At 45.4% G+C, this 986,330-nt stretch overlaps 5 protein-coding genes, 5 long non-coding RNA genes and 1 pseudogene across 33 annotated transcripts; 7 read left to right on the forward strand and 4 right to left on the reverse strand.

The window, feature by feature from the left end:
* Nucleotides 1-42,329: 42,329 nt before the first annotated feature.
* APOH (apolipoprotein H) lies at nucleotides 42,330-54,332 on the forward strand. Its single transcript, XM_045489496.1, has 8 exons — nucleotides 42,330-42,447; nucleotides 43,073-43,249; nucleotides 45,031-45,127; nucleotides 46,201-46,277; nucleotides 48,352-48,540; nucleotides 50,533-50,712; nucleotides 52,346-52,543; nucleotides 54,184-54,332. The coding sequence occupies exons 1-8, from the start codon at nucleotides 42,384-42,386 to the stop codon at nucleotides 54,237-54,239; spliced, it is 1,038 nt and encodes a 345-aa protein (XP_045345452.1). The 5' UTR covers nucleotides 42,330-42,383; the 3' UTR covers nucleotides 54,240-54,332.
* A 13,468-nt stretch (nucleotides 54,333-67,800) lies between these two features.
* CEP112 (centrosomal protein 112) lies at nucleotides 67,801-535,948 on the forward strand. Of its 19 annotated transcripts, none has more exons than XR_006715132.1 (28): nucleotides 67,801-67,929; nucleotides 75,009-75,122; nucleotides 78,726-78,916; nucleotides 81,517-81,689; nucleotides 109,620-109,713; nucleotides 111,644-111,721; nucleotides 120,932-120,979; nucleotides 121,487-121,564; nucleotides 149,563-149,649; nucleotides 152,301-152,400; nucleotides 156,067-156,185; nucleotides 162,470-162,613; nucleotides 174,461-174,615; nucleotides 175,149-175,278; nucleotides 176,331-176,423; nucleotides 177,289-177,348; nucleotides 186,301-186,380; nucleotides 232,066-232,201; nucleotides 249,418-249,525; nucleotides 269,050-269,232; nucleotides 321,191-321,421; nucleotides 387,674-387,736; nucleotides 394,255-394,404; nucleotides 439,506-439,595; nucleotides 479,118-479,219; nucleotides 483,333-483,397; nucleotides 484,655-484,737; nucleotides 535,843-535,948. XR_006715132.1 is itself a non-coding variant. In XM_045489500.1 (28 exons), the coding sequence occupies exons 3-28, from the start codon at nucleotides 75,017-75,019 to the stop codon at nucleotides 484,656-484,658; spliced, it is 2,868 nt and encodes a 955-aa protein (XP_045345456.1). In that variant the 5' UTR covers nucleotides 67,851-67,929; nucleotides 72,285-72,364; nucleotides 75,009-75,016; the 3' UTR covers nucleotides 484,659-485,117. The 19 variants fall into 19 exon arrangements, 16 of the variants coding, with proteins under 16 accessions (XP_045345454.1, XP_045345457.1, XP_045345462.1 ...); XM_045489500.1 differs by lacking the exon at nucleotides 535,843-535,948 and adding an exon at nucleotides 72,285-72,364 and having other exon boundaries at nucleotides 67,851-67,929; nucleotides 484,655-485,117; XM_045489498.1 differs by lacking the exon at nucleotides 535,843-535,948 and having other exon boundaries at nucleotides 484,655-485,117.
* LOC123603957 lies at nucleotides 82,489-86,501 on the reverse strand. Its single transcript, XR_006715135.1, has 2 exons — nucleotides 86,348-86,501; nucleotides 82,489-82,600 (listed from the first exon to the last, which is right to left on the reverse strand). It is a non-coding gene; the product is annotated as an uncharacterized LOC123603957 (long non-coding RNA).
* On the reverse strand, nucleotides 218,363-218,463 carry LOC123604712 (annotated as a pseudogene).
* Nucleotides 535,949-535,960: 12 nt separating the features above from the next.
* Nucleotides 535,961-565,552, forward strand: AXIN2 (axin 2). Its single transcript, XM_045489515.1, has 10 exons — nucleotides 535,961-536,775; nucleotides 545,115-545,255; nucleotides 554,052-554,154; nucleotides 556,639-556,779; nucleotides 556,998-557,506; nucleotides 557,720-557,911; nucleotides 558,219-558,452; nucleotides 558,989-559,084; nucleotides 560,292-560,459; nucleotides 563,978-565,552. The coding sequence occupies exons 1-10, from the start codon at nucleotides 535,961-535,963 to the stop codon at nucleotides 564,102-564,104; spliced, it is 2,526 nt and encodes an 841-aa protein (XP_045345471.1). The 3' UTR covers nucleotides 564,105-565,552.
* Nucleotides 565,553-633,562: 68,010 nt separating this feature from the next.
* On the forward strand, nucleotides 633,563-647,971 carry LOC123603958. Of its 2 annotated transcripts, none has more exons than XR_006715136.1 (3): nucleotides 633,563-633,796; nucleotides 638,600-638,887; nucleotides 647,732-647,971. It is a non-coding gene; the product is annotated as an uncharacterized LOC123603958 (long non-coding RNA). The 2 variants fall into 2 exon arrangements; XR_006715137.1 differs by lacking the exon at nucleotides 647,732-647,971 and adding an exon at nucleotides 645,054-645,792.
* A 43,318-nt stretch (nucleotides 647,972-691,289) lies between these two features.
* Nucleotides 691,290-703,883, forward strand: LOC123603959. 4 transcript variants are annotated; one of them, XR_006715138.1, is made up of 4 exons: nucleotides 691,290-691,453; nucleotides 696,900-696,989; nucleotides 698,166-698,218; nucleotides 698,533-699,321. It is a non-coding gene; the product is annotated as an uncharacterized LOC123603959 (long non-coding RNA). The 4 variants fall into 4 exon arrangements; XR_006715141.1 differs by lacking the exons at nucleotides 698,166-698,218; nucleotides 698,533-699,321 and adding an exon at nucleotides 703,568-703,883; XR_006715140.1 differs by lacking the exon at nucleotides 698,166-698,218.
* A 92,126-nt stretch (nucleotides 703,884-796,009) lies between these two features.
* Nucleotides 796,010-866,459, reverse strand: RGS9 (regulator of G protein signaling 9). Of its 2 annotated transcripts, none has more exons than XM_045489518.1 (19): nucleotides 866,297-866,459; nucleotides 854,838-854,934; nucleotides 849,435-849,485; nucleotides 847,915-848,021; nucleotides 847,646-847,697; nucleotides 847,325-847,383; nucleotides 846,086-846,162; nucleotides 839,841-839,922; nucleotides 832,315-832,377; nucleotides 823,393-823,422; nucleotides 822,596-822,657; nucleotides 820,518-820,631; nucleotides 818,102-818,217; nucleotides 814,034-814,121; nucleotides 811,607-811,745; nucleotides 809,045-809,130; nucleotides 806,441-806,558; nucleotides 797,693-798,150; nucleotides 796,010-796,422 (listed from the first exon to the last, which is right to left on the reverse strand). In XM_045489518.1, exons 1-19 carry the CDS (start codon nucleotides 866,351-866,353, stop codon nucleotides 796,272-796,274), a joined length of 2,007 nt encoding a protein of 668 aa, XP_045345474.1. In that variant the 5' UTR covers nucleotides 866,354-866,459; the 3' UTR covers nucleotides 796,010-796,271. The 2 variants fall into 2 exon arrangements, with proteins under 2 accessions (XP_045345474.1, XP_045345473.1); XM_045489517.1 differs by having other exon boundaries at nucleotides 832,306-832,377.
* A 13,445-nt stretch (nucleotides 866,460-879,904) lies between these two features.
* LOC123603961 lies at nucleotides 879,905-881,488 on the forward strand. Its single transcript, XR_006715142.1, has 3 exons — nucleotides 879,905-880,634; nucleotides 881,043-881,121; nucleotides 881,318-881,488. It is a non-coding gene; the product is annotated as an uncharacterized LOC123603961 (long non-coding RNA).
* Nucleotides 881,489-892,535: 11,047 nt separating this feature from the next.
* LOC123603962 lies at nucleotides 892,536-893,522 on the reverse strand. The gene is made up of 2 exons (XR_006715143.1): nucleotides 893,423-893,522; nucleotides 892,536-892,856 (listed from the first exon to the last, which is right to left on the reverse strand). It is a non-coding gene; the product is annotated as an uncharacterized LOC123603962 (long non-coding RNA).
* A 25,512-nt stretch (nucleotides 893,523-919,034) lies between these two features.
* On the forward strand, nucleotides 919,035-963,786 carry GNA13 (G protein subunit alpha 13). Its single transcript, XM_045489519.1, has 4 exons — nucleotides 919,035-919,667; nucleotides 922,333-922,559; nucleotides 952,150-952,200; nucleotides 958,219-963,786. Exons 1-4 carry the CDS (start codon nucleotides 919,385-919,387, stop codon nucleotides 958,789-958,791), a joined length of 1,134 nt encoding a protein of 377 aa, XP_045345475.1. The 5' UTR covers nucleotides 919,035-919,384; the 3' UTR covers nucleotides 958,792-963,786.
* Nucleotides 963,787-986,330: the final 22,544 nt, after the last annotated feature.

A 986,330-nucleotide genomic window follows, 5' to 3' on the forward strand; every position in this document is an offset into this window, starting at 1 on the left:
GAACCCATCCACTCGCCCATCCGCCATATGCAATGATCGTACTGGTGGCCTCAGCACTTTGCATGTCAATTCTATGCTTGTCTTGATGAGAGGAATTCTCCCAAGTGGGTTCTCTCAGGGGTAGTTTGGGATTTTTCCCTTTCCTTCCTTCTTTCTTTCTTTCTTTCTTTCTTTCTTTCTTTCTTTCTTTCTTTCTTCCTTCCTTCCTTCCTTCCTTCCTTCCTCCCTCTCTCCCTCCCTCCCTCCCTCTCTCTCTCTCTCTCTCTTTCTCTTTCTTTCTTTCTTTCTTTCTTTCTTTCTTTCTTTCTTTCTTTCTTTTCCCCAGTTTAGGAAATCTTTTGGTGAGGAACTAAAGCTGCGGCTGACAGAATGTAAATAATGAAAGAATCAGAGAGAGGCCAGTCTTCCATTGAGTGGTGCAAGAATGATTTGTAGCAGTTGAACACAGAGCTTCCTTCATTTGGCTCAAGGTAGGAACAAACAGGCAAAACAAAGATTTCAACACCTCCGTGTTGAGTCACCACCTATTTGTCAGGGGTTTTTCCTGTCATAGAGTGTGTAATTTACCTCAGAGCCCCTGGACGTGGCACAGATGATGCACTGAAACACAAACTCTGGTGCTTGGTACTTTGTCCTTCCATAACTGTATCAATCTTAAGCCCGGAGCCTAACCCGCCAAGAATCATTAATGACTAATCATTTTTCCTTTGCTGGCTGAGGACTGAAGGTTCGCGTACAATTTTGTGATTGTGAACCGTCCCGTGTTTCTCACTGTCTGTGCTTTCTGTTGTACACCTGGGAGGGTTCCTCTTTTAGTTGCAATAATTTAACTTATGGATAGAATACGGTAAAGGAGGGTGATATTATGGACACCGTCAAAGTTGGACAGCCACACATGGGTTTATGGTTTTTTATGGCTGTTCCTAGGCGGTGTCTTAAACACACCCTAACAAAGCCACTAAAACTGATAAAGATGTCCTAAACTCAACAGAACCTCAGGGACGACCCAGGAGACCATAGAGAGACGCGAGCCAGATATACCTAGTTTCGTACCGCAGATGTGAGTGAAGGGCTGCAAATGAACTCTGCTGCTGTTCCTTCTAAGGGGTCAGATGTGAGACCATCAAGGCAAAAAGCTGTCTGGGAAGCGTTTCTGTTGGACTTTGTGTGGATGATGATGACCCGGTGAGCCTTGGGCATGTCGTTGCCACCGCCATGTTTGTCTCCATTTACCTCTTTCCCGATTCAGTGGGGTGAGAGCCTCCCCTTACCTACGGGGTAGTTCCTGCCTTTCTGTGCCCTGTCTTCTCTCTCTTTGCTTCCCCAGCCCTCCACACTGATCTCCGGCACACTCTGGAATAATTATCCTTTCAGAGTTAGTCTCCCCAACAGCAAGCTTCATAAAGTCCTTTCTTTATACCTTCCCACCTTCTAGCACAGCATCTGGCACATCCTGGCTCCGTTCATCCCACGTCTAGTACGTACGCCTAGACTGTCCACTACGTTCGAGCATCAGAGATACAGCAGTGACTCCAATGAAGTCCCTCTTCTGGTGGAGCGTCCATTCTCGTTGGCTGGGCTGACCTGAATCATCACACCCAAATGAGAATCTGGTCCCAGCCCTCCTCGCTTTGACCCAAACCAGTCATCTCTTGTTGACTCCCTCAGTTGATCCTGTTTGCATTCTAAATCTTTTCTGTCCATCTGTGGATTGCCTCTCTGGCTTTTTAGATAAATGTGCAAGATCAGGAAAGTGGGAGGGACTTGAGAGGACAGGAGGCCCTGATGACCCTCTCCTTCCAGATTTAATGAGGGCCGTGGAAGTACATCCTACTTTTGGCGCCTGGGGAATGGAAGACTGTCAGAAGTGGAGCTCATCAACCTTTTCCTCTTCCTCTGGCTCTCTATTCCCTGCATCTGCCAGGAGGCTGATTCTTTGGGACCACCTGGCTTCTGAGGGTTGTTGTCCAGTCTCTTTCTTTCTGTGCCCAAAGATGCAGACTCTAGAACGTGTCCTGCGCATCAATGCCACAGAACAGTTTTGCTGTCCCTCTTGCCCTGTCCTGTTCTCTCCCTGAACCCTCACTGCCCTTCCTCCATCCTGTGCCTCCACACCCTCATGTCCCTGGGGTCCCAAATGTACCCCACCTGCCCCCGGGAAGGTCCCCTTGGGCCACGTCATTTCAAGCATGGTAGACAAAGTCCATGGCCCATGGCTTCTGATGCTACTCAGACATATGGCTGAGTCCACAGAATCAGAGATGAAAGCTAAGGTCCCTATCCTTAAGGAGCTCAGGGCCCACTTGTATCACCTGATGACTGATGATCTTTGGATGATGCTCTGACGTCACTTCTGACTGGTCAGCCATAACAACCTTGACCTTTCACACTTAAGTTTTAAGTTCTTCTGATTCCTAAGGCAACCGATTAGTCATCTTTAAACACACACTAGGGTAAATTTGAAGAGTTCTTATCTGAAGAAGGTCTTAAAGGAAAAAAAAAAGGACAAAGAAGGCCATTCCCAAAGCTTCTAATTTATCCTTCCATCAGATTGAATTTTCAGATATAGGCTCTCCTAAAAAAGTGTAACTGTGTCCATTTTCTCTCTACTCCGGTATCTAGAAACTGTTGGATTATTGGACTGAACTAGCAAACACCAACCATTTATGTATTTAAAAAAATTTGTCTTAAGTTTATTTATTTTGAGAGAGAGAGAGAGCATACATGAGCAAGAAAGGGGCAGAGGGAGAGGGAGAGAAAGAGAAGCCTAAGCAGGCTCTATGCTGTCAGCACGGAGCCTGTGCAGGGCTCGAACTCACGAACTGTGAGACCATGACCTGAGCGGAAATCAAGAGTCAGAACCTTAACCAACTGAGCCACCCACATGCCCCTTAAAAAAGTCCTTTGGGAATATGCAATAGGCTAACAATCAGCAATTTGCCTCATATTTCATCATATGATAAATAAAATATGTGTTTTAAGGAAGGGTGTGCAGGATATGGAGAGAGCCTCTCTTGTTATTCTTTTTTTTTTTTTTTTTGAGAATACATAAATAAAAATACATTTTATTTATTTTTGAGAGACAGAGAGAGAGACAGAGCACGGGTTGGGGAGGGGCAGAGAGAGAATGAGACACAGAATCCGAAGCAGGCCCCAGACTCCAAGCTGTCAGTACAGAGCCCAACGTGGGGCTCGAACTCACCAGCCATGAGATCATGACCTCAGCTAAAGTCGGACGCTTAACCGACTGAGCCACCCAGGTGCCCCATCTTGGAGCCCTACCCATCCAAGCCGAACCTGTCAGAGGCTCCAAATCAATGAATCTCTGAGCTGAAAAAAAATCTCCGCTTACACATGGGGACGCTGGAGCCTGAAGGTTCTCAAACAAAACAGAGTGGAGAGCTTTGAAGGCCATGTGAGTTTTCCTGAAACGTCCAGCTAATTTCAGCCAGAAATGTTTTCCCTCAGATTTTCAGGACTAGGTCTCATCTCTCCCCTTCACCCTTCCCTGGGTACGTGTGACCAAGAGAACCTGCCAGAACAACGCAGAGGTTAGGATCCAAACCCGAAAGTCTTCCTCCACATTTCTCTTTTAGGGACCTTAACGCCCAGGCTTCTTTGTGAATTTGCAACAGGCATGTCAGCGTGAAAGAGATGGTGGTGATAGGTTTCCCAAAAATCTGTACAGAGAGGGTGAGCTTCTCAAAAACAACCTCTACGCGTGCCCCCCCTCTTTTGTGGGGGTGTTCTTTTTTTCATTCGAGCCAGTGTTTGTTTTTTAAAAGAAGGCTCAGATAGGCACATGGGAAAATACAAATATCAGAGAAATGTTTTTCTCCCCGCTGCCTCGTCCCTCCCCATCCCCCAGACATAACCTCTATATATACTTGCCTTTTAAAGGAAAATATTCGTGTTGCACAACACGGTGTCTTGATCCAAGTTTTTAAAAAGTGAGAGACAAAGTGCCTCAGATAGCCTCCACCCCTGCCGTGCTATAGGCCAAATACTGGCCAACGGGTCCCGCCAGACATTTGGAATGAAAAGGTTAACGGGCACCACCGTAGCTTAGGATCTCTTCTTCTAACTGCATCCAGTAATTTCGTTTCATGTTTACTCAGCCTTAGAAGAAATCAATAGATGTTTCTTGGTCCAATAGGTCGGTTTTGGTTCACTGCAGGGCCACTTAATGAGAAAATAATAAATAAGCATGTAGCCATCACTTTTGGCCTCTTTTACTGCATGAAATATGTTCTAAAGCAGATTTCCACAAATAAAAGAGCCTCAATGGATGATCAGAAACGTAACTTGACCTGGAGAGAGGGAGAGAGGGAGGGAGAGAGAGGGACACACACACACACACACACACACGATCCTGGAAAGGCCTCTCGTGGATTCATTCCAGATGTTTTATTGCTGCTGATAATCCAAATAGGGGCCAAAACCCTCTTTGACTTTTGATGAGAGGGATTGGAGCAGTTAACAGCAGAAAATGTCTATGTTTATTAAAAACTCTTGGGTCGCCTGGGCGGCGCAGTCGGTTAAGCGTCCGACTTCAGCCAGGTCACGATCTCGCGGTCCGTGAGTTCGAGCCCCGCGTCGGGCTCTGGGCTGATGGCTCAGAGCCTGGAGCCTGTTTCCGATTCTGTGTCTCCCTCTCTCTCTGCCCCTCCCCCGTTCATGCTCTGTCTCTCTCTGTCCCAAAAATAAATAAACGTTGAAAAAAAAAAAAAACAAAAAACTGTCAATGCCAAGTTGTTATGAGAGTTGCGATGCTTTTGTCCCTTGACGGAGAGATTCTCTTAGTCGAGGCCTGGGACCCCTGGCTCCCACTCCCTATCCTTTTGCTAACAGGTCCGAGTGCCCCTGGAGTGGGTTGGCTGAGCAGCTGGGAGTTTGTTGCCTGCTTAGGCTCACAGAAAACCTAGACAGACAGCAAAGGCTTAGATTCCTCAAGCGAATCCTTCTGAGGATTTCTGTTAGGCCAGTGGCTCTTGAGAGCAAGACAGATCAGGACTTTATAAAACAAACAAATGAAGGGGGATTCCTTGTCTATTCTGAGAATTTGTGCTCAAAGAAGTACATTTCTGTAACTCCCTGATAGCACTTCACAGATCTTCCAAAAATAATGGAGAAACTAAGGGTTTTGGAGGCAAATAGATCTAGATGTAATTCCCAGTGGCAACATATGTAGCTGCTTGATCTTGATAGATGACTCAACCTCCCCTGTTCTGGAAACTGGGGATAGTAATGGACATCCCCACAAAGGCTACTGGGAGCACTTCGTGGGATATAGACATTAGACTCCAAGCCCAGTATCTGGCACATAGTAGGTGCTCAGTAAATATAAGTTCCCTACTTAAGACCCCTATATATCAGGGATGAAAGTAAGAACTTAACAGAAAGCTTTCTGTGATGGAAAAAATCTTCCCTCAGTGCTCAAAGCGGGGCTGGTATCTATTCCGGGGTCTCACTTCTCCCTCCTGCAGTTCAGCCTTTGGTCATTTCATTCCTCATTAGCACCTGCCCCCCGCAGAAGAAGAGGGAGTGGCTGAGGCTCCCATCAGTCAATTTTGCTGTTAGCAAGTCTTGTCGAGATTGAGTTGGGAGAGAAAAGAAGCAGTCAAAATAAAGGTTAGGAATTGTGTGCACTTCTATTATCTTTCTCTCCTCTTTGACTCAGCTATCTCTGTAGAGACGTCTTGGTCTGACATGTTTACTCCTTCAGCCTTTGCTCACTACCTAACCCTTGTCATAGGTCTTCTCCCACACCCCACTCCCACACACCTACCCTACGGAGTTCGGCCTCTCAAAGGTCATCAGAGACTTCTTGGTTGCCAGATTGTATGGCCTTTTCTTAGTCTCTGTGGTATTGGCATGGCCGACCTTAAACTTCCTATTCCTATAGCTAACTATGCCCGCAGTGTCTGAGAATACTCATTGTCTACCCAACCCCATTTGCCCCTTCTTCCTTGCTATGTATTCTGGAGGCAATGCGCTCGGCTAAAATACCACAGCCTCCTTTGCAGTGAGAGTGTCCAGTGAGATGTAAGCAGGATTATGCACAGGGAAGGGTAGCCTGGAACATCATCAGCCAAGTCTTCGGGCGGCTGGAACAGAACCCTGAATGTAGCCTGCTTTTCCATCCAGCCTTGGGGGATCTGACATCGTTAAGGAAACATTTCCCTAGGACTTACTAGAATTCAGTCCCCGATGAATTTTCCCTCTTCCTTCACACAAGTGTGTGAGTAAGTGTCAGCAGGGGTTAGGGGATGCCCTACTACACTTTGGGGGCCTCTACGTAAGAAAATGGAAAATCCATTTGGGAGAGGAGGGTTTTTTTTAATGTTTATTTTATTTTTGAGAGAGAGAGAGCGAGCATGAGCGGGGGAGGGGCAGAGAGAGAGGGAGACACAGGATCCAAAGCAGGCTCCAGGCTCTGAGCTGTCAGCACCAAGCCTGACGCAGGGCTTGAACTCATGAACCCTGAGATCATGACCTGAGCCGAAGTTGGCCGTTTAACTGACTGAGCCATCCAGGTGCCCTGGGAGAGGAGGGTTTCTGTGTGAAGTACTGGGGATGACTCTTGGTTGCCCTTACTGGTGGATGACACATCCAGAGAAGCAGAGGACCCCACCCTCTGTACAAGGAAACGTCAGTCTGGAAGGGAGGACCGTTCAGCTAAAGCAGAATGGAAATGCTCCAGTTCTTGCTTGTGCCCAGAGAGTCTGAGGAGAGCTCGGAGGGTGGGGTGCTCAACTGACACCCTTGGAAGGTCGGTCAGCCTGAAATCTCAGCCAGGGACAGGTCCCTGGCTCTCCTGGGGTGGGTGGGGTGCAGAAGCAGGATGGGAGACAGGCAGCATGGGAATGATTGCGCAACGTGTGGAAGAACCAGCCAGGAAAGGATCCCTAAGGTGGGTAAAGGTCACCAGAGAATGCTCCTAATCAGAACGCTTGCTGTCTTGTTTTCTTAGTGACGCATCTTCCTGATACACTGTGGTCACTGTCCTGGCTAGTCTGGAAGTCTGTGCCAGCTTACTTAGTCATCTACTGGAAAGACTGCCTTAGACATTTAATCTCGTGAAAGGATAACCCACAATGTCGTGGGGCAGTACATTGGCGTCAGGGGAATCCCTGTGGCTCTGGGAAAACTCTGTTTCTCTCTTGAGCCTTAGTTTTCTTGACTGGAAAATGGTAACAATAAAGCACACCTATCCGCTTTGTTGTGAGGGTTAGCTGAGGTCGTGTACTTAAAAACACTGGATCTCCAGCCACCGGAAGGGTGTTAATCTTGTTACATTTTTATTCAATCCAAAAAATGTAATTAATAAAACCTTCTAAATGTCATTAAAATGGGCCCTACCTCCAGGGTTTCTGATTGAATAGACCCAGGTGGGGCCTGAGAACTTGCATTTTGAGCACATTCCTTGTCCATGACACTTCTGTCGCTGGCCCTGGTGCCACACTTTGAGAACCACCGTTTCAAAGTATCTGGGCTCCTTCTGAGACTTACACGTGGATTTAACGGGTTCCCTTTCTTCCTTCTGTCCATGCAATGGGCATCTGTGACACAGGTCTTAGGCTTTTGAATAGTTTCTTGGTACAGGCACTATTAACATTTGCTCCATACTTCGGACATCAGCCTGGTTGGTAAGAAAACAGCCATATTTGGTCTTTCTAGAGATTACAGTAACAAAGCTGACATCCTTATAGACGCTTCACAAATGTCATTTAATTTGATCTATATCAAAGCCTCGCTTTGGAAATGAGGACGCTGAGGTTGAGAGAAGTGAAGTGAGTTGGTCAAGTGCACACAGCTGGACAATGCAGAGCCTAGACTCAGGCCCGGTTCACTTCAGAGTCCATATGTTGAGTGACTTTATCACCTACCGTCCCAGAAACAGCCACAAACCACAGGTGTGAATGGTTTCTCAGCTTTTGCTCATGAAGCATACCCACCATTTTTTTAATTTTTTTTTTTTAACTTTTATTTAGTTTTGAGATACAGAGAGATGCAGAGCATGAGTGGGGGAGGAGCAGAGAGAGGGAGAGACACTGAACTTGAAGCAGGCTCCAGGCTCCGAGCTGTCAGCACAGAGCCAGACCCAGGGCTCAAACCCACGAGCCTTTGAGATCGGGACCTGAGCCAAAGTCAGACGTTTAACCCACTGAGCCACCCAGGCGCCCCAAAGCATGCTCACTTTTAACCAAGGAAGAAACTACAGCATTACACAAGACGTGCTGCTCGATCTTGGACTTTTCCTCTTCATCCAGGATGCTCCCAGTCCTGGGGCCCTACACTGGGGGCAGTGTGTTATCAGACAGCAAGAGCCCCTGTCCCCTTCAAGGTCTTCTAGACAGACTAGGCACCAAATTGTCACGAGACAGATTGACAGGAGAAAATAAAACTCGATAGCAAGCGTGCAGGCAACCCACACGGACAGGGAAATTGTGGAGACAGGCAAAATGAAGTCTATATGTCATTCTGATCTAAGGAGAAAGGGGTAGGAGCCTGGGTCTTCAAAGGGAAGGAAAGCAATCTTCAGGAAGAATGAAAAAGAGTCAATGTTTGATAAACAATTGGGACTCAAGGACTTTGATCAAACAGGCCTTGCTAGGTTCCTCCTGGTCTATCATACCTGGTTCATATCATCCTGTGCTTATCTATGGTGATAGCTCTCTTCCTGGAGCAGGTCCTCCACAGAAATTCTTTTCAGGCGGTTGAGGTGGAGATAAAGAGCTTCTCCGGAATCTGCTGGGTTCTGATGGCTTTCCAGCTCAAATACTCTTATGCCAAAGTGGCCCACTGGGGGGCAGCCTGCCCTTCCTTGGCCTCGACGTTGTCAAGGGTGAAGCGGTTCAGAACCACATTCCATCAATAAGATTACTGAAAAGCAAATGCAAATTGTACTCTATCCAGGGAAAAGGGGAGCCAACCACCTCTCAGCGATGGGAAGTTCATAAGGCTGAAAAAGAAGCATCTGGCTCCATTTGCAGTGGGATCTGGAGCCAAGACGACGCTCTCACTTCAAGGCAATTAGGGAATTACAGTTTTGCCGTGAGGAGCCCTGCAGGAAGGGCTGATGACATGAAAGAAGCCAGGCGCGGGAACCGGACAAACCTGGCTGCCAGTCTGGGCCCCTCCACTTCCCGGACAACCCTGGGCACACTCCCAACCTCTCGGACAGCACCTACCTCTTAGAGCCGTTGTGGGAATTAAATAGGTCCTTGTTAGCGTAATGTGCATGAAACACTCCAGTTGGCTTCCTCTATCCCCTGGGATCACCTTATAGGGTCTTTTTGTGGTCGTCGTATGTGGTTTTTCCTACCAGCGCAACTTTCTTTTTTTATTAAAAAAATGTTTTTTAATGTTTGTTTATTTTTGAGAGAGAGAGAGAGAGACAGAGCACAAGCCGGGGGAGGGGCAGAGAGAGGGAGACACAGAATCCGAAGCAGGCTCCAGGCTCTGAGCTGTCAGCACAGAGCCCGACGCGGGGCTCGAACTCACGGACCGCGAGATCGTGACCTGAACTGAAGTCGGACGCTCAACCGACTGAGCCACCGGGTGCCCCAGCAGCACACCTTTCCTATTTGGGGGTGAGTCTTGGAGCCATGGGAGGTGAAAGGACCACACACTCCTTCTCCCTGACTCCTGGAGAACAAGTGTGTAAATTAGTGTTGCCAGTGATGAGCTTTCAGATCTTAATTTGAGTCGTCTAAAAGCGGAGCCAGAGACAAGGACTTGGGTGCGGGGAGTTTATGTTGGAGATGATCCCAGAGAGCAAGCCTGCAGGTGCAGAGCAAGTAGGGTGGAGAAGAAGGAAGTACCAGTTAAGGGTGTGGCACCAAGCTGCTTATAGTGTGGGCACCGGGGCTCCATCCTGCTGGGGACCATCTGGGGAACGATCTAGAATGACTCTCCCAGTTGTCTTTTAAAAACAAGAGGCTAGAGCAATTCTACCCCTGGTCGCACACCCAAGAGAAATATAGACACATGTCCCCACAAAAACTTGACCCCAGATGTTTATAGCAGCACTGTTCACTAACAAAAAGATGGAAGCAACCTGAATATCCGTCAACTGGTGGATGAATAAATAAAACACGGTCTATCCATACGATGGAATATTACTCAGCTACACAAAGGAATGGAGCACCGACACATAGTACAACACGAATGAACCTTGAAAACATGATGCTAAATGAAAGAAGCCAGACATGAGAGACCCCATATTATATGATTCCATTTACATGAGATTTCCAGAACAGGACAATCTATGGAGATAGGAACATTTTTGAAGTGATAAAAATTGGCTATGGTGGTGGTTGCACGTATCAGTGACTAAAAATCCTTGAATTGTATACTTTATTTTTTTTAATGTTTACTTATTTATTTTTGAGAGAGAGAGAGGCAGTAACAGAAAGCGGGGGAGGGGTAGACAGAGAGGGAGAGAGAGAATCCCAAGCAGGCTCCATGCTGTCAGCCCAGAGGGATGGGGCTTGAACTCACGAACCATGAGATCATGACCCGAGGTGAAATCAAGAGTTGGATGCTTAACTGACTGAGCCATTCAGGTGCCTCTGAATTGTATACTTTAAATAAATGAATTGTATGATTTGGAAACCGCATCACAATAAAACTGTTTTAAAGAAAAAGGAGGCTGGGATGCTGATCTCTAGGAGATGCTCCTACAACTTCTGGGGTACAGACTGAGGGCTGGGTGAGTTCCTGAGGTTCAGGCAGAGGGTGCCTTAGGTGGGAGCACCAGCATGCCTGGGGCCTGACCACAGTGAGAGGTGGGCTAATGGGTAACTGTCCAAGACACCAACGATGTTGGCTATCTTTCCCCTGAGGTGCTGAATCTTAAAAGAGGTACATAAAGGTGTAGGCACAAAGAGGAGAGTATTCATAATATGGTCCAAGTGAAGCAATTCACTTTTGGTTATAGACACAAAAGAACTGAAAGCAGGGTCTGGAAGAGGTATTGTTTTTTTTTAATTTTTTCAACACTTATTTATTGTTGAGAGACAGAGACAGAGAGCATGAACAGGGGAGGGGCAGAGAGAGAGGGACACACAGAATCCAAAGCAGGCTCCAGGCTCTGAGCTGTCAGCGCAGAGCCCAACAGGGGGCTCGAGCTCATGAACCATGAGATCATGACCTGAGCTGAAGTCGGACGCCCAACCAACGGAGCCACCCAGGCGCCCCTGGAAGAGGTATATGTATCGCCATGATCATAATGGCATATTCGCTAAGTGTCCATTGACAGATGAATGGATAAAAAATATGAAGTACACACATACAATAAAATATTATTCAGCCTTAACAAGCAAGAAAGTCCTGCTACATGCTACAACATGGATGAACCTTAAGGACCTTACGCGAAGGGAAATAAAGTCACAAAAAGACCAAGACTGTATAACGGCCCTTATGTGAGATAGCTGGTGTAGTCAGATTTATAGAGACTGAAAGTAGAATGATAGTTTCCAGGGGCTCAGGGGAAGGAACACCAGGAAGTCCCTTACTGGGGACAGAGTTTCGGTCTGGGACGATGACACAGTCTTGCAGACGGATGGGGGAGATGGCTGTACTGCCCTGTGAATGTACCTAACGCCACCGACCTGCACGCTCGTTGGGAGTGCAAACTCGTGCTGCCGCCGTGGAAAGCAGAGCGGAGGCTCCTCAAAAATTTAAAAATAGAGATACCGTATGATCCCGTAATTACACTGCTGAGTATTGATCCAAAGAAAACAAAAACACTACTCCGCAAAGGTATATGCACTCCCGTGTCTATTGCAGCAGGATTTACAATGGCCAGGCTGGGGAAGTATTCACTGAGAGATGAGAGGATAAAGAAGATGTGGTATGTCTATGAATATAGACGCACATAAAAATATACGATGGAATATTACGCAGCCATAAAAAAGAATAAGAGCTTACCATTTGTGACCACGTGTGTGTACCTGGAAGGTTTTATGCTAAGTGAAATACGTCAGATGGAGAAAGACAAACACCATATGATTTCACTTACCTATGGCATCTAAAAAACAAAACAAATGAGCAGCCTAAACGAACCTAAAACAGAAACAGACTTGGGGCTCCTGGGGGGCTCAGTTGGTTAAGCATCTGCCTCTTGGTTTCAGCTCAAGTCATGATCTCATGGTCATGAGATCGAGCCCCAGGTCAGCTCACCACTGACAGCACGGAGCCTGCTTGGGATTCTCTCTCTCTCCTTCTCCCTCTGCCCCTCCCCACTCTCTCTCTCTCTCTGTCTCTCTCAAAATAAACAAACTTAAAAAAAAAAATTAAAATCGCTCTCTCAAAATAAATAAACTTTAAAAAAAAATTAAAAAAGAAAAACAGAAACAGACCCATAAGTACAGAGAACAGACCGGTGGTTTGGGTGGGGGGATGGGCGAAATAGGCGAAAGAGATTCCAGTCATGAAATAATGAAATAAATACCCAACACGGGGCTCGATCTCACAAACTGTGAGGTTATGACCTGAGCCGAAATCAAGAGTCAGAGGCTTAACTGACTGAGCCACCCTGGCGCCCCTGTACAAATATTTTTTAAAGGAGTGGAGGGGAGAGATTGCTCATGGCGGTCCTGTTTCTTGTCCTGTGGTCTATGATGCTGTCTGCCAGGCACCATGGCCGGGCTACCCGCCGCCTCACCTCCCCTGGTTCTGCCTTTTCCAAGCCCTCCTGCGGAATCCATGAGTGCCCTGATATCCTTCTAATACAACTCTTTTGCGCTCACCGTGGCCAGTTAACTTGCTGTTACTCGCAGCTCAGAACCCTGACTCATACACCTCTAGAACAGAATCCGCAAAACAGAAGTTTCAGGACATTTTATACTGTAGCCATTTATGCATGCAAATCTTAGGGCCAGACTTGACATAATGGATGTGACCGTTTTTAGGCAAGATCCAGGCGTTCTTAGCAGCAGCGCTAAGCAGGTCCAAGTAGTGATTCAGGAAAAGGGTGCTTTGGGAAATGCCCAGTCTTGGTCGTGGGGTGGGGGTGGGGGCACAGTAGGGGAGCAGTTCTCCATTTGCCATCTAGATAACACAATTACTATGGCCGCGGGACTCCCGTGTCCCTCTCTGGTTAGTAAATGTGTTTGTTTCCCAAATCTGCTGAGGGCAATGAAAAGAGAAGGGAGCCAACCACGGGCTCCACAGCAGCAACAGGAAGAGTTACTGAAAAACAAAAAGAGTCCTCTACCTGGGGTTATTCTCTCCATTCCCTACTGGCTCCCATTCCTACGAGGGAAGGGCCAACACGATGTGTCCAAGGGCGCATTGCAGGGGGTCTGCAGAAATAAGCAAGTGAGAGCAACTTGAAGGGATGTGGGAGGCAGAAATGACCACGGGGCAAGTGATGGCTCCCTGGGAGCATGCATGAGGCCGCCTCTTGCATCCAGTACCTTTAGGCCAGTGAAGGGGGCCTTGTTGTTCACTGATCAACGAGATGGGGTGGCTATTGCTGAGACCATAGAGCAGCAATGCCTGAGACTCAGAGACCGTGTCTTGGCAGGGACTGAACTTCTCTGTAGCATCTTGGAGGCCAGAGAACAACTTGGAAAAAGCTTGTGAGGATGGGCTGAGGCCTCAGCCTTAGCCCCTGCCCCACTCTGCTAATGCCACAGAAGCCGAAGGACTGTGTAACCAAGAGGAGGACAGAGGGACCCTCCAGAACCTCCTGGGGTTGAATTTTCTGCCAGCCATTGGGTAGGAGGCCAAAGCAATTTAAGTCTGATCTCGAGATATAGAGTAACAGGGTTTTTGGTACACCAGAATTCACACCTAACTTTCTCACTTTGCAGTTTTCAGCCGTCACTCTTGAAGAGATTCAGGACAGCCCCCTGCCAGAATGGGCTACTTTGGCATATGGATTATTCTGGGCTGAAGGCAACTGAGACCCTGTGGGCCCAAGAGGAAATTTTGTCCTCCCTTAACCACACAGATGAATCTAAATTGGGGGTCTTTCCCAGAATAAGGGTTGTTAACAGAGGTAAATTTTATCTGAGTGACCCATCTGTTTCACAGGACAAATGTCTAATTACCACACGTCCGGTCTTCTTATTGTCCTGTGAGGTGCATTTCTTTCCTCCGAAGTCCCAGCCCCCTACCCACCTTCTCCCCAGTTCAGAATGACCTATATACCTCATTTTGCTGGCCTGTCTTTGGAATTTCCATGTCTATGTGGATTCCCCATCCGTACACCCGTTATTTGATTTTCTCCTGTTAACCTGTACCAGGCCAATTTGATTCTTAGTCCAGCTAGAGGGACCTTCGAGGGGACAGGAATTCTTGCCTCCCTGACACTGTGGTCCGTAATTGTACAACCAAATCAGGTGCATAATTATTTTCTTTGCCGAAGCCACCTCTATAAGCAAACTATAAGCAGCAGAATGGTGTTGCATGTTTCATTGAATGGAGCTCCATCTAATTTGACACAGTTCGAGAGCCGTGGACTGTCTCCCTCTCTCTTTTTGTTGTTCTCTCTTTTTGGCGGCTTGGAACTGCTTTCTTGATGCTTCCACAGACTTCCCGTCTTGGGTTCGGACTGTTCTGTCTTTCTTGGCTCCGTGGCGGCCTTCTGAGACCTCAGGATCTTGTCCCAGCCCTCCTCCTCACATGGCCACTTAAACTACTTGGGCATCAGAGGCAGCGAGCAGTCCCCAGCCCGGTGGCCCTTGAACTTGTTAGTGCGTCCCAATCAGTTGGAGGAACAAAGGATCCATCCAAGTCCTGAACTGATGCCCCGTCGGATGAGAGGCTCCAGGAATGGCTCCTGGCGTCTGTGTATTTAACGGTCTTCCCTGTGCAATTTTAGAGCACACCCAGGTTTGAGAACCATGGTCTTGGCCAGGGCTTCCTAAACTGCCCACTTCCTGACCACGGAAGAGAACCAGCAAGGAGCCGCTGGGAGGAGCCCGGGTCCAGAGATCAACTGCCCCTTAAAAGCTACAAGGTCTTCGAAGGCCGGTGTTTTGCCTTCAAACTCATTGGCGTTCTGATTCCTTAAAGTGTCAGTTCTGCCCTCTCTGACTGACTGCTCATCTGGCTTTGCCTCTCAGGGTTAATTCCCCAGCAATTACAAAGCCAAATTTCCCATGACTCATCACATATAAACACTTTCACTCTCTAAGTGACCATGAAGACACAAATATGGTGCCGGGTGCTTTATTTAACCACAGCTATCAGACCCTTACAACAACATGTACGGAAGCTAATAGTATTTTACAGACGGAGGAAACTGCAGCTTGGAGAAATGGCACAAGCTAGTAAATGACAGAGCTGCGGGTTTTTGTTTTTTTTTTTTCATTTTTCATTTTTTATTGTGGTGAGATATACACAACACAACATGTACTTTTTTGTCCATTAAAAATTTTTTATTTACTTATTTATTTTTGAGAGAGAGAGAGAGAATGGGGCTCCTCTTGGGAGATCATGACCTGAGCTGAAATCAAGAGTTGGACGGTTAACTAACTGAGCCACCCTGGTGCCCCCTGGAAAGCTTTTTAAAACAAGGATCCCTAGGTCTCCCTGCAGATTCTGACTCATGGAATCCAGAGAGGATTCAGGGAGTATGTTTTGGAAGAGCTTTTGGAGACCTGGGAGGCATCTCCAGGGTTAAGGGTTGCTGGACTAGATAGCTACCCCCGACCCAACACTAGATCTTTGATTCTAGGACCAGATATTCATCTTCAGGCAGAGTTTAAGTTCCAGCTCGTTCATTAAAGGGGACAAGGTCTGCACTGAAACAGGCTCTGAGAAACAGAGGGCAGAGAGGTAAGGCAGCTCTGTCTTGGCAATGAATCAAGCACCGAGGGGAACATTCGAATGGTGAGAGTTCGAGCCCGTCAGCATCACGAAACATCTCCAAGCTCAGGGAAATCGCAACAAAAGTTGTTGCCATGTCTTTGGAAGTAACAAAATCTACTTCAGCACCCCTTTCCACCCTCCTGCTGGTGGTATGCCACCCTGTCCTCTAGCTGACCGTCTGCCCCGTCCCCGTCCCTCCATCCAGCCCTGCCTGGTCCCCGCCCGTCCCCAGGGCGTGCATGCACACTGGGAGTAGAAGGGGAGGAGAGGCACAGCAGTCCAGAGCGAGCTGCTCCCTAGATGTAATAAGCACATGAACCACCTGAGGATCTTGTAAAAAATGCAGGTTCTCATTCGGGGTTGGGTGGGAGGGACTGGAGATTCTGCACTCTAACAAGCCCCCCCCCCCCCCCCCCCGGGAGATACTGATACTTTCTGCTGCCCCATCCCGGCTCTGGGGACCACACTTGGAGGGCAAGCATGATGGGTTCAGAGGGCAGGCTGGGGAGTCCGAATGCCTGAGTCTGAATCCCAGCCCTACATCCTAACAGCTGCATCAGCTTGGGTAAGATACTTAACCTTACCGAGAGCCCCAGCTGCTGCGTCCGGGAGAGGGGGAAATAATAGTACTTACATCGTGGAATCGTGAGGATTCTGTCACATAAAGTAAGAACAGCACTTAGCACATGGCGGGAGCTGTGTACCAACACTAACTGATGGAAGCAAAGGAGTTGCTGCCGGAGCCGGGGCCAGGGAGGAGAGGAGAGGGAGGCAGAGCGGACGGGGCGCTGAGCTGGGCTCTGGGGGCGGCTGTCTCTTCTGGTTTTCCGTCCCACCCCACGTGTTAGCCCAATCCCTCAGACATTCCACCGCCTGTGAGAGCTCGTGCAAATTGCTGCTGCTCTATCATTGGCACTTAAAAAAAAAATTTAGTGTTTATTATCTTTGAGAGAGAGAGAGACAGAGAGCAAGCAGGGAAGGGGCAGAGAGAGAGGGAGACCCAGAATCGGAAGCAGGCTCCGGGCTCTGAGCGCTCAGGACAGAGCCCAACAGGGGGCTCGAACTCACAGACCGGGAGATCGTGACCTGAGCTGTAGTTGGCCGCCCAACCGACTGAGCCACCCAGGCGCCCCTGTCGTTGGCACTTTTTATGAAGCTTGTTCAGACGGTGCCGGTTGACACCCGCATCGGTGGTAGGAGCCACCTAAGGGGTTCTCTTGAATCTGGTGCTGTATCTGCTCAGCTACTGTACCTTGATGTGCTGTAGATCAGCTATCCCTAAATTGCTTTCCTGTCGCTTTAGCCCAGCTATGGAGAGGCCGATAATGAGTCCAGCCTGATGAGCGATTCAGGTAGGAACATTTTTTTTCTTTTCCCCCCGTGAGACTTCATTGACTATCCCGGCAAGACCCAGCGGGAGTCTGAATTACCATGATCTTGTTAGCAGCTAGGGCTGACCATCGGCCGGGTCCCTGCAGAGTGCGGCAAAGAACTCTCGTGGGTCCGAACCCTCAGGCAGGCCCGCTGACCTGTTCTTTCTGGCCGGTTTCCTGGATTCTCTGTACACTTCTGTGTCCTATTTTTCCTGGACGTTTAAGACTCTGATATGTGGTCTCTTAGCTCATCTTTTATTTTCAACTATCAAAGTGTGGTGTTACTCAGTGAGCAAAAAAAATCCTGGTTAGGAACGTTGAAAAAAAAAATCTCTGGTAAGTGACCGTAGTAGCAACAATGGCTAAGAAAGTGTTTGAAGTCTCTTTTAGAGCTGTCTCATGGGGTCTCTTTTCATTCATTCATTCAGTCATTCATTCACTCATTTATTCATGGCATCCCTGGATAGGCCTGAACTCATGGGGCCTCATTTATTCTTTCATTCATTCATTCATGGCATCCTTGGGTAGGCCTGAACTCATGGGGCTCATTCATTCATTCATTCATTCATGGCATCCCTGGGTAGGCCTGAACTCATGGGGCCTCATTCATTCATTCATTCATTCATGGCATCCCTGGGTAGGCCTGAACTCATGGGGCCTCATTTATTCATTCATTCATTCATTCATGGCATCCCTGGGTAGGCCTGAACTCATGGGGCTCATTCATTATTCATTCATTCACTCATTCATTCATGGCGTCCTTGGGTGGGCTCGAACTCATGGGGCCTCTTTTATTGTGTTAGAAAAGCGAAGGGATGGGTCAACTCCTCCAGGATTCTTATCTGTTATTTCAGGAGCATGAATAACTTAAATTCAAGCTTCCGGCCTTTTCCATGTGATTGTATCCAGGTCAGGACCTCAGTCTCTCCAGATTGAGGGCTAGAGCTGGATGCAACATGGGTCCTTTAACAGTAAAAGTGAGACAAAAGGAAAGATGGGCTGGGAGTCTGAGGCCAACTTGATTTGAGGCAGTAGTGGCCTTGAGGAGTGCACAATTCTGTCCAGAAGAACTGCTCAGGTGAATTATACCTTGAGCCTCAAGAACCAAAGCATTTTTTTTAAATGTTTATTATTTATTATTGAGAGAGAGAGAGAGAGAGAGAGACAGAGTGCAAGCATGGGAGGGTTAGACAGAGGGAGACACAGAATCCGAAGCAGGCTCCAGGCTCCGAGCTGTCACCACAGAGCCTGTTGTGGGGCCGGAACTCACAAACTGCGAGATCATGACCTGAGCCGAAGTCGGATGCTTAACCCACTGAGCCACCCAGGCGCCCCCCAAAAGCATTTTTGACTTTAACCATTTCTTATGCGGATCTTTCTGAAATGCACTTGACACAGCATTTATGGAAAACTCAAACTGTTTCCAACGGCCCACCCACCCCTGAAATATCCATTGTTACGGTGACAAGATCAAGGAGTGTCATTGACCCTCACACAATAGAGTGCCAGATCTTCAACTTTTTATGACTAACCTGCGTTGGTTTTTCGGATTATGAAGTGACATAGGCTTACATTTTTTTCAAGAGTTATTCACTTTTTAATAGCTTTCGGGCTATCTGCCTTTCAGGTTGCTGCCGTTAGCTCCCTTAGCTCCCTTCAGTACATTCTAACATCATCCTTCTCATGTTGTCTTTGATCTAGATTTAGTTTGGGAAGCTGCACAATTAAGCCTACTACAATTGTGTGTATAGAGTGCCCTCAGGATAGACACACACTCAGCTGACCAATATCACTATTAGGATAGAGCTTTCTAGTGCATGTTGAAAGCGGCTTAAGCTTTGGACTCAGACCCATGTGTGAATTGCGTCTCTGACTCTTCCTGATATGGCTAGCTTCCACCAACGACCTTACCGTCCCCAGCTTCGGTTTCCTCAACATAAAATCAAAGTAACAATACCTAACTTGTGTGGTAGTCGTGAGGATTAAAAGATGGGACACACACATCACACGTGTCTGGCTCACGATGGTACCTCGGTGAACACTTCCTCCCGCCTCCCACGCATCACTTCCACGTATCCCAATGTTGTGGAACAGAACGCCTCAAGGTCGGTGGTTCTCAAACTTGAACGTGCATCAAAATCTCCTGGGCCCACTTCCAAGGTTTCTGATTCAGCAAGAACAGGTTGGGGCCAGAGAATTTGCATTTGGGGCAAATTTTCAGGTGTGCCGGTGATGCCATTGCCATTGGTCCCAGGTGCCACACACCAAGAACCTAGAATTGGTTCTAAATCCTGATGCTTACTCAGTAATGGTGTTGATTAATGCATGTCATTTAACTTCTTTTTAATAAATTTTAAAAATGTTTATTTATTTTGATGGGGGAAGGCAAGAGAGAGAGGGAGACAGAGAATCCCAAGTAGGCTCCTCACTGTCAGTGCAGAGCCTGATGCGGCGCTTGAACCCAAGAACCCGTGAGATCATGACCTGAGCTGATATCAAGAGTCGGATGCTTAACCGACTGAGCCACCCCAGGCGCCCCCATTTTTAACTTCTTTGAGCCATGGTTTCCTCATCTAAAACATAAGTATAACTTCTGCCTCATAAAGTTGTCATAGACATTGAGATGAATGTTGGAAAACATCTAGCAATTAATACGTCTTATAAATCTTCATTTTCCCTCTTTGAGGCAGAGTCCCCTCCTGTTCAGTTTAAGGACTTTTCAGTGTCCCAAGGAACTACAGCAATCAGATGTTTTTTTGCCCCTAAAATCACATACCTCTTGTCTTCAGATACTTCACAAATAAGGTATCTGTCACTCCCTCTAAAAGAACAATAATAGACTGTAATAGGTAGTTGATATCGATCCTATAAATGTAGCTCAGAGATCAATTTCATTAACTTCCTACCTGTTTACCTGATTCAAAATATCCGCCCCCCCCCCCCCTCCCCGCAGACTAGGAAGCATCTTACAGGTGGGTACATACAGGCCAACAAGTACTATTTCCATTGCGTGTGTGGGTTGGGGGCAGCTATTTAAACTCAGATCTAAAAGTTTACTCATAAACGGCAAAGCAGGCGCAACCCTAATCATATTTATTCTGTTCAAATGACACACTCCAGGAAAACAAGAATGTCTTTGCGCTGAGAAATTGGTGTGCTGATGTACTGCCGAAAGGAAGCCTCATCATAGGGAATACATCCACTTTAATCATTCATGTCTATTTGCTTGAAGAAATATTCTTATGTGACATACACACGTTCATGCATTTCCTCGTTGCGGCAACATGAACCAAATAAGTTGCTTCCACGCATAAATGCAACTCCAAGAGTTAGTATCACTATCTTCTGCTCTCTACGCCATTCGCACATTTTCCATTCAGCTGGAGAAAAGGTAGTGTTTGGGTAATGGAGAAGGATCATGGAGCAAAAGATAAAGATCGTCTTAGTGTTTTTGTCAAGTAAAGGAGGAAGAAAAAGCACAGGCTGCCATCTGCCATTGCTGATGTATGGAAACATCTCCATCTATAGAGAGATTCGCTAATGTATGACTGGTTTGCCAAATTCATCTACTGAATCCATAGAACGAAAACGACGCTTTGGGTCCCGCAGGGCGTCCGCTGGGGGGGGGGGGGGGGGGGGTCTGTTCTGCCACCTGGTGTTCACTGAAGGAAACGTCCGCTGAGACTTGAGTTAAACAGCCAGCGTTTCTCTTAATACATTATTGGTTGTTGTGAAATTGCTACAATTTCAGTGAAAGGCAATTCCAGAATTTCTGCCAAATTCCAACAGGAGACAATTTGAGACTACTTGTCAAAATTTTTAAATGTGCACACCCTTGGTCTAGTAATTGCACTTTTATTAAATTCATCTTATGAATGTATTTACACCCGTGCGCAAGGAAACGTGTACCACTGTTTGTAATAGCAGAAGACTCGAAACAAGTTGAATGTTCATCACTAGGGTACTAGTTTAATAAGTTATAATATACTCACCCATACAATGGGCATGTTATGCAGCTGTTTGAAAAATACGGCAAATCCATACGTACAGTTATGGGATGGTCACCAAGATACACTGTTAAGTGAAAGAAACAAGATCTAGAACAGTGTGAATAGTATGCTGGCATCATTGTAAATAGAATAGCAGAGAATAAATTATTGCATCGAGGATGTCTGGAAGGATACCCGAGAAAAGCATTAGAGTGATCGACTTTGAAGAGGAGAACCAGGGTGGTCAGAGATGAGAAGGTAACTTACCTCACTAATTATATTTTGTACTGTTGGAATAGTTTTGAACATGTGGATGAGGACCGTGATAACTGTACAACCATCTCTGAACGTTCACAGGAGGGAGTGTGAACATCTGAACTTCTCATTTGGCAGTTTCACAAATATAGCTCCTACTACGTGAAAATTCACGTTACATTGGAGAAGGGAGTTGATGCACATACAAATCCCTTTTCCTTGTCTTTCGACTTCGCTTTTTTCTGTCTACCTCTGACTAGGAGAGCACATAGAGATCGTTTGGAGTGACATGGGGCTGAACCAGAGAGGCTAGATGCAGTCAGTGGCCAACTGTACTAACCCGGATTAAGACTTCGGAGGGCTTTGAGGTCCTTCCACAGCCATGTTCTCCGAGGCAGTTGGTCAGACTTGGGGGAATTTGCCTTTAGAAGGGTCCACAGGATGTCTCTTCTGAAGCCAATGCAGCCCAGGATGCTTCCCATGAAGCTAAGTTACTCTTGACTCTTCCTGGTTTTCCCACTGGTAGGAAAGAAAAGCATTGTAGTGATGGGGTTCAGGACATTCTGCTCCAAAATATGGCACCTTGACATATTGAGTATTTTAAGCTGAAGGAATCTGACAAATGGCTTGTGCAGAAGAGACTTATTGCCCTTATTTCCCTCAGTAATCTCTAAGATCGACGTTGGGCTCAAACTCATGACTTGGAGATCAAAAATCAGTCTATTGACTGAGCCAGCCAGGTGCCCCAGGAGGGACTGTGTGACCTTCCCCAGAAGCAGATCATAAGACCCTTGTGTGGGATGTACCCTTATAGCCCCCAAGGACAGGAGCATTCTTGTCTCCAGAGGGAGGGAGGCCGCCAGAGGAATCTGAAGGAACAGGACCCATTAAGTTTCCCCCAGTTGACTTCCTTTGCCTCATATCTTTTTGTCCTATTGTATTTCCCCATAACTTTCTACTCTTCACCAAACTGACCACTGGTGACAAAACCTAGCATAAAAATGGTCGGGTTTACGGCCATCTGGGTGGTTAGTCAGTCATGCATCCAACTCTTGATTTAGGTTCAGGTCATGATCTCACAGTTCCTGAGATCGAGCCCCATGTTGGGCTCTGTGCTGATGGTGCGGAGCCTGCTTGGGATTCTCTCCCTCCCTCCCTCTCTCTGCCCTTCCCCCACTCTCTCTCTCAAAAAAAAAAAAAAACAACTTAAAAAAATAGTCCAGTTTAACCATTTGTTTGGGTCTTCATTTCCTTATGAAGGTGTTCCATGTCATGCAAAACTTGAATAGATTTCTTTGCTTTTTTTCTTCCTAATCTGTCTTTTGTCACAGAAGCCCCAGCCGAGAGAACGTGGAAGGGTAGGAGGAAAAGATATTTTTCTTCCCCCTACAGCGGCAAGTTAGTCAGTGCAAAGCTCACGCTCGTATCTTATGACTAAAATTTATGTACATCTCAATATAAAAAAATTTTTTTCTACATTACCATTGCTCTAATCTAGTTTTGATCGTAGCGTTTTGTTCAAATAACATTAACTGAGGACACAAGATTTTTATGTTTATCAAAAAGCAGTAGGTTTGATAAATACATCTCAAGGACCAACATCTATGTGCGGGAGAGTGTTATGAGGTTGGTAATTTCTTCCCCCACTTGTAGCCATGTTCAGCCCTATCTCACGAGTAGCTGAGCACATGCATTAAGTAATAAACTGCATGAGTTTGTTTAAAAACATTAGTTTGAAAGAGATTAAGACACACTGTTCAATGGCAATCGGGATCTTTTAACGCAGGCTCTGTGCACAGCTTCCACGGATGCTACAAGAAGATAAACTTGGCCCTGGTCACTTTCTGTTCTGCATCTTTCTGATTTCTGCCCTCTCTCTGCTTAGGGCATATTTGCTCTCACTCCACACTTCAGTTTTTTGTTCTAGCTGCTGCTAGGCCTACCCAGTCCCTTAAAGATTCTCCTCCCAGGGCACATGGGTGGCTCAGTCAGTGAAGTTTTCGACTCGATCTCAACCCAGGTCATGATCTCATGGTTCATGGGAGGGAGCCCTGCACCAGGTTCTACACTGACAACACGGAGCCTGCTTGAGACTCTCTCTCTCTCTGTCCCTCCCCCCCCACACACACTCTTTCTCTCTCTCAAAATAAAAAAAACATTAAAAAAAAAGATTCTCCTTCCATTTCAACCAAGAGCTTATTTCTTGAATGCTACTCTATCTGATATCTATTTATCTATGTATTTATAATACATATTTGTTATGTATATAATCTGATTAAATTAATTTTGTTATAACATGGATGAGACTTAACTTTTCCAAGAGGCATTTGCATCTTCCAAAGAGGTTTGTTTGTAGAAGCGAATCTGAAGTTGGTGAGTGTTGCCAGGGAAATGGCTTTGAACAACCATGTTGTGCAATTCCTTTCTTCTTCCATCGGTCAGTTGACGGCTGTTTATGGAACACATGGATTGTGTGTCAGGCACTGTTCTAAGTGCTAAAGATGCAACAGGTAAAGACAGAGTCAGCCCCCGAGGGACCCACACTCCAGGTGGAAAGGCAGACAATAAATATAGAAGCAAATTCATAAAGGCAATGTCAGGTGCTGGTATGTGTGATGAGGAGATAAAACAGGGTGGTGTGGTTCTGAGTGAATGGGGTCAGAAGGCAAAAGCCCCCAGTGATGAGAGGGAGGGCAACGGAAATATCTGGAAGAAAAGTTTTCCAAACAGAGAGAAATAGTACAAAGACTTTGACATGTTTCAGGGGAGGAAACAGGACTGTGGGTTTAAATACCATAAAAAAAAAAAAAAAACAAAAAAAACAGCTCCCAGATTCATTTCCCATATGTTATCTCTTCAATTCCAGATCCTTTTTTTTTTAATTTTTTAAAAAATTTATTTGTTATTAAGGGACAGAGAGAGACAGAGCATGAGCATGGGAGGGGCAGAGAGAGGAGGAGACACAGAATCAGAAGCAGGTTCCAGGCTCTGAGCTGTCAGCACAGAGCCCAGCGCGGGGCTCGAACTCACAAACCGCAAGATCATGACCGGAGCCGAAGTCGGACGCTTAACCGACTGAACCACCCAGGCGCCCCTTCAGTTCCAGCTTCTTATACCCAACTTGGCCTTAGTAGGCGTCCCAAATCTATCAGGTGGAAAACTGCACTTCTGGCTTTGTGAACCAAACTCAAAGTCCACTCCTTCCTAGTCTCCCGATCTCGATAAATGGCATCTTTATGTTTCCAATTGCTGAAGCTTACAATTTGGGTCATTCTTGACCTTCTCTTCTACTGAAATCTCACTTCACATCCATCAGCAGATCACAGACTGTTTCTTCCAAATGAGTTTGATCACTGCTCACCACTTCCCTTGCCACCATCTTGATGCAAACATGGAATATGGCCATCACCTCAGCAGTAGTTAGGGTGTGGGCTAACATGCTGAAACAGAAATATCATCCTAGCTGTGATGCTGAACTATAAATATAGTGGTTCAAATAAGATAGCTGCTTATTTTTCTCAAGCCAAGAGGTAGAAGGGTCTCTGCTGTGAGGTCGTCCAGGAAACCAGAATCTATCTTGTGTCTCCAGCATTCCTTTCGTTATTGGTCTTGTCTTCATGGTTGAAGTAGGCTCACAACCATGGCTTCTATTCCAGACCATAGCAAGGGAGCGAGAATGTGTGTGCATGTAGGGGAGGGATGGCTTCCCTGTTAAAGATGCAACCTAGAAGTTGAACATATCACTTCTGCTCACACCCCATTGGTCAGGATGTCGTCACATAGCCACGCTTAGCTGCAAGGGGGTTTAGGAAATGTGGTATCCAGCTGGGCAGCCATTGGCCCTGATGAAACTTGGGGATGTTCTTGGGCAGAAATGAATAAAAGAGAAACTCTAGCAGTTTCTGTATCCACCTCTGTGGTAGTCACAGAGATGCACTACCAAATCTTCCATCAGGGAAGGACTCACTGCCCACCTGCAGGGAGTGTGGCCAGCACAAGGCCTCCCACTGATGGACCGAAGGAATCCATCGTCTCCTTTGATGAGGACCTCGGGTCCTTGCCTGAAGTCATGCCCATCCTGGGCCACCTGTGTCCTCTGACCAAGCCAGAAGGACACATAAAAGCCCCAGATGTTTCAGGACACTGACAGTGTACTGGCTCCAGTGCTCCCCTCTGGGTTGCCCAAGGCTTTCTGGGTTCACATTTTAGTTCGACCTCTTTCTCTCCCGATCTAGCTTCCTCTCCTTTCTTTGCAAGTGTTGATTCCTGTTCCTAATAAGCCCAAACCCTGTTCCAGTGACTATTAGCACGACGTATCGGTGTCTCTGCTTCTATCTGTGTTCACCTGGATAATACTCCCCGCACCCATGAGAGGGGTGCTTTCCCTGTAAGATCTGCTGCCCTCCCCTCACAGCTCCCTCTCTACCCCATCTCTGACCTCACTCACTCCTTCCTCATTCCCTTCCAGCCTCGCTGGTCCCTTCCTTGCACATGCCACTGACCTGGAGCTATGTCCCTGGTGCACCCTCAGGGATCCCTGGGGCTCACTCCTTCCTTTCCTTCAGGTATCTGCTCTAAGTTACCTCCTTAGAGAGGTCTGCCCTGATTGTCCTGTTTATGTTTATTTTTTTTTGAGAGAGAGAAAGATAGAGAGAGAGAGAGCATGAGCGGGGCGGGGGGGGGGGAGGAGACAGAGGATCCAAAGTGGGTCCTCACTGACTGCAGAGACCCCAGTGTATGTCTCAAACCCATGAACCACAAGATCATGACCCGAGCCGAAGTCAGACGCCTAACCAAGTGAGCCACCCAGGTGCACCCTGATTACCCTGTTTAAAATGGCGCTTCCTTCCATCGTCACTCGTTGTTTCTTTTATCCTGTTTATTTTTTCTCGTGACACTTATCATTTGATGCTTCGTTTACTTATTCATTATCATTATCTCTTGCCTTTCTTCTTCCACTAGAGTGTCAGCAACTTAAGGGAAGAGATTTTGTTGGCTTTGTTCACAGCTGCCCTGGCCCATAGTCATCACTAAAGAATAATCACAGGGGTGCCTGGGTGGCTCAGTCGGTTAAGCATCTGACTCTTGATTTTGACTCAGGTCATGATCTCACAGTTTGTGGGAGCGAGCCCCAAGTTGGGCTTTGTGCTTTCAACCCAGATCCTCTGTCCCCCTCTCTCTCTGCCCCCCCCCGTTTGCACTCTCTCTCTCTCAAAATAAATAAATTTAAAAATAATAATCACAAAAATAAGTGAATAAATAGACAAAAAACAGAAAAGAGGAGAGAGCTGAAAATACAAGTCAGCAGGGGCCAGACTGTGGAGGGCTCTGTAGACCATGGTAAGGAGACTGTATTTTGTTCTAATTTTAATGGGGAGCCATGGAGTGTCTAAGTAGGACAGTGTCCTGATTTATTATTGGAATGATCACTCAGTTGAACTCTAAGGGCCCAGAACCTTGATGTTACTTCTGACAGCAGGACACTCACCACTTCTTGAAGCAACCAATTCGGCTGATGAAAATCTTTAATTATTAAACATTTATTTCATACACTGAATCCTTCTTCCCTATAAATGCTACTCATTAACTTAAGTCCTGCCCTCAGGAACAACTCAAAACAAAGTTTAAAACTTGTTTAAAACTTCCACATAATCGATCTTAAAATGTTTGGAGACAGCTTTCTAAGTCTTGCCTCTCTAGGGTAAACATCCATGATCCTTTGAATCATTATCCCATTACATGACTTTGAGACTACTCATTGTCTTTCAGAGCTCCTTAAGAATTGCTGAACTTTGGTCTGCCCAGCACAATACAAAGAAGCAATTGTGTTCAAGAGTGGAGCTGTCTATGACTTTGAACACGGCCTAACTCGATTACATTTCAGCCCCATCACTAGGTCAGGCTGAACTTGTGGTCAATAGAAGCATCTGGAAATTCTTCATGCTAGAACCGCTCCGTCCTCTACTTAATCAACTGGCATGCTGTGATTTACGTTGATCTTGTGAAATTTATCCTGTGGTCTCTGGCTGATGTTGCTTTTTTGTGATCAACTCTGCATTCTCTCAGCTTGTGCAACCTCTGAATTTTTTAGAGTTTTTTAGAGCTCATCTGATTGTTGAAAATATTAGAAGAGGACTGGGGACAGAATTCTATAGTTTTCTTATTGAAATGATTTCTAAATGATCAGTCTTTTGCATAATGGGCTGAGTAAGGAGAGGAGTGTATTCTAATGCACATAATACAAAGATCCTTAGCTTGAGGATACGGATATCTAAATGCAGAGACTTGGAGCAAGGCAAGTACATGAAGTTGGATGTGCTTTGTTGAAGAAAAGTAATGTGAGAACTCATAGAAATGAAAGGAAAGTCATGAGTACCCTTGACAGGTTATTTTTCATTTTTTTAAAAAGTTTTATTCGTTTTGAGAGAGACAGAGCAGGCGAGGCAAGGACAGAGAGAGAGGGAGAGAGAGAATGCCAAGCGGGCTTCTCGATGGCAGCACAGAGCCCGATGCAGGGCTCAGACCCATGAAACGTGAGATCATGACCTGAACTGAAACCAAGAGTCAGAGGCTTAACCGGCTGAGCCACCCAGGCGCCCCTACCCTTGACAGGTTAAACGATAACTTGGATTTGTTTTCACCTAGGAGACAAGGAAAGTCGTCTATAAAGGTCCCTGATGTATTTGTGCACATTCATACAATGAGATGCTTTAAGAATGTTGCTTAAAATCCGCGATCTTCTCGGGGTGCCTGGGTGGCGCAGTCGGTTAAGCGTCCGACTTCAGCCAGGTCACGATCTCGCGGTCCGAGAGTTCGAGCCCCGCGTTGGGCTCTGGGCTGATGGCTCAGAGCCTGGAGCCTGTTTCCGATTCTGTCTCCCTCTCTCTCTGCCCCTCCCCCGTTCATGCTCTGTCTCTCTCTGTCCCAAAAATAAATAAACGTTCAAAATCCGCGATCTTCTTGAGGGGTCCACAGAAATCAACATCATTGGGTGTCTATGCCTACTTTACGTTCAAAGAATACCGTTTTTAGTACGTTTGCTGCCAAACTGAGCACAAAGATTAATTTTTTCTTAAAAAAAGCAATAGATCATATTCATGGGAGAGATTTGTGCCTTAAAGTGATCCAGCCTCCAAGACCTCCTTTCCTTTCACATTATCTAACCCTCTTAGAGCTAATAAGCCCCATGGGGTCCGGTTGTTTTGTTAGAGCTACTGAACGGAGCTTCTCACATATCGTTGTATAAGCAGCTGCTGAATCAACTAGTAACATGTTGGTCAAATCCACATTTCAGATCTTTAAACTTTTAAAATTATTTTTACATAATCTCTACATCCAACATGGAGCTTGAACTCACAACCCTGAGATCAGGAGTCACACGCTCTTCTGGCTGAGACAGCCGGGTGCCCCAGTCCAATGCAAAGGTCAGCATCTCACTTCCGAAGATACAATCAAAAGAGAAACCATGAGGGGCACCTGCGTGGCTCAGCGTTTAAGTGTCTGAGTCTTGATTTTGGCTCAGGTCCTGATCTCACGGTTTGTGGGATCGAGCCCTGAGTCAGGCTCTGTGTTGATAGCACAGAGCCTTCTTGGGATACTTTCTCTCCCTCTCTCTCTGTCCCTCCCCTGCTCACATGCCTGCTCTCTCTCTCTCAAAATAAATAAAGTTAAAAAAAAAAAACTCTTTAAAAAAACAGAGAAGCCATTAAATACTTTGCTACAATGGAGGCACACACTATAGCTAAAGCATTTCCTCTTATCTACTAACCTAATAAGTATGTCAGAAACAGACTCAGTCTTAGTTTGTTGTAACCTATTGGAAGAGAACATATGTTGATTTTTAAAAAATTTTTTTTTAACGTTTATTTATTTTTGAGACAGAGAGAGACAGAGCATGAACAGGGGAGGGGCAGAGAGAGAGAGGGAGACACAGAATCTGAAACAGGCTGCAGGCTCTGAGCGGTCAGCCCAGAGCCCGACGCGGGGCTCGAACTCACGGACCGCGAGATCATGACCTGAGCCAAAGTCGGATGCTTAACCGACCGAGCCACCCAGGCGCCCCTGATTTTTAATCATTGTACCTTCATCCAACTGCACATAAGCCATCTTGTCTAATAGCCCATAGCATTGGGCTGTGGATTTATGTCAAACTTACCGATCCTTGGTTTTCACAATCTATGGCTTTTCCTCCCATGTCTTTAGAAATCTCTCTTGTTTATCATTTTTAAAAATTCATTTTTTCTCCCACTATAAAGTGATACAAACTCATTACATAAAATTTGGAAATGGAGAAAACAAGAAAAAAAAAAGATCTCCCCCTACCTGAAATACTCTTAACATTTTGGTGCCTTGACTTCTAGCATTTTCCTGTATATATTCTTTACAATATCACAGTGTTGTACATATATATATTTAAATAAAATATTTATGTTATTAGATTGTCTTCTTTACCATCCTATATCGTAAAGATAAATGGCAACGTTGTTTAGGTCCCAATTACAAGTTCTTTTTCTGGGTGTATAGCCCCAAAATGAATTTTTAAAAATGATTTTGTTTTTAAGTAATCTCTACACCCAATGTGGGGCTTGAACTCACAACCCCAAGATCAAGAATTGCATGCTCTAGTGACTGGGGCAGCCCGGTGCCCCCTCTGAATGCATTTTGGACAGCTAGTTGCTTATATTGTTTTCTAGTTGAGCTTCAAGCCCATCTTCATGATGCCTACTTTAACTTCGTTGGTTGAGTGCAATTTTCTTTGCTCACAAGGGAGACTAAAAATTAAATAATTGAGCTCTCTCTTTGTCTAGTGTTAATATTGCCATATATTTGGAACCTTCATGCATTGGAAATTTGGAGCATAAATAGGCTAACCTTTCTGGAAGGCAACTACGTAATGTGTATCAAGATCCTTAAAAATGTTTTGCTTTTTGGAGTGCCTGGGTGGCTCAGTCGGTTAAGTGTCTGACTTTTTCTTGGTTTCAGCTCAGGTCATGGTCTTGGGGTTTGTGAATTCGAGCCCTGCATCGGGCTTGTGCTGACAGCACAGAGCCTTCTTGGGATTCTCTCTTTCCCTCTCTCTCTCTGCCCCTCCCCTGCTCCCACTGTCTCTGTCTCTCTCAAAATAAATAAATAAACCTAAAAGGAGTGTTTTGCTTTTTGTTCAAGTCCTTCCACATCTAGAAATAAGATCCTAAAGAAATAATGTGTCCAAATGTTTTGTGAAAGGATCCTAACAGTGGCGTTAGTCACAATGGTGAAATGTCCAAAATTCGGGAGATAATTAAACTATAGTTGATGAAAGATTGTATAGTCGCTTTAAAAAAGTAGGCCGTGAGGGGCGCCTGGGTGGCTCAGTCGGTTAAGCATCTGACTTCACTTCAGGTCATGATCTCATGGTTCGTGGGTTCGAGTCCTGCATTGGGCTCTGTGCTGACAGCTCAGAGCCTGGAGCCTGCTTCAGATTCTGTCTCCCTCTCTCTCTGCCCCTCCCTTGTTCACACTCTGTCTCTCAAAAGTAAATAAACATTTAAAAAAAATAATAAATTCAATAAAAATAAAATAAAATAAAATAGAAGACCGTGAATATATGTAACAATCTGAGAAAGAGCTTATGATATGAAAATAAAACACAAAATTATATGTTCAGTATGATCCTGATTTTGATTTTGGTATATAAAAATGCTGCAGGCATGGGGCGCCTGGGCGGCTCAGTCAGTTGAGCATCCAACTTTGGCTCAGGTAATGTCTTATGGTTTGTGGGTTCGAGCCCCGGGTCGGGCTCTGTGCTGATAGTTCAGACCTGGAGCCTGCTTCAGATTCTGGGTCTCTTCTCTCTCTCTGCCCCTCCCCTACACGCGCTCTCTTTCTCTCTCTCAAAAATAAATAAACATTAAACAAAATATGTTTAAATGCTGCAGTGGGCCTGGCTGGCTCAGTTGGTAGAGCACGGGACTCTTGATCTCAGGGATGTGAGTTCAAGCCCCACTCTGGATATGGAGCCAACTTAATAAATTTTTTTTTTTTAAATGCTGCAAGGACATAACTCTCCCTGGTAAGATCATATGATTTTTATTTGTTTCAAGTGTTTGTTTTCCAGATTGATTAGACTGATATAACATGCTTTTATAGTGAGAAGAAAAAAAATATAATTCTCTGTATGAGCCGCCTTGTTTGTGAAGTAGAATACCACCCCCCTGCTCTTCCTGTTCCGTCCCCCACCTTTGTTGTCCTTTGTAGCTCTCATGATCTTTATCTCAACCTAGATTTCCTTTAGTCAGCTGAGCTCCTCACATTTTGCAGACTTGGTTTAAGCTGCATTTGAATTCATTTCTTGTAATGTTCCCCTCCTTCTGTCCTTTTTGCGGGGGGGGGGGGTGGGGGAGGGGAATTAAAAAAAATATTAGCAGTCTTTTCTTTCTATATCGGAGCTCATCAGAGAACATCTTGAAAAGTCAAATTCGTGTCTCTGGCTACCTCCTCATTTTCTTCTATATCGGATCATCAGTGAACACATTTTCAACATTTTATTCTCAGGCCCTCATCTGTTAAGCCTCATCTGTTCCCTTCTAGAATCTCTAGTAATGAGATCATACAGATCTTTTCTTTCTATTTCTTACAGTATGTTTTTTTTTTTTAAACCGTGCATGGCACCCATGGGAAAGATTCTAGTGTTCTCTTCTTTGTGTTTCAAAGTGTCACAGGCTTTTTGTCCCAAATGTGCCCTAACTCTGGACTTCACATGAAGCAGGGAAAGGGAGGGAGCTGGGACCTGGCACCAGACCCTCCTGCCCAGGAGTAACGGGGGCCAAGGAGAGTGAGCTAGCTGAGAAGGTGGTTCCAGAAGAATTGGCTGGAGTTTCTGGTGACCATTAGATGTTACCTGGGGGACATGATGACTCTGCTGGATTTTCTGGGGAGGATCTGTAGAATTTTCTACACAAAGATGAGTTCTATACAAAGGGGAGTCCTATGCTTGTGCTGCCCACGGGGACAGAGGCCAGGTAAGCAAGCAGTGCCCAGGAATGCTCAATTAACACGCGAGGATCACATACCTACTTTTGTGTTTGTAGATTTCCACATAGGAAATCTTATATTTTCCCCAAATGTGGAAATAGATTTTCTGTCTTAGCTACTGATCAGATGTTTAAAAAATCAGCAAAAACGAAACAAAAGAAAAGCCTGACGTATTAAAAAAAGAAGGAAGAGTGTAAAATACCCACATTCCATCACCAACAGGTAACTTGGACATTTTGCAGTAGTAAAATGGTGATATGGAATGTAGCTCTCTTTTTTCTTTCTTTCTTTTGTGTGTGTGTGTGTGTGTGTGTGTGTGTGTGTGTGTGTATGTGTGTGTTTTCTAGTAATGAGCACCAATCCACTGATCCTTTTGGAAATCTATTGTGGTTTTGTGTGAGAATTTCCAGTACCCTGGCTTAAGACATCCCAGTCGTTGTGATATTAGTAAGAATGTTCATGAGAACAAAATTTTCTCAAGTGCTCAGTGTAAGCCAGGCATTTTTTAAGTACCCTGGCATGCATACTAATTTAATCCTGACAGTCAGACTTTGAAGTAGGTTTTCTTTTCATACCCATTTTAGAGATAAAAACTTGACTATGGGATATTACTTGCCAAAAATGCCACAGCTAATAGACAGGACCCAAACGTAAGGGCATCATGATTAACCAGAATACCACGTTCCTTCCATTGTGGTGAGCCTATCCTCCTTCCCCGATGGAGTCATCCTCCGAAGAACCACACACTGTGCTCCTTTTTTCTTTTGGGTTCATATTCTTCTCCACAGACTCTATATCCAGTTGTATCTGGGCACTTTTCTCCCACCCCAGTTTAAAACCTGAACATCTGGTTTAGTGACTCTGCCCAGCCCAAACTCCCTCCTATTCCGACTACTGTCCTTCGTCGTTTGCTTGGAGTCCATTCTTCTGGCATCTCAGCTCATTATTTGGGAGTCAAGTCCTTTCTTCCAATGCATGTTTCAGAAGCACAGCAATGTTGCAAACAATTGTGGCTGGGTGTACACATGGCTAATTTCATATGGCTCATTTCATAAAAATGTCTCCCGATCCCTGACGGCATAGAACGCAAGGTTGCTTTGGAAAGTCAGAATGGAAGATGAGTTCTGTTTGAGATGTACTAAGGTTTTTCTTTCTTTTTTTCCCCCCAATCCCATACTACTCTCTCACCCCTATTTGCCTTCTCCACTGCTGTCAATACCCTTTCTGAAATACAAACCTGACCATGGTCCTCCTTTCACTGCCTTCAGGATGAGTTCAAACTCCTACGCATGGAATAAAAGATCGTCTGTCCTCTAGATCCTACCCTCCCTCCAGCCTCATCTCCCACTATTCCACACCTGAACCATTCTGCCCCAGCAGCATTCAACTGTTTGCAGCTATTGGGAATACAGCATGCTGTTTTGTGCCTCCTTGCTTCGGCAGCTACTTGGAATATTCTATCCTTGCCATCGTATTCCCACCCCATGTCACTCCCTTTGAACCACTAAGTTCTGTGAAACATAAGCCAAATGAAATATCCTCTGTGAAGTTTCTGCGGTTGCTTTGAAGAAGAATAACTTTAACTTTCTTCTATTACTTTATTTATAGCGCCGTATCTCAATCCTAGTAAGCCCGGGACTCCTTATAGGCAACAATCAAGTCTTACGTGTTTTCTGAAATTCTAAAATCAACCACAAAATACAGCTTAGTAAGGGCCTAGTAAGTGTTTGGTAAAAAATGAATGAATTCACGGAACCCAGAGTTAATCCAGAAGAGGTCTAGAAGTTGCATAGTATGGAAAGTATAGACGGCAGTCTCACTTTGGCAAGAGGTAGAATCCTATCAGGTGTACTTAAGTAAATATTGATACTCTAAATCAGAGGGTCTTAGCTCTCACTGCAATTATAATTGCCTGAGCACTTAAAAAATTTACCAATGCCTAGACCCTGCTCCTAGAAATTCTGTTCAATCTTTCTCTTTCTTTCTTTCTTTCTTGCTTTCTTGCTTTCTTTCTTTCTTCCAATAGTCTGGGACATTATAATGTGCAGCCAAGGTTAAAAACAGCAGTTCTGGATAAAGATTGAAGTTGTAGTATATAAAGACATTAGCAAGGTAAAAGCTCTTTCCATGTAGGGAATCTTAGAATTCACACAAAGATGTTTCGGTGCTGACCGAGGCTGACTACGTATTTCTAGAAGTATAGAATCCTGCCCATTAAGCCCTGTGACATGTTCCTTTATCCCCTTTGCAATTATGTTCATCATTCCTGATAGATTCTGTTATCATAGGAGCAAAGGGACTTGCATCTTTCCACTGGGAGTTTGTTGGTGGGTGTTGGCTAGACTCCCACTCCAGAAAGAGACAATATTGAGAGGTTTTTTGGAAAATCTGAACTGTTGCTAAATGTTGAATGTTTTGGTCAAAGTCTCTGCTTGTGAAGTAAATAAGAACACTTTTGAGCGTATGATGCAATGTGATTTTAAGAATACAGAACCTTGGACTCTGAGTCTAGGTCTCTATAATGTAATTTACAAAGCAGAATAGGGAAGGATATGTAAACCCATGAAGAGTTTCAAGTACAAGTTCCTATCTTTCTTGTAAAACAGATGTTTTCAAGTATTCTCCAACTTAAGTGTCTATGTGTCTGTGTATTCCTGTTCATGGTTAATAAAACAATACACTAAGTGCAACATTAAATCCAAGGGTTGGCTAATTAGTGGGGTGTATAAACCCCAACAATACAAAACAACCACTTGATTTGCCAAAATTCCTTGGGTTTTTTCCCTTCCTTTCTTTTTTTATTAAAACAAATTTTTTTATGTTTATTTATTTTTGAAAGAGAGAGAGAGAGAGAGGGAGAAGAGAGAGTATGAGCAGGGGAGGGGCCAAGAGAGAGGCACACACAGAATCCAAAGCAGGCTTCAGGCTCTGCGCTGTCAGCACAGGGTCTGACGTGGGGCTTGAACTCACGAGCCATGAGATCATGACCTGAGCCAAAGTTGGGCACTTAACTGACTGAGCCACCCAGGCACCCCTCTTTTTTATAAAAAAAAGATTTTTAATGTTTATTTTTATTTTTGAGAGAGAGAGAAGAGAGAGAATGCAAGTGAAGGAGGGGCAGAGAAGGAGGGGGACAGAGGATCCTAAGCAGGCTCTGTTCTGACAGCAGAGAGCCCCATGTGGGGCTTGAACTCACGAACCATGAGATCATGACCTGAGCCAAAGTCGAACGCTCAACTGACTGAGCCACCCAGCTGCCCCATCCTTGGGTTTTTGCCTTAACGGTTTTTCCATTCGCTCTGCCAAACTAAACTTCAGTGGTAAGTTTCAATGTGTCCTTAAAATGTCACTTAACCTCGATTATCAGCCAGCTTCCTGGTTGTTGTTGCAAGTTAGTTACTGTGAGTTGAACTATGTGCAGGAGAAGATAGACCAGACTACAGGCCGACCCCATGGTGCCGAAGGGACGCGGGACAACGACTCACAGACGGAAGATAAAGGATTGCATTTCCTCTTAAGACTCATCGCGAAGGCTGTTCATTAGACCCGTGTGTGTTTTTGGAAGAGTTCTGAGAACATCTTGTAATTCTCACACACGTTCAAGTGGCTGTGCACTCAGGACTAACAGTAATTCTAATGTATTCATTGTGCACATCGTCCTCCGTTGTCTTTGTATTTAATTGTACACACAAGGGAAAATTTTACTCGCCAAAAAACAAAAAAGACCCTCCATCAAACCCCAAACCCACGTGACTCCCCTCATAACCTGTCAGACTAAGTTGGATTTAGTTGTCTCTTCATTGGCTTGTTACTATAATTTTGGCATCCTTTCCCGAAGTCTAGTAGTTGGCAAATGAGAGCTGGATGTCAATGGTTGAAAAATAATGTGTAGACATACTATGCGTATCTACTTATAGCCACTTCTCTTTATATACATACACACACACTCACACATATACATATACACACTTAAAATGGAAAAACATTCTGTCCATTACATTGTTCTTTTTTCCTAAGTTTACATATTTATTCTGAGAGAGAGCGCAAGTGGGGGAGGGACAGAGAGAGAATCCCAAGTAGGCTCCTTGCTGCCAGCTCAGAGCCTGATGCAGGGCTTAAACTCATGAACCGTGAGATCATGACCCGAGGCGAAATCAAGATTCAGCCACTTAACCGACTGAGCCACTCAGGCACCCCTCCACTACATTGATTTTAATGGGGTGATGCAAAAAGGTTGAGGCCTCGTACAGTTTGGTTTAAGAACAACATCTCATTGGGGCACCTGGATGGCTCAGTCGGTTGAGCGTCCGACTTCGGCTCAGGTCACCATCTCGCCGTCTGCGAGTTTGAGCCCCGTGTCAGGCTCTGTGCTGACAGTGCTCTGGATTCTGTGTCTCCCACTCTCTCTGCCCCTCCCCTGCTCATTCTCTCTGTCTCTCTCAAAAATCAATTAACACTTAAAAGAAAATTAAAAAAACAACCCTACCACCCTCAAGGAAACCATGAAAAAGGCACGTATTCCTTTCTTTTCTTTTTTTTAGTTATATGTTTAATAATTTTCAAATTTCAAGTAGACAGAAAATTTCCAAGAATAGAACAAAAGCCTCCAAATACTCTGTACCCCAAGACCCCATTCAACCTTCACCAAACATCCTCTCACTCTCTTGCTGCACGAGCTTCACACATCTCCCTAGGCTCCCTCCGTCTTTCTTGCCTTTCATGGCCTTTGCCTCTTTGAAGATTACAGGGCAGTCATTCTGCATAATGTCCTTCAACTTGAGTATGTGCAATATTTTCTCATGACACAACCCAGGTCACTATGGTTTTGGCAAGAATATTGTAGAAGAGATACTCTGTTCTTTCCATCACCATCTTCTCCGGGGGGCACGCTACGTCAATGAATGTGCCCACCATTCATGGTGGTATAATTCTGATTATTTGATTAAGATAGTGTCTGCTGAGTTCCTTCACTATAAATTCCTTTTCCCTCTCTTTGTAATAAATACTTATTTTAAGTGGAGACACTTTTAAGGCTATACGAGCATCTCATTTCTAATCCCACCAATACCCTTGAGGTTTAACATCCACTGATATCTGTTGCCAGCGTTAAATATTTCTGTGATGATTTCCAAATTGCAATTTTCTGATTCCAGTATTCCTACCATAGTAATTAATTGGCATTCTACCATAAGGAATAACTTTCTTATCTTCCCATATACTTGTTAATATGTTCATTACTATCAACATGGACTCATTGATTCCTGTTTTAGTCAATAGATTATAACTTATTATTGGGGCGCCTGGGTGGCGCAGTCGGTTGAGCGTCCGACTTCAGCCAGGTCACGATCTCGCGGTCCGTGAGTTCGAGCCCCGCGTCAGGCTCTGGGCTGATGGCTCAGAGCCTGGAGCCTGCTTCCGATTCTGTGTCTCCCTCTCTCTCTGCCCCTCCCCCGTTCATGCTCTGTCTCTCTCTGTCCCCCCAAAAATAAATAAACGTTGAAAAAAAAATTAAAAAAAAATAACTTATTACTATCATTACTTATTTTGAACCTCAAATTGTCTCCTCTTTGACTATTGAGAACCTCTTCAAATGACTTCTGGGTCTTTTTAACATGTCCCTCTCATTCTCTGAGCATTATCTGAGTTTCTCTTCATCACATGATGTTCCAGATTTGTCTAACACTTTCCGGTCCTGGAATCGGCCAATTTTCCAAGGAGCCTTCGTACCCTTTCACAGATAGTTCTGTTAGAAACCAAGATCTAGGCACTAGGTATGGTCACTGCTACTGAGTATCTTGTCACTCCCAGGCTACCTTAGTGGAAAGAGGTGGGAATCATATGTATGTACAGGTATACATGCATATATACACACGGACGCACCTTTACATCTAAAATTGCTGTCTCTGTTTCTGTCTCTGCAAAACTTGTACTGATATCTCCACTTTCAGTCCAACACTACAGGGTTTGTTTTAGTTTTCTTCCTTCCCCATTGCTACTTCTCCTTACCAGCAAAAATCTTGACTCCCTAGTATATTTGCCTGCTTGCTCAATCCCTTGTATGTAGCCACTCCTGTGACAACACTGGGCTGTTATTGTCACAGGGGTCAATGTGACTGCCCCACTGGGTCTGCCCCATGACTTTTGGACAGAACTGGGAAGGAAGGACAAAGGAAGGGAGGGAGGGAGAAAAGGAGGGAGGAAGGAAGGAAGGAAGGAAGGAAGAAAAGTGGGCACTCTTTTTAAATTGAGATATAACTAAGTTACAGAGAGGGAAGGAGGCAAACCGTAAGAGACTCTTAAATACTGAGAACAAACTAAGGGTTGATGGAGAGTGGGAGACAGGGGAAAGTGGGTGATGGGCACTGAGGAGGGCACCTGTTGGGATGAGCCCTGGGTGTTGTATGGAAACCCATTTGACAATAAATTATATTTAATATAAAAAAATAAGTAAAAAAGAAATAACAAATAAATTAACGTATAATTAACATATAATAAAATGCACAGATCTTAAATGTTTAATTGGATGAGCTTTTTTTTTTTTTAACGTTTATTTATTTTTGAGACAGAGAGAGACAGAGCATGAACAGGGGAGGGTCACAGAGAGAGGGAGACACAGAATCTGAAACGGGCTCCAGGCTCTGAGCTGTCAGCACAGAGCCCGACGCGGGGCCTGAACTCACGAACCGTGAGATCATGACCTGAGCCGAAGTCGGACGCTTAACTGACCGAGCCACCCAGGCGCCCCTTGGATGAGTTTTTAAACTTATTTCATAAATTACTTTTTAACTGGAAGTATAGCTGACACACAATGTCAGATTAGTTGCAAGTATACAGCCTGATAACTGTATACGTCATGCTCTGCTCTCTACAACTCTCTACAGCTGCCACCTGTCACCATACAGCGCTCTGACAATACCATTGACTATGTCCCCCATGCTGCCCCTTTCATCCCCGTGTCTTATTCATCCCATGACTGGAAGCCCGTACCTCCCACTCCCCTTCACCCATTTTGCCCCCCCCCCCCACCTTATTTGCCTCTGGCAGCCATCAATTTGTTCTCTGTATTTATGGGTCTGTTTCCACTTTTTGTCTATTTGTTTTGTTCATTTGTTGAAACATTTTTTATTTATTTTTGAGAGGCAGAGAGAGACAGAGCGCGAGCGGTGGAGGGGCAGAGAGAGAGGGAGATGCAGAATCCGAAGCAGGCTCCAGGCTCTGAGCTGTCAGCACAGAGCCGGATGTGCGGCTCGAACTCCTGAACTGCGAGATCATGACCTGAACCGAAATCGGATGCTTAACCGACTAAGCCACCCAGGCGCCCATGTTCATTTTTTTTTTTTTTTTTTTTTTTGAGAGAGAGAGAGAGAGACTTTTTGAGAGAGAGGGCACAAGTGAGCAAGGGGCAGAGAGAGAGAGAGAGAGAGAGAGAGAAGTAGGGTTTGTGCTCACGAACTGTGAGATCATGACCTGAGCCAAAGTCAGATACTTAACCGACTGAGCCACCCAGGCACCCCATGTTTGTTCATTTGTTTTAATTAAACGAACCTTGGGGCGCCTGGGTGACTCAGTCGGTAAAGTGTCCGACTTTGGCTCAGGTCATGATCTCACAGTTCGTGGGTTCGAGCCCCGCGTCGGGCTCTGTGCTGACAGCTTGGAGCCTGGAGCCTGCTTTGGCTTCTGTGTCTCCCTCTCTCTCTGCCCCTCCCCCGCTCATACTCTGTCTCTATCTCTCAAAAATAAATAAACATTAAAACAATGAGTCTTGATAATTGTATGTACCCTAGTAGCACTCACCTAAAAGAAAATAAAGAACATTCCTTCCCCTCCAGAAAGTCCCCTCCGGTGAGGGTGCACACCCATCGGCAAATACCGTTAAAAACCCCTCTTCTGCCACTGCTCCTCTCAATGTCTAGCACCCTAGCTGCATCTGTTGCCAAAAATGCTTTCTTCTCAGTTTCACACTTTTTACATTTTCTCCCTGAGGCCCAGCCCATTTGGTGTCTCTCTCTCTCTTTCTCCATTTTGCTCAGGTAGAACAATTTGACCCTGCCTTCTTCAGTTTCTCTCTTCTCCACCCATTGAGGGAATTCTCCACAACAAAGTAGCGATGTGAATGATCTAGAAAACAGGAATCCTTCCCCTTCCAAGGACTCTGTGTGTGTGTGTGTGTGCGTGTGTGTGTGCGCGTGCGCACGCACGCGCCTGCTCGAATGTTCATGGGAAGATTTTGATTTAATAACAAAGAGGAAGGACCACCATTATTTTATATTAGTGGCCCCTATACTTTTCCTCTTGTCATGGAACACGGTGTTCGTTAGAAGCATAGTTTAAGAATCACCGCCTGACAAGAATATTTCTCAAACTGATGTGTGTCGAGCAACTTTAGACCTGTGGATATAAACAAAGACCATCCAAATGAGAACCAGCAAAGGTGATTTACTCAGAGCTTGCCGTAACAAGGGAGTCCGCCATCATCATTTGTGTTCGCCAGGGACTCAAAGTCGGGGAAGTGGTCCAACTTGATAGCGTTTGTACAAAAAGGGCAAATTTCAAGTATTGCCTGATGGGAGGTTGTGGGTATGACAAGGACAACGGGGGTGGACTGACTAGAAGCTGGGCATCCTGTGTGATTGATTAAAGAACATATTTGACTTTCTCCAGTTTGTCCTAAGTTGGGCCAATTGCTATGGAGGTTGTCGTTTGGCTTGCTGGATTGGTTGCTACAGAAATTATGGGTCAGAGTTCTAGTTTTTTTTTTTAAATATATATATTTATTTTTTTTCGAGAGAGAAGGAGAGAGCAGGTGAGAGGCAGAGGGAAGGGGAGAGAGAGAATCCAAAGCAGGCTCCGAGCTGTCAGCGCAGAGCCCGGTGTGGGGTTGAACCCACAAACCATGAGGTCACAACCTGAGCCGAAGTCAGAGGCGCAACCTACTGAGCCACCCAGGTGCCCCAGAGTTCCATTTTTATATATCATCTGGCCATTGTCCACTTGTCTATTCAGTCCCTTAAAGCAAAGGATGCATGAGAGAACTAAGAAATCATGGCCGGTCCTCTCTGAACCCTCCAAGCAATGGCCATTTTCTCCTCCTACTCACCTTCTTTTCTTCTCTGATTCCCAACTTGTAACTTCATGTCAACTTTCCAATCCCTAAACCAGATCTAGAAATCTGCCTGGACAGAGTTGAGAAGTATTGAGAATGACGCATGGTGTTGATTTGATGTGAGGAGTTTGAGGAGTTAAGGATCGCTTTAAGGTTGCGCCTGGAGCTCCCAGGACGCTCTTGTTACTAACTAGGTAAAACAGGAATCTGGGAGAAATCATCACTTTGTGTGTGTGTGTGTGTGTGTGTGTGTGTGTGAGAGAGAGAGAGAGAGAGCGCGAAGATGCTGAACTCGGTTTTTTAGGCGTTATATAGTTCTAGATGCCTCCATGAGGATGTTCCTAAGAATCACACATCTGGAAACTGAAATATCATTTTAGAGGTGTGGAGACCAAAACCAGAGATGGTCCTACGTTTCTATGTCAAGGTTGTCGGGGAAGCAGGTGTTCCAGTCTTCTGGTGCGCCACCCAAGTGCACAAAATGAAGGATGGACGATGAGAAGGTTGGATTAGAGGCTGGACCATCTGGGAATCACCAGGATTCTATCAGAGGCAATAACACACCGTGTTGGGCCATTAAAATCAATGTGACAAAGACAGAAATCGTTTGCCAAAGATTTCACAACAGACTCACAGAAATGGAGGTAAATGATTAAAGAATGTAGGTCTCAGAGTTCCTTTCGAATTGTGGTATTTTACCTTCTATTTACAGAGATAAAAGTACACAGAAAAAAGGTTAATATTTAAGCACTTTTCTATTTGCAGCCCTCTTTTTAGTGGAGGAAGCCACTTTGGTGGTGCCTGTGTGAGTCATCCACAATGATTTCTCTGGTGCTCGTCTTGTTCTCGAGTTTTCTCTGCCATGTCGCCACTGCAGGCCGGAGTAAGTACTCTTTGCTTTTGCAAATATAATTAATATATCCAACCCCCTAGTACGTGACAGGGATCGATGATGTTAATTTAAATTCTCTTTCGGGTGGGGGCGCCTGGGTGGCGCAGTCGGTTAAGCCAGGTCCCAATCTCGCAGTCCGTGAGTTCGAGCCCCGCGTCAGGCTCTGGGCTGATGGGTCAGAGCCTGGAGCCTGTTTCCGATTCTGTGTCTCCCTCTCTCTCTGCCCCTCCCCCGTTCATGCTCTGTCTCTCTCTGTCCCAAAAATAAATAAACGTTGAAAAAAAAATTAAAAAAAATAAATAAATTCTCTTTTGGGTGGATGCTGGGGAGACTGGATTGATACGGATTCTTCGATATTGCCACACTTAAAGCTCCTCCCTGAGATATTCAGGCAATTGAAGTCTCAAAGTATTGACCTGTAAAATGGGGATAATGAGAGTACCCTTCAAAGGGTAGTTGAGGAGATGAGATGAGATATAGCCTATACGGAGAATTTGGTACAGAACTTGGCAGAGTTATTATTGACGGCATTAAGTAGTTTTTTCATTTACGGGCTAGCTGAGTTTAAAAATGCAAATGTAGATTTCTTAACTAACCGCTTTGTGCTCTATTTCAGCCTGTCCCAAACCAGATGATTTACCATTTGCCGTAGTCGTTCCAGTAAAAGCATCCTATGACCCAGGGGAGCAGATAGTCTACTCTTGCCAGCCGGGCTACGTGTCCCGGGGTGGGATGAGGAGGTTTACATGTCCTCTCACGGGAATTTGGCCCATCAACACCTTGAAGTGTATACGTAAGTCAGTGCCTTCTCTCACATGCTCCCCCCCTCATTGGGATTCTGGACATGTGTGGGGATAACCTACCTCGTCATGCTCAGGGCACGGTGAGCCAGCAGAGCCGAGGAGTGGAGGGCTGTGAAGAAACAAGAGGGCTTGGGGAGTATGTCCACTGGAGGGGAAACCAAGGGCGATGGGTGCTATTTAGAGAGGAGGAGGTGAGCATAGCCCAGAACTAGAAGAGATGTAAAAAAGAGACCTACCGGGGGTGCTCGGATGGCTCAGTTGGTTGAGCGTCCGACTTTGGCTCAGGTCATGGGTTCAAGCCCCGTCTCAGTCTCCGTGCTGAGGGTGCAGAGCCTGCTTGGGATTCTCTCTCTCCCGCAGTCTCTGCCTCTCCCCTGCTCGCACGCACACACTCTCTCTCAAAATAAATAAACTTAAAAAAAAAAAAAAAAGAGAGACGTGCTAGGATAAAAGAGAGGGAAACACTGCAGAAGTGATAAAAACGTGCAGATACCCTGAAATGTAGACAGATGCCAAAGGGACTCACGAAAAAGCAAAACACGAGGAATCATCAGATTTTTGGACTTTGCCTCAACATGAAGGCAGATTTAATATAATCATATCATGCTTTATAATAAATATAATTATATAAATAGAATATGATTCTATAACCATAATTTATAATAAATTGTAATATTTTATATAAATACAGTATAAACATTTAAGTATAAACTTATTGCTACTGCCTTATGGAGGATGGTTGCATTTCTTTATTTCTCAGAACATGGTTCTGTGATTTACGCCAGCATTACTTTTTACGGTCAAATATTAAGCAATCAACCCAATAGAATTTCTGGCCATTTTGTGGAGAAATTAAGCAGTAAAAATAACTATATGGACCTCTCTGAGCTCTGGTTATTTGGTCGTAGGAACACGACCTTTGTGAAAAATCATACATTTCGTACAAGTGATTTTAGTACGCTTTTTAAAATTTTAAGAACATTTTTTAAATGGTTATTTATTTTGAGAGAGAGAGAGAGAGAGAGAGAGAAAGAGAGAGCATGAGCAGAGGAGGGACAGAGAGAGAGGGAGAGAGAGACAGAGAGAGACAGAGACAGAGAGAGAGAGAGAGAGAGAGAGAGAGAATTCCAAGCAGGCTCCATGCTGTCAGCACAAGGCTGACATGGGGCTCGATCTCCTAAACCGTGAGATCATGATCTGAGCCAAAATCTAGAGTCGGACGCTTAACTAACTGAGCCACCCAGGTGCCCCAACTTTACTATGCTTTTTGACTGAAAAAGGACTAAATGTTATTTTTAATGGAAAACAGTTATAACATTATAGGGGAAATGTTTTATTTAAATCAGCCATAACTCTGAAATAGTAACAATTTTATTTTTTGTCAAGTTACTTTCCACATATAGTTTTGCATCACTGCAGTGAGTAGGTGCCATTCTGTATTTTTCTATTTTCGTCAGCATAGCACGAACACTGACTATCAAGGTCTTTGTAATTCATATTTTGCTGGCTGCATAAGAGTTCAACTGTTGGTTTCTCACAATTAGTCAAATCAGTCACCGGATGGTAAACGTTTAGCCTGTCCAGTTTTTGTTATTTGAGGTGCAATGTGCCCCTTGGGGGCGTTAGTTATCGTTTAACTAATTTTGCGTAATTTTCTTAGACTAGTTACCAGCAGAGTTATTGGATCAAAGAACAGGAATGAGTGTATATGGTTTTATTTTAATGAAAAATTCTATAAATTAAAATGTACTTTTCTATCTTCAATTTACAGCCAGAGTATGTCCTTTCGCTGGAATCTTAGAAAATGGAGCTGTACGCTACACAACTTTTGAATATCCCAACAGCATCAGTTTTTCTTGCAATACCGGGTAAAGACTTCTAACAGATGTGGAAGAACACTTCTGTGCCCTTAAGCTAAATATCAAGGCATATTTAATTTGTAGCCTTCAGCCTGGACTTGCTGAAAACAAATCGATTTTAGTCCTGCTTTTAACTATCCCGCAGTGGTGTTGGGATGGGGTAAGGGATGGAGAATATAACAGCTAGTAAAATATGAAGTCACTAGTGAATCAAACTTTCCTTCTCCTGATTAATTACTCATCTGAGGAGGTACATTGGAACGATTAAAACTGGATGATAATTCTTTATAATCTCTGAGACAAATCTTGGCATGAAGGTTTAAATAGTTTAGGATTTGGACTTGGGCTTTAGTTATGAACCTGATTTGATTGACTGACTTGGGAGTCTCTAGAAGGTTCTTTGGTGAAGGTTGGGAGCATGATGATGTAGAACATGGTCCTGTCAATCCTCACATGATAAGTACAGGATCCCCAGCAAGAAAGCACATACGGTCGGTCGTATAGCTCATTTGCCTTATGAGCAAAGACAGTGGTGTTTGAGCAAAGACAGTGACGTTGTTAATTGCATGTTGTTTGCACATTAGGGCAAAGTTTTACTTAGGGTTCTTGTTTGGGATTGGAAATTAAGAAATACTATGTGTGAAAGAGAAATGGACTCCTTTCATCTGAACACCAATTAACTGTGGGCCTGATGAAAAAGGACCTTGAAACGATTGGCTTTGAGGAGACAATGCTATATTTTCAGTGGAAATGTACTGCATTGTTTTCACCCATTTGTGTCTGTGGAGTGAATAGTTTTGGAAAATGAATAGTAGCCATAGCTCAGTTTGATTCACTTTTGGGGGTTTGGTTTCTACATGCACATCTACGGAGCACTCTCATTCCTCAGTGAGTCCCCTGCAGCCCTGAGGTGGGAGATTTGATGAACCTCCAGTGAGTGCTGAGCTCCTCAGGGAAACTGCATTACAAAATGGGGAAGCCGTCAGCAGCATTAATCTGAAGCAGTGCTCAGTGGAGAAGACATTTGAGATGCCATCGATGGATCATATTACTGCTTGATGGATTACATGTTCTTTTTGCAGGTTTTATCTGAGTGGAGCTAGTTCTGCTAAATGCACTGAGGAGGGAAGATGGAGTGTTGACCTTCCTGTCTGTGCTCGTGAGTCTGTGGGCCCCCCGTTATGGGGAGAGCGATTAGCTGGTGTGCCTGGGACTTTGCTGGTTTTAGCACTGTACGTTCCAAGCCCCGGAAATCCTTCCATCCTGGCTCCATTCGATGGCCGCTCATCCTTCTGGGGAGGGTTCATCTGGATAATCCTCTTATCTCAGAGAATGTAACAACCCCTTTGGACTGACAACAGGGGAGCGTTCTAGTCGTGAACACATTTGTATCCCCCACCTGGTAGAGGCAGGGATACCTGGGTTTACTCATTCTGTCACTATCGCGGTGGTTTGGCAAGAGCTTGGATTTGTGTGGCATTGGTCAATCAGGGACTGCCACCATTTGACTAGAAGAACTGGAAGCAGTGAGATCAAACATCTTCCTCCCAGTCTGGAACCTCATTCACCCATGTATTCATTCACCCATTTATGTATTCTATAACCGTGTAGTGGGGACCTCATACGTGCCATAGCCGGTTCTCAGCACTGAGGCTACATGGCTAATGGAGACTTCGGTCTGCCCTTAGCAAGCATGTCTAGCGATGAGGGAGAGACGGAAGCAACCTTAGCAGGGAGCTTAGACTCCATCAAAGGGCCTTGGATCATAGGAGCAGAGTGGGATTCCTTCAAAAAACACTGCTGGTTTGTTCCGGGGACATTCACCCGTGCAACCAGTGTCGGCTCTGGGCATTGCTTACATAGGGAGGGATGTTCTGATGTTCCCTAACTCGTGATTCATAGGAGTCCCATCTTTGCCCAGGAGGCCCGCACATTCCAATAACGGTTATGGTTCTTGAACATTCCAGAGAGGTCTGTCCTAGCAAAAGCCAGTGAAAAAGTAAAGCAATTTCAAACAAATGAGAGTTCAAGGAAATGTGAACTACCAAAAAAAAGTGTTTTTTAAGGATAAATTAAGTAGAGTTTTTTACTCAGTGGTAAGAATCACCATGGTTCTTTTTTTTTTTTTTTAATTTTTTTAAATGTCTTTATTTTTGAGACAGAGAGAGAGAGAGAGACAGACAGACAGAACGTGAGCGGAAGAGGGGTAGAGAGAGAGGGAGACACGGAATCCAAAGGAGGCTCCAGGCTCCAAGCTGTCAGCACAGAGCCCGACGCGAGGCTCAAACTCGTGAACTGTGAGATCATGACCTGCCCTGAAATCGATTGCTTAACCGACTGAGCCACCCAGGTGCCCCAGAATCACCACGGTTCTAATAGTTTCCCTCATAAGCAGATTTATATTGATTATGTAAAGTCACTTTTTCTTCTTGGTTGCAAACACGAAGCCTACTTTAGCTGCAGCCTAATCTAAATGAGTGCTTCTCACACTTTACTGTACATGTGAATCACCTGGACATCTTGTTAAAATGCAGATTCCGATTCATGGGTCTGGGGTCAGGTCTGAGCTTCTGGAGTTCTAAGAAGTTTCCAGGCAAAGCCCATGCTGCTGGTTTACGGATCACACTTTGAGCAGCAGGGAGCTAGATAATCCAAATGAAATCACATCCTTGTCTGCACTAACTTCCTGGACTTATTGAAACCCCATCTTAGTCAGGTCAGGATGACAGCCCCTGTGTCTCCACATAAAGCCACTTATGTGAGCTCCATACATACAGAGGGCAAAAGCAGGACATATTCAGTAGGAACAAAGAAACATGAACTAGCAGTGGGACGTCGAAGTCACAAATGACTTTGTACTGAGTGCCATCATCAGCAATTAATGCAGGATGGTCCTCTACCAATTCTGACTTCCAGAAACATCTTCCAAGGCGGCATTTGGATCAAAGACTTATGGAAACGTATGCATTGTGTTACCGTCACAGACAATATTGAGAAGACTTGGATTTACTTCATTTTTTTTTTTAGTTTTTTGACTGATACAGACATCTGATTTTCAGATCATATTTTCCTTTTTGACTTCTACAATTGGTTATTTTTACCGTAGCATTTGATCAAATTTTGCATTTTCTCAAGTTAATCTTTGTTTGTTTTTTCTTTTTTTCCATTCTGGAAAGAGTATCTTTAAACGACTCAGCTATTTTCATAAAAGTGATTGTGCCTTCTTTTTCCAGCTGTAACCTGCCCTCCACCAGCCACACCTAACTTTGCAACACTTAGTGTTTATAAGCCATTGGCTGGAAACAACTCCATCTATGGAAACAAGGCCGTCTTTGAATGCTTGCCACACTATGCCATGTTTGGAAATGATACAGTTACCTGCACGGCACACGGAAATTGGACTACATTACCAGAATGCAGAGGTAGGTGCAGTGACAAGACAAAATTAGCATGACAGTGTAGAATCCCATTCTTGAAAAGTATGGAAAATTCCATGATCGTTGAGTGTTTCCGGCGGCCTTTTCCAAGAAATGTTTATTGGCATCCACCATGCGGATAGGTGTTGGGGATACCAGATGAATGAAACCTGGCTTCTCACCCCAGAAGAGATATATATAATGCAATGACCTGTCTGGGGCCACCTGGGAGAGCTTCCCAGAGACGTGGAGAATGAGCGGAAGGCATGCCACAGGGCTACAGGATGCGGAAAGTCAGGGAGGCGTGAAACAACAGGGTGTGTGCACGGACAGCTGGATATCATGGTGAGGTTGGTCAAGAGAAGCCAGCGTTATAGTGGGGAGTCCTGGGAGACGAAGGTGAAAAACCGGGCTGTAGTCAGATCGCTACAAGCTTTTATGGTGTCCCTAAATTTAAGAATCACGAGACTATTCGATTTAAAAAATTGTCAAAATTCTTCCCCTTTTAAATTGACCTATCATTGCTATCTTTGAATTTGTCGACTGCAAACCAAGCAAACAAATTGTAGAGTTTATCATGCCCACCAGGAATTATACTAAGGACTGCTACTTTCTCCTATGGTAGATATTATAGATATCTCTCGAATGATTCAAAACATAAGTGCTTTTTATCATGGGGAACTACTACTACTAATACCTAGCACCTTTTGTGGGACTTAAATCCTGGGCCACATACTGGTCTCATGTTGTACGTGTGTCACCTCGTTTAATTCTCCCGAGTCCTAAGCACTAGGTTCTTTTTTTCCTTCTTCACCCTTTCACCTAGATGTATCAACTGTCAGCATGTTGTGACTTTCTCTGTCTCCCTCTCTCTTTCCATAGACAGATGCTTTTTCTTCCTGAACCATCTGAAAATAAAGTGACACATCTTGACGTAAATACTTACCCATAATACTTCAGCACGAATGTCCTGAGAACAAGAACATTGTCACTGTTGACAAGACATTTACCGTGTGTTCCGTTATTACCAATAATAACTTAGGCTATTATAATAATATAAACAACAACATTTATGTCATATGCAAATTTCCCCCAACTGACCGGGAAGTGTTTTTTATCCACGTGTTTTGTTTTACATGGGGTCTCGTCAAGCATCACATATGCGGTGTAGTCTCCTTCGGTTAAGAATGATCACTTGCCTTTTTAGTTGTCTTTCCTAGACATTTTTCAAGAGTACGGGCTAGTTGCCTTGTAGAATGTTCCATAATCTGAATCTGGTTGATTAGATTCAAGTTAAATGGTTTTGTTAAGATTCCTTGATAATCCTCGACTTAGTCAATTACGACATGGGGGGTCGTAAACCGGCGCTTTCCATCTTTTCTTCTATTTTTAATTAGCTTGCGTTCTTCTATAGACAAGGGCTTTGCTTTTCTTCCTTGGGCTGTTTTTGTTTGTTTGTTTGAAGTATTATTATAGACTCAAGGATTCAAGTGCCAGGAAGCAGCACCATGTTTTTTCTTCACATTTCATGCTGGCTTCTCGTATAGACTGAAGACATTCATAAGAATTAGATTTAACATTTGAAATCCAATAATGGTGTGCTAGTATGCGTGGAGGGAGTCTTTGTGTTTTAATTTCATGGTTTGTTGATTAAAAGAGACGGACTCTTTTTTTTTTTTTTTTTCTTTTTTCAAACCCACCCTCTTAGACTGCATGGAGACGAGGTATGGAATAAATAATACCCTGTGATTGTATAAGATCCCAAAGAACTTGGTAGCTCACCGATTTACTTTCAAAGCATTGTTGCTTCTTTTTTTGATATCTAGGGGCTTGTGAGCTCAAGATAAGAGGGACAGAATGAAGCACATAGAAATTCTATTGCAGCTACAGGAGCACCCAGTGACTCAATGGGGGTAATGGAGACTGGAATGTAACTATTTCATAAGCGACAGTCTACTATTTGTCATACTAATATGTTTTATTGAATGCACTGTTTAGAAGTAAAATGCCCATTCCCATCAAGACCAGACAACGGGTTTGTGAACTATCCTGCAAAACAAACGCTTTATTACAAGGATAAAGCCACCTATGGTTGCCATGATACATATGTCTTGGATGGCCCACAAGAAGTAGAATGTAACAAATCTGGAAACTGGTCCGCTCAGCCAAGTTGTAAAGGTATGAGATACGGGTGTGGTCTTCACACATCTTGAATTTATCCAGTGGATTGCCCTCACTTGCCATTTTTTTGTTCCAATCACTTTCTTCTTGTTGCTCAGACTCCCTTCACGGTTATTGGTATGTGAAGGACTTTAGGACTCACATGGGCACGGGGAGCTTCGTGCTTAGCAAGCTTGTTTGAGATGAGACTGTGGGAGATAAACAGACCCTTTGCAAGCACTGATCCCATGGTGGAGGATTGTATGGGTTTCCTGTGCGCGTCCTTTTCCGCTTCGTTCGAGTGCAGATTCTGCTCGTCGTGGCAAAAACCAACCACACATTAAAAGCTAGTTCAAGGAAATGAGGGTTTATCATAAATGAGCAACAGGCAATCACGTGGACATTGAAGGTGAGGAAATGGAATACAACTGGTCCTCCTGAGGATTGAAAATCAGGCCCCATTGCTACTCTTTCCATATCTCAGTGGCCCTGTGGTCTCTCTCATCCCCATGTGTCCCTGCTTAGTCACCTCAAACCTGGCTGACTCTGGCGGACGTCTCAACCAAAGACTTATCACTAACGGGCGTCTTTTCCTGGAAACGCTGGTTCCTTTTCAACTAGGTGTCTGTCCTTGATCCTGTGTCACGCGTATGCAAAGGACAACCTGGCACTATATTTCTGCTCAGGTTGCTGCGGGGCTGGGCAGCTTGAGCAGAAAAGGAAGTTAGGCACAGCAGGAAAAATGATGTATACTTAGTGTCTTAGGTTGGAGTCCCCTCGAAGCAGAGCCTGAGACAGGGATTCAAGTGTAGATGATTTATTCAGTGAGTGTCTCAGGAGAGAGTGAGGCCGGAGGAATAGAGTAGGGCACTGCTTCCCAAACTTCACTGTGCCCCAGAATCACCGGGGGGCTTGTTTCAACACAGAGTTTCTGATTCAGTAGATATGGGATAGCACCTGAGAATTTGCATTTTTACCAAGTTCCCAGGTGTTGCTGCTGCGGATCCAGAGACGACGTTTTGAACAAACGTGTGGTCTCAGCTGGAGTCTAGTTTCAGTCGCTCTTGGGAGCTGCTGGACCATGAATTCTACCCCAGAGTTGATCCCACCAAAAAGCATCGGGACCTGCTCTCTGTATTCCTCTTATCAGTCGTCATTGGCTAAAGGCTGTTCCCTCGGTGTGGGGACTGATTTGCTCCCAGGAGAGGTGGCTCCCTTAAGGCTGAGGGCAATTTTTCAGAGAAAGGAGCATCTGTGAGCTGTTATCAGCCAACTCTCACAGTGGCTGATGGATGGTGGCACTGCCTCAATGAATGGGATCTAAGTGGGACAGTGGAGGTTTATATGAAATGGCAGTATCTGGTGGAAGTCCTTTTTCACCGGAGCTAAAATCTGATGCGTCTGTGTTGACCTTCTTAGGTGGCTGCTGCGGGGGGAGCAAAGGCCATCTTGGAAGCCGTAATTAACGGTTCTGTTAATAAACAACTGCTACCAGCAATGACACTGACACACTCACTAGGAACATTCTTGGAATCTTCTTGTCCTGAGCAACTTGTCTCCGTTGTACTAATCTATTGGTTCAAATGCTGCATTGTCCCCAGAAGGACTAACTGAACTCCTAAGTCTTGATTACAGATATTCTCTCTTTCAGCTTCTTGTAAATTATCTGTTAAAAAAGCTACTGTGCTATACCAAGGAGAGAGAGTAAAGCTTCAAGAGAAATTTAAGGATGGAATGCCACATGGTGAAAAGGTTTCTTTCTTCTGCAAAAATAAGGAAAAGAAATGTAGCTATACAGAGGATGCTCAGTGTATAGATGGTACCATTGAAATCCCCAAATGCTTCAAGGGTAAGTCTTACACTGGTACTTTTAGTAGGATTCCACTTGACCCTCACCATAATAAGTACTTGTATTACATAATGGTCATAAGAAGCCATGTCAGTTTGGCCACTGGATTTTTAAATTTTTTTTTTCAACGTTTATTTATTTTTGGGACAGAGAGAGACAGAGCATGAACGGGGGAGGGGCAGAGAGAGAGGGAGACACAGAATCAGAAACAGGCTCCAGGCTCCGAGCCATCAGCCCAGAGCCTGACGCGGGGCTCGAACTCACGGACCGCGAGATCGTGACCTGGCTGAAGTCGGAGGCTTAACCGACTGAGCCACCCAGGCACCCCTACCACTGGATTTTTAAAAAGAGAGTACGGGCAGGAGGAAAGAGCAGGACAAAGCGATAAAACGATCCTTTCCTCCGCTTGTGTTAACATTCTCCTTTCCAATTCTTTCCCTTACAATTCAGGGTTGCGGTTTTAGTCAATGAATGTTGAGGTGAATTATGCAATCTTGCATAATTCCAGATTAAGCTCCAATCATAACAGTAATAACATTGAATGAAATACTGAATACTAACAATATTCACCACCTCTTGTTCCCCGATTACAGAGAACTCACCCCAGTTACAAAGTAACTCATGGTAATGATAATTGGTATACAGATCTTCTAACATTTTTTTTTCCCCTTTTGTCAGCAATTCCCAGAGTTTGAAAAGTATCCAGTAGAGCAAAGTATTCATTAGAGCAAAAATATTTTAAGGAAGATGGGATTATCTTTGTGTGAGATAAAGAAGTGTATAATGAGCAGGTTTTAGAACGGCCAACCTTTACAGTTTTCAGGGTTAGTGTTTAAATATCTTTGTCACTGTGAAGGAAGAGGCCAGAGGCTGAAGCTATTATTGGCTCCAAATATAGAAGTGCTCCAAGAATGTTGACAGCCTATACTGGGCAGGGAGGTTAGAGAAGAGAGGGGTTTGAGAAGTGACCAGCTAGAGATGGAGAAGGGAAGGATAACTAGTAAACCAAATCCACTTCGGAGGTTTGATTATCAGAGATATCCATGCCGTGGAGTAAGCGCTCCAACGGTGACAGTTATTCTAATCACAAATAGTCAGAAATGCACTGGGTAAATTGTTGTTTTTCGAAATATAGCCGAGCCCTGGTGAGATGTGAAATACTGAAATTGACAAAGGACATTAAGCCTAGTGCAAATCAGTACACAAAATATTACAAGAGGATAATTAAAAACAACAACAACAACAACAACAAAACACCAAACAGAGCTTTGTTGATGTATTTCTTCGGGCTATTGTCTCTTACAGCGTTCAGACAGATGCCGTGCTGTTAGTGCATGGGAGAATAAATAAAAGGCTGATACAATGTTGTTTTTTTTTCTTTTAATCTTGACTGTCAGAGTTACACAGAACCTTTTATTTTCTCTCTCGGATGTGCGTGCCTTATCATCTCTGTGATGTTTTCTGCCATCACTTCAACCTTTAACATAAATGGTTTTATTCACAAAAACATAAATGGCTTTATTCATACAATTAAATTTTTTCCACACGTTTGTGCAACGTATTTGATTTGGCTGAGCTACTTGCCAAATTTAAGAAATGATTGCTCCTCTTAGAATCTTTGTCTTTTCCTTCCCAAACAGAACATAGCTCTCTGGCTTTCTGGAAAACCGATGCATCCGATGTGAAGCCGTGCTAAACGGGTTTACAGAGTCAAAATGAAATGCCACGCTTGTATCGGTGTTTGTCCAAGGAACATAACGGAAGTGGGAAAATAAAGTGACTGAACTTACTGCCTCTGTCACTGCGGCATGGTGGCTGACTTCACTTATGTTAGCTGGGTCAAAAACACGAATACGCGGAACACGGCTAAGAAAGGGAAAGTGTACCCGATTATCCAGAAACTCCATTCCCCTCTCCCTCACTGTACTCTCAAATGCTTTCACCTAAGGCAACTGCAGTATTTTTCATAGAATGCTCCAGAGAACCGTCACATGAGCCCTCGGCGCTGCCTGGCGGTCTTAGCGCATTTTTCTAGTTTGTTCACTCCCTTCCTCTCCAACATGGCTACGTCTCTTCCAAACCCTCCTCAAACCACCTTCTCTCCCCTCTCTCTCCTGATATTCTTGCTCCTATGTCACCAAGAAAATAGAAGACCTTAGAAAAAAATCTTCCCATGACCAAATCTGTCAACTTAGCCAGGATCTGTACCAGGTTCCTTGCCCTCCATCTTGTTGCCATGGATAAACTCTTGAGTTCCCATCTAAGGGCAAACCTTATTCGCTGGACCTCATGCTCCTTCTCCTACTTAAGGACTTTGCCCCTGCCCTGAGCAATATTACATTTTAATTTTTTTTCCATTCCGTTGGACCATTTCTATTAGTATATAAATGTACAGTGATATGACCCATTACAAAAATCCTTCCTGTTGACTGACATCTTCTTCTAGCTACTGCCCCAGGGTCTCTTTATTCCCAGTTTATAAAAGTCCTGAGGGGCGCCTGGGTGGCGCAGTCGGTTAAGCGTCCGACTTCAGCCAGGTCCCGATCTCGCGGTCCGTGAGTTCGAGCCCCGCGTCGGGCTCTGGGCTGATGGCTCAGAGCCTGGAGCCTGTTTCCGATTCTGTGTCTCCCTCTCTCTCTGCCCCTCCCCCGTTCATGCTCTGTCTCTCTCTGTCCCAAAAATAAATAAAGGTTGAAAAAAAAAATTAAAAAAAAAAAAAAAAGTCCTGAAACAAGTTGTTTCTCTTTGCCAGCTCCACAAATATCACCCCTCACTACTCCTGAAATCTATCTCCCCGTAGCCATTTCCTAACTGATGCTCCTTCATCAGGATTTGACCTGCTTCCCTGTGGGGGTGTGGGGGGTGGGGCAGATTTCATCTACAAGAAATTTCTCTGTTCTTCCTCCTTTCCTTCCCTCCCAGGTGGTCATTCAAAATCTCCACAATCCCGTTACTTAGCCTTAAAAAACAATTTTGCTTTTTCTTCCTCAATCCTTTCCTTCTGTATTTCTTATCTACGCCTCCCTCTCTCTCTGGGTATTAGGGGTTGGGTCTGAGACTGTTGTACCTCCCTTCATAAACCAAAAAGTCCTATTTTAGGATTTTGCTGAACAAAAGAGCCATCCACTCTGGACTTCCTCGCTTAGCACAAAGTTTTAGACCGACTGTCTTCTTTAACTTGCTGCATATTAATTTTCAAATGGGCCTCTCCCTCATTCCACCTCACAGGTCTAGGAATGGCAAGACAGCAGTAAAAGTTTTAGAACATCTCCTCCTGCTCTAGATATGATTGCAAGGTTTGCTCCAGAAAAGGAGAGAATATATATATATATATGTATACATATATATATATGTATACATATATACATATATACATATATATTTTTTTAACATTGTATCTATTTTTGAGACAGAGAGAGACAGAGCATGAGCAGGGGAGGGGCAGAGAGAGAGGGAGACACAGAATCCGAAGCAGGCTCCAGGCTCCGAGCTGTCAGCACAGAGCCCAACGCGGGGCTCGAACCCACGAACCGCAAGATCATGACCTGAGCTGAAGTTGGATGCTTAACCGACTGAGCCACCTAGGTGCCCCAAGAATATATATGTATTTTATTATCCTCCCCTTGGTTGAAAATACTTTTCCAATTAATTTTATTATTTCAAAATTTAAAAATACATAGGAAAACATTTAAATTGCTCACTTTCCCTCAGCTCACTTGAACAGAGCTAGGAAGCAGTGATAGTCAGTAATGATTTTCTTTGGCATCTGTTGGTTGGTTACTGGGGACCTTTGTAATGTAGAACTGAGCTCTAGGACCTTTTGCTCAATCTCTGAGAGCCTTTTAATAAAAACTCAAAATTAAGCTTTCCTATTCTTTCACAAGGTCATTAACCTACTGGGATCAGCAAAGACATAATCCAGAATTTTTGAAGTCCTATAGTCCAGCTTATACCCAATGAAGGAACATACCCAATGGTGGATTCTTTACTTAAGTATTTATTTCCCATGACCTATTTCAAGGGTATGATCAGTAGGATATGTGGCCACTTACAATGGGTGGTGGTCCTGTACTGGGGGCTGGGATGGGGAGTTGGGACTCGAAGCCCCCTGATGTATCATATACCAGGCACTCCCCTTCAGTTGTTAAACCGTGTGAAAGCAGGATGGGAGGTCTTATGGGAAGAGCTGGTGGCCTCATGGTTGGTACTCAGAACTTTTGGGCAACAGCCATCTACCGATTGGTGTAAGCTTTTCAATATTATTTCATTGAAGCCATACCTGCTTTCAAGAAGATTTGGGACATCTGGATGTTGAAAGGACACAAACAACATGAAAATAAACCACAGAGGGGTGCCTGTGTGGCTCAGAGGGAGAGAGAGAGAGAATCCCAAGCAGGCTTTGCCTTTGCCAGTGTGGAGCCCAACGTGGGGCTTGAACCCATGAACCATGAGATCATGACCCGAGCCGAAATCAAAAGTTGGACGCTTAACTGACTGAGCCACCCAGGTGCCCCATGCTGAGCAGAATTTAATGAAGTCCAGCCTATCAATGATTTTTTTCATGGATTGTGTCTTTGACATTGGACCTAAAAAAAGAGTTACTATACCCAAGATCATCTAGATTTGCTCCTGTGTTATCTTCTCGGAGTTTTATAGTTTTTCATTTTACATTTAGGTCTAAGAGCTATTTTAAGTTAAGTTTAGTGATGGATAAGATCTGTGTCTAGATTAATCTTTTTGCATGTGGATGTCCATTTATTCCGGTACCATTTATTGAAAATGACTATCCCCGTTCCATTGAATTGCCTTTGCTTCTTTGGAATGTATTTACAGTGGTCTATTTCTGGGCACTCTATTCTGTTCCCTTGATTTGTCTATTGTTTTGCCAATACCACACTCTCTTGATTACTGTAGTTTCGTGTCTGTTATTTGCTAACACCCAGTGTTCACAATGCCCAAAGTTCCCGAGCCTAGCACTCCAATTAAAAACCAATTTTTTTTAAATGTTTATCTTTGAGACAGAGAGAGACAGAGTGCGAGCAGGGGAGGGGCAGAGAGCAAGGGAAACACAGTATCCAAGGCAGGCTCCAGGCTCCGAGCTGTCAGCACAGAGCCCGACGCGCGGTTCGAACCCACAAACCAAGAGATCATGACCTGAGCTGAAGTCAGCCGCTTAGGTGACTGAGCCACCAGGCGCCGCTCCAATTTGAAACCTACAGTACGTCTCTACCTCCCACCGCCTGAGGAAGGTGAGCCTGCTCCAGAAAGAAGCTCCTAGAATCTAGTAGGTCTGTTGAGGATGGCCTTTTGTACCATTTTGCTCATTGGGAGGCATTTCAGGCTGCTAGATAAGCTTGGTTTCCTGAAAAATTAATCAGAGCAGGCTTTGAAGCTTAGGCCATAGCATCGAGTCCTCTAACTTAACGATACTTTCATAGAAAGAAAAATCTGCTATTTTGGCAACCTGAGGAGGCAATTTGGATTAGAGGGTCCCATCCATAGAAACTGCCCCATTGCAGGACCCTATTTAGTGAGTCTGTGGTCCACTTAGCGACATTAGTAGGTTCTCTTTCCCAGATGGTTTTCTTCTTAGGTCAACAGGTTGCCTGTTATCAAAATTCAGCTATGCCCTCTTCAGCCAGCGTGCAGTGATCTCCCCTGCTGACAGTCCAGGAAGTACTTCCCTCCTCCCCACAGGCAGCCAGGTGGAGAAAGAGTGAAATTATGGCTAAGGAGCTGGTTGGCATCCTATATTCTGGCATGGCTGAATTTGTCGTCCCATGTTACGGGACAGTAATTAACTAGCGACTGCAGACCCAGTCGATGCTCTAAGCTGGACATGGCCAACGAGGCCTTATTTCAAGACATGGAGGTCCCTAGATGGGTTTCCCGATGACTGGCTTTCTTCTCGTGGATTATGGCTGGTTAGGCTTCTAAAAGCAAAGGTGTCCATGGTTTAACTCTTCCTCCACGCTGTCCGATAATATCTGCAAGAGGTTTATAGTATTCGAGAATGATTTCTCTCGTTTCTAAGACACTGATCAATCTCTCCACACTATAGGGTCTCGTTTCTGAGTTCCCAAACTCCAGAATAAATATTTGTCGGTGAAATTTCCCATCTACCCGGAGGATCATTTCCCCATATTAATCTCTAAGGGAAAGAGTAAAAAGATAAAAGAAAGAGAGAAAAGAAAACAGCCTGGAATGTAGGCCAACTGTGTGTGTGAATGTGTGATGCCTGTGTTTATGTGAATGTGTGTGTGTGAAGGAGTGTCGTGTGGTTGGTGTGCACACCTGTGAGCAAGTTTATATCTCAAGCGGTAGTGTGTGTGTGTTCATGTGCGGGTGTGTTGTTTGAGGGCATGTGAGCACGTGTGTGTATGTGCGATGTGCATACATGAATCTGCGTGTGAATGTGTGCTGCATGGGTTCACATGAATGCGTGTGCGAGGGTGTGTATGAATGTGCAACGTATGTGTGGACATGAATGTGTGGGCGTGCGAGAGAACTCGTTCTTTGTGTGCAAATGCTGCCTCCCAGTGGCATCTACTACTTTTAAAAGTGCTTGCAAAAAGGCTGGGAATGAAAAGACAGGCGAATTTCCTTGCGGCAAGCAAGCACGGGGCAAAATTTTCCATATACCTCACCTTTCATAGTTTTATCTTCCCAGTGGTGCCATGGAAAAGGGAAGGAAACTGAAGCTCAGGGATGTTACCTAACTTGCTTTACCTGGGCCACAGAACTAGTAAGTGACATAACCAGTTATCCAAACTTCAGAACTATATCGTTTCTACCATTTTTAAAAATATTTATTTATCGAGAGAGAGAGAGCGAGAGAGCAGGAGGGGCAGAGAGAGAGAGAGAGGGAGACAGACAGAATCCTGAGCAGGCTCCTCACTGTCAGTGCAGAGCCTAACACAGGCTCGAACTCATGACCGCGAGATCATGACCTGAGCCGAAATCAAGAGTCGAACATGCAACTGACTGAGCCACCCAGGTGCCCCGTGTTTCTACCAATTCTTATGCTGCTAGTTAAGCTTTGAATTTTCCCAGGGGCTTTGCGGAAAGGCTTGCAGTCTAAAGTTAGAATTTCACAGCCCAGGGAGGCATGCTGAACCGTTAGTGGAGAGATTTCTGGGCGGGTGAGGCTACCAAGTGCCCTAGCAGGTGGAACAGTCTAGGGCAGTATGCATAATGCGGAAGGGGAGAAAAGCCGGTTCATCCCTGTTGAGAGCTCCCGTAGGGATTCCCCAGGAGAGCAGGATAGAGTAAGCCACACCAGTAGGGATAGAATGGTGAGTACAGCTTAGTTCTGGCATAAGGAGGGAACACAGTATCACTGTGTCAAAGGTAGTAACTTTTTTTTTTTCCTTTTTAGTAGTGAAAGAAGAGAGACTATGCCTCATGATTCTGTTTCAGCTCTCTTTATACCACATTTATTTTTGTGTTCCAAGATATACTTTTGTGACCTGTCAATAGGAAGTTCTGAATCATTTCCTATCCAATTTAAGGAATTTACTGCCTGCGGGATTATTTTGATAACTTCTAAAGTGTTTACATAATAGGAATCATTTTTGGTATTTATAGATTGTTTCCCATTTGGATAGCTGAAGAGTCATTCATGTATTTAGTTCTACTAATACAGAGTATCTTGATAATGCAAAATGGTGGGTCAACTGAAATGCGATTAGTTAGAATATCAGCCCACGTGGAAGTGAGGTCTACAGAACCATTGCTAGTTTTGAAACAATAAGTCAGAATATGGAAGTTACGTACATCGTGTCAAGTTCCAGAAAAATGGACAAAGGGCTAAAGTGATTCTTTGCACAAGAATAAAAGGAAAACACTAATAGAGATATTTAAATCTTTCAATGTTTCTTTTTTTTTTTTAATTTTTTTTTTCAACATTTATTTATTTTTGGGACAGAGAGAGACAGAGTATGAATGGGGGAGGGGCAGAGAGAGAGGGAGACACAGAATCGGAAACAGCCTCCAGGCTCTGAGCCATCAGCCCAGAGCCCGACGCGGGGCTCGAACTCCCGGACCGCGAGATCGTGACCTGGCTGAAGTCGGACGCTTAACCGACTGCGCCACCCAGGCGCCCCTAAATCTTTCAATGTTTCTAATAGTGGAAAATGCAAATTAAAGAGGCACTGTGTGTGTGTGTGTATATATATATATATATATATATATATATATATATACAGTTAGCACAGATTAGAAAAATTTTTAATGTGAAACAGCCACTCTCAGGGACCATTGGATGGGATTGCAAGTTTGCAAAAACACTTCTAGAGAGCAATATGACAGTACCAGTCAAAAGCCTTAATTTTTATGCCCAGAGGGTTATCTTTTATGGAGATAGCCGAAACTTCAACCATAATGTACATATTAAAAGATATTTACAGTAATATTATTTTCAAGAGCCAAAAATTGCTAATAACTTACATATCCAATCACAGGAGAATAATTAAGCAAATTATGTTGCACACAGATGATGCAGCAATAAATAGTAAAATCATTATACACACATGTATACACACACATATATGATTTGAGAAAATACATGTAATTATTAACAGTGGTTACTCTTTAATGGTGAGATTACACATAATTTTTTTATTTTCCTCTTTAAACCTTTCAGTGATTTCCAATTTCCATATAGTAGCATGAAAACTTTGTAATCTGGGGGTGCCTGGGTGGCTCAGTCAGTTAAGCATTTGCAAGCGTCCAACTTCGGCTCAAGTCATGATCTCGCAGATTTATGAGTTCGAGCCCTGTGTCGGGCTCTGTGCTGACAGCTTGGAGCCTGGAGCCTGCTTTGGATTCTGTGTCTCCCTCTCTCTCTGCCCCTCCACCTCTCATGCTCTGTCTCTCTCTCTCAAAATTAAGTAAAATTAAAAAAAATTTAAAAACTTTATAATCTGAACAAAAAAACACAATTCAAAAACCTCGGTCTAGGAAGAAAAGTTCCATTTCCCTTTACAGTTAACTCTTGATTGTTCTCTTTAAAAAATTTTAATTCTCAAATTAGTTAACGTACAGTGTAGCCTTGGCTTCTGGAATAGAATGCAGTGACTCATCTCTCACATATGATACCCAGTGCCCATCCCAACAAGCGCCTTCCTTAATGCCCATCACCCACTTCCCCCACTCCCGTCAGCCCTCAGTTTGTTCTCTGTATTTAACTCTTGATTAGTCTTGATAGTAAGTGGGAATAACTGCCAGATAAGCCACCAGAGTGATCCAAAATCACCACCATTTGTTCTTTTGTATTGTACTTTATTTTTTATATGTTTATTATTCACAGTCCTTCAATTTACTGGGTACGTTCGCGCTGAAGTTGTTGAAGCCCTGACTCGAAAAAGTTTTACAGGAGAAAGATTACATTTCAAAATTTAGTGTCTGGGTCAATTTCTCCCAAATGGTGCTATCTTTGGAGAGGCTTGAGGATATTTGGAAAATAAAATAGACAGAACTTAAAATATCTTTATTTGCTTCCCCTAGAGAGTCACTGTCCACTTTTGATTCAGATTCTTACAAGTTGTTTTCCTTTCTTTGTGTGTCTGGCAGGTATGTAAAATGGAACAATAATATTTTGCAACTCACTTTTAGTAGTTGTTAGTACAGACTTATACTTTTGGTATTGATCTTTAGGGCCATCAAGGTATCAAAAGAATGCCTTGAGGAAATATGTAAATTTTTTATGTTCATAACTTAAAGTTAAGAGAAGTTAGTTACTGTAATTAGATTTATATCTAACTTTATAAAACGGAAAACTCAAATGACAGTGGCTTAAATTAAATGGAGGTAATCTCCAGGTCTGTGTTATAGTTACTACAGTTTTATAGATCAGGAGTTTAAAATATAGAGTTCATCAGATTTAATACAACAAAACGCAGGCTTAGTTCAAATTATGTATGGATAATTATTATCTTTCTAATTAGCAAAAGGTCACATTTCCCCATGTTTTTATGTAGGCAAGAATTGAATTCACGTTGTTCAGTATTCTCTAGACTAATCTCTCAATTTTAGATTTGGAAAATAAACAGATTCCTTTCAACATGAGAAGCATAGCGTCATCGACTTCTCACACAAGAAAGAAAAACAATTTATATTTTATAGTCATGTTTTTACTCTCATGTTTACACTACAATATCAGCTATGTTACCATTCGATTTTTTAAAATTGAGACAAAATGTTACTTGTTTTTGAAACAAACTCATTTCATTTAAGTCATTTGTAGCTGATAGGAAACAATATTTTTCTTTAAAACAATATTTTCAATGGAAATAATGTTTCAATTTCAAAGCCTTTTTAAAGCCAAAGGTAAAACAAGGTTGAGTATATATTTTCATACCCTGACTTTCTCACTTTATAGTGTTTGCTTTATCTTCCTTCTAGTCCCATAACGTATTGTTTATATACCTTTTAAATCTGACTCCAAATGTGGTTACTTGATGTTTGTCTTATTACCCCCTATTCTATTTGAAACTTCTAGAGGACAGAAACTCATTTTTGTCCTCACAACTCCTGAAGCTTTTTTGTAGTTGGGACCATTTGTGGGACCCCATCCGTCCCCTTCTCTTAGAAAGAAATGCCAATCCCTGTCCTCGAGCACAAAGATGAGCTAATAAAGTCATGTTTATACAGTGGGATGCCCAATCTCCTGACCATACCCAATCTGATGAAGTGTGCTCGTTTGATTCAACCAGAGGAATCAGGTGCGCTCTCCTGGGAAGATTCTTGGATTCAGAAAAGTTAGACTTCCGGGACTCTCGAATGGGAGCTCTGGAAACTAGGAAGTTAAGGAGTGGCTATATTCTGCCACAGGTGCAGAGAAAAGCACAGAAGACCAATCTGCCTTCATTCTTTGAGTCAATAAGATTCATTGACTCTAAGTGGAAGGTCCTCTGCAAGCTGCTGGGTCTACAATGGTGAACCCAACACATATGGTTCCTGTCCTTATGGAGCCACCAGCATTTGAAAAAGATTGTTGATATTCATTAATATTTGATCATAAATTTTGGTAGATGCAGTGAAGAAAAGGAACAGGGGACCCTAAAAGAGAGTAAGGGTGGTTTAAGAATCAATGAAGGTCTGGGGCGCCTGGGTGGCTCAGTAGGTTGAGCGTCCGACTTCAGCTCAGGTCCTGATGTCATGGCTCTTGACTTTGAGCCCTGCATCGGGCTCTCTGCTGTCAGCACAGAGCCTGCTTCAGATACTTTGTCCCCCCCGCCTCTCTGCACCTCCCCTGTTCACGCTCTCTCTCTTTCTCGAAAATAAATAAACATAAAAAAAAATCAATGAAAGCCCTTCTGAGTAAGTGACACTTAAGCTGAAGCAAAAAATAGTGTCAGAACATTCCTGGTACAGCTGGGGTGCCTGGGTGGCTTTCAGTTAAGCATCCCACTCTTGATTTTGGCTCAGGTCATGATCTTGTGGTTCGTGAGTTTGAGCCCTCTATCCTGCGCTGACAGTGTGGAACCTGCTTGGGATTCTCTCTCTCTCCCTCTCTCTCTCTCTCAAAAAAAAAAAAAAAAAAAAAAAAAGGAAACATTCCCTGAGGATATATGCCAGATGTTCAATGACACCTAGTAGCATTCAATAAACATATTTTGAGCTGAAAAAACATTATGTTTTATAAGATAACCAGACACAGAAGTCCTATTAATTGGTTGGTGTAGGTGTTTGGCCATAAAAGGTTTACATAAAACTGTATTTTTCAGGCCACATAAGCTTGGGGCTATACTATAACAGTCACAAAAGAGTATTTATCTGGCTTTACCCTTGAGGTCCCTGAATTGACTCTCATTCCAGCTATTTCTTCCCAAATATTAACGGAGGTCCTCAGGGTCACCCAGCATACAGGGTGTGCTCTGTATCTTACTCAACTACTGTATGCTGTGTGTCATTTATTTTTTTCCAAGTGTGAAGAGCTGTGAGGATGCTGTTATTCTCACTTCTGGTCTCTGATGCTCGATGAAGGCCTCCTTGTTGCTGCTACTTTTTACTGATGCCTGTCCCGAGGTTGCTAGAACCCATTGCTAGGGGCAATGTTGTCTGTACGGAGTGTGGTACCTTCAGAATCATGTTCACAAATGCTGGTGATGGCTTCTGTTCTCAGTGTTTAAATGGGTATAAAATCCACACAGCAGGCGGCACCTGGGTAGCTCAGTCAGTTAAGCGTCAGACTTCGGCTCAGGTCATGAACTCTTGGTTCATGGGTTTGAGCCCCACGTCGGGCTCTGTGCCTGGAGCCTCCTTTGGATTCTGTGTCTCTCCCTCTCTCTCTCTGCCCTCCCCCTCTTGGGTGCTCTCTGTCTCTCAAAAATAAATAAACATTTAAAAAAATAAAAAATAAAATCCACACAGGGGCGCCTGGGTGGCTCAGTCGGTTAAGCATCCGACTTCAGCTCAGGTCATGATCTCACAGTCCATGAGTTCGAGCCCCGCGTCGGGCTCTGTGCTGACAGCTCGGAGCCTGGAGTCTGCTTCGGATTCTGTGTCTCCCTCTCTCTCTGCCCCTCCCCTGCTCATGCTCTGTATCTCTCTGTCTCAAAAATAAATAAAAACATTGAAAAAAAAAATCCACACAGCAGGAGTTCCTAACCTAGGCACTATGGATGAACTTCAGAAAATTTGGAAATCCTTTGATTTGTATGCACATTTTAGGGCATGTAGGCGTTTGATGGTGGAGAAGTAAGGGAGGAGGGTTATAACTTTTAAAGAGTTTCGGAGGAAGTTCCTTACCTCTGAAGATTAGGAATCACTCTACTACAACAAGAGGAGGAGAGCTGGAAACCATTGCATGGCCAGCACGGTGCTTTCCTTCAATGTTCTTTCTTACCACTGAACCAGACCTGCTCACCATCTCTTAGGGGTTCCTTGGTGCTCATGTAATGAGAAGTCACTCAACAGGACATATAGGCTTGAATCCTAAGGTGAACACAGCCCAGTCTCAAGCTGGTATCTCACCTACATATTTATGACATAATAACAATAACAATAAAAACCTCCATGCCTATCATAACAATATTTTTGTTTGTATCTGTATAGGTATATATGTACAGGTGACTCTTGGACAACATGGGGATTAGGGTGAATGAAACCTTTCACAGTTGAAAATCCATGTATAATTTTTGACTCCCCCCAAATTTGACTACTAATAGCCAACTGTTGAGCAGAATAGAAAGTCGATTAACACGAATTTTGTATGTTACATGTATCATATACTGTATTCCTACAATAAAGTAAGCTAGAGAAAAGATAATCATAAGGAAGAGGGGAAAAAAAGCATTTACAGGACTGTACTACTGTATTTACAAAAAAAAAAAATGGTGTATAAGTGGACCCATGCCGTACTAACCTATATTGTTCAAGGGTCAACTGTATATTCTTTTTTTTTTAAGTTTATTTATTTATTTTGAGAGAGAGAGAGAGAGAAAGAGAGAGAGAGAGCGCACAAGCGGGGAAGGGGCAGAGAGAGAGGAAGAGAGAGATAATCCCAAGCAGGCTCCTCACTGTCAGTGCAGAGCCCGATGTGGGGCTCGAACCCACGAACCGTGAGATCATGACCTGAGCCAAAATCAAGAGTAGGACGCTTAACTGACTGAGCCACCCAGGTGCTCATACTTTATTTTTAAATGAAAAAAGTGACAATCTGCTAGTTCTTAAAAGTATAAAGGGAGATTTTCTTATCTTCTTACTTTCACTTAGAGAAAATAAGAAGTTTACTATCAGTTTTTATTACTTTTTACTTTCCGTCACATCTTTTCCCCTCTGTAGTAATTTCCCCTCAGATGAATTTGACTTTGTTACATTTTTCCCCTTGATCCCTTTCTTCATCTTCCTTTTTTTTTTTTTTTTTTTTTGTTTTTTGCTCATGTTCATTTAGACATCGAATGTCAAAAATTCATTTCATGTTCTTCCTGCAACGCGGTTATATATTTTAAACTTCTTCACCATGTGGTCAGATTCCTGCCATCAATTGTGTACATGGCTTTTGCATCCCTGATTGGCAGTGTGAATGATCTGGATTACTGATCATTCTTTAGCTATAAACATGCCCAAACATGCATTGGAAAACTCATTTTTAAAAACATTTCATACCGTTGCCTTCCCTTAGCCTTCATGATTAGTCACTGAAACAATGAAGAATGGTCGGTACTTATTTCTGGTGGAAGGGGTTTGAAAAAGCACCTTGGAGAGACCAGGACTTCCCTCTGGAAGCTTGAAAGTACCTAGTTACAAGTGAATGAATCTTCTATTTTCTTTATGGAAAACCGAAAAGTTGCTTCAAGCTGTGCTTATGTTAGAGTTGGCATCACACTGAGTGTTGCAGAGACACTGCAGAAGGAGTCCTGTTGTGAAATTAGATGAAAAACAGTGGTAAACTGAATTTCATTTAAGTGAGTGTTTCTACAACTTAAATTTGGTTTCTGCCTGGTATTTAAATAAATATACTTCAGAGCCTTTCCAGAAATGCGATAGAAGACCAAAGAACACCATAACACAGCAATGCACACACGGAGACTGCCCTGAGGAGGTTGAGGCTTCCTGGGAGGAGCAAAATTACATTTTCCACTCTATCTTGCCATTCTACACAGAACTGATAAGCACAAAACCTTCTGTTTTATTTTAGCATCTTCAGAATTTGGGAGCAAGTTTCTTGAAACCTCAGATAGTTCTGAATGCAAAAAAAAAAAAAAAAGAAAAAGAAAAAGAAAAAGAAAAAAAAAAAAAGGGAACAAGGTAATGCTCATTTTCACTCTTTAATCCGACCTCATTCACTTGTGGGTTGTGAGATACCAGACAGTAAACTCTCACTTCTTGAGACTCAGCGACGTCTGTCCAAATGGGCACACCCTTTTGTGAACACCCTCCAGCAATTCCATTTTTTCTCCCCTCTACTTGTTTCTTCTCCACGACGCTTAAAATGTTCACGGGCTACTCTCCTCGCGGGATGCCCGAGGGCAGCCTTGTGCAGACAGCGGTAGGATTTCCCAAGGAACCTCCGCCTGGGACCCGCCTACGTGCCTTTAGGCTGCCAGGCGGCCTGGGAGGCAGTGCGACCACCCGCAGCGTCTCCATGGCAACGGCCCAGGGCCTACCACGCGACCGGGAGGGCGGGGAAACCAGCGCGGAAGTCCCGCCCCCGATTTGCCGGGCGGAGGCGGCCCTCGCCGGGAGCGTCGCCATGGCAACGGCACCGCGCGCAGGCCGCGGCCGGAGGGGTGGGGCAGGGGGCGGGGAATGTGAGCGCGGAAGTCCCCGCCCCCGGGCTGCTGGGCGGTGGCGACGGCGGCGGCCCGCAAGGATTTGAAACCGTTTCGCGGTGGCGGCGGCGGGGGTGGCGGCGCGGCGGCCGACCGGAAAGCTTGCATGTAGGGGCGCCAGGTTCTTGATTTCCCGAGTTTCCCCGTCCTGCCCCTACAACCCGGGTTCTCGAGTGGAATTTTGCGCGGGGTGGCGGTCGCCCCGCCCGTGCCCGCCGGTCCGGGGAGGGGCGTCGCCCCGCAGGCCCCGGGCCCGTTCGCAAGGCCTGTGGGGCGCGCGCCCGGTTGGGGGGCTCTGGGCGCAGACCGCTGCTGTTCCGCTTGTGGAGTGAAACCCAGCCCGGGCGCGGACGGGGAAAGTTCTGGGTAAAGTTTGCTGGGCGGATGGAGCTGGTCCGCGAGCCTGGGTCCAGAGATCGGACCGCTCCGCTGGGGAGGAGAAATCTGTGTCCGGGACAAGGTAGGGAAGCGGCCGCTGCCTCGCGGGCTCGCAGGCCGCCCGCCCCGTGCCCGCTCTCCACTCTTGCAGGGGAAGTTCCTCCCAGGACAGGATGGGCGACCCCAGAGTGAGGGCAGAACCCGTGTGCTGGCTCCTCTGTGGGGACAGTCCCGACAGCGGTGAGCTCGGGAAGGCCTGGCCCAGCATCGCGGCGTGCTGGGGCCAGCGAGGGTTTCCGAGTTCCATTGTGGAACAGAAAACAACATCAGTACAGACGAACAGCCTGTATTCTGATCACTGGGTGGCTATATTATTATTTGTCCTTTATGTTTAAAGAGGGGTAAAAATAAGAAAGGCAAATGAAACGACAGGAGCCTTCGCGTAGGGGTCAGGCTGCAGTGGGGTGGAGCGCACGATGAAGGGCACACCGTGTTCAGGCCCAGCTGCCACTTTCCGTGGGACTGACTCTAGGTCAGTAACTTAACTCTGCTAAGCCTCAGCTTCCTGCTCTGGCAGGTGGCATTGAAATAGTGCCTGTCTCCCAGGGCTATGACCGGGAGACGTTTGTAAAGCACACAGCATGCTCCTGGCACCGTCAGGGAAGGCTCTATCAGTGCTCGCCTAACTGTCCAAACATCCCATGCACCTGTAAGACTGAGCTACTGAGGGACGTATTTCAAGTTTTCTGGAATGACTCACCATACATTTAAAATATGTTTTGAACAAAATGGTTTTTTTTTCTTGCAACTTTCAGGAATGTGTTTATTGTGTTTGGCAACGGGCATATATATATATATATATGTGGGGTGTATTTTTTGTTTGGCAGTGTGGCTGCTTTTCTTCAAAGCCTTTTTTAAAAGGCTTTAAGGCCTTTTAATATTTGTGGCCTGCTTCTTTCTGCCTTGCTGACTCCTATGGCAGCTAAGCACCTTGAGAAGGTTTTAGCTTATTTGAGAGGCATCCACATATAAATAGGTTTTAAAAAAGACAATGGCAGTGAGTTAAATAAAAGACATGATCAAATATAGAGTATAACTATTAAGAAGAGTCACCCAATTGACTTTTTTTTTTTTGGTTTTGAAGTAATTTATGTGACTAGTAGGCACATGAGAAGTACTTAAAGCCTCAGTCAAAGATAGAGCTTTAAATAGTGGTAAAACTTTTTGATTAGATTGAACTAAGTAGATATAGCTTGTTTATAAGATGTAATTTGTGGGGCGCTTGGGTGGCTCAGTTGGTTAAGCATCTGACTCCTGATTTCGGCTCAGGTCTTGATGGTTTGTGAGATCAATCCCTGCATCAGGCTCTGCAGAGACAGGGCAGAGCCTGCTTGAGATTCTCTGTCCCTCTCTTTCTGCCCCTTGTGCACCTGCACACATGCTCTCTCTCTCAAAATAAATGAATGAACTTGAAAAAAAAGATGTCATTTGTGTAGGAAGAATTCCTTGAAGGTTTGAAATGGTAACAGTTTTTCCTTTTTGCATTTTTTTTTTTAAATTTTTTTTTTTCAACGTTTATTTATTTTTGGGACAGAGAGAGACACAGCATGAACGGGGGAGGGGCAGAGAGAGAGGGAGACACAGAATCGGAAACAGGCTCCAGGCTCCGAGCCATCAGCCCAGAGCCCGACGCGGGGCTTGAACTCACGGACCGCAAGATCGTGACCTGGCTGAAGTCGGACGCTTAACCGACTGCGCCACCCAGGCGCCCTCCCTTTTTGCATTTCTTAATTTTATTGGAGAATAAATAAGGGATAAGGAGATGCAGATTTTTAGCTTTTTGTAAATATCATATTGACCTTTTATTGTGTTAAAAAAATGTGTACTCCAGTATTGTGTCTCCTTATAACAATTCCAATTGCCTTTCTACTTTTCAAAATATGCCTTTATTAGTTGGAGATATTGCTGACGTGTATGTAAATGGCCCACAGGTTCCATATAATGGATCTGAGAGCTAGGGACTTCAGAATTTTAATCCTAGCATTGCGCTTTATTTCATGACTTTGGGTGAGACTTTTAACTGTTGAGTTTTAGTTTTCTCTAACCTTAAACATTAAATCTCCTGCATGTGTCAAAGAATTTTTTGCCAATTAGTGATTATTAAAAATCTTTTGCTTTAGCTTTACTGGTGGGTGTTGTCAGGCAAATGTTTGAGTACGAGGGCAGGGCAGGATGCATTGTTAAAGCCTGGGAGTATACTCCTGGGCTGGAGCTGTGTTCAGAATTCTGGGTTTGTGAGTTTCTGTTTGTCTGGTCATCCATTTGAATAGTTGCTTTTCACCTTTATGATCTAATACTCTGCAGTGGTATCTAGCCTTTTGTTACCAAGTACATAACGGGTGTAATTATATTAGAATGCAGTTAGTTATTGTAGGAATGCAAAACAACCATTCCAAACACCCCCAAGCCAACTAACCAATCAGAAAATGCATTTAAATACAACTTCTCTTAACAAAGTCTTAAATTTGAAAATATGTTTCTTCTACTGTGATGCAGAAGGTAGGATTGCCAATTTTGGTAAATAGAATTAAGGCCATATAATATTTCTTAAAAAAAAATTTTTTTTTAATGTTTATTTATTTTGGAGAGAGAGACAGAGTGCAAGGCGGCGGGGGTAGCGATGGAGGGAGGGGCAGAGAGAGAGGGAGACACAGAATCCAAAGCAGGCTCCAGGCTCCGAGCGGTCAGCCCAGAGCCCAAAGCGGGGCTCGGACTCATGGACCGTGAGATCATGACCTGAGACGAAGTCAGATGCTTAACCTACTGAGCCACCCAGGCGCGCAGCCATATAATATTTCTATTCTAGCAGATCTGTTTGGTACTCAGAACAGAGTCTTTTAAAAAATTATTGGTCACGTTAAAGTGGGACATTATTCCCTTTTGTTAGCATTTATTTACCAGTCAGTTCTTTAGCTTCTAATACATGCCACATAAAGTGCTAGGTGCCTACTAAGATGTGTAAGTCAGGGGCCCTGCCTTCCAGGAACATGTCACAGATGGTGGAAGACATGTAAATAATATATAGATGTGTACAAAAAATGATAGCACGATGAATGCTGCTCCCAGATGTGAGCAGGGCATGCCGAGTCTGGCACAATGGGCGTCTAGGCTGAGCAGGGCAGGCTTTATTCAGAAGTGCCATTTGAGTTGTGTTTACCTGACCGCAGGCAGAGGGGACAGCCTGTGGGGAAGACGTGGAATCGTGTAAGGGCTTGGAGGGTTGGAGGCATGGCACGGAGGTCATCGGTAGGGAGGTGGCCTTTGGTGGGTGGGTGTATTAGGCAGTGTGTATGTAGGGAGAGGTGAGAGATGGTCTGGTGGTGCGGAGCCTGATGCAAGGGTAGAACTCACCAACCTTGAGATCATGACCTGAGCTGAATGAAGTCGGCCGTTTAACCGACTGAGCCACCCAGGCACTCTAGGAGAGACTTTAAAATAGAGTGATATGCTTAGCTCTGCACTTGGAGGTGGCGGGTGGGTGGGGGGGGCCAGTGACTGAAGCAGGGAAACCAGATAGTGGGTTGCAATATCTCTGAAATAGTGGTAGTGAGAAGAGAGATAACAGGCAGGTTTTGAGACATTTCCGACTATTTGTTGATATATTGACTTCGGGGGGGTTAGAGAATGGGAACGGGGGAGGGGATGGAGACCCCGGGAGCAGAGAGCTTGAACCCGGGAAGAGGTAACTGATAGGTGATCGAAGTGTCGGCAGTAGAGAGGAGAGTTAATGCTTTGGATATAGAAGCAAAGGAGGAAAAGAGGTATTCTGTTCTCTTAGAGGGAAGCTGAGAGGCAGAAGGAAGAGCCTTTTGGGGTGTCACCACCTGACTATTATTTTTTCCATGAAACGAGGTAAGATTTTTTTTTATTTCAGAGTGAGAGGAGTCAAGAGCAGTTTGAGGGGCTTTAAAATGTCTGGTAAAAGCTTAAAAGCTGCTTTGTGGAGCAGGAAATGGTGAAAGACACCTGACAATTCGGGTAAGGTAGGAAGCTGTGTGACTACAGGCGGTGCCTGTTTTCTCCAGACCCTTAGTTGGGGATTGAAGCAGGTGGTCAAGGAGCACAGTCTTGCTGAGGGAGCAGAAGGAGGAGAGCGTTTAAGAGGGTAAGAGCTGTGATCTGATAGAAGGGATTTGGGAAGATCAGAGCGACGGGAATGAGGAGGACAAGGGCTAGTCAGATGCTGAGGGCCTCCTAAGAGGAGAGTTTCTGGATTGAGGTTGGAGGGGCAGCGGTTGGGACGCGGCAGTACGGATCTCAGTAAGTGTTTTCCTTCCGGGGCGAGGCTGAGGGGAGAGTGGAAGGCCCCAGAGAGTGGGTACCATGGGCCTGAGAGAGAATGGGTTCACCTCTGACAACCGGGAGGGAAGTCATGGCGGCCAGCAAAAGCTGTGGTTCACTCCCAGAGACAGGCAGCGAGAACTTTCTAGGAAGAGCCTGTTGGTAGGTAGTAAGATGGAAGGTACTGTGGTTAAGTGTTAGAAGCTGGTTGAGCAGAGACGAGGCCGGCTGTGGAGGAAGACAGCTAATGAGGCAGAACAGAGCTTTTTTCCAACATATAATTTGTAAATGAGTAAATGACAAACTGGGGACTATGTGTAATGTAGAGGGAGTCCATATTCCTTTCAAGACATTAAAAAAATTGTTTTTAATGTTTGTTTATTTTTTAGAGAGAGAAAGAGTATGAGCGGGGGGAGGGGCACAGAGAGAGGGAGACACAGAATCCGAAGCAGGCTCCAGGCTCTGAGCTGTCAGCACAGAGCCTGATGCAGGGGTCGAACTCACAAACCATGAGATCATGACCTGAGCCCAAGTCAGACGCTTAACCGACTGAGCCACCTAGGTGCCTCAAGACATGTTTTAATTGAAAGGAACATGGTGAGCGTAGATAGTTTTAAGGAGTTTTGTCAAAACCTACTGAGTTTTGGGATTCACTTTCTTACATATAGTATTTTTCTTGCTAATTAGGAAGAAATGTGAGGACTGATACTTTAAGGTTTTTTTTTGAGGGGAATTAACATTTTTGAATTTATATACAGTTAAAAATCACTTTTTTGGTGTACGGTTTGGTGAGCTTCTACACATGCCTGGAACAGCGTCTTCTAACCTATACAGACAACATGTGGAAGAGTCCTGACACCCCAGCTGTGTTCCTTGTGCCACGGCCTTGTGTTCAGTGCTCCCCCAGCTGCTGAGCCCTGTGAACCACTGTTCTCTGTGCCCACACTGTTTGCCTTTTCTAGAACGTCATACAAACGGGTCCATGCAGTGTGTCACCCTTTGAGAATGGTTTCTTTCACTTAGCGGGCTACATTTGCGGTTTATCCGTGCTCTGTTCGGATGCCAGTGGTTCATTGCTTTCTGTTGCTGAGTACTCCTTGGTTTTGTGGGTACACCATAGTTTGTTTACCTGTTCCCCGGGGGAGGGACATTGGGCTTGTTTCCTGGGGTTTGATTACCCAAGGAGATAGCAGCTATACAAGGTTGTGTGAATAAAGACTGTTTCGCTTGAGGAAACACCCAAGAGTGAGATTTCTGGGTCACGTGGCAAGCGTGTGCTGAATGGCGTAAGAAGCTACGAAATCGTGATCCCGGGTGGCTGTGCCGTGTCGCACTCCTATCCGCAGTTACTGAGAGTTCCTGTCATTGTGTGTGCTCACTGGCATTTGGTATTGTTTATTTGGCATTTTTTATTTTAGCTGTCCTACAGAGTGTGTAGTGAGAGCTCGTTTTGACTTTAATTTGCATTTCCCTAATGATTAATGATGCTGAGCATCTTTTTATGTGTTTAGTTGTCATTTGTATAATTTCTTTGGTAAAGTGACTTTTTTCTTTTTCTTTCTTTTTGCTATTTTTATTGGGTTGTTGTCTTACGGTTGGGTTTTGAGAGTTCTTTGTATGTTCTTGATATAAATCCTTTGTGACTCATATATACATATATAGGCGCATATATATATGGGTGTATATATATATGTATATATGATTTGCAAATAGTTTCTCCCAGTCTGTGACCTATCTTTTCAATCCCTTAATGGAGTCCTTTGCAGAAGAAAAGTTTTTTTTCTGTTTTGGTGAAGTCCAATATAATAATTTTTACTTTATGGGTAGTTCTTTTGGTGTCCTGAGAAGAAATCCTTGCCTAACCCAAAGTCATCAAGATTTTCTCCTATGTTTTCTTCTAAGAGTGTTATAGTTTTACATTTTACACTTAGGTGTGTGATTTATTTTGAGTTCACTTTTGTCTACAGTGTGAGGTTTAGGTTGAGGTTTTTTTTCTTTATTTTGCATATGGGTGCCCAAATTGTTATAGCATATTTGTGGTAAAACCTGTCATTTCTCCGTGATCTGCCCCTTTGTCAAATGCCAGCTGTCCATACTTGCGTTGGTCAATTTCTGACCTCCGATTAGTTCCATTGGTCTGTGTGTCTTCTTTCACTAACACCGCATTGTCTTGACTCCTTAGCTTTATAGGACATCCTAAGATCAGGTCGTGTGAGTTCCCCAACTTTGTTCTTTTTTTTCTGAATTGCTTTTACTCTTCTAGTTCCTTTACCTTTCCATATGCATTTTTAGACTCAGCTTGTGCATATCTACAAGGACTATTGCTGGGATTTTGACTGGGATGACAACAAATGTATCGATCAGTTTGGGGATATTTGACACTAATGTGTTTTCCTTGCTCTCTTTCATCAGAGTTGTGTGGTCCTCAGCAGACAGATCTTAATATTTTAATTTTAAATCTCTTACAGACTGAATTATGGAAATGGGAAGTGAAGAAGAAAAGTGGGAGAAGCTGGATGCAGAATTTGATCACTTTGTGGTAGATATGAAGCCCTTTGTTCTAAAATTACCTCATAGGTCAGGTAAGATTATGATTGTAAACTAGATTCTTTTAAAAAAATGTTTATTATGTTTGAAAAAGAGATTGAGAGGGAGAGCGAGCACACAAGTGGGGAAGAGGCAGAGAGAGAGGGAGACAGAATCCGAAGCAGGCTCCAGGCTCCGAGCTGTTAGCGCAGAGCCCGACGTGGGGCTCGAACCCACGAACTGTGTGATCATGACCTGAGCCGAGGTCAGACGCTTAACCAACTGAGCCACCCAGCTGCCCTGTAAACTAGATTCTTAAGATTAATTTTTTTCTTTATAATATTTCCTCAAACCAGTGAACTATCACAATGAAAACAAAGCTGAATTCCTTTAATAACAATTTCATCTGAAGCTGATGTAGGATTGTTTGCTTTGAGCTATTCAAGGATAAATAGAAATTTAGTGATAATATTCTAGAAAACTGTGGAAAGATCTTAATATGATACCACTCTTAGACATCATGAGCTTAAAGCCCATGGATCTCTAAAGTTTCTTTAGAGGGGCGCCTGGGTGGCGCAGTCGGTTAAGCGTCCGACTTCAGCCAGGTCACGATCTCGCGGTCCGTGGGTTCGAGCCCCGCGTCGGGCTCTGGGCTGATGGCTCAGAGCCTGGAGCCTGTTTCCGATTCCGTGTCTCCCTCTCTCTCTGCCCCTCCCCCGTTCATGCTCTGTCTCTCTCTGTCCCAAAAATAAATAAACGTTGGGGGGAAAAATAAATAAATAAATAAATAAATAAATAAATAAATAAATAAATAAATAAATAAAGTTTCTTTAGAGAGTTTAAAATTTCTTCTCAACTATTCCTTCCTGCATCTTTTTCCTCCCTGAAACGCTTCCTCTTTCAGGAGCCTGCTGTCCCTCTGCTCTCTAACAGTTTTATGTATCAAAGCAGAAAAGAATCTGTTGGTCTTGTATGCTTGTTGGTTGACTGAGTGAAATCAATTGCAGATGAGTTTTTGTTGCTACCTTGTCTGCATTTCTTGGCCTGTTTTCTCTAATTATGGAATGAGAGTCTCTGTCTCAAATCAAAGACTTTCCAGATAATTTAAGGCATCAGAAAACAATTGGAGAGAGGTTGAGGGGGCCAAGATGATTCTCTAAGTGACAATAGGCTGTAAAGGCAAATCTGATTTGGTAGTTTGGCAGCGGAAAACGGGAGTGGGGCCAAGAAACTCTGGCTTTTACCCGAGTTTTGTCCAACTTCCCTCTTTCCCTGAGGTGTTTAAGTGAACCGTGTGTTCAAAATGAGGAAGCAACTCAACATTAGATATTTGTTCCAGGATGCTGTGCTGGGAGAAGGGAGTGTCGTGTAGCAGTTATGCATTCTAGTGGTCACCCATTGTTCCATGGCTGTAACCTTTCCTAGTCAGCATGGTCTTTCTTCCAGGCTTCTTTCCCAACTGTCTTCTCTTGCCTTGTCAGACTTTAACCTCCTCTTTCTTCTGCTCGTCTTCAAGATGCATATTTCATGTCCCGTGGCTCATTCATGGTTATTTGTATTATTTGTATATTATTTGATTAATTGTATTCACCATGATATCTATGTTGTATTCTGTTATGATGTTCACTACCTTTTTTTTTTTTCTTTTTCATTAGATCTGCTCATTAGGAAAAACTTGTATTAAAGTCTTCCATTATAAATGTATTTCAAATAAAACTACCCTCATATTTCATCTTCTTGTAAAAATGGACGTTAGGTACATAGAATTGGACTAATTGTAGTCTTTGGTTCATGACTCATTGCCGGTATTGGTATATCCTGCCCTTTTATTTAATTAATTAATTCATAGTGAACGATCTGGAACTCACATCCTAGTCAAGAGCCTGAACAATGATAATAATTTATATCTTCTTCTAGCTAAATTCTACTTCTGATAATTGCTCTCCCCAATATTGTAAGTAGAGTACTGAATTCTTTTCAGTAATGAAATTGTACTGAATTCTGGCCATTAGGATATTATATAGGTTTCAGTTTTCTGCAAGACATTTAGAAAATACATAGTTTGAAAAAGTGTTTCCTTAAGTTTATCTGTTTTACTTTTCTTTTTGCCCCAAGTACCCCCAGTATTTCATGAACTTTGCTTTGTGGTTATATAATTTTCAAAGCTAAAAATACAAAACTTCTTAAAAGGTTAGCCCTCATACCTGTAGTGATAAATCTGGTATGAGCAAAGTGGTAAATCCAGCCCTCGCGATTTTTGTAGGTAAAACAATAAATGAATGTGACCTTTAGAAACTAAGAGATTAAAGCAGACTTACGATTTATGTTAGATATATAATCCTCAGGTTGAGTTAGACTGATAAAAGATTAATGTCAAAATAGCTTTCATGAGACCTAAAAACAATTCTGTGTCACGTTCAGATAAAGTAGTCAATAGGTTATATGGTGGATTAAACGGTGCTGTATTTTTAAGGAGGTTTTTAAAAGGATAATTATATTTGCTAAATTACATGTTAATAGCCCTCAATTATTTTTAGAGGGACTAAAAGAAAACCCTAAATTAATCAACTCTAAATCTGAAATTTATCAGCTTTAATAAAGAAAACATTTGGAATCTAATTTTATTTTTTGTTATTGTTTTTAGAAAGGGAGAGAGAGAGAGAGAGCACGAGCGGAGGAGAGGGGCAAAGAGAGAGAGAGAGAGAGAGAGAGAGAGAGAGAGAGAAAGAATCGTAAGCAGGCCCCATGGTCAGTGCAGAGACTGATGCAGGGCTCAATCCCATGACCTTGGGATCATGACCTGAGCCAAAGTCAAGAGTCAGATGCTCAACTGACTGAGCCACCCAGGTGCCCAAGATCTATTTTTAGATTAAGTTTAAAATGCTTACATAAGATTGCATTTAATATCTCTTTTGGTTTATATAATTGGAATCATAGGAAGATTTTTTTCAAACCAACTAAGATGATCTTAGAGATGTGTTTATAGTCAAATTTTATCTCTTTTAATATTACTTTATCTCTTCTTTATCTGGTAGTGATCCAGAGATTTTATTTTTAGAAAGTACTTCTTTGCATTTGTCTTACCTGATCACTAATGAACTGAAAAAGATAAACCGTAGACCAGGTTGTTGGCAAACTGTAGCCTCCCAGGGCCAAATCTAGCCCGCTACCTGTTCTGTAAAGTTTTCTTAGAAAATACTGATGCCCATTTGATTCCATATGGTGTGCGGCTGCTTTCATGTTATGGTGGCAGAGCCGAGCAGGTGTGTCAGAGATCAGACTAAAATGAGGACTATCTGGCACTTGACAGAAAAAGTATGCCAGTCTCTGCTCTAGACCAGAGCAGGTGTTTTGTAGGTCTTTAACGTTTTATTTTCTGAAAAATCCAGCTTCTTTTTTTTTTTTTTTTTTATATTTATTTTTGAGCGAGAGAGAGACAGAGTGTGAGCGGGGGCATGGCGGGGGCGGCGTGCAGAGAGAGAGGGAGACACAATCCGAAGCAGGCTCCAGGCTCTTAGCTGTCAGGACAGAACCCAGTGTGGGGCTCGAACCCATGAACCGTGAGATCATGAACTGCGAGCTGAAGTCGAATGCTCAACTGACTGAGCCACCCGAGTCCCTGAAAAATCCAGTTTTTAATAGTTCTTACGTATCTCTAGAACGACAGAGGTGTGCGCTTTGGATCAGAAAGCTGTGTGAGCCTTCAGGAACAGGTGCAGGACTAATGGGCAGGAAGAATCGGAACCTGTATGCCAAACTGTTACTGCATATGCTTAAGCGAGGAGCTCTCGAAGGCCCCTTTACACACCGACCGGAACCGGGCACGCTGAAAACCTTACCTTCCTACATGGTAGGTGTCACTGACCGGAAGATGTATGAGTTCCATTTCTTTAAAAGTGTCAATTCATCATTCCCTTTGGGATTGGTTATATTGAGTTACAAGTCCTAGGTAATACATTAGTTAAAACTGTTCTTTTTCCTTCCTAATTTATTTTTTTCTACTCTGAATAGAAATCAGATTTGGCCTTAAGGGGACTATGCTTATTGATGGAGCCATCCCACAGTATTCTGCAGTATTTCTAAAAAACTCACAGTGAATTTTTTTGTATTGAGCCTTAATTTCCCATTAGTTCTTGCTGGATTACATTAACCATCATTTATGTGTATTAGTAAATTCTAGTTTATGAAACTCTTTCACACACATTATTAAAAAATTCATGAGAGGTTGGATTGAGTGACTTCTAAAGTTCCTTTCTTCTCTAATGAAATGATGACAGGAAGTTGGGAGTTTATACTTTGTTCAATTTCACTGTCAAAATCAGCTATTAGAAAGGCAGTTATAATTATGTTTCATTGGTTAATTGTCACTGTCTTGATCCTTGTAACCATGAAATATGCCTTGGTTTGTGTGGTGTTTGATGAATACTTGAGAAATCTGGAGTACTAGGTATTGGTAGTGGACTGTTTTATGTATGTACGTATGTGTATATATATATATATATATATATATATATATATACACACACACACACACACACACACACACACACACATACGCACACATACTATATTAGTATAGTATCATAATATTATTATACTATATAAATATAAATATATATTTATATTTTTAAAAAAGCTAACTTTGTGAGTTAACTCTGGTTAACTTAAACCCATTTGCAGTCAAGAGGCACATTGCACACTAAATGATAATTTCTGTTATCCAAGTTAGAGATGCCAAAAGTTTTTTTTTTTTAATTTCAAGGTCATTTCTTTTTTCTTTTTTTTTTTTAATTTACTTATTGTTTAATTTATTGTTAGTTAGCATATGGTGCAACAGTGATTTCAGGAGTACATTCCTTAATGCGCCTTACCCATTTAGCCCATCCTTCCTCCCACAACCGCTTCAGCAACCCTGTTTGTTCTCTATCTTTAAGAGTCTTTTATGTTTTTTCCCCCAAGATGCCAAAAGTTTTGTGCTGTTACGAATTGTACGTTAAAGTAGAGCCATATATTTTGCTTCAGATCAGTAGTCTTGGCGATGGTAGTTACGTGATATTTGAACGTTGCAATGACTGCCTCATAAAACTGCTGCGCATGTCTGATTTGGGATAGAGGGTCGTGTGTCACCTCTCCCAGAGAACACCCTCTCGAGGATTCTTTGTGTGGGATTCAGAGAATTGTTGGAGAAGTATCCAGTTAATGCAGAGTTTTCTTCAGAAGGGTATCAAGAAGCCCACGCTGCTTGAAAAACTATTAGTGGGCGAATGTCCTCTTCTTAAAGACCCAAGGGGGAACGTTTTCTGAAACGTGTTCACATGTTAAGATACCAGTATATTGCATCATACTCATTTCATAGAATCATCGGAAAGGCTTTACTTCACAAATAATAACAAGAAGGTCCAGAGACCCTTGTTGGATTTTCTAGTTAGTTTATGGCTTGGCCAGAACTAAATTACAAGTCTAGCAACACCTCTGTTGCTCCTCCTTTAGCTTAATTGTCTAGCCTAATTTTTGTTTTTGATTTTTATCGATTGTGGGTTCTCTGCCCACTGATTTTGTGTGTGTGTGAAGAGTAATTAATGATCACAGAAAGAAATAGAGTACATGATTTTAAAAAGAACATTCCATTGCTCTTTTTTTTTTTTTTTTTAATCGGGCATTTCTAATATTCCATTTTATCTCCACTATCAGTTTATTAGCTTCGTGTCTCCTTTTTAGTAGCTGCCTTAGGGCTTACGATTTGCATCTTTAATTTGTGGCAGTTTACCTTCCAAAATATTATACCAATTTATGGATTATGGAAGAACTTTACAGGATTTCCTCTTTCCATTCTTTGTGCTGTAAGTTTCCAAACATGTCACTCCTACATGCATTTTATTATTATGGTTATTTTTAATTTTAATTCCGGTGTAGTTAATGCACAGTGTTATATTAGTTTCAGGTGTACAATACAATGATTGCACACTCCCGTACATTGCTCAGTGCTCATCCAGACGAGCGTACTCTTAATCCCTTCACTTATTTCCCCATCTCCCTACACACCTCCCCCCTGGTAACTACTAGTTTGCTCTCCAGAGTGAAGAGTCTGGTTTGTTCGTTTGGTTCCTTTTTTCTTTGTTTTGTTTCTTAAATGCCACACATGTGTGAGATCATTGTGGTCCATTTACCTTTTTATAAAGCTGTATTTTTTTGCAGCGCAAATAATTATTAGACTTACTTGTCATATAAGTTTTATCATTTATCAGATTTCTTATACACCGAAACAGAACTAAAATGTAAAATGTTATGTTTTATGTATTCTAATATTTTATAATTCATTGTGCCTTTCTGATAATTGAATTTGAGTATTTGAAAAGTTATTACCAAACTTGAAACTTGATGGACATCTTAAGTAATTATTTCATTATAGTACATTTTGAAAGAATAATTTTTCTAATTTTTAAAAATCAGTCCATCTATTTTGATGAACCAAATCCAGCACAAGCAAAAGTTTCAAGCCCGGAAGGATTACCAGACTGGGTAATGGGTGAGCTGGGAACCAGTGACCACAAATTAAATGAATCGTGGAAGCTTTCTTCTGGAGAAGATTACTCTTTGGTGCAGTCGCCGACTGATGTGCACAGGTATGCTATGAAAATGGGATTCAAATGGGATTCGTCATTTAGCTTACCTTCACAACTTCATATATTGTTTCTCCTGGTGGTGTTTTTCATTTTTTTCATTTTTATGGTAAGTAGTTGGTTTAGTTTATAATTTTGTTAAAGTTGAGGGCTCTGAGGGGATGTTGGGTAGGTAAAACAATTTAACTTTTATCATATATTCAAGACTCCCATTGCATATTTAGCCCCTTCTGGGTATCCGTTGAATATATATACATGTATTTATATATGTATATATGCCAATACTTGGAAAGTAGTGCCTGAGAATCTCTAAATAATTTAATTCTCTGTGTTCCTTCATGACAAGCCTGAATTAAGAACATTATCAGTGACTTGAACAAAATATAACATCCTGCATATACATTTCGAAGCTTATACTTGAATTTCTTTTCTTTTTCCCTATTGAGCAGTATTTGTTTTGATTTAATAATGACTTAAAGGTAAACCCCATTCAACTGTGCTTTCCCACTAGAGTACTAAGCTTAAGGATTTTTAGTGCAAAGAAAGATAAACTTCTAAGTTTTGCAAATACACAAAAAGTAGATTATTGTTGTAGGATAACTTTTGGCCCTTACGAGGGATAGATTTACACTGGGCTTCTAGCAAATTTTGAATTTTACCTTTGGCGCTGTTTTCCGAAACGTCAAAATGTTGCACGGTGGCAGTTGACATGGATCATACTTTATACTTCATCCTCACCATTCTCTTGGTAGTTTTCATTTTTTGGAATTTGGTTTGGTTACCAGTGTCGTGTCTCTTTTGCGCTGTAATTTTGTTTGGTTTATTCCTTAATCAGATGGAGAAATGCTGTTAGTGATGTGAAATGTCTTCATGGTTGACGCAGCGCGGTTGATGTTTTTCAGGCCTCAGGCACTCTGGTGGAAAAGAACGGACGAACCCAACGTGAGAGATCCAGTCCATGTGAAATGTTTTGGTTAGAAAGGGGACACAGAATGGAGAGGCGAAAAAGGAAGGGGTGATAGAATTCAGGGTGCATTCAGAAGATTAAAAAGAGGTGAATAGATGAGTCCCTGGCACACGGTGTGCAGTTCTTGGTCTTAGCAGTCGTAGGAGATTTAAAAGTAGAGGAGGCGTTACCGTGGAATTTTCGTTAGCCTTATAGCAGATCAACGGAGGTGTGAAGAGAATGTGGTCTGCATGCAAAGGAAAACACAGTTCTCGGTTTGGCTGAAAAATCCATCGGGTGATTGCCGAAACGTTTCTTGCGCGTCCACCTGAAAGCTGCGTTCCTTCTAGGTATAACGCATATGGAGTTTACAGTATAAAGGTGAACTAAAGTAGTTTCCCATATCTTGGAGCTGAGACCAGAGGTTGGAAACTGACGATCTTCTTGGACTGAATGAATCACGTGCATAGATTTGTTTTGTTTGACTTCTGTAGTGTCTTTAAGGATTTTTGAACGAGTTATTCAAAGTGAACAATTGGGAGTTTTACATAAAAACATAATTTTCTGGGGGTGCCTGGTTTGTAAGTCAGAAGAGAATGTGACTCTTGATGTCAGGGTTATGAGTTTGAGCCCCATGTTGGGTATAGAGATTACTTAAATACATTAAAAGAAACCAAAACTTAAGCAAAAACCTGACTTTCTGGGCTCCTTAAAAAACTAGAGACTCAGTCGTCTTTCCAGAAGCCAGTCACACGTGGGAGTTAAGTGACACTCGGTTACTGCCCCAGTAAATGCCTTCGCTATTCGCTGCTCATTTTTGGCACGGACTTGGAGATCAGTTGCATCTGTGTTTGACTATGAACTTTTTCTCCTCTTTTAAGTAGGGTCGAGAGGTGGAAGAAGTATTTCTTTTAACGCTTTTGCACCTATCACAAGTGGAAAAAAGAAAGGTAGACGAAGAGGGGTCCGAAAACTCAAAAAGAGGAGGGAGACCACATCTTTGTAGGAGTGAAGAATGTCCCTACGTCTGGCAGCATAATCACTTGTTTGTTACCCAGATCCTGCAGAAATTCGCTTTCTGATGTTGTTTTAGATAAACAGGGAAGAATATTAACTGCACGGATTAATTTCCTTGTAGTGGTTATGTGTAGTTGTGGGGATATTCGTGAAGATTGAGGTGTGTGTTAAATTGAGGCTTAGGGTAGAAAACAGACTTGAGATCTCAGGAAATCCAAGTAATGGACTTTTCTTTCTCGGAACAGAGGATAAAGTTTAAGAAAATTTAGTGAGAATATTCTTCAAATATTACTCTGTGACTTTTCTGGAAAGTGATACCATAGTGAAATCTCCATAATTAAAAACATTTTTTAAAATTATACCTATTTGTATTTATTTATTTGTTTACTTATGTATTTATTTTTGAGAGACAGGGAGAGAGGGTGCAAGGAGGGACAGGAGAGGGAGAGGGGGAGTCCCAAGCATGCCCCACGCTCAGTGCAGAGCCCAATACGGGGCTTGATCTCATGGCGGTGAGATCATGACCTAAGCTGAAATGAAGGGTCAGATGCTTAACTGACTGAGCCACCCGGGCGCCCCCAAATCTCCCCAATTTTAACAAATAACTTCTTTTTCTTTGTTGCTCACCTATAATAAAATGGCATTTGATGTAAAATATTCAAGTATGAGGCGTTAGTTATCAGTTATATAATAAGTAATTAATGGGAAAAGCAGGTGGTACTTTGGTCCTACTCAACCCTTCAGATCTCACAATTCGAAAAAGTCTTGCCTGACACCCCAGGTCTATTTAAGTGACTCTGTGTTTCCTTGTTCGTGGCGTGCATAGTCTTCTGTTTCTGTTCTCCGTGCTAGACTGTAAATGTCAGGAGGCAGGGACTGTGCTTTCGCTATTTGCACTGTTTCCAGTGTCTCGCACCGGGCGGGGACCTCTTGGGAACCATGGAAGTATTTATATTTGATAAGTGCTTACATGCATGAGTGACTGTGTTGTGTCAGGCACTGCCACTTACTTAATTTAATCTGTACAAAGACCTTTGGAGACAGGTAGATTGCGACAGAGAGGATGGCCCATAAGGATTTAAAAAAAAAAATCTTTTAGGACAAGTTGAGGAAAGGATCCATTTTAGAAGTTAAGAGAGGTGTGGATGCAGGCTATAGAGATGCCCTCCACACACCGTGAGTGATCTAGAGACAGTGAGCTGGGAAAGACAGACTGAATGAACTGTCTTTCTGGTCAAGTGTCCGAATATCACCAAGGCTATTTGACAGCCATTTAGTGCTGCAAAAACAAAAGCTCTCAGACTGTCTTTTCTTCTATTGTTCTCTTCTTCGTTTCATTCCCTCTATTTGCAAATTTTAATTGGACTTAAAATTTGAAGCCACAGGTCCACGAATTAACAGATACTTGTAATTTTGTGAACAGGAAGTCATTGAAAAGAGTAAAACTGACATTTCTTTTAGCTAATGGCAATAAAGTTGATTTAAAAGCCAAGTAAACACATGATGTGTGAGATGAGATCAGTAGGGGTGGGAAGAGCCCTACTGATGGTCTTACTGTGCTGATGAAAAAGTCAGTATCTGCTACTGTTGACCTAGTACATCTCATCAGTTCTGCAAGAAATTGTTTTAAAAAGTTTAAGAGGCTTATAATATTTGACACATGTATGTTTTTATAGTGAATAATTTATTGTTACTTAGAACTGAAGTTTAATGCTGCCTCATAAATTTTACAAGCACTTCAACTTGTCCTTTGAAAAACCTCTTTAATCTTAAAAGATTTTCCCCCTTAGTGTTTCTTTTTTGATCACTTTATAAAATCCTGCTTTACTTAGACCTTTTTGTATGTGAAGCATTTCTAATGGCATTTTAGATTATGCTGTTTGTGTCCTAGCCTTTTCATATTGTTAAAGATGCAGGGCCCTTTTGAAGCCTCTTTGTTAGGCCTCCCTATTCAGGAGAGGTGGCACCTTCCCTTTACCTTTATTCTTCCTGTAAGAGACGGGGCGTTCTTCGTTCTAAACACGTTAGAAGTAGTTTGAGGTTATATGCTATCGTGCTTACTCTCATGCTCCCCCCCCCCCCACCCAAATACACATCATCCACTAGTAAGCTTAGCATTTCACATTGGATTGCTTCGACACATAGCTAGTCCCATCCTGGTTTTATTCTTTGCTTTCCTTTTTCACCTTTCTTGTTGAAGGTTATGTTATTACCAGTGTTTTCTTTTAGAAAAACCACTTTTTAAATTGCATTGCTGTTTTATTAGAGATCTATTACTGTCTTTTAATGTCAAATATCTGCTTTTCTTTTTAAAAAAATTTTTTTTTTAAAGTTTATTTTGAGAGAGAGAGAGAGAGAGAGCATGAGCGGGGGAGGGGGAGAGAGAGAAAGAGGAAGAGAATTCCAAGCAGACTCCGTGCTGTCAGCACAGGGCCCCGTGTGGGGCTCGATCCCCTGAAGCGTGAGATCATGACCTGAGCCGAAATCAAGAGTTGGACGCTTAACTGACGGAGCCACCCAGGCGCCCCCTGCTTATTTTCTTGACAGTGAAAAATTTACCTACATTTGAGTTTGGTGCATGCTTTTACAAAATGTTACTGATGAGACCACAGACTTAGATCTCATCGCTGTACAGTTGGGCTAATTTCATTTAGTTCTACAACCAATACTACTTCCTGGTCATCCTTCGGGTACTTACCACTATGATCTGGTAGAGACCTTAATTGCCTTTGCAGTTGACGGACTTCCGGGTAACTCCATGGTCCTCCTCTGGGTGTTCACAGTCTTATAATCCCTTCCTCTTGAGTTCAGGCAGGACCTGTGACTTGCTTCTCATAGGATATGGCAGTGGTGATGGGATGTCATTTCCATGATTACATTATGACACATAAGGCTCTGTCCTGCTAGCAGACTGACTTCAGAGTCTTGCTGTCTTTTCCTTGCTGGCTGTGAAGAGCCAGGCTGCCATGAATTCTCTAGCTCTCAGGCACTGAATGCTGCCAACAACCATGTGCACGGGGAGGGTGGATCCTTCCCCGGTAGAGCCTCCAGATGAGAACCCAGCTCTGGGCAAACCATGATGGCAGCCTGCATGGCCCTCAGCAGAGGACCCAGCCCAGCTGTGTCTGTACTTCTGACCCACAGAAACTAGGAGAAAATACATCTGTGCCGTTTAAAGCCCTTCAGTGTGTGGTAATTTGTTACGCAGCAGATGACTAGTACAGTTTTTATCCTCATTTTGGGAAATGATACAACCCATATACAATACATGCTTCTTGTTAAAACCTCAGAGTAGAAATATGTGGAGTAAAAAGTCAAAGTCTTTCTCTCCATGTCCTCCTTATTCCACTTTGCTCATGGGAAGTAATAGTCATCAATAATTTGGTGTGTATCATTCTACAGTAGCCACGTAGCCACACATAAGTAATTAAAAAGTTATACATTAGTTTATACTGTATGTCCTGTGGTGAGACTGGCTCTTTTTCCGCTTGACTGTATCCGAACCTGTGTCATGTAGTCTGTGCAGTTTTTTTAACCGCTGGTAATAATCCCTAGTGTGGATTGACTGTAATTTAACCTGTCTCTGTGCTTTGAATTCTTCACGGTTATAAAGAATGCCTTCGCATCTCGGTACACATACCATTATGCATCTGCATGTATTTTTTGGCTACTGCTGATGCTCAAGAAAGAAATCACTGTTTTAGTAGCCTGGTACGTTAACAAATTTAACGGATAAGGGATTGGTGGGATTATTATCAGGTACGCCATCTTGCGGATTGATAACAAAAATCAATTTGGGCTAGTGTGGAGAGATCTCTAAGGTACATAAAGTTTCAAAGAAGTGTATAAAAGTATAGTAAGCTTCAGTGTATGTGTGTGCACGGTGTATTTCAAAGAGGATATATGGATGCACGTGTACGTGTGTTTGCGATATTTCTGGGTGCCACATTTGAAACAGTTTTACCTTTAGAGAGAGGGACTAGTCTGGTGTGGAATGTTAAAAACTTTTTTGGACATACGTCTATGTTAGTTTTAATAGTCACATACTTATTTTTGATAGATACTGTCAAGTTGCCCTCCAAAATACCATCTTGTTAAGATGTTTGGGCATATACAATAGTGATGCATATTAACACATTTAACTATATATAATTATACAAATTTAAACATAAGAATGAAATTTTCCCAATAAATAATTATTTGTGGATTTCACTTGTATTTCTAATTTGTTAAAACAGAAATCAGGTGGGACGAGTTGTGCCATTTATGGAGCACCTACTGTATGCTAGATACTATTCTAGAAATCTTTTACAAGTTATCTGATTTCATCCTCTCGACCCTTCTGTGAGGCTGACGTGATGGCCCTTTGTATTTATAGATGAGGTAACAGCTTCCGTGAGGTCATACCATGTTCCCCGTGATGGATCCAGTTTTGGAATCTAGGTCTTGATGATTTTAATTTTTTTTTAATGTTTATTTATGTTTGAGAGAGAGACAGAGACAGAGCGTGAGCAGGGGAGGGGCAGAGAGGGAGGGAGTCACAGAATCCGAAGCGGGCTCCAGGCTCTGAACTGTCAGCACAGAGCCCAACACAGGGCTGGAACTCACAGACTGTGAGATCAAGACCTGAGCCGAAGTCGGACGCCCAACCGACTGAGCCACCCAGGCGCCACTTGGTTTGATGATTTTAGACCCTGTGTTCATTCTAGTCTAGTCTGTCCTGTAGGCACGAGTACCGTATGCAGCAAATGTGGAAATTCCACTTTCATCCATCATTTTCCCCCACTCAAGCTGTATCAGCAGTCCTGGGCGACTGTGCCTTTGTTCTTGGTTATTTCTAGGTTGAGCTGAAATGAGGGAGTTTGCCTTTGTTCAGATCTCTCTTCTGACACTTGGCAACTGTGTCCTCAGGCAAGTTACTTAATTTCTCTAACCTCCAGTTTCATCATTTGTAAAATGGAGCTAGAGAGCCTCTGACAGGGACCTGAGAAAGTGTTAGCTGCGGCCACCTTCATCACTGGCGTGGTGATTGTTACTTTAATAGTTCCTGCAGGAGCATACTTGTTAGATGGTTTGACCATTCTTTCTTCTCTAATTAGCTAATCTTCCTAAAGGATATTATCTTAAAATCCATCAGTCATTAATTGTTTTGAGTTACTAAAAATCATTTGAGAATCACTTGAGAAAAATAGATTAATGGCTATGCGGAAAGCGTCTCAGTGTAAGTATGATTCCTGCACACTCTTAGAAGAAGGTGGGAGAGTATTTTAAAAGAGGCTTTGAAAGAATCTTTATTTCGATGACTCAGCAAGTGCTTTTTCCCCCCAGATAGAAGGAATACAGTGTAGCTGGCCCCTTTTTTCTTTTTGCATTGTGCCACACACCCTGAATTAGAAGCTAAGTAATAGTTAGGCATAAGTTCATGTCGTATCTATGTATTCTTTTTGTGTATTCTCCCAAACACAGAACATGGAGATAATATGTTGCATTCTTTTCTTAGGATTCTATGAAAAATGTTTTGAAGCTTCTGTTTAATGGCTTGTGATTATTTTTATGACTTTTCAGTGAAGTATAATGTGGTCTGGTAGCTTTATCACCAAAGTGCAGTTAGGGTCTAGGATAGAAAAGATGAAAAGAATGATTTAATACCACTTAACTATTTTTACTTGAAACTTTGCTTAAGAGTTCCGGGTTAGGAGAGGGTTGGGGGGGGGGGGGCGGTGTGGAGAGAGGCAAGATGAATCAGCCTGCTTCCCAGCGGAAGAAACACAAGGATTCTACTTAACTGTAGAGGGCCTTGTTCATGAAAAAGGAAGGCATTAGTTTAGATTTCTTTAGATGCCATTTTATAAAGAGCCACCATCTAGATTACGTAAAAATTCTAGGAGTGTGCAAACAGAATTATTATTTACTGTATATTACTCTTACCCTTTGAGATTTAGGTTATGTTTATATGAATTAAAGTTTTATCTTTTAATTTATATTGTGTCCTCTAAGAAAGAAATTTGTTCATACCTGTAAGAAAGGACTTGGAGAATAATTGTCCTATTTTAAGTGATTATAGAGGACTATAATTTTTGCATCTTGCTTTAATGAGATCCTTCCATGGATTATTTGATGCCAGATTTTAGTTTGGAATGAGGAATCTAATTATAGCCCTGCCCTTATGGAAAATATGATTTGCTTTACAATGATCCTCTTTATGATGTGGTTTTCCAGGAATGCATTGCGGCAGAAAGCTGGGACTGTGTATGTCCTTTAAAAATGTCTCCCATTATAGCTAACATTTCATTGGCTTGTGCAGTTTAATGACATGACCAGCAGATGGTGAGCAAGTATAATGAAAATGTACTTGTGATTGAGTATGTTCATCTATGTGAAAAAACATTTTTCACTTCAAAAATAATGATGTAATTTTTTAGTCTGGATACTTAAAAAACTGCAAAGGAATCTTTTTCTTTGTTAAACTCCGTTTTTGTACGTAAGTGACATTAACACTATAAACAGCCCTGCTCCTAAATTGTTGGATGAATTTATGGGGTTGCTGATCAGTATCTTTCCTTCCTAGGGATTCTTTATATCCAGTGGCATAAATAAATATGGTTAGGATTACACACAGTAAAACATCCTTAGATATTTACAAAGTACATTCATTATGTTTACGAATAGCCCCATTGTTTGGGCAAAGATAGATTCTACAGTAGCACCATCCCAAAGTACTTTCTGCAGTGGTGGAAATGTTACATGGCTGTGCTACCCAGTACAATAGCCACTCTTCACAGGTGACTGTTGAGCCCTTGAAATGTGACTAGTGTGACTGAGGAACGGAATTTTAAGTTGTAATTAATTTAGATAGCTGTATGTGATTTAGTGGCTCCTGTATTGGGGCTTGGCACTGAAGACCTGGGTCTTCTTTTGGGCCACTGTAAAGCCTGACCTAGATGGACAGCTGCTGTCTAGGTGGGGAAGCGGGATGCAGACCGGGACCTGGAGTTGGGTGTTGGTACCTATCAACTGCCTCCGCCACAGGGGAGCCCTTTTATCTGTGCTTACTTGCGATTCATGGGTATCTCTTCTTTGATGATAATCACCCATGAGCAACACCTAGTTGCTTTTCTGTTTGGTCAGTCTCAGGTTTCAGAGGAGCTCTTGCCAATAAATCTTTTTGAAAGAAAGGAAAAGTAATCATTTTCCTTAAGTTGATTTTTTTCATCATTTTGTTTGGATGAAACACTCAGCAGGATTACATGTGATTCATTGGATACTTTTGATATAGTGGCTGCTCGTTATAGGTAGACACTTATCCTTGAGCTCTACAAATAAGTCTGCTGCATAAATGAGGAATGAAAACTGTTTCTTAGGATACTCCATAAAACATAATGTTTCATGCACTCATAAAACCACCTAACTACTCATTAATTTTCAACATTAACACATTAGTTAAATAGCATTCTTCGGTGTTTACCAGGTCAAGGAAGTGGCAACAAGTTGCAACTGAGATAGAATTGCTTGGAGAACAATGGGCTTGCATTTTTCCGAGGCTTTTTTTGTTTTGTTTTGTTTTAGTGAGTCAGATTTTTGACGTATTTAGTTGCTTTTTAAAAAATTTTAATGAGTGGGGCTTTGTAATAGCATCTTTTTATTTCACAGGCAACTTTCTTTTTGTGAGGTCATAATATTGAATAGTTTTGATTGTCCTTTTAATAAAAAAAGATGACAGTAAGTTTATAAGTATGTTACCGTAAAACTTAATTTTAAGGGAATTAAAATACTCTCTGAGTGTTGTACTGTTAAACCAGAGATCAGTTAATAAACGTTGACTTAATTGTACGGTTTTTATTTTTAAGTTTTAAAATCGAATGTTATTTTAAGGTAGGAAATGGGGAAAGCAAGAAGTCTTAAATTGCTTATGAATCTCTGGTCATTTTTTTAGTTTTGTCAACCCATCTCATTTTTTTTTTCCATTTTGTTTTGTTTTTCTGTTTATTCCTAATAAAGTTCCCTTTGAAAAATTAAAATAATATGTTGTGGATCACTGGAAGTTATTTTTTCTTATTTTCAGGGTAGTTTGATAGTTTACTGCATTATTAGTTGTTGCTATTTATTTTTATGTTTCATTTCCATTTAGCAATGCCTTGAGAAGACGATTCTTTAGGTGGTGTGTAACATTATTAGCCGCTGCTCAGATGAACGCAAAGACATGAAATCTAGTTAATTCTCGTTTTAGTTTCCTGATCATTTATAATCTAGTAGTTGTGGAGGAGTCGTATGACTCTTGCAATGTTTTACAACTGTGAAACATAGTGTACATGTAAAAAGTGCACGAAAATAGGGGCGCCTGGGTGGCTCGGTCAGTTAAGCATCTGACTTCGGCTCAGGTCATGATCTCACGGTTTGTGAGTTTGAGCCCCTCGTCAGGCTTTGTGCTGACAGCTCAGAGTCTGGAGCCTGCTTCAGATTCTGTGTCTCCTTCTCTCTCTGCTCCTCCCCTGCTTGTGCTCTGTCTCTCTCTGTTTCTCAAAAATAAATAAATGTAGAAACAAAAAAAAGTGCACGAAAATATACAGGTACAGTTTAAAGAACAGTTACAAAATAAACATCCCTATACTTTTAACCCACCCAAGAAATAGCATATGATAGTACTCCAGGAGACCTTGGGTGTCCTTCCTGACTGGCTCCTCTTGTCATCTCCTGAGAGGACCATTGTCCTGTCTTTTGTGTATATCATTTCTTTTCTTTTCTTTTTTTTTTTTTAACTTTATATAAGTGGGACCATACTTAATATATTATTTTGAAGCTTCTTTTTCTCATGTTTTTCAGATCTATCCTTGTTAATAAATGTGGCTGTGTTTCATTCTTTGTGGCAAACTTTTAAAGTCAATGTGTAACATACAAGACTTAATCAAAGTTTGGTGCAGTTTTACAAAATGAATACCTGTGTGTAACCATCTTCTAAAGCAAGAGAGAGACCATCCTCAGCTCTCCAGAAAGCTCTCTCTTGCCCCTCCCCCTCCATTTACCATCCCACCAAATAGTAACCACTATTCTGCATTACATCACCGTAGATCAGCTTTAACAGTTTTTGATTCATAAAGCGTGTTTGCGTTTTTCTAGCTTCTTTGGCTCAACGTTATGTTGTGAGATTGATTTGTGTTGATGTGTTTAGCAAGGGATTATTCTTTTTTATTTACTACTGTGTGAATGTATCGCATTTATATATGCATTCTACTGTTGTTGGATATTTGGTTTTGTTCTGGGTTTTGGCCGTTACAAATAATTCTGCTGTGAACATTCTCGGACATGTCTTTTAGTGCCCATGTGTGCACCGTGTTGACTTGGAAGTGTACTTACAGCACATTCTGCCAGAGAGTTTTCCAAAATGGTTATGGCAATTTACTTTTCCAGGGTAGGATTTCAGAGTCTGTGGCTCCCCCACTCTCCCAATACTTGGTTTGTCCGTTTCTTTTAGTTTTAGCGATTCTAGCATGGTGTGTTTTAATTTGCAATGTCCCACATGGCTAATGACATGGAGTACCTTTTCCTATGCTTTTTGGCCACTTGGGTGTCCTCTTTTGTGAAGTTGCTATTCATTTTTTAATAAAACATGGCTTCTCAGTGTTTTTTGATTTGTCACGATTCTTTGTATATTCTGGATACAAATGTACATATCCAGAATACATTTTTTGTTGATGTACGTATGGCATATATCTTCTCCCACTTTCATTGGTGTGATCTGTCGAATGTCATTAACTTATCAACGTTTATTTATTTTTGGGACAGAGAGAGACAGAGCATGAACGGGGGAGGGGCAGAGAGAGAGGGAGACACAGAATCGGAAACAGGCTTCAGGCTCTGAGCCATCAGCCCAGAGCCCGACGCGGGGTTCGAACTCACAGACCGCGAGATCGTGACCTGGCTGAAGTCGGACACCAAACCGACTGCGCCACCCAGGCGCCCCATGTCATTAACTTATATTATAGTTTTATTTGTTGTTTGTCTCTGATATTGTTTGTGCTTTTTTTGTGTGTCCTGTTTAAGATTTCTTACCTTGCCTATCCCAAGATAATGGAGACACTTGCCTATGTTGCCTTCTAGAAGCTTTCTTATCTTTCTCATTTAGGTATGTGCTTCATCTGGAATTGATTTTTATGTATGAAATGAGGTAGGGCTTTCTCCCACCCCTAGTCAGCCTAGGATAGTGGAGGGATAGCCATTTAATCCAACATCTTTAAAAAAAAAACCCAGCCTTTCCCCACTGCTGTAGTTGGCATCATTATTGTATACTAGGAAATCTTATTTGTGTGGGTTTATTTCTGGACCCTCGTCTCCTCTATTGGTCTATTTGTCTATCTGTGTGCTATTATTATATGCCTTAATTACTGCAGCTTAGTAGTGTAGCGTATGCATTCCAGCTTTCTTTTCTTCTCCAAGATTGCCCTGGCTCTTCTTGGTTCTTTACCTTCTCCTTTAAATTTTATAATTAAAATTGTTTTTAATGTTTATTTTTTTGAGAGAGTGAGTGAGAGTGAGTGGGGGAGGGTCAGAGAGAGAGGGAGACCCAGAATCCAAAGCAGGCTCCAGGCTCTGTGCTGACAGCACAGAGCCCGATGTGGGGCTCGAGCTCACAAACTGTGAGATCATGACCCGAGCTGAAGTCTGCCACTTAACCAATTGAGCCATCCAGGCGCCCCTAAATTTTACAATTGAGTTTACCAGTTTATACACACACACACACACACACACACACACACACACACACACACGTATCTCTGTTGACATTGTAATTGGAAATGTATTGAGTCTATAGATCAATTTAGGAAGAGTTAATATCTTTATAATATGGAATTACACTCCCAGGCCCAGATAAACAGTGATCTGCTTTTTGTGTCTATGGTTTTGCCTTTTTTAGAAATTTCATCTGAGTGGATGAAATACATAAATACATACATAAACCATGTAGTCTTACGCATTTGATTCTTTCACTTAGGGTATTGTTTTTGAAGTTCATGTTGCCTGTATCAATAGTTCATTCCTTTTTAACCCTGGATGGTATTTCGCTGATGAGTGTGTCACATTTTGTTTATCCATTTACCAGTTCATGGATATTTGGATTGTTATCAGACTTCGGCTATTATGAATTATGCTGCTGTGGACATTCATACTGCAAATTTTTGTTTGAGCACGTGTTTTTCATTTCTTTTGGGTTGATATCTAACAGTGGGCTATATAAGTGTATATCTAACTTTTTAAGGGAAGTAGCAAACCATTTCCCAACGTGGCGGTGCCATTTGACATCCCTGTTAGCAACGTGTGAGTGCCTCAGTTTTTTCACATCCTCACCTCTTGGTATTATCAGTGTTGTTGATTTTGGTCATTTTAATGGGCATGTAGTGGTATTGCATTGTGGTTTTAATTTGCATTCCCCTAATAACTACTTGTGCTGAGCATCTTTTCATGTGGTTAACGACCATTCGTATATCTTCTTTGGAGAAACGTCTGTTCCGATAGCTACCTGCTCCTCACACACCCAACTACAATCAAGGATCACTAGAGACATTTCTGAAAGGGTGAATAATGGGAGGTACAAAGGAGTCACTGGTTTCCATAGCAGTTCTGAAATCCAGTTGGGCAAATATTGGAAATTCCTTAATCAAGGCTCAAGACCTGGGACTAATATTGCATGTCTCCTAGCTCCTCCCACTGGGCTCCTGAGTCCATCTTCTGAGTTCTTCCTTTTTCATGAAAGATAGCATGTATTTGCAGCTTAGTACTTTTCTCAGCCTGTTTCCCTCCAGAAGAATTTTGGACACTTTTGTACTCTTATCTTTTTCAGTCTAAGGGAGCAGTGATTTTGCTGAATAATTTTCTCAAAGCCTTTGTAGACCTCCTGTGCATCTCTTTTATGTTCATTCCACTAGACAAAAGCCACATGTATTAAGCTCATTGAGATTCCCTTTCCATGTTGGGTTGCTTCTGACAAGATTGAGGGATAATGACCTTAACCTTTCTAGAGGCTCTGTTGTTTGATTGAGAGAATCTGTAAAGCATCGCCTTAATCTTTTTAAAGTTCTCTGTGTGTGAATGTATAGTACTCTTGATGTACCACCTTTGATCTTTTTGATCTTAAAAAAAGGTTTTTCATTTATACTCTTGGCTTTTTCTCTAGGCGGTGCTCAGATTTCACTCGGGTGCCATTTCTTAGTTTAGCATCTTTTGGTAGCTGGAGACTGAGAATTTTTAAAATCATGAAGTTCTCGTTCTTTTTTCTTTAGGTGTCCTCCACTTAGTTTAATTTATTACTCTTCTCTTGCATTTTACTCTAAGCAGCAAGAAATACTTTGCTTGGAAATCTCCGTCACTATATCACTCATCCAACTTATTAAAAGCATGTCTTCTGTTTTACATGTTACTTAAGGTGATAGTGTGGCCACTGCATAAAAGGATCCCTCTCCTGTTTTTCAGTAACATGTCTCTCACTTCCTCTTGAGTTCTCACTGGCAAATCTCACTTGAGTCCTCAAGTCCAGATTTCTACTAACAGCCTCTTCCGGTCAATTTTGTCTTTTTTTTAGTATACAAGTCAAAGTCCTTCCAGCCTCTGATGACTACCTGGTTCAAAACACCCTTCCACTTTTTAGGCGGTACCTCGTTTCTGGGTACCAAAGTCTGTATTAGTTATCTATTGCTGCATAACAAATTGTTCCGAGTGTTAGCAACTTAAAAACAACAAAATTTATTATCTTGTAGGCATGGCTTAGCTGGGATTTGTGGCTCAGGTTCTCTTGTAAAGCTGCAGTCAAAGTATTTGTGGGGTGTTTGGGGGCATCAGTCTTAGGGCTCTCATTCAGAGGCTTCTTTAAGTTTCTTGCTGTTCAGACTTCTCCAATGAGCAGCATGAAAGATGGCAGCTGGCTTGCATTGAAGAAAAGAAGCAAGATGGAAACCAGGGTCTTTTTTGTAAGCTAATCTTAGAGGCAATAGCCTATCACTTGTGTTATATTCAGGTTATTAAAAGTAAATCACTAGATTCAGTGGATACTCAGAGAAAAAGGTTTACACAAGGGCATGAATGCCAGGAGATGGGGGTCATTGGGAGCCATATTAGATGTTGCCTACCACACACCTAGAACAAGTACTAAAAATGTAATAGACATATAACCAGGAAGAAATATAACTAAAGAGATTAAAATGGAATACAGTAAAATAGTCAACATAAAAGTAGGTAGGGAAGGAAGAACAGAGAAACAGAAGATGGGACAAATATAAAACAAATAGCAAAATGGCAGACCAAGTAGAGCCATATCAATAATTACATTAAATGTAATTGGACTCAACAGTCCAGTCCAAAGGCAGTGAATACTAGATTGGATTTAAAAAGCAAGAACCATGTTGTATGTTATCTATAAGAGACATACTTTACAATACAAAGACAAGTAAATTGAAAGAGTTGTGGAATGTAAAGAGATATAAAATGAAAACAGAAGCATAAGAAACCTTAAGCCAAAGAGAATTATTAGAGACAAACATAATTATTTTGTAATGATACAAGAATACGTTCATAAGCATGACATACCAGTTGTAAATGTGTATGTAGCAAATGATAAAGCTTCAGAAATATGCGAGTCAAGAAATAACAGCCAAAGGAAGAAATAGACAAATCCACACACGTTGCAGATTTTAACACCTTTCTTAGGAACTGATGGAGCAGAAAATTCAGTGAGGGTGTAGAAGACGTGAACAGTGCACTGACCCATCTCAACCTCATTGACGTCTATAAAACACCCCACCCAACAAGTACAGATTACACATTCTTTAAGTGTGCATGGAATGTTCATCCGATAGGTCATGTCTGGTCATAAAAGAAATCTCAATTGGTCACCAAAGATGAAAGTCGCGCAATATATAGTCCGACCTCATTTGAATTTAATGAGAAATGAACAGTAATAGTACTGTATATCCAGAAAAGCCCTAAAATATTTATAAGTTAAAAAAAATCATTCTAGAAAAGATCTTATTTTATTATTATTGCTTTCTTTTTGCTTTTTAAAAAAAGTGTATTTTGAGGAGAGGGAGTGCCCACTGGTGGTAGGGGCAGAGAGAGAGTGAGAGAGAATTCTAAGCAGGCTCCGCACTGTCAGCGCAGAGCATGATGCGGGGTTCAAATTCACAAACTATGAGATCATGACCTGGACGGAAATCAAGAGTTGGACACTTAACTGACTGAGCCACCCAGGTGCCCCATTTAAGATTTTATTTTTAAGTAATCTCCACACCCAATGTGGGGTTTGAATTCATAACCCCAAGATCAAGAGTCTCTCCGACAACTGAGCCAGTCAGGTGCCCTCCAAAAATCAATTATACCCATTGGTGAAGAAAGAAATCACAAGGGAGTTTAGAAAATATTTTCAAACAAATGATAAGGAAAATACAATACATAAAACTTTATGAAGTGCAGCCAAGGCAGTGCTTAAAGGGAGACATAGAGTTTTTAATGCTTATATCAGTAAAGAAGAGATATCTGAAATCAGTGATCATAGCTTCCCCCTTTTGAAGCTGGAAGAGTAAGAGCTAAGTGGACCCAATGTAAGTGGAATGAAGGAAATAAAATAGATGAGTGGAAGTCAATGGAACAGAGAATAGTAGAGAAAAATCAATGAACCAAGTATTGATTTTTTTGAAAAGCTAGGTAAAATTGATAAATTCTGGTCAGACTTATCAAATAAAAAGAAATATATGGACAAATATAAAAACCTGTAGAATTTTCCTTTCGGTTTATGATTCCATTTTTAGGGGCACCTGGGTGGCTCAGTCTGTTGAGCGTCCGACTGCAGCTCAGGTCATGGTCTCGCAGTCTGTGAGTTTGAGACCCACGTCAGCTGTGCTGACAGCTCAGAGCCTGGAGCCTGCTTTGGATTCTGTGTCTCCCTCTCTCTCTGCCCCTCCCCCGCTCATGCTCTGTCTCTCTCTCTGTCAAAAATAAACATTAAAAAAATCTATATATATAATTCCATTTTTATTTTTTATAGGAGTAGAAAGAAATATGTGTAAAATAATTATAAATATACGTTAATGGGTATCAGCAACATAAACTTGTGGGGAGAGGTGTGGAGCTATAAAGGAGTAGAGTTTTTGTATGTAGTTGAAGTTTAAAATATATTGTTGTCACTTTAGGATTAAAAAAATTTTTTTGTAATCCTCATGGTAAGCACAAAGAAAATACACACAAAAGGCTATGAGAAGGGAATCGAAACATGTCATTACAAAACATCAACTAAATAAAAAGGCAGGCAGGGAGGAAATGAGAGACAAATAACCTATAAGACATACAGAAGATAACAAAATGTCAATAGTAAGTCTTTGTCTATCACTAATCCATTGCACTTCAAGTGTAAATGGATTAAACTCCACAATGAAAAGTCATGGCTTAGCAGAATGTATAAAAAATGCCAGTATTCAACTATATGCTGTTTACAGGAGACTCACTTTAGATCTAAGGACACACACACCCACACACAGGTTGAAAGTGAAAGAATAGAAAAAGATATTTCATGTAAAGAGTAACCGAAGGAGAGCAGAGGTGACTGTATATCATACAAAATGGACTTTAAGTAAAAAACAGCTATGAAACAGAAGGACATATATTATGATAAAAGGGTCAATTCACCAAGAAGATACAATTATAAAATACATGCACCAAACATCAGAAGTCCTAAATATATGAGACCAACATTGGCAGAACTGAAGGGAGAAATCGCTCTAGAGTAATAGTAAGAAACTTTAGTACCCTGCATTCCCACATTCAACAATGGATAGAACAATCAGAAGATCAATAAAGAAATAGAAGGTTTGAACAGTACTATATAGACCAATTGGACCAAACAGACATATACAAAGCATTCCACCCAACACAAGTACACATGGAATAGTTTCAAGTACACATGGAATATTCTCCAGGGTAAATCATGTGATAGGCCACAAAAGAGTCTTAATAACATTTTAAAAATTGAAATCATACAGAGTATTTTTTTTCTGAGCAAAATATAGGGAAACTAGAAGTTAATAGTGAAACTGGAAAATTCACAAATGTGTGGAATTAAATAACTCACTCTCACTCTAAGCAGTGAGTCAAAGAAGAAATCAAAAGGGATATTAGAAAATATCTTGAGATAAATGGAAATGAAAACACAATATACCAAAACTTAGGAGATTCTGTGAAAGCAGTAAGAGGGAGACTTAAGGTTGTAAAAGCTTGCATTAAAAAAGAATAAAGATCTCACATGGGCAACCTAAGTTTACATCTTAAGGAACCAGAAAAAGAAGAACAAACTCCAAAGATAGCAGAAGAAAGGAAATAATAAAAACTAGAGCAGAAATAAACAAAATGGAGAATGAAAAAATATTAGAAAAAAATGAAACCAAGAGTTGTTTTATTCAGAAAAAAATCAACAAAATTGAAAAACCTTTAGCTGAATTGCTTAAAAAGAAAGAAGACTCAACTGAAATCAGAAAAGAAAGGGGGGAGTATTGCAACTGATTTTACAGAAATAAAAAAGATTATAGGTATGATGAGTAGATGTATGCCGACAAATTGGATAAACCAGATGAAATGGACAAATTACTAGAAACAGTCTATCAAGACTGAATCATGAAGAAATAAAATCTGAAAAGACCTGTAACTGGTAAGGTTATTAAAGGATTATTCAAAAAGCTCCCAACAAAGGAAAGCCTAGGACCAGATGGCTTCATGGGTGAATTCTACTGAGCATCCAAAGAATATTTAACACCAATCCTCCTCAGACTCTTCCAAAAATTGAAAAAGAGGAAGCACTTTCAGATTCATTGCATGAGGTCAGCATTACCCTGATACCAAAGCCAGACAAAGACACTACTGGAAAACTACCGACCAGTTTCCCTGATGAATATTTATGTAAAAATCTTCAACAAAACCAAAAAAACCCCAACAAAACAAAACCAGCAAAGAAAAGAAACAACAACTAGCAAACAGAATTCAGCAGCACATTAAAAAGATTATACACCATGACCAAGTGGGATATTCCTGGAATGCAATGAGAATTCAACATATGAAACTCAGTCAGTATAGTACACTGCATTAACAGAATGATTGAAAAAGCCACATGATCATCTCAAACGATGCAGAAAAGGCATCGGACAAAATTTAATACCCTTTCATGATAAAAATAATAAACTAGGAATAGAAGGAAGCTATTTCAAAATAATAGGCCGTATATGAAAAACTGATCACTAAAATCATACTTAATGGAGAAAGACAAAGACTTTCTAATCGCCAGAGTGATTAGGCAAGAAAAAGAAATAAAAGGCATCCAAATCGGAAAGGAAGAAGTAAAATCATCTCTGTTCACACATGACATGATCTTATACATAGATATGTACATAAAATATACATAGAATATGTATGTATTCCATACAAAACTGTTAGAACTAATAAATTCAACAAAGCATCAGGATAAAAAACCAACACACAAAAATCAGTTTCATTTTTTATATCTGACAGTAAACAATCTGACAAATTAAGAAAATAATTCCATTTACAATAGCATCAAAAAGAATAAAATACTTAGGAATAAACTTAATCAAGGAGGCAAAAGCCTTGTACGCTGAAAAACTACGAAATTAAAGAAGACACTAGTAAATGGAATCACATCCTAGTGATCAAGATATGGTCAATACTACTCAAAGTGATAAATGGATCCCATGCAGTACCTATCAAGATTCCAGTGGCATGTTTTTCTGTTTGTGTGTGTTTTCAGAAATACAAAAATACATTGTAAAATTTGTATGGAATCTCAAGTGACAATGAATGGCCAAAACAGTCTTGGAAAAGAACAACACTGGAATACTCATACTTCCTAATTTCAAAATTTATTGCAAAGCCACAGTAATCAAAATAGTGTGGTATTGGCATAAAGACAGACATATATATAATAATAGAGTAGAATAGAGACCCCAGAAATAAACTCTTACATATATGATCAAATTATTTTTTGACAAGGTGCCAAGACCACTCAATAGGAAAAGGACAATTTTTTTTTCAACAAATTGTGCTGGGAAAACTGGATGCAAAACACATGCAAAAGAATGAAGTTGGACTTTTACCTTACACTATATATAAAAATGAACTCAAAATGGATCAAAGACCTAAACATAAGAGCTACAACTATAAAGCTCTTAGTTGAAAATATAGGGGAAAAGCTTCATGACAGTGGATTTGACAATGATTTACTGGATATGACACCAAAAGCACAGACAACAAAAGAAAAAAGATGATGAATTGAGTTATATCAAAATGGAAAATTTGTGTCTATCAAAGGATGCAGTCAAAAGAATGACAAGACAACCTATGCAGTGGGAGAAAGTATTTGCAAATCATACATCTGAAAAACAGTTAATATTCAGAATATGTAAGAAACTTCTACAACTCAATGACAACAATGAAATAACAACTCGGTCAAAAAATGGGCAAAAAAACTTGAATAGACTTTTCTCCAAAGAAGATGTACAAATGGCCAGTAAACACATGAAAAGATGCTCAACGTCAATAATCATAATAATCATTTTGGAAATGCAAATCAAAACCATAATGAGAGGGGCTCCTAGGTGGCTCAGTTGGTTGAGTGTCTGACTCTTGATTTCTTTGACTAGGTCATAACCTCATGGTCATGGGATCAATCCCTGTGTCGGACTCTGCTCTGAGTGTGGAGTCTGCTTGTGATTCTCTCTCTCTCTCTCTCTCTCTCTCTCTCTCTCTCTCTCCAACAAACCATAATGAGATACCACCTCACACCTATTAGTATGGCTACTATAAACAAATTAAATGTTAGCAAGGATGTGGAGAAATTGGGACCCTTGAGCACTCTTGGTGGGAATGCAAAATGGGGTAACTACTGTGGAAAATAGTATGGCAGCTCCTCAAATAAACTAGAAATAGTTACCATCTGATCTACCAATTCCTCTTCTGGGTATTTATACAAAAGAATTGAAAACAGGACTTGACATGTTCATGGTATCATTATTTGCACTAGCCAAAAGGTGGAAGAATTCCACGTCTTCGTCAGTGGATGGATGGAAACAAACTGTGGTATATATATATATATAGTGGAATATGAATGAGCCTTAAAAAGGAAGGAAATTCTGACACATGTTACAGCATGGATGAAACTTGAAGATATGCTAAGGGAAATAAGCTAGTGACAAAAAAGACAAATACTGTATGTTCGCACTTTTGCGAGGTACCTAAAGTAGTCTGATTCGTAGAGGCAGAAAGTAAAATGGTGTTTGCTAATGGCTATAGGGAGAGGGGAATGGGGTATTGTTTAGTGAGTACAGAGTTTCAGTTTGGGAAGATGAAAACGTTACAGAGATGGATGGTAGTGATGGGTGCACAACAATGTGAGTGGACCTAATGCTACTGAACTGTATGCTTAAAAATTATTAAGACCCCTGGGGTGGCTTGGTGGCTCAGTTGGCTGGGCTCTTGTCCAGCTCTTGATTTCGGCTTGGGATATGATCTCAGGGACATGGCATCCACTTGGGTTCTGCACTGAGTGCAGACCCTGCTTGGGATTCTTTATTTCTCTCTCCCTCTCTCTGCCCCTCCCCTGCTCTGCCTCTCTCTCTCAAAAAAAAAAAAAAAAAAAAATTGGTTGAGACAGTAAATTTTATGTTACATGTATTTTGCCACAATTAAAAATAAAAAAATTAAGAGAAAACACAAAATAACAGTTATCAGGAATGAAAAGGAGACTCCATATGGATCCTGTACACATTAAGAATATAATGAGAATAATATAAACCACCTTCTACCACTGAAAACTTGAATGAAGTAGACACATTCCCTGAAGGACACAAAGCTAATACTGACTCAAGAAGAAATGGGAAATTTGAGTCGCCCTATTATCTACCAAGGAAACTTAATTCATAATTAACCACCTTCCCACAAAGAAATCTCCAGGTCCAGATGGCTTTGTTGGTGAATTTTATCAGGCTTTTATGGAAGAAATATCATCCTGCATGAAATTTTTTCAGGAAATAGAAAGAGGGAATGCTTCCCAACTGATTTTGTTAAGTCAGTATCACTTTGTTTCCAAAAGAAGACAAAGACATCATAAGAACATAAAACTGCATACCAGTATTCCCTCATGAACATAGATTTAAACACTCTGAATTAGCAAATTGTATCCAGAAAAAGGATAAAAAGGATATTATATCATGAATGTATGAGGTTTAATCCCAGGAACATGAGGGGTTTTGGCACTTGGAAATCTATGTATTTTAAGAAGGAAAAATCATGTCATCATCTCAGTAGATGCAGAAAAAGCATTTAACAAAAATGCGAAAACCAACCATGATAAAAACCCTCAGCGAATTAGGAATGGAGGGGAACTTCCTCTGCTTGATTTAAGTTATCCATGAGAAACCAAAGCAATTATAAAGACAGAAAAAAAAGAGGACTTAACGTTCCTGATTTTTAGAATTAAAGCTACAGTAATAAAGATAGCAGTGTTGGGAAAGGATGGATAAAGCCAGAGATTAGAACATATTCTAGAATTTGAACCAGTTCTAGAAATACATCTGCACATACCGATTGAAAATCCATTGATTTTCCACAAAGATGACAATGGAATTAAACGAAGAAAGGAGTTAAATCAAATTATGGGGGGAACAACTGCATATCCACATGGGAGAAAAATCAAATGGGTTTTAGACTTAAATGAAAATGCTAAACACTAGACAACTTTTAGAAAAAACCAAAAATCATTGTGACCTAGGAGTAGGCAAAGATTTCTAAAATAGGATATAAAAAGACACAAACAATGAAGAAATGTTATAAACTGGACTATCAAAATTGAAACTTTCTTTCTTTGAAAAACACCATTTGGAAACTCACCTGGCAAGGCACAAAACGAGAGAAAATATTCTAAATACATATAATCTGACACAGAACTTGTGTTTAGAATATGTGAAGAACTCTTAGAATTCAAGGAAAAGTGGACAACCCAACCAGTGTGCAAAAGATTTTACAGACAAAAGAAACTATATGAGTGGCTAATGTATATACTTGAAAAGATGGTCAGCGGCATTCTGGATCAGGGATCCGGATCTTAGAAAGTTTCTTAGAAAGTTTAAGATACCATACCATATGACCCCACAGTTCTATTCTTAGACGTTTAGTCAAGAGAAATGAAAACTTATTCCACATAAATACTTGAACTAGAGTGTTCATAGCAGCTTTATTCATAGTATCTGAAATGTGGAGACCATCTAGATGTCCATCAGCACATGAATAAATACACAGATTATGGTTCGTTCATATAATGGAATACCACTAATCAACAAACGAAAATGAACTTTGGATACACGTAACAATATGGCTGAATCTGAAAAACATTTTCCTCAGTGAGAGAAGCCAGACATAAAAATGTACACACTGTTTGAGTCCATATACATGAGATTCTACTAACTGGAGGTTGTGTGGGTTTGCAGGAGGGAATAGATTGATTAACAAAGGAGCTCGAGAGAACTTTTGGGTGTGATGGGAATCCGTGTCTTTATTGTGGTGGTTATACAGGTGTTTGTCAAAAGTCCTCAAACTCTACGTTTTAAGTGGATCCAGTTTTATTGTCCATAAATTGCACCTCAACGCACGTAGTAAAAATCACATGCGGCTTCTTCCAATCTAAACACCTATGGACGAAAAGAGTGAAGTTCTGTCTCTCTGCCAGCCATACAACCAACCCACGGTGGTGATAAAGGGCCTGGAGAATTCCCATTCAGAGACGCGGAATGAGAGAAGGAGTGATGGCAATTCTCTGGCAATTCTGAAATCTAGCCAGACATTTATTGCCTGTATCTTGATTAGGGTTTAATGCTCCTTCCCCGGGAGTGTTCTTCGTGGCTCTTCACTCTGTTCCTGGGGCTCTTCGCTTTTCCCTCTGAATTACCTTTTTTTTTTTTTTTTTTTTTTTAACCAGAAGGAATGATTTGCTTTAAGGGTAGTAGTTTTCCCAGCCTGCCTCCTGTTTGTGGGAATTTGGAGAATCAAATGTCTCTCTGTTCATTTTGAACTCTGTCCCTCTCACCTGGAACTGGTCTGATTGCTTAGTTTTGAGGCCGTGGCTGTGTCCTTTGCCTCTACTAGGCATACATAATCTTATAAGCCATCGCTTTCAGAACCAGCACTGATTTTCAGCTTCCTCTAAGAGCAGGGAAGCCTGTCCCTGCCTCCGCACCTGTCCCTGCCTCCGCATTCTTGGCAGGTTTGACTTTCTTTTTTTTTTTTTTTTTTTTTTATGTTTAGAGAGAGAGAGACAGAGAGAGACAGAGCATGAGCGGGGGAGGGGCAGAGAGACAGAGGGAGACACAGAATTGGAAGCAGGCTCCAGGCTCTGAGCTGTCAGCACAGAGCTGGACGCGGGGCTCGAACTCACAGACCGCGAGATCATGACCTGAGCCGAAGTCAGACGCTCAACCGACTGAGCCACCAAGGCGCCCCTGGCAGGTTTGACTTTCTTCCTCTACTTAGGGGAACTTTGATTGCTTTCTACTTCTCCAGAGTCACACTTGCTGCTGTCTCTAGTTGTTTGTGGAACCAGAGCCTGGCAGACCTTCAGTTTTCATCCTTTTCATGGCATCACATTTTTGTTCTATCTAAAAGTAATATCGTAAGTTCTTCTTTTAGGCTCTTTGATGTAGTCTTGACTGGCACTGTCCCTACTATTTCTTTTAATAACTATTTCCTGAGTTTCCGTTTTATTTGCTCCTTCTGGAATTCCTATTATTTCGATGTCAGAGATTATGAATCTTCCTACCTTATCTCTTGCATTTTCACTTATTGTAATCATCCCTTTATGTTTTCCTTCGTGTTATCTGAATATTTCTTGAACTAATTTTATAATTTGCTGATTTGATTTTATACTATATTTAATGTGTTAGTCTCTTCTCCCATTATGATTTTAAAATTTGGTAATCATGTTTTTTATTTGTAAGCACATTTTTATGACCACAGATTGTTCACTTCCTTTTTACATCTGAAATATCCACTTGAATGACATTGGAAACACAAATTAAAATTACATTTAGGGGCACCTGGGTGACTCAGTCAGTTGAGCATCCGACTCTTGATCTCAGCTCAGGTCTTGATCTCAGAGTTGTGAGTTCAAGTGCAGAATGGGGCTCCATGCAGGGTATGAAGCCTACTTAAAAAAATTACATTTAGAAGTTTCCCTTTACATATACATAATAAGTTTTGCAGGAAGACATTTGATTGGTCTTCCTTTAGGTGTAAATCTTACGTATCTTGTGTCTTATCTCTTTATCTTTAAGGAGACAAGTCTTTGTTTCTCTAGTATTTGGAATCACGCATTATGCTGAGAGAGTGGTTCTGGGTTCTTGTCAAAATACTACAGCTTTAGGAAAAAGTGAAAGGGACGAATTTATTTTTCCTACAGTTTTACTCCTTTCACGGAGTAAAGAGGCATGGACATGCCTGGGTCTTACTAAAGTGCGGAAGCTTTTCTTTCTGTGTTGGTTTCAGCACCCTGAAATTGATCAAGCCACAATTCTCTTCTAAATGGCGCAAGTAGCATAAGCATGAGCTCCTGTAATCATGTCCCAGGTCCCAATTGTTGGCTGTCTACGAGCTAGTCTGCATGGTAGACATCTATTGCTATTCTTCCTAAAGAGGCTTACAGGGCCGAGCTTTGTCCCCTACCCTCTGTTCCACTGTCACCCTGACCTCCAGCCCCATCACTGTGAATTCGAGCTTTCTATCTACTTTGAGTTTCAGTTAATGGTGTTTCCAGTAGGAGACAGTCTCAGTGGCAAGAAACGAAACTTCTGTGCCTAACGCCCTGTGTCTCTTGTGCCTGCCAGATCTTAGCAATGATATGGCCTCCTTCTTTAGTCGTCTCAGCTGCCTTCACCAGAAGCTGGCTTCAACAGCGCCTCTGCTTTCCTTGGCCTGAACTGGAGCATGTCTTAGGGACAATATAATGAATTTAGTTTTGGACACGTTGAATTGTAAGTAGGGCTTTTCAATTTGTACTTGTAATAGGGTTTGAGGCTGAGAAAGAGCAATTTGGGCTGGAGATACAGACTTGCTAATCCAAGCTCCTTGTTATTTGAAAAGCTAATAGCAGTTTTATTAGCAGTTTGGATTGTCCAGAAGGAATGCATGTAAAAGGGAAAATAAATAAGGTTTGACACAGAACTCTGAGATGCATGGGGTAGGCAGGGAAGGAAAGGCTACTGAAGGTTATTATAAAGGAGATTTCTGAAGGATCAAATGAAAATCAGGGAAGAATGAGCCTGGCTTATTCTAGGGAGCCAGTAGATGTGACATCTTGAAAACACTGTTCCTAATGTTTAGTGAGATCAACTAGGGTAAGGACAGATAGTTCATTTGCTTGAGCAACTAGGAGATCGTTGATAGTGTCCAGCACTTTTAGGTTGAGTGGAAATCAGATTGTAGTTGATTGACAAGTATACGTCAGGTTAGGACATGGGCCTAGTAACTTATTTTGAAAATTTATTGTGAAGGGAAAAAGGGTAAATTGGTACAGAGGACAGCTACAAGTGAACTGAAAGGATATGTTGTTTTATGTATGCACCCCGTGTAATAAATAGATAAATGGTTCCATCCTCTTTTTTTATTAATATTTTCTATGAGAATTTCTTTTAATATTTAAGCATTTTTCAATTTTTAAGTATAGCTCTTTTTATGATTGTTTAATCTATTCTTAAAGAAGAACAGGCCACTGCTTAGTATGATGTATCAGGTTGCCTCTTCCCACATCCTGAGTTTTAAATGTTTATATCAGCTAAAGCACATGGGCTAATGAAATTATTCTCAGCCTATTGCTTTATCTGTTTTTCTCATTAGTTTTTAAGTGTTTGGATATTGAGTAGGGGTATAAAAAATTAATAGCTCTCTTTAAAACAGCTTTTTCAGACATTTGACATTACTTAGTGACTTGTCTACGGAACGTTATTCTTTCATTGTTACTACCAAAAAACACATTCATTGTCATCTTGTCTTTTTTAGTTATAATTCTGTCTTTGGGAATATTGCTAAAATGGACCAATATTTGTGAAGGGAATCCCGATAGGGCTTGTGGTTAAAAGTTAGTGACTTTAATTCATTCTTTAATGGTTAGTTTCCATTTCATGTATCTTGAAGGAGCCGTTCAGAGGATAGATATTCCTAATAATGAAACTTTCATTGAAGTAGCTTGAATAAAAATATATGAGAGACTCCAGGCTAAAGTAGAATATTGAGTATAATATTTTATACTATATTTTATATTGGAGGAAAGTCTTTTTGTTGAAATTCATTTGGAAGCTTAAGCTATTTTCCTATTTGTACTGTACTTATAACATTTTACCTGAATTAACATGGTGTATTTTAAATTTAAGACTGATTTATCTGTAGTTTCTGACATAGTTTCAAATTAATCCAAATTTTCAGCTACATGAGAATTTTTTCATTTTATATATTTTAAGCCTTCATCTTGATGTGCAGCATGAATCCAATAAAACTTACAAACCTTTTAAAATGATTATCCTCTTTGAGAGTATATGCTTCATTTTTTTTTTTTTTTTCTTATTCTATACTTGGAAGAGGGTGAGGAAGGAGAAAAGATTTAAATACGTTTAGTTTATTGTAGTCCCACTTAAAAATAGCATTTGTTTGTGAGCAGGCACGTGGCATTTAGGTGATGTTTTATTTATACTTAAATCTAAATAAAAATAAAATGTGAGAAATAATAAATGGTCGTTATTTGCATTTCTTTTTTCTCTGCCATGGAAGTATCATTGTTAAATATAAACAATCATCTTATTTCCAAAAGAGAAAAATTGGTAATCCCAGATTTAAATGCCCCCTTTGTCCTCTGTATTCCCCCCATTCTGATTGTTATTATTTTGGTCTATTAGTAGGAACCAATACACTGCGAAGCTCCAAACAAGATCACATTCTGTGAGTCCAACCTCCAGAGAAGATGGACAAAATATTACCCCAAAGAGTTGTGTAAGATCAGATTCTACTTTTGTTTGTTTGTTTGTTTGTTTGTTACTTTAAAATAACTCTACAAATTTTTAGTTTCATGTTTGTCAAAGTTCCAACAATTACTTTAAAACAGTGGGTGTTTGAATGAAGTCTGAAGGTTTTGGTGAACACCCTGATATCGAAGAAAATGGTGTGTTTGGTAAATTCCACAGTGCTCCTTGTGGTTTCTCGATGATTCTGAGACATCATGTGTATTGTTGCTTTTGTGCATTGGAGAATAACTTTGAAAGACTTCATTTTTTTAGTTGTGTTTTTTTTTTTTTTTTTTTGCTTTTCCCTTTTACTCAGTGTGTGTGTGTGTGAGAGAGAGAGAGAGAGAAAGAGAGAGAGAGAGAGAGAGAGAGAGACCACCCAGTGGTCAGAGTTAAGAAACTGGGATTAATTTGTAGTTAAGTGGGGGATACTACCTTTCTGCTGAAGGTGAACTGTTTATATTCTGAAATGTGAACGCCTCTTACATCTAACTGCTTAACAGAGTTTTGGTTTGAATAAGGTGCAATGAGCATTCCAGTTAGCTTCCTAAAGAGAAGAATTTTGCCTGCTTACTATGGCCTTTCTTGCGTAACTCTGGCTTGTCTTGAGTTACATGACTTTTAACAAGGAGATCATGTGTGATGCATGGCTGTGCTCTAAACCTAACTCACTGCATTTTCTCCAGGGATAGTTTGGAACTTTGGGGAATACTTTCAGGGCAGCACATTTTAAATATCTGTGGGTTTTTTATGAATCGTTACATTTATTCACAATAAAACAAGGCAGGTAGGTGTTTTATGTCTTTCTGAAGACATTTTTGTTCACAGAGAAAAACATATAAGAAACGGGGGGCCAACAATCGAAACAATAATGAGTTTAAATATAGTATATAAAATAAATTCAACATTTTGTTCATTAGAAATTTGGAGACAATAAAATATGGAGAACATTTTAGTATATTTTTCATCACTTCAGATAGTTTAAATGATCATAGGTAAATAGGTTTATTTATTAGTAATGAGGTGTTCTAAAAATGTGGAAATGCTGTGCCAACAAATTTAACTTCAGAATGCATTTTTTGGCTGTACTGTAATGTATACATTATTATTTTAAATAGATTTACCTTTCTAAGTTTCTAGAGCTCCCAGATTATTGTCCATTTCTGGGCACAGATTTTAGGCTGTCCTCAGTTAATTATAGTTTTAATCTGCTTTGATAAATGTGTAATAAGTTATATGAGAGGGAAAAAAAATCATGCAATTTTAATTTTTAAAAAAAGTAGAATTTCGCCATAATTGTGTTCTCATGCTGTGAATCCAAAGCTTATTTCTCTTTATATTCAGTGTATGAATGGGAATTAATTTAAGAACAAAGAGCTTCTTGGACATCAACACAAAATTCCCTGTTAACTAATTTTAAGGATTGTAAATAATTCATCTTTTCAAGTGTTCCCCCCCCCCCCCCCCTTTAAAGCTACTGTGGTATACCACAATTAAAACTTTTTGTAAAAGAACTTAAAGAGAAGAATCTGGATTAATTTTTAAAATATTCTTTTGATGTGTTTTTTTTTTTTTTTTTGAAATCTAGTTACTGTATGAATATATTGTGAAGGCACCTCGCAGCCCTAAGCAGCTATAGTAAACAGTCATTACTTAGCATTGAGAACTTTGCCTCAGCTATGACATAAACCTTCCCTCTGAGGGGAATACGGTACTACCAGAAAAGCACACGAAACTCTCGTTACTCTGAATGACGTATATTTTGTCCTGTTTTCTGTCTCTTCTGTTTTCTTCCCCCCTCCCTTCCTCCCTGCCTCTCTCCCTCTCTTCCTGTCTCCCTCCCCCCTTCTCTCCCTCCTTCCTTTTCCTTCTTCCTTCTTCCCTCTACCCCTTCTTCTCTCTTCTCTTTTGTCTTTCAGGAAGTTCATCCCCAAAGATCTGCTCTTTCTTTGGATGACAGCGACATCGAAGCTCGCCTTAATAGTTGGAATCTTGGGGTAAAAAAACAAAAAAAGTACTTGGTTTATGTATGTACATCGATGTAGCAGAATCCTGTTGTACTTGGAGAACATCTGAACTAATTCTATTTGGTGAATATTATTGGATGTCAGCCATTGAGATGTGTGGTGGTACTGTGGGAGAAGGATCTAGAGAACAGGAAAGACAGATAACATTCCAGAGAAACATAGTCCCTGCCCTCTACAAGCTGTCTTGTCGAGGGTGTAGGAGATATACACATACATAGTTCAATAATTGTTTAAGATAGTATCTGGTAAAATACTGACATGAGTTAGAGAGTAGAGTATTGAATTGGAGGCAAGGGGAGGGAGGACTTGGAGAGGCAAGGTCATTTGGGTTAAAAATATCCGGAGATTTCCTGATGAGCCGCCGTCACGGGCACCAGTTGTCAGGTGCAAAGACTGAGAGGGACATGAACGCATCTGGGTAGGTGTGGAGGTGGGGAACTGGAAAGAGGCAGGCCTGGAGACACGTGTGGTGGTGTGAGTGAATGGACATGACTGGATCTTGGGGACTTAAGCAGGGAGTTGGGGCCAGTGTCAATCAGGCTGGATTGTATCGGAGTTTGAAGGCTAAACTGAGCAGTTTCGCCTTTACATTTTAGGCAGTAGTGAGCCCTGCAGGTTTATTTATTCCTTCCACATTCCACTTTCCATGACGCTGTTGAAGTGCTTTGAGGAAATGAAAAGGGGTTTAGAACAATTTTTATCACGTTTTGTGGTTAGTAGGATAATTTCTAATTTGAAAATTTGCAAAGTATAGGAAATCAGAGGACTAAAATATATTTGAAAATCTTAACACTGAGAGATGGGTTACCATTTTGTTTTAGATATCCTCCTCTCCTTTTTTTTTTTTCCGTGTGCATTTATACAATTAAAATTTAAACAAAATTGGGGTTATATTATAAATACTATTTTACTATGTGCTGTTTTTAATTTTTTTTAAATTTTTTAATTTTAATTTTAATTTTTAGAGAGAGAGCAAGAACATGTGTGCAGGGGAAGGGGCTGAGGGAGAGAGAGAGAGAGTAAATCCCATGCAGGCTCTGTGCTGTCAGCACATAGCCTGACACGGGACTCAGTCTCCAGACTCTGAGATCATGGCCTGAGCCAAAATCAAGAGCCGTATGCTTAACTGACTAAGCCACCCAGGTGCCTCTATGACGTGCTGTTTTGAGTTTGATAGAAGTTTATAACCGTTCTATAAATATAGGAATATTAATGAAAGTACTAATTTCTCTTTTGGGTGGGTATTCCATAACTTATTGAAACATCCTGGACATTTTGGTTGCTCCCAGGCTGTGGCTGATGTAAGTAATGCTGTAGTACAATTCCCTACAGATCTTTGTGTACACATTTGGTACTTCCTTAGGTTACATCCCATCTTGGTACATAGCCTTCCAGAAGGTATATACCAGTTTCTTCTGCAACCAGCAGGATATAGGATTGTCTGTTTCTTACTTCTTCACTGACAGTACAGATTATTATTTTAAAAGACCTAAAACCCTTCCTACTAATAATGGTCTTTAATGAAAGGAATGCTTTAGGGAAATCGACTTGGTGGCATTTTGGAGGTTATATTGGATGTGGGTAGAAGTGGAGAAGGGGAAACCATCATCTTTTTAGTGTTTGTGGTGAACTCCACACTCGTGTGATTTCTGTGGAGACGGAGAGCGTTGAAAGAAAAGCCATTTCATGGGGGGAAAGGACGCTGTGTGACTGATTGGCGAGCTGACCAGAAGGGCACCTAAAGGTTTGCTTCTAGAAAATGGGAACATTGGCTTCCTGTCAGTTAACTGTCAGATGGGGGAATCCATTTTAGGGGTTACCAGTTTCATTTTAGACGGGTGGAGTTTGAAGAGATGGTCAGACCAATTGGGGAGGTCAGGGTCTGGAGTTTCAGGAGACTCGAGGGCTGGAATCTTATTTATGGTTATGCTGTTTGAGGTGTTGGCCCCACCCAGAGGCTGGACAGCCGGGCTTTCAGGGGACGGAATGAGGACAGCTGGCTACTGCAAGGGACACGATTAGAAGAAGGTAGGGAATGGATGAGAATTTAAAGCAACGTGAATCTCGTAGCCATTTAGGGAGCCTATTAGTGAAAGAGATGAGAGAGAGAAAGTTAATAACAAGAGGGGAATAGTAAGTCCAAAGGAAAACATTGTTATGTTTGAAGGTGGAGGAGAAGTTGCCACTGGAGGGAAGTCCTAGCGTTACCGGTGTGTGAGAAGAGCACAGAAAATCCCCCAGAAAGACAGTTCTTTTTTTGATATTTGCCAGAAAGCGGTATCAGAGTGAAGAGTAAAATTCTGGGCTAGCCTTTTAAACTTGCCTTTGCCCTCAGCCATTTGGCACTTCTGATGTGCGTTGCTTAGCCCACAGAGAACGTTGCCCGATTATGTAACTCTTCAGAGGATTAAATTTTTCATTCCTATAGTAAAGTTAAAATAAAACATCCAGAATATTTTGAGGTGACGCCTTAAAACTAGGTCTGCCTGGGTTCTCTTTCACACTTTTATTGTTCAAAGAAGGCACTAACAGTGTAAAATATGAAAGTCTTGCATTTTTATATATTTATAACGTATATACATTAATCAGGCAGAACTCTATCTTTTGATCACAGTAGAATAATTTAAGAATCCAGTGTATTAAAGAGCTTAGATTGCACTTTGATTTTAGTTTTGTATTAGAATGCGTGATGGATTTTTTTTTCTCTTTCTTCCTGTGAGTGATCAGTTAATGGTAGTTAATTTTAGTTTTCTGTGCTGAGGGTACATTTTTTTATATTGCCGACATGACTTTCAGACACCTTCATTCAGATGCATTAGAGGTTCTAGAATTTGAATCTTCTAGTTTTTGTTAAAAATACGCTTTTTCCTCAAGTATATTCTTTCTTTCCCCAGGAGCGTCTTAGTATTTTTTTTAGGAATACGTAATATAAGTAGAGATTCGCTTACTCAACTAGCAATTTAATTTTCCTCCTGTATTTTTTTCTTACTCTTTAAACTTTGTAACCTTTAGTTTTGGGGAAACTTTCTCACTCTGTCAGTATATTTGATACATATATTTCCTGCTTGACTATCTTTATGTAAACTTTCCTCTTTTTTCTTTTTCTGAGGGCCTGGTGGGGGGCTGGGAGGAGGACTTTTCCATCCTGGTTACCAGTCACCCGCTCACTCCCATCCTGCGTCCACATGCTGACCGCACCAGGAGCGAAGGAACAGTGAGGACTCTTTGCTTCCTAGCCCCGGAGCAGGATCTGGGAGGGATGTGGGCTTAGTGCAGGGATAGCTCTCAGGACAGGCAGTGGGGGCTGGGCGAGGTCAGCAGGCATGAGCGTCGGATCCCACGGGTGGCTCCAGCGGGTGGACAGCACCCCAGAGGCACGCAGACCCACCTGGAGGCCAGGGCCCATCAGGGAGGGGTGAACCTCCCTGTCGAGGGCTTGGGGACACCTGTGAGCCGTTAGCGGGTGGGGATGTGCCTTTCCTCTCCCTGTGAGGAATGTGGGGAGCCTGGCTGTTCTCCTCACTGGCCTGTTGGGAACCGTCCTAATCAGGCTCGGGGGCAGCTGGTGTGGGAGACACAAGAGGAAGTCCACTTGAGATGAGCTGTTCCAGGAGATGAGCACGTCGCTGACCACAGAATTGCGAGCTAACTAAAATGGCTGTAGCGCGAAGCTTTGAAGGTTTGGGGTGACTCGTGGCGTAGCAAGAAGCCACTTGGTGCAGTGGATGCTGCCAGACGTCTCTGGGAGGTGACTGTGCCAATTTGCCTCCTCATCAGCGACGTGCCCGTTCCCGTTAATCTACCTTCTCTTCCATCGTGGTACTGACAGTCCGGTTTTGTTTTTGTTTGTTTGTTTAACTTAAAGTTCAGCCGTTCTTGAGAGTGGTTAGTGACACTGCACCGTGGGGTGTTCGTGTATATTTTCCTGGTGACTCATCCAGTTAGGTGACCTTTTTTATGTCACTGACAGTCTAGATAGCCTCTCGGAGTGAAGTGCCTGCCTACGGCTTTGCCAGTTTTTTCCGTTGGGTCGTTTGCCTTTTTCATACTGATAACCTGAGGGCCTTGTTTCTGTTCTGGATAAGAGTCCTTTTCGAGTAAGTATTGTAAATATTTCCTTCTACTTTGTTGCTTTCCTTCAATCTCTTACTGGTGTCTTGGCTGAACAGAAATTTTAAATTTTAACGCAGGTCACTTTCTCATTTTTTCACCACACGGTTAGTGCTGTTTTGTGTCCTGTTTAAGATCTTTGACTGTCCTAAGGTTCCGAAGATGTTCTTCTTTGTTTTCTCCCAGCGGCTCTATTATGTGACTTCTTCTCTTTGGATTACATACCATCTGGAGGTGATTTCGGTGTATGTTATAAGATAGGGAGTTAAGATTTGTTTGGTCCCTTGTGTATATTAAGGTGGCACTCCTATTTATTGAAAAGACTCTTCCTGCTGCACCGCAGTGTTATTCGTCCCATAAATCAGGTGACGGTACGTGTCTGTTTCTGTTCTGTTCCTTTGGCTTACTTGCTTTTCCTTGTGCCGATGGACTATGCCTTTCTCTCTGTATCTAATTTGTACTCACTAAATGTTGAGATGTGAGTAGACCAGCGAATGAGCCTTCATTTGTATTGTTTCTGTGGATAAATGTTTTTCAAGTTCTAAAATGTTGCCTTAAAAAATTATTTTGGAGCACAATTGATTTGACATTGAGGACTGAATTTATTTAAAACTACCGAGCGGGTTTTGGCATTTCTAACTGATGCCACGACTTAAAAACATTTAGTTGTGTTGTTAGTAATAGATTGCTTGAAAATGTCCTTTCCTTTAAGGCAGCTAAAATATCATATAAAATGTCTTTCTATTTTTCTGGAATCATAGAACATCTCTAACTGATCCACATTAATCTGTGAGGGGTATTTGATCAGTTTGATCAAAATCCTGAATAATCCAAAGAAATAGACGGACAGAACCCTTTGTAACCAAACAAATCAGCTAAAAAACTAACCAAAACAAAATGTCAAAAGCCAGTTTTCATTAGAAAGCATCCAGATATCTGTATTTGTGTCTAGTTTAAATGATGACATATTTTATTACCATGATTCTATTTGCTCTTTAAGCCAGAAGTGTTTGGTCATGTGATTCATTCCTGCTATTGGAACTTAATTTTTTTTGGCATTGTTTTCTGTATAATATTTCGTTAGACTTTAATGTTTCACATAAATCCTTTTTATCTTCCATTTTGGACATTCTTTGTTGTGGCCTTCTTTTTTGAGGTATTGTGAGAGAACAAGAAATTTTCTAAAAGAGCATGAAAAAAGTAAATGTTAAGACTGTTTACAGATTGCTTCAAGTCCATTTACTGGTGGATTACAAAGTGGGAACATTGAACTTCAAAGCACATCTGGCTGCTGTTATAAAATCAGAAAATAGATTGCTTATTTCCCCCAAATAGACTCAAGAACATGCTTTACTATGGATAATTCTCATTACGTATTCAAAGTGGGTATGAGACAAACTCCATGGATTGTAAATGAGTAACAATTACAGAAAGAAGATTTATTCTTGTTTACGGTGTTCATTGTTGCTTTTAAACATTACAATATACTCTTTCTTTTTTGGTCAACTTGAGAAAGGAAATTTATGATAACAGAATGAATCCTTAACTTCTGTATTTAATGGCTTTTAAAGATGAAGAGAATGAAATAGGAGTTACTTCTGCATCGTTGAAAGGCTACATTATAATTAGCTAAACCAATATTTTGTACTCTGCTTGTAAATGTAGAGCTGTGTAAAAATAAGTCACAGATGGCTTTGTTGGCTTTTGGTTTTAAATTTGAAGCTTAATTAGAGCTTGAGCATCTTTGAGAATTCTGTTTTCCCCTTCCTTTATTTCCCCCCTTATATTTAATTCTGCTTCATGAATTAGGGTTTTATATATTTGCAGATTTGGGTGTGTCCTTGAAGAACTTACTTTCTGGGCTGGTTTTTCTCCATTCCAAAAATAGAGAATGGTTACTTACTATTCATATATATACCTTCAGACAATAAATATTTATTGAGTGCACTTTGCTGCCTGTTGGAAATTTGCTGCCTCTGTTTTTCAAAAAGCTGTGTATATATATAGTACAGTGTTATTTACTAAAGAATGTGCCTCTTTCTCTGGTATAATATTTAAGTGGGTTTTATTATTGTCCCTACTAACTAAATGTTTCCCAAAGTAAAGTGTACTAATTCATACACCCACCAGTGGTCCTCCATCTGGAACACTTTTATTGGCAAATTTTTAATGTGTACCAATCTGGTGGCAGAAAATACCCTCTCTCTGTGGCATTACTTTACATTTTTCGTATTTCTAAAAAGATTGAGTATATATTCATGTGTGTATTAGTCATTCAGATTTCTTCACCAGTAAAATGTGTCTCAAGTTTTTCCCATTAAAAAAACTGTATTATTCTTTCTTTTATTATAAAGACCTTCCTTACACATTTTGGAGACAGATCATTTGTGCAAACATCTCCCAGTTTATGACTTATCTTTTCATTTTATTTGTGATCTTTTATTCATTATCTTTTCATTTTATTTATGATCTCTTTTCTGGAGAGAAGTTCTTACTTAAGTAGTCAACTTTATTAATTTCTTTTTTGTGTATGCTTTTTTTTCTTGTTTCTTGCTTAAGAAAATTTTCTACTTTGAGGTCACAAAGTCATTCTTTTATGTTGTCTTCTGCAAGTTTTTATGCTTCTGCTTTTAATTATAAGTATTTAATCCGTTTGGGAATTTATTATATATGGTGCAAGGAAGGAATCTGATCTCATTTTTTCCCACTTATTTTTTTTTGTCATTTTTTTAATGTTTTATTTATTTTTGAGACAGAGTGAGACAGAGCATGAGTGGGGAAGGGGCAGAGGAGAGGGAGATACAGAATCTGAAGTAGGCTCCAGGTTCTGAGCTGTCAGCACAGAGTCCAACATGGGGCTCGAACCCATGAACTGTGAGATCATGACCTGAGCTGAACTCAGATGCTCAACCGACTGAGCCACCCAGGCGCCCCTCATTTTTTTCCCACTTATTAAACACATCTTTAATTTTTCAATAATTTGCAATTCTAGATATTTCACGAATCACATTCTCATATTTATTTGAATTTCTAGTACTTTCTGGTTGGTTCCGTTGACTTATTGTCATCACTATAGTTTTATAATATCTTTGTAAGTCACCCCATCTTGATTTTTTTCTTCAGGCTCTTCTTGTTTATTTATTTATATACATTTTATAACGAGCTTATTAAGTTTTACAAAAGTCTTCTTGAGATTTTTGGATTGGATAAATTTAGTCACTAGATCCAGTCAAGGAGAATTGCCATTTTTACACTATTGAGACTATCTAAAAGCATCGTTTTGCTATGTATTTCATTATTAGTGCTTTTCAAAAAAACTTAATTGTTTTCTCTGTAAAGGGCTTATGTATATTTTCTTAGATTTACTTTTAGCAATTACATATTGTTTTGTGATTGCAAATGTTAGCCCTGGAAAATCATTTTCTTTTCCTAGGTGATTTTTGCTAATTTGCAGAAGTACAGCTGACCTTTACCTATCAATTTGGCATCTCGCAGCTTGGCCAAACTCTTATTTGGTCGACTCCTGTTTCCTATCTTTCTGTTTTCTGCCTTTATTTGTAGTGTTCTTTATGAACGTCCTGAGATTATTCAGAAGTTATACTTGACTACGTATTATCTTGGGGGCGGGACATAGATACCATCGAACGTTGACCTGTGGGAGGATGGCCTACCCACCTCAAGCGGGTGGCACAGAGAACCTAGTGATCGCTAGTGCTGGAGACAAGCGGAGGCCAAAGGAGGTCGTGTTACTGTTGACTTCTGTTTCATGGCTTTAAAAAAAAGTAATTCCAACCGATTTGATAATAAATTTCATATATTGAAAAAATAAAAAAATAAAAAAAAGTAATTCCTACTATGGACAGGTTTTGATTTTGATTTTCTGTTTTTTCTGGGAAGTTTTTATGGATATTGGATTCTTTGTTTTTGTTTTTGTTTATAATTGTTATAGATGTTAGATTGTTTTGAATGAGCAGTAGCCGGGGTTATACGGGGGGGGGGGGGGTGGTTTGGGTAGCTTGCTTTCTTAGTTTGGGAAGGCCTTCTACTCCACTGAAGATCAGTTTCTTTAATCAGAGGTGCCTTCTGTGTTGTCATTTTGGCCTGTCATCTTCTGTTTCATTGGTTTTGTCTTGTTTCTGGAGGGTCCTTTTTCTTTAGCTCCTTTCTTTCCCTTCATCGTGGACAGGCTTCCTTCCAAGGGGCCTCTCTCTACTGCACAAGTGGTTCCTTTCTGGCTCTTGACACGTTCACTTTTTACACCCTTTATTTATTTATTCATTCATTCATTCATTCATTCATTCATTCATTCATTATAATTTATTGTCAAATTGGCTAACATACAGTGCATACCATGTGCTCTTGGTTTTGGGGGTAGATTCCCTTGATTCATCGCTTACATATAACACCCGGTGCTCATCTCAACAAGTGCCCTCCTGAATGCCCATCACCCATTTCCTCCCTCCTTCTCCCCCGCCATCAACCCTCAGTTCTCTGTATTTAAGTGTCTCTTATGGTTTGCCTCCCTCCCTCTCTGTTTGTAACTATTTTTTCCCCCTTCCCTTACCCACACATACAATAAACTGGTCATTACTAGTAAGCAATACTCCACTGATTACCAGATAAAATTTCAGGTACTGGACTTGCCCGGGTGTGTAGTGATTAGATTGAGACTTGAAAGATGAATGGGAGGATATTCATAAGGTGACGGAGTAGTGCCTAGAGCTAGAGAGGCCCAAGAGAACTGCCATATTTCAGTAATGTAAGTCAGCCAGGATCCTGGGCGGATAAAACACGACGTGAGGAGTAGTGGGGATGAGGCTGGGCAGTGAGGCTGTGCGAGGGTCACGAAGGTGCATTTCTGTCTGCAAACGAGTTTATGTTTTCTATGTTATTTGTTAGTGGGCTACTGAAAATATATTATGGGTTACCCATCCTAAAACACAAACTCAGTATTAAGACGTACAGAAAATGTTCCGCATCACAGTTCAATTCTGTGTTTTACCAAATGATAATTAAAACCAAAAAATATTGTTAATAATAGAATTATTAATTTCTGTCTTAAATTTTCAGATAGAAAATCCTCGGTACCTGAGACAGAAGCCTATCCCAGTTGCTCTGGTAGGTGAGAATTCCACTGGACTTTTCCTATGGACAGACTTGTTTTTAATGTTTATTGATTTTAATGTTTATTTATTTTATTTATTTTTGAGAGAAAGAAACAGAGTGTGAGCAGGGGAGGGGCGGAGAGAGAGGGAGACACAGAGTCAGAAGTAGGTTCCAGGCTCTGAGCTGTCAGCACAGAGCCGGATGCGGGGCTCAAACCCACGAGCCCTGAGATTGTTACCTGAGCCAAAGTCAGACACTCAACCGAGCGAGCCACCCAGGAGCCCCTGTACAGATATTTCTAAATAAAGTAATCATTAAGTCATTTACAGAAAAGAACACTGGTCCACATTATGAAGCATGAGAGTCTTATTAATCCTATCACTTGGGAGTGAATAAATCGCTTTTTTCTCCAACGTTGGTATTATCTTGGCATGAACTTCAGGCAATTTAGAGTTTCCTTTTGGGTTAAGGATAAGCCAGGCCTGAGAAAGTATTGAATAACTCTTATTCATTCAACAGATGACCCCCAAATTTAGCCTCAGAAAATCCAGCAGCCTCCATGATGATCCTCTACTCTTCCGAATGCACGAGAAAGAGGTAGGATTGAGACATTTCTGCTGTACCGAATAATGAACACGGTTTTTGTATTTTGTATAATGTGAGTTTTCAGGTCTTTGAATCATAATGCTCAGTAAGAAGAGATTGTGTTTGCTACAAATGTAAAATAATGATGCAGGGTAGGGGTAAGGGTTGTTCTTCTGTTTTTTTCATGCGCATCTCCCACTTGGTGAGAGTGTGGTGAGGGCTGTCTCCTGACTGTCCATTCCTACTTCTCTGGGCTTGGGGAGATGGCAGTTTTTAGAAGCAGTGTCTTTGACCTCAGCGAATCTCTCCATCCTGCCTTTATCTCAACTTGCTTGTAACGTACCTTTCTAGGTTTGCTCTTCTTACAGTTTCTGCTATTTAAATTGATCTGCTAAATTAAGCCATGCTGTGGCTGACATATAACATAACATACTTTCTTTGATCATTTGAAAGTGGAATTATCCAAGAGGCAGTATCATTAGTTAAAAACATAGACCATAGAGTCCAGAATACCTGGATTGGAACCCTACTCACTAGCTGCATGAAAGTGGGCAGATACTCGCCCTCTCTGAGTCCCCGTTTCCTCATCTAACTTGGGAGACACCGGCTTTACAGGCTGAGCATGAAGATTTTGTAGTCTGGAAGTACTTACATGCTTCACATATAGTAGTCATTAAATGAAGGTGAATTTGCTTTGTTCTTTATTTTTTTAAGTTTATTTATTTTGAAAGAGGGGGAGGGAGAGAGAGAGAGAGAGAGAGAGAGTGAGTTCGATCAGGAGAGGGACAGAGAGAGAGGGAGAGAGAGATAATCCCAAGCAGGCTCCATGCTATCAGCACAGAGCTTGATGTGGGGTGGGAACTTAGGAACTGTGAGATCATGACCTGAGCCGAAATCAAGAGTTGGATGCTTAACCGACTGAGCCACCCAGGCGTCCCTGCTTTGCTATTTTCTTGTTAAAATTTCTGTTCTAGGAAATTTGAAAATCATCATTATTATTTTTATTTTTGCTTATGGCACCAGTGAAACGCTTCGGTCACCTGTGTGGTGTGATAGAAGACTGTTAGGTTAGGAGTCTGATGAACTGTGCCCTTCATTTGCCTTTACCACTCTCTAGTCATGTGACCCAGGGAAGTCAAGAATATTAGTTTAGTTTTTGCTTAACGAGAGGCTGATTATTGATGTGACAGGATCATTACCAAAATTAATGAGAATAATGAATATGCATTGGAAATGGTAATTTAAATGTGCAAATGTGAAAAATGTTATTGGACTTAGATTTAATGTTTCTAATAAATTTAATTAAATAATTTTATCTTTCATTATTTTTTCTTTCATTTTAATGAGGATGCTTCTAAGAATTTCTAAAATTCAATTTCAGTTTGGCGATTTTCAACATGAAAGGGTTTTCTCACCACCCTGTTTATAAAATATCACAAAGGACGTTGATCTCTTTCTTAGATATTCCAAACAGTGGCATGAACATATAATTTAATTTTTGTTGATAATGGAGGAGGACAGGCTATTTTTTCTTTTAAATTTCAGTCTGGTGGAATTATTGCTGCTGCTTTCAGTAATATTTATCATATGATGGCTCCAGTTAAAGGCATGTAGGGTCTTGTTTTTTGGTGCAATCCTGTTGCTGAAAAAACCTGTTGAAATAAAAAGTTCTAAAAAGCCTTTGAGGGAAATACTTGTCGCATGCGGATGCATCTTCTTTTGAGCTCTTTTTTTCTTTTTTCTTTTTGTTTATTTATTTATTTTGAGAGAGAGCATCCCTGGGGAGGGGTGGAGTGGGGAGAGAGAGAGAGAGAGAGAGAGGGAGAGAGGGAGAGGGAGAGGGAGAGAGAATCCCAAGCAGGCTCAGCACTGACGGTGGAGCTCAAACTCAGGAACCCTGAAATAATGACCTGAGCTGAAATCAAGTCAGACACTTAACCAGCTGAGCAACCCAGGCGCCCCTTGTGCTCGTATTTTGAATTTCTTTCTTTTCCAAATTGTTATTGTTTTTGCAAGTCATTCCAAGTCATCCCCAACCACTTTTCTTTTTACTTTTATTCCGTACTAATTCTTACCACTGAGGCTGGTTACCACAGAATAATTAAAATAATTGAAAGGAAGTGCTGGCTTTTGAATCTTTTGCGGGTCTTCGATGAAGTAATATCTTTATTCAAAAAGCATTAAAGCTGTCATGTGTGGCATCAGAGGCTCAGTTTTAAATGTGTGTGCCTTTATTTTTTTCCACACCTTTGTGTTTTTGTTTTTGTTTCTGGCATGCTGTGAAAATAGTTTTGGCACTGTTGAGAAGTTTGCATGTAAACATCAACTTACTTCATATCTTAAAACAGACCCAGTGCTTATATTTTGGCTAAAATAATCCTTTGTACAATTACATAGTTGTCTTAGACTTTTGGATGAAGTTTTCTTATCATCTTTCTTCTCCATACTGCAATATTTAAAAAGTATATGCTGAATCGCCCCAGGGTGAGAAATATCTTGGTTTCATCTTTCTTTTAAAGCAGTATTTATAATTAGAAAGTGATCTGTGGATTTTTATTGAGGATAGTTTGGAAGATACAGACACATGTGAAGAAGGAAATAAAACCACCTATAAAATCAACAGCCAGAAATAAAAACTCTGTATTTATGCAAAGTATGTATGCAAAGTATTATATTACCTTTCAGTTTCTTTCTTTATGTATCCTTTAAACACAGTTTTCCTTAGGAAATTGAGGTGATACCAAGTATTGCTTTGTATATTTTGAGTAATTTTCCTTCTATTAAATATTGTTCCTAAGCATCTATTTTTAATGGCTGTATTATATTTCAAATTATGGAAGTATTCCGAGTTAATTTAACTTATCCCTACTGTTCAGCATTGAGATTTTTAATACTTTTCCCTAATATAAATAATCCTGGGGAAAATGTCTTTAATAATCTCTATATGCACCTCTAAATATTTCTTTGGGGTAATGAATTATATCTTACATGATAAAATTGAAATGGTGGATTTCTGTAAGTTTAGTATCATTAACAATTTAACTTCTAGAATAAAAATTAACACTCGGAAGCCTATTGAAAATTGTACGTTACTGTAAGATACGAGTAACGAATTTATTACATGCAAAAATGAGAATGAAAATAAAAAGCAAAGAAAAACAGGAGCCATTTGAAGGCTGAGGAAGCAGCAATTTATATTGCCTTCGTAAATACAAAAATATGAATTATATTTTTTTGTATTTGCAGGACAAAAATTTGTAATACTTTCCTATTTGAAATAGAAAATACCAGTCATATTGTTTTATTATTTTTATCTGTTTCCCAGAGATATTTTTCAAACTTGGATATTTTTCCCTGAATTTAAATATATAGTTATGTTGTGATATGCATGGTTATCCTTTAGGATAACTTTATGTGTGCTTGCTTTAGTCACTTGTATTAAACATTTACTTATGGGCATGATGATCAATGCTTTTCTGTTTTGAAATTGCTAGAGCCTTGCACGTCTGTGTAAGAAAACCCTGATGTGTCTTGTGCATGTTCTCATCTAAAAATGCTTTTGTTATTGCCGAGTGCTGTTTTAAAAATCATAAAGAGCGATGTTTCGAGAACATTGTTTATTTTAAAATGAAATATGAAAGGGGCGTCTGGGTGGCTCAGTTGGTTGAGCGTCTGGCTCTTGAATTCGGCTCAGGTCATGATGTCACGGTTCATAAGATTGAGCCCTGTGTCAATGCGGAGCCTGCTTAAAATTCTCTGTCTCCCTTCCCCTCTACCCCTGCTCCTCCCCTGCTCGTGCTCTTTCTCTCTCACTAAATAAATAAATAAACTTAAAAAAATAAAGTGAAATATGAAATATTAAATATTTAATCTTCATTTTCTTAACGCCTAATCTTCATTCTTCAGAGGTAATCATCGCTAAAAATTTAATGTGTATTCTCTTTAAAATTTTCTAGGAATATCTCATTTGTTTATACAAATGAGATCATAGATCATTATATACTGTTTCAGTTTGCTTTTTTAGCTGAAATATATATTCTGATAATATTTCTATGTCAGAAATTGTCTCCATTCTTTTAAATAGTTACATCGTATTTTACTGTGGTACCAGTATTTTATTAATATGGCTTCCTACTGAGGGATATAGTTTATGTAGAGTATTTTGCCCAAACAGTGTTTCAGGAACATCCCTGTGTAAATCTCTGTGTATCGTATGCTTATTCTTATATATTCTGTGAAATGGAATTGCTTGTTCACAGGGTTGCACGTTTAAACTTTTTCTTGTCATCAACAGATTGCCCTTGAAGTAAGGTTCTGTCTACATAGGGTGCAGGTGCGGGAAGAATGGGGAATGATGGCTAAGGGTCTGGGAGTTCTTTTGTGGAGTGATGAAAATGTGCTGAAATTAGATTGTGGTGATGGTTGCCTCATTCTCTGAATTGTATACTTTATTTATTTTTTATGTTTTTAAAGTTTATTCATTCATTTTGAGGGGGTGGGGCAGAGAGAGAGGCAGAGAGGGGCTCTGTGCTGTCAGCATGGAGCCTGACGTGGGGCTTGATCCCAGGAACCATAAGATCATGACCTGAGCTGAAACCAAAAGTCAGATGCTCAACCAACTGAGCCACCCAGGTGCCCCTGAATTGTATACTTTAAATAGGTGACTATTCTGGTATAGGCATCATGTCTGTCTCAACAAAGCTATTAACAAAAGGTTATATCTGCTTATACTCGCGCTGATGGTGTGAGAATGTCTGTTTTCCCAATTTCATCAACCCTCAGTTCTAGACATTTTTGCTTCTCTGTGACATGAAAAATAGCATCCTATTGTTTTTATTTATTTATGTATTTATTTTATTTTATTTATTTACTATTTACATTTATTATAAATGAGAATGAACAGATTTTTTGTCTGTTTTAATTTCACTTTTGCGAGATGTCTTTTCTTAGAGTTTTCCATATTTTCATTGAATTGTTTGTCTTCCTTGTGATTCCTGGACAATTTATATAATATGCTAAAGAATTCCGGTCTTTGTCATTTATCTTGTGAGCATCTTTCTCTATCCTCTTTTGATTTATTTCTGGTGTTCTTTTTAGTGTGTAGAAGTTTTCTTTTAAAAGCTGGATCTGTCCATCTTTTCTCTATGGCTTCTGGTTTTTGTACCAGACCCAGAAAAGCATTTCCTCTTCCAAGGTTAGGGGGAAAAACAACAACAACAACAAAAACTCATATTTTTGTCTCTTTGTAAATCTTATTTTTATATGTAAATCTCAGATCTATTTCAGAGGCTTTTGTTGTGAGTTTTGATGGTAAGTTTTGATGGTAATCTAGGTTAGTCAATTTTAATGTTTACAGTAAAAATTTAGGAGGTTGCAATGCTTATGTGAAAAAAGGCAGTGAGTGTGGAGAGAGTTGACTAATATGAAATTTTATGCAGATTAGAGAGTTTATATGTCATGAAGCATTAAATAAGGATTTAATTCTTTTAAACTTTAGGGAGTCCAAAAATACTGAATTAGCCTTTAGAAATCGAACTTTATAAACCACAGCTTTCATTTTAAATTTATAATTGTGTGGAAAATACCATAGATGTTACATGAGTAATTTTTGCAATATTGTTTTATTAGAGCTAAAGACTTGTAGTTTTCTTTTGGTGGTTAAAAATATATACACCTATAAAATATTTAAAGATGTTCTTTTACATTTCCAATTAATTTTGGGCATTATGGGAAAACATGTTCAGAGAGAGTGATCCTTTATTTTGACTCGCCTATCATTCGCAAACACACTTGAACTTGTTTGCCTTTGTAATTGCTAACACATTTCCTGTGATATGTACATCACAGAATTCTGTGACAGTGAGCATCATTAAGCAGTGGGCTTTTTCTCTTAGTGTTCTTAGAGAAGATTTCTGACACAGCTTAAGTCATTTGGAAAACCGTTGTCACTGAAAATGAAGTAAGAGACAACACAACAAGGGGAGATCAATTTTCAGAGCGGCCATCAGTTTTCCGAGAACAGATGGTAGAAATTGCTCTTTTTGTTAAATAAAATAGAAACTTTCCTTTGAACTTCACCTTCACTTATACTGAATGTTCTCACTTATCGTGTAAAAAAGGATGTTGCTTCCTTCTTACATGTAATGCCAATGAGGCATTCTTCCCTTTGTGAATCTGTTAGTTGAATGTAGAATTTAAATGCATCCAAGATAGCAAAACTTACATTATTGACCTAATAAGTGAAAAAATTGATATTTGTAAACATTTCGCCTGAATATAAATTCAGATACACACAGTGTCCCAAAACATAATAAATAAGTATACCAAGGAATACCACTGTAAACAGCATCCGGGCAAGGGTTAGATCGTTGCTAACATGCCAGGCGCCTGCTGTCTGACCCTTCCCAAACATGCTCGTTTCCATCTTCCCGAGAAGTAAACAGCTATCCTGATTTTTCTGATAATTTCCCTCCTTTGTTTTTAAAGTTGATTTTATCACCAACGCTGGTATCCTTAAAAATGAAAATATTTTTATTTTAGTAGATTTTAAACTTCATATAAATAGAACTAAACTTTATAGATAGTCTTTTGCTTCTTTTGCTCAGTAGTATGTTGGCAAATCTGCCATGATCATCTTTGTTGTGCCATCTAGCTTTCTGTTAAATGAATCCGCCACAATTTCTTGCCATATTCTTTTGAATCTGTTATCAATTTTGGGTTTAAAAATTTTTTTAATGTTTTTATTTATTTTTGAGAGAGAGAGAGACAGACAGAGAGTGAACGGTGGAGGGGCAGAGAGAGGGAGACACAGAATCCGAAACAGGCTCCAGGCTCAGAGCTGTCAGCACAGAGCCCGACGTGGGCCTCAAACCCATGAGCCATGAGATCGTGACCTGAGCCGAAGGTGGCCGCTCAACCGACTAAGCCACCCAGGCGCCCCTAATTTTTGGATTTTACAAATAATTCTACAAACAATCATGTGCATGTATCGTGACACAAATGTGTAAGAGGTTCTCTAGGGTAGGTGGGTTCTCAAAGTGTCCATGAGCCCGCAGTCCGTGACCCTTCGGTGAGGTTTGTGAGGTCAAAGTTATTTTTGTAGTAATATTTAGATGTTGTTTATTTATTACTTTACTGTGTTGACATTTGCACCGATGGTGCAGGTGCAGTGCTGGGTAGACCTGTATCTTTGCCCAAGTCATGGCAGCGGCACCAAATTGTACTTGTAGTTGTTACATTCTTCAGGGCCACATGGTCACGGGAAAAACTGAACAATTTTACTCCAGAATGTTTTTGATGAAGCAAGCAGTGCAACTATTAATTTTGTGAAATCCGATATGCATTTTTTTTTTTAATTTTTTTCAACATTTATTTATTTTTGGGACAGAGAGAGACAGAGCATGAATGGGGGAGGGGCAGAGAGAGAGGGAGACACAGAATCGGAAACAGGCTCCAGGCTCTGAGCCATCAGCCCAGAGCCCGACGCGGGGCTCAAACTCACGGACCGCGAGATCGTGACCTGGCTGAAGTCGGACGCTTAACCGACTGCGCCACCCAGGTGCCCCCCGATATGCATTTTTGATACCTGGGTGATGAAATGGAACTTTGATTGAGAACTCGGGTGGCACACGGAGGTATGGTGGCTGCCCAGAGGAGAAACACTTGTGTGATTCTTTGAGTTAGGAACTGCTGCTGTTTTGTGGAATCCTGTTTTTATTGGAAGCAATGGCTGACAAATGACGGTTATTCAGACCTGGATATTTGGCAGACGTTCTCTGCACAGTGAACAAAACGCACCTGTCACTTCAAGTAAAACAACTGATGATATTTGTTGCTGATGATAATATTAGAATTTTGGAAAACTTGTGTCAGTCACTTGTGAGCTTGAGAGCTTGCTAATACTAAGACTTTTTGGATGAGATCAGTGGGGATATTAACCAATGCGAAGTTTTGATATTGGAGTATGAAATTTTCAATATTTGGAAACCCATGTAACTCATTGCACTGATGTTTTCCAGACGAGTAGTGCATGCTGTCATAAAATCACGCCCGGGTAAAAGGTCCATTCCAAGTTCAAGAGAGACTAACAGAACTTACTGTGACAGAGCATGAAAAGTTTCAGATTCCACAATGAGAGTAATTCTAAGAACCTAGCACTTGTGAGTGTTGGTCTACTTCAGAAGACTGTCTATAATTATCTGAAAAGGGCACCAAAATATTTTTTCCCTCTACAGCTACAGCCACATTTATGTAAGGAAGCATTTGAGGAAGAGCAAATTCCAACTTATACAAATTCTTTGAGACAGTATAGAAGGAAGGAATACTTCTCGATTCATTTTATGAGACGGACTCTGACACCAAAACCAAAAAGGACATTTCAAGAAAAAAAATTCAATCCCAGTAAAAATAAAAATTTAATAACAAAGTTCATTATCAATACACTGAGAAAAGACAATAAATGATGCTGGTACAATCTTTCATTTATATGGAAGAAAATAAAACTGGGTCCTTGTCCTGTAAGAGCAAAAAGAAACAAAAACCAATTCTGGATGTACTAAACATTCTGTAAATGCCCAGACAAAAAGCCTTAAAACAACAGAAATCTTGCAAAAAAAAAAAAAAAAAAAAAAATCTGGGAATCATAAGATCTTTCTAACCTAATCCAGAGCGTATAAAAGAAAGGATAGTAGTATTTGACTTGAGTGCAATAAAAGGGTTTGTGTGGTAAAAAAAAAAACCCACAACAGACAAGGTCAGTGGAAATATAATACATGTATGGGGAAAATATTTGGGACAGACTGTGTGTTAATGTGTAGAGCACAGCAGGAGGTCTTACTGACAGAAATGTGGACCAAAATTGTGAAAGGGCATTTTCCAGAAGAACAGATTCATATAGATCCAAAATGTGTGACAAGGGGCTAAGACACAGTAGTTTTCAGGCACATGCAAATTAGAATAGTAGGGGCACCTGGGTGGCTCAGTCAGTTAAGCATCCGACTTTGGCTCAGGTCGTGGTCTCGAGGTCCGTGAGTTCCAGCCCAGTGTCGGGCTCTGTGCCGATAGCTTGGAGCCTGGAGCCTGCTTCTGTTTCTGTGTCTCCCTCTTTCTCTGCCCCTCCCCCGCTCTGTCTCATCCTTTCAAAAATGAATAAATGTTAAAAAAAAAAATTAAAAAAGAATAGTAAAGAGGTAACAACTAGGTCTTATTTTATTTTATCTTTTCGTGTTATCTTATCCTATCTTATTCTCTTATCATCTTATCTTATCATCCGGCTTAGGATTCTGTGTCTCCATCTCTCTCTGCTACTCCCCCACGTTCTCTCTCTCTCTCTCTCTTTTAAAGATAAACATTAAAAAAAAGAAAATGAGATGGAAAAAACTTAAGGGGAATGTTGAACAAACTTTGTTTTCATTAAGGATTAGGTGGAAGCAACTGAAAGGAATGAATAAAAACGATAGCAGGTGTTTTAGAGTAGCATGAGGTACTGTTCACAAAGAAAAGCGAGATGCAGAAAAAAATATATTTGTGTATGTAAAACATTCATAATAAGATATGTATGGTGAAGGCATAGTGGTTTAAAGAAGAGAATTTGTTTCACTTGCATCGGACAGTCCAGGGGGCGTTGGGAGTGCTCCACTTTGTGACATCATCAGGGACCCAGGTGTTGGGGAAGCTCTGTCCTCTTTAGCGTGTGACTTCAGTCTCTGGGTCTGAGATGGCAGTTGCTCCCAAGTACCTTACCTTTTAAGTGTCATCCTTCAGAAAGACAGAAAACATGGAGAGAAGGCCACTTTATTATTTTATTTTATTTATTTTTTTTTTATTAAAAAAATTTTTTTTTTAACGTTTATTTATTTTTGAGACAGAGAGAGACAGAGCATGAACGGGGGAGGGTCAGAGAGAGGGAGACACAGAATCTGAAACAGGCTCCAGGCTCTGATCTGTTAGCACAGAGCCCGACGCGGGGCTCGAACTCACGGACCGCAAGATCGTGACCTGAGCCGAAGTTGGCCGCTTAACCGACTGAGCCACCCAGGCGCCCCGTACTTTATTTTTAAAGCTATCCAGTCAAAGTTGCCTATGACATTTCTGTCCCAATAGCCTCCTTGACCATACCTAGTCCCATGGTCACAAGCAGCCTCCTGTGGTACAGCCCAGCCTGAATTTGGTGGTGGTGGGGGGGGCCTCAAAAGAAGAAAAGGAAGGTAGATATCTGAGTACATTGGCAGTCTGTGCTACAAAACCCCAAACTAGTGTATGCATTTTTGCCTAAGTGTGTTTGTACGTGATTCTGTGAACAGGGCAGGAGATAAACAGATACAATGGACTGTTAGTAGGGAATACCCCATGCGAGTATTGATGTAGAAGGACACGGGGAGAAGAGGGAGGAATTCAAAGGAAATGAACACCAAAGGAGTGCAGAGAAGCGAAACAAAATAAACAAAAACTCACTATGGAGGATGTTTAGGATTACGTTTGTGTTTCATGTAGCGTGCGTTCATGTATGATATATAAGAAAGTTTAAAAATTAGAAAAAAATACCAGGATGCACCAGGTATGTTTAAATATCACTTCTTTCCTGAATGTAATGAGTTCTGAGGAGACTAGAAATTACCGTTGAGGAGAATTCCGTACATCTCTAAGCCTCACGGATAAGGTAACGAGAGATAGATGCATTGTTCTTTGTGCTGCGTCTATAAATAAGCACAACAAATAACAATTGGTATTATGAAATATTGCAAATGAATATTGTGAGAATAGGATACCCTGGAGATGTTAATCGGGAAGAATCTTAATTCCTAACACATGATAATATCCCCCCGAGTAGTAAGTAACAGAATTCTTTAAAAAGATGATTATAGGGGCGCCTGGGTGGCGCAGTCGGTTAAGCGTCCGACTTCAGCCAGGTCACGATCTCGCGGTCCGGGAGTTCGAGCCCCGCGTCGGGCTCTGGGCTGATGGCTCAGAGCCTGGAGCCTGTGTCCGATTCTGTGTCTCCCTCTCTCTCTGCCCCTCCCCCGTTCATACTCTGTCTCTCTCTGTCCCAAAAAAAAATAAATAAACGTTAAAAAAAAAAAAAAGATTATAACAATTAGTTATCTGCGTAAGTAGAGTGATGATTATTTTAGAAATCACTTCTGCAATTTGCCGTCATGTTGGTTGAGATGTAGAAAGTGTGAGTAAGCAAATAGATCGTGCAGCTATGTTGCTTTCGAAATTGCCGGGCAGTACAGATCGTTGACATCAGCAGTGTTTTTGAGCTTTTATGCCTTACAATTTAATTACTACGCAGGTACAGTAAATAAAGGCGAACAATATTTCGGTGATGTTACATTTTTTACTTTATTGAAAACTTATAGTTTGTAGAATTATTCTCTACATCAGAATAAATCTTGCCCTTTTTGTATCTCTTATTCCTTTTGATATGACTGATGATGATTGATATGATTTGATATGATATGAATGGTAGTTATCAACAGTAAAGCTTTGGGATAACATTAGAAGGAATTCACTTGTACTTTTTTTTTTTTTTAATTTTTTTTTAACGTTTATTTATCTTTGAGACAGAGAGAGACAGAGCATGAACGGGGGAGGGGCAGAGAGAGGGAGACACAGAATCTGAAACAGGCTCCAGGCCCTGAGCTGTCAGCACAGAGCCTGACGCGGGGCTCGAACTCATGGACCGCGAGATCATGACCTGAGCCGAAGTCGGCCGCTCAACCGACTGAGCCACCCAGGCGCCCCCACTTGTACTTTAAAATATGTAGATGATGCCTGCCTAAATAACTTTAATATATATATATATATATATATATATTTACAAAGTCATCAATAGTTATTATGCTATTTTATTTTTGGTGTATTTTTATTATTGGTGTTCGACTGATTTCAGTATCAAATATTAAAGTTTGCACCTGCAAAATTGCTAATAGGCAAAAGTAGCATTTTGAATAAGAAATTTACTCTTTTGTAGGAGTGAATGTTGAATGCCTGAGCAAATAGATTGACAAATATTCCTTAAAAAACACACCACTTAATTCAAAGTTCATGAGTTTTCCGTTGAGTGAAATGACAATGGTAACTGTCCTAAACTTTAGCTAGTTTTATACTGTAAGTGGGATATTTTTAAACCCAAGGAAAAACTTTAATCCTAAGTGAGCACCTTCATCAGCTTTATTCATTTGGTAAGAATGTCCAACCTCAGAGCTATTCTTTGAAGCACATACTTAAGAGATAATGAAGCCAAATGGACTTTCTAAGTAAAATGTCTTAAGGTCTAAGTAAAAATTCTAGAAATTCTCTGAAAAATAGCCTCAGGGCATGCCCTCCAGAGAGGGAAACTTTCCATTTTCAGTTTCTTTGCTTTGGCAGTAGGTTATCCGTGGATTGGCTTGTCACACACTCCTTGTATTCCTGCGGCATAGTCCTAGTCTCTTGCTGGCTGTCTGCTGCTTTTTCTAGAAGTGGGTGGTTTAGCCCTGAGGTGGTGGTTCAAGGAATTGAGTGGATCTTCTGGTCCTTTTGCTTAGGGACTAGGTCAAAGGAGGTAAAGCTTTCCTCCTTCCATTTATCCCAACTGATTCTTGCCAGAAAATATTTTTGAGGGGCAAACGGCCTCGACGGGTATTTTAGTTCCAAACCAAACCCCTCTTACATTACAGGATTGATAGATGAAAACAAGTTGAACAGTGGCTGATTTTGGAAATAGGGTAAGAGTACTCACTTTTCTCACGCATCGCTTGAAGAAGGGCTCCTCTGCCCACACTCCTTAGTGGCTCCCTCTTCTTAGCCTGACATCGAGAGTTCTATAATTTAGGCTCAGTTATTCATTTGTCTAATTTTTAAAACTTATGTTAACATATATGTACCCGTGTACTTATACGTATAGCTAAGTATAGTACAAAGAGAATACGGATGTGACTACAAAGTTTAATTGTTTTATTCGGCAGACATTATGAGAAAAGCCCCTAAAACTTGTATTTCCGTTCCAGGAAAGAAGCAAAGAAAGTATAGTGAAAACCAGCTACAGGGCCCTGTGGAATTTAAAGTGATACGAGGTATATCGAGAAGGAAAAATTGCTGTTTTCTGGGAAGCTTGGGGAAGACTTGACGGGGAAAGTGACACCTGAGTCACGAGATGTTAACAGGAAGAGAAGACATGGAAGCAGGAACCCAGAGTGTGTGTGTTTAGCTGGAGCTCATAGACCCCTTGGCTGGTGGTACAGGGAAAAGACAAGGAAGGGAGTGTGGTAAAATCACACACGCATGTCGCCGCCGAGCCAAGGCCCAGGGAGCTACTGAAGTATGCCTTTTCCACAACTGTGCTTGAGGAAGGCGAATGAGCAGTGGGGTCTCGGGGGGGGGGGGAGGGGAGTGAGGCATCTGCAGTCAAGAGGCTGTCCGACGGCGGAGGTGTGGGTGCTCGGGGAACTCTGTAGGGCGGTAACAGAATATGGTGACTCGGGGGATGTTGAGGGTCAGGGACAAGGAGGAGTCAAAGATAAGGCACCTGTTTGTACGTAGTGAATATTATTTTGTACTGAGTGTTGAATTGTACTGCAGCGACGTCCAACTGGAGGCGGCTAGGAGGTGGTAGAAACTAGGAAAGACCCGGGTCCTGGAGACGGACAGTAGTGACTCAGTCGCGTGGGAGATCAGAGTGCAGCTCACCAAAGGCAAATGTTTACTTTGAGTGAAGGCGGCTCTGGGGCACATTGGAAGAATGGGATGATGAAGAGGAGACAGAGAAATACTCTCCAGATCGAGGGGAGCCCCAGAACAGCACAGGGTCACAGAAGCTGAGGAAAAAAAGATGGTCCTAGTGCGAATCACGGAGACAAAAGCGTGGAATTTGCCCTTAGATTTGGTGATCCAAGTGGCTTTTGGAGGAAAAATGATAATTATGTCACAAGGTGACCTTTGAGATGGCAGTTTTAATGAAAGGTGAAAGGCAAATGATGAAGGGAAGAAGTGGAAATACAGAATGTGGAATACATGTGGAGTGAAAGGGTCATCAGTTAAAAATGACAAGGAAAAGAGAAAAACCAATGATACTCTGGTGAAAGCTCATATATTTTTTAAATAGCAATTCCTGCTGGTAACTCTTATTTTGTGTGTGTTTATTTATTTTGAGAGAGAGAGGGAGAGAGAGAGAGAGAGTGCGACAGCGACCACGAGCCAGGGAGGGGCAGAGAGAAAGGGAGACAGAGGATCCCAAGCAGACTCTGCACTGTCAGCACAGAGCCCAACGTGGGGCTCAAACTCGCAAACTGCGAGATTATGGCCTGAGCCAAAATCAAGAGTTGGAGGCTTAACCGACTGAGCCACCCAGGTGCCTCTCTGCTGGTAACTCTGAATTGGTCTTTAAAAAAAAAAAAAATCAAATATTAATTTAATCAATCTAGTAAATTAGTATCACTGAGGAAAGTGTGTGTAAAGGTCTACAAACGGTAGGAGCTCTTAATTTATTTACCAAAATTAAAAGAAGTCTTTAGGGAACAAAAGTTGAATCACAGCATGTTTTAGAGTGCCAGTGACTTGTGGTTGTGGGCCTGTCCCTTCTTTCCTCCTCAGTTGTGCTGGGTTTTCTGTCCCAGGCTAGTGCTTCTTATTAAAACCGTAGGATTGTTTAGTTAGAGAGCATCTTACTTTCCTTTCTTGAGTTCTGTCTACATTTTGAGCTGGTGAAAGTAGGTGAGCACTCCTGTTTTAAAAGCTACTTAGCTTTATTTAGCTTGAGTTCATTGGGAGTATGAACTCAGGCTTTGTACCTCTCTGGCCTGGTGACCTTGAGCAGGTACCTCTTTGTGCTTTAATGAGTCAATATGGATACATTATTATTAACTAAAGTCCAGGATTTACTTTAAATATATGTAGTTATATATGTAGTATATATGTAGTTCTATAGTTTTGTGGGTTTTGAAAAATGTATAATGTCTGCCATTCTAGTATCATATAGAATAATATGCCCTAAAAATCGCTATTTTTAAAATGGACTTGCCAATGTCATTTTGAGAATTACTTGAAATAATGAAATAATGCAGGTAAATTGTTAGGAACAGAGCTTTGCAAGTAGGTTATAATCAAATGTTTGTTGTTTTTCTGCTTCTGCAATTTCTTTTCTTTTTTAATGCTTATTTACTTATTTTGAGAGAGAGAAAGAGAGAGCAGAGGAGGGGCAGAGAGAGAGAGGGAGAGAGACAGAATCTCAAGCAGACGCCATACTGTCAGCGCAGAGCCCAGTGTGGGGCTCGATCCCACAAACGATGAACCGTGACCTGAGCCGAAATCAAGAGCCGGGCATTCAACCGACAGCCCCCCAGGCGCCCCTGTATATCTTTCTTTGTGAAGTATTTGTTTCATGCTATTACATTGAAAAAGAAATAAGGTTATTTGCCACTTTATTATTAAGTTGTAAGAGTTCTTTTAAATTCGGGATACAAATCAATATTTTATATTCTAGATACTTTTAATATTCTGGATATAAAATATATTTTTCTACTCTGGATATAAATGGAAAAACTTTGTTCTTTGGTACATACATAATTAGGATGTCTTCTTAATATCACTGGGATGAATTCCCTTATCACTGTAAAATATCCTCTATCTTTTATAGCAGTCTTTGTCTTGGCTTGCATGAGCATGGCTTATCTTTTTGTATCCTTTAATTTTCAATCGATTTGTGCATTTATATTTAAAACAGAGTAATGGTAGACAACATATAGTGGGGCCATTCTTTAAAAAAGTAGCCTTAACAGTCTGTGTCTCATTAATTGGAATTGTTAGTTCGTTTAAATTTAATGTAATTATTGATATGGCTGGTTGGCTTTAAGTGTACTTTCTTGGTATTTGTTGCCATCATTACTTTCCCCCCATCCCCCACTCCTTTATTGTCCTATTTTCAGCTATTCATTTAAAAAGTTATTTCATTTAAATTTTTCTATCGAGGGGAGCCTGGGTGGCCCAGTCGGTTGAGCATCAGACTTTGGCTCAGGTCACGATCTCACGGTTCGTGGGTTCGGGCCCCGCGTCGGACTCTGTGCTGAGAGCCTGCGTCGGATTCTGTGTCTCCCTCTCTCTCTGCCCCTCCCCTGCTCATACTCTGTCTCTCTCTCAAAAATAAATAAACATAAAAAAAACCAAAAAACAAAGAAAGAGACACTCCCTTTATAAAAAAAAAATTAAAAAAATTTTCTGTTGAATTCTTAAGTTATAGGGCTAAAAATGTGCATCCTGACCCTGTCAAGGTCTAGGTAGAGTCCGTAAGGAACCGCTTCACGCTGGACCTTTCCCACACTCTGCTTCCCACGTTGCAAATCTAACAATGAAAAAATAGTATCATTCAGTTTAACCCTGTCCCGATTCCCTGTGCTCTTGTTGACAAAGTTCTGCATGCATTAAACCCCACCTTCCAGTGTCGTTACTGTTACTTTAAATAGATGTCTTTTGAGGACATTGTACGAGAAAAACACTCTGGTGTGTTTATGCACTTATTTACTATTTCAAGTACTCTTCGTTCTTCTGTATCTGAGTTTGTATCTGGTGTAATTTCCTTTCATCCTCAGGAACATCTTTTATTACTTCTTGTGGTACAGGTCTAATAGTGACAGCCTCCTTCAACGTTTCTTTTATCTGCAATGTTTTTTCTTTTCCCCTCTTAGCACTTCTAAGGTATTGCTCCTTTGTCCTCTGGCCTCTATTGTTTCTCATGAGCAGCAGGCAGTCATTCTTATTATTGTTCCCCTGTAGATAATGTCTCTTTTCTTCTGGCTGTTTTTAAAACTTTCTCTTTCTCTTTGGTGTTCAGTAGTGAGATTATACACACCCACCTGGATGTTGTTTTCTTTGTATTTATCCCGCTTAAGAGTTCAAGGAGCATCTTGGATCTCTGAGTTAGTGTTTTTTATTTTTTATCAAACTTGGGAAGTTTTGGGCCATTATTTCTTTAAATATTGCCCTCTCTTTTCTAATTGCCCTCTTTAGGTGTATTTAGACTCTTTGATTTTTGTCCCACAGGTTCTTTAAGTTTTATTTTTTCATTAATTCTTCAATCTTTTTTTCTCTCAGGTCATTGGGTTAGATAATTTCTATTGATGTGTCATTAAATTTACAGACACTTTCTTCTGCCATTTCAAATGTACTGTTAAGCTTATCAAGGGATCCCCCCCCCCCCCTTTCAGTTATTATAATTTTGCATCCCGGAATTTCTGCTTATTTCCTGCTTACAATTCCATTTTGCTGCTGAGATTCCTTATCTCTTTTCTCATTACAATAAATTTTTCTTTAATTTTTTGAATATATTTTCCCCTGCTTCTTTAAAGTATTTATATTAACCGCTTTAAAGTCATGTATGCTAAGTAGGTTCATCTTGGGCCTTATTAACTCCTTTCATGTATTTGTTCTTGCCTATAGACACTTTTCTTTTTTTCATGTTTATTAATTTCTGCATGAAGGACATTGTGGATGATACATTTTAGAGACCTCTAGATTCCGTTGTCTTCCTCCATAGAATAGTGATTTTTGTTATTGTTGTTCTAGTGGACTGTTCAGTTATTGGTCAATTACCTCTACCTTGTGTAAACTTGGTTTTGCATTCTATTAAGGCAAATATATGGAAAGCCAAAGATATTTCTCAAACTCCTCCAATATGGTGGGCTCTAATCTACAAACCCTGTCTCTTCTGAGGATCTTATAAAGGTTTGCTTTTAGGTTTTATTGGGCAGGTTAAAGCCTAAAGTGTGGCCTTTGTGGTGTTTCAGCTGGATGCCCAGGTATTTCCAAGTTGTTAGGAAGGTGTCTCCACAATTTGTTTGGGCTGGGCCTTCAGTATCTCACGGCACTGTTTAATCTGTGGTATCCATTATATTTCCTAATTATAGCAGCCATGCATTGTTATTTACCTAGTGCCTGCACCCAGTGCGGCTCATACACACTCACATCCCAGCCCATGGTCAAGGACTGGCAGGGGCCCCTATTGGCAGTTCTCACTTCCCTAATGCCCTCTACTTAGGATTCCAGCTTCTTCAACTGTCCTGAATTCTGACCTTTGCCTTTCCGGTTCAGTAGAGCTTTGGGGCTCTACTTGGGACTCCAGTTGTGCCCATGCAGAAAGCCAGAATGGTAGTGGGGCTCGGCTTATGAGGATGACAGTATTGCACTATTTTCTTTCTTTTGTCTTTTTCTTTTTTTGTGAGGGAGGGAGGGAGGGAGGGAGAGAGAGAGAGAGAGAGAGAGAGAGAGAGACGGAGAGAGGGAGAGGATGAGGGGCAGAAGGAGAGGGGAGACAGAGAATCTTAAGGAAGCTTCATGCCCAGTACGGTGCCCGATGTGATGCTTGATCTCACAACCCTGAGATCATGACCTGAGCCGAAATCAAGAGTTAGTCGCTTAACTGACTGAGCCCTCCCAGGCGCCGCCCTGCATTTCCTGTTTTCTAATACCAGGAATGGGTACCTCATCTATTTTATCCGGTTCTGTGGTTGTTAATAGTGGGAGGTGAGTTTGGTACTAGTTACTCCATTATAGCCTGAAGTAGAGCTCCATGGTTCTTAAGTTTGAAATCAATAGTGTGATTACTGAGCCCAGTGAAAGAAAACTTAAATGTTGTTAGGAGTCAGACTTATTGGGAGGTCAAACAAATCAGTAGTGTTATATCCTATCTTTCAATGTCAGTCTTTGTGTAAGCCTGTTTACTGCTTTTTCATATGTATGTAGGTATGTGTATATAGATGCACACATATGTACATACATCTCTATATCTATATTTATATGTCTATCTATATACATCTCTATAAATCTATGTATCTGTATTTGTATCCTGTATTGTGTTTATATATGGTGCTAGAAAGATTGTTTCTGTAGTCTAATCATGATAATTTATCATGAATCATGCATGCCCTAGAGGCAGAAATATAGAGCTATTCTGTGGTATCAAGATAAGAGTTTCCAGAAAAGAGAAACTCCTTTATTGTTTCTGAGATACTCTTTTATTATTATTATTATTATTATTATTATTGTTATTATTATTTTAGAATGGTAGTAGAGAAACTTTCTTTTTAATACCACCCTTGTAATAACTTGGTGTTCACTCTTTTTTTTTTAAATTTTATTTTTTTAATTTACATCCAAATAGCATCTAGTGCAATAGTGACTTCAGGGGCGGATTCCTTAATGCCGCTTGTCCATTTAGCCCATCCCCCCTCCCACACGCCCTCGAATAACCTTCTGTTTGTTCTCCATATTTAAGAGTCTCTTGTGTTTTGTCCCCCTCCCTGTTTTTATATTATTTTTGCTTCCCTTCCCTTATGTTCATCTGTTCTGTGTGTTAAAGTCCTCATATGAATGAAGTCATATGATATTTGTCTTTCTCTGACTAATTTCGCTTAGCATAATACCCTCTAGTTCCATCCATGTAGTTGCAGATGGCAAGATTTCATTCTTTTTGATCACCGAGTAATACTCCATTGTATATACACACCACATCTTCTTTGCCCATTTATCCATCGATGGACATTTGGGCTCCTTCCGTACTTTGGCTGTTGTAGATAGCGCTGCTATAAACATGGGCGTGCATGTTCCCTTTCAAAACAGCACACCTGTATCCCTTGGATAAAGACCTAGTAGCGCAATTGCTGGGTCGTAGGGTAGTTCTATTTTTAATTTTTTGAGGAACCTCCATACTGTTCTCCAGAGTGGCTGCACCAGTTTGCATTCCCAACAGCAGTGCAAAAGAGATCCTCTTTCCCCGCACCCTTGCCAACATCTGTTGTTGCCTGAGTTGTTAACGTTAGCCATTCTGACAGGTGTGAAGTGGTATCTCAGGGTGATTTTGATTTGTATTTCCCTGATGATGAGTGATGTTGAGCATTTTTTCATGTGTCAGTTGGCCATCTGGCTGTCTTCTTTGGAGAAGTGTCTATTCATGTCTGTGCCCATTTCTTCACTGGATTATTTGTGTTTTGGGTGTTGAGTTTGATAAGTTCTTTATAGATTTTGGATACTAACCCTTTATCTGATATGTCATTTGCAAGTATCTTCTTCCATTCTGTCGGTTGCCTTTTAGTTTTGCTGATTGTTTCCTTCGCTGTGCAGAAGCTTTTTATTTTAATGAGGTCTCAGTAGTTCATTTTTGCTTTTGTTTCCCTTGCCTCCAGAGACGTGTTCGGTAAGAAGTTGCTGTGGCTAAGGTCAAAGAGGTTTTTGCCTGCTCTCTCCTCTAGAATTTTGATGGCTTCCTGTCTTATGTTTAGATCCTTCATTCATTTTGAGTTTATTTTTGTGTATGGTGTAAGAAAGTGGTCCACGTTCATTTTTCTGCATGTCGCTGTCCAGTTTTCCCAGCACCATTTGCTGAAGAGACTTTTTTTTTTTCTATTGGATACTCTTTCCTGCTTTGTCAAAGATTAGTTGTCCATACGTTTGTGGGTCCATTTCTGGGTCCTCTATTCTGTTCCATTGATCTGAGTGTGTTTTTGTGCCAGTAGCATATTGTCTTGATGATTATAGCTTTGTAATACAGCTTGAAGTCCAGAATTGTGATGCCTCCTGCTTTGGTTTTCTTTTTCAAGATTGCTTTGGCTATTTGGGGTCTTTTCTGGTTCCATACAAATTTTAGGATTGTTTGTTCTAGCTCTGTGAAGAATGCTGGTGTTATTTTGATAGGGATTGCATTGAATACGTAGATTGCTTTGGGTAGTATTGACATTTTAACAGTATTTGTTCTTCTAATCCAGGAGCATGGAATATTTTTCCATTTTTTGTGTTTTCTTCAATTTCTTTCATAAGCTTTCTATAGTTTTTAGTGTGTAGCTTTCCCCCTCTTTGGTTAGATTTAATACTAGGTATTTTATGGTTTTTGGTGCAGTTGTAAATGGGATTGATTCCTTGATTTCTCTTTCTGTTGCTTCATCGTTGGTGTATAGGAATACAACCGATTTCTGTGCATTGATTTTGTATCCTGCAACTTTGCTGAATTCATGAATCAGTTCTAGCAGTTTTTTGGTGGAATCTTTTGGGGTTTCCATATAGAGTATCATGTCATCTGGGAAGAGTGAAAGTTTGACCTCCTCCTCGCCGATTTGGATGCCTTTTATTTCTTTTTGTTGTCTGACTGCTGAGGCTAAGACTTCCAATACTATGTTGAATAACAGTGGCGAGAGTGGACATCCCTGTCTTGTTCCTGACCTTAGCTGGAGAGCTCTCAGTTTTTCCCCAGTGAGGACGGTATTAGCGTTGGGTCTTTCGTATATGGCTTTTATGATCTTGAGGTATGGTCCTTCTCTCCCTACTTTGTTGAGGGTTTTCAAGAAAGGATGCTGTATTTTGTCAAATGCTTTCTCTGTATCTATTGAGAGGATCATGTGGTTCTTGTCCTTTCTTTTATTAATGTGATGAATTACATTGATTGTTTTATGGATATTGAACCAGCCCTGCATCCCAGGTATAAATCCCACTTGGTCGTGGTGAATAATTTTTTTAATGTAATGTTGGATCCGGTTGGCTAATATCTTGTTAAGGATTTTTGCATCCATGTTCATCAGGGAAATTTGTCTATAGTTCTCCTGGTGTTCACTCTCTTAACCAAGTTATCAAATGCTACATTGGCAATATGGGGACAAACCAACCTTTTCCTAATAAGATGGAATGAAAAAGGATATAACATCACGTTAGTGTTAATCCCGTGAAAATCGAATAAGTCTAGTCATCCGGAAGCATCAGACAAATCCAAACTGAGGGACTTTCAGTAACTGGCTATACTCTTCAGAAATGTCAAGATCAAGAAACACAAAGAAAGACTATTCCAAATTAAAGGAGATACAGTTGATATGATAACTAAGGGCAGTGCGTGCTCCTGAATTGGATCTTGGACTAAAAAAATAGCTATAAAGGGCATTATTGTGATAATCAATAAAGCTTGACTATAGATTGTGCATTAAGTAATCTTATTGTGTTACGTTACATTTCCTGATTTCGATAAGGGCTGTGATGTTAAAAGACAGCATCTTTGTTTTAAGGAAATATACGCTGAGTTTTTTAGGGATAAAGAAGCACGGCATCTCTAGCTTTCTCACAAATGGTTCTGAAAATAGTTTTATGTACATCTGTAAGTAGATATAGATACAAAAAATTGATACAGCACATTGGGCCAAATATAAACAGCTTGTGAATCTGGGTAGAGGGCATATGGGAGCTCCTTGTACTATTATTGCAAATTTTCTTTAAGTTTAATATTATACCAAAGTAAGAAGTTACAGCAGAAAAATCAAATAGTGATACATCTCTAGGTTGCAAGAACAGAGATCCATCAAGCTTACCTAAAATAAAAAGGGGTACAGAGACTTTCAAATTCAAGTATGCCTAGTCTCATGGAGACTATTAGGGCCTGAGTTTGCTTACTTCATGTTTCAGATGCCGGGCGGTTTCTAGTCTTTGCAGTCGTGGTGCATTTGCTTTGCTCTCTTCTGTATACTGGATTTATCTGCTTTCTCTTGGTTGTTGCCCCTCTAGAAATTGTTCCTCAAAGTCGCCAACTTGCTGTCCTACTTCAGATTCTTGAGAGAAGTATCACTGTTATTCTCTGGCTAATGCATTGCTTGAACATATGTCAGGTGTTTATTCTTTTTTTTTTTTTTTTTTCCAACGTTTATTTATTTTTGGGACAGAGAGAGACAGAGCATGAACAGGGGAGGGGCAGAGAGAGAGGGAGACACAGAATCGGAAACAGGCTCCAGGCTCTGAGCCATCAGCCCAGAGCCCGACGCGGGGCTCGAACTCACGGACCGCGAGATCGTGACCTGGCTGAAGTCGGACGCTTAACCGACTGCGCCACCCAGGCGCCCCAGGTGTTTATTCTTAATCGGGTCACAGGATTGAGGTGGAACAGATGGAGAAGGTGGGTTGAAACATGCAACATAGTTCCATGACGTTTAGGGCTTTCCCTCAGAAGCCTACGGTGTAATAAATTCTCTTGAAGGCGCTATAGAAAGATATGGCAGTGAACTGTGTCTCCTGTATCCGCCCAGCTTGCTTATATTGCTTTTTGAGTTTACTTTTGAATAGACTCCTAAAATGCTTCTGTTGAGGATCTCCACGTGAACTTGGATCACCCAATCCCCTTTCTGCTAAAATGAGGAAGAAGTATGATGGGAGTTAGAGGCAAGAGAATGGAAACATTCAGAATTTCTTTCTTTTGTATAGTAAATGGATGACTGCTTCCCTCCCCACTACTGAGTGTTCAAAAAATCATGAGTCTGTGTTAACTTTAAAAATTTTTTTTTTTTTCAACGTTTATTTATTTTTGGGACAGAGAGAGACAGAGCATGAACGGGGGAGGGGCAGAGAGAGAGGGAGACACAGAATCGGAAACAGGCTCCAGGCTCTGAGCCATCAGCCCAGAGCCCGACGCGGGGCTCGAACTCACGGACCGCGAGATCGTGACCTGGCTGAAGTCGGACGCTTAACCGACTGCGCCACCCAGGCGCCCCGAGTCTGTGTTAACTTTTGTTGTAAAACTTTTAAGTTTCATTTGACTATGTTGATTTGATCATGCATGTTTATCCTAAGTTCAGATTCATTATTTAAAAACAATTTTTTAAAATTTTATTTAAATCCAAGGTAGTTAACATATAGTGTGATAATGATTTCAGGAATGGAATTTAGTGATTCATCACTTACATATAACATCCGGTGCTCATCAGTGAGCTCCTTAATGCCCATCCCCCCACCCAACACCCCACCAACAACCCTCAGTTTGTTCTCTGTATTTAAGAGTCTCTTATAGTTTGTCTCTCTGTCTGTTTTTATATTATTTTTTGCTTCCCTTCCCTTATGTTCATCTGCTTTGTATCTTAAATCCCACCTATGAGTAAAGTCATACATTTGTCTTTCTCTGTCTGACTTACTGTGCTTAGCATAATACACTCTAGTTCTATCCATGTTGTTGCAAATGGCAAGATTTCATTCTTTTTGATTGCTGAGTAATATTCCATTGTGTGTGTGTGTGCACATACATACCACATCTTCTTTATCCATTCAACCATTGATGGACATTTGGGCTCTTTCCATACGTTGGTTATTGTCGATAGCACTGCTATAAACATTGGGGTGCATGTGCCCCTTCGAATTGGCACACCTATATCCTTTGGATAAATACCTAGTAGTGCAATTGCTGGGTTGTAAGCTAGTTCTATTTTTACTTTTTTGAGGACCCTCCAGACTATTTTCCAGAGTGGCTGCTCCAGTTTCCCACCAGCAGCGCAAAACGGTTCCTCTTTTCTCTGCATCCTCGCCAACATCTGTGGCTTCCTGAGTTGTTAATTTTAGCCATTCTGACAGGTGTTTTGGTTTGTATTTCCCTGATGATGAGTGATGTTGAGCATCTCTTCATGTGCCTGTTAGCCATCTGGATATCTTCTTTAGAAAATTGTCTGTTTAAGTCTTTTGCCCACTTCTTCAGTGGATTATTTGTTTTTTGGGTGTTGAGCTTAATAAGTTCGTTATAGATTTTTGGATACTAACCCATCACCTGATGTGTCATTTGCAAATATCTTCTCCCATTCCATCAGTTGCCTTTTAGTTTTGTTGATTGTTTCCTTCGCTGTGCAGAAGCTTTTTATCTTGATGAGGTCCCAATAATTCCTTTTTGCTTTTGTTTCCCTTGTATCTGAAGACATGTCTAGTAAGAAGTTGCTGTGGCCAAGGTTAAAGAGTTTGTTGCCTGTTTTCTCCTCTAGGATTTTGATGGCTTCCTGTCTTACGTTTAGATCTTTCATCCATTTTGAGTTTATTTTTGTGTCTGGTGTAAGAAAGTGGTCGAGGTTCATTCTTCTGCATGTCGCTGTCCAGTTTTCCCAGCACCATTTGCTGAAGAGACTTTTTTTTTTCCATTGGATACTCTTTCCTGCTTTGTCAAAGATTAGTTGGCCATATGTTTGTGGGTCCATTTCTGGGTCCTCTATTCTGTTCCATTGATCTGAGTGTGTTTTTGTGCCAGTAGCATATTGTCTTGATGATTACAGCTTTGTAATACAGCTTGAAGTCCAGAATTGTGATGCCTCCTGATTTGGTTTTCTTTTTCAACATTACTTTGGCTATTTGGGGTCTTTTCTTATTCCATACAAATTTTAGGATTATTTGTTCTAGCTCTTTGAAGAATGCTGGTGTTATTTTGATACGGATTGCATTGAATATGTAGATTGCGTTGGGTAGTATTGACATTTTAACAATATTTGCTCTTCTAATCCAGGAGCATGGGATATTTTTCAATTTCTTTGTGTCTTGTTCACTTTTTTTTCATAAACTTTCTATTGTTTTCAGGTTGTAGATCTTTTACCTCATCGGTTAAGTTTATTCCTAGGTTGGGGCGCCTGGGTGGCTCAGTTGGTTGAGCATCCGACTTCGGCCCAGGTCATGATCTCACGATTTGTGAGTTCGAGCCCCATGTCAGGCTCTGTGCTGGCAGCTCAGACCCTGGAGCCTACTTGGGATTCTTTGTCTCCCTGTCTCTCTTTGCCTCTCCCCTGGTCACGCTCTGTCAATCTCTCTCAAAAAAAAAAAAAAAAAAAAAAAAAAGTTTATTCCTAGGTATTTTATGGTTTTCAGTGCAATTGTAAATGGGATAGATTCCTTGATTTCTCTTTCTGCTACTTCATTATTGGTGTATAGAAATGCCACAGATTTCTGTACGTTAATTTTATATTCTGTGACTTCGCTGAATTCATGTAGTAATTCTAGTGGTTTTTTGGTGGAGTCTTTTGGGTTTTCCAAGTAGAGTATCATGTCATGTGGGAAGAGTGAAAGTTTGACTTCTCCCTTGTGATTTGAATGCCTTTTCTTTCTTTTTTGTTGTCTGATTGCTGAGACTAGAACTTCCAACACTACGTTGAACAACAGTGGTGAGAGGGGACATCCCTGTCATGTTCCTGACCTTAGGGGTTATTACTTTTTCTTTTAATGTCTATTTATTTTGAGAGAGACAGAGAGAGAGAGCGAGAGAGCGATTATTTATTTTGAGAGAGAGCGAGCGAGCAGGGGAGGGGCAGAGAGAGTGGGAGAGAGGGAATCCCAAGCAGGCTCCTCACTGTCAGGCCAGAGCCTGATGTGGGACTTGATCCCATGAACTGTGCGATCATGACTTGAGCTGAGATTAAAAGTTGGATGCTTAAACTACGGAGCCACCCAGGCACACCAGATTCATTACTTTTTTGAAACAGGAATTGAAAAATATAAAGTGTATTTCAAAAATTTCCAAGAGATTATTTTGACAGTATATTTCTAATATTATAACAGAAAATTTTCTTGAAGGTTGTAGACTAATTTTTTTGAGTACTAATTTTTTTGTGTCCTGAGTATAGTTACTTAAATGGTATTACTGAAAATAGGGGCACCTGGGTAGCTTAGTCGGCTAAGCATCTGATTTCGGCTCAGGTCATGATCTCACAGCTCATGAGTTCAAGCCCCGCATCGGGCTCTGTGCTGACAGCTCACAGCCTGGAGCCTGCTTCGGATTCTGCGCGTCCCTCTCTCTCTGCCCCTCCCCCGCTTATGCTCTCTCTCTCTCTGTTTCTCAAAAATGAATAAAAGTTTAGGGGCGCCTGGGTGGCGCAGTCGGTTAAGCGTCCGACTTCAGCCAGGTCACGATCTCGCGGTCCATGAGTTCGAGCCCCGCGTCGGGCTCTGGGCTGATGGCTCAGAGCCTGGAGTCTGTTTCGGATTCTGTGTCTCCCTCTCTTTCTGCCCCTCCCCCGTTCATGCTCTGTCTCTCTCTGTCCCAAAAATAAATAAAAACGTGGAAAAAAAAAATTAAAAAAAAAATGAATAAAAGTTTAAAAAAAAAGTTAAAAAAAAGATATTACTGAAAATAAGCTTCACAACTCATTGAGGCGAGTTTGACTAGCAGGAAAGGAAATAGAATCTCAAAGGGTGACTTTCCCAAAGTCACAATAGTTAATATAGTGGCATTAAAATCCAAGGTAGAAATGAGGTCTGTTAGACTCCGATCTATACACTCTTGCAAATGGTAAGGAATCCGGTGTTCAAATACTTTCACATTTTGAGATAATCAGTTTTATGTTATTTGTCTTAAAACATGTCACTATTATTTTTTTAATTCTGAGATGCACCCATTATTATCAACAATTTGGTCACATTTTGGCTGGTTTTGCTCAGAGCGCTGGTACAGTGTCTGTTGGTTTTAGGAGGATAAAAGGGGGGGCGCCTGGGTGGCGCAGTCGGTTAAGCGTCTGACTTCAGCCAGGTCACGATCTCGCGGTCCGGGAGTTCGAGCCCCGCGTCGGGCTCTGGGCTGATGGCTCAGAGCCTGGAGCCTGTTTCCGATTCTGTGTCTCCCTCTCTCTCTGCCCCTCCCCCATTCATGCTCTGTCTCTCTCTGTCCCAAAAATAAATAAACGTTGAAAAAAAAAAAATTAAAAAAAAAAAAAAAAAGGAGTTGTTAATGAATGCTTGAAAGTGACTTCCTTGAGGTAGTCGGGGTCTGTGATTCCAGGAGACAGAACTGGAGAATCTTTTAAGAGAAATGTACAGTTATCAGTGATATGCCCAAATTGTGGACATCCACTCTCAAATTGTCACATTCAAGTATGGAGGTAAATAAGAGTAGTTTTAATGAACATGTAGCTATGAGAAAAGACAAAAAGTAAAAAGGTTGATTCGAGACCACATTAAAAATAGTAAGCAAAGGCTAAACCACTGGCTTTAGAAAAATTTCAGATGACTTTTTTTGAGTGGTGGAGTGGGGTGGGGATAACTGGTAAATCTGTATTTAGTACTCTCAATTTTGTCTGTCAAGTGAAATTTACCTGAAGCACTTAGCTTGGAAGTAATCAAAGAATGTAACCAACATGTTGGTAAAATGATGTGATTTGCTAGACCCGTGGCTAGAAGGAAAATGTGGAGAAGGACACTTTCACATCAGGAATTATTTTCATTGAGTGGGGGACTTTTGCCAAAGGGAAAAGTGTGTGAATAACACCTTTGAAATTTTTTTCTTGAAGTTGGACATAAAAACAAAAATGATAGAAGCCAAATGCCATGAGGAGAAGCTGAAACTGCAGCAGAAACATGATGCCGATGTTCAGAAGGTAGGCTCTCTATCGTTTATTCTTTCATTAACATTGAATACTCAGAATATTCTAGGTCTTATGACCATCCATCCCATCGTCCACTGATTAAATAGTCGTTATAAATAGGATTTGCTAAATTAGTATTTTGGCCAAAGTCGGATCTTTATACTTCACTTTCTAAACAAATGTGTTTATGTAAATCCTTATAGTTGCCACTACCTTGAGTTCTTCCTCTGTTGTGTGAAGGTTGGCCTTCTTAGAGTCCTTAATCTGCATTCTAGCATTACCTTTCGTAAAAGCTGAAGTAAGACATCAACTGTACACACTAGTGTTTGTTTTAGTCTGATATTCTTTTTGGTTTTCTGGAAATTAAAATTTGCTTTTTAATTTAAAAAGGAACTTTTGGGGGCGCCTGGGTGGTGCAGTCGGTTGAGCGTCCGACTTCGGCTCAGGTCATGGTCTCGCAGTCTGTGAGTTCGAGCCCCGTGTCGGGCTCTCTGCTGACAGCTCAGAGCCTGGAGCCTGCTTCGGATTCTGTGTCTCCCTCTCTCTCTCTCTGCCCCTCCCCTGCTCATGCTCTGTCTCTGTCTCAGAAATAAATAAATATTTAAAAAAAAATAAAAAAAAATAAAAAAATAAAAAGGAACTTTTGGATTTAGTTCTGTTTGTAATAGACTGCATGCATTGTGTTGGTAGCCCTGAATGTATTCTTCTTTTTTCCAGTAGCTCATTGGGATTTATGCCTTTCTGTGTTTCCATTTGTATTTTTAAAGAAAACTTATTTTTATTCTTAATGGGCACAGCAATAATAATCAATTTATGGTTATCCTACATGGCATTTGAGTGGTTAGCATGTTTTAGTATTGATTTCAAAAATTGAGTGATCTATACATCTATATTTCAATGCATAAAGATTAATCCAAATTGAAACTTGGCATTTACTGTTGCACCACTAAGCCTGATTCTGCGCCACAAAACTGAGTGACAGAGATGGTGGCAGAGAGTTGAAGCCACACATCACATATCCAAGCTTTCTTAAAAGCTGAAAATGTATTCATATTTAGTCAGGTGCCTGTTTGGCTCATTTTCTTTCACAGCAACAAGAAGGAAACCACTGATTGAAAATTAGAAAGAGAAAAAATATTGAATCCTTTTCCTTCTTCTTTCTTCTTTCCCATTCACATTTTGAAGGCCAGTATTACTTTCTGCTCTTAGTAGAATTTTACTGTAGCTCAAATTGGTTAGATAAAAACAGCTATCACAAATATGTTAGAGATTTGGTAATGTAACTTTGATAGAACATAATATATATCCAAATGAAATGGAATCTATTGATGTATAAGATAAATAAATACAAAAATATATTTGGAAAAATCACAGTAATAGAGTTTGAACTAGGCTTCTTGGTATGTCCGTTACAAAGATCAGTTCTAAGAAAAACATTTAATAATAAAATTCTTTCCAGGAATTTCTCCTTTAAAATAAATTCTGCATGAAAAAAGAAAGCAATGCAACTAGTTTGAAATGCCAGGTAAAATATAAATAAAATCCTTGACCTTATGCCAGGTTTGGAAAGTATATTCCTCAGTTTGTTGCTTGAATGGCATTTTCTAAGTGTCAGGAATCAGGGAGGAATAAAATTAGAGTGTTTTATCTGTTTGTGTACATTCTTTTCCTTTTTTGCTTTTTTGTGGACTTCAGGATCAAACTAGCTTCTTTTCTATTTACCAGTCATTCTTAGAGGTGGAACTAAAACCATGAAAGGTAAAGTAAAATGCTGGTAATAAAAGCACTAAGAAAAGGCTGGTGAGACGTTGGTGAACAACCTTCCCTGCCAATATTTTTTAAGCTGAATTTGAGTGTACAGGAAATATACTCCAACCGTATGAAAAGTGGATATTCATACTCTTGCCTCAATTTGGTTTTCTTTTTTCCCCTTTGTTAGCACAGTTTTTGTTCTACTTGCTAACTACTGCATTTTGGTTATTTCTCGTGTGTGTGTGTGTGTGTGTGTGTGTAGATGTGTTTAGGAGTATAAAATCATGATTCAACCCTAATAAATGATTCATTTAAAACTTCGGACACAATACAATTAATGATGTAAAATATTCATGTAATTTTTGACTTATTTTGAACTGACTTTTTTTGATTCATAATGGCAAAGCTAGATCTAAAAGAAGCCTATTACAGGTCATCTTCCCATGTGTCTGGGGATTTTTGTTATTGTGCATGAAAATGAAAGGACACCAGAGGGAGGATCCCGGGGTCCGCTCATCTGAAGGTGTCCTGTCCCAGTGCAGTGGAGAGGGGGTGGGGGAAGGGTGGATTGTGCTGTGCCAGCCAAGTTTCTGACGGCTTCTCTATGCTTCTTTATGACACACTTTAATCTCTGAATTATATTTTAGAGAATCAATTTATTATTTATGTTCTCCTTGAAAATTGATACATGAAAATTGAGACCTGATGACATATTTCTTTCAGTAATCAATTATTTTAGTATACTTTATATTTTCTCAATGCCCTAGAAGATAGTTTTTACATCTTTTTTTTGGAAACCCATTTATGGGATTAAGTGAGATAGACTTAACAAAAAATATTGTGCTTGTTTTAAAAGTTATGTGTTCTCTATATAAAAATAGTTTACTAAAACATTTTAAATTTATTTGCAGATTTTAGAAAGAAAGAATAATGAAATAGAAGAATTGAAAATTTTATACAAAAAGAAACAAAATGAAATGGAGGAGACTGTTAGAAAACTTGAAAAGAAAGGTGATGTATTGTTACATCAACTTTTTGAAAGCATTTCCATTTTATTTTAATGGTTGTATAAAGTAAAATTTTAGTTCTGACCTTTAATATGAGATGGGGATGTTTATGTGGGCTTCCATATGACTGAGTCAAAACTGTGTGTGTGTGTGTGTGTGTGTGTGTGTGTGTGTGCATGCATATGTATGTGTGTGTATGTCTGTGGTATGTTTATATGTGTGTGTGTGGTGTGTGTATGTATGTGTGCATATGGGGTATGTGGTGTGTGTGTGTTTGTGTGTGATGGTGGCAGTGGTGGTTGGTTTGATTAAGCAGTTGGATGAATCTGTCACTACTCTTCCTACTTCCTAACTCTCTCTCCTTATTGGACTGGAGCGGCCATGGGTCAGTCACAGATTAGAACTTACTGGCTTTCCCACGGAAGTCTAGGGAAATTATTCCTCTTGGCCTAATAAAATTCATTACATTAAGTATCTACTTTAAGCCTTGTGCTATAGGCTGGTGTTGTGATTGACAGAACAAACATTTAAAAGGTATTCCCCATTTACACTTTCATTACGAAAGAAAAGAAAGCATGTAATCAAGTGTTAAATTGACTATGACTATAGGTTAAAACATTGAACTGCAACAGGCAGTCAGAGAGAGTTTTAAAAATCTGTTGTAGGCAAAGGAACCTTAATAATGGTTTTGTGAGATTTGGTTAGTTGGAGGGAAGGGTTCCAGGTACTGGGGCAAGGATGCTGTGCTGTCCGGTGTGCGAAGGGCTTTGGAGAGCCCTTGAGCTGGAGCAGATGTCCTGTACATTCGGAGAAGGATTGAAAAGGACAAGACAGGGGACCTTAAGCATGGCCTTGAATTTCAGATTTAGAAGTTCCAAGCTTATCCTGTAGGTGCTGGGGAGTCAGAGAAGATTTTTGAGAGGTGAGCTTTAGAACCTCATGTTTTAGGAGGAGTAGCCTGGTAATGGTGAGTGTGACAAACAAGATGAGGCTGGTTTCTAGCCTGTTACAAGGCTGTTATAAGGTGGTGTGGAGAGAGAGAGCAGCGAGTGAGCAAGCGAATTATTCTACTTATTAGAAACATGGGCTCTGATCCCAGCCCTGCTGTTCGATGTCTGCTCTATGACATCCCGAAGTTTCTTGGCTATGGCTTACTCTATAAAATGGTGAGGTTGGAATCAATAATGTATAAAGTCCCTTCCAACTCGAGGATGTTCTGCTTCCATGCTTCTGTAACTTGGCATGAGAATACTGGAATGATGGTAGGGCAGTGGGAGGCAGTGAGAGTGGAACTGAAGAAGACATTTTGGAAGATTCGGAGGATTTGGTGAATGGTGAGATAGAATCGATGGGAAAGGTTTCTGTTTCGGGTTTCCATATAGAACTTGCTCTCTCCCAAACCACCAAACCTGAGTGTATCTGAGAAGATAATGCCCTTGAAATTTAGGGTGGCAATTATATATATGTTAACTAACGAAGCAGATATTTTTAGGTTTATTTCCAGACTTAAATGTCGGTGAAGGTAATTAGACATTTGTTCAGGTTCTTTCGCCAAACATCAGTGGCTACAAAAATAGTTAAAATTTTTTTCTAGGTTTTCGTTTCTTATGCTGATTCAAACCAGGCAATTTAAACATGCCTGAGATTTCAAAATAATATTTCCTAAGGCTTTTTGAACTGCAAACAGATCTTAGTTTTAATTTTGGAATTGTGAAGTAAAATGCTGTCGATACTGAAGACTAATATTAGGCTAACCTGGATTCTTTTCTTTTTCCCCTTTTGTGTTGCATGGCTGAGATCTATGTGTGAAATAAGTTTCTCTGTAAATGTTTATGAAAATTTTGCCATTTTAAAGTAAGTGAAGAAGAACATGTTCAGTAAGCTAGGAAAGTAGTACATTCAAGTAAAAACACAAGTGAATTTATTTTACCCTCCAGAAGACATGAGTGTATTAAACAAATGTTCACTTAAATCAGCAACAGTATAAATCATTAAAAAATTTTTTAATGTTTATTTTTGAGAGAGAGAGAGACAGAGTGTGAGTGGGGAGGACAGAGAGAGAGGGAGACACAAAATCAAAGCAGGCTCCAAGCTCTGAGCTGTCGGTACAGAGCCTGATGCGGAGCTCGAACTCACAAACCGTGAGATCATGGCCTGAGCTGAGTCGGAAGTTAACCGACTGAGCCACCCAGGTGCCCCATAAAGCATTTTTAATAAGAAGATAGAAATTTAGATGATTTATAAGGGAAATGTTTTATATAATTGAAAGCCTATTTTGTTTCAGTAACACAAACCTTGGCAACAATTTTAATGTATCTAGAAGCGACAGTATATTGAAATGATGAGTTCCTTCATCTATTTATTCAGGACACATCTTTTTTTTTTTTTTTTTTAAATTAAAAAAAATTTTTTTTTTTTCAACGTTTTTATTTATTTTTGGGACAGAGAGAGACAGAGCATGAACGGGGGAGGGGCAGAGAGAGAGGGAGACACAGAATCAGAAACAGGCTCCAGGCTCTGAGCCATCAGCCCAGAGCCTGACGCGGGGCTCGAACTCACGGACCGCGAGATCGTGACCTGGCTGAAGTCGGACGCCTAACCGACTGCGCCACCCAGGTGCCCCAGGACACATCTTTTTGAGTACTTGCCTATGTGACAGTGTTTTGGTCTGTAGATAAAAAGTTGAAATATCTTTCTCCTTAGGAGATAGGCAAGTAAACCATTATAACATATAAAGTAATAAGTGATTTATTGGAGAAATGGATGAGGTTCCCTGGGAATAAAGAGGAGTTTCTTTCTGCCCCAGCAAGGGGGAGGAATCTGGTTGGTGAATGGTTCATAAAGAGGGTGATACTCGAGGGGCACTTGGATGGCTCAGTTGGGTAAGCGTCCAACTCTTGATCTCAGGTCTTGATCTCATAGGTCGTGGGATCGAGCCCGGTGTCAGGCTCTGGGCTGACAGTGCAGAGCCTGCTTGAGAGTCTCTCTCCCCCTCTCTCTCTGCCCCTCCCCCACTTGCTCATACACACACACACTCTCTCTCTCTTTCACAAAATAATTAAACGTTAAAAAAAGAGTAGAATGTGATACTCAAATTAAGACTAAGGATAAGTAGGGGTTTTTCAGTAAGAAAGAGATGGGCATTCTGGGTAATAAATGATCACAGTTAGGCAGAGAATAGATGAAAGGACATGGCCTCAGGAAGCTGTGGGTAGGTTGGTGTGTTTACAAGTTTAAAAATATGGAAGTGGTGAGAAATATGGCAGGAAATAGATGATGAGGAGCTGTTTTCCATATTAGAGATTTTTGGTTTTTATGTTTTAGGTGAGGGAAGTTGTAGAAAGATTTCAAGTCTGAGAGTAACAGTGCTGCATTTGCACTGTAGAAAGGTCTCTTCAAAGCCACGGAGGACCCACTGGAAGGAAATGATACAGAGGCCAGCACACTGTTAAAATTGTCTAGGGAGTGAGTAGTAACGGATTCAACCAATTCTGTGGTGATAGAAATGGAGAGAAAGCGAGGAAAGAATAAGAGATCCATCAGAAAAGACAATTGAGAAGAGTTGCAGAAAAATGGAATTCTCTGTTAACTGGCAAACCTTATTTTTTGTCATCAGACTCTGATGAGGGAGCTAGAATTGGTTTAACTATGTTTTCATCATTTTTGACAGTTCAGATCCTTATACGTGACTGTCAAGTTATCAGAGAGACCAAAGAAAACCAGATTACAGAGCTAAAAAAGATATGTGAACAGAGTACCGAATCTCTGAATAATGACTGGGAAAAAAAGGTAAGCGACATAAGATGGTAGTGGAAAATACAAAGGTATACGCTTGAAAGTAATATATTTAATTATAAAAATATATTCACAGAATATACAGAAAAGTATGAAAAAAGAAAACAAGATAACTTAAAATTCAGGCCCAACTGTCTAGAAATAGCTACTGTTCATGTTTTGGCATATTCTAGAAGTATGATGGTTTATAAAGTAGGTTTCACTTAGAAAACTTACTTTTGACTAATTCTTGAATTTCATGTTCTGAAATTTTTGTCATAGCTTATAGATTTTAAGGAAAATTAGTAGGGAAAAAACCGCAGGATAGTTTTTGGAAATTATACCTTTTTAATTTTGGATTTTGGCCATTGGATCATTTCTTTTCTGAAATTTCGGGTAATACAATATTTATAGTATAAACTTATTTTTCATGTAAACGAAATTAGTAGCGGATGGGTTTTTCTTGGAGGAGCATTTAATTTAATTAAGGAAATATTTTCATATAATTTAGTAGTGCCAAGATCAATGTAATAAAAATACTTGTTATGAACGAATCTCACATAGTCATATAGTACTTTGACTTAGGAGCCCTTGACCATTAGTTCAGATTACAATATGTGCTTACGATAAACTAGGTTACTTCCTTTGAGGTATTCCATCATAAAGATAACTCATACTGTTAACTCATATTCTCTCAATAATAGTCAGGGTTCAGAACGTTTTACTGAAAGTTTTCAGTGCCTTTCCAGGCAGACGCCATTGGTCTGAAATCTGTCCTGGCAATGATAGCTTTGGGCCGAGTCTGGGAAGTGCGCCGCCGATGTGTAACGATGGGGAGAATCCACTCTTTTCTAGTTTTATTTTGTCAATTTATGTGCTTTTTCTCATTCTCACATTTTGGTTTTGCCTTTTTTCCATAGGTTTGGCATATTTTTGTGTTTGTTGCAGGTACATTGCATACGGAACAGGTGTCCTTCCTCCCTTTGTCTGAATTCCCTAGTTCCTTACTTTTCAGTTTAACTTGCTGGGTGTTAGAAGAGAAAAGCCTTCTGCATTCTACCATGTACAAGGGTACATTTTGTTCCTTTGGCTGGATTAGCAAATCTTTCTTACAGCTACATGGTAATCAGCGGATGTGAAATCCACTGCGAACGTGATTGATGGTCTTTTTTATGAAGTACAATTGCATGTAAATCTGGGCAGATGGGAAAACGTGGTGCAAGTAAGATAGGTACCAAAAATTAATAAGGCGATGATAGGTGTACCTCGTGATTTATGCAAGCATTCGTTAAAAAATTATGAAGTACCTATATGGACAGGTGGTGCAAGTTTGTGCACGTGCATGTGTGTACATGCGTGTGCATGTGCGTGGTGTATGCACATTGCGTGTGGTGTGTGCACGCGTGCGTGTGTATGTGTGGGGTGTGTGTGCACACTCATGCATGTGTGCGTACTCCCTAATATCCCATTAGAGATCTCCATTGCACATGTCTCACTCCAAGTCCATTATACAACTTCCTATTTAAGATGTCTCCTTGATCGAAATCCCATCGTTCTTCCCAAACCCCATCTTCTTCCTTTGTTGCTAAAACATCTCCTCCTAGGGGTTTTCCCTAATTCCCTGTTCCCTGTGGCATTGCTGTTTGCTCAGATGCTTAGGCTCTTCTTTCTGCCTCACCTCCACATCCAATCACTTGTCCAGTTCTGTTGTTTTGTCACTTGTTTTGTCATTCACCCTTGGTCCTTCCCTAGTTCCAGAGACTATCACCTCTTCCTAGATTTGCTGTAATCGGACTCTCTGCACCTCTTCAGTCCACCCCCCACGATACACCACACCGATGGTCTTTCTAACACACTGGTCCCCGCCCCGCCCCACACACACCATGTTTAAATCACACCAGTTATTTCCTGGTAGGAAATTTACAGGACTCTTCATGACTGAGACTCTGGATCTTTCAAGCTTCACCTTCTGTCACGACCCTACGCTGTTTCTTGTACTTTTGGACTAGCTTCACGGAACTTTCCCAGTTCTCTGATTCTACCGTGCTGTTTCTAATCTGTGCGCCTTTAAAAACATTGAGTTATGATTCACACACCATAAAATTTACCCTTTTAAAGTGTACAGTTCAGTGGTTTTCATTATATCCACAAGATTGTGTGACCATCATCACCATTTAATTTCTGTCACCCCAGAAAGAAACCCATTAGCAGTCACTTCCCATTTCCCCTCCCTCCGGCCCCTTGCAAACACTAATCCACTCTCTGTCTTTGGAATTCTGCCTATAGAAGCACATACTATGTGGTGGTTTGTGACTGCCTTCTCTCACTTACCGTATGTTTTTTAGTTTCACCATGTCGTGGCATGAATCAAGAGTTTAGTCAGCATCATGGCTGAATAACCCATTGAATGGACATACCACATTTTGATTATCCATTCATCAGTTGATAAGCATTTGAATTGATTCCATTTTTTGGATATCAGGAATAATGCTGCTATGAAAATTTGTGTACAAGTTTTTGTGTGGACATGTGTTTTCATCTCCCTTGGCTATTGTCTGGGGGAAGACACTGCCTGAGTTTTCTTTCACTCATACACTCATAATACTTCTGACTCCAGATATGTGGGTTTTCTAAACATCAAGCAATTTTCTTGGACACCAACTGGTGTCCTTTAATTCAATTACATTTTGACACTATTTGCCTAGAGTTAGTGTCAGATCCTACAACATAAGGACTAAATCCCACAGGACTTCCCCCACTTCAGATGTCAACTAAAAGTTCCAGGTTGCCACCTGTACTTCTAACCAAATGCCTATAAATAGGAGTAACACGGACCCCTCCTTGGCTTCTATGATTTGTGAGAATGGCTCACAGAACTTAGGGAAACATTACTTACATTTACCATTTTATGATAAAGGATATAATAGGAGATACTGATGAATAGCCAGATGAAAAGATTCACAGGGGTAGGTATGTGGGAAGGGGCCCAGAGTTTCCATGTCCTCCCCTGGCACACCCTTCTCTGAGTACTTGTACATGTTCACCAACCTAGAATCTCTCCAAACCCCAAACTTTTGGAATTTTCAGGGAAGCCTTATTACACAGGCATGAGCAATTGTAAACCTAATCTTCAGCCCCTCTCCCCTGCTCAGGGAATGGGGTGTGGGGCTGAAAGTTACAAGTTTCTAATCATGGCTTGATCTTGCAGGATGACCTCCATCCTGAGGAGCCCATCAAGAGTCATCTCACTGAAACAAACACACTCGTTTCACCTACGAAATTCTTAAAAAAAAAAAAAATTTTTTTTTAAATGTTTTTTGTTTCTGAGAGAGAGAGAGACAGAGTGTGAGTGGGGAAGGGGCAGAGAGAGAGGGAGACGCAGAATCCAAAGCAGACTCCAGGCCCTGAACTGTCAGCAGAGAGCCCGACGTGGAGCTCAAACCCATGAACCGTGAGGTCATGACCTGAGCTAAAGTCAGACACTCAGCCGACCAAGTCGCCCAGGCACCCCTCACTTAGGAAATTCTTAAAAACATTTTTTTTTAATGTTCATTTATTTTTGAGAGAGAGAGAGAGAGAGAGAGAGAGAGAAAGCAGGGGAGAGGCAAAGAGAGAGGGAGACACAGAATCCAAAGCAGGTTCCAGGCTTTGAGCCATCAGCACAGAACCTGACGCAGGGCTCAAACCCATGAACTATGAGATCGTGACCTGAGCCGAAGTCAGATGCTTAACCGAGTGAGCCACCCAGGCGTCCCTCACCTAGGAAGTTCTAAGGGATTTAGGAGCTCTAGCCCAGGAGCCAAGGTCAAAGACCAAATATTAGAAGAAAAGATGCTCTTAGTACTCTTACCACTTCGGACATGACAAGGGTTTTAGCTCTATGCCAGGAACTGGGGGCGGAGACCAATATATCTATTTTCTGTTACTTCACGGGTATATACTGAGGAGTGGAATTTCTGGGTCATATGGTAATTCTGTGTTTAACATTTCAAGGAACTGCCTGACTGTTTTCCAGAGTGGCTGCGCCCATTAACCTGTGGGCTTTTACAATACTTCTCCACCTATTTATGCAGATTCCTAGTTTCTCTGGGTCCCTTCTGTCATATGGCAACTACATGGCCAAATGTCCAGGCTGAAGATCGATATGTAGGACCCTGGGAAAACCTTTGCATCCCCTACACCCACTGTCAAAACCCTGGCTAAAGAATGTGTGGATCCCCTGATGATCACAGGGCTCTGGTGGCATCTTGATGGCTTAAGAACCCCTAGCCAGGTCTGTCCTTTAGAGCATGACAAGTAGTATTTGCTCCTCAAACAGTTTATCCCCGAGGGGCGTGTTTTCCCTCTAAAGCCTCCCAGACCAAATTACCTAGATGCTAATTCATTGCTAGGTTTGGGAAAGCTCGCTGTGTTCTGTTGTGCCTGGGACTTGGTAGATAACCGATAGAATTTCTAGATGAATACTTGAGTGTTAGTCATTTCCAGTCAGATAATTGGACTAGATACACCTGTTTGATCCTCAAACGTATCAGCCAAGTTGGAGCATACTTGTTTCTGCCAGTGTCATGTTTCCCCTTGCAGGCTCAACTGTAAATTCCCCGGATGAGATGACTCAGACTGATGTACAGATCCTCCTCTAGCTTCAACCATGTACTAGATGCTGTGGATTTCTAACACTAAGTAGGCAGATGTCCTGGGTGCCCCGGGAGACCGTAAACATAAAGAAACCACTACAACAGGGCCCCCCGGGTGGCTCAGTTGGTTAAGCGTCAGACTTCGGCTCAGGTCGTGATCTCCCGGTTTGTGAGTTCAAGCCCCGCATCGGGCTCTGTGCTGCTGACAGCTCGGAGCCTGGAACCTGCTTCGGATTCTGTGTCTCCCTCTCTCTCTGACCCATCCTCTGCTCTGCTCATGCTTTGTGTGTGTGTCTCTCTCTCTCTCAAAAATAAATAAACATTAAAAAAAAAGAAAGAAACCACTACAATAGGAATAAAACCACAAAATCCTAAGTGACCCTTTTAGATCACTTATTAGAGTTGCTACGCACATCGGTCGACGGCACCGAAACCGAGGTGCTGTGGGCCTTGCCACATTCACATGCCAGCTAAGTGACTGACTTTTGAATACCAGACCTAACGCCAGTTTAAAGCATATACTTTGGCAAAAAGTGCAAATAACAACCTCCCAGGGATTTGGGGGACCACTCAAAAGTAGCCCACACTGCATATGTTGAATTTGTGGAGCCCCAGGGTCTTCTTTGGTGTGGCTGTTACTGAGCCATCGTCACTTTTCCTGTTCAGCTAGAAATTAGAAAACTTCTTGGAATTAGAAAACAATTATTGCCCGCATTCTGCCTTGAATTTCCACCCTGTCTCCGGGTTTTCCCTATGAGTTCAGTATCTTAAGAATCTCTGTGCACGTGTTACATCCTTGTGTCTCCTATTCGTGAATGGGAAATCCAATCTGTCCTTTAGTCTATTCTGGACTTCTCCCGCCCCCTCTATTGCGTGAGCCTGGGGTTGGATGCAGGGACAGGAGTTAGACTCAGAATCTCCCTCCCATTAAGATAAGTGAAGGAACCGCTCCCAGGCTGGGAGCCCAGGCTCGCAGCAACTCGGTTTAGAAGCTATCCGCCGAACCTTGTTTTCTTTACCTTAGTTACATAGATATTTTGGAGCTTCATCCGTGTAAACGGTGGATACCTAGTCTTTATCAAACCTGTATACTTGAGGACACGTAGTATAGAGTTCTCCTTAGGGAACTCTTTCCCTATTTGATTTATAAATGCTATCTTTACCTCTACTTTTCTATAGACTATGGAATGGGTAAAAATAGTTTCTTGTTGGGGGTGAGGGTGAAGGAGAAGGCATTGTTAACCTCACTCTTACGCAAAATTTTGTGCAAATGAACTGAAAATCCTGACGGATGATGTTCCTAATCAATAACAATATTATAAATTTCTGTTTTCTGATTTCAGGCAAATACTAGTGTTGTGTACCTGAGGCGTTGTGCTATCTGTGTGATTTATTTACCCTTTCTGCCTGAGGTGGAGAATTCCCTTTCATACTCATTTGTTCATTAAAATTTTCACTTCAGGAAAGTCAAGAGAAAAATTATTTCTTAGTCACACTCTATACAATATCTTTACTGTGAATATTTATTTGTGAGTTTTACATCTTTTGTTGTTAGGTCACCAAATAAATAAAGAGAGAAATAGAGGCAAACATTTTTTTTTGAGTTGCAAACTAATCTGTTCTATAATAAGGGTGAAAGAGTCAATTCTTGAATTCCCTGTGTAGCTCCACAATGCCGTGGCAGAAATGGAAAAGGAGAAGTTTGATCTTCAAAAGCGGCACACGGAAAATATTCAAGAGTTGCTCGAGGACACAAATGTACGTCTGAATAAAATGGAGGGTGAATACATGGCACAGACACAGTCCACGGTGAGGCTTTTTTCCCTTTTCTTGCCATTTTTAGTAACTATCCTATTAATCTCCATGACTCCACGCTTCCCCGAAATGTGCCGTGCATAAATAAATGTGTTACAGAATTTAAAACAACATTTTACCTTCTTACTTGATGCAAAATTATATGCAACAATGGACAGTCTGTTGAAGTTTGCTGTGGGATTTTACTCTGGATTGTTCAGTGGTGCTTTTTTTTTTTTTTTTTTTTTCACCTCCCAGAAGCCTTGACAAATCTTTTTTTCTTGTTTTTTCACTGACTTTCAGTCTAGAGATTTCAGTCTAGACTTTCAGTCTAGAGTCTATCTTTTTCTTTCTTTCTTCCTTCCTTTCTTTCTCCCTCTCTCTCTCTCTTTCTTTCTCCCTCTCTCTCTTTCTTTCTTTCTTTCTTTCTTTCTTTCTTTCTCTCTTTCTTTCTTTCTCTTTCTGTTTTGTTAGTTTGTTTCATTTCAACTTGACTGAGGGACCAGAGATGTCATGTGGTAATCCCCAGAAGTTCCCTTCCTGAAAGGATGCAGAAGAAGGTCACCATAGTTCACAGCAGAGAGACCAGTAACTTTCTCTCAGGAAAGATGAAGGATTCCCCTCAACAGCCTCCTCAGGGAGCATGTGGTTGCAGAAGATGGGTCTGAGAGAGTGAGTTCTTCGGCCTTTGAGAAGCTTAGCTGACTTCCTCAAATATGTAAACCTGAAACAGGTAGGCTAATGGGTACGTGAACAGGGCTCCTCGCATCTGAAGCAAGTGTACCTCATCAGTCTTGTTCCTGATATGTGATGTGACCCCACTGAATGGTAGAGCCTTGTGTCAGGCTGAACCCCGTTCTCATTTCCCACTGACGGCCCACCCGGGCCACCCTGGCCTTGACCCTGTACTTCCTTGAATTTAAAGGTGTGGTGCTTGAACATGAGTCAGTTATTCAATCATATCGTGGAGACTCCTAGACCAGCTCAAGGGCCTGTCTCACAGGGCTAAAGAAATGAGAAGCAGGATCCGTAGAGACTTGGAACTTAGGCGTTAGGGTCTTGGGTTCAAATCCCAGCTTCTTACTAGCTTGAGTGCCTTGTCAATTCTTCCAGCGTTAATTTTCCTCATCTGCTGGATAGGATAACAGTAGTACAGTGTAATATATATTGTTGGAAATTTTAAATAAATTAATATACATAAGTTATGTAATAAGTACTCAATAGTTAATTTTTTAATGTTATCTTTGAAAATGTAACATGTAAGAATAATAAGAGAGACATATAAATGAGAAAATAATTAAGTCAAGAAGTTAATCAACATTTGTTTGAAGATGGCAGGTTGAAGATCATGTTGGCCTCTATCCCTGCCCACAAAAATGATAGTAAAGGGATAAAGAAAAAGGCATAAACCCAGAAGGACAAAGAGCATTTGACAGTAATACAGTTTTTGGAGTTGGGAGGTTGTAGGTGAAACCGACCTAGCCAGTTCAAGAAAGCAGAATCCTCAGTCAGCACTGAAGAAATGTACAAGCAAACTGGATGGCACCATGGGTCTTCTAGATGTGCAGGGCTTGTCAGCATCAGTCCCTGCTAGAATAGGAGGGTCAGGTGGTGCTTCAGTACCTTGGATTCCTAGAAAGTTTGTTTAAGCAGCTAGATGTTGACTCTGAGTGATGGACACAAGTGGATTTATTATACTATCCCTTTTACTTTTGTATATGTTTGAAATGTCCCATAATGAAACTTTTTTGATGGTAAAATTAACAACCCAAACCAACCAGATCTTTCTGTCCCTCTTCCACCCACTTCATGGAGCGTGGGGGGGTTATTAGCGGAAGACATGAGTTATTTTCTAAAGGGATTTTTTTTCTTTTTCCTTTTTTTTGGGGGGGGGACTTTGTATTTATTTTGAGGGGTGAGTGAGCAAGAGTGAGGGAGGGGCAGAGAGAGAGTGAGAGAATCTCAAGCCTTGTTAGACCATATTAGACCAGAACAGATAAGGAACTCCTACAACTCAACAACAACAGTTTCTGGTGCCCTTTCTGCTGAGGCTCACCCTCTCCTCCCTATTTAAAGCATAATAAGTCCAAGAGACATATTTAGTCCCTTATAAAAACATGGCAGGCATTATACTGGGTCCTCGAGCCATAGTGATGACCAGAACGTCTTTGCTCACAGTTTTGTGGGCGTGACAGCCAATCAATGACTATAAACGTCCAGTGGTGGTCAGTGCTCTGATGAAAAAGAAGTCAATAGAAGACATGCATCTTCCCCCATAAATAGGGCTGATTTGTCCTCAAGATGGTAGGAATTGGTTGTTGGGATAAAAGAAATTTCAGATATTGTAGTGGCTTGTGACCCTCCAGTGGGTACAGTTTATAAAGAGGAGGTCTGAGGTATTAAAATTTTATGGTAGGGAACAATTAAAAGAAAAATATATAAAGAGTCTTAATTAAGGGGGCAATAATTAGAAGGATAAAAAGGTTGAGCAACACTGGTGTGAGGGGAGAGTGTGGAGGAGGGTGCTACCATAGGTAAGGAGGTAATGGAAAGCCGTTCTGAAGGTGGGGCATTTACACAGAGACCTCAGGAAGTGTGGGATGGAGCTATGTGATAATCTGGGAACACCATTTCAGGCAGAAGGAACAGCCAGTGCAAAGATCCTAACACTGGGATGTGTTGGGCAAGTTCAGAGGACAGCAAGGGGGCAGTGCAGACCAAAGCACTGGGAGCAGAAGCGGGGGGGGGTGGTAGGAAACAAGTTAGGGGACAAATCAGAGAAAGCTGTGTAGACCATTGTGATGGATTCTTTTTTTTTTTTTTTAAATAGCTTTACTGAGGTATAATTTATATTTTACAAAATTATTTTGAAGTGTACATACAATTCAGTGAACTTTTAGTATATATGTATTGAATTTTTAATGGGTTGAGCACTTGGAAGTGATTCCATCTGACTGATATTTTAAATGTGTCTCTCTGGTCCTGTGCAGAGAAAAAAGTATGAGGGGCCAAGAATGGGAGCAGGGAGACTGATTAGGAAGCTATTATTGTAGCCCAGGTAAGAGAGGGGCTGGCTTGGGCATGAGTATCAGCCAGCAAATGATGATGCTGTTCAGCGCAATGCGGAAGGCTGGCTGGACGTGGATCACGGTTTTTGGGGTAAAAAAAATATGAAGAATTTATTTTCTGGGGTGCCCGGTCGCTCAGTTGGTTAAAGTGTCCGACTTCAGCTCGGGTCATGATCTCACAGTTCATGGATTTGAGCCCTGGTCAGGTTCTGTGCCCACAGCTCAGAGCCCAGAGCCTGCTTCAGATTCTGTGTCTCCCTCTGTCTCTGCCCCTCCCCTGCTCATGCTCTGTTTTTCTCTCTCTCAAAAATAAATAAACATTTTTTTAAAAAAGAATTTATTTTCTGTATAATCAGCATGATGATGTATTTAAAGTCATGAACAACAATCAAATTTGTATCTGAAGATACATTTTTGTCATCTCAAAATCCTAAATTTTTGCAAACATGAGTTAAACATATTAAGCAATTCTAAAGTTGAAAGCTGTGAAACATACCGATTGCCTACAATGTTGACTGCGTAGTTATATTTCATTAATTAATATAAAAGCAGTATCTTTCACAGTGGAATTTTTAATCTTCATGCACTTGGGATGTAAAGGAAAATGATGCTTTTGAGCCAGGTGGTCATGGTCAGCGAAACGTCATTCTATTTTTAATGAAAATTGAAGTTAAAAATTAGCATTCAGCCCTTGTCAGTAGGTAACAGTAAATATAGAGTAAAATGGACAGAGTCTGTCAGCAGGGTTGGATTTAAGAATCATCAAAACTAGACAAATCTTGCTAAGCAGCTCCTGATTTAATAATTAAATAAGCTAGAGTTCAAGGCATGGCTAAAGATGAAAGACAGGACTGTCACTGAGAATTAGCTCCTCTGTTTTGTTGTTCTTTCGGGCTTTTTTCTTTTCTTTTCTTTTCTTTTCTTTTCTTTTCTTTTCTTTTCTTTTCTTTTCTTTTCTTTCTTTCTTTTTTTTTTTTGTTGATTTGTTTCCATGCTATTTTTTGTAAGCAGACACTTGTATAGATTATTAGACTTATGTTCTTTGGTATTGGCGGGGATTTTCTTGTGTGAGATTCATAATTAAAACATGTAAACACTGAATTTTTAAGACAATACATTGGAACTTACAAATCTGAAAACCATGGCAAAATGCTTAGATGCTTGGGGAAGTGACAGTGGTAAAATATAAGGCTCGATTCATATCAGCACTGAGACACACACGAGAAGTCTGTGGATGGCTTTATTGAGATTTTAGGCGCTCTTAGAGGAGTTCTTTACCTTTTTCTGTATCACGGATCTTGCTGGCAACCTTGTGAAGTCTGTGTAGTCCTTCTCAGAATAAGATTTTTATGTTTAATAAAACAGGTCACAGAGAGAGGCAATTTTTTGAGTTACAGTTATTATCATAATAGTAATAATAAAGTCATGATAAAGTAATATATGTATGTTTCCAAACTAATGGAATACATATCAAGATTTAGCAGTGGGCCTAATAACTGTGGTAACTGGTGAGTAATAATGAGGATAAACAGTATTTAGTGATTATCCAAAACTATGATGGACTATACAACTATCTGTGATTTCTGTTAGCCGTAGGTATTGCTAAATACTGCCCTGGTTTGTTGACTATATTCAGTTGAAGGGTAATGCGGAAGGTCAGGGTAGTGAAAGTTAAGATGAGATTTTCTTTTCCATTCCGGTTTCCTGACACTGTGAATTGTGCTCATCGACCTGGATCAAGGTTAAGAGACCCAACCATAAAGGGTATCAAAGGGCCTCAGACACCTGAGATATTCTGTTGGCCATGATTACCTGTTGTTAGTAGGGACATGTGGTGATTCATGGGGCCACCTGTGTCCTCTCTGAGATCACTGGAATTTGTCATTTTGTAGTCACCACCACCATTTCTTCTTCCAGCCTCATAGTTATAAAGAGACCCCCAGATAGCACCAGTTCATCGTTTTGAATTAAATGACCATTTAAAAAAAAGGAAGACTTTATTTTTTAGAATAGTATTAGATTTACAGAAGATTTGACAAGGTCGTCCACAGTTTCCATATGCCCACACCCAATTTCCTTTACTACCATCTTCCATGATTTTGGCCTGCTTGTTACAAATGAATCAGTACCGATCCACCATAATTAACGAGAGACCATAGATTATTCAGTTTTCCTTAATTTTTACGTAATGTTGTTTCTTATCCAGGATATCACATTACCTTTAGTTGTTACTTCTCCCTAGTTTCCTCTTGGCTGTGACAGTTTCTCAGATTTAACTTGCTTCTCATGATCTCAACGGTTTTGAGGAATGGGGGGCAGGCATGTTGTAGGATGCTCCTCTATTGGATTTTGTCTCATGTTTTTCTCACGATTAGACTGGGGTTATGGGTTGAGGCCGTAGGATCCCACAGGTACACTTAATTCTCATCGCATCATATCAGTGGCACATGGTATTAATGACCTACCACTTTGGATATTAATTTTGATCACCTGGCTGAAGGAGTGTTTGTTAGGGTTTTCACCATAAAGTTACTTCCCACCTTTCCATACTGTCCTCTTTGGAAGAAAGTTACTTATGCTTCACAAGTAGGGAGTTATGTTCTCATTACTTGAGGGTGTCATATCTATATAAATTGTTTGAAGCTTTTCTGCATGAGAGATTTGTCTCTTCTCCCTTATTTATACATTTATTGAATCATTTATTTGTATCAGTATGGACTTGTGGATATTATTTATTTTATACTCTGGGTTATAGTCCAGTATTCCTATATTTTATTTTGTTGCTGATATTATTCCAGCTTTGGCCATTGAGAGATCTTTCAGTGGCCTCCTGTGCCCCTTTGACTTACCCCCATTAATGTGGATTCCATGGAGAAGGTATTAGAAACCATGATCTGTGTGCTGGGTGTGCTCATTACTGCTGGGGTGTCATTTCTTTTATACCCTTTTATCTGACACAGGAAGGGAGTATATGTGCATGTGCTGATCTGTGAATATATGCATTTCTATAAACATTTCTATATGTAGTCAATCGTATCTTTATTAAGCTAAGCATAATTTCTTACTGATGTCTGTAACTCTAATCCATTACCACATGGATTATCCTAGCCTCTTCCCCTTGTGTACCTGTAAATTCTGAATCCAGCAGTGGAAGCATGGCTTCCACCATCCTCCTTGTTGTTAATTGTTCAATTCCAGTGTGCATGTATACCTCTCTCAGAGTGTACCCCTATGGGAACCAACTTTGGGTACAGTGCTTATGAGCAGTTACTTTTTGCTTTTGGTCTTACAGACTCCACTCATTTCAAAATTGCTTAGACCATCACCTTTCCCCCCATCCCTTCGATGAGGTTTTTTCATATATTTGTAATGTAACTAGATTCTCTTGTCACAGTCTGCATTTCTTCCTGAGATTTCCCCAAATTCCCCAATGATTTTTTTAATTTGCATAAAATAAGGTTCATTCTTCGTACTTTAAGATTCCATGTGCTTTGACAAATGTATCTTCTCATGAATGCATCATTGTAGTATCATACATAATATTTTCACTGTTCTAAAAATCACCTGTGCTTCACTCTGTTTGTCCCTACTCCTCTCCCTAAAATCCCTGGCAACCCCTGATCTTTCTTACTGTTTGTATAGTTTGTCATTTTCAAAATGTCATGTAATTGGAATCAGACAGTATGTATCCTTTTCAGACCGATTTCTTTCATTAAGCTCTTGTACCTTTGGGACACCTGGGTGGCTCAGTCGGTTAAACCTTTGACTTCAGCTCAGGTCATCTCACAGTTTGTGAGTTCGAGACGCATGTCGGGCTCTGTGCTGACAGCTCAGAGCCTGGAGCCTGCTTCAGATTCTGTGTCTCTCTAGTTCTCTACCCCTCCCCCACTCATTCATTTTCTCTCTCTCTCTCTCTCTCTCTCTCTCTCTCTCTCAAATAAGTAAACATTAAAATAAAAAGCAATTGTACCTTTAAGGGTTATTCATGTGTTTTTGAGGCTTAAAAGCTCATTTTTCTTTATTGCTGAATAACATTCAATTATATGGATGTACCATAGCTTGTTTATCCACTTGTCTATTGAAAGATATCTTGGTTATGTCCAGTTTTTGGCAATGATGAATAGAGCTGTTATAAACATTCACTTCATAGGGTTTTGCAGGGACATAGTTTTCAAATCAATTGTGACTCAAATCAATTGCAGCTTTACCACAGGAAGTATAAGCAGAATAAGTCAGTGCATGTATGTACCACAAAATATTTATGAAAGTGTTCATGGCAACATTATTTTTCATAGCCAGACACTGAAAACGACCCATCAGTAAAATGGATAAATTATTTTAGGTATATTCACACAAAGGAAAACTATATATAACAACGAAAAAGTTTTCATTACTGTTGTGCCCCGTGACATGGATGAATCTCTCAGACATACAATATGCATGACGAAGCCTGACCCAAAAGAGTAACCTATGATTCCATCCATAGGATGTTTAACAACAGCCAAAATTAATTTTTTTCTGATGGAAGTCAGAGTAGTGGTTGCCTTTCTGCAGAGGATGAGCCATAAGGCTTCAGAGTGGCTGGTAATGTTTACGTTTGCAGTGGCTCATGGGTGTTTTCAGTTTGTAAAGTTGTTAAAATGTATGCTTAGGATTTGTACATCTTCTTGTCATATTTCACTACGATTATGAAATAGGATAAAATATGTCACTCTTTTTGCCACAGGAGTCGAACTTTAGCTTCTAAATAGTTGCTGAGTTGCCAACCCTTTCTAATTTTTAGCTCCTATAGGATTTCAAATGTCTGTGGGTAAAGGTCCAACATCTGTATTTCTAGCCCTTATTCTCATCCTGTTGGTTGCATAACTGACCCTGACGCATAATTTGTTGAAAATCACGTCTCTATTTCCTGCCAAAGTAATATTCTTTGCCAAACTTTCTTTTAATTCCTAACGTGCTATACTCCTCCTGGCATATTAGATTGTGAACCTGGAAGATTTATGAGTCTTGCCACATGTCACCTCCTTTACTTGATATTTCGCTTAATCATACCGTTTAGTTCTCTGAGAAATTTCTTGGATCTGCTCTCTTCCCTTCTGTTTCCACAGCTACCGCTTGAGTTCAGGCCATTGTTGCCTCATTCCAGGACCCTTCTGGTAACCTGCTAGTCCCTGTCCCTGTCTCCTCTTGTTCTGTATCTCACCAATGCAGTTTGTCCCATTTACCCATGATCAAGAACTTTAATTACTAATCTAATGCCTATTATAAGTTCTTCGTATAAGCCATGCCCGTTCAGGAACTCCAGCCTTGTCTTCCGAATGCCACATTTGAGTTCACGATGTGGGAGGATATTCTCTGCATACATGGTAATCTGTCATTATGTATACAGTTATTTGTTCCTTCCTTCATCCTGTTGTTCCCTACCCCGAATTTCCCTCCACGCTGCCTGTCACAGCCTGCAAAGTATGATCTGACATCAACATCTCTTTTCCTGAATAACTTTTTACCCCATTTTGAGGCTTCTGTTATTTTGTATCCCTTTAGTTCTTTGTATTCAGTTTAAAAAAGATTACGTCGGGGCGCCTGGGTGGCTCAGTTGGTTAAGCGTCCGACTTCGGCTCAGGTCATGATCTCACGGTCCACGAGTTCGAGCCCCACGTCGGGCTCTGTGCTGATGGCTTGGAGCCTGGAGCCCGTTTCAGATTCTGTGTCTCCCTCTCTCTCTGCCCCTCCCCTGTTCATGCTCTGTCTCTCTCTGTCTCAAAAATAAATAAACGTTAAAAAAAAAATAAAAAAAAAGTTTATGTCGTGTAAATATTATTGTCTTAAGCTATTTCATATACGCCTGTATGCTTTCTCATAAATTTATTTTATTTACTCTGTGTCTATTTTGTGTAAGACACCATGAGTGTTAGGAAAATGCTTTAAAAATACATGATGAAAATAAAATAATAATAAATTAAAAATAATAAAATGAATAACTGTCTTACTGTGCAGGGGTATGTATGGGTGAATCTATTGGCATTTATTATTCTACAGGCACTGTAAGGCTTCTTATGCTGTTGTTCTTTTCCTGAATTGACCTCGGTCCTAATTTGCTTCCTGTGAATACGGGTGTATGTGATTTTTCACAGAGCCCTGACTTTCCTGCTTATTCTTCATGCCAGATTGGGCTCAGAGATGCTATAGTCACAACCTGTGCATATGCTATTGTTGAACCAAGCAACAGATTATCCACTTACTTTGGATAACTATGTTCTGATGATATTTTCTAAGATCTCCAGCCATGGGTCATCCTTTCTTGGAGTATTCTTGCATTTATATTTGATCATCATTTAATTTAGCAGACCTTCCTTATATATTTTGAGTCATGTAACAAATTCATCATAGATTTTTAAATTTCAGTATCTGGGCCATCTGCATGTTGATTTCTGGTTTTTATCCTCTTGATTCTAACTTTTGACATGCCTTATATTTTCTTCTTTTAAGTTTTTTAATGTCTATTTATTTTTGAGAGAGAGCGAGACACAGAGCATGAGTTGGGGAGGGGCAGAGAGAGAGAGGGAGACACAGAATCTGAAGCAGGCTCCAGGCTCTGAGCTGTCAGCGCAGAGCCTGACCTGGGGCTAGAACTCACGAGCTGTGAGATCATGACCTGAGCCGAAGCCGGACACTTAACCTACTGAGCTACCCAGGCACCACCATGCCTTGTGTTTTCTGATTGAATGCTAGACATTGTGTATGAATGATAATAAATGATCTGGATGATGTTATCTTCTTCCAGAGAGGGACCACCCTAACCTCCAAGAAGGATCTTGTGTGGAGACAACTTTCCTTGATCCATTCAGTGACCAAAATGGCTCAAGGCAGGGTTGCAGTCCTTGGTCTACCTCTTGATTCACCCCAGCTCCTAGTGTGGCCTTCTACCCAGTTTCAAGTGAAAGTCTCTGACGTTACCAGGGGCCTTCCTCCTTGAATAATCTACAGTTTTTTCACTCCTCAGTGATACTGCTGAAAAGTCTAGTCTGCTTTTCAGAATCTTTTCCCTTGGTCTCATGGGCATCTGTCCTGTAAATGTTAGAAATTTGGCAAATTCCTCGAGGAGAAAACTTCCTGTGTGGAGTCCCTTCTTCTGTGAACCTTTTCTCTCAGGGATCTTGATTCTTCAAGTCCTGGCTGCCTAGGCCTGCTCTAATTGCCATGCGTCAACCTCAGGAATGCTGCAGCTTACAGAATGTTGACTGGTCTCTCTATGGTTTCTGTCTCTGGCCCCCTTAAATCCCAGCTGCCTTGGAAGTTCTCGAATGCCTTCAAATTGCTTTTTTCTTGGTGTCTTTTGGCTTTTTCACTTGTTCTCAGTGCAAGTGTGATCTATTATTGCAACCTACTCCTTCATAGCCAGAGAGAGAAGTTTTTCTCTCTTAGGGTTTACTAAGACAGGGTTTCATTTCCGTTTCTAGTATATCTGGTCTCTTTTTGGTAATTTCCAAGAGAACAAGGAATAAAAATCATTTTTATGCTACCATTTAAAACTGGAAGGCCAAGGATGTATTCTTTTCTTTGTTTCTTCCAGTCAATCGATATTTAGGAAACAAGGAGATTAGAGTATGCATTGGAAAATGATCTTCTGAAAGGAATTCCCAAAGCAGAGGGATCATTAATAAAGAGGCAGAATGAATAGGATCCATGGAGAAGAAATCTGAGCATCTGATATGTGTCAGGCTCTGAGCTAGGAATTGTATGTATTTTCTATGTACCATATCTTCATACCATGTTTTTACGTTAGTTGTAGTTGTTTTCATTTCTCAAATTTAGAACCTTTTGTTTCCAAAATTTAAATTATATATCTAAATTTGTATTATAATGTAGAAAGGATGGAATGAATAAACAGTGTTGGGGTTGTACTATTATTTAATGTTTCAACTTTATTTTGAATGTTTATCTCAGGATGAGTATAAAAGAACTAATTGGAATATCATCCTAACCTTTTCTAATTGCTCACACTTACTGGAAGGTTAATTGTTAAAATGAAAATCAATTGTCCCTTCAGCTAATGCCTGCCTACCCTAATTTTAGATAAATCCCCTAGTCATAAATACCTTGATCTAGTTTTATAAAGGTGAGAAATTCAAAATGACTTAGGCATCAAGTAGTAGGGAAATGATTTAATTATGTGATGATTTTGAAGACTCCTGGAAAAGCAGTGCTTTTGGCAAAATGGTAAGTAAATAAAAATCTGAAACAAATGAAATATTTTTTCACTAATACTGCAACTGTGTAATAAAATACTTTTATATACTGATTGATGATATGTGTATCACTTTAAAATTTTAAAAATTAAAATTTAAAGTTTCTTTTTAAAAATATTATTACATTGCCTTTATAATTTTAATAAGTTTCTAAAACTTCAAATGAAGAGTAAAGAATATTGCCAAGTACTTACGTAACAAGTTATTGAGTTACATGAAGGATAAGGATTTTGTAAGGATAAGGACTTCATCCCTCGTATTTACTGGTTTGTCCATAAATCTTGGAATCATACCACATTCAGTAAATATTCATTGAACAAATGAATAGCTAAAAGCATATAAACATGATGATCTTACTCCTATGGGAGAAAGCATTTTTTTTCTTTTTAAAGATTTTGTTAATTTAGAGGTTGGTTTAATTTTTATTAGTAAGAATATTGTATTGTTATCTGTAATGGGGCGTATATTTTCTTCAGGCTACTTAATGATACAGAAGTGTTATAAAGTCAGTCAGGGGCTTTCTTAACAATGACTTATTATTTCAGAACCAGATGGTCAAGGAACTGGAGTCCCGTGTCCAGCAGCTGACTGGAGAAGCAGAGAACAGTAATTTACAGAGACAGAAATTAATTCAAGAAAAATTGGAACTTGAGAGAATTTACCAGATAGCATGTAATGAATTACAAGAAGTAAAGGCAAGGTATCGTCTGAAGTCAGATATCTATCAAGTGTGGCTGTAAAGTACTGATATTGACTCTAAAAATTATTTGCCAGAGTTAATTACACATTTAACCTCGGGAGGTTTCCAGCACAGAGACTGCCATTTATTAATTTTAAAAGTCCCATTTAATATAAGAAGTATAACATTTAAGAAGTTGGTAAAAATGTGAGTAGGATACTTGTTTGATGTATTGAAAGATGATGGGAGCACTGGGGTGGCTCAGTTGGTTGAGCGTCCAACTCTTGGTTTCAGCTCAGGTCATGATCTCGCAGTTTGTGAGTTCAAACCCTGCATCGGGCTCTGTGCTGACAGTGCGGAGCCTGCTTGGGATTCTCTCTCTCCCTCTCTCTCTGCCTCTCCCCTGCTTGCTTGCTCTCTCTCTCTTTCAAAATAAATAAGTAAACTTAAAAAAGTATTTAAAAAAAAGATAATGCATTTGAGTTTGGTTCACTAAAAATTTTCATTTTAGAGGTTGATTCTAAACGTATTGGAATCTCTCTTATTGCTTTTAGGCGCAACTCACTACATAAAGAGAAAGATCACCTTGTGAATGATTATGAACAAAACATGAAACTATTACAAACCAAATATGATGCTGATATAAACCTTCTGAAAAAGGAACATGCTCTTTCAGCTTCAAAGGTATTAGATGCTGTAGATACAGTCGTACAAAGTAGTTACTTACTTTACTCAGCTTAGAGGTGTAGATTAGCCACGTGGGAAGCTAACTATTTGGCATTTGAAATTAGTCTCTTTTTTGCTTTATTCTTGGAATAACTGAAACTTGTAAGGATTTTTATTGGTATTTAAAATATGGAAAATGCTGGGGTACCTGCGTGGCTCAGTTGGTTAAGCATCCAACTTTGGCTCGGGTCATGATCTCGGGGTTTGTGAGTTCGAGCCCCGCGTCGGGCTCTGTGCTGACAGCTCAGAGCTTGGAGCCTGCTTCGGATTCTGTGTCTCAGTCTGTCTGCCCCTCCCTTGCTCGCACTCTGTCTCCCTCACTCTATGAAAAATAAATAAGCATTAAAAAAAATTATAAAATGCTGAAAATGCTAAATGTCTAATACAGAGCATGATATAAATATTTAATAAACTAAATTTTGCTATGAGTTAACCCTTTCTAATACCAAAGTTTTTAAAGGAGAGAACATATAAAAATACAAGAAGAAATGCTCAGTTGTGTTAATAATACGTTTTTAGAGAACGATGTACATTATTATTATTATTATTATTATTATTATTATTTGGAAATCTGGGTCATGCTTTAGTTTTCCTGTCATCACATACATCTGCAAGAACCCTTACTAGCAGCCACACACTTTTGTGTCTGATACTGAAGCTTTCCACAAAGAGAATTCTATAGCTACAATTCTAAGGCAATCAGTTACTTGCTATGTTATGAATTAAGTATTCCAGTGGATTTCATTTTAAAATTAAAATTTAGAATGTCTTCTGTAAGCCTGTTATCTTTATCAGTATTGTATTTTCATAACTTTAAATACTGTGCAGAATTTAGTTTATATTTTTACTTTAAAAGATTTTTAAGCTTTTTTGAAAACATATTTTTCATTCAGATTTATAGATTATTTTAATTCTGATTAAACCTTTAATCGGAGGGGAAAAAAGATACATTTATTCAACCAGAAGTTCTAGGATGGTACTGGTTTTCATTATTCTTAAAATTCTTTTAGGCATCTGGTATGATTAAAGAACTAGAACAGAACATCTGTCAATTAAAACAGCAGCTCCAGGAATCAGAACTTCAAAGAAAGCAACAGCTAAGGGTGAGTCCTTATTTTTATACAGAGCAGTGGCTAAATCTCACCTTTCCTTGTCTTGATTGTATGTATAAGTAAGAGTTGATTTAAAAGAATCCCTCAGACATGGAACTAGCCATTTTTTCTTTTGTTACGTTGTAACATTTTCCATCTTATTTATTTTAGCAAAAGAAGATGCTAGTGGGATATAGAGAATAAAGAACAATAATTTTAATTGGAATAATCTTTTTTGATTCATTCAAAAAATAAGCCTTATTTAAATACATTATTATTTTAGAATAATCTCCTCCCTTTAAATTCCTCTCAACCAGTCTTCATAATTTCTCTTTCTTCTTCACATCTTCTAGATCCTTCCTTTGCCCTCATGGTCAAGAAATGCCAGACTGGCATCTGATATAATTTCAAGCGTATTATTTCTATATTGAGTCAGTTGGTTGCTTTTAAGTAATCTCCTAAAAATAAGGGCCAGAAAGTTTCTCTTCCACTCTAAAGTAGGTCCTCGTGAGAGTAGTTAACATCTTCAGATAACTAAGGTTTTCTGTTCTGCCCTAACATAAAGCTATTCATATTTCTATTTGTAGTTTACATCATTGGACAGGTAGGGCTTTTGTCATAATATGCAAAACTTCAATAAGGTTTGTCATCAGGTAATTTGGTTTGTTTGTCTATTTATTTATTTCTAATATAATTTATTGTCAAGTTGGCTAACATACAATGTATAAGTGTGCTCTTGGTTTTGGGGATAGAATCCCCTGATTCATCATTTACATACAACACTCAGTGCTCATCCCAGAATTTATTTAGATTACTAATTTTATTGACTCCAGTAGCAACTTTAACTATAATAAAAATAAATATTTGTTATTCACAGGATCAAGAAAATAAGTTTCAAATGGAGAAAAGTCATTTAAAACACACCTATGAGAAAAAGGTAATGTGTTTTGTGGGGCACTGTAAGGCAGCGAGCATGAGGGCTGGTTTTTACAAAGCCATGCATTCTAGACTTTAAAGAATCATTTATTTCTCAAGTTTATTTCAGCTAGCCAGTGATCAAATTTTGCTTCTTCATTTTTCATGTTTATAAACAGCTTCTTTAATTCGATTAATTGTATCAATGTAAAAACACCCCTTGTATATTATATTTAATGAGTGAAGAGTATTGTGGTATTAACTTCTCATAACACTTTGAAATTATGCTTTTTTCTACCAGTTTAAAAATATGATACAAGTGATAGGAGCTGTTTGTGTTCTGTTGTATCATATGTGCGGTAATGCTAAATATTTAACCAAGGAATATAAAACAATGAAAGAATTGTCTACTAGTTAAAAATTTCGTGAATAATTGTTTCATGTTATTTAGAACAGTGAATAATTCTGCATATGCTGGCATCCGTGTTATCAGTAATAATTGGGGGTTTATTAATATACTATTAACACCTTTGGCAATAAAATGCAAGGTTCTATAGGTTTGTGACTTATTTTTTAATGTTTATTTATTTATTGAGAGAGTGTGTGCATGTGTGCGCACAAGGGAGGGGCAGAGAGAGAGGGAGGGGGAGAATCTCAAGCAGGCTCCACACTGTAATCACTGAGCCTGATGCAGGGCTCAATCCCATGATCTTGTGAACCGTGAGATCATGACCTGAGCTCATGAGATCATGACCTGAGCCGAAATCAGGAGTTGGAGCTTAACCGACCAAGCCACCCAGGTGCCCCTAGGTTTGTGACTTTTAAACTTTAGTTTTGAATTTGTTGTTTGCTGTATAACCTGGATATTAAAGAACAGTTAAATAGCAAAGATTTTATTGCTGCTTTTGGAATTATTTATTGTTGCAATATTAGCCAAATTAATCTACTTGTAAAAATATACATAGAAAATGAGAAAAACATTAATCCTTCAATAATGAAATACATATAGTTTAAAATTAAGCAGGTTTTATAGCACAGCATTCTTAAAACACTGTGTATACCTCATCGCACTTATCCATATAGTCACTCAGCAGATACTCATTAAACACTTTCATTGGTCGAAGGTGTCACTGGAATGGGGGAGAAGGTTAAGGATAAATTAGCATAGATTCTGCCTTCCAGGAGCTTAATATCTAGGAAGAATGTTTCTGTCATTTGGAAAAGTGAATATTTCTACTGACATGTATTGACCTGAATACATGCCCTTTAAAATTACAATTTTCTGGGGCGCCCGGGTGGCTCAGTAGGTTGTGTGTCTGACTTCAGCTCAGGTCATCATCTCGCAGTTCATGAGTTCAAGCCCCGCATCAGGCTCTGTGCTGACAGCTCAGAGCCTGGAACCTGCTTCAGATTTTGTGTCTCCCTCCCTCCCCCACCCCTGCTCGCGTGCTCTCTCTCTCTCTTTCTCAAAAATAAACATTAAAAAAAAATTTTAAATTATAATTTTCTTATTGCTAAGGTTTTTTCTCCTGCTGTTTTAATGCGGCCTCAATGCAAGATCTTAAATATATTTCATGTGTACAAAATGGTATCTGAACAAGAGAGGGAAATATTGTTTTCATTGAAATAAAGAACTTGTTTTTTTAGTTTTTTACTGTTGAGCATGCAGCTTTGTAAATATTTTTCTTACTAAAAGAAGACCATACGTTATCATAAGCCTCACCCCCACTGAATAACGCACCCTCTGGGTGTACTTGTTGGTCCATTGTTCATTCGTTGGGCAGATGTCTGGCTTCCTGTTCATTAAGGAACACCTTGGCCTCCTGCTTCTTTAAGCTCTGTGGTCAGCTCTCTTCCTGAGATAGTATCTGGGTACCTATGAGGTGGAAGGAGGGGCTGGGAGCAAAGAGAAGGGCAGGCACTGACTAATTTTGAAAGAATGTATTCCTATCCCAAACTCCTGTTAAGTTCTACTGAGGACTGTTAGAGCTGGAGAGCCCATCTCCTACCACTGTCTTCTCTTGGCTAGTTAGCCACAAAGTACATTAAGGTTTCTGGATCAGCCCCTCTGCCTGGCGGACACACACAGGAAACAACGTTCGAGCTCAGTTTGCGCCTGTCCAGTAACCTCCCATCCAGTAACCTCCCACCCACTCCTGTTGTGTTTCCATGAGTGACAGGGGAGCAAAGCTGAGTCCTTTTTAGTAGGCGTCCTACCTACAGCTTTTTCCCTTTCCACACGGTATCAGCTGGCCTAGCTTTTTAATAATGTAAGTAGTTAAAGTGCATTAATTGTCTTCAATGTAAATAAGAAGTGTTTAAAATAATAGCAATCCTTAAAAGAAAAATAAGCACAATTGGTCACATTGCATGTGTTCTGACTTCATTTGTGCTGGAAGAAAATGTTGCTCAGCATGTCACTTTTTGTTTTACAATTAATTTCACAGTCTCCCCCTTTTAAATTGACATCTGTTCTTATTTCTTTATTAAACCTGCTGTGATCTCAGTCCTTGAAGATTTGATGTCTTGTACCCCCCTCAGGGAATATCCTTCTTGACTGCACAAAGAGCTGACATAAATCTGACACAGTCCTGGACTGTGGACTCAATAGCCAAGTGGGTTGTATAGGGTTTTTGTTGGTCAGCCGGTGTTACAGGTGTGCACGTTCAATAACTTTTGGTAGAAAACTTAGTTCTGAATATCTGCTCAGGAGGAGGAAATGCCATCTGAGTGACATTATTTCCTCACGCCAATAAGAAAGCAGCATGAGCGATTCTAACTTGTCTTTGAGGTCAGAGAAACAGCATCAAATGCTGTCCCTAATTTAAGCACACACACATATTATCTAATGGTTTTTATTGATCTCTAGCGGCTATTGCCTGCTCTTAAGATCTTTGAACATCAAACAAATAATAGGTAGTAAAACTAAATGTCATTGTTTGATGAAGTGTCCTAATCTGTTAAATCAGGAAATGGTCGGGCTAAATGATTTTACTAGCAAGGAAACACCTGCCTCCTACAAATAACCCATTGCTTGTTTTCCAAACAGTCACCAAAGAGTGAAAGATGGTACTGTTTACCTAAAGAAGTTTGTGAGACAGATGTTAAGCATGTATATTCTGAAATGTGCGAGAATTAAAATACCTACTTATAATTACTCTGCTGTAATTGTGGAACAGATGAGATACAGCGTCTGCTGGAGCTCGAAACCATCACAAAATCGTATTCCAGTGTTTCACCTTCACTTATAATTCTTTTAATCAGGTTAAAATAATTTAAAATGGTCACAGCTTTACACAGAATATAGTGCGTAGTATTTTGCATCTTCTACTGGCATGGTTTTCCTTAAGAGGACAGTGTGCCTCGAGTGAAGTCTGGGAAAAATGAAATGGCACAGTGAAACGTATTGTAGTGAGAAGTCATGCAGCCCGATGCCTGCGTTTCTCTTGCGGGGAAGCCGAGGCTGGGGATGGGGTGGAATTAGCCAGACGGTGTGGGTGCATGGCCCCTTCCTGTGCTGGGATGTCTGCCACCGTGTATCTGTGTCCTTCTGCAGAGCAGAATCTCTTTCTTATTTGTACAAGTACTCCTTTTTTTGGATCACTTAAATTCTTGGGCTGCCAGGGAAAATAGACGTAATATTTTACATATGTTTACATGCATTTAGTAAATGTTCAATAAGTGTGGTTATGTCTAGTTCAATCAATTATTTACAACAGACTCCCATGTTGGGGAATAGGTGCTGTGTCTTTGACTCTCCGGTTTGTATTTTCATTATTTAAGTGATTAAAATTTATTTTTGGTATTAGCCATATATAGTAGGGAAAGGATTACAAGATCAGGTTATTCTCCACTGCGTAGAGTACATAAAAAAGGAAAGGTTGCCAGAAACATTATCTTTATCACCACAGGTATAGAATATAGGTAAAATATATATTTACCTGGAATATAGGTAAAAACTAAACTATAGAATATAGGTAAAATAAATATCTACCTGGAATATAGGTAACAACTAAAAATAGAGTCCAAAAAGGCAGTTAACCACCCAATACAAATGTATTCAATTAAGGACAAATAAACAGATCTTATGTGGGCCAGGTATTGTGCTGGGGATGTAGACATACATGAGAAAGAAACAGCTTGTGGCTTTAAGGACCCCTCAGCTCAAAAGTCTGTGCATTGACACATGCACCTTTACCTCCGAGGGAAGCCTCTCATTCTCCCCCTCAGATGGTCCCACTTCTGCTTCAGAAGTGGTTCCGGTGGTTTAGAGGCAATAAATCAGATCAAGGTGCTTGCGTTAGCGCACTGACTGGCGTCAGGAAGGCACAGCTGCAAACCTGACGACAAGGTTAAGGTTGAACAGAGAGGGATAAAAAGCACTTACAAGAGCTCGAATTCTTAGCAACTCAGGGGCTGTTTTCTGAAAGGGCAGACAGCCCATCTAAGGGATTTACTGTACTGGGCCATCACTGTGACTTTGGGTCTTCATAATGAAGAAACTGTTTTATGTATAGAGTGTTCAGTGTGCGAGGGTAACATTTGCTGAGAATTTATTATTATGTTCCTGAAATTGTTCTAAGGGCTATACAGGAAGTAGTTTATTAACTCATCACAATTAACTTATTTTCCATGGAGTCACTTACTAACTCATCACAATTTTTGAAATATAGTTACCGTTAACCCCTGTTTTTCAGGGTGGGTGGGGGGGATGCAGCGGAGGCACAGAGTGTCAAGTAACTTGCGGAGGAGCAGGGTAGAAACCCATGCAGTCTGACTCCACAGCTTGCTCTCAAGATCACCCTGTCACTTCAGCTAGGTTTTCCTCAAAGGTATGGGTAATTTTTTTGAAGTTTTCACTTAAAGGGGTAAATCTCAACGACACCTTCATGCAGAGCATTCTGAGTCCCAGAAAAACAAAACAAAACAAAACTTAGCAGGGAACAGGGGAAACCCCTGGTGGTGCAGTGCAGGGTGTCGCGGAGGTGCAGTCCCAATGTGTACAACATCACTGACTGACCAGTAACCCTGCCAGCGGCTCCCTGTGAGTTCCCCATGTAGCAGGTGGCTTCAGAGTCCCGCACAAGTAGGCTGTGAGGTGTGGAGAAAACTCCTCCTCGGTAGAAATCCCCAGTCCACCGCCCTGGGGACTTCCCGGGACCTGGATTGCAGCGGCGGTCCCGAGAAGAAGACCGCCCTAGCCGGCGTGTCACGGAAGCCAGGTTGTGTCCCCCGCGTTCTTGGCCAAGCCTCAAATCCAAAAGGGTAACACGCCCTTTACAAATGAGTAGGAGAAAAGAGCCAAAATGGGGTCTGTGGAAAAACAGCATAGAGCAAAGGGAGGCCAATACAGAAGACCCAGAGAACAGAGTTTCTTCTGATAGGTATTACTCCAAAAGAAAACATCCAAAAAAATTCATCAGTAGAATCCCGGAAAGTACGATGTCCGTGAAAGAGGAGGAGACATCATAAGGAAAGAGAAGGATGAAGTGAAAACGGAGGTACTTGTCATGGAAAGGGTTGTGGAGACCCTGAAAACACGATAGCAGGTCCAAGATTCACCTAGGAGCTGGGGTGGGGTAGAGCAGATGCTGTAAAGTGTCAATCAGGACAAACCATTATCCTGCAGACTGCAAGGCAAAGGCAAAGAATGAAACATCTGGAGACAGGAGGTAGATATGAAAGCAGAAAACAGGAAACGAGCATACAATTGATATTCCTGAAGGGGGGCTCAGAATAGATTAGCACAAAAGGAAAGGTAGGAGAGAACCTTCCTGAAGGTCTCTGTATACAGATTTAGAAGAGTCACCCTGTATCAGGTAAAAAGCAATAAAGCGATTCAACAGCATTTGAACCTCAGTGCAGAGAGTGGTTTTGTAAATATCCAGGCCTGGGTGAGAGGGGGTCGAGGTCAGGGGAGTTTAGTCTCCCTGGTTGCAAATCTGAATGGCTCAAAGCAGTAGAGTGACAAATGCTGTTTTTAGGCCAAAATGTTGTGACTCCGTAATCTTATACACACCCTTTCCCTCAAGTGCAAGGGCAACAGCCGACCTTCTTGGACGTGAAGAGCCTCAGAGATAGGTCACCCAGATACTCTTTTTGAAAATAAATTCTTACTGGCTGATGTACTTTAATTCACCTAAGAATAAGCAAAACATCACATCAAACAAAACAACAGAAAATACTCAAGAATGAAAAGGAAGTAGGGGTGCATGCCACAAATAACTAAAATAGAGTTGAATTTTAAATGTTTTTTTTGTGTACATGATACAAAATAATGCAGATGTTGGAAAAATTTCTCGAGAGGAGAGATGTGTAGATAAAGAAAAATGTTAAAACAGTTATCTGGATCAAATCAACAAGGTTTAAAAGAAAACAATGGGTAGGAGAAGTTAACGTGCTAAGCTGTCACTTAAAAAGATAGGACACAGAGGCTAATTTTTCACTTGTTGACTATTAGAAATATTGGTTAAAAATAATTGTGATATCTTTGTAGTATCACTGGTGAAATGAAAATCTATGTCAATCTATCAGAACATAGACGAGTTTTGGAACAACAACAAAAGCTGTATAAAAAGGGAACATAAAAACCCCAAAAGCCTAAAGAAAAATGTGTAAATAAGAATATTTTCGTGATTGGGGCACCTGAGTGGCTCAGTTGGTTAAGCGTCTGACTTCGGCTCAGGCCGTGATCTCGCGGTTTGTGAGTTCGAGCCCCGCGTCAGGCTCTGTGCTGACAGCCTGGAGCCTGGATCCTGCTTCGGATTCTGTGTCCCCTTCTCCCTGCCCCTCCCCCACTCATGCTGTCTCTCTCTCAAAAATAAACAAGCATTTAAAAAAAAAAAAGTATTTTAGTGATGACAATAAACTCAATAATCTCCCCTAGTAAAAGAAAATGTGTAATTTGGGTTAAAAGCCCAATCTGTGTGATATTTGTAAGAGACTTAAAATTAATTAACCGAGGAAACTTAAGCAAAAAGCCTAGGGAAACATGTGACAGCAGTAGAGACATTAACACTGAGACGTTAACTTCCCAAATGTCATTTCCACATCTTCCACTCAAACAGCTTTTCTTTTCTTTGTGTTTTTATGTTAGTGGATGTTTGGATTTTTACTTAATATTTTATTTCAAGAGAGGATTTTACCGATATGAATATGTATGTTTCCAAAATGTCCACGCTGGGTCATCTCTGGGTTTAATTTTGGGCTTTAATCTCTTTCATACTGTATGTTAAAGGGACCAGATCAGTGTGGGGTTGCTGCTTCTGTTGCTTTATTATGTACTTACTCCATTTTGGCATGCCTACTATGTGCCAAGCCTATAATATAGTACAGACCAGGGATCCAATAGAAGAAAGACAGTAATTTCAGTCTAGAACCTGGTAAAATTGTGGACAATTGAATTTTTTTCCTCATGGAAAGTAAAATAAATGCAGTGGCAAAAATTTACAAGGCAGGTTAGATGCTCTTTTTAGTGAGGTTGGTATTTATAAGGTATTTTAACTTTACTATTTAGAATATGGGGGAGAGGCGTCCCCTGTCCTCATTCTCCTGAGGGCCTACCCTTGCCACCACCCTGTGGGTTCCTGTTTCCCATTTTTTCTCACCTCTTGTTCTCAGAGCAGCCAACAGAAGCTTTTTGATATTCTCATGGAATATGAAAATATGAAAAAACTCAAGGAAAATGTCCTTTCTCTTCTCCTTTGAGTCTACAGACAATGGATTTTATTTATGTATTGATTTTACTAAAGCACCAAAGGAGAAAAATGTAAGAGAATTATCAAAGGAAAACATTTTTTTAAAAAAATATTTTTGTTTATTTTTGAGAGAGAGAGAGAGAGAGAGACAGAGTATGAGCAGGGAAGGGGCAGAGAGACAGGGAGACACAGAATCCAACGCAGGCTCCAGGCTCCGAGCTGTGAGCACAGAGCCCGACACGGGGCTCGAACCTGTGAACCGCGAGATCATGACCTGAGCCGAAGCTGGACACTTAACTACTGAGCCACCCAGGCACTCCCAAAGGAAAAGGTTTTTGGATTTAGAGAGGTCTCCATCCAAACTGATACAAATAGCTAAGGACAGGCATTTTGGGCTAGCACTGAGTCAGTGTTTGAAGTGTTGTGTATGTGTGTGTGTTGTTGGTTTTTTTGCCTGTCATTCCTCTCCCAGCCCCTGTACCCACCAGTGGCCCTGTCAGCCTTACCTGGGCTGCCAGCAGGTACACAGCCAGTCCCCCCCACCCCCCCCACTAAGTGACTTGTGATTTCTCACCTCCCAGCCGGGCTCCCTTGTGTGTGGAACCGTGGCTACCTGTTGACTCCTCCCTTCCCGTCCAGCTGTCCCAAAGTCTCCTTTCCCTCTAGATCCATGTAATGTCCTTGTTGGATATGCTTATGTGCATTTTCACCCGAAGACTTTTCTGTGAAGAGAAATTTCCAGCCCTCACGATTCACGCTGCCTTCCCCCCAACTCGAAGGATGCTGCGTTTAGGAAAGAGATACTCATGGTGGGGGGATTGCCTCCCACACCCAGTGGACGCTTGTTCCAACCATCCCCAGCAGTGGAAGGGAGGACTGTTTCACCATAACCTGTATATGTTTGCAGAATGTAGACACGTCATGTATCGCCTTCTCCTGAATCTCGTGAGATTCCTTTCCTCTGGCTAATATGTAAGTTAAAAAACATTCGAAAGTGATTGCTCCCGCTTTGAAGGTCTTACACGTCAGTTTATTTTACAGGAAATCCCCACACAGGTAGATTCACACAGTTACGAACTTTGACCAGAAAAGAGGTGTTGAAAGTATAATAAGGGAAATAGTTGTATGGTAAACGAACATGGTTAACCAAGTCTCTATCTTCAAACATCTAAATCTAATTTGACGTTAAAAATAGATTTAAGATTACTGCTTCATTGTTTGTGTTTCTCCCTTGAGCACTTGCCTTCTGGTAAATTTTACCGTTTTTGTCATGGCAGACTCATGACCTGGAGAGTGAACTTGGTAAAGAGAAAGAAGAAGCTCAAAAGAAAATCCATAAACTTGAGGAAGCACTGAAGTGAGTAAAATTGTAATATGTTTAATTACAAAATGCTCTGGTTCTAATCCGTGGGCCAAATGAAGTAACTAGAACTTAAACATCATCTTTTTATAACAGCCTTGCTGTGGTTTAGTTTGAGTCCAGTTTCCATCGTGAATCTCTATTTTCTGAATTTTATTACTAGCCAGCACATTTTTTTTAAATGAAAAATCAGTTCATCTGTTTTTAAGTGATAGGAATGTAAGAAAATAGAACTTAGTGGTTTTAGATGCTTTCTTCCTCTTAAATGAAAACAGATTAAAACGAAAAAAAAGAAGATTGAGGTCTTAGGACATTTAGAAATTCCTCTGTAGATTTTTTTTTTTTTTTGACAAATTTGGGTAATGAAATGTTCCAGTTGTTATATTTGAAAATGGACTACTATACAAGCATTGTTTAGAAAAGATTTTGTCTCATGATAGAGAACTTAAATATACACATTAAAGTATCAGATTTTATTTGTCTTCTCCATTCATTTACTAGGTTGATTAGGCCCTTCTTATCAGTAGGTTTTATCGTTCGGTTTCTAGCTGGAAAACATTGATTTAGTCAATAAATATTGAGTTTCCACCATATGTCAGGTAGTGTGTAGTACCTTCCCAGAGGACCTGGGGGTTGGTTGGAAAGATATTCAAGACCTTTGGCAATTTTATCACAGAGTGATAAGAACAGGGTACCTGACCCAAAAAAGAGATTTAAGAAGGGAAGCTTACTTGAGTACGTTTTATCTAGCTAACTCAGAGAATCAGCTAATTCGATTTTTCCTTCTTCCTCAAAACTTCAAACAATTTCTAGAAAGGCCAAAAAAGAACACTCAGAATCAAACAAACTTAGTTTCAGATTCTGCCTGTGAAGACTGCATGACCATTTCCTCTCCCTCATTTTCCTTGTTAATAAAATGTATTAGCTGAGTTGCCATATAGAACATGTTAAAATAATTTATGTACTAGGACGTCATGGGGTATCAATTTTGTATCTACACAAGGGCTTATGCCTTATTTGTTCACATCACTACGTATGAATTAGATAAAGTCAGAAGAGAACTGTAATATTCATTAAACATTAAGTTCAACAAGTGTGCTTTATGCTCTAAGTTGGACAAAACTAGGGCATTCTTGCTCTCTTTGTGGATGGGATGCCCTTCCTTTATTCTGCATTCATTTTGTCCTCCTTAAAATGTTGATAACTTTCTTCATCTATTCAGTTTATCACCATTTTCATTTCTCTTTTGTTCTACTTCATCTCTCTTCTTTTGTAATTTCTCTATATTTTTTTCATTGGTTTGTTGACTTGCATTTTATATCCCTGAAGAAGAGAAAATCCCTTTGAATAACAGTACGTCAACAAATATTTGTTTGGTACTTACAATGTCTATAGACTGTGGTATCCTCAAGTAGAAGGTTTAGAAGATGTAAGTCAAGACATACTGTTGTTCTTAAAGATTTTGTGTAGTCCAAGTTAGGCTTTGGCAGTACTTAGAGTCCTGGATACTCAGTTGTTGACAATAAGTGCAGTTGGAATTCAGAAAGATCTTTCCAGTGGCATATTGAGAGTTTATGTGTAAAATAGCATAGTATTTTAATGTTCACTGATAGATAGTGTAAGCCCCCTGAAACCTCTGTAGTTTTCTGTATATAACATTACCATTCACTGAGCCAAGTCACATTGTTTAAGGCTTTAAAGGTCTATACCAAAATACCAAATTTTACTTGGAGTTAAAAAGGCTATTTTATTTTAGGTTTTTACTAAAATTCTCCTGTAGGCCTGTTTCTCCCATTCCCTGTGCAGGAGATGTCTTCGTTTTGACTAAATGTCTGTCTGACCTTAACAGTCCAACACGTAGGATAGCACGAGCATTCTGGCATGAAAGGAACAGAGTTAGTTGTTGTGTGGTCTGAACTTCAGAGTCCACAGCCCAAGCTGGCTGTCTCCCCAAGGAAAATAGTCTGGAGAGTGACTGCTACTGCTTTTGAATCTAAGAACTGTGTTAGACCCAGTTGGGGTCCAGGAACAATTCCATTTTTCCCAGAAGACAGCTATGTATGATCTAGAAATTTGCCTTGATTATTAGCAAAATGTTTTCTGTAATAAATATACACAAAGTGGAAAATCTCACTTTTGAATGTGGTGGTATTTATTCATTTCATCATTTTTTCATTTACTCATTAAGGGTTTATTTCTTCTGTGTGTGTTGAATGTGTGGTAGAGACCAGCAGAGACAGCAGTTCATACATAGGAATTCATATGTGTGGGAACCCATGATAAATGTATTCAACTCAATCTTCAGTTAAGAGCTCAAGATGATACCTGAGAACCTCTCATTATTAAAGAGGGACCCTGATTTGCCGTCAGCATTCGCTTAAAATGCGGACTCCTTAAAGCTCATTTGCCTATTGTGATTATTTTCCAGAAATAAAACTAGTTTACTATTACTGCGCTACTTAGAGTTCTTACTCTACACATATCCTAAATAGTTTTTACTTTCTATTTTATTTTTATTCTGGAAAATAATTTTAATATATCCTCCAATAACTGAAAGTTAGCTAAACTATCAATGGTATGAGTTCTATGTGTTCATTTGTTTTCAAAGATAAGTAATTAAAATATATGGGAAGCGTAGTAGACTAATGAATGGAAAATGACCATAGATAGCAAGATAATTTGGTGTAGCTCTTTGAAGGACTAACATGGAAAAAAATTTTTTTTTATTTTTAGAGAAGTTAAACATCTATAAACAAGAGAGGTAGATAGTATAGATTTGGTTTATTCCTTTCCAGTATTCATATATTTTTAACAGATTTGATATCTGAGTTTTTTGTGCTATGAAAATAATAAAGCATGGTTCTGAGATACTGTATACATTGTCTGTTTTAAAGTATTTGATGAAACATTGCTAAGTCTTCTTTTTGATTGATACTCTCAAGCATTTCTTTTGCAGTAAAATACAAAACTTCCTTGACACAGATTTATTCTGATCCATTTTAACTCTTTTGCATTGTCAAATTGTAAACATTATAAGTATTTCTACCCTCACACTAATATATACATATAAAAGCTTTCTGGTTTTTAATTGGTACTGAAAATATGTAGTCGTGATTTTACTAGAACATGTGATAATGTTGGTCTTTAGATGATATGGTGAGAAATGACCCTACAGGAAGCAAGCCCTTATTTAACTAAAACATACTGTTTGGGTTGTAGTTGTTATGTATACATATATATGTATACATGACTGTGTGTGAATTAAACTTCTACTGGGTTTTAAGAAGAAGTACAGAGGGATGAAACAAACTCAGATCTGGGCCTTAACCTCTCAGCCCAGAGGCCTGTTGACATTACTGAAACAAACATGCATTTTTGTTAAAGGGAGGCATCTTATGAAAACTGGCTATTCCTTTATTTTTCTTTTTAATCGTTGCCTTCCTTAAATTTTTATCACAGTTACTTTATAATCCTGAAACATGGGCTTATCTGACTTTTTGCAAATTTTTATAATATATAAAATGCAAACTTAGAAGATATTTGAATATGTAAATATTTAGAAATAGATGTTAAGTTTGCTCTTGCTTAGAATTTGCTGTAAACAAAACCACTATAAGGAAAAGTGAAACAGTGGCTAATTGTACCCTTACAATTTTTTTTTTAATTTTTTTTTTTTTCAACGTTTATTTATTTTTGGGACAGAGAGAGACAGAGCATGAACGGGGGAGGGGCAGAGAGAGAGGGAGACACAGAATCGGAAACAGACTCCAGGCTCTGAGCCATCAGCCCAGAGCCCGACGCGGGGCTCGAACTCCCGGACCGCGAGATCGTGACCTGGCTGAAGTCGGACGCTTAACCGACTGCGCCACCCAGGCACCCCTACAATTTTTAAATAATCGTTCTGAAGCTAGATCATAGAGTACCATGGTTTAAAACCTGAAAGATAAAAAAGAAAAAAAGAAAAAAAAAGAGCATACGGGGAAAAGCCCCCCTCCCATTTAAGCCTTCTAGCTGTGTATTTTCCCTTTCCGGAAGCAGCCATGTTGCCAGTTTTTGTGTAGCCTTTCATATGCAAGCGTAAATATTCCTTCCCCATCGTCTTTCCTCTTGAACTCTACATATATCCTCATCTTCCTTCTTTTTGTCATTCTGACTCATCAGTATTCATTAGAGATTATTTCCTGTAAGGACATAAAGAGCTGCTTCCCCATCTAATTTATGCATTTGATATAATCTGTGTAACCGGTTCGGTACTGATGCCCGTTCTTCCATGTGTCGTCTGGTACCTGTATGGTTTGATTTTAACCTTTAAATCTGTGATCCATTTGGAATGTGTCCAGCGTTGGCTGTGAGGTAGGGATCCCGTTATTTTTGTCGTTTGTCCAGTGGTTACTTACTTAACTCAAGATCATTTATTTAATAACCTAGTCTTTCCCTCATTTGAGTTCTGCCCCAGGGCCTTTATCTTTGGATGTGTTTCTAGATTTTCTGTTCCGTGCCAGAGCTCTAGATAGGCTTCCACCAGCCTCATATTCTTTTAATTACTGCAGTTTAAAAATAACATTTAATGTCTGGTAGGACCTCTTATTCTGCCACGGTGGTCCTTTTTTTAGAATCTTTTTCTTTCTTATTTATATGTTTCCACTTGAGCTTTACAGTTAGCTGTCTAGTTACAAAAGAAAAAAACATCAGTCCCATTAGTCTTTTTGTTAATGTTGTCAAATACGTATAGCTCAACAGAGGAAGAATTGACATCTTTTAATGTTAAATCTTTTTATACAAGATCGTGATACGCCTTTCTATTGGGTCAAGTCTTCTCTTGTGCCATTCTATAGCTACACCTGTTTTTGAAACAGACATTGTTCTTACAAAATTTATGTTGCTTAAATATCACAAGTTGGTTCTTTCATATAAAGCATGTGTACTAGTATTTTGACTATCAGGGTGAGTGATGTGAAAATTGAAACATGTAGGAAGTTGTGCCTTCTACGTTTGAAGTTTCATACAGAATTTGAGGTATAGGTTTTAAAATATCTGTGACTCTTGGTTTTGGCTCAGGTCATGATCTTGCAGCTTTGTGAGTTTGAGCCTTGCATTGGGCTCTGGGCTGTCAGCACGGAGCCTTCTTGGGATTCTCTCTCTCTCCCTCTCTTTCTCTCTGCCCTTCCTCCACTTGTGCTGTCTCTCTCAAAATAAGTAAACTTAAAAGAAAAAAGATAAAATCTCTGTGCTTTTTGGACACCCCATGTACTTTTATGTGAAGAATGCAGAACTCCTGAGGGCATTACGTGCTTTGTTTATACTTCTCCTGTAGCCATTCAATGCCTTATATCTGATTTGAATCAAATTAATTTATTAATTCCTCCTAACATATATTGTATCCTAGGAATTTTGTTGGTACTAAGCATATGAAGTGCTGAACAAAGCAGGCATGGTCTCTGCTGTGGCCACCGTATACAGCTGCACAGGCTTTGTACTGCATGCTACATCATTTGTTAGTATATTAGTATGGTACACTACGTATCAGTGCCCGCCCCACGGAGGGCACTGTTCACAGAGACTGCTGTGTGATGTTCCGGAAGTTGGGTGTGGTTTTCCTGCTTTACTCGATAACCTCAGATATTATTGATCTTATTTTATTTGCTTAGTAGAAAATAATTATTTTGTCTTCTGTTAAACTATTGTTGGGATTGCGGCCCTGTTTGTAAAAATAGAATTTTTTTTTATAATGGAAATAGAAAAATAGAAAGAAAAAACAAACAAACAAGAAATGTTTCAGGCACCATTTCCAGAGTTCAGGCTGGTAATTTATAGGAAGTCCAGAATCAGTCTGCTTAACCTCCTACGCCCATGGCATCTTTTTAAAGCTCAGTTGTCTGAGCAGCTCCTAAGGGTCTTACTGCTTTGCTGGCTTCCCTTTACTGGTTACCATCAACTCAAATGTTCGGAGCGCATCACGGTTATCCTTTGTGTAATGTTTTCCTCTGTTCATGCATGCAGAATGAATATCAGTGTTATTTTCTTCTGGAGGCCAGTCTGATAGGATGTCTCTAAAGCTACCCAACTTTTCCTTTTGGAGGAAAAACAATCTTAGGAACTTAAATACAAAAGTCGTATTTATTATGGAATTTCTATCCAGAACTCTTTAGAATGCTACTGATTTTTTGTAGTGCTGATTGTAGACAGTTTATGGATTTGAAATGCTTTCAGGATTATATCGTTTAAATAATGAATGCATATAGGAAAAGTAAATAATTATAACTTCTAGTAGAGTTTATTTCAGCAAGTAAATAGTTCATGTATAAAATAGTTTATAATAATATATGTAACTGGGTTTATAATACAGAGTGAGCTTATTATAAGAGAAGTAAAATGTTTATTTTTAAAACAGACTGAAATGACCTTTATAGTATAAACAAATATTAACATATAATTAAAACTAAAATATAACATAAACATGTAGAAAAAGGAAGATATTATTGTACCAGCAATAAAATTATTTCTGTATTTAAATTCTAAATTTGCCCTGACCTGAACTCTTTCAGGTGGTTTTAGGAGGCATTTGAGTTTATTGTAGGTTAAGAGATGGGCTCTGGACCCAACCGTCCTAGATCCAAATTCCTGCTCAGATGACCAGCTGTGTGATCTTGTGTGTGGTGCTTAACTTCCATGTGCTGTAGTCTTTACATCTGTAAAATGAGAATAATATCTTCCTCCTAAGATTGCTGAGAGGCTTGGAAGCGTTAATAAGAAGCATTTAGAACACTGTGTGTTACATACATGTATGAGCCCTTCGCATTTTGTTTGCCATAGCCTTATCAGAGGACACAAACAAATTCTTCAGAAGAAGTAATCTTTCCCTGGCACCAGTATGGTTTTAAACAGTTTTATTGATGTGTAATTATCACAGCATGGAATTTCCTCACTTTAAGTAGTGCTGAAAGTGGGTTTTAGTAAATTTACAGTTTGTGCCACCATCACTGTGACTCAAGTTTAGAACGTTTTCATGAGCCCCAAAGATCCCTTATGGCACCAGATTTTAGAAGGAAATTATCATAGTTGATTTTTTTTTTCCGGACTGAAAGGAGTAAGTAATAAGGGACAGGATCTTTGGCAATTATTTTACGTAAAATGCTAACTGACCACTTCTTATTTTGACCCTCTATCAAGTGAAGTCATCATATTGAGATGTACTTTGGCATTTTGTGGAGACCTAACCAAATGGAGCCCTACTATGTTGCTTCTGGGTTCTTTAACTTTCTGATGCTTTAATACAGGGATGAATTTAGAAAGCATTCATGGTGTGTGTGTGTGTGCACGTGTGTGTGCGTGGGTGTGCGTGCACGTGCACGCGGGCACATGCATGCACATGTAAATGCACTGAGAGGGATCTGGAACTATATATATATGTGTGTATGTGTATATATGTGTGTATATATATGTATATATATATATGGCACACTTTGGCACATATATATACACACACACATATATCTACATATATATATCCCTCACATATGTATATATATACATATATATGTGTATGTATATATATGTGTGTATATACACACACACATATATATACATATATGTGTATACACACATATACACATATATACATACATATATACACACATATATATGCACACATTATATATACACATATATACATACATATATATACATATATATACACACACATATGTATACACACATATACACACATATATACACACATATATACATATATACACACATATATACACACATATATATGCACACACATATATACGCACACATATATGTACACACACATATATACATATATATACACATATACACACATATATACACATATACACACACACATATATATATACACACATATATATACATATGTGAGGGATATATATATATGTGTATATATATGTGTGTGTGTGTGTGTGTGTGTGTGTGTGTGTGTGTGTATGTGCCAAAGTGTTTGCAATGAGAGTAGGGGTGATGTTCATGTTTTCGTCTCTGTATTTGTATATTATTTGAGTCTTTTCCAATAAGAATAGTATGATTACTTTTATAGCTTAATAATAAAAGACCAAACAAAGAAACACTAGAGATTTTAGAAGGAAGAATTCTGAAATATTAATAATGGTCACCTCTCGTTGGTGAGCATATGGGACTTTTACTCTGTATTTTACGTATTCTGAAATACATATGTCCATTAGTTCCTCAGAGTCCTGAGACACTTTCAACTTGTTCTAACCCTCTTAGCCAGCATGGGCTGGAGCAGGCAGTAAACCCAGACAGTCTCTGGAAATACCCTAAGTCTTAATATTTTTTTTTAAGTTTATTTCATGTATTTGTTATTTTGAAAGAGAGACAGAGAGACTGCAAGTGAGGGAGGAGCAGAGAGAAAGGGAGAGACAGAATCCCAAGCAGGCTATACAGTGTCACTGCGGAGCCCTGTATGGGGCTTGAACTTACCAACTGCAAGATCATGACCTGAGCCAAAGTTGGACACTGAACCGACTCAGCCACCTAGGTGCCCCTCAATATTTTGGGGTTTTAATTGGAAAAAACTTTTCATGTATTTCTTATAACAAAAGGATAGGTGATAAGGTTGACATTACTTTTTTTTTTTTTTTTATAGGTGAGAATTTTTGTCATCTAGAATGAAGGGGTACCCTGCTACAACATGTTAAGAAAGGCTGTTAGGAAGCCTGTGGAATATAGAATAGAAAATACAGATTTCTAATAAATATATAATTAGGATATTCTTAATGAATGTAAAAGGTATTTGCTGTGGGAGATTATACTACATTTTTGATATGCTTTAGGTTTCCTTGTGGGAATTCTCATATAATAAGTAGATTCATTTTTCACTTTTAATTTATGAACCTTATTTTATAAACTTGAATCTGCTTGTGGTACACATATTTTGATTCCTAATGCCACAGTGGGTTACATATACTGGTTGTGCACCCAAGAGTAAGGCATCATGCCCCAGATTCCGATCCCTGGGGAGGACTCCAGCTACTTGGAGGACAGAAAATGCCACAATGCCAGCCACTGGGAATAGAAGTCCAAACATTTCTGCCTACTGCCCCTTAGTATTGGAGTCACCAAGAACACAACACGATCCAGCCGCGAACAGAATGATGCTTTACTGACACAGAGAAGAGACAGCAAGAGCCGCTTCAGTAGTGGGCTCAGTCCCCCACGGGCAGTGGCTCTCTCCCCACCGCTGTCACAAGGCAATTTTCCTACCTCTCCTGTGCTGCAGTAGAAGAACCCTGTCTGTCCTCTCCCTGTGGAGGATGGATAGTTGACAGCAATGTTGGCCAGGTGCCAGATGATGCACGTACTTCAAAGACAACAGAGCATTCTTTGAGCTGAACCCGGGAGAAATATTCCACCCAAGGTGATAAGCTCAGCACAGGCTTTGGGGGCTCCTTATCCGTGGAGAAGTGTTCCAAGCCCCGAGGCCTATTCTGATAAGGTGGCTGAGTCGGGGGTCAAAAGTACATGCAGAAGACTGCCCCGATATTTCCAGGCAGGTGAATCTCATTCCTGACCTGTACTTTAGGGAGATGATCCTGGCAGGAGTGAGAATATCATACAGATGAGTAACAAGAAATCAGAGGCAGGAAAATAAGGAAGACGAGGACACTGTTAAGAGTCCATGTGAAAGACAGTAGACACAGAGGGTGGTGAGTCTGTGATGAAGTATAAATGCAGCCTCCAGGGAAAACAGCTGCTTTGGAGCCGTTGAGTTCATCTAAGCATTCTTTAGAATTCAAAGTCAGAATGAACTTTCACAAATAAGTTGCTGGTGGAAAAGCTGCTTTATAATTTATTCCACGTAGGGGTAACAGAGATTGTGGAGTAAATGGAAACATTAAGTTAAGGTACTGCATTTTTTTTTTTAATTTTTTTTTCAACGTTTATTTATTTTTGGGACAGAGAGAGACAGAGCATGAACGGGGGAGGGGCAGAGAGAGAGGGAGACACAGAATCGGAAATAGGCTCCAGGCTCTGAGCCATCAGCCCAGAGCCCGACGCGGGGCTCGAACTCACGGACCGCGAGATCGTGACCTGGCTGAAGTCGGACGCTTAACCGACTGCGCCACCCAGGCGCCCCAAGGTACTGCATTTTAAAATACTGTTTGGTGATCTCAGAAGATACAAATTTAGAGCTGCTTAACTATTATTATTAAATTTTGTTCCAGCTTTATTGAGGTATGATTGACTTATGACATTGTTTAAGCTTAAGGTGCATAATGTGTTGACTTGCTACACTTCTATATTGTGAAAAGATTGTCATGATAGCTTTGGCTAACACCTGCATCAGCTCACAGAATTACCATTTCTTTTGTGGGGAGAACCATTAAGATCTGCTCTCTTAGCAACTTTCAAGTGTATAATACAGTCTTGTTAACTATAATCACCGTGCTGTACATTAGATCCCAAGAACGTATTCATCTAATAACTGGAAGTTTGTCCTCTCTAACAAACATCTCCCCCTTATCCCTTCCCTCCCAGCCCCTGCCTTCACTGGTTCTACTCTGTTTCTGAATTTTTGTATTTGTCTTTCCTAGTCTGACTTATTTTACTTAGCAGAGTGCCTTCAAGGTCAATGCATTTGTTGCAAGTGACAGGATTTCCTTCTTTTTATGGCAGAATAATATTCCACTGTGTGTGTGTGTGTGTGTGTGTGTGTGTGTGTGTACCACAACTTCTTTATCCATTCATCTGCCAATGGACACTTTGGTTGTTTCCATGTCTTGGCAATCGTAAATAATGCTGCTATGAATATGGGGGTGCAGATATATTTTTGAGTTGGTGTTTTCATTTCCTTTGTATATATATTCCCAGATGTAGTATTGCTAGAGCACATGGTGGTTCTGTTTTTAATTTTTTGAGGGTCCTCCATACTGTTTTTCATAATTCAGCCATCATTTCTTTCAGTAAGTTTCCTCCTCTCTTCTCCCTGTCTTCTTCTGAAACTCCAGTAGTTCACAAATTGGTTCTTCTGATGGTATCTCACAGTTCATGGAGGCGTTATTCATCCTTTTTTTCCTCCTCTGGGTAATTTCCTGTCTTCCATCTCACAGATACTTTTTTCCTTTCTATTTATTTATTTATTTATTTATTTATTTATTTATTTATTTATTTATTTATTTAATTTTTATTTTTTTGCCTGATCCACATTGCTGTGGATGCTGTTGGTTCTTTTCTATGACCGCTTTCTATTGTATTTTTTCATATTCATTGTATATTCTACAACTCCAGAATTCCTATTTGGTTCTTTTTTTTTTTTTTTTTTTTTTTATGATTTCTCTGTTAAACTTCTTATTTTGTTCATGTGCTCTTTTCTTGATTTCAATGATTTGTCTTTCTGTGTTTTTTGTGCCTCACCCTTAAAAATATATTTTGTATTCTTTATCGTGTAAATCGCAAATCTCCATGTCTTTGGGGTCATTTGCTAGATTATTTTGATCCTTTGGTGGTGTCATGTTTCCTTGATTTTTCACGTTTCTTGAAGTTTTGCGTTGCTATCCTCACATTTGAAGTAGCAGTTACCGACCAGGGGTCTTTACTAATTGCCTTCAGGAGAGAAATGCCTTCCTTCAGCCCTGCTAGTTATTCTGAAGCTTTCTCAGACTTTCTAGAGTACACCTGCTCTGTGCTTTTCCTCCCTCTTGTGGCAGAATTCTTAAGCCTGTTCGTTTCTTTGATCCTGCACCATACCGGGCTAAGTGTCGACAGACTCGTTTGTTTTTACAGAAATGGTGCAGAAGCTCAAGTTTGTGGTCTTTTCCTGGCCCTCAGATTTAGGCTGGCTCTCTGTGCCATGCTCAAGCTTGCTCTGCCTGCTGCCATTGAAACCTCGTGCAGGGAGCTGGCCGCAGGGTGGGGGTGTGTGGGTAAGGTGCACAGAGTGCTATGGGTGGCTGTGGGCCTGTTGAGGGATCTGTGGGTAGGGCATTCCCAGTGGCTCATGGGCAGGCTTCTTGGTGGAATCCATGATGGAGTGAGTAGGACGCGAGCACTGTTAATGCCCTCTGAGAGCCCTGTCTGCTTTTCTCCCAGCCTCTTCCCACCCGCTGGTCACGCAGCTCGTCCTTCGGTACTCTGGATGGGGCGAGACAGAAATGAGCTTCTTTTGCACAACCTTTAGGTTTGTGAGATCCTGTTGTTACATAGCATTGTAATGTATTCTCATCTGTTGAATAATATTTCAAAGTGAACATACCGCAATGTACTTATCCATTCTACTGTCAATTTCTAGTTTGGGGATATTATTAATAGTGCTGCAATGGATATTCTTACTATGTTTCTTTCACATACACACATTTCTGTTAGATATATCTACCTTCATCCAAATTTTCATGTTGTGCCAAGCTGGACACATGCAGGCTTTTAGATCATTCATTGGCATTGTCAAAGAACCGAGTGAAGTTAATGGGGGTTCAGGTTGCTTTGGGACCAAAGGGAAGAAGTTGGAGGGCTTTCCTCACTGTAACTTCACCCTGGTGCAGTTTTGAACCTCTAATTCTATTAATAAAATTAATATTTTAATCTTAAATATTTTAATATTTTAAAATATTCCTCCAACAAATTCTCAATAGCTGTTTGTTTGTTTTTTAAATATATAATCATATTTTCAGGTAGCACTGCTTTTTCAAGTATAATTTCACTTGCACATAAATTATTAGAAAAAAAATTCTTGAGGGGCACCTGGGTAGCTCAGTCAGTTAAGCATCTGGCTTCAGCTCAGGTCATGATCTCACATTCACAAGTTCAAGCCTCGCGTTGGGCTCTGTGCTGACAGCTCAGAGCCTGGAGCCTGCTTCGGATTCTGTGTCTCTCTTTCTCTCTGTGCCCTTCCCCCTCTATCTGTCTCTCAAAAATGAATAAATGTTCAAAAAAAATTTTTTTAATAAGAAAAAAAAATTCTTGATGTTTTCTGAGGTAATTCAGAATGTTCTTGAATTATATTTTTATTTGTTTTGCAGCCAACTCTCAGTGCTAGTGCTAGGCAGCAGATGGTCATCATTTGGTTTATTGAAAGTCATTCTATAAAATTATTTACGTAAAAATGAACAGCTTCTCTTCTTCTCCCTGACTTTAGAGTTTTATTTAAAATGCATTAATTTATGAAATATTTTTGGGGTTTTATTTTTCCAACACATTTTAGAAAACAGTCTTTTCTTGCTTAGTATACACAGTATTTATAATCCCCCATTACAGTGGAAAACAGATTATTTACCCCTAAAGTTATATTTTTAAAGAAGTTATATTTTTAAACATGAGTGGAAAAGCTTCCCTGTAAGGTTCTTTTAAATCTCCTTCATTTATCTTTTGGTTGTTTGTTGTTATAAATCAACATTTATCATATTAGTAGGAATGGGGATTAATCTTCAAATAGGAATGCCTTAGAGTATAGATAATAAAACTGCAATGTTATAATGACAGTGTTTTTGTCCTTTTATTTGCTAGTAACTAATCTTAAAAGAAGACTTAAATGGAATACTAAATAATCTTGTGATTATTCCAAAGAGGGAGTGGACTACATTTTGATTAGGTTTGTTTTTTATTGGAACATTGCTTATTTCAAAAATTTAGATGAAGTTCCATTAAAAGCAGATAACCTTCCAGTTCACCCAGAGGCTTGAATTTTGAATTTTGGTAGAAAGGGAGAGCTAGGTTCAATCAGCCTCGTGTAGAAATTTTCAAGTATAGCTGAATCGTATAATTCTAAATTCAGTTTTATATATTGCCTGAATGAGGGACTGCGGCTTGGTCCTTTTGTTGGTAAGGTTGGTGAAAAAATCTCAAGGAATTACTTGTGATATATGCTTTAAAATGGAAAAAATTGAATTAAGGAGCTATATAGAAAGAAGCTAAAGATTTCTATGCCTAATAAGTGAATGAAAACATCTTTACCTCAGTAAGAAAATGTATTCTGTTTAGAAAACAAATTTGTACTTTTGAAAACCTTTCTTGAAATATAATTATAAAAACTGTTCTACTACAATATAAAGTAGGCTGTAACTTATGATACTTAATAAGGAACTTTTAATTTCTTCAAATACATATTAAATCTTGAGCTCTCATACAGTGATAACATCCCCTCCCACACTCTGTGCTTTTTTCTTTTTGCCACACTCTACTCTTTATCTCCAAAATTGTCTTAGCCATTCTTATTTGGTCTTCTATTTCAATTTCAGAATCTGGTTTTACTAAAATTCTGTTGATATTTTATTATATTTGCATTATCTTTATAGATTAAGTAGAATTAAAAATTTTACGAAATTGGTTTCTTTCTTCCATACATAGTATATTTCTCCATTAGTCTGTTTTAATGGCTTTTAATGTTTATAATTCTCTCCACATATATTTTACATATTTTTGTTAAATTTATTCTTACATATAGTTTATGCTACCATTTTGTATTTTTCTTTTTTAAACATATATATTTTAACTTTTTTTAATGTTTACTTATTTTTGAGAGAGAGAGAGAGAGAGAGTGTGTGAGCAGGGGAGGAGCAGAGAGAGAGGGAGACACAGAATCTGAAGCAGGCTCCAGGCTCCGAGCTGCCAGTGCAGAGCCTGATGTGGGGCTCAAACCCATGGACCAGACCATGAGATCATGACCTGACCTGAAGTCAGACACCCAAGCGACTGAGCCACCCAGGTGCCCCCAAACTTATATATGTATATTTATTAATGTTTATGTATATTTGAGAGAGAGAGAGAGAGATAGTGAGTGAGCAGTGGAGGGACAAAGAGACAGGGAGACACAGAATCCAAAGCAGGCTCTAGATTCTGAGCTGTCAGCACAGAGCCCAACGCAGGCTCGAACTCATGAGCCGTGAGATCATGACCTGAGCCGAAGTCAGATGCTTAACCAACTAAGCCACCCAGGTGCCCCTAAACTTATATTTTCTACTTGAAGGACCCAGTTGATAGACATACATTTTAAAAAATATACTTTGGGGTGCCTGGATGGCCCAGTCAGTTGAGCATCCGACTATTCATCTTGGCTCCGGTCATGATCCTAGGGTCGTGGGATCGAGCCCTGCATCAGGCTCTGTACTGATAGCACAGAGCCTGCTTGGGATCCTCTCTCTCCTTCTCTCTCTGCCCCTCCCACACTTGCGCTTTCTCTCTCAAATAAGTTAAAAAACAGTTTTTGTTTCCATCCAGCCAAATTGCTTTAGCTGTGGAAATTACAGCTCTCTGCATACTGTGTACCGTCATTCATTCATTCTTTACTCTCTGTCCCCATGTTTCCTGGGACTTACTGGCTCTGAATGGATGTATATAGAACATTTGTGGATATTACTTGGATTTTCTCTGTTATGTGGAAGAATCCCAGCCAGTAAATTTTAAAAATTTGTTTAGACACAGAATCTTTTACCTAAGGGAGGAAGAGGGTGTCTTCCTACCTCATTTTTCTCTGGTTCTGTTTCCAAAGACCAGTTTACTTTTGCTCTTAAGGGGACCTGGGTAGATACTTTTTTATCAATCTGCTTCCACTTGCTTTGAATTATTGGCGATTCCTCCCACCTCCTTTCATCAAGTTGTTTGTTTATCTCAGTTCTTGTTCTTGGAGTTTTTGCCCCATTTTTTCCCCCTTTCTCTTTCTAGGTATTTTAGTGAGTATTTGCAGGATTCAGGAGTTGTTAGCCAGATTCCATTTTGTATATGGAGACCAGAACTATTTTTAACTTATTTTCTGATAGAATTCTTTTTGAAATGTAATATATACACTTCTATCCTTTTTACCATCGCATAATGAAAACAATTTATGGTAAGTCAGAATCGTCATTTGTGGAATCAATTATTGTGATTTACTGTAGATTCAATTATAGATTAGTTTATGTGACTAAAATCTAAATACATAGTGACCTCCCCATGACCTTGAAACTTGATTTTTAAAGATTCCTTGATCTCAGCTTGCTTTGTGGTCTTTTGCCTCTTTTTTCAGGAGGCTAGCAAGCCATGTGGAGCTGTATGACCTTCTGAGCAGTGCAGTGCTGTTAGCTTGCTGCAAAATTAATAAGCGAATCAAAGGCCAACTCAGATCTCCCAAATGGTTTTTTTCTAAATCCAGAAAATCATCGTACTCTCTGTTGCCATGAGTATTCCTTCATTTTCGTACCACTGATATGTGCTTTATTAATGTAATAGACCACCGTCCACTCCTTCTGAACTTTTATGGCTGTTTATTTTTTCCTAACGCTGTTTGTGTCATCATATACTCGTGGAACACATAGGGAAGCCTTTGTCATCACTTTGTCATCATCTCCTCCTCGTCACCTGCCACCTGTCACTAATTACCTGTAAAATTGGTGCTGTTTCTCTTCTTGCACCTCCAAAGTAGTTTCTGCTTTCATTAAAGTCCTTGTTTGAATCCCTTCCTTTCCTATATCCTGTTAACGTAGAAGGCCGTCCCCCAGGCCCATCCTCCCATGCATTCTTTGGCTCCTTTCACAATTATGGCCTTTTCTCCATTGCGCAGACTAATTTAAGGCCCCTTTGTTATCTCTCAGCTGCACTGGTCCTTTTAATGTTTTTTTTTTTTTTTTTTTAATTTATTTTTGAGACAGAGACAGAGCATGAGCAGGGGAGGGGCAGAGAGAGAGGGAGACACAGAATCTGAAGCAGGCTCCAGGCTCCGAGCTGTCAGCACAGAGCCCGACGCGGGGCTCGAACCCACAAACTGTGAGATCATGACCTGAGCCGAAGTTGGACGCTCAACCGACTGAGCCACCCAGGCTCCCTGCACTGGTTCTTTTAACATGTAGACAAGAGTAAGCATCCACCTTAAAACACCGTTTCTCAACCGCCACCCCCTATCTGTGACCCTTTTCCCTCTTTGCTGCTTTTTAATTAATTTATCTTGAGAGAGAGCGAGCGAGCGCATGTGCATTCGTGAGTAGGAGAGGGACAGAGAGAGAGGTAAAGAGAGAGAATCCCAAGCCCTGACAGGGGGCTCAATCCCACGAACTGTGAGATCCTGACCTGAGTCGAAATCAAGAGTCAGATGCTTAACGGAATGAGCCACCCAGGCGCATCTCCCTCTTTGCTTTTATAGGCAGGTGCCTGCAGTTTATTTCGTAAATTTCCTCCCATTTTTTCGTCTTCAGCCCAGTTCAGTCTGGCTGCTTCCATCATGCTGCAAAGCTTCTCCTAAGGCTTCAGTGACCTTGGATCTGGCTTTTGTTCAGTCTCCTTCCCTACGACATTTTCTTCTTCAGCTTTTGGGACACACCTTATCCTGATTTTCTTCCTTCTACTGAGTCTTGGTTGCATTTTCATCCCCTCCTCTGCTCCCTCTGCCTCCTCTCTGGAACAATCCAGTCCAAGCCCCTAGCTTTAGAAGGCATTCTTCCAGACCATTCTTACGGCAGTGACTTACTCATGTATGTCTTAGTCTCAGGCCCTTTACTTCCTTAATTTTCTTTATAGCACTTATTACTATGTATTTGAATATTTGTAATTATTTTCCACTTTTCAATTCACTTCCTACAGAATTTCAGGATGTCCCAGAAGCCACTACTTTCCCTTCTTTTCTCCTTCGTGATGCTCATATCTTAGCCCTTTCTGTGCTTTCTTCTTGTCCATTTTGATGTTCTTCTGCTCAAGCTCATGCTTTCTCGGCCTGCACATGCAGTCATCCTGCACTTATGTTCGGTTTGACCCGCCAAATGGTTTGAAAAACTTGAATCACTTGCCAACATTATAAAATTAGGAGACTTCACGTGAAATTTGAAATTCTGTTTCCTCTTAAATCATGCAAGATCTGGGTGCCTGGGTGACTCAGTCGGTTGAGCGTCCAACTTCGGCTCAGGTCACGATCTTTCACAGTTTGTGGGTTCGAACCCTGCATCAGGCTGTGTGCTGATAGCTTGGAGCCTGGAGCCTGCTTGGATTCTGTGTCTCCCTCTCTCTCTCTGCCCCTCCCCTGCTCATACTCTGCCTCACCGTGTCTCTCCTGAAATCATTATTGCACTATATGCTAACCAACTTGGGTGTAAGTTTAAAAATAAATAAATAAATAAATAAATAAATAAATAAATAAAATAACAAGTAATGCCAGACTTTATCCACGTGATCAAGGTCAACATCCATACTGATAAATCATGTAGACAGTATTACCCTTAATATGATGTGATAAAAAGCACACTTTATTTCTATGGCCTTCTTCCTAAAGATCTACAACACCAGCCTAACCATTTTTTTGAGAAAAAAAATATTGGACCAGTTCTAATAGCGGAGCATGCTACAAAACACCTGACCAATGCTCCTCAAAACCACTGAGGTTATCACAACCAAAGAAAGTCTAAGAAACTGTCACAGCCCAAAGAAGCCCAAGGAGATATGACAAATAAATGTATTGTGGTGTCCTAGATGGGATTCTGAAACAGAACAAGGACATTAGGTAAAAACTGTGGAAATTTGAATAAAGTATAGGTTTTACTTAATGAGAATGTGTCAATATTGGTGCTTTAATTGTAACAAAAGTGCTATATTAATGTAAGATGTTAATAATAAAGGATGCTGGGTGTAGGGTATGTAGAAACTCTCTGTATTATCTTTTCAGGTTTTCTGTAAATCAAGAACTATTCTAAAAAAATCAGTCTATTTAAAAAAAAAAAAAAAGAAATCAAATCTTCCAAACAAAGCATAATTGAGACAAGATAGAAAATTGTTGCCCATGTTGAAAGCAATGTTTCTTTAAGCTCAATTAATTTCACATTGGACTTAAGCCTGTGTATTAAAAATATAAAGGAAGAAAACAAAATTACAAGAGGCTTAAAAAAAATTTTTTTTAATGTTTTACTTATTTTTGAGAGAGAGAGAGAGAGAGAGAGCGTGAGCAGGGGAGGGGCAGAGAGAGGGAGGGAGAGAGCGAATCCCAAGCAGGCTCTAGGCACTGAGCTGTCAGCACAGAGCCTGATGCGGGGCTCGAACCCATGAACTATGAGATTTTGACCTGAGAGGAAGTCAGATACTTAACCAATGGAGCCTCCCTCCCTCCCCATACCACCTGGTGCCCCAGGAAGAAAGCAAAATTAAATAACACATCTGAAGTACTAGAAAACATCCTTAATGATGGTAACTTCTCACAGTTATGTTAGCTGCTAGCTTTCAGATACTTTGATTTCTTCATGGAGATTCAGAAAATAAGTTTCATCAGTAATATATTCGTGTAAGCTAACTCTCAATCTGATGTTAATTTTAATAGTAGATCTCTTTCTGATGGTATCCCCAAGGAATATATATTCTAAACACAGTGTCTTACATATCTGATAACATTTATTCTTATATGTGGTAAAAGTCATCCAAGAAGTTGGAAGAGTATGTGAACTAATATGGAAGGATGGAGGGGGCAAGAGTGTATGTGAAGAAAGCTGAGAAAATGAGCCCAGTTGGAACAGGGATCCAGGAAACTGGTGGTCAAGATTGAAAGGGACCCAACCCCCACAGTGGTGGGGGCAGAAGAATGTGGCCTGTCCTGTAGGGAACAGAGAATGGTTGGAGAATTTAGTAGCAGCATAGCATATGATGAAACTGATGTTGGAGGAAGACTTAGTCTTCCTGAATATCTCTCTGCAATAAACTAGGTTTTGAAGAATAGAAAATGAGCTGGTGGAGAAGAGAATTTCCCTGCTAGAAGGAATAAAATGTTTCAAGACATGAATGTGGTAATGTGTTACTGTCTAAGCATGAGGTTAGGAGGAGAGCAAACAGACCTGATTTTCTGGAAGAGAGATTTTTGTTAGACTATAATGAACAATAAATAAGCAAATGTCAAACATTTCCAATCTTAAGAAAAACATGCTTTTACTTCCTTGCTGAATGTCCTTTATTCCTCCCTAAACCATAGTGCCTGAAGTTTGAGGTCATGAAATTTAACAAGGGAATTTAAAAATTGGTCACTTTGTTAAAATTTGGATCTTCTGGTTTTTTATTACTTGATACAACATTTATTCATTTTAGGTGTGGAATACACAAATGTCAAGGAACTTTGAAGAAACTTTCAGTAATTTGAACCATATATCTCTATTCTTAGTGAAAAATGAAAGCACCCCAAAGGAGGTTTTATGTGGAGTAAAGTAGGTCTGGAAATGGTCTATATTGAAAGACCTAATGGTCTTTTGATGTCTGATTCTTTGATTTTGCTTTTTCTTTTTAAAGGGGTGCTATGTGATTATAATTAGAAACATTTCAAGTTCTTTACTTGGAAAGTTAATTGTTCCTTCGCTTGCTCTATTCTGACTAATCAGTGGCCTTGAATGGTAGCAGTGTTTGAAATTGTTACTAAGGAGATTCACCTTGTTTGGTAGAGAGAATTCCAATTCATCATGAAAGATTCCCACATCCATAAACTGTAGTCATTCCTTCTGCAGGTTGTGGCTCTGGTGTGAACATGTATTTATAATATATTTAAGAAGTTTCATTTTAGTAATTTTCTAAGTACTTACTGAGAATATAGTAGTTTGTCTTCTTGCAACTGGTGCCATTACATTTGAATTTGGAAATTATGGATAAATTACTAGAAGGCTCCATCAAAAATTTATATTCGTTTTTGGGGTGCCTGGGTGGCTCAGTTGGTTGGGTGGCAGACTTCAGCTCAGGTCATGATCTGGTGCTCTGTGGGTTCGAGCCCCACGTCGGGCTCTGTGCTGGCAGCTCAGAGCCTGGAGCCTGCTTTAGATTCTGTGTTTCCCTCTCTCTCTGCCTCTCCTCTGCTTGCGCGCTCTCTCTCTCTCTCTCTCTCTCTCTCTCTCTCTCAAATAATAAACATTAAAAAAATTTATATTCGTTTTGTTAGGTGATTTAAAAAGTATTTAGTTTGGCATTGATGCAGACCTTTGTGTCATCTTGAGAAAAGTTATCCCTACACTTTGGAAAGTGCCTGCAAACTCTGAATATAATTTCTTTTTTTTTTTTTTCCCCTTAAAAATAGCACTCGTAAGTATCAGTGGTGGTGCTGGTGGGGACCCATCTTTTCTCTTTTCTGCATTCTGCTCGAGCATCTGAAACCATTTTAGGTGGAGAGCAGTCAAAGCTTCCCGTTTACTATAGGCATTCCTTAGCCCCAATGAGCATGCTGACATAACCTTCCCTCTAAGAAGCACGATGGAAGGTTCAAGGGAGGACAGAAATCTGTGGTGACCTTGTTTCAAATTGAAAAGGAAGTTTCTATTCTATTAAGTACTTCTTCGTAGGTATGTCTTTACAGAACTCTGTATTTCTTCTCATGGGAACACACTGCTTTAAATCAGCGTCAGTATAATATGATGGTCAAGAGGCCTCTTACTGACGGAGACATCCGGGACGCTATTTCACACGACAGGTTTCGTTTGTAACGTGAGACTCTTAGGTTTATTAGATTCTTTCTTCAGGAGTTAAGTTTGCAAAATTCATTTTTTTAGCAGTGTGTGTATATAGCCTCCTGAGTTTTATTACAATCAAAATTCACTTTAGTAATGAAATGTGGTACAATGAATTTGAGCCTGGTGGGGAGTTGATAAACTAATAAAATATAGGAATATTTTAATGTTTTATAGTTAACAAAATGTATATATTCCCTTAGTTCATCCTTCAAAGAATCTTACGTGGTTGTTTGTTATTGTTTTCAATGTAAAAGGAGAAACTGAGGTTCAAAGAGATTAAGCAGTTTAACCAGTTTGGCACGGTTAATATGTGGCTGGGCTAGGATTTAATCCTAGGCCTTCCAGTTTCTGATTCAGTGCTCTTTTCCTGGTAGAATGCTGACTTTTAGCTTTTGTGTCACTCACTAGGTCTCCTTTTGTGCTTTTAAAGTGACTTGATCCAAATGATTCAGAGATGGCAACATTTACTAGATATATGTCATTGCTAATTCTTGCCTGAAGACCCAAATGGGAGAATATGCCCTGCCCACAGCTTCTGATAGCTGCCCACCATGGGACCGCTTCCCCTTCTCTGCCATGTGCATTGGGTCTAGAGTGGGACACCCGATCCAAAGGCAGCAAATTCATTTTACTCTAAGATACAAAGAGCTTAAGGTCACACAGCTCGTAAGTAGAGGTGCGAGGGCTTGAAATTGTATGTGTTTGACTCTGAAGCCCCTGTTCTTAGCCATTATAGGGCACTGCCCCTCCTTCCTGATCTTGGGAATTTGGAACTGGGAAACCTAGAGACTAAATCAGCACAGAAGCTGGAAACACGGAAAGTTACCGGGATGAAGATTGGCTAGGCAGCCGCTATGGGCCGTACGCAGGCTAAAGTTCCGAGTAATTATGCTGAGGCCAAGAAGAAAACGGAGCCATGCAGAGAAGCTATAAGCAGCGCAGCCCATGTGAACAAAAGCTTTGTCTATTCCAGCTCCGTCTCAGGAGAGACACTTCCAGGGCGCCTGGGTGGCTCAGATGTTAAGTGTCCCAGTCTTGAGTTTGGCTCAAGTCATGATCTCATGGTCGTGGAATTGAGCCCAAAGTGGGGCTCCACGCTGAGTCTGGATCCTGCCTAGGGTTCTCTCTCTCTCTCTCTCTCTCTGCCCCTCCCCACCTTGTGCTGACTCTCTCTCTCTCTAAAAAATAAAAAAGAGACATTTCACCAAGATCTCCCATCTTTACAGTATATAGCCATTTTATTTTGGTAGTGTGAGTTGGAAGGTATATTAAAAATTTATTTAAATAGTTATTTTTTTAAAAAAATAGATTCAGTGTGGCCTATATAACGTTATTCCAAATTATTTATTTTGAAAAGACATTTATTCAATTAACTGGTTAAGAACATTTTCTTTTTCAATAAAGTTTAATTGAAATTGTTCTGAATTCGACACTTTATTCTGTAGCAGTCTCACAGAGATTTGAGGGTTTTTTTTCAGGCTTTATTTCTGTTTTTTTCCCTGCATATAAATATGGTTTTCTTTGCTACATTAAAAGCTTCGATTCTGGAATAACAAAAGATAAAAAAGATATTTAGAACAAATAAAACTGAACTTAAATGTCTCCTCTATCAAAATTATCACAAATATTTACTAACAAAGCCTGAATTAATACGGAAATGGCATGCTTCTATAGATTCCTTAGGAATTTTAAGAAAGACTATTATGAAAATAATCTTAATGATACTGCTTTACTAGGAACATCTAGGATTTATTCCGTAGGGATAAATTCTTAATGTAAAGTTTTAAAAAACCCCAAAATTTTGTAGCATTTTTTTATTTGCGAGAGATTAGAAGCCAGTAAATAATACTTCCTTTCCCTCTCAAATTTAGAATTAATTTGAAAAAACAGAAGAATCAGGTAGCTGAAGTTGTGGTTTAGGTATGTGGCCAACATTCGGCTTGGGAATCCTTCCTCCTAGAATTAATGCACTTGCCTGGTCATAGCCCAAGAGGCCAGTCAGAGTCTGTGCTCAGCAGAAGACATTCCTGGAGTGAGAAAAGAGGGGCTGAACAGAGCATTCACAATTGTTTCTCCCCAAACACAGCATTGTTAGCAGGTGTGGGAGAGAGCTGGACCCAAAGGGGCAGAAGTTCTCTTCTTGCTGACGGAGCTGAAGTCCTGTTAGATTTTTTTTCTTAAAAAAAAAAAAAAATTTTTTTTTAAACATTTATTTAGTTTTGAGAGACTGAGAGAGACAGAGCACGAGCAGGAGAGGGGCAGAAAGAGAGGGAGACACAGAATCCGAAGCAGGTTCCAGGCTCTGAGCTGTCAGCACAGAGCCCGACGTGGGGCTCGAACTCACAAACCGCAAGATCGTGACCCGAGCCGAAGTCGGACGCTTAACTTACTGAGCCACCCAGGCTCCTCTTTTCTTTTTTCTGTTGGCATTTCATTTTAGAAGCTCACCCTCCCCTCATTGATTTTATCCTTTATTTTTTGAGTAAATGGAGCATTAACATGGTTTTAAAAATCAGACCTTCACTAGAAGGTATATTCAGACAAGTGACGCCCCACCCCCACTCCTTCTGTCCTTTCTTCTCAGACCCCAGCTCCCATAGGTGGGTGATCTCATTCATTAGTCTCTGACATCCCTTCTATATTTGCTTTTGCACAGATGAGCAGATACGATACGTGCATATCTCAGTGGATTTTTCTTGCGCTTTGTTTTTTCATTTGTTGTAAACTGAAGGTCATTCGTTCTTTGTACATCGGTGTCGTATGCTAATGTGTGGATGAATCAGTTTATGCAACAGCTCTCCTACCTATGGGCATACAGGTTGTTCCCAGTATTTGCAATTACAGGGGATACTGTAATGAATAACCTAGCAGACGTGTATTTTTGTATTGTTTGAAATATATATTCGCCGTAACTTTTTAGGGGGGGGAATGCTGGGTCAAAAGATAAACATATATGTAGTTTTGTTCTCTATTGCCAAATGCTCCTGCATGAAGGTGGTACTGATTGAATTTCCACTGGATATATATTAGAATGACTTTTGACCCACAGCCTCCCAAATAGAATGTGTTGTTATATTTTTAAAATATTTGCCTAATAAAGTGATAGGTGTGATACGTTGTATCCCAATATAGTTGAAACTTGTAGTTCTCTTACAATAAGTGGGAGTAAACATATTGTAATATATTTAAGGACCACTTCAGCAGCTTTATTGAGTTGTAGTTGAAATTCAACACATCTCACATATTTAAAGTATACAGTTTCACATTCTGACATATGTTTACAGTTGTGAAAGGAAAGTACCAACATAAAAAATATGTCTCTGTCAGCATATAATTATTCCCAAAAGTTTTGTCATGCCCCTATGAAATCTCTCCTATCTACCTTTCTCTGACTTCTCCTTATGGAGGCAGGCACTAATCTCCTCTCTCTCTCTCTCTCTCTCTCTCTCTCTTTAAATTTATTTATTTTGAGAGAGACAGAGAGAGTGTGAGAAGGTGAGGGGCAGAGAAAGAGGGAGAATTTCAAGCAGGCTTCGCGCTGTCAGCACTGAGTCTGACATGGGGCTCAAACTCACGAACCGTGAGATCATGACCGGATTCGGAATCAAGAGTAGGACGCTTAACCAACTGAGCCACCCAGATGCCCCAAGCACAAATCTCCTTTCTGTCACTATACTTTAATTACTAGAATTTTAAATAAATGGAATTGTACTGTTTTACATTCCCCCCCAGTAGCGTTTGGAGTTCTGTTTCCTCCACATCCTTATCAATACTTGATATGGTCAGTGTTGTTATTTTCACAATTCCAACAGGCTTGTCTAAGTATTTCACTGTAGTTTTATTTTTTATTTTATTTTATTTTTCATTGTGGTTGTAATTTGCATTTCCCTAGTGACTAATGTTGAAAAACTTTTCATGTACTTTTTTTTTTTTTTTTTTTTGCTATAAATATATCTCCTTTCATGACTGTTCAAAATTCTAGCCTCTTTTTTTTTTTTTTTTTTTTTAAGCTGGGTTGGTTGTTTTCTTATTATTGAGTCTTGAAAATTCTTTGTATATATTGGATACAAGTCTTTTAACAGACGATTTGCAAATGCTTTCTCCCAGTATGTGGCTTTCCTTTTTATTCTTTTCATGGTTTCTTTAAAAGAACTGGTGTTTTAAACTTTGATGAAGTCCATTGCATTTATTTGTTCTTTTATGGATTGTGCTTTTGAGGTCACATCTAAGAAATCTTTTCCTGGTCCCTGATCACAGTTCCAGGTTTTACATTTGGGATTTTGATCCATTTTTAAAGTTAATTTTGTATGTGCTGGGAAGTATGGATTAAAATTCTTTTTTCTCTTTCTTTCATAATACTGCGTCATTGTCCTTCTAGTATGTGTAGAACCTGTAGTGATGAAACCTCTCTCACTTGTAATGTTAACTTGTATTGTCTCTTTTTCCCTGTCAGTCTGGCCAGAGGTTTATTAATTTTATTGATCATCTTGGACTTAGGTAATGTAGTCATTACTAAATGTAGTATTAGGTTATCCAATAGTGAGCTATTCTTGCCTTCATGGCATAGATCCAGCTTGATTGTCGGTGGTGTAAAGATGTCACTGACTGTCTTCTTGCTTGTGCTGCTTCTATCATGAATCTACTGCTGTCCTTATTTTTGTTTCTCTGGAACATTCTTTTTTCTGGTTGTTTTCAAGATTCTTTTTTTTTTTCTTTGTCACTGATTTTGGGAGAAATCGATTATGATGTGCCTTCATGTAGTTTTCTTTATCTCATGTTTGGAGTTCTTTGAGTTCTTGGATGTGTAGATTTATAATTTTAATTAAATTTGGAAAGCTTTTGGCCATGATTTCTTCAAATATTTTTCTGTCCCTACCCCTCTCTTCCTTTAAAAACTCCAAACACACATGTATTAGGTTGCTGATAGTTGTCACTGATGCTTTGCTTGTTTTTTATTACTCTGTTTTTCTTCTTGTGCTTTGGTTTGGTTGGTTTCCGTTGCTAAGTCTTCAAGTTCACAGACCTTTTCTTTAGCAATGCCTGTAAATCCCATCTGTTTTATTCTTCATCTCACACACTGTAGTTTTTCTACAAAACTACCAAAATTCTGTCTCTAGTATTTTCAGTATGACAACATAATTCTCAGCCTCATCCCAGGGCCCTTTCTCTCCGTTGTTTGTATTGGTATCTTGACCCCTGTTCTCTTCCATGATTTAACCACAGTCATTGCCTTTCACACCTTCTCGGTTTGTTGCCCTTTATGCTGGGAGTGCCCTTTCCTGCATTTTCTTCTATCTAGTCCTCCACATCCTTCAGTTAGCTTCTTCTTTTTGATAGGAAAAAAAAAAAAGATGTATGTACATTTGATGTGTACATTGAAGTGTAATTGACATACCGTTCAGTTAACTTTGACATCACTTTCTTTCATCCTAATTCCTAGGTAAGGTTTTTCACCCATTATATATAAACGCTTAGTACTCTATATTTCTGTTTTGATCATTGAATTGAATCCTCATTGTTCTTATTTGTATTAATTGGATGTCTTTTTTTCTTTGCTCTACTTAAAGCTCCCTTAGCACAGAAGCTGAGGTGGTTAATTCAGTGATGTCTGCTCAACATCTAGCAAGGTACCTTACAAATAATGGGTACTTAACATACTAACAATAAATGAATTAATGAATACCACATGGCAGCAGATTAACAGTGACTGAACTTCTTATTAAGCACATTGAAGAATATCACTGGAGCCTTTGGAAAAATTTAGTATGAGGCAGGAGGGAATGGTCAGTGGAACATGGATGATATATGTTTATAAAAAGACGTATCTGAAAACTACCATAAATCTAGCTCATGTACTTTCATGCACTTATCAATAGAGTGTATGCCTTTTATAGTCAGTAAACATGGTTGCATACTTTCTTACAGCTGAAACAAAACTTTATCTTTAGAAATCTCTTACCAGATTCATCTTCCCCTTGAAATGAATAAGAATCTTCTGATGGAGATTTTCTCTTTTCAGGGAAAGTATGATGGTAAGGAGGAAAATGAAAGATATTTTATAAATATCAAATACAGTGTGTCTTTTACAGATGCATCCACATTTTAATACATATAGTTACCAAAATATATATGTTTCTCCTGTTAAACATTCTGAGTGATGGGGGCACCTGAGTGGCTCAGTTGGTTAAGCGTCCAAATTTGGCTCAGGTCATGATCTTGTGGTTCATGAGTTCGAGCCCCGCATCGGGTTGTGTGCTAACAGCTCAGAGCCTGGAGCCTGCTTCAGATTCTGTGTCTCCCTCTCTCTCCACCTCTCCCCTGCTCACACACACTCTCTCTCTCAAAAATAAAAATTAAAAAAAAAAAAAAACATTAAAAAAAACATTGAGTGATGATCTTACCGAATAACATGTCTTTTATGAAGCTTTTCTATTTTACCCTAGGCACAGATAATTATTCCTCTGGTCCTTGTTTGCTCAGAGTATTGTGTTCATATTATTGCGTAGCTTTTGTGGCACTGGAAGTAGTATAGAGTTTGTCTTCTTTCCTATATTGCCTGCAGGGACAATGTGCTGGTTATTTTTGTATTTCTGGCACCAAGCATAGATCCTGGCATAAAATAGGAGTTAAGTAAACGCTTGATAAATATTTTAACTTTCAAATGTTCTGAAAGTGATTTGGCATGAAAATATCAATGTTATGTGAGGGTAAATTATAGTGAAGACCTACTTGTCTTCAGGCTTAAAGAAATAGCATGATGTCGTAAAACGACTTTGGACCTTGAAGTCAGGTGGGCTGGTTTAATTTCTCCTTCTGCCATTGACTATGTAAACTTGGACAAATCACTTAACTCTTCTGAACCTCCTTGTTTTCATTTGTGAAAAAAACTAAATGAGAACTTTTTTATCATTATAAAAATGGAATGAAATAATACATGAACTGCTCTAAACTAAAGAGCATCATAAACACTCAGTAAATTTTCACTCTTTTTCATCCTTTGTGAAGACATTAAAAATTAGGTTGCACTATAAATGCTATAGCTTGTAGCAGGCTTCATCCACCAGAAGTACTGAACAGTGGCTATCGTGATTTTAAAATTATTTCATATAATTTAGAAATCATTTCTGATAAGCAGAAAACCTTCTCTCAATGATAAATATGATATTTATGTTTGGTAAATAATGAGAAAATCTGCCTACTTAAAATTTGATCTACTTGTGCATAGTGATGAATGTAAGTGAGAATATTTTCTTGCTACTTTGAAATATTGAACTGCCCAGGGACAAGGCATGGATGATGTTTTGAAGGAAATAAATATTTCAGCTTCACGTTTCAGCCTTTCTTCTGTATTCCTTTGATCTGGCTTTGGTTTACTTATTATTCTGCTTGAATGACTTCACATTGCCTTCTTCCTCTCCCTAGTAACAAGAAGTGGTCGTGTACTTACTTCAATATATTTAGGCTTTGTCATTTTATAGGATGAACGTGCCTTTCCTTATTATTTACTGATATACTCCTGCCTGTAACGTAAGCTGGGTTGGTGTGTGTGTGTGTGTGTAACTTTGCATGTATGATGTATAATTTATATATGGAACTTTTAATCGGTACTTTCTTAAATATAAGAAACATAAAAACAAACATTAGATTTGAGATTTTTTGAAGCTTAAAGAGTTTAAAGATTTTAAAGGAATTTTTCTTCATTATACACTGTAGCTGTTTTATCTTTAAGGATAACCTTCTCAGGGTTTTCTGTATTTTACCATAAATATTCCAGTTGCTTTTCTATTAGCAACTGGAGTTGCTGCAGTAGAGTTCTTTTTAATTTATTTATAGGCCTATATTATAGGAAGAAGTTAGTTTAGCACATAATTATTATATAAAACTTTAAACTGCTTAAACATTTCATTACATTTACCTATATTGCTTAATTTTGTACTTTACAGACAAATCTTCTGATCTCCTGAGATTTTTTTTTTTTTTTTAGTGTTTATTTTTGAGACAGAGAGAGAGAGAGAGAGACAGCATGAGTGAGGGAGGGGCAGAGACAGAAGGAGACCGAGATTCCGAAGCAGGGTCCAGGCTCTGAGCTGTCAGCACAGAGCCTGATGGGGGGCTTGAACCCATGAGCAGCGAGATCATGACCTGAACCAAAGTTGGATGCTTAGCTGACTGAGCCACCAGGCACCACTCTTTTTTTTTTTTTTTAAAGTTTATTTATTTATTTTGAGAGAGAGAGAGAGAGCGAACGCAAATAGGGGAGGGACAGAGAAAGGGAGAGAGTGAGCATCCAAGAGAGCTGAGTGAGCCACCCAGGTGCCCCGAGATTGATTTTCTTATAGACTCTCTCTGACTCTTTCCATTTGTCATATTCCTATAGACTTAGAATTTGTCACACAATATATATAATATTACAGTACTATGTGATTCTTTTTCTTGCATTTCTCCCCCTTAATCAGATTGTGGTTTCTCCAAGAGAGGATCCATTTTTAAAAAAAATTTTTTTAACCTTTATTTATTTTTGACACAGAGAGAGACAGAGCATGAACGTGGGAGGGTCAGAGAGGGGAGGCACAGAATCTGAAACAGGCTCCAGGCTCTGAGCTGTCAGCACAGAGCCCGACGCGGGGCTCGAACTCACAGCTGAAGTCGGCTGCTTAACTGACTGAGCCACCCAGGTGGCCTGAGAGAGGATCCATTTTTATACTTCTAGGTTTTTTGCAGTATGTGACCTAGTAGATCTCAGAATTTGCTGCCAGGACTCTTGCCTCAGTTCTTAGAACATGACTAAGTTACTGAAAATACAGGCTAGGAGGTTGATGCCAGGATCAATTCTTTAGAATCATGACTCACATCCTGTTGATGTCAAGGAATTTGTAGACCTCATAGCCGAAATGCATGTTTTTAAGAGATTTTTGGATAGTTGAAGAGATTCCTCATTCTTATTTGTAACATGCTTCAAAACCAATCATGGTTCTTCAGGACTGGAGCCTGGCCCTGGGGTCACAGACTTCTGGGGAAGCATTGACCGTAAAAGAGTCTTGTTAGAAGAGAGTCCCATAGGGGCGCCTGGGAGGCTCAGTCGGTTAAGCGGCCGACTTCAGCTCAGGTCATGATCTCGCGGTCCGTGAGTTCGAGCCCCGCATCGGGCTCTGGGCTGGCGGCTCAGAGCCTGGAGACTGCTTCAGATTCTGTGTCTCCCTCTCTCTGACCCTCCCCTGTTCATGCTCTGTCTCTCCCTGTCTCAAAAATAAAGAAAACGTTAAAAAAAAAAAAAAAAAAAAAAGAAGAGAGTCCCATAGCACTTCTTTATCCTGTTACCAAACCCCTTTGGAGCATTTCTACTTGTACCAAGAGAAGCATCCCTAGCTGGTTTAGCACTGGAGTATCCTGGTTGCACGGAGCCTCGTTGTGTGTTTGCCTGTGGTCATCTCAGTGCCATCCTATTTGAGGCAGGATTATGCTGAGAACTGCTGACTTTCTTCGTTCTACCTTTACCGTTGCTGCACTAAGTCCACTTACCCCTAAGGGGCTTCTAAGAAGGTTGTTCTGATTCACCAGAGTAGGATGGAGATTCCGGCAGTAGAGATCGGTCTTACAGTCCCATCTCTTCCATTAACTGGCATGGAACGAAATCTCCCTGAAGCCTCTCCTTCTGTTTCTCAAGACCCTATGTTCAAATATCTGTTATAATATTTAGTATTTGTCTTTATTTTTTCCCTTTACTTAATGGAGTCTTCTTAAAAAGACAGGGTTCGTGGGGCGCTTGGTTGCTTAGTCGGTTAAGTGTCCGACTTCGGCTCAGGTAATGATCTCACAGTTCGTGGTTCGAGCCCCGCATTGGGCTCTGTGCTGACAGCTCAGCCTGGAGCCTGCTTCGGATTCTGTGTCTCCCTCTCTCTCTGCCTGTCCCCCGCTCACGCTCTGTCTCACGCTCTCTCTCTCAAAAATAAATATTAAAAAAAATTTTTTTTTTAAAAGACAGGATTCTTATATAGCTTTGTTCCTTAGTATAAGTTAATGGTAAACACGTAGGTCTTAGGCAATTTTTGAAGAATGAATTAAAAAAAGGTTGGGTGAACTTGTTGTAAACTCAAAATATGATGTTCTTTTAGGAGGAAAAAGAATGGAAAAAATCTTCTCAGGTTTGCTATGGCCATTTTAGACATAATTTTGTTTTCCTTGGAAATACTCTTTGTAGGGGCACATGGGTGGTTCAGTTGGTTAAGCCTCCAGTTGTTGATTTCAACTCAGGTCATGATCTCATGGTTGTGAGATCGAGCCCTGTGTTGGGTTCCACGTTGGGTGTGGAGCCTGCTTGGGATTCTCTCTCTCTCTCTCTCTCTCTCTCTCTCTCTCTGTCTCTCTCTTTGTCTCTCTCTTTCTGTGCCCCTCCCCTGCTCACACATACATGCATATGCGTTCTCTCTGTCCCTCTCAAAATAAATAAATAAACTCAAAAAATATTCTTTTTATCTTCCAATATATTATGAAAGATGTATTTATGTTTGTTTTTCAGGCTTCAGTGGTTATATGATTATCTTCTGCATGGTCTACTCTGTGACTTGGGAAAGCACTTTGTGTATTTTATGTGTCATCCTTGTGCTGGGGCCACGCTAACCTTTTCTGTATCGTTCCCACTTCGGTATATGTGTTGCTGAAGCGAGCGCTGTCCCTGTGTAGTTGAATTGGATTAGCACCACGCACACCCACACTGTGTTTCAAACCCGTGATGTATGTCTTTGCTGTGAGCAGTGCAGAAATGCTTGGCGGCGACATTTCCTTATGGGGCCTTAAAACTTTTCCATAAGAAGTCACCTTAGCTGTGAATTGGCATTCTCCTTCGGTATTTCAAAATCACTAGGGTGCCCTGGGGTTTTCCACAGCTGCTCATTCCTCATTAGCCATCACATGCTCCTTTTCTTTGCCTGTTTGTGGTCTTATGAACTAACCTTCAAGAAACTAACACTTTCTTTGGTCACTTCTTTCTTTGCAAGTCTTAGCAGTCATTTGTTGAGCTCCAGAAATTTTAATTCAGAACCGTGCTGATTCTTTGCACTTGACCGCACTCAGAATTTGCATATTTGAGGGGATGCATCTTGGTGAAGGAGAATATCTGGAACTAATTGAATAGTCTTTGGGCAGTTTTACCCTGGATCCTGTCTCATCTAGATTTGCCACTATTAGGTGTAAATATGCCCTTTGGGAAGAAATAATTTGGCTTTTTTTGGTGATTTTAAATTTTTTTATTATTTTTTTATTATTTTCTTTAATGTTTATTTTTGGTTTTTCTATCTTCTGGAGGCTGTCTTCATTCTTTGGTTTGTGACCCTGAGTCATATTGTCTTTTCTCCATTGCTTCCTCTCTCATATTGTCTTGTTTGTCCTTTGACCTTCTTGCTTCCTTCTTACAAAGACCTTATGATTACATTTGAGGCCTAACTAGGTAATCTGGGATGATCGCCCCATCTCAGATATTTAACTTAGTCACATCTCAAAGTCTCTTTTGCTATATAAGGTGGCATATCTACAGTTCCAGGGATTAAAATATGAATATCTTTGAGGAACCATTATTCAGCCTACTGCCTTTCAGTACCGTTTCAGACTTAATCAGTTGATATACTCTGTTGGATACTAGAGTTGGTATCACTGATAGGAGAAATGACTTTCAACTCCCTCTAAAAACATATCCCCCGTAATTTTCCATCCATACCTCATAGAGCTAATTGATGAAAGGTAAGAACAAGGAGTCTAATTTTCCCAGGCATCATAAGATGTGGATGCATCGTAGTCAAAGCATAATGGTGTGATGTTACCTCTTAAATGGTCTCATTCCTCCCCACCCCCACCAGCTTTGTTGAGATATAATTGGCATATAACATGGTGAAGCTGATAAGGCATATAACATGGTGAAGCTGATAAGGTGTACAACGTAATGATTCGTTATATGTATTTACTGCAATCCAATTCCCACAATAAAGTTAGTTAACACATGTAGCACCTCACATAATTAAAATTTTTTTTGAGATGACAGTTTCTTGCTATTTACTCTCTCAGCAATTTTCAAACATACATACAGTACAATATGGTTAACTATACTGTATATTACATCCTCAGAAGTTATTTATCTTATAACTGGAAGTTTGTACTCCTTGAACACCTTCACCCATTTTCTCCACTCCCCCCTACCACTCCACTGGCAGCCACCAATCTGCTCTCTGTTTCTGAGTTTGGGTGTTTTAGATTTCATAAACAAGTGAGATTATACAGTATGTGTCTTTTTCTGTCTGACTTATTTCACTTAGCACAGACAGTGCCTTCAGGATCCATCCATGTTTTTGCAACTGGCAGCATTTCTTTCTTTTTATGGCTGAATAATATTCCAGTGTGTGTGTGTGTGTGTGTGTGTGTGTGTGTGTGTGTGTGTATTCCCTTTTTCCCACATCCTCACCAATTCTTGTTATCTCTGTTAGATGATAGCCATTCTAACAGGTTTGAAGTAATATCTCGTTGTGGTTTTAATTTGCGTCTCCCTGATGATTAATGATGTTGAGCACCTTTGAGTATCTGTTGACCATTTGAATATCTTCTTTGGAAAATTGTCTATTTTGCTTCTCTGCCCATTTTTTATTGGATTATTTGCTTTTTTTCTATTGAGTTATATATTTTGGATATTAACCCTTATCTTATCAGATATGTGATTTGCCATGTTTTCCCCCATTGTGTAGATTGCCTTCATTTTCTTGGCCATTGATTTTGCTGTACAGAAGCTTTTCAGTTTGATTTAGTCTAACTTGTTTCTTTTTGCTTTTGTTGCTTATGTTTTTGGTGTCATATTCATGAAGTCATTGCTAAATCCAATGTCAAGATTATATCCTGTTTCTTTCTAGGAGTTTTATAGGTTCAGGCCTAACATTTAAGTCTTTAATCCATTTTGAGTTAATTTTTGTGATTGGGGTGAGATAGAGGCCCAGTTTCATTCTTTTGCATGTGAATATCCAGTTTTCCCAACACCCTATATTGAAGAGACTCTCATTTCCCCATTGAGTAGTCTTGGCTTTCTTGTCAAATACTAGTTGGCTGTACATGCATGGATTTGTTTCTGGGCTTTTAATTCTGTTCTACTGGTCTGTTTTTTGTTTGTTGGTTGGTATGGGGGTTTGTTTTGTTTTTGTTTTTTTGTTTTTTAAAATGGCAGTATCATACTGCTTTGATTACTATAGTGGGATTTCTGGGAAGCATCCTGCAGTACTGGAGGACCTGGGTGTCCATCATGAACTCCCCCTTTTCCACTGGAGAAACCAGGGTGGCCCTGTTGGTGTAGTGTCATGCTGGCCTGAGGTGGGGAGGTGACGATGCAGAGTGTAGACACTCCTCTTACCTTTCTAATGTAATCCTTCCCAGTCTCTGTGGTCCAATGCGGGTGCTTCATTCACACCCTTGGGTGTGGGATTCTCACAATGATATCTTGTCTATGGATAGTTCCTAGTTGGTCTTTTGGTGAGGGGCACTGAAGGTGGGGATGATTTATGTCACTGTCTTGATGATGTCACTTTAAGTGGGCTCTTGGATATAGTGTATTTGAAGTGAAGCCTTCTGTGTGCCAGAGCTGAACAGAAGTTTGATGTAGAGCTAAGCATCAGAGCCCCCAAACAGAAAGTAGACTGTACCTTATCAACCCACGTGCAGTGGGTTGATCAGTGATCTCCCCCAAAAGGTATGTCTGTATCCTAATCCTCAGAACTTGTGAATGTTCTTATTTGAAAAGAGGATCTCTGCTGATGTTCCTGAGTTAAAGATCTGGAGGTGAGATTATCCAGGTGGGTCCTAAAAACAGTTATGAGTATCTTTTTAAATAAAGAGAAACAGTGGAGAAGGGACACCAAGGAGAAGGTGATGCGAAGATAGATCAGAGAGAGACACCGTCACGAGCCAAGGAATGCCAGCAGTCTCCAGAAGCTGCAAGTGCCAAGGAATGGATTCTCCCCTAGAGCCTCCAGAGGGAGTATAGCTCCGCTGACTCCTTGACTTTAGACTTTTGGCCTCCAGAACTGAGAGAGAATAAACTCCTGTTGTTTTAAAATACTCAGTGTTTAGTAATTTGTTACAGCAGCTGCAGGAAACTAATACACCAAGCTACTTTCATATGTAGCTCCATGGACTTCATTACTGAATTACCTCTATCTGCCCTACATCACGTCCTTAATGCTGAGAATCTCACCAGTCACCCTTTCATTCTGTGCAACAAGAACTTTTTAGCTACCACGATTCTCTCATTCACGTATGAACTATTCTTCCAGTTGATATTTTGGATAGCATTCAGTTTGTCTTCTGTAGTTTGTCTTTTTAAGACATAACTTGGGGCGCCTGGGTGGCACAGTCAGTTAAGCGTCCGACTTCAGCCAGGTCACGATCTCGCGGTCCATGAGTTCGAGCCCCGCGTCAGGCTCTGGGCTGATGGCTCAGAGCCTGGAGCCTGTTTCCAATTCTGTGTCTCCCTCTCTGCTCCTCCCCCGTTCATGCTCTGTCTCTCTCTGTCCCCCGCCAAAAAATAAATAAACGTTGAAAAAAAAAAAAAGACATAACTACTTCTCTTCCTTTCATATCTGAATTTACTCTTCCTCTGCTGCCTTTCAAAGGTCATTTGATGAACCAAAGAAACAAATTGTGGTGTCTTTCATTCCAACTCGGTAATCACAAAATATTCCTTCCTCGACACTGAAAAATCTATACATGTTAAGTACAATTAGCCTGCAGAGTATACTGTCTTAATTAACTGTAATTATCAGTTTGGCCCCTTAATAGTTTTACTTTCTCTTTAACATTTTCCATTAGAAGCCTATATCTAGTTGGGAAGATATGTGCCAAAACTCTTAAACTGCAAGAAGCTATTAATATAAGCATATCACCATCATCATCATCATCATCATCAATTTAGGGTTATCTGGGTCTTCTCTCTCCAGGTCAAAAACACCTATAAGACACACACTGTAAGAACAAGCAAATTCCCGGTGGTGGAGTCATTATAGTCATTTATAAGCAATGCATGGCGTTGGATTCTCAAAGAAGTTGGATGGTAATTGCTTTTTCAGGTCATTCTCCATTAACAATGCCCAAAACCTTGTTTGAAAATCGGACACCCAGAACGCAAATGAAACCTAAGGCTTCTTTCACTCCATGAAATTTGATAAAGAACAAGTGGTTCTCAACCAGGCGTGGTTTTGCCCCTCCAGGGCCTATCTGGCACGTCTGTAGACATTTTTGGGTTGTCAGAATTGGGGTCGGGAGACATTGTCACTGGGATCTAGTGAGTAGAGGCCAGGGATGCTGCTAAATGTATCCCAAGGCATAGGACAGGTCCTTACAACAAAGAATTATCTGACCACGTGTGTCAGTAGTGCTGAGGTTGAGGAATTTTTTATGTTCCATGGTTTGCTCCGGTTCTATCTAGATGATATAATGTAGGCTTATGAAACAAATATTGAATTATTCTATGCATATGGCATGCTCAAGGTATCTAACATAAATATGAAGAAGACAGCTGTGTCCCCACATCGTCCATTCCCCGAGCCTCAATGAGATTTCATTATCCTAGAAAAGACCAATGTATAAATTAACAACTGTAATAATGTATATAAAATGCTACAGTGGCAGTATATAAAAAGTGCTGACAAGGACAAAAGAAATAGCAATTCTGTCCAAAAACTTGGCATTTGAACCCCTACGGAATAAGTGGTAACCTACCAGTCAAAACAACAAAGAGGGGAGGTTCCAGTTTATATTATGGCAAGTAACCTCCTATCAGACCAATTCTCCCACAAGTATAAGCTGTGAACAAAGTATAAAATACAACTACCGGATGGCCTTGGAGAACAGATAAATATGAAGAGGTGGTAGAAAGGAGGACATACTTGGAAGAAAGAAAGGGAATTTCACATCTTTATAGCATTCATTTTCCCACATTGGTGCCACGTGGGGCGGCTAGAATTTGGATCGATAACTGTGGTCTTTAAAAGAAAATTTTTTAAACGTTTATTCATTTTTTGATAGAGAGGGACAGAGCACGAGTGGGGGAGGGGCAGAGGGAGAGGGAGACCCAGATTCCAAAGCAGGCTCCAGGCTCTGAGCTGTTGGCACAGAGCCCGACACGGGGCTCAAACCCACGGACTAGGAGATCATGAACTGAGCCGAAGTCGGACGCCCAACCGACTGAGCCACCCAGGCGCCCCAATAACTGTGGTCTTAGCGCTTAGAGAACCAGGTGAAAGATCAGGGCAGCCAGTGACAAACTCAGATGGAGGGACACCCAGGAAATAAAGTGAGCGAGCAGGGAAGGGCCCCAAATTCTTTGTTGTGATCTTGGTCCACCCATATTTCTGGCTGATCTGTGAAACATGCATGGTTGGAGAAGATTCTAAACAGCTTAGGAAACTCAAAGAGCCGAACTTTTATATATGAACTTTTGTCTTCTGCAGAGGAGACAGAATTTATAGTTTGTATCCAGCCAAGTGAACTGCCTGCTAAAAACTGGCAATTAAAATTAACCATTAGTACCATTCAGAGGAAAGTAGCAGAGTCCACACTCTCTACAGTGTCTCATTCGTAAAGACACAGGCCCAAAATACTCGATGTATGAAGAAACAGGTAACATGACCTGTTTATTCTCAAGAGAAAATGATCAGTGGAGACCACCTCAGGATGAATTAGACGCTCGGGTTAGCAGATAAAAAATTTATTTTTTTTTAATTTATTTTTCTTTTTAAGTTTATTTATTTTTGAGACAGAGACAGAGCATGAACGGGGGAGGAGCAGAGAGAGAGGGAGACACAGAATCGGAAGCAGGCTCCAGGCTCTGGGCCATCAGCCCAGAGCCCGACGCGGGGCTCAAACTCACAGACCATGAGATCGTGACCTGAGCTGAAGTCGGACGCTTAACCTACTGAGCCACCCAGGCGCCCCAGCAGATAAAAAATTTAAAGTAGCTATTATAGTTGTGCTCAGGGCAATAAGAAAAATTGGTAGCAATGAGTGAGAAAGTAGGAAATCTCGGGAGTGAAAAACAGTGAAAAATACAACATTTGGAATTTAAAATGTGGGCTGAATATAACAACAGAATGGAGAACAAGAAGATTCAGTGAATGTGCAAAGTAATAGAAATTAGCCAATCTGAGGCCAGAGAGAAAAACATAACCGCCCCCCCCCCCCAAAAAAAATGAGCTGCAGGGACTTGGAAGACAATGACAATGTATAAAGTATATTTGAGTCACAAAAGTGGAGGGAAGAGCGCAAAGAGGCAGAAATGTTTTAATACGTCATAGCCAAAATTTTCCAGGCTCATGAAAGACATAATTATATTGATTCAAGAAGCTCCACAAAGGCCACGCAGGGTAAATGCAAAACAGAACAAAACAAAAGCACCAATACTTGCTACAATCTGTCTTGTGATTTATTTATTTATTTATTTATTTTTAATTTTTTTTTTTCGACGTTTATTTATTTTTGGGACAGAGAGAGACAGAGCATGAACGGGGGAGGGGCAGAGAGAGAGGGAGACGCAGAATCGGAAACAGGCTCCAGGCTCTGAGCCATCAGCCCAGAGCCCGACGCGGGGCTCGAACTCCCGGACCGCGAGATCGTGACCTGGCTGAAGTCGGATGCTTAACCGACTGCGCCACCTAGGCGCCCCTGTCTTGTGATTTATAAGCCAAACTAGACGTTGTGTAAAGGTATCTCATTGTGATTTTGAAGTGCATTTTTTGGATGACCGATTCTAGTGAGTGACGTTTCATGTGCTTATGGCCAATTGTATATCCTCTTTGGAGAAACATCTCTTCCGATTCATTCCCTATTTTTAGGTTCTTTGTTTTTTAATAAAAATATTTTCTAATAAAGAACCTAATGATAAAGGTGCTTTATTTTTTAATGTTATTAAAAAGTGTGTTCTTTATTTTTTAATTATGGGTCTGTAAGAGTTCTTTATGTATTCTTAATACAAGTCTCTTTTCAGATCTATGATTTGCAAGTATTTTATCCTATTCTGTGGATTTTCCTTTCACGTTTGATGGCATTCCTTGCAGCACAAGAGTTTTTTAAATTTGCTGAATATGTTTATATTTTATTTTCTTGTTTATGCCTTTGGTTACTTCTAAGAAAGCTTTGCTTAGCTCAAAGTCACAGAAATTTACTCCTGTTTTCTTCTAAGACTTTCCTATTTTTTAGCTCTTGTATTGAGGTCTGTGGTTTATCTTGAGTTGATTTTTGTATATTGTGTAAAGAAGGAATCTTAACTTTATTCTTTTGCAAATGAATATCCTGTTGTCCCAGTGTCATTTGTTGTAAAAACTGCCATTTCTCCAATGACTTGTCTTGGCACCCTTGCTGAAAGTCTACTGATCATCGATGTTAAGGGTTTATTTCTGGGATCTTAATCCTGTTCCATTGATTTATATGTGTATCCTTATGCCAGTAGCACGCGATTTTGATTAACCCAGCTTGTAATAAGTTTTGTGAATTCTCCAGCGTTCTTCTTTTTCAAGATTGTTTTGCCTTCTGGGTACCTTGCATCCCATATGAATTTTAGGGTCCACTTGTCAATTTCTGCCAAATGTCACCTGGGGTTTTGACAGGGATTGTGTTGCATCCATAGATCAATGGAGGAGTCTTGTCATCTTTCCAATATGGAGAGAATACTAATTTCCATTTTACTGTACATTTCTTTCTGATTCTTGAAGTAACAAATGTGTAGATATTCACAGTATTTACCTTTTTTTCCCTTTTTTTACAAGAATTTAGCAGAGGCCACTAGTCTTAGCAGCTGTGTGAAAAAGAGGCCAAAGAATTTCCTTCATTTATCATGCTTGGTGAAAGGTATTATTTTTAGTGCCTTTTAAGTTGGAGTTGTATCTTCGTGTCTTTGACTGACTCACTGTATTCCCTTTAAGCACCAATCAGCAGCCATGAACGTAGAGGCTATAGCTGCTTGAAAGTCTTGTTTTTCAGCCCAGCTGGAAAGGGAATGGAGACTCTTCTAGCTGTTTTTCAGACTTGTTTGAAGTTTTTTTTTTTTTTTTTTTTTTTGTTTTTTTCTTGGAGTTTCCAGTGGAGATGCCACGCTGGCAGCAAATGAAGTATCCTGTAATGTGAAGCCTTATAAATATATGTTGGATCACTGCCATCATTATCAAAAGTGCTGGTGAAGAAATGTGCAAAGGGAAGATTTTCAAATTAAGGTTGGCCTGCACATATAAATGTTAGCTTGTAAAGCTCAAGAAATACCAAATTGTAGTCTATTAGTCTCCTACATTTTATTGCCTTTTTGGAATAATCATGTACTTCAGAACATCCTTTCATCTGAGCTGGCTTGTGGTTGTATAAGAATGCAGCTTCTTTTTTCTTTATGCTTTATATTCTCCGATGAGAAAATTTACTGCATTTTATAAATAAATCAGAACTAAAAAGCAAATTTTTCTTCCCACCTTTTTATCTTCAAGGAGGCCCTGCTTTAAGGCATTTGAGCGATGCATTTATATTCGGCCCCACAACTAGTTGCACTGGAAAAAATAATCTTCAAAGTCATTTTTTTTTTTTTTTTTTTTGTTTCTTACAGGACACAATTCGGAATCATTGGTAAAAGGGAAAACTGTTCTCAGGAGCAGACGTTTCTCTTTTTCAAATGGTGAAAGTTTTCACTTCTACCTCATTACTTTGATAGAAATTAAAATGGATCTTTCATTGAAATGAATATCATCTATTTACTTAAATTAAGACAAATTTTATTTATATTAAGAGAGAAGCTTCCTACATATTAGTGGAGCTCAATGTGTTTGTCGTGATTTATACTGAGTGAGGTCTTCTTTGATATTTAGCTTACTATTAGCAAGTGTGGTGGGACCAGAAGCTAGATGGAAGATTTCTTCACTTCCCCATACCTGTTATTTAATATATGTCAATGTTTTCTATTTGTAGATCAGGATAGAAATTATAAGGTAAGATGTGCCTTACTGCACAAGGCTTTATTCTAACAGTATTCAAATTTTTTTTAACATTTATTTTTTTTTTAATTTTTTTTTGTTTTACATTTATTTATTTTTGAGAGACAGAGAGAGACAGCGTAAGCAGGGGAGGGGCAGAGAGAGAGAGAGGGAGACACAGAATCCGAAGCAGGCTCCAGGCTCTGAGCCATCAGCCCAGAGCCTGACGTGGGGCTCGAACTCACGGACCGCGAGATCGTGACCTGGCTGAAGTCAGACGCTTAACCGACTGCGCCACCCAGGCGCCCCTAACAGTATTTTAAATATGGTCTGTGATATATACCTGATTATAGGTAAAGTTTATGACTTTGATTTATGTGGCTGTAAGCTAGTTACAAAGTAAATGGCTAAACTTGGTAGGTAAGAATGAAATGATGGAGAAAATATTTGCCCTATTAAATTGAAAGTGTTTACATTAACTAAATGGCTCCTGTGGATATTTGGGCAAAAAGTGTAAAACAGCTGACTTTCAACATTCAGCCACTGGTCGTATGTTTTATAACAGGTGTTAGCAAAACTTTTCTTTTGGCTAAGTAATGGTACATAATTTTTAGATTCTATGAGAAATGAATTTGTACAGTTTTCAAATAGTGTCCAGTGTACTTTCTTTCGTGTTTATGGAGCATGTAACTGACTGTTACGTGGCCAAGCAAAGTGAACCTTTGAAAAATTGTAATCCTGATAGGAAGTAGCCTTTTCAAGTTCTTTTAGGAGGCTTAAAAACGAAAGAGTAACACAGGATACACTAATAACTGTAGTCCCTGGATAGTGCGGAAGTAGCTCTTGTGCCGTCAAACCCCAAACACCTACAAGGGGACAGTATTCATCGACCACGATGGCCTTTGCCTCTGAGCCTGGTCTCAGAATCCTTTTAACAGAGCCTCCTAGGCAGCCCCCTTCAGTCATTTGAGTCTGTCGCACCAGAGAAAATGTCCACTGAACATCTGTGACAAAATGTTTATGGCAAATATCCATCGCATTTGCCAACCTAGGGCTAGGACATGGTACCCGATATACTTTGTATGACTTTGTGTTGTTCTCATATGTTGCGTTAGTGTTCAGATATTTGAATTTTTAAACAAAATAGTCAATGTTCGTATCAGGGAAACCCTAGTCAAGTCTTCCTCCTCCTTCTTGGGCAGGGTACTATAAGAAGAATGAAAACACACCAGACCAAATTAAAATTCTCTCCTGCCGTCAGAGTGCTCAGTCTTTTGTGCGGTGATGTCTCTTGAATCAGTCTTCAGTATTAATATCTGGTTATTAATCACTGTTGTCTAGGAGCTACTATTAATGTTAAGTGGCAAAGAAACAAAACATTTAGGCTTTCAAATTTGGCAACCGGTTAACATTACAGTTGTTTCGTTTTAACAACGTGTAAGAAAAATGGAGGACAGCAAGATACTCCGGTTCCTGTTGAAGAGTCACCTAAAGCAAACCGCTTAAAGGAAAGCTTTTTAAAAAGTTCCAGAAACCTGTACCACATCGCTGTAAAACGCAGTGACCAGGAGCTACATCTGGCACGCAGCACCACCTCCAATGGCTTTGCTCTCATGCAGGGCCTCACACACCTTGGGGCCGAGTGTTAAACCCTGAGGTCATTAAAATAGTGGCTCCACCTGTGAAACAGACGTGTGGAAAGGGGTTTCAGTGGAAAAGCTGCCTTGTTTAGCACGGGGGCGGGGGGGGGTGTGTGGATTTGGTCTTCTTCAGGTACAAGGCTGTGTGGTGGGTATGAAGAGGTGGACGCACGTCGTATACGATGAAAAATTAAGGGAAGATGGATGTGGAATATCTTCTTCCAGCTTGTACGCAGAGACTGTCCAAACTGGGGAGGGGGGAGGGGGACTCGAAACTAAATACGCATTGCCACATTTTTTTTTTTTTTTTACAAAGGGACAGGAGGATCCTGCTGAAGTGGAAACTGGGTGACACTTCTCAGTATTTTTGCATTAAAGCTCTGAGAAAGTTTTCAGTATTTGTGGAGAAAGTTTGGTATTTTGATATCTTATATCACATGTATCACATGTGTGCTCTTATTGGAAAGCCTGAAAGTTACTGTGTCTTAGAGGGGTTTTTAAGCTCGGATCTGAGTAAGTCAAAAAACTCAAATTACTGTTTGTCCACGTCTTAAAAGACAGTAGCATCATTGTTTGGATTCCGCGCTCCTCCCTGCCCCGTCATGATGTTTTCCTAAAATTTGATTTGTGGGGGTTAAGCGTCCGACTCTTGATTTGGGCTCAGGTCACGATCACACAATGTGTGCGATCGGGTCCCATGTCGGGCTCTGCACTGACAGTGGGGAGCCCACGTGGGATTTTTCTCTCTCCCTCTCTCTCTGTCCTGCGCCCTGCTCGTGCTCTCTCTCGCTGTCTCAAAATAAATAAGTAAACAAAAAACAATTGGATTTGTGTGAATTAAATCACTCCCCCCCCCACCCCCACAGCATTCTTTGGCGTTGCAGTTAAGGAGATGATGTTTATACGTGTGTAAACTTTCGCATTTAGGGAAGATGAACCAAATTGATCTTATTTGTGATGTCTCAGTCTGCTCAGGCTGCTGTAACAGAATATCGCCGACTGGATAGTTTATAAGCAACAGAAGTTTATTTCTCACAGTTCTGGAGGTTGGGAAATTCAAGACCAAGGCACCAGGATGGTGGTGTTCTGATGAGGGCCCTTTTCTTCGTTCCGGGCTGGCGTCCTCTCCCTGTGTCCTCACCTGGTGAAGGGGTCATGGGATCTCTCTGGAACCTCGTTTAGAAGAGCATTCATTTCCTTTAAGGGGACACATTCAGACCCTAAAGTATGGCACCTGGAAAATCAGGAAAGCAGAATAGTAGCCTGCAGCATGAACTCAGGGTCAGACGGCCGGGACCGGTCCTGGCTTGATCCGTTACTAAATGTGGTATCTCAGAACTACTCCCTAAGCCTCAGTTTCCTGTTCTCTAAAACTAAGGGCATAATAATACTTTGATACACGTTTGCTTTGAGAATAAAGGAGAGAAGAGATGTAAAAATATTTTGCACCGGGCCCAGCACGAGTCAGAACTCTGTATTAGCCATCATGAACTTTCATGCATTTATAACCGAAAGCCTTTATTTTTTTCCCTGTGTGACTCTGCAGAGATTTCTCTTGTGTTTTGAGCCCCTGTGACCATAGAACTTGAGTTCAAGACGTAAAGAGGTGAGATGGTGATCGGTAGGCACGTGTCCTGCAGGGCGGTGGCACAATCTCAGGCCACCAAGTGGCTGCGTTGCACCTGTCACCCCACAGGTGAACTGCTACGCATGCATATTAGAGATATCTCTAACGGTGTGTGGCTTTTTTAAAATTGAGATATAACTCACATACTATAAAATTCATCCTTGTAAAGTGCAAATCTCAGCAGAGTTCAGTATATTCCTAAGGAGGTGCAACCGTCGCCACTATCTAATTCCGGGACGTTTTCATCACCAGAAAAGACACCCTATATCCATTAGCAGTCACTCTTCGTTCCCCCTGCCCACTCTCCCCGCCCCCCCAGCTGCTGGCCATCTCTAATCTACTTCCTGTCTGTAAGCACTTAGCTATTCTGGGTATTTCACATAAATGGAATCGTACAATATGTCGCCTCTTGTTCCTGGCGTCCCGTGTTCAAGGTTCCTCCATGTAGCATGTGTCAGAACCTCAGTGTGTTTTTTTTTTAATTTTTTAATGTTTATTTCTGAGAGAAATAGAAACAGAGTGTGAGTGGGGGAAGGGGTAGAGGGAGAGAGGGAGACACAGAATCCAAAGCAGACTCTGGGCTCTGAGCTATGAGCACCCAGCCCGACGCGGGGCTCGAACCCACGCACTGTGAGATCATGACCTGTGCCAAAGTCGGACACTTAACCGACTGAGCCACCCAGGTGCCCCAGAACTTCGGTGTTTTTTAAGGCTGAATAATGTTGCATTGTACACCTTGAACATCTTGTTCTTGTTTATCCATCCATCAGTTGATGGAGCTAAGTGGTTTTAAACGGGTTTTGTTTTTAAGGAAATCTTTGGAAGCAGTTTGAGAGTAGTCATCAGAACACTCTGTCTCTTTTTCTGGAGACAAAGTATCTTATTGTCAACTTTTGAAAGGGAAGTTTTATAGAATTTGGATCAAAAACTTGCAATCTGAATGTTATTTTAGAGAGGGTGAAATACTGCCCTTTCATTCAAGCCTTGTTCTTTTATTTTACATTTCAACTCTGAAGCTTTTCTGGACTCTTCTAGGGAGAAAGAGGAGCAGCTGACTCGTGTGACTGAGGTTCAGAGGTCGCAGGCCCAGCAGGCGGATGCTGCCCTGGAAGAGTTTAAGCGGCAGGTGGAACTGAACTCGGAGAAAGTCTACGCCGAAATGAAAGAGCAGGTGAGGAGGCCGCCGTGGCATCTTTTTTGAAAGTCACTCTCCCAGTAGGAAGGCACATTCTGATCTTTATATGACAGAAACATATTTACTTCTAACCAAAGTTTTATCAAAATTAGCCATACCATTGGGTCACAGGTTCAGAGTGAAAAAGGGACAGTAGCCCTGGCAGAGGACCCCCACCTCCCCCCGGAGCCTGGAAAGAAGAGGTGGTCCCTCGCAGCCAAGAAGGAGGGCCCCGGCGGGGAGGGCTTGGCCGGCAGGTCCCCCCCGGCTCCCTGCAGAGCGTGTGACGTGAGGAAGCCACAGCATGTGGCTCTGGTGTGCCTCTCCGTGCTCCCCGGGCCACCGGGTGGCCGCTGACCAGCAAACCTTGGTGGCAGTGTGGAAGGAGGAGGGTGGACACCCACCTGCAGCTCTGCAGACAAGGAGATGGGCCCAGCTTCCTCCTTCAGGAGTCCTTGATTCGCCTTCAAGCAAAACCACAATAGTCATTTAAAGGCGTAGCTATAGGGGCACCTGGGTGGCTCAGTTGGTCAAGCCTCTGACTCTCAGTCTCGGCTCAGGTCACAATCTCACGGTTCGCGAGTTCAAGCCCTGCATGGAGCTCTGTGCTGATAGTACAGAGCCTGCTTCTCTCTCTCCCTCTCTCCCCGCCCCTCCCCTGCTCACTCTGTTTCTCTCAAAATGAGTACATGAAGTTAAAGTCGTAGCTACAAATGTGGCAATGGCAAGAGTGTGTCTCGTGGATCCGCCTACAAGTAAAACCCCGTGACCCACCAGTGGTGCAGGGGCTCAGGTTAACCTTGTCTGTGCTCGTCCGTGTTCCGTAAGTAGTGTTGTATTTGTCAGTTACGGCAAGTTGTTGGCAACTGACATTTCAGGACAGAGGCCGTCTCCAGTTCGTGCACAGGTGAAGTGGAACGCTTTTGAGTTTTGAGAGAAAATAAAAAGTTTGAAAAGGAAACAGGGAGCACACCCCTAGGTGCCCCCCTCATGAAGAATCAACCATTGTTAACACGGTGTTTGTTTGAACTGCAACCCTACAGATGAAGTTTTCATTCGCTTTGTTATTCGTATCTAGTCACATTACTCCCTCCTTTCCACTTCTGAGAAAACCACTGTCATTAATTTAGTGTGTATTATTTCAGTCTCTTTTATATTTTTATGTGCATATATAATGTTCATGTATCTTATATGTATATGTTATGTCTATACATATTACATGCATCTAAAAATTTTTGTGCATCTACTTCTTAAAAGTTAGGTAAATACTACAGATTTCATGTATGCCTTATTTGCTCTTTTATATTTTATTGTTTGTGTTTTTTTGTTTTTTTTTTTTAACTGGCTGCTTGGAGTTTATTTTCCACTTGGTGCAAGGCTGCTCTTTTATATTTAACTTTACGTATCCCTGCCCTGTCCACGTTGATTTAGTGCAGTCCTTTTAACACTGAATGTATTTTATCCTATGAATATAGCACATTTCATTTATCAGCTCCTCTATCCAAGGGTATTTGGTTTATTTTCTTCAGGTTTTCTTCATTCTAAAAAATGTTGCAGTCGTGTTTGTGATCTCCTTTTCAGTGGGAGTTAACTTCCTCAGGAGCCCCAAGCACATACGGGGTGGTGGAAACATCCCTATGGAAGGATCTCTATGAGCCCTGTACTGTTGACTAGTTTGGAACTGTGCTTTCTTGTTGTTATTTTCTTGATTCGGATTTCCACTCCTATTGAGTTGTGTGAATCTGGGTTTTGAGAATGGGGCTCTGAGATCCCATTCTTCCATTTTTCCCCTCACTGCCTAGGGCAGAAGCTGGATTCCTGCAGAGTAATTGTGCCAGAAGGTGGAGACCAGACCCTGCTGCTTGGATGTCCATCTTCCAGCTCCCTGCTAGGAACAGGGCCCAGTCCCTAGAATGTGTATTTGGTCCAAGTATGCAGTGGAGCTACAGAGGAAATTCTTTGATCAGCTTGACACTTAAGGAATACAGAAAATACTGAAGGAGGGGACCCCTGGCAAGAAGGGTTAAGTATAGAGTCGAGAAGGCTAAAAATGAGGCATTTGAAATTGCTGAGACTGACAGTGCAAGTTCTGAGGAAGACTGTCATGAGACCATGACAGGTACCTTTGGCTCACTCTTCCACTTGGAGCTGATGATGTAATATTAGCAGGTCACGGTACTCACGGGTAAGAAGGAGAAAAAACAAGCAAACAGCATGGAACTTGTGAAAGCATTCTGTAGAACAGGAAAAAGACATTTGTATTCAGCAGTTACAGAATAAAAGCATACTTCTGAAAATGATCTATGGTGGAATTCTGAAAACAAAATCAGAAAAGTAGTATCTTTGTATAAGAAGACATGATCTCTAAGAAGGAGGCCACACATATTAAGTAAAATTAATGCAATGAAACCTGGATACATTCTGGAAAAAAAAATGCACCTCAAAAATAAAAATGAAAATCCCACAAGTTTCTAGACAGGATGAAACTGACAAAGAAATCAGAAAAATAATGGATAATGTTTCAGAGTTTTGAAGGAGGAAGGTTGTGACCCAGTTTTATACATAACCAAAGAGTTGTTCACTTGCAAAATCAACAGAAAAACATATTCTTAGTAAGAGCTCATAAAATGTATACTGCTTGTTTCTTTTCTGGAAAAAATTATGTGAACAGACCAACCAATCCAGAGATGAAGCCAAAGACATTGCACACATGGGGAAACTATCATATTTAAGGATGAGTAGGGAACAATGGAATCCAGCAAAATAAAAACAAGTTTAACTAATTGTTACAACTCTGATTGTAAGAAAGAATGCTCATGTTTATTGAGTTTTGAAAAAGAAGGTATATAAAGTGGCCAATACAAATTTAATAACGTAAAAACAATTTAGTATGCTAAAATTCTTGGCCATGGAAAGGGGAGACTCAAAAGATCTTAGAATCAGAGAAATGCAGATTAAAATAGTTTTGGAATGTATAAGCTTAGGCATAAATCAAATCAACAAGGTATTACACTTTCATAAAAATCTCAAGGAGATAAAGGCAAAACTTGAGAGGAGATGTTGCCAAAGGAACAGAAGTAGAAACAGAACGAGATGTCCAAAATGAGACAGAGTATGTAACTGTCATAATAAATATTAATAGGTTAATTTTTTGAGTAAAATAAGATATTGACTAGTTGACTTAAATCCATGTGTATGCTGTTTATAAAAGATACAACTAGTTTACACAAAAATTAGATTATAAAAATATATCACTTGTGTTCAGAAGAAAAGTAAGAATATAATACTATCATAATAAAGTTAATAAACTAGACGAATGGATATATTTTTGCATGCTAAAGGCAAGAGTATTTAAATATGAAAAAATGTTAGGAATGCATGGAGAATTAAATAGCATTGGGGTGCTTTCATATAGTTTTCTCCATCTAAGATCAGAGGGCGAAAACAAAACAAATAGGAGGTCTAAATGACAGTTTATACAATACCTGTATTTCTACTTTCTACCCTTTAAATATGACCTGTTAAAGTCCTACTCCCTTGGAACAGTTATAAAACTTAGTAGACCATAAAGAGACACTCAGTATGTTTCTAAAACTTGATATGACAGCACATATTTTTTTTACCACAATGCAAAAAAATCAGAAATTAATCGCAATTAAAGTTGCTACATTCCACTTCACCAAAATTAAAAACTTTTGCTCTTTGAAAGACACCATTAAAAAACAACAAAAGGAAGTAAGACAAGCCAGAGAATGGGAGAAAAGATTTACAAATATTTCCAAGAACTTGTATCTAGAGTATAAAAGAAATCTTACAACTCAGTAATTAGAAGACAAACAACCCAGTTAAAAATAGGCAAAATTTTGGACACCTCACAGAAGAAGATATATAAATGACTAATAAGCACATGAAAAGATGTTCAATAGGTCATCATTCATCAGGGAAATTAAAATCAAATGAAACACCACTATACATGCTCATTAGAATGGTTAAAATTATAAAGATTGCAGGGGCGCCTGGGTGGCTCAGTCGGTTAAGCGTCTGACTTCAGCTCAGGTCATGATCTCTTGGTTCATGGGTTCGAGCCCCACATCGGGTTCTGTGCTGACAGCTCGGAGCCTGGAGCCTGCTTCGGATTCTGTGTCTCCCTCTCTCTCTGCCCCTCCCTGGCTCACACTCTGTCTCTCTCTCTCTCTCTCTCTCTCTCTCTCTCTCTCTCAAAAATAAATAAACATTTAAAAAAAAACTATAAAGATTGGTTGATAATGCTGATGTTGGTGAAGATGCTATCAGATGGAGCTGTCACATACTGCTTATGCGAAAAGTGCCAATTTCTTAAAATGTTAAACATTCAGTGACCATCTATCACTCATTCCATTCTATGTGCTTAACCAAGAGAAATGAAGACATATCCAAAGTCTTGTACACAAATGTTGATAGCGGTTTTATTCACAAAAGCCTCTAACTTGAACAGCCCAAATGTTCCTCCGAAGTTGAAAGAACAACCAACATGCAGTATATACAACCGAATACTACTCAGCAATATAAAGGAATGAATTACTGATGCTTACAACAACATGGATGAGTCTCAAGATGCTCGTCAAGTTTTTGTTAGTATACTCTCTGAGTAAGGTTGGAATTTCCCAGATGATCTTGAGGTTCTCGTTTTAGCAGATTATCAACCTAGTTTGTTTCAGAGCAAAAGTCCTGTCTCTTCTTCTGTGGGCCGGTTTCAGTTTCAGTGAAGTTCCAAAGCCTTTGCTCTGCTGCTTTGGGTCTGTTTTGATTGTGCCAGTCAGGAGGGAGTCTGAGATTTGGGTGGTATTTAAATCACTCCACCCAGTAATCACTCCATGCAGGCACTCGTGGGACATTCCCCAGGGTAGACCATATGCTTGGACACAAAACAATTCTCAATAAATTTAAAAGGATTAAAGTCATGCAAAATGTGTTCAATGATAATAAATTAGAAATAAACAACAATAAGAAATCTGGGAAGTCCCCACATATTTCGAGATTAAATAACATAAACAACTCATGGGTCAACGAAGATATTACAAGGAAAACGAGGAAATATTTTGAACTGAATTAAAACAAAAACATGGGCATATCAAAATTTATGGAATGCAGCTAAAGCAGTACTTAGAGAAAAGTTTATAGCTTTAAATGTCTATACCCCAAAAGAAAGTTCTCAAATCAGTAGCCTAAACTTCATCTTAAGAAACCAGAAAAAGAGGGGGCACCTGAATGGCTCAGTTGGTTGTGTCTGACTCTTGATTTCAGCTCAGGTTATGATATCGCAGTTCTTGAGATCAAGCCCTGCATGGGGCTCTGTGCTGACAGTGCAGAGCCTGCTTGGGATCCTCTCTCTCCTCTCTCTCTGCTCCTCCCCTGCTCACACATGCTCTCTCTCTCAAAATAAAACAAATAATGTTTAAAAAAAAAAAAAAGAAGAAGAAAGAAAGAAACCAGAAAAAGAAAAGCTTCTACCTGAGCAAGCAGAAGAAAGGAAATAGAAAATGTCTTTATATTTTTGCAGAAAACAGAAGTAGAAAGCAAAAAAAAAAAAAAAAAAGGAGAAAATTCATGACGCCGAAAGTTGGTTTTTTGAAAAGATCAACGAAACTGACAAATCTTTAGCATGGCTAATGGGAAAAAAAGTGAGAAGAAGCAAATGAGCAAGGTTGGGAATAAAAGAGGAGAGGACACCATTACTGATCCTATAGAAAATGAAAGAACTACAAGGTGATATTTTATAAACTTATGCCAACAAATTACAAAACTCAGGTGAAATGGACAAATTCATAGAAAGACCCAAAGACCCAAATTACTAAAACTGTCTCAAGAAGAGATAGAAAATCTGAATTATGCAATAATAAAGATATTTAATTTACAATTAAAAATCTTTTCACAAAGAAAAGCCCAGGACCACCAGGTGGCTTCACTGGTGATTTCCATCAAATATTAAGGAAAAAATAATTTTGAGTTCTTTGAACACTTTCAGAAAATTGAGGAGGAAGGAACACTTTCCAATTCATTCTATAAAGCCAGGATTACTCTGATATCAAAGCCAAAGACACTGTAAGGAAACTACAAAATAAATCTGTCATGATTACAGACACAGAAATCTTTAATGATATTTTAGTAAATGGAATCTAGAAACATATAAAAATGATTATACATCACAACCAAGTGGGATTTATTCCAGGAATCCCAGGTGGTGTTAGCATTTGAAAATTAGTTGGTGTCATGCCACATATTAATAAAGGAGAAAACAACATGATCATCTCAGTAGAGGCAGAAAAAGCATTTGAAAAAGTTTGTTCAATATCATTCATGATTTTAAAAAAATACTTGGCAAATTAAGACCAGAAGCAAACGTACTTAACCTAATAAAGGTCATTTATGAAAACTCTATGACTTGTATACTTCGTGTTGGAAGGCTTAATGCTTTTCCTCCTAAGAACAAGGAAACCATGCCTGCTTTTGCCACTTCCATTCGACATTGTATTGGAGATTCTAGCCAGCACACAAAGGGGAAAGAAAAAGGAAAGGAAAGGGAAGGGGAGGGGAGGTAAGGAAACGGAAGGAAAAAGAGAGAGAGAAAGAAAGAAAAGAAAGAAAGAAAAGGGAAAGAAAGAATAAAAATTGGAAAGGAAGTATGATGACACAATCATTCCGTATGGTCAAAATCCATTAAAAAAAGACAAGAACTAATCAATGATTTAAATAAATTTTCAGGATACGAGGTCAATATACAAAATTTAGCCATACTTCTATACACTAGCAATGAAACATCTGCAAATGAAATTAAGAAAACAATTTAATCCAGAGTCATGAGAATGTTTTCAAATTGATACATATATTTTTTAAGAGGAAAAAGAAGTCTCAGAGTTTTGTGGCAGAACTGAAAGCCCTGGAGACAAAGTCATCTCGGGAACCAATAAATTAAGAACCCTACCTAGCAACGGGGGCGCCTGGTTAGCTCATTTGGTTAAGTGTCTAACTCTTGATTTCGGCTCAGGTTATGATCTCATGGCTCGTGAGATAGAGGGATCGAAGCCCTGTGTCAGGCTCTGTGCTGACAGCATGGAGCCTGCTTGGGATTCTCTCTCTCCTGCTCTCTCTTCCCCTCCCCTACTCATGCTCTCTCTCTCTCTCAAAATAAATAAATGATAAAACAAACAAACAAACAAAACAACCATTAAAAAAAAAAAAAAAAAAAGAACCCTATCTAGCCACAATGTAAGACTGCCATAAAATAAGGAAAGCCAGGGATGGACGTTAGTATTCATGGAACTGATTCTGGAACCACCCTTAATTGTTCCTCCCTCATATGTCTGACTGTTCTGTTATGTGCCTGGTTCATGGTCTGTCTGCTGTTTTACTTCACCAGTCCTGCCAGACGCATTTGACTCTCCCACTTCTGGATGTTGAGTTAATGTGTTTCTGTCTTCTAGGTATCACATCCATCTCTGTGGACTGGTTAAATGATCCCATGAAGGACCCTACTGGGGTCATGCCCCTGAGATTCTTTTCTTCCTCCACATATCCTAGTCCCTTGTCCTGTCTTTGTGAGTAGTCCTCACCAGGTCTCATTTGCCCAGTGGTACTCAGTTTAGGCTCCTTGAAAAATAACAGTGATGGCAACCAATGAACAGGAAATTCTTTTGATTGTCTTCTGTGGAAGAAATATTCTTCAGTGGTTTCCATCATATATAGCTTTGCCAGGTGCAGTTGAGTTTCTGAACTAGAGAAAGCACCTTTGGTGTGAGTATAATAATAACAACAACATTTGTAAGAGGATCTGAAGAACTGGGCTCGTTCACAAAGCAAATAATTCTTACGTGGCAAATTTCAACAAATGCCAAGTAAAGGGGCACCAGAGTGGCCCTGTTGGTTAAGTGTCTAACTCTTGATCTCAGCTCAGGTCATGATCTCACAGTTTGTGAGATCGAGCCCTGCTTTGGGCTCTGTGTTACCAGCTGAGAGACTGCTTGGGATTCTCTCTCTCCCTCTCTGTGCCCCTCCCCTGCCTGAGTTCTCTCTCTCTCTCTCTCTCTCTCTCTCTCTCTCTCTCTCAAACTAAGTAAATAAACATTAAAAAACCCAAATGCTAATAAATAAAATATATATGACAAAACATGGTAAATTAGAGGTCTTCTGTTCCATATTTTCAGTTGATTAAAAAGTGTGCATCTGATCTAGCTCAAATTCTAAAAAAATCATTCAGCAGATTCATTATTTGGAGAATTGTCATGTTTTCACAATTGTTCCATAGTCTATATTTTCACTAGTCTTTCTTTACTGTTATTGTTTTGAACTGCTCTTTTCTCTTCTTACTAAAATCTTTTGTGTAAAAGCCAGCAGAGCTCAGGGCATCTTTTTCCATTTGGAAACTGCTGCAGATAGCAGACAATGGGAATTTGAATTAAAAAAAAGTAAAGCTTTGAGTTTGTTTTTGAAAGTGAATTGCTATTTCAAAAATGAGGCCCATGAGAGAAAATGGAACAGGAGAAAGTTTCTTAAAAAATTGCTTCACACTGTTTCTTTCACTTTGAAGAACTTTTGATCTCATTTAAGATTGCTTCAATAACCTAATTTTTACTCCATAGTGAAACCCATTAAAGTGTTAGCTGTCAGCAATTAGTTGTATAAAATACACACATTTTAATGGTGACAACATACTCCTGTTCTAGAATTTTCTGTATATATGTGTACATAATCATATCTTTAAAAGAAATGGTGTTCTATATTTACCCGTTCTCTGTGAAACAAATAAATGACTGAAAAGACAGCTAAGTTTTTAGAAGTACTGGCAGTCATTCTAAAGTAACATTTTTTCGTCTGGTAAAATGATTGCATGGATGTTGGCTAACTCGTTCCTCTTGGGGCTTCTGCTAGCCACTTGACTTCTAGATAATTTCTCTCTCCTTGAAAATATGTCCCCATTAAAGGGTATTTGCTGCTAAATATCTGGCTTTAAATTCTATTCCTTTTTTCTTTATAGTCATCAGCTACATGATGTTAGCTTTGGACTTCGGAGAACCCACTGGCTTGCCATGAAAGCACAATTCTGAAACATTGCTGTTGACTAGTGAGGTTGCCTCTGGCTCCTCGTACAATTGAAACTGGTTAGCAGTTTCTTATATTCTTAGAGGTTGCAAATTCATTTCATCGTCCTATTATTGCTGTTGAATGGCTAAAAAAAATTCTCAAGTTACAAGGAAGAAAGAATGCCATCTGGATATATTTGTGTCCTTAAGTGTCAATGGATAACAAACACAGACAAAGAAAGAAAGAATCATACAAACCATTTACTGTGACTTACACCTTTGTCCTCTTGTCCGTTAAGGGTCATGCTGATTCATGTAATTTTAAATAAGTTTTTTTAGACCAGTTTTAAGATAGTAAAAGATCCAACATAAATAGAAGCATTTTCCCTCAGTTACTTTTTGATGATAATGGAGAAGTCTCTCCACCCTTTTACCATTTGGAATTTTGTGTCTGAATGAGATTAAGCAGCAGAAGTAAAATTCTAGAATTATATTTAAATGTTTCCATAGAGCCTACTGTGGTAATTAATTCCAAATGGCAACATGCAGAGAATATGTATAAGTCTTTGGCATTGAAAAGCAAAACTAAACAACAGCAAAACAAATAAAAGAAATTTTACCTTTTATCTTTAAATGCTTACTGTAAGAGGAGTAAGTGAAGCTTTTTCCTTGTAATATTTATCAATGACTAATCTCTTTCGCAGAAGGAAGATAAGCCAAAAAAATCTACTGAGGACATTGGACCAGAAAATATGTCATTGTTTTTTCTGTATTTGACTGATTCGAAGGGTTATTAATTGTGAAATAGTAACACTATTATTTTTAATGCTTCAATTATTGTATTGACTTACTGGCCAAGGATTCAATAGACTTGACTTCTTTCATTCATTTATAAAAAAAATGCATGAATACTTGCTCTACACCAGCCATTGTTACCGATTCGAGGAGTTCAGAGATTATTAAGACATGTGTGTGGCTTGTGTGATAGACCGATGCATAGAAGCGTGTGATTTAATAAGTGGTATAGTTGGTGGGATAAATAGGTCAGTAAGAGAACACGGAGGAGAAATAGCTGAGCTCCCCAGTGAGTTATGCAATTACCTGCAATTATGGAATCTTTGTGTAACTACAAATTTCTCAAATATTTACTTGTTTAGACGTTACTGGTAATGGGTTTAGTAAAGTCTTTAAGTATAAGGTCAGATAGACAATTAAGTTTTAGTTCTATATATCAGCATACAACAAATAGAAAATAAGCTTTGAAAAAGAGGTCATTGTACGAAAAAGCTTCACGGACCTAAAAATAAATCTAACAAAAAATGGCAAGGCCTCTGTTTAAAAACTGGCAAATATTGGGGCACCTGTTGGCTCAGTCGATTGAGGGCCTTCGTCTTGATTACGGCTCGGGTCACGATCCCGGGGTTGTGGGATTGAGCCCTGCGTCGGGCTCCACACTGAGCACGGAACCTGCTTAAGATTCTCTCTCTTTCTCCCTTTACTCCTTTCCCCACTCGCACACACTCTCTCTCTCTCAAATTAAAAATATATATAAAAACTGGCAAACATGATCAAAAGAAATCAAGAATACCTAAAGAAATTGGGGGATTCAAAGACTCGATGTTATAAACATGTCAGTTCTCCCCACATTAATCTATAAAAGCAACACAGTTCCCTAAAAATCAAAATGTTAGTAGTAGTTGTTTTTTGTTTCTTTTTGGTGAGGTGAAAGGAAGTGAGAGAAACTGACAGCTGATTTGAAAATGCAAAGGGCTAATACTTGCTCTGGCAATCTGGAAGAAAAGCACAACTGGAGAACTTATATGATCAGATATTGAAGCTAATATTCAGCTACAGAATTAATACAGCATGATTTGGGCACAAGGATGATCAGTGTTACAGAAGAAAGAGAGCCCGAAGTAGACTCACACATCCATGATCAGTCTGATTCATGTCCAAGGAAGGATTGCAGTTGCAGCAGGGAAAGAATGATCATTTCAATAAATGCCACAGTCTCAATTGGATAGCCATGTGGAGGGAAAAAAAAAAAGAATCTCGTCTCTTACTTTACCCCATTCACAAAATCAATTCCAGGATTATAGATGTGCAAGTGATAGGTAAAACAATAAAACTTTCAGAAGAAAATGTAGAAAATTTTGATAGTTGGAACCAGGTAAAGATTTTCTAAATAGGAAACGAAAAGGCATTAAAAACAAAACCCCAAATATTGTCAAATTTAACGTCACTAAAATAAACCAAAAACAAAAACAAAAAAAACCTTTTGTTTATTAAAAGAGACCAGTAGAAAATGGAAAGGCAACCTCAGAGTGGGAGAAGACATTTGTAATTCAGATATTGAACCAAAAATTCATATCCAGAACAGATTCAGAATTCTCATCAACCATTAAGGACAGATACCAGAAATATTATGTTTTATATCAATTTATGGTTATTGCTCACAAAAGAACTATAGATTTAATCAATTAATGTGTTGATTGGTTTTCCCTGTTAAGTATATTAGTTCCCACTGAGTCTTTAGCCAAGCACAGATATAACGATCTGTCTTTCCTCCCATTTATATCTATCTGCCTGCCTGTCTTGATCGATCGATCGATCGATCTGAACATACTTGAAGAACAGTTTTTCATAGTTTATCTGCATATGTATTAAATGCAAAAATACATTTTGAACTGTATATTTCTGTACAAATGTATGCTTATTGTAGTGTGAATTGTTCATGTTGAATTACTCAATATAATAACACAAGAATACTAGAGAAAGAGCGATAACTTACGACCCTGTTTGACAGTGACTGCCAAACGTCCATTCCTGCTTTCTTACTCATGGAGCCCTGATTTGATTTAAGGTGGCATTAGGCACAGTTTTCAAACTGCGGTCTCTCTCCTTGCAGATGGAGCTTACCTTTTAATGCAGCTCCAGTGAATGAGACGCAAACAGCATAGTTAATTTGCTATTGACAAGAACTTGCAGGAACGCTCCTGAACAGGGCATTCAGCTCCGCTAACACGGACCCTTTGCCCTTCCCTTCCCAGATGTTCAGAGCTGCAGAAGCCATTTTGCAACTATTAGGGGCAGGTTGAATTGCAGAGTCCTTAACCCTGACATCTTTGAACTGCCAATGTAGCAGCCTCTTTCTGAACTTGTGGCACAGGAAAACATAAAGGGCCTATGTTGTTTAAGCTATGCATGGTTACTTGGGTTTTCTCTTACATGTAGCTGAAGTAATGAATGCCTGAGGCACCATACAAGGAAAACACAACCCCCACTCCTTTTTAAACCTCTCCTTCCTTCTTTAAACACTAAACGTTCACAGAAATGCACCCAGATCCTTTTTGCTCCTAATTTGACCACCAAGTTTTACTGTTAGGTTTTTTGAAGCCAGAGTTACACAATAAAGGAGTGTTGTTGTTGTTATTTTTCTGACGCTTGAACGGAATGGGGAATGATGTATGAGGAAGCAGAATCTTTTGTATCTATGGCAACTGAGAACACTGTGTTTTTATACAAGCTAAGTATTTTACAAGACTTTTTTTATTTTTTTGTTAAATTGTTGAAGGAAAATGGAGTGGGGCCTTGCATTTTCGGTCAGTATAATCTAAAATGACATGCGTTTCGTTTTCTTGTATTTGTTATTATTTACTTTGAATGTGTCTTACCATTTAGGTATAAAAGGTCTTTTTATGTCCTTTAAATTGTTTTCTGTTTTGATTTTAGAAGATACTTCTGTTTTTTTTCTTGAAGATATTCTGGGTTTTCTTTTTAGAAACTTTGAGTACATAAAGCTTAGTTTTTATTTCAAATTCTGAATATTCAAAATTTTAAAATACTTATTATTTACCTTAATATTCAATCTGTACCCAAGTAAAATAGGAACCTCAGATCAACTTCATATGAAGATCTGTCTTAAAATTACTAAATAAAACAGGTCTTCCCTCCTTGGTTTACCTTCTCTTTTTTCTTTCCCCTTTGCTTTTGCCAATCATTTTATTCATCTTTAAGGATTAAAAAAATTGTTTTTAATGTTTTATTTATTTTTGAGAGAGAGACAGAGCGTAAGCAAGAGAGGGTCAGAGAGAGGGAGACCCAGAATCCGAAGCAGGCTCCAGGCTCCGAGCTGTCAGTACAGAGCCCGACGCGGGGCTCAAACTCACGATCCGTGAGATCGTGACCTGAGCCGAAGTCGGACGCTCAACCGACTGAGCCACCCAGGCGCATCCCTAAGGATTTAATGCATATTTATTCTGCGCACCATGCTGATAAAATAATAATTAAGATAGAAGAGAATTATAAATCATATTTCCTTCTATTTGCTGGCTCATGATGTAGATGAATAAACAAAGTTCACACATTTGAAACACTTCCACATTACAGAGAAAAACAGAGTGTCCTATGAAAACAGATCCTTGAGCATTGAGAGAAGGAAGGCATTAATGTCGGTTGGTGGGATTAAAGAACACCTCAGGGGCGCCTGGATGACTCACTTGGTTAAGTGTCCCACTTCGGCTCAGGTCATGATTTCACGGTTCGTGAGTTCGAGCCCCGCGTCGGGCTCTGTGCTGACCGCTCGGAGCCTGGAGCCTGCTTGGATTCTGTCTCCCTCTCTCTCTGCTCCTTCCCTGCTTGTGCTCTGTCTCTCTCTTCGTCAAAAATAAATAAACATTAAAAAAAAAAAAAAAAAAGAACACCTCAAAGAGGAGAGAAGACTTGAGTCAGCCTTGAAGATGATCCCTTTGGATGAGGAAACAAATGAAGGGACTTTCCAGATAGTGCAACGAGCAAAAGTCTAAAGAATCAAGAACAGACTTGGCTTGTTTGGGAAATGCCAATGATACCAGAGTTTGGAAAGGCCAATGATACTAGAGTATAGGGAGTACCTGACTGCTCGGGACAAATTAAGGAGCTTTCTGTGTGAGGTCTACTGTGAAAAGCATTGAAGGAGGAGAGCCTTGACACCCACATCTTGAGTTAGAGACGAAAGAAAGCTCTTAGTACAGAAGGCTTGAATGTGTCTCCTTCAGTAATTCCTTAATGAATTTATCGTTGGCCATAATACTGACTACCTGTAGATCAATAGCCTTAGAACACCGATCGTTGAACTTGGAAGCAGATGACTTAGTGTTATTAGGGTTGCACAGAGAAGTCCTTAGGCTGAATCTCGTGCCATTATGTAGATACTCCAGACTTCACTGTGAGAAACAGAAACTTCACTGTACTGTTGGGTAGCAGTCGTGAGCGGCCATATGCATTTTGTTCTCGTCCAGTGAAACTGGCTGCTCTTCAGCGAACATTTTTGCTCCTAGAGAATTAAGGTTTAATAATCATGTCTGAATAAATGCACTTGAACTGGGAAGGAAGCATTCTTAGGGTCCATTTTCCCCAGTATTCATGTTTTGTCTAATCCTAGCAATTACCAAAAGGTAACCTGAAAGAGAGCATGGTGTACAAGCTGAAAAAAAAGAAATATCTCAACCTACCAGTGAAGCAGAATAATAAGTAATAATAAGCAGAATAATAAGTGAGAATAATAAGTAAGAGTAGCCAGTGATAGGATGATTGTCACACGAACTGACGATTGTCTCAGAAAAAAAATATCTCCTGAGGAAAAACTAAGCCAGGGAAAGAAAGACAAATGAGGGGCACCTGGGTGGCTCAGTCAGTTAAGCTTCCGACTTTGGCTCAGGTTGTGATCTCACAGTTGGTGACTTCGAGCCCTGCATGGGGCTCTGTGCTGACAGCTCAGAGCCTGGGGCCTGCTTCGGATTCTATGTCTCCCTCTCTTTCTGCCCCTCCCCCACTTGTGTGTGCGCTGTCTCTCTCTCTTTCTCTCTCTCTCTCTCAGAAACAAACATTAAAAAAAGACATGAAAAACTGCACTATGAATATAAGTTGCCATTTTCATGTTATCGATGTGGAGAGATTTTTCATTACCAAACGTAAGAATTTTTCTTTCTTGCCACCTATGAGCGACCATCTGGCAAGAGCAAGGATAATAATGCATCATCTCTAATTTTGTATGTGCTAGAAAGCATCAGATCCAACGTGATTTCGTATTTGTTACAGAGAATCTGGCACTATTAAATGTTGAAAATTGTTTATTCAGCAAATCTCAAACCTAGTTGCATATACTTGGTCTGTCTTGGGTTTTTTTGTTTGTTTGTTTGGTGGTGGTTTTTTTTTTTTTTTTTTCATTTGATTGGTATTTACGGAGTCCCTAGATGTGCCAGGCAGTGTGCGAAATTGTTGGGATACATGAGTGAATGTGGGGTTGCATTACGGTGGGCAAGGCAGATCTTAAAATGAGCCCTAGATGAAGAAGTCAATTGCGTAGGGTACTTGAAGGTTGTATGTTCTATGGTAAAAAGGAACAGTAAAACAAGGAAAGGGAGACTGGGATGGCGGGGGGCAAGGCTGCAATTTAAAATAGGGTGGTCAGGGAGACTTCAGTACCAAGATAACATTTAAGCAGAAACTTAAGACTTTGAGAAAGAAGTCATGTGACTATCTGAGGAGAAGCTTCCAGACACCAAGGCGAGAGCATCTCTGGCATGTCGTCCGCCCATCAAGGAGGCAGGTGGGCTGCAGTGGTGGGGGGGGGGGGGTGGTATAGAGTGGTAGAGGTGAATTGAGAGGGGTACCTGGGATTGGATCACATGAGGCCTCATGGAATGTGGTGTTGTGTTTGGCTTTTAATTTTTTTTTTATAATAACAGCTTTATTAAGATACAATTCACATACCAGCAATTAATTCATTGTAAGTGTCCAATTTAATGGTTTTTATTATATTCAACCTTCTGTAACCATCCCCACAATCAATTTTAAATTTCCATTGCCCCTCAAAGAAATCTGATACCCTTTAGCAGTCAGCAACCCACACTCCAACCCCTCTCACTCCAGGCAACCAGTAATCTACTTTCTATGGATTTGCCTTCTAGATATTCAGTAGAAACAGGATCATACAAAACATAGTCTTTCGTGACTGCCTCCTTTCACTTAGCGTAGCATTTTCAAGGTTGATCCGTGTTAACGTGTGTTAGTATTTCATTCCTTTTCATGATTGAACGATACCCCTCTGGATGGATATACAACACTTTATTTATCCATTCATCAATTGATGAACATCTGGGTTGGCTCCTCTTTTGGGCTATTAGGAGTAATGCTGCTATGAATATTTATCTGCAAGTTTTTGTATGGGTGCGTGTTTTCATTTCTCACCCAGAAGTGGACTTCCTGGAACATGTGATAACTATGTTTAACCTTTTGAGGAACTACCAAACTATCTTCCACTGGCCTTCCTACCCGCAGGGTTTCTCCACATCTTCACCAGCACTTGCTATTAGCTGTCTTTTGATGCGGACCATCCTAGTGGGTGTCAAGTGGTACATCATTAGTGTTTTAATTTGAAATCGCCAAACTACAGTGATGTTGAACATCTTCTCATGTGCTTGTTGGCCCATTGTATATCTTCTTTGGAGAAATGTCTTTTCAGTTCCTTTGCCCATTAAAAAAAAATTTTTTTAACGTTTTTTTAAATTTTTGAGAGCGAAAGAGACAGAGTGTGAGCAGGGGAGGGAGACACAGAATCCAAAGCAGGCTCCAGGCTCTGAGCTGTCAGCACAGAGCCCGATGCAGGGCTCGAACTCACAAACCGCGAAATCATGACCTGAGCCGAAGTGGGAAGCATAACTGACTGAGCCACCCAGACACCCCTGCCCATTTTAAAATTGAGTAAAATTGTCCACTTCTTACTGAGCCATGAGCAATCTTTATGTATTCTTGATACAAATCCCTTATCAGATGTATGGTTTGCAGATATTTTCTCCCATTCAGCACACATCTAGGCCTTAAAAAATCTTGTTGAGTAAGTATTTGAATGTTCAAAATTATATTCGCATTACAATGTTACTATAGAATTAGAATTCAGTTAATTATATGTCAATGCTAATTTCCCTGACTTAAACTATTAAATATGAGTAAGTCTAAATGGACAGAGCTTTCATAATCTTACCATCTTTAAATTCAGTATTATGATTGGTAGGGGGTGTTTAAAATCTGCCATTTTAATGAATGGGCAAATTAGGAAAACATGGAATGTAATTAGTTTTTTGTTTAAAAAACATATTTGATTTTTAAATCTTACAGATGGAAAAGGTAGAAGCAGATCTAACTAGATCCAAGACTCTTCGTGAGAAACAGTCAAAGGAGTTTTTATGGCAGCTGGAGGACGTCAAACAACGATATGAACAGCAGGTTGGTCTTTCATTATGATGATGCCTTTGAATTTTTAAATGCATGTGCAGTCTCTCTTTCAAAAATCTCATTATATCACGGACACCTGGCTGGCTTAGTCGGTGGAGCATGTAACTCTTGGATCTCGGGGTTGTGAGTATGAGCCCCACATTGGGAATAGAGATTACTTAAAAATAAAAATTTTTTTTAAGGTTATTTATTTATTTTGAGAGAGAGAGAGAGAGGGAGGGAGGTAAGGGCAGAGAGGGAAGGAGAGAGAGGATTCCAAGCAGGCTCTATACTGTCAGTGCAGAGGCCAATCAAAGCAGGGCGGAAACTCACAAACCGTGAAATCATGACCTGAGCCAAAATCCAGAGTTGGACACCTAACCGACTTAGCCACCCAGGCGCCCCAAAAATAAAATCCTAAAAAAATATCATTATATCATAAAATCCCTGCCCAGTGAAAATTTTACTAAGAATGTTGTTACCAGTGTATGGGAGTCATTTAAAATAAGATCTGTTTCGGTAAAATCCAGAAACAGAATTTTAGCTCTTCGCTGAAGTCTGTTCCGACAGTTTATCCATCTGCATGTTGAATTGAAACATTTATTGTGATTCCTGAGTCCTTCTGTTCCTGGCAGGGCCTAAGTGTGACCCACTCACTTATTTGAGAAGTGGTTTTGGGTGCCCACCATGTCCCGACCCTGGACAGAGCTGTCAGCAGGACCGACAGTGTTCCTTTGCTCACGGAGCATACACTCTCCACTTGGTGTGCAGCCAACCCATTAATAAAAAAACAAACAAAACCAAACAGATGAGATAATTTTGAAGAGTGATTTATGAAGTCGCGAGGAGGTGTGTACAGAGGCCTCGTCGGGGACAGTTGGGAAGGGGATTACTGGCACTGACAGGTGGTCAGGGAAGCCCTCTGAGCGGGGAACTTTGTGCTCAGAATCTTGAAAACTAGGACTGAGCCAGCCGTGAAGTCTCTGGGAGAAGAGTATTCTGGACGGAGGGAGCGATGCGTGCAAGGATCTGATGAGCGCAAGCTGGGAGTGTTCAAGGAACAAAAAATGGCAGTAAAGTGGGGGGGGGGGCACGCCTGGGTGGCTCAGTTGGTTAAGTTTCCGACTTTGGCTCAGGTCGTGATCTCATGGTTCATGAGGTCGAGCCCGTTTCAGACTCTGAGCTCACGGTGTAGAGCCTGCTTCGGATCCTCTGTCCCCCTCTCTCTCTGCCCCTCCCCTGCTCGCTCTCTCTCTCTCTCTCTCTCTCTCTCAAAAATAAATAAACATAAAAAAAAAATGACAGTAGAGGCTGGTTCAGCATGTATGTAGAGAGGAAGCTTCTAGCTGTAGGAGATGGGTGAGAATTTGGCTAGGACCAGGACATCTAGGGTAGTGTCTTTTCTAAGAACGTAGTCCAGCTAATTCTTGGAATATTTAAGATGGCTATTAATTTTTACTTATTTGTCTAATTTATTTCCCTAATTTCCTTAACATCTGGAAAAAATGTTAATTAGCTTAATCACTAAGAAAAATTAAAGATAGTATTTGAACCTTTTTATTCTGAAAACCTCAATAATTTTTTTCATTATTGTATTTTCAATTCCTTATTAAGTGGGTACTGCATCAAAAACTAATTAATCCCTTGTGATTACTGGATTTAAATCCCTCTCCAAAGTGATAGCAATTAGGGACTCAGTTGAGTTCCATGAAAAGAAAGTCTGGTCTGACATGTGACCTGACTGTTGGTACGTTGTTGTTGCTGTTTTCATCTTAAAATGTTGGTAAAAATACCTGAGTTACTTTCACAGGGATGGTGTAAAGGCAAAAGAGTTCCAAAGACAGAAGTTTGCAAATTGGTCCTTCTTTGTTATTGCCATCATCTGTATTGTCCTGCTCCATTCTGCTTCAACACTTCCCTAAAACGTTACATGAACATCACCTTTTGGGCCCATGCCCATTTCTTCCTTCTCTGACATTATGGCATTAATCACCTCATCATTCCTTACACTGAAATCAGCTCTTGTAAAATATCATCTAGAGCTGTTCTTAATCCAGAATGGAGTACCAGGGAGCAGAAACTGTCTCTTACTTTCCTTCCAGCCTCAGTTACATTATGTTTCTGTGATTGAGCCGATAATAGAAATACATTATCGAATTCATTATTGTTTAATTGACTTGGGTGGGAAGTGGGGATAAGAAAGAAGCTAAGGTCATAGCCAAATATAGATAAGAATATTAAGAATGGTCAAGAAGGGGGCGCCTGGGTGGCGCAGTCGGTTAAGCGTCCGACTTCAGCCAGGTCATGATCTCGCGGTCCGTGAGTTCGAGCCCCGCGTCGGGCTCTGTGCTGACAGCTCAGAGCCTGGAGCCTGTTTCCGATTCTGTTGTCTCCCTCTCTCTCTGCCCCTCCCCCGTTCATGCTCTGTCTCTCTCTGTCCCAAAAATAAATAAACGTTGAAAAAAAAAAATTTAAAAAAAAAAAAAAAAAAAAAAAAAAAAGAATGGTCAAGAAGTGTTGCATATTGTCATGTTCTAGTTATAAGTATAATGGAGGTGATTCTTGGATTGAAAGCGATATTAGAAGCAAAAACAATAACAAGAAAAATGTTACTTCCTCTAAGTAAACTGGTGGAGGAACAGGGGAGAGAGACACAGATATGACTCAGAAACTGTTGTGTTTCAGGATGAGTGTAAGGGGTAGGAGCATTTTCTTTGAGAGTTTAAAAAATTGTATTTTCATTTTGATGATAATTGTGTAGGTGACGAATTTATAGCCAGAGATAGCCACGTGACTTCAGTGCCTGATTTGCATTATGTTGTGATTGTTTTCGCAGAGCTCTGGCTTTTTAAAGTTGGACACATAAGGAAAACCACCACGGAAAATTAACATTTGACTAAATAAAACTTATTTTAAGTTAAAAAAAAGGAATAATACTTGCAACAAATGTGATAGGCAAAGAATGACTCTCTTATGAAATTAATAAATTTATAACAAATAAAAATAATTAGCATTTAAATTAAGTAATTAGCACAAATCATAAGAAAATCATTAATGTCCCGATAAATGACCTGGCAAAGGACCGAAGGAGATAAGAAATGAATAAACGACAGTGTAGAAACATCTACAGCCTTGGCGTTAATAAAAATGCAAATTAGAATTAACAATGATGTGCCATCTAAAGTTGGCAAAAGTTTAGTGAAATTTGTACTTTCATATATTGCTGATGGCATTTAAATTAATACAGCCTTTTTGGAGAGGATTTTGGCACTATCTACGAAGAGTCATAAAAAGTGTTTACACCCGCTGGCCCAATTATTGTTAATCTCAGACAGAAATAGTCAAACAATAATGTCAATTATCATTTAGGTGATGGAATCACGGTTGGTTCTTTTTCTACATTCCTTACTTTCCACATCATGATAGCGTCTTTTTAAATGTGACAGTCATGTTTTTAGTTTACGAATAAACTTACATAAACTTCATTTGAAAGAATGTTAAGTTTCAAAGTCTTTTCTCAGAACGATAGTTTTAAAAATCTACCAAAGTTGATCCTTTGTATAGTCTTGCTTAAAAATGCTTAGAGTAATTAATTTTTTAAAGAATTGATGCTATGAATAGAAACTACATGCTGTTACATTAATTTTTCTGTATTTCACTTCCATGAAAAAGGGATAAATGATACAAGTGGTATGCAAATGAATAACAGGAAATAAAAAAAAAATACCTCGCACAAGGATCCCTCAGGTCTTGGTGATTTCACCCACTTTATTCTTCCTATATCTGTAGGCCTGTTTATTAGACTTGAGAATGGAGATCCCAGGCAGTAACTCGCTAGCGAAAGACAAAGGCAGGAATCTGAGCTAGGAGATTTTAGGAGAATATTTATCAATGTGATAATATACCAACTTTTTAAAACCTTTTCCAGCAGAAAATTCTGTTAACAGGAACAGAGTCCCCCAGACCTCTCCAAGTTGTTAAGATTTTTGCTGGGAAAGTTTATCATAAGCAATGATAAGCATGTAGTTGTGGTCCCTGCAAGCTAGCGCAAGTTCACTAAAAATGCAGCTGATTAAACTAAGCTCATTTCCTTCTTTGAACAGGGGGGCCAGGCTGGTAGAAAGAAAGGGGAATAGATAGAGTCTAACTGGACTTCGCTGAGCCATCTGGCAAGGTCCCTCACAAAGGCAATATGGGAAAGTATGGTTCAGATATTGGTGCATTTATGTGGTTAAGTGAGAGTTCAGAGGGCCATCTCTGAATGACTAGTGTCGACCTGAATTGAGATTTCTGAGTGTGTCAGTCACTGGGTGATGATAAAGAGGTAAAGTTCCCTGCTTCCATAGAGCCCAGAGGAGTAGTTAACACGGAGGATAGGACAATCGGTTCTCTGAAGCTTTAAACAGCTGAAATTAAGATGATTAAATTTATTGGGATTGAATACAAAATCCTATGCTTAGATGATACAATCATCTGCAAAAAATACGAGGCAAGGGTCGGGGGTAATGTAAGGGAGGGGCATAAACGGTGGGGACAGCAAGGAAGACAGAAAAAAATGCCTGGGATGGTGGGGATAATGGTCCTAGCACATTGTTTACGTATCGGGTCACATAAGAAATAAGTCCGTTGTGGTCACCACGTCTTAAGTAGGACACCGACAGACAGACATGTTCAAATGAAAGTCTCCAGAATATAGAAAGGCTTGGAACCATCTCAGAGGAGATTTGCCGAGAGAAGACAAGACTGAGGAGAATAGCAGGTCTGTTTCTTTTTATTTATTTTTTTTAATGTTTATTATTTATTTTTGAGAGAGAGATGGACAGAGTGCAAGCAGGGGAGGGGCAGAGAGAGAGAGGGAGACACGGAATCTGAAGCAGGCTCCAGGCTCTGGGCCCGATGTGGGGCTCTAACTCACGAACCACGAGATCATGACCTGAGCCGAAGTTGGACTGAGCCTCCCGGGCGCCCCAGATCTATTTATTTTTGGAGTCAAGGTCTGTCATACAGGAAATCTGAGGACTGGTCTGTGTGGTAATATCCCAACAGCCAGCAGTTGGTAGCCCCTGCTCCGGGCCACGTGTCTCTCCTACACGGTCCGCGTGAATTGAGCCGTGTCCCCCCTCACAGGAGGGGGAGGCAGAGACCATTACTTGTCATTCCCATCTTCTAGCTGTAGAAACTGAAGCACATCCTCTTAAGTAACCTGAGGTCCCGCACACTTAACAGATGAGAGAATCAGAACCTGCACCAGAGCCACGCTCCGACCCCCCTTGCAGTTCCGGGGGGCAGACACTGAAGCCATGTGTAGGTAGTACTGTGAGGCATATTTTGAGTCATTTTGAAATAGTCCTTTCCTAAAGAAATTATTCAAATGGGCAATGGTGTATCTCGTGAGAGAGTAAGTTCCCCAGCCCGAGTCTGTAGAAGTGCCTGTCGGGCGTGTTGTGGACGGACCCCGTGCCCTTGGGGGGGCTGTCCCACTGCTAAGGTCCCTTCCGAATCCAGTGTTCAGTGACTTTCTGTTCTTTTGCCTGATTAGACCACAGCCCGTCTGTGCATCTCTTGACAGACGTAGATCTCTTGTAGGTGTAGACGAGTTGGCAACACCACCGGCTCGTTGACTTATGTACCTGTCTGGCTGGACTTCCTTATTTCAGGGCTTCTGCCGACATTCAGGTCCGAGTGTGACGATTCTTCTATTACTTTGTCTGACTTTTCTACAACATGTGAGATCTTAAGTGATATGGCTAATAGCATTTCACACTGGAAGGAGAGGTCAATGCTCATCTCCCAGGCCCTTCATTCTCAAACTGGGGTAGTGAGTGAGCCACGGTCAGGGCGTATGTGAAGCTACCATACAAGCTTCCTGGAAGGTTCGAGTCACCTGATGATTTTGTGGGAAAGCAAAGCAGTTTTACTATTGAGGGCACCGTCATATTAAAACAAACATAGAAATCGGGGCGCCTGGGTGGCGCAGTCGGTTAAGCGTCCGACTTCAGCCAGGTCATGATCTCGCGGTCCGTGAGTTCGAGCCCCGCGTCGGGCTCTGGGCTGATGGCTCAGAGCCTGGAGCCTGTTTCCGATTCTGTGTCTCCCTCTCTCTCTGCCCCTCCCCCGTTCATGCTCTGTCTCTCTCTGTCCCAAAAATAAATAAACGTTGAAAAAAAAAATTAAAAAAAAAACAAACAAACATAGACTTTCCTGTTTTGTAAAATGCAAAGTTCTCATGAATTTATAAGATAAAATAGGGCATTTCAAAGAAACTTCCAGCTTGCAGAGGCTGCTTCAGGCTATGCCCTCAGATCCCCCTGGAGGGCGGAGGGGGGTTGCTATTCATTTTCACTGCTACTGGGGGTACTTCGGTGGAAAAGTTGTAGAAGCACTTATCTAGTGTAATCCTCACTTTAAAAAAATTTTTTTTAATGTTTTATTTATTCTTGAGAGACAGAGAGAGACAGAGCATGAGCATGGGAGGGGCAGAGAGAGAGGGAGACACAGAATCTGAAGCAGCTCCAGGCTCTGAGCTGTCTGCACAGAGCCCGACGTGGGGCTCGAACTCACAAGCAGTGAGATCGTGACCTGAGCCGAAGTCGGACGCTCAACCAGCTGAGCCACCAGGCGCCCCGGTCCTCACTTTTTATCATGAGAATTGACATCCAGAGGAAATGAACGACTTGTGCTTGTGGGGCCTCAGTTTCCTTACTTGATTTTCATTTTTGAGTCCCTCTCATATAGAAAACATCATGCCAGTAGCTGCAATGAAGTGAAAAAAGCAAAGTGGTATTTTAAAATATTTCAGCCAGAGTGCAGGCATAAAGTGGGCAGCTGTGGAGAGAAAAACATCAAACACATGGGCTAAACACTCACACAAATATCCTGTAAAGCCCAAGCTTTCATCAAGATTTCCTGTTTCTTTCCTGTATAACCCATTGGAACAAAAAGACAATTCTAATTGTCTGCACAACCCTCATTCAAGCTGGAAACAAACAGCAAACCAGGCATGCTAGGATTTCCTGAACTATGGAGATTTTTTTGGCAGTCCCATCAGATCATTCTTTAGTCTTATATTTTATATCTTCTCTTTTCACTACAAAGCCTTTAAAGGGAAATGTAGTTCAACAGATAAACAAGTGGTCGAATTCTTGGGAAAGAATAGATGGTTATTGTCAATGATTGTTAAAAAACACCGAAGGGCCAGCCGCTTACACGTCACTATTATTTGAAACTTAAAAATATTTTGGCAGCAAAGAGAGTGTAAAGATGAGACCGATTATACCAGGTAAGTAAGTAGTTGGGAAATTTTAAGATCAGTTGAGATACTCAGTTTGCAGCTAGCCTGTGCTTCCCAGGTTTTTCCCCTGCAAATGTTTTAGTTTTTTGTTATCTCGATTTTTTTTTTTTTTTTTAGCTTCATTGGAGAAGGAGACAGTACAAAGCAAGACGTAGAGGAAGAGAGTGAAGGCACTGACTAGTCAGGGTGCACTTCCCGCCCCCCCCCCGCCCCCGCCCCCACAAGGCGGAGGTGTGCGGGCAGGACCCCAGCCCAGGGAGAGGGTGTTAGCATCAGAGGGGAGGGGTAGGCCTCTGCTGTAACTAGTGAAAAGAGGAGGGAGGACAGATGCACAGAAGTTTGTATATCTGCAGCAAGGAGATGAGGACACTCTTGTTCCTAAGAGGTTTTCCTTTGTGAGAGAGGAGGCGAGATGCTTTGTTGAGACTGGAGGAATTATGTGGGCGGCGGGGCTGAGAGACGTGGGGATCGTGTGATATTGTTGTGGAGATGGCATGACTGATCTGACTAGGACAGCCTGGGTGAAACTTCTTTTTGGCACTCAGGTCCCCGATGAGGTTAATGACCGTGAATTTGGGGGTCTCTTCAAAATGGATTTTCGTGGGATTTCTCGCTTTCCAAACATGCAGGAGCATTCATCGTACCTCGGGTCCGCTCTGTCATTCTCTTTGTCGTCGTCCTGCTCACTTACCTTACTCTTTTTAAGTCTTTTGGCTCGACTTTCCTTTTCCAGTTTGTAACCAATAATTTCTGAGCCTAAGCTACGTATCAGCCACCCTGTTCTCTCCGCGGTGGTCGAGGAAGAGGCATTCTTGCTCCAGTACTGCTGCAAGGCACACAGTGCCTTGGTCCTACAGGCCATGGGCAAAGTGCCAGATTCCTGGACGTGAGCCTGTGGCGCCACAGAGGCTGGGCCTGTGTGTCCAGGCCTGTGTGTCTGTGGCCTGGGTCCACAGAATGGGCGTTGATGCTTCGTGAGAGGTGCGTACAGCAGGCCTCTTGCTTTCTGTTTGCTTGCTTGTTTGGAACTTTCCTCATCTCAGTTAAGACAAATGGCCCTTTTATCTGGAGCGGGAATGAAGAGGGCGATGGTGAACGCATCTGTTTTCAGTAACTGTAATGTGAAGCATGTATGTTTCATTTCAGGGGTACTTCATTTGAACAATGTTTCCTAGATAGCGGTATGGCTGATTGAGGATTCCCATTCCCTAGATCCCTTAGGAGTCTACAAGAGAAGCAGTGACTTTCCAACCATTCATTATTTAACGTATGTTTATTGAGCAACTACTTTGTGCTAAACACTGTTCCAGGTGCTTAGGATATGGCAGTGAACACAATAGTCTCTATTATTGCGATAGAGGAGACAACAATACCTCTCTCTCTCTCTATCTCTTTCTCTCTCAAAATGTAAGGTAAGATAATGCTAATTGCTATGAAATAAAGCAAGATCAGATGTTGGAGTGAAAGGGCCATCTTATATAGAGTTGTTTCACAGAAGGTGTTATTTTCGATAAGGTCAGTCAGTGAAAGGCTCTAAAGAAGTGATGTTCTCGAAATTAAAGAATTAAATTAAAACCTGCATGAAGGGAAGGAGACCATACAAAACTTGAGGTACGGAGAGAATATTTCGCGTAGAAGGAATGGGCTTGTATGTGGCTGGCATGGAGTGAGTGAGGGAGAGAGTGTTAGGAGCCAAGGTCAGGCTGTGGACAGCTTGCACCATGTTCATGTCCCACTGTGGTGGGAAGCTTCGGTTTTATTCTGATGCTGGAGAGCCGTGGGAACATTTGAGCAAGATCTGCCCTGCTGCTTAAAACGCCTTCTCTAGCTGCTGTGCAGAGCATTGATTGTAGGGGAGGCAGGGAGGCCAGCCAGGAGACGAAGGCGGTGGTCTGGTGAGAGACGACCCTGCTTTGGACCCAGGGGGGTGCGCTGGGGGTGACAGCAAGTGGTCAGATTGGGCTGTATTTTGTAGGAAGGACTTGTTAATGGATGCGAAATGGAGTGTGAGGGGAAGAGGGAACTCAAACACGACTCCTGAGTTTCCCAGCCCAACAACCAGGTGAAAGGTGGTGACAGACACAGACCCGTGAGTAGAGAGAGAAGAGAAAGGAGGTCCCAGGGCTGAGCCCAGGGCTACTACAACACCTGGAGATGCGGAGGAGGTGGAGGAAATACAGAGACCGGAAAGAACAGCCAATGAGGCAGCAGGGAGACTCGGAAGGTCTGTTTTCCCATAAACCATGTGCAGTGAGCGTTTCAGGAAGGAAGAAGTGACTGACCTCTTGTTTCAGGTGTTGCCAAGAAGGGAAATCAGATGGAGACGGAGAGCTGGCCGACGGACTCGGCGAGAAGGTCTTTCGCCACCCCATTGAAAGCCAGTTTCGGTGGAAGGCGGGAACAGAAGCCTGAGTGATGGGGCTGGAGAGAGAAAGGGACGTGAGCACCCCTTTTGGGAGATTTCGAAGGAAGGGAGCTGAGAAATGAGGTGGTAGCCTGAGGGGCATGCAGGGTCAACGGGAAGGTTTTAGAAAATGAGATAGGTACGAAGGTCCGTTTGCTGATGACCATGGTCCGTTGGAGAAGACAGTGTCGGTGATGCAGACCCTGGTGGGATCATTGTGAGAGCAAGTGCTTGATTTGGCAAGGGGGGATGGCACTGGAAGGCGGGGCTCTCCTGAGGTGGCAACAAGGACGGCCACGCATTTGAGTCACAGGAAAGGCAGAGGCTGCCTAGGCAGGTAGACATGTCAACGTGATGATGAGAGGAAGCCATTCCCTTCCAACTCTTTCTGTTGTTTGTTCCTGAATGCCACCTGCTCCATTCAAGATGATGAATGATTGTGAAGCATTATAGTAGGTGGTGTGTGGAAAGTAAAAAGAAAGTAAAGGCACAGTCCATGTTTTGGAGGAATTTATAACCTGGTTGATCTCTGTCCTTCTGAAGCCCGTACTAGCCATAAATCTCACGCTAGCCAGAAACTCTGATGGTTTTTGTATTTCATATTCATTCTGCAGCAGTGATGTGCCAGATTGAGACAAACTGAATGCATTTTAGAGGAACAGACATCAGGCAAAAGAAATTGAAACTAAAATGTGCAGTGAAGGCATGTTTTCCCCCCAAATGCTGAACTCTGTCTAAGAGAGTGAATTCTCAGTTAATGAATTTTCTCAGCTTTGAGTGGCTTAAATTGACTATCATTAAACCGTGAAGAAGAATCCTGAAATATTGGACTATCTGAATGAATCCTTCCTGGGTTTTAACTGAGATCTGGCAGATAAGGACCCAGAAAATAGTAGCCAGTTTTCCAAAAAGTTGTGAAAGCTCAAGGTCATTGTCGTCACTCATGACCCGCAGGCGCCGGGAAGGTATTTTGCAGTGTTCAGTGGGAAAGAAGGCTGCAGAGAAGAGTGCTGGCTTCCGATACTTGCAACATTTTCCCACCTTTCCTCCGTGGCTGCTGGTGCGCTTGCGGCCTTCAGCCCTTAGGTATCCTGAGCTTTAGGAACGTCAGCTCGCTCTTGTCCCTGCTACTGATGCCTCAGTGGAGAGGAAGAGGGGAAGCAGCTGCACGTGCTGGCGGGCCCTCGTTCCATCCCGAATAGCAGTTAGCACAGCAACACTAACCTTTAAAGAGAAGACAACTTGCATAACTACACGGAACCGTTGACAGATTCCGTTGATGGCTTCTTTGGTTGTAGTGGACATCTAGTCCTGGAGCCCCACGGCCACCCGCAGGTGACAGGTTCTACTTCTGCTCTTGACACACGGATGACTTTGTGCTTTTTTTGTTGTTGTTGCTGTTGGTGCCTGTTTCTGCGAAGATGTTGTTCGTGAAGTCAGACTGTGCTGTGGCATTTTCTGTGCCAACTTCTGCTGAATTTTCACTCTGACTCCAAAGGCTCAGAGCGGATTGTGTATGTCCTTAGGCTTATCTTTTCTTTTTTAAAGTTCTTATTTGAATTCCAGTTAGTTAGCATACAGTGTATTATTAGTTTCAGGTGTACAATATAGTGATTCAACCATTCTACCCATTGCTCTGGGCTCATCATGATAAGTGTACTCTTAGTCCCTGGAAAATCCTTTTTTTTTTTTTTCTTTAAATGGCCACCTTTTCAAAGTACCCCTTGAACTATTAACCCTATGTGTATGTAATTACTCACAGTAGTTGAACTGACCTTCGTCTCTCTTTTTAAAAAGGTAGCACATTTCAGTAGTTGGTTTTACGAGGCATTGGTCTTCCCTACGACTTTACCCAAGCTGAACCAGGCTGGGGGGATCCAGAACTGCCATAGCGTAGTACTGAGGAAGAGTTCAAAAAGTCTCAGGAAAATGAGAATATTCGAATGATACTGCTGCTTTAGACCAGATAACCTACTCCGCGGGAGGGCCTAGAAGATACTGCCTTCACTAAGGTGTTGAGGAATGCACTGACGGTGGGGGCACTGATACTGTTGAGCAGCTACGCGGTGGCTTCCTCCACGTGCTGGCACCTGTCGCGGGAGATGCTGCCATGGAACTGGGCTGCCTACTTCCAAGAGGATGGTAGGTTCCAAAATGGCAGACGCCAGCTGGAGGTGGGGCACTTGAACGTCAGACGGAAGGTAGAAGTGATTCCTCTAATGGGCCCCAAGGCTAGGGAGGCAATCAAGGTGTCTAGTCGGGCAGGGATATGTAAACAGAGATGGTGCCTACAGCAGTTGTCCCGGGGGGTAAGAGAGACAGAGACCAACGAGACCACTACTTGCACAACATCAAGAAAAAGTCAAGAGCTGGTGAGTGAACTTTAGACAATTCTCCACTTGAGTGGAAAATCATGGCCCTTCATCCAGTTTCCAGATCTAAGATCATAGTTCACGGACCCTTGATAAGGGTTCTTACAATGCCAAGTAAATATCTCCCCAAGGGGAGCTGTTGCCAGCTGACATGGTACATACAGCACACAGTGGAGGAAGCAGAAATTCCCCTGGAGTCTTATTCTGGAGTGACTCCTGTTAATGTGGTATGAGTATAATTCCAGAAATTTCTGAGAGATGGATAAATAGAAGGATTTGTAGATACAAAGACAAAAACATTTTTTAAGAAATGAGACTATGCTGGGGCGCCTGGGTGGCTCAGTCTGTTGAGCGTCCGACTTCAGCTCAGGTCATGGTCTCACGGTCCGTGAGTTCGAGCCCCGCGTCGGGCTCTGTGCTGACAGTTCAGAGCCTGGAGCCTGCTTCGGATTCTGTATCTCTCTCTCTCTCCCTCTCCCCTGCTCATGCTCTGCCTCTTTCTGTCGCTCAAAAATAAGTAAATGTTAGAAAAAAAATAAATAAGTAAATAAATAAAAATAAAAAAAAGAAATGAGACTATGCGGTATATTCTACTTATATTAGAATAATCTCATGTGAAATCAGTTGAAGTAAAGAAACAAGGAAAACTTAAGGAATTTCTGAAGTGTAGAAAAATGTTTCTTTACCATATGACAACAGGTGATTTCTTAGAACATTAAGAAATAAAGATAAAAAAATACATGGAGGTTAGAGTCATTTTGAATTTTATGGTTCGATTTTGAGAGCATTAGTTTCCTCACTACGATAAAAAAAAAATTGACATGCTCAACCCTCCTTCCACCCAGTCCCCTCCCACTCTATTTCGTCAAATTATCATGTCATTTACACATCGTGGAGGGTTATAGCATTTGTATTCTGTTCTATAAGCACAAGGATCATAACATCATTACATGGAGTTCGGTTTTTATTGAAACCATTTTTGTGCTCACCATGGGGACATCCAGCACCCCTCCTCCATAGCAGTTTTCTTCACTGTGATTCATCTGTTGAGCGCTGAGATTTCATCACGGAGTTGTTTTTTCCAAGAAGGGCATATAATTGTTGTATTCGCTGCATTTTTGCATGCTTGAAAATCACTCTGTGTTCCCTTAGTTTGGGCTGGGCATTACATGCTCTGGTGGACCTTTTTTCCCTGAAGCTTTGTACATATGGTTCCACTATATTTTGGCCCTGAGCTGCCCTGGTCGTCTCTTGGTTGCCTGGATTTCATCCTCACGTTTTTTTTTTTTTTTTTCTTTTTTCCTAGAGTGGTTTGGGTTCCATAGTTTCAAGTTTAGTTGTAGTATTCTTGAGCTGTTATTTTCCTCAATTGGAAAAAAAAAAAGGTTTTTTTGTGGCATACGGTGTGTTTGTTTGTTACACACACTCAACTCTTCCTTCCTCCATTCATTACAGGGAAATTTTCTTTCTTTTTTTTTTTAAATTTTTTTAATGTTTATTTATTTTTGACAGAGAGAGAGAGAGACAGAGCATGAGCAGGGGAGGGGCAGAGAGAGAGGGAGACACAGAATCCAAAGCAGGCTCCAGGCTCTGAGCTGTCAGCACAGAGCCCGATGCGGGGCTCGAACTCACAGACCACGAGATCATGACCTGAGCTGAAGTTGGCCGCTCAACCGACTGAGCCACCCAGGCGCCCCACAGGGAAATTTTCTGATATATCTGTGTGCACATGGGTTTTCTTGCTATTTTCTCTCCACATTTTCTTCTCTCCTTCATTCTCTCAAGTCTTTTGTCAATGTCAGTGATTCGATTTTCAGCCATGTTTATTCAGTTGATTGTTGTTCCTAATGGAGAATTTACAATTAACTTTGTGATTGGGTTATTTTGGTCCTTGGTTAATTCTGTTGTTTTATCTTCTTGTCTATGGGTTCTTCTTCTGTCGCTGTTGTGCTCCTACTAGGTCCCCTGCCACTCCATTTGCGCCTGATTTTGAAGGTGTGTTTTCTTCCCTTGAGAATGATGAGCCTGCCTTCCTTTCTTCCTTCCCCTTCCCCACCTCTTTTAAAAAACGTTTTTATTTATTATTATTTTTTAATATTTATTTTTGAGAGAGAGAGAGAGAGAGACAGAGCACAAGCACAGGAAGGGCAGAGAGAGAGGGAGAGAGAGAATCCGAAGCAGGCTCCAGGCTCTGAACTGTCAGCACAGAGCCCGATGTGGGGCTTGCATCCACAAACTGGGAGATCATGACCTGAGCTGAAGTCAGATGCTTAACCGACTGAGCCACCCAGGTGCCCCTCCCCCAACTTTTAGTTTGTTTTTTAGTTGGTGTAATATTTTTATAGCTGTCTAGACACTTTTTCCTTTCATCTCACTTGGGCTTTAAGTGGGCAGCACTCTCCAAATCTATTCATTTTGGTTTATACACGTGAATTCTGACTCCATTTCTGCCTTTTTTTTTTTCAGCCTGTCTGTCTTCCTCTAGGTTTCAGTTTGAGGGCAAAGGTATTCTGTTGTATTTACTTTCTACAGCTTGAGATTAGGATAAGGTCGAGGAGGGGAACTTAGGTGAGGGCAGTGGCACACTTTGTTAGAGAAACTGATACCTGCTATGTCTTTTAACATTTTGCTGATGTCTTCCCCCAAGATTTGCTTTCTGTATTGGACCGGTTTTTCTTTTCTTTTCTCTTTTCTTTTCTTTTCTTTTCTTTTCTTTTCTTTTCTTTTCTTTTCCTTTCCTTTCCTTTCCTTTCCTTTCCTTTCCTTTCCTTTCCTTTCCTTTCTTTTCTTTTCTTTTCTTTTCTTTTCTTTTCTTTTTTAATGGGAACTCTGAAGCCTGTGCTTCGATCAGAATCAGCCACAATTTTTCACTTTCTCATCCGTCTCTTTCCAGCAGCCATTTCCACTGATGCAGTTACGCCCTTACCCTTACCTTAGAAGATGTTCCTCAGCAGTACTTTGCTCAGCATTTCTGCCTCTGGGGAAGGAACAGAATAGTAGAGCCTCTCTTTCTTTCCTTGACTACCACCCTTTGCCATGGATGGCCAAGGTGATAACCTTCTTTCCTTGTTTGGTTGTTGCCAGTGAATGTCCTATTGTGTTTTACATTTGTTTTGTTCCTCTCACAATTTTTCGGCAGTCTTTCCCCAGAAGTTGTAATGCCAGGTGTGTTTGCCATGAGGCACTGGTCGCCTTGGAAGCCACTTGTTCCCTTCTTGCCAAAAGCATCCCATCAGCAGCTGAGTGACTGACTGTCAGGGTGTTACAGGGAAGTCTTGTGGATTAAGATGGACGTTGTATTACCTTGGTAGCCTTCACACCTGTCCAAACTTCAACTTTCATACTTCTGTTCACTTGAAATGAGAGCAGTCACCACTGAGTTGTAAGACACGTCTATCCCGAGGGCTCCTCACTGGAGACTCCTCCCCTTCCTCCTTTCCCAGCCAGATCATGTGGAGGACCTCTTTTTTCTACTTCCTGTAGCTTTAACCCATTCTTATACCAAGGCTTCAGAATATAGATTTTGTAATTTGGTTATGTTTAAGGTTATTTTAGTTAGTATTCTGTACCACCAGCCCCTTTAAAAAATATGTTGGATGTATTCTATCACTTCTATAATTATGCTTCTGGTTTTGGAATTTCTGACGTTGAGTTGTGATACTGGGATGTGTTGGTCTTCTGTGGGTTGTGTACTGAGAAGTAATGACTTCTTCTGTCCCCATTGTCGTTTTCTTTATGAGATTTTTAAAATATGTTCAGGCCACATTTGCCAGCACTGATTTCACTGGAAAGCAGTTACCAGGACTTAAAATATACATTCCGGGGCCCCCAGAGACTTGCGTATTTGGTGGTTCCATCTTGGTCTTTCTCAGAGCCTGGAATGTACTTCTGCTCTTGGACACGTATGTGAAGCCTCACTTAGAATGGGGACGCCGGCACCAGACTGCACAATGATTTAGTCTGTGATGGATGGCTGTGCTTTCAGGGACTTCAGAACTTTCAAACTTCACTCTTGAACTTCATGTGTAGTCTGTGTTGGGGGATAGCATAGTGGATGGAGCATCATCTCCTATTTTGACCTACAAAAATGATAGTTGTTGTCAACCTAATAGTGTCTAGGCTATAAAGCCATTTTCTCACTTGAACCCCAACCACCAAGGCATCAAGCCCAGCACCTAAGGGCACTACCAGATGCTACCAGACGCTTGCACTTGAGGGCTATTCACTTTACTCCCCCGGAAGACATGTCAAGCTGCCTTTTTTCTTAAGTTTATTTGTTTTGAAAGAGAGAGAGAGTGAGCAAGCGAGCATGTGCACATGAGCCGGGGAGGGACAGAAAGAGAGGGAGAGAGAGACTCCCAAGCAGGCCCTGTGCTGTCAGTATGGAGCCTGATGAGGGGCTTGATCCCACGAACCGTGAGCTCATGACCTGAGCCAAAATCAAGAGGCAGACACTTATCCGACTGTGTCACCCAGGCTCCCCGCCATCTGCTTTTGTACATGTAGAGCGGGTATACCTATTCAGTGTAGATACCTGGCCCATAACCCCGTGCGTTCGGATTAGGGAACTTAAAGCTTTCCTTCCTTTATTACAGGGAGCTCTGTAGCTGGCCTTATTGAAGCACGTTCCTGGGTGATGGTACATCCTATTTGCCCCTGTAGGATAGATTATGGGTTCTGGACCGCTTCGACACAGAGACCTCATTGTCACTGAACATTCGTCTTTGTGGATGCTGTGTACTTTTACATCCTCCACGTTTTCTGCGATTTACAACCTCCTGGTCACCATTAACTCCGTTAGACATTATTGTTGGTCAACCAGAAGTATCTATTAGTCCAAGATAAAGTACTGTACTTCATGTTTGCTTTTGAGATACGCCCACAAGTAAAAGACGGAACTGGAAAAGCCAAAAAACTCTGTTAACATTTACTTACATGGAAGGGGCTAGGGACCAGTGAAATCTTCAATTTAAACACAGATCCACTTTGATGATGGCCTTTGTGGTTATGAATATCATTGTTAAGTTGTTTCCAGAGCATTAGGGTTTTTCTTCTGTACTCTGCTATTTATGAGGAGAAGACATCTGCCAGAAGGTACTAACAGTGAGGAATCCTGGGCAAAGACCAGAAAGGGTTCATAACACCTAGAGGTTGGCCAGGTAGTGTTGGTGTGAGCAGGCAGGCCTCTGCTATTTCACTTTAAAAGGCTCTTGCAACCTGAGATGTATTCATTCGTTCACTAGCGTCACTGAGCAATGGGTCCTGACAAAATAACAAAGTACTACTAATTTATGAACGTCTGACTTTAGGCTCGAAATTCTACTCTCTCTATTTCATTTGTTCCTGATTTTTAAAAATGAATAAACTGAAATCTGAACATGGGCAGGTCATTGATCAGTCTACAAGAGCTCTTCAAATAACTCGGAGAAAGTTACTATGAAAGTACCTTACTTAGAGCCTAGAATGAGGCAGCGCCATTACTCACAATCTATCTGATAGTGACTCCTGATCGTGTGGTGTGGTTTTTCTTGGGGGAAAGAAGTTCTTCTGTACTTCTTCTGCCCTGATTACAGGTCAACTGATTGCTTTTTCCTTGAGTGTGTAAAGTAATTGGTTTTCCATCAATTTTAAATCCTATCCATTCTCTCAATGTTCCTGAGACTTTTGAGAATCAGATCTCACTAGAACTTTCTACCTCCATCCACTTCTTTCAGTGTGTTATATACTAAATGATTTTAATTAAAACTTATAAATTTATCATAATAATGCTTGATAGTGTAACACTGAGTAGAAATAATAATGTGTCCAAGAACTAAAAATATTCTAACTCAATAATTCATAAATTCAGATGCCTGAAATAATGCAGTAATATCAATAAAACGTTGAATTCTCTCTTTTTTTGCAATCAACATTATAGTTGTGTGAATCACAGAGTAAAGCATGCACATTAATTTTAAATAAGAAAGCTTTACTACTTGGTAGATAAGCAGACGATGTTTATGTTATTTTTTCTATATGTTGCCAACAGTAGAATAATATGGAAGAAAGATCCCTACATTTTAAGTAGGCACAAATTCACTAGAATGCGTCTTTGTTCTCAGATGCAAAATAAATATTTCTATATAATTTTATACATTATTTTGTTCTGATAAGTGGATATGAAGAGCGAGTATCCTTTTGTTTCTTCTAAATAGTATAGTACATTTATGAGTGGTCAGAAATTTCGTGCTCATTTTCCAACTCCAAGAAAAATCGCAGTAAGGAAACATGTTGAAACCTGTGTGTAAGCACATTCAGTTCGTGTTTTGATTCTTAATTTGCAATTAGAGGATGAGAATTTCAAATCTCAAAAGAAAGAAGTTCTGAAATTTAGCGTAGCATGTACGCCTGGAGAAATGAATGCTATCGCTTTAAGATAAGGTAGGCTGGTGATTCATTGCACGACACAAGAAACAAGATCGATTTGGAGCAGGCTCCTACTGTTAGCTTTTTTGAAGATGGATTCTCACGCCGAAAATAACACAACATATTCTAGATAACAGCAGTTTTTTCCCCTGAAATCCACCAAAACTGAAGAAAAATCCAAGTGACTGTTCTTAGCAGCTGTGTGGCCTGGAGTTCACTGGGGAAGCTGGCTTCCTGCAGTCCCCTATTCATCACCTGCTTCAAAGACAGCCTGGCTGGCTATAGTTTGCAGGCCAGGTAGGGTGCCATTGTGCACAGTCTGGGAGGATTAGTATCAAAGCTGCGGCAACCAGGCCCTTGGTCTCGGGCTGCCATTCAGTCTAGCAGGGAGAGGCTAAGACTGGCCAAGGTCACAGTCTCCAGTGTGGAGTGGACTGGGAAAGGATCCTGAGAATAGAATGCTCTTTATGAAATCATGGCGCAAGCCTGCAGCACAGCAGGTGCCCTTCTGGAACACATAACATCTGTTTATGTTGGTATACCGTAGCTGACAACGAGATAATAGAGCTTTGAAATTTATCATTTTATTTTTTTAAAAAGACAACTGTATATACAATAATCCAGATGCGTATTTAGCTTCGATCTTTTATTTGAAAATCATAAAGAAAACTGACCGATTTAATTGCTGCTTTTTACGTGTATATATTTAAGCAAACAGCAACGCGTACTGACTATTAACCATTTATAACCATTGCTGATCAGTAATACCCGAATTCTTGGGTAGGAAATACGTAGCATTCGACATAATTTTTTTCAATGTTCAGGCATTTATGTCAACAGATTGCAGAACGATTTCCTGAATGTGCCCAACTGGCTTGAATATTAGGAGGTTTGGATAAAATCACCCCCTCCCCCCAGACGAGAGTATTTCAAGGGTGAGGTAATAATGACGCAAAAATAAAATTTTCAACTTGGACAAATTAGAGAAAAATTAAGCTGTCCATGAGTTGTCATGACGACAAGGATGTTCTGTTGATGAACTGTCCTCCTCATTGTCCAATCAGATAGTAGAGCTGAAGCTGGAGCATGAACAGGAGAAGACGCACCTATTACAGCAGCATAACGCAGAGAAGGATAGCCTAGTCCGAGACCATGAACGGGAAATTGAAAACCTGGAAAAACAGCTTCGCGCTGCCAATATGGAGCACGAAAATCAAATTCAAGAGTTCAAGAAACGAGATTCACAGGTAATTATCAATAATATTTGATAAAACGGCTATCTATTTTTAAAAAGTCATCAGCGTTTAGTGTTTTCTTATTATTCTTGTTGGTGCACGCTGTTTGATCATTTGCAAAACTGACATATATATGTGATTTTTTTGTTTTCTTCTCTCCCCCCTCCCCCCGTTTTGAGGATGAATAAGGCTTTAACTACAGAAACCACAGGTAGCCAGATTAAAAATCCCATGGCGCGCTATAACTTGGCCCCTTTTTTATAATCTTGTCTCAGTTCCTTTCATGATGGATTTTTTTTAAGGTATCTGCCCCTTACCCCTCCCCTCAGCCTCTGCAAATCCCTATGAAATATATCAGCCTTACTCCTTGCTTTTTGTTTTAATCTCTGTAGGTAATCAAGCAGCTGTTTTAATATTTGCTTTTCCTTCCTGGTGTTGCTTTTTTTTTTTTTTTTTTTTTTTTTCATTAGACTCTATATTTGATTAGATCACTCAGATGGCAATTGGTAAAAATGACTCCAGAGAAGGGCTATTTCCCATCAGGTCTGTCGCTTTTTCCGACATGCACATGCCCCCCAGCCTCCACCTCTGTAGTCCCTGTTGGAAACCATTTGGCAGAATAACCCCCAGCTGTGGTAGCATTTGACTCTTCAAACTTATGGATGAAATGTGCACTGTCAGCATGGAAAATTATCTTTATAAATTTCAGATGAAAAAAAAATCTTATTGGGTGTGGGCATCTTTGTGGTACAATACGTTCTTTGGGGTATATATAATCAAAGGCCTTTCGTGTATCCTCCTGAGATTGCTGTGAAATTTTATTAAAGAAAAATTGAAGAGCAACTGATAACAAAAAAAGATAATTTTCTTTTCTAATAAAACCATATCATCTACTAGGTCTAATAAATACCTCTTTTCCCATTGAAATCTTAACCATATTATTCATATCACATACAAGCTTCTTCCTCAATATCTTTTCTCCCCAAATATATAATTTTTAAACAATGAAATAAGCCTTCTATTTTTTATGACTTGTGTTTAAACAATTTTATAATCATCTAAACTATAAAACTGCTGATTAAGTAAGATGTTTATTTCTTGGGTGGAGGGCGGGAGGTGGTAAGGCAAAGAATAGGAGTTCTTGGTTATTTTTCATTTGACCTTGAGTTGTCTTTTACCTTCAGAGAATGACTGGGGCCCAAAAGTATACTCAGCACAGATTTTTTTTTGTCACTAATATACGCTTATAGGAGAACTATTTTCAATTTGTTTTATGGGGGATTTGCTAACTAAAAAGGTAGTCATTGTAGTAGCCATGGTACCCGAAGAGTCAGGTGGTTCCTGCTAAGTCAATGTGGGTTATATTTTTGCCACCAACCTCATCAGAGCCTTTATAAAATATAAGCTGATCTTCCGATTGTTAGCCATATAATTTACTAAGAATATTTTCCAACTTAACATTCTCCTTCAAAGATGATGCTAAGCCTCAGCATTGTCTTCAATGATAAAGTATTTGGGTTCTGAGTCTGTGTAGGGTCTGTTTGCATAGTAGAATTGAGTCCGTGATACAATAAAATACCTTAATTTATATAACTCCCACTGTTTTGGTGCTGTTGTGGAAAGCCGACAGTAGTGGAGGCCAAATTTAGAGGAAATCTTTGTGATATTACATATGTCGTATCTGCCATATATAGGGTGCGGTTCATCCAATAACAAAAGGGAAATTTTAGAATTATTACGTATAATTAAGCCACAGGGAGAGTACAATAAGGTTCTTAATTGAATTTCTGCTAATTGAAATAATCAGTATGAGGACCATATGACCTCTTCAAATGCTGTAGCATAGGATTGTGTTTCTCCTATTTTGTCTTTCTTGGAACAATTGGAATTGCTGTCATAGGAACGCCTAGTAAAGCAATGGAAACTTAGGCTAAATGCATTCTTGATCTGAATGAAAATGATTTTCTGTGGAAGCCAAACTTGATTGATTGTTTTTAGAGAATGTATTTTTTTTTTAATTTGCCAATGAGTTGTATTTTTGAAAACCTTATCGTGTGTACCAAAATGCTAATAATTTGTATTTATTTTGGTTATTCACTGAGGGTATTAATTCAGAGTTTCCATCAGGTAAGTTCTAAATTTTCCAAATAAATCTTTTCATGATTGTGACTTAAATAATGTGATGTGTGAAGCCTTTTAAGTCCTGAATTCCATTCACAAATTTCAGAAAAACAAAGTGGACATATATTTTTAAAAAATAGAAGATCTTCTTTTCCAAATCACTGTTTTGTGGCTTGACACATGTATTATGTACCTTAAATATTGGATTGGATCATTATTCATTTTAGGTCCAGGGAGATTTGATTTTCAGTTCACGTTTGGCTGCTCCCGTTTAGCAATGGAGGCCATTTTGTAAAAAGGACTGTTTGAAATACTTAACCAAAAAAGGACCAGGGAAGTACCAATTTTGGATACTATAGCTTTGCTTGCTGCTTTTTCTTCTATCAGATTTGTGAATTCAGACAATATAGTAAAAGGCTACTTTGGGCTTCTTCCATATATATTATGTATTATGTACTGATAAGAAAACCATTATCATAAAGTATAGTTACCTACCGTGAGGTAAATCATATATCAGACAGGAACTCCCTTGTGGTGAATATGCTATGTAATTATTACAGGTTACTTTATACCCAAGAAATTTCTGTTTTCTAGAGAAATCATAAGGTATGGCAATGCAACTAAAGATAAGTAACCATTTCTTTCATTTTATTTGGTGTATTTGGCTAATTATTCTATGCATATATTATATCTTTGTCATAATACCTTGACTTCCAATGGTAGGATATTTTATGTGGTGATACTTACATTTGCTAAAATGCACATTAAATTTTATCACCTTCGTAGAAGATGGTCAGCCTGGTGTCTACCTGAGGTTACAATGTTTAAGAAAAAGCATCCAGATCAGTAGGTACCAAGACATATAGAACTCAGTGTCAGATATTTCTCCTTTGCCAGATCCCTCTTATTGAAATTAATTTGGAGGATGATTTGATTGACTTCATCATGTTTTTTTCACATAAAGAAAATTCATAGTTTTGTTATGATCCTCTTAGGAGAACCTCTTCTAGCATGGTGGTTCTGCATGTGATTTTGCTTTTGAACTGCAGTGTAGTGAGAGAATTTCTCAGTTTATTCCTTTGAATTATAAGAAAAACAGAACGTAGGTTCCCTGACTTTTTAGTTGTTCTCTTAGGACCCTGAACCACTTGGAGATCGCTTGATCTTTTATGTTTGTTGCCAGAGTGAGTGGTGTGTATGAATATTGTAGAGGACCTTTGAGATCCGCCCCAAAGGTGGGGTTCCCATCATAGGGCAGCTGTCTATGTCACCTGTTGAGGTACGGGCCCCTGGAAGACTCAGGGTGACCACAGCAGCCACTGTGAACCACCATCAGTAGAAGGCAAATTAATAGAGCCGACTTGGGAGACGGTTGTCACGAGATCCAAAAATACATGAAACTTAAAATTTGCATACAGGAGATGGAATCTTTCCTACCTTTGGGATCTTGATGGCTTTCTTGATTTCCTAACCTGAGAATCATGATGCTATTATGAACGAGTTTTGCATAATGAATGGACAGAACATCTTGGTTTTGCCATATTGATTCACAGTAAGAGGCTGTCCTATGGCTAATTGTAAAATGTAGGGTTTTCAGAAATCTTCTTCTTTCTCTCTTCCACTTAAAAAAAGATTTCCAGAAAAGATGTTTGTGGTAAGACAATTGTAATTTTTAAAATTATATCTCGATGACATCACCTTCTTTTCCATGAATTTGGTAATCCGGGCCCAGATTAAAAACGTTCATTTCTAAAACTGGGTGTGTGCCTGTGTATGGTGGACTAAATATTGGCTGTTCTAAGATTCTTCTAAGATTACTTATGGATGAATTGAGCAATATGTACATTCTAAACATTATAGCTAAACCTGTACATGGTCTTTGGGCTTTTTTCGGGTAGCATTTTTCCATTGGAAACATTGATTTTAATTTTTTTATATGTCAACCACTTTCAAAAGGGATGTGAGGCGGCATTCTGTAATAAAAAAACATTTAAACAGCTAAAATGTAACTGAAAATAGTAATTAAGCAATAAACGATATTCACTCCATCGGGAAACCTATACTACTTTTAAAAATGCTTTAGTGACGTACCGGTTTTAGCTCTGAGCGCACCTAGAAGCCACAGTGAAGAGGGGAACATGATGAATTGTGTCATTCTGATGATCTGTGAAAGAAATCATACCAGTTCACTTTTTTCTAGCTCCCAATTCTGAGAGAAATTTATGACAGAGGATTTAGCCTAAAGGATACTGACCAATATAACTGTTGACATCTCTATGTATGAAAACATTTGGAAATGAAATGTGGCTCCCGCCATCTTGGAGTCTTTAAGTACTTTCACAAAATGTAATGAGCAGGTTATATTTTAATGCGCCCACGTTTCATTTTGATCAAATAAAATGATGAATACCATCATGCTCAATATCAGAAAACAAACATGCTTCAGGAGATCCAATTTTGTACATATGAATCAAATGAAAGGATATTTTAAATCGCGAGACTAGCAAAGTCTAGTACTTTCATTATGTGACTGATCCTGTAGCTCTTACAAAGCATCTTTAGAGAAACATGGCTGAGATTAGAGGTAGTTTAAAAGCTAATGCCCAGCTGTTCATTTCGAAATCTGTTGCTCTCTTTCTTCCAGCTGATTCTCTTGTCCTCTGAATTTATACTATGGAAAGCTATAAGAAATAAAAGCAAGTGATAATTTGGTTCAGGAGCATAGGGTATTTGTACCTGTACTAAAACAGTTCCCTTTCTCCCTCCATGACCAAAATGGTATTTCATCGTCTTTTATTCACTAATATCATTTACTTGGTTTTGAGGTAGTAAATATTTTCATTTCTTTGGGTCAAGTAGACAGATCATGTGGAAAAAACAAACTATGTAAATATTTTCCCCCTACCGTACTGAGGCTGTTGCGGTCAATGTAACCCTGCTTTTTTGTTCCCTTCCTGTCCCTGGTGACACCCACAGTCACATCAGAGTGGATGCCTGGTGTTCCAGCCGTGTGCACAGCGTGCTTTGATACTTAGCCCCAATACACTAAGTTATTTGTAGTAGAGGGAAAGAGGCATGGAATTAAGCGTGCTTTCAGTATTAGGTGGGTTTTGCTGCAATACACATAATGTGTAATGTCAGACATAAGAAGGGTTGTTGGGAAGATGTTTTTAACAATTTATTATTCTGCAAAAAGAAAGTAAGACTTTTTCAGTGGACTTGTGGTAAAACCACACATTACAGGTTTCAATCTATTTTCTTTAGATGAAGCTTTATGGTATTATCGAAGAGCTGCATTTAAGAGCGATCAAAAACTTACTGCATACATTTAGCATATAAACAGAGGTTTTCCTAACTGAGCCATTTTGAAAAGCCTGTGGGGGAAATACTGTTTTTCTGATACCAAAAGCACAGGTTATACAGAAATTTCCAAGGAGGATCAAAGTTCATTTCATATTTTGACACAGATATATTGATGCAAAGATCCTGTTTTATCAGTAGCCAATGGTGTTTTGTCTAATAGTATTACATATGAATTTAATAATATGTTTTATTTATATGTTATATGTATTACTATGTATAAGAATACTATTTCTTAGGTACTTAATTAGGAGAAAATATAGGAAGATGACCTTTCAAAGTAAAGTTTACATTTTTTGTAGATCACTAGCCTTCTTTTTCCATTATAATTCTAAAATTCTGTAATTATTTTCATCTTATAGCCACACAAATAGCGTATATTCCTATAATTAAACTATTATAAATAATTCAACTTGGTCCTTGTCGTGGAGAAAATTACATTACGTTGAAAAAACAATAACAGGCTGAGACAAGGAAATTGATTTCTCTAGGAATGATCCATTTGTAGAAGTATTATACAGTGTATCTTTAGTCCTGTGCATATTTTTTAAATGTGGCAGTTACCATGGAAACCACATTCCATGGCATGTGGTCCACTTTTAGATAAAGCATATTCCTTTTAAAGACAAACCTTCCAAATAATGGCATGAAGTATTCCCTTTGAATCAACAACTTTGTGTCAATTAAATGATTGCTTTAAAAATCCGTCTTTTGTTCTCACTCTACTTCATAGATTTTTTAGATAGATTAAAGTTGTTCTTGAAGAAGTAATAATTAAATGCTGGAGATATTTAAAATAGGGGGTACAGTGGTGAAAACCGGGGAGATGGCGAGGGACAAGTGTGTGGACACAGGACGTTGTGCCGGACGTGCACCTGTGCAGGTATCTACGTATCCAGCAGCAGCACAGCCAGACTGAGTAAAGAGATGACCACATCCAATTATTCTCAGTTTACAGATGAAGAACCTAGGGTTCAAGGCCACTACCTTGCCCAAGGTCACAGAACTAGCAAAGCAGGGCTCCTTAATCTTAATTCAGTACTCGTTCTCCATCCCCCAGCCTCTTGCAAGAGAGATTTTAGATTTGGGGAGAGACTCGGACATGGCAAAAAAGGCACAGGGTTATACGTGAGCCCTTGCCTGGCATGAGAGAGACGCTGGTACCCTGCTCCCCAAGCTGAGAGGCTCCTCACCATTTGCATTTCTTTCCGTGAGTTGCCATACTTGCCGTTGCTGCAAAGTCATAATTGAATCCTGCTGCGTGAGTTCCAGCTTTAGTAAGCAGTACCTCCCTGAACAGCACTGAATTCCTGTGCTTGTTTGTGCTTAACAGCGGCGGCGGCAGCAGCAGCAGCAAATGTTTATTGCGTGCGTTGCGTGCACCAGGCTCTCTGCTAGGTCCTTCGCGATGCACCATCTCTTTGAACCCTTCCAACCCCCCATGAGGATTCAACTTCCCATTTGGGAGCTCTGTTTGGACCTTCTTGCCTGGGTCCAAAGATGAATGTATGTTAGTCCATTTTATCAAGGAGACAAGTTTCAGAAAGCATAAGTAGAATGCCCAAGGTTACAAGTGTGTGGACACAGGACGTTGTGCCTGTGTAACTTAGTAGGTAAGTTAGTGTAGCTGAGACTCGTGTGGCAGAGTCCCGTGCCCCATATGCCTACTTGTGTGTGAGTCCGTCGTCTCTGAGTTTCATTTATTCTGCATAAATTCCACTATATTTTCGATGTTGGATTGTCAACTCATGGCTAGATTTAACGTACTGATACCCATACCTCAGGCCGTTTAAATCCAAATCAAGATTGAGCAATGGTTTCAAACTTTCTCCGACGCCACAAGCCACGGCTGTGTGTCTCTCTTCTGAGACACATTTAACTCCGAAGAGATAGGCAGTTCTTAATATTTTATTTGGAAGAGAATTCCTTCCCACAAATTTCAGAATTTGTAGACTGGAAAAATAAATATGTTTTTGAAATGGGTTCACTTTTGGCTTTTGCATTATTACTGAAATGAGAAGATGTGTCTAGAGGAAGAATGTAGGAAGCTTTTATGTCAATGAACCTACCAATCTCGATAAAAATTAGCAGGAATCTGCAGTTAGCACTGGTGAAATGCGCTTTGGTGTCAATGGCGTATTATAGGCGAACACCTATCATAGTCACACACCAGTTTGGAATTTCACATACGATCCCTTCACTTTATGGAATGAATTTTTAAATCTCAAAGACTTCAGTTTCCCAATTTCTCCCCTAAGGGAACCCGTGTAATGATCCTTATTGCATGACAGCAGCTAGTCCAAACCTTTTAGAAGTGAGGTCAAGGCAGTTTAGTAAATTCAAACCCAGAGACTCTCTAGAAATACAAGGAATAATTAGAAACCGTGTTTCTTTTAGAATCCTCAAAGACAATTTATGTTGATGCAGTTATAGCTCAATTCTAGACTGACTTTGGTCCGGATGAGAAGTTTTCAGATGAATTCTTTTCTTTACATAAAATACCCCAGAGATAAATTGTTATTCCACATCCTGAATGTCATTCTCATTGACATAAGGAAAAAATGCCTTCAGTTATTTTTAGCGTGTTGCTCCTCCTTGTCCTTTTCACCTTTGCCTCAAAAAAATTACTAAGAATGTTGGCAGAAATTATCTTTGAGGAAACAGTGCATGAATAACTCTTCTTTCTTGATGTCTTGGAAAAGTCGTTTTTGGATTTCTGACTCAGTCCGTTCTCTGAGAGACATCCTTGATGTCTTTATTTATACATTTGAGGTAATTTTTTGTGACAGAGAGGTCGGAGCCAAAGTGCAAGAAATGATTGGCAAAATGATGATATCATCACACGTTCAAAGCACTGGCAAATTGAAGCTTATTAAACTGTCATTTTGTCTTCCATTCAGGACTAATTGGAATCATGCCTAGTTGCATGATAGGAAAGATACTTAACACCTGAGAATTTCTCATGAGAAAAATGACAGGAATTGATGTTAGGGAGACCGTAAACTCCTGTCTGAGGAGGAGAGCAAGGCATTACATGAAAATAATAGTCTATTTTCAAGCTACTTTAATGTTTGTGTACAGAAAATGTTTGAAAAATACTGTTAATAGGAGATAATAAAAAAACTGGCCTAACTGAGACTTAAAGCATTGAAATTCGTGGATTCATGTGAAACTTGGGAGTAGTGTTTTCCCATTGAAAGGAATGTTAAAATTCAGCAAAAATTCTTTTTCGTCACGTATCTTACATTGTTACCTGGCCTCTCAAGTATTTTCGGATAATTGTGTCCTGGGAGGTCGGAGAGAGATCACGAGAAATCAGAAAGAAACTGTACACAATTCGACTTGCAGGGTTGGAAAATGTGTGTTATTTTTCCGGTTCATTTTCATTTGTTTTCCTTAGGTATGAGGTCAAGGCCTAAAAGTATTAGTCCTATTTGAAAATGAGATAATGGCATCCTCTGAGAATGAAGTTTGCTGAAGTCTGTGGCCTGGATCTGGGGTCTCTTCCCTTGTTAGTGGGGGCCATTGTAATGCAACATTAGTCTTGCATTGTGCCTGTGTGTGTGTGTGTGTGTGTGTGTGTGTGTGTGTGTGTATGTGTGTGTGCGCGCGTGCGTGCTCAGGTCTCCCCCACTGATATCACTCTGTGGTACACAGGAGCTTCCAGTGAACATGAAACCAACAGCCCAGCCAGCCCCTAGCATCTCAAAACCAGGGAATTTTCCAGTGGAAGGACTCGAAAGGTACAGGTCTTTAAAAAGGTTAAAATTAAACTGGTGATTCATTCATCTTAAGTTTGCCTCTTAAGTCAGTATTTATTAATGAAACAAACCCCAGATCCCTAGGGTCAAGCGGGACCTTATTTATTTTGTTATTTGCAAAGATGTCATTTAATGTACAGAATCCATGTGTTCACCAAATGTTTCCCGAAGAGCTAATTTTTTTGTAACGTAAACATTATCCTCACTTGTTGGGCAAGTTTTATAGTAGCTCCAGATAAAGCGATGTTGGCATGGGCAACAAAAGTGGAGTGTGAGGTTTGAAAACTTTTGTTCTTCAGTTATTCAGAAATTATGCCAAAGCTGTCATTAGACAAAAGCCATGAGTTCAAGGGGTACAGGGTGTTGCCAGCCGCTATTAATGTCAATCCTGACTGTTCGTATCCTGGTTCAGACTTTGGGAAACATGGAGATGCACTCTTGTACTTAGACCTCTGGGATCATCGCTAGTGACGGCAGTAAATGTCACAACCCGTGCCTACAAAGTTGGCGTTTCTTAAAATAAGTCATTCAGGGGGCGCCTGGGTGGCGCAGTCGGTTAAGCGTCTGACTTCAGCCAGGTCACGATCTCGCGGTCCGTGAGTTCGAGCCCCGCGTCGGGCTCTGGGCTGATGGCTCAGAGCCTGGAGCCTGTTTCCGATTCTGTGTCTCCCTCTCTCTCTGCCCCTCCCCCGTTCATGCTCTGTCTCTCTCTGTCCCCCAAAAAATAAATAAACGTTGAAAAAAAATAAAAAAAAAAATAAGTCATTCAGTTCAGAAATAAGACTAGTAAATCTTCTCCTGAAATCATCATTATCGTTAACTATTCTGATGGCTTTTTGAAATCTCATTGTTCCGCACTGATGTCAACAGAAGGGAACTGTGACTTCAAAAGTTTAGTAACTGTGACTCTTCAGATAACGTGTGAATCAAGTTTATTTCCATATACATTTTTCCACCTGTAAAAATTAGGCAGAATTATGTATATGGAATTTCCTCATGACAGAGACTTTATTCAGCTTGATTCATTTATTCGACGAAGATTTCTTGAGTGCTGTTCTGTACCAGGCCCTGAGGCTGGGTGTTTCAGGAGGTGTGTTTCACATCCTGGTGCATGTGAATATTGTCCCAGGGTTATGTAGAGTGTGGCCCATCTAGCCCTAAGGGGGTTCCTGCTCTGGGTATGGAAAAGAACAAGAGTGACCAATACTCCGCTCTAAAGGAACTTACACTTGAATGGGGGAAGGCAGATGATAACACAAAAACAGCCAAAGTGACAGGGAGAGCATCACATAGCAATAATGGGTAGGTTGAAAATTAACCCAGAGAGGTATGACAGGTGACTGAGTGATTGTCTTAGCGAGCCACCAGAGAAGGCCTCTCCAAGGAAGAGCTGTCTGAGCTAAGAAAGATCTGATTGAGGAGAAGCCAGCCAGGCTGCGGGGACAACCAGTGAGGAGACCCTGGAGGAGAATAAATGTGGTGTGTTCAAGAAATAAAAAAGGAGGTCTGATGGCATGAACGTAGCAGGTACGGGGAAGGTTACAGGGCCTTTGAAGAACTGGATTCCATTTTATTAAAAAACAATTTTTTTGATGTTTATTTTTGAGAGAGAGAGAGAGAGAGAAGAGAGCATGCGAGCACGAGTGGGGAGGGGCAGAGAGAGAGGGAGACACAGAATCCGAAGCAGGCTCCGGGCTCTGAGCTGTCAGCACAGAGCTCGACGCGTGGCTCAAACCCACGAACCGTGAGATCTTGACCTGAGCCGAAGTCGGACGCTTAACTGACTGAGCCACCCAGGTGCCCCTGGAAGACAGTGAGAGGATTCCAAGCAGTGATGCGACAGGATCCAGTTCATGTTTTTTGAAGTCCATTCAGGCTGTTGTGTGCAGTCCTGGGTTTCTATTTGATATATGAATTTGAGTCAATAGGACTTTCTGATGGGTTAGGTGTGGGAGGGGAAGGAAAGAGGATTCTTTAGAGTTTTAGTCTGAGCTGTTAAGATAAATGACGGGGTCAAATATGACGATGATTCGGAGGGAATAACAACAAAATCAAGAGTTCTGTTGTTGCCAAGCTGAGTTTGAGTGACATCTTTAACATCCAGATGGAGATATGTCAGCCGAGGAGTTGAGTATACGGGTGAAGGTTCCAGAAAAAGGAATTTGGACATCATTGCCACGTAGATAGTAATTAAAGCACGGACCTGGAAGCAATGACCAGTTTCTTATCAAATATGAAGACAGTGATGCTGGTTCATGGCCAGCCTCTACCACTTAGCGGCTGCTATAAACCTGAGTGACCTCTTTCATATCTCTGATCATCATTTTCACATCTGTAATATTCATTCGTTCATTCATTCATTCATTCGTTCAGCATCACCTGTTGAGCTGCTACCACATGTCAGGCGCTATACTAGGCCTTGGAATATTAAAAAAGGAACGATCCCTGCCCTCTAGCTTACAGCCTCTGGGGCAATAGGAATCTTGCATCTGGAGGGTAATATGATTCATACCAACGGATAGGAGCAAAGAATGCCTTCCTTTAACATAGACGGAGGATGCATCTTACCACACATAAGAGCAGACATAGTAACACCCTTGGTCAGAAGGACACCCTGCCCGGGCCCTCAAGTCCCCATGAAGGCATCCCGTTGCCATTGACACCACCCGATTTAGCGTGATGTCTTAATGAGCCCCTTTAAGATACTTCCTTCACCATTCAGTAGGGTGGAGGGAGATTAAGATCTTCCTGGCCCCTTTCTATTGTCTGGAAACTTTGCCTGCATGCCTGCTTTGCCCACCAGGTGTGTAAGGAACTGGTAACTATATCAGCAAGAAAATGGACAGTTTTATTCTGTGGCCTTGTCTAGTGTGCCTGGCCTTTAAGCCTTCCAGAGTTACAGATATAGATATATGTGTGTGTGTGTGTATATATACAGTGTTCTCCCAAGCAGGGTTTATTAGCATATAGGAAGATAAAATGTAGAACTTCTTTTTCCATGTACTTGTATTTCATCTTGTAATATATATATATATATATATATATATATATATATATATATATATATATATATATATCTCAAAGTACAGCAAAGTGATAAAGGTACTTTGATCCCAAGTACAGAAGATGCGTCTATCATGTGGTATGGGGGCATCAGGTTTGGGGAGGTAATGAGACGAGATTGAATTAAAGGAGATATCATATGCATTGCATTTCAAAAATGAGTGGAAATTGGCTATGCAAATTAGACTCGGGAAAGCATTCCAAACAGGACTAGCATAAGCAGTACTTGGAGACAGTTTGTACCACGTTGAGAAGTCTGGACTGGATCCCCTTGTACACTGCCCCCAGTTTGGGGTTTATACGCTCTGTCTGTGTTGCTATTTCTGTGTCTTCCATTTGTCTACCTCCTTGTCCTACTTGTAACTTACTACCCCTTCTGGTAATTATTTAAAACAGTGTTCTCCCAAGCAGGGTTCATTAGCATATAGGAAGATAAAATGTAGAACTTCTTTTTACATGTACTTGTATTTCATCTTGTAAAAATACCCATTTGGGGTGAATTTTTATAACGTACATAATGTATCAGTACAGTGGTGTTACAGATGTATACATGTACACACTGGCTTTCATGCCCCAATTACATTTTTTTTTCATGTTTATTTATTTATTTTGAGATGAGAGAGAGAGACAGAGAGAGGGAGGGAGAGACAAACCCAAGCAGGCTCTACACTGTCAATGCAGAGCCCAATGTGGGGCTTGATCTCACAAATCGTGAGGTCATTACCTGAGCCAAAGTCAAGAGTCGGACACTTAACCGACTGAGCCACCCAGGCACCCCGCCCCAAATTTTTATGATAGAAATGTCCAATAACAAACTTTAGGGATTGTAACTGTCAACAATCAGAAGTCACTGAGAAACTTTAAGCAGAGGATTAGGAAGCAGAAGGGAGTGACACTGGAGGCTGGGTGACTAGCTAGGAGTCATCCCAGATGATGAGGGACTTGGCTAAGGTATCAGCAGTGGGTGAGTTGACACGGCAGAGGAGACCCAGGGGTGTGGTTTGCTGTGCCACCGGACACTTAGGTGTCCACCTTATTATGTAAGTAAGTGGAAATGCAGGACTAGAGTTCAAAAGAGAGCTCTCCTTTGGGGATACAGATTCGAGCGTCACCAGGATGGATAGTAATGGATACCAATGGTGAAGGTGGGTTTTCCCAAGGACCTGGAGTAGAATGAGAATAGACGACACTCATTGCCTTAGGGAAGGCGGAGGAAAAAAGAGCAGGTCAAGAAGACCGAGAGAGTGGGTCAAAGATGATAGGAAGGGACCCGAGAGAAAGTGGCATTTCACGAGCGAGGACAAATCACAATACTTAACTTCTGGATTGTTTATAAGAATTCGAAATGGCGAGTGTTTTTTAATAACCTGATAAATATCAGTTTATTTATTTCAATTTGTGAACTGTGGCCACACAACATAAATAGACTACTGCACCAAACAGCCAACAGTCCCTGAAGACTGGCCCCACAATCCTGCAGCCAGACGTGGGCTTTGAGAACAGCGAGCCCATTTCAGAGATGGGAAACACGAGACCGAGGAAATGAAGCCGCTCTGGCGGATAGTGGCAGAGTCGGGTATGGTTTGCAGGCATGACTAAACCAGGCTCCCGTAGCAATGTGGGGAGGGTCAGCTATGTGGCCTGCTCCGTGCCTGCGATCCCTCCACTGCTCCTGGGACCAAGGAGGTTTCAGGTGCACAGAGAGCCTTTCCAGGTTGGGTACAGAGAAAGGTTTCACAGCTCACCTAGGGAAGCAGGGATCGATTGTCTAGAATCACCCGGTAAGATACAAATGAACAAGTTTTGCCTGGGTCTGTGTAAGAGCCAAGAGTTTGAGGGTCTGAGATGGGAGGGAGAACATATCTAGTGTCAGTTGACAGGAGGTAAGATCACAAGCTTCTCTGAAGCTCCCCTAAAAAGCCCAGGTTCTCAGACTGAGTCACTGTGCTGTGAAAAATCTCCCGCCCAGAATAGTCTACCACCGTGCCTGGGATCTGTCAGTTACATTGCTTGAAATATCTCTAAGTAGAATTTGGGTTTTCTCTCTCTTGCTTGCCCTTTTCTTTACTGAATGCATTGGCCTCGACTAGGTGGCCCATGTGAGCCTTTAAAAATCCAAAATGATAAATCTATACGGTAAAATGCATTCTTGAATAGGTAATTCAGGAGCACTTTTAAAATTTAAATAAGGAACGATATATGGTTAAAAAAAAACCCAAATTATCTCTTTCAAGATGAAAATACATCTCCAAGGATTTCTTCCTCTGTCTCCATTCATTTCTCATTTAGCAGATGTCTTCCTGTACACAGTCGCTGTGCTCAAAGGAGGCATACAAAAACAAGTAAGACAAAACCCTTTCCTGGAGAAATTCACAGCCTGGCCAGACCGTTTAGCAAGTACACATAGTGTTGCAAACGGCATAATTGCTGCTATGGCTGTATGGCTACCATATCGTGAGATTGTGTCTCATTAAATTGCTCTCATTAAGCAGAAATCCATTACACTGAAGAAATGGGAGTCTTGAGGGATGGAAAGAGTGTAGAAAGAGAAGGAAGGTGCCATAGGGGGCTGTAGTCAGAAGATTTGGACATCTGGAGGTGGGGGAGGGGAGCAAAAGACTTAGGCAGTGCAGACGAGGAGGTAGGAAGGTGCTTCTGGCAAGCCCCACCGGCTTTGAAGTTGTGCCCGGGGTGAGCAATGCCCCAACCATAGCCACCTTGAGTCACAAAAGGGGAAACAGCCCCTCCCTTAGGGAAATAAGCCCCAAGACCCTCCAGTCCTCATAGAAAGCCTGGAGACAGGTGAGAGGATACCGGTGAGCTCCTGTAGAATAAAGCTGTAGGCCTCCCGCCCGTGAGAGACCTCCTGTCTCTGGGTTGGGGAGTCCTGGGTCCTCCTCCTCTTGACTTCCCAGGTCGGTTGCCTGATCCTGTTCCAGCACGTTATTCCCTCTCCTGCACTGCATTCCCTGCCCTGGAGCCCCATCTGCTGAGCCGCCTCCATGGGTGTGCTTGCACGACTGGGCTAAAGGTGAGCTGTCACAAGCAAACAGGTGTGTGCCCAAGGGTTTGGCTGGTCACGGCCAGGTAAGATTCCACCAGAAGAAAGAGGCTGTACTTGCGAGCTATTGGAACTGGGACAGTGGGAAATTTGAACATCCACTTTCAAAAGAACGGTCACTTTCCTGAAAACGTGATTCCGTTGTATGTAGAAATACAAACATTCTCAACAAGAGATGGCCATTGTAATCGTTCTGTGTATCATTTATTTTGAGACGGGGAATTGAGCGTAACGTGATATGCTAGACCCTTTCACATGCTTTCTGGAAGGATGTAGGTATTATCCCAGGTTTTACAGAGGGGAAGGCTGACCCAAGCTGTGCAGCTTATAAATGAAAGGGCTGGGACTCGAACCCAAATCTTTCTGACTTCAAAGCCTGTGAACTTTCTTTCCCCTGCACCTCGTCCTGATGGAAATTAAAGGCATACCCGTTGGTGGGAAAGCCTTTTTGTGCTACTAGTACTCACTGGTGACTTGTGGTTAACATTCATGAATATCGTGAGGGCTATTTCACAGAACAAATCAAATTGACATGTCAGAACTATTTAGAAGAACAAATAGTTCAGGGATATTCCGAGTCCCTCCCCCAGATCTCAGCAAAGCTTCTCCCTAAAACACGGTATTGCAGCTCTTTGTTTTTGAGTAGTCATTAATGCCATAGCATAGTTATGGCTGCAAGTTTTCCCCTTAAGGGGCTCTTTCCCTTCTGGAACCTGATGGCAGCCCACGGTTGTTTAGATTGAGCTCAGCGATGTTTTTAAACGTTAATTTGGTTTGACATGACTTGGTGCACAAATTAATTATTCAGGCGCATCTTGCCCCACGTACGTGAAATTGTAGTGAATCACATTCTGCCGACCGCATGTGAATGGTAATGTTACTAGCAATCAGACTATTAAAGAACAAAAGCTGGCAACATATAGTAAGTCTGAATTTGGCCAGTCCCACAAAATTAGCATAAATATGCGAGGCAATCAGAACAGTTTTGGCCTTCCTCGGAAAGTGTCCCCGTTCTTATCTACTTCTAAAAGAATGTGGAATAAACTATTCATTTAAGCGAGCATAAAAATATGTCGGCTATGCAGTTATAATCATGTGTCATTAATCAGAAAATACTGCAGAAACTCTGACAAATTAAAAACACAAGGATGTGTCTGCAAGGGTTTTTTCAGCCATTAACAAGCTGCTTCACCTCTCAGGCAAGCTCTTTCATGGCAACTTCTTGCTCAGTGTACTGACATCTTCAAAGGCTCTGACATCTGTCGGCCTTTGAACTACCATTAAAAAATATTATCCCATTTCCATTCTTTTATGCCCATTTTTTTAATTATAGCCCTTCTTTCAAGTTGGGAACATGGTTGGTTTAAATGATGCTGTCCTTTCGTTTTCAGCCACCCAGCTGCGGTTTGAATAAATTGATGTAGAATCAAAGGCGGGACTTTAAAGGAAAAAGGTTTGATGGACTTGGACTCCGAACCAGATGAGGTTTTATGATGAAAAGGGGTTTAATCCCAGCACAGGCATTGCTTCTATCAGTTCAGCAGTACAAAGCAATTCATATATATAGGTTCACGCGAAATGATCTATTTTTTTTTTTTTTTAACAGCACAGATCTCTTCAGGACTTGCAAATGTGGCATTAGCTAATATTCAGAGAGCTGATTTCCTTTCATCCACCAGAAGCTTATGATTATAGTACAGTTCTCGAATTGGAAATGAGAGCTGCAACACAGACTTAAAGCTGCCGTCTGATTTGTATTCAATATACATGTCACTGCGGGACAGGCTAGTCTGGGCCAAGCTGGTTCAATACAAGGAAAAAAACGGTTTCATCATCTGAGATTCTTTAGTCAAAAATATCACCAGCTAATTAAAACAGCAGTCTCATGACTCTTAGCGAGGTGTTTGGTTGATTGGTATCTCTTTAAATTTGACAGGAAGGATTAAGAGACGCATCCTCTTTTTTATTACATATTCGTCTTGCTGTGTTAATGTGTTCAAGTGCATCGCGGGGTAATGAAGTGTAATCAGTGAATTCGAAACACTTTTTTTTTTTTTTTTTTTTTGAAAAAAGGAAAACAACGCGATTCTAAAACATTTTGCTTCTTTTGCACTGAAATGTTTCCCCTCACCCGAGTTTTGACCTGGAAAAAAAAATCATTAAGGCAGACTTCAACATTTGTCTTTGCTCAGTATGCCTGTTGTATGATAAATACTATCTTGAGCCAAATAGTTAAGTCACTAGATGAGTAGTTTAGGGTCATTACAAACCTAGAACATAGATAAAAGTCCGTGTTAAAGTTTTAGAAAGTGATTATTTTTAAATTTTCTAATAGTAATTCAGGATAAATAGTACTTTTCCCCCAATGGAGAATTTTCGTAGGATTACGTCCACCTGCTTTATATTAGAAATTTGCTGTCTGCTGCTCAGAATAAAGATGGTTCTTCCATTTACTTGGACAGTTTGGTACTATTTAATTCTACAGATCTGGTCATTCTGCACCATTTTTTTTTTTTTTTTTTTTTTTTTTTTTTTTGCTCAACCACCAACAACTTCTATTTAAGCTACAGATTAATATCCAAACTATAGTTTGAAGAAATTCTGAATATGTTCAGTTTCAAATTAGGAGAAGAGTTATTAGTAAGAGGAGTGATACATGAATTCTTTTACTCCAGGCCATGGTCTACCTCATTCTAGAATGTTTCTTTTACTCTCTCTCTCTCTCTCTCTCTCTCTTTTCTCCTTAGAAGAAAACCTTTTTATTATTTTCTTAATTTAATTTAATTTATTTTTTTTGGTATAGGATTTACCAGGAAATCTATTTTGCTAGTCCCTACATATTTTTTGTAGATTCATGAGAGTTTATTGAGTGACTTGGCAGAAGCTGGATTTTTCTCTCAGTTGTAATCATCACCGTTTTTCACCCTGGGACCTCTTTTAACCCCCCTTTTTATTATACTGTGACTGGCCAGTCTTTCGCTGCTTTTAGCCACATACTTAGGTTTTTATCACTGACTTATCTCCTTCTCTTTATCGTGCTGAACTATGTCTGTCTTCCCACTGAGTCCCTGTTCTCCTCCTGCTTCCCCTACTTCTCCATCTTAGCTTGTCTTTTCTCGACCAGCTGCTCTACCTCTAAATATTCGAGTCTGGGTCCTTCTCTTTTTCCTCTTCATTCTTCTGTAAAGTGATCATCTGCATTTTAGTGGCCTTAAATAAGTCTGTGCTAATAAGCTCAAAGTTCTTATCTCTCATCAGAGAGCTGGACTCAAATATCCAGCCGCCTCTTGGCCTCTTCTCCCACTTAGCTCACAGACACCTCGAATTTCACACATCCAGGGCCGAAACCCCCACACCCATCTTCTCAGTGTCTTGTGTCTATAAATGGCATCACTTTACAGTCAGTGCTCAAGACAGAACTTAAAGGCCATTCTGAAATGGCTTCCCTTTCTCTTAATTCACCAGTAAATGCTATAGATTCAGCCCCCAAATAGATGTCTAATCCCATTCACTTCCTTCTCTTCTGCCTACTCCTTTAGTGCAGCTCACCGCTGTCTTTTACCCAGACCTCAACAGTAGTCTTCTGAGAGCCTCACTTTCTCTCTCGTTCTCCTCGACAGCCATAGTGATCAAAATGTTTATTGAGGGATTTTAAGCAAGGGAGTTTAAAATCCCTCTTGGGGCGCCTGGGTAGCTCAGCCGGTTGAGCATCTGCCTTCAGCTCAGGTCATGATCTCACAGCTCATGGGTTCAAGCCCCGTGTCGGGCCCTGTGTTGACAGCTCGGAGCCTGGAGCCTGCTTCAGATTCTGTGTCTCCCTCTCTCTCTCTCTCTCTGCCCCTCCTCTGCTTGCATTCTCTGGGTCTCTCTCAAAAATAAATAAACATTAAAAATAAATAAATAAATAAATAAATAAATAAATAAATAAAATCCTTCAAGAGCCTGTACTTAGAATAAAACCCAAACCTCTTAGCATGGCCTACGTTACCTTGCACGTTCTGGTCCTGGCGTTACCTTCCCAACCTCTTCTCCAGCAGCTCCTCCCTTGCTGCCCATACTTGAGTTCCAGGGGCCTCTTTTTAGTTACTCAGATATACCACACTCTTTGTTGCCTTCACACTTTGGCTCGTCATGTTCGTTGGAACTGGAAGGCATTTGCTCTAGCGCTTTGTAGGATCGGCTTCTCCTCATTCTGTAAGTCTTCGCCCGATTGTTAACTCCTCGAATAGGACTTCTCAAGCGACTCTCTCCAAGAAGGCCTCGCCCTGCTACCCTCTATCAGAGCACCTCGTTTGTGAACTTCAGAGCACTTTTCTATTTATTTTACATACTTATTAATTTTTGCCTACTCCCTCAAAGAGACCGAAAAGAGGGACCTTGTCCCTTTTCCTCACTTCGGTATACCTGTACCTAAAAGATTCCTGGTACATACTGTGGCCTCAGGAAACATTGTTGACCATCTGTACTGATAAGAGCAGGGTCACTGATCAGCGGCAGCCAGAGGACAGCTGAGCTCTTCTCTGAGGAGCTAGTGGTTGGATTAGGTCTCAGAGGAAGAGGCTGATGGTTGCCATGCCGTCACAGAGGCCACCAATCCATGTTAGCTCTTCATTTCTTGTTTGGTTTTGCTTGAGTTTTGTTTCTTTTTTGTCTGTTTGTTCTGGTTGTTCGGATGGCATTTGGACGGTAGTGTACTTAAGTGTTCCTGTCCCTTGAGTTCCCACGGAACTTCTAAAAGGCAGCAACCAAAAACTATGAAAATAAAAATTGAAAGAAATATATAGGAAAACCTTGGTTTGCGAGCATAATTGATCCCAGAAACATGCTTGTAATCCAAAGCACTCGTATATCAAAGCGAATTTCCTCATAAGAAATCATGGAAACTCAGATGACTTGTTCCACAACCCAAAAATATTAATGTAAAGATGATTACAATACTGTAATGTAATACAAAATAGTAAAAAATACAAAATATGAAGAAAAATAAACAAATTGATCTGCACTTACCTTTCAAAACCTTCGTGGCTGGTGTGAGGGAGACCGGAGAGAGGAGGGTTACTGCATAGGATGGCTTTCACTAACATTCGTGGAATCACTGCTGTTGGTCCAATGGAATCTTTTTTCTTTTCATGCAGTTTTAACAAGGAGCCTATCCAATAACCTAGAATGAAGCGAAGCATTCCTAAACTTCCTCTTGTGTAGAAAAGCAAAGGGAGGGGCGCCTGGGTGGCGCAGTCGGTTAAGCGTCCGACTTCAGCCAGGTCACGATCTCGCGGTCCGTGAGTTCGAGCCCCGCGTCGGGCTCTGGGCTGATGGCTCAGAGCCTGGAGCCTGTTTCCGATTCTGTGTCTCCCTCTCTCTCTGCCCCTCCCCTGTTCATGCTCTGTCTCTCTCTGTCCCAAAGATAAATAAACGTTGAAAAAAAAAAAAAAAAAAGAAAAGCAAAGGGATGCCCGTAGGTGCTTTCAAGTGACAAAAAACACAATAGTACCAGTTGTGGGCACCTTCCAGTGTTCTGAAAAAATCTTTGATTTCTGTCAAACACTGCAGCCTGAGACCAAGCGTCGGAACATGAGAGATGATTACCCACAATCCCGCAGAGTGAGAGAGAGGAACCATTGGCTCGGTTGAGATCATGTGAGGTTCAGCGTCACGTACGACTCGTACTACGAGACATCACTCGTGTATCAAGTTAAAATTTATTGGAAATGTTTGCTTATCTTGTGGAACACTCGCAGAACAAGTTACTCACAATCCAAGGTTTTACTACGTAATTAGCCCACAGTTACTGTTTGTCATTATTAATTACACATTTGGGTCTCCAGAGGAGAGACTATAGCTTCTCTGTCTTTGCCTCTCTAAGAACCTCTCTACTAGAGGGCCTGGCCCAAGTGCTGATGCTTCCTCAGTGAATGAATGAACACAGATCAACAAATTTAACCGTTTGGCAGGGATTGGTGTAGGTCTGGGCTTTGCTTGTTCCCATAGCATATATTTTAACCTTCTGACTTCTGAAATATGCGGAAGTTGTCTGTTGTATCTCTAATAATCACTTCAGGGACCTGGTTACTATTTTGGTAATATGATTAAAATTATGAAATAAGCATCCAACACGTGCTGACGGCCTCCTTAGTCTCAGGCACATCGATAGCTGCTGAGGATGCAGAAATGTATAGACACAGTTAATCGCAGGGAGTAAAAGACAGAGAAACATAGTTGTGAAATAATGTGCCGAGCTCGGTGCTGGAGATGGAACGAAGCATTGTGAACCATGAAGGAGACTGAAGCCACTCCGGGAGGTGGCTCCACCGTTGAACAGTCCGTGCTCCTTGGACTCTGCCCTTGTGGCATTTTCTTTCCATCGAAAAGTGTGCTTTTCCTCCTTTATTATTTCTCTCAGCTTTTTTCCCCAGTAAATACAAAATTACGTTATCTCCATGTCGCTTCTTCCTGCAGAGGCTGCGAAGCAGGAGCACAACCAACAAAAGTCCTTGTCTCGTTCCTTGCAGAAAGCCATCATGATCTCCCAAGGGGTGAATGGCACTACCTAGTGTGTGGTGTTAGAACAATATTCCTGCACAACTTAATGTCCCTCTCTACACTTCACACGAAAATCTTCACAAGGGGGTTGGGGATAGAGAGCGTCTTTAATTTTGTTGTCTTCTCTTAGCGGTTATTGAGATCGGTATGGTTTTATCGTAGGGATTTTCTAGGTGCTTCTCTGGTACATAAGATGAATTCAGCGTGTGTAGAAATCCTCCTTAAATGCCATGGAAGTGTTGCCACTGCGAGGACAAATGTGGTGACTGTGTGATGGTGTACTGTGGTACCATGGGACCGTCCCTCATTCTTTTCATCCGCGTCCAATGGGTATGATGCTATAATTAAGGATAGTCAGTTGGCAAAGGGAACACAGTGTGAGATCATCTTCAGGAACTTCTTTAGCTCTTTTCCAGGCAATAAATTAACTTTTGAGGGATAAAATAATAAGACAGTTGTTTGAAGCTATGTCTGCTGGCCAAGGGGAAACACACACACACACACACACACGCACATGTGCACACACACACACACACACACACTCGCAGATACACACACAGCCTTTTTCCAGCTTTGCCTCTGAAGTTAATGTATAAAGTTGGCTGTGTCCATTCTTATAAAAATGACACAAAGGGAAAAAATATGTCAGTTACAATAAAGCAGCATCGCCCTATGTGACAGAGGGCCTTCGACTTGCTATTCCTCGTTTTCGTACTCACCGTAATTATAAACTTTCTCATCTGAGACAGAGAGTGTGGGATTAATAAACGTTGTTCCTTTACTAGGCAGGCTCTGAGGTGGAACAATTGGGAGATGTTAGCACTTGACTAAGAAAAGTTAAGACAACTAGTACTGAGCACTGGCCACATGCCCCATACCTTGGTCAGAGGTATGAGACAGTCTTGTCCTTGGCAATTTTTCACTCCTCAAAACCACAAGGTGGTTAATTGCCTTTATCAAGCTTGCTCTCATTCTAAATCAAAGACCTCAGAAAGCCTTTGTGACTGTTACTTCCTCGAATTTGTCTTCATTTTTTCTTTTGCTCAATGTTTTTTGCAGATTTCCTTCCCTTTCCCTTTACGCTCAAGAATCATGTTTTGAAGGCCTAAAAGATCTTTTTGTACTTTTGCTATTTATTTTTCAGAGCATCTTGTTTTCATTTGATAGATGTAATAAATTTTCCTCTCCCCGCGTTTATGAATTAGAATGTTTTTTAGTTCCATTCCCTGAATTATCTCTTTCTTTCCTTCAGGGCTGGTTTTTCTATTTATCTTTCTGCTTGTCTTTCATATTAATTTCTCTCACTTTTCTTACATGCTTGGTGATTCTGGCTTTCTGTTGATATTTACAAAAGATGAATGTGTGTTAGTTTCCTATTGCTGTTGTAACAGGTTACCCCAAACTTTGTGGCTTAAAAACAACAAGAAATTTGTTATCTTACGGCTCTGAAGATGAGAAGTCTGAAGTTAGCTTGACAAAATTAAAATCAACTTGTTGGCAAGGATGGATCTTCCTGGAGTTTCCGGGGAAGAATATGCTTCCTTGTCTTCTCCAGCTTCTAGAGGCCACCTCCATTCCTGGTTTGTGGCCCCCATGGCCTCTCCTCTTGTTGTTTCCATTGCGACAATGGCCTTCTTCCCTCTTAAAACAACCTTTGTGACTGCATCAGGCCATGTGCATACTCCAGGATAACCTCCATCCCAGCATCCTTAATCACATCTGTGGCATATTGTTACCATGTCAGGTAACATAGTGACAGCTTCTGAGGGTTAGGATGTGCACATCTTTGGGTAAAGGAGAGCGGACTTGTGTAAATGGAATTTTTTCCCCCACTCCCCGCCCTAGTGTGTCTCTCCCTGAGTAGGAAAATCAGAGCGAGTTCTGGGACAGGATGTGACATTTGGACCGAAAGATGTGTTAGAATCCAGGCTCTTTAAATGCTAGAATGAAGAGGGCTACGTTCCAGGGTTGCTGAATCCACACTTGAAGCCATAGGTTTCCCTGGATAGTTCCTTCTGTGTCTTAGGGAAGAGCCTCCTGATTTTCACCTGGATTGCCTGCTGTCTGCAGGTTGGGGTGGGGCCCACTTCCTTTGTACATAGACCTTGAGGAGCTTGTTTTTTTTTTATTATTTTTTGGTTAACGTTTATTTATTTTTGAGACAGAGAGAGGCAGAGCATGAATGGGGTAGGGGCAGAGAGAGGGAGACACAGAATCTGAAGCAGGCTCTAGGCTCTGAGCTGTCAGCACAGAGCCCGACGCGGGGCTCGAACTCAGGAACTGTGAGATTGTGATCTGAGCTGAAGTGAGACGCTGAACCGACTGAGCCACCCAGGCGCCCCAGAATTCTTTTTTTTTAAATGTTTGTTTATTTGAGAGAGAGAGAGAGAGTGAGAGAGTGCACGTGCAAGCAGGGGAGAGGCAGAGAGAGAGAGAATCCCAAGCAGGCTCTGCACTGTTAGCCCCTCGATCTCACAGACTGTGAGATCATGGCCTCAGCCAAAATCAGGAGTTGGACACTTACCCAACTGAGCCACCCAAGTGCCCCAAAAGCAGACTTATTGATGCATCACAATATTCACTTAAAGATGTAAAAATATTTGTGCATATAATGACTAAAATACTGCATTCAAGGAATGAGTATCAGCTGAAACTCTTTGCTAGTTTACGTTGCCTATCACATCAAACAATTTGATGCACATTAACTTTTAAACTAATGACCATTAAAATGGGTTGGAATGAAAGATAACTAGACATATTAATAGAAATCCAGCCTGCCACTTCCTTTGCCATTTTACATTGTAAAGTAATATAATTACCAAGCCCATTATTAGGAGCTTAATTGTGCATGATGTTGTGGAGGTTCGGGTTATTTTCAACACAGAGCCTGATGCACGAATTAGTGTGCAGGTAGTTTATTGCTGGAGGGGATTCCTGGAATCCCAAGGGAGGGAAAGAGGAGAATGAAACAAGGAAGCGAAAACCCAATGAAGGGCGCCTAATTGATTGAGTTCCTGCTGAGAGCAGCGTGACTCCTTCAACTGAGGACCCTGGATAATCTTCTAGAACACACCATGGAATTATCCCACCAAAGAATGGGAATCTGGAGCATTTATCCACAGAATTCCGGCTCCTTTCAGTTGAGGGTACTCCTAGGGGGCATCTTCTCCTGCGTTTTCTGGCCACACTTGCACTTCCTGGCCGTGCGTACCCTTCTGCCTGGTCCTGCACGTCCTGTCTGAGTAGCCTTCGCTGTCCTTGGAGAAAGCGCAAGGTGACAAAATTGAGTCACGCCATAATAGCCCTTTGGAGGTGGAATCGCGTATGAGTTCCTGCCTCAACTGGGCTGCCATCAGACAGGTCAAAGAGATGTGGCCAAAGACCCTGGAAGCATCTAGAATGAATGGAAAGAGTGAAAGTGGAATAGAAATATAGATGCATCTTTCTTTTTTTTTTTTTTAATGTTTTTATTTTTGAGACAGAGAGAGACAGAGCATGAGCAGGGGAGGGGCAGAGAGAGAGGGAGACACAGAATCTGAAACGGGCTTCAGGCTCTGAGCTGTCAGCACAGAGCTGGACGCGGGGCTCGAACTCACGGACCGTGAGATTATGACCTGAGCTGAAGTCAGACGCCTAACCTACTGAGCCACCCAGGTGCCCCTAGATGCATCTTTCTGTACACAGTAGTCTTCCCTCCATAACTGCACTAAAAGTTCTTTCAGAGATTTGAATCATGTTTATTTGCCCATAGAAGCTCCAGATAGTGAGACCCATGAGTTCATTTCCTGTCCTTCACAAGGCCTCCATAGAATGATAATAATGGAATAACAAAGGCATAAAACTACCATAGCAATGAAAAACGAGAGAGGCCATCAGCAGACAAGAGACTTAGACACATTTCTGGAAGCAGCCGAGATGCCCGGCAATCCTGCTGCACATGAAGATTGCAGCCTAGGAGAGAATCTGTCTTCCTCACCAAAGCCAAGAGAGACCCAGGACTCGGAGATGGCAGGAACGAAGGGTAGCAGAAGAGAGACGTGAGGGTGAAAATAGGATTCATTTAAAGTCGGCGTGTGGCATAGGCCTTTTCTCTCTCCCACGAGTCCAGAATGGGGAGCCCATCAGGCATTTATTCTCAGGCTGTGAGAAATGAATGATCTATCTGGGAAGAGTACGGGGAAGCTGGTGTGGAAAATGACGCCTGGGAGCAAAGCCGCCTGCTTCCCAGGATGTAGAGGGATCTGCATCCTAACTGCTTCCTCTCCGCCTTCAACTGTAGTGACCCCTTACACACGCAGACCTTCCAGTCTGCATTTTATCTCTTTGATCTGGACTATGAGCAGAAAGCCCTGGCTCGTCGGACATTTGAGGCATGCCTCAGAGGCACAAGAGAGAAGAACTAAACAGATGACTCCAGAGAAAACAAGGAACATCAGGGAGAAAAAAAGTAAACTGAAGGAAAGCAAAACCAGAATACCAGCTATGGTATTATATTCACAAAAGAAGAACAGACTGCTATGACCAGATCACAAACCAGGGCATAAGAAAGGGCTTTGAAAATGAAAACCTGTTTTCAACGTTTGCCAAAACTAACGTCGGGGAAACCTCCCACGAGAGAGAACACAAAGCAGAGACAAAAATATGAGTGTAAAACCGCAGCTTTCAAAGGTGAAGCACAGATGATGAAGCCAGGGTGCTTGATATTTAGCTGATGTTCCAGAAACAGAGAATAGGATCGAGGACCTGTTATCAATGTAAGAAGAGGAGCGAAGTTCACAAGGCTGAAGGGTGTGTGTCCTCAGATTGAAAAGGCAAGTAAGTCTATCACGGCTTTGTTAAATCTCAGGATAGCAGGAATAAAAGAGATCCTAAAACCTTGCAGAGAAAAAGTGGGCCCCCTGACCAGGAAGAAGATAGATAGATGCACACCACGTTTTCAATAATGGTAAGAGACAAAAATGCTTTCATCAGAACTACAAAAGAAACATTTTTCCAAACCAGGTTTCTATACCTAAGTCAAAGTTCAGTCAGTCATTAGGTTGGAGAAGGACATGGCAGACATGGAAGGATCTGGAAAGTTCATCTGCATTTCTTTGGTAGTTGCTTGTAGATGTTCCTCAGTGAATTAGAGGAGTAAATATAAAAGAACTACAAATTCAAGGATTCAAGCACCAACAGATCCAAACAGGAGAGGAGGGAAGAGAAGTTGCAAAGACGATCTATGCACAGTGACTCTAGAAAACATGGGGTCCAGATTGGAACAGATGTGGGGTGAAGGGAGGAAGAATCTAGATACTATTCCTGAGAATTCTTAATAATGTTAGGAGGCCATAATAGCAGAAACTTCAAGGGTGACGAAAGGTAATTGGAAGCCTCGGGGTGGGAGTGTGTGGGAAGCAAAATGTAGTTACATAATATATTACCTGGTTGTGTTTTAAGCAATAACTAGATGCTATGTTTGAAATCAATTTATGTACAACTGGACAGGAAATTTATTCATAGTTACAGATATAACATGAAGGTTACCCATCTTAACAGAAGTACACGTAATAGGAATATAAACTCAGACAATCAAGATTGTGAGAATGGTTAGGACAGGTGAGGTTAGGCAGTTCTAATATACTCATGGAATTAAGTTAAGAATGAAGAGACCATCCATAATTGCTGGTAAAGTTGAATTATTTTATTTAAAGCAGCACTTTTAACTTTGAGGGGAACCTCCGTGCTGTGTTTCCATAGTGGCTGTACCAATTTACATTCCCACCAAGAGTGTGCAAGGGTTTTCTTTTCTCTACATCAGCAGATTAAAGGGAGAACTACCATATGATCTAACAGTTCTACCTCGGAAGGAAATTAAATCACTATCCTGAGATGTCTGCACCCCCATATTCATGGCAGCATTATTTACGCTAGCCAGGACATCGAAACAACCTAAGAGTCTATCGATGAATGAATGGGTAAAGAAAATGTGATATACCTACGCAATGGGATACTTTTCAGCCATAAAAAAGAAGGAAATCCTGCCATTTATGACAATATGGATGGACCTTGAGGGCATCGTGCTAAGTGAAATAAGTCAGGCAGAGATAGACAAATACCATATGATCTCACTTACATGTGATGTCTTAATAAACCCAAACTCATAGAAGCAAAGAACTGATGGCGGTTGCCAGAGGCAGGGGAAGGGGATGTATGAGTGGAGAAACTGGGTGAAGATGGTCAAACAGCACATATTTCCAGTTATAATTAAGTTCCGAGGATGTAGTGTGGTGGCTATAGTTAGCGGTATTTTCCTGTATATTTGAAAGTTTCTAAGAGAATCAATCTTAAAAATTCTCATCACAAGAAAAAATACTGTACTCACATGAGGTGACAGATGTTAACTAAATTTATCACGGTGATCATTTCATAGTATATACCTGTGTCAAATCATTATGGTGTACACCTTCAACTTATCCAATATTATATGTCAATTATCAATAAAACTGGAAAGATGTTAGAAAGGTAATCAAAAAAGGAACTAAAAATGCTGAAGTCACTGTATTTCAAACATGGAGAAGGAGGGCCAGTAATGGTGTAAGGAAGCTGAATCTTCATCTTTCATAGCAGGAAACAAATAAGTAGTGACTAAGTTCATAGTTAATGGAATATGGCTGGGTTTTTCTTTTTCCGTTTTCATCTCTACTCTTTGTTTCCTGGGGTGTCGCTCAGACTTAGGTTCCTGATCAGTTTGGGCAAATTCTTCACTTGTTAATTCATGATGCACTTTTTCAGGGAAATTGGGAGCTATTCAGAAGACATTTCCAATTTGCATCTGATATTTTGGAATGCAGCTATCTGGCATCCTGCACAACATCTTATGGTACCATCTATTACTATGTGCCTCTAAGAGTGGTCAGTTAAGGTCATCGGTGCAACAGAGGTATTTACATTTTAGGGTTAGGAAGGCAAGGATAAGTAAGTATCGATTGGAGCGATTATTGGGATGAATAACTCAAGACGGTACAGGGGACACCTTAGTGATACCCACAGTGGTGGTCATCGATGCAGTAAGACAAGTGACATGTTTTCTGTTGCGAGGTGAAGAACACAACTCAGGTGTAGTTTCATCGGTATAGAGAGTACGTGAGTCAGCCCCCCTGGTATGGTACTCAGTGTCGTAGCAAATAGAAGATAGGAAATCTAAGTAGATGGAGGTCGTAGAAGAATGCTCTGAGAAACAGAAACTGCATGAAATCTTGGTGGAAATAAATAGAAGACTGATCGAGGCAAGACTTTCTTAATAAATCTTGAACATCTTGTTGAAATGTAATTTCATGATGCAATAAAATTTGAGGTGAGAAACAAAATATCAGGCTTTAATAAAATGATACTATTTCAGTTAGGTAATTCACCAGTATATGGGCAATCCCTCCATGTGGAAGAATCTTGTGCTTTTTTCCACTAATGTTATTTTAGATTTCTTTAGAATTGACACGTTAGTGAAATCTTTTTTATTTCTCCAGCTGGCAACTGTTTTTAAAATAAGATTAATAATGGTTATTAAAGATTTTAATTAAAAATTGTTTAAAGTGCCCCAGTCACTTGAGTCTAAACCTCTGTACAAATTTCTCTGAGCTCTAAGGCAAGGAGATTTAATTAGCTAAAACCGTGCTAATAGCACAGATGAGGAAAATCGAGGTCCCGGGAGCCAATCCTGATTGTTACTTGCAAGACTTTCAAACTAAAATAGATACCTCAATACAACCTTTTAGAGTACCCGTTTTATCATTTTTAACGGAAATGATAAAACCTTCATATTTGTTACAAGGATTTGAGATAAATTTGTGAGGCTGCTTATAAAATTTTGCAGCATGTAGAATACACATACGCAATAATTTTCTAAAATGTAGAATTGAAACAGAGGGTTATTTAAGTGATGTGGTTTGTATTATGCATAGCATTTTAATTAATGGCATCTACTTTATAATATACATTCATATAATCATGCAGAATTGGGAAAAATTCTTTCTTTATGACTTACGAAATTGGTGTATGATATTATACCCACATTCAAGACATCTCACAATAAAATCAAAGAATCCTTTATATAATTTTCTGCTAATAAAAGTAATGTGTACTTCTGATTTCTTTGATTACATTCTGAGTTCTAAATTTCTCCCTCCTTATTGGCTACTGCACAGAATAAAATTATGGTCATAAACAGAGTTCTGTATCCATAGCAACATATATTTCTGTTTCAACACTTTGCAGGTATTTTCATTCTTATACTTTCTTAGGGCTTGCCAGTTGCTTTGGGGGATAGATGGCTCAATAAATGCCCTGAGAAAAAAATCCAGTACACTAGGACGTGGCAGAGAGAGGAGACCAGAAGGCTAGGCGTTAATATGGGCCGTTAAGGTACTGGGAGGCTCAGAAATTCAGGTAGGTCAGTTTTAGAATAATGAAGTCAGATCAAGAGATCATGAAAAGGACTTTGAAAGAATCTAATCACAGCAAGAATCTAAACACTACCAGGAAACCGGTAGTAACTCTCATTTTGGAACACGCATAACATCAGGAATCCAAATCCCAGATCATAAAGTAAACAAGTATCAGAGGTTGAGGGTAGCAGAAAGGTTGTCGTCAGGCAGGTGCCCAGAGTTCATGGCCATGAGCCTAGTTTAGAGGCAAGGTCTCTTTTGGCCAAAGCCCTCCTGGGTGTGCCCTTCCTTAGCAAGGAACGATCCAGTGAGTGGATGGGCATGTACCACCTTGTGCTTGAGGTTAAACGGGAGAGAGAATGAAGGGAGTTTCTGAACCTTTTAGGTTAATAAAAAGAAAAACAGTCTCGCAAATTGTCTGTCTCGTACATGTCAAGTCACGTGGCTCAGTACACTGAATACAGCAGGCAACTAGCAGGTTACCAGTATCTTAACAGGCATTGGAAACTTGGTGAATAACTGATTAGTGGTGGTGTTACTACATAGGTAGTAAATATGGCCAGAGCTTTTAAGCACAGAATGATTTTCAAAGAGCTCTGTGTTAAATTCTGTAAGCCATTTTTGTTAACAAACCTGTCAATCTTAAAATACATTTGATGTCTGTTAGCGCTTAGGGGAAAAAAATCAAGTTACTTATTTATCAAAAGTGTTAGGCTGATTGAAACACTTCATATTTCTTTTGTTCATCTCTAAATTTACTTACAACATTTTTCTCTGTTTTTTTAAATTAAAATTTTTTTCTTTCTTATTTATCTTGAGAGAGAGAAAGAGAGAGAGAGAGAGCGCAAGCAGGGGTGGGGCAGAGAGAGAGAGGAAGAGAGAGAGAATCCCAAGCAGGATTCTCGAGAGCCCGACGTGGGGCTTGATCTCACAAATCGTGAGACCAATGACCTGAGCTGAAATCAAGAGTTGGACACTCAACTGACTGAGCCACCCAGGTGCCCCTGCATTTTTCTAAGACTTTTGCAGATCGGTTGGTATCCATGATCTTGATCTGGGTAGCTTTTTTTTTTATTTATTTCATTTTAAAAATGTATTAAGAGCAGAGTGCCTATAGCTAAGTGTATGAATATCTAAGATGTGTAACTTAGACTACGTAAGTGTCTAGTTTTATCAGGTGCAAGAATATAATGTTGAGAAGAGTTTAACATGACATCTAGCAAGATAAATTCATAAAAATGATAGTCTAAATCCTTCTATAAATTAATTTGAAACCTTCATTTTTATGTTATATCATTGTTATGAATCATGTTTCTAATGTCTCCATGCCAGTTATTATAAACTATTTTTTATTATTTTTAAGTCTACCTGGGCAGAACAGACACACTAGTGTAGTACCCCTTAATTTATTTTCTTTGCTTTTGGTGTCAAATCCAAAAACTCATTGCCAACATCAATGTCTAGGAGCTTACATTTTTTTTTTCTAGGAGTTTTATGGTTTCAGGTCTTACATTGAGGTCTGTAGTCCAATTTGAGATGTGTTTTGGTTTTTTTGTTTTTTGGGGGGTTTTTTTGTGTATGATATAGGAGAGTGGTCCAGTTTTATTGATTGATTGATTGATTGATTGCATGTGGCTATCCAGTTTTTCCAACAGCATTTATTGAAGGGACTATCCTTACCTCATTGTATATTTTGACTCCTGTGTCATAAATTAAATGACCATATTTGTATGGGTCTATTTCTGTATTTTCTATTCTGTTCTATTGATCAATGTGTCTACTTTTGTGCCAGCATCATACTGTTTTTATTAGTACAGCTTTGGGGATTTATTTTTCTTCCAAGATTTTATTTAAATTCAAGTTAGTTAACAGATAGTCTAGAATTGATTTCAGGAGTACAATTCAGTGATTCAGCACTTACATGCAATACCCAGTGCTTATCCCAACAAGTGCCCTCCTTAATGTCACCCGTTTAGCTTATCCCCCTGCCCAACATCTCTCCAGCAACCCTCAGTTTGTTCTCTATAGATGAGTCTCTTATGGTTTGCCTCCCTCTCTGTTTTTATCTTATCTTATTTTTCCTTCCCTTCCCCTATGTTCATCTGTTTTGCTTCTTAAATTCCATATATTAGTGAAATCATATGGAATTTGTCTTTCTCTGACTGGCTTATTTCACTTAGCATAGTACACTCTAGTTCCATCCGCCTCATTGCAAATGACAAGACTCCATTCTTTTTGATGGCTGAGTAATTAGAACTATTGATGCCTTTTGAATATACACTTCAATATATTTAAGAACAACCTTTCTATCATCTTACAGAGCCTCAGCTAAAAAAAATGTTAATAAAATTTAAAGTTATTTTATTTATTTGTTTTGAGGGAGAGAGCGGGAGAAAGCCTGTGCGCACGGGGGAGAGGGAGAGAGAGAGTCTCAGGCAGACGCCGTGCCCAGCGCAGAGCCCAACAAGGGGCTCCATCTCACGACTGTGAGATCATGACCTGGGCCAAAATCAAGAGTGGGACACTTAACCGACTGAGCTACTTAGACACCCTAGGTAATTTTAAAGTGAAATGGCTAACTTATTAAAAATTAGCAATTATATATTTTATATTTATAAGCAGAGGCAAATAATATCACCATGGATTTAGTTAGTGCATTTTTTGTAGTTATTTGCATTGGCTCTGCCTGCAGTATATCTTTTTACATTAGGTAAATTCATTGTATGAATGGAGAGGTAAAAGCAGCAAGTAACAGGTCACATGCAAAGTACAAATTATTATAGTACATTGCTCTCTCATGGGGTCGCTGTGTTGATGTCACAATCATCCAGGATGCTTTCCTGGATTAAGAGTAAGGTAACCTCCCTCTGTCTTCTTTCATGATAAGGTAAACATAAGGCAAGGATTCTGACACTTAAGATACCTTGGGGAGGCTCACCTGGGCAGTAAAACTGTCCTATAAGGTCAAGTCGACTAGGGAGGATACTATGCTACTGTGCTGGAGAGATTTACCACCAAAGCCTCCGTGGCTTGAGAGTGGATTTCTTGGATATTTATCTTGAGCTTTCAGAATCCCTAGACCTAGATCAATCAAGAATTTTATACAGTTAGTGAAAGGAATATTAAACTAGATATCCTCACTTGTAATCTGATGGTGGAGCGAAAAATGGCTGGAATGACAATATCATGTTTCAGATTATTGACTTAATTGTATGTTTTTATTACACACCTAAGTTACAAATGTGATTCTGGTGTTTACATGCTACTGATTTAAAACATATCATGTGATCCTTCTGTATTAGTTTCTGCATATATTTAAAGAATTAGTTACATCAAGGGCGCACAATGTGTAAGAAAGTACACCCAATGGGGAGGAAATGCTGCTAAAAGTAATCATGATGGGGGGGGGGGGTTGTGCTGTGTCCATTCTGACAGAGGAAGCCACTGAGTCAGCTTCCACTTTCCTAAGGGGCAGGACTCCTTTCTCTTTCATCAGCTCATTGTTATCAGGTTAACTATGTGTGCTTTTAAGTGTTCAAGATTTTCTTATGTTTCACTGAGCAGCCCAAACTTGTGAACACTTTGCTTTAGAAAAGTCATACGGTTGTTGTTAGCGTAGTAATCAGTGTTTCTGAATGGCACTAGTGTAATGTAATGTGTGGGTTCTTGTGACCTTACGTGTGTACAGGATGTTTGGATAGAGCGGCTGAACTTGCGGAATACCTAGGTCAAAGCTTTATTTTCCTGGGACGGGAAAGTATAGTAAGTGGAGAGAGTATTGAAATCTGCTTTCCAATTACTTGAATGTCATTCTTTATAGGAGAAGGTTTCTAGTGAAGAAGAATTCAGCCTGAATTTTATTTTTCTTCCAAGGCCCAGTAGGTTACCTGTCACTCCTGGAAACACTCTAACAAGAAAATAGCTTTAAATGTTTCTAGATGCTGCAAATAACCTCTTCCCCACATGTAGTCCTGTTCCTGAGCCCTGATGTTGCACCAAAATGTTGTGGATCCTACCTCTGTTTTGGCTTTTGAATACTTACATTTTGCATTCTGGAGACGAGATTATTAAAAGTGGTGTTTGTGGATAGTGCCTTTTTTTAAGGGAAGTCATTCTCAAGTGGAATATTTCCACTCTTATAATTCCATTTGAGTCCTGAACGTAAACATTTATATTTTGTGCTGCTATGAATTATTTATATAGTTTAACTTTTAAAATAAATGCCCATACACAGTCATTTTATGTCTGGTCAACATTCTACTTGCAAATTTCCAAAATGGGCCAATGTGTTAGGAACCCTCTTTTCCCCCTTTTAATTTTAACCTAAACTAAGCAATTTGCTGTGGGTTTTTTACTCACTTTCCTCAAGACCTATTTTCAAATAGATGGTTTGGGTGGTACTTTTAGAATAACATTAGAAATTTCAACATCAGTTATGAGTTTTTAGCAATATCATCATTACTCACAAAAAAACAAATACAGCCTTAATGTTTGCCAGTTCCTGTGACTCATTACATGTTCAACTTCTTTTGAAGCTTTTTTTCTGCAGATAGGCATGGAAATTACTGAAGACTTTTTTTTTTTTAATTTTACCCTTCTTTTCTTTTCTTTTTTCTTTTCTTTTCTCTTTTCTTTCTTTTTTTCTTTCTTTTTTGTAATCTTTCTTTCTTTCTTTCTTTCTTTCTTTCTTTCTTTCTTTCTATTCTCTACCTAGAACACTCCCTTCTTTTGCAGGTAAAAACATATTTCCTTTCTTAAGCCCTATGTAGTATACTCCCAAACTGAATATTTGTTGTTCTAAAGTTTTTTCCCAAATTAAAGTTTTTCTTGCCTTTCCTATATGGTAAGCTCTGTCCTCTCTTTCGTCACATAATTTAGTAGTGTCCGTGCGAACCACAGTACCACATTTTATTTTAATTTTGTGTATCAAATTCCTTCCAGAGCTAAGCTAGTCTCTTGGAATTTGGAGAAATTCTAGCCCATCTCATCTCTACAAGTTGTAGAGGAGATATTGTCATTGAACCACAAAGTGGAATAATGATTTTATTTTTAATTACCAGGCCTAATAACTATAGAACAGGAGTCTAAAAACACAAGTGTTCTTGGGGCACCTGGGTGACTCAGTCAGTGAAGCATCCGACTTTGGCTCAGGTCGTGATCTCAAAGTTTATGAGTTCAAGCCCTGCGTCGGGCTCTGTGCTCACAGCTGAGAGCCTAGAGCCTGCTTCAGATTCTGTGTCTCCCTCTCTCTCTGCCCCTCCCACACTCACGCTCAGTCTCTCTCACTCTCAAAAATGAATAAATGTTAAAAAAAAAAACAACCCACAAATGTTCTTTAAATATACCACACATTTATATTGGATGCCCAAGAAAGTTTTGAATTATTTAAATGTACATCTGCTGGCTCTGAGTTCAAATATCTCTCAGTCATTTAAGGGATGTAAAATGTATTTTTCATTTGATAGAACATCAGCATTATGATTCAAGGAATCTCTATTTGCAGCTTAGATGCATCAGGTTAAAAATAGATAAAATGCTGTCCTGGGAATCTGAAGATTTGGTTTCCTACCCAAACTTTTATGTGACTTTAACTACATCCCTTAATAATCTTTTTTCTACTTTTATCCACTACCTGTCTTTCCTGTGGCATATGAGAGCACATTCTAAAAGCTTTAGCCCTATAAAAATGCTATAAATATATAAACTTTTATCTAAAAACGTTACCATACATATAAAATAATTTTATAACATTTGGCGTAATTTGAAATCATTGATTTCCAAAAAATGTTAACAGGTATATTATGTCATATGCTGTAATTATACAGTAAAATAAGATTACCGTTTTCACTGTTTATATGAATTTCAGTTTTTAAATGGCAATAAATATGGTTTTTAAATGACAATAAATATGAGATATAGCTTTATGCACAATATAAATTTACTCTCTAAAATAGATACATTAAACTTTTACAAAACACTGTTTTTTACTGATCCAACAGTATTCTCCTAATAAATTCTACTAATGACTTTTTAATATATATGCTGTCCTTCCTTGAAATCTGAATACCCGCTTTCACACCAATTCTATATATTTAATAAAATCTCAGAAATGCATATTTCATTCAAAGTATTCCTTTCATTAAAAAAAAATGAGGGGTTGCCTGGGTGGCTCAGTCAGTTAAGAGTCTGACTCTTGATCTTGGCTCAGGTCACGATCTCACTGTGATGAGATTGAGCCCCACGTTGGGCTCCATGTATGCACGGAGCCTGCCTAAGATGCTCTCTCTCTCTCTCTCTCTCTCTCTCTGTGTCTCCCTGGCCCCCCTCCCCTTGTCCCTCTCCCACTCAGGTGCGCACTCACTCTCTCAAAACCAAAAAAACAAAACCCCCAAAGAAAACAAAAAACAAACCAAAATGGGACATTTTATTTGGGTGGAGTGAAAGTTCTAGCAGAATAAGAGCCTAAAGTTTTGCTTCAGAAATAACTTAGACATAAGGAGTGATCAATAACCCAACATAACAGAAAGCAAGCTGCTAGCTATTTTAAAAATTTAATAGTTGGTACTAAAAATAAATAATGTAAACTCATAATGAAGGTATTATAACTAGATTATATGTCATAACTAACAAAGAGTCACCCCGATTTTGGCTCAGGTCACCATCTCACGGTTTGTGGGATCGAGCCCTGCATCAGGCTCTGCCCTGACAGAGCAGAGCCTGCTTGGGATTCTCTCTCTTCCTCTCTCTCTGTCCCCCCCCCCCCACTCCGCTTGTGCTCTCTCTCTCTCTCAAAATAAATAAACTTTAAAAAATGATGAGCATCATATTCAAAAAAAGAAAAAAAAACACATTTAAAATAGGAATATAACAAAAAATAAAGCTAAGTTATTCTACAATAAACTCCTATGTATATGTTTCATAAAAGTGAATAGCAGACAGCAAGGATATTTTTTCCAAAATTACTCCTAGAATATCCATCTGGTCACCACAGATTAACCCCAATACCTTAAACTGCATACATTTATGTTCTTTACGATGCCGGTTGGTATTTATTATAATGACCTTGAATTATTTTATGGCCTGGGAATATCTTCAAAATCTTCAAAGAAACATTGAAGTATTGTAAGTATATATGCAGCAACTTGCCCTCCCTGGCCGGGTGCACTCAGTTCTCGCAATTTGTGAAATCGACAATGAGTTAATTGTCTCAGGTCTACCCGCCGTGCAGACCAGCCGCCCTAGTGCTTGCTGTGTGAGCTAAAATGAAAGGACCAAGTGAATAAAAGATGAAAACACATAATCTCTCAAGGCCGCTTAACTGCAAGATACGGAGTGCTCTGACCTTTTCTGCATGATGTTACCGGCCAAGAAATTAGATGGTCATTTCTTCAAACCTTCACCCACCCGCGAGGGTTGCATTCCTGTGGCATTTATGTGTGACTTCCTTGAAATGATGAAGTTGCACACGGTGTTTCACAGCTCTCCCCTGCACCCCGCAGAGATTAGCGGGCACATCGCAGCCCTTCCACTCCGCTCTCATAATTCATGTAAGGCATGCAGGTGTGTTTGAATTCTGTGCCCTCTTGCTCTTGAAGCCGGTGTGAAGCGGTTACAATGGCTAACCGAACGTTATCTGCTTCCGTGCCATTCTACTTCCTCATTCCAACCCCTGTCACCAGCCAAAGAAGGCCTAAGGAAGGCGGGGAATGGTGTCAGGGCCCCTGTTCTCAGGGTCTTGCCCTTTCATCGTGGGGGGGAATTTCTAGTGAGGAGGAGGTTAGTAGTTTGGTCTGTTTCTCTTGAAATGCAATCCCAATCCATTTCCTCGGAGGATTCTCCCTCCTTGCTAAACCTCATTGTGAATGAGAACACAACTCTTCAGAAATAGCCACTGAAGGTCCTTAAAACATAATTCAGTGAGGCAATGGATGTTTAGGTGGATGGACACACAGATGGACAAACCCATGACTGACATAGCTGAGCAGGGAGCCTTGACCTACCTAAGGATCACAAGTCTCGAAAGACAGGAGACCTGTGTGAAAGCAAGAGTTCACCGGGAGGCACGCCCCATTTTATGAACACCTCTGCCTCAGGCCATTCTGAATTGAAAACTCTTGCCTTTTTATCACTTTGTTTCTGTTTAATCCTGTCCATCCATACTGTCTGACCCTACTGCCTGAGCCTTGGTGTTCTTACGCACCAACTGTCCTGCCTCAGAACAGCGCTGATTGGGGTTTGACTGTTGTGTTTCATTTGTTAGACACACAAATCATCTATCATTATTTCTGGTACTTTTTTCTTGGAGAGACAAAAGCACTGTTCTTACAAGGTTAAATTCTCTTTTATGCTAAAGTTTCTATGGGACCTATTTACGATAGAAAATTCTATTGCATTTGATATTTATAAAATAATGCTAAAAAATTAAAAGGCCACAACTCGAAAGAGTGTGTTTGCTTTGAATCTGGAAGCTTAAATCCAGATATTTATTTATTAGGTTTAACATAATGAAAGAAGAGAAATCGTTTTGGTCAGTTTTATATGACTTTAAATAACACTTGGTGGCCTGCTAACCATGAATAATTAAAGTGTGTTTTAGAACTCTTACTATGTTGTTCTAAAGAAAATATATCAGTTGAAACTTCTTTACGTAATAATGAGAGGTAGACAATAATGAAGTAATGTGATGTTCCAAAACATAATTGAAATCGAGGGTCTCCTGTGAAAAACGCACAATAAAAATTGTCAGAGGATTGTGCATTTCCATAATTAAGACTATATTAACAATAATTACTGTATTATACTTTAAGAAGTTACTTGTTAGAAGCATTCTCCTTGCCATCTAGGCATAAAACATCTGCATTATTAAAAAAATGTTATTGTGTCGTGTCTTATACATACAAAGAATATATGTCATAAATAATATTTAAGCACTAATGCACACAATCGGAACGAACATCAGGAACTGACCACCCAAGTGAAGAATTAGAACGTTGCTGAATCCATCACCTCTGTCCGGATGCTCCTTCCTCTCCCCACTTCCTGGTATCTGCCCCAGAGGCAACCATTGGCCGTAAATGTGTGTTGATGGTTACCTAACATTTTTTTCAGTATAGCCTCATCACATACCCGTTCCCTAAGCAGTATATTGTTTGCTTTTGCTTACATTTGAACTTCATAAAAATGGTTGCATATTATAGGTAATCCATGATTTGAGTTTTTTCCCTCAATATTTTTTTTTTCAACGTTTATTTATTTTTGGGACAGAGAGAGACAGAGCATGAACGGGGGAGGGGCAGCGAGAGAGGGAGACACAGAATCGGAAACAGGCTCCAGGCTCTGAGCCATCAGCCCAGAGCCCGACGCGGGGCTCGAACTCACGGACCGCGAGATCGTGACCTGGCTGAAGTCGGACGCTTAACCGACTGCGCCACCCAGGCGCCCCATTCCCTCAATATTTTTAAGATTCATCCATTCTCTTGTGTGCGGTTCCAATTCATTCATTTGTCTAGATACAGTGTCCCGTTACTTGTGATACACATTTGAGTCATCTCTAGCTAGGTAGTTTTTACAGCTCCGCTGTGCACATCCTTGGACACGTCCTTGGTGTACGGGTGTTAAGAGTTTCTCTACAAAATGTTGGGACATAACTTAAGAAAATGTTCAGTTTTTCTAGGTATCGCCAATTTAATTCACAACAGGGTTTTGTCGCTTTGTATTCATATCATTAGCATGTAAGAGCGCCATTGATACACATCCTTACCAACAGCTGGTACTATCAGACTTATTAATTTTTGCTAATATAGTGATTGTAAAATGAATTTGCATTTTCTGATGATCAGCGAAGTTGGACACCTTTTCATGTGTTTACCATTAAAATGTTTCCGTTTATAATAAGGTTCTTTTATTTATTTATTTATTTAAAAAATTTTTTAATGTTTATTTTTGAGAGAGAGACAGAACACAAGTGCGGGAAGGGTAGAGAGAGAGGGAGACACAGAATGTGAAGCGGGCTCCAGGCTCTGAGTTGTCAGCACAGGGCCAGATGTGGGGCTTGAACTCACGGACTGTGAGATCATGACCTGAGCCGAAGTCAGACACTCAACCGACTGAGCCACCCAGGCACCCCTATAATAAAGTTCTTGATCATACCTTTTTCTCATTTCTCTATTGGACCGTTTATCTTCACTGATTGGTATGCCTCCCAAATTCTGGATACTGTTCTTTCATCAATTATATATGTTACAAATCTCCCCTTTAAAATTTTTATTCATATTTTCATTATCTTTATGGTGTCTTTTGATGAATGAATGTTCCTAATTATATTATAATCTCACTTATCAATCTTTTCAAGTTGGTGCCTTGTGAGTCGTGTTTAAGGAAGTTTCTTATCTTCAAGTAAAGAAGCCCTCCCCTGTATTTTTAAAAATGTCATCTTTCACTTTTGGTCCCTGATCACTATGCACTGATTTTTAAAATATTAGCCTTATTGAGATATAATTTCCACATCATACAATTAACCCTTTTAAAGTATACAGTCGCATGGGTTTCAGTATGGTTCACAGAGTTGTGCAACCATCACCCCCCAAATTTTGGAACATTTTATCACCTCCTCCCCCCAAACAGATACTTACTAACCGTCTATCACCCTCCATTTTCCCCACAACAGCCCTGGGCAACCACTAATCTAAATCTTCTGCCTCTACATTTGCTTGTGCTATTTCTTATGAGTAGAATCATACATTATGTGGTCTTTTGTGACTAGTTTCTTTCATTTGTTGTGCTTTCAAGGTTCATTCATGTCATAGCCTATATTAGCTCTCCATTCCTTTTTATTGCTGAATAATATTCCATTGTTTATCTATATTATATTTTATTTGTTCATTCATCAGTTGATTGACAGTTTGTCTACTTTTTGGCTGTTACGAATAATGCTGCTGTGAACACGTACACGTTTTTGTGCAGAGATATGCTTTATTTGTCTTGGGTATATACTTAGGAGTGGAGAGAATTGATTTTTGTCTATTATGTAAGGTAGGGATCCGATTTCATTCTTTCCCATATGAGTAACTTATTGTCTTAGCATAGTTTTGAAACTGGTTCACCATTGCCCTCCAAAAGTGCAATACCAGTGGGATGCGTGGGTGGCTCAGTCAATTGAGCTTCTGACTCTTGATTTCAGCTTGGGTCATGATCCCAGGGTTGTGAGATCAAGCCCTGCATTGGGGCTCTGTGCTGACAGCACGGAGCCTGCTTGGAATTATTTCTCTTCCTGTCCCCACCCCTGCTCACCTTCTCTCTCTCTCTCTCTCTCTCTCTCTCTCTTTCTCTCTCTCTCTCTTTCTCTAAGTAAAATAAATAAAAATTTTAAAAATAAAACTTTTTTTTTTAAAAAGTGCAGTACCAGCTCCAACCAATGTGACCTTGTTTCTAGGTTCACTATTATGTTCCATTAGTCAAAATTTCCTATTTTTTATGATAATACTATACTGTATTAATTTCAGTCACATTATTCTAGGCCCTGATCTGTGGCGTGTCAGGCCACTTGTTCGTTGGGACTATCATGGGATTCTGTTCATCCTGTACATTTAGGTTCAGCTTGTCAAGTTTCTTGGAAGCTTTTGTTAAAATTTTAATTGGATTTGCATCGATGCCATCAATTTGGGGAGAACTGTCGGAAGGCTCTCCATCCCCATGATGTATCTCTGTTATTTAGATTTTCATTAATGTCTTTTAAAAAGGCTTATAATTTTTTCTATAGAATTTTGTACATCTTTTGGTAGACTTATTTCTGAGAATCTTCTGTTTGTTATAGCTATTCATGGTGTTTATAATTTTTGTGCTGGTGTGTAAAGATTACAGATAATTTTTAAACATGGCTCTTTAATTCAAACACCTTTCTAAACTCTTATTATTCCCAATGATTTGTACATTCATTTCGCATTCTCTCTATATAGACAATCATAGCTTTCATGACTGAAGACAGTTTGTTTTCCTTTTTTTTCTCTTGTCATACATTTATGAATGTAAGTCGTGATAGACATTTTTTTTCTTTTTCCTGATTTCTTTTTCTTCTTCCTGCACAATAAATAATAAATAAAATTTGCTGAGTTTTTGGTAAATATCTTTCATCTGGTTAAGAATGGTCTCTTCTGGGTTGCCTGGGTGACTCAGTTGGTTAAGCATCTGACTCTTTATTTTGGCTCAGGTCATGATCTCATGGCTCATGAGTTCAAGCCCCATGTCAGGCTCTTTACTGACAGTGCAGAACCTGCCTTGGGACCCTCTCTTTTCCTCTCTCTCTGCCCTCTCTGCTTGTTCTCTCTCTCTCTTTCGAAAATAAATAAAACTTAAAAAAATAATAAAAACTTAAAAAATGGCCAAGAATTCCTGTCATGGAGTTTTTTTCAATTTTTTTTGTTTGTTTATTGAGATAACCATAAGGCTTTTTTCTTTGAATACATTAATGGAAAAAAATCATATCATAGGTTATGTTTTACCATTACACCAACATTATGTCTCATCCAATTTTTAAATGATGTATTATTGCTGGCTTCAATTTGCTAACAATTTTTGAGAGTGATTGACCTGAATTTTTCTTTTTTAGACATATTTTTTAATCGATGTTATGCTAGCCTCATAAATTGAGTTGCTGAGTAATCTTTTTTTGAGTCCCTGGAAGAACTAATCTAAGAGTGAATTATTTGTTTCTCAAAATTTGGTAAATCTGGCCAGTAGAACCATCTGGGCTTGATATTTCATTTCAGGAAAGATTTTTGACTACTATTTAAATTTTTCTAATGGTTGCTGGATGACTCACATTTTCCAATTTTTTAGCCAGTTTTGGTAAATTTTTATAGTTTATGAGTTTTCCTTTTCATTTAAATTTGATAATTTATTGGCACTTACAGATTTTGAGAAATGTTAAACTGCCCTTGCATTCTGTACAACTTGGCAATAACATATTTTATTTGTATACATTACTGGACTTGGTTTGCTAATAATTTGTTTAGGATTTTATGTCTGTGTTCATGAGTAAGCTGACCTATAATTTTTGTTTCTCTTCATATTCTTGTCATCCTTTGTTATCAATATTATAACTTCTGAAATAGTTTGAGAGTACATTTCTCTATTCTCTGCAAGAGATTATAAAAGACTAGAATGATATATCTTCTGGAAGAGTTTTTTAGAACTCACCTGTGAAATTATCTGAACTTAATTGTTTTCTTTGTAGGAAGCATTTTCACTATTCTTCCAATTTATCTAATTAGATTGTTTTATTTCTTCTTTTTGGCATTTTATATTTTCCTGGGAATCTATTTCACTTCTATTCTCCAAGTATTGGCATAATCTTTCATTTTTATTTTTATTTTTTTAAAGTTCATTTATTTTGAGGAAAAGAGAGAGAGAGAGTGAGTGAGGAACAGACAGAGAGAGGGAGAGGGAGAATCCCAAGCAGGCTCTACACCACCAGCATACAGCACTGTGTGGGGCTAGAACCCACGAACCATGAGCTCATGACCTGAGCCAAAGTCAGATGCTTAACTGACTGAGCCCCCAGGTTCCCCTAATCTTTTTTTTTTTTTTTTTTTTTGAGAGAGAGTGCACAAGTGGCGGAGGGGCAGAGAGGGAGAGGAAGAAAGAGAAATCCCAAGTAGGTTCTGCACTGTCAGCACAGAGCCCAATGTGGGGCACAGTCTCATGACTGTGAGATCATCACCTCAGCCAAAATCAAGAGTCAGGTGCTTTACTGACTGAGCCAGCCAGGTACCCCTTGGCATAATATTTTTATGGTATGATCTTATTTATCTCTTTAATGTCTGATGGATTTGTGGTATGGTTTTTTTTTAATGTTAGTATTAGTTATCTCTTTTTTCTAGGTAATATTGCCATAGCTTTATTTGCAGCCCTAATATTGTTTGTTTGTGTCTTCTCTCCTGTTTCCTTCATCAGTCTTACCAGAAATTGTTCTATCTTGTAATTTCTTAAATTGGCCTTTTTTTCATTAACAATTAGCCTTTTAAAAATAAATAATATGTTATGGCTACATATTTCCTTCACTTCACCTTCATCCTTCAGGATTTCGTAAGTAATATTTTCTTTGTAAATCATTTCTAATACTTTTTATTTAAATGTTATGAATTTATTTTTGATTAGGAAATAGTTAACATCAATCAATTAAAATTTTTTTAATGTTTATTTATTTTAAAGGGAGAGGGACAGAGAGCATGCATGAGCAGGGGAGGAGCAGAGAGAAAGGGAGATAGAGAATCCCAAGCAGGCGGCTCTGAGCTCTGTGCTGACAGCAGAGAGCCTGATGTGGGGCTTGAACCCACAAACCGTGCAGTCATAACCTGAGCTGAAGTCGGACTCTTAAGAGACTGAGCCACCCAGGCACCCCAACATCAATCAATTTAAAAGTCACAAAAATAGATACAATAAAATATCTCCCAGGAACCCATGACTGTTGATACTAACCCCCTCATTCCCATTTAAAACAGTACAAATGTGAAAAAAAAAAATGTCTTGGGTCTTCTCAGTACTTTGATTTTTATCTTAAATTTGTTTTGAACCATGAATTATTTAAACTGTGTTTAAAACTTTGAAGTATTAGGGGATTATTTTGGTTTTGTTGTTGCTATTTTTGCCAAGGTTCCTAATTTAATTTTTTTTAAATCTTTATTCACTTTTTGAGAGACAGAGACAGAGTGAGCATGAGCGGGGGAGGGACAGAGAGAGAGGGAGACACAGAATCTGAAACAGGCTCCAGGTTCTGAGCTGTCAGCACAGAGCCTGACACGTATTAAAAACATTTTTAAATTTATAGAGAAAATTGAGAAGATAGTATAAAGTTTTCCCATATACCTTGCACCCAGTTTCCCCTTTTATTAACATCTTACGTTAATATGGTACATTGTTTAAATTACACACCAATGTTGATATGTCATCATTAACTAAAATCCATACCTTATTCAGATTTGCTTAGTTTTTACCTAGTGTCCTTTTTTTGTTACACAATCCCATCTAGAATATCGCATTACATTTAGTTGTCTTCTTTCCTTAGTCTCTTCTGCTATGATAGTTTGTCAGATTTTCCTTACTTTTGATAACCTTGACAGTTTTGAGGAGCGCCCATTAGGAATTTGTAAAATGCCCTTCATTGTAATTTGGAATACCTCTGCGAGGAAGATTTGTTTCTTCTCCCCCATTAGTTAACTTATTAAATCATTTATATGAGTATGTACTCTTGGATATTTATTTTATTCTTTGAAATATAATCCAATGCTTTTTTTTTTTTTTCTCAAATTGTTCCAGCTTTGGCCATTGGGAGCTCCTTCAGTTGGTTCTTGTATCTTTAATATACTCTCATCAAGGAGCACTTCCTTAGTACTAGCACAGCAAGATGCTCTGGTTCATCTTATATATTTCCTGCTCACTCTTAGACTCAGTCATTTGTCTAAGGGCCACTGTTTCCTTTTATCAGGGAATGGTACTAGAACCCAGAATCTGAGCGCTTGGTGTATTTGTTGCTACTGGGATGTCATTTACTGAATATATTCTTTTTTTCCCTCAGTTTACCTGCTTTTAAGCTTTTCTCTTTGTCTTTTGTGTTCTGCCATTTCATTACCTAGTATACAGATTAGACCCCTCCCTCCCTCCCTTCCTCCCTCCCTTCCTGCTTTTCCTTCCTTCCTTCCTTCCTGCCTTCCTGCCTTCCTGCCTTCCTGCCTTCCTGCCTTCCTGCCTTCCTGCCTTTCCTTCCCTCCTTCCTTCCTTTTCTGTCCTGTCTGATATTTATTCTGCTCACTAATTCTGAGGATTCTTATTTTTCCTCAGTTCTGAAAATTCTCATTTTTGCATATCCTTCCTATCATCTCTTTTCTGTCCCCTCCTTCTAGAACTCCAGACATATATTAGATATTTTTATTTTACCTTCCATAGCTTTAAACATCTCACAGTTATCTTCTGATTATTAATTTGCTGTGTTCTAAGTAATTTATTAAGATCCCTCTTCTGTTTCATTACTTTTTTGCTCTTGCTATGTTTAAACTGCCTTAACTCATCTATTCTTTTATTCAAAAACTTTTTTTGGAAGTTATATTTGATTCTTTCTCAAATATGATAATTTTTGCTTAGTCTCTTGTGACTTACTTTGGGATTCTATCTTTTAAAAACATTTTTTTTTGTGTTTATTTCTTTATTTTTAGAGAGGGAAAGAGAGAAGGGGAAAGGGGGGAGGGGCAGAGAGAGAGGGAGAGAGAGAATCCCAAGCATCCCCCACACTGTCAGTGTAGAGCCCAACATGGGGCTTGATCTCACGAAACATGAGATCATGACCTGAGCCAATATCAAGAATCAGATGTTTAACCAACTGAGCCACCCAGGCGCCCCTTTTAAATTTTTTTTTTTAATGTTTCATCTTTTGTTTTTTAAAACATTTAATACATGTTATTTTATCTTATTTTTCTGATAATTCTCATATTTGAAGTGCCTGCCAGTGGGAATCTGTTTTTGCTGACTCTTACCGATGGTGTTTTTTCCCTGGATTTAATAATTCTTAAATTATGAGCTCATTCTTGGTTTACCTTAATTTATGGAAAACTTGGAGACATTAAACTAAAGAAACTTTTTTCCAGAGGGAATTTATTTTAGCATCAGGCAGGAGTATATAACACTATGGACCTAGAACCACTTTAGTCCTATTCCAGGCCCGCTGACTTAATTCCTTGGAATCATGTTCAGCTCCCATATTCCTTGCCCCCAGAAGCTGCAATGCTCATAGAGACAGACATTTGTCCTCCAAGATACATTGCCTTTTGAGCATGCTCAGTGCTCACTATCCTATTTTTGACACATGCAGTTTTATAGTGTGTGATTTTTGTTTTGTTTTTTTCTTTTGGATTTTTCTCTTACTTCCTATGAGCAAAGAAAGAAAACATTGTATTTTGTACAGAATCTAGTTGTTTCGTCTCATGAAGGTCTCTCAGAATATCTAATCTGCCAAACTGCCTGAGGTAACCATCCTAAATCACCAATATTCCTCTCTCTTCCTTGCCTTCATCATGCATTTAGTTGTTTAGCCCTTTTTTTTAAATGTTTATTTATTTTTGAGAGAGCACAAGTGGGGGATGGGCAGAAAGAAGGAGAGACACAGATCCCAAGTAGGCTCCGTGCCATCAGCGCAGAGCCTCATGTGGGGCTCGAACCCATGAACCGCGAGATCATTACCTGAGCTGAGATCAAGAGTGGACACTTAACCCGCTGCACCCCCCAGGTGCCTTCCCCTAACCGTTTCAGTTCTACTTCTAAAATTGTATTCCCATCCATTCCACTCTTTCCACTACTGCTGGCCTTCCCATCTCTGGTGTGTCTAACCCATGATATAAACTGCCTCCAGGATAGTCTTTCTTGATACAAATTCAGTAGTATTTCTTGACTTACTATCCCCACATACTCCTTTCCAGCATCCAATTTAGGTATCTTACTGGTCCTCCAGTGCCTTGATTTCCAACCCCTGTAGTTTAATGTCTTCAATATCTGCAGCAAATCTGTTTTCTGAGTTTCTCCTGTTCCTCTTTGACGTTCTGTTTTTCTTCTTCCATGCAACTCATTCTTTCTTCCTGAAATGTCCTGTATTTATCCCTGTTCCCAAATGGTGCTAATTTCTCTCTTAAGGTACATCTCAGATGCATTCAATTTTATTCAGGTTTTCAGAATTCTTAGCTCAAAGTAAGGGCTCCCTCTTTTGAACTTTTATGGCACATCGTCTTCTCTTATGGCTCTATGGGGTGTGTGTGTTTGTGTGTGTGTGTGTGTGTGTGTGTGTGTGTGTAGCTTATTTATTATAGTCTAAACTCTATGGGTAAAGTTTTTTCTCTAGAAGTCACTTATGGTGGCTTCCACATCATAGATCCTAACAAATGGTAGATTACATATACCTACACATTAAAGAGTAGCACATTGGAAACATTTCAGCTCTTGGTGGTGATTGCTCACAAACTTTCTGTGACAGTACAAAGGTAACCTAATGCATTAATAACTATATTAACGTTGTCTTTATTCCAAGAGCACCTATAGAACAATTTTTGGATTTCCAAGATAGTCCAAATGATTCTTTCTTAACCATGAACATGTTCTCAACTTAGACACATTTTGCTTTCATAAAATGCATTTTTGAATTTTGTTTGGGACCACTTTGATGATAATCCTGGCAATCTATTATCATTTATGAGATGTTTCAACCTCTCACTGCTCTTGTCAGATTCAGAGTGGTTTGAAGAGTCATTAGCTTTCTGGGGCGCCTGGGTGGCTCAGTAGGTTAAGTGTCCTACTTCAGCTCAGATCATGATCTGAGTCATGAGTTCATCATCAGGTCATGAGGTTGAGCCCTGTGTCTGGCTCTCTGCTGTCAGCACAGAACCCGCTTTGGATCCTCTGTCCCCCTCGCTCTCTGCCCCTCCCCCACTCGCACCTGTGCACACGTGCCCTCTCTCTTTCAAAAATAAACATTAAAAAAAGAGTCATTAGCTTTCTAAGGAAATTGGTATAAATGTTTGGTGTTTGTCTTTTGGTGACTGGCTTATTTCACTGAGCATAATGTCCTCAAGTTTCATCCGTGCTGTAGTATAAGTCAGAATTTCCTTCTTTCTGTAGGCCGAAGAACAATGCATCATCCATACAGACCCCATTTTGCTTATCCCCCTATCTGTTGATGGACATTCAGTTGCTTCCATGTTTTCTGGTCTGTCTGTATGTTTTTAACTGTTAATTGAACTCAGCTCGATTAAAAGTTGTGCTTACGGTGTGTGTCCCCTATAGACAGATAACAACCTTTATTAATTTGTTAAATGTTGGTGTAATTCTCCTGTTCTATATCAGTCAGATGGATGAAGTTTGATAGCTCGTTATTTATAATCGTAAAGAAAAATGAACACGTCTATTCCAGATTGATCTTGGCAGTTCTGTCACTCTAGTTATCAGCACTTGCTAAGGACTGAAATATTAAATACCCCAGGGAAGCCTTCAGCATTAAGTTCTTTCATTTAATGTTTATTTCTCCCATAATTAGTTGATACATTTTTCAGTATAGTTTTTCTGTTTGAAAATCGTCATTGGACTAAAGCCAGTGCATATCAATGTGCCAGCAACTTAAAATGCCTTCCTTAAGTTCTCATCACATTCCTAGTCAACTAATAAAAATATACAGAATTACAAAGTGCACCAGTGGCTCGGGTGTGCAGAAACAGGTTCCCGTATACACTGTTGTTCACATTGGAAAATGGACTCAGTGTGTCTGTAGAGCAATTTGGAAAAAAAGCTACAAAGTCATTCTTATCTTTTGACGAAATAATCTTCATAATGTAAACTAAAAGCAAAATAGCATTGTAATGTATTCATAGGTGTCGCATATGTAATAATGACTAATTGGAAAGAAGACAAATATCCAAAAATAATATGATTAAGTGAATGACGATATACTGCAATGATGAAATATTAAAGAGCTACTAAGAGTGACAAGTACGCTAATAAATGGAAACGAAGACATAAAGTTAGGTATAGGAAAAGGTGGAACAGCATCTACACGTGACTATACCATTGAAAATATTTTTATGGGTGTGCCCGGATGACTCAGTTAAGTGCGTAACTCTTGATTTCAGCTCAGGGCACGACCTCACGGTTTGTGAGATCAAGCCCCCCCAGGGGCTCTGCGCTGACGGCACAGAGTCTGCTGGGGATTCTCTCACGCCCTCTCTCTGTGCCCCTCCCCCACTTACACTTTCTCTCTCTCTCAAAATAAATAAATAAATAAACTTAAAAAAAAAAGAAAAGAAAGTACATATTTTACGTACATCGACAAAGATTGAAATTCAGTTTGGGGTGGTTTCGGTGGTTTTGGGAAGCTAACTTATTTTGTTTGTTTTTTATTTTTTACAAAGACGTTATGACCCTGTGACTTTGGGATGCAGCTTTGTACTAATCCTGGTGAAAATGAGAAGTTAGGGGTGTGCAATAAGAATAAATGAACAAAATACAACAAATGTCATTCTCTATAAAAACTTCTTACAACTTTGATACAGTATGGTAGGTGATAGAAACAAAGGCTTTCAAATCAAATCAGTCTGAATTTGGATAAAGCCTTTGCAAGTCTGTTTCTCTCAGACTACGTCTTAGTCTGTCCTGGCTACTATAAGAACATACCACGGGCTGGGTGGGTTATAAGCAGCAGACATGCACCTGTCCCATTTCTGGAAGCTGGAAGTCGAAGGCCAAGGCACCAGCATGTTTGTGTTGTAATGAGGACCCTCTTCCTGGTTCATGGCTAGCGCCTTCTCCCTGCATCCTCACGTGGTAGAAGGGGAAAGGGATTTCCGAGTCTCCTTTCAAAAGGCACTAATCCCATTTTATAAAGGCATTAATCACATCCTGAAGGCCCAAGATGACCAGTGTCCTTAATAGAAGAGGAAAATTTGGACCCAGGGACACAGACACACAAAGAAGCCATGTGAAGACAGAGCAGAGACTGGAGCGATACGTCTGTAAGCCGAGGAACACCAAAGATCTCCAGCAAACCCCAGAAGCTAGAAGAGAGGCATGGAACAGATTTTTCCCTCTGAGCCTCCAAAAGGAATCCACTCTACCAACACCTTGATTTCAGACTACTAATCTCTAGAACTGTGAGAGAATAGGTGTCTGTTGTATTAAGCCACTCAGTTTATAGTACTTTGTTAATGGCAGCCTCAGGAAACTAATATACCCCGTATGTTTGGGAATTAAGAAACGTACTTCGAAATGGTTTATAAGTCAAAGAAGAAAATAATAATGGAAGTTAAAAATGTTTGAGCTAAATGATAATGAAAATCTCATATTTCTACACCTAAGAGATTAAACGTAAGCAATAGTTGGAGGGATATTTATAGTCTTAAGTTTATACATCAGAAAAGAAGTAAGTATAAAAATAAATGACTTAAATACTGAAAATAAGAAAATAGGAGGAGGAATATAAAATAAACCCAAGAACGTAGAATGCTAGACATCATGAAATCAGAGCAGACATCATATGAAATAAAAACAAAAATACAAGGGCACCTGGGTGGCTTAGTTGGTTAAGCGTCTGACTCTTGATTTCGGTTCAGGTCATGGTTGTGGGACCGAGCCCTGTGTCGGGCTCTATGCTGACAGCATGGAGCCTGTTTGCGACTCTTTCTGTCTCTCTGCCTCTCTGTCTCTCTGTCTCTGCCTCTCTCTCTGCCTCTCCCCTGCTTGTGCACGAGCTCTCTCTCTTTCAAAATAAATGAACTTAAAAAAGCCCGAAAATACAATAGCAAGTACTAGATGAATCTTTGGAACATAATGTTGAATATTGAAAAAGCAAGTTGCAAAGGAATACATATAACATTCCATTTGCATAAATATTTGAAGCAAATGAAATGGACTATGTTGTATATGGTAAAATGTTCTAGGTAGCACTTATGTCTAAACGAGGAGGGGATGGCATGGGATGGGAGAATAAGGGAAGGAAGGAAGGGAGGAAGGAAGGAAGGAAGGAAGAGAACTTTTTTGGTAGATTTATTAACCTTTTGTGATTCTTCTTTTATGATTTTCCTATTCATATCCTCTACCCGTTTTTCATTTTTAAAAATAAGGCTATTGCCGACATGGAAGCCCAAGTTCACAAGTTGAGAGAAGAGCTGATTCATGTGAACTCACAGCGGAAACAGCAGCTGGTGGAACTCGGCCTTCTTCGTGAAGAGGAGAAGCAAAAGGCTGCGAGGGACCACGAGACCGCGGTCTATAAGCTGAAGGCCGAGTCAGAAAAGATGAAGTTGGAGCTGAAGAGGGCTCATGCCGCTGAGACAGACGTGGCACTGGAAAAGGTAAGGCATCCCGCTGGATTCGTACAGATCCCTGGGACCCGTGTTTGGATACCACTAAGATGGCAGGCCTAGAACCACTCCCGAAATTTGTAAACTATTCACATGAGCAGTTTCGGTATCTCGCTCTATGTTTAAACACCACGAGAAGAATCCGGGGAGTAGGTTCCCTAACTTTTCCCTTGACGTTCATGGAAGCGATAGTTGGAATATCCCATTTCCGTAGGGATTGAATACACGTGGTGATAGAGCAGTGTAGAACACTGTCCAGTATTGTGCTGAGCAGGGATCCTCGGGCGATAGCCCGAAGTTTTCCTAGGTTAAGACTAGATCTTTGGTAGTTTTTCCAGTAGTTGTTTCTATATTTCACAGTCTTTTGTAATAGCATGACATAAATGATGATCTAGTGTCCCAGATAGATGTTTCAGATTAAGAAAAGTTTCTTTAGAATTATATATTTTTGAAAAAGATGTCAGCATAATGTTCGCACGTTTGGGGTTGACTTGTATTCCAGGTATAATCTCAAATATTCATTCTTTCAATGTTCTGAAAAAGTGGAAACATTTTAATTGGGTAGTAAATGTGAACTGTTATAAATCATAGCAGCTGTAAATGACCTCTTGAGTTCCTACAGACCCGTCTCTTATCTTGAGATCAAAAAACTTGAATAGGGTAATCTAAGAGTCTTCTAATTCTGCTTATTTTTTTTACCTTTTCTTCTTCATCTTTGAATACTCTGTCTTCACAGAACATACAACACCGTTCTAATGCTTCACTGATTTTATTTTATTTTTTTAATGTTTATTTACTTTTGAGAGAGAGAGAGAGAGACAGACAGACAGCGTGAGTGAGGGAGGGGCAGAGAGAGACACACACACAGAATCCAAAGCAGGTTTCAGGCTCTGAGCTGTCAGCACAGAGCCCGACACGGGGCTCAAACTCACCGACTGCGAGATCATGACCTGGGCCGAAGTCGGATGCTTAACCGACGGAGCCACCCAGGTGCCCCTGCTCCACTGATATTACACGGATTGTGACCCTAAGATGCTTCCCTGATAGTGTCTTAATTTCTCGGGAGCTCGGATTTTATCAGGCTTTGCCCTTGGCAGCATAACTCTGAACCCAGAAATAAATAGGAACAAGACTCTAAAGAGGCAGAAGGTAGCCTGGCTTCTTAGAGGAATAGCAGGGAGACTGGCGTGGCCAGAAATGGTGACCAAGGAGGAGAAAGAGAAGGAGGTGATGAGGCTAGGGAAGAAACCTCGGGTCCTGTGGGCCTACGTGGGCCCTTGGCAGGGTTTTGCTTTGACTCTCTGAGAGTAAGGAGACTTGGCAGGTTTTGAGCAGAGGAGGGACGATGCTCTGATTCCCATTTGAGTAGCATCTCTCTGCGCGTGCTAAGAATAGACTGAACTGTGGGCACAGAAGGCAGTAGGGACAGCAGTGAAAAGTCCATTGCAGGAAGTTTAGACGAGATGACAGAGGCCCGGGCCTGGGCAGTGGCAGCAAAAGTGGTCAAAACTGATGAGATTCGGGTTGGGTTCTGAAAAGGGAACAGACAGTGTCTGCTGTTAGTTCAGACGTGGAGTCAAGAGAGAAAGAGAGGGGCGTATGCTATGGCGCAGTCAAGGGCGGTTTCACAGTGACTTGCGGGAGCCAGCGGACCAGTGGAGTTATTTGTTGTTGAAGGAAGAGTAACAGAGCAGGTGGTGGGGCCACTGGGGGCGGGTCCGGGTTGCGATGCCTTTTATACACCTAAGTGAGGAATTTGTGGTAATTCCATCAAGGCAGTACAAAATAAGAATGTTTTGATGCTAAAATATACAGAGTTTCAGGAATTAGAAAGCGTCCTTATTGAGACTGTTTTAGCCCTCTGAAAATAGCAGATCAGCGAGACTGATGGAGAGCGAAAGGGATGTCGGCCCATCCTCTCCGGTGACTCTTATATGCCCCTCCCCTCGCTTGGTGCCAATCAGCTCTAGCCAACAGCTCAAAGTGCTTCTAAGGAGATGTTCTTAAATGGCACAGGAACCCCTGCACACTGATTTCAGAAAATTGGACGTACCAAAACCAGACTTAAAAACGTACAAGCTGGGCCTTAATTTTCTTGCATTATAGATTCATATTTCAGATGTTTCTTTTCACTAGAAGATGAACCTTTTCAAGTATAGGTCTATATGTGTTGTAACTAATTAGCAGTTTGCAGATAATAAAGAAAAATAGTAATAGAACCATTAGTGATTCAGTTGGCAAACATTTCTGGAAGATCTTCTGTAACCTAGAAAGGCACATCCCAGGCACTGTGCGGACACATAGAAAAAAGAAACAAAAAAGGTACTGTCCTTAAGGAGATCTGAAAGTAACAGTGGCAGTAAGATATTCACACGTAGAGAAATGACTATAATGCATGGTGGAGTGTGAATTGGGGGAGATCACTCCTGTTAAGGAAATCAGGGAAGATTCACTGGAAGAGGTGTCACTTTTACCAGATATAAGTAATATGTAGGATTTTGACTAGTGATACGCAAGGGGGCATTCAAAGCCAGAGGACTTAACAACAGCAAGACAAACAAAACTGTTTATATGGCATTGAGGTTAATCAAGGGGAGTGGTTAGTGATCAGGCTAAAAGACAGTCTAGGATCACTGAGACTCTCCAAAGCTGTGATAGTATTTTAGCTTCATTGGGTAAATGGTGAGGAGCTGCTGAAAGTTTTTAAGCCCTGAAAGTCAGCATTCAAGTGATTGTTGGGAAAATCTTTGTGTCGGTGTTGTTGCAGTGGGAATGCCAATTGGTGGGGACCGGATTAATAACACGGGCAGGAGGTCTCTGTGAGCACGTTAGAAATGCGGGAAGGCTGTGAGAGCCTAGTGGTGACAATGGGCTGGAGGGAACATGGCTGAGAATCATCTCAGAGGTGGCATTGATTACACTTGTCAAGGTTACATCCAGCCCTGAATACATGGGGAAGGGAGAAGTCTGGTTGGGGAGAAAGAAGGCATGTACCATTTGTTGAGTTGGACGTGCCTCCACTCCACCCAGCTGTGACGCTCGTTCACTTGCTGTTGAAGGAACGTCTGTAGAGAGCCAGAAGAGAGGGCAGGACTCGAAGAAACAGCTGTGGGGTGTCACCCACAGGGAGGGCCTGTTCATGAGAGGAATATAGAAAGAAAACAGTCAGCTGTGAAGGAAGAACTTCATTGAAGATGTTGGGGAGGAAGCAGCCAAAGAAGGGTCATTGAGGTAAGAGCAATCTGAGAAGACTGTATTTTCATGGACACAAAGGCAGAGAATATTTGGAAAGGAGGATTTTTAAGAATGTGACACAAAATCAGGAAGGATGAGGGCAGAGGAGAGGTGACGGGATTTGAAACTGAGAATTCATTGATGATCTTGGGCAGAACCCTCAAGGGATAGTGTGGACAGGAACACTGTTGCAGAAGATGAGAGAGGAGTGAGGAAGGGAAGGTTCGTGAATACTCTGTTGTTTCAGAAAACCAGATATTAAAAGGAAGGTGTAGTTCCAAAGGAGTATATTTTTAGGCTGCAAATGTCTTGAAATACAGGAGAAGGGAACTAGTGGACAGGAAGAGCTTAGTGAGGCAGAGAACCACAGACACTTGAGGGTTTGCCATCTGAGACATAAGGGTGTGGTTGAAAGAGTGGCACAGTCCCACCCTGGGCCCTTGGCCGCGAGGATCCAGCCATGTGAGACCTTGGCCTGTTCCTGGAGCCTGCCTTGCGCTCTCCTTCCTCCAGGCCTTTATACCTGCCGCCCCTGGGCCTGGGATGTTCTTCCCCTCCCCTGGAGTCTCTGTGGCTCTTCTCCTCCTCACTCTGCACTGCTCAGTGTCCTTCTCTGACCTTGCTCTCCAAAGTCTTACCCAGCTCTACCGGCGCTGCTGGTCCCATTGTCTTCATACTTATTTTTTTTTTAAGCTGTTTTTTTTTTCAATATATGAAATTTATTGTCATATTGGTTTCCATACAACACCCAGTGCTCATCCCAAAAGGTGCCCTCCTCAGTACCCATCACCCACCCTTCCCTCCCTCCCACCCCCCCATCAACCCTCAGTTTGTTCTCAGTTTTTAACAGTCTCTTATGCTTTGGCTCTCTCCCACTCTAACCTCTTTTTTTTTTTTTTCCTTCCCCTCCCCCATGGGTTTCTGTTAAGTTTCTCAGGATCCACATAAGAGTGAAACCATATGGTATCTGTCTTTCTCTGTATGGCTTATTTCATTTAGCATAACACTCCCCAGTTCCATCCACGTTGCTACAAAGGGCCATATTTCATTCTTTCTCATTGCCACGTAGTACTCCATTGTGTATATAAACCACAATTTCTTTATCCATTCATCAGTTGATGGACATTTAGGCTCTTTCCATAATTTGGCTATTGTTGAGAGTGCTGCTCTAAACATTGGGGTACAAGTGCCCTTATGCGTCAGTACTCCTGTATCCCTTGGGTAAATTCCTAGCAGTGCTATTGCTGGGTCACAGGGTAGGTCTATTTTTAATTTTCTGAGGAACCTCCACACTGTTTTCCAGAGCGGCTGCACCAATTTGCATTCCCACCAACAGTGCAAGAGGGTTCCCGTTTTTCCACATCCTCTCCAGCATCTATAGTCTCCTGATTTGTTCATTTTGGCCACTCTGGCATGAGGTGATATCTGAGTGTGGTTTTGATTTGTATTTCCCTGATGAGGAGCGACGTTGAGCATCTTTTCATGTGCCTGTTGGCCATCCGGATATCTTCTTTAGAGAAGTGTCTATTCATGTTTTCTGCCCATTTCTTCACTGGGTTATTTGTTTTTCGGGCGTGGAGTTTGGTGAGCTCTTTATAGATTTTGGATACTAGCCCTTTGTCCGATATGTCATTTGCAAATATCTTTTCCCATTCCGTTGGTTGCCTTTTAGTTTTGTTGGTTGTTTCCTTTGCTGTGCAGAAGCTTTTTATCTTCATAAGGTCCCAGTAGTTCATTTTTGCTTTTAATTCCCTTGCCTTTGGGAATGTGTCGAGTAAGAAATTGCTACGGCTGAGGTCAGAGAGGTCTTTTCTTGCTTTCTCCTCTAGGGTTTTGATGGTTTCTTGTCTCACATTCAGGTCCTTTATCCATTTTGAGTTTATTTTTGTGAGTGGTGTGAGAAAGTGGTCTAGTTTCAATCTTCTGCATGTTGCTGTCCAGTTCTCCCAGCACCATTTGTTAGAGACTGTCTTTTTTCCATTGGATGTTCTTTCCTGCTTTGTCAAAGATTAGTTGGCCATACGTTTGTGGGTCTAGTTCTGGGGTTTCTATTCTATTCCATTGGTCTGTGTGTCTGTTTTTGTGCCAATACCATGCTGTCTTGATGATGACAGCTTTGTAGTAGAGGCTAAAGTCTGGGATTGTGATGCCTCCTGCTTTGGTCTTCTTCTTCAAAATTACTTTGGCTATTCGGGGCCTTTTGTGGTTCCATATGAATTTTAGGATTGCTTGTTCTAGCTTCGAGAAGAATGCTGGTGCAATTTTGATTGAGATTGCATTGAATGTGTAGATAGCTTTGGGTACTATTGACATTTTGACAATATTTATTCTTCCAATCCATGAGCACGGAATGTTTTTCCATTTCTTTATATCTTCTTCAATTTCCTTCATAAGTGTTCTATAGTTTTCAGCATACAGATCTTTTATATCTTTGGTTAGATTTATCCCTAGGTATTTTATGCCTCTTGGTGCAATTGTGAATGGGATCAGTTTCTTTATTTGTCTTTCTGTTACTTCATTATTAGTGTATAAGAATGCAACTGATTTCTGTACATTGATTTTGTATCCTGCGACTTTGCTAAATTCATGTATCAGTTCTAGCAGACTTTTGGAGTCTGTCGGATTTTCCAGGTATAATATCATGTCATCTGCAAAAAGTGAAAGCTTAACTTCATCTTTGCCAATTTTGATGCCTTTGATTTCCTTTTGTTGTCTGATTGCTGATGCTAGAACTTCCAACACTATGCTAAACAACAGCAGTGAGAGTGGACATCCCTGTTGTGTTCCTGATCTCAGGGAAAAAGCTCTCAGTTTTTCCCTGTCTTCATACCTCAGGTCACCATCTGGAATCATCTTTTCATTTTTCCGATCGCTTATTTTCTATTCTTCTCCTCCCCACCCCCCATTGGAATGTGAGCTCCATGAGCAGGATCTGGGTCTGTCTTGTTCATGTCTGTACTGCTCGTGTTTAGAAAACTTGGCACATATACTGAGTGAGGGAATGATAGAAGCCACGACTTTCAAGGACGGAAGAAGGGAAAGGATTGGTAAAGATACAGGGGGTTCCACGACGAGACTTGCGAAGGGCTTCTATCTGATACCGTCTCTATTCTCTGTAAAGAATAGCAGTAATCTTCTGAGTGAGGAGTGTCAGGACAGTGGAAATGGCCAGGCTTCAGCCTGGGCAGATGGCTGGAACGTGGCAGGAAGCAGGTGTAAGGGAATTTGACCAGGTGGATTTGGAGTCCTGCAGGTAGAGGAGGGGCGATGGCAGCGTGAGTCTGGAAGAATGGAATGGTCCTGAATTGAACTGAGAACACAAGTAACACAAGAAGACAGAAATGGGGTTATAGCGTGGTAACATTAGCCACCATGGTTAAAGGTGCTGGAGGGGTTCATCAGAATGTAGTGACTTGGGGCGCCTGGGTGGCGCAGTCGGTTAAGCGTCCGACTTCAGCCAGGTCACGATCTCGCGGTCCGTGAGTTCAAGCCCCGCGTCAGGCTCTGGGCTGATGGCTCAGAGCCTGGAGTCTGTTTCTGATTCTGTGTCTCCCTCTCTCTCTGCCCCTCCCCCGTTCATGCTCTGTCTCTCTCTGTCCCAAAAATAAATAAACGTTGAAAAAAAAATTAAAAAAAAAAAAAAAAGAATGTAGTGACTTGTTGGCAGAAGGAGAGTCTGGGGAAAGGGACAAGAGCGCTAAAGTGGACCGGTGTTTAGTGCCATGAGTTTGGTTATTGTTGAGTTGGTGGAATTAGCCAATCCCAAAGTCCATGTGATAGAAAACAAGTGCTGGGCTCTTGATGGAAAGAGCCGTTGGTGTTTCTGATTGATAAATGTTCTAACTTAACTAGTGAAAGGAGTGCAGTATTTCTAAGTGCAGGAAGACCTGGACTGAGTGCCCTGAAAACCGTCCTTGTAAAACACTCATTTCTAAAGCCCCAGGACCACGCGTGGCACCTGAGACAAAGCACCATACATAAATGTCGAGGAAATGAAAGAATGATGATGAACTGCGAAATTCAGTCTAGCCACTGTGAAAGGCAGTGTGAATAAATAAAACCTTGGTTTTGATTCATCCATATTTGATTTGGACCCATTGTAAATACTTCCGATGGGACAAGATACATTTTTATATTCAAATATTCATGTTTCTTAGTACGTTAAATGTCTAGCATAAAGCTTTTTTCAGACAGTTTTTTTTTTACACAAATTAGTAGAGTTCTTAAAAAAATTTTTTTAACATTTATTTATTTTTGAGAAACAGAGTGAGACAAAGCATGAGCGGGGGAGGGGCAGAGAGAAAAGGAGACACAGAATCCGAAGCAGGCTCCAGGCTCCGAGCCGTCAGCACAGAGCCCGACGTGGGGCTCGAACCCACAAACTGCGAGATCATGACCTGAGCCGAAGTCAGACGCTCAACTGACTGACCCACCCAGGCTCCCCAGTAGAATTCTTAATATAAAAATCTGAATTAACACCAGTAAACTGGTAGACAATCCTATTGCCGCCTGTTGTGTCATTGTGTGGGACAGTTGAATTCTACTGTATTTTTATAAAAGATTTAATGTTTTGTCACGTTTTAAATCTGAAAGTTGAAATATTCGCCAGCAGCTTGGAATCCTGTCAGAATTGGGGGGTTTAGAAATTAATTTTTCTCTCATTAAGTATAAAAGTGAGGTTCAAAGAGGAGAGGAGAATAACACCAGAATAATAAATACTCTGAACGTGACACTCCCTGTGGTTGGGTTGTTGGTGGCACTTACAACATTGAGGTCATGAGAGAATTCCTGAGTCCAGCCCCTACCTGAGCCTCTGTCCACAGCAATTCAGGCCTTGCTGACATCTTCAGCGGCTTGAAGAGAAACCTGTAATGCCTCTACAAGGTCGAAAGATTTGCAATAGAGAATCCAAGAGAGGCAATGATTGACATCTGAAAAGCGAAAGCTGCTTTACTCACCTTTTAAAATCTCTTTTTGAAGTTTATTTATTTTTGAGAGAGGGAGAGCGAGCATGAATAGGGGAGGGGCAGAGAGAGAGGGAGACACAGAATCTAAAAAGCAGGCTCTAGGCTCTGAGCTGTTCCCACAGAGCCCGACGCGGGGCTCGAACCCACGAACCGTAAGACCATGACCTGAGCCCAAGTCAGACGCTTAACCTACTGAGCCACCAGGAGCCCCACACCTTTTAAAATCTTTTGAAACCAATCTGAGACAAAGTCCACAGAAAATGTGAACCTTTGAAAATTACAGAATATTACTAAGTGATGGTGGTAGGTCATTTGCTGAAGTTTGATTAAAACTTTGGTATTTAACAGAGAGGGAGGCAAACCATAAGAGACTCTTAACTATAGAGGACAAACTGAGAGTTGATGGCGGGAGGTGGGAGAGGGTTGGGCTAGATGGGTTATGGGCATTAAGGAGGGTGCTTGTTGCCAGGACAGCGGGAAGGTGTTGTATGTTAAGTGATAAGTCACTAAATTCTACTCCTGAAACCAATACTATATTATATGTTCACTAACTTGAATGTAAATAAAATCTTGGAAGAAGAAACAAAACCTTTGGAATTGAAAATTTACCATTGTTTCAGAAATCTATTCAGTTGCTTTTAAAATAAGTTTCTTGAAATAAGGTGCTATGTTAGAAAATTTGGAAAATATAGAAGTGTAAAATTTTCTGTTACTACCACTGGCCAGAGGAAACCAAGAGCAGTGATTTAATGTGCATGTACAATAGCTATATGAACTTAGCAGACTGAGATCACACCAAATGAGATCACATAGTGCAGTCTTTTGCTTTTTTAAAAAGTTACGCTAAGAATATTCCAATGGCATTTGAGATTCTTTGAAAATATAGTTTTCATGATATTCCATATTATGAATGTAGCATAATTTATTGTAGTATTCTCTTATTTTTGAACATTTAGCTTCTTAAAAAATTGCCTACATTGATACAGAGATTAACATCTTCTTAAGTAAATTTTTTTCAACATTTCCATTTTTTTTTCCTTAGGTTAAGATCCCAGTAGAATTATGGGGTCACGTTACTTTTTCCAAAAGGTTGTACTAATTTATATTTTCCACAACACAATATCTGTTTTATCTAACCAGTCCTCATTATTAATACTTTTCTTTAATTTTTGGTAGTTTTTGGTCAATAATTTATTGTTTTAATTTGTATTTTAAGACTGAGATTGAACATTTAAAATAAATTGGTTGTCCACATTTCATTTTCTGAGAATTGCCTCTTCATATCCTTTGACAATTTCTCTTCTGTTAGTGACCTGATGTTTTTCTCCTCACCTTACATAAACTCATTTGCATTTAGGACGAAAAAATTCTTATCTTTGTGGCAACTATTTTTGGTGTTTGCCTTTTAACTTTATCATTTAATTTTATGATACACAAAAGATCCTATTTGTGTTTAGTGTAATCCATCCATCATTTCCTTTGTGAATTCTCCATGAATAGTTGTTTTAAGCTTCACAATATGATATTTAAAAACATATGAACACATCAAACATTTTCCACACCATACTCTACTAAGTAAAAAGTGCTTATGAAATTGACATAGCATTTACCAGCTTGGGCTGCTGGTCTGTAATTTTAATAGTATCTGAAGGATTATACTGGAATTCTGCCAGCCTGAAGTCATTAAAAGGCTTTGAGCAACAATTCAGCATCTTTTTCAAATTTAAGAAAAGCTCCATATGGCATAATTATTCAAAGCTAAGGTCATAGAAACTACTTAAACCTTTGAAATTTATAATTAAAGGATTAATATTAACTTATGAAGACATTGTCATTTTGGCTTAAAATGGATTTCTAATCTCAATTCTGTTCCCTTTACTTTGATCTTTTCCCTGACTTTTTCCTTTGCTAAAAATGTGAAGTTTTATATCCTTAAATTTTTAAATTAAATATTATCCCTAAACAGTTGAGATTTATAAAAATTGATTGACAAATGACATCCTGCCTAACTTTTACAATATTCCACAAATGTTGAGGAACTTCCAAGTTGGCATTTTCTTCTGGGTGTAAAAGTCACAGTTTGATAGAATGGACCATAATGATAATTCTCAACCTAACAGTAGATTAATTTACAAAAGAAAAACATGAACAAATGACAACTCGGAAAACTTTGTGCACATACTTTGAATGTGATGAGTTGGTGTTCATTTACATCAAAGTTTGGAATTTCGAAGCATCTTCAGAGTACCTCCATTGGGAACCTCGTTGAAGTGCTGAAAGGGCCTAAGTCTTGTTTTATACCAGAGCTAAGACTTTTTTGTCATTTTGACAATATCTGCACATCAGCCCAAACCAAGTATTTTCGTTAAATCGGTTTATGTATCTTCTGTGCCACAAGAGGAATTGTGCGTTCCCTAGAGACACAGTTTTGCGCCGATCCCCAGCTCTCTCCTACTTTTTCTTGTTCTCATGCGGGTCACCTGTTTCACAGCGATTCTACTAGATAAGTCCTGGAATGAGGTCTGAGGTGTTTGCCTATTGAACAAGAAGAGCAGATATCGGATATTTACACTGTCAAGGTTTCGCCGTCCCAACCTGAGTGGGGCTGCCAAACTCAATGCCAGGGTGGAGTCACAGAAGCACACGGCAGTGGGGCTGCTCCCTGCTGAATGGCTCCTGCCGTTTCCCACACAATCTTTCGCCGATTCTCCCTGCGCCTCTGTGCTGCATGTTAAAGAGCGCTTCTGTTTTCTGGCAGTCTGGGAGAGCAAATCCATAGCTTAACTTCAAAGTCTAGTTTTCCTAGGCCAGAGAGCTATGTTTTACTTGGAGAAAATTAAAAGGCAGTATATTCTACGTTAAGGCTATTTCAAAATAAAATCTAGAATTATAAGTGAATCTTTGTTTATTTTTAAAGTAAATATTTACGGTTTACAAGATGAACCCTCCCTTGTTCTCCAGCCTAACTTTCTAATATTCTGATTGCACCGTTGGCAATGGAAGCCCGCCGTTCATGGGAAGTTGTTGGTTTTATCCTTTGGGGTTTTCTGAAGGGAGAAAATCGCTACCTAGAATAAAGGGAAAATCTCTGTTAGGCCAGGGTAAAAAGATGGTATTTTGACTTTAGAAGTTACTGGAAACAGAACAATTTATTTGGCATCTTCAGAGAGTGATATCCCAACTGAGAGAACTGAGAATAAAATAAGTAGGTATTTGTGCCCAAAAGCATTTGTATGTGTGTTCGTTTTGGTTTCTGTGAGGTTTTTTTGCGTCTGTGCGTGTGCGTGTGTGTGCGTGTGCGTGTTTGAGATGAGTATTGATAACTGTACAATCCTTTTTGATCCTTTCAGCTTCGTGGTCGAACCTGTAGGAGTCTTACTAGCAGTGTATCTTTTTTCATAACACTGAAGAAAAAAAAATGAAAACCTGTGCATTTCATTAATATCTTCAGCAATGATGAAACGATTACAAATAAGAACAGAAGTTGTAATTTAGGGCACTGTCTTGATGGTTTACCATAAATAGGGGGCTTACACCTCCCAACCTACCTGGGAAGGTCCCAGTTTGCACCTGTTGCCCCAGGATCCTGAATGATTTAACACCCCCCTCCTCCTTTCACTTTTAAACATGTCCCAGCCTGCATGTTAAGCTCTGTGATTACCCTAACTATGAGGGTGCTTTTTATGTGAAGGAGGCATCTCTTCTCTTTATATATCCTATGATTTAGTTGTTGAACATTATAATGCTGACTACATAGATTTTAAATGAGTGCCTTTTTGAAAATAATACTAAACTTAAACTATAGGCAACTAGACTCTAATTATGTTAACATTCTAACTAGCCTTTCCTGATGTTTTTTCTATCCCAAGCCAACATTTCAGTAACGTTTTATGCACTTAGGACAAAAGCATTTTCCAGTTGTTAGGAGGCTCAAGGAAGTTGGAATGAAGGGACAGAGCCTCCCTATCCATACTCCTGCCTTCTTTGTTTGGAGACTTTCTGGGAGGTGAGGGCAGAGGACGAGCTGATGGGCATCAGGTGGTAGGCAGAGTATCTGACTCTCAGAGGTGTCAGAGGGCATAGCACATTGGTAGAGCTCTGGATTGGGAGTCAAGTCTTGCCCTAATCATTGTTTATAATGGGAGGGCGGCAGTCATTCCTGTGGAAGGGGGTTTTCTAATTCAATGTCATGAGGATTAAGTTAATAATCAAAAATGGCCAATGAATATAACTAAGTTGAATACATTATGGGACACAGTAAAAATAAATACAGTATATGACCAGAAAAAGTGCATTTGGTTTAAATATAGCTCTTTATCCTCATCAGTAATGAAGGAAGTACTAATGTAGACCAGATACTATTTTTCATGTATTGAATAAACAAATTATTTTAAATGATACCGAGTATCACTTTTAATTAATGATATGAAATACCAAGGGTGCAATAGATAAATACTCCAAAATTCTAAATTCTATTAGTGGGAATGTCAATTGGTACAACTTTCCTGAAAGCCTTTAATTATCTATACTGTGGACTTCTAAAATATTCATCTCTTTTGATTTAGTAGTCTGTTTCTTGGTTAGCATAACATCAATACCAAAACCCAAAACAGGTAGCCCTGTAACAACAGATTAATCTCAGAAGTCTGTTGCATTTCTACACACCAAAAATGAAGCAGAAGGAAGAAAATTAAGAAAACAATTGCATTTGGGGGAGCCTGGGTGGCTCGGTCAGTTAAGCATCCAACTTCAGCTCAGGTCATGATCTCACGGTTCCTGGGTTCAAGCTCCACGTCAGACTGTGCTGACACCTCAGAGCCTGGAGCCTGCTTCGGATTCTGTGTCCCCCTTTCTGTCTGCCCCTCCCCTGCTTGCACTCCATCTCTCTCTCTCTCAAAAATAAATAAACATTAAAAATTTTTTAAAAGAAAATAATCACATTTAAAATTGTACCAAATATAAGATACCTAGGAATTTACCTACCTGAAGTGGTGAAAGACCTGTGCTCTGAAAACTATAAAACACTGATGAAAGAAATTGGAGGCAACACAAAGAAATGGAAAGATGTTCCATGCTCATGGGTTGGAAGAACAAATATTGTTAAAATGGTCTACGCTACCCAAAGCACTCTACAGATTTAATGCATTCCTTATGAAAATAGCAACAGCATTTTTCACAGAACTAGAACAACAACAACAACAACAAATCCCTAAAATTTATATGGAGCCTCAGAAGACTCAAAAAGCCAAAGCAATCTCGAAAAAGAAAGGCAAAGCTGGAGGTGTTACAATTCCAGACTTCAAGTTATATTGCAGAGCTTCAGTGATAACAGTACCATACTGGCAGAAAAATAGATACATAGGTCAATAGAACAGAATAGAAAACCCAGAAATAAATTCTCTATTATATTGTCAATTAATCTTTGACAAAGCAGGAAAGAATATCCAGTGGGAAAAAGACAGTCTGTTCAACAAATGGTGTTGAGAAAACTGGTCAGTTATGTGTAAAAGAATGACCCTGGACCACTTTCCTACACCATACACAAAAATAAACTCAAAATGGTTTGACCTGAACCATAAAAATCCTAGAAGAGAGCACAAGCAGTTAATGTCTCTGACATTAGCCATAGCAACATTTTTCTAGATATATCTCCTGAGGCAAGGGAAATAAAAGCAAAACCAAACTATTGAGACTACATGAGAAAAAAAAAATCTTCTGCACGGAAAAGGAAGCAATCAACAAAACTAATAGGCAGTCTACTGAATTGGAGAACATATTTGCAAATGATATATCCAAAAAAGGGTTAGTATGCAAAATATATAAAGAACTTATACAAGTCAAGACCCAAGAACAAATAGTCCAATTTAATAATGGACAGGGGACATAAACACATTTCTCCAAAGACATCCAGATGTCCAACAGACACATGAAAAGGTGCTCAACATCACTCATCATTAGGAAAATGAAATCAAAACTGCAATGAGATACCACCTCACACCTGTCAGAATGCCTAAAATAAAAGTCACAAGAAACAACAGGTGTTGGCAAGGCTATGTAGAAAGGGGACCCTCATGCACTGGTGGTGGGAATGCAAACTGGTGCAGCCACTGTGGAAAACAGTATGGAGGTTCCTCCTAAAGTTAAAAATAGAACTACCTTACAATCCAGTAATTGCACTACTATTTCCCCCTAAAATACAAAAAAACACAAATTCGGAGGAATACATGCACCCCTATGTTTAAAACAGCTTTATTTACAATAGCCAAGATATGGAAGCAGTCCAAGTGTTCGTCAATAGATGAATGGATAAAGAAGGTGTGAGATATAGATATAGATATAGATATAGATATAGATATAGATATAGATATAGATATAGATATATACACACACACATGTATATGTATATAGATATAGATGCACACAATGGAATATTATTCAGCCGTAAAAAAGAATGAAATCTTGCCATTTGCAATGACATGGATGGAGCTAGGGAGTAGAATGCTAAGTGAAATATGTCAGCGAGAGAACAAATGCCATATGATTTCACTCGTGTGGAATTTAAGAAACAAAACAAACGAGCAAATTAAAAAAAGAGAGGGAGAGGCAGACAGACTCTTAACTATAAAGAACAAAATGGTGATTACCAGAGGGGATGGGTGAAGCATACGATAGGGATTAAGGAGTGCACTTGTCGTGACGGGTACTGGGCGATGTGTGGGAGTATATCACCCCATTGTACACCTGAAACTAATAGCACACTGTATGTTAACTCTACTGGAATTAAAATAAATTTAGAAAGGAAGGAAGGGAGGGAGGGAAAGAAAGCTAGCTAGCTGAGGGACGGTTAGCAGGCCATGGCACTCTCTTAATGCTTTCAGCATTTGGTGCCTGTTTTGTGTATAGCCATCCTAGATGCTTGATATAGTAATGAACAAAACAGGCAGATATTCCTGTGTCCTCAGAGCTCACATTCTAGCAGGAGAGACAGACAGTAAATAGTGAGCATGCCACCTAATGAACTTACACTGAATTGTTAAACAAACAAAAAAAAAGTGTCTAAGTGCTACTGAATAAGAAATGATAGAAAAGATGAAGAGAGAGACTCTGGAGTGCCAGAATTCGGGACATTTAAGTAATGTGGTCGGGTTGGCCTCATTGAGAAAGTCAAGGAAGGAGTTGAATGAACGATATGGATGCCTGGAGGAAGCAATTCCTGATGGAGCGAACACCCAGTGCAAAGGCCAAGCAAGACTGGCTTGGTGAAGGACCAGCTGGGAACCAGTGTGGGGAGAGTAGAGCAGACAGGGCGAGAGAGAAGGAGATGAGGTTTGAGGGATCCCAGGGGTCCCCTGCGAGGCCGTCAGGACTTTGACTTTCACTCTGAGTAATGGAAGCACATTAGGGCATCGGGCCAAGGAGTGATGTGATCCAACTTAGACTTGCAAAGATCATTCTGGCAGTGTGAGGATGAAAGTGGGAAACCCATTAGAGGGGTACTGCTGTACCCCAAGGGAGAGATTATGGGGCTTGGGCCGGAGTGGCGTCAGTGGAGGTGGTCAGGTTCTGGGTGTATTTGAAGCTAGTGCCAGCACGGCTTCTTGATGGATTTGATCTGGGATGTGAGCCCCATCCAGAGAAAAGAGGTCATAGATTACGTTTACGATGGGAAAAATGCAAATATGCTAGTTCATCTCTGTGGGATGGGATTATGTGGTTTTTCAGAACGTTCTATGTTTTAACCACATCATAGTCCGACAGCGATGTACAAGTCACCAGCTGGTTCTAGTGTTGTCCTGCCCCGAGCCCTGGGACGTCTTCCGCCTGCTTCCCCTTTTCCGCCCTGAGAGACCAGAGTTGCACACAAAAAAGGATGTGCCGGCCGGCCCTTCAGTCCTGGTGTCACATTAGCTGACATCAGAAACCGAGCGGCACGATTGTGATGTCACCAGTCCCTCCTCAGCCGTGCCTGCGAGGCTGGGGGCTTCTCGAAGACCCTTCCCCTGGTCCAGGTCATCTTTCCATCAGGGCAGGGGGGCTTCAAAGAAAAGCAGAAGCAAAGCTTGATTGCCTCGCTGCAGCCTGCTCGAAGGGCTCTCACTTTTGCTCCTGCAACCCTGATGAGTGCCAAAGGAAATGTGGACTTCTCTGACTTTAGACTACTCCTCCCCCAAGGAAAGCCAGACCCCGGGCCTGCTAGGGAAGAAAGGAGAAGATGGTTTTGCTCCTGAGACTGAGCAGGCGGGTAGTCTGAGGGACACATGACCATCTGACCTCAGAGAGAAGAAGGTAAGACAGAGACACTCTCTCTGCTCCTGAGACAGGGATCTTTTTAAAAAACAAATCTCGGGGGTGCCTAGCTGGCTCAGCCGGTAGAGCATGCAACTCTTGATCTTGAGGTCGTGAGTTCAAGCCCCATGGTGGGAATCACGGCTTACTTTACAAAAAGAAAAAACACAGACACAAATCTCATTGCTGGGCCAGATTAGACACTGGCAATATGAAAACAGCCTCTCCCCTCAAAGAGATTTCCTTTAATGGGCAGGGATAATGGGAACAAACGAAATTGTGATTACATTTAACTGAAATCAGAGCCATTGTCTAGGTCTGTTGGCCAGCATGACTTGAGGAACTCCCAGGAAGTCTGTGGGGGAGGGGTAGAATCCAGCAGGACCTTCTGGACAAGGTAGATTGGTCACCTTGCAAAACCTGATCTGTCCCCATTAAACACTAACTCTCTATTTCTCCCTCCCCTAGCCCTTGGCACCCAGCATTCTACCTTCTCTCTCTATGGACTTGGTGACCCTCGGTACCTCTTGAGAGTGGAATCAAACAGCATTTATCTTTTCGTAACTGGTGTGTTTCACTTAGCACAAGGTCTTCAAGGTTTATCCACGTTGTAGCATGCATAGAGTGTCCTTTTTTAATACTTCTTTTTTTTAAGTTTATTTATTTTGAGAGAGAGAGAGTGTGTCAGTCCTAAGCAGGGTCTGCACTGTCAGCCCAGAGCCCAATGCCAGGCTCGATCTCAGGAACCATGAAATCATGACCTGAGCCGAAATCAAGAGTTGGACGTTTAACTGACGGAGCCACCAAGCCACCCCAGAGTTTCCTTTTCTTAAAAAAGGCTGAATAATACTCCACTGTATGATACAGCACACTTTGTTTACCCATTTGGCCCATCAGTAGACATTTCGGTTGCTTCCATTTTTTGGCTGTTGTGACTCATTCTACTATGAATCTGGGTGTGCAAATATCTGTCTGAGTTTCTGCTTTCAATTATTTTGGGTATAATACTCAGTGTGGAATTGCTGGGCCAGGTGGTAATTCTGTTTTAACTTTTTGGAGGAACCCTCCATACTCTTTTCCGTAGCTGGAGCCTTATTTCCATTCCCACTGGCAGGTGCGTGAGGGTTCCAGTTTCTCCACATCATTGCCGACACTTGATATAAAAAAAAAATTTTTTTTTTAACATTTATTCATTTTTGAGAGACTGAGTGAGTGGGGCAGGGGCAGAGAGAGAGGGAGACACAGAATGTGAAGCAAGCTTCAGGCTCCGGGCTGTCAGTGCAGAGCCCGACGCGGGGCTCGAACTCACAGACCGTGAGATCATGACCTGAACTGAAGTCGGACACTTAAGCCACGGAACCACTCAGATGCCCCAACCAACGCTTGGTTTTGATTTGTTTTGCTCTCTAATTGCCATCAAAACGAGTGTGAGTTGGGATCATCGTCTACCTTTCTCAGCTGTCTCCCCACCACAGACACAACCTGTGCTGTGCGCCCACCCCACCCGGTTCCCTTTTCCCCAAAGAGGCCAGAAGCATTCTGCCTTCACAGCTTTACGTGTGTTTTTTTCTCTCTGCCCGGAAGACCTGGTGAACTCATTGTCCTCATTCAGAGATGTGACCTGTCCTTGTCTTACTCCTTCTTGTACCAGCTCCGGAAGACATCAGGCTTTTTCTCATATCTGGTGTCTTCTCTTTAAAACATTTTTTTTTATCAAGATATAATTCACCTACTGATGATGTTTCATTATGCAACTTTTGACAAGCCGTCACCACAATCAAGATGAACAACTATTCCACCACCTCGAATATTCTCCAGACCCTTTGTTGTCAATCCCATTTCCTTTAGCCCCAATTGCCAGTAACCACTGATCTACTTTCTGTGACTATTAGATTCGCCTCTTCTGGAATGTTATATAAATGAATCATTCTGTTTATAGCCCTTTGTGTCTGGGTTCTTTCCCTTTAGCATCATGCATTTGAGATTCATTTATGTTCTTGTGTGTAGCAGCAATCTATTCTTATTTATTGCTAATAATATTCCACTGCACATATGTACCAACTTTGTCCCTTCGCTAGTTGAGAAATATTTGGGTGGTTAAACATTTACGTAAGGGTTTTGTAGGAACATAAAATTTTCATTCCACTTGGGTCAATAACAAGGAGTGGGATCGCTGAGTTGCATACTAACTGTTTATATGTATGTTTTCTAAATGTTCATTTATTTTTGAGAGTGAGAGTGAGAGTGTGAGTGGAGGAGAGGCGGAGAAAGAGGGGGACGGAAGATCTGGAGTAGACCCTGTGCTGACAGCAGTGAGCCCGATGCAGAGCTTGAACTCAGGAACCGCAAGATTTGTGACCTGAGCTGAACTAGGACACTCAACTGACTGAGCCACCCAGGCGCCCATAACTGTATTTTTAAACTTTCTTAGAAGCTGCCAAACTGTTTTCCAAATTGGCTGTATCATTTTGCATTCGGACAGCATCTGTGAGTTCTAGGTGCTCTGTATCCTCACCAGCATTTGATATTGTTGAATTTGTAATGTCATTTTAGCTATCCTAACGGCTGTGTCACATGGCTTATGTGTTTCCCTAATAACTAATAATGTTGAACATCTTCAGGTATGTGTCATTTGACTGTCTCTCTTGGTAAAGCGTGAATGTTTTTCTGATTTTATATGTGTTTTCTTTTTATTGAATTTTGATAGTTCTTTATATATTCTGGATACCAGGCCTTTGTAAGATGTATGACTTGAACACACTTTTCACAGTCAGTGGCTTAACTTCTCATCCTTAAATAGTGCCTTTCAGAGAGCAGGTTTTCTTAATTTTTATGAGGTTTAATTTATCACTTTGTTCTTTTACAGATCACATTTCTGGTGTCATATCTAAGAAATCTGTGCCCAACATAAAGTCACGTAGAGTTTCTTCTGTTTCCTTGCGGAAGTTTTATGTTTTAAGTTTTATATTTAGATCTGTGCTCCATTTTGAGTCAGTTTTGGGGAATGGTGCAAGGCACAGATTAAGATTCAGTTGTTTCGGGGGCGCCTGGGTAGCTCAGTTGGTTAAGTGTCCGACTCTTGATTTCGGCTCAGGTCATGATCTCATGGTTCATGGGTTCAAGCCCTGTTTGAGCCCTGTGCTGTCAGTGCAGAGCCTGCTTGGCGTTCTCTCTCTCTCCCTCTCTCTTTCTCTCCCTCAAAATAAAAGAAAAAATAATAAATGTAAAAAAACGATTCAATTGTTTCAGCACTATTTGTTGAAAAGACTATCTTTTCTCTGTTAAATTGCCTTTGCAGCCTGTTGAAAATCAATTGACCATAAACGTGTAGTGTGCTGCTAGACTCTAATTTTGTACAATTGATATACATGACTGTTCTTTTCCAATACGACAGGGTGTCGATTAATGTAGTTCTGTAATTGGTCTAGGAGACAGGTGCTGTAAGTTGTCCAACTTTGTTCTTTTTCAAGAACGTTTTGCCTATGGTGGTTCCTTTGCTTTTCTTAGAATCAGCATAGTAAAGTCTGCATAAAATACTGCTGGGGTTTTTAAAAACCTGTGTTGACTCTGTTTGTGAGTTTGGAAAGAAATGAAATCTTAATGATATTGAATGTTCCAATCCATGAAAATAGACTATCTTGCCATTTATTCAGGTTTCCTTTAATTTCTTTCATCAAGGTTTATAGCTCTCAGCATACAGATTTGGCATTTATCTTGTTAGATTTATACCTAACCATTTCATGTTTTTAACTTTAATTCCCAGTTGTTGGTTGCTAATATATAAAAATACAGTCAACTTTTTAATATTGATCTTGTGGCCTATGACCTTTCTACTTCCTAAACTCACTTCTTAGTTCTAGTTACTTTCTTTTTTTATAGATCCTTTGGGATTTCTACATAATCAGAGAAGTACCTGTTATTTAATAATTTTCCTTGTGAGTTTCTTTTTTTAATGAAGCAAAATATATCAAGATATTTCTCAACACTCTCACTGACATAATTATTTTATTAGACTGGTGACTTTTAGAAAATGACTTCTCAAAACAAACCTAACCTAAGAAAAATCAAATGAGATTACACCAATCGGAGAAAATGCATATAGGATGTGGAGGCAGGCGCATTTGTAATTTCCCAGTTTATTTTGTTATGTCCAGTGATATGTATATGATTTTTAAAAATAACAATAATACAAACAAACATATGATAGGTAAAGTCATGGGTATTTTTAAATACCTCTTTTTAAGATGCAAATTATTCTTGGTCTTGACTTCCCATATTGATCATCCTTTTTAAAAATCAAAATGATTTTAAGATGTTTAAAATAATATAATTTAGGAATATATTCTAAATATCGCATTCGATTGAGAGCCTCTGCTATTTAAAATTATAAAATTTTTAGGGGTGTCTGGGCTGCTCAGTCGGTTAAGTGTCCGACTTCAGCTCAGGTCATGATCTCGCAGTCTGTGAGTTCAAGCCCCATGTCGGGCCCTGTGCTGACAGCTGGGAGCCTGGAGCCTGCTTCGGATTCTCTGTCTCCCTCTCTCTCTCTGCCCCTCCCCTGCTCATGCTCTGTCTCTCTCAGTCTCAAAAATGAATAAATGTTAAATAATAAAATAAAATAAAATAAAATAAAATAAAATAAAATAAAAAATACAAATTTTACGAATGTAACAATATTGAAGTCAGGCCAGAAATGTAGGTCTTCTACACACATATTGAAAAATTGGTTAAAAAAAAAGAAAAGAAAAGTCTATGCTATACCACCCTGAATGCACCTGACCTCATCTGAAAAATTGGTAAAAACAAAAAACCATTTTGATATGTCCTTCTCAGTGAATGAATGACTTTTTAAAAAATCAATATTACTTTGATAAGTTTTTTTTTAAGTGTTGGAATCACCAAATTGTGTAGAAAATCTTTTTAACTTCCATGTTTGACATTATGTTCCCCTTGAAAATATTTTTTCTTTTTTTTTCCTCAAAAATATTTTTTAACTGGTCCCTTACATCATTAGAGTGTATTTTGAACTTTATGTTCTGATTCACAACCAGCTCTCTTTCAAGTAACTTTTTGGGGAATATATCTCATCCATAGAGAGAGAGATATACATGTGTCCACAATTTAAAGTATACTAATCAATTCCAATAATAATATAGGCCCTATCATTGCACTTATGGCTGACTAACCAGCCAGGTGTATTGTATAATATTTTTTGTATTTTCCAGAATGTATTACAAACTGTTACTGAAAAAAGAAAAGCTACATTTTTAAGTGTGTGCAGATGTGAATTTTGGCGAACAGAACAATTTTTAATATTCATCTATGGTATTTACTTGGCAAAGAAAATGGACATTTGTTCCCACTGCGTGAGTTTAATAGATCAGTAGACATCCTAGGGATACTCTGAGGAAGCAACCCTGGGTCATGGAAAATATCTCATCAAAGTTTGATATCTTTGAATCTATTTGTGACAGCTGCTTATGTTACTGTACATCTAATATTATTATTGAATAAGGGATTTTAACAGATCTTCCAATGGGCTTTTAAAGAGTTATAATTTAGGCCTATAATTCTATTAATGATTGCAATTCTAATGTGGTTGATGGTGTTTATTCAACCCAGACTATTTTATTAGATTGAAAGTATCATCCATTTTAGAGACTTCCTGAGATGAAGAAATTATTAGAATTGCCATACTTAGGTCATAATGGATGGCCCATTTAGTCCCATATTTGATGTCTAATGGCAACAAGATCATTGTTTTTTTCACAAGCCTTACCTTTCACAAGTATATGGGTATTTTGAACGTCCACATCTCCAGTTTCCTTAATAATTTGTGGGTGAATGAGGCAACATATATTTAACAAGCATTTACTATATACTTAGCTCAGTGCTGATCCTAAAAAGGAAGGTAACTTTGTCCCTGCTTTCTGGAAGCTGTTATTAGTGTAGCGATAATGAGAAATACAAGCATAAAAGAACTTTAAAAACTATATAACTCTGCATAATAAAATTCTAGATTAGTGTATAATGCTGGGAAATCTGAGAAGGTCTGTAATATTCAGAGGATGTTTTATAGAGGAGGTGATCCTTGAAGTACAATATTTGGATTGGCACTAGACAGGAAGAAATTTCGGAGGCAGTCCAAGGGGATATAATGGGAAGCCATGAGCTTAGGGCGAATTGAGAGAATGTCAAACAGTAATTAGGAAAACCTTACTTATAAAAAAGGTTGACGGTGAATTTTTGAAACGTTTTTTATTTTAAAACTTAATTTACACTTGCCGAAAAGTTGTAAAAATAGTACAGAGAAATCCCCATGCACCCTTCACCCAGCTTACCCTGTGTCAACATCCTGTTTATCAATGGTACATCCAATAAAATGAGGAAATGAACAGTAAGATCCTTTAACGTTGGCAGAATGCATTTGCACTGGTAATAACTGTAGGGCTTATTTGAATTTCACCGGTTTTCCCGCGAGTGTTCCTTTTGCGTTGTTCTAGGATCTACCGCCTCGTGTAGTAGCCATGTCGTTTTCGTCTCCTCCAGTCTGTGGCAGTTTCTCAGTCTTCTGTCTCTTTCTTGACCTTGACATCTTTGAAGGGTACTAGTTATTTTCTAGGCTGTTTCTCACTTTGGGTCTGCCTAATATTTTTTCATGATTGCACCGAGGTTAGGCATTTTTGGCAAGAATACTACGGAAATGATGTTCTTCCTTTCTCAAGTGCATTATATCAAGGGGCGCATGATACCGAAATATTTTACCACTGGTGACGGTGACATTGATCACTTGTTTAAGGTGCTATCTGCTGGGTTTCCCTTATGTATTCTCTTTGATATGTAAACTACCTTGAGGAAGTTCTTTGAGAAATATTCTATCCCTCCTCAGACTTGCCTCCACTAATTTTGGCATCCATTGGTGAATCTTGCCTTCAACACTACTATTATCTTTTTTTAATCAGTTCCTTTGAAGTTTCAGCATTTTCTGGCTTTAACTTATGCTGAGGGTGGTATTTTGTTTTTAATTTTCATTTTTAGTTTTTCATGTCTTTAGGAAAGAAAATATTGGAAGTCAAGTTTCCTTTTTTTTTTGAGAGAGAGAGAGAGAGGGAGAGAGAGAGAGCAAGTGAGCGAGTGGGAGAAGGATAGAGGGAGAGAGAGAGAGAATCTTAAGCAGGCTCCATACCCAGCCCAGTGTGCAGCCTGATGAGGGGCTCAGTCTCACAACCATGAGATCATGACCTGAGCCGAAATCAAGAGTTGAACACTTAACCAGATGAGCCACCCAGGTGCCCCAAGGTGACTTTTTAAATGCAAGTTTTTTAGAGTAAGGATTTAACTCTAAAGGAAAAGAAAAGAAAAAAATAAACTAAAGGTGGAGGTAAGGCTTGTGAAAAAAACAATTCATGATACAAGGGTTTGTATACCTAGAAAGCAACCTCAATTTGACTACATTTTCCAGGAACAAATGTAAAGAGAGCATCATAATTAGAACAAGATTCAGTGCAGTCAGATTTTGAAAATTAATTAGTTCAAGTTCCTGCAATTGAAATCTTCAGAGAAAAATTTACTAGAGGTTCTCACAAAGAAGTCAGTATATAATGTGGTTAACATCCTCAACAGTCTTGTGAAACAACATTTTTATCAGATAGTTTCTTAACATGGAATTGTAGTACATATTGAGTTCAACTTTTCTAAAAATAGTGGAACTGTTACCACGAGATATAATATATTAGAAATCAATGCAAGCTCCAGAAGTCCTTAAGAACTCATAAAAGTTCTTAGAAGATTCCTGAAATTAGTTGGGATCAAATAAATTACTGACCAGATAGTGCTTACTTGAATAAAACTTGAATCCCCACTAGGCAAATGCTACCGTGCTAACTAACCAAAACCTTTCATAATAGTGTTTTCTCTGGTGTAGAAATCATTTGGCCTCAAGTCATGTAAAGGAGATTAAATAGGAATGTCCCAGAATAACCTTGTTATAAGATAGTCCCACATGGGCGCCTGGGTGGCTCAATCGGTTAAGCGTCCGACTTCGGCTCACATCATGATCTCACGGCTTGTAGGTTTGAGCCCCGCGTCGGGCTCTGTGCTGACAGCTCGGAGGCTGGAGCCCGCTTCAGATTCTGTGTCTTCCTCTCTCTCTGCCCCTCCCCTTCTCGTGCTCTGTCTCTCTCTCTCTCTCTTTCTCTCTCTCTCCAAAATAAATAAACATTTAAAAAAATTAAAAAAAAAAAGTCCCACAATATTAACCTTGAGGAGAAAGCTAACAAAATTGAGGTTTGCCAAGCATTTGCCCTATTTGTTGGACTTCTTGAGTAGATTCTTCAAGTTTTGCTTCTGCTTAGTTTTTCCTTTGTTAATTGTCTATTTCTATTTTTTTAATTTTATCTTTGTTTTTATATTGTATTATATTATATTATATTATATTATATTATATTATATTATATTTATTTTATTATATTATAATATATTTTTTATCTTAGAGGAGAGTATGAGCAGGGGAGTGAGGGGAGAGAGAGAGAATCTTCAGCAGGCTCCAGGCTCGGTGTGGAGCCTGACATGGGGCTCAATGTCACGACCCTGGCATCATGACCTGAGCCAAAATCAAGAGTCAGATGCTCAACCAACTGAGCCACTAAGGTGCCCCCGTTTTCTATTTCTATACAGCTGAAACTATTGAAGATTTTGACATTACTGTCAAATATGTGACTTTTGATCTGCAATCAAGTCTCGGCTATTTTTAACAAAAAGCTTAAAAAACCTTTTCACAGGGGCACCTGGGTGGCTCAGTTGGTTAAGCATCCAACTTCGGCTCAGGTCATGATCTCACAGTTTGTGAGCCTGGCATCCGGCTGTCTGCTGTCAGTGCGGAGCCCGTTTCAGAACCTCTGTCCCCCTCTCAGCCCCTCCCCCACTCTCTCTCTCTCTCAAAAAATAAGTAAGCATTTAAAATAAATAAATAAACGACCTTTTCGCAGCATATACATGAATGGCTGGCTACCTATCTGATGTATGCAAAGTAAATGTATTTGTACATTTAGAACAACTTTCAATGAAGGAAGGCTAAACGTGTGATCACATACACGAATCACATTGTATATCGCATTAGCATCTGAATCTCTGGATTGTTCTGCAAATTGCCATATTACCAGCTTAATTCAGTGGAACTTCATGTTCAAGTTAATGAGAGCTAGGGAACCCTTGAAGTATGGAGGATACAGAGTAAAGATAAGGACCTAAAGAGCAACAATATATTTTAACACAGATTTTAAAAAATTATACATTAGCTTATTTCTCTACAGGGTAGCTGAGAATAAACTAGCCCCAACATAGTATCGGCTCAGATTAGATGAAGAGCTCATCCAGGGTCAGTGGACTATATTTGGCAGGATCTCTAGAAGCTCCATGTTATCTGTGTTTATTAGGTTATAAGCTGAAAATAAAATACTATAAAAGTTTCCAGCCAGAGTGACGTTTGGCATGACTTTTAACCACCCCGTACCATCTTTTTACAATGTGCCTTGTATGGCCAAGGAATCAGACAGCATTTTAATAAAAACTCCAGATGTGAAGATCAGTGTTTTTGTTGTTGCTGTTGTTGTTGTTTTTTAAATACTCTGTGAGACCTTGGGAATAGAACCAAGTCAGAATTGGCCAATGCTGGAGACCCAGTCTTTACTACTCTGAAGCTAGAAACAGCACGGTTTTTGATAGGCAATTCTTGGGGGAATCTTAGATTTTTAAAAATCACGTGAGCAGGGATTTACACGAACGTGAAAAGAGTCTGGGGGTGCCTGGTTGACTGGGTTGAGACTCCATCTTGATTTCAGTTCAGGTCATGATCACAGGGTCATGGGATTGAGCCCTGTGTTGGGCCCCATGCTGGGCCAGGAGCCTCCTTAGGACTTCCTCTGCCTCTCCCTCTCCCCCGGTGTCTCTCTGTCTCTCTGTCTCTCTGTCTCTCTCTCTCAAATTAAAAAAAAAAAGAAAGAAAGAAAGAAACATTTAGAAAAAATACAAAAAAAGAAAGGAGTCGGATGTTGGCTTTGATCAGCTCTCTTTGTTTCTTTGTTTTTTTAAAGTTTTATGTATTTGTTTAGAGAGAGAGAGAGTGGGGGAGGGGCAGAGAGAGTAGGAGAGAGAGAATCCCAAGCAGGCTCCACGCTGTCAGCGCAGAACCCAATGTGGGGCTTGCACCCACAAACCATGAGACCAACATGACCTGAGCTGAAACCAAGAGTCGGACGCTTAACCGACTGAGCCACCCAGGTGCCCCGGATTAGATCTTTCAAGAAGGAAAAGAGAAAGTTACTTCGGAAGAAACCATTTTGTAATCGTGTTCATTTAAACAGCTGTTGGTTGTTTCAGCTTTTTACACATCTTCACGTCAAGTATTTCAGCCACTGTTTTGTAACATTTTTAATTTAGATGATATTTTCGTTTTGTTCTTATGACTTAGGTAGTTTCATTAATCACCTAATTTAATGAAGAGCACTGGTCAATGTGCTGAATGTTTATATTTAACTGTTAATTAGTATGTACGAATCCCCTTTATAATTTTGTATTTGTAAAATAGCTTTTAATATTATCTTTCATCTAAATTCATTACATATTAATGCATATATAAATTACCACCTATATTTTCTAATCACACACAAAATATTTTTGAGTTAAGAAAAACATAAGCCAGGTAACATTTTAATTTTTGCTTTCATAAATCTGTAATTGTTAGTCTCTATGCAAGTAACTATACTAGCACTCTCTGGAAATTGCCAGGCCTCTGTCAGTACTTCGCTAAGCAACCACTTCCACAGTCTTTTTATGGAATTAGCCTGAGATAGTAAATGAATAATAAACAATAAATAATAAATGAATAAACAAGCACCTTTTAACCCAGATGACTATACTGGTGAATTCTATCAAACATTCAAGGGAGAAATAATACCATTCAACATGAACTCTTTTGGAAAATAGAACAGGAGAAGCCCTTCTCAGCATATGAACTTAACATTACCTTGATGCCAAAACTGGACAATTTACGGAAAGAAGACTACAGACACAAAAAGTTCCTTATCAAAATATTAACCAGTCAAATCTAGCAATGTAGAAAAATGGTAACACATCATGGCCAAGTGGCATTTATCCCCGCAATGCAAAGTTGAGTCAGCATTCAAAAATCAATCAATGTAATTTACCATATTAAAAGGCTAAAAAAGAAACCCATGATACTATCTCAGTAAATGCTTAAAAAGCACTTGACAAAGTTTAACTCCCATCTATGGTAACTCTCAGAAAAGTAGGATAAAGAGCAAATATTAGAAAAAGAAAAACCTACAGCTAAAAGTGTACTTAATGGTGACAGACTGTATGATTTTTCCTTAAGACTGGTAGGAAGACAAAGATGTCCATTCTCACTTATAATTCCAATTTATTGTATTTGTGTGTGTGTGTATGTGTGTGTGGGGGGGGTTATTTTTTAATTTTTAAAAAAAATTTTTTTTTTCAACGTTTATTTATTTTTGGGACAGAGAGAGACAGAGCATGAACGGGGGAGGGGCAGAGAGAGAGGGAGACACAGAATCGGAAACAGGCTCCAGGCTCTGAGCCATCAGCCCAGAGCCTGACGCGGGGCTCGAACTCACGGACCGTGAGATCGTGACCTGGCTGAAGTCGGACGCTTAACCGACTGCGCCACCCAGGCGCCCCTTTTAATTTTTTAATATAATTTATTGTTGAGTTGGCTAACATACAGTGTATACGGTCTGCTCGTGGTTTTGGGGGTAGATTCCTGTGATTCATTGCTTACACACAACACCCAGTGCCCATCCCAACCAGTGCCCTCCTCAATGCCCATCACCCATTTTCCCCTCTCCCCCTATAATTCTATTTTATATTGAAGATCCTAGTCAGTGAAAAAAGACCAATCAATCAATCAATAAATAAATAAATAAATCAGAAGAAAGAAAAGAAAAAGCATATAAATCAGGAAGACGTAAAACTGTCTTTATTCGCAGGTAACATGTCATCTATCTGAAGTAATCGAAAGGAACCTACAAAAAAACAAGCGAATAAACAAAAAAAAAAAACCCTGCCAGAATAGGTAAACTGAGCCAGGTCACAAGGTACCAGCTCAGTTGGATTTCTGCGTACTAGTAATGTGTTATGTAATAATGATTTGAATTTTCAAAAATCAGTACCATTTAAAATGGCAACAGAGAGATGGACTACTTCAGATTTTAACGAAACGTGTACAGGATCTCTACACTGACAATTAGAAAACATTGGTGACATAAACTGAAGAGGACCTCAATAAGGGGAGAGAAATATCAAACTTACGGGTGAGAAGATGCAACTTTGTTGGAATGTCATTTCTCCCCCAAGTTGATCCTTCGGTTAAGTGCAACCCAAATAAAAATCTCAGCAGTTTTCTGTGTGGAAATTGACCGGCTGACTCTGAATTCTACTTGACAATGCAAAGCACTGCCAAATCAATTTTGAAAAAGGGTAAAGTTGGAGGATGCCCACTGCTTGAGCTTTTGACTAAGTATAAACCTACAGCCATCAAGAGAAGGTGGTATTGGTGTAAGGAAAACTTCCCAATCAATGCGTCAATATGAAGAATCCCGAAATACACCTGCGCGGGTATAACCAATTGATTTTTTATAGAAATGTGCTAAGATAATGCATGAGGAGAGGATGGTCTTTCCACAAATAGTTTTGGAACAAATGGATATTTATGTGGGGGTGGGGGGTGGGGAACAACCTCAGCATATACCTCGAACTTAGGATACAAAAGTATTGTCAAATGGATCATGGGCCTACACGTAAATGATGAAAGTAGAAATAAAACCCTAAGGGAAAACCTTACTGATGTTGGTTTAGGCAAAATTTTCTTTGATTGGACTTAAAATGTATAAACTATGAAAGAAAAAAAGATTGGTAAGCTGGACTTAAAGTTTTTGCTCTTGGAGAGACACTCTTAAGAAAATAAAAAGGCCACAGACTGGGAGAAAATATCTGCACAATGTGTGATCTTCTAAAGAATTTTTTAATAAAAGATTCTTGTCAAACACATATAAAAATTCTTATAACTTGATAAGAAGACCATAAACTTTTTACAAATCAGAAAACCGTTTACCATTCTTCACCCCAGGAGATGTACCGTTCTAACTGAAAATTTAACTGTGCTGTTGGGGCATTGGGCTCATCTAACGAAACCATGAAAATCAATGCAAATAACTGGGCACGGCAAAGACTAGCTATGTGTAAGAAACAGAAGCACAACTGCCTTCCAAGTGTATGAATTTTCTGGGTTTTCAACTCCACTGAGTGTCCAATGAGGGACACACATTCTACGTTGCTTTGGGGAGCACCACAGCCCGTATGCGCCAAACATCTGGTATTAAACACTCCTTGCCCTGATCACCCTTAATGACTAGTAACAAAAATGGCCGGCGTTTATTGCACAAAGTGTCAAGCATTGTTGTAAAGGCTTATCTCGCTGTCCCCTCTCACCATCCCCTGGAAGTGCAGCCATTCCCTTTGTGGAGGCTTCGATAGATAGGTTCAGTAATTGGAGAGACGAGATTCAAGCCCAGTGTGACTCCAGAACCTGTGCCCTTAACTGCTCTTATATTGTACGTGTGGTAACAATATGTTTGATGACTGTGCTGAGAAGGGAAACGTAGGGAGATATGAGAATACACCAGAGCCAACAACTTGGTTTCTGGTCTCAAAAAGTCTTCCCTGGAGAAATAATGCCGATGCTGCTCCTTTGATAAGAGTGAATGTTAGGGACACCTAAGTGGCTCAGTCGATTGAACATCCAACTTCAGCCCAGGTCATGATCTTGGAGTTCAGGAGTTTGAGCCCCCCATCGGGCTCTGTGCTGGCAGCTCAGAGCCTGGAGCCTGCTTCAGATTCTGTGTCTCCTTTTCTCTGTGTTTTGCAATGATTACTTTGTTTACGACCCTCTGTCCCGTCTCATTTCCACCCCAACAATTTGATCAGGCAATACAAGAATTTTTTATAGAATCATTCTTGTTGAAAGTTGACACTTTCAATGTCATAGGTCAGAGTAACTATCTTCTCTATTTTTGTAAGACTAGCAAACATGGATTCTCTGTCTTTCACTGCTTTGTGCTCAGATAACTTCTTGGAAATACTCGATGTAAATTAAAACAACTGAGAAGCGTGTTCAGTATGTATTGACCTAATGGAAGGAGATATTATATTACACCTACCACGTGTCAGGTACTTGGACATACATTATCAACCTTAATTCCCATGTTACTTTGCGTTAATTCATTTGAAGGCCTATTCCCTTAGTATAGTTTGAGAGACTGAAGCGTGGAGGAATTAACCCCCCGCTCAGGGTTACACGGCCACAAGTTGCAGAACCGAGATTCCAATTCCAGTTCTGAATTCTCTGAACCTGTGCAAGGAATTGTTTGCTTTCCATGTCATGACCCAGCTAATCTAGCCATATGCTGGTTCAGATATGGCTCCATGAGCAAAAGATAGAAGCAGCTCTTCATCACAAGATAGTTGGCTTTATGGACCAATTCATGCCTATGGTCACCTCCCTCATTTCCATCCAGACTCTGATTTGGGTTCCTGGCTCCTTATTACCCACACCTTCTGTCCACAAGCTTCCTTATCTTTCTTATTTCTACCTTTATGGGTCTCCTTGAATAATTGGTAGCTGACTCATCTTTCAGCTCTTATTTGATCACTTTGGACTTGACCTCAGATCTGTTTGACTTGCTAGGATTCTTTTAATGTACCTTTTCTAGAAGAATTACTGGTCCATTTTCCTAGACAAACACCAGACCTTTCTCTGGTGTTTCTGTGTGGGACGACCAGAAGGGTACTCCTCCTGCCTCGTGCTGTGAGTCGTTTGGGTTCTGTGGTGTCAGAGGAAATGTTTGCCTATGCATTGTCTGACTCTTCAAAATTCATCTTCTGATTTTTGCTTTGTGTTTGAATTTGTACTCGATTAGATGTGTACTTTCATAAGACGATTGTTTTGTTCAAAACTACTTGCAAAAAGCAGTGTGTGTGTTTGCTTTCAATCTTAAAAATGTCGAAAACAAGTTTTATCCCATATAAACTCTAAAGTTTCACACATTTATTTTTTTAAAGTGTTCTTTTTTAAAAATTTGCATTGACATCTGTAGAAAATTCTGTTCACGTAAATAACAGTGCTTAAAAGTCGCTTTGACTTTTGAAAGGTGCCAGATTGCCTTATCATTGTCTTTGAGAGATTAGGATGTTTGTTTGGAAGGTTGCCTTTTTTTTTTTTTTTCTAAATAAAACTGAAGTTTTGTTGTTTCATTGTAATATTTCATTTTAATCTGATTGGTTTCTTGTGGAGATAATATATAACAGGAACCCAAAATAGTTCAATAAAAAACCTTCAATTATAAATAGGCTGGCTTTTGTTGGATGGCTTTCGGTGTCCTTGTCAGCTGGGTGAGACTGCTGCTTTTGATAGATGTGGAAGAATTTTCTCTGGGCTCTTAGGGTCTGTGTTGGAATATAAAGCAATTCTATTCTTTTCTTAACTGTGAATCATCTACAAGGGGGAAAAGCCAATTCTTCATGTAAATATCCTGGAAAGCAAGAATATAAAGTCAATGGAGAATAAGATATTTTTCAATAAGAAAAATGGCTTTTCAATGCATACGATTATTATTGGAAAGCAGAAATGAAAAAAAAAGTGTAATAATAGGGGGGAAACGCCAAGAATGGTTTTACACATATTTTAATAGTAAAATTTAGAATAGTACGCCAAATATGAGGCTTTCTGTTGTTGCAGAAACGTATGGTTCTTCGTCTAGTTTTCAGTTCTAAATACATTGATAAAGTGAAGGAGAGCAAAAGCTTTTAAACTTTCATTTAACTGGGTAACAGTTTCCTTATGAAATTTAGATATTGTTGTAAACACTATCTCATAGAGCTTGACATTTATGGCTGCAATTTGCATGTAACGAAATTGGTATAGACGGAGCAAAGCATGTTCTAACCAAACCATTGTCCAGTGGGAGCTTCCAAGCCTTTAGTCTCCCCATTTTCCACTTTCCATCAACTTCCTATGTCTTCATTCTCTAACTCAAGTTTCATAGTCGATCAATGTAATCCTTCCCTCGAACTACCCTCACCTTCCTTGTCACTCTTTTCCTCGACCTTTCTCGCTGACAAATCCTCAGCCCTGGTTGAACCAAATGCTTGTGTGCCCTACTCTTGTGTCTAATCTTGTTCAAGAGTAAAAGACACTTAGGCTAACTGGTCTCACTTAAACTTAAGGCCAGAAAGCTCAAGTGGGGCCTCGGGATGGCAATAGTTAATTCCTTTCCTACTATCTAAGAAATTTTCCTACCTCTCTTGTCTCCTCCAACCTCAGTCTCTCTCTCTCCCTCTCACCTCATTGGCCCACTCCATATCCACCTTCCAGTTGCATCTGTGCCCCTGTATTTCACCTTCCCTCCTTTAAAGTGCATGGTACCTTACTTAAGGATGTTTGCCTCTTTCCAAGGCCTTTACTAGGGCATGGCACCCCTCATCTCTGCTGAAGGACTTTCTCCCTTAATTACCCATTAATTTTCTTATGTCAATTTCCTCTCTACTGTATTATTTACAAAATCATAAAAACACACCATAATATTTTTTAAATGTTTATTTTGTCAAGGAGAGTGAGGGGGCGGGGCAGAAAGAAAGAGAGGGAGAGAGAGAATCCCAAGCAGTCTCCATGCTGTCAGCCGAAATCAAAAGTCAGACACTTAACTGACTGAGCCATGCAGGCGCCCCTATATTTTAAAGAATGCTTTGACCAAATTATATGTTGTACTATATTAACAAATTGGCCCCAAAATCTCAGTGGCTTAACAAACATATTGTTAACTTAAACCATAAAGTGCTGCTTTGTAGGTCTAAACTGGTTAAGTATTGATAATCCCATGGGACTAAGGAATACTCTCCTGTAAGTATTGGGCTGTAAATCCAATATTGTCCGACAGGGAGACTCCACCATCTTGAACAGCACCAGTCACCCGTGGTTGGAGAAAAGAGGACTTGAAGAACTCCTCCCTGGTTCTTTGTGCTTTGGCCCAGAAGTGACACATATTCTACTCCCAGCTCCTCAGCCAAAATTAGACAGAGGGCCCACGGACATGGGGGGGCTGGGAAATGTAGTTGAGGGATACTAAGAGGCAAATGAATATTCAACAAGCAATAAAGGCTCTGTGGAAGGCCAAGTCCCTCTTTAACCACTCTGCCTTTTCTCTGCCTTTCTTCATAATCAAACTCTCCAGAAAGAGTTGTCTCCTTACTTGCCCCATTTCTCGTGTTCTCTTCTGGCGTCCCATGTCAATGGGGCCCTCAGCTGCTCCAGTACACGAAAACCTTTGTCCAGTCGACGAATGACCTCAACAGTAAATGCAGTGCTCTTTCCTCAGTCTCCATCCCTAGCAACGTCTCAGCAGTTCTGGTACCACCCATCACTCCCTCTTCTGAGACTTCAATCACGTGATCGGTTAGGAGGAACATCATACTTTCCAGGGGTCTCTCCAGACTGGCTCGCTGCTGTTCCCCCACCTCCTTTACTGGCCCCACCTCATCTCCAGATCTCTTAATGTTTCTCTGCTCAGTCCCTAACTGATCTTGTCCAGTCTCACAGCTTTGTGTGACATCTGCATGCTGACCACTTCCAGTTTGTGTCTCTTGTCCTAGTCTCTCACCCCTGAACTCCAAACTCAGATGTCCAACCTCTTCATAGACATCCACCCTGAAATTCTAATAGAAATCCCACACCTACCCTTTCTGAAACAGAACTCTTATCCTCCCCAAACCAGTCTTCTCCAAACCAGTAAGTAGGACTCAGTTACTCTTGACTCATTTCATCCTTTTGCACCCACATTCTTCCTATCAGGAAAGTCCTGCCGATTTTATCTTCAAAATATATCCCACATCAGACCACTTGTCATCACCTCTGCCACTATCACCCTCATCCACAAGCACTGGGGCTCTTTGTTTTCACGCTTGCTCCAACAGTCTGTTCTGCACACAACAGTCAGTGTATTCCCCTGCTCAAAACCTTCCAGTGGCTTCTCATCACTGTTAGAGCAAAATGGAAACTCCTTAGCTTTGCCCTCCAGGTGCTGTGAGATCCAGCCCCTGCTTAACTTTCAACATATCTCCTGCTCCTCTCCCCCTCAGTTAGGCAGATCTGGAATGCAGCATATTATTTACAAATATGCCAGGCTTGTTCCTGTATCAGGCCTTTACACTTACTTTTTCCATTACTCCTTCAGATCTCGTATCTCCCAATGCCCGGTGGTCCCTGCCTAAGTGTTAAACTACCCCCCCCCCCACTTTCTGTTATTGTACCCACACTTCTCACTCATGATTTATTATTATTTGTTTACTTGATCATTATTCAGTGTTGTTTCTTCTGGGTCTAGAACAGTGCTTGACACATGGTAGACGTCCAGTAAAAATTTATTGGATAGATAGATGGAGGGATGGTTCGTTATAGTTTTCTCAATTATAGTGCCCCAAATAGACTGAAAAGATCTCATAAAGAATAATTCTTGGTGGGGTGCCTGGGTGGCTCAGTCGGTTCAGCGTCTGACTCTTGATTTCGGTGCAGGTAATGAGTTCGAGCCCCGCATCAGACTCTACGCTGACGGTGTGGAGCCTGCTTAGGATTCTCTCTCTCCCTCTCTCTGTCCCTCCCCCTCTTGTACTTGTGCACAGTACGCTCTTTCACTCTCTCTCTCTAAATAAACATTTAAAAAATAGTTTAAAAAAAGAATAATTCTTGGGCCTTGATTTCACAAACCAGTAAAATTGACACAAATGCTGCCTAGCTCTCTAAAAACAGAATAGATCACAACATTTGTGCTGCTATTGTATCAAATGTGATTTGAATAGATCCATAATGAAACTTAAAATTATGAAAACACAGAACTGGTAAACATTTGAAACAGGATAACCAAAGGATAAAGAGAATGAGACAACTTCCGTGTGAAGACTTTCTAAAATTCTCATTTTAGGCAGAAGATTGAGAGGTATTTAGAATCAGATTCTCTGATCTTCTGGTACCACGATTGGGTTAATTCGGATTATTTTTTTCAACGAAGCACTGCTTGCAAAAATTTGAAAGAGATAGTTTCAAGACAAATAAAAGGAAGTACAGGAATGCCTCATTCACCAGATACTGTCCAGGAATAAAATGTTCCCGGTATCGGTTTCTAAATAACTAAAATGTAATCCCTATGCATGTGCCCACACTGACATTTTGAAGACGATTTCTCTAATGTACCCCTCCCCGACTCTTTTAAACAAAAAATGCTTATGACGTCGGACATCAGCAACCCTCCTGACCATTCAGTCGTCTCTGTGGACAACATGGTGCTACACAGACGATGACTTAAAACCAGCGTATTCCGTCATCATTCTGGCTCTCTCCTTTTATGGTTCTAAATCCGCTTCCTCAGGTGTCCCTTTATGCTGATGGCAGCCGCTTTCTTTTTTTTTTTTTTTCAATATATGAAATTTATTGTCAAATTGGTTTCCATACAACACCCAGTGCTCATCCCAAAAGGTGCCCTCCTCAATACCCATCACCCACCCTCCCCTCCCTCCCACACCCCATCAACCCTCAGTTTGTTCTCAGTTTTTAATAGTCTCTTATGCTTTGGCTCTCTCCCACTCTAACCTCTTTTTTTTTTTTTCTTCCCCTCCCCCATGGGTTTCTGTTAAGTTTCTCAAGATCCACATAAGAGTGAAACCATATGGTATCTGTCTTTCTCTGTATGGCTTATTTCACTTAGCATCACACTCTCCAGTTCCATCCACGTTGCTACAAAGGGCCATATTTCATTCTTTCTCATTGCCACGTAGTATTCCATTGTGTATATAAACCACAATTTCTTTATCCATTCATCAGTTGATGGACATTTAGGCTCTTCCACAATTTGGCTATTGTTGAGAGTGTGGCAGCCACTTTCAATCTGTTGGCTGATTTTCTACACCCAAAATACATGAAAATGATGGTGTTGAGGAGGACCTTTATGACTCTTCCTGCCTCTATAAAGATTACTTGTATAGGATCTCTCCTGGTTAGATGGACTGTGGACTTGACCTAGGAGAGTGGTATTTAATGTTATTCCATTAAAAGCATATTGAAGATATAATTCAAATGTAGGATGACCATAGGTCCTAGTTTCAATTCCTGTTTCCTCAATGTAATTCTTAACACTTTATTCATTCTCAAAAATCATCCAATCTTGACAATAAATTATATTCACCCTTGTACATAAGGCATTTTTTTAATGTTTATTTATCTTTGAGAGAGATGGACAGACAGAGCATGAGCAGGGGAGGGGCAGAGAGAGAGGTAGACACAGAATCTGAAGCAGGCTCCAGGCTCTGAGCTGTCAGCACAGAGCCCAACGCAGGGCTCGAACTCACAAAAGGTGAGATCATAACCTGAGCAGAAGTTGGATGCTTAACCAACTGAGCCACCCAGGTGCCCCAGTAAGGCATTTTAAATAATTCACAAAGTACTATTAATTTTTTCATTCAGCCCAGAATGTAGCTGCCTGAAATTGGGAAATAAAACTCAGATATGGAATTTTTTTTAAGTGATGGCATCAGAAATAGACTTTAATGAAAAATTATGCTCAGTGTACTAAGCAAAAAGAAATGTGAACTGAGGAAATTTTTCCTGATAACTGTAAACTATACATCTCATGTGGGAGGAATTTTGACAGTTTATATAGTACTCCCAACACATCTGTTGAGTGAGTAATTAGATTTATTTACCTACATTTGAAGAGTAAAAATATCTAAAGTTTGTTTTCTAAAAAAAGCTTTATAGATTTAATATATAAAACAATGCCACGAGCATAGATTGTGCATCTAATTTTAACAATACAGAGAGAAGTTTTTTTTATATTTTTGAATCAAAATACAAGACTTTTCTTGTGTTTACTTAAATTAACACTGAGTTTGGCTTAGGTAAACCAGACAAAACACATTTTTAAAAATTACAGGTAATTAATCACAACTCTCTTAGAACATGCTGAGAGGTTATTGAAAGGTGGCATATTCTTTTGGATGAGGCTTTGTTTATTGTTTAACTTCTTTTATCTGTGCTAAGAAAGCATCTGTTCTAAAAAAATATAATCTCAAGATTAACAGCTATTAACTTGAGGTTAAACATGTGTTAAAAACAGAATCATTTCTGTCATTGTGGATTTGTCTCCATCTAGGATATATTAAATAATTCATGAAGATAAACCACTTTTAAATTTATTATCACTAAATGTGTGAAAATTCAGAATTAGAAGAAGTATTCAATGATTCACAAAATGACTCTTGATTAGAAACCTACTAAAACACATGAAGACATTTAATTTAGCAAAAAATTGCCTATGAACATTCAATGCATGAAACATGATACATTTAGATATTATAATGCTGTCAACTTTTAATATGAATGATCCACAATCTTTCTTTATGATCCAGAGATTGTGTGTATGAAATCATTTATTTGGAGGAGTGGGGAATAGTTTTTCAGGTTAAATAATGGAGTCCAATGTATTTAGAGAAAAATAATGCAGTCTCTAAGTATCTGGGGGAAAAGTCTTCCTTGCTAGATGCCAGTTAATTTTGCATCTACATAGATTACATTTTGAAAAATTTTGACGCAGGTACGAGATATTTTTCTTTAAATCACATATTTACCTTTTTTTTTCCATCGAAAAACGACGCATGGTAGAGAAAGCAAAGAGGGATATCCACACACCAAGATACCTCTGTCACCTTCATTCCTTCATTTATTATCACTGAACTTTCTGTCATTCAGAATGCAGGAGCTATGTCACTGGGTGGTTCTGGCTTGGGATTTCTCTGGGGCCGAGGCCACTTGAGGCCTTCTTCACTCACATTTCTGGGTTTCGTACAAGAAAGATTCAAACAGCTGGGGCTCCTCTGGCATCTCTCTTTATGTGATCTCTCCCCGTGGCAGCTTCAAGGTAGTGAGATTTCTCACATGTTGGCTTAAGACTCCCAAGACCCACGTCCTGAGACAGAACCAGGTGAAATCCCTATCACCCTTTTGACCTACTCTCAGAAATCAAGTAGTGTCATTTCAGCTACATTCTTTCAGTCAAGACAGCTACGAAGTTTTGCCCAGTTGCAAGAAGAGAGATAATTGGGGTGCCTGGGTGGCACAGTCAGTTAAGTGTCTGACTCGTGGTCTTGGCTCAGGTCATGATCTCATGGTTCATGGGTTCCAGCCCTGCATCGGGCTCTGTGCTGATGTTGCAGAGCCTGCTCTAGATTCTGTCTCTCCTTCACTCTGACCCTCCCCCACTTGTGCTCTTTCTCTCTCTCTCTCTCAAATAAACTTCAAAACATTTTTTAAAAAAAGAAGAGAGATCATTGACCTCATTCATCTCCTGATGGAGGAATGTGAATACTATATTATGAACAGAACATGTGAGAAAGGGTATATATTGGTGTGTGGGCAATCTGCTGTGCTGATAAAACGTATGACAGACTATAATGTGCTAGGCAATAGGATGAGTTTTGGGAATAAGACGATGAATAGTATACAATTCCTGCTTGTGTGATGCTGTAGTCTAGTAAGGGGAATATCCATGTAAATAAATTTTATACAAGGGGATGGGTGTAATAAGAGAATGATTAGCTTTGTGGAAGGTGGGATGTTGGCAGATTTGATGGAAGAGGTGTTTGATGATTTTAAGATAAAAATATTTTAAGATAAAAGAAAATGAGTAACCTAGAATGTTTCCCAGTTTCCTGGTTTGGGTAATCGAGTGGATGAAGTTTTTAAGACATGTTGGCTGGAGACACCTGTAAAATATCCACATAGAAATGGCCATTGGTCACCAATAAGGCTTCCAGGGAAAATTTGTGTGTTAAAGATGTAGATTTGAGAGATACTGACTTTGGGGTAGAATCTGAAGACCTACACGTGGATGATATTTCCTAAGGAGAAAACAGTAAATGATGTAACCCTGTGGAGGGTTTGATGACATCAGGAGGATGTCAGGATAAATGTCAGAGTCAGGATCTCCAAAAGTTCTTTCCTCTGTGAAACCAAAGAGAAGACAGGCAAAAATGATTATAATCAACCTTCCAGAACTATGGAAATTAATCATAGGCTTAGAGCAATCTAGGGAGCATTCATTAAAAATGAAAACAAAACCCAGCTGAACCCAGTAAGAAGAGCAAACTTTGTGACTGGTTAACTTATTCTATTCCTATCCTACCTTTCTTCCCAGTTTCTGTAGTAGCGTTGAAAACCAACAGCCACAATCATGGAGAAAATTAGTAGCCTGGAAACCACTGGAGAAGGCAAAACAGGGCAGCTCCTTCAAAGCCCATTTCCTGAGAACTATTATTATTTGTCCTGTCTAATGGATCCCAGGGAGACCTCATTCACAAGGGTGTCTTTATCTGTCCTGACTTGGAGCTCACCCAGTTTGAAAAACCCTTTTCCCTGGGAGTACTTTTCAAACACAATTAGAGATCATTGTTTAAGATCGTGGCTGCCTGAGGTGGTACATAACAGCTATGGCAAACAATAGGCTAACCCAAAGCTTAAAATATAAAACTAGGAAACGAGCTGTGCATAGGGGCTTTGGTAATCTCCAGCATATTACTTGGAATCTAGAATGCCATCTGTGTACATTTGTATGGCTATGTGCACACCCGGGGCTGTGTGCATGCTCAGGAAGGATCTGAGAAGGTTCCAAACTCTCACCTCTGGCTGACCTTGAGGCGCTTCACAAATAGGAAGAGAAGGCTAAGGCAGAGTTGTAATCTGCCATCCTAGCATTGAAGGTGCTCACCAGCATGCACACAGAGGTCCTTGGCAAAAACTGGAAGACTTACTGTTTCCAAACATTTAAGGAACCTCTGCTCAATCATTAGTAAACCAATAATTCAGCAGAGACTTCAGTGACCATTTATGACAGAATACATAGTTTGCAGCATTAGTTCAGAAAAGTCACTAACAATAACAACAATAATAAAACTCCAGCAACAACAAAAAACTCTGAGGAAGGGAGAGAATCTGATTTCCATAATTGCCACCTCATAATATCCAAAATGGCCAGTTTTTAACAAAAGAATGATGAGACATGTGAAGAAAGAAAGTATAGCCTCTGGGCAGGGAAAAACAAAATCAATAGAGACTGTCCCTGAAGAAGCCTGGATGTTGGACTTAGTAGATAAAGACTTTATATCAGCTATTTGAGATATGTTCAAAGAAATGTATAAAGAACTAATGGAAAGATCAACAGCTGATTTCTCATCAGAAACCATGAAGGTCAGAAGGCAGTGGAATGAAATATTCAAAGTCCCAAAGGAAGAAGACTATCAAGCAAGAATTCTACATTGGGTAAAATCATTTTTCAGAATGAAAGGATAAATGAAAAGATACACAGATAAACAAAACCTGTGAGAATTTGTTAATAATAACCCTACTAGATCTAAACGTAAGAGCTAAAGTTATGAAGCCCCTAAAAGAAAACACACCATCCATCTTTGTGACCTTGGGTTAGGCAACAGATCCCTAGATATGACAACAAAAGCAGAAGCCACAAAAGAGAAAATAGATAAATTGGACTTCATCAAAAGTAAAGAAAAAAAAAAACTGTGCTTCTAAGAACATAACCACCAAAGACTGAAAAGACAGTCCACGGAATGGGATACAATATTTGCAAATCCTCTATCTGACAAGAGTGGAAAGAACTTTTATAACCAACAATAGAAAGATAGATAATCCAATTTTAAAATGAGCAAAGCGTTTGAATAGATATTTCCCCCAGGAAAGTCTGTAAATGGCCAATAAGCACATCGAAAAGATGCTCAACATTATTTGCCTTTTCAGAAATGCAAATCAAACCCATAGTGAGATAGTACTTCACACCCACTAACATGGCTATAGCCAAAAAGACCAAATGCTAAGAGGTGTCAAAGAGATGGACAAATTAAAACCCTCATGTTTTGCTGGTGGGAATGTAAAATGGCAGCCACTTTGGAAAACCATTGGCGGTTCCCCAAAAAGTTAAACATGAAATTGCCAGAGGACCCAGCAATTCCACTTTTAGGTATCTCTCCAAAGAATTGAGAACATATGTCCATGCAAAAACTTGTACATAAATGTTCATAGCATTATTCCTAATGGTCAAAAAGTGGAAATAACCCAAATGCCCACTAGTGATAAATAAACAAAATGTTGTATGTCTGTACAATGGAATATTATTCGGCCATGAAAAAGAACAAAGTACTGATACATGCTACAATACGGATAAACCTTGAAAATCTTATGCAAGTGAAAGAAGCCAAACTCAAAAGGCTACACATTGCATGATTCCATTTATACGAAGTGTTCAGAGTAGACAAATCCATAGAGACAGAAAGTGGGCCAGAGGTTTCCAGGGGCTGAGAGGGTGGAGGAAATGGAGAATGACAGCTAATGGTATAAGGTTACCTCTTGGCTGGTAAAATATTCTGGAATTAGATGGTTGCACAACTTTCTGAATATATTAAAAACTGCTGAATCATACACTTCCAGAAAGGTGAGTAAGATAGTAAATGAATTATGTATCAATTTTAAAAAGAGAGAGTGGGTTATGTAAAAAAAGGCAATCAATAATACTGAGAAAGGAATGTATCAAGAGGTGGGAGAACTCATGATTGATTGATTTCACACCCACCCAAGGGTTAGTTTCTCATGCTCAGTTTCTGCGGAATTATTTATAATCCACCCATAGTTAAATCTCTTAATACATCTTTCATTTTTTCCAGTTGCTCTCTGAAAAGCATGCCAAAAGTAAGCATATTTAGCCAAAGGGTTACTATAGGAAAATCCATTTGTGAATGGGTCCATATTTGGGTGAAAGACAGTATTTGGGTAGAAATGCGCAGAATTCAAAATGCCATTATTTCCTTCTGTTTAATTTTGTGATTTTTGCTAATGCAACTTTCTCCTTCAGAAAGAGGCACAAGGCTAGGATAGCCCTTCTTCATCTCCTTTGTTTCTCCAATTATCGTCATCTCATTAAGACTTTGAACCAAAGCCCTCACCCATTGGCAGCAGCTCTTTGACTATTGCCACAGTTATCTGCTCGGTTTTTTCTGGTTCGTTCTCCATGGTCCCAGGCGAGCCATCTCCTCAACGATACCTTTACGATTTCACTCCCTGCTAACAAACCTTTAATGCATCCCACCGCATCCAGAATGAAATCCAAACTCCTTGGCCTGAGATTCCTTGATTTGGCCAAAACCCTGAATTTTTGGCTCTGAAGTCATAATTGAATGGGAGACAAACAAGAGAGTAGATAGCACCAATAATGAGTATGTATGTCTGGGTGAAGTGGAGGGGATTAGCATATTGGGAAATTATATTGGGGGTATTAGGAGCTTTCTGTCTAAAGCTGTCAAGGACACAGCACTTCTTATTGGTAGAAATTTCTAAACATCTTCTGTTGGCAGCCACAGGGGTTCTTTCAAATGGAAGGAACAAATGAAAACAAACCATTTTTAGGAAATTGTGTGTAGAAAACACTTCTCTTTCTTTCACCTCAAAATAAAAGGGAAGTAACACTGGAGAATTAAATACTACACTCTTAAATTTAAGCTTTGAAAAGTAAGGGGCACCTGCATGGCTCAGTCAGTTAAGCATACGACTTCAGCTCAGGTCATGATCTCGCGGTCCGTGAGTTCGAGCCCCGCTTCGGGCTCTGTGCTGACAGCTCGGAGCCTGGAGCTTGTTTCAGATTCTGTGTCTCCCTCTCTCTCTGACCCTCCCCCGTTCATACTCTGTCTCTCTCTGTCTCAAAAATAAATAAACATTAAAAAAAAATTTAACTTGGAAAAGCAAGTGGAGGGGAACAACTTCTGAGTCTATTTTGTGTGAAAAGATTTGTATTATACCTTTAACCGGTCAAGGAAATTTAAAAATTTAGTTTCTGCCTGTTTGTAGTAAATTATTTAGTTCATATCTTTTTTTTTTTTTTTTAAACCTCTGAAATGTTGTGGCCAGTTAAGAAAAAATTAAAGGCCCACTAAAGCACTACAGAACAGAGTCTGGTTCATGATATATTTGTTCAGTTTTATTTGGTCTTTATTTTTAGGTGAATTGCAAACGATGTAAATTCATGTAGTTCATTAGAAAAGCACTTGAAGGATTTTAATAGCCTTAGATTCTGTATCAGTGAGCTCTAACATTTCCAAACAAGAGACAGTACACATTCTTAGAATTTTTCTGAGTTCTGTTCTGAGATTATAGTACTAAAGATGAGCATTATTGACAAATGACCAGTACCAAGCATGTCAAGAGCAAGGTTATGTGCAAATATAATTGAAATTTAATAATGGATAGAACATAGCATCAAATGACCTTCAGAACCTGGGTCTGCTATAGATTCGGTCCGTGTGAGTCCAGTAACCTACACAGGAGCACTTGCCATATTGAGTTTTTGGACATGCAAAGCAAGGAATCAGGTTGTGATCGGTGGTGGGTTTTGACTAGTTCGTTGCACCTCCTGGATGGTTTTACAAGGACCGCTGGAGTACTCTTGAAAGTTAGCCAACCAGCCAGCCTTTCCAAACAATATACGAACCTAAGGAAGAATGTTTCATCCAAGTGTCTATAAGAAGACATTAGCTTTCAGATTTTTTAATTGAAGTCATGAATATATAACTTACCTTTTATAATCAAATATCCTGGAGAGGTGATAGGAAGGTGACTCCCCATTGATTGGGTCATAGGTTGACAGATATCTAAAGATTCAAGAGATGGGCATCTGGGGGCATTTTGTTGAGAACCACAGTGCTGGAAACCCCGTGAGAGTCCAGAAGGAACTTGGAGCTCTCCCAACCCAGCTAGACCCCATTGCTGAGGCCCCATATTCACACACCATCCAGTCACCTCTATGGGAGCTAGACGAGTGAGCTGTAAGCATCTTCCACTTCTCCCATTTTGGCCAGGAGCATAAGAGACTCTCACACCCATCACCACCACTCCCAACAAGAACCACCATGACCCTCTAAAAAGCAGTGTCAAAAATCTTGGAAATTTTAGTTGAAAGAGACCTAAGGGCTGTCTGGTCTGACATTTCCATCTCCGGATTCCGACTTGTGTTCAGGGAGAAGGAATTTCAGAGAAACTTCAGCCCTAGCAATTTCAAAGGCAAGTCTTAATTCCAATAATTATATATACAGTGCTTAATTAACTCATCTATGCTTTTTCTATACCATAACCAAATATAAATCTACTTCTTTTAGAATCTCCCACATTCCCACAATTGTGTTTCTTCACTTATTTCCAATTAAATGGAAAAATTTAGTCCTTTTCTTTGTGAAAGGAACATCAGCTATGACTAGTCCTACATTGTTTTAATGAGAACAAAAGCAGAATGGTCCAAAATTACTTGCTTGCAGCTACAAGACACGTTTAGGGAATGAAAATTTCCTTCATTAAATACGTGAGAAAAAAAAAAGAATTGTTTTGAAGTTCTTAGGATCAGCTTGTATCGGCTTCATTGTAAACTGATACTAAAGAGCCCCCATTATGATCTGTCTATTTTGGTGCCAGAAGGTTTTTTTCTTATGCTGAATTATTAAGTTCTGTCAGCTGCTGGGCTGTCATATAGAGATATAGTAAATCACATTACATTTTGTCATGGATTACACAGAGCAATAAATTTGGGAATAAAGATCAAAGTGGTCCCACAATCACATCTGAGTGTAGGAGGGATGTTTAACTTGTAGAAAACTGATTTAGGTGAAGCTGTTGCAGTCCTTGTGTGAATTTGAAATGAATGTGAATATTTGGTTGAAAATGAATGAGCATCAAATCCCAAAATGACTTTGAATTTTTGTATTTAGTTCAGAGAAGTTAATTCCAACACCTAGCTGCCTGACTTGAATTAGATAAAGACCAGTGGAGGGTGGAGGGCTCCGTGAAAACTGCATTTCTGTATTTTAACTGCCTTTGTGACCAAACAGCCTATTCCCCTCTGCTGTTATTTGGGGTGTTGGGGGAGCACGCAATTAGTTAAATACTCTGGTACTAATAGAGCCTGACTCCTTGGAGCTGTTTGCTTTTCTCTGCACTTAAAACCATTAAAAGTAAGCCAGCTTAAGATCACGGAGCAGCCCTGATTATTTAGATCTTGATGGGTATTATCTTTGTTCTATGTTACCATAGCAACTCTTTGGGGGTTATCAAAGTTGATGATATTCATTTATTGAAAACAACCAGCCTCAACTCGTTGGGTTCTCTGCCCAGGAAAGTCACAGGAGAAATGAGATAATATAGCAGAAGCAGAAATTATGTGCTTTATAAATGACTGTCTTTTATTTAGGAGAGTGCTCCCAGTGATATCCTCAGTTAGCTGGAGCAGTGGCTCCCAAACTTGACTGATTATCGGAAGCAGTGAGAAAGTTTTTTAATACAGATTCCTGGGCCACAAGATCCTGGAGATTCTGATTCAGTAGCTTTAGAATCTCAAATAACATTTTTTACCTCTCACTCTGATGTCATTTCTACTCCCTCCTTCATTGTAGTCCTGTTTGGGGGAAATATTGTTCATTGCTGTAGCCTATTCACAGATATTGAAGCTATGCGAAATTGTTTCTCAAGATTTATGCTGTAATAAATCCGTCTGGCATCTGACACAAACAAATCATCCCCAAAAGGTCATATGAGGATTAAGACCCGTCCAGTCCAAATGGCATCAGGATAAAGTGTAATTGGGATATAGATAGGGTGGCTTGTGGTGCTGATTTTGGTCCAAAAGGAAATAAAAGGCAAGTTGGTGAGTGCGCATGTCAGTTATAGCCCCAAGAGAGTGTTCAACCAAGATGGAAAGTTGAACAGTGATGCTGCAAAGGCCTAGTTGGAAGACACTGAACAGTTTGAAGAATTCAGCATCTGTAAGAGGGTAAGGGATACCCTTCAACAGTAGATCATGGAGACTTTATTTCCAGGCCTCAAGCTCTTCTAATGTGCTTTCTCTCACGCCTTCTGATAATGCTGTGATGGATGCCTCCTAACTCCACTGCTCCCAGATTGGAGCCACTATTTTAGAGCATCTCCATGAAAAAAAACAAACCAAGTAGAGCTTTAAGAGAATGACCTGAGCCCATACGTTTGCTGCTACTTCTGGGCAAGGGATCAAAGGAGCCAAAGACACCACTTCATATCCACCGGGATGGCCACAGTCAAAAAGAGAAAATGACAAATTTTAGCCAGGATGTGGAAAAATTAAAACCCTAATTCTTTGCTGGTGGAAATGAAAAATGGTGCAGCCATTTTGGAAAATAGTTTGGCAGTTCCTTAAAAAGTTTAACATAGAGTTACCATACGACCTAGCATTTCTGCTGCTACCTAGGAGCCTGAGGCCTGCAAATAAAATCTCCATGATCTTCTGTTGAAGGATGAAAATGGAAAATACATTCCCCCTCCAGAATGCTTGTATAAGAATGTTTACAGCAACATTATTTATAATAGCCAAGAAATGGAAGCATCTCAAATGTCGATCAGCTGATGAATGGATAAATAAAATATAGTTTTTCTATACAATGGAATATTATTTGACAATGAAAAGTAATGACATCCTGACACGTGCTGCAACATAGATGAACCCTAAAGATGCACTAAGTGAAAGAAACCAGTCACAAAAGGCCACATGTGTATGACTCCATTTATATGACATGTCCAGAATAGGAACATCTGTAGAGGCAGAAAAGAGATGACTGGTGGTCAGTGGCTGGGGGGAGGGAAAAAGGGAAGTGATTGCTAATGGGTGTGGGGTTTCTTTTTGAGGTGATGAAAATGTTCTGGAAGTTGATAGTGGTGATAGACATACAGCTCTATGAATACGCTAAAAACCACAGGATTGTACAGGTTAGAAGTGTGAACTTTATGATATGTGAATTATATCTTACTAAATCTGCTATTAAACATGAAGTCTGACGATGCTGAGGAGGGTTGAAAGTGTGGAACAGGGGCACCTGGGGGGCTCAGTCGGTTAAGCGTCTGACTCTTGATTTCGGCTCGGGTCATGATCTCACGGTTCGAGAGCTCCCCCTGCCTGGGATTCTCTCTCTCCCTATCTCTCTGCCCTTCCCCTGCTTGCACTCGCTCTCTCTCAAAAGAAATAAACTTAACAAAAAAAAAAAAGAAAGAAAGTGGAACAGAAAGAACTCTTCTATGTTGTAGTAAGACTATAAAATGTTGGTGGCATTATCCTTTGAAGTTGAACATTTGATTTCTGAACCATCAATTCAGGGATGATTTTGATCTGTTCACACCATTGAATATTCTAAAGCAGTGGCTATGAAGGAAATACAGTTTCAAATGAAGCATCATGAACGAAGTCTTCTAAAAATGTGTGAGAGGGGCGCCTCGGTGGCTCAGTCGGTAACGCATCCGACTCTTGATTTCGGCTCAACGTTTGTGATGCTAGATGTTAAGTGGTGTGGTTGTTTTAGGAGGGTTCTTTATCGTTTCTCATAATCGTGTAGAATGTTCTTTTGTATCTATCCATTATATAATGTAAACAATTACAACTAAAAATCATTAGCAATATCAAAAGCAGCAGAGCACCCCCGTTTCTGGATGCATGTCAGGAAAAAAAATTCCTCCCCCATGAAAGAATCTGAAACAAGCAGGGGCACCTGGGTGGCTCACTTGGTTAAGCGTCTGGCTCTTGGTTTCAGCCTAGGTCATGATCTCACAGTTCGTGAGTTCAAGCCCCTCGTGGGGCTCTGTGCTGACAGGGTGGAACCTGCTTGGAATTCTGTCTCCTTCTCTCTGCCTTTCCCTGACTTGTGCATGTGTTCTCTCTCTCTCTCTCTCTCTCTCTCTCTCTCTCTCTCAAAATAATTAAATAAACTTTGAAAAAAAAAGAATCTAAGACAAGCAGTGAAGGACCCAGAGTCCCGAAGTGAACCCAAAGGACCCAAAGAAAAAGAATGAACAAGAAAGAGTAACAAAAGATTGATTTTGACAGCTGACTTTTCTAATAGCCCGATCCTACAGTTTTGTAAGCTCATCTCCACTAAAGTAACCTCTCTCTTGTTTCCACTTTACCCATCAAAAAATGCAGACATGCCTTAGACCTCAACATTACTCAGCTAGTTCGCCTCCACGATCCCAGTCCATCAGGTCCGCCTTTTGATCACTGTTGCCTTACCTTTTATTTTTCCCCTTCCCTCACGCATGAAGAACCTGGTCTTTATCCTCATTCCAGTGCTTACTCACCACTCTCTGATCCCTTGCCATCTAGAACTTCCACGATGCCGATGTTGCTAAACCTCAGTCCTATTTAATCTTTATTGTCCACTTTATCTGCACATTATAAAATAGTGAGCGGGAAAGTTCAAGAAGTTGCCCGTGGTCACACCACCCGAGTTGGTTTAACTTCAAAGCTTGTGCTCTTTCCCACCATGCTCTACTGCTTACCATTTGGCAACAGGTGTTGGAATCGTCAATCAAAGTAACTTGAGTTGGTGAAAAAAGATGGCTGAAGCAGCTTTGAGGGTCTGGGTGATGGGAAATTCACCTACACAGCAACAAAACTAACAAGACCTTCTGTGTACGGATGGAGTATGGGATAGAGCATCATACTCTTGCCAAACACTTTGAATATTACTTTTAAATAAATTGGGATGGTAATTCTGTCTCAGTGTAGATGACCCTGGAAAGCTGGATAAGCTCAAAGCTGTTTTTAATTAGGAAGATCTGATGACTACATTTCAAGAATGTCTTCCCAGCACCTATTCCAAATTTCCAAATTATCCAACAGAGACAATAGAGATTTTGTTAAGTATCGAGATTTATATTGAACTGCCTGCAAATCTAACAGGGCAACTTCCTGTAAATACATTGTTTCATAAACTTTCCAATTAATATTCATTACATTCTTTTTTCTTATACAAATGAGCCAAAAAGTAGAAAAATTTCCAAAACAATAAGTAGAATATTAATGAGATTTATGAGTATGACAAATCAGAACGTCTAACTCCCAAATTCAAAGCTTATTTGAAATAATTTGTTGCCGGACCAACAATTCAATTAACATCAGTTGGTCATTGGACAATTGTCACCATTCTTCAATGTCTGAAGTCAGATATTTGAGATAGATCTTCCATCGGCTTCCTAAAAGTACTACACCAACGGATGTTGGCACTCATATGTAAATATATTAAGTATATTTAAAGTGTATATTATATATTTTTAAATTTCTTCTTTTTCTTTAACATTTGTCAAATCATGCAACATTAGATTTTGGTGTAGTGCCTAACAGTAACAAAGACATAAAAATATTAGAGAAGGTAGAGATTCTTAAAAAAATTAATTGGCCCCATTTACATTTGGTCTTTGATGATAAATTCTTTTTTGCACATCAGAGAATAGTTGCTTCTTCCCTAGAGCAAAGTAAAGTTTTTTTTTCCTCCCTCATTCTCTTAAAGTTTGTGTTTCTGCCCAAGTAATAAATGAGTTTCAGTTTCTGTGGCCTCTGCTTCAGAGCGTTCCTCTGAGGGTGAGCTTTTGAAATATGATTAGATCTTAATTCTTTAACTATTTCCATAAGCTTGTTTCACAGTTTGCTTTCTTATTCAGCGAGTGGGGTGGAAATTCATGTAAATCTTATGTGATCATTTATGGGTGTTAGCCGCATAAATACCTATGTTGCAATGGCAAGAAAATTAGTCCTTCTGAATTACAGTGAGGGCAGAAAATCAACTGTCCCAGCTTATTCTATAGGTTAACTGTCATTAAATGCACATTATTTAATCGAGACCGAGACTGTATTCACTACTAGTTGGACATATTCAGAGGTAGGGCCAAATTCGGGTCTATGGGCACTTTTTCTAAGAATGGATCCACCAATATTTACTGGGTACTCAAGAAATAGTGATATCGATAATGATACCGCGGCCCTTTTCCAAGACTGTCCGGCTTCTTTCTTCCCTTGTAGGGGATGTGGCTTCTCCCTGGAATTCTTACAAAATAATTAGTATTATTAGGAATTAGAAACAAAACACTTGGGGTTTCTAATTCCTCGATTCTGGTTCTGGGTAAAGCAACTATATAAAATGACTTAACCAATTCTTTAGAAATTAACTAAAGCTGAAGAGTCGCTAAATATGGACTGACATCTGCAGGTCAAATGTTAACTCAAGCCTAGAAGGAGGGAGTCTAGGCCTTCAGGACACTCACCGCATCAAGTAGGGGGCACAGAATCAGCCTGTCGTCTGCCTCTCGATTGCTACCATTCCTCTCATGGACATCTCCTTCATGGAGAGGAGGAGGCATGATGGCAGATGGGATCTGAACCAAATACCACCAAAGTCTCACCCCAACTCTTACTGGCGAGTTAAGAAATGGCACGAATCTCAGGCCGTAAACTCAAATGAGCTTTTTGTACTATACTCTCAGTTTCTGTTTTGAGTCACCATTTGGCTGCACGGCCAAAACTTGATACTAGTCCTCGGTCACCCCGGACGTCAGTCGCTTCCCCAGGATACCATGTGAGAACCAAGGGCTCTCTCATGCCATGGTGTGGTGGATGAGGCATGGAGCCCTCTGATCGTGCATATCACCCATCCACAGGGGCATCCACCGAGACATCTGTTGCCCCCACGGACCTTTGGTGGCCGGTTGATACCGGTTACTTTTCTGTAACCCCTCCTTCCTCTTTGAAAGCCCCTTCAAGCCCTGCATTCTCTTTGCTGCATCCATACTTCTCTCAGACACCTCGGAGGTTTTATATTCTTCCTGCCTTTTGTCAGGGAGAGGCGTGAACGCACAGGAAACTGGGTGTAGCAGTCGCTGGCCTGCTTACACAAGCACACACCACACAGCCCGTTTCTGCTTCTGGCTCCAATATACCTGCCGGTGTGGCTAAGAACTCAAGGTCATACAGCCCCTTGCCTCCATCCATCTGGCCTGTGAGCACAGGCCCCCCCGCAATGAGAGCGGCCCCATCTCTGTGGGGTTTCTGCGCCTTCCCCGTCCGTCAGGCTTGGCCCAGAGAATGGGGCAAGAAACAAGGCCTTTGCTCAGGAACAGACTCACAGATAATCGTTTTCCCCTTCACTTCAGATTATGCCTCATTACTCCAGGTTGGAGAATCATTTCTAGTCTAGAGTCGGGAAGCAGGCAGAGTAAGACCCACTGTGACTGATACACTTCTATGCCCGAGCCCCATTGGCCCAGGTTAGAGAGTCAAAAGCCAAAAACCGCCTCCTTTGGTTTCTCTATACTTCTGTTGTGTCATCCTTTCTGTGAGGTAGTAAGGGCAGCAGGCCAAGCTGGGAAAGGTTGAGAAATGGAAGAAAACACCAGGTTTAGGACTTCAGAAATATCCTGGTACCTGCAAGTATATTGTACATAAAGATCACTAAGATGTCAACATTGTTACTCTGGATGCTGGATGGTAGGCAATTTCATATGTATGCCGTATAAATATATTTTTTATCTGTTATAACTTATTTAAAATATATTGCTAAATGTTAATATATTAAAGTATATCATGTGTTATTATATATAAATATATTTTTAAAATATACTAATATATTAAAATATTATTTAAAATATATTTATATTTTCTATATATAATTTTTGTACATTTACATATATTTTTTGAGAGAGAGAGAGAGGGTACAAGTGAGTGAGGGCAGAGAGAGAGAGACAAAGAGGGAAAGAGAGAGAGAAGCAGTGCTCACCCAAAGTGGGGGTTTTTTACCTGAAGTGGGGCTTGGGGCTCGTGCTCACCCAACGTGGGGGTCAAAATCATGAACCATGAGGTCATGACCTGAGCCGAAGTCATATGCTTAATGACCGAGCCACCCAGGCGCCCTGCATTTACATAAATTCTATGTAGTTTTTATATATTTACATATAGAATACATATATTCTATGTAATTTTTATATAATTACATAGAATTTACATATTCTATACTGAGTATACATTTACTTTTTATTTATTTAAAAAAATTTTTTTCTTACGTTTATTTATTTTTGAGAGAGAGAGAGACAGAGTGTGAGCAGGGGAGGGGCGGAGAGAGAGGGAGACACAGAATCCGAAGCAGGCCCCAGGCTGTAATCTGTCAGCACAGAGCCCAACGCGGGGCTTGAACCCACGAATCGTGAGATCGTGACCTGAGCCAAAGTCAGACACTTAACTGACTGAACCACCCAGGCGCCCCTATATTTACTTTTTAAAAACAGCTTTATTGAGGTATAATTTTCATACCATAGAATTCTTCTGCTTAGAGTGCTGTAGAATGATTTTTAAAATAAATTTATGGAACTGTATAACCACCACCACACTCTGTATTTACTTTTATAATAAAAAGAAATGTTTATTAAAATGGCCTCTTTTACCAGCCACGAGAAGGTCATTGCTGAGCTGAATGGAAGGGGTGGGGTCAAACTCAGGTAAAGAATGGACAGTCACCAAGCTGCTTAGTAAATATTTCTTTAAGTAACGAGAGAGTGAAAGTGGGGACAGAGGGTAGAGATCGCCTTTCCCGCAAATGTGCCTGTGACGGAAGAAAAGCAAGCCTGATGCCTCCAATATCCCACAGTCCTGCAGGATTTTGTACCTGTTACTCCTTCCATTTGGGATTCTCTTCTCTTGCTTCTCCAATTCATTGATTCCTGTTCATTCCAAGCTGATAACCTCGAGCAAGTTTCGTCACCTGTCTCTCAGTTTCACTGTCTGTAAATGAGGATAATAATCGTGTCTACCTCACAGAGTTTTGGGAGTGTTAGATCTGTTAATATATGTAAAGCACCGAAGCAATACATGTCAGTAGAGTAAGAGCAAAGTAAATATTAGTTGTTATGTTGTTGCTGTCATCGTCATCGTCATCATCTCATTCATCCCCATCAGTCATCGCCCTCAGCATCAGCAACACCATCAACATCATTATCCTTTAATATTCATGTCCTTACAAAAGCCTTCTCCAGTGTAGGTATCTCATAGTTTTTCCCTAATAGCACTCTGTGCATAGCTCTCCCATGACATTTATGCCATATTTTATTTATTCACTTATTTGTCTCCTCCCTGGCTGCATTAAATCATTTACCTCTGTAAACATAGAGAGCCCGACACAGGGGAGGTACTCAAAGTAAATGTTTATAAAAGCATCACAGGGATCTATCAGGATTTCAGAGGGCTGTGAGTGTGTGTGTGTGTGTGTGTGTGTGTGTGTGTGTGTGTGTATGTTTAATACTTAGAGGGATATACAACTCTCTGAGTTTTCTACTCTTGCCTTACTTTTGTTAATTTGTATTATTTAAGAGACTTCTGTATTTTACCTAAATTATCAAAACTTTTGGCAATATGTTATTCATAAAACTTCCTTATTGCCCTCTTAATGTCTGTAGGATCAGATAGCGATGTCCACTTTCTCTCATTCCCGACATTAGTTAATTTATATTTTCTCTCCATTGTTTCTGATCAGTCTACCTAGAGGTCTATCGATTTTGTTGATCTCAAAGAACCAGATTTTGGTTTCACTGATTTTCTCTATTGTTTTTGTTTTCTATTTCATTATTTCTACTCTTACATTTATTATTTTCTTTCTTTTGCTTATTTTGCCTTTAATTTGCTATTCTTGTATAAGTTTCTTCAGGGGAAGCTTCTATCACTTATTTTAGATTTTCCTTCTTTGCTAATAAAATAATTCAAGGATAAAAATTTCCCCAAAGCACTGATTTAGCTGCATTCCACAAACACTATGCTTCCATTTTTTATTAATTTTTAAATATTTTCTAATTCACCTTGTAAATTCTTGTTTGACCCATGGAAATTAGGTGTATTTTTTTGAAATTAGGTGTATTTCTAATTTTCTGAATATTTTGGGAATATCAGTTATATATGGATTTCTAATTTAATTTCATTGTGGTCAGAGAATATACTGTGTGTGATTTTAATCCTTTCATATATATATATATATGTGTGTATATGTATATACACACATATATATACATATATATATACATACATATATTTTTTTCTTTTTTTTTTAATTTAGAGACAGAGAGAGCATATGTGTGCAGAGGGGCAGAGAGAAAGAGAGAGGGTCTTAAGCAGGCTCCACAGTCAGCCTAGAGCCAGGCATGGGGCTTAATTCCATGCCCCAGGATCGTGACCTGAGCTGAAATCAAGAGCCGGACACTGAATCACCCAGGCACCCCTGATTTTAATCCTTTTAAAATTTATTGAAAGTTGTTGTATGGCCCAGAATGTGGCGTCTGATTAATGGTCAAGTTGGTTGACAACGTTTTTCAGATCATCTATATCCTCACTAATTTTCTATCTTCTTTTTTTTTTAATCAATTCCTGAGAGAAGAGGGTTGAAATCTCCTCATTTATAATTTTTTGATTTGCCTATTTCTCCTTTCAGTGCTGTCAATCTTTGCCTCATGTATTTCAAAGCTCTTGAAATTAGGTACATAACATTAAGATTGCTCTATCATTTTTATGAATTAAATTTTTATCACTATGAAATATTCTTTTGTTTCTGCTAAATTTCTTTGTTCTCAAATCTACTTGGATATTAGCATAGCCACCCCACTTTTCTTCTGATTACTGTTTGCATGGTACATCTTTCTTCATCCTTTTCCTTTCAGTGTGTTTAAATATATAAAGTTTATTTTGAAAATACTACATAGTTACACCTCCTTCCAGATCCAGTATGACAGGCTGTGTCATTTAGATGGAATTTTTAACTATTTGTGTTTAATGTAATTATGGGTATTGTTGGGTTTTATTTCACCATTTTGCTGCTTGTTTTCAATTTGTCCCATCTCTTTTTCCCTTTTCCTCTTATCATACCTTTTATTGATTCACTGAGTACTTAACTAATACTCCATTTTATTTCTACTATTGGCTTAGTAGATACACCTTTTTCTTTATTTTTCTTTTTTGCAATACGGCTCTTTCCTATGCTCTGCCTTCGAGTACTCTTATACCAGTGGACCATAAAATGTAAGTGCCTTAATAACACTGTAGCTCTATTTCCCTATTCCAAACCTGTTTCTACATACATTATGAACCCCAATGTAGTTGTATTATCTCTTCTTTTAAAAGTACATTTTCTTTCAAAGAAATTTTCAAAAGGAGAAAAAAGATAATTTACATTTACACACTTATCCTCTGTGTCCAGTGCTCCTTATTCCTTGATGATCCAGGTTTCCACATTTGCATTTGGTATCGTTTTCCATCTACCTGAATGACTTCCTTTAACCTTTCCCGTAGCTCATGTCTGCTGGTGACAGATTTTTGTTTGAAGATGTCTGTAGTTCACCTCAGTTTTGAAGGATGTTTCTATTAAATATACAATTCTAGTTCTTTTTTTAATGTTTATTTATTTTTGAGAGAGAGAGGGAGACACAGAATCCGAAGCAGGCTCCAGGCTCTGAGATGTCAGCACAGAGCCTGACGTGGGGCTCGAGCTCACGGACCGCGAGATCATGACCTGAGCCGAAGTCGGCCGCTTAACCGACAGAGCCACCCAGGCAGGCGCCCCTAAATATGCAATTCTAGATTGACAGGTTTTTTTTTTCTTTCAGTGCTTTAAAGACTCACTATGTTATCTTCTGACATCATTCAGATGAGAAATCCTCATCCTCAGTCATTCTTATCTTTTTATTTAAAAAAAAAAAAAAATTTTTTTTCAACGTTTATTTATTTTTGGGACAGAGAGAGACAGAGCATGAACGGGGGAGGGGCAGAGAGAGAGGGAGACACGGAATCGGAAACAGGCTCCAGGCTCTGAGCCATCAGCCCAGAGCCTGACGCGGGGCTCGAACTCCCGGACCGCGAGATCGGGACCTGGCTGAAGTCGGACGCTTAACCGACTGCGCCACCCAGGTGCCCCAATTCTTATCTTTTTAATGCATCTGCTTTCTCTGGCTGCTTTTAAGATGTTATCTTTAGTTATGTTCTAATTTGATTATGATGTATCAGATTGTGGTTTTCTTTGTTTATCTCTTTTGTTCATTGGCCTTCTTCCACTGATGGGTTTACAGTTTTCTTTGTATTGCAAAATTTGTAGCTATTGGATCGTCAAATATTTTCCCAAACCTTTCTCCTTCTAATCTGCAATTACACATATGTTAGATGATGTGATATAATCTCATACATTACTGTGATTATTCATTAAATTCCGTCTTTTGTCTTTGTGGCAGTCATTTGGATACTTAAAATACTTTTTCTTCATCTTCACTGATTTTTTTCTTCTATTGTGCCATATCGATCGTTAATCCCATCCAGTGAAATTTTCCTTTCAGATAATGTATTTCTTTGCCCTAGTCTGTATAGTTCTTTTTGCATATCTTCTATTTCTTTCCTTATTATGTTCCTGTTTTTGTTTAAATGTTTAGGTATGTTTTAATAGCTATTTTAAAGTCTTTGTCTACTGATTCCACCATCTCTGTCATTTTTGAGTCTCACTCTATTGACTAATTTTTCTCCTGCTTCTTCTCATGCCATCTTTCATTGGATGGTGGACATTATAAAATTTATGTTGTTGAATGCTAGATTTTCTTGACTTCTTTTAAGAAACATTGGACTTTATTTAGGGAAGCAGTTACTTGTCAATGACCAGTTTGATCCATTTGAGGCATATTTTTAAGTTTTGTTAGAACAGACGTAAAGTTGACTTTACTCCAAGGCTAATTTGATCTCATGACTTAAGTGTGACCTTCCTGGGTGTTCTGTGAGAACCATTCATTCTGGCTTGTCAGAACTCAAATATCTCTCAGCTTTGTGTGCAAATTGTTGATCTTAAATCCCACCAGTCAGTTTTTACTTGGCCTTATGGATCCTAACCCTACACATGCATGGCCACGTATCAGCAACAGACCCAGAGGGAGCCCATGCCAGTGTATGGAGCTCTTTCTGTGCATCCCTCCCTTCTGTTTAGCGCTGTTCCCCCCAAATTCCAGCTGCCTCAGCTTTCCCAAACTCTAGTCCATGTCTCCTCAATGCACAATCCTGCTATGCTCTACTTTGCTTCCCTTCCCTATGTTCAGGCCCAGATGTGCCTCCAGGAAGAAAGCAGGGGTGATTGTAGGGTGCACCTCCCCTGTTTCCCTTTTCTTCACAGGGTCACAACCCTCTGCTTCCTGTTTCTCAGCATCCTAAAACAGTGTTTCCTATATTTTGTCCAGCTTTCTAGCTGTTTACTATGGCAGATTAGGTATGGTCCTAGTTACTCCATCATGGTCCAGGCAGAAATGATGAATTTTATTTATGCTTCACAAATTTGTCAATTTGTTTTAATGTTTATTTATTTTTGACAGAGAGAGAGAGAGAGGGAGGGAGAGAGAGAGAGAGACAGAGCATGAGCGGGGAAGGGGCAGAGAGAGACGGAGACACAGAATCCGAAGCAGGCTCCAGGCTCCCAGCTGTCAGCGCAGAGCCTGACGCGGGGCTCGAACTCATGAGCTGTGGGATCATGACCTGAGCCGAAGTCGGACGTTCAACCAACTGAGCCACCCAGGCACCCCAGTTCTGCAAATATTTTAAATTAAATATATAAATGTGTTCTATGAATTCTCTAAATATTTTCATTTTTAGGGAAATGCATGGTTATATATTAACATCTGGCACCAAATGGCCAAAACTGCATTTATTCACAGTGTTTGAAGAAGCTTCAAATAGATATCTTCAAAGCTTCTGAGTAGAAAATACTGCATAATAATCTGAGCTTTATGCTATGTTTCAAGAATTTGGGAAGCATCCTTTTTTTTTAATCATAAAGGCAAATATTTAATTCAGAAACTATTGCTGGTATGTTTTAAGGAAATTTATCTTTATAACATCTGTGTTTGCCTTAAGTATGAGTATTCTGGAGAAGTTTCCTAATTTTCCTCTAAATTACCTTCCCGGAAAAATGAATGCCTGAACTTTCACTAATAATAAGAAATGGAAAATAAAGGAATGAAGGACTTTTGTGTTTTGTTTTTTGTTTTGTTTTGTTTTTTCAGGGACTTTTTTTTTTAATTTATTGTCAAGTTAGCTAACACACAGTGTAGTCCTGGCTTCAGGAGTAGATTCTCGTTATTCATCGCTTACGTACAACACCCAGGGCTCATCCCAACGAGTGTCCTTCTCAATGCCCATCACTCGTTTTCCCCATCCCTTCAACACCCCACCTCCATCAATCCTCAGTTCTCTGCATTTAAGAGTCTCTATGGTTTGCCTTCCTCTCTGTTTGTAACTTACTTTTCCTTCCTTTCCCCTATGGTCCTCTGTTAAGTTTCTCAAATTCCACATATAAGTGAAAACACCTGATATCTGTCTTTCTCTGACTGACTTATCTCAATTAGCATAATACCCTCCAGTTCATCCATATTGTTGCAAATGGCAAGATTTCATCCTTTTTTAATCACTGAGTAGTATTCCATTGTATATACCACATCTTCTTTATTCACTCATCAGTTGAAGGACATTTGGATTCTTTCCATACTTCGGCTATTGTTGATAGCACTGCTATAAACATTGGGGTACATGTGCCTCTGTGGATCAGCACTCCTGTATCCTCTGGATAAATTCCCAGCACTGCTATTGCTGGGTCATAGGGTAATTCTTTTTAATTTTTTGAGAAACCCCACACTGTTTTGTAGAGTGGCTGCATCAGTTTACATTCCCACCAACAGTGCAAGAGGGTTACCCTTTCTCCACATCCTTGCCAACATTTGTTGTTGCCTGAGATGTTGCCTGACTGGTGTGAGGTGGTATCTCAGTGTGGTTTTGATTTGTATTTCCCTGATGATGAGCAATGTTGAGCATCTTTTTATTTGTCTGTTTGCTGTCTGGGTGTTTATCTTTGGAAAAGTGTCTGTTCATGTCTGCTGCCCATTTCTTCACTGACTTATGGCAAGTTCTTTATAGATTTTTGATACTTACTAACCCTTTATCTGATATGTCATTTGCAAATATCTTCTCCCATTCCGTTGGTTGCCTTTTAGTTTTGTTGATTGTTTCCGTTGCTGTGCAGAAGCTTTTTATCTTGATGAGGTCCCAGTAGTTCATTTTCGCTTGTATTTCCCTTGCCTTCGGAGACATGTCAAGTCAGAAGTTGCTGAGGCCAAGGTCAGAGAAGTTGCTGCCTGGTTTCTCCTGTAGCATTTTGATGGTTTCCTGTCTCACATTTAGGCCTTTCATCCGTTTTGAATTTATTTTTGTGTATGGTGTAAGAAAGTGGTCCAGGTTCATTCTTGTGCATGTTGCTGTCCAGTTCTCCCAGCACCATTTGCTAAAGAGACTTGTCTTTTTTTTCCGTTGGATACTCTTTCCTGCTCTGTTGAAGATTAGTTGGCCATATATTTGTGGGTCCATTTCTGAGTTCTCTATTCTATTCCATTGGTCTGTGTGTCTGTTTTTGTGCCAATATCATATTGTCTTAATGATTACACCTTTGCTAAAGTCCCAGATTGTGATGCCTCCAGGTTTGGTTTTCTTTTTCAACATTACTCTGGCTATTCGGGGTGTTTTGTGGTTTCATACAAATTTTAGGATTGTTCGCTCTAGCTCTGTGAAGAATGCTGGTGTTGTTTTGATAGGTTTTGCCTTGAGTGTGTAGATTGCTTTGGGTAGTATCAACATTTTAACAATTTCTTCCAATCCATGAGTGTGGAATGTTTTTCCATTTCTTTGTGTCTTCTTCAATTTCTTTCATAGACTTTCTATGGTTTTCATTGTACAGATCTTTTACCTCTGTGGCTAGGTTTATTCTTAGGTATTTTATGGTTCTTGGTGCAGTTGTAAATGGGATCGACTCCTTGATCTCTCTTTCTGTTGCTTCATTATTGGTGTATAGAAATGCAACTGATTTCTGTACATTGATTTTATATCCTGCTACTTTACTGAATTTACGGATAATGAATGTATCTGTTCTAGCAGTTTTTTGATGGAGTGCTTCAGGTTTTCCATGTAAAGTATCATGTCATCTGTGAAAAGTGAAAGTTTGACTTCTAATGAAGGACTTTTTGAATGAAGGCATAATGCAAAGTACCCTACAAGAAAAGAGTACCGTATTAAGATGACTAACAACCATTGATACCTTTCTGAACATTGGTTTGTTTCTTCCCACTAGAGTTCCAAGCCCAAGATTTTGATAGGAATTGCACAGAGAAAGAGGACCGACATATTGGGCTTTTTACCGAGGAAGACTGACCTGAGAGAGAGGCTGTCGAAAAGCAGAGGCAAACCAAGTACTCAGTGGAGGGTGGAGGGCATGACCAGCCATAATGGAGCAGTTAGAAAGAGCCAGAGATTAAAACAACAGCAGCCACCAAACAAAACAACTTCGCTCACTTCCGAATTATGATTTTCCTCTCATCTGTTACTCTACATCTGTTCAGGCTATGCCACAGATGTTTGAAAATTGTATTTCTATATAGTAATGATAGCTATAAAAATAAGACTTGGATTAAAATAACTGTAACTCGGTTTTTTTGTATGGAAATGTACGGTCACTACCGTCCTGAGAATAAAATTATTCAAAACATGTTTTAGGGACAGCTTGCATGAGAAATTAGCTGTATATTTCCAGCCATGCTAAACCAGAACTTTTTAGATTTTTTTTTTTTTTTTTTTGAGGAGCTCGGGAATTCACACAGTTGTGACTGAGTTTCAAATACATAGTCAAAACCGTGAAGGTTGAGAGATTAATTGTATTTCTTCAATTACTCTCATTATTCCCCAAAGTATCAGTTCTGTTGTATTTAGCTATTGGCACGCTCTAGAGGTGTTATTGTGTTATCAGCTGACCTCACTTTAAGTTCAGCATTAGTGATTTCAAATGGGCCCTGATGCTTCCTGGAGCCCTGAGACTCACGCTGCGTTCCTCGGTCCCTTCCCACTTTCCTAGACGACTGTCCCTACCCTTCCCTCACACCTTGAATCTCCCAGTAGTCTCTTCTGCCATCACATTCTTGGCTGTGGGTCTTCCTTCCTACTTCCTGGGTGAGGCGGAAGCAAACGGAACTTGCCCCACTGCTGCTGGGGGTGGTGATTTACCTGTAACTCCTAGCGAGGGCCCTCTCCTCTCCCCGATCCTGTCCCCTGTGCTCCCGATCCCATCCCCTCTCCTTTCTCAAGGACACGTCTCCTCTGAATCTCTGGCAGAACCTAGTTTTCCCTTTCTCCTGCCAGATCTTTCCCATCAGCCTGCACACATGCTGGTAGTTCTCTCCTGGTGCAAAAAACCAAACCACATAAGGCAGACCTTTCCTTACCCACTTCCCCTGCAGCCTCCAGCCCAGCCCATTCCTCTCCTTCCCCTGGTGACAGAAGTCTGAAAAAATTGTCTGTCTCTGCTCCACTTCCTCTCCTTCTCGTGAGCTTCCTCGAGTCGCACTCTCATCCCTGCCACCGCAGCGCGCGGGCTTGCGTTCAGATCGCCAGTCCCCCACGTGCTTCAGCCACGTGCTTGCTTTTCAGTCCTCCCCTCACGTGACGCCTGTGTAGCACCTGACACAGTCCTCGAAGCACTTTCCGCACTTGGCTTCAGGATCCCCTGTTATCCTCGTTTTGTATCTCTCTGGCCATTCCTTCGGTTTGCTCTCCTGCTTATCTCCAGCCTCCTGACACTGGCAGGCTCCGGGCTCAGTATACCGAGACTTCTCCTTTTCATATCCACTCGGTGCCTTGCGATCTCATCCAGGAGCATAGTTCCGTATGCCGCTCCCGTACTGGTGGTGGATGTATACTTCTAACTAGACCGTCCCTCTGAACTCCTGACTTCAATATCCAAATATTCACTTCAACACCAGATGGCCGATAAGCATCCCCATGCTTAATGTGTCCGAAACCGATCTCTTCATCTTCCCCCCCGAAACCCGTTCCACCCATAATTTTCCTGATGTGAGGTAACGACAGCCCCGCTCTTGTAGTTGCCTGGGAGAAAAATCTCGAAGCCATTCTTGGTTCAGCTCCTTTTTATCGTACGGCATATCCAGTTGGCTCTCCTTCCAACTCTTTCAAAGAATCTGACCACTTCTCACCACATCCTCTGTTACCGGCCCGGATTATTTGCGACCGCCTCTCAACTGACTTCTCTGCTGGCTTCTTGCCCCAAACAGGAGCCGGGCTGAGTTCAGTCATGTCACTCCCGTAACTGAAACCTCTTCAGTGACTCTCCATTTCACTCACAGTAAAAGCCACATTCCGTACCATTGCCTACAACACCAAGAAGGTTCTGGCTTCTCCTTCTCTCTCAAACCTTACCCCAGGGAGACGTTGCTCACCAACCCATCCGCACTGGCCGCCTCACTGCGCCCACAACCGCAACGTGCCAGACATCCCTCTGCCTCCAGGCCGTGGTAACCGGCCCTCCCTCTGCCTGAGCCCTTTTGGTGCTCCTTTATCTCCTACGGGGCTGTGCTCCTCCGTCGTATCCCTCCCGTGAGGCTTTCCCTAACTCCCACATTTTGTAAATTTTTTGCATTATGTCTATTTATTTTGAGAGAGAGAGCGCGCATGAGCAGGGGAGGCGTAGAGAGCAAGGTGGGGTTAGAGGATCCGAAGCAGGCTCCAGGCTTTGCAGCACAGAGCCCAGTGCGGGGCTCAGTTGAACTCATGAACCATGAGATCATGACCTGAGCCGAAACCAAGAGTCGGATGCTCAACCAGCAGAGCCACCCAGGTGCCCCCCGCCTCGCACACTGTTAGACTGTAAACTACTCCCACCTTCCATCACCTCTCATCTCTTCCCTGTTTCATTGTCTCCATGGCTCTTTTACCCCCTAAAATATCGTCACCCCTGTAAGCTGTTGCGTTGACTCACTAGCATAGAATTTCCGTAAGGGTCGGGAAGGATGTTTGCCTGCTTTCTTCACTGCTCTAGCCCCAGTGGCCTGGAATGGATGAATGCATTCGATGGCAAAGGAACTGACACGAGTCTGCGGGCTTCTGACACAGGCTGTCTTGCACAAACCAGCATCTCTGATTCCAGCTTCTTTAGGGAAGATAACCTAATCTTCACGACGCTGTGATTTTTATATTTTCTAGTGAGTAAGTATCTGTAGGGCACCTGCCACACCACCTACCACGTGGGAAGAGCTCTTTGTTAAATGAGCAAAAAATACTTTATCAAGCATTTTGTGATTAAAAACAACACCAGTGGAATGTGAGCCAAGACAGATAAGCCTCACGAGGTTCAGAGTGGCCTTAATTCTCTAATGGAGAGTGTAATTTATTAATTACAGAGGTAGAATAGAGTTTGGTGGCTTTAAGAGAAAAAAGAGTAATAGTCGCAGGCCCTCTCTTCTGAAAAAAAAAACCCCACCACTACCCACTGTACTGAGTGGGACTATAGATGCAGAGAGATTTATGGAATAAACTCTGAAGAATTGCTTTTGACCTTAAGTCCATAAAACACACGGCTGTTGTCTTAACGCGGGTTCTGTAATAGAACGCCATACGCTGGGAGGCTTATCCAGAACAGAAATTCATCCCTGATAGTTCTGGAAGCTGGAAGCCTGCGATCCGGGTGCCTGCCAGCGTATCGGGTTCTGGTGAGAGCCTCCTCCTTCCGGGTCGCAGACCCCATCTTGTTACGTCCTCACCGGGCAGGAGAAAGCGAGCTCTCTGGCTTCTTATTAGGGCACTAATCCCATCCACGAGGGGCTTCCACCAAAGGCCTCACCTCCAAATACCATCACATTGGGATTAGGGTTTCAGCATATGTGTTTATTCCGCGTCTGCCTCTGCCCCCGCTCCTGGTTTGCTCTCTGGGGAGATGGAATGAGAGAGAGGACACGGGCGCGGCTGGGGGCAACGAGAAATTGGGTTTGTGCAAGACTCCATATCCGGAACCCGTAGGCAGCCCTCTGCAAACATCAGTAGCCAGATCTCTGCCGCCAGGAAGGACACTGGAGGATGCAGGTCTGGGCAAAATGGTTCAAGACGAAGGTCCAGTCAGAGACGGGCATGGGAGAGCCCAGGCCCTCCCGACACACCCTGACGTGGAGTCCATGCATCCCTGGCCTGTTTTAGAGGCTTCACTTTATTACGGTTTATTTTTAATGTTTCTTTTTGAGAGCGAGAAAGAGCATGAGTGGGGGAGGGGCAGAGAGAGAGAGAGGGAGACACAGAATCCGAAGCAGGCTCCCGGCTCCGAGCCGTCAGCACAGAGCCCAACCGGGGGGATCGAACTCACGAACCTCTAGATCATGACCTGAGCCGAAGTCGGACGCTCAACCGACTGAGTCACGCAGGCGCCCCTAGAGGCCTCACTTTAAATAAGAAAGATCACCTGATTGTTGAGGAAAGTTTCTAAAGGGAGAAACAGAGACAGAACTGGTTGGCAAAGCAAATAAATTAAAGGAACTCGGAAAAAAACACAGACGCTCTAGAGAGCGGAAAAATGTGTTGTGTATGTACAGACGTAGAAATATGAATGACGTGTATGTGAATCTGCTAACCTAGGCAGAGAGAGGTATGCTGTGTGCTCTACTGTGTGGGTTTAAAGTGGCTCCATCACTTCCTGGCTGTGTGATGCTGGGCAAGCTGCTTAACCTCTCTGTACCTCCATTACCTCATCTGGAAAAGGGCATTGACGTTGCTACTCAGAGAACAAAAACAATCCTCTTGGAAATTGTGAGGAGTATGGCAGATTTTTTTTTTTAGTTCAATAGAAACTTAAAGCGAAAAGTTGAAAGCTCTCCGTGAAAGATCAAAAAGACAAAGAAATGGAGAATAGAAATAATGAGAAGGAAGAGACGATAAACCTGAGCAGTCAGAGCTGTGGAGACAGACGAGAGAGAGGGGGACCTGGGTACAGAGAGCGGAAATTCTGAGAGCCATGACCCAAGCTCTTCTAGAAGCAAAGGACACAGCTACTTTGCACTTGCACGATGAGAGGCAGGCCTGGCGCAGGTGTGTGGCTGAGCCGTTGCCCAGCGCCCAGGTTGCAGGGAGGCTTCCGGAGGGCAGGAAAGTGGGTCGCCTGCGGAGGATGGGGACTGGGTGGCAAAAGAGATAGTTGGGTTCTAAGGAAAAGGGACTTACTCTGGGAAGGCAACCCTGCTTCCGGGACGTGGACATTGTTTGACTTAGATACATTTGTCACTTTGAAAAAGTCGTTCTGGTGTGTGAGGCAGAGTGGGGGCTCCCGTCTTTTGCTCGGTGAGTCTCAGAATCTCCTATCTGCCTCTGTCCAGGAGCATCTCATTCTTTCATCTTCCCACAATGAGAAAGAGGATTAAATTTACCTCTTCCTGTTTCTCCTCCTCCTCTCCCCTCCCTTGTTTCCCTTCCCTTCTCCCTTTGATTCTTCCCCCTTTCCATACTTTACCCTCTGAGCCTTCACACCCTTGCTAGGTCTATTTCTGTCTCTTCTTCTCCCTTTCTCTTTCTCTCCACAGAAGTCTGTGTTTGTCTAATAATTGGCAGGAGAGATTTTTTTTCTTTCTTTTTTTTTTTTTTTGCTTTTGCTTTTTGCTTTTTAAGTGATGAATAGTTGGCGTTAGATCAAAGACAAGCCCTGTGGTTTTCTGGCTGCCCCAGAAGGGCGGTGCAGCTGGCAGCCATCCCAGCTGCCTGGTGATAGGCATGTGGAAGAGATACCAAACTCACAGGTCACTGTGTGTGTGTGTGTGTGTGTGTGTGTGTGTGTGTGTGTGTGTGTGTATGTGTGTTCGTGTACGTGTGTCTTTCAGGCCAACAGCAGGCTGAAGCAGATCGAGAAGGAATACACCCAGAAGCTCGCCAAATCTTCACAGGTAAGAACATTGCAAGCAAAAAAAAAAAAAAAAAAAAAAAAAAACTGAAACAAAAAAGAAACCTACACGTAAAAGCATCTGTACCTTAGAGTTAAGCTTCATCCCCTTCAGTGTTTTTATGGGTTAATATCCTATTGTTGATGGGAATATGGATCAATAACACATGCTGTTCGTATTTGGGTCTTATTAAAACATTCTTGAAGTTAGGCGTATCAAACCATTTGAACTAACACATCCACACACACATGCAGTCAGATGTTGTAAAACCAGCCTGTGCACTTGAACAAGCCCAGGCTGCAGCATATTTCACAAGGGCGGGAAATACACACCTACATTTGTGATGTAAGCACTTTGATACCCTCTGTACCTTTTTTGCAATATTCCATTTAGTTGCGCCTCAAGCCTGCTTACCAACAAAATTCAAGATGATGAATGCTCTGGGTTAAATTAGCTGCCCGACGGCTGACTCCTTTGGGGGAAAAGAATTAGAAATCCCTACATTCCTATCTTGTTTCATGTTGTTGCTATTGCAGTTTTAGGAGAAGGCCAGTAATTGAATGCTTGTCTCAACTCGACCTATGATGCTTAAAATCATTTTTCTGCATCGGTTGTTACAATAATATCCTATAGTATCATTTAGGGAGTCCCAAGCATTCCTTAGTTTTATGAGTAATCCTAGAATAAAAAACACTGATTTTCACTGCATAGATGGATACGGTAAGCCATTCACTTTTGTGGGCATCGTATCTAATGATTTTTAAAATCAGACTTTCATAGCATTTTGGCATCCACACAGTGATGTGTGGCCGTGAACTGAAATTTATGTACCATTTTATAAGTTACCACACCATGGTAGTAATAGCAACACAAGGACCAAAACACGGTAATAAAATCAAGACTTTTACGGGGCACTAACCACGTTGACTCAGTGTTCGTTCACGGTGACTCAGTGTTCGTTCACTGTAACTCTGGGGTTAGGAACCATGATTGGCTCCATTTTCCAAGTTGAGGAGACTGAGACCCAGAGAGGTGAGGTCACAGGAGTTAGCGAGTGACCAAGCCAGGACCCCGCCTGCATCTGACTTGGGAACAGAAGCTTGCAGCCTGACGTCATCAGCCTGGCCCAGTCCCTCCCGTTTTTAAATATGGCAGAACTCTGGTGATACCTATCATGAAATTTCTTAGATTATACAATTATTTCTAAAAGGTGCATATGTCATATAATATACATTCCATTCAGAAAGCAGAATGTCTTTGTCTAAGTGAAGATTTGTATGTGTTTATTTAAAAGATGATGATTATGTCTTGATTGCCATTATCCCAGCCCTTTCTTGAAGAAGGAACTTGAGGAAATATCCTTTTTTAACCACTGAGAAAGATTCTTTTTTTTCTGTCAGTGTTTATTTTTGAGAGAGAAAGTGTGGGAGCAGGGGAGGGGCAGAGAGAGAGGGAGACTGAGGATCTGAAGTGGGGTATGTGCTGACAGCAGAGAACCCCACGCGGGGCTTGAACTCACAAACTGAGATCATCACATGAGCTGATGTCGGATGCTTAACCGACTGAGCCACCCAGGCGCCCCTCTGAAAGAGAGTCGTACAGTCAGAAGAAATATTATGACTGCAAAAGTTCAAGTTTGGACTAAGACATGAAAAATCCTGCTAATCACGTCCTGCTAATTTTGCTTTATGTCAAATGGGGGAGGCAGACCGAAAGTGAGATGTAAGATAGCTCCTAAAAATGCTTAAATAATGGGAGTATAAACAGGAGTATTTACCTAAAGGAATGTATGAAGAAGCCTGATTAGTTCATATTAAAACAAATTAAACGTAAGTTAGCGTGGAAGAAAGTCTAAGCTCTGGAGTCTATCAGACCTGAATTTGAATACCAGCCCTGCTACTTAGAGGACCTTGAGCGAGTTACCTGCACTCTCTGGAATTCAGTTTCCTCACTTGTAAAATGAGGGAGTAGTACTTACCTCATAGGATAGTTTTAAGTATTAAGTAACATCATGCAAGTACACAGTGCTTAGTACACAGCAAAGCACTGAATAACTGTTAGCTCGTATGGCAGCAGTATTAAGGTCTGAATAGAGAAAAGAAAGGAGGAAGCAAAGGATAAGAAGGATAGGGAAGGCACAAGACACTATTTTTAATTTACTTTTGGTGTTCAAGAATTGGTGAAATCTCCCTGCAAAATTTGGAGAGGGAGCGAGTTGCTAAATATTTTCCCAAGTAAACATATAAAGAAGCAGGAGGAGAAGGGGGAGGGGGAGGGGGAGGAGGAAAAGAGGGGGAGGAGGAGGAGGAGGAGGAGGAGGAGCATAAAAACCCAACTAGTAAAGCTATCCTGTCCTGTAGCCATTATTTCATACACCAGAGAACAGAGCAACACCAAAAAAGAAAAAAAATCTTTGTGAGAGTGTAATAACATAATAAAAGACAGCCCATCCTCCTCAAAAAAGGTAGGATGACAACCTTACATTGATAACATTTTGTTGGCCCACCTCTAAATATACGTAAATATTTATATGTCTATAAATATATGTGTATATTTGTATCTGTGTACTGACATTTGAGAAACATCGGTCTATAATCCAGTCAGTTTAAGGAAACAGATTATTTGAAAATCAACATTGCAAACAGAACCACAGATTGACTTTTTCTGTTTTCCAGTGAGAGTTTGCTGGCATCTCTAACTCATATCTAAGATGAGGAGAATTCCAGAAGCAAAGTTTGCTTAACCGTTCATCAGGTTTTAAAAAACTCCATCTCTGGAAAAAAAAAATTTAAGTGATATGATGAATGCATTTGTAATGAATGCATTGGTACCCAGGAGACCATCAGGTCACATTTGGAAAGTATTTTAAATATTTTCCTCCCGTACAGGACGTTACTTAATCTTTAAGATTTTATTGAGTTTTTAGGATCTAATGGACCACGAACGCTAAACCCTTGGCATACCCAGGAGTGTGCCCCTTCTGGGATTCTCAGCGTTCGCCACGATGGCAATGTTTGCATCATCTCTGGGTACACTCACAAATGGAATTTCCATCAGAATCACATATTTGTTCTTTTTGTCTTACTATTACATATTAACCTTGCCTTTTCAATGTTAGCACAGTTGTCCCCACTCACCTGACTCCCCTGACTCACCTGGTGGCCATTTTTCAGAGAGAGAGAGAGAGATCGCCATTTTGCAAGAATGGAGGTAGTTTGGGACAAGTCTAGAGCTGGAATACCAGTGGAACTTGCCCATTGCCAAGGGCCTGGCTCCCCCTAGGGCCCTCGCTCACTCGCACGGACCCAATGCAGATTAGGCCTCGGCATATTCCACGGGTCCCACGTGGCCCCAGCCTTCATGTGGTTCTCCAGAAAAGCAACCAGAATGCAAAAGGTGCCGGGGTGCCATTCTTTTATGAGGATCTTCAGTGTTCACCAAATCTTCCCAAGTAGGCCCTGTCTGTTGTATTTTAAAGAAGACTTTTGTAGAAATCTCAAAGTATACTACAATCTGAAAAACATCAGAGTGAGTTAAAGATGAAATGTTAACCTCTATTCAGAATCCTATTTTTGAGACCACTAGCCTTTTTGCCAAGTGTTAACTGCTTAGCAATAATTAAGTATTATAGCTTTCATGAGTTAGGTTGCTTGTGGCCTCAGCCTGAAATAGATCTCATTTTGCTTCCCAAAATATTAATTTTCAATATTGCATGGAAGTGTTCGAATCCACATCTTTCTCTGAAGCTAATACAGGGTAAACATTCAGTTGAGTGGCAACATTGTGTTTTATGGTGTTTAATTATGATTCAGTCAAAACTGGTGGGGTTTATGATTGCATAGATTAGTTCTGATTTTTCTCAGCAACTTTTTACGTTCTTGTCCTATGAAAGGCTAGATTATCTCGATATAATTTACCAGGTAATTATTATTTTTTATTTACTATGATTATAGTTCTAGTCCTTAAATATTAAGTGCTGGTTATGTGCACTGAGCTAAGGTGAACATAGTCTATTGTCTTTTACTGTATATCTACAACCAAGTGAGTTTTGTTCTTTACCTAAAGCATATTAATCTAGTTAGTATTATTTCTCAATCTTAAATCTCCATTCCGGTTTTAAAAAATGTCCACATTTTAGCCACCTCTCCATATCTGTCTCATCTATTAGTCTGTCAACTGATTTATCTACTCCTCTGCCTAACGTGTTTCACCTGAAGTGTTTTCACATTCTCCCTAGATCATCTTCGTAAGTTTTTAAAATAACTTTCCCAAGATAATCTCATTACTTCCCCCAAGGAGTCTCATTATTCCCCCATAGAATGCAGGGTTTCCTTTTCCACACAAAAGCAAGCACACTCTTCTCAGAACATCCTGGACTTTGCTGATAGTTCCTTCCAAAACCTGCACTCACTTCTTTTTGATGTACTCTTGTCATTAAGCTTCTGAAAACGAGAGACCCTGGTTTCATGCCCTTGTGGTCACTTGAAGAATTCTCAAATATTTTTTATCTTTAGTCTCGGTCAACTAAAAGCTAATCTAATCTTACTGTTTTTTAAAGAAAAAAAATTACTTTGCACTTCAGAAACATTATTACATGATCACGGTAGCGGATATACGAATCTATGCATGTGACACAACTGCCTAGCACCAAACACACACTCTTGCACGCACATAGCACGCACACACACACGTACGCACACATACACCGAACACACACAGCGAACACGTGACAGAGTTGGGCTTACCACTTCTACAGAGATGTAGTTTACTGAACTTGAAACGCTCCAATAGTCATTGAAATAGTGAGTTATTTTTACTATTTGGCTCCATGCTCGTATAAAATATCAATCTTAGGTTTCATGTTGGGCCAAGGAAATTTGGCTCTTTCTTATCTCTGGCTCCTCTCGCTCTGTGACTGCGAGTGAGTTGATTATTCTGTGCCTCAGTTTTTGACATTCACTATAAGAATTTAACCTTCCCTGTTTGATGGAAGTGCTAGGAGAATTAATTGAATTGATGCCAGAATGGGAACAACATTTAATCAAAATTCAGAAAACAGATGAAAAACATCTTTATTCTCAGTAAATGAATTCCCGCACTCATAGCAAAAGGTTCAGTTTGTATTTAAAAATATTAATGTACTGCTGTTACGTATTTTACCATGTATTTCCCAGTGGTCTTTTCATTTGATTATTGACAAATTCTAAATGTTAAACTTTGTTACAGTGAGCTTGCTCACTTCTAAAAGCATAAGGTACTCCCTCTTTTACTGTAAATATGCTATTATTTATGTCCATAGTAACAAGTGATATTTCTATAGGACTTGGCTTCTGGGAGACTCCAGACAGTTTCTATTTATTGCCTTGTAATGCTGTACTCGAGTTTTGTTGTCAAATACTAGGTGGAAAAACTGAATCTCAAGCAAGGTGATTAACTTGTCCAGTGTATCTCACCAACCAGCCCCGCGCCCATAGAACCAACAGTCTTTTATTCTAACCTGGGACTAAAGTATTTTTTTGTTTGGTTTGGTTTGGTTTAAATTAGAAGAAGAAACAACTATTTCCTGCTTTTAAAAAGTCATCGCTATTGAATTTGGAAGGAAATGGATACATCCAAACCCAAGGAAGAGTGATATTCTCAGTCAGCTCATTGAAAAAGGTCCCTCATCAGATGATTACTTGGGAGAACTTGGAGGGGACCCATTCATGGAGAGAACCAGTTATCCAATGTGGAGAATAAACTTTCTGAATAAACTTTCATGGATATCTATCAGTTAGGGAAAAGGCAACTCATTTGGAACTAGGTCATGTAAGATTCTCTTCCCTACCAAAATCTTGCTTAAGAGAAAAACAAAGGCTACTTAGAACAACCAATTAGTATGGCAATCGATCTGTGTGGTTCAAGTCCCGCCTGTCTTTTTGGTTGGATGTCATCTTCAGCAATGTGACATTTTGACCTCTTTCTGTGCCTCTCTCTCTCCACTTATAAAAGATGGGTGATAATAATGTTTGTAAATGACATAGGAATTTAAGGCACGTAGCACAATGCACAAACCTTAGTGAGCACTCAAAAATTGTTGTGTGGAACTGGGTAACTCTAAAGAATGAGGTCTGTTCATTATTTTCTTTGGTTATTACAGTTCCAAGTGTTAGGAAAGGCAAAATAGCTTTTTTTTTTTTTCATTCTAATAAGTGTGTTTCTCAGTGAAATAAAATCTGACGCTTTTCATATTTTTGAGATCACAGATGTTCTTTCTTCTGATGAGTAAATATTGTGGAATGTTGTAGTGGAAATGTCTTCCAAATATAATTGGTTCAGCAGTTGTTCACCATTCACAGTTTTATTATAGTCTCTTATTGTGTGGAATTTCATGCATTATAGTGTGCGATATGTTAATTGAAAATATTTAGTTTGTGGATTAGAGTTTTGCCAAATCCGCCCTTTTGTTGAGCATAAATACATATAAAATAGATGCCTCTCACTGAAGAATTTGAAGTTCTCGCATGCTGTTTTCATTTTAGATCATAGCAGAACTTCAGACAACCATTTCCTCTCTGAAAGAGGAGAACAGCCGGCTGCAGCTTGCTGCAGAAAGACGGCTCCAGGACGTTACACAGAAGTTTGAAGATGAGAAGAAGCAGCTGATTAGAGATAATGACCGAGCAATCAAGGTAATCTGAAGACTTCAGTAACCAGTGGTACTAGCTGCTTTAATGTAATTAAAAGGAGGGCTGAAATCCCAGCAGTGGGCAGATGAATGCAGGTATCTGGCTTGTTCACACAGCCTGCAGTAATTCCATTCGCTGGACTCTACCTTTGATGTATCCAGTGACTCAGGCTGACTTCCCTCTAAGAGATCACATGCCAGCATAAAAAGTCATTTTTGGCAAGCCCAGTCCATTCACATTGAACAAATATTTGAAAAATACCCTGTCCTTTCTCTTGAGAACCACTTTGGAACTGTCTCTTGATATTAGGAAGACTGTTTTAGCCCAGTACTGCTGGCTAATAAATTCAGAAGTCAGCTTCCAATTTACATTCTGTTCTTTGCCCACATCCTTTCATTATGCATTCACATAATGAGAAATAACCTGTTTGAGGTTTGGAATGCCAACCATTTGATGTGCTTTGACATAGCACAGGGTAGATGCATTGCTGCTGAGAACCTAGGCCGTTTCCAAATGGCTTCAGAGAATCACGCCTTTAATAGCAACAGAAAATTCCCTGGACCCTGATTCTTTAGGTGATAGGCAGTTAGATCTCAAAGTAGTTTTTTTCTTGGCTTCATAGCAGCGAATATTATTGTAAGTGTCTACATCATGCTGTGTTTAATCTGTGAGGATAAGCATCTGGAAACCTTTATAAATAAGATTTAAAAGAGAACAAAAATTTTTTTTCTAAGAATTTCCAGCAAAAGATTATTTTTCAGTGATTTTACTTTGTTATAACAATGCTTAAAGCATGTCGAGTAATCATACAAAGCAAGGAAAAATAAAAGAAACATTTGGGTTTTATCACTGCCCTTTTCTGCCTAACCCCTCCGTCTTTCTTTTCTATAGCCTATTGTGGGCAATCTGAGTAATTTACGGAAAAGTTAGTGTTAATGTAAGTTGCTTTTTAAAATACACTCTTATTTAAGCCTGGACAACGCTGAATGGAATAAAAACCCTTCAGATATGGACAAAATCTTGGTGGCTATTCCTTCCAGCCTCCTCACTTTAGAGGTGAGGACTTACTTTATTTTGTTCTTAATGAGATTTTCCCTATATATTGCCATCAGTGAGCTTTTTTTTTCCCCCTACATGTGATACATGACAAAAGAAGAGGTTTCTTTTTTTATATTCTGGTAGTTGAAAAAAATATTTGTGAAGATCTTCTCATTTGTAAATGCACAGTAGGTACTCACTGATCTGTGTAACTGTTTCATTTTCGAGTTGAATACTTTGTTTAAACTCTTTTAGTTGTATAACAATTTCATTTTTTTTAAGTTTACTTATTTTGAGAGGGAGAGGGAGCAAATGTGCACACATGGGCGGGCAAGAGGCAGAGAGAGAGGGAGAGACAGAATCCCAAGCAGGCGCCATGCTGTCAGCCCAGAGCCCAATGCGGGGCTCAACCTCAGGAACCGTGAGATCATGACCTAAGCCAAAATCAAGAGTCAGAGGCTTAGGGGCACCTGGGTGGCCCAGTCGGTTAAGCGTCCGGCTTCGGCTCAGGTCATGATCTCACAGTTTGTGGGTTTGAGCCCCGCATCGGGCCCTGTGCTGACAGCTCAGAGCCTGGAGCCTGCTTCAGATTCTGTGTCTCCCTCTCTCTCTGCCCCTCCCCTGCTCACACTCTGTCTCTCTCTCTCTCCTTCAAAAATAAATAAACATTAAAAAAAAAAAAGTCAGACACTTGAGCCACCCAGACTTCCCTACAAATTTCATTTTAAGTGCGTTTCTTTTCCAAATACCATGTGGTAGCTAAGTTCCAAATTTTAAATAAATAGTTGAATCCCAATATACACAGAAAGGGAAAACATAGATTTACAGCACAGTTTCTAGTATGTTTCTTAAGATTAAAAAAAAATCTTGAAAGCAATATCACTAGCACAACTGCCTATTTTTAAGTGTTTTTGCAGTTTTAATCCATTTACCTGTCAAAATGGAAAAACGCTGTGATCCTAATTTCCAAAAAAGCGTCAGTTCCTAAAGACTGAAATTAAAAGATGGTCGTATATAAGTGCATACATAATATCATATTAAAATATAGATTATGTGATATTTATGACCTCCAACCACAGGTACCTGAAAATAACTAAAGTTATAATGTGGGTAAGCTACAGTTCACTTTTGATTGACTCAATTAGATTATGTGTAAAGTGAATGACATTTGTGGGTTTGTTTTTTTTTTTTTTTTTTTTACTAACCTACTTAAGATAAACAATTCATTAGCACTCCTCGCCTTGCTTTTTTTTTTTCCCGACTATGTCACGAAACATAAAAGGAATAATAGCTAATACTTACTTAACATGTACTATGTATCAGGCTGTCTGCCAGACATTTTTATTCATCACCAATTCCATTATCTCATTTAAGCCTTATAGTAATCTTTATAAGGAAGGCATTTCTATCACCCCCATCTTAAAAGTGTGAAAACTGAGGCTCTGAGGTTACGTAACCAGCCCAAGGTCATTATGTGCCTAATATTTTGTGATATTAAATATTAGTGTTGAAACAATAGAATCAAAGAGTGCTGGATAAGGAGTGTGCTTGCTAATTATGAAATGTACTTCATCCCACTTTCTGGGTTGGGGATGAGCTGAGCTCCCAAGCTGGCGGTCAGGGAAGAGGACAGAGAGTAAATCTGATTCTTACCCTGCCAGAGCTTACAATAAATAATGTCTCCATGGATCAACAAACCTTCATTTAAAGTAATTCTTTGGGGAGAAGTTAGGGAATAAAGTAGTCTACTAAAATCCACTTATAAGGGCCACCAGAGTGGTATAGTGTAACCTGATAAAACATTTCTGGAGAATAATTTGGCAACCCCTATCATTATTAAATTGCCTGAGAGGCATGCCCAAGTTTGGACCCATTTCCAGAATTTGCCCTAAGGTGGAAGTTAAAGGGTTGCAGTGAACTTTAGCTAGCCAAAAGGATGTTTGTTCTAGCATTCATTCATTCATTCATTCATTCATTCATTTATCCAATAACTATTTATCAAGGTCCCGTTACATGCTAGGCACCCACAATACTAGCATTTTCTATTTCCTTTCGGTATTTTTTTGCCATAGTACATGAATTAAAACTATGCAATATTGAAAATGGTGTTGGAGAAGCATATATAAGGATATTGAAAATGTTCACAAGATAGTTTTCGATGAAAATGTGGTTTACAGGGGCGCCTGGGTGGCTCAGTTGGTTAAGCATCTGCCTCTTGATCTCGGCTCAGGTCAGGATCTCACGGTGGGTGAGTTTAAGTCCTGTATCGGGCTCTGCATTGACAGCACGGAGCCTGCTTGGGATTCTCCCTCTGCCTCTCTCTGCCCTTCCCTCCCCCCACCTCTCAAAATAAATAGATAAACTTTAAGAAAAAGAAATTACAGGGGCGCCTGGGTGGCGCAGTCGGTTAGGCGTCCGACTTCAGCCAGGTCACGATCTCGCGGTGCGTGAGTTTGAGCCCCGCATCGGGCTCTGGGCTGATGGCTCAGAGCCTGGAGCCTGTTTCCGATTCTGTGTCTCCCTCTCTCTCTGCCCCTCCCCCGTTCATGCTCTGTCTCCTTCTGTCCCAAAAATGAATAAACGTTGAAAAAAAAAAAAAAAGAAAAAAAAAAAAAGAAAAAGAAATTACATCATAGCATTAAGGTGAACATGATTTCAGGTATCGTACATATGAGGAAAAAAGAGAAGGAAAGCCAAATAGTCACAAAATGAGATAATACTCCAGATTCTGTATTCCTGTTTGTTTTAGAAAGGTCTCTTAAGTTAATTTTACTTCAGTTCAACAGATGAAAGAAACTAGTGTCAAAAGAAGGAATTGTTGGACTTTTGGACAGAATTTAATATTGGGTTGAAAAAGGCATACATTAGTGCATGCCTATTTCCTCTCATAACCCCTCCTTTTCACCTCCTGGCAGGGTGGTGATATTATTTTTACACTGTCCAGGTTTGTGATATTCACAATTTGTCCATAACCATAGCCTTTAGTTTAATACTCATGCTGTCCTTAACGGATGTGGTGCTTACCCCCTAGGCCTTTTACCACAGTGACTCCGTTTCTAAAGTTTTTACTTTGATTTGGTTCTTAATTGTCTGGATTTCACCGTCAAGTTGGTCTTGCAAGACTCATGGTACTATCTTCTCTGGATTGTTCATGTTTAAGAATGTCTGCCGATTAACCTTTATGTTTGAACAACACATTAGATGCGCACCATGTTCTCGTTCATATGTTTTCCCATGAGGACAATAAACATTGCTCACCTAGCATTTAATATTGCTGTGGAGAAGGCTGAGCAACACTAGGCTTTCCTTCATGTAAATGATTTGCCTTTTTTTTTTGAGAGATTCCTGAAGAAGTCTCTCTTTATTGTGTTAACTTTGATAGATTAACCAGGATAAATTCAGTTGTTAACCAGAATAGCTCTACCTGTTAAATATTCAGTATATGCTTCTGAAGCTTAGTGGTTCTCCCCTCTCTGTAAGTCAAATTTATTTGTGGTGTCTGCATTTTCTCTAACCTGAGGGAAGGGAAAAGAAGAGCTAGGAGGTGTGTGTGTGTAGTCTGGTTGGGGTTCACACAACTAAATGGGAGAGGGCATCTGATGTTCCTGTGGGGTTTGAATTCTCCCAGTTTGGACTGTGAGAAAAGGAGATGAACGGGTGGAAAAATGGGTAAATATCAAGGCTGTCTCCAAGAAAAGTGAAGGGGTCAGGACTTGAGGGATCCACGCCAAATTGGGATAATTCAAACTCGAAAATTACATCAGATGCCCTCTCCCGTTTAGGTTGCTTTTTTTCCTCCGGATTTGGTGATATTAATGAGATTTCTCAGGATTTTGTTAACTCATAACGAATGATGATTTGGGGGATATTGGCAGATATGGAAGTTGTATCGTGATGTAATACTCTAGTATGCTCCAGAATTATGTTTCTTTCCTTGACACAGGCTTTTGAGGATTTTCTTTCCTTTTTTTTTTTTTTTTGTATTGTTTCCCTTACTACCCTATTTCAGGGCTTCAGTGCATTTTTGCTAGTTTTTACTTTTATTTACTTACTCCATTTGGTGTTGTAAAATCTGTTTGATCTTAGAAGCCTGTTTGACTCCTTTATAACATTTAACAAGGAACCTGTGTTGGTCAGCTATTGCCACAATCATGCCGCATAACAAACAGTGCTGGCTTGGATTCAGGCTGTTGATTGGCTGCATTTGACTCCAGACGTTAGAATGAGTTCAGGCCTTCCTCTTCATGGTGGGTTATAGGAGTACAAAATGATGAGTAGGAAAAAACATCCCTGCAACCACAGCCTTATTTTCATCCCCATCAGTGGGGCAGGAAAATTACAGAATCACTCTAGAAAGAGTCCATGAACATCTATGAACAGTGATTTAATCTCCCACAGAAACAATCTCTAAAATCTCCCTCAGCTCCATGGCAATACATTCCTAGTTTCTCTCTCGTTCTGAAACCCTCTTTCCCACTCCCATGCCTTGTCTCCTCTTCCTCCTTTTAACACTCACATGTTGGTATTAGGCACGACCTCTTCTGTTTTGCCTGTACGCATCCTGGACAGTCACACCCCTTCCATGTATGGAGCTTCCATGCAAACGAATTTTGAATCTTCATCACCACCTAGACTTTTTTCTGAGCTCTCAATCCAGACTTTTTTTTTTAAGTTTATTTATTTATTTGGAGAGAGAGAGCACGAGCAGGGGAAGGGCAGAGAGCAAGGGAGAGAGAGGTAGAGAGAGAGAGAGAGAGAGAGAGAGAGAGAGAGAGAATCCCAAGCAGGCTCCACACCATCAGTGCAGAGCCCTATGTGGGGCTCAGACTCACAAACCGTGAGATCATGACCTCAGCCCAAACCAAGTGTCAGACAGACACTTAACAAACTGAGCCACTCGGGTGCCCCTCTCAGTCCAGACTTCTAACGACCCTTGCATGTTTTCACTTGGATGACCCATTAGGCTGCTCAAACTAGACATCCTGTAAACTGAACTGAACTTCCTGTAACTCTTGCATTGCCCCCGACCTGTTCTTGGTTGTGTTGATAACCTGAATTAAAGTACCACCACCCGGCCACTCAAATCAGATTCTGGAAGTCCCCTTAAATGAATCCTTTCCCTCCCTCACCTCTCTGAGGTCAACTGCCGGAAATAATGCCTAAATATCTGCAAACTCCCACCTCATTCCTCAATCACTAGTTCCTATCTTCTTAGACCGTCATCTTGTTCCTTACCTATCACCATCCCTCCTTTGTAGAACCACTGCCAATAACTCAGCCCTCCCAACTCTATCCGTCCCACTGTCGATCAGGTAACCTTTCGAAAACACGAATATGAGCGTGTGGTTTGCTACTTAAAATCCACCACTGGCTTCCCATTGCCTGCAGGATAAAGTCTATACTTGTCAGCATGGCATACAAAATGCTTCATGATCCAAATCAGCAGTTCTCAGGGTGTCCTCAGACCCCTGTGGGTCCCGGCTGCCTTTTCAGGGGCTCCACAAGGTCAAAACTATTTTCATAATACCCCTAAGACATCATTTGCCTTTTTCGCTGTGTTCCACATTTGCATTGATGGTATGAAACCAACGGTGGATAAAACTGCTTGTGTCTTCGCACAAAACGCAACATCGTCACTAAACTGTATGAGTAGTGATTAGTTTCTTCACCACCACACACTTGTGCTCTAAGACGAAAATGGAAGCCATAAAGTGCATTAATTCTATTAAATGACAACCCTCGAAAACACGTCTTTTTAATATTAATAGGAGGTACGCACAAAGCGTGCTGCATACTGAGGTAGGGCGGTTGTCTCGAGGAAAAGCAGTTCTGCATTTGTTTGAGTGTGAGCTGAACTCTAGGCCCTTGGAAGGAGCGATTGACAGGCAAACTGTGCTTATTCAGATTTGACTATCTGGCAGAGGTGTTCTTGAAAAGGAAGGAAGTCAACCTGGCACTTCAAGGACAACCACTGACTATATTGTCGCTAATGATAAAATTTGAGCTTTCAAGCAAAAAATCAGAAATCTGGAAAATTGGGATCAGCACTGCAAGTTTGACAGCCTCCCAGTACGTAAAGACTTTTCTGATGAGGTCAGTGGCATTGCTAATGATGCGAATGGAAGAAAGGGGGAGGAATATAATGAAGTGTATCAACGTTTGGAAGATGTATGTAACTCAGTGAACCAGTGTTTTCCAAATGACCAGTACCTGGTATTACCAGCTCTCGTGCGGGTAAAAGATCCTTGCAGAGCGTAAAAGAGAACAAGGGATTTTAATGTAGCAGTGTGCAAAGTTCACCTCTAAGACTTTCAGATGGCATAGTGCAGCCAACTTTTAAGAATCTGCCACTTGTCAGGGTCCCTGGGTGGCTCGCTCAGTTAAGCACCTGACTCTTGGTTTTGGCTCGGGTCATGATCTCACGGTTTCGTGAGCCCGAGCCCTGCATCGGGCTCTGTGCTGACAGTGTAGAGCTTGCTTGGGATTTTCTCTCTCCCTCTCTCTCTGGCCCTCTGCCACTCGTGCTGTCTCCATCTCTCTCAAAATAAATAAACTTTAAGAATGTAATAATAAAAAAAAAAGAATCTGCCACTCGTCAAGTTTTGATGTTGTCCAGAGGAATATCCACAATCATCTGAAAAGGCTACTAAAATACTCCTTCCTGGTGCATCTGGTGGCTCAGACAGTTAAGCGTCCGACTCTTGGTTTCTGTGCTTGGTTTCAGTCGGTTGAGCGTCTGACTTCGGCTCAGGTCATGATCTCGCCGTTCCTAAGTTCAAGCCCCACGTCAGGCTCGCTGCTCTCAGCACAGAGCCTGCTTCAGATCCTCTGTCCACACCCCCCTCCGCCTCTCCCCTGCTCACACTCGCTGTCTCAAAAGTAAAAAAAAAAAAAAAAAAAAAAAAAAAAATTAAAAAATAAAAATTGAGTGCAGAAGCAGATATGAGAATCCAGCTACCTTCTACTAAGCCAGACATTCAAAAGATTTGGAAAAAAGTAAAACATAGCTGCTCTCCTCACTAATTCTTTTTGCTTTGGAAAACAGTCATGCCTTATGAAAAATACGATATTTATAGTCACACATAATGGATTCATGACTTACTTTAAAATGAATTTGTACACACATATTTTAATGTTCCTTAATTTTAACTTCCAATGTGGTAAATATCAACAGAACACACAGAAACAAAACCTCTTCTGAGTTTTTAAGAGCGTAAAGGGGTCCAGGGACCAAAAACTTGGAGAGCTTCTTGTCTAGATGTTGCCCTTTTGTCCACCTCATCACACGTTCCTCAGCATTCGTGTTGAGATCCCACGAACCGTGTGTGAGGTCCTTTCCTTATTTAAGATTTAAATGTCGTCTTTTCCGTGAGGGGTCAGAGTAGGAAGGTCATGCCAGCGTTGGCCACTCCTCTAGTGACTTTTCTGCTGCGCTGTGACACTCGTCCACAACCTTTTATCCAAAACCTTGATGTTGGATAGGTTTTGCAAATCAGGGTTTGCAGATTCCAGGAAGGTGATTCGAAGCTTGTCCTTCATCCCCGGTGGGGTGGGGGCGGCACGCTGCACCCAGACCCGCGAGTGCACAGTGAAACGTGCCGGTATAACAGACAGGGCAGAGAAAGGCTAGGAACCCTCACAGCACCAGGCAGGTTTTCTTGTCTCACAAGTTAAACCACAACCTTTCAAAAATAATTTGTGGTTTCTGGAGGATTTTTGCATTTCAGGATTGCAGATAGGCGATTGCAAAACTTGTCTTTTGATTAATTCCTTCCTCACCAACTAGACTCTGAGCTTCTTGAGAACGGGCCCTTGCTGCAACATTTGGACCAGGGGGAGTGCCAGAAATGTGCTGAATGAATGAACGATGCCGCCTCATACATCCAGGCTCTCGGCACTAAGAACGTCAATTCGTTCTCATGTTATTCATTCTCATGTAAATATTTTGGGGTGGTATAGCAGATATCCATAAATAACTTGGATCTTGTGGTAACAGTGAGTCGTTTCGCCTGATTAGGTGGGTTCAAATAAAATACCCTGCACCTTGCATATATTATCTGAGAGGGTAATCTGCATACACCAGGGGAAGGCTCCCAAAAGGCTGTCCACTGAAGCAAAGTTATCTGAATGTTAGTTGGCAATATCCACTGAACTCACAGAAGTTCACTGGGGGAAAATTGTTAGAAATAGTTCTATAGAAAGACTGTGGAACATTCTTCTGGCATCACTGCCCCACCAGGGCTAAGCCCTTTCTTTGAAGCTGGAGTATTGAAAGTTCCTCACTGTGAAGCCAGATGTCCAAGCAGAGATTTCATATCAAGGAGAAATGTTGTAAAATTTTTGCTTGCAGGCATAGAAAAGAGATTTTAAAGCATTGATGCTTCTCTCCCTTGGCCACTGACTGGAGTTCACGAGAAAAGGTCGGCTGCCAGTAGGACATCTAGAAATCTGGTCTGTATTACCAGAAGGGCTTGAGGGGGGAAAAGAGAATATTTCATAAGATTGGGCAATTCTCACTGTGCTAAAAGCTTACAGGAATCCATTTCCCAAAGAATAAAATTACAAACCTCATTGTGGGGTTTTAGTAGCATTGAGAAACAGAAAGAAATCTCAGTGCCTAGCATCAAATGGCTTTGTTTGGAACCTGTTCATTATTTAATTCTTGTCTCCCCTGCATGCATGTCCTAAGGGCGCAGGGGAAGTGGCATTTTCTTTGTGCCCTCCTGAATTAGAATTAATAATGCTAAGAATAGAAATGTATTTTCCATCCCACCCAAGAAGGCTTGCCTGCACACTCAGAAAGGAAGACAGAACCATTCAGTCATACTAGCAGAAAGCCTAAGTGCCATTTTCCAGGAAGAATGCTCTGGAAGATAATTGGGTACCGTGTGGTAGTGAATTATGACCTCGCTTCCTAGAGCAAGAAGAAGCAATAACAATAAATGAGCGGAGAAGAAATGAACATTCTCTCCCACCCCCCAAAGTAGTTTACCCCATACCTTTCCTTCAGTTCTGTTCTCTGGCAAAATTCTATTTTATTTAAAGACGAGTTATTTTATTATTTTTTCAGTAGACAAAACTTTCAAGCATTATGAAAAATACCTTCGACCTCTGGGACACTGCCTTGTATATACTAAGGGATCAATTAGGGTTCGATGAAGGAATGCGTGAATGACTGAGAGTGCTTCAAAGAATATAGGTGAAAACAGATTCTTCTTCACCAACGGCTGGGTAAACTCTTTGGAAGTCACTACATGAATTTTATTACTGCGTGATCCGAAGTATGAATTGCTTTGGTGAATCAAATATCGGAATATATCTGCATCAGTTTCTTTTATATTTTAAAAACTTAAAAAATAACTATTTAGAAATATTTTAATCTTTAATACTTCTGAACTATATCAGAAACTATTACAAAGTCAGTATGACGAATATAACGAGCACTGAAATACATTAACCGTAAGCCTCCACAACCAAAATTACGGAATGATTACTATGTGTATACATATGTGTATATACACATAATTATATATATTCACGTACATGTGTATATTCAGAAGCACTGGGTTAGAAAGAATTTTAATTGTTAGAAGGCTTGATCATGATTTCATATATTCATTATATTAAGTAATTTTGTGATGTCTTGCTTTAATTGGCTGTTTGTCCTCTCTCTCTCTCTCTCTCCCTCTCTCCTCTCTCTCTCTCTCTGTCTCTCTCTCTCTCTCTGTCTCTCTCTCTCTCTCTCTGTCTCTCTCGAGCAGAGAACCTGGGTTTCTGTTGAGTCTCGGGTGACTCTTGATAAACCTCTCTTTTACTGCTTATCAATAGTGAAATTTATGCCTCTTCCTTTTACAAATCATAATACTATCTCCTCTTCCCAGGATTTATTCCTAAAGAATTCAACTTGTTGGGGTGCCTGGGTGGCTCAGTCACCTAAGCGTCCGACTTAGGCTCAGGTCATGATCTGGCGGTTCGTGAGTTCGAGCCCCGCATTCGGCTCTGTGCTGACAGCTTGGAGCCTGGAGCCTGCTTCCGATTCTGTGTCTCCCTCTCTCTGCCCCTTCCCCGCCTGTGCTCTCTCTCTCTCTCTCTCACTCTCTCTTTCACTCTCTCGCTCTCTCAAAAATAAACATTTAAAAAATAATTAAAAAGACTCCACTAAAAAAAAATTCACCTTGCTCTTGTCTTCTCTACTTTCTCCCCCACCATCAGCATGGGTGACAGCAACACCCAGTCGGTGTGCTGGCCCAGGCTTGTACTAGCTGGAGCGAGCTGATTGTTACACTGTTAGGAATTCTGCCAGCTGGAATATGTGCACCGTGGAAATCCGTGAGCACTGCTACAAAGACTTTTTGAGAGCCAGTTATTCAATATTTACTAGAATACTGCTGCTACAAGAGTTCCTTTGCCCCTACTTTCTTGATGAAACCAACTTCCAACTCTTAGTCACCACGCACATGGTGCTGCTCAACCTTCTTAAAACAAGGAGGTGGGGCGCCTGGGTGGCGCAGTCGGTTAAGCGTCCGACTTCAGCCAGGTCACGATCTCGCGGTCCGTGAGTTCGAGCCCCGCGTCGGGCTCTGGGCTGATGGCTCAGAGCCTGGAGCCTGTTTCCGATTCTGTGTCTCCCTCTCTCTCTGCCTCTCCCCCGTTCATGCTCTGTCTCTCTCTGTCCCAAAAAGAAATAAACGTTGAAAAAAAAAAAAAAAAAAAAAACAAGGAGGAAATGGATGGACAGGTGGATAAACAGCATTCTGTTATCCCTCTTGCTTCTCTCGCTAGCTGCCAACCAGCCACTTGCTCTGCTTTTTTGGGTATGTGCTATATGATTCAACTCTTCCAAATGTTCCCTTAGCGTCCCTTTTCCAATCCCAGCATGATACGGGAAGTTTACAAAGTGACCTGTTACCTCTTCTCTAAATTCAATGGTGTTTTCCCATTTCTACTCATCCGCTGACTCAATGCAGCACTTGACCATATTGACCAACGGTTTTCCTTCCAGAACAGAGATCGGTGAACTTTTTCTGTAAAGGGCCAGATAGTAAATATTCTAGGCTTTATGGGCCATAAGATCTCTGTGGCAGCTCTTCAGCTCTTTCTTCTGTGGTGTGAAAGCAGCCTTAGACGATATCAACAAATGGGCGTGGCTGTGCTCCAATACAACTTTATTTTTATAAATCTTTATTGGGCCCGTTGGCCATAGTTTGCTAACCGCTGCTCTCGAAACTCACTCTTCCCCCAGTTTAGACGGTCTTTCTCTTTTTTCTTTCCTCTACTGGTCTCTCTTCCTCCCTGTGGGTGTTCCCCGAGTCTGTGTCCCCGGCTTTGCTTCTCCTTTTCCCTTCCTCCATGAGCTCATCCCCCGTGTGACTTCAGCTGTCACTTCTACAGGGATGCTTCCCAGAAGCCTCAGCCTGGTTCCCAGTTGTCCTGTATCTCACACTGCCTGTAAATCAGCTTCATTTACAGAATGCACTACTATTTCAGACGCAGTAACTACAACGTTGGATTAGCATCTTCCCTTCCAAACTGGCTCTTCTTTAGTCTATCGGGGTTACCCCCAGTCTTTCTGTTTCCTTGTAGAAATGTTGGGGTCATCTTTGTCCTTTCTTTTCCTTCATCCCAATTCATCCCATTCTGGTCTGTCACCAGAATGCTAGAATATATTTCTTACTCCTCTGCTCTGACCCTTCTTCAGAGCCCTTCTCAACTTGCGCTTGATTGAAAACAGCCTCCTCTCAGCTGGCGTCCCTGCCAAAAGTCTCTCAGCTCAGTCCAGGATGAAGAACTCTGCCAGAGAAATCTTAAATCGCTGATTTCCCTGCCTTACCAAGGGTGCCTGGAAATCAATAGGAAGAGACTAACAAGCCAGTGGACCAAAAAAAGCAAAGGATATGGACCCAAAATTCAATATCCAGCAAACCTGTGAAAAATATGCGAATTCTCATTCATAATTAAAGAAATGTAAATCAAAACTGCAAAGTTTTGAAGGGCTTGGCTGCCACTTGATAGGCATAAATTTTGAATTTGAAAAAACACCTGATAATGCACAGTTGTTGGAGCACAAGCGGGGGCAGCCTCTGTGGAAGGCAGACACTTTACGAGCACACAGCCTTTGTCTCAGCAGTTCCGCAGGTAGGACGTGATCTGTGGACACACCTTTGAAGACAGGCACTATCTTTGTAGCATTCCTTGAGCGAAAAGCTAGGGAAAACTATGAATTGGGGTACGCACATCCATACAAAGGAATACCACGAGGCCATTGGAAAAGGATGAAGTAGGTCTCTATGGGAAATGAGACAAGATCGCCAGCATGTTGTGCGTGAAAAGACTGTCACATACATTTAAATTTGCTCCGATGGGTCTCAAGATGGCGCAAGTGGCCATTTGGGGGGATAGGGCTTTTTATTTTTCATTTTCTGTGCTTTGATGATGTTTTAATTTCTTGGAAGATCACATTAGTAGACTGAATTCAGAGGGTTGCTTCTAATGCAAGATCCAGACCTTCTGCCAGGCTTTCAAAGCCCATCCAGATTTGTCAGTATTTCTCCACATGTACATTCTGTTCTAGCCAACTGGTCTCCCTGCTCCCAAGTCCGTGTCACTGCCTCCATCCGGCCTCCATTCATGCCGTGTACCTTCCATTCATGCTGCGGCCTCTTCTCCACCACTCAGACTTGTCAAGTATTAGCAAAGCCATCTCAGGGTCCCACCTGCCTCCTCCAGGAAGCCTTTCTGACTGCCCCTCCCCGGGGACCTTCTACTTTCATGAAGCTCTCAACACTTACTGATTCTTTCATTGTTTCTGGTTTCTGCATAGCACCCACATTAGTGGGCACCCCAAAATATGGACTTAGTTGATTCAAAGAATATAATTTCTCATTATTAAATGCTAAGTTTTGAGTCTATTGTATTTTTAAAGGCAGTTTTAAGCATATCATCACCAACCTTGCATTTAAAAGAAGTAGGGACACACACACACACACACACACACACACACACACAAACTGCAGTTAAATATCTAAGGCTTTGGGTTGGCAAACTCCTCTTTTAAGACACAGACATCCTTGGTGTGTTAACATACTAAAAAAGCACTTAAAGTTGTTCACGCTCTAATGTGAGATTGTTTAATCAGACTTTCTTCCCAGCAATTAGATGAGATCATCTCATTTGTCGGACTAGGAAGTGGTATTTGGAGCAGAGAGCTACAGGGTATTTAGGGGAGTGGGGCACAGAGCTGGGGCAGGGCCGGCAGCTCTGAGGGCAGGTGGGGAGGCCACAGTGCACAGGGAGGAGGCTAGACAGGGGTGGGAGGAAGGGCCCCTGGATCCCGATGCCTGGCGGGACTTTGTTTGTCACCAACTTTGTTGCTACAGAAGTGTAACACCTGACTTCCTAAGTTTATCTGACTCTATTTTATATGATTCCATGTTGATAGGTATAGGTTGAGATTTGGGTAGCTTTTCACAAAAGGAAATAGGGTGGATGTATATATGTATGTGAGTGTATGTATTTGTGTATGTGTGTGTTGGTGTGTATATACTTTTCCAAAAAAGATAGAATGAATGTGCATACATATGTACCTACATGTACATTTTCCAGCAGTGATTATATATTCTTAGTGAGAACAGGGTAAAGCTGTGAATAAACAGTTGTATTATCATTGTTTATTCTGCATAAATGTGCCTTATAAATCATGGAACAAAATTTAAGACACGCCTAGCTCATTCTGCCGTGTGTGTGTGTGTGTGTGTGTGTGTGTGTGTGTGTGTGTGTGTGTTTAGGGAATTTGTTGCATAAGGAAGCATAGAATGTGGAGAGTTCATTGATAGCTTTACCGGAATGTCTAAGGAACTAAATCAAAATCAGTAAATGAATCAAAATAAATCTAGTTTGGGGCGCCTGGGTGGCTCAGTCGGTTAAGCCTCCGACTTCAGCTTGGGTCACGATCTCGCGGTCCGTGAGTTCGAGCCCTGCGTCAGGCTCTGGGCTGATGGCTCAGAGCCTGGAGCCTGCTTCTGATTCTGTGTCTCCCTCGCTCTCTGCCCCTCCCCCGTTCATGCTCTGTCTCTCTCTGTCCCCAAAATAAAATAAACATTAAAAAAAAAATTCAAAATAAATCTAGTTTTTGTACGTGTATTGTGTTTTCCAAACGCATACAATTAAAAAGAAAAGAAAAAAAGAACTAACGTGATGCTGTTGAGCCGTCAGGAAAGACCAAAATGTCACTTTCAGGTTGTCACTAGGAGGCTGTTGCTCCCACGGCACAGAAGTAGCAGCTGAAACCAAAGATTTGGAGCGCAAGAGATCTGGGGTGGTTGGTGGGTTACAGGAATGCTTTAATGTTGGAAGCACACAGGAAAAAGTGGAATTAAAAACAAAGAAACAGCCCCCATTTTCTTCAAGAGAGGCATAACGCTTTTGCTTTTATGTTTCTGTCACTTGCTCTAGGATTCTTCATCAAGCCCTCTAACCACCTAAATAAATATTCATATAGCCGTTCACCACCTCATTAATAAAACAAGATTTGGTGGTACAATATTTCGGAGTAACATGTGATTTGCATCTCACCCTTGTTTAACTTTAAATCTCAAGCAATTAATAAATTAGACTCGAGAGCTTTTTAAGAAGTAACATGTTCCATGCACCGCAAATTGCATTATTTTTATGTGTAAATAATGATGAAAGGAGAGATCGTTCCTTTGATGTCTATAAACTACGCTGTAAAATATGCAGAAAACATTCTTGAGTTTAGTTGCAGCCAAAACAAATAGACTAGTTCATAAAACAAAGCAGCAGCATTCTTAGAAACAAGCATTATTTTTCTTTTCATCCCAATGGCTCTTTTTTCCATCATATATTCTTGCCATTCCTCGTGGCAGATTCATTCCAAAGGCAAAAGCGATGCTGACCTGCATTTTCTCATCCAGAGACTGGTGGCTTCTCAGAGTTCTTCTCCCCAGTAAAGTTGTTTTCCTCTACAGCTCTGACCGGACCCCAGCTGGACCTGCCAGGTTTTGTGCGTTTTTGTCTGTGGTATTTCATTGTTGCTTTAAAACCTATTTCAGGGGCGCCTGGGTGGCTCAGTCTGTTAAGCGTCCCTCTTCGGCTCAGGTCATGATTTCGCGGTGCGTGAGTTCGAGCCCCACATCGGGCTCTGTGCTGACAGCTCAGAGCCTGGAGCCTGCTTCGGATTCTGTGTCTCCTCTCTCTCTGCCCCACTCGTGCTCTGTCTCTTTCTCTCTCAAAAATCAATAAACATTAAAAAAAATTTTTTTAACTATTTCAAATTTTAGCAAATATTACCTGTGTCCCTCAGAGATCTATTTACTTTCCTCTCTGTTTTCCAAACCAGCTTATCTGGTTTTGTTTTATTTTTAAATAGTATCTGCAAAGTCTACAAGGTCTGAGTTTGACCTGTTTTTTTCCTTTGGCATAGTTAATAAATAGCCCCTCACTGTAGGTTTTAATCTACCACAGGAAGGGTACAGCAACAGTTTGGGCTCCTGTTAGAATATGGAACAAGTTCACTATTAACATCACAAGATGGTTTGTGACCTACATTGGACCATGTATTTATTCTTCTCTGAACACACTGTATGTAGTATACGATTCAATACTGGGTGCATATGCTTATTTGGAGAGGCCAAAGATGTACGCTTACTTAACCCCAAATCCCTCCCAGCCTAAACAGTGGCTGTTCTTCCACGGAATCGGCTTTGCTGTGGCCCCTGTTAACCAGTCTACCATTTCGCTTCTTGGCCTAATGTGCTTTTATTAAAACTGATCCTGGGGCGCCTGGGTGGCTCAGTCGGTTGAGCTTCCGACTTCGGCTCAGGTCATGATCTCACAGTCTGTGGGTTCGAGCCCCGCGTCGGGCTCTGTGCTGACAGCTCGGAGCCTGGATCCTGCTTCAGATTCCGTGTCTCCCTCTCTCTCTCTGCCCCTCCCCCGCTCATGCTCTGTCTCTCTCTCTGTCAAAAATAAATACACATTAAAAAAAAAAACAACTGATCCTGAGCTCTGAGCAATTAAAATAACAGCCTTGTCTATCAGATCCTGTGTCATGTCCCCTCTAGCTGAGTTTTTCTTCTGATTTTTCTTCTTGATGACAGGTTTCCACTTGAGCTCACCATCTCCCTGTTCTCAGACATCATGTCCTCATTCCTGTATTCTTAACAAAGCTTAATGAGCAGAGTATTCAATATAGTGGATTCCTGTGAAATAGTTTCCTCTTCTACGAACTGAAATCATAGTCCCATACGATTTCATTGATTACCAGAGTCTTTTGGTTTTTAACTTATTTATTGTGAGAGTGACAGAGACAGCGTGAGCAGGGGAGGGGCAGAGAGAGAAAGGGAGAGAGAGAATCCCAAGCAGGCTCTGCACTGTCAGCGCAGAGCCCAACGTGGGGCTCGAAATCACAAAGCCGCGACCTGCGCCAAAACCAAGAGTCGGACGTTCAACCAATCGAGCCACCCAGGTGCCCCTGATCACTAGAGTCTTAAACCGGGAAAGAATCTTAGCGAATTGGTCCCCTTGACCTCACTGACCTCCTATTCTCCCCATCCTCGTCCCCCATCCCACAAATAAAAACCTTGAGCCCACGCGAGGGGAAGAGCCTGGCCACGCAGCCGTCGGCAGCGTGAACACTTGAGCCCCAAGCCTTTCGAGGCTGTGGTGTTTCCCTCCTACTCCACGTGTTCAAACACACATGGACATGGAGGTGCTATTTTTACTTTAAAATGTAAGTGAGCTGCCAGAAGGGATGGGCATCTTCCTCACACTCTTTCTTCTGTGGCTCCTTGTGTGACCCCGGCAGAACCTCCCCCGTGGCTTTTAGAGTGGGGCTCAGCAAAGCCATTTCTCGTCCGAACCGTTTAAGAAACATTTCCTCCGCTAGTTGGCTTTGGTGCTTGCTGTGATCTTTTAAAAATTATCTTTAGCTGTCCTTGGAAACAGGATGTTCAAGGCCAATTTGGAAAAGAGGTCACGATTTAAAAAGTAACGTTCTAAACACTTCACCTAATTTAAAGAGCATTCCAGAGGCAGGAAATGTTGACGAGTAACGATCGCTTCGGCCTTATAGATGTGGAGGGGTCGGCAAAGACACTTGGGCCAAGATGGGTTGGTGAGGAGGCCGGGGAATTTGTTTTGCAAGAGGAAACCAATCGTTTTGGGCATCCATTTAGTTCAAATGGTTTCATGCATGTGATGTCAAATGATCAATGAATAAATAAAAGGGGTCAATACCTTGGCAGCAGAGGTTTTTAATTTTGGAAGGACGCTAGCACAGTGGAATGAAGATGGCGGGCTCTGGATTACTTTGAGTGATTTTTCGCCCTTTGCCAAACTGTGAAGTGTTACATGAAACCCGATCTTTTTAATGTTACCACTGTTTTCATTTCTCTAAGGCTCAAAGGATCCTCTTGGATTATCCTGCATGTTTTGCGTTAAAGAGAGGTATGGGGCTTAATCACATGGGTTCTGGAGCCCGACTGCCGGGTTTTAAATCTTGGCTCGACAATTTCGAAACCATGGGGCCTCAGACAAGCTACTTAACCGCTCTGTGCCTCAGTTTCCTCATTTCAAAAAAAAAAAAAGTGGAAGTGATAATACAACTTATAGGCATTTCTGTGAGAATTAAAAATGAGGTAATGCTTGAAAAGCATTTAGAATAGTGTCTTCTGCTAAGAAGTCCTACCACGTGATCATTAAATTATGTTTTCAAGAGACCCTATGCAATAAGAATTCAAGTCTGTTCAAATGTAACGCATAGTAAGTAAACCTGTCTTGACCCCCTTCCCCTTCTAGTGACCATCTCTGCTTCATTCCTACTCATTTTTTTGTTCTTTTACTTCCGTCCCCATCACTCCACAGAAACTGATCTTTGGGTTGCCCGTGGCTTCCTTTCGCTAAATCCACCAGACTCTGTCTTTATCTGCTTGACTCCCCTGCAGTGGAAGGCAGCACGCCCTCTGTCACATCAGTGGGCCTCTCTTGCCCTCAAACCCCACTGTTCTTCAAAGGGATTGTTCTGGGCTTCTCTTTCTAATTAGGCTCGGTGATCTCACGTAGGCAGTCTTGGCCACTACCATCTATATTTTGAAAACAAGCCACTTTCGGGGCACCTGGGTGGCTCAGTTGAGCCTCGGTTGAGCCTCAGACCCTTGATTTCAGCTTAGATGATGATCTCATGGTTTGTGAGTTTGAGCCCCACACCAGGCTCTATGCAGACAGCATGGAGCCTGCTTGGGATTCTCTCTCTCTCTCTCTGTCTCTCTGCCCCTCCCCCATTCTTGCTCGTGAGCACACTCTCGTGCGCCTTCAAAGTAAATAAATACACTTAAAAAAAAGAAAACTGGCAACTTTCTATCTCTACCCCAGATCTCTCAGATCTGACTGTATTCCAGATCTTTCTGGAAGCTTCTTGGTTATCTATACAGATTTTGACATGTCCTACAAAAATCTGAAAACCCAACCATGTCCAAAACTGAGATGATTACCCAAGAAGCCCCTTGTACCTGATTCTGCTCCTGTGTTCCCAAGTGCAGTTAATGGCTGTCTCTCCCTCCTTCCCACAGGCAGCCGGTCCCCTGGTTCCGATCTTCACTTTGTCGTACCCTCTTCTCTGCACCCACGAGACCCTTCCCCCAGTGCGGGGACCCACCAGCTTGACTCCCCCCAGCAGGCTGCATTCTCCCCTCCAGTCCCTCCTCCACACCACACGCAGAGTGATTTTTGCTGCCCTGGGCCCCCATGAGCCTGAGGATGCGGCCCAGATGCGCCAACCAGGCTCACGAGACTCTATGCCTGCCCAGCCTGACTCTGCCACCTCTCGCCTCGCCTCCCTCGCCTCCCTCGGCCCCACGCTCCCGCCATTACTCACCCTCTAACTCTGAAGCTCTACTGAGCTTCTCTCATCCTCAACTTTTACCCCTTTGTCTGCCCAACTCCTGTGCATCTTAGCCATTCCAGCCTCCCAAGACTGGCTTCTGTTCCATCCCTCTTGCTCCTCTTGTGCCCTCTGATTCGCCCGATGTCACACGGACACACATGACCTGGGACCGCTATCCTTCTCTGTACTTGCCCTTGGCCTCCGAGCCCCATGAGAACAGGGCCACTGGCTGCCAGCCCCAGAACCGAGCCCAGTGCCTGAGACACGTGGTCACTCAGCGTTTATCTGTCGACCCACCAGATGTTGGCTGCCGAATAAACCCAGGCCTCGTGCCCACCCCTGCACGACCTGTATAAAGTAATAAAAATATAGTTCACGGGGCACCTGGCTGGCTCAGTGTCTTAAGCGTCCAACTCTATATCAGCTCAGGTCATGATCTTGCAGTTTCGTGAGTTCAAGCCCCACATCCGGCTCTGTGTTGGTAGCACAGAACCTGCTTGGGATACTCTCTCTCCCTCCCTCTCTCTCTGCTCCTCCTCTGATCGCACTATCTCTGTCTCTCTCAAAATAAATAAATGAACTTAAATAGGTAAGTTATATATATATATATATGTGTGTGTGTGTGTGTGTGTATTCGTAATATATATTACTATACTATATAGTAATATATACTATAATATATAAGTAATATATAATAAATATATAAGTAATAAATATATAAGCTATATATACAGTTTATATATACTTATTATATATACATTATATATAGTTGACTTTATATATATATATACAATATATAATATATATACACACAGTTCACTTTAGGAAGCACTTTCTTCTTAAAATGGTATGGCACCACGTATGCGGAGAAAACAAGCAATTTAACTTCTTCAGCATCTAAAATTTCTTCGAGTCTTCGTGATGTTTCGGAGTGAGGCCTAAGGTTTACCTCCCCACCCCTCCCTTTCTGCCCCTTTCTCTCTAGGCCTTGCTGAGGCAAATCATGAAGAGCATTTCTCTGACAATTTCATGTGGAAACACTTGACAAACTTTTTAGGGCTAAAAGAACAATCATACTTACAGGCTTCGCCCCAAGATGAGAACATTTTCTGGTCTGGTCCTCTCTCAGTCGCAATCCCTAAACTATCTAGAAGCTCTAAAAAGTTGGATTTCCCTTTCCTTTCTCCTTCTGATGTTTATCCAAGTTTTTGTTTCATCTTGTTGAGGCTAGATTAGTTCATGCCATAAAAATTCCTTTCATTTTTATCAGTAAACATAAACAACTATGTCAAAAAAGAAAAAGACAAGAAAGAAGAAAAAAATAGTTAAACCACATCCTCCTCAATTCTGTTGATTTTATTGAAAAGAGTCTGTCTTCCTCATGGGATGAGTGGAAGGAGGCTCTTGGCAAGAAATCCTTGATTGTATTCTATGGGAATATAGTAAATATTTTCTTGAAATTCAAATTGCAAATGCTGCTTCCAGTTAAGAGCTAGCAAAATACCACCTTAGATTCCAGCACGTTCAGTGAGTCAAGTTTGGAAGGGTTGAAGAGATGAGTCAAGTTTTTTTTTTTTAATTTTTTAATGTTTATTCATTTTTGAGAGAGAGAGACAGAGCATGAGCAGCAGAGGGGCAGAGAGAGAGGGAGACACAGCATCCAAAGCAGGCTCCAGGCTCTGAGCTGTCAGCACAGAGCCCGACGCGGGGCTCGAACTCACCAACCGTGTGATCATGACCTGAGCCGAATTCAGAGGCTTAACCGATGAGTCAAGTGTTGTATTAATAGAGAAACATCGTCAGAAAAAAAAATTTCTGTGGCTCCCTTTGTTTTTTTAGGGTCAGATTCTACAAATGCTTATGTCGGGTCTGCCAGCTAAATGATTGTCGGTGGACAAGATAGTAGTCGGCTCCCCTGCTTCTGTTTCGTTTCTTTCTGTCCGAGAAGCCAGGGACCCTTTGAAATAATTTCCGCCTTCAGCCAGCTGTGCCTTCACCTGGGCACAAACTCTCTAGCTGTTGGTCTTCCAAGAAATCGAGTTCAGGAAAATTAAAACCCGAAAGCCAGTTGAGTCTAGAGAAAAGGATTTGGGAAAAAGAAAATTTTCAAAGCAGTGCTTTGTATTTATTATATGGCATCTATAAAGTATATCTACGATGCTGGGGGACACAGAATGAGAACATGTACTTTCAAATACCGGCCTTTAGGCTAAGCCCTGGAGCCAGAAGGAAGAGCCAGGATTCAAAAGGCAGAGAGGAAACATCACTAATCAAAAGAATGGATAAAAATTAAGTACAGCGGTCATATTATGGCGTTTCGTTCCATTTGATGGAAATCATCAGATAAGTTTAAAACCTTATTTGTGTTCCATTTCTAGTTTCTTTTTGGAACTCTTCTCTCTCTTCTGGGACTAACATGTTTTCATATCTGTGAGATCATTATGGTTTAAAGAGAGTATGTGTGAGCTGTGTACTGCCCATCCAGTCACTTGCCTGAGGCACATGACATCCTTTCAAAGGCTGTTTCCGGGGCCAAGGCAAGTTTTGAAGCTCACAGTAAAAACTTTTCAGTGTGACATAGTAAGAAGTCCTAAAATCTACATGTGTATTTAGCTGAGCAAATTACATTTCCTGAGGAGAGCCCAGGTAGCATTTTTCTGGGAGTTCAGTAAAATGGAACATGTAAATATAAATTTTATTGCAGCTGAGAATGTCAATTCTCTTAGAGACTCCTGGCTTCTATAGGTAGGAAACGCGATTTTTAACTTAAAGGTTATGACAGCAATAATTTCTAGAGTCCAGACCTGTGATGATAGCATGATCCCCAGTCTCCCATTTCCTGTGCCTCCTTGTCCCATCGTGGTGCCAGCAAGGCCCTCAGAATCACATCGTCCCCTGCAATGCCCCTTTATGGCATCATGCTCTCTGTCTCTGCCCTCATGGTCTCATAATCCTCTCATTTCCACCGTTACTCCCGAAATTTGAATTGATGACACTGCCAAGGCTATTGTAGACAAAGATGTGTTCCTTGCATCCCAAATGCAAACTCTGAACACATTTTCCAATGGAAACATTGTTATAACTGGTGAAAAGGTCCCATGCTACAGTTAGCACAATATAATATTTTGGACAGACCCATCAAGGTAAAATAATCTCGTTCAGATTCAGTTCTTCCCCCAAAGAAACAAACTTTGACTCGACTCTGACTCATTCCCCCACCTAGACCACTTGCCCCTCTCAGCCCACTACAGCCCCAAATTCTTACGAGAGTAGAGCTGTGCCTGCCCTCTGCTTTCTCACTGTGCATTATTTCTTGTTCTTTGCTTTCGACCCGTGCCCGGTTCAGTATTGGCAAATAGTAAGACTCAGTAAATATTTGTTGAATGAAGAGATGGATTTGGCACTTACATCTACCAACTAATAAAACCACATTCTTAGAAATGATGAACTTCTCTGGATTTTGCTGTCAGCGCTGGTAGTTCTCCTGGTGATTATGCCGATGGTGACGGAGAGGGTGGCATCAGTTGTGACTCTTCACCGACTGCCCTGAACAGCGTCCAATTCTGATAACCACGTCCTTGAAATTCTCTCCTTCCTTGGCTCCCCAGATTCCATTCCATCTACCCTTAAAATATCTTCGAAGGGTATATTCACCGGCTCTTCCTCTCTCTTTGGGAGCCCTCAGTATAAATTCCACACCAGTGGTCTCTGATTTTTTCCTTCATTCTTTCTCCCTCCACAAAAGCAATCGCTCCTACAATTCCAACCCTCATTTGCCTGCAGAACTGCTGACCCTGATTTTCCCTCAAGTTCCAGACTGAAGACACCTCTTTACAGATGATCTTGGCATCTAGAACTCAGCACACTTCCTTCTCCCTCTTACTGCTCAGGGCTTAAATTATACTGAGATTCTCAGCTGACTTCTTCCCTTGTTCCACAAAGCCAGTTGTTTCTGGGCCTTAAATTAACCTTTTCTGTTCATTCTATGAGCATTCCCTCTGTCTGATTTATGCTTATGCCCCTTCTCCCGGACCCCTCCTGAGTCTCCTTCCTCTTTCCCGTCCAACTCCGTGTATCAGCAGAGCAGATGAATCGGCCATAGATCTAAACACACGTCATCATATCACTCCCCTACCGAGGAGCTTTCAAATGTTCCTCACCACCCAGGGAGACATGAACAGCTCCACTGGCCCATCTACTCTCATCTTCTGTTTCCACGTGTACCCTAGGCATCAACCAGAGTAGACGATTTTTATTGCCTAACTACACCCACTGTCTCCTCGTGTATAAACCTTGGATGATGTTGTTCCTTCTACTAGGTCAGCATATGGGCTTACTTAACTTGAGATTTTAGACATGCACCAATTCTAAATAATAAGAGAATACATATATGATATAGCAGTAGAACGCATCGCCAAAATGGGGGTGAAGTTAAGGTTTTCAGAGGAGAAGAAAAGAAGGAACTAAGAGATAGGGGCACCTGGGTGGCTCAGTTGGCTGAGCGTCCAACTTCAGCTCAGGTCCTGATCTCATGGTTCGTGAGTTCGAGCCCCGTGTCGGGCTCTGTGCTGACAGTGCAGAGGCTACTTCAGATCTTCTCTCTCCCTCTCTCTCTGCCCCCCCCCCCACTCATTCTCTTTGTCTCTCAAAAATAAGTAAACATTAAAAAAAGAATAAAAAGGAACTGAGAGGTAATTAGGGACACTGGTGGCTGATTAATGAGGACCTTGAGGTCATGTGATTGCGGGAGCTAGGAAAGATGAAGTCCAGGACTGGGTCAGGTTCTGAAATCCATAGATAATGGGACAAGAGTGAACTGATAGATACAGGTACTGCTAGGTGATGTTCACCTTTATGTAAATGGCCAATAATTATCAAGTCAGGGGTAAAATTTTTGACATCAAATAGATGAGGAAAGAAAGGAATTTTGTAAAATATCTGGTTCGCTTTTTTTTACATTTCCATCAGTTGGGTTATCACAACCCCAAGTAAGTTAGACATAACAAACAGAATTACCTTAAAAATGTTACACGTTTACATTGTGGGCAAAGGAAAAGAGAGAAGGAGGGAGAGAGAGAGAGAGAGAGAGAGAGAGAGAGAGAGAGAGAGAGGAGGAGGGAAAGAAAGGAGGGAGAGAGAGAGAGAGAGAGAGAAGGGTTATGTTTGGAGCTCAAAGGGACATATTCTCTTGGGAAACATCAAATTCTTTCTGAAGTGGAGAAGGTAGAAGGTGCTTGCATAATTTAGATGAGGAGCATATTTGGGGTTTAGAGAACCGACAGAGTCCCCTGTGGAACGGTGGCTAAGAAGCTGGGGTGCACAAATGAAGGTCGCCCAAAATTAGAAGACGTAGTATTCTCTCAAGTGTTCTACAGCTCCTCAGAGAGGAACTAAGGGAAGAAGGAAAGTAAAGTGACTTGACACGGAAGGAAATAATAGCGATTAAAGAATTTGAGGGATACGAATAGACTGTATTCATGAAATCATTGAATTCTGCAACACCTGGGTGTGTGTTTATAGGGACCAATGGATAGCACAGTAATTTGGTATAGCTCTTAAAATAACTTCTAAGCTGTTCTTTAGGTAGTGCAGGTTTTCCTCCAATGGCCGCATTTAGATTTTCTTATGTTTTTGTTTCTAAAGTTAATATAATTTGTATCCTTTGCAGATTTGGGCTTGTCGTGCCCCAAAACACAAACAGCAATTGTGGAAGGCTCCGTAATAATTTTAATTATATCAGCAGGTTCTAATTGTCTGCATACCTGGTAACACCCTAGACCACTACTATCTGCTAGAAAGCCATACTCTCCTCACATCCTTTATTACGCATTTCCATAAAGGTACCAAAATACCCACTTGCCATATATCATCTACCTACCTTCCCATAAAGTGCAGAAACCAGAAAAGCACACAGGAAAAGTGAGCATGATTGCCGTGTGGAGATTATAGAGTGGTCTGGGTTGTTCGTGTGCCCTGCTTTGAAGACTTACTATTTTCCCGTTTCTTTTGTGCCTTCCCTGGTTTTTATGCCCACTGTTTACTTCCTTCCTGGCCCAGCATTAGCTACCTCCGCTGGGCACGGGTGATTTTTGGCATAAACGCAAGCTCCCTTGTAGCTCCGTGCTGGTGACAGTGCAGCTCTGAGCCCCATCCAGCCCTTGCTTTCGAGTGTCACCCACAACACCCACCTACACAGAGGACAGACTTGCTCACATGTTCTCATCAAAAGTGAAAATTAGAGCAGGCCCAGACATCTCCGACCCTAGCGTACTTTCTAGTACTATTTTGGTCATTATTTACATTTGCTGGTGAGAAAGCAGAGGCTTTTTTTGTTCCTCAAAACCCTTTTGAAGCCCCATGGCACAGCAGAAATTATATGTTTGTCTGGGCTTTGCCGCTCAGAGGGAAGAGGCCCTTAACTATACAATGAGGGTGGTGGTGCGGATAACCCTGTCCTGTTTCAGGTTACTTTTGTGAGCACTTGTAATATGGCCATATGTCCAAAGTCTTTGGAAGTCTTCCTGCCTGGGATAGAAGCAATATGAGACATCATTTTCTCTAGGCTACTTTCCGCCTGACGTATTAATACTGAATGCTTGAGTCTCCTCAGAGATCCAAAAGAAGTGGATGAAGAGGCGTGTATTTTCTGTTCTACCATTCATCTTCAGTGTGTCTTATCCATGAGTCATGGGAAAAAATATAATTACCCTCTGAGGGCGAGAACCATGAATTTCACGCCCTGATTTCCCTCACTTGTAGCATCCTGGGAATTGTCCCATTGAGCCCAGTGGGTCTTGGATAGACACTCATTAAATGGGCACAGGGTGATAGACTCCCACTCAACGTGCCCTCTCTGTGCAGAAGAGAGAGGGGAGTAAAGAGGACCCCGCCACCCAGCCGGCCAAGATCGACGTACAGAGAGAGTTGGAGCCAAGAGCAAATGCCCAGGAGGCGGGGTGAAGATGAATGTTAAGGGATATTCCCAGGGGAGAGCGAACTATAACAATAAGTCTCCAGTCCTATCTTAGCCATCACCAAGGATGTTGGGGTGCAGGGTTCCACCAGGACCACCCAGCTACTTCAGGTCCCTGGGTCAAAGACAAACAAAGTAAACAGTATGTTCCTAATAAGCCATAGAATGGTGCTCTGGAGCCCCTTAAATAGGTTTTACCTTAGATTCAATTGCTTGTAGGAACAATTTAAATTTGTTAAGAAAGATCCAAATGGAATAAGACTACGTGTGCAATTTATGGGGCACCTGGGTGGCTCAGTCGGTCGAGTGTCCGACTTCAGCTCAGGTCATGGGCTCATGGTTCGTGAGTTCAAGCCCCGTGTCAGGCTGTGTGCTGACAGCTCAGAGCCTGGAGCCTGCTTCTGATTCTGTGTCTCCATCTGTCTCTGCCCCTCCCCTGTTCATGCTTTGTCTCTCAATAATAAATAAACGTTAAAAATTTTTTTAAAATTAATTAATTAATTAATTAATTAATTAATTGGTATTAGGTCCCCGGACAAAGTTTGAGCTACTAATGAGGGGTTGAGGGCCCTTAGATATTCAGAAGTGGGCTAACAAGCCGGGCTAGCAATAAATCGATGAGGAAACAGAATTTTTTTTTTTAAACCTTTATTTATTTTTGAGACAGAGAGAGACAGAGCATGAACGGGGGAGGGTCAGAGAGAGAGGGAGACACAGAATCTGAAACAAGCTCCAGGCTCTGAGCAGTCAGCACAGAGCCTGACGCGGGGCTCGAACCCACATACCGCGAGATCGTGCCCTGAGCCGCAGTCGGACGCTTAACCGACTGAGCCACCCAGGTGCCCCGAAACAGAATTTTTAAAAATTACTTTTAAAAAGATCGGATATCCTGGACCACATCTTTTTCAAGGATGCTAATCATGTAATGCACTAAAATGAGTCTTGTCCATTTTGAAGAGAAACAGTGCTTACCTGTAGGTGTTTGGTTGGTAGCAGTTCATTTCAAAGGGACCATGCGATCCTTCCAGTTTTGGTTATAGGCATAATTCTTTAGTAAAGGAAAGCCTTTGATGAAAAGTTAAGGTTGGGAAATATGTTTTGGCTAAGCCCTGCCAAGAACCAGCCTTGGTTTTTCACTTAAAAATATTGTTTTTAACTATTTGCATCCCTACTTTAAGTGTGCTGGGTTCAGGCTAGCTCTTGTGCAGTTCATGACATCATGGTTTACCTTGCACATCATTGTCTCTGGTTGAGGCTGCTTGGAAAGGTGTTGAAACATTATTAATGTCTTTTCTTTGTATTTATCATGTACTACTGCTGGTGGTTGAGGCAAAACACATTCCTGACAGTAGTAACTGTTAAACTAGAGAGTTTTAATCCTTTTTGTTCTTGTAACTCACATGGGAAACCACAATCTTAAAAAAAAAAAAAAATCCAGTTGGAAACGCCTGAAACTTTCGTGTGTGTGTGTGTGTGTGTGTGTGTGTGTGAGTGAGTGTGTGAGCTCTATGCCCAATGTGGGGATTGAACTCATGACCCCAAGATCAAGAGTCACATGCTCTACCAACTGAGCTAGCCAGGCACCCCTCTGAAATTTTTATCTTAAAAAAGTAGCAGGGCTTCTGGGTGGCTCAGTCAGTTAAGTGTCCAACTCTTGATCTTGGCTCAGGTCATGATCTCACAGTTCATGAGTCTGCACTTAGAGCTCGGAGCCTTTTTGGGATTCTCTTTCTCCCTCTTTGTCTGCTCCTCCCCTGCTCATTCTCCCTCTCTCTCTTTCTGTCTCTCTCTCAAAATAAACCTTAAAAAAAAAGCATAAATCATCCAATTAAAGGCCTCATAATTTCATCATGAATGTAATTTTTGCTATATATTTAGGAGCATTAATGTTTATGTTCATTATTGTACTTTCAGATTGGAATTTGTAAATAATTCTCATTTTCTCTACCCCCACTGTCATTAAGTTTCATTTCTTGGGAGAATGACCTTTTTAACAGTGGTCTTTAAAGTCCTTCAATGCCAAGAACGGCCTCTGCCCTCACGGGAAGTATGGCTAGAAGAAGACACAGATGCCAGTCAAGTAAAACAATCAGAGAGATAAATTAAAGATATGATCCTGATGGGGCTACAGAAGTGAGGCATGTGCTGCTATAGGAGATCATCATAGCAGACCCGACTGGAGAGGTGGCTCTTCAAGAGGGATGTTTAGGCTGGGCACTAAAAGATGTGCGGAGAGAGATAACTAAGCATTAAGGGGCAAAATCATGCTCCGGATAGAAAGGAATACGCCAAGCCCTGTGGCAGGAGCGAGATGGCACTCTTAACAGACCGAAAGCCAGTGCAGCTGTAGCACAAGGGGTGGGCGAGGGTGGTGCGGGGTGGAGGCAGAAAGGGAGAGTGCCTGAGACTCGGTACAGACCTTTGGAATATTTTAAAGAGAAGAGGACGTGATCAGGTCCTATACAGCAAATTTTTACTGAGCCCCTTCTAATATGCCAAGCCCTATTCTAAAATTTTTCTTAATGTTTATTCATTTTTGAAAGACAGAGAGAGACAGAGCACAAGCAGGGGTGGGGTGGAGAGAGAGGGGGACATAGAATCCGAAGCAGGCTCCAGGCTCTGAGCCGCCAGCACAGAGTCCAACGAGGGGCTTGAACTCGCGAGCTGTGAGATCGTGACCTGAGCTGAAGTCAGACACTCAACCGACTGAGCCACCCTGGCGCCCCACCAAGCCCTATTCTAGATCCAGTCCCTGAAATTCAGTGGTAAACAGGATGCATTCCTGGCCTTCACAGGGTCTTCTAAGTAAAAGAGAAATAGAACACAAAGAGGAAAAGTATCAAATGGTAATAAGTGTTCTGCAAAGACCTAGTGTGGGATTTTGGATAGCATGACCAGGAGGCCAGCTTAGGCCGCATGGTCGTGAAAGGCATCCCTAAGGGAGTGACGTATGATGTGCGACTAGCTACAGCAAGGAGTTGACCGTGTGGAGATCATGGAGAAAATATTCATGAAAGAAGAGAAGAGCTAGTTCACGTCTCAAAGGTGGTAATAAAGTTAGTATGTTCAAAGAATAAAAGGAAGGCAGCGTGTGGCTGGGCCGGGGAGGACAAGAGAGAGGCGGGGACAAGAGGCCCGAGGGACAGGGGGCAGCCGAGTTGTGAGGGCCTTACTAGCCCCAGGGGCGTTGGGATGTTATTCCAAGTGTAACACGAAGCCCCTGGAGAGTTTTGAGCAGGTGCGAGCCCTTTACACTTCGGGTGGGTGGGGCTGACTCTCGGGTGCAGGGAGGTGAAGGGAGACCAGAGGGAGCCTTCAGGTGAAAGATGGCCGCGGCTCAGACCAGGCTGGCGGAAGCAGAGGTGGAGAGAACGGCGTGGGTTGTGCACGTCGTAAGGCAGGGTCAGCAGAACGTACTGATGAATCGCATGTGGCAGGGGAGGTGAGGGGAAGAAAGGACTCCGTGGTAACTTCTAGATAAGCCTTTTAAGTGATAACTGACTGCCGTGCGGAGAATAAGACGGATAGGAGCCACAAGGAGTGGGCGGAGACCAGAGAGGGGGCTCTGACAGCACAGTCCGAGGATGTCACCTGAGATGGCACCAAGTGGACCAAACCAAAAGGTACTGAAGAGGTTGAATCCACGGGGCTTAGTGAGGAAAACTAGGGCCCTGGGGCAGGGGAGTAAGCGGACTAAAAGCAGGTTGTCGAGGATACCTCCTGACTTTTTTGCCTTGGATAACTTGCTGGATCGTGTGGGTGATGCTGGGGCTGTTCAGAGACGTGGGGAGAAGTCGGTCGGGACTGTTCCTCTGGCAACGGTGAGTTGGAAAGGAGAGACCTGCGAGTTGTTCACAGCCCCGATGAGAATGAGCAAGCGAAGGCAGACAGGTGATCCAACAGGAGGTTCAGGGGAGGGAGAATTCAGGCGTGTCCTCGAGCTTCCGGATTTGGATGACTGGGGCAACGTGGGTTCCGTTAATCCAGACCTAAGTATAAAGGAAGATAAATAGGTTTAGACAGAGGGGTGGGATGGGTAGGAGGATAGGGGAAGAAGGTGGGAGAACTGATAATATGTCCAGTTTGTGCCTGTTAAGCCTGGGACCTGTGTCATTAGCGCCCAGGAAGTAATCATGTGTACTTGAGTTTAAGCAAGTACTTGAGGTTTTTTTTTGCACAAAAACCCATCTCCTTTTCACCAAATTAAGTGTGAACTCAGCCTGGCATTCAAGGCCTCTGTGCTCTGATCTTGACTCCATTTTCAGGACTGCTTCCCCCTCACAGGGGCTGCTCCTTTGAGCTGCAGGTTCTTTGCTAAGTGTGCCCCCATTTTTGTTCTTATTTATCTTTTGTAAATTGCAAAAAAAAAAAAATTGCAAATCCTATTTCCCAGGCAGACAGTTCTTCCCCTTCCCCCACCTGCCTGTCCAAATCACAACTATTATACAAGGTTTCCCCAAATGCCACTTTCTACCTATGGACTTTCCTATCTCTTTGTGCTTTCTCCGCCCGTATCATTTGTAAAAATGTTTGTTTGTTTAGAGAGAGAGAGAGAGAGAGAGAGAGAGAGAGAATGAGCAGGGGAGGGGCAGAGAGGAAGAGAGACAGAATCCCGAGCAGGCTCCACACTGTCAGCACAGAACCCAACGAGGGTCTCAAACCCACGAACCGTGAAATCATGACCTGAGCTGAAATCAGGAGTTGGACATTCAGCCACCTGAGCCACCCTGGTGCCCCACCCCCATGTCATTTTAGTGTGTGTGTGTGTGTGTGTGTGTGTGTGTGTGTGTGTGTGTGTTTATATATGTTTAAGTTTTATTGTGGAAATTTGCAAACATACCCAAAGTAGAGAGTATAGTACTATGAACCCCCATGTATCAATAGTTATCTAGATTTAGCCATATGTACTTTCTCTTTTCTCCCTATTTTCTTTGCTAAAATACTTTAAAGCAAATTCCAGACGTCTTGTTGTTTAACCCTGGACATTCCAGAATGCCTCTCGGAAAATGTGGACATTATCTCACACAACCACGGTGCCACCCTCATGCCTAAGAAAATTAGCAATTATCTTTATGTGTCATCAAATGCCTGCTGCATGACTAGATATCCCCAATTGAATATAAAATTTTGCAGTTCACTTGTCTGAATCAGGATCCAAACAAGATCCAAATATTACATTTGTTCATTATTTACCTTGTATCTTTTTCAGTCAAAAGCAGAGCCTTTCTTACTTTTTATTCCATGCTCTTGACTTCTTACAGAAATGAAGTCGGTTGTCCTGTAGAATGTCCCACATTCTGTATTTACCTACTTCCTTCTGTGTGGCATCATTGAACTTCTTCCCCTGTCCTCCCTCTTTCTTTTTGTTTTCTCAATTGGATGCTTAAGACACCCCTTGGGCTCCCCTGCTTTTTTGTCCATATTGCATACCTTCTGTGATAGTGTAGGCTCCTTAAAAGGTGAGACCACATCTCCCCCAACTTTCTGCTTTTTCCAAATGAGGTCTAATACATTGCGTATGCTTTAAAAACCTTCAGTGGAATTATTTAGAAAGAGCTTTGATTCCTCTTGTAAAAATGTGAACTGGAGGTATTCTCAACGGGAAGAAATTTATATTGGGATTACGTTGCCAGAGAAATCTCAGTGACGTGGGTCACTATTTCCTAATTGGCATTGCAAAACTGGCCACCCAGCGTAAAGTGCCATGTTCTTATATGTGAAGATTCTTACAATTTGGACCATTATAAGACACTTACGTGAAATTTCCAAGTCCCCTCCATTGTCTCTGGGTCCACGTAGAAGTGATTTCAGAGATCACTTGTGTTGTGCATTCGGCATGAAAACCAGGTCACTAATCATTTTTCTGATCAGGAGAATTTAATTTTGCTTAGTAGTCCAGCAATCAAACTGAAAGGCCAACTATAAAAACACTATCACGTGTATCCTTTGTTGTTGATAACTCACTGCAATCCAGGCTTTAAGAACTAAGAGGGAGTAGAAGAAACTTCAAAAGGTTGCATGATAAATGTTTTTGACAATGTGTCAGCTGAACATTAAACAGGATCTTTGTAAATCCTCTCCTTCTAAGTGGTTTAAACGGAAAGTTTTAAACTTCTTCCTTCGTCAGTATTGGCTCCAGATATCACAGTATCTTAGGGTTAAAAAAGAAAGAAAGAAAGAAAGAAAGAGGAAGATACTCTATCTGGCATGTATATTTTCCGTCCCCTCTGTGAATGTGGGAGTGCTGGAAACAGGCTCACCTGAGGATCTCCGCCTCCATGTCTTGGGCATCCTCCTTTCATCGGCTTGGAACATGCTGCCGTTAAACTGGAACGATCGATGACCTTTCGTAACCTGATATGACCATAGACACGCAATTATGGAAATGCAAACGAATAAGTGTAATAATAATGCTCTCCAGATGCCAGTTTTGGAGGAAATCTCCAATTTTCCAGACTGTCTCACAATGAGAACGCTGTGGGTCCTCACATGGACAAAATGGGGTCTAGAACTAGGTAGTACGGAAGGAACATGCCTGCGTGTGCTCGTGTGTGTTTGCTTGCACTATCGTGTTTCAGAGAGAAAACACACGTGTAAACCAAGGGCAGTTCCTTGGCACGTGTGTGAATTTCCTAGGCTGCCGCAGCAAAGTACCCAAGCTCAGGTGACTCGAAACAGCAGGAAGCGATTGTCTCTCAGTTCCGAAGACTAAAGGTCTGAAATCAAAGAGCCAGCAAGGCTATGCTCCTTCCGAAGGCTCTCGGGAAGAGTCCTCCCTTGCCTTCTTTTACCTTCTGGTGCTTCCCAGCAGGCTTTGGTGCCCTTGGCTTGTAGCTGCACCGCTCTCCAGCATCGGAGTGTCACATGGCCAACCCCTTCCCGTGTTTCTCTTCTCGTAAGAGCACCAGGCGTCCTGGATTAAGGGCCCACTCTAACCCAGCTTGACTTCTTTGCACCAAATTACATCTTCATGGCTCTCATTTCCAAATAAGGTCATGTTTTAAGGTTCTGAGGGTTAGGACTTCAGCATATCTTTTTGAGGGGATATAATTCAACCCAGAACATGGAGTAACGCCCTTCTCTTTTGACACCACAGAAACTTCTTTTTCCTCCTGCTTTTTAACTTAAAGACTAAATATCTTAACACCAGACCCAGATCATTTTGAGTCACTGGAGGCTATTGAAGGAAGGTAGCAGTTAGCATAGACAATAGCAGGTATTCTAGATAAGATGAGGAAAGGAACAGGGCACCTGGGTGGCTCAGTCAGTTAAGCCTCTGACTCTTGATTTCGGCTCAGGTCGTGATCTCGAGGTTTGTCAGTTTGAGTCCCAAGTTGGGCTTCATTGGACGTTGCAGAGCCTGCTTGGGATTCTCTCTCTCTCTCCCACTCTCTGTACCTCCCCCACTCTCTCTCTTTCTCTCTCTCTCTCAAAATAAATGAATAAACTAAAAAAAACAAGTTGAAGGAAGGAACAAAGGCCCATGGGGCAGTGCTGAGTGGGCCTCTTGGTAGCAGGAAGTGGAGGTCGAGAGGCAGAAGAGGCAGGTGCTCAGGCAGTGCAGTTTCCTCCTCCCGAGTCCAGCTGACGTGCGACTGTTTCCTATGACTTTCTAGCTGGAAAGCTTGGGCAACCTGTAGCAGTCTTAGCTGCCTCCCTCTAAAGTGAGGTTTCTCAGAGGGTTATTGTGAAAGGAATGGAGTATTTAGGACTCCTGGCACAGTGCCTGGTGTAGGAGCTAACGTGTTAGTTTGGAGTTCGGAAGCTGAGCGCCATAAGCAAGATGATGGAGGGATGCGGAAGTAAGGTTAACATCGACAGGGTAGGAAATGGTCAGGCACTAATGTTTTGGAGATGGAGAGTGGCATAAAAAGATAGTCTTTGAGAAAATGTTGTCTCCTAGGGGCACGCAGGGGGTCACAACCAGGAAAAACATGGAATCGTCGTGTACAAAAATGGAGACCAAAAGAAGAGTCACTTCTAAGAGAAATGGAAGGAACCTGGCAGCTGATGGGGAGGGAGAACTGAAAGAGGGGAGACCCACCGAGGGCTGACGCGTGGAAACCCTGGTGGCCACAAGAGTGCTGTGTCACTGATCAGCGGGACGGCAGGAGGGAAGCCGGTTGAGGAAGAACATCTTGAGTTTGGTCTTAGACTTGATGCGTCTGAGGTGACGGGGAGGCCACCGTGTACGCACATAAGAAACAGCAGGAGAGGTCAACCCGGGGGACGCGTGAGATGTGCGTGGGGGTGAGCTTCAGGACCACCAGCGGGGCAGCCCCTGCCGGGCCCCGGGACACCGCCCACGGGGCAGGGAACACTGGTGTCATGGTGTGCGCTCAAACTCTAACTCTGAACTCATCCTCTGACGCTTCCTTCACGATTTCTCTCCTGCACCATGCTCTGATGGCTGTCGTTCGCCTTGGATTGCTGTTGAACCTATGCCGCACGGAAACTTCTTTTTTCCCTTCCTTTCCGTATATTGTAATTCTGTTCTCTTCCCCCTCACCTTAGTTAATGACAGCGCCCAGCCACCCCTGCTGGGGGCCTCGCAGCCATTTTTTAAAGTGCCTTCTCTGTCATACCTGGCACATTTCTTCTGTTTTAATAGAGGAGAAATTCATGGTTCATTGCAAGCGAATTGGGACGAGTGCTACAGGCTCAAGGGATCATGCGTGTGAAGGATCAGCCATTGTAGGAGAGTCGAAATTGAAATGAATGACTTATGGGTGCTCCCTCTTCCCTGGGCTTATGCCAAGGAGGGGTGGTCTGTGAGACTTTGACACTCCTCGCTCTGCCCCTCTCCTCCATGGTCCTGAGCATCCTAGCTGCGGTTCTTGAACCCGATCCTCGATTTCTACCACCTGCGATAGGAGCTTGCTCACGAGTTAGCCTGTCTGGAGTGGCAGAGGGGGCCGGATGTGCTGTGGACTTCCTGAGGACAAAAACGCGGGCTAGTTGAAGAGGAGATATGGGTCAGGTCAGGAGGGTGGCTAGGGAAAGGCTGACGAGGTCCACCAGGAGACACCAGCTCCTTCAGATCATCAAAGTCTCAGGATAACATGATTTCTGTTCCTGGAATCTGTGTTAAGGCCAGGAAACAACTTTTGTAAAGTGTATTTTTAGGGCTTTTAGAGGAAATCATGCGGGAATTTTAAAAGACTGAAGACGGGTGAAAGAGAGAGAAGAGAGAGTAAGTGACAACTTATTCTCTTATTCTTTGGTGAAAACGCTACTCTTGTTTTTTTAATATGGGCTTCCATCCTTTTGCCTTTCATGTTGAATCAGTAGCCTCCTACGTACCATAGCCATGGCTCATGTCCAAGTGCAATTTCTCATACGTGTGGTTTGTGGCAACAAGGACTAAAAACTTTCCACCTGAAAGGAATTTTGCCTGATGTGCAGGGTAACATGTGCATGGGGTTAACACCCCCCCAAAGATCTCCTTTCCTTCATACCAATATCACCAGAGGCTGAATTATGAGGGTTAAAAAAAGAAAAAAAAAGTGCTTGCTTGGAATGTGAAAAAAAAATTAAAAACCTGAATGTAAGCCATAGAGAAAAAAGTTCCGCTGTTGTGTTTTGAATACATTAGTGGCCTCTGCAGAGACTATGGTTCTGGGTTTCTTTAGATCTATAATATGAACCCGTTCTCCATTACTGCAGAATCACTACGAAAAACTTTTTTATGGTTTGTTATTCATCCTGGTACATCTAGATGAAGAAATCACTTTGAGAGAAATCTTGACTGGCGTTCCAGTTGAAGACTTGTTACTTTTGTTAGTAGATTTCGCCTGTCAAAAAAATAAAATAAAATAAAATAAAATAAAATAAAATAAAATAAAATAAAATCAGACAGGAGCTATAGTGGCCTCTGTAAATAGCCAGTAAGAGCGCCCAGTAAAAATGTCACTCTGCCATCGCGTCATCCTCCTTCGCTCCAGATTCGTATCTCCTCCTCTGGGAGACACGGCTTCCTGCTGTATGGTCTTCCTGCTGTATGCCGGTGGTTTAAGATGTGCTTTAAAAAAAAAAAGTCTGTAAATCTGACCTTACAATAGTGAGATCTTATTGCTTGCGTTTAATTTTCCCTTAGCTTTCACTGAGCAATAGTAGAAAGAAAATCATCTGCAGCTTCTGTGTCGGTTGACACGCCCAAGAAAACGTACTCACGCGCAATATTGTCGGCACCATTTGTACACTGAGTTGAAGTAAATGCTACGCGAGCAAACGTGGGCATTATTAAAAAGGCAGTTAAGGTTTAAATGAGAGTCATCCCTATTTCCCCTTCATAAGTAGTGTCCCCTCCCCGTAGTCACAGTTGAGATGTCATTTCCGTTTGAGAGGTAAGCCAATCAGTGGATGATGGTTGATACCAAGATTTTATAATCCTAATAGATGTTTTATGGCACAAACTTTGAAAGCACCTGACATGTTTTAAATGGAAGAGAGACCATTGCCATTGAAAAATAAACCTGGAATTTTACTGTATGTAAATCATATCTTAATAAAAATACAAATAAGCCTGCCCTTTCCAGTTATCTTCTCCTGAGGTCAAAATATGAACATCACTCCTTGCTTCCTTAACTTTCTGTTCAGAATACACATGGGGAAATCCTTCTATGTCTCTCCTGCCCACGGAATGCCGAATGAGCCACGTGTCTTCTCTGAAGTAAGAGAGTAAATTCAAGCCTCATGAAAGGAACGTTAGGGTGACTTCATGTTTTTTAAGTAGGAAAAGCTTGAAATTTTTCTAACTTTTTTGTTATGGAAACTTTCCAACATACACAAAAGTAGGGTGAATAGTATGCAGAAGCCCCACCCACCCGTCACCCAGCTTCACCCGTTTTCAACGGGTTGACTTCTTTCGAGCAACATCTTTAGCACAAATACTCTGCTTCTTTGTTCTTGTTGAAACTCCTCAGCGGGGCAGAGCTTGGGGCTAACAAGTTCCTTTCTGCGTCTCACCCAGGAGAGGCTCATCCTCTTTCTCATCTCATGGCCACAGACTTAACCCAAAGTCCTCAAAATCAACGACTTTGAGGATCCCAATTTTATATTCATACAGGGCAAAACTTAATCCGTGATTGTTTGGTTTACATATGCTTTAACCCAGTTTCTTTAAATAAAAGAATGCTACTCAAGATTCCCACTTCCCAGAGAACATGTGGAACATGGTCTATGGGACAGAACCAGGGAAAGGGTCCGTGTACCCTTTGCCCCTCACTGTATGGCAGGCTCAGAAAAATGTGCCCGTAGGCCTCGTGGTGATTTGTGAGAAGACCAGACGTAAGCATTTGGCCAAGACTTGGCAACACAGAATGAGGCAGAATATAAGCATAAAATGCATTAAATTTCAAGTCTGCGAGGACTGGTTTGAAAACTCTTAAAAATCAGGAAGGCATAGTCCTGTAGCATGTGTAACAAAAAGGTAAGAGTCCACTCTGCTGACAGTGTTTTCAGAAGTGACTCAGGAGAAGGGCAGCCTTTTCCTGTTGATTCTGTTTTGAATGGAAAGTAGTTTTCCAGATTTCTCACAACTGAGGTTTTGGTAAAGATGGGGAAGTAGAGAGTTTGAGATTGTATTCTCTAGAGAGAGAGCACAAATATTCTGGGTGATGAGCTGAGGACAAATATGCTTGCCCAGATGGCCTACTGAAAAAGGATCATAAAGTCATAGCTCTCGTAGGCCAGAATGGACACCTACCACCGCCCTCACCTGTGGAGCTGGCTGAGAGGTGAGCCAAAGGCCAGGTCAGATATCTGGAAAGACTTCTGGTCATTCATAAGACTCTGCCATATGCCTTGTATGCTGGGAATATTCTGATTATCTATCTATGTATCTGTCTATCTATCTATCTATCTATCTATCATCTATCTATCCAGTCTCTACACCAGTGTGGGCTCAAAGTCATGACCCCAAGATCAAGAGTCACATGCTCTACTGGCCAAGCCCACCAGGCGCCCCAATATCTTTTTATCACTATAGCGCAGTGTTTCTCCCTGCCAATGAATTTTTCCTTCATTAAATAACTTTTTAACCACTTTATAATTGAAATGAACCCTTTTGTTTCATCATTTCATGTTTGTTTAATTGCTTTAGAACTGCAAGAGAAACTGGCTTTTAATGAGACTACACATAATTCCTTAATGCATGGTTTTACAAGTTGAGTGGTTTGCTTTGAATCATGTTTATAATTTTTATGAAAATAGCATTGACTCTATACTCTTTACTCTCCCCCCAAACCAACAGAAAAGCTCTAGGACTAACACAGGTGCCATTCAGCAGGCCCATTAGCTCCCAGCGCGTCTCCTCACCCTGCGAAGTCCACTGACGTGTGTAATCTTTCAGACTTTAATTTGCTCTAATTATTTTCATATTTTAAACAAACAACTCAGATTACTTTATAACATGCTCCCTTTTAAAGAGTGCGGCATACCCTCGTTGTTCTTGCAAAGCTTATTATGCCATTTACATTTTTCTTCTGCAAAGTGTCATTCTTTGTTCCCAGCGGCCACAAAGCACCCCGAAAGTCGGCAAGTGTAACTTCCTACGGCAAGCTGCCTTACATGGCATTTCAAGGCAGGTTTAGTTGGGAGAAAAGAACTGCCTTTTCAGTAGTGATGTAAGTGAACACAGCAGAACTGAGAGATGAGGAATAATTTTGCAGAATAAACTGTGTAACTGTTCGAGTTGGAGTTTTTTGTTTCAAATTTGTGGCCCCATGTTGGACATTCTGTCCTTTCATTAGCATGGGCTGTTTTTCAGAAATAAACTCCAAGTTGTGATTTTTTGTGTGTGTATGTCAGATCTGAAGGCTTTTGAGTAAAGAAGCCACAACTTGCAAGAATGTTCTTGTTCGTTCTTAGTGAGTAATTGTGGCCACTCTTGCACAGTCCTTGTGTCAGGTTCTGAGGTTGGAACTCCAATGGCCTAATAATTTTTTTAGAATATGAGACCAAGAACGGCTGCCAGTGTAAATGGCTGTTTTCCTTTCATCTAGTACATTTAACTTTTTTGGAAAGTGGTATATTATTCGGTTACTTTTCAATTTCTGAAACTGATTTTTTAGCAGATAATAAAAGTAATTTCTGGACATAACCGCTTTCTCCGATTAACCTTAAAAGATCACGTCTTACATCTTTAAACTATGAGCACGTTTGAAAAGGGGTCCCGTTCTGAAAAGCAAATGCCATTTCGCTTCTCTTTTGATGACATTGATAAAATATGGCCGACTTGGACTTTCTGCCGCGTGAAGTGTGGAGAAAGCCTCAGAGCTAATTCTGTTACCTGTCCGGTTAGAAATGCTTTCAGCCACGCACCTGGGATGCTGGCTTCTCGGCTGCCTCCTGAGCCCCGAGTTCTTACCGGCCCCCCTGCCCCCTCTCCCTCTGCCTGCTCTTACGTGTGGCTGGCACCCAGTAGTCAGGTTTGCAAAAGCTTCTTCTACTTTCTTCCCCAAGGAAGTGTGCCATCTGCACCTGGTCTGAGACCCCTCTCCCCTGCTCAGAACCCCCTCCCAGCGTGACCGGTCCCCTCAGAAGTCCCGCCAGCGCCTTAAACTCAACTTGCAGCAAACCATCCTGCCGCTGCCGCCCTGCCTTGCTTCTTGTCTCTTCGGTAGTTCGTGGCGGCGTGTCCTGTGGCCGTTCAGTGTCAAAGCCCTGCAGTATCTCGGAGCTCCCCCCTTCCCTGGACGCCCCATTCGTGACTCTACCACCCCACCCCCATCCCTGTGCCCGCTGCCCTCTTTCAAGCCCTCGCGTGCCTGGCCGGCGCTTTTGCAGCGGCCTCCTTACCTGACCCCCAGCTTCACCCTGCAGAATGAGGTCCTCACAGTTCAAGGGCAAAGACATTGGGACACGAGCAGCACCAAATGTGGCCACGGAGCGAGGGAGAAAATTGGCTTCTGGCTTTGGCGTTTGGGAGGGAACCAGGGACTGTGACGGACACGGACGGAGGAGCATGGTGGGGGCAGCTGGCAGGTGTGATGCGGCATCGAGAGGGCGGAGAGGAGATGGGGGGGGGGGAGACACTGCACGTGGCCATGCCCAGGGTCCGCTGGTGGAGGAGGAGGGAGCCGACGCAGGAGGCAGGGAGCAATTTTTTGTGTAAGACAAGAGAGGTGTACATCTCCTTTATTTATTTATTTATTTATTTTTGTTCTGTGAAATAAAAAGAAAAACTAAAGGAAAAAACCAAGGGCGTGTTGTATTCTTGAATGTGGCAGACACCAGACGATGTATTATCACAAAGAACGGTAATATCATATATATGCATATATGACGCGTGTCTAGATATAGGTATTTGGAAGGTATAGTTGTATATCCTGTATTTCCAGAAACATAATAACCTTGAGTTTAATGTGCTGTATGAAGGACATTTGGAAGCCCTGATGATTGAAGTACATTTCCTCGGGGAGTGTAGCTCAAATATTTATTAGCTCCTTCCTCAAACATGAATCCGGTGTCAGGCGTGTGCCAGGCATCGAGCTGGCTTGGCATTAGGCCTCCGGACCCGAAGAGGAGAGAGCCCTGAGCGTCCGTCGCTCTGTCTCGCACAGACCCAGACCCTGATTCCCTTAAACGCCGGATGGATAAAAGCCCAGAGGCCTCCGTACTTTGCTCTCAGGATGGATACCATCTAGCAGAGCAGGTGGGACAGCATCCAGGCAAAGGCAAAGGAAAGCAGGTACAGAGGGAGAAAGAGGCAGCACCCGTAGCCAAATGTATAGGACTGGAAATGAGTCCGTGTTTTAGCATGCCAGTCCGGTTTCCTTCGTACTGGCCACAGAGACCCGAGCGGGCCGTTTCACCTCACGGAGCCTCAATTCTGCGTTCTCTGAGGAACGTGAAGGAATACCTGCTGTCCAGGATTGCAGTGAGGGCTAAAAATAAAACCCACGGAGTCAGTGATAGTCCCTGTTGTTACTGACACTGAGGCGTCATGGGGCTCAGCCTGGCCAGAGCCAGAAGACCCAGATCCCCGAGTGCCATGCTCAGGAGTGTGAGCTGTTTCTCGGGGATGCTGGAGTATTGTGGAAGCATTTCAGCGGGGGGACTGACATAATTAGATTTCGGCTTGAGAAGATCACTCTGACAGCAGGGTGAGGGTGAATGGGAGAGCAGGAGACACTGGGAACACAAAAACGTGCCAGCATTCTTCCTAATACAGTAATCATTACTCTCCCCAGTTATGCCAGAAGCGAAGCTGACGAGATCCTATTTATTGGTAGCTACCAAAGGAAAAAGAAATGCCACTTGATCAACCAACTTAGGAACCATTGTATTCAGAGACCACAGTCACAGAATTATGAACAAGAATCGTTTCAAGCTCATTGGCAGACGTGGCTGAATTGTGAATTTAATAGTCAAGTGTGACATCAAAGAGCCCCCAAAGCTTTTCGCCTCACCCTCCAACCATTTTACTTTTTAAGCTAGAGGTTCTTAGCCTGGGGTTCATCCGTGGATGGGCTTCAGGCAGTATGCGGACTTCCTGAAATCAGAGGCAAAATCATAAGTGTACTTTTTCCATGTTGCGGAGTGAGCACATAACGTGCTTCAGATGCTGGTCGGCTGCGTCTAGAACCCCAGAAAAGGTGAAGAACCACTGCGTGTATCGGTATATAGAAAAGACTGGCATTGCACCGAAGGAATTCTTGATTGTTATTTTTGTTAATGTTTATTTATTTTTGAGAGAGAGACAGAGCATGAGCAGGGGAGAGGCAGAAAGAGACAGCGACACAGAATCGGAAGCAGGCTCCAGGCTCCGAGCTGTCGGTGCAGAGCCCAACGCGGGGCTCGAACTCACAGACCGCGAGATCATGACCTGAGCTGAAGTCTGACCCTTAACCGACTGAGCCAGCCAGGCACCCCGCGTTGGAAGAATTCTTAATGGACGCTGACTTAGACATTCTCCCTGGACTTCAGACTCTTACATCAAGATGCAACCCAGCGTCTTTGCTTGGATGTGTGGTGGGCGTTCCTGACTTAACGTATCCTAGGTCCCCCCGTCCCTCCCTTAGCTTCCCCAACTGCATTCTCCTACCTGCCCCACCCAGAATCCTGGGGGGCTTTTTTATTTTCATGCTATGCATCCACCCCTTGGGGCTGTCACTCTGTCTTCAAATATATCAGGGATCCGACGCGTCCCTCACCCCCAGCTGCTACCAGCCACCACCCCGGTCCAGTTCCGCATCATCCTTCCCCAGTATGTTTCAGTGGCCTCTCCCCGGCCTCCCTGCTCCTGCCCTCATCCTTCTCCCGACTATTCTTCGCAGCAGCCAAAGCAGCACTTGCCCGCAGCCCTGCAGTAGCTTTCCTTCTACCTCTGAAGAAAATCTAGTTCCTCGCTGCCCCCTGAGGCTCTGTGACGTCCCTGGCGTTGTGGCTCCCCCTGTGCTCGCTCTCCACACTGGCTCTTGGAGTTCCCTCAAACATGCCACACCAGGGCCTTTGCACATACAGTATCCCCGGCTTGGCAGTTTTTTCCTGCAGATAGTCATATGACTTGCTCTCCTCCTTCAGGTCTTTGCTCACGTTTTCTTGGGCCATCTGCAACATCTTCGGGGTCAGTCATCTTCTCAGTTAAGCATTCGACTCTTGACGTCGGCTCAGGTCATGATCTCACGGTTGGCGGGACTGAGCCCCACGTTGGGCTGTGCGCTGATGGTGCGGAACCTGCTTGGGATTCTCTCTCTCCCTCTCGCTGACCCTCCCCTGCTCTCTCCCACTCGCTCTCTCTCAAAATAAATAAATATCTTTAAAAATCGCAACATCTTTCCCAGCCCCACTCCAGAATATCCTCCTACCCTGCTTTATTTCTCTTCTGCACTTATCACTGATATATTATACGTATTGTATCCTTATTGTCTTACCCCCCAACATAACATAAGCTTCATGAGAGGGATTTTTTTTTTTTTTTTGGTCTGTTTTCTTTTACTGTTCTATTGAGAATACCTATCACAGTTCTTGACATATAACAGAAGGTCAGTTGTCTTCGCTGAATGAATTTTATTTTAAGACCTTTTTTGGCATCTTTGCAATTACTAGGCCATGTGTTTTGCTCACCGTAACTTTTATATATTATATCCATAATTATGGCATATTGTTTGAATGTGTTCTGTTTCTTTTCTAATTCACCTCTTTCCTTAAAATAGTCATTGATGCAATGACGATTACTCATCTTATGGTTTCTAAATTCCCCCATGTTAACCTGAATTCTGTTTCCATCAGCCATTTGGCAACTGAAAGGTTCCTCTCTGAACACTTCTGACAGGTTCCGCGAATTCCACACCATCCTTAATGACTTAAAAAAAGAAATTCCTTGGGGCACGTGGGTGGCTCCGTCGCCTAAGTGTCCGACTTCGGCTCGGGTCATGATCTCACAGTTCGTGAGTTCCAGCCCCACGTCGGGCTCTGTGCTGACAGCCCAGAGCCTGGAGCCTGCTTCGGATTCTGTCTCCCTCTCTCTCTCTGCCCCTCTCCTATCACACTGTGTCTCTCTATCTCAAAAACAAGTAAAAAATTAACTGTTAAAAAAAAAAAAGAAATTCCTTTGAGGTTACTATTAGTATCATTTGGAAGACCATCATGTTGGTCCAACATTACTGTTCCTAGAGCTAGGCGTTCCTTGAAGGTGTACTGATAGAGCCACTTTAATTAGCAATAGCTTTAAGCTTTATTGCACGCTTTGGTTCTATGCTGGGAATGTAAGGGCCATTTTTATTAAATGAATTGGCACCTGCTAATGTGTTTTGTTTTCTTTTTTTAATGTTTATTTATTTTTGACAGAGAGGGAGACAGAGCATGAGCGGGGGAGGGGCAGAGAGAGAGGGAGACACAGAATCTGAAGCAGGCTCCAGGCTCCGAGCTGTCAGCACAGAGACTGACGCGGGGCTCGAACTCACGGACCGTGAGATCATGACCTGAGCCGAAGTCGCACGCTCAACCGACTGAGCCACCCAGGCGTCCCTAATGTGTCTGTTTTATGTTTGGAGTTTGTTATCCCAGTGATTCCTAAAGCACAAACTACCTGGGCGTGACATTAAAAGTCTGGTTTTGTTTGCCCCGAACTCTGTGGAACAACAGTAATGGACTAGAGCCGAGACCTTTTTGATGCCAATTCGGGTGGTAAAACTCCTTTCCAAGGATGCTCATTTTTAATGTTTATGTGTTTATCTTACGTTGTTTCAGGCTTTGCAAGACGAACTAGAAAACCGCTCTAACCAAGTGCGATGTGCAGAGAAGAAACTACAACACAAGGAACTGGAGTCACAGGAACAGGTACTCTCCTACTTCTGCTTGGCTGGTTGGCTCCCTAACTTTCTCCGGGTCTTCCTGTGTCCGCTGGGATGCTTTGGCTGCAAGTAACCGAGTGCCCCACCCCTGGTTGGCATAAACAGCTTAGGGGCTGTTTACCTCACAAGACCAGAAGTCTGCGGGTAGGGCCGGGCTCTGCTTCTCTGCCATTCTCATGGCTCTACCTCCTATGATGGCTTCATCCCCAAAGCAATCCAAGATGGCTACAGCAGCTGCCGTCATCCCACGTAGACTTAGCGACGTCCAGAGGCAGAAAGGGACTGTCTGTTTCCAGGGAGGCCTTCTGAAGAGGAAGACGACCTTTCCCAGAAGCAGCCCCCGACACACATACCTCCCTTCACATCTCATTGGCCAGAACCGGTCACGTGCTCGGTCTGGCATGTCCAATCCCTGGCAAGAGAACTAAGGGAACCCAAACTGGCCTAGACCCATCAGGATCCATCTGCTGGCCAGGGACTAGGAGAGGAAGGATAACCTGGACCGGGAAGGGGGGAGTGTGCCGCTGACCGTGTCTGCCATGTCATCATACTGATGTAAGTGGACATTATCGTACTCTCACAAATCAGGTTTTCTTTTGAACTTGACTTTTCTCCCTCTTTCCATTATGTTAATGAAATAAATCTAATATAACCACAGTATTCTGGCTATGACAATAGCTAATGACCTATTCTATTTTCAAATGACAGGATTATTTTCATCCAATTCTTCTGGTTGTAGTGAATTTGTCTTTGTGGCAATTTTGACGGTTTAAACTAAAAAGTCAACAACATATCGCGGTGCCTGGGTGGCTCAGTCGGTTAAGCGTCCGACTCTTGATTTTGGCTCAGGTCATGATCTCACGGGTCGTGAGAAGGAGCCCCACGTTGGGCTCTGTGCTGACAGTGCGGAGCCTGCTTGGGATTCTCTATCTCTGCCACCACCACCCCCCCACCCCCGCACAAAAATAAATAAACACGTTTAAAAAGTCAATCATGTATCGATAGAGATCACAAGTCTTAATGAAACCTTTGATAAATGCGTTGTCCTCAGCCATCAGGTATAGGATTGCTAACATTCTTCTAAGTGCCACCAGCCGTTATGCACAGAAACTGCTGTAGGTATTGACAGATCTTGTCACTTTGGTTGTCTCGTAGAAACGTTAGGTTTAGAGAATTGAACTTTTTTCATCTTTGCAGATGTTTACAAGCAGGATCGAAGATAGTGGTTTGCCCAAAATGGCAAATGTAAGCATCTAAGAGACGCTGAATATTAATAACTTGGTGAACTGACTTGACCTCCTGTAACTCCTTCCTACTCTCTAGTATATGTCCTGTGTAACATACATACCGCGTATATATGCGTATATCATGTATTATACAATGTGCTTAAATATATATGGATACACGTGGATATATATGATTTGCAGAAAGTCTATTCTGTCAATAACAGGACTATAACACAGGGCAATTCTAGGGTGAAAAATTTAATAGTAACTACACGTTATCAGAGGCCTGTAAGATGACAGACACCGTCCCAGAAACATTACACATATTAGTTCATTTGGCATAATGGCCATATCCGACCAGTATTTTCATCCCCATTTCACAGACGGCACACCAAAACCCCGAGAGGGTGAGCAACTCGTCCAAGCTCATACAGCTAGTGAACAGTCGAGGTGGGTTCAAACCCAGATTTATCAGAATTCCGAACCTTGCTCCTTTTTAGTTAATAAAAAGGCTGCACAGCAGTCATATACGGCTCCAGACACCTGGCACAGTAGCCAGCGCCCTTGACCCTCCGTGGGCAGAGAACAGACTCGGCACAGACGAAAAGGCCTCCTCAGATGGCGCTTGCGCAGTGGAGTGTTCAGGGTGGGGCCCGTGTGGGTCTACTTGTCACCGAAGAGCAGCTGAGCTCACCCTCCGTCCAGGACACTCGTCACTAGAAGTCCGGCTGCTTAAAAGGCGGAAATGGTGCTCCCTCCTGGGCTTCTCCGACTTGCGATAAAATATGACTTAAGGTAAAACTTTGTTGACATCACTGTAACTCATGGCAAAACTTCACACAGAAAATTCCATAATATATCGAGAGTGGGGAAATTAAGAAATCCCCGATGAACAATAGGGAAGGATTCAGGAACCATTTTCAGTCTTTTTTTTATTGACTCCTTTTTGATCATCAAAGTTGCTTTCATCTTTGCAGTGACAATAGCTTTTTAGACTATTTCTTGCACTAACTCCTGATATCTTCTGTGAGGGCTACAGTTTACCAAAGAAATGTCAGGAAATACCCATGGGGAAAACTGAATATTTCATAATCTCTGCAGCCATAAAAAAGTTGAGTTCTTTCCACAAGGTCCTAGGGTGTAGCTGGAATTAAATGCCAACTGTTTCAACGAAACCGGAGAGCAAATAATGACGAATTAAGTTCTGTTCATCTAGATTTCACTTAATGTAACTTTTGTTTTATCCAGATTTGACCTTTGTCCCCTTTCGGTCTGTAACACTAATGGGAGTTGTCGAAAATAATTAGAAGTATTGCCGTGGACGTCTTGTAGGGTTTGCTCCTGTATGAGCTGACTGAGGATATTTCGGATGTCGAAATTGTTGTGTATGATTTTCCTTTATGCATCTGTCAGAACAACTGTAGTAACAGTAGCCAGCCTGACATCAGCCTATCAAATAATCAAAACAGCTTCTTGGAACTTTTCTTCTCTTTCTTTTCAACCAAATATTATTATCCCGATTCTAGTTGCTCAAAGAATCAAAATTGAAACTGGCAGAATTACAAAGGACAATTTCCTGGGCTTCCTTTTTTAACTTGCTTTGCTTAAAAAAAGTTTAAACTGTTTCTGCTTTTCATTTAAGAAAAATTCCTGTGTTTTGAGTCTAGAAAAACAAAAACTGAATGAGGCATTTTAAAAGTTATGTTTTTAATTAAAAACAAAAAGCTGCTTCTCATCAGGTCTTGCTGGGTGGTACGATTTTGCTGCCCCGCACTGCCCCCCTCCGCAACTTGCCTGGGTGCTGTCGCCTCTCTCCTCACCCTGGGCAGGTGGGTCGGCGGAGTGACCAAACGAGGCTTGCTCATCCATAGTTCTGGGGGGTTAATTTGCTCCTGGTGCACATTCAATGTAACTCACATAAAATTAGAAAATAGTAATTTTCTAAGTCAGCCGTGTAGAAGCATTCTTCCTATAATCCATAAATAACAAGGCAATTTAAAAAGCATCATCATTTTTATCCATGCCAGGAGTTAATAATTTCTCATTCTAGATTAGATCCGAGCAAGAGTCCCATAATGGCAACAAGGAAGGGGGATCAGAGCTCTGAGCGAACTTCCTCATGGTTTAAGGAAACTCAGTCGTCAAGAAGAGTGACTTCCCTGACATGTTAGTGACGGCCCCAGGGTAGGACTGCTCCCACCTGTGTGTTAGACGGGCTGCTCACTCCTGGGATATTATTATCCATTATATTGAGCACGATGTAAAATGAGAAAGTGCCACGTATCACTTAGGTTCAGGTATGTGTAAAACCAAATCTCATTTTTGGAAGCAAATGATATTTCACTATTTGCAGTGAGACTAATTTGCTAGCCTGAGCCAAGATTGTTCAGTCTGAGAAGTTACAGAAAAGAGAGGGAAGAAAAGAAATAGTCTAACATTTAGTTAGCATTTTTGACACCGTACAAAGTATACATTTATCACAAAGGCACTAAACAATGTCAGATAATAACATACATGGGACAAGATGCCTCCTTTGAACCTAGTAGCTTACGTTTTGAAAGTCTGATTAGCTTAGATTACATTGGTCACTGAGTTTCTCAGAAGCTCATCTTAAATAAATTAGTGAGGGAAAAAACAATACCTTCGAGATCTAATAAATAAAATACGATGCTGTGCATGTCGCTTGCAGGGTCATACTTTTTTTTTTTTTTTTTTTTTTTTTGTCACATTTCTTTCTTTTGACAGAATGTGTTGTGCCGGATAGTGATAGGTACTAAGGAGAAACAAAGATGAGTAAGTTATGGTTCTTGTCTTCAAGGAGTTTATAGTCGTATAGAGCAGAGGACATATGTGGAAAATGGACTCCAGACATGGAATTTAAAGGAGGTTCTTTTTCTTCTAAATGGCACAGAGGCTCAGAATCATAAGATGTAGAAAGAACACGCATTGGTACTGCTGTCCATAAGGAAGGGGGGAGATCTTTAGCTGGTAAAAAGTTAGGGTCCACCTCCCCGGCCGGGCTCACAGCTTACAGGCGGGCAGTGGTTTCAGGATCCTGTGGCCTTCAAGGGAACCAGGTCCTTGCTGAGAGGTCAGGGAAGAAGCAGTGTCTCTGCCCCCTTCTCATGGAGCCCCTGGGCCCCTACCTCATCTTGTTGCCTGGGACTGCCCCTAGAGAGCCCCCCCGCCCTGGTTTTATGGCTAGCGTTTTGGGGCAGCCAACTGGTTTAGCTCTTAGTCTTGTCTGGTGTGTCACACGTAACCCATAAGTGGTCTTAAAACATGTAGGGAAGGCGGGGGCGCCCGGGTGGCTCAGACAGTTAAGCATCCAACTTCGACTCGGGTCATGATCATGCTTGAAGCCCCATCAGGCTCTGTGCTGACAGCTGAGAACCTGGAGCCTTTTTCAGATTCTGCATCTCCCTCTCTTTCTGCCCCTCCTCCGCTCACACTCTGTGTCTCTCCGTCTCAACCTACTGAATGGGAAAAGGTATGCAAATGGTCTGGCCTTTAATGGCTAACATCCAAAGTATATAAAGAACTTACACAACTCAACACCAAAACCCCCCAAGCAATCTGATTAAAAAATGGGCAGAGGACCTGAATAGACGTTTTTCCAAAGAAGACGCACAGAGGGCCCTCAGACACATGAGAGGATGTTCAACATCACTCATCACCGAGGAAATGCAAATCAGAACCACAACGAGATATCACCTGATACCTCCAAGAATGGCTGAAATCAAAAAGACAAGAAATAACAAGTGTTGGCGAGGTTGTGGAAAAAAAGGAATTCTCATGCTGGTGGGAATCTAAGTTGGTACAACCACTGTGGAAGACAGTGTGGAGGTTCCTCAAAAAATTAAAAAATGAAACACCACATGATGCAGTAATTCCACTACTGGGTATTTACCCAAAGAAAACAAAACACATATATCTTTTGATTCAAAAAGATATATGCTTCTGTTTTTATTGCAGTATTATTGACAATACCCAAGATATGGAAGCAACCTCAGTGTCCATCAATGGAAGAATGGATAAGGAAAATGTGGCATACATATGTATGAGAGAGAGAGAGGAGAGAGAGAGTGAGGGTGTGCGTCAGGGAGAGGAAATAATAAATTCTCTCTCTATACATGTATACACACGGTGGAATATTACACAGCCCTAAAAAGGAATGAGATCATGCATTTGCGACAATATGGATGGACCTAGAAGTGCCAAGTGAGATGAGTCAGACTGAGAAAGTCAATTACCATATGATTTCACTCCTCTGGATTCTAAAACAAACTAACTAACTAACTAACTAAATGAATAAACAAACAAAAAGCAGGATCAGACCTATAAATACAGAGAACAAACCAGTGTTTTGGCAGAAGGAAGGGGGGGATGGAGGGATGGGCAAAATGGGTCAAGGGGAGTGGGAGGTGCAGGCTTCCAGCTATGGAATGAATGTCATGTGAATAAAGGCACAGCATAAAGAATATAGTAAATGATACTATGATAAAGCTGTATGGTAACAGGTGGTACCTACACTTGTGAAGAACATAGCATAATGTATACATTTGTCGAATCGCTATGTTGTACACCTGGAACTATTCCCTGACATTGTGTGTCAGCTATATGCAAATTTAAAAATGGAAAAATTATTTAAAAGTACAAAAACAAATGAAATAATCGAATATATTTATATTATACATATGAATTACATCATGTATAATATATACTGTATTGTATATAATCCATATTGCTTATATAATGTGGTCACACTTAACATTTCAGTCACAGCTTTGTAGCAGCCCACTCTAAGGTTGAGGCACATCAATTAATTTAAGAGAAAACCTAGACAAGACAGTCTTAGATAATCGTGTGTGTTTGGGGAAGGAGCAGAGGTTGTCCCAGAGATCTCTACCAAGACAGGGAGGGGGGAAAAGGAGAGGCTTCAAGGACAAGTACGATCCAGTGGAATCCTACTTGTGGATCCAGTGGATCAGAGCCAAGAACTCTACTGGTTCTTGTCACTCCTGGTCATGTGCCCTTGAGCCAATCACTTAAACTTTCTGGGTATCGGCTTCTCAAAAGGTCGGTAATAATACCTTCCCACAGGGGTGATATGAACATCAACACAAGATAATGGGTGAGAAGTACTTCAAAACTCTAAAACATAATGCAGATGAAATGTGTGTCACTTTAGTTAGCCATAGAGTACAAGGGGACACATGAGCTTAAGGCATGAACAGGAAAGAAAGACTTTGGGAACAGAATGAGGGAAGACATGAGGCAAAAGAGGCTCAGAAGGTTCAGGAGAGAGCGAATAATGTCTTGGTCAGAGGGTAGCATCAGTGAAGGGGAAAATAAGACCACAAAGTTAGCTTCATTCATTTCATCCATTGGGAAAAAGAACAAACCTCTGTTATTATCTGTTCTTTACCAAGCACTATGGTATGTGTTAGGAACGTTGGTGGCCAATCTTGGATGCCGGGCTAAGGAGTTCAGTCGGTCAGAGAACAGTTGTCAGCCATTGAGGATTTTTGTCCTTTCACTGGGTAGTCTTATATGATTGAATTGATACTTTAGAAAGATTAATCTGGCGGCAGCAGATGAGATTGGAACAAAAGATGAATTCAGAGGGTATCGCACTAAAATTCGCATCACGAGACAAGAGAAATCAGGAGAGCTTGAACTGGATATTATCAAAGGGAGTAGAAAGAAAGAGTAGATGTGAAGACTTGCTTGAAATTCACAGAACACAAAGACTGAGAGGGCAAAAGAAAGAATAATACCAAGGTTTTTCATTGATCAGTTCATGTATTGTCCACTAGATGTTGAGTCCGAGAGGCTAGCAGTGGGATGTTCACTTGGGGACATGTTCTTGAAAATCTGAACTACAACACGAGAGAGAGCCCAGGTTGAAAATCTGCATCTAGAACTCGAGAAAGGAATGCCTACATGTCTGAATCCTCTTGGTTGGGGGGGGGGGGTGGTGTAGCAAAGCCCACAGGATGAGGGTGATACTGAGAGGGAAGGGCAGAGAGACGGATAGGACGCCCATGGGCAGATGCATGGACAAGAAAAAGTATGGAACATACAAAGAGGATTTTGAAGGAATGAATGGTCAGGGAGATAAGAGCACAGGTGGAAGAATTTAGTGTCATGAAAACCAAAGAGAGTTTCCCGCTAGACGTTGAGCTCCTTGAGGGTAATGGCCCTATCTAACATCTCTGGACACCCACTAGTGCTTGTCCTTAAACTGAATTGTAAACCCTTTGGTGCCCTGAGTCTCATCCTCAAAACGCCTTTGCCCACATTCCATGTCCTTCTTTCTTCTGTGCTCTTTTGACACTTTTTGTGAAACTCTATTAAAGGTTTTCCCATCAAACCCCCTTAGTAGATGGTAGGCCCCCGAGCTGGGACTATAGGTCACATTCACCCTTGTATGTCAGCATCCAGCCCAGTGCTGGGCCCACGTAGTATTCGGTGAATTCATGGAAGGAAGACAGAAAAGAGGGAGAGAGGATTGGCAGCATCACCTGCCTCAGGGAGTCTCAGAATGAAGAGTTCTAAAAGCCACCGAACTTGGGTAGTGATTCCAAATCTTTTGCATTGCACCCCCAAACATATGCTAAGTAGATGCTTTCTAAACATGTTCTTGTCTAGGCTTCTGTTTGAATAAATATTCTTTTATAATTGTCATCTGGGGTGAGTGGGATCGTTGAGCGTTCTCCTGGCTTATCTGTGGCCCTCAGAAGGGGTCGTACGTTGGGGAAAACCAAGAGAAGGCAAAATGCCAGCACCCCACCCTTACAGCCCACCTTTCCTCTTTTTTTTTTTTCTTGGTAATTTTTTCCAGCCGTATTGACGAATAATTGACAAATGAGATTGTGTATATTTAAAATGCACAACATGACAGTTTGATACACGTGGTGAAACGATTGCCACAAGTAAATCAATTAACACTTCCAGGACCTCGCATAGTTACCCATCTGTATGTGTGTGTGTGTGTGTGTGTGTGTGTGTGTGTGTGTGTGTGTGGTATGTGTGCCTAAGATCTACTCTCCTGGCAAATTTCATTATTCTTCTAATGAAAGCCTTTCATTTCTGTTTTCCATAATAGATTTTTTAAACTTGCCAGTCTTATTAACGATAGTCACCCCGCTGTGCGGAAGGTTCCAGAACTATCTTATAACTGCAGGTCTCCACCCTTTACCCAGCTTCTCCACGTCTCCCCCACTCTCCAGCCCTTCGCAGCCCCCATCCCACTGTTTCCGTGAGTTCGCCTTTTTTCCATTCTTTGTTTTAAAGCCACAGAGGGGTGAGGCCGTCTGAGTTCTCTTAGCCTAATGCCCTCCGGGTTCATCCATGTTGTCACAGACACCTTGCAGCCCACCTTTCCGCTCCTCTCTAAACCAGGCTCGATTTTCCTTTCAAGACTTTCTCTCTCAAGACGCCCTCAGAAAGCCAAAGCACAAAGGATGCCAACAAAGTCCCTTATTTTCTCTACAGACAAACGTAGCACTCTGCAGGTTCACTCCAAGGTTCCTGGGTTTAAGAATAAAATCGGATCCTTTAGGATCAGTGGTTTTGGGGTGATGTGAGGCATCTCTGAAAGTGCCTAACCTCCTTCGGTAATGTTCCCACCATTACAACTATTACCATTTGCATTCCCAAAGCATCTATTGGCCTCCCACAAAGCCCAGTGATCTACCTGGGAGTAGCATGGATATTAGGAGAAGCAGCATCAATATATTTAAAGGCTTCATTGGGCAGCACTGCTTATCTTTAAACCACCTCAGTCATCATCAAGAGGAACTAACAGATCTATAGAGTAACAGGCAGCCTTACAGAAGAAGACGCTATGTAGACAGAAAATCAATTAAGCAATAATCATGACAATTGTTAAAAGGAAGAATTGGTCTTTTGCAGATTTCCAAGCCTTTCATTTCTGTTTTCCATAATGGATTTTTTAAACTTTCCAGTCTTAGCTGCTGTTGGCTAACTCATCTGCAGTGAAATCTATTTAAAAAGTACTAACAGCTCAAAACTATGTTTTATCCCAAAGCACATTATGAAAACAGGAATAATAATTGCAACAGAAATATAATTCAAAGACTTTTATTGACTTTTCATGTTTAATGGTTATTATTCTGGCTTGTTTCGAGTAATTTTAATAACCACAGTTTATTTACAAAATTCAGACTAATTCTTTTGTTCCCATGCCAACAAAATACATTTGTTCCCAGACAGCTGGTATGATGCATCCTTCTAAAATTTGTGTTGTTATGAGGGACAGAACCACATTTAATTTTGGCCGCATCTTGTTCTCAATGAGAGTTTATTTGAATACTTGCCTCTGTTTTCTGAAAAACACTTGAAGCACAGTGTCAAGGACATGAGTATTTTCATTAAAATAGACATCTCCTCAAAATATTCCTTATAAATCAGTTATCGTAGTAGGTTTTAGCGGCAAAGCAAGTCAACACTTGTACCCAAAACCTCCGTGACAAACTATGCGCCATGATCACAACACCGTTTTTTTTAAAAAGCCGCTTCTCTGGGATGACTGTGCTCCGTGTTTCCTCATTGCTTTCTTGAGATTCCCTTTGTTTTTAACTTCGCTGGGCTGGTTGTGCTGGGGGGGGGGGGGGCACGCAAGGGGGAGGAGAATGGAGGCGTGTTTTTAATCCTCTGCTTTGCTGACGTATCTAATCCAAGTGTCAGCAAAGCGCCCACCGCATCATTCCAGGTGTTTTTCCATAAAGCATCTTCTGCATTGTCGACGTGGCTCTTTGTCCAGGCAGTGACCACCAGGGGGGAACGACGGGGACTGGGCTGAGGGCCACAAGGGGGCTGCAGGGGGGGGCTCTGACCTGGGGCTGCTGGCTTCAAAGCCTGGCTGTGTCTGCCTGGGGCAGGGTCTCATCTTTCACTCCTGTGATGAAGTAATGTGATCATACATTCTCACTTCTTTTGGACTGATTTTTTTTTTTTTTTTAGGTAGTTTGGGCTTTAATTTTAGTGGGTTTTGTCAAATTATTTTTTTATTCCATAAATGATTTACTCCAAGTCAATAAAAGACGAGGCACTTTAAAAATCAAGCACCAAAGCTTAAAATCAAGCTTTCTTCTATGCCACCTTTTTATTTATTTTTGCTTTTTTAAAATGCTTATTTTTTTTTTTTAATTTTTTTTTTCAACGTTTATTTTTATTTTTGGGACAGAGAGAGACAGAGCATGAACGGGGGAGGGGCAGAGAGAGAGGGAGACACAGAATCGGAAACAGGCTCCAGGCTCTGAGCCATCAGCCCAGAGCCCCGAGCCCCGAGCCCCGAGCCCCGAGCCATCAGCCCAGAGCCCCGCGCGGGGCTCGAACTCACGGACCGCGAGATCGTGACCTGGCTGAAGTCGGACGCTCAACCGACTGCGCCACCCAGGCGCCCCAAAATGCTTATTTATTTTTAAGAGAGAGAGAGTCAGAGACAGAGCACAAGCGGGGAAGGGCAAAGAGACAGGGTGACACAGAATCTGAAGCAGGCTCCAGGCTCTAAGCGATCCACATACATGGAGCCTGACGCGAGGCTCAAACTCACGAACCATGAGATCATAACCTGAGCCGAAGTCGGACACTTTACCCACTGAGCCACCCAGGTGCCCCTATGCCACCTTTTTAAATGGGTGGACAAGAAGAATTATCACAGGCATTCACCCGGGTAATGGAATACAGTCTCCCAGGAAGAGAAAAAGGAGAATATTTTCCTTTTTCATCCTCCATAGGAGACACAGTGTCCTATGAAGCCTTACTTTTCCGGCAGCTGCTAAGCATTGAATTCGTGGAATTGAGTGAAGAGCTGGAAAGAGGACGTAAAAGAGAGAAACACAGAGACAGTAAAAGAGGGTAGCGGTGAGTCAGCATGGTCACAGGGAGAAAAGTTTGATGACTGTTTACTGTGTCTGTCACATTCAGAGAAGTTATCAAATATTCTGATGCCATGTATTTACAATTCCTTTCCTGCTTTGGTCCAGCCAGAGAAGATCTCATTCCTGTTTTGAAAGGGGCTATTTTGAGGTCGAAGCGATGGAAATTGCTTATTGTCAAACAAATAACAGAGCACAGGTATTTTACAGGCATCGGATGCATATCTGTTTAAATTAGAAATAAGGATGGAAAGGTGATATTTTTATACAAAGGAAAATTCAGAAATTTAAAAGGCCCTTTGAACATACTTTACATGTAGGTAACCTTTGGGATTTCTATACAGAACTAGAGAACAGTTCCAGTTGAAAAAAATATTGTCATAAAGTGTTCAAGTGCAAAGAATGACTTCTTGAATCAAATGGAGAAATGAGAACTAATGAAGAATATAGCAGCATTGGTGTTATCAGAATTTTGCGAAATATGACCCCTTTAAAAAAATTTTTTTTTTTTTAGTTTATCTATTTTGACAGAGAGAGAGCACACATGGGGTAGGGGCAGAGAGAGAGAGGGAGAGAATTCCAAGCAGACTCCACACTGTCAGTGCAGAGCCTGACATGGGGCTCGAACACATGAACCGTGAGATCATGACCTGAGCTGAGATCAAGAGTTGGATGCTTAACGGACTGAGCCACCCGGTCACCCCTGACCACCCCTGCTCTCTTTTGTTAAGCAGACAACCTAATACCTCCTCAGCTCTCAGCATATAGACATGACATGGAAATCTTGCTGGCTTCTAGGACCTTCTGTTATTATAATAAAGGAGAACACCATTTAAAGATCCATTTCTGTCTTTGTAAGTGAGATTTACACTCAGGTTTATTGAGAAGAGGTGAGAAGTAAGAGTGGAAAGCCCTCTGACAGGAGATTTTCTAATTTTAATTAAGAAGTAAAGGAGGGTTGGGGTGCCTGGGTGGCTCAGTTGGTTAAGCACCCAACTTCAACTCAGGTCATGATCTCACAGTTCGTGAGTTTGAGCCCCACGTCAGGCTCTGTGCTGACAGCTGGGAGCCTGGAGCCTGCTTTGGATTCTGTGTCTCCTTCTCTCTCTGCCCCTCCCCTGCCTGCACTCTGTCTCTCTCAAAATAAAAATTAAAAATTAAAAAAAAAAGAAGGAAAGGAGGATTTGCACTGTGTTGGCCACACCAGACTTAATGTGGGGGGCTCTTCCCAGCTCAGGTAGGCAGCAAGCCTGGTGGAGAAGAAAGGGCCCACATGTCGGGCTCCGGTACGTGTGCTGGTTCTTATAAGAAGCAGAAGCAGAAAGGATCTGACAGGTGGGACGTCAGACCTGGCACCCCCTATGGAACAAGAGCAGCAATTTATCTTGTTTTTCTACCCTTCAGCTTGAAGATTTTGTTTGAATGAATGCCCATGCAGAAAGAACGGGCAAGAATTGGAAACTTAGACTGAATGAATGATTCCAAATGCTTCATTCAGCTCATGAGATTTTGAAGTTTTGCTTGACTTGGTAAACAGAGGAGGGTAAATTAGATGCTAAATCAGAACGTGCCATGGTAACTAAATGACAGTTCAGGGTGAACTCTTCCTAAACTCCTAAGTGATACATACATTCAACATTTCAATTCAATTCAACAAATATTCCTGAGCGCCTGCTATATATCAGGCCCACATTGGCCTTGATAGACATCAATGAGCAAACAAAAATCCTTGATCTTGTGAAGATTGCATTTTAGTGATAGGTTCTCATAGCTTTTTGCATTTCTCTATCAATTTTATACTCGACATGTCAATTTCTAGTAAGTCTCACAGTCCATGAACATAGTATATCCCTCCACTTGATTTAAACATTCTTTAATTTTTGTTAAGTTTTTATCATTTTATGTGAAGGTATCTTACACATCTTATGTTAGATTTATTTCTACTTATTTTACATATTATGCTGTTTAAGATGGTATTACTTTTAAATTTTTATTTTCTCACAGTTTCTTCCTGGTATATAGAAATAAAGTTGGCTTCTATGTAGATTCCCTTTATCATATTAAGAAAGTTATTTTCTATTCTCACAAAGATTCTTTTTTCTCTTTTAAATTATAAGTGGATACTTTTTAAATGCCTTTTTTTCCCATCTTTTGAGATAGTTATATGAATTTTGTCCTTCATTCTTCTACTGCAGTGAACTTTATAGATTAGTTTTCTAACATTGAATCATCTGTGTTGAGTTTCTGGAATAAGCCCTTTTGGATCCTGATGACTTATCCCATTTTATCTTTTGTTGGATTTTGGTTTGCCAGTATTTTGTTTAGGAATTTTACATCTGTGTTTATGAGTAACATTAGCTTATAATTTTATTATAATATCCTTACTAGATTTTGGTATCAAAGTTTTCTGGCCTCATAAAACAAACTAGAATGTCCTCTATCTATTTTCTGGAAGAGTTTGTGCAATGTTGATATTATTTCAACCTTAAAATGGTAGCTGAAGGCATTGGAGCGTAGAGTTTTCTTTGTTGGAAGATGTTCAGTTAATCATGTATATATTTTCTTTTGTGCTGGTAGTATCAGATTTTCTATTTTAATGTCTGCCTAATTCTCTCTTCTCTTTTTGAGACTATAATTATATGTATATTAGACCTTCTAACTTTGTTCCCTATATTCTATATGTGTTCTGGATTTTTTTTAAATCCAGCTTCTAGTTCACTGATTCTTTCCTTAACTCTCTTTAATCTGCTGTTAAGCCCATTCTTAATTTTGGTTATTATATTTTCCAGAGCTAGAATTTCTACTTAGTTTCTTTTTAGTTTCCTATCGTGTGCTGAAGTTCACAACTGTTTTTCTTATTTTGTTGGACATGTTTATCTTGGTTCTTTTAAAGTCTAAGTCTGATCATTGTTATGTGGAATTCACGTGGATCTTATTGTTTTTGTTTCTCTTGGCTTTTCGTCATATTGTCTTGCTTTCGTGTGAGCCTGGCTATTTGTGACTGGGCGCCAGATATTTTATATAGAACTTTATAGAAATAATTTGAGGCCTCAAACAATGATAATTTCCTCCAGAGAGAATTTACCTTTGCTTTTGGGTAGGGAGGTAATAGCACTTGGTATCCTGAATAACCTTAATCCATTTTCAGGGATTGAGATGATTTGAAACTAGACTTGAGTTTTAGAGAGGGCTGGTCTCTTTCCAATTCACGCCTTCTCATAGGGTGTAGACCTTTGGGATCCACCCAAAGCATGAGATTTTACCAGGCACTCCCCTTTAGTGAGACCTGGACTGTAGTTTGTGCCTCTGTGGGGTTTTTTGTGAGGCTGTTAAAAGATCTGTTTAGTTTCTCAGCTTCTTACCAACCAGCCTAGATTTGGCAAAGGCCACTACGTAAAAGTGTTCCCAAATGCCAGATTTACAAGCTCTCGTGATATCTATCATTACCAGGATCTTGGTCCCATAATTCTTCCCTGCCTTGTTAGTTCCCTAACATTTTGAAACAGACTTGGGAGAGAATTTTGTAAGTGTCCATTATAGAAGTGGAAACCCAGTATTTGCATTTCTGTGAGTTGTTTAATCACATTCAGTGCTGATTTGCTCTATTGATTTGTTTCTCTACTCTGCTCACATATTCTGTATGTTAGTGGTTTGGTAAATAAGTTGCAAATTCTTTGAGTTGCTTATCTTTTTATTTTTTATCCAATATTTTAAGTTTTTGAGAACGTTATTTTTCATTCTTTCTTTATGGTTTCTAAGTTTGCCTAGGAAGGTCTTCCCTACCCCAAGATTATGAAATATATTCTCTTTGATTTTCTTCTAGTACTTTTAAAGCTATGTCTTGTGCATTTAACTCTTTATTCTACCTCAAATTTATTGTTATATACTGCGTGGTGTAAGGATTGCAATATTTAGAATGTTTCCCCAAAGAGATCCATTCTCTAATCCTGGAATCTGTGAATATGTACATTACATGGCAAAAGAAACTTTGTAAATGTAGTTAGAGTTACTAATCACTGACTTCAAAATAGGGAGTAGGGCCAGTCTAAACATATGACCACTTAAGGGTAGAGAACTTTCTCTGGCTGGAGGCAGAAGAGATGTGGCAGAGATAGGGGTGGGGGGGGTTGGCGGTTGGTCAGAGAGATTTGAAGTGTGAGAAGGACCCAGTGCACCACTGCTGATTAAAATTCAAGGGGGCGATATAAGTGGCCTTCAGGGGCTCAGAGAGGCTCCCAGCAGACGATTAGCAAGGCAATGGGGACATCAGCCTTTACAGCCGCAAGGCACTGAATTCTGCCCAAACCCTGAACGAGCTCGGAAACAAATGCTCCCCCAGAGCCTCCAGATGAGTCTAGGCTTGGCCAACACCACGATCTGGCCTTGAGATACCAGAGCAGAGGAACCCGCTGAGCCTCATCAGACTTCTGACCTATGGAACTGTGAGATAATGAATTTGCATAGTTTCAAACTGCTAAATTTATCGCAGTTTGTTAGAGCAACAGTAGAAAGCTAATGCGGGGATGTTACCTTATTAGTTTTATTTCCAAGTAGGTAAGCCAGTTATGGATACCATTTATTGACTGAGATATTCTTCCCCCCATTTGTGTGAAATGCTACCTTTGTCAAAAATCGCATTTTCCACGTATGCACGAATCTGTGTGGGACTCTGCATTCTTTCCTGTTCATCCATTAGTTGTGCCAATAAGAGTCATTTTTAAGGTGCTGAAGAGGATGAGCTCTGGAGCCACAGTGCCTGGGTTCAAATCCCAGCTCCGCCATTTCCATTTACTCGCTCTGGAACTTCAAGCAAGTTACTTTACTTTCATGCCTCAGTTTTCCTGTCTTGGAAATGGGTTAATAGTAGTACCCACCTCAGAAAATTGTGAGAATTGTCCGTTATTACAAGCAACACCTGTAAAAAAGTGCTAGGTACATGGTACCTATTATCTCTAGGGAAAGGCTCCCCTTGTGATCTCTTTTTAGAATTGCCTTAGTTATGCTCCAGCATTACACCTTCATGTGAATCTGAACATAATCTCGCCAATTTCCATTTTGTAAAATCTCTGTGATTGGTTGGTTCGAATTGCACTGAGGTGGTAAGTTAAGCTGGCAAGAATGGCCATCTTTGGAGTCCCGAGTCTGCTCATTCAGGAACTTTACGTCTCTTTGCATTTCCTTGTGTCTTTTGTGTCTTGCAGTACAGTTGAAATTTATCTTTTTATGGATGTGGCACATTTCTCATTAAATTTATCCCCAGGTATGTTACGGCATTTTGTTTCCCTTTCGTGGATTTTCCTCGTATATTCTCTAAACAATTACTCACGTTTAGGAAAGTGTTCTCATGTACCGTTTGCATATACCCAGCCAACCAGAACTATCCTCAACCTTAACTCTATTGAATTTTCAGTTAATTTCTGAAATTTATGTAAGTAGGTGATTGTATTGTTCCTTAGATAATTGTGTGTCTTCCTTTCCATCTTTCACCTGTATTTGATTTTGTCATCGCACAGGCTGGGCCTCTGGTTGAGCATTGGAGAGTAGCAATGGCAACGTGTCCTTGTCTCTGACTCATTTAAAAAACACTTTTTGATGTTTATTTAGTTTTAGATGGAGAGAGAGAGACTGAGCACGAGCAGGGGAGGGGCAGAGAGAGAGGGAGATGCAGAATCCGAAGCAGGCTCCAGGCTCCGAGCCGTCAGCCCAGAGCCCGACGCGGGGCTCGAACCCACAGACCGCGAGATCATGACCCGAGCCGAAGTCGGACGCTCAACTGACTGAGCCACCCCGGGGGCCCCATCTTTGACTCATTTTTAATGAGAATGCTTCCTCGGTCTCACTCAACTGTTTTGGCTTCTGAGGGTTTCTGATAGTTACTCTCTGCTGGGTTGAGACACGTGACCTTCGTTGTAATTGCCTGTGTTCGTGTTTTGTCCTTCCCATTAGGCTATGATTCCTTTAAGGGCCAAGTATATATGAGAGTGGGAACACATGCACACACACGTGTGTGTATATATACATATACCTGAGTTGTGCGTCTGTGTGTGTATGTATAATAGATACATCTGCCTCATAGTCACCTTTCACCATGGAGAAGACAGAATTAGTTGGGACCTGCACCAGCTAGACAGATACACAGAAGGCCTCCGAGTTCTCCTGTGTACGTGAGATAGAAACACCACTGCCTTCCGTCTTCTCCCTTTGTCGTCCACAAGCGACTACTCGGCACCCCCCGCCCCCGATTACACCGATGGGGTCTCTTACACACCGTGCAAGACCCTCACCTCCAAGGTGTGGCATCCTCCCTCTTCAGCGGTCTGAGGGGACTTCTCCCCTGACTGCACATTCCCTCCCAACTCCCCCTTCTGGAGCCCTTAGACCACAGTCAGGGGGTCTCTTTTCTAGGATGCCTCCCTGTGGTCTGGCCTTCAGACGCCTGGCCCGCTGACCACGGTTTTCCCTTTTGCCGCCTGCTTACAGGATCGCTCTTTTTAACCAGCTGCCTGCTCTTTGTTTTACCCTCCTCCGCACGACCAGACAACCTCAGAGGACATCTGAGAAATGCCTTGCCCTTTAGAAATAATAGTACACATTTCCTTACATGTTCACATGTTAACATATCTATTATAGTCATCATTTCTTTATAATAGTAAGTCATTCTTTCAAGGACAGTAACATGCGCTTAATTCCCCAGTCATTTACATTGAGCTTAATCTTGGTACCTCCCCCTCCCCCCTCCCCCCCCGCCCCCCCCGCCCCCCCCCCCCAGCCACAGCATCCACACAGTGCTTGGCAGAGGGTGGGTATTCAACTGCTTGATCAGTGGATATATGAAGAATACAGTCCACAAATTTTTGGACTGAGTTGGCTGGCTATCTGATTTATTATTCTGAAGTAGTGTCTACTTATTTTTCATTAACCTTTAAAACTGCTAAAGTTTGGCTTATGCATATGTTGACCTTTTTAGCAAAGCCTGCATATGTGAAAATGATGTCGGTTAATTGTGGTCGGTCCCGCGTGGCATCCAGGAGCACCTAAGTCTGGGGGAGGGCAAGGTTAGGTTGCAGCTTGAAGTAGGCATGATTTGCAGTAGAGTTGGCACTTTGGTGTTTATTTATTTATTTTTCATTTCTTTAATGTTTACTTATTTTTGAGAGAGAGACAGAGTGTGATGGGGGAGGGGCAGAGAGAGAGAGGGAGACGCAGAATCCGAAGCAGGCTCCAGGCTCTGAGCTGTCAGCACAGAGCCCGACGCGGGGCTCAAACCCGCAATCTGTGAGATCATGACCTGAGCCGAAGTCGGACACTCAACCAACTGAGCCACCCAGGCGCCCCTTAGTATTTGGTTTTTAAACAGGTGGCAAACAATGATAAAAGTTCACATTGGTGTGTTCAAAGATGTCGCCAGCAAGTAGAAAGTTCCCTGAGAATTTAAACTGTGAGTTTTAAAAATTCCAACAAAGTTGTAACAATTTGGAGTAACAAGACCCAAACAGTGAGTTGACCTGCTTGTTAGGGAAATGAAGCTATGGTACCTATGCAATTACATTAACGTATCATTGGAGTATTTTTTGGAAATGACGGAACTCAGAAGTTTTAGACTCTCTTTTAAGCATCAATAAGCCTCAAAGAAGAGATGCTTCACGGATGGGAGAAACAAGCTAGTTCTTTTTTTTTTTTTTTTTTCACTGTTGTTTTAATTTTTTTTTTCAATGTTTATTTATTTTTGGGACAGAGAGAGACAGAGCATGAACGGGGGAGGGGCAGAGAGAGAGGGAGACACAGAATCGGAAACAGGCTCCAGGCTCTGAGCCATCAGCCCAGAGCCTGACGCGGGGCTCGAACTCACGGACCGCGAGATCGTGACCTGGCTGAAGTCGGACGCTTAACCGACTGCGCCACCCAGGCGCCCCAGAAACAAGCTAGTTCTAACGGGCGATGGCTCCTGTTCGTTTGGCAAACGTTTCCTGAACACCTCCTCGGGGCCAGGCGCCATTAGCCTGGAGTGTAAGGTGAGTGGATCAAAGGAGCTGACGGGCTAGTAGAAGAGATTCTTAAAGTTAAGCTGTATTGGCCTGTTGACCCAGCATAGTCCCATTTTTCTGCTCCTTTTTAGATCTGCTTCACGATCTCTTCTACTGACCTCTGGTCTTTGGCAATTGCCCCTTTTGTAGGTAACCTCTATTTTCTGGTCTTTATTTCTTACATCTTACAACTATCTACGCTCTCTTCGTCAGTGGCGTCGCCTGTCCCCACGGGCGTCAGCACTCATTTATTGCAGCAATTTACAAATCTCTATTCGCGGGCATCCCTCTTTGTCCAACTCTTGTCCTGCATTTCTGTCTGTGTGGTGATGACACACGCATCTTAGTGTGGCCTATCAGACTCTCAAGCTTAAAAGAGAATCCCAAGCAGGCTCCACACTGTCGGCACAGAGCCTGACTCTGGGCTCGGTCTCGATCTCTCCTAAGAGAGAGGGAGAGACCCAATCCCAAGCAGGCTCTGCGCGGTCAACGCGGAACCCACTGCAAGGATCGATCCCACAAACCGTGAGATCCTGACCTGAGCAGAAACCAAGAGTCGGACGCTTAACTGACTGAGCCCCCCAGGCACCCCAGGAATAGGAAGTATTAATAGATTTTGCCTTCCGACTAAGCGGTCAAGATGGTGGTGTGATTTCAGTGAAGAAGGAAGGGTCAGCTGCCCCTTTCCCCAAAATGTTTGCTCTCCTGACTTGCTGGAAACCGAAATTACGGGTCACAATTTCAGGTATCAGAGACCAGACTTTATTTTTCAATTAAAGGCAGACCGGTGCAAGATACCTCGCAAAACGGTCACCTGTCACAACGTTTACCAAAAGACATTGGGCAAGGAGAAAGCAGTGGAAAAAAACGTGAAAGTATTGGACACCAGAACGGGCTGGGGAGGAGGACAAGATTTCTGTGTGAGGAGAAGGACAGAGAAAGGAGAAACCAGGAGAAGGTGGTTTTGCATAGTGCTGGCCTGGTGGTCAGAAAAGCCCATCCGGTGATGGCGATGAAGGGGTGCACTTGTCGTGATGAGCGCCGGGTGATGTACGGGAGTGTGGAATGGCTCTCTTGTACACCTGAAACTAATATTGCACTGTATCTTAACTAACCGGAATTTAAATAAAAGCTTAAAACCAAAAAAGAAAAAAGAGAAAAAAAGAGCCCATCCGACCCTGTTCTTGTGATGCCCGTTCAACTTATATAATCCCAGGAATGTTGCCCCCCGACGGCCACATGTAGTCGGGTGCTTTTAGAGTTCTCTCTGCCCTTGTAGTTGTGCATTATATAGACTTTTAGCACTTAACCACAAACAGAAGATTTTCCAGGTAGGGCATCGGAGTTAGGAAAAGGCAAATACCAAAATGCAAGTCATTGGGGTAACAAGGTCTTTTGTTGGTGTTGAAATGGGGTGACTGCCCTAAGAACGGTGTCCCGGGCGTCGGGCAGGAATGGCTGCTGTGACCAAGCTTCCCAGGCTAAGGGAGACACTGGAGGTATTCACCGCCAGGCGAGGATAGGTTCTGGGAGGTCCGTGTAGGTGCGCATTTTTTTTTTTTTTTTTTTTTTTTGCGGTTGTTCTGTAAGGTTGTTTGTCCTCAGTATGCAAATAATACAAACTGACCTGAATGCCATTTTCATTTTTGTGTACCTTAATGTATGAAATGTAAAATACACCTGTTCCTAAAATTAATTATCACCCTAATTCCCTCTGCTAAGTTTTAACCTCTCTTGGACGCCTTTCAATGGGCCTTTTGTTTTTTGTGAGAAAGCAGGAATGTTTTTAAGATGCAGATCTGTAATATAATAAACTACAGAGGCACAAGAGAAGAGAATATAGGATTTTAGAGTTTTGGGGGTTTGTTTGGGGGTCTTTGTTTTATTTGGTTGGGTTGTTTTTTTTTTTCCGCTTCCAAGTACATCGGAGTGGGACCACAATTTAAGTCAATCCTATGACAGATACCAACTCAGAAAATATCCCTTTATCCCCTTACCCCACTGCCCTGAAGTTGTGATTGCTCTCTGTAACTCCTTGGGCTTCTACATTTGGTTCCCTGGGCATTTTCCCAAGCTTGTTCAACCATTAGCCTTCTGGACTTCTGGGTTTAAGTACTGTCAGATCAGATTTAAATCATGTGTTAAGGCTTGGTGGGTCCATCATTGTCCTCAATTTAAGAAGCATTATAGAGGTCACGACATTGCTACAAAGAAGGTGGCACTAATCCCTCACTTTGTAAAAGGGAACGCTGTGGTATGCATTACAGCGAAGGCACCCGCCCCCCCCCCTCCCCCCCAGCCCCCGGGCCCAGAGAATCAGCCCTGCTGTCATTTCCTCTGCTCCCCTGTTCTTCCAGGGATGGGTGGTGCGAAACCAGATGTCACGTATTTTTCACGTGCTCCTCTGACTTAGCATTAAATTTCCCTTCGACCAGATGCCAGCGTTTAAATAACATCCTGGAGGATCCAGAGACAAGGAATTACTCACTGTGTTTCATTCATAGAAAAATCTGAAATGAAAGGGAGAAGGGTGCAAAGACTCCAGAGCACGTCGACTGTGTCTTGCCAGACCGTCATAACTTGCAAAGAATCTTGCCTCGCTTACCGACAGCTCAGAAGGGAAGGGTGCTTTTACTTTAATTATCAGTTGAACGTCCCCGTGGCTCGTCATTAGTGCTTTTTTAGTAAGAACAAAAGCAGTTTCTCCTGCCAGGCAGTTTGGTTATGTTTTGAGGAGCCCGGGCAACGCTTGTTTTAAATGGCACCCTCCTGGCTCGCTGCAGTTACCTGTTTTATTGATTTCTACCTTGCTCTCTGAAACTCTCGCATTGATGGTCTGTGCCAGTGAAGACACACGGAAAAGAACCGAGCCCCCTGTCTTCGAATAGTTAGCTCCCATGATGCTCCCTAAGTGTTACCAGAAGCTTCACCGAGCACAGGTGAATTAGGGCCTGGATTACACCAAGGCCAGTCATTGACCGGGCACCAGCAGTATCGGCTGTTAGGTACGTAGGTCTCTCGTAAGGTAGAAGTTGCGTAGAAAAAGGCCCACCGCGCAGCGTAAAACAGAGGTCAGTGAAAGGCTTGTTACCAGTGGAGAAGGTCCACTGAGGAGGTTAAATAGCATGAATTTGTAGCTGACCCTATCAAAATAGTGTGTGTGTGCGTGTTGTTGTTTTTGTTGTTGTTGTTGTTGTTGTTGTTCTTTACTTTCTGCAGCAGCAAAAGAGAGCCTCCAGATGGGGCAAGCGAGTGGTGGGGAGCAACCCCGGAGCTGGGGTTTGGCCCAGGGGACCCAGCCACATCAGACGATAGTGTGTTAAGTCTGGCTTAAGTCAGCCAGAGAGCTCACGTGGGAACTAGCCCGTTAATTTGGAAAGCACGGAGGCTCTGAGTGACCAGAGTTGTAACGCAGGTGACGGTGTGGAGAGTGAGGCAAGGTAGTTGGCGGTGTGGAAGTTGGTGTGGGGTTGGGGCAGATGTCAGTCGCCTAAGGATGCGGTCCAGTCAGTAGGGCGTGGTGACTTAAATAGTGGCCGTCGTTAGGTCGCTGGCTGATCGGTTGGCTCAGCTGGTCGGGTGGGAAGTCAAGGCCCTTGGAGAGAATCTTGGCCCCTGTCGGATAATCCATTAGAAATAGCTGGTTGAAACTCACACTGGTTGAAACAGTAAGAATGTTTTGGTTCATGTAACTGAGAAATAGTATTGACTTCAAAGGCCGCTTAATCCAATTACTCAAATTATATGACCAAAAGCCAGTTCTCTCTCCATTTTTTCAGCTCTGTGTCCCTTATTGCTGGCTGCATTGTTGGCAGGTTATCCCCTTGTGGCCACAAGGTAGCTGGTAGCAGTTCCTTGGCCTGTGTTTCCAGGCTCAAATCGGTAGAAAAGAGGAGGTTCCCTTCTACAGCAGCAGAAGTCTTGGGCTCTGCTTCATTGGCCCCAAGCTCTGAATCTAGGGGGGAAAAGCAGTTCATGCAAACGAACGGGGTTCATGAGGCAAACTGCCATCTTGGGTCCTGCAGCCACTGGGGACTGAGTCCTCAAAAGTACAAGAAATCAGCTGTCTCCACCTGCTCGGCCTCAGCTACTAAGGTGCCTCCTGTCCTTACCTGTGTTGTCTCAGAAGGTTTTGCGACTGGGCTTACCAACGAAAAGGCCAAGTGACTCAAGCCAAATGGGGGTGAAAAATATCTAGAGTGTGGAAATGGTGGTCATTAAAAGTGAGGTGGTGTTATGGGCTGGATGTATCTCCCCCAAATTCTTATGTCGAAGCCCTGAGTCCCCGTGTGAAGGTATTAGGAGATGGGGCCTGTGGGAGGTAGTTAGGTCGGGTAGGGGGAGCCCTTGTGATTAGTGCCCCTGTAAGAAGGGACAGGAGAGATCTGTCTCATTCTTGTGGTAAGGACACTGCACGAAAGGGGGCTGGCTGTAAGTCGGGAAGAGGGCTCTTGCCAGATCCTGTTGCTGCTGGCTCCCTGATCTTAGACTTCCCAGCCTCCGGAACCATGAGAAATAGGTGTCTTTTGTTTAAGCCACCCGGGCTTGGGATTCTGTTATAACAGCCTGAGCTGACTTAACGACCAGTGGGAACCAAGAGGCCAAAGGTAATGAAGATAATCCATCAGTGAGGACACTGGGCCCTAACGGTGTTAGCAGGATTGAGAGGAAGCCTGTGCTTGACGTTGTCCTGGACCCTGCCTCCTCCAGCGGTCACACCTCATAACCATCTCATCACCGAGTGTGATTTCTCTCTCCCCTTCAGTTCTGCTCATCTCCTCTGCCCCTCCCGGCTGTCGCCTTTGTTTGAGTCCTACTCACCTCGAGTTTGGAGGAAGTGGCCTCTTCCTAGCTGGTGTCCCTGCCTCTCCTCTTTGAGTCATCTTCTTGAAATACTACTGTGGTCATGTTTTCTCCCGCTGGAAGAGACCACTGGCTCCCTCTCGCTTACCGGACTTCTCTGCCTGATTTCGAGGGCCCTTGTAGTCTGGATGAATTCTCCGGTCTTGTGTCTAGTGGCCCCCGGGCCCTGCGGGCAGGCCTCAGTGGAGCAGGCTCTCAGCTCCCAGGGCAGCCATGCTCATTTGCATCATGGCTCACGGGTTTGGTCTGGTTGGTTTTTCCTCGACCTGGAATTCCCTTTCACCAAAGTTCTGCCCATCCAACTGCTGTTCACCTTTGGGGGTACAGCTGACACCCCCCTTCTCTTCCTCTCACCTTCCCACACTGTTCCACACCGCAAAGATCTTTTTCCTTTCCCAAGTCTCTTTTATGCTCGGTTTCCCCATCGCAGAACGTGTGACGTTTGTGGGCTAATTCGGTTTCCCAACAAAATTGTAAACTCCTCGGAGACAAGGTTTAATTCTTCCTCTGTGTTCCCCACCAAGCATAGACCGGTACTGAGAATGATTAGGGGTTCAGCAATGATTAGGAGAGGGGAAGAGGGAGCCACTTGTACAAAGCGTGTGTATGTCCAGTCCTGAGCATACAGGGAGCTAGGCTTCCTACAGGCTTCCCACCGACCACCCACCAGCCTCTACGCCCATAGGCATGGAATCCATGGGGTTTTTTTTTTTAACGTTTATTCATTTTTAAGGGAGAGATGGGGCGCAACTGGGAGAAGGGCAGAGAGAGGGAGACACAGAATCTGACACAGGCTCCAGGCTCTGAGCTGTCAGCACAGAGCCCGACACAGGGCTCGAACCCACGAACCGTGAGATCATGACCTGAGCCGAATCCGGACGCTTAACCACCTGAGCCACCCAGGTGGCCCTGCATGGAATCCTTTAAATTGAGAAGTAAAAGTTGCTCCCGAAATCCTGGCGTAGTAGTTTAAAGACCTCTGTGCCCAAGACTACTCTTTGATACTTTGCACCTAATCCTTATATAGCCACAGCGGCTACCTGCCTTTCTCCCGTGCTTCGAGTGGTTACCACATGCGATCCAACAACACAGCCAAGCCACACTGGGGGTAGATTAAATTAAAAAAATTCTCGGGGCGCCTGGGTGGCGCAGTCGGTTAAGCGTCCGACTTCAGCCAGGTCACGATCTCGCGGTCCATGAGTTCGAGCCCCGCGTCAGGCTCTGGGCTGATGGCTCAGAGCCTGGAGCCTGTTTCTGATTCTGTGTCTCCCTCTCTCTCTGCCCCTCCCCCGTTCATGCTCTGTCTCTCTCTGTCCCAAAAGTAAATAAACGTTGAAAAAAAAAAATTTTTTTTTTAAAATTCTGCCGGATCTTCTGAAGTTCTCTTGCATCAAACATTTACTCTGCCTGAAGGGACATTTAAAGTATATATTAACCTAAGTTTGCACATTCAGCAACCCTTGTTTCTCCAAGATCAGTGGACGTGATAAAGGTCACATGGCCATTTTTAGTACAGGGTCTTGGGCTACCTGTCTATTGAAAATCTTCTGAAAGCCAGGAGGAAGCAAGATTAATTTTCTCAAAAAAAAAAAAAAAATCTGTCACAAAAAGATTTTCTTGAGGCTGGGAAAAAAATGTTAGCATAATGCAAGATAAATGGTATCCTTATCCCCCAAATCTTAGACTTTCTGCTGCCACCCTGTTGGTTTTAAATATACGTGCAGGACAAAGAAGGGGGAATGAAATGACTTTGGAGTTCTGAGCTACCCACTCGGGCACTCGAGCGATACAGAAAGATCCTATAGCAGCCTCCAATGCTTGGAAATAAATAGCAAAAACAAACCCCCTAGAATTCAATCTGAATTAGAAAAGACACTCCTTCTGTTTGTTTTCACGTATAAATGAGGGAGTTGAAATGTTTTACCTCGAAGGCCAATAAGCATGAAGAATAACATTAGTCATAGTATCAGCACCTAATGTTCGAGAAATTCTTTTTCTCATTTTAAATAGTGATTTTTCTCTGTCATTGAGGTAAAGAAAAAAGCCTTTCCGATGAGAATCCCTCAGCCACCAACGGTTGTCGGTTGTCGAGAGCTGTTTTCTCTTTGTGTTTTGAGGCTCCACCATGAATTCTTTTCAGACATCATCAGAATATGTTTCTAGATTTCAGTACATTTTTCATATTAAAGAAATGTCTTCAACTGAAAGAACAAAATCTTCCTGCTCTTTACTTGACCTTTGTTGGTTTGATGTGTTTTAAAAAAGATCTGGGCAACGGTTTTACAAAGAATGCACCGAGACATTCCTGGAAAAGCACGCTAGTGAAAATAATAATGAAAAAAAGATTAGAAGAGGAAGGCTCTTGCTCGGTGTAACGAACGGCTGCTAATCTCCCCATAGTTTCTTAGGGTTGTGTTGGTTTTATTGAAGACAGCAATAAGAACCTGAGTTTTTAAAAGATCCTCGAATGTAACTGTTTCTAACAGAAATGTTACTTTCACGGAAGTCCAAGTTGGCCAAGCCAAGTTAATATCCCTACCAGTTTATCTGATTTGTAAAAACTGAAACCCCAGTCTCTCTCAGACTGAAAGTGAACTGCTCTCCGGCCGTTTCTCCATCTGACCTGGAGCAGGTATGGAAAGCCCAGACATACGTGGTCAGGTATGTTCTGCTCTGTGCAAACTCCAGCCTGCATGAGCTGTTGGCAGAAATGCCTTTGTGATGGCAGAAACAATCCTTATAATGTTTTCAAACTGCAGATAGATAATGAGGTGATCTTATTTTCTTTTTAAATAGCACTGATCTCCAGTAAAGCATAGAACCTACCCTCAGGAAGCTCACTGTCTAATAGGAAAAAGCAGTGCATAAGGCAATAATTGTAATATTATGTGACAACGAAGGACAAGAGAAGCTCTGGGCTAAGGAAAACTTAGATACGGGTCCAAGCTCACTAATTAGCTGTGTCTTCCTATGTAAAGAGCCATAAAAGCACCACCTGAATTGGTAGGAAGATTGAATAACATATATGCAGAAGGATGTGGTACGCAATACACAGAAAACACTCAGTGATTGTCAGGTGGCGATGACGACCCACCATCACAACAAGCGTTAACTGTTCTGTGCGTACAACTTTGAGACACCTTAGAGGAGGAACAGTTGGCCTGATGGTCAACTGAAGAGTAGCGTCCCAGAGAAGGTCTCTGTGAGAACAGTGAGTAGTTCTCGCTGGCTGCTCAGGAGGAAGAGAACAATATGGCCAAGGGCGCAGGGCACACGGCCGCATGGGATTTGGAGAGAAGACGCCAGTCATCGCCGGAGCACAAGGTGTCCTGGAAAGTTAGGCTAAGATCAGCCGAGAGGGTTCTTAGCCAATCTGTGCCAACAAGGTTGTCTTTAGTCGGCAGGTTAAAAAAAAGTCACTGAAGTGCTTTCATGATGGGGGTTGGGGGTGTGGGGGGAGCAAGATGATCAGATCTGCATTTTCGAGAAACGGGCAACAGTGTAGATAATCAGCTGAAGAAAAAAACAAAACAAAACTAGAAGCAGTCTCCACCTGTCTCCTTCACCCCCTGCTCACCGCATGACCCCCATCCCCACCTGTCGGTCCCAAAGCGTGCCACACACATTCACCTGGATGCTTCCCGCTCCTCCCCCTCATCCATCCAGAAAGTTCCTAGTCTTTCCACAACGTCCAAGTCAGATCTCTTCCCCTCTGTAAAGACTCCCATTATCCCACTTAGAAGTAATCAATCTCTCCGATTCCCCTCCTTGGCCTATTATGCTTCAATTATGTTTTTATGTAGCTCCTTTCTACACGTCTGATGTCAAATGCATACGCTTCCCAAGGACAAAAACCGTTTGCTACTCCGCACACGGCCATGCGGCGTAATCACCCGTGAACGTTGGTTCGATACACATCCCGACCGTTGTCCTTCAGAAAGCCTGAATGAAGTCTTTGGATAACTGCACGTTCCCCAACTTTTAATTGAATGAAAATTCCTTTTATCTCCGCTGTGTAAAGGTGAACAACTGGTGAATTTAGTCAGTGACTGTTTACAATGGTGTTTTGAAATTTTCTGCTATGAGGTTGTGGGGTCTCTGTTCCCATTCGTTGGGAGGTAAGGGGATTCAGGCACAAAACCCTCATTAGGAGCTGCCTAAGTAAATCCCGGGCACACCAGTAGGACAATGCCGCCTTTGTGTTCCCGTTTTGTGTGTTGTATAGAATGCCATATCTGGCAAGACGTGCCTTCTCAAACATAAGGAGATAATTGGTACTTTGAGGGAGAGGTTTAACTTATTTATAATTGTCAAGAGTTTAAATATGCAGAAAAGAAAGAGCACTCATAGCTTGCCTCTTTCAAAAAATGCCCTCAAACCGGGTCAAAGAGCTCCGACTAAATCAGCTATTTGGGATGATATTTAACGGAACGTGAGAATGGACACCCCTGCTGTAATTTTTGCTTTTAAAATGGGAAACAACACATTTATCAACGGACTAATCCCATCATCCCACACTCTCTTTAGTTGTAGCATGGCTGTTCACCCAAATCCCTCAGGGCTGATACGCTGTCTAGATGGCTTTGTTTCACGCGTCGTGACAACATGGGAGGCGATGATGGCCATGATCCTTGGCCTCCCGGCAGCGGCCCCTCCTGCGAAATTCAAGGCCGCGAGCTCCCCACTCCCCTGCCTTTCTCCCACCATTCCTGATCTATCTCTCATTCCAGTGCTCCCGCACCCTGAATGGTGGAGCCCCTTGGGGATGATTCTCTGCTCCTGGCAGGTTCTTAGTCTCTCCCTCCCCCTTCAGAGAGCCCGTCCGTTCCCAAGGCTTCACCTTGCTTTTCCAGCCTAGGGCTCTCGGACCTCCAATCCTGGCCTTCCTCATCAGCCCCCTTGGCTTTTCTTCGTCAACGTCTCCCCGGCACCTCAGACTAAGTAAATGAGACCCCAAGCCCTGTCTTCTCTCCCACACACGCAGAGACGGGCCCCCGCCACCCATTACCCCATCTCTCCAGCGCCATTGCTCTTCTGGGCACGTGGCTGAAGCCTGAATTCTCTTCCAACTCGCCTCTCGCTTTTATTTTTTACAAGCCAGTTCATCATCAGCTTCTGTTGTAGGACCTTCCCACAGCCCTGCCTTCAGACCAGAGCTCTCCCTGTCCTACATCACTACAGCCACTCCCACTGTCCCTGAGCCCCAGGCTGTCTCCCTTCAGATTTCTCTCAACGCTTCCAGATTAATCCTCCTCACCCCCCACCTCCCAGTAATGAGCGGGCCCAGTGCAGGTTTACATATCTGGCTTGGGCCTGGTTCTAGTACTCACTCACTGTGGGCCTGTTTCTTCATCTCTGAAATGGGTAGGCTATCCTCTGTCTCCCAGACTTTATGGAAGGATTGAGCGGCGTCTTCATAATACATGGAGGATTATCAATTCCTTAATACAGTCCCCTAGCACCTCAGGTATTTAAAGTGTTGATCTCCTGTTTCCGATTCTGTGTCTCCCTCTCTCTCTGCCCCTCACCCTTCATGCTCTGTCTCTCTCTGTCCCAAAAATAAATAAACGTTGAAAAAAAAAAAATTAAAAAAAAAAAAAGGGGGCGCCTGGGTGGCACAGTCGGTTGAGCGTCCGACTTCAGCCAGGTCACGATCTCGCGGTCCGTGAGTTCGAGCCCCGCGTTGGGCTCTGGGCTGATGGCTCAGAGCCTGGAGCCTGTTTCCGATTCTGTGTCTCCCTCTCTCTCTGCCCCTCACCCGTTCATGCTCTGTCTCTCTCTGTCCCAAAAATAAATAAACGTTGAAAAAAAAAATTTTTAAAGTGTTGATCTCCCCTCATTTTCTGTTACATTCAGTTGAAACTCGTGGGGGGTGACTTCTGCTGCCCTCCGTAATTTCCAGGCCCCAGCTACCTATTCACCCACAGCTTTGTTCAGTCATTAACTCATTAAAACAACGTTCGCTGAGCATTTACTACATGCCATGTCTTCCGACCTTACTTCAGGGTACAAAGAGTAAATGTCCAGTGGACTCCAAAACCCAAACCGGCCTTGCTGAATACCAGTCTCGCTCCCCAAGTCTTCCTGGGTCTCCTATTAACAACCTCCCCCCCTCGGTTGGGGTTTTGGCCCTGCGTTGACAGACATGACCTTTTCACAAGGTCTGGCCCCAACCAGAAAGAGCTGACCCAGAACTCTATCTCTGAGGGGAAGGCCAGGCACTTCTAGGAGCCCTGTCCCTCCCCAAAGTGTTCTCTCCAAACCCTTTCAGAGATGTACTTTTCCCAAGGCAAGTGGACATATGGCTTCCCTTTAGCTCCCGTGAACTCGGCCCTCCGCTCGGTGTCCCCGTTCTCCCGCGTGTACCTCCCCGGGCTCCCACACTCAGCCTTTCTCAGTCCCTGCCTCCAGAATTGGCACACACGTCATAATCCTCTCAGACTTCATACCAGCCTTTCTTTGAAGTGAGGGTGTGTTCATAGTATACAGCGACCTATGCGAAGAAAAGTATCAGGAACGGTATCATCAGGAAGAAACACATTAGGAACAGAAGCCAAAATAATATATTCCAGTGAGAAAAGAGCCAGCGTTTAATTTCAGGAGAAAACAAACATACAAGCTAAGAGGCATGAGTCATTTAATGTTGCAACCCTATAAAAAGTCTGGTAGTGAGAGGAAGGGGGAAGAAGCCAGAGGAGGGGACAGAACACGGACGAAGCCAACTCCTCTCCTTCAGGGTGAACCTCAGCAGCCCCACAGGCCTCGTGTTTGCCTCAGATGTTCTCAGCCCTGACGCTGGCCTGCTGTGTAGCCACAGTGCCGATTAAAAATTGCAGGCTGTGATGACAGCATCTGCTCTCTGTATTTGGGGAGAGGTTTTGTGATTAATTTCCTCAACATTCTGAAGACCCTTTCGTCTTGAGACAGAGACTGGCTTTCAACCTTGTGTGCCGTGAGGTCAGATTCGTTCGTGCACTCCACAAATATTTACCGAGCTGCTACCGTCTGCCAGGCGGTGAGACAAATGCTGCGGCCTCAGCACTCGGCAGAACAAGTCCAGTCCCTGCCTTGGGATTCTCAGCCTTGTGCAAGGATCGGCCGACTCTCTATGAAGGGCTACACAGAAAATGGTTTAGGCTCAGCAGGCCGTCGGGTCTCTGTCAAGATCGCACAGCTCTGCCTGAGCGATCAATGCACGCGAAAGCAGCCGTAGATAACGGGGAAGCAAATGAGCATGACTGGGTTCCAATAAAGCTTTATTGACAAAAATAGGTGGTGGGCCACATTTGGCCTGTAGGCCCAAATTTGCTGACCCCTGGTCAAACAGACGCAACACATAGATGCAAGCTAATGTTTTACATACTCCACGTTGGTTCAGTCAGGACTATTTTGGTTGCGTGTGACAGAAAACGCAACCCCAACTGAAAAATGTCAGGACGGGGCTAGCTTCAGGTTCAGCTTGACCGAGGGCCCCATTTCTCTCTCTCTCTCTCTCTCCCTCTCTCTAGTTTTCAGCTCTTCTTCCTCTGGATTGGCTCCCCCTCAGTCCAGCTTTCACTCTGTGGTAGCAAGATGGCGGCCACAACCCCAGAAGGACATCCCCCTGGGTGAAGTCTAGCAGATGAGAGAGTTTGTCTCCTGACTCTTGGTGACTCTGCTTACCTGAACTTGGGTCATGTATCCAGGCCCCAGATGATCCCAGCGTAGGGGGAATATGATGTGATGATTGCCTAGGCCTTGTCACATACTCTATCGCTGTGATCTTGGATGAGACAGCGTGTGTGCGGGGGATGTATTCCAGTAATTAGAAGACCCTTAAATGAATGCTGAAGGGTGAAACAAATATCCACAACATGTATCTTGTGCAATTCCAAATGAGTACCTCCAAAGACCGCATTCGTTTATAGGAACCCAAAAATACAATTTCAGCTTTTTCTTCTCCATCAGGAGGGAAAGGGTACAGCTTATGTGCCAAACATCCCCTCAAATTTTAATATTTGCAAATGTTTATTTCACGGCACAACCCCAGTCTTTTTATTAGATAGTTAAGCCTTTGATTCGTGGGCAGATTTGGGCAGTTTATTGGTAATTTTCCGATTATCGTACCTGCTTCCCGTCTTTTCTGTATGTGTAAATTCTCAGACCCACATTTCTTTTTTGGTGTCAGGAATTTTTTCACCTACCCAAATCTGGATTCAGAGCATCCAAACCTAATTAAAGTGCTAGGTTTGAACCGTGGTCTTCATCCCCAGGCCACCATTTCCTCCACAGTACCGGAAAAGTGTTCCTTCCTCCTAAAACCAGAGCCCTTTCCAGAAACTAGTTCACGCTCTCCTCCCACCATATAGGGGTCGGTGGCTGCTTCATTAGTCAGCCACCCCCTTTCCTGAGAGGCTCGGGCTCAGTCAGCACCGGGCGTCACCCCTTTGGGGTGGACACTGGTCCCTACGTGCGGGGCGTGGAAGCTATGCCGGTCGGAATAAAGAACTGTGAGAAAAAACCATATTGAAGAAAGAGGGGGAAATGAATATTTTGGAGACTGTTGAGAAAATTATGGTTACTTCTACATTTCCACTTTGTACTCCAGAATCAAAGTACACCAGCTTTGCTGCAGAGCGCCCTTCTTAAAATGGATCTCTCTTGGCAGTTGCTGTGGCAACACATAATACCTTAACCCCAATAAAAATGAAATTTCTTAGAAGGCAGAGCATTTTTTCTCAGCTGCACCAGAGCTTTTTTTTTTTTTTTTTTTTTTTTTTGGTACCATCGTTCACTACAATTTCTTTCATTCTTATTCTTTAAACCACATTGGAATTCAATATCAAACCAATGAGTTTTATAGACCCACTCCCCTAAAAAGCCCCTGCAAAAACTTTTTGCTGCACAAAGGCCCATCACTCAGACACATCCCCCACATTTCTGTTCGCCTTATATCGGATCCCCCCAGCAGCCTCCTTCCCTGTGTCCCTCTCCTGCCCTCCTCTTACCTGCTTGTCACCGCCCTTCGGCATCCCAGCATCTTTTTGATGTTCTGCACTTACTCCAAACCCCCTCCTGCAGTGCCCGCCCACGTTCCCCTTCTCCCAGAGTATCTACTGTGCTCCAAATCTCCCTCTTTCTCTTTCCCTCGTCTCCAACCCTTCAATCTACTCTCAGCAGTCAAACCCACTTTGCTTTTTGGCGTTGAGCTAAGCCAGGTGTTAGAAGGACATCGTTCTGAACACATTAACCCATAATGAGAAGAAGCATCTGACAGTTTCCCCCATGCCACTATTTATCTCATTGGTAGAAATCCAGGCTGGATGGAGGGAGAGTTTGGAGCTGAGATTCTTGCCTTAAATCATGCAGCATGAAGCAATGATTCCCCACCTGTGGGCCAGGGCTAATGGCAAGGAAGGGTCGAGAAAATTCATACATACACCAATCATTGTCAGTAGCCTGGATAAATAATATGGCTCAAAAACAGGTACTACTACTTTCCAAATGCATGTAGATGATTTTAGTTATTAAATACAAGTTCACTTAAAGTTGATTCTGAATTCTTAGAAGGTTTTTGTCATTATGTACTTTCTCAATCAGTAGATACTAAAAAATGCAAAAGGAGATTTAAATGGAGCCCTCAAGTTAATCATGAATATATGCAAATAATTTAAATAATTTGTTACCAGGATTTCTGCTATTACAAATAATTAGAAATCAAAAAGTCTAATGATAGAGGCTTGGCTAAATGAAATATATATATATATATATATGTGTGTGTGTGTGTGTGTGTGTGTGTGTATAATTTCATAACACACATGTATATAATATAATGAAATATATATGTATAGTCTCCAATACATGGTGTAAGGATAACTAACATTTATTGAACATTTACTAAGTGCCACTCTTGTAAAACTTCTACATGTGTTAAGTCATCTAAGTCATCTAATCCTCACAGCAGTCTCGAGAAGTTATAATTCCCATTTTCCTGAAAAAGAAGTGGAGGCACAGAGAAGTTAACCTTCCCAGGGCATGTAGTTAGGGACCCAGATTCAGCTCCAACATTCCCACTCCAGAGTCTGGGTTCTTAACTCCCACAGTTGACTATATTAAGTTAAAAGGCAGGTTATGGTCTGCCCCTGTGCACAAGATGGCTCTATATGGTGAAGTTATGAGGCACCCCCTCTGCTCCAAACACTCAATGATGATTGGCAAAATATAAAAAGAGAAAAGTAAAATGTATTTGGTGTCAGAAGTAGGATGGACATCCGTGCACGTGACCTGGAAACAGAACAGAACCCCGGAGTGGCGAGTGAAGCCAAAACCATGAGTACAGGGTCCTGAGCCCATCAGCAGGCAGAGGCAGCTGGGATGAAGATCCCAGGGGTAACGGGGAACAAAAGCGCTGAGAGGGCTCCTTGCCAGGCAGATGACAAGAGACTGGGTCACAGCTTGAAAGCAAGGGCTGGTGTGGCCTCCGTTCCCAAAAGGAAACTGAGGAAGGCTGCTGCCTGCCACAGTGAGGGGCTCCGGCCCATCTGAAGTTGGAAGGTGGTTGCCCCAGATGCAACGTCCTGACCAGGGCCTGCCAAGGTCCCTGCGCTGGGTGCTTGGGTGGATAGCACCCCTGAGATCACCACACTTCAGGACCCTCATGCCCAGAGATCTAGGTGGAGGAACAGCAAAGCCCCACGGGATGGGAAAGTAAGGAGAGGAAGATGAGAAAGGCCTGTTGTGAGGACAAGCGTCTGGGAACCTGGTGAGTGGACAGAAAGAAGCCGTCTGGTCTGGTGTCTGGAAGTGAGGGGACCCTCAAGTGACAGGAATACGAGGTGGATAGGGGCCAGACTGGACAGGACCCTGTCGGCCTTTTAAAGGATTCAATTTTAATTTTATGTTTTTTAATGTTTATTTATTTACTTTGAGAGAGAGAGAGCATGAGCAGGGGAGGGGCGAAGAGAGAGGGGGAGATAGAATCCCAAGCAGGCTCCATGCCATCAGCACAGAGCCCGACACAGGGCTCAATCTCACGAACTGTGAGATCATGACCTGAGCCCAAATCAAGAGTTGGAGCTTAACCTACTGAGTCACCCAGGCGCCTCTGAGTTTCATTTTCAATGTTAAGAAAATTTGAATCAAAACCCAAAACCAACATACCAGTATTGCAGTGGGCCAGGTACAAGATGAAGGCATCCAGACTGGACTGGTCCCAGGGGCAACGCAGAGAAGTGAGGAGACATTTCAGAGATGCCATCAGTAGAATTGTGACTTAGTTCCCTTCTCCCTCTGCTGAACGGACCCCAGAAATGCTTGGTTGGATTGTGTAAGGTAATATCAAGCACACTCATTTTCCTGAACTGCTTCAGTCTTACCTCAGAAGACAATTACAAATGGCTGTGCAGAGACACATGACAAAGCAACAGCAGTGGCCGCCAGTGGCCCTTTCCTCACCTCTTCAAAAGTGAATGCCGTATCGGGCACACTGGAGCTTGCAATCAAATACCCTGTGGCTGAGGCCCTTAAGTTGTTTGTACAAAGCCTCACACTTGTATCTTTCTTGCTTTGTTACGCGACAGGAAGATGACATATTGGACATGGATTGGACATCTCGACGTGACTAGTTGATAGTGTTTTTCAATAAAAACACCACAAAATACGCTTTAGTGCTCCTTCCATATTTTTAGTAAAATTATAAGATTTCCAAGCTTCACTTTGCTCGGCATCACTTTGAATTTTTATCTCCAGAGACCCTACTGGCGCAAGTCGACTACCTATTCTGTACGCTCTGTGGACTCTTATTTATGCAAATGAGTATTTGTCTGATTACCCAGGATATACATTTAACTGAAGTGTAACACTGAACTCTAGTCATGGGTGTTCTCAGTCTTCATGGTCCATTTTAGAAATTAAAGGAAATACTGTCAGTGCTATGCCTTCAAGGGAAAGGTGGGCAATCTGTTGCCATGGTGCAGAGCACAGCTATCTTTGGTCACATGGGTGCCATGTTATTCATATACCATTTCCACTGGGCATACAGGGGTCTTACTACATTACAGGAATGTCACTGTTTGTCATGATCCTAGGTTTCCTAATTTTTTTTCTGCCAAAAGGAAGAAAGGGAAGGAAAAGAAGGAGAGAGGGAGGCTTATGTCTATTTGGTGTGGTGTGATCGAGGAATGTGGAAGCTTTTAGAGGGAGGTGGGAGTGGTGAGGTGGGATGGAAATGAGCCAAAACAGCCCTGGCTCTTCCTTTCCAGAATTACTCAAGTGAGAGCTGTCCTCAAATGCTTCTGTATTTCATAAACTAACATAGCGCTCGCTAGTGTAATTGGACAGTGTATGCTAATGGAAATTAATATTCAAGCCTAATAACAAACTAGATTTCTATGTAAAAACTTTCATTTCCCTTAGGAAAAGGAACGTATGTCCATCAAATCCTTTGCTTAGATCCACTTCGCTTCTTTCTGCTTCTTGATCTGTGGTAAGGCCGGATTCAGGTCACCAGGGAAATGTGGGAAGACAGGGAAAGGGAGGGAGATTAGCATAGGTAGCAGCTCACAGTTTGTGATTAGTTTGTAGATAAAGGTTAGCACTCCCACATTATTCCCCCTCAGACACATCCTGGGTCACAGACGGGGACAGTAAAATAGTAGCCAGAGTCAAAAGTGATACGAAGGCCAATAAGCTCATTCTTTCCCTCCTCTTGCTCATTATGCCATGTGACAAACTTAGATACGGCCTTCACTCACAGGTTAGACCTTAAAATGTCTGCTTACGTGGGGGATTTATGGAGCTTGTGGTTTAGGTCAGTATGTCCATTGCACTTATATAGATGTTTGAAATTAGTCTTATTTATAAATCTTCGATTCAAGTGGTAAGCCAATGGGCGCTTAACTCCCCCTCCCCACTCTCTCTCTCTCTCTCAAAATAAATAAACTTTAAAACATGTTTTCAAAAATGTTAAGCCAAGGGGAAAGTATGGGGAAGCAATTATTGTCATCATTGTTGTTATTATAGTCATCCCAAAAAACCCGAAAAACCCACAGAGACTAGATGGAAGTCTGGAAGGGCGGTAATACATCTGCCCCCTTCTCATAGCCCCTGTTACGTTGAGGAGAGCACTGCTGTGTAGTGGATGAAACTTCTCGAACTGGTTGTGTCTGTGACGTCCTTTTGCTTTTGGGGTGGAAAAAAACGTTTCAGCATTTGGAGAGATGATTTGAGAAACAGCAGCGCATAGTGCCTGAGAGTACGTACTTGAGAATCAGACTCCTTGAGTTCAAATCCTGGCTCACCTCTCTGTGCCTCCTTCCCTGGGTTGTCAGAAGCACTAACCGCTTACTAAAGCACTCAGAATTGCATCTGGCACACTGAAAGTACTCAGTAAATGTTTGCTAGTAGTAACATTATCAGCCTTGTAAATAGAGCAAAAAACAGATTAAAGTTTTCTGTGACTTTATTCAAGTAACAGGATTCTGCTTGGTATGATGATTTTTAAATTCAAGATAATGGGTTTAAGAAGGCAGGATAGTAGTATTTTCCTGATTCATAGTCTCATTCATAAGTGAGGTAATTTCAGATTTTCCAAGAGCTCATTTACTTAGATTCAGTGAAACAAAAACAAAGGCATAGCAGACAGGAAGTAGAAATGTCTGGTCCTCAGTTGAAGGTGGAAATACAGCATGCTGGATTTAAAAAGGGGTGTGATAGGGGTGATCACAGGGCAGTCTCGTTCACCCACAGTTCTCTGCCATCTACAGCCCAGCCTCCAATAGAGGGTGACCATCAGATATGAAAAGTGAAGGGGAGTCCAGAGGAACAATGAGGTTTAACCCAAGAGCTGATGTGCTTGGCCTTCACCTCCAACGTACTTGAAACTGAGGAGAGATGGCCCCACAAAACTATTCTTCAAAGAACTGCATGAAAGGGAACACACCGTGTTCTCACGAACATTGGTCATCATTAGTACCAAAACCTATCCCAGTGAAGCTCCTGCATCGAAGAAAAAGAAAATCATGTGGGCATTGAAGCAAAGAAAGAAAGTCAAGTTCAACATGGAAAATAAATCAGCCTGCCTTCAGACTTCGCCAAAGGTGCATGCGATGCCAGAAGACCTTGAAGAGAAACGTCTCCAGGGTTCCGAGGGAAAGGAAGTGGGGTTGGGCACTCTTATACCCAGCCCTGTTGTCTTTCAAACGTAGACACTCCAAACAAACAAGGGTACAAGAAAGCACGCAGGAATCCCTTTTAAGAGTAGCAGCTCAGAATTTCAGAGCCAGTGTTGAATGATAGAAAAATAAGGTCAATAGAGTAGCTTGTGGATCCTCAACAAATGTTGCCCCTGAGATCTGTGTTATAAAGTACGTGTTTTGCTTTGCCTGTGCCCTCCGTTTGATGTAACTATTGAACTTAAGTCCAAGAAGAGAAGGTGGGAAAGATCAAATACTGCATCCCTGGGAGAGATTATTTTTCGTTATTTCTGTTTCTAGGTGTAAATCACAAGATTATCACATAGGTCAAAAAACGCTTTGCCAAAAGTGGAAAAATCCCGTTCTAGAACCTTTGCTGTGCAATTTTAGTGGGCAGTGAAAAGAACTGTTAGAACACATCTCTTAATCCAGTTTAACGTAAGAAAAGGTGGAAGTCGAAGGCTGGTGATTTTAAACTATCTTCCGTAAGTCCATAGACGTGTCTAACTGAGCCCAGGTGCATGTATTTTCATAGCATATTACCTTCTTTCCAGATACGTCCGATGAATCATTTATGGGATACCCTGCCGTTCAGCTTTAATATTCCGTTAAGTTAAACACAGCACGTGCAACGGGTTTTTGTGTTTGTTTTTGTTTTTTAATTCCGTTGCATCTCAGATTAGGAGGAAGAGAAATAAACGTAGCTGGAGAAAGACACCAAGACAGACACACTCGCATTCGTGCTCACCCTCTTGTACCTCTTTACCCTGCGCAGGTGCATCCCTCCAAAGACTCTCCTTCCGCCTGTCTCACTGTCTTGAGATCTGGAGACCCGGCGGTGTAGATTCTCTTTCATTCCCATCTCCATAGTCCTGTGGATTCTATCGAGCGCCCAGGTGCCCAGCCACATTGAAGAAGTGCCTTAAGCCAAGCAACACCGCCCCACACGTTGTCCCCAGATCACAATGTGTCATGATCACAGTCCACATCCTGAGCAAGAGAAGATTAGCGTAGCGTGTCTGTCCTGAGTGGCGAGGAGAGAACGGGTGGTTTCCTTATCAAGCGCTATAAATTGTGTTAATGCAGATTTTAAAGAAACAAAGTGTTTCAGGGACTTCTCTCCCGGACTCACAAGGGCAGACTGAATGCCTTTTTCTGTTTGTAACTCTTGTTTCCTCTCATTTCATCTTTATGGACCACGTGTGACAAACTTAGCTTTGTAATACATCGATATTCTCCCGAGATTCCTGAAATTTGAAACGATCATTGCCGTGGAGACGTCGATAAGCTTTCTTTTTTTTTTTTCCCCACTTCAGATAACTTATATACGGCAAGAATATGAAACAAAATTCAAAGGATTGATGCCAGCATCTCTAAGGCAAGAGCTTGAAGACACCATTTCCTCCCTCAAGTCACAGGTAATTACTAGAATCAAGGCCTTTCCTAAGGGTTCAGGTGATGTGTGTATCCTGAAAACAGACCTTACAAATAAGTTTAATTCGGAATTGACTGCCGAAAAGTAATATCGTATCCTAGCATAACGTGCAACTCAGGATGCGTCGGTTTTTGGTTTGAGGTTTGTTTTTGCTTTTTTGTTTTGGTTTGGTTTTTTTGTTTTGTTTTTGTTTTTGGTTTTGTTTTTGTTTTTTGTTTTGTTTTGAGAATGTTTTCCTTACTGGTTTTGGAACTCACTGTCTCGATAAGATTCTCTTAAAAGCACCGTAAAATTGAAAAGTTCAGTTATGGTTACTTTTACTCATTTACAGTCACATTCTAGTACGGCCTCACCCTTTTTACTCTTGGTACCAGGCCCCAAATGCCATCCCTTGGCACATTGTTGATTTCTGACTGTGAAAGTGCAGAGAAACAGAAACCATGGTTAAATGAGAAGCATTTTTATTCTGCTGTGTTTTATGTGGTTGTTAGACAGAACAAGATGCATTTTAAATTCCAAGCAGAATAATGACAAGGTATTCAAACAATTCAGTTAAATATTTCTTGCTGAAATGTGTATTTCTTGCTGAGATGTGTAGTTCTTGGTAGAGTTTATGAAATACGAGAGATATGATTGATGTAAATTTAGATGCTCAAAATAATTCAACAACTTCCAATGTGAGTTTTTTCCACGCACTTCTGTAAACACGTTTTATGTGTCGCCAGGCCAATGAGCTTGTTATACTCTAACAGGGGAAAGAATCCACACATTCCCACTCATATACTCAGAAATTTAAAACGTCATGTTTTAATTTACGACAATCGCATTGCCTTCACGTGTCTAAGAATCCTTGTAGGGCAGAGAATGACGAAAAACAATAGTGAGGACCCACAGTAGTCAAAACCATCTTGAAAAAGTCAGAATGAATTTGAAGGACTCACGCTTCCCAATTTCAAAATTCACTACGAGGCTGTAATAATCAAGACAGTGTAATATTGGCAAAGGGATAGACACAGAGGTCAATGAAATGGAATTGAGAGTCCGGAGGTGGGGGGGAAAACCTTCTATTTTTGGTCAGTTAATTTTCAAGTGTTGCAGGACGGTTCCACTGAGGGACAAATAGAACAGTGCAGGGGCAGTCGGATAATTCCCATGGAAAAAAGAATGAAGTTGGAGTCCTTCCTCACGTGTTTTCCACAGGGAAACTCAGAGAAGAAAACTCTAAGAAGAAATCTTCTTAGATGAAGGAGAAAATCCTTGTACATTGGGCAGGTGGGAGTTTTTTAGCTATGACACCAAAAACAACCAACCAGATGAACTGGACTTTACAAAATTTAAAACTTCGTATTTCAAAAGGCAACAAGAGGCAGAAACCAAAGAGACATACCATGGACTAGGAGAAAATACTTGCAAATCGTGTCTCTGTTAAGAAATGGAAAAAAAAAGGAAAACGTACTTTTTTTCGGGAAAAGCTCCATCAGAGAAAGAGATCTTTGCTCTCTGTGCCGAGAGTACTGCTGGTCACATAGTGAGTGCTCGATAAATGTATTTATGAAATGATAACGATTTTGATAACCATAGTCACATTCACTTTTTTATAATATGTGAGACAGAGCATGGGGCAAATTTTAGCCGCCCCATATGCATTCCCCCCAGTAAAAAGCCTCTTCTCTGAAAATGAAATGTTCAGTGCATCATTCCATACATGTGCTTCCGTCGGCCATTGCTACCATCGGCCATTGCTTCCATTGGCCATTGCTGCCGTCGGCCATTGCTTCCGTCGGCCATTGCTACCGTCGGCCATTGCTTCCGTCAGCTAAGTGTTGCCTTGTTTGCTTCTACACAGAAAAATAAGTACTGTAGGACAGTGTTGACATAGAAAGGGTTAAGTCATCTTTATTTACGTGAAAATCCTCCCTTGAAGTGTGGTTTACCCATTAACTTTGTAGGAGAGCTTCCATAGGGTCAGCTATGTAGGACCTGGCACCTTCAGAGGAGGGTTTTGTTGTGTTTTTTGTTTTTTGGGTTTTGGGTTTTTTTTTTTTAGAAGGAAGGAAGGAAGGAAAGAAAGAAAAGAAAGAAGGAAGGAAGGAAGGAAGGAAGGAAGGAAGGAAGGAAGGAGAAAGAAAGAAAGAGAGAGAGAGGAAGGAAAGAAAGAAAAGAAGGAAGGAAGGAAGGAAGGAAGGAAGGAAGGAAGGAAAAGAAAGAAGGAAGGAAGGAGAAAGAGAGAGAGGAAGGAAGGAAGGAAGGAAAAGAGAGAGAGAAAGAGAGAGAGAGAGAGAAAGAAAGAAAGAAAGAAAGAAAGAAAGAAAGAAAGAAAGAAAGAAAGAAAGAAAGAAAGAAAGAAAGAAAGAAAGAAAGAAAGAAAGAAAGAAAGAAATCTGATATCCACCTGCAGGGCTTCTGTTATCATTCATATCATTTCACTGTAATAAAAGCCACTTCAGCCTCCTAAAACTGGATGTTGACCCAGAAAGGGAGTGCTGCCAGCTGCGTTAGGGCCTCAGAATTGGCAGCTGCGTGGGGGAGTCACAGGCCATATAGTGAGCAAATTTAGTTTGAAAGCACAGGTGCCTGTGTTTTCTGAAAATTGTTGAAATTCCAGTGGCAAAGCGCGGCGGGGGGGGGGGGGGGGGGGGAGAGAAGCCGAATCAGTGTAATCCTTGCATCTGTCAACATTATCAATTGTCCCATGGGTCTTTTGAGCAATTGGACAGAACTAAGACCGGGCTGATACTATAAGTAAGCAAAACCGAGGGGACCCCTTGGATATGTACCCATTTTGAAAAACTGTGCTTCCCTCTCTGGCAAAGCACATTTGCTCTTCTGCCAGCTGTATCCTCTTGCCTGTGTTTCAGAACCAACCGTTGCCATGGTTTCAGTTCAGACCAAAGAGGCAAGAGTAAACAATTCCGAAATGATCAAATACCGTTGAGTCTTGATTACATCAAGCCATAGAGGTTACCCCCAGACCGTTTCTATGTGGCCGTGTAAGGTGCTTTTGAATTTATACATGATATAGGTATCTTTAGTGGTATATGGAAATGTATGCTTCAAAAAAAACACAACCAAATCACTTTGTAGAGATCTGATTTAAGAGCCTATGCTAAGCCACCAGTTTCCTCTAGCTCTCAGCACCCCCCCCCCCCCGGGAATGGGAGCGGGAGGTGGTACCGGCTGTGAGCTCTGCACGAGGCAGTTTCTATCAGGCATTTCACGTTATCCTCATAACCTTGGCAAGGAGCTGTCATTAATCCCATTTCACAGATGAGGCATCAAGAGCTTAAGTAACTTTCCTAGAGCCATAGAGGCCAAGCCAGGAGTTGAACCCAAGGTGGCCCAACTTCAGACGAAGCTTAGGCCCTTTCCACTACAAAGTATTGTCTCTCCAACCTCAGGGAATCCCCAGGATGGCTGGAGGTTTCCAGAAGACAGTTGTTTTCTTTCTACCCACTCATCCATTCCTTAAACACTAGTGAATGCCAGGTTCATGCCCAGCCCTGTGAAAAGAGACTGGGGACACAGAGACGAAGAAACATCCTCCCTAACCCAGAAGAGCTCTCAGGTTGGGGGAGGGGGGTGTGGAGAGATATGAAAACCCAAACCCACAAGGCTATGCTGATAATGGAGCTGTTGACGATCTTGCCTGGGATGCGGTGGGCAGTTGGGGAGGAGTCGAGAAAGTCGGTAGGGGCAGTGATATATGAACCGAATAGCGGGGGACAAATAGGAGATGGTGAGCCAAGCTTTCCAAAGGGAGAGGAGGCCCCGTGCCAAAGGGCAAAAGGGTGGGGAAGACATAGTGGGTGGGGAGGGGTGGGGGAGGACGGGAGGAGAGGTGGAGCCTCGGAGAGAGGCCGGGGCCAGGTCCCAATGGCTCTGCGACAGGAGTTCAGATGGATTCTGTGGTCTCTGATGGATTTTCAGGAGGGATGCAGTGTGACCAGACGTTAAAAACGCAACATTGACATGCAATGAATCTTCCGCATTTGATCCAGGCAACTGCCAGAACTGAATAAAATTTGACCACGTTAGTTGCACGCTACTGCCACGGAAGCCATATTCACCTCTGCTCACACACGGTGTCTTTTTCTAGGTTAACTTTCTGCAAAAGCGAGCGTCCATCCTTCAGGAAGAACTGACGACCTACCAAGGCAGAAGGTACAGCCCATGCTCCGAATGCCTGCTGATTAGTTTGTCTTATTTGCCCCTGGGAGTCAGTCCCCCTGGTTTGACGTTAAGGTCCTTATTGAAATGCTTAAACGTGGGGGTGCCTGGGTGGCTCAGGTCATGGTCTCACGGTTCGTGGGTTCAAGCCCCGCATCCAGCTCTGTGCTGACAGCTCAGAGCCTGGTGCCTGCTTCGGAATCTGTGTCTCCTTCTCTGTCTCTACCCCTGCCCTGCTTGCGCTCTCTCTCTCTCTGTCTCTCTCTCAAAAATGAATAAACATTTAAGTAAGTAAGTAAATAAATACAATGCTTACACATAATATCCATTTGTGGGGGGGAAACTTATTTCTAGTAAATAGCCTGTCTTCGAGAAGCCACCCACTCCTTGTAATCACGGTGCTTAGTCAGTACGATCAGAACAAACTGAGAGAATCTGCAGGTGCCTGACAAGCCTGGGCCTCACCTGCATAGTCATGACAAGACATTGTCTTGAAGCCCGGTTGCAGGGTTGAGGGGACCATCTTTCTTTTAAGATGACGCAATTCTTCGCATGGCGGCCCACATCTTCAAAGCCCCGTGTGCCCTGGGGGTTTGGCGCTCCCGCAGATGTTCTCTAGACCAAAACAGATAAACGGCTGGGTGATGTGGCAACACTGTGACTTCACCGTGTGCCTCTCAAGGTGCCTTTTCAGTCCACGGTTCCCAGCAACGTCTCTGACATAGATCATGTAGCTGTCTTTCCAACAGCTTCCCTCTTCGTGCAGTGAAAGGCCGAATTACTTATTTGGCAGTGAATTAAAAGTAAAGACCTTGTGAATCATTCACTTTTCAAAAGATTCTGTTGCCTGGTGCAGATGGGATTTGATCGTTTCTGGGCATAAAGGAGGAAATTTTGATATCAAGTATCCTTTTTCTTAATAAGCTTTTTAAAAATGTTTATTTATTTATTTATTTATTTTTGAGAGGGGAGAGAGAGAGAGAGAGAGAGCGCGCACACGCGAGCGAGGCAGGGGCAGAGGATCCAAAGTGGGCTCCATGTTGACCGCAGAGAGCCCAACGTGGGGCTCGAACTCATGAACCGGTGGATCATGCCAGGAGCCGAAGTCGGACGCTCAACCGACTGAGCCACCCGGGCACCCCTCTATTCAGCTCTAACCTCTGGCCAGCTCCTCCTGAGTTAGAACGGATTTTATCTGTGGCATGCCCATCAGACCTGCAGAAAGTCACAACTGAGACTTTTGACTTTCAGGTAACTGCACGGAGGCTTACCTGAGTAGCACAGGCGAAGGTGGCAGACGCACCCGGGCTTATACTGTGGACTTCTTCCAGCAGGTTTGAAGATTTGGATGTTGTAGAATAAACTGTGAGATCAGTGAACGTTTTTTAATACTTAAATGTAATTAAGATCATAAACACATGCATCCCTCGGACGCTACGGGGTGGTTTTTATTTGTGTCTGCCTAAGTTATTATTCTTTTTTAACATCTCTTTATTTCTGATTTCCATATTTGCATGCATTTGAGCGTGGACTGAGAGTTGCTTCTGCGGGGAAAAGAAATGATTGCTCATAAGATGCCTCGTTGACGCGTTTGCGTAGGATTTTACCAGTCGCGTACGATCAACATCACGTTTGTAGTGTCGCGTCCCAAATGTGAACATGCTTCCCTTGTTTTCATGTTCATGTATGATTAAAACATTGTATTTTGTACTTATCAGTTTTATTTCTACTTTTTATTGCACATCATTTGCTACAATAAGTGTGATACATCCATGGTATTTTTCCCCTGGACGATAACGGACCATCTCAAATTGTACTCTGGGGGGAAATCCCTTATGTCATGTCAGAGATCAAATCCATAAGCAGTGCGTTTATTTAGAATAACAGTCGCTGGATCATCTGACACCCATGCAAGTAGTTGTCCTGTTGGTCTCCAGAGGCAGAACAGTTTAAGGGTTTTATGTAGCAGCTCTGGTCTTCTTGTTATTTACTCTTTCTGTGGTTGCTGTTTTCATTCTGATATCGGTTGGTATTCCTTAAGAAAGCCTAAAAATGCAGGGGTGCGTCACAGGGACCCGCCAAACGCTGGCGAGTGATGGCGGGTGCGCTGCGATTGGTCCCGTTGTCCTCTGAGAATACGGTGTTGTTCCCGTGCTTGGGTGTTTGTCTCCAACCGGTGCCAGAAAGCATTTCTATGTTGATTGGTCAGCCCCATTTGTCAAGGAAATTTTGAATTGCACTGGACAGACGGATGCTCCAGGTTCTTCCGACCGCATTGTGGCGTGTGCCAGGGGCCCTTCGAGACACTCAAACTCTGGACCGCCACCGGGGCCATAATCATCCGGTTTACCGTAAGAGGACAGGACAGAACATTTTCGTACACTTTTTCAAAATTCTTTTCTGTTTCCCACACCCATCTGTGTTGTTTGCTGCCTAGGGATTAATTACCCTTTTTTGCACTGTAATGGAGACCCAGAGATGATAAGGAAGTAATAGGTTTTACAGCCACTACCAAAGCCAGGGCCGGGATTGGCATAAACGCCGACTTGTGGTGACCATCGATAGAAAGCCTTGCCTTTCTGGGGTGCCTGGGTGGCTCAATGGGTTGAGCCTCTGACTTCGGCTCAGGTCATGATCTCGCGGTTTGTGGGTTCGAGCCCCGCGTCGGGCTCTGTGCTACAGCTCGGAGCCTAGAACCTGCTTCGGATTCTGTGTCTCCCCTCTCTCTGCCCCTCCCCCGCTGGCTCTCTGTCTCTCTCAAAAATAAATCAATATTTTTTTTTTAATTAAAAGAAAGAAAGAAAGAAAGAAAGAAAGAAAGAAAGAAAGAAAGAAAGCCTTGCCTTCCTGCTCTAGCTCACCTCTGCCTGGTAATGTCTGCCCTGATGCCTCTTCTGGGAATAGAGGACTGTCCTTTGAAAGCTGAGGTCTTTCTTGCATCTACAATGAATTACGGCATTGGCTTGAAAAATATTCAGGAAAAAGCAAAACTGAAGCAGATGCTATTAGAAGCACCTAACGAATGAGGACAGTTAGTGCTCAGCCTATGATTTAGTGCTCAAAAGGGAAAGATTAAGGCTATGTGATTAATTTTAAGTGCTTCTCTACAGACCGTGAAAACAAGTCGAAGCCGAACAGATTTCATTAGGAAGGTTATTAGCTGCCTGAAGTGAAAATGCTTTGTGAACTATATGGTGTGCTGGAATTGGAACTCCCACTCCGGAATATTTGTTTTCCATGAGTAAATATCAGTAGGTGTTTTGGAAAGTTGCCTGCTATTCTTTCTTTTCCTTATTTCAAGGGTTATGAAATTACAAACACTGGTGAACCTTTGACATCACCCAGATCTCGTTCCCTTCTGATGCGTGTCACATACGTTTGGGAGTGAGTGTGCTGAAACTCTAGGTCGGTTTGATCGTATGTGATAGGAGTAGATGGCCGACACTAATGTTTCTGCGAACGTTCTCCGATAAAGGAAGAGAAAGAAAAATTGCGCTTGGCACGTTTAGAATTCCTTACTGAATTGAGCACCGAGTATATAAGTGGCTACTGGGAGAGAAAGCAAGTGCTCAGGAAATAAATTATACACATCGTGCGCCTTATTATAAAATCATCTAAGATCTCATCCCCTCTTTTATCTGGCGGAAGATCGATTGTTCATCGCGAGTACCTAATTTAGTTACCTTTCAAGTTATTATTCTTGGCTACTGCACCGTAGCCATCCACCTGTGCTTTTGACGTGTCAGCGTGCAATCATGAACAGGTAGTGGGTGATAAGGCAGTGGGGACAACCAAGCAGAAGGAAAGCACGGTGTTCTTGGTGCATGTTTGCACCCCGCCAGAGGGTCGGGCAGGAGAGGGGTTAACGCGAAGGCCGGCCGTCAGTCATCGGCACATGTCATGGTTTTGTTCAAGCTCCACCGTTTCTGCGTCACCAGGCAGTGAGCCCTTTCAGGGGTCTGACCCCTGATTTTGCAACCTCCCCACTCAACAATCAGCTCCTCGGAGGGCAGCCATCCAGGGGCACAAAGGAGGACAGAGAATGGGTCGACTTGCTCCTTAGTTTGTACAAAAGAACCGGCCGTGACTCCAGGGAACTCGCTCCGATTCAAACGTCACGCTGTCATGTCACACAGCAACAGCGAATTCCTCAGAAACGGGCATATGCCTGCAGTCGTGAGCAACCTCATTAAAGAAAGTGCAGACGGAAGAAACTATGAGTTTGAATTAACAATTAACAGCTCTCTTATTGAAGTGCATCACCATCCACGGCACGCGGTGGTGTTTTAGCTTTCTTTCTAAGAGCAAAAAGGGAAGGCAAAACATCAAAAATGGTTGGAGAAAAGTTTCAGAACACAAGGTCATTTTAATTCAGAGTTTCCTTAAAAGCGCCATCCGTCCTGAGCTTTCATATTTTGTTCAGAAAGGTCGTCTCTTTTAAGCCTTGTCATTAAAGACGGTTTGCTCTTTAAAGTGAATTATCAAAGTGTGTAGAAATTGCGAGTTACTGAAACTAAAATGCATGATCAATTTTAAGTCTGCTAACTAAAGCTCACTTAAAATTGGATGTGCTTTTGTCCTGGCAGACCCTTTGATAAAACCAAAAAAAGATACATGGTTGGTCAATTCAAAGGAGGAAAAGAAGATAATTAGAGAAAACCTCTTTTCAGCTGTTGAAGTGGTTCTTGGATTTGGAGACCCAATGGGCAAACAGTGGCACAGGCGGGAATGGTACTTGAAAGGTAAAAACCGAACATCACAAATTTTGACTGGTATTGACATTCTTCACTGTACTATTTGCAGAACTGAGTCAGACTTCAGATCCTATCATTTAGCTCTGTCATGGAGGAAGAGAGGTGGGATTTGGAACCTAAGACTAAAGGAATTGAGAACCCTGGATCCCTGACCAATGTCTAGGTCACTTGAACATTCATTCTCCCAGAGATTTCAGTTTTAAGCAAGCATTTCCATCAGGCAAGTGTTTTAAGACCACAGGCCCAAGATGTCGCTCTAGACTCTGCTGTCTTTAGAACTGACCTTAGTCTAGACGTCAGGCTAGTAAATACCCTTGTATCCTCTTTGGGAGTCTACCATTTAGGAGAGGTCTCCTGGAAAACAGCTAGCTGGACACAAAGACCTGATGAGCGAGTAGAAAGACAAGGCTACCTAATGAGAAGCCCAATATATTTAATTAGCTGAATGTGTTCACGTAAGTGAGACCACGTCGTCCATACTCCTTTACTTCAGGTAGGAAAGGAAATGAGTTCATAAGTGGGGTCTACCAATTAGCTTTGTTTCCCTACGTAATTCCCTTCCCCTGTCTGGGCCTCGCTTTGGCAATCTGCAACATGAAGGGGTAGAGCAATATTTCCCAAACTCCACCATTTCAGTCCTATAATTCAGGGTTTCCCACACGAGTATTCTATCAAGCTCTGTTCTGTATGACTTGTCTTGACGTATACAGATGTCATATTTAGGAAACGTGGCATGCCGTATCCTCCTCTTGAAGGTTCACATTCATATCACCCACTCAGTCAGTCATCCGTCTAATAAATGCTGAGTACCTACTATGTGCTAGACAGCACATTAGCCACCTCCAAAGTTAGTGGCTAAACGGTAACGTAGCATCTCTCTGGGTGAAGAGGGTTGACCAGGCTCAGCAGGGCCGTTCTCACTTGGATTTCCAGCAGGTGCCGTCAGATGTCAGCCGGGTTACCACCACGGGAGGCTCGGAGGGCTGGAACCCATGATGAATTGCTCACAGGGCGGCCGTCAGGAGCCCCCAAGAGCAAGCCCCACGAGAGACCAGACGTGGAAGCCACGAGCCACGGGCCCAGGAATAGCACAGCATCTCTTCTACCGAACTTTGTCCGAGACAGAGCCCACCCAGAGTCAAGGGTAGCGGACGCAGCAATGTCAAGGGATCCATGGCTGTCTGTGGCCTGCCACACCCTTGGATAAAGCGACCTATCTGTCTTTGACCTGGAATGTCTCCTTAAACAAATTGACCCGTGGAAGACTTTCTCTGTAGTACACCTATTTTATCGACCAGGGTTCTGCGAGACGCCGAGAAGAGCCCAAATCTAGGTGGTTGCTAAAATGTTTCTTCCTGTGCAACAACATTCTGTTGGTCTGTACTTTATTTCTACAATCACAGGTGACACAAGATTTGGGAAGCCCTGAGTTAACGAGTATTCACTGAGGCCGTGCCTTCCTCTGTGATTCTTTGAAAAGATGGTAGGGACCACAGTTTGAATGTTTCTCTCAACTCTTCTCTGTTCGGGGCTTGGTATGCATTGTTTACTATAATTATCTTAGCAAATGTATTATTATAAGGGTCCGCCGAAACACGTACCCTGTGCTTAGCGTGGTTTTCCCTTCTTTCGTGGAAATATCAGGCGCATGGAAGGGTGTGGTCTTGATGAGCCTGTGAGGGAGAATTCCCTGAACCACAGAGCACTCAGAAACTACTCAACTAATCATCCAGATAAACAAATGAATCAGCCTCCTAATTGCCCCGTTAGCTTTCTCACCACTGCCGGGTTATCTCGATTCCTGCCACTTATCCCAGCTCCCAGATCTCACCGTCGGAGTCTGAACCCGGGTGGGGGAGGCAAACGTGTAACTGAAGCCAAGTCACCGTTCCTCTGCCTTCTAACTCCAGATCTTACCGCACACTGCAGTTGATGGATTGATCCGACCTGGTGATCGGCTTGTGTTTCGGAAACATCAGAAGTGTTGGTTTGCCCGGAGTTCAGCTCTGTTCAGCACGCAGAGCCTGACACAGTAAGGGGGAAAAGGAAACTAGAAAAGGGATCGTCTCCCCAGGAAGAGGAAGGCTTTTCCTAACAGGGCGGTAGAGAGTCCCGAACGTCTTGCGCTTCTTGCAGACATCGACTTGACATCGACAAAGATGTCTCAGAAGCGAGTCTGCATTCCCCGGTTTGGCTTCACACACGTTGACTGAAGCTGTCACTTACCCGACATCAGCCCTGATGTCGCTCTTCAAGTTCCCTGCAAAGTCAGGTTGCAGTCCAGCGTCCCTCGAACGTCTCGTGTTTCCCAGCTACTGCAGTGTCACAATCCTGTGTGCAATCCTTGTCAGAACTGATAATGTGGCCCATCACCTACCATTGTGTTTGTAATAAAAATATTTATCCAAGCCGGGTGCGGTGGTTACCGCGTGAAGCCTGGGCCACAACTGCCGCTTCATGTCACCACCTGCTCCTTCCCAGAGTTAAGGATCTGGTCGCCGCTTTCTGCCTAGAGTGGTATTTCTGACGATGTTAGGGAACCTTTGTCTGACTGAGTTCCCACTTGTGTTATCTGATTGTCTTCTTCGGTATTTTTATTGATGCATTTGGGCAGGTGAGTTTGGAAGCTGCTGGAATACAAATTGGGTTGATGGAAGGAATTTTTTTTTCTTTCAAAATCATTTCTGCGATATTATTTGGTGTGTGTGTGTGTGTGTGTGTGTGTGTGTGTGTGTGGAGTTTTTTTTTTTTTTCTAATCGGCTAATTAAGACAGCAAACCCAAGTAGACCACCTACTGCTGGCTCCTGCTATCAGGTTCTTTCCCTCTGACCATCTAATGTTCACCGTCTCTGCCTTTTTATTGGTAAAGGAGAAAGATTAATTGGCCTCATCTCTGTCTTGCATTGTAATTATTGTTCTCTCCGTGGCATCACCTCTAATGTACGAGGAACGTTTTTACTTCACGCAAGCTCTACATCGAGCTCAGCCCTTCAAAACTTGAATGCTTTTGCTCCCAAATTAAGTACCCTGCAGACCTTTGCTGAGTGCCTCGTCTGTTCCAGATGAGACGCACAAAGATAAGTAAGATCTGCTCCTTGCCTGCAAAGGGCTTGTAACCCATATGGGAAGATAAGACATCTAGAGGAAGGAAAAAACAACAACAACAACAACAACGATAAGACAGAGCATGATCTTTGTATAAGAGAAATGCCAAGTATTCTGGGAATTTGAAGGAAGTAGTAACATTTTGAAATCGCCCCTCAGGAGGAGGTGACATTTTAGTCTGGACGTTGGGGTAAGAGTAAGATTTCAGTCGACGGCAATGTGGGCCGGGCGTTCTAGATGGAATCCTAGCCAAGAAAGTCCTTCACAGGCTCTACAATCACGCGCTGGGAGAAGAGTAGCGTGAGAGATTTAAAAGGTGTGTTGGGGGCGCCTGGGTGGCTCAGTCGGTTGAGCGTCCGACTTCGGCTCAGGTCACGATCTCGTGGTTCGTGGGTTCAGGCCCCACGTCCGGCTCTGTGCTGACAGCCCAGCTTTGGATTCTCTGTCTCATTCTCTCCCTGCCTGCCTCCCTCTCTCTCTCCCTCAAATAAATAAACATTAACAAATAAATAGCTAAATAAAAGGAGTTGGAGGCAGATTGTGGCAGCCAGACGGAAGTCAGTGACCACCGTCAGTGCTGAGCGGGCCTCCCGGCGCATGTGGTGAAGGGCCTCGGAGTCCGAGGGTTCTGGAGCCGGGCAAGTTGCTGAGTCTCTTGAATCTCTGTTTCCTCATCTCAGAAGGTGGAGGAAATGGTAGAAACATGATTGTGAAGATAAACCGTGATAAGTGCATTTTAAAAGTCATGCAACAAACCTTCAATAAATGAAGGCTAAGTTTGTATTTTCTGCCAATCCTCAATAATTTCATGAGCTAAGTATGATTTATGCTGGAGGATACGGAGGCAAAGAGAAGCTTGGGAATTTGCCCGCAGCCTCACTTCTAATAAGTGAAGGGAGCAGAAGTTGGAACCCCTGTCCCTGTGATTCACTCTTTGCCCCTCCTCCTATATGGCATTGCCTCCACGGATGAGGAGAGGTCCGGACTTTATGTTCTAGAAAAACAGGGAGCAATTAGAGTTTTGAGCAAGGGAGTGACACCAGGAGAAACTGCTTCAGGAACACGTGTCCGGACGGGGTGAGGCGGGGTAGTCTGAGGGTGGAGGCAGAGAAGAGGACAGGACGTGCGTGCGGGAGTCCCGTAAGGGCCACCACATCCCCAGGGAGAGGAGCATCTCTCTGTGAACAGAAAGTAGGTCAAAGATTCAAGAGCTACCGTGGCACCTGAATGAATAAGATGATTGTAAAGGAGAAAGAAACAAATGTAGGACCAAGGTTTCCAGCCTCAAGAGATGCGGGGCACCAGCTTTGGGAGTGGGGGTGACGAGTCTGGGCGTAGACACACTGCACTTCATCAGGTAGCTGGAAGCCTGGGTCTGGACCCAGGGATTAGTCAGTCAGGAACGTGTGGGTGAGAGTTGGTGCTGAGAGAGTTGATCGGGTCACCAAGAAGGGGAGAGGTTTGGGGGAATCCGAAGAGGAGACGGAGGGGGACAGGCGGGGACCAGAAGGGGGCGCACAGTTGCACTGACAGCTGAAGAGTTGAAAAGTAGAGATAAGGAGAGGGCTGGCGGCAGGGTGAGGCACAGGGTGCTTAGTCCAGGACTGAGAAGATCCGAGGTTTGCCCCTGAGGACAGAGGCGGGAGGGGTGTGGATTAGAGGAGCCCTGTAAATTCCCTGGAGGTCCAAACTGGAGGGCGCAGTGCCTCTCAGACATCCACCACCCTGAGATAAGAGGGGGAGAGCCGGGTGCGGAGTTCTGAGGGCTCCTTGGGGATCGGAGGCCGGGTTTCCTCCTTCGATCCCAGATGGCAGCTGGCAGTTGGCAAAGGTTCCCCCGGACACCAACCCCACAAACGCCCTGGAGCTGGCGTAGGCCCGGCCATGCGGATGGGTGTCGGGGACGGTCTACGGAAGTTTAGGGACGTTGTTTTGGAAAGTTCAGCGCTTCTGTCCTCACACGGTCTTCGCCGATCTGTCCATCTTGCAAAGTCACTGAATGAAGTTAGCTGTTTTTGCAAACCGGCCCTTGGGATAAACCATGACAATAAAATTGATGACGTTTACTGTACGTTCAAATATTTTTTATTTCTGGCCCCCACCGATAGGGACTTATTGTTGGTCTTCAGGCAATTTTATTTTTACAACAGCGACAACAAAAAGTCAACTTGAACTCGACATTCAGGTAGAACTTACAACCCAGAGTTAGAATACTCCATCACAAAATTACACTCTTTAATGTCCCATTCCCCGCCCTCCCCCCACCCTCCGCCCACATCCCAAACAGTTAAGAAAACCGAGTGGATACGTTTTGAGGGTAAACAAGATTGCATTAAAAACTGAACAAAATATAAGGGCAACAGAGGGAATTTAGAGTGGAAGACCACAAGATGAAACAACTTTTTAAAAAGGGAAAATTAAACAGGGCGCCTGGGTGGCTCAGTCGGTTGAGCGTCTGACTTCCGCTCAGGTCATGATCTCGCGGTTCGTGAGTTTGAGCCCCACGTCGGGCTCTGTGCTGACAGCTCAGAGCCTGGAGCCCGCTTCGGATTCTGTGTCTCCCTCTCTCTGCCCCTTCCCTGCTCATGCTCTGTCTCTCTCTGTCTCTCAAAGATGAAAAAACATTAAAAAAAAATTTTTTAAGGGAAATTAAACTTACTAATATTCTAGAAATATGGGTGAGACTTCCTTACTACCTAAAGCTATTTATTTGTTTGCTTTTTGGGAGAGAGAGAGAGAGAGAGAATGACTGGGGAAGGGGCAGAGGGAGATGGAGGGAGAATCCTAAGCCGTCTCCACGCCCAACACGCAGCCTGACATGGGGCTCAATCTCATGACCATGATAAGTTCATGACCCGAGCCAAAATCAAGAGTTGGATGCTTATCCCACTGTGCCACCCAGGAGCCCCCTAAAAGCATTTTGATGCCCTAAATTTCTTTAATAAATCTTGTAAATATTTACCCCACAATGTCTAGAAACCATAAATGTCTTCCTTTACTTATTTTGTAATAGGTTAGCACCAAAATTTCCTTCATGCCAATTAGCTCTGGATTTCTTTCCTCCACCCACTCCCCCACGCTGCGCGCCGCCCCCCAACTCAAGCTACAAAAAAGAGAAATTGGAACCCAGTCTTGACTTTAGAGAATGTCAATATTTGTCTTGTCCGTTGCAGAGATTAGCCGTATAGACAGTGAGAGGGAGGTTTGTAGACGTTGACTTGGGGTTTTTCTGCTGCCAGAAGTGATGCCACTTTTCTGCCAGATGGCATCAGCCAAAGGCAAACTGAGCAATGCCACAGGTCATTAGCAACTTGATTTTTGAATACTTACCACTCTGGATGGATAGGATGTGCTGTTCACCCAGGCACTTCAGGAACAACTCGAGAGGATCCCAACAAAACTGAGGGAAGCGTTGAGTTGTGCTCCTAGAAATATGTGCAAAACTGGGAGTAGCATTTACCTCTGAGAGGAGTCTTTGAGCCAAAAACAAGTAAAGCCTTATTTCAGGTTGGCTTGACTGTAACACCATCTAAATAATTCCATTTTATATAAACTTAGATTTTATACTCTAATTCCTACTTGGTCATAATAGTTTTATCTGTGATTACACCCTCAAGGGTAGTTGAATTTTACATTATGCCTTCCGACCACAGGAAAGAGAAAGTATAATTCGACTGTGTCTTCAGGCGAGTTATTAAATATTTTATTGTGCAAGGATAGTTCACGATACTTTATTTAAGGCAAGAGCTTGTACGGTAGACAGATTTAATTTCTAACACTGGTGGAAATTGGCCTTTAGGCTACCTTCTTAAACTCTGTGTGCCTTACCTTCATTATCTAGATAAATAGACAAGAAATAATGACTATACGATTATCAAATTAGTGATGTGTTTAAGATCTAGAAGTCATACTGGAGAAATCATGTAGGCCATCTTGAAAGGGAAATGCCATCGACAGCGGCTGCGGACAGCAGTTTCACATTCAGCGCTGGTCTTGGCACGCATCGCTGCCCTAAGGTCTTCTGTTCACCTGATTAAAACCACGACTTACCACCAACGCATGTATTCACCGTGGCCTAAATATGTCAGCTATACAGTCTACCACTCAAGGTCAAGGTTGGTAGTCATTCATCTGACTCCATCTGCACCTTAGAAAAGAAAAACACACCCTCTTTGCAACACTCACTGGAAAAAAAAAAATCATCAAGTTGGGGTGCCTGGGTGGCTCAGTTGGTAGAGCGTCCAAGTCTTGATCTCGGGGTTGTGAGTTCAAGCCCCACATTGGGTGTGGAGGCTACATTAAAAAAAAAAAAAATTCATCAAGTATTCAAGTGTTTTCAAAACACATGTGATGTGTGGATTCTTGAATCAACAAAAGGATAAACAGAGGCCATAGTTTTGGAAATAAAGCATTTCATGAAAATGGAAGACACCAAAATGGGAAGCATGTATACTGCCGATTCTTCAGTTGTAAGAGAATGTGATAGGCTCATTTATAAAGTAGAAAAGAATTTTGATGGCAAAATAGAAACCTAATGAACCCATATGCTTCAGAATCCAGCAGTAGTTCAGACTAAAGAATCCCTTTTCTCCCAAATACATACGAACAAGAAGGCCTTTTCAGTGCCACCAAAGCAGTGTCTCCTCACTTCTGGAAATGAATTTGTTGGTTTGATGTCAAAGTACAGGCAGGAGAAAGCCTTCAGAGCCTATTCCGAAGCGTCCAAGAATTCTGCAGAAAAGTTAATAAATGGAAGCAATGGAATCTTCTCTCCCCCGGCAGTTACCACTTGATGGTTTTTCTAGAGCACCCGTGCGCATTATAGCCATAGTACCTGTTTTCTAGACATGACCTCACTTTGAACACAGTTCCCAGGCCCTCCAAGGCAATGAAACACCCTGAAACAAAGATGCCATTGTCGGCCCAACGCCACTGGACTCCTGTTTTAAGAAAACTCATCCAACAAAAGCCTTGAAAAAGGAACATTACGATCTAGTGTTTATGAGCGATTTTCCTGAGGTCGAAGATCAACTACCAAGTGGCCAGATTCGGTCTAGAACCCAAGTTTTTGGTTTCATAACCCATAATTCCTCACCCCCCTTATTGCTTGTCCCTTCCCGTCCTTCGCCCATAATGTATTAGACACATTAATTTAGCTCTAAGGCAAGGATTTTTTTTTTTTCATAATGGTCACACTTGGACCAATATCCATTTTCTAGTTTCTTCAGTATTTTATGTGCCTCGTGATCTAGAAAGGCTAAAAGGTCTGGCTAGACCTTCCTGGCCCTGGCAACAGTGTGTGTTTGGAAATGTGTTATAAGGCATCAAAGCTTAATTTCATAAACCATCTGATAAGATATTTTACAGAAGAACCACACTTGCCAGAGAAGCGGCATGTGCAAGAGTCTGCTGTTGGGCAAGAGTATGCGAAATGAAGAGGGGATTGCAAGACAGGAGTCCTGGCATCACTTCCAAATGCTCTCTGGCCTCAAGCAAGTCTCCTTCCATGCCTGCTCTCCGCTTCCTCTCTATTCTCCAGAGAGATCCTCTCCGGGCAGTGGGAAAAGGGTCCACAAGGAAGCCTCTGCCTTCCAAAGGCAGCCAGTGCTAGAACTGAGTAAGGCAGTTCTTTGTCTTTGCAATTTCATTTCTTTCCCTTTATTTGCAAGGTTAGGGTAACCATCTTAGATAGGCCTTCAATTCTCCTGGAAGCTAGTGGGTTCTCATTCCTGTAAGCCTTGGAGCAGCGGTGTCAGGGGGAGAAGTAGGGAAAATGAGAGAGTGCGTTGTGCAAGCCCTTGATCTGTATCTCGTGGGTCCTTTGTAACTCCAAGATCCTATGACAAAATCCTAGGATGCAGATAAGTAGCGGCACTTGGGCAATGGGAGGGAAAAGTATGAAGCAACCAGGCGGATCCTTGATTTCCAGCCATAAATCCTCACACGGGGACATTATTTTTAAAAGACTCTAACGCATAAGGATTTGGCCTCCCTGTTGCTGCCATGTCCGATTTCCATCTGGAGATGTTAGAAACACAAGCTGAGGATGTGAATGAAATGTTGCTGGTTTCTGGGGCAGCCGGAGACGTCACACAAGAAGGAAAGAAGCAGAGCTTCCTGTTTTCCATGTTTGGGTCTCCCTGTCACTGAAGACAGATTTAAAATCTCTCTCTTTCTCTCTTTCTCTTTTTTTTTTTTTTTTTTTTTTTTTTGCTTGAAACAAAATGCTTCAAGACAGCATGATATGCAGATCATTTCCCATGGGGCCAAGGGCTTCCGGACCCATCACAAGTCGTCGGGGCACAGGATTACTTCAGAATAAGCCTGGAGTCCCCATCTCTTCTCTGGGTTGCACACAGGTTGCAAAAAAGGATGTAGGCAATTCCTTGAGAGAACCTGACCTCGGTCGCTGGCTGTGTTTATCCTTGAACAGCATAGGGCAAACCAACTTTGAACTAAAAAACACTTGCATGTGGGCCGATTGGGAACAACCTATTTTCTGAGGGCAAAGCCACTCTTCCAGGCCTTTCTCCAGAATCATCACAACCACTCTGTGAGGTGGACGCCATCGGCTCTTCTTGACAACAGCTGAAGAAGTGAGGCTGAGAAGCTCTTTCCCAAGGAGAGGCAGTCCTGGTGGTAGAAAAGGCACTCAAACCCAGGTCTGTCTCATGAAGACCTTCCCACTGACCCAGCAAGAGTAGACAGTTGTCCTCACCTGTGCTGCACATTAGATCATCTGGGAAGCTTTTAAGACACGCCCAGGCCCGTTGTTCACCCAAGACCAATTAAGCAAAAAGCTCACCGCTGGCACTGTGGCCTGCTGATGTTTTCAAAGCTCCCAGATTATCCCAACACTCAGCCGGGGACAAGAGCACTGCTCAAGGACCTTCAAGTCCCAGACTTGATAGACACTTATAAGAATCCCCAAAAAAGAATGGAGAAGGAAGTCCGCTGCGAAGAGGGATTCCACCCTACACGTGCCAAAATCGGCCACTAGGTGAAGGCTTGGTTGATGCTTTGAAGCATTTTCTGTCGCACAGGCGTGGCCCCAGTGCACTGAGGTGTGAAGGGTCCTGTGGAGTGTGCGGGAAGCACATCTCTGTCTCAGCTGTTGATATTGGGGAAATAAATCGGTGAAGATAGGAGGTCCCCTCTGCACAGCTTGGCCATCGGACTGCCTGTGGGGGAGGAACGACTTGGGGGGTGCTGAACCGCTTCAAAAGCCAGGTGCCAGGCAGGGTGAACTTGGAGCAACCCGGTGGGGTCATCTCTCCTGCAGATGCTTTCACTGCCCTTGTTGCTCCTTGCATTGGGAAGGAGTCCAACACACCCTCCCATCTGCCTCTCCCAGCCTGAGCTGGGGCTTCTCCGAATGTCCCCTCTCCCAAGAACCTGCCCGTTGTGAGAGCAGAGAAACAAAGGCACTCAGATTCCCTATCCCCACCCCCACCCCATCCTCCGTTTATAGGGACAGAAAAACCTGCCTCCTAGGACAGCTATAGAATTAAAGACAGTAATGCAAGTAGTGTGCCAAGCCAGAGCCAGGCACTGGCAAAGCACCCCGTGAATGGTGATGGAAGTGATGATGACGAGGAGGAGGAATCCACGTACTGACCCGTTTTCCTCCCCTGTTTGGATGCCCTGCCCCTCTAGCCAACCCTGGTGCCTCAATGCCATGTTCTTAGGAACACATGGAAAAGCACTGAGCCCAGGGCCCCTCGCACTACAGGAAGGGAAGGGTCCACTACCTACGGAGAGCATCTTGCAGCCCAGACTTTTCCTGATCATCCCGTTCATTCACAGCTCATCTTAGGACCAGCCAAGTCGTGGCCAGGGGACAGAGGGTGCAGAGGACTCTGCCCTTCACAGCACACCTGGGCAGGACAGAGCATGACGAAGGGACAGGAGCCTGACCCTGAAGCTTGAGTGGCTTCAGATCCCAGTCCCAGCATTTACTAACTCTGTGACCTTGCAATATGACTTCATCCCTCTGAGTTTGGTTCCACTGAGTTTAGTCCCCTCTCCTGTATAACAGGATACAATGCATACCTTGCACAGGGTTGTACTGAGCTAGCCCCACCAATCCCCCGATATGTTATCCCTCCAACCTAGACAAAATAGTTACCTCTCCAGTGTCCCAAGATGAACAGAAGGCTGGCGTACGCGGATTAGCTAAGCAAATATGCCTTTTACCAAAATCCCTAAAATTGAGTCCTGAGTCCCCTCCTTCCCCTTCAAGGCCCCTACCTCTGCTTGTCCTTACTTCCACTCCAGTGCACATCCTGTCTCCAAATGTAAAGAACGATAGGACCCATCACCAGTTGTTTTCAGATCCCAGGGAGCATTGGATCAACCCATTCATTCAAAGGAGGATCCCATTATACCGTGCCCATCCATTGTGTCTTCATAATGACCAAAGAGACAAGGGGGTGAAATGAAATTTTCTAATTGAAAATCAATAGGACTTTTCAATCTTCATTTTAAAGTTCTGTTTTGCAAAGGCAGCAAATGTTACACTAAATCTACAACATATGTAGCCAATTCAGATGCCTCCCCTCCAGTGGCAACCTCTGTCATGGGTGACCTAAGAATTGTGGTGGCTCCCCAGTAATAAGTTGTCCTTGTCCTTATGGGGTTGGCCAGCGCTAGCAAGAGAGAGGAGAGGCTAAGAGTCAGTTATACTCCAGCCCACTCACTATGAGACTTAATCCTCACCATTTTGTCCTTCGGGAAATGAAGAGCACTGCCCACAAACACCACGGAGGCAGAGTTTGAGGAATTTCATCCCTCAAAGGGACCACAAAATGACAAGCAACCCAAGCTCTTGTGCTTCTGTGAGAGGTAAAGGAGGGAGATTTGCAGACAGAAGAAAAGCAAAGCTGGAGACATCTCAGGATATCCTTAGGCCTAAGCCAGTTGGGATGGATTGGGTAGGGCAGCCATGTTGGACTTCATGAAGGAGGAATTTGCCCAAGTTCACCAGACTGGAAGATTTCAGACCTGAAGCCACGGTCTTGGGCATCCATCTAGCCAATGACTTAGCGGACAACTCAAACGCCTTTTCCCTTCATTTGTTAAAAACAAAGGGAAATTAATACACTGCTGTTATTAGGATGGGCTGACTTAATTAGGCCTGGAGACCAACTCAGATGGGGTAAGATTTCTTGATGGAGTCGAAGCGGGATGTGAGGGAGAAAATGCAGATCACTCGAAATTGTGTGGCCTGAGCAACACAAAGCAAGCAGTTGCCCTGAAGTGAGATGACAGAACTGTGTGGACTGCCAGTTGGAGGGAACGGTCAGGAGCTCAGCTTTGATCCTGATACCTCGGAAACACTCATCGGAGGCACTGGGGGGCCAGAAGACAATGGATCATCTAGAAACTGCTGAAAAGATGTCAGCGTCCTTTCAGATTGTTTTAGCAACTCTCTTTTAACCCCTACTCCCCTCTCTGACAGCTTCTGCAGCTTGGCTTGGAGAGCACGGGAAATGCACGTATGTACATGTGTGTGTTCAGTGCAATTTTATCCCACATGTGGCTATTTTGTTTCATTGGCTTTTTTTCTAATAGGTATTTATTAGCATAAGACATAGTTTTGTGCTAAAGAAGTTATAACCTGGTTAAGAAGATCAAGGAAACACAAAAGCTAAAATATACATTAAGAAATGTTTTTGTTTTATTTAGATTTTAAAAAATTTTTTAAATGTTTTACTTATTTTTGAGAGAGAGAGAGAGAGACAGAGTGTGAGCAGGTGAGTGGCAGAGAGAGAGGGAGACACAGAATCCGAAGCAGGCTCGTGGCTCCGAGCTGTCAGCACAGAGCCCGATACGGGGCTTGAACCCACGAACTGCGAGAACATGACCTGAGCCAAAGTTGGATCTCAACCGACTGAGTCACCCCGGCACCCCTATGTAGCTTTTTGTGTTGAATGTAATTTATATGCAGTAAAGAACACAAAGTTTAAGTGTAGAGCTTGATTGTTCTATATGTGTACACTGTTATAAGCATCACTTAGGTTAAGATGTAAAACATTTCCATCACCCCAGAAGGTTCTCTCCTGCCCCTTCTCAGTCATTGCCCACAACCAGAGGTAACCACTAGTCTGACTTCTATAACCAAAGTTACAGTTTGCCTGTTGTTACACTTAATACCAATGGACTCATGTAGTATGTCCTCTTTTTTATGTTTATTTTTATTTTCGAGAGAGAGAGCAAGCAGGGGAGGGGCAGAGAGAGGGGGATAAGGGATCCAGAGCGGGTTCTGACACTGACAGTAGAGAGCCCGATGCAGGGCTCAAACCCATGAACCATGAGATCATGACCCGAGCGGAAGGAAGTCAGACGCTTAACCGACGGAGCCCCCCGGGCGCCCTAGTATGTCCTCTTGTACCTGGTCTCTTTTGTTAACCAAACATCTGTGTGAGTTTCAGCTATGTTACTGCTCGTATTGGTACTTAATTTCTTTTTGTTGCTCTGTAGTATCCCATCATATAATATCCCACAATTTATTTGTCCATTTACCCACCGATGGACATTTGAGTTGTTTCCAGTTTGGGGCTACTAAGAATGAAAATGCTGTGAATATTATTATACATGTCTTTTGGTGGGTGTGTGCAACATTTCCTCTGGATATGGACCAGAAGTAGAGTTAATGGGGCATAGGGTAGACAAATATTTAGCTCTAGGAGGTACAGCTAAACAATTTTCCAAAGTGGTCGAACCAATTTACGCTCCTATCGATGATGTTCGAGAGCTCCCATTGCCTCACATGCTTGCCAACACATGGTATTGTCAGTCTTTTTAATTTAAGTCATTCTGATGGATGTGTACTGTTTCACTTCTTGTGGTTTTAATTGGCATTTCCCTAATGAGTAATGTGTCACCCCAGCACCTCGCAGGGACTAGAGCAGATCGTAGGTACTGTGATCGCTGAATTAAAGTTGAGTCGCCTCACTTCCTGAAATGTAACTATCCCCTACCTTAAGGCCCTTGGAAATAGGGACAGCGTGCCTACATCATTCTTCCAAGGGAACTAGAACTGGGCACGGTCCTAGAATTTTTCCCAGCTTCCCTGGACAGTAAGATCACTGAGGACTGCCCCTCTAAACAAAAAGGAAAGTGGCTCCAAGTTCGTTCTATCGAGATGGTAGCACAACTAAGGTGAGAGCTCAGGTCACCTGGCTGAATCTAAACCCGTGGCTGATCTCAGGCGAGCTGCACCTCATGCTTCCGAGAGGCCATCCAGGCCGGTACTGTTGCGTTTAGGACAGTAGCCTGTGGCCAGGTGGCAGATAAGTGGAAGACAGCTGCCTTTGCCTTGGGCCCTGGATTGAACCGACAGCTTTTCATCCCCACCTAGATATTAATCACTTTGCAAACTGCATGCCTGTTGCCAGCTGCATTCCTTGACGGCCCATGTTTTAATAAGGCCTCAGCACTCCTGGCAAGCCGGAATACAATGTGTGGATTCACCAGACAGGATTACAGAAGGGGCTTTTCTTGGCTGCACTAGGCCTGGGAGTCTGTGTGCATTTCTGTCCCAACACAGCATCTCCAAGGAGGCTTTCACTTTCTAAGAAGGATGCGACCCACTGCGCTATTCAGAGTGGGTAAATGAGAAAATGGGTTAATAAAATACATGCTAGAGAAAAAGAAAATAAGATTAAGGGGCTGATGTTTGGGCTGAGAGTGCTTTTCTGGGCTCCAGGAAAAAAGAACAAGATGATTTTTTTTTATTATTATTTTTGGCCCAAAGGACGTCATGCCCAGAACACCACCACTAATCCAATTTCCCCGCTCTAACAAGTATTTTATCAACATTTCTTTAAAAGTTCAATTCTCATCCTGACTAGTCACTAGTTATTGATATATTTATATAGCTATACTTTTTCAGTCCTTTTGACAGAACTACACAATGCTTCTTTGCCTCGACACAAGAAGAGTGGGGTGTGTTTGATCTCCCATAACCACAGACTGGGGAGAGGGTTCTCACTTTTAATGGTCCCAGAACCTGTGAGTTAATTAAGAGTCATTTGGGCAGTATGGACATTGAAAGTCAGCAACCAGCACTGAGCGTCGGGCCCTTCCCAGCCTGATGAGAGTTAACTTTGGTGAGCCGTCAGTAATAATTTTTTCTCCTTAACCGGGGAAGGGGGGGGGGGGCGGCAGGGAAGGTACAGGGAAGCTAAGAGCTGAAGGTTTTGTCAGTTAAGACTCTTTCCCAAACTTTCAAGCTGAAAAGGTTTTTGAAGAGTTTCAAGCATGTTTTTGCAAGACATTAAAAAAGAAGAAAGGTTAAATATAAAAATTGAAGTTTGGCAGGCAGTATTCCCTGAACTCAATGCATTGCTTGTGGTATTTTGAAAAAAGAAAAGAATTTTGCTTTGAAAATGTCATACTCCAAAGAAGTTTTTGTAAGTTATTTCTAGGGGAGTTGACTCCTATTTAGTTGAATGGATGATTTGACTGTTCCTTTAAAGATATTTCAAACTGTTCCAAACAGTTTCTCTTTTTTGAACAACAGAAGACCTACCCTACACAGTGTTCCAGTAAAACAGGGTAGGAGGGAAGCCATTTCCATTTCAATGGAGAAATAATTACAAAAATGTTAAGATGCTAAGGCTCACACCTGATAATCTTCTCAAAAGATACGGAAGCATATGCCATTCGGCTGGCCCCAGAAAACCGCCCCAGATGTGAGCCCGGCAGTTGGGGGACTATTGGAACTTCAGGAACGCGGTGCCGCCCTGCCATCGACCTGACTGTTCTAGAAGATCTCCGCCTTTATTCTTCCACCTCAGATGGCCCCATTTCCTCCTCCCCTTCGGGAGGCGCTCCGAGAAGAGTGGATGAGCTGTCACGCATATGACTTGTTTCCCTTCACATCAGGGACGGGATGGCATCGAGGGCTCTGGCAGTTCTAATAAGGAGCCCACCAGAGGCGGATGGCACCAAGAGTGGCAAGGCACTCTGTCGGGAGGGGAGAAAACATCTGCGTGTGAAGGGAGGTGATGGGGCAGAACATGATTATGACAGACAGCGAGAGGAGCTATTACCACGCTTTTAGCAACACTGCGATTATACTGCGTGATGGCAATTACCTGTTCTTTTCCGCATGGATCATGATGCTTAGAGTATTCTTGCCGAAAGAGACTTTGGAGATGGTCTGGGCCAAACCCCTCACGTCACAGAAGAAGCAACCAGGAGAGGGAGAATCTAAATGGCTTGGCCGAGGCCAGGTGGCCAGCCGGTGGTAACCATGAGCTGGGTCACGTGGCCCTGACACAGGTGAGCACTGTACATGGGGCACGTGGCACACCCACGTTACGCGACGCTAGGGGGGCTTTGGTCTGAGCACGGTGCCCGGCACCCAGTAGGCGCTCAATGAACGTGAGCGGAAATAAGTAGGGGACAACCTCATCAGGTGAACCACACATCCACTCCCACCAAGAGCAAAGGCCCAGGCACGTACACAAAACGAACGGGTTCCAGCCACAATCACTGTAAAGTGAACCCTATTTTCCCATGGCTTCTATCGGGAGACCTGAGTTACTGTCATTCGGGTGGTGCAGGGGAACCTCTGTGATTACTTCAGTCCATTAGAGCGTGCGTCAAGGCCACGGTTTTGATCCCCCCATGGCTCTTTCCCTTTTCTTTGTGCCAGCATTAAAGATCGTGCCCTAGTCGGTCATTTTATGTTTGTGATGGGCCACGGAGCCCAGACAAGATAGCTAGGGTGGATGGAGGCAGAGCCTTCGCAACTGCTAGATGAACAGGGACATTCAGTAAGGAACGGAGTCCGCCGGGGAATGAAGGTCTGGGTGGCATGTTGGATGCGTTTCGTCTCTGGCTGTGACGTCTCCCCAGCAATCTGAGAACGTGGTGGCATTTAGACTCTTCTAAGTTAAGAACGTCTCCTTCGCTTTCATCGCCTCTTCGGTTGCCTCCAGGGCCAAAGACCCCCCCAACTCTGACCTTCCTCCTCCTCTTCCTCTTCCTTAGGGCCAATGGCTGGCAACGTCTACTAGGCGCAGGTCGCATTTGCAGGCTTTACCAGCAGGTGCTCCCCTTCAACACACGGGGGACTTTCACCTTGCACCTGAGGTCAGCCACTTCCATTCGGCGAAACTAATCAGCGTCCGATTTTTGACAATCCTGTAAGATTATGCTCTGGTAAAGCAAAGGTGACTGGAGTTCTCCTCGCCGCCCCCCCCACCCCCACCTCTGACCAATGGCAAGTCTGCCGGGGTCCATGACAGCAACCACAACCGCTTACTGGTGCCCATGATGTTACTGGCAGCGTGCTAGGACCTGAGGATACAAAGGAAGACACAGTCGCTAAGAAATTTACGGTGTTTGGGGCTACATGAAATCCACTCATTCTCATCCAGTTTTGTGCCCACAGAACAATTACTGGGTAAATAAGAGCGCACTGAGCACCTGCTACAAGGCACCAAAGACACTCACTGCCTCTGAAAAGCACGGCAATTCTCCGAGACAGGGATCCCCCCTCCGCCCCATCTTACATGGTAGGACTTTGAGGCAGGGAGAGGTCGGGCAACTTGTTCCGGGAAATGCCCTCAGCCAACATGCAGCACAGCGAGGTGTAGACTCAGGCCAAATGATAGATGGGCCATGGGGCCCAGACGAGATAGCCAGGGTGGATGGAGGCAGAGTCTACACAACTGGTAGGTGAACAGAGACAACGCCAGCTTCCTGGGACGGCAGGTGTAACTCACCCTGGGTCTGCGGATCTTAAGTTCATTCTTTTTTTTTTTTTTTTTTTAATTTTTTTTTTCAACGTTTATTTATTTTGGGGACAGAGAGAGAGACAGAGCATGAACGGGGGAGGGGCAGAGAGAGAGGGAGACACAGAATCGGAAACAGGCTCCAGGCTCTGAGCCATCAGCCCAGAGCCCGACGCGGGGCTCGAACTCACGGACCGCGAGATCGTGACCTGGCTGAAGTCGGACGCTTAACCGACTGCGCCACCCAGGCGCCCCTTAAGTTCATTCTTTACTTCCACAGAAGTGAAAAGCATTCTGGAGTGTTCTCCCCCCCTCCACCTCCCTCACCTGCATGCGAACACACACAGACTCACACATGTGTGGACACACACACGCATACACATGTGTACCCCATGTCCTCTCCAGTGGGTGACTGGGCACCCAAGGAAAGGGAGCCATGGATCCTTTGGGTGCTGACCTGGGGCCTTTTCTCTGCTTTGAGGGCAGAGCCCGGCGGAAGCTTATTAAGAATGTCCCTGGCTTTGGGCCCTTCTGCTGCCTCCAGCAAAGCCACCTCTCCTAGTGCTTGTTCTGACACCTACTCTGATCACATGGGAAGCCTTCCTCTCTGAAAACAACATGAAAAGACAGCCTTTTACTTGGTTCCTGAAGTCAGACTCTCTCTCAGGCCTTGCAGCCTCTTTTGGAGAAGCTTCTTGGTAAATACGAGTTTAGCCTCACTTGATAATAAACATCCATTTTCTCCTGCTGCAGAAATATTTGTCACATTTAAAAAAAAAAAAAAAAAAAAGGCAAGATGTGAAGGGGAAACACTGGCATACCCAAAAGCGAGATCTGGACAAGGGATGTTGAAGAATCAAGCCAACCCCTGACCCCAGTCCCCCAAAACATCCAGGGCCACTGTTCCGGACTCCCAGGGTCTCTGTGCCAGCCCAGAGATCTCTCCCCTCACCTTACAGCCCAGCCCCATCCAGCTGAATTTTGTATCAGGAGCACGGACAAGACTTTCCCAAAACCAACTATTAAAAATATACTTCATAGCACACCTTCCTTTTGTGAGGAAAGAACACTGGAAGAAATGTTTCAAAAGTATTCTAGAATAACCCAAAGCACACTAAAGCTCTTTAAAACAAAAACAAAAACAAAACAAAACCCAGGCCCTCCGTAAGTTTCTCCTCCCACCACCCTCCATTATAAACATCCCGAAGCATCTTCGTTTCCAATGTGCAAAATATCGGAAAACCACTATAAAATGGAAAATCCTGAAGTGAGGACGCGAGATTACGGTTATTCCTAACGTGGGCCACTTTGGGCTCACCGTGCCTTTTCAATCTTTGACTTCTTCACGGTAGAAAAGTTTGAGCCATTGTAGTTCTGGCAAAAAATGCAAATGAAACCCTCCCATTCAAGTGGAAGTTCCTCCAGGGTCTGCGCAAATCATATTATAAAGCCGCTTTTATGTATCTAGAATAATGACACTTGATTTGAAGAAGTTGTTTTCTGTTAAGCTAACTTTAGCATCGATTCTAATTGGGAGCAGGTTCACCACCGCTTCCCAGGCTCTGCTCACATATAGATGTGCGTGTTTACATATACGTAGTACGTCGCAGATAAGCACAGCCTGGGACATCCACCACCCTCTACAGGGGCTGGAGTCCCCTACTTTTCTGTGACTTCTCATTGGCTGGGCTGGTGTCACCTGCCCTTCTCGACTGTCAGGTCACCACCCAGGCCCCCCTCCCCCGCCCCCCCCCCCCTTTTCACACACCTTTATTCCCAGAAGCAGAACAGCCCAAGCCCTGTGGCTGCTTTTGAGTGATGTGCCCACATTTGTGACCCTTCTGGTTCCTTTAAATCCAAGAAATGGAAGAGTGACCTAAAAGAAATGAGGGCTGAGGCTTTAAAGGATTACTCTCTCAGAGAAAAAGTTCAGTCCCTGGGAGAGAAGAGCCATAGGCCTTTGGAGAAAGTATGAGAAACATTTTGATCTTTGCACGTAAACGACTCTGCTTTTCAAAACCTGTGCTTTTTTTTTTTTTTTTTTTTTTTTTTTTTTTTTTTTTTTTTTTTTTTTTTTTCCCAGAGTGCTAGCTGAAGTGTGTGTCTAAATAAGATAGAAGAAATAAAAACCCAAGGCAGAGGTATTTTGAAACAAAACCCAAGACAGGCTCATTTCAAATCTCATCAGAAGCATGTGCACTGGGGGGGGCTCAGAGCGGTTTGCCCCACTTCTTTCCAGCTCTGGCAGGAGGGCCTGACCAAGTCATTCCCAGGAACAGGAGAGTGTGAGGCCATTGCTTCCTGTCTGAACAGACTTGGGGAGCCACCAGCTGCCTCCCTTAAACCATGAGGCGCAGGCCCCGGAACCCAGGCCCAGGGGTCCAGCTCTGGCCCTGAGTTTAGAAAGCCCCGGCATCTCGCAGGCAAAGGGCAGGCCTGTTTGTCTGACCCACCTCGTCCCTGCCCAGGGCTTCCTCCGTCTGGGCCTCCCACCCCCCACCCCCTTCCCCGAGCTCTATGACACATTTACAGGGGGAGAGGTTGGCTCTGTGGTTGAAAACACTGTCAGGGCCCGGCAGATGGAGAAGGGAGCTTTCCAGATGTTGCGCACAATAAAGCGAGTTTTTATTTTATTATTTCTTTTTTTAATGAGGAGAGGGGGAGTTGTAACTAGGGCAAAATGTGAGCCTTCAAATCCTCGGTCGGAGGTGCCTGTGTGTGTGTGTGTGTGTGTGTGTGTGTGTGTGGCAGAAAAAGAGGTGTGGGCTGCACGGTGGAGGGGCAGACGCTGGCAATGTCCCGTTTAAACCGGGGCAGGGCTGCTTCTGGTCACAGGAGACAGCCCCTTGCTCCAGCAGGGCTGGGGGACTGCAGAAGCATGCACTTTCCCTATGTATTTTCATCTTTTCTGTGTAGACAAGCGTTCCAAATGGGATTCAGTGGAATGGAGAAATAAAACACATTTCCAACGTTAGTTAGCAACCACCCCCCCTCCCCATTTCTCTCTCTCTCTCTCTCTCTTTAAACAGGGAGACAGGCAGCATAATGATCCTGAAAGAGCTCCTGCCTCCAGGACTCCAGGAGCCCAGAAAGACTTTTGCAAAAAAAAAAAAAAAAAGGAGTTGTGATGTTTTTCCTCCCGATGCGGAGGATCTGTGTGAGACCAACTTTCCTCCTCGGTGCGAGAAGCCAGGATGAAAGTCCCCTCTCCGAGGGCCCCTTTGGGGGACAGATCTTTTTAACAAGCCATTTCCTGGCCCATGAATAGTTTGGTCCCCTTCCCCCTTGAATGGTGTTGTGCACCATGTCAGACATCAAAGCCCTAATTAAACCCATTCTTTAATTGTGTCTTTTTGCTTCATTACTTTCTCTCCTCCTTTTGACGAGGGCTGCACCTCTCTGAGAGCCCCCCAAATGATCCCTTCCTCTTTATTTTCCAGGGAATCTGCAGATTGCTCACCGCGTTGTTGTTTTGGGGTTTCCCTGCCTCTTTTTTTTTCCTTCTCCAAGCTGGGGGGGGCATTGGTCCTGCGCCCGCCCCATCCCTCCCCCCCTCCCAGGCAGGCCAGTGGTTAAAGGGATATTCACACCTTTTCCCTCCCGGCTCTTCTATTCTTAGGAAGTTTCCATTGATTATTGTCCTGAGATTCCTTGGTCCAGTCGTAGATAAAAGGGTAATGACTTCAAAGGGAAGAGTTAAGAGTTTAACCCCAAGCTAAGAGAGTGGACAACTAGATAATTGAGGGTAATAACCCATCACAGACTCGCTTTCAAAGGATCCCCGGGCGAGCTCTCAGGTGGCTTTAATTTTATTAACATTTGTAGCCTCTGACTTGAGAAGACAGTCTGGAGTCCTTACCAGCTTCAAAGCTCCAGGTAACACTCCGTCCGGCTGGGGAACCTGACATCAATTTGGGCCTGAGCGCTCCATTCCCGGGATGGCAGTGATTGCTGCTAACCCCAAACCTTTCTGCCAAACCACAGACCCCAGAAACTGGCGGGGGAGGGGGGAGGCCGTGGAGGGAGGGGTGCGAGAAGATCAAAGGTCCCACTTGGCCCCCACCTCTTCATGATGGCACTTGAGAATTCAAATCAAATGAAGACACATAAAAAGCACAAGGGTCTGGGGGGGGGGTGGGTAACTGAAACCGGGGTAGGCTTTACAGAGGTGGGGGTTTGGGGGGCAGTGGCCTTGGAGCCCAAATCCAGTCTGCACTGGTCTGGGGGGGTGGGCAGTGGGTGGGAGGAGGGTTTGAACCCTCAGGGGCCTCTGGGGGTGGCATGGGGCCCCCTGTGGGCCCCCTTCCTCAACCCCGCCTCCCAGCTGAGCCCCTGGCATTCTTGGAGAGAATCTGGCCTGGCAAACCAGGCCAACGTCTGTTTTATGGTGAGGAAACTGCATTTCTGAAAGGTGGGGTGACTGAAATCACCAGCTAATTGGTAGTAGCCGAGTCAGGAGCTCTACCTCCCATAGCTGACCATGAAGGAGCAGACAAGACCTGGGGAAAATGAACTAGAAAATCGCCCAAGGGAGACTCAACCTACGTTTAGCGTAGACATTTGCAACCTCCCTCGATAGCATCTGTGAAAAACCTCTGTGTCGCCGCCGTCCTGCTCTGTGCACCTGCATGTGGCCCTTCAGTAAATCCCAGAGGCCAGAAGAGGTCTCCTCCTGGTCACTACGGCCTCTCCGACCCGCCCCCTGATTTATGGCGCTGATTACCCAGCTCCCAGCTCTGCTCCCGCGTTGGAGGGGAGTTTGATAGCCTTCCAGGTCACTGCAATCGGAGGACTTCCCTGTGCGTGGCTTCGGGCTGTCCTTTTGGCCGTTAGAAGTTTAACAATAGGCCTTTGAAATGGATCGACACTTGAACAGCTGCCAGGGCGGCTGTAGCCCCTCTGCAGACTTGGGGCAGGGCTCTCGGACCAACCGCATTCTTGAGCCCAGTCCTGTGCAGGATGCTGGGGGCTGGGGGAAGTTACTGGAATACCTTCCCCGCTGAGTCAACCCCTCCGGGGCTTCTATAGAGAGCCACCTGAGTCCCCAGGGGGACCAGAAAATGCACCCTGGGCCACCAGGACCGATGCACTGTTTGGCACCAAGTGGTGCGCCCTGTGAAGGTCCCTGAGGGTGCACAGAGCACAAAAGGACTCTGCTCTGCTCTGCTCTGCTCCCGGGTGGGCCTGAGACCACCTGACGGCAGCCCCGTCCACCTGCAGACTTCACTCCAGTCCTTGCAAAAACCTTCCCTCCAGAGGCGTCAATGCCCCAGGGGAAGCAAACTCCCGAAGTGAAATTGCAGGCTCAGTCCTCCCATGGAAGAGAATCAAGGCCCAGCAGGAGAGAGCTGAGGGTTCTCCTGGCACCTCTGTGGTCACAGCAGCGGCCACCCCCTTGCAGAACTGACTGCCATGGAGGAGGCGGGGCAGCAAGAGGGACCAGGGAGGGGAGCTGGTGGCGTCCCGAGGTTTAAACACAAGTGTCGCAACAAGACAGGGCCCTCCCCCCCCCCCCGTAGACTCTCCCCAATCACACAGGGGTGGTGTACCCTCCAGCATAGGCCAGTCAGGATTGCCTGGCCAGTTCGTCGCATTTGGTCTGTTCTTAGAAAATTCTGATGCATTTTCAGGGTAGCCGAATAAGGAAAAATGATCTCGATGATTTGCTCCACTCCAAAGTTTTCCAAAAATCATCTGCTAATTTAGGCTTCTCTACTATAGCTGCGTACTCTATAGAAGAGAGCTCTTGGAGAGAGCTGAAACCATATTTAGGAGGAGGGAGCTGAAAACATATGAAAACATATTTATCCCCGGGAACTGCGGGGACACCGTCTGCCTTCTTGTACCCAGAACCCCTTGTCAGCAAAGATGTGCCTGAGGTCAGGGCCGCAAGTCCTTGGCGCTGGGACAGAACAAGTCCATGTGTGAAACTGGATGCTGGGAATGCGAGTATCACCAACCTTTGATTTTTATGATGTTGTCACCCAGATGTCTTGGTTTAGACGCACGTGAGGTGTGTTGGAATAAGCCCAGACTTTGAAGTCAGACAGACATGCGTTCAAGTTCAGACTCTGACATTTACTGACCAGCTCAGCTTGGACAAGCCCCATAGCCTCTCAGGTCCTCAGGTCCTTGGGTGGTGTGCGAGGAAATACAGTCGCCTGTGAGCCAGGCAGCAAGGCCACCTACTCGTGCTGGGCACCTGCCTGGGTGAGGTTCTGGGGATGTAAAAGTGAATGCATTTCATCCTTGCCTTTAAAGAGCTCCAGAGCTCCGGGCACATACAGCCTGCCTTGCCATCCAGTAGAATGAGAGGACTTGGGTGTGGACACAGACGTCCTAGGAGAGCCTGACTACCTTGTAGTACCAGGGTCCCCACAGTAAGACAGGGCACAAATCCTAACAGAGAAGCTCTCCAAGTTTATACAGGTGCTCCCTGACAGTTCAGATGGTACAGTCACACTTTTGATTTTTTCCCTTCAACCTTGAGGGTCCAAGATACGTGGGCTTTGTAAATGGGCCTGAGGCACAGACTTTAATGTTTTAGAGGGAGGCTTCTGCTTGTGGGTCTAGCAGGAAGAGGATGTGGAGGGGCCAGCAAGGGAAAGAGGGAGCAGGATGGCGTCCCCAGGCCATATCGCCCACAGGGCTGGTTTTCCAAGAGAAAAGCAATGACTTCCCTGCCCCATTCTAAAGGAGACGGGGTTAACTTTGGAGCTAACTGGCTGTGGAGCCCCAGGGAAGTCTGGCCTGGCCTTGGAGGGTGGCCGAGTGTGTCTGGCTGGATGGGGAGGCAGGGCCGGGAGCTGGCTCTGGACCTGGTTAAAGGCTTATCAAAGCCTCCCTGGCTGGCCGACTTTGATCTCTATCCTCAAGTCTGAAGAGGTAACTCAGATGCCTGGTGATTAATTGCATTTAGGTAGAGATCACATGACTTAGTGGTATCCGTGGCTTGTAGGGACAGACCAAGGTCTCTGTCAGTATCCCGCCTGAGGGTCAAAGTTCTGCCCTCATTTGCATGAGACCTGCAAGGGCAGCCAGCAGCCTGTAGGGGATGTTGAGCGAATGTCACTTGCCTCCCTGCCTGCCCACGGCTGACATTACTCACCATTTAGGAAGTGGAGTGTGCTTGAACATTCTTGGAGAACTTTCCCAGGGTGGATTCCTATTTTTATCCCTATAACAATCTTAGAAATGGGCAGGGCAGGTAGAGCCATCCTGGTTATGGGAATAAAGGGCACTGAGTCACCAATGGATGGGGACGCACCCTTGCCCCACATTCAGATAACCAGTCAGTGGCTCCCTGGCCCTAAGAGCCCCACTTTTGGCCGTGCAGCCATGTTGTAGCCAACAATGAGGTTCATAGTTAGCTCTTGGCTCAATATGGGGCCAACATTCCTTTCCCTGCGTGTCCCTCGCCCCTTTCACAGCTGGGAGGAATCTTCTAGAGCCACAAGATCCCCACAATCCTGGCGACAGAGCTGATGCTTCAGTCCTACTCTGGACTTTTCGCGACCTTCCAGATTTGAACCATCTAAGTTCTTCCAAAGCAATAATTCCTGGCTAATTCTGATGCTCACGGGACACAATGGGAGTCCTTGGGAGGTCTCATAACCACCCATAGCGGATAACCAAAACTCAACACTCTGCCAGCCTCCCCCAGCCCCGACCCCTACTTCCCTGCGGCTCCGGTTTCTTCCTGCCTTCGCTCCCAGCTTTCCCTCCTGCATCTCCAGTGGAAGCTGCTGGGACCCACTCTGCCTGCAAGCTTGGAAAGCAAGAATTGCCTGTACCCCCTATCCTCTCCCTCTAGCCCTTAACCGTGTGTCATACTACCAATGCCAGGGCACAAATTCTCCAGCTCCTTTGTCCCCGAGCCAGGGTGACAGTAAGCCATAGTTACCCTCTGGGGGACACTGATGGACATCGCGCACTCACCGGCCTCCTTCCCTTCTCCAGGCCACCTTCCTGCCACCCTGCAGGTTTTCCCTGAGACTGTTTCCTAATAATCCACTTGAATTCCAGTCTCAGGAATCCTGCTTCTGGGGAGCCCGACCTAAGAACGTTGCGGAAATAAAGTGTAAATATCTAACCAAATACAACCTCTTAGATTATCAGGGACTCCCACTGGGGTCCCTGCTTCCTGAATCTCGCCTGTCGTTAGACCCAACTCCCCACCCCACAAGCAGGTACTTCCTGAAACACAGTTGATGACATAGCTCGCCCGCTAGCTGGTTTCTCTATAAAGTCAAGGCCATACTCTGGACCAGAACATTCCATTTCTCCTTGCTCTGGCCACACCAGCTCCGCTCTGGACGCCCGCTCACCTGGCACGTTGTATTCTCCTAAGGTACGTTCCTGCGCCCAGCTGTGCCCACGCCCAGGACTGTGTCTGGTGTCTGGGCCTTTCCTCGTGTTCTTCTGCCTTCTAGGGCTGGCCTTCTTGGCTTCCTTGGACTCGTTTCCGCCCCTTTGTCGCCCCTCGCCCCAGCATCCCGTGTCCATCGCCGCTTTGGCTCTTCCCCTGTTATTGTTATGTTGTCTGCTTCTGTGTTTACCTCCCAGACTCTTAGAGGACACAACCTGTGTCTGACGGTCGCTGACACTGTCCCTGAGCCTAAGACAGTGCGTGGCACGTGGCAGGCACCTGCCGATGGGGGTCAGGTTGACCTGGTGACCGTCCTCCAGACACGCTGCTGTGGGATGAGCTGTGCCCCACCCCCATTCCCATGTTGAACCCCTAACTCCCGAGATGATGGTGTTTGGAGATGGAGCTTTGGGGAGGTACTTTGGGTCAGACGAGGTCATGGGGGCGGGACGCCCACGACTGGATCAGTGCCCTTATTAGAAGAGGAAGAGAACAGAACTCTCTCTACCGAATGAGGACATAGTGAGATGGTTGCCAGTTACCGGAAGCCAGTAAGAGAGGTCTCCTCAGGAACTGAATTGGCTGGAACCTTGGTCGTGGATTTCCAGCCTCCGGAACTGTGAGGAAGAAATTCCTGTTGCGTAAACTGCCCAGTCTACGGAATTTTGTTATGATGGCCCGAGCAGACCAGTATACATAGGCACGGTAAATCCAAGTATATGTATTTCTGAGTAATACCAAAGCACCTATACTGGAATCCGGCACTGAGACCTGTTAGAAGTGTCATTGTTTTTAATGATGAAAGAAGGAATTAGAGCATTTCTGCCCATTAATTTTATCTGCCTGTAATGACAATGTTACCATCCCTTTGCTTTAGATTATCTCGGTCCAGCCTAGTGTGAAAATCAGTGGACTAGCTCCCTGAGCCCTAAAGCTGGCCTTCTGCGTCTCCTGAGCCGAGCTCCGAAGCTCCCCAAGGATTCTGATGCAGGTGACAGGTGCGGCCTGTGGCCAAGGCCACATCTAAAACCAGACTAACAAACGCTCTCGCGCCATGATCCTGCTTTATTTATCTGTTGTGTTCCCCCCCACCTTCCTGTTTCACTTTTAAATTTTATGTATTATTTGCATATGATAGACTCAATAGTGAGGCAGGTATCCCCAAAGCTGAGTAGTGTCAGTCCATCAGAGATGAAAGCGGGGAGAGAGAGGCCTGCAGAGGCCATTCTCAGCATCCCCAAGGCTGGGTGTGGACATCGGCTTCACCTTCCCGGGGGCCCAGAGTCGCTGCTTCTCCCGGTTCTCTGGGGGTGGGCCAGAGGAGTGGGTGTGCACTTTTTCCATTCCGTCCTGAGTGGAGGGATGGGGTGAGAAGAGCCTGGTCCATCTGTATCCCCGGCCATAGAGCAGCCCTGACCGCCTCCTGGGGCCCGCGGGTCCCCTGGGGGCACCACCCCCCCTTTCAGTGCCAGCACATTGGCCTTGGCTTGGCCACCCCTGCCAGCAGCCAGTTCGGCGCTTGCCAAGAACTCTTCGCTGTGGTCCCAGCACCAAGGATTTGTAATTGCTCGTGGACAGAGGCTGTGTGGCTCCCCTTTAGCTCTTCCTGGGCTTGTGGGGCTCCTTTCCTTCCAAGGCTATCAGCCCTTAACAAAGCAAGTCCTTCTCTGGTGCATACGGAGGGTTCTCCCAGGGCCCGTGGAGGCAGAGACCCAGCGGTGCAAGAAACTTCCCCAGCCTTCCATGCAGAAAGCCTTTGGGGCTGGAGCAGAAGAGTTAAGTTCTGGGCTGAGGCTTCAGTGTTCAATTTCTTTATTTCCTGTTGATGACATTATTGCCTTCCTACAACCATTGACACATGTTGCTTTCATCTGTTTCATTTCAAGACATGAGTACATTCGCTGGAAACTATGCTTAATAGCTAAACTCAAAACATTTGGATTTCCTTTCCTTCTTGACTCTTTGCTGGTATGCCGCGTTCTCTGGTGGGTTGGTTTTTTGGGTGGTGGTGGCTTTTTTTTTTTTTTTTTTTTTCCAGCCACCATTTTTAACCCAGCAAAGAGAAGCCAGTGGCTTCCTGGCCAAGTGGCTCATCCAGCCCCCTTGTTGTGGTGGTTAAACAGCACCTCCTCGCCTTCTCCTTTGCCCGGCTCCTCCCCTTGTCAGGGAGAGAACTGGCCCGTTTAACTATAGGATGGGCCGTGGGTTCTCCGGAAGGTTGCCGCTTCCTTGAGCTCCATGACTCATGGTTTGGACCTTCTGGAAGGAGCCTCCTGAGCAGAGAGGTGAGCTTCTCAGTCTGGACCCAAGGACCCTGGGGAAGCAACAGGCCTGCTTGCCTGGGGGTGGGATCTGGACGAGCCTCCCTCTGGCTGGAAGCGATGGAAAGTGGCCGTTGGAAGCAGGCCAGCCTCATCTGGTTGGAATTGGGTTTGACATGTGTTTCTAAACCTGGTTGCAGCCACTCACCCTTCCCTGGGCCAGGACAGCATTGCGTGCTGACAGAGTCTGCGAAACGAGCAGTTGGTTGGCTCATGGAAGAATCTCGAAGGTGCCTGGCCTGGGGTGTCTGCCCTGTGCTCTGCATGCCCAGCCCCCACCAGTCTCTCCAGAGGCCCTCGGACCTCTTTCCGGTGGAGGCACAAGGGGAGGGAGAGGAGAGGCGGCCGCAGCCTGGTTCCCGAGGATGAAGGGAAGCCAGCGTTCACAGGACACTGACTGGCCACGTGGACCTTTACGCCCATTTTCTCATTTCAGCCTCCCTGTTAACAGTTCATTCCCATTTCACCGTTGAGAAAATTGAGGCACAGGAAGGGCAAAAGCTTTTGCCCAAACCGCACAGCTTTGAAGTGGTGAAACCAGGCCAGGAGCCCGGGGCTGGGGTGTCCCCAGTGGCTTTCATCTGGCTGCGTCATCCCTGCCTTCTCCCCTAGAAGCTCAGGGTGCTTGGAGAGTCCATACACCGCCCCTTCCCATGTCGCCCAGCCAGGGCCTCACCTGCCCAGCAGTCGGCACTGCAAACAGGCAGGAAGGAGGTTCACAAAAGCTAATATAGGTGAACGTGGCCTTGTGCATTGTATCCAGGAGGAGAGAACGTTTGAGGCCGTTCTGCCGCCCCTTTCAAGTCAGCAGGTCTGGCCAAGAGTCTGAGATAGCAGGAAGTGTGGAGAAGAACTAAAACTTCAAGGGGAGAAACGTTGGAGTGCAGTGGAAATGCCGAAGGATTACAGGGCCAGGAGCTGATCACTCTTATCTGTTCAGACTTACTAACACAAGTCCCCTCGCTGAGGAAATGGACCTCAGATTCTCAAGACCAGATTCCACATTTTCTCCCATCTTCTTGTCCGGTATTTCCAGGCCGTTCGCTTTCTGGCTGGCGCGCGTGAGTGGCTGTGTAATGCAGTACAGATGAGGTATTGTGCGAACGCAGATTCACCGACTTACCTAAAACCGTGGTGGGCACGAAACAAGCGATGCCAAGCTGCTTTTCAGAGATGACATTTCTGAGAGGGACAAGGCCCTGTGGGCCTGTCAGGTTGTCTGCAGCAGGCCCTGGCTGGGAGAGTCTGATGCCAAGGCCCCCAGCCGAAGATCTGCGTTGCACAGCGTCCAAATGGCCTTGACGGGCCACTGTTCCGTAACCCTGGTGAAATGATGCAAAGCCAAGCTTATGTAAAATACTTGACTCCGTAGAAGGCACTCCAAAATGGCAGAGTCGCCAAGGATGCCACAGAACCCCTCTTCGGTAGTGAATTATTAAAAGTGATATAATGTCATTATAGAAATTTTGGAAAATACAAAATAATAATATTCCATTTCAAGGACCAGAGAGGCAGTCAATTGACCCCAAGAGAAAATAGGGGTGCATTGCAAGAACAGAGCCTTGGGGATCCCTCAGGGCACGGCCCCAGCCTCTGCCCCTCATAACTTCAACACCTCCCAGGCCATGGCTACTGTTTCCCCAGCCTCGCTCTCGTTTTGTCTCCCTGCTCAAATTTCTGAGCTCAGGAGGCAAACTGAACAACCCAGCTCCTCTCTCTAGGCCTCACTACTCCAGTCAAGGGGCACTGGCTAGCCTGTGACGGGCCGCCCATGAGTGACATGGCCGCACACAGTTCAATCAGCTGTGCCCAGAAAGGGATAGGGTCACACGGCACAAAATGTCACCATCCAGGCCTGGCTGGGGGTGGCCGAGAACCTATAAAAAGCCAGAGAAAAGTGATCCGCAATCCTGCCGTCTACTATTCAGTTCATTTTTCTGTATGTTTTACCTAGTCGAATACATGTTTTATGCAACTTTTGCCTCTTGCTTTTTGGAGTTGATTTCACACGTCCTTCCAGTATCATTACAACGCCGTTACCTTTTAAAAGTTCATATGATGTTCCTATACTGCCTGTGCCGTGGGTATGATTTACTCAATCGCTCCTCTTACAGACATGGATTCCTATTGTTCTGCGTAACCCTGAATGCTTCGGAATGCACAAGATGGCATCCTGGACTCATCGCTAATTCCAGGAGAGTTTGGGAAACTTGGCCCTTCCTCCCCAAACAGAGGCACAATGGCCCTTTGGAAGAGGCCACAGGGACAGAAGGAAGAAGCGGGTCCCAACCTGTCGGCGTCTGCTTGTATCCATGTTATCATTCTTGAGTGCTGCACCTGTGACCAAGACCAAAGGTCACAGACCAGCACTTCTCCGCTCCCTCCAGGGAGCCCCCCACCTCCCCGAGCTGCACGTGCAGAAGAGGAGCGAGTAGGTGACAGTCTGCTGCCTTCTGAAGGCTTCGTTCCTCTTTACCCGATGAGCCTGGCCACAGCCTAGGTGAGGCTGTGCCTATCTCCTGTGGGTGCAACGTGCAGTGAGCAGGGAGAATGGAGTAGAAGAGTCTGGAATGAGGGGTGCCTGGGTGGCTCGGTCGGTTGAGCGTCTGCCTTCGGCTCAGGTCATGATCTCGCGGTCCGTGAGTTCGAGCCCCGCGTTGGGCTCTGTGCTGACAGCTCGGAGCCTGGAGGCTGTTTCAGAATCTGTGTCTCCCTCTCTCATTCTCTGCCCCTCCCCCACCCATGCTCTGTCTGTCTGTCTCTCTCTCTCTCTCTCTCTCTGTGAGAAATAAATAAACTTAAAAAAATTTTTTTTTTTTTTAAAAGAAGAGTCTGGAATGGAAGAGTCAGAGACGCTGGTATCCAAGCCCTTCCTTGTGCAGATGAGAACCCTGCACTGCCCAGAGTGGCCTGGGCCACTGAGCAAGTTGGAGCCAGGACTGAGATGTAGGCGTGGGCGCTGGCCCCTAACCCCCCCTGATTATGCGCTTGATCAGCAAGAACACAGAGCCAACCTGAAATGCAATAAAACGCCTCTTCAGTGTGATGGCTATTGTTCTTAAAACTAGCGGGTCAGGGACGCCTGGGTGGCGCAGTCGGTTGAGCATCCGACTTCAGCCAAGTCACGATCTCGCGGTCCGTGAGTTCGAGCCCCGCGTCGGGCTCTGGGCTGATGGCTCAGAGCCTGGAGCCTGTTTCCGATTCTGTGTCTTCCTCTCTCTCTGCCCCTCCCCCGTTCATGCTCTGTCTCTCTCTGTCCCAAAAATAAATAAACGTTGGAAAAAAAAAAAAAACTAGCGGGTCAGACTAGATGCCATCAGATACTTAGACCTATGGGAGCTGACACCTGTCATTCAGAGAACGGGAAGCTAACACGGGACAAGAGTTTTTATGAGAAAACTCCATCGGCTAAAGCGCCAGGCAGGTGCCCAGTAGCAGAGCCCTCACGTCTGTCCTCAAGGGATGTTTACGGGGCATCTCCTTCCAGCTGGGTGCTTCCACTGCCCCCAGAAGGGTGTCTAAGCAAGTGGAGATTGACATCTTTCAAGGCAATGGCAATGGCCTTGGGGTAAAAGGGCTGGGAGGAATCAAGGAACCAACCCAGAGCCTTGTTCTTTCCCAAGTGCACTGTGTGACTGCCGTGTGACCTTCACTGAGCGTCTGGAGCCCCCTAGATGGGCTAGCTTCATGGGCAGGTGATCAGTGCAGACACACAGTCCCCATGCTCAGAGGCGCCATGGTGGCGCCATCTTGAAGTACCTGATTTTGGACAGGGGGCCTGCGTTCAGTGTTTTTAGGCTGTGTCCTGCCCCCAGGCCTGTGTTTCCTGTGAAATAGATTGATAATAGTAGTGTCTGCCACAGGGAGTGGTTGGGCAGGGGAGTTGATGAGATGACCTCTTCGCAGAAAGCCTGGCCCACAGGAAGTGCCTCCTAGCCTCAGCCACTTTGCTACTGTTATTACCCCAGACCCTCCACAGCCTGCCTCTTGCCCTCCCGGTCTTTCCCGTCCCCTCAGAGGACTTCTCCTCAATCTCCTCTCTCTCTCTCTGTGGACTCTGACCCAAGGACTCAAATATCTGGGGCGCAAGGACCAGACTTGGAAATCACAGCAGTCTTCTCCGGGCCCTTGAAGCCCTTATCAGAAAGGAAACTGCTAACGACTCTGTCTCTGGTTTATGGCAGCTCGCTCTGTTTATGGCCCTTTTACTGCCCTGGGCCCTGGGGGTTCAGACAGAGCCGCTCTTTGTGACGGAGGGAGCCACAGACCCACCTTCCCTCTGGGCCGCGGGCCTTGGATTCCCTGCAGCCCGGGCAGGGTCAGCCAGGAAAGGTCTATAGTAATGTCTGACTGGGCCCAGAAGCCACGAGTACAGGACTGAGTGTGATCATCCTGCCCAGGTCTCTGGGGTCAGCTTCCTGGACTGGACAGATGGGACTATTAACAGCAAATAGCGGTCACTCTGCTCTCTCCATGCCAGCGACTATGGCTGGCACTTTGCGCATATCATCTTGATTCCCACAGCCTCTGGGGCCTGTTAGCCCGGGACTGGTAAGTGGGAAACATTTAAAAAAAAAAAAAAAAAAAAAAAAAAAAAAAGATAGCTTGAAAATTATTTCGGTCATAAACAACCCTTAAAAGTGGTTCTTTATCCTTAGCTCTCTTTTTTTTTTTTTTTAATTTTTTTTTTTTTTCAACGTTTATTTATTTTTGGGACAGAGAGAGACAGAACATGAACGGGGGAGGGTCAGAGAGAGAGGGAGACACAGAATTGGAAACAGGCTCCAGGCTCTGAGCCATCAGCCCAGAGCCCGACGCGGGGCTCGAACTCACGGACCGCGAGATCGTGACCTGGCTGAAGTCGGACGCTTCACCGACTGCGCCACCCAGGCGCCCCTATCCTTAGCTCTCTTTTATGGGTGAGGAAATCAAGGCTTCAAAGGATATGTAACTTCTGAAAAGGATATGCAACTTATTCCAGGTCAGTGGTGGGGTGCGGACTTGAAACTTGATGGATGTCCAACTCCTGAGTCCAAAGGATGGGATTGCTTCTCATTCATTCATTCCCTTGCTCCTTCCTTCATTATACTTTCCTGGATGAGGAAGTGGTAGGCTTGGTCCCAGCCACTGATAGCTCTGTGCAGGTTGGGTTGTTCAGATAAGCTTCCCTGGGCGAGTCTGGCACCTTATATATGCAAGACAAGCATATATGCAAGGCCAGCCCAGGCCTCGTGCAGAAGGGTGGGAAAAGATATTTCTGGGGTGCGAGTAGCTGTAACTTCCTGCCTCTGTGTGTCTCTCTTTTGTCCCCTTCCCCTGTCAGCCTTGGGTGCCCTGAATGAGGCCCACCTCAAAGAGTACGTTTAGAGAGAAAACAACTTCCAAGTTGGGTATTGAGGTTCGGGCGGGGGTGCTAATAAAGAGCACCCCCTTTCCCTGCTCCGGGGGGGGGGGCTGAATGAGAGAAGACACAGGCGTCAGGCAGGTGGAGTCAGGTACGTCAAGGTTGTAAATGCCCGGCGGGAAGCAGTAATCGCTGGCTCCCTGGAGCTGGATTCCAAATTAGACACGCTTACTTGACACTGGTTTGGAGAGAAAACTCGGGGTCTTCCCAGTGGGGTCTGCCTGTGGAACTTAGGCCTTGGGGGAGCAGACAGAGATGGGGAGACGGCAGGCCAACTCCAGGGAGGGATGGGCAGAGTTATATACACCCTGGTTAGTGTCCTCCTCTCCTGGGGCCAGGGGTCCCTCCCTCGCCTGGGGACTACAGGAGTGGGAGGAGGCATGCTCGTGTGCAGGGCCAGTGGGGGAGACCTGGCCCCCCAGCGCCCCGGCTGACCAGCAAAGGACGGAGCAGGCCTGTGTCCGTGAAGGGTGGTCGGAAGACGTGGTCAAGGAAGAGATGTGCCCACTTTACTGAAAGCGGACAAGGCCAAGTAGCGAAGGGCCAGCAGGAAAGCCCCAAAGTGTTTCCATTGCCCTTCCCTGCCCCCACACATTCATCCAATCTCAGGAAACAAGGCCTAGGAACGCCGTGCTGAGTGCACTGTACCTAGTAAGCTCATCCAGGCTCCTTCGTGGGCCACCAGGGGGGGACCAAACTCACCTCTCCCTCTCCGCCTCCCCTCCTACTGCCTTCAGCACTGAACGCCTGCTCTGCGGGGCACTGTGTGCTGGGGAGACACAAGGGGACTCGCTCGCCCCTTCAGTGTCGTGTGATGAATCGCTGCCGAGGGGGCTCTGGGAGCCCTGGGTAAGTCGCCTCCGGGACACTGTAGATCCGTGCCAGGCACACACAGCGTGAGGATAGCCCAGGTAGGGCAAAGGGTACAGGACAGCACGTTAGGCGAGCATTGAGTCAGCGTGCAGAGCGCCAGAGGGGTGGAGAGGTTCCGGGAGAGGCTCCTTCTTGGACTCTTGTCATCCTCTGAACCTCTCGTCTGCCCCGGGGTGGCCCCCCCTGGCGGGGCCGGGGGTGGGGGAGGGGCCGCCCGACATCACGGCAACACCAAGGTCACAGCTGGCTGCATCTCAGAGACACACAGAAGCCTCGTTGGTGAGCAAGACGGGCCCGTACCCCCACACACCAGCACTTTAGGAACCCCCTGGCCAGCAACAGAAAACGCACCCTGGCAGGAAGGCTTGACATGTCTGTGGCCGTCTAACACGCCCGGAGGACTGTCTTTGAACGAGCTTTTCTTCGACGCAGAGTAAGAATAAGGGATGGAATCCATAGAGAAAAGGATCGTCGAAATGCAGCACCTTGCAGGATTTACAAAGAGAGGAACAAATGTGCCGGGGGTAAGGCATCACCAACTTGGTGGTCACATCCGGATCATTAAAAAATTGTTTGAAACAAAAAGAGAACCAGCACACCGTGGTGTATGCCTGTGGCCAATTGGGTGAAGCTCCGTGGAAGGCTCTGAGGGAGGGGTAGCTGCTGGGAGGTTTGAGGACAAGTAGGGCCAGGGGTGGGCACACCCTTCTCTTGACCTCACCCCCTGGGGGCCCACCTCACGGCCCTTGGGAGGAACAGCAGAATCATAAAACGCACCAAGGCCGTTAATGTGGGAGCCCAGGGAAGGCATGGAGGGTGGAAGGTGGTGGTGACAGGAGGCAGCACGGCCGGGGGTGCCAATGCTGGACAAGGGTTCATGCCCTGAAGACGAAACGGCTGGTCCACTGTCATGGCCGCAAAGCTTGGGGGTGCTTTCGAGAAGACCCGCATGAAGTTAGCTGGCTGCAGCCATTAATTACCCCTCGTTGAGGACTGGGGTGAGCACAGAGAAGACAAAACGTGTGCCAAGACCTCAGCTGGCCTTGGCAAACCGTCCGTCCCAGAAGGCTGAGCACCAGCATCTTCCAGAAGCGGAACTTACTGGCCAGAACGTTTCCCCTCAGGCTTCATCTGAAACCTGCCATTACTTTATTCCCGTTTTCTAGTTAAGGGAAGGGAGTCTCAAAGAGCCCAAAAGACTTGCAGGGTGTCCTTAGCGGGGGAGCCAGGCCCCAGTCTGGGTTGTTCTCTTAGTTTTTTCCCCAAGACGGTTAATCCTTGCTCGAGGGTCAGCAGGGGGGGTTCCAGCCACTGTACCGCATCATCTCATTGGATCTTCAACCCCCAAGCCAGGCACCGCCATTCTTCCTAATTTATACTTGGGGGAACTGAGGCACAGAGAAAGGACAGACTCTCTCTGTAGGGGGCCGGCCATCCCTTCTCAGAGCCTGGATTCTAGGCTCTTCCTCCCACCAGGCTTTCCCGCCCCAGGTGGTCAGAGCCCCACTTGAGCCCTCCCACTCCAGTAGATCTCTTCCTCCCCACCTTCCCCCTGACAGCTAGCTGCAGAGGTCAGGTACTCTGGCTTTTGAATCCACGTTGGGGCCCTAGTGCCCGTGGCATTGGACTCCCACCTTCCTCTTCCCTCCGGGCCCCCTGAGAAAAGGTCCCTTCTTCTGGAGCTGAGCAGCATCCCAAGTGCACACCAGGCCCTCCATTGTCTTGTAGAGTGTAAGGTTGACACCTTTTCACAGGGGAATTCAGAGCAGGGACCCCCTGGGGAGGCTGGAGTGGGGGAAGCGGCCTTTGTCGGGGTAGAAAAGGTTAAAGCTGGGATGGGGGTTGGGAAGGTCATGTCTGTTACCGAAAAGCCAAGTTGAAGCAGCTGCTAGACCCACAGGAAGTGGGTGGTCACCTAAGAAAGCTGAGCAGGGGGCGGAGCTGGGGGGGGTGGGGAAGCTGGCGGCCATTGGGCGCCCACGCCCTTTCTGGGGGGCAGAACTTCTAGGTCTTGACCTCTGGAAGCTGTCCTGCACCTGGGGTTCCTCCAGGGCTCCCTCTGAGCAGCCACCAGGAAGGCACTCCACTCGGCAGGCAGCTGTCTCACACCTGCCCTTCACACCTGGCTCACTGCTCTCCTCTGACCTTGGCGTTGAGAAGGGGAGGAGGAGGAAGCCCCTTACTCACCCACTTCTTGTGACCCCAAAGTCAGGCAACCGGATTGCGATTATTCCTTTTTTTCTGAATTAATGGATTCATGCAAAAAGTTGTACCCAGGTAGATACACTTGACGCATTGAACCAATTGACCTTGAGAAAGGTATTTAAGTCTGCAAAAAAGAAATACTCATCAGTTCAGGGAGAGGGGAAATGGTATTTTCAGCTTAAAAGACTGGCCTTCCCATCAGGGCATCTGTTGAAGTTCGTGGCATCACGAAGAACTCCAGTCTTCCTTGTCTGGAGAGCCGGGCTGGTTCAAGGCTGACTTTTTCCACTTAATTTTTTCCCCTAACATCCCCCAAGTGTGGGGGCGATTCGTTGAGATTATCAAGACAGATTTTGTGGTTTCAATGATTACTGTATCTTTTTTCTACACTCAAAAGTTATTGGGGCAATTTTAATGCACAGAGCATTAGTAATAGGAGGAGAGGCTCACTCCGCACATTTTAATTTTGGGATGTGACTCGCATTTTTGCTAAGAAAACCATTAAACACGTTCAGCCCATACCTGATGTGCAGTCAGTGATCACATCCACAAAACAAAAACAATAAAGACGTCTCCAGAGTTACTCGGGGCCACCCCAGTCAGGAGTTTACTCCCCTGCATCTAAGTTCCTGGATAGGAATTCTGAAGATTCCTTTACAAATGTCTTACAGAGAATGAACCCCAGTCCCTGCTACTTTGGGTGACACATTTTAATCCCAAAGATATCCTCATTTGCGTCTTTCTTCCAGGTTCCCTGCTGCTCCAAGGGGAAAGGTTCCTTTGCCTCCTCTAAATCTGAAGCAATAAACGAACAAATAATATTCCTATTTACCTTCTAGATAGACAAATAAGTTCTGTCTTTCCATTTAGTTGGGGGAGAACCCCGATAACTTGGGAAAGGTGGCAGCAAAGTAAACGTTTTTGGGTGTGATCAAATGTCACTAGCCTGTAACTCAGTAAAATCTCAAAACGATTTTGGTTTTTCGTGTCGCAACCTATTTGGGGAAATTGGATATGTTTTTACAGAAACATCCAGTAACCTTGGAAGAACTTCAAACGTTATAATTATTGCCGGTTTACGCTCGTCGCCATTCCCCAACAATGTGCTGTTATATAAGTGCAGAAAAGACCCCTGGAACCCCCACATATTGCAAGTTGGTTCTCAGCATCAGCAGTGTGAGTTGACAGGGCAAAAGTCTCACCCACGGGCCTGCCACTTCCCTTCTGAAAGGACGCATCTCAATTCGTGGGTCCAGAATCTGGGCTTAGCTGGTGCCTCTGGCTCAAGGTGGGTTCATGCAGTTGCAGGCAAGCTATCAGCTGGCCTCCACGGGGCTCCAGGCTTGGCTGGGTAGGAATCACCTTCCAGGATCCCTCCCTCCATTGGTGGAAGCCTTGTCCCTGGCCACCTGGGCCTCTCCCTTCCACAGGGCTGCCTCACGAGCCTAAAAAAGCACCTAAAATAAAAGTCACCATCTTTTTATAATCCAGTCTCAAAAGGGACGTCCTGTCCTGTCTGCCGTATTCCGTTCGTGAGGTGCAAATCACTAAGCCCCACTGCGTTCAAGGGAGGGAATGACACAGGGCAGGGTACAGGACATAGGGATCTTTGAGGGCCACTTAGAGGACACCAACCGCAATTCCCCAAGCACAGGAACTAAAGGCTTGCCCCTGGTTGGGGGGGACTTCATGACCCAGCCCCAGGACCCAGGCTGGCATCCGTGCTGGTTGGCCCATGCGTGTGGTACACCGGTTGTTCAATATTTCACCTATCACCTGTGTCCACAACGTGTTCGGCCACGGACTGGGTTGAGGGAGAAAGGTATCAAAAGACAGGGCCCCTTCTTCAGAGTCCCCGGGTGAATGGGTGGTAAAGACAAGTAGGTCAGCAGAGGTGTTGTGCTAGAGGTGAGGCCCTGGTGCCCTGGAAAGATGGAAGAGAGGAGCCTCTCCCAGTCTTGGGGGGACGCGGCAGGGGAGGGATTGAAGAAGCCGAAGAGGGTGGCCTGCTGGCCAAGGGAATCTCTCAAGTTCAAAAGCACGAAGGAATAGCAGATGGGAGTCACCATGCAGGACCGCCCTTGGCAGGGGCTTGGGAGCCAGAGGCAGCAGGAGACGGAGCCTGAGATTGGCCAGGGCCAACCACCTTGGGCACCGTACAGCCGGCTCTGTGTGGGCCTGTCCCGGAGGCCGCATGTGGCCAAGAGAGGATTTGAAGCTGGGAATGATATGGTCAATCTTGGAGTGCAGAATGCTCTCTCTATGGTGGCAACATGTCGGGGACCCAGGGGCAGGGGCTATATACACTGCAGTCCAGGAGAACAGAATGTTGCTGTTCCCGACAAGAGATAAGAGCCGGAGCTTGCCGGGTGGTTGTGGACCTGGAGGGAAGGCGGTGATTTTAGGAGATGTTTCAGAGGCAGAATCAACCGAGCCGGGTGACTGAATGGGGATGGATGAGGGAAAGGAAGGATCTAGAAATGGCCCAGGTTTCTAACTGAGGCAGCGGGGCCTGGTGAGGTCGCTGCCTGCCAGGAGGATGGCTGATTTCACCAGGGACTAAGTAGGTTCCGTTTTAAGATGCGAAATGTGAGACAGCCGTGGCCCCGCCCCGCCCCCCCCCCCCCAAGGTGAGGATGATGAGGGAGGTAGTGAGAGAGGGCAGGGCTGCAGGCCTCTAGGGAATGGGGCTTGGAAGGCTGGGTGGGGCAGGAAATGGCCCAGAAACCATTTCAGGGGGAAGGAACCAGAGGAAGAGCAGGGTGTTAGGGCTGGGGAGGAGTGCGGAGCAGTGTGAGATACAGGTGTTCCTGGTAAGAAAGTCCTGACAGATACGGGAGAGGCTTGAACTACAGCGAGAAGAAGGAGCCGGGCTGCTGCTTAAGTACAGCCCTAGCCAGAGCAAAACGGGCCCATGGGATTTACCAATCAGGATGGTTTTTAAGTGGCTGAAAGTGATTTTCAAGGAGAGAAAGACAATTGAGGGTTGAGGAGACAATGAGAGAGGAGGAAGTGTAGACAGCAAGTGTAGACTCCTCGTTTGCCAGCATATTACCGGAGCACCAGCCAGGTGCCAGCGAGGTGTGGGATGGGCCGTGCAGGCAGCATCCAAGGCAGTTTGCATAATCAAGTGGCATGTTGAGAACTTGACCTGGGGAAGGTTCTTCCATGGGGAGCGAATATCCAGAACCATTCTAGGTGTGCTGGGGCGGCCTGGGACTCTGCCAAGCATCCTCTCCTCCCCCCCCCCCCCCCGGGGCTATGGCCCATCCCCTGGAGGCAGAGAAAGCAGGCCATCAGCTTGTGGGAATGTTCGAAGCCAATCAAGACACCGACCGCCGACGTGACATGAAAGAATAAAGGAACGGATTCCAAGCTTGGCAGATCCTCACTTTCCAGAAGTTGCTTCAAATGAGCAGGATGAGACATCAGGAGCAGAAAGCAAGCTCTATGGAGAGAGCTTGGCATCACAGACCTCTGTGTAGCAACGTTTCCCATGCTGCCGCTTGGGTGGTACTTCAGAGATCTTTTTCCCACCTCTTCCTCACGTCCTTTCCTGAAAACAACCTTTTTCGTGTGTGTCCGCTTGACGCTCTGGAGAAGAAAATTTCAAAACTCAGAACCTCTTTCTGGATTTGTGTTCGTACTGATGGTCTCCTCTGGCTACAAGCTCAGGCCAACTCTTAAAAGATGCTGAATGGCGAGATGCCAGAAGCCCGGCAGTTTGTAGCTCCATTTATAATAACTATTAAAGGCCCTTGGAAGTAAGTCAGATTAGGAAGTTTTACATTATTAGCTCTGTTTTCAATTTAACATTTAAATGATGTGTTTCTATTAATTTTATTAACGAATAAGTTTCCCTGACACTTCTACGGACACGATTTCTTCGAGAACCCTCCCCTTTTCTCTTGTGGCTTCAAAATTTCCACCTTGGCCTCCCAGTCCCCCCCCCCCCTCTGCTAAGGGGAGAGGAAGTAGGAAGGGGGAAGGGTGGGAAGTTGGGTTGGCTTTTTCCTCTTCTCTTCTTCTCTTGGGCTCCGTTAGAGTCAGTTTTCCCTTAGGTGAACCAGCCCCCCCACCCCCAGATGCCCCCGGAAACACCTGCCACCTTAAGAGACTTCGTGGAATAGCCTAGCTCCTGGTGGTGCGGGGCGGGGGTGGGGGGTGCGGAGATGGTCCACAAACAGGGGCAGAAGGGAGTGTACTTCAGTCAAATTTCAGGTGAAGCCCTGGAGTGATTCTTTTAGGAAAACATCTCAAAACATGTTTATTAGTCAGGACTTGAGAAACTCAGGGCCCCCCTCTTAGCCAGCCCTCTCCGGGGTCTCCTCCCGGGAGGATGGACCAGGAGTCAGAACCCTCACAAGGTGTCAGCTCAGCTCCAGCATGGGCGGAGTGATCCTGGGAAAAATCTCTTCACCTCTTCCTAGCTTTGAGTTCCCCATCTCAAAATGTGGATTGGATCAGATAACACGTTAAGTGGCCCCTGGCTAGAAAATTAGGATGTTTCTTTGGGGGGTACAGGAGAGGACTGTTTCTGAGAGACGGCAGAGGCACAGCCCCCTTTTTCCCTCTCCGCCTGCTCCTCTCTGCAGGGAGGAAGGCAGGGTTGGCTCACCTCTGTAGGACCTCCTTGGTAGCATCCAGCCCCCCGCCCGCAACCCCGGCCATGACTCCTGACTGGAGGGCATCTTTGCTTTGGAGACAGAGAGTTTCTTCCCAGGCTATTGGGGGGCCAGTTTGGAGTGCCTACTGTGTGTCAAACATCTTGCTGGAATCTTCTTGCTATCCTCATAACGGCATTCGGAGATGTTTCCTCCACTCTACAGATGAACACACAGAGACTCAGAAAGACTCGGTAACCTGCCGTCGTAGGAAAGGTTACCTCTGCCTGTCTCCGCCTCCCTCCTTAATCAGAGGTACATTGTCCAAGGTGGCACTTTTCCAAAGAAAGAAGGCAAAGTCACTGAATCTTAGAAAACCGTGTCCTCCGAAGTCTCAACTGGTGTGACTTCCACTCCAGAAGGGTTTCTGGGGGGCCGACTAAAGTTTGGAGATCTGGCCAGATGCTTCCCAGGGAGTCCTGAGTCTTTGTTTTCTGGGATTCTAGGATTTCAACCCAATACACAATTCCAGAAAAGAATTATACTCTCTGCTTTATTAAACTTGTCTGCACTTAGGCAAAGTAGGCGGTTTATCCTCTGTAGGGTTTTTCTTTAAAGGAGGGGGCTAAGTGAGCATGTGCAGAAATCCATCACCTTGCTTTCCAGTTTCCAGGCAACTGTGCAGGATTACAACAAGTCACATGATATCCCTGCTGCCAGGGAGAAGGGGAAAATGGAAAACTGTGCTATCTTGAGAAAGGGGCTGGGTATAAGCAGAGGACTTTGGATTCTCTTCCAGAAATATTATCAACAAGTAGTCAAAGACCCGGAGGCTTGAGAGGGCTCCTGGCTTCTCAGCACTTGGCCCCGCCTCCTGCTGAATGGGAAATGTACCACCAGATCTGAAGTCAAGGGGGAAGGAGAAAGGGCAGGGGTGAGATGGAGGGGGAGTCGTTGGGCCAAGGTGACCAAGCACCTGTTCTGGAAATCAGGCTCTCAGAGGGGTCATTAAGGAGAAGATCCGAACTACACCAGGCCTTGTGTCTGTGTCCCCCATCCCCATTCCCTCCTTCCGGCTGCCGCAGCGCCGGGAGAATGAGGGAGCAGGAGAATCTTCCGTTGAAGCAGAGCCTGCGATGATGAAGGCTGGCTGGGGGGCAGCGAAGGGTCAGTGGGGACAGCTGGGAGGGGAGGAAAACCACCCATGAAGACCAAGTTTCCACTTCCTTTTTTAAAGGCTCCTCTTTCTGATCATTGTTTATTTTGATTTTGGATGTTTTGCTTTTTCTATCTCCCCTCCCCCACATGGTGTGTGTGTGTGTGTGTGTGTGTGTGTGTGTGTGTGTGCGCACGCGCATGCTACTGTTGTTTACATTGTAGACACTGCCGTGGCAATTTATTCCCCTCTGTATACAACTTCTGTTCCTGTAATGACACCCTCTGTGGCCTAAAGACTCCCTGGAACCACAGGGACGGCTTTGCCCCCGGCTGTCGTGGGGTCGCCAAAGTGGGTGGGTGTGCCCTTGGCCATAGGTCCCACGCATCAGCATACCGGAAGGCCAGGCTCTTAGACGGAGCCGACCTGAAGGGGACTGGCTGCCAGGCTCCTCACACCCAGCAGTTGACCCAAGGCAAAGATGAGTCATCCGGCCACACTGTAGCCCCAGCCTTCCCGGTTTGCCCTGAGGTGGCCATAATCCGTAGCCTGGACTGCTGGCTGGCTGTCAGCCTGGCTGCCTGGGGAGGTGAGCCATGGACACAGAAGGGCAGGTAGTGGGAAGGGAAATGTCACCCGCCTTGGCTCCCGGGAGCGAAAAAGTCTGGCAGCGTGGTCTGCAAAGGCCTCTAGTCCCTTGTTGCAGCCCCAACGGCTGGGGGCAGCAGGGCACAGCCCCCCACTGCTTATTCTTTTCCGGCACATCATGGGTGTTTTACCATCCTTCTCTTTTCCTACAGAAGCCTAACGAGACCCATTTCTTGCATCTTACAAAGTTCCGAAGGTCTCATGATAGGCTACAGGCCCTTCTGCATTGAAAAGCGTTGTCATCCATTAATTCAACAAACAAAGTAAATAAGACAGTGAGTAGAGCTGGGGACCCCAAGCCTGGCCCAGTATCGGCGCTGGGCTTCCCTTTTCACTTATTGAAACAATTTGACGCCTTTAAGATTTTCAAGTTAATAGCGCGTCATATGAGGGACCATTCTATAGCAATAGACGTTCTAGGTTTGTGGCCTGTTTTCTTGTTACATTAAGTGAGACGAGACGGTTGTGCCTCATCAACATTACTGGCGGCATGTGGGGAGGTGACATTCAAAGGTGACAGTGGGTGAGGAGTTTTCAATACATCCACACTGCAGATCAAGGAGAAAAAAGACATTCCATGTCTGTTTAATACGTAACATATGGCAGCATAGGCGACGCCGGCAATAGCGCGTTGGGAATGCGGTTGTTACAGAAAGATGTTCTGTGCGCGCCCAAGAAGGGTTCTGGCGGCCAGGTTGGTAAGTGGGGAGTTAAATCTTCAGGGAACTGAGGCATGCTCCCTAACGAGGTGTCAGAGCCCATCTCCAGCACTCAGGCCTGTGCTGGCAGATTCACACCCCCCATCTTCACACATCCACAAACGCACCACACTCAGAAAAACGCGCGCAAGGGCACACACATGCCTTTCGCGTTCAGGCCCGCGTTCGCCCTATGACACTTGGCCAATCGATCCCAGGACTGGAACTCCCTTTACAAGATCCTGGCAGCCCAAATTCCCAGGGAAACTTGAATAGAGGTGGAAAAGTGTTTGATGATAGAAAGAAAAAAAAAAAAAAAAAAAATCTGCTTGCTTGCAGTTCTTGCGACGGCCAGAATGCTACAATAAACTGTTGCTTTCCAGAGCTGGGGAGGGCGAGGGCAGGCAGGGGGAGGAAGCTGGAGCAAAGAGGCCGGAGAACTTGAAAGACGGAGTTGGAACTCCGGCTGAGAGCGCCCCCGGGGCGGCGGGGGCCTCGCAGGGGGTGGAGGGGGACCCTGGAAGAGTTAACGCCGGAGACGGGCGTGCGGCGGGGGCGGGCCGGGCCGGGCCGTGCCGTGCCGGCGCGGGGCGCTGTCCCTTTAAGGCGGGCGGCGCGGGCCGGCCGAGCGCGGCTGTGATTGGCGCGGCGGGATCACTGGCTCCCCAAGCCCGGCCCGGGGGAGTCGGCTGGAGCCGGCTGCGCTTTGATAAGGTCCTGGCAACTCAGTAACAACCCGAGAGCCGGGAAATAAAAATAACCCTTCACAGCAATGGACTTCGCGGCCGCCCGGCGTCCGAGGCGCCCGTCTCCCCCGCGGAAAGCCCTGCTGTAAAAGGTGGGGGTGGAGGCGCGGCCCCAGCGGAGCCGCTTCAAAGAAAGCCCCCCTTGGACGGGGGGCGAGGTCGCGCCGAGCCGCGTCGCGGGCGCCGGGGACGGGAGGGGGTCCGACCGGGCCGAGCCCGTGCTCGGTGGGGTGGTGCGAGCCGGACGGCCCTGGGGAGGGGCGGCCGGGGCACGGGGGGGGCGGCCCGGGGCGCGGCCGGCGCGTACCTCCCTTTCAGGACCGTGCGCTCGGCTCGCGCCTTTGAAGTGCACAGTTAAATCCACAGCGCAGTTTTTGTTGGAAGCGCCCGGAGGACATTTGGTGCGCGGAGTGACTGCTGGAAACAGGACCTGTGTTGAAAGCCGGGCCGGGCGGGGGCCGGAGGGGCCGGGGGCGGCCGCGGCGGGGGCGGAGGCCCACTCGGGTCTTTTGCATAAAAGGGGCGGCGGAGCGCGCCGCTTCACCCTCCCTCCCGGTGGATCTTGCTCTAATCCCGGGATTGTTGTTTCCCCGCACCCCCCTCCCCTGCCGCGCGACTCCCGATGTTCCCCGACGCCGGGACCGGCCCGGGGGGGCCCGGGGCCGCCGCTGCGAGCCGATCCGGGGGCCGGGGCCGGGGCCCTGCCCGGGGCGCCTGCGAGGTCTCGCCGCGGAGCGCGCGCGCGGATCAATGGTGAGTGCCGAGGCCGCGGCGGCCGGGCGGCCCGCGCGCTTTGATGTGCCGGCGGCCCTTTGAAGTTGGCAGGCCGGCTATTTCGGGGCGCTCTCCGGGCTGGCGCGGAGGGGAGCGGTGGGCCCGGCGCCCAGCGCTCCGGGGGGCTTGGCCGGGCCGCCCCGCGCGCCCTGCGCCCGGGCCCCCTCCCCAGCGGGTGGCGGGGGGCCCGGCCGAGAGACTTCTGCAAGTGGCGGCTGCGGCGGGGGCGGAGAGGGGGCAGATCCCCCCCGGGGGTCGCGTCGCAGGCGTTGTTATGGATGTGAGTCGGGGTGTGAGTGTGCGCGGGAGTGCCTTTGGAAGGTGGGATGAAAGGGTGGCGGCGCCCCCCGCTTGCCCTCCCCCGCCCCCTCCCAACCCCCCCCCCCTCTCCCTCCGCCCCCTCCTCCCCTCCCGCCTCTCTCCCCCCTCCCCTCCTCCCCTCCTCCCTTCCCGGCCGCTGGTCCGCGCTTAGGGGCCCCGAGCGCTGGCCCGGGCTCAGTCTGCGCGCAGGAGCGGCCCGAGCCCGGGGCGCCCGCGTCCCCCGCGTCCCTCCTCCCCGCCCGGGCCCCGCGCCCCCGGCCGCCCCGGCCCCTTTTGCCGAGAGGCAGAGACTCCGCGCGTCGCCATTTCTGGACTAGGCTGCTGCTTTCCGTGCCTTTTCTGCGGGCGTCTCTGCGAGCGGCGGCGCCGGGGACCGACCCGGGCTCGGGGTGCCGCGAGCGCCTCCCGGGGCTCCTGCCCCGCGCTCCGCGGCCCGCTCGCCGGGGCTCTGGAAGCGTTCGGTTGGATTTGGGCCGGGGAGGGGGGGGGGCGGGCCGGTGGGGCTCCGCGGAGATGAGAGCCCGGCCTCGGGCCGCCTTCGTCTTCCAGGTAACGGGGCCGCCCCACCTTCCCTCCGCCCCGGCAGCGCGGCGCTACCGGCGGCCCCGCCACTCCGCCGGCGGAGCTGCCCAGCCCGGCGGCCTGGGGCCCCTGGTTCGGGGTCGCGCCCCATCCCCCCCGGCTCGCCCCTGCCCTCCTTAGTTTGATCCTTCCAGTGCTAGGGAAAGCGGTTTGTTTAATGGTTAGATAAGACTTTTTTCTTTTGGAAAAAAGACAGGCTCGAGGTCAGTAGAGTTTGGGATTCTTGGCAGAGGCAATGGTAGCGTGAGACGGTTTCTGATCCGGTTTTGTAGGGTTTGTGGCTCCGGGAGGGGAGCTGGGGGCGGAAGTGGGGGGCGTAGGGGGCGGCAGGTCTTGAGGCTTCTCTGCTCTCTCGCAAAGTTTGGAGATCAAAGTCGTGCCTGAATGAGTTGATTTCTGGTTCTGTCTGGCGAACGGGGAACACAGAGGTGTAGACTGAGCCGGATTCTTGGCGGGAGGCGGGGGCGCAGCGAACATTTACATCTGGGTGGAGGGGGGCGTTTTCCAGCTGGGAGCCCATTCCGCCCCTTGCTGGGCGGGCTTCTTTCTCGGTCGAGGATCTTCTGAATTTTTAAGGAGTGGGAAGGGGGAGCGCAGAGGGAAGGGGTGGGTGGGGGGAATGGGAACCAGATGCCGGGGAAGGGCACGTTTGGAGCTCGAGTTATCTGTGCGGAGAGCCGAGTGGGGAAATTTACCGAAATTGGTTTCACCTGCACACAGCCCGGCGGCTCGGGGTGCGCGTCTTTGGAGTTGATGCTGACGGGGGTGTGGGGGGGGGGGGTGGGTAGCGGAGCCCAGACAGCACTGCGTGCGCCCAGGCCGAGTGGGTTCTTGGAAGGCTCGGTCTTACACCTTCCAGCCCCCACCCCCAGCTCCCACCCTCCGAGCTCACAGCTCACCTTCCCCGCCCTCCCCCTCCCAAAACGTGCTGGGAGCTCAGATTTCGCCTTTGAAAAAGCAGCGTCGGATACTTTAGATGAGCACCTCGCAGATAGCTGGGTTGCTTGATTTGAATTTGAGGAGTTGAAAAGCCTGTTTACTTTCTTGCTTTGATGTTGGGTAGATCTGGTTTTGATTAGATCAATACCCCTTTCTCTCTCCCTACCTCCCCCCTTCCTTTTCTTTCCAGAAAGGAGGCTCAGATGAGCCCCTGCTGACTTGAGAGAGAAAGAGAGACCACGCTGATCGCTGACAGGAGCTGGGGGAAGAGAACAATTCCCGAACTCCGTGCGCAGAGCTCCCTCGCCATGAGCAGTGCTGTGCTGGTGACTCGCCTCCCAGACCCCAGCAGCAGCTTCCACGAGGATGCCCCCCGGCCCCCCGTTCCGGGGGAAGAAGGGGAGACCCCACCGTGCCAGCCCGGGGTGGGAAAGGGCCAGGTCACCAAACCCATGCCTGTCTCCTCCAACGCCAGGCGGAACGAGGGTGGGCTGGGAGAGCCTGAGGGGCGGGCATCCCCGGACTCCCCTCTGACCAGGTGGACCAAGTCTTTGCACTATTTGTTGGGCGATCAAGACGGTGCTTATCTCTTCCGCACTTTCCTGGAGAGGGACAAATGCGTGGATACCTTGGACTTCTGGTTTGCCTGCAATGGGTTCAGGCAGATGAATCTGAAGGATACCAAAACTTTACGAGTAGCCAAAGCGATCTACAAAAGGTACATCGAGAACAACAGCATCGTCTCCAAGCAGCTGAAGCCTGCCACCAAGACCTACATTAGAGATGGCATCAGGAAGCAGCAGATTGACTCCATCATGTTCGACCAGGCCCAGACTGAGATCCAGTCGGTGATGGAGGAAAATGCCTACCAGATGTTTTTGACTTCTGATATATACCTCGAATATGTGAGGAGTGGGGGAGAAAACACAGCTTACATGAGTAACGGGGGCCTGGGGAGTCTAAAGGTCGTGTGTGGCTACCTCCCCACCTTGAATGAGGAAGAGGAGTGGGCTTGTGCCGACTTCAAGTGCAAACTGTCACCCACCGTGGTGGGCTTGTCCAGCAAAACCCTGAGGGCTACAGCCAACGCGAGGTCCGCGGAGACCGTTGAAAATGGATACAGGTAAGACCTGGGCAGGGGAGGGGGCCGGGGCTGGAGGAGGGCACGGACTTTGCAGATGTTTGGAGTTAAGTGGGGTGGATGGTTGGACGGATGTGCCGCTGAGGCCGACAAAGGTCTGTTGAGAGCTAGGACCGCTGGCCACGAACCCTTTGATCTTGGCTTTTCGTTGTTTAAAGTGGGGAAGAGTGTGCTCCCACAGCTGCATACCTGCAGTCTTCCAGGGCTAACTTCAAACAGGGGCAAGCAGTGTTCATTAATGCGGGTTACTTATTATCCTGGGCCAGTCTTAGAAGGGAGAGAGAGAAAGAGGGAGAGAGGGAGAGGACAGCAGCTTTTGATGCCTCTGAGTCACCAAATACACTAAACACCACTTTTGGAAGGGGTCACTCACCACTAATCAGTAGAGAGTGGAATTAATGTGGTTGGGGAGGCAGCTGGGTCGTGGAGGCCCGGGAAATAGCGTGTGCACCCATCGGACATGGGGGTAAGTGGGGTCTTTGGAACTTTTCTGTTAAGATAAGAGCCAGCAGTTGGCTTAACAACTCTGGCTGTGGTTCTCTTTGGAGAATTAGGTATGTACCCGCCAGGAAACCTATCCTAACTAGGCAAGGTCCTGTGACTTCCCTGAATAAAAGGACCCTTAGCTTTGGAGCCCGCTGGTATATGAATCTAGGTTTTAAATGCTTGCAGCCCAAGGGTCAGACCTCAGCTGATCGTTGTGTTGCTTGGTGCTGGCGGAGAAGAGTCTTGGGCGGAGAGGACGGGGCCCTGGAGTACTGTCCCTTTTAGAGGCTTCAAAGATCAACAGCCCTTTACAGAAGGAGAATGGCCAAGTCTTAAGATTCTTGACCTTTGCCAGCAACTTCAGACCTCCCGTTAGAATGAGTCTTTCTGTGTCTGTCCCTCTCTCCCCTTCCAGCTCTCCAGAACGAGCCTTTTTCTTTGAGGTCGTTGCCCTTGGCGTGCCGTGGAAGGGGCGGTGGGCACTCGATAGCTACCTGAATGGTTTATCTTGCTCTCCGTTGTGTATTTCTTCGTGTGTTTGGAACCGGGGATGTGATCTGGTGGCTGCCTCCGTGGAGATGGCCCTCTCCCTGTAGAGAGGGGCCTTCAGTGTCAAAAGCGATAGTACGAGGGGGCAGGATAGTGATGTCCGAGCCTAGAAGCAGTGACTTAGGGGGTGGCCAAGAGCTTTTTGACTTTCCATTGGGAGCGAAGAGCTTGTTCTCCAGCCACCAGAGGGCGCTCCTACAGCCCTGAGAGCGAGTTTACTCACACTCAGACATCTGGTCTACACCTAAGTAGCTCTGGATTGGCTTCTGAAACGAAGCATGGGATCACGTGAAAGGAGTTGTTGCAGCGTCTTTAAGCTTATGGTTTCAGGTTGTTTGAAGGGAAGATACTAGGTCTGGCGCCTGTGGCTGGGCAGTCACTGGGCACCTGTTACTGCCCCGTTCCGTTAGGCGGACATTCTGGTAAATCTCTGCTGGCCTCCTTGCCCTCCAGTTTGGCAGCTGAAGCTGAGACTACTTAAGCCCTGTGGTAAGGCTGCTTCTCCAGGGGCTTTCCAACAGTGGAGCTTCTGTGTCTGCCCGAGTCAGGACCCAGAATGCCCCCTTTGTAAACTGCACCTGGTTTGGTGGCTTGGGACTTTTCACCCTAAGAAAATGCTCCCAAGCAGGACCCTTTGTGACCCCTCCCCTTTGTGGGTGGGCAGTAGAGACCCAGCCTCGCTGTGCCCCTCCCCTTTCCAGAGCCCTCCAGTGGGATATCACCAGGATTAAACTTTCTGGAGATTACTCTTGTGAAGCTTTTTAGATCCCCAGGGGCAGCGGCCAAAGATCCTTTGTGTTGCCAGGGCTTGCCTTCTTGGTTGTGAACCCCTGGCATCGTTGATCTATAGATGACACCTTTTCATCCACCCCTGGAGTTTCCAGGCTCTATTTGTGTGTGCTTTCTCCCAGCGTTGGGTTGGAATGAAGTTTTTTACCTGGACTACATGAAGCCCGTATGTCTTAACCGGGCATCGTCACAGAGAACTGAAGAGCCATCCGATTTCATTTTCACATACGAGATATTCAGGCGTGCCTATGACGTATTGGGCGGTGTCCCAAATTCTTCCAAGGCCTGGGTCCCAGCCCTGTCCACTGCCTGCTTACCTGGGCTGAAGTCTTATGAACCCCATGTGTCCTTCTGTGCAGTGACTGGCACCATCCGTCCTGTTCATGTGCTAGGTTGCTCTTATGGGATCAAAACAATAGACCTGGGAGCCCTTTGTAAAGGGAAACGTTCTGAATAGTCGTGAAGCATTAGAACTAGTATAATTTAATCCCGATGATGAGTACATGTGTGAGAAGGGCAACCAGGTTAGGATGTCCCTTTCAGAGAGTGAGTCCCGGCCTCCAGCCCGAAGTCACTGTCAAGTTTGAGAGTGGTTCCCCTTCCCGGGCCTCACCTTCCTCTACCTGTTGAGCTTAAGTCTGTCTTTTCAGCCCGTTACTGGGATGGGGGATCCTTTCCCACTCTTCCAGATCTGCCCCCCCTTGCAGTGCACTCACTCATCGAGCGAGCTACGGGGCTTCGGAGATGGGCTTCATAAGTTAGTAACGTGAATGAAACAGAGACCGGGAGTCCTGCTGAGGGTCCCCATCAGCTGTTGAGGAGCAGCCCCGGCAGCTGGGAGCCTTCCAAGCCCCGCGTTCTCCTTGGGCGCTCAGAGGAGCCTCATTTGTAACGACTTGTTTGTGTCCTTACTGATCTGGTGTCAGGTTTAATATAAATAGTTGGAACGGAAGAGCAGGAATTATCCTCGGAGGGAAGGACTCTGGTTTGTGGGTGCTTGAGTGGGATGCCTGGGCTTTTGATGGTCTCTATAAATAACTTAGAGCAAGAGTGACCCGTTGGTAGAGCACGTGTAAAACCCCAGCACACAGACATATCCACAGAACGCTGAGGTGTGTGTGTGTGTGTGTGGAGGGGCTGTGGGATTAGGAGCTCAGCCCAGCATTTATTTTGGGAAGGAGACAGTGCTGGGCTCACAGAGTGCTCCCTGTGCCCTTCCCAGTCTGCCCTGGCCCTGGTGCCGTCCTCGGGTGCCTGGCGGCTCTCCTCCGGCCTCCCTTGAGATAAGTCGGGCCCAGCAGATGGCCCTCTGCTGGCTCCAAGTGCTTCCTGTTCTCTGAAAGAACTCACCGATGAGGCCTGCGAAGCCACCGGCATCCAGCTTGGCTGCAATTATCAAAGAAACTGATGCCATAGGAAAGATACGCTAGAGGCAGGAGCCCCCGGTTAGAGGACGGAGCCTCTGGTGGAGGCAGTGTGCCGAGACTCACTGGTGAAAGTTTGCCTGTCTAATGGCTCTGGCGCTCAGTGCCACACGAGTGCCAGACCCCTCCCTGAACGCCCTCTTGATCTTGCCTTAGAAAATGCTTCTTGAAGAGAGGGTTGCCTTTTGGGCAGTGACTTTGTAAGTACACTGTCCTAGGGCACAGCTTTTAGAAGCAAATACTTGTTAAGTTGCATTGTTTTGGTGGTGGTGGGGGGGATCCGGAGGGAGATCCCAAAGGTCAGGTCTGTTGTGCACTGGTGTGCTGGGGGGGGGGGGGGGCGGTGCGGCGGGGCCACAGCACCTTCATGGAGATAAGAGATAAGAATAAGCTGGGGTGGGGCGCCTAGGTGGCGCAGTCGGTTAAGCGTCCGACTTCAGCCAGGTCACGATCTCGCGGTCCGTGAGTTCGAGCCCCGCGTCGGGCTCTGGGCTGATGGCTCAGAGCCTGGAGCCTGTTTCCGATTCTGTGTCTCCCTCTCTCTGCCCCTCCCCCGTTCATGCTCTGTCTCTCTCTGTCCCAAAAATAAATAAACGTTGAAAAAAAAAAATTTAAAAAAAAAAAGAATAAGCTGGGGAGGGGCGCCTGGGTGGCTCAGTCGGTTGAGCGTCCGACTTCCGCTCAGGTCATGATCTCACAGTCTGTGAGTTCGACCCCTGCATCGGGCTCTGTGCTGATGGCTCAGAGCCTGGAGCCTGCTTCCGATTCTGTGTCTCCCTCTCTCTCTGCCCCTTCCCTGCTCATGCTCTGTCTCTCTCTGTCTCAAAAATAAATTTAAAAAAACATTAAGAAAAAAAAATTAAAAAAAAAAAAAGAATAAGCCGGGGAGAAAAGGCCAGCAGTTTCCCTCCCCTTAAGGTCCCAGGACTTCTGCTCCCTGACAGCACTTGGGGGTCCATGGACGCACGCCCGGTGCGAAGTCTGCCACATAGGCCCCCACTCTCTGTAGGAATTTAAAATCCTTGCAGCAACTGTGGGAGCACCGGAGAAATAAAGCATCTGGGTACAATTACTGTAGCGTGGTTGAGTTTCTTTCCTGTTTTTTAAGATACGAGAAAAGAGCTCTAATCCGTGTTCTTAAAATTAGGTGGCAATTCTGACAAAGTTCTGGGTTCTTAAAAATGGAGTTTCCGTCTCTCTCTCCTCCACAACCCGGCCCCTTCCTCTGCTTTGCCCTCCTTCCTCTGTCACGATCGTAGGAAAACCCAAATACTTTATTGCCGCCAAGTGAGCTGAGAGCGGTGTATTCTGTTCTTAAGTATGGGTCACACGGGAGCCCTCTGTTTTGGAAGTGACGGAGGACGAGTTTCTTTAGGGATCCGTGTGTCTTGTGATCCACTCTGGTGAGCGCGAGGCCGTGCGCACACACACACGGATTGGAGTCTGCTGTCTTCTTAGTCGGGGAGGGAGGGATTTCTAGTGAGTTCTTTTACTTCGTGCAGAGGTTGAATTCAGGACCTTGTCAGTGCGTTGATACCACAGAGATGGCAGCACTGGAGGGGTAGAGAGGGTCCGGATGCTCTTTCGGGCTATCTGGGCTCTCCTGATCTTGTACTGATGTCTCTTAGACTAAAAGAATTTTCCAGCCACCCACAGGATGGTCCCAGGTCTTTTAAGGAGGTTCAGCAAAGTCTAGAGCGCCTGCCACGCTCCACCGCCCCCCGCCACTGAGGGGCCGCCCGCAGAGAAGACCGATCCGGTCCTTGCCCTCATGGAGTTTACAGTCTGGTTGCACAGGACAGGCATCCAGCGTGCAAACACACCAGCGCCGCGTGGTTAGACGTCACCATCAAATCGTTGTTGCACCATACGCTAGCCAATTTGGACGTAAATTAAAACAAATAAAATTGAAAAAAGGAAAAGTCACCACAAACCCTGCAGGAGAGTTGCGGCAGCTCTGTTTTCGTTGGCGGTTGGGTTTTTGGAGTGGGACTACCATCTCCCCAAATCACAGCGCTCTGGAGTCTTCAGAGAACGCAAGAACTTGGTGCCGCTGGCCAAGTCTGACCCGTGTGCTTCTTCGGTAGAGACCCCACGTCAGTGGAGGCGGTGACGTGACTGTGGTCACCTGCCGGCCGGGGGGCTGAGCCAGCAGCGGTTCTCGCCTCTCCACTCCTGTTCCCTGTCCAGGGCTGAGAGCGCTTACCTGCCCCGGGCTTCTGAAGCCAGGAAGGGACCCTGGAGACTTTCCTCTCGTTCGTTCATCCTGCTTCGAGGCAGTAACCCCGTCCGGGCCCCCGGAGAGCTGGGTACTTGGGACGGTTTTCAAGACTCGGGTGATTCCGTAACATCCATGGGTCCGCTCGGACCAGCGGGCAGCACTTTCTTCGTTCTGACTTAAGAGCCCCGTCTCCTCTTGCTCTGCCATTAGTGGCGATGCCAACACAGCCATCCTCTGCCTCCGAGGATTGTTACTGAATCCTCCTCATCCCGTCTCTTCCCCAGGAAAAGTCATCTGCCTCTCCTCTGCTCCCACCGCTTCTCTCTCTCCAGCCCTGGTGTCTGGAAGTCCCATATTGACGCAGGACCAGCTCTGAGGCCGGAGGACCTTCCCTTCTTATTTAGTTAGCCTGGCATATCCTGGGGGGATATCCTGAGACTCCTTGCCCTCTACAGATCCGAGGACAGGGCTAGTGTCCCAGTGCCCGTTCAGTGGACCATCCCTTGGTCCAAGGTATTCAGCAGATTCAAGGGTGACATTCCTCATGTGTGCTTTCTGGTTCGTTCTGTACCCACCTGCCATTTCTAAGATGGTCCCTGCTGATGTTGAGCACCTGTGGGAGTCTGGATGTGGGCTCCCTGTGTGGCCAGGTCTCCAGCCAGGTGGCCTCCGACCAGGCTTTTGGCCCCCACCTGGGGCTCCGCGCCTCCTGCCACGGTCGTGAGGCTGCATGACGCCGGGGCCGCGGACGTTCCTTGAGCACCTACTGTGTGCTGGGCACACAGCCGCGCCAAAAACAAGGGCCCGCCTGGACTAACCGTGCCGTCTGTGGAGATGCTTGGTTTTTAGTCACATTTCTAAACTGAGGGGCTTGGCCTAGGTCCTCTCTGCTAGAGGTTCGTTCTGGCTCTAACGTGTTAGGACTCTGGATGTCACTTTTCTTTTTTCTTTCTTTCTTTTTTAAATGTTTATTACTGAGAGACAGAGAGATACCAAGCATGAGCAGGGGAGGGGCAGAGAGAGAGCGAGACACAGAATCAGAAGCCGGCTCCAGGCTCCGAGCTGTCGGCACAGAGCCCGACGCAGGGCTCGAACTCACCCACTGCGAGATCACGACCTGAGCCGAAGTCGGACGCTTAACTGACTGAGCCCCCCAGGCGCCCCTGGATGTAACTTTCCTTGTTCGTGGTATCACTCGAGCTGGAGGGCAGGCCTTAACGACAGGGCCCTGACCCTTCCACGTCTTTCCCATCCCAGCTGCCCCCGTTGACTCCCTCACACCAGACTGTGGCCACAACTCCCTGCCCACACCCGACCCTCCTTCGCTCCATCGGTCCAACCTGGGGGCCCGGCCTGGGTCACTCATGCTGCTAGAACTTTTTGAACTGTTGAGGCCGGTCTTTGTATTGGGAGGCAGGAAGGGTTTGGGTGAGAGCCAAACAGATCTGTGTCATGCAGGCGAGTCCCAGCTCTGACCTGGGGACAGGCTGCTGTCCTGCAGGGCCACCACCCCTGTGCCCAGAACGCCTCCTCCCCCCAGGTGGCTGCAAGCATGGGCTGGGGCTGAAAGGATGTGTGTGAAGGTGTGCCCCTCTTTGTGGGCCAGTGATGACGCAGTCTGCCTCCCCAGTGGCAGCGCCCCCTGTTGTGACCAGGCCCTGTTGTGCCAGGAGACCAGAGACCCGGGCTGGGTCAGTCCAGAGCTCAGCACAGTGCTGCACACGTACTGGTGAATAGGAGTGCCGTGATCACGCGTGGAGACTGCTTTGACCTTTCACGAGTCCCTTTCATGTGCCGCCCCCAAGGCCATCTTTAGAGACCTGTGCAATGGCCTGCTGGAATAGGTTCTCTCTTCTGGGCCTTCCGCTTCTCCCCCAGCTGAGTTCTTTGCTGTTGGCTTAGACTGGGTGGGCCCAGTCGAGTGTGCTGGGCTCTTTGTCATTGAGGCCTCTTGCAACTTCAGGCTTGACAGGCCCCCCTTCCTGCAGCTCACGGACCACAGTGGCCCCTTCCTCACCCCCCCCCCCCCCACCGACCCTCCCCGCTATGTCCCTTGCTGGTGACACAAGAGGAATGCAGCCCAGCAGGGGACAGGGACACTGGTTGTTCTGGGAGGAGATCAAGAGAGCAGAATGGGGAGGCTGAGGCCACCGAAACAAAGGGCAGGAGACACTGGAGGAGGGGCCTGGACCTTCCTTTGAAACAGCGGCGCTGCTCATTTTAATCCTGCGGGGCTTGGTCTTAGCCTTAGCCTAGCTGCCCAGGTGGGGGAGGGCGCGGCAGAGGCCCAGCTCCGGGTGGGGTGGAAGCCTTGAGTGTCTCTGTCCCATCTGACCAGTGTACTGGACCCAGCTTGAAATGAGAAGGTTATGCCAGGCCTTTGGTTGCTCGAAACCTGCAACTACGCCAACAGACCCCAGACAGGGAGTTGGGACGCAAAAGACCTCTCGGGGGCTCTGGAACTGTGTTCCTCCAGTGTAGGCTTGGGTATGGTGGTGGGGAGGGAGAAGACCCTTCACCCGTATGGACTAATTCTCCTCTTTCACTCAGTAGCCTCCCCTTTTCCTTCCTCTATCTGAGTGTGTATTTAGCACTTGGTAGGGGCCCCTGGGCTGCTTATGGCTTCCTGTCACCCCTGACAGACTTGCCCTTGACAGCACAGGATCCCGGCCTGCTTTCTCCCCAGGGCGAGCCAGTGGCCCCTGCCGTCTGCCCAGATGAGCGCCTGGCCCTGGGCAGCAGGTTGGCCTGAGCACATGACGGGATCGTGCCCTCGCGGGTCCCCGGATTGCCTGGTTACCTGGGTGTCTGGTGCGAAGCCGTGACGCACTGCGGTTGTACTTTCCCCGCAGGTCCTTCAAGAGGAGCGACCCTGTTAATCCGTACCACGTAGGTTCTGGCTATGTCTTCGCGCCAGCTACCAGCGCCAATGATAGCGAGATATCCAGCGATGCACTGACTGATGATTCCATGTCCATGACGGACAGTAGTGTGTAAGTATCCTGCTATCCCCATCATGTATGCGGTTGGCAGTGACTCACCAGGCCAGCTGGGCAGAGTCCTCAGCCAGCCATCCTCAGCTGGCTTTGCAAACCCCGTGTGTGTGTGTGTGTGTGTGTGTGTGTGTGTGTGTGTGTACCTTTGCTTGGCGGGAGGGGAGTGTGCCAGTGCTGGTTTGGGGGGGGTGATGTGGGAGCCTGGGTGGAGTCAAGCTTAGAGCCTTGAAAGGAAAGTTGGTAGAAAACGAAAGTAAGGTAGAAGGTTAAGATGCTTCTCCAGAGGTTTCTTGAATTGAGAGACCCATCTTCTGGTTGCCATTCCTCCTTTCTTCCCTGGGTAGAAGTGCTTGGCTGGTCTCGAAACCCAGGTAATCCCATCTGCGGAACCAGCAGGCGGGAGATGGGGTGGCATGAGAAAGCTTTGTGTGCAGGTGTGCATTGTTCCTGAAGGGAAAGGCATTGAAGGTGGGGGTCAGACGCCCAGCGCTCTCTGAAGGCCCACTGGGTGTAATGTTGCCTCACAGGTGTGTTCAAATGGACACGATTCAGTTCACTGAGTGTTGGTGGGGTGCCTGCTACGCGTCAGGTTCTTCCCCGAAGTAGGGCTTCTCTCCGGAGTCTGATCTTGGATCTCTTGCAGATGGCTGCATTTGGCATACTAAGAGTTTGTTCCTTTAAAAAAAAAAAAAAAAATTTGAAGAATAGTTGACACAATGCTTCATTAGTTTTAGGTGTGCAACGTAGTGATTCGACAATTCTATACATTACTCAGTGTTGACCGCGGTAAGTGTAGTCACCACCTGTCCCCATACAATGTTGCTACAGTGTTCTTAACGATATTCCCTTCACCGTACTTTTCATCTCTGACTTTCCTATTTCGAAACTGGAAGTTTGTACCTCTTCGTCCTCTTCACCTATTTTGCCCAGCCCCCCACCCACCTGGCGTTTGTTCCTTTGCTTTCTAAACCACAATCCAAGTCCTTAGGGTGGAAGGTCTGATGATGTCAGCAGGCCGTCAGGTGGGGGTCACAATATGCATTGTAAGTCATTTGAAGTCAGGCAGTGGTGATCTCCGGGTAGAGAGCAACCATTCTGAGTCTCGTGTGTGTGTGTGTGTGTGTGTGTGTGTGTGTGTGTGTGTGTGTGTGTGTGTTGAGCTGGGCGTCCCCATCTCTTGCCCTCCTTTGAGGTTCTGATTCAGGAGAGGCAAGAGAGGTGGAGGCTGGGATTGGGCAAAACTCCCCCAAGAGCTCACCCAACGTCCAGTTGAGAACTACCACTCCAGAAATGGTCTTCAAAGGCTTTCCCACAAGTATTTTGCAGTAGGAAGTTCTTTTGCCAAGGGACCAGTTTTGAAAGGCAAACCCACTGAGCCATGTATCATGGCATGTGTAGAGTTTTCTCCTTTTAGCTTCCTAAAACTGGACATCTATTCTTCCAGTTTGTTTGAAATCACCTGGTTTCCGTTGGCCAGTGTCCTGTTTGTTGGCCTGTGGCATGGAACCAGTTGGAAGAGAAGTTGATGAGGTTGGTGGATTTGGGATTCTGCCACTGATTTTCCCCAGCGGCTTTCACTGTGTTGTCTCAGATTCCCCTGTTAGTCAAGGGAGAGAGATCCACCAGGGGAAAGGTTCCGTGTTAATAAAAGAAGAGTATTTTGGCAATAGTAAAAATAGAATAAGGGTACACGTCTTCCATCCAACATAGAGAAATGAGGGGTTCCACTGAAGTTAGTTTTTCATATTGACTGAACTCTTTTAGTCTCTGCACCTGAGAACAATTACCGTTTGATCGCCGTAGTTCTTAAAAGAATACGTTTTTGGTTTATGTTGGATGGTATTAGGCATTACCCACTTCTTTTTTTAATTATTATTTTTTTAAATGTTTGTTTATTTTTGAGAGAGACAGAGCATGAGCAGGGAAGGAGCAGAGACAGAGGGAGACAGAAGCAGGCTCCAGGCTGCTGTCAGCAGAGCCTGACGTGGGGCTCGAACTCATAAAACACGAGCTCGTGACCTGAGCCGAAGTCGGTTGCTTCAGGGACTGAGCCACCCAGGCGCCCCAGGCATAATTTATTTCTTGATCCCGATAATTAATACAAAGATCTGTTTTCATGCTCTACTGTCGTATCTCCTGGAGTACAAGGTTAGGTAAGGCTGTCTGCCCCTGTACACACATAATGGCTTTTTGAAAAAACAGTCGATTCTTTTTTCTCTCGGTCATGCTGCCCGCTGTCATTTTGCTGCTCCTGTGTGTGTGCTCGCCTCTAGCAACATTACCCCTTTAGCTTTTATTTGTGGATTGCATGGGGGCCTTACTTTCTGAGTAAAACGAGAGTAAGTTGGATTTGAACGAGGGGGTTGAGTGAATCTCCTAAGTCAGATGCACTTAAGACTGTAAAGGCCTCTGTTTAGTTTTCTTAGAGACTGTTTTTGGCTTGCTTCCTGGTCCTTGTCTGCATTTCAGTCCCCACCATGGATGGAGGTGTTACTCTGGGTACATGGTAAGCTAACTTGGTGGGGTAGTCCCCGCACATGTTTGAGCCTCACAAGACCCACGCGGGAAGGCAGGCAGTCACGAGTGACTTTCACAGATGGGACAGTAAGGCCCAATGCTGGCACCGCAAGACAGAGCTCAAATCCAGACCAGACATAGGTCCTTGCTCTTTGCCTATTACTCCCCTCCCCACAAGCATGTAAATGGCCAACATGAGATGTTAGTAGGACCAGTTGATAATGAGACCTTTGAGCCACTTTGCGTTTCTTTTATTTATGAGGGAATCACACTGCTTTCTTTTGTAATGGGTTGGAGGAGGGGTAGGAGGGAGCACATTTGCAATTTCTCCCCTGCACACTGCCCCCCACTTCCTTAATGCTTTCCCAGAAGAACTTTCTCAATTTTATTTAGAGACGACTTGAAAGTTCTCTCCCTTCCCACTTCAGCTAAGACACTTGTGGACTTGGAACACCCACTAGCCCCTGTCTGGGATCAGAGAAGTTACCTTGGCCAGCCGGCTGTTCTAGGTAGCCAGGGGCTGGGTGTGGGCCGGGAAAGTCCACTTGGATATAGAGACAGCAAAGGGCAAGCCCTTGATGAGCAGCTTTCTTTTTGGGGCACTGGGTCCCAAGAGGCAGGACCTCAGTGTTGTCCACCCCTCCTGCAGTGTAGCTGTCTGGGATTGGTGGTGAGCACCCAGGACCCCAAGGCCAAGGGAAAGTGCCTGGAAGGCTCGGAGACCTGGGGCCTCCATGTTGGGTCTGAGCTTTTTTTTTTTTTTTAAAGTTTATTTATTTTGAGAGAGAGAATGAGTGAGCAGGGGAAGGGGAGAGAGAGAGAGAGAGAGAGAGAGAGAGAGAGAGAGAGAGAGAGACTCCCAAGGAGGCTCCATGCTGCCAGTTCAGAGCCGGATATGGGGCTCAAACCCACGAACCTTGAGATCATGACCTGAGCTGAAACCAAGAGTTGGACACTCAACCGACTGAGCCACCCAGGCGGCCCGGGTGTGATCTTCTTCACGGGAGTGTTAGGTGCTCTGTCTGAATCTTCTCCCAACCAAGTGGGCAGGCTATCCTATGCAGCCGTCACATCTGTACCCCCTTGGGCATGTTCATACCGACTGGGAGCGAATTGCTCAGCAGTGCGGGGTCCTTCTCTCTGGGGAGATGTTTGTCCAGGGCGGTTTGCCTCATGCTGCCTACGGTGGGGGACAGAGAGGTCTCCGGATCAAGAGCCCATCAGATGAGGGAGGAGGCTGTTCCCGAGGGTCTCAGGCTGCCAGGCGCTGGGGGTCCCTGGGCCCTCCTGCTCTCCTCAGGCTTGGCGTGAGGGCCCGGGCTGTGCGAGCCGCTTTCTGGCCGGCTGGCCCTGGGTGTGTGTGATCTGCCCAGTGCTGGGCGGGTCACCCGGGATTCCCAGGGCTGGGATTAGACCCCTCTTCAGAGCTCTGCCAATTGTGGGCCTCGCACAGATGAGAGCACGGAGCAGGCGAGAAATAAAATGTGTGGGGGATGAAAAGCTGAACTGAACCGCTTTCAGCCCATTGTTCTTCTGGGGAAGCTTAGCGGGGATAAGAGGGTAGCAGGCCCCTTTGAAATTTCCTTGAACAAGTGAATAGGAGCGCCCCATAAAGCGTGAAAAGAACCCTGGCTGTTTCTCCCTGTCACAATGGCCGGCTCTGGCTGCCAGGGGGGCTGTGGGGGGCTGGGGAGTGGGGCCTGGCCGCCCCGCTGGGAGCTGGGGAGGGGACCCGGCCGGGGAGGGGGAGAGGGGGTCACAGGCGGCCTTCAATAGACTCCAGAAGGTTGGAGTTCATTAGACACAAGCCCGAGAAGCAATGGTCTCATTTGCCACAGGACCAATTAAGTCCTGGGGGCCTTTGCAAAGAGGGCCGAGTAGAAGTTGGGCAGGGCCGGCCTGCACTTGGCTGTTCAGGGAACCGGGCGCCAGGGCCCACAGGTACAGAGCTGGCAGGGGCTCCAAAGAAATCATTGCCTTCTCCCACAGCCCACTGCTGACTTCTGTTTTCCTGCTAAGTAGAAAGCCCTGTTAAAGATGGCTGGGGATTGGGTCTTGATGGTAGGCCTCTGAGAAGGCTGTTTTATGAGCCTGTTACTCTGAAACCTGCATTCTCAGAAGAAATAGCTTGCTTGCTTGCTTGCTTGCTTTTCTTTTCTTTTCCTTTTCTTTTTTTTTGGGGGGGAAGTTAGCTGCCAGACTGCCAGCGAAGTCCTAAAGCCCAGTCCTTGGAGTGTTGGGCACAGAGGATTGTGGGGACCGTTCTAGGGCATCAGGCCTGGGAAGATGCAGCCCGTGGGGGTGGGCGGAGGCGGAAAACATCACCAGCAGCAGGTTCTTCGCCGCCTAAGCACGGCTTCTGTGTTAGAGGCTGCCCAGAAGCGTGGAAGCTTCGTCTGCAGCGTGAGGGCATCTGTCTTGGCTGTTTGCGCAGAGCAGCCCTCTCTAACAGTCGGGATCATCTCGACATTAGCTTCCGCCCAGGGTGTCACTGAACCAGCACAAGATGCTTCCCTCGTGTTTCATGCGGAGGGGTGGCTCAGGTTCTTTTCCTTATTTATTTTTATTTCCTTGTATCTTATTTATGCGTTTGCTTTGGACACCAGGGAAAGCATCTGAGTGAACTTCACATATTATCTTATCTTACAAACCAGGCTTTTGATGTTGGCTGCGATCAGAGGCTGCCTTCTGAGTGGTTGCCAAATGGGAATGCGAGTGGACGCGTGTACGAGTGAGTCGTATATGGCGAAGCCTCGGGAGGACGACACTTGGGTTAGGCGGGGCACGGCGGAGTCAAAAGGCTAAGCTAATTGGCTCGGCTTAAATGGCAGCTAAGTGGAGCCCACACTTCAAAACCACTGCTCCCCAGAAACAGCTGGGCCCAGCAGCGGGCTCGTTAGCTAAAAGGCTCGTAATCAAAGGAGATGGTATGGGGACCAAAACTCGGACACTCTTGAGCTCGCAGCGTTGAGCATCCAGGAAATGGATCGTAGACTTTTAGGGGCCTGAGCACAAAGAAGAGTGGCCCTCTTCTGGAACGAGCGGCTGTTTTGGAAGAGGACTCTTGGCTGGTGGGGAGGTAAAGCGCCATTTCCGTGAAGGCACCGGTGACGCCTCCGAGCCTCTACAAGTGGACGTCTCTCGTCTGCCCTGGTCACGAGTTTCCTGTCCCGCTCTTGGCCTCTGCCCCGGATGTGGTGGGGGCGTGCATTGGTTGGGAGGTGGGGGTGCTGGAATCATTTGTTCCTCTTGCCTTCGGTTGGCCAGGGACCTGCTTCCCCCGCAGAGAAGCGCTACGTACTTCATCCTGTTCTCTTCTTCCTTCTGTCCCGTATGGAAGGAGCAAAAGAGGTATAAAAGAGCCCACTGATTTGCATCTGTGTGGAAAGGGGAAGAGCAGAGGCTACTAGCTGGCACCCGAGGACAGAGTCTCGGAGGAGGTGGATGGGGACCTCCTCCAGGACTCTTGAAGCCTTGCCTGTGTCACGGCAAAGTCTGGGGGGTACTTGATTCCTTCCCCCCGACGTTGTCAGGAAGGAGGCCTGGGGCAGAGGCCATCTATCCTTATTAAGTCCCCAGAGGAGTTGCTGGTCAGGAGAGAAAGGCAGGGACCTTGTCTTGCAGCCCTGGGGCAGTAGAAGTTGGTTATACCAATGTGAGACCCAATCTAGGGGACCCCCGTGGTCACCCCCACCCCACAAGGAACGTTAGGTAAGAGACAAGGGGATCTTCCCTGTGCCTTGGCAACCACCTGGCATGCCCCGTAGCCAGTGAGTGCTAAGTGGTGGGGTAGGATGTTCCAGAATGTTCCCCAGATCTTCCATTCGCCCCTTCAGAATGTCAACGTGACTTCACAGGGCTTAACGAATGGGCCATCAGGAAGCTTGGCACCTCCAGGTGGGGCGGGAGGGTGGGTTGCTGAGTTAAGGACACCTGTTCTGGGGCCCAGCAGTGGCTTAGATTTGTACCCTGGGTCTAACTGCTACTGACTGACTCTAGGAGAGCTGCAGAGAGTCCCTGACCATCTTAAAACTTGGTGAACTTGGGATTTTGTGAGAATACAGTCGGATTAGACGTCACGTGTGTCTGACCTGCAGCGGGAACCGGGACGTGGGGGCTGGCAGCCTCGAGTTAGAGTCAGACCCCTGGTGTAGAATCTGGTTACTGGCCAAGCCAGTAACAGCTGGTCAAGCTCAGCTCGTGAGCACCCAGTTTTCTCCCGTCTTGGAGGTGATCCCATAGCGAAAACATGCAGTTCCGGTGAATACGTTCTAGGTGGTTCAGTAAGTTTCTGAACCTAGAACCTTTTATCCTGCCTGGCCTTCCAGGGCCCGGTCAAGTGAGTGAGAAGATGTCTGGGACTCTCAACCTGCGCTGGTCAACTGGCGTGCTATCTCTGGCCCTCTTGGCCTTTCTCTGGGACGGGGCTCACCCTGTGTGTATGTCCTTGCTTTAGATTAATCCTGTTTCTCCCCCTGTGTCCTCAGTACAAGTCTCCTTCACGTGCTAATTCCTAGCCAGAGTTGGGCTGACATACCTCATTGATGTATTGACCTACCAGGGTTGATCTGTATCATCCCCGCGGTGGCCCTGTGATCTGGCCTAGGTCAACAGACTTCTGGAAATTTCAGCCACTTGGAATTTTAGGGCATTACACAGGAGGAGCTAGAGGTCAACCAGTTGCCCCCGTGTGCTCCCGGGTATTTTTAGGCATTGCTGACTTTCACCCACTGCTGATGAGCCCAGATGTTTTTCTTCCTTCCACCCTGTGATGAACAAAACACCGGGAAAAGGGAAATAACCAACTACCTAATCTTGATGTTTACAGCCTCCAAGTATGATTCAGTATGGGAATGTTGGAACCCTGGCGCTTTTGTAAATAAGTGGCCTCCAGAAGGGACGGCAATGGGAAAATAGTCACACCTTGAGCGTTTGACGACTTTCAAGCTCAAAATTCTTTTTGAAAGAAATCCTACTAGTGCCAAGTCATGTTTTAGTGCAGACTAGCCGGGGTGGAGGCTTTTCTTAAGTCCACTTGCTTTAAAAGATGAAGGACGTAGGGGCTCATCCTGCCTTCAGGTCTTTGCTCAAAGGTCACCCTCACTGCGAGAACTCCATCGGAACTCCCCCTCACCCCCCACCGCATCCTTTCTTCCCATTTCCTGCCCTGTATTTTGTCCTAGTGCTTACCACTTTCTAACCTGCTGTAGACTTTGTTTTTGTATTTTTGCTTCTTGCCTGCCACCCATTAGACCTTAAGCCTTGTGAGGGCAATTGTCTGCATTTTTGTCCCCTTCCTTCACTGCTGTCTCACCCAGTGCCTGGAACAAGGTCTGACACATAGTAGGTACTCAAACATTTGAATGAATTGCACAGAATGCCACATAGTAGGGGCTTTCTCTTTATGCCCGCATTCATCATGTGTCCTTGGCACTTCCTTAGTTTGGGGGTGGGAGGGTTTGGAGCTGAGGGAAGGAAGGAGCCCAAAGATACTCTTGTGGTGATTTTTTTTTTTTTTTCAATTTTTTTAACATTTATTTTTGAGACAGAGAGAGACAGAGCATGAACGGGGGAGGGTCAGAGAGAGAGGGAGACACAGAATCCAAAACAGGCTCCAGGCTCTGAGCTGTCAGCCCAGAGCCTGATGCGGGGCTTGAACTCACAGACCGCGAGATCATGACCTGAGCTGAAGTTGGACGCTTAACCGACTGAGCCACCCAGGCGCCCCTCTTGTGGTGATTTATAAAAGGAAGAAATTTGGAAACAGTCGGGAGCTTGACTGTTGGAGAATTACACACACCTTCATTAATGCCTGGCTCAGTCTTCTGCGGGCGTGGTCCCTCTTCTTACAATATTTTGCCCTGGTGGGCTCCATAAGGCCCTGGTTTCCTGATTTGGGGCAGTACGACAGACGGTTGGGAGGACCAAAGGGGCCTTAGATTCTCCTGCTTGGGACACCTGTAAAATAAAACAGGGGAGCCTTTACTTTGGGCTGGCTGGAATGTAATCCGCTCGAAGGCAGAGCTTGAGACATGAGCTTTACCAAGCTCTTTCCAAGTCAACGATCCTGAACCTGAGAGGGAGTTTGGCAGTTTGATCTTGGATTGATCTTTCAATCCAACCTTGGGAACAGCCATGGTGCCCAGGACGGTGGTACACTTGCATGGAGGTGGGTGGCTCTGACCTCCGGTGGGATCTCAGAATGGCTTGTGAATCAGCCCACATCCTGAAAGCGTCCTCGTGAGCCTGTGGCTTCTGTCTTTTCCCTTCCCTTAGAGATGGAATCCCTCCTTATCGTGTGGGGAGTAAGAAACAGCTCCAGAGAGAAATGCATCGCAGTGTGAAGGCCAATGGCCAAGTGTCTCTACCTCATTTCCCGGTGAGTACAGTCTGGTGGGGAAGGCAGATGTTTTCAGCCGTGTTGAGTCTTGAAGAAAAGGGATGGGAGGTGGAAGGAGGGAGGTCTAGGGTAAGAGGAGGAGCAGGGTCTGGGGGTGGGGGGGGGGGGTCCACTAGGGGAAGGGGAAGGGAGGAGCCAGGCAAGAGGTGTTACATGCTTCCTTGAGGTGTGATGCTGAGCAGAGTAGAGCTCAAGATGACCTACTTGAACTTCTACGTTTTCTCAATTCAAAAAAGAAAATTCTCCATGAGAAAACCATACCAGTGCTTTTCCAGAAACCAAGAAATGGTAGGAGTTAGTCCATGCTTCTCATCGGGTTCCCGCTAGAATGGAAGTTCCCTGAGGGCAGGGAGTTGTGTCTGTGATGTTGAAAGCCCTGTCCACAGAGACTAGAACAGCACCTGGCACGTAACAGGTGTTGACTAAGATGTGTTGACTGAATCCGTGAATGAGGAGACTAGAGAAATCTCTGCCTCCTGCAGAAGGAAAATCCTGTCCCTGAGACATTCTCCTCGTGTTGACGGTACAGCTCGATCGTTTCGGTCCTCCATTCGTCTCTGTACTTGGCCATTTCTCCTATTGACTTCCCAAGCCCTGGAGGGCAGCTGTTCTGTCCTGTCTGTTCCCAACCCCAGAACTTGGTTTAGTACCTGCAGTTGGATCTGCACCTAATGAATGCAGAACGAGTGAAGTGTTTGGAAGCAAGGATCTCATAAACAGTTTCTCCCTGCGACTGATGTGAGAGGCCACCAAAGCGTGAAGATGCCTTCCTGGCCTCTCCCCCATCTGTTTCCACGTCGTGGAGGGCAGCCAGCATGTGGCCCCCTGTACTCTGCAAAGCCTCAGAAGCCTCATGCAATCCGCTGAGACCCAGACTGCAAGAAAACTGCTCCCTGGGCAGGGGAAGAGAGTGCCCGCCTTTGAGCGGCATCTCTGTCTGTGAATCCTTTCTGCCGGCTTCCAAGAATTCAGTTGGTTCATCAGTTAGGTTGCATTCAGAAAATTAACACGTCGCATTGCTAATCCCACATTGCATTAGTGCATGGGGTGTTAGTTGCTAGAGCAACTCCTCTCCAAAAGCCCCTCCCACGGGCAGACTTTGTCCTAAAATTGGCCTGTTAGGATGCTTTTCTGGGGACCTTCAGCATCCCCCTCCCCTCCAGTAATATTATATTACCAGTAATATCCCCTCAGTAATATTACCCCCCAAACGCAACAGTATTGATGATACAGATTTTTTCGGCTGGGCGTTGGGGGATGCAGGGGGCGAACGTGTGTTAATAAAGAAAAGTTCTGTGGCCCAAGCTTGTAAATTAGATGATTTGGTCCTGGGGTGCGCAAATCGACTTTCTCCACAAGGCAGCGCTTTGATCGGGGCTGCGCGGAGCCAGCCTGCATGAGAAGGGCCGGCTCCTACAGGGGGTGGGGGTGGGGGTTGGGGTTGGGGGGCCTTCTCTTTCCCCCACTCCGTTCTGTGGCTAAGTGGTTGCCGGTCACGGTGGTGAGGCCTGCTCTCTGCAGGGAAAAGCCGGCTTTCGCAGGTTGGCTCTCCGATGCCCCCCGCCTACCCTAAAGCAAAGGGCAGAGCAAGAGGGGAGTGAGGAAGAGGGAGGCAGACACGCCAGGGGAGGGGGTGGCGGGAGGACAGGAGGACAGAGAGCCGGGCGGTGGGAGTTCTCTGTTTGCTGCTCTTGGCAGGCATCCTCGATGCCTTTTTATATTCTGCACTTGATTTGGAGATGTTCCCTTTTCCCTTGATAGATCAGCTTCAGGCAGCCAAGCTCAGCAGTGTTCTGCTACTAGCCCGCAGCATCTTTCTTCATTTTCTGTACAAAGAGACGGGGAGGAGGGGTGGAGAGAACCAGGGAGATCTAGGACACTGTTGAGACAACACCACCTCAAAGGTGCACAGTGTGCGGCCAGGAAATAAATTACCACTTCTTCTGATCCGGCCGTGTGACTCCCTTTATTTCCCCCTTTTCTCCCTCCCCCACCCCCACCTCCCTTCCAATCTTATTATTATTTTTTTTTTTAATTTCCAGCTCCCTTTCTGTTTAGACTCTACTTTTTATTCCTTGAGTTGTCCCTCTCCCCTCCCCACCTCAGAGGGCTGCCTTTTTTTTTTTTTTTTTTTTTTTTTTTGATGTTTGACAACAGTCTTTGAAGATTTTCTACTTCAGAGTAGCTACTGATGGGCTGGTTGTACTACAGAGAGAACAAGCGGGGCCTCTCGGAGTGCGACCAACTGCTCCTGCCCAAGGCAAACGCTGGTGGGGACCATGGCTCTCCATGAGGTCGTGGCGCCGGCGCATAAAGCTCCGGAGCAGCCAGGGCGCCGCGCCTGCCGCTCTCCGCCCGCCCGTGCGGCCGTGGCCGTGGCCACCGCGCCCGGGAAGCTCCGGCGGGCGCCGCATGCCGGCCCTCCTGAACGTGCGTCGTGTCTCCCCTCCCCGCGCCCCGTAGAGAACCCACCGCCTGCCCAAGGAGATGACCCCCGTGGAGCCCGCCACCTTTGCGGCCGAGCTCATCTCCAGGCTGGAGAAGCTGAAGCTGGAGCTGGAGAGCCGGCACAGCCTGGAGGAGCGCCTGCAGCAGATCCGAGAGGTAGCGCTGGGCCCTGTCCCTCTCCCCGCCCCCACCCCCCACCCTGGGGCTGGATGGCAGGTGCCTTTGCTGCGGCCCCACCTCTGTGCCGTGGCCCCGCCCCTCCCCCCCCCCCCCCCACCCACTGGAGGCTTGGCCGTTCCCTGCTGCTTGCTTGTCCGCTTACCCCCCTCCCCCCCCCCCCCCCGGCCCCACCCCTGTGCTGCCTTTCCCTCCAGGATGAAGAGAAGGAGGCCTCTGAGCTAGCGCTGAGCTCCAGGGAGGGGGGCCCCACCCCGCACCCCCTCTCCCTCCTGCCCTCCGGCAGCTACGAGGAGGACCCGCAGACCATTCTGGACGACCACCTGTCCAGGGTCCTCAAGACCCCCGGCTGCCAGTCGCCGGGCGTGGGCCGCTACAGCCCCCGCTCCCGTTCCCCCGACCACCACCACCACCACCAGCAGCACCACCCCCTCCTCCCGCCCGGGGGCAAGTTGCCCCCCGTGGCCGCCTCGCAGGCCGGTTGCCCCCTCCTGGGAGCCAAGGGCTTCGTGACCAAGCAGACGACGAAGCACGTCCACCACCACTACATCCACCACCACGCCCTCCCCAAGACCAAGGAGGAGATCGAGGCGGAGGCCGCACAGAGGGTGCGCTGCTTCTGCCCGGGGGGCTCCGAGTATTACTGCTACTCGAAGTGCAAGAGCCACCCCAGGGCTCTGGAGCCCGTGCCGGCCGAGCAGTTCGGGTAAGTGTGGAGGGCAGACTGGCGATTCTGGAGCTTCCCGGTGGGGGTCGGAGGTCACGGGCACCTGGCTTCCGGGAGGGAGGTGCGGGGGGCGGGGTCTTTGGTGTCCCCCTGCCCCCCCACCCCCCCCCAACCCGCTGAACCCGCCGGTTCGAGGGGTCCCAGAGGTGTGACGGGGCCCCTGGGATGGGTGTGGTTCTTGGTTCCCCGCAGCAGCAGAGGTGGTACCCCGCCCAGACGGACCGGGAAAAGCGTGGAGCCGGGCCCGGCCCTGCCAGCCAGGGAAGGAGGCGCCCCAGGCGGACCCGGGGCCCTGCAGCTGCCCGGGGAGGAAGGAGACAGGTCGCAGGATGTCTGGCAGTGGATGCTGGAGAGTGAGCGGCAGAGCAAGCCCAAGCCCCATAGGTAAACATCGCGGCCGCGGCGGGGGTCACGGGCAGTCACCACAGAGGTATCGTGGGGATGGCTAATTTTGCAGTGGGCCGAAAACAAATATGACTGTTTGCTCCTGCCGCCTTAATATTAAACGTTGGACTGAGCAGACCACAAAAATGCCATGTTTTGGCAACACCCCGTGTGCGTGTTATGGTAGGGGTTTTTTTTTCTCTCCTCTCTTTGAAGGCAGAATAGAGAAGTTTCTATTGAAGTCATATTTTCCAGTTTCTCTAACCCAGTTTCTTTCCTTCTGCTTTCTCTCTCCTTCCTTGTTCAGTGCCCAGAGCACAAAAAGGGCCTACCCCTTAGAGTGCGCCCGCGCGCCCCCCGCCGAGCGAGCCGGCCGGCACCACCTGCTGGGGGGCAGTAACGGGCACCCCCGCGCTGCCCCCCGAGCCCACCCGTTCACCCAGGACCCCGCGATGCCTCCCCTGACCCCACCCAACACGCTGGCGCAGCTAGAGGAAGCCTGCCGCAGGCTGGCCGAGGTGTCCAAGCCCCCCAAGCAGCGGTGAGTACAAGCAGCACAGAGGTGAAGGCAGAGGCTGGGACCTGGCCTCTCACAAAAGGGCCTCTTGCCCTCTCTACCTGGGTCTCCGTCGCCCCTCAGGGAGGAGGGGAGGCTTCTGGCCATATAACGAGTCCCCTCCCCACCTGCTAGAAATTGTTCCTCTTAGTTCTGTTTGCTCTGAAGAGCCAGCCGGTAAAGGATCTGTTTGTTAGGCAAGTCAGGCCTTGCAGGAGAATGAATTTCAGTAATTCCTTACAAATCCCGTTCCCTACAGCCGCCCTGATCACGTGAAGCCGGTTAGATGAACACGTAAGAAGCCGTGACTGGTGGCGAACTTAGAGCTCAGCCCTTTGCCTGGGCTGGCAGTGTCCAGTCCCAGGCTCCCAGGGGACCTAGGATGGCTGTGCCCCATTGGGATGGAAGTTGGCTCTGTGTCTCTTTAGGGCCTACGGGGAACTCCTTTTCTGTCTGCTCCCCCTTTGCCAGGGGACAGCAGGGTTCTCTCTCAATCCTCGGCTCCGGCTGTGTGCCCTCAGGTGCTGTGCGGCCAGTCAGCAGAGGGACAGGAACCACTCGGCCGTTGGTCAGGCGGGAGCCACGCCCTCCTCTAACCCAAGCCTGGCTTCAGAAGAGTGAGTGTCTTTACCCCGACCTTCCTGGGATCCGCCTCGTGGTTTACGTTTCAGGGCGTCAACTCTCTGGCGTTGGGATTTTTTGGAAATTTTTTCTAGTAGGTTAAAATCACCTCGATTTTAACATTAGCCACGAGGACCAGCAGATGCAGAGGTGGCCGTAAACCAGGATCTCGGAAACTCGGCCTTTACCGGGAAACGCACCGTGGCTCGTACACAGGTGTTGTTTCCCGAAGAGGTGGGTGGCTCAGGGCTCCTGGGCACGCCGCCATCAAAGAGCTGAGATGTGACGCCGTTAGCAGGTGGATAAAAGGGGTCCCCAGACCTGGATGGAAAAGTTGCCTTCGTTCAGCTTGAAGTTAGCAAGTTGGAAACTTTGAGCAGGAAGAGGAGTCTCCGCCATTGCAGAGATGGAGAGAGGACAGTGTTTGTTGTTTTGCTTTGTTTGCTCTGTTGGTTGCCTTCCCCAGTCGGGCCATGATCCTTGTCGTCAATTTACACTCTTGCAAAGTGGACCGAGAAGCTTGGTTCGTTTACAGGCTGGTGCAGTTAGAAAGAAATCTGCAGGGGTGTGAAATGGGCTCAGTGATTTGAGGTTTCTTGGCTTAACTTGTTCCTCTTGAGCGATGAGCAACGTTTGAGGTCCTGAATAAGCCACTGCCCTGGACCCTTTTGTTTTCATTGGTCGACCTGAAGGGTACCTACCAGCTGTCTTTTTTCTTCTTAATGCCACTCTACAAACTCCGAATAAACGAGGGAGGTCACAATGCCTGGGCTCGCCTTCCCAGGGGGCTCTGGCATCCATGCCATCCCAGGAGATGCTCTGGTTTGTCTCTACAGCATTCCCATGGCTCTGTGGTTGCTTCCCCTCCCCTCTTCATTGGCAGGCACCCCGTGTGCCATCCTGAAGGAGACTGTTCTGTTCCCCCCACTCCTTTTGGAGCTAGCGAGGGAAACAACAGCAGTGTCTGCAACCAAAAGGAAACTGTCCCTTTCTGTGTGCGCCATGCAGGTGACCCGGAGGTGGGCTGTGTGCTCCCAGAGGTGGCTGCCTCTGTGATCCAGGGGCCCCCACACCCCAGCCCCCTTTGAGCTTCTGGCTACAGCCCCACTTTATCTCTGGAGACTGTTTGAGAGCCTGTGTGTGTGCTGGGAGCACTTGCTGCCTTCGGATGCTGAACTCGTTGCGTTCCATCCTATTTTTCAGTCACAAAGAGCCAAAGAAGCTGGCGGCTGTGCACGCGCTCCAGGCCAGCGAGCTGGTCGTCACATACTTTTTCTGTGGAGAAGAAATTCCATACAGGAGGATGCTGAAGGCTCAGAGCTTGACCCTGGGCCACTTTAAAGAGCAGCTCAGCAAAAAGGGAAATTATAGGTAAGGGCCTTGCGGCTTCTTGCCGCTCCAGAGTTTGTTTGCTCAGAACCGAGAGCCAGAGTCGCTTCCCTGGCCCGGCCGGACCCGGGAGGGGCCAGGAGGCAGGCGCTTCGGGAGGCCATTGGGCTGCCTGGTGCTTGGTTCCTTCTCATTTCCTCTCTCCCCTCACCACTGACAGAAATAACACAGCAGCAGGGAGGCCTCTGGGAGGGCTCTGTGGGGACCGGGACGGGCTTTTTCTACCAGGTGAATGAGACTCTGAGGAGAAAAGGGGCTTTGCCAGGAGAGCTGGGCTTGGGCCATCTGGTGGACGCCCTACCTGAAAGGGAGAGGAGGGGTGTGTGTGTCGGGGAGAGACAGACGGACCGACCAGTGAGGGAGGCTTGGTCTAGGAGAGACTGTCCACGCTGAAGGCTTGGGGAAGGGCAGGGACCATTGCCTAGGAATCTAGACAGCATTCTCCTTACTCAGCCTTTCTGCCTGAAGAACTACCTCCTGTGGTGAACGGGCCACGTGAAGCAGGAATGCTCATCAGAGAAGGGGCAGGACCCATGGGTGGGCACCGGGCGGACAGGGCTGGCTACTCTTTCTGCTGGGGCCTTGGCAAGGGAACGTGCCCCCCCACCCCGCCAACCCAGGCTTCCTTTCCCTGCCTGCTCGGCGGAGATGCTCCTCTGGCCTCCTACGGCCCCCGAGAGGATCCAAGAGCAGGGACCATTTTCTTGGTGACTTTCCCCTTAACTTGGGGTGGGTGATGACTCCACCCCCGTTCGCCCGGAGGCCTAGCCGCCCCTCCTCACATGGCCTTCATCCCAAGGGAATATGTGGGTTCTGCTACAGCTGTGTCTGGGGTGCCATGTGCAGGGCCAGGGCAAGGGGGAGGCAGGTGAGGTGCCCGGGCGCACACAGCTTCAGGAGGAGCACGATACGTGCTCGGAAGGTGCCCGCCCGTTCCCGCCGCCAGCCCAGGATGGGAACGGAGAACCCGAATAGCAGTTAGCAACCTGCCGGTGGGCGCTGGCTCCCGGAGTCCACCTCCAGGACCCCGAGACCTTGTCCCTGCCGGAGCGGGCCTTGCGTATCTCTCCCAGGCACTCTGCCTAGGCGCCGACTGGGGCGGGGGCCCACAGTGATTTCCTTCTGCAGGGAAAGGATAGGGCTCCGAGGCCCGGACCCTGTAAGTGACCGAGAAGCAGGGTGTGGAGCTGGGCTTAGGTCTTTCCATTTTCCGGCGGGGCAGAGACAACGCTGCAGATGTTGCAGAGGGATTGGGGCACGGGCCTGGCTGCTTCCGCTTCGTCGTCGTCGTCGTCTTCTGTCTTTTTTATCTTGAACAGACACAAGGTGAAACTAATTACACAAGTGTGCCCCTCCAGGGATTCATTTTGATCTCAGCTTTGACTCGGCTGGACTTTGAGTGGAGCTGCAGGTGACCTTCAGGGGAGAAAGGGCCACGGAGCGCCGAGCTGAGGCTGCAGGGGAGGGTCCGCGCTCAGCCACTCCGGCCACATCTGGCTCTGATTTTTTTTTTTTTTTTTTTTTTTTTTTTTTTCCTAAGGCACACTTAATAAGCCTGGCTTTGAAGCCTCGGCCTCCCCTTTAATGCACAAAGACTTGCACAAATGGTTGACTCTCAAATTCTTTACTGATTGGATCAGGCTGTGGCCAGGCCCTTCCCAGCCGCCTTATCTCTTTGTACTTGCTCTCCGGGCTCGTGGGGGCACAGGGTGTCGTGCCTGGCCCGCCCGGCAGGGGTGGGGCTCCCCCTCAGCAACACCCCCCCCAATAAAAAAGCCCAGCGGGGATGGGGCCACGGGAGTGGGGGACCTGGGCCGCATTGAGTCATCTCAACATGGCAGGGGTTCAAAAGGAGAACAGTCTCTCCAGACGTGCCAGACGCTATCGGTGCCAGATGTCAGAAGAAAGCAAAGTTTGCCACAGAAAGCGTGTTGCAGTGGAAAAGCCCGTTTCTTGGAGAAAATGAGGGCAGCGCAGTGTGTTTGAAGTCTTGGGGCCGGGGCCGAGGGAACGCGCGGCCTCTCTCCTCTCTGGAAGAGGTTGTATTTCTGTGAAAGGTCACTGTGTGTTTGCTCAGAGGTGCCCAGAGAGGGCCCAACTCGGTAGACCCGGGGGGTCAGAGCTGGGGGGCCGTGGGGCCCAATGGAGGGGGACGTCAGAACGGGAGACCCTTGTGGGAAAGGTGGCCTCCCCCCCCCTCTCTGTCCGGGCATCTCCTGTGCACAGTGCCCCTCCCCCCCCCACCCCCATCTCCTCTCCGGCCCCCCGAGTGTTCCGACCCCCTCGATAGGAAGCACTCTCCCCACTGACCCATCCGGGCCGTGCCGTTCACCCCGGTGCTGTGGCCCAGCTGCGAGGGCTAAAAACCAGGAACCTTGACTAAACCCAGCTGGTTCACTTTATTCAGCCTTATCTCCTATGAAAGTATTTGGCTTGCCTTCATTAAAGAGGAAAGAAGTTTAGCTCTAACCAAGGGGAATTCTTTTTTTTTTTTTTTTTTTTTTAATGAAAAGACAGAAACAAAAACCAACTGTAACCCTGAGACACAATTGAATTTTTTAGAGAGCCGGCCACCCCACCCCACCCCCCGCCCAACCCCCAGAGGATCGTGACCCTCCCTCCGTGAGTGGCCTTTATTGGCTGGAGGTGCCGGCTTGCAGGGGCGAGTTTAATCCGCCTGAGGGGGTCTCCCTGGAAGGGGACCGGGGAAGGAAGGGGCTTGGGGGTGAGCCCGCCTGGAGGACAAGCCGTCGTTTCTGAATGTGGCTCTCCTGAGAGAGGCCGGTCATTTGCGTCCAGACAATTAAACAGCCTTAGAAGAAAGAAGTCTGGGGTGGGATAAAAGGAACCTTTAATCAACGGGCATAATAGAAGGGTCTTTAGTGTTTGACCCCGGAGGGGTGGGAGGGAAACGGGGCGAAGAGGGGAGAGCAGCGGGCCGGGGCCAGTCTGCAGCCCTGGGAAGCAAGGTGGGGCTGGCCAGCCTCCCGCAGGGGCCACTGAGGAGAGCAGCCTGTCCCATGGCTGAGCCGGGGTCGGGCCCGGAGAGCGGGCCTGTGGGCAGCGGAGGCTGGGGTCTCTGCCTTCTCCGGACTTCTGCAGGTCCAGGGGGGCTGGGGCCTCTCTGAGGGGCCCGTCTCAGCTGCTGCTGCAGATGCAGCAGGCATGTTTTGCCCTCCCCATGCCCCCCTCGGTAAAAAGGGAGAAAGCAGACAGCTCTGCCCGCAACGTGCGCTTGCTCTGGTGTGCGTGCCGGGCCGAAGACCGCAGCCTCGGAGCTGTCCGCAGGCGGTTGGCCGCCCGGCCCGCTGCTCCCGGGGTGGCCTCCCGTGACGCCCCGGTGGCCGTCATCAGTCGGATGCGGGCCGAGGTTTACATGCACGCCAGCTGCAGCAGAACCCTCAGGACCCCTTTGTCGTGTCGGTGTTGACATAACCTCTCTTTTAAACAAAGCAGAAAATGCAGTCTTACCGAGACGCGTTTTGGGTTTTCCTTTTAAGGTATTACTTCAAAAAAGCAAGCGACGAGTTTGCCTGCGGAGCCGTGTTTGAGGAGATCTGGGACGATGAGGCCGTGCTCCCCATGTACGAAGGCAGGATTCTGGGGAAGGTGGAGAGGATCGATTGAGCCCTTGGGGTCGGGCTCTGGCGGACTGTGGGGGCCGACACCCACGCCCCCGGCCTTGGCCGTGACGGACCGCGACAAGACCTTTTGAAGGAAAACTAAACCAATGAAGAAGACGAAGTCTAGGGGAGAATTGGCCACTGGCCACTTGGGGAGGAGGGTGGGGGGAGGGGGAGGTTGGTTTTCATTATTCACGAGCTGGGTACTGAGATAAGAAAAGCCTGAACTATTTATTAAAAACATGACCACTCTTGGCTATTGAAGATACTGACTGTATTTGAGAGACTGCCATACATAATATATGACTGCCTAGGGATCTGAAATCCATAAACTAAGAGAAACTGTGTATAGCTTACCTGAACAGGAACCCTTACTGCTATTTATTGAACAATTGATTCCCCCTGTCCCCAGTTTATGGATATGCTGCTTTAAACACAGAAGGGGGAGAGAGGAAGTTTTAATTGCCCTATCCAAACTTAGGGGTTGGGCTAGGACTGCATGAATGATTTCTTCATTAAAAGAGGATTTCTTATGCTTTGCCCTGCCCTTCTCCAAGCGAAGATAGACTTTTACAAATGGTGCCCTACCATTGACACACGCAGAAATTGGTGCATTTTTTTCTTTCTGTGCTGCTCTATTTTGTCGTAAAGGCCCTGATTTATATGGCAACGTCACCGCCATGTAGTGTCATCACATTGGATGGGGATCCATTGTGGGGTGCAGGGTGGGAAGCCTCCCTTTTGGGACCCCAGATTTACTCAGTAACTTTTCTAACCCCACCAAGGTCCGGCGCCCCATGGCGGAGGCTTGCTAGAACCTTGGAGTTCAACTTGTGCTTTTATTGAGATAACGACTCCTTGGAGTTTGGGGGGGGGGGGGGAGGTTTTTTGGGTTTTGTGGGTTTTTTGTTTTAATTAGTCTTTGGACCACCGCTGTTCTGGAAACCACCCCGACCCCACCCCCCCCCAACCCCCCCCTTGCCCTGCAAAGAAGCGGACAGTTGTGGCAAGACCTAGCAGCACGCTTTCCTCCAGACACCTTCATTTTGACGTTCGGGTTTTTGTGTGAAGTTCATGTGTACATTCTGGTTGCCATTGTTCCTTGTGCTATATGTCTGTATATATTGTATGACAAGAGAGTATTAATCCACTATCTCTAGTGCTTGACTTTAAATCAGTACAGTACCTGTACCTGCACGGGGTCCTGCTCCGTGCGTCGCCCTATATTGAGGGCTCAAGCTTTCCCTTGTTTTTCGAAAGGGGTTTATGTATAAATACATTTTACGCCTTTTTATTACAAGTCTTGTACTCAACGACTTTCGCCATGGCATTTTGTTCTACTTATACTGTAAATTATGCACTATAAAGAGTTCATTTAAGGAAATCTACTTGGTACAATAATTATTGCAATTAAGAGATGTAGCCTTTATTAAAATTTTATATTTTTCAAAACGTGGGCCTCGTCTTTGCATCCGCGGGGGTGGGAGCAGGGCAGAGGCACCCTTCCGAGGGTGAGCAGCTGCCCTTGATGTCCCGTCTTGCTTGAGCCCAGCTCTGACTGTCCCCCACGTCTTCTCACCCCACCTGGGGGTTTTGAAAAGCCAGTGCTTCAAAAAAATCACCTGGTTACTGGCTGAGGATTTTCTTGTCCCGGAGCAGGCCGTAGACAACTTCTCCGTTTCCTGTGCTGCCTCTTCCTCTGATCCGGCCAGGCGGGGACCGGAGGTACGGAGCTGAGATGGCCTTCTCCCAGGAACCCTCGCGTTTCCAGGAAATGGTGCGTGGATCTGGAATGTCTCGCGGGACGAATGACCCTTGAGCTCGGGGCTAACCAGGCACCCGCTCCGTGGCTGTGCCAACTCCAACGATACCTTCAGCAAGCGTCCGGGCTGCAAAGGTGGTGGGAAGAAGGTGGTTCAGCAGGAAAACTGCACGGTTCCCTGGATAGTGTGCTTCGTGCAGCCGTTGGAAGCCGGCCCTCGGTGGTGGTTACATCGGAGGCCGGGCTGTAATTCCGATCTGGGAGAGCGTGTCTACTTTCGAAGAGTCCTATAATGGACCCATTTTAGGAAAAGACGATCTGCTGGACTTGACTTCTCTTCTACGGAGCTTTCCTGAGATGGGGTCTGCAGCAGATCCGGGTGGCTTTCCGTCCCTGCTGCAACACGTGACGGGAGGGGAGGGCCGGCGTCCTGGCCGCGTGGGGTTAGCGGCCGTCTTCAACTGGCCAGCCTCAGCGTGGCAGCGTGAGGAGGCATCGGGGGCGGCCGCTGGCGGGGCCAGGCCAGGGTGCCGGGGAATCGGGACGCCGGGCCGCAGGAGTCCTCGATCTCGGTCCTCGTGATGCGGCCTGACACACCCTCCCCTCCCGGCTGGAATGGGGGCTCACAGCGGACGGTGTCCCAAACCCACTGCCAAATTGTGAGGTTCTTTGCAATCCAAAAAGACAATGAGACGTAACCTGCTGTGTGTGGTGCGGGTAGGAGCTTCTGGCTTTTAATCTTCAGGACTTTTGATTCATCCCACGAGCATAACACGCTACAACGCAGGCCTGGGGCTCAGACGGACCCGGGCTCGAGTCCCTGTGCCAACCCCGTCTGGGGGCCCGTTGCACCTGTGAGAAGGCAAGCAGGCCAGGCGGTCACTCACATGTGCGGCTCCCCTCGGAGGTCCTCTTTCTCTGCCTTTTGTGTGTTAGCTGCCAGCTGCTCTTTACCTGGCCTGGGTGGCCTTCCGGGGCTGCTGTGCCAGCGGAGTGAGGCTCAGGGTCCCAGGGAAACCTCAGCTCCCTTCTGACATCCTGTATTATCATCAGCTCCTTGTTTGGAAATCCCACCCCGCCCCATTCCTAACGCTGCAACATCTGGGCTCCCACGTCCCCCTTCCCTTGCCCCGGGTACAAAACCAAGAGGGCAGCGGACAAATGGGCTGTTAGGCTGCTTGATTGAGGGCTTTCAGCTTAGAGCAGAGCTTTGGCCCCAGAGCATCTTTAAATTTTCTTTTATTGGGGCGCCTGGGTGGGTCGGTTGGTTAAAAGTCCGACTTCGGCTCAGGTCATGATCTCACGGCTCATGAGTTCAAGCCCCGCGTCGGGCTCTGTGCTGACGGCTCGGAGCCTGGAGCCTGCTTTGGATTCTGTGTCTCCCTCTGTCTCTCTGCTCCTCCCCTGCTCACACCCTCTCTCTCTCTCTGTCCCTCAAAAATAAATAAGCCTTTAAAAAATGTTTTTTTAAAAAGAGAAATGTTCCTTTTTTTTTTTTTTTTTTTTTTTTTTTTTTTTACCTTTAAGAAAGAATTTGGTTGTACGGGAACTTAATTTGGTTGTACAGGAACTCCCCAAATTGCGTAGATGATTCAAAAGAGTGATCCACACCTTCCTTCGCATCATTATTCTACTTTATCAACCAGAGTTCCTAAAATTCTGATATGAGAGTGAACCTATGCTGTATTCTGTGTCCCAGGAAGGGGGTCCTCCGTACGGATAATGCCTAATTCTGAAAACATGAATTCCTGTGTGTCATCCACACCGACCTTTTAGTGTCCCTAACGTGCTCTGCTGCTCAGCGTCTTTGCATATGCTGTTCCCTGTGCCGGGCTCGCCCCCTCCCTCAGCCCTTCCTGAGGTTGTCTGCTTTTCAGCCTCTGGATGTTGACCTAAATGTCAAGAGATCTTCCCTGACCATCCGGGGTCCCTGTATGTCCTCACCTGGCCCTCTCCACCACAGAACTTCCTTTACCCTTTCACTGCACATTGTCATTTGTACCTATACAATAATGATTTCATTGCCCACTTACTCGTTCATGAGGCAGGGGGTAAATATCCTTTTATTCACCATTATGTATGTAATGGCCGGCATGGTGCTTGGCACTTAGTAGGCATTATAGAATGGAAGGAAAAAAGAAAACAGAAATTGCCTCTGGTAACTAGAGTATAACCCATAATGAAAATAATCACTATTAACACTTTACAGTATCTGCCTCTGGTTAAAAAACACAGACATGCACACAGGCACCCGTATGGGATACACTATTTTGTAATCTGTAGTTCTCATTCAGTAATATGTCATTGGCATACTTCCCTATCAATAAATACTTTTCCGTATTGTTCTACAACACGAGCTGAATGTATGGCTGCATTTATTTAACTCATCACTATGGTTGGACATTTATATAGTTTACAAATTCTGCAATTATAAGTCCCATTGTAGTGAACTCTTTCCACCTAAACCCTCCCTCGGTATTCGTCGCTAAATAGTCTTTAATTATTAGGATGTAGGTTTTTTCATGTAGAATCTCTAGATCAAAGTTCCTTTTTAGGGCTTTGGCCACATCCTGCCAGACTGTCTGAGAGAGTGGCTTGTGTTTGAGTCTCCAGTGACTTGCCCACAGTTGGCATTCAAGCCATGTTTATGCCATCCATCTAGTGTTGTTTTTTGGTTGTTTTTGTTTTGTTTGAGAAAGAGTGTGTGTGTGTGTGTGTGTGTGTGTGTGTGTGTAAGCGGGGGAAGGGCAGAGAGAGGACAGAAGATCCAAAGCAGGCTCTGTGCTGACAAGCTGACAGCAGTGAGCCAGATGTGGGACTCGAACTCATAAACCACGAGATCATGACATGAGCCAAAGACAGACACTCAACCAACTGAGTCACCCAGGTGCCCCTCCCTATGCCATCCATTTAAATCTCAAGCCTAGGGGCGCCTGGGTGGCTCAGTCGGTTTAGCGTCCGACTTTGGCTCCGATCATGATCTCATGGTTCGAGAGTTCGAGCTCCACGTGGGGCTCTGTGCTGACGGCTCGGAGCCTGGAGCCTGCTTCGGATTCTGTGTCTCCCACTCTTTCTGCCCCTCTCCCACTCATGCTCTTTCCCTCTCTCAAAAATAAATAAAACATTAAAAAAAAATTTAAATCTCAAGCCTGGATAGTCAAGTCTCTGCCCAGTCTGAGCCAAGCCTGCCTTCCTGGTATTATCTCCATTTACAAGCTGAGTAGCCTTGAGCAAAGAACGTCCCCGTTCCTGGGTTTGACTCTAAACTGAGGAGAGTCACTAACACCTTCACTGTGCTGATGAAAGTTGCGAAGGTGTGCGGGGTTCTTGGTGAGTCTGGCCCGTGCTCAAGGCCTCATACACATCCGTTGCCATTATCACCTGCTGATCCCCACCATCCAGTCTTTACACCTGACTCTGCTCAGCCTTTTCCCCTCCTTTCTCTCACCTGTGATATGCAAGCCCCAATGTGGCCCCCGACACCCCTCCCTGCCTACCCCGGCTTCCCCTTCAGAATCCAGGAGGACCTGACTTCCTCCAGTGCTCAGCCTATGGTGACTTCCTCCCTTCCTTCTTTTCTTCTTCCTCCCCTGAGTGGTAAACCGCTTTGAGAACAGGGAACAGGGTCTGTGGCTCAGACGTTGATGTTCAAGAGCATTATGGGTTTCCCGGCTGGCTCAGTGCACAGAGCATGCACCTCTTGATCTCGGAGTTGTGAGTTCAAGCCCCACCTTGGGTGTAGAGATTACTTAAAACCAAAATCTTTAAAAGAATATAAAAAGAGCTCTACAGAAAAAAAAAGTCACCCTGAGTGATACACAGAGTGTTGAGTAAGACTCCTCCAGACATCCTGTGACCACACCACCCTTCTTAACTCTCCATCTGACTTTGCTTCATTTTCCCAAATTCAACTTTGGACCAAATTATGTTATTGGGAGCCCCTGAGACTTTCATGCTATCTGTATCAGACATGGGACATGGGGAGGAGCAGGGGAGGATCCGACGGTCACAGGGGTTGAGGTTGGCTTTCCCTCCCACCATCTCCCAGTGATCTCAACAAGAAGAAACTGGAAACCAGCCATGGATGATACTGTGGTTAGAGTCACTCGATTTAGCAAATTAAAATACAGGACGCCCAATTAAATTTGAATTTCATATAAATGATGAATAATTTTTTTAATATAAGTATGTCCCCTGCAGTAGTTGGGACATACTTATACTAGAAACATATCTGTTGTTTATCTGAAATTCATACTTAACCGGGCATCTGGCATTTAGACTGGCGACTCCAGTTGTGGTCGATGCTTTGGATTGCCCACTCAACCTTCCTTCCTCTTTGCTCCCAGTGTGCTCTCTCAAATACAGAGATTGGAAAGCGAAACTTTACATTTTCCAGACTGCTTTGTGTCTAGATTCGAAGTGGGTTCCATCATTGGGGTTTGCTCACTGGGAGACGGAGACATCTTCCTCGGGTTTGTGTTCGCCAACAAAGTCACGGAGTCATAGGGCTTTATTGCAACCACGTGGGCGTCTGTTCCCAGCATCCTCAGTACTGAGGGGTGTGGATCCGGGACAGATGTCCGGACTCCCCATTTCGGTGTCCAGCCACTAGCTCCTGGATATGCGGCAGCTGTGGCTGCTTCCTGATAACATGGCTGTGCCCATGGCACATGAGCACTCCTAGGCCAGATGAGCCTAGGAGATTTGGAAGTCATGGCCAAAGGCTCAGTCTATTCCATTTGTTGACTCCTTAAACAAATGCCTAAGCGCCTCATACCTTGTATTAATTTACTTTCTGTTAAAAAGTGAAACTTGTTATGGCGTTCCTGGGTGGCTCAGTCGGTTGAGCTTCTGACTTCAGCTCAGGTCGTGATCTCGTGGTTTACGAGTTCAAGCCCCGCGTTGGGCTCTGTGCTGACAGCTCAGAGCCTGGAGCCTGCTTCCCGATTCTGTGTCTCCCTCTCTCTCTGCCTCTCCCCTGCTCATACTCTGTCTCTCTCTCTCTCTCTCTCTCTCTCTCAAAAAGAAATAAACATTTAAAAAAAAAATTTCTTTTAAGTTGTACTCATTTGGGGCTGCTGTGAAAAAGCACCACAAACTGGTAGCTTAGAACAACAGACATTTATTGTCTCAGTTCTGGAGGCTGGACATCGGAAAACAAGGTATCGACAGAGCCGTGTCCCCTCTGAAACCTGGAAGGGAAGGAACCTTTCCTGTCTCTTCAGGCTTCAGGTGGTCCCAGGCATTCCTGAGCTGTGGCTGCAAAACTCCAACTTTAAGAGTCTTCTCCCTGTGGGTTTTTTTTTTTTTTTTTAAGTTTATTTATTTATTTTGAGAGAGAGAGAGTACATGCAGGGAAGGGGCTGAGAGAGAGAGAGAGAGAGGCAGAGAGAGAATCCCAAGCAGGCTCCACACTCAGCACAGGGTCCAACACGGGGCTCAATCCCACGACCGTGAGATCACAACCTGAGCCGAAGTCAAGAGTCAGACGCTTAACCCACTGAGCCACTCAGGCGCCCCTCTCCCAGCATCTTATCCCACAGTCCTTCCTCTGAACCTGTCTGTGACTGTGCCTGAATTTCCCCTTTTTATAAGGACACCACTCATACTGGATTAGGGCCCAGCTGACCTCATCTTAACTCACATCTGCAAAGACCTTATTGCCAAAGAAGGTCACATTCTGAGGTCCCGGGTTAGTTAGGACTTCACTATACCTTTTTGTGAGGACACGATCCAACCCCTAACAAATACTTAGAGTGGTGTCCTTCTCCCGACTGACAAAATTGCGACTCCTATCATTTGTCTGTCCTAACAGGCAAAGAAAAGCACAGATCTTTCAAGGAGAAAAACTTCAATAATCACCTCAAGGAGAAATGCCCCATGACCACGTGCACGATCTCCTTTTTTCCATCTGCCCGCCGGTCCCTTCATCGCTACCTCCCACATCACTACATCCTCCCTGCCCCCCTGCCCTCACGGCCCCGTGCAGACTAGGCCAGTTTATCCTGGGCACATTCCGTCCTGAGGACTTCACACGCCTCTGGTTTCATCTCCACTCAGCCTGGGTCACACCAGAAAATCCAGGTTGCCCGTCTTCGGCCCTCCTGAAGGGGAAGCTAGAATCTGAGCCCTCTCCCCCTGATGCTCATGATAGAACCGTATGAAAAGCAGATGCAACCATCTCTCCAAAAACTATCTTGGCTACCAGGATATCAAAAAACCCTGGAAGAGGTCACTGGGAGAAATTATGAAATGTTCCTCTCCAAAGATTTCCAGGTGGAGAATAGAAAGCCAATATACCTTCCATGGCTTTTGGGCCTCTTCTGGTCTGGAGGCTGCGCCCTTCCTAGAGGAGATGTCCAAAACGCCTCCTCTCTGGGATTCTGAGTGTGGCACAGGCCTGAGAGGGCAATTCTACCATATTTTCCCAAGAGAAGGGATCAGCCCCCTGGTCACTGGCGAGCGGGCAGTTCTTATGGACTGTCAGGGGAGGCTTTGTGTCCTGGCAGGGACCTTCATTGGTTAACCGAGCCTCAGCTCCCATCCCCAGCCAGGCAGTGGGTGCCCGGGTGTCTGTTTCCACCAGGGTAAAATCTCTCGGCGATAATCAATTGTATAAATGATTCGTGAGTCATGGTGTGTCAACTTAAAAGGTTTGGGCTGCAGCGTCCTCCAGATGACACCCACTTCTTGGCATGCCTGAGATGGCCACAGGCCTTTGTTGTTCATTCATCCAGCCCGAAAGAGCCCAGGGGGCGAGGGAAGGGGGAGGGGCGCGCTCTGGGGGAGGGTCGCAGCTGCCTTCCATCTGAGCCGGTTCCCTCGCCAGGCTCAGTGGGAGCCCGCCTCGCCTGGAGAAGCAGCGACCCCTCCCAACCTCACTTTAGAGGACAGGACTGCTTGAGCCACCTGCTTCCCAGTCGGCCAGAGGCCAATTATCCAGACTGAGGGACAGCCAGGTCCCCAGGGCGAGAGACAGAGAGACAGTGAGAAAATGAATTAAACGGAAGAAGAGTGGATCAGGGCAGGAAAAGGTTGACTTGTAGAGTGTTTTCCCTTTAGAGGTTTTTTTGGTTTTGTTTTTGTTTCCGTGTAGTTTGTATTTTTCTCCCCCAACCACGAAAATAAATAATCACGGTAAAAAAAAAAAAAAAAAAAAAGGAAAAAACACATAGAATGACACAAAAGGCAAAGAAACCCACCTATAATCCCACTACCCAGAGATACCAATTGATAACATTCTGGTAGATCTCCTGCCAATATATGGCATGCTCTCTTGCTCAGTAAAGAGTTGTGAGCCTCTCATCATTTTTTAGGGTAAATCTCGACATGTGTGAATATTTTCGTTGTTTCCGGCAGCCTTGGTGGCCACTTCTGCAAACCGCCCTGGTCACTGTGCAGATCTGTCTTGATTCTTCCAAGCGGAACCTCCTTTCCCAAAATGAAGCATAGCACAGCCTCTCCTCTATGGAGGCAGAGAGGCAGGTGAGGTCCCGCATAGGCTCCTGATGCTCTAGGAACGATAGAATACCCTCTGTGCCCAGAAGGAGTAGTTTGGAGTTCCTGCCTGCCTCGCCTCCCCCCCACCCCCCAATCTGTTGGGAAGACCTGCTCCCGGATCATGGCTGCTTGATTCGACTGCTGCTTGTCGAGTTTCATCACTCACGCCTTTGTACCACATGGGATGAAGTCTTGTCCTGGTTTATCTGCGCCCTTTTGCTGCCAACACACGGTGTTTTTTCCCAGTCACCGTCTTCCAAGAATCTCCATAAATGACACCAGTGAGATTTGTTCTTGCAGTGGTCATCTGTTAGTTTATTGGGGCCAGGATCCCCGTTTTCATCTCCTAATAATAGCCCCTTGGTTTTCTTTCGGGGAAGAGCACTCACCTAAAAGAATGGCACATGATCTGGCCAATTGATATAGTCCATGGTTTTGGCTACCGTGATTGGCTCAGGGATGGACACGTGACTTAAGTTGGTCCGATGAGAGTCAGCCATGGAACTTGGGCCAGCAATTTGGAGAATAGGGTGCTCTCTTTCTACTGGGGCTTCTAAAATGGTAGGGCAAAATCGTGGAGCTTTTGGGGGCCAAGGACTGGAGAGAGAGCTTCCTTGCCAGGAAAGCCAACGAAGAAATTCAGAGCCACACGATGGAGGGGGAGGGAGAACAATCACCCAAGTGATTGTCAACATCCCTTGGATCCTTAGATTCAACTGCCCAGCCTGTGAGTCAGTAAATCCTGTCATCTCTTTTTTTTCTTAAGTCGATTTGACTTGGGTTTTTGGTCATACTCAACCAAAAGAATTTTGACTAATAATACAGCTCCTGTCCCGGGGGGGGGGGGGGGGGGAGGGGGATCTGTTCTCAAGGCCAGTTTGGGTGGCAGAGAGTCTAGGCTCCTGGAGTTTGAGGTGTGTGCCTTACATGGCCTGAAATGAGGGGCGAGAGATTCAAGAGGAGAAACCGGTGGCTTTGAGAAACAGCTGGGTGACGGAGAGATAACCTCAAGTTCAAGTGATGAAGAATGCCATGTTTAGATGCTGGCAACCAAAGGCTTAGGTTCTACGATGGCCTTTGTGTAACGTGACTCGTGGGGCCCGAGGCCACTTTCACTGTTCTCTGATGAACATCCTCATCACCAACACCTACTGAGAGGTACCATGTGCCTGTGCCAGGAGTTGGGGGTTGGGGGGCATACGGACGATGAAGACACGGCCCCCAACCCGGAGCAGCCCCTGGTGAAGGCATTACAGTTCACTGTGAGAAGTGCCTTAAGAGAGCTGGTCTGGAGACCCAGAGGGAAGCCACTTCTGGGCTGGGACTTGCAGGGCCCCGGGGAGTGATCAGACTAATGGAAGGGTAATCTTGGGAGAGGCAAGAAGGTGAGTAAGGAGAAGGTGGGGGGGTGGACTGTGGAGGCCACAGAGTGGAGCAGGTGGCAAAGAGGACCTGGGGTCTTCACCCCAGCTGAAAGTGGGGGCCCTTTAACCTGGGAGAAGCTGACCCTGCTGGAGGCCTGAGAGACACAAGACCAGTAGCAGCGGCTGCAGAAGCAGGTTGTCCGCTGGCCCTCCCCTCCCCCACGCTCACCTCCCTGCCCTGCCCACTCCTCCCCAGTCCCCCTAGTTCTCCCCGTCCACATCCTCTCACTCTCCCCACTCACCTCCCTCCCTGTTTCCCTCCCTTCCCTCCTCCCCCCCTCGCCTCCTCCTCCCCTCACTTCCTTCTCCCCTTCTTTCTCCTTCCTCCTACTCCCTTTCTCCTCCCTTTACTTTCCCCTCCCCCTCCCCCCTGTCGCCCTCCTCTGTCTGTCCCCCACCTCCCAGCCATATTAGGGGCAGAATCACCTTGGGACCCCTGGTGAGCCCGGCTCCCTGCCCTCCAGCAGCCACAATCCCTCTCAGGCTTATTTTGGGCCAGAGATGCCCCCACAACCCTGGCCATCCCCCACTCCAGAAAGGAACTCTCTTGGCCGGGCTGCCCCCTACCCCGCTCTCTCTCTCTCTCTCTCTCTCTCTCTCAGAAGGGAAGTCCTGGGCCCAGAGAAGCTGCCAGAGCGCAAGGGAAGTGAGGACTGAGCAGACTCTCTTGTTATTATTTTTCTCCCCTGGGGGTCATGAGCAAAGAATTCTGGGCTCCGAGTCTTTATAGATCCTCACTCCCTTGGCAACCCAGCACTCCTGTCCAACCTGGAGTGTTTAATTACCAAGGAAAAGAATGATTTTTTTTTTTTCCCTGAGAATCCATTTAATTATTTGATTGCACAGTAACCAAAGAGTGTGAGCGGCCTGTAGCCAGAAGGGACTTCAAAGCAATACCTTGATGTTGCTGAGTGGGGCATTAATGGGTTCTGAAGGGAGGAGGTTGCTAAAGAGAGGGAAAGTATTCAAAGCAATCCTGCCAGCAATCTCAAAAAATGCATAAACACTGGAATGCTCCGCCGGAGAGGGAAGGCGAGTTCAAAGGGATGGGAGAGTTTTCATGTAAAGTTTAGAGTTTAAGGCGTGACTGCTGGCTATGGAGCCTCAGCGTTTGAACTCTTGTTTATTAAAAACAGTTTCCCAGCCATTCAGCGGGTTCCCAAAGACAACAGAGAAATGCAGACTTTTTCAGTGTGGAAGGTTTAAAGGCTTCATTGATTTCTACCTAGGGTTCCCCCCACCTCCCTGCTTTTGTGCTTTCTTTCTTTTTTTTTTATTTATTTATTTTTTTTTATCAAGTTCTTAAAATCCCACTATCAGATGGTGACGGCAGCAGAGAGAGAGAGAGAGAGAGAGAGGGAAAGGTCTGCCCCCACCCCATCAAATCCAGGAGACCAGGTCGCCGTTCCCCCTGTTCTGCTTGGGTTTGGTGGGGGAGGGGGGCGTTGGGGGGGCGGTACTGACATGCTGATGACTCCATTCTGGTCTGTCTGGAGGGATCCGTTGGAGCCCAGGGTTCTTTCAGAAGCAGGCGGGGGTGGGGGGTGAGGTGGGGGGGGTGGTGGCAGTAGGGTGCTGGCCTAGATTCTGGGCCCAGCTCTGGCTCTGGCTGGCCCAGCAGGGCTGCTGGAAGTTGGTTGTCTACCTCTCTCTGCCCCATGGGTAGCGGAGGGGGGCTTCTGCCCTCAGAAGGGGCTCAGAGAAGGCCTTCAGTTTTCCAGGTCTGATTTCCAAGTCCAAGGACATGGATGAGTATCTTGTAGCGACCCCAAACTGTTCCTTGATGGGGGGGGAATCACATTTTAAAGGTGGTTTAAGTAAATTCTAGAAGAGCCTTCAAACCACAGGACTCTCTGGCTCCCCCATCCAAGGCCTCAGTTGTACTGATCTCGATTGAGCTGTGCCTGGGATATCGGGGGAGTCTCTTTGCTCCCCATGCCAGATGGAGGTGAGCTTTCTCTCATGGGCCAGCTCAGCACCCAGAAAGCTAGAGGCAGCTCAGGGCAGAGCTACAGCTCACCAGAGCCTCTGGTCTTTGGGAAATGTTTCCCTCCTTCTGCCCTGGCCTTCCTGGCTTGGACAAACAGCCAAGGATTAAGGTGAGTGCTTCTGTCTTGGGCTCCACGTCCTTGAGGGATCATGAAACACGGGAAAGCACATCTATCAGGCAGAAGCCAGTCCCTCCTTTAAAGTTTATTTATTTATTTTGAAAGAGAGAGAGAGAGAGAGAGAGATTGAATCCCAGGCAAGGCCCACACTGTCAGCGCAGAACCTGACACGGGGCTGGAACTCACGGACTGTGAGATCATGACCTGAGCCAAAGTCGGACGCTTAACCGACTGAGCCACCCAGGCGCCCCTAGACCCTGCCTTTAAATTACGTCTTCTCTGCCCTTCCTTTGAGGACATGGTCTAAGATCTCACCCAACTCTGTACCTCCATTCAGCTTTATCCCCAATACAGGTTTTTTAAATAAACATTTTGTTTTGCTTGGGGCACCTGGCTGGCTCAGTCGGTTAAGCGCCCGACTTCGGCTCAGGTCACAATCTCCCAGCTCATGGGTTTGAGCCACGCTTTGGGCTCTGTGCTGACAGCTCAGAGCCTGGAACCTGCTTTGGATTCTGTCTCCGTCTCTCTCTGCCCCTCCCCTGCTCACACACTCTCTCTCTCTCTTTCTGTCTCCCTCAAATATAAATAAACATTAAAAAATTTTTTTTAAAACAGCATTTTGTTTTGCTTAACCAGAAGCCCCCTATGCTACCAATTATGATGTTCTTTTAAACCACCAAATGGAATATATCCAGGCTCCGCCCCCACCCCCACCCCCTCGTTTTACAGAAAGATCGGTCTTCAGGGCGATTGCAACTGTGTTTATGACATAAGAGGAAACATCATAAATCCCAAGCCACAACGTCCATGTTCACACCCACGTGCGTTCTCTTTTTGTACGAATTTCCTTTTTTTCAGACTCAGAGGCCATAGCCTGCTGGCAAATGGTCAAACAACCTGCTCTCCAGGCAACCTGCCCTCATTTGCAGCATTTGCCAATATCCCTGGTGTAAATGCTCCCATCTCCGTTGATTTTCGGTGGAAACAGCTAGCCAGGGGACACCCCTGAAAAAGGCTCCAACGTTGTCGTTAATGTGCCATGGAAGCCGCCTTCTCTTCATGAGGCCCTTGTTCCAGAAGACCGCACCCTAAGCTAAAAGGTTAAGGAGTCTTTTGCTTTATGAAAGCATCAGTGGGTGTAAAGCTGAAAAGCAGAAAGAGTGTGGGGTTGGGGCGAACGTTATTTTATTTTATTTTTTTTTTAACATTTATTTTTGAGACAGAGAGAGACAGAGCATGAGCAGGGGAGGGTCAGAGAGAGAGGGGGGCACAGAATCCGAAACAGGCTCCAGGCTCTGAGCTGTCAGCCCAGAGCCTGATGCAGGGCTCGAACTCACGGACCGCGAGATCACGACCTGAGCCGAAGTCGGACGCCCAACCGACTGAGCCACCCAGGCGCCCCGGGGCGAACGTTATTAACACTTAGTATGTGTCTCTTTGTGTTGGGCACCATGCAAATGGCACATGTGCAGCTAAATGGCTGTGTGCCTGTGTCCACACACACACACACACACACACACACACACACATACGTGTATGTAGGAAATACTATCATACTGTCGACTGCCCAAGGGACATCTTTGTTCTTGCCCCTTTCTTTGTTCTGTCTCGTCATATTCTAATTAGAAAGCAAGTACAGTAAAACCTTGGTTTGCAAGCATAACTCATTCCGGAAACATGCTTGCCATCCAAAGCTCTCGTATTTCAAAGTGAGTCTCAAGAACCTCTGGCTCAGTTGTGATCACGGGACGTTGGGCATCACGTACGACTTGTGTTGCAAGACATCGCTCATTTATCAGGTTAAAATTTATTAGAAATATTTGCTCCTCTTGAGGCACACTCGCGGAACAAGTTACTCACAATCCCGTGTTTTACCGTATTCAATTTTGTAGGATGTGAGGGGTGGTATCTCCAGTCTATTTAAGGTGGAGAGATTTGCTCAGCGTCATTTACGGTAAGGATTATGCACTTTTAAGTTGCCTGACTGATGGGAATGACAGGAAAGATTTCAGTCGTTTCTCTAAAAAAACCCAATTTTACTGAGGTACATTGTCCATAAAATACAATGCTTCATTTGACCACAATCAAAATATAAACCATTTTTGGGGGGGCCCTGGGTGGCTCAGTCGGTTAAGCCTCCGACTTCGACTCATGATCTGGCAGTTTGTGAGTTCAAGCCCCGCACCGGGCCCTGTGCCGACAGCTCAGAGCCTGGAGCCTGCTTGGGATTCTGTGTCTCCCTCTCTCTCTGTTCCTCCCCTGCTCGTGCTCTGTCTCTCTCTCTCTCTCTCTCTCTAAAAAATAAAGATTAAAAAAAGAAAAAGATATAAACCATTTTCTTCACTCCTTTGCAGGCAACCTTCACTCTCCCACCCCCAGCCAGTGCCAATCACCGATCTGCTTCCTGTCACTGTAGGTTAACTTAGCTGAGGGTTTTCAGCTTCAGCACTAAGGACATTTGGGGTCATTCTTTGCGGTGGGGCTGACCTGGGCAAAGTAGGATATTTAGCGGCTTCTCCAGCCTCTCTACTCACTAGATGCCGGTAGCATTCGCCAACTTGTGACAGACCAAACATGGTTCCAGATATTTCCGAGTGTGCCCCGAAGGGCAAAATCACCCACAGGTGACACTTCTAGAATTTCACATACATGAGTCCTACAAAATGTGCTCTTTTGTGCCTAGCTTCCTTTGCTCAGTCCAGGTTTGGGGATTCGTCCCTGTTGTTGAGCGTCTGAAAAGTGTGTTCCTTTTTCTTGCGGAGTGTTAGTCCGTTGTGTGGCTGCATCATAACTCATTCTATCTGCTCACCTGTTGCTGGACATTGGGGTTGTTTTCTTTTTCCTTTTTAAACTTTTTTTTTTTAATATTTATTTAATTTATTTATTTTGAGAGAGAGAGAGAGAGAGAGACAGCAACAGTGAGGGAGGGGCAGAGAGGGAGGGAGAGAGGGAGAATCCCAAGCAGGCTCCGTGCTGCCAGCAGAGGCCCACTGGGGGCTTGACCTCATGAAACTGAGATCATGACCTAAGCTGAAACCAAGAGTCGGATACTTAATCGCCTGAGCCGCCCAGGCGCCCCTAAAGCTTATTTTAATGTTTTATTTATTTTTGAAGGGGGTGGGCAGACAGAGACGGGGACAGAGGAGCCAAAGCAGGTTCTGTGCTGACAGCAGAGAGCCCCATGTGGGGCTCAAACTCACGAACCTTGATTCCATGACCTGAGCCTAAGTTGGACCCTCCACTAACTGAGCCATCCGGATGCCCCTGGGCTGTTTTCACCATGGGGACACAGTGACCAAGTCTATTAGGAACATCCGTTTACATGTCTGGTGAGTGTATGGTTTTACGTCTTTTCGGTAGGGAGTGAAATCACGGAGATGAATGTGAGCATATTTTTTGAACTTTACGAGAATGCCCAACTCTTTCCCAAAGTGGTTTTATCATGTTATATTTCCACTGAAAGCGTGTGAAAATGTATGAGAGTTCTAGCTGAGCCACATCTTCTTTGACATTTGGGAGACAAGTCTTTTTCATTCTAAACCCGCCCGTGCCTGCATTTCTCTGATGACTAGCGACATTGATGACCTTTGTGCACTTACTGGGCATTAATATATCTTCTTTTGGGAAATATCTGAACACATCTTTTACCTATTTTTAAAATTAGATCTGTGTTTTTCATATTACTGAGTTATAAGTGTTCTTTATATATTCTGGGTACAAGTCCTTTGTCAGACATTTGTATTTGGAAGGTTTTCTACCAGTCCTTGGCTTTTTTTTTTTTTTAATTCTTTAATGGCATTTTTGAAGAGCAAATATTTTTAATTTCAGTGAAGTCAAATTTATTCTTTTTCAGTAGTGCATTTTATGGGTTTTCTATAAAAAAGTTTTGTCTACACCAAGGTCAAAAAGGTTTTCTTTCTATTCCTTCTCCAATTTTTATTTTTATTTTTTATGATTTTAGCTTTTATAAAGTAGAGCTCTGTGATTGATATTGGGTTAATTTTTGTCTATGACGTAGAGTAAGATTTAAGGTTAATTTTCTTCTCATATGGATATCCAGTTTTCCTAGCACCATTTTTGTAAAAGCTATTCTTTCCTCGTCGAATTATCCAAGCATCCTCATTGGAAAACCAATTGCATACGTATGGGTGGGTCTATTTCTGGACTCTCTAGCCTGTTCTATTAATAAATTTATCTTTCTTTATGCCATACCACACTGTCTTGATTACTGTAGCCTTATAATAAGTCTTGGAATCAGGTAGTGTAAGTCTTCTCAATTTATTCTTTCATAATCATTAAAAATGCTTTTGGCTAGTTTAGGCCCTCTGAATTTCCCTACAAACTTTACAGTTTGTCAATTTCTACCAAAAAGCTTTGGAGTTTTTATTGGGACCAAGTTGAATCCATAGGTCAATTTCGGTAAAACTAACATCTTAACAACACTGAGTTTTCCAACCCGTGAACACAGCATATTTTACCATTTACTTAGGCCTTCTTTAATTGTACATTTTCAGTGTACATATTTTGGGTATATTTTGTTAAATTTATCCTTAAGTATCTCATGGGGGTTTTTTTGACGCTATTGTAAATGGTATTTTTTGTAAGTTTATTTATTTATTTTGAAAGAGTACACAGGAGAGGCAAAGAGAGAGAGAAAGAGAGAGAGAGAGAATCCCAACCAGGCTCTGCACTGTCAGTGTGGAGCCAGGTGCGGGGCTCGAACTCATGAACTGTGAGATCATGACCTGAGCTGAAATCGAGAGTCAGATGCTTAACCGGCTGAGCCACCGAGGCGTCCCATAAATGGTATTTTTCGGTGTTCTTTCTTTTTGTTTTTAATGTTTTATTTTTTTTTATTTTTATTTAAAAAAAAAATTTTTTTTAACGTTTATTTATTTTTGAGACAGAGAGAGACAGAGCATGAACGGCGGAGGGTCACAGAGAGAGGGAGACACAGAATCTGAAACAGGCTCCAGGCTCTGAGCTGTCAGCACAGAGCCCGACGCGGGGCTCGAACCCACGGACCGTGAGATCATGACCTGAGCCGAAGTCAGACACTTAACCGACCGAGCCACCCAGGCACCCCTAATGTTTTATTTTTGAGACAGAGAGAGACAGAGGATGAGCAAGGGAGGGGCAGAGAGAGAGGGAGACACAGGACCCGAAGCAGGCTCCAGGCTCCGAGCTGTCAGCACAGAGCCCAACACGGGGCTCGAACTCACGGACCGCGAGATCATGACCTGAGCCGAAGTCGGACGCTCAACCGACTGAGCCACCCAGGCGCCCCTAGGTGTTATGTTCTAATTATTCTTTGGTAGTATATAGATATATCGTTGATTTTTTATTTTTACCTCGTATCATATGCCCTTGCTGAATTCACTTATTTTTGTTAGCTTTTAAAAAATACTTTCCTAAAGGTTTTCTGTGTACACAATTATTTTGTGCACTAAGACCTTCTATAAAATGTTAAGTAAAGGTTATGAGGTCAGATATCCTTGCTCATTGTCAGTCTTAAGTGGAAAGTGTCCAGTCATTCATGATTAGGTTTGGGGTTAGTGGCAGATGGTGGCAGATGATCGGATTGATGATGTTCCCTTGTGTTGCTGTCTCCTCAGAATTTTTATCGTGAACGTAAGTTTTACTTTGTCAAATAGTTTGTTTTTTTTTTTTTTTACGTCTGTTGATTTGACCACCGAATTTTTCCCCTTTGTTATGAGTCAGATGATTTACATTGGTGGATTTTTGTTTTGTATTTATTTTATTTAAGTTTATTAATTTTTTTTTAGTAATCTCTATACCCAACATGGAGTTCGAATCATGACCCTGATATCAAGAGTTACATGCTCTACAGAGTTACGGCCAGCCACCTCTACGTTGGTTGATTTTAAAATGTTAAACCATTCTAGTGTCTCTGGGGTAAATCCCAGTTAGTCATAATGTGTTATCTATTTTAATTATTGTTGGCTTTGAATTGCTAATGACTTGAGAAGTGGTCCCTTCCCCCCTCGATTTTCCAAAAAATTTGTGAAAGATTGACATATAACTTCCTTAAAGTGTTTGGATTTACCAGTGCAGCCATTTGGCCTAGAGTTTTCTTTTGCAGAAAAAATCGTTTTTAAATGTTGACAAATTAAATTTCTTTAATAGATTAGGGCTCTTTCTGGTTGACTGTTTCTTCTTGGGCCAGTTTTGTAAATTTTTGCCCAAGTAATTCATCCGTCTTTTCTGCCCTGTTAAGGCATAGCCCGAAGTGGGGCTTGAACCCACGAACCACGAGATCCAGTCAGAACACCTGAGTTGAAATCAAGAATTGGATGCTTACCCGATTGAGTCACCCAGGCACCCCAGTAATTTGTCCATTTTATCTACCTTGTTGAATTAATCAACAAAAATATTTATATTATTTTCTAATTATCCTTTCATTATCTGTAGGATTTGTAATGATGTCCCTTGTTCATTCCTGATAATGATGATTTACACGTTCTTTCTCTTTTTTTCCCTTTGGTTACTCCAGCTGGAGTTTCAGATATTTCCTAAGAGTTAGCTTTTTGGTTTCACTGAGTTTTTCTACTGCAAGTCTATTTTCCATTTCTTTACTGCTCTTATTGTCCCTTTTTCCTTCCTTCTGCTTCATTTGCTCTCTTTTGTTTTTTCACTAGTCTCTTAAGCTGGAAGCGTAAATAGTTGATTTCAGATCTTTCGTCTATTGTAAAACATTTAAAGCTATACATTTGCATCCAAGCATTGTTTCAGGGGCATCTTCCAAATTTTGATACGTTGTGATTTCCTTATCATTCAGTTCAAAATATTTTCTGATTTCTCCTTTGACTTCTCTTTTGATTCATGTGCTATTTAGAAGTATATTGTTCTCTCTTGTTTTTTATTTAATTCTGTTGTCAGAGAATATCATCTATGGGTTCAACCCTTTTACATGTATCGATAGCTGACTTACGGTAGAGCAAATGGTCTACCATGATGAATGCTCCATGTGCATTTGAAAATAATGTATATTCTACTGATGCCAGGTAGAGTGTTCTATTAATGGCAGTTAGGTCAGTATGGTTGGCAGCATCATTCAAGTCTTCTACATCTTTACTGCTTTTCTATCTATCTGCTGTACCAATTTTGAAAAAGAGGCTTAAAACCTCTAGGTACAATTGTGGACTTCTTTTTATTCCTGCTTTAATTTTGTTAGTTTATACACATTTTGATCGATATGTCTTGATAAATTGACCTTTAAACCATTAGGAAATATCTCTCTCTATCCCTGATCATGTTCCTTGTCCTGAAGTTACTTTTGTCTGATATCAATATACCTAACTTTCCTATGTATGTTGTATTATCTTTTCCCATACTTTTACCTTCAATCTATGTCTTTATATTTAAAGTGTGTTTTTTTTCTTTTTTTTTTTTAATTTTTTTTTTAACGTTTATTTATTTTTGAGACAGAGAGAGACACAGCATGAACGGGGGAGGGGCAGAGAGAGAGGGAGACACAGAATCGGAAGCAGGCTCCAGGCTCTGAGCCATCAGCCCAGAGCCCGACGCGGGGCTCGAACTCACGGACCACGAGATCGTGACCTGGCTGAAGTCGGACGCTTAACCGACTGAGCCACCCAGGCACCCCTAAAGTGTGTTTTTTATAGACAACAAATAATCAGGTCTTTTTAAAAAAATCCATTTTGTTGATAATCTCTGCCTTTTTTTTTTTTAATTTTTTTTTTAACGTTTATTTATTTTTGAGACAGAGAGAGACAGAGCATGAACAGGGGAGGGTCAGAGAGAGAGGGAGACACAGAATCTGAAACAGGCTCCAGGCTCTGAGCTGTCAGCACAGATCCCGACACGGGGCTCGAACTCCCGGACCGTGAGGTCATGACCTGAGCCGAAGTCAGGCGCTCAACCGACTGAGCCACCCAGGCGCCCCGATAATCTCTGCCTCTTAATTGGAGTGTTTGGACCGTTTATGTTTCATGTAATTATCAACATGATCGTGTTTAAATCTCTGCCATCTTGCTATTTTTTTTTTTTTTGTAAATTTTTTTTTTTTCAACGTTTATTTATTTTTGGGACAAAGAGAGACAGAGCATGAATGGGGGAGGGGCAGAGAGAGAGGGAGACACAGAATCGGAAACAGGCTCCAGGCTCTGAGCCCAGACGCGGGGCTCGAACTCACGGACCGCGAGATCGTGACCTGGCTGAAGTCGGACGCTTAACCGACTGCGCCACCCAGGCACCCCTTGCTATTTTTTTTTTTTGATGTGCTGTTAATTCTTTTTTTTTTTTTTTTTTTTTAACTGATCACATCTACCTTAAAGAATTTTAGGGCTTCATTTGCAAATCATGACATTTGCTGATTTACTAGACATGAGGATGAATGGGAGAGGAGACTGTCAAGGATGCTTCTAAGGTTTGACGGTGGGTGACTGGGAGAAAAGCCAGTAGCCAGTATGTATGTGAAGGTCATGCAGTGGTGTATTGGAGCTGGCTCATACCAGCTCAGGAGAACTGATTCTGTGCATGTCTTCCCAACTCCATGCTCAGTAATGTTATGTTAGAAGCTTGAAATCAGCCATCATGGAATATTTACACAGAGATTGGCACATGCCACAAGGCAGAGCCTTCTCTTGAGGAAAGCTGGTTTACCAGCACACCTGTGGGCTCAGGCGGGCTTGCTCCTGGGAACCCCTCACGGGAAGGGCTCTGCCATTTTGTTTTCATGGCACAACACGTAGCCACTCTTGTTTATTGAGTGCCAACGAATTAAATGGGAAGATAGTGAATTTCTTTTGAGATGCTGAGTTTCAGGAATCAGAAATACATGGCTGGAAATTTAGAGAGAAGTTGGGGCTGAAGATTTAGCTCTGCATGGCAGCTGAACTTGCAAGTGGGCATACAATTTGGGGAACAGAATGAAGAGCTGGAATGAAGGAGAGAGGCCTGAGAGGTGGGAAGCGATCCGGATGAGCCAGGATAAAGATTTCATGCTGAGCTGTGTGGGTTTGGTCACCAGCATTCAATGGGGCAGAAGGTCAAGGACGGAGACTAAGAAAAGATCAAAAATCATTAGGAGGTTGTTGGTAACTTTTGAAAATCTAGTTAGCAGAGAGAGAGAGAGAGAGAGAGGGGGGGGGAGATCTGAAGCCATTGCTAGGGTTGTTTCTGAGGGAATCAGTAAAGAAAAGGAAGAGCAAAAGTCATGAAAATGTGTCAGTGAAAGTGGGGGTGGGTGGGCAATGGAGGAGATTTAAACTTGCCGGGGGCGGGGGGGGGGGTCAGGGCTCCATGGTGGAGCCAGGTGGTGTAGTAAGTGGGAGGCAGTGGAGAACAGGTGAGAGAGATTGAGCCCTGCTTCTGCAGGTGAGAGGGAAGAGGGCATCCTGCGTCCTGCTCCTGTGTCAGAGTGGAGCAAGGTGGACCCTCTTTTCTCCAAGTGTGATCCGCGGACCAGCAGTAGCACATCCACGGGGATCTGATGAGAAATGCAGAATCTCAGGTGCTCCCCAGACCTGCTAAATCAGGATTTGCAATGTCACAACATCCTAGTGTTTCTTAAATGTGCCTATGAGCCAGTGGGGATTTTGTGATGATGAGGCTTCTTAATCCCCGAGCTCCACTTTGGGTAGCAGGAACCTAGACTGTATAGGCTTTTAGGGTCTGGCATCTGACTGGGTTCAAACCTCATCTCCACTCTTTGCTGTGTGACCTTTGGCAGTGGGGTCATGCCGACAGCGGGGTTGGGGTTGCAGGAAGAGGCTGCTGAAAAGTCTGAGGTGATGGGGATTCTGACTGAAGAAAGCCAGACTGCAATGTTTAGCCACAGGATCCAGTCTAGGCAGAGGATCTTGCCAGAAGAAGACACTGTTCTAAGGAAGACAAGGATAACCTGGGGAATCCTTCATCTATGAGAATAGGCAGAAGGATTCTCCAAAGGGACTAGTGGATTTTTTTGTGCCCGACTGGTCAAGTGCATCGTTCTGACCACCATCTTTAAAGGGACTGAAGCCTGCCTCAACAACCATGGTGTGGTAACTTGTATAATGTTCCCTCCAAATTCATAATCACCCAGAATCTTAGAAAGTGGCCTTATTTGGAATTAGGGTCTTTACAGATGTGATTAGTTAAGGATCTCGAGATGAAATCATCCTGGATTTAGGGTGGACCCTAATTGCCATGACCAGGGTCTAAATAAGAACAAAGAGAGATTTGGACACACAGAGACACAGAGAAGAACATCACGTGAAGACAGAGACAGAGATTGGACTGATGCGGCCACAAGCCAAGGAATGCCAGGAGCCACCAGAAGCTGGAGGAGGCAAAGATGAATCTTCACCAAGTAGAACTTTTGGAGAAGAAGGAACTTGGTCCACTGACACCTTGATTTTGGACGTCTGGCTTCCAGAACTTTGAGAAAATTAAATTCCTGTTGTCTTAAGCCACCAAATCTGTGGGATTTTATTACCACAGCCCTTGGGAATTGATACACATGAGAAAGGATGACACTTTGTCCAGGCCACAGTGACAAAATGGCAGAGTCCCTGCACATCTCTTACTTTGTCAGGCAACTTCCTGTCACTATTGTTCCTTAGCCCTGAGGAGCTTGGGGAGTCGTGGACAAGGAGTAGGGCCATGGCCAGAGGCAGCAGAGTAGAGGATAGGAGCTTCAAGCTTGAGAAAACTGATCTGCCATTGCTAGCCAAGTGACCATGGGTGCTTCTCTGTGAGCCTCTGTTTCTTCATCTATAACATGGGAATGAATACAACAGAATCTTCTTCAGAGGGTCAGCGTGAGGACTGCACGAGATGGAAGGTCTTCATCCATTGGGGCTGCTAACAAAATACCACAGACTGGGTGCCCTATAAACAACAAGCATTTATCTCCCACAGCTCTGGAGGCTGGAAGTCCAAGATCAAAGCACTGGCACATTTAGTGTCTGGTGAGAATCCATTTTCTGGTTCAGAGATGATATCTTCTAACTGTACCTCACATGGTGGAAAGGGCAAGGGAGCTTTCTCAGGTCATTTTTGTAATGGGCACTAATCCCGTTAATGAAGGCCCCACCCTCATGACCTAATCACCTCCCAAAGTCCCCACCTCTTTACACCATCTTCTTGGGGGTTATGTTTCAACATATGAATTTTGGAGGAACACAAACATTCAATCTATAGCAGGTACTATGTCAAGATAAGCATATGCAAAGTGCCCAATGATGGGGCACCTGGGTGGCTCAATCAGTTGAGCGCCCGACTTTGGCTCAGATCATGATCTCATGGTTCCTGAGTTCAAGCCCCACATTGGGCTCACTGCTATCAGCACAGAGCCTGCTTCGGATCCTTGGTCCCCCTCTCTCTCTGCCCCTCCTCCATTCACGCTCTCTCTCTCAAACATAAAACATTACAAAAAAAAAAAAAAAAAAAAAGAAAAAGAAAGTGTCCAATGGATGTTAGCTATTTTAATGGTTATTTTTATTCTCCTACTAGCTGGGTAAATTATTTAACAAGTAAGGAGGCAGAAAAAAGTGAGTTTTGAGGCCCAGTCGACTTGAATTTGAACTTAACCTTCCCCACTCACTTTGTATAATGTACTAATCTCCTCTGTGCCTCCTTTCCTCATCTATAAAATTAAAAAAGCAAAACAAAACCCAGGCTGCTGTCATATGCAAAGAATATAAAGTCTTGTACATAGGATGTACTTAATAAATGTTTATTTCCTCCCTTCCCTTAGCTTTGGACCCAGTTCCCTTACTCTGAGAAAGAGAAGAATCATTCCAACCTACAACCTCACAGGAATGCTTTGAGGATTGCATGAGGTCCTAAATGTAAATTCCTGGTACAAAGCCTCATACCCAGCGTGCTCGGACACAAGTGTATTGTTATGTGAAAACTTGGGTTTTCTGACCCCCATCTGGGGGGCTTTCCCTCGTCTTCTTTGCTGCATCAGCTGACTTCAATGCTTTTAACGCATCAGGACGTAGTGGTGGGGGTGGAATGAGGGCTGTGGGGGAGGCGTTGGCATAAAAACTACACAGAAGATATGGAGGCATACCCTCCTCAATCAGAAACAAGGTCCTCTGAGCCCCAGTTCCCCATCTTGACTCTTCATTCCCACTTTGTCCTCTGGGGGTTGCACTGAGCTCTGGTCTGAGAGCCTTGGCACTCTCCAGGAGACTCTCCAGACTCTGTATCTCCTCCCACCCTTCAGTTCCCCAGGTAGGAGGGACCAAGCTCCTCTTCTCTGGGTGGGCTGGAGATCACCCCCTGCCCAGCAGTCTGGGGGTGACACAGAGTGATAATGAGCACCAAACTACGACTGTGCCCCCTCTTTGCCCCGCCACATTTAATCCAAAAGGAAAACAATACTAAACCACAAATAAACTATAAGGAATAGGTAAAAGGAAAACAATACTAAGGTGGCAAATAAATAGAATGCTAAACTACAAAATAAAAATAAGGAAATCAGTAATTTCTGGTTTTCCCTTATTTTGAAGCTTTTTGGAAACATTTAAAAATTAGTTTCTTGTACCCTGCTTTGTAGGTAGCTGTCCAAGCACGTGGTTAGAATGCCATTGGGAATTCCGGCATGGCAGACAGCACCCCCTCAGTGTCCCTCCTCACCCGCCCCTGCCCACAACCATCACCACAGCCAACTTCCACAACTGCAAACATGTGGACGTATTTGTCTATCTTGCTGTCTATCCCTTGGGGAAATTCCTTGCCCCACGTCTTGTGATTCTGATGAGCTGCTAATCACAGAGCCCTACCTCCTGTGTCAGGGGTAAAATATCTAAGGGGAAGCACTCATATAGTCTATCCATCTGGCCAAGTATTTGGCTCAGGGATGGGCATAGCTTCCCAATCTCCTTTAGTTTTTTTCCCTTTTCTTTTTTTAACCATATTTGTCTTCCATCGCATACAAAGTATTGTGGTCTGCTTTTTTTTTTTTTTTTTTTAACTTAACGTTACATTGTGAGCATTTCTGTATGTTCTTAAATGTTCTTTGAAAATATGATTTTTATTGGCTGTATAGTTTCTATCCAATATATTTATGTCAAACTATATTAAACCAATTCCCTATTTACAAACATTTAGGTCCTTCTACAAACATTTAGGTTCTTCTTAATTTTAAAGTATATGAAGAACTCTGTGATTAATTTATTTATATGCAAATCTTCATACACAATTCTAATTATTGTCTTCAGTGACATTCCTGAAAATGAACGTGGTTAAGTCAAGGGATTAAAAAGGTTCAATTCATATTAGCAAACTGCCCCCAGAAATGTTGTATCACTTCATATTTTCACTAGCTTTGAATCAGAGCTCCTGTTTCCCATACTCTTAGCCACATTAAATGTTGGTTTTTAATAACTGACAGTAAAGTACATGGAAAAAAATGGAATTTCATTGTTATTTTAGTTTGGACTTATTTTATTACTTGATAGGATTTACTTTTTACATGTATATGTCTTCATTTGTAGATTACATATTCATGTTTATTGAACTTCTTTTTAAACAGGGATTTTGGTTTTTTCCCTTATTGATTTATAAGAGCTCTTTATATATTAAGGATATTGACTTTGTCATATATGTTCAAATATTTTATTCTTTAACCTGTGTAGTTGTCTACATTTTTCTTTCTACCCATAGAAATTATTCTCTTTAACATAGAGAAATTTTACATTAAAAAAATGTATGCAAATGAATTAAGAACAGTATATATTCTGAAGATGTTTATGCTTGGAAATGTTTCCATAGCTGAGCTCATAACTTTTCACTAATATTTTTTGTGTTTCTCTTACTAAATTTTTTAAGACTATGGATTTAGCCATTCCTTATGTTTCCTTTGTCTGACTTTTATAGGTGTTTCATTTTCTTAGTTGGTGTTTTCTTCCAGGGCTGTACATCCTTAAAACGGAAAAACCAGGCTACCAGGTCGGTTGCAAACTAACCCCAAGTCTCCAAAGGAAAAAGAATAGGAAAAATTGCTTATTAAAGGAGCCACTGGGAAGACTGGGGCATCACGAGTCACTTCTATCTCAAGACCTACCCATCCTGACTTCTGGTTGTGCTGATTCTTTGGAAAGATAAGGAAGGGACAAACTCACTGTCTCTCTCCACCCCAAGGATGGTGGTCTTCAAAGAAGGTGGACCACGGAGGTCAGGAATGGCTACTTTCATCAGGCCTCAAACCAATGCCAAGGAGCTGATTTGTCCCCCCCTGGCATCTCCCTCCTATAACCACAACTGCGACGTGTGGAGGCAATATCCAAGGCAGCTGAGATACTGGTCAAGAGGAGTGGAAATGTCCACGGAACGTGGGTCTGGGAAGTCGTCAGACAGAATCACCAGTGGAAGGACTGAAGCATGAGCAGAAGGTGAGGATCCCAAAAGAATAAGTGAGGTGGGAGAGGATAGGTTGACGGTTGACCCTGTAGAGAAATGGACACGCATAGAGGCAACTTAAGAGTTAAGAGTGAGCCATTAAGGGGTACCTGGATGGCTCAGTCAGTTGAATGTCTGACTCTCGATCTCAGCTCAGGTCAAGATCTCACCGTTGTGAGATTGAGCCCTGCATCAGGCTCTGCGTGGAGTGTGGAGCCTGCTTGGTATTCTCTGCCTCCCTTTCCCTGCCCCTCTTCTGCTCATGCTTACTCTCTCAAAATAAATATATTAACATTAAAAAAAAAAAAAAAAAGAACGAGCCATTAAAACTGCAGGAATGAGAAGGGTGATTAGCAGTGTCCCAAACTAAGGCTTGGGGGCGTCAACTTTTTCTGGACTGCCACTCAGTATTTCCTGCCCCCAAGGCTGCAGAGTATAGAGAAGGTGGAGTCAAATGCCCCCTTCACCCTTCACCCCATTCCCATGACCCAAGTCCATTGCAAGCACTCTCTTCCTATTCTTCCAACCCAAGGGGATTGGGATTCGGGACCACTTCAGACAAGCCAGGTTTCTGCCTACCTGAACGAGCATCCCCGGGGAACAAAGTTGGGGAGCAGGACACTTGAGAGACCCTGGCACTGACAAACAGAGGTATTCCCACTGATCAAGTCCGATTTAGGCAGGTTTTTCTCCAGTGGAGCGAGGGAGGAGTGGAGGTGGGGTCTGTGGTTCACTGCCTGGAATCCTAACAGAGTACAGGGGTCCTGCGGGGTGAGCTGCTGGCTTTCAGGTCAGAACGAGGTGGTTAGAGGTAGCAGGGATGCTGCCTTTGGAGTCCTCCAGCCCAAGAGCCCCACTCCGAGGCTCTGAGGCTCTCTGTGTCCTAGATGGGGCAGCCTGGACTCCCGCTCTAGATCCTAGTAGCCCAGGGGCCAGAGAGCTGAGAAGCCTCTTCTTAAACTCCAAAGACTTCTTTGTTCTATAGCTGAGAACTGAAAATTCAGGGCAGCATCTTTTGGCTGGTTGCTGGGAGGTTGCTGGGAGAATCCCTCAGCGAGAGAAGAAAGGGTTTGGCCTGAGATCACAAGGAGAAGCCAGTTCTTTCCTGCTTTCTGTTCCTCGCCTGGAAGGAGGCTGTGGCCACTTCCATTTTTCCTTCTTTCCCTCCTCCTCCTCCTTCTTCTTCTCCTTCTTCCTCTTCTTTTTCTCCTTCTTCGTGAAAGAACAGAGCCTCAGCTTGCCTTTCATGCCCACCAACACAGCAGCCCTGGAGAGCTTTAAACCCTGATGCCAGTCAGGGCCCCATCCCCACAGATTCAGACCTAATTGGGGTGAGGTTGGACACCCTATGGGGTTCTAGTGTGCCACCAAGGCTGAGGGCCACTGACTTGTAACTGTGCCTTTTTTTTTTTTTTTTCAACGTTTATTTATTTTTGGGACAGAGAGAGACAGAGCATGAACGGGGGAGGGGCAGAGAGAGAGGGAGACACAGAATCGGAAACAGGCTCCAGGCTCTGAGCCATCAGCCCAGAGCCCGACGCGGGGCTCGAACTCACGGACCGCGAGATCGTGACCTGGCTGAAGTCGGACGCCTAACCGACTGCGCCACCCAGGCGCCCCTACCTTTACATGTTTACCTTTAGTGATGATCATAAAGAGGGTGGACACCGCTTTCCACCTTGGCAGAGTTGAAGCGGGGTACGTAACCTCACCTGGAGATCAAAAGTCTACATGAGCTGTCCTTGGTGACTGCATCCCTCCATGTCCTCTGGCCCAGAGGGGACTGTGTCTGCAATCAGGACCCGCGAGTGCAGGGTCCGAGGGTAGAGGATGCAAATATGACTCCAACATCTTGCCTCTGAATCCTGATGGCTTCTCCCCCCACGCCTGATAGCAAACGTGATTAGAAATTTCAAGGCCGGGCTCACCAGCAACGCTTTCCCTGCCCAGCCCAAATCCCTTCCTTTCCCACCTCCCTTACCCCCAGGCTCTCTCTGCCCTTTTGAATTTAGAAAGCCTTTATTGGAACTTCCATTCTAGCCCAACCAACAACACCAACCTCTCCAGGGCAGGGAGGCGACTTTAGACAGCCCTGAATTCTCTAGTGCCTCTCACTGGAGAGGTGCTCAATCAAACATTCTTTATGTAGCTGATTCCATGACATTCATTCTTTTTGAATTGATTGTCTTGGAGCCCTGAAGCCCCAGCTGCTTTGTCTGTATCATGGAGACAATAATACTCACTTTGAGGAGTTGATGTGTTGGGTAATAAAATGGATGGAAGTCTTTTTCTGCACCAGGCCCTGTCATCAGTGCCTTGTAGGTGTTAATCCATTTAAGTCCCCAAGTGATAGTGGGGAAGGGCGTCTGTTCCCCCTTCCTTCTGGCCCCTGAAGGGCCCCGACGCTAGTAACTAAGGGCTGGGGTTTGGGGGCACTCTCCAGATTCAAGGGCGACACTGCTCTAGAAACAGGGCGATCCACAGTCTCCTTCACAGTGGCGGACCCTTGTGGGGGGCTCCTTCTCTCCTGGCTCCCTTCCCGTCTCCGATTCCGAGATCTCCGTTTCGTTCCTCCTTTTCTGGATTAGACCCAATGGGTCTTGTTTGTCTCTTCCCAGAAAGCCCATCAGGGAATCACTAAGGGTTTTCTTAGACATCTCACCTCCAGGATGGATCATGTCCCCACCCTGGAGACCAGGCTGCTGCGGGAAGTGTTGGGTTTGGAAAGCGCTGTCTTCTTTCTACTAAGCCTGGAAGGTCCTTGACACAGAGGTGACACTCGATAAACGCCACTCTCCTTCCTGAGAACCTGGTCCTGCCCCTGGAGGGGGTTCAGATCCTGCCTCCCCTTGTTCTTCCTCTCTGCCCACCCTCTTCCATCCACGTGCAGGTAGAGAAACAGTGATTTGTGAGACACCGGCCGTGCGGGGGGAACACGTCTGGGAGGACTCACACCCTGTCCCCGTAGGATGACCGTGCCTAGTATGATCAGTGGAGAACAGAGGTGCTCGCCAACGGCTAGGGGTACAAATCAGAAATTCAGGGAAGACTTCGCTGAGGTGGTCACAAGTGTAGGAAAAGTCAGCGGACAGAGGAACGGACATCCAGCCTGTGCAAGGAATTTGGGCAAACCCCAGAGGCGCAGAAGAACTGGAAGAATTCTAGAACCATCTGGCCCTTGCTGGAGCGTGGGACCTCGGCCCAGCAGAGGAGAGGAGAAGACCCAGGAGGCCAGGCCAGGGCCTCGTCTCCTCCAGCAGCTAGGTTTTCCAAAGGAAGCCATGGTGGAGAGGTGAGACCGAGGTACCAGGCTGCCACCCGCGTTACAAAAGAGTGGAAAATACGACTGCGTCGCCCGTCGCGGAGGTAAGTGCTGTTTTACGAGGCTTGAGTTTTATATGTATGGACGTGGGCAGGAGTGACCTGGGTCGACACAGAAGATGCGTTTCCTACTGAGGGTCACTGCGGCCGGAGGCACGCTGCTGTGGGTCACGGCTCCGTGGAGGAGAGTCCACGGAATGTTCTTGCAGCTTCTCGGTCCATCCTGTGACCATTCTGCCCGGGTGCGGGATTGCGGGAGGGGCCCTGCCGCGCCGCGCCCGCACCTGTGGGCGGCTGGCATTTCCTGAGGCTGCTGGCTGTTTGAAGGCTTAACTGCCAGCCGCTGGGAAGCAGCTCTTGCTGAGTGCAAAGCATTTTTGAGGGAGAGGGGGTGGGCGTGTGGACTGGCTGCTTAATTAAAACAGGGAGAGGTTGACATGAGGGACCTTTAGTGGTTTTTGATCTCTTTCTCTCTCTGCCTGCTTCCCAACTAGGGGGTGGGGGGAGGGGAAGTAAACCCTCCTCCTACTCTTTTTTCTTCAACCTCTTCCATCTCTCAGAGACCTGACAGGTGCCATCGGGCATCCGTCCTTCCCGCGGCCTCTCCTCCTCCGTCTCGAAAGGTCTGGATTCTGGGTGCGGTTTAGACGCAGGGTGTCGTATGTTGGGGGGCTCAACCATTCACCCTGTTGAGTGACTGTAGTCTTGGTCTTCTAAAGGGTTTGGGAAATATAGCTGGCTGCCCTACAAAACAACATAGAAATATTTCATTGCAAATTTGGAAAACCTCTGCGTTCCCCGCCAAAAGAAGGAGGAATGCAGGTGTAGAGGCGGGCAGGCCCAAGTTCAAGCCCTGGCCCGTTGTTCATTAAGCGTGGCCCGGGAAGGCTCCCTTCTCGGATCCACTCTTTCCTCGTAGACTAGGTTGTTGTGGGGATGGATAAGCTGAAGCACAGGGTTTCCCGGGGTGATTCAGTTGCGCTCGGACAGCGGTGTGGTTGTGGATGTCGGGGTCTGTGCGCCTCAAAATCTCACGTCTGTTAGTAACCACGGAAAGCCAGGGAGCCAACAAGCAGATCACCCCACCCAGGCTCCTCCTTTATTTTGTACGTGGAGAAACTGAGGGCTGGAGGCGTGAATGGATTTTCTAGCATCGTGTGATGAATAGATCAAACAGATTATACCTGTTTTGGGGCCTCCTTGCTGAGTTTATAACTCGTCTCTCCAGAGGATGGATTTTGAGCTACCAGAAGGGTGCATCCTGCCCCTGTCCTTAGTCCTCAGGAACACGCTTGTGATCACACCCATTGTGTGCGATCAGTAGGCCATCTGGTGATGATGGTGGGGTTTGCAGCAGAGTCTGACCGTTCACGAAACTCTTCCTTGTCTACACCTCTTATCTCCTCCCAGGAAACCAGGTGCAGGCAGAACAGCCAGCATCAGCATCGTACCTATTTTCAGAGGGGGAAACTGAGGCTCAGAGGACTAAGTGCCCAGGGCCAAGTTCAGATAGCTAATAAGTGATAGTTATGTGAGCCTCCAACTGATAACTACTAATGGGCAGGTACTCTATCTATCCCAATGGAGACAGCAGCCATCAGTTGAACAAAGGAGGCAGCGGCCATCAGCTAAACTGTTGAGCAGCCATCAGTTAAACAATTTCTCTTGATGAAGGCTGGCCAGGTCTGAGGGCCCAGAGGGGACCCTGCAGGATAGAAATCAAACGAGAGCCAAGAGCAAGTGAGAGCAGATAGAGAGAGTGCAGATACAGAGTGTCTGGGAGATGAGGAAGGAAAGGACGCTGAGTCTCGTCTTTGCTTGGAGTCTGGGGCTTTTACTGAGGATTGTGGTCCAGGATATGTGTCTTCTCAGGCATCCGGGAACCAAGATGAATGTTTAGGTGTTCCACATAAGCCACTTATGCCCCGGAGCCAGGGGGCTTGGTGAGTCAATGGTCTCGGAACAGGTTCCTGAGGATCTCGCCCGGTCCCTCCTTAGATGTTATCTCCTTTGCTGGAAGAGTCCAGAGAAATCATTAACTCCTTGACCTTCACAAGGAGGACAGACGCTCCCTGTTCTAGAAGGCGTGTGTAAGGCAGGGGTGCAGTCCCAGCAAGAATAGAAGCAGGAAAAGGAGCAAAAGCGGTTGTCTTTGATGGAATCTCTCTGGTTTCCCTGCCTCGGCGTCAGCAGTGGTCCAGATGAGGAACCCTCTGCCTCCTGATGGGTGTCAGTGCCCAGTAAAGATCAGTTGTTGGTGATACGGACCTTGCCCCCTAGAGGCACTACGCTGGATGGAGTGCAACCGGAGAAGTCACCCGCCATCGTGTCACATCTCTTTAGGTGACAACGAAGATGCATCACATCAAGCGCACGGATTGCACCTGCCGAAGAAAAGCAGAGCTAGGCCCTCAGCCATTCCTTCGGCCAGTGCGTGTGTTCAGGGCTCAGGGCTCACGGCTCTAACGGAGCCTTGCTCGCCCCCTTCCTCGGGCCTGAGGACGACAGATGGAGTCATTCGCTCGTGCTTGCGTGACGCTAAGGTGCATTAAGGACACAAAGAGGCAGGTCCCGTCCTTTCTCAGACCCTTAGGCCTGGTTTTCACCGTAACCTAGAACTTGCCACACACTGAGCTCGGCTTCCCGAAGGCTTCTATTGGCAAAAGCCTAATATTTCTTAAGAATGTCCTAAGGCCCAGGCGCCCCAGTGTGGGCAATCCCACTCTTCTATAGTTCTCCCACGAACCCCGTCACCTCCTTTTGTCCGCGAGGACCTGAGACTCAGACAGGTTAATCACTTGACCAAGGTTTACGCAGCCAACGGGTGATAGAGCCGAGGTGGGGAAGGGGTCACTCTGGCCAACCGCACGACTGGAGGGATGGAGGCACCCTCCTCCTTTTGACTGGCAGCGAGGAGGTGGTGACCCAGAGTTAAGTGACCGGAGAGGGCGTGAGGTTGGGGCGGCGGATGTGGAAGGCCAGAGAAGTCATTTGAAGTTGCCAGCTTGTTAGAGACCCAGGCTCCTGGAATTCTAGATGAAGTGTTAAAAGTCTGGGGAACAGCAATGCCTGATTCAAGTCAGCTCACAGAGGTGGGAAGCCTGGGAGGCAGATGTGAATGTGTGTAGGGGGGTGGGGGCCAGTGAGGCTTACACTTGTCTGGGAAGCCATGGTCCTGGACAGCCTGCACGCTTTGTGGCTGGAAAGGCCTGAGCTCCAGTCCCACCTTGGTTTCTGGCAGACTGTGTAGGTTTGGACAAATTTCTAGAACTTTCTGAGTCCCTGAGCTTCTGGGATATGGTGAAGACACACAGGGAGGTGGCAGGGAAGACACCAGGCACCCAGCATACATTCAGTAAATGTCCCTCAGTCCTTCTCCCTTCGCTCCACGTTCTGAGCACCGGGGGGATAGGAGCTGTTTTTCTTGGGAAGACCGTCCATATACCTGAGAACCTTACGACCTCTGGAGATCACTGAGCTGTGTTACTTTCTCTTTATCCTCTGTCCCGAGACCCGACTGTGTTCCCATACTGATAGGTGCTTGTTTCATGAACCCCTTCTCAGCACAAAGGGTGCATATTGGGGCGCCTGGGGTGAGTTCAGTGAGTGAAGGGTCTGACTTGGGCTCAGGTCGTGATCTCACGGTTTGTGGGTTCGAGCCCCATGTCGGGCTCTGTGCTGACAGTGAGAAGCCTGCTTTGGATTCTCTATCTCCCTCTGTCTGCCTCTCCCCTGCTCACGTTCTCTCTCTCAAAAACAAATAAATAGACATAAAACAAACAAAGGAAAAATATCGAGCTGAGTACAGCCAAACACAATACTTGCATTTCCTTTGCCAGTGATGGCTCTCCTATTTACAAAGGTTGTAAGTTAGCTGCCTTTGAGCGTGGTTATGTGAGGATGTGTGATACATGGAGCTACAGCAACTATTTTGTGACCATGAGGGAAAAGCCAGGAGAATCACAGAAACATTCACTGAGAAGACCTGACATTGATAAGCCAATTCTTAACTGTATTAGTTTCTTATTGCTATTTTTTTAAGTTTGTTTATTTATTGGGGGGGGGGGAACAGAAAGGGCAGAGAGAGAGGGAGAGAGAGAATCTCCCAAGCGGGCTCCATGTTGTCAGTGCAGAGCACAATGTGGGGCTCGAACTCACAAACCGTGAGGTCATGGCCTGAGCCGAAACCAAGGGTCAGACGCTTAACGGACTGAGCTACCCAGGCGCCCTGTGTTTCTTATTGCTATTGTAACAAATTTTCACAAGCTCAGTGGCTTAAACAACACAATTATTCTCTTACAGTTTTAAAGGTCAGAGGCCTGAAATTGGTTGACTGGGCTGAAGTCAAGGTATCAGCAGGGCTGTTCCTTCTGAAGGCTCTGAGGGAAGGATCTATTTCCATATCTGTTTCAGTTCACAAGCCTTCCTGCATTCCTTGGCTTGTGAGCCCTGGATCACCATCAGAGCATCACCAAAGTGCATCCCTCCAACCGCCTCTGTTACCACGGTGCCTTCTCTTCTGATTCCAGCTCCTTCTGTGTCTCCCATAAAGATCTTTGTGATTGCATCGAACCCACGCAGATAATCCACCATGGTCTCTCCTCTCGAGGCCCTTAATTTAATCACACGTGCAGAGTCTGTTTTGCCATCTAGGGTCCCATTCACAGATTCTAAAGATTAGGATGTGACTATATTTGGAGGGCCATTATTTAGCTTACCACACTGACCAGTCCTGGGACCCCCTGCCTTATAGGACCTCGTTTTAGATGTTGTTAAGTGTCTTTAAAGTCCAAGATGATTCTGGTCAGATATTCTCAACAGCGTACAGGTAAATATTTAACCATGGGCTTTCTGAATAAAAAAACCCAACAAACCCGAATTTGTAGCAGTTGCCAATTTCTGCGGTGTAAATACCCCCACTCTGACTGATTATAAGCTACAACATGACTCACTGAACTTGAAGTTGAGAAGAAATGTTACCCACCGGCTCTAACACACCCCTGGACCATTCTGTTTCAAAGTAACCCAACAATACATTCAGCCGGTGGTGTTTTGTTTTGCTTTAATTTTGTAACGTTCCACTGGCTTTGGGGCCAGGGCAGGTGCCCCCCAGAGTTGAGATGCCGGCTGAGTTTCGGGGACCTTTCCTTCCCGGCCACCTCCTCTGCTATCTGCCAAAGACTTGATTAATTTATAAGACCTTAACTGATACAATTATAAGACCTTAACCTAACAAGTGTTAGCCCTCCAGGGAACACCTGAGTATTTAAAAACTTAACATTTTGAAGTACGGATCCAGAGGAAATTGCAAAACCAAGCGAACAAAAACAAAGACAACAACAGTAAAACATTGGTAGGAGGTCTTGTGTACCCTTCATTCAGTTCACCCCAGCAATAACCTCTTGTGTAACTTTAGTACAATTTCAAAAGGATATAGTACAATATCAGGAAGTTGACGTTGGTAAAATCCATAAAGCTGTTTACGTGCCCTGACGTGTGTGGGTATGTGGTTCTATGCAGTTCTATCCACACGTGTAGATTGGCATAACCACCACCACCATCAAGATACAGAACTGTTGGGGCGCCTGGGTGGCGCAGTCGGTTAAGCGCCCGACTTCAGCCAGGTCACGATCTCGCGGTCCGTGAGTTCGAGCCCCGCGTCGGGCTCTGGGCTGATGGCTCAGAGCCTGGAGCCTGTTTCCGATTCTGTGTCTCCCTCTCTCTCTGCCCCTCCCCCGTTCATGCTCTGTCTCTCTCTGTCCCAAAAATAAATAAACGTTGAAAAAAAAATTAAAAAAAAAAAAAAAAAAGATACAGAACTGTTGCGGCGCCTGGGTGGCTCAGTTGGTTAAGCATCTGACTTCGGCTCAGGTCCCGATCTCATGGTTCGTGAGTTCGAGCCCCACGTCGGGCTCTCCGCTGTAAGCACACAGCCTGCTTCAAATGCTCTGTCCCCCTCTCTCTCTGCCCCTCTCCTACTCTCTCTGTCTCTAAAATAAAAACAAACCTTAAAAAAAACATCAAGATACAGAACGGTTGCATTACCCCCAGGCTTTCTGGTGTTACCCCTTTATAGCCACACTTACTCTTAACTCATCCTTAACTCTGGGCAGCCACTAGTCTTTTCCCCACCTCTGCAACTTTGTCCCATCAAGGATGTTACATAAATGGAACCAAACATAGGTGACTTTTTGAGATTGGGGTTTTACTCAGTAGAATTCCCTTGAGATGCACCCAAGTACTTGTGCATAGGCATGGTTCGCTCCTTTTATTACCGAGTGATGTTGCCTCGTAGGTGGACCATTCACCCACAGGGAATGACCACGGTGACGGGCATGGTGACCGTGGTGAAGGAGCTGTCTTCAGTTTGGGATTGCTATAAACCAATCTGCCATGAACGTTCCTGGACAGGTGTTTGGGGCAAACCTAAGTTTCGTTTCTCCGGGATGAGCGCCCAAGAGTACAACTGCTGGGTTGGATGCTGATATGTTAACGATGAGAGATACCTTTGGAAGCTTAGGCGTGAATCCTTGGGGCAAGGAGGTCGGCGCAGCAGGGTAGGGAGGGTATTTCTGAGCACTTGGGTTCTGCTGGAGCTTCTCAGATTACATCACAGACTGTAGACTTCCTGAAGACGGTGGGAGATGCCTAGAATGTTCTGGAACCAGGGTTTGGGAATGGCCATCATAGGCCCCAAAATCTGGCCTTGCGACACGGGGGACCTCACCAGTGAGAGACCAGAGGGATCTTCTGGAGGAGGGAGCGAGATCCATCCCCTCAAACCAGATCCCCTCTCCACACTTCCGTGTTTTCCAACAGGACTGTCGCTCTTATCTGAGAAGGTCCCTTGCTGTCCCACAGCCACCTGGCTGGTGGTCACCCCACTCCTACCCAAGGCCCCTTTTCTTCTTCCCTCTCCCCACCCAAATCCTGACCATGCCTCCGGGAGGCCTGCCCCAGCTTTCCCAGCCATTTCTGATTTTTCTTTGCCTTGATCTCGTACTGGAAATAGTAAGTGCCTTTCAAACATTCTCTTAGTCACAGATCCCTTTGTTCAAAGGAAATTGTACCCAGAAATATATACAAATAAAAGCGATAAAAGCAGAGACCTCGGATGAAAGCTAGGGTGGAAGTGGAAGGAGCTGGAGCCCTCCCCACCCCCACCCTCCCTGGCGCAGTCTCCAGTCTCCCCTCCCCCACCCACAGCCCCTGCCAAGCGCTGGGCCTTCAAAGCTCCGGGCAGAAGGCAGAGCTTAGCCTTTAACAAGATAGCAACGCCTCATTCTTGCTCAGTACTTGTTGGGTTCTCTAGAATTTCCTCCTCAGTCTCTCTTGCTCAGACAGCACTAGATTTTTTTTTTTTTTTTTGGCCATTGACCTTTCGTCTCATTCGTGAAAGGCCACATTCCCCCCATCCTTCTGATAATGGAACAACATCCTTGGGTCACTGGGTACCAGGGGATACGAAAGGCACATCACTTGAGGGCTAATGAGCGAGGCTGGAGCCAGGCATCGGGGCTCTTCTAAATGGTTGTGTGGCCCTGGGCTCCGCCCACACCCTCCAGGGACCTCAGGGTACCCCCAGCTATACCGAGGCACTTCGCTTAGGTGGCCTTCATAAACTGTCCACCTCTATCTCACTGCACATTAACAAACACGTTGGATGCCTGCTGGTACGAAGCGCCTTGTTAGCTCGGGATGGAGGATGGGAAGGCGCGAGATGTGGTTCTCGCCCCAGGAAAGAAAGATGGACAAGCGAGCACGTGTGCCAGAGCAGGAGACACAAGGCTGAGCTGAAGGCCAGGCCAGGATGTGGGGATGCCCTAGTCTGGTGGGGCACAGCCCCCTAAGTCGATGGGGCCCCATATTATCTTCCCAACCATATGTGGAGTCCCTGAGGGGAGAAACTGTCCCCCTCATACCTTCTGTCCCTCACGGCTGCTAACGCGACCCTGCTCCATCACAGCAACGGCTACCATGAAGTGCGTCCTCCCTGCTGAGCGGTTGGCGTTGATTCCTGACTTCGCACAAACCCAGCGGGGAAGGAACGATCATTAAAGCCCATTTTTAGATGGAAAAGCTGAGGCTCGGCGTCATCATCCAACATAACCAAGGTCACACGGTACTGACTGGCGGTTGGGATTGAAGCCTTCTGAGTTTCTGACCCACGCTTAACCCTGCAGGTTATTTGGGCTCATTTTGTGGTAGCCAGGTGAAGGGGCTAAGGGAAAGAAGCTGTTGTTTTTTTTTAATTTTTTTTTTTAAGGTTTATTTATTTTTGAGACAGAGAGAGACAGAGCATGAGCAGGGGAGGGGCAGAGAGAGAGAGACACACACAGAATCCGAAACAGGCTCTAGGCCCTGAGCTGTCAGCACAGAGCCCGATGCGGGGCTCGAACCTACGGACCGTGAGATCATGACCTGAGCTGAAGTCGGACGCCCAACCGACTGAGCCACCCAGGCGCCCCAAGAAGCTGGTGTTTTAACCGTCGCTCACTCCTGGTGCAGCTTTGGCGTCTCGGCGCCCCCCTGCACCCCACTAGAGGGTGAGCACCCCCGATGGTGCATTTTCAGCAGCTACCATGCGGCTAAGAACGCGTGTTCCTGCTCAGGGCACAGACCGGTATTTCCGTCTTTCCCACAATAAATCAACAGGCGGTTGTCTGTCATGTGGCTGGGTGTTTCCAGCAATCACCTCCCTCCTCTTTGGCCTGATGATTCTTTATTATTTCTTTACCACTGTGGGGAAGCCAGACTGGCTCGCAGAGCGGCTGGAGGAAAAGAGGCCCAAAGGAGGTGACTTGGGAGGGAAGCAAGGTGAAGAGGGGTCTCGACTCACACACAGGAACCCTGAAGCGGGGGGACAAGCCCAGTGTGTGCTCTGCCCCCGTCCTGTGGGTCACTGGGAGCGGGAGGCCTTTCTGAGGGGCAGTTGCGGACAAGAAACAATGGGTAAAACAAACCAGTAATTAGGTGTGAGTGCAAAGTGGAAAACGGAACAAGTGGAACAGAGTGGAGGAGTGGGTGGCAGTATTCAATAAGGTGGTGAGTAGTATGGTTGCCATAGAGGACAAGGGAGAATGTTCCAGAACCTTCTCACAGAGGAGGCATCATCCGAATAAAACTTGACAGCAGGGAGGGAGTTGGCCTTAGGGATATCTGAAGAAAGAACATTCTAGAAAGAGGGGACGGCCAGGGCAAAGGCCTCAGGGGCTGCTTCTTCCTGATAGAATATCAGCTGCCCGAGGGCAGGGACGTTGCTTTCTTTCACTGGGTGAGCCTGCAGCCCGGTTGGGACGCCTGGGGTGCCTGGCCTGGGGTGGGCATGGGGCATTTGCTGGAGGAACCAGCCGTTAGTCTCCCGGGGCCAAGGCCTCGAGGAGCCCGCACGGAGAGGCCGGCCCACCCCCCCACTCCGTCCCTCCCGGGGAAAGCCGGCCCTGAGCTCTGGGAACCGGTTTTTCTGAGGCACAGACCCCACATTGGGTCAGCCTCTGTTTCCTCCTTCCTCCCCATGGGTGGGGACCCCTCCTGGTCGGCCACGGTCACAGTTCTCCCGCCTCCATGTTGCCGCCTCCAACTCGGAGCCCTTATCACATCCCCCCTTTGTGTGGGAGCCAAGCTAAACATAGTTGGGGCCTGTTGGGCTTTTTTCCTATTTCCTCGTGAGCCGGCCTCTCCAGCTTTTTCACCGTTTCTCCCCCGTGAATGGTTGGTGCAGAGCAGGGGTCCGGTTCTCGGCTAAGAGCTCACAGGCACAGGCTGGGGCCAAATGGCCCCCCATCCACCTCCCTGGGGTGGGAGGCTACCTGTGGGGTTAGGGAGCCCCTACTCTGTGTGGCACGTTGCCTGAGGGCTGGGGGGTCAAAGACGCGGGAGGCAGAAACACAAATAGTTGTGACGGAAATATTAAAAACGCTGTGAACAAAGTTCTCGGCACAGGTCCCCAAGTAGGAGACAGTCCCATTTGCCTTGGTGCCGAGAGGGATGAGCAGGGTTTATGGAGCATTTTAATGTGGGGTTAACAGCAGCAAATTTCAGGACAGGGAGATCTGGGTTCAGATCCTGGCTCTTCAGGGTACTGGTTGTTTGACCCTAGGCAGTTTCCTGGCTAAAACTCTGTTTTTTAACCTACAAAATGGGCCGATGATGCCAATCATCTGGGGTCGCTGGAGGGATTAAATGCGATTTTACTATAACTGGAGGTTGTCATGATGACGAAGTCTTCACCCAGCAGCGTCTACCTCACCCGGGAGCTGGGAGAAATGCAGATTCTCAGTCCACCCCAGACTCCCGGAGACAGAGCCAGCATCGTAACAAGATTGCCGGGTGACTTAAAGTTTGAGAAGCCTTGCCCTCTGCGTAACGGGACTTTGTGAACCCCTTGAAATTCTGTGTGAAATTGTGTGCTATGTGCCCACGGACGTTTTCCTGAAGCTGAGGATCTTTTTTTTTTTTTTTAATTTTTTTTTTTTCCTAACGTTTGTTTATTTTTGAGAGAGAGACAGAGCACGAGCAGGGGAGGGGAAGAGAGAGAGGGAGTCACGGAATCCGAAGCAGGCTCCAGGCTCTGAGCCATCAGCACAGAGCCCGATGGGGGGTCGAACTCACAGACCGCGAGATCATGACCTGAGCCGAAGTCAGATGCTCAACCGGCTGAGCCGCCCAGGTGCCCCTGATCTGTTATTTTTACGATTTTTGTTTTTAGATTTTATTTTGTTAAGTAATCTGTGCACTCAACATGGGGCTTGAACTCACATCCCCGGGATCAAGAGTCACAAGAGTCACACGCTGTAGTGACTGAGCCAGCCAGGTGCCCCAAGGGTCCGGTACTTTCAAATGCTACCCAAAGGGGTTTGGGGAAGGCCCGGGGCCAGTTTTACGTTTTAGATTATTCCAGTGGAGAGTGGATGGGGGATGGGAAATTTCCATAGGGGGCCAGGTGAAAGTGGGGGAGACGTAAGGCAGAAATGCGAAGGAGTGGAGAGAAGGTGACAGGTGTAAGAATAAGCACATAGGAGACTGTGAGACTCTTAGGTTTGGAGCTGGAGGAAGTGGGGGCGGGGCATGAGCCCTTGACATTGACCCTCAAGTTTTTGGCACCAGCTGCACTGTTTGCCCACGCGGGGAATGTGGGAGAAGAAGCAGCTAGAGAAGGAGGGAGACGGGGGTTTTAGAAGACATACCGAGGTGAGAATGTTCTGGGGGAACTAGAAGGCACAGATGCTGTGCATGTAGCTAGCTGGGTTCAGCGCTGGCTAACCCGGTGAGCCTCTGGTCACAGCGCCGATGAGCACAATGTGTGTGGTGGGTTCAGTTGTGTCCCCCCCAAACACATGTCCACCCAGAGCTTCCGAGTGCGACCGCATTTGGAAGTAGGATCTTTGCAGATGTAATTAGCCAAGTTGAGATGAAGTCATAGCGAATTTGGGCGGGCTCGAAATGTAATGGCTGGTGTCCTTCTAAGAGGAGAGGGCACAGAGACACGTGGAGAGAAGAAAGCCATGTGAAGACACAGAGAGAGATCGCAGTGACACGGCTAAAAGCCAGGGCACGCCCAGGATGGCTGGGACCACCAGGAGCTGGAGGCGACAAGGACGATTCTCCCCTAGAGCATTTAGAGGGAGCGCGGCCCTGTGACATCGCGGTTTCCTACTTCTAGCTTCCAGAACTGTGAGAGAATACATTTCTGTTGTTCTTTAAAGCACCCAGTTTGAGATTGTTACCGAGGCCCCAGGAAACTGATACCCAATGTAAACCAAACACAGTAAGGCTCTTGGAAGCGTGTTTTCGCTGGAAGGTATTCTGATCGTGGGCCTTTTCCTCCCTTCTGAAAGGCTGGGAACTTTTATTTTTTATTTCCATCCCCAAGGCTGGGAACTATTAAAAGAACAGAAGGATGGGGCGCCTGGGTGGCTCAGTCAGTTAAGCGTCCGACTTCGGCTCAGGTCGTGATCTCACGGTTGGCGAGTTCGAGCCCCGCGTCAGGCTCTGTGCTGACAGCTCAGAGCCTGGGGCCTGTCTTCAGATTCTGCATCTCCCTCTCTCTCTGTCCCTCCCCTGCTCACGCTGTCTCTCTCACTTTCTCCCAAAAATGAATGAAACATTAACAAATTTTTTTATTTTTTTATTTTTTTATTTTTTATTTTTTTAATTTTTTTTTTCAACGTTTATTTATTTTTGGGACAGAGAGAGACAGAGCATGAACGGGGGAGGGGCAGAGAGAGAGGGAGACACAGAATCGGAAACAGGCTCCAGGCTCTGAGCCATCAGCCCAGAGCCTGACGCGGGGCTCGAACTCACGGACCGCAAGATCGTGACCTGGCTGAAGTCGGACGCTTAACCGACTGCGCCACCCAGGCGCCCCAACAAATTTTTTTAAAGACCAGGAGGATGAACTTCTCTGATCCTATTACCCAAGAACAGCCGTAGTGAAAGAATAAGGGAATGAGTCACCTTTGTTTGCCTTGGGCCAGAACTCCCAATGCCCCTCAGGAGCTACTGAAGGTGCCACAAAAGCCAAGATGGGGTCTGTGTTTCCGGATCAAGGGGGCGGCCTCCAGCAAGTGCGTGAACTTCTTCAAGCCCAAGGCCCTCCCCTGTCAAATGGGGTAGATGATCACATTCCCCCACCTGATTCCCTGAGCCGCTGGGACAGCGGATGGGAACGGAGGTGGCGTTCCTTGAAGAGTGGAGAGCACTGTCTGAGAGAGTACCAAGGGGGAGGCATGTAGCGTCCAGGCCCAGGACCACCAAAGGCAACTACCCCGCAGATGGGCTCTGATATTCCCGGCACCGCCAACAACTCTGGTGAGGAGACCCCAAAGCTTTTTCAAAGGCTACTGGTTTAATTGCCTTCTGGTCATCCCATTGGTGAGGAAGGGATTCCTATCCTCGGGTTATGGCAATGGCAGAATGCACAACACGTGATCAAATGCACCAACGGCGGGCTATTAGTCACACAAACTCACACCCCGGGGGAGGAGGACAGTGCACACGATGCAGAGCCACGTGCAGGTTGCACACGGGCACCGGCGGAGTAACCAGGGGTCTGGGGAGGCAGGTCGGTTTTTAAGGATCAGAAGGGTGAAGTGGCCCCCGGTTCCAGGGGTAAGAGGAGTTGCACAGCAAGGGGTGTATGTTCTGGCCTCTTTGATGCCAATTATTTCCCCATCCCTGGAAATGATAATGGGCCAAGTCTCATTGCCCCATGTGTCCAAGCCCCGTTGAAAGTCACTGATTGCCCTGGAATTCAGTATGTGGGTGCTTGCCAACGGGTCTTGGAAACCTCACATGACATGGAGATTTTGTTGTGATGGGATTTGTGGTGAACATATGTCATGGGCACATCTCGAGTGACTGGAACTTTTTAATGGACTACAGCTTTTTCCAGCTCCTGCTTGCTTCTGTCCTGATGACGGATCCCTAGTGCCTGTGGCTGAAGGCTCAGCTCAACCTTAGGGCACCTGGGAGCCTTGAGCGCCCTGACATTGGTTCGGCATCCGGTCTCTGAGGGTGCGGTGTAAAAAGCCAAGTCATCCAGACTTTAAACCTTTGTTTTCCCTTCTGCACCAGTTGAAGGGGTGTTGGAACATGTGCACCTGCAGTATTATGCAATGATTGCTGGGGAGGGCGGCCTGTGCCAAGACGGATCATTTCTCCCAATCAGAGCAGTCTTCTGGTTTTGTGACTGCCGTGTGGCTGATGGTCATGTCCAGGGTTGAGTGTCCATTGTGTGCAAAGTCCCATAACTAGTTTCCAAGAGACTAAAAAACCCCAAGGACCCTGCTGCACAAATACACATATGCATGTGTAAAAAACTCAGGACTCTTTCTTGAATGCACACGGAGGGGTGCAGATCAGAAAGACAGCCTGGGTTTATTTTCCTCCCCCCGCCCCCACTCCTGTCTAAAATGGGAAAAGAGGCCTTCAATAGTTTTCATTCTTTAGTTGCAAGTCAAAGAAATCCACGTGAACCAGCGTAAGCCAGGGTGGAGGCTTTGCTCTAAGGATAGAGGGGTATCTTTCGTAAATCGAAGACAGCGCGTCATTGTTCCAGCGATCTCTTGCGGCCTCACCAACCACCCCAAAAGGTAGGGACTTCGAACAACAATCACTTCTTGTTCCTGATTCTGCAGTTCAAATGGGGCTCGGTGAGGAAGTCTCACTGCTGGCCCATGTGGTGTTGTCTGGCCTGGTTTTAGCAGACTGGGGGATCTGCTTTCAAGATGGCACACTCATGGCTGGCCGTGGGTGCATCCATCACTTGGTTGCTCAGCTAGCGCTTGGTTCTTCTTCACGTGGTCCTCTCCACGTGGTCTGTTTTTCGCGGCCTGGCCGGGTGCTGTGGACAAGTGTCCCGAGAGATAGAGCCATGCGAAAGCTGTAAATTTAAAGGTAAATAACTCCGTGTGGCTGGTGCCTACTGCTGTCCCACTCTCTTGGGGTGCTCCGGGCCGCTCTTCTTAGCTCACAAGTCCGGGCCCATAGAAGTGGGGGAACTCTGCCCAGGTGGGGGGGTCACGTTTGACCCCATGGGCAACGTTCACCTCATTGGAACCACATGGGACGTGTTCCCAGTAGAAAGAGGATTCCTGTATCGGAAGAGGGAAGGACGACAGTGTGGGCTGTCCCAAACGTCCCACAGCCGGCCCCCAAGGTGCCTCGCTGAAGGGAAGTGGGGGTGGGGCTGGCAAGAAGGAGCACTCACCTGACAAACATCCCTGGAGACCCTCACTTTCCTGGCACCGTGTTGGCTTCTGGGAACACAGATACAGAAATCATGACGACCGTGAGGGAGTAAGGCCCCGTTCTTTCCCAGGCTGACAGGGGGAGGCTGACTCTTGAAGACACAATCGCAAAAGAGGGTGAAAATCCCAAAACAGAAATGGATGACCACGCTGTTGGCGGGATAACTCATTTTGTCTTAACTTAGCAAAAGAGAAAGCCCTGATTTTCCGTAGTTTGCAAGCTGTTGCTAGGACGTGGAGTGGCCTCTGTCTATTTCCCCTTTCTGAAAGGAGCATGAAGAAATTGCTTCAGTGATCATTAACAACAACAACAACAACAACAACAAAAGTTGTTAAAAAAAAAATTGGAAAACAAAGTCCAGTCTCGGAGAGGGGCCAGCGTCTGGCTGATGGCTAGGCATGAGCTGTCTAAAAATAGAATGGAAGAGATTAATGAATGTCCTTAAAACAGGGATCAAACTGGAGGATGTAATGACACCGCTGACATGTGCTCCTTTGGGACTTTGTATCCTTTGAGGGAATTGCTCAAAACCAGGTTACCCAAGAACTTGGGCTGTGTGCCCACCATTCTCCTAATGCTGGACAGGAGGCGCCCCATCATGTAACGCCGGGCTGATGGCGGCAGAGTGGGGGTGGAGGGCCGGCCTCCAGTCTGCTGGGTCTTCTCTCTCTGTCCCAGCCCCGTCCCGTCACCATCCAGTAGTGCCTGTCTTTGTCCCCAAGCCCTCTGTGGGGTCAGGGTCAGGGGCGCTCGCTCCTCAGCCGGCTCCTTCCATCTCCCTGTGCTTGGTTAGCCTGGGTCGCTGTGGCACGGGCACCCCTGGGCATTGGGACGTCAGAATAATGGTTCCGCTTATTGATTACTAACCCATTGAACTCCTCCCAATAAGCCTACCCTGGACCTTATTAGCTCCAGTTGGCAAATGGAAGAAATGAGGCACCCAGATGTGGATAGCTTACCCAGTGTCACAGAGTCCATACATACAGAACTGGGATTTGAACCCAGGCACTTGGTTCCAGAGTGCACATGATCAGCCACTACCCACACTGGCCTCATTTGTCCCTACAGATCCCTTACAGATAGAGAGTAGCCCCAGGCCCATTTTACAGATGGGGACAGGAGATGTCTAGCCAGTTTAGAGAAATAAATGGCAAGGTGTGTGGGCATCTGGGGCCGGTCTGGGCTCTGTGACCTTGAAATGGCCTCTGGGCCTCAGTTTCCTCATTCTTAATGACAGCCATTGTCTTTGAGCTTCTGTCCCGCGCTGGGCCCTGCATTGGCCATTGCACTTGTTATCTGTTTAGTCCTCCAACAGCACTCTGGGGTTGGGGACCACAGGGATTCATCCCACTGACCCAGGGGAGCCCACAAAATTAGAATTGAAATCCAAGTCCATTTGCCAAGTCCATTTGTTTCCAAAGCCCCAGGTTCTTTCTATTTTACGACGTGAGACTCACTCGAAGGAATAGGTTTAAAAGCTCTCGGTGAGGAAGCACGCCGTGGACAGCGGCTGGACTCCCATCGTCGGCCTCCGGGACATGCTGGGGAGTTGTGAGATCTGCGAGGTGTCCTTTCCCCAACCAATGCTAAGAGAAGGTTTTTACTGGGCACGGGGAGGATAGAGAGGGGAGGGGTGAAGACAGGAGACCACAGACAGACAGACTGACTGTGGCCACCAAAGCCGAGGGCAGAAGGGCTGAGATGCCCACTGACTCTGCCCTCCCCGCGTCCCCTCCTCCTTGGAGTCAGATAGACCTGGATCCTTGGGACAGGGCTGGGCGTCCAGGGCCCCGCAGCCCCCACGAGGCTTATAGCCCCCCTTCCGTCCTGGGTGATAGATGTTAACTTTCTGACCGGTGCCCACGCCTGCCCGCCCCTCCGATTTCCTATTTGGAAGCTTCCTAAATAGCAGAGAGAATTCACTTTGTCTCTTGAGGACACTAAAACCTGGGACAAACAGTCTCTGATAATAAATACTTTTTCTTTTCTTTTTTTCTTTTTTTGCAGAGGATCAAAAGCTCCCCAGACGCTTTCAAAGCGAGCCAGGGTGCTTTGGCCATCTCACAGCCCAGAATGCTGGCTGGCCCAGGGGAAAGGCTCTGGGAGCGCTTGGCTCAGTGGTTACTGGGCCCTTCCCAGAGGAGAGGTCAAGTGCCCTGCTGAGCAGAGGGCAACTGGGAGCAGAGAGAAAGAGGCTGAGGGGTGGGAAAGGGCCCCTTGCCTTCCCCCCAGCAGAGCTCCTCTAGGAGGTGGCTGTGCCCAGCCTGGGGTGGCTCTGCCTGGGGGAAGCTGGGAGCCCTAGGATGCCGGAGGGCACATCCGGACAGCAGTGGCTGCCTCCTTGGGCAGCTCCCAGGCTTAGAGGAAGCTCTGAATGCCGAGTGTTGCTACAGACACTGGCCTGAGTCGGGGGCTTCCAACAAGATGAACAGCCCCTTCCTTAGGTCCTCAGCAAATAAAGAGTACGGCGGTCAGCCAGCTGCACCCAACCTGGAGGCGGCCCTCAGTTCTGCTCCTGAATCAGGCTGGGTCCGGCTTTAGCCTCCAGCGCGGTATCTTTCTGAGCCTGACTCTCCAGCCAACTGGACTCCGGGCGGACAGGCTAGTACAGGAGGCAATACACCTCCACCCAGAATATCCTTCCCCTTCTCTTCTGCCTTGGAAATCACTCCTTGACCATGACGTGGTGGGTACGGGCACGGACTGGAGCCGGGCAGACCTGAGTTTAAATCCTGTGATCCAACTCGCTCATCTTTTGCATGACACGGCCACTGGTTTCTCCCAAGCCGGGGGATCGAAGAGACAATACAGAAGCTGCCACGTGTGTTTTCAGACCTCAGAGGACACACGCTGCCATTTTCACAACGTCCTCTTGGTTACGTAGATCAGCTCTATCTTGTGTGGGACAAGGGTGTTCAGGACTATGAACACCAGGAGGGGAAGGACACTGGGGTGCCGTCGTGGAGGCCGGCTACCGCGTCCTCTCTGGGTTTGAGTTTCTTCCGGTGGGGCAGAAAAGCCAGTGAGCTGTAGCGATGATGTCCAGGGAACCATCCGACATGGTGCCCGGCACAGGACAGACGCTCAGCAAGCAGATCGCCATCATCCTTCAGTAGTGATACCAGTGGGCTAAGATTAGTATCCTTCCATGATACGATAACACCATTATTCCAACTGCTTCATCTTCATCGACTTAATTTCACAATAGTCCCAAGAGATAGGTACTATTATCCCATCTGTTTTATAGGGGGAACCTGAGGCTGTGAGGCTAGTGAGTGTGGAGATAAGATTTGAACTCCAGCAGCTTGGCTTCCAAGCCCATACTAAGATTATTCCAAGGGCGAGGGACCCCTCCTCAGAGAAGCCTTTCCAGAAGCGTCTTTGTCCCATCTTCCCGGTCTGTAAATCTGGATGGTATAATGACCTGGATGGAGAAGATCTGGCTTTCCCGCTGCCTCCCCGCGTGACCCTGGGCAGGTTCCTCCTTCCCCTGATCCTCGGATTCCGCATCTGCAAAGTAGGGATACAAACCACATCCCAGAGTGGTTGGGAGGAGGGAATAAGAATCCGTGAGACCACTGGTCAAGCGAAGCAGCCCAAGAAGCTTGATCCGTGTTGACTTGGAGTGACTGGCTCTTGTCACCATCTCACCCATTTTCCTGCAACAGAACTTGTACCAATTTCTTCAGGACATTTGGTGATGGGGATCGGATGATTCAGACTCCCAGGCACTCCTAGCCCGAGACCTTGGGTCAAACTTGCTGACCCGCACCAGTGGCTGAGTGTAAGGGTTGGGGTGAGAGAGACTGACTCTTCAGTCTCTGAAATCCCAGGGTGGTGGGTGGGTGGTACCCAGGGCAGGGTAGCTGGAGGTGGGGCCCCCAAGCTCTGTGAACATCCTCCTTCCTATTTAAGCCTTCGTTCCTCCCTGGGCTTCAAGCTGGCGACCTTGCTAGAGTCATTTCGGTCTCTCCAGCCATGGCTAGCAGAGTCTGATGTCTAGAGAGCACTCACACAGGATGACACTGGGGTCACTCAGGAAGGCTCCTCGAACCTCAGTCACCAGGTCAGCTGAATGGAGATGTTAAGGTAGTTCAATCTCACATCAGGTTGTCTCGAGGGTTCAGTGAGACAGTGCTTCCTTGGCGAGGTGCTGGGCCTCAGACCATGTACGACAGAGGTCAGCCAATCGTAGTAATGACGGACATCAACAAACAAGCATCTGGATCCTGCTGAGTGTCCAGCGAGTTGGTCAGGAAGCGAGGGGTGACTCTGGCAGCCTCAGTTTATTGCCCACTCTCCTCCTTCTCTTTCAGCCTCCCTGGAATCTTGAGAACAAAGTGTCCCTTTCTTTGGATAGAGAGCCAGTTGCCCTGGGCCTCACAAGGGCAAGCAGCCCCCAGGCCTCTCAGCAGGAATCCCCCCTGGTAGACAAGGCCTCCTTGTAACCTTTCACCTTTTGGCCTCTGGGTGAAGGACCATTAACCAAACTGCCTTCTCCAGTCTTTTGTGGAGGAGAGTCCTTTGTCCAGCTGTCCTCTAAAAAGAACACAAGTGGAGTGATGGTTTCTCTCCCCGGGCTCCGTCTGAACACTTGGGCGGCCATTTTTGTTTGCTCACCCTTTATACTTTATGAGATTCTTTCATGTGTGCGATCTCATGAGGTCTACAGAGAGGTTACACTTCTTGCCCAAGGTGACCCAGCTGGCAAGGGGCTCCTGGTCTTTTGATTCTCTAACTCATGTCCCTCAATTCCACCAGACTTCCAGGCAAGAGGCATGATGGTGCTGGAGACTGTTTGGACAGCCAATTCAGACGTGCCCCATTTCTGTCCCCACATTCGTTACTAGGCAGGACTTCTAGGCAAAACCAAAGGGGAGAGAGTTACTATTTATATTTATGGAGCCCCTTCTTTTGCCAGACACTTTCATAAGTTGTCACATCGGTTCCAACTCAGTCCTCCTGGGACACATTTAAGATAAGTGTTCTTGCTGTTTGCAGAGGAAGAAATGAATGTCGAGAAGCCAAGGAAGGCGTCCAGGGCTATAGAGCTGCTGAGTGAGGGCAGTGGGGATTTGTATCTTAAAGCCTACCTATTTCTGCCATATTGTGCATTCTGGATTGTGATGGGCTCTGGCATGGGCAGAGACTCAGAGCAACGTGAGCGTAGGTCTAGAAAGGTGCAGCTTCCCCAACAGCAAGGAGGACACAGAGTTGGGAAGTTAAATAGGGTTTTGGGGAGAGCTCAGATTTTGGAGCCTTGCAGACTCAAATCTTGACTCCATAGCTGTGAGCCTCGAGCCAACCGGCAAGCATCATCCGCTCAATGGGAGAAGTGTTCCCTGGTCTGCAAGATTGCTAATCATGCATATAGACTGTGTTCAAGAAGAGTGGCCCTATTATTCTGGAGAGGCTGGGAGACAAAGCAGAACGAGCAGCAGGGGCTCAAGAGATTGCATCATTCTTTCTCTATTCTTTTCCCTTGCCCACCTCTGCTCACGGAGAACAAACTACCCCAGTGGGCCCTCAGTAACATGCTCTGTTGTGCCCCGAGGGTGGCAACGGTTTTATTCTGAGTCACGTACTCACCACTACCTGCACAGGGGCATGGGATCCATGGGAGGGGTGCCAGCCTCTCCACTGCCCACCAAGGAAACACTCAACCCTGAAGATTCAGAAGAGTCGAACAATGAAAGCTTGTGAACATGAATGTCTCAGACTCCCAGCAGCAGCACATATGTGGCTCCGTCCAGCAAATGTGTGACGGTCACTTATTCCAAACCAGCAAAGGGAGCCCCTCATATCAGTTAGGATTAGGCTCAGCCGCAAGTAAAGCGACCTCAAGTAACAGCAGCTTAAACAGGATAGCAGTTTATTTCTCTCGCCCATAGAAGTCCCGAGGCAGATAGTCCAGGGCTGGTGTGGGAGCTTTGCCCTGGGAAGTCCGGCTGGACCAGGCTCCTTCCATCTTGCGGGTCCACCATGCATGCCCCCCATTCCCAGTGTCACCGCATGGTCTCAGACACCTGCTCTGGCCATCAGGTCCATCAGCAACAGGAAGGTGGGTGAGATGGAGAAGAAAAGCAAAGAGGGGGCCCTGGCTCTCTCTTAATGATGATTCCTGGAGGCTCTCATGTGATACTTACGCCTAGATACCATCGGCCAAGCTTGGTCACATGACCACACTTAGCAACAAGCGGAAGTTTAGTGGCCATATGCCCTGCTAACCATTGACTCTTTATTACTATAGAGAACAGTGGCCATTACCATTCTCCTGCACTGATGTGTTTAAGTTTTCACTCTGGATTAAGCGCTGTATTTCATCTTCTTATCTCGACAACTCTGCCGTTTGATTCTTTTCCTCCCCTTCGTGTAAATGACAGGGGCGCCTGGGTGACTCAGTCAGTTAAGCGTCCGACTTCGTCTCGGGTCACGATTTCACAGTTTGGGAGTTTGAGCTCCACACTGGGCTCTCTGCTGTCGGCACAGAGCCTGCTTCAGATCCTCTGTCTCCCTCTCTCTGCCCCTCCCCTGCTTGCCCTCTCTCAAAAATAAACATCAAAAAATAAACAAATTAGAAAACTGCTCGTCAGAGGGATTATGTAATGTTTTCTAGGTCACCCAGGAAGGAAATGGTGGAGCTGGGCTTCAGGGAAAGGCCTATCTGATGCTCAAACCTCTGCACCTACTTTTTCCATAAGGCCTGTGGTAGGGGTTGGGGATCCCCCAGATGATAGGATACCTCCTCTCCCTGACATTATTTAAGAAATATCAGTGCTGGGGCACCTGGGTGGCTCAGTCGGTTAAGCGTCTGACTTTGGCTCAGGTCATGATCCCGTGGTTCGTGGGTTCGAGCCCCGCGTCGGGCTCTGTGCTGACAGCTCAGAGCCTGGAGCCTGCCTCAGAGTCTGTGTCTCCCCCTCTCTCTCTGCCCCTCCCCCCACTCACTCTCTGTTCCTGTCTCTCAAAAATGAATAAACATTACAAAAAAGTTTTTAAAAAAGGAAATATCAGGGGCGCCTGGGTGGCGCAGTCGGTTAGGCGTCCGACTTCAGCCAGGTCCCGATCTCGCGGTCCGGGAGTTCGAGCCCCGCGTCAGGCTCTGGGCTGATGGCTCAGAGCCTGGAGCCTGTTCCCGATTCTGTGCTTCCCTCTCTCTCTGACCCTCCCCCGTTCATGCTCTGTCTCTCTCTGTCCCGAAAATAAATAAACGTTGAAAAAAAAAATTAAAAAAAAAAAAAAAAAAAAAGGAAATATCAGTGCTATTTTCTGGCTTTTCAAAATGAAAGGAGAGGACTAATGGAGATGCTGGATGCTATTATGGGTTGAATATATCCCCCTAAACTCATATGCTGAAGTCCTAATCCCCTAATACTTCAGAATAACCTTATTTGGAAATTGGATCATCGCAGGTATAATGAGTTAAACTGGGACGAGGTCATACCAGGATAGATGGGCCCCTGGTCCTATATGGCTGTATGTCCTATATGTCTGCATAGGAACATGGCCATGTGAGGGTACAGAAATACAGGGAGAAACCCACGTAAGACCATGTAAGAGTGAGGGCAGACATCAGAGTGACAGAGTCAAGCAGTGCCAGAGATGGCCAGATGTCACCAGAAAGGGAGACACATGAAACAGATTCTCTCTCACAGTCCTCGGAGAGAACCCAGCATACTGACACCTTGATCTTGGACTTCCAGCCTTTGGAACCGCAAGACACTGGGTTTCTGGTGTTTGAGCTACTCAGTCTGTGACTGAGCAGGTTATCATGGAGGCCCTAGTAAGCTAATACAGATGCGATGTTTTGTCCGGCTTTGCCATGGAGAGTACTTCAGCTATCTGCAAATCTGTGTCAGATTCTCGGCAAGGGGGTGCCTTGGTTTCCCTTATGAAGAGACAGAAACACTTACCTGTGGGCTGATCCCAGGTTTCACCCAGGGCTCCCAAGTCCAATGCAACTTTATCAAATCTCTTCTAATGTTCCAGGCACTGAGTTAGATATACAACCCAGAAGAAGCCAGTTTAGACTCAGAAGAGTCCAGGGTGCTATCCTTAATTAATGCAAAGGGAAGCCTTGGTCTTGGCACTGGGTCTCCTATTTTAAGCTCAGACTTCCTGGTCACTTGCTCCCTCGTTGGCTTGGCCTCAGGCGGGGTGAGAGGGGAAGGCCCCAGTCTGTTCAGCTTCTCTGCCTGAGGAGATCAATGAGGCCAGTATGGAGGCTGGTGTGCAAAGACCAAATCCTCTCCCAGTGGGTGGGTGGTGAGCCAAGTTGTCTCGGTGTTTGAATTGCTTCATCTGTGGCCACTTATCTCACTGCTTCAGTGTTATAGCATGCTGCTCTCAGGAAGCCAGTGTCTCGATGTGCTCGAGTTGGTTGGAGTATTCTGCCTAGGTGGGCAACCTGCCCCCCTGACCCCCGAGTGGCTGAATCCCAGGCAGGTCTAGGCACTGCTGTGGCACTTTCTTACTTCGTATTTCAGAGATCTGTCCCAATCCTCCAAGTCCATCACATGGTCTAGAGTGTATTTGGGTAAGTGTGTGTGTGTGTGTGTGTGTGCGCGCGCGCGTTCTGGATAGAGCTTTCTTCTTAAGGATATCTAGTACTGGGGCGCCTGGATGGCTCAGTTGGGTAAGCGTCCTACTTCCGCTCAGGTCATGATCTCGTGCTCTGTGAGTTCAAGCCCCACGTCAGGCTCTGTGCTGACAGCTCGGAGCCCGGAGCCTGCTTCAGTATCTGTGTCCGCGCCCCACCCCGCCCCTCCCCTGCTCATGCTCTGTCTCACTCTGTCTCCCAAAAATAAATTAATGTTAAAAAAAAATTAAAAAAAAAAAAAAGGATGGCTAGTACTCCTACAAGTCAGCAATGATAAAAACAACCCAATCAAAATATGGGCAAAGGACTTGAACAGATATTCAAACCACAATGAGACACCACTTCCCAACCATTAGGGTGGCTATTGTTAAACAAAGCACAAAAAACAAAGCCATAAAAGGACAAACGTTGAGGAGGATGTAGAGAAATTAGAACTTTTGTGCATTGCTGGGGGGAATGTCAAATGGTGCAGCCACTATGGAAAAACAATATGGCAGTTCCTCAAGAAAATAAGACATAAAATTATCACATGGTCTAGCAATTCTGCTGTTAGGTATACACCCAAAGAACTGAAAGCAGAGACTTGAACAGATATTTGTACACCCATATTTACAGCAGCTTTCGTTACAAGAGCCAAGAGGTGGAAACAACCCAACTGTCCATCAGTGGATGAATGGATAAACAAAATATGGTGTATCCATACAATGGAATATTGTTCAGCCCTCAAAGGAATGAGACTCTAACGCATGGTATAACATGGGCAAACCTTGAGGACATTATGCCAAGTGACGTAAGTCAGATACAAGAAGACAAGTATTGTATGGCTCCACTTAGATGAGATCCCTAGAGTAGTCAAGTTCACAGAGGACAGAAAATAGAGGGGTGGTTGCAGGGGGGCTGTGGGGAGGAGGAAATGGGAGTTCGTGTTTAGCGGGCACAGGTTTTCCGTCGGGGATGATGAAAAAGTCCTGGAAATAGATGGCGGTGATGGTTAGACAACATTGTGAATGTACTTAATGCCATAGAACTGTGCCCTTAAAAACGGCTAAAATCTTAAATTTTGTGTTCTCTGTTTATCACAGTAAAAAAAAAGAATGCTGGAACTAACAGCTGCCATTTATTGAATCCTTATTATTTGGCAGTCTCTGGGCAAAGCACCTTACATGCATCAGCTCCCTAAGCGTCATTTTAAGGATGTACAAGCTGAGGCTCAGAGAATTTCAGCCATTTGCCAAGGACCATAAGGCTAACGGTAAGTCGCAGATTTGAATCCAGGGCCTCGACTCCTATCTACCCTACCAGACGGCCTCCCAGCTTCACCCTGGTGTCTCAGACACTGCCTGGAACACATCAGGTACCTGCTGGCCTCCAGCCACCCTGGAGTGAGGGATAGACCCCAGCAAACACCCAGACCTCACCAGAGTATGGCTGAATCAACACTGACAGTATAACAGGTGCTCACAGGTATCAAAGTTTAACTTCCAGGGGCGCCTGGGTGGCTCAGTTGGTTAAGCCTCTGACCTCGGCTCAGGTCATGATCTCACGGTTTGTGAGTTCAAGCCCTGAATCGGGCTCTCTGCTGTCAGCGCAGAGCCCTCTTTGGATCCTCTGTCCCCCCGCCCCCCTCTCTCTCCCCTTCCCCTGCTCGTGCTCTCTCTCTCAAAAGTAAATAACCATTAAAAAAAAAAAAAGTTTAACTTCTAAGAAATTAAGAACACGACTCAGGTTCATATAGCGAGAATGGGTCCAGGGTGGGGAATAGGGGGAGGCAAAGATGGCCCCCTCCCACTCCCAGTCCTCCATGGGGCAGAGATTTATTTAATTCATGAACCAGGAAACCAGCAGGACAGCAAAGCTGGTTCACAGGAGTGTGCAAGAGGCTGACGTGTATGTTGTCATGGAGAGAAGAACTATTAGGAGCACCTGGGTGGCTCAACTGGTTGCGTGTCCGACTTCAATTCAGGTGATGATCTCAAGGTTCGTGAGTTCGAGCCCCGCATCAGGCTCTCTGCACCCCCCGCCCCAGCAGACCTTCCGCTGTCTCAGAGTTCAAGTCCGGGAGGGCTTGTTAAATAATGGTCTCGTATCATTTTGCAAGGGCATGGAGGAATCTTTTCGTCCTATTTCCAGGTTTGGAGATATTTTCCTCTTAACAGAAGTTAGTAAAAATCTGTGGCATGAACAGACAAGAGTGGGCAGAAAAGACTCCGTGGAAACCGTCCCCCACACCTGGAAAAACAACTCTGGGTCGGCTGACAGAGGGCCAGAAGCAGCCTCCAGGCCCCTCGAGGTGTTGGGAATTCAAAGGGGTTGTTCCCTGGCAAAGGTGAGAAATCTCACTGGTCCGCAGTTGGTGCCTGAGATCACACGAGATTCCCCACCTCTGGGAAAGAGCGGACGCGTGCTTAAATCCTCGGGAACTTGTTTTCTGTTGAGTAAAACAGGCTGATTGAAAAAACGGCAGGGCCCTAGTGCACAGCCAGAACGTCCTCTGCTTAGAGCCCACCGCCCTCCCGGGGAGCCAAGTTAAGCTCACGGTGAATCAGAAGACTTCGGCTCCTGCCTCTGCCTTTTCCTTTCTGAGACAAAAATAAGGTTCTGGAAGGTGCAACTTAAAATAGACCTTTCATAAAAGATTCATTCCCGAACAAGAATGTCACGAAAGCATGAAATGTGCCATGGGGCTCCAATCTGAATTCCACTCAAAGTATTTGGCGGTAATTATTTTTAAATTCCACCCCCCCCCACCCCCCCCCCCCCGCCCCAAAGCACTTTTCAACTACAGAAGAGCAAGAAAGATCAGTAGGGATCAGAGCCAGAGAGTTTCTTCATTTTGGGTTGGGGGGGGGAAACTTGATTCAAGTTGCAGATACTGATCTAAGGCATTTTGGAGAATAAGCATGAGTATTAAATGGATTTAGTTAAAAAAAAAAAAAAAAAGCCCAGAGCTGTGGCAGAAAACTGCATGAAGAGCTGAGATCCAAACGAGATGTAAATTATCTCTAGGAAAAGCCTCCTGAGCCCTTAGTAACCACTCAGTTACTGTCGAGGACGGACCACCAATGGTTGCAGAACTAGTGACCCTAGAACTCTCATCAGACTTGGGGAGGGGGTGGCCCCCGTCTGTAGAGGCGTCTTGGGGGGACTGACTCCAAAGCTTACTCTTCTATGGGGATCCCCTCTTGGAACAAATAGACTTCCTTCCCATCAACACCGCATTCGTCTGCAAACAAATGCAAGTTGACAAAAGCAGCTTTCTGGTTTTCTTCCCCTCGTGTTTTTCCTCCCCACATCATTTCCCCATGATGCCTGGCAAAGGGTAGGGGTGGGTGTGTGTGTGAAGGCACGTTTCTCTTTCCTTTTCCTTGGGGACTTGGTGTGATATCAAAAGCATAGTTAAAATTTTGAGCATAGTTAAATTTAAAAGCATGAGTTAGGGGCGCCTGGGTGGCGCAGTCGGTTAAGCGTCCGGCTTCAGCCAGGTCACGATCTCGCGGTCCGTGAGTTCGAGCCCCGCGTCGGGCTCTGGGCTGATGGCTCAGAGCCTGGAGCCTGTTTCCGATTCTGTGTCTCCCTCTCTCTCTGCCCATCCCCCGTTCATGCTCTGTCTCTCTCTGTCCCAAAAATAAATAAACGTTGAAAAAAAAAAATTAAAAGCATGAGTTAAAATTGCAGAGGGCTTCCTCAATCTTCTATCTCCATGGGGACTGCTTGGGGTCTGTCCCGTCTGGTGTCCTTGCCCGGGCTTGTTCCCTGTGGCCAATTTCAGAGCTATGCGATTTTTCAGTGGGTCCAATTTCTCTGCCTCTAGGAGAGAGGTATGGAGCAATAAATTTGAAAAGTGGCACAGTCACATCTACACACACGTACATATACACACAAACACGTATACACATATACATATACATACACATAAACACAAACACACATAGACATACGTACACACATATACACACATACATATACATACACACATACACACACATGTACATACCTATATACACATACACATATCCATACACATACACACAACTCATACACAACATATACAACTCATATATACATACATCCTCTCCACACCCTCTCTGGATCAGAGAAAATAGAACAAACCCCTCGATGTTTGAAGTGGTTATGGCTCTAATGATTCACAACAGTCATTGGGTTTTATTTGTGATTCTTGATGGATCATAATGTTAATGGCTGCCCTTGTCCACAGGTGTGCTTTCTGGAAGGTTTGGAGGAAGGCAGAAGAACACCGATAAATCCCTGAAATCTGATTCCAGTGTTTCTCTTTAGGAAGAGAGACCCAGTGTTGGGAGCCACCCAGGGGGAGGCAGGGGAGCCCGAGGGAGGGAGCAGGGGGCCCTGTGAGCACCCACAGGGGACCCCGACACAGGTGGGGGCCGGAAGGTGCCGGTGGCTGGGGCTGGCACAGCAGAGCCCCTTCCCAGGGACAGGCTTTGGACGGCCGCTGCCAGACTCCTGGACACAAAGGGCAGAATGGGAGGAGGGCGGTAGCCGGTCATGGTGCCCACACCCCTGCTGGGGCTGAGGGGAGCCAGGGCTTGCCCTCAGTGTAGCTGGGGCCGCTTGGAAGGCATCTCTCGGTCTCCCATTTCACATCTCCCTCTGGGAAAGGGTTGTGGACAAGGAAGGATCATCTTAGCCGGTAAGCCCGTAATCCAGACAGGAGTCCAAATGGAGTCCCAAGCTCTCACCCAGGGTGACCACCTGACTCTGGGCCAGGACTTTCTGGATTTTAGCTTCCCAGGACCCCCGTCGGTCCTGGGCAAACCTGGACATTGGCTCACCCTGCCATCAGGCACACCGCCCCACTGCCCACTCCCCCAAAGGGGCTGCAGGGGACGAATCAGCTGCAGAAGAGCCTTTTAGGAACACGAGGTGGCCCTTGCAGCGTCTAGAGCAGTGGGGTTGGGCCCTTGGTAGTAGGACTCAGTCCTACCGTCCTCTCACTACCCCCCGTTTCAATTTTTTTTAACGTTTATTAATTTTGAGAGACAGAGAGAGGTAGAGAGACAGAGCATGAGCTGGTGAGACACAGAATCCGAAGCAGGCTCCAGGCCCCGAGCTGTCAGCACAGAGCCCGACGCGGGGCTCGAACCCACGAACCGTGAGACCATGACCTGAGCCGTACTTGGCCGCTTAACTGACTGGGCCACCCAGGCGCCCCTCACGAACCCCCATCTTAGAGAAAGAAGGGGCGCCTGGGTGGCGCAGTCAGTTAAGCGTCCGACTCTTGATCTCAGCTGAGGTCACGATTACACGGTTTGTGAGCTCAAGCCCCTGCTTGGGATTCCGTCTCTCCTCTCTGCCCCTCCCCCACCTGTTGTCGCAAGAATAGCACGTGGCAGGAACAACACGAGGTTGGGAGGTGGGTGGGGGGGGGAGCTGAGCAGGCAAGGGGAGCCCGTGGTGTCGTTACAGTGCATGCAACTAACCCCGTGTCCGTGTGGGGCGCCGTTCGAAGTTGACGACGATGAGCTCATCTCATCCTTGCCATCACCCTAAACACAGATGCTCTTTGCTGCCATAAACCTGAGTTCTCAACTGGATGTAATTTTGCTCCCCAAAGGGCATTTGGCAAAGTCCGGGGACATGTTGGGGTCATTAAGCTGCAGAGGGAGGGGGAGGGGGAGGGAGTACCAGTGGGCATCTGTCAGGTGGAGGCCAGGGTCGCTGCTAAATGTGCGACAGGGCCCAGGACAGGGCCCCCAACACAGAATGACCCAGCCCCAGCGTCGGGCACAGTGCAGGGCTGAGAAATTGCCCCAACTGATGGGAACAGGGGGGCCCCGGAAACGCTGGTCTCCATTGGACCCCAGCCCCCCCCCCGCCCCCAATCAGGCTGGGGCGGTCTGTCCTTTGCGTGGCTTCTTGCCGTTCACGTAGGGCTCCCCCCAGAGTTTCGGATCTGCTTCTCGTTTGGGGTTGAAGCCGCTGTACCCTTCTGTGAAAGCACGCTGCCTGGCTTCGTTCTGGGTTGCTAAGACAGTGGACTGGGTTTTACAGTTAGTGCCCTTGAAAGCCCTGTAAACGGCGTTCACCGCCACTAGAGGGGCTGGGGCTTGCCAGATCAGTAGGGTTGACTTCACAGGATGGCTAGGACGCAAATACCCTCCAGGGTTCATCTTGCCGCCGAGTTGCCCAAGCCTCTGCCAGGCTGCGGAAATGTCAGCCAAGAACAAAACCAGAGTTCAAACAGGCACGAGGTCGCTCCCGGGAACACCTCTGAGCTTGTGCGGGCGGGCCCTTCCCTGCAGGCCAGCACCTGCTCCGAGCCGGGCAGAACGGGTAAAGCGACAGCTCGGGGACCCCAGGCTCTCTCCTTCACCTGATTACCTGCTGCCACTTTTAGGTCCAGGGGATTTGAATCAGCCGGGCTTAAAACCAGAACTTACGCCTCGCGGGCCCAGAAGGGGGCTGCCTTCGCCTGGAAGGGGGCTCGGAGGTCATGCCCTATCTGCTCGCCGTACAGCAGGATCCTCCCTCCAAGACCAGTTGCATAATTTGCGAGGTGCCCCGTTCAACAAAGAATTTCAAGATGGCAACAGCGAGAGCCTTCAACCATGCCTGGGGCTCTACGTGTGACGCCCTTGTTGCTGAACAGGTGGCACACCCATGAAACTGGCCTGCTCCCAAGTCATTCTGTGGTCCACGACCCGGTGACCCTCTGTCCCGGTTTCCTACTGCTACCCCCGTATCATTGGTAAGAGTTTCCCTTTCATGCTCAACACCATCCTGGTTTGGAAAAAAAATTGTACGGTTCCCTCCTAATTATATGATCCCCTTCTAGATAATCGTTCCCTCATCTTATTTATTTATAACGTTACACAAAGTCTACCCGCTCTGTAATGTTATGTGGGGGACAAAGTGAGAGTAATGCTTTGCACTGGCGGTCAAGGTTCCCTCAGCACCTGTTCACATGCTCACCTCACCTCACCTCACCCTGACGACTAGATCTGCAGGACGAATGGCTGATAAGCAGCAGAGCCACAGGATCCAAGCTTGTGTGTCTGTGTTCCAATAAAACTTTATTTATACAAATAGGCAGCAGGCCAGATTTGGCTCACAATCCATAGTTTGCCAATCCTTGGTCTGCCGCGTAAACGTTTTTCCATGCCGGCTATTAAAAGGTAATGTTCAAAAAGGTAACATTGTGACAGTCAAGCAAATATAAATGGACACATCAAAGATTCTATTTAACTCCTTAATTAACAAGGGAACTCCGCTAAGACGTTACAACCTGTTCCAAGGAGAACCTGAAGAACAGACACATACGTAGGTGATCAGAGGCGCGGAAATGCATTTGTTAATACAAGCAAATGGGTTAATCTCTTTACGGCAATAAAGTGTCGTACTCGGGATCATCTTTTCTGTAGGATGGACAACAAATAGGGCAGTAAAGTGCCGTGGTTCAAAACATTGGCCTTGAGTCAGGCCAATCTGGACTTCCATCCCGGCTCAGCCCCCCGCTGGCTGTGCCACCTTGAACCTGCTACCTTCCCTCAACGGGTCTCGATGTCCTCAGCTCCAAAATATAGGTGGCAATGACGGTAACTAATGGTAACACATGCTATTCTTTGGATCCCCCGAGAAACCCCACGTAAAGGCCTAAGCGCAAAGTCAGACCAGAGGGACCCTCAATAAATGTTAGCTCTTGATATTATCACCAACAGGGTACCTGCTCCAGACAGTGGTCCCTCTCAGGGGACCGACCTTTCCCTCCACCCCACTCCCCCTCGCAGAATGTTCTATTCCTATGGTAGGGGGACCATTGGCTAACCACCCTTATTCCCTCTCCATCCTCAGCGGATCTGTTTTGGGTTTAGAAGGACAGAGACAAGAATGTTGGCCTGTTGCTCCCAGCGGAAGACACACACCCAAACCACCCCTGGTTTATGCCGGGGTTTTGGTTCTTGGCATCCATTTTTTTTTTTAATGTAAAATTCCATTCGATCTTAAAATATGTTTTTACTCATTCCCATTGCCCAGCCTGAATTATTGAAAGAAAAAAAAAATAGAAGTCAGGGTACATTTGGAAAAGCTTAACGTTCAAGGACTTTGAGGAAAACAGTCCAGGTTAAGAAGTGTCGTCAAGGAGGAAGTGTGCGGACCTACCTCCAAGAACGCGTAACGTCTTTTTCCACCTTTTTATCGCTTGGGCAGTCGATGGAGGCCGCCCACATCCTTGAAAAGTGCGTTCCCTTGAGGGTATTAAATAATTTCTCTCCAATTTTATTTTACTGTCTTTATCAGTTTGACTAATTCGTTCTATATAAGTAAAATATTTCAGCCCAGCCCCCTTGGCCTGGCCACAAAATCCCAGATCAGAAGATCGGAAAACCATACACATTGGGTTGCTCTGGGGCACAAGGGCTCAGAGCTTCAAATGCAAGGGTCCCATCACCGCTTGGCTGCCTTTCTTGTCCTCTCCAGTGTTGCTCGGAACCTTTACCACGATCTCCAAGCCCAGCCTGGCCCCCCTTCTGGCCCCTGACACTCCTTCCCCTGGTCCTTTGACCAAAAAAATCTGGGTTATTGGGCTGACATCTCTCAAAGTCTTGCCTTCACGCCAACACATTTACCTAAATCTTGACTTGCCTTCCTCTTCTTTCTTCCAGCATCAGAGGAAGGCACTTATCCCGTCCTCCGAGTTCTGAATCAACCCCTGCCTGAGCGCCCAGGGTCCTAAGATATCATATAAAAAACACCCGGGCCTTTTACCATCTTAAAATAACAACAGCCTAACCCTCCAGGCTCCAAACCTTCTCTCCATCCCTTCCCTGCCAACCTTCTGGAAAAGAGTTGTCTCCAGCCACCATTGCTTTGTCCCCTCCCATTCACTCCTCAAGAGCTGCCTTTATCTCTTGCCCTTATCTCTCCAGATGCCTCGCAGTCTTGGGGCGTTGATCTCTCCTTAAAAAGCTTTTCCCCTTCCTGGGGCGCCTTGGGTGGCCCAGTCGGTTAAGCCTCTGACTTTGGCTCAGGTCGTGATCTTGTGGTTTGTGAGTTCAAGCCCCACCCTGGGATCTGTGCTGACAGCTCAGAGCCTGCTTCGGTTTCTGTCTCTCTCTCCTTCCCCCTCCCCGTCCCCCACTTGTTCTTTCTCTCTCTCAAAAATTAAAAAAAAAAAAAGGTTTCCCTTCCCGTGGCTCCCAGGACACCTGTCCCTCCTGGGTTTCTTTGTACTGGTTAAGTGTTGTCTTCCGGGAGTTTATACTTGGGTCTGTTTCTCGTGGATAAACTCTTCCCAGGCCATGGCATCCAATCCCAGAGATGCTTGAGCGCTGCCATGGATACCCCGGGGTGATTCTGGTCCCCGGTCTCTGCCTCGATTCCTGCAGCGGAGGGATTTGCTCTGCTTTCTGGAAACCACGCGGTTAAGATTTCTCAGCCTCCCCCTCGCACATGCCCCGCATCCCCCTCACGGACCGCGTCTCCGGGCACATTCTGCCCCAATCCCTGCCTTCCTCCCCACCCCCCACCATACTGCCCTGGCTCCAGAGGCCGCGAGCCTCACCGGGACGATTCCACAGCTCCCCATCAGTTCTGTTTGCCCGCAGACTTGCCCGCAGCCAACCCATCAGAGGGAAGTGAACGTCCGTCCACTTTGGAGACCCCTCTGGGTTGCATGGCTGGTCTCCTTTTGTACCCATTTTGGCCTTTCCAGAATCACCAGCCTTGCCTCCCTGACTCCCTTCATTTCTCTCTGCTTCCAGTTCATGTGAACATTCTTTCTTCTCAACCCGGATAGCTGGCACAGCCCACAGTCTCTCTACCCAGCCCCCTCCCACCCCCCCACCCCCCCCAAGGCCTCCTCTTCCTGGAAGCCTTCTCAGCTCCTCTCCTGGCTCCCAGAGCTGGCTGCGCATTTCTTAACCACCGCAGGGCTTCGTGCTCTCTTTCCGCCTTCCCAGAATGTGTGTTCCTGGAAGGCGGGGACTCATTCTGTCTCGGTAATCCCAGGGCATTCTAGTAGCAGGCCAAACAAACAAAAAGCAAACAAATGCTGTTGATTGAATGAATTCAGGTGGCGCAGGCTTACAATTTTACACATGTGGCTTGAGTAGTACAGGGTAAAAGGTGACAACGTGGGCCTTAAGCGGCTTCTGGCTCTGCTGTCTTGGGACAACCTCTTGTTTGTACCTCTGGCCTCCTTTGTATCCAGGACGAGCAACAGAGTTTGTGACTTCTTTCTGGCAGGTTCCTGTGGCTTGGGGTGGGGGGGGGGGGCGGATTTGAAGTTTGAGCATAACCACCCCGAAGCTGTGTGAGCCCCTGTGAGTCACCCAACCTGTCTGAGCTGTTCTCTTCCATCCGTAAAACGCCCCATAAGAACAGCTCCTCGAGATATCGGGAGTCTCAGATGTAAAACTAAACGTAAGCTGTGTGTTGTTAACTGTCATTAGTTATAATTTGGGGTACGAAATGGGGGCAGGGCAGGTGTCTTTCCAAGAGACCTCACTGAGGAACCAAGGAGTTCCATGAGAAACGTAATATTAATTTGTTTAATATTAATATTTCTCCCTTCAGGCCAATGTTCTCCTAAACCTTCCTAGAGCGTGGGTTTCCACATGATATTTCTGCACGATAACTCCCTTTGTGCCCCCGCTTTCCTAGGATACTGCATCGTCAAGGCAGGTGTCAATAGAGCTTCTTATTTGGATGATACATGACGTTGATATTTAGGCACCAGGTAATGATGCTGTTACTTCCTGTTCTGTCGTGATGGGGGAAGAATCGCGAAGGGGAGTCGTATTCAGGGGACAGGGCTGGGTTGTGGAGCTGTGGACTTCCCTTGGTGTTGATTTCCAGCCTTCATTTACCTCCTCCCAAAGATGGAACCTACTTTTTCGGGAGAAACTCTCATCTCGGTTCTCAATCTGGGGATGGAGTTGACTTTACTACCTGTTCTAAGTACAGGCATGTGACCCAGCTCAATCAGAGCATCATGTCCCTCTTGCTACTGGGCTGGGCTTATGACCTGATTAGGGCCAGTGGGCCTTGATGAGTCTTTTGCTGGGACTCTTGGGGAAAGAGGTTTGCTGGGCTCAAACCTGGAAGGACACAGGCTTGAAATTTGCCATCGCATCTCGACGTGAAGCTTGACCGCTCAGAGCCTGGAGCCTGCTTCATATTCTGTGTCTCCCTCTCTCTGCCCCTCCCCTGTTCATGCTCTGTCTCTCCCTGTCTCAAAAATAAATAAACGTTAAAAAAAATAAAAAAATAAACTCCTGGATCAAACCATACCTGAAGCTAGAGCATCGCTTAACATTTCAGTTGTCTGAGCCAATACGTTCTCTCTAATCGTATTCTGCTCGACAGGTTTCTGCTCAAGTCGGTGTAAATTGGGTTCTCTGTCATCTGAACTGAGACACAGAGAGTGTTCCGATCCATGGTACAATGAGGCATATGAAGCTGGCCAGGGGGATTGTGTCTTCAATCCCCCTTCTGGCTTGCTGACCTCCCTGGTCTTTACGGAGGAACTCATCATGACAGGGTCTGTGCAGATTCAAGCACTGGTCACCTCCAAGATTATTTAAAGAGAGAGGTGAGCTTAGGAGACTGCTGGGGGACTCTTTTGACCCTGAGGTCCCAGAAGTCTACGAAACCACTCAAAGATGGTAATTTCATACCTCCAATATAATGCTGCAAAAATCTCATCTGGATGTGGGTCAACTGCCAGCAGAACCTTAAACACTGGCTCCACTTTGGTGTCAAGTTGAAATTCTCTGCTTTCATCTTCCCCGGCAGTTCCTTCTGTTTTTCATTTCTCCTCATTTCTTTCTTTGGGCTTTTGATCTGTTTTCTATTGTTATCGTTCAGGCATTTCATGCCGGAACTTTCCAAGTCCGTGTAATCCAACCATAACAACATCTGGGATCTGTGGTCGTGTATTAATGTCAGCTCGTCTTGATGCATCGGGACTGGGCGCGTTGCTGGATTATTCTATACCTTTGTTCCATGAAGCTGATTTTCCTCCAAGCCTTAGCCCCAGGATTTTCCGAGGAACTTTCCAAGGTGGGCAGGATATAAAAGAGCTCTTTGGGGAATTCGCTTTACTATCTTGTCTTACTTCTCAGCCACCACCGGTGGTCTTCACGCCCTTTGCCTCTGATGATTGGCTCCTTGGGATCTTGCTTTGGACCCTGGGATGTTATTTCAAGGCACCCAGGACTTGGGTTAGGGGAGTCAGACCTGGCTCGAATGACAGCGGACAAGTTACCTAAGTTCTCTGAATTCCGGTGCCTCTGCAGTAAAATGGGGTTGATGGTTTTGAAGTGTGGGGTTGGTGTAAGGGTGACATTCAATGCAATACCTTATAAAAAAACCAAGATGACAATCACGACCGTTTTCTGGGCCAGGACACTTCATTAGACAGGTTGCTGATGTCATGCCATCTAGGCCCAGGAAACATTAGTATTCCCATTTGACAGATGAGGAACTGAGGCTTGGGGAAGTCAATCCTGAGGTTTGCTTCTCTTCTGTCCCCCGTGCTGTCTGACACACGGTGAGACACACAGATGTCACTTCCAGCAGAGGAATGGATGCGACACCAGTCTCTCCTCTCTCCCCACCAAAGTTGCTGTGGCTTTTTCCATGATGCTGTCAGCACCTGTCCTAGGAAACAGCAGCTGGTCACAAAGTCCCCAGACCGTCTTCATACCTGTGATAAAGGAGACTCTGCGAGGAACAGAACCCAAAGTCAAACTAGGGGAAGACGTGTGTCTTACGTAAAGGACAGGTCCAGGGCTAGATCTGGTGTCTGCCCAGCCGGCTGTGAGACTCAGGGGGTGCCCTGAGATGGCGGGGGGGCCCTGTCTGCCTCTCCTGGCCCCTCTGTGTCTCCGTCCTCTCCCTGTCACCTCTTAATGGTGGCAAGATGCTCCTGGCAGTGCTGGGCTTTCCCATTGTGCCGGCAAAAGCCCCGGGAGGCCTCGATGGCTGATTTGGATCACGTGCCCCTCTCCAGGGCACTCAGTGTGGCCAGGCCCGGGGGGGCCCTGGATGGAGTTATCCTCACCCAACTGCGTTGACATCGGCAGGGCGGGGACTGTGGGGGTCAAGGACCCACCTTGTCTGTTAGCTTTCTGATTCTGTGTTCTGAGCTCAGTTCCCAACTCTGATGCCACTATCCACGGTGGTCTCATCCCATACAACAGCCTTGATATTACAGGTTTGGGGACATTTCGTGTATATATGTAGGGATCAAAAGACAAAGAGAGAGAATATTTATCTGTTTTATACACACACACACACACACACACACATATACATACATTATATATATTAAATAGACATGACAAAATATATATAACAATGAAAAAAATGTCTATCCATATATGACCCCAAATAATCCCTTATTCCACCAGTAACGACATCACGCCCTGGGACACAAACGCTGATCTAAGTCCACCCTTTTTCCAGCTGGGGAAACTGGGCCCAGCAAAGCCAAGCCGTCTACGTGAGGGCAAATCGAAAGCGATAGAAATGGGACAAGAAGGCCGATCCCAGCTTGTCCTCTGCTTTGTAAAGATTCTCCAAAGTATCACGACATGGGGGCCCGCCCCTACCAGCCGTGTGTCCTCGGGCCCTCTGCTTTCCTTCTCTGTGCCTCTGTGAGGCCGCTTACAACATGGGGACCAGGATCGTATTTACTTCACAGAATTGTTATGAAATGGATTAATTTTTTTTTTTTAATTTTTTTTTTCAACGTTTATTTATTTTTGGGACAGAGAGAGACAGAGCATGAATGGGGGAGGGGCAGAGAGAGAGGGAGACACAGAATCCGAAGCAGTCTCCAGGCTCTGAGCCATCAGCACAGAGCCCAATGCAGGGCTCGAACTCACGGACCGCGAGATCATGACCTGAGCCGAAGTTGGCCGCTTAACCGACTGAGCCACCCAGGTGCCCCGAAATGGATTAATATTTATGAACCACTTAGGGCAGTACCTGGCCCGTCATGTTCATTATATGCATTTATTAACTAAACAGGACGTCCCTTGCAGGAACAGTAAATATAGGCTTGTGGCCCATACTCCAGATTCCCCGGGGGAGAGGAATTCAGATCATTTTTTTCTGCGAACCTCACTTTTGTTCATAGGTACAGCTGGAAAAGCCACAGGTAACACAATGGGGACGGGTATCACTTTACACAAAATCGACGTGTGTAAGAACTTCAGAAATGCCGCCTTCATTTCTGACTAATCTTCTAAGCTCCTCTGCAGCCCAGACAGTCCGTCGAGCTAATAACACCAAACACAACTGGAAATGTTCTACGGGGCTTCGTTTCAAGATATCACGAGATGAATTTCTTTTTTTTTTTTTCCCCTTAAAAGAAAATGTTCCCTTACTTTATCTGTTGGGTAAGTTTGTGAGAACTCCTGCCCACCCAAGGGCCATTTTAAAAGCAACAACACTGTGGGGCCCCCCGGGTGGCTCAGTCAGTTAAGCGTCTGACTTCAGCTCAGGTCGTGATCTCGTGGTCTGTGAGTTCAAGCCCCGCGTTGGGCCCTGTGCTGACAGCTTGGAGCCTGGAGCCAGCTTCGGATTCTGTGTCTCCCTCTCTCTCTGTCCCTCTCCCGCTTGCACTCTCTCTCTCTCTCTCTCTCAAAAATAAAGATTAAAAGAAATTTTAAAGCAACAACGTTGCAAATGTGCCACGTGACCAACCATAACAGCCTGTCTTGTGTAGCGCATTCTCCTTTCTAGATATTTCAGCACTCGAAGCTTTATCTTTCCATTCAAGTTCCAACAGAAAGAGCGATGTGCCATCCCTAGAGAGGTCCCTTTATGGGGAAGCGATCATTTGGGCAGGAGCTCGGTTGAATTCTACTTCAAGTGAGCAGACGCCCCCCCCCTTTCACTTCCCCCCCAAATCAATGGTTCTCAGACTGTGGGGTGGCAGTTTTGCCCCCCGGGGGATGCCAGGTAGTGTTTGGAGACATTACTGGTTGTCACAACTGAGGTGGGGCTACTACTGTCTTCTAGAAGGTTGAGGCCAGGGAAGCTTCTCTCCGTCCTACAAGGCACAGGACAGTCCCCGCGACGGAGAATGAGTCACGGCACCTGTCAACAGCGCCCAGGCAGAGATGCCCTGCCTTAAATCAACAGCGGCAATGACAATAACAGCACCATGTTGCAAAACTGAAGAGGAAAAGCAGCATATTTAAAACGGCGTCTCAGGATCTGCAGGCCCCGGGGAACGTGGGTGAACCTACTGACATACACGTGATGTGCGGAAACACAGAATATTTGTCTTCCTTGACGCAGATTCTTGCTAGTCTATCCTGGATTAGCCTAATTTGATTTACCTTTGGGCTTGAAGGCAATGAGTGCCCTTCTTAAGGAACTGCTGTTTATAACATCTCCTTGCTAATTAATTCTGGCCTCTCCTCGGTGAGCCTCTCTGTAGGTGGGATTTGTCCGTCTTCTCATGGGTGGAGGACACCTGCCAAGAGAGGAAAGGCTAAGAGCCGTCATTGTGATTCTGAGCCTCCCAGTTTCAAACCCCTTTGAGTCCAGTGCCAGCCCTGGCAAAACCCCCTGTTCCCTGAACAATGCTGTTAAAAAAATCCGAAGGCAGCTGCTCAGAAGACAAGTCCGAGATGGCGGAGAGGGACAGTGGGGCCCCCGCTGGCTTCCCGTCCGCTGTGTTTTGATCAAAGCCCTGGTTCTCGGTCCCTTCTGTGTGCAGCCAGATGAAAGGCATTGTTGGGCACCTGTTTGCAAAGAAGTGGTGTTTCCTCACAGGACGGCTCACCCACGCCTGGGACCGCTCAGTAGGGACGAGACTGACAAGTCCACCCACAAGTTCAGGGACCCATTCTGGTGAGTCAACCATGGGTGAGTGTCGGGTCCCGCTGAGGGACTAGACTGTACCCTTGGGTGTCATTGACAGGACTGGGGCCACGCAGGATGAAAGGGAGGAAGGGCACAAAAGAGAAGAAAGGAGGTGATGCCACGTGGGTGGTCGAGTGGGCTCAGCAGAGAAGCAGACTGGCTGGGCCCCAAGATTGGAGCCTCCCCTCAATCAGCCACAGACCAGTGAGGCCAGGCTCCATGCCCTCTGGGGTCTGAATCCCATCTTTGGTAGAAATCTCTTGAATTCTCCGCTTGCCTTCCTCAGGGTCCTAACCTGTGCTCTTCTCTGAGGCTGGGAGCCTCGACTTGCTGTTTGGACCTTGGACGAGCTCTATCCTTAGCTCTCAGGGACCAGGACCCAGGGCTGCCTGCATAAGGGGGACAAGGGCTGGTTCTGTCTCTGGATGGTGAGGCCTCTGAGGGTTCTGCCAGCTGTTTCTGACACAGAGCAGTCATGCCCCTGTCTGGGGAGCTGGACGATTCCCTTACATGCCATTCTGCGAAAGAGGCAGGAAGCCCCTCCTTGCGCGGGTCTGGGGTTGGAGTCCCCCTTTCACAGTCACAGCCACTGCCTTCATTAGGATGCATCGAAAGAGCTCAAGGACATTTTCATCCAGCCCTAACGCGTGAAAGAAGCCAGGGCCATAACCCCACGAATCAGTCATATACATTATTTACATTTCTCCATTTTTCATCTGTAAAAATATAAGTTTTTACGTAGCCATAATTGTGGAGCATAAATATTTCATTCAGCGTTATTTCCTGTATATTTTCCAACATTCTACCTAGTGACCATATTTATTGCTTTTGCACTCGCCTAATATACCACTGAGTTAATCACACTGAAATTTACCTCTTCACTCTTCCACATTCGACATTTCTTTTGCCTTTAAATTCTTACTATTACAAAGAGGTAACAAACAGCTGTATACAACTAGCACTTTTCTCCTGCTTCTCCTTCTCCTTCTCCTTCTCCTTCTCTTTCTCCTCCTTCTTCTTTCTTCTTCTTCTTCTTCTTCTTCTTCTTCTTCTTCTTCTTCTCCTTCTCCTCCTGCTCCTCCTCCTCCTCCTTCTTCTTCTGAATTATTTCCCTCAAGTAAATTTCTGGGAGTGGGATTACCGGATCAAAGGAGAGGAACATTTTTATGGTTCTTGATATATGTGGCCAAATTATTTTCCAAAACAGGTGTATCAATTTTCATAGCCAGAGAGATGTAGGGGTATGTTGCAGTGGGGGTGGGGGCAGGATTTAAAATTTTCAAGATAGAGTTTATTTGTTGTTGTTTTTTCTTCCTCCTGCCCGTAATGGGGGATTTTCAGCCCTGTGGCAATCCTCTGGCTATGCTTCAGGTGTTTTTCATTTACAAATGCTATGTTTTTATATTCTTGTAGCCTGTTATTAGAAGATCCAAATGTGGGCATGGGGCGTGGAGAGGGGGCACTCACTAAGAGATAATGGGATGGGAGCTGGGGTTCGATGATGGATTAAAGATGGGTAGGGCAGGGGCCCCTGGGTGGCTCAGTCGGTTAAGCGGCTGACTTCGGCTCAGGTCACGATCTCACAGCTCGTGAGTTCTAGCCCCACATCAGGCTCTGTGCTGACAGCTCAGAGCCTGGAGCCTGCTTCCAATTCTGTGTCTTTCTCTCTCTCTTCCCCTCTCCCACTCATGCTCTGTCTCTGTCTCTCTCTCAAAAATAAATAAACATTAAAAAAATTTTTTTTAAATATTGGGTAGGGCAAAACACGGAGGTCAAAACTCATGGGTCTTTGGGTGGGATGCCTGGATGCTGGTACCTTGCAGAAGACTGGGACTAGAGGAGGAACCCACCGGGGTAGAAGTGAGTCATGATGGGAATCACAACTATGGTGGCAGTAAAGGGAAACATGTGGATCGTGGAACGCGATTCGGAACGCCGTGGTTTCAAATCCTATTTCTACCACTCAGAGGCTGCGTGAACTCCGCAAATATTTCATATCTCTGATTCTCAGTTTTCCTTATTTGAAAAACAGACAGAAGTACGTACTTCATGGGATTGTTGTGAGGATTACATGAGATGGTGTATGTAAAACGCTCAGCTCTGTGCCTATCATTTAGCAAGAACATGATGTGGGGTAACTACATTATGCTACTGTCAATAGGTTGCACTGAATAACGAGGTGTTTTTCTATTAATGCTTTTCCAAGATGTGAGAAACGAGTATTCCCTGGGAGGATGAGAGTTGTTTTTTTGTTGGTCAGTTGGTTTAAAATTTGGACTATTATTTGCCGCTGCGTTAGAAATCCTGCCTTCACCATTGATGCATTCAGCTGTGGGTAGACCAACCTAGGTCTCACCAAGGTTGCGGGATGGCTAATTTTTTTAAAGCGAAGGTTCATGTCCAAGTTCTGCATAACTTAAATGGCACATTGAATGTCAAGCACGCGGTACGGTGCATTACTTACTGGTCGCTAAGCCAGTTCTAGCTATTAGTAATATTATCGTTTCTTCCATTAAAGTGGCAGTGGAGAAGCAGGGACAACTCATGCTTTAAAAACTGATTCTACCGACTTTTTGAAATTAGTTCACCTTCCTGGTTACGTGTGAATTAAGCCAAGACCAAAAACATTTGGTATGTGTGGAATCCTACTTCAGCTGATGGTTGAAAGTGGCATCCATGAGTGTTTGTTTTCAATTGCAACGACTACTTTAGGATGAAAATGGTTATCGGGGCTTTTTGACGCCCTGCTCTCTAGATTGGCATGGATACAGGAGCAAAGGATTGGGACGGCACCCTGAAATGTTCATGTTACCATTCGATACAAACAAACAGGGGCACTTTCTCATCTCTACTCGGAGAGGCGTGAATTCTCACACTACGGTTTAGTTCTTTCGCTGATTTCCTTTCATTCTTTTTTTAAGCTGAAGTATAGTTGACACACCATATGGCACGGCTTTCAGATGTGCAACTTGGTGACTCCACAACTCTATACATTATGCTGTGCTCACCACAAGCACAGCCACCATCAGGCACCCTACAGAGCTATTACAATAACCAGATCATCAGTTCTTAATATCAGCGCCGGCCAATAAGGCAGCCATCGAGAGTGTGTTCACGAGAACCCACCCAGGTGGGTTTTGCCCAAATATTTCCACCTGCTTTGCCACACCCGCCCAACAGCCTAGCCACTGGATAATCAGCTGTCGGGCAAGAAGCCCCCACCGACTCTGGCGGTTGGAGGGAAAACAGAAATCTACTGGAAGATGCATTTTAAGAGGGAAACAGTAAGCCATTTAGTCAAAGCTGATAGGAACTGTTTTGGGTTCCTTCCCCGCCACACTGTTTCCGCCTCTGTTCCTCTCACCCCAGATTCCAATGAGAACAGATATAAGGACCCAAGGCCAGTTAAATTTTCAGAACAGAAGTCTCCTTTGGAACTACGCTGGAGTCACCACCATCCATTTCTCCTTTGGATGGGACTTACGTCGAGGACTTGAAGGGTTTGTTGCGGGAAAGGCATCAGCCGAACGTGTGTGCAGCTGCTATAACGTTATTAGCCACGCTCCTAATTAATCCCCCGGAATCCCAGGCATTTTTCCTTCTGTCCTTGGCTCAGATGAAGGTGTGTTAACAACTCCTTGCCGCTGAGTTCCTAAATGAGCCCCACACCCTCTTCCAGAGCTGCTATAATTTTATCGAAATGGGACCCATTCCCTTTGATCTCTTCTGGTTCTTAAATCCAGCAGTATGTTCGAACATCAATAGAAATGGGGTTTCAAGCTTCCTCTTTCATTATCTTTCTCAAAGATAAAAAAAAAAAGAGCAAAAGGGAAAAAATATCCTAAGCTTTGTAGATGAGGCAATATTTTTATAGTAATTTCTTTATCTGATTTAATCGGATCAACAAAAGGTGTTTGGAAATATAGGCCCACTCTCATCTCTCCATTTTGAAGGTGGCTTTTCTTAAAAGTAAATAAAAACAGCAAACAACTACCACCACCCTCTGCAAACACTGGAGGCTTCCTGCGTGGTCCACGACTGTGGGTGAGGGGAGGTTTCTGTGTGTTCCCAAGCTCTGGGGGTCTTGAGGTGAGTCTGAGAGCTTTGTGATCAAGGATGAGATTCAAGCCTTCCAATGAACTATCCTAGTTTTCGAAAAGGAACTTTGTGTTCTTGGCAGGGTGGGGAGAGTAGACTTCTAGATTAGAATAATTAAATATCTGACCCACGACTCCCCAAATGCCTGTGGCTTCTTGGGCTTTGATGTGGGCAGCTTACTGTAGAATGGAAAAGTACAGCTTCTTCTCAAGGCCATCAGCATCTGGGAGTGAGGAAGGCTAACAGTGAAGAACTCCAGGGTCTCTGGCTTGAAAACAAACAGACAGGACCCCAGCCAGAGTATCTGGGCAGTAGGAATGTGAGCACGCACGACTCTTGCAGACATAACTCTTACGCTTGGCCAGTGGTTCCTATCTCTGCCACCCTCCATAACCTTCTTCTGAACCCCACTGTCGCTCACTCCATCCACCCTCGTTGGCCTTTTCCAGTTTCTCCTTCTCGCCGTCTCCCTCCCATCACAAGTCTTTGGAAAGGGCCATTCTCTCTGCCCAGAATGTTTTCATCTCCTCTCTCTTTATATATTTAACCCCTTCTTATCCCTCTCTGCCCAACAGTGTATCAGTTAGGGTAGGATAGGGCTAAGGTGTGGTAACAAACAGCCTTTGAAACTCAATGGCTTAACACGACAAAGGTCTGTTTCCTACCACCACTAAAGTCTGCTGTGTCTCTCAGCTCTCCCAGGTGACTCCTCGAAGCAACCACTCAGAGATCCAGAATCGTCCCATCATCTGGCTCCACCATCTTGGAGATGGCCAAGTGACAGTGTAGAAGATTGCATGTAGGATATTTGCTGGAAATGGCTTCCCTCATTCTGCCTTTATGCCATTGGCCAAAACCTAGTCACATGGACCCACCAGATGCAAGAAAGGCCAGGAAATGTAATCTTCTTATGTGCCCAGGAGGAAAATGGAAGTCTGATGACCACATAGCATTGTTTCTGCTGCAAGTATCATTTCCTCAGTAAGCCTTTGTTACCTCCCTGATGGGATCACATCTCCCAAGTTTGAAGCACCTATTTACTCTGGTTTTTCTTCTTCAAAGTACTTGCTACAACTGCAACGTTACATTAGTTTGTGATTATCTGGTGAAAGTCGATCCCCTTGAATGTATTGTAAACCCCACGAGGGCAGGGTCCTGTCATGGCCTGCCTGGAGCACAGCAAGTGCTCAGTTAATATTTTTTTGAATGAGGGAATTGGTCCATCCAACTGGCCACTCCTTAGGACAATGGTAGGCAGAGCCCAGGACCCCACTGCAGATACAGCCTCTGCCTCTGGCAGTTTGGGGTCTATGCTAGAAACCAGATGTTTACACAGCCATCTTTTACTAAACGGATTTTGTGCTGGGCCTGATTTTTGGAATCACCCCTGAATCCATGTCCCATGAAGGTGTTTCTGATTGGCTGAGCCTAAGTCACATGACCTTGTTGCATAGAAGGATGGCACCTAGGATACGGTTTGGCATGATGTCAGGAAGGCATGGAAGGCTTCTAGACTTCAGAGACTCCTGGAGTGACCCCCGATTGCACTAAGGGCATGCCAACATTTCTTTGGTTCTCTTTTTCAAAGTATGATGAAAGTTTCAAAGTTTTCAATGTTTGATGAAACATGGGACCATAGAGCTAAAGATGGCGAAAATATATTTAAAAGAAATCGGATTCTAAACACAAGTTGTTTCCACCTTTCATGTTATTTTTTCACTAATTTGCTTTGTTTTTTTTTTTTTTCTCTCTTGAACTTAGCCAGATAGCAGTAAAACCCTTGAGGAGCAGATGGCAGTGGGGGAAGGGCTCAGGCTAGCTCCAGCCCCGCCCCCCCTTCCACCAGCCCCCAAGGCTTGGGTCTCAGCTGCTTCTGCCTGGACTCAGGCCCTCTGTTTCCATCAGGCGAAGTGATGGTCTGAACCAGGCCCCTTGATCATTGGCGGGGTGCTGGGAGCTGGGAACCTAGCAGCACAAAGCTTCCCCTTCAGCCTGCCTGGCAAAGCACACTTTCAGGAATGCCATGCATGCTGGCTGTCAGCCCCGGGCATCTTCCAAAGGACACTCAGTGAGCGGGGGGCAGGGGGAGCACCAGTGGCACTGCATTGACAAAGACTTGGCGTCTTTGCTGACCTGCAGAAGACAGAGTGTGTGGCTGAGCAGACCCGGGGCCGAGGGTAAGTGAGGAGAAGGAGGCTTAGAATCTGAGTCTTGAGTCTGGCTCTAGGCCAGTATCAAAGTTGCCTTTCAGACCAGATCCATGTGAAAGGGAACAGATCTTGCTGGAACAGGTTAAATCCAAGAGTTGGGGTCAGGAATGACAAAGAACAGATGGTCCAAGCTGCTCCCCACCCCCCACCCCGATTAGCCTGCAAAATCTGGAAGACAGGCAGAAGAATCTCACCATAAGAAGGTCATAGATTTCACAGCAGCCGGAGACTGTGGCCTTGAACTGCAGAAATGTGGATTTATTTCTTCCAATCAGTCTCGTTTGGATCTATTCATAATGCTCCTTGGATGTTCCTTCTCTTTCCTTTCTCCCGTATCAGTTAGGAAAGGCTAGTTTTTGCTGCAGTAACAAAAATCCTTCGAATCTCAGCAACTGTCTGTGGCTCACTCCCCGCGTGTGTCCATCACGGGTCGGCAGGTGTTCTGTGGCAAGCTGACACAGCAGCCACCATCATGGACATTCCCAGCCATTGTAGCAGAGGGAAGAGAGAGCCCTGAAGGGTCTCTCGTTGGCAATTAAATGCTTCAGCATGGAAGCAACACCACTTTTTCTTGGATTCATTGGTGAGAACTACCTACCGGCTCCCACCCAGAGTAGGCGGGCCCGAAAGTACAATCTTAGATATGCAAGAACTGGAAACACAGGGTAGAAAACCCTGAAGACTACTCACTACCCTTTCTCTTCCTCCACCTCCAAAACAGGTCTCTTTTGACCTCTCTGGCCTCTTCACAGGGTCCTAGTCCATGAAGGAAGCTTGGGGTCAGGTCCTTTGGGCTTCAGGTATATCTCTTACTTCCAACCCTCAGTATCCATGGAAGAGGACGTCTGTGGGTTGTCAGAGTGAAGCGTTTCCAACTTAGATACATTTTTCTTGTGTTATTGATGGCGTCTCACAGCATTCCTTTGGAAGCATTGCTCTCCACGGCACGCTGTATGACGGGGTACAAGTCTACCTGGGTGTAGATTCGAAAACTACATGCCAACAGTTCTCAGAGGGTGATCACTGGGCCAGCATCATCGGCACCATCTAGGAACTTGTTAGAGATGTGACTTCTTGGGTCCCTTCCCAGACTTATTGAATTGACATCTCCGGGGCTGGTTGTCCAAGGATGAACTCACTCAAGTTTAAGAGCCACTGGTATACACCATCGATTTCTGTGTGGCCTTGAACAAGTACCCGAATCCCTCGGAGTCTCAGCCTTCGTATCTGCAAAATCAGAATAGGCACCCCCACACGGTAAGGTCGGTGGCTCTTGGTACAGAGAATCTGATACAGAGTAGGGTCTCTTTGAGTGGTTTTTTGTTCCCCCTTCTTTACCTCCCTGTGGCAAATTGTTCTTTCCCGAAAGAGCTACACCAGCATCTCCCATCCCACGTGTTCTTTATATACTGTGACAATCCTCCCCTTGAGCAGTGGGGTCCACATACTCTCCCTCAAACCTGGGAAGACCTTTGTGACGGCCTCAACCAATTGAATATGGCAGAGGTGATGTCCGGTGACTTCTGAAGTGAAAGCACGAAAATGCATGCATGTCCCTCTTGCTCTTTTTGGGCTTTTCTAAATTTTTTTTTTTAATTTTTTTTCAACGTTTTTATTCATTTTTGGGACAGAGAGAGACAGAGCATGAACGGGGGAGGGGCAGAGAGAGAGGGAGACACAGAATCAGAAACAGGCTCCAGGCTCTGAGCCATCAGCCCAGAGCCTGATGCGGGGCTCGAACTCACGGACCGCGAGATCGTGACCTGGCTGAAGTCGGACGCCTAACCGACTGCGCCACCCAGGCGCCCCCTCTAAATTTTTTTTTTTAACGTTTATTTATTTTTGAGACAGAGAGAGATAGAGCATGAACAGAGGAGGGGCAGAAAGAGAGGGAGACACAGAATCCGAAACAGGCTCCAGGCTCTGAGCTGTCAGCACGGAGCCTGACTCGGGGCTCGAACTCATGGACCGTAAGATCATGACCTGAGCCGAAGTCGGACGCTTAACCGACCAAGCCACCCAGGCGCCCCTCTTTGGGCTTTTCGAAACCTAGTCACGTGCTATGAGAAAGCCCGGACTCGCCATGTGGAAAGGCCACATAGAGAGGCCATGAGTAGGCCAACAGCCCGCTGACAACTGATATCAACCATCAGATGTGTGAGGGACGACACGTGCAGACGATCCCAGCCCCTGCTGGATGTGCCACTGCGTCGTCTTCCCTCCGAGGCACCCGACGTTGTGAAACAGAGAGAACTACCCTCACTGTGTCCAAGTTGCTGCCCAGAGAAACTGTCAGGATAACATAGTGGTTGTTTTACCCCAGTATGTTTTGGGCGGTTTGTTTTACATGGGTAGAAAATGTGCCCCCTACGTGTCGACCTGGGATTTCAGCCACGCTGGCCTAGGGCATCTGAGACTGGAGGGGCAGAAGCCAGTGACAGTGGGATGGAGATGTGGACAAAAGGCCAAGTCCCACCAACCCTGTCCTTGTAGGAACCCCCTGAGGCCATAGAATTCTGAAGAGTATACAGTAAGGACTTGAGATGGAAGAGAATGTTCAGCTGCCGTTCACCAAGAGGTGGTGTCTCCTGGAGTTTCCACCAGGCTGGCCCCTAGTGTTTGCCCGACTCAGAACCGCCCCCCCCCCCCACCACCACAGGCCCAAATAGCTAGACATTCAAAGCAATCAAGCCAAAACACGTGAAGTGAGCCCCATTGTCTCATCATGACATATATAAGTTCAGGATGACCTGGAAGGCCAGGTTCAGGTTCTAGGTCCCTAGGAATTTCTTGTTGGAAGGTGGTGACATCTGAGGATCCAGCTCCTAGCTCGTGACCTGTCTCCCTTCAGTCTCCGCCCTCAGCATCATCCCACATGATCTCAGGGTCCTCGCTGGTAAACTGAGGCTCTGCACACTATCCCCTTCTCAGCATGCAATGAGAATTAAAAGCAACGAACGTGCGCTGGCTTGTAGTCATTGCTCAATAAATAGGAATAATAATAACAGTATTTTGATGTTAAATATTTTAGGTGCTATCATTTGGAAGAAGACTTTGATCTATTTTGTAGAGCTCCAGGGTATATAATTAAGAACCAGTGGTTGGAAGTTATAAGAAAGCAGATTTTTGTCTCAGCCTAGAAAGATCTTTCGACAATAACATTCTGAAAATGGGTTGAAGTCCTTTGGGAAGTAGAAAGGTGCCAGATGTGAACTGGATTAGGCGGCCTTAAAAGTTTACTTCTAACTCTAACTCTGTGTGAAATCATCTTTCGACTTTGGATGTGTGCTTGGGTTTTATCTTTGGGATTCAAGCATCACCCTGATGGTTAACCTTCAGTGTTCAGGAACCATGTGCCCACAATTTACACATCAGACCGCACATTTAAGTAGAAGCCCCGTAAAGCTCTTTGAAAGAGTCAACTTAGCATCCTTTGCGGTTATAATAGGACTATTCTATTCAAGCTACTAACGTCCAACTAGCTCAGCAAAAAGAGAGACTTTCCTGGAAGAATACTGAGGAGTAATATGAAGTCCAAAGAACAGTAAGAGAGGCAGAGAGCAGGGGAGGGGCTCAGGACCACGTGGAACCAGGAACTGAGACTTTGTTGAGATATCTCTACCCCGCACCTTTCCGTCTTGCCTCCACCAGTCCCCCTCTCCTCTCATGGGCTTTGTCCATACAGTGGACCCCATGTAGCCCAGCCACCCTGCTCCACGGGCTCATACACACAACTTCAGCCACCGGAGACCTGGCTCTCTTTCCGGGCTGAGTCTCACATTTCTTAGGAACATAGTGTGATTGGCCCAGGCCAGCCCAGGCACCTGCTTTTGACCAATCACGTGTGACATAAAATGGTTTCTTCTGTGACAGTGTGGGAGGGAAGTGATGAGCGTGGAGGGGACAGACTGGGGAAGCCGGACTGGGCAGGTGCACATACTGTCCAGTTGACAGATGTTGGCCCTCTCTGCTTGGCCTTTGGCCTTGTTGGTTGAGACTGGTGGAATGTGTTCTTGAACTTGGCTGGACTCTCACTCCCTCTCAGCTGGGGAACTCTGTTAGGAGTTACATGTCCTCCTAAATATGCTTCCCAAGATGAAAGCTGCTTCTGGACCATCCTGTAACTTACTGCTCTGATAGGCCTGTCTGCTGACCGGTGTCCAATGGGTGTCCAAGAGTCAGGCAGTGTCCCATCATCCCACTCAGTGGCCAAAACACTGCTGTAATCCAGACATGTGGACGGAAGGGGTCAGGGCCAAGGTTTCAGGAGGGGGCCAGGTGGCAAGAGGTGATCTGAGGTGCTGCTTGCTTTCAAGCCTCAGGGTTGAGTCTAGGATTTTCCTAACACGGCAGGACTTTATTCTCACGGAAAAGTTTAAATCCCAATAGTGCCATTTGAAGACTCAGAATTCTCTGGGAAGTCTTTGGAAGGAGGTCTTGGGTGAGGTCAGGCCTCAGTGGAGCTGGCTAGGATATGGGATTGTGTTCACATCCTTGTAGTTTGGAATCTGTCTGGAATACTCCACACACACACACTATAAAGGTATAAAGGTATAAAGGTATAAATATATATATGCATATGTATATGCACATACATATACTATTAAAACATATACTTACATACACACATGTACACACATATATGTGGGTGTGTGTGTAGATATGTATTTTTTTTTTTTTGAAAGAGAGAGAGAGAGAGTGACTGAGGGAAGGGGAGAGAGAGAGAGAAAGAATCTTAAGCGGGCTCAGTGCTCAATATAGAACCCAACGTAGGGCTCGATCTCACAACCCTGGGATCATGACCTGAGCCGAAATCAAGAGTCAGACGCTCCACTGACTAAGCCACCCAGGTGCCCCAGTATTTCTTTTTTTTAATTATGATGCTCTTGTTTTAAATCACGATGCCCTTTTCACACTTCTTTTGCCCTCCCTTGCAGGTTGGCAGTCCTTACCTTTCAATCACGTACTCTGCTTTCTTCATGGTGGATCGCAGCCAACCTAGGACCCAAACAAGACACGTGGGTGGGGTGGGCAGTGGGAGTGGGGTGTCATTTGCCTTCCGCAGACCAGGGGCTGTTTTCACAGTGGGGCATATCCCAGCGTCTAAGAGTGCGTCTGGGCTAGCCCTTTCTCTTGGGGAAGGAAGGAGGGGCTGTATTCTTCTGCCTGGGGGCTCACTCACTGTGTCCTTGGGGCTCTGACCACTCAATCCTCCAGGGAAGGTGGATGGAACAAAGAAAGGGGAGGAGGGAGGGTCAGCAATTTCCCCCTTTCCCACTCGTCCCTCTGGGTCCGAAGCATCTTCCCCACAAAGCTTCCCCCCACCCTGACCTCCCCCGCTGCAGCCACCCCTCCTGGTGCTCACCTGTGTTTACCCCAGCAGGGGGCTCTCCTGGGTTTCATGGCAGCTGAAATTTCTATACATTGGGGGAGATCTTCTTTAAGAAAAAGAATCCAAATTATGAATGTAGAATTAGGTATAAAACCGCATATTTAATAAGAAGGATTGAATAAATTGCAAAAATTACAAACTTTTACAAGCTGGCAAATACTACACATGTTTACATTAAATAACTCCCACCTTTATATTTGATTCCTACATGTTTTGACTATATATTCTTTTTTAAAGGTTATTTATTTATTTTGAGAGAAAGAGAGAGAGGACACATGCAGGGGAGGAGCAGAGACAGAGGGAGAGAGAGAATCTCAAGCAGGCTCCACGTTGTCAGGACAGAGACGGATGCAGGGCTCGAACTCACGAACCACGAGATCATGACTCGAGCCGAAACCAAGGGTCGGACACTTAACGGAATGAGCCACCCAGGTGGCCCGTGATCGCATATTCTTGAATTGCCTCTTCATAGGACGATGATTTTGCAATGTTATTTTCCATAGGAAATTAGAAAGATAATGAAATCCTTCCCATTAGCAGATTGAGATGTGTTTATCATTTAATGTTGGGACACTTCAAGTATGCGACCTCACATACTTGAGGTTTGTGGTCCTGCTACAGGTTTGTGCCATCCAGACTCAGGATTCTGATTCATCCTGCTTTATGCAATTTCCATCAAAAAATAAAACAAATGGGGCACCTCGGGGGCTCGGTCGTTTGAGCGTCCAACTTTGGCTCAGGTCATGATCTCACACTCCGTGAGTTCGAGCCCCGTGTCGGGCTGTGTGCTGACAGCTCGGAGCCTGGAGCCTGCTTCGGATTCTGTGTCTCCCTCTCTCTCTGCCCCTCCCCTGCTCACCCTCTATCTCTGTCTCTCTCAAAAATAAATAAATATAAGAAAAAAATACATACTGGAATTTAAATTTTTTGTAATGCTTAACACTAAAAATGTGTGTAAGTTAATAAATAAAAGAAAAGAATGTGCGTTTATAATTGTACAGGCTACATCACCGGGTTATTCCCATCAGGAGGTAAGAGGATTTTTGTTTTGACCAGACATTAATGAGGATCAGAGTTTCTGCTTCAACTGTACGTGGCCGATGGCTGGATGGATTTCCCCTAGGCTGGCTTCTGGCTCCGCACATTTCAAATCTCGTTTGTCGTCCACTGTCCACAATTTCTGGGGCTCACCACGCTGAGTGGATTAACACATGGACTGTAGGCTTCTTCCTGGAGACCACTGCTCCACTATAATGCCTACTGTTGACTTCCTTACCTGTGGACATGACTGTGAGTGACATAAATACATCTCATGGAACCCAAACTAAAGGCATCCCCCATTCAGGTTCTTGGCTGGGTCCCCCAGAATGCCAAGGCCACTCCAATGCTAGTGGACACGGGGCACAGTGAAACAGAGGGCGAGTCAGACTGGAAAGAGGCCGTGGCCTTACAATTACCATTCAGACATCTTTGTGAATTTTACAAAATGTTTGATCCCGTGAACACAGAACTAGGGCCCCTCCCAGGTGGGTTGATGGGCCCAGAAGCCCAGCTTCACGCTAAAGCTGCCACCATAGCTCTTCACACCAGAAGTACCGGTCGTCTGGCAGTTTGATCGGGACAGGGCCTGAGCCTTGCCCGTGCGTAGGTCTACCAATGGTGTGTTAGTAAATCAGGCTTTCAAAAAAAAAAAAAAGGCATACGTAATAATCAAGGGTACCAACATAAAGAACCCGTCACGCACAATTAAATAAAATACAAATTTTTTGAATTGTACATTCCATACGGCCAACCGATGCTTTCATAGATTTCTGTCACGCTCTTAACGTCTGCAGCCAACCCATGACTGCGGGTGAAGAAAGATAGTCCTGACGTGCACGTTGACTGGTATTTTCACTTACTGATGTGACAAGGAAGGTGAGAGGGAAGTGACATAGATGCATGTAGAATTTCCTTGTTAGTCAGCGATGGGAGGGACGCCTTTCCTGAATTGGATAATGGTTTTCAAAGCGGGCTCCATGCTGACAGCAGTGAGCCCGGTTCGGGGCTCGAACTCATGAACGGTGAGATCATGACCTGAGCCAAAGGCAAACGCTGAACCGACTGAGCCACCCAGGCGCCCGAGGTTTCTCTGTACGGTATTCACCGTGGAAGAAGTGACGTAAATGACACACTATTAGCCTGAACCTGCATCATCAACACTTTCCCTCTCTCGTCCTTAAGTGCAGATGGTCCAGAGGGCAACAAATCAAGCCTTGGTCCGTAGCGCTTGTCAGTTTCCGCGGTGTACCTGCTCTGACCGGGGCTGATTTCAGGTGACCAGCGTGAACATCACTGAACAGGAAATCGGGGAGTGACACCCAAGAGCACACCACACGATGCCATTTCCACCTTACGGATACTACAGGTGTAATTAACCCAACGAGCACGGATAACAGTAAAACGTAGCGACGTTTTGAATTTTCACCGCTTCTGTTTTCAACGTAGTGTATTTAACGTTACACCAATATCATTGAATTTTAAATAGCGGCTTTGTTTCACAGCTGGTTTACAAAATTCCCTACAGTTTCACCACAGGCACTTGTGAGCCTCGCCAGCCCCAGCCGGGGTGTCTCTAGCGCTTCGCGAGAGGCATGGACAGATGTGGGTCTCGGGAATGAATGCTTTCACAATGACTTGTCTCTGACTCTCTGAGGGCCTGGGCCAGTCACTCGCCCTCCTTTGTCTCTCCATCTCAGCCAAGAGGCTATTAATGCCTACTTCATAGAGGTGTTGGGAGTTAATTAAGGTTCGCTAAGTGCTTTGAAATCCACGGATGAAAGGCCCAGTGGGGGAGAACTTTATTATTATTCCATGTATCATCTTAAGAAGTGTAGGGTGATGATAGCCACCTGGCACTTTTCATCTTCAAAGTGTTCTCCAGACGTTATAGCCAATTAAACGTCACCGTTCCCTGCCCCCGTGAGTGGGTGTCCTCTAGAGAGGGAACCACGTGGTGAGTGGGTGACTCTTTCACCCTTGGCCCCCAGGGAGTGGGGGTCAGGGTGAGGATCTCAGGTCTTCCAGCTGCGGTCTGCCCCTTGGGCTCTGCTTCCTCCCACCCAGCCCCCGAGGCCTGCCCAAGCCCCGAGATCTGGAAAGCCCTTTGCCTCTTCCGTGATGCGTGTGATGCTACTCATCAAACGTTGTCCATTCTAGGATGCATTTTTCCTCTCTCACGTTTGAACATCCCTGAAATCTGTAGGCACCTTCCAGTTGACGAAGGATCACAGTTTGGTCAGAAGTACATACAATAAACACAGAAAATAATAGATAGGGGTGTGGTCATAATAGCTGCCGTCAGCAATTGTCGACATATGATAGTGTTACACGTTCTAGAACTCACAGCTTTGCGGTTTATTTCCCGCTCATTTTTAGAAGAAACTCTTTTCCCCAGACCCTTATTATAAGTAACATATGATCACTATATGAGGTGGAAAACGAGATAATTCAGGTAAAGAAAAGGCAGCAAAAATCCTAAATCTCAATTTTTTTGCTGTTGTAATGTCATGGTGACAGAAATGACACACTTTTAACCTTGACCTGAATAAATTATTAACCTTTTTTCGGTCACTTCCTTCAATCGAGAGAGTCAAGAGAACAATAAATCAAGCCGTGGTCTGGAATGTTTGCCGATTTCCTTGATGTGAATACCCAGAGATCAGTGACAGCAGCATATTACTGTATTTCCTTCCTGTTTTCTCTTTTTATTATTGGGAACATTTCTCTCCTCTGGTTATAAAAAGTAAGTTATGTCTATTGTAGAAAATCAGGAAATATAAAGCCCAGCGTAATATAAAATACAGGTCGCCATTAATCCTATCGCTCAGAGTGGCCACTATTAAACTTGTAGTAAGTATTCTATTTCTATATTGCACAAGTAAGTCGTGTTAATTACAGAAAACAGACAAAAAGAAGAAAAATCTGCATCAAGTTTTCTGAGGCGTTTCCTTCTACCAATGATTTATATTTGCCTTTATTTCTATCTGGAAATATCGGTATCTATATTTATATCTATAAACACACAAAACGTGTGTTTATAGACATGAAGTGTATATAATTTTTCTCGAGTTTTCCATTTAACTCACATGCTGTTCAGAACTAGTATTTACCAGCATGAATCATACATACCGACAGTCCCCAACTTACGATGGTTTTTCAACTTTACCTTGGTGCAAAAGCGATAGGTATACAGTAGAATCTAGATTTCCAGTTTCGAATTTGGATCTTTTCCCAGGCTACCGACATGCGATCCGATCCTCTCTTGTGATGTTGGCCGGGGGGCGGTGAGCCACAGCCCCCAGCAGCCACACAGCCATGAAGGTCAACAAACACACCGACAATCATTCTCTACCCACACGACCGTTCTGTCTTTCACTTTCAGCGCACTATTCAATAAATCACATGAGACATTCAACACTTAATCGTACAATAGACTTTATATCACACGATTTTGCTCAAGTGGAGGTTGATATAAGTGCTCTGAGCACATTTTAGGTAGGAGAGGCTATCAGCTACGATGTTCCGTAGGTTAGGCGTATCCAATGCATTTTCGACTTGTAGTATTTTCAACGTATGGTGGGCTTATTGAGACCTTAATATCATCGTAAGCGGAGGAAGATCTGTGACCTGACAATTCCATTCTTAGGTGTATCTATGCCTGTATTCGTTTGCTAGGGCCGCTGTAACAAAGTACCACAGGTTAGGTGGGTTAAACAACAGAAATTTATTTTCTCACGGTTCTGGAGGCTAGAAGTCCAAGGTCAAAGTCTACGGGCTTTATTCCTTCTGAGGCTGTGAGGGAAGGCTCTGCTGCAGGTGTTTCTTCCTGGGTTTAGAGATGGCTGTCTCCCCCCGTATCTTCGAATCACCTTCCTTCTGTTAATGTCTGTGTCTAGATTTCCTCTTCTTTTATTGTTATTTTTTATGTTTATTTATTTTGAGAGTGAGAGTGTGAGCAGGGCAGGAGCTGAGAGAGAGGGAGACGCACAGTCTGAAGCAGGTTCCAGGCTCGGAGCTGTTAGCACAGAGCCCGACGCAAAGCTCGAACTCACAACCCGTGAGATCATAACCTGAGCCGAGGTCGGACGTTCAACCGACTGAGCCACCCAGGTGCCCCCAGACTTCCTCTTCTTGTAAGGGCACCAGGCATATTGGATTAAGGTTGACCCTAATGACATCTTTTTAAATTAATTACCTCTACAGAGAGCCTGTCTCCAAACATAGTCACATTCTGAGATACGAGGAGTTAGGACTTTAACACATGAATTTAGTGGGGGCCACAATTCAGCCCATAACAATATCCAAGTGCTTATGTGAATATCTGTGTAAGAATGTTCATGGCACCTTTACTCATAATAACCACAAATTGAAAATAAACCAGATGTCCAATAATAATAGTAAGGATTAAAAAAAAAGTGCTCGGGGCGCCTGGGTGGCGCAGTCGGTTAAGCGTCCGACTTCAGCCAGGTCACGATCTCGCGGTCCGGGAGTTCGAGCCCCGCGTCGGGCTCTGGGCTGATGGCTCAGAGCCTGGAGCCGGTTTCCGATTCTGTGTCTCCCTCTCTGTCTGCCCCTCCCCCGTTCATGCTCTGTCTCTCTCTGTCCCAAAAATAAATAAACGTTGGGAAAAAAAAAAAATTAAAAAAAAAAAAAGTGCTCTGTTTGTGCCATGGGATACTAACTGCCATAATAATAATACTTTAAAATACTACAGCTAAGGGCAACTGGCTGGCTTAGAAAAACATGTGACTCGTGATCTTGGGGTTGTGAGCTCGAGCCCCACATTGGGTGCAGAAATTACTTAAATAAATAAAACTCAAAAAGAAACAAACAAACAAAAACTACAGCTCAGGGCACCTGGGTGGCTCAGTCGGTTGAGCTGCTGACTTCAGCTCAGGTCATGATCTCACATCTCATGGGTCCAAGCCCCGTGTCGGGCTCTGTGCTGACAGCTCAGAGCCTGGAGCCTGCTTTGGAGTCTGTCTCTCCCTCTCTCTCTGTCAAAAATAAATAAACATTAAAAAAATTTTTTTTTTTAAAGCTACAGCTACATGCAACAATACGAATGAATCTAATAGAGAGGACGAAGCCAAACCCAAGACTCCATACTGTTTGGTACCATTTATATGAAGTTAAAGAAGAAGAAAAATAAATGCATGGTGATAGAATAGTAGGTACCTCCTGGGTGTGTGTTGAGTGGGAAAGGAAGCTTCTGGAAATGTTCAATATCTTTATCTGTGGGGGAATTACATGGCACTATATATACGCAAAAACTCATGAGCTGTACGTTTAAGATTTATATAATGTTACCTTCTATAAGTTATGCCTCAATTTAAAATAAAAATGAACTCAAATAAATTCCCATTTATCACTAGGTATTTTCCCCAAACACGCCCTGTAATGGCTGCAAATGCTCCATCTTAAAAACATTCGACATTTGCACATACCAGGGACTGCCCCCAAGACCTCCTGTACTAACTGAATTAGTCCTCACAAAAGCCTATAGGGTAAGTTACTGACATTATCCCCATTTTACAGAAAAGGAAAACGAGGCATGAAAAGCTAACTTCTTCAGCTTCCACCATGAGTAAGTGGTAAAGCAGGATTCGAACCCCCATAATCTAATCAAAAGGTCGCATGCTGAACCGCTCCGCCATATTGCCTTTCTAGTCAGCTATCATCACTGTTCGCATGAACAAATTGTGATTGATTGGCTTTACTTCTCTGTCTTTCTGTTATTGGGCATTCAGGCTGGTGACCTTCTCCCCCCCCCCCCATTTATATTTTCGATGATAAATAAAGCAACAGTGAACACTGGTGCATATGCATGTTTTCTAGTATCCTGATTTTTAACTTGGGGAAGAAGATCCTAGAATGCACACCACTAGATCCAAGCCTTCCAACGCGTTAAGAGTTGTTGATGGGTGTTACTAATTTGTTCTCCTGATCGAGCCAACTAGTTCATACACCTGCAATAATTAGTCCCTCATTTACATTTCTCCATGAACAGTTCCCACTTCTTTTAGGCCTTCCAGAAAAATCTTGGTCGTCATCTTTTCTCCGTCAGTTGATTTGTGTTCAGGAAAATGAAAAGTGAAACGCTATCTACCAATCCATCTATTTATGTGTTTAGGTGTGTTTTATATGTATATTCATCATACAAACAGAAACACAAAAGCACACGTGTGCACGTACACGCCCATAGATACGTACCATACACACTGGCCGTCTGACTGGTTGGAGTCGATCTCGGAATGAAAGACCAGAAGAAATCCCTCTGTGCATGGTCTTTACCAGAGTTCCGGTGCATTCTGGTGGATTCTTGGAGCTTTAGCGATTCGTGAGGAATGGCCCTTCGGTAACGGGAAAGACTGCGATGTGCCAGGGACGCATAGGTTTTTCAAGGTATCTTGTCTTTTCTAGCGGTTCACTTTCACGCCTATCTTTTAAGGCAGTATGATCTTACTTTTTGGCTGGTGGGCCCTGGGAAACTTTGCTCCCAAGGAACTCTTATTTGCATACATATTTAACAAAAAGACGCGGAGTAGTAGCCACATCGGGGTTCAAATCACATACAAGTGCCTGATATACAATCCGCTTAATTTAAGAGCTTCTGTATATTGGCCTGAGCTCTACAGAGCACCAAGCAATCTTGTGGTGTTTTGTCCAATGACTTATTTAATGCATACATTCAATGAACACATATTATCCGTCTACTGACTCTTGGGCAGGTGATAAACATCTCGTGGGCTGGGCTCCTCTTGCTTTGATAGCTGATGGTTCCTGACCGGTGCTGGGGCCCACGTGAAAAGGGGAATTGCCTGACTTTTGAGGGGGGCGTGGCAAAATCCCCAAATACGTGGCTTCAGCCATAACTGGCAATTCCCCCTGTACCGTGCATTGTAAAAACAGCTGCTTCACCACCATTTGCTTCAAATACACAATGCCTCCTTCTCTTTTCCAAGTTCCAAAGCGGGTGGAGGGAAGAAAGAAAGAGGAGATCGCTGGAGATAATCAGTGATACAATCTGCTATTAAAAGGAGTGGCCACAACGGGCTTTTCTAATAGCTCACCCTGAGTTGGACACCCCTACCCACTCCCACTCTGGTGGAGCCGTGGACCCCTCCTGCCACGGCAGAGAGCCATCCATGTGGCAGGGAAGGGATGCGAATGTACTGCCACTCTGTGGCCGAGGTGAGCGCAGGAGGCTGAGTGGAGCAGGCCTAGTTCGTCCTGCCAAGCTCACTGATTAGAGCAGTCTGCTTTGGGGGAGCAGGGAGGAGAGGCGGTGGGAGGAGAGGCCAGGCATCACTCTGGTAGGAGCACAAAGCCAGGGGAATGCAGGTTCCTCTGACGGAGGCCCTTAGGTATTCCTGACATCACGTTTCCTGCAAAAGTCAAGTCTTGGCCGAGTGTCTCACGGGCCAGCCACCTTTCCACCCACATCAACACGGTCTCATTCGTCGCATGTGCAATCTTTATGCCTCTTGGGCCTTCTCTGAAATTGCCGGACAAATCAAAGTTTCTTGTTTTCAAAGAGGCGTGTGTGTGTGTGTGTGTGTCCTGTTCACTGCTATCACCAACATCCTACCATTTGTCTACAATTTCTATTTACTGGGCACCTGCGTGGCTCAGTTGGCCAAGCGTCCGACTCTTGATTTAGGCTCAGGTCATGATCTTGCGGTTTGTGAGTTCGAACTCCACGTTGGGCTCTACACAGATGATGCAGAACCTGCTTGGGATTCTGTCTCTTCCTCTCTCTCTCCCTCCCCAATTCGTGCTCTCTCTCTCTCAAAATAAATAAACTTTAAAAAATAAAATTTCGGGGCGCCTGGGTGGCGCAGTCGGTTGAGCGTCCGACTTCAGCCAGGTCACGATCTCGCGGTCCGCGAGTTCGAGCCCCGCGTCGGGCTCTGGGCTGATGGCTCAGAGCCTGGAGCCTGTTTCCGATTCTGCGTCTCCCTCTCTCTCTGCCCCTCCCCCGTTCATGCTCTGTCTCTCTCTGTCCCAAAAATAAATAAACATTGGAAAAAAAAAATTTTTTTTTAAATAATAAAATAAAATTTCTATTTCCCTTTAAGAACTTTCACGTTTCCACTTAGTTCTTTTTTTCTTTCTGGGCTATGTCCCACCGAGAAGTTGGTGGTGGTGAGGCCGTGATGAGCTTCCTTTTCATTTTCTCATAGGAGTAACTCACATAAGACGAGATGAGCTTCAGCTGCTGGGCTCACTCACTACTCCACCCTGCGACCTGTACCCCCCCACCCCCCCGGCCTTGCAAAGTGGGATTCGGATGTGTTCCTAAATAATACTATCTGGACCATTGGGGCATCTCATGAATAGTTGAAACAAGAAATATGCCATCTGCAAATGTCAAGGGTCTAGAGCAGGAATTGAATAACTTTTGCTGCACAGGATCAGATAGTAAATCTTTTCAGCTTTGTGGGCCATATGGTCTCTGTCCCCACCACTCAGTTCTGCCGTCATATGGCGAAAGCAGCCACAGACCGTGTGTAAACAAACTCACGTGGCTGTGTTCCAATAAAACTTTATTTACAAAAAAACCCGACCTGCCAGTTTGGGCCCGTTGCCTGTAGAGTTTGCCCTCCTTGGTTTGGGCGCCCAGGGGACCTTTCCTGAATGAAGTGGATGAGAAAATATAATGGACTGGGGTAGCGAGATGTGGTTTTAGTCCCAGCCCCAGCTCCGCTGTTGGGCAGCCGCGGGGTTTCAGGGGAGTCCCCCGCCATATCTCTGGACCAGTTCTGTCCCCCCTTGAGTAGAATTTTGGGGTGGATCTGTATCGGAGGTGGCAAACCGGTGCTCCACGTTTGCATCTGGCCCCCAGATGTGTGCGATTTGGCCCATGTAGCATCCAAAACATTTTGAATTCGTTTCCAGCATTTCAGATGGGGAGATTTCATACAGAAATCCAGATTTCTGGCTACCCTTGAAATAGCAGAGAATCTGGCACTCCTGGGCCCACATTCTCTCGTGGCAGGCCTTGCCCAAGGCTGAGAGCAGGGTTTGGTGGCTCTGGGGCCGCACGTACCCTCGGAACACAGCAGCCTCCCGCTGGCCTGCTCCGGCCATCGATGTGATTACCTGACACCGAGCATCTTGGTGGAGCCCCGGCAGGAGACCTCTGGTGCTTTTGAGTTTAACAGTCAAGCATTTGCTGATTAGTCCAAATCATGATGTCACCACCGTGCAGCAGATGCTTGCATTCTCCAGTTTGCCCTTCCCCTCCCCCAAAGCCCATGGTCTGTTTGGAACCCACGTGGTGTTGGGGAGACAGCCGTCCCCTGGGCTAGCCAAATGGGCACATTCTGTCCCCTGGCCTCACAGCTGGTTCGGGGCTGGGCGTGTGCCTCCACCAGGGCATCAGGGGGACTCTCGGGCATGGCGTGGAACACTGGGACGCCTCTCTGGGTCGGGAGGATGGTGTGTGAGAGGTCTCTGACTCGCTTTGCAGTTTTTGTTACTGTTGGAACTACCCCCCCCCCCCCACCGGGTATTCCCTTCTTAGCCCGTTGGGGCGGCCATAACAAATGGCCACAGCTTGGGTGGCTTACGGACAATGGACATTCATTTTTTCGTGCTTTTGGAGGCCGTGGGCCTCCCCTGAGGGTGCCAGCACGCACGGTCAAGTTCTGGCAAGAGTCTTCTTTGGGGTCAAAGGCTGCTGACTTCTTGTCTCGCCCTCGTATGGTGGAAAGGAGGGCTAAAGAGTTCTCTGGGGTCTCTTCGTAAGGGCACTAATCCCATTCACAAGAGCTCCACCCTCATGACCTAATTGCCCCCCAAAAAGGCTCTGCCTCCTCATACCACCTGAGCCTGGGCTCGCCACAGAGCACGTCAGCTCGGGGATAAGCATGTTAAGGAGAGGGCATGATGCACGGAAAGCTGCTGTAAGACCCCGGGCACGCCTCGCATTTCTCTCCGACCCAAATGACGTCTTCCGAGGACAGGAGTAATCTGAGGGCTCCCCACTGGAACGTTTGCAGGGGTCACGGCCAACACCAGCATGTAACTCCCCAAGGACAGGGAATTCGTTCTGTATTTGTTAACAGTGGGATCCTCAATGCCCAGAGCAGGGCCCGGCCCATTTTAGGTGTGAATAAACGAATGTATTTGTTGCGCCCTCCCCGTGTGACGCAAACTGTGTTGGGAACTTCGTATGTCGTATCTCATTTAATCCTGGCAACATTTCCTCCCAGGTCAGGGCTGTTACTGTACAGGAAGGGGCCAGGAAGGTAGAGCAGAGAGCTAAGAACTCGCCAGGGTCGAGGAGCTGATCAGTGGCCACAGCATCCCTGATCCTTGGACTCTGTGTTTGTATCTACCTGGTGTCCTAATGGATGGGAGCTGTGTGGTCCCAGGAAGGGAGGTGAGTTCAGATTGTAAATACAGCCCCAGTAGTGAGGTATCACACAGGGCAGACCTATGTCTTTGCAGCTTGGTTTCAACCCCAGCGGTCCCAGGCAAGGAGAAAGGCTCGCCTCTGGTGACAGTGACTTGTACACCTCTCTAAGCGGCCACTCCCGCTCTTCAAACAGCAGGGCGAACAGAACTCGGGCTCAGCACCCTCAGCACCCAGAGAGGATCTACTTTCACAGCGCTTTGTTCCCATTTTTAAAATTTATTTTTAACTTTTTAACGTTGATTTATTTTTGAAAGAGAGAGGCAGAGCATACGCAGGGAAGGGGCAGAGAGAGAGGGAGACGCAGAAGCGGAAGCAGGCTCCAGGCTCTGAGCCGTCAGCACAGAGTCCGATGCGGGGCTCGAACCCGCGGACCGCATGATCGTGACCTGAGCCGAAGTCAAATGCTTAACCGACTGAACCACCCAGGTGCCCTTCCACCCCCACATCGCTTTTATTTTTACAAGTTGCCTTCACTGCCTGGCAGTCCGGCTTGTTTTCCACCTAAGGCGACGATACACAGTTTCCTTGTAAAATTACATACTTCCATAATTTTAGCAGTGATAATAGAACACTCGCAATACGTCTTTGGGTGAAATTTCTTGAGTCTTGCACGTAGCAGAACTCACGGAGGCAGCACCCCGATGCGCATGGAGTCAGCCTTCGTAGCCCACTGAAGAGCCCATGCCAATAGCAGTTCTGGAACTTTCGGGGCAATCCGAGAGCTCATGATCCCAGGCCAGCTTGGGTCGTTAGTGTTTACCTGGTACAAGTAGGGCCCTCCAGAATCGGTCTGGGGAGGCGGCGTGGCCGTGGGCCAGGCCCCGGGAGGGGCTGGGGGCAGAGCGGCCGGAGGAAAGATGTGGTCCATAAGGGAGGGAATTGGTGGACGCTGACTGGGAGAAAGGGAAATCCCAGGGGGCGTTAGGAGAGGCTCAGGACGGCAGAGGCGCTATGAGGGGGAAACCATTGCCTGCTAGTGTTAATTTCTCCCTCCCTTCCCCAAGCTTGCTAATGACAAGCGGCTCAACCCCAGCGTGGTGTTTCTCAACCTTCATCAATGCGCAACTCCGCAGCCGAGGCCCCCGTTGGGCTTGACTTCGTGCCGTCTGTGTTATGGAAATAACGTCTCCCTCCTGAATTCCGGTACACAAGAATGTGGACCGTGCTTTTTGAGCATGACCGCCCAAGAATCCTTGACAACAAATTCCAACTCTTTCCCTCATCATAGGAACACTCGAGTGGAGTCTGTGTGAGTGCTTGGGAGTGCCCCAACCGTTTAACCCCATTTCACTAAAAAAGAAATAAAAAAAATAAAAAAAATTAAGACTGCTTGAAAAACTCTAGTTAAAACCGACAGGTCTACCCGTGGGTGCTGGGTACCAAATTGTAACATATCAGAAACCATCCATGTCTTCACTTATTACTGTCTCTGGGCATGGATTCGAACTTTCTGGCAATGTGTCATTGATTAGAAAGGATGAGCTGGTCTTTTTTTAATTCAGGCTTGGCTTGTTGCTCACATAAAATTACGCACTGCCGCAGCAAAAGTCGGCCGAATTCAAGCACATCTGCTCAGCGCATGTTCTTGGCAAAGCCTTATCTTCGGTTGCACAACAACAAGTAAACTTACAACATGTCGTCCTGCTAATATTTTATTATTGATGCTTTGGGGGTTTTACTCTAAGTGAGGTGTGCTTCTTCTCCCACTTCTTTATCGATGGTCAAGAATTCAAGCCAAGGCTAGAAAGTGTGTGTGTTTCAACTTGGGAATAAAACGTCAGGCGACTTCTTTTTTGAGCCTTTAGGTCCGTTTCATTAAAGAGTATTCCGAAATTGCAAGGCGCGTTGTATAAAAACCAAACCTCTGTCAGCCTCTCACCTGTGTGTGTCAGAAGTTTCATGTTACTGTTTAACCAAAGTGAAAATATAGGAATAACTGATGCTGATAACTCAGCATTGGATGCTGAGGCTAGTTTAAGGATGGATGGGTTGTCATCGGGGGCGCCTGGGTGGCTCAGTCGGTTGAGTGATGAACTCTTGATTTCGGCTCAGGTCGTGATCCCAGGGTTGTGGGATCGAGCCCCAAGTCAGGCTTGTGCTGACAGCATGGAGCCTGCTTGAGATTCTCTCCCCCTCTCTCTGCCCCACCCTGCTCTCTCTCTCTCTCTCTCTCTCTCTCTCTAGAAAAAAGAAAGAAAGAAAGAGTGAATTGTCATCTAGAATAGGGGCAGGCAGGGGGTCCTGGGTGGTTCAGTCGGTTAAGTGTCTGACTTCACCTCAGGTCGTGACCTCACCATTCCTGGTTCCCAGGTTCAAGTCCCATGTCGGGCTCTGTGCTGACAGCTTGGAGCCCGGAGCCTGTTTCAGATTCTGTGTCTCCCTCTTTTGCTCTACCCCTACCCCGTTCATGCTCTGTCTCTTTCTCCGTCAAAAATAAATAAAAACATTAAAAATTTTTTTCGAATAGAGGCAGGCAAACATTTTCTGTAAAGGGCCAGATAGCAAATCTCAGCAGTCTTGTGGGACATATGATCTCTGTCACAATTACTCAGCTCTGCATGCTAGCACAAAAGCAGCCACAGATCATATGTAAAGCAAAGAATTCGGCTTTATTCTAATAATTATTTGTGGACCCTGAAATCAGAATCTCATATATTCTCACATGTCACGAAATATTATTTTTCTGATTTTTTTCCCCAACCACTTAAAAAATATAGAAACTATTCTTCACTCAAGAGAGTATCCATACCTCTCAATTTCACATTGTTTTCATCCAGTGAAACAGCCCCGTGGTGGTGGTAACCTCTGGGAGATGGTCGGACATGTGATTGGAAAAGGACAGCAGGGAAGGGGAGGGGATCAGAGGAGGGAGTGTCTCAAATCCTGACAAGTTCAATTTCTTAACACCCGGGTGCTGGCATTGAGATAGGAGAACTAAAGGAACCCCATAAACAACTACTCTTTTTGAAACTTTTCCTGTTTCTATTCTTGCTGGGACCTGCACCCCCACCTTACACATGCTTTATAGAACAGGTAAGGTGTCCTCCTTGTAAAGGTCAAGGAGTTAATGATTTCTCTGGACTCTTCCAGCAAAGGAGATAACATCTAAGGAGGGAACAGGTGAGTTCATCACGAACCTATTCCAAGACCATTGACTCACCAAGCCCCCTGGCTCCAGGGCATAAGTGGCTTGTGCGGAACACCTAAACATTCATCTTGGTTCCCGGATGCCTGAGAAGACACATATCCTGGACCACAATCCTCAGTAAAAGCCCCAGACTCCAAGCAAAGACGAGACTCCGTGTCCTTTCCTTCCTGGTCTCCCAGACACTCTGTATCTGCACTCTCTATACCTTCAATAAACTCTGTCGTCACTTCTTGGCTCACATATGATTTCTACCTGCCGGACCCACAGGACCCAGCCAGCCTGCATCGTTTATGTGGATGTTTACCTTATAATTATTCATTAAACTGAACATTTATGTCCTATGCTTTGTGTGTGTGCGCAAAGGTAATATTTCACAATGAAAATGTTTGCAAGTAAATTACATAAATAAACATGTATAAAACATGATTCTCACTGACTGTGTAATTAGCAAATGTTAACTTGACTTTATAAAATGCATTAATGATTTAGTTTATTCTATTTATTTTTATTTTTTTAGTTTGAAAGAGAGAGAGAGAGAGAGAGAGAGAGCGTGAGCAGGGAAGAGGGGCAGAAGGAACAAGAGAATCTTAAGCAGACTCCCCGCTCAGTGCGGAGCCCAACACAGGGCTCGATCCCACAACCCCGGGATCATGACCTGAGCTGAAATCAAGAGGCGGAACCTCAACCAACTGAGCCACCCAGGCGCCCCAATAATAATTTAACTTAAGTGACACTTTGGTTTATTTGATACTTTGAGGTTTCATGTAAATTTTTATTAGAAAAAAATAATTCCACTGCTAAGAATGTTTGATAGCTGCTGTTTAATCAACACTTAGCACCAATAGAATTTTCTGCAACAATGGCAATGCATTGGTTCGTGACTACTGTATTGGACAGCACAGGTTTAGATTTTTTTTTTTTTTTTTACTTGTCCTTCCACATTATAATTTGAAACGTATGCGTGTTTGACTGGGTTCAAATCTCAACTGAGGTTTGAGTAGCTGTGTGACCTTGAGCACCTGACTTAACCTCTCTGTGCCTTAGTTCCTTCATTTTTAAATACAAATAATAACAGTACCTACCCTGTAGTGTAGTCGACGGGACTAAATGAGAAAACTGACAGTCCTATGCCTGTTCCATACTAAGTACTCAGTAAATTTGCCATTATAATGACTGGGAACTTCACCCCCGCAGCAATCCTATGAGGTTTATAAAAGAGGAAATTAAGGTCCTCTCTGCTGATGAACGACAGAGTTAGACTGAAATCTTGGTCTGTCCACGTTTTCATGGGTCACGTGGATTCCCCAAAGTAACTGACACGGCAGCGTAGCGTAGAGAATGATCCATTGCATTTACGATTCTTTGAGGGGTAGAATATTACACTCATGCAAAACAGGGTGCATTCTGAACTCTATTCAATGTCCCTCTGTGCTCTTGTGAAACTTCTTCAAAATACTCGTTGAGTAAAGGAAATTAAAAATAACGGTACCAGACAGCTGCTTCTGGCTTCAACCCTCACAAATTTGCCCATTGCCACCTCCCTCTTGCTAAAAGTTAAGTTACAAGGAAGGAAAACAACTAAAAGCTAAACTACAGAGCTACAGTTACACGCAAGCCTTTAAAAATTGACTTTGACAAGCTTGTTTTCCCTTGAACTTTTCCCATGGCTGGCTTCCACAGATGGGAATTACACTTGTCCTGCGAGTCGTCCCCGGGTCCCCACACTCCATTTGTACATACTTGCTTGTAGTGGGTGGGGTTAAGATCGAGGGATAAAGGTCTTGGGGGTTTGAGATTGATGTTTATGACTCGGTCTGTCCGTGGTGCCTTTGATCTGTTATCCTGAATGGATGGTGCTGGCTGCATTGTTTGTGGGAGTGATTGAGTTTTTGTTTTATCAGATTCCTACACACAGAATATAAGGGCGGAGAGATTACAGGGCAGGTTTGGAATTCGGATGGGCTGGGTTGCTCGCGTTGTGGGAATTTGTCAAGTTTGAGTTTTGCTGGTGGGGGCTAGACTCTGGGCCTGGGAGGGGGGAGGAGGGCTGTGTGGACCATCCTGGGGACGGGAGACTCAACTCTGACTCCAGACCATCAACATTGCTCTCACGTAGTCCCGGCTCGTAGCCATGTGGTGCACTTGGGCCGGGCATAGTTAGGCCTCTGTTGGGGGCCAGAGGACTAGGGAAGAGATGAAAAAGACAGAATATCTCTCAACAAAGCACGAAATGCCCTCCGCCCCCCAGCTGCTTCCACAATGAGCTGGAGGGGTCTTGATGGGCGACCGTTGGCTGATTCAGCCTTCGCATATGGCACCGCCCCAGCCATGGCGCTGATCCCCTGTGCCCTGGCCACCAGCGTCTGGTTTGCCTGGATCCCCCCCCCCCCTTCCCCCAGTCCCCGGCACAGAGGCCTGTCATGGCAACAGCTGGGGGTTGGGGAAAGACACTGCCTGGCCCTTGCTGATGGGCTGAGATAGATGGGTTGCCGGCAATGTGCCAGAAGACCCCCTCCCCACCTCTTTCTAAGGTCTGCAGAGGAGCTGGGGTCAAGGCCTGGGGAAAAGCAAGAATTCCTCGCTGGGTGGGTGGGGGGTGGTGCTGAGAGCTGAGATACTGGAGTGGTGGGGAAGCCAGTCAAAACTGTGGGCCTCCTCAGCCAGGAAGTCCTCTACTCACCCCACCCCCATCCTTCAGGGAGCAGGCTGAACTGAAAGACTGACCATGGGATACTGAAATCTGTTGGAAATGCTTCGAAGGGAGTAATTATTAAACCGGCCCACTGGGGCTCCAGCTCAGCCAGGCCCAAGCTCCTCCTGGACACGTCCTCCCTGGTGAGGAGGGGCATAGACTGCTCATTAGGTGGCCCATCTCCTTCGGCCAGCTCCAAGGTTATCCTCTGGGAGGAAGCAATGGGTATATTTGATTTGCAAATGTTGGGAGTGGTCCCTCCCAGCTGGGAGGTGAGGGGAGTGGGGAGGAGTCAGGGCAGGATTGGGAGGGGGGGGTAGGGTCCAGGGTGGGGATGGGGGTGGTCAGGGGCGGGGGTGGGGTGGGGTGAAGTGCTGTGTCACCCAAGTCAACAGAAAGACTTTCAGCACCAGCCTGCGTCTGCCATTGAACAATTTGCCTCTGGTCTCTGTCTGTGGATCTCCAGGCTCATGACTGTCAAAAACAGTTAAGTCCAGCTCGGAGCAGGGAGAAGATTGGATTCCTTTTCTTGGTCATTTGCCGACGTGGGAATACCAAGAGCTGTTTTTGGCACCTAAAGCAGAATCTCAAGGGCTGTACTGCTTAGTGCGTACAGCAAGGACTGTTTCTTGCGGTTGCCCCCAAGGTCACGCTCTGGTGAGAAGCCATGGGTCCACGCCTTCCTGGGCTTCGATTGGGCTTAGGCTATTGGAGGCACCAAGTATTTTCACGGACAGGTAAACTCGCCTTTGCTTGGCTGGGGACCTGTATATAATGGCTGGGTGCCTTGCCAGACTCTTTTCCATTTTTGATTCTTGTGCTCGTAAACAAGGCCTGCCTGAAAGTAGGCCAACTTCTGATAAGCTGATCACTTCGAAATGAGAATCACCTAAAAATTAGGACATCAAAACAGCCTTGCAACCAACGGAGGAAGTCACGTTGGAAAGAAGGTGCAGGGATTCAGCAGGAGTCCTAAGACATTGTCAGGGATCTCTTTGATAGGGCAACTTAAATGGAAATTATCAAATGGCTCTTTAAAACATGCACCCTTTTGTTTGATTAGCCTACTGTAGATAACCTTTATTAAACCTGATCTGAAATTACAACCATGGCCCATGCTTCTTTGATGCTGGGGCTGTTTCATTTCCTGTTTATACTATGATACACGTTGCACTAGGAGATAAAGCACTTCTGAAGGATATTAAGATATAAAAGTCCCTTGGCTATTTGCTGGCACTGTTTTGATGTTTTCTTGCTCCCTAGAAATTAGCATATCCTTTTCAAAGGCTGCCTCTGATGAGAGTAATCCTTTGCCATGATGTATTTGCTAAAAGTCATCAATGATAGTATATTGTGTAAAGAAATGACACATAAAAGGCATGATGTTAGATTATTGATAATGAGGCAACTTGTGTAACGGTTGCTTTTGGCTTTTCTAAAACATATTTTGACACCATAAATACACTGGGCTTATATTAATGAAGATTTAATGCTACGGAGATTTTAAAGAAACTTGCACAGAGCAACTTTGCAAAGGAAAGCGCTAGTAGGGGGCAAGTTTAACATTTTTACTAATTTTACTAAGTTATGTTCTATCAAGACATTTTATTGCCTTGGAAATAAGAAACGATTGTAAGCTTTTTGTTTTCCTTTAGTTTCAGAGCTTAGAGTTCATGAATAAGTACTGCACGGAGCCAATCTGGGAAAAGACTTTTGCACACATAGCCAGATTTATTTATTCACTTATTTATTTTGCTGAAATAAGGAAGGAGAGAATGAAAGAAAGACAATTAGGAAAGAAGAAAGAGAAAGAAGTAATAGAAAGAAGCCAAGGCAAAGAAAGATTTTCAAGAAAGTGAAGGCAAGATGGAGAGAAATAAAAGAAGAAAGAAAAAAAGGAAGAAGGAAAGCAAAGAGAAGAAAAAGAGAGAGAAGGAGGGAAGGAAGGAGGAAAGAGAGGAAAGAAGGAAGGAAGGAAGGAAAATAAGGGGGGAAGGAAGGAAGGAAGGAAGGAAGGAAGGAAGGAAGGAAGAAGGAAGAAAGGAAGGAAGGAAGGGAGGGAGGGAGGAGGAAAGGAAAGAAGGGAGGAGGCAAAGAAAGAAAAAGAAAAGAGTGGAAGAAAGAAAAGGTAGAAGGGAAGAAAAGAGACAGAAAGGAGGAGGAAAGACAAGAGGGAATGAGAGGGGAAAGGAAAGTTCTGTGGTCTGCGTGTTGATAAATTATTCAAGGGAAGGGTCATGGCAAACTTCACTTGGGTTCAAAGGACATTTAAGAGAAGCATTTTTAATTAAGCTTATCTCAATCAGTCAACAAATTTAACCTTAATTTAAAGTTGGTTATTCTGGAGCTTTAAAATTTGAAGGAAGCCTAGCTACCTACCACCTTCTGAGTCCTCCCGTTTCTAGGCAGCACTATATCCAAAACTATGCCTGCAAGAGAATTCTTGAATTTTTATTCTTTCCGTGATGATCCAACACTGAGAGATACTTAGCTCTTCTCTCACAATCACTGATAGCACTGAAGGACAAAGCAGCGGGTAGCTCTCCGGCTGAAGAAATGTTCCTCAGACCATTCTCCTCTCTTGGATGTGACTGCTGATTAATCTTAAAAGCAAATATTTAAGATACCTGTAGCAGGGACATTTTCTTAGAAGTCTGCGTACTTTTAAAAATGAAATGTGTTAAATGTTCACATTCCTTTGTCTGTTTCTCCGTGCATTTAATATGTGTTGGGCTTTCCATTTACAGATCACAAATATTTTCTTAATTACGGACTTACTATTCTTAAACTGTGGTTTAAAACATTTTTCTCCGGGAAATTTGGTTCCAACTTGGCTTTTGGAAGATCCAGGGGCAAAATAGGGGGCTAAGAGGAGGGTGTGGAGAATGGCACTAGGTACCACTCCTCCAGCCATCAAAGGTTTCTGGACACCCTTTTAGCAGCATGTCCTCTAAATGAGCATATCAACACAAACTCACTCTTAAAAATATAAACCTAGGAAATAATCGAAAAAAAAATCCGCTGACTGAGGGATCAGGAAGAGCTCTTTCTGTGCTCACCAGCACCATTACATCAGTATCAGGCAACGTGAAACTTGTTCTAGATGAGCAAGCTGGTTATGGGCATTCTTTAGCCACTCAATGACAAAAAAAAAAAAAAAAAAAAAAAAAAATGGACTCAATCTTCTCTCTGATGGAGTGTTGTTCCTAAAAAGAGTTCTGTAAGGGAAGAGCTTTTGCCTTGGGTGAAGACTTCCAGAAGTGGGAAATTGGGGATCTGGAGGCAGTCAGGGAATTACATTGGTTGGCCTTAGGATTGAGTCTAGATGATGGATTCCATTCATGTTCTATTTACTGGCCTGGCAATCCCCAGGGCAAGGCTCAGATTCCTCTCTTCCAAACCAACTTCAGTTCTCTCCCAAATGCCTGCTCCCCAGGTTGGAAGGACAGGTTTGCCTGAGGGGCCTCTCTTATTAAGAATTCAAAGCTCTACACCCAGGTCTTTTCATCAGCAAGATACCTCTACAGAAGATAAATGGCTCCCACTGGTCCCACAATTAAAATGGGCTACTGCAGTGCTTCTCAAACTTTCTGTGGCTATTTTAAAAAAGTCTTTTTTAAATTTCATTTTGTTTTCATCTTAAGTCCATCACAGACCAATACACGGTCCTACTGCGTAAGAATAGTAGGCAACTGTCCCCAGTGCGACCCACCATGGGAGTAGGACAGGTCCAAAAATTCTATATGCTGTTCGGTGAGACAAGTCCATTGATCGTGTGCTTGGATACCATGACCAAGTCAAATTGCTATAAAAGCTTCTAAATGTTCGTTCTCAGTTTCTGTACTTAGGCAATCAGGAAGAGTAACAACAGTTCGTGGACCGATATCAGTTCAAGGACCATGCTTGGCCTTGGTTTAGAACAAGCATTCTCAATAGAAGGTGTAATTATTACTTTGAGGGTCACCAGTTACACTGTTACTTATAATAAAATGGATGCTCAATGTTGTTGATGGTAGATGCAGTTGTCATGGTAGAGAACGCAAGAGTTTATGATCTTGGTCTCCATTTTTAAAAAGTGTTTATTTATTTATTTATGAGAAAGCGAGCAACCAGGAGAGGGGCAGAGAGAGAGGGAGAGAGAAAGAATCCCAAGCAGGCTCCGCACCATCAAGTGCAGAGCCCAACGTGGGGCTCAATCCCCCGAACTGTGAAGTCATGACCTGAGCCGAAGTCAAGAGTCAGCCATTTAACCAGGCATCCATCTTGGTCTCCATTGTAATCAACGGATTGGTGAGGATTCCAGTCATCTCTGTAAAGGTGTCAAGTTGGCCATGAACTCCAAATACAGATACATCATGGAGAGTTGCGGCAATGGTGAATTATTATGCTACTTGGGGTTTGTAATTGTGAAAGACATAGCTGGGTTTTTGTTGTTTTTTTTTTGTTGTTGTTCTCGTTTTTTTGTCTATAAATGATTCTTTTAATTGGGGAGAAGAAAAGGAAAGACCAAAAAAAAGTGCAAGCAAGAGTAATGTTATTTGTACTTTTTACTTATAAATTATTATTTTTTAATTTAAATTCTAGCGAGTAAACATCCAGTGCAATATTGGTTTCAGGAGTAGAATTCAGCGATTCATCACTTACATACAACACCCAGTGCTCATCACAAGTGCCCTCCTTAATGCCCATCCCCCATCTAGCCCATCCCCCACCCTCTTCCCTCTATCAACCCTCAATTTGTTCTCTAACCTCAGCAGTCTCTTGTGGTTTGTTTCTCGCTCTCTCTTACCCCCACTCTTCCCATAGGTTCATGTGTTTTGTTGTCTTAAATTCCACATATGAGAGAAGTCAAATGGTATTTATCTTTCTCTGATTTATCTCGCTTAGCATATAATAGCTTCTAGCTCATCCACTCATTGCAAATGGCAGGATTTCACTTTTTGATGCCTGAGTAATATTCAACTGTGTGTGTGTGTGTGTGTGTACACACAACACCTTCTTTATCCATTTGTCAGTTGACAGACATTTGGGCTTTCTCCATAATTTGGCTATTGTTGGTAATGTTGATAAACATTGGGGTGTATGTACCCCTTAGATTCAGCATTTTTGTATCCTTTGGATAAATACCTAGAAGTGCAATTGCTGGGTCATAGGGTAATTCTATTTCTAATTTTTTGAGGAACCTCCATACTGTTTTCCAGAGTGGCTACACCAGTTTACATCTCCACCAACAGTGCAAAAGTGTTCCCCTTTCTCCGCATCCTCACCAACATCTGTTGTTGCCTGAGTTGTTGATGTTAGCCATTCTGACAGGCGTGAGGTGGTATCTCGTTGTGGTTTTGATTTGTATTTCCCTGATGATGAGTGATGTTGGGCATCTTTTCATGTGTCTATTAGCCATCTGGATGTCTTCTTTGGAGAAGTGTCTGTTCATGTCTTTTGCCCATTTCTTCACTGGGTTGTTTGTGTTTTGGGTATTGAGTTTGATAAGTTCTTTATAGATTTTGGTGTTGTTTAAAGTATTAATATCACATTGGACATTTGTAAGTTCTATGTATTATTTTAAGCTGAAACACCAGATTTATCCTTGCCCGTGCTTCAATAAAACACATCCTCCCCTTGCTGAAAGTATCTGTGGGGCAGTGATATGAAGAAAAACTCAACACTCATTTTTTGAAAAGTTAATTATTCTGAAAAATTATGCAAACCTACTTTATACGTTTTCCCTTGTGATATGACCAATGTTTCTATCTTTAACTTGACTATTTTGTTACTTATAAAATGTTTTTGTGAGTACCACATCCACCCACCCCCCTCAAAAGACTGCCCTATTTCTATTCCTTCCCCCCCAACTCCAGCACTTAAATGACTCCATTGTGGGGGCACCTGGGTGGCTCAGATGGGTGAGCGTCTGACTCTTGGTTTTGGCTCAAGTCGTGATCTCACAGTTTGTGAGTTCAAGCCCTACATGGGGCTCTGTGCTGACCGTGAGGAACCTGCTTGGGATTCTCTCTCTCTTCTCCCTCTCTCAGAATAAATAAATAAACTTGAAAAATTAAAAAGAAACTCAATTGCAATCAGGGGTGGATGATAACACTCGAGGGTTTCCCATGGCAGTTTGTTGCAAGCTATAAACGTCACGTTATGTTTTGCAGCAGAATATGTCACACTGGATTTGGGGGGCAGTCATTTTCCCAACCACCTAGAGCCTTTAGAGGAGTATAAATAGCTTGGTGGTCCTTCCTTCTCTTGGTCTGCCTTAGACCTCCTGAAAATACCTTCAGAGAGGCTGGAGGGACCATTGAATGGGTCTTAATACTTCTTCCACAGGGGTCCAGGACGAGCTGGAAGCCGGCCAGACCTAGACCTGGCAGGTGTTTCATGAATCTTTACATACCTCGCATCGCGGAGGAGAGAGCTGCAGTAGGTTCTGCCCCGAGTATAACTGGTGTCAGACTCTGCGACAGGAGGTTCATGGTGGGAGTAGGGGAAGAGGGTCCCAGCTGGACATTCTGATTTGGAGAAGTTGTCTCTCTCCTCCACAGACCTGCCCCTCTCTTCCACATGCACAGCCAGCTTCAGGGGAAGCTGGAAGGATATTGACGTGTTTAGGGTCCATGGAAGGCTTAGGGATGCTTAGACCGGAGCCCTCAGAGGCCGACTGAGTGGACGCTCTGAGAAAGGGAAACACTATACGGTAACGACCGGCAAGCTCCTTCCTGTTTCAGCCTCTGCATCTGCAGAATGGGGATAATAGCACATATCTCACCGCGGTGTCGGGGAGATTAACGCAAGCCCTGACCTTCTTCGTGCTTTCATATTCAGGAGCATTTTTTACCAGGCAGTGCAATTCCACCGCAAGGTGAATCCCGTGGCTGAGACTTTTCATTTATGTCTCCCCTCATTGTGGAGATTAAAGTTAGGACATTCTTGCCTAAACACTGACGAAGGAGAAAAAGGAAGGCCTTCCCAGAAAATTTTTGTCTTTCTCCAAACGCAATTGTTCAAACTGCATGAGAACGTACGTTGTTATTTTTAGCCCCTGGGGAGGAAAATCGGAGGAATAGGGCCGCATTCACAGGGTGCGTCCCACTAAACCTCCAAAGAGAGTGTGCTATGTAGGATTTGGTTGCTCACAAGGGACAAAAGGCCTCAAAAAGCGGCATTTTCAACAACGAAGATTAATTTAATCTTTCTCCCATGAAGAGTCTGGAGGTTGATTGTCGATGTCCGAAATAGTGTTTACTAGGTCCGCAAATTCCTCCGATGCTTAGACACCTTCTACTTCCCTGCATTGACCTCCTCAGGGAACTTGAGGTCCCCAAGACTCTTGAGGTCCCCAAGAGTCCTGTGAGATCACAACTGTTTTTTACGTGACACTGAGATGTCTTTTGCCTCTTCACTCTCATTGCCTCAACTGTGGCATGTTCTAGAGGCCCCATGATGTGTGCTGATGTTGCTCTGAAAGGTAACGGAGTATGTGCTCATGCACAGTTGAGTTTTTAATGTTTCTGCCTTTGTTTCCAATACTATAAATATTAATAAGTATAAGCTACACAAGTAAAAGCTTTTGGTTAATCTTTAAAAATGTTTAAGAGTGTAAAAGGGGTTCTGAGACCAAAAAGTTTAAGGACCACTGTCCTATGGGGTGACCTTTGTCCTCAGGGACCAAAAGTGTCGCCTTAGTTCTGGTCATCACGTCTGCATTCCAGCAGCAGGAAGGAGAAAAGGGGAGAAAATAAGCGCACACTCCTTTCCTTTAAAAATGCTCCCAGCGTTAGCACAGACCACTTCCTGTACCTCCTTGACGAGTGCTTGGCCAACTTGAAAAGGAGGAAGGTTGGGGGCCCTGAGTGGCTCAGTCGGTCGAGCGTCCGGCTTCGGCTCAGGTCATGATCTCGCAGTTCGTGAGTTCGAGCCCCGCGTCAGGCTCTGTGCTGACAGCTCGGAGCCTGGAGCCTGCTTCTGACTCTGTGCCTCCCTCTTTCTCTGTTCCTCCCCCACTCGTGCTCTGTCTCTCTCTCTCTCTCAAAAAATCAATAAACATTTAAAAAAAGTTAAAAAAAAAAAAAAAGAAAAGGAGGAAGGTCAAAGTAATCATTAGGCCACATCCCCAGTTTCTTTCTTTCTTTTTCCTTTTCTTTTTTAACATTCATTTTGAGATAGAGACAGAGCACGAGCAGGGCAGGGGCAGAGAGAGACAGAAGAATCCCAAGCAGGCTGTGTGCCGTCAGCCCAGACCCTGATGCGCGGCTTAAATTCCTGAACCGTGAGTTCATGACCTGAGCCGAAATCAAGAATCAGATGCTTAACTACTGAGCCACCCAGGCGCCCCCACGTGTCCAGGTGAAAAGACAGGGTGGGGAGGAGATCCTACTCCTGAGAAAGTGGGCGAGAAAGTCTATCGGCAGTGTGCGCTGCAAGCGAAAAGTGCCACAACAATATTCTTGCTCTCGAGATGCGGGCCCGCCGTCTGCAGAGCACGGATGGGTGTGAGGACGCTTGTGTGTCCTAAGGCCCTAACGCCCACACATCTGGCCACACGTGCTGCTTCAGTTTCCACTCTTTCCCAAAACTTGGCTTGAGCCGTGAGATGGTCACGATGGCTGAGCTCAAGAGACCTTTGTGGCTTCATACAGATGTCCGAGTCTCTCCAGCGAAGGAAGGGCTGAAAAGGAGCTGTTGTTTCTGAAAGGGGATCACAAGAGAGCACAGCGAGAAAGAGCTGGAGGTGAAAATCCTTTTGCGTCGTAAGACGCCTGGAAGAAAAAGAAAAAGCGGCAGATCAACCAGATCCTGAGGTGGTTAACAAGCGAGAACAGCATCAGTGAGGCCAAGACCGAGGGGTTCCCTTGGTCCACATGAATTGTTTTGCTCAGACTGAATTTTTAGCCTCTCAAATAACTGCTGTTGATCACAAGACAATCCGGATGGAGAAGCATTGGCGGCTCAACTCAAACCATCTGCACGTTGGAAAATCACCTAGTCTGTGCTCTGTCGACAGTGGGTCCGGAGAACTATCTCTGTCTCCACTACTCCGGCTAACCAGAAGGTCCGTTCCAGAAGTGACACAGGGCTACAGGGGTCACAAAATCTTATATACAGAATTCTCTCTCTTCTCATGGATCCCACTCAAAGCCCTTAGTCCTTTGACCTGGAAAGAAAACTTAGTTCACCCATTCATTTTGTCTTCTTCTCTCTTGACGTTCTCGTGAAAAGTGGCTAAAATGGATTTGGTTCTTTGCATTATGGAGCATACTCTTTGGCACAGGATAGGCACTCCCGAGAGTATTTGTGGCTGTGAATGGATGTTTCTTATTTTGCAACCTTGCCATTTCTCCTCTGCTTTCTTTTTCTTTTCTTTTCTTTTCTTTTCTTTTCTTTTCTTTTCTTTCTTTCTTTTTTTTTTTTTTTACCAAAGACGAATTGGCTTCCCTGAACCTCTGGACTGGGAGTTGAGTCTTCCCAAATGGTCCCCAGGGGCCCAGAGCAGGCCGTGCCACACATTCAGGTAACATGGCTTTCTTTCCACCAACCCGTCCTAGCGTTGATAGGCCCTCCGTGGTGATTTTGAGCCAGTTGTCTGCCAAACGATGAGATTTGAGCGTGCGTCGTGTTGAGCTTGACATGGTAGGGGCGAAACCCTCAATGCTCTTAAGAAATTCTAAGCTCAAGCTTGCACGACAGCGGGTACGGGCTGCAAGAAACACAAAAGGAAGACAAAAGCAAGTGGTTTCCTTTCGGCTTTTGGAAGGAATGGGAATTACACCACCTCCCCCTCCCTCTCAACGGCGTCTACACAGCGCTGGGCATCTTCCTCAGGTAGCACACATTCCATCTCACACACCAACCCCCGACTGGGGGCTTCTAGCCTGTTTCAAACGTTTTCTTTCAACCTGGACCATTCAATTCTGTCTTTATTCCCCGGCTTTTATCCATGTAACTATGGCAGTGCTCTCTGGAGAAGAGAGGGAAAAAATCAATGAGCGACCTGCCTACACACCACACTCGGTTAACCTGGCTTGAAAGGGAAGAGCCAATTTCTCTCAGCCTCCCCTTGGCTGCCACTAACACTTTACTTCTCTCCAAAGGAAAACATGCCAGGACTTTGCAGCGCACAGGGAAAAACCCGGGACCCGTCTGATAAAAGCACATCCCCCAGGGCCTTGGCTGCTTTAGGAAACACACTCTCTGGCACAATGTGGAAAATGAGGTCACATCGGCTTTCTGGATGGCCCAAACCTTCACAGCCCGATTGGCCATCGCGTCCAGGAGTTGCTGCTGGGCCGACAAAGCAATGCAGTGTCTGCATTGTCTTGAAAGCAAGTGATACCTCATAGACTTGGTGATCACTCCTCTTCCTAATTCCTTTTATTAAGATGCCTGATTGGGAGGCCACAGCTCTTGTCACCACCCTTTTCCTTTGTACATCGACTATTGTATTAAAAAAAAAAAAAAAAAGCAGCTGGTGCAAAGCTCTTGACCTCCAACTGAGCTAGGTGAACGACCACTCACACACCTTCCTGTGCAGCCCAACCTCCTTGCCTGTCCCCTCCCCTCAGCTTGTTCAGCAGTAGATACTCTCCCCACACCCCGTTTCTACTCCCATCGCCTCTGTCGAATCATGCCATCCTTCTGGGATGACAGTACTCCCTTCCACGAGGAGCTCCCGAGCGCCCATTCCTCCAGGGAGCCTGCCTGGATTGACCCCTGCTTTCTCTTCTCCACAGTTGTAACTCCCTTTCCCACTTGTCTGCTTCCCACCGTCTTGGTTCTCCGTCTACAGTTTCCTCCCTAGAGTTGTGGCCTGTGTGTCTCAGATCACGAACTCCTGGAGGGAACGGCCTGGGCTCTGTAATTTCCCGGGTTAACCTTTGATGATGGGGATAAGATGGTGTGGCCTAGAGGGATGTTTTACTTTTGATGAGGGAAAATGAAAAGCCCTGTCCAATCAGCAGGGATTTCCATGCCCGTGCTTACTTCTAACCGGGCACCTCTAGGCCACCCCCACTTCTGCCCTTTCTCCTCTACTCTTATTTCTTCCAAATCACATACCCGGAAGCCCAGACTCCCTGAATCCACCTGGCCCTCTCACTTGGTTTTGTGTACCATTTCCTAGAACAAGGACCTGTCTCGGATCCAACTTAATGACCACTAATCACTGGGTTCGCTGGCCAGGCTATCTAAAGAACCACTCTATCTCTGCATCTCGGGCTCTGAGGTTCAGCCTTCCCTGTTATCCACCCACCTGAGCCAAGAAGTTGATTGTCTGGCTAGGGAAAATGAGTTTAACGATGATATGAAGGGAGCACCAGCCAAGTAGGGGACATCACATTAAAGGTGGTTCGGCACGACGCCTGCCCCCTCGCCTAGGACAGACATGGTGTGGTGGCCCCCAAACGCTTGGTCATAACCCTTCACCCTTGCCTTGGTCCTATAGTAGGAGGGGCACACTTCCTGCCCCTTAATTTTGGGCTCAGTCGCATCGCTCGTTTTCACCAGCGAAACGTTAGTGGATCTGACATAAGCAGAGACCAAAGACTTGCTCGTGTGGCTGGTCTTTCCCTTGTACGCCCCTAATCTCAACATGAGAAGAGTATTCTCTGGCTGCACTGCTGACGCTTTAGCAGGGTCCCCAGAAAAGAAACACACCGAGCAGCCCCAAGCCCAAACCATAGCAAGAACCAAGCTAGACTGCAGCTTGAAGCAGAGCACGCCCAGCCTGCCCGATATTCCGTAGATCTGCCAAATCCTAGGTGCCTCCAAGGTGAACGAGCAAGAATAAATGATTCTAGCTTTAAGCTGCTGGTTTTTTTTGGGGGGGGTGGGGTGGTTTGTTATGCAGCATTATTGTAGCGGTTGCTAGCTGAGACGGACGGCAGATAGGTTTACTCTTGCCTGTCAACTCTGTTCAGTTGGTAGAGACTGAGAAGGAGGTTTCACTGAGTGGAGGGTTGGGAGACCAGTTTGGGCTCAGAGTGAAAGAATTCTGGAATTGATTAGTGATGTCTGCCATAGGAGTAGCAGTGGCTCACATGTCACATATCTACCGTCTCGGGTCTAAAGCCTCTCCTGGTGACTTACACTGTCTCCCACGGACGGGGCAGACTACAGGAATGTGGCCTATTGAAAAGCACTTGTGTGAGCAGGAAGGAGTAGATGACACATTCCGGTGTTTGCGTATTCCTCTTTCAGGCCATCGCTAGTATACAAGGGCACCATAGCACATACAGTCTCTTAGAAAAACGCACTCCTTCCAGACAGATGCAGCCCCAAGGGTGCCAACTTGGCGACCAATAAGCCCTCTTGGGGGATGGGGGAGAGAGGTGTCTCTTCTTCCAGGTAGCTATGCCCCATGCTGGGATACATAGCTTAGCAAGCATAGCATGGGCTGGATTTCAGCCCCCATTCACTCCTCTGGCTGAGCACCTTTGTATAGTGTACAAATTGTACCAGTGTACGTGATAGGCTGACCAGTACCGAGATGGGAATAAAAGGAAAAGGAAATAAGATGAAAAAAGAGAAAAGTCTGCCCTTTTCTGATGTCAGTTCTGCCCAACTCCTGTGCTTTGGAGTTTTGAATGAGTCATCCTAGCACTATGTGACCTTGGATTTCAGGCCCACACTGCTTGTATATACTGAGTCGTTAGAAGAATAGTTTAATTGAAATGGATAAGCCTACTACCGGACAGACATGTTCTATTCCAAAAGAGGAAACTTCTATCCCACTGAATCACTAACCTGAAAATGTTGCAAAGTTCTAGGCTGAGGACCAGCTCTCTGAAATCTTTTGCCCACTCCTGCGTGTCAGGTGCCTTGGAAAAGAAAACACGGTAGGGAAAAAGGATCCCCTTCTGCAAGGCAACTGAAAACCCGAGTAACGACTGACCCTGGGAATTAGGTTGCTCGAGTTTGAAGAGCCAAATAAAAAGGAGTCACATCTGGTTCCATTTTTCTTGTGAAATTATCTCACACTGACCAAGTAGGTCTTTTCCTGAGCATATAAATACAGAAGACACACACATGGTTGTTATCAAACAGTATTGTGCAAAATTAAATTGGCTACTTTATGGTGAAATGGAGAAGGATGGCGGGCATTTCAAACACATGAGTTTCTCTTCGTTGAGTCTGGAAGTAATCACTCATAAAGACAGCTACTTTATCTCCTTGAGTATGGACCATTCTAGAAGGGACATCAGGTTGGGTTAAAACCAGTGACATGGCCAAACCTGCAATGGAGCCAAGGCACACCGAGCCCTGATTGCTCGATTATTTGAGGGAAGATAGTCTGAGTTAATGACAGAAATCACCCCCACTCTATGTCCTAAACTGGTCTTTTGGACAAGGTCTCTAATGTGCTGGCCATACGTGAACTAAGGGCCAGAGGGAATGGACTTACTGGGATTTTCCAATTATCATTTGGTCCCAGAGACATGCTGCATTGTTGCTACCTGGCTCTCATCTCCAGATTGTTCCAGGGAATGCACAATAGACAGGAAGCAGCAATCAAAGAAAGACTTCAAGCCCTAGCTGTGGTGAGCCTTGAAATTACTCCATATTGAACCAGAAGAAGAGAATATTAAAGGGGGAGTTGATACTCCCAGCCGGGTATTTCATTGAGACTCTCATTGCTCAGCAGTCGTTCCAAAAGATCGTGAATCACCCCCCCCCCCCGCCCCCGGTGGAGTTTCCCACAGTTCCTGTGTGAACAAAAGGATGGTGGTGGGCGGTGGGGGAAAGAGTGAGACAATGAACTGTAAAGCAATAAAAGTTACGAGGTCGGGAGAGGGAGAGAGCCCATGAAATTGTTTTCCCTACCACCCTGCCTTGGTATTCCCAGATGTTCTTATTTTTAGAGGCTGGGTTGAAGGGTAAGAAGTTTGAGCTAAATTGGGATCCATGAACGGTGTGTAAGTGGGCCAAAATGGAAGATCACTGTGAATTGTCTTAGGGAGGAGAGCAGAGTCCTTGTCCAGAATTCCCTTCTCTTTAACCTTCCTGTTTCCAAACTTACTGTACTGGTGAGATCTTGTTATAGCGCAAACCACGCACCCCAACTCTCACACAATCAGACAGACCCAGGCTCTTGCTAACTGTCTCCTGAAGCCCTGTTCAAGGAGGACTACAGCCAAGCCAGTAGCCTCTAAGAGTATGGGAGTCAGAGCTTGAATTCCATTCTTGGGAAGATATTTCTGTCATATACATCCTGCGGCACATTCAGGAAGACTGTATCCAACAGGGAAAAGAATTGGAGAGGAGGATCTTTTCTTCTGTCCCTGCCCAGAGGATGAAGATGGCCAAATAGGGTCCTCCCTTGAAATAAAAAGCAAAAAATAGAAGTGTGTCATTTAAGCTCTGGGGGAATCATAACGTGGCCCACTCTCTCGTACTCGAGAGTTGGAAGACACGGAAAAAATTTGATTTATTGTAGTTCAGACTTCTCTCAATAAAAGAAGGTAGGGCATCTGAGAGAAGAAAGTTGTTATTTTTTTTTAAATGTTTATTTATTTTGGAGAGAAAAAGAGAGAAAGATCGTGAGTAGGGGAGAGGGAGAGAGAGACAGAATCCAAGGCAGGCTCCAGGCTCTGAACTGTCAGCAGAGAACCTGACCCTGGGGCCTCAAACTCGTGAACTACGGGATCATGACCTGACCGAAGGAGAACGCCTAACTGACCAAGCCACCCAGGTGCCCCGGGAGGAAACTGTTTTAAAGGACGGGGTTTTCCACCTCCAGGGACAAGGGGCAGGAGTGGCGGTGGGAACAGTTGTGGGTCTTGTTAGGCAAAGCGATGTGAACTTGAAAGCTCACAGTGCCACTCTCCTATTATTCTGGGTTGGGGTGGTTTGAAAATGAGTGGCTTGGGGCGCCTGGGTGGCTCAGTCGGTTAAGCAGCCGACTTCGGCTCAGGTCACGATCCCGCAGTCCGTGAGTTCGAGCCCCGCGTCGGGCTCTATGCTGACAGCTCAGAGCCTGGAGCCTGTTTCGGATTCCGTGTCTCCCTCTCTCTGACCCTCCCCGTTCATGCTCTGTCTCTGTCTCAAAAACAAATAAACGTTAAAAAAAAAAAAAAAAAATCAGTGGCTAAAGATGAAACCATAGAGCACTGTGCAGTCAGCTGACATGAGCCTATGCCTTTTAGTCCCCAGTGGTCCACAGACAAACATCATCCAGCCCGGAAGCCCCGGACTTCACCTATCCCCCCGCAAGTTGCCCTCTAGTGGGCCCAGAAGCCCTGGCCTACTTGTGATCATTAAGTGCCCTCACCTTCCACATCTTATTTTAGGGCTGGCCCTGAGATTCCTTGCACATGCGTTCTCCCATCGGGGGGAGGGGGGGGGGGGAAGAAAAAAAAGGAAATGACAGCGCAGGGTTTGCTTTTCTTCGGAAATTAACACTTAAATGTGCGCTATTTGTCGAAAGCTGGCAGCTAGTCCGAATGCAGAGAAGGGGTGGGGGTGGGGGGGGGGACACCCCGTAGGTTCTAGCCGAAAGGGAACAGGAGGCGAAGGCCGGTGGAACAGAGGAATGGTCAGACAAGAGGGCCCCGGGGGGTGTGGGTGGGGCATGGACTGTCTAGGGCCCGACACCGGCCAGACCCTGGGCACCGGCTGCTGCCCCTGCCCCTCCTTCCCCAACCTTCTCTCCGCGTGGGTGAGACCCGAGTCGGCTCCCCGCGCCGCTCAGCGCGAGGAAGGCAGGAGGCTGTGCCTGACGGCCTTCCGGATGGCCCTGCGAGCTGGACGCTACTCCAGCACGGAGAGGAAATAAAGTCCGGAATACTTCGGCCAGAAAAGTTGCAGGTTATCCCACCTCGTGTCTTCATCCTCTTTTGGGCGCGCATTAGAGCCCGTTCGCTCGGTGGAGCTGCCGGTGTCTAAGGAGGCCTTTGAGTTTTCTGGGCATTTGCGATTCTCTCTCATGTATGCCGTCGAAAAACGGGCAAGGAAATCGAAAATGTAAATCTTGAAGCAAACGCGTGCGTCAGGGAGACGCCAGACTCCCTTCAGAGGAGCAGAGTCTCGTGAGGGGCTCCCAGGGAGGCGAAGGCAAGGAGCATCTCGCCGGGCAGGCAGTGGAGGCCCTTCACGCCGGAAGAGAAGGCCTTGCCGGAAGGGGCGGGGCTTGCCCCGAGAGCCAATGGGATGCCTGGGTTCTCCCGGGCCAAGATGAAGGATGCTCCCGAAGAGAGGGATGAGGTCCTTTTGCTCCCCGTCTCACATTACCTGACAAACGGTTGATTAGAAGGCTGGGGGAGAATTGCATCTGGGTCTTCTTTCCCCCCCAGTCTGGGAACTCGTGTTCCTGAACCTATGAGTTTTCCTTTAGGGACATCACCACGATAAACTGAACCTTCTCTGGAAGAGACTCAGGGAAAACTATGACATTGACCAATTTGTCTTTGTCTTTGTCTCTTCTACTCCTGCCTTCTTCCTTTTTTTTCTTTTTCTTTCTTTTCTTTTCTTTTTTTTTTTTTTTTTTTTTTTTAAGATTTTACTTTTTAAGTGATCTCCACACCCAACATGGGGCTTGAACTCACAACCCTGAGATCATGAGTCCCATGCTTTAGGAACTGAGCCAGCCAGGGGCCCCTTTTAATAAAATACCTCATACATGTCCAAACAATAACCAAATAGAAAATACAGTGAAAATGAATGGAATGGCGTTGGGGGGGAGGGGGCGCCTGGGTGGCTCAGTAGGTTAAGCGTCCAACTTCAGCTCAGGTCATGATCTCATGGTTGGTTCTTCAGTTAGAGCCCCACGTCAGGCTCTGTGCTGACAGCTCAGAGCCTGGAGCCTGCTTTGAATTCTGTGTCTCCCTCTCTCTCTCTCTCTGCCCCGCCCCTGCTCATGCTCTCTCTCTCTGTCTCTCAGAAATAAATAAACATTAAAAATAAATAAATAAAAACATTTTTTTTTAAATGCCAGGAACAAATTTAATAAGAACTGTTCAGCACTTACATGAAGAAAGTACTTAGCTTTACTGATAATCATAAATTTAGAGGATGACAAATGGAGAGGCATCCTCTGGTCTTGGATAAACAGATACAAGAGTGATAAGCGAACTTTGCTCCCTAAATTATTTTGAAAACTTAACCCAACCCTAATTAAAAGCTCAACTAGAGTTTTGGGTAGAATAATTCTAAAATTCATCAGGAAAACAGAAAGGTAAAAATAACCAGGAAATTCTTTAAAAGGGAAAACAGGAAGGTAAATAGTCTTTCAAGTAATAAATCATGTTCTGAAATTATAGTGATTTAAATGCTGTCATACAATGAAAAGAACAAATTGGAGGTCCCAGAAATATACGCATGTAAATCTCAGAATTCAGTATATGATAAAGGGCATTTTCAAGAAAATGGGGAAAAGATAATTTATTGAATGCTATGGGGACAACTGGCTAGCCATTTGGAAGAAAAAAAATGCCATCATTCTGCCAAACAAATTCCAGATGCTTTAAATGTAAAAACTAAAACCATAAAAGTACTAGGAGAAAGCAAGGGTGAAATGTGTATAATTTTTGGACGGAAACTTCTAGGCATGGCAAAAATGCTATAAACAATAAAGAAAAAGATTGGAACATGTGACAACATAAAAATTAAAAACTTCTGCACAACAAACCCCATAAACAAAGTAAAAAATAAAGCACAAATAGGAAAAATATTTAGGACACATGTCAGAGGGTTAATATCCCTAATCCAGAAAAACCTATTATCAATAGCGAACCAAATGACCCAAGACAACGGTACCTGTGTATCAGGCTTCACGGTTGATAAAATCGTTTCAAATTCAGAGTGTCGGTCAAAATGATATTTGGGACATGTTTACACTAACAAAAGCGTCTGTTGTTTTTCTGAAATGCAAAGTTCATTGGGCATCGTGTGTTTTTTTGCTAAAGCAGGCAACCTTGTTTCAGACACACGAGTTCACTGTGGCCCTGCAGTAACTCAGTGAGGTATGGAAGAGGGGGTCAGGTAGCTTTTCAAACAGGTTTCCTCATCTCTCAAGTAAGATGTGAGAAGGAAATTGGGTACGAAATGTATAGAGTCTGGTATAGGGCCTGACACATAAAGAGTATTGTTCAATACATGTTGGTTTGGGTTTGCTTTCCTTTATACACATACCCATTTTACAGATGAGAAAACTGAGGTTCAGAAAGGGGAAGTGACTGGCCCAGGTTTACCCTGCTAGTAAGACACAATTGTCCTCACACTCCAGGCCAGACTACCTCATTCTCTGCCCCGCCCCCCCCCCCCTTACCCCATGTCCACTGCCTTCCCTGAGCCCTCTCATGCCTTGATGTGCCCAGTTCCTGGGTCCTACTGAACCTGATCGTCCTTTCCTGGGTCCTACTGAACCTGATCGTCCTTTCCCTATCCAGGTGTCTGATCTCGGTCCTGTACCTCACCTATCCATCTGAGAAACTATGCTAGAACAGTGGTTCTCCACCCTGACTGGCTGTTAGAATCATTTGGGGAGCTTTTTACAAAATCTGAATGCTCGGACCATATCAGACCAATTAAATCAGAACCCTGGGGATGGGACGCAGGAGATTTCAGTGTGCAGCCAAAATGGAGCATCACCGCGATGACGTGAGTATCTCTGGCTGGTCTCAATACTGTAAAACGTTTGCCGATGAGATTTTGCTCAACACTCTCATTTTGTAGATCGGAGCACTGAGACCCCGAAGAACAGAATAACTTGACTTGGGTGGCCCTCTCTGATTAGGGAGGCAAATTAGAAACTAGAGCTCAGGCTTTCTAATTCCTCCTCTGTTGCTTTGTCTGCTGCGGCGTGTTCAGACAATTCTGTTTCTTCTCCAAACACATACAACCTTTCTCAGGCACCTTCAGCCACCGAAAGAACCTAGGACTTGGATTTCAGTAACAGAGGTATTTGCCTGTGGACTTCTGCTCCCCCAGCCCACAAGTTTTGTTCCATGAATTGAATTCCATCCACCTTGACCCCCATTTCTTCTCTTCTCAAGTCCTCAGCTTGATCTCTGGTGACCATTTCGGGCCTTTCCCTCAAGTGGACACCTCTCCCGGCGTTGGTCCCGCAGCATTTCTGATGCATCCCTGCTCCCAAGGACAGCTCCCTCCTCCGTCTGACAATGCTATTGCCCTCCAATGGGCCAAGACTTGTTTTCCTGCTTCAGTTTCCTCTAGACTTCGAGTTCTCCCTCAAAGCTTACCTCGTCTTACCTTTTGCTCCGAGTGCCGCAGGATAAGAAGAACTAAGCTGATGAGCTAATTTGCCTTGGGGATATATCATTGTTCATTGCTTAGCTTTAGAATAAGAAAATATTTCTGCTTCCTCTTCACGAGCTCTTTTCCTGCTCCGAAAACCCGTTTGGCTTCTGTTTGGGACCTTGGGGTCAGAGATTCTCAATCTGTGGCCCGTGGACCACCAAGAGGGCGTAAAAGGCAAAGGGTCCAATGAGCATGGCAGGGAAAAAAAAAAACGCTTTTGTTTCCATTAACGGTTAAATCTGTATTTGTTTTTATTAAACAAGGAAAGATATCTTTCTTTCCACAAACCTCAAATGGAAATTTGGTGTATCCTTCAGTTACAAAATGCAGGAAGCAAACCATAGTACAATTAGTGGCACAGGTTACTCTATCGCTTACAAAATGAACGGATATTTTCATATATTATAGTTGTTGCAATAATCTTTGTGTTATTTATACCCAGCACGACTCTGAAATTACAGGTAAGTAATAAACCTGGCACAGGAGTTGTTTTTTTTGTTTGTTTTTTTGGTTTGTTTTTTTTTTTTAACGTTTATATTTGAGAGAGAGAGAGAGAGAGAGCACGAGGAGGGGAGGGGCAGAGACAGAGAGGGAGACACAGAATCCGAAGCAGGCTCCAGGCTCCGAGCTGTCAGCACAGAGCCCCACGCGGGGCTCAAACTCACGAACCGCGAGGTCATGACCTGAGGCCAAGTCAGCCGCTTAACCGCCTGAGCCACCCAGGCGCCCCTGGAGTTTCTTGATGTGCTAATTAACAAGGACACAGAGCGCTATGTCTCAATGTTAAAATATTCTGAGAACCGTGTTCCATTGTGATTGCTGGTCGTTGTAATCCTTTGTATTTTTGCCTTCTTCCTTTAGAAGCATTTAAATCACTTGAAGGCCATATTCTGAGAAGGGCCGCGTGACACCAAAGCAGCTCAGCACCCTCGTGGCAGCATCCCTGGGTGACGTGCGCACGCTCAGTGGGTCTTTCTGAGCCTTTAAGATACGTGAATGGCCCCTGCGTCACTGGCTGTGTTAGGCCAGGGCTGGTGGAAAGTTGGGCTCTTCTGCAAAGCTCGCTCCAGACCTGTCATCTTTGGGGCGGCTCCACGTTTGAGAGCACAGCTTCCTTCCACAACCTTGACGGGGAATTATGTATTCAAGAAATACAACTGGCAGGCAGGAGTCAAAGTTCTTCTGGTATTGAGAAACAGGAATCCATTCACGCCGGCTCAGAGCAGGGCTTTGGCGCGCTGACCCGGGCTTCTCATGAATACCCAGCACAGCGGGGCCCCTTGGGGAGCAGGAAGCTGCCCAGGACCGAGACACCTTCTTTCTGTGGCTGTCGAGGCCCCCCGATCTCTGCCTCCTTCTGCACGCCCGCCACACTTTGTCTTTTTGGACCGGCCTCCTTCATTACCTCCTGAGATCTGCTCTTCCAAAATTTCAGTTCTGGCTCCTTCTAGTGCCCACTCGAGCCCTGATGCCTCATGGCCGTGCAGCCCAGCTTCTCACAGCTAACTTGCTGTGGGACTTCTAGCGCACGCACACCTTTGGTTCTCCTCTTCTGGGCTCTTGGGACGACTGCACATCCCTACGCCATGGCGGTCAGGTAGGGCCGTGCGACCGGTCTTTGCCAAGGTTTCTCAACAGGGATACTGCTGATGCCCCTACTGAATAATTCTTTGTGGTGGGGGCCTGGTCTGTGTATTGTAGGATATTTAGCAGTATCCCTGGCCTTTAGCCAATAGATAAAATTCAAAATTGCCAGGGCGCCAGGGTGGCTCAATCGGTTGAGGGTCCGACTTCGGCTCAGGTCATGATCTCATGGTTCGTGAGTTTGAGGCCCACTCAGGGTTCTGTGCTGTCATTGCAGAGCCCGCTTCCGATCCTCTGTTCCTCACTCTCTCTGCCCCTTACCCTCTCATGCACGCGTTCTCTCTCTCTCTCTCTCTCAAAAATAAATAAACATTAAAAAAAAAATTAAAAATTTCCCTCCGCTGAGAACCACCACCCTATAATTTCTGGGACAAATTGAAGCCATTCTCCCCCATTTTGCCCATCTATACTCCTTGTCATAAGACCACTTACCTCCATTTTTAGGTTCAGAAATTCAAGTCACGTGTATGGGGAATTTGTTACCTCGGGGATGAGCCCATCACCTGCTTTGGTCTTTATTGTTTGGAGAGCAGCAACCAAATTTAGTTTCTCCAGGAGCCCCCCCCCTGTTCAAGTTTGTCAGAAGAGCGTAGGCCCCAGCTTTCCTCCACTTCTTCGTGAGGCCGCTTTCATTGGAAGGGCCTCCTTTCTACTCTGCCTCAAGTGAGAGAGAAGAAGCCGTTTGCCACGTGTAAACAGAAGAGGCATCATGTGAAAACAGTCACCCAGCAAACAAGATCCTCAGAGGGCCTCTGGCGTGTGACCAGTTCAAAGTGGCCACTCGCTGACCAGTAATTAGCTTGGTTGAGGGCTGCAGCGCAGAGCCAGTGAACTTCAAAAGGCAACTTTTGGGAAGAAGCTTCTTTCCTGGAGGAGAGGTGAGGAACCTTTCTTAGAGGTACTGCCCGAGTCTGTCCTGTGATCTTGCACAGTGGAGCTGAAAAGTGGATTAAGGCAGGAAATAACAAGCTCTGTGTGTGCCCGCACGCACTCACACATTCGCACACTGCTTTGCTCATTTACTTTCTATATTAAAAGGCCTGCTGACCTCTGTGATTTCCTCCCCCTCAAATTCAGAAGCGATGAATAGGAAGCATTCTGACTTTAAATGCGACGGAGAGCTTTGAAAAGATGGAAAATTAGCACCATCTGGGCTGAGGAACCCAAAGAGACCTGAAAGGGAAGGAAATGCCCGAAAGAAGTTTCAGATGTCATTGTGATCCCCGGGGCCAGTGTTTGGATGGATAGGTGGCTTCGTGTGGCTATGAAAGGGGGTCGGGGCCTCCGTGCCCACCCCAGCTTGGCTCTCTGTCTGCATCTTTTGTTTTTCTTCTCTTCTCCGGGATCTGCCAAACAGGAACGAACATTCTTCTGCTTGGGAAATGGTTTCCACTGAGTCTCTTGGACATTCTGACTGATGCCATGGAAATCGAGGAGACCTATTTTCTCAAGCATGTTTCTTTCTCTTTTCTTCAACACGTAACACTGCCAGCCCTTGATCTTGTCCTCCAACCTCCCTCAAAAAGGACGAGATGTGGGCAGTGCAGTCAAGTTTGTTCCCAGATGCCTCTGCTCTGCCTGGGGGAAATGGCAGTCGTGCTCAACCTGTTGTATTAGTGTGAGCTCTGTCGGTAGCAAGGCCAGAACCCAGCTCCAGCCAGCCTGGGCAGAATCATTCAGTTTCGTGTCGCAAACCATAGGAATGGTGGAACTGGCTCTAGGTTCGACAGCATCCAGAAATTTAAACACTACCGGCATTCTCTCACTCTTGAACTTGGCTTCTTGCTTCTATTTCCTTTTACATTTTAGCCTCGTTCCTACCTACGTACCGTGCATGGGCTTTCTCCACACGGCAGGTTCAGGTACCCCCGGTGGCTTGGATTGTTCGCACACCAATTTCACAACCCCAACAGAAAAAGAAGTATGACCTTTGCCTGCTTCGTAATACAAAAATCAGGGAAGGGCTCTGATTGGGCAGGCTTGAGTCATGAGTCACCCCCGGACCAATCACTGCCGCCCAGGAGTTGGGGCTCTCTGATTGGCCAGTCCTAGATGACAGGCCCCTCCCTCTGTCTGGGGCCAGGATGGGCCACCAGAAGCACGCGGCAGGAGGATGGTGAGCACGTCTCTCAAGGAAGGGACGATTTTGAACCGGGATCAAAGAAAAAGGAATGCTGAGGAGACATGAGGGCAATGTCCATTAAATTGATTGTCATTTCCCTAACGTATAATTTCCTAGTGTGGCCATAGCAAGTTACCACAAACCAGGAGGCTTAAACCCAGAGAAATTCATTCTCTCACAGTTCTGGAGGCTGAAAATCCAAAATCAAGGTGTTGGCAGGGCCCAGCTCCCTTCCAAAGCTCTAGGGGGAGATTCCTTATCTTGTGCCTTCCAGCTTCTGGTAACTATCAGCGTCTCTTGACTTGTGGCTGCTTGCTCCCAACTCTGCCTGCGTCTTTTTTTTTTTTTTTTTTTCAACGTTTATTTATTTTTGGGACAGAGAGAGACAGAGCATGAACGGGGGAGGGGCAGAGAGAGAGGGAGACACAGAATCGGAAACAGGCTCCAGGCTCTGAGCCATCAGCCCAGAGCCTGACGCGGGGCTCGAACTCACGGACCGCGAGATCGTGACCTGGTTGAAGTCGGACGCTTAACCGACTGCACCACCCAGGCGCCCCTCTGCCTGCGTCTTTACGTGACCTGCCCTCGTGTCTGTGGCTTCCTCTCCCTACGAGGACACTTGTGGCTGGATTTAGGGCCCGCCTGGATAATCCAGATCAAGATCCTTAACTTAACTGCATCTACAAAGACGCTTTTTCCAAATAAGGTCACACTCACAGGTTCCAGGGATTGAGACATGGACATGTCTTTTGGGGGGGGGGGGTGGCCCTCTCACCCATTACACCCAGTGGGAGGTGCCCTCTCAAGGTGGCAGGGATGGCCGCTTTGCCACCCACACACCATTTCCGACAGGTGTCCAAAGCTCAGCCTAAACTTGCCAAGCCCCCAGTCAGGTTTCCGGGATGATGCCAGCACGCCCTGGGAGGACGTAGATTGGGGACCTCAACCTAGCCTTGTTCCATATTAGCTTTCTGTGGCGCCTCTGTTCTCACTCTCCCGGCCTATCTTCCTCGCTACAGGAAAACACTTGCCTCTCTACAGGTCTATCAGGCAGTGAAGATCCTCTCCTGGCTCTTTTTCTTAGCTGGGTGACTTTGGGTCAATAATTTAAACTCTCTCCTCTGTCAAATGGGGATAGTAAAAGTAGCTACCTCAGAGGGTGGCTCAAGGGTTCAAATACATTAATGTAGAGTATATAAAGCACCCACAGCAATCTCCCCGCACCAAGTAAACACTCCATGAAGTTAGCTATCATTGGAAGATACCGGCAGATCCCATTTTTAAAGTTCCTTTATTCTCTAGATTTTTTTCTGGCTACGTTTTTCTTTTCTTCTAGGTTTTCTCTTTCCAAGATCTGCTTGATTTAGTACAGAGGCTCAAGGACTCTGGTGTGGACCGGATTCACCCGGAGGAAACTTACAAGTGCATATGGCTGGGCCCCACCCTGGAAAATTTGATTCCATGGGTCTGGTACCCCAGATCCTACACCTCTTTGATTTTGACAAGTGCCCACATTGTTCCGATGCAACTAGACGTTGAGACCCCTGGTCCTGGGAGAGATGCCAGGTGAAGAGGTTCTCGTCCCATGATTCTTCAATTTACCAAACAGTTGTGGGCAGGTGACCTGACCGCAGTTTCTTCAGTATCCCTTTATTATTTTTTTTTAACGTGTATTTATTTTTGAGAGAGAGAAAGAGACAGAGCATGAGTGGGAGAGGGGCAGACAGAGAGAAAGACACAGAATCCGAAGCAGGCTCCAGGCTCTGAGCTGTCAGCACAGAGACCGACACGGGGCTCCAACTCAAAAACCGTGAGATCATGACCTGAGTCGGACGCTTAATCGACTGAGCCACCCAGGTGCTCCTTTCAGTATCCCTTTAAAAGGGGAATAACTGGGGCGCCTGGGTGGCTCAGTCGGTTAAGTGTCCGACTTCAGCTCAGGTCATGATCTCGGGGTCCGTGAGTTCGAGCCCCGCGTCGGGCTCTGTGCTGACAGCTCGGAGCCTGGAGCCTGCTTCGGATTCTGTGTCTCCCTCTCTTTCTCTGCCCCTCCCCCACCCCTGCTCTGTCTCCTCAAATTTAAATAAACATTAAACAAAACAAAACAAAAAAAAAAAAGAACATGGTGAGCGGTTTTGCCTTCATTCTAACCCTTGGCCTTTTCTGCCCCGTTGCAGCTACCTTCATGCAAAGGTGGCTTCGTGTGCGGGAGTGACACATTCAGCCCTCCTTGCCCCGCCTTTTCTCTGATGGAAAATAGGGAGTCTCAAGACCAGCCTCCGGCTGGTGCTAAGGACTTCCCGTCCCTGGTTTACAGATTTGTTCAAAGATTCAAGTGTCTCAAAGCACGGGGCTCAAAATCCATGAAGCAAACCCTCGCTGACAGAACTCTCTTCAGGTGGTCAGAGGGTTTCACCCCCTTTCTGTGGTCAGCAATCCGGGCAGAAGGCCACCCAAGAGAACTAGGGCATGGCGTGTGCCCTCAGAGCAGGCCACCAAGGGGTGGAGCCAGTCGAGGGACGGTGGGCAAGATCAGGGCCAGCCAGCTTGAGGGAACAGAGTGGTTTTCTTAAAAGAAGAGAGAATCCAGCTCCGTATGGCAACGTCTGGTTTCCTTTGAGTGTGTGCTCCTCCCCCACCCCATTCCCCCTGCACCTGACTTAGAGGTCATTACTAGAGGTGGACGGAGCGCTGGGGCGCCACTCCCCCCTTCTTGGCACACCTCTCTGGCCTCCTGGCCTCCCGAGCCGGATGTTTGCCCTCCGTGTGGGCTGCGGGCCTGGCTGCCTCGCGCCTTGTTCACCCTTGAAATTCCTGCCTTGCCCCCCAGCTCGGAGCTGCTACACGATCTGCACGTGAGTGTGAACATGAGCGGGTGTGTGAGTGTGTGTGACTGACGGATGATACCCCAGCCAAAGCCTTTCAAGAGCGGCTCTACTGAGACAAAGTTCACACACCGTACAACGCGCTCGTGTAAAGTGTGCGATTCAGTATTTTCTGTGTGCCCCACCGAGTTGCATGACCGTCACCACAACCTGAGAGCATTTTCATCACCCCCAAAAGCAACCTCGTGCCCTTGAGCTATCGTCCCCCTGAGCCCCGCTCCGGCGCTCAGCCCCTGGCAACCACGAATCTATTTTCCGTCTCCATAGATTTCCCTGTTCTCAACATTTCATGTGCATGGACTCGCATAGGATACGGTCTTTTCACTTAGCACCACGGTTTCAAAGTTCACGCAAGCCGTGGCTCCCGCTAGCGCTCTGCTCCTTTTTATTGCCGAATAATATTCCACCGTAGTCGATGAGTCAGGCTTTGTCCATTCACTCACCAGTCGGTGGATGTTGAGGTCGTTTCCACCTTTTGGCTCTTATGAATAAAGATGCTGTAAACACTGATGTACGAGGTTTTATGCGAACGTATGTTTTCAATTCTCTTAGGTCTATCCTTAGGAGTGGAATTGCTGGGTCATATGGTGGCTCTGTGTTTAAAGTAGCTGAAGCTTTTTAATGTGTTAAAGACACCCAGATCAGAGCTGGAGCAAGGCACTGGAGGTGGAAGCCCCGAGCTGCCCCTGAGCTGTCTCAAGAGAGATTTATTTTTAGGCTGTGGGTATTTTATACCCGGCGAGCAGCAAGGGGAGGGGGAGCCCGGGGGCCAGAGACATGCTGACGTCCTTGCTCAGGCTTCAAACGAGAGCAGGGTGCCTGGACCAGTCTGTTTTCTCACCATTTAGCTGAGTTGGGAGATAATGGGATTTGGCTTTTCCCATAAGAGCCTGACTCTACAGGGACGGGAGAGAATGGGAAGCTCTTTAAGGAAGCCATGGAGCAGCCCCAGAGCGGGGGTGGCCTGCCCTGGGGACAGTGTAGGAACCCGCCCTCTGTCGGGGAAGGATCCCCTCCAGGGACTCCCTGCACGAAGCCCGCTGCTTCTGAGAGCCGTAGTGGCTCTAAAATTTTTAGTATGTATTTATTTTTAGCATACAGTGACTATATATATATATATATATTATAGTACATTTGGAAATGAAGACCAGATGAGAAAAAAGTCAGACTTGGTCCCACCGACCAAAGATGGGCTTTGTTAGTAGATAGACATTCCATTCCATTCTTCCGGTTTTTTGTTTGTTTGTTTGTTTGTCTGCTTAACGCATCGGTTGTTGGCTTTCCCCCCTCTGCAGGGAAAAAGACTTCACTGCTTATTATCCCCTTCCCAATTGTCCATATGGAAGGAACTTGAGGGCATCACTCTGGTGGAAGGAAAGGCTGCAGGGTAGGAAAGAAGCCTCTTGGCCAAACAATATTTGTGTCAACTCAGCACTGTGCTAACTGGGGTGGCTTTGGGGAACAGCCACTGGAAACTGGGGGGATGTCAACTTCACACTCACCATCAAAGGGGCTCCGGAAATGCCAGGCCCACACTGCCACAATCTGCCGACCAGCGGCTGGCAGCTCTCTCTGCCCCCGGGTACTCTCAGCCCCGCAGCCCGGCCGTCCCGGCCGAGCGGTGCTCCTGGCTCGCTGCCCCCGGTGTGGGGTGCCTCCCAGATCTTGCTCTAGAACCAGAGAAGATCCGTGGGCAGTTCATTCTTCGCTGCAGCCTCTGCAGAGCTTACCTGCGCCAGGGCCGATGAGCACACGGCCCTTGTGGCTACTTGGTGTGACCTAACATCAGAAGCCAGAAAAGGAAGGAGCCACAGTACAGCTCCAGGACACAACATACTGGTTTCTTTCTGAATAGGGATTTTTTCAAGCCCCTTCTAACCCCAAAGCTCTGGCCACTCTGCCTAGACTGAGCAGAGAGGACACAGATCAAGCGCGATGTACCACAAGGTCCACCAGTCACTCCTGATGACGGGAGGAGCTGTCGCGGAACCGTGTGGCCATCGGGCCCAGGTGACAGCGTTCTGCTTCTCTTAATCGTGGTGGTGCTGCAGCACCAACACCTTTTGACTTCTCTCATTGGATTAGGTCTCCCGAGCCGGCCCCACAACCCGCACAGATGACCAGGGGTGTTCCCGAGGTCCCGCGTCAGTCATCGGAGCCTGGTATGTTCGCCCTTCTCCTTTACCTCCTGTCCCAGCTCACCCTCTTTCCCAGACCCGCCCCTCCGGTCCACGAGGACCCCCCTGTCCCTCCTCAGAGCACGGCCGCCGCTGCAAAGGCCACACAGACACCAAGGATCGCCCGGTCACCCTGGCAGGGCAGAGGGAAGGAGAGAAATGGGGAGAAAGGGTTTTGGATCCCCAGCACCAGCGGGCCTGGGACCAGACAGCTTTGCTGCTCCCTCCCCGTATGACCTTGGGAAGTTCCTCTTCTCCCCCCCCCCCCCCCCCCCCCCCCGGGGCTTACTTTCCTTGTGGGGGGATGGGACACGACCACACCCCACACCGGAAGCCCCTTTCGGCTCTCACAGTCCGTGACCGGAAGTGGGAAGTACAATAGGCCCAAGCACCGGAAGTGTTTCTGAACAAGCAACAGGATGGAGAAACCCTGGAGAGAGGAGTCAGGAGTTCCACGTGCTCTGTCAGCCAGCGACTGGTAATGACCTTGGACAAGCCTGCACCTCCCTTCATTTGTCCCTAAAGGAGAAATAAAAATACGCATCTACGTTCTTCTCGGGTTCGTGGCAAAAGTCACGAGATGGCAGATGGGAAGATGTAAAATTTGAAAGCAAAGACTGTGAAGGTATTCAGCGGCGCTGAGTCTGCAGGTTGGGGGTGGGGGCAGGGGGCAGGGGGCAGGGAGTGCCTTCAGGTCACTGTACCTGCCCCGAGGGTCCGGGAGCACAGTCTCTTATGAACCAGATGCCCGGATGTCCTGGTGTTTTACAGGCAGCTGTGAGGCCCAGGCAGGGCGGGGGGGGGGGGGGGGGGGGGGGGGGGGGGAGGGACGGAGCCACCTCCTAACCGTAGGGGAGCGGCCTCTGCGGTCGGTGTGCCACCCCGGTGGGGGGCTCTGGGAAGAATGGCAAACGTGAGGGGCAGGATGTGGCATTGGTCTTCGGCCCAGTCCAGAGAGGGGTGGTAAGAAACACAATGGCGTATTCTAGAGTTGGTGACACCAGGAGTATTCTAAGAAATCAAAGGAGAAAACTAGGCCACCTGTCAGGCTCTTTCTGAAGAGCTGTAACACTCAAGAAGGGACATGGGCAAGGCCACCAGCCGGGGAGCACACGTGGCCACCAGGGCCTCCTGGCCTACCAGGAAGGACACCTGGCCACCTGGGCTCCAGGCCAAGGGAGGAGAGGGACCGAGACTCCGGGGTTCCCATGACTCTGTTGGTGCAGGCTCGGCCTCACAGAAGGTCATTGTTCTCCACACCCCTTTGTTGTCCTTTCCCAGGCGCCAGGCGGGTGGAAACTGGGAGGCACGGGCGACCCAGAGATAAAGTCTTTTTATGAGCTTCCTGATTTAGCTGAGAGAGGAACTTGGCCAACTGGCACGGTCGATGGACAATCCCCTCTACCTGGTGCCTTCTGTGAGAGGGACACTCTTCCCGGTTCAGATGGGAGGGTGCTGGCACCCTCAGGGGAGGCTTGTGCTGGGTTGCCTGGGGACAGAGGTCCAACCCAGGAGGACAGTAGCAGGTAAGAGAAGAAAGCTTTGCTCGCCCTTCTGTGCCCAGCCCCACATTCCAGCAAACACGTGCTCAGAAAAAGAAATCTGGCCATCACTTTTGGTGCTGTATGGACTAGCAGATCATTTCTCAAAGTTCTTCTGGAAATGTCTCCTGACTCCCCCCAGGGAAAAGGAAGGTGAAGGAAGCTTAAAGGAAAGCCAAGAAAACAGCCACATAATGGGTCTAAATTCCAAATGTACAGGAGAGATTTGGAGGTGAACCCTGAAACGTCATTAGTCAGGCTCAAGGGGTTTTAAATGAGGCAGTGGGAAATGCCTAGTCTGGGAAATTAAGATGGGGAGAGCCAGAGGGAGAGGTGTTGAGATTTTAATTAAAATAAACATTTATTTATTTATTTATTTATTTATTTATTTATTTATTTAATTTATTTATTTTAGAGGGAGGTGCAGGGAGAGAAAAAAAAATTTAATTTTTTTTAAGTTTATTTATTTATTTGGGTTGGGGGGGCAGTGCGCAAGCAGGGGAAGGGCAGGAGAGGGAGAGAGAGAAGGAATCCCAAGGAGGCTCCAGGCTGCCAGTGCAGAGCCTGACTCAGAGCTCAAACTCACAGCCCATGAGATCACGACCTGAGCCGAAACCAAGAGTTGGATGCTTAACTGACTGAGCCACCCAGGCGCCCCTAAAGCAAACTTTTTTTAAAAATTTTTTTTTTTCAACGTTTATTTATTTTTGGGACAGAGAGAGACAGAGCATGAACGGGGGAGGGGCAGAGAGAGAGGGAGACACAGAATCGGAAACAGGCTCCAGGCTCTGAGCCATCAGCCCAGAGCCCGACGCGGGGCTCGAACTCACGGGCCGCGAGATCGTGACCTGGCTGAAGTCGGACGCTTAACCGACTGCGCCACCCAGGCGCCCCTAAAGCAAACTTTTAATACAAGACGTACATGTGCTTGATTAAATGGTCCAATAGGACAAAAAATACACAGTGAGACGTTTACCTTTTTCTCCCTATCCCTCAGTTTCTTAGGGCTCCTTCCAAGAGGCAACTACTCTTACTGACATCCTAGGGTTCCTTACTGGATGATTTTTAGAAGTTATTTCTTACAGATCCATATGAGGCTATAGTGTTTGATATCTATGTGAACGTTATCTCCAAGGAGGGAAGGAGGCTTCTCTGATTACCTCCAACGCGAAGGGAGCTAAATTTATGTCCCGGCGGCAGGGACGGCGATGAGGCACCAGGCTGGGGGAGACCAGTGGTCAACAGATGCGCAAACAGAACTGGAAAACATGAGGTCCTAGAGGTGCTGTGCAGAGAATTAAAATAGAGGGACGCACTAGGGAGTGACTGAGTGGTCACTCCCTATCTCCCTCTGAGGAGGTCACTTTCAAGGTGAATAATAGGAATGAATACATCTCCTCTCTCTTGGTCCACCTTGTGGCATCTACAGTATTCAGTGCTGAGGGCCGCCCTGCCGCCCGGCGTGTTCTCCTCTCGCTGGACGCTCACACACTGATGTGCGAGTGTTCGAGTGTCCACCGTCCGGGTTGGACTGTCCACCGTCGGTTGCCCATTATTCCCGCCCACCTGCTTCCTTATACCAGAACTGAGACCCCTCACCCCTGGCCCCACCTCACCCCGAGTCCCTCATCCCACTCGGGGCATCTGTGAGTAGCGTGTGGGCCATCTGGAAGGTGGAGGAGGCCACCCTAACTTCTGCCAGCCCTAGACCATCTTCTCGATGCTGTTTTGTTTTAACAGATTCCTGGCGTGAACCACCTTTGTCTTCCTTGGTTTCTCCAGAGGACCGTAGAAGAAAATATGCCAGTTCAGGGAGCACTGTGGTTAGCAAACTCTTGGCACCTACTAACCACATATCTGAACAATAAAGGAGCTCATAAGATCCTAGATCACCCTCACAGCCTTTTACCCCCGCGTCCAACACACCAAGCCTGAGCCCCTTTGAGCTGGGGGGAAACCACCTCTCCAGGAATGAGAGCATTCCCGTTTCTTCCCTGCCCTCTCTCCTTCCTTCTCCCTTATCTCCTTCCTCCCCTTCACAGTTTCAATACTCACATATGTGTGCTCAGTCAACGTACTGTTCACTGTTGCCTGTTTTTTGTACTTTATATTAACAAAGTCACATGCATGTTGTCTTCTAGAATTTGCATTTCTTTTCTTTTTTTAAGTTTACTGATTTATTTTGAGAGAGAGAGAGAGAGAGTGTCCGTGCGAAGGGGCAGAGAGAGAGGGAGAGAGAATCACAAGCAGGCTTTGCACCATCGGTGGGGCTTGAACTCACAAACCGTGAGATCACGACCTGGGCCAAAATTGAGTCGGATGCTTACCCGGCTGCGGCCCGTAGAATTCGCCTTTCTTCATCACATTTTGGTTTTGAGATTTCTTTTCAAGTTCACGCTCACAGCCGTAGTTCGTGTTTGCCAATCAATAGCGTTTATTTACATTAAATGACCACAGTTTGTCTCTTCCGCTGCTGCCGGACTTTGAGGCGGCTTTCCATTTCTTACTATTGGGAACAGCGCTGTACGGAACATTCCTCTCCCTGTCTCCTGGTGCACATGTGGGAGATAACCAAGGAGCGGAATTGCTGGCTCGGAGTGCTATGAGCAGATCTGACCTGTTAGACAAGACAGAACTCTTTCCCATGGGAGGTTTCATTTGAAGAAAGTTCTCTGTAAGGTTGGAGAAAGGGAACACAGGGCTGGGTGGGCTCAGAAGTATCTGCTGTAGTCATTATGAAGGCAGCTGTGAGCTTTTGAAGAGTAATTCTGCAATTCTGATAAGTAAGAAGCAACATAACGTGATGCACTTGGGCAACTACAGAAGGAGCTTACCCTGCGGGATGCATTTGTTAATACACAGCGTTTCTGCTGCCATGGAATAGAACTCCCTAAGTAGAGGAACCGTGACCCACTTAATTGCAAAAAAGAGAGGGAGGTGGTCTGCAATCTAAAGAGGACCGGCTTGGGGCGCCTGGGTGGCGCAGTCGGTTGGGCGTCCGACTTCAGCCAGGTCACGATCTCGCGGTCCGGGAGTTCGAGCCCCGCGTCGGGCTCTGGGCTGATGGCTCAGAGCCTGGAGCCTGTTTCCGATTCTGTGTCTCCCTGTCTCTCTGCCCCTCCCCCGTTCATGCTCTGTCTCTCTCTGTCCCAAAAATAAATAAACGTTGAAAAAAAAAATTTTTTTTTAAAAAATAAAGAGGACCGGCTTGAGCCCTGGGTGTTATATGCAGGGGATGAATCACTGAATTCTACTCCTGAGATCATTATTGCACTATATGCTAAGTTGGATGTAAATTTTAAAAAATATTAAAAAATAAAAAACACATGTAAAAACAGAGTCAGGGAATCCTAGCCTGTCAATGGGACTTTTCAAAGTGCTGAGTGAAAGCCAGGGGCGAGGGCCCAGTTATCCAATGGAACAGTCTCTGAGTGGGGGATGAGACACTCTCGCTGCTCAGTCAGCATGAACTTGCTTGAGGGACCATCAGTCTCTCAAGGCTTTATCTCGCCTCCTGAGCAAACTGACAAAAATCCCCCTTTGGAGCCCACCTGGCTATTGCATAGCCATAGGGACTATATTGAGGGGTATTGCTCTGCCAGCCACCTGCTGGGGCCTCCCTGTTTGGGGAGGCCTCCCTCTCTTCCTCTCACCCTCCTACCTGCAGCCTTCCTATTCCATCATTTTATTCATAATAATAGGAATTAAAGCTACTCCCGTGGCTTTGATTTTTCTTGTTTCTGTTCATTGGGATGCAAATGGCAATACATAGACTCATACACACACACAAATGAAAATCAAGGCCATTGTTTACCCCAGTGGATTTTATACACAACATAGGCCAAAGTGCATCCCCGTGGATGCGCTTCTCAAGATGCAGATCTGTCATGGGGTGCCCACGTGGGCGATGCCATAGCTTTCCTTCACCCGTGCCAACCCAGCGTACGTGTGACAAGATGGCTTCTTTCCATGCTTCCATTTTCCGGTCGAGTCACATAGTGCTTGGGAATCTGTGAAATATTTTCATCAGCCTCGTTTTATTAGATTTGTACAACCCACTGAGCAAGCAAGAAAGGATTATTTCCAGGTATGCCGGATGAAGAAACTGAGGCCCAGAGAGGTTGATGGATTTGCCCAGGGTCACACAGCCAAGACCTGCCTTTGCTCTTCTCCCATACCACATGAGCTGGGTCGCCCCATCTCTGATGCCGATACATGCTTCTCAGGAGTTCAAGTGTGATTCGGGCAGAGATTCTCTCTGTCTGGGGGGCTCCACCTGCTGAAAGTCACCAGGGAAAGTCACCCCACAGAGCGTGACGGCCAACCTATGTCATCGGGGCCCTGGCCCCAGCTGTGTCCTCCAAGGAGCCAGTCCTCGTCCTCGGAAACCATTCGCATCACCAGGGTGATAATGACCGTATGGCAGGAACGAATAGTAACTTCCCACCTTGCTCTGATTTTCAGGTCTCTGCCCCGTTGCTGAAGGTAAAGGTCCTGAGAAAAACCAGCATCGACCGCAGCTGTCCTCAGGGATACGTGTACACTCAAGATAAGGTGAGTTGCCCCAACCATTTTATGATACTAATTGTTGGGGAACAGGATATTTGTCCTCAAACACATCAACGTGACCCTCCCAGCCTCCCTCTGCGCGGATTAAAACAAAGCCATTTGCTTATAAGAAGCGCGCCACCCCTCCCTCCCAGAACTGTAGCGTGTATAGTCCCTTTTCTCCCCAGAAAACCGAATTTCCAGACGGCGTGCCTTGCCCCAGCAGGCCTCTGTGTGGCTTGAACAAATAATGCAAAACCTCCAACCGCCCCTACAAAGAACCCGCTCCTGCCACATGGGCTCCGTTCCATTTCATTTTCTTTTCTTTTGTTTTATTTCATTCGGGTTTTTTTATCCGACTAATGATTTTTGGTTGTTTTTTCTCCTACGCTCTCCCCCGCCCCAACACCTCCGGTTGTACACAAAGTAATTCTAAACTGTAAGCTACTCCTGACTTAACTGCTTATTAAAAACACTAATATGCTTGGCGGCTTTGATGTCTGCCCAACAACAAAGGGAGAGAGTTACTCTGGGTCACTGTAATCCTTGATTTGTCACTAAGTTATGACACCCAGCAGAGCTGTGTGACAGTGCAAATCAATCATCCTGTGCTCTCGGCGGGGCCTTCCCTGCCTCCCGCCAAGCCTCTGCAGTGTAATTAGCTTTTTTCACACTACCATAATGTACATCTGCAGTTTCAGCAAGAAAAAGAGACGGAGGAGAGCTCACTGGAAAGCACAGGCCTAAAAAAAAAAAAAGTTCGTATCATGGGAAAAAAAAAAAAAAGTCTGAAAGAGAAACATCAGAGACCTTTGTAAGTTTTTGCTTCTGAGACATTATACCTGAAATACACAGGCCCGGGGTACTTCGAATTGTTAAATGTAGATGTTAAAAACAGCTCCGTGAAACCCTTTACGGAAGGCATATCTGATGGTGTTTATAGGGCTTCTAATTCTTTGGGGATGGTCCGTGTCCTGTGTTTCTTCTCCAGCCCCTCCCCGCCCCTCCCACCCGCCACCGGTTGGTCATGCGGAAATTCTTGGAACCCCAGCCTTCCCTGAGCTGACCAAGATCCAGAAGGCAAGACCTCGATTGCAGCCAAGTTTTGCAAAAGTTTGCTCAAATTCTTCAGGTGGGGTGGCGTCCCTGAGTGAGAAGCTTGTTACTCTGTTCATTTTGCAGTGGTAAATAACACCCAGCAAAGAAGAAAGCCAGGGAGGAGGCTGACAGCAGGGGTGAGAGCGATTCAGGCCGTGGTGTCAGACACAGAGTGACGCTTTTGTGTTGGCCCAGGAGGGAGGCAGACAGATGAGATCCAGCGACTCCGCGCATATTGGGGGTGCTCAGGAGGCTGTCTGGTTCCTCTGGAAAACCTTCTGCCAGGGATGGGGGCGGGAGACAGCCAGGCGGCTTTCGGGCTTTCCTGGCCGGGCTTAAAATGGGCTGGGGGTTGGACGTTCTCCTCCCAGATTCTCCTTCCTTGCCTGGTTGGGGGGAATTGGGCAGGGCGAGGAGTCAGGTGTGTCACCACGCAGTATCTCCTTTTCAGGTGATGGCTCGTGTTTCCTGCAGGGAGGGAAGCCACATATCCCAGGAGGCCGGAGCCCAGCTCTCCGGTGGCTCCTTCCACCCATTTTGGGTGGGATTTCGTAAGAACCCGGCCCCTGTTTCTTACATCTCTGTCCCTAGCTCCTGGGCACGCTGAGTGAATGGACAGGCTCTGACTGCACAGCCCTTCCGAGACTGTGCTGCCGGGCTCTGGGGGTGTGGGGCTCCTGCAAAGGTCCTGGTGCAGCCGTCAGGATCTTCTCCCCATCAGAAGCCCGCCAGGTCAGCGCTGCAAGGAAAGGAGCTCAGCAAACTCTGAAAAGATATGGAGGAAACTGAGCTGCACATTGCTGAGTGACAGTCTGAAAAGCCTGCATACTGGATGATTCCAACTAGAGGACATTTCTGGAAAAGGCAAAACTACAGAGAAAATAAAAAGATCGGGGGTTGCCAGGGCTTGGGCGGGAGGGACGGATGGATAGGTGGTACACAGAGGGCTTTTAGGGCAGTGACACTCTCCTGGGTGGTGCTATAACGATGGATACATGTCATTCTACGTTTGTCCAAACCCATAGAATACAACACCGAGAGTGAATTCTGATCGACTTTAGTTAATAGTGGTGTATCCATACTGGCTCGTCAGTTGCAACAAATGTGCCACTAAGGCGAGAGGTTAATTACAGCTTAATAACAGGCAAGGGGCGCCTGGGTGGCTCAGTCCAGTTAAGTTTCTGACTCTTGACTTCAGCTCAGGTCATGAGCGTAAGGTTTGTGAGATCGCGCCCCTGCACTGTCAGCACAGAGCCTGTTTGGGATTCTCTCTCTCCCTCTCTCCCCCTCTCCCCCATTTGTGCTCTCTCTCTCTCTCTCTCTTAAAATAAATAAATAAACTTAAAAAAAAAAAAAAAGAGGTTACTAACAGGGGAAATTTCCAGGGCAGGGGTGGGGTATGGTGAGAATTTGTAGTTTCCACTGAATTTTGTCTTAAACCTAACTAAAACTGCTCTAAAGAGGAAAGTCCATCAATTTAAATTTAAAAAAGGGTCACGGAGGCAGAAGCCACAGAAATAGGAAGAAGGGAGAGGTGAGCTAGGGGAGGCTTCCCTGGGCACCTGTGATGTTTATTTTGTAATGAGCTGCCAGAGGGCATCCGCTGAAACCATGGTTACCGGAGAAACTTCCTCTCTTTCCACGACCGGCCTTCTCCTGACCTCGCTCGGAGCATTTAGTGCAGGTTACCTCCCTGTCAGTGACACGCAGACCTGAGTCAGGCCCCCATTCCTCATCAAATAATTCCCTGTTTTATGTAATGGATGGATGTCAGCAACATCTGGAAAGGCCCATCGCCTTTTCAAATATATGAAGAGAATGTTCTCTGGTGAATCCTGGGGAGGGAAGAGGTACCCCCATTTCAGAGCAGAAAGTGTTCTTTGAGACCGTGTGGTTGGGGGCCCCCAGAGAGGTTCAGCTACCTGGCCAAGGGCACACAGCCAAGCATGGGCAGAACTAAGATTCACTTCAGGACTCCCGACCTTCTGTCACGTCCGGCGTCCTTCCGCCGGGCCAGACTGCTAAACGGTCATAGGAGGTGGTGAGGTCATGGAGGCGGTGAGTGGAGAGGGGCACTTTCAGGAGGCCTGAGTCCCAGTCCCACGTCTCTGCTACCTTATTAAGTCTCACACCCACCCGTGCGTTGGTCCACTCTTCTGTAAACCTCTCCCTCCACCAGCCCAGATGGATTTCGTCTCCGACATGGCAACACTGGTAATATTCTGGTTCTCACCAGCAGTTACGAGGCTGGAGGCGTTTTGTAAAACAGAAAGTGTCCTGTGCCCGTCGGACTCCAGAGGCGGGTCCTTTATTCTTCCCAGAGAGGGACAAGGGGGTCGTCGCTTAGTTATTCCCGGCTCCGTGGGCCTGGGGTGGGGCCCAGGCTGCCGGCCACCCTCCAAGCGGCAGGTCGAGATCCCTCCGGTGGTTTTCTCTTTCCTACGAGAGAAGGATGCTCGGGGCTGGGCCCAGCCTGGCCGCCTTCTCGGGGTCCGGCTCCTGCCACAGAAGCTGCAAGGCCTCGGCCTCCTCAGCTCCTGGGGATCAGTGGCCGGGGCATTCAGAGCTGGGCGGCGACAAGGACCTGTGGAGTATTCTCTGGACCTTTGCTTGTTTGGGCTCCTGTTCAATCAGACAAGGAGCTGTCAGTCTCTCCCTCCTCCCCTGCCCTCCCCCCCCCCCCCACATGTCTGACTCAGGACAGTCGCCCCCTTAGAGGCCCAGCCTCACCAGACACTTCAAAGGCTTTCCCACCAAGGGGCTGGGGCGTCCCGTGAAGAAGCCCTCTCAGCGCTCAAGGGTCGGCTTCAAAGGCAGAGTGTAACCGGGGGGCCGGCCCCCCTTCTGAGAGGCCTTATCACTTTGGGGGTGGCTCCCCTCAGGAAGGGCCACCTCATCACAGAGGGGAGGGATGTCCCCTTTGCAGGAAGGGCCTTGTTGCCCTCCCTCCGCGGCCCTCCCCCACCGGTCCTGGGCCGCTCCTGGCCCCCCTCGTGTCATCTTGGCTCCAGGAAGATGCAGGTGAGGTGGAGGCCGGGACAGGTAGGGCACAGGCCTGACTCCCCCATGCGTGGGCACCCCGGGTCTACTTGCCTTTGTCCCCTGAGAGCACCAACAGAGGCGCCCACGTTCTCTGAAGACTGTAGCCGCAGGAGTGTCTCGAGGCCAACATAGTTTACAGTCTCCACAGGCGGGCTGGGGACCCGGCGTGCCGTAAGGACACTTGGGGCATAGGGGGCGCAGGTCACCCGTCCCTCCCCCCCCCCACCCGGCATGCTGGACGGGGCAACTGGCCCTGTGCAGGGCCATTGGGCATCCTGGACAAAGAGGCCCACAGAATATCCTCCCCGGTCGGGTGACAGTCAATTGCACACCTCCGCCCCAGTTCGGAGCGCCCCCTGGCCTCCAAGGGGCTCCGTGGTGGTGGAGACGCCTCTCCAGCCCAGTCAGCCGTGGAGACCCGCCCTCTGGGGCTACACACATGGGATCCTGGGACGCAGCCTGGTGTCCTTCCTGTGGCTCTCCCGTGTGGCGTCCTGTCCCCCCAGGGCACCAAGGCAGGTCACTGTGCTTCCTCCTGTCTTGCCCCCTCCTCCTCTGGTTCCCAGACCCCCGACGCACACAGATGCACGCACACACTCTCTCTGGCACTCACACTTCTATGCACTCATTCACTCCACACTCCACACTCACACTAACGTATGCATGAACGTTCACCTGCCCACACACACATACGCGCCCCACACCTTTACACACTCATTTACAGACACACACTTCTTGACACATACACTCTAAGCACACACACCCAAAGCCCAGGTTTTTGACACAGGCCCTCTGAGGGGAGGCCCCCACCGTCTTATGCGGGCTTCCGGCCCCCTCAGCGTCCTGGGAAGGGAGGCAGGAGGGCGCCTCTGTGCTCTGGGGGACAGAGAGCCCAGGGAGAGAGCGCGGCAGGGAGATGCCCGTGTCCCCTCGAACCAGCCCGGACGGGAGCATGCGTCCGCGGGGCTAGGGACTCAGCTAGTCATGCCGGACGCCCCAGACGGTTTTTGACCCGGTCCCCTCCCCCTCACCATGTTGATAAGAAAGGTAATTCAGGCTCACAGAGAAAATTGAGAGCGTACAGAAAAGAGAAAGGAAAGGAGGTAAACCTCACGCAGTCTCACCGCTTTCCGAGGGAGAACCGTCGTTAACGTTGCCGCGTGCACAGGGCAGCCAATTTTCCTACCCCACCGTCGCGGTTAGTTTTATGCCTAGCTGGGCCGTGGGCATCAGTCACGCCTTTTCCTTTCTTTATTCCGACACTTGACCGTCCCGGGCCCGTGCTGGCCCTGGGGTGACTGCCTGGGTCAAGCGTGGCCGATTGCTAGCGAGAGCACAAGACTCACCTGCGCTAAGGCCTTCTGAATGCAAGCCAGCCAATCGAGAGCCCACGCCCTCAGCGCCCCTTTCGGACCCTCACCATCCTTTGCCCTAGTCACCACGGAGCCAGGTGCCAGGCCAGCAGAGGCAGCCCCGTGCCCCGGGGCCCGCTGCAGTTACTTAGACCCGCCAATCCCAAGTCTGTCTCCCCAACTCACCCATTCCATCCTGTGGAAACCACAGTACAGACTCTTGTCCGTGCTCTCCCCTTGGTCTCTCGGTCTCTCTGCCTCCTGACGAACCCTGGTGCTTCCCCACCTGCCCCCTCCATGCACCCTTCTCTCGGTGGGAGGGGCCCCCCTCTTGTGATGTGTGAGTATAACCGCCATCTTTTCAACGTTTATTTATTTTTGGGACAGAGAGAGACAGAGCATGAACGGGGGAGGGGCAGAGAGAGAGGGAGACACAGAATCGGAAACAGGCTCCAGGCTCTGAGCCATCAGCCCAGAGCCCGACGCGGGGCTCGAACTCCCGGACCGCGAGATCGTGACCTGGCTGAAGTCGGACGCTTCACTGACTGCGCCACCCAGGCGCCCCACCGCCATCTTTTCAATGGCAGTCGTCTCCTGATCTATTAGCCTCGCCATCCCTGAGTCATAATAGAACCCATGCTTTTAAAACACATTGCTACAGTCTAAATATTTGTGTCCCCCTCCCCACACACAAATGCATATGTTGAAATCCTAAACCCCCAAAGTGATGGTATTAGAAGGTGGGTCCTTTGGGGAAGGCGATTAGGTCATGAGGGTAGAGCCCCCAAGAATGGGATTAGTGCCCTTATAAATGAGGTCCCAGAGAATCTGGTCACCCTTCCCGTCTTCTGAAGACACAGCGAGAGGTCAGCAGTGTGCAACCTGGAAGAGGGGTATTCACCAGATCCCAGCTGTGCTGGCACCCTGACCTTGGGCTGCCCAGCCTCCAGAGCTGTGAGACATATACGTTGTTGTTTATAAACCACCTGGTTTGCGTATTTTATAGTAGCAGCTCAATGAACCAGGATTACGACGTCCCCAGCTATTCAGTCAGATACTAATCTATGTGTCGCCATGGACTGTGTTTTGTAGATGTGCTTAATGTCCACCGTCAGTTGGCTCTAAGTAAAGCAGATTGTCCTCCGGCATCTGAACGATCCGCATCCGATCCGTCAGAAGGCGTTACGAACAAAACTGAGGTTTTTGAAGAAGAAATTCTGCTCTATTGGCTGCAACACCAAGTCCTGTTTATGTTCTGTTTCTCTGGAGAAATCTTTCTTTACTCGAAGGTCATGGAGATATTCCCCTGTGGTGTCTCTTTCATATTTAAATCTAAAATCTATCCGGAATTGATTTTTTTTAAAGTGGTGGTAAAAATGCTTAACATAAGTGAACCACCTGAACCGTTTTTATTTTTTATTTATTTACTTATTTTTAATGCTTATTTATTTTTTGACAGAGAGAGAGAGAGACAGAGCATGAGGGGGGAGGGGCAGAGAGAGGGAGACACAGAACCCGAAACAGGCTCCAGGCTCTGAGCCATCAGCACAGAGCCCGACGCGGGGCTTGAATTCACGGACCGTGAGATCGTGACCTGAGCTGAAGTCGAACACTCACCCGACTGAGCCACCCAGGCGCCCCATGAACCATTTTTAATTGTACAGTTCAGCCGTGTTCACTGTATTCACACTGCTGTAACATATCTCTAGAACTTGCTTCCGCCTCTTGGCTGTTGTGAATAATGCTGCCGTAAACATGGGTGTGCAAACACCTGAGGCCACGCTTTGAATTCTTTGGGATATATATACCCAGATGTGAGCTTGCTGGATCATTCAGTAATTCAATTTTTAATTTTTTGAGGATTCTGTACACTCTTTTCCATGCCTGCTGCACCACTTTATATTCCCACCAACAGTGCCCCAGGGTTCCAATTTCTTCACCTCCTGGCCAACGTTAGCTAGCTTTATTTTTTTTTATGTTATTATTTTTTTAAGTTTACAGCACAAGCGAGGGAGGAGCAGAGAGAGAGAGGGAGAGAGAGAATCCCAAGCAGGCTCCATGCTGTCAGCACAGACCCCGACGTGGGGCTCAAACCCACGAACCTTGAGATCATAACCTGAGCTGAAACCAAGAGTCAGATGCTTAACTGACTGAGCCACCCAGGCGCCCCTATTTTTAAATTTTTTGATAGCAGGCATTTTAGTGGGTGTGAGGCAACAGGTCACTGTGGTTTCAATTTACATTTCTCTAATGATCCGTGAAATGTATCATATCCTTACTGGCTATTTTATCTTCTTTGGAGAAATGTCCCTTCAAGGCCATTGGCCATTTGAAAATTGAGTTATTTGTTCTTTTGTCCTAGAGGTGTAGAAATTATTTGCCTATTCTGGATATTAACACCTTCTCAGATAGGTGATTTGCTAATTTTTTCTCCCATTCTGTAAATTGCCTTTTCACTCTGTCGATTGTTTCCCTTGATACCCAAGAGTTTTTGAGCTCGACGTGGTCTCGTTGGTCTGTTTCTGCTTTTGTTGCTTATGCTTTGGGCGTCCTATCCAACAAATCATTACCAAGTCCACCGTCGTGAAGCTTTTCCTCTGTTTCCTTCTAGGGATTTTATAGTCTTAGGTCTTACATTTTGATTTTTAATGTTTTGAGTTAATTTTTATGTATGGTGTAAGGGAAGGGCCCAGCTTCGTGGAGTTGATTTTTGTATATGGTGCGAAAAAGGATCAAGATTAGTTTTGTTCCATATGTACGTCCAAAGGACCTAGCGCTGTTTATTGAGAAAAGTCTCTTTTCTGTAGTGCCAGCTTTCTAATAAATCAGGTTTTCATACACAGGCAACTGTTTCTATTTCTGGACTCTCTAATTTGTTATTTTGCTCATTTATCTAACAGCTCACTGTTACCACAATGTCTTAATTATAGCAATTAATATCTTTATATCGGAAAGAGCAAGTACGTTTGCTTTGTCGTTCTTTTTGAAGATTGTCTCATCTTGGGGCGCCTGGGTGGCGCAGTCGGTTAAGCGTCCGACTTCAGCCAGGTCACGATCTCGCTGTCTGTGAGTTTGAGCCCCGCGTCGGGCTCTGGGCTGATGGCTCGGAGCCTGGAGCCTGTTTCCGATTCTGTGTCTCCCTCTCTCTCTGCCCCTCCCCCGTTCATGCTCTGTCTCTCTCTGTCCCCAAAAAAATAAATAAAACGTTGAGGGAAAAAAAAAGAAGATTTTCTCATCTATTCATGGCTCTTTGCATTTCTATATACATTTTAGGATCATCCTGCCAACACACACACACACACACACACACACACACTATCTGTTGAGGTTTTGATCAGGATTCCACTGAATCTAAAGAATTTGGGGAGAATTGACATCTTTATAATATAGAATCTTTCGATGGATGAGTGTAGGATATTTCTCCATATATTAAATCTTTAACTTCCCTCAAGAATTTTTTGTAACTGCTGATAGAGGTCGTGAACAGTTTCACCAGTTTTAGGCCAACCTAGGTATTGAGTGACTTTATATGTTATTTTAAGTGAAATGTTTAAAAATTTCATTTTCTAATTATTAGATGTTTGCATATAGAAATACACTTTATTTTACGTGCTGACTTTATATATGCAAATAATTCTCTAAGTTCTTTTATCATTTAAATTTCTCAATATATTTTTAGAATTTTCTACAAACCAAACTATGTTGTCTGTGAGTAATAACCCCTTATACTGCTATTCCTTTTTCTTGCCTTATTTCACTGGTTTAGGTCTTCCCAGTATAATGCAAGTAGAATTGTTTATAATGCACACCCATGTCTCTTTCCTGACCTCAGAGGGGTGATTTTAACACTCACCATGAAATATATGATATTTGCAGTAATTGTAGGGGTTTTCTTTTGTTTTGATTTGATTTTTTTAAACACTTTTATCAGGCTAAGGAAGTTCTTTTCTCTCCCTAACTTATGAAGACTTTAAAAATATATATATTTTTTGAAAGAGAGAGTGAGAAAGAGAGGGGCAGAGAGAGAGACAGAGAGGGAGAGAGAGAATCTTCAGCAGGCTCTGTGCTCAGCGCAGAGACTGACTCAGGGCTTAATCTCACAGTTACGAGCTCGTGACCTGAGCCAAAATCAACAGTTAGATGCTTAACCGACTGAGCCACCCAGGCTCCCCCAAGACTTAAATTGTGTTAAGCTACAAATGGTGGCAAAATGTTATCAAATACATTTTCTGCATCTATTAAAGTAATAATACAATTTTTCTTATCTATCCTGCTAATATTGTAAATTATAGTGATTAATTGTCTAATGTTAAATGAACCTAGCATTACCGGAATAAATTCAACTTGGTTGTGATGTATTTTCCTGTTTTTATATCTCAGAATTTGGCTTACCACTCTGTGTTTATAATTTGCCTCTGTGTACTTTATGGATCTCTGATTTTCCTTTCTTATAAAGACCTTGTCAGGCTTTAGTGTCAAGGTTGTGTCGTCCTCATAAATCAAGTGGAAAAGCATTTCAGCTTTCCTGTTTACTGTAGGAGCTTGGGTAAATTTGTTGTTATTTCTTCCTATATGTCTGAGCCTATATGTTTGGGAAAAAATCGCTAGTGAAGCTATCTACACCTGGATCTTGCATTATGGGAAATTTTAAGTCACAGATTAAAAACAGTTTTTAAACCAGATTTAGGACTATTCACAGTTCTCAATTCTTCTAGTGTCGGTTTTAGTAAGTTACATTTTCCAAAATTTTGTTCATTACATTTAAATTTCTTGGCATAGGGGCGCCTAGGTGGCGCAGTCGGTTAAGCGTCCGACTTCAGCCAGGTCACGATCTCGCGGTCCGTGAGTTCGAGCCCCGCGTCAGGCCCTGGGCTGATGGCTCAGAGCCTGGAGCCTGTTTCCGATTCTGTGTCTCCCTCTCTCTCTCTGCCCCTCCCCCGTTCATGCTCTCTCTCTGTCCCAAAAATAAAATAAACTTTGAAAAAAAAAATTAAATTTCTTGGCATAGACTTCTTTGTATTATCTTTTGTTATAATTTTAAGTCTTTATGATTTGTACTGATATCCTCTATTAAGTTTAATTCCTGACACTGGTTATCTATGCTTTCTCTTTTCTTAATTTTTAATTTTTAATTTTTTTAATCTTTATTTTTGAGAGAAAGAGAGAGAGAGACAGAGCATGAGCAGGGGAAGACAGAGAGAGAGGGAGAAACAGAATCTGAAGCAGGCTCCAGGCTCTGAGCTGTTAGCACAGAGCCCTACGCGGGGCTTGAACCTAGGAACCGCGAGATCATGATCTGAGCAGAAGTGGGACACCCAAACAACTGAGCCACCCAGGCATCCCTCTTATTTTTGAATTTTTAAATAAATGTTATTAGTCATTTTAAAGAATCCACTTTTGGTTTTATTGACTGTCTCTATTTTGTGTTTATTTTCTATTTCATTAATTTCTGCTCTGAATTTTATTTCTTATTACCTTCTACTTTGGCGGGGGGTGGTTAATTTACTATTGTTTTTTTCTAACTTGTGAAGTTTGGTACTTAGATCACTGATTTTCAGATTTTCTTTTTTCTAATGTATGAAATTGAGGCTATGTAATGCCTCCGAACATGACTTCAGCTGTATCACACAAATTTTATATTGCATTATATTTCATTATCACTAAGTGAAAAATATTTTCTTGTTTCCATTATGATTTATTCTTTTACCTATGGGTTATTTAAAAGTTTATTTTGGGGGCGCCTGGGTGGCGCAGTCGGTTAAGCCTCCGACTTCAGCCAGGTCACGATCTCGCGGTCCGTGAGTTCGAGCCCCGCGTCAGGCTCTGGGCTGATGGCTCAGAGCCTGGAGCCTGTTTCTGATTCTGTGTCTCCCTCTCTCTCTGCCCCTCCCCCGTTCATGCTCTGTCTCTCTCTGTCCCAAAAATAAATAAATGTAGAAAAAAAAATTTAAAAAAAATAAAAGTTTATTTTGTTTAATTTATAAACATATGGGGATTTTCTCTCTGCTGTTTTTTTTGTTTGTTTTTTTTGTTTTTTTTTATTGATTTCTAGCTTAATTGCCTTGTGGTCAGAGAATTGATTATGTATGATTTCAGTACCTTGAAAATAATTGAGACTGGTGTTATGACCCAGCATATAATCATTTTTTTTAAATGTTCATTTATTTTGAGAGAGACAGAGAGCAAGAGAGGGGAAGGGAGAGATGGAGAGAGAGAATCCCAAGTAGATGACTCAGGGTTCCATCTCACGACCATGAGATCCTGACCTGAGCCAAAATCAAGAGTTCAATGCTTAACTGACTGAGCCATCCAGGCACCCTCAGCATATAATCATTTTCTAAATCACTTTTTTAATGAATGTTTGAAAAGAATGGACACTTAGTGTAGGTCAAATTTTTCTTGTTGTTCAAATCTATTATGTTCTTATCGATTCTCTTCATTTTACTGTAACTTCAGAGCTATATGAAAATATCAATGGTTGTGGACTGATCTATTTTTTTCTTGTGGTTATGAAAATTGTAGCTTGATGCATTTTGAAGCTGTCTTATTTATTGCATGGAAATTTAGAATTATTATACGATTTGCTAATGAATTTAGACTCTTAGTATTTTAAATGTTTTTGTCTCTAGTAATGCTTTTTTCTCCCTTAAAATCAATTTTGTTTTAATATTGTTATACAAGTTTCCTTATGTTTCATGTTTGCACAGCATACCTTGCTCTATCCTTTTACTTGAACCTTTCTGTATCCTTACATTTTATATTCATCTATTGAGAAAATCATATGGTTCTATTTCATAAAAAACAACTTATTTGAAATATTTGCCTTTTAGTTAGAAAATTTAGTCCATTTACATTTGGTGTAATTACCAAGGTATTTGGGTTGAGATCTATGGTCTTACTTAGGAACGACTCAGTTTATAGACCCAAAATAAGCCTTAAATTATGGGCAGAGGAACAGTGTACCTGATATAATTTGTAGAACAATTTCTCTCTTTCCCCACCTTCTTGAAGGTTTGCTCTGGAATGAGGAAAAGGAATCTTGCTACTGCTACTCCTTTCTCCTGACAGAGATAGGGCGGAGTGTCGATAGACCTGTTGAAGAGTTTTATCTAGCTAAAGTAGAAAAAAAGTGGAATTTCAAAACTGCTCAGTGCTCATGTAACTAAAATAGACATGAAGAGTACATGACTTTGTATGTGGTGGCAATGTTACCAGTCCACTTTCTTATACCTGGATAGACGAGTGGACATGTTCTAGAAGAAGAAGGATAAGCAAAGAAAGGAAAATAGAAGCTTCTCCGTCTATATCTCTTTCTAAGAGACCAGAAATCTTTTGTCCAATTATGTTGTTTTTAGAGAACTTATATTATTCTGGATATGAATTTAGCCTCTACTGTCTCTGAGAATTATATCCATGGAAGATATATGTATTCTGTACAAAAATTTACCCACAAAGTTTGAAGACTGTAGAAAGAATGAGGGGGTATATCTTCCCTTGCTCTGGACCGTCCCACTGGAGACTCTCAGAGTTTCATTCCAGATTGAGTAACTCAGATGGTTGGGGGCTCTATTTCAGGGATTGTTGCGTCTCATGGGTCGCACCCATGGGTGGTGACATAGCTCCCAGAAGAGACAAATATTTTTGGTAGGAGGGAACCTTTTCCCTAAAGAGAGACAGATTAAGGAAGTGACTGTATGTTTTAAGAAAGGAGAAGACCTCAAGGCAGGGAAGTAGAGCTTGAAAGTTTACCCCACTTTCTCTTCCCCCATCTCCCTTATGGTTCTGGAAGCATTCATATTTTATTTTCAATTTGAGATGCTTTGATTTACATTGATTTTTTCCCCTACTTTTCTCTATACTGTCAGTGATGTCTGTTGCACAAACAACAGCCAGCCCTATGTTGGTGATGTATATATGCTGGAGGACTGGAATGGTCCGGGGAAGAAGGGTCTTCCCCCAGCATCGTTCCCCCTCTGAGGCCAGCAGAACAGCAGCAGCACAGAATCAAAGGAGGGCAGCATTCCCAGAGTTTCAAGTGACAACCGGCAGAAAAACTAACAAGCCCTGACCTCCCCCACCCCCATGTATTAGAAGAAGATGCTCTTTGAAGAGGAGAAGCACATGCTTGTGTTACCCTGAATGGTCACTCAGAACTACCCACGTTTATTGAGCCCTCATATTTGGGCTGGATACAAGGGGAAGAGGATCCGGCAGGGGCAGGATGAGAGCAAGGTCATGGAGGTGAGTCGTGTAGGTGGCGATCCAACCCTGCCTTTATTTTAAATGTTGCTTCTTTTTTTTTTTTTTTTTACTCGTGGACTTTTTGCCTTAACTTTGAGTTTTCAAACCCTGAACAGAATTTTATGAATCTTGATGACTGAGTCTTTTGGTGCCCCCTTAAATTGGGGCCCTAGCCAAGTGCCTCACTCACCACATTGCAACACGGGCGCGCGCACACACACACACACACACACACACACTTGTAGCCTATGTTCTTTCTCTACAAAAAATATCACAGTTCTCTGAGCATGGCTCCATGCTTTGGCACAAAATGCAACTACGGGCTCTAACGCCATTTTCTCTCTCCCCCATCTGACTATGAAAGTCCTAAGCTATTTATCAAGACCTAAAGTCAGCTTTAATGACCTCCCTAGAAAGAAGTAATCCGTTTCCTCCATGTTGTCCCCTCACCCTGCACACGCCTCTCTCACTGCACTCCTCACACCGGATTTTAAGGATCAGTTCATGCGTCTGCCTTCCTCCAGCGGAGTGAGCGGCCTTTGTAGGCACACACCTCGTCATCTTGATATCTTTCTGTCTCCAGCAGCCAGCACATAGTAGGTGCTCAAGAAAATACACATTCGATGCCGAATGAAGACGAGGACCTTGTTGCCACTTTACCAAAAAGGAAATAAAGCTCAGAAGGTTGGGACGGCTTGCTCGAGGCCACACTGGGTCAGCCGGGCTGCAAGCCAGGTCCTCCGCTGCCCACATCCAGTGCCGCGTGCAACACCCAGAATAAGCAGCGTCCCTTGTAGCGCGCCAGCCCCCACAAGCTTGTGGGGAGCCAGTGCCCCCACCGACCACTGCCGCTCTCTGCCCAGAGCTCCGCACCGCCCCTGACCCACCCTTGGCGGCTCTCCAGGGCCCCGCTCCCCCCACCTCTTCCCCCAAGGAGGCTGACTCATGTGGATCCCAGCAAAGTTCCTGGACGCTGCTCCTACAGGAGCTGGCCACCACTTAGACTCTGATCAGCATGGCGGGGTCTGCCCAGATCAAAGACATCCCTCATCTCCGGAGCAGAGCGTCAAGGGTGGCCAACAACTCTGGGGACGAATAGCCAACATACCCGAGGTGTTGCCCTCAGAGGGAAGATTTTACAGCATGAAATGGTCTACTCTTCACAGGACGTTTTTCTGGAAAGCCTCAGGTCCTGAAAGGGAGCCACTTCGGCAGTCAGAAAGAAGGCTTTTGTGGGTTTCTCTTTCTTTCTTTCTTTCTTTTTTTTTTTTTTTTCCTCGCTTTTCTTGTCTTTTTTAACCTTCTGCTTCTGACTCTGCCAGGCTGTGTCTCTCTCTCACCCCTGGAGCTTTCTTTTCAATACTGGTCATTCGTGGAGTCGGCTCTGCCCTCTCTGCTTGTGACTGGTGGGAGAGCGGGGCCGCCTCCCTCTAATGAGGGGCCCTCCAGGCCCCACTGCCCTCATTTTTGATACCTGGGGAGAGGATGTACGGGCAAGGGGCAATTGGATCAGAAAGGCCCCACTGAACAGACATCACAGCCAAGCTCAAAGAGCGCAGGAAGTAGAACAAAGAACAAAAACATTTACAGAAGTGCTACAGTGTGAGGGGAAAATGTACTAGCAACTCTAACAAGGTCAATGGTGAGGGAAAAAAAAATTTTTTTTTTTTTGAAAGGAATCGCTGAGGGGAAAAAAAGAGAGAAACCTCAAAAAGGGGGCTGACGACTCGGAGTAGGGCCTGCTGGTCGGCTCCTGGAACATTTTCCTTGATATCTTCCCATGAAGGCACTATTTCTACAAGACTTCAATACCCTGGAAAAGTTTATGCAACTGGTTAGGAGGAGGGTTAGAAGTTGTGAGTCACCATCATGAGCTCTGTGTGTGTTTGCTTTCAACACGGGCTTCCTGTGGGACCACATAAATGGAGCCTTTTTGGTTCCTTGGCATGTGCTGGGGTGGAGTGGGGTGGGAGCGCCAGGCCAACCTATTTCAAGGGAGCGTGGGGCACCGAGCCTCCGTGGCGACTAAGGATGAACAGACGACTGACCTGCCTGTGTGCTTGTCCTCGATGTCAAAGGATAGCAGGAAGGATTTAGGGGGCGCTAATGCTACGTCCTGGGACTTTGGGCAAGCTTCTTAAGGACTCTGGGCAAGCTTCTTAAGGACTCTGGGCCTCAGTTTCTTTGTAAAATGGGTATAGGATAACCTCCTTTACAGGATGATCCGGAGGACTGTGAGGCCCCCGCCTGACGTCAAAGGGGCTTCATAAGTAGTTGCTACTCTCGTATGGCTTTCTCTCTCTTGTGTTTTCTTTTTATTTTTCACTGATAGCGGGAAGGTTAAAAATAGGTCTTCTCAAATCTTGGACTCCTGAGCAAACGGACTGACTTCTTATAAGCTTCCTTCCCTGGAGGTTTTTTAAAGGGCCAGGCAGCCGTAGGTCTTAGGTGTGCTGCTAAATTCTACTTTCTCATTTTGTGGCCTGTCTCCAGCAAGTACTTTAATCTGGCTTCGTCTTGCAACCCAATGAGCTTTCGGGCTGTTTCGCTTCGCCCACCATTATGTGTATTTTATAGAACACGATTCATTGGAACATCATCCTAACAAAAATATTTGCAAGGTCGGGCGGCCACATACACAATTGCATCGAAGAGAAGGATGGCCATGATTTATTGGGCACCTTCTAGGCACCAGCCCTATGCCAGCCCTTCATAGACTTTAGGACTTAACATTCCCTTCCCCGCTCCTCCTTCCCTTACCCTGCCCTTTTTTTTTCAGGGTATTTATTCCTTTAAACATACCAGATAACCTACTTAGTAGCGTACCTTTCTATTATCTATCGTTGGTTGTCCCTGTCCCTTGCAACCAGAAAGTGAGTCCGTGCGGGCAAGATATGTTTTCAAACACAGTTTTTTAGTTTATTTTTAAAAGTTCTTTTAAAAGTTAGTTTATTTATTTTGAGAGCAAGCAGGGGAGGGACAGAGACAGAGGGAGAGAGAGAGAGAATCCAAGCAGGCTCCACACTGTCAATGCACAGCCCCACGCGGGACTCGAACTCACGAACCGCGAGATCATGACCTGAGCTGAAGTCAAGAGTCAGACGCTTAACCAATGGAGCCACCCAGGTGCCCCATACACTTTTTTATTTTAGAATCCAGTTGACATCTGAACAGCATGGGTTTGAACTGTGTGGATCCACTTACACATGGATTTCTTTCTTTTTTCTTTTTTTTTGATAAATGCGGTACAGCACCGTAAATGGATTTTCTCTTCCTTATGATTTTCTTAACATTTTCTTTTCTCTAGCTTACTCTTTTGTAAGAATACAGTATGTTATACATATAACATGCAGAATATGTGTTAATTGGCTGTTTATGTTATCCGTAAGTCTTCTGGTCAACGGTAGGACATTAGTACCTAAGTTTTGGGGGACTGGAAAGTTCTACGTGGCTTTTCAAGCATGCAGGGCATCAGTGCCCCTGAGCCCTGCGTTGCCCAAGGGTCAACTGTAGTTTGAGATTAACAGCAAGGGCGCAAAAGTAGTACAGAGAGTCTCTGTGCACCCCACCCCCAGTTTCTCTCGTGGTTAACTTCCTATATTACCATGTACATTTGCTACAACTAAGGAAACAATAAAGGTACCCTGCTATTGATAAGACTTCGGACTTTATTCACGTTTCACTAATTTTTCTCAAATGTCCCGTTTCTGTTCCAAGGTCTCATCCAGGATCCCACGTTGCTTTCAGACACCTTGTGTCCTTAGTATCCCCTGGTTTGTGATGGTTTCTCAGACTTTCCTGGGTTTTGATGACTTTGATGGTTTTGAGACGTCCTGGTCGTGTGTTTTGTAGAATGTTCCTCAGTATGCGTTTATCTGAGGATTTTCTTGTACTTAGATGAGGCTGAGGGTTTTTTTGGGACAGAAGACCATGGAAGGAAAAAGCCATTTTCACCATCATATCGAGGACCAGTGTCAACATGACTTGTCACTAATGATCTTGACCTTGGTCCCCTGGCCAAGGTCGTGTTCACCAGGCTTCCCCACTGTAAATTTACATTCCCCCCCTCCTTTCTTTTAGTCTACTCTTTGGAAGCAAGTCACCTAATACAGCAGTTATGGGTCAAATGTACCCCATCCCCAAAATTTATATGTTGAACCACTAACCCCCAGTATTTCAAAATATAACCATGTTTGGAGATAGGATCTTTACAGAGGCAGTTGAGTAAAACCGAGGCCTTTAGGGTGGGCTCTAATCCAACATGACTGGCGTCCTCGTAAAAAGAGGGAATTTGGACGTGACGCACATCCACGCAGGGGGAGGCCACATGAGGACGCAGGGAGAAGGCGGCAGCCATCTGAAGCCAAGGACAGAGGCCTCAGAAGAAACCAAACCTGTCAACACCTTGATCTTGGACTTCCAGCCTCCAGAGCTGTGAGAAAATTAATTTCTGTTGTTGAAGCCACCCAGTCTGTGGCGTTTTGTCATGGCGGCCTTAGAAAATGAATACGACGGGGGCGCCTGGGTGGCGCAGTCGGTTAGGCGTCCGACTTCAGCCAGGTCACGATCTCGCGGTCCGTGAGTTCGAGCCCCGCGTCGGGCTCTGGGCTGATGGCTCAGAGCCTGGAGCCTGTTTCCGATTCTGTGTCTCCCTCTCTCTCTGCCCCTCCCCCGTTCATGCTCTGTCTCTCTCTGTCCCAAAAATAAATAAACGTTGAAAAAAAAATTTAAAAAAAAAAAAAAAAAAAAAAAAAAAAAGAAAATGAATACGACGGGGGCGCCTGGGTGGCGCAGTCGGTTAAGCGTCCGACTTCAGCCAGGTCACGATCTCGTGGTCCGTGAGTTCGAGCCCCGCGTCAGGCTCTGGGCTGATGGCTCAGAGCCTGGAGCCTGTTTCCGATTCTGTGTCTCCCTCTCTCTCTGCCCCTACCCCGTTCATGCTCTGTCTCTCTCTGTCCCCAAAATAAATAAACATTGAAAAAAAAAATAAAAAAAAAAATAAAAAAAGGACAGTCTGACACCTGCCACATCACGGATGAAACTTGAGGACCTTAGGCTGAGTGCCATGAGCCAGTCACAAACAAGACACGGTGTGATTCCCCTTCTGTGAGGTACGTAGAGCTGTCAAACTCGTAGAGACAGAAAGTACGAAGGTGGGTGCCAGGGGGTGAGGGGACAAGGGAACGGGGCGCCTCGTGTCGAATGGAGGCAGAGACGAAGAGTTTTGGAGCTGGACGGTGGGGACAGTTGCACAACCCCGTGAATGTACTTAATGCCACTGCACTGCTCACTGAGAAATAGTTACGATGGTAAATTTTACGATGTGTGCATTTCATCACAGTTTTTTAAAAATGAATAAGAGGGGCGCCTGGGTGGCGCAGTCGGTTAAGCGGCCGACTTCAGCCAGGTCACGATCTCGCGGTCCGTGAGTTCGAGCCCCGCGTCGGGCTCTGGGCTGATGGCTCAGAGCCTGGAGCCTGTTTCCGATTCTGTGTCTCCCTCTCTCTCTGCCCCTCCCCCGTTCGTGCTCTGTCTCTCTCTGTCCCAAAAATAAATAAACGTTGAAAAAAAAAAATTTTTTTTTAAATAAAAATGAATAAGAAACAGGGGTGCCTGGGTGACTCAGTCCGTTGAGCGTCTGACTCTTGATCTCGGCTCAGGTCATGATCTCGTGGTTCGGGAGATCAAGCCCCACGTCGGGCTCTGTGCTGGCGGCTCAGAGTCTGCTTGGGATTCTCTCTCTCCCTCTCCCCCTTCTCTCTGTCTCCGCCCTTCCCCCACTGGCACTCTCTGTCTCTCTCAAAATAAATAAATAAACATTTTTTAAAAAAATTGAGACCAAGGAAGGTAATAGGGATAATTCTGCTCTGGGTAATGGAGATCTGTACTGACTCTTTTTTTTTTTTTTCTTTAATTTTTTTTTTTAATCTTTATTTTGGAGAGAGAGAGAGACAGAGTGTGAGCAGGGGAGGGGCAGAAAGAGAGGGAGACACAGAATCCGAAGCTCCAGGCTCTGAGCCGTCAACACAGAGCCTGACGTGGGGCTCGAACTCATGAACCGTGAGATCATCACCTGAGCCTGCACCACCCAGGCGCCCTTGTACTGACTCTTTAAGGAAGGAGAAGAGATGTAGCAGAGGGATCAGCCTGTGCAGAAGTGGGGTGTCAGGTGGGGCCCCATGACGGCCCGAGCGGCCAGCTGTAGGCAGGAGTGGAGAAGGCCCCACTGCGGGCCTGCGGCTGGGAGGGAGGTCGGTGGGGTGGCTCCTGGGCCCCTTCCCCGTCCATCTGGGCTGTTCTAAGACTCTAACTGTGTCAGCCCGTGGTGGGCCAAGGATGTCACAGAAATTCTGTCGCTCTTCCCAGAGCCTGTCCTTCCCATTCCCACCCCAGGATCAAAGCAAGCCTCCCCTTCCCAGAAGCCCTTTGTTTATTTCCTCGATTTCCTGGCGACCTACTTTCTCGTCCCTGCTCTTTCTTTCTGCTCTCCCAACAAATCCTTCATCCCGCTCCTGCTGTGTTGTAAGGAGAAGAGGCTGACCTTCCAGCCCAGATGGTGGCCCTCGGGCAGCTCGCGGCTCCTCACGCTGGTGGGAACCTGGCCAGGCCTGAGCTCCTCAGCCGGCCTCCCTGTGTGGCTGCAGGAGATCCCCAAGGACCTGTGGGCACTGGGGTCCCTTTGTTCTTCCAGTCCCCAGCAGCAGGGTCAGCTCCCCAAGCCGGAAGAGTCAGCCTCAAGTCAGGTGTGCCCTGTTCTCTCCCTTTTGAAAGAAATCTCGCTTTTTTTGGTAAGCAATGCACAGATGTTCAGTGTAGACATTTGGGTAAGACAGGACATTAAAAAACCTAAATTAAAAATTACTCGTGATGCCCCACCCAAAGAGAACTATTAGCATTTCTTGTATAGTCCCCTCACTCTCTCTCTCTCCATCTGTTTATAACTAAGTCATATGGAGATGTATTTTATGATTTGTACACCCAGCTATAAAGCACATATTAATACGACAAATAATAACAGATATCACCTAATGTATTTGCTCCAGTATACTTGCGGTTCTGTAAGCTCGTTTCCTCTTTTTCAGTTAACAGTATATTATAAACCTCTCTCCTGGCCATATATCACTTCTTCTACAACATTCCCCCTGAAATAACCATTCAGTAGTTCGTCACGTGAGCATTCCATTGTTCTGGGGTTCTTGAACTGGGGGCCATAGGCCTCTGAAGACCAACCTATACGTTCACTCCAGGAATTTTTGGGTTTTTGCATTGTCACCTTTTGAGATATGAGTAGAAGTTATCAGGAGAAGGAATTAGGGAAGAACCTCCTGGCCAGGGAAAAGAGCCTCTGTCATGGTGCAAGGGAGTAAAGGAACAGGTTTCAAGCATCTGGGGCAAAGCCCCTTCCCACCCTTGGCTCCACATTTCTGTCTTTAAGGGTAGAGCGGGGGGCTAATTTCCCTTATGGGTAGTTCCTCCCCTCACCATAGATGTGGTCGAAAGGTGTCTGAACGTTGAACTGGACCCTGGCGTCCTGAACCATTGCCCCCCTTGGCATGAGTCCAGACATACGGAACGAGTCTGATTCCCCATCCACGTGACGACTCCCCAAACATTGGAGCCCCGCATCTGTGAACCTCTAAGGCCTCCCTTCTCTGAGCATCTCCAAGCAAAGTAGCCCAGACGTCTTTAGCCATTCTTTTTAGTTGAATAGTTTCCAATCCTTTCCCCGTCCTGGTTAACAGCCTCCAAATGTGCTCAGGTTTCTCCGCCCCCCTCCTCGAGTGTTTTCTGGAACTGAAGGTGGAACTCCAAATGCAGATGGCCTGAGCTGTGCAGGATTTGCCTCTTTGGTGCTCTCTAACACTGCCTTTGCTTTTTGGCGACCACATCACATTATTGCTTCATACTGATTTCGAGCCACTAAAACTCCACAGTATTTTTTTCCTCAACATGTGTTCTTGTTAAGCCATCCTGTACTTGTATGACTGGTTTTTGGGGGGCCCAAGTACATGAGCTTATATTTGTCCATCCAAGAGCTCCTTCTTGTGCGGTTCAGGTCCCGTCCTAATCTGTTGAACTTAATCAGAATCCCACGTGGTTCGTCCAGCTGTCCCTCTGGCTCTGGGTCAACAGCCGATTTGATCCGCATGCTTTCTAGAGCTTAGGCCAAGTCATTGATAGAGATGTTGAATAGAACCGAACCAGTGACATAGTAGCACAGGGCTATGCTACTAGAAATCTCTCTTGGGGTCAGAGGTCACATACTGACGATCCCGTTGCCAAATGCGGCTCGCAGATATGTTTTGTTTGGCCTGCGTCGTGTTCTCTTTTTTTTTTCAACTTTGAATCAGCGGCCAACATCTGGATTTCTAACTTCTCCTGAAAGATTGAAGATATCTCGGCACTGGATCCACAGTCCAACATGGCAGCGACCGGCGGGTGTGGCCAGAGCAGCTATGGGTGGTTGTAGAGGTTGTAACTGCAAGACACGGGCTTTCCATTTTGTCTCTGTCCCTACCACTTTCTAGTACCAAGCACCCAGCCCACTCCCGCTCATTGATGATAGCTGTTTCACTCCCAAAGGCATTGGGTTAGCAGTCCCTACTCCCTATTTATCAGCACGCTTTGAGTATGATCTAGCAACCTCTCATAAATCCACCTAATTTACCACCTCCCAGCCATATCGTCTCCCTTGGAATTTGTGAGAGATCTTGTCCAATTCTGTATACCACTCAGTTAGCAGGGTTCACTGCCTCTCTTCGATTTACGAGATTAATTGCATCGGAAATGAAATTGAGATCAACTTGTCCTGTCTTGGTCTCCAGAACTTATTCTGGCTCTTACCTGCCACTACCTACCTTTCTAAGAGCATCCAAACCGTCCTGTAAAACATTGCTTTTAGGACTTTTTAGGACTGAACACGGAATTGGTAACCAAACCACCAAGCAAGCATGCGTGAAGATACCCTCTTCTTGGGATGACCAGGAGAGCATTTACTCATCTTTAGTTTTCAGGGATTTTGTTGCTCTCATTTTCACAAATCCCTTGTGATCTCTGGAGTAGAACCATCCAGGCCAGGAGATTCAATCCATCGGGAGTCAATAGCTGTTCCAGATAGGGCTAGGATTCCTTTTTGCTGATGTACCTTCTGCGCTCTTCAATCTGATTATCTTCTTCCTAAACAGAGAAATCCCAGGCAGAGAAACACTAGGAGATGAGGAATTTCATATTCCCCACTCTCTCCAAAGCACTCCACCATGAGACTCCAAAAAGCAGGTCCGTTCCTTTCTTGATTATCTTCTTGTTTTACCTATCACTGAGCAGTTTTTATCAGAGAAGACAAGATGTCCACCAACAGTTTCTGCTTTCCCTCTCACAGTACAGGGTTGTGTCTGGGAAGGGTTGCCCTGCCAGGGACTACATTTCCCAGCCTCCTTTGCATCAAGATGGCGCCACGTGACTAATTCGTTCCAGTGGAATCTGGAAGAAGTGATGAGCATCACTTGCTGGCTAAAGAGCTTAGGATACGAGTGGTCTTCTTCACCTCCGCTTCGCCTGCCTCCACCAAATGGCGGCAGAGGCTCTGAGACCCTGGTGGAAGGCGGAGACACAAGATGGGAGGAGCCTGGATCCCTGCATCACCACATGGAAGGCTGGCTGACAATCAGGACCCACTCCTTGAACTGTTACATGAGTGAGAAACTAGCCCTAATTTCAGTACACCCTGTAAATAAAAAGACATACCCTGTCTTTTTCCGTGGCAAGCCTTGCCCCAAATAATATAGTTATCTGAAATATTTTTCAGAAGTCACAGCTGCCCACCAGTATTGTTCCGACTCTGCACTATTTCCTTATCTTTGTCTCGTGAACTCCTTTCCATCTTGGGTTGTACGTGTCCTTTAAAACCTCAGCTCTCCTGAAATCCCCTTTGCAGCCCGTCTCTTCAGGCATACCCCCCACTCTGCTTCTTCCCTGGGACCATTTGAAATTGCCTCATCAGAACTGCATTTCTACAAGCTTCCAATCCTCTTGATTGCTTGTTTCTGTCACAGCCATGGCTGTGGAAGTGGGCACAAGACTCTAGAACAGCACACCTGGGCTCCCGCCCCGGCATCGCATGGCCTCCAGGAACCTTTCAGATCAATGGTATGAATTATATGGGGGCTGAATGTTAGTTAAGATAGCACCAGATGCTAACTAACCCCCAAGGTGTGCAATGGCTCAAACAAGATAGATGTTGATTACTTACTTACATAAAGCCAAAACACATTTACCTAATTGGAGACAGGCTTTCTTCTGATTCAGGGACACAGTCTCCTTCCATCTGATGGCTCTGCCATCTTTAATAACTGGCTCCCAGGGGCGCCTGGGTGGTGCAGTCGGTTAAGCGTCCGACTTCAGCCAGGTCACGATCTCGCGGTCCGTGAGTTCGAGCCCCGCGTCGGGCTCTGGGCTGATGGCTCAGAGCCTGAAGCCTGTTTCCGATTCTGTGTCTCCCTCTCTCTCTGCCCCTCCCCCGTTCATGCTCTGTCTCTCTCTGTCCCAAAAATAAATAAACGTTGAAAAAAAATTTTTAATAACTGACTCCCAGATGTTTTGATGGCCAAGCTTCGTGCTCATTGCTTCTGTGCTGCGACACCTGCATTCTTGTCTAGCTACGGGGCCCGGAGAAAAACAATAACCAGCTAATCTCTGCCACAAAGTTTAAGGTTTCTTATACTTAACCACTTTCATAGATGTTACTCAAATTTTTCTTTATTCAATCACTCATAACATATTTGTTCAATGCTCACTGTGTCCTAAAGAGTTTAAGATGTGATGGGTCTTCTGGTACTCCTTCCCCCACCCCCACCCCGCCACCCCCCACCAAGAAGTGTTCATGGGGGATTCTTCACTTGCATAATTTCCCACTCTTAGGGGAGTCTCTGGCCAGGCTGGTAAGAGCTTTCTCCTCGTCTGCTACCAGCACAGTGAGTTGGCCATCTCTCAGGCCAAGCGGTTTCAACCTCCAAATCACCATGGATTCTTTCTCCAGATGCATCTCGTTGCCAAGCACTGCGCAAGCCACAAGGACTACAGTGTAAGCAAGAAAGGCGGTGCCTTCAAAAGAATCCCGTGAGGTAGGCAAAGCACCTATCCTTATTCCCATTTGCAGGTTGAATCAAGCAGCCCGCCTGAAATTGCACACGCAGTCACTGGCCGTGGAGGGTTGGGGTACGGGTCTCCCGACCTGGGGTCCTGCTTTGCTCCGCGGTCACAAAGGACAGCACATCCCCAAGTTTGCGTTTACGCTTCCTGCCCATTTGGGCAGATTAGTCTAAATCTGCAGGCCTGGCACCAGAAGGAATCTAAAGCTTGGGAAGCAACGCTAAGTAATGTGGAAACCTACATCTTGGCCTTGATGCCTTGTTAGGGCGGTCAGGTAGAGCGACCCCCACCTTCTCTGCTTGAGGGTGCCGGAGACCCAGCGGTAAGTGGGGACTCCCCCTCCGGGGCCTCCCACATGGCAATCACACCTCGAGGTTTGGCCCCCAAGCTTAGACTGTTCCAGTCTGGTGAGTTTCTCCTTCCAGACATTCACGCCGTCTGTCGATTCGTTGGCGTCCTTCTGAACAAAGCCCCAAACATTTGGCTTGGGCTTTGTTTCTCAAGTTACCCCTTACCTAATATGCTTTGGTTCTGGTTCTAGGTAGCGTGGCTTCAGCAAAGACGCCATCTACCACGGTCCCGGCCACCGCGTGGCTCCTACCAGGCTCTCCCCGAGCCCACAAGGCCAGCTGCACACTCAGGCCTGCCGGGAGCCCGCCATTGGGAGAAGCTCCTATCTGGACCCTCCTGTGGCTGCTCCGAGGCACAGGGACAGGCTGTGTCTTTATGAAATAACCCCAGATGTGGAGCAGCAGATCTGGCAAATTTGCTGGAGGTGGTGCCTTCAGAAGACATCTGCATCGGACGGGTTGAAATCACCTTGAGCCAAAAGTCTGAAGTTTAGGAACACTTTCTTTCCCCCTTATTACACCAAGTAAATTATGCTTCTTATGAAAGTTTTCAAAAGTAAAGGAACTAAAATCTACTTCCATCATCACCCTTTGGATAGAATTACTCTTAACATTTTGGTCTCTGCTACGGATCGAATTGTGTTCCCCTCAAATCTTGTAGGTTGAAGCGCCAATGTGAACTGTATTTGGAGATGGGGATTTTAAGAGGTACTTAAGGTTAACTGAAGTCATAAAGGTGGGGTCCTAATCAGATAGGATTGTGGCTTTAAAAGGAGGAGACACCGCCCCTCCCCCCCCACCATAGGAACACACTAAGGAAAGACCATGTGAAGACACAGTGAGAAAGTGACTACAAGCCAGGAAGAGAGTCCTTCTTAGGATCCTATTCATTCAGTACCTTGATCTTGGACCTCTTAGCCCCCAGAACCATGAGAAAATAACTTCTGTAGTTTAAGCCACCAGTCTTAGAGTATTTTGTTACGGCTAATAGAGTCACAATACCGTTCTTTCTCTGTGAATGTTTGTTTTTATGCACCAACATGTGAAATCTCCATTTACGTATATTACTTTGTAAATTTCTTTCTTAATTATGTAGTAAAGAATTGTGTTCTCTGTCACCGATCGTTGTTCCAAATGTCACAAGTAATGGCTGTGACATGTTTAGGGTAGAGCATTCTTGGGTGTGGATCTACTGTGAATTCTTTAAGCACATTTCTTTTTCTTTTTTTTTTTTCTTTGTTTGGACGTTTAGATTGTTTCCAGTTTTTCACTTTATAAAAAGTGCTAATGAGGAACATACTGATTGCATGGGCTCTGGAGCCTGAGTGCCTGGGGTCAAGTCCTGGCTCTGCAGCCCACCAGCTCTGTGTCTCAGCTTCTCCACCTGTAAAATGGGGATAATCAAAGAATCTGCCACACAAGGCTGTTGTGATGATGACATGGGCTAATCCAAATAAAGCACGTAGAACAGAGCCAGTGTAGAGTAAATGCTCAATAAATAAGGAATGTGAAAACAACCCTCCATAGGCACACACAAACACACACGTGAAGGACAAAACCAAAAACAAAAAAACAAAAATACAGTACAATACAATAAAATACAACAAGATGAAAATGAGGAATGGATTAAGAGTTATCTCAAGGCCAGGGGATGGATCTCGTGGCCTCCCAAGACCCTTCCAGTCCAGGTGAGCTGTACCTTATCTTCCCTAGAATGGTTGCAGCAGGGTTCCCCGTACCCCTTCCTGTCCTTCACCTTTCGACCATATACGTTTGGCTCCACTCCCACCAGTGAGAAGGAGCTGATACCTGGGACCACCCAAGAGCTACAGAACAGTGTGTGGAGGCACCTGACCTGCTCAGTCAGTAAATTATGCGACTCTTGATCTCAAGGTCATGAGTTCGAGCCCCATGTTGGCTATAGAGATTACTTTAAAAAAATAAAGCAAAAAAAAAAAAAAAAAAAAAAAAAAGAACTGTGTGTAGCCAGCTCCCATGCCCGTCCGTGTTCCCAATCAAATATTAGGTTCCTGAGAAAGGAAAACAGACTGCCCCCAAAGAGGAGAGAATAACAAAAACCACTCTGTGGTTAGTATCGGAAAAAAATCTAACCCAAGCATGCTAATAGATGAGTGTGCTCCTTGTCTGAGAGACCTAGTTGAAGAGACTGGATTCCCAGGTAAGCCCTATTGTCCCCTCTATTATTAACAGCAGTCTGTGTCTGGGGAAAGAGAGGAAGAGAGAGGAGAAAAGCGAGTGGCAGCCTCACTCACTCAAAAAGGAAAGAAATCCAGATTTCAAAACGCTCAGACTTATTTCTCTTTCAAAAGGCAACTTCAGAAACCTGTCCACCCCTCCATCAAAGAGCAGAGCCGTTTGAAGCCACCCCGTCCCCAAGCCTACCTGCTGATTATTCAGGAAAAAAATTATATTGACATGACTCTTTAGAATATAAAGGCTTTGCAGTGTTTGGGTACAACCCCGTGACTATCTTGCGCCCACACATGATTAAAAATTTAGATGGCTAACTTTGAAACAATCAAATGCATTAGAAGCTCCTTAATGAGCCGCTATCTGAACTACAAACTTCAGAAAAGTGTTTCTGTGGAGATTCCATTGTCTTTGATCCGGTAAAGTCACGGCGGGGTGGTTTTATTTCAAGTTTATTTTTTGGCATACTGGTCCTCCCGAAATATTGGGAGATATCTTTCTGAGCAAGATGCGGGAGAAAACAATGGTGCCGTCTCTTTCATTTATCTGCAATTTGACAGGAGTGCAGTTTATTAACTTGAAAACAGGCAGAGACATTATCTGAAGCTCGGAGACTCTGGTGGGGACCGCCTCCCTTTTGTACCAGTGGGAGTTGGCGACATTTTGAACCTGCTCACCATTAAATGCCTTCCCGAGTGGGGGAAAAGCCTTTAAAAAGAAAGCCGATGCATTTATGATGTAAATTCGTTATTTTGACAGTCTTTGAAATCTGTCATATTCACATCCAATTTAATGCCTTGCAAAAAAAAAAAAAAAAAGTCCCTTTTCTTTTAAAACACTTTTAAGATTTTCAAAGCCGTTTTCATGTAGCAAACTATTGTTATACCTAATATATCCTGAAAGTATTTTAGCAAAGGAACTTACAGGATTCTGTTTTAAGTCATGTTGAGTTTTAAAACATGGCGGTCTTCAAATGTGCTTTGAGCAGGAGATCTCTTTTTGATTAGTTAAAAGCTGATCTTGATTTCCACGTACACAATTAGCCGGCCCACACGCACTTCCCGGTTTTGACGATCATTTATCAGTAACAGAAGGTGGCCTTGTGAGTGACCACGTATGTTGTTGTATACTCTGGGTGACGGAATCTTCTAGATCATTGAGTGCAGAGGTCTCCTGTCAGCTATCCGGAATGCAGCAGAAAACACTGGAGCAAGGGTTCTCTACCAGGGGCCACTTTGCTCCCTAGGAAGAACGGAACCATGTCTGGAAACATGTTTGGTTGTCAGAGCTGGAAGAGAGGTCTGTGGCATCTAGAAGGTGGAGGCCAGAGCCGCTGGCCTCTCCGGATGCACAGGCCAGCCTCTCACAGCAAAGAGTTATCCGCCCGCCAGTGTCAGTAGCGATGAGATTGAGACAGGCAGTGAAGGTCTCTCTCTGCAGGTCTGTATTGGGTATCCCCACGCCCCTGCAGTCAGCTAGCGGTTACCAAACTTGCAAACTGCTTCTTGACAAGCAGAAATTCTCAGAGGCCACTCCGCACAAAGAAAGAGGGAAAGAAAGGCAGGCAGATACAAATACCCAGAGCACAGCATCCTCATTAGGGAGCTGAGCTGGACAGACAGACAATAAACAACCGAGCGAACCAGCAAGCAATCACACCATCTGTTAGTAGGCAGTGCTGCGCAGAGAATTCACATAGCATGATGGAGCGAATGCTGGGTAGCTACGTTAGTCTGCAAGGTCAGGAAAGTTCCACCGACGCCCAGATCGGAACGAGAAGAGACCCGCCACCGGGAAATAACTTTCCAGGCCGACAGCTGATCTAGTGCAAAGTCCCTGAGGTAGGAATGAGCTTGGGGTGTTCCAGGGAAGAGAAAGAAGGCCCGAGGCTGGTCTGTGGGGGGCCCAGAGGGAGAGAGCCTGAAGTGAGGTCAAGGTGTCTTTGTATGCCCCGACAGGGAATTTGGGTCTCATTCTGAACACAAGAGGAGGCCACTGGAAAGCTTTAGGCAAGGTAGGGACATGATTCGATTGTTTCAACAAGAGCACCTCGGCGGCAGGTAGAGAATAGATTGCAAGGAACGAGAGTGAGAGAAGGGAGGTCAGCATGGTAGGTAGGCGATGGCGGCGGACTCTGGGGGTGGGTGGAGGAGGCGGAGAGAAACAGGTGGATCCCGGACGGGTGGGCAGAAGTCGCCAATGGAACAGACACAGGTGATGAGGGAAACCAGAATCAGGGATAAGGCCCTCGACTTCCGGCTTGAGCAAATTAGTTTCAGGAGAGCCACCCACAGAGATGGGGTAGGCTGGGGACAGTGTAGGGACCCAGGGGCTCCGTTTGGTCTTTGTAAAGTTTGAGGTGCTCCTCAGACGTCCCCGTGGAGGGGTCAGTCGACAACGAAATATGCCCGAAGTTCCAGAGAGAGGAAACCACACACCGGCAACCATTGGCACTTGGGTATGTGGGTCACCACTCCGGGCCGGACGGGAGAAGGAGACAACATAGACAGGAGACCCGGGGGAAGCAGCAGACGAAAGGAAAAGCAAGAGAGGGAAGAAGATGCCGCAAGCGGGAGAGAGTGGCTAGCGATGTCCCTGATGCGGCCCATCAAGTATGCGCACCGGGCACCGCGAGCTGGGGACGATGGTGCCAGACAACCCGTTTGTGTAGGGAGGTGGTGAAGATACTCGGCACTGGTGAGACTCTGGCCAATCAGAGCAGACAGTGGGCCTCAGCAGCGGGTGTAGGGTCCCCGAGGCCCTCTGTTGGGTGAAGCGTTAAGCTCTTTGGCGTCTGAATTGTGGAGGAGTCCGGGAGGTCCTGGGGGACAGAAGGGCAACTGAGGCAGCAGGTGGCACTCAGAGGACGTAGGGGCCGTGGCCGTTTATGAGCCCATGATCCCTAGTAGTTCAGTATTTTCACCACCAGCCCACCACAGCCCTGCTGTTGTCAGCTGGGTCGAGAGCTAATTTTTTGTTTGGTCTAGAACTATTTTTCAGAGTCAGGTCTTGATCAGCTGCATGAGAAGCCCTTGGGGTCTTGGGGTTCCCCGGGTGGCTCAGTGGGTTAAGCGTCCGACTCTTGGTTTTGGCTCACGTCGTGATCTCACAGTTTGTGGGTTCGAGCCCCGCATGGGTCTCTTTGCAGACAGCGTGGAGCCTGCCTGGGATTCTCTCTCTCAATCTCTGTCTCTGTCTCTCTCTCTCTCTCTGTCCCTCCCTCGCTTCCTCTCTCTCAAAAATAAATAAACATTTAAAAAAATAAAAGAAAAGAAGCCTTTGGGGTCTTACTAAAAACCCAGTTCATGGAGGTTCACCTTAGGCTACATAAATAAGACTCTGCGGGCGACAGAATCCCAGAATCTGCATTTCGCAAGCTCCTGGAGTGATCTGTGCACCTGATTAAATCTGAGAACCACATCGTAGAGGAAGAGCCCTAAAGAGACCGAAGGACTTTCCGAGTCAGAAGGTGGGTGCGCTCCCAGTGTCGGGCTGGGCACCCCCATCTGTGGGATGGGGGTGGGGGGCGTGGGAGACCGGTGTCTGGGTTCATTTCGATTGAATCCAAACCTCACATTTTTCATATCCGTCTTCCATCCAAGCACACCGCGGGTTCACTAATCCCTATTACGGAGTGGATTTTAGCTGGGTCCACACTTCTTTATCGGTTGGCAAAGACATTTTCATCTCGTACAGAGGTCTTCCTGCCGTTGTACTTCAAAGTAGCAAACCCAAGAAGGCTGGAGAAAAGAGTTTCACAGTGTTTACAGATGCCTTATCGCTTAAGGGGTGGGGGAGGGAGAGGCGGCAGGGGAGGGTGTGGGGGGGCGGGGTGGGTAAAGGAACAAATGTCTCCAAAGCACTTCAGAGCTAGCCTAATCTGTGGAGGCGATCAAACGGTAGCTTAAAAGATCTCTCTTACAAAGAGGGAAATTAAGTTTAAGTTTTCTGGCTCGTCAGTCACCCGGGATCTAGGCTGGTGTTTCCTGACACGTAGGATCGTCCTTTACTGGGGTGCTGGTTACGGGATTCTGGGAGCAGATGGGCGAGGGTGTGCAAACACACACGCATGCGTACCATCTCGCGCGCGGGTTATCTATGCATGTGAGCAGGTGTCCGTGTAATGAAGAGGAAGAAATGCCTTTCCTCCGGCTGCCCGGGGAGAGGGAAAGGGGTCGCTTTGGAAACCATGATCTCTATTTCTGAGTTGAATTGGGGGCGAGGGGCAGGAGATCGGTTTTTCCAAGTCACCCACTAATTCTTCTAATTGCCTGACAGGAGGAAGGAAGGGACACACATACATTCTCTTCTTTGCTCACCGAGGAAGATTCTGTTCCTCCGGGGATTTCTCCCTGGAGAAGGGAGCCTGAATGTCTCCGAGACTCAGAAAGCCTGGCGGCGAGGTTAGAAATACACAGAAGAACCCCGGGCACGGCCGGCGTTTGCCCACCCCTCACCCCTCAAAGTGAGCATGGCTGGGAGACGGGGGCCTCCGCATCTGGCCTTCTCCTTGACTTAAGTGAGGCCCAGGCTACTAGGGAAAAAAAGAAAAAAAAACCAAAAAACGTTTGGAACGTGGCCTAACAGACTTGGTCCCAGTTCAGAACATAGTAGGCCACATAAACCACCGTTAACAGGGCTGGGGAGAGAGAGGGCGCCCCCATGTTTGGCTACACCGTGGGGTATTCCCTTTCCAGAGAGCGTATTTAATCACGTTAAAGTATAGGTTTGTTGTGGTGGGGGCAACAGTCAGTACCGTCCTTGCTTCTCCCACAGAAGGGCTTGGCTTTTCCTGTGTCAGCCACTAAAGCACCAGGGGTTCCCCCTGGACCAGCCTCCCTCCCTCCCGGAGAAGCCAGGCTGCGGCCCAGTCACGGCAGGCCTGTCCTCTCTGTCCTGACCACCACGGGAACTGTTTGCATAGCCCGATGGCGCACCCTGGTCTCTCAGAATCCACGGCCTTTTCTCCTCTCTTTTACGTGTCTTCCTTTCCTGGCTGGCCTAGTTTCCGAGGACGCACTCCCCGTGGTCTCCTGGTCAAGAGAAGCCTTGGGTTGCCGTCAATCGCTGCCCAGAGCTTTGACCTTGGCGGGGCCGTGAGCTCTTGGCACCTGGAGGAAGCTTTCTCGGGGTGGGGGGGCAGGATAGGGTCGGACAGGGCGGGTCTGGGGGCGGGCCAGCCCCCCCGGCTCGCTTGCTCTGTGTGCGTGTGACCTGGGGGAAGTTCTCAGCCACTTTGCGCCTCAGTTCCCCTTCGGTGCCGTGAAGGTCATCACAGCGCCGCCCTCCCAGGGTTGTTTGCGGCAGAGACAAGCGCTAACGCATGTGCCCGGTGCGTGGGGAATTCTCCGTGAATTCTGTCAGTGGTGGCACCCTCGATTACCCTGTGTAAGGGGATTAATCGTCTTCCAAACTGGCTCACGGTGGGACTCGGGGCAGGAACTCACAGGGACCTTCAGCCCAGCGGCCCACGTCGGGGCAGAAGCAGGGACGGTTCCCTCGGCCGCTGCCGCATGAAGGGTCACCCGGGAAGATATGTCCGGCCAGGAGGGGCCTCAAGGTCCTCGAGGGGCCGCTTCTGGAGGTGACTCTAGGGTGGGCACCAGAGCCCAGGTTGGGCCATCTGCGTGGCACCTACAATGACCTTATGATCACGTCACGCCCAAGTAGGACGGGCCCCATCCTAGCAGGCTTTCAAATGTGGCTCGTCCAGCTGCTTCTGGCCTCAGCAGAGCGTCGGCACCTGCACGGGGGTCGTACTCCTTATTTTTCCATAAGCCTGGGGCTCCAGACTCTCTCCTCCCCCGGGGAAAGGGGTGCTGGCCTCTGCCCTGCTGTTCCTCCCAGCTTCTGCCCTACCGGCTGCAGTCCAGGGCTCACCGTTTACAGCGGGAGTCAGAATGTTCTACTCCCTGCTAGAATCCCTCCAATAAAATACGACCTCAACACCGTTCACGACTCCCCCAGGGCCCCTCAGTGAGCACCCCCTCCCTGCCCCAGCCTGAGCTCCTTCCTCTCCAGCCACAATAGGCCACTTTCCCACCCCCACCCCCACCCCCACCCCCTCCCCCCACTTGCCAGGCTCCGTCTTGCCTGCAGGGCTTTGCCCTTGAGGGACTCTCCACCCAGATGCTGCTTCTCCCAGCCTCCTCAACCTTCGGTTCTCAGCCCAGAAGTCACCTCCTCGGAGGGGTCCTCCGAGATCACCTGAGCCAGAGGGGCCCCTCCCCTGCCAGATTCTCTCTTCATTCCGTGCATGCACTGACCCGCGCAGTGACCTCAGATGTGGGGCCCCCGTGAGCTGTGACTCAACCTTGAACTCCCCAGGAGCTCACCCGCCTGACACACCCTGTTCTCCTACGTCCAGGACGGGACACAGGATGTGCTGTCATGTGCACATACACCTTTTTTACTTGATGGATGAAATGCTGTCCCTGGACTATTTGGGGGGGGGGGCTGCTCTTTGAAGTGGCCGTGACTCAGGATGAAAGGTCTGGGGTGGAGACTGTGAATGCTGCTAGGCTACTCAACCAGCAACAGGGCCTCGTGTATGCTACGTTCACACGACAGGGCTCAGCCTCGATTTACAAGACGAGACGACACCGGCCTATTTTAAATGCTTCGGGGCAGGATCATCATGGTGCCCGGCCTGGAGTAAGCACTCAGTGACCCACCATTGCTCTTGTGGTCCTGGTCCATGTTATTACGGGCTAGGGAGGCAGATGTTTCCAGCACATCTCTTGACCCCACCCCACCCCCCACCTCATGCCAATTATCCTTCCCTCAGCCTTTACAGACGTCACAAGATCTAAATTAACCACAAGTGTTCTGTCTGGTAGGGGGACGACAGTCCCCTGTTTGCTTAAGTCGACCTCAGTATAAGTTAGTTGGTAGGCTGGGAGCCGAAGAGCTTCAGGGAAAGGAAACACAAGCTTGTTTAAGAGGAAGAGAGGAACGAGATCGTCCAGTCTAGGATGGGCCACCTTATGAAGGTCAGACACCTTGACTGCCCAGAGACATCAAAGTAAGCCCATTTGGTTAACCCAGGTGGTTAAGACAGGACTTGAGCCCGAGCCTCTGGTCCCTCCTGCTGGAGGAGCCTGAGGGGGTCAGAGATGGGTGGGAAGGGAGGAGGCAGAGCCAGAGGTGGGACAGGAGGGGCCACAGAGTCCAGGATGGAGGGCATCCACTTCTCAGTCTTGACGTTGGTCCACGGCCATCATGGCGCCTTGCGGGAGACACCCCAGAGCCCCAGTTGGCCCACGCTGTCCCCTCCCAATGCCTCCACCTGTCCCAGAAGCCCTACTCCAGCCCAGCTTCCCAGGAGCACCTGCAGGTTGGTCAAAGCCAAGACGACGTGTCCCAGGGATGGCCGGGCCTTGTCTTCCCCACTCCCAAGCTAATCACTGTCATCATCTGTTGCCTCACGCGGTGATTGCCAGGATGAAACAGCTGGAGTCTGAAAACCCCTTTGATCTGGGTGAATGAGAGGGTTGGAAGAAGAGAGCTGGAAAAAAAGCAAACTAATGGGCGGAGGGGGAAAAGTGCCACTCGGTGCTTCGAGGAAAGTCATATCACTCCTCCGGGCTCACAGCACCCTTTAATCCAACAGTGGTCTTTCTGCAACCACCACATTTTCTCTCCTCCTCCCTCCTGGGGACATACAGATTGAGCCATGTGACTCCTCATTGACCCCCCCCCCAATCACTCGGGAGTTGCTTTGGACTAAACAAGTCAGGCTCAGTGGGGTTTTCAGTGACTCGGAGACGTGGAGAGAAGGACAGTCAGAGGATGGGAGACCATACCTGAGGCTCACGTGGCAGGTGCCCCCGATCCTTTGCTAAGAAGACAGGTGCAGTCAATCAATCTCACTGGCAGGTGCAGACCTAAGTCCTTCGACTGGGAACCAGCCCCGAAGACACCGGGACAGGATGGGGGGAACTTGCCTTGTGGCCTGAAGACGGTGGTTCCTCGGAGGAGGACGATGATGACATCACCAGAACCGAAGACTCTTTTTAAAGGGGTCGTTTCCTCGTCTTGTGGTCTCGACGCCTCAGGAACGGGAGCACAGAGCAAAGGTCTGGAGCACCCCGCCTGCGTTATCTTGAACAACGGTTGCAGGTTGGCTCTCGCCAGTCTTCCAGAGCCTTCCACCAAGGCCACCTTGACAGGGGTGTGAGAGAGAGACAGAGGGAGGTGGGGCTGGGCTGGAGGTGACTTCCAGCCAGCGGAGGCTGCAGCTGAGCCAGTGGAAAGTACTTATTTCCGATTCTAGAAAGTCTGTGATTACCCTTTGCTGGCAACACTCTCTCTTCTGGAGCCCAAAGTGTTTGGATTGCAAATGACAAGAAGTCAGGGTTGGATGAGAAATATTGAGGTGTTCCTCCAGTGGATTAAGAAAAGCCTCCAAAAGAAAATGCTTAAAGGCTTAAGCACTTGATGACCCAGATGGGAGTTTTAGATCTATCTCGGAGCCAGAGGAAACGAAGACCATGTCTGATTATCCAGAAACCGTTCTTTCCAGAACAGCTCTGAAATTCGGTCTTCTCTTAGCATTCAAGTAGGAGTGGGAGGTTTTTTTTGTGGCCTGGGGAGGGTAGGAGACTGGCAGTAAGAAGAGGGAGCATTGAAGGCAACACAAAGTTGTTTTTCGAGATTCCCTTTTTTTCTTATTACTATTTTATTTAGTTATTTATCCTTTTATTTATTTATTTATTTATTTATTATTTATTTATTCTTATTATTTATTTATTTTTTTCTTATTAATATTTATTTATTTTTGAGAGAGAGAGAGAGAATGTCACTAACAGTGAGTGAACCATCCTAACGGTGTGGAGCCCCATGTGGGGCTTGAACTCACAGACTTCGAGATCATGACCTAAGCGGAAATCAAGAGTCAGACACTTAACCAGCCGAGACACCCAGGTGATACCGTCCTCGTATCCCTTTTAGTGTGCATTTCCTAAGAGCAAGGACATTCTCTTACATAACCACAGTAAATTACCACACTAAGGAAATTTCCATTAAGATAATGCTTTTATCTAATCTATAGTCTCCATTCCAATATCATCAAGTATCCCAATAATGTCTATTACAGCAACGTTTTTTCCTTCTGCTTCTGCTCCATTTAAGATCACAGAAAGCAAGGATGATTTTAGGTCTTAACTGAAACCTCATCAGTGTTCATCCCATTTTGTTGATATACTCTCCACTGGGTCTCAGAAAGGATTTCACACAGCATACAAAAAAGCCTCACATATATAATAAAATGAAATACAAATTTTAAATGTCGGATGAAAAAATAAAATTAAATCAAATTAAAATAAAATAAAGTAAAATACAATAAAATAAAACAAAATAAAATATCAGATGAAGGAAATGAAACAGAACAGGAGAGATGGAAAGAAAAGCTAAAGCTAGGGGCAAGAGTCCTTCATAAGAGACATTTGTTGTTGGAAGTCAACCATGCTTTCTCCTAGAGCTTTCCAGTGGCCAAGGCAATGAAGGAAACAAGATCGGATAGACATGGTAAGGGGATGGTCCCAGGTGAGGGTTTCTGTCTTGTAAGGTGGGTTGTCTTTTTCACCCGAACGCCTTTTGTGTGTCATTGTGGTACACGCCCCGTTTCCAGATTCTTCCCCAAGCTCACGCCTCCCTGAGCTCCTCGGTGGAGGCAGACGGAAGCGAGGAGGCGACCCCAAGACCCCGGTAAATAAGTACTCCCCAGGCCCGCCTGGGCAGCTCTTATGTTCTAGTTCTTTCTTCCATAGCACCGTCACCGTTCGGCATTTTATATGCGTTGGTCTAAACTAACAGTGTTTCACACATACACGTGGGTCCGCAGTTGACTGTTGCTTCTTTCCCGCTGGAGTGTAAGCGCCCGAAGGGCAGGGATCCCATCTGTTCTGACCCTCAGTGTTTCTCGAGGGCCTCGAACAATCCCAAGCTCCTGATGCGTGCTCAGAAGCTTCTGTGGAATACATGCGCGTCCCCAGGAACCCGCTTCCCCCCCCCCCCCTTTGCGCGCACATACGTGCGTATCACGCCCCTCTCTCCTCCCCTGTGAGGTCTGTAAGTCCTGAAGGAGGCAGGAATGCGGCGTGAACCCCCTCCCTCTTTGCTTGAACGTGGAATCCGAACTCTCACAGGCCGGCTGGGCAGCTGGTGGACACTTGCTGACAGATGGACACTGGAGCTGGCCGCGCGGGCCGAGGACGGAGGCCAGCGCCGGCCGGGGAGGTGAGGACACCCGCCCGCCCCCTCTGTGCGCTGCAGCCGCACAAAAGAGCCATCTGGGCCGCACCCGGCGGGAAGGGGGGCCCAGTGGCGCCAGGGTTTCTCGGGAGCCCTGGGCAGCCCTCTGCCTGGGCCCCCACCGCCCTCCTCCCCCACGGAGCTCAGAGCCTTGACAGGCGCCCCCTGGCATGCGGGCTCCCAAGGGTGCCCCGCCACCCACACCACCCCCTGGCACCTCAGCGGCCACTCGGGGAGCCGTGGCCTGTCCTTCCTCCACATCCACATCCCCCCCTGCGTCCCGGGCTCCGCGTTACCGCCACCTCCTCTCCCTCCCCGCCACCCCCACCCCCCCCCCCCCCCCGACCCCGCACACGAGGCAGGCTCTGGTTCCCCAGGATTCACTCAGAGCCTCCCAACACATCTTTTATTAATATTAATTCTAAAAAAAAATTGTTTTCAGTGCTATTTACCATCTGTTTTTTCCCTTGGCTGAAAATAATTGGAGACGAACGGCCCGCTGCTCCGGTCCCCCGCGTCGTCTCCGAAGGAACAATGGGAACACACAAGGACTGCGTTTTTTCTCCCCCCCAGCAAAACAAGCTCGAATAAACTCTCCTCCCTGGGTTGCAGAAGCTGCACTAAATCCGGTGGGTCTCCCATCCCCGCATCTCGTACCTGCTCAGAGCCTCGTGCATCTTGGGCCCAGAAAGCCTTCTCCCGGAGGGGGGGGGGGGGGGGGCTCTTTGATTCCTATCAGCCAAGTTCACTAACTTTCCTCTGTCCTAACAACATCTGGTGCATTTGATGTTCCCCTAAAGTCTGCACCATCTGTAAATATAAATAGCCCGGTCTTGATTCCATTAGAGGCCCATGAATGGAACAAAAATATTCCAAACTGACTGCCGTGAGGCCAGGGGCCCAACAGGACTCGGCTCCCGCTTTGGAGGAAAGAAGGCAAGGCTGTGTGGTTTCTTCCTCAGGACGGAGCCAGGCCTCTTGGCCTCCCGGCCGATGGGCCCCAAGCCTCCTTAGATTCCTCCAGAATCAAGATTCCTCCCACATGCCTGCTGAAGGGAACATACAGAGAGAGAGGGAGAGAGAGAGAGAGAGGTTCCCTTGGCAGAGAAAGTTCCGAGGACAGGACAGGCCGTGGTAAGTGGGAACCCGAGTGCGCTTCCAGAGGGGAGGTGCCTTGGGGCTTCCCGTCCCCAGGAGGCAGCAGCCCAGACACCCACGTCCCCAGGGACACTAGCCCTCGTCACTCGGGGGCACCTGTGGGCACCTGGCTGATGTCGAGCTGAGCCCTGGTCCTGCCAGCCTCGTGCAGCCCCATCTGTAGTCACCAGGACCAACTGTCACTCCAGGGCTTGGCCCCGGTGACAGCTGAATCCCAGTTCCTATGGTAGCTCACTGACACCCCCTCCTCCCCATTTTCTGCCTCCCGCCCTGAGCTTTGGGGGTACAGGTCTTATCGGCTCATTTTACACCTGCCTCTAGGCCAGCCTGGGCTATTCAGTCTGCAATCTGTCTGTCTCATTCTCTCCCTCCCCTCCCAATCTCATAGGGGAAAACCAAAATAAAACCAAACAGGATCCTTTTCGACCTAAGTGTTATAGACTACACGTTTGTGTCTCCCCCCAAATTCGTATGTTGAAGCCCTAAGACCCAAAGTGATGGCATTTGGAGGTACCTCTCTGGGAGGTGACTAGGTCACAAAGGTGGGGCCCTCGGGATGGGATTAGTGCCCTGATAAGAAAAGACGGGAGAGAGTTCTGCCCCCTGCCCTCGCCTCCCCCCGTCCCCTTGTGAGGACACACAGAGAAGACGGCCAGCCAGGAACCAGGAAGCGGGCCCTCACCAGACTCTGAATCTGTCAGCACCTTGATCTTGGACGTCCCGGCCTCCAGAGCTGTGAGAAATCAACGTGTGTCGTTTCAGCCCCCATCTGTTGTATTTTTGTGAGAGCGCCAACCCTCGCTGGGCCTCTTGCCACCTCAGCTTCGGGCAGAAACTGCTCTTGCCAAAATCTTACCTCGAGTTTGACCCAAGAATGCCCCTGAGCTTGGCCTGTGGCCTCCTAGCCAAGCCCGTCTCAAAGCTGCTGTTTGCCTCTGACCCCCAACAGGCCCAACGGCTCCTGCAACGTGAGCGAATGTCCTCCCTAAACCCCACACTGGCCCCGTGTCCACTTGCCCCGCCTACACGTGTCAGGACCTGGCACGGGGTGGGGGTGGGGGGCTCACCTGCAGTGCATCGTCACCGGGGTCTCCTGTCAGACAGCGTTAACCTCTACCAGCCTTTCTGGAAATACATACGTCCTCTAACGCCATACTGTGGTGTTACGCATCATTAAGGAATTTGCTAGATAAATAAGATTGAGATACTGGGTGTTATGGACTGAATACTTATGCCTCCCCATCCCCACCCCCATATTCATATATTGAGGTCCTTGACCCCAATGTGGCTATATTTGGAGATGGAACCTCTAAGTAAGTAATTAAGATTAAATGACGTAAATTTAGGCCCTGATCTGATTAGTATTCTTTTAAGAAAAGATACCACAGAGGCCCTCTCTCTCTCTCTCTCTCTCTCTCTCTCTCTCTCTCTCTCCACACACGCACTGAGGAAAGGCCAGGTAAGGCCACAGAGAGAAGGCAGCTGTCTTCAGTCCAAGAGGAGACATCTCACCCAACATGCTGTCACCTTGACCTTGGACCTCCAGTCTCCAGAACGATGAGAGGATTAATTTCTGGGTTTTTTAAAAAAATTTTTTTAATGTTTATTTAATCTTGAGGGAGGGTCGCAGTGTGAGCAGGGGAGGGGCAGAGAGAGAGGGAGACACAGAATCCGAAGCAGGCTCCAAGCTCCGGGCTGTCAGCACAGAGCCCGATGTGGGGTTCAACCCACAAACTGAGAGATCATGACCCGAGCTGAAGTCAGATGCTTAACCGACTGAGCCACCCAGGCGCCCCGGCCTCCTGGTTGATGTTCCACCACGGCTGCCAGTGCAGCCAGCAGAACTGGGCCCCCATACTCAGTACAGAGTATCGCGCTGAACGCTGCAAACACTGAAAAGCAAAGAGACAGCAGAGAGGTGGGAGAAACCCAGTGGGTGGGAGAAACCCAGTTGATGGGAGAGAGCAGGGGCCTGGGAACAGGTTGGACCAGGGTTCAAGACTTACACTTGCTATTTATGAGCTGTGTTAGCTCTGGTTGGTTACCTGACCTCTCTGTGCTTCTGTGTGTTCTATAAAATAAGGCTATTTTGGAGTGTTGGCGATGCCTCAAGACAGAACGGATATAAAGCACTTGGTACGTACAACAGGTGCCATAGACAGCAGCCATCATTACGTCTTGTGTCGGCGGTGCCCTCGGGGGCAGGTTCCGTGAGCAAATCCCCCAGCCCCCTCCAATGCCACTTCCCCGTCCTTGCGGGAAAGCCAGATCCCCATTGTCTCTGGGTTTCCCCTCGGCGCCCCCGGCTCTGGAGGCTTCTCTCTCCTGCAAGCCCCATCTCCCACTTGGCCCAGGAACCCCAAGCGAAGGCCTGTGACACTTAATCCCCTATTTTTATTTATTCAGTGGTAATCACTCCCCTGCACTTAAGCAGAGGTCTAATTACGAAGGCCTAATTCCACGTCTTCCCTGGCAGGACGATAGCCAGCGTGTTCTTTGATCTGCAAGAACTTCACTAGAGTTCAAGATGGCCTGGATTCGTGTTTCCACACTCTGATCCATTTTATTATCCCCCTGAGGGGCCGGCCAAGCTTTCTCAGACTTGTGTTTTAAGAGCACCTTGCCAGGCCCTCAGCCCTGTTTGTTTTGCAGTCGTCCCTGCCCCCCACCATTTAACCTCACTATTAAAACTCTTTGCAAATCCCTATCAGGCATGGCAAGACCTCTGCAGGCCGAGATTTGGAATCAGAACGTGGCCTGTATCGGCCGAGGTTTGACCTCCCAGGTGACTGTCATGCAATACCGGTGTGGGGGTGAACTCCACCCACGTTCCCGGTGGGTTTTGCAAGGAACACGGGACTCCAGGTCATGAGGAAGGGGCTCGGATCTAGCCCTCTCCTCTGAAAAGTGTTTAAGGATTTCCTGCTGTGTTTCTCGTTCGGTAGTTTAAAGGACAGACGTGTATTTGCTCACGGCTCCAAGATGGAGGTGTGGGTGGGGTTGGGTTCCCCGGAGGCCCCCCTCCTTGATGGGCAGACGGCCGTCTTCTCCCACGGTGCTCGCTCTGTGTGTCAAATCAGTGCCCTGATCTCTTCTTCGCAGAGGACACAAGTCACGTGGGGTGAGGGCCCATCCTAAGGACCTCATCTTGCCTTAATTCCCTCTTTAAAGGGCCTGTTTCCAAATACAGCCACGATCTGAGTCCTCAGGGATTAGGACTTTAACGTATGAATTTGGAGGAGACACAATTCAGCCCTGAAGAAATAAGGGGGAGGTGGTTGTGTTTCATTGTACAGACAGCTTAGTGCCTTCGTCATTTGACAAGTTTTCCTTGTTAGCAATGACCTCACAAGTTTCCTGCTGTCCAGCGGGAGGTGAGGGTGCCCTCGTGAAGGGCACCATGAGAAACATTTGCCTCTGGAAAGGAGGCCGAAGGGGCATTAGACTGCCTGCCTGAGCTCGAACCCCACGTCCACCATTCACCGACGCCATGAACTCACACACCCGGTGTAACTTTTCTGCCGGGCCTCGTGTGAAGGAGGGGCCATCCCAGGACCCTGGTGCCCCCCGAAATGACGTAGCCACGCAAAGCTCTTTAACGAAAAGCCCAGAGCACGGTGCGTGCCCCGTCTCTGGGAGCTCTCAGCACTGCTCCCCGCTGTCCCTTCCGATGGGAGCAAAGTCGGGGCTGACATGGGGTTCCTGTAGTTCATTTCTGGACTTGGGTTTTGCAGACTCTCCCTGGCTTTTTCCAGGCAAAATACTTCCAATTCCGTTAACCTTGCTTCACAGAGCCTCGTTTCCACCGCTTTGATCATTTCTGTGGCTCCTGCCGGGACACCCTCCAGCCTCTCCCAGCCCTTCCAGGAGGGTGACACAGACCCAATCCAGCAGCCTAATGAGGAGCTGACTAACGCGGACCGGTGATGGGGGGTGACTTGGGGGCCGGGGCACGTCACGGGCTTTTCATGTGTGCGGAATCCAGCGGCTTGAAGAAGGCAAGGAGCTCTGTTGACTACGACCAGATGCCCCGGATTTTCCAGGACGGGCTTCTTTGGAGATGGTTCAGATTGCAAATATTCGATTTGATTGTCCCCAGAAACCAGTAACATGTCCCAGAAGTTCTAACTTTTCCGCTTCCCCGGGGCAAGCCCCAGAGCGCCTCTTACACGGTTCTAGGTAGTTTGTCCAAAAGCATCCTTGCCACAAGCATTTTGGTCTCACAACTAATTGGCCCAAAGGCGATTTTGCCGGAAATGATTAAAAAAAAAAAAAAAAAAAAAAGAAGTAATCAATTTGACAGTTTGTTGGTTTAATCAACGGGCTGACAGTTTGGTTTCATTTCTCCTGGCTGTGGTACTCCTGTTATCTATATTATATAATTCTTAACCTTCGTGATGGTCTATACAGCGACACAGGATTTTGAACCCATAGAACTTTGGAACATTTTTCAACAGACACACAACAATACGCCAAGAACAAACAACAGCATAGGAGGCAATAGGGTTTCACAATGTAGTACAAAGCTCCCTCGCACATACGCCTCCCACTATTTGGAAGCTGATACCTCTCTTTTTTTTTTTTTTTAATTTTTTTTTTCAACGTTTATTTATTTTTGGGACAGAGAGAGACAGAGCATGAACGGGGGAGGGGCAGAGAGAGAGGGAGACACAGAATCGGAAACAGTTCCAGGCTCTGAGCCATCAGCCCAGAGCCCGACGCGGGGCTCGAACTCACGGACCGCGAGATCGTGACCTGGCTGAAGTCGGGCGCTTAACCGACTGCGCCACCCAGGCGCCCCAACTGATACCTCTCTTAATGAAGGAAGGAACATTAGCAAACAAACGAACCAACAAACGAGGAGACCCATCAATAAACGACAACAACAAATTGTATGATACCAGGCATAAAAGACCCTGAAAACAAGCGCTCGGGTACAACCCACAAAATACACACCGGTTCCTTGCACGGCTCTGCCATGAATCTACACACGCTCGAGATGTGTTCCCATATTTTGCATTTTGCAATAAAGTCTTCTTAGTTCCATTCATTTGTGTGGGTGTGTTTCGTTAGGTCCTTTTTAACGAATGTTCCCTCCTTCACTGAATGTCGTGATTTTACCTTTTACGGCAAAATGGCCCTCCCTCCAATTAGTTGCACCGCCGCAACGATGATCGTGGTAAAAACACCGGATGTGGTCTTACACTTGGATGTGACATGAAGATGAATCCCCTAGCCTGGCAGGGAACAGATGACATCCTAATGCAGGGAGGGCACAGTTCTAGAGTGGAAGGGTTGTCCTGATTGCAAAGACCCTTCCCTTTTGTGAACGAAAGAGTGAGACTTCGTGCCAGACCTGCCTGTTAGGATTGTGCAGGCAGAAAAGACGATTGCAGGGACGATCTTGCTCGTTTTTCCTCAGCCCGTGGACTGCGATCACCACGAGGTCTTTTTCTCCCAAACCTGTCTGTGTCCGGCCCCACGTCGTAGCTCAGGGTCAAATACCTAGGAAGGGCTCACCTGGTAGTTGGGACCCATTGGAAGCTGGTCCTGTCTTCATCCTAAACATATGGTGGCTGCTTTTAGCCCGAAATATATCACCTTATAATTGCGCTATTGAATTTCATCTGGTTTTTTTAGAGCCGTGTTTTCAATTTGTTACGGTTGTTTTGAGTTTTATTCTTGGCTTTCTGAGTGTGAGCCACCCCACCAAATTGAGTATCATGTGAGGATTTGATGAGCACAACCTCCCTTCTTTTGTTTAAGTCATTAGTAACGATGGGCCCGGCAGTCAATCCCCAGCGGAGCGGCATTCTTTCAGATAGATGCCACAGCACTGATTACCCAATAAAGAATGGCTTTTCCTTCTGGCCATAGACACATGTGTTCATCGGAGAACGTTTACAAAGTGCAGATAAGCACAAGAAGGAAATAAAAATAACTTGTAATCCCACCAGGCGGATGTAAACGCTGTCATTCGGTGTGGATCCTTCTTGTTAAATGTATACACATTCGTCGGCATGGATTAAGTGATAGGCGTGGAATTAGGATGTGCTTCCTCGTAGACTTGATCATATAGCATGACCCGAGAGCTAGCTATTCATACTCGACCACTACACAGACATTCCAAATCAGAAGATTGTATATGTAATGTGTACACGCACACACACGCACACGCACACATGCACACACACGCACGAATATATTTCATGAATACCAGCACCATGAGATGATCCAAGACAACAATGGCGGCATTGTCATCTACTGAAATACGCTTCTACATCCACGAGATTCCCAGTGTGCCGAGACGCAACAAAGGACCTGAGAAGTCCTGTAATGAAAACAAACAAAATCTACAGAATTTTTTTTAACGCAACCCTCCCCTAATTTAAGTATCCTTCAGATAATTTTCTGTTCCTTTGAAAAGAGAACATTTGTAGAAGTGTTGTGATGGATTAAATCTTGACATCAGGAGGAAGAGGAATTATAATTTTTTTTAAAGACACCTGCCTTGGAGGCAGGAGACCGGATCCTTCCTCTGCCTTTAATGAGCTTAGTTGGCTCAGTTACTTTTGTCTGGGCCTTGGTTTCACATAATGGTGGGACTCTTCTAGTAACCCCGACCTGTCACATTTTCCCCGTAAAGTGGAGATAAATTAAAGTCAAATTGACCCGGGATAATGTATTCTTTACAACGCCATCTGGGGATCTCCTCTTGTCTCACAGGAATGGTCATCATTTAACATTTCACACAGGGGATCCCACTGGATCCTTACAACATCTTCATGGTGGGTGGTAAATGGAGGGGATTGAGTCACCCCAGGGCCACATATCCAGGCACAGAATTCCAATTGGAACACGAGGGTCACAAAGCTGCACCCCCCCCCCCACCATGCTTCTCCCCTGGTCGGTCACCAGTTCTAGCATCATTCTCAGGAAAGGTTCGGCCACAGCCATTGGCTAACTGGGCTCATTCGCTTAACTTTTCCTTCTTCGGAGGTGAGCAGTCATTTGCCACCTAACATCCTTGGGACTCTCCTGGTCCCCCGATGCCACTACAGTAACAGTCCCACCCCTCGGGGTGCACCAGTCCCTCGGGGACCCTCAGGTGCCTCTCTACAAGGCCTGCCACTTAGAACAGACCTGGCCTCCAACTGCCTCTCTGACGGAGAGGTCACCCAATCACCTCGTGGTATCAGCTCTCTGTACAATGGAAGGGAAAGGGACGTTCCTGTCCACTGCCCTATTTTATTGGCTCCCTCTTCCTGTCTTTAACGGGAGCAGGGGCGGGGAAATGGTGCAAGGGCGGTACGAGTTTGCATCAGCCTCTCCCACCTGCCTGGTCTGCTGAATAAGAAATCGGGAAGATTTATTGAGCGCTTACGATGTAGCAGGCCCTATGCCTGTGGCTCTCGGGGCAACAGCCCTCCGAGGTATTTATTCTATCTTCAGTCTACAGATGAATCCCTGGAAACATAGAGGTTGAGTCATTTGCCTAAAGCCACACAGCTTGTAAGAGTTAGAGAGCCAGGATGCAAACGCAGCCCTTCCTCCGGGGCTTCTCTGAGACGTTGTCCCCCACCTTCCCGGGGGTCCCTCCCCACTGCCCCCTTCCCACCCACCAGCTGCTGAGGGACACGGTGCCCCTCCTCCACGGGACCCCTTCCACCCCGCACAAACGTGGGCTCCCTCCCTTTCCTCCACCCCTTCGTGCTTTGCCTTGCCTTCCCAACCCCCTCCTGCTTCCTCCCAAGAAGCCAGGGCCCCAGGAAGCCCCCAGAACATCCCTGGACAAGGCGGGCAATGCAGCTTGGGCGGAGAGGGAGGGAGGCCTTTCTGCACCTGGTTTCGGGAGCCGGTCCTGCAAGACCGGGGGCACGTGAACACTGTGTAACAGTGACACCTACTGGCCGCTCCGAGCACAGGACCCCGGAAAACCGGGGAGCCCGGCCCACCCTGCAGTGGGCCAGGTGGACATAGCTATTTAGCAGGGTTTCCCGTGGGGCCAGGCTGGACAGGTCCCTGAGAAGGCCTGAGAGGACCCTGGTCTCTTTCTCTCATCCTGCTCTGGGGACAAAGCCAAAGGACAGGGGCAAGTTTTATTGCAAAGCGTCAGCTTCTTGGTGAGGCTGCTCCCGGCTTGGCCAGGTTGCCAGGAAGGAGGGGACAGAGCAATCCAGAGCCAAGTGAACAAAGGGTGGCTTTTCTGTAATGCAAATGGAGGGCGTGTAATAGCTCAGGCCGGTTGGTTGGATATGGAGCGTGTTAATTCAGGAAGGACCATCCTCCTGGGCAGGCTGTCTCTCTCTGAATCAGAGTTTACAACCCCGTATCCAGGGCCCGGCACCTTTTGATGCGGAGAAATGAGGCCCACCATTCTGGTGAATTGCCATCATCTGCCAGTTCAAATATTGAGCTAAAAGGTGGCTGGAGAAGAGAGGAGGCCATTTCCCAGGAAACCATTGATCCAGAAGGTAGCCGGACAGATTGTCGCTCAGATGTTCGGCCAACGAGCGGGATCAGCACTGCCAGCAACGCCCCCTCCCCCATTACCCGCAGAAGGACGTCAGAGCTGGGACAGATGACACATAGGTATGGGGGATAGTCGTCTCCAGGGTGTACTCGAAATACTTCCAAGGTTCTATCCTGCCTTAACCGCTCTCCACCCCGTTTGATTTGTTCTGAATGGGAGCCTCATTCTCCATTAGATCTATCAACAAACATTTATGAATACCCACGCGCCGTGTTGGGGTTTTAGGAAACAGCAAGACGCTTAAATATGATCACCGTGCATCTCCAATGTGAGAGGGAGATCCCCAATTTTAAAACACCCTCTCTGGGGGGGGGGGGGCGCCTGGGTGGCTCAGTCGGTTAAGCGGCCGACTTCGGCTCAGGTCATGATCTCGCGGTCCGTGAGTTCGAGCCCCGCGTCGGGCTCTGTGCTGACAGCTCAGAGCCTGGAGCCCGTTTCAGATTCTGTGTCTCCCTCTCTCTCTGCCCCTCCCCTGTTCATGCTCTGTCTCTCTCTGTCTCAAAAATCAATAAACGTTAAAAAAATTTTTTTAAACACCCTCTCTGGTGATTCTAGTGAGTCCATTCATACATGTCAAGTTCAAAGAATTTACAAATTCTGTGAGTAAAGATCTGGACACACGAAAAGCTAAGCAGTGATACGGTCAGTTAAGAACAGCCCCACACCAGGGGCGCCTGGGTGGCTCCGTCGGTTGAGCGTCCGACTTCAGCTCAGGACACCATCTCCCAGTTCAGGAGTTCGAGCCCCGCGTCAGGCCCTGTGCTGACAGCTCAGAGCCTGGAACCTGCATCGGATCTGTGTCTCCCTCTCTCTCTGCCCCTCCCCTGCCGAGCTCCGTCTCTCTTTCTCAAAAATAAATAAACATCCTAAAAAATTAAAATAAAAAAAAAAGTATAGCTCCACACCAGAGTTTCCTCAAGACCATTCAGATCATTGTTCCCAAGCACTCGGTGCAGACATGTTCGGATTAGAAAGCTGACCATGCATAGTGTTAACTCTGAGGGCTTCTCGGAGGAGGAGGGATTTCAAGAGGTCTTAAAGGACGAGTAGATTTCAACAGGCAGAACCGAGGAGGGGGAAGTACCAAGCAAAGAGAACATGCTGGAAAATATCCCCAAGTGTTTGGAACAGGAAGGAAATCCCCTTGACAAAAAGGCCTCAGCAGTGGACTGTGGCCAGTTTGCAATAGGCTTTGAAAACCGGCTGTCACGGGGCCACCACTGAAGCTTCTCAGATGGGGACGAATAGACTCAGAGCAACGCATTTGGAAAAGTGCAGCAGGAGGGGGTGAGGGTCAGGAACAAGGGTCAAGGACCAATGTGGTGGTTCTAGAAGGGCCATGTGGCTGGTGGACTCAAAAATGCAGGGGGCAGGGGGGTGGGGGGAGCGTCGTGCGTGATCAGCTAGTAGAGAGGAACAGGTTTACCGGGTCTTTCTCCCCAGGGGGGTTTACGAGGGTGAAGTTTCAAGCCTGGGGCTTTTTTAAAGGGGGGGTGGGCCCCAGCATGGTCTGTAGGTGTTCAGATGCAGCAGAAATTTCTCGGGAAATGCAGGGAGGGGCAGGCCCAGCAAAGTGACCTCGTAATGCTCCCTAAAGAACTGAATGCAGCGGAGGGGACGCGCTCGCCGGGCACCGTCTGGGAGAAACAGAGTTATAGATCCTATGTGACTTTACGTTTTCTAGGGGTCACATTTTTATTATTTTTTTTTTTATTTTTTTTTTCAACGTTTATTTATTTTTTTGGGGACAGAGAGAGACAGAGCATGAACGGGGGAGGGGCAGAGAGAGAGGGAGACACAGAATCGGAAACAGGCTCCAGGCTCTGAGCCATCAGCCCAGAGCCCGACGCGGGGCTCGAACTCACGGACCGCGAGATCGTGACCTGGCTGAAGTCGGACGCTTAACCGACTGCGCCACCCAGGCGCCCCATGTCCTGTCCTCTTTGAAGTCTGGCGTATATTTCATACCCTGAGCACATCTCAGCTGGGACCAAATGACATTCCAGGGGCTCGGAAGCCACAGCTGCCATACTAGACCCCTAGAGAAATGCTTCTCCACCCTGGCCCTTTTGTTCCCCGGGGGACATTGGGCAACGTCTGGGTTGCTACAACGAGAGATGGAGACCAGGGATGCCGCAGGCAGCCCCCACGACAGAGAGCGATCCCGCCCAAAACGTGGACAGAGGCAAGTCAGGGCTCTACATAACACTGGGAGGAAGTGGGCACTCCATGCCAGGTTGTCAGGGTGATGCCACGGCACCCTCCCGCTAGAACTCGAGCCTCGCCTCAGACAGGGCAGGCTTCCAGGCGCCAGTGTCAGAACTTCCTGGTGCTTTGTGATATGGCACGGGCTACACCCTGAGCCACTCAGATAAGCCAGATTGTGTTTGTAATGATTATAGTCCTGCAATTACCCTCCCTCTACCCCACCCAAACCTCAGCTTTGGGGTTGCTGTATAGCGTGGTTCCTGCTCAAGGCAACTGTGCCATGGGCAATCATGTGAACAGAAATCCCTACAGTTATGCAGTGCGCAACCCGGACGACCGTACGTGGCAGCTCTACTCCCAGAAACCAGGATACCGTGTCTCATCATCGCAGGGGCCTCTTCTGGTTCTCTGCTTGGCCATCCCTGTGTTTAGAAGCCGCAAAGAATTCAACGTGGGGGCCATAACGTGCCCCCATCAAAGTGCCACTGAATTTCCGTCCGGCGTTCCTGCTCTTAAGACAGAGAACTTGGTCTTTTTTATAAGGACAACCTATCCCTCCTTTTTTCCTTCCTTCCCTCCCTTCCTACAAATATTTATTGTAGTGCAAAGCTGTGAGTTCATAAGGAGGTTGGGCTAGGTCTCTGAGCAGATAAGGGCGGAAGGATCACTGCTCACTGCACTGACATCCCTACAGGAAATCAAGATAAACTTAGAGCAAACTGTTTCCAGTAGAACCAGCTGGGTCGATGTTAACAGGTGATAGGGTTTGTGTTTTTTTTTTAAATCGTCATCAAAAAATAAGGGCAATACTGAATTAAAGCAAGAGTGTGTATATACGGCATTATGATTACAGGCACTCTCTGAACCCAGCTTCTCTATTTGCTGACCCTGCTCTTTTAGGCAGCTTATTTCAATGCTCGGGGTCTCAGTGTCCCTGTTTGTAAAATGGAATAAGGGTTACCTCGGGAATTTTAGCAAGTGAATATATGTAAAATGCTCAGGATCCTGTTTGCCATAGCGTAAGTGGTTAAACAATGGTAGTTTGTAAGGCAAACAGTTTTTTCGCTCGTTTGTTTTTACTGCAGAACTTCTCAGAGCCTTTGATATGGCGACGCGCCCTGAGACTCTCAAAGTGGGGATCGGGATAAAGTAGGTAATATTTCCTGATTTTACTTGGCCTCGGTTTTCGACCGGGCCCCCTAAAACACAAAGCCTAAAGAAAGGCAAAAGTGCCAATGTTCTCTTCGTCAGGTGTGAGCCCAGGGCAGGGAGGGTGAAGGGGGGGGGGGCGGGAGAGGAGGTGGCGAGAGACAAGAAGCTATGTCCATCCGTGTCTCACCTCACTGGCTACTACTTTACCATGACGTTACCCCGCTGGGCACGCAGGACTTCTCCAGAAGGGCTACAGGGAAGAAACGCACTCCACTGGAGTCCCCCAAAGAGAGAAAGAAGGAGGGTTTCTCTGCCCGGCTCCCTCCCATGTCCTGTTGGTCAAATTTCCCTCCGTGAGGAGGTGATTCCACTGGCTGTGCCATCTGGCCCCTTGGCGGGTACTCCAGACTCCACACCTGGAGGTGTGAGTTTCCATCGGAGTCTGGAAGAGGAGGAGTCTCCCGCCAAGGGTGGGAACCAACCCAGAGCTGGGAAGAATGAGGGTAGTCGAGGGGGTCTGAGAAACCACATGGGGTCATGGCGAGCACAACCACAGAACCCATTCAGAGGAAATGTCTTGGGAGATGCTCCGGGGAACCTGATTCGATGTGCCTGGAATGGCTGGGAGAGCCATACCCCGAATCCTTGTCTTCAAGGAGCCACAAGGAAATCGCTACGTGCTGGAAAACTACAACATGTTTGGGGAGGATCCCACCTGGTCTGGAGAGGTCAGGCAGCGAGGTCTGATGTAGTGAGACTAAAGGATCCGTAGGAGGTGGGTGGTCAAGGTCAACAGATGGAGGGGACATACGATCGGAGAGCACAGAGGCAAGCGTCCATGACAGGGAGGTATTAATTTCCAAGGTCCGCCACAACAAAGTGCCATAGACCAGCGGCTTGAAGCAAGAGAAATGTATTTCCTGAGTCCAGAAGTCCAACATCAAGGAGTCAGCAGGGCTCTGCTCTAGGGGAGGAAACTTCCCTGCCTTGTCCTAACTTCGCATGGTTGCAGGCAATCCCGGGCATGCCTTGGCTTCTATCTGCATCACTCCCATCTCTGCCTCCGTCCTCACATGGCGCCCTCCCTTGTGGGTTTCTATGCCTCTTCTTGTAAGAACACCAGTCATATTGGACCAAGAGCCCGCCCTACTCCGGTATGACCTCATCTTAAATTACACCTGCAACAACCCTAATTCCAGATAAGGTCACATTCTGAGGATCTGGGGGGACAGGAGTTTTGGGCGGAATGCTGTCTAGCCCTGTACTCAGGGAGAACAGCATGGGCAAAGTCCTAGAGGAGGAAAAGAGAAAGCCGGGCCAAAGAAGGTGGCCAGGGTGCTCCTTGAGGCCAGGAGTGGCAAATGTGAGGCTGGAGGAAAAGTGAGGTGGGACCCCAAGAACGCCAAAAGCCCAGGGGCTTATCCTGAGCAGAGGGGTGAGGGCTGTCTTCACATCTGTGCTCTAGAGAGACCCTTGGCCCCCCACATGGACTACAGTTTGGAGAGATCTGAGTCCGATATCCATTTGGTCTTGGTCCTGTTTCTGGCACAGAGCTACTGAAACCCTTGAAATTTCCTAAGTGCTGAGAGCCATTAAAGTGAGTTTTGTTATGGTCATGAGATGACTCTGGACTGAGCCCCAGGATGGGGACCGGCTGCCAGGAGACCCAACCAGTGAGTAGAGGGTTGAAAAGATCAGTCCCAACCACCACCACTTGACCTCCCCCACCTCTGGGGAGGGGGAGAGAGGGGCTGAAGGTTGAATCTATTGCCAATGGCCCACAATTTGGTCCATCACGCCTAGGTAACGATGCCTCCATTAAAACAAAGGAAGAGGGGCGCCTGGGTGGCGCAGTCGGTTAAGCGTCCGACTTCAGCCAGGTCACGATCTCGCGGTCCGTGAGTTCGAGCCCCGCGTCGGGCTCTGGGCTGATGGCTCAGAGCCTGGAGCCTGTTTCCGATTCTGTGTCTCCCTCTCTCTCTGCCCCTCCCCCGTTCATGCTCTGTCTCTCTCTGTCCCAAAAATAAATAAACGTTGAAAAAAAAAATTAAAAAAAAAAAAAAAGATATGAAAAAAAAAAAACAAAGGAAGAAAAAAGTCTGGATTCGAAGAGTTTCCAGGTTGGTGGGCACTTGGAGGTTAGGGAGAGCAGCACATCTGGAGAGGACACAGAAGCTCCACGTTCTTTCCCCCGCACCAGACCCCACACACCTCTTCCATCTGGCTGCTCTCGAGTTATATCCTTTCCAACAAACCAGTGATCTGGTGGGCGAAATGTTTCTCTGAGTTCTGCAAGGCACTCCAGCAAAGTAACCGAACCCAAGGAAGGCGGGGGGTGGGGTGAGGGGCGGTCATTGAAACTTCCGGCCACAAGCACAGGTGATCATCCGAGACTGCTGTTGGCATCTGAAAGAAGGCGGACAGCCTTGCACGACCGTGGGCTCTGATGCCTTCTCCGGGTGGTGTCAGAACAGCGAAATCATAGGACACCCAGCTGGTGTCACAGACAATTGCTTGGTGATGGGAGAGATGCTCCCCCTCCCCAACATGCACACACACACACACACACACACACACCCTGGAACCGGTGTCAGAATCTGAGGCAGGTTAACCGGGGAAGGCTTCAGGGTGGATTTGAGATTCGAGCCAGGTTTTGTCCAGGTTGGCAGGAGGGTGGGACGGACCAAGGGCCTGCCTAGAGCCAGGAACAAGCTGTACGTAGGTTCCACGAGCAACTTGCAGCTTGGTTCCAATGGAGATGCCGTGGCGGACTGGGAAGCAATGATGATGGGACACGGAGGTCCGGGGTGCAGGGGCCCCATTGTGTGAGTGCAGACCAGCCACGGTGGGGAGATGACTCCGCTGGCCTGTGCGGTGGGCCATTCCTCCGAGGCTGGGCTAGCGTGAGCGGAGCCACAGTGCTGTGGCCCCTGATTCCACCCCAGACGTCCTTTGAAGGACCTCAGCCTCTCATGGCAGCTTCTGGATGCTTTCCTAGAGATGGGTTTTCGGAGACATAACTACAGAGGAGCTACTGCCTTCCTGTCCCTGGTGGGGTGGCTGAAGCCTTCCGGTCGCTCCCGCCCCGCGCTCCTTCCCCAGTGCTCCGCTAAGCACAGAGGTGGGAATACAAGGGGGCGCTGCGCAGCGAATGCTGGGGTCCGGAACTCCGGGAAAGAATGTCAACTGTGAGAGGGGTCTGTGGATTTTAAGACGTGGGTGGCTGGAAGCTGCAGGGGACTCCAGGCGAAAAGAGTTTCTGAAGACACTTCTTCAAGGTCAGTGACAGGAGGATCCAGGCACGTCTGGTGCCTCCTGCCGAGAATTCCAGAGGCCAGAACCCTCTTCTGGGAGCCGAGGTTGGAGAGTTTCCCATGGAGCCCCCCTGAGGGGGGAGAATTCCGTCTTTGCCCACACTTTCCTCTTCCAGAAGCCAGAGCCGAGGGATGTCTCTGCTTGCGGTGGTGGAAAACAGGCAGGCGCTCGGACAGACAGACGCAGATTTGATTTCTGTCTCCGCCCTTATGAACTGCGTGATTTTAGACTACGGACTCAACCTCTCGGAACCTGTTTCTTCACTGTAACAGTAGCTGTGAAATGAATGGAGGCGCCCACATATGTGGGGAGTGCTCACGCTCATTTCCCTCCTAAAAGGGTGGTAATGGGGCAGGACTGAATACACGTAGCTCACTGCCAACTGGGGCTAACCAGTCAGATTTCAGCCATTCATTGGTGCACGCACGTAACGAAAAATTATTGGGAACCACTACCCCCCCGTCGTTATCATGGACACTAGGGATTCGGCGAGGAACAAACCAGTCCTGAGAAGCTTGTACTCTTGGTGGAGGGAGACAGAAACAAATATTATCAGAGAAATAGATATAGAACATCTCAATTAATGATGAGTGTTAAGAAAAAATAAAGCAGGCCATGAAGCCAGAAGTGCTGGGAAGGGAGACACCTGAGAACACTGGAATTTTATTTTATTTTATTTTATTTTATTTATGTTATGTCATGTCATTTTTTTTTAATGTTTATTTATTTTTGAGAGAGGGAGAGAGAGAGAGAGACAAAGTGTGAACAGGGGAGGGGCAGAGAGGGAGAGACAGAATCCAAAGCAGGCTCCAGGCTCTGAGCTGTCAGCACAGAGCCCGACAAGGGGCTCGAACTCATGAGCCATGAGATCATGACCTGAGCCGAAGTTGGACGCTTGAGTGAGTGAGCCACCCAGGCACCCCCATGGGGTAGCATTTTAGAAGGGGATGCCAAGACCGGTCTCAAAGCAGTTGGCCTTTATAATTTTTTTCAAGTTTCGGGGCATCTGGGTGGCTCAGTTGGTTAAGCGTCCGACTTCAGCTCAGGTCATGATCTCACAGCTTGTGGGTTCGAGTCCCTAGTTGTGCTCTGGGCTGACGGCTCAGAGCCTGGATCCTGTTTCAGACTCTGTGTCTCCCTCTCTCTCTGCCCCTACTCCACTCATGCTCTGTCTCTGTTTCTCAAAAATAAATATCAAAAAAAAAAATTTTTTTTTAAGTTTATTTGTATATTTTGAGAGAGAGGGAGCCAGCAGGGGAGGGGCAAAGAGAGAATCCCAAGCAGGCTCCGCACTGTCAGCACAGAGCCCAACCTGGGGCTGAAATCATGAACCGCGAGATCATGACCTGAGCCAAAACCAAGAGTCGGACACTTAACCCACTGAGCCACGCAGGCACCCCAAAGCGGATGGTCTTTAAAGAGAGAGCAGAATCAAGCCAGGAAGAAAGACCTAGAAGCTAAAGGGCCCTGGGCAGACACAGGGAACAAACACAGGGTCAGAAGAGCTGAAATGCAGAGAACAGAGGGACCAGGGGTCAGCAGTGAGCCCAGAAGGAACTGGGCCCATATCATGGAAGGTCTTGTCGACCACAGCAAGGCTTTTGGGTTTTAGTCACAGTGAGATGGGAGCTATGTTATCAGTTGTATCAGTTCACAACTGATGCTAATAGGGCTCCTGCCATGTGCCAGGCACAGGGGCTAAGCACTTTACATACATTTCACTCTTCCAAGAAGCCCCTAAGTGTAGACCATCCCTCTCACCACCTTCCAGACGAGGAAGCTCAGGTGTGGAAAGTCTGGAGTTGACTGACTGCCCACCACCCAGCCTGGAAGCACCTGACTCGAAACAATCCCTAGGTGACCTTAGATTAGCCTTCCTGCAGGGCTTCCAACTCTCCAACTTATATCCTTGGTATCAGAAGAAGGAAGTCATGTTAAGGCCCATGTAAAGACAAGCGTAGATTGAAGAAGGCACCCTCAGGTTAACCAACACCAAGGATCGCCAGCAGTCACCAAGAGCTTGGAGGGAGGCGTGGGACAGATTGTGCCTCAGAGCCTCCAGAAGGAACCCACGCTGCCAACACCTTCATGTGGGACTTCTGGCCTCCAGAACTGTAGAAAGAATAAATACCTGTTGTGTTAAGTGACCAGGTTTGTGGTCATTTATTATGGCGGCCCAAGAAAGGAAAACAGATTTGTGTGGCAGAATGGAAAGCTGTATTTGGAGTCAGGTGACCTGAATATGAGCTCTAGCACTACAGCAACCAGCCAGTGTCCTCAAACAGCTCTTTTTTTTTTTTTTTTCAACGTTTATTCATTTTTGGGACAGAGAGAGACAGAGCATGAACGGGGGAGGGGCAGAGAGAGAGGGAGACACAGAATCGGAAACAGGCTCCAGGCTCTGAGCCATCAGCCCAGAGCCCGACGCGGGGCTCGAACTCACGGACCGCGAGATCGTGACCTGGCTGAAGTCGGACGCCTAACCGACTACGCCACCCAGGCGCCCCTCAAACAGCTCTTTGACTTGTACCCAAGCCTCGGTGTCTTCTTCTGTAGAATGGGTATACTATGACCTGGCTTCCGGGGGCTATAGCGGGAATGAAGTGAGGTTGAGGACAATGTCGATAAAGCATCTGGCAGAGATGAGACCGATGAGCTGGGATCGCTAGTGCTCAGGACAGGACTCAGGACAGGGCTTGGAAGCAGCACCTCCTGGGCATTTGCTTCCAAGCGCTCCAGCGTGTTGCTGGCAAAGCGACTTCTTCCTGACATCACCTCCTGAAGAGAGAGAGTCTAGCTCCTGGGCCAGGCAGAGGTGACCATTTGGAGAATGAGTCAAGGAGCCCTGGCAGTTGGATACTCAGTCATGACGTCCTGCCAGGATTCTGGGTGTGTGTGTGGACAAGAAAGCCCTATGCCAAGGGGAGTCTTAAGACTTCAAAGCCAAAAAAAAGGCAATTAAGTTTATAGTGGAATTAGTCAGGAAACTGTAAACCTAGGCCATTACCCCTGTACAGTAGATCCTTTTAGCATCATCTCAGAACACACTGAATAGTCTGAGATGTTCCAACAAAACTGTCTCTTAAAAATAAATTTAGAGTCTAGACAAAGTTACCATGCCCTCCTTGCCACCCCTGGGTCTTCATATGTCACCAGGTTGGGGAGTGTGCCCAGTGATAGGCCAAGATATTCCAAGCCCTGGACCCCCAGCCCCAACACTGCCCCATCCTGAATGGGGCTGCCATTCCAATGGAGAAACATGGGGAAAAAACCGGAGACGGTGTGTTGCACAGCCCATCAGAACAGGCTAGGCATGAGTGTGAATTGGCTTCCCACACTGGATTGGACTCACCCCAATCCCCACAGTCTTAGGTGGTGAAACCAAGTTTTCAGCAGCCAAAATGGGGACTTAGGCTATAGACTAACAATAAACAAGCTCCTTTCATAACAATGACGGGATCAGTTAACCAAGAGGACATAACAATCCCAAACATTTATGTTCTTAATAACAGAGCCTCAAAATACATAAAGCAAAACTGGATAGAACTGCAAGGAGAAAATTACAGTCGACGAAGAGACAAATTACATTTGTAATTGGAGATTGCAATACTCCCCTCTCAATAATTGATAAACCATGTACACAGAAAATCAGCAGAGATACAGTAGACTTGGACAACTCTATCAACCAACTTGACCTAACTAACTGGAAGTAACCCAAATGCCCATCAACAGGGAATGAATAAGCAAGCTGTAGTATACGCACACAGTGGAATACTATCTGCAATAAAAAGGAACAAACTATGAATCACTCAATGGCATAGATGAATCTTGAAATAATTATGCTTAGTAAAAGCAGTAAACCAGGCAAGGAGTACATGCTATATGAATCCATTTATAGAAAACTCTAGAAAACGCCAACTTATCTATGACAGAAAGCAGATCAGTGGTAACTTGGGAGAAAGGTGGGAGCACGAGGGGGAGGGATTGATTAACAAGGAACACAGAAAACCCTAGAAGGAGAGAGATACGTTCACTCTCTTGGTTGGAGGGATGGATTCACGGGTATAGACATCTGTCAAATTTTTACATTTCAGGTACAGCATATCATATATAAAATATACCTCGATAAAGTTGTCTTTTAAAATGTCTTCAGGGGCGTCTGAGTGGCTCAGTCAGTTAGGCGTTCAATTGTTGATTTTGGTTCAGGTCATGATCTCATGGTTTGTGGGTTTGAGGCCCGAGTCAGGCTCTGGGCTCCGTGCTGTCGTCGCAGAGCTTGCTTGGGATTCTGTCTCTCCCCGTCTCTCTCACCCCCTCCCCTGCTAGTGCTCACTCGCCCTCTCTCTCTCTCTCTCAAAATAAATAAACTTTAAAAAATAAATTAAATAAATAAAAATGTCTTCAGCCTCCCCAGAAGGCAGAAAAGAAAGTCCCCTCTTGGAGATCTTTTTTTCAAGGTTGCACAATTTGCCTGGCGTCCAGGCTCATATGTCCCACTCCTGAGACATCAGCAGAAGACATCAGACCCAGCTCGGCGTTCTCCGTTGGGACACACCATCTCTAGGATCCCAAGGGAAAGTGCCAATGGTCTCTCTCAGGTAGAATCCCTTCCAAGAAGGGAAAATGAACACAGCTACTTTGTAAGCAACTACAGAGATCTTACCAGGGCAGGCAGACACAGAGCTCTTGTTTGGTCCAGGGCTGGTCCTCCTGGCCTCCTGATCCTCTTGGCATCTGGAGTTGCCACACCCAACCTCCCTCCCCACCACACCCCCATGTCTATTTCCACCTGGGTCTGTGGAGGGACCTCAGACCTGCTGGGGAAAAACCTTCTGGTATACAACCATTGTTCAGCCATTCACAGACGTACTTGGTAAACTTTGGGTGGCAGTACTGGGAGGGACCCAAGTCATCTGAGAGAGAATTGGTCATTTTGGGAGAAGGAGTTTGGCCAGAGGATGCCGACTCCGCCACCGGACCCGAAGATTGGGGCCGAGGGTAGTTCTAGGCCAAGCTCGCAGCTCTGTCTTGGCCCAGCTGAACCTTGGGGAGGAAAATGGTTTCTTGTGTGAACTAAACCATCACTGACACCAAAGCTTAACTTATATACCATATCGACCCCCAGACCTGGGGTCTGCAGACCACTAGCCATAGGCCAACCCAACCTTCTGCCTATTTGTGTAAATAAAACTTTATCAGAACCCAGACACCTCCATTCATTTATGTCTGGCCATATGGCTCATAAAGCCTAAAATATTTACTATCCGGCCCTCACAGGCCTTATGTTGTGAATAATCTGTTATATATATACATACATATATATATATATATATATATATATATACACACACACATATGTAGGCACACACATATGCACACACACACACGTGTATATATATATATATGTTTTTTATGTATGTATATGTAAACATATAGAGTAAAACCTTGGTTTGCGAGCATAATTCATTGCAGAAACATGCTTATAATCCAAAGCCCTCGTATATCAAAGCAAATTTCAAGAACCATTGGCTCAGTTGTGATCATGCGACACTCGGCGACACACACTACTTGTCTTGCAGGACGCGGCTCGTTTAGCAAGTTCAAATTTATCAGCAATGTTTGCTCGAAGCACCCTAAGTTACGAGCATTCCAAGGCTTTCCTGTATATGCTTTATTCTATATTTATATTTATTTATTTATCAAATGGGATGTTGCTCAGCCTTCTAAAGAGGGAAATTTCGACACACGCTACAACGTGAATGAACCTGGAGGACATCACGCTAAGAAGCCAGACGCAAAGAGACGAACACGATGATTCCGCTCACGGGAGGTACTTACATTCATAAAGACAGAAGGTGAAATGGTGGTTGGCAGGGGCTATGGGAGGGAGGATGGGGAGTTACTGTTTACTGGGTACGAAGTTTCACTTTGGGAAGATGAAAAGGTTCCAGAGATGGTCGGTGGTGATGGGTACACAACAGTGTGAACGGACTCACTACCACTGAACTGTATGCTTAAAAACGGTTAAAATGCGGGCGCCTGGGTGGCTCAGTGGATTGAGCCTCTGACTTGGGCTCAGGTCATGATCTCTCGGTTTGTGAGGTCAACCCCCACCCCCCACCGCGTCGGGCTCTGTACTGATGGCTCAGAGTCTGGAGCCTGATTCGGATTCTGTGTTCCCCTCTCTCTGCCCCTGCCCTGCTCTCTCTCTCTCTCTGTCAAAAAGTAAATAAACATTTTTAAAAATGGTTAAAATGGTACATTCTGTGTTATATGCATTTTACTACAATTTTTTTTAACCTTTCTTTATTTTTGAGACAGAGAGAGACAGAGCATGAATGGGGGAGGGTCAGAGAGAGGGAGACACAGAATCCGAAACAGGCTCCAGGCTCTGAGCTGTCAGCACAGAGCCCAACGCGGGGCTCGAACTCACGAACCGCGAGATCATGACCTGAGCCGAAGTCGGCCGCTTAACCGACTGAGCCACCCAGGCTCCCCTATAATTTTTTTTTTTAAAGAAAGAAAAGAAACAGGTATGTCATGAAATAGAATGTAATTTTCCACGGTTTTTTTTTTTTTTTTTTAGCTAAATTGGAACACGTCAAAGAATGTTCGGACATCTTCCGTGGCCTCTGCTGTGGGGGGACACATGGGTGGTGGCAGTCAGAAGCCCTGACTGCACACCCAGGGCCAGGCAGCCTTGGCAGGTGTTCCAAGGGACTCATTCCATCAAATCCCTCTTCTGCACCGTGAGACCCCCCCCCACCCCTCCCATGTCTATGCTGCAAAAGGAAGGCCTTTTTAAGGGCCCGTCTCAGGAGAGGGTGGCTACCCACACACTTGGCAGGCGCTGGCTGTGCCACGGCTGGTGGGGTCCCCGGGGCAGGGACCAGAGCCAGGTCCCGGGTCTCCCCACCCCCACCCCCTCATCTGAGATCTCCTGGGAGAAGCAAACAAGGTAGCGGAAGGGGACACGCAAAGGCTTTCATGAGTTGAAAGCACGCGCTGACGGCTGGACGTCTCCTGGGTCTCCAAGGGGTCACGTCTGTTGTTGCAGGTGGCGCGGGGGTGCGCGCCGGGACCCAGAGCTCGGAGGCCTCGGCTCTGCGACCTCCTGGCTTTGCGACCGCTGGCGTGAGCCTGCTCCCTGATGTGTGCGGTGCACCACACTGATAGGTGACGCCTTGTGCAAAGGACCCAAGCTCTGTCTCAGCGTGGGCTCAGGTCCCCGCGCCCCAGCCGGCCCCAGGGCACCGGGCAGCCAGCCGGGACTTCCAAAGCTTCTCCTAAGCCCGGCCTCCGGTCCCCCAAACCCGAGGGGGGGGGGAGGGAGCTCTTCACGGCGAGGGTGGTCTGAGAGAGGTTATCAGACACCTGCTTGGCGCCGGGAAGGCCAGCATCTGTGTAAACCCGCCCCATCCTGCACCCACAGGCCTGTCGGAGTGTTGAGTGAAGCTGTCGCGAGAGATCCCCCGGTTCCGCCGACTTCTAAGCCGACCGGGCGGGATGGCGGGGACCCCCGGGGGCAGCATTGATTATTGTGACAAGCCGATCCAGACCGAGTCGTGGAGTGACCACCACTGACTTGTCAAGATGGGGCCTTCTGGGCGTGGAGAGGGGAAGGAGTAACAGAGCTACGGGACCCGGAGACCAGGGCCTCTGAAACTCGAGAGGCCCTCTTGCCGGCCTCCCGCGGGACCGCACCTGTCACCGAAGAGTCACCACTCTGAGCTGGCTTTTAAGTGCGGGGCTGCTCAGTCGGCCGGGTTCCCGCAGGACTCATGGGACACTGCCCTCAGACGCAATCAGGACCTGGGGGACTTGGTTGTGACCAGGTCCCCTCCCCCCACTGTTGGAGCTGGGGGAGGGGGGGCGCTGCCCAAGGTGTTGGGTTGGACGCGAGAGGTGGATAGAGACGGACGCCTGGCTGGATGCTTCTCTGTCAGGAGACACAGACACCACGGTCTTCTCAAGAAAGCTTGTGTGGACCCCCGAACCAAAGCAGAAATTAAAGTGGAGAAGCGAAAACAATAATGTTTCTGTGGAGATTTTTCAAACTAAATAAAGGGTGGAAGCAAAGGAGACCAACCGCCCCTCAGTCCGGTCTGCGTGTGCATGAAAGGACACTCTTCTCCTTCATTCACTCTTCTCCTCTCTCTGAATGCGGTTGGATCGTCAAAGGACACCCCGCGGAAACTATTAAAACCTAGAGGTCACGCCCAACCCAGCTTGGAAGCGAGGGGACGGGACGGGTTTCCGTCTTAGCACAAGCGCATACTTGGAATTGTAAACGCACATTCTGTAGAGACAAACTCGCCTCCCTGGCCCGTGAGTACAGACAGAACATTTGAAAGCAGGTCTCGCTTTAATTTTTGACAAGTGTCGGGAAGAGATCCCCTTCACAGCTTGACAGAGAAGGAGAACGCAAACCAGCTTGCAGGTCAGAGCGTGCAGAGGGCGGGCGAAGAGAAGGGGGCTGGCTTCTGGAAGGGACCGTCTGACTCAATTTCCGCCTCTGTTGAGGGCTCTCTCTGATGAGAGGGTGGCAGGGACGTCAGAGGGGAAATCCAGTGACGTCATGGCAGCCAGCGCAGTGGGGGCAGGGACCTAGGAACCTGGCAAGCAATCTGAACTTTTCCGGGGCGGGAGAAGGGAGCAACGGAGGCTCAGGTTCCCAGAAACTCATCGTAGTCAACTTGGCTTATGGTGATTTGCCAGCCCTGAGCCTTTTGGTCCAGCTGAACTCTGGCAGGGCTCACGGGAAGTTGCCCTCAAAGTCTAGACCTGAAGGGTTTGGCTGGGAACAGATTCTCTTCCCAGTAGAGCCTGAGTGAGGGCATATGGGGCAGTTCTCTCTCGTGTGTAAACACCAAACTTTCGGTACTTTCAGTGCTCTGGGAAGATGAGGAGAAGGGAAAGCAAGGCATGAACATTGGATATAGACCAGGTCGCAGAGAAGGAAATTCAGATTGATGGGGGCCAAATAAACTGCCCCCAAAACCTGGCAGTGAGCAAAGGGCAGAACCAAGATCCTGGCTCTGAGGCTCGTGTTCTTTCTTCTATGTCAAACTACCCACACGCGTAAGAGAAAATCAGGAGATGTCCAGCGACCAGATTAAAATCACTAAGCAATGGAAGAAACAAGACCAAAATATGCATGTCCCAGTCGCCTCGTCTGGGCCACTGTCACTTTGAACGAGTGACCTCTTGCACACCTCAGTCGTGTTTGATGATTACGAAAAATGCTAATGTGGACAAGAGAGATGAGTCTTGATGTCGCCTATGCTCTCGTTTGCCCCCTTCACTCTCCTAATCCATTTCCCGAATTCATCCCCCCGTCTTTTTAAAAAATGGAAACATAACTTACATCTCATAAAACTCACCCATTAACAGCATACAATTCTGTGGGCTTTGGTGTTTTCCCAAAGTTCTCCAACCGTCACCACTGTGTAATTCCAGAATATTTTCACCACCTCTAGAAGAAATCCTGTACCCATTAGCAATCATTCCTTCCCCATCCCCAACTCTTAGCCTTTGAAAAACACTACTCTATTTTCTGTCTCCGTGAATTTGCCCACTTTGGACATCTATATAAATGGAATCCTATCATATGTGGCCCGTGTGTCTGGCTTGTTTCACTCAGCATCATGTTTTCAAAATTCCTCAATGTTGTAGCATATATCAGTACCTCCTTTCATTTAATGGTGGACAAACATTCCCTTCCAGGAATATTTTTATCCATTCACCAGTTGATGGGCACGTGGGACGTGTGTACCTTTGGGCCATTATGAATAATCCTGCTGTGGACATTCATGTACCAAGTTTTTGTGCAGACATTTGTTTTCAGTTCTCTTGGGTGTATACCTAAGAGTGAATTGCTAAGTCTTGTGGTAACTCTATCTTGACTTTCGGGGGCACTACCAAACTGTTTTCCAAGGTGACTGCACCATCTTACATTCCCACCAGCCATATTTTTCCACATCGTCACCAACATTTGTTACGGTCTTTCTTTTTGATCATGGCCATCCCAGTGGTTGTGTATCACATTGTGACTTCTACTTGCGTCTCTCTGATGATTAATGATGTTGAACATCATCTGCTTATTGGCCATTTGTAGGTCTTCTCTGGTGAAATGTTGATTCACATCCTTTGTCCATTTTTATTTTTGTTAATGTTTATTTTTGAGAGCGAGAGAGACAGAGTGCAGGCAGGGGAGGGGCAGAGAAAGAAGGAGACACAGAATCCCAAGCAGGCTCCAGGCTCTGAGCTGTCAGCACAGAGCCCGACGGGGGGCTCGAACCCACAAACCACGAGATCATGACCTGAGCCGAAGTCAGACGCTTACCGACTGAACCACCCAGGCACCCCTCCTTTGTCCATTTTTAAATTGAGTTCTTTGTGGTTTTATTTTGGAGCTGTAAGAGCTCTGGACGCTAGACCTTATCAGATATATGATCTGCAAATATTTTCTCCCATTCTGTGGATTGTCTTTCCACTTTTTTGGTAGTGTCCTCTGAAGCATTGAATTTTGATAAAGTCCAATTTATCAATTTTTTTGGTTGCTTGTACCTGCGGTGTCATATCTAAGAAAGCCTAAACCAAGGTCATGAAGATTTTCACCAATGTTTTCTTCTAAAAATTTTCGCTCTTACATTTAGGTCTTTGACTAGCACTTGGGATGAGCACTGGGTGTTTTATGTAAGCAATGAACCACAGGAATCTTGAACCCCCAAAACCAAGAGCACACTTGACCCACTCTATGTTAGCCAATTTTACAATAAATTATATTAAAAAATATATCGTGTAAGGTGGGGGTCCAACCTCATTCTTTTGCATGTGAGTACACAATCGTTCCAGAACCATTTGTTGACAAGACGATTCTTTCCCCCATTACGTTGTCTCGGCACATTTGTTCAAAATCAATTGATCATAAATGCATGGGTTCGTTTCTGGACTCTAAATTCTATTCTATTAATCCATGGGTCTGTCCTTATGCCATACAGAAAACTGTAGTTTTGTAGTACATTTTGAAATCAAGAATGAGTCCCCCCAACTTTGCTTTCTTTCAGGATTGTTTTGGCTGTTCTGGGCCCCTTGCATTTCTATATGAATTTTAGGATGGGCTTGCCAATTCCTCCGAAAAGGCCAGCGGGGACTTTGAGCCCATGTCTTTTAATCTCTGAACAGGGAGGGGAAGAAAAGCTATGGGCAGATAAGGGAACTTTTTTAGCACATGGATAATGGGAACAAGACAATATCTGTCCAACAGACTAATTGTCTTAAACAGGCTACTAAACGCTGATGTGACCATGGCTCTGTCATAACAGCTGAATAACCCAGGGTGTCCATCCAAGCCACCCCAATGTGGGAGCATTTTACATTTGCCTGTGCGTTATTCCACGGCCACTTGAAAAGAATGAACTAATTTCCATCAAGTCTAATCTATCACCAAGAGTGCTGAGATGCACAGTGAATTTGATTTGGGGTTTGGCGTGCCATCTTGAAATTAAATGGTATATCTTCTGTGATTCTGAACCAAAGTCATGGAAATTGGACCAAGGTTATGGAAGCCCCATGGCACCAAATTAGATTGCTATTCATGAATGCTACCATTAGTTATATGTGGACATTCGATGTGGGCATCTCATCTGTAGAGATCAGTCTTGGGTCTTTCAGCCCTTGAAGGTCTGTGGTTTGTGTACTTGGCCGAGTTACAATGAGCAGCTCCTTCATACCTCAGGTCCTTTGCCAGTGCAGGAACCACCACCGCCCTTGGTGATCCTCATTGAAAGGGACACCTCAGAGCTACTTCTTGGCTGAACCCAGTGATGAAAGGAAATGTATCCTTTTGAGTACATCCTGCTGCTTTAAGAGGTTCTCTAAGATGAGAGAACAAAGGTCTATAAGACAGGGGGGATCTCCCTTTAGTGACTCTTAGACTGCTCTTCTCACACATCTTTGGGTTAATAATTTCAATTCCAGGGGAGGCTCATCTTGTAGGATCACCAATACTGCACTTTGTCAGAGTCTCCCAAGTCCATCTGCATAAGTGACTGACCAACCCTGATTAAACCAAGCCCATGTGAACTCTTTCCCAGTTCCGGAAGACTTTTGTTATTGTCTTTAGGCTCAGAACCATGCCCAGCAAGCATCCCCTGGTCCCCACCCTCTAAAAACTTGCACCCTGTATCAGAGGAAGGAAATGAGCCTATGCGTGACTTCGTGTGTCAGCTCCCATAGATCGGTAGTGATTTCTTGGAGTCCTGGGTTAAGAAGGATTCTGAGGCTGAATTTCAGGTTCAGCAGGAGAAAAAAATGGAATGATGGAGCGTGCACCGGATGGGAGCCTGGAGACAGACTCCACATAGTTGTCCTGCCTCATCTATAGACAACAGCAATTTTGTATATACGTACGCTCACTAATCTGTGAACACTAAAGAGACGGTAGAGACTCTCAAGTCGTCTCGATACTGAGCATTATATCTAGGATGAATAAACGACGCCTAACACATACATGTGCAATGATTTTCCAAACCTAAGTAGGTGTAGTCATAAAACGCAAGCTTCTTTCAAAGAATGATTAAATGCATTGAATTTAGAGTGGCTAACGTGTTTTCTGTCTACACATAAGGAAAATCCACCCACTCCTAGTTAGGGGTCCGCAACAACCTTTTGATGTTTAAAGGTGTCCTCATCCTGAGAAAGGTGGAAACCACTGCTTTGTAGTCTTTCCGTGAGCAAAGGCTGAAGGACAACGTCACCAGACATAGCCATGTCACGATGATTTGACATGAGTCAAACATGCTTATATGGCATCATGGTATGAACATGTTTTTTTCCAACAGCCAGGTAAGCCTACTGTCTTGGAAAAAGAGGTCCTGTTGAGTAAATGAACTCCTTCCCATGCTAATGGGTCTCCAGGAAAGAGGGAGTGACCCCACTCTAATCTTTTCCCAGTTTAGATCTTCTAGAATGTCCGCACCAGGGGCCCCTCTAGATACCTGTTTCCGTGGTTCGCAGACAGTGCTGTTAGTGGCAGATTTCTTCTGCCACAAAATTTTACCCACAAGTAGAAAATAACGAAGCCTAAAAAGGTAGCCATTACAGGTGAGGGAAGCATAAGATTCCCAGACTCCTCCCTGTTGGGCGTCATCAGGGTCCGCTGGGCCAACAGCATCAAACCCCTGACCTCACTGGCTGCCTTTACCACATTGGGTAAGGAAACCAAGACCCCACACCCTCAGCACTGCGCCCGCGCCCCACCCCAAAAGCAGGTCCTATCCAATCGCCTTGACAAAGCCCAGGCAAGCCACACGTGTCCTCCTCTTTCCCAACTGACAAGCTAAAAACAGCCCCGCCACGGTGCGGGGACACTTAAGTCGTCATGACACTAAAGGGGTGACCAGCCAAACCTTGAGGGCTCCCCGCTCTCCTGATCATGAATCCGTCCAGGGCTTGGATTTGTCTCCATCTTTCGAAAAGTAAATGCAAACCAAAATGCAGGCATATTGTGTCGCCTTCGGCTCCTGTACCTATACAGTGAAAACCGCCCAGAAGGTCCACCCCCACCCCCTTCTTTGCTTCCTCTATCCACCACCCCCCCCCCGCCCCACCCCTTTCCCCACTGCTTCCCTACCCCCACTGTGAGCAGGGTTGAGTCAGCCTCGCCTGGGTCCCGCCCCCGTGGTCTCCGGCCCAGCAGCCTGCAGAGCAGTGAGGGCCCGACTCCGTTCCACGCCACCCCCTGGGCACTTCCTTGGCAGGGATTTGAAACGTTTCTATTTAAATGACATTTGAACAAACGCGGAGGGGTTCAGTTGTACTTCAATCAAATTCCGTAGGATCCAGTTGGGAGCCGGGTCCCCGTGGACAGAGAGCATGGAGTTCGCTCTGTTTTCTGATTTGAATTGCTTTGTTCTCTTTCCAGGAAGGGGGAAAGGGAGGGAGGGGGGGATGCATTTGGCCTAAAATGAAACATTTCCCTTTTAAGTCAAAAACTTGAACATGGCTTGAAGGAGAGAGTTTAAGCTCCATAATCCCTGGTCCAGAGCAAAGCAATGACGAGCCCGCGATTTCGGTTTTGGAGGAGAGAAGTCGGGGCAGAGCAGCCGGGCACCCCCGGTGAGCACCCCCGGAACAGGCATTTCACACGCTCCTGGGGCCACGCTCAGAAATGGTGCCCTGCAGGGCTGTCTATGCAGATACGCTCCGTGTATCAATCCTTTGGTGGGGGAAGCCACAGGGGCAGCTTTTCTGTGGCTCCCAGCTCTCTTCCCCCTCCCTGTGCGTGTGTGGATCCCACCCACGGCGCCTGTCACCACACCACCTGCTTCTGGTTCTCTGCGGGCCCTGCCCCCCCGGGAACCTGGAACCTCTGTGCTCAGCCCTCAATCTCTTCTCGTCTTCTGGCCCGCCAGCCGCCGTGGAGTGGCGCCGTCACCAGGGACAACGTCGATGTCAAGTCTTGGCACAAATCCCTCAAGCTCCCTATGCTTGGGTTTTCCCAACTCAGGCCTGGGAAAATTGGACCACATCGCATTCTGAATTATCATGCGTTTGAGAGTTGTTTGAATCATCAAGCACTGAAAGGGATACGAGCAAGTATCTAAGTCAGGTTTTCTTATTTTTATCTGATGAAAAAGAGGGCAGCTAGCTGAGCCCTAGCCACCAGGCACCCAAGTGAAGTAGCTTGCTAGTTTGACCTTGACCGCGTGCTTCAAGCCCTCCCTCTCAGAAAGCTTGGGCCAGCTATTTAGCTCGATCAATATGGGTTTAACTGAAGGGAAAATATAGAGACGGATGGATGAACAGGTGAATGGATGGATAGAAACTGTATCAGATTAATGAATATTTACTAGCCTCCCATGCAATAAAATGACCGGGAGTAGGTTTCAGACACACAACGAACCGACCCAACGTGTCCCATCTTTGCTTAGCCACGCAAGTCTTGCTTAAACATAGGTTTGTGGTTTTGGGGGGTTTTTTGTTTGTTTGTTTTTTTGTTTTTCTGTGTTTTTTTTTTTTTTTTTTTTGAGGCCAGGCTTGCCTCTGTTTTGTCTATTCTGAAGGAGGAGCTATTTTACATGGTGACTCTATGTCCTGGAACTCAGAATTAATCAGAACTACACTACATTAATCAGAACACTTTTGTCTGCACCTGCCAGAAACTCAAGTCCACCTGGCTTACACCCCAAGGAGAATTCATTGCTGTACACAGTTGACCCCTGACCCATTGTTCAGGGGGTTGTGGAAAGTGCATCAGTCCCTTGCACAGTTGAAAATCCGAGTATGACTTTTGACTCCCCAAAGACATAACTACTAATAGCCGTCTGTTGACGGGAAGTCTTACCGACAACATAAACAGTCGCGTAATGCATATTTCATCTGTTGTATTATATACTATATTCTTACAATATAGTAAGCTAGAAAAAGAAAATGTTCTTAAGAAAATCATAAGGAAGGGGCATCTGAGCGGCTCAGTCAGTTAAGCGTCTGACTTTGGCTCAGGTCACGATCTCATGTGAGATTAAAAAAAATTTTTTTAAGTTTTAATGTTTATTTATTTTTGAGAGAGAGAAAGAGAGACAGAGTGCGAGCGGGGAAGGGGCAGAGAGAGAGGGAGACACAGAACCCGAAGCAGGCTCCAGACTCTGAGCTGTCGCCACCGAACCCGACGTGGGGCTGGAACTCACCTTAAGAGCATGACCGGAGCCGATCGGAGGCTTAACCGACGGAGCCACCCAGGCACCCCAACATGAAAAAAATTCTTTAAAGAAAATCATAAGGAAGAGAAAACGCATTTATGGTGTTGTACTATATTTATTGGAAAAAAAAATCCACGTATAAATGGAGCCACGCAGTTCAAATCTGTGTTGTTCAAGGGCCCGTTGTATAAACAAAAGCTCCAGAGGTAGATTTGCTGTTGTGTAGAGTTGAAAACAGGCCTAGGGGCGCCTGGGTGGCGCAGTCGGTTAAGCGTCCGACTTCAGCCAGGTCACGATCTCGCGGTCCGTGAGTTCGAGCCCCGCGTCGGGCTCTGGGCTGATGGCTCAGAGCCTGGAGCCTGTTTCCGATTCTGTGTCTCCCTCTCTCTCTGCCCCTCCCCCGTTCATGCTCTGTCTCTCTCTGTCCCAAAAATAAATAAACGTTGAAAAAAAAAAATTTAAAAAAAAAAAAAAAAAAAAAGAAAGAAAACAGGCCCGTAAACAATGTGATCAGAAATCTTTCTCGGCTTTGCATTCCTGGGTTTCGGCTTCATTCCTGGGCAGGCTCTTATACACGGAACCTTAGAAAAGATGCCGCACAGAAGCTCTGTGCTCTAAGCTCACCTCGTCCTTACAGCCAGCGACTCCACAGTTGTTCTGGCTAAGGCTCCGTGGCTGTCTCCGATAGGCCTGGCTTGGGTCAGGTGGCTATTCCTGAACCAATCACCGTGGCCAGAAAAATGGAATAAATATTCTGATTGGTCAGGCCAGGATCACAGTGGTAGCTGACTGAGAGAGGGCAAAATGGACAGGGAGGGTTCTTCATCCAGAGGGAGAGATACGGAGAACACAACGTCACCTGACCATGACGCTGACCTACCTATTCTGCCCCAGGCTGCAGCTATGTTTTTCTCCACTTTTCCCTAGGACACATTTATCCTCATAAAAGGTAAAGTTTACGAACTTGTGAAGTAATTCCAGGGCCCGTGGTACAGGCTTGCGGCACATGGCACTTTCTAAAAACGGCTGCAATAATATCTTCTTCCCCACATGCTCTTTTAGAACCTTGCTACTCCCCCTCTCCTTGAACCCGGGTGCGCCTGGTGGCTGCCCGTCCAACGGAGCATGTCAGAAGTGACGCTATGTAACATCCAAGGTTAAGTCATGAAAATGTCATGCATTTCTGCCTCGTCCTTTTGGGATGCCCACTCTTAGAGCGTGACCACCATACTATGAGAAAGCCCATAGGGACGGGCGCTGAGGCCCACAGATCTGGCTGAGGCTGAGTCTCCAAAGAATAGCCAGCATCAACGTGCCAGCCATGTGGGTGAGCCATCTCTAGAGAGAATCCTTCAGCCCCCTGTTGAGTTACCCCAGCTGAAGCCACGCCGAGCAGAGATGAACCGTTCCCTCCAGGTCCTGCCCAAATTGCAGATTCATGAGCAAAATAGATCAGCCTGGGGGCGCCTGGGTGGCGCAGTCGGTTAAGCGTCCGACTTCAGCCAGGTCACGATCTCGCGGTCCGTGAGTTCGAGCCCCGCGTCGGGCTCTGGGCTGATGGCTCAGAGCCTGGAGCCTGCTTCTGATCCTGTGTCTCCCTCTCTCTCTGCCCCTCCCCCGTTCATGCTCTGTCTCTCTCTGTCCCAAAAATAAATAAACGTTGGAAAAAAAAAAAATTAAAAAAAAAATAGATCAGTCTGTTTTTTTAAGGCACGAAGTTGTGGCATAGTCTGTTTCACAGCAATAGATAACCAGTAGAAGGATCTAGCAGGGACAGAGGCTGGCAGCCTGGAGTTAATGATGCATAGACCACTCCTGGTCCCTCTTCCACCTCCTTGGGATGGTGACAAATTAGACATCACTTGGTGCAGAGGTGCCAGAAGATGTGGGAGTTCTCTGGTCCGTTCCTCCAATTAGCTGTGTGACTCCACAAAAGGCATCTCACATTGTTAGACCTCCCGTGTGCCTCCAAATATGCAAATATTACGTCACAGATCATGCCATATTGCAAATGTAAATCGCACAAATGTAGAGCTTTCTGTAGAGAAGATTCTCTACCAGCAAGACATGCGTTCTGACTCAGGCGCTACCCAAGTGGTTAAACCGTTTTGGTGCCTGTAACCTGCCCCTCTGGAGGTATCTTAACTCAGGACATGAACTTGCCATTAATAACAAACATCCTGCTTGAAGGCTCTTAATCAATCTTGGGTCTAGTCATGATTAAAATCAGAGCTTGAAGAACCCCAGAGCGTCTGCCAAAATGAAAGTAGGTTAGGGCAATGAGTTCATCTCGAGGCAAAATTGGACATAACCTTGCACGACCTCACCCCAGCAAGGATTTCTAGGCTCCAATCTGTCCGCCGTGCCTTCTGGGCTCGGGTTTCGCTGGATTTCTGACCTGTTACTCAAAGGCACTCATGATCCTGTTCAGACCCTTTCTTCTGCCTGGGATTGCAACTCTCCCATCCCCCCTCCTTCTCTAACACGCCTATTTATCCTCCATGATTCACCTCAGAAATTTGCTCCCCAATGCCTTCCATGTTGGTCTCCACGGTCAACACCCACCTCCCTCCCCCACACTCCTGCAGCCATCCACACACGAGTGTCCCCGAGGATGAGCCCTGCTCCCAGCTACGGAGTCCTGACAGGGGCTGAAGTGATCTAATGATCTCCCCTAACAGGAAGCCCGGGGCCAGGGCCGTTCTGGGGTTGGCACGGAAGTTCCACAAGGCTCTCTGGGAATCTGGCTCATATATTCTTCCCATATTGCAGAACTCCACACTTGGCCTTTCAGCTTTGGTCTCGACAGCTGCCTCCTCTCCAAATGCCATGTCTATGCACCACCATTCTCCAGGCAGGAAGGAGGAGGCCAGACCTCATTGTCCACCTCTAGTCACATGCCCCACCCCTAAACAATTCCTAGAAGTGGGGATTACCCTTGGCTTGGTCTAGTAGTGGCTTATCCCTTGGGATTGGGAGGGACCCACCTGTCCTAAGAATGTGCTCACACGATACAACCTCCGAGCTCCATAAACAAAGGAGTAATGGAATTTGGTTGTTGGGTAGGCAAACAACAGGGGTGGGGGTTTTTTTTGTTTTTTTGGTTTTTGGTTTTTTTAATTTTTTTGGTCTGTTATCACGTCATGTAACCGCTAGTTATATACATGACTGTCTTCCAGCTGAACTGAGTTTTGCCAAGAAAAGAACAATAGTTACTTCTCGCTGGGTTCACAGCACCGCCTCCAGAGCCTGGCACTTTGAAGAAACTCACTAAATATTGCCCAGATGAAGGCCAAATTCATTTTGGAGTCCCCACGTGCTCGGTTTTCTTTACGAGACCCTTTACGACTCCCTCACGAGTAACTTCTTCGTTACTCCTGGCTCCTCAGGGGGCCTCCTCAGAGGCACCTGCCATCAGCAGAAATATGGGTGAATTCTACTATGTATATTCACATACATTCAATACAGTCACTCAAAATTAATATAAACCGTGGAATACGATATGTCAATAAGCATGAACAAAACTTTACATACACATCATGGATAAATCTCATAGTACGGTACGATCCATAAATCTCGGTCCGATCCATTTCTATAATGTTCGGAAAATTTCCGTCTACAAAGAAGACCAATCTCAGGTGTCAGAAGCCCGGGCGATGGTTCACGGAGGGGAGAGGCAGCTGGCAGAGGGCACCAGGGGGAGCTTCTGGGGTCCTCGAAATGCGTGTTTCTTGATCCAGGAGCCGGCCACGTGGGCTTGCTCACTTTGAGAACATTCATCAAGCCGTATGCTGGGTCTCCGCGTGAGCTTCTCTACTTATGTCAAACTTCAATGAGAACGTACGTTAAAAAAATACTGCCTAGTTCAGAAATTACACTGAGCAGATCAATGTTGAAGCGACTCATGTGCCTTTGTGTTTTAATAACAGTTCAATTCTTTCCAAAACGATTCTTTCATTGTTACATCAATATAATTCATCATGGCAAGTTTTCCTTTCACACTGTACAGACAGCTGTGTCCTCAGGCCCCATGCTGGCCAGCCCTTTGTACGGACTCTTCTGTTTATTGGCAAGGCCAGTTCTGCTCGGCACCTGTGCTCGCTTGGAATCCCTAAACCCATCCCAGATGCTTCGGCTAATTTCGGGTTGAGCAGGAAAAGGTCCCCTGATAGACAATGGGGTGTGATGGAATGAGCGCGAGACTTGGAGCCGGATAGACCCGTGCCGTTAACACATCTCTGCCGCGTGAGTTCAGCTTCAACCGTGTTATCCGTAAAATGTGACCATGATCGTACTCGCCCCATAGGACAGTCGTGAGGGGTGAACGGCATAACACAGCGTGGCCAGCCCACTTGTTGGTTGTCTATTTCTCTCTAGATCCGGATGTCGGATGTGGAATCGTTGCATTATCCCTCTGAAACCAACGGAAGGGTGTGTGTCAGTTCCACCTCAAAATAAAATAAAATAAAATAAAATAAAATAAAATAAAATACCGGTGGCTTCCTTAAGAAAGAAAAACACTGGCCAGCCCAATGCCCGGCATATTGAGTTTCCTTCCTTAGTAAATGTGAGCTGTTGTTATTGTCATCTGAAGTCCCTTTGTCTTCCCATTTTCAAAATGAATGAATGTTCTATCGCCCCCCCCCCCAAAAAAAGACTACAAAAAACCCAGGAAATCACCAAGAAGAAAGAAGAAATCGCTCAGCATTAACCACTGACTCATAATTTTGTGGTGTGACCCTTTTCCTGTGCCATAAGGGTATATACCCTTATACCTTTTCCTGCGTATAAATCCCAGCCCACAGCTTCAGGTGGGCAAGAAAGAAATCTTTATTTCCTCTAGCTCAACTCGATTTGTGTTATGAGCCCATGAGGCCCTGCAGGCAGGAGCTCGGTCTCCTCAGTTCAGCCCCTCTCCTTTCCCTGGGCCGTATCCAAATTCCCACGGCAGGTGGAGGAGGTGAGGAAGACTGAGCAGAAGCAGTCAGCGGCAGGGGGGTCTGGTCCGTGGATCTGGGCGTCCATCCAGACGGTTCGCTGCCCGTCGCCCCTCACTCCCAAGTGCAGACCCAGCTGGTCCCCTGCCTCTGCCTCGTGGGTCCCTGGAGAGTGGCGACAAGCCAGGGTGTGCCACAGAGGTTGCCTGAGGTCTCATCGCAGGGACCCTCCCCCAGTATTCCCTCTCTGGGGCCAAAGGCCCTTTGGGAATTGGCCTCAGGCCCCCTTGGTTCTTGAAGCCTGTGAAGTTATCCTCCACCTTCCTGCAGGCAAGGCTCGGGGCTTTTTTTCTCAGGAACACTCTAGCATCTAAGCTCTCAGTGTCTCTGAGACAGTCTCCCCTCCAACAGTGGGACAGTGGGACAGTGTCTCTCTGAGACAGTGTCTCCCTTCCAACATACCTCCATCCGTCTCCCCCTCCCCCACCAACCACCCCCCTCCCCCCCACCCCCATCAACCCCAGAGGATCTCTTTCTGGGGAGGGGCAGGGGCGGGGGGGGGGGTGGAGTTTATCCCCCTTCTATTGTTTAAGCCCCTGTCGACTTTCCAACTTTCCGTTTCTGCTGCTTCCATTCACGTGCCCTTCCCTGAGGCAACAGGCACCAGAAGGAACTTTAATAATCCTGGCTAAGGAGAGGGTTCAGCAAAGGGTAAAAGGAAATGCAGATACAAAGGTTTCCCTTCACGTTTTATTTATTTACGTTTTTAAATGTTTATTTCTGAGAGAGCACGAGCAGGGGAGGGGCAGAGAGAGGGGGACAGAGGATCCCAAGCGGGCTCTGCACTGCCAGCAGCGAGCCCGATGCGAGGTTCGAACCCACGAACCATGAGATCATGACCTGAGCTGAAGTCGGACGCTCAACCGACTGAGCCACCCAGGTACCCCTCCCTTAATGTTTTAAAAATACACACACACACGCACATGCATACACACACAAGTATGATGCTGTTTTGTGACCTGGTTTTTCCTCTCAACACTGCATTAGGGACCCATCCCTGTGTCATTAGGGCATCTTGACTGACTGCATCTGTGCCGCCGTATGGAGGGGGAGTTACTTACCTTCCTGTTCCCAGGGTGGGAGAAATGCGTCATTCCCAAACCCTTACTGCTGTAATTAACACTGCAATGAACATCCCCAGGGCACACCTCTCTCTCAAGGCAGGGGTCAAAGCCTCCCCAAGCCCCAGTCTCCTGATGTGAAATCACTGGCAATACTTCATAGAGTCCACGAAAGAATCAAATGAGGGGCGCCTGGGTGGCTCAGTCAGCCAAGCGTCCGACTTCGGTTCAGGTCATGGTCTCACGGTTCATGGGATCGAGCCCCTCGGCCGGCTCTGTGCTGACGGTGCGGAGCCTGGTTCAGATTCTCTGTCTCCCTCCCTCTCTGCTCCTCCCCCACTCACGCGCGCGTGTGTGTGTGCGTGTGTGTGTGTGTATGTGTGTGTGTGTCTCAAAAATGAACAATTAAACATTAAAAAAAAAAGTCGAATGAGACATGTGAGGTGCTCAGCAAACTCAAGTTCAAGGAAAGATAAAACGATGATGGCGGTGATAACGGCACAGCTTCTAACAAATCCCTATTTTCCTCGGGATTAAAACCAAAACACGAACCTTTTGAATTCAATAATACGTACATTTTCGAAAGTCTTCTGACCGTTCATCTCACTTACCCTCCAGAGGACCCTGCCCAGGCCCCCGTTGCCAGGCTGGTGCACCTGCCTCCCAGCTGTTGGCCATCTCGACTGCAAAGAGCTCACAGCTGCACTGTTATCTGGGGAACCTTGGCCTGGGGGAGCCACCTTCCTGGGCAGTCCCAGGGCAGCCTGCGGCCAATGGCTGATTGATACAGGGTGCAATGGCTAACCCCCTCGCCTCAAGGCGGGACAACCTGTGGCGTCATTCAAGCCCCAGAGTCCCCCTTGGGATGAGCTAAGACCAGTTTCTCTTTGCTGGGCTCCTTCCTCTATCCTGCCTCCTTTACTTCCTCAAAGGTATTTCTCCTAAGAACCTCCTTCAATGAAAAAGTCACCTACATGAGTGTCCCTTCTGTGACTCCCTCCTACGACACTCTTCCGATGGTGGTGTGGCAGAGGCGGTCAGGTGGGAGGTGTTAGGTGCTATACACGAATGTCGCTCTTTAAAACTACCTACAACAGCCGCGCCTGGGTGGCTCAGTCAGTTAAGCGTCCAACCCTTGATCTCAGCTCAGGTCATGATCTCACAGTGCATGGGTTTGAGCTCCGCATCGGGCTCTGTGCTCCAAGGGTGCAAAACCTGCTTGGGATTCTCTCTCTCCCTCTCTCTCTCTGCCCCTGCCCCCACTCACACTCGCATTCTCTCTCTCTCAAAATAAAAACTTTAAAAAATAATAATAAAAAAAAAACACCTACCACAGAGCTAGGAAGGATGGGGGAGGGGGCTGGTATGTTGGTGGAATGGGGTTCTCAGTCCCAGAAAACCCCAACTCCAAATGGTTGCATCTCCCCCCAATACCCGTGCACGGGATGCCCTCACCCAGCCAGCCAGTGGAGCCTCGGAAGCAAAGGAGGGCCGGCAAGCCATACGATGACCTACAGGCCAGTGCCAAGAGCAGGAGACGGGGCGGGGGGGTGGGTGGTTTGCTGCCCTTCACGCGAAGAGACTTGAGGAAGCTGGAAAACCACGGGGGAGGACTGAGAAGTAGCGGGAGGAGTAGGCGGGCTGCAGGTGAACACAAAGGTAGCCGAGACAAAGTTCAGAATGGAGCCAAGGTGGAAACTGAACAGTCGGCCCCAGTTCACGTACATCTATTTAACAAGGACGCTCATTGATAAGCCGACCACCTGATGCTTGCCTAGTAGAAGAAATAATAATAAAACACCTGTTACTGCCTTTGGGTTGATAAGCCAATATCTTTCATCTTTCTCTTTCTCTCTCTCTCTCTCTCTCGCTCTCGCCCTCGCTCTTTTCTTGATGACTGAAGTACCCACTCTGTGAGGCCTTCTGCTCAATCCACACTGGTAATAGTGACAAGACTTTGATGTCCTCCTCATTCAACAGAATGTTGTTTAGTTCAAAGCAAAGAACAGAAGCAATTCTTTGCTTTTAAATTATTAGCTCCCTAAGTCTTCTGTAATGATATAGTTTGACTGAAGTGTGCAGTTTATTAACCACATAAAGACGACATTATCAGAGCGGAGAAAGGCCGCTGTGAGTTTTGCCTTTCAGCCCAACAGCAGGGGTTCTAGATACTTTGATCTCAATCAATGCTAAATGTCTTTGTGAGATAGAGAGAGGGCTGAAATTATCTTTGGCATGGCGGCAACATCAATTATTCAAGCCCTTTTTCTTATGAATTAAAGTGTTCTTCAACTTCCACCCCACTTGTGGGTTTGGGTTTTTTTTTTTTTTTTCTCTTATTGTTTTTCCAGCCAGGAAAGGCGCTTGGAATAAATCTCCAAGCGTCCACTAACCATAGTCGAGCTGACCTTTGAAAAGTTACATCTCCTCCTCCTCCTCCTCCTCCTCCTCCTCCTCCTCCTCCTTCCTGATTGCTGTCCCCACCCTCACTCCCAGCCCCGGTCTTCTCTGAGGTGACCCATAGGATGACTCCAAGAAAAGGGGGACATTGTTTCTGTCTGGATTCGTGCCAGGATGGTCAACAGAGGCCAATGAAGCAACCCCTTGACAGAAGCTCTGGTGTGAAATCTGCTGAAAAGGGGACGCCCACAGGCGGTGAGAAGTCCCCCCAAGCTGACGTCAGCTGCTTACCGTGTCCCCCAAGGCAGAGTTCGACTAGCAAAACTGCCCTTGTCGTCAAGACCCGGTTCTCCTCCATCCGCTCACCCTCCGGGGCTGGGGATTTTCAAGCTGCAGCCTGAGACCCGCGAGAGGGTCGTCATATCCCTTCAGTGGATCACATCCTGCAGAATAGACTGGAAAAGAAAATGTCAGGGTCATTCAATGCGCAGAGTCAGTATTGTTTCTTGAAACTTGTGTTTCAGATACGAGTGTACTGGGTCACCATATATCATCACCACGTTTTTGCCTCCAAAGAGAACCTGAGACAAGGGTTTGGGACAAGTAGCTTATTTGGGGGTGGGGGAGGGTGATTCCAGAAAGTACTGTGAGTAGTGAGGTAAATGAGACAAGAAAGGAGGCAAGCCAGTGAAGCCTGAATTAACGAGACCACTGGAAACCTCCCGGTTCCCTTTAAGAGACCCTATGGAGGGGCGCCTGGGTGGCGCAGTCGGTTAAGCGTCCGACTTCAGCCAGGTCACGATCTCGCGGTCCGGGAGTTCGAGCCCCGCGTCGGGCTCTGGGCTGATGGCTCAGAGCCTGGAGCCTGCTTCCGATTCTGTGTCTCCCTCTCTCTCTGCCCCTCCCCCGTTCATGCTCTGTCTCTCTCTGTCCCAAAAATAAATAAACGTAAAAAAAAAAAAAAAAGAGAGACCCTATGGAAAGGCCTCGGAGTTATCCCCCTGGAGGCGTGGAAGCTGGAGGGTCCACAGACACCCATCCTTCATCAGTTAGGGTCTCGCCTGGGCACGAGCTCCCTAGCACTTCTGGAATGCCCCACCCGAAGACCAAGTATGCCCTTGTGCCAGAGGACATCTTCTGGCAGAGCAACGGGGTGTGTGTCAGAATGCAGAGGAACTTTCTGTGACGACCTGGGAATAGACCGCGGGAATCTAGATGGAGCTTCAACAGCGTCTGCTCTGTCATGTAAAACGTGTTTCTTATCATGGATGGCAGTCGCCGTGCTTGGTGCGGTGGGGAATCCAGCCCTTCCGGTGCTGCTGCTCCAACTGGGAGACAAACCAAAGCAGAATCCCTAGCCAGAGAGCAACATGCAGCCAGCCACCGAGTCAGAAAGTAGGACTCGTCCTCGTCCTTGTGTGATGTTTAGCTTTGCGGGTCAACCCGAGTCGGCCACGGTCAGTTCGCCCCAGTGTTTCTGTGCAGATGTTTTTTAGATGAAATAACACTTAAACTGGTGGACCTTGACCGAACGTACAGACAGGTGGAGATGACTGGGCGGATGATATGGAAAGAGGCGTGAAACCCTAGGAGGCGTGGTTACATTTCAGAAGTCCCCTGGGAAGAGATGCTGAAGTTACTCTCCCTTGTTCGGCAATCACGTCCTTACTTGGCTTCTTCCCCTTCCCTGTCCTGCTCTTCCCGCTGCCTGACGGGTTTCTTCTAGAAGCAGGTCCATAATAAAATCACTGGAACGTGAATCCGTCCGTATCTCAGGGTCTGCTTTTTAGGAAGCCCACCTGCAATGTTGCTCTTGGTGCTTTAATGCATTTCCTTCCATTCCTTTTGTATACATACAGTGTATGCCGTATGGCTCTGATACACTGTGCTTTCGTTTTTTAACCCTTTGAGAATTTTAATTTTTTTTTTTTGTCTTGGAGACAATTTTAGTTTATTTTATTTATTTTTTAATTTAAATCCAAGTTAGTTAATGTATAGTGTAATGATGGTTTCAGGAGTAGAATTTAGTGATTTGTCACTTACATATAACACCCAGTGTTCATCCCAACACATGTCCTCCTTAGTGCCCATCACCCATTTCACCCATCCCCCCACCCAACACCCCACCAGCAACCCTCAGTTTGTTCTCTGTATTTAAGAGCCTCTTATGGTTTGCCTCCCTCTCTCTTCTTATCTTATTTTTCCTTCCCTTCCCCTGTGTTCATCGGCTTTGCTTCTCAAGTTCCACATATGAGTGAAATCATATTTGTCTTTCTCTGACTGACTTATTTCACTTAGCATAATACATTCTAGTTCCATCCATATTATTGCAAATGGCAAGATTTCATTCTTTTTGATCGCCAAGTAATACTCCATTGTATATCCATTCATTATCCATTCATCCGTCGATGGACGTTTGGGCTCTTTCATTCATTTGGCTGTTGTTGCCAGGGCTGTTGTTGCCAGGGCTGCTGTAACCATTGGGGTGCATGTGCCCCTTCGAATCAGCATTTTCTAGCCTTTAGATAAATACCTACTAGTGGGATTTCTGGGTCATAGGGTAGCTCTATTTTTCATTTTTTGAGAAAACTCCATACTGTTTGTTTTTTCAAATGGCCACACCAGTTTGCATCCCCACCAGTAGCGCAAAAGGATACACTGTACTTTATGAAAGATTTGGCCCTGATCTTCCCAGAAGCCAGTGCTGAGAGAGCCATGATTGATCATATGATTCATGGCATCTATGAGATTTAAAAAAAAAAAAAAAATCATGACCAGGGAGAAGAAGAATTTTCTGGCATTAAGTATAGAGAACATTTTTTCCTGGGGATTGTAGGGAACCACATCCTCAACGGCTTCCTGCAATGACGATAGTAACAAGTTCCATAAGCTGATGGCAAAGAGCCCAAGTGGTGTGGTTGAGGGAGAGAGCTTTTGATGCTCTGACAAAATCCAAGGATTAAATTCAGTGTGTAATGAGGGATTGCACAAGCAAAGGCCTACAGGGGCAAAGTGGGTAATATAAATAAGGCACCATGTGAGAAAAAAAAATATCACAGGGGGGCACATCTCCTCTCTGAGGGAGCCGCTAGTCAGCTTGAATTAGGAGTGACCATGGGAGAACATTGCTTCCAGATCATCAAGAGGACCTCGAATTTTCAAGAGGGCAAGGAAATCAGAATTTCTATGTAAAATATTCCAATTTAAAAATATCAGGGGCGCCTGGGTGGCGCAGACGGTTAAGCGTCCGACTTCAGCCAGGTCACGATCTCGCGGTCCGTGAGTTCGAGCCCCGCGTCGGGCTCTGGGCTGACGGCTCAGGGCCTGGAGCCTGTTTCCGATTCTGTGTCTCCCTCTCTCTCTGCCCCTCCCCAGTTCATGCTCTGTCTCTCTCTGTCCCAAAAATAAATAAACATTGAAAAAAAATTTTTTTTTTAAATATCGAAGGGGGCGCCTGGGTGGCTCAGTCGGTTAAGCGTCTGACTTCGGCCCAGATCATGATCTCATGGTCCGTAAGTTCAAGCCCCGCATCAGGCTCTGTGCTGACAGCTCGGAGCCTGGAGCCTGCTTCGGATTCTGTGTTTCCCTTTCTCTCTGCCTCTGCCTTGCTCTCTCTCTCTCTCTCTCTCTCTCTCTCAAAAATAAACATAAAAAAATAAAAATCTTGAAGATGAATTTTTATTTTTAAAACACCGTGCCAGATACGACTGTGGACCAAACTCAACCCATGACTAACAACTTGCAACCACTGTCTAAATGGGAAAATAATGCATATGCTCTTCAAATAAGCCACCAAAAATAGTCCCTGACACAATTTAGCTTTTAACTGCATTTTTCTATTGCTAAAAGTGTATTATACAGTCGGTTTTATATTCTGCCATTTCCCCTATCATAGTATAAGCATTTTCTTACATCATTAAATACCACTCATAAAAATAATTGTAATGGCTACATCACTAAAGTGTCATGACTCACTTAACCCTTCTCCCTGTTTGATAACTTAAGCATGCGTGGGGTTCGGGGGAGTGCTTTAGTAAATACTGTATTTTAGATACTTGCCCCTGCAAACATCTCTTTCACACTCTGTAGGTCAGCTGCCGTGTGTCTGAGCTTGTCCAGAATTACGTAAGCTAGACTGGACTCCAGACGTCCTTTGAGTTCTGGTCTTCTTTCCTGAACACAATCCAAAAGAGCCCGGGTCACCTGGGACACTCTCTTCTCAGACTGGAGGACAGAAGGTCTGAGAGAACTTGCCGTGCTTCTCACGACCTCACCTAGGAGCTGGCTCGTTGTCACTTTTTCCCATACTCCCCTGGGTCGAAGCAAGTCACATGGCTCACAGGGTGGGAAGTATGTCCTGGCTTCAGGGAAGTCACTGCCAGAACGGGGAAGGAAAGAAGAAGTCTACACAAATAATAAATCTGCCACGCCAGCAGACCAGAAAGTCACTGAATTTAGAATTATTGTCTTGTATCTAATCCTCTTACTAACTTCGTAACTGACTTAAATCGTTTTAGGTGATTCTTCTGAGTTTTCCGTATTTACAATCATATTACCTACAAATAGCATTTTTCTCCTCCCCTTCCAACTCCGGCCTCAACTCTCATTATTTCTAATATTATTATTACTTATTATGGCATTAGTAAGAAAGAGCATAAAATGATCAAGATGGTATAAAATTACCATCATGAGGAAAATAGCACGATATGGACGTGGGGACGGCGGAAAGATCTAGTAAAACTTTTTGAGGAAATGTTATATAAGCAACACACATAACTTGAGGGAAATATACCAAAATGAACTTTGTATCTCTTGTTATTATGGTAGATTGTAATGGCATTTATTTACTTATTTATTTATTTATTTCCTTCCTTCCTTATTTACTTATTTACTTACTTAATGTCTATCTTCCTAAGGAGACGTTCCGTTTCTCAAGGGAAGAGACAGTTTCCTGTGTATCTAATGTTCAATCAATGTTTCTGGCCTTGATATTGGAATGAATGAATTTATACCCTGGCTAATCAATTTCCCTGAAGACGTACATTCCTTCTGTCAAACTGTGCCCTGCCTCTGTGTAGACTGCTTCTTTGGGATCCCCTAGGGCCTTGCTTTGCCACACTCCTGACCTGAATCCAATCCCGCCAAACACTGTTTTCTTACCCTTGACCCTCACTCTCTTGTATCCCAGTGTGCCCCTCCCCCCAAGTCCTGTTGACCTCCACCACCGACGCGTCTCTCAGATCTTTCCGCGTCTCCCCATCCTCATTGCCACGTCCCTAGTTCACCTCATCGTGTTCCCCTCCGCACTGCTGCTGGAGAGAAATTTCAAACTTGCGAACGGTACCCTATCCTTCCTGATTTGAAATCTTTTGACGGCTCTCCACTGTGTTCACAGAGGAGTCTCATATTTAGAATGGTGCTCATCGCCTGGCTTACCCCTCTAGCTTTTTCCCCCGGTCCTTCCACCTCTCACACCCATTCCCTGCGGTGTGAGAATCCTTGTAGCATCCTGAAAATACCAGAAGAACTAAGGATCAGAAGGCCTGATTGGGAGCTACCTAATTTGGTGGGAAAACAGATGAACATTACAGAAACTCCCTTTCTTGATTCCTTTCAAATCTGGTCCATGTGGGTAGAATGGAATAATAAAAGCGTCTTCAGTGGTGCAACGATTTTGGAACCACTGAGATACGGATGGGACATAAATGATCACAGATACGTCCAAGGGAAGGAAAAATAATATTATTACTTGTATGCCCCTCATTACCTGTGATGCGTGGAGGAGGTGGAGAATAATGAGCAAGAAAAAGTTGTTCAAGGATAAAGCATGTTCTCCTACATACGACACAGGAGTGATATTACAAGGGAATTTCCACTATGTCTTGGGAAAAAAGGAGAAGGGGTTGAAGGTCACCAAAAATGTGATTTACGAGGTCGAATAGGTGAAGTCACGCGACAGGGAGAACGGACTGAAGGACACGTGTTTGGACGCACAAGCTAGTGGTGGGGTTGAGGCACCTGCTTAGGGGAAATCTTGGGACATGGAGTAGACACGCCCCTCACAACAGTCCTGGGCGCCCTCAGCCAACACTCTGGTTCTCCAACCACACTGGGTCCTCAGCGCTGCGGGGCAACCCTGCCCGTTCCTCTTGCCGTCCTCACCTCCACTCTCCTCCAGGTTCTGCTTTTCCGTCTTTTCTCTTCCTCGACTCCGTCCCTCAACACCAGGCCTTCGGTATGTTCGTTACGTCCACGGAGTCCGCAAAAGCCACCACTCCCTTCCCAACTCCTCTCCCCGGGAACCCATTCAGCATTTGCGAACATCATGAGTTTATCTCCCCTCCTGACTTCCTGGTCCCTTCCCTGCTCCACTCTCCAGCGCCCTGGGTTCCACGTCTCAGCCTCTCTGACCTCACCCTGCCCTTTCCCCGACGTCGTGCTCCAGTTCTGTTCACCTCCTGGGACTGTCCTTTCCTTTCCGACCCCATCGCTGTCCCCCAAGCGCAGTGCCTTTCCTGCTGCAATCCCGGGGAGACCTCAAAAACTCCCTGCGGCCTCACTTCCCAGCCCATGCGATCCCTGCCCCCAGATTGACTGTTCCAAAGCGCAACTCCAGTCAGCCACGGCCAGGCTCAAAAGCTTCCCATGGCTCCCCGTTACCGATCAACTGAAGTCTCTCCTCCTGAGCTCAGCCCTGGGACCAACCTATGTTTACAACACTCTCTCCTCTACCCCTTTAATAAACTGGACTCCTCCCTGTTCTCGAACACATCCCCTCACTCCCCTCTTGCCCCCGCTGTCCTCATTGGTCCCCTCCAGCTGGAATGCTTTTCTCCTCCTCTCCGTGTCGCGTAAGGCTCAACCTAAACTCATCTATGAAAACCCCGATGGTGCCAGTGGGGTAATTCGCCCCACTCGGAAACCCTGTGTTCTCTAAGCAATTGATCACAGTCTACTGTGTACTATTTTGATGTACCATTTAGAGCCCTGACAACTTGGAGGGTTGAGGGTGGAGGCCACGTGAGCTGTCCTTGTATCGCCAAGCAACAACCAGACAGTAAGTCCTCATAACCAGCGTTGAGTGAATCCTTTTTTTTTTTTTTTTTTTAAATTTTTTTTTTCAACGTTTATTTATTTTTGGGACAGAGAGAGACAGAGCATGAACGGGGGAGGGGCAGAGAGAGAGGGAGACACAGAATCGGAAACAGGCTCCAGGCTCCGAGCCATCAGCCCAGAGCCCGACGCGGGGCTCGAACTCACGGACCGCGAGATCGTGACCTGGCTGAAGTCGGACGCTTAACCGACTGCGCCACCCAGGCGCCCCGAGTGAATCCTTAAAATACTCACGTCACCGAGACTCCCTGAGCCAGGCCACATCTGTTGATACGTCATTCTCTTCCTCAGCTCTGCTACGAAAACCACACGCAAACCATCGCATTTGTGCTTTCCTCTCAAGCGAGGCAGGCGTGCGCCTCTCCTCAGTACAGACGCGTCCAACCGCCCCGTCTTCAGACCAGAGATCTCTTGCCCTGAGGGTTTCGAGCCAAACCCCCTCCCCCGCCCCCCCAGAGTGGGATCTCAGTCTCCGTCTCAGAGCTGAGTTGACTTCTGGGAGCCTCCGTCTCTGTCTTCCTGTCCCCAGCTTTCTGCTTCTGGGACAATCCCCAGGCCCAGGAGCGAAGCCAAAGCTTGACCTCAAGGCAGTGTCCCCTCAGAACCAGCATAAGAGCAAAAAAAAAAAAAACAAAAAACAAAAAAAAAAACCCTCTGCCTTCCCTGAGATCAAAGCTCTGTGCCGGATCACCCGTGGCCTAATGCCACGCTGCTATGGCAACGTGAATTTTAAGCAGTCATCGGCGGAACCTGCCTCTTCTATTTCAACAGCCCTGGAGCCAGGCTCTCCAGGATGGGACTCCCCACAATGAGGGTCCAGGGTGCGCCTGAGGGACCCGAGTCATTTGGGGGGATCAGGACAGCTCCGCCCCGTGGCTGACATCCTGAGACTTGATACAGGGAGGGGAGGGAGAGGCCACACGTGCGTCTCCAGAGATGGAGTGCGTTGCTGGGGAAGACATAGGGGGACCAGCATCCTCTAGGACCCAACCCCAACAAGGAAGCTGGAGACAGCTCCTCACTTCTGTCCCCTCCAGGAACCCAGGCTCCTCTCTGTCTCTTGCTTCCACACACAAAGATGACTGAAGTAGAAGGCAATCCTGAGGACGTCACCATCTCTCGGGGAGATAAATCACGCATTGAAACAACACAAAGTGTATTGCAACTGAGGTCATGATAAAGATTCTCTCACTTCCGTTAAGCTGCACACCAGACGCCAATGACGGGGACACCAAACAAACACCCAAAGCCCCAGCAAGGCTGGGGAGCCCCAGAGGACAGGCAGGGAGGCACATGCCCCAGGTCTCTGTGGTTGTCCCCACTGTCCCGTCCTTCCAGGGTTAGGAGGGTGCAAGGGGACCGTGGCCCCATGTACTCAGCCTCCAGCCCTGCCTCTAGAAGAATGTGCTCGACTCCCGGTGGCCTCACTGCTGAGCAAACACCAGCACAGACAGTGTAACAATGTCAATATCAGGTCTGGCGGGGACGTAAGGAAATGTACATTCATGTTGGTAGAAATCTAAATTAGTATAGTCTGCTAAAATGGCAATCTGGTTGGGGCGCCGGGGTGGCTCAGTCGGTTGAGCGTCTGGCGGCAGCTCAGGTCATGATCTCGCGGTTGGTGAGTTCGAGCCCCCCATGGGGCTTTGGATCTTCTGTCCCCCCTCCCTCTCTACTCCTCCCCCACTCTTTCAAAAATAAAAATTAAAAAAAGAAACTAAAACTAAATAAAATGACAATCTGGCGTGGCGTCTTGGTCTATGAAATAGGCACACCTTTCAGCCCAACGAGCTCCTCCTTTTCTTTTCTGTCCCGGGGAGGTACCTATAGACAGGCACACACAGGAATCCCCCAGGCGTTCAACGCTGTTGTCATGAAAACTGGGAAACAACTTGATACTCGTTTACAAAACAATCAAGCCAGGTTCCAAGCATAATGTATTCATCTCCTAGAGCTCGAATAACAAAGTGCCACAAACGGGGTGGCTTAAAAGAACAGAAATTTGTGCTCTCAGAGTTCTGGGGGGCCAGAAGTCCAAGGTGTCAGCAGGGCCGAGCCCCCTCTGGGGGATCTACGGGGGAATCTCCTTCACGGCCCCTCCCAGCTTCTGGGAGCCCCAGGAACCCTCTGCAATCCTGGACTTGTAGTCACGTCGTTCCAACCTCTGCCTCCGCGTTCACATGGTATGCTGTGTCCCTATGCGTCACCTCCTCTTATTAGAAAGATTCCAGTCATTGGACTCAGGGCCCACCCTAATCCAGTATGACTAATATTTCAATAAAATTACCAGTAGGGATTTTGGGGGGGGGGGGTGGGGAGGGAGAAGACACTAAAAACCTCAGGCCAGCAACTCCTATGAAGTCATTGGCTTTTCATCCTGTTTCAACAAAAATACTACAGACGTAAAAAAAAAAAAAAAAAAAAGTACTAAAAGGGCCACTGATTCACAATATTAGCCTTAATTTACAAAGTGATCTTTGTGGGCATTTGCCGATTGATCGGGAGATCTTTATCCTAACAGATGATCCAACATCTCCAATACCCCAAACCTCGAACTGAGTGTGGCGTTGCCTTGGGCTCTGGACAAAGATGAGCCTGTGGTCATGACTCCTGCCTTTTAACGTTCCCATTGTTGGCATTTATTGCCTCCAGGAGTCCCGAGGCTTGGCCGAAAATCCCGTGAGTGCCATGTTACTACAATGCTTCAGATTCTCCTTGCCTTGGAGCCAAAGGAGAGAGAGAACATTGAGGATGGTGGCACAGGGAAGGACCCGAGCCAGGGCTCTCCAGGAAAGCCGAGAACTCCCTAATCTAGGCCCTTCCAGTGTCTAATTCACACACACAATAGAAGCTACCGATGTGGGTCGAGCCCTCAGGCCCCACTGGCTACAGAGCCGGCGGTTCTCTCGGGATGTGAAGCTATGTTTCCCTGCTGACTGACCTGTGCTCTGCTCTTTCCTCCCCCCTCGGGACTCCAGGAACTGGCCCCCGAAAGACATTGGACGTCAGCTTCAATGCCTCTTGCATTCTGGGCCTTCTCGCTTCATATGGGTAATATCTCACCACCTTCTGTTGCAAGTTATGGAAGGTGAGTGCACGGAGATTATTTTTGTATGTTCCTGGCCTTCCCTACCACATGTCCCTCGTGGGAACTAAAACTTTCCATACACTAGCCCAACACATACAACAGAGCCACATTCTGAGGCCAAGAAGACTTTCTAGAGGCTCTTTTTTTGCTTCAGCACCACCTTGTGTGTAAAAATAGCAAACGGTCATCCAGCGCTGATCGGGGCGTTTTACACACATTAGCTCATAATCTTCGCACCCTTGTCCGAGGCAAGGATTCTCCTGATTTCAGTTTTATGGAGGAGAGAACTGAGGTTTGGAGAGCTTTAATAAAATGCTTAAGGTGACTCAGCTAGGAAAGGGTGGGACCTGGGTGCGACTGAGACAGACGAGAGACGGCATCTTGTCTCTCACAGCAGCATCCTTCTTGCCGTCATGCCCTGCACCCCTGCCAATGCAGTGTATTCGAATCTTTAGTTTAAAAGTATTCCTTCCGGGGCGCCTGGGTGGCTCACTCGGTTAAGCGTCCAACTCTCGGTCTTGGCTCAGGTCATGATCTCGTGGTTTCGTGAGTTCAAGCCCCGCATGGGGCTCTGCACTGGCAGCACGGAGCCTGCCTGGGATTCTCTTTCTCTCTCTGCCCCTCCCCCACTCGCCCTGTCTCTGTCTCCCTCAAATAAATAAACTTTTTAAAAATTTTAATAAAGAAAAGTATGCTCTCCAACGAAAATATGAATTCTTGAGAGCAGGACCTATTTTTATTCGTGACAGCATAGCAAGGATCTAGCAGGCACTCTGTGAAACTTGGATGAATGGAGGGATGGATGGAGGGATGAGTCGATGGATGGATGAAAATGTTAGAAGAAAAAAATTTTCTCTCTACCAACTCACGTTCCGTGATAGGGGGGTGCGAATTAACTGACAAAAGACAAACTAACAGATTAATTAGCAGAGATTAATCCTTAGATTAACAGAGAAAAGACAAGGTTTGTTCGCATTCGTGAGAGTACACAAAGAAATGGCTCCTCGAACAGCAAGAGTTGAGGGTTCATATATCATCTTAGGAAGAGGGGTTAGGAATTCAAGGGAAAGCAAATGGTGGGAAGTAACGAGAAATAAGTAGGGAAAAGAAGCAAAAGGAAAGTTTTCAGGAGGTTTTGTTTATGTGATTTCTCATCCAGGTGCAAGAGGACCAATCTCCTCTCTAACCGTAAACCTCCAAGAGGGGATTTACGGAGGGTGTATTTTTGAGAGGCTTTATTTAAGTCAGGGGGAAAAAAAGCTTAGATAAGGCATTCCTCACCCCCCCCCACCCCGGTGGCCGCTGTTTGTTTAGATGTTTTCAGCTTAAATTAAGCTTTATATCACATCAGCAGCCTGAGTGGATCCCACCAGATGGAGGGATGGATGGATGGATGGATGGATGGAATGGTGAAGGCAGATGGTATAGACTCATTTGAGTGTTTGTGATGGAAAGGGAAGGAACATTTCATGGCAGGGCCACAGCCAGAATCAGCCTCATAAGGCATTCACTGAGTACAAATCTCGCTGCCCCCAAATTATATCCACAGCTTGTTTGGTGCCGACCATTCTAAGTTTGGAGATGCATTTCTTTGAACCAGAGATCCCTATTAAAATGGAGCTACAATGAAGAGAGAAATAGAATAATTGGACAACTGGAAGAGTATTTATATATATATATATATATATATATATATATAGTATTTATATATATATATATATATTTACATATATATAGTACTTATATATATATATATATAGTATTTATATATATATTTACATATATATAGTACTTATATATATACAGAAATTTTCATATATGAAATATATATGTATAATAATAGGAGACGGAGAAAGAGAAAGAGAGACAGACATCTGTGTTGTGATAAAAATCAGGTCCTGGATGGATGTCTAGTTCCAGCAACATGACAACGGAGCTAACACAGACTCCCCTCTGTCACAAGATGCGGAGATCATACTGAACGAAGGTGGAAGTTACCAAGACCCGGAAAGAGCAACAGAGATTTGGAGGGCCTGACCTGAGACCCCTCCATCAAGCTGGAAAAGCAGAAGGGCTGCTCAGGACAGAAAAAGGGGACTCAGAAAAAAAAAAAAAAAAAAAGGAGGGACCTCTCTTCAAGATATAACAAGCATATAATAAGAGCTACCAAAAGCGAAACAGAGAGAATGGGGAGGAGGGAGAAACACTCGAACAGACAGTGGTTGAGAGTTTCGAGAGTGAAATCAAGACCTGAGTCCTCAGGACTGAGGAGGCACCACCAGACCAAGATATGCACAAGCACATCCGTGCCCAGACTTGCTGCCAGAAAGCTGCGAAACACTCAAGACAAAGACCAATCCTGGAAGCCAAGTAGAAAAGCACATCTATTAAATGACATCTCATCGGCAGCAAGAAAGGACTGCAGATGATGAAATGATATCTGAAGGGCAGAGGGAAGTTACTTTCAATCTGTCATTCTTTTTTGTTGTTGTTGTTAAAGCAAGCTCTCCACCCAGCGTGGGGCTCAAACCCACAACCTGGAGACAAGAAGTTGCGTGCTTTACCAACTGAGCCACCCAGGCACCCCAACCTATCCTTCTTTATTCAGGTAAACAATCATTTAACAGTAATGAGGAAGATAGCAACGGGGCACAACAGTAATGGCGGTAAAATAAAGACATCGTCAAGCAAAAAAAACTATTTACTTCTCAAAGCCATCAGTCAAAGAATTACTACAGGATGTGCTTCAGTACAAAGAAAACTGGACCTGGAAAGAAGTAGGATACTAGGGGGAGAGGTGAGCAGAGAACCGGGTAAAACATGGAGCTAAAGTTAAATAAGTGTTGACTATAACACACAATACTGACAATAATGATGAAACTCATAACAAAGAACAAAGGTTGGCAAACTTTGACCCTTTTTTTTTTCAATGTTTTTATTCATTTCTGAGACAGAGACAGAGCATGAGCAGGGGAGGGGCAGAGAGAGAGGGAGACACAGAATCCGAAGCGGGCTCCAGGCTCCGAGCTGTCAGCACAGAGCCCGACGCGGGACTCGAACTCACGCACCGTGAGATCATGACCTGAGCTGAAGTTGGATGCTCAACTGACCGAGCCATCCAGGCTCCCCGGCAAACTTTGACCCTTGAGCTAAATCCAATCAGGAGCCTGTTTTTACATGGCCCTCGTGGTAAGAACACTGTTGACTTTTTTTTTTTTTTATTGTGGTAAAATACATGTGATGTAAACATTACCCCTTTATTCTTAAATGTGCGGTTCAGTGGCAGGAAATACATGCACATTGTTAGGTACCTGTTACCACCATCCACCTCCACAACTTTCTCAGCGTCCCGAACTGAAACTCTATTAAACAATGATTGTTTAATGATGGGGGGGAAGGGGGTGATTAAACAATAACTTCCCATCATCTCTTCCTCCAGCCTGACTACTCTACGGACCTCATAGAAGTGGAATCACATGATATTTTTTTCTTCTGTGTCTGGCTTATTTCACTCAGCATAATGTCTTCAAGGTCCGTTCGGGTTGCAGCAGGTGTCGGAACGCCTTCTTTTGTGAGACGGAGTAATATTTCATTGTGTGGCTACGTCACAGTTTGTTTATCCATTTGTCTATTGAGGGACACTTGCATCCACCTTTGGTGACTGTGAATAACGCCGCTATGAACGTGAGCGGGCAAATATCTGTTGGAGTCTCTGCTTTCAGTTCTTTGGGGTGTGTACCCAGAAGTGGGATTCCGGATCATATGGTAAGGGAATTCTGGTTGTAACTTTTTGAGGAACCGCCATACTGTTTTCCATAGTGGCTGCACCATTTTACGTTCCCACCAGCGATACCGTTTCTCCACAACACCTGCTGTGTTTTGAGTTCTTTGACAGGAGCCGACCTAACTGATGTGAAGTCTGAATATGCGTTTCCCTAAATATGAGTGACACTGAGCATCTTCTCGTATATCTATTATCTGTGTATGTATCTTCTTTAGAGAAATGTCTATTTAAATATTTCACCTATTTTTTTAATTGGGTTGTTGGTATTTTTGTGGTTGAGCTGTAGGAGTTCTTTATATATTATGGATACTAACCCCTCGTCGGGTATATGAAGATTTTACATTTTTATGTGTGTTTTTTTTTTTAATTTTTTTTTCAACGTTTATTTATTTTTGGGACAGAGAGAGACAGAGCATGAACAGGGGAGGGGCAGAGAGAGAGGGAGACACAGAATCGGAAACAGGCTCCAGGCTCTGAGCCATCAGCCCAGAGCCTGACGCAGGGCTTGAACTCACGGACCGCGAAATCGTGACCTGGCTGAAGTCGGACGCTTAACCGACTGCGCCACCCAGGCGCCCCTGTGTGTTTTTTTTTCAAGAAGACTATGTGCCAGAAATCAAGTGTAACCTGCAAAATCTAAAATATTTTTTTAGTGTTTATTTATTTTTGAGAGAGGGAGAAAGAGTGTGTCAACGGGGGAGGGGGGCTATCCAGATCCCCAGGTCCCTTAGACGGAGAACTCCAGGACAGGACAGGCTGGGGCTTCCTGCGGGCTGAAGACAAGGAACACGGGATGCCAAGGCTGACTCAGAGATGGATGATGAAAAAGGATTTCCTCCGAAAGGCTCTGAGAAGGGACCCGCCGTAAACGTGCCGGGACCCGTCCGGAACATGGCCTGGGTTTCGTCGACCCAATCTCGCTGCACCCCAGCACCCTCCTCTAACACACTGTGCCCACCTCGCCCTGAATGTGTGGCTCAGGGATGTGGAGGCCTTCCTTATAAACATCCAGCTTCTCAAGGACATTCCTGGAGTGTCTCCCGCACGTACCACGGTCTCCAAGCTCACCGCGGAGACTGTTGCGCTGGGGTGGGCGGAGGGCGGTGACTGCGGGCTGTGCCAGCCCCACGTCCACAGCCTCCCGTGCGCACACAGCCCAGGGTGTCACAGGCGGCCCCCGGTGCTTGTGTTGGCACAGGTGTGAACACACACACCTCTCTGTGCATGGCAGGATTCCTCGCTTCCTCGGACGTGGTTGGTGCCGAGGGACCCGCACCTGTACCCAAAGCCGGCTGCCCCTAATACCCCCTCCTATTCACAGGGGCCTCTGAATACCTTTGTTCTACTGCCTGGGAAACAAATGACCTTGCCCGCCTTCAGTCTCCTGTCGTATGGCCACACACAGGTCCCTCCCATCAGCGGAGTAGAAAAGCCCGTTTTCTGATGCCATATAGTTGCCCTAAACATCACTATGCTCCCGCCCCTCTGGCTGCCCCAGGCCTCCAGTCTCACCTGCTTAACAGAGCAGCTGACAGAGCCCTGGGGCTAGGAAGTGGACACTGAATGAGGCAGCCAGTCCTAGGGGGCAGAGCTCCACACAGAGAAGGCCCTCGAAAGGGGAATTCTATCACTGTCTGCAGGCAGGCGGGGGAGGCAGTTTCTTCCTCTGGGGCTTTTCCTGCAGAGTCTCAGCCTCACCCAAAGCCAGCAGGAACAGAGCACCAGCCCCTCCCCACCCCCACCCGGGCACAGCAGCCAGGAGAACCCTGTGGGGGAGGGGGGCCCACGGCCAAGAGCAGGGAGCAAGAGGCTTCTCTCGCACGGTCCCCACCCCCGCCGGTTCCAGGGGCTCTGGGACTGGGCACAGGAAGACAAAGGACGCGCAGCCCCTCCCGCCGCCCCCAGCCCCACCCCGATCTGGACTTCTCTCCAAGTCCCTCTGACTTCTTCTCCGGTGCTGGTCTCTGAATTCCTAAGGGGAAAATGCAGCCGCCTCTCTTTGGGGATCTGTGAGCCGTGGACTCCCTCTCCTGGCGAAGTCTGAGAACATGGTGCCCGGAGCAGAGGGCTGGGCCTCCCGGGGCTGAGGTGAGTGGAGATCCCATGCCCCCTCACCCTCCCCTGCTCACCTCTGCACCCAGCAACCCTGCAGTAGTCGGCCGGTACAGACTCCTTAAAGATATATCTTCTTCTCTTTCCTAGCAAGAAAGCAAGGGGCAGCACACTGAACCTCATCCTCTCAAGTTCAATGAATTTCAGCCCCGAGTGGGCCACCAAGCGTCCCCTCCCCAGAAGGCAAAGGGACAGCCACCCTAGGAGTCCCAAAGACAAGGCTCTGCTCGTAGATTTTCAAGAGAAAGAAAATAAGCACACTCCTGACGTTTGACAAATATGATGGAATGTTCTCTCTGTCTCCCTTTCTGCGGTAGCCCCAAAGGCCAAAAATAAAACAGTAGGTGCCGACCGGTGGCCAGCCAGTCCAAATGAAGAGCTGGACACGTGGGCACGACTAGCAAAGGCGATGGTCCAGAAGTCATTCTTGCAAACCCACTCGCAGGGGAAGGGGGTGCTTTGCTCTCTCTTAAGCTGAGAAAGGGGTTTGATGAGTCACTCGGAGGACTTGATTTGTGCAGCCAGTGAGAGGGGAAGAACCAGAGGAAAGCTGAGATCAGGTAAAGCCATGCAACAGAGAGGAGAGAAAAAGGACAGGGCTGCCCCGTTGGGGCAAGGATGCCAGGATCTGAAGAGTCTACACGGAAGCGAGATGGGTGCACAGTCATTTGAATCTCGCCCCAGGCAACTGAGGACGTGACCACAGCTGAGATGTGGGCCTTGGGATGAGTTGCTCGTGCAGCCGGCTGGAGGACACTCAGGGTTCCTCCTGACCAAGGAGGCTGAGGCCAGAAGGGCCCAAGAATCTAGGAAAACCCCACCTGAGTGAGAGCCAGTGGGGGAATCCCAGCATGCACCATGACCGGTGCTTTTTGTGTGAGTCAACTAAGAACTTCCTGGCTCTCCAGCCCACGCCTCCGGGAGCCACAGGCTACACGTTGGGTGGAGAAGAGGAAAAGCAAAGCAAGGAAGGCAAGAGAGAAGGAGTTGACCCCTTTCCCCAACCCTGCTCAGCTCAACCTGGAGGAGAGAAGTTTTGCCTTTGGATGAACTTCTGAGTTTTGCTCAGCACACAAGAGTCTGAATGGCTTGCGGACAGAGCTAAATTGAGATGGCCCTTGTCTCTGATCGTGCTCGGAGAATTTATTATCTGAAAGGGACCAGAGAAGTTATGGGGCTCACCAGAGCTTTCATCCAGGGTTGGAAAACAAAAATAACTCACAGTGGGGGGTTACAGGGAGAAGTGGATGGGGAGGGGATGATGGATAAAGATGTTTCCTTCTTGCACCCTACAAAGTATTGCACAGGCAGACATTTGTATGTGCATTTTACATATCTTCAAATAACCCTATGACAAAGGTCCAATTATCAGCTGCCAGCTCACAGGTGAAGGAATCAAGGAGCCGTCCCATGCTGGACAGGGCTGGGGCAGGACTCACGTATCCCGTAGTCCCATGTCCACCAGTGACCCAGAGATCTGACTTCCCCCCACTTGCTTCTGAACAATAACAGAGGTCCCTGAGAGAATCAGCTTCACTCTGAATTCAATAAAACCTTGGATTGCAAGTAACTTGTTCTGTGAGTGTTCTGCAAGACGAGCAAACATTTCTAATAAATTTTAACTTGATCAACGAGTGAGGTCTTGCAATACAGGTAGCCGAACGTCACGCGATCACAACTGAGCCAGTGGTTCTCTCTCTCTCTCTCTCTCTCTCTCACTCACTGAGGGATTGTGGGTGATCTTCTCCCATGCTTGGATGCTCGGTCTCAGGCCGTGGTGTTTGGCAGAAATCAGTGGTTTTTCAGGACGTTGGAAGGTGCCCACGACTGGCACTCGTGTATTTTTTGTCACTTCACAGCACCTACGGACAGTCCTCTGCTTTTCTGGACAAGAGTAAGCTGAGGAATACTTTGGTTCATCCCAGGTCAGGCTGCCTGCAGATAGAGACCCTTTCCTCTGCTGCCTGATTGCCAGTTACCTTAAATACAGTATAGGACAAGAGTTTCTTAATACTGTAATCTGGTCAACATCCGTGCCAGTGTATGCAATGGTCCCCATTCAGAAGAAGATTCCATGGAGCCAATAGATAGCAGTGATTCCACTAGTGATAGTGGAAGTCGTCCTGCACAATAACCCTCCTCTCTCTTGTCTCCCTCACACCAGCCACGAAGGTTTTCAAAGGCAAGTGCAAGTTAATTTGTTTATGTTTCTTTATATTTTGGATTTTCTTTATTATTTTGCATTATATGACAGTGCTGTAGTCATTTGCGTATGAATATTTTGGGGTTGTGGAACGAATCACCTGAGTGTCCATTATTTCTCATGGGGAAATTCGCTTTGATATCCAAGTACTTTGGATGACAAGCATGTTTCCAGAACGAATTATCTCGCACACCGTGGTTTTACTCTACTGCACCTGGTGTTGGGCGCCTAGGAGGTTTGCATTCTCAATGAAGGAAAAGCCGCCCAACCATAGAATAGAGCAGAGATGCATTTTACAGATATTGACCAAACGTTTGGCCAAATACAAACTGATCAGCCACTCCCAGCTCCTCTTGCCCCACCTCCCACATTCTCCCCTTTTCTACTACACTTTCCACTTCCTCCACCAAGACTGGGTAATAGTTTCGGTCCAGACAAGGTGGAGAATAATCATGCCAATCACTAGGGGATGGGTGAGGCGACAAGGTTAAAAATATTTACATTGGCCCCTGGATTTCCTCTCTTCCCTGGAATCCAGTCACCATGAAATGCCTCCTGCCTTTGGGCAATTACATGGCAGAGTCAAACTCCTTCATGTTTGAACCACTTCCTTCCTCCTGGGGTCTCTTTGTTACGGCACTTTAGCCGGGACCTCACCTAATCCCATCAGGGAATCCCGCAGCCTTGGATAGTTGATGCTGAAGGTCCATACGGTCTTGGTGGAGGACCCTGGGGGCTTCGGAGTGGAGCCCCATAACCCCAGTTTACAGTCTGGGCACAATGGTTGCTGGTACATTAAAGGTATGGGTTGTGCCTGTAATCACGTTTTAGACCAGCTTCGCGAATAAAGACATCATGTTCATTGACCCACTCGCCTTCCAAGAGAGAGCCAGCCCGCGTCGTGTGCTCTCTAGGAGAAAAGTTTCCTCATCCCCACATGAGTAACTCTTGTGAGCCCGAAGGAGTGGATCCCACAGAATGTAAAATGACACGCTCTTTCAGAATTAAATCATCTGTGCTTCCTTGCGTGGTCAGCAAGTCCAGGTTTTGGCCATGCCCCTGGCCACCGTTCATTTCTAGAAGCGTCAAGACAGATGACTCAGTAGCCCCCGGGGGGCTTAGTTATGGACTGAATAAGGTAAATTGTCCCACGTTAAAAGCAAGCGAGGGGCTCTTATCTACTAATCAGAATGTGATGAAGCTGAGAATTCAGGGGAGGGGGATAATGAATGGTTTGGCCACCCACTCGAAAAATCTTTTTCCCGTGAGAACTTGCTATGCAACTTTGAAGAAGCTTTTTTGACGATGTAGTCCTTAATATCAACCCACCCCTGAATCTAATTATAATCCCAGCAGAACACTCTCAGGCAACAGTTCAGGGCTTGCGGGCAGAAACCAATGACAAGGGGCCCGTGTCTAGCAGCCCAGGGAATCACCTGCACCCTCTCTTCGGGGATTTCCCAACAGCGGCACTTGCTGATTTGGACAAGAGAATCTTTCGTTGTGGAGGGGTAGAGGACTATCCCGTTTGTAGAATGTTTGGTGTCCCTGCCTGCCCTCCACCCGCTAGAGGCCAGCAGCGTTCCCCGCACTAGTCCTGACACCCCAAAAATGTTTTGAGACGCTGCTCAGTGTCCCCCAGGGGCAAAGTTGTCCCGGGTTGAGAGCCACGGCTCTAGATGAATTCAAGGAGGCAAGGAGGCTCACCCACCACTGCATCCCCAGGGCCTAGCACAGTGCCTGGCACATAGCAAGGGCTCAACACATACCAGTTGAGTAAATGACTATGAGAAGAGGTGGGGGTGCACCGAGGCCTAAGCCTCCAGAAGCGCCTACCGGGTTGCATGCAGCAGACATGAACGTGCGTGCTCAGAGCCCCTGCTGCAGGGAGTGGATGGACCGATGGCCAGCAGCGTGTCCGTGCTGGGACCGGACTTCCTCCCCAGGCGCTCCCAGCCAATGACCTTGCATGGTGGAGGTGAGAAGGCAGAACTGTTCTTGCCAGACCTAGTCACTCTGCGTCAAGGACACCCCAATGGCAAGGCCAAAACTCACTTGGAACTGCACTGCCATATGAGACTCTCCAAGCCTGCCCTTCCTTCCCCAGAGGCCAGCCAGGCACTTGGGCTGAAGGCCCCTACCTCCTCCTCCAGATCGCACTCTTTATCCTTCACAGGTGTTTCCCCCAATAAACCCCTTGCGCAGCTAATCCCATCTTGTTTCTACTTCTTGGTGGATGCGAACAACACACCTGCTCATTCTAGAAAGACGCCTTTCCCCGACACCCCCTTCGTGCATGATGCCGCGCTCTCGGGAGCTCCGTTGATAGAAGTAACATGCACAAACCAATTTAACCAGAGAGGGAGTTCTTCAAAGCGAGTCAGTGTCCCTTTGTCTCTAAAACCAAAGGAGAGATGAATTGAACTCATAAACTGATAAATAGTAGCTCATAGCTAACTAATAAAACCAGACGCACACTAACATCCCAGGCCAAGAGACTCTCACAAGTTAACCTCTTATTGGTTTTAAGGCGGCAAGTAAAGTCCTCTGGTCCACATGCCTTTCTTCTGCCCAAGGAAAGGAAGGCCAGGAGGGAGGGTGGGAATCGGCCATCGGGACCCCAGCCAGTGCACGCTTCCCCACAATCCATCCCGTCTTCTCTCTCCAGGCCCCAAATGTGATCGAAATGCACTTGGGTTCGAGAGCCCGTGGCCCCATCTGGCAGGGTCTGCTGGGAGCGTCTTCTTGGTCCAGCGCCCCCGGCTCAGCTAGCTTTCCCCTCGGCCACGCTCTCCCAGGGACAGATGACCTCCTTCTCCTCGGCCCGGTCACCCGAGTCTCCTGTCCCCGTGTCCTCCGAGTCCATCAGGCAGGTCCCACTCTGCGTAGGCACGTCCATTTTGATCTGGAAAAAGCTTCAGGCACAAAAGACAGGCAAGTGCATAGGGACAGAAGGGACACCAAATCCTCAGCTCACCCTGACGTCCCTGGAGGAGAGTGACACCCAGGCGTGCCTGCCAAAAGCTTCGTGTGCCGCGACCGGCTCCGCGGATCTCTTTCACTGGGGGTAGAAGGGGACTCCTGTTTCTCTGCTGGACTCAGGCTCATTCAAAAGATGCTTTATTTTCATGTTGGAGGGGCTCGAATTGTTATGGTTGGAGCAACCAACAGGAGCGTGTCTCTAGGAGACAAGTCTCAAGGATACCCCTGACTGTCTCCCCAAAACCAACCAACAGGAGCGTGTCTCTAGGAGACAAGTCTCAAGGATACCCCTGACTGTCTCCCCAAAACCAAATAGAGGCAGGGGGCTGATTCTCAGTTTTGCACCGTCTACAACTTTTCTTTCTGCCGTTGGTCCAGCAGTTGGCGTGCACCCCCTCAGAGCCTTTGTGCTGCCCCCGGTGACCTGCCTCCGGGCGCTTGGGGTTCTCAGAACTCAGGCTTACACCCAAAATGGAGCTGAGAGGGGCCACCTCTCGGGGGAGACTGGGCACGGTCATTTTCACAGAAACACCTGTAGAAGCAGGAATCCCCGCAGGCCCCTCTGAGAGCCTGCTCGGTCGGTGATGCATCTGACTCGGTTTCGGCTCAAGTCACCATCTCACGGTTCGTGGGTTCGAGCCCCGCGTGGGCTCCCAGCTGGCAGTGTGGAGCCTGCCTGGGACTCTCTCTGCCCCTCCCCCACTTAGTCCCTCTCCTCTCTCTCTGTTTCTCTTAAAGTATATAAATAACTTAAAAAAAAAAGTGCAATGGACTCATTAGACTGACTTTCTGGGGATGGGGCAGGCTGGGTGGAGCACAGAAGGGGGAAAAGGTGGAAAAGAAAGACTCCCATTCCTTTTCTTTCTCAGGAAGCAGGCGAGGGCAACGCTGAGTTTCTGGAAACTATCCAGCGGCCAAACAGCCCTCTTGTCGTGTCTGCTAACCCAGAATCCTCATTACTCACCCCCCCACCCCAAGTTCTAGACTGTGCTCAAGCCCATGGCCTCGGTACCCAGCACAGACATACACGCACACACAGACACGTGCGCACACACACACAGAGACATGCGTGCACGCGCACTCATGCAGAGACATATGCACACGCGCATGCTCACATGCAGGCAAATGTGCAAACACGTATGCTCGCACAGGGACAAATGTGCCCCTGCGCTCACACACAGCACAATCCCTTCCGGTTCTTACTTTGCTACTCTCCTGGATTTCAGCCGTGACACCTGCTGGCCCACGTCCCCCAGGGGCTGCACCTTCCCGTGGGACACGGGCGGGCACTTGGGCGAGAGCCTGGCAAAGACCGGGGAAGCCGAACAGCCCCGTCTCAGAAACCTGCTGAAGGACAGAGCCACGCGGGCCTTGGGCCGGACCCAGGGGTGTTCCGCTGAGGCCTCACCCCCGGCGGTGTCGGAGGGCCCTGGGCAGGCCCCCGAGGCACCAGCGGCCCCCATCTGCTCGGAGCTCTCTGAGGCCACCCTCATAGGCGTGGGGCAGATGGTGCTGCTGGGCCTCCGGATGAAGCGGCCCGGCGAGGGGAAAGGCATCCTGGGGGAGCGGCAGGACGGGGAGAAGGGACCCGAAGGAGACGGGGGCACGCAGGTCCCTGTGTACACGGCCAGGTGGGGGCTGGGAGCGGTGTGCTGGCCCGGCTGCAGACAAGGAAAGAGAGAACTCAGGGTGAGTCATGGGGGATCAGGGACACAGCCCTCTGCTGACTTAGCCCCTTCCAGCACCCGGAGCACGGCCTGGTGTGGCGGACCCACAGGGGAGCTGGGAAAGGGGCCCGGAGCCCCCTGTGATGACAGCCCAGCCACACACGGGCCTCCCGTCAAGGGGCCCGCCGGTCCCCGAGCCCTGGCCACGGTGCCTGGAGCTGGACATTTGCATCCAGGCTGACCTTTGCCGGGCCTGGGATGCTGGGGTGAGGCCAGGCAGGCTTTCCAACTGCCCTGAACCCCTGTCCCCCAGCAAACAATGCTTAGGACCCGCCAGATGCCATGCATCCTTTCTCTGTCCTTAGTTCCCAGCCCGAGGACACTTTTAACAGAGCAGTGGCGGTGATACGAGAAGTCCCAGCCTGGACCCTGCTGACTCCTCCAGGCTTGAGACCACCCCACCTCGTCCTGAGCCCCGACCCCGTGTCCACTGGCCACGCCTTGGGGGTCGCCAAGCCCCTGCACTGGCCGTGCCTCCCGCGGCAGAACAGGGTGGCCGGGAGGGGAGGCAGAGTGGGCATCGTGGGCTCATCGCTGGAGAAAGGGAGCATCCCGACCTCCCTGGGCTCCCCGTGACCCCAGAGTCAAGGAGCAGGAGGGGGGAGGGGCAGGAGTGCTGGACCAGCAGGTTTTCAGGAAAGAAGCCCAGGAGAGCTTGGTCTGAGCTGACAAAGTTAAAGTTGGAATTTTCAGGGAGGCTCTCTGCTGTCACCCCTCTGTTGTCACCGCTCTTCCCTCCACAGATGGGCCTCCGAGGGCCCATCGGCCTGGTTTGTCATACCCCGTCCTAAAGGCCTATTGTGGCCTCTCACCGTGTCAAAGCCCAGTCCTGGCGGGGAAGGGGGACCCTCTGGGACAGCTGGGCCATCACTGCCTCCGAGAGAGAACTGGAAAGGACTTCAGTGAAGAACAAAACCTCTTTGAAACTGGCACAGCCACACGACGCCCAGCTTAGAGAAACCTGCCTGCCCCGGGGGCCTGGGCACTGCCCCGGGGCCGAGGGAGGGCAGCTCCGGGCGCTGAGCTGGAGGCTGCTGGCTTCTATGGGGTATGGCCTGGTTTCCAGGTCCCCTGAGTGTGCTGGTCCCAGCCGGAAGAGAAAGGGGCAGGCACATCCAAGGACAGCTTTTAGAGGCAAAGAAAGGCCAGGAGGCCACAGAAGTCTTTGCCGTGGGGGACAGAGGGGGGACGGCCTCCATTCTCCCCCACCAGCTCCCTGAAGTTCAAGTTCGATTCCATTCTGAAACAGCAGCTGAGAGCCACTGGTACAGTGCCTCTGCTCAGGCCTCCACAGGCCCACAAACCAGAGCCAAGGCCCGGACCTGAGGCCCCAGGGTTAACATACGAAATCAAAACTCCTGGCCTTACGCAGCGAGAACTCAGGAAACGTGAGGGTCGAGGCTGAGCACGTTTTGTGGATCATCGCACTTACTTCCCAAAGCCACTCAGTAAGGCCACCAGCTCTTACTATGCCCATTATACAGACGAGGAAACTAATGCTTCGAAAACCGAGCCCCAAGGACAGGCCACCGGGGACAGGGCGGGCTTTGAAGCCGGGCCCGTGGACGGCCGAGTCTGCACGTGTAACAGCTAGCTGGCCGTCTCAGGATGGCCTGCCCATCAGCGCACCCCGGGATCACCCAGGGTGCTGCCACAAGTGCGGATCCCAACCCCACCAGACCCACTGAAGGAGAATCTCAGGGGGACGCAACCCAGGGAAAGCATCTTCTAACAAACACCCGAGGTCACGGTTTTGTTATGTCCGGTTTGAGAAGCCCCACGCCATGCTTCTAACACACCGTCCTTCTATAGGGCAAGGGGTCTCCACTTAGGACACAGTCTGCTGACCAAAAGAGCAATAAAGGAGAAAGCTGGGCCCTAGTTAAGGGTTTGGGAGACAACGGTTAGGTGAAAGGGTATGGCCCTGTAACTTCTTAAGCATCTGCTATATGGTAGGCAATCTAGCATATTATCTAGTATCCAGAAAATTGAGGTCTAGACGGGCTCATTGCCATCCCAAGGCTCTCACAGCGAACAGGGACAGAGACATGTACAGAGACAGGGACAGTGATATGTACAACACGAAGGTGGCCGCTAACACTCCTGCCCCCGTCTTCCAGTGTGGATGTGAACTAGAAATAGCACACGACAGCCACTCCGTGCTCAGGTGACGTGATATGGCATAGGTGACATCAACAAAGGATTATCTGGGTGAGCCTGACCTCATCACACGAACCCTTCAGATCTGAGTCACAGACCAGGGACAGACGTCAGACAGGGTTTGAAGCACGACAGGGATTCAACAAAGAAGAAATTCTCCAGGATTGGCTTTGAAGGTGGGACAGAGGGGACACAGGACGAGGGATAGGGCAGCTTCTAGGAGCTGGGTGCAGCCATCAGCTTAACGGCCAACAAAAACGCTGGGGCCTTGAGTCCTACAGTGACAAACTGAGTCTCCACAACAACCTCAAAGAGATTGGAAGCAGGTTCTTCGTAAGAGCCTCCAGATAGGAACACGACAGCCTGGTGTGACCTTGGGTGTGAGACCGTGAGCAGGGGGCCCGGCCCAGCCTCACCTGGCCATCGGCGCGCTAACAAACGGCTGTGTGTGCACTGTTTCATTGCACAGCAGTAGATAACTAACACAGAACGAGAATCCCATCCGAGGAGCGTGAAACCCCAAAGCCCCCTGCTTTGCCTACTGATCCATAAGGCCATCCCGTTGCCCGTGGGGTTCAGATGGGACCTGGGGTCCTGGAGAGCGGGCTGAGACACCAATACTAGGCAATAGGCTTTGGTGAGAGAATAAACTGACTGAGGACACCCTACCTCCGGTTCATTCTCTTGAATCCCACTTACTCAGAATCTGTGATAAAGTCATTATAATCCCCACTTTACAGATTAGGAAACTGAGCCTCGTGGAGATGACAACTTGACCAAGATCGTACAGCTTATGACAGGACAGGACTGCCCTCCTTAATTCTGTGCCCTCCTCCCCACCCCACTCTTCTCCCCCATCGCTTTCTTTTCCAGGATGAATGACAAGACAGGCGAGGAGTAGCCACCGTCCTGCTTTACTCACCTGGCCTGAGAAGGTCCTTTCTTCTGGGAAAATAGCCACTGACCCCATCGGCCCCGGACACCCAAAGCAGGAAGGCCTTTTTTACCCCCTTCCCACCAGGACTCTGGCCCCTCCCACAGAGACCTGGCCCCTCCAGCCCACGCCACGCCCACCCCTGGTGTGACACAGCAAAGCAGCGGCATGCAAGGCACGTGGCAAAGAAATGTGACACGCGGAGACACGGTGAAGCTCTGAGAGCTCTGTTTTATTAGGCAAGGGAGTGACACAGGGGGAAAGAGCGTGGAATGGAGTGGGTACATTGACATGACGTCACAATCGCAGGCTTTTTAATGGCAGGCAAGGCAGATAAGTGCAAAGAGGTGCGATTCGTCTTCTGTCTAGAAACGGGCTGAGAATCTGAAGGAGTCCTTGTGGCCCCCTGAACTCCTGCTTCCTAAGCCACATTCAGGTTCAGCATGCAGTGTGCACAGCACCCTCTCCGGTCCCTCCTTGCTTTCCCCTCGCCCACTGCCTCCAAAAGCAAATAAGCAAAGTTGGCTCCGTGGAAACAATTCCACAAGGGTGGACACATCATTTCTCCTACCCACCATCTCGTGTGTGGCACAGCCTTACCACCTTGAACGGACCCTCGCTTTAGCCCCAAAACTTGGACAGACTCATAGAGCACATGACATCAATGGCCCACCCTCCTCCCTTCAAATATATCCTGATGGTCCCTGGAGAGCTGGGCAGCCCACACTGCAAGACTCTGAGAGAGCAGAGAAGTGAGACGGTTTAAGTCAACAAAGCTAAAAATGCACCCGAGGGAATGCCCGGAATAGTAAAGAATAATGGATCGCCGTACTGGACGAACACCGACAGGTGCAAGGAAGCCCAAGGTTACTCTAAGACCGTACGCGACTAAGGATGGTGGTGATGATGGTGGCGATGATGCAGATGACGACAGTGACGGTGTTGGTGATAAATGGTGGTGATGGCGACAGTGACGATGGTTGTGACCAAGGTAACAGCAGCTAGCATCTATTGAGCGTTTATTATATGCCAGGCATTATCTTACGTACTCTTCTTGTATCGTCTTGTCCCTAGCCCTCATATTACCACAACCCTCACAAGAAGAGCAGTCCTTTCTCTAAAAGCCAAGCTTGAAAATGAAATTCTACAAAGGAAAGCCTGGCACTTTTCAGCATGATTTATATTCTAGCATAAGAGATGCACCACCATAGGTGGAGAAACTCAAGCTGTTTAAAGCACGGCACTGAGGAATCAAGAGGGTGCCTAAGTACACAGAACACAGAAACTATCACAATCATTTAAATATATCGATAATACTGTCCAAATAAATACTATTTTTGATGCTATCCGAGATCGAGACAGACCCTGCGGGGGCCACTGTTATGTTTGACACACAGAAACAAAGCCCCCAGGAACAGCTGTCACCTGCTGGGGCCCAGCGGCCGACACTCTTACAAAACCTCAAAACTGCATAGGGACCTGGGTTCCTTTACTACCAAACACGAGAATCTCCTGGTGGATTCCCCCCCAGACCTCCAGGCCAGACAATCCTCTCCCATCTCTGTGCTCCTCTGGTGGGCCACACTCAGCCTCCATCCCGTTCCGTCTCACGTTGCAGCCATTTGCATCTAGGCATCGATGCCAGCCCCTGGAGGGCAGAGAACCTCTTGCCCATTTCTGTACCTGTCCCAGCAGCCATCACCGGTTCTTCCGTAGAAAAGGTGTTTAGAAACGTGTGGAACGTGGCTGCTGCTATCCAGGGGCGAAGCCATTTATCTCCTACCCTCCTTCAGATGCATTTCTCCGGGTTCCTTATTTATGCATTTATCCGTTAAAGAGTGATAACTGACCCTGTTTACACCTGTTTGCGGGGTCCCCGTGTGCCTGACGTTGAGAAGGTTTCCATTAATACGTGTGGCGTATCTACTCTGTGCCTGATACGGAGCCCCTGGGAGTCTGCTGGAGGGTGGGAGACATCTCACTGGTGGGAGGTGGATGGCTGAGTCACAGACAAACACGACACACTTTGTAGCCTGCGGAACTCCTGATGTGTTGGACGCCTCACCATCCTCACCGCCATTGTGCCGGGTATGCGGTCCCAGCTCACAGGGGGTGACCAGAAGGGACAGCGCATCTCTCTGGTTTTGTGCTTCTCAAACTTTCCCAGGAAAGTAGGACAAACAGCAGGAGAGCCGGGTAAACATCCTCTCCCAGGAGTCTGAGGGTAAAGCCTAAACCTGCCACAGCCAAGCATGAAATGTCTTTGATGTCTCAATTTTTATCTTAAAAAATTCATGTACGTTTTGCATTCTAATTCATACTATATTCATGATGATTTTAATGCGAAAAAATATCTAAAATTACCTAAGTGTCCTCCCATTCCAAATCTTCAAGCAAAATCGAGGCCCCAGGCGGGGTACCCTCCTGGAACTCACGGAGTCTGTTTCAAGAAGCGTGGATCTGGTCCCAACCCCTCACTTCACAAATCAGGAAGCAGAGATCATAAGTGACTTGTTCAAGACCACGTGGCTGGTGGCAGAACCAGAGACCAAGAGGCCTTCTCCAAATCCAGGGCTCTTTCCCTTCCTTCCTTCCTTCCTCCTTTCATTCATCCACTCAGGTAAGACACGTTTCTGCAGAACCCATCAGGTTTCAGAGTGATCCTGGGCAAACACAGCCCCTGTCCTGTGTCATTCCATTTACAACGGCCATCACCTGAAATTCCTTCTGGGGGTGCCCTCCCTGCATCGGAAAACTTCCAACATTCTCCAAAAGAGAGACGACCAAAGCACACCTCAGGTTGTTCTTTTGGAGTTTAAACTAGTCTGCGACTAGGGAAAATGGAGAGAGTAATGGAATCATTTCACTGACATGAAACCAAGAGCTGTAGACTCCTTACAGTGGCCTAAAAGGTCCCCAGTGACCTGGCCTCATCCACCTCTCTAACCTTGTGTTGCACCATATGCCCCACGCCCACCAGGCTCCATCCACCTGGCCTTACAGTTCACCCCGATGCACTTTCCCCAATGGGCCTTCACGCATGCAGTCCTGTTGGCCTGGAAAGTTCTCCCTGCCTGCCCACATTCTTTGTGTGGCCGCTTTCACTCCACCTCTGCTTCTCCGTGACCGCCTTGAAGAGGCCTCCTTAGTGCACACATCTCCCTTGTCCCCTCTCAGGGCACCATGCCCACATCCTCTGTAACACTCTCTACAGGTTTCATCATATATGTGGGCTGTTGGTCGCAGTGACGACTCCAATTCGTCCCTCCCTGTCTCCACGTCTGTGGCGATAAGACTTTAACGTTTCTCTCGCTAAAGAGCTAGAGGTTATCTCCTCATCTCTTGATTCTAGGCCGGCTTTGTAACTTGATTTGGCCAAGGAAATGAGGTGGAAAACCAGGTCTAAGCCTACACCTCAAGACTCTGACGTGTTTCCACTTACTCCCTTGCAATTCGCCGTCACCACAGATCATGCCGCGGCCAGGCTGTTGGAGGACAAGAGGCGCGAGAAGCAGAGAAGAATCGTTCCACTCTCCCCAGCTTAGGCCACCACAGATCAAGGCCCCAGGCATGGGAGTGAGCTCCACCAAGATCAACAGAGCCACACAGACGACCCTATACCCAGGAGCAATAAACACTGATTATCGTATGACGCTCTAATCTTGTTTGTCACATGGCAACGACTGCCGATACCATTGGCTTCGTTATTTTTGGTCAGTCCTAGACTATAAACTTCCTGAGACAGAGGCCAAGCCGTTGTATTCACCACTGCCTGGCACGTAGTAGGTACTCAGTAAACGTGTTGAAGGAGTGAGTCCCTTTGCTGCGTAACGTCGGTCCCTTGCTCGCGGACTTGCTCTGTCGCCTTTGCGTTCTCACACAGGTGTATGAGGTAAGGCTAGCTTCTAGAATTACTTTATAGGCCTCCCAAGGTCAGAGTGTGAACTGTCCTCTCCCTGCTCCCTGACCACAGGGCTGGCCTAGGCTACAGCTACAGAGGAGAGAAGCACGAACATCGAGAAAACATCCAAAGGAGGGGCGCCTGGGTGCCTCATTCGGTTAAGCACCCAGTTCTTGATTTCGGCTCAGGTCATGATCTCGCAGTCTTGAGACCAAGCCCTACATCAGGCTCTGAGCCAGGTATGGAGCCTACTGAGGATTCTCTCTCTCCCTCTCCCTCTCCCCTGTCCCGCCACAAAAAAATAAAAGAAAATATCCCAAAGAGTATTATCTTTGACCCTAACTCGTCTTGGAAATGTCCAGCCGTCTACCATCCCTCTTCCCACGAATGAAGTCACCATCACCTTTCCTTTATCCAAAACGATATGGCCTTCGTCGTAAGGCCATTTCACCTTGACTGCCCGGGAGGCTTCCGACTGAGTCCTTCGTCTAATTAGTCTAATTAGCCCTTCATACTAATTCCCCCAGCAGGTGTCAGGCGGTGGGGAGACAACAGGGAAGGAGGGAGCTCACCAGCCCTCACCAACTGTGACTAAGAACAAGCTCAACAGGAATGTCTCAGCAGGACCCTTCCAGAAGGTGGAACAGAGAAGCCCAGGGGAAGTGCATCTAGGGGGGACCCTGCATCTAGTGCCTCAGAGGTATCTCAGACTGCTTTAGGAGCGGAGTCTGAACCGGAGAGGTAGGGTGAGGAGCTCCATTAAGAAGAACTATGTCTCGGGGGACGAGGTGGTCTTCCTGTTCATTTTCCAAAGCAAATGTGCTACATAAAACAGCCTGTTTTCTCTGGGCTTCCCACTCCAAGAACCCCCTCGGTAAGAGGGTAAGTGCTAAGTTCGTACTTACTAAGTAAGCGCTAAGTAAGTCACACAGCACCTGAGTCAAGGGACCTCCCCGCCCCCCACTGCTGCCCCTGTCCCCCCCACGAACTGGAGCTCCAGTTGCGGTGACATTGTGAAGTCCACCCCGAAGGAGGTCGGGGGGCGATGGCACGCACCTGGCGACCCCGCTGCCCCCCCCCCCCAACGGGGCATAGAATTCTCTAGACTCTGACTCTGCCTTTCTTTGCGTGCCTCTCCCGCACGTACGCCCCCGCCCCCAAGGATTCTAGATCTATTTAGGAGGCAGCTCTCTTTTGAGTTGGCTCCTACGGTCCAGCTTGCTCATGACCTGGGTGATGTCCACCGTGTTGGCTGCTTCTCGAGCCTTGGCTTCTTCTTCCAGCTGCCTCAGGATGACGGGGCTCGGGCTGGAACGCAGGTGGCGTCGCATAAATGGGAGACCGGAGCTGGAAGGAAGGACAAGGCTGGGGTTGGTGGAAAGCCACACAGCTCGCCCAGCTGTGCCACTGTGGCACCTGGTGGGAGACAGGGCTGCAGGACCCGAATCTGGGCTCGTTCCCTCATTCTCCTCGTGAGCACCAAGGGGGCGCCCTCCTTTGGAGGAGGACCAGAGTGAGGACCAGCTGCCATCAGATTCTAGGCTAGGTGCGTGGAACACTGCCTGTCGTGGTGATGACATACCTTCTACAATGTTTAGAAATCAATGTGTCAACTTAACTTCCCATGGGCTCTCTCTGAAAGAAGGGGGCAAGGAGAGTTTGATACTGGAAGACCAATGGTTCTTGCCTTGGCGGGGGGCGGGGTGGAGGGAGCATTTGTTTTCAAAAAGCCAAGGCTCTGGGAAGGAGGGAAAGAGCCGGGCTGTCCAAGGGGGCCAGGCTAGACCAGCAGAGAACGCGGGGGGAGGCCTGGAGAGGGTTGGTGGGCTGGTGGTACTTTGTGCATGCACCACGTGAGTCAGAACCTCTCCAGAAGTCAAACATGGGTTCTTGGGACCCAAGTCTGTCTCCCATGGCCTTGGGGACCAGGACAAAGCTCCAGGCGTCTGACAGATGCAGGCAGTGGCGAGCAGCTGAACCACCCCCATGCCTGGGAAACAAGCACTTCAGCAATGGTAGACTTCAAACCTAGGACCTCCCCAAACCTCTGGACTACAAAAGCCCGGAGAACTCTGGCATCTGCGCGAGGGAAGAAGACGGCTCCCTTACCAGTGAGTCATGGTGGAACTTGGGTCGCCCACCAGCCCCGCCCAGGCGGAGTTTGGAGCTCGATTTAACGGATTCTAGAGAAATTACCTTTCACACGTTGGCTGACACTCACGAGCCCTGGGACGAACTCACACGCCCTGCAACCCGCACACACTGACAGGCGGGGCTTCCCTCATTACAAAAGCATCACCCGTGTGTCCTCACTCACAGGGCCATTACCAGACCACCATGCCCCACGGCAAGATAAGCACTGCACCGGGGGCCTCAGGGCACCACCCGGCACCCAGGGCCCCCTGGATGCTCCAGAAAAGATGCCAGTTGATTTCTCAGGTCTGCTGCCTACTTATAAAACATCTGGAGAGAGGTATACAAGACTTCCTTTCCTTCCCCACTACTCTCTGGCAGAACTTCTGGAGCCATTACGCTCCTTTCTTGTGACTTAAAGGAGAAGCTTTCAAGCCCCCAGGGACACTGAACTCCCTTCCTTACCGGGCAAACCTAGCAGAATAGCACCACAAAGCCCTCTTTTCTCTCCTTTTTGTAACAGGGCCATTATCCTCAAGAATGAAACTAAGTTGGGTTTTTTTTTTTTTTAAGCTCCTTTGATAAAGGCTCCCGTCCAACCACCCCTCTTTTGAATTGACTGGAGACGCTGGAAAAGAGCCCAGCATGGGCTGAGCCTGCAAACAGGGGAACATTTACTAACCATGGGGGGGTGCGGGGGCGGGGGGGGGGGAGAGGGATGAACAGACCACGTGCCGTCACTGAGAAAACCCCCACCAAAGTCCCACAACTTTGTTCATGCTGTCATTTGGTTACTCTTTTGAATCTTCAGTCCCTCCCTAGAGAGTGTTCTTTTACCCCTCCAGAAAAGGGTTCAAACTGCCCTTCAGAACACTGCATCCTTTGCCCAAGGGTTCTGCCAGTTGAGATGATCCACATCTCCAAGGAGGAAGTGAGCAGGAGGAACCAGTTAACGGGGGACTTGCTGACAGGCAGTCCCTGGAGTCAACAAGAACACTTAGAATGTCACTGTCGTTTTTCCGCATCAGTCCACCATTTTTCTTGAGGCATAGTCTGCTGTGCTCTCCAAGGTCTTAGGACATTCCAGGGATACAAGGATGTAGCTAATTTAATTCCCACAAATCAGTTTCAAGGTGAAGGAGTATAGCAACTTTTTTAAAAAATTTAAAATTTAAAATTTTTTAATGTTTATTTCTTTTTGAGAGGGAGACAGAACACGAGTAGGGGAGGGGCAGAGAGCAAGGGAGACCCAGAATCCGAAGCAGGCTCCAGGCTCTGAGCCGTCAGCACAGAGCCTGACTCGGGGCTCGAACCCACGAACCGTGAGATCATGACCCGAGCCGAAATCGGACGCTTAGCCGACCGAGCCACCCAGGCGCCCCAAGAAGGGTAGCAAATGAAAAAACCAATGAGATGCTTCCATTTGCCATAGGGTAATTATCGGTCTGGTAATCAGAACGTTTCCAAACCAGAGTAAGGGAAACAAAACTTAGTGGCAGTAATTACTAAGGAAATCTTGCCGGGGTTAATTCAGGGCATTATGAAGCCAATGAGGCAATCATACCCCTAAGAAATCCTTCCCAGTTCCCAATATTTTCATCAAGCAAGTATCTCAATCATGACCATTGGGCTGAAAAAGACCCTCACTTCTCTGTAAACAAAACAGCAGGCAACCAGCAATTATAGTCCATCCCACTTGCCTTCTCTTGGTGGTTTCCTGAGGTTCAATGGCTTTGGCCAGCATTTCCTTATAGATTGGAGATTTTAAATAGCGAGCATAAGAATCCTAGGGGGAACAAGAGAAAAACAGTAATTACGAGAGGGGAGGTGTCAAATCAAACACATACACTTGCTGTTTTCAAGCCCTCCCTGGGCAGTCAGATGGCAAAGTTAAGAGAACCTGTACCCTTGCGGGAAAGGCATTCAGGTGTGCGGCTAAAGCAACTGTGGTCAAGTACGGCCCCTGGACCCGCAGAGTCAATTTCACTTGGCAACTTGCTACGAATGCACGTCTTCAGGCCCCCTCCCTAGTCCCACTAAGTCAGAAATGCCCAGGATGGGACAGTTGGAGTCTTAAGAAGCGTCCCGTTGATTCTGCTACACTTTGGTTTAGAGAACTGTCTATAACCCCCCCACTAAAATCCACCTGGGGGGGGCTTCGGCCAAGTAAGCATGAGAGGACACTTGTATCCCACCTCTCCCGCCCAGTATCTGCCTCCAAGGAAAATGAACAGCCATGAGCATGGAGTTCACCTTGATGCCCATGAACATCCCTTTCTGCCCTGAACTTAGATATAAAAGCGAGAGAAAACAAAACAAAGCAAGGGGGCACCTGGGTGGCTCCGTCAGTTAAGCATCCGACTCGATTTCAGCTCAGGTCATGAGCTCACAATTCATGAGTTTGAGACCCACATCGGGCTCCACACTGACAATGCGGAGCCTGCTTGGGATTCTCTCTCCTCTCCCTCTCTCTCTCTCTCTCTCTCTCTTTCTCTGCCCCTCTCACACATGCTCTCTCTTAAAATAAATGAATAAACTTAAAAAAAGAAAAGAAAAACCAAGACTCAGATTCCTCTTATGCAGGTTCAGAGAACTCGCTTCACAAATGCTCATTACGTGCAGGTTCAACTCAAAACTCTCATTCTAATAAATATGGGACAAAGCCCACAGCAATGACATAGGGACCTAGGGTTTTTTAAATTTATCAAAACAGTTCCATTCTAAACACTGAGCGGTAGCGGTGAAAGTTACAAGAACTAGGACAGAGGTTGGGAGTGGGGACTATGGATTGGTGGGTCATGTTGACTTTATTGTCATAGGACACAGCCTCTCGTGACACACAATCTACTAAGTGTATACACTGTCCTTAAGTTACCCACGGCTCTGTTTTTTTCTGGCTACTATCTGGCTTTCCTGGGTATCTCTGTAAAAGGCTGTATAAAAAATCACATTAAAAATTTTTTTTTAAATTTTTATTTATTTTTGAGAGACAGAGACCAAGTGTGAGCAGGGGAGGGTCACAGAGAGAGGGAGACAAAGAATCCGAAGCAGGCTCCAGGCTCTGAGCTGTCAGCACAGAGCCCAACACGGGGCTCAAAGTCATGAACCGCGAGATCATGACCTGAGCCAAAGTCGGACACTCAACCGACAGAGCCACCCAGGTACCCCCCTTTTTTTCATTAAAAAAAGCACATTTTTAAGAATCAAAATGTGGGGTGCCTGGGTGGCTCAGTCGGTTAAGCTTCTGACTCTTGATTTTGACTCAGGTCATGATCCCAGGGTTGTGGGATCGAAACCCGACTTGGGCTCTGAGCTGACAGTGCAGAGCTTGCTTGGGATTCTCTCTCTCTCTCTGCCCTTCTCCCTCTCTCTCTCAAAATAAATAAATAAACATTTTTAAAAACATAACCCAGGGGCGCCTGGGTGGCTCAGTCGGTTGAGCGGCCGACTTCGGCCCAGGTCACGATCTCGCTGTCCGTGAGTTCGAGCCCCGCGTCGGGCTCTGTGCTGACCGCTCGGAGCCCGGAGCCTGTTTCGGATTCTGTGTCTCCCTCTCTCTCTGCCCCTCCCCTGTTCATGCTCTGTCTCTCCCTGTCTCAAAAATAAATAAAACGTTAAAAAACAAAAAACAAAAAACAGCAGAACCCAGAAACCTACCTGAATTCGCACAGGGTTTTACCAGAATCACACCACATTTGTCTCTTTCGGGTACTAACCTCCCCCTCCTCCAGCGAATGAGATATTTGCTTAGGGCCAGGGCCACCTTAACTGCCACCATTCTCGGGAAGAGACGAAGAGCTCAGCCTCTGGGTGCAGGCAGACACAGCTGGACTCTCGACTCTACCTCCGGGAGACCCTGGACAAACCACTGGACTCTGGAGAAGCAAGTCCTGTCCCACGGGTTGTCCTTGGTACAAAGTTCCATGCTCTGCATCGTGACCGCACCTCCCAAGCCGCTCGGCAAAGAACAGCTGTTACAGCAACGCTTTCATCACCAGGGTCATGACTGCCTCTACGGCCACCACAGAGCGACAGCCCCTAAGGACACACACCGCACCTGTAAGTGGTCCTTCCCAGCCACCAAGACGGGGGGCTCGGCAAGGTTCCAGACCAGCGGACAGGTGGTGCAAGCTGACTGTCCTGCATCTCACCACCAGCAAAGGAAGCCGCCCGGCATCTCCCTTTGTTCCCGTATTTCCCTGGTGCCCGGGAAGGGAAGGGCTCCCTGGCCCCTACGCGCCATCAGCACCGGCCCCACCTACCTTCTTCATGAGCATGTAAATGTGGGTTTGCGCGGCATCCAGCACGTAGCGGTGAGGGTGCCTCAGCCCCTTGACCGTGATGTCCATGGTTTTGCCATCTATGTTTATCCACCGCCTCGCCCCGGGGGCCAAGAATAGCCTGGAGCAGGGAGGGAAACGTTAGCGAGTAGCTAACCCAAGTCCGTGAATGAAAGTTCACAGCCCCTTGGGAGGGAGGGACTGACATGACTCAGGTCACCGGGAATGAAAGCGGTCCTTTTTTTTTTAGGAGACAGGAAAGAGCCCTGAACAGGTTGTCACGTGACATTTCTCAGACGCAAGAAAACAGTCACGCCGGTCTTCAGAAGGGGAATATTTAACTTTAGCGTCCCCTGCCCCTAAGAGAAAAAAACAAAATGTTGGTGGGCAACACCAGGCGTTAGAATAAAGAATCCAATTTCCAACGTAATGCCGTCTGCCTCATTCACCAGGATTTGGGGCCCACCCGGAACCAGGCTGAGACACCCCTAGACAGGTGTCCCAGGGCCCCTGCTCTCCTTTGGCCCAGCCTAGATGTATTTAGAAAAAAAAAATTTTTTCAAGTAATCTCTATCCCCAACGTGAGGCTCAAACCCACTGCCCCCGAGATCAAGAGTCATCTGCTCCACTGACGGAGCCAGCCAGGCGCTCTAGATGCATTTAGAAATGAATCTCAAATGCTGGGTCGGGAAGCAACCTATAGTCCCAGCGCCCAGAGGGTGGATGACGAGGGCATCCTTGCTAATGGTCCCAGAGAGAACCCAAACCCAGCCACATGGCTCCCCACTGTTCCCCCTTCTGAGTTGTTTCAGGGTTAGAGATGCGTGAATGTTTTGCCACACTATGCAGCTGTACGTTAAAATCTGGAGATTTAGGGGCGCCTGGGTGGCTCAGTCGGTTAAGTGTCCAACTTCGGCTCAGGTCATGATCTCGCGGTTCATGAGTTCGAGCCCCACCTCAGGCTTTGTGCTGACAGCTTGAAGCCTGGAGCCTGCTTCAGATTCTGTGTCTCCCTCTCTCTGACCCTCCCCTACTCACGCTCTGTCTCTCTCTCTCTCTCTCTCTCTCTCCAAAATAAATAAACATTAAAAAAATTTAATTTGGGGATTCGGACTAACATCACATACCCGGGGACCCTGGAGAGAAAGGAAGCTGCTATAAAGGTGAAGACAGCTAGTTTTCTTACAGTGGATTTTTGGAGTTAGGGTGTGTGTGTGTGTGTGTGTGTGTGTGTGTGGCAGTCAGGTGCCACTGTTCCCGGGAAGGATGTCACAGGACCTTCCTGGAACCACAATCCCTCCGTCACCCCTGTCTCTCTCGGTGCACGGTCCGTGTGGGAGGAGGTGGACACGTTGTTGACAAAGTGCAGAAGCCTCCAAGCGTGAAGCCCGAGACCTCCAGCCCTTGCCTTCAGTGTTATTGGTGCCTTTCCCAAAGTTGCAGTGGTCCACTCTGAGTCCGCTGGAGGGACACGAGAGGTTGAGATAGACGAGTGCACAGAGGGGAGGGGCCACCTGGCCTGCTGCCCCAAGCTCAGCGCCACAGTCCGCTGGCTGCCGGGGACTGGTCCCAGCCCAGCACGGCAGCAGGGCTTTGACAACCATGGCTACGCATGTGAGTACGACCCGAACGTGCTGGGCACTCAGAGCCCAAGACTGGTGTCCCCTACGTCCAGTGCTCGGGGGAGGGAGGGTGCAGATCTCAACCGCTTGGCACCCGGCAGCACCGGCTGTCTCTCTCTCTCTCTCTCTCTCTCTCTCTCTCTCTCTCTACCGGGCCATGAGAGGGAGGCCTGGCCCTCTGAGGCCCTCTGAACTGGAACCCCCGCTTCCTGGGTAACACAGAAGGTGGCTTAGGGGAAAGGCAGGGCTGGAGCAGAACAGACTCACTGCTAGAACGAGCAAGTGGGGCCTACAGCCATTAGGTGCAAGATTAGAGATGTACGCACATTTGTACGCCCAAGCGGGGTGCACGGTCCCAGAGGCTTGGGGGATCTCCCTCTCTTTGTGGTCCTGACTTCTGCAAGATGACTGGGGAGAGGAAGTTTTCCCACACCACCTGTTGTCTCTCTCCTCTCAAACACGCACGCGCGCACACCCCTCTCGAGACATCTAAGGGGGGGTTTGGTCAAAGACAAAGCACTTTGCACTATAACTCGGGGCAGCCTGCTTTAACTCCTGAGCACATCCCCCTTGGTGCAGGGCGGTGACATCATGCGCCTTCCCAGACTTTCTTCCGAGGGAGCCCCAAGCCTTAGCGAGGAGATAGCTATCCATAGCACAGCAGGTGCAGTGACTAAGGCCCACACCAGGAATGTGGTCCCTCCCATTCGATCTCAACCTCAAACGCAAGGGGGTGGCCAGCAGAGGCCCCCCGGGCAGCTCTCCCAACAATCTGGCTGGTCCTCACTTGTAAATCTCCTCCGCTTTCTCCTTGACCTTGGACTGATCTCCGTACTTCAGATCTTCACAGGCTTCCCAGAATCCCAGATTCTCCCCTGCACGAGGAGGAGGGGTCCACGCAGATGAAAGCCAAGCAGGAACCAAGGCGGGTGAAGAAAAGAAGAGAGAAAGGAAACGGGTCAGCTGGGGTGGATTCGGTCCCCAGCCCAGTGAACACCTTCCTTCCCTCTGCAGAACAAACCAGGGCACCCTGTGAGGCTAGACAAAGATAGGACTGTCCCAAGCTTGCCTGTCTGGAATTTAGCTGTAGCAAACATTTCTCGAGCAAGTCGGCATCTGATTAGGCTTATGAACATCTACTGCTACACGACAGGCTTTCTCCATAAAGGTCCCCGTTTGCTTTGCTCATGTTCAGTGACTGCACGTGACTTCTGCCTCCTTGGCGTGTAAAGCCCCGCCCCCCCCCTTTGATAGCCCCTCCAGCCAAAGGTGCTTCCAGAGAGGCTACACAGGCAGCGAAGCTGATAGACTCACTCTCAGGGAAGGCCTGGCCAGTGGGGGACATAACAGAGGGTCGCCCGAGCCACACAGACTCCAGAAGGAAAAGCCAGTCTCCTCCCGAGCCTTCCCTTCCTTTCAACGTAAAACTCTCTAATCCGTCTCCACGGCACCCACAAGGAAGGTGAATCCTCTGGCGCCATCGTCCCAGGTGGTCATTTTTGCCTGAGAAAATAAAGATGATCACACCAGGGGGACAGCAAGTGCCTGTGTGCGTGCACGCGCACGCACGTGCTTGTAAATCACAGCACACCGTGGTGTGGGGAAATAGACAAGAACTCCCCCTCATCTCCTTTCACAGCATTTTCTGGAAAGCTCCCAGGTGCTTCGGAATGGAAAAAGCCGCACAATCCTAGGCTAGTTGACGTCTGTCCCATAACCCTATACAGGTCCCTCCTCTTTGGCATGAACTTCAGGGTGTTCTGAGGACTGAGATCACAGGCACGAATAAACAGGCCAGCGATGCTTTTAAGGGACAGATGTCGGTTTCACATCGGGTGCAACGCAGACCACCTCACCCAGGGCACAAGATAGCCGATTGCTTTAGGTTAAATGAGCAGTTATTCACAACAGCCAAAGGTGCGAAACAAAAATGTCTACCAGCAGGTGAATGGATACCCAGAACGTGGTCTATACCTACAATGGGATATGTATAGCCTCTTTTGCTTAATGTTTATTGAGTTTTTTTTTTTAATTTCTTTTTTTTTTTTCAACGTTTATTTATTTTTGGGACAGAGAGAGACAGAGCATGAACGGGGGAGGGGCAGAGAGAGAGGGAGACACAGAATCGGAAACAGGCTCCAGGCTCTGAGCCATCAGCCCAGAGCCCGACGCGGGGCTCGAACTCACGGACCGCGAGATCGTGACCTGGCTGAAGTCGGACGCTCAACTGACTGCGCCACCCAGGCGCCCCGATGTTTATTGAGTTTTGAGAGAGAGTGTGTGAATGGGAGATGGACGGAGAGAGAGGGAAACAGAGGGGCTGAAGCGAGCTCTGCACTGAAAGCAGCGAGCCCCACGTGGGGTTCAGACCCACCAACCTGAGATCATGACCTGAGCTGAAGTCAGATGCTCAACTGACTGAGCCACCCAGGTGCCTGATTCAGCCTTCACAAGGAATAAAATTCTAACATGGGCTACAACAGGGATGCACCTTGAAATAAGCCAGTTCAAATGCACAAAAAAAAAATATAAGATTCTACTTATACGAGGTACCTAAAACAGTCACATTCACAGAGTCATGTGACTGGGGGAAGGGAGACTGGGGAGTTAGTGTTTAACGGGGACAGAGTTTCCGTTGGGGAAGGTAAAAAAGTTCTGGAGTCGGATGGTGGAGACAGTTGAACGGCAGTGTTGGAGATACTGAACCCAACTGTACCTGTAGAGATGGTTAAAATGATACATTTCATGTCATGAATATTTTACTGCCGTAAAACACTAAACGAGCACACGAAAATGTGTACATGAATGTGCAGAGCAGCATTATTCGCGATAGCCAAAAAGTCTTAACCACCCCAAGGGCCACCAAATGATGAGTGGATAGACAAAATGCGGTATATCCACACCGTGGAGTATTATTTGGTCATGAAAAGAACTGAACCACTGCCCAACGCCATAGCAGAGATGAACCCTGAAAACGCTTTGCTGCGTGAAAGACAAAAAGCCACACGGTGTATAATTCCATTTATAGGAAATGTCCAGAACAGGCAGACCCACGAAGATAGAAAATAAATGAGTGGTCGCCTAGGACTGGGGGAGGGGGGCGGGGGTGGAGGAGAAAGTAGTGGGGGGCAGAGGAGGAGAGAGGAATAGGGCTCGACTTTTAATGAGTAAGGGGTTTGTTTTGGAAGTGGCGAAAACGTTCTATAATTCTATAGTGTTGATGGTTGTGCGACTTTGTGAATGTACTAAAAATCACTACTTTGTACACTTTGAAAGGATTATGGCATGTGAATTACGCGGTCTGTGTATTTATGGTATGTGAGGTCTATGTCAATTTTTTTTTAATTTTAATTAAATAAGAAAAACGATGACTCATCTTCCCTGTTTACACCTGAAGCCTTGGGAATCTCATGAGGAATCACCGAAGTTTGTGTTGTTTTTTTTTTTTTACATTTCTTTAGTTTGCGGGGTGGGGGGGGGGGGTAGAGAGAGCCCCACGGAGGTCGAACCCACGAGCTGTGAGAGTGATATCATGACCTGATCTGAAATCAGGAGGGATGCTTCACTGACTGAGCCACCCACGTACCCCATTAGAATTAACAGGGAAGTCTTTTCAAAGTGATCTCGCCGTCACTAAGTAATGGACGGGATCAGCCCGGGGGTGTGGTTTGTCGTTTTGCCACTAGATGGCAGCCTATCCTCTTATTCTCCGGTTGCTCCAGGGGCCCCAGCTAAAGGCACTTGCCTTTCCCATCATCTGTTCTGGGTTTTACCGTTATCATGGCAATTAGGCTTGATTAGAGAGGATTGTCAGGGATCCACATTATAACGTGATGCGCTGCATCAGGCGGTCAAAGAGGCTAATGGCCTGTCCCCTGGGATTAGTTCAGGAGCAACCCCCGGGACAAATGGGTCCTGGGAGCCAGCAGCTGAGAAGCCAGGTTCAAATGGGATGCTTTGCAGGGCTGGGGGGATTCAGTAAGCAGATGACGAATCCCATAAAAGCACACATCTCAGCCAAAGCTGGTGAAGCCAATTGAATGTTTGGCCTGATGAAACCGGTTTTAATCTGGCCTTTCGTTTTCCCAGGTGTTTCTCGGGGGCAGTGTGTTGGAAAAAGTCACCAGGGCCTCCCTACTACCATGCGGGGACACCCAGAGTGTGTGTCTCTGAGACACCAGGAGTAGAAAACGGGGCCCCGCCCGTCCCACTAAAATCAGCACACTCCCAAGGCCCTGAAGGAAGCGGAGCAGGAGCTGAGATGGTTCTAGAGCTCAGCCATGTATTAGAATCACCTGGGGGGGTTTTCAGACCTGCGGAGAACCCACCCCAAGCCAAAAACAAAACAAAAACAAAAGGAGCCTCTGGAGAAGGCATCCGGGCAGATGTGTTTTTAAAATCTCCCCAGTTGAACCGAATGCACAGCCTGGGCAGAGAAGCACTGAGCTGAAGGAAAGCAGGCTTCAGGACAAAAAGAGAAAGCTTGTTTTTCCGCTTCCCTCCTGGCCAGGGCTTGGCGAGGGACTCTCGGACTCTGACGGTAGAATCAGGGTGAGGAAGTGAGAGAGCGGCCGGAGGGGACCGGGCCCGTGCCCATGCTTAGAGTAATGCTAAGGCGGACGGATTTCATTAGCAGATTCAACACCCCTCATCCCTACCCCCCACTATGGAGCCCCTTGGAAGGGATGGAAAGGACACGTCCAAGAAGAGCCTGTTGGAGAGCGCGCCGGCGCAGAGCTGTGAAGACACCTACCGAGAAAGCCTCAGAAGCTTTGCCAGACAGTTCTAACAGGTGTGTTGCTGAAAGTAAAAAATTGTAAAACAAAAAATGTGTGAAAGAAATCAAAAGACCCACCACTGAATTCTTTCTTGAGAAAGTACTGGAAGCTCTGCCGGCCCTTGGGGTCTCGGATCAGTTCACTGAAGTTGAAAGCCCATCGCTCCACCCGCATCTTGGTTGGGATTTCCACCCTGCAAAGACGATGATCTGTAAACGCACCAGACACAATGCAAGACAGGGGCCGTGCCAGGGGGTGGCCCGGCTGGGGGAGAGGGGCTTTAGCCCCCCCGCTAAGTTCACGAGTCCCTCCGCCCAGGGCTCAACCCGATCCTCCCCCCTCGATCCCTGCACGGACGTACAATACAAGTGATCCCTCGCTAGGAAAATGCAGCCTCGGACAAGTCCCCTGGGGCTCTTATGGAGAGCGGGTGGCCCAGAGGCGAGAAGGACGCCCACATTCAACGGCCTTACAGTCCGGCAAAGGAACACAGATGCGCCCTCCAAGGCTTGTGGAGACTGGCCAGCAGAGGGCCGGTCAGGCTGCCACACCAGACCAGAGAGGAAGGATTTCCAGAGCAGCACTGGTGACGCGAGCTGTGGTCACTGCCACCCCTCCCCACGCCCCTTCACCACCGGCATCTGGTGGGAGGGAGTTTGTGGTTCCTCCTTTACCTGCCCTCAGGCCCCGAGCCCCAGGTAGACCCTGTGGTCACCGATGGGCCCTCTCCCAAAGCATCCTCCAACATGCAAGTCCCACGCCCCCTCCGTGTTTGGAAGGGTCTCCCAGCTCCCAGGTGGGACATCTGAGCACAGCTGGCTGAGGCCTAACATTCCAGAAAATCAGGAAAAGGGTTGGCTTTTCTTCCCATTCCTTATGAAATTCTCCAGAACCCGGCACAGCCCCTTGGAAACAAAGGCTTCCAAGTCCACGACCCCGGCCCAAGAGTTCACATTTCTAACCAGCTCCCCGCTCGTGTTGCAGCTGCGGGTCTCGGGACCACACCGGGAGCCACAATGCTCTAGACCAGTATCACGAATCCCGGCTGTTCATGAAAACGAGTGGGAGCTTTTCAAAACCACCGGTGAGGATACGAGGGTAGCCCCGGCCAATTAAGAGGCTGCGGGGGGTAAGGGCTGGACATCGGGCTTTGTTTACCTTTTGGTTGTCAAGCCTCCCAAGGTGATTTTAATACGGCTTTCTGATCTAGACCATTCAGAACAAGGCTTCCTGTTTTTAACGGGCACCATTGACGGGCGGAGGCTCCGGAAAACCACCCTACAAACTAGAGCCCCCAGAGTAGGAGGGAAGCCTCTCCGGAAGGTGGTTCTAGAGTCTTCGGGTCTGCGGTTGATATTGGTAAACGAGTCACCCCGACCTCCAGATGAGTGCCCCCCTTAACCCATCAGGCCCCCACAGCAGGGCCAGGAGGAGGAGGTGGAAGGATTTCCCAGCTATGACTGCTTCCCTGGCTGGATCTGTGCTACCTGAATGTTCCTCGTGCCTTAGGTGGCAATGGCCTCGGTGGTGACCTAAACTGTGGTACGCACCTGATGCTGTCTATCTTCCCCATCACCCCACCTGCCTCTTCCACTCCTACAGCCCCTTCCTTCCTCCCCTCTTCCTCTACCTCTCCCTCTGACGTGACCATTATACCGTCTCTTCTTCCTTCGTTGGCCGATGCTCTCCTGCATTTCTGCCTTTGTCCCTCTGGCAAACAACAGGCTCACATAGGCACAATCAGCAGCGACAACTGCTCAAAACTCACAAACAGAGCCACGGAGTGAGTGGTATGATTGCCAAGGCAGGTGCAGGGCCCCGCCCTCCAGGAACTTACTTGTTCTCTAATTAGACGTCGAAAAGGCAAAGCCATAGAGATGGTCGTTTTCTTTTCAAAAACAGTATCTTGTTAATATAGAGTTACCATTCGACCCGGCCATTCTACTCCTAGGTACATACCCAAGAGAAATGAAAACATACGTCCACACAAAACCCTGTACATGCGTGTTCACAGCAGCATTACTCATAATAGCTGAAAGACCAAGATAACCCAATGTCCGTTAACCGATGAATGGATAAAAAAGTGTGTATCTTTCCAGTGAATATCATCCATCCATAAATAAGGATGTATTATACACTATACAATACAGATAAAACCTGAAAGCATTATGCTCAGTAGAAAAAAAGCTAATCACGCAAAAAAAGACCACATGTTATATGATTCCATTCACACGAAATGTCCAAAGTGGGCAACTGCGCTGAGACAGAAGATACTTTTGTGGTTGCCTAGGGTGGGAGGGGTAGAGGGGGAAGGGTTCTTATTTGGGTGATGAAAATGTTTTAAAATTAACTGTGGTGATGGTGGCACGACTCTAGGAATACAGTAGAAACCACCGAACTGCACGCTTTAATTGGGTGAATTGTATGGCATGTGAATTGTAACTCAAAAACCTATTTAAAAAAAAACAAACCACCAATGTATCAAATACATACAATTTGGCATTCAAGTCCCAGAACTGGGTGTCATCTGTTATCCAAGGATTGCTAGGGAGGCAGCCTGACATGATGGCATCATTGGACAGAAATTGCTCGCTGTATTTGACGATCCTGAAAAGCAAACGGAAAAGGATTTCCTAGAAGTTCAACACCCAAGAGACAAAATCAATACTCAGGTTGATTGACCAGCCTGCCCTCCTTCCTCTTTATCGATTTAGTTACATACTTATTACTGCCTTCTTAGAAAAACGCTCTAATAGCCCTCGGGAACGGCAGGTATTCGACGGGATGTGGTCCCGGCTCTACTTGGGAGATGAAACACTGTCTCCCCATCCAATCCCTTTGCAGTCTCTCTCCTGTACCTATTTCATTAAAATAAAGCCTCTTTATCTTTAATCGTGCGTTTTCAAAATTCAAAGCCGACGCCGTGTGCCCGTGTGTTCGAACCAGCGTCTCGGCACCTGCTTGGAAGCATGAGGCAGCCATGGTCTCTCTGAGATTCTGCTGCCACGGCAGGTTCTACCCTTTGTCGGGATAATGCATTCATCCTCCAAAACCTGTGGGCTCACCGAGGTGTGAAGCCCAATTTTGCAAATGTGAACAAGAACTAATTCCTTCTATGGGAGTGAGACCTTCTTAGCCCGCACATTTCCCGGTGTTCCGGCAGTCTGGAAAAACCTGCTGCGCCCCTACCCCTTAGGCGGGGAATCGTATCCACGGTGTACATGAGACACCTGCCGTGAAGTCTGCCCACAGCCGCGAGATTTTGATAGAACGGAATCCATGCCCTAGAGAGACACCCGAGCATGAGGTGTAGAGTTCTGTGCAGAACTCGAGCCCCTTGCTGTCATTTCTCCCCAGACCCTCCTATTTCTCAGCAAGACCCCTACAGTGGAGCCACTCAAGGGAAGAAAAAAGAAAACTACGTCACAGGTCCAAACACAAATGACGTCATACAACGGTAACGAGGCAGTAAAACAAATAAAAATTAGAAAGTGGGGGTAAAAGTATCCAACAGCCTTCGAGTCTCCTTCAATGTTCTTTCTGCTTGGTTTCATTAGATCGGGTCTCCGGAACATCGGAGGAGATGGTTTTTACTTTGTCATGAAACAGGGATGATCATTATAACCCAAGGTGAATGTCCACTGAGTATAGGGGTCCACTCCCATCTGTGACGGAGCTGCAGTCAGAAGTCATTGGAAAATGTGGGTGAGGTCAGGACCCATTTTATCAGGCAGGTGGTATGTTTGCAAACTAGGGATTGGGGAAGGGGTAAAAAAGATATTTGAAGATTTTTCGAAGAGACTAACCCCTAACAGTACCGAAAGAAAGGCACTGGACAAAACACAACGCCTTCCATCTTGAGTAGTTCCGTTAACTGAAATCTTACACGGCCAAAATAAATGATTAGTCACACTGTGCCTCCCCCCCCCCCAGAAGCAAGCCAAGTCCATTTTCATGTGTGCAGGAAAATCTTAGAGTTAGTAAGGTGGGCCTATAATGAATTCCACATTTTAAAAGGACAAGTGCTTACATTTGGGGGGCACTAAACCCTTTTGTGTCTCCTAAATAGTATTCTATGAGGGACTGGATCAAGGTACCCTGAATGTTCAATAAATAAAATGTAAATTTCCAATTTATCATCATTGTATTTGAAATCAAAGATTAACAATGGACATTTGATAGTGCGTTGAATCAGTAAACATAACTCAAATATCTCTAATAAGTTCGAGTGAATAATGATAGGAACACAGGCCACTATGGAGCCCCAAGGAACGGTTCATGAACTTTCAACTCTTCCCTCCTTCTCAATCCTCACTTTAGTGGATCCCAAGAGAGACGAGACTTGTATAAAAACCCCCATCCCTGATCTTGCCTAACCCAAGATGAGACCTGGACATGTACACAGACTGAGGAACCAGGAACTTAACCCTCAAGGGACTGGTTTTGTCCCTCAGAGTTCCTTAGGCTCTTATGTCAACCCACGACTGCTCAAGTTTGCCTGAAAGTGGAAAGTTCTCCTCTTGCCCACCTCTTGTTCAAACCTCAGCAAGACCAACTAATTAGGGACATACCCTCCAAGGGACACCGAAGACTTCACCGTGGACCTCATTAAGGCCTGTTGGTAATACATGATCTGAAAAAGACACAGTGCTAGTTAGAAGACGTCCAACTTCCCCACCTTGAGTGTCACTAACACTGGCACTTCCACGTGGCCTCCAGAATCAGGAGCCATTTATCTGTCACAGCCCCCGATTCCATCCCCTCAAGCCACCCACCTTGGTACTAACAGGACACAGGCTCACAGTAGACAGGGGACCCCAAGCTCCAAACTAGGGGCCTCTGCAGCCCATCGTGTATCAGTCCGGGAAAAGGCACCAATTGAAAAAGCAAAAAGTTCTAAGGAACATTAAATCGAGACATGGGGACAGATGCTTGGCTTTTCCCTCAGGTGCTCCCGGCTGACAGAGCAGGTCTAACCTCAACAGCCAACGCATCCCAGGGCTCTGTCTTGTGCCCTGGTCACGAAATTTGCCAAAATGGGTAGTGTGCCTGTTCAGATTCTGAATGTCCCCCTAACTGTAGGAGCAGGGGCCGGGGAGGGGAGGCAGACACTGTGGCATTCACTCCCAGGTCCCTCAGATCTGTGCCTTCTGAGGGTGTCTCATATCCCAAGCGTCAGCACCAATCCATGTAGATCTTACAAAAGAATCTTTCTCATTCTGTGCTGCCCGTTACTTTCGAGACAACTGTTTGAACATCACACATGGTTTTTCATTTCATTACTGAGGGCAGAACATAAAGCCAAAGTACATACAATTTGTGAGAGGATTTAAAAACCAAACTTCCCCGGGACTGGGAAACTAATTACCTCTTTTCTGACAGCAGTGATTGTTTGTTTCTGTAAAACAAAGAGGCAAAAACCATTAAACAGCTGCCAGTAAGTCACTTTAGTTCAAACGCCCATTTGAAAAATAAAAATCCTTGCCCATGAGAAAATTGTTTCACCTCTCCTTCCTTAAAAATAGAATTTCCCCATCACTGACACCTCCACCCTATTCTATACAACCACTGGTGAATTCATTCAACTAAGGCTTTGGTGAGGGAACAGGTATGATTTACTACCATAACTTTCTTTTTTAAGTTTATTTATTTTGAGGTGGGGTGGGGGCAGAGAGAGAGAGGGAGAGAGAGAGTCCCAAGCAGGCTCCACGCTATCGGCACAAAAGCCCAACGTGGGGCTCGAACCCACAAACTCTGAGATCATGACCTGAGCTAAAGGCAAGAGCCAGACACCCAACCGACTGAGCCATGCAGGTGCCCGATATACTGCTATAACTTTGCACCGTTCTCCCAAAAGCCAAGATGAGTTCAAGACTAAGTTCATGGATTCGACCCAATCTACCATAGTGCCCACATGGCCATCTTAAATAGAATGTGACGCAAAGACAGTGAAGCAAGTATGCGGCTTGAATGTTTATTTCTTTTCTCACAGGAGACTGCTCTGAATGAACGGTGACCTCCATTCCTCAGGTATTCATAACAACTTGACCGATACAAATTGGAAAAGAAACAAGCCACATGGCCAAACATAAAGTAGGTAACAAAAAAACCTGAGACCAGCATCCAAGGAAGGTGAGTCCCAGAGTTGAGCTGTAACGTAGAAGATCATGTCGGGCCCCATCCTCTCATTGAAGCTGCCAAGGCAAGCTCATGCCTGGGGTGAGCAGGGCATCCTCTCTCTGGATTTGTTGAGATGGAGCAGAGAAAGCCTGGCTCCCAAAAGGGACTCCGTGTATAGAGTCTTAGAAGCTCCTGGAAACTGTTACCATTCAGATCTGTCTCCTACTGAAATGCTCTACAATCTGACATGCTTCCTTAGTATCACTTTTCTGCTCGGTGCAACCCCTGGGAGCTGGGCACAGTTGATGATTCCAGTCTCAGTTTTTTGAGATTTGGTTGTGTCCAGGGGCTGCTTGGTGCTGACACCCATACTTTAAATTGATCATCTTAATTTCTTGCTGCTGTCATCCAAGCAACTTAACACAACCAGATCTTCACTGGAAACAGAATCAGAAGTCCAAGGAGGACACTATTTCCACTAGCCAGTTAGCAAAATGAGTACTGGCCCATGGGCCCATTGACAAGGAATGAAGGAAGGTCTAATCTGGAATGTCACATCCTTGTCTCTCCTTTCTAATCCATGCTGGGTTCCATTCTGCTTCATTAGATTGCTTTTATGTAATGAGCTTTCCCAGGACATCCTTTTTCCTGGGTGGGGGAGTAGGGAGAGTTATCTCAGAAAATTAAAGGTAGGTCACTCCGTTTTGGACTCACATGCACCCTGACTTCTTCCTTCATAGCACTTACCACAACTGTAATTAAATATTTATTTGTGTGATTCTATTTCACATATGTATCACCCGCCAGGCACCATTAAGAGCAGGGGGACCATGTCTGCCTCTAACATAATTTCTGGCGCACGGTAGACGTTCACAAAAACATCAGACACGGATGCCTGGGTGGTTCAGTCTGTTGAACATCCAACTCTTGATCTTGGCTCAGGTCATGATCTCAGGGTTTGTGAGAATGAGCCCCGAGTTGGACTCTGCTGACGGCACAGGGCCTGCTTGGGATTCTCTCTCTCTCCCTCTCTCTCTCTGTCCCTCCCCTGAGTGAGTCTTTCTCTCTCTCCAAATAAATAAACTTTAAAAAAAACAATCAGAAAAATGATGGCTTCCATGTTCTTGGCGGCCCAGAAAAATGGAGATGTAATCTAAGCTTAAATTAGAATACAGTATTTTTCCACCTAACATGAGACACTCGCCAAATGGTCCCTATTTTGGTAACCACACCTATTATCTGTTCCCATTGTCTCCTAACAGAAGGCATTGTTTTAGAAGACTCTCATTTCAGGTAGAAAAGGACCCTGGGGTCAGAGTGGCTTGGCATCCAAACATGATACAATCAGAATCTCTTGTTAGAAGTGTGCTTAAGTAGACTAAGAATAACAGCTACTGGTCTACCAATGCCCTGTGTTCAAAGGGGAAGCTGGATGTTTGCACAATAGCAACCAAGTAGCAATTCATGCAAGGCAATTTACATTTTCCTGGTCCCTTACAAAGTTTAAGGGAGGGAGGGTCCATCATTCTGAGTTTCAGCTGAGGAAACCGAGGCTATGAGATGCCATAGGGCAACTTTCTCAATATCTCCTGGTCGGTAATCGGTTGAGCCGGGATTCAAACCTAGATCTTCCCTTTGCAAAGCTGAAGAGTGATCTTGTTGAACCAGAAAATAGATAGCCTACTCTCTTCACCAGTTCCTTCTTTGCCTTCAAGCGACAGGTGCTACACAACGGAATGACTCCGGCTGGCCGTTTAAGTTAAAACCCAACAAAAAGAGAGCTAAAGCCCCCATCACAAGATGAAACAGACAGACAGGAAACACTCTTTAATCAACACTAATGACAGTAAAACCAACTCCCAGCTACAAGATAAATAAACTCTGGGGAGCTAACACACAGCACGGGGACTATAATGAACAATACTGTAGTCTATACTTCTACGATGCCAAAGAGAGTAGATCCTAAATGTTATCACCACACACTCAAAAAAACCATACTTATGTGAAGGCACGGAGGTATTAAGTAACCCCATGGGGGTCACAGTTTTGCAATTCGTACCTATTTCTAAGCATCGCATCGTACACCTTAAATTCATATACGTTATATGCCCATGAAAGCTCAAGGGGAGAAAACCACTAATGACGGTAAGGATCGCGATCATACGAGGCCTGTGTTCAACAGCCAGCGTCATAAACGCCCTCCTGCAAAGTGCCCCAGGCCCAAGGTCAAACTCCCTGCAAGCACGGGTCTCCTGAGCACACAGCAACAAAAACTCAATGAGCCGGATTCTCAGTCCGCCTGACGTTCTCCGTTCTCCCGGCTGCCCGAGGAGCCGTCCCTGCAAGTCAATCCTTTTCACACACACTCTCAATCTGAGCCCATTTTCTCAGTCTTCGGTGTGTTAAAAATATTTCATATTTGAATTCACTTTATTCGGTTTTAATTAGCCCATTAGGGCTCCTGCCTCGGTGGTTCAGCCTGCTGTTTGTTTTCTGCTTTCCAGGACTACCCTCTGGAAATAGCACCAAACCTGGGGCTTCTCCACCTCTACCTTGGGTTTCCCACATGGATTTTACTGGTTATTTCTAGCTTTAAAAATAGCTTTCCGGGGGCGCCTGGGTGGCAGTCGGTTAAGCATCTGACTTCAGCTCAGGTCACGATCTGGTGGTTCATGAGATCGAGCCCCCCGTCGGGCTTTGCACGGACCGTGCAGGGCATGCTTGGGATTCTCTCTCCCTTTCTCTCTCTGCCGCTGTCCCACACTCTCTCTCTCTCTTTCTCTCAAAATAAATAACAGCTTCCTCTTGATGAATATAAGAGTACCCCTGTCCTGCTAAGGGTCTGTCTACATTGGGATGGTACAGGAGAGGGTTCTGAACTTTTCTAACAGACAGAGAGAGAGAGTTCGGGGAGAGGGGTAAGTCTTAGGAAATGGTACGGACTTTCAGATCAGGCCCAGGTCCAATTACAGGTTCTGTCACTTATTGGCCATATGACTTCGCATGAGTTATTTAGCACTTCAAAGCCTCTTTCCTCCCTTGTAAAAGGGGATTAAAAGGGGGGGGAGGGGATTAAATGAGATAATACACACAGGTGACTGGCATATAGGAGAGGCTCAACATCCAGGGGCTCCTGACTGGGGTTCACACACTACTGCTGACAGCAGGCATGGTATGGGGTTACCCCAATCACAAGGTAAAGGACAGGGTGCCCATCAATACCTGGGACATACTTATGCTAAAGAAGCTATCTGTTGTTTATCTGAAATTCAGATTCAGCTGAACACCCTGTATTTTTATTTGCTAAATCTCATAAACTGGTCAATATCATTATTACTTAGCCAAGGCCATTTAAAAAAAAAAAAAACATTAAAGGGGCACGGGGGTGGCTCAGTCGGTCAAGCGCCTGACTTCAGCTCAGGTCATGATCTCTCAGTCTGTCAGTTCGAGCCCTGCTCTGGGCTCAGTGCTGACAGCTCGGAGCCTGGAGCCTGCTTCAGATTCTGTGTCTCCCTCTCTGTCTGCCTCTCCCCCACTCACGCTCTCTCTCTCTCTCTCTCTCAAAAATAAATAAAACATTAAAAAATGTTTTTAACATTAAAATGAAGTTATTAAAAATACACACACACACACACACACACACACACACACACACACACACACACATTTCTAAGCCATTCAAAGAAAACCACTTCCTGGCAACATAAGACATAAACATTTTTTTCTCCCTGTAATTCATGCACAAACCCCCTGCTTTCTCAACAGTTGGCCCTCCTGATGGGAAGTCACTTCTTTATTCCTCATCCGAGTGACACATTTGCCTACAGGAAGATACTCTGCCTAAGGAATCTTCAAATGTTATGCATTCTTGGAATTCTAACTTGTTATTTTTCTCCTGTGGAGCTACCCAAATAGGGACACATCTATAGCCTGTTTACACAGCTCTGTGGCCGGCTTGCTGGCCTCAAAACCCGGGTTTTGGCTGCAGACAATTATCAGGCCGTGCCCTGAAGAGATCCTGGGGCCGCTGCAGACGGGGAGGTGGAAAGGGAGGAGGAGGGGCCGGCAGGGACCCTGGGATCAGACAGCCAGGCAGGAACACACGAAGAAACAGAGGCGAGGGTCTGGCAAGCCCCAGGGTGAAACACAAGATGGGGACAACCGTGAGGAATCGGGGAACACAGGCATTAAGAGCAGGGAGAGGGTCAAAAGTCAGCAACCAGGAAGTCTGGGGACTGACGCAGTTAATGGAGAGCAGACGAAACTAGAGATGGGAGGTGGCTACCGGCCAAGGAGACAAGAAGCCCAGGTTGCCACCTGCCCTGCCTCGGACTTCCTGACCAGGCGCAGATTACACAATTTGCAGGGTCGGGTGCAAAATGCACACGCGGGGCCCCTTGTCCAAAGAAAGCATGAAGAACTTCAAGGGCGCCTGGCCCACCGGGAGCTGTCCGCCAACATCAGCCACCGGAGCGGTCCCTTCCAGCCGGCGCCGGTCATGAGAAGAAAGTCGTTTGTCCCCAGTCGGTGGGAGCAAATGGGGGCTTTCTCTCACTGAGGGCTCCAGGCTGAGGGCTCTGAAGCGCAGAGTATTTAACCCTATGGAGCCACATTTCTGTCTTTCACCCCAAGACTGGTGTGCACGCCAGTGTCAACAGTGCTGTTCAGTGGCCTAGACAAGAGAGGCCACCCCTTCCTACCGGTAGAAATAGAAGACGGTGTAAGGGTGGAAGAGGAAATTGGCTAAGTACATCCCCCGAAAACAGGGTCTAGGGGACCCACAGATTAGTCCACTCACAGCATAGCGGCAGCTACCATAATGACAGCTACTGTCTGTGCAGCGACCTCTACGTGGTAGATACCATTCTAGACACTTCACGTAAGTGATCTCACGTGATCCTCCGAGGAAGGGGCTCTTGTTACCCCCATTTTATAGGTAAGGAAACTGAGGCTTTGAGTGGCTCAAAAGCTTATCCGAGATCACATGTCCAGGGAGAGGCAGGGCTGGGATTCACCCTGATGTCAAAGCTCTCTTCAGCACGGCGCACCGGTCCTCATCACGACACGACCATCGTCACCCTGTCGGGGTCAGGGGAGGAAGGGCCAGCCCCGGGCACACCACTGTTCACGGCCTGGCTACTGCCCGGCCGCCATGATGTCTCCTCACTGAAATAAAGGGAAGATGGGGGCCGAGTGTGCCACAAGGTATGGAAACCGAGAGAAGACACGCTCTCTGGGTGCAGCCCTTGGCCCACAGCCAGTTCCCCCCAGGGCTGGGCAGCCACACCAATCAGAGGCCACCAGCCTAAGGAGGTGGGGCACCCAGAGCCCTAGACACCTGCCAACCTAACAGTTTTCTTTCTTGTGCCTGACGCTGTTCATTTCTTTTGGGTTATTTGCCTCCATTTAAGGAAAACAGGTATCTTTTCTAGAATCCACTAATTCTCAGAAATGGCCTCTCTCTCTTCAAACCAGCAACGAGAGCTCTTCTCTGAAATGAGACACAAATCTGAAAACCCAAGGCCTCATGGAGACACTTCACGTTCTTGTGACCCTCTCCCCTCAGGGCAGATCAGCCCAGAAAAGCAGGGGACGTTCAGTTAGACGGTGGGAAATGTCGCCAACAGATCCAACATGGCGCCAGCCTCCATTCCCCACCACAGCCGGGCCTCACACACGCCGAGGCTGGCTGAGCAGGAGAGGCCCCGCTCGCACGAGAATTACGGTTTTTTATTCTTCTGAATATTCCAGAGCAGCCAGAGTGCAGACAGGGCAAGGAGAGCTGGTGGGAGAGAGAGAGAGAGAGAGAGACAAGATGAAGGAAAAACAAAGTGAAAGAGCCCCCGTGTCAAACATGCCCATGGTGAAGACAGCCCTCAGCCTCACACACCGTCTGGCTCTCTGACTCTGAGCTGAGAGTATTGCCAGCGTCTGGCTAGAAGCGGGTGGTGAATGCCAGAATGCAGGCTCTCCTCCTGGCCCGACCGCCCGTGAGCCGAAAGATGCTTCCTCAGCGAGGAGGGGTCTGACCAGGCTCCTTGAAGTTACCCCCAAGGAGCACAGAGGACAGAGGACCTCAGCTCCTCTGCTGTCCTCCCAGAGCTGGAATTAAAGGCCTCCCACATCACAGACACACACACACACACACACACACACACACACACACACACACACAGGTGAGCCAATTCCCAACAGCCCAGGGTCAGAGAACAGTGATGCACTTTCCACCCATGCCCTCCCCTCCTCCACACCACAGAGGTTTCTAGAACTGCCAGTTATCCATTTAAAAAAGAAAAAAAAAAAGCACATCTTCCACCTCAGTTCAGTATTTTCCTTGATAATTCTGTTTCCATAGCAACCCAGCCTACTAGGCCTCAGCAATTATCTGTCGTCTGATGAGGGGAATGTGGAAAAAGCCATGAAGGCTGACAGTGCCATATATGTGTCAAAGGAAGGGTCACTTTAAGTTGTTGACCAAGGGACCTAGCAATGCTCCAGGGGACACCACCCTCTGGGAACTCAACGCCCCCTCTCCATGTGGACCCCATCCCTAAACTCAAACCTCTGTCTCACGCACTGGTGGTCCCCACAGCCATCTTGAGTTCCAGGTCCCTTCTTCCCCCTTTCTGGCACATTCCCCCCACGTCCCAACTCAAGACTTTAGGCACCACCAAGGCTTACAGGTGACATATGAGGCTAAAACAACCCCTTGCTGCCCAAGGACATTAGAAGGAGAGCAATGAAACTGTCTAAGACGAGCTTAAGTGGGTTTCAGGCTCCATGGATCTCAACCGGGGCCATCTTGTCCCTCAGGGCACCCTGGACAATGTCTGAAGATACGTGTGATCATCAGGACTGGGAGTCTGGCAGGGAAACGCATGGAGTTACTGGCACCCAGGGATGCTACTCAACATCCCACAACACGTAGGCAATCCCTCAAGGAATTATCTGGCCCCAAAGATAGTGCCATGCTTGATGCTCGCTCTTTCAACAGCTTATGCCCTGCATTTCTTTAAATAAAAAATGGTCAGGGCGCCTGGGTGGCTCAGTCGGTTGAGCGTCCAACTTCGGCTCGGGTCACGATCTCACAGTTTGTGGGTTCAAGCCCCGTGTTGGGCTCTGTGCTGACAGCTCAGCCTGGAGCTTGCTTCGAATTCCATTTCCCTCTCTCTCTGCCCCTCCCCTGCTCATGCTCACTGTTTCTTTCTCTCTCTCTCTCTCTCTCTCTCTCTCTCTCTCTCTCATAAATGAATGAATGAATGAATGAATGAATGAATGAAATTTAAAGATAGATAGATAATTGTCATAGAAAAATGGCCATCCATCATAAATGGTGGCCTATCTGGGAAAAGGGTCCTTGCAAAACTAACAGCATAAGAGAATCTTTGCAAAGGCCCCCACCCTACTGAGATGCAAAAGAAAGAGTTCTAGGTCACGTGGATTAAGGTTTAAATTCAAAGTTGATTCAAGGGTTTTGAGCCTGGGGCCTCTAGTCTCCAGGGGGTCTGGGACCTGGCTGAAGTTGTAGGTTTAAATTCAAAGTTGATTCAAGGGTTTTGAGCCTGGGGCCTCTAGTCTCCAGGGGGTCTGGGACCTGGCTGAAGTTGTGTGCAAAATGTCTGTCTGGGCATCTTTAGGCAGAATGGGTTCATACCTTTCATCAGTTTTTCTTTAATTTTTTTTAATGTTTATTTTTGAGAGAGAGAGAGAGAGAGAGAGCCAGGGAGGGGCAGAGAGAAAGGGAGGCACAGAATCTGAAGCAGGTTCCAGGCTGTGAGCTGTCAGCACAGAGCCCGACGCAGGGCTCGAACCCACGAACCGTGAGATCATGACCTGAGCCAAAGTCAGATGCTTAACCGACTGAGCCACCCAGGCACCCCACTTTCATCAGATTTTCAAAGGAACTGCCTCGTAAAAGTCTGAAGACCAACCACCTAGATCCTATTTGCACTGACCTGCACTCTACATTCTCTCACCTCCCATCATGCGAGACCCATGGCCTCCCCCCTTCCCAACACTGGTATCACAAGATATCTCTTGGTAGCCTTAAAGGGGAGATATCATTGCCCCAACAGACAAAAATAGGCAATAGACATACGGACACCTTCCCAGCCTAAGAACCTGACCTTGGCCCTGCCCAAAGTATGCAGCAGAGACCCACCTGGTTTACCTGAACTTCATTCGGATTCGTCACTCGGTCCAGGCCATAGTCCAGCACATTGTTCATTCCCGGCTGAATGGAATAAAAACAACATAAGAACCACCACTGGAAAAGCCTCTACTTTATTATGATTCACTTTGGGTCTTCACCAAGCTGCCAGTTATGAGACTGAGCTAAGAAGGGCTTATGGCTTACCCCACAGGGTGCTACAAGCTACCGTAAGATGCTCTAGGTGAGCTGTTAAGCTTCATGGATTTGTTCTACTACCACAGCATCCCCAGAACCCAACACAATAGGATGGATGGGTGGATAGGTATATGTTTGGGGGAGGGGTGAATGGATGGATAGATTGATGGATGGATGGGTGGATGGATGGATGGATGGATGGTTGGATGGATGAAAGGCAATATGGGTGGGTGGATGGATGGATGGTTGGATGGATGAAAGGCAATATGGGTGGGTGGATGGATGGTTGGATGGATGAAAGGCAATATGGGTGGATGGATGGATGGATGGATGGATGGATGGATGGATGGTTGGCTGGATGGATGAATGAAAGGCAATATGGATGGATGGATGGATGGATGGATGGATGGATGGATGAAAGGCAATATGGGTGGGTGGATGGATGGATGGATGGATGGATGGATGGATGGATGAATGGATGGTTGGCTGGATGGATGAATGAAAGGCAATATGGGTGGATGGGTGGATGGATGGATGGATGGATGGATGAATGGATGGTTGGCTGGATGGATGAATGAAAGGCAATATGGATGGATGGATGGATGGATGGATGAACAGGTGGATGGAGAGAGGGAGGGAGGGAGGGAGGGATAAAACTTAAACTCAGTAAGAGTTCACTGGGATTTGTCCATAGGACTCTGACTCCTCTGGGAGTGCTCCTTCCCCACCCTACAGTGCAGTACTTTGAAGAGTCCGGGCTCCCGTCAGGCACATTTGGGTTCCAACCCTGGATCTGCCGCTTCCTAGCTGTAAGGAAGATTTTGGAAACTATTTCTCCTCTCTACACTTGCTATCCCTCCCGAGAACTGGAGATGATCTCTCCTACCTGTCAAGTTCTTGTTGAGGATTTAGTAAGATGACATGTGAAGCTCTCACCAGACAGTAGCTATTACTGAGCAAGGGCTTGGACCCATTTTAGGATCATGTATGTAAAGGCCTGGCCCCAAACGGGCCTCAGTCTTTACCAGTTCCCTTCTCCATCAGGCAGCCAACCCTCCAGCCAATCTTGCTTGGTCTCTCCCAATTCCTTGGCCAACAAGTTGGGTTTTTCACTTCCTTCTCTGTTAGTTTGGTGCAGGCAACCATCAAATTCTCCATATGTGTGCTTAACCAGGCCTTCCACACTGATGCAGACGCCAGAGCCTGCCGAACTTTGTCCCCATCAGATTCAACCCCAATGGGATTCGCCACATTTTTAGCTCAGAGGCATGATTGCCCAATAAAATGCATGGTGCTCAGTTAAGTGTGAATGTCAGATAAACAACAAAGAATTCTGATTCATTATTTACATAAAAATACATTCCACGTGTTTTTAATGTAAATATACAATAAGCATAAAAATTTTGCGACATAAATCATTTGCTGTTTATCTGAAATTCCAATTGAACTGGGCATCTTCTATTTCACTTGCTAAATCTGCCAGCTTAGCTCAGCGGGCTACCACGGGGGCAGATACTGGGTACACGGACTAGGCAAGGAAGAGATAAAAGAAAGAAGTAGAAAGTGGGTGGGGAGAGAGAGAGGGGAAGGGAGCGGCCATCGTTACTCTAATTGTCACATGTGGGCTTCCATCAACAAATATTTATCAGGCACTTCCCATGGCTGACATTGCGCTCAGCCCAGAGAGCCCCTGGCCAACGTGACACCTCGAGGCATCCCCAGATGGCATCTCAAGGCACTTCCAGTCTTGTGGGCGAGGCAGCCCCTTGGCAATTAGTCACACACCCCCACCCAGGGGACTGCCTTTCTCCCTCTGCTGGTTTGGAAGGCTCCCAGCCTCCGCTCATTCGTTCCTTTACTCGTCGGGTAGCACCAAGTGCTCGTTCTCCACGGCGGTCACCACTGCTGATGCCATTTCTGGCACACAAGAGGGTGCTCGACGAAGACAACCCAGAGCTGACCGCCAGCTCACAGGAAACAGGGCAAAGACATCCCTGCAGTGGGCGGGCGGCCGGCAGATAAGGAGACGCGCAGATGTGCCCAGGGCCACTGCCACACGCGGGAAGCCCGCAGAGACAGTCCCCCTGCGGTGAGTGCCAGCGGGTGACGCCCCAAGAATATCTCTTGGGCGTCGGCCAAAGAGGCGATTTGCTAAATGCCTCAAAATTCGGGTGAGGAAAGGACCTTTGTACCCCCAAAGACTGCTCCGCGAGGAGGCGACATCCCCAGAATCGGCGTTCCAGAGCAGAGCCAGGCTGGGAGCTGACGGACACTTCTTGGTGACACGCCACACGTCCCTCCCGTGCCTTGTCCTCCTCTCCCTCATCATCTCTCTTTCCCCTAACGTATCAGTTCAGACCCTTCCGGCGCATGGAACAGAAAACAACAAAATGCCACACGGTTCCATAAACAAAATAAAGCAGGGGGAAGACAGAGAGGAGGCTGCACCAGGGGACGAGTCCTGGCTGGAACATCACTTCTACGGAGAGGTGCTCCCGGGCCCTGATCTGCCTCGAGACCCCTGCCTCTTTCACGCTGTGCTGGCGTGCTGTATGGTACACACCCATGGTGCAAAGCTGTCCTTCGTCCCCCCGCCAGACCACGAGCCCCTTGAGGGCTGTCCTGGCTTAGAATTCAAATACCCCCATTGCCTAGGGGGCACTTGGCCCAGAGAGGGCATTTCTGATCATCTGGATCAGAGTATGTGGAGTTTTCCATCGGTTTTTATGACATAACGCTCTATGTCAGACCATTTTCCCAGGTCAACAAATGGCCTTTGAAAATGCTATTTTAGTAATTTAATGATTTAATCGCAATGGTCCTTCATATGGATATAATCTTATATTTAAAGGCTTTTTGGTTTTGGTTTTGTTTTTTTTGTTTTTTTTTTTTTTTGTTTTTTTTTTTTTTTTGAGAGAGAGAGAGCAAGAGAAAGAGAGAGAGAGAGAGAGAGAGAGAGAGAATCCTAAGCAGGCTCCAGGCTCAGTGGGGAGCCCAACACAGGGCTCGATCCCACAACTGCGAGCTCACGACCTGAGCCAAAATCAAAAGCTGGCTGCTTAACTGACTGAGCCACTCAGGTGCCCCTTAAAGATTTAAATCTATTGAGGCGCCTGGGTGGCTCAGTCGGTCAAGCATCCGATTTGGGCTCAGGTCATGTTCTCGTAGTTCCTGAGTTTGAGCCCCACGTTGGTCTCTGTGCTGACAGCTCGGAGCCTGGAGCCTGTTGGGATTCTGTCTCCCTCTCTCTCTGCCCCTCCCCCACTCGTGCTCTGTCTCTATCTCTGTCTCTGTCTCTCAAAAGTAAATAAAACATTAAAAGTTTTTTAAAAGATTTAAAGCCATTTATTTATTTAAATTTATTTTGCCATCTCGCTGTTGTTGGACATTCAGCCCAACCTTGACAGGAAATGGAAGGCAGCCACTCTGGTGACCCGGCAGAGTTCGCGGTTGACGCGAAGGCCATTTAGCTTGATACTCAGACAAGCGACCGCGTGATTTAAAGCACATACCACCTGCATCCCTGGACCATATCCTTCATGTATCCATGGTCCAGACGTCAGCGACCAGATTCCCGAGAGACCCAAAAGTCACAGCCCATGAAGCAAAGACGCACGGAAAGCCCCCAGGTGACTTCTCTGAAGGAACCGTTCTCCCTCGTTCTCCCTCTGCTGCCTTACACAAGTAACTCTTGTTGGCATCCTGCCCGGATGCAGCAGGTTAAAAAAATGGGAGGGGAACATCACTTTCCTTCATCATTCTCCCCTTCTAGACCCAGTCCCCAGCACATCCATGCTGAGTTACAGGTAGCGTTTGGGCTCAGGATGGGGGGTGGGCCGGATCCCTCAGCCACCACCTCCCATCCCACATCTCGAGGGTGGTCTTGGCCTCTGTCTGTGCTGATATCCCTGCTACAGCATCTGGCACCACATTCCCACCACCCCCTTAACCGATCACCCCGCGCCGTGCCCCCTCAGCACTTAAGCCTTACCTCTGGAGCAGTGCTGCTAGCCCGTTACCACGATTTGGATTTTGCACCCCCCGAGCTGGGAGAGGGGACCACGTGTGGGCGCACCTCCTAGAGCGGGAGCTCGTCAGACAGATGTGGATTCACATCCCAGTGCTGTGCAACCTACTGACCATCTCTGAGCCTTGATCGCTGGCCCCGTCGGGATAACAGTGATGGGGAGACTCCCTATTGGGCGGCATTGTCATCAGGTAAGTGGGATCATCCTCGCCAAGGGCCTAATATGGGCAGGGGCTTGAGGACTTTTAGCAGTTGTTTTACGCCCAGAACCCACCTCAGCTGGCTCGGAGTCAGGGTCCATGAAGGTTTCACGGATCACTGAACAGACAAGGGGACGGCTGGGTAACAGCAAGCCATGTCCCACGCTATGACAGTTGGTTCCAGACAGTCCACACACAGTTGGTTCTAGACTCCACGGAGCCAAAAGCTTTGTTTGCCTGGCTGGCTTTTCTCCCACTGAGGTGACAGTTTGGGTCCCCTGGAGACAGTCTGACAGTCCCTAAGCCCCTGGGCTTCGTGGGTCTGTCAGTCCAACTTCTCGATTTCTACCTAGGCTGAGACAGACTTCAAGCAGGACGCCCCTCAAACGGAACATTCCACCAGGAGGCGGACTGTGTTTTAAGAAAGTCGGGGAGGGCGCCTGGGTGGCGCAGTCGGTTGAGCGTCCGACTTCAGCCAGGTCACGATCTCGCGGTCCGTGAGTTCGAGCCCCGCGTCGGGCTCTGGGCTGATGGCTCAGAGCCTGGAGCCTGTTTCCGATTCTGTGTCTCCCTCTCTCTCTGCCCCTCCCCCGTTCATGCTCTGTCTCTCTCTGTCCCAAAAATAAATAAACGTTGAAAGAAAAATTTTTTTTTAAATAAATAAATAAATAAAAAAAAAAAGAAAGTCGGGGAGATGGGGGCGCCTGGCTAAAGGTCCAACTTCAACTCAGGTCTCACGGCTTATGAGTTCGAGCCCTGCCTCGGGCTCTGTGCTGATGGCTCAGAGCCTGGAGCCTGCTTCGGATTCTGTGTCTCCCTCTCTCTCTCTCTCTCTCTCTGCCCCTCGCCCCACTCACACTCTCTCTCTCAAAAATAAATAAATGTTTTAAAAAGTTAAAAAAAAAAAAGTTGGGGAGAGCAGGACCCAGATACTCCCCAGCCTCATCTTTGACTTCCTTTGGCTTGGGGGGCAGCACTGACGGAGACTGGATGGGAGAACAGTTTTGCGTCCGCGGGGTTTTACAACTGCCCCGGGTACACCAGAACATCACGGCGAACTTGGCTCCCTGGCACTATCAAAGAGGGACTGGGTACCTTGGAACCCTGGCATCATGTTCGTTGGAGCAGCAGTGATTCATGCGATGCGCTAATGACCGGGGGTGGGGGGGGTTACAAAAAGGCCTACGGATGCACTAAGACATCACGGGACACTGTCATGGGCGGCATAAGAGCAGAGGGAAAGGAGAGAGAGCTCCTCTGACACTCACTAGCTGTGCAACTTTGGCAACATCCCTGAGCCTCAGCATCCTTATCAGCAGAATGGGACTAATAATACCACCTTCTACACGGGGCTGCAAAGATGAGATGAGGGAACGAATGCAGAAGGACGCTAGCACAGTGCCCGGCACACACTTATGTGCTCAGTTGGGTCTGCTGTGATTGATGACGATGATGGCGGCGGCGACGGTCACAATGGTGCCGGTGGAGGCGGAGGAAGCGGGAGCAGTGGTGGTGGGTTGGAGGCGGCACAGGTGATGGTGGAAGAAGCAGTAATCACAGAGTCGCCTTGTCAAATTCAGCGACTTGTGCATCATACCGTGAGGAGCCATTCGGCCAGTTGCCTGGGGCGGGGGCTGAGAGCTTTCCCCAAGACATGGGGAGAACTCAGATCATCTGGTTTTCACTCTGTTCCCTACAGGCCTCGTGGTTGCAGGGACAGAGGGGAGGAGAGAGATCCGAGGCGGATCCTGTGCACAGCCCGTCGATGTCACGTTGCAAGCGATGCAGTCACCCGGCTATTTCCCCACCACGGAGTCTCTGCATGTACCACGGAAGCCATTCTCCACCGTGCAAGGAGCAGGGTCCCCTCCATCACGAGTGCCACGGGCACCAGGACATCTTGCCAGATGACTGGCTTACCCGCCATTTGCCCTTATCCTCACCAAGGCTCCCCAGTTAGGAACAGATGACAGGAGGCAGGCTGAACAAAGATGTCACTCCTGAGCTACAAAGGGGAGGGGCGGGGAAGGCGTGCTTGGCTGTCTCTCCAGGACCCTGTCATCCCAGTCAGCACTCTTTCACCCAGGGGACCTGTGTCGGGTGTCAGCTAACTGGTTTGTCTAGGGGAAGGAAGCCTGAAACAAAGCAACACCCAACAAGCTTCTTGGGGATCAACCCCAGGACCTTGACCTCAGCAGCGAGGCGTGCAAATCGATGCCCCCACAGATGGCACACCGCATGCGATATCTGGTTCTGAATGTAGAAAGAAAATGGCCCAAATGGCCCAAATCTGACGAGCTCCAAGTTCAAAACCCCAGAAGCTTTGGCACCGTGACCGACCCAGCTCATGTGCTGGTTCTGAGAATTCGGCCACCTGGCGGGCAGGAAAAGTGGAGGAAGAAGAGGAATGACATTTGCGTTCGCTTTTCAGAATCCCTGTAGCGACCTGTGGGCAGCAGCTGGGTCTGACACTGGAGTAAACTGAGGCAGCAGAGTTAACCCCAGTGGGTGACCGTGACAGCACGCTTCTCTCCCGGGGGGCGGGACTACCACTTCCCGGTAACCAGCGGTAACAAGTGACGTCACTTATACGCAGCTTGTCTCTCTGGGCCACTTAAAGTCCCCGAGCTCTGAGCAGGGAGGCACAGCACACACTCGTTCCCTCTAGCCCCCTCCCGCCTCAGCTGCTGGGGAAGGATCTAGAAAAGCAAACGGAGAGGGAGCAAGAGACACAAGGCATGGCTTCCAGTTCCCTGCAGCATTTTACATGGAGCCTGGGTTCTAGTTTTTTCTTCCTGTGTTCCTTTTCCAAGGTATCATGGCACACACACACACACACACACACGCACACAATTCCACTTCTTATAAAAGGCAAGCTCATTCAGGTTCCTCCCACGGCTGGCTTCACTTAGACCCAACACCAACAGACCAACAGATGAGCCACAAGCTCATTCCTTCCAAGCCGTCTCTTTCCTCTTCCACCGGGAGGCACGTGGATGTTAACCCAACACTAAGCCACCACTCTTGCTGATTCAGTTCCAGCCCCAGAGGGAGAGGAGCCAGCAAAAGGGATGGTGAGGACAGGGTGACAGACGGGTGGGACCAGGAAGGATAATACTCACAGGGCATCGGTGGACCAGCCAGTACGCCTTCTCCTGGCAATCCAACGCATACCTGTCTGCTTTATTCCTTTCCTTCCCAGTCCTGAAAAACCAAAAGCCGCATCAAGGCCAGTGAGACTTTGCTCCGTTTGCTCAGTGATGCAGCCCGTCCCCAAAGCCCCAGACCACTCCCCCCGCCTCTCCAAGTCATCTGTGTTTGCCCATAATCGTAACAATGACAGCGAACACTAATATCACCCTCTCGTGCTAGGTCCTCTCACGCGTGTGAACTCACGTAATCCCCCCCAGGGACCTCGTCTCACCTCGCAGCTCGGCGGACTGAGGTAAAGACCGACTGAACGCCCCGCGGAGGGTCACGGTGGCAGCAAGGGGCAGAGCACGGCTCTACCCGACAGCCCTGTGCTGCGACGCAGCCACGCCACCATGACTCAGCCCCAGAATCGAATCCCCTCCACCTTCACCACCACAGCGAGTGTGGACGACATTCGGGGTTGATGACATTGGACCACCTGGCTTAACACTTCCCTGCTTCGATAAACACCGTGGTCAACACCCGGACAAGTGGCAGCAGGCAATGCCAGAGCTTGCTACCAGGGACAATGCTGGGCCTCGGGTGGGGGTGGGGGCGGGGGGGGGGGGTCGTGTGTGTCTCCCTCCCGGTCATTCCCGCTCTGTCATTTCACAGAGTTCGTGCCAAGTCGGGGTTTTTTCCAAACCCAACTGATTATGGTGGAAGGCTATTAATCTTCCCTCTTATCTCTCTCTCCCCCTTCTCCCATTATGGATAGGAAATGATGCTGTGCTCTCCTCCTACGGAAGCCGGGCGACATTAATTACGGCGCCAGGGGCCCCATTTGCCACTATTTGCACGGCGACCTGCACCCACGTGGCTATGCTGGTTTTCCAGGCAACGTGGGATGACGTACATGCCCTCCAGAAGACAGAGACGGCAGACTTATCCTCCAGCGAATGCATCGTCAATAACATCATCACATCTAGAGGGCCAGGCGGGTGGAGAGCGCCATTCCAGTAGGGTGTTTTGCCAACTTCCTCTGGAAATTAAATATATACACCATCCCTTCTCCTTCCCCTTGCCGGCCTAACTGGATTTTCCACCAGGTTAACTACCCCGCGTCCTCAGGAGGATGGGCCACAGGCGGCCCGAGGCACTGTGGAGTTTCCACAATGCTGGAGAGTCTTATGAATACAGCCGATGGCTAATTTACAGTAATGGTCCTTTCTGGCTTCTTCTCTGGCTCTTCTGCGACCAGCATCAGACTGGCTGCTGTCAGCGCAGAGCCCGCTTCAGATCCTCTGTCCCTCTCTCTGCCCCTTCCCTGCTTGTGCTCTCTTGCTCTCTCTCTCAAAAATAAATATTAAAAAAAAAAGAAGAAGAAAGGGGCACATGAGTGACTCTGTCAGTTAAGCGTCTGACTCTTGATTTCAGCTCAGGTCATGATCTCATGGTTCACGAGTTCAAAGCCCGCATCAGGCTCTGCATTGACAGCACGGAGCCTGATTGGGATTTCTCTTCCCTCTGTTGGCCCCTTCCCCGCTTGTGCTCTCTATCTCGAAGTAAATAAATAAATTTTAAGATATTAAAAAGAGAAAATAAAAAAAGAAATACAATTACATACTGCCTTATGAGCTCTAAGGAAAAGTTCAGGTGCTCTAATGCACAATCTCAGATAGCCCTTGTGGAGCTTGTTAATCTGTCTACAATTCCTTGCCATTCCTCCCATCGAGAGGAGGGTCTATGTCCTCCCCTCCTGGGACCCAGGTGGGTTTCTTGGGGCTGTTTCAACCCAATATAATATGTCAGAAATGGCACACTGCGATGTTTGAGGTTGGGCCCTAAAAGGTGGGACAGCTGTCATCCTCCTCACTGGAATATCTGCCCTTGAAGCTTCCAACCACCTGCAAGCAATGTGACTGCCCCAATGCCACCATGTTGTGAGGGAGCCCAAGCAGTCCAGAGGCTACAAGACAAGGGCAGGAAATGCCCAGCCAGGTGCTGAGGGCCCCCAGCTCCAGCCCTCCCACCACAACCATGTGAGAGACTCAGATCCAGAACTGCCCAGCCAAGCCCCTCCCAAATTCCAGACCAACAGAAACCTTGAAAGATAATAAAGTGACTGTTGCTGTTTGGAACCACTTTTAGGATGATCTATGTGCAATAACAACGACTAATCAGAAAAGTCTCTTTGAGCATGTGACATTTGAACTGAGAGATCTCTCACTCTGAAGGGTGACAGGGCTCTATTTTTGTTTCAAAAATGGTGGCAGGGGCACCTGGGGGGCTCAGTCATCGAAGCGTCCGACTTCAGCTCAGGTCATGATCTCGCGGCTCGTGAGTTCGAGTCCCGCGTCGGGCTCTGTGTTGACAGCTCGGAGCCTGGAGCCTGCTTCAGATTCTGGGTCTCCCCCTCTCTCTGCCCCTCCCCCACTCACACTCTGTGTCTCTATGTCTCTCTCAAAAATAAATAAATATATTTTAAAAATAGGGGCACATGGGAGCAAAGAGGCCAACTAGGGGGACACTGCCATGGCCTGGGTGACAGCGAGGTTGGTTCAACCAACTCAGGGGAAGGGGGGGGCACACAGAAGGGAGGAGGTGGGGTGGCAGGAATTTTGCCAGAAGTGGCAACAGGACTGGATGACTACACAGGGGGCGTGAGGGCTTGTGGGCAGGAGGTAAATGGGGTTCCCTGTACTGATGGGGGTAACACTAGAGGAAGAGGTTTGGGGTGCGAGGGAGCGAAGCATTCAAATACGAACAAGTTATGTTTGAGATGCGACATCAACATGCAATGAGTCTGGGATTCGGAATAGAGGTTTGTGTTGAGAGGCTCAGTATAACCAAATGGCTACCTCATGAGCCACCGACACATACACAGCCAACCTAACTTTGTGGTGAGACCCTGTGTTTGTATTAATCGGGGTTCTGCAGAGAAACAGAACCGGTAGGAGATTAGATAGATAGATAGATAGATAGATAGATAGATAGATAGGGGCAGAGTTTATTTGTTGAGTAACACACAACTGAGGAAGCTGGCAAGTCTAAATTCCACAAGACATGCCAGCAGGCTGGAGACCCAGGAAACGGCTGATGTTGCAACTTGAGTCCAAAGGCAATCTGAAGGCAGAACTGCTTCTGCCTCAGAAAACCTCAGTCTTTGGGGCACGTGGGTGGCTCAGTCGGTTAAGCGTTCGACTTCGGCTCCCGATCTCACAATCTCACGGTTTGTGGGTTCGAGCCCCGTGTCGGGCTCTACGCTAACCGCTGGGAGCCTGGGGCCCGCTTCAGATTCTATGTCTCTCTCTCTCTCTCTCTCTCTGCCCCTCCCTACCCACACTCTGTCTCTCACTCTCTCTCAAAAATAAAAATTAAAAACAAAGATTAAAGGGGCACCTGGGTGGCTCAGTCGGTTGAGCGTCCAACTTCGGCTCAGGTCATGATCCCGCCATCTGAGTTCGAGCCCTGCGGTGGGCTCTGTGCCAACGGCTCAGAGCCTGGAGCCTCATTCAGATTGTGTGTCTCCCCCTCTCTCTGCCCCTCCCCTATTCACGCTCGGTGTCTCTCTGTCTCTCAATAACAAATAAATGTTAAAATTTTTTTTTAATATTGTAAAAAAAATAAAAAATGAAAATGAGAAAAAAACACCCTCAGCCTTTTTAGTTAAAGCCTTCAATTGATTAGATCAGGCCCACCCATACTACGGAGGTAATCTGCTTTACTCCAAGTCTACTGATGTCAATGTTAACCTCATCTAAAAAATACCTTCACAGTGTCATCATAGACTGGTGGTGGCCCTGCTGTCTAGTTACCACGGCCTAGCCAAGTTAACACATAAAATTCGCCACTGCACACCCTAGAGATGAAATCGGAGGCAGCCTTTGAGTTAAGCAATGGAATTAGTAGGGAAAAGCCAGTATCTCAGAAGGACGGAGTCTTTCCGGAATCGTTCATCCCAAAGCAGCTAGAAACGACGGAGGAGGGGATGCCCTAAGACACGGCAACGCAGAGCTCTGTCCAGGCTAAGGCCAAGTCTGAGTGGTAGGGCCTGGGGGAGCCACTGAGAATAGCCCTGAGTTGCAGACACAGCTAGGGCGTCCTGGAAGGCATGTCAGGGTCGCTGGGCTATCCTGCTCAGAGCAGAGAGGTGGAGGAGGATGAGGGGGTTCCAGCCCAGCGTGGAACCCAGTAGAAACTCAAAACTGGTGCATCGACTAGACCTAAGTAACACTAGCCCAGCCTTGACCATTACCTCAAGAGCGACTTTGCCAAGGACTTTTTAACCTCTCTAAGCCTCCATTTCCCCATTTGTGGATGTGAGGGGTGACAAGAGTTCCTGCTGTGAGCACTTGCTTTCACCATCATAAACGGAGGCGGTACACGGAACTCACCAAAGGAACCCTTATGAACAAACACAAGTGATGGGACATGAGAGCACTCCCCGCAGCTGTTCTGCCTCAGGCACACCCAGGCAGAAACATGTCAGCGGCGAAAGACCCGCTCCAGGTCTCAGTAATGCTCCTCTACCTGAATTTAAAGCCTCAGAGCAGACAGTCCCTCTCCGAAGCAATAAAGCCATCTGCCACTAGAACTTTTATGTCCCCCCCCCCCCCGCCACCCCGCCCCTAACAGGCCCTTCTGCATAATAGTGCTCACCCTCTCATGATGGCTGATTTTATGTGTCAACTTGATTGGGCCATGGGGTGCCCAGAGAGTTGGTCAAATGTTATTCTGGATGTATCCCCGAGGGTGTTTTCAGCTGAGGGTATTTTAAAGTTGAAGGCCTGAATGGAACAAAAAGACTGATCTCCCCCAAATGAGAGGGGAATCCCTCCTGCCTGGTGGCCTTGAGCTGGGACATCAGTCTTTCCTTGCCTTCAGGCTCAACTGAAACGTCAGCGTCCGGGCCTCCAGCTGCTTAGCCTCCAGATGAACCTATCACACCAGGGCTTCTGGATCCCCAGCCTGCCAGCCGTAGGTCATGTCACTTCGCAGCCTCTGTAGTTGTATGGGCCAATTCCTTATCATAAACCTCTGATATACATACATACATATCCTAGTATTTCTGTTTCTGTAGAGAGCCCTAACCAATCCACCACTACTCGGATCCCAAGGCTCTTTGATGAGATTCCACTGTTCAGCCCAGCCACGCACCAGCAAGGGTAGACCTTCCAGAAACTGGACCTGCCTGGGCAAGTGAGGCTGACTGGACTCACCCATTTTGGTAATATCTGGTATTGGTCCCCAGGTATTCTTGACTCCCCCACATCACAGGCACACAGTAGGATTGTACGTCCCCACCCAAAGGAGTTTAAAGTTGGGCACCACCATAGGAGCCGCTTTGTTGGGCTGATGAACTGTGAACACAAGTGACACGCATCACTCGTGACCCATACAGGCTCTGCGTCCCTCTACTCCAGCAACAGGCGAAGCCTGGATGGTGCCGCTTCTTCAGCACGGGTCCCGGAGTGGGCACAAAGTATGTCAGGGCCCCGGCTAAGCCGCAGTGGACGTGAAGCGCAGGCAAGAAATGAGCCCGTGGTTTCGTGCTCCCTGAGGCTTGGGGGGGATGTTTGTTACGACAGCCTAACATCGTCCTGACGGATTCACTCTCTGCAACATTGACATCTGGCTCTCGTAGACAAGGCAGAGCCTCCACGGGGACTTCCGGCTCCAGTTCTGAAGTGGACGGCAGGCAAATGAGACCAGCCGTGGGTGGTTCTACTGTGCAAATCTGCTTTAGATCTTTTTATGGCTCCCCATGGCCCTTAGCGCTGAACCCTCTCCCGATCTGCTCCTGCTAACATGTCGGGTCTCACTTCTCTTGGTTCCGGGCTCTGTGCTCTCTGTTCCAGCTACACAAAACTGCACCAAGTGGGCATTCCCCCGATTCCAGACTCTGGTCCTCTCTGCTTTGAAGATCCTTCCTCTCACCTCGCCCTTCTTCTCCATTCGCCAGCACCACCCTTCCCCCCCGCAACCTCCTAGGCAGCCTCAGGTTCAGTGCTGTTTCTCCAGCTCTCCTGCAGACACCTGTGTGAGACCTCATCTCAGTGTAGCATCACAGCCTGTTTGCTCGTCCGCCTGACCCCAGACTGTGCCTTCATATTCCCCATGCCGAGCCCAGCGTTTGACAGTAAAAGCCCGATAAAGGTTTGTTACGATAAAAGGAAACAAAGAAGGAAAGGAGGGAGGAAGGACCAACACACAAACGTGATCGTTCACTCACTTGTACTGTTCTTTGGCCTGCATAATGACAAAGTCCCACTTGTAGTTAATTTTTTTGTTCAAGAAGTTGTAATTTTCCTAGAAATGGAGAACAAAAAGAACGCTAAGCCCCACAACACAGGCTGTGTGCAGACGGAAGCAAGCTCTAAGTCAATGAGGGTGTGCCCCTGGCTCTAGACGCAGCCAGATGATCTCCCATCCCAGCTTTGCGAAGGTATTCACTCAAAAGGTAGCACTGAATTCTCAAAAAGCCTTCACAACAAAAGCCACACCCTGGCTTGGATTTTTTTTTAATAAATGTATCCCAAATCTGATTAGGAAGAGGGGAACTGTGTGAGGGGAAATGTAGAAACTCAGTATTCAACAACAGAGCATCACAAATGCACAAAGACAAATCCTAACATTGGTATGATGTGGGCCCTTCGAAATACCTATTTGTAAAGAATAAAAACACGGCAAGATTGTTGCTGTCTGCACAGGAATCTAGCCTTTTGAGGGATGCGTGTGTTCTTTGAGAAATCTGACTCATCCGGCCTAAAACCAAAGCTACACTATTGTTTTCCCATCACAAACTCAAGTTCACATCTGTTTATCACATAATGTCCATTATCATGCATATTAATTGTCTCATTAATAGGACAGCGAACAGAAGGGAGTAGCTACTGTGTGTCCAGTAGGCACGGAGGCAAGGGCTTAAATTACAGCAGGAGAAACTGAAGCTTGACATGGGGAAGAATTTATTTCAGCAAGCTGCTTCCAAATAGATGGACGGATGAATAGTAGATGGATGGATGGTGGGTGGATGAATGGATGGATGACGGATGGATGGATGGTGGATGGATGGATGGATGGATGGATGGATGGTAGATGGATGGGTGATAGATGTTGGATGGATGGGTAATGGACGGATAGACGGTGGGTGGGTGGATGGATAGGTGATAGATGATAGATGTATGGTGCATGGATGGACGGTGAATGGATGAATGGATAGATGGTGGATGGACGGATGGTTAGATTGTGGATGGATGAATGGATGATAGATGAATAAATGATGGGTGGGTGGATGGATGGATGGATGATAGATGAATAAATGATGGGTGGGTGGATGGATGGATGGATGATGGATGGAAGGATGGATGATGAGGGTACACATGATGTAACCAAGGGGGAAGAGTCAAAAAAAAACAGCTCAAGACTTTATTCCAATTATAATAACTTATACTTGAAAGCATGTCTGTACCTTTTCATATTCTTCTAAAATCCCTTTCTTCTTTATATTTCGCTTGGCTAGATAGATGGCTGCAAAAGAAAGCAATGACATTTTCCATCATCACCATATTTTAAAACGGCATCTGCGCCATTATATGCACGAGGCTGCTGTGTTTGGCTTGGTAGGGAGAAGTTTCAGCAGATCCTTGCTCCCTTCCCTGGGAACACACCCAATACAGATGTGAACGGACATAAAGGTCATGATGACAGTAAGACAAACGTCACCAAGGTGCAGCGAGTAAATAAGCGGCACGTTGAGCACTACCAAAGGCATAGGGGGATGGAGTTTTACCATAGTCTGTATCTTCAGCCGGCCACTGCTGGGTGGGCCAGAAATACGGCGTCTATAAAAGAAACCAGGAAAGCATGTAAACGTGGGCTTACAACCCTCGCTGTTGACTGTCCCCCTGGGCCCCCAGCCCTGCGGCTTGAGATGAAACGACCTCAGCCCCCTCCCCCACCATTTCTAAAGTTCTGATCTGTGAGGATAGGAAGCCATGCAATTACCTTCTCAGATAAGATTAATCCCATATTAACACCAAGGTCAAGGCCAAGACCCACCTGAAACCGGTAGAGGCTGTTGTCAGGCTTGAGTATGAGATTCCTGGGATCCTGCAGAGGGTAAATGTAGCCATATTTGACAATAAAGTTGCCCAAGTTCTGTGCCTCTGGGAAGAAACAGTTAAGACATGGAAGTTAACAGCAGACACTGAAGGCAGAAGCTCATTGCCCATCCCCCACACAGCACCCCAAACTCCAGGAGAGGCGCCCCATCCAAACAGCACTTCATCTAAGGAGAGAGGACAGTGGTTCCTGAACTTGGCTATGGGCAAATTTCAGCTGGGGAGCATGGTAAGAGGAAGACTTCCCCAGCTTGACCCCCAAGAATGACAACTCATAAGTCTGGGGGGAACCAGAGAACCCAAATGTTCATGGGTATCACAGGTGGTCCACTGAAGATGTTTGGAGAAGCTTCTTTGGGCCCTTTGGGTCTGGAGAAGTCCCCAGGAGCAGGGAGAGAATGTCTCTGACCACCAGAGAGTTCCTCCCTCAAAAAGGAAAGGAAAGAGGAGGCCATGTTTACTGTCAACTTCTATCCCCAAGCTCCATTCTACCCGCATCCTAGGTACGGATCCCCCGGCTCCTCCCCACCTCACTTTATTACCTAGCCCACCTCCAATGTGCTTGGAAACATAGCCTTGTTTCTGGATTTGCATCAATTAAAGGAAAACCTTCCTGGCTCTTTCTCAGAGTCACCAATGAAGCAGGTGTCTTGCCATCATCGAGAGATGATGCCGTCCTCGGACCCAAGGACCCAACCCACAACCCCTCCTGTATCTCAGCCGCCAACGCTTTGAGAGACTTTCTCCCCATCCCTCCTTCTTCATGTCTCACTCCCCCCCATCGTAGACAAGTCTCATTTTCTATGCCGTGTGATACCAAGAGCCTTTTTTCCTAGTGGGAAGTCTGTGCCTCAGATTCCTTCTGTTCCAACCCATCCCTCAAAGTGCTGCAAACATCCTAGCTTACATATGATTATCACACATATGACTCAAAACTCCCCCATGACCTCCTATTGGCTGCCTCCCAGACGAAACTTGGAATCTGCAAATATGCCAGCTACACGCCTGTCCCTCCACTGCCCTCCATACCCAGCTGAAGTCATCTCTCCCAATTTCCCCCTCGTCCCCCTCTCTGTCTCATTCAGTCCATTTCTACACCACTGCTCTTGCTAGTTTCCCCTCTGGGAAGACAGACCCTCGGAACTCCCCTCCACAGTCCGCTAGCGGCCCTTCTTTCGAGACCAGCTGTATGCGTGCATCACCCCTCCAAGACTTCTGTCTTGACTGATTCTTCCCCGGTTGCCTGTTATTTACGTGCTCCCAATATTTTGAATGAAACCACCATTTTTCTTCCCCAATTATCTGTCACGCCTTCGCTTTTGATTCTGGTTGTTTTTCACACGAATGCCTTGTCTCTCCAATGTCAATTTCTCGGGGACCGAGGCTAAGCCTCCATTTAGTCTCTGGCCTCCAGAGATTCTTTGGTCCTTGTCGACGGAGTGCCTGAGGAGCTCTCACCCAGATTGGAGATCCAAAGCCGCTGGGCGATCCACTGGAGAATATCACTGCCTGCAAACCAGAGGTATTTGGCCATCATGAGAGTTTCCCAGCCCAGCCCCCGACCTCCACACCCTCCTCCACGCTGTTACCCCACGGGGTCTCCTCCAGGCTCAGCTATGATCTCATCCCTCATCGGCTCAAAACTTTCAGGGCCTCCCCTCCACCGCACCCCCATCACTATGTTCAACCCAAAACCCCACAACCCATAATTCAGGGTCGTCCACGATCTGACTCCGGCCACATTTCCAGCTTAACATCCCCCCACACCCTCAATTCTTCACCTCTCTTGTGGTGCTTATTTCCTTACCTTACAATAATTTGTGCATGGACTAGTATTTATCAAGTAGGAAGTAAAGAGCCTAAGTCTGAGCCTTGAAAAAAACCAGACCCAAGGCATGCTGCCTGTGGGGCTCCAGATGGAGCCTGGTCACATGAAGGGACATCAGAGCCAGGGATGGGAGGAAAAGTGGGAATGAGCTAAGGGTAGGGGATGGTTCTCCCCGGCTCCCAAGTTCCCAGGCAGAACTCTGAGGAGTCCGAAAATTCGAAATTCAGACCCGGCCTCTCAGGTCATTGTGAAAGTACTCTTGTCGAAGCAGGAGGGTGAGACATATTCTAGTAACACTCTGTGGATTGATTTATAACTTCAGACAATGGAATGGGAGCACCACTTGCAGTCACGCCCTGGGCTCGGCAGGTCTTAGGGGCCAGCCTGGGAACAATAATGCAGAGTGAAAACTGGTGTGGGAAAAAAAAAAAAAGCAGGTGAGGCAGACAGGGATGAGATCAGGCGAGATCAGGAGAGGAAAAGCACCCCCTCCCACCCATCTCCCAAGGATTCAGATTTATCTAAGGGCCAAAGCGAGCCAAGTTCCAAAAGCAATCCAGAACTGTTAAAGGACCCCAAGGAGCTGTGTGGTTCCTCCTCAACCTGGGCCCTGCACCCCCTTAGTGGAACAGACTCCTTGTACGAGGAAGGCAATAGTTCCCCTAAAGAAAGATGAGATGTCCTGGAAGGAACCACCCTTCACCAGACACCATCTGGCAAACAGCAATAACCACATTTTCCAGCAACTTCACAGGCCAACCTTGGACCCCTGCCTGCATGAGAACTGGCCCACAGCACACACCAAGAAGGAGGATCCGGGTCTGAGACCCCACTGCCCGTGTCCTTGTGGCTGGACTGTTGCACGTGATAGATGCTTCCCTCTTCAGAGCTAGTGAAGGGGCATTTCTTCTGGGGCCTTCCAGGGAAGGCCCTTATCACCCACTCACACACTCTCTGGGCTTAATTACCTGCCCGCAGCATGACTTAGGATGGACAACCTGTAATTCTTACCTTCCTGTCCATGCCCTGGGGCACAAACATTCAGACATTATCTCTGTCCTTGCCCACATGCCCACCGTTCTCACTTCCAGTGGGTTTTCATCTCTTGTTCTTAGTTTTATTCACCCCTGGTTGGCTGTTCTCAAGCAAAAGGCTTCATCTAAAATCCTCCTTAAAATCCTAGGACTGGGTGTTTTAGACTTTCCACCCCAGGTCTCCTTGAATGCTACTCGGGAGGCATGTAGACCGAGAGAGAGAGAGAGAGAGAGAGAGAGAGAGACCCAAGCAGACAGCAGTTTGATTAGCGCTCTCCACCAAGGAGCCGAGGGTTTTCTCATCCACTTGACTGCTTCCCGAAATAGACCAAATGGGATTACAGAGCCACCGGCTTCAGCACCACGTGGTCTGTGCTAATGGCGTGGCAGGCTCCGTGTCAGCCACCGTCATCCCCAGAAGTCCTGGGTCACCTGCCATCTGAGGAGCTAGAGACTGATTACCCGGTTTGCTTTTATTAGTGCTGATGCAGGACCCAAGGCTTCTCCCTGAGACCCGTTCCAGCGGCAGCTGAAATTCACCCACACAGGAGGAACAAGAGAACACATGCCAGGGTCGGCCGCCTCGGCCAAATCCAGGAACCACGGGCGCCCCGTGTGCAAGGAAAAGGAGCAGCTTATGCGCACCGACAGTGGGTAAGGGTATGGACACTGGAGTCACACAGCTGGGATCAGATCCAAGCTCAGCCACGTGTGAGTGTAGTGACACGGGGACACGTTGCTGGGCCTCTCTGCTTCTCCCATGGCCCCACCTGCAAAATGCGGATGGTCGTGTCTATCCCTAACTTTGTTGTGGGTGTTAAGTGACACAATGTGGGGAATCGCCTGCTGTCACCACACATCAAGCATCCATGCTTGCTGACCACGTGCACAGTACTATCTCACCTAACACCCGCCATCATTCTCGTAGACAGGGATTGCGAATCCTGTTTTTTTAATGTTCATTTATTGATTTTTTTTTTTAATTTTTTTTTTCAACGTTTATTTATTTTTGGGACAGAGAGAGACAGAGCATGAATGGGGGAGGGGCAGAGAGAGAGGGAGACACAGAATCGGAAACAGGCTCCAGGCTCTGAGCCATCAGCCCAGAGCCCGACACGGGGCTCGAACTCACGGACCGCGAGATCGTGACCTGGCTGAAGTCGGACGCTTAACCGACTGCGCCACCCAGGCGCCCCAAAATGTTCATTTATTGATTTTTAAGAGAGAGAAAGAGAGAGAGTGCGCAAGCGGGTGAGGGGCAGAGAGAGAGGGAGAGAGATGATCCAAAGCAGACGTTGCACCGTCAACGGAGAGCCCGACGCAGGGCTCAAACTCACGAGCTTTGAGATCATGACCTGAGCCGAAGTCAGATGCTTAACCGACTGAGCCATCCAGGCACCCCCCACTATTCCTGCTTTTAAAATAAAAACACTGAGGCAAGGGCTACACGGCTTGAAAAAGGCGCCTGAAAGATCCAATCCCAGGTGCCCCTCAACGTCCAGTGCTCTCTGCACAGCGCTAGGCCAGTGCACCGGCTCACGCATTCAGCAAACTTCTGTTAAACCTCCCCCCCTGCCTGACCAGCAGCTCTGCTAAGCACTGGGGTTACCCAGGTGAGAAAGATGTGATGTGAAGGCTTCCCAATCCAGTGGAGAATCCAGGCCACAATTAATGACAACCAGGAGCGGAGGGGGGCGGGGCAGGGATGCCTTCGGGAAGAATGGTCCCGGTCCCCCCCTCACCCCCCCCCCCCCCGTACGTCTTAAAGGCTGGGAGGAAGCAGGACCACCCTGAGGAGTCTGCCCATTTATTCCTGCTCTTTGGGCGCCTGTGCTACACTGGTTCCTAGCCTCTCCCAGGGGTGGCTCGTCAGTTTCCTTTTCTTCTCTGAGCTACCCTGTTCCGTTCCGATCAACTGCTCTTTTGCTCCAACCAGCCAGGTTGGTCTTCTGTGGCTTGCACTCACGGAATCCTGCATGATACACTGATGGTGGGGGCACTCTTTCTTCCAAGCAGATAGAAAGGGAAACAGGACAGTGTCAGCCAGCTTATCTCTGCCAAGACCAGGGCACCTTGAATGAAAAACAGTGAGGTCGTGGCGGGGGGGGGAGAGAGTGAGGGTTCACAAGGAGCAGAACAGAGGGGTGAGTCCCAGGCTTGTGCTTTGAGAAGCGGTCTGTTTCTGCAGAAACTATGTCTCGGTAGGAAACACGCTCTTGACCGAAAAACCAAAATCATACGACATATGCGACCCATTAATCAAAATTCATTCTTCTTTTGCGGTTCGGTCCCTTCTGCCAATGTCCTCAGATGATGCTCCTTTATCCCACATCCAGAGAAAGGAGACACTGGCGCCATCCCGTGGGGTGGTTAAGGAGGGCGCCAGTATATTCAGATGGCTAACGGATGCATGAAAAGATGCTGAATCATCACTCATCATCAGGGAAATACAAATCAAAACCACAATGAGATACCACCTCACACCAGAGTGGCGAACATTAACAACTCAGGGGGCGCCTGGGTGGCTCCGTCGGTTAACCATCCGACTTCAGCCCAGGTCATGATCTCACGGTTCGTGGGTTCGAGCCCCGCGTCGGGCTCTGGGCTCTGTGCTGACAGCTCAGAGCCTGGAGCCTGCTTCGGATTCTGGGTCTCCCTCTCTCTCTGCCCCTCCCTAGCTCATGCTCGCTCACTCTCTCTCTCTCTCTGTCAGAAATAAATAAACTTGAAAAAAAAACTCAGGAAACAACAGATGTTGGCAAGGATGCGGAGAAAGGGGAACCCTCTTACACTGCTGGTGGGTGCAAGCTGGTGCAGCCACTCTGGAAAACAGTATGGAGGTTCCCCAAAAAATTAAAAATAGAACTACCCTACCACCCAGCCATAGCACTATTATATCCTTTATCTAAAGGGTACAAAGATGTTGATTCAAAGGGGCAAGTGTACCCCCAGTGTTTATAGCAGTGATATCAACAATAGCCAGATTATGGAAGGAACTCAAATGCCCATCGACCGATGAATGGATAAAGAAGATGTGGTATGTATACACACACACACACACACACACACACACACACACACACAATGGAATATTACTTGGCAATCAAGAAGAATGAAATCTTGCCATTTGCAACAATGTGGATGGAACTAGAGTGTATTATGCTAAGCGAAATAAGTCAGTCAGAGAAAGATAAATATCACATGATTTCACTCATGTGTGGAATTTAAGAAACAAAACAGACAAACATAGGGAAAGGGAAGGAAAAGTAAGATAAAAAGAGAGAGGGAGGCCAACCATAAGAGACTCTTAACTACAGAGAACAAACTGAGGGGTGCGGGAGGGGAGGGGCTGGGGGGACGGGCTACATGGCTGATGGCATTAAGGAGGACACTTCTTGGGCTGAGCACTGGGTGTTATATGAGTCACTGAATTCCACTGCTGAAACCATTATTACACTGTATGCTAACTCATTTGGAGCCCAATTTTTAAAAATTAATTAATTAATAAAAACAGAAAGGTGTCAGCGTGAATCAGACCAGGGTGGAGCAAAGACCAATTTATTTCTGCCAGATAGTATTTTTCTTCCTCATGCGACCTGATTTCATCAAAACGAGGCAAACAGAAAGCGACAGTAAAACTTTTTAAATGACCTCCCGGGAGGGATGGCTTCACAAAGTGCCCTATTGGTTCTTTTTCTCCTTTCCTTTCCGACCCCTTCCTCAAAAGGAGCCTGTGGTCCAGGAATCAGCAAACTTCCTCTAAAGGGCTGTACATAGCTTCACTTCGGGGGGCCATAATTCAGTCTCTGCACAACTAGGCAACTGTCACTGTGGCGTAAAAACAGCCAAAGATAAAACACAAGTAGGGACGTGGTTGCGTCCCAATAAAACTTTATGCGTAAACACAGGCCACGGGCTGAACTGGGACCTTGAGCTCTAGGCCGCCATTCCCTGCGTGTGGATGGTTCGAGGCCAAGACTAAGTCACAGGATACATTACCTGTCATGGCGTGAGGGACACTGGTGACTAGGACCTTCTGGTTCTGCACCCTGACCCCCGTCTCTGGGTTCTGCATGTCCTTCACCAGCGCTTCAATCTGCAAAACAGAACCCAAAAAGCTGGCTGACCGGAACCGTTTTTCTCACAGACACAAGCACCCTCGCCGGGTTGGGGAGCCCAGAGAAATGCGTTCTGACTGGAGACGCTGCGCAGGCCTAAGAGAGAAGGTGGCACTTAGCAGAAGAGGATTTTGATGGACAGAAAGTGACAGGACAAGAGGAGCCGAGGCACAGAAGGACGACCGTGCCCGGGGTGACAGAGGGACAGAAAACGGGGGCAGACGAAGCCGGAACGACAGGTGGGAGCCAGATCACAATGGGTCTCGAATGCCATTCCCGGAGCGTGCATTTTGCTCCAGCAGCGACCGCTGGAGAGGAGTGTCATCCAGCCCACGTTTGCAAAGTGTGGTCCACGGCGGACAGAAGAACACTGAAGCATGAAGAAGTTTGCCAGGGTGGATACAAGTGGGGACATCCATTTGAAGCTACTGCAACGGTCCAGGCAAGAAATGGTGGGGCTCCCATGCTTGCCACTTCCGCCCCGTGGTCTCCTCTCAGGAGAGCAGCCAGGGTGAGTCTATCAGTTATTCTGGAAGGTGTCCCTCCTCCGCTCAAAACCCTGCAAAGGCTATTCCACTCAGAGGCAATGGCAAAGTTCCCCTACTGCTCTAGTGGCCGGGACCCCTTCCCCCCTGACTTTTCTCCTACCACTGCCCACCTGGCTGCCTCCCATCCAGCCACAATGGCCACCTTGCTGCTTTCTGGTCATGCCAAGAATATACCAGCCTCCTGCCCCGGGGCCTTTGCTCTGGCTAGTCTCTGTGCTTACACCACTCTTCCCAAGAACCTACGTAGCTCACTCGCTCACCACCTCCTTCAGCTAACTTTCTCGGGAGGCCTGAGAACATCCTACTTAATGCTACGACTTTGAACTCTACCCCTGGCATTCCTGACCTCCTACTCGCTTTTTCTATAGCACTCAGCTTCTAACCGAGGAAACGATCTACCTAGTGATTACATTGTTTATTGCATGATTCCCTTGATCCAAGAGAGTAAGTTCTTCAAGGGCAGGTCTTCTGTCCGTTATCGTCTGAGGCTGTATTATGACTGCGTGGCATAGAGCCTGACACATAGGTGATACTCCATAAGCGACTGATGCATGAGTTAATAAATAAGTGAAGACAGCGGCAGGAAAGATAATAGGAAGGCGTGGCTTTTAGAGCCCTAGTTAACTCGAATGAACCGTACTTGCAAGTGATTGACTTGTTCAGTGAGGGGGGCAAAGTCTAACTCCTGTGATCAGAGTTGCCAGTTACCTAAATAGAAAATGGAGAAAATGGAAAGGAAGGAGCACCTTCTGGAAGCAAACGCTTCTGCTTTCGAACGTTGACCGAGCTAGCCAGAGTGTCAGGCAGGGGATGGGAAACGAATGCCTCAAGTTCGAAAGAGATAAAGGTCAGAGATAAGAATCAGTCGTGAGTATCGAAGAGAGATTGAAACAAACAGAAACAGTGAACTGTATCGAAGAGAGATTGAAACAAACAGAAACAGTGAACTGTCCAAGGAAGAGTGAACCCCAGGAAGACAGACACAAGGACACCCCTGGTGGTCTTTAGAGTACTTTTTAAACTGTTATTTAAAAGAAACAAAAAATAGTCTTCCACTTGAAAAAATTAAACGGAAGTAAAGTCAACTGAAGGATATTTTAAAACAAACCGGATGGGTTGGCACAGTTTAGAAAAGGCAACCCGGAGGGATGGGCTAACTGGGCAAGGGGCATTAAAGAGGACGCCTGCTGGGATGAGCACTGGGTGTTATATGTAGATGAATCACTAAATTCTACTCCTGAAATCATTATTGCACTATGTGCTAACTAACTTGGATGTAAATTTAAAAAAATTTTGGGGCGCCTGGGTGGCGCAGTCGGTTAAGCGTCCGACTTCAGCCAGGTCACGATCTCGCGGTCCGTGAGTTCGAGCCCCGCGTCGGGCTCTGGGCTGATGGCTCAGAGCCTGGAGCCTGCTTCCAATTCTGTGTCTCCCTCTCTCTCTGCCCCTCCCCCGTTCATGCTCTGTCTCTCTCTGTCCCAAAAATAAACGTTGAAAAAAAAAAATTAAAAAAAAAATTTTTTTTTAATTAAAAAAGAATAAAGTGGAGCTATATGAAAAAAAAAAGGACAACCCAGGTGTTTCTCTTGTCAATGTTTACGATGGGAATTGACGAAGCCCATGCAGAGGTTTCGAGCTCCATGTTCCCCCAGGAAACCGCTTACTCATGAAGAAACCACGTATCCCCAAGCCTGCCAGGTGCCTGCAAGGGTCCGTCAGTCGCTCAACAACCAGCCATGGTGGACTCAGGAAAACCAAAGATAAGGCGACGTGGCCCCTGAGCCCACAGAGTGCACTGTCTGGCACAAGGATATCCTAGGACAACATGGCAAGTGCGATGGCAAAGGTGAGTTCCTGGGATCATGAGGACACAGTAGTGCCAGGAGGGATCAGCAGCGGGGACTCTCGGAGTGAGTCTTCGAAAGACGATAGGAACCAGGGATCAGAGAGGGTGGGGGAAATGGCGGGCCACGGCATTCCAGGCTCCGGGAGCAGCAGGAACAGGGGCGTGAAATACGAAGGAAGGAACAAAGGTAGGAACACAGACCTTTCCTGTCCTTCTCTGGCCAGAAGCCTTCCCCCCCCCCCCCCCCCCGCATATAGCCTGCTGTATCCTCATGAAGGGCTGCATCTCAAACCCAACCTGTCTGCATCCCAACCGCCACCCAAACCGAAACAGGTCACTGGTCCACCCACTTCCCCTCCATTTCACTAACTTGGTTATATCATCGTCCTCCCGCTTTTTAATAAAATAACACTCCCCCACTCTGTGCAGCCCTTCACAATTACCTTTTGGACTCTGCTCAGTGCTTGCAGTGAGTGCAAAGGGAAGCCCGTGATTCTGGCAGCTTCGTGGGGTTTCATTTCTCTACCAGCTGCAGGATTTCGCTTAACCTCTCTGAACGTCCCTCCTGGACCATAAATGGGGACACTGATAGTATGTGCCCCAGTAATTGACACAGTTTTGTAATGTCTTAGCATCTCATTAAGTAATCATGCAAAAAATGCTTTACGAGGCCAGACAAATGTTACAGACTCATAAAGATGTACAGTAAGCATGAAGATATATACTTTATCAGGAGACGTGTGTGTTAGTGGTTATGGTTTGAATCAGTAACAGCAGCAGCTTTCATAGAATTAATGTATCTTTGAAACTCGGCACGCAGGGCTGTGTTCAGACGCCTGGGAATAAAAACCCTGCTCTCCTTACCGTGCAGATGCAGGTATTTATCGAGCGTTACTAAGCGCCCGGCACTGTGGGGGGTACAACGAGGTAGAAAACATACTCCAAGTCCGCGGAGGATTGGGAAGACACGTGTATAAAAATAAAAGGGTAACTAAGATAAATGCTAGAGATCTGGGTGCAAATCCCTGCTCAATATACAAGCCAGGTCAACTGCTAAATTTCACTAAGACTCATTTTTCTGTAACCTAGAGATGACAATAATACAGAGACGACAAAAGTACCTGTATCATCAGAGGGATGTTGCAAAGATTACATGAGATTAAGCGCTTAAAGCACTTGGTATCATGCTATGCACAGAGTGTTCAGTAGACAGCAGTTGAAGGCTGAATTAGGGACCAAAAAAATAGGCAAGGTGCTGACTGGAATAGGAAAAGAAATAGCCAGGAAAAGAAAAGGATAACTGAGAAGATCCCCCACCCCCCCCCCCCACACACACACACAAAAACCATAGAGGGTGTATAGGAAGGGAGGGATGGCCTGAGAAGGCCCCAGGGTTCTCCACACAGGGAAGCGAAGAGATTGAACTTGGCCCCCTCTTGCACAGTTGGCGGGAATGCAAAATGGTGCCGCTGCAGTGGAAAACAGTATGAAGGTTCCTCCAAAAATTAAAACTAGAATTCCCAGCAACCCTGCTTCCCGGTACACATTGAAAAGACTCGAAGCCAGGATCTCGAAGAGATACTAGCACTGCCGGGTTCGCTGCAGCATCGTTCCCGACGGCCAAGATGGGCCAACGGCCTAAACGTCCATCAGCAAGTGAACAAGGCAAAGGGTGCCACAGACATACAATGGGACATTAGTCAGCCTTTACAAAGAAGGACATCCCGCAGTATCCCACGATAAGGATGCGCCCGGAGAACATGTCGCTAGGCGAAGTAAGAGCCAGTCACAGAAAGACGGCATGGTCCCACTTACGTGGGGTACCCAACAGGCAAGTTCATAGAATCAAAGAGTGGAATGGTGGTGCCAGGGGCTGGGGGAAGGGAAATGGGAGCTGGGTTGCCAGCCAACAACTATCAAGTTTCAGTCAAGCAAGGTGCATAAGCTCTGGAGATCTGCTCTGCCATATTGTGTCTATTAACAATAGACGGTTGTTAACTATGCTGTTTGTGCACTCAAATTTTAAGAGGGGAGTACTCCCGGTGAGTGTTCTTACCATAATAAAGTAAAACTTTTATTTTTTTAAGCTTATTTCTTTATCTAGTGGGGGGAGGGAAGGGGTAGAAAAAGACGGAGAGAGAGAGAATCCCAAGCAGGCTCCGCGCTGTCAGCACAGAGCCCAACGCAGGGCTCGAACTCACCGCCCGTGAGATCATGACCTGAGCCGAGATCAAGGGTCGGACGCTTAGCCGACTGAGCCCCCCAGGCGCTCCCACAATAAAATAAAAATTTTAAAGGGAGAGTGATAGACAGAGATTGCACCCAGCTGCATCGGAGGTGAAGGGTCACACAAGGGAGCAGGACTGAGTACGAGCTCCATCTGCCCAGACACTTTCTCGGCTCACGGATTGTTCCAGAACAGAAACTATCCGTTTCCGCTCCAGTCAGAGCTGCCATCCTTGGCCTTCTGCAGCATCAGGCTCTTGGCCACTGCCTAGAGCCTGCAGTCGTGAGGGAGCAAAGGGGTGAACCCAGCAGGGTGTTGGAGGGGCCGAGAGGAGGCCGCTTCTTCTGGACTTGGGGGACCCAGGAGCCGTGCGCTGCGGGGGTCACTCCTGCAGTTCTCAACCCACTGTGAGCCTCAGATTTATATGCTACTCCAAGAAATGCCTGATTTTCTGGTGTGAGGGCTCAGGCCTCCCCTCTTTCACATTAGCTGCCAGATGAAACCCCATATTTATTCACAAAAAGTGTCAGACGGGGCACCTGGGTGGCACAGTTGGTGAAGCGTCCCAACTCTTGATCTCAGCTCAGGTCATGATCTCACGGTTCCTGGGCTGGAGCCCATGTCTGCACCATCACCACATGGTCCCGTCAAGATTCTCTCTTTCTCTGCTCATCTCTCACTCCTGCGTGTGTGCGCTCTCTCTCTCTCTCTCTCTCTCTCTCTCTCTCTCTCGCAAAATAAATAATCTTTTTTTTTTAAGTTTATTTATTTGCCCTGAGGGGGGGTAAGGGCAGAGAGAGAGAGAGGAAGAGAGAGAATCCCCAGCAGGTTCCGTGCAGATCAACATGGGGCCCGATCCCATGAACCGTGAGCTCACGACCACAGCTGAAACCAACTCTTAAGACCTCTTAAGACCTCACTCTTTTTTTTTTTAATTTTTTTTTTCAACGTTTATTTATTTTTGGGACCGAGAGAGACAGAGCATGAACGGGGGAGGGGCAGAGAGAGAGGGAGACACAGAATCCGAAACAGGCTCCAGGCTCTGAGCCACCAGCCCAGAGCCCGACGCGGGGCTCGAACTCACGGACCGCGAGATCGTGACCTGGCTGAAGTCGGACGCTTAACCGACTGCGCCACCCAGGCGCCCCGACCTCACTCTTAACCAACTGAGCCATCCAGGTCCCCCTGAAAATAAGTAAACTTTAAAAAAAAAAAAAAAAAACTCTTGCATGAGACAACAACGTTTCATAGGAACAGGGGGTCGAGATACTGGAGAAGAAATAGAAATTGCCTTATGAGTTAGAAATCGGATAGAAAGTCAGCAGATTGGATTCCTTCTCTTCGCATTTAAAAAAAAAAAAAGGCTAGTTATAAAGAGTTTGAAAATAATCTTCAGAGGAGGAATAATGAGAGTTATTTTAAAAACACAATGAGGGGAGTCACATTTCTTTCAGGCAGGCATGTCACCCGTCACAGAAAAGAAGGGCTGGTGGGAGGAGGGCACAGCACGTGAACCTCGAGAACATTCTGAGGGAGTTCAGGCCGCTGAAACTCCACTCGATTTGCCTCAGACTTTTCCTCATATAAATTCCTCAGAGGGGTCTCCCCAGTCCTCCAAGGAAACTCTTGAGAGACTCTGCTGTGGGCTGATTTGTGAACCCCGAAATTTGTATGTTGAAGCCCTAACTCCGAGTACCTCAGAAGGGGAGTGTACTTGGGGGACAGGGTCTTGAAGTGGTAAGTGAGGTAAAATGAGGTCGTTAGGGAGGCCCTAATCCAAGAGGGCTGTGTCCTTATGAGAAGAGGAAATTAGGGGCGCCTGGGTGGCTCAGTCGGTAAAGTGTCTGACTTCGGCTCAGGTCATGATCTCGCGGTTCATGAGTTCAAGCCCCGCGTCGGGCTCTGTGCTGACAGCTCAGGGCCTGGAGCCTGCTTCGGATTCTGTGTCTCCTCTCTCTCTGACCCTCCCCCTGCTCATGCTCTGTCTCTGTCTCAAAAATAAATAAAACATTTAAAAAAAAATTTTTTTTAATAGGTTTTAAAATTTAAACTTTAGGGGCGCCTGGGTGGCTCAGTCAGTAAAGTGTCTGACTTCGGCTCAGGTCACGATCTCGCGGTTCGTGAGTTCCAGCCCCGTATCAGGCTGTCTTGCTGTTAGGGCAGAGCCTGCTTCAGATGCTCTGTCTTCCTCTCTCTGCCCCCCTCCCCCTCCTCTCTCTCTCTCTCAAAAAAAAAAAAAAAAAAAAAATTTTTTAAAAAACAAGAAGAGGAGAAGATTAGGACACAGACACGTCCGGAGGGAAGACCACGGGAGGACATGGGGAGAAGGCGGCCGTCTGCAAGCCAAGGAGAGAGGCCTCAGAGGAAAACCAACCGTGTCCGCTCCTGATCTGGGATTTCTAGCCCCCAGAGCTGTGAGGAAATAAATGTCCATTGCCACAGAGCCCATGGCACTTTGTCACGGCAGCCCGAGCAAACTAGCAGACGCTGGGATCCAGCATCCACCCCGAAAGAAAAACCCCTTTGCACATCGCGGAGGAGAGAGAATCCCAGTCGTTTCCAGGTTCTCCAGAGAGCGGGCGAGAAGCCCTTGCCTTTCAGCTCCAAACGGCTGCCAACTCTCACACCTCCCCCTGGTGTCCCGTGGGCGTCCCCCGGGGCTGAGGCACAGGCCAGCCCTCCCCACCTGCAAATGTCAAGGCCAACGCCCAGCCAGACTCCGCCACATCCCGTTCCCGGGCACAGACAAAGGCGGCACAGCCAGGCCGCGCTGGCACCCCCCGCCCCGTGACCCCGTGTCGGGGGACAGTGTCGGGGGCGGGAGGGGAGGGCGTGGGCCCCACGTTTCTTCTCTCAGGAGCCGTCGTGCTGCACTGTGACTGCCAGCGTGCCAGGGAACCCCGACATCACAGAGGAGCAGACACGACGGCTTTGACGCCCTGACATCCCACCCTCCACGCCCACGGCACTCCTCACATTAAGGAGCTGTCACTCACTGTGCAAGATCTCCGGGGCTGGAATTTTCCCTGAAGCCGGAGAAGGCTCCCAGGGGGATGATAATAATCAGTCCTTGTCTCTACAAAGACGGGCAAAATGAGCCAGAACCACGGGGTTGTTGTGCTAACAGAGAAGAAGGGGCTCCTGCTAACACGCCTGGCCACACAGAGGCCTGCTGACCCCCGCCTTCTCACGCGGGGTCCCGCACACCCTCACGAGCGCCACACCCTCATCGGTACTCAAATCCTGTTCTGCCCACACTGGTCAACAGCCCAGGAAGCGGGCGCCTGGGGGGCTCAGTCAGTTAAGTGTCCGACTTCGGCTCAGGTCATGATCTCGCGGTCCGTGGGTTCGAGCCCCGCGTCGGGCTCTGTGCTGATGCCTCAGAGCCTGGAGCCTGTTTCCGATTCTGTGTCTCCCTCTCTCTCTGCCCCTCCCCCGTTCATGCTCTGTCTCTCTCTGTCTCAAAAATAAATAAACATTAAAAAAAAAAATTTTTTTTTAAAAAAAAGAGTCAACACTTAACCAACTGAGCCACCTTAGCACCCCAATATCAATATATTTTAAGTGCAACCGGGGTAGAAAAGCACTCAGACCCTCAAATCAGAATCGTCTTTCTAGACATAAACCCGAGTGGTTTTAAAACAGCAAACAGCTTCTCGCTGAATGCAGAAAGCATCAAACTCCTCACACCAAGTACAAAGCCCCCAGTTCTGGGCCCTCCTTACCTGCCAGCCTTACCGTCCATTGACCTCCCGCTATCCCGACCCCTGATGACCCCCCCATACCAATGTGACACTTCACACATCCGTGTTTTGTATCTGCCTAAAAACTCACTCATCTTCCCATCCTCCTGGCAAAGAAAACTAACTTCTGGTACCTCGGCTCGGTTGCAACCCCCTTTGTGAGACCTGTCCTGATTCCCCTCACCCCGCGCAGAACTGACCATCCCTCACATTGTGTGAGATGTGTGTGTGTGTGTGTGTGTGTGTGTGTGTGTGTGTGTGTGCCTCTCTTTGTGTAGACAGATATAGATACATCTCCTCTAACAAAGTCTACCACGACCTTGAGAGCACTTCTCTTCTTATTTACGCATCTAGCTTTCTCTGGGAGACTCTAAGTTCCGGGAGGAAGGGGCCAAGTCTTAATCCCCCCAAGCACCTGGCACAGTGTAGCACTTAAGTACAGGATTATGTGTGCGTGTGTGGAGTGAAAGAGTGATACGAGCAAAAGATACCATGCTCCACCCACACCTCCTAATATTTCTGTGTCTTCACTCCCTTCACAAGCAAAAGCAAGTGCCAGAAGCCACACCAGAAAGCATAGCGTCTAACAGGAGGCTTCCCACGTGGCACCAGGAGAGTCAATCCCATGGTGTATCCCAAGGACAGCAGCACGGGTACTCGCTTGGGATGGCGATCCGGCGATCACAGAGGGGACGAGCCAACATTACAACAGGAGCCCAAGGGTGTTGCAACCAAGGGGAGCAGTGCACTGTGTCTCACACACACACACACACACACACACACACACACACATACACACACACACACACACTTAGCATATGCCATTCCCTCTGCCTGGAACACCCTTCCTTCTCTTTCTCTCTTTCTAGAAATCCCATTTATCCTCTGGCTCTCAGCTCCACATCCCCCATGCACTTAGGTCAGGCCTTCCCACAGCCTCCACTCCGCCCAAAGTTCATAGCATCATATCACATTTGGGAACAGATGATGGTCAGTCCCGTATTTTTCCTGGTTCCTCCACCCAGTGGCTGTATGACTGGGGCAAGAAACCTCTCTGACCTTCAGTTTCCTTCTCTGCAAATGGTGATGACATCTGTCTTGTGGACCAGATGGGATAATGGGACACAGCATCCTTCATAAATATTCATTGGCTATCTCATTGAATATTCACTGAGGGGTGAATGACACCACGCCCACGTCCACATTCCTTTGGTCTGGGTCTTTCTCCAGAAGACTGGGCATCTAGTTCAGCTGGCTCGTTAGGGACTCCCTGGCAGGGCTCTTGAAATTGGCTCTAAGGAGCTCTGTGACCTGAGGACCTCAGGATACACAGACAGACAGGGTCCCTTCCACGAGGCAAAGGGAAAGATCGGTACTGGAGGTGTGGGCAGAGTCTGGGGGACAGAGAAGGAAGTCCCTCTGCTGGGGGGGGGGGGGGGAGAACCGGCCTTCACGGAGGAGGGCTGGGAAGTTGGCAGGTGAAAAGGGGAGAAGGGCTTTCCCAGGAGAGGAGCCTCGTGTCTGAAAGGGCACAGGGTTCCCAGAAAGGTAGGGGGGCATCATTGAGGCCGGAGCCCCACTGAGTACCGTGGCCGCTCTGTTTTGTTTCCCTGGAGGGCAGGTGCGGAAGGCGGCTGGGAGGTAGAGAGAGGTGGGTCAGAGCAGGATCCCGAGGGGCTGGGCTGAGCAGATTGTACTTTACCCTGTGTGCATGAGAAGCCAACAGAGGGTTTTGGGCTGAGGGGATCAGCGTTGATTTAGGAAAGAAAATCAGTGTGCTTATGAAGCACAGAGTGGAGGTAGACAGACTGAGGGAGAGCAGGGGAGCTGGAAACCAAGACACCAGATGGAAGGCCAGGTAGAGAGAGGAAAATCTACCAGATAACAGTCATGATGGAAAAGAGTGTCCGAGATTCAGAAAACAGAATGTCTCCAGACAATTACTTTCTGGAAGAAGAAGACGGTCTCGGGAAAATCCTGGAAGATGATTTCTGGCTCTCAGAGATCAGACTTAGGAATTTACGCTTCGAGAAACTGGCGTCTGTCTGTTTCGTGGATGGTCCTCGCACCTCTAATTCCTGGAATATGCACACACGCTTCTTGAAGTAGGTGGACCACGTGTGACCAACTGTCCCCGGTGTGCCCGGGACCATCCAGGTTTTAGCGTTGAAAGTCCTGGTCCAATCAGGACAGTTGGTCCCTGCCTACACCAATCTGCTGAGCTCCAAGGGCTCAAGGCAGAGTTCTTATTGTCACAAAGCATTGAGCTAATTCTACTCAACAAGATAAGCCTAAGAGGGCGAACACGCACTGCGAAAAATGGCTGTACATGGGGATGAAGGGTGGGCAAGGGACCTGGGACCCAATCCTTTGCCGATCTCTTCTGACACTGGCTATCTCAAAAGCCCAGAGCAAAAGGAGCCAGTTCCACCCCAACACATCCCCCCACGGGGTACATGCCACATCCCAAGTGTCCTCAGGACGGGTCCCCTGTGCCTGGCCACTTGGTCTGAGAAAGCCTTTGCAGAGGAAGGGGGAAAGGTTCTGACTTCTACCGCCAGCACAGACAGACCCAAGATCCACAAATACACGTACTCGGGTGAGGAACCTTAGGGCAGTATCGGCATTCTGTCTCAAATCTGACACAGCCTCCGCCGGACTGCCTTCTGGCACCCTTCTCTCCAGAGTAACAGGTTGTTGTCTAGCCTCCAACCGACCGTCGCCCCTGGCTTCAGATTCTCCGCTGCAAACAGGTCACACGTAAACCTAACCATTATAGTCTTAAAACACACGCGTGCACACACACCCACACAGAGCAAATAAGTCATTTAATATCATCAAGCGGCACTAACGGACCGCAGGTGTGCCCTCCGCTCCCGGCCACACGCTCCGAGCCTCGCCAGCATCCCCGCGCTCACTTCCCAGAGTTGGGAGCCTGCGCACCTCGCGGGGCCCAGGCCACCGGACCGCGCTCACCTTCTGGAGAAATGCCATCCTCGGCCTGTACTGTTGGCCTTGGTGTCGGATCGTCATCCTGGCCCCCGGGTGGATTCGGAAGCGGAACACCGGCGGCCCGCAGGGGGTGGGTGGGGGAGCCCCCGGCGCAGGCGCCCGCGCGCCCCGCACCCGCCGCGGCGTCCGGGGGGAGGAGGGCGGCCCGGAGCGCGGGCCGGGGGCGGCTGCTGCCGGCGGCGCCCCTCTCCTCGGCCTCGGCTCCCGCCCCGGGAAAGCGGCTGGAATGCGCGCCGGCCAATCAGCGCGCCGCGCCGCGGGCTCATTAGCATGCGCCGCGCCGCGCCGGCGCCCACCTGCCGCCAGGGGGCGGCGTCCGGCCCCCGCGGGACCCCGAGGAGCCTCAGGTGAGACCCGCGCGTCCGGGACCCGCCACCGGGAGGATCTGTCGCAGAGAGTGCGCCTTTCCACCCGGGGCAGAAGTGAGGTATGTGCAGAAGTGAGAGCAAGCAGCCTCACTAATGAGCGCGGTGGAATAAACGGTCTTTCGCCTCCCCGTTTTGCCGCTAGCCGGAGCAACGTTGGGCAAGTTTCTTAAACTCTGAGCCTCAATTTCCTTACCTGAAAAGGAAAAATGAGTGATGGGATAGTCATATCCAACAGACGGTTGTTGGATCCTTTAATGGGGAAATGTGTAACACGGTGCTTGGCCCTCAGCACTGTTTTAGCAGTATGTTTAGCAGTGTTTAGGAAAACAAATCATAAGGGGATTGGTAAGGTGGGGGGGGGGGGGGTAATAAAAGGAAGGGAGGGAGGAAGAAAGGAGAACAGAGAAAAACAGGAAAGCTGTGGTTGCTGCTGGGCCAGCTGCCTGATCCAAGCAAGTTATAATTTCCTTCTCTGGTCCTCAGTGTTTTCATATCTAGAAAATTAAAAATGAGCCTCCTATGTAGTCAGCAAGAGTCTTCAAGTCTATAAAGCATCATTATTTTCATATCAGCTGGATGGCGACAGATTGGGGCAGATAAAATGATTGAGTTGTAAGGGGCACCTGGGTGGTGGCTCAGTCGGTTAACCATCTGACTTCGGCTCAGGTCATGATCTCATGGTTCGTGAGTTCGAGCCCTGCGTCCAGCTCTGTGCTGACAGCTCAGAGCCTGGAGCCTGCTTTCAGATTCTGTGTCTCCCTGTCTCTCTACTCCTCCCCTGCTCCTGCTCTGTTTCTCTCTTTGTGTCTCAAAAATAAATACACATTAAAAAAAAATGTTTGAGTTGGAAGAGAACAATAAGGGGCTTGGTTCAGGCAGGCACATCAATGACTATCCCTTTAAAGCTCTGGTTCTTATCCATATCTTTGGTCATACCTATAAGATACAAGCTGTGGGCATCCTCTCAGGAAACATGTTCATGTGCACACACATGCACACACCTTCACACAACAGTGACTCCGCTTTGCAAACAATTTCAAGGGGTTCATGGCTGGTCCACCGCTCCCTTTTGCTTTAGAGAATCCAGGAACCAACGGGGTCCATCTACACAAAAAGACCAGAGATCCTACTAAGTAAACTAGGCCACTGGGAAGTATGTTCCTGGTGTGAACAAGGACCCAAGAAAAGTGCTGGAATATTCATATCCAAATATGACCTTTTTTAAAAGTTTGTGTATTTTGAGAGAGAGCGAGCAGGGGAGGGGCAGAGAGAGAGAGAGAATCCCAAGTCAGAGGCTTCACCGACTACACCACCCAGGCATCCCAAATACGACTTTTTTTTTTTTTAATGGAGCGTCTTTTGGGCCTGGACTTGTATGGAACACACACCGGGATATACTGGGATGAGCTGTGAGGTTCCTTCCAGCTTGAATGTTCCTTAATTCTATAAACCCTAAGCAGAAAGGAGAAAAGTGGTTTTCCTACAATTGAGGATGAGAAAACATAAATTATTCAGGAGCAAAAACAGGAAAAATACAAGGGATTTTGCTCAGTGATAGGGCAGGAGAGACTACGGAATGCCTGCCACTCTCTTCTGCAACCCTTCTATCACACACTGCTCGCTGAGCAACCTTGCTCTGTGGGACGTGCCCTCAGCTCATCAGCCCCGGGATGCTGAGGATGGGACCTGCCAGTCAGCCCCTGCTCAGGCTGTGGCCGTGATACGGATCTGAAAAGCTCAGATGAGCTTATTAGATTATCACCTTCGCGAACGTCAACTCGAGGCAAACAGAGGCAAAGTCAGAGCCAGAAGAGTCTGAGGCCAAGGGCAAGGTGAAGTTACCGGGAAACAGAAATGAAAGGTGCGCAGAGGCAGCTCGTGGGAAAAGAGAAACAAAGAAACTAAATGCAGCAAATGCACAGGAGGGGTGTGAGGCCGACAGAGAAGCCCCTGGGTTTCTTTCCAAGGGCACATGTATCTTCACAAATCCTCTCACGTATGTTAAGTCTTTGTTTCTTTCTTTTTTTTTTTTTTTTCTTTTAAAGATTTTATTTTAGGGACACCTGAGTGGCTCAGTCAGTGGAGTGTCCAAATCTTGATTTCAGCTCAGGTCACGATCCCAGAGTCATGGGATCAAGCAAATCCTGTCTCTCTCTTTCTCTCTCTCTCTCTCTCCCTCTGCCTCTTCCCCCTGTGCACACACTCTCTATCTCAAAAAAAAAAAAGTAATAAAATAAGTTTAAAAAAAAAAAGATTTTATTTTAAGTAATCTCTACACCCAAGGGGGGGCTCAAACTCACAACCCCAAGATTGAGAGTCACATACTCTACTAACTGAGCCAGCCGGGCACCTCAAATCTGTTTCTTTTGCAAACAAAGGGGCTCGACACATAATGTGGTGTCCAAAGTTTAATGACAGTGTCCTGAAAAATATAATTGATTTAATTCACCTATTCATTTAAACAACAAAGTATTGTATGCCAGGCATTGTGTTAGAGTCAGGAATTCAAAGCGGAATGTGACCCAGTCCCTGTCTCAAGGGGATCAAAAGTTAATGGGGGAGAAGAATACTTGAACAAAAATGTGTTATAAACAGAATGTATATATCATGAAGATCCAGTCAGAGCAACACAGACTTTGTAGAACAACACCCTATCCAGCCAGAGTGGAAGAGAAATTCAGGGAGACTTTCTGGAGGAGGTGTCTTAAAGGAAAATGGGGAGTTAACCAGGTTTTTTTTTTTTAATTTTTTTTAACTTTTTAAGTTTATTTCTTTATTTTAAGAGAGAAAGCAGGGGAGGAGCAGAGAGAGAGAGAGGGAGAGAGAGAATCCCAAGCAGGCTCGGCATTGCCAGTGCAGAGCCCAACGTGGGGCCCAAAGCCACAAACCGCGAGATTATGACCTGAGCCGAAATCAAGAGTCGGATGCTTAACGGACTGAGCCACCCAGGCGCCCCGAGTTAACCGGGTTGGAAAAGGGATCACTCGCAGGTACATCAGACAACAGGGGAAGATAGGTGCCGAGGCAAGGCTCAGCATAGTCTGAGGGCAGTGGCAAAGAATTTACCGGAAGCAAGATCACCAGGAGATTGGGAAGAGGATTCCAGGTGGGCTGGAATGGGACAGTGGTTGGCTTTGGTGGTAGTGGGGGCAGCTAGAGAGTTTGGCTCAGGGGTTAAATGCAGAGGGGTATGAGGGAACTTGCTAGAGTGATAGAAATGTCTATATCTTGATAGGAAGGATGGTTACGCAGGTAAATGAACTTGTCAAAACTCACCCAACTGCACTCTTAAAATTGCAGCATGACGTTGTCTGTAAACAATACCTCAAAATAAAAGGACTGGCCCCCAGAAGAAAATATTATCCTGCAACATGGCAGAGGGACATGTGACAAAAATGACATCCTCCATGATTCAGGCAGGTAAGCAATTGTCATCACTGTCACTGCTGTCATTCAATGTCCTCCTCTTCATTAACAAAAGGGTGTCCTTCAGACTCTAAATTGGGGTCATGTTGCCCTGGATACTATCCAGCGTGATCCACCTGGGCCTGACCCTTGTCCCCTGTAGGATAAACCTCACCCAGGCGCAATGATGTGGTCATCCATACGGCAGTGTCCTTTAACACCCAGGTCTAGGGTCAAATGTCCCTGGTCCACTCCACAGTTTAGTTGAGTCCACTGTGCTAAGTGCCGAGGAGATAAAACTTTAGAAGGACACACCGGACGGGAGACACTGGAAGGGAGACAGCATCTTAAACAGCTCATTCCCACACGATGGATGCCTTAAGCCACTTCCAGGCAGAGAGACTTCCTGAAGGGACTTCTCAGAGGTGGGGCTGGGTTAAGGGAACCTCTAAGGGATGTCAAAGCGCCCAGAGAATGGCAACCATGGAAACCACTGCTATTATCCAGACATAAAGGGCTGGGGGACCAGGGCCCTGGTGGAGAGGTACCTGGCAAAGCTGTCCTCTTGGAGGGACAGAGCCATTGCTAGATAGGACACCAGGGGAATACATAGTCTGACTCACTGTCCTCCTGGGCTCTCCCACTGCTCAGTTCTGACCAGAAGCCAGAGGGCAGTGGAGCCTGAATGATGCAGCCTGTTAGGGCCGGCCCCCTGGAGCACAGAGCCACACAGGATTCAGAGATGGGAAGGAACGCAGGGTAGGTAAGCCACGAAGAAGCTGCACGGTGGCTTAAATGTCTTCGACGGCGCAGAAGCCCAGAGGGCCCTTCTCAGAGTTGATCCTGCGCTAGGCATTTTGAACAGCTCAGTGACAGCGCCTCCCACACCTGCACAGACATCTCCCTGACTCGGACAGAAATCACACTGAGCTTATCTGACTTCCTGGACCGCTGCCGTATTCCATCCCTGGTCTGCATTTCACAGAATTCTGTCTTGTTTGAATGTGTTACGAGTGCGTATTGCCTTTGCAGTTCTACCAAGATCATATAGAGAAGGAACACCTTCGATGTGTGAATGTTTCTTCTTCCTAGCACCTGCTAGAGAGAGAGGCAATAGCTCTTGAAAATCGATTCTGGTAGGGAAACCAGAGGGCCTTGTCCCCCCCCGCCCCCCCCCCCCCTCCACTCCACAGTCGGCACAGCAGGGCGGCCGGACAGAATCTCTCCATGCACCATTGGTCCGCTCTGGCTCAGTCAGTAATAAAGGGAAGTGTGGGTGAGGCACCCACTCCCTTCTCACTTACTGTCTCCTTCTCCACAAAGAAGCTATTCTAGACCTCAGGAAGCTGGCCACACCTGGCGGCCCTGGCTGTTTGATCAGGAAGAGCGGAAGAAAAAGAGGACTCGGAGTTTTTCCAGAAGGTTCCCCGCCTCTTCCTCAACCAGGGATTGTTCAGAAATTACCTTGGCCCATTAGAGGCCATCAACTACATCACAAAGGACAGTCCTAGGACAACCCCATCCTTATCTTTTCTCCCCCCTAAATTAAACCCTTGGCATGCATCCCAGAGGTCATACCCTCCACAAGCACCACCAGAGATAATCATAGGTAAACAGAACAAAATGAGGTCTTGCTCTGTCCCCACCCTCCTCCCACCCTCTGTGGGGTACAGTGCTGTCTGTTTACGGACTAGGTCACATCAGACCTGTTGAACGACATCGGCTGCTTTGTGGTGAAGGGTGTTATTATTTCACATCACAGACAATTTGGAACTCTGGAGTCTTTAAAAATGACATTATGAGAAAAGGCATTTTTCACACCTCGAAGTAGGCTTTGGTTTTAAGACAGCGCTGGGGCTGGGGGGAGGGGTGTGAAGGCCTCAAGATGTGTGTCCTAGGCCTCGCTCACCTTCTCACAGGATGTGTGACTTTTTTAAAACAGCTTTATTGAGGTGTAATTGACATCCACCAAAAAACACCACATTTAAGGTGTACAACTTGATAAGTTTTGTTGTACGTATACGTACGTCAAATGTGAGACTACACCCATGAACAAGATAGGGAACATATCCGTAACCCCCAGAAGTTTCCTTTGTGATCCCTCCCCCTGCCGTTCCTAGGCAACCACTGGTCCCTTGACTGTCACTATGGATTAGTTGGATCAAGTCACCTGATCTCTCTGAGTCACTAGTTTCTTATTCGTAATAAGAGTATCAGACTTGATGAACTCAAAAGTCCTCTCCTATTTTCACATCATATGACTTCAGTGTTCTAAATAGAATAAAAAGCTAAAAAGCTCCACCTGCCTACAAGCAGGAGCGTGCAATCTAGTGTTTCCTGAAAAGCGAGGCCCCTCTGAACTTAAACCAGCCGCCCCCAAAATGGGGTTCCACGTGACAGACATCGAAAAGTGCTGGGTACTAACCATCTACCTACATACCCCGAGCCTTCCTGCCACAAGTGATCAAGATAGGTGGGGGGGGGGGGGGGGGGGGGGGACAGGTAAGAAAGACCCACCTTAGGAGAAGAGACCCCAGGAAAATGTACCACTCGGTGCACCCCAGTTGTACTAGTCTGTATGAGCCTCACTGAAGTCCCCTTCTTTTTTTCTTTAAGTTTATTTATTTTGAGAGAGAGTGTGGGGGGGAGGGGCAGAGAGAGAGGGAGAGAGAGTCCCAAGCAGCCTCTGCCCAGCTCCATGTCACGACATCAAGAGTCAGACGCTGAGCCACCCAGGCGCCCCTGATGTCCCCTTCTTTTGTCAGACATGCCATGCCTATCCTGTGAGGATGCTAAAAACAAATGCACGCCAGCTTGGGGCCCTCTACTGACACGCAGACTCTGCCCCCCTGCTTGTGTGGGTGGCTCAGGCACCACAGTGGAGTCCCAGGCCCATCTTCCTGCTTCCAGCAGCCATTGCTGCCTTTTGTGAAGAGCCCAGAGGGCAGCAGAGAGCCAAGGTTTTTCTTCCTTTTTTTTTTTTTTTTTTTTTTTTTTTTTAAGGTTTATTTACTTTTGAGAGAGACAGAGTGGGGGTGTGGGGAGAGCAGAGAGAGAGGGAGACACAAAATCCAAAGCAGGCTCCAGGTTCCAAGCTGTGAGAACAGAGCCCCACACGGGGCTCAAATTCACGAACCGAACCGTGAGATTGTGACCTGAGCCGAAGTCCAATGCTCAACAGACTGAGCCACCCAGGCCCCCTGAGCAAAGGTCTTTCTTAATGCTTTACAAAACAAGGGATTTTCTGGAAGTCCCTGCCCCTTCTTCTTTTCCCTTGGTTTCCCCAGAAATGACCATGTCTGAAAGGGCATAAAAAGATGACCCATAAAGGAGATGCAAAGAAAATAAAAAACATTAACCGCTGCAGGAATATTTTTTAACATTTATAGCTTACATTTTTTTCAGAAGTTGCATTTGAAGACCTACTTCACCCCTGCTCATGTCTCTTTATTTCCATGTGTGCATCCAATAATGCTTTCTCTCTTTTTTCTTTCTTTCTTTCTTCCTTTCTTTCTTTTCCTTTCTTTCTTTCCTTCTTTCTTTCCTTCTTTCTTTCTTTCTTTCTCTTTCTTTCTCTTTCTTTCTCTCTTTCTTTCTTTCTTTCTTTCTTTCCTTCCTTCCTTCTTTCTTTCTTTCTTTCTTTCTTTCTTTCTTTCTTTCTTTCTTTCCCTCTAGTTAGAAAGCAAGAGAGAAGAGACAGAGAGATGTGTGGATATATCACCTGAACCTTGGAAAAGCCAATTCTGCTTCCCTTCTTCTGTTTATCTTTGGTAGCCAGTCCTTCTGGGCCACTTTACAGACACAAGATCTGGTGTTTTGTTTTTTTCATTTGTTTTAATGTTTATTTATTTTTTAGAGTCAGAGAGACAGAGCTTGAGCAGGAGAGGGGCGGAGAGATGGAGACAGAATCCGAAACAGGCTCCAGGCTCAGAGCTGTCAGCACAGAGCCCGACGCCGGGCTCAAACCCACGAACCGTGAGATCATGACCTGAGCTGAAGTCGATCGATGAACCAACTGAGCCACCCAGGCGCCCTGAGATTTGGTGTTTTGTAAAAAGTACAAATCTTCAGGAGAAGAGGGAGTGGGGAGTGGCTGCTAGTAAGTATAGAGTTTCTTCTCGGGTAATGAAAATGTTCTGGAACTGGACAATGGCGATGGTTGTATGACCCTGTGAATATACTACCACCACTAAAACCACTGAGCACTGCACACTGCAAGGGAGACCTGTAGGGTATGTGAATTACCCCTCAGTTTTCAACAGTGCACACTCAGAGAATTAATTTCCCCCAAAGGATTGCTTTCAGACAGACATTTAGAATGCCCCTCGCTTTATCAAACAGTTTCCGGTGGCTCCCATTTTCCTCCCTCATAAAGTTCATTCTTTCGGGGTCGAGCCCAATCCGATTCTTCAGCCATGGTTTCATTGCTCGTCAACACGAGGCTCCTTTTCCAGCCAGGCCCGAGATTTGCCCTTTCTCCAGCACACGGTGTACTTCTTCACCTTTATGTCTTTTCTTGCCGGTTGTTCTGCTGATAATCCCCTCGTGCATATATTTGGCGAATGAAATGCTCCCTGTTGGCCCCGGCTTCAGAACCCAGATCGAGTTGCACTATCCGAGGGCGCTATGGACTACCTTCCTCCCTCCCCCACTCCTTCCACTGAGTCTGTGTCCACGCTTTCCACTCACAACTTTGGGTTGTAGATAATTGGTATGTAGCTTACGGCCCCTCCTAACCAATGAATTTCACCAAGGATAAGGGCAGCCAGGGGCTTCTAAGTAGCAGTTTCTGGGTTGGGTCTACTTTGCTTTGGGCGAGAGGTAGATCTGATATGTGCCATTGCCAGTGTCTGTGGTATAAATTCTCCTACTAAGGTGACATCAGTGAGTGACCCCAGAGATACTAGCTGGGAGTTGGAAGTCCTTCTCTGTTAGATCTGTGGTGTAGCCGCAGAGATTGCTAAGGATTAGCGAAACCTGAATTGGGACAGTTACCTAAAGAGCGATTAGTGAAACTGCTATAGAAGCGTAGAGGTGGATGGAAATTAAGATGGACACGCTAATGTTTGAGCAAGCCTTGACTTGAAACTGAACAAATTTTTCTCTTCCTCGTCCTTAAAGGATCCTGCACCCCTTCACTTGTTTTTTCCGTAGAATCCGTTCTTCCAAGAAACTCGGTGTCAATATGGATGTTCCGCCGACCTCAGTGTATATACTTGGTAATGAAACTCGAATGGTGGTACCAAGGTTCCTTTGTCTGGCAAAGTAGTAACACTATTGTTGCTCTTTATCCCCCAGCTCAGTCGTCATGTTATATTTCAGCTCAGGTACCCAGAGGTCACTTTTCAACAACATTAGGACGGAGTGGGGAAACTTTCTAGCAACTAGAACGTTCCATAAACCAAAGGGGTTGTCTCCTGGACCAGAGAACCGGGGGTCAGGGGAGTGTTCATAGTTTAAGTGGCCATGGTCTAAATGTTGAAGGTGAGATCTACGCTACACTCTGGGGTAAACTCTATAAACCTGTCCATCTCTCCCAACTCTAAGAAATTTGGAGTCTCAACTGGGTATGGCTCCAAGGGCATAGGGCAGAGAAACGGATGCTGCTGTCAATCACCCAGTGTCCCCATGAGAGGTTAGGCAATCACCCACTAGCAAGGTCTCCTGGCTGGCCTGATCCAACCCCTCCCTGCACCTAAAATAGCCTTCCCCACTTAAGCTCCCTCTCTACTTTGCATTGGATGTGTGAATTTTGCACGTGAATATGGGTTTTGCCAGGCCGCATCTGATATCCTGAGGGTGGATTTGATCTCTCAGAAGGCAATGGTCATTTTTCCTGCCGGTTCCCAAGGGAAGAGCTGAGTTCTAAATCAGGAAAAGGAAGCAATAATTCACAAAGGCTGCCTTAGGTACCAGTCTATTGCTGGAACTCATCAGCCCACTATATGAGAAGAAGTCCCTGGCCAAGAAAAAAAATGGAATCTGTAATCCTCAAGAATCAGGCCAATTGTTTCAAATGTTTATTTATTTATTTTTGAGAGAGAGCCAGAGAGCACAGGCGGGGAAGGGGCAGAGAGAGAGGGAGAGAGAGTCCCAAGCCTCCACACTCAGCAGGAGCCCGATGTGGGGCTTGATTCCATGACCCTGGGATCTGTGACCTGAGCCGAAATCAAGAGACTGAGCCACCCAGGTGCCCTCAGGTCATTTTTTTGTAAGAAAACTTTTCTAGCTTCATGTGGTTTTCTCCACTTCTCTTTTCATCATCTAGGATTAATTACATTTTCATTAACTGTTCCTACTTTCTCTGCTCTGTGGTAGAGGATATTCAGTTTTGTCCAACTAAGCCTTTATTGAGCACCATTTCTAGGGTGGGAACTGCTTTAAGCACCTGTGATACAAAGGTGAATAAGATACAGCCCTGCCCTTTGAGTATTTCCAATGAGAAAGAAAGACCTAACATATAATTCTGGGATCATGCAGTAGATGATATTGCAGTATGCGGAAGACAAAAAGAAAATTAAAAAAGGAACTGTGGTAAGAGCTTGCTCAGAGGCATGGAGGTAGAAAATGATCACAGTAGTACATAAGAAGCATGAGAATATTTTGCTCCATTCATTAGTCCCCACCACAACCCTGTAATGCAGACGTCTATTAACAACCCCATTCAACGAATGAGTAAACTGAGACTCAGCGAAGATAAGTAAGGGGCTGAAGTCCACGCACCTACTAAGTTGCAGAACCAGGGCTGGGAACCCGGCAGCCACATTCTCACTGGACATCTTACCGCCGGGCCATGCCGGGGCCTCCTGATTGGCCCTACCTGGGTCATGTGCCCACCCCGGAAGCAGACTGCGAGTTAGGTGGTTTCCCACAGAAAAATCGTAGCGTTAAAATCAGAAAAAAACAAAACAACAACAACAACAAAAAAGCAAGCTGGTGGTGGGGCAAGCAAAATCAACAGTTGTCCGCTGCGGAATCGCTTCGGGACTGCAGCTGTTCTCTTCCCTTGAGTTATGTGCTTGGGATGAATTTTCCGCAGATGGTATCTCATTGGTCAGAACCTAAAACGCGTTAAATGACTCTTGATAGAGAACGCCGAGCAGTTTTTCAACAGGATTGCGTATTTACATTGTTTGCCCAGAATGAACTAGTTTTGCCACACTCTTCTCTGTGTGAGATGCTGTTAGGTTTAAACCTAGACAATTCTGATTTTACTAGATCCTGTATTTTTAGTTGCATAGTTTTCCCTTTCTCTTTTTAGAGTGGAAAGTCCAAAGAAGAGAGTATATAAAAGTTGGTTAGCCTCTGAAGCAACGGATGAGCCAGTTGGGGCCCTGGGGGGAGGGGAAGGACAGGTGTGCCCATTCATCCCTGCAGCGTTGGGGACCAAAGGTCTGGGTCTGAAGAGACGAGCAACAGGTCCAGCCGCAGCCTGGGGTTCAAGTTCAAAAGGTGCTTCCAATGTACACCTTTAAAAATTCTTTTCTTTATGGTCACTTCAGTTGTGTTATTGTGGTAAAGTTAGACTTCATGCCAATTAAAAAAAAAAAAAAATGCGTGCAGACACTAATAAAAAACAGCTAGAGGGGGGCGCCTGGCTGGCTCAGTCAGTAGAACGAGCGATACTTGGTCTCGGGGTTGTGAGTTCAAGCCCCATTTTGGACGGAGAGCTTACATACATACATCCTGCAAATAAAAATAAAGTGCTCTCTTTCAAAAAAAAAAAAAAAAAAAAAGCAGCTAGAAAACTTGAGACATTGCGGGGTGGCTCTTTGTGAGCCTATATCTCCATTTTTCTAAATCATGAGGAGGGCAACCCCCAGCTCTCTGCCAGCAGTGCTGCCAGAGGCACGCGTGTGGCGTGTCCTGAAGACACAGATCCACTCTCCACCCCAGGGTCCCCGCGCGCCCTCTCCTCCCAACCGCCCCGCCGCCAGGGCCCAGACCATAGAGGCGAGGATACCTCCAAATTCCTAGAGGGGAAACGCGACTCTCGGGTGGCGGACTTCCTCTCGGGACCACTTCCGGTTCTGCCCTACCCGGCCGAGGGCGACGGGTTGGAGGGCGTGGGCTGGGCCCTGGGGCCGGGCCGGAGCCCTCGAGGGGCCTCCGGGGTGGGCGCCGGTCCCAGCCGGCGGGCCGCGGGCCGCGGGGCGCCCGCTCGGAGGGACCCGCACGCTGCGGAGTCGGGGGGCGGGCAGGGAGGTTGCCTGGAGGGGCCACCCTGGAGCCGGGGCCCCTGTCCCCGAAGTGATGCCTCCGGCTTCACTCCTTGAATCCCCAGCGCTTTGGACTCGTTTCCTTTTTATAAATTTCGGAGGCCACTAGCGTGTAGAAAATAATGGCCGTACCCCCACTTAAGAATGCGTAGTTTAGGGTCCGTTCCCATAGATCTGAGAGGACGGTCTACGTACCCATTTTAAAAACAGCCCAGGGGCATCTGGGTGGCCCAGTGGGTTACAGCCTCTGACTTGATTTTGGCTCAGGTCAAGATCTCACCGCGGGTTGGAGCTTCTCCTCAGGCTCTGCACTGGCAGCTTGGGGCCTGCTTGGGATTCATTCCCTCTCTCTCAAAATAAATATACATATGTATTTTTTGAATGACAAAAAAAACAGTCCAGTAACTAAAACAAAAATATATGCCATAGTATCTATTGTGGCGGGATACAGGAGAGAGGTGTCAGGTCAAACTATGAGGAACTGTGGCCAGGAAAGAATGGAGTAAAGGGGGGAGTGCGCAGAGGTAATTTAGAAGGAGGTCGGGAGGTACCAGGTGTAAGGAGTCCCATTGCCTTGACTGTGGGAGAGGAGGGTGAAGGCTTAGAATAAAGAAAGTCCTCTTACCAAGGGTAAATGGGATGCTCGCCATTGCAAACCAACTGCAGAATACTGGCCTGGCTTCTTGACTGTTCTTGCCACAGGCTCTGACTGCCTACACGTTTCGACTCGATTGTTCAGTTGTTCGGGGTTTTCAAGTGAGGACAACATCTGCTGTCCCCTCTCCTACTGTGTGTGATTGTACAGGAGTAAGGGTTCTTTGGTGAACCGGATTTACCTTCTCTGACACGGTTTTACAAGACTGTGTTAGGGAGTATTTCATACGAAGCTTTTACCATAATGTGTTTACCATAATGAACAAAAATAAGTTTTGGGTTTGAACTATGGTCTCTTAGCACAGCTAATAATAGAACACCAAAGTGTTCTGAGAAGCCCTGCAGTAATGGAACTTGTCTCACTCTGTTTAGCCTGGTGTTTCTCAAGCATTTTGACCACAGAAACGTTTGAGTAACACCCTATTAATATCTCTCCAGTGCGGTTTTTCCCAGAACACATTTTGGGAAATGCTGACAGAGAAGTCATTCACCTGGGCGCAGACACTGTCCCATCTCAAAAGACATGTCAGAAGTCCTTTTTGAAAAGCAACTGACTGGATTTCAGTAAGGATAGTTGTGTTCAGGAAAATGGTCCAAAGTTAACAAAGTACTACAAGCCATGTAACATTTGGAAAAGGAAGTGAACCCTCCTTGCCTTTCCTGCTACGTACGTCATGGACAGTAGATAATGTCTCAATATTATTGAGCAAATGCCCTCAATGTATAATTATAAAACAATGGAAAAAATTACTGGGGGGGGGGGGGACATGAATTGTTCCAAGTGGAAATACTACAGTTAAGGGTTTCTTTTATTTTTGTTACTTTTTTTAATGTTTACTTATTTTTGAGAGACAGAGAGAGACAGCGTGAGCAGGGATGGGGCAGAAGAAGGGAGACACAGAATCTGAAGCAGGTTCCAGGCTCTGAGCTGTCAGCACAGAGCCCGACACGGGGCTCGAACTCACAAACCGAGAGATCAGGACCTGAGCCAGAGCCACCGAGCCACCCAGGCACCCCTACAGTTAAGGGCTTCTTAATGACAAACCTAGGAAATTTGTTCACAGACTCCGAGAAAGATCTACTACATTCTTTTTTTAATGTTTATTTTTGAGAGAGCGGGGAAGGGCAGAGAGGAAGGGAGACAGAGGATCCAAAGCAGCCTCTGCGCTGACAACAGAGAGATGGATGCAGGCTTGAACTCACGAACCACGAGATCATGACCTGAGCCAAAGTCAGACGCTTAACCAATTGAACCCCCCCAGGTGTCCCAGCCAGCAGCTCTTAATGAGGTAGTTTCACATGTCTGACACAAACCTCTGTCCTGGAGAGCTTTGAAGTGACTTCCTAGTATGTTACTAAATTTGCAGCTTCAAGCAAAACCTGCCTAAAGATGAGGTAAGAATACGTCGGAGTGCCCTTGTTCCATTGCGTAGAGCCAGAAACCTGGTTTCATTAGTTTGCCCAGAGGTGAGTAGGCTCCAGAGGACACACTAATGCTAACCAAACTCAAAAGGGATTGATGTATAAACCTAGAATGTGCATTAACTACTTTCTAGTGAAAAACTTAATTTTCAGCCATCTGGATAATTTTATTTGCCAACAAGGTGTTCCTTCATAAAGGAAGATCTGCGTGGGAGACCAGATTCTTACGCCATGGTAGGTCATATTGAACACAGATAGCATGGAATTAACCGAGAGAATGATACCCAAGTTTAATGGCACCAGGTGTTTTCAATTGTACAGATAATACCTGTTGGATTGACTAAATGTTTTCATGAATAAAAGGCACTGTGTCCCACGGTGCTAGAGGCAAGATAAATCATTTTGCCTTTTTGAACATCACTTTCAGAGATGCTCTCCCCACCACATTCTTTCTCAAGCTACAATACAACACGGTGAACTTGGTTTAAGTTTTTCTGTTTCCAGCGTGTAACCAGCTGTGCCTCCCTGCAAGTGCACCCAGGTCACCAAATTTGGATTTGGGGGCTTTCTAGATGGTCTCTTTGTGCTTTCTGTTGATGACCGATTTCATTCTATATATTTGCTCTCTTTCTGAAATTTAAGTATCTATTGGCCCCGTTGTTGGTTTGAAACCTTGGGAGCTTCGCGGGTGAAATCTGAAATTGTTCTCCATACACAGAGGGTGAGTAGAGACCGAAGAAAAGGGTAAACACCCCCAGATTGGTAGGTAGGAGGTTTAATAAGCAAGGCTTGTCACGGGTAGCCGTAAGTCGTAAATCGCACGCACCCACCAGAATCTTAAGAGTTTACGTAGAAGCCTTGACAGGGTCAGTCATGGGTACTGTCCAGATGACCTCAATACACGTTGCTCTCTCCAGGCTATTTCTTGAAAATGGATCCTAGCACGGGAACAGCAGGCAGAGTGGACACGCCAAGGATGGAAGAGGATGAGAAGCCTCCGATTCTCCAGTCCAGCCTGAGGGTCAACTGGTAATCAGTGTCCTCTTGATGACTTCCTCCACCACCCACTTAACCCATCCAAGAACCGAAACATGTATTTTTTTTTTAATTTTTTTTTTCAACGTTTATTTATTTTTGGGACAGAGAGAGACAGAGCATGAATGGGGGAGGGGCAGAGAGAGAGGGAGACACAGAATCGGAAACAGGCTCCAGGCTCTGAGCCATCAGCCCAGAGCCCGACGCGGGGCTCGAACTCACGCACCGCGAGATCGTGACCTGGCTGAAGTCGGACGCTTAACCGACTGCGCCACCCAGGCGCCCCCCGAAACATGTATTAAATTGGTTTTTTTTTAAGTCTATTCATTTATTTTGAGGGGGAGGAGGGGGAGAGAGAGGGAGAGAGAGAATCCCAAGCAGGCTCCATGCTGACAGTGCAGAGCCCGATGCGGGGCTCAAACTCACAAACCATGAGATCATGATCTGAGCCAAAGTCAGATGCTTAACTGACTGAGCCACCCAGGCGTCCCTGAAATCTGTATGAATCTATTTAATGATCTCCTTTCCTCTTTGACACTGTACTTGATGTTAAGACTAATGGCACGTAATTTTCTAATCAAAGAGGACCCGTCCGTCTGTTCCATAGGACACATAGTCAAAATTGCATTTGCCCACTGTTGAGATAGTATAGCTATCATTATTTAGATAGCTCTTAGATATTTTCTCCATGTCTAATTATAAATTCTGGTAGTGACTGACTTCACAAATATATATATATTTTTTACATTTATTTATTTTTGATAGAGATACAGCACAAGTGGGGGAGGGGCAGAGAGAGGAGACACAGAATCCAACACAGGCTCCGGGCTCTGAGCTGTCAGCACAGAGCCTGACATGGGGCTTGAACTCACAGACTGCGAGATCATGACCCGAGCCGAAGTCGGATGCCCAACCGACTGAGCACCCAGGCGCCCCACTTTACATATATTTTATACGTGCTCCCAACAACAGCTGTCATTTATCTACATTGGTACTACTTTATTGTACTTGAAGAGGGGCCCTAAAGAGGAATCTCCAAGAATTTGGAGAGCTAGTTCTTGGAGTTTGAGCTCAGCAGCACCCATCTGGGACGAAGTAATAATGAAAGAACCCGAAACACAGCCAAGAAAATATCACCAGGAAAGCGATCTCGTGTCAGTGCTCTAGAAAATGCTCATACCAGGGGATGCCAACCACCTGTGAGACTTTGAGCAGACTCCAAGAGCTGTGTCACGAAAGGCGGAGCCCAGACATTTATGCGAAAGGACAGATAGGAGGTGCTCATACCACCACAGCTCCTGGTGATTCTGCCAGAGGATGCCAGACCCCTGTGGGGACGTCACCCACCAAGTGCAGAGAGCTGGAATTGTTGTGGAAGCTCTGGGGGAGATTCGGGATAGCGGGTAAGAGGCAGGAGGTGTGAGCACGTGGAGAGTTGGGGAAAGGGGACGCAGAGGGCTGGGACCACCAAGCTAGAGCAAGGTGAACAGTCCCAACAGGGGGAGAAAGAGAGGCTGAAAAGCTCTCTGCCAGGCTGGACTGAGAATGCTGGTCTCTCTGATCTGACTCCCTCAGAACTTGCCCTACAATTTACCGCCTTCAGAAATTAGTCAAGATCTGGCTTTGTCCAGGCTCCTGTCACACAGTTCCTAAACCCTTGGAGTTTTAGGAGTGATAAGAGTGTCTTTTGGATGCTGCAGAGATGGCTGGTAGCTGGAGGCCCTTAGGGCTGATACCCAGAAAGACCAAGGCTTGACCGTAGGGGTGGATGTTTCAGCCCTTTCCCCTGACCTCTAAGGAGGCGAGAGGGCCTGGAGTTAATTACTAACATCCAATGATCTCATCAGTCATGCCTACATAGCAAAACATCCATAGAACCCCTACACGATGGGTTCAGAAGGCTTCAGGGTTGGTGAGCACAGCCAGGTTCCAGGCAGGTGCCTTGCCCTGAGAAAGCTTGGAAGTTCCAAGTGCACCCACCCTCCTGTCCTGGGCCCCGGTGCATCTGCCATTTGACTGTTCCTAAATCGGATCCATTAAAGTCAACCGGTAACAGTAAGCAACGTGCTTGTGTGAGTCCTGTGAGTCGGTCTAGTGAATTATCAGAGCCGGGGCCAGGGGGTGCTACAGATTTATAGCCAGTCACCGTGAGTACTGGTGATCTGGGATTTTGTCTGGCATCTAAAGTGGGGACGGTCTTGTGGGACTGAAGCTTTAAACATGTGGAGTCTGACGCTAACTCCAGGTAATGTCGGAACTGAATGGAATTGTTGGACACCCACTTGGTGTCAGAAACCTGGGGAAATGATTGGTGTCAGGAAACAAAACAAAACAAAACCCTCATTCATGAATGTAGATGCAAAATCTTAAATAAAATATTAGCCAGTAAAATCAGGCATCCAACTAGGGTTTATCCAGGAATGCGAGGGTGACTCGATATTTCAATATTCTAAAAAGTCAATCAAGGTAATTCATCACAGTAGAAAAAAATTCATAACATTGCAGACATACCTCGTTTTATTGTGCTTCAGTTTACTGCAGGGCACAGATACTATGTTTTTTACAAACTGAAGGTTTTTGGCAATCCTGGGTCGAGCAAGCCTATCGGCACCATTTTTCCAACAGCATTTGCTCACTTCATGTCTTTGCGGCACATTGTGTAATAATTCTCACAGTATTTCAAGCTTTATTATTCTGTTCGTTGCAGTGATCCGCGATCACGATTACCACTCGTCACAAACTCAGATGACAGCATGTTGTGGCAAGAAAATCTTTTTTAAAGTAAAGTATTTTTAATTAAGGTATGTACATTGTATTTTCAGACATAATGTTATTGCACATTTAATAGACCACAGTAGAGAGTAAACATAACTTTTACACGCACTAGGAAACCAAAAATTCATTTGACCTGCTTTATTGCAATGTTTGCTTTATCTCAGTGGTCGGGAACCAAGCCTACAAGATCTCCCAGATGTGCATGTCTTTTTTTTTTAATGTTTATTTGTTGGGGCACCTGGGTAGCTCAGTCAGTTAAGCATCTGACTCTTGGTTTCATGTCAGGTTATGATCTTCCAGTTCGTGAGTTCGAACCCCGCGTCGGACTCTGCACTGACAGCTCGGAGCCTGCTTAGGGTTCTCTCTCTCCCTTTCTCTCTCTGCCCCTCCTCCACACTCTCTCTCCCTCCAAATAAATACACTTAAAAAAAGAGAGAGAATTTTTATTTATTTTGAGAGAGAGAGAGAGAGAGAGAGAGAGAGCGAGCACACAAGCCGGGGAGAAGCAGAGGTGGGTCAGCACAGAGCCCAACGTGGGGCTCGATCTCACAAAGTGTGAGGTCATGACGTGAGCCAAAACCAAGAGTTGGACGCTCAACTGACTGAACCACCCAGGAGCCCCAACATGTCTCATGATAGATACATAAAATGATGACATCAGAGAAGGTGATTTGAAAAAGTGACACTGAGGGTCGCCTGGGTTTTTCAGCCAGTTAAGCATCCGACTCTTGATTTTGGCTCAGGTGATCATCTCACAGTTCGTGAGATATAGCACAGAGCCTGCTTAGGATTCCCTTTCTCTCTCTCTCTCTCTCTCTCTCTCTCTCTCTCTCTCTCTTTCTTTCTCTCTGTCCCTCCTCTGCTCTCTCTCTCATGCTCTTTCAAAATAAATAAACATTTTAAAAAGTTTTTTAAGTGAGCTCTTTCCTTCCTCCCTCCCTCTGAGTTCTGTCCCTTCAGTTTGAATGAATTAGTTGAAAACCGTAGTCTCTTGTAGTCCCGGCCTGAGCCATAGGCTATACTACCTGTTGTGTCGCTAGGGCGCCTGATCCTGTGATCATAGGATCCTCTGGCTTTACACTCTGGTCCCCGTCTCTGGTTCAGTGTGTCTTTTGCCGATTCCTCAATCTGCAAGACAGAACAGAAGGAAGCTGGCAAGCAGATACTATTGGATGATTAATTATTGTAGCAGGTACTCCAGTGGGTACCAGAGGGACAAATATGAACCGAGGTCCTGGAGGATTAAGTCACTCATCAAAGGTCCCTCTGCTGATAAATGGCAGGGCAGGGCTGAGATGTGAACCCAGTTAGTCTCGTTCCGCAATTCACACTCTTTTTTTTTTTTTTTAATGTTTATTCATTTTTGAGAGACAGAGAGAGATAGAATGCAAGCAGGGGAGGGGCAGAGAGAGAGGGGAGTCACAGAATCCGAAGCGGGCTCCAGGCTCTGAGCTGACAGCGCAGAGCCCGACGCGGGACTTGAACTCATGAACCGTGAGACCACGACCTGAGCCAAAGTCAGACGCTCACCGACCGAGCCACCCAGGTGCCCCCAGAATTCACACTCTTAATCCTTCTGTGTCCCTAACTCTACATGTACATAAACCAACCAGAACACTAAGCACTGTCAGATAGACGTCAAAGTACAAAGGAAAGTGATTAATTCTGACTGGGCGTGAGTTGGTTCTGGAAGGCTTTTAAAGAAAGAGGTAAAAAAAAAAAAAAAAAAAAAAGAGGGGCGCCTGGGTGGCACAGTCGGTTAGGCGTCCGACTTCAGCCAGGTCACGATCTCGCGGTCCGTGAGTTCGAGCCCCGCATCAGGCTCTGGGCTGATGGCTCAGAGCCTGGAGCCTGTTTCCGATTCTGTGTCTCCCTCTCTCTCTGCCCCTCCCCCGTTCATGCTCTGTCTCTCTCTGTCCCAAAAATGAATAAACGTTGAAAAAAAAATTAAAAAAAAGAAAAAAAAAGAAAGAGGTAACATTTAAGCTAGGACTTAAAAGATGCAGGTTTTGGCAGAAAATGAGAGTGTATTAGTCAAGACAGACTGGACTATGCCGTGCAATCAAAAGTTTAACCCAACCAAGATTTCTTTCTCTTAACCAAATGTTACTTCAAGTGAACAAATAAATATCTAGGGCATTCCCTCAGGGTCACGACTCAGAGATCCAGGCTGCTCCCACCCCTAACTCATGGTCGTGCATTCCAAACACCTGCTTTCCTGATCCCGATGCAGGGAAAGAGACAAAAATGTGGAGAACACACACCTGCCTGTCAACGCTTTCAGCCCGGAAGCCACGCACATCATCACTTCATTGGTTCTAACTGAGAAAGCACATGGGCTGTTCGGTAAGAATCTATTGCCTCGCCACGGAGACGAGAACAGGGGCATTCCAGCCCGAGGAGGGAGCATGTACAAAGGCACGAGAGGATAAAAGTGCACAGTATGCGTAGGGAAGAGTAAATGAATTCAGGACCCAAAAGACCACGAATGTCATTTCCTAAGTGTGGAAGTCTGCTGGGGCTGCCATTACAAAATGCCAGAGAGTGGGTGGCTTACACAACAGATACTTATTTTCTCACAGTTCTGGAGGCTGGCAAGTCCGAGATCAGGGTGCCAGCAGGTGGGTTTCTTCTCAATCCTCTGTCCTTGGCTTGCAGACGGTGGTCCTTCTGCGTAGTGTCCCCTGGTGTCTCTCTCTCTCTCTCTCTCTGTGTCTTGATCTCTTCTTGCAGGGACAGCAGTCAAATTGGATTACACCCCACCCTAATAGCCTCATTTCAACTTCATCATCTCTTTAAAGGTTTAGTCTCTGAACTAAATGTTTGTGATGCCCCCCTGACCATTCATATGTTGAAGCTATAATCCCCAGTATGACTGTATTCAGAGAGGGGACCTTTCAGGAAGTAATTAAGGGTAAATGAGATCATAAGGATGGGGCCTTGATCAAATAGGATTAGTGCTTAAGAGATCTGGAGTGGGTGCCTAGGTGGCTCAGTCGGTTAAGCATCCGACTCTTGATCTCGGCTCAGGTCATGATCTCACAGTTTGTGAGTTCGAGTCCCGTGTCGGGATCTGTGCTGCCAGCTCAGCCTGGGGCCTGCTTTGGATTCTGTGTCTCCCTCTCTCTCCGCCCCTCCCCTGCCTTCACTCTGCCTCTCTCTCAAAAGTAAATAAACATTTAAAAATATTTTTTTAATAAAAAAAAAAAGAGACCTGGGAGTCAGCTCTCCCGCTCTCTCTCTGGGCCTGCACAGAGGGGTCTCCTGAGGACACAGCCAGGAGGCGGCTGCGAAAGAGCCAAGGAGAGATGTGTCAGAATGAAACCCACTTCGCCAGCACCTTGGTCTCCAGCCTCAAGAACTGTGAGACAATAAATCTCTGCTGTTTCAACCACCCAGTCTGTGGGATTTCATTTCAGCAGCCTGAGCAGACGAAGATAACCTGTGAATACGGTCACATTCTGTCATTGTGGTTAGGACTTCAACATGTGAATCTGGGCCAGGGGGACTCAATTCAGCCCACAACAACAGACAAGTGGAAGCTCTCACACAGAGGAGCATCAACGTTTGCCTTGTTTTACATACAGTAACGAAACAGGGGCGGGGCGGGGCGCGCAGAGGTGGGGGCCCGGTGAGCAGGTGCAGGCCGAGGTCAGGACGGAAGCAGTGAGGACACGACAGAATGGAGACTGGAGGATCTGCAGGTGTGGACCTTGCCCTTGGAGACTGGGTCCGACTCGGTGAGGGAAAGAGAACAGGATTCCAGGGTTTCCAGCCTCCCTGCCGAGCAGATGGGGGTATCAGTGTCCCAAATGGGATCCCCAAAAGCAGCAGTCCGTTCGGGCAAAGACAGACCTCGTTTTGTGCAGTGTTGCTGGAACATACACACAGGAGCGTCCAGGAGACAACTGGAAATGCAGCCTCAAGCCTGGGAGGGGGGAGGGCGGGGGGGGGGGGGGGACGTGAGGACGCTTCCCAGGGGGAGGGCGAGGCAAGGCAGAGGGACCGAGGGAGCAAATAACAGCGTTTGTGCGGATACCTGCAGTGAGACCAAAGGTCTCTCCTTGCCGTTAACACAGCCCTCCTCACCCTCCCCATACACCCGGGGCCCCGCCAGCTGGCTCTCCACTGCCACTCACTGCTCCCTCTTTATTCAATTGTTTCAATCCCGCAGTAGCTGCTTTCCTGCGATTCATCCCAACTCTGCGCCACACTGCATGAGCCCTCAGTTCACAAAGTCCTGTACGTGCCTGTCCCTGGTCTTCCCTGCCTGGTCTCAACGTCAGCTGTGTGACCCTGGGCCAGGCATTTAACCTCTCTGAACCGCAGTATTTTCCACCGAGGAAAAAAATGTAATACCTGTCCCCACCTATTTAAAAAGGGTAGTCGTGAAAAGCAAATGAAAAGACTGAACATGAAACAGATACTCTCTAAGGCAATAAAGAAACCGTAGCAGCTGGGGTGGGGGTGACAGTGATGGAAGTTATGGTCACAATATGCCCTTTAGGGACCAGTCAATAAAACTTAGCTAGACGACCTAATCCAGAGAGACATTTAATTGATTGCTTCTTTATGGATCTGACTATGATTGCTACAAATAAACAACATAATCTTTGTCCTCCGGGAGCTGGATGGCAGCATGCAGACAGAGATCAACACAAAGCACAGGATAAAGCGCGCCTGTCCCCACGTGGGTCAGACCCAAGCTGCACAGGATGTCAAGGGGAGCAGACATAGGATGATCCGGGAATGCTTCCTGGAGGAAGTGGACTTTGAAGGGAACCTGTGGTGTGGCCAGGTAGAGAGGGAAGAGGTGCACACCGACCTGACTGCATTGGAGAAAAAGAATCGTGCAGGGGAGCCCTGAATTGGAAGCCAGCCTGCTCCTGACGCTGGGAGGCCCCACCTTCCTGGAGACGAAAAGAGTGTGGGACAGTGTCCTAAGTCAATGCGGTGGGGCTGGGATTCCTAGTTCATTCTGTCGCTAAACCAGTACTTGAAGTCAAATCACCATCCCGCGCAACGGCAGGGATCAGGTGCACGGCCAGTCGAAACCGTTCCAGACACAGTGCCGGCCACTCAGCCAGCCTGCGAGGACGGCTGGGGCCCAGGAGGCATGCAGGGCTCCTCGTGCAAGACTGACTGCACGCTTCATCTGCACGGACACTTCCTTGGCTCACAGATTGCTCTGGAACAGTGGCAGCACTGGGTCACTGGGTCAGCCAGGCACCCGCAGCAGCAGGGGAGCGAAGGGGCGAGCCCAGCAGGGTGTTGGAAGGGCTGGAGGAGGCCGCTTCTCCTGGACACCGGGACCGAGGGGCCATGGGCTGCGGGGGTCGCTCCTTGAAGATGCAGCCAGAGGTCCCTTCTGCCCCAACACACACACACACACACACACACACACACACACCCTGTTAAACTAGCATTCGTTGCTAATGACACAGCTTAAGACTTCCTCTTTTCACTCATAACTTTTCAGAGTATAACTTACTGAAAACACTGTATTTCACTGGATGAACAACCCTCATCTTAGTGGTGCTAAGCACTGGATGGAGGGGTCTCATCCACTTGACCAATTACAAATTTAAACTTCTCTGATAAAGGGGTGCCTGGGTGGCTTAGTCCCTTAAGCATCCAACTCTTGATTTCAGTTCAGGTCATGATCTCCCGGTTCAAGAGTTGGAGCCCTTAATTGGGCTCTGTGCTGACCGTGCGGAGCCTGCTTGGGATTCTCTCTCTCTCTCCCCCCACCCCCTCTCTCAAAATAAATAAGCAAACATTAAAATAAGCTATAAACCTCTCTGATAAAAATATAAGCAGGCTCCTTTATTTCCCTTTGTGTTTAAAAAAAAAAATCTATGAAGAATTTGAAACTCACCTTCAAAAGGGATCAAGAAGAACGATTTTTAAAAACCCAAGAAAAAGAGGCAGATTTCTTGCCAGCAGGGAGGTCCTACTTCGTACAATGGGAGGTTCTGCTGGGGAGAGGGGAACATGTGTGTGCCATGTATATTTTTAGGGAGTTGCTGTGGTCTGACTATCTGTGTCTCCCCAAAATTTATAAGTTGAAACTGTTAAAAACATTTTTTAGTGATTATTTTTGAGAGAGAGAGAGGGAGACACGGAATCCGAAGCAGGCTCCAGGCTCCGAGCTCTCAGCACAGAGCCCGATGCGGGGCTCAAACCCACACACCATGAGATCATGGCCCGAGCCGAAGTCGGACGCTTCACTGCCTGAGCCCCTCAGGTGCCCCTGTAAGTTGAAACTGTTAAAATAAAAACCACATCAAGACCAGCCTTGAAAATTCCCCAAGCAGGAAAAAAAAACAAAAAACAAGAAAAAAAAAAAAAAAAAAAAACCCAGTTTAGTCATACAATAAAGCCTGATTTAGCTTATTTTGCTAGGCTAGCTTGACCTGGGTCATTTCTTGCTTCTGCCTCTGGAAATTATAAGCAACATGTGACCTGTTTCCCCAGGATAATGTGAGGTAAGCACTGCCCATTTCCTTGTCACTTAAGAAACTTCTAGTATTATAACCCATCACTATAAAGAATAAGCAGCCACTGCCTCCACGCTGTCTAAGCTGCTTTATAACAATGCACGCCTGGGCCTCCCTCTCATGCTTCGGTTTGAGGGCTCCCAGTTTGCAAACTGTCTTTTTGGTGCAGGCGCAATAAACTTGTACTAAGTACTACCTCGGTGATTCATTAGTTTTACTCCTGAAAGTCTCCGTCAATGAGATTCCCACCCTGACAACAGAGACCCCAGAGAGCTTCCCGGCCCCTTCCGCCCTGCGAGGACACGGCACGAAGTCTGTGGCTGGGAAGAGGGCTCTCACCAGCCCCGGCCATGCTGACATCTCAGACTCCCAGCCTCCAGAACCGTCAGCAATCAATTTCTGTTGTTTGTAAGCCAGCCACTCTGCGGTATTTTGCGATACCAGCCTGGACGGGCTAAGACTTCCCATTAGGGTACAGAATAATTTTCCTCTGACCTTTTCCCATGTAAGTTCGCTGAAGGGGTTCCCTGAAAAAGAATGAAGTGCAAAACGTAGGACTGACTCCTAAGGTCTCAGAGAGGGGAGCCTGGCCGTCTCCCTGTCTTAAATGAACACTGCACACCAACAAGAGACAGTCCATCTTGATTCTTAAAACCCTCTAGAAAGGGTGTTGCTGGGGCATCTCTGGGCCCCCCTCATCTTCGTGTTCTGTGTGCAGCCCTCCGGAGATATCTTCTTTCATTAGACACATTGAAGACCCCCTATCCCTTCCCCACACTGTCACCCCCAACACACACACACACACACACACACACACACACACACACACACACACACACAGAGTTGACCAGACCACAGTTCCCTGGCTCTCTAGAATCCTGACTTCTCTCCACAACTAATTCCTGAGGCCACAAACAACAAAGAGATCATCCTGGGCCTATCTGACCCCACAACAGGCCTAGCATTTTCCCCCTCTCAGAGTCCAGCTGACTGAAGTATGACATCAAGCATTTCAAAGAATCCAGACCATCCCTACAAGGCATCAAAAAGCAATAGCCTCATTCTTCCATCCACCCATGCTTCTGGCTTCTTCTCACATGAAGTGGCTGTCACTGACCTTAAGATTTGTGGGACCAGAGTGTGCCTGTCCGCCAGAGAGGGCTCCCTGGGGAACACCCGCATCATATCCTTTGTTGTGCAAAGGTGGAATAGGATCCCAAGCCACTGCACTCTCTTCCCTAGTAGGGAGACTCTTGTCCCAGCTACACGGCTGCCAGTCACAGTCCAAATGCCCACGTCCCACATGCCTCGTTAGCTGTGTCCGGCCTCAGAAAGTCCTCGTTTTTGTTACATTCTCAATAACTACCGAGAACTTCTCTCAAGTATTCCAGAACCTCCCTTCAGAAATAGGACTGACTATTGGCCCTCACCACCTGGCTCTGGTCAGCAAGGGACACGCACTAGATCTGCAGCTAAATGCAAGTTCTCCTACTCCGCCAACACCCCAGCTGCCTCAACAACACCTCCCCATCCTTCAAGATCCAGCCCACCCACCGCGCAGTCTTCCAAAGTCCTTTCCTGATATTCCACCCGTGTGACCTTGAGCAAGGATAAAGCGAATGCTGGAACTTACGCACTTCCTCTACCCTGCAGGTGTCTGTCGTGGCACCTGTGATTGGCGTATGTGGCTTCTAGACTAAAAGCTGCTTGCAGATAGGGACCATGCCTCGACTGTCTACTATCCCAGCATCTAACGATGTCTGAAACACAACAGATGCTCAGCACATGTTTATGACATGGATGAATGTATAAATGACACAAGCAATTCTATTTGTTTAGGTTTATTTACTTATTATGAGAGAGAGAGCACACGCGCACGAGCGCACACACTCACGTGAGCGAGCTGAGAAGGGGCAGAGAGAGAATCCCAAGCAGGCTCCGCACGGTCAGCACAGAGCCCGACACGGGGTTCCATCTCACGAACCGTGCGATCATGACCTGAGCCGACATCAAGAGTCAAGACTTGCACACTTCACGGACTGAGCCACCCAGGCGCCCCTGACATAAGCAATTCCGAATCCGCCCGAGCCCTCTGAAGATTCCTACTCCTTGCAGTGCTCAACCAGGCCCAACGATCTCCCTAAGTCTTAAAGAAAAACATTTTAGAGGCCCGAAGGAACGTTTTGTCCGCCTCACCCCCTAGCTGGTCAGAGTTGCCCGGACACAGAGATAGGCTGGAACGGGAGCAGCGCCCTGTGTGTGGGCCACGGAAGGCGGCCCAGCCACGCTCTCATGTCCGCTGTGTGTCATCAGCCAACTCCCCCCGGGGCAAACCTCTTGGATAGTAGACTTTCCACCGCTTCTTAAGCAAGCCCGGACCCCTCCCTGGTGGGGTGCCAGTCACCAGGCCTGGCAACAGAAATCAGAGGTGGCAGCGGTGTGGCCGGTGGGCCTGTCTACCCAAGAGTGGCACTGGGCCTGAGCTGGAGGCCAAGCCGTCGCAGGAGAAAGAAGGGACTTTCTGACCCGTCCCTTTCTCCCAGTCCTCGATAAGCCTGTCACCTCTTAGGTGACAGCGGCAGTGAACACAGGAGGACTCGAGTGTGAAGTCTCTCAGCTCAGGGAGAAGACGACATCCCAACCTTCCTCTCGTTCGCATCGGAATGGTCTTTTGAACTTGATTTTGAGCTTGAATCTGACCGCATCACTCACCTGCTCCAAATTCCTCAGTGGCTTCTTTTGGGGCGAAATCAGACCACCTCTGAAAGGCACAGGAGATCTTTATGACCCGTCCTTGCCTGCCTGTCCCCCCGTACTCACCAGACTGGCGCACGCCTCTGCCCCAGCACACGCGGGCCCCACCACAGCAGAAGCCCCTTCAATCTCAGCCTCAAGGCTCTGCCCTCGGGGTTCCTGCCCCTACTCCTCACACAGATTTGGGAGCTAGGACCCACTGCGGGCTGTGCTTTATGCTTCCACTGGTGTAGCGAGACCAGCTTCACTGTGTCACTGTGTCGCTGAATCACCCCAGTTCTTCAGTCTCGGTCCTTACCCGCCCCTGTCCTTACCTGCAAAATGGGGATAATAATGGAACCTGTCTCGCAGCGTCGGTAAGAGCGCTGAGCCCGGCCAGGGAAGCTCTCCTAGGTGGCTGGGGAAGTGAGCCAGGGAAAGGAAGGACATCAAGACAGGGGGTATTCGCCGGCAGGTTACCCCGTGGATCACCCGAGCTGCTGGGAACCCCTGGGAGAAAAGGTGTAGAAAGAACACTCTGAGCACAGTTTTTCCTGGGCGGGTAGGAAGCTCCTCACCCTCCAACATTCTGCCCAAGCAGGGCTGATGCTTCAGGCCCAGGGGGCGGCTGGGACACCTAAACAGATAATGTCATTACAATACATCCCAGTCATCTAAGACCGCAGGCGTGCCCTCCGCTCCCGGCCACACGCTCCGAGCCTCGCCAGCATCCCCGCGCTCACTTCCCAGAGTTGGGAGCCTGCGCACCTCGCGGGGCCCAGGCCACCGGACCGCGCTCACCTTCTGGAGAAATGCCATCCTCGGCCTGTACTGTTGGCCTTGGTGTCGGATCGTCATCCTGGCCCCCGGGTGGATTCGGAAGCGGAACACCGGCGGCCCGCAGGGGGTGGGTGGGGGAGCCCCCGGCGCAGGCGCCCGCGCGCCCCGCACCCGCCGCGGCGTCCGGGGGGAGGAGGGCGGCCCGGAGCGCGGGCCGGGGGCGGCTGCTGCCGGCGGCGCCCCTCTCCTCGGCCTCGGCTCCCGCCCCGGGAAAGCGGCTGGAATGCGCGCCGGCCAATCAGCGCGCCGCGCCGCGGGCTCATTAGCATGCGCCGCGCCGCGCCGGCGCCCACCTGCCGCCAGGGGGCGGCGTCCGGCCCCCGCGGGACCCCGAGGAGCCTCAGGTGAGACCCGCGCGTCCGGGACCCGCCACCGGGAGGATCTGTCGCAGAGAGTGCGCCTTGGACCGCATCACTGAAACCTGGGGGGGAAGTGATGACAGTATACCCGTGGGTCTTGGATCCCTGGCTAGCCTGCCACTGACCCGCCGTATGGCCCTTAGCGAGGTGCTTCAACTGCCTGAGCGTCAGTTTCCTCATCTAACGGGAGAAAAGCGACTGGGTGGTGAGAACTGACACCTGTCTGTCAAGTGCTGTGGGGACGGAATGAGTAGCGAAGTTAACTGGCAGCGGAATATGGTTGGCGGAGAAGTGTGATGCCCACCTGCCAGGTGGGCTGGCTGTGAACGCTGGATTTCCCCAAGCTTTAGAATCTCAAGCGAGTTATGGAAACTTTCTGGACTTCATTTTCCCCTTCTGATCAGCAAGGACAGTGCACCCTCCTCCTCGGTTTTTTTTTGGGGGGGAGGGGGGTGGGGGGGTGGGGAGCAGTTTGGTTTTAAGTTTACCGAACTAATGCATGTAAAAGCTCTTAGAACAGTGACTGACACATGGTGAATATCAGGTAAAACCATAGTTTCTCTCGTGTCTCTTGAAACACTTTCTTAAAAATTATCAGGCCTAGTGTCTCCCTTATGTATATAGTCAGGGATATATATATCATCTCAGAATAATGTGAGAACTCTTGTAGTAGCAAATGGAAGTAAAAAGTATATATAGACTCTGGAACCAGATTACTTGGGGTCAAATCTCAACTCTGATATTTACTAACTAGCTGTGTGTCTTTGGGCAAGTTACTTGACCCCTCTGTGTTTCAGTTGCTGTAAAATGGGGATGGTGCAATGACTGCCTCCCTCACAGGATTGTTAAGGGGAGATAACAAAGTAAACAAATGAATCGATGTCAGGTGTTACTACTATTAACATTATGTCATTAAAGATAGTGTAATAGAAAACACAAAACTTGAAAATAGGCTCGAGTTTGGCAGTTACTCCCTTCCTCTTGCTCTCAATTTCTTCATCTATGAAGGGAGGGGTCTAGAACTAACCAAACTCTGACAGGATGACACCTTCCAGGTCTAAGACTCGGGATTCTTAGGACCAAGGACATGCCCGTGTTTCATTTCTAGAGCTAGGCAGCCGGAGTGTGGCAGATGAATCTGGTGTCGGAAGCCGGGAGGAGGGCATTAGCCAGAAGGCACTCGGCAAACACCTCTTCAGATAATCTGCTTCTCATCCTGGCGGAAGAACCAAGTTCCTCCCAAGCTGCTCACATATCTGAGCTCTGACTTAGAGCGCTGGAAAACAAACGCTTTCAGAGACCAAATTCTGAAGTCTGGTTGACTCACAGGGACACGACTTGACAAAAAGCCACGAGCTACGGCTCCCAGGCCCAGCGAGGCCACTGCACTGGTGGGACTGCACCGGCAAACGGCAGGGAAAGCACTCATTTCATCCAGGTTTTCCAGTTTATTGGAATGGGTTAAGCGAAGTGATTTCAGAATCATTTTCAATATGTGTATGTCTGTGATGGTTTCTCCTGTCGATTTGGGCTCCTTTTTTTTCTTGATCGGTTTATATCACGATTTGTCTATTATAGTGAGATTGTGTGTGTGTGTGTGTGTGTGTGTGTGTGTGTGTGTGTGTGTGTTTACTTGACAACCAGGTTTTATTGAAAAGTTAGAACTTTAAGGTCATCTAGTTTATGGATATGTATGTTGTTTAGGTTAGTTAACAGACATGAGCGGGCTCAGTAAACTAGAAAAAACCATGACGTATATAGAATGACCACCTGTGTCACTTGGCATCTCTTGTCCTGAAACAGTTCCTCTTGAGGCCTCAAAGTGACCACATTTGGATGATAAAATACATGGTCACCCTAACCACATGTTAATTTACTCCTCTAACAATAATCTCATCAAGCCACCTCATTTCCTAGCTGTGGGAGACATCACGGGGCATCAGAAAGAGAATATGACCAGAGCTCAGGACCTGTATTCTGATCACAAATCTATTCCTGACTCGTTGGGGGACTTCCGGCAAGGCACATCATCTCTCCAAGCCTCAATTCCTAGTCAGAGTCCGTTCAGCGCTTCCCAAAGTTTGTTCTACAAGGTGCTTCTTAGATGTCAACGCACACGCCAGTCCTCTGGGGATCTTGTTTAAGTGTAGATTCTTATTCAGTAGGTTCCTGTGAAGTTGAAGTTCTGCATTTCTAACAGGCTTCCAGTTCATGCCCCCCATCTGGTAGCAAGGGTCTAAAAAGACGTGTTCCACAGACTGGAAATCAACATGACTTTTTTGAAAATAGCAAGGAAGGGATGATAGTGACACACGTTCAGAAATCCATTTGCCCGATATATTTTTCAAGGATTGTTTACTGCAGTGCCTTTAACGTACTTCCAAAGAGAATGACCTCAGCAACTCGGAAGAAAAGATTTTTCATAAAGACAAAAGTCTTTATTTCATAAACTGATGCAACAGAGCTAAGAGGGTGACCCGTGTTTCCATGCTTGTGTTCAATCCCTCTCCCAGATGAGTAGATGAAGTCTTGGATTGCTTGTCGTACTTAATCCTCACTGCAGGGAAAATGGTTTCACCCACAGCTCCTTCCACACCCCCACCCCATCCCTGGCTGGTATTTTGGACCTTGTTATCTGACCCATGGGTCACTGACCAGCGACCCTGGAGTACCTGACCTAGGCCACGAGTCCATAGACTGCCCAACCACCTGTAACATGGCCAGATATAAGATGATTACCTGGGAAACCAGATTTTCACTCTTGGAAATGGCCATGGGAGCCAGCTAGTAGACATGGCCAAATCTGAAGAGAAGCCCCACGGTAGAATCGGGCCCATGGCAAACAGAAAGCTACAGGTGAGCTGAAGTTATGAAGGAGACAAACTTGGGGCGGGGAGTGGGAGCCTGGGATAGAGATGAGAACAGAGAAGCCGCACAGAGCAGGTGCAGAGATGCCCCAAGAGCTCTTAGAACCAGAAGCAGAGGTCACTGGTGGCTACTTTGCGTCACAAAGAGCAAATTATATCAGTCCTTAGTTTTCAGCGGAGGTAATGGCTACAGATCAGGAGAGAGGTAGACATGGCGTCGTTGTGTTTCAGCCCGACATTTGTGGACCAGAGGGGAAAAAGCGGACTTTGCTTCCTCTCTTCCAGGAAGCCCAAAGCAAATGTGCAGCCAATTGGTGGCAATGGTAGGACTTTATTGCCATCGTATCTTCATTCTGGCCAACCTCGCCCTATACGCACCCTGGGCTCGGCTCCGTATTCGATCTGTTTTCTTTGTCCTGATTTTTAATTTATAATTTACCCATTTTATAATATGCGTCTTCTACATGCTGCATCGACCAAATTGTGGAAAGAGACAGGGTATAAATAGACAAACAGATTGAAGAGGGCGAACTCAAGTGGATTCATGTCTGAATGACCATGTCCCCAAGTCCCCCTTAATCCTTAGTGTAGGCATAGAGGTTAAGTTGTCGAGTGGCATGGCATAGGAGTCACACAGCACTGCATCCCCTTAAAACTCAGAATGACTGGGGGCCTCTGGGCGGCCCAGTCGGCAGAGTGTGCGATTCTTGATCTCCGGGTCCTGAGTTCGAGCCCCATATTGGGTGTAGAGATTACTTAAAAATAAAAGCTTTAGGGGCCCCTGGGTGGCTCAGTGGGTTAAGCCTCCGACTTCAGCTCAGGTCATGATCTCACAGCTCGTGAGTTTGAGCCCCGTGTCGGGCTCTGTGCAGACAACACGGAGCCTGGAGCCTGCTTCAGATTCTGTGTCTCCCTCTCTCTCTCTCTCTCTCTCTCTCTCCCCTTCCCCTGCTTGTGCTCTGCCCCCACCCCACCCCCAACTCAAAAATAAATAAACACTAAAAATTTTTTTAAAAGTCAGAATGATTGGATCGATGACAGCGTTGATGACACAGTGTTTACATTTTCACACAAAGATACAAAAGAATGACTAATACATTAGAAAATAGCGTCTGCATCCAAAAGTTCTCACCAGTCTGAGCTTAATCCAGGATGCTTTCGAGAAGTGATCAAATGCCTGTGCTGAATCAGCATCTCTGGGCTAAACATCAGTGTCAGGACATCTAACTCCTGTCCTCAGTCATAAGAGCTAGCCACGTGAATTTCTTTTTGAAAAAAATTACAATTTGATCCCCAAACTGGTATCGAGACACTGTCCTTTCTATGCCCTCTACCATGCACCAGAGGAGAAATTTCTTTTAAAGTTTAGTACCAAAAAAATGTAGTCTTCCCCCCCCCCCCACCAAAACTCCCCCAAACAAAAAATCCACGACGTTTCCTTTTCCCTGATCAAAAGAGAGGTCCTGGCCAGCAGAAGCCTCTCAATCTGGCATTACCCTCCCTTGGGACAACAGGAATTAACATGTAATTTTTAATTCCCCCCCCCCCACCCCCACCCCTCTGTTTTCCTATTTGAGTTCATATGCTTATTGGTTTTATTGGCTGGACTTTTTTCTTTTGGTAAGCCACGACAACTCCGTTTTTGAAATGACTTGGGATATAAATAAAATATATGAATGGTGAGTAGGAGGTGGCTTGATGAACTGCACAAAGGAGGGGAGAAAGGAAAAAATGAGCAATCTGAACAGTGTTCAAGATAAGTAACTCTATTGAAGTGATAGTTCGAAATGTATTTTTTAACGTTTATTCATGTTTTGAGAGACAGAGAGAGACAGTGTGAGCAGGGGAGGGGCAGAGAGAGGAAGACACAGAATCCGAAGCAGGCTTCAGGTTCCGAGCTGTCAGCACAGAGCCTGATGCGGGGCTCGAACCCACGAACTGCGAGATCATGACCTGACCTGAAGTCGGACGGTCAACCGACTGAGCCCCCCGGGCGCCCCTGAAGGGATATTTTGAACCGATGTTTTATTTTAGTCCACAATCCCTGCTAGAGGGAGAACAGCGTGGTGAAATATCTTCGATCATACTCTCCTTACAAGACAATTGATCGGAGTACTTCTGGGCATCTGAATTGATCAGCTCAGCTTGCGTGTAGAAGGATGTCTCGTTCTGCAAGCCTGGATCTCCTCTCTCCTCCCTGCACCTCCATCATTTCCAGGTGACGTGGGTGAGGAAGTGAGGTGGGGAAGGGCGGAGGGGGGGAGGGGCGTGGGTGGGTGCCAGGACTTAAGGGATCTCAGAATAACCTTACCTAAGTAAGCCCTCCTGGTCATCCCCAGTACGCCATCCTATAATCAGAACTGTCTCTGGCCCATCCTTTCCATATATTTTTTTTAATGTTTTATTTATTTTTGAGAGAGAGAGACAGAGTGCGAGCAGGGGAAGGGCAGAGAGAGAGAGAGAGAGAGAGAGAGAGAGAGAGAATCCAAAGCAGGCTCCAGGCTCCGATCTGACAGCACAGAGCCCAACATGGAACTCGAACTCACGAACCGTGAGGTCATGACCTGAGCCAAAGTTGATGCTTAACCAACTGAGCCACCCAGGCGCCCCCATCCTTTCCACCCATGTGGTTTGTGAGTTCGAGCCCCACATGGGGCTCCATGCTGACAGCTCAGAGCCTAGAGCCTGCTTGGGGATTCTCTCTCTCTCTGCCCCTCCCCCACTTGAGCGCACATGCATGTGTGCTCTCTCTCTCTCTCCGTAAATAAATAGACGTGAAAAAATAAAAATTTTTAAGAAATCTGCTTCTATTATTTCACCTGCTACCGGCTAAATCCAAGCTACCAGCATCTTCTGCTTGGGCGACTACAATGGTGCCTGATTGGCCCCATTCATTCCTGCCCCACACCTGCTTCCAGCTTCCAATTCTCTCCTCTCAGGGTGACCAGAGTGATTTTTTTCCCCCAAACTCTATATTTGGACATTTCCCCCTTCTGCTTTGAGGGGATCCGTTGTGCACCGAAGCTCTTAGGAAGAAGCCTAAGTCGTGAGTCCTATGTGACCCCAGGACCCATCCCATGTGCCTCTCTGTCTCTTCACCTCTGTGCCCCTGCCACACCGGCCCCCTTTCCATTTCTGGAAAACCCAAGCCTCTCTCTGCTCCAGGGCTGTCACATGCGGTCAACACTCTTCTTCAGTTACCTTTTACCCGACTAGCTCCTCATTCTCTAGGTTCCAGCCAATAAATCACTTCCTCAGGCAAAAACTATCCCGACTCCTCCCCCAGCTGGTGTAGGTCTTTCCCTTATGCCTTTTTCTGGGTCCGCGTTCCTTAACTATACTTTTTTTTTTTTTCACCTGTTAAAGGAAAAGGTTGGATTTATACCCCCCACGTTCATAGCGGCTTTGGTCACAATAATCCAAAGGTAGAAACAACCCAACTGTCCATCGATGGATGAATAGACAGATAAAAATCGGTAAACGCATACAACGGAGTATTATTCAGCCTTCAAAGGGAAGACAATTCTGACACACGCTAGGAGATGGTTGATAATTATGTGATCCTCTCTGCGTTGTCTGTCTGGCTTCCTAACTGGACTGCCAGCCCCATGAGGGCAGGGGCTTTTGCTTCCTTTTTTTTTTCTTTTTTCTTTTTTTAATGTTTATTTATTTTGAGAGAGAGAGAGAGAGTGGGGGAGGAGGAGGGGGGAGAGGCTCTGAAGCGGGCTCTGTGCTGACAGCACAGAGCCCAATGCAGGGCTCGAACCCACTAACCACGAGATCAGGACCTGAGCCGAAGTGGGACACTTAACCGACTGAGCCACCCAGGCGCCCCAAGCCAGGCAGTATTTTAAGTGTTTTAAAGACAGCTCACTTCACCTTCCTGACAACGCCCTGAGGGAGGTACTGGGATATAGTCCCCCGGGTCGAGGTGAGAATCTGGGGCTGGGGGGGAGAGGCATTAGAACTAGGAAGTCAGCGGTGGGATTCGAACCCAACAGTCCAGCCCCAAAGTCCCAAAGTCAATACATAACCGTCACACTGCATTGCAAATCCCCCTGTGGGCGTGATATGAATGTCTGTGGGTGAAGACACGAGAGACAGGGAGTAGCTAGATGGTAGGAAAGCTTGTTCTCCCAACCCTGAAGTTTTCTTCCTCCATCGTGGTCCCCTGGCTGTGGCCCTCCCAACCTGGCTCCGCCCCTTTGCACACAGGGGCGGAGGACGCAGAATCACTTCTGCATTACCCACACTAAGTAGCATCCCCCCCCCCCCCCCGCCGCACCCCAGTCCCCGTGACCTGGTGGGAGACCTTGCCCGTTCTTGGCCAGCAGGTCCCTTTGACCCTCCGACATACTCAGGTCTCTCTCAGAACCTGGACTCTATCGGAAACCAAAGTGCTCTTTCCCAGTTCAAGCTACCCCTGAGAGGTCGAAGGTGCCCTCATTCCACACGTTGGGGCCCAGGCCTGCTGCGCGACCTCCATCTTGTTCTCGGGCCCCTGGGCTTTGCCAGGTCTCCCTGGGGTGCCACAGACATGGCCAAGGAGAGTACCCCACCTCTACTGGGTGCCTCCGAGGCGCTGGGCCCTTGTACCCTTCTTTCATTGAATACCCACAACACCCCTATGGGAGAGCTACGATCGGGATCCCCATCTTACAGATGGGGAAACGGAGTCAAAGAAGCTTTGCATCACTAGCTGAGATCACGTAGCCTTGAACGGTAATTAGCAGAGCTGGGATTTCCCCCCACCCCCCCCCCCCCCAGGCAGGCTGGTTCTGGAGTGCCCTGGGCTGCTTCGGCCCAAATGCACACCCGCTGATGACCCTAAGAGACCCTGGCCACCAACATCTCCCTTCCTCCCACCCCCCCAAGGGATGGGTGTCCTTAAGTGTTCCTGTGACAGGCAGACTCAGCCTTCCAGACCCTCAGCCCCTCCTTCTGCTTCTAGCAGACAGCATCTTTCCTGAGGAACAGACGGGGGGGGGGGGGGGGGGGGGGAAGCCCGAGCCAGTGTGTCTGTCCTCTCGCGAGGGGCTTTCCGAAGTTCCGCCCAGCTGCTTTCTGCCTCTGACTTTCCCAGGGCAGGCTCCCTCTGGAAGGGTGTCTGGAAGGGCACAGGAAGATGACTGGTGGTAGATTCGCAGAGGAAATGAAGACACGAGCACCTGTGAGGATTTTGACATCCACAGGTTTTCCTTTCTGTATGTGGACAGGGAGTTTCAAATTCATTTCCGCGTCGTACTTCTCTCTGCGCCCACACCCCGTGGGTCCCACGGAGGCGGCTCTGCCCCCCCTTCCCCTCCCTCGCCGCCCTCCCCCTCTCTCCCTCCTTTGCCTCTTTCTCCATCCCCAGTAACGCCAGCCGGCCCCGCCCACCGTGGAAACACTAGCTCTGCCCTTTGTCTCCCCTCTGTCTCTCTTTGGCGGGCAGGCAGCCCTTCTGGATTCAAAGCCAAGGCTGCTCTGCAGACATCAAACATTAAAAAAAAAAAAATTTTTTTTTTTTTACATTTATTTATTTTGACAGACAGAGAGAGCACGAGCCGGAGAGGGGCAGAGAGAGAGGGAGACACAGAATCCGAAGCAGGCTCCGGGCTCTGAGCTGACGGCACAGAGCCCGACGCGGGGCTCGAACTCACGGACCGCGGGATCATGACCTGAGCCGAAGTCGGACGCTCAACCCACTGAGCCACCCAGGCGCCCCCCGCCAAACATTTTTTTGTCCTCAAAAACCTTCTGTGACTCCCAGTTGGCTCCCAGAGAAGGACGGCAGCCCTCGCTGGCATTCCGAGGCTGCAGGGGACCCAATTTTCCAGCCGCTGCTGCTACCTACTCCCTGACACGCCCTAAGACCCTGTTCTGGGGTCAGTTCGGGTGACCTGCTTCTTCCCGGGTGCAAGCTGAACCTGCTTTGGGCCCTGGCCTCTCCCTCTGCCCGAACCTCCCCCTCCCACCTCCTTTGCTGCAGCCCCAAACCCCCCCTATTGCCCTTCTCCCTGCACCCCTGTCAGAGCCTCGTTTCCTTCCTCTTCTTCGGCCCTGGTTCCGTGCCTGCTTGTGACACTCACTGCTCCCGGGGACTCCACGTCCCCTCTGGACTCCAAGCATTCCCGGCAGGGTGGGGGGAGGGGGGAGTGTAGCCAGGGGCTCCAACAATCCCCTCACACCCCTCGCCCTGCCCCTGCATTGCACCCCCTCCATGACCCACCTCCCTCTCCATTTCTGCTGCACCCCAGAAGCCCCCTCTTAAACAGACTCCCCTCTGTTCCTCTCCCTGCAGAAATCTGCCTGCCAGAGGAATCAGCAGCCCCGGGGGAACCACCTCCCTAGCTTCCCCCCACCCCACCCCTCCCACGATGTTCCTGTGTGAAAGCAGGAGCCCAGCAGCTGCCCGCCTCCTCCCCTCCTCCCCTTTAAAGTGCTCTGATCACACATCCCGCTTGTATCAGCCTTCTTCACGACATGCTAGGACCTCTCGGAAGCAGGGAAACTGTCATGGTAATCTTTTTTTTTTTTAATGTTTTTATTTATTTTTTTTTTTAATTTTTTTTTTCAACGTTTATTTATTTTTGGGACAGAGAGAGACAGAGCATGAACGGGGGAGGGGCAGAGAGAGAGGGAGACACAGAATCGGAAACAGGCTCCAGGCTCCGAGCCATCAGCCCAGAGCCTGACGTGGGGCTCGAACTCACGGACCGCGAGATCGTGACCTGGCTGAAGTCGGACGCTTAACCGACTGCGCCACCCAGGCGCCCCTATTTATTTTTGAGAGAGACAGAGCATGAGCAGGGGAGGGGCAGAGAGAGAGGGAGACACAGAATCCGAAGCAGGCTCCGGGCTCCGAGCTGTCAGCGCAGAGCCCGACGTGGGGCTCGAACCCACGGACTGTGAGATCACGACCTGAGCCGAAGTCGGACGCCCAGCCGACTGAGCCACCCAGGCGCCCCAAAATGAATTTTTCAAAAGCACCTATGGAGTTGTCCTGTCAACGTGGGAGCAAAGAGACCCCGAGGAAGCGACCCGGTGGGGGTTTGCCGGCCGCCCACGCTCTCAGGCTCCCTCTTGCACTGGTCATGGTGACTGTCGGGAACAAGGGCACCGCCGCTGGGCCGATTTCACAGCCTCTCTTCCCCCAGGCTCTCCCAGCCCGGACACCCCAGACCGAGAGGCAGGAACTGGGGTGGCTGATGTTCGTGTGGAAACTGTGTCTTCCAGTGCAGTAGACACCAGAGCTTCGTCAGACTGATGATGAAGGCGCTTTTAATGTCCCCAAGGCCCACGGCGGGAGCCAGGCGCCCTGGGATGGGCGGGAGACAAGCCTGGGGGAGCGAGGAACGTGGGTGGCCACAGGTCAAGTGCCCGCGTGAGTCCGTGTGCAAAAACGCGCTTCTCCGTGTAGTGACACCATCTCGTGCGCTCGGGGTTCTGCTCTGGAAAAGCTTTGCCGTATTTACATGGGATAAGCGCCTCAATCCGCTGGCTGAAGGACGAGGGCTGAGCTAAGGGGGTCCCGCACACTTGGCGGGCATTTATCGAGCACGTGTTATACGCACAGTGTGGCGGGGGAGTCAAAGGCAAAAGACGCAGTCGCTAAGGTCTGTTCGTGTGGCGCAGCCGAGGCCCATGCCGAGCGGTGGACACGGCATAGGAACGAATGATGAGGGACACCGGCTCCAGAGTCAGGATGGCCCACAGGCTCAGCCTCGGCACTGCCACATCCACGCTTCTGTCTGTCTCAGTTTCCTTAAATGGGGAACAGGAATGACACCAATCAAAGTGCCTACCCACCCCCAGGGCCAATGCGGTGGCCCGGACGGAAGGTGTGTGCAGCCCTTGGCACGGTTCCTGGCGCCTTATCAGTGTTCATTGATATTACTATTATTGGCTGTACAATTAAATGAGCTATCCTATATAAAGTGCTAAGTAAGCAGTGCCTAGTACTTCTCAAGCTTTACTCGGTGACGTTAAGCGTTACTGTCAGTATCATTTTTGCTCTGGGCTTCCGCGTCAGTTATCTATTGCCGCGTAACAAATGACCCCCGGATTTCACAGCCCGATGCGACTCCACAAGCTTATTTTGCATCGTTTCTACAGATCCGGAATTGAGCAGCCACTTAGGGCCACGTGGTTCTCGTTCAGAGCCTCTCAGGAGCCTGGAGACAAGGTGGCTTGCTCCTTGGTGCTGGCTCTTGGCAGGAGGTCTCCGTTCTTCCTCACGTGGACCCCCGCGCTGGGCTGCCCAAGTGTCTTCGCGACGCGGTGGCTGGCTTCTCCTCTGGTGAGTGACCCAGGAGAGCGAGGCACGAGCAGGGCCCAAGAGACAACGGTGTGTTTCATCGTGAAACTCTGCGCCACAATAACGTATGGGTCACGCAGGCCTGTTCATTTGGGAAAGGGGCTACCCAGGCGTGTGCATACCAGTAGAGACCCAGCGGGGGCCATGCTGGAGGCTGGGGACCACAAGTCCCGAGTCGTGTGGCAGAGACATGAGTTCCGTAGGGGTTCAGATGAGAGGAAGGCAAACGAAGTGGTTGGGAAGGTTTGGAGTTTTTTTTTTCCAGCCAGATCTCGACCGTTTCATTTGTCTCCTATTCCTTACTTCTGTTAGCACTTGGGAAGACAGGAGAGTAGGACTTTTACAGTGGGAAGGGCAAGAGGGAGGCAGGAAGTAGGGACAAAAGTTTAAAAGGGGTGAGCAGGACCTCTCTGAGGGATATGGTATGGGAAAGACTGACAATCGGGAGTGGAAAAAAAAAAAAAAAGTCTAGAAACAGAGTCAAAGAGGCAGCTGGGCCCGCTAAGAAGAGCCCCAAAGCCAAGTAAATACGTTTAAACTCGCTGCGGTAGGAAGTAAACGTTTCGGGCGTAAGGCTTTGGCTAAGCACACTTTCAAAATGCCTGCAGGCTTGTTTGATGTGGGGCATCTGAGGCTGGGTGACAGGCTTTTGAAGGTGAAAAATATTCTCCTCTAAGGGACATTCACCTCAATGCGAGCTTGCCCTGGTGAGGTCAAGGCAATACCAGGAAATGGACTTTAATAGCTTCCTGATATCAGAGTAGGAAGCTTCAAGTTGATAAGAAAGTTGGAATCAAGTATCCCAGTTGGACGAGTCTCGCCAAAGGAAGCGTTGGAGTGGAAGATAGTCTGTGTTTACACAGCACGCCGGCAACGTCTGCAGTATATACAAACTGTGCATCCTCAGGCCTGCTGAAGACAGACTCGCCTGACCTAGAAAAACCCACATCTGTTGCCCAGCCAGCCCCGGGAGGAAATGTCTGCCCAGACCCACCCTGTCAGGAGGCTCGGAGCTGCCTGGACACGTTGGGGGCTGGAGCTACATGACATACTGTTGCCTCCTCGCCGGACAGTGCCGTGCTGGGACAGAGCCACGACAGCCGCTTAAGTATCCCCTTCATGTCCTAGATGGAACTATCTGTTCGGCCCTTCTGGTGATTCCTATCAGCAACAGGCAGGACCCCATGACCATCCGAAGGCATGACTTTAGTCTGCTTCTCAAGACCACACTAAAACCTAACTTCTGTAGATCAGTGTGGGGTCCCCAAGTGCTCCCAGTATGAGGCTGAGGGGTTGGCGGGCTCAGGGGCACATACGCCGTGAGCTGAGAAGCAGGAGTCGGGCATTTCTGGAATCAGGTCAGCACCGGCTCTTGACCCTGCCCTGACAAGTGCACTTTACTGCTCAGAGCTTCGGTTTCCCCATCTGGGAAATGGGGAGAAGGCTCACAGATCAGGAGCCCCTGGATAGCGTGTGGCATCTAGCAAGAGCCAGTAGGCAATGAACACCACCGTAATGTCACTAGTAGTCCCCCATTCTTCCACGTATCCTAGTCCTCATCTGGATGTCATTGCGTAGCCCAGAAGGCACTCCTTTTCGTCCCCCCTTCTCTTCTTTCAAACTAAGCTTCCAGAGAGGCCCCACACTGAGCTCCCTGGCCGGTTGAGATGGTCTTGGGCCATGCTACCATCGCTTAGCACAGTAATGGCTGGTTGACCAGTTGGCTCTGCCCACTGGACGCGCCTTATAAATTCCTTCGCCTTGTAGTCCCCCACACGTATCACTGTGCCTGGTCTAAGCAGGCACTCCCCACATATCCAGACAACGCAGAGTCGGGTGTGTTTCATCGCCCCCAGGCCACACCCCATTGTGTGCCAGCAGCCCAAGGAGGCTGGTGGTTGACCTGGACCATCGGCGTGTGGAGACAGGAGATTACAGTGATTTAGGCTACTTGGAGGATTAGGAGGGACCTAGGAGAGGGGACAAGCAGCTTCCTTTCCAGCAGCCCCCCGCCCCCCACTTAGATCTAACAAAACCTGAACTCAGGGTAGAAGTAATGCTTTTCCCATAGAAGATATTAGGGGTACAAAAAAGTAGCTAGGGAATAGAAGGTTAGAACTTTTCCTCTGACTTCTGAGAAGTCTTTAACTCTGCTCCAGCCTATACCCACCACCCCAAGGAGTTCCCTAGAAGTAAGGAGTGTCTTTCACAATCTCAGGAACTCTGGGCAAAGTCCGGGGAGACCATGTGATTCAGAGGGTGGAGTGGGTGTTGTAAACTATACATTTGCTTCTTTAAAAAAAAAAAAAAATCCATAAAATACACAGTCTCCTGGGCCTGGGTTCAGCTGTTTGTCTTAGGTCCCTTAAGCCTTTCCACATCAAGCCAGTCCCCCAAGCATGCAGCCTCCCAGCCTCCCGCCATCCTGCCCCTTCCCTCACCCTCCTTCACTTTCTAAGTCCTGAGTCAGGCTTTGAAAAGTCTCTGGACCGTTCTCTTTGCTCTCCCGCTAGCCAGATGCTATCACTGCACACCCGAACTATCGCAGGCACCTCCAAGCTGCTCTTGCTGGCTGCTGTCTCTCCCCTCTCTGTCCCCTCATGGGCACCAGATGGCTCGCCCTCAAGCAGCACACAGGTCACCTGCCCCCTGCTTGAAAATAGTCCAGTGGTTCCTCTTTAGCCACAGAATAAAATCATCACATCGTAACCCAGGATCGAAACCCCTCCCAGCCGGATTCTGCCATGCCTTTTCAACCTCCACGGGTCGGTCCTAATCAAACCGGCCCCCATGTTGTCCTGGGCACACACCAGGTGCATACTGAGCCTAAAGGGCACTTGAAATGTGGCTAATGACAGCAAGGAACTTCATTTTTTATTTCATTCTAATTAATTTAAGCTTAAAGACGGAGCTGTCTCTCTCTCTGGTTACTGGAAAATATCTAAGTGTGCTTGAAACACCTTGGTTTTGTGCCTCTACCTTTCCAACTCTAAATTTTATGAAATCTAAATACAGACCAGGTACCTTTGAGGACAAGTCAGCATCTCAGCTGAGGTTGTCACGAATATAAAAGGCACACTGAGTTTTTAAGTCTTTGTAAGAAAGAAAGAAAGAAAGGAAGGAAGAGAAGAAAGAAAGAAAGGAAGGAAGAATGTAAGGTATCTCTTTAATAATCCTTATATCAATTACACATTGAAATGGTATTTAGGGTATACTGGGCTTAATAAACTATATGGTTAAAATCAGTTTTACTTTTTTTCCCCCATTTTTCTAATGTGGTTACTAGAAAATTTTAAATTACATTATGTGCCTTGCATTATATTTCTAGGAGACAACCATGCTCTAGACTCTAGCTCCCTGAAGCAATGATCAATATACTTCATTTAAAAGTTAGCATAAGCAACTTTGCATGAAAAAAAAATCTTTGTATTTGCTTTTTAAAAAATTTTTTTAACGTTTATATGAGAGACAGAGAGAGACAGAGCATGAGCATGGGCGGGGCAGAGAGAGGGGGAGACACAGAATCCGAAGCAGGCTCCGGGCTCCGAGCTGTCAGCACAGAGCCTGGCGAGGGGCTTGAATTCACAAACCACGAGATCTTGACCTGAGCTGAAGTTGGATGCTTAACCCACTAAGCCGCCCAGGCACCCCAATATTTACTTTTTAAAAAAACTTTATATATTTATTTTGAGGGAGAGGGAGAGCCAGCTGGGGAGGGACAGAGAGAGAGAGAGAGAGGGAGAGAGAGAATCCCAAGCAGTCTCCGTACTGTCAGCACAGAGCCCAGCGTGGGGCTCAATCTCACAAACCATGAGATAGATCATGGCCTGAACCAAAACCGAGTCTGACGCTTAACTGACTGAGTCACTCAGGTGCCCCCCAAAATCTTTGTATTTTTATAACAAAATCATTTTAATAGCTTTTAACCCCCAGTGCCTAGAGCAAATGCTCCTATGATCAAACAGCTCTTTGGAGGGAGACACTTTGCTATGTGCTTTACGTATGTCATGACAATTCATCCTCCCAGCAACCCAGGGAGGTGTGGGCATAATTGACTCCATTTCTCAGATAAGGAAAATGGGGCTCAAAAAGTTTAGGTGGCTAATGCCAGGATACTGATGAGAGATACAAGACAGAGAGCAGAGTTGGGATTTGAACCCACATCTGCCCAATTCTCGCTGATGTCCTTTGTGAGCCCAGCTCATACCTGAGGGACATGAGCACCTGCTCGTTGTTTGCTGTTGAGAAGGACGACCCAAGTTCTAGTTTTCGTGGCCCACACAAACTCCACTGTCCTGTTTGCCCCACCGTGAGCAGGTTCCTTGATTGACTGATGTCCATCATGTGATGGCGTGCCCTAATCACCCCACCCCACGCAAGCCCTTTCAGCTACTTCAAGTCGCTCAGTAACACATATTGTGACCTTATCCAGCCATTCCAAGTTAGCACAGTGTATATCAAGTTCTGCCAAGTGGGGCTGAGCCAAAAGTGTTCTCTCTACTCCCTGTCTAGATCCCTCCAATCCTGGAGGGCTGCAAATCCAGCTGGCCACGCTCAGAAATGCAGGAAAGCAACCTGGAAGTAGGCAGGTGGCTGTCTCCTCATTTAAATTAATTACATACATTTAGCGAGCCGTTACGATATGACACGCTAGATGCCGAAAGATACAAAATAAGTTAGCTGTGTCCCTTGCCTCAAAGGGCCCACATTCTTGGGTCGCAGGTGAGGGGAGACAATTACAGCCAATGCGACCTGTGTTGTGATGGGCGATCTGAGGATCTGTAGGACCGTGGGGGCCAGGTACTGTCTCCCGCCAATCTGGGGAGGGAGACACAGGAAGGAAGGGCTGGGAAAAGTAAGAAAGAAGGGAGAGGGCAGATGGAGGGCGGGCAGGGTAGGAGGGGAAGCCTAAAGAAAAGTAGGTGGGGGGAGAAGGATGGGAGACAGGGAAGACAGTCTGGAAACCAAAACGAGGAGAACTTCGGGTGTTTGTCACCACTGCGGGCCAAGCTAGAGAAATGGCTGGTATGAAATTTACCAGGACAGTAATTTGTCAAGAGAAACACCTCCCTAAGAAAATACTATTATCCCATGAGAGGATTATCCTGAGGGGGGTGGGGGGGGTTGGACAGAAGGCTTTTCAGAAACACCTCCTAGCTGGCTATCGAGAAAGTGCCCACCATTATTCTTTGCCCCCTTATTTATGGAGGTTAAATAAGAATAGGGCCATGGAGGAGCAAATATGAGGGGGACCCAAGACATAAATGGAGGTCTACAGTTCGTTCAGATTTTCCATCGGAGCCCATTGTGTCTTCCCCTGTGAGTCTATTGGGTCAAGTATGTTGGTCCCAGGGGAAGTTAAATTGCCCCCAACCCCAGCTCCTTAATTGTAACACATTAGTGGAGACACGGTGTGGTGCTTAGGGAGAAAACCGCCCAAGGCAATCTTTCTAAATCTGAGCACCTACCCACCCCTCACCCCCCAGGCCCTCTGAAATGCGCTGGAGTTCCTAAATTACAGGGGATGAGATTGCCTTAGGGGCATCAGGCCCTGCCTGGGGCAGTGCTGCAAGTTCCCTTCCTTCCTGGGGGTAACTGTGCTTTCCCTGAGGCCCTTAGCAGGAGTCCCAGGTGAAGGAACAAACTGAGGATTGATCTAAAGCGCACTTGTTATGTATCTGCTATTCTATAAAGCACTCATTGACTTCTTGCCCAAGGTGGCGTTGGAAAGGGCAGTGATGAGCCAGAAATTTAGCAGGCTTCTACCAGAGGGGCACAAAAGTCCCCAACCAAGGACTGGCTCATAAAGGACTTCAGTGCAGTATGTCAGCCATTTTCTCCATTGGGATATGCTTTCAAGAGCCCGGGAAGATGAACGTTTCTGAGGTTTAGTTTAGGCCCCATGTCTGTAAAATGGGGGCAATTTAGATACGATCTCATTATATCCTCCCAGATAGTACCGCCCTGAGCTCCAGACAAGAGAAGTCCCCACCTCCACCTGTGCTTAGAGGGTCCCGCTTTGGCTCTCTCCTGGTGCTGTCCCTATTTGTAGGGCAAGACAAAGGGACCTGCCCAGAGCCTGTGCCTCTCCCAGACAAAAAGCCAGGGAACTAGAATCCCTAAGTACCTTATCCAAGCAGACCAAGCCTGTGTCCCTGAGAGTGGGTCTGTCCCAAGGGGCGACTACACCACTGGTGTGCCCACCTTGAGGCCCAAGGGCTGTCCAAGAGGTGTCTACCGATGGGGGTGTGACCAGAGCATGGGCTTGTGATCAGAGGTATCCACATTCACGATCATGGGGCTTCCCTCATCATCCATGACCCTCGTGACATAGACACCAGTTCATCGATTGGTCAAGTAAATACTTTGACAGCAGGGAAACATGGTGACATTGACTAAAAGCCTGCTCTGTCATTTTATATAACTCTCCCCCTTATATAACGCTAAGATGATTATACCCACTTTGCAGATTGGAAAACAAAGCCCATGCTCTTAGTTCACTGTGCCAACATCTCCACTTGAACCTCTGCTCTCTGAGCGGATCCCTTGTACTCTCATTATTGATGGAAAGTAATAAACTCGTCCCCTCTTGAGAGTTCAAATTTGGGTGACAACCCCTAATATACATGCATTTTCTCATTGTTGTGTTAAATTCTTTTGATGAGAAAGGGATCCGCTGGGGGACACATCAGCCGCTATGAATGAACCTGAGCAGAGGAGATACCTTTACACTCAGAAGGAAGAGCTCGGGAAATATCAGGAGCCCGTTCTGACCAGGACAATACTGCTAAACTTTCAAAGCGATGTTAAAGAAGTTTGGTTGCTGCTTCCTCCGAGAGTCTAAAACTGAACCTCTCATTTATGGACAGAAATGGAGTGGATTTATCTTGTAATTTAATCCTCAAGACAAATCTTTATGTTCAAACACTCCCATTTTACAGATACGAAGGGCAAGGCTCGAATACATTGAGTTCTTCCCAAGTTCCTGCACCCACACTATATTCGCTGCAAAATGACGAGCAAACCATCTGATACGATTTGTGCGGTTTGGATGGAAACGCAGATGACCTCCCTACCGAAGAGACGTTTTTCTTCTTCCGGTTCTGTTTATTTGCAAAGACGGGAAACCATCGTTAAGTACAGAATGACTGGAGACAATAGCTTGACAAGGCGAGCGGTTTCCCTCTGCTTTTACGGCTGCCTCTCATCTTCCAGGCAGGCCTGGCATAGCCCTCCCACAGCCAGGAGAAAGCTAATTCCTAAAGCAAGAGACAGGGACCTTGATGACTGTGTTTCAGCTTTTCTAGACCCTTCCAGGCTAGGACTCTGACTCAGCAGTTGGCTGCCTTTCCCAGAATCCAACCATAAGCTAGCCCAGCTTTTCCTTAGCAGCTGACCCGGGAGTTTGGAGACAGACGTGCTGATGACATTATGGGCTCCGTGAGCCAGGCTGCTGCATTCAGACAAAGTCTACACGGACTTATTTCTCAGTGCCCCTGTGTGTGAGCCCTTACTGCTTGATGGTCAACTCGACCGACTGACCCACCCTAGCGTTTATACTGAGGCCAAGGCGAGGTCTACAGGCCTCGATGTGTGATGCGACCTGGCTAGCCAGCTGGCCAGGAGTGTGGTTCCTGGAAGCAACAGGCCCGAGCCTGTAATCCAGCGTTCTGAGTGAAAGAAAACTTCTTCGGCCGGATTGGGAGCAGAGGATTTTGACGCAGGAATAAATTGAGGCTTCACAGCCTGAAACTTCCCTAGAGAAACAGAAGTTAATGTGAAAGAGCCCTTACCTGTTTCTGGCAACGGGCAGCCCCTTTACAGGCAATAAAATATAAAGATGATCCCTCATGTTTAAAAAGCTCTGAGGGGTGGGGTGACTGGGCGGCTCAGTTGGTTGAGGCCCTGGTCATGATCTCGCAGTTCACTTGTTCGAGCCCCGTATTGGGCTCAGAGCCTGAGGCTCTGAGTCTTCGGATTCTGGGTCTCTCTCTCTCTCTCTCAGCCCCTCCCCTGCTCACACACACACACACACACACACACACACACACTCTCTCTCTCTCTCTCTCTCAAAATAAATAAAACATTAAAAAAATTAAAAATAAAAAGCTCTGAGGGAAAATAAAGGGGAGGGACTGAGCAAGATGTTTTGAGTTTCTGAGAAAGGATCTCAGATTTACGGGCAAAGCTTTTTGTTAGTGTCATATAAATAGACTGCCCGTAAATGAATCTGATGCTTTATGCAAGGTGTAAGGGCTTATACGGGTGCCGGCATGTGTCTTTAAGACGGCACAGGCTTCTGAATTCAGATAAGCCGAGTGAGGTCACAGCTGGTCCACAGCAACTCATGGATCTTTCTCGGAGGCTGAGAAAAGTACAGCCAGTAATTAAAGTCATGTTTTCCATTAATAACAACAACAACAAAAAACCCCACCAGCAACACAACTCTGCATGCCTAGTTTCATACAAAACTTTCCACGTGAGAGGCAAATTTCATTGCCAAAAAAAAAAAAAAAAAAAAAGGTGCCTTCTCATCTCTAACTCACGTTAAGGGAACGTCTGGGGTTTACGCATCATGTAAATATTGCCATAAGCTTGGCTCCTCTTTTCTCATTTCTACATCAGCCACCTGGAACATTTTACAAACTAGAGGCTGGGTTCAACGTATGGAACATCTTACCAGAATCAGCCTAAGAGCTGGTGAACTTCCCGATGACAGCCAGCTGCAAAGGGGCTGGAAAAACAGACCCGCCAACCACCAAAAACTATGGGACTCTGTGGTGCCTCCTGGTTATAAGCACAGTTAGCTGCTTAAGTTTGAACTTCATCCAGCTGGACATTCGGGGCACAAATGCAACTTTGGCATATCAGAAACAGCACCGGATGTAGAGTCCAAAGGAGGGGGCGGGGCACGGTGGTCCTCGTTCTGGCTCTGTAAGTGGCCAGGCTGGATGAGGCTTCCGTTGTGTCACCTCGAACCTTTTCTTCCCCATCAGCTACTCAGGGTGAGACAGGAGGGGAGCAGGTCGACACTGAGTGTTCCTAGTCCGGCTCTTGTGAGCAGAGAAGAGAATGAGAACAAGTAGGTCAAAGTGCCTTGGGGCCTTGAAAGCATTACACACATGGCAGGGATTGGTGTCGCGGGAGGGCTAGGGAATCCCCTTCCCTTTCTAGGACCGGAAACGAAGATCCCAAAAATCCATGCCTGTGTTTATGTGGAAGAAAGGATTAGAATCTGCCTATTGTGTATTACTGATGAGGCAAAAGAAGACTTGTGTCGCAAGGATGCCGGCTGTGTTGTTACCCTTATTAGAAAATTAACCGCAGGTTTAACCATCAAGTAATGTGGCTGATTTTTAAATAAACATACCTAAGCGGGCGTTGTCCTATCCTGAGTGGTGAGTAGTCACCTGGGCAGGGGAAACACTTATTTAAATTAGATTTCTCATCATTTGGAAAAAAAAAAAAAAAAAGAAAAAAAAGTAACTCCTCTTTTGGAATTGTTCCTAGAGCCTCTGGCATATTCTTTGGAATGTGCATGTCTGAGGGTGACAAATTTTTGTCCTTTCTGGATAATACTGATTTTTGTAAATAGCCCAAAGTTATTTGGCACGAAGGGTAGGTAAATGAGCTAAACCATACCATTTTTTTTTTTTCACTGTAAAAAAGCTGTGACTGTAAGATAGGAGGCCTATCTTCCAATTCCAACAAAAGAGTTACAAGTAATTGATTTCAAGCATCGCCAGTATTACTGGAAAGGGCCCGTGTCCTTCCTGAAGTGACCACGTCACAGACGAAGAGCTATTTGGAAATGGATTTCTACATTTTTAGTCACAGCTTCACTGTTTATCTCACAAGACTGTTTGCCGCCAGACCTTGGGTTTCCAGAAAGAATAGAGCATGGCAACTAATCAACCATTTTATCACAGCTCCTCTGGGGCATCAGAATCTGTCGTTTGCATGTGGCTAGCAGCAATATGCTTCCAAGGAATTCACATCTGGGGCCTCTGGAAATCTAGCACCCAGCAGATTCAGTTCTAACCAAGGACTCTGTACTCCCTTAGCCAGTTTGGATTTTCTTTTTTTAGTTACGGAACAATCTATCTGGAAATTAAAATAGCATTAATACTGTTACAATGTAACCCGAAGCAACTGCTAGAATGGATAACATATACCTTATACCTTATAATAACCTGTTGTTATTTTAAAACGAACACAATCACACGTTCATTCATTGAACGTGGGACACTGTGGGTACCTCAGTGTTAAATGGTGCCTTTTCTTTTACGGAAAATATTATTTTCCCCACTTCATTTTTTTTTTTTTTAATTGTGATAAAATTCACATAACATCAAATGCATCATTTGACTAAAGTATACAATTCAGGGCATTTAGTACATTCACAACGTTCTGCAACTGTCACCAATATGTAGTTCCTAAACATTTTCTTCTTCTTCTTTTTTTTTTTTTTTTTAATGTTTATTATTTTTGAGAGAGAGAGAACGAATGGGGGAGGGATAGAGAGAGAGAGGGAGACACAGGATCCGAAGCAGGCTCCAGACTCTGAGCTGTCAGCACAGAGCCGGATGCAGGACTCAAACCCATGAACCGTGAGATCATGACCTGAGATGAGTCGGATGCTTAACCGACTGAGACACCCAGGCGCCCCTAGTTCCTAAACATTTTCATCACCCCAAAGGAAACCCTGAGCCCATAAACAGTCACTCCCCATTCTTCCCTCCTCCTAGCCCCTGGCAACTATTAACCTGCTGTTTCTATGGCTTTGTCTACTCTGGACTTTTCATATAAATGGAACCTCACAATATGCAGCCTTTTGTGACTGGCTTCTTCCACTTAGCATAATGTTTTCAGGGTTCATCTATATTGTAGTAGCATGTATCGGTCAGTATTTCATTCCCTTTTATGGGTGAATAATTCCATTTTATGGATATACCACATTTTTGTTTATCCACTCATCTATTTTTTTAATTTTTTAAAATTTTTAAATAATTTAATTAATTTAATATTTAATAATTTAATAATTTTAATTTTTTTTAATTTTTTTAAATTTTTAAAAAATGTTTATTTATTTTTGAGAGAGAGAGAGAGCATGAGTGGGGAAGGGGCAGAGAGAGCAGGAGACACAGAATCCAAAGCAGGCTCCAGGCTCTGAGCTATCCGCACAGAGCCTGATGTGGGGCTCGAACCCATGAGCCGAGCGACCATGACCTGAGCTGAAGTCGGACACTCAATTGACTGAGCCACCCAGGCCCTCCTATCCACTCATCTATTGATGGATATAGGGCGGGTTTTCTTCTTTTGGCTCTTCTGAACAGTGCTCTGTCATGAACACAGGTGCACAATTTTTTGTTTGAATACCTGTTTTCAATTATTTTTGACCTATAAGTAGAATTGCTAGTTCATACGTCAGTTCTGTGTTTAACTTTCTGAGGAACCACCAAACTTCTAACTCATTTTTTACACTTATAATTTCAAGGTGGCTTGACTATTAAATAGAAGCAGTTGGACCGCTATCGGCAAACCTCAGGCTAGGCCCAACGATGTCTCTCAGAAACACTGACCAGAGCCAGTTCGACTCGATCTGAGCCAACCAAGGGTTACAGGCAGGGCTTTGAATAGCTTTCTCTGCTGCTCTGCATGTCACAACACGAACCGGCTGGGCAGGAATACCTTCCTGACTCCTAGACACCCTCGCTTCTCCATTATGCTGCACACACTTTTGCAAAAAGAAAAGCAACATGTTAACTACCTAACTTCCAGGCTTCCCTCCTGTTTTTGCAAATGAGTTCAGATCAGCATCTGGAGTCCGCAGAGACATGGTGCGTGGGGGCCACACCTGCTCCCCTGTCGTGGGCAGAGGTCAGCCGCTTCATGGTGGGAGAACAGGGCCTCCTGAACACTATTGAGACTAGAGAGATTTTTCCATCCAGGGTAGACTTTTACCGTACATTTTGTCGGAAGGCACCGCCCGGTGATTCTAACTCTATCAATCCATAGATTCTGGAGGTGAACCTATCCTGCTTTGTAGATTGTAGATTGTCCACCCTGCAGGCTTGGCCAGGACAACAGGACATAGTCCTACTATAGCCATGTTTACTGAAGCCTATTTACTGACTCATGAGGCTTCTCGGCCATGAAGCCAACCCGACAGCAAACTGATTGGCACTGATTTTTTAAATTTAAACCTGCCCTGCGCCTCTCGGAGTGCTGACCTCTTAACCACAACTGCCTAACACAAGGGTGGCTTCTGAGACACAGGGCCCCAAATCAAGGAACGTTACCTTTGCACTGCCCAGAACAGAGACCAACCAAAACGGCTGTTTCCACTTGGAACTAAACAGTGAGAATAAAGAAGCTGGCTTCCGGGGTCCTGTCTCCACAGTCTCTCTGCCACCCCAGCTGTCACTTGTCGCTCGTCCCCTGGCAGCCCTTTCAGGTGTCCGGGCCTGAATCTGCTGTTAGGACACAAAAAAGTCCCTTGGCTGGTCATATCCTCTGTAATCTGGCAGGAAACCTAACATTTGCTTGCTCCAGTCCTAGGTCAAACAGACAGCTTATCTGCTTCCTTGTAGGGAAGAGTCTGCTTCACTGTGTCCGGTTTAGGGGGATTTTCACCATGACCTCACCCTCCTGCAGCTACCATCCACTGACTTCGGTGCGGCACGAATGAGGCATTAGCAACCCCTCCTCGCACATCTCAGATTAACATCAACTCCAGTATCTTCTCTTTTGCGGGGTCTGAGAATGCCAAAAAGAGTTGGGGGCGTGGGGAGGGGGGCTGATGATGTGTGGTTATCATTCCGGGCTTGGGAGAGCAGGATGTCAAAGAAACCACCTCAAGAAAAGGCCCTAAAACCTTCCACACTCGCGCCTGCTGCCTGAATAGCACCCCAGCCAGGGGCCTCGAAATTAGGCGCGCGAATCTTGACAGCAGGCGGCGGGCACGTAACCCAGCAGTGAGAGCCGTAGGAGAGCCCCAAAGGGCAGGGTCTGGGACCCGGTCTCCGGCCTCCTGCCTCCGGGCTCGGGCTCGGGGAAGCGGCCCTCCTGCCAGTCATTGGGCGCAGCTAATTAAAGGGAAACAGAAAGTCGGGTTCCAAGCGCGCGCCCCGGCTGGCCGGAGACCACGTGACCATTCCCAGCCCCACCCCAACCCCCGCGCGCGCCGAGCGGCGGCCGCGGGCACCGGGACTAGAGCTTGACTCGCCGGCGCACGACTGGAGGCGGTGGGTTGGAGCGGGGTTGGTGGGAAGAGGCCTCGGCGTGCGTGCGTGCGTGCGTGCGTGCGCGCCCCCCGGGAGGCGGCGGGCGCGCGCACGCCCGGGGGCCACCGCCCCTCCTGGCCCCGCCCTCTTTCCCTCCCTCCCCGTCTCCTCCGGCCCGCCCTGCCCGGCCCGCCCTGCGAGTCACCTCTCTGGTTCCCTCCCTCCCCGGGCGCGCTCGGGCCGCCGCAGCGCTCCCCGCCCTCGAGCCTCGTAGCAGGAGCCGCCCGCCGCCCGAGGAGGAGGTGGAGGGAGCCGGAGGGGCCCGCCGAGGCGGCGGCGGCGGCGGCAAGATGGCGGACTTCCTGCCGTCGCGGTCCGTGCTGTCCGTGTGCTTCCCGGGCTGCGTGCTCACGAGCGGCGAGGCCGAGCAGCAGCGCAAGTCCAAGGAGATCGACAAATGCCTGTCCCGGGAGAAGACCTACGTGAAGCGGCTCGTGAAGATCCTGCTGCTGGGCGCGGGCGAGAGCGGCAAGTCCACCTTCCTGAAGCAGATGCGGATCATCCACGGGCAGGACTTCGACCAGCGCGCGCGCGAGGAGTTCCGCCCCACCATCTACAGCAACGTGATTAAAGGTGCAGAGCGGGGGTCGCCGCGGGGATCGCGGGCCCGGGCCGGCGCTGGGGTGGGGGGGGGGGGCGGAGGCGGCCGGCGCGGGGCCGGGCACCGCCCTCGTTCGCTCCTTCCCGGGCAGAGGACCCGGCCCGGCGGGCGGGCGGGAAGGGGACGCGCCCACCCTGGGCGGCGGTCCTGCCTGCCCGGGGTGCCCTCGACCCGCCAGGGGAGAGGATGCCCGGGGGCGCCCCGCTTTCCCCCTTGCCGTTCGAGTGCAGGTCCCCTGCACCCCCGCCTCGCCGCTGGCCTCGCCTCGGAGAGGGAAGTGCCTCGAGGTGCGGGGTGACCGCTCCCGTCTTCCACCGGACGAGGCCAGAAGACCCGAGGGCCAGCCCCAGACCTACACTCCCCCATCCCCCGCCCCGGCGCTGCCTGCCCAACCTCGCCGCCCGGGGTGGGTGACCCGAGTCACATGGGGTCGGGGCTGCTCCCAATTCCCTGCTTCCTTGGCTGCCTCCTAAGCAAGGGAGTTCTGGAACCGTCTCAGTAAGGAAACTTTTGCCTGAGACTTGTCAAGGGCGAAGGGTGACAGTTGGTGGGCCCTTTGGGGCAGAGATACGACACTTCAGGGAGTCCTGTGTACTGTGCTGGCATCAGGAGAGTAAACCCATGCAGTTAGTCTGAAAAAATTAGCATCAGTGGTTTTTCGCCCCATTGTCACGGCGGGGCAGGATGTTTTGCCTGTAATCAGTATGCAACACGTCCCACTCTCCTTTTTGCTTAATAAGTGGGGGCAGGAGAGGGGGGGTTCCACCTCTTGCTGTACTATTTAAATTAAACTGTGCGTTGGTATGAAGAATCTTTGGCCTAAAAAGTGATGCAAAGCCTGTGCAGGTTGAGTCAGTGAATCACTGTCGTCTTGGATCATAGACTCTGCTTCTGTTTGACAGCATGTTTAAAACTGAACTTTGCTCTTAAGTGAATTTTATTTCTGCACTTTCGGAGAATTGGAGAAGGTGATTCTTATTTCAGTGACAATTATATTCCTTATTCTTAGTATCGAATATTTTCTACTATTTATGAAAGGCATTTTGGCAGATTTGAGATACAGGGCCTGGTGGCTCAGGTGCATCAGGGAACTCCCATCTGGGTAGCAGTTGTCCCAGAGTTTGCTACAGATTTCAGCAGATTTTCAAGCAGTGTTTTTTCAAGTGGGATTTTTTTTGTTGTTGTTCAGGAAGTTCTTAAGCAACAACTTCTCAGTCACTCTTTTTTTCTTTTTTCTTTCTTTTTTTTTTTTTCTTTCTCCCAGGATTGAGGAGAGGAAAACTTCTCCCCGGGAGTGGGGACCAAGGGGCAATGAGGGGGAGAGGAGTCAGCTCTGAGCCCTGGTACCCCTGCAGCTAAGCTGTGTAAAACAGTTGTGTTTGTCCCATCTTAATGTTTAGCACAAAGCTAATTGAGGGCTCTTTCAAGGCTGCAGACCCCGCCTTGCCAGTCCTTAATTGAAGGTACCTTTGTATCCTGATGCAGCCGCACTTCTGGAATTATGTCAATAAATAGAGTCAACATGGTAACTGATTACGAGCCAGGTAAACACCTGGTCCTTGTGCACCGGCTCCTGATGTGACCCTACTCTAACATTGGCAATGAGATGAAGTAAGTCACAAGACATCTCCCTTTTTTTGAGTTGGCGTGATTAGGTGGACGGCAAAAACGGGTTTTCAGTTATCCGGACAAGTGACCCGAGTAGTCCCGTGGCTGTTGAGATAGATGGACCAAAGGTCACAGTGCAGTGATCAGAGATAACTCGGTTTGAATTAACCTGTGCGAGTTGAACGCTCTGTTTTTTTTTTTTTTTTTAATTTTTTTTTTCAACGTTTATTTATTTTTTGGGGGGACAGAGCAAGACAGAGCATGAACGGGGGAGGGGCAGAGAGAGAGGGAGACACAGAATCGGAAACAGGCTCCAGGCTCTGAGCCGTCAGCCCAGAGCCTGACGCGGGGCTCGAACTCCCGGACCGCGAGATCGTGACCTGGCTGAAGTCGGACGCTTAACCGACTGCGCCACCCAGGCGCCCCGAACGCTCTGTTTTGATACACTTTTCACAGCTGCTCTTCTTTCCCGTTTGGGAAATCGAAGGCTTTCCCGTGACTTACCCTGATTTGAGGCTCGGTCTGGGAGTCTTTGAGTTTTGAATGTGCTCTTAGAAGACTGGGTGTCGGGTTAAAGCCGGATGCCTGGGGAACGAACGGAACTCCGAGTGATGGATGTTTGATTCTCGACATTTCATAAATGTCTTGTCGAGGGGCTCAGAAAATCTTAGCCGCGGTTGCTTCCAGAGCCTGCAGCGTAGTTTCTTTTTCCTTCACCAGCTCTGGTTCTCTTGTGGCTCCCCTCTATTAAAACTGTGTAAAAAGCGATCTTATAAATTAGAACATGTTGAAATCCTTCAGAAAGAGCAATTGTGTGAATAGTGTTTGCTTTTCCAGGCTCTAATTTTATGACTGTGAACAACCGGCTTTTTAAGCTCTGCAGAGTTGCGGGTGTTTTGATGTTGGTCTGGGTTTTTGGAGGAGGTAGGCCTGCAGTAGTTACGAAGTTTCAGAAAGTAATATCGGGATAGAACCGGTGAGAGTATCCAGTGGCTCCTAGCTCATCTTTTCCTTTCTTTTTAAACAAAGGTATGCGAGTGCTAGTGGACGCGCGTGAGAAGCTTCATATCCCGTGGGGAGACGACTCAAACCAAGTCAACGGGGACAAGATGATGGCATTTGACACACGGTCCTCCATGGCGGCCCAGGGAATGGTGGAAAGCCGAGTGTTTTTACAGTATCTCCCGGTTATCCGAGCATTGTGGGCAGACAGCGGCATACAGAACGCCTATGACCGGCGTCGAGAGTTTCAACTGGTAAGAGATTTGTTCTTTTACGTTGCTGTCGATTTATTTTAGTGACATTTATCGGGAGCTGATTGTAATACACCTGTTTTCCCTGACTCCCACGACAAAAATGTATCCGTCTAGAATTTTAGCCTCAGAAAAGTTGGGTTGCTATATGGATGAGCTTCTGACTAAGCAAGATAAAAATAAGCTGAACTCCATAGAGTTGGTGACGCAGAGGTGTTTAATTGGTCATTTTTTTCTTTTTACAAATAAGATGATAGTGATTTTCATGGGTATTTTCTCCTCATTTTAGTCTCCTTTTGAAAATGATATCCTCTCAATTGCCACAATGAAATTCATCCTCCTAAAAAATTGATCTTTTGCTCTTGGACTGAGAGCTCAGTAACTGAGCTGAGTTGTTCAAATGTGTCATTTAGACTTTGAAGGTACTCATTTTATGATACAGGTTGATTAAATATATAAAGAGACTAAAGTTCTTGATAACATTTAAGTCATTGTGCTTTTTATATATCTGCTTTCTCTGTGTGTTTTTTAAAGGTTTCTAAGCACATTTTACACAATGTTTCTTTTTTTAAGTTTATTTTGAGAGAGATAGCACAAGTGGGGGAGGGATGGGGTGGGGGGGGAGCGGGAGAGAGAGAATCGCAAGCAGGTTCTGCCCGGTCAGCGCAGAGCCCGATGCGGGATTTGAATTCACGAACCGTGAGATCATGACCTGAGCCGAAATCAAGAGTTGGATGCTTAACCGGCTGAGCCACCCAGGTGCCCCCAAAATGTCTCTTTTTAAAAAGCAGAATAATCATAGAATATCATAAAACTTTGTAATTGTTACCCAGCACTGAAGGTAGGGTGGAAAAGAAAGGATCTGATTGGGGTTAAAGGTACACAAATAATAATTGAAATCAAGTGTTTTGCAGTTTAACTGTGAATGCTCTGATTGTATTCTGAGTTTTATTTGCCAAAGACCGGAGAGATCCCAGGAATAACAATCTAGACTGTATGCATTTTGGAGGCAGTACAGATTTGAAGTGTTTTACCATAATATAAAAAAAAAAAAAAAAAAAAGTGACAGTTAAAAGTAAAACTGCTTAGAAAGTGGTTCGATGATGTCATCGGCCTTAAAGTGATCCACAGTTATGGGTGTGGCTACAAGAAGATGTACAGCTAGGAGTCTTTGCCATTTCAGTTCATACTCAGAAGCCAGGCTTGGTTATTAAAAGTTCTAGAGATGTGTTCGTGCTAGTTTTTTATAAAACTGATACTGAATCTTTCTTTTCTTTGAATTATGGTTCTCATGGGCTCCGTACAGCCTGAGCACTTGATCACGTATGTCTCAAGTAGTTCTCGTCAAGAGTGTGTGTGTCTTGGGGCGCCTGGGTGGCGCAGTCGGTTAAGCGTCCGACTTCAGCCAGGTCACGATCTCGCGGTCCGTGAGTTCGAGCCCCGCGTCGGGCTCTGGGCTGATGGCTCAGAGCCTGGAGCCTGTTTCCGATTCTGTGTCTCCCTCTCTCTCTGCCCCTCCCCCGTTCATGCTCTGTCTCTCTCTGTCCCAAAAAAAATAAATAAAAACGTGGAAAAAAAAATTAAAAAAAAAAAAAAAGAGTGTGTGTGTCTTGTCTTGTCCAGTAATTTGTCCGTTAGCGGGAGGCAAAGCCTGTCTCACACTCTTGTTAAAATGGAGGAGTTGGCAACATTACATTTTGAAAATCGGGCATTTCACTTGACAAGTGACCTCCATCCAGTTCTCAGACTTGTGGCGGAATTTTGCCCTCTGGTTAGTATTTGTTCTTTGATAGCTGATGGTTCCTCCACACGCCCTTCCCCCCCCCCCCCCCCCCCCCCCCCCCCCCGTCCCTTGTCCCCATCTCTCCCGGTTTAAGTGCTGCTTGGTCTCCTTTCTTAATTCGTTTTGTTGACAAGTCACACTTTCTCTCCAAGGTTTCTCAGGATGTTATTCATCCTTCCTGGTCAGGGAAGAAACATCCATCTTAAAAGCATATGGTTCATATTGGTTGGATGAATAAACAAACAGCTGTACTCTTAAGTTTTCTGTAGGAAAGTTCCGTAAGTCCATTTAATTGAAGTTGGGCTCCACTGACGCTTGAATGTGGACATTTACATCTTGACAGTTTGGTGTCAAGACTGCCATGTCGTCCTAGTTGAGAAAGCATTCCTAAGTGTCCATCATTCGGAATAGATCCCTAAAACCGCTCAGCACCCCACATGGTCGTGACTTGACCCAGCTGATGCTTTGTAGCAAAGAAGGCGTCGAGCACAAGGAGAGACAAGTTCCAGAGATACTTCTTTTCCTCCTAAAAAGTAGGGACAGAAGAAAAGAGGACCAGGGAGAGATGTAAATTTTTTTTAATGTTTGTTTATTTTTGAGAGAGAGAGAGAGAGACAGAGTGCAAGTGGGGGAGGGGCAGAGAGAGAAGGAGACCCAGAATCGGAAGCAGGCTCCAGGCTCTGAGCTGTCAGCACGGAGCCCGACGTGGGGCTCGAACTCACAAACCACGAGATCGTGACCTGAGCCGAAGTTGGACGCTTAAACCGACTGAGCTACCCTGGTGCCCCGGGAGAGATGTAATTTTATTTTACTTTTTTAACGTTTTATTTTATTTTTGAGACAGAGAGAGACAGCATGAACGGGGGAGGGGCAGAGAGAGGGGGAGACACAGAATGGAAGCAGGCTCCAGGCTCTGAGCCATCAGCCCAGAGCCCGACACGGGGCTCGAACTCACGGACTGCGAGATCGTGACCCGAGCTGAAGTCGGACGCTCAACCGACTGAGCCACCCAGGCGCCCCGGAGAGATGTAATTTTAAACTCCCGGAGGACCGGAAGTTTTTTCCTTGGTGTACTTGGCGTTGTGGATGGTGCCTGGCGCGTATAGAAGGTGCCCCGTTATTGCCCTGAGTTCATGACTCTTGGACTTTTGGAGACTGTGTGGTGCTTGGGGTAGCGTTGGACACTGAGAGGGCAGCTGGCTCACTGAAGATTTTCCTGACGGTTCCCTTCAGTTCCTTTTCTCTACACACAGAAACCGCTGAGTCCTGTCTTCTCCACCCCCTGAAAAATCTCTGGCGTCCATTTCCTCCTTTCCTCCTTTACACTGATTTCTTGGTACCTCTTGCTTGGACTCCCAAGTAATCTTGTTCAAACATAGCATGGGTTGGTTCAGAAACCTACGCTCGTTCTCCGTTACGTCCAGAACAGAGTTCAGCCTCTTTATTTGAGTCAAGACTAGCTAGCCTACCTGTGATTCCAACCGTATATTCATTAGACTACTTCGCACGTCCTGTAACCTCTCGATTTCCACATACCCTGATTTTCTGCTGCTTTGGCTGTCTGTACAAGGTCTGTCGGGGTTTTTCATTATTGTATCTATTCATTAGGTCTTACCCTTGACCTAGAAGAATGGTAATCACATTTTAATGTGACTAAATGTGGTCCCTGGACCCCTTGCATCAGTGCTTGTTTAATACAAAACAAAACAAAAAGAGCCCTAGACTCCCATCACAGGAGGATCTGATTCAGGAATCTGGAATGGGACCCAGCGATGTGTATTTATCTGTAGCAGACAGTCCTCCGTGATTTGGATGAATTTGCTCCTTGGCCACCCTGAGGAACAGTGCCTCAGGGTCAGGACTTTGTCCAGCCCTCCCTACTGGAACGCCGCTCCCTGTCCTGTCTTCTCTCCTCCGTGTGCTTGCTTCTAGCCCCCCTGGGTCGCCTGTACTCCACTCGTTGCCACTTGTATTTGGTCCTCCCACTGAAGCAGAGGCTCTCTTGGCACGTCTTGTCTTCTTCTCACTCACTAGCATCAGCCTGAGTCTCATTAACTCATTTTCTAGACATTCTGAAGTATAAGGTTCTTGGAGAAAAAAAGAAACATCTCACATGAAGTTTCTTCTGGGAAATAGGAATCATTTCTGTACGTAGTTTGTTAATTTTTCTAGAAGATGGGAAGTCCTTGTATTACAAAACCATAATTTTTCTTTTTACGTTTAACAATGTATATTCTTGAATCTTGGATGGAAAAAGTAAACCATCGGGAAAAGGGTAGAGTTAGCAGATGAATAAAAGTAGCCTTTTTTGTTTGCTTGCTTCAACTAATGATTGGTGATTAAATTTATTGATACAAATTGAAATGCAGAAAACAAATGGGAACGGTTTTTAAACCTCTTTATGGCTCTTTTTTTTTTTTCTTCCTTCAGATGAACAACTGCTTTATAACCAGTCTTTGGAGCAAGGGATGGGGTAGTGGTGTCACAGCCTGGGGTTTTAGCCAGCCATTCATTTGTTAGGAATAACTTCGGGTGCAAACATGAATGTTTTCTTTCCCAAGCTCCCAAAGGCAAACATTTCCTTTTCTGGTTAGTTTCATTATGGGTAAGCCAAATAGTTTACTGTGGAAGAAGAAAAATCTAAGATTTACATTGCTGTGCTGGCTTAAGGTACCTTCCTAATTCTTAGAAACGAGCTCACAGGATAACACATAGTTAAGAAGTGGTCTCCTTTAGTACTGGATCGAATATTTGTGACGCTGTGCCTTGCAGTATGTTCACTGAGGCCTGCCACTGTACAGACGAGATGCCCTCTGGAACACCTTGTGTGACTGTAGTCGGGGAATTTGGTAACTTCAAGGACTAGAGATGGGAGACAGGGCTTGGCCGGGAGCCGATAGAACTGGAGATACGGAGCAAACCTGACAAAATGGCCAGGAATCGTTGCCAGTTAATTGTTCTGAATATTTAATACACAGTGACTTATTCAGAAATAGAAACACCATTAATGGAACTGGTCATATAGGGCAGGAAAGTGTGAGTGGGAGGGACATTCTAGAGCTTCCTACTTTCTATAAACACTTTAACTTGTCAGCATTAATACAACTTCCTGTAATGACCAGTCTTTCTTTGCAATCCCTGAAACCAAAGCTGGGTTTTTTTTGTTGTTGTTGTTGTTTTTGTTTGGTTTTGTTTTCTTTTCTTTTCTTTTCTTTTCTTTTTTAATCACGGTACCTTCAGTTAGACTTAGTCTTTCTTACCCAAGTAGTACAGGTTGTGCTTGATGACGGTGACGCTTCTCCGAGCTGATGAGGTGGTTTATCCGCGAAGACAGAACTTGTGTCAGTCTGTGTAACGGAGTAACTGTTTAGCCTCAGGCATTGATCTGTGCCGAGCAGCCGAGTGCTAAGTAAAGGAGGAACTTCAGTTTGGGCTAAAATACTTATTTCTTTATTTGTACGGCAAAATGGATTTGAAACACTATAGAGTGAGAGGCACTGGTTTATTCTTTAGCAGTAATTTGGGTTGGCTTTAAAAGGTGACTCAATTACCATCGTCTGTTGAAAATACCATGTGTCTGTTAGAGAAGCAATTGGTCTGTTTCCTTTATGAATAAAATCAAATCAGGACTTTGACTTCCAAGTTGCAAAAAACCTATTGTCTACTGATTCTAGGGTCATGGTAGAATATCTCAGCATACATAACAAAGGGATTATATGTAACATTAAAAACTGTAGAGATTTTAAAATTTAGATTTCTGTAGATAGAATTTCCTTTTTGGTGAATTTGATCAGATGAAATCTGATCCACATCTTAGAAACCCAGAGTTACAGGATTGTACGTTAAAAACAAAAAGAAGGGGCACCTGGGTGGCTCAGTCGGGCAGGTGTCCGTCGCTTGATATTGGCTCCGGTTGGGAGCTCACAGTTGTGGGATTGAGCCCCGCCTCGGGCTCTTGCACAGAGCCTCTTTGCGATTCTCTCTCTCCCTGTCTGGCTCTCTGCCCCTCCCCCACTCGCGTGTGCATGTGCTCTCTCTGAAAAAAGTAAATAAACATTTAAAAATAAAAAATAAAAAAGAGGGTGCTTTGGCATGTGCTTATAACGTTCATACAATTTTGTGAGATGGTGTGCGTGCATGTGCGTTTACATGGATACGTATCTCGTGATATATTATGTCAGTGTGTTCGTGTTTATACCTGTAGCTTAACTAGCTATGGGATGTTTAGGCTCTGGGTGCTGAAGGGATATTGTAAAATACTGTGCTGCTTTCTCTATTATTTTTATTGCTAAATAAAGCTAGTGGTATAGTGATTTATGTTGCTCTGAAAATGTTCATTAAACAGCCACGGGATGAAGCGAGGAAATCGTGTTGTTGGGAAAACGAGGCTTGAGTTTCAGAATTCCGTACTACAGTACATTTAACCCGGGAGAAAGGGTTGTGAGCTCAAGTTGAAGAAAACCGTAATTGCCAAAGGCTTCCTGGATGGAATATTCCCTCTTCGTCTTTCGCATATAGGCAGAGGCCCCACCAAGCTGGGGTACCTAGTCCTGTTAGCCCCAAACAGGTGCCAGTTTCTTTCTCCAGAAAATTAGCTCAAGGGCTGATAATTATATCACTTTTTAATACCTTACGTCTTATAAAAATTGCTCTGTACCTTTTAAAGCCGTTTCAGCTACATTGTCATATAATCCTTTAAAAAACTGAGAGGAACAGAATGCGTGCTGTTGTCTCTGTTTCACAGATTAGGAAACTTAGATGCCGAGAGGTTTCTTGATACTTTGGTTCACAGAGCTGGTAAAAGATGGTAGAATAGACCCTGGAGCCCTGGTCTGCTGACTGCTGGTCCACAGCCCTGGGCACTGAACCATTGTGAAGCACTCAAGCATGATGTCCATGGAGCATTCTTTCCTTCCATTCCCAGCCTCTCTGGCCAACACGCATACACACAGATAATTAACACTCCCCTAGAAAGTTCTCTTTTGAGTATGTGTAAGGTTTTATTAATACATTGGGTGCCTGGGTGGCTCAGTTGGTTGAGCATCCGATTTCGACTAGGTCGTGATCTCGTGGTTTGTGGGTTTGAGCCCCGCATGGGGCTTGCTGCTGTCAGCGTGGAGCCTGCTTCAGATCCCCTGCCCCCCCCTCTCTCTCTGCCCCTCCCTGGCTCGTGCTCTCTCTGAAAAAGAAATAAACATAAAAAAAAGAATACATAGTGTTGCACTGGTAGTCACAGTTCCTGCGTTCTGAACTTTCGTAATATCCCTGTGTCATTCCTTTCTTACTTTATTAACTTAGGTCATAGTTACAATGTAATAATCTTAGATGACATTTAATGGTAGAGTTACTAACTTAGCGGTACAGTTCATCCTCACCGCCACTCATCATGATAAAGGCTGTTTGAATCTTCACATCCTTGAAAACTACGTGTACTAGTGAGCCTCAGCTGATGTTCTGTCAGTGAACGTGGCTTTTAACGTGTACCCTGAAACATGAGAGCCTAGTGGCAACCAGCGTGAAAGGCAGCTATGTATTTTTCTAAGAAATTGTCATTTGGGAATGGGCCCGTGTCCAGCACATGGTTGCCCAGATTTGCACTTGGTGTGGAGAAGGGGCTGTCGGGACACCTGTGCTGTTATTTCATGAGCTCCTTTGCAGTGTTTCTTTTTTTTTTTTTTTTTTTTTAACGTTTATTTATTTTTGAGACAGAGACAGAGCATGAACGGGGAGGGTCAGAGAGAGGGAGACACAGAATCGGAAACAGGCTCCAGGCTCCGCGAGCTGTCAGCACAGAGCCTGACGCAGGGCTCAAACTCACGGACAGACTGTGAGATCGTGACCTGAGCCGAAGTTGGCCGCTTAAGCGGCTGAGCCACCCAGGCGCCCCAGCTTTGCAGTGTTTCTTAGGTAGCTGTCACAGTTTTTATACTGCTTATGAGCATTCCAGATCGTGGTTTGTGTTGGTTTTTGTTCCAGTTAGAAACTGCCTATTTTTTTAATTGAATATATCTGGAAATCGACAATTTCATTTCCTTGCTTGAAAGTACTGTGTGTGTGTGTGTGTGTGTGTGTGTGTGTGAGCTGTATGATAGAGTTTACTTTTGTCATTGTGAAAAAAAGTGTTTTTTTGCAAGATGCCTTTTTTCAAGAGAATTTGTTAACATCCACATTAGCAGAGCTTTATTAGAATGGGTTGATAGGTATCAACGAAATAGTAATATTGTTTTGAGAACAGGACTTCAGTGGCCTTGGCTAAAGTTACCAATCTGTTGCAGCGGTAGTCGTTTATGTTAATCTTTCCAACTTAATCACTTTCTTCTTTTTGCAAAATGAATAAAAAAGATTTTTAAAATCCGTGCTGTCGATGAACTTTTTCATCCCCAACTATTATAAAACAGATGCAGAAAACTTGGAGTGGAATTACTCTTCGTTGACTTTTTTTGGCTTCAGGTCTAAGTCATAAGACCTGCGTAGTCGGTATTGCTCCGTGTATCTTCCAAGCAAATTCGAAAATAACCATATTCCAACTTACTGATTTATTTATTTCACACGTCACAAGACATTTTTACAAATGGTTTTAATGTGATAACCTTAAAATTCACTGCGGTTACCTGCTCTACTGTTGGGTAACATGGAACTAGATGGTGTGAGTTTGAACAAGTCCCCCAGCGTTTTCTGTTTCTGAAATTTCCCTATCTGAGGGCCTGCTATTACCAGTTGTTACAGAAATTACATGAGATGATCCATGTAAAGTAAAGCCTCTGGTGCAGTGCCCGGCTCATATTAGCCATGTTATTAACATTAGCTCCTGGTGTTCCTCATACGCCACATGCACAGAAAGTAGCTTTTTGCATAAGTAGCTTTTACATAAGTAGCTTTTTAAAAAAACAAATGCCTGTAAGCATTGATTTGATTCACTCTGTTGGTTACCAGTATAAAAACCCTGAGTTCTAAAATAACGCGGGCTGTGACTTCTGTTCTCACTAGACCGGATGTCGTCTCTACTGAAGGGAACCGAGCTGGCATCGCGCTGTTGGGTCTTGTTGCCTTCTCCTGTCACTTTGCTTGGTTTTCAAGCCGATGTGTAGGCGGAACGCATCAAATCCTAGCTTCCTGCTGGCGGCGTGGAGGTGACCTCTGGCATAGGTGCAGGTGCCCCAGCCACTCCCACTGAATGTGCGTGTTTCTCTTTCCTTCCCTCCTTTTCTGTGTCTCTGCGGACCCCTCTGCCCACACACCTGCACGCCACCCCCCCCCCCTTGTTTCCTGGGCCTGTAGTTGGTAGAGGCTCTGCGAGGATGCCTGTTGAAGAGGGTATTTGGGCTTCTTTTCCAAGGATTAAAAAAAAAAAAAAAGTTCCTTACAAAATACAACAATTTTTTAAAGATTTCATGTCCCTTTTTGTGAGATTTTATAACTTCTGATCGTTTCGTATAAAAACCAACTAAAAACACTAGTCTAACAGAACTCTGTTTTCTTGGGGAGCAAAATAAACAAATTTCAGATTTGCTCCCCTAAGGAAAGAAACCATGTTACTTTTTTTGTCGTTTAAAAACACTGTTAGTCAACAAACAAAACCCTTTAGCTAAGATATAACAGTGTCTTTGGGTTCCTTGAGCCAGAGAATAGGAACCCGTTAGCCTGCGAAGAGAACTTTTCTCCTCTGGGGTTACAGGAGCTGGACTAATGAATAATTGGTGTGCGGATGTAAGAGACTTTCACTTTCCTTTTCAATATCCTGGTTACTCTTTTCTTATTCACTGGATAATCTATTTAAAAGTTATTTTTCTGTTAAATAAGACAGACTGACTAGTCGGACTTGTATAGAGTTGTATGGGCCTCCTGATAGTAAGTGTGGTTGTATCCGTTTATTGATATAAAGGAAAAGGAAAACTCATGGAAGCTACTAGCAGTGAGCAAACCGCACTAGGTTTTCAGAGTCGCTGAAGAGTCACTCACGAGTTACGGCCTGGTCAGCTGTGTGCCACGAGAGGCGTAGCAAATGAGAAGATTATGCTTTAAATTGTCATTCGGATATAAGATGGTCTCTAAATTCCTATTTTTTGGGGCGCCTGGGTGGCTCAGTCGGTTGGGCATCTAACTTCGGCTCGGGTCATGATCTCACAGTTCGTGAGTTTGAGCCCCACATCGGGCTCTGCGCTGACAGCTCGGAGCTCAGAGCCTGCTTCAGGTTCTGTTTCTCCCTCTCTGCCCCTTCCTGTCTCGTGCTCTGCCTCTTTCTCTCAAAAATAAATAAAAATAAAAAAAAATAAATTCCTATTTATTGATTTTTTTAAAAATCTCAGTAAATGAATGCTGTATATTCACAAAACTGCAAACATTGTTTATCCTAGTTGAAATATTTAAAGAAGAGTAATGTGATTTAGCCAGTTAAGATATTGCAGTACTAATGATTTGCTAATTTTTTTTAAGTTTATTCATTTACTTAGATTGGGGGAAGGAGACGGGGCAGAGGGAGAGAGAGATTCCCAAGCAGGCTCCGTGCTGTCAGTACAGAGCCCGATGTGGGGCTCAATCCCACAACTGTGAGGTTATGACTGAGCCAGAATCAAGTGTGGGACACTTAATGGACTGAGCTTAATGCACCCAAGCACCCCATGATTTGCTATTTTTAACTGTTGCTAATTACTATGTGTGCAGTAAAGTGTCCTTGTTCCTTAGCTACAGCTTCAAACGTTATAGGGACTTTATACCATATAGATGTTACGCATTTCAGTTCTAGACTAGGGCAAGGAGAATTACATGCACTTGCTTCATTTTTCCCTTGCCTTTTTGAATTAGGAGCAAATGTAAACCTTTCTAAGGTTAGTGTTACAATTTAGTAAGAAACCGAGGTTTTCATCTGTGAAACAGTTTGTACATTGGGCCGTAATGTAAGATGGCTTTGTTTTGAAAAAGAAGGCTCTTTGTTTTGTTTGTTTAACTTTCATTCTGTAGAAACACAGTCTTTTCAAGGGAATGTGTATGCTCATCTTCTGTTTTTATGTGTAATTGTATTTTGTACTATATGCAAATATTAAGGTTTGGAGCACTGCTTTGCGTGTCCATTTTGAGTGTCCATAATCTGAATTCTCTTCTCAAATAGGGAACGTGGAGAGCAAACCAAGAATATAATGTGGATGAGAAGGCCTTGAGCAGCAGATTTTTCAGGAGATCCGTTCTTTAACAAGTCTGATAATGTTAACTGGCAGCTCTCAGCAGCCATTCAGTAGCATTTAATTGAACACCTATTAACGACCAGGCCCTTTTTTGCAGGCCGGACGGTTGCTAGTGAACCAAATGAAAGCGATCTCTGTTCCCACTGGCCTTGCTTAGGTGCAGGAGCCTACACTGGTAGGCAGACAAATCAGTAATCACGTGCGGTGGATACTCTGAAGGACAAGAAAAGGAAGCAGTGAGGGAACAAGAGGATGGTCTGAGGGGGGACCTGTAGGTTAGGACCCCACGGACGCGAAAGGGTCAGCCAGGCGAGAAGAAGGAAGGTTCGGCAGGCAGAGGAAGACCGTGTGTGCAGGACGTGTGTGGGGAAAAGCTTGCCGGAGTGTGGAGATTGGAGGCAAATGGGAAGAGCAGTCGTCAGTCCGTAAATATTTATCGAGATCCCCTGGATGCAGAGCGGTGCCCGAGTTAGGAGACGAGTGCAGAACGAGCTGCTGGTCGCAAGCGGTGGCCGTAAAAATGGAGAGAAGACCGTGGACTTGGGGTACACTTTGTAGGGCAAATCACGGGGATCTGATAAATTGGATATGAGATGGCGGGGGGCAGGGAGGCGCGTATGTTAAGGGTGACTCGGGCTTCTGATTTTAACAACCAGGTGAATGGTGGTGCTTCTTGCTGAAATGAAAAGATTGTGTGAGAAAGAGATTTGACAGAGAAGATTAAGACTTTAGTTTGGGCATACTGGGTTGAGATCTCTGTGAGACGTGGGTGGAATCAAAGTAACAGTTTGATACATGAGTCTGGAATCCAGAACAGAGCTTTGGGCCGTAGGTAGAAATTTAGGAGTTCCTTGTATTCAGGTGACATTTAAAGTCTCTAGAATGTGTACCCAAGGGAAGGCAGGGAGTAAAAGAGAATTGGGCTCAGGACAGCATCTTTAGGAACCTGCAGACCGTCTGAGAATATGCAGAGAGGGGGATGCTGGCAGAAATGGCTGGAAAGGTGGAAATTCAGGAACGTGTCATGCCACGGAAGCCAGAAAAGTGTGTCAGCGAAGAAAGTGGACAGAAGTGCCACCTGCCACTAAGGCCTAGCAAGGTGAAGACCAGCATGTTCGTTGACTTTGGCAACAGGAGGGTTATTGCTGTGGCAGGTGACCCGGGGAGGGGGAAGCCAGGCTGGAGGGGCTCGACGAAGGAAGAGAGGTGAGGAAGTAGAGAAGCTTCCCTTGAAATTAGCCGACTGTTCTCATTTCCCTTTTGCAGTAGTTTCAACCATCTGGCTTAGCAGGCTGGGTTTTTTTCAAGCCTTTTCAAAGTTCAAGAGGACGTTGCGTTTATATCACCGATTTCTTTGAATGTCACTGTCTCAGAAGCAGAGTTCATTCCACTTAATAATGTTAACGTTAGGCCAGAGAAACACAGAAGAGTTTTTCACTCTACTTGATAGTTTTACTTACGACCGTATCCTGTTTAGTGAGGGCAATAACTTGGCCATTGAATAACATTCATTCCTTTGTTCCTTCAGCAGACATGTATCGAATACCTGTGCACACCATGTTCTGGGCTACGCAGGCCCGGGGGACTCAAGGTCACCATGTCTGCTTGCCTTAATGGAGGCTTTGAATTTAGTGGGAGCCGGATAAGTCCCCCACCAGTGGTTGCCCGTGATGTGATAAATGCTATAGTGCCCTGCCTTTGCTGATCTTTTTTCTGCCGAGAATATGCAGAATCACTAAGTGTTTGCTAACCTAGAAAAGACCTAAGAGGGTACGTGGGTCCAGTTCACTTCATTTTGTACATAAATCATAGGGTACGTAGGTCCATAGAAGGTAAAGTCACAGCTCGTTTTGATTAGAGCCACGATTCAAACTCGGGCCGTAGGACCCCGTGGCCAGTGCTGTACCCACTGCACGCTTTCCTGCATCCCTTAATAACACGATTAACTGAGCAGAGGTTTGGAAGCGAACTGCTCTGCCAGTATACATTCTGAACTCTTTCCCACATTTGTCAGTATTCGAAAACACTCGCAGGTCGTGCTGCTCTGCTGTCTGACCTGATGAATTGGCAGAGGGTGAAGGGATGGATGGTAGTTAATGCTCTTGCGGGCGGGGGCGGGGGGGGGGGCTTCTCTGTGGGCAAGAGAGTTTAGGATGATGGACTGAACACTAAACTGGGAATAAAGTGATCTGGGCTTTTCCTCTCCTCTGCTGTGTGATTCTAAGCATAGAATTAGTTAATGAATGTCGATTGTTAATGATAATTAATGCTGCGATTGATTGTTGCACAAGGTTTGAGTTGTGGGGATTTCAGGATGCATTGTAGCACATCATCACAGAGCAGAACTTTCCATCTAGTGTACGTTCACGAGGATTCTTCAGGCCCCTCTATTGAGATAGCTGGGGAATTGAAACTGTATTTGGGAAGTGGGTTCTGGATTGGAAAACTGTATTCTTTCTTACCTTTTTTTCAACAACTGAGGTCATTGCTTTTTGAGAATCAAAAAACGAAAAGTACTACTGAAGAAGTTCTGGCAGAGCTCAACGTTTCTTCATGCTGTTGGGATTGTCTGTGACCCTTTTTAAAAGAGTATTTTAACTTTGAGGAATTTTTCAGAGCTGAAAGCTCTTGTTTTTTTTTTTTTTTTTTTAAGTTTATTTATTTTGAAGGAGAGAGCAATCGGGAGAGGCAGAGAGAGAGGGAGAGAAAGAATCCCAAGCAGGCTATATGCTGATAGCACAGAGCCTGATGAGGGGCTCAAACCCATGAAACGTGAGATCATGACTTGAAACGAAACCCAAGAGTCAGACACTTGACCGACTGAGCCACCCAGGCACCCCAGAGCTGAAAACTCTTATGCTTTATAGTGTTATCATTAGGTGGAAACTGAAAAGTAAGAAAGTTGTTTTTTGTTTTTTTAAGGAGTTACTTACAGGCTCCAGAATCCAAAGTAGCTTTTTTAAGTTTAAATGTTGTTTTATTGTTTTATAATTATTTTTTTTTAATGTTTATTTGTTTTTGAAAGAGAGAGACAGAGTGTGAGCAGGGGAGGGGCGGAGAGAGAGGAAGACGCAGAATCTGAAGCAGGCTCCAGGCTCTGAGCTGTCAGCACGGAGCCTGACGCGGGGCTGGAACTCACAAACTGTGAGATCATGACCTGAGCCGAAGCTGGACGCTTAACTGACTGAGCCACCCAGGTGCTCCTAAAGTATAAATTTTAAATTTTTTTTTTCAACGTTTATTTATTTTTGGGACAGAGAGAGACAGAGCATGAACGGGGGAGGGGCAGAGAGAGAGGGAGACACAGAATCGGAAACAGGCTCCAGGCTCTGAGCCATCAGCCCAGAGCCTGACGCGGGGCTCGAACTCACGGACCGCGAGATCGTGACCTGGCTGAAGTCGGACACTTAACCGACTGCGCCACCCAGGCGCCCCAAAATTTTAAAACATGTTTATCCATTGTAGAAAATCATCCAGTTAGCCCCTTAACTGCTATCCTAAGACATCTTTATTGACATTTTGGTATATTTCCTGCTAATACTTGAGTACAATATTGGATGCAGAGATAAACTTTTCTATACTTTCTGTACAATTTTATATCCCATTCTTTTAACGTTGCCACGTTAGCATTTCCTGGAGGAGGTGATTTTCTCGGAGAACCGATAAGGCATTCGTCTAGAAATGGATGTGAATTACTTGAATGGAAAATTCTTTCCTGTATGTATATCTTTATGAACAAAACGTGGTGCTGCCTAATGGTAACATGGAGTATGGGGTAAATTTTGCTATGTTGCTGCCCAGTTGAATAACATTATATACTGTGTGGGAACTAGCCCTTCATCCCTGCTGTATTAAACTTCTTCCTCACATGTAAAATTTGTATTTTAAGTTTTAAGGGATGATTTGAAAAAGGAATGCTGACCTCCACTCTGAAACCTGTATTATTTTAAGGAAGGGTTGTCGTTCTTATATAATGTTTGGAGAATAATTGATATTTTAAGTTAACAGAATTGAACAGCTTTTATGTATAAGGTACGTATGCTTAAGTCTAAGATACGGATGTGTCTGTAAATAGTCAGCATACAGCTAAACTTTTTTCTCTTTGGGATGAAATGTTTTAATGAAAAAAAGTCAGGTTCTTCTTTTTTGTGACTTCTGTAGTAGGAGAATTACTAAACTGCAGTGTACGTTTTGTGTTGGGTGTGAAATTGGGATTTGGTAGGACTGTAGGAATACTCTTAGAAAAATATGTTCGTTAGCTTTAAATTATTTTGGTGAGAAGTCTGACTGAGAAACCGGATGTAAAAAGGAGTTTATTAATTTGTGAGCAATGGCAAGGAAAAGGCAGTTTACAAAATAAACTGATAACTTAGTTCTTTCCAAAAGTGTCTTATTTTTAATTTTGTGCCCTGGTTTGTTTTTATAGCTTACATGTAAGAAAAAATGGAAATTAATTGCCTAAATTAGTCAAACATTTTGGGGGGAAATTATATCTAGGCTATTATAAATTATCTTAGATTAGTTTGGAAAGGTATTTCCTTTGGAAAAAAAATACTTTCAAATACTGGGGTCGTTTTTAATGTTGTAACTGACTAATTTTTGGCTCTTGTGGCATTTTTAAGTGATGCACATAGAAAACGCTAGCAAGAAACTTGAAACTGTGCATTCACTTGAAGTCTACTGAATATTGACCTGTTTTCCTTTGACAAGGAAGAGTTGCTTGTATATTTTTGAATATAAGTAAATGCTGCCTTGTTCCTTGTGAACCAAGCAGGCATGGGTGGTAGTGCTTTAAATATGCTCTCATGATACAGATGATACTGCGACCCTATTCAAAACCTGTGCTGTGTATCCCATCAATACTTCATAATCCCTTTTTTTCTAGAGGAAAATGAATAGGGAAAGTCATTTAAAAAAAAAGGGTAGGTCATCTCAAAGATATGGAATAATAGGGTCTTTGAGAAGAGTGGGCAGAGTGGAGTGTTGGGGGGCACTAAATAGAGGAAGAGGTGGGGCTGTTCTGTGACAAAGCTGGGGGGGGGGGTGCCCGATGTGCCCACCCTGTGTAGAGCTGGCCTCTTTGTCATGTTTAGTTTGAAGACCAAATTAATGGGGGGGGGGGGGAAGACATGGAACCTTTTGTAGAGATGGTATATTTCAAATATTTGGATGGTTGTAAGCTCTTTTCATTTTAGAGTCATTTTGAAAGCTGCAAACAAACTCTTACAATATTATTAGGCCAGCTTTAGGTATAATGTTAAGAAATTAAGTATAATGTTAGAATCTTAGATTTTAGATAAATAGTGTGAGCAGAGCAACATGGTAACTTTCATATTTCATGTGACTCTGTGAAGAAAGAAAGGACAAATAAGATGGGAAATTGAGTCTTTGAATAATAAAAAATACTACCTTCTGTCTTTGTTATTAGCCACATCCTTAGATTGACACAGAGAGTCTTGATTCATTAACCAGCTTTCACCCCAGACTTTTCCGGTTTGTACCTTATTTATATTTGGCATTTGAGTCTTAACTGTAAACCTATATAAGTAAATGCCAGGTGGGAAGGCTTACATTACGCAAAGTCTGTTTGTAGAATGTTGTCCTAAAGGCTTCTTATTTAGATATGGCTTCACCATGGTATTTGCAGGGCTGAAATACTAGTGTATACAAATATGAATTACTGATTAAAAAACATAGGTCACTTTTATATTTTTTTTAGGTTTTTAAATTTTTTATTTTAGAGAGAGAGAGAAGATGCAGACACAGCTGGGGAGAGGGTTAGAGGGAAAGAGAATCTTAAGCAGGCTCCATGCTCCGTGGAGAGCCCGATGCGGGGCTCCATCCCACGATCCTGGATTCATGACCTGAGCCAAAATCAAGAGTCGGACGCTCAACCAACTGAGCCACCCAGGCACCCCCCAAAAAAACATATAGGTCACTTGTAAAAGCAAATGGATGTTTCCTTTTGAATGGATTTCTCCAAGGTATGCTTAATGAAGCCTGCCTAATGAACACTCGGAAAACTTTGATCTAGCTTAGTTTGGGGAATTAAGAGACTGATGAGAAATAAAGGCATGTTACACGCATACCGAAACCTTATTGTGGCGATCGAGGCGATGCAATTTGGCAGTGTGACTTACAGGTGTAATCAATTTGAGGAGTAAACCGGCTTCTAGTTTTCTCTCATCTCTTGATCCTTTTTCCTCTTTGAAATATTCCAAACTTGCAAATGGAGACTGACTTACTATGCATGGAAAGTATGTAAACAGCTTTAAGCCATTGGATTTAGCCATTTCAGAACACAGACATCTATTTTGTAGTTTACTGGTACTTCTTCGGGAAAAGTTTTGCTGTTTATAGCACCAGCACTTTGCTGGTTGGTTCCCTATATAAAGAGAAACTGGAAATTAACTTTCAGGTATGCTGTCATTTTCAGAATCACATGTATACTTAGATTTCAGAAGACAGTGTCTCACTGCTTAATTACCTTGGTAATACAGATTTTCTCTAATATTTCTTGTACGGTTACGTCTATTTTTAAAACCGAAAACTATTTTAGGTAATGCTGGTCTCATAATAAAAGGTTTCAACACGTACAAATGGGATACTTTTTAATTCGCTTATTTTTTCTAAATGACTTTTTTTGTCAGTGTTTTCTGCCACTTACAGGCATGCTGAATTGTCCTGCAGTTAAGTTCTAGACACTTTACAAGCTTAAACGATGCAGTTTATTTAGTAGCAAAGTAAAATCTTATACATTATTTAGACTTTGCACTTGATCGAATTTCATCTGACCTTTTCATCACGCAGGGTAATTCTTACCTGTTTATCAGGTAAAAAGGTAGCGTGCTAGGGACACCTGGGTGGCTCAGCCAGTTAAGCGTCCGACTCTTGATTTTGGCTCAGGTCATGATCTCACAGTTCGTGAGTTTGAGCCCCGTGTCAGGCTCTGTGCTAACAGAACCGAGGCTGCTTGGGGGGATTGTCTCTCCCTGTCTCTCTGCCCCCAGCCCCTCTTTCTCTCAAAAATAAATAAACTTAAAAAAAAAAGTAGAGTGCTTCCTATTAAATACCTTGCGTTGCTTTACCTTACCATGCAAAGTTTGGGTGTCTGTTGTCGAAGCAAATTCATTTGGTAAGTTTAATTGAGGTTTTAAACAAGTTCTTTAGGATCTTATGCTGAAAGTGGCAGTCCTGATTTTTCTCATTTGTGCGTTTATAGCAGTTTAACAGTGTTCTAACTGGATTACCAGGTTCATCAATTTTTGACCATAAAAATCTTGGGGCGTTAGCTCTGAAGGCTGTGGACTATGGCAGGCATTTGAAAATAGGCTCTAGAGATGTGGACAGGAAGGCAGCTAGAATGGTAGGAAAGTATGTCTGAGTGAGCAAACCAATAAAGAGAAAGAAAGAGAAGGCTCTGCTCGTAGGCGTAATTCCACTGTTTATGTCGCAATTCAGAGCTGTCCGTTGAAGGCCTGATGTGTTCTACATGTAAGACCTAGTTGAACATAAGTGATACTCGAAACCTACTTTAACAATAAGATAAAGCTAAATAGGTCTCTACTCTCATTTCTTAATATTCTTGGCATTTTTGCAAGGCTTAAGAAAAAACCCACAACTGATTTTGTGTAGTCAACACCAAAAGTCTTGAAATGAACATAAAAGCCAATTTTGAGTAAAACGAACGTCCAGATCTGAACCGATGCTGGAATGGCTACATCAGAGTCCCTTTTCTTGGAGCTCGTTAAGCTTTTGATTTGGTAGATCACGGTGGGCTTGGGAATCTTCCCGCAAGCACGTTAGAAGTGCTGAGGCACTGCCAGGCATAAGGCCGTGGGTCTGGAACTGGAGTCAGAAAGCTTTCTGAAAAGGGCCAGGTAGTATGGGGCACCTGGGTGGCTCAGTTGGTTAAGCGTCCGACTTTGGCTCAGGTCCTGATCTCACGTTTTGTGAGTTCAAGCCCCACATCAGGCTCTGTGCTGACAGCTCAGGGCCTGGAGCCTGCTTTGGATTCTGTGTCTCCCTCTGTCTCTGCCCTTCCCCCACTCGCACTCTGTCTCTGTCTCTCTCTCTTACTCAAAAGTAAACATTAAAAACTGTTTTGGAAAAAAAAGGGCCAGGTAGTGTGAGCATGATGTTTTGTTTCATTTTATTAAAAAAAATTTTTTTTTACATTTATTTATTTCTGAGAGACAGAGACAGAGCACAAGCAGGGGAGGAGCAGAGAGAGAGGGAGACACAGAATTGGAAGCAGGCTCCAGGCCCTGAGCTGTCAGCACAGAGCCCGATGCGGGGCTCGAACTCACGGACCACAAGATCATGACCTGAGCTGAAGTATGATATTTTAAACTTTGCATGCCAACAGACAAAATTAAGGCCATTATGTAGGTATTTATATAACGAGGAAACAGATTTCTACAAGTTTTTTAATCAATGAAATTCAAAATAGAATAATAAAATTGTGGACAATGTTTTGCAGTATAGGTTTACTAAAGAGAAGAATGGGATTCTTTTGGAGATGGACATTTTGCTTCGTAAGGGCTTCAAGTGTTAGTGTTTTCTATCATGAAAATCAACTGCAAATATTCATGAAGGCTGATTTGTAGCGAGATTTTCTATATTTCATCCTTAAAAAGAAAAGTCTGTTCACACAGGTGGGTACTGCCACCTGAGCCTGTGACTTTAGTTGAGCGCAGTCATTGCTTGGAAGACATCTCTGGAATTGTTAGATTCTTCTCGACGCTGCCTCTTGGCACGGCGTCCCTGGCATCGCAGGTTATCACTTCCAGTGGAGGGTCAGGCAGCAGCTCCTCCATGCGCAGGGAAGTGGATTTTGGAAATGGGAAAGCGTCCCTTTTACTCGCATCGGGCTCTGAACGATGCTGCTGGAACTGTCATCTGCACGTGCGCTGCCAACGTGAGCACTGGAACTGCCATTTAATTTTGGAAAAATTGATCTGCTGCAGACCTAGTGCGGGGATGGAGGCCTCACCTCTTGTTTCGCCTTCTGACAGAGAAATCCTGCAAAGCAGTTCGACATTGCTTCTGATTAAAATAATGCCACTTGTCGAATTACCACCGTGTAAGTTTTGCAGAAACTGCTCGGCCTTTTAATTTGGGGTTGAATTCCTTAAGGTATGTGTGTCATCAAGTCCCTAAAGCCAGTTTCCACAGCCGTTCAGTGGTCTGCAGTAGGGACAGGAGGTAGTTCCCGTTCATCCGTTCGTTCCAACAATCTCAGTAAAAATTCACGTCTGCTAAGTTCTTGAACTGTGTAATAGGACAAATCAGCGTATTCAGCTTCTGTTTCTTACAAAAATTCATGGAACCGATGACGGCTAAGTCCGTGGGAGTCAATTAAATTTATTGTTGACACTTCTGGTTCAGTAACACAAGACAGATCCGTATCCTTCCCACAGAGCACCTAATAATACAACGTGTGGTCATTTTGACGGTCTTTCTAAATTTGTCTTTTTTCTGCTGCGCACATATTTTGACTACCATCAGTTGTAACACCCCGTGGCATATTATAATGGAGGTTGTGCTGATTGAGAGTTTTCTCAGCTCCCCTGAAAGTCTTCCCATCTGTAGTTCTCCCACACGGACTCCTCATACGGGCGAATTCTCTAGTCCCTGTAGACCCAGCATTGATTCCTAGAGTAAAAGACCACTGGGCAGTAAGTGGTGGTCCTTGCATGGCCAGCAAGTCTGAGCAGCTTGGAAACTGTCATTAGTTTCAGTCTCCTTCCATCTTTTACTTGTGAGGAAATCTTGCTGTGATGTGATGAACTTTTCCCTTTTAAATTTTGTGGTTTTTCTGATTGTCGCTTTCCTGTGAGTTGGGATAGTTTTTGTTTTTGTTTTTTAATGTTTAATTTTGAGAGAGAGCGCGAGCAGGGGAGGGGCAGAGAGAGGGAGATGCAGAATCTGAAACAGGCTCCAGGCTCTGAGCGGTCAGCACAGAGCCCGATGCGGGGCCCGAACCCATGGACCGCGAGATCATGACCTGAGCTGAAGTCAGATGCTTACCCGACTGAGCCTCCCGGGCGCCCCGGAGTGGGATGATTTTGAAGAGTGTTTAGTCTGGTGACGTTGACTACGTCGTATTCTCTTAGCGTAGCCACCATGTCTGTGCATAGTAAACACAGGGCTGCTCCATTGAATTTTGTTCAGCAAAACGATCCACATCCCATCGTGCCTCAAAGGCGGGACATTAAAAGTCCTCTCTTGCTTTTTGTTTTGACGGATATGCAGTAGTAACAACAAGAGAATCATGAGGCACTCACGGCGACATTTGGGACATTTTCAGGCTGTAATTGCATCAGTGCATCGTGTCGTGCAAAATGAAGAGAGCTACACACAAGGCCTGTGTCGCGACCACTTGTGGCTGTGGCCACGTGGAAGCAGCCCAAGCCAGTGCGTAAGCAAATGAGCAAAGTCGTGTTCCGATACAGTTTTATCTATGGACACTGAAATTTGAATTTCATATCATTTTCAGATGTCACGAAGTCTTCTTACGATTTTTCCCCGCAACCATTTAGAAATGGGCCACACAAAAACAGGCGGTGGGCCGGGCTTGGCCTGCGTGTGGGTCGTGGTTGGAGGATCCCTGCTCTAGAATATGGTTACATGGGAGGAATAATCCGTGGTTCTCGGCCAGCCTTCCCTTGTGCCCCAACAGTAATGTATCACTGCTGTGCTTGCATAGACCTTTCCACAGTTCTGCGGTGAGGATCATCTTTAAAGCTCCTGTTAAGACATTGCCAGGTTGCTGTCTAGAATATGCATGCCTTGCTTTTCACAAACAAATCTGAGTTAAGTCCAGCTTAAATTCCACATCCTTTTAAAGTTGTAGATTCTAAATGCCGTCCTTTATACATTTTAGCTGTGCAGAAGAGAGCGTTGAATAAATTTGTCACTTTTTCAGTAACTGGGCAAATAAACTGCCAAGCTTTCCTGTGACTGCACATTTGTTTAATAAAAACTATATTCTAAATTGTGTTCTCAGCTTCTCCATTACCTTTAAACTCAGGGCCTTTAACTTCTTTTGTTGCAAGCAAAGAATCTTAATGAAACATGATTCTTGGGAATGAGGGATAACGTTGAGGCTATTCCTGGTTTATTTCCTTCTTTTTTTTTTTTTTTTTTTTTTAATTTTTTTTTTTTCAACGTTTATTTATTTTTGGGACAGAGAGAGACAGAGCATGAACGGGGGAGGGGCAGAGAGAGAGGGAGACACAGAATCAGAAACAGGCTCCAGGCTCTCAGCCATCAGCCCAGAGCCCGACGCGGGGCTCGAACTCATGGACCGTGAGATCGTGACCTGGCTAAAGTCGGACGCTTAACTGACTGCGCCACCCAGGCGCCCCTCTTTTTTTTTTTTTTTAAAGCTTTTCCTAGTTCAGACACAACTTACAAAATATAGTTCATAGCACTAATAGGCTGTCAGTGTTGTGAACCGAGGAAAAAAAGATCTAAGGGATGACAGAAAACATCTTAAATTTTAAAAGTCGTAAGTATGAAATGGCTTTTCTTCACAATTTTACGAAAAATTCTCTTCGGTAAGACCAGACAGACTGGGGAAAGTTACAGTGCAGTCTCAAGTCATAACCAACAGAAAGTGAGCGTCAGACCCCTGGTATTTCTGGCCTGATACCCGAAATTAGTTACTTCTGTCTTAGCCAAGAGCCTAAGCAACGTAACTTGAATAATGAGTCACAGCACAAGTGGATTTAGGATTCATAGACACCGAGATACAGGGAAAGGAGAACTTAAATTGAAATCGGTTATACAAACTGAAATTGGTGCCCAGAGCAGAACTTCAGTAATGATCCATCGGACCACGGAACTTCCTCATTTTGTTGACGGTTAAACTGAGGCCTGGAGAAGTTTAGAAACTCGCCGGATCAGTGTTAGAAAAAGGACTCGAATTCACATCTTTTCCTTAACGTTAATAGTAGATCATTAGAAGACTTTGGGATCACTTCTGAAACTGTTAACGTTGGGAAAAAATACTTGAGGGAAATTTCCCCCTGGTAATTCATACTCCTTCACCACACACTCCGGGGCAGGAGGGAGAGGAGGCCCCCAGGGGCCTGTGCTGAACTAGGTGTGCATTTGCACGAGGGCTGTAAAGCACGAACAGGGCAGGGTCATCTACAGAAGCTCCGGCCTCCTGAGAACAGAGCGTCCCGTATTCATTTTCCACGTCCTTCGTGATTAGACCGCAAGTGAGACATATTTTATATCTTTAATTTGGAATTGTTTTTTGAGATTGTAGAAAGACAGGTTCTCTCTCTTTTTTTCAGTAAAGCTCTCTCTCTATAAAACGACTGTAAGAAATTTCCCCTAAATGACCCACTTCAGAAAAGTATTCATCCTTTTATTAGCACGTGTGTTTGCACACACTTAGGCGCATGCGTGTGGGCATCTGTGTGTGCGTGGGTTTAAAATTGTTTCACAGTCGCTTAACTGGGGGGTGGGGGTGGGCTGACCTCTTCACAGAAGGAGGCTTTAGTCTGCAGTCGTGCACAGTAAAAGATTCTGGAACCGTTCCTGTGCCTCCCACTCAGGGTTTTCCAACTAATGGAAGGATCAGTAGTTTCACCTGTGGTCTAAAATGGTAAATTAACATCGCTTTTTATGTTCAGGGAGTTATTTTAACCATACTGTATTTTTTCAGAGGAATAATGTTTTAAAGTATTTACACCTTGAATAGATACTGGCTGAGTGATAGTGGAGAAGGCAAAGCTTGGTCCAAGTATAGTCGTTTGGCAGATGGGCACCTTATTTGGGACTGTAAATAATTGTTAGAGATAATCCACACATTCACATGTGTGGAAGTGAATTATAAATGTTTTCTACAATCTCAAGTGCACAAGGGACTGTGTAAATTACACTGATGAAACTTCGTTCCGTGGAAGTTGAAATTTAATAAGAACACATGCATATTTCTCAATTATCATTTGATTTGGGTGAGATTATGAATCCCCAATAAACAGAGACCTGTGGTAATTTGAACCTAAAAGATTTAAGGTCTAGGGAATGCAGTTAAATCAGGACATGACAGGGAAAAGACCTTAACTTTTTATTTTTCTATTTGTAATACCAAGAGAAGAACAAATAGGGATGATTTTCTCTTTTTTTTTATTTGAAAAGAGAATATAGGTACTCATTGAGGTACAAAGTTACCTTTTCCATATTTAAATAGAATAGTTAAAGCATACGTAATACAGACCCATTCTTATAAATCGTTGGATCCAGATTTGTTAACAGAATTAAAAACGTTTGGATTTCAGAAAGATAATACCATGTATGTACTGTTTATTACGTAATACCCACAGGGGTCTTTTTGTTTTTGTTTTTTTTTTTTCAGCGAAACATCTGAATAGTTTCACCAAGTAGGAGAAATAAAGACTAAAGAACCTAGGTCGTTTTGCTCCCAGTTGAGTGTTGGGGGCCGAGCTTACCAAAAGAAGTTGTAGATAAGGGGTTGTAATTTCTTTGTAATCTTCACTTTGTGGTCTACTACTTTAATTTAGGGTTTAATGGTGTAAATATTTCATATGTGGCAATTATATTAAAATAATTATTGGATGATATATAATGTTATTATTATATTAGTATACCAAAATGTATTAAATCATTACCTTAATGCTAAGTGGGAAAATGGACTTCCAAATCTTGCCGTTATAGGTAGCGATCAGTAAAATATCTTTCTGTTTGTAACATTTTATTTATGTTTAATAAATTCCTTAGAATGGTTGAAAGTTCAGGGGCACCTGGGTGGCTCAGTTGGTAAAGCGTACAACTCTTGATTTCAGCTCAGGTCGTGCATTCACAGTTGTGAGATCAAGCCATGTGGGGCTCTGTGCTGACTGTGGAGCCTACTTGGGATCTTCTCTCTCTCTCTCTCTCTCTCTCTCTCTCTCTCTCTCTCCCTCTCCCTCTCCCTCTCCCTCTCCCTCCCTCCCTCCCTCCCTCCCTTCCTCCCCCTGCCCCCATTCACAAACACAATTCTGTCTCTCAAAATAAATAAATAAACTTAAAAAAAAGGGCAAAAGCTCGTTGAAAGTTTCACCCATACTACTCATAACTTTCTAAAAAGTTTGAATTCACAAGGTCACTAGAAAGAGCATATCAACTTCCCTAGACCCCCAGAAACAATGGGTTGGTTATAAGCTTTTTTTTTTTTTTTTTTTTTAAAGGGAAAGGGGGAGCTTGGCTGCTTTAGATGATGTGTTCGTCTTAAGGTGACTTTTTAACTTTCTTTTATTTGACCCTCAGTTAAGATAAACAGAGTACTAATTGAGATAAGGTTTTTGTGTACTTGAACTTTTGCTGTGGATTTGGATACGGAACCTATCATTTTCTTGGGCACACACAGCCCCCTTGCTCTGGGATTTCTGAAATGAGAAGCGTCAGTTGTCACTATGTGGGGCTTCTCCGAGTTTGCGCCTTAATTTATTACAGACGCATCTGCGAATCAATCTCCTGTGACCCCTGCTCAGTTCATCTCCATCACAGTTTCACGCTGTTGGCTAGGAGCAAATCAGTAGGACCTTTGTGGCAGTGCGTAGTGAGTATCTTAAAAATGCCTAACCTCTCTGCCTTGGTAATTCTTCTGAGATCACTCAGGACATGATTCAGGAGCACATACAGCTGTTTATCACAATATCATTTACTTTTAAAATATTAAAAGTGCTTATTAAAAAAAGAATTGAAATACACAACATTAGATCAGTGGTTTTATTTAGCTTTTTGTATAACAAATACTAGGAATTATTTTGACCATTAAATTTACTTACCAGTTAAATATTTAAGTGGAAAAATCAGGATGCAAACTTGTTTGTATCGTCTCAGCTATAATTGGAAGAAAATATCTGCGATGTTAACGGTGGTCGCCCCTGAGTGGTGGAAGTGATGGCTCTTGCCTCTTTCCTTCTTTGTACCTTTTTCTAGTTATCAGTTTCCACAGTGAATTTATATTAAATCCAAAATCAAGGAAAAAGCCAATAAACGCGATATACAATACTACCAGTCCAGAAAACACCTTTTTTAGGAATTCGCTAACTTTCATTTAAGGTGTTTGACATTACATAAGTATTCAATATACACATTACTGAAAGGGTAACAGTTTTGTTAGTCTGAGTCATATATAAACAGAGTGACTTCTCTTTTATTGTATTTGTCCAAGAGGCTCTACTTCAGTATAACGGAATTGTTATTATCTGTTTGAATTTGACTTTTAAAATACTTTTGGTGGGTCCTCTGGGTGGCTCAGTCAGTCAAGCGTCTGATTTCAGCTCAGCTTGTGATCTCACCATTCATGAGTTTGAGCCCCACATCGGGCTCTCTGCTGTCAGTGTGGAGCCCGCTTCAGATCCTGTCTCCCTCTCTCCCTGCCCCTCCCCTGCCCCCCTCTCTCTCTCCCTCTCTGTCTCTCTCAAAAATAAACATTAAAAAATAAAAATAATAAATAAAAAAATAAATACTTTTGGGTTGTACGAAGAGTCCTATATGTGGATATTGATGTTATTTATAGATTAAGCCCAGATTCCCTTTGGCTTATATATTACATTAAAATTTGTGATATAATGCAAAATATCCATACGGGTTTGTCCAGATAATCTCTTCATTGATCTGAAATGAATTCCTTGAAGATTTTTTTCCTGTCTCCTAAAAATCATTTTTTTTTTTTTTTTGATGTTTATTTTGGTGAGAGAGAGGGGGGTGGGGGGGACAGAGAGAGAGGGAGACACAGAATCCAAAGCAGGCCCCAGGCTCTGCGCTGACGGCACGGAGCCCGACTGAGCCACCCAGGCGCCCCTAAAAGTCATCTTTAGGTGCTGTCAGTGCTGTGCAAGGTGCAGAAAAAAGCAAAATCGTCTGTCACTGCTTAAAATCATGAGGAGATCAGCCAGACACTCCCCCACACCACCACCCCTCCCACAAGCACACACCCATGTACTTGCTGGTGGCGCACACGAAGGCGGCGATTGTCCAGGTGGGGTCCACAGACCTCCGGGGGCGTCCTCGAGTCGGCACTCTTTACGACGACACCAGGACGTCGCCTCCCTTCCCCCTGCGTTCCCACTTGCACCCGTGGCCGAGGAAGAGCGGCAGTGGCTGTGAAGAGCCAGCGCCTTAGCACGGATCCACACGTTGGCTCCAAACAAAAGTGGTATTCTTACCACCACGCAGCTGCTATTTCACACACACACACACACACACACACACACACACACAGACACACACACACCAGTTTCATTTAAGATGAGCCTTAATGGAGCATGAAAAATTATTGTTTTTAATCTCAGCCTTTGAGGGGTGCCCGGGTGGCTCAGTCAGTTGAGCATCCGACTCTTGATTCCGGCTCAGGTCGTGATCTCACGGTTTTGCGAGTTCGATCCCGGTATCAGGCTCCATGCTGACAGTGCAGAGCCTGCTTGGGAGTCTCTCTCTCCCTCTCTCTGCCACTCCCCTGCTCACACTCTCCGTCTCCCCCCCCCCCCCAAAAAAAAATCTCCACCTAAGAGCGCACACCTCTGTACGACAGAGCGGGAGGCGGGTGGAGGCACGGAAGTAGGTGAAAAGCACTTCTGCAGCTCGTTGGACCGGGCGCTGAACTAACCGTATTTTTCACGGAATGCCATTTGACTCGAGAAAACCATCAACTTGCTCAGACTTGGGCACTGGACAGAAAATACATGTTTTAGAAAATACATGAAGTTAGCCTGTCACCTCAAGGAAAAGAAGGGGGAGTATTTGCTGCCATTGATAAAACTTGAGCTTTGAAGTGAAAATCAAAATTGAGGAAAACTTGTTTTGGCCCACCACTGTGAGCTTGTCAGCTTCCCAGTACGTGAGGCTTCTGATGAGATGGAGGAGGTCCTAATGACTATGATTTTCTTAACATTGTGTAAGGAGGCATGCCGACTTTGGAAGATCTGTTACTTAGCTGCCCGCCATCTTCCCTGTGACTAGTGCCTGGCATCACAAAATAGCGGGTGGGTCAAAGATCCATTCTAAATGCAGTATAAGCCAATGAATTTTCATGTAACACAGTGAACTAACGCTTTTAAAAACTACCACTTGTCAAGTTTTGGTATAGTAGCAAAAATTTAATTATCTGAAAATATTTGATTAAAATACTCCCTTTTCCAGCTACATTTTTGTGAAAGGCCAAGCTTTATGTATATACTCAGCCGGAACAACCTGTAGTAGCAGGTGCAAATGCAGAAGCAAATGAACGTCTCACTGTCTTTTATGAGCCGTACTAAAATATGTTAGCGTACAACGAATGGGTTTATTATCAGTATTCTTTAAGGAATTTCTATTCATTTGTTTTTTTTTAAGTTTACTTATTTTGAGAAAAAGGGAGCATGCGAGCGAGAGAAGGGCAGAGAGAGAGAGAGAGAGAGAGAGAGAGAATCCCAAGCAGGCTCCCCTCCACCATCTCAGAGCCTGACATGAAGCTCGATCCCATGAACCACGAGATCAAGAGTCAGACACCCAACCGACTAGGCACCCAGGAGCCCCTAAAGGAATTTTTAAATAGTTTAAAAATTTCTCAATTTTACTTCCTAATACAAATATTAATAGCTATTACCCACATGAAGAAGATCCTCAAGAGTCTTAAGATATGTAAAGGGATTCTGAAACCAAAAAAAAAAATGGAAAATTGCTGCTTTCAGGCCTGTAACTCGATGTCCCAGAAATCACCTGAATTGTAGAAACTATTGGTTGGTTGCCCGTCCCGCCCCCCCCCGCCCACCTCTCCCCCTTCCCCTTTCCAAATCAGAACTTCTAGTCAACTAGGATCTTCAGGTGATTACCTCTAAACATCACAGAAGCACTGCCTTCTGGAACTTGTGGAAGCAGTCATGGGCAGGGTGGGTGCTGTGCCCAGGGAGAGCATCCTGGGAGAAAGAGCCCTTCTTGTCCCAAATGGCTCCCCTCTTCTTAGCTGTCTGTCCTCTGTTCAGGTATTTCCTCTTAAGAATGTATACTCATACAGTTTAGGTGTTGGAAATTGACTGGAGCTCTAGTAGAAATCTGGGCTCGGAGAGAGTAGGCTGAGCGAACACTCCGGAAGAGACCTGATGGAGACATGAAGCCTGCAGCAGTTTTCAGAACCTTCTAGAGCAAGGCATGTCTGTCCAAGCAAGTGCCTGTCACCAAAAGATTTTACGGTGTTCTCACCTCATCTCTGGTTTGCTCGTGACACTAAAGATAACCACCATTGGTATAAACGTAAGAGGGAAGAAATGCAGACACTTAAACTGTAGTAGTACGTTTATCTCAAAAGCCGTTTTCACCTTTTAATTGCATCTTCCCTTTGGATACGCAGATAGTTCTATCAGTAAGCATCCATGCAGTGCCGTCCACGCTGAAGGTCACTGGGTGCCGCTCAGGGAAGGCATTTGTGAAGCTAACCAGGCTACCACACTCGGCCAGAAGTAGACGTTGTGTATGGTTTCGGTGGGGTTAGTTGTTCACTCTGAATTTTGTGACTAAACAAAGTATGTTTGGATTAAGTGTGCAGCCAGACAGTTTAATATAAACTGTTGTAACAAAATCTTCCATTTCTAAGCCCTAATAACTATTTATTTTTTTCTTGTTTTAGGGTGAATCCGTAAAATATTTCCTGGATAACTTGGATAAACTTGGAGAAGCAGTAAGTTTTTGTTTATGTTTATTGCTGTCTGAAAGCAATAGGTTATTAGGAAGTTTAGAAAAATTATGTATCGAGCTGTTTGCTTCTTCCTTCATCCTGGCGGCAGCTTTTGGACTGTTCCAGCTTCATTTTGTCTCCCTCTGTGATCCAGATCGCTGCCATTTCCCTGAAGAATGGCCTGTCCTCTAGTTCGTGAACATAAAACTGTTTAGAGAAAGTTTATGTTTGAAAATGAGATTGCACAGTATCTATTCTACTTCATTGTCTGTGTGTGTGTGTGTGTGTGTGTGTGTGTGTGTGTGTGTGTAAGCAGAAACGGGACACGGTGGGTTGTTTGACTGATTTCAAAACCTTTCAGCAAACGGTATTTTTCAGCTTGGAAGCGCTTTGCGTTGAGTTACAGTGTGGGAGGGCTGGATTCTGAAGGCCGGCTGAAGAGACCACCGAGCAGGAGAAGGAGTCCCCCTGGGAAGGAGAGTTTCTGATTTTCCTCTCAGCTGGCACCGTGGCTGGCTGTGGCTCCCGGGCCTGCTGCGGGCGGGGCGTCTGCTCTGTCCTCTGTGCCGGTCTCACGCCAGAGACTTCCCTGGAAGACAGGTTGCCGCCGCTCGGAAAACGTCTGAAGGCCATGGCCCCACAGTCATTGGCACCTGCTGGACTTACGGCAGCGTTCTTGGCCTCCTCTTCAAAGCAAATTTCTCTAATATGTTGTAGTACAGTCTCGTGGGTTCTTTGAGGTTACCTTTCAAAGTAAAACTGAAAGAACACACGCAATGAAAAACCCGCTGCAGGTAGGAAAGTGGCATACTAATGTATCTAGGACATGCGAAAATGCGCCTTCTTTTTGCAAGATAAATTTTGCATCCTCTTATTTTGGATTTTGCCAGATCGTACTTGTCTGCCCTGAAGTCCATTTGTTTTTCTCTTGCCTGTCTCCTGGACACATGTGTTCCAGAAGCCGGGAATCTCTGTATGAGTCTGCGTAGTAAGGCTTGATTTCGTGGTCTCTTTTCCATCTGGTGAGAATGTAAGCCTTAAAAAAGTTACATGTAGGCCAAACGGAGAGAGCCTTAGCAGGGAAACTAATTTTTAAGAGTTACCGCATGTTTTCCAAACCAGACGGTGCTGATTTGACCTGCTCTTCTCAGTTTGCCTTTTCAGATCAGCTTTCCTTGAGCGCAGCATTCAAAGTAGGTCCCTCGTCTTGTATTCAGTTTCAGCCCTTGCTTTTTTCAGATCTTTGCTCTCTCTACAGTTGGTTATTTCTGTGTTTGCTTGTCTTCTACCTGCACCTCTTGCCATAAGGGCAAGGATCTCATCTCTTGATGGTGAAGAGTTGAGTTCCTGATGCCTAGTGACAATGCCTGGCATACAGCAGGCACTCAACAAATAACTTCTGAATGCACGGCCGTAGGCCCCTTTGTACTAGCTGCTCAGAGTCTTAGGTTGAGAACAGTTCCGAGGCCACATCTGGAGTAAACCGGAAAAGGCGCTGCGATCAGTAAGTAGGTCGGTGTAAAGGAGGGAGGACAAAGCTGGCTGGGCTGCAGGCTGGCCATTCATCCTGGCGTGTCAGACTCGTCACCGGGTTGCATTTGCTTCTCCGTCTCTGAAGTACCAGGGGTGCTGAAGCCCAGCCGTGCGCCCCTTGACCCTCTGGGAGGTGGAACAGCACAGAGTCCAGGACGTGGCTCTGCAGCCAGACCACCTGGGTCCCCATCCCAGCTCCCCACAGCCTGTCTCTGTGTGAGCAGAGGCATCTCTAAACCCGAATTTCTTGATGTCATGGGCATCGTACGAGACCTGACCTCACGGGGTTATGGGATGGTTACGTGAAATAAACCCTGTGTCTTAGTCTGCTCATTGTGCTGAGACAGAATACCATAGACCGGGTGGCTTAACAGCAGACATTTACTTCTCACAGTCCTGGAGGCTGGTAGTCTCAGATCAAGGGGCCAGCGTGGTCATTCTCCGGTGAGGACTTTTCCTGGCTTGCAGACTGTGGCCTTCTCTCTGTGGCTTCTTCACGTGGCTTTTACTCAGCACATACACGTGGACAGACAGGGATCTCTTAACTCTTCTTCCAAGACCGCCAAGACTATGTGATCGAGACCCTTCCCTAGGACTTCATTTATCCCTGCTCGTGTCCTACAAGCGCTGTCCCAGAGTACAACCACTTTGGTGTTAGGGCTCCAGCGTGTGAACTTTGGGGGGACATAGTTCAGTCCGTAGTGCTCGGTAAGGTATTGGGAACAGTGCCTTCCATGTAGGAAGTGCTCGGTGTTGGCTGTTTTGCTCTTTGATCCCTGATTGTAGGAAACTCGTTCTAGTCAGAGACAGAATTACAGCATACATAAAACCACGCAGAGGACAATTAAATGGTACCGATCATGAAGATCATATTAGTTCCTAGAACAGACAGAGGTGTTTTGACCGGAGAGGCTGGAGCTGGGCCGTAAGAGTATATGAATCTGAACTGTCTGAAGGGGGAGGCGGACTTAGAAGAGGAGTTGCGGCCCCCCAAGATGGGAGACAGCTGGGTGTGTTTAATTTTAGGAGGCACATCCGTCTGGCAAAGGACACGTGACAGTCTTGGCTCTGACTTATAAAAACAGATTCCTAGAAGGCATTAGCTGGGGTTTGGATGCATCGTTCTTGCAGCTGCACTTGTGCAAGTGGATGGTCGTGGAATGGTCTCAGGGTGTGCAGCTTTGGGCAGATCTTGATCTCAGCTCTGTGGTAAGCCTGGACAATGTAGAAGAGAGCCTGCTGGTTCCAGAAAAGCCAGGAGTAAAGAGGGTCGTGAAAGCCAGTCACCAAAGTGTGGACCGGATGCAGTGAAGAACCTCACCGTAAGTTCTGAAGTCACCGTGCCGGGGGGTTGGTCTGAGCGGTGTAGGGACGGATCCAAGAGGTGCGAGGCATTCAGGGCAGGGAGAGAGATTCAGTGGAGAGATAGCAATCCACACCGGAGGAGGTGAAAAAATGGGGGATGGCGGAAATAAGGAGAAACAGGATTGGAAATAGAATCGGTGATGCTAGAGCAGAGTCCACGGTGACAGGGGGGCTAGAAGAACTCTGAGGTCGTGGGCGGGGGGGCAGGAAGCAGGTAGGAAAGCGTGCTGGTGGTGCAGAGGGGTCGGCGGGGGAGAGAATGAGTTTTCTGATTGTGTGTGTGTGTGTGTGTGTGTGTGTGTGTGTGTGTATGTATGTGCGCGCGCGAGTAGATGACCAAGCGCAGTGAGCAGTGAGCTTTTAGACGTGAGACGCGGGCCACCTGACGGGAGTTTGTCTGGCGGTCCCAGCCTTCTGGATTCCCTCTCTGCCCAGCAATGCTGGCGGGAGGCGCAGCAGAACAGCTGGACTGGGTGCCCCGCACGGTCAACTCACTTAGTCCTCGAGGCCCCCTGTGAACCATATGACCCGTATCTCACCAGTGAGGATGTGGAGACACAGCAGGATTCGGTGACCTGCCCAGGGCCACACGGCTCGTGTGTGAAGCGCGGGCTCTGGAACTCACAGTTGTAATCGCTGTCACTCTGCCAGGCCACTTAGCACTTGATCGCATTGTCCTGGTCTGGAGGCGTCATAGGAATTAGCTTTTAGCTTCCTGACTAGATTCTGAGCTTCCAAGTGAGGCAGTAGTAAAGAACTTTTCATTTCTGTAGACTTAGAAGTTTAAAAAAACAAAACACCTTAGGACTGGTGTCTTTCTTTCTTTCTTTCTTTCTTTCTTTCTTTCTTTCTTTCTTTCTTAATTTCTTTCTTTCTCTCTTTCTTTTAAGTTTATTTATTTTATTTTATTAAAAAAAATTTTTTTTTCAACGTTTATTTATTTTTGGGACAGAGAGAGACAGAGCATGAATGGGGGAGGGGCAGAGAGAGAGGGAGACACAGAATCGGAAACAGGCTCCAGGCTCTGAGCCATCAGCCCAGAGCCCGACGCGGGGCTCGAACTCACGGACCGCGAGATCGTGACCTGGCTGAAGTCGGACGCTTAACCAACTGCGCCACCCAGGCGCCCCTATTTTTTAAATTTATTTAGAGAGAGAGAGCACGCAGGGGAGGGAGAGAGGGAGACAGAAGCCCAAGCAGGCTCTGCAGTGTCAGTGCAGAGCCCAGTGCAGGGCTCGAACTCACAAACCGTGAGACCACGACCCGAGCCAAAATCGAGTTGGTTGTTTAATGACTGAGCCACCCCAGCACCCCACGGCTGGCGTGTTTCTGAGGCAGCTGGCACGGGCACACGCGGTAAATTTGTACCCTGTTTCTGGAAAGCAGTTAGGCTTTGAGTGTCCAGGGTCACCAAAATGTTCATAATCTTTGACCTCCTAAGCTTATTCCTGGTTATTTTATCTCAGGAAATAGTCCAGAAAGGAAGAAAAAAAGTACATGTGGGAGAGTTTTAATTGCAAAATTTGTGTTAAAGCAAAAAACTGGAGAAACAACCTTAACGAGCACTAGTAGGAGAATGTTTATGTAAATTACAGACCATTAATCCAGTTGGTATATTTATACTGCTTTAAAATGAAATACAACTGAAAACAAAACAAAAAAATAAAAGTAGAATGAAATACAGCTGTATCAGCACATGTAACCGTTCATGATCAAATGTTAAGCCAGAAAGTAGGGCAGGCTGAAAATTGTGTGGATGTGCTGGTTATAAGGAAAGTAGTGGATATGTGAACAGAAGCTGAAAGGGAACCTGGAAACGCCGACATTGTTTATGAAGGCCCCAGAGTCGTGTCCTAAACGGTGTGGATTACGGATAACCAAGAACCGCCTGCTTTTTTTTTTTTTTTTTATTCTTAACTCCATTGTACCGTTTTGAGGAGATAACTATTCACATTGTGACGAAATTTCAAAATTATATTACGCTATTTGGAAAAGCATAAAATACAGCATCGTGACAATTAGCACTGTTTTAAAATCTTGCCTCAACTTAAAAAAACAAAACAAAACAAAATAAAATAAAACAAAACAAAATAAAATAAAATAAAATAAAATAAAATAAAATAAAATAAAATAAAATAAAATAATAAAATCCTGCCTCAACTTAAAAAAAACAAAACAAAACAGTTTGACCCTGACAACGAACATTCAAGAGCTCTCCTGTTCAGTGTCGCCAAAGAGCTACGTCAGAGTTCTGGAAAAACGCTAGTTTGAGAAGAAAGAACCAGTTCTAGTGCGTCAGGAAGGACGTCATCAGGGGTAGTCGGGGACTCGCGAGACAAGCAGCTTCCTGTAGGGGTTGCAGGCTGCCTGGTCCCGTTCCCCTTCCGTCTTTGCGCAAGCCGTCTCTTTAAGGCAGGTGGGCCGGGTGTGGTCTCCTTCGTATGACAGGCAGGGGCGCTGTCACTGGGACCCAGCTGCGTGGCGGGACCCTGGAAGCAAACCCAGGAGGTGACCCAGGGCGAATTCAGTGTATTAGCTGTGCTAGGCAAGTTCTGTCCACGCGCGTGGTGTGGCCGCAGTCCTAACGCGGAGTGGCCCGTGTCAGCGTTCTTAGTCACGTTCTTAGTCCCTTAGTAAGGGAGCATCTGGAATGAGCTAGAGCAAGGCGGGCAGAACCCCGCACTGGGAAGTGACCCGCACAAATTGGCGTTTCAGCCCTCACTGCTTTCCGCGGAGGAGCAGGTGGACAGGCGGGCGCGTGCGCAGGAAGGTTGGGGTGGGGGGGCGGTGAGGGCTGGTACTAAAGGCAGAGGCACAGAGGCGGGCGGGGGGTGAAGGCCGCGGGTCGGGAGGACCTAAGTCTGCCAGAATAGCGGGGCTGAACAAAATAGTCCGCGCTGCTCGTTTGCAGCGTATTGTGAACCAGTCTCCGTTCGGTAACAGTTTACTCTACCTTGGCGCTTTGTGATGAGACTAGTCGTGCTGATGCTTGGAGGAAGGCAGCCAGAAGTCCTCCAGAAGGCAAGTTGGTCTGCATATCCACTCCCTCGACCAGGCAGCAGTACGTTAGAAACTCTCATTCCTTCTGGGTTCCCGAGTCTAAAGCGTTGTCTTCTTTTCCAGGATTACATCCCATCACAGCAAGATATTCTGCTTGCCAGAAGACCCACCAAAGGCATTCACGAGTACGACTTTGAAATTAAAAATGTTCCTTTCAAAATGGTTGATGTAGGTGGTCAGAGGTCAGAAAGAAAGCGGTGGTTTGAGTGCTTTGACAGCGTGACGTCGATACTTTTCCTTGTGTCCTCAAGTGAATTCGACCAGGTGCTTATGGAAGATCGACTGACCAATCGCCTGACAGAGTCTCTGAACATTTTCGAAACGATCGTCAACAACCGGGTTTTCAGCAACGTCTCCATAATCCTTTTCTTAAACAAGACAGATTTGCTTGAGGAGAAGGTGCGGATTGTGAGCATCAAAGACTATTTCTTAGAATTTGAAGGGGATCCCCACTGCTTAAGAGACGTCCAAAAATTCCTGGTGGAATGTTTCCGGAACAAGCGGCGGGACCAGCAGCAGAAGCCCCTGTACCACCACTTCACCACCGCGATCAACACGGAGAACATCCGCCTGGTTTTCCGCGACGTCAAGGATACTATTCTTCATGACAACCTCAAGCAGCTCATGCTGCAGTGACGTGCAGAAGACTGGCTGGTTTCATCCCTTGTGTCCCTTTGATTGTTTTCTGTGTGTTTTGTTTCTTAACATAGCAGTTTACAGCAGGAATTAGAAGAGTCTTGATTCTGAGTTTAACTTCTGGGAAACCTTAGTCGTCCTCCCTGCGGACCTTGGTTTGTGGCGCAAAGCTGCCGAATAGCACACGCCGATCCCTGTCGGAGTTCAGCCTTTGATCTGTTTCACTGTGGCTTCCGCTTGAGGGGGGTGTGGTTCCCTGCCGAGTGTCTTCCTAGGTACAGGTCAGCCTTTAGCTTCTCCCCCTCTTCCAGCCGAGTTCTCCTGTAGTGCCAAGTAGAGAAGGTGCCCTTGACTGTTTCTCGGGATGAGGTTAAGAATAGCCGGTTCTCAAACAAGCAAGACCCCTTTTTATCTGCCCTGCCCACGGCAGCGACACCTGTGCCGAGCCTCACGGCGACCTGTTTGAAAGGTGACCTGTTGGAAAAAAGTTGGATCTAAGGACTGGCATTCTGTAGATGCACGCAGATTTAGCCTTCGTGTGTTTTTAATTGCTTGTATACCCAACAGTTGTTTCATTTTAAAATTTCTGTGGTTTCTCAAGGTAATGTTCTTACTTAGTGTTTTAAAGTTTACATAAGGATTCCTGCTCTGATGCTAACGAAAGTTCACGAATGGTACGGGGCAGGGGGCGGGGAGCAAGCAAATGCCTTACATAGTGTCTTGATCCAAAGCAACGAGTGAAATATAATTTGCCCTTTTCATGTTTAAATCTCATGTAATAAATGTGCCATATGTGAAACGTTCTGGCCAAGCAGCAACTGAAAATGGCAAGTAACTTGATAAGGGAGCTTTCTAGATAAACAGAGCCTCTCCAGGACATTCTGTGCTTTTACTTCTCGGACTTTGACGTCCTGTCCCAGGATTCGGGTCCTCGCTGTAGAGAAGAGCTGTTGGGGCCGTCACAGACATCTTTTCTTTTGCTCTCCTGCCTGTTCCCATCAGCTCCAGCCTGGCGCTCATGGGAGGTTTTGTTTATTTGGCAGCTTGCCAAGGGCAGAGTTTTCCTGTCAAGCTACTCAAGAAGGCATGATCTGAGACTCCTGTTCATTCTCGGTGGCTCTCTGAAAGACGCAGCACGTACATGCTTGTCTCGTTATTGCTTATGAACTTCTAGCTTTACTGAGGTACATTTGGAATGTTTTAAGGCTGCTTCTAAGAATAAATAGTAATTTCTTCAGTTCACACCGAAAGAGGATCCCATGTGACCTCTCCTCGCCCCTCACCGACCCGTGGGCGCACCCCTGAAGCGGCTCGTGATGACGGGTCTGATCATCATGAGCTCTGCAGGCTGGCTGGTGTCCTGAGGACACCGCCTGGCCGGTTGTGTGGCATGCGACCGGGACTAGAGAGACAGGTGCCCGCGGCCGGTGGCCGTTTGCAGAGTCCAGCAGCTTTTCGCCTTTTCCTGAAAATTGTGATTAAGACTGTGATATCTGCCACTTTACTGTAGAGCTGTGTTCTCAGGTATTCCGTTGCCTAGAAGGTCCTTGCGAGATGGGTCAGCATGACGGCTCACGCGGCCTTTCCGAGGCCGCGGCTCTTGGTCCGTCTGCCGTCTGGCGGGAGAATAGGGCTCTGCAGGGAGCGAACCAGGGGTTGCTCGTACCGTTCCTGACCTTTCCTGCGCTTCCGGCACCGTTCTACCTGCGGTAGCCTCGCTGTTTCCGTGCCTCGGTGATGCGCGAGCCACAGACACGCAGCCCTGCGTCCTCGTGCGGGTGGTCACGGTATACAGTCCACGCGCGTTTGAGTCCTTCTGCAGCCGGTGCTTCTTGCCGAGAAGAGCGTGGTGTCCCAGTTCACAGAATTAGGATTCAAGCTCAGTGCTAGTGAGTATCCGAATGTGTGCACAGTAACATTGGGACTTCTTGCTGGAGAGTCTGTGTGTGAATTTTGCAGATGGTCCCCTGGCCTGGCCAAAACCATTGGCCTCCAGTGGAGGCTCGAGTTCGTTCCCTGTAGAAGAGGCAAGTCGGTCTTGTTTATTCCGTTCTGTTGAATATTGACGACCTGCACGCAGAGCAGGCCCGTTGCCTGACGAGTCCCCCGCTGACCCCCTTTTGACTGCCTCCAAGCAGTGTCAGAACGCCTCGTACGTAATGGTATTATTTTCTGTACCTGTGAGTTCTCGAGCTCTCCTTCCTGATGTGCCGCCTCCGATGTCTCGACGTTCTTTTAAAGCGAAACCTAGGCCGTATCCTGAGGCAGCAGATCACTTGTATTGAATGGCACGCTTGTTGAGACAGAGGAAGTGCGAGGCTCAGTCTGAAGGCTTTGGTCCACCCTTTTGAAAACCATCGGAAGGAGTCTCCTACCTGTATTGTGAAAACTGGGTCCTTTGGAAACACCGCTGTGCGAAGGAGGAGGTGAAATTCAGGACCAAACGAAAGGGTGCTCGTAGCTTTCAGCGCGCCGAGTTTCTCAGAGCAGTTGTTTGGTGTGTTGGCTTTTCAAAGTCTTACTGGTTATGATTTACAATAAGATGTGCCTGATCCTCTATTATGTTGTGTTCTTTGAATCTGAATGTCTTGTCCTTTAATTCTTGAAAATGTCACACAAGTGTCCTCCTTGGCCTCGAAGAAATGTAGAGCAGAGTTGCCTTATAAGTCAAAGAGCACCACGCATCTGGGCCTTGATTTTTATAGGGAAAAGGTTTTGTCACATGTTTTCCGAAGAGCCACCTCATTGAAGGCTTGCCCCTGCCACTTAAATGTTATTTTTTGATAACCCGAATCGCTGCTTTCTGCCAAATAGCGTATGAATCGGAAGTGTTCGCTCGAGTGTTACTGTCTGGAAAAGGCACTTGGGTGGCGAGATGGCAGCCACGGCCAAAGAAGGTGATGTGGAATGAACAAGATCCTCCGTTTTTGTTTCGTTTTCTTGGAAGTCGCCCCGGTGGGTATTTCACATAGTGAAGATCCTCTGGGCGATCTCTCAAGCGGGGTTGTCTGGGGCAGTCCTCCTGCACCCGGTGACGGTGGCTGGTTTAAAGCAGAAGGAAGTTGAGAGTACGCAGATACCAGAAATGATTCGAAGTGTCAGTTTGGACGCCGCAGAAATCGTGGGCTCTTTTTTTTTTTTTTTTTCCCCCCGTAAGAGAGAATGAGTAAATCTTAACCTCCGGCGTAACCCCAAATACTTGTATTTATGCTTTTGATAAGATGTATTTTCAGCATTAGTCCACATAACCGGTTATGCCTTATTTATGTGAAGAATAAAGTTACCAAGTTCTGTTCTGTTCTGTCCTGAGATTCCAGTCACTATTTGAGAAGGCCTCAAATTGGTGCTTTCATTATGTAATGATATATTTAGACAAAACCCCAAACCAAGCCATCTGAAACAAGGTTCTCTCCATTGCAATTTGTAGCAATGTCATTTCTGTGTATGTAATAAGAAGGCTAAATATCAGTGTTAACTCTGAATTTCTTGTTTGAAATCCATGAAATCATGTCTGTAAAGCTTAGTCGAACATTTGTAACAAACTCCCCAATAAATCTAGAGAAAGACACTCTGTTAACCTTTTTACTGCTTTTAGTTTTATTTAAGGAATCAAGAGCAGAAGTTTTGCCTGTGTCTTTTTCAGTTCAAAGTTTGACTTAGTCCAGGGGTCACCTTGTGTCGCTTTCCTGTCATTTTCCCGTTGTGCTGCTGCCTGTACAGGGACTGATTTTCCTTTCTTGACAGGAAACAGGCTGGCCTTCCAGCCCAATAAACTCAAGGAAGCGGGGAATGGATGAGAGCTGGGGGGGGGGGGGGGGGGGGGGGGGGGGGGGGGGGGGGGGCCGTAATGAGTCTCCACATTCCAAATACGGCAGACGGTATAATACCCATTATTTCATGGTACGAGGTTAGGGTTTAATGAGTTTATGCTAGAGATTGAAGTGTAAGTCTAAGCCTGAACACTTGAAACGGGTTGGACTTTATGGCTTTTTCAAGTCCCATCAAGGCAATGTTAGCCTTAGGCCGGTAAGTGATTAGTAACATCATGTGAAGGGCAGTGTTTGTACCACTATCATTCTTGTGTCTTTACTTGAATGTATAGTTAGCATTGAAGTCAACGTGTGCATTCTTGTGGCATCCAGGTCTAAACCATCTGACCTCGCACGCCAGAGCTCAGATGAAACAAAAAAGAGTTGAGGATGGGGCAGTATCTTCTCGGTTGGTGGGAGGTTTTGGAATCTATCCAGATCTGCTGTTGATAATGATAAAAATTTCCAGATGGATCGAAGTATGCAAGGACCCACCATGCAGCACCTTTCAGTCTGTGGGTGTCGTGACAGAAATATGCTAGCTACTTGGTATCTGATTTGGGTTTGTATTCAGAAAGCTTGTTGATGATGTCTCTTGCAATAATAAGTGATACCTTTGTCCTCAGTAACGTCTATTCGATGGTACCAAGGGGGAAACACAGAGGGAGCAGGAAGGGGTGAATTCTCGGGATGTATATGTAACAGCACAACCAGCCTCACCTCTTACTTGAAGGCAGAACGGCAAAATGTTTCAAATGGCTTTTCTGTACTCCACCGTGATGAGAGCTCATTTACCACAAGAAGCCTTATCAAAAAGTATATTTTGTAACAACCTCACAGATCCTGTACCCAACAAAACATGATTTGTATTAGCTTTGTATAAAAGTATTTGTGGCTTGGGATTTTTTATACGTATTATATCTTTTTATAACTTTCCAGGAACTAATAAGCACATTATCTGATACTGTTGTTGTAAATTTTTTTCTGTCAGTGCTTTAGTTCAGGGATTGGCAATAAATTATTTCTAAAGGAGGTCTGAAAGTGGAAAGGATGGTTTGATTTTATAAAATGAGTTGCTAGTCATTAAGGCTTTTTACTTTTGTACATACTTTGCAAAAACTTTGCCTCGTGCTATTAATATTCGCTTTGTAAAAATTACTGACACTTAATAAACATTTATAAACTATTCGATACTACGATGTTATTTAAACCAACAGTTTGCTAAACGTAAAGTGTAAAGCAGACACGTAAAGTGTGAAAGCCAGAGCATAGTCACCGAAAGCCCGTAAAGTCTCTCTCGGCAGATCTCCAACCATATTTTGCCTTCCTTCGTAATCTGTCCGTTTTTCCCGACCTTTAAAGATGGAGATGTGGGCTTCATCAAGGAAGTTCCCAGACACTTAGCATGTTTGCACATGGGAATGGTGAGATGGGGACCACTCGTTGGCCTCTCCACTCCCCTTAAGATCTGTTTGTTTGTTTGGTTCATGTTTGTTTGTCTTTGATAGCACAAGTGGGGGAGGGGCAAAGGGAGAGAGAGGGAGGCACAGAATCCGAAGCTCCAGGCTCTGAGCTCTCAGCATAGAGCCCAGTGCTGGGTCCCAACAGTGGGATCGTGACCTGAGCCAAAGTCAGACACTTCACCGATGGAACCACCCAGGCGCCCCTCCCCTTAAGGCCCCTTCAAGTGCACTAGGGCATTTCAGGAGTTTGTCCCACCTGCGGGAATAATGCCCTTCGGTCTGTTGTAATTGAAATGGTGTTTTAAAAACAAACCCACACGTTCACCACTCCTTTTTCTTTAGATTGTGATTTACAGACGAATGTCAGCCGTGGTGGAGTTCCCCGGTGTTCCACACGCTTTACGTAGTCGCCGCAACGCACATCTTGCCTGCCTTCGTCTGGTACATTCGTCACAATGAATCTTTATACTTATACTTTGTTATTAACTGAAGCCCCACCCTTCATTCAGATCTCCTTAGTTTTTCCCTGATGTCCCTCTCGGCTCCCGAAGGCATCCGCGCTACCACTTGCATTCGGGTCTCTCCTCTGGCTCCTCTCGGCGATGACAGGTTCTCAGGCTTTCCTTGTTTTCGATGACCGTGGCAGGTTTGAGAAGGGACACGGGTCAGGTGTGTTGCAGATCGCCCCTCTCCCGGGATCTTCCTGATGTGTTTCTCACGATTACGCTCGGTCATGTGTGCTGGGGGCCGCAGAGGCAAAGTGCTGTTCTCATCAAATCCTATCCAAGCATAACACTCATCTTTTCTCTTTGCAACATCAGCGAAATTAGAAGTTGTTAAATAACTTCTGGCATGTTCCTGCCTTTTCTGAAGTGGCATGTATTGCAAACTGAGCACGTACTTCCCCACAATAGGACTTGTGAAGCAGATATCAAGAAAGGTTCAGTGGCCGTGGCTGTACCCCCACACTGGTCGGCTCCCGGCCTTAGTGGCAAATGAAAACTCTGTTCTAAGGTCTCACCTTTAACGTGAAGTTTCACCGTTGGTTCCAAGAAAAACTGAGATCGAGAAATTTGGACTTAAATATCTACAAATCTCTACAGATCTGTACCTTGGAAACAGGTCGTTAAAGGCTTGCTTTCAGAGATTTAAGATCTTTTAAAATTGAAACTAAACTCATGTGAGCGTTTGGATCCCCAAAAGAAGTCTTTAAACACACACACACACACACACACATTTTTTATGCTGTCGTTGGAAAAAGAGAATATTCCTTTGTCAAAGGAAATGGCTAAAAGTCCAGCTGTCGTCTGGTGAAATGTTTTAGCACCGTCATGGTTAATTGGCACGAGACGGTCTCAAAATGACCTGTTCCGTTGCCCACAGTGTGGGTTGTTGCAAGAGAAAAAAGAGACTCTGGTTGCAAGAATGCAGGAAACTCAAGAGTTTATAGGTTCAACCAGAGGTTTGTTTTGGTGACGGGAAATTTGGCAAATCCTCAAAAAACTAACGACCGCGGACCGTGTTTTAAAATAGACTGTATTTTTTTCCTCAGAAATTAGTGGGGCAACTGAAATACAGTATTGTCGTGGCAGCATGGAGTATCTACGAAAACACTGTGCAGCTGTATTTCACAAGGGTCCCTTTTCAAGTACAGGAGACAACAAAAGGCTCAAACAAGGATTCGATACAAACTAACTATTCAAGGCGGCTGTGTGAAGCTTCTCTGTTGGCCAAAAGAATACTAAGGGAAGTTGTGTCCAGAATTAACATTTATACTGAGTGGAGGAGTGTGTTGGTTTTTCTTTTCCCCACGAAAGTACATGATAGGAAAATGTAAGCAGCAAAGTCTTTTTAAAGGTTGAACCTTCTTTTTTTTTTGTAAATTTTTTGAATGTTTGTTTATTTTTGAGAGAGCCTGAGCGGGGGAGGGGCAGAGAGAGAGGGAGACAGAATCAGAGGCAGGCTCCAGGCTCTGAGCCATCAGTACAGAGCCCAACGCAGGGGCTCGAACTTACGAACCGTGAGATCATGACCTGAGCGGAAGACAGACGCTCAACCGGCTGAGCCACCCCGGTACCCCCGTCGTTCTTTTGTGATTAAGCACACCGCATCATCAGACTGAGGTTTGATTTTCAGTTCAGACACCACAGAAGAGAGAGAACATGCTCAGAAGATGAAACCCAAGGTCAGACAGCTGACCTTGGGAGCAAAAAAGTATATATATGTTTGTTTCACTCTTTTATTATTCTACAGGGAAAATCCCAATTCTTGCAAACCTCGTGGGATTTAACTCGCTTTATTTTAACACCAGAACGAGTTCGTCGAAACGTTATCCTGCATAAGAGCACCCGTGGCTGAACAATATTGGTGACACCACATATTAAAGTTAATTTTGTAGGTGTAATCCTGGCTTGTGTGCAGCGGGCTACAGTTTGGGGAAAGATGCTATGAATCGGTGTCATGGGGGATACATTCCAGGTAAGGGCTGGATGCCCAGCTTTATGGAAATAAAGAGCACCACCAATTTAACACAGGCATCCCGTACAGCATAACCCTTTCTAAAGTGCACACAACAAAATCACGTTCAACCCCCCTGCCCAACACTCAGGACATCTAGCGTCAGCGCCCCCCGCCGACCAATCTTCCCTTCCAGCAGCCTTCACCCACCTACACTAGCGAGCCCTTTCCCGCGCGCCCCCTCTCTGGTTCACTTTGCCCCCCAGGCCAGATCCTACTCATCTTCCAGCTCGTCTGGGAAGAAGATTGCTGGCTTGCCATCCACCCCACGACCCAGCCCAATTTTCTTCCTTTGTGTCCCTCTCCCACCTCATTCCTGCCTCAGGGCGCGTCAAGCCTTCTGCCTTATTTTAGAGCTATTTCTGTTCCCATCTCCGATCCTCTGCTGATTGTGACATGAGCTCACGCTCTTGCTAAGCTCCCCGAGTTCCCGTCGTTGTACACATCTGACTGTTCCTAAGAGTCACCAACACAGAGTCCCCCTTCTCAGGAGACTCGGATGCAATCAAGCTGTCACAGGAGCCTGAGGGAAAGCCGGACTATGAGGAAGAGGCCCCCCGAGTTGGCTGTCTCTAGTTGCAGGAGTGACCTGGTTAGACTACTACTGATCTGAGACATCAGGAGGTTGAGCTAATGGCCTCCAGTTCTTTCCTACATTCGGATTCTTGAAAGCCTTCTCGAAGATTCCAGCACGTAACAAAAATTGTTTATAGAAGCATATAGTGTTATGCTCTATTGTACAAAGTTCCTATGATAAATTCTTTATTTTTTTCCTCAAAACAAAAAAGTAAAGAGGGGGACTAGCCAAGGGGAAAAACAGCCTTGAAAGGCGCTAAGGGTAACTCAACAGGTTTTGAAAAAACCCCAGTGTTTTGTTCTTGTTCTCCCTGCACTCTGTCCTCGCGGGGAATTTACCCACAGCAGGCCACAGATACTCGAGTGTGTTCGTCCTCCCGAGTTACCAGAAGTTAGGACCTGGCATTCTCCAGCCCTCAATGGATACTTTCAGATTCGTTCGTATCCTGGCCGCTGTCATAGTTCAGCCTGCTATGAAAAGTGCCACAGACGGTGGCTTACAAAAGACAACAACAACAACAAAAGGGGCTGCTCACAATTCTGGAGACTGAAGTCTGAGATCAGGGTGCAAGCGTGCTGGGGGTTTCTGGGGAGGGCCCTCCTCTGGTTTGCAGACTGCTGGCTTCACTTTGGCAGAAAAAAACTAGCTTTTGCCCCTTTTTCTAATTTCCATTCGTCGGGGCTCCCCCCCCCCCCCCATGACCTGATTACCTGCGAATTGGCTGGCGGTTGGGGGAGGGGGGGACACAGACCTTCAGCTCTCTCAACAGTCACCAAAATGTTATCAAAATTGGCTTGAATCCAGCTTGATTTTCTGCTCCCCCCCCCCCCCCAAGAAGAACCTCTTTTTTCGGCGATCAGTGCAGAGATAAGGATGCTGCAGTTTCTGATCAGCTTCTGTTTGCCACCTTTTTTGGTATGATTTTTTTTTTTCATCTACTACAAAAAAACTCTTGGTGAAAAACCGCCCCTAATCTTACCACGCTATCACAACTACCGTAAATAGTTTTGACATTTCTGCCTAGTCAGTTTTCCCCGCATATGATTTAGTAACACGTCATTAGCATAAGCCCCAAAGATCATTGTGTTAAATACTTGCGTATTTCATTGAGCGCCTGCCTGTATCTTTCCACGTCAACTTCTCACCCAAACTGGAGACGCGAACACCAGCAGCGAGGATGACACCCCTTCGTTTTCAAAGGCTCACAAATCAGATCGTTTCGGACCTAACTTTTTCTCCCAGACACCAGCGCTTCTTTTCGAAATTTTCCAACGTTCTCATGAATCCGGTATCTCTGCTTTCCATGTTGTTGTGAGAGTTGAACCACACTGGCTGAGGCACCAGAGAACAAAACAGGAAGGTCTAAAACGGATCCCCCCATATTGTGCGGATCACTGATCGCGCATGAATAATTCTCAGTTTGGGGAAGATATCTCAAAACCTGATCGTAAATAATTTTACCCATTTAGTAATAAAAAATAACAGTGATTTTATTGCTGCATTGTAAAATGAAGCTTTGGTTTTTCTCGTGTTCCTAGATTTGGGGGGCTTTTAAAATTAGTTTTGTGTGTCCAGGGACATTCTCTAGCAATATAGGGTTGATGTCCAAGGATGTCCTCATGACTGTTTACAAAATCCAGCTCAAACCTATCCATGAGCGGCTCCCAGAAAGAACACTTGGCTACCAAACCTCAAGTTTTTTTTATCCACCAGTGACTTGATATCTGTCTTCAGCACCATCCTTAAGTAACCAAGGTTTTTGTAGCAACGTCCAAGTAAGGATTTGAGATTTCAGTAAGCACATGAAAAGATGCTCGGCGTTTAAAAAAAAAAAAAATTCTTTTTTTTACGTTTATTTATTTTGAGCCAGACAGAGCACAGGTGGGGGAGGAGCAGAGGGAGGGAGAGAGAATCCCAAGCAGGCCTGATGCAGGGCTCAAACTCACACAGTGAGAACGTGACCTGAGCTGAAATCAAGAGTCGGATACTTAACCAACTGAGCCACCCAGGTGCCCCAAAGCTACTCAACATTATTAGTCATCAGGGAAATAGAAATCAAAGCCACAGCAAGATACTACCTCACACCTATTAGGATGGCTAGAGTTTTAAAAAATGGACATAAGTGTTGGTGGGGATATAGAGAAATTGTAACCCACATAAATTGCTTGTGGGATGGTAAAACCATATGTAGCCCCTTTGGAAAGTAGTGTGTCTGTTCCTCAAAATGCTAATGTTTCTTTATTTTTGAGAGAGAGAGAGAGACCGAGCATGAGCGAGGGAGGGGCAGAGAGAGGGAGACACAGAATCTGAAGCAGGCTCCAGGCTCTGAGCCATCAGCACAGAGCCCGATGCAGGGCTCAAACCCATGAACCACGAGATCATGACCTGAGCCGAAATCAGATGCTTAACCGACTAAGCTCCCCAGGCGCCCCGTTCCTCAAAATGTTAAATATAGAGTTACCATATGATCCAGCAATTACAGTCCTAGGTACAGACCAAAAAGAAATGAAAACCTACCTCCATATAAAAATGTGTATATGAATGTTTACTAGCAGCATTATTTATAATAGATAAAAAGTGGAAACAACCCAAATGCCCCACAAATGATGGATTGATAAAATGTGGCATATCCGTACCTTGAAATATTATGTAATAAAATGAATAGGGGCGCCCGGGTGGCTCAGTCGGTTAAGTCTCCAACTCTTGATTTTGGCTCAGGTCGTGATCTCACGGTTGTAAGACAGACACCCGTGTTGGGTTCTATGCGAAGCGTGGAGCCAACTTGGGATCCTCTCTCTCCCTCTCTCTCTCTCTCTACCCCCCCCCAGCCTTTCTCTCTCTGCCCCCCACTCTTTCTCTCTCTCTCTCCCTCTCTCAAAATAAATAAACGTTTATGTATTTATACAGGCTGCAAGATAGATGAACCTCGAAAACATTATGTTAAGTTAAAGAAGTCAGACACACCAGTCTTCATCTTTATAATCATATTCTATAATTCCATTTGCAGGAAATATCCAGAATAGGCAAATGTATGGACACAGAACATAAATTGGTGGTCGCTTAGGAGAAGCGGGGAAGCGGAGAGGGCTGCTGATGGATATGGGCTTCTGGGGGGGGGGGGGGCAAGGGTGATGATACTGTTCTCAAATTAAATTACAGTAATGGCCACATAACTCTGTGAACACACTGAGAACCACTTATGGAATGGAATTTAAGATGCTTACGGTCTAGTGGGAGAGAAACTATATGTGCATAAGTGATCAAAGCAAGATATACAGTAAGAAATACCACCCGAGAGGGCTAGATTAATTGCTGTGTGCCTTCAGAGAAAGGCAGTTCCTTCCATTGAGATGGAATCTGGGACACTTTTGTGGAAGAGAAGGCATTTGGGCTGAGCCTTCCAAGGTGACTTACATACACCCAGACATAACGGTGGGAAAGGCTGTCTGCTGGCTGGCTCGCTGGCTGGAACAACATAGGGGTGAGAAAGCTCCCTCACTGAGCAGCCTTTTTAGGCATTAGAAGTAAGAAGGAGAGGGGCGCCTGGGTGGCGCAGTCGGTTAAGCGTCCGACTTCAGCCAGGTCACGATCTCGCGGTCCGTGAGTTCGAGCCCCGCGTCGGGCTCTGGGCTGATGGCTCAGAGCCTGGAGCCTGTTTCCGATTCTGTGTCTCCCTCTCTCTCTGCCCCTCCCCCGTTCATGCTCTGTCTCTCTCTGTCCCAAAAATAAATAAACGTTGAAAAAAAAATAAAAAATAAATAAATAAATAAATAATTAAAAAAAAAAGAAGTAAGAAGGAGAAACATCTCCCCTGCCCCCACCCCAAGAAGGCTGCTGTCCAATAGGGGAGACAAAAATATGAAAGGCTATGATAAAAGATGAATAAGTCATAGGGAGTCCTAGGCAGAGGGTACAGCATGTGCAAAGGCCATGGGGCCTGGTGGAGCTTACGAGCAGGGGTAGCAGCAAGAACTCTCCCTGAGAGACGGTCGGAGAGCAGCCGGACAGGCAAAGCCAATGGCAAGCTATTAATTGTTCATTGTGCTGTTCTTGCAAATTTTGTGTAAGTTGAAATTTTTCTTAATAAAAAGCTATAAAGGAGAAAGACATCATGGCCTTGTTGGGGTGGTGGTGTAAGTATTAAAAACAGCTTCAAAGCCTACACGTGACCGGGGTCCGCACCAGAATGCATGGAGGGCTGAGTTAGGCCAAATCCATGACATCAAGATGCTTTTCATCTCAGCCTCAACCCGCGAGTGGCCTCCTTACGGCGAAGCCCCAAGGGGCTGTGTGCTCTCACCAGCCTGTGTGTGATCCATTTCTGTAATGGCCTCTTCGCCCACTGATGCAGGAGGTCCAAACTGCCAATTTCAGCACAGGACGGGCTCGTTACGTTGTTTTCACTCAAGCTTTCAAATCCCAGTGATGGCTCTCCTAGAGAATTGGCAGGCTGCGGTTTCCTTTTATTTTGTACGGTTGTTTAAGGAACGACCACGGGGCGCTTCTGTGACTGATGAAGAGTGTGATCTTGGAAGCAAGACGTGCTTGGATTCAAATCCAGACTGCTCTTACTGAGCTGTGTGCCTTCAAGCAAATGACTTAGCCTTTCTGGGCACTGGCTATCACACCTACTGCAGTAAGTTTGTTATTAAACATCAAATGCAGAAACACGGCAGGGTCGGGCATGGAATTGGAATTGGGGGTAGCTATTATTATTTTTGTCTTTTGAAAAATTTTGATTTTATCTTCATTTTTCTCTTGTACTCCCTTCAACTTCTTTGTCTTCCTTCTTCTCTCTCATCTTCCTCTTTCTTTTTTCACCTTAACAATTTGCCCTTCAAAGAACCCAGAAACCAGTGTATGAAATTCTCCGCTGTAATATTACCCTGGCCATCCAGAGGTGATTCTTGAACTGGAAGTCCCTGAGAAAGGAGTTGTGTTGACATTTGGTTTGGGGTCGGAGGGAGGGCCATCTTGTATTAATTAAACCTTATGTTAAAAGGGTCTGGGGGCGCCTGGGTGGCTCAGTCGGTTGAATGTCTGACTCTTGATTTTGGCTCAGGTCATGATCCCAGGATTCTGGGATCAAGCCCCAAGTCAGGCCCTGCACTGAGTGTGGAGGCTGCTTAAGATTCTCTCTCTCCCTCTGCCCCTCTCTCCCATTCTCGTGCATATGCGTGCTCTCTCTCTCTCTCTCTCTCTCTCTGAAAAAATAAATTTTTTAAAAAGGATCTGTAAGCAAAGTACGTGTGCACTTTAATCTTATCATTGGCCCAGCACTATAGGTAGAAGGCATTATTAAATCAATGACCAATGACAAGAGAGTGCAGCTCTGTTCTATTTTTCCTCCAGGAAAATATGAACTAGGTATTTTTTAAAACTTAGTATTGTGTTCGGGCAGATACTAAACATTCCCCAGTGGGCGAAGGCTTTTACACTCATCTTTCAAACATTTTTAATTCAGGCAAGTTTGATACAGAGAAAATGGGGTCCCAGGTTTGCCCCATTCTCATTTTGGCTCTTAGAGAGTGAAAAGGGGGAACATGATGTGGTCTCTGCCCAAAGCTGGTTCACTTAGGGTCACTCCTGGGACCTGTCTCAGTAGAGAGGACTCCCTTGCAAATCCACTTTGGGCAAGTTGGAGACATCATTGGATCAAGGGAGGTCACTTGACCAGAGTGGGCCCATCCATTGGCTGACGGATGGCTCATAATGGCCGTCTCCCAGGGAGCAAGCTATTATTTAGACTAGCTCCCTGTAGTAAAATGGTGAATGGAAACAGACAGACAGACAGACAGAGATGGGGTAGAGCAACACGTCCCCAGAGCTACACTGCATCCTGACAGCTTTCCCTGGAAGGGGCTCGAATATCCTCACTGCCTATCTTGAAGGATGCCTTGATGGCTCTCCATTCTCCACGATGGACCGGGGCCTCCTGCTAGCTCACAGGGCACAGCGCAGAGGCAAATGTACACAGTTAGCAGGTTTTCTCCCCAACCCTTTGGCTTGGCATCTTTGCATGCAGATGTCTACATTTTGTATTGCTTTTTTGAGGTTATATGTTTATAAGCGCCTTCCTGAATTTATTTTTCTACCTGTCACCATAGCAAATCCACCCGAATATCAAGAATGTTCTCCCCATCTCAAGACCATGACTTAATCACACCTGCAAAGACCTTTTTTTCCACGTGTGGTGCCAGTCACAGCCTCCAAGGACTAGGACTTGGACATCTTTGGGGGGCCGTGGAGGGAATGTTCCAGTTGGCTGTTATTTGGTGCCTCTCCCTCCCACTTGCTGGAGATGTGCCCTCCTCTGCTCCAACCTTCCCTAACAGCAAACACTCTGGCTTTCCCGCACAGTCCAGCTCCCTCCTGACTCCCTATCTCTCATCATGACTCCCAGCCGCATCATTTTCTCCATCACCCTCCTGGCAGTTATCTTTGACCCTTCCAGCTCCTTCCCTACCCAGACCTCACCCCACCCACACTTTATGAGTCACAGATCTCAGAGTCCCCAAGTCTCTGAGCAGAGGGGAAACTTCCCATCCAATACCTTTGATTCACAGAGACAGAGCTGAGCCCCAGAGAGACGTGGAGACTTGTCCACATCACCTGGCGATTTAACGGCAAGGCTGGATGAGAACCTGGGAGACCCCCCGGCCCGGCTGCCCATCCTGGTGAACGTCGTCCCGAGGACGGTGCTGGCCACATCCTTCTTCTCCAGCCCTCCCCTCCCCTCCTCTCCGCAGGATGCTGCAGAAGCCCCTGGGGGCCTCTCCTCCGGTCTCCCCAGCCTTGGTTCACTGCTCTCACCTGACCTGGGTCACCCCTGTGGAGATGGTTTCAGCGTCTCCCCGTGACGCAGAGGCCAGATTGAACCATTCAGCGAACATTTATTAAGCATCTATTACGTGCTAGCTGTTGGGGGCGGGGGATACATGATGAACCATGCGTCTGGGCGGCATGCTGCTGTGGCCTGGCATTCGCGTGTCTCAGCCGCCTCCCCAGGCCCTCGCTGCCCCAAGGAGCCCACCTGCACGACTGGGGTGCCCGCACTCATGTTTCTGCACGTCCAGGGGGGTCGTCCCCTGTGTGCAGAGCACCCGGTTCCTTCCTTGCCATCTTCAAAGCCCAGTGCCTGGCCCCGCCCACGAAGCACGCCCTGCACTCCAGTCCAGGACCCTGAATTTAGCCCCCTGGCTGGTATGCACCCTTCTGCGACCTCGGTCCTGCTTCCTGCCATGGGTTGATCGAAGGAGCCCCTGGCAGCTGCCTCCCAGGGTAACTTTCCGCCGCCATCCCCACTTGGCTGCACCTGTCTTTCCTGGGTTTCGCTACTGCCTCCAGCAGAGGCACCCCTGACTCGGTGGACCCAAAGCGCCCCCACTCCGAATGCGACGGTTTGTGTCATTGCCTCTCTGGGGAGCAAAGTCAGGGGGAGCCCCTCAGCACAAGGGTGCTCTGTGTCCAAGAGCCGAGAAACTCCCCCGGGGGCCCGTCACCTGTTCCCACCCCAGAGTCCGGAAAACTGGGGACCTCGGAGAAGTCCTGTTTGGTCCTCAATAGTAAGCGTTCCTGTCCTCCATAGACCCTGAGCAACCTGACCAGCCGGACGGCACAGATTCCTGACATTGTTATGGGTGTTTTACCTAGTTCCTTCGAGCCCCGTGGGGTTTCGTTATCTATGGCTGGGTAACAGACTACCCCAAACTCAGTGGCTCGAAACAACAGCAGTGCTATTTGCATCTGTGGGCTGTGAATTTAAACAAGGCTGGGGAGGGGTGGGGGGGGTGCTGGTCTCTGTCTGGGTGGGACATCCAACGTGACGCCTCCCCCACCGTGTTGGGCGCCTCTCAGCCGGCTTGGCTCCCAGCCAAGTCTGGGGGTGGCTGGACCGGCCAGCACAGGGGCACACACTGGGCTGAGTCCCTCAGGCCTCTTTCTCAGAGGCTCGGGGCCTGTCCCTCTCTCCACGTGGCCTCTGCAGCAGGAGAGACAGGCTCGTTCCGTGGCACCTCGGGGCTCCAAGAACGCCAGGGCAGAATCCACCAAGCTTTCCAGGCTTTTCTAGGCTCGTGCTGGTTCCCTGTCACCTCTGTCATAGTCCATTGTGTTAGGCAGCCCAGACTCCAGGATGCATCCGTTCAATGCCAGGAAGGCACGAGTGCCGGGAGGGGTGAATACCAGGGCTGTGGGTCATGGCGACCAGCACTGTAACGACTTACTCTCCATGTCATTTCTTTCCAGGTGGTTCTTTGAGGTGGGGAGGGGTGGCTCTGCCCCTCAGCACCCTTCCTGATGGCTGGCTCCTAGGACTGGCTGGCTTCATCTACATTCATTTCCTTGAGAAAGGAGAAGGGGAACCATCTGTGTCCCCAAGAGCTTTCCTTGGGATTGGTTGCAGGGAAATGAAGCATTTGGGCCTTTGGGCCACCTTCTTTTACCCATCAGAGAACTGGGTCTCATCTGAGCTTTTAACTTATATTTCTGCTAACAACCACATAAAAAAGGAGGAGATGAGGCTTGAGAGCCCAGGACTCTCGTGTTTTGTTGAAAAATAGGGAAATAGGGGTGCCTGGCTGGCTCCGTTGGTGGAGCATGCGACTCTTGATCTCAGGGCCGTGAGTTCAAGCCCCACGATGGGCCAAGAGCTTACTTAAAAAAAAAAAGAAAGAAAAGAAAAATAGGGAAATAAATTGACTTTTCAGAAGTTCATTGCCTAGCCAACTTCTCCTGACTGTGTCTAATCTGTAAAACAAAAGATATCCATATTTTCTTCCACAGGCTACCTTCACCCCGATGCTCACTGCTTTGATTGGATATACCTGATTATTTCTCACGCCCTTTGAACCCAAACGAATCACATGGTGGCAGCCACTGTCTGGGGTGAGGGCCACTGGGGTTACCCCAAAGTCCCCATGCTTCCTAAATGTGATAAAACTCGTTCCTTGGAGGACAAGATAACCCCCCACCTCCTCTCCCAAGAGAATATTTGGAAACATCTCCATATCTGAAAACTGTACTCGAGCAGCGATTTGGTGACCGTGGGTTCTTTTTTTGCCTTGTTTTTTGTTTGCACGTTTATTTAACCGAAACTACTTTTTCCGACTTGAACTCTCTTCTTTGCGTCTTCTATGTTCTGCCCAAAGGAAGTCACCACCAGATACATCCTCTGCTTCAGCTTGACATGTGTTCAAATCATTCCCTCCACCGAACATGCCAGACCGTGCTCTCTCCACCTGTCAATATTAAAAAAAAAAAAAAAATTTTTAAAAGAGAGAGAGAGAGAGATAGAGCACAAGTGGGGGAGGGGCAGGGAAGAGGGAGACAGAATCCAAAGCAGGCTCCAGGCTATGAGCTGTCCGTGCAGAGCCTGATGCAGGACTTAAACCCATGACCTGAGCCACCCAGGCGCCCCCACCTGCTGATATTTTTTAAGATTCATACAAATGCTCCTCCTGCAAGGTGCCTTCTTCCCCCAGTCCCTCCAAGCAAATGGCATCTTCCTCCCCTCTGAGCCTGGCACACGTGGAGCGCATTCTGTGTGGCTCTCGCGTGGGCCCTGTACGGGGTCTCTCTGCGTGTTCTACGCTGTAAGGTCCCTGGGGGCGCGGGGCTTGCGATTTACCAGAATTTACTCTCCCTGAGTCACCCAGCCCAGTGCCTTGCAGGGGGAAGTATTGGCTCTTTGTGTGGAATTTGTCTTTGTGCCTATAGAATTACCTTTCTTATCTTTCCAGAACTGTGTGTAGGTTATGTGAGCAACGATGAGGTCACCCCCACCTCCAAGAATTTGAAGATAGGAAAATAAGATTTCCCTTGGAGATAAGGTTAACAGATTTAGCAATAAGAGTACAGGATGCCCAGTTAATTGGAACTTCAGAGAAATTATAATAATAATAAATATATAATATATATAATACATATGATAATAATTTTAAGAATAAAGCATGTCCAAAGCTATACTTGGGGCATGCTTATGCCAAAAAGCTATTCATTGGTTCTCTGAAATTCAAATACCTGGGAATCTTGCATTGTATCTGACAACTCCTGCTTTGAGAGTTAAACCATAAAGCTAACACAAATGTGAGGGGCGCCTGGGAGGCTCAGTCGGTTAAGTGTCCGACTTAGGCTCAGGTCATGATCTCAGAGTTTGTGAGTTTGAGCCCCGTATCGAGCTCCATGCCAACAGCTCAGAGCCTGGAGCCTGCTTCGGATTCTGTGTCTCCCTCTCTCTCTATTCCTGCCCAGCTTGTGCTCTCTCTCTCAAAAATAAATAAACATTAAAAGAAAAAAGAAAAAAAAAAGAAGAAATGTGAAGTCACATTAGGAAGTCAGAATGGGTCCTTCAGCAAGACTTGACTATAATTGGAGAATCTAAGGAAAGCATATTTACAGAAACACTTCAAACCTTCTATTGTGACATATCTTAAGAATGTGCCAGTCAGGAAGGGGGTTGGCCAACAATGGAAAATGGAGGGTGCTCTGAGCTCATTGTGGAGATAGACTTACCAGGCCTTTGTGTGGCCACTGGGGTCACCCCAAAGTCCCCATGTTTACCGGGAAAACTTGTTAGAATCTGGAGTCCCATCCCTCCCAGGAGTGAATGTTCTGGTCTGAGAATGGATGTATTTATATTCAGCCTTCTGAGGGTAACAGTTAAATGGCATCAGGGACTTTTTACACCATTTTCTCCGTGCTGGAACCCCTAGGTGACACCCAGGGTCAGTAAATTGTGTTTTACCTCAACTACTGCACTCTGTTTTGCGGGCTGTCTGCTACAGCAAATGGCAGAATCCATTTCTGTTCTTTTTTTTTTTTTTAATGTTTATTTATTTTGAGAGAGAGAGTGTGCTCGTGCACGTGTGCGAGATCAGGGCAAGGGCAGAGAGAGAGGGAGAGAGAGAATCCCAAGCAGGCTCCACACTGTCAGTACAGAACCTGATGCCGGGCTCGATCTCATGGACTGTGAGATCATGACCTGAATGGAAATCAAGAGTCCGACGCTTAACCAACTGAGCCACTCAGGCGCCCCCAGAATCCATTTCTTCAGGGTCTAAGCGCAGGGCCATAGGAAGTAGCGTTTGTTTATTTATTATTTATTTATTTATTTTTAATTTTTTTTGTTGTTGTTGTTTTTTTTTTTAATTTTTTTTTCAACGTTTATTTATTTTTGGGACAGAGAGAGACAGAGCATGAACGGGGGAGGGGCAGAGAGAGAGGGAGACACAGAATCGGAAACAGGCTCCAGGCTCCGAGCCATCAGCCCAGAGCCCGACGCGGGGCTCGAACTCACGGACCGCGAGATCGTGACCTGGCTGAAGTCGGATGCTTAACCGACTGCGCCACCCAGGCGCCCCTTAATGTTTATTTTTGAGAGAGAGAGACAAAGTGTGAGCAGGGGAGGGGCAGAGAGAGAGAGGGAGACACAAAATCCAAAGCAAAGCTCCAGGCTTTGAGCTGTCAGCACAGAGCCCGATGGCAGGGCTTGAACTCATGAACCACGAGATCATGACCTGAGCCGAAGTCAGATGCTCAACAGACTGAGCCACCCCGGCACCCCATAAGTAGCATTTATTAAGTGTTTCCTATCTCTTCCAGAATCCTTAGAATAACGCGATCTCAGCTTTAGAGATCAAGAAGAGAGGTTTTACAACACCTTGTCCCAGGTCACGCGCCCAATACGTGGCCCAACTGGGACTCAAACCCGTGGATTCTTCCTATGATTATTAACCATTATTGACATTTGTGCAAGCATCTTTCTTTACACACACAGATACCCATGTTTTTATATAAATAGGCTCAAGTTATATGCACTGTTTTGAACCTTTTTAATTCAGTAAGTTTTGGGGGACATCCCTCCACGTATGTGGTCCCAGCTGCCATGCCGTAGAATCACGCAGAGTAGAGCTTTACATGTTAACAGAGACTTTGACAACTCAAAAAACAAGCTCAAGAAGACTCCAGAGGTGAAATCCAAATATTAAGGAGGAAGAAATACTCAGCCTTGAAAGAAACAGCCTCAAGCCCTATCACATCCAAGGCCACCAATAAAAGCCTAGTCAGTTTTAAAGCCACTGCACAGCCATCCACAGTAAGAATCTTTTCGTGTTTTGTGTTTTGTGTTTTGTGAGAGGGCCGAAGTTATTTGAATTACCGTTTACGAGGCTTTACCCAGGTTACTAGGCTGGATCCTGAATCAACTGAGGTGTGTATAGAAAACCACAGACTCTACACAGGAAAGGGAAGGGTCTAGAAGGCAGCCCAGGGGGGAGACCCCCCCCCCCCCCCCGCCTTGCCAGTTATGTGGACACCTGCTGTTTCAGAAGCCTGTCACTGTCAGGACTGTAAATCAATCCCCTGGATGAGAAGAATTATAAATCACTGCTCTCCTTTCATTTGAATACACATACCCCCAAACCCTTCCCAGGAGAGTCCCGGGCCCGCAGAGTTCAACCACCCTCCCGGTGACTCACACCAACAGGCTGTTTGGTCAGAGAGCATTTCCGTAATCAGAACTTGTGACCGACATGTCCAACCACGAGGATGTATCACAAGGACTTGTCGTGAGCGCTGGTCTCTTAGCAGAGACGGGCTGCTGAAATGTTAGGGCTTTGTGTTTTTTGCCTTTGGGGTTTTGTCACGCCGTTCGTAACGTGGTCGGCTTCTTCTGATCACAAACAGTTGGAAGGGGCTTTCCCAAGTCTTACTTCATCCGCTCAGCCACCCTACGGGTACAGGTTCTTACTGTCCCGTTTTGTGGATAAAGGCACTGAAGCTCAGGGAGGTAAAGTATTTTGTCCAAGAGGAGCCACTGAGGGGGCGGGGGGGGGGTGCCTCAACTTAAAACCAAGTCCACTGACCATGGATTCTAGATTCTCTGCCTGTGGTGCCCAGGCCTGAGCTTCCAGAATAGTTTTTTTTTGTTGTTGTTGTTTTTTTTATGTTTTAATGTTTATTTTTTGAGTGAGCAGGGGAGGGGGCAGAGAGAGAGGGAGACACAGAATCTGAAGCAGGCTCCATCCAGCCTCTGGGCTGTCAGCCCAGAGCCCGATGCGGGGCTCGAACCCACAAACCGTGAGATGGTGACCTGAGCCGAAGTTGGACACTTAACCGACGGAGCCACCCAGGTGCCCCTGAAGTAGCTCAGTTTAATCCTCACGATCTCTACGGAACTGTCCACACCACCACCGCCAAGGTTATTAGGCTGAGCTTCGTTTTCCTCAGCCTCCCCCACCCCCGTGCCTGCTTGGCTGACTGGTGCCACTGGACGGCCCAGAGAGGAGAGTGACTCAGAAAGGCAAGGAGGAGAGTTTCCAGGCAGGAATGCTCCGTGGTGTCAGATGCCAGGGGTGATAACGGCCCACAGCGTGCCATGCTTTGTTGTGACTTTGTGCCTTCAGGACATGCTGTTCCCTCTGCCTGGACTGTCCTGAACTGGCCAGTCCCAAGTATCGCTTCTTTCTCTACACAGTGGAAACATCGTTATTGCTTAAAATATAACACACCATCCTTATTTTAAAAAGCAAGCACGAGGGAACACATTTTTTAACTTGTCTTTGAATGCACACATTTAACATGTATATGTGAATTTGATACTTAATATTTATACTTAATAAAAAATAAAAATGCCTACATTTTTGTGTTTGTACATTTTACGTATAAAATACGCACGTTTGTATAAAAATGTAAACTCTCACAGTGGAATCATACTATGTATGGGTTTTATAACTCATTTCCATTCACCTTATAATGGATCTATTTCGTACCATCAGTAAGTACCGATTTACATAAGATTTATTTTTGAGTACGAATACTTAATAAATATAAAACTAGTGAGTGTTCATCGCAATAAATATTTAGAGTACCAAAAGATATAAAAAAGGAAGTAAACAGCACAGAAAGCCCTCCTTCCAGAGAGAACCATCGTTAACATTTTGGCTTTGACTTGACACACATATACTCATGCTGTTACATAAATAGGCTCAAGTTGTAGATTCTGGTTTGAAGACCTTTTTCTATTTTATGTATGTCTTACTGCTGTCTTTCTTTTTAAAAAAAATTTTTTTAGGGGCACCTGGGTGGCTCAGTCGGTTAAGCTTCCGACTTCGGCTCAGGTCATGATCTCGCAGTTCGTGAGTTCGAGCCCCGCGTCCGGCTCTGTCCTGACAGCTCAGAGCCTGGGGCCTGCTTCGGATTCTGTGTCTCCCTCTCTCTCTCTCTGCCCCTCCCCCGCCCATGCTCTCTCTCTCTCTCTCCCTCAAAAATAAGTGAACATTAAAAAAATTTTTAATTTTTTAATTTATTTTTGAGAGACAGAGCGTGAGTGGGGGAGGGGCAGAGAGAGAGAGAGAGAGAGAGAGAGAGAGACAGAATCCGAAGCAGGCCCCAGGCTCTGAGCTGTCGGCACAGAGCCCGACGCGGGGCTCGAACTCACGAACGGCGAGACCATGACCTGAGCCAAAGTCAGCAGCTTAACCAACTGAGCCACCCAGGCGCCCCACTACTGTCTTTCATCATGTTGACTCAAGCAGAAATGTGTTTTTACGTTGCACAGAAGTGTGTGTTTCTGTTTGTTTGTTTACTTATTTATTTAGAATCCCAAACAAACAGGCTCTGCACTGCCAGTGAGGAGCCCCATGTGGGCCTCGAACCCACGAACTGTGAGATCATGACCTGAGCCGAAGTTGGAGCCTCAATCGACAGAGCCACCGGGCACCCCAGAAGTGTGCGTTTTTTTAACCACCTCAAGGGGCACCTCTGGCGACGTTCTCCCTCCTGCTTCCTGTGCCCACACTTGATTCTATCAATCGCCACTTTGTCATCTGTCTTCGCGTCCTTTCTTTCCCTCAGAGGCCTGTCAGGCCCTCCTTCGTATGCCTCAGGCAGCACCAGCGGGGCCCTGCAGGCATCGGTGGGGGGGGGGGTGGGGGTGGTTGCTGACTCCCTTGGAGCGTGAAACGGAGGTAAGGGCTCAGGGAGGGTCCTGGGGGAGGCCCCCTCAGGTGGCACCTGCGTTTCACACTTGCTGGGCATCTCCGGGTTGTGAGCTAAGTGGGTTGTGCTTGTGAGGAAGAGGCCCTGAAGGACACACGAGAGCAAGGAGACCTTTCCTGCCTCAAAGCGCGCCTCGGAAGCCTGGAGGTGCCCCTTCTGTCTCCAGTCTCCCTGGGGGTCCCCACCGTGACCTGGCCAGAGGGAAGCTAGCTGCTTCTGGGCGGCGGCTGTCCCCTCCCCCAGCAGGTCAAAAAGGACGCAGAGGATGTCTTCAGTCTTTCCATAGAGGTCACCGATTGAGTGGGCTGTTTGATGTTTGGTTAGTGCCGAGACACTTCCTCTTTCGTTTGTGTCTCGTTTGGGCTTCCTCCCATCCCCCCGCCCCCCAACCCCCCTCCCTGCTTGGAGACTGAAAAAGGGGAACAAAGCGGAAGGGGAAAGAAAACTGAACATTTCAGATGTAGCTGCGATGCCGGAGACCGCCGTGGGGGGTGGGGGGTCTGTGGAAGTCGGGGGGAGGGGGGGGAGGGGGGCACCCTCCAGAGGTCACGAGGCCCCCTTGACCTAGCCTTTCTCCCTGCCCTCCCACTAACTTCCATGGCTCCCACCCAAGTACTCCTAAATGCTACGGGAGATCCTCGGAACCCTGAGTCCTATTTTTCAGGGAGCAGCATCCTTAAAGGAAAACCTAGATCTGTTTTTGTTCATTTCATTGGGTTGACTATATTCATTTGCAAGGCAGATATAGCTAACACACATGTGTGTGTTTATGTGCCCACACACACACACACACACACACACGCCAGATTGTGGTAGCTTTTGGAAACTGTCTGAGGCACAGAAAATAACTTGCCTGACAAGACATCAAAGACTTGCAAAGAGACCACAGCAGCAAAGGCCTTCAGACTGCCTAGCAATTTCTACGCGATTGATGATAAGCATCTATTTGCTCCAGTAAGTCGAAGTAGAACTGTAACCTTTTATTTGTTCCGGGAAACAGTAACTGAAGTCACAAATCATAAATAATAAAAGATAGAAAAGTCCTCTTTTAACCTAATGGACTAACAGATCTCTTGCTTTTCATTTCTGCTAATGGCCTCCCCAACTTGGCACTATCCGAGCTGGCCAAGGACAGGCAAATCGAGCCTCAGTCAGCAAGCAGGACTTGGTCCAAAAGATTGTTTATAAGTTGCTTGTTTGGAACGCAGGATGCATTTTCCCTAAAAATCTATCTTTCCCAGGGTGACTGGGCACTCAAGTTCCCCTTGCACGGGACTCCCCAACCTGTAGAATACCCGGGCGCTGGGTCTTTGAAGGCAAGCTGTCTGCAATGCCAGAGGGAGGAAACAAGTCAACTCTCGCTTGTGTAGCCCCGGCCCAGCACAATTTAAATGTAAGTGAATTTTCTTTTTTATCCTCTCACCTCCCTTGTGGCATCCAGGTCCCAGGACCCGAATCTCATGGCTCACAATCTGCCTTATGTGCTCTAGGCTGCTCGGCTGAGGGACTCCGTGACCCTAAATTACCTACTTGTTTCCACTTCCTGATAGGTCAGACTTCCATTTCCTGAGAGCAGCTGATAACGGCTAAGGGCTAGAGGAAAAGTAAACGGAACAGGTATGAATTCATACCAGCAGGTGAATGACTGAAATCCTCTTAATATATTCTCATGTTGGGGCGCCTGGGTGGTGCAGTCGGTTAAGCATCCGACTTCAGCCAGGTCACGATCTCGCGGTCCGTGAGTTCGAGCCCCGCATCAGGCTCTGGGCTGATGGCTCAGAGCCTGGAGCCTGTTTCCGGTTCTGTGTCTCCCTCTCTCTCTGCCCCTCCCCCGTTCATGCTCTGTCTCTTTCTGTCCCAAAAATAAATAAACGTTGAAAAAAAAATAAAAAAAAAAATATATTCTCATGTTAAAATGGGTTGGTTGTGATATTTGAGAGTCATCGTGGGCCGTAAGTTAAAGAGGATGAAATCAAGGGGGTTAAGGATTCAGAAACTGCACACCCATGAGTGGGACGCTCAGGCTAATTACTATACCCTGTTTCCAGAACACTGGCAGTCAGGAAACAATTCTTTTTGGCGGGGGGAGAAAGGAAGGGGGATGGTCACAGGTTCAGACACTAGGGAATCTCTCCTCAGTGAATCAGCTGGTTCTCTGCCAGATCACCCTTGAGAACTCCCAGTGGATAAGCTGCTTTCATGTACCCAAAACCATCAACCAGCTTTGTTGATGCTTCATGATGAAATCTTAACAGACAGCCGAGGGTCGTCAAATGTTTGTGGAAAGTTATAACATGAAAGAAAAAGACCCAAACAGAGGAAACAACGAACGAAACTTCAAAAATAGCATAGCTCATACCCATAGAGAAACAGGAGAAGACATCTTATCCATTAAATGAGAAATGGTGTAAAATAAACAATCTGAACAAGAAAGAACGTTTGGCTATTAAAAAATAGAATGTTTGAAAAAAAAAAAAGATACTCAAAAGAAAAGACAGAAGATAATTGATGAAAACTTCAGAAAATAGAAGAAAAAGATGGATGGAAAAAATGAAAGAAAAGATAAGAAAATGGGAGGATCCATCTTGAAAGTCCCACATCCAGCAAATATGGAGAGAAGGAAATTTCTCAGAATGGAAAGATAATAGACTCAAGATTGAAGAGCCTCCTGAATGAGCAGCAAAATGAATGGGGAAGAAAAAAAAAAAAAAAGCTCAGACCAGCTCACATCTTTAAAAAACTTATAAACATACATACTTAAACAACTTAAGAGTTCTCCAGGACTCTAAGAATGAACGGAAGATTCCAAGATCTTCCTAAAAAAAGCAGGTAACATACAAAGGATCAGGAATCAAAATGGTTATATTATCGTTAAGTCGGAAAAAATGGAAGAAACCCTTCCTAACGCTGAGGCAAGAAGATTTTTCCACCTAAAATTCCACACCCATCCAGGGAAACTCTCAGTCAAGAAAGCGTGCTCATAGCACACGGCTCAGGTCTCCAGTGAACAACGAATAATTATCCCGGTGGGGGTGCTGATCACAGATTCAATCAAAAGTTGTGATACATCAGGGGGAAAAGGAGTGAGCCGTGTGAGGGTGTGTGAGAGCGGTCACGCCCCATCTACCATGGCAACAAATCAATGGATGCTGCCTTAAACCAATGGATCAAGAAAGCTCATTATATGCACCCTGCTCAGAAATATGACAAAAATGCCAGGGAAGACAGCTGAGAGCCTCTTGGAAGTTGGCCTATGGGGTGGTGCCATTACTTTTCATTACAACTCTTTTGGTATGATCTGGCTTTTTAAAATGTACTTGGAATATTTTCATATATTTAGTAATGTATTATATATATATATATATATATATATATATATTTATTTATTTATTTATTTACTTACTTACTTATTTACTTACTTACCATCTGAGCCATTCAGGCATCCCTAGCAATTTTTAAATAAAATCAGAGAATTAGGAAAATAAATGATAGATTAGTTGTTAAACTAAATGGATCTCTAGTGGAATTTCAGGGTGAGTAAAATTCAGAGACTGTAGGGAAATGGACGAGTGGGAAGGGGGAAGAGGTACAATTAAAACATGAGTTCACATTGATAAGAAGCTCATATTTATTTATGAAATAATTATGAAAATGTGCTTGGTTTTAGAAAATATATGCTGAAGTAGTTAGGAGTAAAGAGACATCATGTCTGCAACTTACTCTCAAATGGTTCAGAGGGAAGAAATATAAATTATATACCTTTTTATTCTAAAACTAAAGCTTAATAAATACAAGGTACTAACATTTTTAAACAATAGCTACTAAATACTTAGGGACTGTACAGAAATACGGTATCCTTCTAAAATTTGGGGGCAACCACAATGGTTTTTTTTTTTTTGTCCAGGAAGTGAATTTAAATAGTTTAAATGAAAAACGAAAAATCCTTGTTAATGAATACAGGAGTTGAATAAAAACGTAATGAATAACTTTTGTTCCAGATACCTTGAATGAAAGTGTTTCCCTTTAAGCATCTCACAGTTTAGAAAGGGAGACACGAGTTATAGACGTTGTGACAAGGACAAGGAAAGCAGTATACACAAGGCAATGAGCACTGGAGAGGAGTCGGTTTTGTCTTACAGGAGGTGGGGTTAGGGAGAGCTCTATGGAACAGGTGAA

Source organism: Leopardus geoffroyi, chromosome E1, assembly GCF_018350155.1.
Source record: "Leopardus geoffroyi isolate Oge1 chromosome E1, O.geoffroyi_Oge1_pat1.0, whole genome shotgun sequence".
NCBI classification, from domain to species: Eukaryota; Metazoa; Chordata; class Mammalia; order Carnivora; family Felidae; genus Leopardus; species Leopardus geoffroyi.

Excerpts from the sequence above, each read along its gene's own strand:
- CEP112 (XM_045489498.1), top strand. The coding sequence starts at position 75,017 with ATGGAAATGGGAAGTGAAGAAGAAAAGTGGGAGAAGCTGGATGCAGAA. Across the intron at positions 111,722-120,931 it reads TTAATAGTTGGAATCTTGGG|ATAGAAAATCCTCGGTACCT; the intron begins GTAAAAAAACAA and ends TTAAATTTTCAG. Across the intron at positions 175,279-176,330 it reads ATGCTCTTTCAGCTTCAAAG|GCATCTGGTATGATTAAAGA; the intron begins GTATTAGATGCT and ends AAATTCTTTTAG.
- APOH (XM_045489496.1), top strand. The coding sequence starts at position 42,384 with ATGATTTCTCTGGTGCTCGTCTTGTTCTCGAGTTTTCTCTGCCATGTC. Across the intron at positions 42,448-43,072 it reads TGTCGCCACTGCAGGCCGGA|CCTGTCCCAAACCAGATGAT; the intron begins GTAAGTACTCTT and ends GCTCTATTTCAG. Across the intron at positions 50,713-52,345 it reads CGCTCAGCCAAGTTGTAAAG|CTTCTTGTAAATTATCTGTT; the intron begins GTATGAGATACG and ends TCTCTCTTTCAG.
- RGS9 (XM_045489517.1), bottom strand. The coding sequence starts at position 866,353 with ATGACGATCCGACACCAAGGCCAACAGTACAGGCCGAGGATGGCATTT. Across the intron at positions 847,384-847,645 it reads GGCTGAAGATACAGACTATG|CCATCTATCTAGCCAAGCGA; the intron begins GTAAAACTCCAT and ends TTTCTTTTGCAG. Across the intron at positions 839,923-846,085 it reads CAGGCCAAAGAACAGTACAA|GACTGGGAAGGAAAGGAATA; the intron begins GTGAGTGAACGA and ends TTGGTTTTTCAG.
- GNA13 (XM_045489519.1), top strand. The coding sequence starts at position 919,385 with ATGGCGGACTTCCTGCCGTCGCGGTCCGTGCTGTCCGTGTGCTTCCCG. Across the intron at positions 922,560-952,149 it reads GGCGTCGAGAGTTTCAACTG|GGTGAATCCGTAAAATATTT; the intron begins GTAAGAGATTTG and ends TTCTTGTTTTAG. Across the intron at positions 952,201-958,218 it reads TGGATAAACTTGGAGAAGCA|GATTACATCCCATCACAGCA; the intron begins GTAAGTTTTTGT and ends CTTCTTTTCCAG.
- AXIN2 (XM_045489515.1), top strand. The coding sequence starts at position 535,961 with ATGAGCAGTGCTGTGCTGGTGACTCGCCTCCCAGACCCCAGCAGCAGC. Across the intron at positions 545,256-554,051 it reads TCCATGACGGACAGTAGTGT|AGATGGAATCCCTCCTTATC; the intron begins GTAAGTATCCTG and ends CCCTTCCCTTAG. Across the intron at positions 559,085-560,291 it reads CCAAGCCTGGCTTCAGAAGA|TCACAAAGAGCCAAAGAAGC; the intron begins GTGAGTGTCTTT and ends CCTATTTTTCAG.